The sequence below is a fragment of the Neofelis nebulosa genome, chromosome 7 (genome assembly GCF_028018385.1).
Source record: "Neofelis nebulosa isolate mNeoNeb1 chromosome 7, mNeoNeb1.pri, whole genome shotgun sequence".
NCBI lineage: Eukaryota > Metazoa > Chordata > Mammalia > Carnivora > Felidae > Neofelis > Neofelis nebulosa.
Genome location: NC_080788.1, coordinates 93,605,641 through 94,759,073, shown reverse-complemented (window position 1 = coordinate 94,759,073; position 1,153,433 = coordinate 93,605,641). Strand labels below are relative to the sequence as shown.

The 1,153,433-nt window shown below is 36.7% G+C and overlaps 9 protein-coding genes, 1 long non-coding RNA gene, 1 other non-coding gene and 1 pseudogene across 32 annotated transcripts; 7 read left to right on the top strand and 5 right to left on the bottom strand.

Moving 5' to 3' along the window:
• The first annotated feature begins 139,378 nt into the window (after positions 1 to 139,378).
• Positions 139,379 to 197,704, top strand: MIS18BP1 (MIS18 binding protein 1). Of its 6 annotated transcripts, none has more exons than XM_058738948.1 (17): positions 139,384 to 139,799; positions 143,470 to 144,104; positions 147,991 to 148,095; positions 148,317 to 148,801; positions 167,643 to 167,716; positions 169,397 to 169,527; positions 171,808 to 171,895; positions 172,874 to 173,031; positions 173,657 to 173,808; positions 174,280 to 174,376; positions 176,613 to 177,480; positions 186,616 to 186,788; positions 187,554 to 187,714; positions 189,954 to 190,102; positions 194,753 to 194,840; positions 196,537 to 196,591; positions 196,775 to 197,704. In XM_058738948.1, exons 2-17 carry the CDS (start codon positions 143,564 to 143,566, stop codon positions 196,876 to 196,878), a joined length of 3,429 nt encoding a protein of 1,142 aa, XP_058594931.1. In that variant the 5' UTR covers positions 139,384 to 139,799; positions 143,470 to 143,563; the 3' UTR covers positions 196,879 to 197,704. The 6 variants fall into 6 exon arrangements, with proteins under 6 accessions (XP_058594936.1, XP_058594935.1, XP_058594931.1 ...); XM_058738949.1 differs by lacking the exon at positions 139,384 to 139,799 and adding an exon at positions 139,808 to 139,899; XM_058738950.1 differs by lacking the exon at positions 139,384 to 139,799 and adding an exon at positions 140,376 to 140,502.
• Positions 177,487 to 183,816, top strand: LOC131517156 (small ribosomal subunit protein uS19-like; annotated as a pseudogene).
• A 2,655-nt stretch (positions 197,705 to 200,359) lies between the features above and the next one.
• On the bottom strand, positions 200,360 to 266,649 carry FANCM (FA complementation group M). Of its 2 annotated transcripts, none has more exons than XM_058738938.1 (23): positions 265,302 to 266,649; positions 264,312 to 264,484; positions 261,591 to 261,668; positions 256,180 to 256,338; positions 249,847 to 249,978; positions 248,067 to 248,199; positions 246,584 to 246,709; positions 246,006 to 246,092; positions 241,854 to 242,038; positions 230,559 to 230,765; positions 228,903 to 229,116; positions 223,863 to 224,020; positions 222,969 to 223,124; positions 219,519 to 221,427; positions 215,365 to 215,456; positions 215,182 to 215,250; positions 213,423 to 213,551; positions 212,305 to 212,461; positions 209,276 to 209,382; positions 207,966 to 208,532; positions 203,426 to 203,801; positions 201,245 to 201,536; positions 200,360 to 200,669 (listed from the first exon to the last, which is right to left on the bottom strand). In XM_058738938.1, the coding sequence occupies exons 1-23, from the start codon at positions 265,816 to 265,818 to the stop codon at positions 200,531 to 200,533; spliced, it is 6,162 nt and encodes a 2,053-aa protein (XP_058594921.1). In that variant the 5' UTR covers positions 265,819 to 266,649; the 3' UTR covers positions 200,360 to 200,530. The 2 variants fall into 2 exon arrangements, with proteins under 2 accessions (XP_058594921.1, XP_058594922.1); XM_058738939.1 differs by having other exon boundaries at positions 246,006 to 246,089.
• A 612-nt stretch (positions 266,650 to 267,261) lies between these two features.
• FKBP3 (FKBP prolyl isomerase 3) lies at positions 267,262 to 280,396 on the top strand. 2 transcript variants are annotated; one of them, XM_058738946.1, is made up of 7 exons: positions 267,262 to 267,417; positions 270,144 to 270,245; positions 270,907 to 271,014; positions 276,160 to 276,295; positions 276,777 to 276,844; positions 278,662 to 278,759; positions 280,048 to 280,396. In XM_058738946.1, the coding sequence occupies exons 1-7, from the start codon at positions 267,310 to 267,312 to the stop codon at positions 280,100 to 280,102; spliced, it is 675 nt and encodes a 224-aa protein (XP_058594929.1). In that variant the 5' UTR covers positions 267,262 to 267,309; the 3' UTR covers positions 280,103 to 280,396. The 2 variants fall into 2 exon arrangements, with proteins under 2 accessions (XP_058594929.1, XP_058594930.1); XM_058738947.1 differs by lacking the exon at positions 267,262 to 267,417 and adding an exon at positions 267,602 to 267,842.
• Positions 280,397 to 280,689: 293 nt separating this feature from the next.
• PRPF39 (pre-mRNA processing factor 39) lies at positions 280,690 to 320,328 on the bottom strand. 5 transcript variants are annotated; one of them, XM_058738940.1, is made up of 14 exons: positions 320,170 to 320,328; positions 301,347 to 301,693; positions 300,751 to 300,876; positions 299,984 to 300,102; positions 294,663 to 294,830; positions 289,756 to 289,921; positions 289,190 to 289,297; positions 287,463 to 287,627; positions 287,022 to 287,148; positions 286,353 to 286,621; positions 285,361 to 285,545; positions 282,361 to 282,435; positions 281,736 to 281,856; positions 280,690 to 281,428 (listed from the first exon to the last, which is right to left on the bottom strand). In XM_058738940.1, exons 2-14 carry the CDS (start codon positions 301,662 to 301,664, stop codon positions 281,372 to 281,374), a joined length of 2,004 nt encoding a protein of 667 aa, XP_058594923.1. In that variant the 5' UTR covers positions 301,665 to 301,693; positions 320,170 to 320,328; the 3' UTR covers positions 280,690 to 281,371. The 5 variants fall into 5 exon arrangements, with proteins under 5 accessions (XP_058594923.1, XP_058594927.1, XP_058594926.1 ...); XM_058738944.1 differs by lacking the exons at positions 301,347 to 301,693; positions 320,170 to 320,328 and adding exons at positions 300,231 to 300,393; positions 300,497 to 300,565 and having other exon boundaries at positions 300,751 to 300,878; XM_058738943.1 differs by lacking the exons at positions 301,347 to 301,693; positions 320,170 to 320,328 and adding an exon at positions 300,231 to 300,565 and having other exon boundaries at positions 300,751 to 300,878.
• LOC131518540 (small nucleolar RNA SNORD127) lies at positions 286,185 to 286,270 on the bottom strand. The gene has a single exon (XR_009265205.1). It is a non-coding gene; the product is annotated as a small nucleolar RNA SNORD127 (small nucleolar RNA).
• A 9,672-nt stretch (positions 320,329 to 330,000) lies between the features above and the next one.
• Positions 330,001 to 413,006, bottom strand: TOGARAM1 (TOG array regulator of axonemal microtubules 1). Of its 4 annotated transcripts, none has more exons than XM_058738926.1 (21): positions 410,690 to 413,006; positions 395,037 to 395,193; positions 393,746 to 393,880; positions 389,356 to 389,649; positions 387,378 to 387,640; positions 384,976 to 385,208; positions 381,547 to 381,647; positions 376,506 to 376,649; positions 372,223 to 372,321; positions 370,733 to 370,908; positions 369,645 to 369,798; positions 365,310 to 365,463; positions 359,153 to 359,258; positions 352,529 to 352,764; positions 351,925 to 352,083; positions 348,584 to 348,710; positions 347,001 to 347,119; positions 336,259 to 336,448; positions 334,616 to 334,835; positions 331,723 to 331,809; positions 330,001 to 331,140 (listed from the first exon to the last, which is right to left on the bottom strand). In XM_058738926.1, exons 1-21 carry the CDS (start codon positions 412,730 to 412,732, stop codon positions 330,887 to 330,889), a joined length of 5,451 nt encoding a protein of 1,816 aa, XP_058594909.1. In that variant the 5' UTR covers positions 412,733 to 413,006; the 3' UTR covers positions 330,001 to 330,886. The 4 variants fall into 4 exon arrangements, with proteins under 4 accessions (XP_058594909.1, XP_058594910.1, XP_058594911.1 ...); XM_058738929.1 differs by having other exon boundaries at positions 331,004 to 331,140; positions 334,620 to 334,835; XM_058738927.1 differs by lacking the exon at positions 372,223 to 372,321.
• Positions 413,007 to 413,142: 136 nt separating this feature from the next.
• On the top strand, positions 413,143 to 449,857 carry KLHL28 (kelch like family member 28). Of its 7 annotated transcripts, none has more exons than XM_058738937.1 (6): positions 413,143 to 413,312; positions 431,382 to 431,463; positions 432,096 to 432,994; positions 441,404 to 441,847; positions 443,786 to 443,994; positions 445,287 to 449,857. In XM_058738937.1, exons 3-6 carry the CDS (start codon positions 432,096 to 432,098, stop codon positions 445,448 to 445,450), a joined length of 1,716 nt encoding a protein of 571 aa, XP_058594920.1. In that variant the 5' UTR covers positions 413,143 to 413,312; positions 431,382 to 431,463; the 3' UTR covers positions 445,451 to 449,857. The 7 variants fall into 7 exon arrangements, with proteins under 7 accessions (XP_058594920.1, XP_058594918.1, XP_058594919.1 ...); XM_058738932.1 differs by lacking the exons at positions 413,143 to 413,312; positions 431,382 to 431,463 and adding exons at positions 414,442 to 414,943; positions 425,738 to 425,898; XM_058738935.1 differs by lacking the exon at positions 431,382 to 431,463 and having other exon boundaries at positions 413,149 to 413,312.
• A 10,177-nt stretch (positions 449,858 to 460,034) lies between these two features.
• C7H14orf28 (chromosome 7 C14orf28 homolog) lies at positions 460,035 to 470,242 on the bottom strand. Its single transcript, XM_058738925.1, has 5 exons — positions 470,099 to 470,242; positions 466,551 to 467,075; positions 464,372 to 464,461; positions 463,058 to 463,192; positions 460,035 to 461,989 (listed from the first exon to the last, which is right to left on the bottom strand). The coding sequence occupies exons 2-5, from the start codon at positions 467,072 to 467,074 to the stop codon at positions 461,806 to 461,808; spliced, it is 933 nt and encodes a 310-aa protein (XP_058594908.1). The 5' UTR covers position 467,075; positions 470,099 to 470,242; the 3' UTR covers positions 460,035 to 461,805.
• On the top strand, positions 467,393 to 877,323 carry LOC131517978 (uncharacterized). The gene is made up of 5 exons (XM_058740578.1): positions 467,393 to 467,439; positions 469,791 to 470,478; positions 587,453 to 587,527; positions 590,903 to 590,988; positions 877,203 to 877,323. The coding sequence occupies exons 1-4, from the start codon at positions 467,393 to 467,395 to the stop codon at positions 590,954 to 590,956; spliced, it is 864 nt and encodes a 287-aa protein (XP_058596561.1). The 3' UTR covers positions 590,957 to 590,988; positions 877,203 to 877,323.
• On the top strand, positions 470,549 to 487,030 carry LOC131517148 (uncharacterized). 2 transcript variants are annotated; one of them, XR_009264429.1, is made up of 5 exons: positions 470,549 to 470,650; positions 474,331 to 474,405; positions 479,211 to 479,367; positions 480,226 to 480,313; positions 486,693 to 487,030. It is a non-coding gene; the product is annotated as an uncharacterized LOC131517148 (long non-coding RNA). The 2 variants fall into 2 exon arrangements; XR_009264430.1 differs by lacking the exon at positions 474,331 to 474,405 and having other exon boundaries at positions 470,580 to 470,650; positions 486,693 to 486,977.
• Positions 839,021 to 841,944, top strand: FSCB (fibrous sheath CABYR binding protein). The gene has a single exon (XM_058738924.1). The coding sequence runs from the start codon at positions 839,256 to 839,258 to the stop codon at positions 841,764 to 841,766; it is 2,511 nt and encodes an 836-aa protein (XP_058594907.1). The 5' UTR covers positions 839,021 to 839,255; the 3' UTR covers positions 841,767 to 841,944.
• Positions 877,324 to 1,153,433: the final 276,110 nt, after the last annotated feature.

The following is a 1,153,433-nucleotide window of genomic DNA, read 5'->3' as shown; positions in this document are numbered from 1 at the left end:
ACTAACTCTAGCAAGTAGAATAGATATTTGTGCTCCACATTCTACACTTTCTCTGACAACTTGGAACTACAAACTTCTGAGATTTATATGTTCCTCAAAAATAAATTGCTGTAGCTCTGTTTCTTTCATAAACCAAAAGTTGTTTAATAAAAGAGAAACTCAATAGACCCAAGTCACTTTATCTTTGTGCAACCTAGGCATCAGATATAGGAGATACAAGGCATACTGTGCCAACCTGTCTATTTCTATATCTCTAAATTTGTGAATTAAGCTATGCATCCATCATCACTTTGGCATGAGGTGTGTCTACTGACTGATTTCTTTGCAGTGTCCTATAAATCACCTACTTGCAATAGGATTCTGAGATCATCAACTGGTATTACTAGTTCCTGAACCTACTCTAATGGTTATGGCATATGGATCCTGAAAAATCTCCCTGTGCAATGGGACTAAAGAGAAGCAACTTTCTGGGTCAACCACTGCTCCTAGCGCTCAAAGCTAAGGTTAGCTAGGAGCCATAGAATTGGTGAAGTAAAAAGTCCTAAAAAGAAAAGTGATTAATTACTATAAATTCTCTAATCTTGTATCATACCTTCAAAATGGTCTGGATGTGAAAAAAAAATGTATAGGATCAAAAATATTATATTGATGTAAACACTTGAGATAAGACAATTTTTGAGACAGAATCAACCTTAAGAAGAAGAAATTGAAGGGCCATCCATTTTGACCCAAAACTCGATAACAACATTGAATTTTATTTTATTTTATTTTATTTTATTTTATTTTATTTTAATGTTTATTAATTTTTGAGAGAAAGAGAGCACGAGTGGGGGAGGGGCAGAGAGAGAGTGAAACAGAGAATCCAAAGCAGGCTCCGTGATGTGGAGCTCCAACTCACACACCGTGAAATCATGACCTGAGCCAAAGTCAGACAACCAACTGAGCCACCCAGGAATCCTAACAACGCAGAAATGAGGCTTGTTCTATTTCTTAAAACAACTAACTGACTGCTCTTAAACTAATTAGTTTTGTGCAATGATGTCTTTGTTTCTTTATTTGAAAATTTTACTTCTGACAATGTTTCTCTACAGCTCCACATATTTCCTCCATATTCAATTATCTAATCTAGTACCAAATCTTCCCTTGCTATTTTATGCCACTCCCAAGAGATGAAATGAAGAACTCGGAAACTTTTACCCCAATCTTCTACTGAAGATTTCAGAACTGAATAAAGCCCAGGGAGAGGGGATAAGAATAGTATCACTGTCAGCCCACAAGACACTTACAGGAGTGACACATTATATCAGGATTTCCCTGTCTTCTTAATCTTGGAACATGAAAACCCTCCTAGGCAATTAACCTAAAAATGTTTTTCTGCATCTCTTTAACATCTTTCTAATTCTTTGAGAATTTCCTCTTATCCATTATTAGGAAACCTCCCTTAAAGTTTTCCTTGTTGAAAAACAATCGTCAATTTAGGAAAAAATAAAAGCATCAACTAATTTATGGGAAAAACTTTAGACTTTACTTTTCCCCCGAAGAAGCTTTATTAGCCTGTAAAACATTATCAAAAGTGTTAAAAGAACCTAAATCAACCTAATCATAAAGGATTTTGTATTGGCACACTCGGAAAGCCTTGTTTATCCCACAAATAAAGCCATTCATTATGTGCTTTTGTTTCCCAGCATCTCATTAACTCATCTTGCACAGCACATCTAAAGTATTCTCTTCACTTTTTCTGTATGGTTCAGAATTATCCTTGATAATGGCTTTCAAATACATCAGGGCATCCCTGCATTTTAAGATCAAAGGGAAATATTGAAAATGAAAAATGGTCCCAGGGAGCACCGGGAGAATACATATTTCCCCCCCTTTGTTTATCACTGCACTGTGCCACAACAAGATAAAATAACACACAGCTTGCACTTGCCCTCAAGGAGCTTATATTACCACCTACCTGAGAAGGCAAGGCACATACAAAACAAAAGTGAAAAGCACAAACAGCATGTACTAAAGCCATAAGGTTGACATTATAGTGTATAATATTGTGATTTAAAGAGGAAAGTCAATAAGCATTGGAATCTACAAAGCAAGTTTCCAGAAAGCAGGTGTGCTTCAAGATAGCTAATATGTGCCTAAGGTGATGCAAGACATAGGAACCCACCTCAGAGAGGAACAACAGTGTGTTGTAGAATAATGAGATATATCTGCTCAGAGCCAAGGGTATTGAGGAAAGTCCTGGAATACCTTGAAATAGATAAATGCAAAAATAGAAAGCACAGCATTCCCATTACAATTACGTATAACAAATTATCCTAAAATCAGTGGCCTAACATAACCACTTTATTATTCTTATGTTTTAGGTGCATCTGAAATTTAAAAAGAGTAATACAGGAATGGCTCATCTCTGCTTCATAACAACACTGGCCTCAGCTGGGAAGACCTGGTGGGCTACAAGGCTACAAGGTGGAATCACCTTGATGGGGGAAAAAGGAACAAAGGCCAAACTTTGCTGTGGCTCATAGTCTCCAGGTAGGATTCTTGAAGCACAAAGATTGTAACACTCCTACAGCTCCCTCAAGGACTTCCTTTAATGTTTTACCACTATAGCTCTGCTCTTGCAAATGCTACTTTCCTCTGATAGCCATAAACACCCCCCAAGATATATGTTAGCAATTACCTTTCAAACATATGGCCGACTGACATACATCTGAAGGGTCTCATGACTAATGTTTTACTAGACAGTAGTAAAGAAACTTATCTTAACAGCAGCTAGCCCTCCAAGGTCCTGGAGACCTTGCTTTTAACATGCACAAATTCCGTAGAGACTTACCCTATCTCTAACCCCCACTAACTAAAAAGTATACAATCAGTTACTCATCACAATCCCAGTGCAGCTCTTTCTGCCATGGGTCCTGTCCCTGTGCTATAATAGAAGCACCTTTTTACACTGAAAACATCTCAAGAATTCTTTCCTGACTGTTGTCTTGCAGCCCATCAACCTGAAGGTTCACTTACTTACATTTATCTAAGCTGGGATGACCTGAAGATTAGGACTGATGACCAGTTAACTCCATGTGCCCTCTCCATATGGCTTTCCTTCTTCACAGCTGGACAGCCTTAGGGTTGTCAGATTTCTTACATGCCAGTTTAGGGCTCCAAAGAGGAGTGTCCCAGGGAACAAGCTACATCATCTATTGACCCAGCCATGGAAATCACAATGTTGCTTCCATCATACTCTCTATTGGTCAAGCAGTGACAAGCGCACCCAGATTCAAAGGGTGGTGTCTTAGACCCCACCTCTCAATGAGAGAAGTGTCAGAGTATTCTGAGGCCATGTTTTAGTATCAACGAACACAGGTTTGCTGAGTATTTTCTCCCACAACATCTAAAATACTTCACAATTTAATAAATTTCCTAATACTCAGGACAGGAAAAACCAAGTAAGTGTTCAAAGCTGGAATGACCACATGTCTCAGTTGTCCCAGGAACAGTCCCACTGTATACATGTCCCCGTGTAAGTATTAATTGTTCTCTTTTCATTCTCAAAAGTGCCAGCTAAATAAGCTATATGATCATCCTATTTGATGCTAAGTTGCCCTAATTTAAAGACCCCATCTACACCTACAGGGTGAATTCACACCCTCATCTCCCTCCCAAATAACAGAATTTAAAATGTCCAAGTTAATTCTATAAAAGTTCCAACTGCACTCTCTTTTTGAGAAATATGCCAGTTATTTTACCAGTATGTGAAAATGGTAATCAGCAGGGGATGGTAAAAATGAGGCAGAACCAAGACCACATGATTCCAAGGCTCTCTCCTCTAATTCAGGTCCCACAACAGGGTAACAAGGCAGGGTATAATTCCAGTTTTGTTCATTAATGTAAGGAATCAATATTCTCTATGCTAACCTTGTTGCACAGTAGTAGCCTCTCCGGGCTTTCATAAAGCCTTAAGTGACAAAACACCAATAAGGGCCATATAACTAAACTGCACATTATTAGTTTCAAAGGCAGATTTTCCTACTTTAGAGAATAGGCAAGTCAAAGAACAGTTGAACACTTTTTTTCGACAGTCCCTTAAAAGACTGAAAGTTGTTTATTGTGATTTTTTTAAATAAGGGAGTGTATTTCTCTAAATAGAGGACTTTTCCCTCTTAAACACTGATTGTACAAGCCAGACTAGCTGCTAACACTAAATTGCAGATATTTATGATTTCAGTTAACATCTTCCCTTGGATGTAAGAACATCTTGCTTTAGCTTTTAATACAGTTTGCTATCAACAAAAGCACCATCTTTAAGAATAACATTTAGCAAAGAAGAAACGCGAAAGGAATTTTGTTTATGTTTAACTAAGAAACACTTACGATATTAACTATGAATGGTGAATGTTAGTCTTTAAAATGCCAACAATGAGACCTTCTCCCCTTATGTGTATCTGCACTGCTAGAACAAGAGTTTTCCACCAATACGTCTATTTAGAGATTTTCCATTAACATGTTGTCCACTACTCTTCTAGTAAATTAAACTCACCAGATTCAGTTCATGTTGGGAGTTGGGCCCCACTTGCCTTACATAGAAGGACCTTAGTACATACAAATTCCTGGACCAGGTTGTCAAGAGTTTAAACATTAGATTTTAAATAATAGCTTTTTAGCTATTCCAAACTCATCCCTGATTTAAATTCCAGAATGTATTATACACCTATATTACAACTTTCATTTCATCTACAAACCTGTTCCAGTTAGGGTTCTGTGTTGGGGGGTCCCCAAACCCCCCTCCAAATTCAGTGATTTGCTAGAACTCACAGTACATATAGTTATGACCTATTACAGTGAAAAGATACAAAGCAAAATCCATAAAGGGAAAAGAAACATGAGCAAATTCTGGAGGAAACAGGCTCAAGATTTCAAGAGTCTTCTCCTTGTGTAGTCAGATAGGATGACTTAATTTTTCCAGCACCAAATTGTGTGATGTGTATGAAATGTTGCCTATCAGGGAATCTCATTAGAGACTCACTGTCCAAGGTTTTCATTGGGGGCACCTCTGCCTAACACATGTCAAAATTCCAGACTCTCAGAATGAAAGCAGGTGTTAAGCATAAGCCATAATGTTTGCATAAATACTTTGGCACAGTAAACGACCCTGATCAGTTAGGGAATGGTGGGAACATTCTGAAAATCTGAGTATCCAGTCATCAGAAAGGCTAACCTTGCTAACAGAACTTTCTATAGCAGTCCCAAGCCAGTTATGTTAGTTCTTCTGTGCAGGTTCTCCAGCTCTGGAGATCTAAGTAAATTTGACTTGAACCCCTCTCCCAATTCCATGCCCCCTAGTCGATTAAGCTTCCCAAATTTTTGCAAACTGCCTAGGGCCTTTTCTTAAGGTCTTCAGCTGAATTTTTCAGTTGCTTGTTTTTCCTCAGCTGCCTGACCACCTTCATGGTAATCAAAGTCAGGACAGTCTTGTGCTCTTTCTGACACCAGTATCCAAGGTATAATGATGGTAGAGAGCCAGTACAAAAGACCATACACACATTTGTAACAATCATGTTCATTTCCCCTAACTCTTTCCCATGACTGTTCCTCTCACCATTTCCTTCTCTCACTTCTAGTAGTGCTTTTCCCGTTAAAATAGGGTGGCAAACCAGAAAGAGTGATTTTAGGAATCAAATCATGCCCAGGTAATTCCCTTGAGGAAACATACCATATATATTGGTTTACTAATGCAATTCTCCAAAAATACATTTCTAAAACAAAGAGGTTGCTTTGGAACCTATTTCACGTCATTTATTAGGCCCTTATGTAATCTTCTTTCCTATGAGTTCTGCTCAGCCACCTGGAAGGTGAGCAAAATTGGAATATTTTAATATACTCTACATAAAATTATCCTTCAGGTAATTTCCTAGATGTTCCTAAATTTGAAAGCAAGAAATGTACCTTTCATAGAGCTCTCTGGCTGCAGGAAAGAAACCTTTGGCAGAAACTTTTCTGCCCCTCTGGAGCATCATTTGACAATGTAATTTTGTACCAATCTAATATTCAGGCATATCTGCATCAGGAAGGCTCAAAATACCATCCTTGCAATATTAGATCTTTGCAACACAACATCTTATTCCTCCCATTTCCATGAAATTCAAGTTGCACTTTAGAAACTGTTTCTCCCAAAGATTATTTTTAATTCAATTTAAATTAAGCAAATGCTCACTTGAGCAGCTAAAGCTCTCTTAAGGACGCTTAAATTAACAATAATTATTTAAACATTCATATACTTATATGCAGTTCTCCTGATTTAACCTCCAAGCAACATAATTCAAAATTATATCCATGGAAGGAGAGTTAGTTAATTCATGCCCTTCATAGGAGAAAAAAGTATTTCTTTTGAGGATTATTATATTCAAGGAAAATAAAATTATTGAAATGGACTCCTAAATTCTTCACCTCCACATCACACAGTCACAAGGTAGACCATACAGACTTAGGTAAAGTTTTAAAACCTAAAGCTCTTACTACAAAAATATAATAATAAATGAGAATGTAAATTCTCTTGATAAAGTTCTGGATTTGTTCTTGAACTCTATCTCCACATGTCTGAGATTCACTGACTTAATCTATAGACAAGAAATATGAAGATTAAAAAAGAATATCAATGAAAACTGAGTGTGTTCTATAAGCTGGAGGAGGTGACACGGATGTCAAGTTGATATTATGACAAAAGCGGGGTCAACAGATCTTCATCATCCTGTCAGGTTTTCATTAACTCTCAGCATCTTGCTCTCCAATAATAGACCCGTCTTACCGTTGTTATTGGGACATATTCTTTGAAGGCCAATGCACCTCTGTGGCCATCACAACACCTGGCATGCTGTCTCACACAACATAAATGCTCAACAAGTACTAACTGAATTAATATAGAAATAGAAGTGTTACTCTCCTCTTCATAGCAATCTAGGCTATTAGGATTAAAAGCAAAGGTTCATATGGCCTCCCTCAAATACAACACAATATTACACAGATTTTCTCTTTAAACCCCAGCTGGCCAGAGCATAAGTATCAATGGGCTTTTGATGCAGTGGGGGAAAAAAAAGGAAACAAAAAAGAATTAAGGTAAGGCTTAAAGATTCAGATCTTAAGTTCTATTTAGGTAAGGTAGGTGGAAATCAAGTAGTGTAACCAGTTAGAATCAAAAACACGGTAAGAAGACCAGCAACTGAGACCTGAAAAATAAGTCGGAGTGAAGACACAAGTAGGAAATATACTTTTAAAAAATAAAAACAACCATTTGCATCATGCAAAGAGTTTCTATATGTTTCTATATGTTCAGTAGGAAGTAATCCACAAATCTGGCCCACTTAAAATTTATAAAAGATGACAGTGGAGATGCTTGGTTAGAGTGGAGAGTAACCAGCCAGGAACAAAACCATTTGAGTCTATCCATAAGGGAATTCTAAAAAGATAGATGTATCATTTCTCATTCCTGTTTTCCCTCTCTGAAAAGAACAAGAACATGCTTGTTTACATGGCAACCCTTTTTCCCTTCTTATAAATTTGAGACAGGATGCATGAGATGGAAAAGTTTTTTCTCCTGCAAAGCAATGTATCTCATCCAGTTACAGAATGTACACTGCAGCATCATTTGTAATACTGTCAGTGAGATCAAGCATAAAATGGAAAAGTAGGTTTCCCGCCATCCTCCACTTACATGCTATAATCAAAGAGTGACCCAAGACCATTATCTTCCAGGAGGATCATCTAGCTTATAGCTGATGAAATATAATTTTAAAGTCTCTACTTAGACTTAAGATATTGTCTTTAGGTAGCCCTTATTAAAATACACATATTTCCTAAGAACAATAAAATATTAACTCAGTGAATGTTAATCATACTGTGGTACATGTATACCATGGAATACTACTCAGCAGTCAAAAGAAATGAAGTATTAATTCACACAACAACTTGGATAAATTCTTAGATGATCATGCTAAGTGAAAAGAAAAACCAAAGGTTACATACTATATTATTCCATTTATATAATATTTTCAAAATCACAAAATTATAGAAATGGAGAACAGATTAATGATTGCCAGGGGTTAAGAATGAAGGAATTGGGGAAGGGGGAATGGATGCAGTTGTAAAAGAACAACACAAGGGATATTTGTGGTGATGGAACTGTTCTAGATCTTATCCGTGATGATGGACACATGAATCTATACATGTGCTACAATTGTGTGGAACTAAATACACACAAACACATACACACACACACACACACACACACACACACACACAAATACAAGTAAAACTGGGGATATGTGAACAATAATCAATGGGTTGTGTCAATGCCAAGTACCAATATTATACTATAGTTTTCTACAATCTTTAAGATTTGCCTCAATTCTCCTTTTTCCCATTGCCTTATAGTTTTGCAGGATGTTATCATTAGGGACATTAGAGTAACAGGGACACAGGATCTCTCTCTGTATCATTCTTTACAACTGCATGTGAACCTACAATTAGCTTAAAAATAAAATGTTTAAAAATACTGACCCATTAACGTGATTTTGCATATAGATACACTAGCTCTTTCTGAGATGAGCCAAATAAATGCAAAATGGGCTTCAGAATTAGAAAATCTCCTTTCAGTCCCAGAAATCTGGGATTCTTATGTGTTGTTAAATTATGTGACCTCTTAGACTCTTGGTTTTCTCTTCTGTAAAATGGAGATAGTAATGCCTCCTTAATAGAGTTGTTGGGACACCTGTGTGACTCAGTCGGTTAAGCGTCCAACTCTTGATTTCAGCTCAGGTCATGATCTCACAGTTCTTGAATATGAGTCCTGTATCAGGCTCCATGCTACAGTGTGGAGCCTGCTTGGGATTCTCTTTCTCCCTCTTTCTCTGCACTTCCCCTGCTCATATTCATTCTCTTCTCTCTCTCTCTCTCTCTCTCTCTCTCTCTCTCTCCCTCTCTCAAAAAAAATATTAAAGAAACTTTATAATTAAAAAAATAGGAATGTTGTGAGGAATAAATTAATCAGTATCTGGTACCTTGATTAGCACTCAATAAAAGGGAGTGACTATTGTTAACAGATGAGCAATAAAGAAGTAAAATATTGGTTCTTCCTCAAGGAGACAGAATTATGGGATATACTACATGGGGTCCTGGAGCTCAAGGCAGCTTGTGGCAAACAGATGCTGGAGCACTATGGGAGCCAAATGATTTGCAACATCTACCTCTTTATTCCCCCTGGAATGTTCTTCCATGTATCTACTCAGCCAGCCTCTTAACTTCACCCAAGTCTCTGCTCAAATATCAGCCTACTGAGAGACTTAACCTAACTATTCTATGGTGAGAAACCTTCATCATTGTCTTCACCCTGACTTTATCACCACTTGGTATATGTTATTTGACTGACTCTTTCCACCTCCCTATATTCCCAGGACCTAGAATATCACTGCCATATATCACTGATAAATATTATTTGATTAGCAAATAAATTCTTATTTCCTAAAGCTAAATAATATTCCAAGTAGTCATTTTTCAAAGTATGTGGCAGGATAGATATATATAAGAGAAAAAGATCACAGTCATTGCTTTCTAGAACAAAGTAATTCCATGTTTACCTTCCTCTCCTAGCCTCTTCTTTCTACACACCATTTCATTCATTCATCCAACATAGTGTCTAATGTGTGAAAGTCACTCAGAGCATGAAATGCCTTCATAAACATTTTCAAGGTTTAAAGCTGTCCCTTCTGAGATTGGCTTTGGTCCCCAGTAGAATCTAGAATGTCACTGTCCATACCCTAGTTCTTAATGAAAATAGATGGGCAAGTCAAACACTATGCAAAATTATAAAGCAGGCCTTATTTATCCTTTGTATGACTCTATCTCCTCCATGACGATACCTTTAACCCTTTATCACTATCAACTATTACTTGGCTACCTAAGCCAGTGCAACACCTCACCCAGACATGATCATTCATGAGAGTCACCCCATGCCCAGAACTCTTCCAAACTCTATGACTCCATGAATTTTAGCATCATTCAAATTATACCAAGAAGGAAGTCACAAATCTCCTTTTACACAGTGCTACTACTCTTACTGGCTATTTTCCACCTAAGCTTATCCAAGTATAGCACAAGTCTTCTGGCTGAAAGTAAGTCACTCTGAATACTCCAAGACAAGGATATATGAAATTACAATACCAACTGCTGATTAACTTCCATTCTGGTGATTTGCAACAACCGTGACATTACTCCAATAGTAGATAGTAATTTTTAATGCCTTTCACTGGTCATTTTACACTACAGGCTATCTTTCAAATTACAAATGAAAGTCCAAATTTCAAATGAAACTTTTGAACCCTGTGAAACATTATGCTATCATCTTTGGAAAATCACAAATGATTCTATTTCAAACAGCAAAGTATTAGAGAAGTAACTCCAAGTTGTAAATTATAGCAAACCCCTGGAAGCAGTTCTCTGCAATTAATCCTGCCAATACAAATTTTCAATGGTAGCTAAAGTTCTTAATAAGATCAGTCAACTTCCACTAAAACAAAATCCGGTTGAAATGAGAAACAAATATAGACATGTTACAGGGGGAGACAGCTATGCCCTAATATTTATTTGTAAACATTTCTAAGAAAACAAAAGATCTTATACATATTTACTAAGAATGGGGGTTTGGGGAGTTGGTCAGGTTTTGCTGTGCATTGAAGATTGAAATTTAGCATGCTAAGGAAACAAGAAATATCAAGGTGAGCGATAGGGAAAAAGCTATCATGCTATGCTCTAGTTTTAAAACTCATTTCTTAGAGAACAGTATATTTGAAAGCATGAAAAAATGGGTAAGTCAAAAACCCAAAAGGGAAAACTAGGGTTTTTGATATCTGAGTTGTTTTACAAAAATATTATATCCCAACAGATTAAGCTATCTATAGATGGTTCTACAAGGTACTTGTTTCATAAAGCATGACAAACCACCAAAGGGGAAGCAGAAGGAGAGTCACCTAGCTTGCTCACCTGCTGAACCAGAACACTTCATTTCCCTTTGATAGTTTTGGCAGTAACCTTTTGGGAGACTTAAAGGATGGGGATTGAATCTGAACAGTTTTCTTTATAGAGCCCTCAGTGAATTAAGTGTTTCATTTATAAATGATTCCATGATGCTGCCTTTCTTTTAGTTTACTCAAATACATCTATATCATCCCCTAATAATGCGTTTTGTACTTAGTATGTATAAATATTCTAGCTATAGGGCTAAGGGCACCGTATTGCATTACTGCTTTCATCTTAGTCCAAGAGAGCTTTTGCAACTCATTCACTCCATCTATTCAATAAATATTTAGTGAGTGCTAGAATCTGCTTGAACGGATTCCAATGCTAGCTTTGCTACTTACTAGCTACATAATAATGACTCAAGTTACTTAACGTCTCTGTGCTTCAAGTTCCCTATCTGTAAAATGGGAAGAGCTGTAGTACCTACTTCAATAGACTGTTCAAGAATTAAATGACTTAATAAAGTACTTAGAACAGTGACTGCTGCATAGTGGAACCCAGTAAGCTTTTATTGTTGTTGTCACTCACCAGGCCCTGCACTAATGTTACAGCAAGCAAAGCAGAAATATTCTTGCTCACTCAAAATTTTCAATCAGTAACTAAATATATATTTAATTACCAACTGAAATAATGGGCTATGAAGAAGAAACAATAGGATTCTATAAGAGTATATAATAAAGGAATCTTTACTTGTACAGAGTCAGGCCCCTGATATCTGGTTGATATCTGGTTGATATCTGGTTAATGCTAGCAGCACAGAGCCTGCTTGGGATTCTTTCTCTCTCCCTCTGTCTCTGCCTCTCTCTCATCCATGTTGTCTCTGTCTCTCTCAAAATAAACTTTAAAAAAAAAACTTAAAAAATAAATACAGAAAAGAAAAAGGTTATCTTAATATTTTAAGGCCCTCTACAAAGTAACTCTTTTTAAAATGCTTATTTATTTATTTTGAGAGAGAGAGAGAAAGAGAGAGAGCAGGGGAGGGGCAGAGCGAGAAGGAGACAGAATCCCAAGCAGGCTCTGCACTGTCAGTGCAGAGCCCAACTCAGGACTCACTCTCATGAACCCTGAGATTACGACCTGAGTGAAATCAAGAGTCGGATGCTTATCCTAGGAGGCTACCCAGGCATCCCCACGAAGTAATTCTTTAATTTCAACTCTTAGGCAAGATGTTATCATTGACATTGAACCAAATGTCAATTATCATTGACATTAAAACAACACTCCTAATTAACATTTGCTGGAATAAGTAGGCTGTCTGTTCGGGAGTGAGGTCTGTTATTGTGACATGAGAATTTCTCTGGCATTTTGAACATTAAGTGATGTGAAGATCTTCAGTCTCCCTCCCTTCCTTTCAAAATTGAAATTACTAATATAAACTAACAGTGGAAATATAGTTTTACCCCAACTACCTTAACATACAGATAAACAAAAAATAGAAAACAATGCCCTAAATTGAGTTGCTACTCTAGCAATGATTTATAATCATGTTCACTTAAACAATAACCCAAAGAATAAATGGGTTCAAGCAAGTGTTCGTCACATGCTGACAAGTAACCCCTTCAGTCCAGATGCTCGCTCTCAGGTTTGGGTTTGTTATGGTTTTCAATTTTTGTTTTTTGGAATGGTGGGGTTTTTTGGTTGTTTTTAAGAACTATTTTGCATACACATCACTTATATTCAAATTTACCATATTTTTTTTCTACTGATCTTAACCAAGTTAATAAAATTTAATCATTTACAAAGAATTGCTTAAAACAATTTATCAAAATTTATTAAGCTCACTAGGACATTTTTCCAAACTGAGCTAATGAGGAAATGCGTACTTTTGAGTTTCACCTGGAAGTAGAGTAAAAGCAACAAGGTCAAAATTCTAAATGTGATATTTTTAAAAGTCATTCAAGTGTATGCAAGATACAACAATATACCTTTAATACAATTAAACCCCTTTAAAGACTTTCAGGGCTTTGACTCTTCAGAATGGAGATATCCACAAATGTCCAAACACATGAAACAGGCTGGCAACAGGACTTCAAAGAAATCTGTCCACATGCCTTTTAGACTCTTACTTACAATACATGAATTGACTTAGGTAATTAAGTTGCATATCTTGGCACAAAGATATTGAGTTCCTAGGGTAAATTTTAAATTATTTAAATGTAATCATGATGCTAAATATGATTTTTAAAAGTCATTAAAAATTTACCAAAGACCAAAATTGATCCTTATCCAGTAAAACAAATTTCTGAGAACAACGTAAATACTTATTAAGAATCTCTACAGGAGCTCCTGGGTGGCTCATTCGGTTGAGCATTCGACTTCGGCTCAGGTCATGATCTCACAGTTTGTGGATTAGAGCCCCGCGTTGGGCTCTGGGCTGACAGCTCAGAGCCTGGAGCCTGTTTCAGATTCTGTGTCTCCTTCTATCTCTGCCCTCCCCCCACTTGTGCTCTGTCTCTGTCTCTCAAAAATAAATGTAAAAAAAAAAAATTTTAAAGAATCTCTACAATATTAATTACTTCTGACCCAGTAATTCTCAGTTTCCTACATGAAAAAAAAATGATTGAAATACACTTAAGATGTATTTACAAATTATGTTTTTAAAATATGCAACTTTTAAACTGAAAATAAATTTCAAACTGTTAACTAAGAGTGGTTATCTCTGAAGGGTGATTTTTTTTTCCTTATTAGTTTTCTATAGTTCCCAAATTCTTTTTATTGAACATTTATCAATTTTGTAATCAGAAGATGTAACTTGGGGGTGAAGAGTATTTTAAGAAAGAAAATAAAACCATGCATTCAAGGCATGCAGTACAATTCTCCCTACTCTCTTACCAGCTTTTTAATCATTAGCACTTTTAATATTTTTAAATTCAAAAATATAAACAGAATCTCCAGACCTATAAATCATAGAATTTCCTGTTCATAGGAAAAGGATGCAGAAAAATAATTATATGTAGGTCCATATCATGTAGAATGTAGAACGCTTTCTCATAACTCACATTAAACCATGCTGAATATGTTCAGCCTTATGTATTTTAGGCTTATGTATTTTAGTTACATAAGCCATCTTTTATTTTTTAAGAAAAGTACAAAAATGCAAGAAAGCTACTTTTAACAAGGCAATGCCCTGAACTCAGTGAAAGCTTTATTATCCCACTTAGTACATTATTCTTAAGATCAAAATTCGTTATTATATTTTCTGAGATGACACCTATCTGTCCCATAGTCCTCTTGTTCAATAACTTCCATTTAAAAATTTCTCTGCTTTCAAATCAAAGGAAATATTAAGGTATATCATGTGTCTCTGAAGATCTAAGACTCCAAATGCTTTGGGTCTTTAGAAGTACAACTATAGAGAAACCACAAAGGACTACAAAGCCGGATGAAATATTAGCCATGGCCTTGTATAGATTATAGCCAAAGGAGTGTATTTGGCTTGAGGGACTCAATGATTTATTACTATTCAACTAACCTCCCATGAAAATATTGCTATGTCTCTGGAACAGACTTCAGAAACATCTCTAGGTGTCAACTACATGAGAGAGGGAGAGACTGGCTTAGCATATAGACTGAGTCTATCACTGTCAGTAATACCATAAAAGCATAACATAAGCTATTTCTGAGTCCCCTCTGGCTAGTAAGAAAGACCAGGATCTAAGCTCATAAGGTCCTGATTTACTGCCACCGTTTTCAACACATTGGCTCACTTGCTCATAATAAAGTTGAAAACATGATACTCCTTTTATATTTAGAAATAGTCATTCTACTTTCATGCTTCCTGGTTTGGGAATCAAAAAAATAGCTGGAGAAACATGGTATTGAGTGTATGGCTGTGTAATAGGAATACAAACATAGAGAATGTGGCAATGATAAATTGCTGATATACTAAATTCTGCTACTGATAGAAAAGTAACTGCTTTTATACTGGTTATTATCTTAGTAATGAAAATCCCAACCACTCAGCCATAAGAAAGAAGGAAATCCTGCCATTTGTAATAACACAGATGGATCTTGAGGGCATTATGCTAAGTGAAATAAGTCAGACAGAGAAAGACAAACACTACATGATATCACCTATATGTGGAGTCTAAAAAAGTGAAACTCATAGAAACAGAGAGTAGAATGGTGGTTATCACAGTTGAGGGTTGGAGAAAATGGAGAGATATTGGTCCAGCTATAAGAAGAATAAGTTCTGGGGATCTAACATATAGCATGATGATTCCATTTAATTAGAACTGTGTGATATACTTGAAAGTTGCTAAGGAAGTAGATCTTAAATATTTTTTTAACACACACACACACACACACACACACACACACACACACACACACAAATGGTAATTATGTGGGGCGCCTGGGTGGCGCAGTCGGTTAAGCGTCCGACTTCAGCCGGGTCACGATCTCGCGGTCCGTGAGTTCGAGCCCCGCGTCAGGCTCTGGGCTGATGGCTCGGAGCCTGGAGCCTGTTTCCGATTCTGTGTCTCCCTGTCTCTCTGCCCCTCCCCCGTTCATGCTCTGTCTCTCTCTGTCCCAAAAATAAAAAAAATAAAAAAAATAAAAACGTTGAAAAAAAAAATGGTAATTATGTGACCCGATAAAGATATTAGCTAATGCTATGTTGGTAATTATTTTTCAAAACGTAAGTGTTAAAATCAACACATTGTTTACCTTAAATATACACAATGTTATAGGTCAATTATCTGTCAGTAACCTGGAAACCTGGATCACTGATGATGATTTCATCATAACTACTTTAGGAATATATGGTTTACTGTTACTTATAAGACTTAATTAAACTTAGCTTTCTGTTTCTTCATGGTACTTAGTATTGCTTAATTTTTATTTTTTTTAAGATTTATTTACTTATTTTGAGAAAGAGAGAGAGCATAAGCAGGGAAGGGGCAGAGAGAGAGAGAGGGAGAGATAATCCCAAGCAGGCTCCACACCATCAGCACAGAACCTGACACAGGGCTCAAATTCACAAGCCGTGAGATCACGACCTGAGCCAAAATCAAAAGTCAGGTGCTCAACCAACTGAGCCACCCAGGTGCCCACTTAATTTTTAGATATTACACTAACAACATCTTCCAGACTCATTGGAGAAAAGAGCTAATCAAAAGGACATAAAGGATTGATTTTCATTTCTCTGTGATAATTCTGTTAAAGTGCACATTACTAAGACAGCTCTACTTAAGTATCATTAAACCATCTTCATTTAGCCACATCTATTCATCACATATTTATGGAACATCTATTATCTAGCCTTGTTCTAGAGATGTAATAATAAAGAAGAGAAGAAGAGTGTTCTGTGTTTACATCAGCCAGTAGTAAGACAGAATTTGGGGCTAAACTTGAAAATCTTCAGATTACTGGGGTGCCTGGCTAGCTCAGTTGGTAGAGCATACAACCCTTGACCCCAGAGTCATGAGTTTTAGCCCCATGTTGGGTGTAGGACTACTTAAAAAATAAAATATTTTTTAACAAATAAAATAAAATAAGATTATTACCACAATTTTTTAATTTTTTTAATGTTTACTTACTTATTTTGAGAGAGAGAGAATGAGCAGAGAGGGGTAGAGAGAGAGGGAGAGAGGGAGAGACAGAATCTCAAGCAGGCTCCACACCGGCAGAGCAGAACCTGAGGCGGGGCTTGAACTCAACGAACCACAAGATCATGACCTGAGCTAAAACCAAAACTAAGACGCCCAACCTACTGAGCCACCCACATGGCCCAAGATTATTACTATAATTTAAAATAACTATTATTTTTTAATGATTCCAATAATCCAATTAAGATTTTTAAAAATTCTGAAGGTAAAAAAAATTCACCTTCAGTCAATACTAAAGAAAATGCTTTATTTAATATCATTGCATGTTCAATTCAAAGAGAAGAGAGCTAAAACAAACAAAAACAAAACAACAAAGCCCACTGCTCTGAATTTAAGGAAAAAGGTTTTCTCCTGCTATGTAACCATAAAAATAGCATAAGTAACATTATTAATAAAAGCTGTTCCCAAAATAGTCGTGATTTTTTGCCACTTCATATAAAATATTGTCTATTATTAATTAATGCCTTAAACCATGGACAACAGAAGTACTTTATTCCCAAGTCAACACCTGCACTTCTGTCCCTCAGAATAAAAAACAATTGCTAAAACTGTAAGAACAAAAACAAACATTAATTTGCAAAAAGCAGTTTATTACATTCACAGCTGGAAAGCTAATAAACTTTGGAAAGATGTTTTCCACTCTCGTCCAACTCAAATGACAGTGTCTACATCTTCATTTAACAGAAAATAAATCTCAAAGAAAGAGATTAATCTCTAAATCCCTGCCATTCATCATCAAGGGCAAATTAGGTAACTGCTTGCTTCTTGTTTCACCATTTCAATAATTCATAAGATTCTCCTACAAAGATTGCATAACTTAAATCTCTGAGAGTAAACTGTCTTTATAGTTGAATACATGTGGAATGGTTTAAATAACTGACTTTGACATCTCATGAACTAAGTTATAACCCATCTGAATGGGTAGAAATATCATCAACTACAAAATTCATTCCTGGACAAAACTGAGAAAAAAGAGCATTTTTCCTTTGGGGTCTTTTCATGTCTTTGTTTTTACCCTTCACTCACTTCTCTACTTCCCTTCATTCCATCCCCTGATGTCTGTGCCAATCTCTGGATGTCAGTGACTGTATTCCAGAGTTAACTCTTATTTTTTTCCATTCTATTAAGGGCTCATATTACTTAAAAAGAAGCTGTTTGAATTGATTCTCACTAAAATGTGATTGACTAGTTATTTGGTCCACTCTCCTACAGGTATGCCTTTTAAGAGCACATGAAAAAAAAGAAAAGAAAAAGAGCAGATGGTTGGTGTGACAAATCAAAATAAAGAATTTCAAGCAGTTTGTGTAGGGAAGAAAATAATGGACTGGAAGATTTCTCAGGCAACCCCTCATTTCAACAGGGTTGGTGTTGTTTGAGGTTGATAAATAAGTAGAGATAACCACTCCCTGCATTTCTTTGGTACCCTATAAATATCTCTATTTACTCACCAATTATAAAGTACATCATCTATTCATTCAACACGCAAATGTATGTCAACCGTGTATTCTGTTCTATGCATTATCTTAGGCCTAAAGGTGCAGTGGTGAAAAGAGAACAATCTGCTCTCATGGAGGTTTTGGTGGTGAATGCCAGATAGTATAAAAGTAAAGATATAAGTAAACTAGATAATTTCATATTATATAGGTTCCTGAGGAAACAAACAAGGTGCTGAGGTGGTGTGTGCCAGGAGATGATCCTCGAGAAAAGAATGGTCAGGGAACTTCTCTCTGAAGATCTGACTTTGATCTGAGATCTAAACCCAGCCAGTCAAAACAGCTGGGGGAAAATCTTTTTAGGCTGAGGCAATGGCACTTGCAAAGACCCTACCACAGGAAGATACTTGGCCTATACCAGGAACACAAAGAAGGCCAGAGTATTAGAGCATCACAAGAGGCTGAATGGTGCCTCATTACATTGGAGATAGGCAAGAGACCGCATTTTCTTCTTTGTGCCAGTGGAAAGTCATGGGAAGGAATAACAGTATGAGGGACAAAAGCCTGATCTCACTTAAAGCTTAAAAGATAACTCTAGTGGTTCATCCTCCTAAAATCCAAGGGTCCTTTTTTATCTTAGTGACTGAGACAGCAGGCTTCAGAATTGGACTGTATGGAGTCAAATCCTGCTTCCACCACTTACACAGCAGTAACTTTCGACAAGTTTCATAACAGGACCACTGTGTCTTCTTTTTAAAATGTAGAAAATAATAGTATTTTTCTTATAAGATTTGTACTTATTTGTACAAAACAGAACTCTTGATTCCGCCTCTCATTTTTTGCTAACACTGTATGTCTCCCAGTCTTCCTGGTTTCAGTAAATGTCTCTAACTCCCAGCCAGTTGCTCAAACTCTGGTCCATCACTTTCCCTCGCATCCTACATCTAATTTATTAGTCATTTCTACCTTCAAAAGAGTATCATCTAAATCTTACCACTTATTATAGACAATGTTTGTGTCCCCCCAAAATCCGTGTGTTGAAACCTAATCCCCAATGTGATGGTATGTGGAGATGGGACCTTTGGGAGGAGATTAACTCATGAAGGCAGAACATTCATGAATGGTATTGTGCCCTTATAAATGAGAACCCAGAGAGATCCCTCACCCCTCCTACCATGAGAGGACACAGAAAGAAAATGGCTCTCTATCAGGAAGCAGGTCTTCCCTCACTAGCCACCAAATCTCTGTGTGCCTTGATCTTAGACTCACGGCTTCCAGAACTGTTAGAAATAAATTTCTGTTGTTTATAAGCTACTCAGTTTATGGCATTCACTATAGTAACACAAATGGACTAAGACACTACTTCTTAGCATCTCCACTGCTAAAACACAGTGCATGCCCCCCTTTTCTCTCTCGTACACTAATACAACTACCTTCTAATACTTCATTCTTTCCTCCACTCTCAGCACCTACAGTCTATATTTCATACAAGATAAAAAGTGATCTTTTAAAGGCAAAAGACAGATCATATCTATCACTACCTTACTTATAATTCCCAAATGGAATCCATTATATACATGGATAAATTTCAGTCTCTTTATCATGGTCTCTGAAACCCTAATAACTTGATCCCTACTCACCTCTCTGACCTGATCTCCTGGCTTCTTTCTCCCAGGAAACGCTCAAAATTCTTTCCTGTCTCAGAGCTTTTCCATTAGCTACTATCCCTACTACCCCTACTATCCCTACTATCACCCCTTGCCTGGAATGCTCTTCTCATTCTTCACGTAGCTACTTTCTTCTCATCATTCAATTCTCAATTCAAATATCACTTCCACCAACAGTCATTTCCTGATCACCTAACCAAATTTTATGTCTGTCGATCTCAGCTGTTATCATGCTGCTTGGTCTTAAGACCCTTTTTCACTCTTAACAATTATTGAGTCCCAAAGAGCTTTCATTTATGTGGACTATATCTTTTAATATGTATTAATTTAGAATTTAAAACAAATATTTTAATTATATGTTTATCAGGTCATTTAAAAATAATAATTACCCATACAGATCCAAAGTAATTACAGATTTTTATGAAAACAAAAAAAAATAGATGAAAGCAGTGACATTGTTTTAGATTTTTGAAAAACTCCTTAATGTCTGGCTTTATAAGATAAGCTGAATTCTCATATTTGCTTCTATATTCAATCTAATGTAAAATGGTCTTTTAAAGCATATCAATAAAATCCAGCCTCACACAGGTATATAATTGGAAAATGAAGGAATATTCTAATAGTTTTTCAGATAATTATAAATATTCTTTAATACTACATCAAACTCAACAACTGGAAGTTTCTTAATGGTTAATTGCAATATGGAATCTGAAACCATATCAATAAAATTTTATGTTACATTAAAATCCATTGATCTATCTCTTACTTTGAATTAAAATAATATCATGCATTAGTCATTCAGAAAATATTGGTTCATGCCTGATTTCAAATTATACTACAAAGCTATGGTAACCAAACAGTATGATATTGGCATAAGAACAAACATATAGATCAATAGAATAGAATACAGAGGCCAGAAATGAACTCATACACATGTGGTCAATTACTTACAACAAAGGAGCCAAGAATATACAATGGGGAAAGGACAGTCTCTTCAAAAAATAGTTCTGACATAGATAATAAATTTGGACTTACTTCTGGAAAAAAAAATGGTCCTGGGAAAACTGGACAGCCACATACAAAATAATGAGACTGCCACTCTTACACCATACACAAAAACTAACTCAAAATGAATTAAAGACTTGAACACAAGACTTGAAACCATAAAGCCTCTAGAAGAAAACATAGGTGGTAATATTATTCACATCAATCTAAGTGATGATTTTCTTTTGGATTTGACACCAAAAGTAAAGGCAACAAAAGCAAAAATAAGCAAGTGAGATGACATCAAACTTGCTTCTGCACATAAAAAGCTTCTGCACAGCAAAGGAAACCATCAACAAAATAAAAAGGCAATCTATCAAATGGAAGAAAATATTTATAAACTATCTGATAAAGGGTTAGTATTCAAAATATATAAAGAACTCATACAACTAAATAACCAAAAATACCCAAACAATCTGATTTTAAAATGGGCAGAGTATCCAAGTAGACATTTATCTATAGAAGAACTACAAATGGCCAACAGGTACATGAAAAGGTGTTCAATCCAGGCAAATGTAAATGAAAATCACAATGAGATATCACTTCACACCTGTTAGAATGGGTATTATCAAAAAGACAACAAAAATAACAAGTGTCAATGAGGATATGGAAAGGAGGGAACACTAGAGTGCTGTTAGTGGGAATATAAATTGGTGCAGCCACTGTGGAAAACAATGTGGACCTTCCTCAAAAAATTAAAAATAGGACTAGCATAGGACAGTAATTCTACTGCTGGTAGATCCAAAGGAAATGAAATCACTATCTCAAAAAGACATCTGTACCCCATGTTTACCCATGCTTATTGCAATATTATTTATAATAGCAAAGACATGGAAATAACCTAAATGTCCAATGATAGATGAATGTATAAACAAGTTTTGGTATACACACACACACACACACACACACACACTATAGAATATTACTCATCAATGAAAAAGAATGAAATCTTGCCAATTGCAACAATATACATGGACCTAGAATGTATTACACTAATAAATCAGATAAATACTATATGATTGCACTTATATGTGGAATCTAAAAAAAACAAAACAATTGAACAAACAAACCAGAAACAGACTCACAAATACAGGAAACAAACTGTTGGTTACCAGAGAGGAGAGGGCTGGAGGTGGGGGGGAGGTGAAATAGGTGAAGGGGGTTAAGAGGTACAAACTTCCAGTTATGAAATAAATAAGTCATTCCCTATGTACAGCATAGGGAATATGGTCAATAATATTGTTAACTTTGCCTAGTGACAGATAGTAACTAGACTTATTGTAGGGATCATTTTGTAATGTAAAGAAAAATAAAAGAAATAAAATATAAACTTTTTTTAAAAAACAATGAAAAAAAGCAATACAGTAAGTGGTTACATATGGAAATCAAGAGCAAATGGGTCCTTTATGTTGGGATAAAATTTCCAGCAACTACTGTATACACCGATTCAAAAAGTATTATAAATTAAACAACATTGGTTTTGAAAAAGGAAGATCATGTGTGTGAGACAGCTATGATTAATGGCTCAAAACAGATCTGTAGAAATGACAACAACACTGATGTCAAAGTTGCATGAAGAGCTTGAATAAAATAGTTTTATAAATTTAGGAAAAGGAATATTTTAAAAGAAGTTATTTCAAATTTGTATGTAACTAAATCAGTATATATTTTTCAAATATATTTTGGAATATTTTATCTGTATCCCTAGAAGTTTATATATTCACATTTCTATTTGAGGTTGCCTATATTTGTGCACACATGGTAAGACTTTATCAGCTAACTGCTGGAATCCATCAATGTAATCTAGTTATATACAACCCATGAAAAGGGTTGTAAATAGTAAAAAAAAATCCAGGTAAATATGTGTTATGGAATACCATGTAGCCATTCAAAACTATGGAAAAACTCATTTATTGACACAAACAAGCCATATACTGATGAGTGGAAAAACCATGTATGATAGGGTCTTTTTAAAACCTTTTTAGACAGAAAGTATGCATGAGTGGCAGGGGGGCTGGGAAGAGTGAGAGAGAGAGAGAGAGAGAGAGAGAGAGAGAGAGAGAGAGAGAGAGAGAGAATCTTAAGTAGGCTCCATGCTTAGCACAGAGCCTGACACGGAGCTTGATCCCATGATCCTGGAATCATGACCTGAGCCAAAATCAAGAGTCAGATGGACGTTCAAACTGCTGAACCACCCAGGCACCCCAGTATGGTTTCATATATGAAAATTTGTTATATATAACATGAATATATAAATAGAAAGATATCTATGAGGATCCACACATGTTAGCAGTAGTTATTCCCATTGTGATATGCTTTCAGATTATTTTTACATTTATTGCTATACTTTTCTATATACATTTTTTCAAGGAAATTCTGCATCATTTACAAAACTGATAAAGTTTTTTTTTAAAGAAAATAAAATTACTTATCTTTCAGATAGCATACCAATTCTTACATAACTATAATTTCTCAATGATAACAGAGCATGAAGTCATGGTAACTATCCCTGACTTTAATTTCAGTGGCCTTTATATTTGTTTATAACATAAAAGAGAGGGAAAAAATAAAAAGAAAACATCCCAAGTCCTAACAATCCACTGAAGAATTTATGAATGCACGAGATTCTGGCCTGGTATTGCTCCCTGTGAATCTGCTGCTTTACTTCAAACTACTGTTAATATACCTATACTTTTGTGCTCGCTCCCTGATTTATTTTGCAAATACCAATTGAGTACATAGTATATTCGATGTCATGACGATTTCAGCCATGATCGCAACTATGATGACATGTTCTCAAATAACCGCAATTCAAGGAAGGATGAGAAGTGTTCTGTAAGTGCTATAAAAGTGCTATAAAAGTTCCAAATTGAAGATCACTGAGCAAAGGCATTTAAAGGAGGTTGTAGTGTGTAAGCCAGACTGGTATGGATCGAAATTTCAGGATATTCTGGATGGATAGACAGAGAAAAGACCACCTAGCAGAGAAGGAATGAAACCCAATACACATATTAAGATGTATAAGAAACACATACTCATTTTCTACAATAATTTCTAATTCTAAATCCTTACACTATGGACCAATAGAAAATAAAATTACTCTTACTCTTTTCCAAGTTATATGAAGTGTCGAGGCACTGGTGACTGTGGGTGTGATGGCTAATATGGAGTGGTCTGCAACCCCAATGGATAAGCATCCATTATCTCTGATGTCATAACCCCTTTAATTTTTATGACTCTCTGCCATTTCCAGTGCACAACTGTGGGACAGAAATCTTACGATGCCAGAAAGTTTCCATCTGCCCCAAAACGAAAGGCAGTCACCTCCTCTCTAGAGTCTTGGCAGCTGCCCTGACGACACTGGCAGCCAGCAGTTCTGTAGTCCCTCTCTCCCTTTCCTCTTTTCCTACCCTGAGGAAAGTTATTTCTCATCTGAGGTGAGTTATAGACTTGGTCTCTTCTCAGCTTCTGCTCAAGGAATTGTTCTATTCCCATAAATCCTCTTTCCAAGAGATTTAGAATTTTGAAACACAAAGTTCAGAGACTTTCAGAACACGTCCTGCTACAGTATCCTTCTCCTGAGCCAATGAGCCCAAAATTGACTGCTTGCTTGAATAAGCAGAAGAGAAAGGGAAGAATGCAGTGAGAAAAAAAACATGGAAGAATATTTCAAATATTATGCAAGCCAGAATATTTTAAAAGGCTTTTGGTCAAGTGCTTGTACCCCACGTAAAAGTAAAACTCAACTATATATCAAGAAAAACTTTCCCTGAGAGATTAACCTAAGAAATTTTCTTCCTTTCCTGTGGAGATATTGCAGACAAGAAAAGGACTTCCACAGTACTCATCCATCTGAAAGAACAAAAAAAGTAACTTGCTCACATACCAGTCTTAATTTCCAGTTATGTTGTTATTTTTACAGTTACAAGGGAAGTGATCTCAATACATCATTAGGTCACATTCTCTAGGAAGACTCCATAAAAGTCATTTGCTCCAAGAACATTGGCTATATCAATATTAAATCACTTACTCATGATATATAGCCCAGAGGTCCTAGAACTAGGTTCTACTACTGTGGCCTCTAAGCAAATTCAGCAAAAGGAAAGAGACTGCCATTGTATTCCATGGTATTAAAAATTAATTAATTAACTAATTAATTAATTAAAATAAAATAAAAAGGTTTTATGTAGAGAATACACTATTAGTGCCACCTAGTGGTGACATTGAATAAAATCCTAAAGTTTGGGTCTCTCTCTTGCCCACAAAATCTGAGCACTGAGGGGAAACCAGAGGAGAGCACCACATACATCTTCACCAGTTTCAACGAAGGAAACAGAGAGCTGTCTTCAAGAATATGCAGCAGGTTGATACCTGGAAACAGCACCATGTCTGATTTTCATCATGTTCAAGTCTCAGAACCTATGTTGCCATAGGTTTCCGCTGACTTCTTTTAATTTTGTACAATTTCTATTCTTCAATTTCATTTCAATCCTGAAATTACTAACGTTACTCTGTATCTTCTTCAGTGTCCAAACTTATGACTCAGAATCTCTTCACCAATACTCACAATATCAGAGATAAAGAAGGTAGCGGGCTGGACACATGTCCATAGGACCAGACCCCAAGGCAAATTTCCATCTAAAGTCTTAGATGTGCCGCTGCCTCCTGTCACAAGAATTTGGGGAAGTATAGGCAATCGTAATAGAATTTTTTTTGCTGAAAGAACACCTATCACTTTACTGATGAGGAAACTGAAACACAAAGTTTTAATATGTTCAGTTTGACAGATCTAACCAGTGACACATTTGAAACCAGATGCCAATCTTTTCAATTTGCAGTCCAATACTTTGCATGTAATGCCACAGTACCAAACTTCTCTCTGGGAATATTTTCAGCACAAAAAGCAGACTGGCCTAGTGGAGGGAGAACAAGGTTCAACGGAAATCGCTGTGAGTCTTGGCTCAGGTCCTAAACTTAAGTTTGCAGAATGGGGTAACATTTAATTTGTAATCAGCAAAGCTTGCCTCCTAATGAAGTTTTCGTCATTAGGCAATGTTTCACACTGCTTTCCAGCCCTGCAGTTATTGGACTATGCACCATAGAATCATATTTGCTGTTGCTTTATTAGTTTTGTATACTGCTCATTACCCAAGCTTATTCCCACACATATCCCCCTTCCTATCCTGTTCCCAACACATCCTGGATCAGCATACATTATTATTTTCTTGTCATGAGTTTATGATTATCATTTTAAGGTATATTTTTCATACTAAGTTTCACTTCTTGCTTCAGGGGAAAAAAATTCATCAAGCATAATTGTTGATTTGCATCTTACAGAAAAAAAAAATTACATGTCTCCCAAATGGAGAACACATCAAAACATGAACAAAATTTTGCTAGTATCTTTATACTATACACACAAAGCTAAGACAGAATCTTAGCAGTTTCTTAATACTTATTTTCCGTTATGTATTGTTCATCCTCATCTGAGAGTCCTCACACCCAAGGGAAAATAATATTTTTGTTTCTATTTTAAACCAGGCTTCCATATATATAGGTGCCCTCCTAATGAATGAGAATAAAGTTGATTTTGTACTTATGTTTTAATTAAAAATAATAAAAGAAATGTTTAAAATACAGTGGTCCTTTTGCTATTGCTCTCAATTTTGTTTCAGCTTCTAATTACTGTTTTCCTAAGGTAACTATACATAGCTTTACCACTTTCACCTCAGGTAAAGTTCATTCAAACTTCTACGCATTATTTTTTTGTATCTAGTTACATATTCAAAAGAACAGACATAGTTCAAGAGAAAAATACTGAGTCCAATATCCCAACCACTTAAACCTTCTAGAAAATAAATGCTTTCTTATGCTCTCTGTAACAATGAGTGCATGGCCTTTCACATCAGGGTGAAGGGTGAAAATTTACAAGTCACAGTCCTGACACCCCTGAAGCTAATGAGGGCAAACATCTGTGCTGATGTAAGCTGGTCAGCATGGTACTTTCTTACAGGAAAGAGCCAAGAGTCATTATTAAATCTCAAATGTTATAGCTGGAGACTTAATAGCCTCACCTCAAGCCATTTTTATTTCTTTGCCTAAGTACACTTTGCTAGAATTCCCTCTGCTGTGAAGAGAAATTGCTGATTGGCCAAATGGGACTTAAGGCTTCCTTCCCTGGTCTAGTAAATAGGGTTCCCAGGCTATGTGCCACTTACCCTCTCAAGTGTTTTGGGGCATAATTTCTTTCACCCAAGGACTCTCAGCATCACCTTTCTATAGCCCTCACCAAGAAATGAAGATGATGATAAGCTGAACCGTTAATTTGTAACTCTTCTATAATTGAGGTCACATTCAAGAATGAGAAAATATTTGGCTAAGAAAAATAAACCAGCTTTCCATGTAACCTGTTCTTTGCAGTACATTCTATCTGTTCCCAGATTAAGCTGAATAAATGCCATTTTCATGAAGATCATACAGAGCGTAAAATGTATTTAAAACCATTTCTTGGCCTTCTTTGTCTCACCATCCCCCTAACCCCCACTGCCACCACTGTCACATAAAATTCTGAAAGACTCCAACTTAGGCCCTTAGGAAAAAAAACATTGCAAATGATAAAATTTACTAAATTGCAGCTCCTATCCAGTTCCACATAGACGAAAATAGCTGACAGGAGGACCACAAATTTAGAACTCAATAGTTAGGAATTTCTTAGAAAGAAAGATGGATCATGAAAGAAATTGAAAACATTGCTAGTGTTTCATCTCTGTCTCCATGGCAAACTGAGTAGTTTCTGAATCAGTGGTAGAGGAGGAGGAAGCTAGGGATGAAATTTCTTTTGCATTTGATTCACCCATGGTGTCGAAACTGTGAGTACAACAGATAACAAGAAGCAAGAAAAAGGACACATATGGTTCCAAACTAAGAATGCTACCTCTGGTTTCTGGTAATAAAAGAATTGCAAGATATTTTTTGGCACAGTGTCAGAACCCAGTTTGAATGCAAAGCAAAAATGTTCAAAAGAAAGATGCTTTAGGCTACATCTAGGAAACTCTTCACAGGTAGCATATGTTTGTAGTTAATGTAATCTATCCAAACAGGAGGGCCCTGTTGCATCAGACAAGTGTCTGTTCTGATGACCCAGGTACTGAGGTAGCAGAGAACATCTTTGCTGAAAATAGAGAAAGCTTTATGCCTGCTCAGAAAAGATATTTCCCTGTGGATAGAAAAGAAAACAACATGAGAAGGAAAATGTCATTACTGAGCCAGTTACCTCTGACTTGCTATGTCTGCAGATATTTCTTCCCCTCTGCCTCTCTTCGTTTCTTACCTCCCCCATTTCTTCACTTTGTCATCTCTTTGAACTTTTAATGCATATTCATGTCTCTGTAGTGTTTGACTATACAACGATTAAGAACAGACTGAAGTACTTAATATAACCTCTTCTGATGAAGGAAGCAGTTGGGCAGCAAGTCATACAGATCAATGAGAGACATTTTATCATAACAGCCAATGAGTAAAATTGTAGGCCTAGACCTACACAGAGAATCCAACTGCCTTATCACAACTAAAGCATCCCCATTCTTTAAATGTAATTGGGGAGACACAGCCAAGTAACAATTTCTCTAACCCAGAGGCTCACCTATTTGTCAGCTAATCAGTTGCAGTTTTACATCAAATATTTACTGACCTGGGCTTTGTACTAGGCCTAGGATAAAATAGAGGAAAAGGCAGATGTGAGTTTTACACTCTGAACCTAAGAGTCTGAGGGAATGGGCTTTCTGCAGCTACTACAAAGACTTCTCTTCATAGGCCTCTGTTAAAACACAAGCCACTCAAGCAGCACCTGGCTGAGATGAGTAAGGGCTGAAATCCAGCTTGCACTCCACCCTCCAAACTCTGCCTCACCCAGAGGAGAAGCCTTCTAAAAAGCTATACAAAGGCAGCACCAGGGGGCCACAGCCCTGTATAAAAGCACAGTTTCCCTTCCACAGAATTTACTGTACTTGTCCTTGCTCTGGGGTCTCCCAGTACTGCAGAGGCCATACTCAACTTGTCAGACCTCAGCCATGGCCCAGTAGGCTAGAGTCGAGTTGAATTAATGTAGATGGGAGTGAGTATTCAACTTAGAAAAGAATGCAAAAATCTATACACTAGTGGGACAATAATAGTGCCCCTAGTCTCTGATTTCTTAGAGGTTTAGACTTACGCCACTGTTTCTTAGTTGTCATTTGATTTTTCTCAGTCCAGTTTTTCTCTCTGAGCTAATATAATAAACACTCAGAAGTCCAGAATTCTTTGCTGGGAGTCTATCTGCTTTATTATGCATTTTTCCCTCCTAATGAGGGCAGGAGCCTTTCTCCAACTGACTCACTACATCCCTAGACTTGTAATTAGTAAATATGCAAAAAAGCAACACAAGAAAAAGGGTTCTTAAGGAAGCCAAGTTTGAGTGAGTGATTTGCACATAAAGATGTGGAATTTCTTTCATACAGCTGATCTGCTACTAGCCAATTCTGCAGATTATAGGGGATGGAAATAGCACATTTTTTGTCATTTGTCTGCTGCCTCTGTTGCATAGATAAATCCTTAATTGGCAAGCCTTTAACATCTAATGGCATTTTGTGTTACGGTTTGATAGAAATAATCTGTCTAGGCTTTGTGACAAAGTTGTTTTGTAAATCCCTACCTATAATGGAGGGAAACACCTGATAATGCATATGTTCTTATTTTGGTATTAAAAATTTACACTAGCTTTAGTCAAAACAAATTCTGATCCTGTCACTTGAAAATGTAATTCTTAGCATTCTTTTGATTACAAAAGGTTAGAGGTAAAAGCTCCTAAAAGTTAGTGTTACAGATAGCGTTCTGGCAAGTTACTTATAACATGGTTCTTCCATGAATTGTTTGAAATCTGTTTAGCCCATTAAGGTATTCAATCCAAAACTCCAGAATCTTTTATATTTTAACCCAGGTCCTGGATTGCTTCCTATTGCCCAGTGATTGGAAAGCAACTAGAAACAGTGCCTGGATCCAGTTTTCATCTATGTTTAAAAGCCCGTTTCCTAGGGACAAGCAAGCAGCAGTCAACATGCAGATTGAACGGTGACTAATAATCATTAATCTGAGTCTTTCATCAAATAAATTACTATTGTCATTTTTAAAACACAACTTTGCCTCTCTGCCACAAAATGAGATCTTATAGAATTGTTCTTTTAGGAAATAAACCAAAAAACAAAAAAACTTAGACTTTAATACAAAAGAGGAGTTCTAAGAAGGATATAAACTGCTAGCATAGGTCACAGCTAAATGTTATTACTATTATCTGGAGCAGCCCCTTCAAGGATGAGACTCCTCCCCCATAAACCCATTAAAAACTCTTCTCATGCTGCACCTGGGTGGCTCAGTCGGTTGAGCATTATTCATCATGATTTCACGGTCTTGATATCACAGTTCATGAGTTCCAGCCCCACGTTGGGTTCTCTGCTGTCGTGCGGAGGCTGCTTCGGATCCTCTGTCCCCTCTCTCTGCACCTATCCCACACACACACACTCTCTCTCTCTCTCTCTCTCTCTCTCTCAAAAATAAACATTAAAAAAACAAAACAAAAAAACTCTTCTCATGACTCTTCTTAAGCCTACCCAAATTCTAAACAGTCACAAAGCAGAAAAAAAATCTGGGCCCAAACTCCTGGAATGCCTGCTTCCCTCTTTCTCAGCAGACTATGGCTCTCTGGTCCTTCAATATTTGTCTAACACATCTTCTCCCAAGCCCTTTATCTGACCCCCAACTCCTTCTCCAATTGGGTTAGGTATGGCTCCATCTTAGCACTTACCACAGATTCACAAACACCTGTTTACTTGTTTTTCTCTCCACTAGAATGTGAGTTCCTTGGGGCCAAAGACTGTATATTTCAGTCTCTGTTTTCTTAGTCCCAGCCATGCTGCCTGGAATATAATAAATGCTCAATAAGCATTTGCTGAATATAATAGCCAGGAACATAAGTACAGAGCAGTACATTTAATCCAGCAAAAGACTCACTGGGAATACCTACTCTACCCCATTAACTCCCTGAGGAATTAGATACATCACAACAAAAGTTGGGCTTCTCTTCAAAGTTTCAATCATTATATTATTTTAAGCAACTCCCATAGCTTCGTTGTATAGAAATGTGCCAAGTTCCTTTAGTTCATTCAACAATTAGACCTCTTACATGCCAGGTCGGTCCAGAAGAGCCAAGATGATATAGAATGCTACCTAGTTTTTCTAATAGAAGAAGCTAGCAACAGGAATAGTTACCAATTAACCATTTATCTATGGATTTCTCAAATCCTCTAAATCATTTTCTTGTCATCTTGGTTTCTAAACTCTGAAAGTCCTGAGAAGCTGGCTTATTTGACATTCAGGCAAAATTGTCATTTCTTCTCCTTATACATTCACGTTAACTGAAAGAATAATATGTTTCAAAAATATTGTTTCCTGACTATTTGCTTTCATTTAACTACATGTACCCTTACTTTGTCAAACTCTTGAATGAGTTTGCAATTCAACCTCTGAACACAAAGCTACACTCATGAAAATGGGTAATCTTTATGCCCCTGAAAATTACATTCTATTACTTCTTTAATGAAAAAGGATGCATATATTGCCTTTGATTAGGCTGCCTTTGTGTAGATTTATGAAAAGTTGGCAACTCTAAAAAGCTGAATCTTGATGTGTCTGTCTTCAAACCTGTGCAGTTCTTTGATCTCCAGTTTGAATCACTAAGGTAAGCTGCTCATAAGCTGAAACAGCAGGCATCACTTCTCCATCTGCTGCACAGCACCCCAGAGATACCACGGGCCCAAAGAAAGTAAAAGGCAGGAAGGGAAAAAAAACATTTCTCTTTTTGTTTTTTAACTGAAATGCCTGGAGCAAATCAAGCCCAAGAGTCTGGCTGTTAAGGGAAAAGGCAGAATCCATCAGTACTTCCATGGGAAATGATAGGTCAGTCAGAGACCCAGGAAGATGCTGTGTGTAAGTGAGAGAGAGAAGGGAAATAGAATCAAGTACAAAGCAATTCTAAATCAGTATAAAGTTAAAAACCTAAAGCAATAAGTTAATCATTAAGAAGACCTCTTTTTAAGAGCTCTTTCTCCCTTGCTGTGCTATAAAATCCTTCTTCCTGAGAGCCTCTGCAAGTGGACCGAGAAAATATGCCCAAGAAAACTGTGAGAAAACATTACATTCAATTTCATGTGATGTGAACACACCACTTGATATGTGGTTCCTCAACCAGGTCATTATATCATGCAAAGTATGAAGCAAAATCCTGGCTGTCATATGTCCGAATTAAAAAGAAATCAGTCTGCTGACTTCTCACCAAGGTTGACAAGCTCTCTAGACTGAAGGTTGTGACCATTAGAACTGCAAGTGTCTATTATTATCCCTCCTCTGTGTTATTATTCTATTCTTAGCTGGCAGAGTTACTCTATCAGCATGAAAGTATCAGTCAAACTTCTGATTGACCACAGGAGCATTGATTAATATGGACACAAGAGGAGTTCTGTTAAAACTACAGGATTTTCCTCCAAACAGCACAGGCACACCAAGCCAAACTTGGCACTGCAGTAACCAGCGGACACAGCTTGTTATTTTTAATTACATCCCCTCCTTAGGTCTCTCCTTTGGAACAGTGGATTATTATTTATCAACTTCTGAACAAAAGGGGTATGCACACAGTCCAGCAGGGAGCCAAGACAGTTCTTGATCCCTCCCATGTTAGAGTTACTAATCAGTTCACTGTGGCTAAAAAAAGGTCAAGGTTGTGCTCACTTCAGCAGCACATATACTAAAAAAAAAAGGTCAAGGTACACAGTAGGTATTAGGATCTTAATTTTAGGCAAACAGCATTACCTATACAACACAACACATCACAAATTTAAATGCACAGATGCTGAGAACTTGCATCTCAAAACCCACGTATGCTCAACAAACTGTACAATTCAGGGTAAACTCTAAATGTTTTGACATGTTGTTGATCAACATTTGGAGAGCTTATGTGCCTTTATCTTTTGTCTGTTTTTAAGATTAGTGTTGCATAGGTGTAGAGCAGTGGTTTTCAGCGGGGGTCATCTTTATCTCCTAGGGGATATTTGACAATGTCTGAAGACAATCTGATTTTCATGGTTGGGGGAAGGAGAGAAAGGTGTTACTGGCATCTGGCGAGTAGAGACCAGGGATGCTGCTGAAAATCCTACTATGTGCAGGACAGCTCCCATAACAAGGGATAATCTGGCCCCAAGTGTCAATAGTGCCATGGTTGAGAAAACCATGGAAAAGAGAAATACGAATATTTTTATTTTTAAAAAATGTTTTTATCCAATCAACACATGCTCATAGTTTTACAAGTTAAACAGGACTAATAAAAATTCTCAAGAAAATTAGTGATCCTCTGCAATTTTTCCAAACATTTCCTTATTTTATCTTGCTACTCCTTATTTCTAAAGAATATACTTATATGAATAGTTCTTATTCAAGCAAGTTTAGATATTAGTACTGACACTTTATTTTGCACTCTTTGAACACCTCAGTCCTTCACCTACCTCTCTGATTATATCCTTATTTTTTCCTGTTTTCCATTTTTTTCTAGAAGGTTTTTCTAACTTTATTTCTAACCTTTTTATTGAACTTTAATTTCAATGATTGCACTTTAATTTTTATTCCCAGAGGCTTCTTCTTGATCTCTTTTTTTAATAGCAACCTGTTTTTATTTCATGGACAAAAATATCTCCTCACATTACTCTACTCATATAAACCACATTATCTTTTAAATGTTCTTTTACTCACCGCTTTCTGTTTTCTCTGAGATATATTTTTGTATTCCTTTGTTACGATCCCTCTCTTTAATTCAGGAACATTTATTTAAATATCTAGTGATTCTTTGCTGTCCATTTATGTTTGAAAGTGAGAAACTAAAAAAACAAAACAAAACAAAAAAACATGCATGCATGGTAAAGATAGTCCACCAGGGGACTTCATGGAGCACAATCTGATGGCAAACAACCATTGTGGTAGTAGTTCCAACTGCCAGTATCTACATTAGTCAGAAGAGGCTAAGCCTAACATATAACCCCAAAGTTTTCATGGCTCAACACTCTGGGGCTGTGTGTCCACTGTAAGTCAAGTGATCTGTAGTGCAGCTGGGCTCCTCATGGTGGCTCAGCCACCGAGGCTGCTTTCAGGCTAGTTGCTTCATGCCAACACACTGCTTCCATGGTCATCACTGAAGAGTGATCCATATCACTTCCCTTCACAGCCCATTAGCTAGAAGCATGTGTTCTCTCTCTCTCTCTTTCTCTCTAAATAAACTTTAAAAAAATTTTTTAACATTTATTCATTTTTGAGAGACAGAGAATGAGCGGGGGAGGAACAGAGAGAGAGGGAGACACAGAATCCGAAGCAGGCTCCAGGCTCTGAGCTGTCAGCACAGAGCCTAATGTGGGGCTCGAACCCACTGACTGTGAGACCATGACCTGAGCTGAAGTTGGTGACTTAACTGACTGAGCCACCCAGGTGCCCCTAAATAAACTTTTTAAAAAATAGATCCTTGGGGCGCCTGGGTGGCTCGGTCGGTTGAGCGTCCGACTTCAGCTCAGGTCACCATCTTGCGGTCCGTGAGTTCGAGCCCCGCGTCGGGCTCTGGGCTGACGGCTCAGAGCCTGGAGCCTGCTTCCGATTCTGTGTCTCCCTCTCTCTCTGCCCCTCCCCCGTTCATGCTCTGTCTCTCTCTGTCTCAAAAATGAATAAATGTTAAAAAAAAAATTAAAAAAAAAATAGATCCTTGAGCTGGAATTTAGTTGCCAAATTCATTCACTAAATTAATCGGAAACATTGGAATTTCTACAACATAACTAGAAATACAACAGAAACAAGACAACAGAAATAAGAGGCTTCTACTCTAAAAGGCAAGATAGCAATTTATTGTAGTAAGTGCTATATGGATAAGAATGGGGGCTCCTCTGGACAGATACTTAACTGGCTGCTTATAACCATTATTCATTCTGAATGAACTATTCTCTGTTTTGTTTGCTTGGCACGCATGCCATAGCAGGTGACAAATATCTTCAATAGCAAGCCATGGTGCCATTATAACAGATGAGAAGGGCACCTACCTGAGTGTCCAGCTTGTTCAATAACTGCAAGGAATACACTACACCTGTATCCTGGAGTGTAAAATGGAGAGTGGCAATGGAGAAGACTGGAGAAATAAACTGTGGTCACATCATAAGGGTCTTCTACATTATTTTTGGGTAAATGGGGAGCTATCGAAGGGATTTTAGTCAAGAGAGCAAGATGTCAAGCAGTATAAGGCAATTTCCAGAATATAGGAAAGAGAAAGTGAAGTTAAATATAATGAGGCTAGAGGATATTAGACAAATCTCAGATATTAAGAAAGTGGAATTTAAAGGATTTTGTGATTATTGGATGTGAGTAAGGCAGAGAGGAAGATAGAGGAAGGAAGCTTTCAAGGATGATCTTCAGATTTCCTGTGTGGCAAATGGGAGGATGGCTGCTGACTGACAAAGGCACAACCCTGGCTGTCCTGTGACTACTGGCCACGGCAAGACAGAAAAACAGCAATAGCAGCTCAGTTCCAGCTGAGACAGCCAAAGATGACAGGACATGGTGCTCAGGTCTGGCTTGGATGGGGAACAGAAACCAAGGTGTTTAGGCAGGTGGGCAGGATATTGCTGCCTCTCCCCCTATCCTCTGCTACAAGCAATACAAAGACTTGAAGGTTACAATTATTGTAAGAGAGTAGAGCTGGACATCTTCATGTTGTACAGTGTTGTAGAAGTAAAGGACATGGTGTTTTCTGTAGGGGACTTGTGTAAATGGGAGCAAAATGGGGAGAGTTTGAGCCCAGCTAGAAATACCAAAGTCACCGGGAAAAACAGAACCTAAGTCCTGGGCACTACTCCTACCCCAAGGAATACTTTACTAGCCTTTCTATGCCAATAAAAGCTACCCTGTAGAGCAAGATTTCAAGAAAACCAATAGGCTAGCATGTCCTAACCAGGAAATTAAGAATTTTATAGCCCCATTCCTTTTAGCAATTGAAATCTCCTGAATGAAACCACCTCAGGTAGGGGGTGCCTGAGTGGCTCAGTCGGTAAGGGTCCAACTTCAGCTCAGGTCATGATCTCACGGTTCATGAGTTTAAGCCCTGCATCAGGCTCTGTGCTGCCAGCTCAGAACCTGGAGCCTGCTTCGGATTCTGTGTCTCCCTCTCTCTCTGCTCCTCCCCCACTCACACTCTGTTTCTCTCTCTCAAAAATAAATAAACATTTAAAAACATTTTTTTAATAAAAAAAATCCTCAGGTAGGATTGTGGAAGTTTAATCATAATAGGTTCTTCCAGGAAGAGCAAATAGAAAAATATTATCTCAGGTCCTAGAGAAGTATTAATATTGAGGTTCCTGTGCATTAGCTGTTTGCTAAAGAATTGTTTCCTCTGGGTCATTTCACAGTTTGGGAACCATCCAAAATGCACCGATATCTTCATGGAAGAACATCTGATAGTCTCACCAATTCTACAAGTTTCCCTTAAAATTATCTGATTTGTAATTCCTTTTTCTCAGGTAATTCTTAGTTATAATCCAGTTACAAATATCTTTATTTAATATCTAAATAATCTTCCCAAGGGTTTTGTCATTTTTAAAAGAGGTCATTCTAAGGCATTGTTTTAAAGTCTCTCCAACATTCCTGCTAAAGTCACTCACTGGACAGTTTCTTCCAGTATCACTTTAAATAACCTACAGACATTTTGTTTAACTTCTTCCTTTTAATAGCTTTGAGCAAGTACTATTATAATTGATTAAAATTGCAATTGCCTCTTCAGAGACAACTTGGGAGTTTTGTGCGTCCTTGACTTACAAAGATATGTCTCAGCTTTGGAAAATAAAATTAATATTTCAAAAGCAAATCACTCTATGATATCTATGGTATTAAAATGTAATTTGTCTAAGAATGGGTCATTCTCACAGAATTGTAAAACAGAGATCTCTGCCTGACTCAACATATGTAAGACTAAACTTACTATCCTTATTATTTCTCCCCAACCCAATTTCAACCCTGTTTTTTCTTTCATATTTACTCTCTTGGAAGTTGCAATACCAGCTACCCAACCAACGAAGACAAGTCTTGGTATTATTGTATATTTCCCACATTTACCGATCACCAAATCCTATTTGTTCTATTCCCAAAACAGTTTTTTTTCTCTACTGCATCAAAGTTACTCATGCCACTTCCTATAGTTTGGTCATACAGAATTGCTGGATAGTACCTCCAAACCCAGTATACCTTATATCTCCATAGCTTTTCTCAGCTTGTTTTATTTTGTGGAATGTCCATTCCTTCTTTTTTCCTTTATCCATTTTTTCAGGACTCAGACAGTATCATCTTCCCAGTTAATCTTTTCTTAACCAAATACTGACTCCCCACACCCACCAAAACTTTATCCCCCTACTGAATCTCATATATGCTTTTAATAAAGCACCTATAATAAACTGTCTATTTATGGTACTGCTTACATGGCCATACCCAAACTATTAAACCAAAAGCTCCTTCTGGAAAGAGACCATTTCTGAATTTGCTTTGTATCCCTAGGCCCTAGCACAATGCCTGGGTAGGTAAATGCCTGTTGAATGAATGAATGAATGAATGAATGAATGAATTCAAACAATGCACAGTTCTTGTAATATGTTGTGTATCAGAGTAGACACTGAGATTATGGGCTTTAGAGTCATGCAAATATAGAATTAAGTCCTCAGTTTAACAGTGTCTTAGTTGTTTGTCCTTGGCAAGTTAGCCTCTTAAAACTCCAGTTTCCTCATTTAGAAAATAGGATAATACCACTACTTCATCCAGTTCTGGTGAGCATTGAATAGGGAAATGTATGAAAAGAACCCAGGAGTCAATTGCCATCTAGCAAGGACTTAACTCATATTGGTCAGTATTTCCCTGATTCCTTCCCCACCATCCCTCTTGTTTTAGATGATATTCTTCTTTTTCACCTTTCTCAAAGCACCTTATATTGTCTCACTCACAGCACATATCATACACAGCAAGTGACTGTTTCCCCAAGTCTTGCACTAACCATGAGCTTCATAAGAACAGAGCTCTGCATTTTACCCCCAGAACCTAGCAATATGCATACAGGTATTTTGCACCCAATAAATGACAGTTAAAAGAAGAAATACTATCTATTAAAGTGTCATGAACTCAGACATGCAAATATTTCTTGATGATTCAATAAGGTCAAATGGATGATTTGCTATGTCTGTAATGTTGCTTGGAATAGATTAAATTAATTCCATATTGAATTCAAATGATGCCACCTAGAACAGAAATAAATTAAGTGGTCAGTTAGGATATTTCATTTTGGTCAATATGGAGAAATTGGGTATTATAGCACATGATTTCAAGACCCTTTATGAACAAGCTCTTGTTTATATTTGTAGTTCTACCTTACAGCTAATTTCAAAAACTAAGCTGGGAGAGCTAACTTAACCTGAAGTACAATAAAGCTTGATAGTAAACTCTTTTAGTCCCAAAAGCTATTTCTTGCCAGGCTTTCTTTTTTTTATCATTATTTTAAATGTTTATTGCTTTATTCTCCATTCCACTTAACACAAGCAAATTAAGATTATGAACCTTAGTCTTAATTTCCACACATCACTACAAGGAAACCTGCAGAAAATAGCAAATTTTGCTCATGTAATTTAAGGTTTGACTTGTATTTGATGAAGAAAATTTCATCCCTGAAAACAGCATGGAATCCTACGATAATGGCTTAAAATATTTATTTATAATTGGGAGGGCAGACAGACTCTCAATCATGCCATGACTTAATTATACCAGCATAAGTATAATTACCACTGTTGTAATATATTACTAATTTGTAAGATGAATTATCTTGCTTCAGTTTTCAAAATAGAAAGAATTCAACACATGATTGTATGACTACTTGTTTTAAATTATTTTTCTTCTGGATCTTGTCTGATGATAACTAAACATTAAATTTTTTTATTCCTTTCTCTACACATTAATTTTAACATTTCAAAGTTAAAAAGAAGAATATCAACCTATTAGCCATTTTAATTTGTGCTATTCATTGGACATCAGCTTTCATTATATATTTACCTTTTTTAAGCTTATTTCTTTTTTGATTACTGATTCAATTTCCTTAATGGTTATAGGTCTTTTCAAATTTTATATTTCTTCCTGTTTCAGTTTTGGGAGTTTATATGTTTCTAGGAATTTATCCAGTGCTTCCAGGTTGCCCAATTTGTTGACATATAATTGCTCATTATGTTCTCTTTTGTTTGTATTTCTGTAGTGTTGGTTATGATCTTTCTCTTTCATTCATGATTTTATTTATTTGGGTCCTTTCTCTTTTATTTTTGATAAGTCTGGCTAGCGGGGGTATCAATTTTTTTTTAATTCTTTCAAAGAAACAGCTCCTAGTTTCATTGCTCTGTTCTACCGTTTTTTGTTTTGTTTTGTTTTTATTTATTTCAATATCATTGATTTCTGCTCTGATCTTTATTACTTCCCTTCTTCTGCTGGTTTGGGGCTTTATTTGGTGTTCTTTATCCAGATCCTTTAGGTGTAAAGTTAGGTTGTGTATTTGAGACCTTTCTTCCTTCTTTAGGAAAGCCTGGAATGTTATATACTTCCCTCTTGTAAATGCCTTTGTTGAATCCCAAAGGTTTTGGACTGTCATGTTTCATTTCCATTGGCTTTCTATGTACTTTTTAACTTCCTCTTTAATTTCTTCATTAATCCATTCATTCTTTAGAGGGATGTTCTTGAATCTCCAATTATCCATGGTTTTTCCAAATTTTTTTCTTGTGGTTGATTCAAGTTTCATACTGTTGTAGTCTGAAAATATGCATAGTATGATCTAGATCTTTTTATACTTGTTGAGGGCTGATTTGTGACCTAGTATGTGATCTATTTTGGAGAATTTTCCATGTGCATTTGAGAGGAATGTGTATTCTGTTGATTAAGGATGAAATGTTCTGAATATATCTGTTAAGTCCATCCAGTCCATTGTGTCATTCAAAGCCATCGTTTCCTTGTTGATTTTCTGCTTAGATGACTTGTCCGTTGCTCTAAGTGGGGTGTTAAAATCCCCTACAATAATGGTATTATTACCAATACATTTGTTTATGTTTGTGATTAATTGATTTATATATTTGGGCATTTCCAAGTTGAGGGCATAAATATTTATGATTGTTAGATGTTGGTGAATAGGACTTTTAATTATGGTATAATGCCCTTCTTCCTTTCTTGGTACAATCTTTATTTTAAAATCTAGTTTGTCTGATATAAGTATGGCTACTCTGGCTTTCTTTTGATGGCCAGTAGGATGATAGATGGTTCTCCATCCCCTTTCAATCTGCAGGTATCTTAAGGTCTAAAATGAATCTTGGAGTGCCCGGGTGTCTCAGTTGGTTGAGCATCTGACTTCAGCTCAGGTCACGATCTCATGTGGGTCCAAGGCCCTCATTGGGCTCTCTGCTGTCAGCATGGAACCCAATTTGGATCCTCTGTTCCCCTCTTTCTTTCTGCCCCTCCCCCACTTGTGTGCATCCTTTCTTTCAAAAATAATAATAAATATTTTAAAAACTATTTAAAATTAGCTTCTTCTAGGCAGCATATAGATGGGTCTTGGTGGTTGTTTGTTTGTTTGTTTGTTTTAATCCATTCTGATATGCTATGTCTTTTGACTGGACCATTTAGTCCATTTACATTTGGAGTTATTATTGAAAAATACGAGTTTAGTGCCATTGTGCTACCTGTAGAGTTAGTGTTTCTCTGGTCCCTTCTAGTCTTTGTTGCTTTTGGTCTTGTTTTGTTTTGTTTTGTTTTTTCTCCACTCAGAAAGTCCCACTTACAATTTCTTGTAGAACTGATTTAGTGGTCATTAACTCCTTTAGTTTTTGTTTGTCTGAGAAACTCTTTATCTCTCCTTCTATTTTGAATGACAGCCTTGCTGGATAAAGAATTCTTGGCTGCATATTATTGCAATTCAATATGTTGAATATATCCTGCCACTTCTTTCTGGCCTGCCAAGTTTCTGTGGACAGATCTCCTGTGAACCTGATCTGGCTTCCCTTGTAGGTTAAGCAATTTTTTTTTCTCTTGCTGCTCTCAGAATTCTTTCCCTGTCTGTATATTTTATAAATTTGACTATGATATGCCTTGGTGATGGATTTTGTTGAATCTAATGGAAGTTCTTTGTGTTTCTTGGATTTTGATGTCTGTGTACTTCCCCAGATTAGGAAAGTTTTCATCTAGAATATGTTTACATAAATCTTCTGCCCCTTTTTCTCTCTCTTCATCTTCTGGGACTCCTATGATATGAATGTTATTCCTCTTTAATAAGTCACTGAGTTCCCTAAGTCTTGTATCGTGATCTCTTGTCTTGTTTTCCTCTTTTTTTTCTGATTCATTATTTTCCATAATTTTTCTTCTGTATCACTGATTTGCTCCTCTGCTTCATTCATCCTTGCCATCACAACTTTCATTCGAGATTGAATATCAGTTATAGAATTTTTAATTTCAGCCTGACTAGTTTTTAGTTATTTTATCTCTAGATAAAGGGATTCTATGGGGTCTTCTATGCTTTTTTCAACCCCAGCTAGTATTCTTATAATCGTGGTTTTAAAATCTAGTTCATACATCTTAATTATATCTGTTGATTAAATCCCTGGTGGTCACTTCTTCCTGTTCTTTCTTTTGGGATGAATTCCTCCAAACTGAATATTTGCAAATGACATATCAGATAAAGGGTTAGTATACAAAAACTATAAATAATTTATCAAACTCAACACCCACAAAACAAATAATCCAGTGAAGAAATAGGCAAAAGACATGAACACTTTTCCAAAGAAGATATCCAAATGGCTAATAGACAAATGAAAAGATGCTCAACACCACTCATCAGCAAGGAAATACAAATCAAAACCACAGTGAGATATCACCTCACACCTGTCACAATGGCTAAAATCAACAACTCAGGAAACAACAGATGTTGGCAAGGATGTGGAGAAAGGGGAACATTTTTGCACTGTTGGTGGTAATGTAAGCTGGTGCAGCCACTCTGGAAAACATTATGGAGGATCCTCAAAAAAACTAAAAAGAGAGCTACCCTACAACCCAGCAATTGCACTACTAGGTATTTATTAAAAGGATACAAAATAATGATTCAAAGGGGCACATGCACTCCAATGTTTAGAGCAGCACTATCAACAATAGCCAAATTATGGAAAGAACCCAAATATCCATTGACTGATGAATGGATAAAGAAGAGGTGGTGTATATAATTATAGATAGATACATACATACACACATACATACATACATAGAGAGATATAGATAGATATAGATAATGGAATATTACTCAGCAATCAAAAATGAAATCTTGCCATTTGCAATAAGTGGATCAAACCAGAAGGTATTATGCTAAGTGAAATAAGTCAGTCAAATAAAGACAAATATCATTCACTCATATGTGGAATTTAAGAAACTAAGCAGATGAACATAGGGTAAGATAAGGAAAAATAAGATAAAAATAGATATGCAAGGAAACCATAAAAGACTCTTAAATACAGAGAACTGAGGGTTTTTGGAGACGTCGTGTGGGAGGATGGGTGAAATGAGTGATGGGCATTAAGGAGGGCACTTATTGGAATGGGCACTGGGTGTTATATGTAAGTGATGTATGTAAATTCTACTCCTGAAACCATTATTACACTATATATTAACTAACTTGGATTTAAATAATTTTTTTTAATTTTTGAAAAACTATGTTGATAAAAAATATTAATAAAGTTTATTTATTTATTTTGAGAGAAAGAGAGTAGGGGAGGGGCAGAGAGAGAGGAAGACAAAGAATCTCAAGCAATGCAGAGCTTAAACCCACAAACTGTGAGATCATGACCTGAGCCAAAATCAAGAGTTGGACACTTAACTGACCGAGTCACCCAGGTGCCCTTCTATTACCTGTTTGTTAATTTGTTTAAAATAGTTCTCAACACTTGTTATCCTGCTCACTGATACATGAGTAAAATTCAGCATTAGTATTATGCCCAAGGTATGGTGAGGCATAGTGAGAAAGACAGAAAAATGCCTTGGAAATTATACAAGCTAATGGCTGAAAAGTACTTCATAGTTAATTCTAATTCTTCAGAACAGTATCATTTGGTGTTTTTATAACAATGCTTTGCTTTTATTTTTCAACTTAATGTTTAAAACTCATTTTTAAAATGACATAATTTTAACCATAATTCTTAGAAAAGAGACATGAAAGCAACATATCACTAATTTTAATGTCACCTACTTCCTACTATCTTTTTTTCCCCTGTATTACTTTGCCATTCACTATAGAATGTATTCTGGTAATAAACTCTAGGCCTGACATACATTGCTGGAAAAAATTGGCCATTAAAAAAATTTTTTTTAATGTTTTATTTTATTTTTTGAGAGACAGAGAGAGACAGATGGGAGCAGGGGAGGGGTAGAGAGAGAGGGAGACACAGAATCTGAAGCAGGATCCAGGCTCTGAGCTGTCAGCACAGAGCCCAATGCGGGGCTCCAACCAATGAATGCAGGATCACGACCTGAGCCACAGTCCAATGCTCAACCAACTGAGCCACCCAGGTGCCCCGAAAAAATGTCTATTTAAAATTTTTTTCAAGATGACTTTTTGCCACAAATTCAAGGCATTCTTTTTTCCTTTTTAAAAAAAAAGAGGGGGGGGCGCCTGGGTGGCTCAGTCATTTGAGCATCTGGCTCAGTTTCAACTCAGGTCAGCTCAGCCCACATTGGGCTCTAAGCTGACAGCATGGAGCCTGCTTGGGTTTCTCTCTCCCTCTCTCTTTGCCCCTCCCCCGCTTGTGCTGTCTCTGTCTCTCTCAAAATAAGTAAATAAACTTTAAAAAATTATTTAAAAAAACAGATATTGGGAAAGAAGTGTGTGTCATTGTTGCATCAGAGACAAGAATGTCTCTACAAAACTAAGTAAAGAATTAGAACAAATTTCAGGATTATCTAAGTTCCAGTATGTCCAAGCAAAGTGGATTTAAGGAGCTTGAATTCTCCTGACAGTTGACTCAATGCTTCAACTCACTTTCAAATTGTAGAGGATGATATATTGGAGGAGTTTATATAGTTAAGCCTTAAGAAATTCAACATATAATTTGGGGGCAATGAGGTCATTTTCTGAAAACACAGATGTGATCACCTTATTCTGGTGGATTCTTTGTCCCCAGTCTGCCTTACTTCAGAACTGCTCTTCAGCTTCAGATCAGCTCTGCAAATTGGTGGGATATACAAGCTCATCACAGATGTCTCTCAGATAAGCATTAATGAGACATTTGCCTCTGCCAGGACTTCAAGAATCCAATCTCCGTGACTCAGCACTGAAATAATTTACTACCATGGAGAGCCCAAGAGAATCAAAGGAGAAAAAACTGATTAAGAAATTCCATCTGAAACTAATTACAGAAATTATAAAATTTAGAGATATTAACCCAATTAGATATTTTCTTTTATTTTTTCCCCCAGGATAATATACCATGGCCTTGCCTAATTCCTTTGCATATTTTTATGATAGAGTAATACCATTTAAAGTAAAAAAAATGTAATTGCATCTAGAGGTATAAATATTCAATTAAATATTTTCACTTGAATACAAATTGAAATGTGCAATATTACTGGTCCTTCATTTTATTTAATCTCCCCCTAGACAATTTGATGGGTTCTTCTTGACAGTACCACTCTCAGCATCAGTCATAACAATGAAACTCTAGCTTACATGTGTGAGGGAGAACATCACTTAAGCTGACATAGTCATATCATTGACCTTGAGCTGCTTCTGAAGAAAATGAATTGGCTTACTGAGGCAGTCAAGTAGAAAGCAAAAACCATCATTTTCTAAAGGTTTTCAAGGTAGAAATCCTCAGGGACAATCTTTAGTCAGTGTCTAAAGGCTTGATTAACTGTCTTAATTCACTATGATTAATGATTTTTAAAACTCTGGGGCACCAAGTTTCTTACATGTTGTATTGTATAAACCTTATAAGTGGGATGTTCTTCAAATCAACATCATAACCTATACACAAACTACATCAACAACTGTAATAGGCAATTATGCATTATGTCACATAATATAAAAGACATTTCCAGTTGAGAGTCCTTATTCATTTAAATAGTGATATCAATTTCTTACCCAAAATACGTATCTTATCACAGAGATAATTTTTCTTCCATCAACAATGACACTCGATTCTTCCTGTTTCCACAAGTGACTGTGGTCTTAGAAAACCCATTAATGACTCATTTTTGTCAAATTCAGATTTAAGTCATATGATTTAAAAATCTCTTTATTTCTTAACTGCTAATGACTAGAAAATATGAAATAGAAGAAATGAATATGAATGCATTTGGAATGTCAAAACTCTGCATATTTTTAAAGATAATAAAGTTCGAGTTCCAATATCCAGTGAAAATTATGTAAAATTTGGTGTGCTGCTATTATCTAAAGTGGATAGGACACTGATTTCCATCTTTGGAATCAAAAGTAGGATCAATCACAATCACTTGCCACAAAACCTATAAAACTGACATATAAGTTGTACTGATGTATCTCAGTTTCTGCAGGATAGAGAGAATGAGAACCAAAACCTTTCTTCAAACCCCTGTATGATCTTCAAACAGATGCCAGTGATGGCACTGTGATGGACTACTCAGATTTCTTATCAGTCTTATTTACCCTCAAGCCAATTTATTTCAGGTCCACAAGCACTCAGAAAAGGAGGCATGCCTCATGCCCCAGGCTCTCCATAAGTGTGTCAGCAATATGCAATTCTAACCCTTGGACTTACTTATTTTCCCCTTGCTTTAGGATAAAGTCACATCATCACAAGCAACCAAAACTAGTCAGGGACCAAAGCATTACCCTACTAATACTATTGCCTTAAAGGATTGCTCCAAAAACATACCCTAACTTTAGAGAGAAGGAAGTATGCCAAACTTAGGACAAAATTGGCATGATGTATATATCAGATGATCATATGAAACCTTCAGAAGTTATCAACATTGAAACACAAAGATAAAGGGAAACTTTACAAGGAAATAAAATCCTCATTCCACCAAACTCATCCCCTTAATAAACTTAAATAACTCTAGCTAGTGAATCACTTATAAATTATATATAATTTTGATGAGTCAAGTAATTTAAATACAAATTACCTCTTCTCTAAAGTCTACGTATTTCATTATAGATACGGAATTCATCATTTGAATTATTTTTTCTTCTTGCAGAGAGAAATAATGAGTTTAATTTTACGTGGTTGATATGTGTTTAAGATAGCTTTAAAAAGAATACCAAAGGAGGCCTTTATTCATAGAAAATAAAATTGTCTCAGAGAATACATTGGCTGGCCATTAGATTTTTTTCCCCTTACATTTCTTTTCCATGTTAAGCTTAATTGATGAGGTAGTTCAGCTCTTAGTAATGTAAAAATTTTTGATGTCAATAAAAAAGACACAAATTAATTAACTAGGATAAGAAATGAATACACAGACACATGATCTATAGGTGTTGATAGGTGGTCATTAATCATTCTAGGAAGGTTAAAACAGTACAGTACCCAGTAAAAATCTGCAACATGTTTTTTTAGCACAAGGTCTATGACAGTTGAAAAATCCATTCTATTTCTGCCCTTGTTAATAAAATGCACAACTTATACCTCTGAAAATTTTTATAGTTAAACCTCTAGGGACTGAATTTCTGTCCTGTACATAAAGGGAAAATGTTCACAAGTGGAGCCTTGTGAGTAGATGACCTTGAGAGGTTTATTCATTGGATTATCTCTCTTGTAAAGAAGTATCATTTTGAAGAAAATAACTAAATAAATGTCTCCCCTTTTGTGCAAAAACCTATATAACAAAATAGCTTATGTTAATAAAATAATTCCCATATAATACATGCTATAAGGGAAAGTTAATTTATATATTTTATTAGCTAGTAAAGGACATAAATGGACATTATCATGCTTGTATCAGTTAGCTATTTCTGCGTAACAAACCACAACATAACTCAATGGCTTAAAACAAGTTATTTGTTATTATAGTTCACATGTCTGTGAGTCAGCTAGAGGTCAGCTTAACTCAAATGGACTCACCCATGTACCTACTGTGCATTATTCATGCACTGGAAGTTGTCTAGGGACTCTGCTCTAGGATGACTTCATCTAGAGCAGCTTAACTAGGGCACCTCCACTCCAAGTGTGTCTCATCCTCCTCCTAAAACTAGAAGGCTAGGCTGGACATGTTCCATGTCTTTCTTGTGCTGGTAGCAGAATTACTAGAGAACAGCAGAAATCACATAAGCACTTTTTCAAGTTTTGCTTATATCATGATTTCTAGTGTTCCATCAACAGAAGCAAGCAATATGTCCAATCACAGATTCAATAGAAAGGAAAATATGGAAGGAGTGGTAAACTTACCTGGCAAATGGTGTGGTTAACAAAGAGAGGTAAAGAATGGGGGTCATTAAAGCACTCTACCACATAATTGAGAAGAGACATGGGCAATAAATAGGATTAATATGGAAACTACAAAGCAAACTAGCAAACTTTTAGAAAATGCCAGAAATTAGGAAAATTTCTTTTTTGCCTTATTCTTAACAGCTACACCAGCCTTATTTGTCTGTACATGTATATCCCCTGGTCGTACCACACTATAGATAGGGGTAAGTACTATGATTACTCCTCCACAACCTGACTTCCAGGTAGTATGTTACAGTGAAAGTAAGCTTCAAAACAAATTCTGCTATATATAAAAACACTCATTAGCCATCATGACTCAAATAGTTATATAAGATTATTTTGTAAGCTTGGTAAAGTTCATACCTCCCTGTCCTGTAAGGCATCTTGATGACCTCAATACTTAAAAGGTTCAATTCCAAGTGGACACAATAAGGAGTGCCTGAGTGGCTCAGTCGGTTAAGTGTCCGACTTCAGCTCAGATTGACAGCTCAGAGTCTGGAGCCTGCTTCAGATTCTGTGTCTCCCTCTCTTTCTGCTCCTCCCCTGCTCGCTCTCTCTCTCTCTCTCTCTCACAAAAATAAATAAACATGAAAAAAAATTTTTTTAATTACGTGGACACAATAATATCCTGAAAGCAACACCAGCCAACTCTGTAGAGTTCTTGGAGTTCTTGGAACTCCAGATCTAGGTCACTGCCAGCACTATTTTGTATAAGTTATTTTCTTCCCAAATTTTTACCCCCTGTTTTTCTCAAGAGATGCAATGAATGTACAGTTCTAGTCCTCAGCATTTCCTGAGCACCACTCATTTCAGCAGGGGATAATTATTTCTAAGATCCCTTTTGTTAACTAATGGACATTTTGGTACTTACTTAGATGGTGATATTTGAGTTGTTTGCTATAGCAACCTTTGGAGTGTATATTCCTCATTAAGTTACTTCAGAGAGTAACCAACAACCCCTGGAATGTAAATTCTGATTAGGGCCCCTCTAATGTTCACTAACAGCCCCTTAGCTATAACAGAAAATTAACTTAAATACACCATGTACCTCACACTGTTTGTACTGAAATATTTTAAAGCAAATTACAGGCAATATAATCCCCATACAATACAAAATGTAGGGGACAATCTTCATAATAAAGTCTGGCAGTATAATTATATAGTATTCAACAAATGTCTTTTAACAGTTCTTTTTTTTTTTTCATTTTCCAACACTCAGAGTCTCAATTTTTAAGACTGGCTCTGCTGCTTTTTTCTAACTATGATTCTATTTATTTTGTTCATTTCACAAACTCTTCAAATTGTTGATTATAAATGCCATCTTCATTTCTTCAGTGTCCCCGAGTTCCTTAAAATCTTCCTTCTAGAGTCTGAAACTGGCATCTAAGATCCATTTTTAACTCTCAAACAGAAATCTCTCTGCAGTATTTGCTATTGTTGGCCATCATCTCTTTTCTAACACTATCTTCCACAGACCTCTAACCTCCTCTAATGGTTCTTAAACTGGCTCTTCTAACTTCTCTTTCCCCTCACTTATATGCCTGTACACCGCACTCTCTACCCCACACCCATGCAGACCTCAGCACCTTTGCACCTCTTTGATGGAGAATTTCTCTCCAAATTCACTTTCATGGAGAGATCACCTGTCTCATCATGGCTTAAACCATCACCACGATATTGAAGACTCCTACATTGACTGTAACTAAGCTTCAAACCCATGTCACCAAAACATGTCTTCCTCTCTTAAATTCTTTCCACCAAATTAGCCAGAAGCCAGTCCTTTGCTGTCCTTTCCAACTGTGCCAATTCTCATTGCTCTTTACTGTTTTAAGAGTTTTTCTACTCTTTAATAGTTTTTCTCAAATTCATTTGACAAATATTTGCTGAATACTCACCACTTGCCAGGCACATCTGAGAGGCTAGGGATATGGTAGTCAACAAGATTAATAAAATCAATAAGATAGACACCTCATCAAGTTTGAAGCCCCCCATTCACTGAGATCTTCCAGTTCCTACATTTCTTTCAAAGGACTTTACCATATCCATAAAGGTATCCCATTCTGGTTCTCCATCTCAGTTTTTCTTTTTTTAATTCATTCTCATTTTCTGTTGTATATAACCTGTACCTTATCATCTAGTCCTTGAGTTGAATAATTTTTATAGCTAATATACACATATATAATCTATTTGTAACATATATGCACATTTAATGATACATTATATAACATAAATAATATGTTTGAAGGCATATGGAAAATTTCTCAACTACTTTGTAAGTTCTTAAAGGATAACATATTTCTATTTAATGCCTGTAGCACACAGTAAGAACATACAACTATTTAAGAAATGTATCATAAAGAACACTATTGGAAAGGGAACATCTTTTGGGGCATAAATAGAACAGAGGAAAAACATCAACTTAATTCCTTATTGCAAAAATAATATGTAACTTATTGAATAGTTATATGTGCCAACCATCATTGTAAGATTTTTACACATATTTAATCCCTCAAAATAAAATCTTATGAGAGGTACTATTACTATCATCATTTTTTAAGTTTATTTATTTTGAGAGAGACAGAGAGAGTGCAAGCAGGGAAGGGGCTGAGAGAGAGGGAGAATTCCAAGCCGACTCCATTCACAGTCCTCACAGAGCCCAATGCAGGGTTCAAACCCATGAAACCATGAAATCATGACCTGGCCTGATCAAAAATCAAGAGTCGGTCACTTAACTGACTGAGCCACCCAGGCACCCCACTATCCTCATTTTTTTTTTAATGTAAAGCTGAGGCAGAGAAAAGTTAAATAAGTTTTCAAAGCCAGTAAATTATACAGTCAGAATTCAAATCCAGGAAAATTTGATTCCAAATCTAATATTCCAGTCTATTCTGCTATACTGTTCTTTCATGATTCTGAATCTACAGATTTAGACTTCTGGCACTAACAAATTTTTTTATTCTAATAACCTTCATAAGTATCTGCATATTAATGTCATAGTGAAATCTCCAGCTGTCAATAGAAAATAAAAATCCCTAATAAATTCATGAATTAGACTTGTGTTAACATATCAGCTTTATGTAAGGTGACTTTATAATTTTTCATCCAAATAAAAACACTTTTGGAAGTAGAGGGGGTACTCTATTTACTATATTTTGCTGCATAACAAATTATCCCCAAATTTAGCAGCATAACAAATACTTGTTATCTCACCCACTTTCCCAGGGTCATAAATTCAAGAGAGATCTAACTGGGTGGTTCTATGTCAGAGTTTCTTATGAAGTTGCAGTCAAGATATAGGCCCAGACTATAGTGATCTGAAGGCTTGACTGGGATGGATCAGTTCCTCACATAAGCCTTTCCATGAAGGCTGTTCCCAGCAAGGTATCAGGCTTCTCCAAGGCCTTTCCATGAAGGCTGCTCCTGGCAAGGTACCAGGCTTTCTGAATGACCAGAAAGAGAGAGAGAGAAAGAGAGAAAAGAGAGTTTGAATCACAGTGCCTTTTATAATGTAATCTCAGAAACGACATATAATCACTTTTGCTTTATTCTACTGGTCAAACAGACCAACCCTGGTGTAATGTGGTAGAGTGTGAACACTGGCAAGCAGGGATCATTGGGTATCATCGTGGAGGATCTTATTATAATTAAGCCACGACATCAGGCATAAGTGAGGACAGTCGCTGACAAATCAAGGTTTATCACTTATACTCTATGTCTTGATTTATATTTATCCCATCAGGCAGTAATTTCCTATCTATAAAATTATTTACGTCTAAGACTAAGTGCCTGAAAATCCATAATATGAATAACTGCCATAACCTTGTCCTCCTCAGTCCCACAAAATCCCTCTCATGACATTGCTGTGGAAGCTACCAGCAGTCAAAAACCAGTGGCTTTTCAAACAGGTCTCTCTTCTCTGCTACTGAAAATACTGGATTGTTTCCCTGTGTCCCTCACAGTTTCACCTAGGTCCTCAAATATCCATATATGTCTCTGCAGCAGTCTGGGACTTTCATAAATGATAAGAATGTCAGTAACCTTGTAAAACACTAATAATATTGAAAATAAAGTACTTTACAATTTAAATAGGTTTTGATAAGCCTAACCCTGAAATTACAACCATGATATTTGCCATGACAGATCAGTTTACTGGAAGAAGAAAACACTGAATTCTGAACAGGATTTGCTAATAACTATTGGTACTTCCTATACTGGGCGTTTTCCTTCAATAGTTAACTTGACCACTATGCCATCTTAATAAGTTCCTTGTGAATTTGGTTCTGGTGCTAAAGTCAACTCCAACTCACCTTCTTAGTCTTTAGAACAAGAACTAAAGCATAAGCAACATGTCTAGATTATGGAGTTTGGTTATTAGTTTCATCAATTCTCCTTTTTTTCTGGGATATAATGCTAGATATCAAGCAGATCTATCTATGCCCTGAAATAGGGCAAAAAATAAAAATTCATGAATGATACTGTATTATTATTCATTGGAACAGAGTTAAGTAATCCAATCAAGTCAGAAAAACAATATTCTCCTTCTAATAACTGTTAAAGGTAATAAAAATAAAGAATTGTCAAGATTAGAGTTGTTTGGGAGGAACTCAAACTATTATTTTTTTACCCTGTTAATATGATATAAGACCATCTTAGACATGAGCTCATTAAAGCTTCACAAAGTGTGGCTGTCTCAAATATAGCAATAAGCATCATCACATCATAGTCAGACTGGTAATTTAAGAATCAAGCTTGGGGCGCCTGGGTGGTGCAGTCGGTTAAGCGTCCGACTTCAGCCAGGTCACGATCTCGCGGTCTGTGAGTTCGAGCCCCGCGTCAGGCTCTGGGCTGATGGCTCGGAGCCTGGAGCCTGTTTCCGATTCTGTGTCTCCCTCTCTCTCTGCCCCTCCCCCGTTCAAGCTCTGTCTCTCTCTGTCCCAAAAATAAAAAATAAAAAACGTTGAAAAAAAAAAATTTAAAAAAAAAGAATCAAGCTTAAAACCAGAGAGTCCATTCATGATTCATTGACACTGATATGTTGATATGCTGAAGCAGAAACTTTACCTCCTCCTTCCTCCTGTAATTATTTATCCAAACTCATGACTAGGGAAGTCAGGACCTACCTATCTAAAGAATGAAAATGACTCTAAACTCCCCATGAAAATCAAGCAAGAAACAATGAACCAAGAGAAACAGAAATAAGGTATTTCACCAATGTCTGTCATGATTCATTTTTACATTCATTCAATTTCCAGAACCATCTTGATAAGCCCTGTTAGTAAGTATAAAGCAAAGTAACTGCTTAACCAGAGTACATTATATTGCTTTCTTTCTTCCTCCTTTCAGTTGTGTTGCAGAAATAAGTTGGCTGCTATTTTCTAAATTTTCCCCTGTTGATAACATATCTTCCCATATCATTTGTAAGCCAAGACTTTTTTCTTATTTCACTTTTAAAACAAACCTCTTGCCAATTGAAGTTGACTTCACCTTACCATAGGCTGGGTAATTCCTCTAGGCAGTAGAATATCTCATTATTCACTTAAATGTTGTTTTCTTTAGTGGAGTCCTGTCAACTATATTTTTTTCTTGTTCATCTATTCCATTCCAGTTAGAGATTACCCTAAGTTAAGTCAGTTTGCTCTAAAATTTTTCTAGCTGTGATTTGGGAGTATTCATTCAGGTCCATATAACAACAGCCATGAATCACATTTTCCTATGTTTTTAATCTTAAACCTTTAAGCATCTGCTAGAGTTATTCTTGCTTCTTTTTTGTTTTCGCAACACACAAACAAAACATTATTTATTGGAGAAGCTAAATTGTAAACCTTCTCTCTGTTTAGAAGAAATCATAAAATATATATTTTCATGCAAAGAAAATGTTTTGTGTATTTATAAACTGCATAAAGGAAAAGAGTATTCAATCCTATTTGAAAGAAACTGCAAACTAGCTTCATTCTTTAGATTGTGTTTTCTAATTAAACTGAGTTACTTTTCTAGTATGTTCCAAACTTTCCAGTTTTTCTGCCTAGGTTTCCTAGACTTTATAATAATACAGCTTGTGTTCTTAGAATGAATTTCTCATTATGTACACAAATCCAATAAAATTATCTGTTGCACATCAAACAGTCCACATTGCTCTTCACTACTGGTTATCAAAAGCTACAGAGAATTGACACTCAGGTTTATCAAATAAAAATATGATACCTTTTGTTTTTGCATTTCCTTCCCACTTGTACATTACAATTACTGTGTTCATATAATAAATATATACGGAGTGCCTGGCATGTGCTAGATAGTAAAAAGATTAAGAGACAAAGTGCTTTATCTCCAGGGAAATACCATTTCAGGAATTTTGAATTTATTTTATTTTTAATCTTAACTCAGTGTTTTTCAAATATTTTTAGCCACATTTAATACATACAACTGATAAGAGCTGAAAATCTGGGTTAGCAGAAAGCTCAGCAGAGGGCATTCACCTAGCAGCCCTGACATTCAGCCTCCAAAGTGGACAGTGAGGCACCTCTGAGAATCCTGGAGCTCCACAGAATACTTTTAAATCCAGGAACATAGCCAACCTCCTTATTTTTCAGGTAAAAAAGCAAAAAACAAACAAACAAACAAAAAAAACAACTTTAAGTTAGAGGTACTGTACAACTTGCCCAGAGTCATCAGCCAGCCAGAGGCACGCCCAGAACTCTCCATGTCTCTTGACACTCAGGTTCTCAGTTCTTTCCAGGGATCTATAAACACTTCTTACTTTGAGTAATGTTGATACTTTGTCAGAATTATTTCTGCTTGTAAATATTTACCTTTTAAGGCTTGATGAGTTCTTAAGATAGACTTGATTACATCCCAAAAAGCTAAAAAGAAAAGAAAAATCTTCCAGAATTGCTCATCTCTGATGTTAGACCTTAAGTTGATTTTTAAAAGCCTTATATCTTCCATAAAGTAAATAGATGAGAAGAGGGTAGTTCATCAGCCCCGTGCATATCAGAGTGCTAACCACTATAGCTCAGCAAAAAGAAAAGATTTATTCACCTTTGAATCACTGAAAGAAATTCCTATTACTAATACTTCTCCTAGCAAATAGCAATCCTGCATATGTCTGGGTAAATAAATAATGAAATGGTAAACATACGCCCTAGGCTGCTACCCTTCCCAGACTATTTCTCTTTTGTTGCTTTGCCTTTTTGTACCATTGTACCTAGATGCTTCTCACACACTCCTTCAACACTTAGAGTGAAGTTGTTATGTCACAACCTTTGCCCCTCCCCTTGCCCATGCCATGTGCCCTCCTGCTAATAATACCTTCCATTGTTAAGAATACAGTGGCAGCTGAGACACAGCGGCCAGAACAAGAATAATGCCTCCCATCATATTTTTGTTCATTATTGATCACAGCTATGCATATACCTGAACTATTCAAAAAACTAATTTGAGCTGGCTTCATTTCTAGCTCTTAATTACAATGAAGCACTCTCTCTCACCTCATCAATTAGTATATATTCATAGCCAAGAATATAGCACTTTTTTAAAAAGTTAATTCTTATCCTTTATTTAAAATAAAAACATTAACTGCTACCCCATGCTATGCTGGTAAAACATTAAACCCAGGCTCCTGAAGTACACTGCTTTTATACTGCAGATATTGAAATGTGACCCTTACCATTATAGACTAATTAAAAATGAAGTTTTATGGCATCTCAGCATGCAGTCTGCTTTTAAAGATTAAAAAAAAATGAAGAGAGTGAAGAATAATGAATTACAAAGGCAGTTGGAGCTATCAAAAAGTGCTTAATTTAAAAAGCATTTCCCATAGTTGTGGTACAAGATGTTAGTGCTCATAGCTAAATTAGTTTACAACTCACCTGCATTAAATTCCTTAATTATTCAATTATTACCATGTATATTGTTTAAAGAGGCCAAATGACCTTCAGGATAATTGCTTTCTTTTTGGTTGTTGTTGTTTTCAGTATACACTTAATTCCTTGAAACAGATCGTCAAGTATATCAACAGATTTCTTCAATAAACAGTTTAGCTTTATGTTAGATAGCCAATATGTTTGGAAATTTTCCCGACAATATTCAGAAGTCATGTACCTTAACACCATATGATTTATTTTCCTCACTGAACAATTATCTGATGTAAGGAATAGCATGTTGTTTTTCATATTTGTATAAAATAAGTCATAATATCACTTAATCATATAAGTGTCCACTATATTAACAATTTTGTTTTATGACTGCACATTTAATTTTCATGATCTTGCTTACCTAATGGTTTAACCTCCTATACATACAAATTAGGTCTCTCAAAATATTTCAGATAGAAAAAGAAGATACGTAATGTTTAAAATAAAGTAATATTAAAATAGACCCAACCTATGTTGTGTAAAGTAGCCTTGGAATGAAGGAAAAAGAATATAGAGTTATCCAATGTTTTGAAAATATAGACTTTTGTTATACCCAAGGATGTGTCTGAGCCCTCATGAATCCCAAATTTGTGAATATACTAAAGCATATCATCTCCTTCATAAAAATCAATGAGGTACAACTGAAAAATTTAGGTGATTACTTCAGATGTTTAATGATTCCATAAATATGAGACTGGAGTCATTTGTAAAACTATTAAAATAAATTCTGCCTCTAAAATAAACTCACCACTACATTACATCATGTCATTACTGTAATAATGTGACACAAAATTAACTGAGTCTCTACATTCTTATAGCTTAAATTGGGCCCTGCCCAAGCATGTGTAGCCAAGTGCCTATGTGGGAGCTGAAGTCTACTTGCCAGGCTGAGTACAGAGCTGCATAAGGCCAGCATCAGCCTAGGAAAAAGGAGACTTTTTCTATTCTCACATAGGATCTATAAATTCTACTGATGACCCTTCTTCTTCTAACTCTGGACAAGCCAAAGTTGAGTAGTAAATCATGTAACTAGAGCCAAGATTGTCTTTCTTAGTCCCCCTGTTGGCATTACTGCATAGAAAGAAAGAAAGAAAGAAAGAAAGAAAGAAAGAAAGAAAGAAAGCAAGCAAGCAAGCAAGAAAGAAAGAAAGAAAGAAAGAAAGAAAGAAAGAAAGAAAGAAAAAGAAAGAAAGAAAAGAAAGCACCAAGTACCTGGAATCCTGGCCTAGGGGAAGATGACTGCTGACTGGCTTACATCTGTGTAAAGATTCTGCGTCTGGGCAGGTAAATGCTTGGATTGTTCAGCCTCTCCTTCCATCCTCCAATCCCCTCTAGGGAGGATAAGTGGGTGAGTCACTCTCTGTGATACCAACCACAGCTCACTGACCAGCACTGAAGAGGATGGCAAAGGACTGGAACAGTGCTTGGCATATTCTCTGGGATGGAGTTTCCCAAAAAGATGATGCTAAATACAGGCTTGTATGTATCTGATCAATTTGAAAAATCAGTAGAGGTAAGGGGGTGCGGAGATGGAAGGGAGAATCTTCTCAGGTTCCCAAGAGAACTCATGGGGAAGAAGTTCAAATGAAGAAACTGGAAGAGTTTTCCTCGGCAAGGAAAGAAGAAAGGCCAGGCATCCAGGTATCCAAGGCACAAAGTTCCTTTTGCAAAGCTTGCCCATGGTGCTAGCAAAAAACATAGAGGCTTGCAAGACAGAGAATCAGTCCTTCTAAAGGTTCGGCCATGGTATGAGCCAGGATATCTGGAGAATTCGAATGAATGTAGGAAGAAATGAAGCTGGGACAGATAATCCATGTGCATCTTGACCCACACCAATTTGACAGCAGGACTGAAAAAGCAACAACTACCTGCTGAAGGAGGAACTGTGCCAAACCCCAAGGAGACCAGGAAGGACAAAATGAAAAGGAGCTTCCCTTCCTCTTTCTGCTCATGGGAGAGGGTGACTAAGAACAGTACAGGCACTGGGATGATTGGAGCAGAGCTCCAGATGAGGTCCCCAAGGGCTTCCAAGTGCACAGCTGGCCAGGGGCCCAGGGTTGTTTAATCACCATGCCAGGAAAAAGTGATGTCACTCCTGTTAGAAAGCAAGTCAGGAACTTAAGGCTGAATACTTGAAGGCTGATTCCCAAGTTCTGTGTCCAAGGAGGAATCAAGGAGGAATAGGAGAAGAGGGAGGCTAGTCATGGCAAGGGAAATTTCCTGATCTTCTTCAAAGTAACACTTCCCTCAGAGACAAGTGGGAGAAATTTCTGTAAGCATTAGAGATACAGAGACCCCAGAGGTGCACTGAATAAATGCCAAAAGTTTCGAATGGTGGAGGGAGCACAACTAAAGCTAAGCTATTTTACTGGCCTTTTCTGAAGAGGTGGCTAAGCATAAACAAAGTTTCCGAGTTAATGTTTTATCTATGAGTAACTCTATATTACAATGAAGGCACTAAACTTTTCTCAAATCTCTGAAATCATACTGAAAACCAATTGGTGTACATGTGTCCAGAGGTTCCAGAATTTGTTTCGTTGGGAATATATGTGTATATTTTATGCATATGTATAAATGTATATTCCCTTTCATAAAATTAAAAACAAACTTTTGAAATTCTGCTTGGAATAGGTAGATGTGGTGTATACAGCCTGATCAAATGGATCAGTTACATATTTGGTCTAGGTGTGAAGGACAGTGAAAGCCTCTACATTTAATCATTTCCAGGGTGGTCCACATTCCCTTGTATACTGAATTGCAATGGTCTTAAGAAAGTTAAACTAAATATTTGGCATAAACACGTGTGTTTTAAATTACTAACATCTCTAATTCATGGAAAAATTTTTACTGGGGCCTGAATTATACCCAGTAGAAAGAGATAAGAGAGGGTATAATTTGACAGTAATATGCCTAGAAACAGTAGAAACAGGGGTATCAAAATGTTCTTCCCAGAAACTAAGGCTTTTGAACTATATGTTTTTATTCTGTTTTATCATTTTGGAACATTGGCATGAGGCCGTGACTTCTGAGTGCAACACCATCACCTCCATAGCCCTTCTCTAATACACAGTGATTTGTTGAAGAGGCTTACAAAGGTTTTCCACTTGGAACATTTTAGCATTAAAAGCTTTTAATATAGGGGCACCTGGGTGGCTCAGTTGGTTAAGCATCCAACTCTTGGTTTCAGCTCAGGTCATGATCCCATGGTTTGTGCTTTCAAGCCCTGCCCTGGGCTCTGTGCTGACAGAGCAGAGCCTGCTTGAGATCCTTTCTCTCTCTCTTTCTCTCTCTGCCCTTCCCTCACTCGCTTTCTCTCTCAAAATAAATAAATAAACTTAAATTTTTTTTAATATTTTAATATAAACTAAAAATAAAAGATGTCATAGAAATGAGAAAGCAAACTTCTTTACTGCTAGAACTTTTTTGCCCTTTGCTCCAAACTTAAAATGGAATAAGAACATTGTTATACTTGACTCTTTTATGGAAATTAATCCTTTAATATTATTTTCTGCTTTTCCACTGATGACCATGCAATGACCACAGAATATAAAATTGAGGATATGATATTAGTTTAAAATTATGCATATATATAAGACACATATATTTTCTAAAGAAAATAAATTCAAATATGGAGTACAAATGGGAAAAAAACTGGGAAAAGACATTAAACAAACTTGAAAGCCAATGTTTGTCTTATTTTGCCTTTCATTATTATCTTTATTCATTGTGCAGGAACTCAGCTCCGATGCAAACCACTGTCTGTGAGGCATCTACCTGGGCCTGCTATGTATAACCCTGTAGGACTTGGGGATTACCGGGAACTGAGGGGAACATGAAGCTCATGCTGACAGCTGTGCTGACTAACAATGTCCTTTGTATCTAACTCAGAAATCCTGTGTCTTCTGCCAGCACTGGTGAAATCATGCAGGCTAACTTGTGAGGTTGTAGACAGGGTGAAATCCTAGACAACTTCATAGTTCTTGATACCAGGCATATTGTATTTGGGTGTTCTCTTGTATTCCCCTGGAGATAAGTTGGAATTGTTATTGTTGTTATTGTTTCAAGAAAATTTAGTATTGAATGATGGTGACAAGATGCTCTTGGAACCATTTCCAGGATGCTAGAATGAAATGTTTCAAAAATGAAGAAAGAAAAGGAAATGGAGACTTCAGGGCTTAAGGAGCAACATAGTAATTTAACCTTATGAGCTGGAGAGCTAAGAACTAATATAGCATATATTGCAATTAGCTGACAAAGGAAAAAAATCAGTAGCTCATAAAAGGAAAGAAATAAATAGTAAGACCTTGAACTTAGTAAAAGCTGAGATAAATTGGACCCATTAATCTCCAGACACATTTGTGACCTCTTCTCTTTGAACCTCACTCTTTGTCTAACCCATGGGCACTGGTTTCTTCCTTTGTGACGTGACATTTCTTTTAGTCTTGCAATCTCACCTGGGGGCTGTCAACTGCCAGCAAGTGACTTTAAGATGTCCCCGGGTAAATAGACTTCCTTTGCCTATTTGATTTACATTTATTTCATTTGTTTTGATAAAATGCTTTGATTTCTGGGCTACCAAGAAAACTACAGAATGTGATGGCTGAAGAAAGAGACAGAGAAATAGACACAGAGAGACAGAAAGAGAATTCATCAAGTCTATGCCTCTTATTGTATGGATAAGAAACATCTAAAGAAATTAAAGTATAATTTGATATTGCTATACATTAAATTCATTATGACAATCTAGGAATCCATATCACAGGAATCTCTAAAACAGGGAAAAACAAGACATCACTTCAAATGTTTTCATTTAACAGTATCACTTAATTATTTTTGACAAATATTTCTCTTTTTAATATGGACTTCGGAGGAAAATTGCTTACATTTCAGCTATAGAAAATCTGAGTTTAAGATCTTTGAGACTTGAAATGTATGCTTTAAAGAGATTTTGCTTATGGCATTATTTATTCTAATAATAAACATTATAAAATGGTAAATTTCAAATAGATTTTTAAACTGTGCTCAAAGTTGTGAGCACACTTTTAAAAGTTGCCACTGGGTCGAGAAGGATCAGCCCTTCAATCCTAGAGAATTGTTTGAATCAGCCCCACATTAGCTCCAATGTTCCAATCTCTCTGAGGTTTGACAACTTTAGGTGTTTTCCAGGTCTCTTTCTAGGTAATTTTCAGTATATCTCAGTGTCTACTAACTCTCTTCAAGGTAACCTTGTTTTTCCATTCACCATCCTGCCTGCGAGTTCACGAAAACAAACTTGTCACTGGTGCAGTTATTTACAAGACTGATACTATGCACCCATGATTGTCACCACTGCTGGGTCAAATGTCTTTCCTAGCCTCTCTTCCTCTTACATTTTTTGTTGTCTTTTGCTTGATGCTTCTGACTAAATCTATCAACTATCCAACCTTAGCTCAAAACCCAATCCATCTGACTGTTTCTACTGAGTGGTACCTCCACTTTCACTTTCAAATCAGTCCTCCTGGCTCCATGTTATAACAGGCACTAGTGAATCAAGATACCAAGACACCAGGAGCAGTTCGGTTCTTTATCTCCTCAGAGGTTATTTTGGAGACTCTATTCATTTGAAGACAGTAGATGTCCTCTTAAAATCTCTTCACTTTTTATAGCCTTATATGCCTCCTTCAAATCTTTGTTTTATCCTCATCAATTTTAAGATTTTTTTTCCACAGAGAAGATAGAAGCAAAATTGGATTTGATTCATTTCTTCCTTTTTTCACCCAGTGGCTTTTCCATCAGTCCTAAGCTGAACATATACTTTTTTAACTTTCTTATACTCTAAATTTTTTTTAATTTTGTTAACTGCATCATACTTTTTATAAGACTCAACTTCTGATTCTATTCTTAAAAGTCTATGACAGTCTCACTTCATCCTCTGTCATGTACTCTTCTTTCTATCTTTGGTCATGGCTTTTAACATCTGAGCTCGTTAGGAATCCTCAGTGTGCTCATGCTGATTTCTTTGGGTCCTTCTTCCTCTTCTCCCTCATTTGTAATCATGTGGCAAGAATGGCCTCTTTGATAATATTCTAAACCTTTAGCTCATTTCTCTTTCAGGGACTCATGCCATATAATTATGCCTATTTTTTTCTTCTCAACTTTGTAAAATCTGCCTTCCTAAAATCTAGGCTGTTTATTAGGCCCAGTCTTCTTCTCACTGGTTGTCATGGAGTATGCAGTCATGGAGTCACAGACAAGAGGCTTAGAGTCACAAAGCCTGGATTGTAATCCCATATTTTGTTCATTACTCAACCAGGGAGATGGCTTATATAACTTCTCTGAGCCCAAATTTCACCCTTTGAAAAATGAGGCTAGTATTCTAATACTTACTTCATAATTTACTAAGTGAAAAAATATACTCTATAAAAAGTGACTGCCATGTTGCCTGATAAATATGCTCCCTTTTTCATAACCAGAATATTTCTCTTTCTGGTCAGAATTAAGTTCCAAGCAGCAGATCTTTTAACTAGTTAGACGAAATTATCAGTAAAACAGGTCAAGAACATGCCAAATGTTCTTAGTTTATTAGAGGTTTAGAATGTTCTAGATAGCTTAAAATGCCCATCTCCACCAAAGCTTGCCCTCATGGAAGTTCTTGTGATCTGATCATACAAACTTACAATGTGACCAATAGTGAAATTCCACTATAATATTGTTTCTTTTCTCTTTCTTTTCTCTCCATGGGTTTTCTCATGGGCATATTTGTAATTGCTCACAGCAATATTCTTCCTCCACTTCTAACATGTCTATTCTGAATAGCATATGCTGTTGCCTGACTACATTTCAGTCCTGAGCTTCAAACCACCAATGTTTCCTAAACTCACTTTCTTGGTTACTTAGTATAACACTAAGGAGAAATTTGAGGGCATAAGCAGCATTACTGACCTCTTCCTAAGTGGTATATCATCTTATGAAGAACTCCTTCACTCTTTGCTCCAAGTCATATATGGTATCATCATTAGCCACTGTTCTCATTAGTTTATCTAAGTATTTTTCTTTCTCCTTTTATATGCAGCTCAGTACCTTCCTCCTCAAAGTAATTTGGCTCTATCCAAATATATCCTCTCATGTTTTTATGCAATGTATTAACCAAGAGTTCAATATACTAGAATTTTAATCCATAGGACATGAAATAGAAGTCCTATTCATGATAGGCATATGCAGCTGTTTACCTTCCAGGTCATCTTCTCTCTTCTTATGTATCAATCCTAAGTAGGAGTAAGTCAATAAATTAACAGCTGAGTTCCTAATTCCTTTTGCTTCCATAATGGTTAGGTATTTTGCAATGAGCATGGTTTACTTTTACAAATAGGAAAAAAAAATCAAGATATTTAAATTTTAACTCTAAGGACTTTTGAGAAACACTCAAATTTATAAAAGCAAAAAATCTGCTAGAAAACAAAGACAAAATCCTTCCTGGTTGAAAGTTGATGATTTATCTCTGTGCTGACACTCAAAATTCAGCAAAATAATGTTTTGAGGAATAGATACTGGTCATCTTTTTTGTGATAACCCACAAAGAATAATACTGATGATAATTGGTAAGATATCTACTATAGGTCTCATTTTCTGATCCTCACTCAACCCCAAATGGTGGTATCATGCCCTCTATCTTCAGCTTAGGAAACTTAGGCTCAGGGACACAAAGGGACTTATTTCTGTGGTTCAGTCAGTAATGGACAGGGCCAGGATTTGAACGAAGTTTGCCTAATTCACACCCTCTCCACAATGTCACCTTGCCTCTCTGTATATTGAAATGTAATACAAGAGCGTCTCTGACTATTGCAGGCTCATCTTTTATGAGGCTCCCAAGAGTAGAAGTTTTATACAAAAAAAAAAAAAATCAAGAATCAGATTAGAGTCAAATTTGTCAAGTGTCACACTGATGTTAAAGGTCGGTAACAAAATACTTTCAAATTATTTCCTAAAACTTATTTATTATTTCCTAAAATTATTTGCTAGAATTCTATTAACAGCCAAACTATCAGTTAGATATGAAGGTAGAATACATTTTCAACCCTTTTTATTCATCTTCTTAAGAAGATGAAATTAATGGACTACCTGATATGTTTGAGCATATTGAGAGGAGACAAATTAAAAAGTATGTAGAAAACAAAACAAAGCAAAAAATGAAAATTATAACCTCAAGGAAAGCAAAAAGTTGTATATACATGTCTACTGTATGGTTCAGCTTTTAACAGCATACACAAAGTAACAGCAATGTAAACACCAAACTTTTAACTAACCAAAATTGCAATATAGCTCTATTGACAGGATAAGGGACAAGAAGGGACACACTAGTATACATACATACTAGGGAATGTGTGTGCTTAAGGTGGGGTGTGAAAAAAAAAACACTAAATCCTTCATTTAAAAAGCTATCATCTTGGGGAGCCTGGGTGGCTCAGTTGGCTAAGCAACCAAATCATGGTCATGATCTCATGGTCTGTGGGTTCAATCTATGCATTGGGCTCTGTGCTGACAGCTCAGAACCTGGAGCCTGCTTAAGATTCTATTCCTCCCTCTATCTCTCTGCCCCTCCCCTGCTCATACTCTCTCTCAAAAATAAACATTAAAAAAATCTTTAAGCTATCATCTTTTGGAGGAGGGACCAAGATGGCAGAGCAGCATGGAAGTGCTCTGCTTTTCTCATCCCTGAAATGCAGCTAGATCAGCACCAAACCATTTTGTACACCTAGAAAATTGATCTGAGGATTAACACAACAATCTGTATGACTTGAGCTACAGACCTTGGCAGGTACACGGCACAGAGAGGTGAACTGAGAAAGAGACAGAAGCTGTGGAGGGTAGGGAGCTGTTTTTGTGGAGAGAGGACAGAGGAATGGGGGAGAGTGCCGGAAAAGCACTCCCCCGGAAGTAGCTGGAGAGAAAGAGAAAGAGTGGAAACACCCACAAGTGACTAAACAAGAAAGGGACAAAGGAAAAAGGAGAGGGTTTCAATGCCTTTAGGACTCTATAAACAGGGGAAAGCAGAGTTGGAAATTCCGCAGCTCGATACCTGGCAGTGCTCTGGTGGGAAGAGCAAATCCCCAGAAGCAGGAAGCAAAGTTTAAGGAGTCCATGGGCTACCCAGGGAGAAGTGGCTCCCCTGCTAGGAGGGCATTTGGTGGAGACCATATGGCCTCCACTCAGGCAAAGGTCCCAGCGGACCCCAGATTACAGCCACGTTTGCTGGCTTTGGAATAAAGTTGCTAGGGTATGATGAAACCTGGTGCTGGTTGTGTGTTGTGATTTACCATAATCCCTGAACCACTGCTGCTACATGATCACACAAACTTTTTCTGTGGCAAGCAGGCACCCAGCCACAATCTCCAAGCCTCTGCAGCAGTGCAATTGCAGGAATGTTCCTGGGGGCAAGCCAGCACCCAGTCACTGCTCAGCAAGACCCTCCCCCATAGGGTCAAAGTGGGTCTAAGCCACAGGGCCTCAAAAGTGAGGGGTTTGGAAACATAGCCCCATCTGAGATAAAATTCTGGATGGAGGTGCTGCCTGGCAGGCTGACGGCTTGGTCGCAGACAGCATAGAAGTGGGGTGTGGATGGATGCCAGAGGCAAAAGAGGGGTGCTTGATTGCTGGTCGGTGAGAGCACGGAGCTCTGGTGCTAGAGACTGGAAAGCTGGGTGATGCCATTTTCACCTCTCCTGCTCATGCACATACACGCATACACATGCCACAACAATCCATGCCATTAAGCTAAGCAATGCCACCTAGTGTAGAACAGGGCCATTACATTAAGCCCTGTCCAACTGTGCCAACCAAGTCCTAGAGGACAACCACAACTCTCCACCTACTTAGTGTATGGACTATAAAGTGCTTCAGAGTTTGACTTCTAAGGGAAACTGGATGTAATTTCATTCAGATTTAATTCTGTTCGCTGGTCCACCTAGTCATGTTTTTTCTTTTTCTTTTCTTATTCTTGGATATAGAAAGAGAAAAAATTTAATTTTATTTTCTGTTTTTATTTTAAATGTTTAATTTTTTATTATATTTTTGTAAATCTTTTTTATTCTATTTTACTCTCTTCATTTCATCTTATTCTATTTTATTGTATACACTTTTTAATTTTTTAACATTTTCTTACCTTTTTTTCTTTTTTTTTTTCTTTCCCTTTTTCTCTGTTCTATCAAGCTTCTTTCAACATCCAGATAAAACACAGTTAGGATCTAGCTTCCTTTATTTGATTTTTTGTGTTGTTTTTAATTTTTTAATTTTAACTTTTTATTTTATTAATATTTTTTTCCTCCAAAATGATGAAATGAAGGAATTCACCCCAAAAGAAAGAATAGGAAGATATGATAGCCAGGGATTTAATCAACACATATATAAGCAAGATGTCTGAACTAGAATTTAGAATCATAATGATAAGAATACTAGCTTGTTTTGAAAATAGCATAGAACCCCTTTCTGTGGAGATAAAAGAAGTAAAATCTAGTCAGGATGAAATTAAAAATGCTATAACTGAGATGCAATTTTTAATGGATGCCACAGTGGCAAGGATGGATGAAGCAGAGCAGCAAGAGAGAAACTAAGGCAAAACAGCACAATATAAAAATTAGAGAACTCTGTGACTCATTAAAAAGGAATAACATCTGAATCTTAGGAGTCCCAGAAGATGAAGAGAGAGAAAAAAGGGTAGAAGGTTTATGTGAGCAAATCAGGGTAGAAAACTTTCCTAACCTGGGGAAAGACACAGACACGAAAATCCAAGAAGCACAGAGAACTCCCATCAGATTCAACAAAAACCGACCATCAACAAGGCATATCATAGTCAAATTCACAAAAAGACAGTGAAAGAATTATGAAAGCAGCAAGGGGAAAAAGTCCTTAACCTATAGGGGAGGACAGATCAGGTTCACAGCAGACCTGTCCACAGAAACTTGGCAGGCCAGAAAGGAGAAGCAGAATATATTCAATGTGCTGAATCAGAAAAATATGCAGCCAAGAATTGTTTATCCAGCAATGCTGACATTCAGAATAGAAGGAGAGAGGTAAAGAGTTTCCCAGACAAACAAAAACTAAATGAGTTCATGACCACAAAACCAGCCCTGCAAAATATTTTAAGGGGGACTCTCTGAGGGGAGAAAAGATGAAACAACAACAACAACAAAAAAAAGACCAAAAGCAACAAAGACTAGAAAGGACCAGAGACCACCAGAAACTCCAACTCTACAAGAAACACAATAACAGTAAATTCATATCTTTCAGTACTCACTAAATGTCAATGGACTAAATTCTCCAATCAAAAGACATAGGGTATCAGAATGGATAAGAAAACAAGATACGTCTATATGCTGTTTACAAGAGACCCATTTGAGATCTAAAGTCATCTTCAAATTGAATGTAAGGGGATGGAGAACCATCTATCATGCTAATGGTCGCCAAAAGAAAGCTGGAGTAGCCATACTTATATCAGACAATCTAAATTTTAAAATAGACTGTAACAGAGAGATAAAGGGCATTATATCATTAATTAAGGATAATAATTAGATATCATAATCTATCTACCAAGATGATCTAACAATTGTAAACATTTACGTCCCCAGTGTGAAAGCACACAAATATATAAATCAATTAATCACAAACATAAAAAAACTCATTGATAATAATACCATAATAGTAGGGGACTTCATCATACCACTTACAGCAATGGAAAGATGATCATGTGAGCAGAAAATCAACAAGGAAACAACGGCTTTGAATGACACACTGGACCAGATGGACTTAACAGATATATTCAGAACATTTCATCCTAAAGCAGCAGAATACACATCTTCCCGAATGCACATGGAACATCCTCCAGAATAGATCACATACTGGGTCACAAATCAGCCCTTAGCAAGTACAAAAAGATCTAGATCATACTATGCATATTTTCAGACTACAACACTATGAAACTTGAAATCAACCACAAGAAAAAATTTGGAAAAACCATGAATAATTGGAGATTAAAGAACATCTCTCTAAAGAATGAATGGGTTAACCAAGAAGTTAAAGAGGAAATTAAAAAGTACATGGAAGCCAATGAAAATGATAACACCGCAGCCCAAAATCTCTGGGAAGCAGCGAAGGCAGTCATAAGAGGGAAGTATATAGCAATCCAGGCCTTCCCAAAGAAGGAAGAATGATCTCAGATACACAACTTAACCTTACACCTTAGAAGAGCTGGAAAAATAACAGCAAATAAAACCCAAAACTAGCAGAAGACATGAAATAATAAAGATTAGAGTAGAAATTAATGCTATTGAAACCACACACACACACACACACACACACACACACACACACACAGTAGAACAGATCAATGAAACCAGGAGCTGGTTCTTTGAAAGAATTAACAAAACTGATAAACCCCTAGCCATAATGATCAAAAAGAAAAAGGAAAGGACCCAAATATAAAATCAAGAATGGAAGAGGAGAGATAAGAACCAACACTGCAAAAATAAAAAGCTACCATTTTTCATAGGAGGGAGTCAATAGATAATGCCTCAAACTAAAAAATTAAGAATAGTATATTGCTTATATGGCAATAAATGATCAAAAGACAATGTATAAATTGTTGAAAATGGTTGCCTATGAAAGTGGCTGGAAAGCAAGACAGGGAGTCTGCTCCTTTTTGAAACAAGCCTTGGTTTACTTTTGACTTTTTAAGCCATGTGATCAAAAACAAGAAGAAAACTAATCTTTACAAAGAAAGAAAAGGCAGTTACTCTCAAGGTGTCCACAATTCAATGGAAGACATCAAATGGTAATTGGTTAAGTAGTATTAGAAGCATGTACAAATGTTCTGGGTGAAACTAAGGAGGTACATTCATTCTTCTTTGGGCAGAAGGAATAGGTAAGAAGCTACAGATTAGGTCTTCTTTGGTTAGAACCTAAAGTTTTTAAGTGGTTTTAAGTTGTTTTTAAGTTTTTAGTGGTTTTCCAGTCAGAATAATAGGGAAAAGATATTCAAGTCTAGCCAGGGAAAATAGCGTTAGCAAAGGCATGGGAGCATGGAAGTACTTTCAGGAACTCGGTGTCCTTACTATGGCCAGGCTGTACTGTAATCCAGATAAATGCCAAGTGATAGGGCTAGAGAGTTTATTTGGTTAAAGATGGCATAAAGCCTTATACATCATTCTATAGAAAAATATTCTCAAAGTCATAAATCCAAGCATATTTCCTGAATGACATCACCATCTATCCAGTAGCTTAGTCAATAACTCAGGAGTCGTTGACCTTTCCATGTCTCATAATCCACATTTCTCATCTATCACCAACTGTCACTCCCTGTGAGTAGATAAAAATCTATGGGCAAGTGGAGCACAGAGCTTTTGTGCAGTGCATTTTCCATACAACTGTATGGGGCAGCCCGCTCCACCTTAGTACAAATTCCTACCATCTCCTAACTAGGGATGACTCTTTCCCTTGCATTCTCTATTGGCAGCCACAGTGATCTCATAATGCAGATCCTACTGTGTCAAACTTCCTACTTATAATATTGTAGTGACTTCCCATTTCTCTTAAGATAGAAACTGATTATCATTAACATGGTCTTCAATCCTCTGCAGGGTCAGGTCTAGGCATCATCTCCATCATGGCCCCCACCCTCACCTTACATGGAGCCATTGCTGTCCTCCAGCTACAACGGCCTTCTTCCAGTAATTTTAACTTTATATATGCTCTCCACCACTGGCCCTTTGCACATAATGCTCCTGCAGCTTTGAACACTCTTCCAGTACTTTCCACCACTTCTATCACCATTTTCACATTTGCCTAATTAATTTCTTTCCATCCTTCAGATGTGTGCCTTCAGGACATTAATGCATATATCTTTTGTGGCATCGATCATGATTGCAATTTTAAATTCATTTATAAGATTATTTGACTAAAGTCTATCTTCTATACTATAAGTTCAATGTGAACAGGAACTATACATTAATATGTACTTGTTTAATTCATAAATAAATAGCATGTTTACTGAAATCTGCAAGAATTCTGTAAAGGCCTTAGAGAACAACAGTAATTTTTACTTACGCAGCAACAATTCCAGAAAAATTGGCTCCTCAATGCCATGAACACAATCGATCATGATGGATCAATTGTTGATGGATAAGTTGTCCTGAAGTAATGTCAATATACAAAACACAAGAAAACACACAAATAAAATAAGATATAATTGGAAGTGAGCTCTGAAATGGGACACTTAAGATTTTATGCCATCTAAGCAATGTGGCAGATTTTTACCATCTTTTAGGTGGCCTACCCTCTCTGATTCCTATTTTCAGCTTTTAAAAATGCTGAGAACAGACTATAAGGAGACTGATAAAAACACAAAACCTATTCAATAAGAGTTTCCTCTTCCATTTCCTTCTGAGTAAAAATAAGTATCATCTTCACCAAACTTCTAGCCATCAGCAGGCCAGATAATCCATCTGTTTTTTTAATTAAACAGACGGAACATTACTTCATTGGAATTGGACACTCTCCAATCTTTCTAAAGTTTTTCTATCCACAGAGCTGCTTATCTATTAAAAAATTCAGGAATTATACCTCATATTCACTCCTTAACTAAAAGTAGAGATCCTGATTTGCCAATATATTTTCTTCCTTAACCCATTTAAAACCAGATGCTCTCTCCAGAAAAACAATGATTAATGTGTTAATTTAACTATGGGTGTTTAAGTGCTTTTATGCCTTCTCTTTTTAGATGAACAGGAAGAACAAAGTTATGAAATTACTAGTAAATAGTTAGCAGAAAAATTCCTTTATTCCATTAGCAATAACTCAATAAGTCATCCAACAGCTAATTGTCATGGTCACAAAGGAATTAACTGCCCACCTTCATTTATTCATTTGTACAACAAAGGTTTGTATTAAACACTTGTCAGGCACTCCACTTGGGGGAAAAGATGAAAATTATAGTCCCTGCCTTCAAGGAGCTCAGAGTCTAGGGAAGGAGAAAGAAAATTCATACAACTTGATAGGTGCCAAGACAGATTTCAGTCATGCCAGTTGAAAGAAAAGAAAGAGTGACCTTAAAAAAGGAGACAAGGACAATTTAGGCTGAAAAAAAAACTTCATAAATCTTTGAAAATTAAAGGGCTGAAGAAACTGAAAGGAGGAAAGTAAAGTCTGGAAAAGCAAGTAGGACTTATTGTTAAAAAGAGAGAGAGAGACTTTGCATATTTCACTCTGCAGAGTTTTCATTTTATCCTAAAATTGAAGAGAAAGGATCATAAGAAAATTTGTGACATCAAATTTCTTATTTAGAAAAATTACCTCAGCAGTGATAGGGAAGATTAACCTGAAAGGCTAAAAACTTTCCATAAAGCCTAAAGACAATAACTCCTAAAATAGAAGACACTTTCATATTACCACAAAAATAAAAAGAAATTACACCTAAGCTGACTATTTAAAAATTTAAAATACTCTTTCTTGCAATAGAAATAATTTGTTACACAAATCCAGCAAATCCAGCTCTGTAAAGATTAAAAAGTTAGTCTCAAAATTAGCAACAGTTAATATCTAATTTTATTCTTAGTGTGACCAAGACAGTCCTGACATTCCCTTCAGCTTGACGAAAACTTGGGTTTCTTCCTGAAGTTAGCCCCCTGACCTCCCTTTTTCATAGAGCATTTATTTTAGAAAATTTCAAATTATAATTCTTTCTCTGCCCCTCTTAGAGGGTAAATTATCTCCCAGCCTCTTGCTAGTCTTATAACCAAGGAATGCCTTTCTCAAGGATTTAAGAGCTATCCTTTTGAAATGTAATCATGGAGAAAGACAGTACCTCTAACTCCCAGTTCTCTGTGAGGGTAGGAGCCTAACTTCTATAAGTGCCAATTAGTAAAGGCAGACGGCCTAATCACACTGACCAACTCCTACCCCTATGTTCTCCAGTATTTTTCCACTACGTCACCTCAATACATTAAAAAAACCTTCTGCCTTTTGTTTCAGTGGAGTTGAGTTCAATATCTCTCCACTATTGCTCTAGGAGCATTCATCTATATCCTCTTTGATTTACTAATTCCAATACATCCTTCACATCTCAGCTTGAATACCACTTCTTCTAGGTAGTCTTCTGTGCTACCAGGGCTCCAAATCTAGGTCTAGGAACCTCCTCCATTTTATCTTGCATAGCATTTATTATGGACTGAACACCTGTGCCCCCCCCCCATATTGGAGCCCTACTCCCCAGTGTGATGATATTAGAAGTTGGGACCATTGGGAGGTAATTAGGATTAGGTGAGCTCATCAGAGTGGAGCCCTCATGAATGAGATTTATGCCCTTAAAAGGGTTATGAGGGTGCTTGCTTTCCCTCTCTTCTTTCCACCATGTGAGGATATAATGAGAAGTCAGCAGTCTGCAATCTGAAAAAGGATCCTCAACAGGACTGTATTTGTTACACTTTATCAATTGCCCATTTTCTTGTCTCTACCCCATACTAAATTCATAACTTCATCAGGACAATATTTGTTGTGTTCTTTATAGTACATATAATATTAATGAATAAATATTTGTTGAATGAAATAATGAATGATTATGAAAGTGGCCCAGTCTTTAATGTTGAAACCAGGACACTGATTAGGCTCCTGAACTCTCAATATAGGATGTTATCTATGTCACCTTCTTATCTGTTTTCATGCTATGCAGTCGCTTAACAGGAAGTGCAAGCATTCAATGCCATTGTCAGAAACTACAACCTCAAATTGTCTGTTCTCCTCTTTCTGTAGAATCTTAGCCAAGAGAATTTAAGACAAATTGCCCTAGGAAAAAGCAATATGCCTTTTCCTTTACATGCTCTGAACTATCTTTAAAAAAAGTCTAAGAGGAAAATAGCTTCATATTACTCTAAAAGTATAAAAAGAAGAATCAAGTTGAATCACTAAAAAGTCGACATATTTGGACATACCATTTTAGTCCCTCAAAGGTTCACCTGAAGCCACTACATCTGAAAACTCCAGGGGCACTATGTACTTAGAATTCTGTGTGAAAAGCACACTCTTCCCCCAACTCCCCTTGCATATACTTTATAGTCTATTTGAATAGAGTTATATAAAGCAGTGGTCCTGGAATCACCTCCACTGAGTTGCTCTTCGTATTAAGCCTCTGGCTTTTATAAAAAGCTGGAAATAGGCATAAGAAATCACTCCTGAATTTCCAGTATACATATTGTTAATGATATTGTCTTCTTCAATAATCAGTGTACTCTATATGAAGTCCCACAGAGAAATGTATTTTTTTAATTTGATGTTTGCTCAGATCCAAAGCTAGTTTCTTCAAAGAAAAGTAGTAAAATACACAAAACACTATCAAGTTTAGAAAATTAAAGAGGCCCTACTCACTGCATCCCTAAGATGGAAGAAGCTTTCCATGGACTGGTCAAATTCCAAAATGATCTTTGGGTTACAGCATTGTCTTTTGGGAATGTCTAACTTCAGTGATGCTGGGGATATGAAGTGGGGCCCAGGCGTTTCACTTCCTTGGAAAGAAGTAATCTCCTCACCCATATCTCATTGCCTTCTACCCTCTTAAAAAGCCAACTGGGAAACCAGAATAAGCCTGAGGGAAAATACATGTACTTTGGTCTGCCTATTCTAAGAAAAAGAAGTATTCAGGGGTGTCTGGGTGGTTCAGTCAGTTATTCATCTGACTCTTGATTTCAGCTCAGGTCAAGATTTCACAGTTTGTGAGACTGAGCCCATGTTGGGCTCTGTGCTGACAGCACAGAGCCTGCTTGGGATTCTCTCTCTCCCTATCAGAATAAGTGAATAAACTTAAAAATAAAAAAGGGAGGAGTACCTGGTGGTGGAGGTGGCTCAGTAGGTTGAGTGTCTGACTCTTGATTTTGGCTCAGGTCATGATCTCATGGCTCAAGAGTTTGAGACCCACATTAGGTTCCTCATTGACAGTGGAGCCTGCTTGAGATTTTCTCTCTGCCCCTCTCCCTCTCTCACTCTCTCTCCTTCAAAATAAATAAACTTTAAAAGAAAAAGAAGTACTCAAAAATAACCTAACTCACCAGCACTAGGGATTCCACTAGGTTTTGAGTCAAAGCTCAGGCTAGAAAAAAATAATATTGCTTTTTCTGGTATTGTCCCTATGGATATATTTCTCCTGAGAGGTGGTAATGAAAAGATGGATTGAATATTTGGTACACTGGTTTATTTCCACAGAAATATCCATTTTGACAGATCTAAGAATAGCTAAAGTTGTTCAAAAGGAAAAAATGATGTTATAAATATGAAAACATATTATAAAACCATAAATGTTAAAATGTGACATTTACAGACAGATAAACTGAACAAAATAGTTTTAAGCAGAGGAATAACAATCAGATTTGCATTTTGAAAGAGAATGTGGAAAGTGGATTAAAAGAGGGCAAGAGTGGACATGGAATAAAACTTTTTAAGCCTCTGTGGTAATCCAAAGAGGAAGTGACAGAGGACTAAATAATGGAAATGGCAGAGGGAATGGAGATAAATGTACAAATCCAAGAAATATCTTAAAAATGAGAATCACCATAACTTGCAAGTTGATGAAATGTTAGAGGTAAGAGAGAGGAAGGAAGTGAGAATGGTGCTGGGCTTCCTAAATTTGCCACCTAGTGGATACAGTGTCATTCCCAGAGCTTGGAAACATAACAGGAGTAGAAAGTTTGGAAGTAAAATATTAAGTTGGGTTTTGAGATAGTTTTAGTGTAAGACAACTGTATGATACACAAGCAGAGATAAAGTGTCTGTTGGGTTTCACCAGAGAGAATTGTGGTCTGGAAATGTAGATTCAGGGAGTCAGCAACACATAACTAATTCTTAAAGTCACGATAGTGCTGAATAGTACCCAAAAGAATGTATACAGTGAGAAAAGATGAATGACAATACTTTGAGGATTACCTAAAGAATGGTAAATATTGGTCAAAGGACATAAGAAGAAGCAAGAGAGAAGGTGATGTATCAGAGCAACTAGAGAAGGAGAGATTTTTCAGAAAGGAGTTGAGTGTGACACCAGGTCAATGGTGTCAAATATTACTGATAGGTCAAGTAAAAATAAAAAGCTGAAAAATATCCATTGCACTCAGAACGATGAAGTCAGGACCTTGACAGAAGTAGTTTAGTGAAATGAAAGGAGTCTATATGGCAAAAGATTGAGAAATGAATGCAAGGGAGAGAACAGTAGCAAAGAATATAGACAACAGTTTCAAGAATTTCGAATGTAAAGAAAAGAAAAAAAAGGAGAAAAATAAGGCAAAATTTAGAAGAGGTTGTACACTACAAGATTATTTGGTGTAACTGTTTCTTTGGTTAATTGTTTGGTTAGTTGTTTGCATTTGTTTGTTTTTAAGATAGGCGAACATTAAATATGTTTCAAAGTCTATGAGAAACTATGGCAGCCAGCCACAGAGACAACCTTAATAATCCCTGCCTCCTGGTATTCATGTAGCGTCCTGCCTACCCCCTACCACATTGAATAGTACAGATCTGTGCAAGGAATGGGAAAGTGTAAAAATAATGGTGTGTGATTCTTGAGGTAAATGATAAAAGACATTGTGACTTCTGCCTTGCTCTCTTGAATCACTAGCTCTGGAGGAAGCCAGCTGTCATCTTGTGAAGACACTCAAGCAGCCCTATGGAGAGGTCCATGTGGCACAGAACACTCATTCCGCTCACAGCTAGCAAGAAACTGAGGCTCCCTGCCAATAGCCATGTAAGTGAGCCATCTTGAAACAGATTTTCCAACCCCAATCAAGCATTCAGATGACTGTCCCCTGAGGCTGACATCTTGACTGCAACCTCATGAGAGACTCTGAGCCAAAATCTCCCACATTCCTGATCTACAAAAATTGTGAGATAATAAACATGTGTCGTTTTAAGATGGTAAACTGTTATGCAGCAATAGATAACTAATACAAAAGGTTATAGTGTTAAAAGGGAGAAGTTAAAAGTACAAAAGAAGGAAATAATTGATACGCAAGGTGTCTGGGCAGGTAGAAAAAGAGTGTTCTCTAAGTGAGATGATCAACTTCAGATCAAAAAAGAGTGTGTCATTCATTTCACAGGAGGAAAATAAAAAGATGATGGTTTGAGGTCAAAGCTGTTGGTCAGTGGCAGGGAGTAACGAAGTTTGCATTTGATAGTCTTGTTTTCTCTGTCAGTAGAAAGTGGAGTCATCTGTTATGTGTGATGAAAGAGGTGGGAGAAGTTTCACGTCTGAAGGGGGGAACAGTGGCTCATTCAGCCGAGCATCTGACTTTGGCTCAGGTCATGATCTCATGGTTTGTGAGTTTGAGCCACATATCAGGCTCACTGCTGTCAGCGTGGAACCTGCTTGGGATCTCCTGTTCCTCTCTCTCTCTCTCTCTCTCTCTCTCTCTCTCAAATAAATAAACGTTTTTAAAAAATGAATAGGATGGAGATTAAGGAGGGCCCTTGTGATGAGCATCGGGTGTTGTATGGAAATGTTGAATCACTATATTGTACACCTAAAACTAACATCACACTGCATGTTAACTAACTAGAATTTCAATAAAATCTTCAAAAAAAAATAAAAACAATATATTTTTTAAATGTTAAAAAGAAATTTTACATAGCTACTGTGGAGTATAGGAAAGAGGTGACCAGGAAAATACAGAAGGATATTTCGGTAGCATTGAGAGCCCAGTTGATGTCAGAGATCATGAATTTTTTATGTAACCAATCTGTGAATTTTCTACAAAGTAGAGGTGAGCTACAGGAGTACCTGTTGGCAAAGTCTCACAAAGCAGACTTTGGATCATACTTCAAATTAAGACAAAGTTGCCTGTACTGTGGTCTAATCACAGCTTGAGGATTAAAGATGGCAAGTCCCACTGAAGAGAAGCACAGTGCTTTACGTTACAAAAAGATGGAAAACCGTATGGCCAAGGAAATTCAAACTAATCCTCCACCCACTGTAGAGCCTTAGCTAGGTAGCTAGCTGTTTTAAAAATTCAATCAATCTAATAGTATAGGAAATTATTAGAAATATTTTCTGGGCATTATTAATGATTTATTATTTCTTGCTTTTCCATCTAAATACCTTTCCCTTCTCTTCTCGTCTCTCTTATTCCTTTAATAGGCAATTATCAATGGAGTCTAATAGAACTGTCTCAAAAACAAAAATTACCTCCCTCCATGCTTCTGTGTAATAAACTGCATTCTTCAGAATTGGTCCATCACATTTGCTGAGTTGTATGTAAGTGATGAAGCATTAGATTCTACACCTGAAACTAATATTACACTGTATGTCAATTAAATGAATTTAAATAAAAACCTGAGGTGGGGGGAATAATATACCTATCAGGTATGTTTTACACTTTGAACACAACATATACATAAACTTAATCTAATAAATAATTGGGGAAATAATTGCTATGATCTAATCTACAAAGCAAACTTTCCCCTCTAAAATAAATACTTATCATTGGATTCCAAAGAGCAGAGCTGTAGTATACATACCAACTTCAATCAACTAGTTCTAGTTTGCCTCTTTAGATACTTTTTTTTTTAATTCCAAAATAAACCAGGCGTAGAAAGATTTATACGATCCCACCATGCATTAACTGAACAATAAGCAATGATATCCTAAATATGAATGCAGCTCCTTGTATTAATCATATTCATTAAGGGATAAAATATTTCATACAAATAAAAGTTTTTAGGCCCCAAGGTATGAAATGCAGTATTTCTTAGCCATGACTATTTTTAAAGAGGTGTATTTCTGAAAATACCTTGGGCTTTATTTCAGCAAACAATAACACATACTAATGCAAACAGATACACTGCCAAGTCATTATTCCCATCCTTATTAAGGCAAATAGTCAGACAAACCTGAAGCACTATAAATAATGAGAGTGTTAAACTGAATCCAATGAATAATTCATGGAACCTAATTCTTCCAGCTTCTTTGGCAGTTCTCTCACAGCCAACTGAAACAATGCAGAATGATTACAAAGATGTATCATCTGTACTGTTGGGGGGTATGCCTTATCTATTAAACTAGCTCATTTATTTAAAAAATAATCATCATTTCATGGCTACTTTGCATTCTAAATGTTTGTTTTTGTAGGATAATGTGATGCAAATGTACCTTTTTGGAGTTTAAAAATGAAGTAATGTCCAAGGAGTATCTACCTTACAATCAAGACTTGATTTAGGGGTGAAGTAGAGATCCAAGAGTAAAATGGAACAGTCTGTGACTCTCAGAGGCATTGTGTTACATTCGTGGTCCAACACTTCACCAGCATGAAAAAAATATAGTTCCACCAAAAAGGATCCTGGGTGTTAAGTGAGCTGAGACATTAGTTCTATTCCTGGATCTGCCATTGACTTGATTTGGCCCCAGCCATATAATTAAACTTGTCTAGACTTTTGTCTCTTATTCTATCACATTAAAGTACGGACCCAAATAACTATGAGGTTCCTTCCATTCTTTGTGTTCAGCAATCTACATCACCAGCAAATCCATCTCCTATCTTCCAACCATACTCTACTAGATTATAAGAATCATGAAGGAAGAGAGAAGTCTGTTTTGTTCACCAGTATATCCTCAGCACCTAGCATAGTGCCTGGCCCATTAAAGTATTTAAATAAATGTGCATTGAATAAACAAATGAACCCATTCCAATTGAGGAACACAGTATCAGTCCCAAGTCTGTTTCTTCTTTCACACAATAACTGATATAGCAAAATTTTGAAACAGCCAAAGCCCTAAGTTACTGACAGAAGCTAAAGATAAGAGAAATTATAACATTCAGCAACAAATATCTTAGCATTGGTTTTCTTGTCAAATTATTAGAATATGCTTTTCTATTACTCAGTGTAGATGGGCTTAGGACTGGCATTCTGAATAACCAACTGGCTATCCTTTTCTATAGAAATCCTATGGTAAAGGAACAGATTCTCTCTGTCTCCCAATACACATGTATGAACACATGCACACTTAAGCCTATATCTCTCCTCAAAACAGACTCAAGACTATACACAATAAAAAGAGGTTTATAGTAGATACCATGGAAGATTCTGGAAGAGAATAATCTGTAGTTGCTGCCAGCTTCATGCTTACCACATTTTATTTTGTATTTTATCCCTATTGCTTGATTCAACCTCTGTTCTATGGAATTTTGGCACTATATTCAAGAATCAAGGATTAGTCCTCTGTTCCCTCCCTCAGGAATCCTTTCTGACTTAGGAGAGCAGTGTGGGAGAGAAGCATTTTAACTTTTGGATTCCAATATATGAAATTTATTCAAGCAGGCTATTGTAACCATTCAAAACATGAAAGAAAGACATTTTATATCTAATAAAACTCTCTGTAGCAGATGCTTTGTACTATATTGTGCTTTGTATAATAATAATACAATATGAAAGACTATAATGTAAGTCATAAAGTATAGGGAATAACCCAGAACCAGTTAATAAAGTCATTGTGGTGATGCTTATAACAGATACCCGATAGTTACTCTCCCATTCTTCCACTGAGTAATATAAATTGTGGCTTCAGAAATTTATTTAAGTGCAAATTTGCCAGTGATTGGTTCAGGAATGAGTATGTGGCACAATTATTATCAATTAGACATGAGAAGAGAAATGTGAGCTTTTAGAAGTATTATGCTTTCCTTCTAAGGCAGTGGCAAAAACAAACAAACAAACAAACAAACAAACAAAAAACTGGTGTCTTTCTATAGCTGGAAATGAATAAGAAAACATGCAACCATGCAGACAAGACGGCAGCCAGTGAAAAATCACAAGGCAACTAGCCTTGGTTTGAAACCCAGTACTACTGACAGCATAATGGGGGGAAAAAAGAGCCTAGGTCCCAATGCCATTAGTGTATCACTAACGCAGTTACATTTATCGCCTACTCTACTTCTGAATTTCCTTTTATTTGAGACAATAAATGACCTTACTGTTTAGGTTAAGTCAAGGCTTCTGTTACTTGCAGCCCAAAGAACCCTATTTGATACATTTAATTATCTATTTGTGGAGGCCATCTACTATGTAATTTTAAATAAGCATATAGTTACATTGATTTAAGATGATTTTAAAAAAAACAGAATTGAAAAAAGAATAGCAAAGAAGTGAAGAGTTCAGCCATATATACCATTTAAAAATTACACACAATAGTCTACTCTGAGCACACAGTATACGCAGCAAGTATTTCCTATTTGATTTATCAAGTTTTTTATTTGACTATTCACGAGTGATTTTTTTGAAATGTTAAACACAAAAGACATCCTAGAAATAAAACTTTACATGGCAGTCTGTCCCTGTGGAAAGAATTTTATGAAAGTAAAAGATGGAAGAGGTCTGTCTGATTTGTCCCTTTGTCAAGGCATGAGTTTCTTACGATATATTTTCTTGTTAAAATTATACAAAGGGTCTCAATCCTGAGGATTTAATGAATAAGCTGACTTCTAGCTGGGATTGAAATGAGATTTTTTCCCCCAAGGAATAGTACTACACGTGTGATCAAGAGAATTACTGAGGGATTTCACCCTACTCTATAAGAATCCTGGTCTGTTTCAGGGTGATAATTTCTAAATACAGAGAATGAGGAAAGGGCAAATGTATATCTTTGAGTAAACTGAAAACTCAAAAGAGAAATTAAATTCAACAGAAGGAGTTGCTCTCAGTTTCCACCACAGCTACAGAAAGATATGAAAAACATGTGCAAGTAAATTTTCTAAAAGATCATTCCAGTTATAAGGGTCATAAAAACAACCTCAATAATCTAACTTGGTCTCACTTCCTAACAGGCATCAATCACACTAAAGTAGTCGGGCTTTGCAGTTTCTTACAATATATTTATTCTTCCATGTTTTTGCTTGTGAAGTTTCCTTTGTCTACGATGGACTTCCCGTTCCTCCCATCCCTCCCACACTTGTCTCCACTCATGCCTCTACTCTGTTCTTTTCTCACTTCTTCCCTACTGTCTCTTCCTCTTTTCCTCCAAATTCCCATTCATCATTTCAGGTTTAATTCAAGTCTGACCTTCAGAAAGTCCTCCCTGCACATTCCTTTCCTCTGAATTCCTATAAAGAAAAGTCTATGCCACAAGATTCCAACATGTCCTGATTTAATTAATCAAAATGGTATAATGAAAAGTATAGTCCTTAAGAAGAAATAAGAATTCATCTCTGACACTCTAGCAGACCCTCAATGAATACTACTGGTCATTATCATTATTAATAGCAATAACAATTAGCAGTTATTAAAAGTTGATTTTGCTATGCAGTAATTTTATGACCCCAAGCAAGATGTTTAGCCTATCAAAACTTCAGTTTTTCTATCTGTAAAAATTAATAACATCTGTCCACTAACCTCATAAGATTATGAGAATTTAAATGAGATGATGTGTGTGATAGTGCTTAAAATGATTATTATACAAATATTTACATGATAGATTCTAAGAGAGCTATTAAAGATATTCATTAAAAGATTATTAATAACATGAGAGAATGCTTATGTTGTAATGTCAAATGAACAGAGAAAAATACACAGTTGTTCAACAATGTGATTAAAAACTACATAAAAAGTGCATTTTGTGAAAAGACTAAATGAGACATTAGTAGTAGTTTTCAGGGCAGGGACTAGGGTAAAGCAGGTGAGGTGCCCAGGCACAAAATTTAAGAAGGCACTCTCTTATTGACTGCAAGAGCAAGGCTAGCCTCCTTAAATTTTGTGCCCAAGATAATATTCTCGATACCCTGATAAAGTTGCAATGCTGGGGCAATAGAGCGTCAATTGCAACTGAAATACAATGGCTATGGGGCGCCTGGGTGGCTCAGTTGGTAAGTGTGCGACTTTAGCTCAGGTCATGATCTCAAGGTTGGTGGGTTCAAGCCCCGCATCGGGCTCTGTGCTGACAGCTCAGAGCCTGGAACCTGCTTCGGATTCTGTGTCTCCCTCTCTCTCTCTCTCTCTCTCTCTCTCTCTCTCTCTGCTCCTCCCCCACTCACACTCTGTCTCTCTCTCAAAAATAAACATTAAAAAAAAAAAACAATGACTAAATAATTAGTACACCAATTAATTAAAACTTTCACTAGGGGGAGCCTGGGTGGCTTAGTCATTAAGTGTCTGACTTAGGCTCAGGTCATGATTTCACTGTTGGTGAGTTTGAGTCCCACATTGGGTAAGCTCAAGCTCCACTTAGAGTGAGCACCAGCCCTGTGAGCACCCGCCCTGCTTCTGGTGAACCCCGCTTCTCTCTCTCTCTCTCTCTCTCTGTCTGTCTGTCTGTCTCTGTCTCTGTCTCTCTCTCTCTCTCTCTCTCTGTCTCTGCCCCTCCTGGGATTCTCTTCTCTCTCTGCCCCTAGATCACTTGCGCCCTCTCTCTCTCAAAAAACAAATAATTTTTTTTAATTAAAAAACAGAACTTTCACTAGGAAGACTATGTCTTAATTGCTTTCCTTATAATCAAATTGTTTCTAAAGATAAATTCTGGCAAAGTTCGCAAAGTCCCAACTCCCAGCTAGAAGGCATAGAGCAAAAGCAGAGCCTACCATAGATTTTAATGTAGTGAAATGGCTTGTCTTGAGTTGAAAGCAGAGCCTGCCTGGTATTTTTTTAGTCAATATATGACTACATGGACCTAGAATAATCAATTTTCCAAAGAAATAACTCAGAAAGGATATAGGCAGCATAATGTTGTGGTTGGCAGCATGAGAGTGCTGAAAACAGATCACCCAGTTTCAACTCCCAGCTCCACCATTTATAGGCCTACTTATTTCAGGAAATTCCTAACTTCTTTGCGATTTAGTTTCCTGATCTATAAGGCAAATATAATAATAGCACCTACCTGATAGTGCTACTGTAAAAATTAAATGAATTAATCTACATGCAGCGGTGAGTAGCGCATGAAACATAGTAAATCCTTAATAAATCTTAGCTACTATTCCTGCCAGATAACTAAAATTCTTCCCTTAGTTTAAAAAAGTATAAATGCCTCTGGGGATAACTCTGTAACTTAGGATTGGTTGTTTATACTAAAGTCTAAATAAAAGATCTGAGGGAAGATTTGAGGGAAAAAAAACACGAGGAATCAGGAGTGGAGATTTGGGAGAACATGAAGTAGTAGGTTTGTAAAAGATAAAAAGAAGAAATAATATACTGTAAGGTCCAAAATATTTTGCTCACAGTCATAGAGCAAAGACAAGAGCCTAGTTTAAAAGTGGAACAGCAGTGCCTAGGACTCCTTCTTTCCCTTTGACTAAATGAACTAATAAGAAGCATTTGGGCAGTACAGTACCTACCTAGAGCTATGCAAAGGATATAAATAAATAATAAATAAATAAATAAATAAATAAATAAATAAATAAATAAATAGTGTTATCAAGAAATTCACTAGAAGAAACACAATTCATAATCATGAAATAATTAGAGACTGTATCAAACAGCATATAGCAAAAAACTAAAGTATCTGAAATAAACAGTAAGGCCATAGAAGTTTAGAGATAGAAGGGACAAATCATCTACTTTACTGAGGCTACAGGAACCCATCTCTTGCTGCACACAACACTTCCCAGTATCAATAACTCCAAAGGTCCTGGGGTAACATAATTAAATCAGAGATAATTTGATTGGCAGAATGTAAGATTTTATTGGCAACTACAGAGATCAAAGATATGGTCTCAGCCTGACACAGAAGATTTCATGAAAATTTTCTAAGTCCCCACATTACAGTAACCTTTCTAGCTTCAAAGTCTCCCTTCTGTCATCATATTGCCTACATCCATGTAACATGGAGAGGGGAAGAGAAGGAGGAGGAGCAGGTGTCATGTCAGGAAAGAAAGCTTGCTTTTCCCTAAGAGGTTTCTAAACCTATCTGGTTCAATGGCTTTACTTACTTTTTGATCTTTCAAATAGGTCATGATGAGACTCCTTTATCCCTCAAGACCAGCCTCACAGATCTTAAATGTATAAGGGAATAAATGAAGGAAATCAGTCTTTACCATTCCCACCTTAGCCTTGTTTTCAGAGGGAGCCATAACTGATCATTAGAAAATTAGCCTCCATACCTCAGCTAACTGGTTTTCAATTAGTGAAGCTTTCAAACTATGCTTTGCAACTATTTCCAAAAAAAAAAAGATCATGAAATCCATTTTTCAAAATTATGTTATATATTTTATTTAGGTTCACATGTACTGGCTCATGATATAAAATGCTTTCTTAGTCAGGGTCACAAGTCAAAATAGTTGTGAAACACTGGCCTAATCTATTAACAGGGAATGAGTCGAACCAGGAAATACACCATATTGACACCTAGCTATACAATGCTATATTGACATAATTTTCAGCAGATGAGGGGAGAGTAAAGGTCACCTGATCTGCCAGATCTCCTTATAATATCAGAACAGTGTTGATTATTAATATGATAGTTCAACTTATCTCCTCTCATAGAAGGATCTGGAGAGGACTCCAAACTTACATGTTGAGTTCATTCTCCCCCAGTATTTAGTATATAATGGTCGTCATTTCCCAAGGTCTATAAATAAAGGTATATATGCCTATGGGTGCTGAAGAGTTTATGTGTCTATGTACAAAATATGTAAGTGTAAAGTGGTATTTATTGTTAAAATGGGAAATATTTTATATGCACCTGTCCATAATAAAGTTTGTTTAAGAGACTTCATCTGATAGAACACATGTAGCATTGGCAGTTACCTCAGAGGGTGTGGAGGAGAATGCCCTAAAGAATCGAACTGCAAGTCATGATAAGCTATCTGTAAGCATTGAGTAGATGTCTGCAGTCAGGTGGCCAATAGGACAGCTGACAAGAAACATAGAACATTCCATGTGTGAAATGGCTTCCTTGTTTCTTCCTATCCTGCTGTTTCCTGCCTATGTATCCCTGGAAAGCTCAGCCCCACTGATGCCAAAACTGCCCTGAATATGAATCCAGGCCTAGGTGGAGCAGTTGCCTTCATCACCATTACTGCTCATTATTTTTATCATCTCTCTTTATCTTCTTTTTTTAGATGATGTGCATTATGTGCTATATGCTATATGTGTTAACTGACAAATTCATAAAATTGGTTGTTTGCTACACTGCCGGGCTGTGTATAAAAAGCTGTTCGAACAATATGTTCATAAAGAAAATCATTTTCTCATCCACACATTTTTCATCTGCACAAACTCTAAATCTAAAAGAAATGGAAAGTCTAAAGGAAGCATACAGAACTTCCCACAGAGCAGAATAAATCAATTTCACTCTAGTCTCACCTCTTTATCCCCAAATATGGTCATTACACTACCTGGAACTGACATAAATAGGAGAAAGAAATGCATGAGGGAGTAGAGGCTGGGTGGGAGTACTATTAAATGCCATTTTCATAGCTCTTAGCAATTTTACAAAAGCACTTACATATACATTATAACACTTAATCCAGACTACATTTAGATGCTGTAGACAATATTATTCATCTTCATTTTTCAAATAAGTCATGGAGGCTTGGAAGGGTAAAAACAAAGTCAAGATTCAAACAGAGTCCATCATCTGATCCTTCCATCTATCACACTGCTTCTCTATTGACTCAAGATGCGTGAGGCTTATTCAAAAGGGATGAGTTAAAAACCTTAAAAAATTTTTTTCTTTAATTTGTAGGGTGGTATATCATCTCAATCCATATACAATATTGAAAAGGCCTCTATTTGCTCTGGTCATCAGTCTCTAACTGCTACTAATTATCATGTTCCATAGTCATCCAAAGCAGCAGTGATAACTGTCTAGAACAAAGCAAACACTCTACTTGTCCCCATTCTCTCAGAGCAAACTTAATTTCTGTATCTGAATCAAACATATTATGCTAAAATTTAGGGTCAAAATCAGGAAATTTTGTCATGCTTATTATACATATAAAACACAAATACAGGGGGGTCGCCTGGGTGGCTCAGTCGGTTAAGCGTCCGACTTTGGCCCAGGTCATGATCTCACAGTTTGTGAGTTCAAGCCCCGCGTCGGGCTCTGTGCTGACAGCTTGGAGCCTGGAGCCCTCTTCGGATTCTGTGTCTCCCTCTCTCTCTGCCCCTCCCCAGCTCATGCTCTCACTCTGTCTCTGTCAAAAATAAATAAACTTAAAAAAAATTTTTTAACATAAATACAGGGTAACCAAAGAACCCAAGTTAAGGTCCTCCCAGGACGTTCACCCACTTACATGGGTGTGTTTGCTAGGAAAATTAGTGTAAATCTGAAAAGAAACAGCTTCTCCAGCAACTCAGTCTTTCTCAGTCTCATGTCCAAGAAAGTGATGGAAAAGATATTAAGCTATTCATCAAGGGAAGTATGAAAGTGTTGAATCACTATATTGTACACCTGAAACTAATATTACACTGTTGTTAACTAACTGGAATTTAAGTAAAAACTTTTTTAAAAGAAGAGATATTAAGCTATTGAAAGTAAAAAATCACTTTGATAGATATAGCATTGTATCTAAAAAGAGTTCAGTAAACATCTCTAACGTGCGAGCCTGTACCTGCCACAACTACCACAAAATTAGTAATAGTGGTAGAGCTTTAGAGACCTTGTGGTTCAGGCCCCTGGAAAATGGACAATAATTTTTATTTGATATCTTGTCTTAACAGTCTCCTTATTCTTCCCTTTCTTTCTTCCACAAAGCAATAAGCTACAAATATAACTCAGAACTAAAAGTTCCTAATTAGGACCACTCATATCCACATAGTGTTGCAGAAAGAACAACTCTGAATCACCTCTTGCCCTGACTTAATAGGTAATATCAACAAAGGGTTCAGTTGTTTCATTTTGGGAAAGGTTTTTTGTTTGTTTGCTTGCTTTGATTTTTGTTTGCTTGCTTGCTTTTGTGGTTCTTATTTAGTTTTTTTTTAGAACTAGATCTCTGAACTATAGAGTTTAGTAACACACACACACACACACACACACACACCCTAATCCACATCCAAATTCAAAATAATCAAACTATAGAGTTTAGTAACACACACACACACACACACACACACACACACACACACACACACCCTAATCCACATCCAAATTCAAAATAATCAAATCCAAAAGGGGACATCAGATAGAAAACTACCAGAGACCTCAGATAGGTTCATTGTAATTAACAGAGGCCTCATATTTTATTCCTTACCGTATTTCTTTCTTAGAATATTTTTACCATATTCCTGATTATTCATCCTGTAATACTGTTTAGTTTTTAACAGACAGAAGTACTGCTATTGTTTGAAAAGGTTTTATTGTGCATTCAAAATGAATCTTCTATTTTAATCATTTCAAATGAATTAGAAACACAATACTTAATCTGTGGTAAACCTTTTTGTTAAAGTGAATATTTGTAGCAATGCATAAAGTTGAAATTTCATACATTGGATTTCATGTTGACTGTGCTCCTAACTGGGGTAGGTTGTTTTGAAGTTCCATATTCACAACCAAATGTAATACTACAAATAGAGCTGACTGTATGTCCATCAACATTTCATTTTAAAATGGCTGAAAACACCACATAACTGTCTTGATCAATCTCATTATTGTTCACTACAAGGGATTCAGTAAATGCATTACAGATGCAACAAGGACTTCAACAACTGTAGTGTCTGGTTCTTATAGATAGTATTCCTCATAAGAAAATAAAAACTGACAACCTAAGTTGGTATGAAAAGGTACAACCTAATGGTCTGAGATACCACTCTTTCTTTCTGACCTCAATCTATCATTCAATAACACAATGTTACCGTAAGTGAACTGAGACAGATTTACACATACTGAAAATTGCTTAGCATTTCTAGAACAGCACATGCCATAATGATGTGCATGCTAGTTTCTCTGATTTAGAAGGCTCAGCTGAGAAAGTTACTCTCATCAGGCTTAGGTAAAATAAGATTCTAACCTATCCATACCTTATTAAAAGTCTCAAAAAAAAAACAGAAAAGAAAAGAAAACAGCCACTCATTTTCTTCCCTGGTTCGTTCCAGGGAGAAAATGAAAAACAAAAGAAGGAAATGGGAATTGCTTATCAATTTCTCCCTTAGGGAAGGTCCTCAGTGGTCTAGAGAGAGGCTGATTTTTATGCTTTATATTCTGCTTTCCCAGTGGCTTAGGGGAAAAGTTAGAGAAAGAAGCTATACATCAAAGCAAGAGGGGGCATTTCATGAGAAGATGGGAAAATTCAAAATTCCTTAAGAGGCTTCCTACCTCTTAAGGTCAAGGTCAAACTAATATAAATTCATCCTAATTTAGGAACAGAAGAGAGAAAAGGAAGCCCTAATTCCAAAGGCGAATACTCCAATTGTCCAGCTCTTCTCAAGGCTGTGTCGCATGCAAAGCCTACTTGGCCAGCAATGAAGCAACAACCTGGAGCCCCTCTGCATGGGGAGCCTGAGCCCTGACTTGTGCCTGACTGACTCAGTGCCACAGCCATTTGTCTTCCTACCTGAACTGAGCTGGGCTGATGTTTTACTAAGCATCCGTCCCACTTCTTCAAATAAGGAAAGTCCGGCATGGCGTGGCATACATTACAAAAATTTCTTAAGAGCCTTTCAAGCTCTCCTTTCAGTAAGACACAATCATAAATTTAACAAACAGTTCTAGTCAAATAGATTAGACTTTCAAAAATTTTGTTCAAATAAGGAATCCAACAGCTTTCATCTTTTCCCTCTTGGCATATGAAAAATAAAAGAAGTAACAATAATTCCCTTCTGACTTAACCTTTTTAAGGTTTTCAATTTTTGAATATTTTTACCTTTCAGAACACAGAAATGTTGCTCTAAATATTATTTTCAGAACAACAAATTATCATGTAAGATGAGCAACAGCATCGTAGAGTTTTTAGGGGTTACAGGTTTCTTTCCCAGAACATAGCAACGATGTATAAAATCCAAGCATCTTACAAGACCCTTTGCTAGAAACAAAATTTTCAAGGATGTTTTTATGACAAAAAATAAAATTGTGTGTGTGTGTGTTTCTGCAAATATAAAGGAAGAGGGAATACTTTATCCTTCTTATCTTGCTGAGATTTTCATCAGCAGTTAGAAGTCCCCACAGTTTTATTGCTAGTACCAGAATTTCATTAATTAGCATCAAGAGAAAAATAAAGACTAGGCTGACAAGCTCAAAACTCACAAAGTGGAAAAGGGAAAGGGCCAAATAAGATTATTAATAAGTGAAAATTGGGGCATGTAATGTTTTGCATCCTCATCTGACAACTCAATGACATTACAATTAGAAATAATAATTATTGCTCATATAAAGGGAGCTCCATTACATGGGAGAATTATGATAATTTGTGTGCATAGCTTAAGCTTCAAAAGTCTGACTTACAAAATTTTTAGTTAATATATTAATTCTAGATATTTCCTTTATAAAAAAATTGGTAAATATATAATGTCCTCATCTGAAATATAAATGAATTTTTAATTCCTTAAAGGGATTCTGCATTATACAAAAGAAATTTGAGAATTAGTATGCAATTCTGAAGATCAAGGCCCTTTCTAGAAGCATAAAATATTCAATTAACTCTCCTGTAGAATTTTTAATTGTGACATTGAAATGCTAAGCAGAGCATTAACATCTATTATTCTTTATGAATTAATATTTTCCAGGCCTGCATACACTGCCAGTTCTATAATAGCACTTCAGGGCACTATTTAAGGTTTTGGTTTCATTTCTCAACCCATGTTAAAGGGTCATGTTTAATTCTGACTAAGCCACCTTTCATAACCAATGAAGCATTACTTCAAAACAAGGAAACATACTTGTTTAATTTAAAAGGGGTGGGGTAATATGGTTTCACTCTTATGTGGATCCTGAGAAACGTAACAGAAACCCATGGGGGAGGGGAAGGGAAAAAAAAAAAAAAGAGGTCAGAATGGGAGAGAGCCAAAGCATAAGAGACTGTTAAAAACTGAGAACAAACTGAGGGTTGATGGGGGGTGGGAGGGAGGGCAGGGTGGGTGATGGGTATTGAGGAGGGCACCTTTTGGGATGAGCACTGGGTGTTGTATGGAAACCAATTTGACAGTAAATTTCATATATTAAAAAAATAAAAATAAATTAAAAAAATAAAAAATAAAAAAAATAAAAAATAAAAAAATAAAAGGGGTGGGGTATTTTTTAATATACCAGGACAACGTCTTCCATAATTTCAAAATCAAGTTGTTCCAAATTCCTAACACTATGCTATAAGAAATTACTCCCATAATGTGCTTTCTGGCTCATTTCTTTCCTTCACAAAGAGAGCAACAAGTTCTCCACCCCACTTCCAGAAAACAAGCCAGCTCTGCATAAAAGTGTAATCAGCACAGTATGCAGGTAGCCTAAAACAGTATTGTTACACACCACCAAAACTTAAATGAAAAGAACTGATACCAAATAATGGTTAAGAGTCTGAGCTGTGAAGTCAGAAAGTCAGAGGGAGCAGATCTAAATATTGGCCACCAACTTATTAATTCTATGACTGGGAGCAAATTACTTAATCCCTTTAAGTCTCAGTTTTCTCATCTGTAAAATGGAAATAATGATAATACCACCATCATAGGGCTCCTGTGAGAATTAGGAGATAATGCAGGTGTAACACTGAACCCAGTGCTTGGTCCCTAGAGAATGATCAGTAGATATTTTAATTTTATTACATTAAGACTCTGATTAATCATCTGGACATTTCTAAATTCAGTATAACTCCAGAATAATAAACAGATTTTGAACTTATCTATAGCTGCAACCAATTGGCAGCAGTTACTTGGAGCATTGTGTTAAGAATAGTCAATGAAGCATCGCTTCAAACCAAGGAAAGATTATATTTGCTTAATAAAAGAGGGGCGAATTTTTAATATATTTGTTATAACAACTTCTTACATAATTTCACAATCAATCTGAGTTTGGACTCAGCAGAAAAGAATTATCAATTATTGCTCTCTACTATGAGCCCAGAATGGGGAAATAGCCATGTTTCTATCCCTAGTATAGCTATGTATTTGTTGTCATATAATTCATTTTCCTGCTGATGAAATTTTTTTGCTTTTCACTTAGTTTGCTTTTGTGTGAATAAGAAAATCCATTCACATGTGTGAAAGAAAGACTGTGAACAGATCTAGAGAAAATTACTAAAATAGCTTTGGTCCAGAATATCCCAATTCAAACTGCCAATGCAGCACTGCCAAGAAGGTTCAACTGACTGACATTATTTAAAATAATGTTTATTTTTTACATAAATACATATGTATAAACATTAGGTCAAATATTTTTACATATTAAAAAAATATGTTTATTCCTTTTTGAAAAGTGTGAAGAAAGCTGGAGATCACTTGCATTAAAGTAGTTTTTTAATAGTGGTGATTTTTTTCAAGAAACAAACATTCAAAAAAGATCCTACCACCCTGCTGCCAAGTTCCTTAGTTTAAAAATAGGTATGATTTTAATGGTTTCCTGTCTCACATTTAGATCTTTCATCCATTTCGAATTTATTTTTGTGTATGGTGTAAGAAAGTGGTCCAGTTTCATTCTTTTGCATGCTGCTGTCCAGTTTTCCCAACACCATTTGTTTCAAAGACTTTTTTCCATGGATATTCTTTCCCGCTTTGTCAAAGACTAATTGACCATACATTTGTGGGTTCATTTCCAGGTTTTCTATTCTGTTCCATTGACCTATGTGTCTATTTTTGTGCCAGTACCATACTGCCTTAATGTTAGAAAAGCAAGCAATGCAGAAGAGAATATAATTTTTAAAACAACTTTAAAAACAGAGCTCATCTGCTAAACTCATATAAGTTCATTAGGTTTACAAAAGATGTGTTTCAACAGTTCCCATTGAATCCTATTCAATATTTATCTTCTGCTGCAGATAATGTATCAAAATACAGATTTTGTTGCCATGAAAGTAGTATAGTTAATTATAGCATCCAGCAAGACATGAAAGATTAAGCCATCTTCCCCAAATATCTACATAACCAAACACTGACACAGCATGTTTAACTTACCAACTGAAAGTTACTGCTAATTCTACTTGCATAATCAGTTGAAATAAAGGGGTTTTATTAAAATACAATGCTATCACTCATAGTTTGACTAATGAGCATTTTGTTTTTAATTTTTTTATGTTGTAATACATCTTTTTTTTTGGTAGATAAGCAGAACATTTCTACTATCACCTGCAAATTTATATTTTCTTCATAAATGGTCCTATGAACTACTTAGTATAAACTGAGTGCTCTAAGAAAATTTGCATGTAATGCTTTTCACTAGATTATTATTTTGAAGAAAAGAAAACCCTTGTATATTAAAACTAGAATAGATTGTGTCTAAGAATCACGGAATCTTAAAGTTGGAAGACTGTTGAAAGCAGTAATTGCCAATGATTTTACCAGGAAAAAAGTCCTTTTAAATGCTATCTAATATAATTCATGTTTTAAAAATTCTCTATATCAAAAAAAAATGCATTTAGAGAAGCGATTATTTTTCCTACTCTTAATGAATATATGGAGCTATGCCCACTTTCCAATGGGCTTTAGGAATAGCTCATACACCAGTGTGAGCACATCGTGCTGGTAAAGGGTGTGATATCCAGAACCAGATGCCTAGGTTCAATCCTAGATCCACCACTTACTATTTGCATTATCTTTGCTTGTTTCTTTAGTAACTACCTCATAGGAGTAAATACTAACATGTGTAAAACAATGCCTGGCAGATAGTAATTGCTCATTAACTATTAATTATGGGGGCACCTCAGTGGCTCAGTTGGTTGAAGGACCAACTCTTGGTGTCAGCTTAGGTCATGATCCCAAGGTCGTGGGATTGAGCCCCACACCAGGCTCTATGCTGTGCATGGAGCCTGCTTGGGATTCTCTCTCTCTGTGTCCCTATCTCTCTGCCCTTCTCCTGCTTGCACATGTGCGCATGCACTCTCTCTCTCAAATAAGAAAATTTTTTAATTAAAAAAATTATTATGTTAATATTACCATTGTATTCCATGAGAAGGAAACCATCTTTGAACTCTTCTAGTCTAAGTATTCACCCAAGTATTTTTTTCTATAACAGTCTTGACTGATAGCCAATCATCTCCTTCTTGAACATGACTAACCAACAGAGAATGTGTCAGCTACCTATTGGCACAATAATACTGCATAACAAACCACCTAAAAACACAGTGACTTAAAACTATAACCATTTTTTTCAATTTATAATAAACAAATGGATCAGCAATTTAAAGTGGGCTTGCCTGGGCAGTTCCGGACTTAGTTGTATTCAACTTGTATGTCTGGGGGCCAGCTGGCCTTCAGCTGATTTATAAATGCCTCAACTGGAAAGACCAAGATGACTCATGTACATCTCATTCTCCAAAAATCTAGGCCAAGCATGTTCCTATGGTCCCCACAAAGATACAGGAGAAAACAAACCCCATCGTGCAAGCCTACATCAATCCTCCGCTTGTATCACATCTGCTAACATCCCATTGACCAAAAAAGTCACATGGTTCAGCCCAGCGTTAAGGGGTAGAACAGCTCAAATTGCCCATAGTGGGAGGCTCTGCTAAGTTACATGACAAAAGACATGGATACAGAGAGTGGTTGGTGATAAGTTAGATCATCACTGCCATTATACACAGGGAGTTTATTACATCAAAAGTCAGTCCTATGCAATTGTCAGGTACTGGGGCTGAGCCAAAACTTCCCTCTCTTTAACTTCTCTGATTTGTTCTTAGTTAATTCTCTGGAGCTATAACTGCATAACTCTAATCATTCTTCCAAATGACATTAAGTAGCATTAAAATATTTGATTAGGCTTGTCATAAATCATCTTTTGCCAGCTTAAAAAAAAAACTCAGTTCCTTCTTTTGTACTTCATATCTGGAAAATGATCTGGCTTATACTGTCAACACTCCCTTTAAATCATGATACTTTAGGGGCACCTGGATGGCTCAGTCAGTTAAGCTTCTGACTCTTGGTTTCAGTTCAGGTCATGATCTCATTATTGGTAGGTTCCAACCCCACATCAAGCCCCACATTGAGCTCTGCACCCAGCCTGCTTGGGATTCTCTCTCCCTCTCTCAAGCCCCTCCCCTACTTGCTCATGCTCTCTCTCTCAAAATAAATAAATAATTTTTTTTTAATTTTAAATAATGGTACTTTATCAGAAACACTCTTATGCTACTTAAATTATTCTCATTATTCTGCATACTATATATTCATTATTATATTTTAAAAAACAGCATAGGCTTTTTTGGATACTGAACTCACAATTGAGCATGGCAGCAAATAAAATCCCCAGGTGTTTTTCATAGAATATTGTTAAGGAAGCTCCTCTTAGGATGTATTTCCCATAGATTGACCCAAGAATAGACTTTCCTGAGTACATGCTTTAGCTGACAATAAATTGGTATGGCATAATCATGGTTTTCTTGTTGCCAATTTGAGTTATCTGAATTGCTTGTTACATGTTTGTAAACTCACTGACCACATGTCAATCCTTAGTGAACTGCCTGTCATTTACTGCCAAAGCACTTACCACGTTGTGTTGTGAATTATTTGTCTACATATCTATCTCTTCTGTCAAAATATGAGCTCCAATGGGCAGGAATTATTCTCTCCTCCATTGTATACATTCTCTCAACTATACCTTATATGATGTGGCTTCAGCTCACTCTTCTCTGGATACACTCTAGTTGGTCAAAGTCATTTTCAAAATATGATACCCAGAACTAAACACAATCTACCAAATGTATTTTACAGGGAAGGGAAGGTGTTATTTCCCTGTGATAGGACCAATGACTGGATTACTGCTTTTTTCTTTTTCCCTGGCAACTATATCACACTGTCAACTTATTTTAACTTTACAGTCAACGATATCCTTAAGATGTTTTCACATGTACTAAAGTTTGCACGGGGTTTTTGGTTGTCTTTTTCCCCCCACCTAAGTGAAGCACTTTGTATTCAGTTTTAGGAAATTTCATTTTCTTAGATTTAACTTTTGATCTCCCATTCCAGCTAATTAGGATCACTTTCCCAGCTTCATCATTTCCCAGGTTAATGAGTATGTCATTTTAATAAAATGATTTTTAAATGTTGACCCCAACATTTCAAAGACCCATTGTTAGAGATCTATTTTAGGCACTATTTGAGCACAGCCTTCAAACAAGTTAAAAATCCAATTTCTGTGGTTTTCATGTACTATGCCTTACAAGCATGTTTATATTTTAGTATGAAACTTTTAAAAGACCAAAACCTGCAAGGCCAATAGAAATTAATTTCTAACCATGAAACTTAAGAGTTGTGGGAGAAAAACTTCTGCCAGGAGAGTTCTATTGTAGTTGTCTGTCTATTCATAAGCCTACACTAGCTAATAGCATCCTTGCCTAGGTTTTTAATTCCTTCTCTTCACAATAGTAGTTGAATTGTGCTGAGAATTTATTAAAAGTATTGCCTTGAATGAGACTGATCTGAGGGAGATATGATCAGCTGATTTCTTTTAAACATAAACTCTAATGCATATTATCTCTCATACTAATATCTGTGGTGAGCAGCTCCACATAAAGAATCTCTAAGGGTTCCAGGTAATCATGAGGGCTGTAACAATACAATATTAAAATGATTTCCTTATGTAAAATCTGAAGAAAGTCAGAACATCCAGATATTAGGCTTGATTTTTGGCATACATAAGTTACTATGATCATCTTCTAAATTCATTTTGGATTCAGCAATTTTACTTCCATTTTTATAACTCTCTTATGTCACTGAATCTTCCCTAGAATCTACAGCCCTGACTCAGTGAAAACGAGGTGAATCACAAGCTATACTTGTTTTATTTTTAGTGTGCAGCACAATCCTGAGGGAGTTGCAGATGTTCAGAAACAAAAAAAAAAACAAAAAAAAAAGCAAAAACCTTGTAAGGCCAACATAACACTCCTTTGCGCCATAAAGCGAGTGTTTCCTGTTGTCTGAATCTTAATACATGTCAAGAGAGAGGGGGCTGTGTGACAGTTTTAGGAGAAACTATTTTCTCTCTGCCCTTTTCTGATACCTTTTTCAGTGTGACAAAAGGCACAAATGGCAAAGGAAAAATACCACATTTATGAGCCAGGTGAGTAGTCTACCACACAATTTCATTTCTGTTACTCACAGGCTGTGTGTGAGATGCATGGAGGAAAAGAAAACCAGGAGTGACTCCTTTACAGCCAAAACAAACCCTTTTACCAGAGATAAGAAAACTGTGCTAACATTATGCTAAATTAAAGCACGTCAGAAAACAGGTTCCAAACACAACTCTAAAGCTATTTTTAAACAGTCATAGCTACTCCCTTGAGTAATAAAATGTTTGCCAATAATTAATTCTAATTTTTCTCCCTTCTTTTGCTTTAGAAATTTTTATAGTTAATGCAGACTGCTATTGGAAATGAATACAAATTAAATCTGAGCTTAAAATATTACTACACAATTCAAGTGATTTTTTTCTTCTAAATGAGCTTATATCAATGAAATCACATACTATCAGGCTTTATTTTTACAATACACTGAGATGACTATCGCTCAATAAAAATAGTGCTTTTGCTTTACCTTGGAAAAGTATGTTACTACATAGGCTTAATTGGTAATGAGGTCTAACCTCCAAAAAGAAAGCCCCAGCTGTCAAAGTGACATCACCTCAAGACGTTGTGAGATAAAAAACATGATTTATTCATTAGAATTAACTTTACATATAAAGCAAACAAGTACTCAGAAGGAAATGGTCCATTTTTTATTTAAATGGCATTCTCTATCCGTAGCATTTCCTGAACTTCCCAACGGATTCATGGCCCATCTACAAGATATGGTCAAATAGAAAATTTTCCAGTTATAAATATTTATTACACAATTACAGGAATCAGATATATGGGTATTTTTACTTGTACCCTAGTCCCTTCTGACTCAAAGTGTGGTTTATAGATCAGTAACATTGGCCTCAGCTATGAGCTTTTTAAAAATGCAGAATCTCTGGCCCCACCCCTTACTTCCAAGTTATAATCTTCACTTTAAAGAGATCCCCAGGTGATTCCTATGCACGCTGAAATTTGAGAAATGTAGACTTTAAAACTCTCTTCTAGCTTTGATCTTCCACAGTCAGGACCCTGTACTCCCATTTAAATAACTAAAGCACGTGAATAATACATATATTGTTGAGTCCCGCATTCCTTTTAAATTAACTGGAATAAAAATTTGTATGAACTTGTCAAATAATGAATAAATAACTGATTGTGGTGGCAAGAATGAAAGTTACAGGAAAATTGTACTTAAGCAGGGAAAACAAATCTGATGGATAACACATTCAGTATGCTTACTGCTTGTAAAGGCGCAAAGGATGCTACTAAGATCAAATGAAGTAGCTATACTGAAATGAAAGAACATCAAAAACAAAGGCAAGAAGAAAATTATAATACCAAATGTAAGGTTGTATTTGAAATAGGAAATTGAATTTTTGTGCAGATTGTTGTGAAAATGACAGTTACAGAGAGTCATGACGTAGATCTTATTAAATCCTCCCCTTTGTCTCTCTGCCCCACCCTGCCCCACGGAGGTGTTGTGGAGAGAACCCTGTGTCCTCATCTCTGGGCAAAACTGCTCCTAAACAACTTCAAGCAAGTGATCACTCCAGGATCTTTAAACCAACATCTTTAATTCCTCCCTATATTTTTACCAGAGTGATTTTTTAATGCAAACAAAAAATTATTTTCCAGATTGAATCCTTCAGTGGTCCAACCCCCTTAACAAATACACAGATCCTTTCATGAGCTGCTTATGACTTTCCAGGCTCACATCCTGCTACTTCCACATGCCCCACCATACAGCCATCTCACACTGCCAACTCAACCATTCAAGTCTTTGACCTTTGTTCCTTCTTCCTAAAATGGTCCTCTCTGGTGCTTTCCCCTTATCTCCTGGGTACATATCCTTCAAGTCTCAGGTTTCAGTAGAATTAGTCTTCCCTCTGTTATACCAATGTAGTAGCAGTTAATATGCTCTATTCAAATTTATTGACATCTCAGGGTACCTGGGTGGCTCAGTCAGTTAAGCAGTCAACTCTTGATTCTGCCTCAGGTCATCTTTCAGTTCATGAGTTCAATTCCTACATCAGGCTCTGTGCTGATAGCATGAAGCCTGCTTGGGATTTTTTTTTTCTCTCTCTCTCTTTCTCAAAATAAATAAATAAAACACAAAAAAAATTTATTGACATCTCTTTCTCTTCCACTAAGCTAAGTTCCTTAAGAACAGAAATTCCTTACTCATCTTTTTTTAAATTTTTTTAATGTTTTATTTATTTTTGAGAGAGAGAGAGAGAGTATGAGCTGGGCAGGGGCAGAGAGAGAGGGAGACAGGATCCACAAAGCAGGCTCCAGGCTCTGAGCTGTCAGCACAGAACCAGATGCGGGGCTTGAACCCATGAACCACAAGATCATGACCTGAGCTGCAGTCGGACGCCCAACCGCCTAAGCCACCCAGGCACCCCTCCTTACTCATCTTTTAACCCCAGTACCTAGTACACTAGAGAGCATTAGATGTGTGTCTCCATTCCTGGATTCTCTATTTTTTAGTAATTTCTTGATTAGCTGGACTCCATTTGATGAGATCTGGTGCTGATTTCTGTCTTTTTCTTTTTAAGATCTTCAATACTCATTGTCTGAATCCTTCATATTTGAATGATAACATGTGTGGACATAATATTTTGAATATTTAGACAAATATTCCTTTGTCAAAGAATGTGGTAGGCATATCTGTATCTTTCAGCATTAAGTGTTTCTGCAACAGTCTGACACCAGCTTGAATTTTCCCCTTTGTAAGTAACTTGCTCTTACTGCTTGATATCTAAAGAGCTCTTTCCTGGGGCTTCTGCATGGCTCAGTTGCTTTAAGTGTCTGACTCTTGATCTCAGCTCAGGTCATGATCTCACGGTTCGTGAGTTGAAGCCCCGCATTGAGTTCTGTGCTGACAGCACAGAATCTGCTTGGGATTCTCTCTCTCCATCTCTCTCTCTCTCTGCCCCTCCCTCACCCTCACTCTCTCTCAAAATAAATCTGTAAACTTTAAAAACAATTTAAAAAAAGAATTCTTTCTTTTTTTAGTCCTTGAGGCTCAATAACAACCAGGACATGTCTCAATGTTGATATTCAATATCAGATTTTCCTGTTAGATGTGTACACTTCCTGATTAAAGAAATTTTCTATTACTGTATCTCTGAATACTTTTTTCACCATCTGTTGTCTACTTCAGAGATACCAGTTATCTTTGTCATTCATCCATGTCTGTCTTCCTCTTCTTAATTGCTTTCATCTCCACCTGCTTTCCATTCACTGTAATCTTATGCCTTTCTTCTGTTACATTAACATGAATTTTATCATTTCTGTTCCTTACTCTTTTAACACATTTATTAGATTTAAAATGTTATCTCAGTGAGTTTCCCTATGCACTTGCCTTTTTATTTCATTCTGTTGTTTTATATTCTTCTGTTTAAACTTTCATTTTATTGAATTTGTATTCATATAAAATTCTTCTACAGCAAGAAGCATTTATAAGGAAACAGTTTCTGTTAATGAAGTTATGATTTATTTCAGACAATTTCCTCATCTGATACATATAGATAGATAGATAGATAGATAGATAGATAGACAGATATAGATATATCTCTGTCTTTCTCTATGGTAAATTTATACAGTTTTATGTCATTTCTTTTCATCTTGTACATACTTAAATAGGTAACATTGTCCAGACATTATTTGCTCTAGTATAGTGTTTTGCAATCATTCTTATTTCTTTACACAGTCTTTCACAAAGGTCATGCTAGAATGTCTACAAGAGAGAAGAAAATAATAACTAATATTTTAAACACAACTATGTGTCAAACACTGTGCTAAATACTTTAATTTACTATGTTTTTGAAAAAACACTTAAAAAGTAGTGGTTAGGAGAATAGGGTATGGATCAAACTATCTAGGCTTGAACCTAGACAGTTTATCTTCAGCTAATATATTATTTAATCTCTCTAAGCTTCCATTTCCCAATCTCTAAAGTAAGACTAATAGATCCTGGAAACTTGGATCCTAGGCAGTTTTGCAGAACCCTGACATCTATGGACTCTAACATGGACCTCATTTAAAGAAATCCACAGACCATTAATGGAAAAAAATGAATCAATTTGTATTATGGCATTCAAATCCTAGCACTTTGGGAAAGCATTGTTCACAATAGCCAAGATGTGGAAACAACCTACATGTCCGTCACTGGATTAATGGATAAAGAAAATGTGTGTATGTATACACTGGAATATTATTGAGTCATAAAAAAGGGAAACCATGTTATTTGTGACAACATGGATGAACCTAGAGGATATTATGTTAAGTAATATAATTATTGGAATTATTTGACAAAAAATATTTTTTCAGAATTTGTAAATAAGAACAAAGTAAGCTTCCTGATTTATTAAAATCACATATGTAGAAGCCTTTACATTTTCTGAAGCATGGGAAAATGTTTCTTTTAATATTAAGTTTAAAAAGCGAGACACAAAGCTGGAAAAAAGGCACAATCTTAGCTAATTAATAAACATGCAATAAAAAGACTGAAAGATAATGTACAAAAACATTAACAATGGTTATTATAAAAGGACTATTTTTTATATTTTCTTTTAATTTTAAAAAATACAAAAAGATTATCATTTTAAAATGGTCCTCACCAACCTCTTTGGGAAACTATCTGGCAATATCTATCGAAGCTGAACATGTACCTTGTGTGACCCAGAAGCTAGTAACATTTACTGAATGAACACCTATGTGCCAGGCCTTGTCCTGAGCACTTCATATGTATGTTGAATTGACGTGGTGCAAGTGGACATCCTTGCCATTTTTCCAATCTTAGGGGAAAAGATTTTCATGTTTCATCATTACTATGATATTGCTGTAAGTTTTATATAGATCTATTTTATCAGTTTAAAGATGTGGTCTTCTATTCCTAGTTTTATGAGAATTTTTATGCGAAGGAGTGTTGAATTTCATCAAATGCTTTTGCTGCATCTATTAAGATGATTGTATCATTAGTCTCTTTTATTCTCTTAATGTTGTGTATTATATTGTTTGAGTTTGCTGACATTAAACCAACTTTTCATTCTTAGATAAAATGCCATTTCAGTCCCAAAAAATGGACTAATTAAAGCATCTGATATCATTGTTGGGAGGGGAGTAAGTGAAACAAAGTATGGAAAACACATAAGAGGTACACAGTGTTTGTCACATGAACGAATGAATATATATTCTCTGGATAAAACTTTTGAACACCATAATATATTTTCAGTTTCAGTTTGAATAACTTGATTCTAAATCTGACTAAGCTTGAGAATCAGGCCTTTATCATTTTTTGATACAAGTGCAGCTGTCTCATGAAAACATGTAAGTTTGAAATAGCTGCAATTTTTTAGCTTGATGCCATGGAGAAATTGAAAGAGGATGCTTGCCATCTAGTGGAAACCCGTTAAATTCCAGCACTGCTTCTGCATTTTGGCAAGTTTTTAGAATCAAGTGAATTATTCATTTTGTAATATCTTTTGTGAGAAACTTCCTTCACATAATTTTTCGTACACATTTATAGGGAGATAAAGCTCTGCAGTAGAGCAAAATCATCATCATCTTCTTCAGCAGCAGCAGCCTTGAATTAACCTCTGATCAAACAGGATCTGTTTTACCAGATAATATATGTGTAACAGTATTTTCATTTTTGTTTTGTTTTGTTTTTTAATATGAAATTTATTGTCAAGTTGGTTTCCATACAACACCCAGTGCTCATCCCAAAAGATGCCCTCCTCAATATCCATCACCCACCCTCCCCGCCCTCCCACCCCCATCAACCCTCAGTTTGTTCTCAGTTTTTAAGAGTCTCTTATGCTTTGTAACAGTATTTTCAAATGAAGCTTGAAAGAAAATTCCAGAGAATAATCAACAGTACAAAAGACACACACTCATTTAAGGAAATTTCAGAATTTCTTCCACAGTGCCCATGCAGAAGGGCCACGACTATAAGTAGGTTCATGCTCTCAGTTTTCTATCTGATTTTAATGTCCAGTTTCTCTATAATTACTCTCCTTTCTTTTTCTCTGCATTTATTTTTCTTTTTTTTTGTATCAAAGTCTGATCACAAAATTCCAACCTATTCTGTCTTTCAAGAAGCCACTTCCTTTTACTATTAAAAAACTACCTAAACACATTTTCTTTTCCCTTAATAGATTACCATGTTTTATAAGCACTTCTTGATTTGAGTTTAATTTTACTCCTGTAATCACCATAGAGATAAAACCCTAAAGTAGCTAAGTCTTAAGAAACTAACTCATATTTCAAGAAACAAATTACACTGGTAGGGCCATGAGTTTTGACATTGATGTACAGTTCTTGGGTCAAAGGGTAACCAATCTGCATGTTGAATAAGGTTCCTTTTCTTTGAAAATGAGGGAACCTGACAAAGTTATGGGTGATAATTCTTAAAAGAGGCAAGTAAGTAGATTCCATAAAATTATTTGAAAGGTTAATGGCTTTAAAATATAATGACACAGGAACTATGAGTAACAGGAAAAAAATGTGCCAGTAAGATAGGATAAAAGCCTGTGTGCAAAGGATATAGTAGACAATGATTTCCAGGACCTTCTGTCTTTTAAGGCTACCATTGAGTAGGGCTATTTTTGACTTTCATCTACATACTAAGCTGACTCATCCATAAATTAAGGTTGTGTTTTCTTTTTACCCTTCAGATAGTCCATACAGAATACCATACAGAATATCCATACATAATCAGAGGCATGAACTGAGGGAACGGCACTGATATAACTCTGCCATGAGGGTCTGTGATATTTGCTCATGAAGCTTGTTTGTACCATCTGGTAATGCTTGTACTTACTCCCAAATGTACCACTTCCATCTTGCAGTGTACTGTTGCTGATCCTATCTGACCTTATTACTTGGGGAATCTGACAGGAATCAGCCCATCATAGAAATTTCTAAATAGATGGTCACTAGATGCTCCATGGCCAGGCATTGTGTCTCCACCAGGAAATAGAGGCACATGAAAAGGCATATAATTCTCCACTGAAAATCATGGCCTTGCTTCAGAACTCAAGGGGCTTCCATTAGGCTTTTCCCACTGGGGCTTGTGACAATCTCCATGTAACATGTTTTCTCACCAACACCTTTAACATAATAGGTTCTGCCAAACTGTATGGCCCAAATGGCAAAGCTACCTACACCACAGCTTGAACCTGTCACTGAGCTCTTTTCTACTCTATATCCCATTTAAAATTGGCAGCCTCTTACTTATGACCCAGGGAAGTATCCCTAGGAATGGAATTATGCTGCCTTCAGAACTCAAGGGCTCACCAGGTATTGTGCTTCCTTTTTAATAAGAGATATATGATGCAGTAATTTGTATTTTACTTTGAAGGATATATCCAGGCACATCACTGATCAATAGGCCTCTATAATATTTATGGATGTGGTAGGCACTTGAATCTTCGTAGGATTTGTCTCCTACACTCTAGAGTACATATCTTACCAATGCCTCCACTGTGCTAGCTATCTCTTGCAAATCCAACTCAATCAATATAATGTCATTAAAGTAATATAGTGCAGAATGACAAGATGGTCCATATCTACTCAGATTATATTTTGACAGAAGGTAGGAGACTTAAAACAGCCCTGGGACAAGCCTATAAATACATATCATTATCCATTTCATATGACTATTAACTGTTTCTTATTCTCTTTTCTACCTGAAATAAAAAAGAAAGCATTTTCCAATTCAGTGGCCACTCACCACATACCTAAGGCCAAACTAATCCACAGTGATTAGATGAGGCTGTGTTAGTCTACAGTCATTCTTTAAGATATGCTGGATTCTGCAGATGCCAGGTAAATTAAATGGAGATGTGATAGGTACTACCACTCCAGCATCCAACTGGGAGCTGACCAACTTTTTCTGTAAAAGGCAAAGTTGTAAATAATTCTGTGTATGAGTCTGTGGGTCATACTATCTCTGCGGCTACTATTCAGCTCTGCCATTGTAGTGCAAAAGTAGCCATAGACAATATAAATAAGTCAGCATAGCTGTATTACAATTAAATTCTATTTACAAAAACAGGTATCAGGTCACATACTTAGTAACAGCCATCCAATTTTGTTATCTGTATATATGCATATATGGACTTTTCCTCCATAAATCTCCAATACCTAATATATTCACCCATTAGTATATTCCCATATACCAGTTTACCCTCCCAGTTCGCTAAGGGTAAAAGCTTAACAATGAACCACCACTATTGTCAGGAACTATTTAGGTTCTTCATTGGCTGCCAGGAAGTGAGTAATCCAACTCTAAAATCCCACCTTATCAATGTTTTCTTTTTAGCCTACTCCCAGTCCAACAGCCAGCAACTGAAGTTCTCTACAAGCAGATGGATCAGAGTTTGAGGTACAAGATGTTGATTAATGATCAACATGAATGAAAGGAAAGAGGAGAAAACAGGACTGAGGAAAGACAGAAATTAAACTATAACAAACATCCAATAAAGCCTCAATCAATTTGGCATGGAGCCCTGAAGCTAGTATTGCCTATCAAACTATCCTAGGCTGGGCCAAAATGGCCAGGCATTTAAACTGCTGTTTCACTCAGTCACCCGATACAAGCTGAGCAGACAGGATGTGACTTCAGGGAAAGTCTCTGCATCAAAGGCAGACACTAGAAAGAGACTTAACAGCTGTGGTGGGCTGAATAATGGTTCCAAATGTATCCATGTTCTAATGGAACCTGTGAATGTTACCCTATACGGTAAAAGGGACTTTTCATATGTGATTAAGTTAAGGGTCTTGAGAACAGAGAATATCTTAGACTATTGGGAGGAGGAAGAAGGGAGCCGCTGAAGAGGTGGTGTAATCATGGTGGTTCTTTGAAAACAGATGCAGGAGTAGTCAGAGTTAAAGGAGAAGGCAACATAATGATGGAAGCAAAAATTATAGTTATACACTTTGAAGATGGGGGAGGGGCCACAAGCCAAGGAATACAAATGACCACTAGAAACTGAATAAGGCAGGGCAACAGATTCTCCCTTCAGAGCTCAGAGCTCCCAGAATGAACTACCTCTGCCTATAGCTTGCCTTTAGTCCAGTGACACTGATTTTGGACTTCTGACCTTCAGAACTGTGTAAAAAAAACAAACAAACAAACAAAAAAAAAACAAATCTGTGTGGCTTTAAATCAATAATTTGTTACAGCAGCCATAGAAAACTAATACTGCCACAAATGTGGTTGGTGTATGTCCCTGCCTACCACACTAGTAAAGTCATTAAATCTCAGTCTATGGGTCTTACAGGAGGTATATAAGCTTCACTACAACACCTGCACCCTAGAAACCACTTTATTGTAACAAAGAAAAGGAAGCAGGCAGAAAATATGATTTCATGAGATTAAATACACTCTGTAAGTCATGATGGATCAAAATCACAGTCTACCATTCATGGGTAGGGAGCACTACGAATCATTTAGAGATAGAAGATAATGTTGGTCTTAGAAGCCTCAAGACTTAAACATCAGGAACCCCAAATGATGCCGGCTTAGACACTAGATTCTAAGGTACTACATCGTAGAACACAAAGATGGGTTGATATCCAGAAATATCACCCATTCATTAGATAATCTAAAGGTTCTTGGTTTTATGCTTCATGTAACACCAAACCAGGAAACAGCTCCCAATGACTTCTGTAATCACGGGAATGGCATATTCTACAAGACTGCAATAATACAAATACATGGATGGAGTTCCTCCAGGTTCTTATTCTACCATGCCCTATATATTGAGGGTATATTGGTCCAAAAAGTAAAACTCAACTGAGAATCATAGATATTGGATCATGTTTAATGAGACACTGTTTTGTTGAGATGAACTAATGCATAATGCTCAATTCCAAAGTTGCTCCTCTCCCTCCCTCCTCCATGAACCCCTTCAGACTCTCTTTGATTCCTCTTCCTCTGGTAAACTTCCATGTCTCCTCCCCTACCCATACTCCCACCAGACTCAGTTCAGTAACAGTGGGCAAAAGTAAAACTAGAAGAGAGCCAAAAACTACTGCCCCCAAGTTAGCAAATGCTTATGTTCTTGGCATTTGTTCCTTTGGATGTGACATATGAAAGGACATGGCTTACTGTGCTTGTTCCCATCCTTCCCATCCTTAGGAGAATCAGAAAAGTAAGTTTAGCTCTGGAGAAGTCATCTTAATAGAATAGATGCAAGGTTCACTACAGTAACCTCAGACTGTGATAAGAGTTTTGAGCTTTTTATTGCTCATCACCTAATTCAGGACTGGGCCAGAGAGAGAGAGGGTGGTGATTTTCAGGACTATTTCATGAGGAACAGAGGGGTTATCTTTTATTGCATATTTTCTCCTAAGACAGAGGCAGAAATATGACAGAAAACTTCTATTGGTTCCACTACCAGTTTGATACATCAGTACATTCATCTCTGGATTATGTGGATATGAATGAAATTATCTTTATATTTATAATACACTCGGAACCAAAGCATACTCACTATTTGAACCTTGGACATTAGGATAGCCTTGGCTTCTATTTTCCAAAGGAATAAAAAAACATCTGCAGAAGAAAATCCTCAGAACCCAGCTGAAATAAATTTTACATTTGTTCTATGTTCACCCCCCCAAGTTTAGATAATCATAAAACCTAAGAAAATACCTCTATAAGACTTTTTTTTAACTGACTCAGATTTGCAAAAAAGAGTGGGGAGAAGATGCTTTAAAAACTGAAACAGCAAAAGACATTTTTGTATATTTTTAAACTGCACAATAGCTCTGAAATGGCTGAGTGGCACTGTTGAACAACCATTTGGGTACGCAAAAGTATGATAGTTATTGATATTCTAATCTCATCTATTAAACAGACATAAACTGTTCCAAAGAGAAGATTCCTCTTATTTTGCAAAGACTTCCAAAGAAAAAAACTTGGATACTTCACATCATCTGTCAGGAATCTTTTCTGGTTTTTTTTTTAAGTTTATTTATTTTGAGAGAGTAAGAGAGTGCACATGAGTAGGGAAGGGGCAGAGAAAGAGAGGGAGAGAGAGAATCCCAAGTAGGCTCAGCACTGTCAGCACAGAGCCCAGTGCAGGGCTTGAACTCATGAACCATGAGACCATGACCTGAGCCTAAATCAAGAGGGACGCTTAGCCGACTGAGCACCCAGGTGCCTCAGGAATCTTCTTTTATAATGCAGGTGACTATTTCTGTCACTACAAAAGGGTATACTAACCTGCCTTAGTCAGCTCCCAAAGTATAGGTCTCAGTAGGAAACAGAAGACACTCAGCTGAGGTTTGCAGATATTTTAATAAAGAGACTATCCACAGATGTATGAAAAGAGTTAAGATATGCAACAGCAATGTTGAGCACTATGGGACTGTTACCACTTCTAGGCCTAAAGGACAAGCTGGAGCTGGAGTGACCAAGGAGTTAGGAAAATGGAAGCCTATAGTGTGTAGCATTCAACCACAGCCAGAACACAGCTATAAGGCAGGAACAGAGAGAAGGAAGAAACACCTTCATCTGTTCTCTCTCCCTCCTCACACCCTACAACCTCTTGCTCATGCCTCCCACTGCCTATAACCTCTTGCTGTTACTTTATTGGAAGCCAGAGGACAAGAGTCTATATAATGCAGTTTATCAGGATCCACCTCCAGCGGCAAAAAGTAGGGCAGAGAAGGGTGGAAAATAAATCTGGGGAAGAGGAGTGGGGGAAACAGAAAATAACCAGCACTCAGGTATTTTACCTACTGATGACTAATAGCAAGTATAAAACAACCCATGTCCTGTTCCTCTAAGAGTCTTCTAGGGTCATCCCTAAGGAGTGTCATCTCCAAGAGTCCATGAAGCACATGTCTCAAGATTGAGTAGCCACCTCTCATCGGAGCAGAAATAAGCTGTCTCTAATGGAGCATTCTAATATCTTTATATCATTTTAGTTAACTATCAGAATTGCCCTACCTACTCTGCTTCATTCAAGGAACAAGGCGCCAAAACTTATCTCTGAATTCCTTCAATTACTTTGAATATCAGGTTTTAACTAGATACTTTGTTGTGAGCCATAATACTTTATGAAAAAGTAGTTATAACAGTTTTTGGAAAGACGAATTAAATATTTTAGGATGCTAACGAAATCCAACTCACATGGGACATATATTAACCAGAGATAGATATATGTAAGTACTACAAAAATAATAGTATGAATTTAAAATAAAATCAGTTCTCTTTAAAAAAAAAAAACAATCATTTGCTAAAAATCATTTTGCCCACATACAAACATGTCAACTGAAACAAAAGAACAAAGGAAAAGTGAAATCACTATTTGATAGAAAAATAAGTCAAATAAACATAATTAAGAATATACATTATATAAAATAATGGGCATTTTCTTTCATATACAAAAAAAATGGCACAAAAATGTTAAAGTCACTGCCATTTAAGCTACATCACACATTTGAATTGTTTTACTCATCATATCACAGAAATTGTATATCCTGTACCATGCTTTTGTTGACATATTAGCAACTCAAACTATCACTAATTTTCCATGTATGAAGTATCTGTTGGATTTAGGTCTTAGGACAAGTGCATTATACTGTTACTTGCTCTCAGAAGGCTCCCTATAAGATCCCTGTTTGCAGAAAGTATAGCATGAGCCCTGGAGATGGATGACCAGCTCTGCCAGCTGTGTGTCCTCAGGCAAGTATATTTAACTTCTCTGTGCATTGATTTCTTCATCTATAAAATGGGTGAGTAACTGCCTCATGGGAGGTTGTGAAGATTAAAGGAGTCAATTCATGTGCAGTGCTTTCAACAGTGTCTTGAATAAGTAAATACACAATACATACTAGCTCTTGTTATGGTAGTTATCCTCTTCCTCATGCCTAAGATTACTCCTTAAAAGCACGTTAAGCAATTACGAGGAAACAGGATCTCTTTGTGCTACACTCTCATTCTTTTACTCTACAAATTATCCTACTCTCAATATAATCATTGGTTTCAAAGGAGAGCACAAGTATGACTAAGAAATATTCATCGTATCAGGAACTGCAGTTGGGCTGCAATAAATAGTCATTAAAAAAAAGCGTAAAGCAAAAAAAAAAAAATCTTGTTCTCTTCTCTAAGAATACAGAGGTGATAGGGTGGCTCCACAAAAAGCATCAAGGACCCTGAATCATTCTATCTCCTCCGTTTTCTGTGAATAGTTTTCATGTTCAAAGTTGCCTCATGAACCAGGATGACTGCTGAGCTCTAGCTAACACATTCACATTCCAAAATAGCAGAAAAGGCAAATTAATCCTCTTCCAACCAAACCCACTCCCAGTAAGAACCTTCCCAGAAGTCCCACACAACACTACCATTGAACTCAGTCAGTTGGTCACATCTACTTGAAAATAAGATTGGAAAATATAATCCTTTAGTTGGGTGTATTGCTGCTCTGAAAAAAATCTGGAGTTCTAATTCCCTGACTCAAGGATTCAGACTGTGAAATCCACTTTCTCTAATTAGAAAGACTGGTAGACCACAAAAAATAGCTCTCAAGAATATATTGATGATGACTTTATAAAGAGTTGACTGAAAGTTTGCTTATTTAGTATTTATTGTTTAAGTTTGTTTTATTTTGTTTTGTTTTGTTTTATTGGAAATGAATGACTTTATTTAGGTAGATATTGAGACTGCATATGTACTTATTAACTCTGAAGAGAAGATACCTTAGTTTAATAACTGGCTAGATCTAGAAAATGTCACAGTCTAATCTAAAATCCCCATTCTTTTTTTTCTTTATTCAAATGTTTATTTAAATTCCAGTTAGTTAACATACAGTGTAATATTAGCTTCACATGTAGAATTTAGTGATTCATCACTTATATACAACACCCAGTGCCCTCCTCAGAACCCATCACCTATTTAATCCATTCCCCCACCCAACTCCACTCCATTAACCCTCAGTTTGTTCTCTGTAGTTAAGAGTCCGTTTCCTGGTTTATCTTTCTTTATTCCCCAATATGTTCATTTGTTTTGTTTATTAAATTCCACATGAGTAAAATTACTTGGTTTTTGTCTTTCTCTGACTGACTTATTTTGCTTTCCATAATGCTTTCTAGTTCCATCCACATTGCTGCAAATGGCAAGATTTCATTATTATTCATGGCTGAGCATATATATAATATACCACCTCTGACAGCACAGAGCCTGCTTGGGATTCTCTCTCTCTCTCTCTCTCTCTCTCTCTCTCTCTCTCTCTCTCTCTCTCTGCCCCTTATCCACTTTCAAGCACATGCACTCTCTCTCCTCTCAAAATAAATAAATAAATAAATAAATAAATAAATAAATAAATAAAAATAAAGTCCCCTACTATTATTGTATTATTATCAATGAGTTCCTTTATGTTTGTTATTAATTGTTTCATATATTTGGGTGTTTCCATGTTTGGGGACATAAATATTAACCAATGTTAGATCTTGTTGGATAGACTCCTTTATGATGATATAATGTCTTTTTCCATACCTTATTACAATCTTTGATTTAAAATTGAGTTTGTCTGATGTAAGTATTGCTACTCTGGCTTCCTTTTGACTTCCATTTGCCTGGTAAATGTTTCTTCATCCCCTTACTTTCAATCTGAAGGTGACTTTAGGTCTAAAATTAGTATTTTGTAGGCAGCATATAGAGGACTCTTTTTTTTTTTTATGCATTCTGACACTCTATGTCTTTTGATTGGAGCATTTAGTCCATTTACATTCAGAATAGTCATTGATAGATATGTGTTTAGTGTCATTTTATTACTTGTTTTGTCATTGTTTATGAAGATTTTTTCTGTTCCTTTCTAGTCTTTGTCACTTTCTTTGTTCCTTTCTGGTCTTTCTTTCCCACTCAAAGTGTCCCCTTTAATATTTCTTGCAGGGCTGGTTTAATGGTCACAAACTCCCTTAGTTTTTGTTTGTCTGGGAAATTCTTTATCTCTCTTTCTATTCTGAATGATAACCTTGCTGGATAGAGTATTCTTGGCTGCAGATTTTTCCCATTTAGCACGTTGAATATATCATGCCACTCCCTTCTGGCCTGCCAAGTTTCTGTGGTGAGATCTGTAGCTATCCTTATGGGTCTTCCCTTGTTAATTAGGGACTTCTCTTTATTACTGCTTTTAAGATTTTTTCTTTATCACTATATTTTGCAAATTTAACTACAATATGTCTTGGTGTTGGCTTGCTTTGTTGATTTTGATAGGAGTTTTCTGTGTGTCCTGGATTTGGATGTCTGTTTCCTTTCCCAGATTAGGGAATTTTTCAGCTTTTATATCCTCAAATAAACCTTCTTCCCTTTTTTCTCTCTCATCTTCTGGTACTCCCTATGATGTGAATGTTATTACATTTGATGGCGTATCTGAGTTCCCTAAGTCTATTCTTGTGACCCATAATTCTCTCTTTTGTTCAGCTTCATTATTTTTCATTATTCTATCTTCTATATCATTTATTCATTACTCTGGTTCCTTCATCCTTAAGGTCATTACATCCAGTCTGTTTCAAATCTCAGTTATTATATTCTTCAGTTCTGACTGGTTGTTTTTAACTCTTATTTCTGCAGTAAGGTTCTCCCTGATGTCTTCCATGCTTTTCTTAAGTCCAGCAAGTATCCTTATGATTATTACTTTAAATTCTCCATCAGGCATATTACTTGTGTCTATTTCAATTAGATCTCTGGCTGTGACCTTTTCTTGTTCTTTCTTTTGGGATGAATTCCTCTGTCTTGGCATTTTACCTAAGTCTCTGACTTCTTCCATGTGTTAGAAAAGCCTGTTGTTTCCTGCTCCTGAGAGTAATGGCTTTATGAAGGAAAGGTCATAACAGTGTCCATGGTATGGCGTTTCAGGAAGTGTCTCTGGTGTGTGTTGTATGCACTCTGCTGCTGTGTTTTGACTAATTCATCCTTCAGGTCAGTTATCTGTAGAGGCTCTCCTTGCCTGCAATGGGCAGTGTTTGGACCTTGACCAGAGTGTGATGAGTTTTAATTAGGTGTGCTCTGGTCTGCTTGTTAAATGAGACCTGATGCTACTTCCACTGGAACTGAAGCCTTACAGAACTCTCTGGTCAGTAAATGCTGTGTGTGCAGGGGGTTCTGCTGGTCTTCTGGGGAAGGGGCCCACTGAGCTTGTCCTTAGGCACACTTACCCAAGAAAACCAGTACCAGCAGAACACAGGAGGGTGGGACTTGGTGAAGCAGGTTAAGCAGCCAGGGTTTGCACTGTGCTGTTTACTGAAGTTGGTTTATGCTTAGGGGCAGGGGAGGGAAATGGCACTAGCCAGCTCCTTTGTCCCCAGAGAGGGGGGTCCGTGCTTGCCGCTCTCAGAAGCACTCCCAAAAGAGCAGATAATTTCCTCTTGTGCATCCCAGACATTTTCAGATCACTGTTTTCATGCTGTCTGTCTCAAGGTTGCTTGCCTGCCTGGAGCAGCACAGTGCACATTGGCTTCTATTCCAGCCAAGCCTGCTGACTTTTAAAACTCCAAACTTTAGGGACCTGGTATGGTGGAGACCTGTTCTGGTCTTCTGGGGGAAAGTCTCACTGCACTGAGACAGATGCAGGTTTGACCAAGGGCAGTCGCACCAGAGTACAGGGGTGTGGGATTTGGAGCAAGCAGGCTAAACAGATGGTGTCCAGGTTAGCCACCCTCAGCAGATGTCTCTGTACCTATGCCAAGGGTTGGGGGGGGGGAGTGGGAAATGGAACCCAGTGGCTCTTTTGTCCCTGGAGAAGCATCTCTGTGAATACCATCTCTCACAGATGTGCTCCAAGAAGAGCCAACAGTCTCTACTCCTGTGCCTTAGGTGATCCTCAGGTCACGCATTCTATACCGGGTTGCTTGTGTGCCTTCTCTTTAGGAGTAGGGCAGCACCCTCAGGGCTCTATCACAGCCAAACCCACAAACATCTAAAACTCCAGTGTTCGAGCCCTGCTGGTTACAAAAACTCACAAAATCAGCCACTCTTGTTTTTCCAGCCAATGGCTTTGGGAGAGTATTCTCCTTGCACATATCTCTGTGCACTCTGCTCTCTCTCACCTTTCTCTGAGACCAGGGTTTCCTCCCCTCTGCTGCACCCAAAATCCATTTCTCCCCCAAACCATGTCTCCATGCCTCCTACCTTCCTCAATGTGGCCTCTTCTCTCCCTGTGGTTGCGCAGTTTGTTCTATCAGTCCTTGCATCTATTTCTTGGATATTCATTAGGATTTGATAGTTATCTAGTTGTGTTCAAGGGACAAGACAAACCTCGGGTCCTCCTACTATGCCATCTTCTAAAATCTCCTCCTTACTTGGTGCTTAGACATGTAAAAAGGAAGAGTAAAATACTAAGTTTAAAACAAGAATGTTTTTCTCTTAATTTCATGTATATTTTAGGTGAAGGAGATTTTATGGCCCAAAAAAGTCAAAACTATTTTTATCGAGCATGAACAAAATGAACCTAAAAAACAGATTTACCCTTGAGAAAAGGAACTCAAGGTTACTTGGTTCACATACACTTCTAAGAATTTATCTCCATGGTATTACCTTTTCCAAGTGATCATCTAGCCTATATTTGAACCTATGTTAGAACTTAGTATTTCTTGAGGCAATGCACTCCATTCTTAGAAAATTCTAACTTTGAAAATTCTTATGTGTAGCCAACACCTCTTCATGGCCTCCATCCCCTCTTTCTAACTCATAGGGCCATGCATCATAGCCTTGGGACTATACAAATACTTTTTTACAAGGTAGCCAATAAATATTTAAACAGAACTATCATGTTCCCCTGAGTCTTCTTTTCAATACTATAGTTGAAACTAGAGTTCAATACTAAGTTCTTATCATTTATCTTTTTGTTTCAAAATTGGAATAACTTTGTTTTACTCCACATGAAAGAAATATATTCTCACTATAAATAATTTTTAATAGAGGTGTATATAAAATGTAATGTAAAAGCCTCACTCCTAATCCCACCTCTTCAAAACAACCACAGTTAATATTTTAATGTATAAAATAGACACAGCTGGGATGGCTTTTCCAGTCCACAGCTATACCTCAGGGGCCATATTCGTGCTTATGGAAGCAGTCCTCAACCATGACAACAAGCTGGCAAATTGTAGACTCTAACCCTCATTGTAACACTAATTGGTCAAAAATGTGGGCATATAATACAAGGCTAATCAAAATCCTGCCCTGAGATTTTCATACTGGGAAACTAAAAGAGAGAAATCTTTTCTCCCATTCTTGTTTTAGAATTATACAATGCGTATCTGTATCTGTACCATAACCAGTAAGGAGCCCTACACCAGGCTTGATCCACAACAAAGAGACCATGGCCTGAGCTGAAATCAAGAGTCAGTCACTTAACTAACTGAGCCACCCAGGTGCCACATAATTTCTTTTAGTGTGAACTACTCAGTCCCTTCAACAAATCTCCTTTTCTGTATAAACTAATTTGAGTTGAATTTGGAACCCTAGGAGTTACTGGCTAATTCAAAGAATATCTTTTCAAATTTTTTAAATGCATCAAAAATATGTTCAAATAAGTGGGATTATAGTGTAATTACTATTATTTAACTTGTTTTGCATCTTAACTTAAAAATAATCATGGCGGGGTGCCTGGGTGGCTCAGTCAGTTAAACACCTGACTCTTGATTTCAGCTCAGGTCATGATCTCAGTGCCTGAAATCTAGCCCCACATCAGGCTCCATGCTGAGCATGGAGCCTTCTTAGGATTCTCTCTCTCCCTCTCTCTGGCCTCCCCTGCTCACACTTGTGCGCGTGCTCTCTCTCTCTCTCTCTCTCTCTCCCTCTCAAAATAAATAAATAAATATATTTTTTAATCATGGCAGGGGCACCTGGCTGGCTCAGTTGGTGAAGCATGCAATTCTTGATCTCAGGGTTGTAAGTTCAGGCCCCAATTCAAGTGTAGAGATTACTCTAAAAATTTTTTAAATCTTTTAAAAAAAATCATGGCATTTCTATGGCAAAACCTATACATCTCTCATCAGTTTTAAAGGCTCTCTCATAAGTTTTAAGCATTAATTTGTATAAGGTACCATTTCTTTTTTTTTTTAATTTTTTTTTAATGTTTATTTTATTATTTTTGAGACAGAGAGAGAGACAGATCATGAACAGGGGAGGGGCAGAGAGAGAGGGAGACACAGAATCGGAAGCAGGCGCCAGGCTCTGAGCCATCAGCCCAGAGCCCGACACGGGGCTCGAACTCACGGACCACGAGATCGTGACCTGAGCCGAAGTCGGACACTTAACCGACTGAGCCACCCAGGCGCCCCTTTTTTTTTTAATATACGAAATTTATTGTCAAATTGGTTTCCATACAACACCTAGTGCTCATCCCAAAAGATGCCCTCTTCAATACCCAGCACCCACACTCCCCTCCCTCCCACCCCCCATGAGCCCTCAGTTAAGGTACCATTTCTTATTTAACCAATTACCTATGGAAAATATTTAGATAATTTTTCATTTCATTCGTATAAATAATACTTCACTTATCCTTGTACATATATTTTCAGATACTTATGCAGTTAATTATTTTGAATAAACTTCTAAAAGCAAAATTGTTGGCTCAAAGGATACATACATTTAAAACTTTGATAGCTTTTATCAAATTTCCATCTAGAAAGTTGTAAACATTTCTATTTCTAGCAACTGTGTGGGCAAGTGCCCTCACCAGGACTGAGTATAATCACAGTTTAATCTTTACCAATATAGTTGTCAAATGTGCTATCTCATTGCTGTTTTTATTTTTGGTTATCTAACTAGAAGAAAGATTGAGCATCTTTTCACTTTGGCCATTCATAATTATACTTCTTTCTCTTCTCCTTTTTTTCCTCCTCCTCTTCTTCCTCCACCTCTTTCTTTGAGAATGACATCTTGTAACAAACATAACACTCCAGGACTGATATATTGGGTCCAGAACAGGGCAGGAATATTAATCACTGCATTTATTCCAAATACTTATGGTAATGCTGTCATATATTACATACACTTTTTTAGTTACACATGAGTTAAGACAAGTGACAAAAGTTGATTCAAACTGGCTTAAGGAATAAAGGGAAAATTCGTTCATGTGATTAAGACGCCAAGGGCTATTGCTGGGTTGAAATGTACCTTGATCCACAGCCTAGCTCTGCTCTCTCCATATCTTGGCTCTGCTTGTTCTGTATTTATTCTTTTCTCAGGCAAAACTCTTCACATATGGTGTCAAGATAACCACAGAAACTGCTCACATCATCTCTGATTTAAGTCCATGAGAAACAAGAAATTGTACTTTCCTGAGGCCACCTTGATCTTCATAACTAGCATGGTGATCTTAAATAGGTGTCTTTAAGTTCATATGATTGATTTGCTAACCTTTCTTGTATGTCTATAAATCTTACATTCCTTTCTAGAAGATGAATAGAAAGCCCTCACACATCACAGAACAGAAATTAGACCTCTTCCACAATCTTCAAGCACTGAAAACTGTAAATAGGCACCACTAAATCTACACAGAATCAGGAAATGTTATAGGCCACTGCACTCTCTCACTGATTAATGACCCCCAGTCCTTTTAAAATCTTCTTGGCTAGACAGAAACTGCAGAGTCGGCTTTTGAACAAAAGTACATCTTCTCCTCAGGTGGTTGGTTGGCCTCCTGAAATAAAGCTCATATTCCTTTCCAATCAACACTCACCTTTTGAGTCTTGTCTTTTCAATCAACAGGCAGCCAAACTTGGGATTCAGTAACATTCCTAGTAACAAATCTCCTAAGATTTACTATGAGTGACCTAGATCATTTGTCCACCCTGACCCAAACACTGATCAGGCAGTACAATATACTGATTGATTAAAGCCTTGGTCACCTATTCTATCACTAGGGCCAAAGGTGAAGTACCATTTAGAACTATATAGTATTGAGAGTGGGAAAAGACTAAATTCTAGAAATAAGACCAGATTCTAGACATTGTTACCAAAAGAAGGGTGAAAGGAAGCTAGAGAGGCAATCAACAAATAACTCCTACAGATAGTCACGTTTATTATTAACTAAATGAACTGCCAACCAAAACCCTGATATCTTTTTCACAAATAAATTAAGTCCATGATCGCTGATTCTTTCTGGAAAGAAGACTATATCTTCTACCTTCTCTTCAGGTTACTTTCGGTAGGAGTAGAGAACACATATATAATGACACGCAGGCCTAATTAGGAATTAAGAATTAAAGAAGCGGTGCTTCTGGTAAGATGGTGGCATAGGAGGACGCTGAGCTCACTGCGTCCTGTGGATCACTTAGATTCCACCCACACCTGCCTAAATAACCCAGAAAATCACCAGAAGACTAGCAGAACAGATTATTGGAGGCAAGCATAGACGAGAGGTCCACGGAAGAGGGTAGGAAGGGCAGAGAGGCGGTGCACGCTACATGGACTGGCAGGAGGGAGTTGGGGCAGAGGGGCAGCCTGCCGGCCAAGAGGAGGCCCCGAGTCTGGCTGGCAAAAGTGGAGGGGCTGGACGGAGTGTGTTCTGACAGCAAGCGGGACTTAACATCTGGAAGGTTATAAGTTAACAGCTCTGCTCAGAGAACGGGAGGGCTGGAGGACAACGGGAGGGAGAGTTGCTGAGCCCCGGATGACAGAGCTCAGCTTGGCGGGGAACAAAGGCGCTTGCCAACACCATCTCCCTCACCCATCCCCCAGCCAAAATCCCAAAGGGAACCAGTTCCTGCCAGGGAACTTGCTTGCACTGTGCAAACACTGAAGGCTGTGCTTCTGCGGATCCATACCTCCAGCGGCAGGTCTGACTCCCTCCCGGTGCTGCAGGGCCCCTCCAGAAGCAGAGCTCCGAAGGAAAACCGAACTGAGCCTGCCCCTCCCGCCCCTGTGCACCTTGCCGATCCATCCCAGCTGATACGCCATATCCCCAGCACCACAAGCCTGGCAGTGTGCAAGTAGCCCAGACGGGCCACGCCACCCCACAGTGAATCCCGCCCCTAGGAGAGGGGAAGAGAAGGCACACACCAGTCTGACTGTGGCCCCATCGGTGGGCTGGGGGCAGACATCAGGTCTGACTGCGGCCCCACCCACCAACGCAAGTTATTCAAGACAGCACAGGGGAAATGCCCCGCAGTTCCGCACCACTACAGGGACTATCCAAAATTACGAAATGGAAGAATTCCCCTCAACTGATCAAAAACGATTTAAACAATACAACAGAAAGTGAATTTAGAATAATAGTCATAAAGTTAATCGCTGGGCTTGAAAACAGTATAAAGGACAGCAGAGAATCTATTGCTATAGAGATCAAGGGACTAAGGAACAGCCAGGAGGAGCTAAAAAATGATATTTATGATCTGCAAAATAAAATGGAGACAACTACGGCTCGGATTGAAGAAGCAGAGGAGAGAATAGGTGAACTAGAAGATAAAATTATGGAAAAAGAAGAAGCTGAGAAAAAGATAGATAAAAAAATCCAGGAGTATGAAGGGAAAATTAGAGAACTAAGTGATGCACTAAAGAGAAATGATATACGCATAATTGGTATTCCAGAGGAGGAAGAGAGAGGGAAAGGTGCTGAAGGTGTACTTGAAGAAATGATAGCTGAGAACTTCCCTGATCTGGGGAAGGAAAAAGGCATTGAAATCCAAGAGGCACAGAGAACTTCCTTCAGACGTAACTTGAATCGATCTTCTGCACGACATATCATAGTGAAACTGGCAAAATACAAGGATAAAGAGAAAATTCTGAAAGCAGCTAGGGATAAACGTGCTCTAACATATAAAGGGAGACCTATAAGACTCGTGACTGATCTCTCTACTGAAACTTGGCAGGCCAGAAAGGAATGGCAGGAGATCTTCAATGTGATTAACAGAAAAAATATGCAGTGAGAATCCTTTATCCAGCAAGTCTGTCATTTAGAATAGAAGGAGAGATAAAGGTCTTCCCAAACAAGCAAAAACTGAAGGAATTCGTCACCACTAAACCAGCCCTATAAGAGATCCTAAGGGGGATCCTGTGAGACAAAGTACCAGAGACATCGCTACAAGCATGAAACCTACTGACATCATAATGACTCTAAACCCATATCTTTCTATAATAACACTGAATGTAAATGGACTAAATGCACCAACCAAAAGACATAGGGTATCAGAATGGATAAAAAACAAGACCCATCTATTTGCTGTCTACAAGAGACTCATTTTAGACCTGAGGACACCTTTAGATTGAGAGTGAGGGGATGGAGAACTATTTATCATGCCACTGGAAGTCAAAAGAAAGCTGGAGTAGCCATACTTATATCAGACAAACTAGACTTTAAGTTAAAGGCTGTAACAAAAGATGAAGAAGGGCATTATATAATAGGGTCTATCCATCAGGATATATAGGGTCTATAAACAGGGTCTATCCATCAGGAAGAACTAACAATTATAAATGTCTATGCGCCGAATACAGGAGCCCCCAAATATATAAAACAATTACTCATAAACATAAGCAACCTTATTGATAAGAATGTGGTCATTGCAGGGGACTTTAACACTCCACTTACAGAAATGGATAGATCCTCTAGACACATGGTCAATAAAGAAACAAGGGCCCCGAATGACACATTGGATCAGATGGACTTGACAGATAGATTTAGAACTCTGCATCCCAAAGCAACAGAATATACTTTCTTCTCGAGTGCACATGGAACATTCTCCAAGATAGATCACATACTGGATCACAAAACAGCCCTTCATAAGTGTACAAGAATTGAAATCATACCATGCATACTTTCAGACCACAATGCTAAGGAGCTTGAAATCAACCACAGGAAAAAGTCTGGAAAACCTCAAAAGCATGGAGGTTAAAGAACACCCTACTAAAGAAGGAGTGGGTCAACCAGGCAATTAGAGAAGAAATTAAAAAATATATGGAAACAAACAAAAATGAAAATACAACAATACAAACGCTTTGGGATGCAGCAAAGGCAGTCCTGAGAGGAAAATACATTGCAATCCAGGCTTATCTCAAGAAACAAGAAAAATCCCAAATACAAAATCTAACAGCACACCTAAAGGAAATAGAAGCAGAACAGCAAAGACAGCCTAAATCCAGCAGAAGAAGAGAAATAATAAAGATCAGAGCAGAAATAAACAATATAGAATCTTAAAAGAACTGTAGGGCAGACCAACGAAACCAAGAGTTGGTTTTTTGAAAAAATAAACAACATTGATAAACCTCTAGCCAGGCTTCTCAAAAAAAAAAAAAAAAGGGAGATGACCCAAATAGATAAAATCATGAATGAAAATGGAATTATTACAACCAATCCCTCAGAGATACAAGCAATTATCAGGGAATACTATGAAAAATTATATGCCAACAAACTGAACAACCTGGAAGAAATGGACAAATTCCTAAACACCCACATGCTTCGAAAACTCAATCGGGAGGAAATAGAAGCTTGAACAAGCCCATAACCAGCGAAGAAATTGAATCAGTCATCAAAAATCTCCCAACAAATAAGAGTCCAGGACCAGATGGCTTGCCTGGGGAGTTCTACCAGACGTTTAAAGCAGAGATAATACCTATCCTTCTCAAGCTATTCCAAAAAATAGAAAGGGAAGGAAAACTTCCAGACTCATTCTATGAAGCCAGTATTACTTTGATTCCTAAACCAGACAGAGACCCAGTAAAAAAAGAGAACTACAGGCCAATATCCCTGATGAATATGGATGCAAATATTCTCAATAAGATACTAGCAAATTGAATTCAACAGCATATAAAAAGAATTATTCACCATGATCAAGTGGGATTCATTCCTGGGATGCAGGGCTGGTTCAACATTCACAAATCAAACAATGTGACACATCACATTAATAAAAGAAAAGATAAGAACCATATGATCCTGTCAATCGATGCAGAAAAGGCATTTGACAAAATTCAACAACCTTTCTTAATAAAAACCCTCGAGAAAGTTGGGATAGAAGGAACATACTTAAAGATCATAAAAGCCATTTATGAAAAGCCCACAGCTAACATCATCCTCAATGGGGAAAAACTGAGAGCTTTTCCCTGAGATCAGGAACACGACAGGGATGTCCACTCTCACCGCTGTTGTTTAACATAGTGTCGGAAGTGCTAGCATCAGCAATTAGACAACAAAAGGAAATCAAAGGCATCAAAATTGGCAAAGATGAAGTCAAGCTTTCACTTTTTGCAGATGACATGATATAATACGTGGAAAATCCGATAGACTCCACCAAAAGTCTGCTAGAACTCATACATGAATTCAGCAAAGTTGCAGGATACAAAATCAATGTACAGAAATCAGTTGCATTCTTATACACTAACAATGAAGCAACAGAAAGACAAATAAAGAAACTGATCCCATTCACAATTGCACCAAGAAGCATAAAATACCTAGCGATAAATCTAACCAAAGATGTAGAAGATCTGTATGCTGAAAACTATAGAAAGCTTATGCAGGTAATTGAAGAAGATATAAAGAAATGGAAAGACATTCCCTGCTCATGGATTGGAAGAATAAATATTGTCAAAATGTCAATACTACCCAAAGCTATCTACACATTCAATGCAATCCCAATCAAAATTGCACCAGCATTCTTCTCAAAACTAGAACAAGCAATCCTAAAATTCATATGGAACCACAAAAGGCCCCGAATGGCCAAAGTAATTTTGAAGAAGAAGACCAAAGCAGGAGGCATCACAATCCCAGACTTTAGCCTCTACTACAAAGCTGTCATCATCAAGACAGCATGGTATTGGCACAAAAACAGACACATAGACCAATGGAATAGAATAGAAACCCCAGAACTAGACCCACAAACGTAAGGCCAACTCATCTTTGACAAAGCAGGAAAGAACATCCAATGGAAAAAAGACAGTCTCTTTAACAAATGGTGCTGGGAGAACTGGACAGCAACATGCAGAAGGTTGAAACTAGACCACTTTCTCACACCATTCACAAAAATAAACCCAAAATGGATAAAGGACCTGAATGTGAGACAGGAAACCATCAAAACCCTAGAGGAGAAAGCAGGAAAAGACCTCTCTGACCTCAGCCGGAGCAATTTCTTACTTGACACATCCCCAAAGGCAAGGGAATTAAAAGCAAAAATGAACTACTGGGACCTTATGAAGATACAAAGCTTCTGCACAGCAAAGGAAACAACCAACAAAACTAAAAGGCAACCAACGGAATGGGAAAAGATATTTGCAAATGACATATCGGACAAAGGACTAGTATCCAAAATCTATAAAGAGCTCACCAAACTCCACACCCGAAAAACAAATAACCCAGTGAAGAAATGGACAGAAAACATGAATAGACACTTCTCTAAAGAAGACATCTGGATGGTCAACAGGCACATGAAAAGATGTTCAACGTCGCTCCTCATCAGGGAAATACAAATCAAAACCACACTCAGATGTCACCTCACGCCAGTCAGAGTGGCCAAAATGAACAAATCAGGAGACTATAGATGCTGGAGAGGATGTGGAGAAACAGGAACCCTCTTGCACTGTTGGTGGGAATGCAAACTAGTGCAGCCACTCTGGAAAACAGTGTGAAGGTTCCTCAAAAAATCAAAAATAGACCTACCCTATGACCCAGCAATAGCACTGCTAGGAATTTACCCAAGGGATACAGGAGTACTGATGCAAAAGGGCACTTGTACCCCAATGTTTATAGCAGCACTCTCAACAATAGCCAAATTATGGAAAGAGCCTAAATGTCCATCAACTGATGAATGGATAAAGAAATTGTGGTTTATATACACAATGGAGTACCATGTGGCAATAAGAAAGAATGAAATCTGGCCCTTTGTAGCAACGTGGATGGAACTGGGGAGTGTGATGCTAAGTGAAATAAGCCATACAGAGAAAGACAGATACTATATGTTTTCACTCTTAGATGGATCCTGAGAAACTTAACAGCAAGGAAACAAAAAAAAAAAAAAAAAAAAAAAAAAAAAAAAAAAGGTTAGAGTGGGAGAGAGCCAAAGCATAAGAGACTCTTAAAAACTGAGAACAAACTGAGGGTTGATGGGGGGTGGGAGGGAGGGAAGGGTGGGTGATGGGTATTGAGGAGGGCACCTTTTCGGATGAGCACTGGGTGTTGTATGGAAACAAATTTGACAATAAATTTCATATATTGAAAAAAAAGAATTAAGAATTAAAGAGGATCTAAATAAGTAGGTATGCATGATGTTCATCTACTGGAAGCAATATTGTTAACACGCAATTCTCCCCAAGTTGGTATACAGATTGAATGGAATCAAAATAATAAACATATATCCATCACCCCCACATTTTTTGCACACGCCTTTATAATGTTTCTCCTCTTCCTCTTCCCTCCCAATCCTTAGTCTGCTCAGGCTGCCACAACAAAATATCACAGACTGGGTAACTTAAATGACAGAATTTTCTCACAATTCTGGAGGCTAGATGTCCTAGATCAACATGCCGGCCAATTTGGTTTCTGGGGAGAGCTGTCTTCCTGGCTTGCAGATGGCCTCCTTCTTGTTGCATCCTTACATGGTTGTTCCTCTACGGTGCATGGAGAGAAAAGACTCTGGTGTTTTTTCCCTTTCTTACATGGACACAAGTTCTTTTGGATTAGTGCCCCATTCTAATGACCTCATCTAACCGTAATTATTTCCTTAACGGTCCTATCTCCAAATATATCTCATTGGAAGTCTGGTGAGGCTTATGGATCCCTTATCAAAATAATGTTTTAAAATTCATCAAATGAAATGCTTGTATTCCCAAAACAATTATATTGGGATACATTTCTATCTCTATATCCAAGGAAAAGCTCTGCACACAGTGACCACTTCCAACATGGCAAAGGGACAGTGCAGTAGCAACTTCAGGCAGCTGTGGATGGATAAGATGGAGGCAGCAACCTTGGTTCCCTATGTGTAGTCCTTTTATGCACTAGACCCACATATGCCTCCAGTGAAGGGATATGCAAGTCTGAGATCCTTGGGAAGAAAAGAGAGGCCATGGTGTGGGGATACTTCAAGACACCTTAAAGTATGTAAGACTATGCACTCCAGCAGCATACACTAGCACCCTGAAAGGCAGATAGAATGAATCTTATCTCAGTAGTCACCAGTCCAATGAGCAAAACTAACCAGCTACTCCACATCAGAGACCAGAAAGAATGTAGAGAACATGGTATCTCAGTCAGGATTTTTTATCCCTTCCCTCTCCTGAAAGTGAGAAAGAGAGAAAAAGAAACAGAAAAGACTGAGAATTCACTAGAAAAAAAATGAGTGAAAAGTAGTAGTTAAGACCATGAAGATGGTCTCTCCAAGAGACACTGAGAGAACATAAACTCCACAACCACCATCTCCCTGCCATGCCTAAATCCTTGGATTTCCCAAAGTTACACAAGAAAGAGTATGGACTTATTGTACTTGACTGTTAAAAGAAAAGGTAACCCCATAAAGCTATAAATTTTCATAATATTTAGGATGCACATGTTACTTCCTTGCCACTTCTGTACATTACATTTCTGTAGTTGGTTATGGTTTTGAGGAACCCACTTATTTCCACCCCAATAAGACCTTTTTCACTCCCCAATTAAATTCTATTGAGTTTATTTAGCCCATCAAGCCTTTTGAAGATATTTTGTGTCCTGATTTTACCATACATTTGCTCTCTACCCTAGAGTTACAATGGTGGCACATTTGATTTGCCTTTCTTTATCATCCTCATCAAAATCCTTAATTAAAATGTTGGCCAACTATGACAAGGGAACCAAGAATACTCAAAGGAGAAAAGACAATCTCTTCAATAAATTGTGCTAGTTTCACTGGATATTTGGACATAAAAGAATGAAACTGGACATCTATCTTACACCACTCACAAAAATTAACTCCAAATGGATTAAAAACTTAAATGGAAGACCTTAAGTCATAAAATTCCTAGAAAAAACAAAGAAGTAAAGCCTTGACATGGGTCTTGGTAATTATTTTTTGGATAAATATTTTGGATAAATGTTTTGGTAATTATTTTGGGGATATGAGACCTAAAACACAAGCAATCAAATCAAAATAAACAAGTGGGACTACCTCAAACTAAAAAGCTTCTTTCTGTACAGCAAAAGAAACCCTCAACAAAGTGAAAAGACCACCTACAGAACAGGAAAAAATATTTGCAATGATACATCTGATAAAGGGTTAATATGCAAAATATATTTTAAGAAAAACTCATACAACTTAATAGAAAAAACACAAATAACCCAATTAAAAATGGGCAAAGGACCTAAATAGATACTTTCCAAAAAACGTATATGAAAGGCTAACAGGTACATGAAAAGATGTTCAACATCAATAGTCATTATGGAAGTGTAAATTTAAACCATAATGAGATATCACCTCGTGTCTGTAAGTACGGCCATCATCAAAAAGACAAGAGAAGGGGCGCCTGGGTGGCGCAGTCGGTTAAGCGTCCGACTTCAGCCAGGTCACGATCTCGCGGTCCGTGAGTTCGAGCCCCGCGTCAGGCTCTGGGCCGATGGCTCGGAGCCTGGAGCCTGTTTCCGATTCTGTGTCTCCCTCTCTCTCTGCCCCTCCCCTGTTCATGCTCTGTCTCTCTCTGTCCCAAAAATAAATAAAAAATGTTGAAAAAAAAAATTTAAAAAAAAAAAAAAAAAGACAAGAGATAACAAATGCTGGCATGGATGTGGACAAAAGGGAACACTTGTATACTGTTACAAGGATTGTAAATTGGTACAGCCAGTATATAAAACAGTATGAAAGGTCCTCAAAAAATTAAAAATAGAACTACTACATGATCCAGTAATTCCACTGTTGGGACTACATCCAAAAGAAATGAAAACACTAACTTGGAAAGATATCTGCCCCCCCATGTTCATAGCAGCATTATTTACAAGAGCCAAGACATGGGGAAACTTAAGTGTCAGTTGAATAATGAATGGATAATGAAGTTGGGATATATATATATATATATATATATATATATATATAGTTGCCAATGGTAGGATTTCCTCATTTTTATGACTGAAATCCTACCATTGGCAACAATATGGATGAACCTTGAAGGTATTACGCTAAGTGAAATAAGTCAGACAGAGAAAGACAAAACTGTACAATCTTACTTATAAGTGGAATATAAAACAAAGAAATGCTTAAACTCATAAAAAAGAGATCAGACTTGTGGTTACTACAGGTGGAGTTGGGGGAAGAGGGAATTGGAGGAAGATGGTCAAAAGGTACAAACTTCCAGTTATAAAATGAGTACGTTGGGACACCTGGGTGGCTCAGTCAGTTAAATATCTGACTTTGGCTTAGGTCATGATCTTGCGGTTCATGGGTTCAAGCCCCACATCAGGCTCTGTGTTGACAGCTCAGAGCCTGGATCCTGCTTCAGATTCTGTGTCTCCCTCTCTCTCTGCCCCTCCCCCACATTCTCTCTCTCTCTCTCTCTCTCTCTCTCTCTCCAAAATAAATAAACATTAAAAAATTCTTTTAATAAATAACTAAAATAAGTATCAGGGATGTAATGAACAACATAGTGACTATATTTACATTGCTGTATGATATGTTGAAAAATTGCTGAGAGTTAATTCTAAGAGTTCTCATCACAAGGAAAAAATTTTTTCTTTTTGTTTTCTTTTTACTGTATCTATATGAGATGATGGATGTTAGCTGAACCTATTGTGTAATCATTTTTACAACACATGTAAATCAAATCATCATGTTGTACACATTAAATTTATACAGTGATGTTATGCCAATTATTTCTCAATAAAACTGGGGAAATGTTTTTTAATGTTAAGTCTCACAGTTTGGGGCAGATAGAACCATCAAAGCAACCACTAGTGGGCATCGTTCAGCCAGTCATTTCAGAAATACATATATCATCCCAAGTTCTAAAATTTAAGAAGTCCTTATCAAATGACCTTGTGAAGCCTATTGATATTTCTCTAGTATTTTCCTGATCTTTCTGAAATAGTAAATACCATAAATAGTAAAGCTAACGTCTTTAGTGAAATGTTTCAGTGAAAACTGACCTAGTGGACAAGATATATCAGAGACCTAACCTGCAGGGGTAAGGAAACCAGCAAGAAACAAGCTGATTTATATCACAAATGCCAGAAAATTTCAGGAATTGTAATTATGCTCCAGGTATATCTGAAGGCAGAGTGTGGAACTGAGGTGAAAATAGGAGAAATGGTTGAGAGTCTACATTAAAAAGAAAAAAAAGTTTCCATGACCTTTTTCTTCAGCCTAGATTTGGGGACACCTATTTAAAGCTGAGGGTTAAGTTGCCATCTGAAAACAGACTAATTGAAAGTCTTCATATTGAAAGGTGACATCCCAGCCCTCTCCCCATGTTCCCCTCATGGAACACTAGCAGACAAGTTTATGTTTTGTGCTGACTGTTTTCTGTTTAGCTCTCCACCATTCTCTGCCCTACTCTGGGAGGATACCTCCATGGACTACATCACCCAGGATTCCTTTGCCTTTGCTATCATTTGAAATCAGCCAGTGAGACACCAGCAGAATAACAAAGGGTAGAAGGAGAGGGGGGTTGGACTCTGTATCCTACCTCAGCCCCCAACAACCACCACACACTTTTGACAGTAGCTATGTTCCTCTGCTTTCAAACACAGTAACTGTTCAGTGTACTCCCATATACAGTTACAGATCTTTCCAGGTTCCAGTAACACAGTCCTTTCCCCTTGCATCTTTAGGCCTACAAGAGATAAAGGCTTCCAACTGTTTTTAGTCTTTAGGTATTTTACCATCCTTGAAGGACCCTGTTTGTAAATATTCCCCTCATTAAATTCTCCTCTAGGTGCCCTTCCATTATCTCTTCAGTGTGATTCAACTGCTTCCTTCAGGCCCAAACAGATACATACTTGTGGAAGTTTTGTAGCATGCCTCTAGGGAACCAGAACAAGCTGGAGAGAAAGATCTACAGGTGTTTGTTCCTAAACAAAAGGGAACAGCTCCCTGTATTCCAGGAACAATAAGTGTTACTAGATGTTTGAGGTGAAGAGTGGAGAGGAGGCTCAGAAGTAGACAAACGCCAACTCAAAGAGTACTTGTCATAACTTGGACAGTAGCAGAAGAATGGAGGAAAGAGACTGAAAATGAGATGTCATTTGGAATTTTGAGGCAGAATAAAGGAATGAAGGGGAGAAAAGAAAAAGAATCAGAATTGCTCTTAAGCCTCTAATTTTTAGCAGTGGATGAACTGTCTTTCACTGAGATAAAGAGCAGAGGAGAAGAGAGTTTCAGAGTGGCATTCACTGAAGAGAAGGGGGTGAGGGCAAGGAGGGGGTGTATAAGGGAGACAGTAGGCTGCATAATGCAAAGTTCTATTCTGAAGATATTGATTTGGAATACTTATGGGAAATCAAGGTGAAATCTTCCTTGAAGCACAGGGAAAGAGCTTTCCTTCAACTCACTGAACTCATCTAGTCAGTGTAAACCAGATCTAGATCCACAGAAAAAAAGCTAAGCTAAATTGCTTTTAACCAATTTAAGAGAGCAGTAGGCAGTAGGCAAGACAGGAATAAAAGGTTCCCAGTGCAGTCACCTATTTAACCACAAGGTGGAGTCAGAGTTAAACTACAGGAGAGCCTTAGCCAGAACCTCCTCCAATGCAATGAAGCCATCACTTATGCCATCTGTAGATTTTGTTTTTTAGCAAAGAAGAGCTACTTGCTGGCAAATATGGCTGAAAACAACCATTGAGAACATTCTAAAACAAATTATATAGGTGCCAGTATGGTTTAGGAGCCAAGAAGATAGTGTGTGATGAGCAGACAACTGAAGGGACTCAAGAGTCAGATGTCTGTTTACATTGGACCTTAGGGGCTATGAGATAGTGGGTCTGAGCCTTGAAGATGAACTACAAGTTTTAAAAGCTGGTCAAGAAGTTAGGTCAATTGGCATAACAGTCAGAAACAAGAATGAAGACACTAACCAGTCTATGCATCACCAAGCAGGACTCCAGGCTTCACTCCAGTTGATCTTTGAAGAGTCTCAGGTACCCCCAGGCTAAATATTACATCTGGGCATCATGCCATCTTGGCCCTTAATAAATGCCACTGCAGACACTGCAGTGCGGTCACTCACTGTGGATTCAGATGAGTTAGCAAAAAAGAAACCAAATCTGTCTTAGCATCTCATTCCTTCATTCCCAATTTAGTTCCTAGGAATCATCTCAGCACAGGGAGGAGATGGAGGCAGCAGGACTACAGTGAAATTTTAGGCATTCCCACCTCCTGGAGGGGAAGGAGAATATTGTGCTTTTCTTTGAGTGACAGGGATCTTCAGGTGGCAGAATTAGGTCAAGATATTTTCAGGGTGGTAACTATTTAGAGAAACAGGTATTTGACAGACCACAATTGGAAACAGAGATTTGGAAAATCAAACCATTTCCTGTTTATTTCCTAATAATTTGAGACTCTTTTGTAAACTGGTTCCATCTCAAATCTTTGACTTCAGGTTGGCTTCAGTGCAGCTTCTAGGTAGCTTTATGTAGCTTCTTTTATTCTCATAAAATTTATCAGAAACAAAAATTGCCAGTCCTACAAATTGGTGCTACAGCAAATCTTGATTCCAGCTTTAGCCTGATGTTCAATATGCTCCAACAATCATTCTGTTTCTCTCTCAAGTCAGCCTTCATGTCTTCTATTAATGCTATTCCAAAATGTAATCACTCTTCTCACAGAGGAATTATAGTGAAGATTAAATATTTCAATACTCCTAGCTCACCCTTAACACATTATCTCTCTCTTACATCATAGCCAAAAATATAAACCATGAGAAGATTTCAACTTTAAGGCTATTCCTTACCTAAAAATCCTCATGCATCTCTACCAACCACTCCATCCTTCCTTACAGCTACTTATTCTAAAAGAAATGTCCCTCCATTTGTATCAGCTTAATAATTCATCAGCATTTGCCCTAAGAAAAAAAATCCTACTTAAGTCAAAGTCAAGTCTTTCCAACCTTGGGGGGAAAACATTTCTTTAGCCCTAGAAGTTCTTCTTGCTCTCTCTTTCCTTTCTTTAGACATTTCTTGAGTACAGAAGAGGGAAGGAGTCTCTGTGACTATCTCCATGCATTTCCACCCAAATGTTCCCTAACCTACTGTAACTGAGTTTCTGCCCTACTGAAGACGTGTGGTCCCCCAAGGCCTCGTTGTTGCTAAATCCAAAGACTGCACTTTAGCTAGCCCTTATCACATTTGTCTTTGGGGCAGCATTTCACAATAGAGAGAACATTATTCAAATTGTGAATCTATAATAATAATAGCAACTACCATTTACTGAGTACTTAATATATGCCAGCCCCTATCTGTTTTATACATATTACCCTATTTAATTGTCACAACAATTATGTCTCATAAATGAGAAAATGGAGGTAAAGTAACTTGCCAGAGGATGAATAAAGAGTAAAAGAAAGAACTGGGATTGCTATCAAGGTTTCTCTGAATCCAAAATCCATTCTCTTAATGAGTATGCTATTTTCAGATGTATATAACGAGCTGCCTACTGGTCAATCCCACATGGATGCTACACAGGAACTTCAAAATCACTATGTCCAAAACCAAACATATCTTTTTAGCCTGAGACCAATACTTTTTCTGATACTATTTACTTCTATAAATGGTGCCATTATCCATCAAATTGCCAAACCAGAAATAAGAAAGTTTTGTTTTAAAATTTTCCATCTCCTTGGGTGCCTGGGTGGCTCAGTCAGTTAAGCGTCTGGCTTCAGCTCAGGTCATGAGTTTGAGCCCTGCATAGGGCACTGTGCTGACAGCTCAGAGCCTGGAGCCCGCTTTGGATTCTGTATCTCCTGGTCTCTCCACCCCTCCCCTGCTTATGCTCTGTCTCTCAAAAAAAAAAAAATAAATAAAATAAAATAAAATAAAATAAAACAAAACTTTACATCTCCCAGGTCCCACATAAAACTGGCCATTTAATTCTGTCAACTGCACTCCTTTAATCTCTCTTCTATCTGTCCATCCTCACTGTCAAAGTTTGGGTTTAGGCTCTTATCATGTCTTACCTTGACTGCTACAAAATCTTCTGAAATGGTTTTTCCCTTCTACAATGTCATACCATTCTAATCAGTTCTCCACATAGAGCCAAAGTGTCATTCTAAAATCCAAATGCTAGTAAAAATGTTTAGAAACTCAATCACTCATACATTGCTGGTGGAACTGTAAAATGCTACAGCCACTCTGGAAAATAATTTGCAGTTTCTTAAAAAAACTAAACATACACTCACACTTACCATATGATCTAGATATTACACTCGTGGGGATTTGTCCCAGAAAAATGAAAATAAATCCCTCAAAATATGTAAATGATTGTTTATAACAGTTTCTTTGTAATGCCAAAAAACTGGAAATAACTAAAATCTCCATAAATATATGAATAGGTAAACAAACTGTAGGTATATATATATAAATAAAAATGAACAAACTATTGATACAGCTTGAATAGATCTCAAGGCATTATGTTGGGTGGGAAAAAAGAGTCGATCTCAAAACCTCAGAACATGTTTTTTTTTTTTTTTTAATTTTTTTTTCAACGTTTTTTATTTATTTTTGGGACAGAGAGAGACAGAGCATGAACGGGGGAGGGGCAGAGAGAGAGGGAGACACAGAATCGGAAACAGGCTCCAGGCTCCGAGCCATCAGCCCAGAGCCTGACGCGGGGCTCGAACTCACGGACCGCGAGATCGTGACCTGGCTGAAGTCGGACGCTTAACCGACTGCGCCACCCAGGCGCCCCAGAACATGTTCTATAATGAGTCTGTTTATACACACTCTTGAAATGACAAAATTACTGAAACAGAAAACATATCAGTGGTGTCAGGGTTTGGAATTGTTGGGCAGGGAGGTGGTGGGGGCAGGTATGGGTGTAACTATACAGATTAGAATGAGGGTGATCTTCCTGGTAATGAAATAGTTTTGTTTCTTTTTTTTAATGTTTATTTATTTATTTTGAGAGAGAGAGAGAGAGAGAAAGAGGTAGAGCAAGCACAACAGTAGGAGAGGAGCAGAGAGAGAGGGAGAGAGAGAGAGTCCCAGGCAGGCTCTAGGCTGACAGTGCAGAGCCTGATGTGGGGCATGATCTCACAACCTGTGAGATCATGACCTGAGCTGAAATCAAAAGGCAGAAGAAGCTCAACCAACTGAGTCACCCTGGTTCCCCTTCAGTTTTTTCTTGATTGTAGTGGCTGTTACACAAATCTACAGATAGGATAAATTGACATAAAGCTATATGCATCTATATCACTGTCAAATTTCCATTTGGGTATTGTACTATGCTTATAATTATATAAGATGTAACCACTGGAGGAAAATAGACAAAGGGTACTCAGGGACTCTCTGGCTACCTTTGCAACGTCCTATAAATCTCTAGTTACTTTTAAATGAAAAGCTAACAGTAAACTAAAATAGCAGTTTAAGCTTTCAATAAGTTGTAGTAAAAGAAAATAAGGTGATTAAAATATCTAATTTGTCCCCACTTATGGGCAGAGTATACCTGAGCCATTCTATCTTTTTAAAGTTGATCTCTTTTCTGTTATTTGCCAGAAGACTTCATTGAGTCATGCTTCTTCTATCTGCATCAATATTTGTTTAGTTTTTTATTTCCTGCATTAGAAAATGATCATCTTCACATTGCAGCCAAGGGGATCTCTTTAAAACAATCTGACCTTGTCATTCTCTTACTTAAAACCATTCAGTGTCTTCACTTTTCCCTTAGAGTTCTTAACAGGCTCCTTCAAAATGATCAGACTCTTAACTCCCTCTTTAACTTTATCCACCACCACTCTTCTGGAGCTTTTATCCTTTAAGTCTTTAAACAAACCATTACATTCTTTCCGTCTCAGTGTCATCATCCTAGATGATCCTTCTGCCAGGAATTTTTCCCCTCCTTCTCCTAGTTAACTCCTAACATTCTTTAGGCGTCAGCTTAAATAATATTGCCTCATGGAAGGCTATCTTGATCCATTAACATAATGAAACGACCTGCAGTATGGTTTTCCTACTGCTGTGGGATATGAAATTATTTTAGTGGTATATAAGGTTTTAATCCTGTATTTATTTTCTTGTCTTAATAGCAAACGTGAGATTTCTAGATTAGGACTTACTATTACTACTTAGAGCAATAACCACATTAGTGTCCCAAGATCCATTTTCCCTGTATGAAGTGATGTGATAACAGCCAGATGGTTATTTCTGCACCTATACAAACAGGGTTCTTAATATCCCTGAAATTATGAATCTGAGAGCTTATATAACAACTGCAACACTGCTACACCCTCATCTCCTGAGAGAAGAAAAAACTTTATCTCCCTAAGGTAAACAAATCATGTGGAACAGAAACAGATGCCTCTGTATTTCATTCCTTTAAAATGTGAGGAACAAATGGATCTGGTAGAAGAAGACATTCTTCATCTTTATTAGAAGACAATTTTCTTTACTCAAAAAGCCTGATCAAGCAAAAATGGCAAAACAGGTAATTCCAAGAGTCCATTTTTTTTTTTTTTTTTTTACATCAAACAATCAAATTGTTAGAATCAGCTTTGTCAGTACTCTGGAAAATAGTCAAAAGTTTATAGCAACCAAGAAAATGTCAAATTTAAAAGGAGGCAACTTAAAAGTAGTACCAAAATTTTATGAGAAGCATTTTTAATTGCCATTCCTAAATTCTCCTTCCTGGCTAGGTAGCAGTCTTGAAGACAGAATCCCACATTCCAAGAATGGGACCCCAGTCTCTTGCTCCAGAGAGAGCAGAACAGACTTCATTCTCAAAGAATTGTGTTTGTCTGTTCCCACCTGTCTGGGTGCTCCTTGAAAAAATGATGCAAGGGGCCTGCTTTTGATTTGCTTAAGTTGGAAGTCAGTCAGCACAGAAAAATGGCCACACATTCCTCAAAAAATTGTCAGAAAAAATGAACAACATACCATTGCCTGGAGCAAAAGATTACTGTTGAGGCAAATAGTAGGTGCACTGAAAGAATGGAAGGAAAAGCTGGGAAAAGAGTTTCTTTGGAAAATTGGGACATTCAAAAATGCCTGCATATACTGGGTAATTTAGAAAGACACATACAGTCCTAGGGCAGAATGCATGTGCAGAAATGACCTGAGAAGACCTTGAGCTTTCACCTCTGATGAAATTTTATTTTATTTTATTTAACACTTATTTTTCATTCTATTCTAGTTCCTGGTGATCATGGAAATCTCTGTCAAACACTAGACAAACACAAGCTAAAGAAACAGATACTTCAGATATCACACATAACAAAGAATATGAACTTTACAAAAATAGTGTCCAAAAAAATCTCTAAACAAGCAAACGGCTACAGCCCAAAGCAAACAGCTACAGAAACAAAAACAAATCCTGATGAGAGAAAAGAATCTGTTACCAGAGTTAGCACATTTTTTAAAGTTTATTTATTTATATTTAGAGAGAGAGAGAGAGAGAGCATGCACAAGGGAGGGGCAGAAAGAGAGAGGGAGAGAGAGAAAAATCTAAAGCAGGCTTTACACTGTCAGCATGGAGCCTGATTCAGGGCTCAAACTCACAAACTGTGAGATCATGACCTGAGCCTAAGTCGGACAAATTAACCAACTGAGCCACCTAGGCACCCCCAGAGATAGTACATTTTAATATTCAAATGTCGATTTTCTAACAAAAAAATGACAAAAGCATGTAAAGAAACAAGAAATTATGGCCCATTCACAAGAGAAATTAACAGAAATTATCCCTGAGGAGACACAGACATTGGACTTACTAGACAAAAATTTTAAGTCAACTGTTCAAATTGCTTAAGAAAACCATAGACAAAGAGTGAAAGGAAACCAGCAGAATAACCTCTCGACAAACAGAAAATATCAGTAAAGAGACAGAAATTATGAAAAGGAACCAAAAATAAGTTGTGAAGCTGAAAAGTATAACAACTGAAATGAAAAATTCACTAGAGGTTTTCAACAGCAGATTTATGCAGGCAGAAGAAAGAATGGATGAATCTGAACATAGGCCAATTGAAAGTATCCAGTTTGAATAACATAAAGAAAAAAGAATGAAGAAAAATAAACAGAACCTAAGATATCTACAGGAACCATCAAGTACATCCACATATTCATTATGGGAGGCCCTGAAGGAGAGAAGAAAGAATGGTGAAGAAAGAATATTTCAAGAAATAGTTAGAAACTTTGACACCACAAGCAAAGGCAACAAAAGCAAAAATAAACAAGTGAGACTACATCAAACTAAAAAGCTTCTGCACAGCAAAGAAAGCCATCCATGAAACGAAAAAGCAACCTACAGAATGGGAGAAAATATTTGTGAATCATAAACCTCATAAAGGATTAATATCCAAAATATATGAAGAATTCACACAACTCAAAAGCAAAGCAAAACCCCATAATCTGATTTAAAAATGGGCAAAGGGACTGAATAGACATTTTTTCCAAAAAGACATAGAAATGGCCAACAGGTACATGAAAAGAGATTTAACATCACTAATCCTCAAGGAAATGCAAATCAAAACCACAATGCGATATCACTTCACACCTGTCAGAATGGCTATCATCAAAAAGACAAGAGGGGAACCTGGGTGGTTCAGACAGTTAGGCATCCAACTCTTAATCTTGGTTCAGGTCATGATCTCATGGTTTGTGAGTTCGAGCCCTGCATCAGCCTCAGCATTGACAGTGCGGAGCCTGCTTGGTATTCTCTCTCTCCTCTCTCTCTCTGCCTCTCTCCCAGTTGTGTGCGCGCGCGCACGCTCTCTCTCTCTCTCTCTCTCAAATAAACTTAAAAAATTGTTTAAAGACAAGAGATAACAAGTGTTGGCAAGGGTGTGAAGAAAGGGGAATATTTGTGTACTGCTGTTGAGATTGTAAGCTGGTGCAGTCACTAAAAAAAATAATAATAATACAGAGATTGCTCCAAAAATTAAAATAGAACTATATGATCCAGCAATTGTACCACTGGGTATATATTTGAAGGAAATGAAATCACTATCTCAAAAAGATATATGCACTCCCATGTTCACTGCAGCATTATTAACAATAGCCAAGATGGTAACAACCTAAGTGTCCACTGACGAATGAATGGATAAAAGATGTGGCATATATGTTATATGTAATATATATACACATATATATTATATTATATATAAATAATATATATAATATACAAATAATATACGATAATATTCAGCCATAAAAGAAGAAAATCCTGCCATTTGCAACAACATGGATGGACCTTGAGGGCATTATGGTAAGTAAAAATGGCCAGGCAGAGAAAGACAAAAACTTTATGATTTTACTTTAATATGAAATTTAAAAACAAAACAAAATAAGAAGATGTGGTAGGTATATGACCTGAAGTTGGACAATTGACCAACTGAAAAGAGGAAAATCCTGTCATTTGCAGCAACATGGATGGACCTTGAGGGCATTATGCTAAGTAAAATAAGCCAGGCAAAGAAACACAAAAACTATATGATTTTATTTTAATATGAAATTTAAAAACAAAACAAAATAAAAACAAACTCATAGGTATGGAGAAAAGATTGGTGGTTACCAGAGGCAGGGGTGGGGATGTGTAAAATGGGCAAAGGTGGTCAAAAGGTACAAACTTCCAGTTATAAGATAAATAAGTCCTAAGGATGGAATGTACATCATGGTGACTGTAGTTAATAATACTTATTCTATATTTGAAAGTTGGTAATAGAGTAGATCTTAAAATTTCTCATGACAAGAAAAAATGCAACTGTGTACTGATGGATGTTAACCAGACATATTGTGATCATTTTGCAATATATACATATATCAAATCATTATGTTGTACATCTGACACTAATATAATGCTATATATCAATTATATCTCAATCCAAAAAAATTAATCAAATTTTTTTTAAAGATTTTAGAGTAATCACTACACCCAAAGTAGCTTGCATTCACAACCCTGAGCTCAAGAGTGGCAAGCTTTACCAACTGAGCCAGCCAGGTACCCCTAAAAAAATGTTTGTTAAGCCTTTGAGTCAAGGCCATCTTTTTCCCAGGCAGCATCCACAATATTGGATTCCAGGATCTGCACATTTCAAGACACCTCTGATGGGTTACCCCAAGTCTCCCAATTGGGTTAGCCAATACTTTGTCAAATATGCATCGCAAGCTTAGGCTCCCTCTGTCCAATTCTGCTTCCTTCTCCCTTTTTCTTTCACAAATGTCACATCTGCATCAAAGTCTGAAGATTTATCAGGCCCAATCCTTCTCCCTCTCCCTTAAACCTTCACAGGTATTATCTGCCAATAAATCTCGTGTACTCCTAAATCCATCGTACCATCAGCTTCTTGCAGGATCTGTCCTGATATATCTCGACAGCACTTATTACAATTTTTTAATGATATGTTTGTAATATTGACTCTATCACATAGCAATCTCTGGAAGTTTTTTCCACTGAAGGGTCCTCCCCTCGCACAGCCTGGATAACCTCTCTTTTGACTGCATCCTCATCTCTCCTCCAGGCCCCGACATAGCAGTAGTGATTCTATAGTTGCACCTTACAAAAGGGAACACAGCTGAGAGAGTGAGAAGAGTCTAAACTTCTTACAAGTGTAGGATAGGGCTATATCTTACAAGTGTAGAATTTCTCAACCCTTGGCACTATCAACATTTTAAACTAGATAATTCTTTGTAGTGGAGGGGCTGTCCTGCACATCGTAGGATGTTTAGTAGCATTCCTGTCCTCTACTCACTAGATGCCAGTAGCACTCCTCTCAATTGTGACATTTATGATTTACATGTCTCCAGACATTGTCAAGTGTCCCCCCACCCCGAGGTGGGGGGGGGGGGTATGCAAAATCACCCCTGGTTGAGAATATTCAGCCTTAAAGAAAGAGCATCTTTTTTCTAATTATCCCCAAAATGCCATATGGTTAATTGTACTGATTGTTCCCTGCTGGAACTTACCATGGTCCTGGGAATATTCTTTCAGGCTAAGCAGACCCAGATGTTTTGGCAGCAGCTCCCACACAGTGTGTGGTTTTCATTCCCTTCCTTGTGTGTCTGTCCCTTGGACCCTAAGTGGGTCTGCATTTGTTTCCATGAATAACAGACTTAAGCCTGGACAGATTGTCCCAGGTGGCTGGCTGTGACTTGGAGAAGCTCTCCCCTCTTGACAGAAACTTAAAGGAGGGCCCAACCAGGGCAGTATGTTGATGTCCCAGTGGACAGATGAACATTGTCCCTTGGCCTGTATGCCTTGTCATCACACTTTGTTATCCACAAACTGTTTTCTCCAGTTTTGTTTGTAAAATCATTAGTCATGCTTACATAAATCCCTGTCGCTGTTCACCCTGGAGTCTGGTACCCACTAGCTACTCCTCAAAAGAAAAATGACTAATTAAAAAAATGAAAGTGTATATTTCTGAGAGTCTACTCTTAATATTTCAAGGTTCCTATTCTGGCTGAATGTGTGAGACATGGCCATCTCCATATCAGGCATAAAAACCTTTTATACTTCTATTTCTGATGCTTTGGAATATGAATGCCTATCCCCTCAAAGTCTCTCTGTCACACAAAATGCATTTCATACACTTTCATACATGTCATTTAACAGGTATCTTAAGTGTAGCTTTTCCCAGAAATCTGGTACAAATTCATGTCCAGCCATTTTCTCATTATGCTGCACAGACAGAAACTTCATTTTATCTATGTAGATTTGCTTTCTTCTCCTCGCCGAAACTGGTTTCTTCTCCTTACTTGCATTCATTTGCACGTTTTAAATTTTTATTTCGGATTCTAAATATTGTGTGTACAAGACTTACTTAGTGGTTACAAGATTTAGACGAGGGGATTGCGAAAGTCACTTTAAAAAATCAATCCTTTATAACCATTTCAGTCCGGTGTTAACGGAGAAATGCGATATATGGTTCTAGGACGCTAAGGAATTTTCTTGGATGAGGCATAAACTCTCCTGTCCCGTTCTGACTTGTTGGGGAGCGGGCGGAATTAATGGAGAGAAGATGCAGGATCGGAGCTGGAAGGGGTTTAGGACTGAAAACATTCATCACTCCTCTGGCTCCTACTTCTCCGCCCCCAACACTGAAACAAGGAGCCCTGTACGATGCTTCCAGCCAGCGAATGCTTCTTGCCAGGGCGCTGAGGCGGAAGATGCACAACACTCCGCGGTTGTTAAGAGTACAGAATCACTGGGTGCAATCAATCTAAGGCAGGCTCAGTCTAAGTGACACTGTCACAAACTGCTTTGCAACCTTAGTCGTCAAGATTAAAACTTTTAGGGGGCGCCTGGGTGGCGCAGTCGGTTGAGCGTCCGACTTCAGCCAGGTCACGATCTCGCGGTCCGTGAGTTCGAGCCCCGCGTCAGGCTCTGGGCTGATGGCTCGGAGCCTGGAGCCTGTTTCCGATTCTGTGTCTCCCTCTCTCTCTGCCCCTCCCCTGTTCATGCTCTGTCTCTCTCTGTCCCAAAAATAAATTAAAAACGTTGAAAAAAAAAATTTTAAAAAAAAAAAAAAAAAAAAAAAAAAAAGATTAAAACTTTTAGGATTCGATAAGATGAGGTTCAAAAAACATCACACTTCTTGGGGAAATAGTTCAGACTAAACATCCCATGGCAAGTTTAACTTTGCATTCAGTATATTATCCTCTCAAGAACAAAACGTTCTTTCTCGTTCTCAAATATCTGGCAGCCAGGGAGGGCTAAAAGCTCTCCGACGAACTCGGCAAGCTGTTCCTTCACACAGGTAAGCAACAGCGACGATACACCACAGGATACCAAACCAGTAGGGTAGAAGAGTGGCCGAGAAAGGCCAAACTTAAAAAACCGCAGTAGCGCCGAAGAACGCAGCCGACGTCTGACGTAAGCCTTCCTGTCGCAGAGCATAACGGGAGGAGCGGCGGAACGCGCTAGTGGCGCGCGCCCTCTGTAAACGAAAAGAATTCTGCGGAAGACTAGAGCGGTGCTCTCGGTTCTCGTGGCAGCTTGGGGTTACCCACCTGTTGTGGAAACAGCACTGCGCACGCGGTACGGGCCGCCCCCCCTCCCCCCCGCCAGTTTTCTTGAGTCGCACGGTGACGCCATTCCGGAGCGCGCCAATCAGGGCTGGCTGGAGGGCGGGCTCTTCAAATTTGAATTCCGAAACTTGTGTCAGAGAGCCTCTCTGAGGAAGTGAGGGTCACCTGTGGCCGGGCTACGGGGGGCTGGAGCCGACTTGGGCCAGAGGCGCGAGCCCTGGGGCGCCCGGCCCACCCCCGTGCGAAGCCAAGCCTGGACTGCCGCCTTCTAGCTCTATCAGGCCCTTCACCCAGGGTATGAACTCCTTGCTCTGCTTCCCTCGCCCCCTGCCATCGGTCCGCCTCTGGCGCTGAGGGTCCCAGCCCATCAACATTCTCGGTCCGCGTAGACTTCTGTAAGTTTTTAGCTTTGGTAGGAGTTTCACGACTACTCACTCATCCGTTGTATACATATTTGTTGCGTGTCTACTGCAGTTATCAAGAGAGTAGACCACTATTCGTTCAGATTCGTGTTGTAAGTGAACGCTGTAGGCCTTTGTTCTAAAATCACTTCTAGCAAGAAAAAAAGCTTTACGTTAGAATGATTTGTGTGCGTCACTGCCCTGGGACCCCAAGATCCACAGTGCTATAGAAACCGTTGATCCATCGAGCTCATGTTTTTTTCTGGTTAAATTTCACATTGGTTGCAAACACATGTGGATATTAATAAAATTATTTAGAAAATGGAGGGCCCTTCATCCTCCTCTTCAAAGTTAAACACTGTTTACAATTTGGTATGATTCCAGATATTTCCCCCTATGCTTTTTGCTCGTGTGTGTTTACTGAAATGCAATTGTACGTTCCTGTTCTGCTTCCTTTTTAATATATCCTAACTATATTCTTTGTCAGTACATATACAGGCATATATCTTTTTATTGAATATACAGAATTCGGTTGTATGGATGTAGCAGAATTTCATCCCATAGTGGTGAAGATCTAGATTATTTATAATTTCTCCGGTAAGTCAGTGAATATCCCTGTATAGTGCTTGTTTAAGAACTTGGGCTTGGCAGTCAGACTTAGGTCCTGCTCTGAATCGTTGTCAGTGGAACCTTGGGCACCTGTGCCTTAGTTTCCTCATCTTCAGAACTCTTAAGATTATTTGCTGTAAGGTTATGTAGTGTCTGACATATATGCAGTAAATATCCACTGTTATTACTACTTACATATATTTGAATTCTTATGTAGTAGTTTCTGTAAGAAAAAAATTTAGAAGTGCAATTTCTTGAACAACAGCATGCACACCTGTATTTTGAAATTAATCTTTACCAATCTGCTAAACTTAACTTCCACTGTTTAGTTTGTTTAGTTTCACTTATTAGTGAAATGAAGTGTCATTTGACTCCCTAGATGGCCTTTTGTATTCTTTAGTAATTGCCTTTTGTGCCTTTTGGCCATTTTCTGTGTTGATCATTTTTAAAATTGATTCATTGGTCTCTTTGAATGTTATTTATATTATATGTCAAGTGCTGGGTCCCCCCACCTCCACCCCAAGTGTTATCATTTGCCAGTTAAAATTAGTTTCATTTTTCCCACCTCCACCTCCCAGTTTTGGTTGGTGTTCTTTGGGATTTTTAACTCTTTCCATTATAGTAATAATTCAGTTACTGCTGCTACCATGACAGTAAATTCCTAGAAAAACTTTTCATGTAATTTTGGGAAAAAGAGTAACAGTTACATTCAGAATCATTCATATCCATGATAATAACAGTTGTTTAGCCTTACTTATATATTTACATATGCTGTAAGTGCTCATAGCTAGATTTTTCATTTAATGATTTTCCATGCTTGTCTTTATTTTAATAAATAACAAATTTTAATTCGTACATCAGCATTTGCCAACATTCAGAGTAAATGACAAAGATCAGATTTTTCAAATAGTTTTAAGCACTTAGTGAAGCACAAGCATAACGTTTTAGAATTCACCTTCCCTTCTCTAGCCCAAAAAGGAACTAACAGTTTCTTGCTAGCAATCTTTTGTTAGGTCAAGTATGTTTGGCCTTCAGGATACTGTTTTCCTCAACCTAGGAATGCCTGTCACTTGAATCCGCATCCTCTAACATGTGTCTCTTCTATCAGAGTCTGAGCATCATAATCTGTTTTCTCTGTTTTGCTCTTTTTTAACCAGGAGGAGAATGGGGCTTTGAGCGTTTGGCCTCTAACAAGTGATTTCTTGTTTTCTTCTGTATCTGTTCTGCAAAGCTATAGGTCAGAAAATTCTAGGTAATTTTTTTCCCTCTACATCCTCTCTTTTACCAGCCACACTGAAACCACAGACAACTGTTGCCAACTCTTTGGACTTCTGCAGAGTTGCTGTTTATAACATAATGGGAAATAGGGGCTCCTAGGAATCTTCTGAGTCTTTTTTGGAGACGGGGGTGGAATTTGAGGTTTTTCAGAATCTTGACCGCTCATCTCCATGCTATAACATGCTTGAATTGGGAGGGAAGAGGTTGGGCAACATGCAAGAGGAGTTATATGCTGGTTCTTTAAGCCTTTCAGTAGGACCGTAGTTATCTCCCTTTAGATGAAAAAACTAATGTGTACGTCTACTACAGATTGGTCCTGTTTTCAGTTCCACTAATTTATTTGTATTTTGTAATTCTGTTGAGCATTTCCTTAGGTTGTGAAGAATTGAGATTTTATAAACCTGCACATACTTTGCCTTTTTTTTTTTTTTTTTTTTTTTTTTGTGCACTTGGCTCAATTTATTCACTTTCGATTTTGAGAGTTTAAAGTGAACTGCTAGTGAGTATTTTAACTCCCAGAACAGGATTCTTATCACTCACACATTGCCAAACACATAAATCTATGCATTAGTACATATTTACTGGATTAACATTTTGTGGAAGAGTTCAGTGATTTTTGTGTCACAGGGCTAGACCCAAGATAGCCTGCTTTGTCAGTTCTTGTTATTGAGGATTATTTCTTTTTTCTCTTAAAAACTATTGGATAAAATGCTATTTGTATATGAATTTTTATCTTGCATATTTCTCACAGAAGTTACTTAAGTAAAGATATTTGAGTCTTTGATATGACTACATTAATATTTTCTGTGGTAGGCTTTTTATGTTTATATGATGTCAAAGACTGGTTAGAATAGTTGTAAATTCAGCAATAGGAGATGCAGTAAGGTGAAATTAGTAAGTTCCAAGCACCTTGCGTGGAAATGTTTTATTTACTAAGTATTACAGAATGCAAGTGTATGGTTCATCACCTAGAATCTTAATTTCTAGGTGTGGGAAATAAAATGTGTTTATAAAAGCAAGCTAAAACAAGTCTAAGACCATGTATGCTCAAGTACATGATTGCCTCTAAAAATTGTAAATAGAATTAACTTTTAAAAATAATGAGTATAATTTACTTTTGATTTGAGGGTATTTCAACTAAAACCTCATAGTTAAAATGTTCTGCAGCATAAAATCAAGACTGGGGATGATTTAACTAAAAAATTGAATGAATTTTTCAGCTTTCATTAAGACATATCATCATAGTTGCTGCCTTAAATTTAAGTGCCTAAAGGGAAAAGTTATGTTTGTGAAATTTAATCCTTTATAGTCTGATATAGTACCATATGCAGATGTAATTTAATGCTTTTTGATGTAAATATTAGATTGGAATCTCCAGGACTTGAGGTTCAAGTATCTTTAAAAACCAGGTACTCAATATTCAGTTCTTAGTGTTCTTAAGTAGATGATTTAATGAATGCTGCTTTTTTTAGAGAAGTAAATTTAAAGACCAAACTGCTCATCTAAAATAATAATAAAATGAGTCTTTAACAAAAATATAAAACCTTAGATTTGTGAGCTATAGATTATCCAGTGTTGTTATGAACCACTTAAGCCTTAGTATAATATAATTATGGAAAGCAAATAATCTTTTTTGCATCAAAGCATGATAAAGGTTGATTTCACATTGAACTACAGGTTCCTCTGGGCCCCTGCTGAAAGTCTCCTATCCTGAAAACTGTGGTTAAGTGAATTATCTGTTAGAGAAAACTTATTGCTACTGTTTATCAAGATGATTGCAACACCTTTGAAACATCCAGGAATTCATTTGTCTTCAGAGACATCTTCTCAAAGAAGAAATATGCCTATGCATGCAGTCTTTTTTGACAACATTCCTGCAGGCACACTTACTCCTGTAAAAGATTTGGCAAAATATCAGAACCCCTCTTTAAAATTGAATGACCATGAAAAAACTCATTTCCTAGAAATGACAAATTTTAATAATAAAAAAATATTTCATTCTACCATGCTAGCAGAGACTACCTCCTCTAACAGCTCTCTTGATATCAGTGTTATAAAGCCCAACAAGGATAGATTAAAAAATAAAGCAAACTATGAATCACCAGGAAAAATATTTCAAAGAATGAAAGAAAAAGTACTGCGTGACAAGCAAGAACAAGCGTCAGGCAACAGTAGTTTGTTGGAACCAGTGAAAAGTGAAAAGAAAATTTTCACTCCCAAAGGAGATGAGAAAAGAGTATTGCAGAATACCTGCGTCTGTGAAGAAAAGGAAAACAACATATCACTCCAATCAGATAACATTTCACCAAGAGGTTAGTTTTATTATGTGTTGGTTGAAAAGCTATAATGTGTTATTTTTATTATGTCTTATACTGTTGTGGGTACTCAAGATATAAGAGTGAACAAAGTGGACAAAAATCCCAGCCCTAACACGTTCACATTCAGGTTGTGGGAGAGACAAATTTAAATTACTAGTTTTTATGGTACAATAGAAGAGAAGTGCTATGGAAAGAAAAGCAGAGCAAGGATGATGAGGACAGTTGGAGTAGGTTGTAATTTTCCATGTGGTGATCAGGGTATGGTTCAATGAGAAGATGACATTTGAACCAAAACATTGAAGTAGGTGATAGATAGATACAGATGGATATCTTCGAGGAATTGAGGATGATCCAGACAAAGTAACAGCTGGTACAAATGCCCTGAAATAGGAGCATTCCTCAAATTCAAGGACCAGTTATGAGATTAGTAAATCATAGAGTGAGTGCATAGAGGTGGGGAAGGGGGGCTAATTAAGGGTCAGATAATGTAGAGTGTTATAGATGAATGTAAGAGTTTGGGCTATTACGTGAGCAAAGTAAGAAATCAGTGGAGGGTTCCAAGCAGATAAGTGACAAGATCTGATTCATTTTAAAAATATCACTCACTGTCGATTTGAAATAGTTACTGTAGTAATCTAGGTGAGAGATGGTGTTAGTTTGGTTTAGGTGTAGCAGTGAAAATAATATATGCTTGGATTCTGGGTGTATTTTGAAGGAAGAGCTCATAGGATGTGGAACATAAAAGATATAAAGGGTGGCTGTAGGGTGTTTTATGTTGTTTGGTTGGTTCTGGGTTGTTTTTTGGTTTTTTGGCTTTTTTTTTTTTGTTTGTTTGTTTGTTTGTTTGTTTGTTTTTTGCCCGAGTAACTGGAAGGATAGAGTGGTTTAACTGAAATGGAATAGACAGGGCAGGGGGCTCTGTAATTACATTTTTGGTATGTTAATTTTGCTATATCTATTAAAAATTGAAGCGTAGATGTGAATTAACACTTCTGAAAAAAATTCGTTGGAATTTAGAGAAGTGGTTCAGGTGAGAAAAATACACTTGGGAATTATTAGCACCTAAATGGTATTTAAAGAGATTAAAGGAGATCATCAAGGAGTAAGTGTAAAAAGAGAAACATTCAGTGATGAATCCTGGAGCACCCCAAAATTTGGAATTTCAAATAAAAGATAGTAGTGAAGACCACGAGAAGAAGATGAGGAAGAAGAAAAACCAAGAGTGATACTTTGGAAGCCAAAGGAACAAAATGCTTGAAGGAAGGAGTCTTTGGCTGTATCTAATGCTGCTAATGAGTGAAGTAAGATAAAGGCTGAGATTTGAATGCTGGATTTAGCAACATGAGGGTCATTGGTGGCTTTAATAAGGGGAGTTTGGTGAAGTGATAGGAGCAAAAACATGATTCAAGAGGGTTCAAGAGAGAATGTGAGGGAGAGAAATTGACAGTGGTGAATATAGATAACTCTTAGAAGACAGCAGAGAAATATGGGCAGTATGGTTTTAAAATATTGTTTTTAATGTATGATGAAAGAACATTTTTGTATGCTATTGGAAATGATCCAGTAGGGAAGGAAAAACTAAAATTGGTAGTATGATACCCTTGAGTAGTTGAAAGGGAACTGAATCTAAAAGTGGAGATTTTGGCCTTAGCAAGAAACATAAACAGACCATAAATCAAACAAGAAGATAGGCAGTGTTGTATGGAGAAATAATCTGAAGTACACAGTAAAGTCATCAGCTGAGAGTAAGCATGGGAAGCAGGTATTAAAGTTTGAGGAGGTGGAGGTTTGAATAATGCAGGAGAATGGAAGAGTCTAGGCCTAAATTTGATTTCTTGGGTAACATTAAGGACCTGCTTGAAACTTGTGAGCATGAATTTAAATGAGAGCAATAAATATGGTTATGAGTTTTCCTCCAGCCCTATTTAGCTGCACAGATGCTGCTCAGGAGCAGGCAGAGAGTTGGATTTTATCAGGATTGTAATTTTATCAGATAGGATGAAGAGGACAAAGGTGGTATGTAAGGGCACCATGAAATTTAAGTTAGTTATATAGAGAAAAGAGGACCTGAAGGAAATGAGGAAGTATAAAGAAGTGTAGGGTGTTGTTAGGATAGTCGTTGGATTTGAGAGAATAATCTGGAAAGATAGGAAGTGGTCAGAATCTGAGACATTTGAAGTTGAGATTTTTAATGAGTTACAGTAATTGATAAATATGTTTTATATGGATTTATCTCATAATCCTTTCAGCAGACACTATGGGTAGATGCTCATTTAATAGTCTAGGAAATGGGGCTTACAAAAAGGTTATGTCTGCTCTATGTATGACATAAGATAAGCGATGGGCTAAGAATTAATACAGGTGTGTATTTGAAAGCCCATGCTCTTGGGGCGCCTGGGTGGCGCAGTCGGTTAAGCGTCCGACTTCAGCCAGGTCACGATCTCGCGGTCCGTGAGTTCGAGCCCCGCGTCAGGCTCTGGGCTGATGGCTCGGAGCCTGGAGCCTGTTTCCGATTCTGTGTCTCCCTCTCTCTCTGCCCCTCCCCTGTTCATGCTCTGTCTCTCTCTGTCCCAAAAATAAATAAAAAAAAAAAAAAAAAAAAGAAAGCCCATGCTCTTTACTGCACAATAGATTGTGGATATACTGTTGTATTTCAAAGACAGTGTTATATTTTAACACAAAAAGAGTTTTCTAAGGGAGCTTAAGATAGAGGTAGGGGAATACACAAAATCTGATTCATACAGTCTTGGAGAAAAGGGAGTAGCAAATGAAATAATGCACATTAAAACATATTTTATTTGTCAAGTGGAACTAGAGAGGAAGAAACAACTCATTGCTTTGAGAATCTGATGACTCTTTCCCCAGAAAATGCACATATATACAAACACAAATTTCATATGTAATTTCAGAGACTTTTTAGATAGTCTACATGGACTTTGTACTCTAAAATAAATGACCCAGATTCTATAGCCTGTTATATCTGATTGAATTACCTGTTTGTCTTTACTACATTGCCTTGCCATTTCTAATAGAATGAGCTAAAGAAATAGAAACTTATCCTTTTATGACACACATCATTGTGATAAAAATCTTCATATTAAGATTTCTAAGACTAAAGCTACATACTTAAGCAAAGTCACCACCAATTTTTTTCAATCATAATATTTGAAATTAAACATATAGAATAAAATAATTGATTTTTTCCTCCAGTTTTAAGTCTATTACCTTCCCCTCTTTATGTAAAAGTAACTCAACCATCAAGAAATAAAACTTAAACCATCTAGGATGCAAAGTAGAATAAAATGTAAGCAATAGTATTTATTAGTCCCTACTTGTCTAGTTGATAAGCCTACCAGATTTTTGCCTTTGAAGGCTTACTAAAGACATGTCAGAGGGGTATAAATTATGGTTGTGTCTGCTATTCACAACATTTCAACTTTTAACATATAAGCCACAACTCTTCGGCCGTTCTTTCAACATTTTAGAAATTTACAGCAACCAGAAGCAGAATCAGAATTTTCAAGACTGGATGGTACTTCATATATAATCTTAAGATATACCTATCTGATTTGTTGCAGCACCAGAATTGTATTCCAGATCTCTAAGCTTCTAAGTCCAGTAATATACTTTTGTCTAGAGCTGGCAAGTTATAACATGTAGAGTTTAGAAAAAGTTCTTTCTTGGCGTAATGTAGATAGAATGTAATGAAGGCATGAAAAAATAGAATGAGAAATGGAACTCCTATGTTACAGAAGTGTACTGTATTGATCTGATCATTATTGAATGTAACTCTTTAAGACTTTAAGAAGGCTTTTTTTCTTCTCAATGACTAATATAATTCAATTTCCTCTTTCTTTGAAAAAAAAAAACTCAACCTCAGTGCAAGAAGTTCCTCTAGAATCATCAAATAGTACTTTCCTTCCGATAAAGCAAAAGATTCAATGTCAGCAGGAAAAGAAAGCACCTCTGCATAATTTAACTTATGGTAAAGTGCTTTTTGTTTTGTTCAATGTATAGTTAAATGTTCTGGATAATTATTCTCCGGCGTAGGCAATCCATTTCAGAGAAACACTGGGCAGAAGGGTGGAGCATTCCTAACCTGAAGACTTCTTTCATATATAAACGGTTTTATATTATTCTATTTCTCTCTTTTAATTTCATTTGATTCTTCTCTAAATTTTGTTTGGCTTTGTATTTTTTTTGCAGAGATTCCATTTCCGAACCAAGAACATGAAAATGTTTCAGCTGCAGGATTCTCAAACAAGACATTACCTAGAACTCAGTTGGATAAACAAATTCTTCACTCAAAGGAGAATACATTTGTAACCACTAAGTCTAAAAAGGACACCTTTGTTTTAGAAGGTGTTGATTCTATCATTGAAAAATCCCAAAATACTACTGTTGAGACTCTAAATACTAACTGTGTTCCTGTTAAAAATGATGATCAGTTAATGGTTTCTGATAGTAAAGTGGCAACAAAAAGGACTTCACAACAGGAAATTAAGGAAGGAAATGAGAACTCAGTGCCCAGAGAGACCGATCTTCTGGGTTCCATGAATGATACATGTAAAATCGTGCTTGCAACTCCAAGATTTCATATAACAATACCTCAGAAATCAAAAAGAAATGCTTCAAATCGTTCTCTTCCAAGTACACCTCAAACTCTTTCAAATGAAGTTAAAGAAATTAAGGTAGGAAAACTGAAGGCCAATGTACATTTGTGTTTTTACCCTCATTCTTCAAGAGCTTCAGCTCCTAAGCTCTCTCATTAACAGTTTCATGTTTCATTATTATTTAGTGTAGAGGCAGGGTGGTCTAGTGAAAAGTGCAGTGGGTTGAAAGTAAGAGAATCCAAGTGTTAAGTTTTAACTTTGCTCTATTATCAGTTGTATCATCTTCAACGGTTTACTTATTCCCTTTGGGGATGAACACTGAGTTCATTTCTTATTTTTTGTTTATTTGTTGTTGTTTTCCTGATTCTTGGGTACTATTAACAGCTATTAAAAGAGAAAGGTATTAGAGGTGCCTGGGTGGCTTAGTTGGTTAAGTGTCCAACTTTGGCTCAGGTCATGATCTTGCGGTTTGTGAGTTCAAGCCCCATGCCTGGAGCCCATTTCAGAATCTGTGTCTGCCCTTCCCTGCCTCACACTCTGTCTCTCTCTCCTTCAAAAAAATAAACATTAATTTTTTTTTTAAAGAAAAGAATTATAGCATCTGAATATTTGAGAATTTTTCCTGTTGTAAAGTAATATAGAATGATCATTAAAACACTTTAGGCCATCACACTATGTTATATTAGGATAAATTCTCTGAATGAAGTGGAATGGAAATACAAGTTCAAGGAGAAAGATTCAGTGTACATTTGTGGTTCTATTTCTAGATTCTGGATTCTGTTCCATTGATCTGAGTGTCTGTTTTTGTGCCAGTACCATACTGTCATGATGATTACAGCTTTGTAACATCACTTGAAGTATGGGATTGTGATGCCTCCTGCTTTGGTTTTCTTTTTCAAGATTTCTTTGGCTATTTGGGGTGTTTTCTGGTTCCATACAAATTTCAGGATTGTTTGTTTTAGCTCTGTGAAGAATGTTCGTATTACTTTCATAGGGATCATGTTGAATATGTAGATTGCTTTTGGTAGTATCAACATTTTAACAATGTTTGTTCTTCTTATCTAGGAGCGTGGAATATTTTTCCATTCTTTTGTGTCTTCAGTTTCTTTCATAAACTTTCTATAGTTTTTAGTATAAATTTTTCACCTCTTTGGTTAAGTTTATTCCTAGGTATTTTATGGTTTTTGGTGCAATTGTAAATGGGATCGATTCCTTGATTTCTCTTTCTGTTGCTTCATTGTTGGTGTGTAGGAATGCAACCGATTTCTGTGTATTGATTTTATATCCTGCAACTTTCCTGAATTCATGGATCAATCTAGCAGGGTTTTGGTGGAATCTTTTGGGTTTTCCATATAGAGTATCATGTCATCTGTGAAGAGTGAAAAGTTTGACTTCCTCCTGGCTGATTTGGATACCTTTTATTCCTTTGTGTTGTCTGATTGCCGAGGCTAAGACTTCAAGTACTACGTTGAATAACAGTGGTGATAGTGGACATCCCTGTCATGTTCCTGACCTTAGGGGGAAAGCTCTCAGTTTTTCCCCATTGAGGATGATATTAGAGGTGGGTCTTTCATATATGGCTTTTATGATCTTGAGGTATGATCCTATACCTACTTTCTTGAGGATTTTTATCAAGAAAGGGTGCTGTATTTTCTCAAATGCTTTCTCTGCATCTATTGAGAGGATCATGTGGTTCTTGTCCTTTCTTCTATTGATGTGATGTATCAAATTGATTGTTTTATGGATATTGAACCAGCCCTGCATCTCAGGTATAAACCCATTAATCGTGGTGAATAATTCTTTTAATGTATTGTTGGATCCTGTTGGCTACTATCTTGTTGAGGATTTTTGCATCCATGTTAATCAGGGAAATTGGTCTATTGTTCTCTTTTTTAGTGGGGTCTTTGTCTTGTTTTGGAATCAAGGTAATGCTGGCTTCCTAGAAAGAGTTTGGAAATTTTCCTTCCATTTCTTTTTGGAACAGCTTCAAGAGAACAGATGCCAACTCTCCTTTAAATGTTTGGTAGAATTCCCCTGGAAAGCCATCTGGCCCTGGACTCTTGTTTTTTGGGAGATTTTTTATTACTAATTTGACTTCTTTACTGATTATGGGTCTGTTCAAATTTTCTATTTCTTCCTGTTTCAGTTTTGGGAGTTTATATGTTTCCAGGAATTTGTCCATTTCTTCCAGATTACCCAAAATATTGGCATATAATTGCTCATAATATTCTCTTAATATTGTTTGTATTTCTGCTGTGTTGGTTATGATCTCTCTTCTTTCATTCTTGATTTTATTTATTTGGGTTCTTTCTTTTTTCCTTTGATCAGACTGGCTAGGGGTTTATCAATTTTGTTAATTCTTTCAAAGAACTAGTTCCTGGTTTCATTGATCTGTTGTACTGGGTTTTTTGTTTGTTTGAATAGCATTGATTTCTGCTGTAATCTTTATTATTTCCTGTCCGCTGCTGGTTTTGGGTTTTATTTGCTGTTCTTATACCTCCTTAAGGTGTAAGTTTAGGTTGTGTATCTGAGACCTTTCTTTCTTCTTTAGGAAGGCATGGATTGCTATATACTTTGCTCTTATGACCGCCTTTGCTGCGTCCCAGAGTTTTTAGGCTGTGGTGTTATCATTTTCATTGGCTTCCATGTACTTTTTAATTTCCTCTTTAACTTCTTGGTTAGCCCTTCATTCTTTAGTAGGATGTTCTTTAGTGTCCAAGTATTTGTTATCTTTCCAAATTTTTTCTTGTGGTCGATTTTGAGTTTTGTAGTGTTGAGGTCTGAAAATAAGCACGGTATGATCTTGAAATTTTTGTATTTGTTGAGAGCTGATTTGTGACCCAGGGTGTCATCTATTCTGGAGAATGTTCCATGTGAACTCGAGAAGATGTGTATTCTGCTGCTTTAGGATGAAATGTTCTGAATATATCTGTTAAGTCCATCCAGTGCAGTATGTCATTCAAAGCCATTGTTTCCATATTGATTTTCTGTTTAGATGATCTGTCCATTGCTGTAAGTAAGGTGTTAAAGTTCCCTACTATTATGGTATTACTATCAATGAGTTTCTTTATGTTTGTAATTAATTTATTTATATATTTGGGTGCTTTCATGTTTGGAGCATAAATGTTTACAATTGTTAGACCTTCTTGGTGGATAGACCCCTTAATTGTGATATAATGCCTTTCTTCATCTCTCTGTTACAGTCTTTATTTTAAAATGTAGATTGTCTGATATAAGTATGGCTACTCCAGCTTTCTTTTGATGACCATTAGCATGATAGGTGGTTTTCCATCTCCTTACTTTCAATCTGAAGGTGTCTTTAGGTCTAAAGTGGGTCTTTTGTAAACAGCATATAGATGGATCTTGTTTTCTTATCCATTCTGTTACCCTGTGTCTTGTGATTGGAGCATTTAGTCCATTGACGTTTAGAGTGGGGACTAAAAGATATGAATTCATTACCATTATGTTGTCTGTAGAGTTGGGAGTTTCTGGTGGTGTTCTCTGGTCTTTCTAGTTTTTGTTGCTTTTGGGCTTTTGGTTTTTTTGTTTTGTTTTGTTTTGTTTCATCTCTTCTCCCCTCAGAGAGTCCCCCTTAAAATTTCTTGCAGGGCTGGTTTAGTGGTCATGAACTCCTTTGTTTTTGGTCTGGGAAACTTTTAATCTCTCCTTCTATTCTGAATGACAGCCTTAGTGGGTAAAGAATTCTTGGCTGCATATTTTTCCGAATCAGCACATTGAATATATCCTGCCACTCCTTTCTGCCTGCTAAGGTTCTGTGGATAGGTCTGCTCTGAACCTGATCTGTCTTCCTTGTAGGTTAAGGACTTTGTTTCCCTTGCTGCTTTCATTATTCTTTCCTTGCCTGAGTATTTTGTGAATTTGACTATGATATGCCTTGTTGATGGTCAGTTTTTGTTGGATCTAATGGGAATTCTCTTTGCTTCCTGGATTTTAATGTCTTGTGTTTCCCCAGGTTAGGAAAATTTTCTGCTATCATGTGCTCACATAACCCTTTTACCCCTTTCTCTCTCTCTCTCCATCTTCTGGAACCCCTGTGATTTTGACGTTATTCCTTTTTAATGAGTCACTGAGTTCTCTAATTCTTATATCATGCTATTTTGCCTTAGTCTCCCTCCTTTGTTCTGTTTCATTATTCTCTATAAGTTTGTCCTCTGTATCACTGACTTGCTCCTCTACTTCCTCCATCCTTGCCACCATGGCATCCATTTAAAAATGCAGCTCAGTTATAGCATTTTTATTTCATCCTGACTTTGACTTGTTTTAATTCCACAGAATGGGATTCTATGCTATTTTCAACACCAGCTAGTATTCTTATTATCATGATTCTAAATTCTGGTTCAGACATCTTGCTTGTATCTGTGTTGATTTAGTCCCTGGCTGTCATTTCTTTCTGTTCTTCCTTTTGGGGTGAATTCCTTCATTTTGTCATTTTGAAGGGAAAAAAGGAATTAATAAAGTAAAAAAAAAAAAATTAATAAAAAACAGCACAAAAAAATCAAATAAATGATGCTAGATCCTAGGTGTGTTTTGGTCTGGTTGTGAAAGAAGCTTGACAGAGAAAAAAGGGAAAGAAAAGGAAAATGGAAAATGTTTGAAAATTTTAAAAAAGGAAAACAATAAACTAGAATAAAATGAAGTGATGAAAGTAAAATAGAATGTAAAAAATTTACAAAAAAATAAAAAATATAGTAGAAAAAATTTAAGAAAAATCTTTTAAATAAAAACGGAAATTAAAAGTAAATTTTTTCTCTTTCTGTGTTAAAGAAGAAAAAAAGAAAAAAAATTGAATAGATGGACCATAAATATAATGAAATACGATTGAAATTACATCCTGTTTCCCCTAGAAGTCAAACTATGAAGCACTTAATAGTCTGTAAACTAAGCAGAAGGAGAGACTTGTGTTCTTCAAGAACGAGGTTGGCCTAGTTGGGCGGGACTTAGTGTAATGGCTCTGTTCTCTACCAGATGGTGCTGCTTAGCTTACTGGGGTGGATTGTTATGGAAGATGTAGGCATGTATGTGCATGCATGGGAGGGCTGAAAATGGCATCACCCAGCTACCCAGTCTCTAGTATCAGAACTCTGTGCTCTCCCCTACCGGTAATCAAGCATCCTTCCTTTGCCTCCAGTTTCCATACATTCCTCTCTTCTACAGTGTCCGTGACCATGCCATCAGGCTGCCAGGAGGCACCTCCTCCTAAGTTTTATCATAAGTGGGGCTGTGTTTCTCAACCCCCCCTCACTTCTGAGGGACTGCAGCTTTGACCTCCCTCTCAGACCCTCTGGGGGAGGGTCTTACTGAGCAATGACTGGGTGCAGGCCTGCCCCCAGTTTCATTCGTGAGACTATGCTGCTGCCAATGCCCAGAGACTGGCTGGGTGCCAGCTTGCCCCAGAAAAAGTTCATGTGATCATGTAGCAGCAGCGTTTCAGGGATTATGGCAAATCACAACATACATTTGGTACCGGACTTCCCCCTTAACATCCTTCTTCCAACACCAGCAGATGTGCTTGTTCTCCAGGGTCCACTGGGACCTTTGCCTACAGCATCTACCAGATGTTCTCCCAGAGGGGAACTGCCACTCTTTATGTGGCCCGAGGAGCCCCTGGACCTCGCTCTCTGTTCATGGGGATTTGCCCTTCCCACCAGACCACTGCCAGGTATTGAGCTGCAGAGTTCAGACTCTGTGCTCCCCCTGTTTATAGAGTCAATGGAATTTAAACCTTCTGCTTTCTGCTTTCTTCCTTTTTTTGTTCAGTCCCTTGTGGCTGTTTCCACTCTTCCAGTTACTCTCCAGCTGCTCTCAGGGTGGGGGGTGCTTTTCCTGTACTCTCTCCCTGTCTCCGTCTTTTCTCCACAAGCAAAAACAGCTCCCTGAACTCTGCGGCTTCTCTCTCCCCAAGATCACCTCTCCATGCTGCTGTGTGCTTGCCGAGTTCTGTGGTTTAGGTTGTACAATTGTTGTGTTAATCCTCAAATCAGTTTCCTATGTGTACAAGATGGTTTAGTGTTGATCTGGCTGTATTTCAGGGATGAGAGATGCAAAAAAACTTCTGTGCTGTTCTACCATCTTGGCCCCTTAGAGATTACTTTAAAATAAAATCTTTAAAAAATAAATAAATAAAATAAAATAAAATAAAATAAAATAAAATAAAATAAAATAAAATAAAATAAAATCTTAAAAAAAATAAATCCTATCTAAATTGAAAGTGTGATGTAACATAGTTTTATATTTCAGTGTATTCTTAGAAGTTGCATTATTCACAAATATTTAGACTTACAATGAAAATTTTTAGATTTTGCTTTAAAAACATGTGAGATGGGTTGAGCAAAAAAGTTTGAGGACAACTGTAATGGGAGATCCCACAGCACTAATACTATCATTGCTACAGTGCTGTTTATCTTACTACGAGAAGACCAAGCCTCCCAAGACTCTTATCTCTATACAGTTCTATACATCCCCTAATTCTGACACTATCTCTCACTCATCTCCAGTTATCCAAACATTACATTGTACCCTCTTGAACTCAAGGTATGTCATTAGCAAAATCTTATATTCTCAGTCTTCTGTGAACTTTTCTTAACTTTGCTATAACCAGAATATGACTTCTTAAATGGTGGTTCTTTTTTCTCCCATATCCCACATTGTTGGACCTAGAGATGATATAATATGCCTCTTTTGTTCCTCATTACGGTTTCAGGCCATTTTCCTTCTTTGTCTTTAACAGAAACCCTCCCCTGCCCCAGCTTCTTTGATGTATGTGCTGTAAAACTTTATTGATCCCTGTTCCTCTTTTTGTGGTCACATAAAATACAATATAGTCATGTTGCATGACTATGGAAGTGTTTAATACCTGTTACTTTTTCCTCTGTTACTACTTCTGTCATCAACTCTGGTGACACCAACATCCGTATTGATAATCCATCCAGCCTCCTTGAATTCTTTTTTTTTTTTTTTTAATATTTTTAAAGTTTATTTATGTGGACAGAGTGAACAGGAGAGGGGCAGAGAGGGGGAGAGAGAGAATTCTAAGCAGGCCCTGCCCTGTCAGCGTGGAGCCTGACACAGGGCTCGAACTCATGAACTGTGAAATCATGACCTGAGCTGAAGCCAAGAGTTGGACACCCAATTGACTGAGCCACCCAGGTGCCCCCGGCCTCCTTAAATTCTTGATCTTAAGCGACCTTTCCCTTATCCACTATTCTAGTCACATCATACCTTGTCTTTGCCAGTACCTGCACCAGATTTTCAGTTTCAAGCATCCTGCTCTCACCAACTCCTATCTTTCTAGACAATTCTACCTCTACCACTCTTCTTCCCCCACTATCAATACTCTACCTAAGGCAATCTTTAGTCCATCAACTCTCTCGTCCTCATTTCCCTCTTTACCTGACACAAATTCCATGGCCTTATTATTATAACCATTCTTTTGATTTAACTTCTAGTTCTCTATTGCTTTTCCCTCTGTCCCCTTTTAACAAAGTTGTGACCTTAGTTAAAATTATCTCTTCTTTTGCTATATACCTATATCTAAGAAGCAGCAGCTGGAACAAAATGCACAACCATACTGACTGGTCTCATTTTAAATTTGACAACAAACCTCAAGTGGACTCTCAATATTGCATATCAGTCCTGCTACACTTCACTTGTCAATCCACCCTACACTCTGACTTTCATAGAATAATATTTCATGTTGGGGCGCCTGGGTGGCGCAGTCGGTTAAGCGTCCGACTTCAGCCAGGTCACGATCTCGCGGTCCGTGAGTTCGAGCCCCGCGTCAGGCTCTGGGCTGATGGCTCGGAGCCTGGAGCCTGTTTCCGATTCTGTGTCTCCCTCTCTCTGACCCTCCCCCGTTCATGCTCTGTCTCTCTCTGTCCCAAAAATAAATAAAAAACGTTGAAAAAAAATTTTTTTTTAAATAAAAAATAATAATAATAATATTTCATGCTCTTTCTCTCTTAAGATCTCCAAATCTCTCTCCTCCTCATTCTCAACTTATTGAGAGCCTTATATTCCCATTATTAAATCTGCCAATCTACTTACTGCTTCATCTACATATTCTGCTTTCCCTTCTGTTATATGAACAATTTGTGCTCCTGTTTCTTTTATTTTTTTAATTTTTTTTAATGCTTATTTATTTTTAAGAGAGAGAGAGAGAGAGTACAAGCAGGGGAAGAACAGAGAGAGAGGGAGACACAGAATCTGAAACAGGCTCCAGGCTTTGAACTGTCAGCACAGAGCCTGATGCAGGGCTTGAACTCAGGAACCATGAGGTCATGACCTGAGCCAAATTCAGACGCTCAACTGACTGAGCCACCCAGGCGCCCCTTGTGCTCCCTTTTCAAGGCCAGTTCATTTCCTCTTACCACCTAAAAGATTTTGTCTCTCTCATTATCCCCTTGTTTCCTCTCTTTTGGATCATTCCATTAGCACAGAAACATGTTGAAACGTGGCTTGCATTTTATTTTATTTTATTAAGTTTATTTTAAGAGAGAAAGAGAGCACAAGCAGGGAAGGGGCAGAGAGAGAATCCCAAACAGGGTCCTCACTGTCAGTGCCAACCCCGGCATGGGGCTTGAACCCACAAACCATAGGATCATGACCTGAGCTGAGACCAAAGGATGCTTAATTGACTGAGCCACCCAGGTGCCCCATTTTTTTTTTAAGTTTATTTATCTATTTTGAGAGAGAGAGCACAAGCAGGGGAGGGGCAGAGCCTGCATTTAAAAAAAAAAAAAAAAAACAAAACTAAGCCCACCTTCCTTTTACTCCCTATCCCATTTCATCTACCATCCAATTTTTGTTTGTTTCTACTTAACTGCAAAACACCTTGAAAGAGTTATATGTATTCACAGTTTTCATTTCTTCTTATTCCCTCTTAAATATGTTCCACTTTGGACATTTATAATCACCCCTCCATTAAAGTTGTCCTTTTTAGACTCACCAGTAATCTCCTTATCACCAAACCCAATGGTTATTATTTCTTACTGTTACATTGCTTACAAAGGTTTAACACAGTGAATCAAAACATCCTTCTTAAAATGTATCACTTTTTTTTTTTTTTTAATTCAGGATATTTCACTCTTGATTTTCTATTACCTCACTGGCCATTTTTCTCATTCCCCTTTGCTGCTTCCTCTTGTCACAACCCGTAATGTTGGAATTCCCCAAAATCAGTCCTAGAAACTGACTCTCTAGTATCTATTCACACTTACAAGACTGTATATCCAGTGCTATAGCTTTAAATTCCATTTCTCTGCTGATAGTTCCCAAATACATGTCTCCAGTCCAGAACATTCTCCTGAGTCCCACACTCACATATTCAGTTGTCTGTATGACTTCTTCATTGAGATCTAATAGGAATTTTAGATTTAATATGATTTGTTCCCCCCCAAAACTTCTCTGTTTTGTTTCAATATTAGTACATAGTAATACCATTTCCCCAAATACTTAGGTTAAAAATTTTTAGATTTACTTGAGACTCTTGTTTTTCTCTTATACACCACATCCAAACCTTGAGGAAATCCTGTTGATTCTGCTGTCCTGAATTTGGCCACTTCTCACTATTCAATCACTGCTTAGTGGTCCAGAGCACTATAATTTCTTGCATTATATATATATACACTAATGGTCTCCCTGCTTCCTCTGTTGCCTCCCTCTCCAGAAAGAAGCCAGATTTTTTATATAGTCCAATTTCTACCTAGTAGTCCCTTAAAATAATAAATCATCTCATTACTCTGCTCCAAATCCTCTAAATTTTCTGTCTTCAAGAGAAAACCCTAAGCCTTTACCATAGTTTACAAGACTCTACATAATTTCGTCCTGGACATGCCTACCCCTTGCTCTCTTGATTACTCCTTTCAAGCTACTTTGCCCTCTGTGCTATCTGCTAAGGGCCTTTGTACCTGTTCCCTTTGCCTGGAAGACTCTACTCCGAGATACCCATATGGCTTATTCCTCACTTTATTCATTTCTCTGTTCCAAGACCTTCCATGACTAAGTAAGTATTCCTTATACTTACTATTTTTTTTATTTTGAATACGAACAGGGAGAATTTTTATTTTTATTTTTTATATTAAATATAATTTATTGTGAAATTGGTTTCCATACAACATCCAGCGCTCATCCCAACAGGTGCCCTCCTCAATGCCCATCACCCATTTACCCTCTCCCCCAACCTCCATCAACCCTCAATTTGTTCTCAGTATGTAAGAGTCTATTATGGTTTGCCTCCTTCCCTCTCTGTAACGTTTTTCCCCCCTTCACCTCCCCCATGGACTTCTGTTAAGTTTCTCAGGATCCACGTAGGAGTGAAAACATACGATACCTTTCTTTCTCTGCCTGACTTACTTCACTTACCATAATACTCTCCAGTTCCATCCCCGTTGCTACAAATGGCCAGATTTCATTCTTTGTCATTGCCAAGTAGTATTCCATTGTATACATAAACCACAATTTCTTTATCCATTCATCAGTTGATGGACATTTAGGCTCTTTCCATAATTTGGCTACTGTTGAAAGTGCTGCTATAAACATTGCAGTACAAGGGCCCCTACGCATCACCACTCCTGTATCCCTTGGGTAAATTCCTAGCAGTGCTATTGCTGGTCATAGGGTAGATCTATTTTTAATTTTTTGAGGAACTTTCACACTGTCTTCCAGAGCGGCTTCATTAGTTTGCATTCCCACCAACAGTGCAAGAAGGTTCCCATTTCCCCACATCCTCTCCAGCATCAATAGTCTCCTGATTTGTTCATTTTAGTCACTCTGACAGGCACGAGGTGGTATCTCAGTGTGGTTTTGATTTGTATTTCCCTGATGAGGAATAACATTGAGCATCTTTTCATGTGCCTGTTGGCCGTCTGGATGTCTTCTTTAGAAAAATGTCTATTCTTGTCTTCTGCCCATTTCTTCACTAGATTATTTGTTTTTCGGGTGTGGAGTTTGGTGAGTTCTTCATAGATTTTGGATACTAGCCCTTTATCCGATATGCCATTTGCAAATATCTTTTCCCATTCTGTCAGTTGCCTTTTAGTTTTGTTGATTGTTTCCTTTGCATTGTAGAAGCTTTTTATCCTGATGAAGTCCCAATAGTTCATGTTTGCTTTTAATTCCCTTGCCTTTGGAGATGTATCGAGTAAGAAATTGCTGTGGCTGAGGTCAGAGAGGTTTTTTCCTGCTTTCTCCTCTAGGGTTTGATGGTTTCCTGTCTCACATTCAGGTCCTTCATCCATTTTGAGTTTATTTTTGTGAATGGTGTAAGAAAGTGGTCTAGTTTTATTCTCCTTCTGCATGTTGCTGTCCAGTTCTCCTAGCACCATTTGTTAAAGAGACTGTCTTTTTTCCATTGGATATTCTTTCCTGCTTTGTCAAAGATTAGTTGGCCATACTTTTGTGGGTCCAATTCTGGAGTCTCTTTTCTATTCCATTGGTCTATGTGTCTGTTTTTGTGCCAATACCATGCTGTCTTGATGATTATAGCTTTGTAGTAGAGGCTAAAAGTCTGGGATTGTGATGCCTCCCACTTTGGTTTTCTTCAGTATTACCTTGGCTATTTGGGGTCTTTTGTGGTTCCATACAAATTTTAGAATTGTTTGTTCTAGTTTTGAGAAGAATGCCAGTGCAGTTTTGATTGGAATTGCATTGAATGTGTAGATTGTTTTGGGTAGTATTAACGTTTTAACAATATTTATTCTTCGAATCCATGAGCATGGAATGTTTTTCCATTTCTTTGTATCTTCTTCAATTTCCTTCATAAGCTTCCTATAGTTTTGAGCATACAGATCTTTTACCTCTTTGGTTAGGTTTATTCCTAGATATTTTGTGGTTCTGGGTGCAACTGTGAATGGGATCAGTTTCTTTATTTCTCTTTCTGTTGCTTCATTATTGGTGTATAAAAATGCAACCAATTTCTGTACATTGATTTGGTACCCTGTGACTTTGCTGAATTCATGTATCAGTTCCAGCAGACTTTTGGAGTCTGTGAGGTTTTCCATGTAGAGTATCATGTCGTCTGTGAAAAGGGAAAGTTTGACTTCATCTTTGCCAGTTTTGATGCCTTTGATTTCCTTTTGTTGTCTGATTGCTGATGCTAGGACTTCCAATTCTATGTTAAACGACAGTGGTGGGAGTGGACATCCCTGTTGTGTTGCTGATCTCAGGCGGAAAGCTCTCAGTTTTTCCGCATTGAGGATATTAACTGTGGGCTTTTCATAAGTGACTCTTACGATGTTTAAGTATGTTCCTTGTATCCCAACTTTCTGGAGGGCTTTAATTAAGAAACGATGCTGTATTTTGTCAAATGCTTTTTCTACATCTAGTGACAGGATCATATGGTTCTTACCTTTTATTAATATGATGTATCACATTGATTGATTTGCAAATATTGAACCAGCCCTGCAACCCAGGAATGAATCCCACTTGATCATGGTGAATAATTCTTTTTATATGCTGTTGAATTCAATTTGCTAGTATCTTGTTGAGAATTTTTGCATCCATATTCATCAGGGATATTGGCCTGTAGTTCTCGTTTTTTTGCTGGGTTTCTCTGGTTTGGAAATCAAAGTAATGGTGGCTTCATAGAATAAGTCTGGAAGTTTTCCTTCCCTTTCTGTTTTTTTGGAACAGCTTGAGAAAGATAGGTATTATCTCTGCTTAAATGTCCGGTAGAATTCACCAGGGAAGCCATCTGGAGTTTTATTTGTTGGGAGATTTTTATTTTTATTTTTTAATGTTTATTTATTTTTGACAGAGAGAGAGAGACAGAGCATGAGTGGGGGAGGGGCAGAGAGAGAGGGAGACACAAAATCCGAAGCAAGCTCCAGGCTTTGAGGTGTCAGCACAGAGCCTGACATGGGGCTCGAACTCACAGACCGTGAGATCATGACCTGAGCCAAAGTCGGACGCTCAACTGACTGAGCCCCATCCAGGTGCCCCATTTGGGAGATTTTTGATAACTGATTTAATATCTTCCCTACTTATGGGCCTGTTCAAATTTTCTATTTCTTCCCATTTGAGTTTTGGAACTGTGTGGGTGCTTAGGAATTTGTCCGTTTCTTCCAGGTTGTCCAGTTTGTTGGCATATAATTTTTCATAGTATTCCCTGAAAATTTCTCAGGGATTGATTGTAATAATTTCATTTTCATTTGTGATTTTATCTATTTGGGTCCTCTCTCTTTTCTTTTTGAGAAGCCTGGCTAGAGGTTTATCAATTTTGCTTGTTTTTTCAAAAAACCAGCTCTTGGTTTCATTGATCTGATCTGTTTTTTTTGGATTCTGTATTGTTTATTTCTGCTCTGATCTTTATTATTTCTCTTTTTCTGCTGGGTTTGAGGTGTCTTTGCTGTTTTGCTTCTAGTTTCTTTAGGTGTGCTATTCGATTTTGTATTTGGGTTTTTTCTTGTTTCTTGAGATAGGCCTGGATTGCAATGCATTTTCCTCTCAGGACTGCCTTCGCTGCATCCCAAAGCGTTTGAATTGTTGTATTTTCATTTTGTTTCCATATATTTTTTAATTTCTTCTCTAATTGCCTGGTTGACCCATTCATTCTTTAGTAGGATGTTCTTTAACCTCCATGCTTTTGGAGGTTTTCCAGACTTTTTCCTGTGGTTGATTTCAAACTTCATAGCATTGTGATCTGAAAGTGTGCATGGTATGATCTCAATTCTTGTCAACTTATGAAGGGCTGTTTTGTGACCCAGTATATGATCTATCTTGGAGAATGTTCCATGTGCACTCAAGAAGAAAGTATATTTTGTTGCTTTGGAATGCAGAGTTCTAAATATATCTGTCAAGTCTATCCGGTCCAATGTATCATTCAGGGTTCTTGTTTCTTTATTGATTCTCTGTCTAGATGATCTGTCCATTGTTGTAAGTAGAGTATTAATGTCCCCTGTAGTTACCACATTCTTATCAGTAAGATTGCTCATGTTTGTGATTGTTTTATATATTTGGGTGTTGCCGAATTCGGTGCATAGACATTTATAATTGTTTGCTTTTCCTGATGGATAGACCCTGTAATTATTATATAATGCCCTTCTTCATCTCTTGTTACAGCCTTTAATTTAAAGTCGAGTTTGTTTGATGTAAGTATGGCTACTCCAGCTTTCTTTTGACTTCCAGTAACATGACAGATAGTTCTCCATCCCCTCACTTTCAATCTGAAGGTGTCCTCAGGTCTAAAATGAGTCTCTTGTAGACAGCAGAGAGATGGGTCTTGTTTTTTTGTCCATTCTGATACCCTCTGTCTTTTGGTTGGAGTATTTAGTCCATTTACATTCTGTGTTATTATTGACAGATATGGGTTTAGAGTCATTGTGATGTCTGTAGGTTTCAGGCTTGTAGTGATGTCTCTGGTACTTTGTGGTCCTTGCAACATTTCACTCGCAGAGTTCCCCTTAGGATCTCTTGTAGGGCTGGTTTAGTGGTGATGAATTCCTTCAGTTTTTGTTTGTTTGGGAAAACCTTTATCTTTCCTATTCTGAATTACAGGCTTGCTGGATAAAGGATTCTTGGCTACATATTTTTCCTGTTCATCACATTGAAGATTTCCCGGCATTCCTTTCTGGCCTGCTAAGTTTCAGTACATAAGTCTGCTACTACCCTTATATGTCTATCTTTGTATGTTAAGGCCTGTTTATCCCTAGCTGCTTTCAGAATTCTCTCCTTATTCTTGTATTTTGCCACTTTCACTATAATATGTCATGCAGCAGATCGATTCAAGTTTCATCTGAAGGGAGTACTCTGTGCATCTTGGATTTCACTGCCTGTTTCCTTCCCCAGATTGGGGAAGTTCTCAGCTATGAATTGTTCAAGTACATCTTCAGCCCTTTTCTTTCTCTTTTCATCTTCTGGAATTCCTATGATACAGATATTCTTACATTTGATTGCACCCCTTAGTTCTCTAATCCTCCCCTCGTATTCCTGGATTTTTTAATCTTTTTCTCAGCTTCCTCTTTTTCCATAATTTTATCTTCTCATTCACCTATTCTCCCCTCTGCCTCTTCAGTCCACACTGTGGCCACCTCAGTTTTATTTTGCACTTCATTTATAGCATTTTTTCATTCATCATGACTGTTTTTGAGTCCCTTGATCTCTGTAGCACTAGATTCTCTGCTGTCCTCTGTGCTTTTTTCAAGCCCAGCAATTAATTTTATGACTATTATTCTAAATTCTTGTTCACTTATATCACTTAAATTGGTTTGATTAGTTCATTAGCTGTTGCTACTTACTGGAATTTCTTTTGAGGAGAATTCTTCCGTTTCATCATTTTGGCTAGTTTTCTGTCCCTTATGTGTTTTAAAAGCTTGTTGTGTGCTCTGCACCTGCGAGCACTGCTATATTAAAGGAGGGTCATACACTGTCCACAGCCTGGCCCTTCAGGAGGTGTTTTTTCGAAGATTGTTACTTGCTCTCTGTTGTTGTGACTTTGGTTATTTTATTACTCTACTCTTAGTGATATTTTGGACCCCCCACCAGGTGTGCTTTGATTTGTTCTTTGGATTAGCCCTGTAAAGGAGAACAGATAGACAAACAGGAGACAAAAACATGCAAACACACAACACAAACAAACAAATAAACAAAAACAAAAATCTAAAGACTAAAAACAAGAAACCCCAAAACACCGACTACAAGTAATGAAGAGGGTGGAGGCGGTGCTGAAGGAGGAGCACATACAAAGAGAGAAATGACAGGAGGCGGGGGTTGGGGGGGAGAAAAAATAAACATTGACGAGGCAGAGAGACTAAAAGGCTTAATCCAGAGAGAAAGAAAGGAAAATAAAGAAGGAGGCGGAGAAAATGAAACAAAGATAAAGTTACCTAGACAGAGAAACTATATGGCTTGATTATTTCAGAGAGAGAGAAGGGAGTGTTAAGAAGGAGGTGTAGAACATGTATCAAGACAATGGATTGAATATGTCTGTTTAGACCAATAACCAGAGTAACCAGCCTAGGGGAAGGAAGAGATAAGGAGGAGAAATGGGGTGGGTAGAATATATCTATATATCCAGAATTGACCTAGAGTTAATCCAGGCAACGCTGCTGCACTTGTTTGGAGGAGCTGTCTGCAGGGTCTGTCCCGCTCCGGTAGATAGGCAGTTAGTTACCCAGTGCGAAGGGGCATGGTTTGGTGTAGTCTGGACCCACCTCCACTGTGGGCCCCTTGAGTGATCCCTGAGGCCCTGCCGTGGTGGTGGTGGTGGTGGTGGTGGTGGTGGTGGTGGTGGTGGCGGCGGCGGCAGCGGGGAGATGGTGATTCCCTAGTCTCTTCTCCACAGAGCTGGACCCGGTGGACTCAGTTTGAGTCATCCTCACTGTGCCGTGGCTGCAGATGGGGCATTCCTTCTCTCTCTGCCAACTCCCCTGACCCTGTGCTTGGCTAGGACTCAAAGTCCCGTTCCGTGCACTCTGGTACTGGGGAAGTTTCTCTCAATGCAGCCCGATATGTGGTCCCGGCTGGATATGTCTATGCCTCCGCACTTCAGGGAGGATTGCCTTCTCCTACTGCAGACTGCACCGCAGTACTTGCCGCCAGGGGTGGTGAACGCAGGCGGACACAGGCAGGCTTTGTCTTTTCCCACAGCACTCCAGGGAGGGGGCCACTTTCTCCTATTGTAGACTGCGCAGCCAGCCAACCTACCTTGCTGGGGAGCCCCCTGGGGTGGCAGACACAGGCAGGCTTTGTCTTTTCCCACAGCACTCCAGGGAGGGGGCCTCCTTCTCCTACTGCGGCCTGTGTCCTCAGCCCAGCCACTGAGCCCGGGGATGGCAAACGCAGGCAGGCTTTGTAGTATCGCGCAGCCCCCCAGGGAGGGAATCACTTTCTCCAACTGCGGACTGCTCCCCTGACCTACCCAGGTGCGTGGACAGGCAGCCGACCCCAGTGCAAAGAAAGCCCCTCAGTTAGAGATAGGATCCCTCTCAGTCTCAGTCTGAGGTCTTTCTCCTGTCCAGATATGGTCCTGCACTTCCCTAGCCGCTTTTTCTGTTTCCTTTGTTTTTCTGCAGAAGGGAATCTCTCACCTCCGTGCCCACACAGCCCTTTTTATCTCCCCCAGTTCGCAGTCACCCACCTATCTTTTCTCCAGTTTTCCTGTTTTCTTCCTGGTAGATTCAGTCTCTCTTCCTCCCAGGCTCTGGGGTTCAAAGTCCTCTGGCTTCTGCACTTCTTTCTTTGAGAGACACGAGAAGTATGGATCCCCCTACTTCTCCCCTTGTACTTATTTTTGATAATTATCACTGGCAGACATTATTTGTCCATTTGTTTGGATATAACCACCACCAGTCGACTTGCTTCCACACATCCTCTCCCCCCTCAACCCCTGTGCTTATACGTGCATGCACACACACATTACACATTTGCTCTAATAGGGCAGCCGTTTTATTTTGTTTCTTGCCAAAACCCACTGCCTAAAACAGTGCCTGGCACATAGTAGAGCTCAAGAAATATTTGCTGAATGACTATGAATAAACATTTTGATATTTTATGTAAGCAGGATGGCACAAGATACTAGAGCCAGAATTCCCAAATTTGTAACCCCACTGTGCCCCTCACTAGCTGCATGTGACATGGACAAGGTATTTAACTAGACTTTGTAGTTTTTCTTTATAAAATGAGGATAATATTACCTGCCTCCTAGTGTTACAAGGTTAACATGAGTCATTGAATCTAAGGTGCTTGGAGCACTGCCTAGTGGTTTTTATTTTTAATATCATCTACATCTGTCTGTTCTTTGATCTATCTTAGGTAGTTCCAGATGTGGAAGTGTTAAAAGGAAAAAAGGAATTTCATTGCCTGTTCCCCAAGTTCTACCTGTAACTTTAAAAATGAACATAACTGAGGGAAAAAAATAAAAATTAAAATGAACATAATTGAGAAGTGCAATAATTAAGAGCACCTTCCATTTTAGCACATTTTTCTGGCTTAGCATAAAACTACCACTGAAGAATTTATCTTTATAAATTTGTAATTTTTTATATGTAAAGTAAATGGCTACTCAAATTATTTTATGACTTTTGCTGAATTTCTCATCAGAAATAGTTCAGTGTTAAATTGTTAGTCAATAAAAGCAATTCCTTAATACAGACATTCATAGAAATTTTCCTCTACAATTGTATTTTGTCCTAAAATAAAGAATTTTCTGAGCTGTTTAGATGTTTGCTTTGGGATAGATTGCTGTTAAATACAGATTATTAGCAATCACCTTCATAGTTTAGAAAAAACTGAATGCAACTCAAAATCAACCTTGCAAAAACAAAATGCTGTATTTTTTAGGGGATAAGAGTGACGGTGAAGTGTATACTATATAACTGATTCTTTTTTCTAAGTTAGGTCTTTTGTCTTTAATGGATACCTTAGAATTTTAGGTAATTTTTTTTCTCCAGTGGTGGAAATATTTGACATAATATTTGAAGTATAATTGATTTTGGATTGGAGAGCAAATTATGCAGTATAACCCCCATTCATTCTCCCTCTTTTCTGTTTCATTATATATAAGAGTTTTTACCTTATTACTATTAAAAAAATTTTTTTTAATGTTTATTTATTTTTGAGAGGGAGACAGAGAATGTGAGCAGGGGAATGGCAGAGAGAGGGAGATACAGAATCCGAAGCAGGCTCCAAGCTCTGAGCTGTCAGCACAGAGCCTGATGCGGGGCTCGAACTCACAAACTGTGAGATCATGACCCAGGCTGTGGTTGGACACTTAACCGACTTAGCCACCCAGGCACCCCATGCCTTATTACTATTTGAAATAGAATGTGATTCTTATATAGATGAGCACTAAGGAATCATTTGCATTACTTATATGAGTTTTTCTTTTAATTTAATGTAAATTGATTTTGTAATATTTATGCTACAAGTAATACAGGGAATATATACTTCATTTTATGCTGATTAGGTGGTCCAACTACAGGAATGGATGATTAAAGTCATCAATAATAATACTGCTATATGTGTAGAAGGAAAATTGACGTAAGTATAACATTTCAATATTTTATAAAATGTATAACAAAATAATATACTCATGTATAAGAGCTTAAAGGAGATTGATGGAAAATAGCATCCTCCTACAAAACAAAAGACTTTCTAACAAGTTTACAGACTGAAGACAGGAAAGTAAAATGACTATGCAGTACCTGACCATGTTGATTGTGAACAGCTTTCTTGGTTTTGCCTGTTAAGTTACTTTTAGAATAGTAACAGCTCAAATTTATATACACAGCGCTTTATTTTTTTTTCAGAGGTTCTAATAAGTGGACTGGTATTCTCTGCTTAATTATATATAGTTAGCTAATATTTACTACATGCATTTCAGTTCAGATTCCCACATGTAAATTGCGACAACCAGATTTAAATTACTGATCCAGAAAAGGAATCAGAATTATTTAAAACTTTGCCATACAGCTACATATTAGGTAATCATTGGCACTTTCTGGTTCTCCCTAAAGCAAAAGTATCATCAGGTAAGTGGGCTTTGCCTAATTCTGCTACTCTCTTACCACCATTTCCTTTTTTTCGAAACCAATTTCTTAGTGGTACAATATTTGTAATAAAAGGTTGTAATAAAATAATACAGGATATTACTGGTCAGGGTACTTACCTAGAAGTTTGTAAGTTGATTATTTAAAATCTGCCTTTCCCACTCTATTTCTGCTTGTCTTGTGCCCATTTCCTTAATATCAAAGAGACAGTCTATGTTGCCTTTGTTGGAATCCCTTTTGCTGCTATCTTCCAAGCTATATGACCTGGACAAGTTACTTATCCTTTTTCAGTTTCAGTCTCTTTCTCTGTGCAGTGGTGATAATAATATTACCCATTCTTGCATTATTTTGAGTATTAAATTAATATTTGTAAGACTTAAAGGCAGTGCTTTTAGAGTGCTATTTAAATGTTAGTTAAATAAAATAAAAAGGAACAAGATCACTGTATTAAAATAGTAGGAGTTTAATCCCATTTGACCAAATGAAAGGAACTTCACTGTCATATTATGCTTGTATTTAGTATGTTTATCTGATGAATTGGGAATGTTCAACATCTATCTAATACATCTTAAAGTTTTGTTCTTTCTGTTTTATATTCTTAGCATCATTTAAGGAAATAAGAAGAGTAGATTTATGGGTTAGTGATTTGATTCTACAGTTTGTTTTTTTCCCAACTGGAACCTCTTTTTGGTACTTTTTAAAGAGGAAGGTAAAAACACTTGGCTGTGTAGTGAGGGTAAAAAAACCCCGCAAGATTAGAGGGATCCAAACTATATAACTGCATGAAATCTAACACAGTATAGGCTCTGAGGAGAGGGACAGGAAAATCATTCTTTGGAAAGTTGGCATCAGTTAAGATGAAGTTGCAGGCATTGTCAGCATCAGTTATTTAGAGAAGACCCCTGCTTCCTTGATGAGGATAAATTTTATATTAGTGGTTTGGTTTGGCCACAGTACAGTTTGGCACATATTCTGAGGATCACATTAGCAAGGCAGTTGAGTTCTGCAATGTTTGGCCCTCAGATGTTTTGTAATTAGATGAATAACACTGCTAATGTAGCTGGAGTGCAAATTTATTACTTTTTAGTATAATTTGTATGCTTATATATGTACATTGTGATTATTGGTAAAATGTGAATATTTTGGCCTTAACTACGCTATTTTCTCCTAGAGACATCACTAACATATATTGGCACAGTAATGTAATTATAGAACGGATTAAGCACAACAAACTTAAGACTTTATCAGGCAACATTTATATATTAAAAGGGATGATAGACCGGATTTCCATGAAAGAAGCAGGTAATGACTGACATTATTAGTTGATAAATTACTTTCAGTGAAGCAGTTAACCATATTTCTAACTGATATATATGTTTTTACTCTTAATTAGGTGTTTTAAAATGATGAATCAATCAAAACTAAGTTTTAAAACAGAATTGACCACATTATGTAAAACTATTATATGTGTTGGTCATTTTTCCCTAATTTAATCACCCTTATTGACAGTTTGAGTCGGTCTAGTGATTTTAAAAAGTTCATGTGAGATATTATAAGGCTATAATTTAACTAGTTTATTGAACCTGCCCAGTACAACCCCATTCCTGGTATAATCTAATTTTCTGTCTATGCCTTGAACACGGTAATGTGGCTGAAGAAAAACACACCTGAGCATTCTACTTTAAGATGGTGATTACCAGCAAAAATTGTGGTCTCTTAGTGCCATTTGGTATCCTACCACATTTCCCTAATGCATTCACTCTCCCATCCTCCTTAGTGACTATTGCATATTTTTACAAATTTTCAATTCCTCCTTTCTCCCATTCACAGGGGAGGTGGCAGGGAGGGGAGCACCTTAGCAATGGAAACAATCAGAAGAGAACTTCACCATCACCTAACTGACCTGCTTGCATCTATATCTGTTTTTGTTATGAATGAACTGTTCATGTTGTCTTTGTCAGCCTCTCCCTTTGTACTCTATTTCTCATTTTTTTCTCTTACTCAAGGATATCGCTCTAGTAATTCTCCCTTCTCCTGTCAAAACAAAAACAAACAAAAAAGTCTTTTAACTCCACTTATTTCAGCCACTGTTTGCTCTTAGTTACAGCAAAACAACTCAGAAGATTTGTTATATCTAATTCCTTGAATTCTTTCCCACTTTTAAAAAATTCTCTTTAATCATGCCTTAAACCCCAAATCTTTACCAAACAGCCCTTATCACAGTTACCAGTGGCCCCCACATTGTTAAATCCAATATATGTTTACTGCACTTAATCACACTTACTTCCTTTTAATTCCTTATTTGCCTTCTGGAACACCATATTCCAGTTTTCATGCCATCTCACTTCCTGTTCCTTCTTAGTTTATTTGCTTATTTTGCTCTTTCTTCTTTGCCTCTGAATAATAGGATAGACTAGAGCTCTTTCCACACTCAGTGCTGTGTTGATTTCTTTTAGGCTTTAAATTTCATCTATATGATGACAAATGCCAAATTTACGTCTCTTACCAAAAATACTCCTCAAGCCACCCAACTCATTTTCCATCTGCCCATTTGACATCTCCACTAGGATATCTACAGGCATCTCAAACTTCATGTGTCTAAAACCTGATTTCTCTGAAATCTGTTTAATGGTCTTCCCCCTTTCTTTGTTTCCAGTGGCTAGCCAGAATCCTTGGAGAGATCTTAAATCCTTTTTCTCTCACACCCACATCTAGTGGGTAGGTACATCCTATTGGCATTATCTCCAAAAATATATCCAGAACCCAGGCCTCTGCTGACCTCTATGGTATATACATCTCCCTTATCTTTTGTCTGAATGATTACAAAATCCTAACTGGTCTCGTTATTTCTTCACTTTTGCTTCCACAGACTTCTCAAAATAGCAGCTAATACAGTCCTGTTAAAGTGAGTCAAATCCTATGGCTCCTCTGCTCACAATCTTTATATAGCTTCCCATTTCACCCACAGTCAAAGACTAGGTCATGAAGTGACCACAAGGCCTTATAATCTTTCATGTTCCTCCACTGTTCCTATTCCCTTCTGAAGAGCCTCCTAGTACTAGCCTTTCTTCACTCTGCTCCATCTGCACTAATTTTTACAGACAGGCCAGGCACACACTTACCATAGCCTTTTGCTTTGTCCCTTTTGCTTCCAGTGTTTTAATCCCATGTTAAACTCACTACCTCATGTCCTTCAGAGCTTTACTCAAATGATGCTATTTCAGTAAGAACCTCTCTGTCTTTTAAAAGTGCAGTCTGCTTCCCATTCCTCCCTCAGCATAAATACACTAATACTCCTTGACCCATTAAGTGCATAATTTTTCTCCATAGCATTGATGACCATCTAACAAAAAAAAAATGTATGTTTATTGGTTTGCTTTCTGTTTGACATGAAAAGGCAGGTTCCATGAAGGCAGGGATTTTTGTTTCATTTTGTTGACTGATGAATCCTTAGTATTTGTGGCTGTGCCTGGCCCACAGTTAGCAATAAGTGTATATGTTTTTAATGACTTAGTGAACCAATTACATGTCTTTAAAATTTTTGGCTTTTAGGTAATTTTTTGTTTGTTTTTTGTTGAATAGGATATCCAAATTATCTCATAAGGAAGTTTATGTTTGGCTTTCCAGAAAAGTGGAAAGAGCATATTGATAATTTTCTGGAACAATTAAGGTAAAGTACTCCTTAACTTTTTAAAAACTAACTTTATTGAGGTATAATTTGCATTTGATAAAATGTGCCCATTTTGGGTATAAAATTGGATGTTTTACAAATGTATCTTTTCATGTAACCAATGTAAATTGGTTTTCTTTTTTTTTTTCTGCAAATGACAGTTTTGAAGTAGTTCTCTTGATCTTGGATCTTTAGAAAGCAATAGTTTACTAGAATTTCTGTCATATGAAATAAATGTAAAAGGAAAATAACAGTGTTGACATTTCAGGAAGCATCCTCATTCACCCACCCTTTGAGAGGGTGTACCTATTAAACATGAGTGTAAAGTTCTTGGTCCTTTTTCTTTCATTCATTCCTTCAGAAGTTAATATCAGTTGTTTAGCACACACTGTATTGGCACAGGGAAAGCAAAGAAAATTTGATTAATTCTTGCCCTTAAGGAACTCATAGGGGATACTGTGATATAAGTTAATTAATCATAGTACAATATAATAACTTCGAATGGGGGGGGACAGTTTTTTCCTGTAAAGAGCCAGATAGGAAGTGTTTTTATGGGCATGCTGCCTCTATTGCAACTGTTCAACTCTGCCTTTGTAGCAGAAGAGCAGCCATAGACAGTAGTTGAATGAATGTGGTGGTGTGGATGAATGTGGTGAAATAAATAAAATTTATTTCCAAAAATAGGTAATGGCAGGATTTGTCCTGTAATTTTTTTACAGGATTAGCTTAAGTAGAGATGTAAGAGTGCATAGAGTAGGAAGCACTTGAGTTTTATTTGATTCTTTTGACTTAAGACCTTATACCTAAGTTCTTTGTGGGGGAAAGGGTAGAATCATGAAGACTTAAATAATGTAAGATTAAAGGTAATCTTTGCTGGGCGCATAAAACTTTATCTGAGGGACTTTATTTAAATTTAGTTTTTTTGTTTTAGTTTTTTGAGATAAAAATTAAAGGAAAAATATTACACTTGTGTTTTAGGGCTTGTGAAAAGAAAGAGAGAAAGGCCAGACAAAAACAGAAAACTGGAAAATTTGTCCCTGACATACAAAAATCAGCGAAAAATAATGCAAGAGAAAACCAAACAGATGTTCTGCAAAGAGCCAGCACCACTTATGACATTGATTGTTGTCATTTGGGTATGTCTCTTCTTTTCTGCTGATATAGTGGTAAATTCTTACATGAGCTCCATATTTATCTGTTTATAGTTTATATTGTATTGAGTTTTTGACTTGTACTGCCTTGAAATTATTTTTTAATACTTAAAAAACTGTAGTGCAGTCTGCTCATAGTCAGCATTCAGCTTTTTTCTTTTTTTTTTTTTAAAGAGAAGGAGAGAACACATGTGCCTGAACTGGGGAGAGGGGCAGAGTGAGGGAGAGAGAAAATCGTAAGCACGCTCCACGCTCAGCACAAAGCCCAACACAGGTCTCGGTCCCACAAACCATGAGATCATGACCTGAGCTGAAATCAAGGGTTGAACCAGCTCAACCAACTGAGCCCACCCCAGGCGCCTGGATTTTTCTTTTTTTTTTTTTTTTTTGAATGTCCATTACTATAAAGGTAGCTGGCAGAACTTTTTTGTGTTCACTCTTTGCCAAAACTATAATCTGACTAACATCCCATCGCACCCTCCCTGCTGGAAAAAAGTATGAACATTAACCTACAGCCCTTGCTAGATAATATTTTGAGAGTGAATTCTTTAATATGGAAAGGCAGCTTATATATAATAATTTATTGAAATTTCCATCTTTGTACTCATAGAACTGAAGAATGGTAAGCGCAGGAGGTTGCCAGCAGCCCCAGAATTAAACGTGTGCCATGATAATTGCCAAAATAAACCACGATTAAGGCTCTCAGATGACCAAAGGCATAATACTTGTCAAAATGGAGGAGAAAATGACTTAACTAATCAGGTAAACTTTTACTATACCCTATGATACGAAGAGTGATGGTGTGATGCTACTAAAAAGTTTTGGGACCAAATCAGAAATCATTTTGTTTGTTAAGTATCTGTTAAGTATCAGCTTAACAATCAGTTTGGCAATGTCTTGCTTGATATTTATTTTCTCAGTGTCTCATTGGGAAAGTGTAATCAGTAATAACAGAAAGGTTAGCTCTTAGAGTTAGGGTTAAAGTGTGTGTGTGTGTTTGTACCTAACAAATCACATGTATTAAATTTATAAAAGAAATATCTAAGATAGTGGATGCCCACATGGTGCTTCCAAAGCTCAGTCTCTGGCAAATGAGTTTCTAAATACCTCCACTAATGAAATTTGTAGAACGGCAAGTACCTAGATACTTGTATGCTTGATACATAATGTGAAAATGCTTGAGGTCATGTTTATAGATAGTAGCTGTTAAAAAGCTAACTTTTTGTTTTGAAGGAAATAATTGGAAAGAAAGCATACGAAAAGTTGTCTTCAAAGAAACTTGAAAATTGTGAAAGAACAAATGAAAGGATAATTAAAAGTCAGAAGCAAGGTGATATATCTTTATTGGTTTTATAATAAGCATACAGCTCTTATTTGAAATGTTTTTAATATAATAAAAGTGATGTCTTAAATTTCCAAATCTAAAAATGGCAGACTAAGTATTACAGTCATTATAAATGTCTGGGGATTTTTTTATTGTTTTGTTGGTTTTTTTTTAGAATTACTTTTTTTTTCTTTAAAGCATAATTAACATAGTGTTACTAGTTTCAGATGTACAATAGGGTTTTGCTTTTCTATACAGCATGATTTGCTGTAAAATCCATTACATTAGTAAAAAAATCCATTACATTACATACCATACATATTTACTTGTAGGTTTGCCTCCCTTTATCTTGGCACTAAATAATTTTTATTATTTATTTATTTATTTAATTATTTAAACTGTATGTCCAACATGGGCTTAAACTCACAACCCCAAGATCAAGAGTCACATGCTCTACCAACTGAGCCAGCCAGGCTTCCCTAATCTTTTTGTTAAAAACAGAATTGTATATCATTTTAAATATACTTTTTGGAATGTTTAAAGGCTATGAATCTCTTTATTAAATTAATGCCATAGTTTAGCTATGTGTGAGTGTGGATTTCCAGTATGATTTCATTGAAATCCTATATAACAGATTTAAAGAACCTTTTCTTGACACATTAGCAAGTTTGAAATTTCATATTGAGTTAAATCATTTTTTTGTATTTCTTCTTATAAGTGGAAAGTAGTGAAAGTGAAGAACATTTATAAGTGTTTAAAAGAAGTAGAGAGGAAGGCAATACTGTTTAGACTATCAGGATCATGTAACTTAGGTTAAAGTATCCAGAATAGCTTGAATCTTCATTCAAATTATTTAATAAAATGAATAAAAATATTTTAAAAGTGATTTGTTCAAAATTAGAAATTTCAAAATTTTCAAATTTCCCATTAAACATTTGAGTCAGATTTATATGAGGAATTAAAAGAAAACACTTCCTTCACAACGATAGATAATTCCATTGAGAAATCTTATAGAAACTTTGATTACCTTTTATCAGTACCACTTTTCCATGAATTATAATTTAGTGGCTTCTTTTCTCCCCAGCATTCAACATTACTCATCAGTCTTTAATTTTATCATTCATCTTGTAAAGTGGTACGTAACATGTGTAGGTCATTGAAGTATTTAACTAGGATGGTTGCTGTGACAGTTTATAATTTGTATATATTTATAATTGCAATTGGATAATTTACAATTAGAAATTAAATTAGTTTGGCTTCTGGTTTCTTAAGTTTCAAATTAGAGAATTTCTCTCATTTTAATTTGCTTTCTTTAGTGACACAGTATAATAAAGATTCTCAATTTCTGGTTTGCTTGTTATCCATGATACTTCATGGAGTTTGGGTGAATCAGCAGAAATGTCTTTCCACGGCCACCACTGGGGATGAGAATAGGGCCATACCTATCGAGTTCCATATTCCCCTAATTAGGATAGCTTCCATTCCGTATATTAAATACCTAGTAAGGTTTTGCAACCTTACTGGTTTTCTTATGTCACCTAAATAAGATTTAACAAATACTGATTTATCATTTACTGTACATGTGAAAGACTCTGTACTAACTGCAAAAAAAAAGAGAAAGAAAAAAGATTCCAAAAGCGAAAACAAAATTCATACCATTAAGGATTTTTTTTTTTCAGTCTACTTCAAAGACAAATTTGTTAAGTATAATGCAAGGCACATTGTCAAACATGGCATTATTTAAAAGTATTCTGGAAATTTGAAGGAGAGTTTTCATTCAAATGAGAGAATCAGGATAAAGTTTGTGGATTAGGTGGGTTATAGAATGGAATTGAAGCAGGTAGTGATTTGGTTTTTGAGTGAAGAAAACTTTCCATGTAGAATGATATTAGTGAAAAGTTGAGAATCAGGAAAACCGTGGTGTAGTAGACATAGAATTTGGTTCACATTTGAGTACAGTGAGAGATTAGAACTACATTGAAGGCCAGACAGAGGAGCTTATATGTACACTAAGTAGACTTTAAGAAGTCAAGGACCGGTTGGTATAAAAAATATGTTTACAATTGAAGGGGCAGTAATCTGAATCAACCGGTGCTTCTGAAAAACTAATAATGACAGTAGTGTGTACAATGGAGTTTATGGAGAAAAAATATATATATTTTATTTTAGAAAAAAAAAATCTGTGCTTTGTTTGTAGCTAATTTGAGATTTTGATCTTTGGTTTTGTCTTATGAAATTAAAGAGAGAACTGAAGAATCGAATGTATCCATTGACATTCTGACCTTAAGGCAACCGTTTTTCTTGGACGAAGAAAGAAAATGTATGGCTCTTAATCCGAAGAAAGCTTATATTTTAATGACACCACTTAAATCTAAAAAAGTGATAGAACAAAAATGCATGAAGTATAATCTGTCTTATAGCACTATTAAAGCAGTTACAGATTTTGCAGTGCCAAAGCATCAAAAAGAAAGTAAATCAGACTTAAATGAAACTACCAGTTTGATCAGTAAGCCCACAAAAACCTTAAAAAATGCATTTGAGTTTAGTGAGGGCCATGAAAGTAAAAACAAGGAAGACTGCAGTGAATGTGATTTACTCACTGTCAACCAGAAAATCAAAATATCTAGTCCTAAAAAAGGACGAATGGTCACCTCTGACTTTAAGAAAAATGCAAGGTTGTTACCAAAATCGAAGAAAATAAAAAATGTGTCTATGTCATTTTACAAGCAGCAGTCCTCATCAGATTTGTCTAGTGAAGAGAGTGAAACAGAAAAGGGAATTAGAAGGAAAGCTGCAGTTGGTAAGAAAAATACAGCAAGAAATCCTGAAGAAACAGTGGTTCACCTGAGGAAAAGCACAAGAAACACCACAAGGAAAATCCCAGTGATTTCTGAATCTGAAACTGAAGAAAGTGAAAGTGAATTTTATATCAAACAAAAGAAAGCTAGATGTTCTGCTAAAGAAAATCTTCAGAAGTCTGGTATTAGGAATGAGTTTCCAGTTATTGAGGCGATCAGATCTGATGAGACAAACAGGCATCCCTTTGAATGTTTTCCTGGTTTAATTCAGGATGAGGAATGGAATGAGAAGGAATTACAGAAACTTCATTGGTAAGTAGTTAGATTTGACTCTGAAATATCTAGAGTGGCCACACAACAGTTGAAGACCTAAAAATTCCAATAAAGGGCTGATTTAGTGACCTCTAATCATTAAAATGGAAAATATCCAAAAACACATGGAGAGAAATAACAATTTATACAAAGAATATAGGGAGAATACAGATAAAACTTCTAACTAGATACCTTGTGGCCATCTCTACAACTTGCATATGAGCAAAGGAAAAGTTAACCTTCTTTTCTTTCCATTTAATATTTCAAGACAGCTACCCTCCCCCTCAAGAAAAGGGTAACTGTGTGGGGGATGGATGTGTCATTTATCTTGATTGTGGTGATCATTTCCCCATGAAATGTATATAAAGTGATCCCATGTACACTGTATACAGTATAATTTATTTGCCACTTATACCTCAGGGTGTGGGAAAATATTTTAACATAGACAAATGCTGCTCTCTCAGATCTTCATATTTTAAGAAATATTTTATTGTTATTTTTTCTGTTTTAAAACCTTAAAGCTGAATTCAGACCTGCAGATTATTTAAGATGCTCTTTTCCCTCCATTTATAGGATAGAAATAGCCTCAAAAATTAGGTGATCCATCCAAGGTTTCATGGTTAGTGCTAGTAATAAACCAAGTATGACAAGAATTGGATTTGGCTACATAGCCTTGACAAGCAGTTTGAGTAGTGCATTAGCACTGGAAGCTAAAACATAGCTGAGCAATGAAGAGTGAGTGAAAGAGTAAAAACAACCTAGGTGGACAACACAAGAAATTGGCAGTGATAGGGGACAACAAAATGGATAGGTAATAGAAGAATGTGAAGATAAGGAAAGACATATGTTTGATTGCTTGTTTGTAAGAGGACTCATGCCAGAGTATGGTGGTGTGTTGATGGAAATGATCTAGTAGAAAGGAAGATGTGATTGATCAGAGTGAAGAGCATAGAAACATACTACATTCAGTGATTCACTTGCTTGAGTACTCCCTAACCTTATAATATTTGGAATTTATTTTCAGATCTACTTTCTTGAAACACTATTCCTCAGGCATCTCTGTGCCACTACGCTCCTTTTTTAATTTCTTAAGTGTTCTTTCTCTGTCTTATCTTCAGGTAGTTAAGATAATTTTCCTTCTTCTCCATAGTTCTTGTTTTTGGATGCTTTCTTCCTATTATAATGTAGTCTTCAATGGTCTTTTCCTTCTATAGTTCTAACTTTACTCTTTGGACAGGGATTCCCAAGTCTGTATCTCTAGTTCTAAATTCTTATATTTAGATTTTTATTTCCCTTTGCCTGTTGGACATCTCTCTATAAATCTCATTTACAGAGATTCTCACTTAATATGTCAAAAACCAAACATTTTTTCCCTGCCTATCTACTTTGTCTGACATTCCTGATTCTGAAAGTGGAATTCTTTCAGTCAACTAGGTTTAAACTCCTTGATCATTATTGATACCTCAGGTAGCCTCTGTCCCCCTGGCCCTCTCCTGGGGATGAGGGGGTTACCCCTTCCCAGTGTTTTTTATTCCTGTGTAACTTTGTAAAAAAATAAAAAATAATAAATAAAATGAAAAGTAAAAATTAAAAAATCTAATTAGTTCCCAAGGAACTATAGATTTTCCCACAGGACCATTCCATCTGCACCCTTTCTTGACACTACTTTTTTTCAGACTTTTAATGCCTGCCTACTTTAATGGAAGTAGCCTTGTATTTGTACTTTGTTTTTTTCATCTGGTGATCTGTTTTATATATCTTCAGATTTGTGTTTCTTTAAATTTTTTTTCAAGTTTTATTTATTTTTGAGAGAGAGAGCATGAGTTGGGGAGCGACAGAGAGAGAGGGAGACACAGAATCTGAAGCACTCTCCAGGCTCTGAGCTGTCAGCACAGAGCTCGATGTGGGGCTCGAACTCACAGACTGTGAGATCATGACCTGAGCTGAAGTCAGACGCTTAACAGACTGAGCCACCCAGGCGCCCCTCTCCAGATTAATTTTTGTGGTTTTTTTTTAACGTTTATTTATTTTTGAGACAGAGAGAGACAGAGCATGAATGGGGGAGAGTCAGAGAGAGAGGGAAACACAGAATCTGAAATAGGCTCCAGGCTCCTAGCTGTCAGCACAGAGCCTGACACGGGGCTCGAACCCATGGACCGCAAGACCATGACCTGAGCCAAAGTCAGATGCTTAACCAAGCCACCCAGGTGCCCCCAGGTTAGTTTTAATGTATAGTTGTGATTCTAACATCAGAAACCTTCACTGCATTCTTACTCATTTTCAAATTATATGGAGATCATTCTGCCTTAAATTGACAGCATATCATACTTTACCTTAATTATCTTTCCAGCTATCTCTCCTGTTGTTTCGTTATAGTAAAGGTTCTCAACGTTTACTGTATATCCATATCATCTAAGAAGATTATTTTAATACCTGAACTGCAAAGATTCCAGTTCCCAGTAAGATGAGGAAATCAGGAAAATGACTGAGCCACCCAGGCATTCCCAGAAAGACTAGAATTTTAAGTAACACTGAAGTGGGGGCAGATTTCCAGTTTTCCTCTGGTGTTCCTTAACCTAGATTAAGGCCACTTAAAAATTAGAAATTGTTGCTGAGGCATGACTAAGAGAGTTCAAAGAAAAGCCTTATATTTTTGGCTTGAGGAAGAGGGAAGGGGACTACTAACACTCAGAAACAGTGAAAGAAATCCCCAGTTCTCTTTTTCTTTTCTCCTTTCTCTTATGGCCCAGTCTGCGTACAGTCCTGCAGGGGTAAAAATCACAGCAGCATATGGAGCCCATATGCACCTAAAATCCTGAAAGTAGGAAACCTTCTCTTCTGGAATATAGGACTCAGAAAGTGTAGGGCAACATGTGTTACATGTTTCTTTTTCTGTCTTTTGTGCTTCACACTGCAGAACGATGCAGTTGTGTGATATGTACTCCAGAGTTGGGTAACTAAAGCCCTAGCTTTCTGCCAAAGAACCAAAAACAGGAATCCTGGGGAACTAAATGTTGCAAAGGGAAGATCTAGGGAAAACAACCTTATATAAAGTTGTTTATGAATTTTATTTTTTTTTTAATTTTTTTTAATGTTTATTTATTTTTGAGAGACAGAGTGCAAGCCAGGGATGGGCAGAAAGGGAGACAGAATCTAAAGCAGCCTCCAGGCTCTGAGCTGTCAGCACAGAGCCCGACGTGGGGCTCGAACTCACGAGCAGTGAGATCATGACCTGAGCCAAAGTCAGAGGCTCAACCGACTGAGCCACCCAGGCGCCCCTGTTTATGAATTTTAGATCTCACTCCTGAGTTGAGCATTTAAGGATTTGATCCTAAACAGCATACCCAAGACTGACAACTGAACTAAGAGGTAGACTGGCCCCCAGTTTCCAAGCCAGCCACTCAGTGTCTCCTACACAGAATATTTTAATATCACTGCAAAACTTTAAAAATGGAACTGATACTGAAACTGCAACTGCAAAAGACTGACTAGAATTTATAGTTCAGGTTACAACCAGGTTGATTGCCTGCTAAAACAAAAATATTAACATTCTCCATAGGATACAAACATGACCCAGAGTTTTACAGTATTTTTAAATGCCTAGGAAATAATCCACAATTAGTATATGAAGAACCAGGAAATTTTTTAACTCTCATAGGAAAAAAAAGAACAGATGCCATTGCTAGGATGACACAGATGTTGAAATTATCTGACAAGATTCTGAAGCAGGTATATAAAATTGCTTCAGAAAAAAAGGCCGACAAGATGGCAGAAGTAGAGCAGAAGAAGAAGCGCACCTTCCCATAAGTTCTCATACCACGGTGTGGATCTAGACCAGCTGCTGGACGCGTCTTACAAGCCGTTGATGCAGCTGTATGGGGCTGTGCAGTGGTGGCAGCTGAACGGAAGTTTGCAGAGGAAGCCTCAGAAGGATGCTCTCCCCATGGAGAAGTCCGAGGTGGTTAAGAAGCACCTGTGGAACATGATCGTCCTGCCCGAGGTGGTGGGCAGTGTGTTGGCTGTCTACAATGCCAAGACCTTCAACCAGGTGGAAATTAAGCCCAAGGTGATTGACCACTACGTGGGCAAGTTCTTCACCACCTACAAGCCTTTGAAGCAGGACAGGCCCAGCATCTGGGCCACCTACTCCTCCTGTTTCATCTCTCCCAAGTAGCCTGTTTAGCCAATAAAGACAGATTTCTCTACTCAAAAAAAGAAAAAAGAAAACTCCAGGAACTAAGAGCATACATTCTTGAAAAGAACAGAAATTTAGAAAATCTCAGAGAGAAATAGAAGATAAAAAGAAGGATCAAATGGAAATCTTAGAACTGGAAAAATAGGATAATCAAAATGTAAAACTTACTAGATAGGCTCAATAACAGAATGGAGAGGACAGAGGAAGGAGGCAGTCAGTATCAGGTATGAAGGAATAGCAAGAGAAATGGTATCTGGATAAATAATAAATTGTTCTCTTGAGTTCTTTAAAATGTTTAATGGCTGAAAGCAAATATTAACATTGTATGGTGGGGTTTTCAATATATGTAAATTTAATACATAACAATATAAAGAAGAATGGAGAAGATGGTAAATTTTTACATTCCACTTGAGCAGTAAAAAACTTAAGTATGTAGTAATCACTAGAGCAACTACTAAAAACTACAAAGATTTTTTTTATATACAATAGATAAAATACTAAAAAAAAAAAAAAAAATACAGAAAAGAAATAGAGAAATAGGAAACAAAACAGAAAGCAAATAAAATGGGTGACCTAAATCCAAACATTATGTTAGAGATCTAAATGCACCATTTAAAAAACAGATTGTCGGAATGAATTTAAAAACATTCCATTTTATTACCATGTAAAAGAAACTCACTTCAAATATGAATAGATAAGTTACAAGTAGAAAGGTAGAAAAATACGCACACTCATAGCTGGAGTGGCTGTACCCTATCAAAGATTTCAGTACAAAGAAAATTATCAAGGATAAAGAACATTACAAAATGATAGAACTGTGAGTTCACCAGGAAGAGAGCAATCCTAAATGTATATGCACCGAACCCTCAAAATACATGAATCAAAGTCTGACATAACTAAAAGGAAACAACTGAACTGAAAAGTTAAATACATTTATAGTTGGAAACTTCAATGCTTTTCTCTTGTAATGGTTGACTAGTAGACAAAACTAGCAAGGATACAAGAACTGAACACCACCATCAACCAACTATCTAATCAACATTTGTGTAACATTCCATTCAACAATAGGGAAAGAAATACATTTTTTTTCCCCAAGGGTAGATGGATCATTCACCAGATAGAACATTGACTAGGTCACAAAACAAACCTTAACAAATTTAAAATAACTGAAGTCATACAGAGGGTGTTCTCTCATCACAGTTGAATTAAACTACAAATCAATAAAAGAAAAATCAAAGGAACATTTCCAAGCAGTTGAAAGTTAAATAACATATTTGTGAATAATCCATGGGTCAAAAAAGACAAAGTCTCAAGAGAAAAAAAAATGCTGAACAGAAATGAAAATATATCATAATTTGTGGTGTGAGCACAGAAGTTCACAAACAACTTTATATGGTGGTTTTATAGAGCTCAGTTCTGTTGGTTTCCATAGAACTTTCTACATAAACCATGGTACACTCTTAAATGAATGGGCGACTGTGTAATAAAAAGAACTATCGGTGTGTGTAACAACTTGAATGAATTTTAAAGGCATTATGCCAAGTGAAAAAAGCCAGATCAAATGGTTACATACTGTATGATTCCATTTATATCACATTCTGGAAAGAAAAAACTAAGAAAAGAGATCAGCAGTTGCTGGTGATTATAGTGGTGGACAACAACAAAGAGGATGCACTAGGAATTTTTTTCAGTGTAATGGAACAGTTCTGTATCCTAACTGTGATCATGGTTCTACAAATCTGTTTATCCATTAAGATTCATAGAACCATATGCAAAAAGGCCATTTACTGTATGTTAACGTAAAAAAAAAAATATGTTAGGGTGCCTAGACTGCATACTACTAAAATATTTAGATATGGCAAGCTTGGGTTTGGGCTCTCTAGTTTTTTCAAAGCTCTAATCTGCAGCCGTTCCTTTGAAATTTACCATACTATAAATACGAACTACTGTCTATTCCCTAACCTTATGTCCTGTCTCCTCATCTTCATTTCTTTGTCAATACTGTTGCCTCATTTTCAACTGTTATATTTTATCCATCCTTCAAATTTTCCCTCACATATCAGTCACCTCTTCCCTGTAACCTTTCTTTGTCATCACGTATTCCTGCTACCCACTCAATTGGGATATAATGCTCCTTTTTTAACATAAAGTAATTCTAATCCTGACTGCACAGCAGAACAATCACCTAAGGAACTTCTGAAAAATGTGAAGTGTTGCCAATGCAAACCTACTAAATTGAAATCTTAAGGGACTGACTTTACGAATCTGTTTACTTGTTTTACTGCCTTATTTGCTTGCTTGTACTTTTTTTTTAATGTTCATTTAGTTTTGAGAGAGAGAGACTAAGTGTGAGCAAGGGAGGGACAGAGATAGAGACACAGAATCTGAAGCAGGCTCCAGGCTCCAAGCTGTCCACACAGAGCCCGATGTGGGGCTCGAACTCAGGAACCACAAGATCATGACCTGAGCTGGAGTCGGACACTTAACCTTGACTGAACCACCCAGGTGCCCTGCTTGCTTGTACTTCTGATCTAAACTCCAATGACTCTGAGTTGCAGCCCAGTTTTGTACTCATCGTGCTTATAACCTAGTTAGCAAATAATCACTCTTAAGTTTAGGAGAATATAGATCAGGGAAATCTGACTTAGCTTAAGCAGATACTTGAACTAAGATCTGAAGGACAAATAAGAATTATTTAAGCCAAATTTCCATGATAAGTTCATCTGAAATAAAACAGCATATGTAAAAGTGGATAGGAGGAAAACACATTTAGAAATCCTAAAAGAAGGCCAAAATAAGTGGAGTACAGAAAATGAGGGATGAACAGTACGGGATGAGACTAGAGAGACCAGAACAGTGAAAGTCATATTAAATGCTTTGGTTTTCATGCTAGGGAATTATAAAAGCAAGTTGCTTTTTTCTTCCTCTGTCACCTATGAAAGCAAGTTTTAAGTAGAATTGGAGTGACATGACTATATTTGCCTTTAAAAATTATCTAGGATAAACTAGAGATGTGTTAATTACAGACTAATTTCTCATTAAATGCATTAAGTATTTTTATTTTTTTATTTTCTTAATGCTTATTTATTCATGAGACAGAGACAGCGTGAACAGGGGAGGGGCAGATAGAGAGGGAGACACAGAATCTGAAACAGGTTCCAGGCTCTGAGCTGTCAGCAGAGTCCAACACAGGGCTCGAACCCACGAACTGTGAGATCATGACCTGAGCCGAAGTAGGACGCTTAACCGACTGAGCCACCCACATGCCCCGCATTAAGTATTTTTATCATGAAAAATAGTCCTAGCAGTTCTACACTTGCAAATTAATGATGTACACAAATGGAAAACAATGTACACAAATGGAAGCTTGAGCCTCCATATCCTTTTAGTTCTCCACTTTAGAACACCTGTAGAATGATTATGTGCAAAAGAGTAGAGCATTCATTAACAATAAGTATTTGTCTTCCTTTTATACATGGAATGAGTGGTATTCTGTAGTCACCTGGTACCCATTCACAAGATCAGATTCACCAGATTTACAAGTAAATTTATTAATACCCTAACTCATCACTTCCTAGTTATTTTACTAAATTTTATTATTGTTATATATGCCTTAAGTTCTTCACATCATTTGTGTCTGTATGGTGGAAATTCTGTATAATTGTGTCCCATCACACATTTCTTACTCCACATTCAGAGACATCATGTTGGTAGCTTGAAATCAGCCACAATAGTTACTTACAATATGGAAATTGGCAAACACTACAAATAAGGACTATTTCAGTGAGAGCTGATCTTAAAAATTTACCAGCAGGGGTGCCTGGGTGGCTCAGTCGGTTAAGCGTCCGACTTTGGCTCAGGTCATGATCTCACGGTCCGTGAGTTCGAGCCCCGCGTCGGGCTCTGTACTGACAGCTCAGAACCTGGAGCCTGTTTCAGATTCTGTATCTCCCTCTCTCTCTGCCCCTCCCCTGTTCATGCTCTGTCTCTCTCTGTCTCAAAAATAAATAAACGTTAAAAAAAAAAAAAAAGTTTTAAAAATTTACCAGCATAATAACGCTGCATAGGTTAATTAGATCTTTTCTGGCTGAACTGCCAGCTTAACTGCAATATGTAAAATATATTTGGGAGGGAGGGGAGCAGAAATACATGTACCAGTTTCTGAATATTTACAAATAAACTTTAGAATCTAACTCATTTGTTAAATTAGATGACAACCTTATATTGACTAACAGTTTTTTTCTCTTTCAGTTTTCATTTCCCTCAATTATATATAAAACATCACATTCTGTAAATTAGAGTGAAAGCAAGAATAATACTTTTTTAAAAAAGTTTGTTTTGAGACAGCCTGTGTGCACTAGTGGGGGAGGGCAGATAGGATGTGAGAGGATCCTAAGCTGACAGCATAGAGCTCTACGTGGGGCTTGATCCCATGAATTGTGAGATCATGACCTGAGCTGAAACTGAGTTGGACGCTTAACCAACTGAGCCATCCAGGTGCCCCAAGAATAACACTTTTTAATAAGAATTTATAACCTAGAGTATATAGGAACTAAGAGCTCATTTTCCAATATACTTAGCACCAGCAAGGTTTGAGCAACATTGTTGAAAAGTTAGTCATGCTAAAGTCCCCCAGAAGATCAAATCACTGATAGGTGGACTTAGGAGAACGATGTTGAAAGAAAGACCTGGGATGATTGTTCAGGTTTCATAGAATACAACAAAATAGAAGGTATCTACTCGATATGTAAAATTACACCTTTATATTTTAAGCACTCAAGTAAGTTACTGAATGGAAATAATGGTATCTTCTTTTCAAACAGTTATCTAGAATGATTCCTTTAGCTCAATAAATCTCATTGATTTAGTGGTATGCATTCAGGATGTTGTTTTTATTGATTTGAATTTCTGGTTCTTTAACTGGTTTTGGTCTTCCATAGTGCTTTTGCATCTTTTCCAAAGCACAAACCTGGTTTCTGGTCAGATGTAGCAATGGCTGTAGGTTCTCGATCTGCTGAAGAATGCCAGAGGAAATACATGGAAGACCCCAGAGGAAAAGAATCCCAGAAACCTGTCACTAAGAAAAAACCAGTTAATCCCAAAGGCCAAAATGGTAATCTTTATAAATTGTTTTTGCCTAGTTCTCAGTATTGATTTCTGATTAGTCACTAGATGTATTTGATATTTATGTATCATCTTATAGGTGTTTTCTCAATGTTAAAGCTAGAAAGAACTATAAAGGTCATTATTTAATTTTTAAGTCTTATCTAGACAGTTACTTCTATCAATAGTAGCCTTAGCAGCCTTGTGCTTTGAGTTTGTTCTAGGAAACTAGATGCAGTTAGTTAGGTATGCAGTTAGATCCAGAGATTCCAATATCTGGATTATTGTTCAAAGAGTCTATTGTAATCTGAGGCCACTTGGGAAAGACCCTCTAGAAATTCATAATAAAATTCAAAATAAATTTAGTTTTTGTACTCCCCAGGAGTACGCATTCCTGCTAAGGGTTTATGACAGGGCTTGTACTAAGCTTTAGAGCATATCCTATCCCTACCCTAATCCAGTAAGGTTTATATTTTTGCAAAATCAATAAATTAGGCATTCAGCAAGGGGAATATGGGAGGTAACCTTTCTCACAGGGTATAGAACTTTTTCACCTCACACTGGCTAATCTTATGTAGTTTCTTCATGAGTATCTTGTGGGCTAGTCATACTGCATAGATCCCAGTATAGAAAAAATCATTTGCTATATAGGAGATTTACTAATAGTAGGTGAGTATACTTAATACAGATAAACAGTTTAGGTTTTGTAAAATCTGTTAACTTTAAAGCACTTACTATAAACGAATCCTTATCAAAATGTTTGCTAACTCTTAAGGCAAAATAGGTGATGCCGATAAGAAGCAAATGATTAAGATAACTGCCAAAGTGGGAACTCTTAAAAGGAAGCAGCAAATGAGGAATTTTCTGGAACAGTTGCCAAAAGACGATCATGATGATTTTTTCAGTACAACACCTTTGCAGAACCAGAGAGTAGTGGTAAGAGTCTTAAATGCATGAAATCATTGCTCTCTTTATATTGACTTTTACATCTTTCATTTTTATATATGGTTAGTGTTCATCCCTAGTATTTAGGCCAAGGATTGATAGCCTATACAGACATCACCCAAAATGTACTGTAGGAAGCAGTCTGCCAGTACATGCTGTTCTCATCAGTGTAATGGTTGTAGAGCCAAATTGAAAACCCAGAAATAGGCTAAACGTCTATATTTAAAATTTCGTATGTAATGAGGCAAACTTAAAAAGGTGATGGGGCACCTGGGTGGCTCAGTCAGTTAAGCATCTGACCCTTGATCTCAGCTCAGGTCTTGATCTCAGGGTCATGATTTCAAGCTCCACATTGGGCTTGGCACTGGGCATGAAGCCTACTTAAAAACAAACAAAAAAAAAAGGTGGTAAGAAAAGATTATTACCTACTCTATAGTAAATTCAATGGAAGGATTAGATGACAGCACGAAGTTGACATTTGAATGTATAAAATATTTTTTGTAGTATGAAAAATCGTACAACTAAAAACTTCAATTGGGGAAAATATTTACAACAAATAAAGACAATGCTTATAATATGAAGAACTCATTCAGATGTTACTGGAATACTAAAAATTGTCAAGATCACAGGGGAAAAGTGGGCAAGAAAATATTTTAAAGGCTGAATAAATACTTGGAAAAGTGGTTAGTTATACTGGCTAGCAATTGGAGGAAAACAAAGTAAATCATATGTATATATTCCAAATTACAGAATCTTTTACAAAAAAGTTAAAATTTCCATAACAAAAAGCAGTGGAAACTTTGAAATAGTCATACATCAGTGGATATATAAGTGAATCATACCTTTTGGAAAGCATCATGGCAATATTTGAGAGCCATAAGATTAATTCTGTTCATGGAAATTTATCCTAAGAAATTCAAAAGAAGCCAAAAGTCTCCACAAAGACCTTCATTGCAGGTTTATCTTTACAGCAAAAAACTGGAAGCAGTCTATATCCAATAAGGATGTTCTTCATAAATGGTCAAATACAATATAAAGTACAAATTTGAGACTATTTCTAGAATATAAATATAAATGTTAAGAATATTAAGGTTAATGCAAAAATGGATAGATACAGACAACTGATAGAGGTATAAAATCTTTTAGTGAGCTAATCTTCAGGGATAATTTTTTAATTTACTCATTTAATATATTTAACTTTATTTGAGAGAGAGAGAGAGCGAGCAAGCACACAGGGGCAAGGGAGGGGCAGAGAGAGAGAATCCCAAGCAGGCTCTGTGGTGGCAGGTGAAGCCCAATGCAAGGACTTGATCCCACAAACTGTTAGATTATGACCTGAGCTGAAATTAAGGATTGGATGCTTAATGAACTGAGCCACCCAGGTGCCCCTCATTTCTTAATATTGTTACATTATCTCCAGTATTAAAAGGCTACACAAATGCTTTAAGAATTTAGTAATAACATCATTATCTAGGCTCCATTTGCCTACAAAGGTTGTAAAGGGAGATCTCTAAAGGAGCCAGCTGAGTCTCTTACTGTGTTCCCTGCATAACAACCATGGTCCTTTAGAGGTTATATCCTTTATATAATTCTACCATCATTTCAGGTTTTATATATGTTTTGGCTTAAATGCAATAGTAGCGACATTTTAAAAACAAAAATAATAAAACGTAGAAAGCAGTGAAGTAAGTTCATTTTCTGTGGGATAAATCCACTTTTTCTAATGTTTTGATGTAAACTTAGATAAAATCTTAATGATTGAATTGCTGTTTACTAGATATATACACAAAAGTTTAATACTTGCTTGAGTTCCTATAATGTTCAGTGAATTAATTCTGTTTTGTTCTGATTACACAAAGGTAAGCAAACCATGACCCATGGATCAAATCCGGTAGACCACATTTTCTATAAACAAAATTTTATTGGCACATAGACATGCTCACTGTTTACATAGCTATGTCTGATTTCATGCTACAACAGTAGAGTTTAATATTTGGGACAGAGACTGTATGCACCACAAAGCTTAAAATATATACTAACTCATTACAGAAAACATTTGCTGACACTGGTCTTTTCACAACTTTGTCATTGTCTCCATTTAACACAATAGAAAATAAGGTTTTTTTAGAGGTTAAGGTTCTGTTCTGTCCCACCCAAAAATATTTAGTGATAATGAGAAATCCCATTCTTAGGGGAGTCTGCTGGCTAGTAAGAAATATTTGTTTTTTAGTTGCCAAGTCTCCAGGACAGTGCAGAAGAGGATGATATTCTGCCCAGTATGGACAAAAATCCAACAACTCCATCATCAGTTGTCTTTCCATTGGCAAAAACTCCTCAGTGTCAGCATGTCAGTCCTGGCATGCTAGCCTCTATAAATAGGTAAATATGCATATGATACTGTAATCTCTGCATCAGCATTTGGCATTTCATGAGTTGAAGAGAGTAGATGTCAGTAATGAGAAGAGGCATCATTAAAAAGGAAATCAAGAAAGGATAGTTTCTAGAAGTAAAGGTTGGACAGTTTCAACAAGTAGGGGTGTTGTTCAGTAGTGTAGGGACACACCGCTCACACTTTACCTCAGGATAATTCCAAATGGATCAAAGTTTTGCATGTAACAAATTTAACTATAAAATATACCTAAAGAAACCTTGGAGGATTATCTTATGATTGTAGATTAGTGAAAGTCTTTTCTAACTATGATGCAAGACTCAGAAAACACTAACAAAACAAATGGTAAAGTCAACCAAATAAAAAGTTTTATCCCATACCAACCACCCTAAGCAATCAAAAGGTCAACAGTAATCTGAGAAAAGAATATATGGAACCCATCAAAGGAAAAGGCTAATATTCCTAATACAGCACTCCTACAAATTAAGAGGAAAGGAAAGCCATTCTCATGCATTACTAGTGAGGAGAAGGTAAATTAGTACAGTCTCTGCAGACAGCAATTTGTAAATATCTATCAAAATTGTAAATACACACAGTCTTTAACCTATCCATCCTGCTTTTAGAATAGTGAATGTACAGCTTTTTAGGGTATTGGTTATAATAGCAAAAGTCTGGAAACAATTCGAATCCTCACCACTGGGACTAATCACAAAAATTGGTATATTATATAGCCATAGAAATTAATGAGGAAATTATTATTACGGAAAAATGTTCACGATTTATTAAATGAAAAAAGGTAGATACAGTGAATTACGTGTTATCATTTGTGTAAATAGGAGCTGTGTATTTATGTATGTATATACTTGCATATATATGTGTATATATACAGAATTGCTTTCCTTTGATGAAATATCTCTTATAGAATACATAAATTGAAAACGGGTGATCCCTACAAAGAGAAACTAAGATAGCTTGGAAAGTAGAATAAGAGGGAAGCTTTTTGAATTTTGAACTATGTGAATATAGAAGCACTTAAAATATAAATAAAATTAAGAAAAATCAGGGGTGGCCAGCAATTGAATGACACAGAGAAAAAATGGAAAGTAATAAAAATGAAGCCTGAAAATAAGCCATTCTATCTGGCAATCAAGCAGGACAATGCTGTTTTTAGTAAGAGTAATTTCCATGGGGTATGAGGCAAAAGCCAATAATAATGACTGTGAAAAAAGTATTCATTCGTCTCCTGAAGCTTGGTGAAATTTTAATTTGCATTTATTTATTAAAAACATATTTTTTCCCCAGCAATCCACAAATTATTTTTGTTTATTTTTTATTTAGTATTCATTGCAGGTGAAAGTATTCAGAGTATAATTTTGGACAAAGCTTTTGGTAAGCACGTTGGCCAAATCATGAAAAGCTTTAAAATACTCATCTCTTTGGCTCTTGGGTTTTGTGAGTCAATTCTGAGGAAATATATTTGGGCAAGTATGTATGTAAATTTGTATGAACAAAGATGTTCATCATGAAACATAATACTGAAAATATAAAAATGACCTAAATGTCCATCCAGTAAGTTAAGAAATTAGGATTTATCCACATAATAGAATAATAAGTAATAATTAAAAACCATGCCTTCAAGAATTTTTAATGACAAAGAATAGTGTTCAGTAGACAATAGTTTTTAAAAGCTAAGAAGTTAAATTATATACAATATGATTCCAATTCACAACAGCATGTATTCAGAAAGGAAATTTCTTGACTAAAAACATCACCAGCTGTTATCTAGGTTATTGAATTACATTTAAGTGAGTTTTGGTGTATCACTTTTACAATTACAGGAATACATTCTTTTTTCTTACAGACTACATAGTATATACATAGATTCATTTATATCATGAATATATTTCCTAAAACTTTTTTATTTTAAAAAATGTCTCCTAGGCTTCTACACTATCTCTTGACTCACCAGCTCGAATAGATTACTTCCTTTTTATAACAATTTTAAATAGTGAAACAGTTTTTATCACTTCAGAAGTGACTTCTTCTGACAACAGAGTCATGAGGTACTGATCCTGAACAGCTGGCTAGGCTTCTTACTAGCTACGCAGCATTGTTTGTGGTTCACATTAATATCTTAATACAGGGGCGCCTGGGTGGCGCAGTCGGTTAAGCGGCCGACTTCAGCCAGGTCACGATCTCGCGGTCCGTGAGTTCGAGTCCCGCGTCAGGTTCTGGGCTGATGGCTCGGAGCCTGGAGCCTGCTTCCGATTCTGTGTCTCCGTCTCTCTCTGACCCTACCCCGTTCATGCTCTGTCTCTCTCTGTCCCAAAAATAAATAAAAAACGTTGAAAAAAAAAATTAAAAAAAAAAAAAATATCTTAATACAATCACACATTTAGAAATTTCTATGTGTCATACCTTTAAGGTTGCTCCTAAATAGTCATAAAGGAAAAGATCATTGATCAAAAAGGATCTTGGAGCCAAGAGAATCAGAAGTGTTGTTCAACTGAGATTTACTGTCATAAGCAGCACTAGAAATTGCAGGGAGAAATGAAATAGCCATTCTGTTTGGCTTCAGTTTGTAACTCTACTTGAGTCAAGCCTGTTTGCTAAGAATGAGAGGGGAAAGAAAGTAAAAAGAAATGAAAAAAAATTTCATAGTTGGTGTTGAGAATATAAACAAGATGTAACTATGTAGAAATAAAAGACTTGCGGACTGAATTGAAGACTGAATTGAGAGTTTTCATCACCAGGTATATCCTTAAAATGGTTACCTGTGAGATTCAATGTGATGGGGAAGAAAGTGAACAGGAGAAAGGAGTGAGAGGTCTAATAAAAGGGAGTCCAGGGACAAGAAGTCTCTGGATTCTGGAAAAGAGAGGCAGCAAGATAGTGGTTGGAAAGGGCACAAATGGGACAATGAACAGTAAGCAAAACCATAATTTCCTAGAATGCTCATATTCAGTGTTTCCTTTAAATTGTTTGGTTGAAGCATTTTGTCCATTTCTATCAGTACACCATGGTCTTTTTAAAAATGGAAAAGAAAAATATACCTTTTTGTTGTAGTTTTTATTTAAATTCCAGTTAACATAAAGTAATACTATGTATGATATAGTGATTCAGCACTTCCGTATTATCAGTGCTCATCACAGCAAGTGCCCTCCTTAAAACCCACCACCTGTTTCACCCATCCCCCTACCTCTCCTCTGGTAACCATCAGTTCTTTATAGTTGAGAGTCTGTTTCTTGGCTTGCCTCTTTTTGTTTCCCTTTGTTCGTTTCTTAAATTCCACATATGAATTAAATCATATGGTATTTGTCTTTCTCTGACCTATTTTGCTTAACATTATACTCTCTAGCTCCATCCATGTCATTGTAAGATTTCATTCCTTTTGATGGCTGAGTAATATTCCATTGTATATGTATACCACATCTTTATCCATTCATCAGTTGATGGACACTTGGGCTGTTTCCATAATTTGGCTATTGTAGATAGTGCTGCTCTTAACATCGGGGTACATGTATCCCTTTGAATTAGTGTTTTTGTGTTCTTTGGTTAAATAGCTAGTAGTGCAATTGCTGGATCATAGGAAGGTTCAAGTTTTAACTTTTTGAGGGGGCTCTTGTTTTCGAGAATGGCTGCACCAATTTGCATTCCCACTAAAAGTGCAAGATTCCCCCCTTTCTACATCCTAACACCTGTTGTTTCATGTGTTGCTGATTTTAGCCATTTTCTTTTTCTTTTTTTAAAGTGTATTTATTTTGAGGGAGAGATGAGGACAAGGGCAGAGATGGAGAGAGAGAATCTCAGGCTCCGGGCTGTCAGCACAGAGCCCAACTCAGGGCTTGAACTCATGAAGCACGAGATCATGACCTGAGCCAAAGTCAGACACCTGACTGAGCCACCCAGACACCCCTGATTTTAGCCTGACAGGTGTAAGATGCTGTCTCATTGTAGTTTTGATTTGTATTTCCTGGATAAGTGATGTTGAGCAGCTTTTCATGTGTCTGTTGGCTATCTGGATGTCTTCTTTGGAAAAAATGTCTATTTCTTTTGCCCATTTTTCAATTGGATTGTTTTTTGGGTGTTGAGTTTTATAAGTTCTTTATATATTTTGGATACTAAACCTTTGTTGGATATGTCATTTGCAAATATCTTCTCCAATTCCATAGGTTGCCTTTTAGTTTTGTTGATGGTTTCCTTTGCTGTACAAAAGCTATCTACTTTGCCGGGGGCGGGGTGGCGGGTAGGGGGAAGCTATTTACCTTGATATAGTCCCAATAGTTTATTTTTGCTTTTGTTTCCCAGAAAATATACTTTTTAGAAAAGCTTGGAGGGGTGCCTGGGTGGTTCAGTCAGTTACGACTTTGGCTCAGGTCATGATCTTGCAGTTCAAGAGTTCGAGCCCCACGTTGGGCTCTGTGCTGACAGCACGGAACCGGGAGCCTATTTCAGATTCTGTGTCTCCCTCTCTCTCTCTGCCCCCTCCCCCACTCATGCTCTGTTTCTGTCTCTCAAAAATGAATGCTAAAAAAAATTTTTAAAATAAAGCTTGCAACACATTTTAATTTGGTCAACTGCTGTTCAACCTGTGAACAGAAATATGATAATGTTGACAAAACTATTTTGTATTCAAACAGGGATGACTGTGATAAATATGTTTTTCGTATGCAAAAAGAACATAAAAGTAAAGGTGGCATTGTCTGGGGCAATATCAAGAAAAAAACAGTAAGTATTCATTTATTCATCACATCTGTTGATATACTGATAGATGGCAAATTGTGGAGTTTTAAGTTATGTAAGTCCTTGCTCTCAAAGTAGTTAATCTTAGAGAAATACAATTTATGGAGGTAAAAATGTTGAAGACCACCTTTTCTCCTGATTGTATATTCCTTCTGATAAGGTTATGGCAATTTCTTCCTCCCTCGCCCATGTTGAAATACTGTTACCGTAGCATGGATGCAGTATAATTCTTCTCAGAGTTTCTAAACTAAACATTGGCATTACATAATCACATCCAATCTTTATGGGTTTCATTTGTCCATAGGAAATGGTAGACACTTCTGGGCAGTTTGGTTTAAAATCATCTGGAGACTAAATTCTTCAAAAGAAATCTCTAAAATTGAAGGTGTAGACAGATTCCATGTTTCTTAGATTCTCTTTTTCCAGTCTCACATTCCTTATGAGAATGAAATTTTGGTTTGTTGCAGAGGACCTGGAATCAACATAGTAAGAAAGACTTATTTGGCTTCTAGTTCCTATTTTGCCAGTGTGAAGTTAGGCTGCTTTGACAGTTTTTTCACAAGCTTTAATGTGCATAGAAGTCCCTTATGGATCTTGTTAAACACCAGATTCTGATCCAGCAGATTTGAGATTTCTGCATTTCTCACCAAATCCAGGTGTCTGTGTTGCTGATCCATGGACCATACTGAGTGGTAGCAAGATCCTAATCCATTCAGTCTGTTCTGTCTGCATAATGATGAAAAGTTCATATGGATAGATCTATAAGGACTATTCCTATTAATAATTTTTATTTCTCTGCATTTCTGACATCATCCTAAGCACTACTGGGCCTTTGTGTTTCTTAATGGGTCATAATTTGAGTAGCCTACCAAACTATGGTATCTTTGTGATTTAGTCCTATTTTTTCATTGACTAATATTTTAGTCAGTGCATGAGGATAGAAAGAGCAAAGGATTTAGTGTCAAAAAATTTTTATTTCAAGATCTGACTGACCATACAGCTTTATAATAAGCTACTTGAACTTTCTAATCTCATTTTGTTCATGTATGAGTAAAATGTACCATCAGTGTGGGAATCATATTGATTTAATGTCACTGAATGATCTTGAGAGCTAAATGATATAATAGTGTTTTAACTCATTTCAAAGTACATTTACGTCACAATCTGAACACGAGTGTATCTTGAAAGTTTCAACAATATTTACTCTTAATACAGTGAATATGCCCTGTCATATTTTCTATTCTATTCCTTTTCATTTTTAAAGATAGCCAGCCATGGCCAATAGTTTAAAAGCACTGATGTAGTAAGTCTCAATCATACACTTAAAACTTGTCTATCAACAATTTAAGTTTTGCTAGTGTCATGGAATGGAATGAGTACCTAGATTTTGGCAACTGTCAGAGGCCCATAGACTATCTTGTAACCTCTATAGCATTAGCATTAGTTTGTAATATTTTCTTATAGTTTGCCAGCAGCGGGAAATAACATTGAAGAAGTATTCTTTCTCTGGATAAATTCAACTTAAAGGAGAATTAGATGTTTCACAGATACTTATGTGATTAGGTATTGTTATAGGCACGTGTTCGAGGTACTCAGGGGATGAAGCAAGCTTATTCTGTTTATGTTTGAGGCAGAATTCACAGGAGGTACTATTTAGCTATTAACATGAACTCTCTTACAGGTTGAAACTGAGTTTTCAACTCCAACATCAAGGAAAAAAACTCTGTATAACAAAGGTAATTTATTTGTATCTTTCTTTGGTAGCTCAGTTCTATTGTAAGATAGTCTCTTTATTCACATGGTACTAAAATTAGCTGCTTGCAAGTGGGCAGACCTATTCAGTTTCTCATTATTTTCAATTTCGTTGAAATTACTTTTAGAAGTATATTAATCTTTTTTTATTAAATTTCTCTTTACAGAATTAGGAGAACACTCTGGTATTGGAAAACTTTTCACCAATGCTATGGAGTCTTTAGATGAAGAAGAGAAAGATTATTATTTTTCAAACTCTGATTCTGCATAGTATAAATGAGAAAATATTTCCAGGATTTTTGTCAAGAAGCAGACAGTGTTTTATATCTTTTTTTTGGAATACATATTATTTTCCTTATAATGTACCTTCATATGAAATTGTGGATTCCTTCTCAAAGGTTTTAGGTGTTTGTATTCAGAGTAAAACATCCTTCTGTAGAATGCTGTTCATTGATATAGGTTACTAAAATATAAGGAAAATTGTTTTGCTTGTATACATACTTGTATATTTCTGTTTTTTGAACATTAAAATATTCTAGATAAGTCTCTCTTAAGCATCTGTTTAAGAAAATCATGTCCTAAACAGATTTTTTTAAAAAGCTCCCAAGAAAATGTTGCTACCCTTAAGGGGTAGGGGAGGGGAAATAAAAAGTAGACTGTATTGCTGGCTACAAATTCATGACAACTGTATTAGCATTTGTTACCACTTGATTTTTTCCTTAAAACTTATCTTTGGCACAGCTATGAACCCTATGTAAATTTAGTACTTTTATTAGTTAGAATCAGAGAATAAATTTTGTCACATTAAGCCTTATTTACATATGCCGACATTCATAGTTTACATTTGGCCTTAGTATTAAAAAGACTGGATTAGACGTTCACGTAATTGATCTACCATTATAAAGAGTCAAGTTAATATGCCATGTCTTAATAAAACATTATTTTCCTCCTTTCAGACAGCTCCTTTGGAAATAAACTTTAGCTTATTCTGTCATTCTGTTTTAAAATTTGACAGAATATTTCTCCTCTGGTTACAGTATATATTCACTTACCCTTTCCAGTTAGATTGTTCAAATAAATTTTGCTTTTAGAACATTTGGATTTGTATTTTGCTGGATCATTAAAATTAAACAGATAGGCATTTTGTTATTGGTTCAGCTTGTTTCTTCAAAAAAATGCCAGAACTTTTAGTAAAACATAATTTTTTTTAAGAATTTAGTCAGTTTATAAAACTATAGGATTTATAGAAACATAAGATTTTACAAGAATATTACAGTTAGACTGAGATCATAATTGTTTCTGCCACAAAGACTTTTAGATGTCTTTGTGGATGGATGGAACAAATGAGGGATTATTTCAGAGTGAAATACTGTTGTAGAACTTAAGTTGCCAGTATTTGGTATAATACCATGCTGCTTATTAATGTTAATGGATAATGTTAACGTTAACTCCTTTTAAGGAGTTAGAAGGTAGTTATACTGAGAAACAAAGGGATAATTTTGATGCAGCACAGACTTAATACAAACCAAAGAGTGTGGCCCTCCTCCCCCAAATTCCCTGTGTCCTATTGGAACTGCTTCAATGTCCTTCCTAGTCAGTTTTATTGTATCCCACCTGCCAGGTACCTGGTTAGTCCCATCAGATCATAAGTTATGCTAGGAAGGGTTAAAGTAACCTCCAAAGGACACTTGAAAGTGCACTTAAAGATTAATCATCAGCAGGGCTGAAAGTTCAGTGCTACCAGTAAGAGTATGAAGGCTATTGCAGCTTAAATATGGATAAATCTCTGTACACAGCAAGCATAAGTAAGTGAAATCCTCTAGGTTATATCCCTCATACGATGTTAACTTATATTTTGTCTGATGGGTGGACACAAAGAATTTGAGCACACTGTTGTCTGCATGGGAGATGCTGTAGGGTGGTCATCTGCCCAAGTCAATGTGAATTTGCTGAGGTAAGGCAGAGAACCACCAAATGTCCCCACCCACATGCACCGCTAACCCCATGTAAGAGGAACAAGAAGCAGCAAAACAACATACTGGAACAAGAAAGAAGCCCCTTTCTTCCTTCTACTGACAAAGCTTAAATCATGCTCACTGTAGGGAGAAATATTCAAAAAGTCCAGTCCATTATAGCAAAGCAAGATACTAAAGGGTAAATTTAAGCCTGAGAGATAAATAAATCAATAGCTGCACATCAGCCAACAACTTCTAGAACTTCTTTTCTCTCTGGCTTTGACAGAATTATTGAATAGCAAAACTATGAAATCTGCTAGTCTCAGAAAAATTAAGAATTTATACTACCCCAAGGAAGCTATGTTTACAATTAGAATAACTTTTTAGTGAAAAATAATTGTATCTAGTTCCTGGGTTCTGGTTCTGGATTTCCCAGTAAACTTGAGTAAGTCACTTGTTTGTGGGTCTCACTTCAATCACCTGATAAGAAAAAAAGCAATTTGATTTAGATGAGCTCTGAAGCCCCTGCCAAGTCTAAGGCAAGCAGACCTCTCCGCTGTGATGTTGGTTCACCTACCCTACAGTGTAGCAAGAAAAAATAAGACAAACAGAATAAACTCTAAATGGGGGTGTCGGTGGGGGTGGGAATCCATAGTTAAAGGCTGCATTAGCACTAGACTGACTAGAAAGAAGGGCCTCAGATGTTGCAGATATAAACGTGGAGATGTCTGTCTTAAAATATTAATAATATCACAGATACACTGTTACGGGCACAACGAAGTCCCTATTCTTTTTTTTTTTTTTTTTTTTAATTTTTTTTTTTTCAACGTTTTTTATTTATTTTTGGGACAGAGAGAGACAGAGCATGAACGGGGGAGGGGCAGAGCGAGAGGGAGACACAGAATCGGAAACAGGCTCCAGGCTCCGAGCCATCAGCCCAGAGCCTGACGCGGGGCTCGAACTCACGGACCGGACCGCGAGATCGTGACCTGGCTGAAGTCGGACGCTTAACCGACTGCGCCACCCAGGCGCCCCCGAAGTCCCTATTCAACAGCTCATCTATACTAAATTTCCCAAATCTAAGCCAATATCCCACTTCTTTGAATATGGTATTTCAACAACAAAAAAAAGTGTAAGGTGAAGTTCATAGTAATAGGATCTGACTGTACTTGATTGAGACACTTTTGGTAAGATGAACATACTCAGTTAAATTTCCAACTCTACTAGTTACTAGAGCATTTATCTCACAATACAGCTACTGCCATATATATATATATATATATATATATATATATATATATATATACATATATATATATATATATACACGCTGCCCTTATCCAATATATAGGTAGATTCAGGACATTGAAAATATTCTAGATATTATGATTTATATATAGGAAAAATTACGACCACTAAGTTGGTGGCAGACACCTCAACCTATTAATGCTAACAAATGGCAACCACAGTACTATAATCTTTGGAAAGATTCTAAAATACGTCTCTAACTCTATTAACTTCTAAGTTTATTTATTTATTTTGAGAGAGAGAGAGAGCACAAGCAGGGGAGGGGCAGAGAGAAAGAATCCCAAGTAGGCTCCAATGTGGGGCTCGAACTCACAAACCGCAAGATCATGACCTGAGCCAAACCAAGAGTTGGATGCTTAACCGACTGAGCCACCCAGGCGCCCGCTTTTACTTTCTTAATAGCTCCTTTAGTAAACCTTTTTTTTTTTTTTTTCAGTAAAAAAATGAGTTTCATAACCTAGTTAATGAAAATGATTACTGAACGTCAGGTTTTCTTTTAAAATAATTTATAATCTATATAAATAAAAATGTACACCACATAAAACAGATGTGGGAATATTATTTTACATATTTTAAACTGATTATCACAGACCACAGCAATGATTATTGAAATGCATTTAGTATTGTGAGAGTTCTTTCATAACCGCACCTTGAGCAGTATCATGCATCAGATTGTAGTCTCCCTTGGTTAAGACCATTTGGTAACATTTGCATGTCAAATACGTAGTGAAGATATCTATAGATCTCCTCAGCCTTCTGATGAGTTACTTGTGCACATGTGGAGATTTCTTGAGGTGAGCTGAAAAATAAATTAGAACTTTTTGAGTTAACACAATATTCTTACTTGCTTAAAGAACACCAAACATAAGCCTTTAAGAAAATCATTTCTTCTAAGCATTTTACATCTAGTTAATATGTCCTTAGCATGGTTTAAATAAAACATACTTATTCCCTATATTCAAAGTCACTTATAACAATTTCAACATCTTACCTGGGCCTTTAATTTAAAATAACCCATTTTCTAAAATTTTCCTTTTCAAGCAATATAATAATCAAAAACTAGTAAAATCTACACTGTGATATTTTTCTACTTCTAGAACTAAACAGCCCAGAAATGTTAGAATGCAAGATCAAATACAAGCGCTGTCTAGCTCTCAGAGGACTCTAAGCTCCCCAAAGGCGGTGCCTATCTTTTCCCTCCATTAACGTCCTCAACTTCATGCAGTGACTGTAACATTGGGAAGCAAAAAGTCTTTACTGAATGAGATACTCTAATACGCACTATACATGTTTAGTTTTTTAAATAAAATTTCTATGAAGTAGTTCTAAGAATCATTTTACAGTAACCGTTTAAAAATATTAAGACTGACATACCTGTTAGTCATCTTTCTCACAGAAGAAAACCAGTGACACATATTTAATGCAGTTACATAACTTATATTGGGAATACTTAGATAAAACTGAAGTGCTTCGCATTTATTTCTGTTCACCACTATTGGAACATGAATACCAACATTCTTTCTTTGTTCTACTAAAGACAGTTCCTTTAGCAAATCTGCAGTTTCTTCTTGGCAGGAACTGAAAAGAACTCGGATTCCGGCCCCAATTAAGGTAGTCAGCAAGTTGTCGTAGCTCTTTGTTCTCCTAAACATCTTGGATGTGTCTCCTAAATATTTCATATTTAGGAAAATGCAAATGTGAGTAACTTACATTAAGTAGAATCATTAATACTATATATTAAAATCCCAAGATCTACAACCATTAAGCAAATTAGTGCCACATTATGCTAATGAGAAACCCTACTAGTAAAGATTTAAAGTGACTCTCAAATACCTGGGAGTTAAAATAAGAACTATCTTTATAAGTGTCTTCAGTTGGTATCAAATAGTAAGATGAGTAGGCAGAGGAGAGCTTATATTCCTAGATAATTCACTCATGAAGACCAAGACCATATTACTTATCTCTACAATTCCTCATAATGCTAGAACTGATAAATAACTCAAGTATTGGCTTGATACAAAATCTTACGTATTTATTCTAAGAATAACTCAAAACCCTGCATACCCATTTTAATGTCATCTTTAACTCTTGCCTCTTAATTTACTTCCTTACCTTTCCCATTCATTTCTTTCCATATTCTACCCTCTATCATTTTAGGGGCACTTTTCATTATGGAAAAACAAAACTTTTTACGTAACTTTTCCCCCCCATAACTTTTGCAATGTTACTTTTCTCTTTATTCCAAATTTATTTCCTTTATAAAGGATATGTTGGTGAAGAAGAAATTATAGAATTTTAGCACTAAGAGAACCCAAGAGATCACTGAATATAAAGCCCTCACTTGTCAAATAAAATAAAACTAAGAAAAAAACTTGGTTACTGAAAGTGTGACTTATCCAAGGCCACAGTTTACCAGTGACAGCATGGGGATAAAAAGGTACAATGCTCAATTACCAAACCAATGTTTTACATAAACTATGCTATCTTCTTTTACTATATCCTGTTATGACTGTATAATTCTTGAACTCTTCCATAGTGGCATTTGCCTATATGATTTCACATAATCCTCATAACATCGAAAGATGAATAGGACAAGTATATTATTAATCCCTCAGAGGGAGTGATTTGTCAATGCAACATCACATAGCTGTAGTGACACCAGAACTCAGTGTCTTCTGATTCCATATTCCATGACCTTTACACCATCCTCAGGGCTCCACCTATAATTAAATATGAGCCATAGAAATCCCCTAACTGAAGCTCCTATGCACCTATTTGAGCTACCAAATAAGAACTTAGTGTGTTCAACTGAACACCCCTTGTGCCTCAAATCTGCTCTTCTCTAATATTCATAATTTCAATAAAGAGCACCACTACCTAACTGCCCAGTGACCAAGAAACTGGTCAACACAAAAGAGTAATTCTTGGAATGCCTGGGTGGCCCAGTCAGTTAAGCGTCAGACTCTTGATTTCAACTCAGGTCATGATCTCATGGTTTGTGGGATTGAGGTCTGCTTCAGATTCCATGCTGGTAGCGTGGAACCTACTTGGGGTTCTCTCCCTCTCTGCACCTTCCCCATTCGTGTGTGCATGTACACACTGGAGCTCTCATGCTGTCTCAAAATAAATAAACCTAAAAAAAAAAAAAAAAAGTAATTCTTGCCTCCTTTCACCAACTACTGCTAATCCTACCTCCTAAACCCCCCGAATCCTTGTCCCTTTTCCCACTGCTGCCTTAAAGGTGCTAATCCTTTCTGGGGCTCCTGAAAAAAGACATACGGTTCACTTGCCTTCAGTTTCTCACCCTTCAACTCTCAAACTCATTTAAACACAATGAGTAAAAAAATACAGAAAGAAACCTATTTATGAAACAAAAATAAAAACATAAACACAATGACTAATGAAAAGCACGGCTTTGTATAAATATGAAGTAACATTTATGAGTCAGGTATTTATATTTTAAGAGTTTTCCACATCCTGACAGTAGAAGAGTGAACTAAATAATAGCTGAGTTCCTTTATAGCCTTATAAACAAAAACATTTAAAAACACAAACCTGTTTTTTCTCTGTCCTTTTCCACAATCACACATATTCTTTCAAACATGCTCTGTAGGTACCGAATCTGGTCAATGAGTTTGTTCTTATTGATACTATTTAACATCTCAGACTGAGACCTCCTTTCTACCACCATGCGGTTACTCACAATGTAATCACAGCCATTTAGAGGACAGACCTCTACTTGAATGCCATGAACTGCTCTTAAGGAAGAAATTACTTCAGAACCAGAAGTGATTTCACAACTATCTACAAGAATACAAGTTTTTTGGCCTTCCTGTGGAAGTCTAAGAGAAGCATGTGTGCCAGCCAAATGTGGTCTTGAGTTGGAACAGTATGCCATTGACGTGCTAGAATCCTCCAGGGCACTACCAACCTGCAAAGGTGGAAAATATTGGTATCAGGTTAAATATATATTAGTGCCAAAAACTTCTAACACCTGAAGTTGATTTTTTCTTACTGATAATATTATTTCCTTTTTTTTTAACTCTTTTTTTCTTCCTTCAGTATGACCGAAGTGACTATATACATGAAGGACCAAGCTACCACTTCACACCTAGTAGAATGGCTAAAATTAAAAACAAAATAAAACAGTAAAATAAACGTTGTTAGAATGTGAAAAAAAACTGGAACATACATATCTGGTGGGAATGTAAAATAGTGCAGCCGCTGTGGAAAACTGGCGATTCCTCAAAAGTTAAAGAGAATTACTGTATGACCCAGAAATTCCATTCCTAGGTATATACCAAAAAGACCTCAAAACAGACTCACATACTCATTTGCCAGTGTTCATTAACTTTGGAAAATTCTCAGCCATTGACTGTTTAAATACACTTTCTATCCTTTCCTCACTTCTTAATTCCAATTACATGTATCTTAGACTATAGGATACAATCCTACAGCTCTTGGATGCTCCATTCTGTTTTTCACTCTTTGTGTTTCATATTGCGTCATTTCTACTGGCCTAGCTTTAAGTTTCTTGGTTCTTTCTGTGGCTGTATTAAGTCTATTGATGGGCTCATTAAAGATATTCTTCATCTGGGGCGCCTGGGTGGCTCAGGTGGTTGAGCGTCCAACTCTTGCTTTCAGCTCAGGTCATGATCCCAGGGATCATGGTCTAGTCAAAGGTTGAGATGAGTTTGGGTTTATTGCTATGATTACCCTAGGTACAACCAGAGGCTTCAAACTCCCATACTGTTATTTGGATTTAGGGTGGGACAAGGTTTGTCAGATGATTTTTCCAAATGTTCTCTCAGCTTTCGATCTTCTCTGTTTCCTTGTACCTTAGAGAGGTTCTTTCCTCATACTCTTGTCTTCCTCTCAGCAGTTGACTGCTTTTATGTTACTAAGTGCTTGCTAGCCTAGTTGGAGGGAATACTAGGTGCATGGGGTGGCATGGTGGCAGGGCAGGAGGAGAGGGTAAGTTCTATTCTACTTCAGCCTGAGCAGGACTTGTGTCTGTCAGTTCCCAAAACAGGACCTTTACAGTGATCCTGCCCTCCCTTCCCAGGGCTGGAGATAGCTAATGATCTAGGCCCAAGATGTTTTCATGCCCCTGTCTCAGGTACAGAACATTTTTTAATTCTTGCCTTCCTCCATCTGTAAAGGGTCTTCTTCACGTAGGCCCTGAGGAATAGCTATAAGGTCTGCTGGTAATCCCCAGCAGCTTAAAGCTTTTTGTTCTATAGGGGAAATAGGGTAGAAGGAACCAGATGAGGTTTGTTGCCTTTCCACAATAATTGCTGGTCACTCCCCCCAAGCCATGGCATCAGCAAGGGAGGCTTTCTCTGATTCTCAATCTTTCCTGTGAACACCCAATGAGTCTATGGAGAAGAGCCCTCAAAAGGTTATGAACTCCCCTTTTGTCTGCAATTCCCAGGGGTTCTAAACTCTCATGCTAGTTCACTGCCTTTTGCAATTTATTAAAGGTTTAGCTCAATTCCTCTTACCAAATTATACAGAGCCCAGGGAATGTCCCAAATCAATAAGTCTCTCTTTGGAGACACTTGTCTTTCCTTAGAAATGAGACCAATTGGTTGTCCTACACCCTCAGCTCCATAATAGTTTCAGATAAAACCATGATTCTGGAGACTATCCGGCTTTTTTTGTTGTTACTAGGATGGAAGAGCGCTCTTTCCAATTTTCTATATCCTCAGCTAAAGATAGAAATCCTAATCATTCAGAAAATAATCTTTAAAATAATTCAGTATTCAATTCCAAAAAGCAAAAAATAAATGTAGTAAAGGAAAAAATGGTACTAAAGATCAAAACAAAAGTACTGGAACTACTTAGTTATTCTGAAGTAGAAAATGGCTTCCTAAACATGACACTGAAGTTCAGGAACCGTAAAGAAAAAATTGAGACTGAATAAAAAAGTTACCTTTTCCTATGGCACAAACCACCATAAATAAACAAAAAGGCAAATGACTGACATGGAATACTGTTTGCAATATACATGACAAAATAGATGTTAACTTTTTTTTATATATCTAACAGTTTTCTACAAGATAGTCTATTTTCTGTCTTCTCAAAACTACCTCAAATTCTTCCCCTCCTAATTTCAAGTGAGAAGAATCATACTACATGGAATCATAGGGTAACAGAAGAAAATTTAAAACACATTTCTGTAAAAATATATGTGTCTTTTTTCACAGTCCCCAAAGTATTACTAGCCTGAATCCAGTTTTTAGTTAGAGCATGCCAACGTAGAAATGTAGCTAGTGCTTAGTGGTTTTCAAAGTACTGTTCATAGACAGATCTTTCTCAACTTATAATAAGATTACCTCCCAATAAACCCATCATAAGTCAGAAAAATCATAAGTAGAAAATGCATTTAAAGTAACCTACCAAACATCATAGCTTAGCAAAGCCTAGCCTGCCTTAATTGTGCTCAGAACACTTATACTCGCCGATAGCTGGGCAATCATCTGATATAAAGCCTATTTTATAAGAAAGTGTTGAATATCTCAGGTAATTTCCTGAATACTGTACTGAAAGTGAAAAACAGGATGGCTGTATGGGTACATAAAAGTTCTAAGTGTATCAGCTGTTTGCCCTTGTAACCATGTGACTGGGAACTGTGGTTGCCAACATGATGGGTATCATACCGCAAGTTGCTAGCTCAGGAGAAGATCAAAATTCAATATTTGAAGTATGGTTTCTACAGAATGCATATTGCTTTCACACCATCATAATGTCAAAAAATTGTAAGTTGAACCATCATGAATCTGGGACCATATTACCTACCTTGACCCTTGGGATTACTATCTTTATACTACAGTTGAGGATACTGAGGCTCAGAGAAATGAAGTAGCCTCTATTTCCCCAATCTATTACAAGACTTAACCTAGTCAACCTTATCCTAAGTATGTCTTGAAGAAATAACTTTGTGCAAAAAAGCCTGGGGACAATTTAAAACTGTAAACTTCAATTTAAGTGCCCCTGGGTCAACACTGAAGCATGTTGCTACAGCACAATGGCCTGAAACACCCGAATACTACAGAGAAATAGAAGGTTAGGTCTGGGTCTCACTCCAAGATGACAATCAAGGTAAGGAATCAGTTATTTACAGGTAAGGGATTCCTGTTACTAAACTTTTAATTAACCCCTATTTAACTACTATAACTGTAAACTCTTATTAAACTATAAGCCCCTAGAACTATAAACTCTTAAAAACTAAAAGTGGTTTTAGGGATGGATTATTTCAGCAATAATAAGACAAGGAGAAGCAGGAAACTGGAATACTTAGCCATTCTAAAAAGAGAAATTTAAACGAAGGAAATCAGGTAGTGTCCCTAACTCTTCTCCTCAATAAAGACAGTTACATATCTGAAGCCTTCAGTGGGGAAAAGAAAAGTTAATCTGTGGGGAATTAGTTCTGAGCATGTAATTTCTGTTAATTTTATCTTGTAGGAAGCCTATTTTCCTATCTCCTTTTCATAAAACTAGCAAGTTTCCTTACAGAGTTTTACTAAGAAAACTGTGATCACACTTAAAAAATTAAAACCTAAAGGCGCACCTGAGTGGCTCAGTTGGTTAAGCCTCTGACTCTTCATGTCCGCTCAGATCATGATCTCACGGTTTGTGGGTTCAAGCCTCACATAGGGCACTACACTGACAGTGGGCACTATGCTGACAGTGTGAAGCCTCCTTGGGATTCTGTCTCCCTCTCTCTGCCCCTCCCCCACCCTCTTTCTCTCAAAAATAAATAAACATTAAAAAAATTAAAACCTACGCATCCTTATACAAATTATCAATATAATTTAGCGTGCTATTTTCTTGTTTGAAGAATTTCACCACTTGCTAATTTTTGTTTGACCTAGTTATTTAATACAAAACACAAAAGAAAGCAAAACAACAGGGGCTCCTGGCTGGCTCAGTCAGAAGAGCATGTGACTCTGGACCTTGGGGTTGTGAGTTCAAGCCCCACATTGGATGCAGAGATTACTTTAAACAAATAAATAAATAAACTTAAAAAGGCAAAACGACAAAAAAAAACCTTTCGGTAAACATAAGGCTTTTTCTCTAATTTGATTCATACCTTCAAATGAATTGGAAATTTTCTACAGTCTTTCTGTGAATCAACAGTAGGGAATGGTGGTGAAGTACGTTCAATTTTATTACAGCTCTGAGGTTTGAGGTCTGAGACATCAGAAACTGCATCCTTTAAAGTGAGATGTATCTGTCCTCTCTGCTTTGGTGACTGATTAACAGCTGGATCAGAATGGTCCTTGGACTGCAATGAAGACCCAAAAGGCACTCTATTGACACAATGGTCCTGCTGTTTGCTCTTATTAACAGTGCTTGGGTTAACCACAAGACTGGATTCTCTTTTATCATTTACATTGTTTTCTTCCTCACTCGAGTCACCGGGTAAAATAATTCTGGATAATTTTTTTTTTGAACGTGCACAATTTTGTCTCATCTCCATTTGTTTTAGCTTTACTGCACGTCTGGTTCTATAGTTTTTGCTCCCACTTGCAACGCAATCTTCAGTTATTATGTTAAAATCAACACACACTTCTTCTTCACTTGATTGACTTTTATAAGACTCATCTTCATCAACACAAAAACTGTCTTCTAAATAGGTTTCGTCTTGCTCAGGAATCTACAGTAAAAATACAAATTAGCATATTATAAATTTCTTTCATAAAATCAGTATGTATTTAACATTCTTTTAAGTACATGAAATCTTTATGATTATTTCACTTACTTCATTAATTCAGTCACTTGTGCTCAACTACCATAATACTGAGTATGTGCTTTATGGAAAAAAATGGGGAGACTGGGGTTATAAAAAGAATGATTTACTCTCTAGAAATGTACAGTCTCTTGTAGGTAGCCAGAAAAATAAACAATTTATAAACAATGTGATAAGGGCTACATAACAAACACAATGGAAGTACAGAGATACGAACATTACACCAAGCTGAATACTGGCAATTTATTAACAAAGAAGACTAATGTGAAAATGTCCATAAATCAAAAATAATCTATAATTTTAGAAAATAACATCTTTATAAAAAATAATTTTCAAGACAAATAAAAGAATAAAAGAAAAAAATAAAAATGTAACTCATGATTAAATTCCATTCACTTCTTCTAAATATTCTAATTGGAAACCAATTCAACAGTATATTCTAATTAGCTCAAATTAAAGATAGGGTAATTTGATCAAATTAGGACTAAAAGGGATTCTGAGAATTCATCTAGTCCACCTTTCTGAGAGCAGAAATTATCCCAAATAGCTCTGACAGTCCAGTACTAGAAACAAAATGGAGACTTCATTAACAGGAACATATCTCAACATTACCATCAGGAAATTCTCCACTGTATTTCTATAGTTCATACCTGTGAGAAAATATTTATGTTGTTATGCTTCTTACGGACCATTTTATACCGATTGTTCATCAGTGGACTATGCAAAGACTTCATGTAAATAGCTCTCATTTCAGAATCTGTGTAAAGATAGTAAGAATTTCAAGTAGCAGAATTATTTAAATGAAAACCAGTAGAGTATTTAACTTTGACCTATTCCAAATTCACATAATTCAAACCTGCAGAATTATTTTATACAAAAGATATTTAATGTATATCGAAACAAGTTTAAAAACAATTATTAAAAACTGTAAAGTTAGTTTTGCCTTCAAAATCAGACCATCTGGTTGCATGATTGTGACAATTCATTTAAGCTCTCTGCCTTAGCTCTGAAAATGAGTATTAAGGTAGTCTTTTCATGAAAAATAAATGTGTATGAAAATCTGAGGACTGTACTTGACTTACAGAAAGTACTAAATAAAACATAAGACATCCAGGCAAAAAAGAAAACATATGCTTAAAGACATCAAAAGACACAGCTAGGAGGTAAGGTCGTTTCATAACTTGATGTCAAGCAAAAACTGGGAAACACATGAGTTTCTATTCATGTGTACTTTCAGGGTTATAATCAGAGAGCAATTTTATTTTTGTCTCTCATTTTCCATTACATTTTTTGGAGTGATTAATCAACTTAGGTTATTTTCAAGGCTAACACTCATTTAATGACCGTACTGCTTGGAACAAGATGTATAATTTTTTCTTTGAATAATATTCCCCTTCCCTCCATTCCATAGCATAGCTATCAACTACTAGGTATCCTCCTGATTACCTATGCACTCCTTACTCATGCTAAATCCCTATAAACTTAGTGAGACTTTACTTCTAGTTTCTTATTTAGAAGGACTCAGGATCTAGGAGCTTTCAGAGACTTTTTTTGTTTTACAGGTTTTTTTTTTTGGTAGAATGTATATACAATAAAATGCATCCTCCTTCAGGATACAATTCTGTCTTGACAAATGCATCATATGACAAACAATAATCTATTTGCTGTCCCTGCTGTTTTTACCTTTTCCCAAATGTCATACAAATGGAAAAAAAAAAAAAAAAAAAACTTTGAAATCCTACATATTTAAAAAAAATTTTTTTTAATGTTTATTTTTAGAGAGACTGAGACACAGAGCATGAACAGGGAAGGGGCAGAGAGAGGAGACACAGAATCAGAAGCAGGCTCCAGGCTCCAAGCTGTCAGCACAGAGCCCAACGCGAGGCTCAAACTCACAAACCATATGATCACGACCTGAGCCGAAGTCGAACGCTTAACCAACTGAGCCACCCAGGCATCCCTGAAATCCTACATATTTTAAATGCACTATGTCTAAATGGAGTTTCAGGGATGTCTGGCTGACTCAGTCACAAGAGCATTTAACTCTTGTTCTAGGGGTCGTGAGTTCAAGCCCCATACTCAGTGTAGAGATTACTAAAAAAATAAGTTTTGAAAAATTAAAAAAATTAAAATGGAGTTTCAGATCTCCTTACTCCCTAACCTAAGGGCTCCACCTGTAGCCTGCCTAATATAAGACAGCAACAACTATGTCCTTCCTGTTGCCCAAACACACTGACTCCTTTTTTTCTCTCAAATCCATCAGGAAAACCTGGCAGCTCTAAGTATTCACAATCCAATCTTTCTGACCCTGGCACTGCTACCACATTGGTAAAAGACTGTATCATTCCTTAGATTACTGCAATGAACTTGTAATTGGTCTCTTCTCCCACCTTTGCTCCCCTGAAGACCATTCTCAACAGTGAAGCTAGAGTGATACTACTAAAATAAGTCAGACCATGAGTTGGACATTGCTTGTTGCCTTTGCATCAATATTCCCCGCCAGATTGATACTGCAAACCTTTAAAAGTCGCTGTTAATGAACATTAAGGGCATAGTACTAAGAAACCTTATTCTGCAAGTCATATCAGTATCAAGGGCATAGTACTGAGAACTTAAGTCTCTAAAACCTTTTTTTTTTTTAATTTTTAATGTTTTTTTTTTTTTTTTTTAGTTTTTGAGAGAGAGCGTGAGCAGGAGAGGGGCAGAGACAGAAGGAGACACAGAATCTGAAGCATGCTCCAGGCTCTGAGCTGTCAGCGCAGAGCCCAGTACGGGTCTCAAACTTGAGAGTACAAGATCATGACCTGAGCTAAAGTTGGATGCTTAACCAACTGAGCCGCCCAGGTGGCCCTAAAACCTTTCTCTCAAGTAGAGCTTGGGAAAATTTGCTGTCTTACAACATATCAGAGAGTACAGGAGCAAAATAAATGGCAAGATTTGTGAAAGATTAGAACACTGAAAATCTCACCAGAATCTTTCCTATTTCTATTACAGCCAATCGGACTCATCTGTAATTAACATATATAAGATCTGCTCAAGCATTGTTTGGAGAGACTGTTTTCCAAAAGCAGATCTCTCTTACTTGGCAAATTTAATAAATTTAGGTTTGTATCTCACCTGTTTTTAACATTCAACATTGCTCAAGTCCTCATCTCCTTCTAATCTTTGATCAAATATCATCTTCTCAATGAAGCCTACCCCTAATTACCTTAAAGTTACACCATGTCCATTGTTAATACTGCTAGCTCCTCCCACTCCAAATCCTCATCTTACTCTTTTTTTCATTTTTATGTAAACTGTTGTGTATACTGTTTATCTCTTTCCATTCACATGGAAGCTTCATAAGGGCAAGGATTTTTGTCCACTGATACAGCTTTTTCAAGAACTTTACACAGTACCAGCACACAGTAGTCACTAACTACTTGTACAATGAACATATGACACTGAGCCAACCAGGTCATTCTGGTAAGATCTGATCAAATTAGCAGAAGCCTATAAGCAACCGAGTCTAAAATAAAGCAAACATTACAGAATTTGAATGAAAGTGACCAAATATTTCAGACATACCAAATTTTCTTCCTTTATAACTCAAAGATCTTTAAAAACTAAAATATTTAAACATAATCACGTTAAAAGCACTGAAAACTAGAAGAAAAAGAAGCATCATTATATCATTTACCATTTATATCCTGTGAAAGTTGAGTTGCATCATTTAAGAAGTCAAGTAATGAGGAATCTTGTTCATTTTCTGACTGATCATTTTCATCTGATGAAACATACTCTGCCTCTCCTTGGGAAAGTTCTGCTTCGTCATCCAAAAACTTTCTAGCTGCAAGCTGTGACAAATTAGGAAACAAGGAAACACACTTAAGAAAATAATTTACTTTCTTACATAACTGGAAATAGTTTTGTAAAATGGATTTCTTGCCAATGCTTTAAAGAAAAAGAAAACTTCAAGAAGAAATGCCAAAGTAGCACACCTATTTAAATTTTCCTCTGATAACTCTACTGTAAGTAAAATACAGTACAACTCAGCATGTCAGCTTGCTGGATGTTTCTTAATAAGCAGAGAGTTTCCCAAGTCTTCTGGCTAATTTTTGCCAGGAAAAATACTGCACCACAAAAAGGTTGATTACGAAAAGAAAAGGTGTAGGGGTGCCTGGGTGGCTCAGTCAGTTAAGCATCTGACTTTGGCTCAGGTCGTGATCTCGTGGTTCGTGAATTTGAGTCCCGCATCAGGGTCTGTGCTGACCGCTCAGAGCCTGGAACCTGCTTCAGATTCTGTGTCTCCCTCTCTCTGCCCCTCCCCTGCCTTCACCCTTGCCCTCTCTTCTCTCCCTCTCATAAACATAAAAGGAAAAAAAAAAAGGTGCTGAGGATTCTTTTCCGAGGATTCTTTTCCAAGGATTTGAGTATCGCATAGACATAAGAAAAATGATGTACTGACTGTAAAAACAAATAATCTAAAACTCAGATTTCTGTCTCTGTATTTTTTCAGTTTGAATCTTAAATTTTCACTAAAGTTTCTTCATTCAGTCATTCAAAATAACAAAGCACTGAAAGAATTTCAGAACATAAAAAGAAACTAAACTATCACACCTTGAGATTTTAATTCCAGTAAAACAAGTAAAATTAGAGTGAAAAATATTTTTAATTTTTGGATTTTTTCCTATAAAGAAATTTTAACAAGAAATCTACTAATGTAAAACCTAATTTTTATTATTAATACATATGATATATGGGTGTGTATATATATATTTAAATACATATATATATATGAAAATGAAAAAAGTTTACCTTAAGGTGACTCTGTTTCTTTTGGACTTTGATGCCTCTGTTTGCATTCCTGTTATGACCCCTGAAGTCTTCTAACTGTGGATGTTGTTTGTGAAAATTGTCACTCTCATCACTAGATGAAAATTCTAACTGTAATAATTCAAAAAATGTCTTGCATAAGAAAATATAATTGAATTGTATTTTAATGCATTTCTCACAGGTTTTTGCTTTTATTTTCTTTTTCATTTTAAATAGTTGACCTAACATTTTTTGTTAGAAAAATAAAATACTCTCACAACTCAAAGCCATGTTAAAAATACATAATACTTAAGAATTTAAAAGTTAAGTGATGCTAAGTACTAAAACACTAAATTAGGTACTACTATAGTCTTCATTCAATTTAGTATACATCAAATGCATATGATGAATACTTATAGTTTTCATTTATCTCCTCTAGAAGATCCTAAAGGGCTGTACAAAAATTAATGAAGACTATAAATATAACTCTCAGAATCAGTTATCAACGTACAGCCCTTTCCAACCAAGAAATGACTAAAACCATGACAAATTTTGACAATGAGGCCTATCACTATATCTCTTCAGAACAACATAAAACCAATCAAAACAATCAAAAGTTTACCAAAATAATTTCAAGTAACAGGAATAACTTTACTTTAAAATGGATTGATCACCAGCATTGTCAATATTTTAATTCATTTATGATGAGGCAGTCAGACATTCCAGTTAAGGTAGCAAGCTAAAGCAATTTTTCTAGTGAAGTGTTATAGGAGTATATACAAAATAAACATGAGCTGATAACATTTTTAATAATTTTGCAGTTTCTCCTAAATTGCATTAGAGAATTAAAATACACAATATTACCTAATCTCAACTTTTAGTTATCAAATAGCTATAAACTGATAACAAATGAACATCATTAGCCTTCAGACTTGCCCTCTACCTAAACTGCAGATTCAGTCCTGCCAGACAATGCCTGCCAGACACTGTCACATCACTACTCCACAAAATCCTCAAACTCAAACATGCTCAACACTGAATTTATCATCTTTTTGCCTTCTCTAAATTTGTGAAACATATTCCAAACAGCCCTAGCCAAAAACCAGGGACTCATCTTGAACTCCTTTCTTTCCTTCTTTCAAACCCATTCAGTAAGCAAATGAAAGAATAAGGCCTTCCAAAACTGACCCAAATTTTTCTGCAATTTTACTTCCTGGCACTCTTTGTCTTTACAATCCAGTAATAAAGAGATGCTATTTCCCTGCTTTGCATCATTCATTAAGCTGCTAGCTTTCTTGGCAAGCCTTCCCATTGGCTTACTACCATATATGCTCTAAGGTATTTATATCTTCAAGAAACATTCCAGAACTCCTAAGGACTAAGCTAAAGGCTTATAATTTTTTATCACTTATTAAAGAATTATATTGAAATTATCTGTTTACTTATCTGTCTCTCCTGTTAAGACTGTAGGTGACTTTAGACAATTCCAGGATATCATACTTATAGTAGTACCCTGAGCATCTTACACAGTAGATAGAGAGCAGATATTTAGTGAACTGAAGTGTACTGACTAAAGTAAGAATAGTTTTTAAAGAAGTATAAATTTGAAACAGAAATTCCAATCACATAGGAATTACTATTCTTGTGTTAACCATATACCTATTAGATCAAATACACCTACATTCACCTACACAAATATTTTTCTTGTAATATTTACTCTAAAATAATTTGAACTACTATACATTATCTATTATCTACTTACTCTGTTTAGAGGAACTCTGCGCTTTTTCACAGCATGAAGTGGGGAAGCAACTTCCCCATTTTTCTCATCCTGGATAAAGTAGATAAATAGATAAAAAGTTTTAAAAAAAGACTTAAGTGGGGGCGGGGCAGATAGGGAGGAGAAAGCCTTTATATAATCACATTGTTGTCATTACTGACTCACCTGTGGGGATTCTAAAACATTTCCTTTTGTTTTTTTACTTTTTCTTCGAAAAATCTCATCATCTTCACTTTCACTGCTTGTTAATTGTTCATCTAAAATTTATTAAAAAATGAATCTGGTCAATAGATTTAAGTTCATCCACAACTATTTTATTGATTGGGTACATTATTTAATGTTAGTTTTTTTTTTTTTTTTTTTTTTAATGTTTATTTTGAGAGACAGCATGCAAGCAGGGGAGGGACAGAGAGAGATGGAGAGAGAATCCCAAGTAGGTTCCATGCAATGCAGCAAAGACCCCGGTGTGGGGTTTGATCTCATGAACTGTGACATCATGACCTAAGCTGAAATCAAGAGTCAGACACTTAATTGACTGAGCCAGCCACGTGCCCCTGATGGGTGCATTATTTAAAAAGAGTTTTTCAGAAGTTTGGCCAAAAAAATCAGCAGGAGACAGAAAAATAAAACAGAGCCAGTGAGGAAATTAAGAGGATAACTTTTGCTAATAACCACATATTTAACTAAAATAACATTTGTATAAATACGTTTATATTGCCCATAGTTGGTAGTTAAATATAATGCTAGAAAAAGTTTTAATGAAAATCTGACATAAAGATAGGAAAAATGATCTCACCCATTAAGAGACTTAATATTAAAGTGTTAAAAGCAAATACTGGAGGCTCAAAGGTAACATAAACTTGGTAAAAATATAAATGTTAGAGTATATCCAAAACTATACAAAAGAGTTAATTTTTAAAAATTAAACATATTTCCAGACCTTAAATAAGTTTTCATCTTAAATGAAACATTCATAAATCATGCCCTTGACGCCAATGAGAATAACATAATAAAAGATTTACATCTCAATAGATGCAGAAAAAACATTTGACAAAATACAGCATCGTTTCTTGATAAAAACCCTCAAGAAAGCCAAAATAGAAGGAACATACCTCAAGATCATAAAGGCCATATACCAAAGAAAGACCCACAGCTAATATCATCCTCAATGGAGAAAAGCTGAGAGCTTTCCCCCTAAGATAAGGAACATGACAAGGGTGTCCACTCTCACCTCTGTTATTCAACACAGTGTTGGAAGTCCTAGCCTCAGCAATCAGACAACACAAAGAAATAAAAGGCATCCAAACCGGCAAGGAGGAAGTCAAACTTTCACTCTTCACAGATGACATGATACTGGAAAACCCCAAAGACTATACCAAAAAACTACTAGAACTGATCCATGAGTTCAGCAAAGTCACAGGATATAAAATCAATGTACAGAAACTGGGTGCATTTCTAAACACTAATAATAAAGCAGCAGAGAGAAATTAAGGAACCAATCCCATTTACTGATGCACCAATAAACATAAAATACCTAGGAATAAACCTAACCAAAGAGGTGAAAAATCTATACTGAAAACTATTAGAAAACTTATGAAAGAAATTCAAGAAGACATAAAAAAAAAAAAAAAGGAAAAACAATCCATGTCCATAAATTGGAATAACAAATATTGTTAAAATGTCAATACTACCCAAAGCAAGCTACACATTCAATGCAATCACCTGTCTAAAGAACACCAGCATTCTATACAGAGCTAGAACAAACAATCCCGAAATTTGTATGGAACCAGAAAAGACCCCAAATGCCCAAAGCAATCCTGAAAAAGAAAATCAAAGCTGGAATCATCACAATTCTGGATTTCAAGCTGTATTACAAAACTGTAATCATCAAGCCAGTATGGTGCTGGCACAAAAACAGACACTCAGATCAATGGAACAGAATAGAGAACCCAGAAATGGACTCACAAACGTATGGCCATCTAATCTTTGTCAAAGTAGGAAAGAATATTCAATGGAAAAAAGTTTCTTCAGCAAATGGCGGTTGGGAAAACTGGACAGTGATATGCAGCAGAATGAACCTGGAGCACTTTCTTACACCATACACAAAAATAAACTAAAAATGGATGAAAGACCTAAACATAAGACAGGAAGCCATCAAAATCCTAGAGAAAGCAGGCAAAAACCTCTTTGACCTCGGCCACAGCAACTTCTTACTTGACATGTCTCTGGAGGCAAGGGAAATAAAAGCAAAAATGAACTACTGGGACTTCATCAAGATAAAAATCTTCTGCAAAGAGAAGGAAACAATCAGCAAAACTAAAAGGCAACCAAAGGAATGGGAGAAGATATTTGCAAATGACATATCAAATAAAGGGTTAGTATCCAAAATCTATTAAGAACTTACCAAACTCAACACCCAAAAGACAAATAATCCAGTGAAGAAATGGGCAAAAGACATGAATAGACACTTTTCCAAAGAAGACATCCAGATGGCTAACAGACACACGAAAAGATGCTCAACATCACTCATTATCATGGAAATACAAATCAAAACCATAAGGAGATACCACCTCACGCTTGTCAGAATGGCTAAAATTAACAACTCAGACAGCAACAGATGTTGGCGAGGATGAGGAGAAAGAAGAACCCTTTTGCATTGCTGGTGGGCATGCAAACTGGTGCAGTCACTCTGGAAAATAGTATGGAGGTTCCTCAAAAAATTAAAACTAAAACTACCCTAAGATTCAGCAATTACATTACTAGGTATTTATCCAAAGGATACAGCAGTGTTGATTTGAAGGGGCACACGCACCCCAATGTTTACAGCAGCACAATGGACAATAGCCAAAGTCTGGCAAGAGCCCAAATGTCCATTGACTGATGAATGGATAATGATGTGGTGTGTGTACATGTATGTATGCATATATATAATATATACATATATACACAATGGAATATTATTCAGTGATCAAAAAGAATGAAATCTTTCATTTGCAACAATGTGGATGCAATGAGAGTGTATTATGCTAAGCAAAATAAGTCAGTGAAAGACAAATATCATATGATTTCACTCATGTGAAATTTAAGAAACAAAACAGATGAACATAGGGAAGGGAAGCAAAAATTAGATAAAAACAGAGAGGGAGACAAACCATAGGAGACTCTTAAATACACAGAACAAACTAAAGATTGCTGGTGGGGTGTTGGGTGGGGGGGGGGGGGGTGGGCTAAATGGACGATGGGCATTAAGGAGGACACTTGCTGGGATGAGCACCCAGTGTTATATATAAGTGGATGAATCACTAAATTCTACTCCTGAAATCATAATAATGATTTATGAAAATAAGGAAAAAAGAAAGAAGAAAGAAAGAAAGAAAGAAAGAAAGAAAGAAAGAGAGAGAGAGAGAGAGAGAGAGAGAGAGAGAGAGAAGAAGAAAGAAAGAAAGAAAGAAAGAAAGAAAGAAAGAAAGAAAGAAAGAAAGAAAGAAAGAAAGAAAGAAAGAAAGAAAGAAAATAAACATGGAAAGTAAAAAAAATTTTCAGTGCAAACTCATTTTACCCTACGGCCTGCTACAATAATCTATACATAAGCTAGAATTGAGTTCTATCACAGTACTTAAATACTACTAAGTCATTTTAGTACCAAACATCTATCACTATATTTTCTAGTGTTCTACAAGTGTTTAGAATTAGATCACAGAAAGCCAGAGATTTCTCTGGAACTTCTGTGGTCTTATCTCAGTCCTCCAAATACAGTCTTGTTTCTCAACTTTTTTCAACTATTTTGCTATATGAATCATCTACTTTATACTGTTCCCCCCAAATCTTATACTTCCTTTTCCCTTTGTTTTCATTTTATAACCAAATTCCCTATTATTTTCAACATATTCAAATTGTAAATATTCCTGAAGAGTCAAAATGAAAATCTACATTAAGAAATCTACATTACCAATCTAACCCAGTCCACAATTCTGTCATCTTCTGAACCTCCTAAATATCCACTATCTTATTATTTATTTGGTAGTTATTTCCACAATTTACTATGATCTTTTCAAATGTATATGTCACACAATTGTTTGGGTTTTCCAGCCAAGGGGCAGGGGCCAAAGGGCAGGAATACCTTTCCCATGGCATGCATGCCATAAATATATGCAGATAAAATACATCTTTTATTAGTAAGCATCAACTTAAGAAATACATATACATCAATGATCTCATTCAATACACCAAATATTGAAAAATTACATTTTGAAAAATTACAGAAGCTTATGTAAATTATTCTAGCAAGATTTATGTGCTTTATTAAGATGGAATCTTACCTTCAGCAAGATGACGGGATTGACGAAGACTGATTTGCTCCCTGCTTTTAGCCTTTTCTACAGAAAGTCCTGAATCATCAAAAGTTGAATTCAATATTTCTTTGAAACTTTGTAGATCTACTTTTCCCTTATTAGAATCTGGTGTCCTAGGCATTTCCTTTCTCTTCTTAGAAAATGAGTTCAATGTGTTTGATTCAGAAAGTGGTGTACTAACAACTTTTTCTCCTACTGGCAAAGAAAATTGAGAATAACCAGGAGACATAAATTTTTTATTTTTTGCTGCACTCAGTGGAAATTGTGCAAAATTTGGACTCCACTTATCTTCACTTGATGGGATAGTAATGGTTCTACTCGTAGAACTAGCAACATGATTTCGTGGTATTACTGCTTGATTTGAAGCACAATTTGCATCACTTATCTCCTTAATATCTAAACACCTTTCAGATAGATCTAAAAACTTATTATTTATATCTGATGCATGTTCTAATATTTCATCATCAGAATCTGGACTACAAAATCCTAAATCAAAAGTAACAGAGAATAAATCCTTAGAGCAGTCAAAAACATATTCATCACTCTTCAGGTTTTCCTCATGCACACCTCTCAAATCTTGATGAGATTTCCAACTATTAGTATCACAGATAATTTGATCTTGGGGTTCAGAATCATTGTCTAACAAAAGTTCATCAGAAATTAAGAACTGAGAGACAGGTGCCATTTCACTTACAGCAGGTTTGTCTGGCACACAAGAAAATTTATATTTATTGTTTGAGGGAGAAAGGCTCACATCATTAAACTCTGTATTAACATCTTTGAATAGTGGTAAACTCTCATCCTGATCAGTGAGCATTATTGGGAGGCCATTGCTATCCCTGTAATTTTTCTTTTCAACTAAATACTTTGGAGGGCCTATGTTTATTTGAATATGACTGCTGAATACTAAATTTTCATTTATATTATCTTTATGTACTTCATCAACATAGTCATTGAAGCTTGGGTCATCAGAAATTTTATCATTAGTTGCACTATAAAAGCAACTTTTTTCAAAAGAATGATTAATAGATTTAAGCGAATTCAATTCTAAATCCTGTTGAGAATTTACAGGTGAATATGACATCATACGGGTAGATTTACCATTCTGTAAATACTCAGTGCAGGGTAGGAAAGGCAAATTATCAAGTTCAGAACCCTTAGCAATTTCATATTCCAAATTTGAGAGTCCAATGAGAGGTGGAGGAGAATGAGACAAAAATCTCTCTACATTAACTAGTACCTCTTCCGTTAATGAATGACAATTATAAAATCTGTCATCTATTCTAGTTATACAAAGTTCTTCCTCAAATGGAAGAAATAAGCTAGATGAAACATATTTCTCATCAATGAAACTGTTATAACCAGAATCTAAAAAATTTCCTACAAATGAACTAGATTTATTTATGAATTGACCTTCCATCAATCCACGTGGCTGATGAACAACATTTTCACTGACAGCACATACGGCAGCAGCAACTTCATCTATATCTGAGGCCCTTTTATCATTTAGTACGTCTACCTGAAAAATATTTTCAACAGTAGCACCGCCATCAGTATCTAAAGAATCCATAACAACATCATTATTTTCTTTTTTAGGCTGATCTTTTTTCAATTCTTTAGAAGATTTTTTCTTTAAAGAAGCAATTTTAATAGGTTTGATTTGAGTTTGTTTAAAAATTTCAGCACATTCTTCATCAGGTTCTGCCACTGAGAATGAACTGTCTTGACTTATATTCCTTGAAAATGATGATTTCTTGTTACTAGTAAAGGTGCCATTGGCAAGAGGACGGTATCCATTCTTGGAAGCACGAAATGTTGAACTAACATCTTCCATTTGTAAATAAGATATAATTTCTGATTCATAGCTGCATTTTCCCTAGGAAATCGGAAAATGAAAAAGTCACAAGAAAACAAAAGAGCCAATACTAAACGAGTTTACTTTATGTTATTTTCCAAACAGTATTACATTATTCAAATAATTTTCTCTTATAACTTAAAAATTATTCTAATAAATCAAACAAAATTATAAATGACACTACTGTATAATTATCATAAATTACCTTTAATCAGTCAATATTTTTGCATCCTCAAAATTTAATACATGGAAGACCCACAATAACTGTTTGCAGAAAGAACAAATTTAATAAACACATAAGATTATAAACACTAAGTTTTTCACTTCTAACATTTAATTGAGCAACTATTCTAATTTCCTAAAAAAATTGATATTTAAGTAATTAATGTATATAAATGCAAACCACATATATGTATGTTAAATTTGCTCTCTTGATAAAGGTAAACTAAGAACAGATTTTAGAGCATCTGAAATAGATGTACCGGTACATCTATTAGGCTGTAGGCTGGAATATACTATTTTTAACAAATTTCCCAATCAAGAACTCTTAGAGTGAATTTGTCTTATTTATTTCTAAATCTAAAACAAGAGTCCCCCCCCACCCCCCCATTTCTGACCCACACTTCCCTCTTCCTCCTGAGTGGCTACTTTAGTCAGGATTCCTCTACTCTTCAGGGACTGAGCAATTAACTAATTTTTTTGTATAATAAGTACACTAAGTATTCATTTGAGAATGTTTGTCTCCCTGCTGGTGTCTATGCTTCCCACAGACAGAGTATTTCATTTAGCCAAATGATGTATAACTGGGCCTGGGATAGAGGTGGACATATATAAGTGCAGATTTTATGGGATCCACAAATAATTACTTTCTATATGTATTCATGAACACTAGCTAATAATACAAATAGCAGCTACAATCTATTGAGTCTGCCAGTTACTATTCTAAGTGCTTTACACATATTAACTCATTTAATCCTCACAACCCTATGAAGAAAGTATTATCGTTATCCCCATTTTACAAATAAAACTGAGGTCCAGAGAGGTTAAGTAATTTATAGATACATGATTAGTAAGATGTAGAGTTAGAATTCTAACCCAGACATTTTGGATTTCATACTTATAGTAGGTTCATCATTCTGATTCTCTCAAGGAAGAAAATCAAGAAACTGCTCAAGTAATCAATAATTCTCTAAACTACTACCAGGATCAAAGAGACATACACCAAATGACCTATGTGATGGAGAATATTTCAATAAATCCCATTCTAACAGGAATCCTAAACTAGCTTTACTAGCAGTTTATACAAATCATTAGTATATTAAATTTTTACTCTGGTTTATCTGTATTTTAGATGATATTCTTCTAATTAAGTCTACTAACTCACCTAAGGCAGAAAACTGGTTCCCTATTAAGATCACAAGGAACTTTATAAGAAACCAAAATATTCTATCATTATTTATATTAAACACTTGTTTCTTGTAACTTCAAATTAAGAAGAATAAATATCAAGTATTCTAGTTTCACCATCATATCAGTAAGAAAAAGTTACAACAAAACTCTACCTCTTCATGTCTCATTCCTTCTATCATTTGCATAATGCTTATAAAATGGTGGCAACGATCTGAATGGTCCACTTGATACGTAGGAAAAGGATGATCCTGCCATACTCTCCAATCAGATAGAGAGAGTTGATGAATTCCAATGGCTGGGTCTTGAGTCTTGAATAATGATTTTAAAAATAGTAAAAATGATAAATATACATCTCAGATTTCATAAACTTATTTAAAAAACAGTATAATCAGCCTACTATAAATAATCAATTGATTTGGGTATTTTGAACTAAAAACTCAGGAGAATAAAGAAAAATAAAATAACAGTTCATGAGTTTGAGCCCTGCATCAGGCTCCGACTGACAGCACATAGCCTGCTTGGAATTCTCTCCCTCTCCTCTCTGCCCCTGCCTCCCCCTCTCTCTCTGTGCCTCCCTCACTCCCATACTATTTCTCTCTCTCTCTCAAAATAACTTAAAAAAAAAAAAAGTTTTACATAGTTTCAAAAAAGTGTACAAGGATACTCATGACAGCATGATTTTGTTACTAACATATTAAAAAGAATTCCAAAAACACAACAGGAAAATAAGTAGTGAAGCAAACTATGGTATACTACAGAGTAACATAACAACCATGGAAATTATGCCTATGGAAATGCTCATATAGTAGAAAGTAATTGGAAAAATGCAGACATTATGTAAATACACTACAGTGAAATAAAAATATATACATAATAAAGAATATAAAGAAATTAGTTCTACAAACTTAGACTTTAATATTCTTTTTAAACTGTTTACATTCTTAATTTTTTAAGTAAGCTGACATTCTAAACATACACATTCCTCTCCACTCCCAAAGCTATTGCATTATCACTCTAAAGAGCATCTGAAAACATGTTCAACTTACTGGTCTGTCTTCCTCATTTTCTAAAGATAAAAACTGAACTTGAGGCAATGTTATTTCCTTAATTTCATCACTGTCTCTTAACCTATAAAGTTTGTTCCATAATTTAAATTCTTCTGCTGATAGGTACCAATCTTTCTTTGAATTACTTTGCTTCATTCCTACAAGTTGAAAAAAGAATTGAAAAGAAGTTTTTAAAAATCTGCTAGGCAAACACAAAATACACAACATCAACTCAAACTCTCTGTTTATATCTATTTATGTTTGCTAAATGACTGATTCTCTTCCTCAAAACCAGTATTCTTCACATAATCATTTGGTTGTCACTTCCTGCTTCTATAGATCTTCTAACTTTCTCTCACCTCTTTGAAAGTACTAGTACAGCCTCCTGTCCAGAAGCTAACCTTCCATAATGACTTTGTTAATATAACAGAGCCAGGCAGCTAGGCTCTCAATCTTGGTTCGTTTTGGACTCTCTCCATGTTGTTGTCTAAGATCTGGCACAAAAGAGTCAAAAAACTTACCAATGAAAACTGGTATGACTCTATCATTGTCATCTGAAAGATTATCTGACATTTGGTTGGGAGTAGGGGAAGATGTCAAGTCTAAAAAGCATTTTTAGCTTTAAGTCTTAAATGAGGGGGGGACATGGAGGTAAACAGAAAAGACCTGCTTCAGAAAGTGAAATAATACACTTTTTTTAAAAAGTATACCAAATTAGGGCACCTAGGTGGCACAGTCGGTTAAGCGTCCAACTCTTGATCTTGGCTCAGGTCATCATCTCAGGGTTCATGAGTTCAAGCTCTGCATGGGGCTCTGCACTGATAGCGCAGAGCCTGCTTGGGATTCTGTCACTCTTTTTGTCTCTGCCCCTCCCCTGCCTGTGCATGCGCTTGCTCACTGTCTCTCTCAAAATAAACTAAAAAAAAATTTTTTTTGAAGGTATACTAAATTAACCCTTTCTGACTTCCATAACCTCTACAAAGGAAAATAATCAGCAAACTGGAAAGGATAAACAGTATAAAGAACAAACTCTGGTCCAATACCAATGAGGACAGAAAACAATCAGAAAGTCTACTGAATTAGGAATCAGACAACTTCTGTCTTAGCTATTCCCAAATACTGTATAACAAGCTTTTGAAGGCACCTGGGTGGTTCAGTTGGTTAAGTGTCCCACTTTGGCTGGGGTCAGGATCACATGGTTCATGGGTTTGAGCCTGTGTTAGGCTCTGTGCTGGCAGCACAGAACTTACTTGGAATTCTGTCTCTTTCTCTGCCCCTCCCCAACTCATGCTTTCTCTCTCTCTCAAAATAAACAAATTACAAACTTTAAAAAAAAAAAAAGCTTTTGTTAAATAACAGGTTTAAATTTTCAGGTCCCTTTGAGATCTAACAATTTGAGGCTCTCAGACTCTTAAAATTGGAAGGCATGCCTATCTTTTAGTCACTTTAAATAAGTTCAGATCTCTAAGCCCAGATGAATTGTATACTAATATACAGAAGATTACATTTATACAGACAATCTTAGCAAGATGAATCACTGACACTTGAAAAATCAGGAAGGGGCGCCTGGGTGGTTCAGTCGGTTGAGCGTCCGACTTCAGCTCAGGTCATGATCTCACGATTTGTGAGTTCGAGCCTGCATCTGGCTCTGTGCTGGCAGCTCAGAGCCTGGAGCCTGCTTCTGATTCTGTGTCTCCCTCGCTCTCTACCCCTCCCCCACTCATGCTCTGTCTCAGAAATAAATAAACATTAAAAAAAATTTTTTTTTAAAAAAAAGAAAAATCAGGGACAATGGGGAAAAAAAGCATAGAAACACGAACATGAGCTAATATTTTTAAAAATAGGTTCTAAAAAAAAGGTTCTAGAATTTTACAAAAGAAATTTGTCATCCATGTCTAGTTACATTTTAGAACCAATTATTAAACATATGGTTTATTTTAACATTTACAAAAATACAATTATCACTGAGAATAATTAATGCCAAGTTAATCAAGTTTTGATGCTATTATTAGTTAAATAAATTCAAAACAATCCAAAATACCATTGACTCCTAAATAATTCAGGGGTTGGGTTATGCCCCAGCTAAAAACGGGCACTTAACTCTTGGCTCCCCTAAAACTTAACTACTAATAGCCTACTGTTGTTTGGAAGCCTTACTGATAACATAAATAGTCGATTAACATATATGCTTTCTATGTTTTATGTATTATTTACTATATTCTTATAATAAATGTAGAAAAATATTAAGAAAACCATAAAAGAAAATACATTTACAGTATTGAACTATATTTACTAAAAAAAACTACAGTTAGACCAGTGTTGTTCATGGATCAACTATACATACTATCTTTTTTCTTTAGCCAAAGGTCTGGCAAAGTATTGTGAATGACAGGTATATTCCTATTAAATAGATTTGTCTGAGGTTTAATAAGCATATCCAATAACAGCTGATTATTAGCTGTTACTAATAATTAGCAATAACACTGGTTAACAGCTCTGAGTTAATGGAAAGAACATTAATAAAGTGAATCCAAAGCAATGGACTAGGAGGGAAAGGATCTTGAAACTTCATGGTATGAAAATCAGTGGAACTGACAGTTAAATTTGAGAGGTATCGTCTTCAAATATATAAAGAACTGCTACTTAAGTACACAAAGGATCAAAACCATTCCTTGTATCTAGAAATAACACTAAATCAATGAGAAGAAGGTACAAAGACATTTTTCAACAAAGGAAAGAAACTTCTTCTGTATAGGGCTTCTACATAGGGAAGAACCTTTATAAAGAAATAGAATTTCTAGATTAAAAGATATTCAAGCTGAGACTGAATATGCATTTAACAAGAATACTGAATGCAGATCAAAACCACAAAGAAACATCATCTCCCAGCTGTTAGGAGGGCTACAATCAGAAAGTTGAAACATTACAAGTGTTAGTGAGGATATGGAGAAATTTGAATCCCAGTATACTGTTGGTGGCGTCATAGAGTGGTACAGCTGTTAGAGAAAACAGCATGGAGGTTCCTCAAAAAATTAAAAATAGAACTACCATAGGATCCAGCAATTCCACTTCTGGGTACATACTCAAAAGAACTGAAATCAAAGAGATACATGCACCCCATGTACACTGTAGCAGTATTCACTATATGTAAGAGATGTAAGCAATCCAAATGTCCACTGACAGATGAATGAATAGAGAAAATGTGGTATGTACAAACAATGGAATATTATTTAACCTTAAAAAAGAAATCCTAACTGGGGCACCTGGGTGGCTCAGTCAGTTAAGTATCCAACTCTTGATATCGGCTCAGGTCATAATCTCATGATCATGAGATCAAGCCCCATATTGGGCTCTGAGCTGGGTGTGGAGCTTAAGATTCTCTCCCTCTGCCCCTGTACAACCCTCAAAAAAAAAAAAAAAAAAAATCCTACCATTTGCTACAACATGAATGAACCTATAGGAAATTATGGTAAGGGAAATAAGCCAGTCACCGAAGCACACATACCGCATGATTAGACTATCGATATAATATTATCTAAAATAACACAATCAGAGAACAGAATGGTGTTGCCAGGGGCTGGGTGGAGGGAAAAATTGGGAGTTCTTGCTCAAAATATCTAAAGTTCCAGTTGTATAAGATGAATACATTTTATAGACCTGCTATATAACATAGTGCCTATAGCTAATATGACCTCCTTCTTAAAATATTTTTTAAAAATAGCTGCAGAAATACCTCCTATCTTGATAGGTAATTTGACCAGATGATCCCCAAGGTTCCTTCCAAATGTTAAAATATAACTATATGATTTTATGATTCTTTAAAAGCTCTAATTAAAGATTAAGCAAAATTTAAAACAAAAAATTTTCAGTTTCTCTTCTTCATAGTGTTAACATTTCAAGATATTTTCTTGATATCACCAAAATCTCTGCAGTTCTTAAACTACCAACTCTCATTACTAGATATGCTCCCTGGCACCACAGTATTTGTTTCTCACTGACTCAGTATCACCAGGAACTTGGTCTAACTTGGCCACTATCTCATATAAGAGTAAATTTAAAATTAAAAAAAAAAAAAAATCTCTTTTGCAGAAAGGGAAAGAAACCATTTCCCTTCCTTATCTTTTATTTATTTATTTTTTTAACTTTCTTTTTTTAAATAGGTTCCTTGCCCAATGTGGAGCTTGAACTCACAACCCTAAGATGGAGAGTCAGGTGCTCTACCCACTAAGCCAGTCAGGAGCCCCCATTCCCCTTCCTTTTCTTAAAATAATTCCAGAGATCCCTAATGTTTATAAATCTTTTAACTCTTTGGTATTTTATGTGAATCTCTGTAAAGTCTGAGCAAGCCTCTAGTTAGCATTTCAACCATAGAGGTTTTCCTAAGGATGTAGGAACTCTCTCTGAAATGTAAACATCAAGGAAGATAGTGACTCTCTCTTCTAGTTACCAGGGGAGTTTAGCCCTAGGCACCATTCCCTTCACTATCTATTTGCACAGATAAAAGAAGTCTTATTTCTTTGAATAAAGGCACTAAAGCTACCACAAATGGCTACCTTAATTACCAGGTGAATTGAAGATGAACTATGAAAGAATATATAGAAAGAGGTGCTATCCTCTTATGTGAGGATAAATTACCATTAATCTTGAGAATATGTATGTAAACAATTGTAACTACCTGAAGGGATGTATAGGGTAGAATTTCTGTTTTGTATTATCTTAGTGGATTGTCTACGAATGCACACTAAAATCTGATTCAATCTCTATTCAATAATAAAACTGTTTCCTTCCTTTTCTATATTTTGTAAAGATGATTCTCTGAGTTGATAGGCCATTTTTAATCTTCCCAACACTGAGTTTCTATCACTATTCTGTCACTGTCTCCTTCCTTTTGTCACGTGAATAATCTCTTATCCTCTTCAACACTCATAACATCCTAAAATATACACTGAGTTTCTCCAAAAGGAAATATATCAACATATGGCCTGTTAACTAACAACAGGGGAAAAAAATGCATGGTTCAAATGCAAGTTTTTTACTCACCATTCTTATAGGAAAAGATAGAGGACTTCCGCTGCAAGTTCCGAGAAGGCTTCTCTGGTTCATAGACACCACATGTGATGAACATTTTATGTAATTCTGGATTGATTCCATCAGGCACCATTCGTGGACTTCCTTGGTAAAAATGAAGAACTTGCCTGTTACCTGAAATAGCTTTATAAATACTTCTTTTGTTGCATTGACTTTGATTATAAGTCTGCAAAGACAAATGTCAAATTACATTATTTCTATAATAATCATCTAGCCATGACAAGAAGTTTGGATTTATTATAAACAGTAAATTAAACTCTGATCCACTTAAATACTGAGAATATCTATCTTGAATTTGAGGCCAGTTCAATTAACTCTTGAAAATCAGTTCAGGGGCGCCTGGGTGGCTCAGTCGGTTGAGCGTCCGACTTCGGCTCAGGTCATGATTTCGCAGTCTGTGAGTTCAAGCCCCATGTCGGGCTCTGTGCTGACAGCTCAGAGCCTGGAGCCTGCTTTGGATTCTGTGTCTCCCTCTCTCTCTGCCCCTCCCCCACTCATGCTTGCACGCTCTCTCTCTCTCTGTCAAAAATAAATAAACATTAAAAAAAATTTTCAAAAAATCAGTTCAAAATCTAGTATTATAAAAGCCTACCTTCATAACTATATTGCAAAAAGGAAATCTATTATTTAGGATCCTGCCATTTTTGAATAAGGCGAATATTTATATGTAAGTGTAAATTGCTTTTTTTTAAAAATACTATTCCCTTATTCCAGCTTGTTACTTCATCTTTCTACACCTCAACTTTCTTTACTGTACACTGTATATCATTTAAATGAGAAAATGTATCTGAAGCACTTAGAAGAGTGTCCAGGAGAGCAAGTGCTCATTAAACATGGGCAATTATGACTAGTTTACAGATAAGAAAACTAACAACTGAACACAGAAGTTAAGTGGTTTGCCTGAGGTAACATAATTATAACCTAATCCATTTATTGATAGTACACAGATTTTATAAGCTGCCAGATATTTCATTTATTGAGATCATTTTATAGATCAAAAGAATGTTACATAACATGCTATAATCACATGAAAAGTATCTGGGGAGAAATTCATTTTTCAGGATGAATTTTAAAGGGTCTATTGAACATTTTAAATCACTTTTTTAAAACTACTATAATTAATGAAAAATCTATATGAAACGACATATTGGGCCAAGGAAATAATCCCATTGAGTTACAAAAGTTACTCAACATTATAGCAAGATACATTCATACTTTACTATAATCTTGAGTGATGTAATTCAAGTCTCTTATCACTTTAAAAGAAAAAACTAAAAATAAAAAACAAGGCTTAGAAGCACAGGGAAATAGTAAAACAAAATAATACAAAAATAGTGATTTTTTTTTTGGTGTCTCTAAGTTGGTACTGAAGTACAAAAAATGTGTTTCTTCAATATGGATAAAAATTAGAGACTGAATCCAGTTAAGAATTCTCCCAATTACAAGAAAATAAATAGTCAGAATCTACTACAAAGTGGGGGGGGGGGGGGAATCAACCACAATTTCCTACAGATTGTTTCCACTTTGAATGTTAACAGATTGATATTTGTCTTAGGCTTTATTTCTCAAATTTCAAGTATCAAATCTCGTTTCTGAAAGTCTACTTACACGTTCTTCTCGTCCTTCAGCAAGGATAACAACAATTCTGCCTTGACGTTTGCGGCCAGTTCTACCCATTCGTTGTATAAGACGAATTGGGCTCTTCTGGGCATCAAAACATATTATAAGATCAACTTCTCCTATATCCAAACCTTCTTCACCAACACAAGTAGAAACCAATGTATTATAACCACCACTACGAAACTGTTTCACAACCTAAAATAAGAATGATTTAAAAATAACCAGATACAAACATAAGAGACTTGTAGGTCAAAACATACTTTTTCCACTCACCCCAAAATGGTGAAATTGGATTATAAATCAGAATCCAGAATACCATGGAATAAGAAGTGGCAAAATGGCAATATAAAACAAAACAGATTGTGGTAAAATGCAAAGAGCAGTCCTAATGCTTTGGTTACATAAGGGTTGTGATGGCAAAAGTGTTTGCTAATCATTTACACATAAATAAGAAATCCCTGATATTATTTAGCATCACTAAAAGGGCCATGGGCAGGTAAATGGCCCAGAGCAATTACTGCTGCTTAATCATATCCTAGACTTATATTTATTTTTTGGTGTATCTAAAGTAAAAACTTTTATTACCCCTAAAACTCCTATCTTACCTTTTATACTGCCATTCTAATGAAGGGTAGCAGAATACGCCACCCCAAAATATGACTGTGGGAATCTAGGACATACTGCCCCGAAATATGTTGCTTTGACATATTGACAATATTGAACTGTAGACACTTGAAAAACAGCAAAAGCAGGGAAAGGCTTCCTCTCCCCTTATCTGTCCAAAAACAGATTCTCCAAAAGGAACTCAACTGTCATAAATCCCCTCCCCTGAGATTTTCATCAACCAGAAAAAACTGACTCATCACAAGGAGAGGCAACTAAAAGTTATTCCTGCACTTAGACAAACTTAATTACAAATTATCACACCTCCCATTTTTCTTCTAAGGGCCCATTCATCTTTCCTAAAAATCAATTAATTTCTACTTAGGAGCCTATGTCCCTCCTCTCCTTTCTCTTTTAAGATGGTATTTAAGGGGCAGCTGGGTGGCTCAGTCGGTTGAGCATCTGACTTCCACTCAGGTCATGATCTCCTGGTTCATGGGTTGGAGCCAGTGTCGGGCTCTGTGCTGACAGCTCAGAGCCCGAAGCCTGCTTTGGATTCTGTGTCTCCCTCTCTCTCTGCCACCCCGTCCCCACTTGCACTTGCACCCTCTCTCTCTTTCAAAAACAAACGAACATTAAAAAAAATTTTTTTTTTAAAGATGGTATTTAAGTCTGAATTCTAAGCCACCTTAGGGAGTTACTGATTTTTCCCTGAGTATCTCCCATGTATAACATAAGATATATATGTTAATAAACTTATTTGTTTTTCTCTTGTTAAGCTGCCTTTTATTACTGGGGGCTCAACTAACAGCCAAAAAGGAATAATTATTTTTCCTCTTCTATACCAAGATTTCTATCACTTTAATAAAACTGCAGTAGCCTAAGAATTAATAAAAAGTCAACGAAACATTTTCAAAAACTTCCTTAAGCCTTAAAAACTTATTCTGAACTGCTCTGAGCCTCAGTTTCTCCACATAACACCAAAGTTGCAGTTTTGTATGTGGCAGACAGAGGTAGTAATAAGATAATATTCAACAGATAGATAAAGAATAGAAACAAAAGTAGAATGATAGTATTCCAGAGAAATCAGTCATGCACTTGAGTAAAGCCTCTATATATGCCTATTAAAATATCAGAATACCCAACACAGGGCTCCATTCCACAATCCTGGGATCATAACCTGAGCTGAAATCAAGACTCAGGACTTCAACCAACTGAGCACCTATCCTTAAACTAGCTCTATTATTGACAACAACAACCTCAAAAGCAGGATTATAAATTTAAACTTATGTTAAATCCTCTTGTAAACTTTTCCAGTAGCTTGGTAAGAGAGTTTTCTTTGAATATGAGAAACCTCAGAGTACAGGGATAACCAGTGATCATGCTTAAAAGTTAAGATTAATCATTTCTCTTTGGAATCTGGAATCATATTAAGCCAAGGAAAGACTGACCTAATATTACCTGTATATAACTTAAAACACATGTCCTCTTTGCTCCCCCCCCACCAAAAAATGGGTCACAGTCTTAGAAATGTAAAAGAAAAATAATTCTTTAAATAGTTAACAGATGAATAAAAGATAGTTGACATACTTTTTAGGTAACATGTATAAATGAAACTATTATTTATTTGCCTAACACTGACTAATTTGCCGGGACTTTGAAAAATAAAAATGAACCAGAGGTTATTTAATCAATCATAGAAAGGGATAAATGATTAATTAAACAAATTCTACCAGGATTGTAATCCACTGATCCTATCATTTTTTCATTGCTTACACTTTACCCTCACTCTACTCTCATATCATAGTCCTCTGACTAAACTCCACCACTGAATATAGCCCACTTTCCAACCAAATCTAAGCCTGTACCCACATAGGTGAAGGGAAGAAAATACCAACCATTCTTATTGGTTTCACTTTAAACTCATAATCCCTCACTTGAGAGGGCCTTTAGTGCTATCTGAAAATCATTTCATATTCCCTAATCCATTCACTTTCCCCATTCTTCTAGAAAACTATATCCTCTTCTCTCCTCTTTGATCAAACTTCCATCCAACATTTCCTCCCATCCTCATTCTTGGCTGATGACAGGACAAAAATTGAGCAATCAAAAAAGACCTCCCACAGGATATCACTGTCACATCTACTTACCTGTATCTGTGCCTAAATAGTCCACCTTCCCTCCTGCTGTTTTGGATAAACTGCATTTTTAACTGAGATCAGCTCATATAGTTTTGTATACTAGATCCCATCGGTTTCCTCATCTACTCAAAGATCATACTAGCAATACTCTTGTCTCTGCTCTATTAACAATTTTTCTTTCTCAGTTGATCATTCCTATCAGTATACAAGCATATTGTTAGATCTCCTAATTTCAAAGAAACAATACTTCCATGTCTGCTCTCCTTTACAGCAAAAATTCTTGAAAGACTTGTATACTTGCTATCTCTAGGTCTCCTCTTCCTGTTCTCTCTTGAAAATACGTCAATCAGTCTTGTCCCCACAATTCCAATGAAACTGTCCTTTTCAAGATCACCTGCCTTCTGATCTCTTAATCCAAAGGTCAATTCCCATTTTTCATCTCATGACCTACTAGCAGTAGGTCTGCGACTAGCAGCACTTAAACAGTTCCTCCTGCTCATTTGGCCCACAGGTATCAACTCTCCTGGTTTTTCTACTATTACTAGCTACTCACTCTTATTCCCAAGGAAATCATAAGCACTGCTTATACTAATAACAATGAAACCCTTGGCTCAGTCTTTGGACATCTTGTCTATCTCTATTCCATCACTTGGTAATTTCATCCAGTCTCACGTATATGATGATGATGATTCCCAAATATATATTTCCACAAACCTGTGAACTCATGAACTTAAGATTCATATATTCAACTGTTTATTCAACATCTCTATTTGACATTTAAAACAATGCAACTCAAAGTGTAGTTCGTGAACTGTTTATTACTGTTGAGGTTCAGGTGTTTAGAAATTTGACAGAGTAATACTATGTTTGTTGGCTTTAATAAAAAATCTGGCCATGAATATTGTTTTCATTAATTTTATTTTTTTAGTAATTCATTTTTATTCAACTGTATCTGCGACATACTAAGAGGGAATAAACTAGTCCTCCATCAACTAGTCCTCCATCAACTTTGATCAAAAAACACTAATCTCATAGGTATGCCAAAGTTAACTCATCCAGAACCAAGTTACTGATATTTCTCTCCAAAACTTGCTCTTCCTACAGTCTTATTCATCTTCATTAATAGCAGCTCTTTTCAGTTGCTCAAGCCAAATTCCTGGAATCATCATTGGAGTCACCCTTCACCCTCCTCAATCTCACACTCCACTTTAATTTGTCAATAAATCCCATCAGCTTGACCTTAAAATATATCCAGAATCCAACCAGTTCTCACAACCTTCCATGCTACCACTATAGTCTAAGCTACCATCATCTTTAGCTTGGTATCATAATAAGTCTTCCAATTGGGTTTCCTGTTTCTACCCTTAGTACCCTATACTTTATTCTGAAGATAGCAACCAGTGTGATTCTTTTAAAATATAAACCAGGCTGTAACCCTCACCTATTTCAAACTCTCTAAAAGGGCTTCTTCTTTTCCCATCTCCCTCACAGTAAAAGCCAAAGTTACTGAAATGGATATACTCCACTTACACCACTGAACAGAGCATCTAAATTGACAATAAATAAGCAAACAGTGGCTTTGAATGACACACTGGACCAGATGGACTTAACAAATATATTCAGAACATTCCATCCTATATCAGAATACCCATTCTTTTCAAGTGCACATGGAATATTCTCCAGAAAAGATCACATATTAGATCACAAAACAGGCCCCAAGAAATTCACAAAGACTGAGAGCATACCATGTATCTTATCTGACCACAATGCTATGAAACTAAAAGTCAACCACATGAAAAATTTAGAAAGACCACAAATACATAGAGGTTAAAGAACATCCTACTAAAAACATGAATGAGTCAACCAAGAAATCAAAGAAATAAAAATAAAATACAGTAAAACAAATGAAAATTAAACAGTCGAAAATCTTTAGGATGCAGCAAAAGTGGCCATAAGAGGGATGTATACAGCAATACAGGCCAACTTCAGGAAGCAAGAAAAATCTCAAACAACCTAACCTTACACCAAAAGTGACTAGAAAAAGAAAAAAAAAAAAAAAAAAAAAGGAAGCCTAAAGTCAGGAGAAGGAAGGAAATAATAAATATTAGAGCAGAAATAAATGATACAGAAACTAAAAAAAGAAACAAAAACAAAACAATAGAATGGGTCAATGAAACCAGGAGCTGGTTCTTTGGGAAAAAAAAAAAAAAAAAAAATCAATAAAGTTGATAAAACTCTAGCCAGATTTATCAAAAAGAAAAGAGGGCCCAAATTTTAAAAAATCACAAATCATAGAGGAGAAATAAGAACACCACAAAAGTACAATTATAAGACAACCTGGAAGAAATGGATAAATTCCTAGGAACATATTAACCACCAAATGGAAACAGGAAGAACTAGAAAACTTGAACAGACTGATATCCAGCAAAGAAACTGAATCAGTATTCAAAAATCTCCCAAGACACAAAACTCCAGGGCCAGATGGCTTCACAGGCAAATTCTACCAAACATTTAAAGAAGAGTTAATACCGGGGCGCCTGGGTGGCTCAGGTGGTTAAGCTTCCAACTTTGGCTCAGGTCATGATCTCATAGTTCACGAGTTCAAGCCCCGCATCAGGCTCTCTGCTGACAGCTAAGAGCCAGGAGCCTGCTTCAGATTCTGTGTCTCCCTCTCTTTCTGCCTCTCCCTCCCTCCCTCTCTCTCTCTCAAAAATAAATAAAACATTAAAAAAAAATTTTTTTAAAAAGGAGAGTTAAAACCTATTCTTCTCAAACTATTCCCAAAAAAAAAAAAAAAAAAACAAAACAGAAAAGGAAGGAAAATTTCCCAATTCATTCTATGAGGCCAGCATTACCCTGACACCAAAAGCAGAAAAAGACACCACTAAAAAAGAGAACTATAGGCCAATATCCCTGATGAACATGAATGCAAAAATTCTCAACAAAATACCAGCAAACCAAATAAAAAAATACATTAAAAGAATCATCAAGTGGGATTTATTCCTAGGCTCCAAGGGTGGTTCAACATTTGCAAATCAATTGATGTAATGCACCACAGTAATAAAAGGATAAGAACCATATGATCTTTTCAATAGATGCAGAGAAGACATTTGAAAAAGTACAACATCCATTCATGATAAAAACCCTCAACAAGGTAAGTTTACAGGGAATATACCACAACATAATAAAGGCCATAGATGCAAAACCCACAGCTAGTATCATCCTCAATGGGGAAAAAGTAAGAGCTTTTCTCTATGTTCAGAAACAAGAGAAGGATATCTATTCTCACCTGTTATTTAACATAGTACTGGAAGTCTAGCTATACCAATCAGACAACACAAAGAAATAAAAGGCATCCAAATCAGCAAGGAAGAAGTCAAACATTCACTATTTGCAAATAACATGATACTGTATGTAGAAAACCCAAAGACTCCACCAAAAACTGCTACAACTGATAAATTCAGTAAAGTTGCAGCATACAAAAATTAATGTACAGGGGCCCCTGGGTGGCTCAGTCAGTTGAGCGTCCGACTTCGGCTCAGGTCATGATCTCGCGGTCCGTGGGTTCGAGCCCCGCATTGGGCTCTGTGCTGACAGCTCAGAGCCTGGAGCCTGTTTCAGATTCTGTGTCTCCCTCTTTCTCTGACCCTCTCCTGTTCATGCTCTCTGTCTCAAAAATAAATAAATGTTAAAAAAAATTTTTTTTTAATAAAAAATATCAATGTACAGAAATCTGTTGCATTTCTATACACCAATAATGAAGTAGCCCAAAGAGAAATTATGGAATCAATCCCATTTACAACTGCAGCAAAAACCATAAGATACATAGGGATAAACCGAAACAAAGAGGTGAAAGACCTGTACTCTGAAAATTATAAAACACTGATGAAAGAAACTGATGATACAAAGAAATGGAAAAACATTCCACGCTCATGGATTGGAAGAACAAATATTGTTAAACTGTCTATACTACCCAAAGCAATTTACACATTTAATCAATCTCTTTCAAAATACCACCAGCATTTTTCACAGAGCTAGAACAAACAATCCCAATATTTGTATGGAACTCCAAAAGACCCCAAATAGCCAAAGCAACCTTAAAAAAGAAACGTAAAGCTGGAGGCATCACAATTCTGGACTTCAAGTTACATTACAAAGCTATAGTGATCAAAATAATATGGTAGTGGCACAAAAATAGACACATAGATCAACAGAACAGAATAGAAAATCTGAAAATGGATCCACAACTGTATGGTCAATTAATCTTCCACAAAGCAAGAAAGAATATCCAATGGGAAAAGACAGTCTCTTCAAATTAATGGTGTTGGGAAAACTTGACAGCAACGTATAGAAGAATGAAACTGGACCACTTTTTTTACACCATACAAAAAAATAAATTCAAAATGGATCGAAGACCTAAATGTGAGACTTGAAACCATCAAAATTCTAGAGTAGAATAAAGGTAGTAACCTCTTGACATCAGCTGTAACAACTTATCCTGAGGGAAGGGAAACAAAAGCAAAGATAAACTACTGGGACTACATCAAAATAAAAAACTTGTGCACAATGAGGGAAACAATCAATAAAACTAAAAGGCAACCTATGGAATGGAAGAAGACATTTGCAAATGACATAGCCGACAAAAGGTTAGTATCCAAAATATCTAAAGAATTTATAAAACTCAACACCCGGGGCGCCTGGGTGGCTCAGTCGGTTAAGCGGCCTACTTCGGCTCAGGTCATGATCTCGCGGTCCGTGAGTTCGAGCCCCGCGTCGGGCTCTGTGCTGACAGCTCGGAGCCTGGAGCCTGTTTCAGATTCTGTGTCTCCCTCTCTCTCTGACCCTCCCCCGTTCATGCTCTGTCTCTCTCTGTCTCAAAAATAAATAAACGTTAAAAAAATTTAAAAAAAAACAAAAAAAAACAAAAAAAAAAAACTCAACACCCAGGGTGCCTGGGTGGCTCAGTCGGTTAAGCATCCAACTTCAGCTCAGGTCATGATCTCACAGTTCGTGGGTTCGAGCCCCACATGGGACTCTGTGCTGACAGCTCAGAACCTGGAGCCTGCTTTGGATTCTGTGTCTCCCTCTCTCTCTGCCCCTCCCCTTCTCACACTCTGTCTCTCTCTCTTTCTCTCTCTCTCAAAAATTAATAAACATTAAAAAATATTTTTAAAAAAAACTCAACACCCAACAAAGAAAGAATCCAATTTAAAAATGGACATAAATTAACATTCTTCCAAAGAAGACATCCAGATGGCTAACAGATACATGAAAAGATGCTCAACATCACTATCAAGGAAATACAAATCAAAACTATAATGAGAGATCACCTCACACTAGTCAGAATGGCTGAACTGAACAACACAAGAGACAGCAGGAGTTGACAAGGATGTGGAGACAGGGGAACCCTCTTATGCTGGTGGTGGGAATGCAAACTGGTGCAGCCACTCTGGAAAACTGTATGGAGGTTCCTCAAAAAGTTAAAAATAGAACTACCATATGATCGAGCAATTGCACCGCTAGGTATTTACCCAAAGAAGACAAATATACTAATTCCAAGGGATACATGATCCCTATGTTTATTGCAGCATTATTTAAAGTAGTCAAATTATGGAAACAGCCCAAGTATCTATCGACTAATGAATGGATAAAGAAGATATAGCGTGTGTGTGTGTGTGTGTGTGTGTGTGTGTGTGTGTGTGTATATATAATGGAATATTACTCAGCCATAAAAGAGAATGAAATCTTGCCATTTGCAGTGAAATGGATGGAGCTAGACAGTATTATGCTAAGTGAAATGTCAGTCAAAGAAAGACAAATCACATATGATTTCACTCATATGGAATTTAAGAAACAAAACAAATGAGCAAAGGAAAAGAAAGAAGAGACAGGGAGACAAACCTGGAAACAGAACAAACTGACGGTTATCAGAGGGGAGGTGGGTAAGAAAATGGCTAAAATAAGTGATGGGGATTAAGGAGTACACTTATGTGATGAGCTCCATTTGTTGTATGGAAGTGTGACTCACTGTATCATACATCTGAAACTAATATTATACTGTATGTTAATTAACTGAAATTCAAATAAAAACTTAAAACAAAATTGGGGTGCCTGGGTGGCTCAGTTGGTTAAGCATCCGACTTCAACTCAGGTCATGATCTCACAGTTCATGAGTTTGGGCCCCACATCAGGCTCTGTGCTGACAGCTTGGAACCTGGAGCCTGCTTCGGGTTCTATGTCTCCCTCTCTCTGTGCCCCACCCCCTCTCACTCTTTGTCTCTCACTCTCTATCTCTCAAAAAAAAAAAAAAAACATTAAAAAAAATTTTTTTTAACTTAAAAAAAATGGAAATGACCTAAAAAGTCCTAAAGGATCTGGTCTCCTACTTCCTCTCTCACTTCATCTCCTGTTTTTAAAGAAATGAAAAAATTTACTTACAACTATTTGCACAAAAGCTTATTTTAGAATACAACTGCAGGAAAGCAATTATTGCAGGAATAAGAAAAAGGGTTACTACTCTAGCCTATATAAAAATATTACTGACATAAGTGAGGAAAGGACAAAGCTAATATAAAATCAATAAGGTTTCTTATGGTAACGGACAAACTCAGGAAATAATGATTTTAGGTAATAATAAAACTAGCCAGAGATTAGGTTGGTACTATCAGTATTTCAAAATGCTTAACTCCTTAGACAAAAAGCTACTTCATTTTTCATTCATATATAAATGTAAGAGTAGTAATAATAACCTGCCAGATATCTGAATCTTTTAAAGTACATATAATCAGACTTGAGAAAGGTAAAGTTATTCTGTTTCAGATTCAGGGAAACCTCTTAGACTGTCCCCACAGATCCAGTCAGCTTAAACAAACTCTGCGGAGTGCAGTGAGGACTGGTATAAAAGGTATTTAAAGAATAGTATTCCTCTTGTAACTAATGTTTACAAACTGAAGAAAAGATCTGTCAAAATTAATTAGACATTAAAGACACACCTAATTGTCAATGACTACTCAAATGAAGACCTATAGTTAATCTACAGAAACCTGTATACAATTTATAAAAATCAAGTCTAAAACATCCCAAAAACACATACATAGCACTTAGAAAACTTATGACCTCTTATTCAGAGCATAAATGGTTTCATCTGACTGTATTTTTAAATTAAGATTTTTAAATAATAGGGCACCTGACTGGCTCAGTCTGTTGAGCATGTGACATTTGATCTGGGGGTTGTGAGTTGAGCCCCATATTGGGTGTAGAAATCACTTAAATAAATAAAAATTGGGGCTCCCAGGTGGCTCAGTTAAGCGGCAGACTTCAGCTCAGGTCATAATCTCACAGTCTGTGAGTTCGATTCCCCTGTCAGGCTGTGTGCTGACAGCTCAGAGTCTGAAGCCTGCTTCCGATTCTGTGTCTTCCTCTCTCTCTGCCCCTTCTCTGCTTGCTCGCTCTCTCTCTCAAAAATAATAAACATTAAAAAATTTTTTGGGGGGTGCCTGGGTGGCTTGGTCAGTTAAGCGTCCGACTTCGGCTCAGGTCATGATCTCACGGTCCGTGAGTTCGAGCCCTGCGTCGGGCTCTGTGCTGACTGCTCAGAGCCTGCAGCCTGTTTCAGATTCTGTGTCTCCCTCTCTCTCTGCCCCTCCCCTGTTCATGCTCTGTCTCTCTCTGTCTCAAAAATAAATAAACATTAAAAAAATAAAAAAATTTAAAAATTATTTTTTAATAAAAAAAAAGAAAAAATTTTTTAAAAAATGCATCTTTGGGGTGCCTGGCTGGCTCAGTCAGTGCAACGTGTGACTCCTGATCTCAGGGTTGTGAGTTTAAGCCCCACACTTGGGTGCAGGGATTTCTTAAAAATAAAATCTAAGGGAAAAAAAGATTTTTAAATAACAGAAAAAAGAAATAAGCTCATTATTTGTTCAGAATATATAACTAAAGTGACTTAAAATAAATAAATAGTAAACATTTACTGAAGGCTCTATAGTATGATTTCACTTAATGCTTGCGACAACTCTATCAACTATGTTTACAGGTAAGGAAAACTGCGGCACAAGAAGTAGAGGAACTAAGTGGTAGGGCCAGGATTCCAACCTCGGTAATACGATTTCAGAGCCTTTCTGCTTAACCACTACACATTACCTTACTTGAATAAAGTCTCAAAATCACAAAAAACACTTTTCTGATCTTTCAAAATATGCCTCTGTTTATTTACATGTTTACTATAAAATTATCTTTAAGAAGTAGCTGATTGAGGGGTGCCTGGGTGGCTCAGTCGGTTGAGTGCCCAACTCTTGATTTCGGCTCAGGTCATGATCTCACAGTTCATGGGATCGAGCTCTGTGCTGGGTTCTGCACGGACAGCGTGGAGCCTGCTTGGGATTCTCTCTCCCCAATTCACGTGCACTCCCTCTCCGTCTCTCTCTTAAAATAAATAAACTTAAAAACAAAGTAGCTAACCAACAAATTAAAACAAAAGAGGCATAAATACAAGCTAATCAATATTATTTTAATATTCATCACCTCCAAAAGTAATTACCTCCAGTTGTTCCTTCTGGGTAAACCCTTTCATGCTTTTCCCTGAGGCGTGGCCAACGAAAGTCATCACTCTAATAACTGGCTGATGCTTTAAAAGCATTTCCGCAATTTCTTGAACACTATCTCGAAATGAAGAGAAGATCATAACTCTGGTCTCACCACATTTCTTTTCAGAGGCATTTTGAGCTACATAACAAAAAAACACTCTCATTACAATTTTTTTTAAAAGCAATATACAAAAAGTATTTCAAAAGACAACCCTGAAACTATATACTAATGAATGATAATTCTTTCAAAAAAGTAATTTAAAATGTCTTAAACCTTTGCTGGTTTCCTCCTACCTTCTCTAGTAATTTTAATGTTCTTGGCTCCCTACCTCTCATTGGCTATCATAATAATCCTAAACAAATCATTGGCTGTCATAATAATCTTAAACAAATCAAATAAAAATCCTAAACAAATCAAATAAACATTACCTGAATCCCTTTTAACCAGTACTTCAATTCATGCATGATGCCTGTTATATTCGCCTTTACTTTCTAAGTCAGAATCACAGAATTGTAGAGCTCCCACTGATTTCATAAATATTTCCTTTTCTTTTTGTTCACTAAAGGTACTTCCTTAATCCAGGCCATAGCATTCTGTCCCTGAATCTAAGATACTTGTAAATTCTCCAAGGTTAGGGGCACCTGGGGGCTCAGTCTGTTAGATGTCTGACTTGGGCTCAGGTTAGGATCTCACAGTTTGTGAGTTCAAGCCCTGCATCGGGCTCTCTGCTGTCAGTGCAGAGCCCAATTTGGATCCTCTGTCCCTCTTTCTCTCTCTGCCTTTCCCCTGTTTGTGGTCTCTCCCTAAAATAAATAAATGTTAAAAAGAAATTTTTTTTTTAATTCTCCAAGTCTAACTATAGAATATACCCTATAGTCAATCACAAAGCTGATCCCAGTATCTCTGTGCTTGGGAGGTAGTAGAATACACAGAATAATTACATGATCTTTGAGGGTGGGCCACTTAATTTTCTGGGTTATCTGAAACCGTGACAGTTCATCTTTTTAAGCTTTAATTTCTTCATATCTAAAATGAATTGAATATAAAGTACACAGACTTGCACAAAGTAACTGGTTAATAATTGAATGTTGTATGAGGTTTTTTTATTTACTTTTAAGCTTGCTTAGGACTTTGACAATCCTTTTCTTTCTTAGGATTTATGTTAATCTTTATGTGTGTGCCATACACTAAGCATTTTATATATTAACTCATTTAGTCTTCATAAAAACTCTAAGAATTAAATGATTTAATATATATAAAGTTAATTCACAATACCTAAGGAAAAAGCAACAGCTGTTGCAAAGAAAATTATTCTAGATAAACCTTCTTTGAATTACCATAGCATCAAGCCTCTACATCTGACCAACTTCTGACCAACTGCTACTCTCAATGCAAACCCTATCAGCTTCAACAGGCTATGTAGCCAAAGTTCTACCGTCATTCCACTGAAGACCCTCTACAAAAGACATCAATAACTTACATATTGCCAAATTCAATGGCCACTTTTTTTTTAATTTATTACCTTTATTTATTTTAAGAGAGAGACAGAGTGTGAGCGGGGGAGGGGCAGAGAGAGAGGGAGACACAGAATGCAAAGCAAGCACCAGGCTCAGAGCTATCAGCACAGAGCCCAACGCGGAGCTTGAACCCACAAGCCATGAGATAATGACCTGAACCAAAGTCAGATGTTTAACTGACTGAGCCACCCAGGCGCCCCCAATGGTCACTTTTTAGTTCATTTTACCAACCTCTCAGCAGCATCTAACACAGTCCACTACTTCTCACTGAAATAGTCTCTTCCCTCAGCTTCTCTGCCATTCACTTGTTCAGTTTCTTTCTTAACCTCCTTTGTGATGGTTTTTTGCTCTGATTTTTTTTTTGGGATTTTATCTTTAAGTAATCTCTACACCCAACATGGGGCTCAAACTCACTACCCTGAGATCAAGAGTCACATGATCCACCAACTGAGCCAGCCAGACATCCCCCCCAACTTTAAAAGGACTACATTCTAGGCCTTCTCTTGTCTCTAAACTGTATTCCCAGTAATGTGATCATAACCATTTCTGAAAATTTAAATATTACCTTTATGCTGAAGACTCCAAAATTTATTCATATATATGTAGAGAATATACATATTCTATAAAAATAGCCCAGATCATTCTTCTGAGATCCTGTTTCACTTAGTCAGTACTTACATATCTCTACCTACATATCTCAAAAGCATCTAAAAGTGCATGTTCTTTCTTCTGTATGCTGTTCCTAATTTTTTTTGTTCATACAATTACACACACACACACACACACACACACACAGGATTCCTTTCATTTTTCTTATATCCTATGTCCAATCTACCAGCAAATACTGTTGGCTCCAAATTCAAAGTATATGTAGAATCCATAACCACTCAGCACCTCCACTACTACCATCTTGGCACCAGCCACCATCATCTGGCATCTTCTTAAACATGACGATAGTCTCCTAAGATGCTAATGTTTACACTCTGCAAAAGCTACCACAGTGATCTTTTAAAAATGTAAGTCAGGGGTGTCTGGGTGGCTCAGCTGGTTAAGCATCTGACTTCAGCTCAGGTCATGATCTTGCAGTTCGTGAGTTTGAGCCCCGTGTCAGGCTCTGTGCTGACAGCTCAGAGCCTGGAGCCTGCTTTAGATTCTGTGTCTCCCTCTCTCTGCCATCCCGCACTCATGCTCTGTCTCTCACTCTAATACATAAATATTAAAAAAAAAAAAAAAAAAAATTAGAGGCACCTGGGTGGCTCAGTCAAATAAGTATCAGACTTCGGCTCAGGTCATGATCTTGTGTTCGTGAGTTCAAGCCCAACATCAGGTTCCCTGCTGTCAGCGTGGAGCCTGCTATGAAACCTCTGTCCCTCTCTCTCTGCCCCCTCACACTTGTGTGCTTTCTCTCAAAAGAAACATTAAAAAAGAATGTCTTTAAAAATTAAATACATAAATAAAATGTAAGTCAGAACACATCACTCTCCTGCTCTAAAGGTCCCTCTAACAGTTTCACAAAGCACAAACATTTGTAAAGTAAAAACCAAAGCCTTGACTTGACCTATAAGCTACCTCTCCAATCTTTGCCTATACCACTCTTTTGTTTTCTTTAATGTTTCTTTATTTTTAAGAGAGAGAGAGAGAGAGAGAACATGAACAGGGGAGGGGCAGAGAGAGAGGGGGCACAGAGGATCCAAAGCAAGCTCTGCGCTGACAGCAAAATGCAGGGCTTGAACTCACCAACCGTGTGATCATGACCTGAGCTGAAGTCAGATGCTCAATCAACTGAGCCACCCAGGCACCAGGCCTATACCACTCTTACACTACTCCAGCACATTGGTTTGTTTACTGATCCTCAATCATACCAAATACCCTATTGATTCAGGGACTTTGAATCTACTATTCTCTCTGCCTGATATGATCATCCCCCAGAAATACACAAGGCTTACTACCTCACTTCCATCAGGTAATGACTCAAACATCACCCTAGAGATAGGCTTTCTCTAACACTCCATATAAAACAGCACTCCTCCATGACTATTTCCTTACCTGCCTTACTTCTCCCCACTATTATATATTGTTTTACTGTCTGCTTGCCTTCTATTGCCCCAGATTGACTTTTCTTTTTCATATAATACCTTATTCTTAGCATTCCCACCATGTCCCTTGTCCCACCCTCCCAAAATTTCTCAAAATCTTCTTTTTTACATTTATTTTTTTTATTTTTTTTTTTATTTATTTTTTTTTTTTTATTTAAAATTTTTTTTTTTTCAACGTTTTTTATTTTTATTTTTGGGACAGAGAGAGACAGAGCATGAACGGGGGAGGGGCAGAGAGAGAGGGAGACACAGAATCGGAAACAGGCTCCAGGCTCCGAGCCATCAGCCCAGAGCCTGACGCGGGGCTCGAACTCACGGACCGCGAGATCGTGACCTGGCTGAAGTCGGACGCTTAACCGACTGCGCCACCCAGGTGCCCCTTTTTTTACATTTATTATCCAGGGTAATTAAAAGCCCATCTTCCCCATAAAGTCAGAGTTTTAGCTCTTTCAGTAACTTTGTCTTGCCTTGAAGCTACTAAACATGACTTACTATTCCATGACTTGAAATGTTCAACTACAACTTCTTCTAATTTCTTTAACTTTGGATGACTATAGACAAAATTTTTATCTTTATCTCCTGTAAAACAAAAACCAAAAAATCATTCTATATTTTCTATATTCAATTAATGTATTTTAATTATCCTTTTCAAAATAGATTTGTTAAATCTTACTTTTTTTCTGTTCATTTAAATACTAAGTAGCATCTGGGTAGCACATAAGCCCTACTATAAAATAAACTTTGAATTTTTATTATAATTTCATTCTGAAAGAGAATCCAGATGAAATCAGAAGCAAAGTAGATGGGAAAAATAGGTTTTGAATTAAGCTTTAAATCAGTTTTTGGTAGTTCAAAGAATTTTCACCAACAGTAACAACTACTAGCATCTATTTAAAGTTTATAACCTTGAATATATACTTATCCTAACTTAAAGAATAAAATCTTTAAGCATTTAACAGATCCGTTGCCACAGAAATAAAAGTGATTATAGATAATTTGGATCAATGAAGCCTAATTTCAAAATTAATCTGATAAAGAAATAATATAAAGTTTTAAAAGAAAAACCAGACCTTTTTGGATAGTAGAAGAGCCACCTGCTGAAGTACCACGTGTATGTGCAAACATGCACTCTAGATGATTATAGAGTTTCATGAAGTCTTCATTTCGGCTAAGTTCATTTTTTGCCCGAGTCATTCCTTCAGAAATTAAGTAAAGATTTTCCAAATTAACAAATAAGTTAATCAAATTTATTATTTATTAAAAAGAAATTAGGGGCGCCTGGGTGGCTCAGTCAGTTGAGCATCAAACTCTTAATTTCGGCTCATGTCATGATCTCATGGTTCGTGAGTTCAAGCCCCACATCGGGCTCGACACTGAAGGTGCAGAGCCTGCTTAGGATTCTCTCTCCCTCTCTCTCTGCCTCTCCCCAGCCCCTCTCTCTGAAAATAAATAAATACAGCTTTAAAAAATAATAAAATAAAAAATAAAAGAAATTAAACTTTAGCAATGAATACAAATTTTTCTAATTTAAACATAAAAACCAGCAACTGTTTTCAGTTCCACAGTCACATATGTATTAAATGGCTTGCTTTTTACTACCAATTTATCAAAAACAAAAAAACAGTCATTTGTTACATAACTATTACATTGCTTTTTGTTTGTTTTGTTTTGTTTTGTTAAATAATCTCTATGCCCAAAGTAGGGTTCGAATTCATGACCCCAAGATCAAGAGCTGCATATTCTACTGAGTCAGCCAGGCACCCCTATTTTATTGCTTTTTAAAATAAAGCATTTTGGATGCACCTAGGTGGCTCAGTGGGTTAAGCATCCAACTCCCGACTTCAGCTCAGGTCATGACCTCACAGTTTGTGAGATTGAGACCCATGTTGAGCTCTGCACTGAGCATGAAGCCTGCTCGGGATTCTCTCTCTCCTCTCTTCTGTCCCTCCCCTGTTCATACTCCCTCTCTCTCAAATAAATAAACATTTTATTTTTAAATTTTTTTTTTCAACGTTTTTTATTTATTTTTGGGGCAGAGAGAAACAGAGCATGAACGGGGGAGGGGCAGAGAGAGAGAGGGAGACACAGAATCGGAAACAGGCTCCAGGCTCCGAGCCATCAGCCCAGAGCCCGACGCGGGGCTCGAACTCACGGACCGCGAGATCGTGACCTGGCTGAAGTCGGACGCTCAACCGACTGCGCCACCCAGGCGCCCCTAAATAAACATTTTAAATAATAAATAAATAAATAAAGCATTTAAATTTTTTTTTTAATTTTATTTTTGAGAGAGACAGAGCGTGAGTGGGAGAGGGGCAGAGAGAGCGGGAGACACAGAATCCAAAGCAGGCTCCAGGCTGTCAGCACAGAGCCCAATGTGGGGCTCGAACTCACGAGATGGGAGATCATGACCTGAGCTAAAGTCAGATGCTCAACCAACTGAGCCACCCAGGCACCCCTAAAATAAAGCATTTTTAAGTAACCCAAGTGTTCAATATATCTTTAACCAAAATAATAACATGTCATTATTCCTTTAAATAATTTAATATAATTTACCTTTAGTTCCATCCATAATTCCACAAAGAAAGAAATATAATGATCTCATTCCCATTTGCTGCAATAATTCATAACCATGATATAAACTAATACAAATAGCAAACTCTCCCTCGATAATGCCTTGTTGTATTCCCTAGAAAAACAAGCACAGACCAAATTTAACCCAAGGAAGAAATAAAGATACATGTTCTGTGTAGAATTTACTGCTCTATTGAAGGTCTACCTATAGAATATCATAGGACCTTGCTTTGAAAAGGGGCCAGTGTATTTTCCATATAAAATCTGTGCCTTTATTTTTTTTAATTCAATACGAAACTTACACTTTAAAGAGAATAAGTGAAGGAGAGAAATATGTATCATATACTGTTTCTCATTATAGGTAAATTACTAGCAGTATGTATATTCATTTGTTCTTTCAAAACTATTTAACATATCAAGCATGGAGATAGATATTTGGGATATAATGGAAAATAAGTCACATATTGGCCTATCCTCATAAATGTTACTGGCACCAGAACAGAATTTAATCAGACAGTTTAACACTAACATTTCACACCACACATACATACCGTAGTAACATGTGACACTGTCTTAGCACCAGACACTGTTCTAAGCACATCACTTACACAAACTCACTTAATCTCAACACCTGGGAGGTAGGTACTATGGTTATGCCCATTTTATAGATGAGGAAACTGTAGAGCCAGTATTTGAATCCACAAACTCTGGCTCAGGGTACTTGTGCTTTTAACCACTACTCTCAAGGAAAAGGGAAATACGTATTCCTTTAATGAGAACATACAGCAGGTGAAATTATGTAATAGGGTAAGAGAGACCACTGAAAATAGATTTTTATTATTTTCCTTTATTCAAGATAACTATTATTCTGGACCTTACATTCCTAGTAGCATTTAAGATCAATAAATAGCAATAGCCATTTTAAATGTTCACAGCATAGTGATAAATGCCCTAAAATGGCACCCCAATTACCTGAAAGGGTAAAACCCTGTCTCTACAAAATATAAACTCTCATTAGTGAGATCCAAGTTCAACAGGTTCAGATTTAGTACTTAAAATTTAAATGAACCTTTAACTCCTAGCAGAAATTTAAACACATCCTATTAAAGTTTAGTATAATATAATGTAATTTTACAGAAAAGTTTCCCTTAGTGGTTCCCCCAGATACTATGAGATAAAAATCAGTATTTCTCGGTGTAATATTTAAAACCATTCTTGTGTGCACACAACCTAGACTATCATATCTGACTTCCTCGATCTTTTACCTCAGCCACAATGGCTAGTTCACTGACTCCTTCATACCATCATTCAATGCCTCTGTTCTTTTGCACATGCATTACCTCTCAGTTCAAAGAATGACTCAGTGCCTTTTTGTACTTGTGAGCATCTCTTCTAACTTTGGACCTAGCTTGATGGGTATGTTCCTATCCATCTAATTTTTTCCTAAGAAGATTAGAAATAAGAAACTTACTATGATGCTCTAGGTGAAAAGTTAGTTAGAATCTACCCTCTCATAGCACTTTGATTTTGCAACACAGAAATGAACTAAAATACCAAGTCTTTATTAAAAGTTAGAAGATAAAATTAACTTAATTCAAAGCATTAAGGTGCATTCTTGCTAGATTTTTTCATGCTTTTATGAACTACATAAATCATATCTGAATTCTTGATGAGCTAATATATACCAAGAGAACAACCATTATTTACATTTTATCATAGCACTAAAACTTAATCTCTTCAAAATTAATTTAAAAATACCTACCACAATATTTGGAGATGGGTTTTTCCTAAACTGATCTCTTGCCAAAATTAACTGGTATTTTGTTAGATTAGGGATATCCCTTCTCATCAAAACATTCCTCTGAATCAAAGAACTGGCAAATGCTTCCAAAACCTGCAAATTTCAATGAAATTTAGTTTAAGCTTAATTTAAAGTCCTTTTTCAAGGGGCGCCTGGGTGGCTCAGTTAGTTAAGCGTCTGACTTCAGCTCAGGTCATGAGCTCACGGGTGGGTTCGAGACCCACATCAGGCTCTGTGCTGACAGCTTGGAGCTTGCTTCGGATTCTGTGTCTCCCATTGTCTCTGCTCCTCCCCTGCTCATGTGCTCTGTCTCTCTCAGAAATAAACATTAAAAAAATAAAGTCTTTTCTCAAATATAATCATTTCCTCACACATTAAAATAGAAGTCATATATTAAATGAAGTTTGTCTTACGTTTTGAAGTAAACACAGCAAAATAACAAAACTTAAGAATACTTAACATTTATCCCCAGAAAACATCCATATGAAAGTCAGCATAACCAATTACTAGATCCAACTATAATTTAAGAACATATATGTTGGGGTGCCTAGGTGGCTCAGTCGGTTGAGTGTCCGACTTCAGCTCAGGTCATGATGTCACAGTCTGTGAGTTCAAGCCCCATGTCAGGCTCTGTGCTGACAGCTCAGAACCTGGAGCCTGCTTCAGATTCTGTGTCTCCCTCTCTGCCCCTCTCTTGCTTTCTCCTTCTCTCAAAAATAAACATTAAAAAAAATTTTTTTAAATAACAAGACATACATGTTTATCTGTGTATTTCTTAAGTCCCTTTCCTCCCCAACCCACACACACTATAATCTAAGCACAATTAATGGAGGACTTTTAATTTCTCACTGATGCATCTCAATATGAGGAACAAAGTCTGGCATATAGGTAAATATTTGCAGTCTGGCTGACTAAATCAAAATGTCTTGAGCACATTCAACGTGATTTGTTGATTCATTCTTTCAAGAAATATTTATTAAGCACCTAGTATATGTCAAGCATTGTCCTAACGGCTGAGAATTTGTAGCTGAGACAAACGAAGTCACTACTTTCATAAAAACGTATATCCGATGAAGGGAAGCAAAGAATAAAGAGTGAACAAAGAGATAAATGTACAAGAACCTAAAACACAGTAATACTATAGTTTTTGAGGGAAAGGTAAACAAAGATAGTCTCTCTGAAGAGGTACTATTGGAACCGACATGTGAATGCTGACAGGTTTTGAGGAAAGAGCCAGAGGAAACAGCATTCGAAAGGTCCTGATGCAGGAATGAGTTTGATGGCAGAGGGAAGGAAAACAGAGACTTCCCGATGAAGACCTACTACAACAATACAGTTGTATAACAGTTTAAACTTTTACCTGATTCATATTTCCTAAAATAGGGCAATTTAGTAGAGTTTTATTTTTCCTCCCTTCCAGTTTTGCTGATCATAATACCTACAGAAGTACTCTAAAAATATCACTAAAATTAAATGCCTACTATATGTGTTTATAAAAATTATAATTTTTAGATCCTTATAAATGCAAAGATTTTAATCATGAGAAAATGTATTAGTATTAAGGAAGTGATTATTACGTCAAAATAAAAAGCTTCCGGGAGCTCCTGGCTGGCTCAGTTGGTATAGCATGCAACTCTTGATCTTGGGGTAGTGAGTTCAAGCCACATGTTGGGTAAAGAGTTTACTTTAAAAAAATAAATTGGGACACATGGGTGGCTCAGTCAGTTAAGCATCCGACTTCGGCTCAGGTCATGATCTCGCAGTTTCTGAGTTTGAGCCCCACGGTGGACTCTGTGCTGACTGCTCGGAGCCTGAAGCCTGCTTCAGATTGTGTGCCTCCTTCTCTCTCTGCCCCTCCCCCACTTGTGCTCTGTCTCTATCAAAAATAAATAAACGTAAAAAGAGTTAAATAAAAAAAAAATTAATAAATTAAATAAATAAATAAATAAATAGGCATTGCAAAGGAAACCATAGTCAATGATATAGTAACATCGCATGGTGACAGATGGTAGTTACAATTGTGATGAGCATAGCAAAACATATAAACTTGACAAATCACTATTTTGTACACCTGAAACTACTGCAACATTTCATGACAACTATATTTAAATAATTTTTTTTTTTAATTAAAAAGGAGATGAGGGACACCTGAGTGGCTTAGTCAGTTAAGTGCTGGATTCTGAATTTTGGCTCAGGTCATGATCTCACAGTTGTTAGTTCGAATACCCTGCTTGGTTTTCTGTCTCTCTCTCTGATCTTCCCCACCCTCAAAAATAAATAAATATTTTTTTTTAAGTTAAAATTTAAAAAAAGAGATGATTATTTGAAATTCTTTGCCATATCTTAAATTAGTAATGCTTCAAATTTGTTACAATTTAAAAATATTAACCATAATCCTATAGAACTTTTCTTTAAAAAGACTTATTAAAGGTTAAATGATAAATGAATATTTTGGTTATCTATTTCTGCATTACAAAGTACTTCAAAACATAAGAAATTAAAACAACTGGGGCACATGAGTGGCTCAGTTGGTTAAGCATCTGATTTTTGGTTTCAGCTCAAGTCATGACCTCACATTTCATGAGTTCAAGCCTTGTGTTGAGCTCTGTGCTGACAGTGTGGAGCCTGCTTGGGATTCTCTTTCTCCCTCTCTGTCTCTCCTCAGCTTATATGCATGCATGCTTTCTCTCAAAATAAATAAATTAAAAACTTAAACAAACTCAATTAAAAAAACATTTACTCACGATTCTAATTCTTCAGATAAGAATTCAAGCAGTAATGCTAAGTTAGTGGTCAGTTAAGCTTCTAACTCTTGATTTTGGCTCAGGTCATGATCTCACGGTTCATGGGATAGAGCCCCATGTCGGGCTCTATTCTGGTGGTGAGGAGCTTCCTTGGGATTCTCTCCCCCCCCCCCCCCCCCGGCCCTCATCAAATAAATAAATAAAACTTAAAAAAAAATAAAAAAGAATTCACTAAGTGCTCAGGTCAAGACACCACAGTAACAATGAGCACACCTAACACACAGATCTTGGTTTGAAAATACCAATCTCCCATAAAAGGAACAAGAATTTCCTGGAGAAATGGTCCATTCCATGGCTGGGACACAAGAAAAACTTAATGAGCATGAAACATCTTGTGATGCCAGAAAGTTAAGCATTAAAAAAAACAGAAAGGCACAAGCCCAAAAACCACAAGGAGCTCTAAATGGCCAAAGCTGAAGCAATATGAGCAACAAAATTAATAATGACAGTATTAGATTGTAGTGCACAGAAAAAATAAATACCTATTAGTCTATATTGATACAAAGAACTGAATTAGTAAATGAAAGAGAAGAAACAGGTCTTCATTATATAAGAATTCAAGTTGACAATATGAAAGAATTGAGGAAAAGGAGAAACCGTGATTATGCAAACAGAAATAACTGTAGCAGGCAAGAACCATTATTGCATGCTAAAATTGGAGGGCACAGGCAAAAACCTCTTTGATCTTGGCCACAGCAACTTCTTACTCAACATATCTCCGGAGGCAAGGGAAACAAAAGCAAAAATGAACTACTGGGACCTCATCAAAATAAAAAGCTTTTGCACAGCAAAGGAAACAATCAGCAAAACTAAAAGGCAAACAGAAGAATGGGAGAAGATATTTGCAAATGACATATTAGACAAAGGGTTAGTATCCAAAATCTATAAAGAAATTATCAAACTCAACATCCAAAAAACCAGTGAAGAATAATAATCCAGTGAAGAAATGGGCGAAAGACATGAATAGACACTTCTCCAAGGAAGACATCTAGATGGCCAACTGACACATGAAAAATGCTCCACATCACTCATCATCAGGGAAATACAAATCAAAACCACAATGAGATACCACCTTACACCTGTCAGAACGGCTAACATTAAGAACTCAGGCAACAACAGATGCTGGCAAGTATGCGGAGAAAGAGGATCTCTTTTGCATTGTTGGTGGCAATGCAAGCTGTTGCAGCCACTCTGGAAAACAGTATGGAGGTTCCTCAAAAAACTAAAAATAGAACTACCCTATGACTTAGCAAATGCACTACTAGGCATTCATCCACGGGATACAAGTGTGCTGTTTCAAAGGGACACATGCACCCCCATGTTTATAGCAGCACTATCAACAACAGCCAAAGTATGGAAAGAACCCAAATGCCCCATCAATGGATGAATGGATAAAGAAGATGTGGTATATATATACAATGGAGTATTACTCGGCAATCAAAAAGAATGAAATCTTGCCATTTGCAACTACGTGGATGGAACTGGAGGGTATTATGCTAAGTGAAATCAGTCAGAGAAAGACAAAAATCATATGACTTCACTCATATGAGGATTTTTAAGAGACAAAACAGATGAACATAAGGGAAGGGAAACAAAAATAATATAAAAACAGAGAGGGGGACAAAACAGAAGAGAATCATAAATATGGAGAACAAAGCGAGGGTTGCTAGAGGGGTTGTGGGAGGGGGTATGGGCTAAATGGGTAAGGGACATTAAGGAATCTACTCCTGAAATCACTGTTTCACTATATGCTAACTAATTTGGATGCAAATATTAAAAAATAAAAAAAATTATATAAATAAAATAAAATAGGCCAAAGTATGTTGAGAAATAGGACTTTCAAGTAGTGTCACAGTATCTCCCCAATGGAAATCTCTATACTATTTGTGCATATTTCCTGAAAATCTAAAACTACTGTAAAATAAAATGTCAAAAGTCAAAAATTCTGTCAGGGCACTGCAGGGACAGCTAATCTCTGCTCTTTGATGTCTAGAGCCTCAAATAGCTGGAGGTTAAGGGTTAACATACCTCGACTGGGGCTGTATGTCTATGCCTTCGATTCTAGCTATCTACTGTTTCCTCATTTCTCCTGAACATGGCTTAGCTGAGTTTCATCATGGCTTACTTAGGGTTTATCACATTCTGCTGGTGAAAGTGAGTCACAGAGACAGTCTAGATTGGAGGGAAAAGGAAATGCATCTTCTCTCTCCATGGGAGGAGTGTGAAAAATCTGCAGGCATCTTTAATCCATAACAATGAAGATATGAAAACAAAATGTTCTCTTAGCATGACACTAATTATGAACTATAGAAAAAGAATGTGTTACCTCAAATTTTTCCCATTGGATGTGATGACTGTCTAAGCAATTTCTCAATCACTGTAATACTGACAATTGGCCCAGATAATTCTTTGTGGTTGAAGGTCTATCCTGTTCATTACAGATGAATTAAGCAGCATTCTTAGTCTCTACATATTGGGTTCTACTAGCAACTGTACTCTACCCTTTCCAGTTATGACAACCAAAACTGTGTCAAGACTGCCAAATGTTACCAGGTGGGCAAACTGCCTCCAGTTGAGAATCACTGCTGTATAAGAGACCCAGGAAGAAAATACTGAAAATATATTTTCTTATAAAGAAGCTTCTGGGGGCGCCTGGGTGGCTCAGTCGGTTAAGCGGCCGACTTTGGCTCAGGTCATGATCTCGCGGTCCGTGAGTTCGAGCCCCGCATCGGGCTCTGTGCTGACAGCTCAGAGCCTGGAGCCTGTTTCAGATTCTGTGTCTCCCTCTCTCTGACCCTCCCCTGTTCATGCTCTGTCTCTCTCTGTCTCAAAAATAAATAAACGTTAAAAAAAATAAATAAATAAATAAATAAAGAAGCTTCTGTTTACATCTGGACATGTATTCTAAGTGTGTTCACTACATGAAAATTCAGTGAGCTATACACTTAGGTTTTCTATGCTCTGCTATTTATATGCATGTGTGTGTGTTTTAATAGGTGTATTTTAAAAAATAAGGTTGGGGGCGCCTGGGTGGCTCAGTTAGTTGAGCGTCCGACTTCGGCTCAGGTCATGATCTCACAGCTCTTGAGTTCGAGCCCCGCGTCGGGCACTGTGCTGACAGCTCAGAGCCTGGAGCCTGCTTCTGCTTCTGTGTCTCCCTCTCTCTCTGCCCCTAACCCACTCACATTGTCTCTGTCTCTCTCAAAAATAAATAAACAATTAAAAAAAATTTTTTTTAAATAAATAAAAAATAAAAAGTAAGGTTGTTATTGGCTTGTAGAAATGGTCCATCATTTTATATTTCCTCTTTAACTAATAGTAACTAACAAAACAGGGTACTCATTCCAAAAATATTAATTTCAAAGAATATTTCAAATACTAATGATATAAAATGATATAAATATGTAATATGCTCACACCAGATTCTACAAAATAAAATACATTATCAGTTCATTCATCAAAACCCTGAATTGTGATACAAATGTCTTACCTGGATATATGCCTTTTGGATGGCTACAAGTTCTTCACCAAGGGGAACAACTAGCTTTTCAACTCGTCTTTCATGAGAGTACGGCAAAATATCTGGAGAATCTTCAGAACGAAGTTCTATCTGCCCAATTCGTAGGTTAGTAATAACCTGTTGAACAGCCTACACAAAATCAAGTATGATTATAATTATATTACATGTTAAATTTTTAGTTTAGGCTACCAACAAAAATAAAATAGTGGTAAAATTCATATTAAACCTTTTTTAAACTATAATAGTGGTACAATAGGAGGATAAGGCTTTGAAACATCTTTCATGCAGCCTTTCCAGCCAAGCATCTAAAAAATAAGAATATTAGTAAACATCCAATAAGTTCCTCAAACATATTTTGCACCTTTCAATGGGAGTGATATATTCCTTCATCTACATCTTATGAAGACTCAGACAAAACAGAAGCTTTAGATTAGCAAATAAATCACCAAAACATTATGTAACATAGTCAATTTTAGAGCCAGAACTACAACCCAGATTTCCTTGTTTACTGGCAAACACTTTTGTCCAATGGTGGGTGTGTGTGTGTGTGTGTGTGTGTGTGTGTGTGTGTGTGTAGAACAGAGAAGTCTTGTTACTATTAAATGACACAAACATATCTTAGAAGTACTTTACAAATTGACTTGTTAAGAAATTGAGGAGATAGGGTATATGCTACACTAAATTAATTATTGATAAATTAGAATATTTTCCAGTATATATAATGTGAATATATTTCTGGATATACTGTACTTCTAAATTTTCTTCACTGAAAGCTTATACAAAAGTTGAATTGTAATTTCAGGGAACTGGAGCAAAAACATAAATTCAAATACTGACAGTGTGATCAAAGTTGAAAGAAAGGGGCACCTGTGTGCCTCAGTCGGTTAAGAGAATCTTGATTTCAGCTCAGGTCATGATCTCACAGTTAGTGAGATCGAGCCCTAGCACAGCACAGAGCCTGCCTAGGATTCTCTCTCCCCCTTTCCCTGCCCCTCCCCTGGTAGTGCTCATGCACGCACACTCTCTATCTCCATCTCAAAATAAATAAATTTTTTTTTTTAAAGTTCAAAGAAACTTAAAGACTCCACTGAAAAACTTAGAATAAATGAATTCAATAAAGTTGCAGGATACAAAATTATTATACAGAAATCTGTTGCATTTCTATAGACTAGTAACAAAGAAGTAGAGAGAGAAATGAAGAAAATCAATTTACAACCGCACCCAAAAGAATAACATACCTAGAAATAAATGTAACCAAAGAGTTGAAAGACCTATTGCAGCATTATTTACAATAGCCAAGATATGAAAGCAACCCAATTGTACCTCAATAAATATGTGAGATACCTCACATACATGTGATATATATATACACATATATATATAGTGTGTATGTTACACTCACACACACACACACTGATTATGCAGCCATAAAAAATGAAATCATGCCATTTGTGACAACATAGATGGACATGGATATGCTAAGTGAAATAAGTCAGAGAAAAACAATGCCATATTATTTCGCTTATATGTAGAATCTAAAAATCAAAACAAACAAACAAGACTCTTAAATATAGAAAATGAACTGGTGGTTGCCAGAGAAGAGGTGGGTGGAGGAATAGGCAAAATAAGTGAAGTACAAACTTCCAGTCATAAAATAAGTTACAGAGATGAAAAGCACAGCATAGAGAATATAGTCAATAATACTGTAATAATGTTATACAGTGACAAATTGTGACTTTAATTATTGTGGTGAGCACTGAGTAATGTATAGAATTGTCAAGTCACTAATGTGGGACACCTGAAACTAACATAACATGTCAACTATACCTCAATGATAATTTTTTTTTAAAAAAGAATTGAAAGAAAGAATAAATGAACCAATGTGGGGGTGGGGGGCAGGGGGGAGAATCTGAAAGTGTCTAGAAATTAAGAGCTTTATTTTTATTTTAATGTTTATTTATTCTTGAGACAGAGCAAGAGAGACAGTGGGAGAGGGGAGAGATACAGAGGGAGACAGAAGATCTGAAGTGGACTCCAAGCTGATAGCAGAGAGTTTGATGCGGAGCTCGAATTCACGAACCATGAGATCATGACCTGAGCCAAAGTCAGATGCTTTACTGACTGAGCCACCTGGGCGTCCCAAGAGCTTTTTTTTTTAAAGCTAGAAAAGCCTCATAAGTTTTCAAAAAAACAAACAAAATATAATTGCATGTATATATTAGTTTTTAAGTAAGGTCTACCCCCAATGTGGGCCTTGAGCTTACAATCCTGAGATCATGAGTCATACGCATTACTGACTGAGCCAGCCAGGTGCCCCAAACTAAATATAATTTCAAATTATATTTATATAAATGTATTATATAAATTTATATAATATCAATTTAACAAATCATATAAAATCAATTTAACAAATTTATATATTATCAAATTATATAAATAGAATTTCAAATAAAAAATACTCTAGAACAAGAATCATATCTTAATCATCTTTGTATTCGCAACATGTGGTACAATACATAATATAGTACACTACAGTTACTGAGGGTCCACATAATCTGCAGTAGAATTATGACCATTTTATAAAACTGAGTAAGACATTAATATTTTAACATTTATTCATTTTTGAGAGTGAGAGAGACAGAGCATGAGCAGGGGAGGGGCAGAGAGAGAGAGAGGGAGACACAGAATCCGAAGCAGGCTCCAGGCTCTGAGCTGTCAGCACAGAGCCCAATGCGGGGCTCGAACTCCTGGACCGCAAGATCATGACCTGAGCCGAAGTCGGACACTCAACCGACTGAGCCACCCAGGCGCCCCAAGACATTAATATTTTTAATCATTCAATAAATATTTGAATGATTCCCACAGGCCAGGCATTGGGTTGATAATACAGCTATGACCAAGATAGACATAATCTCTATAATCATATAGCTACTATTTTCACGGGGGAAAAAGACAACAAATAAATAAGTAAAAGAATGACATATTATGATTAAGAACAAAAACACACACACACAAGAGGAAATCACAACATAGGGAGAGCTAACTTTTGATAGCTTAGAGTGAAATTTTTTGAAGTGTAACATTTCAGCAAAGACTTGAAAGATGACAAAAACCATCAAGCATGGGGGCACCTGGGTGGCTCAGTCAGTTAAGAGTCCAACTTCAGCTCAGGTCATGATTTCTCAGTTCATGAGTTCAAGCCCTGCATCAGGTTCTCTTCTCTGCTGTCAGCAGAGAGCCTGCTTCAGATCCTCTGTTTCCCTCTCTCTGCCCTTCCCCCTGCCCCCCCCCGCCCCCACCGGTTCTCTTTTTCTTTCCCAAAATAAATAAATAAACTTAAAAAATAATAAAAAATAAATAAAAACCATCAAGCATGTTTAAAGAGATTGGGGTAAGATCAGAGACAGTACAGAAATTTCTGAAAAAATATCAAGGCTATGAACAGAAGAAAAAAGTCTTACAACTTGACAGGATTGAAACTTATCATAGAAAGTCTTCAAAACTCAATACAGTAGACCATTCAGAGCTACTAAATTAGAGTGTCATGAGATGGGGTTCAAAATCTGCACTTTTATCTTCCTTTAATAAAGGAAACCAGAGCTCCCTGGAGAAATGATTGATTCCATGGCTGGGACATGAAAAATATTAAATGAGCATAAAATATCCTGTGATGCAAGATGGAAAGTGTTCACAAGGAAAAAAAAAAGTGCATGTCCAAAAGAACATAGGTGCCATCTTAAAAGAGCTCCCAATGGCCAAAGATGGAATAATCTGAACAAAAAATTAATAATGATAACACTGGAATGCAGCCCATAGATAAAAATAAATATCTATTAGTCCATATTGATACAAAGAATTGAATAAATTGGAGAGAAGAAATAGCTTTTCACTAAAATAAATATCTATTAGTCCATATTGATACAAAGAATTGAATAAATTGGAGAGAAGAAATAGCTTTTCACTACAAAAGAATTCACATTAACAAATGTAAAAGAAATGAGAGAAAGGAAACAATGATTAGGAAAATACCACAGAAATTGCTATTGCAAGCAAGAACCATCATTGGAAAACAGAGAGGATAACAGTAATTCCAAAATGCAGAAACTGGGAAGACATCACTTTAACCAAGTCAAAATTAACAGCAACAGCCGTTAAGACAAATCAACATCATGTATTCTCTGATACCATGCCCTAAGAAAGGTACGGTATCACTTCTGGAGTATTCTTGCCAAAAAGGCATAACCTCACTCCAATGTTTTCATTAGAAAACATCGGACACACCCAAACTGAGGAATATTCTACAAAATAACTGGCAGCTACTTTTTTTTTTTTTTTTAATGTTTAGGTCTTTTTTTTTTTTTTAAGAGACAGCATGCAAGTGGGGAAGAGGGGGAGAAAGGGAAAGAAAGAAAGAGAGAGACAGAGAGAGAGAGAATCCCAAACAGACTCAATGCTTAGTATGGAGCCCTACGAGGGGTTTGATCCTATGAACCATGAGATTATGACCTAAGTCAGAAATCAAGAGTCAGATGCCTAACCAACTGAGTCACCCAGGTGCCCCTGGCATTTACTCTTAAAAGCATCAAGGTCATGGAAGACAAGAAAATACTGAGGAGCTATCACAGATAGGAAGGACTGACACATGACAACTAAATGCAATATGAGATCCTGGACCAGACAGACCCTGGAACTGAAAAGAACAGTGGTGGGTAAAGTGACAAATTCAAGCAAGGTCTACAGAGTAGTTACTAGTATTGTACCAATGTTAATTTTCTGGTTTTATCAATTTTATTATGGTTCTATGTTAACATTAAGGGAAGCTGAGCAAAGGATAGAGATTACAATTTTTGCAAATTTCCTGTAAATCTAAGTTATCTCAGACTTTATTTAAAAAAAATTTTTTTTTAATGTTCGTTTATTTTTGAGAAAGAGAGCACAAGCAGGAGAGGATCAGAGGAAGAGAGAAACATAGTATCTGAAGCAGGCGACCAGCTCTGAGCTGTCAGCACAAAGCCCAACATGGGACTCAAACTCATGAAATGTGAGATCATGACCTGAGCCAAAGTCAGATGTTTAACCAACTGAGGCACCCAGATGCCCCTCAAAATAAAACTTTAAAAGAACCCTGAAAATATAAACAATTTAAAAACCACTTATACTATGTACGAATTTAGTACTTTTAACAAACTACTTTAGGTTTCTTATGCACACTCACATCTGAAAACTACTAATGTAGAAAAAAACTCCTCCAACCAAGGTAGGCATGTTTACGAAATGCAGTCTTGATGTCAAACTAAATACTAGAATGGCAAACTGATCTGGCCCCATACAAAAGTTCTTATATTCTCAACTGTTAATAAATGGAAAGACATTTTACTTACCTTTATATCACTACCTGGTGTGGCACTAAGAGCCAAGATTCTAAAATGATCTGTGTATTTGACTAGTTCTCTCACAACCTTAAAAAAAAAAATTTTTTCTTAATTTCATCTATCCAATACAAAAATATCAGTGATTCTGTTAAACAAGCTATTATATTGTTCCAATGTTCTATTATCATTATTCCTTATTCAGAGTATTGATGGGCTAAGGGATGGAACTATCATTAGTCACATTACCTGAAAAGCAAATAATTAAAGTTCATACTCTACACCAATCAAAAACACTTTAGGGATTCTTATATACATAAAGCTACAATGTCAAGGCCTAATTAGAGGCAAATCGAAATAATGAGAATTCAAGGGCAAATGAAAGAAGCAGAGTCTACTCTCTGTGGTCTGGGCCACAGTTTAGCTTTACAGCTATATCCGTATACACACTTACCAGATTAAGATAAGTCATAAAAAAAAAAAATGGAAAAAATATACCAGTATGAATTTAGATTTGAAATGGAAAAAAAAAAAAAATGTTTTAGGAAAAGACTTTAAAAACCCACCTCTCCTTTTAAATTCTAACACATTTTCTCAGTGGCACCAAAGCATCATTCTAGACTTTGCAGTATGATTTCAACCCACCCCTTCTGGTATGATTAATATTGGATATTTCACCAGATACATGTGGTCCTTATATAGGCAAAAGGACCCCTAAGTAAACCCAACTGCAGGAACAGCTCTCAGTACCCCAGATTTCCACCTTAGATATAGGAAACAGTTAAATCAGATTATCTAAAAACTGCTCTTATTTCAACCTATGTCAAGGATGAATTCAATGAGATACTGAATTTGGACTAATCTCAAAAAAACATTATTTTTTTTTAACATAATAGAGAATACACACAAAGATAAAATATCATACTTAATGTAGAATTGTTCTAAAAACTGATGCAAGACAAAATGTCCCTAATACACTATTCTTATGAAAGCGGGATTCTCAAGTATTTTGTAGAAGAGGAAATGATGCTGTGTTTGTAACCCAGGAAGCTACATTCTTCATGGACTTGGTGTGCCTGTTGGACTCTATAATATTCAATACAGCGTAAACACTAAGGGGTATCTGGATATTAATGAAGTCAGTGTATGTCTCTTTGTACTCAATAAAAGCATCAATATTGTAATTAAAAAAAATTAACAATGCTAGAAATTTTTTGCAAATAAAATAAATGAGTTAAAGTTGCTGAGTATTAGTAAATCTACAAAGTAAATTCACAGACTTAAAATTTTTAAATGCCCCTCTCAAGCAGAAACATTAACACATTGGATATTAACTTGGAAAGATATTAATAATATATACATATACACATACACACACACACAGATATATATATGTGTGTGTATATATATACATATATATACATGTATATACATATATACATATATATACATATACATGTATATATACATATATATACATATATACATATATACACATATACATGTATATATACATATATAAAGATATACATGTATATATACATATACATATGTATACACACACAGATATATATGTGTGTGTGTGTGTGTATATATATATATATATATCCATTTCCTTCTTAAAATCAACTCTAAGAAAGAGGACTATTCTCTTCAGAAGACAACAAAGAGATATAATACAATAACACGTAAAGTCCCCAAGGAAACTACAAATGCACAAACTGGCAGTAAAATTCATCTCTTTGCACTAAATAAAATCAATTTTCACTTGTATTCTTACTCTATACCTTCTCCCTGATATCACCAGCTTATAGTTTTAACTACCTACCACCTATATGCTGGTAATTTCCAAATCTGTATCTCCAGCTCAGAACTCCCCACTGAGATTGAAAGTTGTCTCCCATTGCCCACTGGGCCTTGATAGCTAGATTCCTCACAGACACTTCAAACTCAACAATCTAAACTGCACTCATCTTTCCACAGTACCCAAATCTTCTGTGTCTCCAGAACTGTCCATCTTGACTAGAAGAACAATCTTCCAAGTCAGACACTTGGGAGTCATCCTAAATTGCTCCTCTCTCTCATCGTACACTCTACTTTTAGTCTTCTCTCTTCTAATCTCTTTTAAATCTTAAGTATCACCCCAGTAAACACTTTTCAATGAGTCTCCACTACCTACATCCCCAGTGTCCTACAAACAACATTCAAACTGCTAAGCATAAAATACAAATGCCTCCATGACCTGGACTTCAAGTACCTCTCCAGCCATATCCCACCTCTTCACCTCTGTAGTTCATATTCATGTAACTTCAACAGAAGGCTCTGTGTTAGGTATGTCCCATACATTATGTCAATCATTCTTGGTAACAACTCTTGACAGTTAAGTATGATTTTTACCTAGCTGCCAAGGAATGATACTGCATATACACTACCAATCTTTGGATTATTATCTTACTTCCAAAACTCACCCATAACCTTATTTTGGATCACTGCCTCAATCAGGACCAGGCTTTCATCATCTACACCTGACACTAATGGTCTTGTCAAGGATTAAAAAAAAAAAAAGACAGCACAGACACTGATTTGAATGAAGTAGTTCCTATCATCATCTATTCGGAAATAAGAGGCTGTTTCATAATGATAATACATCAATAACTTCCATCAAGAAGTAGTCACCAAAATACTCGTTAACAATATATTCACAGTACAAAATACTTTTAAATAAAATATTACCTGGCAATAAGCATAGTTTCCAAGAGCTTTATGAGCTTCATCAATAACTAGACACTTTATTTCAGCAGCCGGACAAGCTCCTCTAGAAAGATCATTTACCATGACTTGAGGTGTAAGAAAAAGGACTCTCTTACTGCGCCATATTTCCTTCCTGGTTAAAGCTTGAGTAGATCCTGTAAACAAAAGTGACATCCTACATTCTAAACACCAAAGCTATTATCTTTAAAATATTTATAAACAATCTGGCCTAATTTCAGAATGCAGCCCTGCTTGGTAATCTGCCTTCAGACAAGAACAATTTAACAAATCACGGAAATGTTACGTTTTAAACTCTGCTGTGACCCAAATGTCAACGCTGGCTAAAAACAACAAAACTAGCCTGTCTTTAGAGAATTCCTACCAAAATGGCATAATAGCTGCAGAGAAGTACCTTCTTCAACTGGGAAATCTTTCTGGGGAAGAAAGTCAGAAAACCTCATGTTCACTTACCAATGAGGTATACACACATAATCAATCGCTTCAAAATGCTCAAACTACGGGGAGTCTCTGAAAATTGAATAAATCAGCCCTTTTCGTTAGGGCCAGACTTGCTACAAGTAGATAATGCCTTAAGGGAGAAGATGTAAAATACGGATATTGAGATCTGGGTACTATTCCGCATGGGTCAGGAATTCCTTTACTGGGCGCCTGGGTGGCGCAGTCGGTTAAGCGTCCGACTTCAGCCAGGTCACGATCTCGCGGTCCGTGAGTTCGAGCCCCGCATCAGGCTCTGGGCTGATGGCTCGGAGCCTGGAGCCTGTTTCCGATTCTGTGTCTCCCTCTCTCTCTGCCCCTCCCCCGTTCATGCTCTGTCTCTCTCTGTCCCAAAAATAAATAAAAAACGTTGAAAAAAAAAATTAAAAAAAAAAAAAAAAAAAGGAATTCCTTTACTTCCATTTCCACCAGAATGCGTGCTCTTAATTTCAAATTAGCCCATTCTTTCTAAAATACCTGTCATTTCGGCCATGTGGGACTGCGGGATACCCATCACTCGGTAGCAAGCCTCTATCTGCTGTGTCACCAAAGGTTTCGTGGGGGCCATGAAGACCACCTTGCCGGAAGGAAACCAGCGGTAGAAATTGTACATGACCACGGCGGCAATAAAGGTCTTTCCCAATCCAGTCGGCAGACACACCAGCGTGTTGCAAAACAGAGAGGTCCGAGCAATGTGTAGCTGGTAGTCCCGCACTGGGCAATTAGTTGGGTAAATCCACAGGGCGCCCGCTGAGGTGCAGAAACCGCCATTCTCTAGACTCAGCTGCCGCTCTGCCTCGTACACTGCAACCAGCAATACATCATCGTCCGAATCCGGCGGAACCTCGGCAACCTCTACCGCTGGAGGACAACGTGCCCTGGAGATGCCAGGGCTCTGAGGCCGCTCAGGTCCAGAGTTGCAAGCCGGAGCTCCTACGGATCGAGAAAAACTTGAGCCCCACGTCTGGAAAAGCGTTTTTTGCCGTCCGCTCATTAGGCCGACAACCACCAAACGCTTCTCTCGGACACTAGCAGTTGCAGCAGCTCAACCGCCATTCGGCTCCACATCGGTTACCTTCGCACACAACAGTGGAACGTGAAGGCGGGACTGCAGCCGGTTCATCTAGTTGAAAATACCGCCACTGAGTTTGCGTTGGAAATATAATTGGCCGGCTTCCCGGAAACTCTCGCGGCCTCCCGGTGACGCATGCGGATTGTTAAGGAGTTAGTCTAAATGTGGTCCGTAGTTAATTTCTTTACAGACTCTAAATCTAAGTTCCGTTCCCAAGGACTGTGTGTGTCCGGGCCTCATCGCTCAAGTGATACTGCTTAAAAAGATAAAAATAAATAACCTTGAGATACTAGGAACAACAGATACCCATATTTTTGTGAATTTAACGTTTTTGAGCGTCTAACATTCCTTATTGGCTGTGTTTTTAAATCAGAAGATGAGGTGAAAAGGATTTAGGTAGAATTAAATATCTAGTCTTATTTCTTTATCCAAACTGAGGGAAAAAAATGTCTCTTTTTCACAGTATTTGGAGAGTCAACCCGTTATGTTAATAGTTTTATTGTTAAGAGTGAATGGTTTGGTCCTGTATTTATCGGGAAATCCAAAAGAAAAAAGTTAGGTTTTCCTGATACTCCACCATTACATCTTCATAAATGATACAGAGCAGTAAGCGTCAGTGTGGCATTATTCTATTCTAGCAATAGCTTTCTACGTCAGACTTGGATATGATTCCCGACTTCTCCACTCTAAACCTTGGCAACTTGGAGTAACCTCTCTCAATTTGTTTCCTCGTGTACTGAGAAAAAGTACATTCACCTGAGGTTGTTTTGAACATTGATAACGTCACCCTCATCAGCAAGCGTGCTTCTTTACATCGTTTTATTTGCTCAAGTTTCTTGAACTTGCTTTTAGACAAACTTTCTCGTGTGTTTTTATTTCTTGGGCAGGGAAAGTGAAAAGTTGTATTTTAGTTTCATTTGTGTGACTTTTAAGGGAGATGGTGGGGCATATGTTGTTCTGATGGACAAGCCAATTTAGGTGTGAATTTTTAGGCTAAAACTAGATAGAATGAAATTAGATTCTGACTGCTGTTGTTTTCTTGAACCAGGTAATATACAGGCCTTAAAGGCATAGAAGCCCGTCGGTAATACACAAATGGGAGTAACGGCTAGTAAATAAAAATCACTACCAACTGTGATCACCTCACAATGGTTCCAATTAAGAGCAGATGACAGTTTTAGGTCATCCGCATAGTCTGCCACAAGGACCCCATCAACTGGTTTATTCCCGGACTCAACAAAGAAGCCCTCAAAGCACAGTCTTGACGTCACTCAAGGACCGGCCCCAATCCCGACGGGTAGCGCCGTGACCCCGCCTCCCCGAGCTCTAGGCGGAGACCACGCCACGCCCCAGGGGCGGGGCGATGGTGAAGCGAGGCGGGCTGGCTCAGTAAAGCAGAGGCAGCGGGGGAAGATGGCGGCGGCTGTTCCACAGCGGGCCTGGACCGTGGAGCAGCTGCGCAGCGAGCAGCTCCCCAAGAAGGACATTATCAAGTTTCTACAGGACCACGGTTCAGATTCGGTACCAGAGGCGGCGGGGCGGCCGGGCTGGTGCTGCTGAGGGACGCCTCACCCCCCCCGGAGATGCCCGTACATTCCGTATTCCTCCGTGCCCCCGCCCTCGTCCTCCCGCGGCCTGTGGCCTGGAAGGCCGGAGAGGCCTCGCGTGCGCCGCGGAGCCATGCTCCCGCCTTCCCGGGCTGCCTCGTTTGGGCGGAGGGAATGGCTTTATTTCTTGGGGCAGGCAGGCAGGCAGCAATTGCATAATTAGAACCTCCTTGGGCGCGTTGAGTGAGGGTGGAAACCATGAAAAAAAGAAAACAAAAACAAACAGGAGATACTGGGGGTTGGGACTAGTGCCTGAGGACTGGGGACCTGGATGAGACCCTTACAGGGGAGTAGGCCATTAGGGAAATGAGAAGGATTGTGAATATTTTTGTTGGAACGGTATGTTCAATTTGCTTTTCTCATCAGTTACTAAATACTGAACGCTAGTGCGTGTAATTTTTAAAAATCTGTAGATTGCGGGTTAACTTTTTAAAATTTCGACTCTTCATATGACCTTTTCACCCTTTATACTTAGGAGAGTTACATGCGCATTTACAGTAGTGTCTCCCATTGTTATAAACAAACTTAAGAAATGTATTTGGCATTCTTTATACTGTACGCGCTGCATTTTTCAATATAGTCTCCATCTTAACTGACTGTGGTCATAAGTGTTTGTTTTTTTTGCTTTTTGGGTTGTTTTTTTTGTCAGACTCTGCCCTTTGGAAATTAAGACCATGCCTCTCTTAAACTGCTGAACCACTGTATAATTTGTGCTCGCTGCATCCCCCCCACTTACGGGAAATAGAAGCAGCAGTATGATTTCTCTACAATTTTTAATTTAAGTTCTAAACTTGGATTTAAAATTTTTTTGGCTTCTGTGAGGATTGTACTTTATTTTCATTTTGAAGTGTCTTGAAGAGGAGATATAGTTACTCTCTAGCTTCCGGTTCCATACACCCATAATAAGTATCCTGACATCAGCAAATATTTATACATCGATAGCAAGAACTATGCTTAGTGTTTGGGGATACAGGATAAAAAGAAAGACCATGCCATTCTAGTGGAATTATTTTCTCTTAAGTCAGTTCATATTTCAATTGGAACAATAGAGTAAACTAGGCATATCATTTGATAACATTTAATGCCTCAGTACTGTACTTCATCAAATTGTTACAGAACAAATCATCCCAATGTGGAATCTAACCTCAAACTAGCCTACATGGGACAATTTCAAGAGACTGGAATTATCAGAGTATTTTTTAATGCATTAACTTTTTGAGTGCATATTCTCCAGTATTCATTCACATACTTAAACCTATATTTGACAATCACTGTTCTATTGATCATAAGATATCAAGGAGATATTTGTATTTTGGATTTCTTTTTGGAATCTTGCTAAAGAAATCACAAGAGTGCTAAAGCAACTTATTACTTCCATTTAATCAAAATAGCCTTTCCCCAGCCACCTTTATCATTTAGAACATTTCTCTAAGAGGGGAAGAGGAAAAAGCAGAGGAGAAAAAAATACAATAGTGATAGTATTAGAAAAGCTGCCTTATCAAAAGAAGATGCCAGAAGAACTTTGAGAAAGTAACAAAAATGATGATTCAAGGGCCAGAAGGCAGAAAAGGAAGCAGAATAAAATAAGGAAAACAAAGACATGATTTTGAGATGAAGTTACAATTTGATGACTCAATATTCAATAGTAGTATTTTGTTGTCCATCTGCCAATTTAGTCTTTTATTTGAGATAAATGGAATTATATTACTTTGAATTATTTCAACGTTTTTTTTTTTTTTTTTTTTTTTTTTTTATTTTTGGGACAGAGAGAGACAGAGCATGAATGGGGGAGGGGCAGAGAGAGAGGGAGACACAGAATCGGAAACAGGCTCCAGGCTAGGAGCCATCAGCCCAGAGCCTGACGCGGGGCTCGAACTCACAGACCGCGAGATCGTGACCTGGCTGAAGTCGGACGCTTAACCGACTGCGCCACCCAGGCGCCCCTACTTTGAATTATTAAGTACCTTATGTTATTAGTCCCAATAGCTAATACTGAGTTCTGACCATGTGACAGGCTGTACATAAAAGGCATTAAGTGGATTGTTGCATTTGTCCTTAGAACAACCTTCTGACATAGATGCTGTTACTAATCTTCCACTCTGATACAGAAACGGAGTCTTTAGGAAAGCTTACTCCCTTGTCTAAGATCAGATAGCTAGGATTTTAACCCAGATGATCTGACTCCTCAACCCATATACTTAACCACCGTATATCCAGCATTAGCTAATGCTTCCTGGTCTGCTAAGAATGGGTTACAGATTTGTCAAGACAGCTATGCCCAATGGTTTGAGGCTCCCAGGGCCATGGCCTACCGGTAGCAGCATTGTCCAGTCACCAGAGTGTACTTGCTGTATAAATGTTCTGTGAGTTCCATAATGGGAAGGAAAAGGGTTAGTATGCAACAGTGTGATCTTCTACATATTACAGTTCCACTCTTGTCAATTTTTATAAGTAATATTTTTAATCTTCCATAAATCTTTTTGTTATGAAGTAGGGTATAAATATGTTTATTTCATTTCTTCTGTCATTAGTAGTTCTATTGAAGGCATAATTGCTAACATAAAAGGGAATTTTCTAACATTTAGACCCTTATTACGTGAGGGAGATTATTCTAACCAGCTTTTTTTTTTTTTTTTGTAGTTTCTTGCAGAACATAAGTTATTAGGAAACATTAAAAATGTGGCTAAGACAGCTAACAAGGACCATTTGGTTACAGCCTATAACCATCTTTTTGAAAGTAAGGTGAGTATTGTTACATTTTATTACCAAAATATTATTTTAAATATTTTATTTGCAAAAAGAAGGTTTAAACTTATTCCCAAAATATGTTTTTAAGTTTTTCCACCTGCAGTTTTTCTTAACTCTAGTCATAAGTGGACTAGCTGTCAAATCTAGCAAAGCTCATCTGTAGTATGGGAGGATGTTTTGATATTTTAAAAGGAACCAAATTCTTAAAAATAATTCCCTATAGTTTAAGACAAATAAGCACACTGAAAAGTTAAAATCCAAAGTAAGTTCTATTTCCAGATTAAGCCAATGAATTTAAAATCTCAGACTGAGGCTTAGCCTTTAGAAAAACAAATTTTAAATTCTCCAGTATTTGTTCATTCTGAAATGACAAAGCAAAGAGTCATTATTAAGGAGTTTTGTGAATGGTATTCATATAGGAGTCTGAGTTGCCTTTTCTAAAGATTTCATTTCAGAATTTATCTTGTAAAATACTTTCAGGGTCATATTTGTTGATTAAAATGAAGATTTTTCCTAGGCGGTTTCCATTTATCTACATTTGAATAATGTAGCCTATATTCATGGCGCAGATGTTCATTCAATTGAAATGTTGAAAATCTAGATGTCCCTTCTAGCTTTTAACCTGTCCTGAATATGGTGAACATTTTCCTTACAGCGTTTCAAGGGTACTGAAAGTATAAGTAAAGTGTCTGAGCAGGTGAAAAATGTGAAGCTTAATGAAGATAAACCCAAAGAAACCAAGTCTGAAGAGACTCTGGATGAGGTTTGTGTAGAATATTATTTTATTTCTAATGTGAATTTGATAAAAGTATTTGCTTACAGCACTGATTTCTCCTAGTAAGGAGTGGTGGAGTATGGGCACTTTTCAGTGAACCAAACACTGATTTGGAGTGTGTTCTCTCCCTTAGGTGTACTAAATCATAAAAAACACCTAAGAACCAGTACTTTACAGTATAAGGCTTTCCTGTAAAACCTCTAGCTTTGTATTTTATATTTCCTCTATGTCTGACCAGAACTTCTGAGCTTCCAAAGCCATTTTAAGGTCCTGATTGTATAGCCAAGTTGGACTGAGTGCAAGATACTTCACTGTGACTATTTTTAGCTTTTTCTAATGTACACACTATCCTTGGCAATAGATATAGTCCAGGCTTGGCTGCAGGGTATGGAGTCATCTGTCTCATCTTTCCCAACATAGATTTTTACATTTTGGTACAAATGTTTGAAGAGCCATATTAAACCATTTCTGCAAATGGAGAGCCTCAGTAGAGCCAAGGACAGTACTGAGAACAGCCACAGTAGAGCTGAATAATTACAATCGTAACACTTCTGATAATACCTTGCTAACTAAGCTCACTCATTCCTAGCACTTAGTATCCGTGGTAATAATCCAATAGTAATAATAATATTCCTCAGGTCTTATAAAGAGGTGTGACCTAATGATGAAGGTGTATAGCATTTGGATATTTGTGGACAGAGTATAAGTTCAGGTACAGAATTACAGAAGTTTATACAACTAAAGCTAGTTAATTTACGTGGTATTTTCCTGTTGATTGAAAAGCACAAATTAATATTTGTGGATATGTATTCACACTAAAGCAGTTTTGAGGTTTATCACATCCAATATGATTTGACAAATATTTTTTTTTTTATTTTTTTTTTACGTTTATTTATTTTTGAGACAGAGAGAGACAGAGCATGAACGGGGGAGGGTCAGAGAGAGAGGGAGACACAGAATCTGAAACAGGCTCCAGGCTCTGAGCACAGAGCCCGATGCGGGGCTCGAACTCACGGACTGCGAGATTATGACCTGAGCCGAAGTCGGACGCCCAACCGACTGAGCCACCCAGGCACCCCAATATTTGACAAATATTGTACTGGGCAAACACTGAGCAGCTACTAAAGTAAATAAAGGTATAGTAATTACTAAAAGGATTACAAAAGCAATTAGCAAAATAGTTTGCCTTCCAGAAAATTAGAATAAAGGAGGGCTAAGGCAGCAGATAGTATATCATTAAGAGTTTAAGGAAAAGAGAGTTACAAATAAAAGGTTGTAAGGGCTGGAGACACTCTCAAAGAGATCTTGTGAGGATCCTAAACCATATCCCTTTTTTAAAGACCTCTTCATTTTATTTAACTGGCAGGCCTGAACCCAGTTATGTACTCTGTCTTTCTAGCACCTGGATTCCATAGCTAATACTCGGCTAATTCCTGCTGTCTACTTTCTGTGTGCTTTGGAGCTGCAGAGTGAACACTGTGAAGAAAAATAATCATAATCTGTTTATTGGGTTTGGCATAAATTCATGCTTCATATCAGCCAAGCATGATTTCTAATTTCACTGTTACTCAGCAACTTTTATATTATCTCTTGCTGCATTCCCCATCACATTGCCCACATAAACTGGACACTTCTCCCACAAGTTCTCAGTCCTCATACTCCTTCACCATTGTATCATTTTATACTCCTATTTTACCAAAATGTTAACATAGTTGTAACCATTTTCTTCTTCCTACCTTAGAATTAAAGATTCCTGAATCTTTAATGTTTTCCTTCTCATGTCTCCCTCAGGACTAATGCTCTCAAACATCTTTTCAAACCTTTTAAATCTTTCTTAATCTTTTTTTCATATCTTCATTCCTTTTTGATTCTCAGGCATTCCAAGTCCTCAGACCTGAAGTATTGGAAAAATCATTGATCTGCCTTCATTCTCTTTCTTCCTCCATTTAGCCCTAAGATATTTATTCTAGTAAAATGCGTAAGTTTTACTTAAGTAAAATAGTATTTTGCAAACCATACCCTGCTCAGAAGTCTTTAGTAATTCTGTACTGTCTAGAACTGTGCTGTTCCGATACAGCAGTCCCTAGCCTTATGTGGCTACTGAGCACTTTATGGCAACTCCAAATTAAAATGTGCTTTCAGTGTAAAATACGCACTCTGTTTCAGAAGCTTGGTATGGTTTTTTTTACAAAAGAATTTATAATCTATCTTTTATATTGATTAAATACTGACATATTATTTTGAGTGTGTTGGTTTTATGTGGCAGCCAGACAACGTAAAATCATATTTGTGGTCCTCATTGTATTTCTGTTGGACAGCATTATTGGCATTCAAAGTTTTCCAGTGTCTGCCCAGCTCCATATTTACTACTTCGGTAGAAACGTTCTTCTTTAACCGCAAATGTCTGCTCATTGCCTATTAAACTGCCCTTTCCCACTCTCATACTTTTATTTCTTATTTAATGTGTCTTTCTCTTTAACTCCCTATTTGTCAATTCAATGTCACTTTTAAGAACCAGGTCATGGGCTCATCACTTCCTCTGAAGTTTTCACCATCCCAGACTTTATACTTAACTGCATAAATTCCTGTAGCACATGGTATCTATATTATTTGTCTCTACCTTATTTATTTTAATGTAAAGAACCGTGTCTAATAGCTCTTACTGGACTTTAAATAAATCAGTCCTCGTTAATATATTTATTTTCTTTTATGTATTTAATGTTAAAGTTTTCAAGTAGGAATGAATATTGGATGGGAGAAAATACAAGATGGTGCAGGAATTCAGGCTCAGCAGTCAGAAATGACTAAAAATACTTCAGCTAAAAATTGAGATTCATCCTGTACAGTTCCTCTGCATCTAATCATCACCAAATTCTGTTGATTTTGCAGTACATGTATCTCAAAACTATATCTAGTGTAGATCCAGACTACTATACTAACCTCTTCCTAACAGGTCTCCCCACTTCCACTTTGATTTCATATCCATTCCTTACTAGGTCACAGTGATCTGTTGGGGTGCCTGGGTATCTCAGTTGGTAGAGTGTTGGACTCTTGATTTTGGCTCAGGTCATGATCTCAGGTTCATGGGATTGAGCCCTATGCAAGGAGCCTGCTTGGGATCCTCTGTCACCCTCTGCGCTTCTTGCTTGCGCGCGCTCTCTCTCTCTCTCTCTCTCAAATTAAAAAAAAAAAAAAAAAACATCTGATTCTATAACTTCTGTGTTTAAAACTTAGTTGGCTGTTCAGTGACCTGAAGATTTAAAACAAAACAGTTTCTTAACTTATGCTACCTATCTTTCCATCCTCATCTCATCCCATTGTCTCCTTCATTACTCCCTTGCAGACTATACTATTTTCATGCTGTTCCCTGCTGTGAAAATGCTCTTCTCTGTTATAAACTTCGCATCTTAGCACCCTGTGCTTCCTGTTTAGGTCTCATAACCCACGTAATTATACACATGACTATATTCTCTTCTAGACTGAGGGTCAAGACCCTGTCTGCACCCTATGTATCTCCAATTTCTAACACATAGAACATGTTCAAATATTTCTTGAAAGGATAATAGTAATAATTATGTAACATACTTTCATGTTTAGAGGCTATGATGTTATCCAGTTAACTGAAACCGTAATGTTTACTCTCAAAATTCTGAACTAAAGAAATTGCTGCAAAGCTAAGAAATTTTCTTAAAGCCAGGTCCATTCAAGCATATAACTCAGGTAGAGCCTTGGGACTGATCTGACCTCTCACCATAAACCAATCAGGTTCTTGCAGTGAAACGCAAAATCAGATCAAATAACTAGAACACCATTTCTTAAAGTGTGTTATATAGGTTCCAGAAGGTCCAGTTGTTTTCTAGCATCATCAAAACCTGTGCTTTCTGTCTCCTTGAAGATTCACAGTGCATGTTAGCTGATGACAGTTCTGAGAAATCATGCAGAATAGAGGCATATTTAACTTTGTTTAACATGGTGTTTCCGAAACAATTATGGTAGACCCCTTTTTTTCTAACAGTGGTAACAATACTAAGCAATGAGTGGTCTGTAAAAGACACTTTGTGAAACACAGAAATGGATGCCATCCATGAGCAGACTGGCACCTTCACCATGAAGTCTGAGCCATAATCACCAATTTAATGGTTTTTTTGCATTATTCTAGTTCATTCACATAATTACTACAGTATTTGACGTTAGTAATTATAAGGCAACAAAGCCCCGGCACAAATAATTCTTGCTCCTTTACTGACCATACTTACCATCCATTTACATTTCAGTTCATCAGTAATAAAAACTTGCTTTTCTCACATGTTTGGAATCACTGCTGATTAGGTTAAGCCTTTAACTTTTAAAGAAGACCCAGATGATCCTGTTTTATTCTAGCATAATATGCCTATTATGGTAATTTTTTTTTAATGTTTTATTAATTTTTGAGAGAGCACGAGTAGGGGAAGGGGGAGAGGGGACAGAGGATCCTAAGCAGGCTCTTTGTAGACAGCAGTGAGCCTGATGGCAAGGCTCAAACTCATGAACTGTGAGTTCATGAACTGAGTTGAAGTCAGACACTCAACTGACTGAGCCACCCAGGTACCCCATGTTATGGTAATTTCTATAGATAATTCTATTTTATCTTCAAGTTCAGTGAATTTATTTTCAAGTTCAGAAACCAATAGAGCATTACTGTATTTCATTCTAATTGGATATAATAAAATATTCAGTAATGTTCGTTATTGGTAACAACTCAAATCTTTTAAAAAAAGTCACAGCGTTTTATTTAATGCCTTATGATTTTATAGGAATTAAATAGTAATGATATTTCTCACCTTGGAAAATAACAGGATTTATTTTATGATTTGTTAATTAACAGAATTTTGTCAAAAGAACATTGGTTTCCAGAGAGGCTGGAAGTTACTTGAAATTAGAGGCTATTTACTAACATTGTCTTCACAGACTTGCAATGAGTTGGTGGGGTTTTTTTAACTCAGAGGTGAACCAGAAGGAAAATAGTTTGTTGCCAAATCTTTGAAACTCTGTGACCAGACTTGGGTCTCAGTTGGCAGTATTAGAATTCTCTTGGTCATCCTTCTCAAAAGAAGGATGTGAGTTAATAACTCTGTGTGTTATTTCTGTTTTTAGGGTCCACCAAAATATGTAAAATCTGTTCTTAAAAAAGGAGATAAAACCAACTTTCCCAAAAAGGGAGATGTTGTTCATTGCTGGTATACAGGAACACTACAGGATGGGACTGTTTTTGATACTAATATTCAAACGAGTAAGTCTAAATGTAATCTTACCTTTTTAGCTATAAGGCATTGCAAAATATTTGTGTGGTACATGAGCAGTTGGCTGTACCTTTCTCTTGGCTGTCAATTTTTCCAGAAGTCTTTGCACCTGTGATTTACTTGGAAGAGGTCTTCAATTCACTATTGGCTGGGTGAATAAATATCTCTTGGTAATTGGGAAGCAAAATATAGGGAAGCTTAGTCTAAACTTGGTTAATGTCCCAAAGTGAGGCTTTCATATTTCAATGTAAAAGGGAGAATAGTGTGCTGTTTTAGTGGTGTAAATATAGGTTCCTCTCCTCTACCTTTTAGACCATAACTATATGTAAAGATAGAATTTTGAGTTTTCTGAATTTTTATTTTCTTTCCAAATGCATGGTAAGTTCTAAAATCAATTTAAAGACTTAAGTCAACTGTTTTTCCAATGAAACTTAATTTCATCATGCATTATAAGGAAAATTTGTTTTACAGGTTCAAAGAAGAAGAAAAACGCCAAGCCTTTAAGTTTTAAGGTTGGAATAGGCAAAGTTATCAGAGGAGTAAGTAAAAAATGGCAATGAATCAACAGATGTTCTGGCACATGCTACTTGTGGTATGGTGCCATAAAGAATTAGGATTGGGGCTATGATAAAAAAATCTTTGGAGTCTAACAAATCAAGTGCTATCATTGCTAACTGATCTGGCACAATTTTTCTGGGTCTCAGTTATGGACAGTACAACCTTCCTCAAGGTTGCTAAACAAATAAGCTTAACTGCAGCACATAATATATAGTAGAGACTCGTGTTATTAAATGCCTGCCCCTTTTAGTATTGTTTTTCTTCGTAAAGTAATTCTTTGTCAGAAAGTTTGGCTTTCTAAATTTATCTTTGGGGCACCTGGGTGGCTCAGTCGGTTGAGTGTCCGACTTCGGCTCAGGTCATGATCTCACAGTTCGTGAGTTCGAGCCCCGCGTCAGGCTCTGTGCTGACAGCTCAGAGCCTGGAGCCTGTTTCAGATTCTGTGTCTCCCTCTCTCTCTGCCCCTAACCCACTTGCATTCTATCTCTGTCAAAAATAAATAAACATTAAAAAAAATTTTTTTTTAAATAAATAAATAAATTTATCTTTAAGATTCTTGTAGGGGTGCCTGGGTGGCTCAGTTGGTTAAGCATCCAGCTTCAACTCAGGTCATGATTTCTTGGTTCGTGAGTTCGAATCCCATGTCAGGTTCTGTCCGGAAAGCTGAGAGCCTGGAGCCTGCTTCGGATTCTGTCTCCCTCTCTCTGCCCCTGCCCTGCTTGCGCTCTCAAAAATGAATAAACATTAAAAAAAAATTTTTTTTAAGATTCTTGGAAAATGTTACATAGTTGTACTACTTATACATGGTAGAGAAAGGTAAAATACCTGTTTCACTGAATTACTCATAGAAGAAAGAGTTTGTTCTGAGTTTTTCACCTTGCACAATCGAGGTTCAAACACCAGAAAATCTTTCAAACCTAAGGATGCCTTTTTTACCCACCCCTTCTTGTGAGAGGTAACAGGAGACTTTGAGAAAAGGGGAAGATAGGCTTGAGCTGCAGTGACCACTGCAGTGTACAAAAGGAGGTAATGGATAGTAGCACTGATTATCAGCTTCACTGAAGCTGTCATTCTAGGGCCCATTTATTATTAAATGGCCTTTATTCACAACATCAAACGTTGTAACTGACATACCTATTCACATGCATTTATGAGAATCCTCAGTGTTATTCTTTGTACTGTGATAAGTCCTGAAATACAACTCAATCATATCCAGAGCCTAAAATAGCATATAAAACATCTTCAAACTAAAGGTTTAGTTGAAAATAACCTTAACTGCTACCTGATTGTACCTAGTTGATACTAACTATATACCAAACTGATCAATTTTTCTATTCCTGTGACTAATTTGCTTGTGTATTTCTTCTAGTGAACCATATTCTTAGTTGCCATTATGTAACAGATCTCTATCCCTTAAGCTTTATGTGACTGACATTTCAACAGAGTATATGATATTAGTCATATCTTTGCATCCTGTTGATTTAACTGTTTTTGGTAACTGACTTTAAGACCCAAGGTGCCTGGCTGCCTTGGCTGGTAAAGCATGCAACTCTTTATCTTGGAGTTATGAAGATCTCTACCCCCACATTGGGGGTAGAGTTTAGTTAAAATTAATACATCTTTTTTTTTTTTTTTTTTTTGCAATGAGGAAATAAAGGACCAAGATTCACCCAAGGACATTACCTTAGAATATAATGAAATTCAGTAGTGGAATGCTTTTTGGTATATACTGTTTTCTAGGTTTACATGTAGTTTTTGCAAATTATCATTAGTATTTATTTCATGTTCTTGCCTTTAGTGGGATGAAGCACTCTTGACCATGAGTAAAGGAGAAAAGGCTCGACTAGAGATTGAACCAGAATGGGCTTATGGAAAGAAAGGACAGCCTGATGCCAAGTATCCTTTTCTCCTTTGTGAGTAAAAACAAACAAAAACATGAAGACCACCTGAAGGTATAAAAGACGCTATCTAGGTTAATTTCCAGATCAGGAATCATGTCCAGACCAGTATTCCTAATACTTGATGCTTCTGTGTAGACACCTCCAATAGAGACAGGAGTTAACATGTCTTAGTAGTACAAAGTATCCAAACCTGAGCTAGAATAGAATTTACATTTTTGTCCTCTTGAAATCAGTTCTTGATTTTTAAGAGCTAAATTGTGAGGTTTACGTTTTCATCTTTGAAAGGCAGTTGTTACTATTTGAAGGATTTACTTAAAGGAGTTAAGATGTCCAGTACAAACAACTATAGCAAATTATAGGATATAAGTATGGCTCATGGTAATTTTATGCTGCAGTATAATTTCAGGCATTTAAATGGGTACTCAAAGCTTAGAAATGGAACATATGTTAGGGATTACTGGTTGTGAAATTTAAGGGGACCATGGGTCCACCATAGTGTAAGCATCTGTGATTACTACTAATGACAGTACTTTTCTGATAGGCCCAGTTTGTGAAAATTAAAAAAAAAACAAAAAACAAAAAAATAAACATGGCTCCTGACCATTATGATCAGAACAATCCAATAACTGAGAAGTTGTTTTTTCTTTTGTTGGTTCCATTCCCATTGTACTAGTTGGAGTAAAGTAACTTTTAAAAAACTTGGAAGTTCTCTCCACTTGTATCAGTTAAAATTATTTAGGAATATAGCCCTCTTCTAAGCCTATCAAAATTAGATGGCCCAACGACAGCTGTCTCTCTCTCATGTGAAGCATCTCAAAACCAATCAGATAAAAATAACACTTTTCTGAACTTGGCATGTTAAAAATCACAGCAAATATAAGGCACTACCTCATACGAAATTTGATTTAACATAACCTATACACCCAGCTAGATTGAAATCCCGTCCTTGTTTTTGTTTTGTTTTTTTTTAAAGCACTGAGTAACCATCTTCATTAGGTGGTGGCTAATTTTTGGGAGTACTGGTGAGGCATCCAGGTAAGGAAGATCCTAGTCCAAACTCAACTTGTCTTGTCAGCCTATACTAGTAGGTTATGATCACCATTCACAAAGATACTTTGGGAACCACTAGGCTAGTATGTGTTAGCCTCTCAGTCATTCATAAAGCCCTTCTCTTTGAGGTTAATACCAAATATCCATTAGATATAATGCTAATTTTAGACTGAGGATATTGGGAGTGAAGGAAGAAGCAATTTTTATCAAGTTTACCTTGACTTCTGCAACAGAATTCCACCAAATGCAAAACTCATTTTTGAAGTGGAATTAGTGGATATTGACTGAAATAGCAATGCTTCAGATGTAAAGACATCAGCAACAATAAAACATGGCCTTGAAGAAACTTATGTAACTAATTAGAGCTGGTTACTATTGTAACGGAAGAGTCAACTGGAAAATTCAAGAATGCAGATACTGTTTACCCGATCCGCAACTTTTAATATATGTAATCCATTATAATTCCCTAAAGTTTGAAATATTTTACTACAGCTGTGTAAAATATTGGTTAAAGAGAACTGACTTTCCTTTTACCTCATGTTGTAAACTGAAAGGCTCAATAAAATGTATTCAGTGTCTTGATTTGTTGTTAATAGATAATTGTTCTGATTAGGTTAACCAGGACTAACATTTAATCAAAACAGGGAGTTATAGTAAAACTGTCCAGACAGCTTTTCCAGAGGCACACTCCTCTTTAAATAAATATTCCTGTATAGTGAGAAGACAAGCAGAGAAACAGAGGGAGCAAAAAGCTATAAATGGTGTGATTTTAGCTAAATTCAAGAAAAGTATACTTCAAAACCAATGGTCCACTAATAATGATAAAGTTAATATTGTTAGGTGAACCTGCCCCCAAATAAATTCATAACAATTAGTTAAGGAGTCTTAAGTTTTATTACAAAAATGAAGATGATCAGTTTGATCAAAATGAAAGCTTGCTCACAAGTTTTACATGAATATCCTAAATACAAAGTCTCCTGAAACAACATACTTTTGATATGATTTTCATTTTTTAAAAGGGATGCAAACACTCCATTTTTTCATTTATAATCTCTATCCCAAGACATAGTATTTAATAGTGTATCTTTTCTGCAATTAAATCCAAATTCACAAGGATAATTGAAACAAAAACCTTGTCATTAAAGGTTAAAAATCCATTTTTTTTTTAATACAGAAGAGGTAAATCCTTAATAACCAGCCCTTATATATTTTCAGTATCTTGAACTACACTGACATGATTTCCAGTCAGTTTTTTTCCTACCCCTTAAGGCTACAAAGGATTTCTGTTGCAAATCCATTGCAAAAGAATTCTAGACCACTTAATGCAAAAAATCAAAAAAATAGTTCTCCAATAAAAAGTAAATTTTATAAATGGTAGGAAATAGTATCTGTGGTAAGCTACTAAGTGACATTTTCCCCTATTACTAAACAAATCATGTTACACAGAAAACAGGAAGACAAGTTATCAAATACAACAAGCTTATGCTATGTTTACATCCCTCATTAAAAAAAAATAATTTCATACTTTTAATACATTCCATCTGATATATTTTCCCATCAGGTTGGAGGGGGAGGGTAATACTGTCCATAATTCCACGGATTCTGATAATTGTACTGAAAGGAAAAAGCACATGTTAGCATGCTAAAACTGGCTCGGTTCCATTTATGAAAGTATAATTAAAGCATATACATTTAAGAAACCAGGCATGTGTTCAGTGCTAAAATTCCAAGACTTAACCACAAAAGACAATTTATTATACAGTCTGGAATAGAAATAGTTGTTATAAAAAAAAAAAGACTATCCTAATTTATTTTTAATTTTATTATTAAATAAATTATCCTAATTATTAAATAAAAAATTATTTTTATTTTCATTTTCTAATAACATCTACAAGCAAAAAATTCAATTAGGTGAACTCACTTGATACCAGGCACTATAATTATATGCCGCTTGATTTGCCTGTAAATCACCATCAATCATCTGTGTAGATGATGAAGTTGTGTCTTCTGTGTGAGCTTTCTTTTCCTCTGGTTCTTCTGACCTAAATACAAGGGAAAAAACTTTAAATTCCCACAGGTAAGTACTTTTAAAACAAATGTACGCATGTTTACATTTGTACCTGTGTACATTTGTTTTAGTAAAGTTCTCAACTACTCAAGTTTTGTACAGTTTTTTTTTCAAATCATGAATGTAAAGTATCTAAATTACCACAACCTGAAGGCAACATTTAAAAGTATGTATCTTTAGGGGCGCTGAGCGTCCGACTTCAACTCAGGTTATGATTTACAGTTCAGTTTGTGTGTATGAACCCTGGGTTCAGCTCTGTGCTAACAGAGCAGAGCCTGGAGCCTGCTTCAGATTCTGTGTTTCCCTCCCTCTCTCTCTGCCCCTCCCCTACTCACGCACGCTCCCCGCCCCCCCAACCCGCCCCCTAAACAATAAACATTAAATTTTTTTTTTTTATATTTATCTTTAAAGGCATTTTAGCAATGAAATGTCTTTTTTTTTAAGCATCATGAATCATTCTGAGCAAGAAGTTACATACCCATTTTCTGCTTTCCTTTTTAAAGAATCCTGTTCTTTTAGGAGTGTTTGATGTTCATCATAAGCATTCAGAAGCCTGAGAGGGAAGGAAAAATAACATCCTATGGAATATACAAAAGCCAAACTGTTAAAGTTTTAAAGTTTGGACTTACTTTCACTTGGTAACAAAAATATGTTGCAATAAACATAATTTTTTTTTTTTTTTTTTTTTAACGAACCTGCAAGCAAACCTCCTCCCAGCCACCTTTTCCAATTTATTTCCTCTTGGGAAACCACTGCTCTACACTTTCCTTCTCAGTCCATGTGATTCAAATGGGGCTTCAGGGATTCAGAACTGGCCAACCACAGCACTATATACCCCTGACCAATAATTGGTTTAGAGTGAACATTTGACCCAAACCAAGACGTTTAATAACTCCCAGGATTTTTGAGCTACTAGAAAAGTGCCTGTTCTCACTACTACAGTTGACTGAGCTGATGGGATATTGGTCAAGAGCTACCTTTTATTATCCTTTCTAACACACGGGGAGAGCCTGCCTAAGAAGTTATTGTACAACTAAGACAGTGGCCTTGAGGATGTGTTTTTGTCCAGTGCAAAGAAGTCCTGACCGTTCTGTAATTTCTACATTTTTGAAATCTAACCATGCTTATTAAAGACACTTGACACCAGTTAGGATCAAGTGTATTTAAACTTTGACCATGTGATAAACTGAGTTAGAACTAATATAAAAGTACAATATAATTTTTATCACTGATGAAGATTTTTTTTAATAAAAAAATTCCGACATAATACGTGTATTAAGTCTCACCTGGAACTCAGAACTTCAAAAACAATGTCACTTGAAGCCAAACTGACAGAAAAATCCTAAAGATTCTGTTTTCCTTTTACCATTTTCTGAAATATTTTTTTAAAAACAAACATGGCCTTATTTTTTAAAGTAATCATTAACCCTACTAACACAGATAGTTAACATTTCTGTAGAAATGACCTTGATAATTTACATGCATATACAACATCCCTGAGCAATCTGCATATATACACATCCAATGATAACAACAAATAACTCTGGCCCCAAAATGTTCAAGAGGCTATGAAATTGTTAATCCCAGTGCTCTGGTTGTTCCTCAACACCAAGCACTTTAAATGGACTAATTTCCTTAAGGCTTAAGGAATCCACCTATGGATTAGGTGGTAAGAGACTCAATCTATACATGAGAAAATCTGAAAAGTGAGGAATACACAAATAGTTAAGTGACACAGCTAGGATTTAAGCATATATTTAGCTGAATTAAACATCAACTCATGAGTACTAAGGGGGGCACTTGTGGTGGCCACTGGGTGTTGTATGTAAGTGATGAATCACTGAATTCAACTCCTGAAACCAATACTGCACTGTATGTTGGCTAACTAAAATTAAAAAGAAATAAAAAATCAGTTCTTACCAATACATACTACCTAAATTCCTAAGTTTCTAATTTCTAAGCTCATCTATGTTTCAGTCAAACCCTTTTTAAATTTCAACTACAACAATCTTAGACCTGATATCCAGACCCTCTATAATTTTATTTGCAAGGACCTGTTATCTTTGTGTTAAGCCTCAGATTTGTCCACATATTACTGCCAATTTCAAATATGTCATTTAATCCCAGTCAAAATTCTTAATAGCTTCCTACTGTCAATCATGGCACTGCGTGTGCTCTGAACCAAGCACAGCACAATCAACATCACACCTTCTACTTCAAAAATCCTCCCATCAAGCAGATGTTACTTTCACATGAACTTTAACTTTCTTCCAAAATTTTATTCTTTCCTTACCAGAATCCCATAGTACCCAAATGAAGCCCCATCTCCTCTGTGAAGGATGACAAATCCATTCTGATCCATAGAAAGCACAGCCTTCTTAACAGTTCTGTGCCACCTCATATACTTACCTATTTCCTCTGATTAAACCATCCAACTAGACTAGAAGCTAGAATTACATATCCCATTTCTTTTGTGCACTTTCTTCAGTGCAAAACAAACAGAAGACACTAAATATACAGCACAGGTGGTTAGCAGCATAGACTTTGAAGCAAGTTCTAATCCCAGTGGCACAATGTAATAACAGCTAACTGACCTTGGAAAAACTTCCTAATCTCTTTAAGCCTCTCTTCATCTATTAAAAGAACAACAGTAGCAACAAAAAAATAAGAACAGTACCTACAGCCTCATTAGACTGTTAGGTATTTTACATTAGACAATTCATGGAAAACATTTACTATGATGTAAAGCACATATATACAACTGTATTAAAATTTAACTTCTGTTAAATGTTTTTTTAATTTTACTCAACCATCAAAAATGTATACACACATACACAAACAGAGACAAATAATCCTCATTTTATCAACAGCTGTTTCAATAGAAATCACTCTAAATTAGGGTAATTAGAGAAGGGACATGCCTTATAAGAACTGTGATAGTTCCCTACTACAATCAGTTAAGAATAGAACAGCAGCAATGCTCTAATCAATACTTCTGCTCTTCTTTTTTGTAAATATAAGTTGCAAACTTGTCCTTTTCCCAAATCCCCTAGAGTACACCCCCTTCCACCACCCTCAACTTTCAGCTTTTTACAATGCATGAAATGAGGCCACTAGGCATCATCTGTGCAACCATACTGTTTCCTCCAATCAGAGATAAAATGGCATCCCTATTCTAGATTAACCACATCCACCTTTTGTGGTGTATATACTGTTCCTGTGTTTCAAGGTTCAAGCCTTGACTCATTTACTTTTTCAAAGGATTTGCTGTTTCTTGCCTTCTCATTGTTTACATTACAATGCCAAAATTTTGAAAACAATTTGAAGGAAAGACAAACCATATATCCTGTTACACATACACATTTGCAAAACTGAATTTACCCCCATATACTTCTACTAATCTTCTACTAATCATTAAACTCATACAAAATTATTAATGCTCATTTATTATTTAAATAATATATAATTAAGATCTTACTTATTAACATCTGAACCAAAATCTTCAAGAAACTCCACTTTTCTCTGAGAAAATGTAATTCTCATTTTAATAGGTAATGAACCATGTATAGCTTTGTCAAAACAATTTAGGATATTTTCTTCATTTTGTTTGAGGTCACCACTATATTCCATTTCAAGTAAATTGAGGTATAACTTTGTATTCTCCTGTGTAAAAAGCAGTATCAATTAATAATATTTCTAAAATGTTTTGATTAGAACAGATATTTAAAATGTCTTAATTTTTATGTCTAAATTTGAAAAATATTGAAAGTCATTAAAATGTAACTCAAGTTAAATATTTTCAGCATACACATAACAGGTGAAAAAACTAATTAGCATACTGATAAGTAATGACATCATCCTGGTATCTCCCCAACTATTAAAATTATTAAATGCCAATAAGTTAAGACCCTGTATCTTATCTTAGGTTTACTGTGGCTTGACCTACCATGACAAATACAAAACATTAAAAAATGGTTTCCACAGTTCCACAGACCTGTCATTAGCTTAAAATCTAAAAAGTAAGAAATTTCCTATACACTGCCTTTTGCCAACCAATATGTAAAACGAAATACTTTAAAAAAGAATCTCACTGTTACAGTTGCTAAAACGTAGACATCTGCCATGTTTTTGTTTATAAAGTACTCTCCCAGGTCCTCTACTTAAAACTATCAGTAAATTTGTTGTGAAATTTCTAAATGTGAGGGAAATACAAAGTGTCACAATGTCTGCGACACTTTTTAACCCAATAATCTTCATTTTCTCAACCTTTTAATACATAATAATTTAAACAATTGTTAAAGATGGCAACATCAGTTTAGAGGGACTGTTGTCTTCATTTAGTAATAAAATATATTACATACAGACCAAATCTTTCATCATAGTTGCCAAAATGGGAAAGAAAAAAAACAAAAACGACCATTTATTTATTTATTTTTTTTATGGAAGATATTCTAAAATACAAATACATACTTTGTCTCTTTCGATTGCTTCCAAAAGCACCTTTCTTGATTTTGGAAGGTTTTTTTGTATTTTGAAAAGATGTCGGGCTAGTTTGATAGCATAAAACGATGATTCATTATTTGATTTAGCATTCTTAATGGCATCCTGAAGCAAATGTTCAGCTTCTTCCATATTTCCATGCCGTCGTTCTAAACTTACTCTTCTCAATCGAACCATTGCCAATCCTAGAACACATTCTTCAAATGTTCTCAAGATATTCCTGGCTTCATTAATATTACCTAGAAATGTTAATTAAATGTTTATGCTTTGATTTAAACTTCTGAAATATCCTTTATGCCAGGTATTGGCAAATAACAGTCCACAGGCTAAATCTAGCCCTCTGCCTGGTTGTTTTTTTTAATTGAAAATAACCGTGCTCATTTATTTATCTACAGATGCTTTTGGGTGGGCTACAATGGCAGGGTTGTCAGGAAAGAGACCATATGGCCTTCCAAGCCTAAAATATTCACTATCTGGCCTTTAATAGGAAAAAAGTTTACCCCCTGAAGGAAGAAAAGCAAAAACAAAAAACAAGACTGACCTCTGCTCTATACCATCCCTCAAGACTCAATTCCTAGAACTTTATCTTGAAGTTAACTTAAAATCCCAAAAATATCAACTGAATTTCCTCATTCTTACCCTGCTGTTCCTCAAAAGCTGCCCAAAGCATATGCACCATGGGTTTCTTTGGGAGATGAATAGTGCAAGCTCTGCTGAAGACATGCCTCACTCCTTCAATGCTATGGTTTTCCATGTACTTGGCATACTACGTACAGAAACAGAGGAAATACTGAATAATTTACAGTTGAACAAGCCATTAAATATGTGACAGAACGATAAAATTCTATTTTTAAACCCATTCAGCACCTTTATTGAACCACTAGACTAGTTTCTGTAAGGAAGGACGAAGAGAGGCAACGAGGTTGGCATATGCAGCAGTCAAATCTGGTTGCAAGCAGACCATCTCCTAATGCAACAGATATAGTTATATGAACAACATTCAACAGAAGTACAAAAAAGGTTAGTCACTAGATCAATGTTTATAATATGTGCAAGTTTCAGAGCATATAATTTTCTTACCTTAATCCAAAACTCCTCATAGAGGGCACATGATATGACACATCTTTCAAAGAGAACCACAACTCGTTCATGAGTCCCGTTTTCTATTTCAAATTCTAAGTATTCTTTCCAGTTTTTTAGTTGTGCCTTCTCCAATGGTTTCACATGAAAATAAGGTCTTTTAATCTGTAACAAAAGTATAACAGGAAAAAAAAAGTAGGACATTGCAACGAAAGAAAACACTAGACTATAGGAACAATACAAACTATCTAAACTATGTACATAATTAATGATGGTGAACCAAGAAAATTTTCATCACCATATTTCATGATAAAAAAAACTTACAACTAAAACCCCTTAAATTTCTTAGGCTTTAAAAATTGAAGAAACAGAATGTATTCTTTATTTATTTAGTCATTTTAATGGCACTACATAATTTTTTTTATTTTCAGCAAACTTATTTCTTTATTGAATAATTTAAAATTGAACAATTATGCTACATAACAGAAAGCAGATCAGTAGGTAACTGGGGCTAGGAGTGGGATACAGGATACTGAATGAAATGGGGCCAAGGGAACTTTCTGGGATGACAGACTAGTTCTATGTCCTAATTGCTGTAGTGTGCCATACCATAATGTACATTATACATGCCAAAACTGAATTTACTAGCCAGTCACAAAAAACCAAATACTGTATGGTTCCACTCTCATATGAAAGGCCAGAATAGGTAAATCTATAGAAACATCAAGGAGATTAGCGGTACCTTAGGGCTAGAGCAGGCAGGTGAGGTAGTAGAGGGGTGACAGCTAAAAAGCAAGGTTTGTTTTGTTTTTTTAATGTGCATGTGCACACGAGCAGGAGAGGGGCAGAGAGAGGAAGAGAGAATCCCAAGCAGACTCCATGCTGTTAGCACAGAGCCCGATGTGGTGCTCTCTCTCACAAACCAGGAGATCATGACCTGAGCCAAAATCAAGAGTTGGATGCTGGGGCACCTGGATGGCTCAGTTGGTTGAGCGACCAACTTCAGCTCAGGTCATGATCTCGCAGTTTGTGAGTCTGAGCCCCGCGTCGGGCTCTGTGCTGACAGCTCAGAGCCTGGAGCCTGTTTCGGATTCTGTCTTCCCCTCTCTCTGCCCTCCCCTGCTCATGCTCTGTGTGTGTCTCTCTCTCCCTCAATAATAAATAAACGTCTTAAAAAAAAAAAAAAAAAAAAAAAGTTGGATGCTTAAGCAACTCAGTGACCCAGGCGCCCCAAGGGTAAGGAATTTGTGAGGTGATGAAAATGTTCCAAAATGCACTATGGTGATTGCTGCATGTATCTATGAATACACTAAGAACTACTGAATTATACACTTTAAATGGGTAAACTATATGGTAAGTGAATTATATCTCGATAAAGCTATTTCAAAAACAAAAATAATTAGAATCTGTGAGGGGAAAACCTTCATTTTACTACACATCTAAAATGGGTGTATTTTGTAATACGTAAAGTATGAACTCAAACTTGATTCTAAAAACAGAACTATAATAAAATGGTTCAGAGTAAACATATCTTGCAAATCAAGTAAATCTGAATTCATTCTATAAGATTCTAAAATTAATAACAGAAAACTGATAATGGTAGAGATAAGTGGGACAAATGTCTTATTACTTAAATAAACAAAATAGTAAAGACATTACTCAAAACGGAAAAATACATTATTCCTATCTTTATATTTTGAAGCCTATTACAAAACAAAAACACTTACACCTTCTTCAAATGTCCACCTTTTACTAACTTCATGCTCATTATAATTAAACATTTCTTGATGAATTTCAATGATTCTATGTCTCATGTTTTCTATTTCTGTAATTAGCTTGGGAAGAAAAAGAAAAAATTTAAATCACACAAGTTAGATAATGAAATTTTTTAATATTACTGCTTACATTTAAGTATTATTCACACCTACTTTAATCTTATAATTGTGATAAGTTTTAAGCTGTTATCAATTATGTGTAAAGTACAATTAACAATACTAAAAGTTAGTTAAAAATCTCCTTAAAAAAACCCACTTTCTCATGTGTGTATTTAAAAGGGGCTAGTAGATCACAACACAGGCAAAATGCCCCTTCTAAGCTATTTCCAGGTGTCTCATAGTAAAATAGATTCTCTACGTTAAATTTGTATTTAAACTACATCACAGCTAAAGAATTCCCACTTGCCTCAATCAGAAATTAATTTTATATGAGCTACTAGTGATACAACACATGAAGTAAAGGGATATAAAGTCTAGTTTCTCATGCATTAAAGGATTTTTTCCCTAAGTTTAGTTACCTTTGCTGGATCTGTTATGTCTTCAATTCCCGATGGTAGATCATCACCAGGAGGACCATCATCACCACTATGTCCATTTACAGAAGCTAATTCCCTTCGCAGCTGAATAAACTGTTCACCAGTTAACAGATCTCTAGGCAAGTTATTCTGTACATGTTCTTTAAATCTAAAAGAAGCCAATGAAAATAAATGCTCTATATACGAAGCGTAATTTTAGATCCCATTTTCAATTACTACTACACATTACTCTTCCAAAAAAATTCTGATTTAAAACCAAACCCTTTCCTTGTCTATGGTGAAAGCTACCACTTGATTAAATGGTCTACAGACAACTTAATTTTCTTCATGCCTTGGCAATGGAATGGAAAAAGCATGGAGAGGCATAAATCCAAATCCTAGTTCTGTCCATTATTAGTTATTTGACTTATGGGAAGTTTTCCCTTCTTTATGTCTTGGCTTTCTCATCTGTAAAATGGCACAATGCTATTTTGCAAAGTTTTCTTTCTTTCTTTCTGCAAAATTACTTTAAAATGAAATAATAGTAATCCCTATTTAAATTATAAATGATCATTTATAAATGATCAACAAACATTTGTAGCTCCTTCCCACTTCTCAATTACTCCTGAATCTGTGTCTGTGCCAAAAACTTCAGTGAAATTGCCCTAATTAAAGCCACCAAGTGCCTTTTACATGCAAAATTAAATGGACACTTGTTTCACAGTACAGCCTCTATCCTAAACGTTATCACTATCACTTAAGTCTTGACTACTTAAGCCCTTTAACCACACTTTCCTTTTAGAACCTTCTTTGCCCTTGGCTCAGAGTTACTGCGTTCTTGGTTTTCTTCCAAGTCTCTGATCCTTGATCTCCTCTGAGGGTTGTCCCTTCCTATCAGTCCCTAAATGTTAGGATTGCCAAGGACTCCATCTGACATTTTGTTCTCATCTATTTTCATTTAATTCATGCCCAATCTTATTAATACAGAAATAATAAGCATCCTATGGTGACTCTAAAAACTATAACTCAAGCCCATACTTTTCTATCCAATTGCCAAAACTCTGCACAAAGAAATAGGTTAATTTTAAGCAAAAAGTGTTTTGGAAAAAAAGTCATTTCATTTTATCCATGCACACTAGTTTATATATATGCAAATTTTAATAAAAAACACCAAGCTAAAGACTTAAAATAGCTACACTATCTAAATTTGGAAATTTTATGCAACATCTTGAACTAATTGTGTCATTTCATCCACAATCAACACCCTCAGCATTTCTAATTTTGATTAATGGTACTGCCAACCACTCAGTTTCTACATCTCTTCTATTTTGCTTTTCTCATTTACATTCCACTGGGTACCAGGTCCTATTGATTTCACCTTCTAAATATGTCTTCATGTCCTCATTTTTCACCTGGATAAATATAAACTGCTCTTCCAGCCTCTAGTCTCACTATTCCCATCTCAACCCCAATATTGCTATAAAAATATTAAAAAGTAAACATGAAAAACAAAATAGTAAACATGATCATATCCTCCCCGCCCCCCCCCCCAGCCCATGTCAAAATAACTTCAGTACATTTACCCTGCATTCAGGCTAAAATCCAATCTCCTTAGATAAAGTCTTTATGCTGATCCAAACCAACCTCTCCAATCAAATTATTACACATAGCTGTATATTTATCTTATGTTCCAACCTTATGCATATTTTCCCAAGTTTCTTAAAACTGATTTAGGCTACTGACACCTGAATTTTTATGGATTTTAAGGCTGTCACTCATGTATGTAAATAACATTGGAAACTAATCTAAATTTTGCATAGTCAATGGATACAGAGGCTTAACTTGGATCCGTTTCACCACTGGGAGACAAAAAATACAGACTTCCTTATTAAAAAAGTTTTTTTAATGAAGAACTCAAAAGTATAGTAAGAAAATGAACAGATTTAATATTCATATAAATATTAAAATTGTTAGGATACAAATAAAAAAACTTTTAACTACTTACAGAGCACAAACTTAAAATAACTGCTATGTTATATAGGAAATTCTTTCAAATGGTGATAAAATAGGAATACTAAGCAGTAATTTTTCATCAGCCTTTTTTCTACTGAAAACTAATTTATTCAATAAAGAATGGCTGAGTATCTAATATACTGAGCCCTATTCCTAGGTATTAAGGATAAAAAGTATCAGTAAGTCTCAGAAACTGACCAATGTGCAAGAACTATATACAAGAGACATAAATTTAAAGTGGTGTTATTAGCATTAAGACAATGTAAACAAATAGGCAGAGTGCTGGCACAAATGACAGAAATACTTTCTATTTTGCTAAACTAGAGAAAGTTTCATATAGAAAACATTAAGCTATCTGGTTTTGAGTCATATGAGCAACCAGACAAATGGGGAAGAAGAAAAGGTATCACAGCCATAGAAGTAAAAAATACTGCCCTTTGGGAAATTATCAGTATTTACATATTATTTCTGGAGCTTAGGAACTACGAGGGCATGGGTCTGAGAAGTTAGATCACATCAACAAAGTCCACATGCTAACAATATTTTAAATTAGATACTTTCTTAAAATAAATAAATAAATAAATAAATAAATAAATAAATAAAAAATAAAATAAAAAAAAAATAAATAAATTAGATACTTTCTTAGAGATGTCATCAGTGTATATCCAGTATACAAACCTACACAACAGAAAAACTATTACAGCACTTAGAACACTTTTTAAAAAAAATATGCGCTTCTGGGGCGCCTGGGTGGCGCAGTCGGTTAAGCGTCCGACTTCAGCCAGGTCACAATCTCGCGGTCCGTGAGTTCGAGCCCCGCGTCAGGCTCTGGGCTGATGGCTCAGAGCCTGGAGCCTGTTTCCGCTTCTGTGTCTCCCTCTCTCTCTGCCCCTCCCCCGTTCATGCTTTGTCTCTCTCTGTCCCAAAAATAAATAAAAAACGTTGAAAAAAAAAAAAAATATATGCGCTTCCTCTTCTACACTTTCAACAAGCTTGACGGCCAACACCATTCACACATAACTTGTTTGAGCCTTTATTTCTACAACTTAAATGGTATATAATCTTTTACATAGCTAGTGCTCAATAAACAACTAAGTAGGAGGAGTGTATTAGGCAAAAGAAAACATTCCCCTAGTTCTCAAAGCAGTTAGTCATGTCATAAGATTTACTTACACAAACACTACTTGTGAGTTTGCTATATACACTGATAAGGAAAATGTCAAAATATTAAAAGAACAAGAGCAGATTAAAGAGCAATATTTGTAATGCAATCCACTAATGTCTATTATAAACATCTATACATTTTTAAAAATCTAGTGGGATATTCATTTAATAACAAAAAAAAAAGATGTGGAGGAAACTATACCAAGAACTTTGGAGCCACACCGTCTAGGTTCCAAACAGCTTCCAACTAACTAACTCTGTGACATCATGCAAGTATTTTAATCTATCTGTGCCTCTACTTCCATAAAATGGGGATAATAATAGTACCTATACCTCAATGGCTTCATGTGAGGATTAAATTAACTATATGGGATTCAGAACAGCATCTCGTACATGGCAAATGGTATATGACAAGTGTTTCCTAATTTATCTTTCTTACCAACAATAAAGTTCTTATTGTCACAGACTTTGTATCTATACGATAGATCCTAGAAAAATTGGCATGTGAAAAGGCACCCTCTTGTTCTCATAAGGATTTTTAAAAACTTTATATTCATTCATTCTTTCAAACATTCACCAAGCATTTGCATATGGGAAGTCTTGTGTTAATAATGTCTTTTAGCAAGTTTCTACCTAGAAACCTGTGCATCTCCTATACTCCATAAAAAAACAAAGACAGTATATTCAGATCTACATCATTCCTATTCCTAAACTGGATCAGCATAACTTCTGTCTTTAGCAAATTGATCCACGGTACTTTTCAGATGCTTCATTAAGTCTTCTACTTTTTCAGTAAAGAAAAATTTAGAAAATCCTTCAAAAAGTACCTAACTTACAGCCTTTAACACAATACTACTTATAAAAATTGTAACATAACTATAGAAAATATGGTAGCTAAAAAAGCAAGTATTTATCAACATAGTGAATACTTACAACACATACTTTCTTGTTCAGAAAGACTTTGAGTCCATATCAGTGGGACACTTTGAGAACATCAGAAAACAGAATGTGGAAATCGTATCACACAGAATTAGTTGTTTTAACAGTACTCATAAAAATGAAATGATACCAGTCAGGACAAATTCATAGTGGAAAATTTAAATGAAATTATTTTTGATTTTGATTTTGATATAAACAGATCTAGATTTACTACATAAATAATAGATCTTTCACAGTTTTGAACATAAGGTATTATATGAATCACAAAAATGTACCTTTAGTACATCATTAAGTTGTTTTTTTTTTAACTTTTTTTTCTTAAGTAATCTCTACACCCAAAGTGGGGGCTCAAACTTAAAACCCTGAGACTGAGTCATATGCTCCACTGACTAAGCCAACCAAGGCATCCTAAGTAAATCATTAAGTTCTAAATAAGCATCTTTATGTGCCATGTACAGTTAATTTAGTACCACAAAAAATAATTAAAATTTGATTCTATTTTCTCATTCTTCACCACTCTGAAATATCTTAGGAGTCCCATTATTCTTCATCTATAAAAGGGGTATAGAGAAACTTCTGTTTAAATATGGTTAAAATTCCTAAACATTTCATAAGGTATGTGGAAAAATATCAAAATTCAAAAGTGTGTAAATTGTGATTATCAAGCAAGAAACTTTATTCCTGTTTGTATCTAAAAGAATCTTACATGACATTTCAAGAGAATTACAATCCTCAATATTAAGAATTACCTGATTAATCATAATATATCTTAATGATCGGACTTTTCCACCCACCTCTGAAAATGATGACTGTACAGCTGTGTTGGAATACCAAGAATGCGATCATATATAGCTGTAACTTCTCTCAGGTTTCCCTGTTCATTTTCCCAGTTTATATACATTTCCCATAGTCTGTCAGATCGGAAATCTGTTCCTGCAGCTAAAACAGCATGCTCGAAAGTTCTGAAAAATCAAATTACTTCTAAGTTATCTTTCCAAGATAAAATCACTTTTAAAATATTATTTCTACACCCTGCAATATATACAGATATCAAATCCTTAAGTTGTACGCCTAAAACTATTATGTCAATTATACCTCAATTTCAAAAAATTTTTAAAAATTAAAACATTATTTCTAAATTTCAGAAGATTATGCTAAATTCAAAATTACATTCAACTGCTTCTCATATAAGCAGGGCGCAAAAAGCAGAAGGAATAACGAAAGTATACAATAACTAATTATTAAAAAAGAGTAAGGAAACAAAAAGGGAATATATGTATGTTTATAGAATTTTATCTTATACAGAATTATAATGCAAAACATACACACTGCAAACATATAGAGTGTCAATGCAGACACTTAAATATTTGTTAAACTTGAAATGTTGAATAGATACATTTAGGGCAGAAGACAGAAACTAATTTTATCTCAATTTAAGGAATAATTTTCTGGAAAAATAACTCCAAGAAGGGACCCAGCTACCTTGTAACGGAATGAGAAGTAGACATATATTTTAAAACTTTCAAAAGTCTCTCCTGCTACGTCTCCAGCTAACTAAAAAATAACTAAAAAACAAAAAAAACACATGTATTTTTAAACTACCTAACTCATTTCAAAGAGATTTTTGTAAGCAATTTTAATCACTGGATTTGACATCCCGATGGGATAAAACATTTAGATACACATTTTCAAAATAAGTATCTTATAATCAACAGGGGTTTTTAACAGTATAAAAGTACCCTGCCTAGATTAACCTACAACTTTAATACAATCCCAATCAAAGCTCTAACAAATTTTGAGTGGGTCAGGTAAAACAAATTCTAACACTGAGCTAACATACAAAAAGGGCAATGCAGTGGCATTTTCCTGAAAGATATCAAAAGAAATTAGGAAGCTATATTAATTAAAAGTATGGCACTAGCCAGGTAACATAAAAATGGATCACAAAATAGTTTCAAGAAAACAAAACAGATCAATGTACATGTGAAAGATTAGTATATGATAAAGAAGTTATTTTAAACCAACATAGAAAAGCCTGACAAAATAAAAGGTTAATTTGTGTCTTAAAAAAGATAACAAATTTAAATGCTAGATGAATAAATGGTAACAAAAAACTATTAAGAAATTAGAAGAAAACACCAGATTTATATATTCTTGACAAGATAGGCACAAAACTCAGACACCAACAAAAGATTAAAGACTGAGCCACATTAAGAAAAAAATGATAAAAAGACATGATAAAGAAACATCCTAAACAAACTTTAAAGAATGTGTTATGTGCTAAAACTGGAGGGATTATGTTAAGATAGGTAATAAAGGATTGAGTGTGTATGTGTGTGCGTGCACATGTGTATGTTTATATCTAACCTTTTTAAGACAGTAAAACACATGTTACTGCCCCTGCAGAATCCCAAAATGATTCAGGAAATTAACACACCAGACACTAAGAAAAGTTGGGGAGTTGGGAGAGGAAGTATGATAAGAAGGTAATGAACTAAAGACAGGATGTTACAAGATTTGTTTAATGAATGGTAAGAAACCTTAAACCCTCTTCTTTTCTGCCCAGCTATGGGATTTCAGGAGCTAGGTATACATTCTCCAGGCAGATCAGATGATCCTTAAATGAGAAACCACCTGACACAGGAGTATGATATAAGAATACCAACACTGGGATTCCCCCAACAAAAACCTGAGTGGCCACTTGATCATGCTACTGTGAAGCTTGCCAGGCCAACTAATAGCCCACAAATAGGACCCACAGAGCTTACATTCCATTTATTAAAATCACATCTTTCACATGAACAGAAATCCAGATATCAGACAAGTCAAGAGACAAAAACAAGTAAACAGAAACACTTTAGAGGAAACAGTGCTGGGAGTAGAGGAAAACATCAACATTTCTTAATACCTTTTAAAAAATAATAAAAATACATTAACTCACATAACAAGAATAGGAGACTATAAGAACAGGAACAATGAGGGACACGTGGGTGGCTTAGTCAGTTAAGCAACCGACTCTTGATTTTGGTTCAGGTCATGATCTCATGCCTCATGGGATTGAGCCCCACACTGTCAGCATGGGGCCTGCTTGAGATTCTCTCTCCTTCTCTCTCTGTACCTCCTCTGCTCGCATACACATGCTGTCTCACAAAAATAAACTTAAAAAAAAAAAAAAAACGGAACAACGAACAAGAAAGATTCTTGGACGTTAAAAAACTGATGGCAGATATTAAAAATCCAATACAAGGGTCACAGAAATACCTCAAAAAGTCAAACAATATCTGACATGAAAAAAAGTAAAAGATAAGAAAATTAAATGACCAAAACAAGATCCAATGTCCAACAACTAAAACAGAGAAAAACATAGAAAGGAAATTAGCAACACAAAAATAAATACAATACTAGTTATTTTGTTTTATTTTAATTTTATTAAGTACACTCTACACCCAACATGTAGCTTAAACTCACAACCCCAAGATCGAGAGCTGCATGTTCTATGGACTAAGCCAGCCAGGTACCCTAATAATAACATTTCTCAGAACAGAAAGACATGAGCACCCTAGACTGAAAAGACCCACTAAGTAAAACACAATGAATTAGAAAAAGAAAACCCACGCCAAAGCATATCATTAGAAAACTGTATTTTGGGGGCTCCTGGGTGGCTCAGTTGGTTAAGCATCTGACTCTTGCCTTCAGCTCAGGTTATGACCTCACAGCTCATGAGATCAAGCCCATGTCTGTGTTAGTAGCACAGAGCCTGCTTGGGATTATCTCTCTTCCTCTCACTCTGCCCCTCCCCTGCTCACACTCTCTCAAAATAAGTAAATAAACAAAGATCTACTCTTTAAACAAAAAAACAAACAAAACTGCATTTTTATCAAAGATACATCATTTTATAAGCTTCCATGAGGAAAAACAAGTCATAAAAAGGGAATCCAGAAGAGCATTATCATACTTCTGCATAACAACACCAGAAGCAATATGAGAATGGAGAGATGCCTTCAAAGCCCTAAGGAAAAATTACTTCCAACTCGAAGTTCTATACCCCATTGGACCATCAACTAAGTGTTTCAGGCATACAAAATCTTAATTTTTTTTTTCATCCCAAGCATCCTTTATCAAGAAGTTACACTCCTCTAAAGGCACACATCAATCAAGAAAAAGTAGCATCTAATAAACTCTCAAAAATAGAGCCTGAAACCCAGGAAAGAAGTAAAGACATATGCTAGAATTAGGAGAAGAAGGAAATTCCAAAATAACTGCTGTACGATAGATAGAAACAGAGACTAATCCAGACTACAGAAAAGAAGGTTCCAAGAAGAATACCCCGCCAAGAGGAAGAGTAAAAAATGGAATTTCTATATTTCTGAGTATAACTTTAACAGTTTTCAGATTAAGTAGAATAACACTAGATATATACACTTTTTTAGCTTCAAAAAATGACTTAACAAAGCATTCATACATCGTGGGAAGTCTGTATTAGTACTGACTACTGAAATTAGCTGTTGGGAGGGAGTGGGAAATTTTAAATGTTCAAAGAAAAACTAAGCAAATGGGAAAAAAGAGGGAGATGTAAGAAAGGGTAATTAACTCCAAGAAAAATAGAAGGCTTTGAAACCTATCTATTGTGGAAAATAAGTAAAGGGAAAACAGAGTATACATTAGCTAAAGTTCTCCTCTACCATCACAGAATCTTAAGAACTGAAGAGACAGAAAAGAGCAGTAAAGAATTGCTATTATAAACATGTGGGAGGGGCGCCTGGGTGGCGCAGTCGGTTAAGCGTCCGACTTCAGCCAGGTCACGATCTCGCGGTCCGTGAGTTCGAGCCCCGCGTCAGGCTCTGGGCTGATGGCTCGGAGCCTGGAGCCTGTTTCCGATTCTGTGTCTCCCTCTCTCTCTGCCCCTCCCCCGTTCATGCTCTGTCTCTCTCTGTCCCAAAAATAAATAAAAAATGTTGAAAAAAAAAAAAATAAATAAACATGTGGGAAAATGTCAGAAAAAACAGCTAAAATAGTTCAACAGGGGTTTAACACTTAAGCAGTTTAACACTGACTTTTTAAACTATATGCACATACTTTTTTTTTTTTTTTAAATATTTATTTATTTTTGAGAGATAGAGTGAGACAAAGTGAGACTGGGGGAGGGGCAGAGAGAGAGGGAGACACAGGATTGGAAACAGGCTCCAGGCTCTGAGCTGTCAGCACAGAGCCTGACGCGGGGCTCGAACCCACAGACTGTGAGATCATGACCTGAGCCGAAGTCGGACGCTCAACCGACTGAGCCACCCAGGCGCCCCTATATGCACATACTTTGATAAAAAAAAGAAAACACATTTTAAAATGCCTATAATCAGTAAGAAAAAGACAATCCAAAAGTAAAAAGAGCAAATGATATGAACAGGCAATGAGTAAATGGCTTATACGAGTATATGAAAAAAACAACAAACTAGGATGAACAATCTAGAGATACACAAACTAAAATAACGAGCTACCACTGGAAGTGGCGTGGACAGCTTTGGGAAATAAGACTACTCATGTATACTGTGGGAATTTAAAAATGATACCACTTTTGAAATAACACTTGATAAAACTTAGCCCTGGATTCTCTTTGACAGAAATTCCATTTCTAGCATGCTCTACATAAATAATGACTTTGTACAGACATGTTTACTACAGCACTGATTATTTCCCATGAATAAGGATTTGGTCAAATAAAAGATAGTACCTTTGACACTACAAAAAACTTATGCAATGGTTAAAAATATACAGTAGGGAGAGATTCCAAAGCATTCTGTTATATTTTTTAAAAAATCATATATGTACAAAATGCACACATGTATGTACATCTATGTATGTATTAAAGAACACACAATTCATAAACCACAAAAGAAATGGGATTGGGGACATAAAGAACAGAGGTGTCAAATGAAGGAGGATATTTTTATTTGCAATTTTTATATTCATGCATTAAGTTTATTACATGTATCATTTTTTTAAATAGTGAAAAAGAAATACATGTTAAACATTCAGTTTACCATTCATAAGTAGTTCTATTATCAACATCAGAATACTTATTCCTACTTTGAATACATTTGAATATCAATGTTTCCCATACCCTCTTATTGTGCTGTTTGTCTCAGGATCACCAGGGTCCAATGTTTCTTTTAAGAAGTTTATATAATGTATCCATAGGTCAACACTAAGAGGTATTGCCTGAAGCCCCCGCCGATACACCTAAGAAGAAAACAACAAACTGTACTTCAAATATTTAATTACTTCTTAACAGAGAGGCAACACTGTGTTATCCGGTGAACCTTAGAAATACTAATTACTGGAATTTTGTTTAAATAATCTACCATTACCATTTGGGTGGAGGTTGGATAGAACATGGCAATGTTCTGATCCCCACGTGCAGAGTCTTGATCTTCAAAGCGCAGCAGTCCCTGCATTCTGACCGGGTTGTGTGGGCAGGCTTTGGGTTACAGACCATAGGGCACAGACCCATTAGAGCATCAATGACAGCGTCTGACCAAAAATGCAATAAGACGTAGCAAATGTGACTAGCAAACCAACTATATTGTTTGGAAAATGAGAAATAAATGTAAGTGAGAGAAAAGCCCTGCCCTACTTGTTAAGCTGCAGTGTAATACAGAGGCTTGCACTGCAAAGCTTGACAAACTGTAGAGGTTTAACGCACCTGCCAACAAAGAGAGAAAATATTAGCTACAAATGCCACAAGAGTGACAAATGCAAATAAAATACCCTATAAAATTGTTTGACCATAAATCGTAGGTACTGCCAGCCAAAAAAAAAAGTCTTTGTTTTGTTATTATTTGGCTTACAGTACCTAATGGAGACAATTTTATTCAGTAATGTACGCACCTCATCTGATTGTTTAATGTTGTCATGCCGCTTTTCAAGGTCTGCATACTTTTTCCAGTAACCATAGCAATACGGATAGTGTATGAAAAATTTGTCAAACGCTTTCCTGGCAGCCATCAAGTGATTCTGATGAAAATAAAACAAGGTGTTTAAAAACCTTGGAGGTTTCTGTCAGAAAATATTTATTATTTCTTCCAAATGTAATATCTCAAAATAAATGACAGGTTTAAAAACCACACACACAACATCTCTTTTTCCTGCATATACAATCTTAATCCTTTGAAACAAAAGGACATAATTCTGTTGAATAGCAAGGTATTCAAAGGTAACCTTTTAATTCAGTGATTCTACACATGCATGCATGCACACACACACCAATTTTTACAAATGTCAGACTTTGAGTCTATTAATATTGTCTTTCCATAACATACAAATGCTATGAAAGTTATCCTTTGAAGCCAAAATGTACATATCCAATGTTATTCAACTTAATCTGAAAATTATAAAAGATGCAACTTTAATTACAAAACAATAAAGCCTCATCAGGTATTACTTGATTAACCTGTCCCTCTAGTCCCATTTAAATAGTTACTAACCTCCTGTTCTACATACTGAAGCAAATATACCCAGCCTGTAAAATCCTGAGGATTGTTTTCTACAGTTTTCCAGAATTTTTCATATTCAGGAGGGAAATTTGCTTCCGTTTCTGTCACTGGAAGGTCCACAACATTTGTTATTTCATTTTCTTCTGTAGATGTATTCACATTAGGAGATCCATCAGGGGACTGTTCCATTTCTGTAACATTCATAATCTCAGTACTGAAATCAGCAGACTGTTCTACCACTACCTCTGAACTGTTGCCTGTGCTGCCATTAGTAGAATTTCTGTACTCTTCCATGTGAGAATTTTGCATAGTTGCTTATTTTGTCTTCAGTTAATGATCTGTGGAAACACAAAGAGGAACATCTTCTAAATGTTTATTTGTCATCATCGAAATCACCTTTTAAAAGCCGCAGTTACTAAAGCAATAGTAATTTAGTTACTAAAGCAATATAGTAATTTCATTCTGATCTCTCCTGTAAGTTATTATTAGCAAGTTTATTAGTTTCTGTATTTAAATTTTTTTGTTTATTTATTTATTTTGAGAGAGACAGAGCCAGCACAAGTGGAGGAAGGGCAGAGAGAAAGAGAGAGGAAGAGAGAATCTCAAGCAGGCTCCCAGCTGCCGGCGCAGAGTCCAATGTGGGGCTTGAAACCGTGAGATCATGACCTGAGCTGAAAGAAAGAGTCAGACGCTTAAATGAGTGACCCAGGTGCCCTATTAGTTTCCGTACATATAAAAAAATAAAAAATTAAATAAAAAATTAATGTTTATCTATTTTTGAGAGAATGCAAGTAGGTGAGGGGCAGAGAGAGAGGGAAACACAGGATCTGAAGCAGGCTCCAGGCTAGTTTCTATATAATAAATGAATTTCTATAACATCTAAATTTCCCCAAAATTTGCTATTTCATTGCTGGGTGCTTGAGTAAAAGTGAAGTAAAGATGGATTTAATTCATTCTTCAATAACTGAGTGTTATGCCTGCTCCCTCAAAATAATCATATCTAGAATTCAATGTTTCCTAGCTAGCTAAAAATAAAAAACCCAATGTCTAAATTTATCTTGCTATTAATCCTGGAAAACCAAAATATCTTTAATATTTGTTCTGTAGGATAAAAATAAAATTAACAGGGGCGCCTGGGTGGCTCAGTCGGTTAAGCGTCCAACTTCAGCTCAGGTCACGATCTCACGGTCCGTGGGTTCGAGCCCCGCATCGGGCTCTGGGCTGATGGTTCAGAGCCTGGAGCCTGCTTCTGATTCTGTGTCTCCCTCTCTCTCTGCCCCTCCCCTGTTCATGCTCTGTCTCTCTCTGTCTCAAAAATAAATAAACGTTAAAAAAAAAAATTAAAAAAAAAATTAACAAAACATATTCTGGTCTTGGATATAAATGTTTCAGAGAGAGGTTCATTACTTAGCTGAGGATAAAGTTTTAGGAAGGAGAAAGAAAACACACATACTTATAAATTTTAAAACTGCTAGCAACTAGGTTTAACTTTTTTAATTTATTTTGAGAGAGAGAAAGCACGCACACGAGCATGCACAAGAGCAGGGGAGGAGCACAGTGAGAGGTAGAAAGAGAGAATCTCAAGCAGACTTCATGCTGTCAGAGCAAAGCCCGACACAAGGCTCAATCCCACAAACTATGAGATCATAACTTGAGCTGAAACCAAGAATCAGATGCTTAACCAGCTGAGCTACCCAGGTACCCTTAGGTTTGATTTTATTACAGAAGATACAAAATAAGATTTAAAAAAATTAAAGTGATTTTTTAATGAATAAAGTTATTAAAAATACATTTATGAAAGTTTGACAATCTGGATAGCAACTGCATAGTCTTTTAAATTAAATCATCTCAGGGGTGCCTGGGTGTCTCAGTTAAGCATCCAACTTTTGATTTCGGCTCAGGTCATGATCTCATGTTTTGTGATATCCAGCCCTGCATGGGTTCCATGCTGAGAAATGGAGCCTGTTTGGGATTCTCTCTCCCCCATCTGTCTGTACCTCCCGTGCTCATGCTCTACCCCCCATAAATAAACATTTTTGAAATATAATAAATTAATCTTCTCATTTAGAGCACAAAATAGTAAGAGATTATTCTTTCATCCTATAAAATTTTTTTAATGTTTATTTTGAGAGAAAGAGAAGGAGAGAGCTTACATGCACAAGCGAGTTGGGAAGGGGCGCAGAGAGAATCCCAAAGCAGGCTCCAAACTCTGCGCCGAGCCTGACGCAGGGGTATCTCATGACCTGAGCCAGTATCAAAAGTCAGACCCATAACCAACTGAGCGACCCAGGCACCCCTATCCTATAAAATATTAACGCAATAGATTTTAACAGCTGGCTTCATCCCTTTCACTAACAGTTAAAATAGAAACTGAATCATTAAATCATAAAACGTGTCTTATTTATTAAAGTGAGGGATTATTCTCAAAACTAAACAGACCATAAAACTGATTTACTCTTAAAATATGCTCAGAATACACAATTACTTAATATAGTACAATATAATTAAAAAGATGACTAAGACTCTAAGTAATTCAAAAAAAGAAATGAAAGTGACCAATAAACATGAAAGCATCATATCTTTACTAAGAAGGATGTAAATTAAAATGAGATATTAAATTGGCAACAATTAGAAAGATATCTCTTGGGTGGACAGTCAAGTAAAATGTACCAAATGGAAATTGTGTGTATTTCATGTTATAGAAATAATCACACAAAAACATTTATTTGTTCAAAAGCATTCATTACAACACTGTATAACAGCAACCAGAGAAGGAAGTACTAACAGAATTGCTTTAGTAAATGGCATATTTATACAAAATAATAATTAAAAAGGAAATACATACATTTGTATTGATATAGAAAGATGTTCATTATGTATATACTATATACATGAAAACACAGAGACACACAGGTATTTATACCAAATAAAATGAAACACAATAAAAATATTTGATATTAACACCTGTTCTCCCTATGTAACTGGGCTGATGATTACTTCTTTTGGCTTATCTGCAATAATTTGGCTCAAGCAAAGGAAAAAAGGAGGTGTTTTGTTTCGTTCTAAGAAAAGCCAGCTATGCATGCCAATGGCTGCCTGGCTGCCTTTTTTTTTAATGTCTACTTTAAAAAGCTGGGTTTCCCGGGGGTGCCTGGATAGCTCAGTCGGTCGGTTAAGGTACAACTTCGGCTCAGGTCATGATCTCAGGGTTTGTGGAATTCAAGCCCCGCACTGGGCTCTCTGCCGTCAGCACAGAGCCCACTTAGGATCCTCTATCTCTCTGTCTGCTCCTTCCAAGTTCATGTGCACACATACATACACACTCTCTCTCTCTCTCAAAAATAAATAAACATTTTAAATGAAACCTTAAAAAAAACAACTGAGTTTCCTTACAGTCTATAGAGAAATTCTCAAATGCAGCTCCACGCAATAGTCACCTAGTAGGCCATTTTTTTTAAATACAGATTCCTTGGTCCCAACCCCAATGATTCTGAGATGCAGACTCAGCCCCAGAAAGTTGTACTTCTACCAAGTTCTCTAAGTAACTCAGAAGAACAGAAACTTACTCATGGGTAAACTCTGAACAATGGAACCACTGGATCAAAGAATACGTGTATATTAAATCTGAGAAGATGCTGACATTTCACCTCTAGAAAAATTGCATTAGCATGTGGCAAGACACTGTTAGTTGCCTAATCCAATATCCCCTCTCACCATCTTCCTAATAAAACACTGTTCTTGGTCAAAGTAGCAATATACCTAATCCCATATAAGGAAGGAATCATGAGACTGAAAAAGACATCTGCTACAGAGCCCTGGGAAAGATTCTGCTTTTCTGATTAAACGGAACAGTCACAAATAGTGTAGGTTCTACCAATTTCTTCTCACCTTGAACATTATCATATCTAAAACAACCTATGTCCGTGAAGCAGTCAATTAGGGGTTGGCCAGGAAAATTAAGAGAGCCAGCCCTGGGCACCTGCTGGCTCAGTAGGAAGAGCGTGCAACTCTTAGTTTGAGCCCCACATTGGGTGTAGAGATTACTTAAATAAACATTTTTTTTTTCAAACATGCCAAGGGCACCGGGGTGGCTCAGTCAGTTAGGTGTCCAGCTCTTGATTTTTGGCTCAGGTTATGATCTCATGGTTCAGAGTATCGAGCCCCACGTCAGGCTCTGTGCTGATAGTGTGGATTCTCTCCCTTCCTCTCTCTCTGCCCCTCCTCTGCTCTCTCTCTCAAAATAAATATTTTAATTAAAAAAAAAATCTCAAATGCCAGCCCTAACATCATCAAGCTACTAATAACACAATGTCAACTTCACACAGTACGAGAAAGTAAGTCCCTATTAGTTTAAACTACTATCAATAGACAGGTTTTCTATTATTTGCAGACAAATGAAGTCCTAATTTCTATTACTTGCAGACAAATGAAGTCCCACTAACAATGCATTAGAATGGCCATTTCTCCATTTCCCCTTGTCAGCTGTAAGTACCATAAAACTTAATTTTTGTTTATCTGATTAAAAAAAAAAAAGTAGTACCTCACTGTGATTTGCATTTAACTATGAAAAAGCCAAATTTCTATTTTTTTCTTTTTTTCTTAAATGCCTTTTCACAACCTATATTCACATTTTCTATTGCATTACTAATTTTTATTCTTATTCGCTTATATAAGTTCTTTGTAAACTAAGGAAATATGATCTTCATTGTAAAACATTTTCTGTGAGTTTGCCTTCTTACTAGCTTATGTGTATAGAAGGTCAATTGTCAAACAGATATGAAATCCAAACTTTAATACATGTTTAAAACATTATTTAAAAATACAGTATGAAGCAAATTTTTTCCCAAAAAAGAAATTTAACATATTAAATCAGGAGACTTTTTGAGGCTGAATGCCACTGGAAGAATTAACTATAATCAGCTAAATCTAAGGAATGTTAAAAAAGAAGTGGGAAGGGATGGGAAGAGTAGAGAGAAGAAAAAAATAAAAAAAGATGAGGGGGGAATTCAGATGGAAACAAAAAGTTTTTAATGCCTGATGTATATCCAGTACTATATTACATTGCTGGTAGAGCATACCTAAGTATAAGATAAAGTTCTTATCAATTCAGTGGGAGAGAGATCAAAAAACCAGGCAAAACAGAGAGAATTTCAAATGAAACAAAGTTTAGAGAAATCAACTGAAAATTACAGCCATCTAGAAGAGCCTCATGAAATACAGAACGTGGTCTTAACTTTGAAAAGCTGTAAGTTTTAGAATAATAGGAAAATAATTACTCCAGAATAGAAGAAAAGTCCACTTGACTTGATAGAATAATCTTTCTTGACAGACAAACAGGTAGAAATTAGGACTGATTCAGAGACAAGAGAAACTGACCAGAATGAACAGGGTTTTATGGGGAAAGTGGAAGGTAAGCAGCAGGTAAGCAGGGTAGAGCCAGAGGGATTTGAGAAGAAAAGACAGAGATAAAGTCTACAGAGGATTCTGAGAAGAAATAAAACAAGCAGCAATCTCACCAGTATATAGTATAGGAGAATTCAAAGTACAGTATTACACTACCAGAAAAAATAAGTTACTGCGATGACTGATTAATGTCCTAAGCTTTTCCAGGCTTAAGCCATTTGAAAGCCTAGAAAAAGGCAAAGAAGTTCTCAATTTATTTTTTCCTTTTTCCCCCCTTCTTTAAAGAAAAGACACATTTGAAGATTAATATGCAAATCAGTCACTGACTTGTGTCCTTTTATTTCAAAGCCACTCAAAAAAACAAAGAATGTTGGCTGATACATTGAGTCATTTACTACCAGCCCTACTCTAATAGCACACTTAAGTGGAACAAAATGGTTTCTTCTGGAATCAGCAAATTTACCACACCCCTGCATCTTCAGACATTATCAATTACTCCACACCCTGCAATTAAAGTGTTGTAAGAAGAATTAAGAACATCATCCTTACCCTTAGGGAGATCATTTTTTCTGATTACTCCAAAAATCACATAGCCAAAAGAATACACTAAAGTTATTTTTCAGTAAGTTATTCCAACACATTCTTCATAATGTGGCAATTAACTGGTCTCACTTTATTAACAACAATAACTTCCAATTAGCAAAACCGCAAAGGGGTAAAAAATAACAAAAGGAAGAAGACAACAGCATGGTTTTAGCATAAAAACAAACGCACCAATAGAACAAAGAGCCCAGAAAGAAACTTTTGCATATATAAATGATTTTCTTTTTAAGTTTTTATTTAAATTCTAGTTAGTTAACATATAGTATATTGGCTTCAAGAGAATTCAGTGATTCATCACTTACCTGTAACATCCAGCGCTCATCAGCTCATCCAGCGCTTAATACCCATCACCCATTTTAGCCCATCCCCCACCCACCACCCCTCCCACAACCCTGTCTTTGTTCTCTGTATTTAAGAGTCTCTTATGGTTTGCCTCCCTCTCTCCACGCTCCCCCAACTTACCCTATGTGCATCTGTTTTCTTTCTTAAGTTCTACATATGAGTGCAGTCATATGGTATTTGTTTTTCTCTGACTTATTTTGCTTAACATAATATACTCTAGCTCCATCCATGTCGTTGCAAATGGCAAGATTTCATTATTTTTGACGGCTGAGTAATATTCCATTATACACATGTACATATGTATGTATGTTTACACACACACACACACACACCAACTCTTTAACCATTCATCAGTCAATGGACATTTGGGCTCTTTCCATAATTTGGCTGTTGTTGATAATGCTGCTAAAAACATCGGGGTTCATGTGCCTCTTTGGATCTGTATTTTTGTATCTTTTGGGTAAATACCTCATGGTGCAATTGCTGGGTCACAGGGTGGTTTTATTCAACAAGGCTACTAAGATCACTCCATGAAGAAAGGGCAGTATCTTTAACATGTGGTGCTGGGAAAACTGGATATTCACATGCAAAAGAATGGAATTGGATCGTTACTTTATACCATATACAAAAATTAACTCAAAATGGATTAAAAACCTGAATGTAAAACCTAGAAATATAAAACTTCTAAAATAAAACGTATGGGAATCTTCATTACATTGAATTTGGCAATGATTTCTTGGAAATGACACCAAAAACAAAGAGAACAAAAGTAAAAACAGACAAATAGGCTACAGCAAACTTTACAACTTTTGTGGATCAAAGAACACAATCAACAGAGTGAAGTGGCAACCTACAGAAATAGGAGGAAATATTTGCAAATCTTATATCCAATTGGGGTTAATATCCAGGATATGTAAAGAACTACAACTCAGTAACAACAGCAAAAAAAAAAAAAAAAAAAAAACAAAACAAACTTGATTTAAAAATGGGCAAAGGACAGGGCACGTGGGTGGCTCAGTCGGTTGAGCATCTGACTACAGCTCAGGTCATGATCGCAGTTCGTGAGTTCGAGCCCCACATCAGGGTCTGTGCTGACAGCTTGGAGCCTGCTTCGGAGTCTGTATCTCCCTCTCTCTCTCTCTGCCCCTCCCCTCCTTGGTGTGTGTATGTCTGTCTGTCTGTCTCTCTCTCTCTCAAAAATAAACATTAAAAAAAAATTTCTAAGAAAAAAAAAGGGCAAAGGACTTCAATGGACATTTCTCCACAGATGATGTGCAAATGGCCAGGAAGCATATGAAAAGATGCTCAATATCACAAATCATCAGAAAAATGCAAAACAAAATCACAATGAGGTATTACCTCACATCTGTTATGATAACTACTATCAAAAAAACAGAGGGGTGCCTGGGTGGCTCAGTCGGTTAGGTGTCCAACTCTTCATTTTGGCTCAGGTCATGATCTCATGGGGTGTGGGATTCTCTCTCTCTCTCTCCCTCTCTCTCTGCCCCTCCTGCACACTCTCACTCTCAAACTAAATAAATAAACTTAAAAAAAACAGAAAATAACAAGTGTTGGTAAAGATGAGGAGAAACTGGAATCCTCATACACTGTTAGTGGAATTGTAAAATGATGCAACTGCTATAAAAAATAGTATGGAGTTTCCTGAGAAAAGTAATAACAAAACTACTATATATGACCTAAGAATCCCACTTGGTACATATCCAACTAAAAGCAGGGACCCAAAGAGCTATATGCACATCCATGTTCATTAGCAGCACTATATGCAACAGCCAAAAGAAGGAAGCAAACCAAATGTCCATTGACAGATAAATAATATGTGGTAGATACAATGAAATATTATTCAGCCTTTAAAATGGAGGAAATCCTTTCATATTCTATATGGATGAACCTTGAGGACATTATGCTAAGTGAAGTAAGCCAGTCACAAACCAAATTCATAGAAACAGAAAGTAGAATGCAGTTACCAGGGAATGGAGTGAGGGAGAAAGGGGAGTTGTTTAATGAGTGTAGTTTCAGATTAAGATGAAAAGTTCTAGTAATTTGTTTACAACCATGTGAATATATTTAGCACTACTGAACTATACACTTAAGAATAGTTAAGGTAAATTTTATGTTATGTGGTTTTTATTACAATTTTAAATAAAAGGTAAGACAACAGTTTAATTACAACTAAATTAGGAAATACAAAGTACAAAAGACTAGTAGGAATTAGAATTTCCAGATCTTTTTTTCATCATAAGAAGATATAAAATGGTAAATATCAGAATAAACAGAGTAGGGGGAGTAAGTCCTACTTCTCTCCCTTAATATAAGCATGTGATCCTAGGTCATTCTTACTTTCCTCACTTCTAAAACACTTTATACTACTTGCACAGGGCTGTTAAGATCAGATGAGATAAAAGCATGTGGAGGTCTATAAATTCACATAAATGAAAAGTATCACGGCAAACAAGTTCCTTAGAAAGTTTTATCTAAACCTAAGATGTTATACTTTAAAATAACAAAGGAGGGGCACCTGGGTGGCTCAGCCGGTTACACATCCTAACCTTCCTTCCTAACCTCCGACTTCAGCTCAGGTCATGATCTCACGGTTTGTGAATTTCAAGCCCCGAGTTGGACTCTGTGCTGACAGCTCAAAGCCTGGAGCCCACTTTGGATTGTCTCCCTTTCTCTCTGCTCCTCCCCTGCTCACTCTCTGTCTGACTCTCCTTCAAAAATAAACATTCAAAAAATTTTTCTTAAATAGAAAAGAAAAGAGAAAAGAAAAAGAACTTCACAATGCACTTAAATTTTTTTGCATAAGTATTAGGAGGGAAAGAGCTGTTGACTTTGACTTCATTAAAACTAGTAGTCAACATAGAGTTTATCTGGAGATCTATCTTATTTCTTGATTTTTCAATTTTAGACATTTTTTACCATCTTACAGAAGATTAGGGTTTAACTATTGTACCAAACATACCTTCACAATTTCCCTCTCATATGCTCTAATTTCTATCAGTTTGGAGTTAAATCAACATTCAGGTTTACATTAGCATGCCTCTGTAAACATTTTTTTCAAGCTACCTTATATACTATAATTACATTTCCTTGCTTCTACCTCTTTAAATCTTTCCTTATTATTTTCAAGTTTGGCTGTCTTTGAAAAATGACTCCAAACTCCTGTAGAGGCCTTATAAAAGTCCTTCAAAAAAAAAAAAAAATGACATTTAGGATGCCTGGCTGGCTCAGTTGGTAGAGCATACGACTCTTGATCTCAGGGTCATGAGTCTGATTGAGCCCCATGTGTGGCACAGTTTACTTAAAAAACAAAACAAAACAAAACAAAAAACCTGATACTTATAGTATCAAGTCCATTTTCCCTTCAGGAGACATCCTTTCCAAAACTATCTAATCTGCAGCAATCTAGAATGGCTTGTCTGGTCTAGGTTTTGTCTGTTCATTTTGATCCAAGGAATTCCTTTCACTTATTTCTCATTTATAACAGCCTTTTTCTTTCTTGACTTATTCCCTCTTTTAGAGAATTATTTCTATAACTGTCTCAAAAAGGGTATGTGGTGTAAAAAAATTAAGACTTTTCAATTCTAAAATTCTCACAATTGAATGATAGATTGTCTAAATATAAAATTCTAGAATGAAAATAATTGTTTCTTAAAGAGTTTTGAAGGGGGGTGCTTGGCTGGCTCAGTCAGAAGAGGCAACTCTTGATGTTGGGGTTGTGAGTTTGAGCCCCATGCTGGGCATAAAGATTAGCTAGATAGATAGATAGATAGATAGATAGATAGATAGATAGATAGATAAGGGGGCGCCTGTCTGGGTGGCACAGTTGGTTGAGCATCCGACTTTGGCTCAGGTCATGATCTCAGTTTGTGAGTCTGAGCCTTGCATCAGGTTCTGCGCTGACAGCTCAGAGCCTGGAACCTGCTTTGGATTCCGTGTCTCAGTCTCTCTCTGCCCCTCTCCTGATCACGTTGTCTCTCTCTCCCTCCCTCCCTCCCCTCACCTCAAAAATAAACATTAAAAAAAAGGAGTTTTGAAGGAATCTTTCCATTGTTTCCTAGCATAGTGTACTCCTATTGAGAAAATTCCTCTATATGAGACCTGGTTTTTTCTCCAAGGCAGTGTTTAACATCTCTCTTCATCCCAGGTGTTCCGAAATTCCATAATGATATGTGCCTTAAGGTGACTCTTTTCTACTTATTCTGCTGGCATTTATTTCGGAGGCCTACTTTAATCTAGATATTTACATCATTCAATTCTTATGTTCCACATGTATCATTTCAGTGATATTTTCTCCACTTGGTTTTATCTTTTATCTTTTTTTTGAACTCACATTACTCAGGTGTTAGACCTCCTGGACTGATTCTCTACTTTTCTTACCTTTTCCTTCATTTACCTCATCCCCATCCCCATTCTCCTCAGATCACTTTTACTAGATTTTTATTTTAATTCCCTTTTTTAATTCTCTGAATAATCTATTTTGTAGTTTCCTATTCCTGTTTCACTAGTGCAGTATCTCCTGCTCTCTCTCTCTATAAGCCACTTTTAAATTTTCTTCTGTTCTCAGCACTATCTCTTCTGAGTGTCTTTTGAATATTTGCTTTGTTCTCCCAAGTGGAGTGGTCTTCAAACTGCTGATGAAGGAGTGTGAGGCATCACAAAAAATCAGAAGCTAGATACAAGTTTGGAAACTGGTGAGGCTCCACACAGGATGGCATTCTATTGAGGGGGAGCTCACTAAATGTCAGTGCTTTACATCACTTCCCTTGTGTTAAGTTTTCCCAAAGAAGAATGTTTCAACTTAAAAATCTATAAAGAAGGCAACACGCATTCTGGGAGCAAAGAAAATAAACAGGGTAGTGATGTCACCACTCAGTATGTAAGCTTTCATTCATTTCCCATTTGCATCAAGACCCTTTACCCTTGCCCCACCTCCCACCACCTGTGTCAACACTTCTCTGGTTCCACCCTCTTCAAATAATTAGCATTCAGTTTTTTTTGCTGTCTATACTACATGGAGAAGGAAAATCTATGGTCTAACCTACTCCAGACTTTCAACCAACCCTCGAATTTTTAGCTCCATTCAGCACTCTCATCTTCAGAGGCGCTTGGTACCCGGAATTCCTGAGCCTTCCTGGAATTTTGTGGGAGGATCCATCTTACTTTTTTTTATTAACTTCCCTTTCTGCAAGTACAGAACTAAACGCAGAAAAATGAAAACCTAAGTTCATCAGTTAAATCCTGTCCATCTGTTTCTTCCAAGATGTTAATTCTCATGCTGATTTGCTCTTCTGTTCTTTGTCCTTTAGGGTTTACACAATTTTATTTCTTTTTTTATGTTATTTTTTTATTTTACTGAAATTAGGTGTACAAATTATGCTGAATCCCCTCCATTTAGGACTTTTAAAAAATTTCTAACCAGTATCACTTCCCTGTGTAATAATATTCATTCAAAATTTAGTAAGCAACATCTGTGTGTCAGATACTACTGTTCTAGTACTGGAAATTTAACTGAACAAAACAAAGTCCTTACAAGGAGCTGACATCTTAGTTGAATAATACAGACATCTCTTTAAAAAAAAAAAAAAAGTAAGTTTACAGTATGTACATGGCATTAAGTACTAAGAACAAAACAAAGGAGAAGATGAGGTAGTAGGAAAGTCAATTATACAGATATGCAACGCAAGAAAATTCCAGGCAGCAGAAAGAGCCACGTTCTGAGACAAGTGTTTATTTAGCATGTTCAGAAGACCGCTAAGCAAGAAGGACCCTATGTCCATATTTGCTTAAATATCCCTCAATCTGGTTTGAGTCCTTCCTAATACTTACTAAGTATGTCACAGTGAATCTCATGTAAATACTTATTTTTGAATAGCTATTTCTTTGGGATTATATTCTAAAATTTCAATATGCCAACATGTAGCATAAACCTTAAAATTAAGCATATTTTAACCTAACACTAACACTTGTAGAATTTTCTCTTAAAGAAATAATGATGAATCCTGTAAGTTTTAGACTAACAAAGTCAATAAAAGAGATACCTAAAAATAAGTGACATTTCTATAGTTAGAAATAATTTAACCATCTGTTAGTACACTATGCAGTCCAGCCCATATCACTCCAATAAAAATACTAATTTCTCATAGTGAGCTATTTGCCACAACCAGTGGTCAGTCTTTATCCTATTAGATCTCCATTAATCCTCCATTTCCTTCTTAAAATTCTTTACACCTCCAAGAAATATATTATGATACCAACCTCCCAACCCCCTCACCTCATTTATAATCTTGCCTCTTTTCCCCTCTCAAAGTATTTGTTTTATAGCACTCCTATAATGGCTGAAATCCATCATTACTGGTCCTCCTCCTTGCCTTGGTCATAACTGATTAAGTATCTCTGCTCCTACCAAAGGTCATACCCTGAACAACTCATGATCTGATCATTTCTCCCACCCATCTTCTTAAGAATGTTGCTTCTTAAATTATCTTTACTCTTCATCAGTTTCTCTCAGTGTACTAAATCTATTCCACTAGCATTCAACATGTGTAAATGTTTTTCTTCTTTTATATAATAATTTATAACATATATACTACAATGTAGCTTAACTTAAAAACAAGTAAAGGGTAGGGGCACCTGGGTGTGTTTCAGTCTGTGGGACATCTGACTCTTGCTTTCAGCTTAGGTCATTATGTCATGGTTCCTGAGATCGAGCCCCATGTCAGGCTCTGTGACTGGATATTCTCTCTCTCTCTCTCCCTCTCTCTCTGCCTCTCCTTCTCAAAATAATTAAATAAACCTAAAAAAAAAAAAAAAAAAGCAAAGGGTAATCAAGCATAAGCTCTGTTAAAATTTGGATTTTATTCTAAGGACAAAGTCAACTAAGTTGTCTAAGCTTGTTATCTCTACTTCTGTAACCTCCATTCACTTGGTAATTTGGTTTCCTTACCACTCTGAAATTTGCCAAGGTCACAATCTTCTTGTGTATAAATCCATTTGAATGCTTCCTAATTCATCTTTCTGATCTACTCTTGTTTTTGTTTTGTTTTGTTTTTCTCTGATTCACTCTTCACAGCATCCAATAGGAATGATGACTTTCTACTTGAAAGGTTCTCTTTCCTTGCCTTTTCTGACATATCGCATTTACCTAGCTTTCCTCCTATCTTCTTGGATTGCTCCCTTACCATTTGGAAGAAATTTTTTCTTCTCACAGTCCTATCAGAATTGGTAGCACCTGGGACGCCTGAGTGCTCAGTCGGTTAAGCGTCCAACATTGGTTACGCATCCAACATTGGCTCAGGTCATGATCTCACAGTTCGTGAGTTCGAGCCCCACATCGGGCTCTGTGCTGACAGCTCAGAGCCTGGAGCTTGCTTCGGATCCTGTGTCTCTCTCTGTCCACCCCTCCACTGCTTGCACTCTGTCTCTCACATTGTCTCAAAAATAAATAAACATTTAAAAAAATTAAAAAAAAAAAAAAAAAAAAAAAGAATTGGTAGCTCCCAAGATGTTGTCCTCAGCTCTTTTTCTCAACCAACACTCTCCTTGGGCTGATAATGTTCTCTCCCATCTGATATATTTTCTCACTTGGCTTCCAAGTCACATCATCTCTTCTTCCTACCTCACTATCTATCACTCTCTCACCTGAGTGCCAGTCTCCTGAGGCAAATTGGGTATTCCTCTTCTATGTGATTTTTTTTTTTTTTTCTTTTGGGAGAGAGACAGAGTGCAAGCAGGGGAGGGGCAGAGAGAGAGGGAGACACAGAATCCGAAGCAGGCTCCAGGCTCCAAGCTGTCTGCCCACAGCTCAATGCAGGGCTCACAGTCACAAAACACGAGATCATGACCTTAGCCAAAGTCGGACACTCGACCGACTGAGCCACCCAGGCACCCCTCTAGGTGATCTTTTAGAGTGCCCCGGGACTCAATCCTTGGTCATCTACTCCTACCTCCATTAACTCCCCAATCTCACATGGTTTTAAATACTAATTATGTGCCAACTCCCAAATTCCCATCCAGTCATTTCAAATTATAAAATGTCCTTAAGAAAACTTCTGATCTCTCCCCCAAAACCTGCTCTATCCATTTCCTTCTCCATCTGACAGAAAATCCCTCCTTTCAGTTGCTCAGGCCAAAAATCTCGGGGACTCGTCCTTGCTTGACTCTTCTTTCCCTCACACCCAACCAATTTTTTACGGAATCTTTTTTTTTTTTTTTTTTTTTTTTTTTATTTATTTTTGGGACAGAGAGAGACAGAGCATGAACGGGGGAGGGCAGAGAGAGAGGGAGACACAGAATCGGAAACAGGCTCCAGGCTCCGAGCCATCAGCCCAGAGCCTGACGCGGGGCTCGAACTCGCGGACCGCGAGATCGTGACCTGGCTGAAGTCGGACGCTTAACCGACTGCGCCACCCAGGCGCCCCCGGAATCTTTTATATTCAGCATCACACTTCTTATAATTTTCATTCAAACCACTCATCTCTCATCTACAATACTATGACAGTCTTCCATAACCTTCTACAGGTCTCCCGCTTCTTCCCTTTTGCTGCATTCCACCAGCTCCCAATCCCCAGTCCATTCTCTATACAGCAGATAGTATTCTTTTTAAAACATAAATAAGACCATGTCACTCCACTGCTCTCACAGAGTAAAAGTCACTGCCCTTGCAATGACTCACTGTCCTTTTGACCTCTTCTCTTACCCTTGGCCTCACTCAGCCCCAGTCAAAATGACATCTTGTTTTCTCTGAAACAAACCATATTCTCCAGCCTTAGAGCCTTTTAGGTGGCTGTTTCCTCTACCAGCATTATCTTCTCCCAGATACTCATATGGATAACTTCCTTATCTCCTCCTTTGTTGAAAGGTCACTTTCTCAATAAGACCTACCTGGACAACCCTATTTAAAATTGTAACTTGCTCCCATCCCCAGCACACATGATTCCCTTTACCTTCCTCAATCTTTTTTTTAAATATTTATTTATTTTTGAGACAGTGCAAGCAGGAGGGGGGGACAGAGGATCTGAAGTACTCTCTGCACTGACAGGCTGACAGCAGAGAGCCTGATATGGGGCTTGAACTCACAAACCACAAGATCGTGACCTGAACCTACCGAGCCGCCCAGGTGCCCCTATTTTTTTTTCTTTTATTCATAGTATTACACTATAACATGGTAAATAATTTACTTATTTGGTATACCCTAACATAAGAATTAACCATCCCCTTCTTTTTACTCACAGTAGTATTGCTATAGTTTAAGTAATCATTATCTCCCTCAATAGACCAACATTTTTCAAACTGTAGACTGCTTCAGACCAGCTTGTTCTTTTTTGCAAATGGAAAATAAAATAGAAAAAAATTTTAGGGGTACCTGGGTGGCTCAGTTGGTTAAGCGTCTGACTTCGGCTCAGGTCATGATCTCGCAGTTTGTGAGTTCGAGCCCCACATCAGGATCTGTGCTGACAGCTCAGAGCCTGGAGCCTGCTTCGGATTCTGTGTCTCCCTCTCTCAGCAGGCTCCAGTCTCTGAGCTATCAGCACAAAGCCCGACACAGGGCTAGAACTCACGAACCAAACCGTGAGATCATGACCTGAGCTAAAGTTGGATGCTTAACCAACTGAGCCACCCAGGCACCCCAAAGTTTGTTTATTTAAGCAATCACTACACCCAACATGGGGCTCAAACTCACAACCCGGAGATCAAGAGTTGCATGCTTTATTGACTGAGCTAGCCAGGTGCTCCTATTTTATCTCCCCTCTTAAGTAATGTTTATCAAACTTTAGACCGCTTCAAATCAGCTTTTCAAATCAGCTTCTCGTAAATCAGCTTCTCGTTTGTTTTTTAATAGAAAAATATAGAATTGAAAACAAAGTATCAGAGTTCAGGCACATATTGAGGGCCTATTGTTGAAACACATACAGAATGCAACTACTGTTTTTTGGGATTCACTATTACATGTACAAATTATTACAGGTCTCAGTCACAAAAAATTGAAAAACACTGCTACACTAAGGCTACGGATAAATTAATATTACTGTAATGTTAAATTCAGCAGAACAGAGATCTTGGTTTTGTTCAGTACTGAGTTCCTAGAACCTAAAACAGTGTCTGGTATGTAACAGCACATTAAATGTCTGTTGAAAAAGTGAGTGACATAACTTTTCAAACATACGAATCCTACAGTATTCCTCCTCATTGCCATTTACAAAGCCCAATATATTTTTCATGTCTGAGCCTTGGCTCACCCTGTTTTCTGAGCCTAACAAAACTTTCCTCCTTTTCTCAACTCACCAAACCAATCAATGCCTTTTTACTACATTGCACTTTCTTATAAAATCTTATTAGATAGACCTAAAGTTCATAAGCACGAAAGAAAACATGATAAATTATAAACTGACAGTGTAGTACATTAAATAAATACAGTTCTTTATCATACATTGAACTTTTAGTTCAGTTATAACATACATTAAACATTTCACTAACAATTCAGCATGCCATCTTAAAATTTAAAAGGTCTTTTGGTGGATCACTTAACCCATACTTAACTAAGAATGGGAAGTCTAATTTAATATCTTCTCCTTTAACTCTATAGGCACTCAAGATCATACTGTTTATTATTCTTTTCATAAACAGAGCAACACACAAAAAAAAATCTAAGGACTAAAAAGTCAGTAGGTCGCGTACTGCAAATCAACTAGCTTTACAATCAGATACTCTGTTCCTCAAACACACATAAGCCAATTTGAAAACAAATGTTGTTAAGAAAAGAGACTAACCACTGGTTTTGGCAACGACTTTCAGAGGCTAAACAGAACGTTCACAGATAGACCTTTTTTAAGTTTCCACATATTAAACACTTAGTATGTTCCAAAAACTCAACTTTATATACACATATTTACATAAATGTCTGCGTCATCTTCAGGTCTTTGAAAAAAAAAATCACCATTTGACTGGAACTACTACTACTTCCTATCTCCTTTGACTATTTTTCGCATACACAGAAAATCCTATGTTCTATGTGGAATTACTTACTAACATACCACAGAAGGTTCTGTTCTATTTATTTAGTTTTTAAGATTTTATTTTTAAGTAATCTCCACACCCAACATGGAGCTCGAACTCGTAACCCTGACATCAATAGTCCCATGCTCTACTGACTGAGCCAGCCAGGTATCCCTGTTCTTTATCATTAAAACACGGGCGTGTGCACACACACACACACACTTTTATCGTTTGATTTATAAAATTCTTTTTCTTACTCAACTATAGGTAAGCAAGTAAAAATATTACCAAATACTCTGACACTAAAAAAAAAAAAAAAATTCTGTTTTTCAATTCTCATTTCAAATATCTCATACCACCTACTAATTAGCCATCTTTGGTCAACACCTAATTATTCCAGAGTTCAGAGTCTAAGAACTGTATTCTTTAGTAGAAGTCCTTTAGTTCACTTTATCCCTACCAGAAGCTGAACAGTGGAAAGTTCCAACTTTTGCAACTCTAGAATGAGGTTATAAATGGGAGGAAGGAGGGGGGGGTACCTGACAGTTGTTTGTTTTTTTTCAATCCACTTAAGCTCCCAGAGACAAAACACTTAAGTTCCAACACGAGCTTCATGCTTCCCTGTAAGCTTCAACCTTTCCAGCTGTAAAAAAGTTTAAAGTATTTCTGAACAGATTGGATCAGTTGCCAAATAACAAGAAGTCCTTAAAGAGAAGGCAACATGAACACCAAACTAAAAAATCGGCATAAAATATGGTATTATAATATCATTGATAAAAAGAGCAGTACTACTTACTAAATTTCAAAGCGAGAAAAACACACTGTTGGTCTCTGCCTACAAAAGGTAAACATTATTTTTAAATAGATTTCTTTAAGAGATCCTATTAAGATCTTCAATGGCTGCTTTTCCTGCTTCTATCCTGTGCCGCCAAAACCTCTGGCCGGTATTTGAGGTGCTGTGACTCAGGGTCCTAAAAGTGTGACTAGTGTAGTCAGAACACGCAGCGCGCGCCCCTACAAGGCGCCTACAAGCTTTAATTAACAGAATTTGAATTCTCCCAATTCTCTAGCGGCTACTACTGAGTCCCTTCCATTCCCAGTTGTCCCGGCACACTGGTTTGCATCTCTTGAGGAAGCAAGGGCTTCAGACTCACCCCCAAAACGCTTCCTATATCAAGGTGGAGGCCCACATTTCCCCGCGCTCCGTAAGCACTCGTCAGAGAAGCGTTTGGTCTAACTAAGAAAAGAAACCTTCCACTGCTCCACCCAACAGGTGGGAAGGAGAAAGGAATGGACAGCTGGGAGCCGAGGCCAAGCCAAGCCTGGCCTCAAACACGGCGGGAGAGGGAGGCCGCAACCCCAGTGCGGCCTGAAACAAGGCAGGCCCCTTCCAGTCCCTCGAATCACCAACCCCACCCCCCAGGCCAATTCCAAGACGCCCGCCCCAGCTGACCTGATGACGGATGCCACTCAAGGCCATGAGCCGCAGTCTGGGCCAACCGAGCCGAGGATGGCACTTCCACCGTCTCCGTCCCACAGCCACCGCGGCAGCCGCCACCAACACCAAAGCCGCCTCGTCGAGAGCGCGGCGCGCATGCGTCGGTGTCCCAAGGGGCGAAGGAGTCACGTGGTTGTGCTGCGCGCAGGCCTCGCCCTCAGCGGGATCCTAGGGCCCCGGCCCCGCCCGGTCTCCGCCTGGTGTACGCCCCGCCGTCACCGAAGACCGGGCAGCTGCTCCTGCTGTTTTCTTCCCTCTGTGGAGACTTTCTAAGCTAGAAGACGGTGTGTAGGGTCTTTTAAATTATTGATCTTAAGCACAGATACCGCCCCACCCCACCCCGGAAAGAAAAATATTGTAGAAAAATGTTGTCTTTTGGGGCAAGTATAAGGTTTTTCCCAACAATTTACCACTCTCCCTAGACATCAACAGAAATTCAGTCTTAAATCTCCATACTTCAGGATGATACGGATTCAGGGTCCTCTCAGGTCTCCTCACGAGGAAACAGAAAAAAAAAAAAAAAAAGGAAACTGGTGGAAACAAGTTAGGGGCTTGAGGAAATGATCATTAAAAGGATGTGTAAGATTATCCTCTGGACGAATATGAAGGCTTCTTGCCTTGACAATCTTAGCAGTCCTCTTGAATTACACTCCCATCCTCACTTTAAAAAATGGTGTTTTTTTTTTATTTTTCTTCCAATCCGGCCTCTATCCTGTTTCTGTTACAAGGTTCCTGAGTTCACACACCACCTACCATGCAATCTCTTGTTCAAGATTCAGCAGTACCATAATTGCACTGCAAGTTCCTCCTTTGGAATCTGATTCCAGAAATATTTCTTTGCAAGATGGCATTTCCTGTGCACAACCCTGTTAATCATAAATCCCCTCGATACTAACTTTGCTTCCAAATATGAAAAGCAGTGGCACCTGGCTGTCTCAGTCAGAGGAGCATGGGACTCTGTCTCCGGGTGCTGAATTCAAGCCCCCCATTAGGGATACAGATTACTTAAATACAAAAATAAACTTTAAAAAATCAGTCTTCTTATGTCTACCTTTCACTTTCATAAAACTGTGTTGCAACTTTCCCTTTCCCTTTCCATTGGCACTTTTAATATTCAAGCTAACTTTTGGATTCTCAGTGCAGCTACACTTTTTACTGGTTTTAACCAGCAACTTTAGATGTTGACTATGGGAAGGAACAGTTAAGGGAGTAATATATTGGAAAGACTGGCAGAATTTGCCCCAGCACTGTCATTCAGTGTTTCTGAGTGCCAAGCCGTCACTCCTTTTCTGGTTCTTCCAATCTTTCCTAAACTTATTACAAATTCTTCATCAGTAAATAAGATTAGCTCTGAGATAGCATTCCCCTCCAATAGCCATTTTGTAAAAATCTACTTATTCTTTTTTTTTTTTTTTTTAAATTTTTTTTCAACGTTTTTTATTTATTTTTGGGACAGAGAGAGACAGAGCATGAACGGGGAAGGGGCAGAGAGAGAGGGAGACACAGAATCGGAAACAGGCTCCAGGCTCCGAGCCATCAACCCAGAGCCTGACGCGGGGCTCGAACTCACGGACCGCGAGATCGTGACCTGGTTGAAGTCGGACGCTTAACCGACTGCGCCACCCAGGCGCCCCAAAATCTACTTATTCTTTATTCACTGTACATTCATTCATATCACATACATACATTCATTATCTAGTTTTCTACATCTTACCTTTCCAATCAGTCAGTGCTCTTGCTCTCACTCTCCTGCTTTAAAATCTCCACTGGTTTTTTTTCCCGATAAATCTCTTGCCATTATGGCATCTGCTTTTTGGAAGACCCAGACTAACACAAAACCTCACATAAATGTGAAATTTAAATGCAATGTGTTTTCTCCTAATTGATTACATTACCTTCCATATGTCAGTGACTCATGCAGTGGACATTTTTTGTTTTAGCATACAAAATCCTCGCTCTGTTTGGGACATCACCTCTCTCTGAAGCAGAGAGCCTACATTCCACTGTAGGAGCCAAAACTACCAGACACTTACTTTCCTAGTCCCCCTACACACATGCAGGCGTGCGCGCGCGCGCGCGCACACACACACACACACACACACACACACACACACTTAGAGATATGCACACATGACTCTTAAGGCCAGGATTCAGTGTGGGAGTGTGTGGTATCAGTGGGTGATGTGGTACCTCTCCTCTATAATACTGGCAGTAGTGTTTTCCCCAGACCAGCTCTGTGATGCAATTTGGACATTCTTACTAGCTACCTAGCCTCATAAAAAACTATAATACCAGATGCTTTTTATGAACTCTCTTCTGTTTGAATTAGGCATCTACAGGGGCTCCTGGGTGGCTCAGTTGATTAAGCATCCAACCCTTCATTTCTGTTCAGGTCGTGATCTCACGGTTCGTGAATTCAAGCCCCACATTGGGCTCCACACTGACTTTGTGGAGCCTGCTGGGGATTCTCAACGCATACAGTACACATATGGCATAAAACTGCAGCCATCTAGAATGACATGCCCATGGAAGGCAAAACTTTTGGCAGAAAGTGAAAGGTGGGGTGGTTATTTATACTAACACTGGACAGCTTAAAGACACTGATAAGATCAGATTTCTAAATTCTTAGCTTAAAGTAGGGACCAAAAATCAGGGACTTCCTCTGATAGTAACAAAAGAATTTATTCTTTGCAGCCATGGGCCTAAAAGAGCCAAATACACTCAAAGTCTGAGCCCACAGATTGCCAAATTACAATGTCAGTTGAATTCATAGCCTTGTCAGAACTCTTCTGTGAAGATTAAGGCATTGTTCAGGAAAGAGCAGAACCAAAGAAATGAAATGGGCACATGGTAGAATTCAAATAATTTGAAGTATCTTTAACTCATAACCTCTCAGTGTTTGAGCCTCATTCACCAAACAAAAGCAACCCCTTCTCACTGGTCTGAAGAGATCATTCCTGCCTTATTTGGAAATCTATATAGACTTCACCAAATCTGTGGAGGCCACACCTTGCATGAAGAGGCCAGTTTTTCTTATTCTCTACTCCCAATACTTACATTTTTCCTCAACTTAGAATCAGATTCCAGCATATTCTGGGGGCCAGTTATAATGTCAAACTTGTATAGCAAGACTTAAATAGCAAGACAGTTGAAAGTTTACAAATTTACCTTGACAAAACTATGGAGAATACATGAGAAATTTCATTGAGTGCTAGATGAAGAAGAAAATAATTTTAGATGAGATTATATATATGTAATATGTATTATATGTATTTATAATATTACATATTGACATATACACATATATGTATATATAAATTCAATGGTTCTAGTAGTTTGTTTTGTAAGAGTGTTGGCATGAACTATTCATCAACAAATTTCCACTTACCTGTAACCATATATCCCTAAGAGCGCCAGGTACACTCCCTTCACCAAGATTTAAGAAATACACAGGAGAGGGGAGAGTCAGCATCTTTGAAAAGTACTACAGTCTCCAACTTACATGGTTCAAGTTAATGATTTTTCAACTTCAAGATGGTGCAAGAGTGATTAAGCACATAGTCAGCCACTCAATCACGAGGGTAAACATACCCTTAAAACCATTAAAACACTTGGGGCACCTGGGTGGCTCAGTCGGTTAAGTGTATGACTTTGGCTCATGTCATGATCTCACAGTTCACAAGTTCAAGCGCCGCATCCAGCTCCGACAGCTCAGAGCCTAGAGCCTGTTTCAGATTCTGTCTCCCTCTCTCTCTGCCCCTAGCCTACTCATTCTCTCCCTCTCAGTCTCTCTCTCTCTCTCTCAAAAATAAAACATTAAAACAATTTTAAAAAACATTAAAACACTTAAAACCATTCTGTACACATACAACCATTGTTATTCACTTTCAGTACAGTATTCAATAAATTACATGAGATATTCAACAGTTAATTATATAATAGGCTTTGTGTTACATGATTTTGTCCAACTATAGGCCACTGTGTTGTGAGCACGTTTTTTTTAAAAAAAAAATTTTTTTATTTTTTTAATATATGAAATTTATTGTCAAATTGGTTTCCATACAACACCCAGTGCTCATCCCAAAATATACCCTCTTCAATGCCCATCACCCCCCCCTCCCATCCCCCATCAACCCTCAGTTTGCACTCAGTTTTGTTTTTTTTTTTTTTTTTTAAATTTTTTTTTTCAACATTTTTTATTTATTTTTGGGACAGAGAGAGACAGAGCATGAACGGGGGAGGGGCAGAGAGAGAGGGAGACACAGAATCAGAAACAGGCTCCAGGCTCCGAGCCATCAGCCCAGAGCCCGACGCGGGGCTCGAACTCACGGACCGCGAGATCGTGACCTGGCTGAAGTCGGACGCCTAACCGACTGCGCCACCCAGGCGCCCCTGCACTCAGTTTTTAAGAGTCTCTTATGCTTTGGCTCTCTCCCACTCTAACCTCTTTTTTTTTTTCCTTCCCCTCCCCCATGGGTTTCTGTTAAGTTTCTCACGATCCACATAAGAGTGAAAACATATGATATCTGCCTTTCTCTGTATGGCTTATTTCACTTAGCATCACACTCTCCAGTTCCATCCACGTTGCTACAAAGGGCCATATTTCATTCTTACTAGCCATGTAGTACTCCATTGTGTATATAAACCACAATTTCCTTATCCATTCATCAGTTGATGGACATTTAGGCTTTTCCACAATTTGGCTATTGTTGAGAGTGCTTGAGCATGTTTTTTTTTATTAAAAAATGTTTTTCTAATGTTTATTTTATTTTTGACAGAGAGAGAGAAAGAGAGAGAGAGAGAGAGAGAGAGAGAGAGAGAGAGAGCACAAGTGGGGGTTGGGGCAGAGAGAGAGGAAGACCCAGAATTCAAAGCAGGATCCAGGCTCTGAGCTGTCAGCACAGAGCCCGACACAGGGCCAAACTCACGGACTGTGAGATCGTGACCTGAGCTGAAGTCGGATGCTCAACCAACTGAGCTACCCAGGCGCCCCAGTGCTGAGCACGTTTAAGGTAGACTATGCTAAGCTATGATGTTTGATAGGTGTGTTAGATGCATTTTCAGCTTACAACATTTTCAACTTACAATGGGTTTATTGGGACATAACCCCATTGTAAGTCAAGGAAGATTGTGTGGTAGTTGTTCTCTGTGGCTGGGGTGCTATAGTAGGGTCTTCTGTTGATATAGGTGCAGTGATTTCTATGGTGATACAAAGATTCCTAGATGGCAGAGAACTCAATTATTAGAGGCAAAGAAGCATAATAAGGATAATAGGGAGCAGGATCTTGTGGTGATTAAATGGTCTGACCAGCAGGGATACTTAGCAATATCTTTTTTTTTTTTTTTTAAGTTTATCTATTTTGAGAGAAAGCGAATGTGAGTGGGGGAGGAACAGAGAGAGGGAGAGAGAATTCCCAAGCAGGGTCAAAGCCACCAGTGCAGAGCCTGATGTGTGGCTTGAACCCACGAACCATGAGATTATGACCTGAGCTGGAGTCAGACACTTAACTAACTGAGCCACCCAGGTGCCCCAAAGTTGTTGTTTTTTTTTTAACATTTATTTATTTTTGAGAGAGTGTGCATGCGCACACAAGCGGGGAAAGGGTAGAGAGCCAGGGAGACAGAAGACACCAAGTGGGCTCTGTGCTGACAGCAGATTTGGGGCTTGAATTCATGAACCAAACCGTTAGATCATGACCTAAGCCAAAGTCAGACGCTTAACCCACTGAGCCAGCCAGGAGCAACAATACTTAGCAATATCTAATTGATCATGGGATCGAAATAGATGAGTAAAATACTAAGATCTTAGTTGTTTTGTATTAAAAAAAAAAAAACTCTAAATAAGGGAATCACAATTTCTCACCTAGTTCCCATGACCACTTGAAATAAGGGAAGGAACCACTAAGGATTCTGCAGTAATATCACTATGAAAATATCACTATGAAAGGGATCTCTGGGTACTTATCAAGGTAACTTCACTCTGGGGGAAAAAATATGCTTTTCAGAATTGATTGGACACTGGTTCTGAACTAATACCAGTTCCCATGGGCATAGAATGTCTTGTGGTTCATCAGACAGAATGGGGGCTTATAGAATATGACAGATATTATTGACTGGCTCAGTCATATCTATTCCCACTACAATCCCTATTATTTTCCTCTACTTTTAAGACGAGGAAATGAAATACTCAATTTCTCAGCTTCCCATGAATCTAAGGGTGGTCAATGAGATAGAGCTAGAAGTACATAAAAAAGGCCTCCTTTCTTAAGTAAAAAAAGTAGAAGCTCTAGAGAAACTCACCAGTGTTACAAACTTCGTTAATTTTTGGCTCCTGTATCCTCCAAATCTAAGTGTGTCATCAATTCAGTCAACCGTGTTACCAATACATTTCAGATCCATTTTTTCAATTCTCACTGCTTCTACTATACTTTACTATCTAGAGTCTGACTCTGAGTCCTGGATAGATCAATACACTCCTTCCTACTGAAATTGATTTAACTTTTTCAACACATTGCACAGGCAGATACTGTCAACTCATTAGACTGTAACATTTGATGAGATTTATTTGCCCCTTTTGGATTAGTGCTTCAAATTGACTTCCTTGCCTACACCCTTGCCTTGCTCCATCCAACTAACCCTCTGCTACTGGTTATTTTGCTTTATTTTTTAATACACCACTTCCACCTTGAAAACATTGCTTTCTGTCTCCAGAATAAATTTCAAATTTATGTAACATTCACCATCTTATTCAAATATCATTTATTTAGCATCCAGCTTAGGTACTACTCCAGGTAGAGTGGTGAAAAAAAAAGTAATTCAGGATTGGCCAAAATTTGGTACCACCAGATCAGTCTGTCTTCATTTTACATAATGCTGTCCCACTATATATATATATATATATATATATATATATATATACACACACACACACACATACATATGTATATATGTATAGTATATGTATATATATACACATACATATATATATATTAACGACTACTTTGATAAATCTGTAAATTACTTTAAAATCTTTAAGTCTCTGCTTATCCATTGTTCTGCCCAGAGTTTAATTATGAATTAATAATTTAGGTTCTCTGTTGTAGTATGCTTTATGAAACCATAAATCATTAATGATAATTGAGTACTTAATTGATTTTGCCTTTGTTTGATATATTCAGCCCCCCCTAACTAGCAATGAAATAAGTAGGTTTAGCTTATCCTAACATTCAAGATTTCTATAGGGTTTGTGTTCATCTTTCTTCATTTGCTTCTGGCAAGAAATTATCTTTGTAGAAAATTTGAAGTTTACAAATGTTTTCTTATTCCTAATCCCATTTTAATTTTGGACCTCATGGTAGCTCAGAATATTCCTAAGGTTTGGTAAGTGATAATAAAACTGGCTTCCAAATCCATGCTTTCTAAATCAAAGTCTTAAGCTCTTTACCTTCATATCTTGCTCCCCTCTCATCTCCCTTCTAGTCATTTCTACCTCTCTTAACACTGATATTCACTGTCTCTCTCTTTTGCCTTATTTTTTCTCTTCACATTATCTTTATTTTCAGATTCTCTTTAGACTTTTACTTATCATAACTGAAATTTCATTACATAAGTAACACATATTGCTAATTTCTGAAAAAAATAAATTGCATAATAATACACTGAAAAAAATTAACTTCTTTACTCATAGTTTACTACAGTTTAACATGTTGCTATATATTATTCCAATTCTATTTTCTGTGTGCATATATATTTGATAGAGACACTGCATTTATTTTGTAGTCAGACTTTTTTCCTTTAACACACTATGGATATTGTCTTGTGATTAAAGTATTTAACATTTTTTGTCCTGTGATTAAAGTATTTAACATTTAAAAAAAATTTTTTTAACGTTTATTTTTGAGACAGAGAGAGACAGAGCATGAACAGGGGAGGGTCAGAGAGAGAGGGAGACACAGAATCAGAAACAGGCTCCAGGCTCTGAGCCGTCAGCACAGAGCCCGACGCAGGGCTTGAACTCATGGACCGTGAGATCATGACCTGAGCCGAAGTTGGACGCTTAACTGACTGAGCCACCCAGGTGCCCCATCATTTTTAATGACTATATGATATGGATTCCATTGGGGAAATCTGCCATTTAAATTTTTTTCTTTATTTTTTAGTTACAGTGTGAGGATCAACTTTTATAATTATCACTACTTGTATAATTATTCCTTCATTGCAATTTATTCAGGCCTTCGGCTGCATTAGTTCTTTTAATCAGTGATCAGTCTCCAATTTTTGTTGACTTCTGGGTTGATAACAGTTCTTGATAACAGAGTGCTTGACATCTGAGTGCTCATTATTAAGAAGTTACTAAAAGTGAGAAAATCTTTAAGGCCTGGGACTCTGTTACATGAGTATTTTATTTATAATAAAAGATAGCACTGGGGCACCTGGGTGGCTCAGTCAATTGAGCTTCCGACTCCGGCTAAGGTCATGATCTCGCAGTCTGGTGAGTTGGAGCTCTGCGTCAGCCTCTGTGCTGACAGCTCAGAGCCTGGAGTTGCTTTGGATTCTGTGTCTCCCTCTCTCTCTGCCCCTCCCCCATTCATGCTCTGTTTCTCTCTGTCTTAAAAGTAAACATTAAAAAATTTTTTTATAATAAAAGACAGCACAGAGATTATGTAAAGTCCTCACATTAATAGTAGTGACTGTTTACTGTACTTTTTCAGTGCAAAATTCAAACTACATCAACTAAAAAAAAAAAAAAGAGATAATTAAGCTTATATACAAAGTAATGGTCTTTTCCCTTTGAAATTTAAAATTTACCTTCAATATATCCAACATTAATGCAAATTTAGTAGGGGCAAATTTGCAATGACACAGGGACAATGGTCAAAATTAATAAAACTTGGAATCTGTAACTATTGTTTCAATGGTGCATATCATTAAGGGTTAAAGCAAACTTTAATGACGATTTCAGATTTACAGCTAAGGTCAAAAGAGTCTAAACCAAGTGTTGACAAACTAGGCCAGAGGCCTGTTTTTGTCTGGCCTGAGCTAAGAATATTTTTTACATTTTCAAAACATTATAAAAAAATGAAACAAAGAACAAAGAATATGCCACAATCTGTCTGTAGCTTACAAAACCAAAAGTAATTACTTTTTGGTCCTTTACTGAAAAAGTTTGCCAACTTCAGACCTAAACTATAGATACATAATACAATACACTTAGAAGATAAAGCATTTAAGAAATATGTAACTATGAATGTATGTAACAATGCCCATAAACAGAAAAAGTAACCAAGTCTTTCCTTTCAGCTTCTCTTCAAATTGCTGTAACCCCCTGCACCCCCATTTTCTTCTTAGCACTCATGCAGTAATACAAAGAATCACAATTTAAAATGCAGCCAAATACATCAGAAAACCAGTTAGTGACACAAGAAGTGAAAAAGAATGAGGATAGTTCACAGTTGTAATAAAGTGATCATTGAATAAACTACAACACAGAACCATATAATTTTAGAACAAAACAGAACCTTAAAAATCATCTAGTCAGCCCTCACATTTTAGAGATGACAAAATGGGAGACCTAGAACTGGTAAGTGACTTGCCCAAGATCACATGCCTAATTTTCCTATAGTTCTATAGCTAGAACTATAATCCAGGTCTATTGTTAGGTCAATAGAGATAGGTCAATATTTTACCAAGTATACCAAGTGAAAATGATAGGTCAGTATTACAATATATATACTTTTTATTTTAACAAATTTGGAAGTTGGAAAAATAGGACACCTCTCACATATCTACAGAAATAAATCCTTTTATTTTTATAACATTCCTTTTCTTTTTAAGATGCATACAGTACTTATAGCCCAAGAATTCTGAGAAAAGCCTATAGAAGACCTGGCACTATTTTTGAGAATTACACAACTGGGCAGCAAAATAACACCTTTATAAATGTCAGGACATATAGAAATAAAATTTAGTGTTTTCACACAAAAATAGGGAAGTTACATTCAACACGTTTTCTTAAACGTGCATTTAAAATGTTTAAGTGTTTTCTAAAACTTTGGTCACCATGCTTCATTATAACTTGTTAAATTTCACAATTATGTAGATGATTAAACCCAAATGGTAAGCAAATATATCACATTAACACAGCAGCAAAAGCAAGCTAATACTGCACAATCATATTAGCAGACTGATTTCAGAAATACGTTTTTCACAAATAGCACACAAAAGTTAGTTTGTGATAACATAGTTCAATGACTTATTTCACTTCATAAAATAAGGCTGAGTAATGACAGAACATGATTACATAATAAAAAGTATATTTTTAATTACAAATCTAATTGTACATATAGGGCAATGAACTGTGGTTTCCATAGAACAGTGCAAATGAGCAGGACTTTCCTCAAAAATATAACTGGATTCATTCCATGGGCCTCAGATTTCATGAATATTAGGTTATATTAATTATTTTAGGTTTCTCTGTCTGTGATGGGTACAAGTGATAGGGTTGATACAGAGCAGATGTGTGCCCACTGGCTGCAAATACAAATAGCCATTGACTTAATTTACCAGATGAGTAGTGCAGGCACTGAAAATGTAACTTGAAAAAGTTCCATTTGTCATCATGTAAACAATTTTGTTCATCATACTATATTTCATCAAAGATTCATAATTCATCTCATATTGTCATATCGAGCAATTCTTCTAAACTCTTTTTGATATGTGGTGGTTGAGATGCAGCCTGATTTAACAGATTCTGACCCATTTGCGCAAAAAGTGCTTTTGATAATTTAGATGTGGCTGTTCGTATATTTCCTCCAGCTCCAGGCAAAGAGCCACTGTTTGTCATGTTCCCTAAGAGATGCCATAAAACAACCAATACTTTCTGTTCTGTGGCATGGGGCTTCCTTTGATAAAGTTCCGTAACAATATCTGAAACATAAAAATTTAGTAAACAGTCAGGTTTTTAAAAATATAAATTCAATTTCTGCTAATTAAAAAGCATATAAAATATATTAAGCTTCTTCTCTATGTCACTTGTCTTAAAATGTCAAGCATCTTAAAGAAGGTAAGGTCAGAAACTTTTCTTCCAAAGATTGGAATCTTCAAGTATTAGAATTCCATATAGGACAACTTAGCTCAGGCAAAATTAGTAAAGATAGGAATTAAACCCCAAATTCATCTCAATGTTTTCCAAAAAACATACATTTTTAACCCACTGATCTTTTATCAAATATATAATTTGAAACAGTTTTTCATGAGTACCAATTTGATTTTAATGTCTCTTTATTTTTAAACGTGACAAGGAAGAAATTCTTACTGGAAAAAAAAAGGATAAACAAAAAAATTTGGGGTAAAAGTCTTAAAAAGTTCTCGTATAGATCATTATGCAATTCATTTCTACATCGTGGGTAATGATATTGAATTTGGTAGCTATCCCAAAAAGAAATTGAACTACCTATCATTTTTCCTTAGTTAATATTTCTTTAGAAATAGCAATTAAAGAATATTTACCAGCAAGCTTTTCAGTCATATCCTGTTTTGCTTTTCCATTTAAAAACTGAGCTTTTGTGCAAAATGGCTGTAGAAGCAAATAATTGTCTAAACAAAAAGAATAATACAGACACATGTTTAAAGAGTTATGAGTTCTTACTTTTCATTACAAAGCATTAAAAGGAAAAGATACATAAATGAATGCAAATGTGTTAAAAAGATTTTTAAATCTATGTAATCAGTACTTAACATTATGTATAAAACCTTAATAGAATACTATTCTTATAGCAAATAAGAAATAAAATACCTCAAATAAGAGTTTTAAAAGAGCTATCATATGGCATAAAAAAGCAAAAGAATTGCCTATCTCCCAGTCATCTTATTCCAAAAAATAGAATATAGGTTTATTAAAGACAAAATAAAAAAAAACAGAAAAAAAACTACATTTTGGAGGGGGTAGTTTTTATTTTTACTGATTTTTTCAGTTTTAATTTTTTTAAGTTTTAATGCTTATTTATTTTTGAGAGAGACAGACAGAGCACGAGTGGGGGGGGGAGGGGGGTGGACAGGGAGAGAGGGAGACACAGAATCTGAAACAGGCTCCAAAGGCTCTGAGCTGTCAGAACAGAGCCCAACGCGGGACTCGAACTCACAAACTGTGAGATCACGACCTGAGCCGAAGCCGGATGCTCAACCGACTGAGCCACCCAGGAGCCCCATTAATTTTGTAATAATTATAGATCACAGGAAATTGGAGAGACAGTACAAAAAGGTCCTGTGTACTGTTCATCCAAAGGTTACATCTTACACAATTACAGTACATATCAAAACAAAGAATCTGACATTTGTACAATACCTGTGCATAGTTCTAATCTACATCATTCACCTTCTTTGTTGATTTTTAAGTAAGCTTTACACCCGGGGCTTGAACTCATGACCCAGAGATCAAGAGTCATATGCTTTAATGACCGAGCCAGTCAGGCATCCCTATGTGTGTATAGTTCTATGTCATTTTATCACATGTGTAGATTTGTGTAATGATCACTGCAATTAGCATATGGAACTATTCTATTACCACAAAGATCTCCACAGAGCTATCGCTCTATAGTCACATCCTAGCTGCCCGTAAACCCTGATAACCACTAATTTGTTTTCCATCTCTGTAAATGTTACCATTTTGAGGCTATACAAAGATGCCATCCTACAGCATGTGACCTTTTGCGACTGTCCTTTTTCACTAAGCATAATGCCCTTTTAGATCCATCCAAATTGTTACATGTATCTATAATACTACTTTATTACTAAGTACTATTTTATGGTATAGATGTATCATAAGTTTCTTCACTATTAACTCAGTGAATTACATTTAGGTTGCCTGAAGTTTTGGACTTTTGTAAATAAAGCTGCTATGAACAAGAGTGTAACTTCTTGGATGGAAGTTTTCATTTCTGTAGAATAAATGCCTAGGAATGCAACTGATGGGTTATATGGTAAGTGTATGCTTAGTTGTTTTTTTTTTTTTTAAAGAAATTGACAGGGGCGCCTGGGTGGCGCAGTCGGTTAAGCTTCCGACTTCAGCCAGGTCACGATCTCGCGGTCCGTGAGTTCGAGCCCCGCGTCAGGCTCTGGGCTGATGGCTCGGAGCCTGGAGCCTGTTTCCGATTCTGTGTCTCCCTCTCTCTCTGCCCCTCCCCCGTTCATGCTCTGTCTCTCTCTGTCCCAAAAATAAATAAAAAAAAAAAAAAAAAAAATTTAAAAAAAAAAAAAAAAAAAGAAATTGACAAACCATTTTTTAGAGTGGATACACCATTTTATTTATGTAGCAGAGATCCAGTTTCTCTGAAATCTTGTCAGCATTTGGTATTATCACTCTTTTTAATTTTAGCTGTCCTAATACTTGCTATAAACTGAATGTCTGTGTCTTCCAAAATTCATATGTTGAAACCCAATCCCTGTTGTTATGGTATTTGGAGGTGAGGACTTTGGGAGATGATTAGGTCGTGAAGGTGGAGCCCTCATAAATAGGATTAGAGCTCTCATAAAAGATGCCCCAGAAAGCTCCAGTGGAACCACGAAGTGGGCCCTCACCAGATACCAAATCTGTTGGCACCTTGATCTTGAACTTTCCAGCCTCCAGGACTGTGAGAAATAAATGTTTGTTTTTACACTGTCCAGTCTGTAGGTAGTTTGCTAAAGCAACCTGAACAGATGAACATATTTGTGTAGTGATCATGGTCTTAACCTGCATTTGTATTTCCCTAATGACTAGTGATGTTAAACATCTTTTTTATGTGTCTATTTGCCATCCATATATCGTCTTCAGTGAAGTGTTCCTTCATGTCCTTTGCCCATTTTCTAATTGGATTGTTTGTTTTAATGTTCAGTTTTGAGAGTTCTTTATGTATTCTAAGTTCTTCCTCAGACATGTGGTTTGCAAATACTTACTCCAAATCTGTAGTTTGTCTCTTTATGTACTTAACAGGTCTTTTGCAGAGCAAATGTTTTTAGATTTGATTAAGTCTAATTTATCGACTTTAATGGATCATGCTTTTAGTATCATGCTAACAACTCTTCACCAAGCCCTCAAGTCCTAAGGATTTTTACCTATGTTATCCTTAAAAGATTTACAGTTAAGTTTTACATTTAAATCTACAATCCATTTTGAGTTAATTTTGCACCAGATGTGAGGTTGAGGTAGGAATAAAAGGACTGAAAAATCAAAAATAAGAAAAAGTCAATTTAATGGGATAGTATTAAACTCTAAAAATAATTTAAACTACTGAAAATATCACAACATTAAATGACAAATATTTAATATCTATGATTTCAACATTATACAAAGTACATCATGTGTAGGACAGAAAGTATGAAAGTAAAGTCAAAATAATTTGAGTGCAAAAGTAAGATTTCTTACCTACATGCTGACTCAGTGCTTGAACAACATTTGTGGCAGCAGCATAGATGCCTGGATTCTTAGAATTCAGATTGTTATCTACTATTGCTGGAATTAGCATGTTGATTATAGGAGATAAGTTGTCTTTAAGCAAAGGAATCATTTTGTGCATTGTTTCTAGAGCCACCAGATTTACTTTACTATTGGAATCATGAAGCCGAGATTTAAAAGCATCAAAGATCTGAAAGTAAATTGGTAAATTATTTAATGTGAAATAATGTTTATAGCTATTTAAATTCTTTTTGGCATTCTATAGTATTTATGCTATTAATATACTATTTAAAAACATACACACAACATCTTATTTAACTTGAACATAGACAATAGGAATTTTATAAAAATTTGGATGTTAAATCTGAGTCTCAAACCTTCTTATAGCAAAATGACAAGTCTTCAAACATCACTCAAACAGACATCCTAATAAATTCAGGTTGTGAAATTTGATTTAGTAGGAAGATGACTGATTTACCGTAAATGTGATAAAAATGCTATTTTTTGGAAGGTGTGGTTAGCTTAGCTAACTCTAAGAACTCAAGGAAAGTTTTCATTTTTATCACTATTCATAACAGAATTAGATATATAACAACCATAGAGATTTGATTTAGTTTCAGTTTGGGTTTCTTATGAGAATTTTATATGCAATTTCAGAGTTAAATTTTTACTACCTTTTAACCTGATTACTTTAACAATTATTCCTTGCTCTTTAGAATTCTTAACTTTCATAAGTTTAAGATATAAAAAGTGAATGATAAGCAAAATCTTTAGTCACATTAGGTGAGTGAAGAGCTATTCTATGAGGCTGATATACATATACACATCTCTCATAAAAATATGAAAGTTAATATATAAATAAAAATTTTCATGGTGAGAACAGTCTTCCCAAGAGATTTATTTTTACTCAACAGATATCAGAAAATGCAACTTTCTGGTGCCCATCACATGATAATATGGTACCTTTCTTCTGAAAATTAAGAGACAACATTACTGGAATTAAGAGTAGTTAATGGTATGCTGGCCAAGTTTAATGCACATAATGCAAATTTAACATGGGATTTTATTAATAAATCACTAATGGAATTAACTGAATTAACTCTGAAGAAGCATAAATCATCTATGCTCTGGTACCACTAACATTTGTTACTATCTTCTTTTCTATTGCTTGTTGTCTAACATTGGTATATAAATTAGTATATATAAGATTTCTAATCTACATATAAAAATTTTAATATCTACTCTTAAGTAATATCAGAGCACCTAAATGCCCTGGTTTTTAAAATATTTATTGATTCACTTGACATATATGCACTGAGAGCTCTGAGAATACAGAGCTTTCAGGTTCCAAGAGCTCTGAGAATACAGAGCTTTCAAAGAGTTACCATCTAGTGGGAAAATTCAGACAAATTAAGCAGCTGTTTTCTTATATTATTATTTTATTTTCTTATTTTTTCCCAATTACTTTGAATTGTTCTAGAAAGTAATTCATTCTTCTAAGCTTAACATTTTAAAACAATACATATAAAGTACTAAGAGTTAGGGCAATTTTTTATACTAATGAGCTATTAGCTACATATTAAAAATGAAAATTAATTTTGACAGTTCATTACCTTCACAATGTTTCCAACAACAAGCTCTTGATTGTTTTCAGTATCTGATAAAAGCTGCTTAATCCCATTAATACGATCACGGAAGTCTTTTGCATTTAATAAACCTGTTATGACTTTAATGTATTCAGCACTTTCTAAGGAATTGCGGGGAACTGATTTTCTGGTGATGTCACGAATTTCAGTTACTTCTCTAAAGTCAAAGAAAGGGAAATTTAATTTCATTCTTAATTTCCTATGAGAAACATAAACATAATACATCTTATTACATATATATTTCTCAAAAATTCACAAACTGATCTGATAGCCACAATGCTAAAGGAGGTCCCTGCGATCTCCCCTGACTTTGGTGATTTGCTAGGAGGACTCACAGGATTCAACATGTAGTTTTACTCACAGATATGATTTATTACAGCAAAAGGATACAAAACAAAATAAACAAAGGGAAAAAGTGTAGGGGTCAAAGTCTGGAAAAAAACCAGCTATAAGCTTCCAGGGGTCCATTCCCAGTGAAGTAACATAGGACAAATTTAATTACTCCAGCAACAACCTGTGACAACACATGTGAAATGCTGTCTACCAATGAACCTTATTAGAGACTCCAATGCTCAGGGAGTTGGTCATGGTTGGTCCTCTGCCTAGGATATACTAAAATTCCAGGCTCCCAGAAGGAAAGCAGGTCTTCAGCATAAACCATATTGTTTGCTCAAATAATTTTGGTATAGTAAACTACTCTTCATCAGTTAAGGAACAGTGGATTATTTCAGGATTATTTCAGGAATCCTCCTGAAATCCTAGTTCCTAGATGCCAACCAAGGGCTAACCTTGTAAGTAGGACTTTCCAAAAATAGTAGTCTCAGGCCTGCTATGTTAACTCAAAATAACCATGTGAACTTGCATGGAAGAACTAGAATCTTGACAGGATTTATTATTTCAATTACTATTACTAGCATAATTTTTTTTATTCCTATAAAGGGGTGACTCAATATGGCAGATAAATGATCCCTTTGAAAGAAATTAAGTCATGCAAATTGATAAGTCTTACAGACAATAGTAACAGTTGCCAGTTACCATTTCTGACTACCAGTATTAAAAATGATGCTAATGTTATCTTAAGAGCACTGGTTAATGAATGACTCAGAATCATCTTAAAAGTAGACACAGGATGGTGATCTAGAATGTAGATCTTAGATGTATTCATCCATTATTTTTAATTTATTTAAATAAATCAATCTGAGATTAATTTGTAAAATGGTTAATTCTATACAATGAGAAAAAACAGAGGATTAAATTTATATTTAAACTAAGAAGTATATGATACATAAAAGGTGAAAAAATGAAGAGTAAAACAAAAGAACACCACAAGAAGTCATCTAATTACTGATACTTGTGTTTAAAGATGACTTTTTTACTGTTCAAAGCAAAATGGATTTGATAGTAGAATAGCATTGAATATACCTTAGGGGGAAAGATACAGTAAGAGTGAAATGGAGAAACTCACTATGTATATATTAACATCAATACAATTTATAAAAAAGAATGCATTAAAATGATCATAGAACACAGATGCAAAGAACTTCAACAACGAAATACTAGCAATTGAAGCAGCAATACATTAAAAGGATCATACACAATGACCAAGTGGCATTTATTCCAGGGATGCAAAAATGGCTCAACATCTCCAGGTCAATTAATGTGATACACCATATTAATAAAATTGCGAATAAAAATTGTATCATCCTCTCAATAGATAAAGAAAAAGCATCTGACAAAATTCAATAGCCATTCAACAAACTGGATTTAGATGGAAGATACCTGAACATAATAAGACACATATGATGAGCCCAACGCTAAGATCATACTCAATGATGAAAAGCTGAATGGTTTTCCTCTGAGAACAAGAACAAGATAAGGATACCCTCTTTTGCCACTCTTATTCAATGCAGTACTGGATGTCTTAGCCAGAGCAATTATGAAGAAAAAGAAATAAAAGTCTCCAAGTAAGAAAGAAAGAGGTAAAACTGCCTCTATTCACAGATGATATACAGTTGGCCCTTAAACAACATGGGTTTGCACTGTGCAGGTCCACTTACATGTGGATTAAAAAAAATTTTTTTTTAATGTTTATTTATTTTTGAGAGACAGAGAGAGCACAAGCGGGGGAGGAGCAGAGAGACAGGGAGACACAGAATCTGAAAAGCAGGCTCCAGGCTCTGAGCTGTCAGCACAGAGCCCAACACAGGGCTCAAACTCACGAACTGCGAGATCATGACCTGAGCCAAAGTTGGACGCTTATCCAACTGAGCCACCAGGTACCCCACATGTGGATTTTTTTTTAAGTTTATTTATTTATTTTGAGAGAAAGTATGAGGGAAGGAGAGGCAGAGAGAGAGGGAGAGAGGTAAAGAATCCCAAACATACTCTGCACTGTCAGTGCAGAGCCCAAGGCAGGGCTCAAACTCACAAACTGTGAGATCATGACCTGAGCTGAAGCTAGATGCTCAATGGACGGAGCCACCCAGGCACCCCTACATGTGGAGTTTTCATAGTACAGTACTGTAAATGTATTTTCCCTTCCTTATGATTTTTTTAATTTTATTTCTCTAGTTTACTTTACTATAAGGACACAGCATTTAAAACATATAATATACAAAATATGTGTTAATCAACTGCTTATATTATGTTTATCAAGTAAGGCTTCTTGTCAACAGTACGTAGTTAACTTTTTGGGGAGTCAAATGCTGTTTGTAGATTTTCAGCTGCATGAGGGTCAATGCCCCTAACCCCTGCATTGTCTAAGGGTCAACTTTATATAGAAAATCCTAAATAATCCACCAAAAAAACTCAGAAACTAATGAACAAATTCAGTAAAGTTTCAGGATATAAAATCAATATATAAAAATCAGTGGCATTTCTACACACTAACAAAAAACTATCAGAACAAGAAATTAAAAAACAATTTCATTTACAAATGCATCAAAAATAATAAATTACCTAGTAATGAATTTAGCCAAGGTAAAAGACTTCTACTCTATAAACCCTTGATAAAAGAAACTGAAGAAGATATAAATAAGTGGAAGATATTTCATGCTCGTGTACTGAATTAATATTGTTAAAATGTCCTTACTACCCAAAGCAATCTACAGACTGAATGCAATCCCCATAGAAATTCCAACAGCATTTTTCACAGAAATAGAACAATCTTGAAATTTTTATAGAACCACAAAAAACCTAGAATAGCCAAAGCAAGTCTAAGAAGAACAAGGCCGAAGGCATCATACTTTCTCATTCAAAACAGCAGGGTATTAGCATAGAAACAAACACATGTATAAATGGAACAGAATAAAGAGACCAGAAATAAACCCAGAGGTTAATTAATCCACCAATTAATTTATGATAAAGGGGCTAAGAACATACAACGGGGCAAGAATAATCTCCTCAATAAATACTGCCAGGAAAACCAAACAGCCAGCCATATGCAAAAAGAGTGAAACTGGACCTCTATCTTACTCTTACTCTATACACAAAAATCAACTCAAAATGGATTAAAGACTTAAATATAAGACCACAAAACTCATAGAAGAAAACATACATGGTAAGCTCATTGGCACTGGTCTCAGCAGTAATTTTTTGGATTTGACAACAAAAGCAAATATAAGCACGTAGGGCCATATCAAAGTTAAAGCTTCTGCACAGAAGAAACCATCAACAAAAATGAAAAGACAGCCTACAGAATGGGAGAAAACATTTGCATATCATATATCTGAATAGAAAGAGGTTAATACCCAAAAAATATAAAGACCTCACACAACTTAATAGCAAAACAACAACAACAAAAAACAAAACCAAAAACCTAGAAAACAAACAAACACCTACAAACAAACAAACAAACAAAACAAATATGGGCAGAGGAACTGAATAGACATTGTTTCCAAAGAAGCCATACAAATGGCCAACAAGTCCATGAAAAAGGTGTTCAACATCACTAATCATCAGGGAAATACAAATCAAACCATCATGAGATATTGTCTCATGCTTGTAAGAATGGCTATTATTAAAAAGACAAGCAATAACAAGTGTTGGTGAGGATGTGGAGAAAAAGGAAAAAGGAAGTATATAGCAATACAGGTCTACCTCAAGAAGCAAGAAAAATCTCAAATCAAACAACCTAACCTTACACCTAAAGCAGCTAGAAAAAACAACAACAAAACCTAAAGCCAGCAAAAGAAGGGAAATAATAAAGATTAGAGCAGAAATAAACGATATAGAAACAAACAACAACAACAAAAAACCAAAATAGTGGAACAGATCAATAAAAGTAAGAGCTGGATCTTTGAAAGAAAAGAATTGATAACCCCCTAGCCAGACTTCTAAAAAAGAAAAGGGAATGAACCCAAATAATTAAAACCACAAATGAGAGGGGAAAAATAAAAACTAACTACACAGAAATAGAAATAATTATGAGAATGTTATGAAAAATTATATGCCAAAAATTATATGGACAACTTGGAAGAAATGGATAAATTCCCAGAAACATGTAAATTACCAAAACTGAAACAGGAAGCAACAGAAAATTTGAACAGATCAATATCCAGCAAAGAAACTGAATCAATAATAAAAACTCTCCAAAGATACAAAAGCCCAGGGACAAATGGCATCACAGGTGAATTCTACCAAACATTTAAAGAAGAGTTAATACCTATTCTTCTCAAACTATTCCAAAAAATAGAAAAGTAAGGAAAACTTCCAGATTCATTCTATCAGGCCAGCATTACCCTGATTCCAAAACCAGAGAAACAACTTCACTAAAAATGAGAACTACAGGCCAATATCCCTGATGAACATGGATGCAAAAATTCTCAACAAAATACCAACAAACCCATCTAACAGTACATTAAAAGAATCATTCACGATGATTAACTGGGATTTATTCCTGGGCTCCAAGGGTGATTCAATATTCGCAAATCAATCAACATGATACACCACATTTACAAAAGAAAGGATAAGAACTATATGATCTTTTCAATAGATGCAGAAAAGGCATTTGACAAAGTACATTATCTATTCATGATAAAAATCCTCAAGAAAGTGGGGATAGAGGGAATATACCTCAACATAATAAAGGCCATACACAAAAAAACCACAGCTAAAATCATCCTCAATGGGGAAAAACTGAGAGCTTTTCCTCTACAGTCAGAAACAAGACAAGGATGTCCACTCTCACCACTGTTATTTAACATAGTCCTGGAAGCCCTAGCCATAGCAATCGGACACCACAAAGAAATAAAAGGCATCTGAATTCGCAAGAAAGAAGTTGAACTTTCACTATTTACAAATGACATGATACTCTATGTAGAAAACCCAAAAGACTCCACCAAAATATTACTAGAACTGAAACATGAATTCAGTAAAATCATAAGGTACAAAAACAATGTATAAAAATCTGTTGCATTCTTTTACACCAATAAGGAAGCAGCAGAAAGAGAAATCAAAGAATCCATCCCATTTACAACTGCATCAAAAACGATAAGATACCTAGGAATAAACTTAACCAAAGAGGTAAAAGATCTATACTCTGAAAACTATAAAAACACTGATGAAAGAAATAGAAAGGATGCCTAGGTGGCTCAGTCAGTTGAGTGCCTGACTCTTGATTTCAGGTCACATCATGACCTCAAGGTGGGATTGAGCCCCAAGTCGGGCTCCGTGCTGAGCATGGATGGAGCCTGCTTAAGATTCTCTCTCTCTCTCTCTCTCTCTCTCTCTCTCTCTCTCTCTCCCTCTCCCTCTCCCTCTCCCTCTCCCTCTCTCGCTCCCTTCCTCAGCCCCTCTCCCTGGTTTGCACTCTCTCTCATTTTCTCTCTCAAAAAAAAAAAAAAAAAAAAAAAAAAAAAATTTGAAGACGGCATAAAGAAAAGCATTCCACCCTAATGGATTGAAAGAACAAATATTGTTAAAATGTTTATACTAACCAAAGCAATCTACACATTTAATGCAATCTCAATCAAAATACCAACAGCATCTTTCACAAAGCGAGAAGAAACAATCTTAACATTTGTATGGAACCACAAAAGACTCTGAATAGCCAAAGCAACCTTGAAAAAGAAAAGCAAAGCTGGAGGCATCATAATTCTGGACTTCAAGTTATATTACAAAGCTGTAGTGATTAAGACAGTATGGGACTGGCACAAAAATAGACACATAAATCAATGGAACACATAGAAAATCCAGAAATAAACTCACAACTATATAGTTGATTAATCTTCGACAAAGCAGGAAAGAATATCCAATGGAAAAAAAACAGTCTCTTCAACAAATGGTGTTGAGAAAACTGTACAGCAACATGCACAAGAATGAAATTGGACCACTTTCTTACACCATATACAAAAATAATTCAAAATGGATGAAAGACCTAAATTGAGACAGGAAACCATTAAAATCCTGGGGGAGAATACAGGCAATAACCTCTTTGACACTGGCTGCAGCAACTTCTTACTAGATAGATCTCCTGAGGCAAGGGAAACAAAAACAAAAATAAACTATTGGGAATTCATCAAAATAAAAACCTTCTGCATAGTAAAGGAAACAATCAACAAAATTAAAAGGCAAACTATGGAATAGGAGAAGATATTTGCAAATGACATATCTGATACATCATATGACACACAAACACACACATGAAAAGATGCTCAACATCACTGGTCATCAGAGAAATACAAATCAACACTACAATGAGATATCACTTCACACCTGTCAGAGTGGCTAAAATGAACAACACAGGAAAGAACAGGTGTTGGCAAGGCTGCAGAAAAAGGGGAACCCTCTTACACTGCTGGTGGGAATGCGAACTGGTGCAGCCACTCTGGAAAACAGTATGGAAGTTCCTCAAAAAATTAAAAATAGAACTATCCTACAATCCAGCAATTGTACTACTGGTATTTACCCAAAGGATACAAAAATACTGATTCGAAGGGGCACATGCACACCAATGTTTATGGCAGCACTATCAATGATAGCCAAATTATGGAAAGAGCCCAAATGTCTATCTACTGATGAATGGATAAAGAAGAGGTAGTATGGATGTATGTATGTGTTTGTGTATGCATATGTGTGTATAATATATACATGTATATAGTTATATGTATGTAATATACATCTGTATATAATATATATATATTATACATACATACATACACACACACACACACACACACACACACACACAATGGAATGTTAATCAGCCATCAGGAGAATAAAATCTTGCCATTTGCAATGATGTCGATGGAGCCAGTGTATTATGCTAAGCAAAATGAGTCTGTCATTGAAAGACAAATACCATATGATTTCACTCATATGTGGAATTTGAGAAACAAAAGAACACAGAGGAAGGGAAAAAAAAGAGGCTAACCAGGAAACAGTTTCTTAACTATAGAGAACAATCTGATGGTTACTGGAGGGGATTTGGGTGGGGGAATGGGTTAAATGGGTGATGGGTATTAAGGACAGCACTTGTTGTAATGAGTACTGGGGTGTTGTATGTGAGTGATGAATCACTAAATTCTACACATGAAACTAATATAACACTGTATGACAACTAGAATTTAAATAAAAATTTGGATGAAAAAAAGGGCAGGAAAAGTGGAAAAAAGAAACAAAATCAGGACAGATTGAAAAATAATGTAAAAAAAAAAATATCAACATGATAGGCTTAAACCCAACCATATGAATAATTATACCAAATAGAAATGGTCAAATACTTTAATTAAAGGGGAGAGATTATTAGATAAAAAAGCAAGATTTAATCAGATATATAAATATATATTAAATATAACATATATTTTTACAAAAACATACTTTAAAAAGACATACTAAGAAACACAAGTCAAAACTATAACGTGGTAAAGAATAATTAATCTGACATTGTAAAGTTATAAAGAAGACTTTATTTAAGACTGTGGAATAGGGGTCATGACTACTGCAATATAGGAGATAGTCAGAAGGTGTTCAGTTCTGAATGCAGTAAGACAGCTGGAATTTATAGCCAACAAGCAGACTTAGAGGATTCATGGATAAAAAGCCTGTGTAAAGTATAGCCAAAGAAAAAGTCTTTGTCATATGAGATACCCGTTTATACCCACTTGGAGAATAACACATATTGATGAGGAGGTGTTAAAACTGGAACCATCTTATACAGCTGGTAAGAAACACATTTCTAAATAGCCCATGTATTAAAGAAGAAACCACAAGGGATCCAACATTACTCCCATAACAAAACCAAAGACATCCTAAGACAAGAAAACTACAGATCCCAGGACTATAGACAAAAAATACCCACCTAATTTTAGCAATCCAACACCAGTGATATATTAAAAATATAACACTTCATGATCAAGTGCTACTAATCCAAGCAATACAAGTTATCTTTTTTAACATTTGGAAATCAATGACTGTAAACCATTCATATTAATAGAATAAAGGAAAAATACATGATTATCCTAATAGACATGGAGAAATCACTTGACAAAATTCAATAACCATTCACGATAAAAACTCAAACTAGAAAGAGGAAGGAACTTTAACCTGATAAAGGACTTTTATGAATCTATAGCTAACATCATACTTAGTGGGAAAAAACCAAATGTTTTGTCCCTAAGATTAGGAATAAGGTAAAGATGTTTGTTCTTAATATTTGTATGCAACATCATAGTCAATATTCTAGTCATTGCAATTCAGACAGGAAAGGAAAAGAAATTAGAAACATACAGATTAGAGAAGAGGAAATAATACAAGTTGATCCTGGGCAATCTTGTGATGGCAAAAAATAAAGAAATGTAAAATGTGCCATGTTGAAAAAGCACAGCAGCCAACCTGAGGGAGATCTTAAAGTTGCAACAATTTGAAAAAGTGAGTAATGAATACTTTTTATAGATATAGATAGATTATAACCCATAAAATAAAATAAAAATCCATCCATCTACAATAATATAAATATTTGAATAAGTGAATACATGGAGGAAAAGTAGCAGTTTTCTTCATGAAAAAATTCAACTAATAAATGTAGAAGAATAAGGTAAATAAAAGATCACCATTAGACATAAATAAATAAATAAATAAATAAATCCCACAATAATTGCTGCAGGCAAGATCCATCAATGGTTGCTAAGATTTGTAAACTACAGTATGATGAGAAACAGGAGATTTATATAGTCTCAAAGTATTCCAAAATATCTATTATTTATAAGGGGGAAAATAGTAATTTTGCAGTGAAGAAACCCAAGAGAAACCACCTTATCAGAGGATCAAGGTTAACACGGTCAGTAAGAAGGCACAGCAACATCATGCACCTCATGAAATGATGCACTGAGAAGGGTTCAACTTGACTTTTGAGGTATTTTTTGTCAAAAAATGCATAACTTCAAATCTAACTGTGAAAAATGATCAGATAAATCCCAATTAAGAGACATCTACAAAATAAGTAACTGACCAGAAAGGGCTTGGTACACAGTATATTCTCAATTAATATTTAAAAAGCTACTTTTTGTTGGTTGCAAAAAGTTTTTGACCAAAATGTCTGACCCAGGATTTTATGTGATTATATATATATATATATATATTTTAAATATTCAATGACACTTTTTTTAAGTTTTATTTATTTTTGAGAGAGAGTGAAAGAGAGAGAGAGCACTCGCATACACACAAGTTGAGTAAGGGCAGAGAGCGAGAAGACAAAGAATCCCAAGCAGGCTCCGGACTGTGAGCGCAGAGCCCGACATAGGGCTCAAACTCATGAACCTGGAGATCATGACCTGAACTGAAGTCAAGTCAGATGCTTAACCGACTGAGCCACCCAGGTACCCCTGTGATTATACCTTAATGTGAAAAAAACGGCAGATTCTGATTCCATAGGCTTGGGAAGATTACAAAATTTGGATTTCTTTTTTTTCTTTTTTTTAAGATTCAAATTTCTAGTAAGTTCTTAGGGGATGCCAATGGGGCTGTTTTATGGACTGTACTTAGAATAGCAAGGTCCCAAAAAGCATGTATTTTCACATGGATTTTAATTTTTTAATAAAATGTATATTTTAGTTTATGAAATATTTCAAAAATATACAAATCTAGAAAATATGAAAGATACTTATATTATCTACCATGTAGTTTTAAAAATAATGTTTAAAATATATTTTAAAATATGCCAGAGATCATACTTTCAAAAGAAAAAAATTTTTAAGTTATATAATCAATCTATTACATGTTACATAATGTAAACAGGTTCCACAATAGCATATATAATTACATTCACAAAAATTTTAAGAGGATTCTTTTTCTGCCTGGTGGTGATTAGTTAAGTTTTTCTTATAATGTCTGGATTTTCTAAAGTTTTTTTTTCTTTAATCATAATTATGTATTATTTTCATAATCAAGGGGAAAAAGTAAAGGCTATAAATTAATACAAAATAAATTAGAGTTGTCCAACACAGGCCTAATATTGACAAGTTCAACAGCACTTTATTAAACCACATTAATGCTTTAATAATGTTTAGTGCATATAAAAGAAAGTTGCTGTGAATATGCAATTCCCTTATTAAATCTAATTACCTCACACTTTCTAAGTTCTTACTTTCAACTTTTAAAACTCCATTCAGTTTTGACAAATATCCCTGGAATAGTTCATAAAAATATCCAAATGAGACTACTATCACTAGGGAGTAATTTCTCCAATGATGTGAAATATCAAATGAGCCTACCTTTCAGCTGAATTGAAAGCATCTCTAGAAACAAAGGATGACCGTGTATTTCCAACAGTACCAGTATGAGATCGTCTTCCTTTTGCTGAAGGAGTATCTAGTGGTATCTCTCCCAAACCCTTTAAGTAATATAAAGAAAGACAGTGTAATAAAAGTCTTTTTTAAAAATTTTAAAAAATGTTTAATTTTGAAAGAGAGAAACAGTGTGAGTGGGGAGGGGCAGAGGGACAGCGAGGTATAGAATCCAAAGCAGGCTCCAGGTTCTGAGTTGTCAGCACAGAGCCTGACACGGGGCTTGAACCCACGAACCGGGAGATCAAGACCTGAGCCGAAGTTGGACACTTAACCAACTGAGCCACCCAGACGCCCCTAAAAATTTCAAAACTAGTAAAATTAAATAATTTATACAATGCAATTTTCAGAGAACCCATTATTGATCTTTGTAATTGAAAGCATTTTAATAATCTGCTATGCTTCTGCTTCAAAAGGTATCAATACATAAAATACCTTCTAATTAGTAGTAAATTAACCAAATTAATAGGAAATGACACTGGCAGGGTAAAACTGTTTAAAAATTTTAAAATTAATATGCTACGTTTTATAAGTATTCTTCTTAAACCTTAAAATCTGTAGAGAAAATATGAACACATTACATAAATAATGAATTCCTATGCACCACCAGTGTGAGAATAAACACTTACATAAGAACTATTTAAAAATACTTGTACTTGAAATGACTCACAAATATAATCTGCCTCACGCTGGTAAGATAATTTTTTGCATGGTTACTTTAGTTATTTCTGTATGAATTAAGCTAAATGAGCAGAAGAAAATGCTCTAAAATGTATATTATCATACATCTTTGAAATACTATCCTTATGTAAATGAATCCTTTGCCAAAGATTATCAGTAAAGAATAACATAAATTACCACAGAATAATTCTAGATTATTTAACATATTTTTGTAAAAAAATAATATGTAAGTGGATTACTTTTTTATAAGACACTTTTCATATTTTAATTTACGTGATATTCCCTCATTCACTCATTTCAGACATGTCCAAATCCCCATTATCTACCAGGATAAATAAGACATGGGGCTTCCCCTCAAGCAGCTCCCAATTAATGTTCTGCAGTGTGATAGGAATTCTAATAGTGGAATATGCAAGGTAAATAAAGTAGGAACCAAGCATGAAGAACATCACTATTCTTACCTTATAAAAATAAAACTTCAGGTTAAAGAAATGAAGCGATGTACCTAACATTATAGTTCGCTAATTCTCAGAGTTGTGATTCAAACCCAAGTCTTGTCACTCCAGTAAACCACACTATGTTCTATTAAGTATCGAGCTTCTGTTCAATAAACACTTACCAACACTATGAATGTCTACTCCAAGTTTTTCAACTGCAGTTGTTGAAATGCTACTGTAGATACAGTCTGAATGGTTAACAGAGAAATAATTGGAAGTAATTACTTGTATACTTTAGCTTCCTGGTACTTTGCTTTTATTTATTTTTTATTATTATTTTTTTCTGGTACTTTGCTTTTAAAGCTGCTTATAAAATAAACTTTTTCCACATACCTTTTGCCGTAAGCTTTTAACAGATTCCTTAATATATGGCAAGTCTTTAGATGGGACATATTTTTCAAGCATTTTATCAAAGTTTGGATGACACATCAAAAGGAAAAGCATCTTTCGACCATAGTACCTACGGATATTTGAGAAATATGTAAAGAATGTTATATACCTTAAACAAACTCAGTTTCTTTCCTTAGATGCAATTTTTTTCAACAGAAAAAAAATCCATCAACATCAAAACTGTCACCCCTATTTTAAATAAACCACTGAAATGTAGTTATATTAATTGAGCTGGAATAAAGCATTTTCCTGCCCCTCACCTTTAAAAAACACTATAGCTTCAATTCTTTCAGTTATATGTCAGATGGAGAGCCAAAAGCTTGAATTCTATTTTTCAGACACCCTAGGGTCCATATCAAGGCCAGCATTTGGCACAACTGTGAGTTAGGAGAAGTTTGTCTTTAACCTGGGCTCCTTGCCCAGTGAGCTTTTGCTGCTCCCCTGCTGGTCAGATGTTCTGACCTAAGTCAACCTTCCCTAGGTTCTGTAGGAAATACAGAACCTTTTTTTTTTCATGCCAAAACTTACCTGGGTTCCAATTCTTCAAAACCTATTCTCTGCTACCTAAAACACACCCAAAGTTAGTTGATAAATCATTGATGATATATTAATGAATGTGTAATGCTCTCCAAACTAAATTTTTTACGATATATAAATTTTAAAATTATTCATTTAAAAAAAAATTTCTCTCAGGATAAAGCCTTAAGCCCAGATATCATTCTAATGGAAGGACTGCAGATATAGAAGTGTATACTGGAGATATTTTTGAATAGAGGGGTCTTACAGTACCTTTTAATTATACCATATTACTATCCTTCAAGGAGGCATGGCCCTAAAGCTAATTATAGTTATTTTTTTTTCCTACAAATTGGAATATAAGGAACTAGAAGAAGCAGAGAAGGCAAGGCTTGGGGGATAGGGAGAGGGTACAGAATGATTTCAGAAATATCTGTATCAACTAGACTCCAACTATAATGAAATTATAGAGAGGTAGTATCAGAAAATAAAAACTACCATTCTCTCCTCAGAACCAGAATAAAGTCTACACCCTGATAAGTAGTTCCTAATCAGTTATAGTTTCAAGGATGATTATAACTTTTAGCCAAGAATATTAAAAACTGTAGGTCCATCACAAGCCCTTAATGATAGGAGAATGGCTAAAACAATCAAGTAAACAAGCAATGGGGACACTAAATGTGAGAAATATTAAAGCTGTAAAGGTGTAACTATTTTATAACTTTAAAACTTCAAATAATAAATCAAGAAATGATGAAATGGATTAAAACAATTACCATGTCACTTAAGGAAAGGTTAAGATGTACACAAAACAGGGGCGCTGGGGTGGCTCAGTCGGTTAAGCGTCCGACTTCGACCCAAGTCATGATCTCACGGCTGGTCAGTATGAGCCCCATGTCAGGCTCTGTGCTGACAGCTCAGACCGTGGAGCCTACTTTCGGATTCTGTGTCTCCCCCCTCTCTGCCCTCCCCTGCTTGCGCTCCATCTGTCTTTCTCTCTCTCTCAAAAATAAACCTTAAAAAAAAATTTTTTTTAAAGATGTACACAAAACAACCATTATGAATCTTTTTCTTGTTCCTAACTAGTCTATTATGATCTGAACCCTCCTAAATTGCTTTGAACTTTACTTTGGTATACACAACTTCTAAAATGGCTCCTCAAAGACGTCCTGCTCTAATCCCTACAATTTGTAAATATGAGATATAACTTCCAGGATTATGTTATATTATATGGTATAGTTAACTCTAAGATATGGAGATTTTCTGGGTGGGCCTAATCTAATCAGACAGGCCCTTAAAAGCAGAGAGCTTTCTATGGCTGGTAAGAGAAGAGGAAGTAAGACAGCTTCTAAGCAACAGGGGGACTCAACATACTGTTTTTGGCTTGAAGATGGAGGGGGCTGCATAAAAAAGGAATTTGGGTGGCCTTAAGGAGCTGAAAGAGGACCCTGGTTGACAACAGCAAAGAAATAGAGACCTCAGTCCTAAAACTATAAGGAACTAAATTTGGCTAACCACCAAAAGGAGTTTGGAAGCAGATTCTTCTACAGAGCCTCTAGATAAGATCTCAGCCTTATCGTTACTTTGATTTCAGTCTTGGGAGACCCTAAGCAGAGAAAGCAGTTGAGCCATGCAAGACTTCTAACCTAAAGAACAGTAAGCTAAAAAAGTCTGTGTTGCCTTAAACCACTATGTTTGTGGCACTTTGTTACACAGCAATAGAAAATTAATACATTGACTTTCTATATTAGCTTCTGGTATAATGATTTCCATAAGATTAAGTCCAGTTACCTAAAGTCAAGGATACCTTTGTCTTAAAAAGGTTAATACTTTAACACCCTTCTTTACTTTAGTCTCTATGAACTCAGGATCCCCCCTCCCCACTTTTAATCTATCTTCACATGTAACTGCCATAAATTTTTAGATTTTGTATGGGACATTATCAATCACCTAGTCCCACTTTCCTAATTTTACATACAAGAAAACCTAGCCTAACAGACAGTAAGTAATTTGCTTTAGGGCAAACAGTAACTGGGGCTAGGAATTGAACCTAGGCTCCTGACTACATCTAAAATTTCTGTCACCAATACATCTAGGGACACCTGGCTGGCTCAGTCAGTAGACCATATGACTCTTGATGCTGGGGTCATGGCCTCAAGACCCACTTTGGGCAAAGAGTTTACTTAAAAAAAAAAGTTACCAACACGGATAATGTACTATCCACATCTTAATTATTTCGTCATTTCTCTCTTGACTGTTCTTAACCTTTGTAAAATTGTTCTTCAAATACAGTGTTCAGAAATTTATGGGATTTTCTAAATGCAGCTATATCATGTTTCAGGAGATAATATGTTACCCATTTTGATTCCTGTATTTTTCATGTGCACCTACTTCCATGATTTCACCTAACAGCTTAGAAAATATATCACTTCCCCTAAAGGCATTAACTTACACTTGCCCAAAATGAAGTTCTTCTCCCACTTTTCTGCCCACTCAGACAGTCTTGTGCCATTTTCATGCAGTTCATCCCTGTGACATGGCATCTCACTACCCAGAAGTAGGTAATGTCATCTGCAAATTTGGAGAATTCACTGTGCACTCCCTCAAGATCATTTGCAAATTGGTTAAATAAGTCCATCCCCCAGCACCAATCCCTGTGGACCCCACTTGTCAATTTAGGAAAAATGTTTATTCTTTTTTAACCTTTGCTGCCTACTTTCAAGCCATTTTCCTAACAGATTCAGCAAATATTATTAGCAGCTATTCACCTGGTTTCTTGTGAACTGTCCTGAGCAAACTTGGCAGCAGCTGGTAATATGCGGTCAGCCATATCCTTTGCTCCAGATAAAATACGCTCTGGTTCCATAAATTCCACTACATCTGATAAGTGCTGGGCTGTACATCTTCTTACCGCAATGTGTAAATGGCTACAGGAAAACACGGCCAAACAATTTGGATGTATAAACTATTTACCAAAGATGTACCTTTAAAGTTAAATGATTAAACCTCTTCTAACCCTCAACAACCATCCTTGGAGGCTAAAATGACGAATTACATTAGTTACCCTCCACCTAAGAAGTTAAAAACAACAACAACAACAAAAAAAACAAGTAAAAAAAAAGAAGTTAAAAACAAAACAAACTCATAGTCAATGACATTTATTTAGTTCCGTATCTATGAATGTAAGTAAAATTACTATAATACCAATATTATTATTGTTTATATGTTCTGCACCTAATCTGATGTTTATCATATGGGAATTACTTATTTTTTGACTGAAATAATACTGATGTTTGCTTTTTTTCCCTATATCCCAGACTACAAACAATTGACTTTTTAGTTTAAGGACACAATGATTATTTTGAACATTACCTTTGTCCTCCACTGATAAGAGCAACAACAGCACGTGCAGGAGTTACATTGCTGACCATAGCTCTCAGGGCTTTGTCAACATCTTCTCTTATAAATGTATTTGATTCTCCAGCCTTGTGCAACAAAACTTTTACTGTAGCATCTAGTTCTTGATCCATGCTCTTTTTTAGGTAAGTGAAAAGATCACTTAAACAGACCACAGCAGCACGAGAAACTCCAGAGCGTAAATTTTTCACCTAAAAAAAATTTCCAAAATGTATATTTTGCTGATATTCTGAAATAAAATCAGTAATAATAACTTTGAAACCACATTTACTATTACAGTAACCTGTTTTAATACATATTATCTTACTTTTTTTTAAAGTTGTGAAGTAGAGGAACCGGAAGATGGCGGCTTAGGAGGACCCTGGCCTCACCGCGCATCCTGCTGATCACTTAGATTCCACCTACAACTGCCTAACTAACCCAGAAAACCACCAGAAACTAGCAGAACGGAGTCTCCGGAGCCAAGCGCAGACGAGAGGCCCACGGAAGAGGGTAGGAAGGGCGGAGAGGCGGTGCGAGCTCCACAGACTGGCGGGAGGGAGCCAGGGCAGAGGGGCAGACTGCTGGCCAAGCAGAGACCCCGAGTCTGGCTTGCAAAAGCAGAGGGGCCGGAGGGAGTGTGTTCCGACGGCAAGCGGGACTTAGCATCTGGGAGGTCATAAGTTAACAGCTCTGCTCGGAAAGCGGGAAGGCTGGAGGACAAAGGGAGGGAGAGTTCCTGAGCCCCCGGACGACAGAGCTCAGTTTGGTGGGGAACAAAGGCGATCGCCAGCGCCATCTCCCCCCCCCATCCCCCAGCCAAAATCCCAAAGAGAACCAGTTCCTGCCAGGGAACTTGCTCGCTCCGCGCAAACACCCAACTCTGTGCTTCTGCAGAGTCAAACCTCCGGCAGCGGATCTGACTCCCTCCCGCTGCCACAGGGCCCCTCCTGAAGTGGATCACCTAAGGAGAAGCGAGCTAAGCCTGCCCCTCCTGCCCCCGTGCACCTTGCCTACCCACCCCAGCTAATACGCCAGATCCCCAGCACCACAAGCCTGGCAGCGTGCAAGTAGCCCAGACGGGCCACGCCACCCCACAGTGAATCCCGCCCCTAGGAGAGGGGAAGAGAAGGCACACACCAGTCTGACTGTGGCCCCAGTGGTGGGCTGGGGGCAGACATCATGTCGGACTGCGGCCCCGCCCACCAACCCCAGTTATACACCACAGCACAGGGGAAGTGCCCTGCAGGTCCTCACCACTGCAGGGACTATCCAAAATGACCAAATGGAAGAATTCCCCTCAGAAGAATCTCCAGGAAATAACAACAGCTAATGAACTGATCAAAAAGTATTTAAATAATATAAGAGAAAGTGAATTTAGAATAATAGTCATAAAATTAATCGCTGGGCTTGAAAACAGTATAGAGGACAGCAGAGAATCTCTTGCCACAGAGATCAAGGAACTCAGGAACAGTCAGGAGGAGCTGAAAAATGCTTTAAACGAAATGCAAAACAAAATGGAAAAAACGATGGCTCAGATTGAAGAGGCAGAGGAGAGAATAGGTGAACTAGAAGGTAAAGTTATGGAAAAAGAGGAAGCTGAGAAAAAGAGATAAAAAATCCAGGAGTATGAGGGGAAAATTAGAGAACTAAGTGACACACTAAAAAGAAATAATATACGCATAATTGGTATCCCAGAGGAGGAAGACAGAGGGAAGGTGCTGAAGGTGTACTTGAAGAAATAATAGCTGAGAACTTCCCTGAACTGGGGAAGGAAAAAGGCATTGAAATCCAAGAGGCACAGAGAACTCCCTTCAGATGAAACTTGAATCGATCTTCTGCACGACATATCATAGTCAAACTGGCAAAATACAAGGATAAAGAGAAAATTCTGAAAGCAGCAAGGGATAAACGTGCCTTAACTTATAAAGGGAGATGTATAAGACTCGTGACTGATCTCTCTACTGAAACTTGGCAGGCGAGAAAGGATTGGCACGATACCTTCAATGTATTGAACAGAAAAAAAATATGCAGCCGAGAATCCTTTATCCAGCAAGTCTCTCATTTAGAATAGAAGGAGAGATAAAGGTCTTCCCAAACAAACAAAAACTGAAGGTATTTGTCACCACGAAACCAGCCCTACAAGAGATCCTAAGGGGGATCCTGTGAGACAAAGTACCAGAGACATCGATACTAGCATAAAACATACAGACATCACAATGACTCTTAAACCTGTATCTTTCTATAATAACACTGAATGTAAATGGATTAAATGCACCAACCAAAAGACATAGGCTATCAGAATGGATAAAAAAACAAGACCCATCTATTTGCTGTCTACAAGAGACTCATTTTAGATCTGAGGACACCTTTAGATTGAGAGTGAGGGGATGGAGAACTATTTATCATGCTACTGGAAGCCAAAAGAAAGCTGGAGTAGCCATACTTATATCAGACAAACTAGACTTTAAATTAAAGGCTGTAACAAGAGATGAAGAAGGGCATTATATAATAATTAGAGGGTTTATACATCAGGAAGAGGTAACAATTATAAATGTCTACGCGCCAAATACCAGAGCCCCCAAATATATAAAACAATTACTCACAAACGTAAGCAACCTTATTGATAAGAATGTGGTAATTGCAGGGGACTTTAACACTCCACTTACAGAAATGGATAGATCATCTAGACACACAGTCAATAAAGAAACAAGGGCCCTGAATGATACATTGGATCAGATGGACTTGACAGATATATTTAGAACTCTGCATCCCAAAGCAACAGAATATACTCTCTTCTCGAGTGCACATGGAACATTCTCCAAGATAGATCATATACTGGGTCACAAAACAGCCCTTCATAAGTATACAAGAATTGAAATTATACCATGCATACTTTCAGACCACAATGCCATGAAGCTTGAAATCAACCACAGGAAAAAGTCTGGAAAACCTCCAAAAGCATAGAGGTTAAAGAACACCCTATTCAAGAATGAGTGGGTCAACCAGGCAATTAGAGAAGAAATTTAAAAATATATGGAAACAAACGAAAATGAAAATACAACAATCCAAACGCTTTGGGACGCAGCGAAGGCAGTCCTGAGAGGAAAATACATTGCAATCCAGGCTTATCTCAAGAAACAAGAAAAATCCCAAATACAAAATCTAACAGCATACCTAAAGGAAATAGAAGCAGAACAGCAAAGGCAGCCTAAACCCAGCAGAAGAAGAGAAATAGTAAAGATCAGAGCAGAAATAAACATTATAGAATCTAAAAAAACTGTAGAGCAGATCAATGAAACCAAGAGTTGGTTTTTTGAAAAAATAAACAAAATTGACAAACCTCTAGCCAGGCTTCTCAAAAAAAAAAAAAAAGGGAGATGACCCAAATAGATAAAATCAGGAATGAAAATGGCATTATTACAACCAATCCCTCAGAGATACAAACAATTATCAGGGAATACTATGAAAAATTATATGCCAACAAATTGGACAACCTGGAAGAAATGGACAAATTCCTAAACACCCACACTCTTCCAAAACTCAATCAGGAGGAAATAGAAAGCTTGAACAGACCCATAACCAGTGAAGAAATTGAATCGGTTATCAAAAATCTCCCAACAAATAAGAGTCCAGGACCAGATGGCTTCCAGGGGAGTTCTACCAGATGTTTAAAGCAGAGATAATACCTATCCTTCTCAAGCTATTCCAAGAAATAGAAAGGGAAGGAAAACTTCCAGACTCATTCTATGAAGCCAGTATTACTTAGATTCCTAAACCAGACAGAGACCCAGGAAAAAAAGAGAACTACAGGCCAATATCCCTGATGAATATGGATGCAAAAATTCTCAATAAGGTACTAGCAAATCGAATTCAACGGCATATAAAAAGAATTATTCACCATGATCAAGTGGGATTCATTCCTGGGATGCAGGGCTGGATCAACATTCGCAAATCAAACAATGTGACACGTCACATTAATAAAAGATAAGAACCATATGATCCTGTCAATCGATGCAGAAAAGGCCTTTGACAAAATTCAACAACCTTTCTTAATAAAAACCCTCGAGAAAGTCGGGATAGAAGGAACATACTTAAAGATCATAAAAGCCATTTATGAAAAGCCCACAGCTAACATCATCCTCAACGGGGAAAAACTGAGAGCTTTTTCCCTGAGATCAGGAACACGACAGGGATGCCCACTCTCATCACTGTTGTTTAACATAGTGCTGGAAGTTCTAGCATCAGCAATCAGACAACAAAAGGAAATCAAAGGCATCCAAATTGGCAAAGATGAAGTCAAGCTTTCGCTTTTTGCAGATGACATGATATTATACATGGAAAACCCGACAGACTCCACCAAAAGTCTGCTAGAACTGATACATGAATTCAGCAAAGTTGCAGGATACAAAATCAATGTACAGAAATCAGTTGCATTCTTATACACTAACAATGAAGCAACAGAAAGACAAATAAAGAAACTGATCCCATTCACAATTGCACCAAGAAGCATAAAATACCTAGGAATAAATCTAACCAAAGATGTAAAAGATCTGTATGCTGAAAACTATAGAAAGCTTATGAAGGTAATTGAAGAAGATATAAAGAAATCGAAAGACATTCCCTGCTCATGGATTGGAAGAATAAATATTGTCAAAATGTCAATACTACCCAAAGCTATCTACACATTCAATGCAATCCCAATCAAAATTGCACCAGCATTCTTCTCGAAGCTAGAACAAGCAATTCTAAAATTCATATGGAACCACAAAAGCCATATAACCCCATATAACCACAAAACCCCGAATAGCCAAAGTAATTTTGAAGAAGACCAAAGCAGGAGGCATCACAATCCCAGACTTTAGCCTCTACTACAAAGCTGTCATCATCAAGACAGCATGGTATTGGCACAAAAACAGACACATAGACCAATGGAATAGAATAGAAACCCCAGAACTAGACCCACAAACGTATGGCCAACTCATCTTTGACAAAGCAGGAAAGAACATCCAATGGAAAAAAGACAGTCTCTTTAACGAATGGTGCTGGGAGATCTGGACAGCAACATGCAGAAGGTTGAAACTAGACCACTTTCTCACGCCATTCACAAAAATAAACTCTAAATGGATAAAGGACCTGAATGTGAGACAGGAAACCATCAAAACCTTAGAGGAGAAAGCAGGAAAAGACCTCTCTGACCTCAGCCGTAGCAATCTTTTACTCGACACATCCCCAAAGGCAAGGGAATTAAAAGCAAAAGTGAATTACTGGGACCTTATGAAGATAAAAAGCTTCTGCACAGCAAAGGAAACAACCAACAAAACTAAAAGGCAACCAACGGAATGGGAAAAGATATTTGCAAATGACCTATCAGACAAAGGGCTAGTATCCAAAATCTATAAAGAGCTCACCAAACTCCACACCCGAAAAACAAATAACCCAGTGAAGAAATGGGCAGAAAACATGAATAGACACTTCTCTAAAGAAGACATCCGGATGGCCAACAAGCACATGAAAAGATGCTCAACGTCGCTCCTCATCAGGGAAATACAAATCAAAACCACACTCAGATATCACCTCACGCCAGTCAGAGTGGCCAAAATGAACAAATCAGGAGACTATAGATGCTGGAGAGGATGTGGAGAAACGGGAACCCTCTTGCACTGTTGGTCGGAATGCAAAGTAGTGCAGCCACTCTGGAAAACAGTGTGGAGGTTCCTCAGAAAATTAAAAATAGACCTACCCTATGACCCAGCAATAGCACTGCTAGGAATTTACCCAAGGGATACAGGAGTACTGATGCATAGGGGCACTTGTACCCCAATGTTTATAGCAGCACTCTCAACAATAGCCAAATTGTGGAAAGAGCCTAAATGTCCATCAACTGATGAATGGATAAAGAAATTGTGGTTTATATACACAATGGAGTACTACGTGGCAATGACAAAGAATGAAATATGGCCCTTTGTAGCAACGTGGATGGAACTGGAGAGTGTGATGCTAAGTGAAATAAGCCATACAGAGAAAGACAGATACCATATGTTTTCACTCTTATGTGGATCCTGAGAAACTTAACAGAAACCCATGGGGGAGGGGAAGGAAAAAAAAAAAAAGAGGTTAGAGTGGGAGAGAGCCAAAGCATAAGAGACTGTTAAAAACTGAGAACAAACTGAGGGTTGATGGGGGGTGGGAGGGAGGGGAGGGTGGGTGATGGGTATTGAGGAGGGCACCTTTTGGGATGAGCACTGGGTGTTGTATGGAAACCAATTTGACAATAAATTTCATATATTGAAAAAAAAAGTTGTGAAGTAAAAAAAAAAATTAAATAAAAAAGTTGTGAAGTAAAGTATAAGCTACTTTTTTTTTTTTTTTAAGTAAAATCTACCGTTTAGATTTTACGGGCTGAAACTCACAAACCCAAGATCAAGAGTCACATGCTGTAATGCTGAGCCACCCAAACATAAGCTACTTTTAACTACATGCAAGCTGTTTATTGTTTATATCACTTAGTACAGAAATATTTTTTAAAGTCAAATAAATGTAGCATATTTATTCTTTGTCGTCCAAACAACCCTTAACTGGGCTGAAAACTACGTTTACCTCTTGAACTACTGCAAAACTTGTTTCATGTAACTTTGTGTTCAATACTTCAGAATGAAAAGCAGCTAAGCATCTAATAAAATTCAGTCCTTCAATTTTCTTCTCCCTATGGGAAAAAGAAACAAATGACAGAATCACTTATTACATGGGGTTTAAATAACAGGATCTCAGATATCTTGTCTTGTGTGCATGAAATACTGCCAAAGAGGAGACCTTGCTTATTCTCCCATACCATTTAGGAATTTCAAATAAAAAATACATAGTTTTGTTTGTTCCAATAGCTCTCTTCAGTGATTCAAAATATCTTTTAAGACCCAAAATCAACATTGACAGTCAGACGAAGTTCATGTTTTGTAAATAAAAAGGAATATTTCCCCCCTAGTGATAGGAATGCCATATTCTTTCTGGAGAACAGAAGGTGAGGGAAGCAATAAAACAAAAACGGAAGGAGAGAAGCCATTACCTCACTGGCAAATATATAATCCAAAAGCAGAAAACCACCAACAGATGGTTCTATAATTTGTATTTTTCTTTCATTATCTGGCTTAATGAGATAGATGAAGGGTAGGCAGTACTAACAAGAGGGTGGGATTCAAGTGGGATTTAGATATTAACAATACAAATTTGATGATTTTCATCTTGCAGGTTTGAAAATCTGAGCCAAAATGAATTTCCTTAGAAATATTATAATATTTCCTTGGGTAATATTAATGGTGGTCATTTTTTAAAGCATTTAAATTCCCTGAATGAGTTATGGAAAGTTCAGAGAAAGGAAAAACACCTAAGAATCCAAGGTAGCAAGAGTAAATGGATCTATTTGTTAATAGCTTTCCGGTTCAAAATGATCATTTTTTCAAAAGGATAAAACAGTTTACAATTACAATTTAAATGCAGAAACAACTCTTCTATACACATAAATAACAGAAAGTACAGTCAAGAGAGAGGGAGGCAGAAAAAGTAATTAAGAAAAAGTGGCTAAAATTTTTCCAAATTTGATCAAAACTATGAACCCTCGAATGTAAGAACATACCCCAAACAGGATAACACAAAAAAGCCCCACAACATGGAACATCATAATCAAATTGCTAAGAAGAATGTTAAAATGAAACATAAGGTTGGGTAGCAATATTAAAAATAAAGCAATATAAGAGGATGGGGAAAAGTACACTATTTTAGTAAAAGTCATGCCAGAAGGCTTTCCTGAGGAGGTGACATTTGATACTCACATGAAGTGAGAGAGAAGCCACTTGGAAGAGTGTTCAAAGATTAAGTACAAAGATCTTGAGGTGTAAATGAGCTGGGCATTAAGGAAATAGCCAGATGCGTAGAGTGGATAAGTAAGGCAGAGCACTGTAGCAGATGAGGCTACAAAGAGGCCACAGACAGATAATGAAGGACTTTGTAAGCTATAAAAAACAGTTAAAAATTTTTTTTCTAGTGCTCTAGAGGGCCATTGGAGGGTTTTATGTGAGGGAATCCCAGGGTCTGATTTATGTTTTAACAGCATCACTCTGGCTGTTGTGTGAGTTCAGCAATAATGGAGGCATGCAAACCAGTGATGATACCACTATAGCCAGATGAGAGAAATGTAGCTGAGATGTGTTCTGAAAATAAAAGAACTGATGGAATATGAAGAAACGAGAAAAAGTCAACACTGACTTGGTATGAACAACTAAATGTCCATGGCAGGGCTATTAACTAAGATGGTGAATACTGAAGCAGATTTGGGATTAGGAGGTAGGTAAATAAAAACTTCTGTTTTAAAGATTTTTACATCTATGTTCATGAGATATTTTTTTATGTCAGTCTGTAGTTTTATCTTTATATGGTTTTGGTATCTGGCCTCAAAGAATAAGATGGGAAGTACTCCAGTCTCTTCAGTTTTCTAAGAAGTTTGTGTAGAATTGATTTCTTCCTTAAATGTTTGATGTAATTCACTAGTAAAACCATCTGAACCTCGAGTTTTCTTTGTGGAAAAGCTTTAAGCCCAATTTCAATGTCCTTAATAGATTGGATTATACAGGTTGGCTATTTTTTTTTTTTTTAAGTTAGTTTTGGTAGTTTGTGTCTTTCAAGGAATTTGTCCATTTCACTAAGTCATCAAATTAATGGGCATAAAGCCGTTTATCATATTCCTTTATTATTTATTTAAGAGCTACATGATCAGTACTGATGTTCCTTCCTTCATTCCTGATTTGGTAATTTGTTTTTTATCTCTTTTTTTGCCTGATCATTCTGATTACAAGTTTATCAATTGATCTTCTCCAAGAAACTGCTTTTGTTTTCACTGATTTCCTCTAATGTTGGCCTGTTTTCTTTTTTTTTTTTTTTTTTTTACTTCTACTGCTATTTTTATTATTTCTTTTCTTTACTTATTTTTGGCTTCTTTTGCTCTTCTGTTTCTAGTTTAAAGTGAAAGCTGAAGTCATTGACATAAAACTTTTCTTGTTTTGAAACATACGCGTTAGGGTGCTATAAATTTCCGTCTAATTTAGCTGTATCCCGTAATTTTTGATGTTTCATCCTTAATTTCGTTAAATTCAAAATACTTCCTAATTTCTCTTTTGATTGCTTCTTAGATCCATGGGAAGCTTCTAAGAGTGCTAGTTTCAAAACACTTAGAGATTTTCTAGTTATCTGTCCCTAATTTCTAACTTAACTCTACTCCACTGTAGTCAGAGAACAAAATTTGTATAATCTGAATCCTTTTAAATTACTTATTTTAGGGGAATCTGGGTGGTTCAGTCTGTTGAGTGTCCGACTTCCAACTCAGGTCATGATTCCACAGTTCACAAGTTTTGAGTCCTGTGTTGGGCTCTGTGTTGACAGCTCAGAGCCTAGAGACAGATTCTGTGTCTCCCTTTCTGTCCCTCCTGCATTAGCACTCTGTCTCTGTCTCTCTCTCTCAAAAATAAATAAAAACATTAAAAATTTTTTAATTACTTATTTTATGATCCCAAATACTATTTTCTCTTGGTAAATGTTCCTTGTGGACTTGAATATAAATTCTGCTGTTTTAGGTGGAATATTCTATAAATGCCACTAGGTCAAGTTGGTCCATCATGTCAAGTCTTCCATATTGTCACTAGAGGATTTTCTTTCTTCTAGCTCTGTCAATGAGAGAGGTTTGTTGAAGTTCTAACCATAAGTGTGGATTTATTTCTTCTTGCAGTTCTACCAGTTTTTAATGTTTTCTGAAGCTCTGTTATTTGATAAGTAAAATCAGGATTGCTTGATGAATTAACCTTTTTACCGTTATCATTATAAAATGACTTTTTAAAAAAAAAATTTTTTTTTCAACATTTTTTATTTATTTTTGGAACAGAGAGAGACAGAGCATGAACGGGGGAGGGGCAGAAAGAGAGGGACACACAGAATCGGAAACAGGCTCCAGGCTCCGAGCCATCAGCCCAGAGCCTGACGCGGGGCTCGAACCCACGGACTGTGAGATCGTGACCTGGCTGAAGTCGGACGCTTAACCGACTGCGCCACCCAGGCGCCCCTAAAATGACTCTTTTTATTCCTAATGTGAAATACATAATTCTGGGTTGGCACCCATGATTCCTGCCCCTTGGCGTATACCACCTGATAATACCCTTCCTTTCAGTGTGAATATGAAGGGATATTATTTCCCTCAATCATGTTATGTTATTTGGCAAAAGGGATTTTGCAAGTTGTCTTTCAGCTCACTGACTCTCTGTTCATGTCTTTCCTCTAGTTTAACACACGGAACAGATTTATAACTATGGCTATAATGTCCCTATCTACTAATTCTATCATCTGTATCATTTTTGGATTAGGTTCTGTTGTTGGTTTTTTTCTTCTCATTGTAGGTTGTATGTCCCCGCTGTTTTGCATGCCTGATAATTTTTTACTGGGTGTCAGGCATTATGCATTTTACCTGAGATATTTTTATATTCCTAAATCATTTTTGAGCTTTGTTCTGAAATGGAGTTAGGTTATTTGAAAAGTCTGATCTGTTAGGCTTTGCTCTTATGCTTTGTCAGGCAGGAGCAAACTAGTTTTTAGCCTATAGTTTAGTTTACCACACTAAGAAGCAAAACTCTTCTGAGTTTCCTACTCAATGCCCTGTGAATTATGAGGTTTTCCACCATGCTGGTGGGAACAAGAAGTATTCAGGGATTGCTCCCTGTAACTTCATCCTAGTTCTGGCTTCAGGTAATTTTCTTACATGTATGTCCTTACTAGTACTCAGCTAAATATTTGAGACGAATCCTCTAAAAGTCTCTGGAGTTCTTTGTGAAGCTCCATCTTCTCTGGTACTCTGCCTTGCAAACTCCAGTTACCTTGGCCTCCCCAAACTCATAGCTCCATTTCCATCTCTGCTGGTATTTACAGTTTTCCTTTCTTTGAGCTATGACCTGTAAACTCTGTAGAAAGTAAGCCAGGGCAATTGTAGAGCTCACCTTGTTCGTTTCTCATCTCTCAGGGATCACTATTTGTCACAAACTGGTGAACAATATTTTGAAAACCACTGTTTCATTTATTTTGTACAATTTCTCTAGTTCTTTCAGATGTGTAGGCAAATCTAATGCCTGTTAACCCATCTTGGCAAGAAGTGGAAATCAAGAATTCTATTTTGGATATGTTAAATTTAAAACATCTATTGGCAGGGTGCCTGGGTGGCTCAGTGGGTTAAGCGTCCAACTTCAGCTCAGGTCATGATCTCATGGTCTATGAGTTTGAGCCCCGCGTCAGGCTCTGTGCTGACAGCTCAGAGCCTGGAGCCTGCTTCGGATTCTGTGTCTTTCTCTCTCTCTGACTCTCCCCCGTTCATGCTCTGTCTCTCTCTGTCTCAAAAATAAATAAACATAAAAAAAAAAAAACTTTTAAAATGTCTATTGGCATCAAAGTGAAAGTGTCAAGTAGGCAGTTGGATTATAAGTTTAGAGCTCAAGAAGGTATCTAGGATCCAGACATACATTCATGAGAATCAAAGTATGGACTGAATTCAAAGCTATATAATGAATGTAATCATTTAGGAAACAGGTTGGCAAACTATGACTCACAGACGAAATCTGGCCCCATCAGATTTTTTTATAAGTAAAGTTTATTGGGACATAGCTAAAGCCATTTGTTTTCATACTATCTAAGGCTGCTATTACACTACAACAGCAAGGTTGAGGAGTTGTGATAGAGACATCTGGCCTGCAAAGCTGAAAATATTTACTATCTGGCCTTTTACAGAAAACAATTGCCAGCCTAGATCTGTGGAATAAATGTAGATAGAGAATGCCAATGGAATGAATTCTGGAGCATACCTCACTTTTGAAGTCAAACAGAAGAAATAAGAACAAACTAAAGCAAGAAAAGAACCAAGAGACTGAATTTTCCACAGTGAAATCAGAAAGGAGTGTCGATTGTGTCCAATGTTGCTAAAAGGCTAAGAAACATAACCACTAATAAATAACCAGTGTAGATTTAGCAAGATGATCATTTTCATAGATTTAGTGATGTGATGGTCATGATGGGGAGGGTTGAGAGCCAATTAAAGGTTGAGAAGAAAATATGAGGTGGAAAACTAAAGACAATGAGTTAGCCTTTTAGAGGACTTGGCTAAACAACAAGAAGAAAAGAAATGTGAAAAAGATGTGTAGTTTATGGAGGATTTTTAAGAAATAGGAGATACAGCACATTTTAATGTTGAGGAATATGATCTAGTAGAAGAGCAAAACTGAGGACACAGAAGATGGGGATAGAGAGAGATACTGAAGATGAAGGGAAGGAAATGGGTGGGACAAGAGCAGCCAGGAGATGCTCCAGCTGGGCGGGGCTGGGTGGCTGCTGCCGCTGTGGTAGTAATGTGGATGTATTTCCAGGATTGTTATACGATGTGTTTCACAGAGAAACACTTGGAGAAATGGTGAGATTTGTATTCCAGGACCAAAAGATTTATGTAATCCATGATAAAGGTAAACTGTCCTTATGGTACATAAGTTATAATATAACTGGTAATACAGTGCTATTAGGACCAGAGTTCAGTTACATTGAGAAGTTGAAAAAACTTTGGACTGTCTAAGAACTGTAATAATCATTTTTAAGACTATTTTAATAGGAAATGTTTCAAATTTAAAAAAAAAATTATAGGACACTTGTGGAACTCAGTTTAGTTTTAAGTTAAGGATGGTGAACTTACCAATCCTCATCAGCTAAAAGCCTCAGGGCTTCTGTCAGTGCTATTTCTGGTTTGGAAAATGACCGTAGTTCCGATGTATCCATTATTTCTGGACTATGAGTGACAGAAGGAATCCTTTCTTTATATTGTGGAACGGCTCCAGGAGATGCTTCACCTAAAACAAAGCAAAACAAAAACATATTAAATAAAGCAGCAGAGAACTCTAAAACAAATGATATTCTGACTAGATTCTATGAATATTTTTTTTCCTCCTTTTTTTAAAATTTAAAATTTAGTTAGTTAACATACAGTGCAATATTGGTTTCAGGAGTAGAATTCAGTGATTCATCACTTACATATAACACCCAGTGCTCATTACAAGTGCCCTCCTTAATACCCATCACCCATTTAGCCCATCTCCTGCCTACTTCCCTTAATCAACCCTAAGTTTTTTCTGTATAGTTAGGAGTCTCTTATGGTTTGCTTCCTTCTTTCTTTGTTTTCCCCTTCCTGATATTCATCTGTTTTGTTTCTTAAATCCCACATATGAATGAAATCATATATTTGTCTTTCTCTGATTTACCTATTTTGCTTAGCATAATACATTCTAGCTCCAACCATGTCCCTGCAAATGGCAAGAGTTCATTCTTTTTGATGTGTAATATTCCATTGTGTGTGTGTGTGTGTGTGTGTGTGTATATATATATATATATATATATATATATATATATATATATATACCATAGCTTCTATGAATATTTCTTATGGAAACTAGTATTATTAGTTTAGTCTTCAATAATTTTTTTTTTAATGTTTTAATGTTTTTTATTTTTGAGAGAGAGAGACAGAGCATGAGCAGGGGATGGGCAGAGACAGAGAGGGAGACACAGAAGCCACAGCAGGTCCAGGCTCTGAGCTGAAAGCACGGAGCCCAACACAGGGTTCAAACCCACGAACTGTGAGATCATGCCTGAGCTGAAGTTGGACGCTTAACCAATGAGTCCCCCAGGCACCTCAGTTTAGTCTTCAATAAAATTGTAATACCTAGATACCAGAGGTATTTAAAACTTCACTGTTTATCTACAAAATTATTAAATTATATCAAATAAAAATATATAAATGGTTTTTCAGTCACATAATAAAGTATAGTTTTAAGAGCAAAAAATCAATAAGAAGCATTATGATCCCATTTTATAAAAACATGTGGATGTATACCTGTTTTACCATACAACTGACAACTAAAAATGAAGCTTCATTGCATCTGTATATAGAGTTCGAGATGAATTCCAAAAATACTAATTTTTTGCTACTAGTATAGAATTAATGGTCTGTTACAAATCCTAAGACCATGTGTGGTAATAAGAACAATATTTCTTCCATAATCAAACATTTACCAACCATTTTCCAGATGTAAGGCATTGCCCTAGATGTTGGGGAAACAAAGCATTGTCTTTGAGTGTCAGGGTAATGGCCCAGAGGGCACTGAACAATGGAAGATACCTGCAGTGAGGGTGTTAGAAAGGAAAAGATCAAAAAGATCAAATAAAATGTGTACCAGCTATTGTAAATGGGTAAAGATTTACTAGTTATTTTTTACTGTTAAGAGATATTTTTAAAAAGGTAATATTAGGCACTAGAAAATGACTATCATAAATGTATTCATCAATGTGTACTATTTTTTTTAATGTTTTTATTTATTTTTGAGAGAGAGAAGGAGAAAGAGAGAGAGAGAGACAGCATGAGCGGTGAAGGGGCAGAGAGAGAGAGAGAGCTACAGAATCTGAAGCAAGCTCCAGGCTCTGAGCTGTCAGCAGAGAGCTGAGCTGTGAGATCATGACCTGAGCCGAAGTCAGATGCTTAACTGACTAAGCCACCCATGCACCCCTCATCAATGTGTACTATTTACTACTATCTGTACTTCTTTTCCTACTGTTAACGGTAGCAGCCAGCATTGTTCAGAACTTAGGTAAGAAGTTTTGTGGATTTTTCTCCCCCTAGATTTTATGACATTAATAATAGTGAAATTATTTGAGAATGCTAGCAAATAGGCTTCAACTTCACAAATGCCTACATATAACTGGTTCTTAGGGACGTGTTTAAAACCACTAATTTTACAAGTCAACATGTCATCAGTCATACTTTCAATAATTATTAGTTTTGAGAACAAGGAATTTTAAAAAGTTTTCTAAACTTGCATTATAAAAGAAATCCAAACTGGGAAGAATCAGACATTCATCCAATTCAAATTTTTTTTTTTTAATGTTTATTTTTGAGAAAGAGAGAGAGAGAGAGAGGGAGAGAGAGAGAGAGAGAGAGCGAGCGCGCGCTCGAGTGAGGGCAGGGCAGAGACAGAGGGAGACAGAGGATCCGAAGCAGGCTCTGTGCTAACAACAGACCCACAAACCGTGAGATCATGACATGAGACGAAGTTGGACGCTTAACTTACCAAGCCACACAGGTGCCCCAAGTTCAAATCTCTTTTATTGTGAGAGATTTTGAGAGATGTTAAGTATGTTGCCCAATATCACATTTATATATTTATTTTTTCTGTACTTTTTGTTTTTTTATTGATACCTAGACTTCAGACCCAACATAAATTTTAAAATGTTTAAGACAGGTTTAACGGTTTATTCTTCAGTAACATTAAACAATAATAAATAAAAATAATAAGCAATAACCTTAATGTTTATGATAGTTCATGTGTTTTTTCATTTTCAATTTCTGATGACTACCATACTTAAGACCTATTTAATATTTTTAAAAACACACAGGAAATATGGAAACTACTCTAGCCAGATATAGAACCCAGTAAGTACTGAATGGTAGACTGAATAAAGGATAAATACAATGACTTTTAAATTTATTTTTATTTTGCTTTATTTTACTTTACTATTTCATTTTATTTTATTTTATTTTGAGAGAGAGAGAGAAAATCTTAAGCAGGCTTCACGCCCAGCACAGAGCCCAACACGAGGCTCGATCCCACAACCATGAGGATCATGACCTGAGTTGAAATCAAGAGTTGGAGGCTTAGCTGACTGAGCCACTCAGGTGCCTCTATTTTTAACGTTTTAAAAAAGATTTTATTTTTAACTCATCTCTACACCCAACATGGGGCTCAAACTCACAACCCTGAGATCAAGAGTCATATGCTCCACTGACTGAGCCAGCCAAGTGCCCCAACAATGATCTTTAAAAAATTTTTTTAATGTTTATTTTATTTTTGAGAGAGAGGGAGGGAGAGACAGAACCTGAACAGGAATGGGGCAGAGAAAGGGAGACACAGAATCTGAAGAAGGCTCCAGGCTCTGAGCCATCAGCACCAGAGCCAGACATGGGACTCCAATTCATGAACTGCGAGATCATGACCCGAGCTGAAGTCAGATGCTTAACCGACTGAGCTACACAGCTGCCCCCTCATAATGATTTTTTAAAATCATGATCTAGGGGCGGCTAAGTGGCTCAGTCAGTTGAGCATCCAACTTCAGCTTAGGTCATGATCCCATGGTTTGTGAGTTCGAGCCCAACATCGGGCTCTGTGCTGACAGCTCAGAGCCTGGAGTTTGCTTTGGATTTTGTGTCTCCCTCTCTCTCTGCTCCTCCCCCTCCACTCACACTCTGTCTCTCTCTCTCCTTCAAAAATAAATAAACATTAAAAAAAATTTTAAAAATTAAAATCATGATCTAATATAAACCAATTTCATAATCTCATTTAACCCTTAATATAAAATAAGATACCACTCCTTAGTGAAACAGTAATATTTACAAGGGAGCATGGAGGAGATCTTTGAGTTAATATTGACCTTTGAGATATTTTGGATATTTCTAGCAGCAGAAAATTGAGGCCTATTTCCAGGTCACAAAGTTATTTAAAGGGCAGACCTAATATTCATGAAACCAGGTCTGTCTACTGACTCCTACTAGTTTAATGCTCTTTTCATCACAAATATACTGAACCATATGTGGTCTCTTCATCTTAACCAGCATTTGTGATGTTATTCTTCACATTTAAACAAGTCTCTTACCTGAATCTGAAAATGCTAAAGATGGTGACCTTTTTAAACAGGTCCCTTCTTTCAATGGAGGGCTGAAGGCAATATTTTCTAAAGAGAAACTCTCATTTTTTGATATTCCTACCTCATCTCCAAAAATATTTAAGTCTAGAAGGGAGAAAAACAATCAACTTCCTTTTGATGAGAAGGAATTAATATTTATTATAATAGAAGCTACTGGGTCTTGCAAATTTCAGTGTTATAGTTCAACATATTCCATTATTAGCCTTCAATTAAACCACAGGTACACTAGCTTTAGAATATTATCAGTTAAAAAACACACCAAAAGTTAAATTCCACTTACGTTCAGATGTCATTTTCTCAGTTCCTGTATGTTTCATTCGCTCCCAGGAATTCTGTTCCTTCTTTTCACAATCTTTAATGTCAAAAAGTTCTTTTTCCTCTTTTCTCTTTTGTCTCATCTTGTCATAAGTAGATTTTGAAATAGAAACTTTAATCTGAGTGAAAAAGTTGAAATATTTGAAAGTATTCAGGGAGTTTGACATTTAAAATAACTATCTTCATCTCAGACAACTGTATGTGGACATTAAAGGTCTATATGTAAAAAATAAAATATACATTTTTTAGTCCTTATTTCAGGAATTCTAAAATTGAACAGAATTACATAGTGCTAATGTCATAACTAAATCTGTGCCTGAGGATACCAGTCTGTTACTCATTGAGTGTCCTAGAAAATTGTTAAATATTACATATATATAAAGTACATTATGTATATATACATACATATATATAAAGTACTATATATAACATATACATCAAGTATACAGAATGAGAATATATTTGTTAGGAAAGAATAATCCATCAATTAAATGATTAAGGATCACGGGACGTCTGGGTGGCTGAGTTAGTTGAGCATCTGACTCTTGATTTTGACTCAGGTTATGATTTCACATTTTGTGAGATCGAATCCTGAGTCAGAGATTGTTCCTCTCTCTCTCTCTGCCCCTGCCCTGCTCACACATACTCTCTCTCTCTTAAAATAAGTAAACTTTTAAAAATGTTTATTTATTTTTGAAAGAGCACGTGTGCGAGCAAGAGAGGGGCAAAGAGACAGAGGGAAATAGAGGATCCAAAGCAGCCTCTGTGCTGACTGCAGAGAGCCCAATGAAGGACTAGAACGCACAAACAGAGACATCATGCCCTGAGCCATGTCAGATACTTAACTGACTGAGCCACCCAGGTGCCCTGTCAAAATAAATACACAAACTTAAAATAAATAAATAAATATATGATTAAGGATCAGAAATTTCTATTATACTGAGATTTTTAAAATTTTAATCCAAACACTTTCACCACCCCAAATCTGATGAACACAAAATAATGATATAATATAGGCTTAAATTTATCCTAATAATCTGCAAATAACCTTACATCCTTTTCATTCTCAACATCAACATATGATGGAATACTTTGCTGGACTGCTCTTCCATAAATCCCCGATGGTGGGTCAATGCTTTGTTTAACTGAAAATGTATCTCCATTTTCCACAGAAGATATCACTGATTGGTTGCAGGCTGCTGGTGCTGAATGTGGACTTCCAAATACACCTGAAATTAACCAACCATCCAACTGCCATTAAGTATTTATGTGATGTCACTCTAATAACAAAATTTAAGACAAGGCTCTTTAAGTAGTAAACTACTGTTAGTAGGAAAAATATGTTAAATAATCATAAATATACGGGAGCCTGGCTGGCTCCATCAGAAGAGCATCCAACTCTTGATCTTGGTCAGGGTTGTGAGTTCGAGCCCCACGTTGGGTGTAGAGATTATTTAAATAAATAAAACTTAAAAAAAATATATATATATATATAAATACATGTATATGTATATAGATATATATAAATATATATATAGATAGATAGATATAAATATATGTAAAAAATGGGATTGGAAGATACAATGGAGATGGACAGATAAGTGAAGAAGGAGGTGAAGACATCCTATGAGATGGGAATGTTATAAGCAGAGCTGAACAAGTATACTCCACGTATGTGGAGTGAATAACTTTGGTTGGGCACAAGGCAAATAGAAGAATAACAGAAACTAAGTGTGCAAGGGTAGGTGGAGAGCCTTAAGTTAACTTAATGAGATTCTATCAAGCAAACAATTAGGAAAGCTTTCCAAGCATTTCATTCTATTTCACCATATTTACCAATAATAAGATGTGCACTCTCAATGTCTATCCTCACATGCTAGCTTTCTGATCAAAAAAGAAACTAGTTGAGGTATGTTAACTTGATGGGGGAATCCTTTTGTCACTGTAAACACTTTATAATTCAGTTAATTATACCTCAATAAAGCTAAAAAAATCAGTTTTTTTTTTTAAAGGAGTTAGAAGTTTATTGAATACACTGCAAGGGAGCAGCAGGCAGGACAGCAGAGAAGAGACTGTCTGCCAAAAAAAAGAGCTTAAAAAAATATTTGCAAATATGTTGTTCAAAGCTCCCTTAATCCCCCTAAATATACATACCAGGTGTCAATTCTGGTTTGTCTAGACTCTGTATGGAAAATAATAAAATTACATTAATTACTAAGCTGATAAATAAGGACTGTCATTTGAATTTAAACTACGATAAAACTATCTTAGCTATCCCAAAAGTGTCTTAGAAGTACCTAAACTGCAGTACCTACTTAGAAGTACCTAAACTGTCACTTAATACATCTCTCTGAAAACTGCCGACGTGAATTATTATAGTTGTTCGAAACAAAAACCTACTTCTAATTCTTTCAATTTAATAATTTTTTAAAAAGAAAGTTTTAATCCACACTTGAATCACACTATTCTCTATTCTTTAATGATACCCTTGGCTTATGTGTGAAGAACACATACAATTAACAAGCTAAGGAACTTTGAAATACCTTTTCCAACAACTACTACTGAGTCTTCTGGTAAGGTATTTGTGGATGTGAAGTCAAAACTGGGAATTTGCTGTAAATTTGATGATGACCCTGTAAATGCTAAAAAAACAAACAAAAAACCCATATTTTAAAATTCTCCTTATATTTTTATAATATTGTAACATGGTCTTTTAAAACAAAATTAATTTCATACACAGATTTTACAATTTATTTATTCACTTGTTTATTAGTCCAATAAATATTTAAAACTAGAATACCTACCATGCACTAGGCAGTAGAGAGAAAAGAAACCTTCCTTCCTCTAAGGAGTTTACACGTTCCAGGGTTAAGAATGGGAAAGATGTACAAGAAAATAATTATAGCATGATAATTGAGCAACAAAGGGGTCATCATGGGGGAAAGCTCTAACTCCTGAAAACAGACTAAGTCAATCTCACAGCATTCTGTAATTTTCTAGGTTACCTTTCACTCCAGTTTGTGAATATGTAATTATTCTCTTTACTACTAGACTGTAGGCTCTATGGAGATAGGACCTCTATCTAATTTTGATTATCAATCTTTTCCAGAGCCTATTAGTATGGCATATAGTGGGTATTCAGTAAATATATGTTAGATGAATGTTACAAGGCAGAAAAAATGAAAAGCACAACATAATTAATTTAGGGTCAACTATTAGAAACATCAGGTAGCCTCAAAAAATGCGTAGTGACAAAGGGAAGCATATCTCAGTAAATGGAACAATTTGCTCAGTAATAGTCCAAAAACAAAATCTGTCAAAAGATGACTGAATAATTAGACAGATCTCATGAAGAAAGATATAAAGAACATGTTATCTTTAAGTAGTTTAACTTCATTTATCAAAAAAGCTGATATAACTAGTCATTTTTAATGTTACTTTTTACTTTTTATACTATATTTTCTTATAAACAAAGAAATGCTGAAAGAAATGTTGCTCAGTGAGTCTCAATTCTAAAATATAAGGGAAAAATAAAATTAAAAGATTCTTGACATATAAACTATCCTTATATAACCTTTCTATCACTTCTCTCTCATTCATCCAAATAAAGAGAAAATATTAATTCATAAAATCCAGTTTGCTAACACTCTAAGCATCCATCATTAATCACTTTCTCAAGTCATTAATAGGGGCTCTATGTCTGTTATGCCAGAAAATGGACAGGTTCAAAGGAACAACCAGCAAAGGAGTGGAATGGGAAGAAGGGGTTCTGAAAGCTAACCCTAAAACCATCTGAGGCTTCCTGCAAAAGGAAACACACATATTCCATTCACATATGCCACTCATTGCCAATATTTCTTTTGGAAGTTTTTTATTCCCTCCAGCTCTGCACTCAGTATTTACTTTAACCTGACTGAGGATGCAATGTTTGAGTGACTGTGCCCAAGGCTACACTATTAGTTTGGGTTGGCTCATCATCACTCCATTCATTTAACATGTGACACTGAACACCATTACATACAAAGCCTAACAGGAATATAAAGATGACAGTGTATTTCCTTTTAAATGACTTATACTACTACAGCCCAGTAAAGTGGAGAAAGCTTTCTAAATAAATGGATTTTAAGCTAGTATTCAAAAAGCAGACATGATTCGAACACATCAAGATTGGAAACGGACATCTACGCCAACATACACGCAAACTAAGAAAACTTTTAGGGGCGCCTGGGTGGCTCAGTCAGTTAAGCAACCAAGCATCCAGTTCGGTTCAGGTCATGATCTCGCAGTTTGTGAGCTCAAGCTCTGCGTCAGGCTCTGTGCTGTCAGCTTGGAGCCTGGAGCCTGCTTCAGATTCTGTGTCTCTCTCTCTGCCCCTTCCCTGCTTGTTCTCTGTCTCTCTCTCAAAAATAAATAAACATAAAAAAAAGTAAAAAAAAAAAAAAAAAGAAAAGAAAACTTCTAATATTAAGAATGCCAGGGCATGGGGAAAGAAAAGAGGAGTAAGATAATGCAAGAAAGTTAAGGTGAGACAAGATTGTTAAGGGTCTTACAAATTATGCTACAGAGCAGGAAATTTATTCTGTGGGAAATAGGTAACCACTCAAGGTTTTGAGTATGGAAGAGATGGTAACAATACTTCAAAAAGATAATTTGGGAAGAGTATGCAGCCTGGAGTAAAAAGGGATAAAATAAAATGCAAGATGTCTTATCACAAGGCTACTGTAATTATCCAGGGAAGAGGTAACAAAGGCTGAGATTAAACAGAAGAACTGGCAGGATGAGTCATTGCCTGAACCTGGAGGGTAAGGAGAAGAAGACAAAGATGACTCTGAAGTTACAAGTCCCCATAACTGGGAAAATGGTAACGCTACTAATAAAAATGATAACGAAGAAGAGCAGGTCTGGAAGGAAGGTCAGTTTGGTTTTTGAACATGTTTACTCTTGTTAAATGAACAGATGTAGCAGGTGTTTGGTTTAGAGTTGGCAGTGTGAGTGCAAAGTAATTTTCTGACATAGAAATAACTGCTGGTCAAAAGACACAGATATATTTTTAATATTGTTTTAAAGTTTATTTATTTTTGAGACAGAGAGCACAAGCAAGGGAGGGGCAGAGAGAGAGACACACACACAGAATCAGAAGCAGGCTCCAGGCTCTGAGCTGTCAGCACACAGCCTGACACAGGGCTCAAACCCACAAACCGTGAGGTCATGACCTGAGCCAAAGGCAGACTCTTAACTGATTGAGCCACCCAGGTGCCCCAAAAGATACAAATATTTTTTGATTCTGCTGCCCAAAAAGGATGCCACTAGTAGTAAATGAACATGTGTAGCAATTATTTCAAAGCTATTTTTAAAAAAGAAAGTTAAAAAAATGCATGTTGGGGGGCACCAGGGTAGCTCAGTCATTTAAGCATCTGATTCTTATTTCAGCTCGGGTCATGATCTCATGGTTCCTGAGTTCAAACCTGCTTGGGCTCCTCTCCCTACTCCTCCCTGCCCTCTCAAAATAAACAAACTTAAAAAACATATGTTAGGGTATGAGTTACTTTTAGGAAGAAAATTATTTTTTGTACTGATTATCTTTACATGAGAAATGAAATATGTAAGTAAATATGAAAAAAACCCTTGTCATTCTCTTTTGAAAAAACAATGATAAGAAACCATCCACAAAGAACAGATATTGAAGTACATCATGGATGAAATTTAAAAATTTGCAAAAAAAAAAGAAAAAAAGATAAAGCTTCTAACCAACTTCCTTTTACTCAATTTATTTCCACAAAAAGTATACATGTCCTACAATGCCTGACTGCCTACACATATATATAATTTCAGATGAACAGAAATAACAAAAGTTGATCTTATTACAATCACAGTTGCTACATGTAAAAAAAAGCTCCTTAAAGTTACTAGTAGATTAAAAACTTACAATGAATTCTAATTACTCTATTTAAATATTTATACCTTTTAAAATCACTTTCTCTTGGGGTGCCTGGGTGGCTCAGTCGGTTAAGTGTCTGACTTTGGCTCGGGTCATGATCTCATGGTTTGTGGGTTCGAGCCCCACATCGGGCTCTGTGCTACCAGCTTGGAGCCTGGAGCCTGCTTCGGATTCTGTGTCTCCCTCTCTCTCTGCCCCTTCCCTGCCCATACTCTCTTTCTCTCTCAAAAATAAATAATAAAGATTAAAAAAATTTTTTTCACTTTCTCTTTACCTGAGGGAAAAATTTAAAATGTAGCTATGATAGATCTCTAAAAAAAAATGGACAGCTGTCACAGAGGAGCTACTTGCTATACTAAGTTTAAAGAAAAACAACAGAGAATGTAAATTCTTAGCAACGGTTACTGATGAGAAAGAAGCCTTTCCAGGTTCGACCACAGGAAACTATATTCCTGCTTCTATAGTTTTATTCCCTGGTTACAACCTAAGTAGGCATCTGGGATTTATTTATTCACATGATTTATGTCCCCCATTTTAGTGGTAAAACGTCTTGTAAAAAATGTGTGTGTGTGTGTGTGTGTGTGTGTGTGTGTGTAATCTGAGGGGGTTGAGATCAGCAGAGATCCCCTAGTGTTAACCTCTTGGGTAGTCGCTTCCCAGCCATGGCTTCTCAGGGAAGTCCATCAACCAATACATGAACCTGTATGTTCTTCTATTTGGCAAAATTATTTAATCAATAACACATCAGCAGAGGGGAAAGAAAAATCTTAAAACTTAGAAAGCTCAGTTAATTTTTCTTTATTGGCATGCTTAGGGAGAATTCTGAGACATTTAATTTAGGATTTAAGGACATTCCATCTTAAAAATTAACTTGTGAAATTTACTAACCTTTTGTATGTCTTGGGTGTTCCTTATTTTGTATTTTGAAAACACTAGGTGAAATGTCATGGGACCTATCATCTTCAAAATCACCACATCCAAACCCATAGTTCATACGTTGACCAATTATGCTTACATTGGATGTTGTAATCCCTATAAAATAAAATACATAAAAATATTTATTAAAAATATTACCTGTGTTTCAGGTAATAGTACAGACAGGTACATATCTCCCCTCTAAATCTATCTTGCCTTCTAGATTTTTAAAAAGGTCAGTAACATAATATTAGAAATTACAACGTTATAGTAATTTAAAGGCTTTTATCTTATTTTAAATTTTGTAATACTTTTTACTAGCAGTTAAGAACATTTATTATAAGCCATATCTAAACATTTTATAAAACAGGTTAAAATTACAACCATTTAAAAATTACAATCAAATACAAAATTTAGTGCTTGAAAGAGATAGTCAAATATATATACACATATATTTAAAATATGACAAACATTTAATGTTTAAATGACATTTAAAACTTTATAGCAAAAAGAAAAAAGATTATTTCTATTTTTTATTTTAATTCTAGTTAGTTACAAATATGATAAAATTGATTTCAGGTGTAGAATTTAGTGATTCATCATTTATATACAACACCCAGCACTCATCACAAGTGCCTTCCTTTATATCCATCAGCCAACGAGCCTATCCCTGCCCACCTCCCTCCATCAACCCTCAGTTTATTCTCTACAGTTAAGAGTCTCTTATGGTTTGCTTCCCTCCCTCGTAAAGAAAAGTTTTTTAATCTAGAATTTGTAAACTATATCCTGAGAGATATTTTCCATTTCTCTTTTCTCCTACTCTTGTGTACTGGGTATATACTGGTCTGGCTGGTGAAGCAGCACACTACACAGTGACTAAGCTTAGAATCTGGAATCGTGCTTCCTGGCTTTAAAGCATAGCACTTCCACTTAGACCACTGACAGAACCTGGGCAAGACACTTCATCTCATTTGTAAAATGGGGATAATAGTATTACCTCTTCCAGAATGGTTGTGAGGAGTTAAGTGAAGAAAATATACGTCAAAGGCTTAGCATAGTGCCTAGCATACTCTCATATTTCTAATTAAATGTTATATTCCTAATTAAAAATAAAACTAATCAAAACCTTAACATGGGCCTCCTTTTAACAAATACAAAAACTTTTAATCTACATTTGAATGTTTAAACTGACTACCTTATACTAATACTTTGAAGCCATTAAAACTACAAAATATGTACTAAATGGAAAATACTACCCAATATACATATGAGTAACCATCCATTTTAATATATATAGCTCCTATAAATACCATTAGGTAGTAATAACAAAAGATAATTTGTTTCTAATATTGTTGTGGGTTTTTTAATAAAAACAGGATTGTGGGGAAAGGGGTGTCTGGTGGTAACTGAGCTACAGAAGACTGGAGAGTAAAAAGCACTAAGTTCATAGAGAGTCAAAAAATATCTGGTGTTAAATGATAGAGAACTTCTGGGAGTAATGTGGATATCTTTCTCTTCTTAGTTTTTTATTTTTTTATTTGAGAGACAGCGCGCAAGAAGGGGAGAAGGCAGTGGAGGGACACACACACACACACATACACAAAGAGAGACAGAGAGAGAGACAGAGAAAGAGACAGAGAGAGAAAGAGAGAGAGAGGGAGAGAGAGAGAGAAAGAGAATCTTAAGCAGAGTCCATGCTCAGTGCAGAGCTGAATATGGGGGCTCGATCCTACAAACCTGGGATCAGGACCTGACTGAAGTCAAGAGTCAGATGCTCAAACGACCAAGCTGCCGTGGTGCCCCCTATATTCTTCTTAGTTTTGATAGTTAATTTAAAAGTTAGCCTCATAAAGATACTGGCTTTGGGGACTAATGCTTTCTGTTAAGAATAGGAATTACTAATCTGATGCTATAGGAAAAAAGTTTACCATAACATCATTCAGGAAATTTAGCACAATGTGCTCTAATAGGTAGTAGTGGATTATGTGTGGAAATATTTACTGGAAATGATGATGTAAAGACAAAATGAATTTAAAATTTTTACATAATTATTTTTGGTTTTGTTTTCAGATAGTCTTTATTCTGAGCCTATCATTTTTATGCTTCACAAATTAAACAATAAACTTGTAAATATTTGCTTACTGAAAACAAAACCCTATCCCACAAAAACAAAAAATGTAAACTCAAGTTTAAAAAATCCTAAACCATTAGCAACTTTACATTTTGAGAACATATTAAATTTAAGCAAGAATATCTCACAGTGAATTCAATAGTAGAGGTCTGAAAACATGATCATAGAAATACTTAAGTTACTTGTTTAAAAATACAGATTTCTAACTCTGAAGATTGATTCATTAGTTGTGAAGTGAGGTCCCAGAAATCTGTTACAAGCAGCCTTGGTGGTTCCTAGGACTAGGCTAGTTTGAGAAACACTAAATATTAGACTCTTTAGGGAAACACTGAATATTACATACAGAAGTAAGTACTGTTTTAAGACTTTTTTCATTCCACTAACTTAAATGATTTACTAGGTCAGAGGGAAACTCAAATCTAGGTTTTCTAAATCTAGGTTTATTTATTTATTTTTATTAAAAACATTTTTTAATGCTTATTTATTTATTTTGAGAGAGAACATGAACAGGGGAGAGGCAGGGGGAGAGGCAGAGAGAGAGGGAGAGAGAGGGAGAGAGAGAATCCCAAACAGGATCTGTGCTGTCAGTACAGAACTTGATGGGAGCTTGAACCCACAAACTGTGAGATCATGACCTGAGACAAAACCAAGAGTCGGACACTTGGGGCGTCTGGGTGGTTCAGTTAAGCGATCGACTTCGGTTCAAGTTATGATCTCATAGTTTGTGAGTTTGAGCTCCACATGGGGCTCTGTGCTGACAGCTCAGAGCCTGGAGCCTACTTTGGATTCTGTGTCTCCCTCTCTCCCTGCCCCTTCCCCACTCACTCTCTGTCTCTCTCTCTCAAAAATAAACATAAAAAAAAAAAAAAAAGAGTTGACCGACTGAGCCACCCAGGCACCCTCTCTAAATCTTTTCTAACTCCAAAGATATTCTTCCAAAAGAGGGCTCCATTTTTAGAAACAAGATACAACCTACCAATAACTCATACACATATTTTTAAAGTTATGAATATTTACTATGATAATCAACTTTAGAAAAGGATTAAAGAACAATTTTATGTGTTATGTTTCTTTGTGTCTTCTCCTTTAAGGGAACAAATACCAAGTGTCCTCTATGCACTCGGTGCTTTATTTTTTTAAGTTTATTTATTTATTTTGAGAGAGAGAGAGAGAAACAGCACAGGAGGGGCTGAGCGAGAGGGAGAGAGAATCCCAAGCACTGACAGTGCAGAGCTCAATGTCAAGCTCAAACTCACAAACTGTGAGATCATGACCTAAGCCAAAACCAAGAGTCAGATGCATAACTGACTGAGCCACCCAGGTGCCCCATTAGGTGCTTTATATATCTTATACATTTAAATGTTCACTACCCTTTCTCAAGGTTTACATTACCAGATGAAAGAACTGAGTTTCAAAGCAGTTAAATAACTTGCCCAGCTCATGAATATAGTCAAACTGGGATTCCAGCTGGGGTCTTTCAGACCCCAAAGTACATTTACCTGGTCTTCCTGTACCTAGTTAGATTAACTAACTTTGTGGAACACTAGCTTTGTGGAAGACAGGATACTAGGCATGCATGGTTGAATTAGGCATTCATGATTATGAAGGTACTTGGTAGGGAATCAGAAGTAAGTAATTTCTGGGGATCTAAGAATCTCAGAGTCCAAAAAAGTAAAACAATGGCAATACAACTATAAGCATGTCAGTGCAAAATGTAATGACATCACAAAAGGGGTAATAATCAATTTTGTTTGTGAATGGGGAAGGCTTCCAGAGAAAGCAACTGAGCTGTTTTCACAGCTGAATGGGGGGGGGTGTGGTGTGGATTCCACATTTCACTTAGAAGAAATAGTACATGCAACTGCAAAAAGAGAAAAAATGGTACTGAAGGTGATCTAATAAAACTGGAGTGTAAGATTATAAAGAAGGAAGTGAAATATGAGGCTGGAGAGGTAGGGAGGGGACAGATCATAGAAGAATGCCCTAAATAAATTTAGGCTGGGCAATATATTCAGATTTACATTGTGGGGAATGGATTATAGAGAATGAGACTAAGGCTAGAGAAAAATCTTAGGAGGCTAAGTAGGTAAGAAATGAGCAAAAGTGATAGTAGAGACTAAAAAGAGGAGATGATAGTACGGCATATTTAGGAGCAAGAAATTTAAAAATCTTAGCAGACAATTAAATACAAACATAGCTTTTTAGGGAGAAAATTATAACATAAGATACAGTAGCTTAAAGTTATTAGGACTTTTACACTGAGATCATATGAAAATAAACATCACATTCCAATTTGTTACAATTCACTCAGAATCGAATACAGTTTTACCAACCATAGAATCACATGCAGTTCCCATCCTAAATAGATAAAAATACAAATATTTTTCCAAATGATTACGAACAACTAAATCTATTTTCTGAAAAGTGATGCTATACACTAGAGTGTTATAGGTTAGTTCACAAAATTCTTAACAAGATACAAATGAAGTTAACGACTAGTTAAGTGTTGTTTTTTAAAACAAATTGTCTTTTGTGATGCATAGTGGCTTCCAAACTACGCTGCATATTAGAATCACCCTGAGGGCTTTCAAAATTCTGACAGCAGCATCGCATTTCTTATCAATTAAACCAAAATATCTGAGTGGAAGAGCCAGGCATAGGTACACCTATGGGCTTAAATGGGTATCAACTATTTAAATGCTTTTTCTTCTAAGAATAATAAAATATTTATTCTTGAAAAAAAAGTCCCTTTAAGGAGTTAAAAAGACGATTAGTTTTACTTGGTATGCTCAAAAATTCTAAATCTGAAGTGTATTTATCATTTTTGATATAATTTAAAAATCATAGTGTCTATAAATCATATTTATAAAAGTTATAAAATACCTGCACTGGGGCTTTGGTCAGCTATCTCAGAATTTTTATTCTTTGCAGAAGAAAGTCTTGTAGGACAAGGCTTTGATCCAAATGTTGGAAATATGTCTGACCTACAATGAAACAAAGTAATTTCAATAATCATTTAAGATCTAAAGCTATTCAACATTCTTACACAAAACATTCTCTATATTTCCCATTAACTCACTAAACTGAAATAATAAAGCAGGAGCAAGTAATAAAAACTATAACTAAGAATTTTTTTATTGATATTCCTAGTTCACTTTTTGAACTTCCAACATTTTTAACATATCAGCAATTCTTAATTATTTATCAGAGGATTGCCAAAGGCAGGGAAGATTCTCCGACTTGTACTATATAATCTTTTGTTGGGTCCAAAAAAAAAAAGTGATGCAAAGAAAGTGCATTCCAAAACTAAAGCAAATGATTCCTAATTATCTAATATACTATCTACCCTTACAGATAATAATACCAAAAAAGAGACTTAACTACATTAAAAATAAGAGACTAGAAACATTTATTAGCAAATGCCACTTTCTTCTTGGAGTTTTTTTTTTTTTTTTAAGTTTATTTATTCATTTTGAGGGAGACAGAGACTGCATGAGTGGGTAAAGGGCAGAGAGAGGGAGAGAGAGAGAGAGAGAGAGAGAATCCCAAGCAGGCTCTGCATTGTCAGCACAGAGCTTGACGGCAGCGGGGGGGGGGGGGGGGGGGGGGGGGGCGGGGGGGGGGGGGCTTTGAACTCACGAAACCATGAGATCATGACCTGAGCTGTGTCCAAGTCAGATGCTTAACTGACTGAGTCACCCAGGTGCCCCTTCTTGTATTATTCTTTGTTATACTTTTCTTTTCTAACGTTTATTTTTGAGAAAGACAGAGAGAGAGACAGACCACGAGCAGAGGAAGGGCAGTGAGATAACAGAGACACAGAATCTGAAGAGCAGGCTCCAGCCTCTGAGCTGTCAGCACAGAGCCCAATGCAGGGCTTGAACCCAGGAGTTATGAAATCATACCCTGAGCCGAAGTCAGACACTTAACCGACTGAGCCACCCAGGCGCCCCACACTTTTCTGACATTATAAAGACCTACAGGCTATGTTTTACAAAAAAAGCAACTGAAGAATGTTAAATTAGAATGTAAAAGAACTGTTTTAAATCAAGTAAGTGTCATAATATCAATAAGCCAGTGATGGATATAATTTTGTTTTAATGTTTATTTATTTTTGAGAGAGAGACAGAGCATGAGCAGGGGAGGGGAAGAGAGAGAGGGAGACACAGAATCCGAAGCAGACTCCAGGCTCTGAGCTGCCAGCACAGAGCCTGACACGGGGCTCGAACCCACGAACCATGAGATCACAACCTGAGCTGAAGTCAGACGCTTAACTGACTGAGCCACCCAGGCGCCCCAAGCCAATGATGGATATTATAAAGAAGAGATTTTACAAAGGAGTACAATTCTTAGTTGGGTTGGCATAGTTGTTAATTGATCTAGTGAGAAATCAATGTTAAACATTTTTAAAGAGTAATTTCTTTAGAATAGAAAGAATAAAAAATTTACATTTATGCCACGCATTACATTCAGGTGAAAGAAAATACTTCAGTCTCTAAAAGAGTGGCTCTTAAGAGTTTTTCCTCCCAAACCCACTTAAAGATGAAAGCTCCACATAGGGTAGAAGTGGCTTTCTTTGACATTATTCTTAAGGCAAGATGCAAGCTGGTTAAGAATAATTGCTTTAAATTATAAGCTATAAGCTTATAATTTATAAGCTATAAGCTATTACACTTAATGTGGAAATACGAAATTCATTAAAGGTAATTTAGTCCAGATATGAGGGCATACTGAACTCCCCTTCTCACAGAGTTCAATATCTGAAGAGAATAATTCCATGAGACAATATAGGGAATAGTGAATTCTGAATGTTAAAGTATAAAGTGAACATTTCTTCCCAACTGGGTTCCAAATTATTCACAGGACCTTGCAACTGTAGGAGTATCTAACACAAAATTTCACATTCCTAGAAGATAAGGGAAGGACTTTAGATCTAAAAGATAAATACCTATTTCAAACATCTGGTAACTAAATGTAACCACAGTTATCTCACCAGCCCATGTAGCTGGTGAGATAATTAATTTTGTAAATACACTGCATTATTCTATCTAGGTAATTACAAATTAATTTTGTAAATACACTGCATTATTCTATCTAGGTAATTACAACAAAATAATTTCCAGTAAAAAAAAAATTTACAACTGCAAAATAAAATGCCACTTAAGTTAAAACTGTAGAGAATGAAATCATGGGATAAGATAAACTTCTCACAGCAGGACACAAAAATTTGGTTTAATTCTATGGACTGCTGAAATGAAACACCCTTTTCCATTAAAGTTAATAGAACACCATCTCTCCTTTGATTATGCAGTCTCTAGTTACATACATTGTTAAGAGACTCCAGTTCATGTAAGTGAAAATAATTTAAATTTAATTTTAAATAATCATGGCTGATAGCTGTGTATAAACATGGTTCAGGATAAAATCAAAGAAAAGTAAAGGTAAAAAGAATGACAACAACAGATATAAACAAGGATGTGAAACACCTCAGACTTTGCTAGTGGGAGTGTAAAACTGTACAAGCATCTTGGAAAACTGTTTAGCAGTTATTTAAAAAGTTAAATGTACATCTACCCTATGACCTAGCAATTCTACTCTTAGGTTCTTGTCTAAAATAAAGAGGGAAGAGATTCCCCAAAATCCTAGAATAAAGTCACAGAAATCCCCAGAAATCAAGGTGGGTTTACCATTTAATTAGACTTAGGGGTTACTGAGGTAATGTGAAAAAGTTTGCTGAATTGCTGTACTAGAAAATAATTCTCTGTCAGTGTGGGGCAGCTAGGACTCTAATTCCACAGCCGCTACAAGAAGACTCCTGAGGAGGCTGCAAAAGCTATGGCATGGCCTCCTGAGCTTCCCCAAGATAATGGAATAACAAAATACAAGAGTGGGGTAACAGCTGGGTGGAGTTTACCTACAAATTAGAGGAAATTGGTGCTGAGTTTTGAATGAAAGCAGTAACATCAGCTATAGGTCCGCTGCAAAAGTGTCAATGATTCAGAAAGGAGTTAAAGAACAAGGAATATTAGGATAAATGTTAGATAGGCAGGGGAACAAGTAGGGCTTGGGGAATAAGGGCTTATATTAATATAGGTGCCCTAGGTTACAGCTGTGGCTGTGTTGTCTCTCTCCACCCATCCCAAACCAACGCCAAGCAAGGTAATACCTGTAAACCTTTCTTTTAAATGGACTTCAACATTTTACAAACTAGAAAATAAATAGTTTTAAAGCTTTTTTTTCAAATATGATATTAGGGATCAGACTACAAATTAAACATTAGCATTCATTTAACATGTCAAAAAAATTAAATACATTATTCTCTTCCCCTGAGGAGTTGTAGACAGAGAAGAAGTCAGTGATTCTTGGCTGTAAACTCCACTTTCACTATAAGAGCTGATGTTTGGAGAGGAAGATCGAGATGGTGAGTCCACAGTCAAGTCAAGCTTAATTGCAGAATCAGGGCTTTCAAGATCAGGAGTACTGCCACTCAGTTTTGCTCTTTTCTTAGCTGCACTATTACGAAGGGACCTAAGAGAGCTCTGCATCTAAGAAAAAAAAAATAGAAACAATTAACTTTACAACACATTTATATGAGTAAAAGTTATCCTTAGTATTTAAATTTTATTCACTATACCTAGCTAGCCGCTCGCCAGTCTGGTACTAACAAGATGGATATTAACATATCTGTACAGAGTAAAAATAAATATTTTATCACGACCAATTTATTAACAAGACTGTAAACTCCTTAAGAGGAAGGATCTCAAGCTATTTATTATTTACCATGATATTTGCATCACTGAGCACAATGACTAATATAAGTTAATCAGTAAATGAATCATTGAATCAGATGGTAGACATGAGTTGAAGTCATAGAGGGTTAGCTAATCTTAAGTCATTAATGTGTGAATGTAGCCATTTCAAAATTCTGTGAAAAGTGATCATTTTTCTAAAATTTGAAGTTTACATCCAGCTTGCCAATGTTAGGGTTCAGAGAATAACAGATCATTGCATGTGACTTCTGAAGCCAAGTATTTCTAGAAATGTAGACTAGAAACTGCCATTACAAACTAATATATTACATTTGGAAATAGAACCTTGAATGAATTAAGGAACACAAAAACATACATAAACTATGTTTTACTTACATTTTGATTGTAACGATTATAATGGTTGATGCAACTATACGGCCACTTCCCTAGTAAATCCTCGGAAGGCTAAATATTTAAAAACAGTACTATCTCCAATATTTATCAATAATTATGTAAAAGAAATAACCCTTTCAATTATTCACTAAAAGAAAAAGGGCAATTTTTAAGCTTTCACAAAAACAATGCAAAAATATATAGTGTCAAATGAAACTTATGAATTATGTAGGAAAATGCCTCTTCTGTAACTTTCTTCCCTTTAAATGAATTCTCTTCCTAGTACTAGTGAAATACAACTTGTGGAGGGGGGGGGAGATTTTACAAGCAGTTAGAAGTTAGAATAACTAATTAATTCATTAAGAACCAATTTTGGTATGCATGCTTAATATTAAAGAAATGCTTTTAAGGTGAGGATGTGTTAATATTAACTTTATTTTATTGAGCAAATTATCAGTAATGATGCTTATATCTTAAAAATTGGCAAAAATAAGACCACGAAATATCATCATTGAATGTTTCAGTTTATATATTTAATGTAAACACTTTTTAAAATCTGACATCAGGCAGACTGATAGGATAAAAAGGAAGTATCTATGGAAATAGTGTTCTGAATCAACAATATAGCAACAACATTCCTTCTCTGACATAATTAGTATGTACAGAGTTGTCATATTGGCAATAGATTTTTTTTTTCAACGTTTTTTATTTATTTTTGGGACAGAGAGAGACAGAGCATGAACGGGGGAAGGGCAGAGAGAGAGGGAGACACAGAATCTGAAGCAGGCTCCAGGCTCCGAGCCATCAGCCCAGAGCCTGACGCGGGGCTCGAACTCACGGACCGCGAGATAGTGACCTGGCTGAAGTCTGACGCTTAACCGACTGCGCCACCCAGGCGCCCCTTGGCAATAGATTTTTATAGTATAAAAATATAGTATATACTCAAAGATGAGTATATGATTTCAGTTTCATAATAATAAACTTGTACATATGCATAACAGACATACTCAGGAATGTTCAATGCACCATTGTTCACAACAACAAAAAGACTAGGAATAACCCAAAATCAATTATGATTATATCATAAATACCAAAGTATTAATATATTAAGAGTACAAAAATACATAAAATACAAATTAATGGTGATAGTAGTTGACTGTGGTGAAGGAAGGAGAGGAACTGGATTGGGGAGGGAACTATGTTATGTTTCATTTATTTAAAAAATAGGAAACAAATATGCAAATTTTTCATTTGGGAGGGGTTAGTGCATGGGTATATTGCTATATTACTCATACTTTTAATTTAAAAAGAAATAAAATATGCACAGAAGAAATAGAGGAAACACATTAGAATGTTAATGGCAAATCATTCTGGGTAGTGGGATTTGGTGTGATGAATTTTCTAATATTTCACTACAGTTTTTACATTTTCTATAAGGATCATGAAATATTTTTATAAAAAAGAAAACATGTTACGGAATTAAAAAGTATGATTTTTCCTTAAATGACAGCTATTGTATTATAGAAAATTACAAGCATTTTAAAACTATTAAAAGTGATATTTGGCTCTAACCTCTTCTTGATCCAAATCTTTATCTCTGATATCCAATTCTGAAAGATCGATTGTAAGACTATCTTTTTCACTCTTCCAAATATCATCAGGTTCTTTCTTTTTGGGTCCCACTGTGCTTAAGTCAGCTTTATCAGGCAAAAGGCTGATTCCCCTTGGTATGGGAGGGACAGGTTTGGTCCCATTTAGGCCTCGGCGGGAAGATGGTGATCTCACCAAGGCAGGGGTAAGTTGAACTGGAGATAGTTTTTCTTGAGAATTTTCTCCTGCATGAAAAGAAATAGATTTTACTTTTTTTTTTTTAAATTTCAGAGAAGTTGACGTTATAATCACAAGTGTTTGGAATACAATGTTTTTAAATTAAAAAATACATTTTTATTAGGAGTGAAGATTACTATTTAAAATGAGGTCAAAGTATCAGGGTCCCCTAACAAATATAAGAGTCACCAGAATTTCTTTCATATTAGATAAAAATACTATATACACCAAGTAAAATTTCTGTCTTCATAAACATTATCATAACTGATATTTGTACGGAAAAGTCTGTATGTCCCTAAATAAGCCACAGGGGCTATTTCTGATCTTCATTTAATTACATACACAACATTTGAATGAGTACTATACGCAAAACATTAATGCCAGGCATTAGGAGAACAAACTGAATAATTTTTCAGCTTTCAATACAAATATTTGATCTTAGAGGAAAGACAAACATAGAAAGAAATTAATGCAGAAAATGAAGGTTCAGTGCTAAGAATAAGTGATAAAATTGACTGACCATGTGATAAATTGCCCTTGGTCATGTTATAAACTAGAACATCAGTGTTGTGGGGTAGTTTAAAGGTAGAACATCTTTTTTTGTTGTTTGTAAGATTTTGTTTTTAAGTAATCTCTACACCCAACGCAGGGCTTGAACTTACAACTCCAAGATCAAGAGTCACATGCTCTACTGAGTCAGCCAGGCACCGCAATCAGTTATGAACTGGAACATCTTACTGCAGAGATTGGGAATAAGAAAGTATGTGGGATATAGGGGTCGCCTTTACTAGACTTATTTTGAAATTGGATCTGTCTTGAATAAATTTATATGCCAATTTCATTATTTTGGAGAGGGCTATTGTTAAGGATATTTTAATTTATAACAAATACTAGAAAACTTAAAATAATTTTAACATATACTAAGCATTCAAAAAATGTAGAATAAATGGATACTAAACAATAATTATAGTAATTATATGAATGGCATTTTTTATTTCTAAAGTGAAAATTTGTTACTGGGCTCTTAGGCTGTTCATGCTCATTACAAAGCATTATTAGTTGCATAGTTTTGAAAAAGGATTCTGAAGTAGAAAACTAAGAAATGACAATGTCAATTGAATTTTATTTTTTTTAATGTTTATTTATCTTGAGACAGAGGGAGAAGAGGGAGAGAGAGCACACATGCATGCAAGGGGGAGGGGCAAAGAGGGAGAGAGAGAATCCCAAGTAGGCTCCACGATGTCAGCCGCACAGCCTGACACAGGGCTTGAGCCCACAAACTACGAGATCATGACCTGAGCCAAAATCAAGAGTTGGATGCTTAACCAAATGAGCCACCCAGATGCCCCTCAATTCAATTAAAAAAATTTTTTTTAATGTTTATTTATTTTTGAGAGAGAGAGACAGAGAGTGTGAGCAGGGGAAGGGCAGAGAGAGGGGGATACAGAATCCCAAGCAGGCTCCAGGCTTCGAGCTGTCAGCACAGAGCCCGATGCCGGGCTCAAACTCATGAACTGTGAGATCATGACATAGCCGAAGGCAGACACTTAACCGACTGAGCCACCCAGGCACCCCTCAATTCAATTTTATATTACAGGTTTGAACTATTTAACATAAATGCAGTTTACCAGCTTTTAAAGATTAAACAACCCTAACTCCAAAGTAGTAATTCAAAAACACATGAAAATTTGAACAAAGTATTAATTTTTACCATCATTTATACCTGGAGGGTCAGACGATTTTTGGCTGACAAGCTTTTTCTGTGGACTTGGCTTTGGTAGTCCCTCAAAGCTTTTAAGAGGCCAGGAATTAGAGAAATTAATGCAATTATCCTGAGACTTCTTTGGAGATACAGTAAGAGATGTGTGCTTTGGACTAGTTCGAGGTGATGAGACAGGATAGGATGGAAGGATGAAGCCTCCTGGACTTGGATTTAGACCAGAGTATGACGAAGTACGTTCTGTTTGGGTACCAAATGTCTGTTGTGTCTTAGAGGCAAAAGTTAGGCTAGCATACGCTGTAATAAAACAAAAGAAAACATATTGTTTATGTATACACATCTAAGATTTTGAAGTTTTTTGCTTTTCACATTCAAGTTTTTATCCCATCTGGCATTTATTTTATTTACTTTTTTGTGCAGTGTGAGGTAAAGATCTAATTTAACTTTCTTCTATATAGATAGTACAATTTTCCCAGTGCCAGGTCTTCATGTTTATTTTTGAAAGAGAACAAGAGAAAGAGTGGGGAGGGGCAGAGAGAGAGGGAGACCAAGGATCCAAAGCAGGCTCTGCGCTGACAGCAGAGAGCCCGATGTGGGGCTTGAACCCAGGAACTGTGAGATCATCACCTGAGCCAAAGTCGGCCGTTTAGCTGACTGAGCCACCCAGGCTCCCCTAGTGCCATGTTTTAAACTGTCCTTTCTTGAATGAAATATGGCCTTTTGTAGCAATGTGGATGGAACTGGAGAGTGTTATGCTAAGTGAAATAAGTCACACAGAGAAAGACAGATACCATATGTTTTCACTCTTATGTGGATCTTGAGAAACTCAACAGAAGACCATGAGGGAGGGGAAGGAAAAAAAAAAAAAGAGAGGGAGGGAGCCAAACCCTAAGAGACTCTTAAAAACTGAGAATAAACTGAGGATTGATGGGGGGTGGGAGGGAGGAGAAAGTGGGTGATGGGTATTGAGAACAACACCTGTTGGGATGAGCACTGGGTGTTGTATAGAAATCAATTTAACAATAAATTTCATGTTAAAATAAATAAACTGTCCTTTCTTTTCCTTTCATCTATAAAGCTCCTACGTGTGTGTGTGTGTGTGTGTGTGTGTGTGTGTGTGTGTGTATCTATATGTATATACGTATGTATACACATACACACTTACGTGCTTCTTATTGGTTCAATTAGTCTATTTTGCCTATCCCTGCACTAGTATTACAATGTTTTATTTATCATAGTGCTATCCAATAGGATGGATGTCTCATTTTTTATCTTCCTTAGAATTATCTTGGCCATTCTTGACCCTCCATTCTTTCATATGTATTTCAGAATCAGCCTGTCGGGTTCTATGTAAGAACCCTGGTCGGATTTTTGATTGGAATGACACTGAATTTACAGATCAATCTAAGAATAACTGCCATTTTCCTGATATTCAGCCTCCCTATTTAAAAATGTGGGATAGGGGCGCCTGGGTGGCTCAGTCGGTTAAGCGGCCGACTTCAGCTCAGGTCATGATCTCACGGTCAGTGAGTTCAAGCCCCGCGTCCTGCTCTGTGCTGACCGCTCAGAGCCTGGAGCCTGTTTCAGATTCTGTGTCTCCCGCTCTCTGACCCTCCCCCGTTCATGCTCTGTCTCCCTCTGTCTCAAAAATAAATAAACGTTAAAAATAAAAAATTAAAAATTAAAAAAAATAAAATAAAATAAAAATAAAAATGTGGGATAGCCTTAATTTATTTAGGTCTTCTTTTATGTGTTTCAGAAATGTATTTTAGCTTTCATAATAAAAGGTATATAAATCTTTTGTTAGACTTCTATACACACATAGATTTTGTTCATACTGTTAATTTCTTTCTTAAAAATTATATTTTCTGAAAGTTGCTTGTATCTAAGAACTTTATTGATCTTTATATTCTGGTTTATAGCTGGCAACCTTGCTAAACTGCCTAATATTTTAAGAGTTTTCTGTATATCCTTTTAGATTTTCTATATAAACTATTAATATTAATAATGATAAAGATGGCAACAATGAGAACTAATGCTTATTGAGCACTTTACTATGTCAAGTGGTATTCTAAACTTTTCATGTGTATTAACTAATTTAATCTTCATAACACCCTGTGGGGGTAGGTACTAATCTTATAGATTAAAAGAAAAAATGTAAAGAGGGATAAGTAAATTGCTAAACATCACACACTAGGAAATCATAAAGCTGGGATACAGACCCAGGCACTGTGGCTTCCCAGTGTTCTTAATTACCACATTGTACCACATTTTATCGGAGAGTAATGACAATTTTTCTTTATTCCTCTACAAATTTTATTTTATTCTATTTTTTACAAATTTTATACTTTTAATTTTGAGCTACACTCTCCCTACACGGGAAGTACAATGACTCCCAAGTTTTTAGCATGGATTTTCCTTTGCTTCCAGACTTAGTATCAAAATGTCACTCAACATCTTCTTTAAGAGACAGATGTCCCAAATTTAACATGTTCAAAACAAAGCTCTTGATTTATCAGTCAAATCTATTCTTTTCCTAATCTTCTGCTTCTAGGTAAATGGCAGCTCTATTCTTTAAGTTGTTTAGACCAACAACACTGGACTCATCCTTGACTCCTCTCTTCTCACAAACTTCACATCTAATCCATTAGTAATTCTTTTTGGCTCTACATTAACAACACATGGTGATTACTGATTCTGAAAACTTTGGTGAATACAGAATAAATGGCTTATTCATATTACATTAGCATACATTATAAAATAAAATTACCCATGTTTCCAAACTTCACAGCCACCTTGTATATCAGAATCCAACTACTTCTCATCACTTTCATTGCTTCCTTTCTAATACAAACCATATCATCTCTCACCTTTACAACTTCCATATCCCAACTGGTTTGCTTTGTACCTTACCCCTATTGCTACCAAACCTATTCTCTACATAGTAGCTCTGATCCTTTTAAAGATTGTCAAATCATGCCCCCTTTTTTTCCCTCAAAAACCTACTGTGATTTCCTATCCCATTCAGAATAAAATCCCAAATTCTTACTATGCCCAATAAGGCCCCATGTTATTGCCTAAAATTACTCTCCCCCTCACTCATTTCATTGACCTGGATATTTCTCCAATAAGCCTGCTTCAGAGCACTTGTACTTTTTTAAAAAATTTACTTATTTATTTTAAGAGAGAGAGAGAGAGAGAGCGTGAGCAGGGGAAGAGCAGAGAGAGAGGGCGAGAGAAGAATCTCAAGCAGGCTCTGCGATGTCAGCACAGAGCCCAACACAGGGCTTAAACTCAAAAACCAAGAGATCATAGCCTGAGCCAAAACCAAGAATGGGCCACTCAACCAATTGAGTCACTCAGGCGCCTCCAGAGCATTTATACTTTGATTGTTCTCTCTTCCTGGAATGCTCTTTCTCCAGATATCCACGTAAGTCCCTCCTTCACTGCATTCAGTTTTCTGCTGAACATTTTTACTTCACAGAAACTTTCCCTATCACATTCTGTCTTCTTACCCTGCCTTATTTTTCTTCATAGCGGTCACTTCTATTCTTATCATTCCTTTATTATTTCCTCTTCTACTAGATTTTGATCTTTAGATTCTAGAACAGTGCCTGCTTCTCAATAAATACTACAGGGATTAATAATTCAATGTTCAATAGCAATGGTAACAGTGAGCATTTTTGTCTTATTCTAATATTTCACTACTAAATATAGTTGCTATAGGCATTAGCAGACATAATCAGGTTAAAAAAGTTATTTGTAGTTTGTTATAACTTGGTAATCATACCAACTGATGTTGAATTTTAACTGCATCTGTTGACATATTTATATGGTTTTCTTCCTTCTATCTGTGGAAGAAATGGTTTTCTTCCTTCTATCCTTAAAAATACAGGATACCTTATTGAGGAGGGCACCTTTTGGGATGAGCACTGGGTGTTGTATGGAAACCAATTTGACAATAAATTTCATATATTGGAAAAAAAATAAATTTTATTGTTAAGCATTCCTAACCTCAAAAAAAAAAAAAAATACAGGATACCTAAAAGGGTATGTAAAAGTTAAAACTGCTAAGGAAAATAATGGTCTTCTGCTAACACAGTACTTCTTAATGAAAAACATTTTTAATTACTTGGTATTAAAATGCTCATCTCCACCATGAATTTCTAAACTCTCTAATTTTCATCAGTCATATTTATGTACGAAGATTATTAAAACTAACATTTTAGGGTTACAACTATGAAAATATGTTATTAAGATTTTTATTAAAAATATAACATGTTTTTCTTTCCTGTAGTGAATATAATTACACAAAATAATATATAAGCTAGATTTGGAAACCTCCCTTAATATTTATAAATCATTTACATCCAAATTAAGTTGGCATTTAAACCTTTATCTTGATGACTATTAGTTGTCCCCAGGTACTGTAAGTCAGAGTCCACACTGCCAGTTTTCCCACATATCTGTGAAAATCCAAGTTGTCCACATTTCCCAGAAACATTTGTCTGATGAGTCCCAGTACTGCCTTTGGAAGGAAGGAAGGAAGACAAAAACATAAAAGTAAATGTTAACTTTACTTCATGAATATATCTAATTTCAGAAATACTGATTTCATTTGTGTGGGAATAAATACAGGGGTAAATGTACAGTAAGCCAGGCAGGAAGAAAGGGAAAGTTTTTGCTGTTGGTATATGTGATTGGTATCAGGGGTTAAAGAACAGAAGAGAGACTGGAAAAGTACAAAGAAAGGTATATTGAAAAATACACACAAAAACAGTTTCTTCCTACATGTTCCCTCCTCTCGCTATGGAACATTTCCCCAGACCTGACTTTCCTTTTTTTTTCCCCTCAAGTTTTTATTTAAATTCCAGTTAGTTAACATGCAGTGTACTATTAGTTTCAGGAGTAGAATGTAGTGATTCATCACGTACATACAATAGCCAGAGCTCATACCAACAAATGCCCTCCTTAATTCACATCTCCCCACTCACCTCCCCACTGGTAACCTTCAATTTGTTCTCTATAGTTAAGATTCTGTTTCCTGATTTGCCTCTCTTATTTTTTCCCCCATGTTCCTCTGTTTTGTTTCTTAAATTTTACGTATGAGTAAAATAATAATGGTATTTGTCTTTCTCTGACTGACTCAATTTGCTTAGCATAATACACTCCAGCTCCATCCATGTCATTGCAAATGGCAAAATTTCATTCCTTTTGATGGTTGAGTAATATTTCATTGTGTGTATATACCATATCTTCTTTATCCATTCATCAGTTGATGGACATTTGGGCTTTTCCATAATTTGGCTACTGTTGATAATGCTGCTATAAACATTGGGGTGCACGTATCCCTTCAAATCAGTGTTTTTGTATTCTTTGGGTAAATACCTCATAGTGCAATTGCTGGATCATAGGGTAGTTCTATTTTTAACTTTTTGAGGAAACTCCATACTGTTTTCCAGGGTGGCTGCACCAGTTTGCATCCCCACCAACTGTATATATGCAGTATACATATATATACAATTATGTCAAAGTGTCCATTCTTATCAGATCTATAACAAATATTTATTGAATCTGAATTGTCTACTAGAGTATAAATTCTTTGAGCTCTTGAATGAATTATTAAGTTTAGAGAAACCTTTAACTTAGTTTCAACATGTCTATTACCTGAACCTTTTACTTACCAGCAGCACACACAGGAAGAGAATCTGGGTTATAATCCCGACTATTCTGAAATAAGTTTCTTGACACTCTTTTTCTGCTAAAACATAAATCATCATTGACTGGCATTCCTTGAGAGGGCTTTAATTTTGGAGATGGGATGAAATCGTATGCTGAAAACTATGAGAAGAGGATAATAAATTAACAAATTTGTGTTACATCTACTTGGTAATAAATATGAAAGAATAACTTAGACCCAATTATGAAATTCAGACTAAAAGAAAAATATTAAATTTATCAAATATACAATGAAACAAATAAACATCCACATATAGTATGGTAGGTACACCAACAGTATTTTTCATTCCATGACAGAAATGTTAATTTTGCCTCCTTATTACTTTATCCCATCTCTTTCCTGTACCTTACATTTGTTTTAAATGTTTATTTATTTATTCTGAAAGACAGCATGAGTGAGGAAGGGACAGAGAAAGAGGGAGACAGAGAATCCCAAGCAGGCTCCGCGCTGTCAGCACACAGCCCAATGTGGGTCTTGAAAACACAAACGATGAGATTATGACCTGAACTAAAACCAAGAATCAGACCTTAACCGACTGAGCCACTCAGACTCCCCTGTACCTTACTTCCTTAAGTACACATCTGGCAGCTAGGAAGGAAAGAATGTAAAGGGACACACATCTAAAAAACAAGTTGAGTAGAGCAAAGCACATTTCTCATTCAGCAGTGTAGACTATCACACTATGATATTCTTGAGCATTAAATAGTAAATGGTAACTGAAGGTCACTGAACCAGCGAGCACCCCACTCTACTAGTCTTACTTACTATAGAATACTGATAGTAATATCAAATAAAAATATACACATGGTAACCTATATCATGGTTCCCTCAGGAGGGAACTTTTTTTTTTTTTTAATTTTTTTTTTTTTCAACGTTTATTTATTTATTTTTGGGACAGAGAGAGACAGAGCATGAACGGGGGAGGGACAGAGAGAGAGGGAGACACAGAATCGGAAACAGGCTCCAGGCTCCAAGCCATCGGCCCAGAGCCTGATGCGGGGCTCGAACTCACGGACCGCGAGATCGTGACCTGGCTGAAGTTGGACGCTTAACCGACTGCGCCACCCAGGCGCCCCAGGAGGGAACTTTTAATTAAAACTGAGTACGTGATACTTTATACAAGTCTAGTACTTCATAGTTTCCAATTTTTTTTTCACATGTCTCTTTTGATCCTTAAGGTACAAAAGTGCCAGAATAGAATTCTGAAGTAAAAGAACTAATCATAGCTAAAGAACTAAATGAGAACATTATTCAAGTGTTCAAGACTTCTTTACCAATAATGAGCTCAATTGTTCTAGATCATTTCACATTCAATGTGGCTACTGCATTAAAAAAATTGAGTGAATATGCCTGGCTGACTCAGAGATCATGCAACTCTTGATCTTGGGGTTGTGAGTTTGAGCCCCACATTTCATGTAGAGATTACATTAAATAAATAAATAAACTTTAAAACTAAAAAAAAAGTGAACAAAAATTGTACTATCTATATATTTATTTGGAGCTTACAGACACAATCAAATCTAGACATGTGGTAAACTATCAGCCTTCTCAATATGCTTCTTTGCAAACTTTGCCAAGTATCAAACAACAATGAGAAACAATAAAATTAAAGATGTCTATTTGAAAACTTCTTAGTTACTTAACTATGAACTACCAGATCCTCAGATAACATGTTATTCCTCATCAAATTTGTGAAAAACCAGTTAACACTTTCAAAAATTAACCAAGAAAATATCAGTGAAAAACAAACAATGCCCCAAACGAAAAAGACCCGATTTTACTTTCTCAAAGTATATTACAATTTCTATGACTGATTATATAGTAGTTTGTATTAAGTGTAATAAAAATGAAACAAACTGTGGTCAACTCCTGATTAGATTGATTAAAAGAACATACTAAGTCCATTAAAATAGTGAGAAATCCAGAAATAATCCTACAGTATGGAATACATATTAGATTTACTCTGTGATTAATTTCTGCTTAGAGAACAGAACATTACTGTATATGCCAGATACATACAACAACTATTGGTGGTGGTGAGGATGGGAATGGGGATACTGGGGGTGGTGGTAGTGATGGAGAATGTGTGTGACTGTGGAATTTAAGAATGCAGAAGTCAGTCAGAGATTAATAAGTTTTGCTATGGAAAAAATATGCACATATCTGAAGGTAGACTATAGGACACACCAATGAGACCCTTTTGGGTCTCTCTTAAAAGTTGACAGATGATTTTCACGGATAAACTTTCATGGGACTAAATAATGAATTAAAGAAAAAAGGAAGTAGAGCACCTGGGTGGCTCAGTTGGTTAGGCATCCGACTCTTGGTTTCTGCTCAGGTCATGATCTCATAGTTTGTGGATTCCAGCCCTGCGCTGGGCTCTGTGCTGACAGTGCGGTGCCTGCTTGAGAGTCTCTCTCTCCCTCTCTGCCCCTCCCCCACTTGCTCTCTCTCTCAAAAAGAAATAAACAAACTTAAAAATAATTTTAAAGAGAAAAGTAAGTTAGGGTGAAAGAGAAAACGTACAGATATATTTTTATTAAAGAGTTGAAAACTAATTTTATAAAATGTGAAGCAGTCTGTTGAGAGTACCTTAGGACTCTTAGAAACATGGACTGTTTGCAGTCTTTGAAGTTAATATCTGAAATGTAATTCATTTAATTCCTTAATTCCTTAGAGTTACAGAAAATCAAAGGATTATAAAATGTAAGCTTCACACTTGATGTTAACAACAATTTGAGATTTAGAGTCTTATTATTTTAATCTTGCTACTGTTAACTTTTCATTTGATTCCGTGTGTGTGCGTGTGTGTGTGTGTGTGTGTGTGTGTGTGTGTGTGTTTTCAAGTAAACTCTACTCTCCAATGTGGGGCTTGAGCTCATAACCCCAAGATCAAGAGTTGCATGCTCTACTGACTGAGCCATCCAGGTGCCCCAATTCCTTGTATAATTTTTTAATAAAAGGATCTTTTAAAAAAAATTTTTGGAGGTGTGCCTGGCTGCCTCAGTCTGTAGAGCATGCAACTCTTAATCTTGGGTTGTCACTTGTAGCCCCATAGTGTATAGAGATTACATACATATATACATGCATACATACATAAAAATTTCTGGACCCTTTCATCTTCTACCATTTCTTTCTGGTTTTTACCTGGACTCCAACCTTGCTCATTAATGGTAACCATTAAAAAAGTTTATTCCAATTACCTATAGTCTCCTGCTGAAACATCTTTGTGTTTTTTTCAAATGACTTGTTTTTTAATGTTTAATGATTTTGAGAGACAGAGAGAGAGAGACAAAAAGTGCATGCAAGTCGGGGAGGGACAGAGAGACAGAGACAGAGAGAGAGAGAAAGAGAGACTCCACACAGGGCTCAAACTCACTAATCATGAGATCATGACCTGAGCTGAAATCAAGAGTCAGACACTCAACTGACTGAGCCACCCAGGTGCACCTCAAGTCACTTTCTGTGCACACTTGAAGAAAACATGGTTGTATTACTATATATGAAGTTTTATATACCACTTTTGCAATTAACATTACCATAAAAGTATTTCTCGTGTCTTTAAGACTTCTTATAAATGCTATAAACTTTAATTACAAAAATAGTAAACTGCTTATTGTAAAAAAAATGCAAAAAATATAGAAGTAAATAAGATATAAAGTCCAATTCTTCTTTGGTACCTCTTTCATTAGAATTCTACTGATAGGGGCGCCTGGGTGGCTCAGTTGGTTTAGCGTCCGACTTCGGCTCAGGTGATGATCTCACAGTCCGTGAGTTCAAGCCCTGGGTTGGGCTCTGTGCTGACAGCTCAGAGCCTGGAGCCTGCTTCAGATTCTGTGTCTCCCTCTCTCTCTGCCCCTCCCCCCTCATGCTCTGCCTCTCTCTCTCTGTCTCTCTCTCTGTCTGTCTGTCTCTGTCGAAAATAAACATTAAAAAAATTTAAAAAAAAAGAATTCTGATAAACTCTGTTAACAGCTCTTTTTGTACATATAAACATACTTCAACAAGCTATTTTTAAGAAACAAAATGGATCACATAATACTCTGACACACAGTAAGTACTCAATATTGCAGACAGCCTTCCATGTTAATCCATACATACTTGTTTATTCTTTTTAATGGATGCCCAGCATTTTACATTGTTGTTGGACTCATAGTTCCCTATGGATGGACCTTTTCTGTGTAACAGCTTTTCACTATTACTATCTTGTAGTGAACATTGTTGTGCACATATCCTTGTTCATTTTTAAAGGCTATATAATGTTCCACTGACTAGATATGCCATTCTCCTATTATGGGACGTTTGGGTTGCTTCCAAAAGACTTTGTTTCAAGTGATAAGGAAGACATTTCAACCAGGGAAATGGGGCATACCTGGCTTAAGGTAGCAGTACTGACTGAAGGAGACTGGCAGACCTTAGAAATACTGTCACATATGTTATACAGCTAAAATATCCTTTTAAAACAACCAAAGTGGTTTCTTTAATATCCTTAGCAGAATACCCAAACTGAACTTTTTGTAACTGTCAGCTATCAGTTTTCCCACAAAATATGCAGACAAGACTATTTCTCATTTTTCCTTTATTTAGCCAATTAGAGGACTCTTTTACATATAAGAAAACAAATTACACTGCAAAATAACAAACCAACTATTTCTGACTCCTTGATGTTTATTTCTGGAGATCTTGCTGATGTGCTGACTTTCTGGGTCCTAACGTGGGAATCAAACACATGGCCTGAAAGTGCACCTTTTCTGAGACTTGGGCCCTTGAGTCCTCAGTTAACCTTTCTTCATACAACTGATTGTGTGACATAGCTCCTGCTCATAAAGCCTCTTTCTGGTTCTGACTATAACTGAACACATGGACAATAGTTTCCACACAGATGGCAGCAGTGGAGGAAATGGGTTTTGATTTTATGACCTATTATGTGATTTCTGCCAGATGACAGTATCCTGGGCAGATGGCAGCTAACTGGGAATCTGCAATCTCATTTCCTTATTGGTGTGTTTATGTTTGTTTTTAAATGTGCTGATATAAGCTCCATTACTCTAATAGCCAGAGCTTTCTTTCCCCATCCAAAGCTTAAGGTTTCTTCATGTTTACTTATAATGGGGCGAATACCTGTCAATATCTACAAAAATCAAATTCCTATACCAAAGATGAAAGGAAACAAGATCTTAACGTTCAATGGTCAGCTTTCTTCAGTTTCTCTAAATAATTGAGTAACTGCAAGTTAATATTAATTTGGAATTCTGAAGCAAAAGAAAGGACAGTAAAGAAACTTAATTATAAATTAGACCCTCAGAAAAATGATGGTTTCCAAAAGCCAAACAAAACAATATTTAATAGTTTTCTAAACTTCAAGTAAGTTTAGCTTTTTTACAAACTAAGAAAACTCAATGACTTTATTGTACAAGATACGGACATTAGAAATATAATATCTCTCCAAATTCCTGCAAATCACAATTCTTAGTCTATTAGTTATCTTTGGCCATATAATGCATTATCCCAAAGTATAGTACCTTAAAACAATGAACATTCATTATCTTTCTTTCTGTGGATCACAAATTTACAAGTGGCTTAACTGGATGGTTCTAATCTCTTGAGGCTGCAATCAAGATATCGGCTAGGCTGCTGTCAACTGAAGCCCTGAGACTGGAGGATCACTGAACTTCACTCCATGGCTACTAGCAGGAAGCTTCAGTTCATTGCCATCTGGGTCTCTCCAGAGGACTGCTCATGATACAGCAGCTGGCTTCCTCCAAAGCAAGAAATTTGAGGAAAACACAACCAAGATGGAAGCTGTAGTGCCTTTTTATGACCTAGTTTCTGAAGTCACACACCATGATCTCTACTTTATTTCTTAGAAGTAAGTCATTAAGTCAGACACATGCAAGTAGAAGGGAACTGGATTGTAACTCTTCAAGGAAAGAATCTCAAAGAATTTGTGGTAATATATTTAAAACCAACATACTCAGCAATGATGAATCTAATGATGATTAAGTGTTTTTGGGTTTTTTTGCTGCTTTATCATAATTACATTCTCTAAGTTCTTAGAGGGTAAAATTTTTCCATTTTATGAATACAAAATATTTTTTGAGCAAACAGATTGGTATATCATGTCTATGTATAGACTGTATTAATCTATCAGAATAAAATAAACTGAAACAAGATCTTATTTCAGTTAGCATACTAAAATCATTATTAAAAGGGTGAGTGCTTATTTCACATTAAATGAAAAAAACCCACAGACTTCTGAGATTTCTTTACTTTTTATGATTTGAATGTACTGTGTAAGGAAAACAATGGTCTTGCCACAAGATGTACATTCAAGGGAAAACAAAGACTAGCTGTGAGTTTAATTAATGTCCTTGGTTAACCAAGAAAAAAAATGTTCTTAAACCTTAAAGTTTTAATATCTGGTATATAATTAATTATACAGGAAAAGTTCATATAAAATCCTTGGACAAATAAAACTCACTTAAAAACAGTTATTTGTCTTTGCCCAGATTTTATCACCATGTAAAATAATATTAATATGATATAATTGTTTGTGCAAACTTGAACCTATCTTCTCAGGAAAAGCCTAACTAACTTAAATTTCTCAAATGTCCTCCACTGGCTTCACTTTTCAAAATATAAAATTGTAAAATCATGAGTTCAATTAAATTTTATAATACATAATATCTTTATTAAAAGGGATCAACTCGGGGCGCCTGGGTGGCGCAGTCGGTTAAGCGTCCGACTTCAGCCAGGTCACGATCTCGCGGTCCGCAGGTCACGATCTCGCGGTCCGCGAGTTTGAGCCCCGCGTCGGGCTCTGGGCTGATGGCTCGGAGCCTGGAGCCTGTTTCCGATTCTATGTCTCCCTCTCTCTCTGCCCCTCTCCCGTTCACGCTCTGTCTCTCTCTGTCCCAAAAATAAATAAAAAACGTTGAAAAAAAAAAATTAAAAAAAAAAAAAAAAAAAAAAATAAAAGGGATCAACTCGTATAATGCCCTAAATCCTACAATGATTAATATATTACCTTGTGTTGTAGTTTTCAAACCCTTAATGTTATTTTAGACTAATATAAAATTGAATTAATGAAAAATCTTTAGAATTTCTAATTAAGATAAAAATTCAAATCACTGATCATCAAATATGTTTTTAATTTACCCTTTTCTCTTATACATTATAGAATAACCATCAAATAAACAGATTAAAAGATCTATAAATACCTTTGGATGACATTAAATACATGTTTATTATTGCCACTTAAATCACCATAAAAAGATATGAAATGTGTACTCTTAGAGAGAATGAAAGATAATTCTTGGTTATATGCCTTTTTTTTTCTGCATCTATGAGGAAACACAGCTGGTTTCTTTGTGTAAGGTTGTATTTAATACATACAGCTGACATGGCTCCAGGTAAAAAAATTACAGAGAGATAAAAACATGTACATAAGAAGGGGTGCCTGGGTGGCTTCGTCAGTTAAGCATCAGACTCTTGGTTTTGGCTCAGGTCATGATCTCACGGTTTTTGAGTTCAAGCCCCACATTGAGCTCCACACTGATAGTGTGGAGCCTGCCTGAGATCCTCTCTCTCTGTCCCTCCTCTGCTCTCCCTCTCTCTCTCAAAAATAAATAAATAAACTGTAAAAAAAAAAATGTATACAAGGCAATGGATACATGCTGTCCATTTATCAAGGGCACTGTTACAGTTTTTTTTTTTAAGGTGAAAAAAAACATATAAACATACATTACTTTATTTAATATGTTTTTAAGGTTTATTTTTTAAAATTTATTTTAAAATTATTTTTAAGTTTTTAAATAGATTGTCCACACTGAGAATAGATATGCTTTAGTGCTGTTCAGGATTTTGACAAGCATTAAAACTAAAAGTTTTTCAAATTCTTTAAACCTTCAATAAAATCTAAAAGAAAAAAAAAAATCAGGGGCTCCAGGGTGGCTCAGTAGGTAGAGCATGTGACTCTCGATTTTGGGGTCATGAGTTCAGACCCAAGGGTGGACACAGAGATTATTTTTAAAAAATTTAAAAAGAAAAAAGAAAATCCGTGAGTACTTCTTGGAAACTAACATCTATACTGACATCAGATATGCTTTCAGGATTGTTCATGGTTTTGACATGCTTAAACTAAGAGTTTTTCTCCTTCAGATACTCCAATCATATTTTAAAAAGAAAATCAAAAACTACTTATTAGAAACAACTGAACATCCAAGAAAAGCCTCATTAGAATGAATTCACAACAAATACATTACTGCAGGTTAATAATTCTTACCTTCAAATTTGTCATATTAAGTATTCTAAACCTTTCCCATATTCTTCAGATCCCGGACCCATAATTTTCCATTTTCAGCTTACCTCTTAGTTTACCAGAATATGGAAGCTTAATTATTAGGGCTGCTCTCAAAATGTGGTTCACAAACCAGAGCATCAACAACACCTAGGAGCTTATTAGACATGTAGTCTCAGATCCCATCCCAGACAAACTGAATCAGATTCTGTATTTTAACAAGATCCTGAGTCAATCCACATGCACATTAAAGTTTAATAAGCACTGTTCTAGAATCACATCTTCCTTTCTTTTGACTAAAAACAAAATGCACCCTTGTTGCTATCTCGAAATTTTTCTGTATCCTTAGTCACCCTCCTTTTTTCTTTCATTTCCAGAGGAAAAGACTTCCTCCTCTGTTCCACAGCTAAGCTCCCTATATAAACCTGTGCTCTTGACTCGTTCAGTCCTTATTTAGGACCCATTAATTCCTTGCCTCTCTTTCTCAAATATGCTTACAGGGACCAAATCGTAAGTATTTTTCATATCTAACATCTACCACAGTACAAGGCACAGAGTAGGTATGTTGAATTCATAATTGGCTCCTTTTTCTGCCTCTCTCAAGTCAAGCGTTTCCTATTTTAAAATAAAACACAGTAATAACTCGTCCTGCTGTATCCTGCATGGTCTTTTCTTTCACTGCCAAACCCTTAAATGTCTTCTCACTTAACAGATATTTATTGATACTAATTGCGGACACAGCACTATGGTTAGTACTATTGCAAAAACAAAAACCAAAAGAAACAGTCCCTATCACCCCAGTGCTTACCATCATTGAGAAAGGGAACATGGCTCATATGTGCTAAACAATGATAGAAAAAATGCTAGGCGGTGCTTTAAAGAGTAGATTATAAGCTTGCATTTGGCTTCACACATAGTGGATGATCAAAAAGATGTTGAAGAAATGCTTACTGCCTGTATTCCTTATCAACTCACTTCATAAACTTTTTTTTTTATTTAATTTTTTTTTCAACGTTTTTTATTTATTTTTGGGACAGAGAGAGACAGAGCATGAACGGGGGAGGGGCAGAGGGGAGGGAGACACAGAATCGGAAACAGGCTCCAGGCTCCGAGCCATCAGCCCCGAGCCTGACGCGGGGCTCGAACTCACGGACCGAGAGATCGTAACCTGGCTGAAGTCGGACGCTTAACCGACTGCGCCACCCAGGCGCCCCTTCATAAACTTTTAAATTCAGTCTCTATGACATTCTTCTAAAACCACTCTTTTCCATGTCCCAATGACCTTCCTATAATCAAATCTTCCACCCTGAAAAAGCTACAGAGCTAGTAACTGCATACACATGAAGCAAGTATGCTCTTTATTTTTCATTCTAGTTTACTGACTACTATGTCTCTTACCACACTGTATAGAAATCTGTTAGGAAAAATATAGCTAATATGGTAGTCAGCTAGTGAGGCCTGATCACTGACCCCATTAACCCATTAAAACACTCATAAGAAACATAAAAAGAGATGCAAAGTTAAAATACCACAGGAACATGGTTGTCAGTGATTTGATGTATTAGGGCACAAAAATAATCAACTAAATAGTGGAAACAATAACAGAATTTAAAAGTTTAAATATTCAAAAAGAGAGCAGTTAGACCATGATATTATATGATCTAATATTAAATAGTCACTAAAGATCCTTCTACAGACTATTCGATATTAAAGAAAAAAATGTTCATGGTAAAGTAAGTGAATAACTAAAAGGGGGACGTTCATTTTCATGCCTGAAAAAAGAATCAGGCAACAGAACATTCAGTGCATACCTCTCTCAGAAGTGGGATTACTACTAGAAAAATCTAATTTACTTCTTTGTGCTTTTTTATATTTTCCAAATTTTCTATACACATTAACTTTTTTTTTTTAATTTTTTTTTCAACGTTTTTTTATTTATTTTGGGACAGAGAGAGACAGAGCATGAACGGGGGAGGGGCAGAGAGAGAGGGAGACGCAGAATCGGAAACAGGCTCCAGGCTCCGAGCCATCAGCCCAGAGCCTGACGCGGGGCTCGAACTCACGGACCGCGAGATGAAGTCGGACGCTTAACCGACTGCGCCACCCAGGCGCCCCAACTTTTTTATAATCAGAAAATTATTAAGAGGAAATTCAGGAAGATAAAGTTATTAAAAATTATTTTACAAGTAGCAGGCTGAATATGTAAGAACAAGTCATGTTTCAGTCTTCCTTCTCCTTAATCTCTCCTGCATTTAGTGGTACAGATGTATTTTCTCAAACTTTCTGCTTCACTTCTAAAACTTTGTTTTTCCTTGGTTCTCTTCCAACTGTTAGGCACCTCTTTCTTTGCCTTATTTGGTTCTGTCTCATATATCTCTTCCCTAATTGGGGCTGTATGCCAAGACTGAGTCCTAAGCATGCTGCTCTTGCTCTATATACCCTTCACTGGAAAGTCTACCCACTCTCAGTCTCAGCAAATACTTCTCAGTATATGACCTCCAAGATTTACATCCCTGGTTCTTTCTTTGTCTCTGGATAGTATTTTTCAAACTCAACTAGAATATTCTATCTTGTTCCACCTAAAATTCATTTTCTACCTAATTAATTTCCTTGTTTGGGGCCTTCTTATATGTATTCATGGATTTTATGCATTGGTCACCTCATGTAAATCTTAGTTATCTCTCTCTCTCTCTCCTCCTCTTAACACTTGGTCACTAAATGTTTTGAAACATCTCTTACATCCATTATTTTCTTTCTAGTCTAATCCTGATACCCTGCTAATCCTTACAGATCTCAACACCTCACACAAGCAGTCTAATTCATAAGTCTAATTAATCTCCTAAGTCTGTAGTCTCTAGCTCTAGAAAGAAAGAAAGAAAGAAAGAAAGAAAGAAAGAAAGAAAGAAAGAAAAGAAACAAAAAGTACAACCTACACATTTCTGTTGTTGTGATGAATTTTCCTAAAGCATTGCTTAAAAAAAAAGAAAGGAGGGGCGCCTAGGTAACACAGTTGGTTGAGCATCCAACTCTTGATTTCGGTTCAGGTCATGATCTCACAATTTGTGAACCCTGTGTAGGCTCTGCGCTGATAGTGTGTAGACTGCTCAGGATTCTCTCTCCTCTCTTTCCCTGCTTCTCCCCAACTTGTGCACGCTCACAAGCTAAACTCTTTGGTCTGACATTCAAGAGTTTCCAATGTAGCCCTGCTTCCCTCTTGTAAATGTATTTTCTAACACTACATTACAAAAATCATCTAAGCAAATGAGTCTACTTTTAAAATGAGCTACAGAAGTACATAAACATTCACGAGTTTTTCTGGAAGCTTTGCTGTTTAATGTAATTAACCAACGCTATATGTGGACAAGACAGAAATAATCAATTAACAGCAGACTGGAAATGTTAAAGCAGAACTTGGGCAAGAGCCAACACCTAACAGATCAGGGGCCATGACATTCTAGAAAAGGCAAAACTATGGAAACAGTAATCAGTGGTTGCTGGAAGGGAGGGAAGGAGTGATGAAGAGGCAGAGCACAGAGGATTTTCAGGGCAGTGAAACTATACTCAATGATACTATAATGGTAGATACTAGACATAGATTTGTCCAAGCCCACAGAATATACAACAGCAAGAGCAAATCCTAATGTAAAACTACAGACTTTTGGTGATAATATGTCAATTTACATCAACTGCAATAAACATACCACTGTGGTGCTAGTGCAGGAGACTGTGCATGTGTGAGGGCAGAGGAGACAACAGAAATCTCTGTACTTTCTCTTCAATTTGCTATGAACCTAAAGCTGCTCTAAAAAATAATGTTTATTAATTAAAACACATACATACTTCAAAAACTGCTCACCTAAAAATATTTAACTATTTAATCCCTGTCCTCAAGATAAATTCCAATGTAGTTCTTCTACAAACCATTTATGAGCAAGAAAGTATAACTTAATTTCTGGGATATGTTCTTTCATTTTTTTTTTTCAACGTTTTTTATTTATTTTTGGGACAGAGAGAGACAGAGCATGAACGGGGGAGGGGCAGAGAGAGAGGGAGACACAGAATCGGAAACAGGCTCCAGGCTCCGAGCCATCAGCCCAGAGCCCGACGCGGGGCTCGAACTCACGGACCGCGAGATCGTGACCTGGCTGAAGTTGGACGCTTAACCGACTGCGCCACCCAGGCGCCCCTGTTCTTTCATTTTTATTTATTTATTTATTTATTTATTTATTTATTTATTTATTTAGAGAGTGTGCCTGCAGGTGTGCAGGGGAGGGTGAGAGTGAAAGCTAGAATGAAAGAGAGAGAGAGAGAGAGAGAGAGAGAGAGAGAAAGAACACGTGAGCACGCAGGGGAGGGGCAGAGAGAGGGAGAGACAGAATCCCAAGCAGGCTCCATGCTTGTCCGCACAGAGCCCCATGTGGGGCTCAATACCATGAACCATGAGATCATGACCTGAGCTGAAATCAAGAGTTGGATGTTAAAGCAACTGGGCCACCCAGGTGCCCCAAGTTCCATCTTTAAAAAGCAATATACATCTACACTGGAATTTCAAAAATGCACTTAATTTTCAGATTCTTGGTGCTTTGGCCAGCACCAGAATCATCTTCTTTTTTAAAAAATATTTATTTATTTTGGGGGAGGGCAAGTGGAGGAGAGACAGAGAGGGGGGGACAGAGGATCCAAAGTGGGATCTGCTCTGACAGGCTGACAGCAGCAAGCCTGATGTGGGGTTGACCTCATGAACCACAAGATCATGACCTGAGTGGAAGTCAGATGCTCAACAACTAAGCCACCCAGATGCCCCCAGAATCTTCTTGATACACTAACATTTTAGTTTTGACACAGAACAAGCAGGATTAAGATCAATGCTTAAAGAAACCCATTCATTGCCAGGTAATGTTTACAGTACACAAGAACAACCATATAACTAGATTATGTAAATCTGAAAATCATTGTTAAAAATAATTTGGAGCTAGAAGGAAGGAAAGAATATTTAGTTTACCTCCATCCATTTGAGTTCTACTGCAAAAATACAAACTCTTTATTTGTAATAATGATCTCTGTATTTTTGCTTCTGATTGTATTTCTAGTATCTTCTGCTACCTCCCACCAAACAGTTTCAGCAGTACAGAAACTCACCATTTCTTATTCATTTGCTAAGTCCTTCATAACTCAGTGTCTCAACATATATTCCTCCCATCTGGAATTCACCAGAACCCGTCCACACTTAAGCAAACTTCTACTCATCTTTTATCACACCGTTTAAATCATAATAACTCAGAAAACAATTTAAGAAAAGTTTGAAAACAAAACTCTGTGGGATAATTCTAAGCAGAAAAAGAACTGCAAAGAAATCTTGAACTTTAGTAGGTAGGTAGTTGTCATGTTATTGGTGTAGTAATTATATTTTGTACATCATAGAATACAGTATATGAATAAATATGACTGACACTGGGAACCAGCGTTTTACTGTGGGAGAAGGAAGATATGGACTAAAGGAAGATAAGGAAAAACGCTGTAGTGCTGGATTTGAACTGGAGGTTATCAATATGATTCACACACACACACACACACACACACACACACACAACTGCCTGGTTCTGTCCACTGAAGTGACCAATCCACAATAGTAAACAATAGCGATGAATACATTTATATTTGGTTTTTAAATTCTGCTCTTAACTAAAAAAGCAGTTTGAAAAAATGGTTGATTCCAGGTCTGACACAAGAAAGGTACAAAGTAAGCCTGGGAATCTTGTATGATTAAGAATGTGTTCAATGACTAAGGAGTCACGTCAAAGGACATAAGAATCAGCCACTGGTCAACTTAGAGCCAATTTTAGCATCAAAAGGAATACTGATGTACTTAACACAGAATAAAAAAGAATGCCAGATAACAAATACAGAAGAAATGTAAGAATTTTTAAAAAATTACCCTTTCTTTGTAGACCTTGATGTAATAAATGATATAGGTTTGGATCACTATTAGATGCTAAGAACAGTGGCTGAAAGGTTTTTAGGTTATTTATACAGTCTCAAAGTATCACTTTACAGATCATGTGCTAATTATAAAGAAGAAAATAAACCTTACAAGACAGTGATCTGGTTATCACTACATTAACCAAGTGGTAAAATTTAGCTCACCAGTAGTGAGACAACTTGATATTATATGTATCCTCATGTGATATAATGTGAACTTTACAATATCTCCCATGTAACATTTTTGCTAAAATTGTTTATCTTGAATGTATTCATAAAGAAACAATCAGACAAAATTAAGGAATGTAGGAAATTCTACAAAATGACTATTTCAGACTCTTCAAATAAGTCAATGTCAAGAAAAAATAAACAAACAGGTAGACATATTGTTCTAGATAAGAGGTATATTAACCAAGTGAACCGTGATTGGAACCTAGGTGATAAAAGTAAAACAAATACTATAAAACGTTTTTTACGGGTTAATTGGAGAAATTTAAACACAGACTATATATTAGATATTACTGAATTACTATTGATTTTTTGAGGTGTGATAATAATATGATAAAGGAAAATGCCATACTTAGAAAATAAATGTAGAAATATTGAGAAAAGAAGTATCAAGATATCTGCACTTGCTTTCAAATGATTCAGCAAATATGAAGCATATATGAAAAGATGACAACTGACAAATATAGATGAAGTAGATGGGTATTCATTGTACAGTTCTTTTAAGTTGTCTGTAGATTTGGAATTTTCAAAATAAAAACTGGAGGAAAAATCAGTTCAGATGTCACAACTTGGAAGACTTCTTGGAACTTCTTGGAGGAATTCTTGGAACTTTTCTAGTGGAATTCTTTTTTCTATTTTCAGTATTCCTACGGACTCTTTATATTTCTCCTTTAGCACTTAACAAATTTGAAATTGCCCATTTACAGGTCTGTCTTTCTACCTAAACTTCACGGAACCAGCCTCATCTTCATTATTAGAAGTCAGCTCTTTATCTGACAAGTACTAAATACTCAGTGTTTGTGTATGGATGAGATAATTGACATACCAAGTTGACAGGCCCAAACTGAAATCCAAGTATTGTCATTATCAGATTGTGCCTCAAATTCAATGAAATCCATCAAGCAGTAAGCTTATTAAATGTTCCTACATGACCTGTACCATTACAATAGACGTCCACATCAGCTTTCAAACTAACTTAAAAAAAACAGCATAACAACCCTCTAGCAGTTTCACCCTTAAGTCATTACAAACCTATTTTCATTTTAAACTCTTTCTAGTTTCAACTCAAGGAAATTAGAAAAGATGCATACCTGTTCTATATCCTTGGGATTGGAGGTCTGGTTTTCTCCCATGACTCCAGACTGCTCATTTTCCCATGGCAATTTATTTTTTCCTTTTCCTGCACTTAATACCCTTCGGGTACATATGGTTGGACTGTAAGATCCATAAATTTGCATGCTGTCCCTTGTGTGGTCACCACAATGACAGTGTGCACTCTGAGTTCTGTTACCAGCCAAAAGCCAATCTGTATCTGCTCCATGTGCCAAATGACTTGACCTACCCTGGGCAGATGATGGCATAAGTATTGCATATTCCACAAATCCCTGTTCTGTTAACCTTGGGAGGGTTTTCCTAGCCAATCTGGCCTGCACAGCATTCATCACTCCATCTCCATTATCTCGCAGTTCAACAGTATCCACAGCTTTGAAAAGGATGCTGGTTTTACCTGAGCCCATTGACGATGCCAACACAGCAAAGGCTTCAAGAGCTGCTTGGCGTACCCTGCGTTTGCTATCTACAAGAGCTGGCGCAAGATCAAAAGACAGTTTGGTTAAGTCAAAATCTTCACTTGGATAAGTCAGGAGGGAGCAGATGCAAATGTTCACTACCTCCTCTCTCACTCTGGAATGCTTATGTTTGAGATGTTCCAGGAGTAAACAAAGCACCTGTTGAGGGCCTACTTCCTTCATTAGCTTGAGGAAGATTTTCATGTATTCTTGTTTGACTACCAACTTGTTATCTGCCAGCACTTTGACAGAAGCTGCTATAACTGGTCCCAAGAACTGTTGTACCTGCTCTCCAAGGCGAATAACCAGTAAATACAGGACCTGAAGTGTGCCATGGACCACTTTGAAGTTTGAATCGTCTAACAAATTATACAACAAGCTAATGAAACCGACAAGACTGGAATGAGGGGTAGAACTAGGGTTAACTCTTCCCATCACCTGTTTTAGTTCCTCAACAGCCTGAGTCCGGTTCTTATAGTCTTCCTGGTCTAACAACCTTGAATGAAGCTCTTGAGGAATAATCCCAAATTTAAGATTGCTGTTGGAAACAGTCACTGCACAGGGGAGAGGATCTTCAGGAAATCCAGAGGCTTCAAGTTCCAAATAATAAGGAACCTGACTTCCAAATTGAGACTCCAGGCGGCGATTGTAGTGTCTCCTCAACGCAGATGGCAGGCGAGAGATATAGGACTGAAATCTCTCTTGGCCAAGTCGTTCCCCAATTTGCTGAAGTGCAGAGAAAGCAGTCTCAGATTCTTCTTCTATCTCCTGATCGCCAAGCTTTCTGGCTAAGGATATTATTACCTCGGTGAGATCTAAGCTGAGCAACAAATCCTCAGGAGTAAGCAGGATGGGGAACAGTAGTGCTGTGGAAGCTCGAAGTCGGGCGTCGGTACTTTCCAGTCCCTGTTGTATAAGCGTTCTCAGCACCTGTCCAGAACTACGTTTCAGACAGACATGTAGGATTTGTAGCGCATCTTTCCGTAGGGCCGGATTCTCTTCTCTTAGGGAAATAACAAGTTGAGGCAGAAGTGCTAAGCTAAAGGCCTCTTCCAGCTGGCCTGCCTCCCCCTGACCCCGGAGAACGTCCGAGAGGAGCTGCAAGCAGAGTCGCTTCTCATCACTAACTCCTTCCACGAGCACTCGGCCCAAGGCCCGATACAATGCTTCCTTCCGTCGGGGGAAGCCGAGTCGACCGCCCCGCCGCGGCAAAGCAGCCTGCAAAGCCTGGAAGGCCTCGGAAGGATCTGGCGCGGTCCGGAGGAGTTGAAGAAGCCGAGTCTCCTCTTCGTCTCCCCCTGCCAAACCACCTCCAGACCCAGACCAACCACTTGTGACTGCCTCCGCGGGCATCACGAGGGTCGAGGCCAGAGGTGAAGGTGTCGGGGGGCAGGAACCGTGGTCTCCGGCAGCTCCACGGCAGTAGTTTTTCTCGCCTCTCATGGTGCCCCCACCTCGACTATCATCAGTCTCTGGGGCGGAAGGACGACTGCAGCTCTGGAGGCGATAGGCACAGAGGGCTGGAAGGTGCGGCAGCAGGAGCAGCGCAGAGGGCACAGCCTCCATGGAGAGTCGTCAGATGGCAAAGGCTGTAGGAAACCATCGTCTTTGAAGGGCTCGATGGAGCCCAGCCTTCCAGGTTCCTCTACAAGCCACAAGCTGTAGAGGAGGGAAAAGAACAGCTTCAGTTAGCTGCCAAGCCGCTCCCAACTCCGGGAGGCTGCCTTCTGCAAAATGGCCCCTGCCTGAGCCCCAGACCCCACAACAGCCACCGGGCGTATCCAGGGGCACCACGTGACCAAACCGATCGCTTCCATGGTGACCCACCCAGCGCGGACCTCTTGACCCGGAACTCAACTTGCCGTGTTGAATGCTGGGTACTGTAGTCCACGTCGGGTGTTACGACTAGGCAGCAGGATCCTGGAAAAGGAAGTGAGAACATTACGACGGTAGCAAACGTCTGTAGAGCGGAGTAGGCAAAGCAGCGTGAAGGCATTAGACGGAAGTGACGTTCTCGCTCCGAGCGGAAGTTCCCCTCCCCACCGGAAAGAATTGGGGTTTGACTGGGGACAAGCAGGGGATCCTACCCCGACACCGCTGGCCTACGACTTCTCTTGTTGTTACCTGCCTGATTCCGGGGACTCAGGTATTTTCCTTTTGCTGTCCTCCTGCGGCGCGGGCTTTGGCAGAGTTTTGCCGGAGTGACGCTGGTGCTGCAGTAAGAGGTAAAGAAATGAACAGGAGCAAGCAGGGAGAAAGGCGACATCTTCTTGTGCAGGGCTTGTTATCGTTGCAAATGCGTTGCTTTCTACAACCCTGAGTTAGTGCGATCCTTTTGTCCTGCGGCCCGCGTACCCTGACAGGAGATTCGGACTAAGGCCAAGCTTACAGCTCGCGTACTTTTTTCAAATTCTGGTCTTTGGGGCCCTTATTCTCCCCGCCCTACCCCCTTCCTACTTCGCTTACACGACGGTCTTGGAAGGTTGATGATTTTTTCATTTTTCCTTAATCTCATCACTTTAAATTCTCTTTTAAAACGTACTTAATTTATTTTTCCCTGTAGCTCCCACCTCTCCCTTAGACGTTCTCAAAGGCCCCTAATGCAGTTCCTTTACGAGACTTACCTCCTTCCCTCCTCCGGCGCCCTGTGCCATCCCAACCTCCCTGCAGGATCCTTGCGCGTGTCTGCAGCCCTTCAGTCTCCTGGAAACCGAGATTGCAAAGACAGTTTCAGTTGCGGTTGAAGGCTTGGCATCACGGTCCTAAGAGAACTGCCCTGTAGATTTACGGCTAATAATAGACATTTCTTTTTTTAGGCGAACTGTGAATTTGGTGAGTGGTTCTTTCCTGTTGTAAATGAAACTTAAGCGAACACAGTTGAAGAGCTGGAGTGTCGGGAGTGTCTGTTGTGAGGCTGTATTCTTTTGGAGTGTGTGGGGGAGTTGGGCTTTTTTGAAGCATAACACAATTAATTACTTTAGGATGACTTATTGAGAAAAGGCTGCAGAAAAGTTATCGTTTGAGGTCTCCTATTTATGCATTTTAAATGTAGGTGAAGTCAGGATATTTGAGTTACATATGGAAACCTTTTTTAAATAATGTTGCTGGATAACGCAAGTTAAAACATAATTTCTGTTGTCTTAAGTAAAATTTGGATATCATAGGTTTCTTTTTTGTCTTTTAGGAATAGAGTAAATGTGAATGAGGCCTATGTAAACATCCTTATGTTTTGGTTTCAGTTCTTTTGTGGTTGGTTGTTATTTTGAGTTTAGTTAGTCATTTTGGTGTTTAAATGAATCTGCCTAATTTGGTTTAGGTATATTTCAGTAGACCAAAAAAAGAAAAAAAAAGTTTTGTTGTTGTTTTTTTTTTTTAATTTAGGGACAGGGTAAGGGCTGGGGAGTTAAAACCCAAGAGATGATTGTAGCAGTCGTCAGTGAAAAGGAATGTCTGTCTGGTTTTCATATTCCAATGTAAGAAACTCATATTTATACTTTTAGTCATAAAAGTCCAGGTCTCAGGACCCCAATTCAAACTAAACTGAGTAAGAGAATGATGTACACTTTAGAATGTACATATTAGAATGCTAGTTTATGTTGGAATAGAAGATAACCCTTTCCAGTGATCAGAATTTTCAGGTGGAAGAATCCAGTGCACTCTTTCCTGTATCCAAGAACTTGGGAAGCCAAGTTAGTAAGTGGAGGTTGTGTGGTAATCATGGAATCAAAGAAAAGGAACTTGGAACGTCTTGAATGATGTACCATCATCAAAGTTATGGTAGAAGCTTTAGAATTACCCCTTCTCTTCATAGTGAATACTTCTCAAGGATTGTGGATACTTAAACCAACCAGTTATTGTGCCTTTCCCTTAGAATAAGGCAAAATGAGTCTTAATTTTGATCCTTTTTTCAGGGCTCTGTAGATCACTATGTTATAGATTGCAATTTATTTTATATCTGTTACATTTAATTTCCTTGGTAAAGACTTGGAAGATGCATTAGTCTCCATGGTGGATATTTAGGAAATGGGACCTTAATTAACATCATACATCTTATTAATTATCTTTAGGGGTTATTTTGTGGAAGGCAGATCGCATCCATTTAATGTATATTCGGTTTATTTCTTTTACAAAGAAAAATTTTAAAAAATCTTATTCTTGAATTCCAGGAATCCAGGGAATTGTAGAAATTGTGTACTGACTAGAAAAACCTTTTATGTTTAACCATAAATAGAGATAGGATAAAAAAAAATTTTTAATGTTTATTTATTTTTTGAGAGAGCATGCAAGAGTTTGGGCAGAGGGGGCAGAGAGATAGGGGAACAGAGGATCCCAAGTGGGCTCTGCACTGACAACAGAGAGCCTGGTGTGGAGCTTGAACTCACAGACTGTGAGATCATGACCTGACCCGAAGTTGGACGTTTAACTGACTGAGCCACCCAGGCACCCCAGAGATAGGACAAAAATTTTTAAATCAAATTCCAAAATAGTGGAATACACTATGTGTTTAATAGTACACCTTTTAAAGTTGAAAGGCTGTAATTAAGAGTACGTTGAAAATACCAAATTCAGGTAAGACAAATTAAAAATACCAATATTTTTTAACAAGTTTAGTTAAATTAATGGATTATAGGAATATTTGTGATACATTAATTTTTGAGCTGAACTTAAGCAAGGTAAATAAAATTGTCCTAAAAACATCTCTTATTTTCACAGACATAAGATATTACTTGGTTGGATAAACCACTATGATTTTTTCTGTGTTCTTACTCAAATTTTACAGACATTGAGGAATATTGGAAATCAGTGTGAATTCTGTAAACTATTAAGAGTTTTGTATAGTTTTAAGAAGTTATTGTGAATAAATGCTATGCAAATGAAAGGTACAATTAACAGATCGTGATATGACTACCATTTATTGATTGTTGGCTATCTGTCATACAGGGTGATAAGTACTTAATGGATATGGACTCATTTAATTTTCACAACAAGTTTTGGAAGCTACATCTATGTTTGTACTGTGGCAATTGTATCCATTGGAAAGTAATTGAACAGAGAAAGAAAGTAAAACTCAAGCTATGTAGGTACATGGTAGAGCTTTGGAAAAGCTTTGGTGGGGGAAAGTGTTGAAATATAGGAAAAAATTAGATTTTTGTATTAATCATTCGTATATTATATTTATTCATATATTTTAATTATATTTATTAAATATATATTATATTTATTATATTTTTATTATAAATATATTCATATATTTTATTCATATATATTTATTCACATATTTATTATATATTTTATCTTGAAAATATTATATATATTTTAACCTTTTTTTAACAGTTCTGTACTGTTTTAGTTTCTTATTTGAGCCAAAACTTAATAAGGTTAAGAAATTATGAGTCTGTTTTTGTATATGTGTAATTAAACATTTTCATTTCTTTAGGTTTATGTTTCAAAGCTTTTGTGCAGTTTGGACTGAGTCAAAAGTATAGTTTTAAACAACAATCAATTTTTGTTGTATTTCTGGTGCTAATCTGATGAGGTAACAGGATCTCACATTCATTGCAACTAGTTTTATGTAACTCACAGCTTTTACTGGATGTAGAAAAGGCTTTGGGAGCTTCCTTTCTTTTGTATTATTTCTGACTTCATGATATAATGGTTCATACTATAAGAGGCTTCTAATGTTACTTTTGTTTCTTCAGATATAATGAAAGCCAGGCCCAGAGAACAGGAAAATATGCCAACTTGTTCATAGGCTCACTGATAAAATAGTATGCCATCAGTAATTGAATTCTTGTGTGAGGAGAGTTGAACTGTGGGAAAGAAATTTAAGAAAATGACTCACATAATAAAATATTATTTCATAAATCATACTTGTTACAGCAAAATATATGTGTTTGGATTTTTTTTTTTTTTCAACTTTTTTTTTTTTTTTTTTTGGGACAGAGAGAGTCAGAGCATGAACGGGGGAGGGGCAGAGAGAGAGGGAGACACAGAATCGGAAACAGGCTCCAGGCTCCAAGCCATCAGCCCAGAGCCTGACGCGGGGCTTGAACTCACGGACAGCGAGATCGTGACCTGGCTGAAGTCGGACGCTTAACCGACTGCGCCACCCAGGCGCCCCTGGATTTTTTTTAACAATTCTTATTTCTCATCACTATTTGTTCTCCTTGTAGCAGATAATTGCCTCCCAACTGATTTCAGCACAACTGTTTTGTAATTTAGGTGTCAGTTAAATGGTTACTAAACTCACAGCTTGACCTTTATTAGCTTTGTTTCAGAACCTGAAATTACGAAGCTGCTGCAGACTATGGAAAGTTTGATTTTTATCTAACATTGTGTTTATATTGTGGATGTTTATGTAACAATGCTACTACTATATAAATAACAGAAGGGAATGATTGTTCCATAGATCCCTCTGTATTTCATTTTAAAACCTTGATGTACTTTTAAATATATATATGTGTGTATTTGTATGTGATCTATTTTTGAGTTTCTATTCTGCCCTTTTTTAGTTTCTTGTTTGAGTTGAACTTTACTGAGATTAAGAAATTATGAGTTTATAATAACCTGGTAGTGAAGAACTCTGGAGACAGCATACCAAGCTTTAAGTCTTGCCTGGGCCTAGTTTCTCTGTGCCTCAGATTAGTTTATAAAATAGGAATAATAACAATAGCACCTATCTCATGTTGTTATTGTGAGGATGAAAGGAGTTAATACATGTAAAAAGCTTAGAACAGTAACTGGCACACTGTGACAAAGGTATTCCAGTTGCTCTTTATTTTTAAAAAAATTTTTTAGTGTTTGTTTATATTTGAGAGAGAGAGAGAGTGTGTGTGTGTGTGTGTGTGTGTGTGTGAGCACGCGTGCGCTAGCGGGGGAGGGGCAGAGAGAGACAGAGACAGAATCTGAAGCAGGTTCCAGGCTCTGAGCTGTCAGCACAGAGCCGGATGCAGGGCTCGAACCCACGAACTGTGGGATTGTGACCTGAGCCAAAGTTGGACGCTTAACCAACTGAGCCACCCAGGCACCCCATTCCAGTTGCTCTTTATAGAATCATTTAGTTTTCTCAGGAGTGGTAATAATTATAAATTGATTTAGTAAATATTTTGAGTAGGTCTACACTGTTCAGCTTTGAAATTTTTTTAATGTAATATGTAGAGAATGCTGTTTTAAGATTAGGAAAACGTTATAGTTCCTATAATGTCTCTTACGACTTGTATGATCTTTGTCAATTCATTTAAACTCTCTGCACGTCAGATTCTTCATCTCTAAGTCTTAGGCCAAGTTTAGTGCCTTACACATACATTTTTTTCTGTGCAAGGTTTCAAAAACATGCAAAAATAAAATAATACACAAACCTTCATGTCTCTATCACCCAGCTTCAACAACATGGCATGAGATCATCTACATCTACATCTGCTTGCTCATCCCATATTAATTTGAAACAAATCTCTGAAAACATTATCTACAAATATTTTAGTATAAAAAGATAAAAACTCTTAAAAGTACTACATATGTAGTTATATGTTACATATGTAACATATAAACATATAAAACATAACTACAGTATCCTTTTTCAGCAACTAAAGTTACAGTGATTAGTTAATATAATAAATTATCCAGTTAGTGTACAAATTTCCAGTTGTCTCCTAAATATATATGTATGGGTGTGTGCACATGTATGCATGTGTGCACACAACACCTGTACATTTCATTAGTTGTATTTGCTTGATCTGTGTTTCAAGTTTATTTTGAACTGTAGGTTCGTTCTCTTTTATTTCTTTCAGTTTATTTGTGGAAGCATCTAGGTTATTTATTTCATGAAGTTTCTCACAGTCAGGATGTTTTTTGCTAATTGCATCTTTCTGTTATAGTTTAACGTGCTTTTTCTGTTCTCTGTATTTCTTGTAAATTAGTAGTTGGATCTAGACTGTTGACTGCATGTTTGATTTTGGTGTTTGGGGGGGGGGGGAGGGCGGGGAGTCCAAGAGTATCAATAGATCATATTATGGTCTCCTATCAGAAGGCCCTGATGTCTGGTTGTCTCTTTGTGATATTAGCAGCCCTTCATAATGAAAGCCTACCTACATTTATTCATTAAGATTGTGAAGTGGTGGGGTCGTCTGGGTGGCTCAGTTGATTAAGCATCCAACTTTGGCTCAGGTCATGATCTCTCTCGCAGTTTGTGAGTTTGAGCCCCGCGTCAGGCTCTGTGCTGACAGCTCAGAGCCTCGTGCCTGCTTCGGATTCTGTGTCTCCCTCTCTCTGCTCTTCCCCCATTCATGCTGTCTCTCTCTGTCTCCCAAAAATAAATAAAAATGAAAAAGAAATTTAAAAGATTGTGAAATGGTGACACTCTGTCATTTCTTTATTTATTAACATTCCTGTATTTATTCCTTTACTTTTATGAAAGAAACTTCCCCTCATTTGTTTGGTAACTCATTGGTGTAGTTAGTATTGAAAAGACATAAATGTTTGATTCTTTCCCTTTATTTACTAGGTTTCAAATAATAAGTTGGTTTATTAGCATTTTCCAGTGGTGATGAATTAGGACTTTCTTTTAATTATCATAATTTTGTTATCATTATGGACTCATGGGTTTAAGCATATCTGATAAGTTTTAATCAATTGTAGTTATTGATGTTCAGTTTGTCCCATCTTTGACTAATGATAGCCTATTCAGTTTGGCTCCTAAGTTTTTTATAACCTTCGCTGTCATTGATAGCTTTCTTGCTACCTAGTATGTCAAAATTCCAAATTTATCTTGACGTTTTTGTGCCCCAGGCCTTGAATCAGCCATTAATCTAATAGTTTCTAACCCTTTTCAGGAAACAGAGCTAGTAAATATAATTAACTTTTTTTCTTAAAATAATATATTTTATATATTTGTGTATCTCATTTGCATTTTATATGTTTATGCATAAAATATATATTAATATATAATTAATGTTGTTTCTGTATATAGATCTATTCTAAACACTTTATATTCAAAATCAGAGTTCAAGGTTTATATTTAATATCTTAGTCTCAACATCTTTATCTCTTTGCTCCCCTACTGAGAATTACAGATCATAGTGACCCTAGGGATGATTAGAAATGCTTTCTAGGGCGCCTGGGTGGCGCAGTCGGTTAAGCGTCCGACTTCAGCCAGGTCACGATCTCGCGGTCTGTGAGTTCGAGCCCCGCGTCAGGCTCTGGGCTGATGGCTCGGAGCCTGGAGCCTGTTTCCAATTCTGTGTGTCTCCCTCTCTCTCTGCCCCTTCCCCGTTCATGCTCTGTCTCTCTCTGTCCCAAAAATAAATTAAAAAAAAAAAAAAAAAAAAAGAAATGCTTTCTAATAATGCATTTGCAATGCACACATAACAGTTTCACAATACAAATAACACTTTCATCAGCAATGTGATTACTGAAAATAGTGTGTTTTTTTAGGGCATATCCTACTAGGAAAGGACCATCAAATTACTGTTTTAAAGGTATTTGGAATGATATGGTTAGACCACTAACTAGATGAACATTGAGTTCCTTTGCTTCCTTTTATTTTCAAATGTATTATGGATTGTGTTTTCAAGATTTAATTTTGCTTTATAATTATATAAAATACTTTTTCCATAAGCAAATCTATAAAATGGGATATATTCAGAGATGTCTAGCTTCTATCTCTATCCCCTCTACTCTGTTCCCTCACTCCTCCTGTAGATAACCTTTAAAAATATATATTATTTAATATTTCCTTTGTTTTTATGTAAGTGAATCTGTATATTTGTAACCTCCCATTTCTTAGGTAAATGGTGACATACTATACACATATTTCTCTTGCTTGGATCAGAGATCCCTCTAGAGCCTATGTACAGAGATTCCTCATTCTTCTTCCATAGCTGCATAGCACTCGATTGATTGGATATGTCATAGTTTTTTTCAACCATTCTTTTATTGGTGGACTTTAGAGTTGTTTTAAAATTCTTGGTCAGTTACATCTTGCTCTCTCAAGCATAAAAATAAGCATAAAGAATTATTCTTTTGCTTTTACAAATAGACCTGCAATTATTAACCTTATGAAGGTGCCATTATATATTTTTTGCCAGTATATTTTTTGGGTAAATTCTTAGAAGTAGGGTTGTTGGGTCATAGGGTAAATGCAAATGTAGTTTTGCTAGATTTTCCAGATTTACCTCCAGAGGTCTTAAACATTTGACATTTGCACAGCAGTGTGTGAGAGTGCCTGTTTCTCACAGTCATACCAACAGAGTATATTACCAGGAAAGAATTATTAACTCATTTTAATCCATTTGATTGTAAGTGAGGTAGAGCAATTTTCCATATAGTTAAGAACCATTTGCATTTTTTAATGAGCTATTCATTTCTTTAGCTTATTTTTTCTGTGGGGCTAGAGTATTTTAGAAATGTTATAAATATTCTGATATGTGTTATATATGTGTTGCAGATATTTTTCTCAATCTCCTATTTCTCCTTTGCTTATGATTTCTTTTTTTGTTGTTTATTTATTCATTTCGAGAGAGACAGAGTGAGTGGGGGGAGGGGCAGAGGGAGAGAGAGAATCCCAAGCAGGCTCTGCACTGTTAGCACAGAACCTGATGCAGGGCTCAAACTCACCAAACGCGAGACCATGACCTGAGCCAAAACCAAGAGTTGGATGCCTAACCAACTGAATCATCCAGGTACCCCTCCTTTGATTTCTTTAGCTAGGCAAAGTTGTGATGCAATCAAGTTAGTCTGTTTTTTCACTCATTGCTTGCTTCTGGATTTTGTGTCATAATTAGGAAATTATTTCTAATCTCGTTACAGAGGAATTCACCCTATTTTATTGTAATAGTTGTATGATTTCATTTTTTACTTATACCTCTGATCCATTAGGAATTTATACTGGTGTAGATATGTGGAAGGGATCTAATTTTATCTATTTTTATAAGGATCTAATTTTATCTATTTTTATTCAGTTATCCTAACCTGCTTATTTAAAATTTTTTAAATGTTTTTATTTATTTTTGAGAGAGAGAGAGAGCACTAGTGGGAGAGGGGCAGAGAGAGAGGGAGACACAGAATCCAAAGCAGGCTCCAGGCTCTGAGGTATGAGCACAGCCTGATATGGGGCTGGAACTCACAAACTGCGAGATCATGACCTGAGTTGAAGTCAGACGCTTAACCAACTGAGCCACCAGGCACCCCTAACCTGCTTATTTAAAAGCCCTGTTTTCCTTATTGATTTCAAGATAATGGCCTTTATCATAAGCTAAGTTTCCATATGCTGAATTATCTATTTCTGTATTTTAATTCTTCTCCATTGGTTTGTTTCTCCAAACCAAACATTTGGTTTAATCCACAACAACAAACTTTACAAATGAGAACATTCAAGTTTAGAATAATTTGTCCAAAGTCATAACAGCTATTAAGTAGTCACATATAAACTCGATCCCAAATCTCTCGATTCTGAATTTGTTCACTGTTCTTCCCTGTTTTCCATGATACTTTTCCTTCTGCACAAGGTTGTTATTGAGATAAAACTGTCAATGTAAACTGTCAAAGATGAGGTTTTAAAGATTAGAAGTTACTGCTTCTTTGAGTTATTTTTAGACATTTAAGGTAAATAGCTGAGAACCAAATATAGTCACAGTTGTAATTTGTAATTTTGAAGGAGTTACAGTGTGACTTAGAATAATTTTTTAGCAGTTATCCTTGTGATGGCAATATTTTAACTGGTTCTTAAACGTTAGCATACATATCAATTGCCTGGAGGGCTTAAAATGCATATTGCTTTTGCTGCCCCTTCCTGTTATGTCTATGTTTCCAATTCCTTAGATGTGTGGTTGGGCTCAAGAATTTGTATTCCTAACAAGTCCCAGGTGATGCTGATGCTGGTGGTACAAGGATCAAATTTTGAGAACCATTGTTTTAAAGCTTCTAAAAAAAAAAAGTTAAAAGTTTTGCGAATTGCTTTCGGGTCAGATTTCTTCAGACAGGAAAGGGGTCAAATTAAAAATTTTTTAAATGATGTTATGACAAATCTCCATTATAATTCATTTTAAGTTTCCTATCTTAACCCTTTTAAAGTGTATAGTTTGAATTGTTTTGGTTGAGCATTAAAAATATTATCTCTTTACTTAGAGTATGTGCACGGCGCACATGCATGTATGCGTACACACACACACACACCCAGGGGGTGGGGGGTTGGGGGGTGGATGGGGAGAGGGAGACGGAGGAAGTCAACAGGTTCTGCGCTGACAGCAGACAGCCTGATGCAGGGCTCAAACTCATGAACCATGAGATCATGACCTGAGCTGAAGTTGGTCACTCAACCAACTGAGCCACCCAGGCTCCCCATTCACAGTATTTCTTTCAACATTTTTTTTCAACATTTTTTTTTTTTTTTTTTATTTTTGGGACAGAGAGAGACAGAGCATGAACGGGGGAGGGGCAGAGAGAGAGGGAGACACAGAATCTGAACATCGTGTCATGTGTATCCTGTACAGTGATGGACGGAACTATGTGTGAGTGTTTTTTTCACAAAGTCATCTTTGCCAGTTCCCTTTCTTTGAGTTGTTTTTCAAACTTTGATCATTTTTATTATTTGGTGGTGGGGGGGGGGGACTAAGAAAATAGGTTAAAGGAGAAATCTATAGAAAGTCTGAGTGTAGGGGAACAGCTTCATCATGACCTTCATCGTTGCCTGTATGTGTCCACATAAGCAAAGCTTGAATCCTGGGACTGCAGCTTATCTGAGTGCTGGAACACCTTGTGATTCTCCTGAAACACTAAAAGTTGGCAGACCTTTATGGAGCCGCTACAAGTCCATCTCCCACTTGCCTTTTTATAACCCTGAGAGTCTGTCATGAGAGTGCTTCTTTTCAGCTCCCTGATTATGATGAGATGTGGGACTTTCATGTGCCCCTACCCCAAAGAATAGAGCTGCAGAACATAAAACTGCCTAGCTGCAGTGTAGTTTGGGTTCTTCTAACTTGTGTTGCCATCATTCAGCCCCTTTTGTTTCGTTGTCTTTTTTGTTGTGTGGGACAAGAATTCAGGAAGCCTAGTCTTTGGCTTACTCTTCTTTGTGTGCTACTAGCAAACTGTCCAAATTTAAAAGTGCCTTGTATCTTTTCCGGTCAGATTAGCCAGGCTTTGGTTATGTTAGTTCGCTCGATAGTGAGTAAGCTTCTTTTCTTTTTTGGTAAGCATGAAAGGAAGTCACACGGCTTAGCCAGCAAAAAACAAGCCTTTCTAAGTATGATATTGATAATAATAAATTGCATCTAACAGTTATTGAGTTCTTATATGTGCTGTTTTGTCTGTGTTTTACTGAGATGAGAAAATGAGACTTTAAGATCACTTTCCCAAGGTCACACAACTAGTAAATAGTAAAGACAATATTGTGACCCTAGGACCCTGATTCCTGAGTCCCTTATTAAAATCATACTGTCCTGCATATCTGGATACTTGAGATACACACAGACACACACACATGTGTGTGTGTTTATGTGTGTTGTGTGTACATACATGTGTGTGTCTTTTTACAAACCAGTATTGTATCATGCTTTCATATTATGTTAGTGGTAATTTATTAGTCTTAAATACACAAAAACTAGTTTACTGTAAGGATCTATTACTATATGGTTCCTATTTATATAAAAGTGAAACAAATGAATAAATAACTCATTAATTTGATTTTTTTAATTAATTTTTGAGAGACAGAGAATGGGGGAGGGGCAGTGAGAGAGGGACAGAGGATCTGCAGCAGGCCTCACGCTGTGAGCACAGAGTCAGATGTGGGGCTGGAACTCATGAACTATGAGATCATGACTTCAGCCGAAAGCAAGAGTTGACCGCTTAACCGACTGAGCCACCCAGGCGCCTCCATTTACTTGATTTAAAAATCAGCAATTCTGCAATACTTTATGGGGCACAGGATTTCAGTAGTACAGAGTGGATTTCTTACCTAGTAGTGAGAAATGGTGCAACCCAGAAAGCAGAATACCTTTTAAGTAGTCAAGAAATTCACTTCAAATGCAGTAGCTTATTGATAAATAAAATTATATTTATCAAGAACTTACTGGTAAACAATATCCTAAGCACGTTGTATGTATAAGCTTATTTAATCTTTGAAACATCTCTGTATAATTAATAATAATAATATAGTTATTGAGTAACTTTTACCCCTAGGTTATTTTACATGATAACCTTCAGATTTCTTTCTCTTCAGACTCAACATCCTCAGTTCCATTACCCATGAGACATGATTTGAATTTCTTCTCTTTGTCAGGTGTTATACTTTGTTTAGCTCCCTTTTGAAGGATGGTATCCAAAATCTATACTCTAGATGTAGTGTGACATTTGCAGAGCAAAGTGAGAATGTCTCCGTTAGTTCTGCATGTTATAGTTCTATTATTGCAACTTAAACGTACATAAGCTTAGTGTACTAAAATAATATTAAAATTAAAACCCCTGAGCCCTTTAAACATATCCTACAAATGTATCTTTTCTCTCTTAAGCTATACTTACGTAGTTGTTTTGTAATTCATTATAGAATCTCAACATTTACCCTCTTAAATTTCTTGTTAGATATCAGGTGTTTTTGGATCCTTGATTTGTTAATCACTGATTTTGCTGTCTTTGGAAGCTTCATGTCACCTGCACAGTTGAAGGGAACGCCCAAGTATCTTCATTTTGGCCTTACAGCATGTTCTAGAAGCTTTCCTCTAGATAAACCTCACTCCATGAAGGTGGTATACTCTCATGTTGCTAATTTAGTTAACTGAAGTTTATATTTTTTAGTTTTGCTGTCAAAATCATGAGAGTCATTGTAAAATTCTTTACAAACATCTAGTTCAATGTCAAGTCTTTTCCTGATGTCCAAGTGTTCTATATACATTAAAAAAAAAAAGAAGAAGAAACAAGATTAGTCTATAACATGTCTTACTGTTATTAGCTCATCCATTCTAGTTTTACAGGTCACTACATCCTATTCTAGGTATTCACAAATCAAACCTTTAATAATTTATTTTAAAATATTATCAAAAATAACATTAACCTTATCAGAATGTTGAATTTACTGTCTTATTTTTTAAAACAGTCTCCAGTCTGTGGCACTGGTAGTAATTGAAATATTAGCTAAGTCTCCTTTTTTTTAAATTTATTTTTTTAAAGACTTATCTTTTTTAGGAGCACCTGGGTGGCTCAGTTGTCTTGATTAATACAGTTTATAATAATCCTTTTTTTCTTTTTTTTCAATTTATTTATTTTGAGGGAGAGAGGCAGAGAGAGAGGGAGAAAGACAGAATCCCAAGCAGGCTTCACACTGGCAGTGCAGAGTGGATGTGGGGCTTGAACTCACAAACTGAGATCATGACCTGAGCTGAAACCAAGAGTTGGATGCTTAACCAACTAAGCCATCCAGGGGCCCCTATAATAATTCTTGAAATTAGGTAATGCCAGTCCTTCAACTTTGTTCTTTTTCAATATTGAGTTGGCTCTTCTGTCTTTTACTTCCCCTTATAAACTCTGGAATCAGTTTGCAATATCCACAAAATAATTTGCTGGAATTTTGATTGGGATTGCATTGAATATATAGTTCAAGTCAGGAAGAACTGACATCTGACATCTGACATATTGATGATTTTGAGTCTTTCTATGAACATGCAGTAGCTTCTTATTAATTTAGTTCTTTGATTTCTTTCATTAGAATGTTACAATTTTCCTCACATTAATGGTGTATATATTTGTTAGATTTGTATCTAAGTGTTTCATTTTTTTAGGTGTTAGTGTCAACAGTAATATGTTCTTAATTTCAAATTTCACTTATTCATTGCTGATGTATAGATAGAAAAGGGATTGACTTGATATTAGCCTTGTATCTTGCTACGTTACTATAATTGCTTATTAGTTCCAGGAATGTTCTTGTTGATTGTTTCTGATTTTCTACATAGACAATCCTGTAACCTGCTAACAAAGGCAGTTTTATTTCTTTATTTCCCTTTCTTGTCTGATTAGTTAAATCTCCTTTTTCTGTATCCCCTGGATAAATTCCTAGCAGTGCTATTGCTGGGTCATAGGGTAGGTCTATTTTTAATTTTCTGAGGAACCTCCACACTGCTTTTTTGTAGCAACGTGGATGGAACTGGAGAGTGTGATGCTAAGTGAAATAAGCCATACAGAGAAAGACAGATACCATATGGTTTCACTCTTATGTGGATCCTGAGAAACGTAACAGAAACCCATGGGGGAGGGGAAGGAAAAAAAAAAAAAAAAAGAGGTTAGAGTGGGAGAGAGCCAAAGCATAAGAGACTGTTAAAAACTGAGAACAAACTGAGGGTTGACGGGGGGTGGGAGGGAGGGTAGGGTGGGTGATGGGGATTGAGGAGGGCACCTTTTAGGATGAGCACTGGGTGTTGTATGGAAACCAATTTGACAGTAAATTTCATATATTAAAAAAATAAATAAATAAACATTAAAAAAAATAAAAAATAAAGTGGGGGAAAAAATAAATCTCCTTTTTCTTTTTTTTTTTTTTTCAACATTTTTTATTTATTTTTGGGACAGAGAGAGACAGAGCATGAACGGGGGAGGGGCAGAGAGAGAGGGAGACACAGAATCGGAAACAGGCTCCAGGCTCCGAGCCATCGGCCCAGAGCCTGATGCGGGGCTCGAACTCACGGACCGCGAGATCGTGACCTGGATGAAGTCGGACGCTTAACCGACTGCGCCACCCAGGCGCCCCTAAATCTCCTTTTTCAATCTCTTCTTTTCTGTTTTTTTTTTCTTAATTTTTTCTTTTGTTAACATTTATTTATTTTTGAGATAGAGACAGAGACAGAGTGCAAGCAGGGGGGAGAGGCAGAGAGAGAGAGGGAGACACAGAATCCAAAGCAGACTCTAGGCTCTGAGCTGTTAGCACAGAGCCCAACCCAGGGCTCGAACCCATGAACCACGAGATATGACCTGAGCTAAAGTCAGATGCTCAACCAACTGAGCCACCAAGCTCCCCTTTAATTTTTATTTTTGAGAGAGAGAGAGAGAGAGAGAGAGCGAGTGAGCAGGGGTGGGGGGCGGGGAGAGGCAGACAGAGAGGGAGACACAGAATCCAAAGCAGGCTCCAGGCTCCGAGCTGGCAGCAGAGCCCAACGTGGGGCTCAAACCCACGAACTGCGAGATCATGACCTGAGCCAAAGTTGGATGTTTAAGTGACTGAGCCATCTAGGCACCCCCTTTCTCTTATTTTGAATCCATTCACTTTTCCTGTTTATTCTGCACTTTTCAGTCTGAATAACATTCTCCTTGTGAAATAAGACAAATGAAAGTTGAGAGTCTTAGACAATGAGAGAGTTGTTTATGTTACACAAAACGGCACATATAATTAATTGCATATAAAGGAATTGAGTACTTAAATGTTTACAGACTTACAGATGAAGTTAAATTTGACCCAGCCTTTTGAGAATTTGAATTGGATGAAAAGAAAATGAGAGGAGAAAGGCTATAGACAAAAATCAGGCATATGGTAAGAAAATATTTGTATAGCCCTTTAATAATTACATGAGCTTTATTGGAATGAAAGGTTATTGTGGAAAGAATGGGAATTACTGAAAGTGAGGATATGGGAAGAAGCAACTTAATACAATGGCACTTAAGTGCTATATTCATGGCACTTCAAACTGTATGGAACTTTACATTTAAAATGGGCACCTGGTGGCTCAGTTGGTTAAGTATCTGAATTCAGCTCAGGGCATGATTTCGTGGTTTACAAGTTGGAGCCCCGCATTGGGCTCTGTGCTGACAGCTCAGGGCCTGGAGCCTGCTTCGGATTCTGTGTCTCCCTCTCTGCCTCTTCCCCATTCACACTTTGTCTCTCCCTCTCTCTCAAAAATAAATAAACATTAAAAAAAAAACCAACTTTAAGAAAACATTTTCATACAACCTTTCAGGTAGAGGGAGGTATTCTGGTATTCTTTTATGAATGAAAAAATTAATATTTAGATTAAGGAATGTATCGATTCCATGTAACAGTATGTGACCTAGTTCATTATCTTATATTTCCAAGGTCCTTTTTATTTCCTGATGCTGTTCACCTTTTGTTGCCTCACCATAATACCCTGTACTTGTAACTGTTAAAAGTTTATTGCGTTTTCATGTGCAATATCTAATTTGACCCTCAAAAACCATGTGAGGTATATAGTTCAGGTATAATGTTTCATTTTATAGATCAGAAAAATGAAGATTAGAGAAGTTAACTAGATGTAAAGTAGCTTAAGACTGCTTTTTAATCTTTTCACTTGTTTTCTGTATGTTTTCCATTCCTGTTGTTCATTTTTCACTTTTTAGTCAAAATACTAATTTTTTCCAGTAAACTGAGACTAAAGGGAGTTAAATAGATTAAAAGGTCAATCCTATAGTAAGTAAAAGAACAGATCCAGATCTAACCGTATGCCTATGGCTGCTGTCTTCTTACCAATTTTCTGTTCTGGAATAAAGTACCTACTGGAAGACACAGAATTTTTTTTTCCAGAAATTTCTTGAGACTTGTTCATACCATGATTGGCATTATTCTGTTAGATGTGTGGGGGATTATTTGGAGAGATCAGAAGTGGAGGTCAATGATACCAGCTGTTAGGTGGCCTGTTACCATAATTTGTTAATGGATTTAAAATTTATTTGAAACAAGTGTGAAATGATGAAGTTCTTGATGAAGATAAAAGTTTCAATATTTGGATATTTCCACTTAAAAATGCATAGGAATAAAGTGCTATACTCTCCCAGTCCTACCTGTATTGATATTGGTTTGGAATGTTTTGATTTATTTGGTAATACTTTAAAAATTGGAATCAAATCTTCTGCTTTTTTATTATCCCAATAACTTATGTTTGAAGTGTGAATGAGATAGGAACAAAGCAGTTCATATTTCTAAGCAGCTGCTAAGATCCATTCTGAAGAAGGACGCCTGGGTGGCTCAGTCGGTTAAGAGTTGGACTTCAGCTCAGGTCATGATCTCACAGTTCTTGGGTTCAGGCCCGTGTCAGGCTCTGTGTTGAGAGTTCAGAGCCTGGAGCCTGTTGCTGATTGTTTGTCTCCCTGCCTCTGTCTCTCCCTCTTCCCTGCTCACACTCTGTCTCTCTTTGTCTCTCTCTCTCTCTCTCAAAAAAAAAAAAATATATATGTATATATATATATATATACATATATATATATGTACATATATTTTTTTTTTCAACGTTTTTTATTTATTTTTGGGACAGAGAGAGACAGAGCATGAACGGGGGAGGGGCAGAGAGAGAGGGAGACACAGAATCGGAAACAGGCTCCAGGCTCCGAGCCATCAGCCCAGAGCCTGACGCGGGGCTCGAACTCACGGACCGCGAGATCGTGACCTGGCTGAAGTCGGACGCTTAACCGACTGCGCCACCCAGGCGCCCCAATATATGTACATATATTTTTTAAAAAATCCATTCTGAAGTGTCCATGTGTTAATTTTTTAGGTAACAAGTTGCAACAAACTCAGTTGCTTACAGCAACAGAAATTCAGGGGCACCTGGATGCCCAACTCTTTGATTTAGTTAAGCATCCAATTCTTTGATTTTGGCTCAGGTCATGATCTCACAGTTTGAGGGAGCAAGCTCCTCATCGGGCTCCGAGATTATGGAGCCTGATTGGAATTCTCTGTCTCCCTACCCCCTCTCTGCCCCTCCCCTGCTCGTACTCTCTTTCTCTCGCTCTCAAAATAATAAACCTTTTAAAGAAACAACAGAAATGTATTCTTCCACAGTCCGAAATTAGTTATCACTGTGCTGCAATTAAAGTGTTGGCAGGGCCATGCTCCCTCTGGAAGTTCTAGGGAAAGAATATGTTCCTTTCCTCTTCCAGCCTCTGGGGGCTACCAGTTATTACTTGGTTTGTGGCTGCCTCATTCCAGTCCCTGCCTTTGTGGTCATATTACCTTCTTTCTTCTTTCTGTGTCAAATCTATAGTCTTCTTACAAGTTGCATTTAGGGCCCACCTGGATAATCCAGTAGATAATATCCCCATCTCAAAATCCTTAATTATAACTGCAGTGTTGTTGTTGTTTTTGCCAGATAGTACCATTCAAAGGTTCCAGGGATTAGGATGTGGATATCTTTTTGGGAGCCATTATTCAATTTACCGCAATCCCTATTGCTTCTTTTTCTTCTTTTATTCTCCTCTGTCTCTTTTTTCCTGTTTTTTATTGTTCATCTTCCAGACGTACAAAGTGGCAAGAAGATTGATTGAATATGATCTAAAGTTATGGTGAAGAGTTGAGTAGATATGGTGTAGATGAGTAGGTGAGCCTAATTGCCTTCACTATAGAGCATCAAATTGTACTCACATTAATTTGTACTGTCATTCAATTGGTTGAAAGTAATACCTTTGTTAAATTCAGCACCCTTTATCAAAGTAATTATTGAATTGTTGACTAAAATGTGTGTTAACATGGAATTTCTTTCCAACTAAAGCATCTGTTGATTAGATTGGTAGGCATTGATATTATTCCTGATAAAATAGCCAAAAACCTACTAGCATTGTTTCAGAACTCATTTTCCTTTAAGCATTTTCACATTTGTAATTTGTCTCAGTGGTAACTCAGACTTGAATTTAATGAAAGGAAACAGAAGAGTTGGCATAGTTGTAGTCCAAAAGTCCATTGTCAAGAGACCTTTGTGGTTTGGGACATATCACACACATAACCTTTGGGCCTCTGTTTCCTAATATTTATGATATAGAAGTTGAACTATATGATTGGTAATATCCCTTCTACCTCTAAAAGCTTCTGTCTAGTATTTAGTATAAAGTATTAAAAAACCAACAAACAGACCAGTAAACAAATTTTGCTAATTTTATACTATTTGAAAAAGGAATCAATCATATTAGCAAGATCATTTTGAAATAACTGTTCATGCTTTTTGTTTTTCCATAGATGGACCACACATCCCCGACCTACATGCTTGCTAACTTAACCCACTTACATTCTGAACAACTTCTGCAGGGCTTGAATCTTCTTCGTCAACATCACGAACTCTGTGACATCGTTCTTCGAGTAGGTGATGTTAAAATCCATGCTCACAAAGTGGTACTTGCCAGCATCAGCCCATATTTCAAAGCTATGTTCACTGGAAACCTTTCTGAAAAAGAGAACAGTGAGGTTGAGTTTCAGTGCATTGATGAAACTGCTCTCCAGGCCATTGTGGAGTATGCCTATACCGGGACTGTTTTTATTTCGCAGGACACAGTTGAATCTCTCCTTCCAGCAGCAAACCTACTCCAGATAAAGCTTGTCCTAAAAGAATGTTGTGCATTTCTTGAAAGCCAGCTTGATCCTGGTAATTGTATTGGAATTTCTCGTTTTGCAGAGACATATGGTTGTCATGACCTTTATTTGGCAGCTACTAAATACATATGCCAGAATTTTGAAGCCGTTTGCCAGACTGAAGAGTTTTTTGAACTTACACATGCTGATTTGGATGAAATTGTTTCCAATGACTGTTTGAACGTAGCTACTGAAGAGACTGTTTTTTACGCACTTGAGTCTTGGATCAAGTATGACGTACAAGAACGTCAGAAATACTTAGCACAGCTACTTAACAGTGTGAGATTACCATTGCTGAGTGTTAAGTTTCTTACTAGACTATATGAAGCAAATCATCTTATTCGTGATGATCGCACTTGTAAACATCTTTTGAATGAAGCCCTAAAGTACCACTTTATGCCTGAACATAGACTTTCTCATCAGACAGTCCTGATGACACGACCTCGCTGTGCTCCCAAAGTACTTTGTGCAGTAGGAGGAAAATCTGGACTATTTGCCTGTTTGGACAGGTAAATAGAAAGCTTTCTTAAATGATTGATACTAAAAGATTTTATGCTCTCTAAGTATGCTAATGTTCTATATTTTTTACAAGTTTGATTTTACTATTTGCTTTCTTTGCTTCTTTTTATTGCTTCCATTCTTCCTAAAACACTTTCCTGATTGTTTCAATCACATTGTCATCCATTCTGTTCAACACTCCCAGTTATTAACAACCTTCCCCCAAGCCCTCTCTGCACAAACTTTATCCATTTTGGTTACTTTTCTACCATTTTATGTCTTTTTTTTTTTTTCTTTTAATTTGTGAAAGTTTTTACGTTATTATTTGACCAGGTCAGCAGGGATTTATTATTGCTAACTATAACAGAAGATGCTAAAGAGGAGAGCTAGGAATTTTTGATGAGGGCAGACTGGGGCCTACAGTGGGTTTGAATGAATACCATTAATTAGAAGAACCACCAAAGAAGTAAGAAAAAGTAGGATACCAATACAAATCATAGGCTTCCATATTTATTTTCTTTGGTGTGAATATTTTTTAATGACAGAAGTAAAGAGTGTTTTCTTTTCTAATAACTTACAGTAGGAGTTGTCAGACTTTTTTTTTTTTTATAAAGAGCCAAATAGTAAATATTTTAGACTTTGCAGCCATATGGTGTCTGTCATAACTACTCAGCTCTGCCATTGTAGTGAATGCAGCCATAGACAGTGCGTAAACAAATGAGGTGACTGGGTTTCCAACAAAACTTTATTTACAAAAGTCCCTCATGGGCTGATGGTGTCTGTCATAACTACTCAGCTCTGCCATTGTAGTGAGTGCAACCATAGACAGTGCATAAACAAATGAGGTGACTGGGTTTCCAACAAACCTTTATTTACAAAAGTCCTCTGATTTGGAGCATTATACAAGTAACCTTTATATATTGAAAATATAGCAGGATGTTACCTTTGCATTACCCTTGAATGGGAATGCTTCATGAAAACTTTCGTGTTTGATAATATGGATTTCTTTCTGGCCATTTTCAAAAATTTGGTAGATTGCTTTTTTTCCTGTCCAGTGATAGGAAACTTGATGTTTTAGCGGTGTCAACTGATATATCTGTGTCTTTTAAAAAGTCTTACTGTGCATTTTAATTGTCTAAAATTAAGTTAATTGCATAGTCTAAAGCTAGTATCATAGAGATTGGGCTGTAGGTAGAATATTAGTTATAGTGACTATAAAAATTATTTACTCTTATTGTTAAAGGCATTAATTATTGGCATAAAGTAAACCATATTAGTTAAATGTCATGACAGAAAATTCCAAGTGTGAATTTACCTGGTAAAAATTCTCGACCAGTTGCCTCTTGGTCTCTCAAATATTAAAAATAATAGACATAAGGGTGCAGCTGGTTAAGCTTCCGACTCTTGGTTTCGACTCAGGTCATGATCTCACGGCTCGTGAGTTTGAGCATGGAGCCTGCTTGGGATTCTTTCTCTCTCCCTCTCTCTCTCTGCCCTTTCGCCACCCAGTCTCTCTCTATGTCTCTCTCTCTTTCTCCCCCTCTTCTTTTCTCTCTCTCTCTCAAAATAAACTTAAAAAATAGACATAAATTTTTGAAGAGTTATAAGAACTGTTGATGTGTTTAGACCCAGTAATCTTTCATCATACAATCTGTCAAAAAAAATTTTTAATGTCATTTGCCCTAAGCTAGTATTATTGCAGTATGATTTATAACTATGGAAACAGTGGAATCAATCTAAGTAATTCAATATATTTCTGCAAAAATAGTGTAGACACAGTGCATCAGATACACTATGCTGGGTAATGGATCTTTAACAGATTTATAATTTAGTTAAGGAGACAAATATTTATTTATTTGACAAATATTTAAATAGATAATTGTAATATGTAGTGTTAATGCAGTGTTTAAAATAATCCCATGGAAATGTTAAGGAAAGGCATTTATCCCACTTGGAGGATTTAGGGAAGATATTGTGGAGAAGTTAACGTCCAAGTTGTGTTGAAGGCTAAGCAAGACCCAAGCAAAAGACAGCAGGGGCATCACAGGAAGTACACAAAGACACAGTGCAATGGAATGACAGTATAGGGTGTACAGAAAACTGAAAGCTGTTTGGAGGGAGCCCTTGGGTGACTCAGTTGAGTGTCTTATTCTTGATTTTGGCTCAGGTCATGGTCCCAGGGTTGGGGGATCGAGCCCCACATCAGGCTCCACACTGAGCATAGAGCCTGCTTGGGATTCTCTCTCTCTCTCTCTCTCTCTCTCTCTCTCTCTCTCTCTGCCCCTCTTCCCTGCTCTCTCCCCCTCTTCCCTGCTCTCTCCCTCTCTCTCTTTCAAATAAAAATAAATAAATAATTAATTAAAATATTAAAAAAAAAAAAAAAAAAAAAGCTGTTTGGTATTCCAGAATATAAAGTTTGAAGATCAGGGGTACTTGACTGGCTCAGTACTTGACTGGCTCAGTTAGTGGAACATGCAACTGTTGACTTTGGGGTTGTAAGTCTGAGCCCCATGTTGGATGTAGAGATTACTTAAAAATAAAATCTTAAAAAAGAAAAGAAAAAAACATTAAAAATAAAATAAAGTTCAAAGGTCTAACCAGCAAGTGGTAGACAGTGGTCAGTATGGACCAAGTAAAGAATGTATTATGTGCCATGATGAAGAGATTTTTCTTAAGTGGGTCAAAAAACTAAGAAGGGTAGTACAATGATCAGATTCATATATTAGATCATTTTGACTGCATTATGAAGAAAGATTGAGAGGCCAGGATTAGTATCTGAGTGATTAGGAAAGAGGTTATTATAAAAGTGTAGGCAAGAGATTATGAGGTCCTCAATTAGGGTAGAAGTAGCAAAGTTAGAGAAGGGGGCATTAATTAAAAAATGTTTTAAGAGAGCAGACTGACAAGATTTAGTTGAATGGATATGAGGGGATGGCCAAGATGAGTTTGATTTCTTGGTTAGATATTAGATAAATATATACCAAGAGAGAGAATATAGGAAGAGGAGCCATTTTAGAGGGGAAACAGGCACTGAGATCGGAGTGCCTATTAAATATCCAAGTGTAAGATGTCCCACTAGCTGGACATGATTGCAAAGCTCAACAAAGAGATCAGAACTGGAAATGGTAAGTTATTGGCATGTAGTAACATTTAGAGGTATAAATTAAAACCATGAAGTCTTCTGGACTAGCTTAAATGTTCCTTCTTTCTGCCCATTAAAAACATAGAGAAAGGAAAAAAGATTGGTTCATAAATGAACCTCTGGGGAACACTAATCAAGATGAGGGCAACAGGAACAGTCTTAGAGGCCAGAGAGTCAAGAGAGAATAGTCATTATTTTTTTGTTTTTGATAAGATAAAAACAGGGAGACAAACCATAAGAAACTCTTAAATACAGAAAACAAACTAGGGGTTGCTGAAGGCGAAGTCGGTGGGGGGATGGGGTGGTTGGGTGATGGGCATTAGGAGGGTACATTTTGGGATGAGCACTGGGTGTCCTATTTAAGGGATGATTCACTGGGTTCTACTCCTGAGGCCAAGAATACACTGTATGTTGACTAACTTGAATTTAAAAAAAAATAAAGTCAGCCTTAACAGCCTTAAAAAAAAAATTAAAAATGAGGGAAAAAAAAAGAGAGGATAGTATCATGAAATCCAAGCAATTTAAATGTATCAAGAAGGAAGAAATGTGACTAAAAATGTAAAATGCTAAAGAAAATTCCAGAAAGATAAAGATAGAAAAGTGGCTCTTAGACTTGACTATATGGGGAACATTTGTGACTTTTGGTGGATTGATTTCAGCATAATTGTAGAAATGCTACATTATAGCAGATTGAGCTGTGTATAAAAAATAAGGAAATAAACTGTGAAGACTTAACAATCTTGGCTGAGTTGAGAGAGGTAAGGCAAGCACAATGATAGAGTCAGGAGAAGTTTTTGTTTATTTTGTTCTGGAAGAGAGAGACATGAGTATGTTTCTGTCAGATGCCAGTAAAGAGGGGTAAGGTAAAGGTACAGGACAGAGGAATGGTCGCTGATGGAGCAAGAGTTTAAAGGAAATAGGAAGGGGTTGGTACCAAAAGCAAAGGTAGGTTTTAAGTATAAGAAAGAGAAACTCCTTTATGTTCCAAGACCAGAAATGAAGATAAGTTTGCCGGAGTGGGGAGGGGTGGGAGAAGGAGAAGGGGTTTAAGATAGATACTATCTAGTAGCTTGTTTTTCCCTTTAACTAGTAAAGGAAGGAGGTCTGCAAAAGAGGGAACTGGAGACTGGGTAGGTAGCTTAAGGAAGTTCTCAGGAAGCTCTGAGAACAGTGTTGTTTCTATTTACACAGGGTGTCATAAGGATGGCAGTACATTAAAAGTGTTTTTGACTAATTATGCAAATACATTAAATGTTATATGGACTTTTAGCCACACCACTCATGACATCACTCACCTCAGTGCTCTAAGTTACAGGTCAAATTCCAACAAAGAAGCTCTCATTACAACTAATTATTCATTTGTCCTCAAAGATTATAAGAACTAATGCCTTTATATCTTGTATCTCTGTTTACCTAGAAAAATCATCTCTGAAAATCCATCATCAAAGCTGAACTCTTATTATCATTGAGAGGTTTGTTTCTTACACCAGTTCTCTAACACTAACTGTGGGTCCAGTAATTCCATTCTGACACTATCCAGAGTCAGCCCAGATCCCACTGCTTAAAGGCATAGTTTCAGAAGACTGTTCCCACTTAAGATGCTAGCCACAAAAGGGGATGCCCAGGCTACCCACAGTTCTGTATGGAGGACTGAAAATTCAGGGGTTCCCACAACACCCCCCTCGAGTTTGATAATTTGTTAGAATGACTCAGAGAATTCTGGAAAGTACTTATTTACTATTTCCAGCTTATTACAAAGGGTACAACTGAGGAACAACCAAATGGAAGAGAGACATTGAGCAAGGTGTGGCGAAGAGAAGAACAGCACTTCCATGCCTTCTTTGGGCATCCCACCACCTTTTCCACCACCCCCACCCCATTTCCCCCCAGCATTTCAATGTACTCATCAGCCTGGAAGCTCTCTAAACCCCATTGTTTAGGGAATGTAATAGAGATTTTGTTATAAGGGTATGATTGATTAAATCATTGGCCATTGGTGATTGAGCTCAACCTCCAGACTGTTAATTACATGGTTGGTACCTCTGGCTATCGCTCCCATGCTGAAGCTATCTAGGTGGCCACTTGTAGTCACCTCAGTAGCATAAACTCAAGTGTGGTTGAAAGGGGCTCATTATAAAAACAAAAGATATTCTTATCACTCAGGAAATTAAGTTTAGGAGCTCTCTACTAGGAACCTGGCGCATAACCCAAATAGAATTTTTATTGCACCGTTATTTTAGGTTCTGTATATCATCTAATTTAACTTTATTGCCCAGCCCTCTTTTTTTTGACTCCTCAGAGCTGTCTGCCATGTCCTATAGAATTCATATTCAATCATAAGAAAAATCTTTATTTTTAACTTCTTACTCTGAAATATGACTGATGCTTACGGATACTGTTTTTGCCAGAGCCCTCTCAAAACCGTTTTGTTTTCCCATACCTCATGTATCATAGGTCCTAAAGGTTGAGTAAGTGTTTTCTTTGTTCCTCATATCCAATTTTTTTTCATTTCCCTTCTCTCAAAAATCTCAACTCATTCCAAGTGTTTGCCATTGGGTGATATCATTCGATATCCCTTCTTATTGTCAACATCTGCTGTCCCTTTAGTAACTACATTTAGTAAAGATTTTTATAGCTGGCTTAAATTCTTGTTGATTTCATCATCCCCATAGTATGATCCACAGTTATTCAACAACTTTGCCTCTCTCCTTGATCTCACTTCTAACAGTCTTTTCTACCTTACCTTGGGCACCTATTCTCATGATCATCCTTTCAACTTTGTCATTACCAGTGACTTCAAACTTTCAAAATCTTGGTTTCACACATTCCAGTCTCTGACTAGCCAGCTTATTTATTTCTTGCCAGCTTATTTATTTCAGTACATCTACTGCAATTACTTTTTGTCACCTCAAGACTTTTAATCCTTTGGCCCTATAATCAAAAAACTTTATTGCTCACCAATCACTAAGTGTCCTCAACTTCGCTCCTTACCCAGCTTAGATTCCAGGAACATCACAGTCATCATCCCTTTGAATACACTCGTGGCTCCCTTGCCCTTCTTTCCTTCCATCATACTCATCTAGTTAAAATTAGTTCTCTACTTATGCCCTGGCTGTACCTGAGCAGTGAAGCACACATAATACCCATCTTAAGTTGTGTCACTTGGGGCCCTTAGCACTCTTAGCAACCCCTTTACTTTCCCTAACCAGTTTACTCTTTCACTCCCTTCGAGGACTGTTTTATACCTTCTCTTCTCTGCATGAAAACATCCAAACCCCCCAACCCTCACCTTCCAGCTCTCAGCTCATGACTTTATCTCTTACTCTACTGAGAAGATACAAGCAATCAGAAGAGAACTACCTCATTTTCTGATCTCCAGATCCACCAAGTTACTTCTAAGACCATTCCCTCCATTTCTCTACTTACTAGCTTCCATTCCTCTCCTCTACACAAGGACTCTGCTCTTGCATGTATCCCATCTCTCTTACATCGCCTTCTCCCGTTGTACTGCATCATTGCCATCAGCATGCAGACATGCTTTGGTTTAAGTTCCCAGATTAAATCAATCTTCCCTGAATTCCATAGTCTTTCTCTGCTCGTCCTTGTAACTGCTTCGTGTCTGTTTTACTCTTTATAGTAAAATCCTTAGAAAAGTTGTTGATGTCCACTGTTTTCACTTCACCTCCCATTCTCTCTTGAACCACTCCAGTCAAGACTTGGCCACACCACCCCACTGAAACTTCTCTCATTAAGGTCAAATAATTCCCTGATGTATCATTCTCATTGGAACAAGTTCATATTTTTAAAACAAACAATATAACAAAACTGTATATAGGCATTCAATGACTGTTGAATGAATGAATGTTCTTTGGTCATACTGAATAGAAAACATATTTTTATGCCATTGCACTATTGAGTTTGGAGGCATTGAAATGAAATGTGTATACTTGCAAGAGGCCATATATAATAAGCATGCAGGATATAAAGAATAAAAACCCAAGTACCTATCAGCCAGCTTAAGAAATAGACTGTTAACAATACCTTTAAATTCCCTTGTGTCCCTCCTGTCCCTCCTTGGTGCATCTCCTTTCTTCCCCTAGAAATAACCACCGTTTTGAATTTTCTGTATATTATTTCCTTGCCTTGCATTGTAATTTTGCTACATATTTATGTGCCCCAATATAGCATTAGGTTTTACACATTTTTATCTAAATGCAGCATATATATTCTTCAGAGATGTGTTTTCTCACTAAATAGTAAATTTATGAAATTCACCTGTGAGATTGCACGAAGCAGTAGTTCACTTAGTTTCATTGGTGTATGGTATTACAGTATATGGATATAATATATTTTCTTTCTGCAATGAGCATGTTAAATATAAAAATTAGGTAAAGTGTTACATACATACAGAAAAGTGCACAGATTCCCTAGCAAACAGCTCACTGAGCTGTCACAAAGTGAATGTCACAAACCAGTTCAAGAAAGAATATGATCGACACCAGAAACCACCCTGGAGTTTGCCCTCCCTAAAGGTAACCACTATCCTCATTTCTAATCCAGAAATTAGAAATGTTTTTGAACTTGTTATAAATGAAACTATACAGAATGTATCCTTTTGAATTGGACTTCTTTCCTGTGACATTATTTATGTGTAAGATGCATTCCTGTTACACATACCTATAATTTATTTTCATTGTTGTATTCTCTGATATGCCACAATTTATCTGTTTTATGGTTGATGAACATTTGAATTGTTTCCATTTGTTGACTGTTACGCTGGTATGAACGTCATATATATACATGTGTGTATTTCTCTTGGGTATACATCTAGGAGTGGAGTTATTCAGTCATAGGGTGGATATACCACATCTTAATTATCCATTCTCCTTTTGATGGATGATTGTGCTGTGCTGCTGTAAACATTTCTGTACATATGTCCGGGTGCAAAACTGGCTATAACAGGCATTCGGTAGCGTAGATCCATATGAATGAAATTGCTGAGTCAGAGCATTTGTGTATCTTCAATTTTACCCGGTAATGTAAAATTGTTTTCCAACATAGTTTAACCTGTTTACACGCTAACCAACAGAGTATGCATTTCTTGCTCACATTCTTGCCCACAGTTACTATTATCTGACTTTAAATTTTGGCCAGTCTGGAAAGTGTGTCATGGTTTGTTGTTTTAATTTGCACGTCCCTGATTATTAAAGAGTTTAAACATTTTTGTTTTTGAGCCATTTTGATTTTTAAAATTTAATTTTTTCTGCTTATTCTTTAGTGTGGAGATGTACTTTCCTCAGAATGACTCTTGGATTGGTTTGGCACCCCTAAACATTCCTCGCTATGAATTTGGAATATGTGTTTTAGACCAAAAAGTGTATGTTATAGGTGGTATTGAAACTAATGTGCGTCCTGGCATCACTATCAGAAAACATGAAAATTCAGTAGAATGCTGGAATCCTGATACAAATACCTGGACTTCTCTCGAGAGAATGAATGAGAGCCGAAGTACCCTTGGAGTAGTAGTACTTGCAGGAGAACTTTATGCATTAGGTGGTTATGATGGACAATCTTACTTACAATCTGTAGAGAAGTATATTCCTAAATTAAGAAAATGGCAACATGTGGCACCAATGACTACAACAAGAAGTTGTTTTGCTGCAGCTGTGTTGGATGGAATGATATATGCCATTGGTGGGTATGGTCCTGCCCACATGAACAGGTATTTAACCTAATGAAGTTGTATATGCTTGTAGATTTTTTTTTTTTTAAATATCGTTAATAATGATTCATACACAACTTGTATATATGAATGAACTTCCTTTTTTAATTTTCAAAGTAATATTGTTAGGCATTTGGGAAATTTAATCTGCTCCACTAGTATAATTGTAATTGTTTTACATGATGATTTAATATAGACCTAAGAAATCCCTCTTATAAGATTTTACATTCATTCATTTAATATAATTGGGCTAGATTTTAAAATTCAGAAATCTGAAAATAAGATGAAGTTGGACAACTTTAGATTTTGAGTGCTGAATATATATATAAATATGCATGTGTGTGTATAAATGGTCTGTTATTGCATTGCTTAACAGAATAAAAAGTGAAAAATGTAATTTCTATATGCTTATATATTATAGTGCATCATAAACATATATAAAGCCTTATTTAAATATTCCTTTTTGGATTCTTACTCTATAATCATGTGTGTATCATTATGTACCTGAGTTCTGCTGGAGTCCGAATTTGCAATTTCTGTATTTTGTAGTATTCTCTGAATAAAGGAGAAAAATATACAAGAAAAATAAAAGCATAAAGTGACTGCTTATATGGAAAATTAATCATAATTCTGAACTGTTGTTGAAAATTGATGTTCTAGAGATTTTATCTCTGATAGTAACTAGAGTGGTGTATGTTTTATTGATTGTGAGCATTTGATGAAAGAGTATGTTGTGGTTTGTTAACTGCGTAAGTAGGGGCACAACAGCATTTCATCTATAAATTTTTATTTCTTTGTAAGCTAAAGTATTCTTCCATTTTATTGCGCCTTTATTTGAAGGAAAAGTCTTTGGGGCACAGACATGCATTTTAATCTTTGAAAATGTGCTGGCAGAAATTTATAAGATAAATGGTTGAGTATTCTATTGGGAGGTAATGATCTTCAAGTTTAAGTTGTTAAGTTTATCAACTCTTCTTGTCCAGTAATTGTGCTCTAATGGCTTTTATTCTGGTGTTCTTTCAGAAATATTTATACTTTAGTCTATATTCTAGTCAGTCTACAGTCTGGTCTCTGTTCTGAACTCCAGAATTATGCTACCGACTCTCAAATGCTTCAGGCTTTCTTGAGAAGTTAGGTTAGGACCAGAAGGAGCTCAACAAGCCTGCCTTTGTGCCCTTCAGGGCAAATCACAGATTTAGAGGCCTTCTGGGATTTTCTAGGAAGCTTGTTTTGGAAATTCTGATTTGCTTTGGATATCCATAATGCAGCTTGGAAATGCCAAGTGTTATCTGGAATGCAGACTTTACTTAAATCCCTGAATTCTCCTAAATCACTCTGAGGTTACTGCAATGTTTACTTTACAGTAAACCATGAATTCTATAAGACAAAAAATTCCTCTCCTTTCCTTTTTTTTTCATCTTCCCTTTTCCTTAGCTCTTTGAAAGATCCTTAGTGTCTTTAGAAAACATCTATAATTTGGGATGTTCAGAGTCTTTTCAAAACATACATACGCATTTGCCTTTATTCTTACATGAATCCTTTGAGGTTAGATTATCCCCATTTTTGCAGGTGAGAGGAAATGGCTTATCCAGGATTACACATACCCAGAGTGTTAGAGCTTCAGTTCATTTAACCCTAAGTAGACAGCATTAGTACTTGAACCAAGGTTTTCTAACTCCAAAATCTCCATGTCCTTAATACATCTTGCTGCTTGTATGATATAAGGGAATAACGTATTGTTATTTTTGCTCTCAGTTCACAAGGTAAGCTTTTATCCCTGCAATTTTATCAGCAAAAAGTAAACATTTAGGACAAACTACTCTTGTTTTATTTGACTTTTTGCACTTTTAAAACTATGGTAGGTTTTAATTTTGTTTTGGTAGGAAAAGTGGCACAAAGAATATGTGAATTAATTCTTTCTTTTGTGAATATTTGCAGTGTGGAGCGTTATGATCCAAGTAAGGACTCCTGGGAGATGGTTGCATCTATGGCAGATAAAAGGATTCACTTTGGTGTGGGTGTCATGCTAGGCTTTATTTTTGTGGTGGGTGGACATAATGGTGTCTCACATTTGTCAAGCATTGAAAGATATGACCCTCATCAAAATCAATGGACTGTGTGTAGACCAATGAAAGAACCCAGAACAGGTAATAATAACTAATATCTAAACATGTAGGGTAATATTTCTTATAGAAGTGATGTTCTTAGAATAATAATAGGTCCTTGGAATAGTAAGAGTATTACTTGTCCAGCCAAAAAAAAACTTCTCTGCTCGACTCGAGAGACAAATGATTCAACAAAATTAAATAGATTTCTTTAACTGTGATTTTAATATGCCATTGTGCATATTATCATTTCTTATAGTTGGGAGAACACATTTTTAGAAATGGTAGGAATAGAATGTATCTTACAGAAACTCCTCTGTCCATACAACAAATGTCATCTTTTTAAAAATGTTTATTTAATATTTATTTTGAGAGAGAGTGAGCAAGAAAGAGAGTGAGCACAAGCGAGTGGGGCAGGGGCAGAGAGAGAAGGAGAGACAGAATCCCAAGTAGGCCTCTCACTGTCAGCACAGAGCCTCATGGAGGGCTCAATCTCATGAACTGTGAGATCATGTCCTGAGCCAAAATCAAGAATCAGACGCTTAACCAACTAGCCATCCAGGCCCCACAAGTGTCATCTTTTTATGTTACACACACACACCCAGAATCTTTGCATTATTTTGTTTTTGGTTTTTTTTTATTGTACATCAGTCTATATGTTCGCTTTCAAATGTTTTCACCTACTGAAGGAGTTTGAAGATCTAGAAAAGGTTGGATTTCAGTGTTCCCAGAGAAAACAAAAACAGCTTTGAGGAAAAGAAGGAAATTATCTTTGAACCCAAACTCAAATCATATTATTTTAAGGAGAAAGTTTTAAGTTGCTGATGGAAATGCTTCCTTGCATAAGAGGGAAAGCCATAAAATAATGAGAATGTGAGAAAACATTAGGTAGCCATGTTCTGTTTAGAACTGTGTAAAACAGTGTATACGGTAGAATTTTTAAAGTCTAAGTTATATAGTTCAATACATGTTTCAAGTATTTGAAGACATTTAAAAACCTGATAAAGATGAATGCTTTGTTGAAAAATATATAAATATAAAATGACAAAGCATATGGGAAGACATATAATATACTCTTCATATTTTTCTGTGGTAGAGGAGAGGGAGAATAGGATTAGGGAGGAGAAGTGAAGGAAGACTTGAACTCTTGAACTCTTGCTTTCATGTTAAGGGATTTTTTTCCAGTAAGTACATATGGCTATATTGTTTGTATAATTAATAATAGATTATTAGAATGTATTTTAAGAAAACATTAAAATACAAATTTATTTTTAGTGAGAGGTCTGCTTCATGGTTAACATGTTTTTTTCCCTCTTTTTACTCACCTTTCCTAGGAGTTGGTGCCGCAGTAATTGATAACTACCTTTATGTAGTCGGCGGTCACTCAGGGTCTTCCTATCTGAATACTGTGCAGAAATATGACCCTATTTCAGATACGTGGCTGGATTCAGCTGGCATGATATACTGTCGCTGCAACTTTGGATTAACTGCACTTTGACAAGTGTGGATTTGTGGAAATAGTGTGGTAATGAACCTTGTGCCGCATGAAAGGATGCCCAATTTTCTGAAATCCAAAAGCTACATTACTTTCTTATTAACTTGAAATGGCATGAAGACTCAAAGTTCTCTTGGGTACTCTGAACTGATAAAGTAGCTTTGGTTGCTCTTGATTACACAGTGAATCAATAATTTAAAAAAAAAAAAAAAAGAACTTGCCAATTTAATTGTGCACTTTTTCCCTCCTAATACTGGGATAGAGTCGTTTTATGTTCATAAGTGTACATGTGGAGAAAATCTTGCTGCTTAAAAAAAAATTTAGCTCTCCCTCTTACTTAATATATGCACCATGATTTCCTAGGATGAGAGATGCTTCAGTGTTGGAGTATATTGAATGACTAGACAGAGCGCTGATAACTGTCTGTTGGATATTAATTCATATGCTTCACATTTTAAATAAAGGGCTGCTTTTTTGAGGGGGGTACTGTTAAGGGTTGTAAATTATATACCATAGTGAGTCATCTGGATACTCTTCCTACTAATGGCTTTAGGAATGGGGATATAAGAAGTTTGCAGAACAAATGCTTTTACTATCATGATATGTGGGGGCTCATTTTAAGAAGTCAGATATTTGCTCTTTATGCCTTCTTTCTATGGGCAGGTTAAGGCTGGATGAATTTAGCTACCCACCTGTGCTATACTAAGCATGGATAGAAAGAGTTAAGCATATCAGTTTCAGTTTTTTTGTTATTTCCGTAGTACAGCAGGCTTCCCAGTGTTGATGTAAATATTTGACAAATGTTCATTACATTCTCAGTACATACTGATTTTTTTTCATATATCCTTATAATCATTTTAGTTTTTTAAGACCTTTGGTTGCTTTTTCAAAGTGTTCAGATATAAAAATGGTGCTAACTGTAGGATATATAACAAGGCTATAATGTTCTTTTGAATGTTCAGTATGAGATATGCATGATAGTATGTTTTGATAGTATTTTTTCTTTTTTTTTTTTTTTTTTTTTTTTTACTGGCTTGGTTCATTTGTGCTTATTAAAAGTGTTAGCAGTTATGCTAATGTTAACATCCAAGAGTCATCTAAATGGCCTGTTATACTTTTCATGGTTCCTGAATAGTGATTTAAAGAAAGATGCATTTTTTAATCTTCTTTCTTCTTGTGCTAGATATTATATGTCCTTCTTAAAAACAAATATATGCATTAAATATGAAGCACTAGGCAGTTATGCATTACTTTGTACACTTCTTAGGTAATTGAATATTTTACAAAGTTACTGAGGAAAACTGGAACTCGATGTTTACTTGAGTAATGGTTCTAAATTTGGTTCTACTTTGACTAAAGAAACAAGCAAGACTGTTTGCTATAGCCAGTGATAGTTTATTTAAAATTAGTGGTTAGCTCATTTTGTTTTAGCATGTTTTAGTAAATACCTGTCAGTCTTGAACCTATTACTTTGCATTTTATTAGGATGTCGGTACTTGTATTTTTGGTACTATAGTTGTGTTGTTTTCTTTTCCTTGATTTTTTTTTTAACCTGCCTGCTATCTCTTTATAGTCTCTGCAAAACCAGTGTACATTTGTTTTCTAAGAAAAAATTCATACTGCATTCTTAAGTGCCATAATATTCCAAACTATTGTTAAGAAGCCATTTGTAATTATAAAACATAGGTTCATTCATTAGCAAATATGTTATTTCTTGGAAACTATTGCCTGGCAATTTGCAGTTTTTCTTGTTCTTCCATAAACTGCCAGTGTAGATTTAAATACATAGTGCAAAACTACATAAAATCACCTTTAATCATGTAAGTAGTATGCTTTATGAATATTTGCACAGATTATAAAACCTTGCAAGTGATTTTTTAGTCTCTTACAATTAAGAACTCAACAGAAGTTACTAATAAAATTGACAGGCTGAGTATTTTCTATGTTGCTTGTTTGAATAACATAATGATATATAGCAATAACTTTTTAATTGATTTGAATAAATCTATTGAATAGAAACAAGGTGCACTATTGTGATTGGCCTAGACTTTATTTAAGGAAAAGCAATTTAAAATAGATTTCATTACTTACTTAATTTTAAATTCTGAACTCAATCTTTTTTCTGTTTATATTATTAAATGCATTCTATTATACTATTTTAATCTTCTATCCCCAGAAGATAAGGGAATTTGAAAGACAATAGAAATTTATTTTAATTGTAAACAGATCTGTACTATACATGTTAATGTTTTACTCATGTGTTATCCCCACTATCAAATTGTTATTAAACATAGAATCACTTGGTAAATTAGACCAAAGGCATATATTGATCATTGTTTTGGAAAACTCAAAACTTTATCTTGCTAAAGACTAAATGTGAAACATCTTGGGCAATAGTAGAAACTGTATACCAGAGAAAAAATTATAAAGACCTGTAAAAAGAAAGAAAACAACCCCAAACTTTTGAAATAACTAATTTTGGGTTTACCAAACCTACGGTACTATCCATAACAACCAGAGGTATTGTAACCTGACAACTGATAACTTTACAGTAGACCTTCTCGTATGGATTTCTGAGAAGTTTCATCATGAATACTTTGCTGACAGATTGTGAATTTAAAGTCACATGTTTTTCATGTCAAAACTCATCAAAGTGTTTGCTTATAAATGATATTAGACATAATTTTATATACTCAGGCAATGGGAAGAAAGCTGTTTAAGATTGCCCAGAAATATTTTGGAAAAAAAAAGGTGACAATGGAAATAGAAATTATCTAGTCACCTGGAAGATAATTGCCTTCCATAATTATGACGACTTAATCTTGTAGGAATGTTTGGGTATTTAATCTTTGTTAAATATAGTAATAGAACTTAAGTGATTTTTAATGTAGCCCAAAGGATGTTTCCATAGGTTATTGCTAATAATGTTTTAAATATGAATGGATATCAAACTATAGAAAGTGATATCAAATGGTAGGAAAATGGCATTAGGTTTTGAAAAATTATTTTGCTAGCTTGACAAATTATGGAGGGTCTACTATATGCACGTGGTATTGTGCCAGATTCTGTCAGGGCTAGAAATATTATAAATAATAGATACAGGCTTTTCACTCAACGAGTGAAGTATGGTGAGGGAGACCTGTACCCAAATAACTATTATGGTAAAGTATGAATCTAATTCCTTACAACCAATATCACTAGAAGTGATTAGACACCCAGTTTATGTATAAACATTTGTGTCCTTTAGTGTCCAATTAGGTTTTATTGACATGTAAAGAATTATAGAAAACCTAATGTTTATAGAACTCTAAACTTCCTGGAATTGGATAATATATTTTCTATTAGAAAAACAAAATTGTAGAAACTGCAAAAAATTATTTACTATATTACAAGGCTCTGGCTAACATTGAAGAAGTATATGTACCTATAATGCTGTGTTTGTTTTCAGTTTTGGTGTTGGATTTCTGGTATTGTCACCTAAGTGCTCATTTTCAGGAAAATCAGATTCTACAATAAATATACTGCTTAAAAGTTCAATAAACTTGTGATAACCTCTATAACCTCTGTAGTCTGAAAATAAAGAAATTAGAAGATGTCACATGTCAAGTTAACATCCAGTTCTACTTCTTAATCTTTTTTTTTCTTTCCTTTGTAAAACAGCACTTTAATTAGACCTGGTTTAATTAGATACATTTATTCTGTGGCTGGATACATATTGGATTTTCACTTACAGTATATTAATTCAGTGTTGATACACATTTGAAAAGAGTAAAAAATACATTAAGTTTCAAATACTATAGGTTTACAAGTTTTCTTACTGGTGTGAATATGGAGTCAATAAAAATCCAGTTTACATCTCTGTAGAGAGAAAAATTGTTATCCATATGTCTTTTTATATTATACATATTTAACTAGAGATAATTTATTATTAATTTTGTCAACTTATCATGTGTAAGTCCCGTTTATTTTAAAATAATAAGCAAAAAGTTCCAAGTTTGCCTTAAAATACAAGTGAAATTAAAGAACTGGATGATAATGCCTCTATTTTTGCCTTATGAATTGTGCTGTATCATAAACCAGAGATGGTTTTGATTTTAACGGGATTCTGAAATTTTGTAGATGTAGAGTACTAATATTTGTACTCTCTTGCAAAGAATGTGATGTAGTTGTGGATTATGTTAATGTTTAAATGTTTTTGTAAATGTATCTTACCTCTGAATATGTATCTTTTTAGCATCAGGGTTTTATTTTTGTTTACATGGTAAAGTGGCATTTAACTTGTTGAAGGCTGTATTCTTTTGTCTTTTATTTTAAAAGTTCTTTGTGTGTACTGTTGTGGTGATGCTCTGTAATGACTATGGTTAAATTTCATTTAATGTGAAATGTTTAAAATAAATTTGAGAAACATGACTTCATATGCGTCAAATGTTTTGAACTGACCCAAGCTGACTTTGTCGTTCTCAACTTTTAGATGCTTGTTGGTAGGCAGGTAGTGGCCACAAAAGTTGAGGTGGGTATGAGATAGCTAATCTTTTACAACCTCATTACGAGATTATAATGGAAACGTGTCATGCTAAATTCTGCCACATGTTCAGACACTTATTAAAGAAGCATTCTTTAGCAAAGCCAGCACAAGAGTTCAGTCTATAAGTTCCATGCAGTCCCAGCTTTCTCTCCTTTTAGATTCCTTAACTTGCCTTGTAAGGGGTTTACTTGAGGCAGACAAGGCAACATTGCAGAGGATTCTGTTACGTTTATGGCCGCATCAGGTAACCAGCAGTGCTCCTATGGGGAAGGCTCTGTAAACAAGGGATTAAGCCCCAGGTGCCATCTTTAAGGAATTTGTAAACTATAGGCCTGAATTGATTCAGATAACCTGTCCATGCAAGGATTGGAAATATCTCATATATTTAGGCAATCCATATATCTTGAAACTGTTAACTTCACCAATAGGAACAACTTTTTGATTTCATGTTATTCTGTGAACCACTATTCCCCAATAATGTCCCTGACATTTAATACACTAATGAGCAAAACATTGGATGTTGGTCAAATTATGGATAACCGAAGTATTTGTAGCTGCCTTGAATATAGGTTTCCTGGTTAAAATATCATCTAACCATCCGTGAACTGCATTCTTAACAGGGCAACTCCTAGAGTCTAAGTAGAAACTTAACATATATACTCAGGTATTTATTATAGATGACAAAATATGCAAATAAGCACTTTAGGAGTACCTATTAAAATACTGAAATTAAGATTTCTTGACTGAATTGATGCATTTGAATTTTGGTTTGTGATGTCTAAGACATGCACAGATAGCTTTCGTATTACCCAGAAGTCATTGCAAAATCTGTCAGCAGACAGTTATTAAAAGCTTAGTATGTGTAAGACATGATAGCACAAAGGAGTAAAGCCATATTCTTCAATCTACTTGAGGAATTAAAAATACACCTAATTTTTCCCCCCAGAGAGAGAAAATAGAAGACAGTGATATCCTGGCAAAGCTCAAGCTGTACCTCTTGTGTTCTTTCATAAAATTACTGGATGGTTCTCTTAGTTGGGGCCAGAGCAGTAATGGGAGTAGAAGTTTCAACTTTAATTTGGAAGACTGTGATGAGTGGATTGTACGATAGGCTCATACCGGGATGCAAAAAGCTATCACAATGAAGAGTCCAAACTCTTAAGACTAGGCATAAAAGGAAGTTCTGTGATAAGATAGAATACTTTGTGAGTTTTAATGTGTTTTCCAGGCTTCCTTTTTTTCATTTTTAATATTAATGGAACCTCCATATACCCATCACCCAGCTTCAAAAATTAACCTTTTAGTAATTAATTTTGCTAATCTTCATCTATTCACCCTGCCCTTTTTTTTTTTCTGGAATATTTTTAAAGAGAATCCCAGACATGCAATATGACTGATAAAGAACTTAGACTGCATCTCTAAATGATAGTGGACACTTAAAATTTTCATTCTCTAAGCAGTTACATTGATAATAATCTCACTTAAAAATTTAATACTGCTGTAATACTTAGTACACAATCTATATTCAGATTTCCCTGATCTGATTTTTTTGTTGTTGTCGGTTGAGGCAGGATCTAAAGAAGGTTTGTACTTTGCGTTTGACTGTTAGCTCTGAGTCCCTTTCAACCTCTATCAGTCACTGTGCCACTCTCCCTTTCCATGCCATATACTTGTGAACAAATGAGATCATTCGTCTAGTAGCTTGTCCCACATTCTAGATTTGGCTAATTGCTTTTTGTGGTATTGTTTAGCTATTGTCTTAGTCTTCAAATTTCTCATAGTTGACCATAGAGTCTTGATTAAATTCAGGTCCTTTTTTTCTTCTTCCCCCTTCCATACCTTCCTTCCTCCCTTCTCCCTTCCTCCCACCCTTCCTCCCTTCTTTCCCTTCTTTTTTTTTTTTTTTTTTTTTTTTTTTTTTTTTTTTTGCTAAGTGTAGTTGATGCTGCGTATTCTTCCTATTACATTGCATCTGAGGTACATTATGTCTGGTTATCCCACTATTAGTGATGCTAACATTAATCATGGCTTTCATTTAGTCCTTGTCAACCTGACCCCTCCATTATCAAGTTCCCCATCAAATTCTTCACTTGATTGTTTTTTGCAGCTATTAACAACTAACAACTACTGCCAGATCCATTATTTTTTCTTTTTCTTTTTTTTTTTTTTACATTTATTTTTGATAGAGACAGAGCACAAGTGGGGGAGGGGTAGAGAGAGAAGGAGACACAGAATCTGAAGCAGGCTCCAGGCTATGAGCTGTCAGCACAGAGCCTGATGCAGGGCTCGAACTCACAAACCGCGAGATCATGACCTGAGGTGAAGTTGGATGCCAAACCAACTGAGCCACCCATGTGCCCCTGCCAGATCCATTATTATGTTAAGTTGCAAAACAGTGATTCTCTGTCATTTTTTTTCCTGCATTTATTAGTTGGAATCCTATAAAGGAAAACACTTCCTTATCACATATTTGGTTACCCTGAGATAAGGCCTATAAGGAAAGGTTGGGGGAAATATTTGATTCATTCTCTTTTCAATCTTTAATGAATTGATGCCCTAGAAACCTCTAAAGGTGATCAAGTATCATGAACTTACCATACTTTATATATTCCTTTCAATATGTGTGTTTCAATTAATAGGCCTTAGTCCAGTGGATACCTCCATTAAGTTCCACTGAAAATCTTGCTTTTAAAAAATTTTATTAAAATTATTTTGACATGATTTAAAATGATGTCAAACTTATAGAAAAGTTGTAAGAATAATAGAACTCTGAAATGCCTTTTCCAAAGTTCACCAGTTTTTTTACCATTTTGCCACACTTGTTTTATCACCTTTCTCTTATTGTTTTGAACGATTCAAAAGTAGACACCACACATTATGTTCTTTTATCCCTTAATACTTCAGCATGTATGTCCTAGGAATAAGGATATTCCTTCTCTTATGTAACCACAGTTCAGGTATCAAATTGAAACATCATTGTGGTTTGGCTCTTCCACATTTTCTTCCTCAGATCTAGAACCAGCCATTTCTTCAAGGGTCCCTGGCACTTTTTTGCTGGGAAGTGGTATTTTAGATTCCAGTGTTGTGCTGGTGGTACTTTCTGCTACTCAGTGTTATTGTTTATAGGCTATTCAATAGGTAGAGTCAGGAAATGCTTCCTTTTTTATTTCAAAAGAGAGAAAAGGGATTTTATTTAAATTCTTGGATTTTAATGTTTTTCTTAGCCTGAAAATCTTGGTTTCTGTCAACATTAGCATAATTACCTATTTGATTTATCTTAAACACACTTAACAATAGTTTTAAAATAACAGTGATGGCATAAATAGGGCCAGCGAATGCAGTTAAGAGTCCCTGTGATTCTCTTTTGACCTTAGGATATATTTCACAAGGGTAAACATTAAAAGCACTGCTTTTAGGAGTGCCTGGCCAGCTCAGTTGGTAGACCATGTGACTCTTGATTTCGGGGTTGGGAGTTTAAGCCCCATGTGGGCCTGGGGCTTACTTAAAAAACATTTTTACCGTTTTTGAACTTTATTTATTTCAAGAGAGGGAAGGAGAGCGTGAGCAGGGGGGCAGAGAGAAAGGAAAGAATCCCAAGTGGGCTTTGTGCTCTTAGGGCAGGGCCTGAAGTGGGGCTTGAACTCATGAACTTAGAGATCATGATCAGAGCTGAAATCAAGAGTCAGATGCTTAACCAACTTAGCCACCCAGGCGCTTCTAAAAGCAATGTTTTTAGAGTTAAATAAAATATTTTTATTTGAGTAAAGCATGATTGATTTATACAGTTAAGTTACTCAAATTCAGGTTTTAATATTTAGGTATATATATTTGGATGTAAATTTTATTTTCTAATTACATAAAATATTTATTTGATCCTGAAGTTGAAACTATATGAGATGATGCATTCCCAGAAGTTTTGTCTGCATTTCCATATTTTCCACCCTGTTCATTTTTATTCCTCTATAGGTAATCATTTTTATTAGATGTTGGTTTCATTGAAAAATAAATATACCCCTTTCCCTATTTCCTTACAAAAAAGATAGTATATTTTCAACTTTTTTTTTTTTTTTTTTACTTAATATATTCTGGAGATTCCATATCAATGTATGGAGATAATTCCTAATCTTTTTTTTTACAATTGCTTAGTACCTTACTGTGTGGATATACTACAGAACTTTGAAGTAGTCTCCTGCTGATGGTCATTGGGTTGTTGCCAGACTTTTGCACTTATAAATAATGTCACAATGAAAAATGTCCTTGTGCATTTGTCATTGTGTGTTTTTGGGCATAGATTTTTAGAAGTGGAATTGCTGAGCCAAAGCATAGATGATATATAATTTTGCCTGCTTTAGTTATTTCAGGCTGTTACAACAAAATGCTGTAGACTGGGTGGCTTATAAATAACAACTTTATTTCTGACAGTTCTGGAGGTTAGAAGTCCAAGATCAGGGTGCCAGCATGGTGGGTTCTGGTCAGACCCTCTTCAGGGTTGCAATCTGCCCACTTCTCATTGTATCTTCACATGGCGGAGAGTAGAGAGGAATCAAGCTCTCTCATGACTTTTGTTAAGGACACTAATCCTGTTCATGAGGGATCCATCTTCAGGACTTCATCTAATACTAATCACCTCCCAAAGGCCCCAATTTATAATACCATTACAAGGAAGAGATAGGGGTTCAGTATATGAGCGCTAGGGAGACAGAAACATTCAGTTCATAAACTTCTCAATTCTTCTAAGAGGTTGCATTTTGCATTCCCATCAACAATAGACAAGAGTATCTCATACGCTGTTTTATTAATTTACCTACCAATGGTCTTATTGGCCTCAGGTTCTTTTCGGCTCAAATTATGTATAACATTAAAATATAATGAAATAAAGGAAGCTTCTTATTTTTCAAGTATATGAAAATCTTTAAATCCCTTACTAAGTATGGCAAGATCTACATAGGGATAGACCAATCACTTCTGTCATCCCAATCAGGAAGAAAGTCTTTTAAAGGATATTCTTGTGTGTGCCCTAAGGAGGGTTAATAGTTTGAGAGTAACATGCTGCCTACTGTGCTAATAAGGCCAGTTAGAGTTAGAAGTTTATATAGGCAGGGGTGTTAGAATCTAAGAGAGTAGGTGGTTCCCAGTGAATAGAGGACTATGTCTCAAAAACTTTTAGAGCCAATGGCAGATAAACTATTTTGGACAGTACCTGGTGGATAAATGGTTTTGAGCAGAAATAAGATGTGATATTTCATAGGTATTATTTAGTATCGAGGGAAATTTAAACTATTTACTTTCCTCCAACGTTTGTACTTTTCCTTTGTTTTTCCATTTCAAACTAATTCATGAATTTAACATTCTTTTACTCTTTTAATATTATAATTTTTTTCCATGAGCTTAATTGCCACAGAAATACCAGCATTTATTTTCAGCACCAAACTTGAGATATTCATACAGATGTTAGTTCATTTTCTGCAGTTGCACTACGTATCTACTAATTTTATTTCTTAATAAAATATAGAAAGAGGAATCAACAATAATGGTAGATAATACTTTCATGGTGCTTACTCTCTGCCAGGCACTAAGTTCTAATCATAATCATTAAATCCTCCCACAACCTTGTGAGATATATTCTATTATTATCTCCATCTTACAGTAGGGAAACTCGGGAACAGAGGGGTTAAGTAACAGGCCTGATGCCACACAACCAGAATCCAAGTTTGAACCCAGGCAATCTGCTTCAGAGTCTAGGTGTTTAACAGGTATACTCTTACCTCTCTCTCCTTGACAGCATGAAAAATTAGTGACTGAGAACTGATAATAATAGGGATGATCCAAGGCGCCTGGGTGGTTCAGTTGGTTAAATGTCCGACTTTGGCTCAGGTTATGATCTCATGGTTTGTGTGTTTAAGCCCTACATTGGGCTCTGTGCTGACAGTGTGGAGCCTGCTTGGGATTCTCTCTCTTTCCCTCTCTCTACCCCTTCTCCACTCACACATTCTCTCTTTCAAAAATAAATAAACTTAAAAAAAAATAGAGATGATCCAGTGGTAATGTGATCATATGAGATTCACCCGAAAGCCTACAATTCCATGAACTTTCTCTCAGGTGAAAAATGTCAATTCTGAATCAGGTCTTCTGGCATTTCTGTAAGCTCTTTAGGGACAGGTGTTCCTAATCCTTTCCAAAAGAAGAGGTGAAGAAAGTGGAGGGGAGTGTGGAAACTACAGGAGTTGAGGAAGTAGATGACGAAACCTGGGAGTCAATTTACAAATATTATTTGAGCTGGGGTATTGTTGGCAGAGTATAGCCAACCTCATCAAAGATGTTATCCCCAAGCTGTGAATGTGTACAGTGCCAGGGGGCCTGGGTGGCTCAGTCGGTTAAGTGACCGACTTCGGCTCCGGTCACGATCTCATCGTTTGTAGGTTAGAGCCCCACATCAAGTTCTGTGCTGATAGCTCAGAGCCTGGAGCCTGCTTCAGATTCTGTGTCTCTGCCTCTGTCTCCCTCCTCTTCCCCCTCCCCCCTCCCCCCGCCCCAATCTCTCTCTGGCTCTCTCTTAAAAATAAACATTAAAAAAGTTATTTTAAATGAATGTGTACAGTGTCACAGAAAAAAAGGAAAACTGGATTTCCTTCACCCAAATTATAAAGTAGGTTAATACTTTAAGGCCAAAAATTCAGGTATGGTTCTTTCTCTCGGTTTCTCACGTTCCATACTGAGGAGCTTCTGCCCCCTCGTGTTGATGTAGAAAAACTGCAGGAGTTGGGAATGACCCACCCCCCCCTTCCTGTCCCTCCATAAGTCCAGTTGACAGCTGATTCCCCAAGTATTGAAAGAAGACCAGTCCCAATGGTTCTCTCAGTTTCCTCAAGTCTCTTCCCTTCTACCAGAAGTAGAAAATATTTGACATTATTAATCCCATGGAATACTTTAGCTACAATAAATTCCTTTTTAAACTTGATGATGTTTGAAATTTGTTTTCTCTTTAATTTTAGGATTTATAGCTTTCTGATGGAGATTAAAGGTGGTTAGACTTTGAAGGTAGAGGCAGAGATAATGAGACCTCACAATTACCCTTGGAAACACAAGTTAGGCAATCCTTAGTCTTTTTCCTCTACAAACCTCCTCCAGGGATGCTAGGCAGGCAACTGTGGAAGGCCCGTTTCAAAGACCTCACAGCAGATATCATGTAGAGCTACCCTTCCTCTGTACTCACTCTGTAAGCCTGAGGTACTGCCCCTGCCCTGACCTAAAATTCCCAAATGTTGGAGATGCAGAACTATTTATTGTGCCTGCTTTTCACAAACTCCCTTGCTATGCTTTCTTCCTACTCTACCCTTAAAGCAAGCTAATTATGCTCAGTCTATTTTAATCTTTCTATTTTAATCTTTCTTTGTTATACCATTAAATTAACAGAGAAACAAAATCTGTTTAGCTGTATCTGTTTCGGGACAATTTATACCACCAGGGCCTTGCTTCCTGACTCTCGCACCTGGGATACTAGTTGTGAGATGTTGGTAGAGGAGTGTAGAGAAATGACACCTCCATAAAATAAAATAATTAGTTCTTGAAGGTTTGGGAAGATGAAAGCTTCTAAAAGCACGTGTTCAGGCAGGAAGAAACATCTGAACAGGTGGCCACAGCACTTTTCTTCAGAGTCTTTACTTTCCTCTCATGTTGATAACTTGTCTTACCACTATGCTGGCCCCCAGGAGCATACACTTCTTCAAAGCCCTAACTCCCTGGCTCTTGATTCTCTTTAGTACTATGAAGCTACGCTGGATTTTTCAAAAAGGCTTTACTAGTGTGAACTAATGATGATCACTGGGTGGAGAAATCATGGATGATCATTTTCTTCTTTATTCTTTTTTGGATTTACTGAGTTTTAAATTGGCTTATGTATTATTTTTATAATCATATTAAAAATGAGACTTTGCAAAATTCAAAGGGAAAACAAGCAAGTCATGAAACTGTAAATAAGCATACAAACTATTATGGCTAACTTGTCTTCACATTTGCTCTCCAAGCTGCTCTTCCATTCCACATCATTTTTGAGGGTCCTGCTGGGGAAGCTCACTTTTTCAAGTGATAGTCCTCTTGATACCTTGCAGAAGACGTCACTGAGAAAACAATGGATGGACTATGGAACTGATTTCTCACTGAGGGTAAATAATATAATACACATTCTTGGTAGAAATCAGCATGTAAAGAAATCATCTAGCTCCAGAGGCCTCCCCATTATCTTCCTCTTCAACTTAAGGGAAGAGTCAAATGTTGTGTTCTTTGGGATCAAATTAAATTTTAGGCTGTCTACATGACCAGATAGTGAACCCTGGGGCCAGTTGGGTGGGTAGGAACCCCTGTTAGTAAGGCATTAAGTCATTGCAATGAATTTCAAAAGCTGTGTGATTGTAGCTTTTAAGGCAGAAAATTTTGGTGCTGATTTTAAATGTTAGAGCATTGACAAAGGAAAATGAGAATATAAATGTTTGCTTTGGCTATAATTCAACAGCAATAATTGCAGTCATTTTTGCATGAACTGCTTACCCTTTATGCCTATAGCACACTACAATTATTTTCAAATAATTAAATATCATTTAATCATTTAATTATAAAACTAAACTGTTGATATGCTCATGTATAGCTTTTTGTGTCATAGGAGTTATCTGCTTATATAGCTCAGTTGTTTGTTCATACTCTAAGAAGGGAATGGAACATGGGAGTCACCCTAGTAAGCATGCCTGTGGTAGTTATCTTTAGTTTGTCCTCATTGGTTGGATCAGATCCAGTGACAATGCCTCAGATATTAAATCAACCCTAATAATATTTGAAGGATAAATATAAGATTATTTGCTAAATTGGGGGTAAAAGGTTTCTTTTGCTGCAAAGAACTTGGACATTATTCCTTAAATTTGCTTTGTTTGTACCTTATCCCCCTTTGACATAGGCTGGGGTTTTAAAATCATTTTTGCTCTTCCCATAAGTATAGTCATGGATTTTGGCATTTAAAAATGTATTATTTCCTATCTTTCACTGCCCCCTGCTTCAGTATTCCTATTTTTTTCCCTTAATGTTTATTTTTTTTTTATTAAATTTTTTTTTCAACGTTTTTTATTTATTTTTGGGACAGAGAGAGACATAGCATGAACGGGGGAGGGGCAGAGAGAGAGGGAGACACAGAATCGGAAACAGGCTCCAGGCTCTGAGCCATCAGCCCAGAGCCCGACGTGGGGCTCGAACCCACGGACCGCGAGATCGTGACCTGGCTGAAGTCGGACGCTTAACCGACTGCGCCACCCAGGCGCCCCTTTAATGTTTATTTTTGAGAGAGAGCAAGCAGGGAGTGGCAAAGAGAGGAGGACAGAGGATCCAAAGTAGGCTCTGTGATGACAGCAGAGAGCCCAATGCAGGGCTTGAACTCAAACTGTGAGATCATGTCCTGAGCTGAAGTCGGACATTTAACCAACTGTGCCAACCCAGTTGCCCCTGTATTCCGATTTTTTTTTTTTTTTTTTTGAGAGAGGGAGGGAGAGAGAGAGAGAGAGAGAGAGACAGAGAGACAGAGAGAGACAGAGAGAATGCAGGGCAGGGGCAGAGAGAATCCTAAGCAGGCTCTACATTGCCAGCACAGAGTCCAACCTGGGGCTCATTCCCACTTCATGGGATCATGACCTGAACTGAGATCAAGAGTTGGACAGATGACTGAATGAATGAGCCACCCAGGTGCCCCCCTGTATTATGATTTTTCTAAGGATGTTTCAGGTTATAAAGAATTTTCCATACCTTCACCTTCACATTCTACAGAAAATGCCATTTAATTATTTTTCACCCATTTTCTACTTACTATTTGGTCAGCAGGGGATAATTGCTTCTTTCTACCAACCAACCACTACTGTAACAATAAACTACTTATTATCCTTAAAATCCAACTATCTTGAGGTCCAGAAGGCATACTTAAATTCTTTTACACATCAAGTCTATTACTGATAGGAGCAACTACCCAAATAAATAACTTAAAAAAGATATCTAAAAACTTCATTAGTAAAGAGAATCTGGGAGACTTGCTGTATATGAAAGAGGTAGAAAAAATATATCTTTATTAGCATGTTCAAGGTAGTCAAGATTTTAACAAACATCTTAATCCTCACAACAACCCTGTGAGGTAGGTAAGTCATTGTTTTGTGATAAATTAGTATTGTTCCAAATAAAGTGCAATTCTTAAAAGAATAATCTGCATTAGGAATAATTATGTTAATGAACCACTTATGTATATGCTAATATTTGTGTTGTTGTATACTTTGATTCATGCAATAAGGTGTCCCCACAAAAGTCTGCTGTAAATAAAATCCTATTTAAATACATGGTGGGGACTATTTAAATAAACTCTAGCATAGATTTTTTTTGTAAAATAAATTGCTATTTTTTTTTTTATCTTGCGCAAGATGCAATTTTCACAGTTTGCTCAAAGTGAGGCATTCTCAGCAACATTGCACTCACATTTAGTAATTCTTCTGTAAACTACTTCAACATGGCACCAAGCCAATGTAAGACTGACTTAATTTGTTGAATTAAATTTGGTTTATGGCAGTGAACTGTGTTATCATGTAGAAATCTCCAAATATACTACACTCAATCCCAACCCAAAATCTAAGATAGACTGTTTACTGAAATTAAACACTAAAGTGAATAATAATAAATTTCAAAAAGTATCTTCCCTTGAGAATAATACTTAATTTTTTCCCTTAAAACTGTAATAGGAAGAGAGATCTTAGGGTCTTTGAAAACAAACATAATTTCTGATAATTACAAAATTCTTGTGATTTATATTGCAAATCAAACCCTCATGCTATCAGTTTACTACTTACAAGGAAGCCAGCATTTTGTTACTCCAAAAATGTTAAGTATTTTTTTCTCTGTGCCAATATGACTTACTAGGACAAAAAATATTCCAGACACCGTTTTCTCTTAAATATATATTTAAAGTACATTTCTGTTGTTAATCCAACATTAGTAAACATCCAGTTGCCTAATATTTTTTTATAGTTGTCTTATCTTCAGAATAGGTTTTTATTAGAGGATTTCCATTACATTTAGTTATGTTATATAATTTACTCGTAACAGTAACTTTAATTAAACTTGGGAGCTTAGTTAACACTTAAAATTTGCTGGCAGGTATATAATACTTTAGCAAGTGGTTAAAGTAATTTGCCATTATAGAGAAATAATTCAAGCCCAGAAAAATATTCTCACCAAAGTATTTTTAAAAACTATTGCAGGAAAATTAGGCAAATCAACAAGTAAAAAAGACTAAGCCATCTATAAGTTGTACATTCAAATCCATACTAGATCCAACAGTGCACTTTGGATTTTAGTGAGGTAGGGCAAAAAATATAGTCAGATGCACTTTGAACTGTTAAATTTATATAAACTGAAATACTGACTTGTAACCAGGTTTTATTTGAATATCCAAAAAGAAAAATTGAGAATTCAAATGATGAAGTATTTTCTTAGATTCAAGGACAGAACTGCAAAAATCCTTTGAGTACATATAAATGAAAAATACAAAGGCTACAAGATACATTTTATTTCAACACAATGTATGCTTGTTATGCTTGTATAAAAATAACCCAGGACATAGAAAAAACAAATACAAACATTTTTGCATAGATTCTGTATATATAATATTTACCTGGGGCTAAACACTGGAAAAATACACCTCTGAAACTAGTATAGTTCAACTATTTCCTTGGATACCAAGTATTTACAAAATAAAAGCCCTTCATCTGGGGGAGCATGGGCAGGAGGGAAAACAATTTAATTTAGCATCAGTCTATATTTATTTCTCTGTTGCTCGAATATAAACCAATGATGACAAGAGGAGAAACTCTGGGGGTTTATTTAACAAAATTAAATTCACATTTCTGAGGCCATCATAGTGCATCCAATGTCCATCAATCTGGAAAGCTGCAGAATAATGATGTTCCTCTTTGTTAAATAATGTGGCACCTTCCAACAAATACCTGCAAATTAAAAGACAAAGTATAGCAAAAAAGATAATACTTTGTTCTTTGATAAATATTCCTTCAATTCTTAATTAAGGAATAAAAATATCGATATTGTTTGCATTCTAGTCCCTAAAAATGATATCCATCTGTAAAAATCATGTACTATAATTGGTAATTTGAAGTAAAATATTTAAGAATTTAAAAAATTGTACAATTGAGGAATTTTGAAAAACACTTTAACAGATTAACGATAATCTGTATCGTTTGGTTACATAAGAGAACACACACACAAAAAGCCTTTCAAAGGCAAAAAGTTGAGACTCTGTATGTCCTAATTTGAATGCAGATATTTTCATCTCTGATACTGAAAGTAATATTTTTTGTTTAAATGATGACCTCCTACTATATACTACTTTGACTTGAAATACAAGTAATAGTATTTACTGTTTACTATGTGTCAGGTACTATCCTAAACACTTTACATGTGTTATCTCATTAAATCTTCACAATTATGTACCAGATAGGTACTGTCAGCAGTGTTTTATAGAATAAGAAACTGATGTGTAAGCTGGTTAAGTTCTGGCCCACGGTTACATAGCTTGTAAAAGGTGGGGCTGGGATTTGAACTCAATTCTGTCTATTCCATAGTCCAACCACTGTGCACACTGCCAGTGACTGACTCCTACTAATCTACAGATTAGTAGATTCTAATCTTACTCAGGATACACACAATTAGAGAGAGCTACGGGACACCTGGGTGGTTCAGGTTAAGCGTCTGACTCTTGATTTCAGCTCAGGTCATGACCTCACAGTTTATGAATTCAAGCCCGGCATTGGGCTCTGGCAGCTCATAGCCTGCTTGGGATTCTCTCTGCCCTTCCTCTGCTTTCTCTCTCTCTCTCTCACTCAAAAATAAATAAACTTAAAAAAAATACACTAAAAAAAAAAAAAAAAAAGAGATAGCTATGATTTTTTTCAACAATATTACCTTAAGGGCTCATCACAATCATGATGGGATAGCAGAAAAATAGAAAATAAATGTATTTTTTATTAGTTTCATAAACCAAATAGGAAAACACCTACTTGTGATCAGATAAATCCAAGTAATATGGTACATATGCTAGATCTTCAGATTTCCAATGCTGCATATTTAAGACAACAAAAGGGGGTGCCCCATGGCAGAAAACTCGCTGGGAAAATTCTCTTAAGCCACCACATCTAAAATTGAAAATAGGCATGAACTTTATTACACTTAAAGCAAAACTGCCTTTTATCACTTCTGGATTGTCTTAATTACTTAATTTCCTAATAAGCATAATTATCTATTTTAGGCATGGGTAATGGTGTGGCTACAATAGTATCTTATATACCTATACCCAGAAGCTTATCAGCTGTGAGATTCTATATACAAGAAGTCATATACTTGCAAAACTCCAGGAAAAGCTAGCTATCTTTTTCCTAAGCTTATAAAAACATGTAATCTTTTGAACTGATATAAAAGCTTTTATTTTTATGTAGAGATACATTTGCTTTTTCTCTCTCAGCTGGTTTCAAGGAATAATGGCAGAGGTAAATAATATGACTCTTACAGTCATTTTTATATTACATAAAATTCTCTAATTGCATCCTTTTGCCATTAGGATGAAACAAATTCTGTTTTCTTAGCACTATTACATATTAAGCATGTGGATCAGAATATAACATACACAATTATACAGTAAAATCTCGATTAACCGGAATACTCAGAGCACAGTATTTTGGTTCCCAAATGTTACTGACTAAAGTTAATCAGAAAACCATTGTGTTTCAGTGTTTGCTGTTAAAATACATTAGTCTAGTTTCTGGACTTAAGTACAATTAACTGAATGTATTTTATTCTTCCCTTGTGATTAATTAGCTGTAAGATCATCCTTCTAAATATTAACTCTCATTGTACATTTCTGAAGATATAGAAATTGTTAAGCGACTGGGATGAATATGTTCTGCCCCTTTTGAATTTTTTAACTATGTTGAATTTTTTGGTTGCCATTTACCTCTTTGTCCTAAATGAGGAATGCAGAAAAAAGTCCAGTTAATTGAGGGTCCGATTAGCTGGGTTCCGGTTAACCAAGGTTTTATTGTACCTACTCAGCAGTGGGGAAAGAAAAGAAAAGGCATTTGCTTTGTATTCATCAATTAAATGTAGAATAATATTCTATATAGTGATATTTGATAATGACAACACAGCATAAAATAGCAGCTTAAACTATGGTAGGTGTTAAGATTCAAAAATGTTAGGCTTCCTAAATACTTGTGAGTTGCTATTTCATAAAGTATTAACACCAAAGACCATATCTGTTCAGGTTTCTTTATAAAAAACATAAATACTTTCATCTTAAATGTCTCTCATATACTCACCCACTCTCTTCACACAGTTCAATCCTGGAACAGAATAACTCATCCACAGCCAGTCGTATCAAGTTTCCATGAGGAATTTCTTGGGGAGGACTACAACAATTAAAAACGCATGTAAGAACTGCTTTGACATTTTTCATGTAAATACATTATTAGGATAGCAAATTTTACAGGTCAATTCATTATTAGCAAACCAAATATAAAAGTATAACCTCTGTTTTTCACCTTTGTTATAATTATAGGAAATCAGCTGAACTTAATAAACATTAATGCATGAAGCTTTCCAAAAAACATCAAATCCTTCTGTAAACTGATCCTGAAATATGCAGTTGTTACTTTAAAATTTTTTCAAGAGATTTCAGTAGAGCAGATTCTGTTCTTAGGGGAAGAAAGGTAGGACCCAGAATCAGGAAAGCAGCCAGTTACATGACTAAATGCAAGTTATAGCATTGTTGGCTTCAGTTAACCTGATTTGTTAAAAAATTTCTTGCTACATACTTCAGAGATTGTTTTAAATAAAGGCAAAAGCCTTAAAAAGTTACATGGAATATAAACAGTATGACAAAAAATATTTTATTGAGAAGCTTAAAATAATAGTATTAATATAGGATTATAAATCATTATGTTTCAAAACATATATAAACTGATATAGTTTTTGAAGAAACAAATTTCTAAAATGCTTTTTAGTTTATTATAGAATAACAAAACTTGGGGCGCCTGGGTGGCTCAGTCAGTTAAGCATCCGACTTCAGCTCAGGTTGTGATCACAGGGCTCATGAGTTCAAGCCCCATGTTGGGCACGTACTGACAGCTCAGAGCCTGGAGCCTGCTTCAGATTCTGTGTCTCCCTCTCTCTCTGCCCCTCCCCCTGCTCATTCTGTCTCTCTCTCTCTCTCTCTCTCTCAAATAAACATTAAAAAAATTAGAATAACAAAACTTTTTTCCGGGATAGAGATTTCAAAATCAGTGTCATCGTATCAGTAACACAGGAAAACGGACCAAGTGTATTTCAGAACAAGAGAGATATTCGCTGGCAGACTCTAAAAAGAGTATCTTCAGCTTTCCCTAAGTAGCATGATGTGATAATATTAAACTAAATATGTTATAAAGAAATGTGAATCTAGTAAGTTAGGGTATGTACTGTATATTCTCAAAAGGGAACATCTATTAGGCTGCTTTTGTGAACCACAGGGCCAAATACACTTTCTGACAACAATGTGTTTGGGCTTGTTTTTCTGTCCTGTTTTTTTACTGACAGTTATCCCTTTTCCAGCTAATGTGCCCTGGGGGCTTTAATGTTTCCCAACACTCCACTAGGGCTTGCCAGTTTGGCCTTCTTCCCTATCATTTACCAGCCTGGAGGTATGCCTTCTCTCTCTAAGCCAAAAATACTCAGTAGGCTATCAGCACCTCTCCTCATCAGGGAAAAAGCTCCTCACATTCATGTCCTCTCCAGGTACAAAGATTCTGAGTTTAGGGTTTCAGTCTCTAATTATGTCCTGGCCATGACATGAAGAAATGCTTTTTTTTTTTTTTTTTTTTTTAGAGAGAGAAAGTGTGAGTTGGAGAGAGAAGGGGAGGGAGGGAGAGAGATTGAGAGAGAGAGAGAGAGAGAGAAAATCTTAAACAGGCTACATACTCAGTGAGAAGCCCAACTCAGGACTTCATCACACAAACCTTGGGATCATGACCTGAGCCAAAATCAACAGTCTGAAGCTCTACGGACTGAGCCACCCAGGCGCCTCTGAAATACTTTCAATCTTCTTGTTCATGTAGAAATAGCCTACCCAACAGAAATCCATTCAAGGGGTGACACATTTCAATATAGTGTTAAATGTTCTTCAAGAGGTTACATTTATGACCCAAAAAATTAATTATCTACACACTCATATTAGCAAATTCAAAGCAAGAGTAAAACATTTTTCATACTAATTCATTACTTTCCCAGTGAAATAATTACTAGCTGGTTTTATAAAGTCAATTCCAAGATATTTGGATTTAATAAATAGTAACACTTGTCATGGGACTTACTATAGTCTTGCATATGTGTGGTTACCATGTGTAAGTAACTACACAAGGTCTGTACTTTAGAAAGTGCTGTGACTATACTTATTTACTTATAGCAACATTCATTTAAAAACTGTATTATTTTCGCTAAGAGTGACACTTTAAAGCAACTTACTTTATATTAATTGTGCGTTGCTGATCTTCCTGTACTCGAGTTGGGCATCGCCAGTTGGAACAGTAACTCTCTTGTATGGTAGACATGAGATTTTCAAGATTTTTTGTAAAATTATCATGCTCATTACCAAATAAATCAATTATTAATGAAGCTTTATGAACTTCAGATTTGTATTGCTGTTTTTCCATCTTGTCCCAAATCCAAAGTAGCTTCACAGTTGTGAAACTGTAGGTGTCCATTAAGTAAAGGAAACAGTCTACAAACTCTCTACCTAAATGAAGAGAGAGCTCCCTGGGGAAATTTTCATTTTCATTAAGAATGACATATAGTAACATCAAGAATCCATCTATGGTGCAGGTATTTTTCAGTCTTATTTCAACATAAAGTGGCGTACAGGATACTGCTTTGCGGCCAGCTTTGATAGTAAAAACACCTCCCCAAGGAAGAACAGGCCTCCAAAATGAGCGATCTTGGTTATAGTTATTTTTAATTGATGCTTTGATCTCTTCAAACAGTGTCTTCATCCTGCATTTCAAAAGTTTAAAAATAGAACATGTAAATTTGTGACTTTATATGTTAAATTTTTGAGATGTGTTCAAATCAAAACAAACTTCTCTAAACATTCAAATTAGGTGTGCCTGACTGGCTCAGTCAGTACAGCATACCACTCCTGATCTTCCAACTGTAAATTCAACCCTCGCGTCGGGTACAGAGATTATTTAAAAATAAAATCTTAAAAAAAATTCAAATTAAATTTGGTTAGAAGGCCTACCAATATAATGAAAAAATTTAAAACAATTCTAGCTGAGCCAGAATTGGCTCAGAATTGCCATATTGGCAATATGCATGGTCTCTGGAAAGACCATTTAGAAGCGCGATCTTTTTTGAGGTATAGGATGAACACCTGATAGACTTTTACACTAATTATACTGCAGATTTTATGTTTGCTATAGGAAGACGCTGAAACAAATAAGTCCTAAATGAAAACAGAGCTTTGGGTGGGTGTATTCCTAATGTAAACGTCTTTCTCCTCCCTTCAAAATACAAGCTGTGCTTCATTTCCTTTTTAATATGTATGGTTCCACTTATGAAATTGCTATAATGGAATTCTTAGTTCAGCTACAGAATAATGGCCAATTATCTTTTAGAGACCTCATATGAAAAGTAATCCACAGTACTTAACTGAATCATTGCCACAGCTGATACAAAAATCATTTCTATGCACTTTGGGATTTTTTTTTTTTTTTTAAATTTTTTTTTTAACGTTTATTTATTTTTGAGACAGAGAGAGACAGAGCATGAGCAGGGGAGGGTCAGAGAGAGAGGGAGACACAGAATCAGAAGCAGGCTCCAGACTCTGAGCTGTCAGCACAGAGCCCGATGCGGGGCTCGAACTCACGGACTGTGAGATCATGACCTGAGCTGAAGTTGGACGCTTAACCGACCGAGCCACCCAGGCGCCCCGCACTTTGGGATTTTTACTTGCAACTTGGGACCATGCTGGATACCCTATAATCCTAACTGCAGAGACCATGCTATGAAGATCTAACTTAGAACTTGGTAAGTAATCTGATTCTCCTCTCCGTACGTTTTGGGAATGAACAGGGACGTCCACCCTATTTAAACTGTTATTTATCCTTCCCCTAACCTTGAGGTTAGCTAAACATTTTGTTTTTAAAGTCTTTGCCAGTATTCTATAAACATGTTTGTGTCATAATGTATGTTATATAAAGCAAAGTTTTAAAAAGTTAAAGAATGAGGTCCTAATGAAACTGAATTGAAAATACTGCTTTACTTGGGACAGTAAACATCTAAACTAAAAATATCATAGGGTTTCTCAATGTTACTTTTATGGAAAAGCATATTTCCATGAAAAAGGAAAGCATCTGAAGAATAGGAAGAGACCAATTCATGACTGAGGTCTATGTCTTATTTTGACTTTTCAAGTGCCACACACATACTCCCAAGCACAACATAAATCCAATACTCAATACTGCAGACCTATGTGTTTTATTTGTGTAAGAAATTAAGTTCACATAGCATAGAGTTGTTGAATCACTGTTGTACACCTAAAACTAATGTAACACTATGTCAACTATACTTCAATTAAAAAATGTTTTACACTTAAATTCAAACCAAATTTACAATACTAGCAGACTAAAAATTCAGTTCTACAATATATTAAATGCAGACACACATGCACGGGCACACAGTATTTTTGGCTTGAGGCAAGATGCTGTGGATTACAAAATATTCAACACTATATTTAGTCTTAAGTGTAGAAGTTTACACAGTTGGTAACATGTTGTTGGCTCTAGACAACCATTTAGGAATAAGAGGGCGTGGTAAATCTGGAGCCTTAGGCAAACACAAACTGTTTCTTCTTGATAGGACTAAGTTTCCCCAGCAGATTAAAAAAATACATATATGGCATTCAAAACTTTAAAAATAAAAGTGACTTCCTTCATGGTTTCATTTATTTGTTTAAGTTTTAAGAACTTTGTAGCAAGGTCTAAGCCTGAGTTCTGATTCCCAAATGTTAAATTGTGAAGGAGTCATAAATCTGTTTTTCTTCAAATTATCTTTTAGACATGACCAAATAAGTAATATTTACAGCAATTGTTATACTTAAGAGAATTAAACTACACTTTTACATATATATATATATATATATATATATATATATATATATATATATATATGTATGTACGTGTAACGAAATTAACTTCTCTAGCCTTTTTCTGCGGGGAGGGAAAGTGCAGGGTAGAGAGACTTGGAAGAACTAGAGGACGCTTAATCCTTTCAGCATTAACGTGGTGATTTGTTACAAAGTAAATTACAACAAAAATGAGCAGAAAAGGCGGAGAAATGGCTGCAAAGAGCTTTACTTAAAATTGTCTTGAGATTTCTCCACATCGTCAAAGACTGTTTCCTTAGGCACCGTATTAGAAGCCCTGGAGGACATATCCTGCTGGCAATATCGTCCTGATTCAACAGGCCCTCCAGTTTAAATAAACCTGGAAAACTCCCCCGACCTCTTTTTCCTTGGCAAAACGACACCTTTCTTTTGGGGTCATTTTCAAGGGTGACAATCTGTACTCCACGCTGATCGTGACGATCAGACCACTCGCCCTAGGCACTGAATGCCGGATTCCCTAAGAGCTCGGCGGTCCTAAGGGTCCCCTCTCGAATCAGCACCCCGAAATAATCTGAAAAACGGCCACGCGCTCCCCCTTGAAGCAGCGCGGGGCTCTGGGCAAGGACCCGCTGGGCGCGCGGTGGGCGCCCGCCTCCGTCCCCCGCGCTCCGGACACGCCTACCCCGCCCCCGGCCCTCCGCGCAGGCTAAGGCCTGGCACCGAGGGCTGGTCCCGCAGGGCTGGCAGGTCCCTGAGCCAGGAGCAGGTGATACGGCTCGGCGCCCCTGCCCACGGCCAGGCAGTGTTCCCCTAAGCGCCTGGGACTGCGGGCACTGGCGGGAGGTCCGGGCCGCGGAAGGCGTTCCCACACCGGCCAGTCTCCGTCCACCAGGAAGCCGACTTCTCGTACCTCCCCGGGGACCGCAAACCGCCGGTGCCGCCGCACCCGTCGTCGCCGCCGCTTGCTCATGGAGAGCCCGTGCTGCCGCCGCCGCCGCCGCCGCCGCCTCATCTACTAGCACCGCCCGCTGTCTGGGCCTCCCCGGCGTGAGTGCTGGGCTCTGGCACGGCCTCCATCGCATCCGCCGCGGAGGGAGCCACAGCAGCTCCAGCGCCCAGGCGGGATCCGACCGGACCCACGGAGCCAGGACCGCAGGACGCGGAGCTTCTTATTACGGAGGAAGATTCGGCCTGACCTCGGCCCCCCTCCCCCCAGTCCCTAGTTCCCAGCCGCCTGACGGCGCTGCTGCGCAGGCGCGAAGACGCCCTCTCCAAACGTGCGTGTGTCGGGTGTGTATACAGCATCCAGATTTGCCCAATGGGAACCAAGATCAGGTGCGGGGGGCGGGACCTTGCAGTGAGGGGAGGTGCTACAGTGTTAGAGGGTGGGTGGGGCAGCCGGAAGTGGGCAGGGTTTGCATGGAGGCGGAGCTTTGTTGGCAAACCTGCCTGGCTTTTTGAGGTTTGTATCATTTTTAGGACATTGATTTTAGTTTGCTTCTGGGTCTTGTCATCTTAAATTCCTAATTCAGAAGGGGAAAGCTTTTATTTTCTCAGAAAATTATAATTATACAAGCTTTTGATGTAAGTATATAGTTAGGAAAAGTTGAATTGGTGTTAATGTTTACTGCCCTTTTTAGTGTCGAGGTAATAATTGGCGGGGTGCTGTAATTTATAATGGAAGCTAATAAAATTTGATAGAAATTAGATAGTTTTAGTCCCACTGTAGAGATGAAAAAAATGAAGTTTGGAAATGATAAATTATCACACATTAAGTGACAGCTGGGAATTGATGCCAGAGCTGCTTAATGCTAGAGTCTGTGGGCTCAACCACTATTCCTGTTCAGTAAGCCCTGGTTCTTGTGTCCTCCCTTAAAAAAATCAAAGCTCATGTGACTTAGCTCCTGGAGAACACAGGCCACCCTGAAAAATTACCTTTACCTGCTATTATAAATGCAAATGCTGTGGAGATATTCCCCCAACCGTTTAACAAATAATGATTGGAAAGTGAAACCCAACCTCCAAAACATACAATACAGACAGCTCAAATCCAGTCCAACACATCATTGTCGTCCTCAGTCACAGTTGAGTCTGGTGGAGGTTGAATCCCTTCTAGACTAGTCAAGGGTATGACAGGGACCTTCCTAGTGGGCCTCTCTCAAGGATTCTAGTGATAGAAGAATGGTAAGTAGGAGAGAAACTTGACTTACTCAACATAAAATTACTGCACAGGGTGATGGGAGGAAATGGACATCTCTCAGAACACAGGGGGAGGAAAGAGGCTCTTCCCTCAAAGGAAGAATTAATAATTCTGGCACAGTCTGCTCTTTTTAGTTTCCCTGTTTTTATTTCTTGTGGCATTTCATAGATGAAATGAGAGGCTCTGAGAGATTAAATAATTCGTATCCCTGTATTGGTATTTATAGCAAAACATTTACTCTCGATATTATAGCTATCCTGTAAGTAGAACATTCTTTAAAAATGTTTGTAAATGTAGATTATATGTTCAATTGGCAATCTCTCACAAGACACGGAATTCATTTTATACTGATTGGGTTATTCTCTTCCTGAAAGCAGAACCCAATAGTGGTGGTTGTCAACGGTTTCTGGAGAATAGCAGAGAGATGGCTCATTAAACTCTGCTGAGCCTTAGCTTCACAAACCTACCTGAGGCCTTTTACTGAGATTTCCATTCTGCTTCCTTCCTGCTCCTTTAAAATCTGACAGCTGAGTTGCAGGGTTTTTTTTTTTTTTTTTTAAGACAGCTTTATTGAGGTATAATTGACATATAATATGTGGTACATATTTAAAGTATGTAATTTTATGAACTTTGACGTATATACATACCCCATCATCTAGTCGAGTGAGTATATCCATCATCCTCAAGTTTCCTCATGCCTCTTTGGAATTTTTTGTTCGCATTCCTCCCTGCCTCCCACACGTAAGCAACCACTGATCTACTTTATGTCATTGTAGAACTCATTTGCATTTTCTAAAAAATTATGTAAGTAGAATCAGGAAGTTTTTTATTTTTTTTGTCTGATCTCTTTTACTCAGTATCATTGTCTAGACATTTGTCCATGTTGTTCTGTGTACCAACAGTTCATTCCTTTTTTATTGCTGAGTGTATTCTATTATATGGATGTAGTGTACCTTATCTGCTCATCTGTTGGTGGACATTTGGGTTATGTCTAGTTTTGAGCTATTACTAATAAAGCTGCTATGAACATTTGTGTACAAGTCTTTAAGTGGGCAGATATTTCCTTTTTTCTTGGGTAAAAATCTACAAGCAGATTTTAATTTTAGCTATACTAATAGGTGTGTAGTGGCATCTTGTTGTGGTTTTAATATGTGTTTTCCTAATGATGTTGAACATCTTTTAAAAAATATTTTTAATGTTTATTTTTGAGAGACAGAGAGAGAAAGCAGAGGAGGGGCAGAGAGAGGGGGACAGAGGATCCAAAGTGGGCTCTGTGCTGACAGCAGAGAGCCAGACACAGGGCTCAAAAAAAAAAAAAAAAAAAATTGGGTGGTTACAGTCTTGAGAGTTCTTTATATACTCTGGATACAAGTTCTTTATCAGAAAAATGCTTTGGAAAGATTTTATTGTGGTATGTGCCTTGCCTTTTCATTCTCAACAGAAGAATTTTAAAGAGCAGAAGTTTTAAATTTTAATAAAGTCCAATCTGTTCTTTTATGGATTGTGCTTTTAGTGTCATTTCTAAGAAATATTTACCTACCCTAAGCTCACAAGGACCTTCTACTATGTTTTATTCTAGCAGTTTTACAGTTTAGGCTGTATATTTAAGTCTGTGATGTATTTTGAGTTAAAATTTTTTATGGTTTAAGGCATGGATTCAGGTTCATATTTGTTACATATGGATACCCAGTTGTTCCAGCAATGTATCTTAAAAGGCTATTCTTTTTCCACTATGCTGTCTTTGTGCTTTTGTCAAAAATCAGTTGTTCAATATCATTTTATAAACATTTTATTTCATATATTTTCATTGTCAACTATATGTCAGACAGTGTGCTAGCACTGGAGATATGTATCAGTAAGTGGTCTTTGGTTGCAGAAACTAGAGACCAAATATTGCCAACTTGAATAAAATAGAAATTTATTGGAAGGATGTGAGGAATAATAGAATTAAAGGAAAAGTTGAACAATTAGGTCTCAGCTAACTTGATTGATCAGAAGTCAGGGAGTTCCCCAAAGGACAGTAAGATCCTATTAACAAAAGAAGAGGGAATGGTGCTGGGCAGATATTTGCTATAGTAGTGCTTCCCAACTTTTTTTTACGTTCATTCATGATAAATGATCAGAATTGGGCAGTGTACAAGGGTAAATTGATGGAGATTAGGAGGTGTCTATATTGGACGTGGTGAGAAAAATGCATCACATTTTCTTTATATTATGTAATTGCAGGGAAAGGCAAAAATATTAGGAAGATATAAAACTTTGAATTTATATAAAACTTCTCAATGAAACCTATTTAAAAATCTGATGAGGAACTTGAGCTTGTATCCATAAGATTTTTATTTCAAACCTTTATTCAAACTTTATAATAATAATAAGGAAAAGTGTATATTTCATAATTGTGTAGCTTGATGAATTTTTACAAGGTGAGCACACCTGTTGTGTATTTCAGTTACATATATTTGCATAACAAATTACTGCTAAACTTAGTGGCTTAAAATAGCAATATTTATTTTGCTTATGAATTTGTAATTTGGGCAAGGCTTGGTAGGTTAACTTGAAGACTGGGGACTGGAATCATCTGAAGGCTCCTTTACTCACATGTTTAGCTGTTGTTGCTACCTGTTAGCTGTGACCTTAGGTATGTCTGTGACCAGAGCACCTTCAAAGAGCCTTTCCATGCAATTCTTTGATGTTTTCATAGCATGGTGGCTGGGTAGCAAGGGTGAGCATCCCAAGAAAAGGGCCAGGTGGAAGCTCTAGTGCCTTTTCTAACACAGCATTAGAAATCATGCAATGTCAGTTCCCGTGTATTCTGTTTGCTGGAGGTGAGTCACTAAGACCAGCCCATATAAAAGAGGAGGAAATTGTACTTCACCTTCTAATGGTGGGAGTGTCAAAGTGTCAGTGGATATGTTTTTAAACTACCACACTTACCTGACCAGGTCCCTGATCAAGAAGCAGAACAATACAGTGCTCCAACCTTGCCTTCCTATCATTACCTGCTGCCTGCCTAAAAGGTAACCACTATCCTGATTTCTAACACCATAGCTTCGTGTTGCCTGTTTTTGTAATTTATGTAAATGGAACCATACAATATGTATTCTTTTGCATCTAGCTTATTTCAACATTGTGAGATTCATTCATGTTGTTCCATGTTAGATTGTTATTGTTGTTTAGTATTCTATTTTGTCAATAGCACATAATTTATTTATCCAATTTATTGTCAATACACGTTTGGGTAGTTTCCAGTTTTGGCTAATCTAAGAAGTTCTGATTTGAAATTCTAGTACATGTCTTTTGGTGCTTATATATGTAACATACACATACATTTCTGTTGGAAATACATGTAGGAGTGAAATTATAGGGAATGCATATGTTCAACTTTAATAGACACTGTTAAACAGTTTTCTAAACTCTGCCACCTGCAGTGAGTAATCATGATCATGATTTATTAATATAGGGCTTATGCTTGAAATGACTATACACAATCCCCTTTCAAGACCTATTAATAATGATATTCTCAGATTCTTGATAGTTACTGTTGATAGAAGAAGGCTGGGTTCAGCTGGCTCTGCTGAGCAGTATTGTGGCTTCTCCAGCATGTTGTCTTCTCACTTGATGGCTTAGGGATGTAAGAGCAAGTGTTTCGGTGAACAAGGCAGACCCTATGTGGCCTTTTATGACCTAACATCAGAAGTCTACCCAGTCTTTGTGCACATAAGTAGGTGATGACAAATGGCAGAAGATAATTTATTGTTTTTAATTTATTGAACATCTTTTATTTGTCATCAGTCAGAATTCAGATAATTTGGTATTTTAAAATTATACTCTACTTGTTCTTTCACTGACAAGTATAAGGTTGAAATTCGTTATGATAATGACAGTGGATTTACAATCTATTCACATTTTTCATATCAATTACCTCAAAATAATAATAATAATGTTTCCCCTTAAACATACACATCTTATCTTAATAAGTATTACCTAGGATTCTAATTATTAGTAGTAAACTATATTTATTTTTATTTTTGTTTATTTTTTAAAATTTACATCCAAGTTAGTTAGCATATAGTGCAACAATGATTTCAAGAGTAGATTCCTTAATGCCCCTTACCCATTTAGCCCTTCCCCCCGCCACAACCCCTCCAGTAACCCTCTGTTTGTTCTCCATATTTAAGAGTCTCTTATGTATTGTCCTCCTCCCTGTTTTTATATTATTTTTGTTTCCCTTCCCTTGTGTTCTTCTGTTCTGTGTCTTAAAGTCCTCATGTGAGTGAAGTCATAAGATTTTTGTCTTTCTCTGACTTACTAATTTTGCTTAGCATAGTACCCTCTAGTTCCATCCATGTGGTTGCAAATGTCAAGATTTCATTCTTTTTGATTGCTGAGTAATACTCCATTGTATATATACACCACATCTTCTTTATCCATTCATCCATCGATGGACATTTGGGCTCTTTCCATACTTTGGCTATTGTTGATAGTGCTGCTATAAATATTGGGGTGCATGTGCCCCTTCAAAACAGCATACCTATATCCCTTGGATAAATACCTAATAGTACAACTGCTGGGTCATAGGGTAGTTCTATTTTTAGTTTTTTGAGGAACCTCCATACTGTGTTCCAGAGGGACTGCACCAGTTTGCATTCCCACCAGCAATACAAAAGAGATCCTCTTTCTCTGCATCCTTGCCAACATCTCTTGTTGCCTGAGTTGTTAATTTTAGCCATTTTGACAGGTGTGAGGTGGTATCTCATTGTGGTTTTGATTTGTATTTCCCTGATGATGAGTGATGTTGACATTTTTTCATGTGTTGGTTGGCCATCTGGATGTCTTCTTTGGAGAAGTGTCTATTCATGTTTTTTGCCCATTTCTTCACTGGATTGTTTGTTTTTTGGGGGTGTTGAGTTTGATAAGTTCTTTGTAGATTTTGGATACTAACCCTTTTTCTGATATGTTGTTTGCAAATATCTGTTCCCATTTCATCAGTTGCCTTTTAGTTTTGCTGATTGTTTCCTTTGCTGTGCAGAAGCTTTTTATTTTGATGAGGTCCCAATAGTTCATTTTTGCTTTTGTTTCCCCTGTCTCTGGAGATGTGTTGAGTAAGAAGTTGCTGTGGGCAAGATCAAAGAGGTTTTTGCCTGCTTTCTCCTCGAGGATTTTGATGGCTTCCTGTCTTACATTTAGGTCTTTCATCCATTTTGAGTTTATTTTTGTGTATGGTGTAAGAAAGTGGCCCAGGTTCATTTTTCTGCATGTTGCTCTCCAGTTTTCCCAGCACCACTTGCTGAAGAGACTGTCTTTATTCCATTGGATATTCTTTCCTGCTTTGTCAAAGATTAGTTGGCCATACGTTTGTGGGTCCATTTCTGGGTTTTCTATTCTGTTCCATTGATCTGAGTGTCTGTTTTTGTGCCAGTACCATACTATCATGATGATAGTGGCATTGTGATGCCTCCTGCTCTGGTTTTCTTTTTCAAGATTTCTTTGGCTATTCAGAGTCTTTTCTGGTTCCATACAGATTTTAGGATTGTTTGTTTTAGCTCTGTGAAGAATGCTGGTGTTATTTTGATAGGTATTGCATTGAATTTGTAGATTGCTTTGGGTAGTATTGACATTTTAACAATACTTGTTCTTCCTATCCAGGAGCATGGAATATTTTTACATTTTTCTTGTGTCTTCTTCAATTTCTTTTGTAAGTTTTCTATAGTTTCCAGTGTATAGATTTTTCACCTCTTTGGTTAGATTTATTCCTAGGTATTTTATGGTTTTTGGTGCAGTTGTAAATGGGATCAATTCCTTGATTTCTCTTTCTGTTGCTTCATTGTTGGTATATAGGAATGCAGCCAATTTCTGTGCATTGATTTTATATCTTGCAACTTTCCTGAATTCATGAATCAGTTCTATCAGTTTTTTGGTGGAATCTTTTGGGTTTTCTATATAGAGTATCATGTCATCTGCGAAGAGTGAAAAGTTTGACCTCCTCCTGGTCAATTTGGATGCCTTTTATTTCTTTGTATTGTCTGATTTCTGAGACTAAGACTTCCAATACTATGTTGAATAACAGTGGCTAGAATGGACATCCTGTCTTGTTCCTCACCTTAGGGAGAAAGCTTTCAGTTTTTCTTCATTGAGGATGATATTAGCATTGGGTCTTTCATATATGGCTTTTATGATCTTGCAGTATGATCCTTCAATCCCTACTTTCTTGAGGGTTTTTATCAAGAAAGGATGCAGTATTTTTGTCAAATGCTTTCTTTGCATCTATTGAGAGGATCATGTGGTTCTTGTCCTTTCTTTTATTGATGTGATGAATCACATTAATTGTTTTGCAGATAGTAAACCAGCCCTGCATCCCAGGTATAAATCCCACTTGGTCATGGTGAATAATTTTTTTAATGTATTGTTGGATGTGTTTGGTTAATAGATTGTTGAGGATTTTTACATCCATCTTCATCAGGGAAATTGGTCCATTGTTCTCCTTTTTAGTGGGGTCTTTGTCTGGTTTTGGAATCAAGGTAATGCTGGCTTCATAGAAAGAGTTTGGAAGTTTTTCTTCCATTTCTATTTTTTGGAATAACTTCAAGAGAATAGGTGTTAACTCTTCTTTAAATGTTTGGTAGAATTCCCCTGGAAATCTATCTGGCCCTGGTCACTTGTTTTTTGGGAGTAGTAAACTACTATTTATTTACTTTTAATTAAAAAAAAAACTTATTTTTGAGAGAGAGACAGAGCACGAGTTGGGGAGGGAGACACAGAATCCGAAACAGGCTCCAGGCTCTGAGCTGTCAGCACAGAGCCTGATGTGGGACTCGAACTCATGGTCTATGAGATCATGACCTGAGCTGAAGTCAGACTCTTAACCGACTGAGCCTCCCAGGCGCACCGGTAGTAAATTATTTTTAATACCGCTTTTCCAAAAGTTGAATTTTTGCTTTGAATCTATGAACTTAGTTGGTGGGTATTAAAATAGGTCCAGAAGGATAATGAAATTAGTACCCTGGGACAGTAAGAGTGCCTGAAAAGGCAAGAGAGAGGATGACTTTGATATTTGAACTTGAAGACAGAGAGCCTATCTGGAGAGGTCATCTTACAGACAGAGCTGGCCCATGGTGACCCCTCAAGGAGAGACCTGGGGAAGTAAGCACCTACCTATTGTTTCTTTCCTCCCTGTGGTATTGTGACATGCTGCAATACTTTTACTATTATATTCTTTATGAGTGGCACCTTTCTATCTCCCTTGTTTCATTGGTTAACAGTACTGATAATTTCTGTTAATAAAATGAACTTCTGTTAATAAAATGAATAAAATGAATTTCTGTTAATAAAATTTCTGTTAATAAAATTTCTGGTTAATAAAATGAGGTAATTCTGTAATTGCATGGGTCAGATCCATTTACTTCTGTCTTTTGTTTTGTTCTTGTTGTATATTTTTACTGCATGTATATGTTTACATGGGAACTTAGGAAATAATAAAAAAATTCCTTTTTATTTACCTACATGTTTGCCATTTCTGATGCTCTTCATTCTTTTCTATAGATCTAAGTTTCTATCTGGTATCATTTCACTGCAGCCAGCAGAACTTCCTTGAATATTTTCTGTAGTGCATATCTGCTATGTTTGTTTTTAAAAATGAATGCACGTTCTTTGACATTTTTTTCAACGAAGATAATGAATCTTTATTCCCTCCTATTGAATCTGGTTAGGCTAGTGATTTCTTTGACCTACACAGAACAGCAGTAATGAAACACTATGACCTCTGAGGCTAGGTCATAAAAGACTGTAAAGTTTCTGCTTTGTTCACTTGAACACTTGCTCTTAGAGCCTTGAGCCACCATGACAGAAGATCATCATGCTGAAGAGGCCACATTCTGGTCAACAGAGCCAGCTGAGCCCAGCGGTCTAGTCATCCCTGCCATGGTGCCAGATATGTGAATGAAACAAACTGCCTTGAACCCTGTAAACTTCTCATTAGCCAGGTGAATACCCCCAAGTGACTTCCCTTGATGCCACAAGGAATATAAAGACCACCTAGCTGAAACTTGCCCAAATTCCTGATTCTCTTAATCACCATATATAATAAAATCATTTTTTTAAGCAACTACTTTTTGGAGTAGTTGTATAGTATTAGATAAGTAGAATAGAATTTGGAGTGCTGTTGTAGCAAAAACCTAAAGCGTGGCACTGGCTTTGGCACAAGACATGAAGCAGAAGTTGACGGGGATTTGAGAAGACTGTTAGTGGGATACTGACAGGCATGGAGGAGGATGCCAGTGAGAGTTTAAAGGAGAGTAAGGAAAATATTGTTGAAAGCTAGAGAAAAGGAGGATCTTGTTCTGTCATGGTAGATGGTTTAGCAACTGTCATAACATGGATAATCATAAAACATATTTTTTTTTAAATTTTTTTTTCAACGTTTTTTATTTATTTTTGGGACAGAGAGAGACAAAGCATGAACGGGGGAGGGGCAGAGAGAGAGGGAGACACAGAATCGGAAACAGGCTCCAGGCTCCGAGCCATCGGCCCAGAGCCTGACGCGGGGCTCGAACTCACGGACCGTGAGATCGTGACCTGGCTGAAGTCGGACGCTTAACCGACTGCGCCACCCAGGCGCCCCATTCATAAAACATATTTAATGAACCAATGTATTTGGCTTAGGAGATTTCCAGGCAGAATTCTGAAAGTATATACTGTATTTTATTTATTTGTTTTTAAATTATGTATCATAAGGTATGGATAGACAAAGCTGTACTAAATAAGGAATTATTTGGCTCTCAACAATTTAGAGAAACTATGTAGGAATGAGGTCTGAAAATGAAACTATTTCTTATCCTTAGTTTCTCTCAGCAGAAGATACTCAAAGGAAGATAGAGTCATAGAACAAAGATTAAATTCAAGGCCCTGTTAGAAAATCATGGACTCCAGGTAAAGATGAAGGACTGTAAAGCCTTTTGTTATGAGTTCAGAAAGAGATAAAGCCTTGTAAAAAGAATTTTGAGCTATTTCTTAAGGGGTTGTAGTACAGACTCTCTCTCCTAAACAATAAGGCTTCTAAGAATCTTAAAGGTATTATACCACAGTAGCCTCATAAGGAGCTCAAGGTAGAAAATGGCTTATCTAGAAGATGTCTGTAGATGTGGGTTTTTAATCTTATGGAGTAGATTGTAAATTGATACTCAAAAAATCCACAAAGTTTTTATAGTAATAATATCAGCTTATACAGGAAGAAAAACCACAGAGAACCTGTACAAAATGGAGACTTTTGGACCCTTAAACTTCTGTGGACAGGAAGCAGGCTGCATAGACTACTTAGCTACAGAAATGGGTTAGTTCTATGGAAAAGAAAGAATGACTTAGAGGGCAAAACTAAGATCTCAGGGGTAAGAAGCAAAAATCATGGAAAAATCATTCCCCGGAAGCAGGATAAAACCCTAATCATGAGCTGGTAACATATGCCCAGTTGGATTTTATAATTTCAATGGATTGGTGACTTTCTATTTTCTTCCTTTATTAAATGGGTATTTATTTATTACAGTTGTTCTGTGTCTGTCACAACACTGTATTTTGGGTATGTGTGGGGCAGATAACATGTCTCTTTAGTTTGCAGGTTTCCAGATCAAGAACTGATCTCAGGAAACCGCATGGAGCCTCATCCATGCCTGGACTTGATTTAGATGATAAGATCCTGGACTTCCAACTTGAGCTTGATGCATAATGGAATGAGACTTTAAAGCAGTCTGGAGAAGGGGCAAATATATATTTCATGAGGGAGAAATATAAACATTGTTGGCCAGAGGGTAGAGTGTGGCAATTTAAAATCATTTCCACAAATTCTTTGGCATTCTTCCTGTCTAGTGGTCTGTGTTCTTTCCCTTTGAAACGCATAAGCTTATGATTGCTTCAACTAATAGAGTATCACAGAAGTAATGCTTTGTGACTTCTGGGTTTAGGTCGTAAAAGACCATGTAGATTCTGTCTCATTTGCTAGAACTCTTGCTCTTACAGCCAGTAGGTAAGAAGTCTGTACTCTGAGGCCCCATGTTGGTGAGGCTGCGTGTAGGCTCTTTGGTCTATAGTCCCTGCCAAGACTGGCCTCTAGCCATCTCTGCCAATGTGCTAGATATGTACCATGCATATAGAGCCAGATATGTAAATGAATATATTGAATGGACCTGACTGATACCACAAGGAAAAGGTTCACCCAACCATGTCCTGCACAAATCTCCAACTCACAATATTGTACAATATAGTAAAATGCTTGCTGTTGCAAGCCACCAAGTTCCAGGATAGCTTGCTGCCGAGTAATATACAACTGGAAAGTGTGCTGATGACAAATTTTCTCTGCTTTTGCATTTCTGAAAATATCTTTATTTTTGATCATTATTTTTCTAGATACAGAATTTTAGATAGTCGTTTTCTCTCAGTACTAAAATATTATTCATTTAATTGTTTTCTGACTTGTAGTTTTTCTCTTGAGAAGCAAGTGGTAATTCCTACTGACCTTGAATATAATGTGTGTTTTTTTTTTTGGATACTGAAAATCCCTGAAGATTTTCTCATTATCTGGTTTTTAGAAATCTGATTACATGCTTTCCCCCCCTTGCCCTACTTTGCTACATTGATCTTGGATCTACCAGTTAATGTTTTTCATAAAATTCGGAAAAACAAAACTCCCATTATCTTGAAAAAATTTATTTTTCTGTGCCAATGTCTCTTTCCTCCCCAATTACACATGTTAGCCATTTATGTTATCTCATAGACTATTGAGTCTCTGTTCAGTTTTTTCAACTGTTTTTCCTCTCTGTATTTTCTTAGGATCATTTCTATTCCATGTCTTCATGTTTACTTGTCTTCTCTTCAGCAGAGTCTAATCTGCTATCAGGTCCATTCCATAAAATTTTCATTTTACTTACTGTACTCTTCTAGTTGTAGAATATCTTTTGGCTTCCTTTTAACACTTTTCTATTTTGAGATGTCCTATTTTCCCTTAATTATGCAAATGTTTTCCTTAAATCTTTGACCATGTTTATAATAACTGTTATAAAATCCTTGTCTGCTCATTTTATCATCTCAGTCATTTCTTTGTCAGTTTCTGTTGATTGATTTTTTATTTGGGTTAGTTTATACTTTCCTGCTTTTCTTCATGCCTAGTAATTTTTAATGCATACTCTACATAATGGATGCTATGTTGTTGTGAGTCTAGATTTTGTTGTTTCTATTAGAGTGTTTTCTTCTGGCAGGCAGTTAATTTACTTACATATCAGTCTGATTCTTTTGAAGCTTTGTTTTTAAGCTCAATTTTGAGATAATTTTACACTCACATGTGTTTATAGAAAATATTACAGAGAGATCCTGTGTACCCTTTACCTGGTTTCCCCCAAGAGAAACATCTTATATGACTATAGTACAATATTATAACCAGGAAATTTACACTGGTACAAATCAGTGACTTTATTTAGATTTAACTAGTTATAAATACTCTCATTTGTGTGTTTGTGTGTGTGTGTGTGTGTGTGTGTGTGTGTGTGCATTTAGTTCCATATGATTTTATCACGTGTGCAGATTTGTGTGACCACCAACACAATCAAGATACACAGATGTTCCATCCCAAGAATTTCTTCTGATACTTTTTTATAGTGAAAAACAGTGGGGTTTTCACTTAGACTATTCCTCAATATTTATCTAAGTTGTTGTATGTCTCAATATTTCATTCTTTTTTATTGCCAAGTAGTGTTCCATGATGTAAATATACCACAGTTTTGGATGGAACTAAAGTGTATTATGCTAAGTGAAATAAGTCAGAGAAAGATAAACATCATGTGATTTCACTCATATGTGGAATTTAAGAAACAAAACAGATGAACATAGGGAAAGGGAAGGAAAAATAAGATAAAAACAGAGAGGGAGGCAAACCATAAGAGACTCTTAAATACAGAGAACAAACTGAGGATTGATGGAAGGGTGTTGGGTGGAGGGATGGGCTAAATGGTTGATGGGCATTAAGAAGGGCACTTGCTGGGATGAGTGCTGGGTGCTATATGTAAGTGATGAATCATTAAATTCTACTCCTGAAACCATTACTACACTATATGATAACTAGCTTGGATTTGAATTAAAAAAATATATGTATATATATGTATATATATGTATATATATACATATATATATGTATATACATATATATATATGCATATATATACATATATATAATTTGTTTAACTATTCATTCTTTGTAGGACATATGAGTTATTTCCAGATTTTGGTAATTATGGATAAAGCTGCTATGACCTTTTTTGTACAGGTTTTTATGTGTATGCCTAAGTGTGCAACTGCTGGGTCACATGATGACTGCATGTATAATTTCGTAAAACACTGGTATATTTTCCAGAGTTATTGCCATTTTACAATCTCACAGACAATGTATGTGTGATCCAGTTTCTCCACATTCTCACCAGCATTTGATGTTATCATTATTTTTTATTTTAGCCATTCTGATAGATGTATAGTACCATATCATTGTGGGTTTTTTTTTTGCATTTCTCTAATGGCAAATGATATTGAACATCTTTTCATGTGCTTATTTGCCATCTGTATACTCTTTTTGTAAAATCTATTCATGTCTGTTCCAATTTTCTTTTCTTTTTAAATAAACTTTTAAAATATTTATTTATTTTGAGAGAGAGGGAGCAGGGGAGGGGTAGAGAGAGAGGAGACAGAGAATCTGAAGCAGACTCCATGCTGTGCACAAAGCCTGACTCAGGGCTTGAACCCACCACGAGATCATGACCTGAGCTGAAGTTGGATGCTCAACTGACTGAACCACCCAGGCACCCCATCTGTTCCAATTTTCTTAAAAAAATTTTTTTTAATCTTTATTTATTTTAGAGAGAGAGAGTGTGAGCGGGAGAGGAGCAGATAGAGAGGGAGACGCAGAATCTGAAGCAGGCTCCAGGCCCTGAGCTGTCAGCACAGAGCCCGACGCGGGGCTCGAACTCACAAACCATGAGATCAGGACCTGAGCAGAAGTCAGATGCTCAATGGACTGAGCCACCCGGGTGCCCCAATCTGTTCCAATTTTTAATCAGATTATTTGGTTACTGTTTTTGAGAGTTCTTGCTGTATATAGGTATAAATTATTGGTGGATTTGTGGTTTGAAAGTATTTTCTCTCAGTCTTTAGCTTGTCTTTTCATCCTCTTAACAGGGTCTTTCACAAGGTAAAGATTTTTAATTTTGAAGTGCCCTAATTTATCTTTTTTTTTTTGTTATGGGTCTTGTTTTTGATATTGAGTCTAAGTACCTTTTGCATAGTATTACATCCCAAAGATTCTTTTCCTTTTTTAAAAACAAATTTGCATAAATTTATGTTTTACACTTAAGATTCACTTTAAATTAGTTTTTGTATTGGATGTGAGGTTTAAGTCAAAGTTCATCTTTTTGTGTATTTGTATGCAATTGCTCTGGCAATGTTTGTTGAAAAAAAGTCTATCATTCCTCTACTAAATTGCTTTTGTATCTTTGTGTCAAAAATCAGTTGCACGTTTTTTGTGTGTCCATTTCTGGGTTCTTTATTCTGTTTCATTGATTTGTGTGTCTGTCCTTCTGCCAATATCACACAGTCTTAATTAGTGTAGCTATATAGTGATGCAGCTGTATGGCATGCAAAAAGGAGTTTATATAGAAATCCTGTCACTGCTATCCTTAGAAAGGTCTGCTTCCAAGATTGACCCTTGGTTAGCAACTTCTCATAATTCTCATTATGATTTCAGGCCATAATGGATAAGAGTGGCTCACTGTGCCTGAACTGCAAACAGTGATGACTTATGCTGAATGCTTGCTTTTCTTCTGGGAATCTGGAATTTTAGTGTGTGTTAGGCAGAGTATGCCTATGTGACCAGTCCTCAGTAAAAACTGTGGGCACTGAGTCTCTAAGGAGATTCTCTGGTAGACAACATTTCATATGGGTTATTACAACTCATTACTGGAGGAATTAAGCAAGTCCCATAATTGTAGTAGATGAGAACTCTTGGAAACTTGTGCCTGATTTCCTCCAACTTTTGCCTCATGTACCTTTTTTCCTTTGCTGACTTCGATTTGTATATGGTTGTAATAAATAGCCATGAGTATGAATATATGCTGTCTTATGAGTCCCCCTGGCAAATCACTGAACTTGGGAGTGGTCTTGGGGACTCAACATTGGATAGAATTATTCCTCCTACTTTCTTTTTCAAGAATATTTTTAAAGCTATTTTGGGTCCTGTGACTTTCTGTATACATTTTAGAATAAGCTTATCTATGTTTACAAAAACCTTGTTCAGATTTTGGTAGGGATTGCGTTAAACCTATCAATCAATATGGGGAGAATTGACATGTTTACAATACTTAGTCTTCCAACCCAGGAACACAGTATGGCTCCTATTTAGTTAGGTCTTTCTTTGATTTCTTTTATCAGCATTTTGTAATTTTCAGCATACTGATTCAGTACACATTTTGTTAGATATATACTTACGTAGTTGACTTTCTTTGAAGCAATTGTAAATGGTAGTATTTTAAATTTCAGTTTCCACATGTCCATGGTTAGCATGAAGCTTGTTTTTCAGTATTATTAAGGTGGTATAAAGTAGTCTTTAGGACTAGATTAGCTCTACTCCTAAAGTGTAGTCTTTCTGAGGTCTCCCTTGAAGGCTGCAGGATTTTCAGTAAGGTCTGTCTCCTCTGGAGATTGGTACTAGAATGGCTTCCAGACTTGGGTGAGCTCCAGTACTTGTTCAGCTCACAACTGCCTGGTAATTATTCTTTTTCCAGTGGTAGTTCTTTGTGCAGCTTTGTAAATTCTGTGTGTACACACAACTTATCATTTGGCAAAAGACTCGTGCACACTTCTGGATCTTTTTCTCTGAGCACCTCTCTTCTCTCTGGTACTCTCCCTCACAACTTCCAGCAACTTTGTCTCATAAAGCTGGAAAAAGGGTAACATTAATAGTCAGATATTATTGGGGCGCCTGGGTGCCGCAGTCGGTTAAGCGTCCGACTTCAGCCAGGTCACGATCTCGCGGTCCGTGAGTTCGAGCCCCGCGTCGGGCTCTGGGCTGATGGCTCGGAGCCTGGAGCCTGTTTCCGATTCTGTGTCTCCCTCTCTCTCTGCCCCTCCCCCATTCATGCTCTGTCTCTGTCCCAAAAATAAATAAAAATAAAAAATGTTGAAAAAAAAAAATTAAAAAAAAAATAGTCAGATATTATTTCCACTGATTTATTATCCCCTCCACCCTCCCCTACTGATTAGATCCCTCTGCTTAATTTTTCAGGAGTGTAAGCAGAACTTGAAATAACTCATCAGTCTTCACCTGGAAGAAGTGGACTGAAAGAGATATAATCATGGTCAAGCTCTGGAAATTATCTGATTACTGCTTGGTCCCTCCATGGTGATCTGTCTTTTGATTTTATACCCAAGATGATCATCAGTGATGACATTTGATCACTAGTATTTCTTTTCATTAGGAGCCCTGAGAGTGGTCTTCCTCTAGAAGGTGATATTACAAAACAGCAAACATGCAAACCAACTGTTGGGGATATAAAGATTGTAGAACATCCCTTGCTTTTGTTTTCTTCCTTGAGTAAACATGTAAATTATTCTGTAAAAACAGATTGGCCTGAACTTTGCTTACTGTGCTATCATAGTGCCAGTTTTCAAATGAGTATATTCAGATTTACAGGAACCACTGTGACATTGCAAATGGTGGAAAAGTACACTGCTACTCTCACTAGGCTGACTCACAGGATTGTCCAAGTTTCATCTGGCCAGAGGTTTCCTAGATCATGAACTTGAAACTAAGTCTTGATGTCATTGTTTTAAAAAGATGTTTACTCTTTGCTCTTGCTAAAATGTGAGAACCTAAGATTAGTTTACCAATTTGTCCAGGTACAGATGTGAAAGGATGAATACGTAAAAAGATATAGCAACATGGCTTAGCTCAGGTTTGTGCCATTTAATACAGAAATTTGCATTAGAAGGCCATTACCACCCACTCTGGTTCTTATGCTAGTTTTATTATAAGTCAGTGGAGGAGCATTAAATCAATATATGTATTTTACCACATTTGTTATTATAATACTCTTACCACTAATGGTTTCTATCAGTAGAATTAAGAAAAATCAATGAATACTATTTAAATATGTTACACTAATTTTTCTATTGGGAATAACAGAGTTCAATGGTGGTCAGTGTAGGGAAACATGGTTTCTTTGCAGGATTCTAGACAAAGTCCATGCTGCAATTCAAATAGGAGAAAGCCAGTTTAGAATTTGGAATTTGTCATTTTGTTGATAAAATAGAAGAGTGGTTGCCTGTACTGGCCAAACTTCAGAATAATTTGTGGAATTAAAAAACATATGGATATATTGCTTAGCTATAAAAAAGAATGAAATTTTGTCATTTGCAACAACATGGATGGACTTAGAGAGTATTATGCTAAGTGAAATAAGTGAGACAGAGAAAAACAAATACCATATGATTTCACTTATATGTGCAACCTAAAAAACAAAACTAACAAATAAACAAAAAGCAGAAATGTTCATAAATACAAAGAACAAACTGATGGTTGCCAGATGGGAGGGAAGTGGGGGTGGGGAATGGGTAAAATGGGTGAAGGGGAATTGGAGATACAGACTTCCAGTTATGGAATGAATATGTCAGAAGGATAAAAAGTACAGCATGGGAAATATAGTCAGTGGTATCATAATAACATTGTATGGTGACCGATGGTAGCTACAAATGTGAGCATAACTGTAGATTTGTCAATTACCATGTTGTACACCAGAAACTAATGTAACATTTTTGTATCAACTAAAATTTTATTTTATTATTTTATTTTATTTTATTTTATTTTATTTTATTTTACTTAAAGTTTATTTATTTATTTTGAGAGAGTCAGAGACAGTGCAAGTTGGGGAGGAGCAGAGAGAGAGGGAGAGAGAGAGAATCCCAAGTAGGCTCCTTGCTGCCAGCACAGAGCCCAAGGCAAGGCTTGAACCCACGAAACCACAAGATCATGACCTGAGCAGAAACCAAGAGTCAGACACTTAACTGACTGAGCCACCTAGATGCCGCTCAAGTATACTTAAACATTTTTTTAATTAATTAATTCATTTTGAGAGAGACAGCATGAGTAGGGGAAGGGCAGAGAGAGAGAGAGAGAGAGAGAGAATTCAAAGCAGGCTCTGCATCATGAGCACACAGCCTAATGCGGGACTTGAACCAACAAGACATGAGATCATGACCTGAGCTGAAGCCAAGAGTTGGATGCTTAACTGACTGAGCCATCCAGGTGCCTTTCAACTAAACTTAAATTTTTTAAAAAAGTTACAAATACTGAACTTGTTCCCAACTACTTTAAAAAAAAAACACTGGGGATGTGAAAATTCTACTCCTAAAGATTCTGAAACAGTAGGTTTGGGTGAGGCCTAGAAATATGTATTTTTAAAAAAGCTTTCCAGGTAATTCTGCTTATTTTCTGGTTTGAGAACCACACACAGATAGAATATACATATTAACTAGTAAGAAGGGTTCACTTGAAACAAGACTGTATTAGTCTCAGGACTCTTGGTTACAAGCAAATGTCAGAAATCCAAACAAGCTTGAGCAAAATGGGATTTACTGGCTTACATAACTGGGAAATTCAGGCTGGAACTGGCAGGAGTGCTCCATGGCACTCTGCAGGGGCACAGATGATATCATTAGTTCTCTCTCTCTCTCCTTTCTTCTTCTCTCAGCTCTACCAACAGGTCCTTCCATGGTGGGAAAGGTTACTTCTGACAGCAGTAAGCTCTCATTTTTATTGTTCATGACTCAAAAGAAGGAGACCTTCCATTTCCTAGTATTCTTATATGGAATGGACTTGGCCTTGCTTAGCTTAGGTAAGAGGAGGATGGTCATGTGATTAGCCAGAGGTCAGTCAGAGCCCTGGAATTGTTTTATTAGAACCATATAGGATGAAGAAAGGGAAGTTTTCTGGTGGAAAAAGGTATATTGGGGAGAGAAAAACACAGATATCCTCTACTGAGGTCTACCTATATGAATAAATGTAAAGACCTCTGGCGGTACAACATTAAGCATTTAATCAGGTATGCAAAGCTATTGGGGTCACAGAATTTCAAACGGAAACATCTGTTCTAGTTATTGTACAGGGTAAGTATAGGATATACTTGTTATAATTTGAAAAACATATCTTCTCTTAACCATGATTTTCATGGATTTTGTAGGACAGCTTCCTAAAATGACTTCCAATGATTTCCACCTCTTGGTGTTCACATCCTTGTATAATCCTATCTCCTTGTGTGGGCTATAACTAATGACTTGCTTCTAATGAATAGAATATGCAAAAGTGGTGGGATGTCACTTCTAAGATTAGATAATAAAAGACTATAAGTTCCATATTATGGGCATTTTCTTCCCTTTTTGACTTGCTTACCCTGATGAGGCAAGCTACATGTTAGAAAGGTCCAAGTAGCGGGGTGCCTGGGTGGCTCAGTCGGTTAAGCGTCCGACTTCAGCTCAGGTCACGATCTCGCGGTCCGTGAGTTCGAGCCCTGCTTCAGGCTCTGTGTGGACAGCTCAGAGCCTGGAGCCTGCTTCAGATTCTGTGTCTCCCTCTCTCTCTTCCCCTCCCCCGTTCATGCTCTGTCTTTCTCTGCCTCAAAAATAAATAAACTTTAAAAAAAAAAAAAAAAAGGAAGGTCCAAGTAGCAAGGAATTGAGGACAGCCTCTGGTCAATAACCACATGAATTGGCTTAGATGCACATTCTTTCCCAATGAAGCCTTGAGATGACTATGGCCCCACTCAACACCTTGACTGCTGTCTGTGAGAGATGTTGAGCCTCAGGACCAAGCTAAGCTGTGCCCAGAATCCTGACCCAATGAAATTGTGAGATAATCAATGTTGTTTTAAGCCACTAATTTTTGGATAATTTGTTATGTAGCAATAGGTAACAAATACAATATGAGACTTAAAAACTTTAGTATTCAATAGCCATTATTCATGGATTATTGGGACATGGTAGAGCACACTTGCTCTCTTAGACCTGGGTTCTGGGTATCTAATGCTAGCTGCTGAGTTGTTGCATTTTTCCTTGAGCCTCCTGTAGTTAGATCTGGATTTCTGTATTTCCTTTGCATTAACTGCCTTCTAAATCATATTGCTTCCCACCACACATATTAATTCAGTCCAGGGCTAGGACTAGAAGCAAGTGAGAGACTTGGGCACAAAATTGAGGAGGCCCTAGGTACCACACTTGGCTCACCCTGGTGCCAGTCCCGATTGAGCCAATAGTGCTGGTTTTATGTCTTGGTTCCAACTCTTATGAAGTTATTTGTTTACCTGTGATGGTGTTCTAATGCTTCTCTAGAAATTGGGCTTTGTCCTATGCCCAAGCCTAGGTGGATACCCAGTGTGTGTGTATGTCTTTAAGTGTGGCAGTTACGTGGCTTATGTTTGTATAAATCTATTTTTCCACACTTTCTGCCCTCTGCTTATCCCTTTCTTAGCATCCCCTCCCCAGGGAGGAAAAGTTGACAATCTGGTTAACTAGGGCCTACGAAATTTATTGGAGTCTGCATTACTAGCAGGCAGGTTACTGTGCTTTAAATGTCAGTACCTAAAGTCGTGTCCTATTTTGTTTTTCTTATCTTCATGTGGTAAGCACACCCAAGCAGGTCCTATCTTTTTTTTTTTTAATGTTTATTTATTTATTTTGAGAGAGAGAGAGAGAGAGAGAGAGAGAGAGAGAGAGAGAGAAAACATGTGAGTGAGGGAGAGAGAGAGTGAGACAGAGAGAGAGCAGGAATCCCAAGCAGGTCAGTGCAAAGCCCAATGCAGGGCTCAATCCCACAAACCTGGGATCATGACCTGAGCCAAAAATCAAGAGTCAAATGCTTAACCAACAGAGCCACCCAGGTGCTCCAGGTTTTATCTTCTTAGAATAGGTCAGGCAGTTTCCTCTTTTGCATTTTGAGTTGTCTTGTTGAGCTGTCTAGACAGGATTGTCTGTCTTTTGGTCTTTTCCTCCACTTTCCATGCCTGTAAGTGGGTAGTTATAGCTGGGCCAGTTCTGTTTTCCCTTCAGAACTTGCCATTTTTTATTTGGGGGAGGAGATAGGAAGCCCTATTTAGGCCTTCAGGGCTAAACCATATTCTTCCATCCAGCTTCTGTCAGACCTCAGCTTTGGGAGTTATTGGGTGCTGGTTTGGATGTTAATAAAGTGACAAATTCCCCACTGGTTACTGTTCTTGACTATAGTTCTCTTGCTTGAAAAATATGCAGGCAGGAGAGGTGAGCGGTAGGGCAGGATCTGAGCTTAATAAGAGCTTAATGTCATCCAAGCTTCACCTTGCATTCGTAAATATTGTAATATAATGTTATAATAATGTTCACTGTGAAGCTGAGTGACTAAACAGAGAGCCTGGAATTTGGAGTCAAAGTGCTAGGTGGGAAGACTTCGGCTTTTGTGTGATATACAGCAGCTGACTTAAATTGTTGCAGCCCAGCTGCAGATGGTATTATTGGCATGGGGCCGTTGCCAGGATTTGGCAAGGAAAAGGGTTCATATTGCGGTCAGAACAGGTTTGAGTGAGACAGAAGCTTCGCGAAGAGGGGTCTGGTCTTGTTAGGGGAGAATATGTCCTTGGGGAGTGAAGAACCTCTTTAGATATTTGTAGACTTGCAGAGACAGCTTCAAAATGTTATGAGCAGCGTACATAGGGAAAGGGTAAACTCTTCCTGGGGCCAAAGAAAACTAACCTCAAAACGGCAGAGCTTTGGTGCTCAGGTCCTTTAGGACTGTATTTTGCAATTGGGCAGCACTCATTTTGTGTTGCTGGTCTTTCAGCAAGGGCAACTTTTGTTCCCCAGGGAAGAACAGGTTCTTTTTCAGTGGGGAAACTCAATGATAGCAAGGGATTATAATTTATTTGTATTTTTATTTTTTATTTGTATTTTTTTAACATTAATTTACTTTGAGAGGGACAGAGACAACACAAGTGAGGGAGGGTAAGAGAGAGGGAGAGAGAATTGCAAGCAGGCTCCATACTGTCACTGCAGAGCCTGATTCGGGACTTGAACCCATGAAACCTTGAGATCATGACCTGAGCTGAAACTGAGAGTCAGACACTCAACCCACTGAGCCACCCAGGTGACCCTGGATATTTTTTTTAATTTTTAAATTTATTTTTATTATTTTTTAAAAATGTTTATTTATTTTTGAGAAAGAGAGAACGTGAGCTGTGGAGAGGCAGAGAGAGAGAGGGAGACACAGAATCCGAAGCAGGCTCCAGGCTCTGAGCTGTAAGCACAGAGTCCAGTGCAGGACTCGAGCTCACGAACCCGTGAGATCGTGACCTGAGCCGAAGTTGGATGCTTAACTGACTGAGCCACCCAGGCCCCCCTGGATTTTTATTTTTTGATGGTGCCCTTGGAGAAGTGAAGATTGACCAAGACCTCAGGAATTTAAAAAACTGAGGCAAACAAGTTTTAGTTTTAGTGAGAATCACTTGGCAGAGATTACTGCTTCTCTTTGGACCCTCTAAGAATAAAAGAAGACAACAGCGACTTTACAGATTACCTGCACCTGGAGTTTCGGTAAGCCACAGATTTAATTATATTTAATTTCATAAGCTGTACTCTCTAGATATTTAGCATGGACTGACCAGCATCCTGGTAAGATAGAAACCATGGAAAAATTTTCACTTTTCCTCCTTGCTTTTTCTGTCTATCCTCTTTTTCTCAGATACCATTCAATCTCTATTATGATTCATGGCAGGAGACAGCAATGTGGGAAACTTTGTTTTGTCTGGGAAATGCCACTGGGACAGTTATCACATTTGGTCCTAAATTTTCACATGAATGGGGGAGTAACATTGATATTCATGTGTTTTACTGATATGTTGAAGTTGAGGATTGAGACACCTGACCGTTGAAGTTAGGATTAATTTAACTGTGGTGGTGCCAAGGAGCAATAGTCATTCTGGGTAAAGACCACTAGGCTGCAGCTGAGACCACTAGGCTGGGTAAAGACCACTAGGCTGCAGTGGTAAAGACCACTATGAAGGCAGCCAGGCCTCTGAGATTATCCTCTGGCTGACACTAAGCAGAATAAGAGATTGAGGGGGGACAAACGGGAGCTCTGATTTCCTTGGGACTTTAATTTCTTCATATTTGGACTTAAATTCTCCCTGGGAACTTAATGAGGGGTGAGAATTAAGGGTGTATAAATTTAGGTTGCTTAAACTTCCTAGTTAATTGGAACTTTTAAGATGATAAAGTGACCTTTATCTCTAGCAATATTTTTGGCTTTAAAGGCTATTTTTAACATTGATATAGTAATATACCAGCTTTCTGCTAGTGCTTGCATGATATATCTTTTTGCGTTCTATTGTGGTTTTGACCTGTTTGCATCTTGTTTTTTAGATGTGTATCTTATAAACACATAAAGTTGGCTTTTGTTTCTTTAATCCAATCAAACTAATTTTGTCTTTTAATAAGAATATCTACTTGACATTTAATATAGTTACTGATAATGTCTTTAAATTGACTGTTGTATGTTTTCTATTTGTCCTACCTATTTATGTCTCTTTTCTCTACTTTCATGTTTTAGACTTACTATGTTGTTATGCCAGTTTTTCCTTTGGTTGGAAGGTAAGCATCCTTTTCTATTCTCTTAGCAATTACCCTAGAAATTACAACATGTGTTTTTGACTCCTCAAAGTCTAATGTTAATTTATGCTTTTACTTTCCTCCCAAATGATGTTAGGACCTTGGAGCACTTAACTCTCTCTTATTATTGATATTTTAATTCTCTCTATATTTGAAACCTCATAAAATATTGTTTTATTATCATTGCTCTTTTGGTCAATATTCATTTAGATTCACCCACATATTTACCATTTTTATTGCTTTTTATTCCTTTACACTCTCTGCCCTTTCATTTGCTATTTTTTTAAATTTTTTTATGCCCAAGGAACACTATAAAGTATGTGGCTGTTCACTCCATTGATTCCAAGAAGTTCTCTGGTAGCCAAGTGGTCTGGGAGAGGTTTGACCTTCTCTAGCACCCAGGTTTGGCTCCATTCTGTAGCAAGTAGGCCTCCGTAGCTCTGCCAAGCTTGTGAAGTGCTGCTTCCATGACCCAAGGCATAATGGGCAATTGGATCTGGGAGAGTTGTGGACTCAGGACCTGTGAGAGCTTCTATTTCTAGGAGAACCCACTATATGGCCAGCAATTGCTGCTCTGGTGGTGAATAACACAGGGCTGAGAAGAGCAGTTTCTTGTGTGAGAAGCTGGTAGACAATTTATTGCCATCATGAGTGGGTCTAGAGACTGCAAGAGGCTTGAGAGGAGGTTGCTGAAGCTTCATTGGTTAAGGAGTCTCTGGGGCACTAATAAGAATGCCTATAATATTGCAATTTGGATGGATTCTAGAGCCTTTTGTTGGGGGGGGGCATTAACTGTGGGCTAATTTGCAAACATTAGTATAAATGGGCTTAAGTGAAATGTGTAAATGAGGAATATGTTGTCCCTAGGACCCAAAAGCTGAAAGACATTGTGCATGCTGAGGTGGTCAATAGCTGTTTATTGACCATGTCTGGGATGCAGGAGTCCTTGATTTACTGAATACTTACTAGGAATTTAATTGAAGTAGTGGGGCTTTAGATTATGTGTGGGACAATGGCTCAGTCCCCTTTTCTGAGCTCCTTTGTGAGTAATGTCTCAAATTAGTGCTTCCAATGAATCTTTTCAGAGGAGACCATTGTAATCAATATAATGTCAATACTTGTGAATCAATGTAATGTCATACCTGTGATCCTTGAGAAAATTGAATATAGTTAAGATCTTGCTTGCAAAGATTGTGTGTGCTATTAAGGCTGTTGAAGTATCCCATGGGCAGCTGAGCAAAGATGTATTGTTTCTTTTTGAGGTAAAGGCAAACTTCAGCTGAGAGGCTATGGAAATAGTCACTGAATAGAACATATTAGTCAAATCTATAATAGCAAAATATTTATTTGCTGATTGGATAGTCAATAATTTCAATAATATTGGGAATAGGAGCCTTGATGGGTGGGACCACAGAATTTAAGATTGTGCTAATAATCCACTATGAGGCATCATTCATTCTTTCTAAGCTTAGGTGCAGGCAAAATTGGGCTATCAAATGAAAAAGCAGTGAGGATAATCATCCCTTCTCTAAATGGGTCATCTTCTATAAAGGATTTCACTCATTGAATATTTTAATTTACATTGGGCCATATTAACTTTTTTAATGGGGGTGGGATGGGGAGAAGGTCTGTGATATCCCATTTGTCAAATGTGAACAACTTAATTTTAATTTGTTACTCATTGAGTCAGAGCATCCGTACCCACTATGGTATATTTTAGGGCAATGATGTGGCTGTGTGGAATTTAGGCCATTGTTCCAATGGTTAAGATGAGGCATACCTATTTGTTCCCTATTTTATATTTAACTCCCTAGGAGTATAGGGGGTACCATGTTTAAATACAGTGGGATCCCTAATACTGGGTCCATGAAGTTTGACAGTTGGTACGCTTTATCAGATACTGAAGTTAATTCAGAACCTGTTATAAGTGCAAAAGCTAACCAGTGCCCTATTATCTTTCACTGTATAAATTCTTTAAGTAAATTTTGAATTTCCATTTGGATCAAATTGTGGACCTCTGTTTCACCCTTTTGTTTGTTTCTTCCCCCTGCATTCAGGCTTCTTGATTTTTTTTTTCTTCTTCTCTTTCTCTGTATGTGTTGGGGGAGGAGGGAGAGAGGGAGGAAGAGGAGAGAGAGAGAGACATTACTGAATAGAGTTCAAGAGTGCATAGGGTCCTCTATCCTCTTATTTATAAATTTATTTTTCTAGAGAGCCTCACATCAGTTTCATCACAGTCAGAAGATTGCTCTGTGGCAATGATTGTTTTTTGGGGCTTAAGGACCCCAGACTTACATCAGGTTTGAATGTGCCACAAGGGTGCCATGGGTGTTTTTCATACATATAACCTTGAGGATTCAGATCTTAGGTACGATGGAGGCATATGCAGCATAGCAACAGAAGGATTTAGAAGTCTTGGTAAGCTGTTTGCTCTTAGGAGTGAGGGCCTCAGCATACTACTCAATGGCTGCTTTTTTTTTCCCCTCTTCCCTCTCTCCCTGTTTCCCATTCACCCACTCTCCCTCCATTTCTTACTACCTAATGACTATTCTTTCATGAGTGACTTGTATCTTGTGCAGGCTATAGTCTTTCCTTTGAATACTTAATACATTGGGGGCAGTGCCTGGTGAGATACAACCAATTGGTTATAGGGTAAGAGTCTTTACCCAGAGCCTAGCATCAATCACAGCTTCATTCTAAGACAATAGATAGGTCTGGACTAAGATCTAGTATTTAAATAAATATTTGATATTTGGCATGGAAAGGACTACAGTATGTTTTTCCTATCTTTCTTCACCCTCACCCTGGGAGTGGACACTATTACCCAGGGAGCAGAGGGTATGGAGATGAGGAGGGAAAAGCTGGGACTATAAACTCCTTGCCTGTTCACTTTTTTGCTGCCTCCTGGGCCACTGACAGAAGGATACCAGAGTGATCAGGTTGCTAATTGTAGTTTCAGGTTCAACGTAGTCCTTGCCTAAACCCTGGTGGGAATGCCCCCCTCCCCACCATGCCAACCCAATAACCAAGATCTCTATCAGTGCAAGAAACATACATTCTGCACATGGGGTCACTGGGAGTGATGGAGAGTGGGCCAATACCACGTCCACTTCTTAGTTCTGTACCCACGTGTTCAGCTATTGGGTCACAGATCTCTATATCAGACATTGGTTGAACTGCATGTACTGCATGCTGGAGGACAGTACTGCTACCTTGCAGAGTATCATGACTGAATTAGTGCCTCAGCTGACCTTTAATAGGGTGTTCTAATATTCTCATTAGTCCAGTTATTTCAGGGGGAGTCTAAGCTCACACAGAATGGTCCCCTAAAGTTGTTGCTGAAATCAGGGGTGGGTTGGGAGAATGTGACTCAGGCTTCAGAAGCATTTGCCAAAGGGAGAAATTTTAGTATTCTTTAAAATGACCATGAAAGTTGTGAAGGCTGCCTTAATGTTTGCCTTGGGGAAGGGAATTGACCTAGCCTCACAGATAGTTTATTTTCAGGCTTCATTGATATGATTGACAAATAAACATTATATATATTTAAGGGATACAATGTGATGCTTTGATACATGTATACATTGTTAAATGATTACCACAATCAATTTAATTAACAAATCTGTCACCTCACATATTTATCTTCTGTGTATGTGTGTGTGTGGTAAGAACACTTAAGATTCACTCTCTCAGTGAAAAGTAAAATAAGATAAAAACAGGCAGGCAAGCCACAAACTCTTTAATACAGAGAACAAACAAGGTTGCTAGAGGGGGAGGTGGGTGGGGGTAATGGACTAAATGGGTGATGGGCATTAAGGAGAGCACATGTTGGGATGAGCATTGGATGTCATATGTAAGTGATGAATCACTGAATTCTACTTCTGAAACCAATACTACACTGTATGTTAGCTAACTTGAATTTAAATAAAATAAACAAAAAAGACTGACTCTCTTAGCAAATTTCAAGAATACAAGAAAATATACAATATATTATTATATTTTTAGTTTTATTTATTTATTTATTTATTTAATTATTTTTTTATTTTTTTATTTTTTAATATATGAAATTTACTGTCAAATTGGTTTCCATACAAACCCAGTGCTCATCCCAAAAGGTGCCCTCCTCAATACCCATCACCCACCCTCCCCTCCCTCCCACCCCCCCATCAACCCTCAGTTTGTTCTCAGTTTTTTTTTTTTTTTTAAATTTTTTTTTTTTTTCAACGTTTATTTATTTTTGGGACAGAGAGAGACAGAGCATGAACGGGGGAGGGACAGAGAGAGGGAGACACAGAATCGGAAACAGGCTCCAGGCTCTGAGCCATCAGCCCAGAGCCTGACGCGGGGCTCGAACTCACGGACCGTGAGATCGTGACCTGGCTGAAGCCGGACGCTTAACCGACTGCGCCACCCAGGCGCCCCTGTTCTCAGTTTTTAACAGTCTCTTATGCTTTGGCTCTCTCTCACTCTAACCTCTTTTTTTTTTTTTTCCTTCCCCTCCCCCATGGGTTTCTGTTACGTTTCTCAGGATCCACATAAGAGTGAAACCATATGGTATCTGTCTTTCTCTGTATGGCTTATTTCACTTAGCATCACACTCTCCAGTTCCATCCACGTTGCTACAAAAGGCCATATTTCATTCTTTCTCATTGCCACGTAGTATTCCATTGTGTATATAAACCACAATTTCTTTATCCATTCATCAGTTGATCGACATTTAGGCTCTTTCCATAGTTTGGCTATTGTTGAGAGTGCTGCTATAAACATTGGGGTACAAGTGCCCCTATGCATCAGTACTCCTGTATCCCTTGGATAAATTCCTAGCAGTGCTATTGCTGGGTCATAGGGTAGGTCTATTTTTAATTTTCTGAGGAACCTCCACACTGCTTTCCAGAGCGGCTGCACCAATTTGCATTCCCACAAACAGTGCAAGAGGGTTCCTGTTTCTCCACATCCTCTCCAGCATCTATAGTCTCCTGATTTCTTCATTTTGGCCACTCTGACTGGCGTGAGGTGGTATCTGAGTGTGGTTTTGATTTGTATTTCCCTGATGAGGAGCGACGTTGAACATCTTTTCATGTGCCTGTTGGCCATCCGGATGTCTTCTTTAGAGAAGTGTCTATTCATGTTTTCTGCCCATTTCTTCACTGGGTTATTTGTTTTTCGGGTGTGGAGTTTGATGAGCTCTTTATAGATTTTGGATACTAGCCCTTTGTCCGATGTGTCATTTGCAAATATCTTTTCCCATTCGTTGGTTGCCTTTTAGTTTTGTTGGTTGTTTCCTTTGCTGTGCAGAAGCTTTTTACCTTCATAAGGTCCCAGTAATTCACTTTTGCTTTTAATTCCCTTGCCTTTGGGGATGTGCTGAGTAAGAGATTGCTACGGCTGAGGTCAGAGAGGTCTTTTCCTGCTTTCTCCTCTAAGGTTTTGATGGTTTCCTGTCTTACATTCAGGTCCTTTATCCATTTTGAGTTTATTTTTGTGAATGGTGTGAGAAAGTGGTCTAGTTTCAACCTTCTGCATGTTGCTGTCCAGTTCTCCCAGCACCATTTGTTAAAGAGACTGTCTTTTTTCCATTGGATGTTCTTTCCTGCTTTGTCAAGGATGAGTTGGCCATACGTTTGTGGGTCTAGTTCTGGGGTTTCTATTCTATTCCATTGGTCTATGTGTCTGTTTTTATGCCAATACCATGCTGTCTTGGTGATGACAGCTTTGTAGTAGAGGCTAGTGTCTGGGATTGTGATGCCTCCTGCTTTGGTCTTCTTCTTCAAAATTACTTTGGCTATTCGGGGCCTTTTGTGGTTCCATATGAATTTTAGGATTGCTTGTTCTAGTTTCGAGAAGAATGCTGGTGCAATTTTGATTGGGATTGCATTGAATGTGTAGATAGCTTTGGGTAGTATTGACATTTTGACAATATTTATTCTTCCAATCCATGAGCAGGGAATGTCTTTCCATTTCTTTATATCTTCTTCAATTACCTGCATAAGCTTTCTATAGTTTTCAGCATACAGATCTTTTATATCTTTGGTTAGATTTATTCCTAGGTATTTTATGCTTCTTGGTGCAATTGTGAATGGGATCAGTTTCTTTATTTGTCTTTCTGTTGCTTCATTGTTAGTGTATAAGAATGCAACTGATTTCTGTACATTGATTTTGTATCTTGCAACTTTGCTGAATTCATGTATCAGTTCTAGCAGACTTTTGGTGGAGTCTATCGGATTTTCCATGTATAATATCATGTCATCTGCAAAAAGCGAAAGCTTGACTTCATCTTTGCCAATTTGGATGCCTTTGATTTCCTTTTGTTGTCTGATTGCTGATGCTAGAACTTCCAGCACTATATTAAACAACAGCGGTGAGAGTGGGCATCCCTGTCGTGTTCCTGATCTCAGGGAAAAAGCTCTCAGTTTTTCCCCGTTGAGGATGATGTTAGCTGTGAGCTTTTCATAAATGGCTTTTATGATCTTTAAGTATGTTCCTTCTATCCCGACTTTCTCAAGTGTTTTTATTAAGAAAGGGTGCTGGATTTTGTCAAAGGCCTTTTCTGCATCGATTGACAGGATCATATGGTTCTTCTCTTTTTTTTTGTTAATGTGATGTATCACGTTGATCGATTTGCGAATGTTGAACCAGCCCTGCATCCCAGGAATGAATCCCACTTGATCATGGTGAATAATTCTTTTTATATGCTGTTGAATTCGATTTGCTAGTATCTTATTGAGAATTTTTGCATCCATATTCATCAGGGATATTGGCCTGTAGTTCTCTTTTTTTCCTGGGTCTCTGTCTGGTTTAGGAATCAAAGTAATACTGGCTTCATAGAATGAGTCTGGAAGTTTTCCTTCCCTTTCTATTTCTTGGAATAGCTTGAGAAGGATAGGTATTATCTCTGCTTTAAACATCTGGTAGAACTCCCCTGGAAGCCATCTGGTCCTGGACTCTTATTTGTTGGGAGATTTTTGATAACCGATTCAATTTCTTCGCTGGTTATGGGTCTGTTCAAGCTTTCTATTTCCTCCTGATTGAGTTTTGGAAGAGTGTGGGTGTTGAGGAATTTGTCCATTTCTTCCAGGTTGTCCAATTTGTTGGCATATAATTTTTCATAGTATTCCCTGATAATTGTTTGTATCTCTGAGGGATTGGTTGTAATAATTCCATTTTCATTCATGATTTTATCTATTTGGGTCATCTCCCTTTTCTTTTTGAGAAACCAGGCTAGAGGTTTGTCAATTTTGTTTATTTTTTCAAAAAACCAACTCTTGGTTTCGTTGATCTGCTCTACAGTTTTTTTAGATTCTATATTGTTTATTTCTGCTCTGATCTTTATTATTTCTCTTCTTCTGCTGGGTTTAGGCTGCCTTTGCTGTTCTGCTTCTATTTCCTTTAGGTGTGCTGTTAGATTTTGTATTTGGGATTTTTCTTGTTTCTTGAGATAGGCCTGGATTGCAATGTATTTTCCTCTCAGGACTGCCTTCGCTGCGTCCCAAAGCGTTTGGATTGTTGTATTTTCATTTTCGTTTTTTTCCATATATTTTTAAATTTCTTCTCTAATTGCCTGGTTGACCCACTCATTCGTTAGTAGGGTGTTCTTTAACCTCCATGCTTTTGGAGGTTTTCCAGACTTTTTCCTGTGGTTGATTTCAAGCTTCATAGCATTGTGGTCTGAAAGTATGCATGGTATAATTTCAATTCTTGTAAACTTATGAAGGGCTGTTTTGTGACCCAGTATATGATCTATCTTGGAGAATGTTCCATGTGCACTCGAGAAGAAAGTATATTCTGTTGCTTTGGGATGCAGAGTTCTAAATATATCTGTCAAGTCCATCTGATCCAATGTATCATTCAGGGCCCTTGTTTCTTTATTGACTGTGTGTCTAGATGATCTATCCATTTCTGTAAGTGGAGTGTTAAAGTCCCCTGCAATTACCACATTCTTTTTATTTATTTATTTATTTATTTATTTATTTATTTATTTTCAACATTTTTAATTTATTTTTGGGACAGAGAGAGACAGAGCATGAACGGGGGAGGGGCAGAGAGAGAGGGAGACACAGAATCGGAAACAGGCTCCAGGCTCCGAGCCATCAGCCCAGAGCCTGACGCGGGGCTCGAACTCACGGACCGCGAGATCGTGACCTGGCTGAAGTCGGACGCTTAACCGACTGCGCCACCCAGGCGCCCCAATTACCACATTCTTATCAATAAGGTTGCTTATGTTTATGAGTAATTGTTTTATATATTTGGGGGCTCCAGTATTTGGCGCATAGACATTTATAATTGTTAGATCTTCCTGATGGATAGACCCTGTAATTATTATATAATGCCCTTCTTCATCTCTTGTTACAGCCTTTAATTTAAAGTCTAGTTTGTCTGATATAAGTATGGCTACTCCAGCTTTCTTTTGGCTTCCAGTAGCATGATAAATAGTTCTCCATCCCCTCACTCTCAATCTAAAGGTGTCCTCAGATCTAAAATGAGTCTCTTGTAGACAGCAAATAGATGGGTCTTGTTTTTTTATCCATTCTGATAGCCTATGTCTTTTGGTTGGCGCATTTAATCCATTTACATTCAGTGTTATTATAGAAAGATATGGGTTTAGAGTCATTGTGATGTCTTTGTGATTTATGCTTGTAGTGATGTCTCTGGTACTTTGTCTCACAGGATCCCCCTTAGGATCTCTTGTAGGGCTGGTTTCGTGGTGACAAATTCCTTCAGTTTTTGTTTGTTTGGGAAGACCTTTATCTCTCCTTCTATTCTAAATGAGAGACTTGCTGGATAAAGGATTCTCGGCTGCATATTTTTTCTGTTTAGCACACTGAAGATATCATGCCAAGCCTTTCTGGCCTGCCAAGTTTCAAAGGAGAGATCAGTCACGAGTCTTATAGGTCTCCCTTTATATGTGAGGGCACGTTTATCCCTTGCTGCTTTCAGAATTTTCTCTTTATCCTTGTATTTTGCCAGTTTCACTATGATATGTCGTGCAGAAGATCGATTCAAGTTACGTCTGAAGGGAGTTCTCTGTGCCTCTTGGCTTTCAATGCCTTTTTCCTTCCCCAGTTCAGGGAAGTTCTCAGCTATAATTTCTTCAAGTACCCCTTCAGCACCTTTCCCTCTCTCTTCCTCCTCTGGGATACCAATTATGCGTATATTATTTCTTTTTAGTGTATCACTTAGTTCTCTAATTTTCCCCTCATACTCCTGGATTTTTTTTATCTCTCTTTCAGCTTCCTCTTTCTCCATAACTTTATCTTCTAGTTCACCTATTCTCTCCTCTGCCTCTTCAATCTGAGCCGTCGTGGTTTCCATTTTGTTTTGCATTTCATTTAAAGCGTTTTTCAGCTCCTCGTGACTGTTCCTTAGTCCCTTGATCTCTGTGGCAAGAGATTCTCTGCTGTCCTGTATACTGTTTTCAAGCCCAGTGATTAATTTTATGACTATTATTCTAAATTCACTTTCTCTTATATTATTTAAATCCTTTTTGATCAGTTCATTAGCTGTTGTTATTTCCTGGAGATTCTTCTGAGGGGAATTCTTCCGTTTGGTCATTTTGGATAGTCCCTGGAGTGGTGAGGACCTGTAGGGCACTTCCCCTGTGCTGTGGTGTATAACTGGAGTTGGTGGGCGGGGCCGCAGTCCACCCTGATGTCTGCCCCCAGCCCACCGCTGGGGCCACAGTCAGACTGGTGTGTGCCTTCTCTTCCCCTCTCCTAGGGGCGGGATTCACTGTGGGGTGGCGTGGCCTGTCTGGGCTACTTGCACACTGTCAGGCTTGTGGTGCTGGGGATCTGGCGTATTAGCTGGCTTGGGTAGGCAAGGTGCACGGGGACAGGAGGGGCAGGCTTAGCTCGCTTCTCCTTAGGTGATCCACTTCAGGAGGGGCCCTGTGGCAGTGGGAGGGAGTCAGATCCGCTGCCGGAGGTTTGACTCTGCAGAAGCACAGAGTTGGGTGTTTTCGCGGAGCGAGCAAGTTCCCTGGCAGGAACTGGTTCCCTTTGGGGTTTTGGCTGGGGGATGGGCGGGGGAGATGGCGCTGGCGAGTGCCTTTGTTCCCCGCCAAGCTGAGCTCTGCCGTCCGGGGGCTCAGCAGCTCTCCCTCCCTTTGTCCTCCAGCCTTCCGGCTTTCTGAGCAGAGCTGTTAACTTATGACCTCCCAGACGCTAAGTCTCGCTTGCTGTCGGAACACAGTCCGTCCGGCCCCACCGCTTTTGCCAGCCAGACTCGGGGGCTCTGCTTGGCCGGCGAGCCGCCCCTCCGCCCCGGCTCCCTCCCGCCAGTCCATGGAGCTCGCACCGCCTCGCCGCCCTTCCTACCCTCTTCCGTGGGCCTCTCGTCTGCGCTTGGCTCCGGAGACTCTGTTCTGCTAATCCTCTGGCGGTTTTCTTTTTTTTTTTTTTTTAAATTTTTTTTTTTTCCAACGTTTTTTATTTATTTTTGGGACAGAGAGAGACAGAGCATGAACGGGGGAGGGGCAGAGAGAGAGGGAGACACAGAATCGGAAGCAAGCTCCAGGCTCCGAGCCGTCAGCCCAGAGCCTGATGCGGGGCTCGAACTCACGGACCGCGAGATCGTGACCTGGCTGAAGTCGGACGCTTAACCGACTGCGCCACCCAGGCGCCCCCCTCTGGCGGTTTTCTGGGTTCTTTAGGCAGGTGTAGGTGGAATCTAAGTGATCAGCAGGACGCGCGGTGAGCCCAGCGTCCTCCCAGGCCGCCATCTTCCGGAACCCCCTTATTTATTTATTTATTTATGAGAGACACAGACAGACAGATAAGAGTGCGAGCAGGGGAGGGGCAGAGAGAGACACACACACACAGAATCCAAAGAAGGCTCCAGGCTCTGAACTGTCAGCACAGAGCCCGACGCTGGGCTTGAACTCGTGAACCGTGAGATCATGACCTGAGCCGAAGTCAGAAGCTCAACCAACTGAGCCACACAGGTGCCCCTACGATATATTATTATTAACTATAATCACCATGCTGTCTCACATTATGTCTCAGAACTTATTCATCTTATAACTGAAAGTTTCTAACCTTTAACTAAAATCTTCCCCTATCCCTCAATTGCTGGTAAGCACCATTTTACTCTGTTTCTATGAACTTGACCTTTTTAGATTCTAATATATATGAGATCATGCAGTATTTGCCTCTCCGTGCTTGGTATATTTCACTTAGCTTAATGTCCTCCAGATTTATCCATGTTGTCACAAATGGCAGGATTTCCTTCTTTAGGGCACAATGATATTCTATTATTTGTGTATGATGGAGTGGATAAAGTATATATATGTATATATATGTGTGTGTGTGTGTGTGTGTGTGTATCTATATATATATACACACACACACACACACACACACACACCCCATTCAATACCACACTTTATCCATAGGTTGTTTCCATATCTTGGCTATTATGAATAATGCTGCAATGACAATGAACATGGGGGTGCAAATATCTCTTAGGATACTGAATTCATTCCCTTTGGATATATGCCCAGAAGTAGGATTTCTGGAGTTTATGGTAGTTCTATTTTTAGTGTTTTGAGGAATCTCTATACTGTTTTCAGAAAAGCTATACCAATTTACATTCACACCAACAGCATATAAGGAGTTCCTCTTCACATCCTTGCCAACACTTGTTATCTTCTGACTTCTGGTAACAGCCATCCTAACAGGTGTCAAGTGATGTCTCATTGTGGTTTTGATTCACATTTCCCTGATAGTGATGCTGAGTACCTTTTCATATGCCTTTTGGAACTTTGTGTATCTTTTTTTTTTAAATTTTTTTTAACGTTTATTTATTTTTGAGACAGAGAGAGACAGAGCATGAACGGGGGAGGGTCAGAGAGAGGGAGACACAGAATCTGAAACAGGCTCCAGGCTCTGAGCTGTCAGCACAGAGCCCGACGTGGGGCTCGAACTCACGAACTGTGAGATCGTGACCTGAGCTGAAGTCGGACACTTAACCGACTGAGCCACCCAGGCGCCTCTTGTGTATCTTTTTTTAAAAAGTTTTATTCAGGTCTTTTGTATATTTAAAAATCAGATTTTTTTCTGATACTGAGTTTTAGGAATTCCTTATATATTTTGGCTATTAGCTCCTTATTGGATGTATGGTTTGCAAATATTTTCTCGCACTCCACACATTGCATTTTCATTTTATTCACATGTGAATAAATGGGAGCTTTCTGGGGTCTCTATTTATTTTATTTTAGTTTTTAAAGTTTATTTATTTTGAAAGCGAGAGCGCACAAGCAGGGGAGGGGCAGAGAGAGAAAGAGAGAGAGAGAGAGAGGGAGAAAGAAAAAGAGAGAGGATCCCAAGCAGGTTCTACCCTATCAGCATGGAAGCTGATGTGGGAGTCAAACTCACAAACAATGAGATCACGACCCGAGCTGAAATCAAAGAGTTGGGCACTTAACCTACTGAACCACCCAGGAGCCCCTGGGGTCTCTTTTATAAGGGCACTAATCCCATTCAAGAAGGTACCACCCTCATGACCTAATTGCTTCCCAAAGCACCACCTCTTTATATAATCGCATTAGTGGTTAGGATTTCAACATGTGAATTTTAGGGACAAAAACAGTCTATTGCAAAATCTTAAGCTGAAACTAGGTAATACACATGTCAAGTAAGTTGTATTTACTGCCTCCCCCCCCCCACCGCCAAAAAAAAAGAGGAGGAAAAGGAGGAAGAACAAAAAGAGTATGACTCATTTTGAAGTTGAACCTGTAAGAAACAGAAATTTCAACCCTTTCCCCCATTCCCACCTTAAAAAAAATAAACAAACAAAACTCTTTGTGCTTGGGACTTATCACAGATACACAGGCCCTGAACAGAAAATCTGAACATATGTGTAATATCTGTAGGAGCTTACAGAATAATTTTTTATTCACTACATATCAGTTACATTAAAAAATGTCTACTTTCTCAATCTTCAAATAACTAACTCATGCCAAACCTTAAGGTATTCATTACTGTGGAAAATTTTTTCTTATACTCCTTATGCTTCCTGCTTAGCAGTCTAGTGTTGGCTGAGAGGATAAATAAGCAGAAAGACAGCAACATCAAGGTCGGGTGGAGTGTAAAAAGGCATAAAATGCCCAGAAGAAATTGAATCCATGATACATTTAATGTTGCATGATTGGCAACTATTCCACATTCCCATAAATCTTAACAGTTTCTGAGTAACTGTTTTTTGGTCACTTTGTTGGGTAACAATAGTACTTAAAAAAATCTGTGTCATTCTACAAGTGTAAGGTAATATTTCCTAGTGTACCACATGAAAGAATTGGAAGATAAGGGAAAAGGTAGTTTTTAATATGCTCTTGGGCCAAAAGGAAGTTGAGTTAATTGACTCTTATTAATTAGAAGAAAAAGATGTTGTTAAAGACTACAACTAACCAATGGTACCTGCTTTTGTCCCAAGGCAGTGGAATAATTTTCTCCCATATTAGACTTTTAAAGAACAGTGTTGTCTACCATCAATGTTAGTTTTTTGGCTCTGAGGTCCTTCATCCTCCAAACCTTCAATTAAGGATGACTCTCGCTGGTGGTAATGGTGTTTTGAAGAAGTTAAAGGGTTGGTTCCAAATCAGGGAATGATTGAGGAGATGAAATTGGAGTGAGACAGTTAAGAAAATCTGTTACAAGGCAATTGTGAGATTATGAGCCCCCGGGAATCTTGGGGAGGCAGTAGCCTGACCTTTAGATGTGGGGTAAGGGTTTGAAACCATTCTTCTACATTCTCACAAACTGTGAGGTCACGACCAGAGCCAAAATCAAGAGTTGGACATTTAACCAACTGAGCCACCCAGGAGCCCCACAAGTATTTAAATACATTCTTTGTTTAGACTGATCAGAAGTCCTGGTTATAGTTTATAACATTATTTTATGTTAAATGAAATGCTACTAAATATCATTTTCATAGTTTCTAAAAATGAAAATGATTCATAATTTTTTTTTTTTTTTTTTTTAATGTTTATTTATTTCTGAGACAGAGACAGAGTATGAACAGGGGAGGTTCCGAGAGAGAGGGAGACACAGAATCGGAAACAGGCTCCAGGCTCCGAGCCGTCAGCCCAGAGCCTGACGCGGGGCTCGAACTCACGGACCGCGAGACCGTGACCTGGCTGAAGTCGGACGCTTAACCGACTGCGCCACCCAGGCGCCCCTTTTTTTTTTTTTTTTTTTTTTTTTTTTTTAATGATTCATAATTTGATCTAGCTACCTGTTATTGAAAATTGAGTAAACTTCATTATCTCTGCAAAATTCTGGATCTTCTATTCAAGTCATTAATGGAGCTTGCCTTCCCAGCAAACTTTTCCTTTTATTGTCCCCCTCCCCGCCCCACTTTCTTTTTAGCCATTTATATCTTGATTTTTTTTTTAGTTTACTAATTTTTTTCTTTTTTTTCTTTTTTTAATTTTCTTTTTTATTTTTTAAAATTTACATCCAAATTAGTTAGCATATAGTGCAACAATGATTTCAGGAGTAGATTCCTTAATGCCCCTTACCCATTTAACCCATCCCCCCTCCCACAACCCCTCCAGCAACTCTCAGTTTGTTCTCCATTTTTAAGAGTCTCTTATGTTTTGTCCCCCTCCCTGTTTTTTTATTATTTTTGTTTCCCTTCCCTTATGTTCATCTGTTTTGTCTCTTAAAGTCCTCGTATGAGTGAAGTCATATGATTTTTGTCTTTCTCTAATTTCACTTAGCATAATACCCTCCAGTTCCATCCATGTAGTTGCAAATGGAATCTTTTTCCATTCTTTTGTGTCTTCAATTTCTTTCATAAGCTTTCTATAGTTTTCAGTGTATAGATTTTTCACCTCTTTGGTTAGATTTATTCCTAGGTATTTTATGCTTTTTGTGGAACTGTAAATGGGATCGATTCCTTGATTTCTCTTTCAGTTGCTTCATTGTTGGTGTATAGGAATGCAACCGATTTCTGTGCATTGATTTTATATCCTGCAACTTTGCTGAATTCATGAATCAGTTCTATCAGTTTTTTGGTGGAATCTTTTGGGTTCCATATAGAGTATCATGTCATCTGCGAAGAGTGAAAATTTGACCTCCTCCTGGCCGATTTGGATGTCTTTTATTTCTTTGTATTGTCTGATTGCAGAGGCTAAGACTTCCAATACCGTGTTGAATAACAGTGGCAAGAGTGGACATCCCTGTCTTGTTCCTGACCTTATGGGGAAAGCTCTTAGTTTTTCCCCATTGAGGATGATATTAGCATTGGGTCATTCATATATGGCTTTTATGATCTCGAGGTATGATCCTTCTATCTCTACTTTCTTGAGGGTTTTTATCAAGAAAGGATGCTGTATTTTGCCAAATGCTTTCTCTGCATCTATTGAGAGGATCATGTTGTTCTTGTCCTTTCTTTTATTGATGTGATGAATCACATTAATTGTTTTGTGGATATTAAACCAGACCTGCATCCCAGGTATAAATCCCACCTGGTCGTGGTGAATAATTTTTTTAGTGTATTGTTGGATCTGGTTGGCTAATATTTTTTTGAGGATTTTTGCATCCATGTTCATCAGGGAAATTGGTCTATAGTTCTCCTTTTTTAGTGGGGTCTTTGTCTGGTTTTGGAATCAAAGTAATGCTGGCTTCATAGAAAGAGTTTGGAAGTTTTCCTTCCATTTCTATTGGAACACTTCCATTTTTTGGAACAGTTTTAAGAGAATAGGTGTTAACTCTTCCTTAAATGTTTGGTAGAATTCCCCTGGAAAGCCATCCAGCCCTGGACTCTTGTTTTTCAGCAGATTTTTGATTACTAATTTGATTTCCTTACTGGTTATGGGTCTGTTCAAATTTTCTATTTCTTCCTGTTTCAGTTTTAGTAGTGTATATGTTCTAGGAATTTGTCCATTTCTTCCAGATTGCCCATTTTATTGGCATATAATTGCTCATAATATTCTGTTGTTATTGTTTTTATTTCTGTTGTGTTGGTTGTGATCTCTCCTCTTTCATGCTTGATTTTATTTATTTGGGTCCTTTCCTTTTTCTTTTTGATCAAACTGGCTAGTGGTTTATCAATTTTGTTAATCCTTTCAAAGAACCAGCTTCTGGTTTCATCGATCTGTTCTACTGTGTTTTTTTTTGTTTTTTGTTTTTTGTTTTGTTTTGTTTTTTTTTTTTTGGTTTTGATAGCATTAATTTCAGCTCTAGTCTTTATTATTTCCTGTCTTCTGCTGGTTTTGGGTTTTATTCACTGTTCTTTTTCCAGGTCCTTAAGGCATAAGGTTAGGTTGTGTATCTGAGATCTTTCTTCCTTCTTTAGGAAGGCATGGATTGCTATATACTTTCCTCTTATGACTGCCTTTGCTGCGTCCCAGAGGTTTTAGGCTGTGGTGTTATCATTTTCATTGACTTTCATATACTTTTTAATTTTCTCTTTAATTGCTTGGTTAGCCCATTCATTCTTTAGGAGGATGTTCTTCAGTCTCCAAGTATTTGTTACCTTTCCAAATATTTTCTTATGGTTGATTTTGAGTTTCATAGCGTTGTAGTCTGACAATATGCATGGTATGATCTTGATCTTTTTGTACTTACTTAGGGCTGATTTGTGTCCCAGTATATGGTGTATTCTGGAGAATGTTCCGTGTGCACTGGAGAAGATTGTATATTCTGCTGCTTGAGGATGAAATGTTCTGAATATATCTGTTACATACATCTGGTCCAGTGTGTCATTCAAAGCCATTGTTTCCTTGTTGATTTTTTGATTAGATGATCTGTCCATTGCTGTGAGTGGGGTGTTGAAGTCTCCTACTATTATGGTCTTACTATCAATGACTTTCTTTATGTTTGTGATTAATTGATGTATATATTTGGGTGCTCTCACATTTGGCGCACAAATGTTTATAGTTGTTAGGTCTTCTTGGTCTATAGACCCCTTGATTATGATATAATGCCCTTCTGCATCTCTTGATACAGTCTTTATTTTAAATTCTAGATTGTCTGATATAAGTATGGCCACTCTGGCTTTCTTTTTGTTGACCATTAGCATGATAGATGGTTCTCCATCCCCTTACTTTCAATCTGAAGGTGTCTTTAGGTCTAAAGTGGGTCTCCTATAAACAGCATATAGATGGTTCTTGTTTTCTTATCCATTCTGTTACCCCATGTCTTGGAGCATTGAGTACTCAATGGAGCATTGAGTCCATTGACGTTTAGAGTGAGTACTGAAAGATATGAATTTATTGCCATTATGATGCTTGTAGAGTGGAGTTTCTGTTGGTGTTGTCTGGTCCTTTCTAACCTTTTGTAGCTTTTGGTATATATATATAATTTTCATCTTTTCTCCCCTCAGAAAGTCCCCCTTTAAATTTCTTGCAGGGCTGGTTTAGTGGTCACAAACTTCCTTAATTTTTGTTTGGGAAACTTTTTATCTCTCCTTCTATTTTGAATGACAGCCTTGCTGGATAAAGAATTCTTGGCTGCATATTTTTCCAAATCAGCACTTTGAATATATCCTACCACTCCTTTCTGTCCTGCCAAGTTTCTGTGGATAGGTCTTCTGCAAACCTGATCTGTCTTCCCTTGTAGATTAGGGACTTTTTTTTTCCCTTGCTGCTTTCATGATTCTGAGTATTTTGTGAATTTGACTATGATATGCCTTATTGTTGGTCAGTTTTGTTGAATCTAATGGGGGTCCTCTGTGCTTCCTGGATTTTGATGTCTGTGTTTTTCCCCAGGTTAGGAAAGTTTTCTGCTATAATTTGCTCACATAACCCATCTACCCCTATTTCTCTCTCTTCCTCCTCTGGGACCCCTATGATTCTGATGTTGTTTCTTTTTAATGACTCACTGATATCTCTAATTCTCAAATCATGCTCTTTTGCTTAATCTCCCTCATTTTTTTCTCCTTCATTATTCCAAGTTTGTCCTGTATATCGCTGATTCTCTGTTCTGCCTCATCCATCCTTGCCGCCGCTGCAACCATCCGTGATTGAAGCTCAGTTATAGCATTTTTTATTTCATCCTGACTAGTTTTTACTTCATTTATCTCTGCAGAAAGGGATTCTAATCTATTTTTGATTCCAGGTAGTATTCTTATATCGTGATTCTAAATTCTGGTTCAGACATCTTGCTTGTATCTGTGTTGGTTAAATCCCTGGCTGCCGTTACTTCGTGCTCTTTCTTTTGGGGTGAATTACTTTGTTTTGTCATTTTGAAGGCAGAAAAGGAATTAATGAGGTAGAAAAATTGAAATTAAAAAAATAGAATTAAAAAAATATTAAAATTAAAAATTAAACACACACACACAAATCCAATAGATGATGCTAGATCCTAGGTGTGTTTTGGTCTGGGTGTTGAAAGTGGTTTGACACATTAGAGAAAAAAAAATGGTGGTGGGGGAGAAAAGAGAAAAAAAAAGGAAATAGTTTGAGAATTTGAAAAAATGAATACACTGAAGTAGACTAAAATGAGATGGTGGGGGTAAAATACAATATGAAAAATATACACAAAAGTAAAGAATATAGTAAAAAAATGAAAGAAAAATATTTTTAGTAAAAAAATAAATATGAATTTTTTCACTTTCTGTACTTAAGAAAAAACAAAAAAGAGAAAAAAGATTAAAAAAAGAGAAAAAAGAAAAGAAAAAGAAATTGTTTGAAAATTTGAAAAAATGAATACACTGTAGTAGACTAAAATAAAATGATGAGAGTAAGATAGAATTTGAAAAAATTTACATAAAAGCAAAAAATATAGTAATAAAAATAAAATAAAAATATTAAAAAAATATTGGAAGTAAAAATGAAGTTTTCTTTCTGCATTCAAGAAAAAGAAAAGAAATGAAAAAGAGAAGAAAAAGAAAGAAAAAAGGCAATTGTTTGAAAATTTGAAAAGGTGAGTACACTGAAGTAGACTAAAATAAAATGATGGAAGTAAAGTAGAATTTGAAAAAATTTACACAAAAGTAAACAATAAAGTAATAAAAATTACATATATATTTATTTTATTTTTTATTTTTTTAGAATTTAAATATTTTTTAAATTTTATTTTTAACGTTTATTTATTTTTGAGACAGAGAGACAGAGCATGAACGGGGGAGGGTCAGAGAGAGGGAGACACAGAATCTGAAACAGGCTCCAGGCTCTGAGCTGTCAGCACACAGCTCGACGTGGGGCTCAAACTCACGGACTGCAAAATCATGACCTAAGCCAAAGTCGGCCGCTTAACCAACTGAGCCACCCAGGCGCCCCCAGATATTTTTAATAAAAATTAAAAATAAAAATGAATTTTTTCTTTCTGTATTCAAGAAAAAGAAAAGAATTTTTAAGAGAAAAAGGAAAAAGAAAAAAAAAGAAAAAAAATTGAATAGATGAACCTGCTAACAGATTGAAGTAGGACTGAAATTGCTTCGTTTTCCCCTAGTGGTCAGTCTATGTAGCTCTTTATAGTCCATAAATTAAGCTGACGGTGAGGCTTGTGTTCTTGAAGAGCGAAGTTGGCCCAGTTGGGTGGGGCTCGGTGTTACAGCTCCACTCTCCACTAGATGGCGTGGGTAGCCTACTGGGGTGGATTGTTGTGGTGCTTGTAGGTGCGTATGCGCATGCCCGGGAGTGGTGAAAATGGTGCCACCCAGCTACCCAGTCTGTTCTCTCAGATCAGCAATTGTGTACCTGTCCTCTGTCTTCAGCTCTCGTGCACTCCCCACTCTTTCACTCTCCGTGACCAGGCCCCAGGCAGTACCTCTCTGCCATGTTTTGTCTCAGATGTGGCTGTTTTCCTGGCCCCTTACTTCCGAAGGTCTGTGGCTTTGACCCGTTCTGCCCCTCTATGGGAGGGTCTCACCGAGCAATGGCTGAATGAGCAATGGCCAAATGCCAACTGCACCCAGGAATACCCATTGAATTCTGCTGCTGCCCATGCCCCGAGACTGTGGCCAGGTGCCAGCCTGTCCCAGAAAAAGTTCGTGAGACAGTGTAGGAGCAGCATTTCAGGGATTATGGAAAATCACAACACACATCTGGCACCAGGCTTCACCCTCAACGACCATGCCACAGCACCAGCGAATGTGGTAGCCTTCTGGGGTCTGCTGGGACCAGATGGCTTCAACGGTCTCTACCAAATGTCCTTCCAGCAGTGGAACCGCTTCTCCCCATGTGGCCTGAGAACCTCCTGGACCCCATTCTGTTCCTGGGGATTCGCCCTTCCCACCAGAGCACCTCCAGGTATCAAGCTGCGGAGTTGCAGCCTTTGGGTTCCCCTTGTTTACAGTCTTAATGGAATTTAAACCCTATCCTTTCTCCTTTCTCCCTTTTTTGTTTAGTCCCTGTGGCTGTTTCCAATTTTCCACTTTCTCTCCAGCTGCTTTTGGGGAGGGGTGCTTTTCCCATATGCTCCCCACCTCCCCATTCTCTGTCCTCTCTCTGCCCTCAAAAGGGGTTCCTTACCTTTCGCGGCTTCTCACTCCCTAAGTTCAGCTCTCCGTGCCGTGTACCTGCTGAATTCTGTGGTTCAGGTTGTGCAGATTGTTGTGTTAATCCTCCAATCAGTTTTCTAGGTGTGTAGGATGGTTTAGTGTTGGTCTGGCTGTATTTCATGGACGCAAGACACACAAAAAGCTTCCATGCTGTTCCGCCATCTTGGTTCCTCTGTATCTTGATTTTTATACAGTGCAAGTTCCATAGTTAATTATCACCTTTGTATTTCAGATTTCTGGGAAAATACATATCTTTTACTTCAAAACACCCTTACCTTTATTTTTATTCAGAAGCCATTTCTATTTCGTGTTGAGGCAAGAGTTCTTTGAAAAGATTATTCTAGAATTTCACATGTTTTCTGTTTTAGCCTAATTGTACTTGCATTTATTTTAGATTTTCAGTTTTAACATTTTTAACCATGCTGCATGTTATAGACATGTTGCTAGGTCTGTAGATGGCAGTACAGTACCATCAAAGAAGCTCAGATTTTTCTGCTAGACAAGCACAATTGGTGTTCCTGCTTCTATAAAGATGACCTTCATTTACCAATGATAGCTTCCTTAAGTTTCATTATTTCTCCTTTTGACCCAATCTTGAAACATTTGATCACTAATTATATCTGGCATCAAATTAAAATTTGTAAAATATCAAGGTAGCTATGGGTTGCTAGATCATGTTTAGGGTGCTACAAAGTCTTAATATCCATTAAACTTGGCATTCTAATGATAACAATAAAGACATCCTGGAATTTTAAGAATTCCTGTTCATGGATTGACACATTACTAGAGCACCTAGCATAAAAATTGAGCACTATACAACACTTCAAATTAGCACCACATGTCTAAATATTCACAATCCAGGAGCTCCTGGGTGGCTCAGTCAGTTGCACATCTGACTCTTGATTTCAACTCAAGTCATGGTCTCACAGTTTTGTGAGACTGAGCCCTGGGCAAGGCTCTGAACTTACAGTACAGTAAATAAATTTTAAAAAAGTCTTCACAATCCATAGGTAGCATTTATTGTTATTTCCAAGCTAGCACAGGTCATTATTTATCCTGAACATTTCACTGTTTTGCTATTATGGGAAATTTTATTATGAAGGCAGGTTTAAGAAGATGCTAGTTAATTTGCCACCCCTTTCCTCTGCCCTGCCTTTAAACCTCCTGACATGTATCTCTGACCCTTTGTTGGTGAGTTAGATTCCCTTATGAGCTAGTTAACTTTGCTTCTTTCCATTACTTCAGCCTGGATCCTTAACACTAGATAGCCTCTTTGAAAATGCATTACTCTGGCCTTGAGGGGGATAAGAAGTGGGAATTCGTATTCTCAGTGCAAAACCTTCATTACTAGCAGACAGTCAACCCAAAGCCTCTGCAGCAAGGCTTTACTATTGTTATCAGGGTGATTGATGGGCTGAATGCTTGAAAGGTTGTGGATTGCCACCTGAATCTGTGTGAGTTCTTTTGCATTCCCCCTGCCACCATTCTAGTTCAGGCAGGGATTGTTGCGTATGCTTCCTCCCTGTTTTCCTTCTTGCCTTAAGCCCTTGCACAGCTTGGTGTCTCTTTGTAATTCACAATTCTTCGGTGTCTCCTCACTGCCAAATTAACAGTCCAAATTCCCTAGCTACCCTGTTATGATGTAGCCCCAAGATGTTTTACAGTTCTTCTTCATAATGTATTCCCTAGAAAATTAGACTACTGAGAATTCCTTGAAGAAATGCTATGTTTTTCAATCTCTGGACTCATATTCATGGGGTTTCCGATTTCTGGAATACGCATTCCTCTACCTCCATTGCACACTATGAGAGGTTACCAATTCTTCAGAATATGGTGAAATTTAACCTCTCCTAAGAAATGTTCCTTTAGACTCTATACCAGAAGCATGCTTGTTTCTGTATCACTTATGCTTTTTTTTTTTTTTTTTTTGTCACTTTTACAGCACGTGTAATGCATTTTATTGGTTATTTGTTCATATGTCTCATCTTCCCTGCTGGATTGCAGGCTGTTTAAAGGACTGAAATTTTAGGGGCGCCTGGGTGGCTCAGTCGGTTGAGCATCCGACTTCGGCTCAGGTCATGATCTCACAGTTAGTGAGTTCGAGCCCCGCGTCAGGCTCTGTGCTGACAGCTCAGAGCCTGGAGCCTGCTTCGGATTCTGTGTCTCCCTCTCTCTCTGACCTTACCCACTCACATTCTGTCTCTGTCTCTCTCAAAAATAAATAAACATTAAAAAAAAGATAAAGGACTGGGATTTTATCATATTCATCTTTTTGTTTATCTTAACATCAAGGACATAATAGGCTAACCAAACATTTTGAGCTAGAATGCTTATTAATGTATACATATCATCCCACTTTTGTAAAAGTATATTTACATAATTGATGTTAAATGAGACTTTTTCTGTTGTTCTAGAATTCTGGCTAAATCTTAAAGTCGAGGACAATGAACAAAAAGTACCCCACATTTTCAAAAGAGATGATGTTGCAGACTTTCTGTGAGATACTGGACCACCCAGCCCAGTATCCATCATTATCATCAGCCTATTTAAGTAAAGGCTGGACCTATGTTAGGAGGATTCTTTGAAGGGAGTTTGTAGTAGCTGAGTTTTTGAGTCTTCCCCAAAAGCCAAATGGAAAAAGCCATAAGAAGTCCCCTCAATGAGACTGGAAGGGCACTTGTAAGAAGGGGAGCCTGGCATTTTGTTCCTCTTTTGGGTGTCTGCTGAACATCACAAATGCACAGATGTGAAGCATGAAAGATTTTATGAAAGAACTAGATACCTAGATACCTATTTGGACTTTAGGACCAAATTTAAGGAAGGTCAAAACTGGCCACTGTCTTTCACTTGGAGAATCCTGACTTTGAGAGGCTGCTTGAAAGAGGCAGCAGTGAAGATGGGCAGGGACAAAGGTTTGTGAGTTCTTTGAGGCAAGTAGATACTGAGGAAGGTGTTAATGGTTTTAAAAGTGTCTCCCCAAAGAGAATGCTTGCTTTGGGGAAGAAATCCAGTAGAAAGAAGGTGGGTGAGCCACTAGAGGATAGATATGAGGGGAGGGTTAGTAACCTAGAAAGCATTGTTGGTGTCAGGGAATGGTGGAGATATGCACGGAGGTGGGCAGATGTCTCTAAAGAAGGATGAAAATAATGCTCTTAACCCCATGAGCAAAAACTGGAATTTTATTGGTTGCCATGACAGCTGGTAATTGATACAGGGCAACAGTAAGTGAAAAAGGCCTTTCTTCTCATCCCTCCTGGTAGTCAGACCCAACCTCATAGAGCCAGAAGGAGGAGAGAGGAGGCAAAACATAGAAGGTGAAAGAACAAAACAGTTTCCTTCCTCGACCTCTGTGCCCTTGTAGGTCTCTAATCCTTGGATCAGTTTTAAAATGGGAGAGGATAAACTGTTCTAATAGGTGATAGTGACTGGCAAAGTAGTGGGATCCACTCAAGATGTCAAGGGGAGGGGAAGGGAGAACTGACAGAACCAATTTGAAGGAGGCATTAAAGGCATTTGAAGGCATTAAAAAAATGTTTTCTGATCATATCCTACCAGGTTTAGCATGTTAAATAAAATATTATATACATATATCTCTGTATTTATCAGGGGATTAAGTGTGATTTAAATTTCTTATTTTTATCTAGATTTCCTAATTTTTCCAAAATAAATGTGTATTATATAAAATATTTATAAAAATAATTTGATTTTTAATAGGGAATTTGAAAAACAAAATAAATTTTAGGAGAAAATAAATTTACCCATACACATACTGTTGATTTTTAGTATGTTTACTTGTATTTTCTATTCATATGGTTATCTTTCAAACACAATTGCATTGATATTATCTATAAAATTTTGTGTTCTGCTTGTATAATGTAGCCCCTTCCATGACTTTAAATATCTTAGAAAACATGAAAGAGAAATTATGGTGGAAATAGAATGCATTTAGCTTAATCCTTATCGTTAGATAATTAACATTAGTTCCAACTTGTGCTGTGGATATCTCCATGTAATAAATTGTGTGTTTTGTATGCTTCTCTGATGATTTCCTTTAGTATTTTAGTATTTTCTTCCTTTCTTGAACTCTTATTATGTATCAGTTACTATGTTATTATGTACCAGTTATATGGATTATAATTGTTAAGAAGAGGTGTCCCTGGCTCTCAAGAACTCACAGTGTAAAGGGGAGAGAGATACATTAAAGATGTTAGCATTTCGTATGTAGATGATAATGATATGAACAGAGTTTTATGGGAAAGCATTCCTAACCCAGCATGGAAGGCTTGCAGAGGTGAGTGAGTGGTAAGGCACAGGATAGTGTGGGATAGGATATATAAGAGTAGGTGGGAGAGGGAGAGAGTGTGAATAAGCCAGGGAGGTAAGAAACAATGTCTGGGGTATGTTATTACCCCATTATTATCCAAACTTCCTTGTCCCTACTCTGTGTTTATAGTGTATGTTAATTGAATCAGGTCTAGCTCTTTCTTGGACCATGTCTTACATAGCTATGTGGAAATGGCCATTACCACAGGAAAGCCAAGGCTTTTGTAGCTTGTCCTGTGTACTGGGCACTGTTCTAAATGCTTTCTATGCAACAAGAGTTTTAAGTGGCCAGGCAGCCTGTTTCTAGAGGCCATACCTCTACCAAGACATCATAGCTCCTTGTTGCACATTCTAGCTGTATCTTTTCAGTTTTAAAGATAAAACTGTCCAATTATCTCCTTTCAAAGGAGGCTTATTAGAACTGAAAGAGGTCTATGATCTGACTTTGGTAATAACCAACATGAATAAATTAAGACATTAATTCAAAACATCCTGTGGATGTTGAAGTCTGAAATCTCATCTGCTTTCTATCTCTTGTAAGTTTTCTTGGACCTTTTACTGTTCCTCATTTAATAATTTTATTGTCCCTATTAATTCTTCCATGTGATTAGCAATAATATCTTTAAAGTGAATCCATTTTTTAAAAATTGGGAACAATATAATGGGGGTCTAGATAGATGGGCTCATACTTTGCAGATGAACTTGAGAAGATAGCCTCAAAAAAAAAAAAAGAGCAGATAGAGCAAGTGTGTTGGGAAAAATAATGGCCCCCAAGAAAGAGATTTGAAGATGCTATCCTGCTGGCTTTGAAGATGAAGGAAGGGAGCATGAGCTAAACAATGCTGGTGGCCCCTAGAAGCTGGAAAGGGTAAGGAAACAAGATTCTCCCCTAGAGCTTCCAGAAGTAACAGCTCTGCTTGGCCATTCACCACACTCAATCCATTTAGGAGTTCTAACCTCCAGAATTGTAAGAAAATAAATTTGTGTTTTAAACCACTTAGTGTGTGGTAATTTGTTACACCAGCAACAGGAAGCCAGTACAGCAAGTGAGAAGAGAGTGTCACAGCGCACTCGGGCACAAGGTGGGTGACAGACTTGGGATGGAGTGTGTTTAAGGGGCTTGTTCAGTGGGAGGGTCCTGTGCATTCCACTCCTTCCCACCCCTGTCCAGAAAGTTTGCATTAGCAGCAGGTATGTCAAAGGCCAGATGGACCCAAAGATCTCTGAACTTTGTGGACACATTGGTGAAAAAGCCCTGATTGGTGCCATAGAATATAAGGGAGAAAGTCGGTGGGTAAAAATAATTTGTCAAGAAAAAAGTTTTGTGATAAGGGAAATCATTTATACTAATGAACAGTCAGGGTTACAAAAGAATGCATGTTTACATAGCAGTTTGTAATTCATGTAGCATTTTAAAAAATAATTTATCACTCATTTTCAAAATCTTTCAGGACAACTTTTCATGGTAGAAATGGGCAAGAACTATTATCTTTCTTTTATGGTTGAGGCAACTGAGATGCAGAAATATTACATCATTTGTCCAGGGTCACAGAGCTGATAAATGACAGCTACAATCTGAACTTGGGGCTTCTATCTTCCACATCTCAGTCCTTTTTTCATTACCCCTTGCTGTCTCAGGTGAATACTGGAAGACTCACAAGTTCCTTGATAAAACATTAGTTTGTCTTCCCAAGCATGACACTGGCAAAGAAAGGAATTCTATCTAGTTTTGTGCACAACGTGGAGATCACATAGCATTCTCTGCCTCCGACTTCTAGCTGTATTTCTCAATATTTTAGACATTTTTGATAGAAGGACTGCAATCTATGAACTTACAACTTTTTGCAATTTTATTATTGTTAAACAGTTTATAAGAGGAGGTATACCAGTTGTCAGATCTTATTAATTCAACATTTGGACCCCTCTTCTCATTCTCACTGTTTATTTTAGGAAATAAATGATTTGTACACCTAGAAAATAAATTCCAAAGATACTAGATTTAGAAGAGATTTGGTAGAATGATGACAGAGACCTGGGCCACCAATATTAACTTAGAATATTTAAAAATAAACTCCACTAGTAATTATATATCTAGAATAGCATTTCAAACATGAATAATTTTATCAGCTGTATGTATTATTTATATAACAAAATATTTAATATTTAAATATATGTATAATATATGTAATATTATAGTATATCTGCCAAAGATTTTTCCCATTTAAATGTTTTATTTGTGTGGCTAAATTCAGAATGTGATTTAAAGAGCTGAAGCAACTCATCTTTTAAAAGGGAACTGAAAAATCTCACTCGTGTAACATGAGTTTTTAAGAACTTAGTATTATTTAAAAATCCCTTCATTACCACTGAACATATTTGCATGTGAGAGATGAAATGTAACTGCAAGACTCCTTGTTAAGCTATTTGTTATCTTCTGAGGATTACTTCTCTAATACTGGCTAGCTTCATGCTCCTAGCTTTAATGTTCAACCTAATATAAAACCAAACTCAGGTATCTTGACGTTATCTTAAATTGCTACGTTAGACAAGGGTTTCCCAAATTGCCCAATTATTAGAATTAACCAAAATACTTGTTAAAAATAAAGTCCACTTTGTCCCCACTCAGAATCATCAGATGGTGAGGTCTAGGAAACTATTCTTTCAGTGTCCTGATGCTTGTTACCATTAGGCAATTTTGAGAAATTGCTTAATACTACGATACCTATACTGAGTATATTTGGGAAACGTATTAAATGCATGCTTATGGATTCCATCCCCAAATACCCAGATTTTAAAATATGTTAGTGGTCCATTAACCACTCCTGAAGAGACAGGCTGGGAGAATTAGTGTGAAGGCTCTGGGTCAGCAGAATGGGGTCTGTCTGTGGTCATCAGAAATCGACAGCTTGTCAAACTTGGAAATCCTGGAGAGCAGGCAAGTGCTGACAGGACAGAATAGGAAAGACCCTCAAGCCAGGAATCATGGCAAATGGGTCAATTATGTCACTAGAATTACCCCGAGAGCAGAAGGAAAGAGCTTGACTTTAACATGAAGTCCATCTGAACAAACTGGTGATTTGTATACCTGTTAGGAAAGTGGATTCTATGAATTTGGATTTGCAGGGTGAGCAGCAGGATAATTGCAACTGGTTAGGAACCAAATATAACTCAAATTACAAAGAGATGGTGATACTGGTTGAAGAAAGGGAGAATGCTATAGTTGCCAGTGGTTTCTGATAACCTGACTTCCTTAGTCCCCGAGTATCTTCCTTTACAACACTTACTCAAAGCATGGTCTTCAGATTGCTTCCATGAGCATCACAGAGGGTAGGGAGAGGTTGATTTTTATAAATGCAGGTTTCTGAGCCCTACCTCAGGTTTATGGATTAAAAGTCTATGGAAGTGAGGCTAGGGAATAATATTTTTAATAAGCTGTTAGTGATTCTTATACATAGTAACGCTTAAAAATTGTGACCTTATCAGAGGTCCTGAAGCCTGAAATATGTCCAGACAGGCATTTTACCTGGTAAAAATGCAAAGCCACTGGGAAGGATGATACATTATATAGATTGTCAGACGTTAAATGAATTAGCTCTCTGGAGGAAAAAGGAGCTGAAATGAGAATTTAATTGTGGGAGTAGGAAGAGGAAGTAAAGGCAAAGAAACCTTCCTGGTTGGGTCTACCTGTTTTACGTTTATGTGGGCGAGAAGTATTTAGGAACATAGAAAAATTGGAGGTTTTGTTTGAAGATGGGTTCCAACTGTACCTTCAACACAGAAGCATGCTGGTGTGGCTGGGTTAGAGCAGTTGAGTATTTCTATTGTAAAATAAGGAGATGTTTTATGGGAGAGTTTAAATGCTTTCTCTGAAAACTTGAGGATATACTCTAGTGTTTCTTAGAGTGCCTTAATAATTGTTATAGTTTTATGATTGATTACTTCAAAGCTTCCTGGAATCTATTCTGTTTGCAGACTTAAAGGGCACTCTATTTCTATAATTAGTTCTTTTGAAATAAATATTGTAGAAAAGTGAAAGAATTTTAAAATTCAACTCCCATAGTCTGTGGACATATTCTGTAAGATAATCTAATGATCCTTTTTCTATTCCTACCCTTATAAAACAACCATTGGATTTTAATTTGGCCTTTTGAATATACCTAGCATTCTCAGTAATCACTGGTCCACTTTTCAGTGTAAATTATTAAATTAGCATTTTGCGTTACGAGTACTTGTGAGTTTGATATCTAGTGGTCATGAGTCTAGGAACTCACCAATTTTGGGTGACCTGATAAAACTGAGTTTATTAACTTATAAAGCAAAGAATAAGTTTCTTCCTATCTCACCAATGTAGATATCCTGTCAGGTTAAGGCCAGTGTATTATTTATTGCTGCATAACAAATTACTGCAAAATTTTGATTCTTTAAACAATAAACGTTTAGTATCTTAGAGTTTGTGTGGACTAGACATTCAGAAACAGCTTAGCTGGCTGATTTTAGCTTGAGGTTGCAATCAGGACGTAAGCCAGGGCTGTTGTCGTATAAAGACTTGATGTGGGCTGGAGGATTTGCATCCAAAGTGGTTTGCTCATGTGGTTGGCAAGTTGGTCTTGGCTAATGGTGGTAGGCCTTATTTTCTCCTCGCTTGGGCCTCTGGATAGGCTGCTTGAGTGTCCTCATGACATGGCATCCTGAATGGCTAGTAATCCAAGAGGGAACAAGGCAGAAGTGGAAATGCCTTTTATTTGTGCAGTCTTTATTACACAGGCTAGCCATGAGTCAAGGTGAGAGAAGACTCCCTAAGGCTATTGCGAGGAATGAGGCTATGAGGAATACCAGGAGGCTATGAATATTGGGCAATCTTGGAAGGCTGGCTGTCATAATTCTGATATCACAATATCACAAATAATATTTATTTATCCTTATGTAGTGTATGCTTTTTAAAATGAAAACCCTATAATTTCTCAGGCTCCATATTATAAAGAATACCTTTGCTTTCAATTTTTTATATAGTATGTTCATTGTTTCTTTTCTTTCCTTTTTTTTTTAACCCCTTTAGGAATTTTTTTCTGGATTTTAAGCTGTGGATACCATATGGGCAGTTTTGGCATAAGGAAATTCAGACTTTCTTTCTTATTTAAAACAATTTTATGATGACATACTATGTTTAAGTTTGGTCTGAAAGTCCCTGGTTGTGTGTCTTTGAATCCTCCACCTTTCATTTTGTTTTTGGTGAGCAGTGATACTCCATGGATTTAAAAAATCAAAAGAAATATTTTTCAGGCTTTGTGTAGTGCAATTTTTAAACCTATAAATACAGTTTATGTTTATGCATGTCTTCTCAAGTTGTTCAAGTAAGAATATTTATGTAGTGTTATTTCTACACTCTCAGGAATGTATTATAGAAATTATCATTGAAGAATTCATTGTTTTTCTGACAGTAACATCTTTGCTGCCTCATTCTTAGAGGAAATTTTCTTGACAGCAGTATTTGTGTTCTGTCTGGAAATATCTATAAAATATATTCAATTCTCTGAATATCTCAAAGGAAGAGTTGCTGTGATAAAAATTTTTGACACAAACATTTCCCATTTCTGGCTGTGGCAGCATCTCTACCGTCCTAGGGGTAAGAAGTGAATATGTATATGTGTAAGAACAAAATACCTCCAATTTTGGATGGTGACTTCCACAAGGAAAGATTTTTATCCTAATCTGTATTTTTTAGCTTTAGAAACACATTTCCCCCTGCAGGTGTGGTAAAAAGAGAACTCTCTCAGGTAGCAAAGAATTATGATCCCTTAACTATTAGTCTATATGCTTGCTGACTCAGACTTTGTAGATGCTGCTGGGAAAGGTAAGACAGAGGCCTTGGAAACTGTTGCTCTGAATCTAGAAAAATACCCACTGAAGCCAGAAGGTAAATTGTTAGAGGCCCAAGGTCTTATAAACAACAGGATGCTTATTAAATACTGGGCAGAGTTTAACTAGGCAAAAGTCATTAAAAATTTTGGGTTATAGTCACATTAACATGATTCCTTTGACAATTCTGGTGGTAATTATGATATCGCATAAAAAATTAAATGAATGGGTGCCAGGGTGTCTCAGTTGGGTAAGTGTCCAACTTCGGCTCAGGTCATGATCTCATAGTTTGTGAGTTTGAGCCCTGCATTGGGCTCTGTGCTGACAGTGCGGAGCCTGCTTGGGATTCTCTCTCTCCCCATGCATGCTCTCTATCTCAAGATAAATAAACAAACTTAAAAATAGTTAAATGAAATATTTTCATATGACTCAGTATATGAGATGTAGAAATACGTGGAATTTAGAAAAAAGTTTGAGAGAAAATTTAATGTTTTTATTTGACAGCTGAGCATGATGTACTTATATTTGAATTGATGATCTCAAGTCTGTGGACCTACTAAGCTGAAAAACTGAGCACAGAATAGTGAAAAGAATGCTAGAACAGGTTTCCTAGAATAGCCTTCTTAACTTCATAGTTACTTTGTGGTGTAGGCGTGAGTCTTAACCAAAATCTTTGCTCTAAACAAATCTACATGGACAGAAGTTGAAGCAACAGATATACCCTAAGCCCAAGTTTCTCTTGGGACCTTCCCCAGCTGTAGTTTGGATGCAGTCTGAATTGGGAGAGGAGCAGTATCTTTGGAGTCAGACATGCTTGAATCTGGTGTCTACCACTTGCAAGTTCTGTGATCTTGAGAAAGTTACTTAATCTCACCGAGTATCTGTTTTCTCATCTATAAATGGAAGATAATAGTACCTACTGAAGGCCAGCTACATAATTTGTGGGGCACAGTGCTAAAAGAAAATACCAGGCTCTTTGTTCAAAAATGAGGAAAAAAATGCTATTAAAAGTATGGATATGTAAAGCTTTTTTCCAGTATAAATATTTTATAGCTTATAAAACAATGGTGTAATCATTGTAAGTACAGAAAAATTAAAATTTTAAATTATTAGCATGAATTTTACTGTTCATGTTTATACTATATAATGCCAGTATATATTTACAATGTATAGTTGTGAATGCAGATATAAGGGCATTTAATTTGTGTGTGGAATCATTGGCATTTCATAGCTCATACATGCATATGTATTTCATTCCTAGCAGGAGTGGGGGAAAATATACACAAAGATAACTTCTAAAAAAGTTCTTTGTACGTGCATATTCTTGTGCATATTCTTCTCCTTTTGTGCCACTCTCTCCATCTCCACGTGCTCACCAACCTGGAAGCTCCAATTCCATTCTTTTTGTGTTCTAAGCAAGCTTGCATTCAGAAGGGTAAAGCATGGACTGTCTGATCTATTAGTGACCCTGCTTACTCAGCTATAGATGTGTTGTATGGAACATGAGTACAGAATTCTGGTGGACCCACTATGCATTGGATTTTAGTAGATTCACGGTGAAATAAGCATGTTATGGAAGCCATGAAGGCTATATGTGAATGGAGTGGCACATGCTGACACATGCACGTATTTTCTCTGCACATATATGTCCTCCATTGTCCCACTGAATTTTGCTCATAAAATACATGCTCAGAAATAAAATTATTAAGAATTTCAAGATGGCAACAGCAGACTTGTTGTTCCAAACAAGTGCAGGGCCCATCTGAGAACAGGAGTCTACGATTGCACTTGTCACATGCCCGTGAAGCTGGTCCTGTACCTACTTAATAACAGTGGGAGTTCCCTAGCAGAGTACATGGTAGTGCCCAGTAAATGTCCTTCCATTTTCTTACAGAAAACATTAGATTCCTTCAGAATAGATATATATATAGGCAAGACTCAGAAACTTGATGTCCAAAGGGTGGTGAAAACTACCCAGTTTTGACCTATTACTTTTTTCTTTTTTTTTAATTTTTAATGTTTTATTTATTTTTGAGAGAGAGAGACAGCAAGTGCGAGTGGGAGAGGGGCATACAGAGAGGGGGACACAGGATCTGAAGCAGGCTCCAGACTCTGAGCTGTCAGCACAGAGACCGACGCAGGCCTTGAACCCACTAACCGTGAGATTATGACCTGAGCCGGTCAAATACTTAATTGACTGAGCCACCCAGGTGTCCCTTGACCTAGTACTTTTCCTAAGAGAAAGAATTACAGGGGTGCCTGCGTGGCTCAGTCAGTTAACCAACTCTTGATTTAATTTCAGGTCGTTATCTCATGGTTACTGAGTTCAAACCCCACATTGGGCTCTGTGCTGACTGTGGAGACTGCTTGGGATTCTCTCTCTTTCCCTCTCTCTCCACCTCTCAGTCTCTCATTCTCTCTCAAAATAAATAAATAAACATTAAATTTAAAAAAGCATACCTTTGCAGGTTCTTGAGAAATCAACTGAAGTGCTTCTGCACTTTTGTCTTGATTCAGTCACCATGATTGGCTTGGTCAGCACATGAAATAAGGGGATGGCCATTTGCTGTGATTTTCAGGGCCTTATAAATCCTCTTCCCCACACCCCCTCCAATCTCTCTCCACTGTTCATTTGCCCCAGTACTTCCAAGTTCATCATTAGAAATCCATTCCTCTGGGTTTAAAGTGCTGTCCTATTTGAAAACTCTGTAGGTAAAACTGTGTAACTGAGCATAAAGTGATTTTGTTAAAATCACTTATTTAGAAAGAGAAAAGGGCAAACTTCCTATGGGAAGCATTTTAGCTTTGACATTCACTTAGTGGACAGAAACCTATGAGGCCTCAGCTAGAGGCTGTAGTTATAAATTCAACCATCCTTTTTTTTTGGCAAACATCTGAAAATACAAATAAAACTGAGAAAGTAACAGATTAATCAAATAACCTCAAAATTACTCTATTGTGTTTTTCTGCAGGCCAGCCCCTACCTAGGGGCTTTACAATTGTTCTATCATTTATTTCTTGCTATAACCATTTGAATTAGGTTCTTTTTCTTATTTCCATTTCATAGATAAAAACCTGGCATACAGAAGGTAATATTGATCATAACTGGCTTGATTAAAATTAGTTTATTACCCAGGGTATTATTTAGTTCTCGCCACGATAATTCTGAGTAACGAACCATCCCCCGAAGTCAGTGTTTTACAAAGACAAACATTTATATATTTATATAGTTTTGTTCATGGGCTGAGGGTTGGCTATGATTCTGCTGGATTTGGCTGGGATCTGTTCCATTTACATCTGCTATATAAATTTTCTAATTCTCCTTGGACCAGCAGCTAACTGGAGTCATTATTCTTCTCATAGCAAATCACAGGAGCACAAAAGCACAACCCAAACTCCACAAGCACATTTAAGGTCTCTGCTCATGTCACATCCACTAACTTCTTTGGCCAAAGCAAAGCTACTATCAAAGAGGCAGGAAAGTCTATTTTACCCACGGTGGGAGGACAGTACAAATTGACATGGCAAAGGGTATGGCTGTATAATCCTGTTTCAGGGGAACACTTAGGGCTACTAACCTAAGCAACTTCTAGTTGGGAGTAGGGCATTGAGAGAATATGAATCACATTGTGGTGGAGGAGAGAGAGAGAGAAGGAGAGAAGGTGAAATATGACGTACAGTGCACAGTATGGCAGGTCTGGCACAGAGCAGCAAGAATGGTTCAGACCAGGTGGTGGGCATGCTAGAAAAGAAAGTAGCATTCTCTCATCTTCTTTTTCTGAGCACAAGCCAGATTGTCCACTTTGCAAATTTATTTATGGTTGTCTCAGCAGATAACAGGACTATTCACAGAGAACAATGGCAACACAAGACATCAGGGTCCATATTGAACTATTGCATTTTTGCAACCTGGAGGAGTAGTAGGTGAGGGTTTGTGGTGATTGCTTATTCCAGCAGATTTTGTGATGTTCATTAAAATTCTGAATCTCCTTCCTTGTGGCACAAATAATATTTTAAATAGCTTCCTTATAAAATCTCACTGCTCATAGCAATGAGGATGCTTCTTAATTAAGGGCTACATATTTTTTATTTTTTTTGTTTCAAGTTTTTATTTAAATTCTAGTTAGTTACCACATAGTATAATATTGGTTTTAGGAGTAGAATTTAGTGATCCAGTACTTATCCCAACAAGTGCCCTACTTAATACCCATCACCCACTTAGCCCATCTCCTGCCCACTTCCCTACCATCAACCTTCGATTCGTTCTCTATTGTTAAGAGTCTCTTATGGTTTGCCTCCCTCTTTTTTTCTATCTTCCCCTATACTCATCTGTTTCATTTCTTAAATTCCACATATGAGTGAAATCATGGTATTTGTCATTCTCTGACTGACTTGTTTTGCCTAGCATAATACACTCTAGCTCCATCCGTGTCATTGCAAATGGCAAGATTTCATTCTTTTTGATGGCTGAGTAATATTCCATCGTATATACATCTCAGATCTTCTTTCTCCATTGATCAGTCAATGGACATTTGGGGTCTTTCCATAGTTTGGCTCTTGCTGATAGCACTGCTCTACACATTGGGGTGCATTGTGTTCTTTCGAATCAGCATTTTTATATTCTTTGAATAAATACCTAGTACTGCAATTGCTGGATTGTAGGATAGTTCTATTTTTAATTTTTTGATACTGTTAATTTTTTAAACTGTTTTCCACTGTGGCTGCACCAGTTTTCATCCCCATCAACAGTGCAAAAGTGTTCCCTTTTCTCTGCATCCTTGCCAACATCTGTTATTTCATGGGTTGTTCATTTTAGCCATTCTGGCAGCTGTGAGGTGGTATCTCATTGTAGGTTTGACTTGTATTTCCTTGATGAAGAGTGATATTGAGCATGTTGTCATGTGTCTGTTACCCATCTGGGTATCTTCTTTGGATAAGTGTCTATATATGTCTTTTGCCCATTTCTTAAGTGGGTTATATGTTTTTTGGGTGTTGAGTTTGTTAAGTTCTTTGATTTTAGATACTAACCCTTTATCAGATATATTGTTTGCACATATCTTCTTCCATTGCATAGGCTATCTTTTAGTTTTGTTGATTGCTTCCTTCTTTGTGCAGAAACCTTTTGTCTTGAAGTCCCAACAGTTCCCATTTGCTTTTTGTTTCTCTTGCCTTTGTCAAGGTGTCTAGTAAGACGTTGCTCTAGCTGAGGTCAAAGAGATTTCTGCCTGTTTATTCTCTGGATTTTTTGTGGTATCTTCTCTCACATTTATGTCTTTCATCCATTTTGAATTTATTTTTGTGTATGGTGTAAGAAAGTGGTCCAGTTTCATTCTTCTGCATGTGCTGTCCAGTTTTCCCAGACGATTTTTTGAAGAGACTATCTTTTTTCCACTCGGTATTCTTTCCTGCTTTGTCAAAGATTAGTTGACCATATAGTTGTAGGTCCATTTCTGGGTTTTCTGTTCTGTTCCATTATCTATGTATCTGTTTTCAGCTGGTACCATACTGTTTTGATGACTACAGCTTTGTAATACAGCTTAAAGTCCAAAATTGTGATGCCTCCAGCTCTGCTTTTCTTTTTCAAGATTGCTTTGGCTATGTAGGGTCTTTTGTGATCCCATAAAAATTTTAAAATAGTTTGTTCTAGCTCTGAAAAAATGCTGGTGGTATTTTGATAGAAATTGGATTAAATGTGTAGATTGCTTTGGGTAGTATAGACATTTTAACAATAGTTGTTCTTCTAATCCATGAGCATGGAATGCTTTTCCATTTCTTTGTGTCATCTTCAAATTATCTCATAAGTGTTCTGTAGAGGGCTATATTTTGGATGATAGTGTAACTATTGGGGCTTTAGGGGTTTTGACAAGTTTATTTTTGGAAAAGAGCTCCCATGTTGTTGTTATAGTTGCCACATACAATATGAAGTTATAGCAAAATTAATAGCATTTTCAAACATCTTCTAGTTGTAGCTTGGGGAGAAGGAGTTTCAGAGGAGGGGATGAGATTTGTAAGAGGGGTCAGAGCCAGATGACGAAAGGCTTTGGAAGCTATGGTAAGAAGTTTGGACTTTATGTAGGATTACTGAGGGAAGAAAAAAAGAAGGAAGTGCAATGCTAGACTAATTTTTTTTTTTTCAACATTTTTTATTTATTTTTGGGACAGAGAGAGACAGAGCATGAACGAGGGAGGGGCAGAGAGAGAGGGAGACACAGAATCGGAAACAGGCTCCAGGCTCCGAGCCATCGGCCCAGAGCCTGACGCGGGGCTCGAACTCACGGACCGCGAGATCGTGACCTGGCTGAAGTCGGACGCTTAACCGACTGCGCCACCCAGGCGCCCCTAGACTAATTTTTTTTAGGAGGATGGCTCTGATAGTGGGGAAAAATGAACTTGAGAGGAGACAATGGATGGAAGGAAGGGACACTGATTTGGAATTTACTGTGATGTTGTAGGCAAGAGACGGTAAGAGCAATCACATTCTCATTCTTGGGAGCATCCGTTTCGGATATCCTTTTGAGACCATCTGTTCTGAACATTCTTCTAGTACTTTCAATTCTAAAACAACAAAATTCTACAGGGCTTTAGTTGGTAGCACCATCTGATTTTCAGATTGATGCTATTTTTAAAAATGCTTCCTAAAATGCTTGACAAAAAGTAGGTGTTCACTGCTGAATTAAAGAACAATAATTGAGTTCTATAAGCAAACTGCTTGCTTTCTCTCTCTCTTTGGTGGTTGTTTACAGAAAAAAAATTATACCTTGTTGTATACCCAAGAATAAAGAAGCCTTGTTAATACTCAAGTCTATAAGGGGATATTAGCTTTTTGTAGGAGTAGTGTGCTGTGCCAAAGGCAGACTTACTGTTAGCTGGTCCAGCACGCAAAGAACCCGACATGAAGTCCTTCAGTTCAGGCCAAAGCAATATATTCCATATCATACACAGAGCAGAGTGTGGCAGAGACTGATACTGTGGCTTCTTTATTTAGTACAGCTTGTTCAAGAATCTGAGGCCAACCCTGGAATGTAGCAGAAAGTTCTCTTCCTGGATCCTTACCCTCATTTTTACAAGGCAGTCCTCCTCATACCTGGCAGTGCTATCTCAGGCTCACTGATCCGGCTTTGCTCTGTGTCCAGTGTACAAATGTACAATTTGGCTGGGATCTGTTCCATTTACATCTGGGTCCAGTGTACAAATGCTGGGCTACATTTAAGAGTGCTCGCTGCCTCTTTACATATAAAGGTTCTGGAGTTCCCCCAAAGACATGGTCTCCCATTTCAAAGGGTTGCCTGTTGTATTAATACTTTTCCTCCTTACTTTTTGTCCTTTAATGTGAGTGTGTACATCTGTTTCAACAATCCCTGGATTTAACTGATGAATCTCATATTGGATATTGTGGGGAAGTGGACTCTGTGCCCCAGTTTGAGACTTTGGTGGGATTTGGGGAAGTCATGGTTGTGTTCATCACCTTGCAACAGCTTAGTTTTTTAGTATCCTTTTCTAAGCACATTAAGAACCCAATCTTATGGACTAGAGCCCTTTACATCAGCTCCACAAAGGTTAGAAGAGTATTGCAAGGCCTTGCCTTGACAACTCTGCCCACATCTTTGGCTGTGCTGTAGAAACTGAAAGAGATTCTAACTGATGAACCTCCAAATGTCAGGTCATCATTCAGTAACTTTACTGTTTTATCTAATCCCATGGCAAGACCCAATCTCTATCTGTAGCTTTTAGCCCTGCTCCTAGGTGCCATTTTCCCCCCTCACAATTATGTTGACCTATCCCAAGAGCTGTCTCATAAACTGCCTGAGTGAGACTGCACTCTTCTGGCCCTTTGTCACTTTCCCTAAAGCGGAGGTCATGGAGTATGACACATCAGGAAATGGAAAGTGAAGCCAGTGACTTCACTCTTTGTGGCAGCTTAGTGCGTGATGGGAAAGTATTTCAGAATATTAACCTATGCACCCCAGGGGTCATCTCATCAAATTCTTTCCCTTATGAACTGAAGATCTTTCCCCTCCCCCCCTCAGATAGACAGGGGTCACCGAGAAACACAGGCTGTAAACACTCCACTATTAGGCTAAAAAATTTTGATGGCTTAAGGAGAAATGATTTGAAAGCATACTTGTGGAGTGTTTTTCTTCCTAGTTAAATGTTGTTATAGGTAGGGAAGAATAGAACAGAGACAGGAACCATGCAGATGAGTCTATAAGAGGTGGTGTTTCTGAGGCAAGACCAAATGCTTCCATAGTCCATTCCTTACGATGTATGCAAAAGACTTAATGACAGTTGTAGTCATTTATGATGAATTTTGCTACTTCTGGAGCCAACCCCAAATGCCTTTGAAGAAAGCTGTAGTTTTGAAACTGGTAGGGCCAAATCTTTTCAATGTGCCTTCTTCCATTCACCTCTGAAGTAAGGGTGACCATTTTGGGTTTATACACTTCCTGGCTGCTGGAGATACAACTCGGGGGTAATAGTCTCAGGCTGTCAGTCACACTATCTTAATGCTTGTGTCTGATCAACATGATTATCCTAAATTTTCCCCCCTTTCTTGCTGGATAAGGCATAAATTGCCAGAGATTGGGGTTGGTACAAAAGATCACTTGTATCTAGGTTGCTGTATCCATCTGATAACAAATTGTGTCGTGTGTGTGCGTATTTTTTTTTTTTACTGGTTTAAGGTTGTATACTGCTGACTTAATTTATCATTGTTCTTTTACCACAATAATAACATGCATGAGTCCAAGTATGACTATTACCATGACTCTATAACTCAGTTCTTCCAAGTATTACTAGTGCAGTCAGTTTAAAAAATGTGTTACATTAATGTTACCCATGATGATCCTCTTTTTTAGATAATATATAAATAAAAGAAACTGTCCTTGTACTGAAGAAGGAGGCTACAGATATTCTTGAGATATAATAGTGACTGAAATGACAAATTCAGAGGCAATAAGCCTATAATTATAATAAGATTGAATGCCTTTTTTATCAGCTATTGGATTTTCACCTGAGTGGATATCAGACTTTGCAATACCAAAGTATTGGTATTACTTTGGTATTGGTATTACTTTGCAATACTGAGTACTTGATTAATTGTTCCATGCGGTTATTAGTTAGATCATTCCTATTGAATGAATCCTCTATAGCTTCAATAGACTATATCTTCTTAATAAATGTCTAAAGTGTTAAAACTTTTATTAGATGTTATAACTCCCTGAAGAGTCTTTTGAGGGATGGCAATCCCATTCATAGGAATTTAATCCAGGTAGTCTCAAAATGTGTCCCAAGCTTTGTAAATAATATAGCAGAATAAACATTTAAATTGTTTAACCCAAATTATTATAGATGAAATAATAACTTTGTGTTTCCTTTTAGCCAACCTGTGGAGAATCTGTACCATTACTAAACTTTATTTTGTATCTAGATTAACCAGGGGTGGGAGTGATGAAACAATCTATAAGCTAAATTAAAAAGCAACCTGACCATCTAAAGTAGACTTTAAGGAGGCTTGTTTTCTTGGCCCATTCTGGGAAATCTTAAGCCATGTTTCTAGAATGTTTTTTTTGTAGTACTTTAGTTATTCTTGTTTTCTTCATAGTTATATCATGTTTATTATCCAGATTTCTGAATGCTTCTACATGCCAATAGCCTAACAGACGATCCAAAAACTAATAGAGGTAAAATACTGCTGAGAAACCCTCACATTGAAAATCAGGCCTCTGAAAATTAAACATCTTCCAAGAGAATCAACCACAATGGAGAAGATCTGGACAATCTTGGTCATCTTTCCTGCAGCTTTGGCTGAGAGAGGATCAAAACAAAGTGTCCAAACTGCTAAAAAAAAGACTAATAGTCCTATGCCATGGTTAGAGTTAGAACTGGTTTAAAAATTTTTTTTTCAACGTTTTTTATTTATTTTTGGGACAGAGAGAGACAGAGCATGAATGGGAGAGGGGCAGAGAGAGAGAGAGACACAGAATCGGAAACAGGCTCCAAGCCATCAGCCCAGAGCCTGACGCGGGGCTCAAACTCACGGACCGCAAGATCGTGACCTGGCTGAAGTCGGATGCTTAACCGACTGCACCACCCAGGCGCCCCAAGTTAGAACTGGTTTTAGACCTGTGTAATTAATTAGTGACAATGGTCACTAATGGGTAGTGGCTTCACTTTCAGTCAACAGCTTCTAAGTCTGAGCTAATTGACACAAAACACACTTTTAAGGCTAATGTCAACTTACTCTCACCTCTGTAATCAGTGAAAATTTCCCAAGAATGCTCTAGAAGCCTAGAAGTTTGCTCTCTCTGATGAGCATTGTTCTTCATTCTTAGATAAGTATCAGATTTATCACTGCACTTGTGGTTTTAGATTTTTTATAGTGGTCTCAAGCTTTGGTAGGGGATATGAGCCAAATACTGCTCATAGGATCAATGAAAAATGATGGGATAAAGAAATCATAAATTAAGTATTTACTCATGGCAGTAACTTCAGACATTAAAATGCAGAGCTGGTTTTTCCTTTCTTTAGGATTATTTCCCACTCAGTATCTCTGAGGACAGGGAACTGTCTAGACAAGATGTAGACCTTGCCAGGTATTACAAAATATGGTTGATATAAATAAAAGAATATATCTCAGGCAAGTGGATGGAAGATGGAAACTTCTGTGGCAGGTAACAGATAATGGAACAATCATGTTAGGTGCTTTGTGCCTTCCCACTGCCTCATGCAGGGAGAGGAGAATTTTCCACTTGTCTCATTCTGACCTGAAGTTAGGGCCCCCGCACCTCCAATTCTCTTCTGGAGTTACAGTTATTTAATATAGGCACTGTTGCTAGCTTCTTTTCTCTGAGCTCTCTGAGAGGCAGAATATATGGGTATAACCAACCCCTGGAATTGGGAGGAGGGCAGTAGAAAATTGTCAGAGTGCATATCCTTTCAGAAGAAGATAAAGATAGCCCCTAGATTCCTGTGGAGCTGAGCCTGTCATAGGTGATATTAATTGGTTTTCCTAAGGTCTAGATAAGGCTAAAGAAAGTATGTGAGTCTATAGACTGGCTTGCTACCTCCAAAGCTGTCCAAAAGGAGGAAGAGATCACATTCACAGGCTGTAGACAACTAACTGGCAAACTGTAGCCTTTCTCCTGACACTAAATGGTTGTGGAGAGACTGCTCAGCTGGATAGTCAATGACCATCAAACCTGCTATAATATAGAGCCAACAGCTGGATGCCACTAGCACCAGAAGCCAGATCAGTGGGGATGCCAGCATCTGGGGCCAGGAGAAAATTGATGTGAACTAGGTGTGCAACCTGTTTCTTACCAGCAGACTCTGTCTTTACTGACTTGCTTCCAGGATAAATCATGGGCTGGTTCATCTGGGAGTTTAAAGTCAAAAGGATATAGACGAAGAAAGCTCAAAGAGAAACCTTTGAGGTGTGAATGGTGGCTGAGACAGTACTTGAATTTCACTGAAAGAGAAGGAACCTGTTTTTTAAAAAAAGGGACTAAAAAGTATTGTATTTGACTGTGGTTACCAGAATAGAATAGATTAAATGATAGATTTTCAGCAGCCTGGGCGTTCAGAAAAAGTAAAAGTATGCACAATTGTAAAATAAGGAAAATCTCATCATTGGTGTTACCATCTTGTTGATCATTCTTCATACCTGCTACAACAAGTGATGTGAGCCCTACATCACCTGGCAGAGCTTTTCTCAGTTTGTACTTGCTCCTCTGTTGGAGCAAGTCCCACCAGTCTTGATTGAAGGGACATGGAGTGGCAGAGGACAGACTTAGAATGTCAATAGGATTGAGCTTGATGATGATAAGGACTGGCTGAGATATAAAAGATGAAAAGAAGCTAGCCACTTTCATGTCAAGTATGGAAGAAAGACCAAATAAGAGTTGTCCTTGAATCTTCTCTTTTTCTCATGTTCCCTAACTCATCTCAGAAGATATATTTGTAATCTGTATCTGCCTCTAGCATATGCAAAGGTCCTAATATGGAAAAAAAGCTTGATGAGCTGTAGGAGCTATAGGAGTCACTGGAGGTTTCAGAGCAAAGTGGAGAGTGGTGAAGACATAGGTGGGGGTTAGATCTTAACAGACATTGTAGAAAGTTTAAGGAGTTTAGATTTTATTCCAAATGAATCAGGAAGCCATGAAAAATTTTTAAAAAAAGGAAATGGGTGGTTCAAAATATGTGTTTGGATTACTTTTGCTAATGTATGTCTTCTGGTGGATTAGAGTAGGGCAATGGTGGAAGGGAGAGCAGGGAGGAGCAGTGGCAGTAGTCTAGCTAAGAGATAATGGTTACCTGGTGTACCACTGGTACAGAGGAACAAAAGAGGTGTGGGTAGATCCAAGATACATTTTTGGACATGGATTGAAGGGCTTGATAGAAAGGGGGACATTCAAGGATGACTCTTCTGGCTTTAGTAACTCAATAGGGTACTATCCTATCCAACTAACAGTTGAGATTGACAGAGTCCCATTTTGGACATATTAAGTTTGAGATGTTTGTAAGATGTTCAGGTGAAGACTTCAAATAGGCTGTTTTTGTCTGAGTCTGGGATGACAAAAAAAGGTCTGAGGCAGAGCTGTAAATTTGTGAATCACTAGCACATAAATAGTCTATAAATCTGTGAAGAAGGATGAGGTCACTTAGAGAATGAAGATGGAGAAGAGTGCCTGGGAATAACCACTGGGACACTTCAAAATTTAGAGGTAGAGGAAGAAGAGTCCAGAAGTACATGGAGGAGAAATGACCAGTGAGAAGATCTGAAGAGTGAAGTCATAGAAGCCAAGAGAAGAGCGGGATTATTGTCGGGAAATAATACCGGAAGATCAAATGAGATGAGAACAGAGAAGAGTCCACTGAATTTTGCAGCTCTGGTTTTGGTACTTCAATATAAGTGGTTGGTTAATTTTTTACTCTTTTGGTATGTATGTATGTATTTATAGTGTGCAAGGTGGGGAGAGGGGCAGAAGCAGAGGGGGAGATTGGGAAGGAGAGGGGCAGAGGAGCAGGGGGGAGAGGGGGAGAGAGGGGGAGAGACAAAGAGAATCTGAAGCAGGCTCCATGCTCAGCATGGAGCTACATGTGGGGCTCAATCTCACCAAACATGAGATCAGACCTGAGCCCAAACCAAGAGTCAAGTAACCAACTGAGCCACCCTGGTGCCCCTGCTCTTTTAGTTATTTTTTAAAAAAATTTTTAATGTTTATTTATTTTGAGACAGAGAGAACGAGCACACACAAGTAGGAGAAAGGCAGAGAGAAAGGGAGAGAATCCCAAGCAAGCTCTGCCCTGTCAGTGCAGAGCCCAACATGGGTCTTGATTTCATTAACTATGAGATCATGACCTGAGCTGATATTAAGAGTAGGATGTTCAACTGACTGAGTCATCCAGGTGCCCCAGTTTTTAAACTATTTGTTGATAAGGTAACCAAATGAGATATAGTGTATTATGGTATCATCTAATCAAATAGAAAATTTTAGATGCTTTTATTGTACAAGAGAAATTTTTATCAATGACTGGCTTTATATTGTTTAATGACTAATTCTTGGGAGTTAGTTACTAAGTAATTATAATGATCTCCAAGGGTATTCCAAAGAAGCTCCTGAATTCAGCAATTTTTAAATGGTGGAAATTTCTAGCCCTCATGGCAAGAGTAATTTTAAAATATTGGGTGATTTAGCACGGAGGTTCCTCAAAAAACTAAAAATAGAACTACCCTGCGACCCAGAAAATGCACTACTAGGCATTTATCCAAGGGATACAGGTGTGCTGTTTCAAAGGGACACATGCACCTCCATGTTTATAGCAGCATTATCAACAATAGCCAAAGTATGGAAAGAGCCCAAATGTCTCTCAATGGATGAATGGGTAAAGAAGATGTGGTATACACACACACACACACACACACACACACACACACACACACACACACACGCACACAATGGAGTATTACTTGGCAATCAAAAAGAATGAAATCTTGCCATTTGCAACTACGTGGATGGAACTGGAGGGTATTATGCTAAGTAAAATTAGTCAGAGAAAGACAAAAATCATATGAATTCACTCATATGAGGACTTTAAGGGACAAAACAGATGAACATAAGGGAAGGGAAACAAAAATAATATAAAAACAGGGACGGGGACAAAACAGAAGAGACTCATAAATATGGAGAACCAACTGAGGGTTGCTGGAGGGGTTGTGGGAGGGGGTATGGGCTAAATGGGTAAGGGGCATTAAGGAATCTACTCTTGAAATAATTGTTTCACTATATGCTAACTAATTTGGATGTAAATTTTAAAAAATAAAAAAAAATTAAAAAAAATTGGGTGATTTAGCATACACCTCACATTATACCACGTGGCAATCCTGGATTTTCCCTGAGTATAAAGTCAACCCTCTTTATGGACTCAGTCTGATAATAATGATAGATATGAAGGCTGAACTAACATTAATATATTAGTATACATATTAATAAAATAAATTAATAAAATAGCACATATGTTGTACTAATGCATTTTTGTGAGCAGTTTTGTTGAATTAAAATGAAAAGAAAGGCCTAAGTTACATTTTGAAATTCATTTGGTGATGAAAGAGAATTGGATTAGAGATAATTACCCGTCACTTCCTTTTGGAGGGATGGCTTGAAAATCTCTTAAAGCCACACAGTTATTTGGCAGTTCGACCTCATAAGAAGGGGGCAATGAAGGTGACAGCTGGGGACCCTCTCTGTGTAACCTGGGGCCTGAAGCAGGTCTAATTAATTTCATATTAAATAGGACATGTAACACACACCCACCTGAAATGAAAGGGAGATCAGTGCCCAAAGACCCAATACTTTCCTTTACTTATTTGACTCTTGAGTTTCTGAACTCTTTGATTCTGAATTCTTTAGTTACTCTACTATGAAAGAGTAATAGTAGAAGCATACTCTTTTGTGTGTGGTTTTTTAAAAAAAGATTATAAATAAACTTTCCTTTCTCTTTTTCTTTATTGTCAAGTAAGTGTAAATATTAGCATTGAAAGCTCTTTCCTGCACTTTAGGTGTTAGCTTCCCTTATGAATTTATAATTGCTGACACTTAAACACTGTGCACAACACAAACCTATCTCAAACTGGGGCAATTGATCACTTCAGACAGCTGGATTCAGTCTTGGTTTTCCTTCTGAGCATTGACCAAGACTCTGCTTCCTGGGACACACAAGGAAGTATCTCTGTTGGTAGCATCTTTCTTAATCCAAAGTGAAGTCTTAAAGTGTCTAAAATGTATACAACACACATATATACTTACAAATTTTAATTATCTTTGTTTATGTGTTTCTATAGCTAGATTGGGGTAAGTTATTCTAACTGCACTCAATTTTGTCTTTCATTTAGCTTGGTTTGTGAATAGGGGAATGCTTTATTTTTTAAATTTTTATTTGAGTATAGTTGACACAGTGTTACATTAGTTTAAGGTATACAACTTAGTGATTTGACAAGTTTATACATTATGCTATGTTCACCACACCCGTAGCTGCCATCTGTCCTGTTATATCACTATTACAAAATCATTGACTGTATTCCTCATGCTCCTCCTTTTTGTTCTCAAGACTTACTCATTCCATAACTGGAGACCTGTGTCTCCCTCTCCCCTTCACCCATTTTGCCCAACCTCCTACTCTTTTTCTTTTCTGTCAACCACAAGTTCTATGTATTTATAATTCTAATTCTGTTTTTTGTTTATTAATTTTTTTAGACTCCATTTATAAGTGGAATCAGATGGTATTTGTCTTTCTCAGGCTAACAGACACATGAAAAATGACCAGCATCATCAATCACTAGGGAAATGTAAATCAAAACCACAATGAGAGATCACCTTACACATGTTAGAATGCTAAAATAAAAAAATAAAAGAAACCCTTAACATTAAACCCTCTAGATCCATCCATGTTGTTGCAAATGGCAAGATTCCATTCTTTTTCATGGCTGAGTAATATTCCATTATATATAGATACCATATCTTCATTCATCTGTTCATGGATACTTGGGGTGCTTCCATATCTTGGCTATTGTAACTAATGCTGCAATAAACATAGGGGCGCACATATATTTTTGAATTCAGAGAAAGACAAATACTATATGATTTCCCTCATATGTGTAATTTAAGAAAACAGACAAAACAAAAAACCAGACTCTTAAATATAGAGAACAAACTGATGGTTACTAGAGGGGAGGTGGTGTAGGAAATGAGTGAAATAGGTGAAGGGAATTAAGAGTACACTTACTGTGATAAGCACTGAATGTATAGAATTGTTGAATCACTATATTGTACATCTGAACCTAGCACTGTATAATTATACTGGAATTAAAAAAATAATTTTAAAAGACAAGAAACAACAAGTGTTGGTGAAGATGTGGAGAAAAAGGAATCCTTGTGCACTATTGGTGGGAATGTAAATTGGCACAGCCCCTGTGGAATGCTTTCTATAATAGAAAGACTAGTGATATATGAATTGGTATTTGATCTCATAGATGGGGCTTTGTGTGCTTCAGAAAGGAAGAAAAATAATTTACAAATTGTGTTTTTATTGTTAATCTGGAAACCTTCTTGAGTTTTTGAGATGAGAAACTTATACAATTAGAGAACGTACCAGTAATTCAATTTTCTAATTTGAAGTATTTTATTGCAGAACTGAGCAGGGGAGCAGAGATGACCACTGTTTAGGTGCGTGACTGGGGTAGGCAATGGATAGAGTAAGGACATGCCTAGGGTACCAGCAAAGAACCATCTGCCTCCAATGCTGAAAAGAGAATTTTGAACCTGAACTTTACAAGTAGAACATTTAAAAAGATGCTATTTTAATTGTAGTGTGTATGTAAGTTTTGTGTCATTTTGGAAAATTATATATGAAGTATTTAATGTCTTCTGTGTTTAGGTTTCTAAAAAATCCACTCTGGGGGCACGTGGGTGACTCAGTTGGTTAAGCATCCGACTGTTAGTTTCAGCTCAGGTCATGATCTCATGGTTTATGAGTTCAAGCCCTGCATTGAATTCCAAACCCCCCAGTGCAGAGCCCGCTTGGGGTTCTCTCTCTCCCTCCCTCTCTCTCACTCAAAATAAATACACTTTAACAACAACAAAAGAAGGCCGCTAAAAACAAAAACAAAAACAAAAAACCCACCACCAACAAAGAACCTAATCTGGCCCTTGATTGATAGACGGTAGTCTTCCATAGTGAGATTTGGAGGGATGGCAAGGGTATCTAAAACAGACATTTAGATTCAGACATGACCTTCCAAATTTTTCTGTGGCATGTAAGTATAAAGAAGTGGAGAATTTGTTTGCCAGGATTTTGATGTATGCTTGTGTGTGTGTGTGTGTGTGTGTACGTGTAGTAGGAGGGGGCAGGAAGGGGTGGGGGAAACTTCTGATTCTCATGAGAATAATAAACACGACAAGGGATGAATTACATTTCCCAGGTGGCTGTGACAAGATTACATTCTTAATACCCTAGATTTAGTATTTAATACACACGGAGCATCTCCTTGGTACTTGGAGTATAAGAATGCTGTATTAGGTAGATATCATTTATAGAGTTAAGACGACTTAAATATACCTTTATATATGTAATTACCAAGGTAATGTGCAGTTATTGCAGAAAACTTTGTAAATATTTAAAGGTATAAAGAAGAAAATAAAAATTACTCATTATTCCACCACCCAGATAGCTGCTATTAATGTCTGTGTGTGTGTGTGTGTGTGTGTATAATTGGAATCGTATTTGTAGCTATATGTGTATCTAGAAGATGCTGTGATGTGCTGCTTGGATTCCCCTCTTTATGAAATCCATTTTTATAATAAAAGACTAAAAAACCTTTTTGCTTTTTTACTTTGGTGCTATAACTGTATTTTAAGCCAAGCTTCAAACGTTTTGTACTACCATAGTGCCTAATATGGTGCCAAGCGTGGCTAGGATGTCAGTAAGTTCTGATGTACTTATGGATGACTTTTTACCCCAGTATAATCCTATTTTAGTTTTTAATGCCCAAAACAGTATTCATCATTATATAAACTTACTTATGGCCAATTTTGTTGAGTAGTTCATTTGCTATTCAAATATCTATCTCTGGTTATCTCTGGGCTGTCTCTGTCAAAACACTTGCAGCTGAGAGTTTGGTGTGACTAAATTGTGCCTTCTGTCATTCTGTGGTTTGATTTTTTGATAACTTGTCCAGATCCAGGTACATAACTTAAGAACCATTCATCTGCAGAGTGAAATTTGTTTTGCCCCTTCGTGATTTTGACCACTTGCAAATATAAATAACTTTGCAAATATAAACGACTCGTTGCCTTCCTTAATAAACTCCATCTTATCTTATCCATGCAATTAGAGATGGAAAGATGTCAAATGGCTCCATAGTTGCCGTTTGCTTGAACTTTGGGTTAGGAAGGAAAACAGGGTCGTTTTAGGCCGCTATAGCTAAAAATTAAAATAAACAAAGTTCTGAGGAAAAAGACAAAAGAACAATAATATGAGCATTTATGGTCTTTATAAAATTAAAAAGGAAAGACTGTCTCAGAAAACAATCCAATTAAACTGTGAGACATGAGATAAGCTCTTTAGAGGCTGACAATTACAATTCTCAGACAATTAAATTTTAGTTAGGAATAAATGGTGAACCTGTTGGTTTTGTCACATAAAATATGAATATTCGACTATCCTCTTCCAGAATGGATTTCAAACCATAGTGAAACTTCTCAAGAAATGAAATATAAAATTGGATTTTAAAATTCATGCTCTCTTCGAGTGTGCATCTGTGTTCCAACAATTTAGCTAATCTATATTAGAATGTAATAGTGTGAGTCAACAAGCCTGATGAATGCCTTATAAATACAATCGCACAGTGATAAAGAGATGTGACATCAGACTGTTTTATGAAGTAGATTTCTACTTTTTTCCTTTATAGTGCAGATAAAAGTGAACTAATGAGAATATGTTTTTTTTTTTTTTTTTTTAATTTTTTTTCCACCGTTTTTTTTTTTTTTATTTTTTTTTATTTTTGGGACAGAGAGAGACAGAGCATGAACGGGGGAGGGGCAGACAGAGAGGGAGACACAGAATCGGAAACAGGCTCCAGGCTCCAAGCCATCAGCCCAGGGCCTGACGCGGGGCTCGAACTCACAGACCGCAAGATCGTGACCTGGCTGAAGTCGGACGCTTAACCGACTGCGCCACCCAGGCGCCCCGAGAATATGTTTTTAACAGACCTCTTCTTATCAACAATTTCTTTCTCATTTACCAATTACAATTTTTATTTAATTCCTGTGTATTTTCTTCCTTCAGTTTACTACTTTTCACTGTTCTGAATAAAAAGGTTTTCATACAAATTCCCAAAACCCCATGATGTATTTAATAATTGAAATATAACAGAAGTAGAGCACAAACAGCAAGATCAGGAGTCCCTCCCGCCCTCCTTATTTCCTTCCTCTCAGGTTTCCCAAGTTTCTCCCACTACCTTGGGTAAGGACAAAACTGTAGGTCCTAAGGCCTAGAACAAATTAACTTCAGGACCATGTGGGTGTTTCATAGCATAGTAATCATGTAATTTAAAAAGCAGCATAGTAATCATGTAACTTAAAAACATATATGGCAAGGGGTGCCTGTGTCTGACTTTGGTTCAGGTCATGATCTTGTGGTTCATGAATTTGAGTCGCACATTGGGCTCTGTGCTGATAGCTCGGAGCCTGGAGTCTGCTTTGGATTCTGTGTCTCCCTCTGTCTCTGCCCCTTCCCCACTCAGGTTTTGTCTCTCTCTCTCTCTCAACAATAAATAAACATAAAAAAACCACATATGGCAAAATAAGAACATCCAGACTATTTTAAACTTGGAAACATAACTGTTTTCCTTTTATTTCAGTGTACTAGATAGATATGAAACAAATACTTTCCCTTGCCTCCTGGGAGGGTTTAATGATTAAACCCTCTCTGCTCACGAGGATGGGAAAACTAGTTGTTTGATGGCCAAATTGTGTGTTTATCATTTATTCAACAGCACGTTGAGTATCTATCACGTCAGGCATTATTCTAGGTACTAGTTTACATTTTATGGAAATGAGTAGAAAGGTGTATTGGGTGAAATGTGTAGGGAGAGCTATACAATTAGAAATACAAATACCTGATTTCAAAATGTGCTGTGAAGAAAATAAGGGAGTTAAGTTTGAGGGATTGGAGCCTCCTGGGGAGGAGACTGTCTTAGTCTGTTCAGATGCTATAGACTGAGTGGCTTATCAACAACAAACATTATTTTTTACAGTTCTGGGTTCTGGGAAGTCTGAGGTCATGGTGTTGGCAGATTGGGTGTCTGGTGAGAGCCTCCTTCCTAGATTGTTGTCTTTTTGCTGTAATGACACAAGGTGGAAGTGGCTAGGGGGCTCTGTGGAGTCTCTTTATGAGAGCACAGTCCCATTCATGAGGGTTCCACCCTCACGACTTAATCATGTCCCAAAAGCTCCACTTCCTGATACCATCACACTGGCTGTTAGGTTTCAACATAGGATTTTTTGGGGGTTATAAACAGACCATAGTAGCCACCAAAGTGTTTTATTAAAAAGGAGGGAAGATAGAGTTTGAGGCAGGGTATCCTGAAGAAGCTGGAAGGAGCATGGGGACACCATCTGACACTAAAAAGGAGGTCAATGGGTACTGCTAGTAGGGTGTACTGCTCTTGGCTGTATTTCAAAGATGTAGCCAGACTACAGAGGGGAGGATATGTGAGCAGGGAGGCGAAACCAAGTGCTGGGTTTCTAACCTCAGCAGACTTTCATGTCCCATTTGTGGCAAACAAAGCTGTAGGGGGCTGTTGGATTTGGAGTAAACCATGAAGGCCAACTCATAGGCATGACCTGTTTGAGGAGATGACCAATGGCCAGTGCAGTCTTCCACTGCACTGGTGTTAAATGGACTATAGAACCTTGGCTCAACCCTGGGAATATGTGTGGGAGCACCAAGAATGCCTCAAGTTTTCTGCTGGCCAAAAATTATATTGATCTATAGTAAGTAGAGTGATTTTTTTTCCACATGTGGGTTGTTGACTGAGATTTATATTGGCTATATTTAAATAACTTTCCCAGGCTGCATTCCACCTCCTTCCAACCACTCCAGTCTCCTCCTGCTTAAATGGTAAGCACATTTATTTGCCTATTTCAATCTGAACCGTATTTGAATAATCTTGTTCTCAAAAGTTTACCAAAGATTTGACCTTTTATGGCAATATTTCAGCAGCTCAAGAAAAATTCACTGGGGTAAAAGTTAATTTTATTGCTTAACTTTATGACCTATTTTACATATTAAAGTGCGACCTATCCTTAAGGAAACTTAAATTTAAATCTCAATTTTTGTAATTAAAAAAATTCTTTTAATGTTTCTATTTTTTTTGGGGGGGGGAGAGAGAAAGAGAGAGAGAGAGAGCACGAGTGGGGGAGGGGCAGAGAAAGAGAGGAGACACAGAATCCAAAGCGGACTCCAGGCTTTGAGCTATCAGCACAAAGCCCAAGGCGGGGCTCAAACTCATGAACCTCGAGATCATGACCTGAGCTGAAGTCAGACGCTTAACTGATGGAGCCACCCAGGTGCCTCTTTATTTTTAAATGTTTATTTATTTTTGAGAGAGAGAGAGAGAGAGAGAGAGACAGAGACAGAGACAGAGAGACAGAGAGCAAGTAGGGGAGGGACAGAGAGAGAAGGAGACACAGAATCCAAAGCAGGCTCCAGGCTCCGAGCTGTCAGTGCAGAGCCCGATAATGTGGGGCTTGAACTCAGAAATGTGAGATCATGACCTGAGCCGAAGTCAACTGCTTAAGTGACTGAACCACCCAGGCACCCCTAGTCTCAGTTTTTAATTACTGTTTCCTTTGAAAAGACTGTGGAAAAATAGATTGCTTTTGATGTCATTTTTTAATTCTAGGAGGTCAAGATACATCTATTTTTTGGCAGCTTTGAAATTTGAGAAAAAAAAGGTCTAAATGACAACAGTTCTTGTCTCTCCCTCAGAAAAATGGTAGTGAGGTTTCTATGCCAACATTTATGATTTTACCAAAATTATGGGTTATGACTCATTGGATTATATAGGATTTAAAAATATGACTGGAGGGATGCCTGAATGACTCAGTGGGTAAAGTGGACAACTTCCACTCAGTTCATGATCTCATGGCTTGTGAGTTCTAGCCCTGTATGGGGCTCTGTGCTGACAGCTCAGAGCCTGGAGCCTGCTTCGGATTCTATGTCTCTTTCTCTCCCTGTTCATGCTCTCTCTCTCAAAAATGAATAAAAATTTAAAAAGTGTAAAAAACCTGACTAGAAATATTGTGTTGATTTTTACTGAACTGTTGTGAAAGCTTTCTCCTGCTTCTTTCCTTGCAACAAGATGCTAAAGTGTTTCCGTTTGTCTGAAACAGGAATTGAAGTAGACTCAGATAATGGTGGAGCCCCTTCATATTCCAACTGTAAATATGTAGACTCAGGAATGGATAGAGTCAGATAGTGAGGGGTACTAGGAAAAAATTTCCACCTTCTCTAACAGTAGAAGTTCTATTTGCCTTAGGCTCCACCTAACGTGTAACTTTCTATATGAAACCTCCAAGTCTCCTAGCTACATTGATTACTTTATTTTGGTGTTTTCTCAGTTCTCATTTCATACTCTATGGTGGGAGGATTGCCAAATCTTCAACCTTCCCCAAACATAGAGACTGTAACTCAAAAAGTTACAACCTGAGCTGGGACCATTACCCAGGGGACAGGATGCAGCTGTTGGACTCTGTCTGCTTGGTCTCAGCCCAGATGAACACAACTGTAGGTAGTGTTCTGAGCAAAAAACGAGTTGCCTATTGTTTCTTCATGGCAAGCCAGGGCCCTACTATTAGAGAAAGCGTTTTTTATTCTACACGGAGACTTATTTGTCTCCAGGGAAAGCTAACGTTTGTTACTGAGAAAAGTGCTTATTGGTCCCTTAGTAATGGAATCAGCAGGCTTGCCACTATTGTAGGAGGGATGCTGGAGCTAGGACTGGAGGGACATGGTTTACTTTAGCTAAAGAACTGCAACAGAATGGGGATAATGTGACTGCTTGCCACCTGATAGGAGGAAGAAATTGAGAATAGGCTCTATATGTGTAAAGTAGGTGGACAGGTATATTAGGGGAGCAGAGACACTATAAGGGTTATGGGATAAAGGAGTTATTATAGGAATTAAACTGTACATAGTTGAGGAGTTGTGCAAATGAAGACCTTGAAGGGGGAGTTGCAGGATTAGAAAAGAAATGCACTTCTAGTTCATCTGAGAAGCTAAGCATGTCTAGCCACCAAAGAGGGGCTGTGAAGGGGAAGGTCCATGGCAAGCTCTTGCCTCTTTGTGGCTATTGCCTCCCTTGGGTTGGTAGCCAAGTATCTGGTGGGGTGACTGGGTTCAACAAGGTCAACATTTGAGAAAAAGAGTTGGACCCAAAACAAGGGAAATTGGGGGATGAAATGGAATGGGCTGGTTACTTTTGCATGTCTCCGTCTCCATATCTGTCAACAATGACCTACAGAGAGTAATGGCCACTGCTTTACTTCCGCCTTTCAAATCTCATGCCAGTTCTTCTTTTGTCCAACTTACTTCAGAACCATACAGGGAAGGGGATCCTGAGAAATGTAGGTCTTTAGTTTAACAGTGCAAACCCTTACAGGAGGGCTGTGGACTTGAGAGCAGCAGGCCTGAGCAGAAGCAGAGGGAGCTAGGAGGTGATTATCTTCCCTGTGAAGAATAAAGGCCGACATCTTAAGATGCCTGACTTAAGTGGTGCATGGAAAAGCCTCAAAATGTTAATTTTGTCTATCCTTCACTGTATTTCTCTTCTGAACTTCCCTTCATTGAAGAACTTCATAATTACATTACATCTAATGTTTGTCTTTTGGAGACCAAAAAGACAAAGTGGCAAGGAAGCAAGGACTGTTTATTAATTATGATTTTGATAGTGGTAGAAAACCCAATTAAGAGTAGCTTAAATAAACAGGGATTTATTTTTTGCCTAGGGTAAGTAGTCTGGGTGAAGTCTGTGCTGGGCTGGAGCAGAGGCTCAGTGAGGTCATATAGGACTTGGGTTCTTTTGCTCCATCTACCTACCATTCTCAGCACATCGGATTTTTATGCTTGTGCTTGTTGCCTCATGGTCTCAAGACGTCTGTCATAGTTCCACACATTACATTTGCTCTTAAGACAGGAAAAGGAAGAAAAGGTCCCGAACCTTCTCTTATCATGGAGAAATCTTCCCAGCAGCCCACTCTTAGACTTCCACTTCCAATCTATTGGCCAGTTCTGGGAAAGAACTTATCTGGCAAGTGGAAAGGCATTGCTGTGACTGTTTCAATTTGATCATGATTTAACTCTTGGACCAGCAAGAGGAAGCATGACTTCTATGATATTTACCTGAGCACAAAATTGATGTTCTGCTTACGCAGAGGGGAGAAATGGTAGTGGTAGGTGGGGAAGATGCTTGGAGTAGCCAAAGAACAGTGTCTGCCCCAGTGTTCCCCATTTCCTCCTGGGTCTGAGGAAGAAAGCGAACATCTACTTTTAAGAGTGGACTATGATGTGGAGTCTCTGTTGGCTCTTAGTGTCAGCAGAGTATAGAGAACTACAACTCTGAAGGTCCTAGAGAAAAATTCACCAGTTGTGAGGAAGATAGGACCATATATTCTGAATACCCTGACAATTAACAAATGGCATCCATTAAATGAGAAGTGTTAGTAGTGTGGTTGGGGTCTGGGTTACAGCTCTATTGCAAGAATTTTAAATATATTGTAATTGCCTGTTTTACATGTGACCCTTTCTTTGAGTGAGTGCACTCCTTGAGGATAGCAATCTTCTTTATCTGTGTCACAGCATCTAACACAACACCTTCCCCAGAGTGAATACTGACTGTTTCTTACAAGAATAAACCCTCTCAGAGAGCCCTTGTATATCTCTTAGGGGCCTGTAGCTACACATTTGAATAACTTGGAGAAAATTTTAAATTCCAATACATAGATCATATCCAAGACCTATTGAATCAGAATCTCTGGGGGTAAGACCCAGGCATCAGTGTTTTTAAAAGCAGTATTTTTAAAGCTTTTGAGGTGATTCCAGTATGTAGCCAAGGTTGAAAGTCATTGCAATAGAACCTTTTCAGCTCTTTTTCTTTTAAAAATACTCCCTGGGGAAGTACAAAAACCACAGAGCAAATATCCAGTGGTGTTAGGTTTTAAGCAAGATCTGTGCTTGGGATTCTTGAGGGGCTATTTCTTACTGGAATTTAATCAGTAGTTAAGGTTTGCAATCCCAAGAGATAGTATGTTTCATTGAAAACATCTTTTAACTGTGTCTTTTAACAAAATTCATAAGGGAGAGACCTAGGTTAGGAATGAGACGAGAGGATAACCATCAGAACTATAGCAGTTTTAATGAAATTACATAAATTAGTGATCCCATATTTTTTCTCTATAGATCTCTAAGAATGACATATCTGCAGCTGACTTTGTTCCCTCTTTCTTACTCCCTCATACAGCATTTCTTCATCCTGTCTCAAAACTCCTGATTGCTCTAGGCAGCTCTAAATTTTTGTGTTGTTATTATATAGAACGGGCAATTCTAAGGGCAAGGTGTTTCTGGATATAGTAGATGAGAATATATTCTGTTCCTTTGGGGTAAGATCAACATATTATGTACTGAATCTTTCCCCAACTCTAATCTGATTTGAATTATGTCATCTAGTCTTGCATGTAGTTGGTGCACAATAGATGTTAATTGAAAGGCAGCATGGCAAAGTGAGATAGATAGGCCTGGCTGAATTATGTCATCTAGTCTTGCATGTAGTTGGTGCACAATAGATGTTAATTGAAAGGCAACATGGCAAAGTGAGATAGATAGGCCTGGCTTTGAGAGTTGGTTTGACCACTTATTAGCTGTATTATTTAAGACTAATTACTTAGTCTTTATAATCCTTGGGTTCCTGATTGATAATATGTGAACTGAAGTGTCTTTCTTTCAGAGATGGTGTGATTCTCATCATCTTTAAAACATATTCTTATATCTCCCACTAAACCATACCAAACCAAGCCAAATAATACACCCTCCTCCCCCATTGTCTTAGCTCAGGATGCTATAACAGAATACCTTAGTCTGGGTGGCTTAAACAATATTTATTTCTCACAGTTTTGGAGGCTGGGAAGTCCAAGATCATGGTGCAGGCAGATTTGGTTTTGGTGAGGACCCACCTCCTGGCTTGCAGATGGCAGACTTCCCACTGTATCTTCATATGGTGGAGAGAGGAAGCTCTGATATTGCTTTTTATAAGAACACTAATCCTATCATGGAGGCCATATCCTCATGACCTCCATACCTAATCACCTCCTGTTTGCATCAATTTTGGCTGTTACAACAAAAGTACTATAGACTTGGTGGTTTATAGACAACAGAAATTTCTCAGTTCTGACAGTTCCAGAGGCTGCAAGTCTGAGATCAGAGGCTAGCTTGGTTGAGTGGTTAAGTTCTCGTGAGTCCCTCTTCAGGGTTAGAGACTGCCGACTTCTCTCTGTGTTTTGGTGCAACCTCAAAAGAACTCCCTGAAGTCGCTTAAAAAATTTTTTTTGAGTTTATGTATTTTGAGAGCAAGAGAGAGGGTCGGGGAGGGACAGAGAGAGAGGAAGAGAGAGAGAATCCCAAACAGGCATTGCACTGTCAGCACAGAGCCCAATGCTGGGCTTGAAGTCATGAACTGTGAGATCATGACCTGAGCCAAAATCATGAGTTGGATGTTTAACTGACTGAGCCACCCAGGCGCCCCTGGAGTCTCATTTATAAGGGCTCTGCCCTTTACAACCTAATCACCCCTGAACACCATCATGTCGGGGATTAAGATTTCAACATATGATATTTAGGAGACACAAACATCAGTCCATAGCACCTCTTAAAACCCCACTCCTAATACTATCACCCTGGGGATTAGAACCTCAATATATGAATTTTGAGGAAGCACATTCAGTCCATAATAGTCATGAAACCCAAGAAACTACATCTCTAATATTTTTATCAACCTCACAATTATTCCCACTTCAAGGAAGATATCTTAAAATACTTGCCTAATTTTAGCGACCCCATTTTCTCATCTTCCATTCAGTCTTCAACTAAGTCCTGAAGCAACTCGAATGTATCTCTACATCAGTCCTTGCACCTCCGTAGCATTCTACATTGGCAATTGTTTCCTTCTTAGATCTATGACATTGCACTTCCCTGGGTTTCCTCCCATTTCTTTCACTCCTTTGTCTGAGTTCCTTAAACTCCATTGTAAGCCCAACTCCCCTTACTCTATATTCTTTTCCTAGCTATTCCCACTTACACTTTTTTTTAACTACTTGCATATGAACCACCAATTCATATCTGTTACCTAGATCTTTTCTCTGGGCTCTGAACTTGGCATTCTAACGTCTGGTCATCTCTGCTTGAATGTCTCAAAGTAGATGAAGTCAGACTCAGTCTGAGACTTAATACATTCAAGATAGAGCTAAAATTTTTTTTCTTCCCCAAATCTTGTTCTCATCTTAGAGGATGGTACTATTTTTATCTTTTCATTTTACAAGCCAGAAATCTGGAAAGACCTTTCTCTATCATTCCCACTCCCCCCATAACTAAACATTGCCATGTTGCCATGGCCTTATCTCTTAAATATCTCTTGAATTGATTTACATATTTCCATCCTCACCACTATATATCACCTTCAACATATCACTTCTCTACCCTACACACTAAAATGACTTCCTTATTAGTCTCCTTGTTTTCCTGCTGCGCTCTGATCTGTTCTCCCTATTCCAGCTAGAGTGATTTTGAAATTTGAAATTATACCCAGCTTAAAACACATCAATGACTTCCAATTTCCTTAGACCAAAAATCTTTAACTCTTGTCCTGCAAGTATCTGCATGATCTGATTTCTCCTTCCCTCTCTAGCTTCATCCCATCCATGCTCTTCCTTACTGTGTTCTAGCCTATTGATTTGTGGTTAGTTCCTGGAAGTACACACTGTTTCTTCCCACCATTGGACCCCTGCGCAAGCTCTCCCTTCAGTCTGGAACATGCTGCTCTTTTTTCCAAACTTACTAACTTCTACAAATTTTCCAGAGTTCATTTTTCTCTGATTCTTTGATAAAGTCAAATGCTCTATTGTATGTGCTCATAGTTTTGTGAACCTTCCTTAAATGGCATTTTATTACAGTGTATTATTAGGTTGCTAGGACTGCCATAACAAAAATACCACAGACTGGCTGGCTTAAGCAATAGAAATTTAGAAGTGCAAGATCAAGGTGTCAGCAGGTTTATTTTCTCTTTAAGTCTCTCTCCTCAGTTTGCAGACCGTCACTTTCCACTAAATCCTCACATGGTCTTTTCTCTGTGTGTGTACATCCCCAATGTTATTGTGTCCACATTTCTTCCTCTTATATAAGGATACCAGTCGGATTTGGATTAGGGGTCCATCTTATTGGTCTCATTTTAACTTAATCACCTCTTTAAAGCCTTGTCTCCAAATACAGTTATTTTCTGAGATGCTGGGAGTAGGGTTTTAACATAAGAAGTGTGTGTGTGTGTGTATCTGGGGCGGGGGGCACACAATGCAGCCCATAACACAGCCCAGAAGTGTATGATTATTACTATTTTTCCAGTTGCTTATGATTTCAGTGAGGACAGGGATTGTGTCTGTTGTGACCCACCATTGTTGTTACATGGTCTGGCAGCACTGTAGACGGTCCATTTGTTGAATAAATGAACAGTTATGAATAGAAGAACCTAGCAGAGTATGAGACATAGTAAATGTTCTACAAGTGGTAGATGCTATCAGCAATGATGATGATAAACTGATGGTTCAGCTGACTAAGGACATCACTCTTCGTTTTGTTCTCAAGAGCCACTTGCTCCTATTAGCATTTCTAATTAGCATTTCTGAGGTCCTGCTGCTGAATTAAATGTTCAGGCTTTCTTGCAAGGGTTTGACCAAAGGATAGAAGGCAAAATGGTATATCACAGTGACAGTAAATATAGACCAATAATGATGGATTTTCTGTGGCTAATCTACATTTTTTGTGGGAAATTCTCTTAGCCTTGTTTTATGATTGCTATGCAAACTCTTTCCTGAAATATTAATTTCCAACTCATCTTTGTTATAGAAAAATACAGAAAACAGAAAAATTTTGATTGTTTATGTCTTATTTGATGCAATAGTTTCAATTCTTTGATTTTCACTCTAAAATTGTGTAAAATGGATCATAAGTTAATATATAATTCAAGGCCCATTAATGTGTTTTATTCCTATTGTATTATGTTAGATAAATTTGCATTACTTTGATCTACTTTATATATGCTTTGTAAGTAAAATGAACATATGCTAATATTTCTCTTAAATAATTTTTCTGTTTTTCAGATTATAAGGTAAACAACTTGAAAAAAACAAAAGTGTAAAAGTTGGTGTGATGGATAATGTGGATTTCAGTTTTTCAAAAATACTTTCTATTCAACCAAAGGATGAGATATGACCAACATAAAGAGCCTATGCAAAAGTCTACCTAGGATTTAACTCATTTCCCCTAAAATAATAGGAAAACTTGTTGGACCAAAACCACAGGCATTTTATATTTGCTGCTGGCTGAAACATGTCATTTATCTTTTTGATCACTAGATGTCAGTGTTGTTTCATTGCAAACACCGAAATTGGGGTGACCTAGGAACCCAAGAGGATTTTATCGAACTGCTAATCAATACTCTGCACCTTTGTGGCTTCTAAGGGTCATGAAAGTTCTTTCAGCATCACAGAGATTAAAAAGACCTTATGTCCTCACAGGCTGCACAGAATGTACATTCTTTTATTAGGCAGATGAATGATGATGGGCAACAAGTTTCAAAGCCAAAGGCAATTTTTGCCTAATAATAACAACTACCAAAAGATATTGGATGCTTATTATATGCTAAGCATGGTGTTAAACATTTTATACAGAGTCTCTTATTTAATGCTTGTTTAGCACAACTATAGGAAAAAGTTTACTATTATTGTACTCAAATTTCACATGTGAAGAAACTGAGGCACAGTAAGGTTAAATAATTTGCTCCAGACCACAGAATCAGTGAGTAGCAGAAAAAGACTTCAAACACAGTGAGGCCAATTGCTGAGCTTAATTTTGTCTGTAACTGCTGATACCATGTGGACTCACCTTTAAATTAATCACAAGGGCACCTGGGTGGCTCAATTGGTCAGGCATCTGACTATTGATTTGGGCTCAGGTCATGATGTCACAGTTCCTGAGACTGAGCCCTGAAACAAGCTCAGTGCTGACAGCCTGGAGCCTGCTTGGGATTTACTCTTGCCTACTCTCTCTGCCCCTTCCCAGCTCCTGGGCTCGCTCTGTCTCTCTCTCTCTCTCTCTCTCTCTCAAAATAAATAAACATTTAAATTAATCACAACCAGAAAGAATCTTTGTTATAAGCAATATACAAATAGGTATTCTGAAAGAAACTCATTTAGGAATTACTGCTAAGTATAAATTGCATATTGTGACTTATTATAGATGTCCCCAAAATATGAAATCCTTATTTCTAAGTATTTTTAGAAAATATAAACAATTTTTCCCCCTCTTTGAATGCCACCTGATTACAAAGGGACTATGTTTATTGAATGACTCTTTGAGGAAGGGCTGTGCTGATGTTAGACACTTACACAGACATTTGTTCTGGTGGCATCTCTGGGGCATAGGCAGTGATGGTAGACCAATGACAAATGAGCTCTAATTGATATCTTCTTGGTAACTGGAGGCTAGCATTCAAAGCCTTTTGAATGAACCATAGGAAAGTTCTAGGTGACTTTGATTTTTACTAATCTAGCTGGTAGCACAGTCAATTAAATAAAACATGGAACATTTTAAAAAGAGCCTTCTAGAAGGCAATTAAGGCAATATATTTCAAAACATTAAAACATGCATATAATTTAATGTAACAATTCCCTTCTGGAAATGTGTTCTGAGAAAACAAATTAATCAGAAAACAGGTTTTTGATTAATCTACTGGGATATTTATCAAAGCATTGTTTATAATAATAATAATAATAATAATAATAATAATAATAAACCTGTAATCTCAAATAGAGATTGGTTAAATACAATTTACTAAAATAATTAGTAGAATATTTAATGATGTCAAAATGTAAACTTAATATACTATAAACAAAACTATATTCTGTAGGATCCCAATTTTATAAAAACTAAAAACACATTGTTAACAAAAGAAATAATAGGCGCCAAATGGAGTAACTCCTGCTAAGCCTCATGTTTTAGACCTAATACCTAATCTGACTGTAGTTTCAGCATCTCCCAGAAATGTGACCTTTAACCAGTCAGTCTGGAATTTCCTAGCTGGCCCTACTGAGGTAGTCTACCTGATAAATTCCTGCTTCTCCCAAAGAAAGGTGACATTGCCTGAAGGAATCCTTCCTTTTGTTTTTGACTTCCTTTGTTTTTTCCCACTTTTTGCCTTTTAAAACCATTCATTTTGTACAGTTTCTTGGGCTGCTTCCTGTTTGCTAGACGGGATGCTGCTGGATTCATGAATCATTGAATAAAGACAATTAGATCTCCAAATTTATTCAGCTAAAATTTTTTTAAAGCTATATATGGGCATGGAAAGAAGATTGAGGTATTCACAAATATGTTAGTAGTTACTTTTTAAGGTAATAATAAATGATTTTTGTTTTTGCCTTTTTTTTTTAATGTTTATTTTTGTTTCTGAGAGAGACAGAGGGCAAGCAGGGGAGGGGCAGAGAGAGGGAGACACAGAATCCAAAGCAGGCTTCAGGCTCTGAGCTGTCAGCACAGAGCCCAAGGTGGGGTTCAAACTTACCCAACGGAAATCGTGACCTGAGCCGAAGTCAGATGCTTAACTGACTGAGCCACCCAGGAGCCTCTCTTTTCTTTGTCTTTTTGTCTTCCTTTTCCTTTTCCTTTTTTTTTCTATACATAATAATGTGTTACTTATGAATTAGAAAAAAAATTTCACAAGCTATTTCTATTTTTAAAAATTTTACACAATCTTTTTAAAAACTAGTTTCAAAGCTTAGCTGTATTATTTAGAAAAGCTGATTATTGCTGTTTGTTTTCTGATATCATAAGTGTTAATTCATGGGGTGTGTGTGTATGCGTGTGTGGGCAGGAGGGCAAGGGGTAACTCAAAAGAGTTACTCAGTTTTATCCATCTTCAAAGGAAAGATTGGATGATTAAAAAAAGTCTTGGGTACTTTGATACAACTTGAGGATGATCAGTGAAGCTTTGGTCAAGTGTTTCTCAGACAAGTTCCAATTCAGTGTTTCTAAAAAGTGCCATTCAGCTTTGTGTAGGCCAACATATTTTAAGTCATTGTCATTTGTGGTTGATATGAATTTGTCCCATGTAGTTCATATTTTGTCTGTTTTTTTTTTTAAGTTTTTTAAATGTTTATTTATTTTTCAGAGAGAGAGAGACAGAGTGTGAGTGGGGAAAGGGCAGAGAGAGAAGGAGACACAGAATCCAAAGCAGGCTCCAGGCTCTGAGCTGTCAGCACAGAGCCTGACATGGTGCTTGAACCCACAAACTGTGAGATCATGACCTGAGCTGAAGTCAGATGCTTAAACAGTCTCTAAATCTGTTTTCTTTTTCTTTTTTTTAAGTTTTTTTAAGAATACATTTTATTTATTTATTTATTTATTTATTTATTTATTTATTTATTTATTTTAACTTGTTTTATTTTCATTTAAAAAAAAATTTACATCCAAATTAGTTAGCATATAGTGCAACAAGGATTTCAGGAGTATTATTAGAAAATACTTAGTGCCCCTTACCCATTTAGCCCATTCCTCCTCCCACAACCCCTCCTGTAACCCTCAGTTTGTTCTTCATATTTATGAGTCTCTTCTGTTTTGTCCCCCTCCCTGTTTTTATATTATTTTTGTTTCCCTTCCCTTATGTTCATCTGTTTTGTCTCTTAAAGTCCTCATATGAGTGAAGTCATTTGATTTTTGTCTTTCTCTGATTGATTTTGTCTTTCTCTGCTTAGCATAATACCCTCCAGTTCCATCCATGTAGTTGCAAATGGCAAGATTTCATTCTTTTTGGTTGCCGAGTAATACTCCATTATATATATATACCACATCTTATTTATTTATTTATTTATTTATTTATTTATTTATTTATTTATGAAATTTATTGTCAAATTGGTTTCCATACAACACCCAGTGCTCATCCCAACACGTGCCCTCCTCAGTGCCCATCACCCACCCTCCCCTCCCTCCCACTCCCCATCAACCCTCAGTTTATTCTCAGTTTTTAAGAGTCTCTTATGGTTTGGATCCCTCCCTCTCTAACTTTTTTTTTTTTTCGTTCCCCTCCTCCATGATCTTCTTTTAAGTTTCTCAGGATGCATATAAGAGTGAAAACATATGGTATCTGTCTTTCTCTTATACCACATCTTCTTTATCCATTCATCCATTGATGGACATCTCATCTGGGCTCTTTCCATACTTTGGCTATCGTTGATAGTGCTGCTATAAACATGGGGGTGCATGTGTCCCTTTGAAACAGCACACCTGTATCCTGTGGATAAATGCCTAGTAGTGAAATTTCTGGGTTGTAGGGTAGTTCTATTTTTGGTTTTTTGAGGAACCTCCATACTGTTTTCCAGAGTGGCTGCACCAGCTTGCATTCCCACCAACAATGCAAAAGAGATCCTCTTTCTCTGCATCCTCACCAACACCTGTTGTTGCCTGAGTTGTTAATGTTAGCCATTCTGTCAGGTGTAAGGTGGTATCTCATTCTGTCTGTTTTCTTAACATGAAAGCAGATTGTTATATGGGATACTCTAAAATCTGTTGCGGCTTTTAATTCTACTTCTTTACCATCTTAATTGATCCTTTTAGATTTGTTGTTTCTTTTTTTAATGTGAGATTGCACAGTACAAGGATTCTGGTTTACTTTATGAATGTTGAACATTACTGAAATCACATAATTCTAATTAGACAGTGAATGCTCAATTAAACAATTCTGACGTGGTCTCAAACTTTTCTTTTGGGGATTTTCCTGAGCAATTTCTTCACAAGCGTATTAATCTGCCTTTAAAATAGCTTTCAAGTTTTGTGACGTGAAGGCTTTTGCCATTAAATTATTCTTTTAAATTGGAACATGAATCACTATGTATCTTTAACATGCTGAATTTTATGAAACATCCATACTGAATACTGAATGTCAGGGCTTTAGATGGACACTGTTTCATTGATCACAGCTTGAACCTGAGCAGAGGATGGACAGAACAATGACTTAATAAATCTTGTTGTGGCAGACCTTTGACCTTCTGGTCTCCACCTTACAAAGGCGATTGGACAATTGTGGCTAAATTGATTGGTTATTGTCCTGAGGTTTGGTACTCTAGCTCTAAACTCATATTGAGTTGAAAACTTTAAATACCTTGCTTCCAGAAAACTTTTTTTTTATATCTATAAATAATCCACATTCTTTTTCCCTTGAGTGCTTGATCTGTACTTCCTTACTGAGCAAGGTCACTGGACTGACTTTCTTCTGAATATGTATGAGATTTTGGCCATTGGCATGTTTTGGTTCACACTAATTAGGAATTACAACAGGTGATGCAAATGCTGGCTGGAAATCAAGTTTCAAAGAGTTTTACTGCAGAGAAAAATCTGAAGTTCATGATGAAATGCATTGTGTAGCTAGTATTGGACCTGGTTAAGTCAAATCACACTGAGTCATGATTATAGCATATAATACAGCACTGTTCAAACTGGCCTTGGCTTCCATTTCCTTCCATTAGAATACCACCCCAAATTGAAAGTATTACAATGAAATGCATTCAAGATAGCTATTTTGATGGAAAATGGCACCTTTAGTTGCATCTTTTAGAACTGGCTTATAAGGTTCAGTAACTGAAACAGGTTTTTCTTTCTTTCTTTCTTTTTTTTCCTACTCAGTTGTGTTCATGCTTGGAAATACAGTCTGCAAATGAAAAAACTAGAGGGAAAGAACCTAGACTATATAGGTTTCCCTATGTCATTTAAAACAGAATTGTATGTTATTAAGAAAGTTGATTTTTGCAGTAGTCCATTCAAGTTTAAGCTCTTTTGCTAGGTAATGTAATGTTTAGGGAAAAAAAAAAAAAGAGACAAGATGCTTATCTAAAAAATACAATTTGAGTTTAATTTTATGTTGTATAAAGTAGAAAAATGGGGCCAAAAGGGCTCTGATGCCAAGCATGTAAAAACTGCAAGAGTAAAGTAATAGGGGTGTGTGGGTGGCTCAGTTAGTTAAGTGTCTGACTCTTGATTTCAGCTCCAGTCTTGATCTCAAGGTTATGAGTTCAAGTTCTGCTGGGCTCCAGGCTAGGTGTGGAGCCTACTTAAAAAAAAAAAAAAAAAAGAAAAAGTAAAGTAGCAAAAGTGACTGATTCTATTTTAATCACAAATGCAGGTGATACATAAATTACGGTATAAAATTTAAAACTAATTTATTTTAACAAGCCTAAATTTTATTTTGACAAGCTATTTAACATAACCTGTAAGCCAGGCACTATCCTAAATATTTTGGCACTTCATGAGTGTTCACTTACTTAAACCTCATAATAACACTATGAATATTGGTATTATCAGCAACCACAATATCAGCAACCACAATTATTATCAGCAACCACAATATCCAGATGGGTACTTGTTCATGTTGAAACAGCAAACAGCAGAGCTGGGGTTCAGGCCCAACAGGCTGGCTCAAGCATGCAGGCTACTCCCTCACTCTCCAGGTGCTGGTGACTGTTGTTAGATCCCCTGGTTGGAGGAGGAGGAGGAGCCTGGATTTGTGCCCCTTCACTGGACTTGGCTGAGGGTTGCAACATAGGGTGACTGCGTTCCCAAGCCTAATGGCCACTATGATCACAAACCCTCCCCAAAAGTTCCTTTTGGGTTAATTCAACGAAATAACCATTTTGCATTTGGAGAGCAGGAAGGGGGAATTTTCTTTAAAATGTATGTAGGGGTAGAAGTTAAAGTTAGGTGAACTAAAGAGGTGAAATCTTTTATATATGGTATGTTTTCTATCTTTTCCTGACCTCAATTTCCTTTGAAAAGGAGTTAGCAGAGGGAAGAAAGTATCTGAACAGGGGAAGAGAGAGAATGGTTTAGATAGATTGGTGCGAGGTGACCGACTGACAGAACCATCTCTATCATCTGCAAATGCAACTTCAATTCCCTTTTCAAAGAAGCTCCCCCATTTATGCATTCTCTTCCACCCCAATGCCATACATTGGCACATTTCTTATTTAGCCCTTTCTTTCTTTTTTTTTTTTTAATTAAAAAAAATTTTTTTTTTTAATTTATTTTTGAGACAGAGAGAGACAGAGCATGAAGGGGGAGGGTCAGAGAGAGAGGGAGACACAGAATCCGAAGCAGGCTCCAGGCTCTGAGCTGTCAGCACACAGCCCCACGCGGGGCTCAAACTCACAGACCGTGAGATCATGACCTGAGCCGAAGTCGGACGCTCAACCGACTGAGCCACCCAGGCGCCCCTAACCGTTTATTTCTGAGTATGACTCAGACTTCATGGAAATTTTTATAGTTGGGTGCCTCTTGGGTTGGGAGTTTGCCAAAAGTAGTCGGTACTCAGATTCCTTTAAGGTGAGTATTAATTGAAGATGCGAGAATTTCTGTTGTTTCAGTCTCCTGGCTGAGAAGAACAAAATTGTGTAGGCAAACTACAGTCTTAGAATCTAAGTAACTGACAACCAATATTATTTTCTCATTTTAATGTCTTTTGAGAAAAATGAAAGTTTTTGGAAGTAAATTCTTATAATCATCACCACCATCACCAAGATGTTTAGGAACCAAGTTTTCAGGATAAAGATGTTTATACTATTTTAGAAAAGGGAAATTCTGGCTCTAGAGATTTTTCTAAATTAAAGCCAGGACACAGAAGCATTGTCAAATAACAATTTTTGAAGCATTGTAATTTAAAAAATTTTTCTTTTTGTACATTCAAAAATCTTTTTTTTCCCCTGCATTGAAGTGTCAGTAATAGCGCATTTAGACTCTGCTATTTTTGTTTTGCTTTGAATTATCGGTATGTGGTAAATAAAACTCAGGACACGATTTCTCTTTTTCCCTTGGCTCAAAAATTTGGCTTTAGGTGAAATAGACACTGCTGTGTTGACCCTGGGCTTTTTAAAGCTCTGTTATATAAACTATAAATGGTTTCTTAACATGCCCCTCACATCTCAAATATCTTTGTCCAACAAGGACTCCAGAATAACAAAATGTGCATCCGAGGCTTTGACACACACAATGAAAATGAAAAGAGGAGAGGGAAATTCACTTCTTTATTAAGGTAGCTTAAGAAAAGGAGACGAAGACATAAAGGGCTGAATGACCTTGTTCATCTTCTATAAAAGAATTGGGGGTGCTTCTTTTTCTGGTCTCTAAAGGATTCAGTTGCACAAGTTGGTAAATGAAAACATATTCAAATGTGAAATAGCTTTTAAGGAATTCTTTTCTTGAAAGTGCTCTTTGTCCTCTTCGTTCTTATTTCAGACAATACCTTACTTATGGGTATATCCTCTTGATTCTGTAAGGGAAAAAGGAAACAAATTTCCCTCTCCTGAGAGATCACCAAGAGGCAGAGGTAAGGGGAGAAGAGGAAAACCCAAAAAGGATGGGGAACAAATGCATAGAGGAGAGCAATTAGTGCATTGTATTCATCCTGCAAAATGCTTTGCTTCAGGTCCCAGTGGGATCAATTTTAGAGCTATAGTTTCTAGTCTGTGTGTAGGAGAGATGCATAAAATAACTTGCCTGAACACTTGCTTATGACTGAATTTCAGGTCTTCTCTGGTTCCAATTCTGCATATAAAATGAGAGCTTGGTCTTTATTGAAATCCTGCTTCAATATATCCCAGTGGCTTAGTAAGCTACAGAGGAAAACAGAATTCCAAAAGACTGTAGGTTTTAAAATATATCTTAGTACAAGAGACCCTTGACACACCAGTCTTGATCTCGCAGATTCTGTTAGTGAGAACCTTGGCAAAATTGATCAGTTACTTGCATAAGGTCTGGGGCTATAACCTTGAGCTCATGTGGAGCTGAAAACTTTTAATCCCTAGTTTCCAGATGTCCCTTTTAGCATCAACAGCAGCAATAAAAACAAATCAGCAACTGTAATATGTAGTATACCCAGAAAAAATAAATCTCAAGAAAACATGCTCCTGTAGAGTGCTGCTTATTTGACTTTATATGGTTGGCATCCCTCCTCCCCTATCTCTAAATCCAGATTATGGTCAGGTAAAACCAACCTAGATGGTTTCTTTATTCTGGGTTGTAATTAAAACACAAAGATATATGTTGCAAATTATTAAAAACAATGACATGAGAAAAGTAAATGTTTTATTAGGTACGTACACAGCTATACAGAAATCTTAAACTCCATGGGTAGAGTTTTCACGGTATAGCGTTCATTATTAAATCATTAATTCCTAGCATGGCACCTGACACTAGAGTCCCAATACATGTTTGTTAAAATAAATGAAAGAAATAGTGAATTCTGACAATTTTTGGAAAGGTACTCATGATAATCTTAACACTAAGAAAATAGTTCTGAGTATTCTGTTGTTTTTGGATTTCCTTTTCCTTTTTTCCCCTTCTTCTCAGTTCTTTTCAAGTCTCCTTCCTTTTCTGTCTCCTGAACACCCTTCCTTCTTCCTTCCTTTCTCTTACCATTCTTCCTTCTGTTCATTTCAGGGATATACTCCTACATTTCTCATACTATCCCTTGTGGATTGTCAATTTTTTGTTTTGGGACCCTAATCAGAATCACAGAAATCTCATAGTTTTTGCCTAGTGTTTACTCAAAGTATAGTCTTTAAATAGCACATCTCTATCATTTGACATGTAGGGAAGGTCTGCTTTCTTCTAACATGTTCCTCAAAATGCTGATGTGCCCCACTTGATTTGTTTACTTCTATTGGGTCTTCATTATGCAATTCTTTGATAGTTTCCCTTGTAGCACCATTAAGAATCTTCACACCTGGCATAGCAACTCACAGGAATTATTATACCTTAATTATGATACATTCAAAATCATGTGTATTACACACTTCTTTGCTGAGCATTTCCTGTATGTTGAGGACTTTAAGAGTTATAATGGTGGATAAATTATAATCCCTACTCTCACATATCAGTTTTGGAGCCTAGGAAATACATGGAAGATAAATAAAAGGTTTAAATAATTTGAGAAAACAGTAAGCCCTCAATATTTTCTGGTTCAGATACCAAGATCTTTTTCATATTTGAAGAGACATTTTGCATCCTCTAGAATTCTTTGCACTGTTGACTTTAAGAAGGGTTAAAACAAGAAAAGAGAGAATTTTAGTGAAGGAAATATAGTATTAGAAGTTGGTACATATTATTTCTCCAACCCTGTCAAAAGACTGCTTTTTTATATTTTGTATTTTTCTCTTTTTAAATTAGAATTTCTGAACTGTACATTGTAAATATCTTTCTGTTGCTGCCATCGTAATGATGTACTATGTTTTGGAGTCCCATGTCTTCCTTTGTTGTTTTATAAAAATAAATTCTTCAGTAGCTGCTTAAGAAAGAATGTGTGAAAAATAATTTTTATGCTTTTCTGCATGTCTGAAAATGTATTTATCTCATCCTTATATTTGATTAATAGTTTTGTTTGATATAGCATTGTGGATTAAAACTCTATCTTCTTCAGGATATTGAAAACATTGACTCCTTATATTCTCTATCCCAGCATTGCTGTTGAGACTTGCTATTCTGTTTCCTGTGCCGTGTACATATACACACACATATACACGTACATACACATATGTATTTCTGTACTTCTCTCTGGATTGTTTTGTGATCTTTCTCATTTGTGTTCTGAATTTCACAGTGATAAGTCTTTTAGTGTGTGTGTGTGTGTGTGTGTGTGTGTGTGTGTGTGTGTGTGTGTTTAATAACATTGGGCACTTAGTTTGCCTTTTAAATCTGGGATATATACTTTTGTTCTGGGAAGTTGTCTTAAGTTATTTATTTGATTATTTCCTTTCTTCTCTTTTTGTGGAGTTATTATTAGACAATAAATACCCTGAAAGAATACTCTAAATCTTTAATCTTTTTCTCCTTATTTTCTGACTCCTTACCATTTTGTTCTACTCTCCAGAAGAGTTCTTCAACATTATCTTCCAAACTATTAAAAAATTCAAATTTATACCATCATGTTTTAATTTATTAGGGCTCTTACTTTACTCTAATTTCACCTTTGTAAAAATCATTATCATTTTAAAAGTGCAACCTTTTTTTTTTTTTTACCTCATTTAAGACATTATTTATAGACTTTTATCTGTTTTGTATTCTTCCAGATTACTGTCTTCTTGGTTTTCTTCTCTGTCTTTTGTGTTAGAGACTTTTCTTAACCTTCTGGTGACTCTCACATGTCCATTTATATTTATGAGCAGGCACTAAAAGGCTGATTGGAAGCTTTCTGTTTGTGAGGCCAGGCTTTATCTACCAGTGGGTGTCATTTTAAGGCTATTGGGGAAGTGAGCTGTATATTTAGCTGGGTTGAGTAGGGGGTATAGTTCTCCAATGTCAGCATATGTAGGTACTTTCTCTGGGGCTGTTCAGTTTTTGTTAGAGAAAACTTCAATTTCCTTTAAAAAAAACCTTTTAAAATGTTTATTTGTTTTTGAGAGAGACAGAGCATAAGCAGAAGAGGGACAGAAAGAGAGGGAAACACAGAATCCGAAGCAGGCTCCAGGCTCTGAGCTGTCAGCACAAAGCCTAATGCGGGGCTTGAACTCACGGGCCACAGAATCATGACCTGAGCTGAAGTCGATGCTTAACTGACTGAGTCACCCCAGGTGCCCCATTTATTTTTTAAGAGAAAGCGTGAGTGGGGGAGGGACAGAAAGGAGGACAGAGGATCGCAATTGGGCTCTGTGCTAACAGCAGCAAGTCCGACGTGGGGCTCAAACCCACAAACTGCAAGATCACAACCTGAGTGTAAGTCTGACTGAGCCACCCTGGCACCCCTGAGAAAACTTCAGTTTGTAATCAGAGGCCATACACCTCACTGTGAGAATTCTGCGAATAGCTTGAAATTAAAGGTTAGTTGGTCCCAGCATTCAGGATGTGGACTTTTTGTTTCCAGCACTTTGCCTCACTCATGTTCTCTGCCTCTGAATCTAAATCCTCTCAGGCTTATTCTACAGAGAATTAGCTACTGGTCTCCACTGGTGAGCAGGATACGGTTGAGTGTGGTGGAATTAGAAACCTGGCTGCTTGCAGTGAGAGAGTATGCCTGGGGAGGGCCAAACTCCTTTGTATACAGACTTTCAGTCATGTTCCCTGTTTTCAGTACTCACCTCACCCCTCTCTCTCCTTACCCTTATTTATTACACCTTTTAAAAAAAAATCCCTGTAATGTTGGTGGCGTCATGATTTAGGTAGAAGACAGAGGCATGTGATTCACTTTCTAAGTTCAGTAGTAAGTAGAGTGGTAGGTTTTGAAGAGTTGTGTTGATAAAAAGATCTTCTAATGGACTTGGAAGACAGGGGGTGAGTGGATCTTCTATGCTCTGCCTGAGTTGGGCCAGTGATGTGAGATGGATGGAAGGATAAGATGGTTTAGGCACACTTGTCTGAATTGGAATGTATAGAAGGGGTCATTAGAATGAGACCGTGAGAATGAGGTGTTTGGATTTCATATGTGCAAAAGCAAAATGGGAAGGTTTTATTTTGGGTTCTTTGATCAGGTGTCTTGTATGATATTGTGCCAGAGTAAAACTGGATGAGTATAAAAGAGCTATTGTATTGTCTTTAGCTTAACACAGCAGGCTTAGTTGGTCATAGAAAGACTGTGTCAAAGCCAAAGTCATTGATCAGGTTAGGTGTGTACCAAGGAATCTTTCCCTCATAGATGCAGACTCTTCTCTCAATGTGGCTTCTGATCCAACTGCCATACCAATGTTCACAAGAGGATGGGGAAAGGTGCTACTGTTACTAGGAGTATGACTGAAGCCAGTGTCCCATTGACAATGAGCTGTGACACAACACTTGTGTCACAAGAATTAGAATTTTTTTCCAGATAGGTGAAATTTACAGCATGTTGGTTGACACACTTATCCTCTTTACCCCGGGTAGCTGTTGATCTTCCAAGTATTAAATTTCATTCTTCAACCAACCTCATTTTTAAAAGGCATATAAGGAGGAGTAGGCATGTTTTTCTTATGGATGAATACTGAGCAAAACTCAAGTCTATTTTGCTCTTATGTTTCTTTTGACTCTTTGGGTATTGAGGCTTTTCTTTGGGGTTTAATTCTGTAATCTCCAAATTCTACATGGAAAATTTCTGTGTAACAAAGGATATCTGTATTATTATTTTGGTTCCTTTTATGTATTTGAACATTAAAATGCAAGCTTATAGTTTTAATCCCCAGTTTTGTCTTACAAGAAGTTATTATACAAGTGTCATTTTCAGATGTGTACTAGGCTTAGTCTGCCAGAAGTGGCTTAGGGATTATCAAAATGTAATTAGCCCTAACTTTTTAATTTAAAGCAACAACTAATAAAACTAAATGAACTTAGATGTCTAACAAGTTTTTACCTCTGTACAAATTGTGTATTCAAACGCTACAGACTGGCAATCTAGTGATATTTTGTAGCAAATTCCCTCTTCTCATCTATGTATGGATATTATAACTCCTGAGCAGGAAATAGGCATCATTGTAAGTATAGATATGAGTTTTAGATATGCTAATACCCATGCTGAGTGAGAATACTGTCTGATAGATGGGCGTGTGTCAGGCACGTGGGACACTGATGTGTAAGCTGAGTACTTAACAGGCTGTAAAGGGAACAGGAAGCTTTGAGAAAAGCTAGAATTTGAGAAAAATAAGGGTTAGGGTCTGCAGAACTTATTTTGTAGAAAATGTAAAAGTGGAGAAAATACTTTGGAGGCACAGGGTTCCTTCAGCATGTGCTCTGAGTCACTTTTGTCTATTCCTACCTGGGGACTTGGAAGTCAGATAGTCCTGGCTGTGCCACTTCTTAGCTGTGAGGCCTGACAGGTTATTTAATAACCTTACTTCTCGGGGCGCCTGGGTGGCTCAGTCCGTTAAGTGTCTGACTTCGGCTCAGGTCACGATCTCATGGTCTGTGAGTTCGAGCCCCGCGTCAGGCTCTGTGCTGACAGCTCAGAGCCTGGAGCCTGCTTCGGATTCTGTGTCTCCCTCTCTCTCTGACCCTCCCCCGTTCATGCTCTGTCTCTCTCTGTCTCAAAAATAAATAAAACATTAAAAAAAAACCTTACTTCTCAATTTCCTAATCTGTAAAGTTGACATAATAATACTCATACCATAGAGTTGTTATAAGACTTAAATGCAATGATGCAAAAAATGTAAGGAAATGCTACACGTAACAGGATCCATCAATGATAGCTAGCCACTTTTTAAACAATTGTGATTATTGTTATTAAAGGGGATGTAGAGCTATAGGAAATGTTCACTTGTCTTTGAGGAAGTAGACTAGGAAACAATGAGTTCACTAAGGAAGCATTATAGTTTGGAGGCAGAGAGTTGATCACATTGCAGGCAAATCTGAATACGATAGTTATTGCTACCAAATCTGGGTAGGTAGGATTTGTTACCCTAGTGACAAGGTGAGCCAAGAAAGAACTCGGACTTGCATGGATGGGAAAGAAGCAAGGCTAGATTTGTGCACAAAACCGAGAATGAGCATGGAGGAGAAGAACATAGTAAGGAGGAAAGACTTGGCCAGGACTCAAGGAATCAACAAGAAAGGAAACTTGAATTGAATATACTTGGTTAATGAGTTCAGTTGGTTCTATTTTTTGCTTAATCAACAACATAAATGTAATGAAATGCCTTCAGAAATCTTTTTACTTTAGCATTAGGTAAAATGGTTTTTTATTAGACATGTTGTCAGGTTTCTAGAAAGAAAATAACATAGGAAAGCATATATTAAGGATGTGATCTGCAGGCCCAGGGAGTTGGGAAGTCAGTGGTCAGCTCCTGCTGAGATGGAGTAGCCAGAGTGCTTCCAGGAGCACTCACCCCTAGAGCAGGGGTGTCTTTTCCAATGGTAGTTTCAAATGTGCTCATAGTCAATGGAAAGACAATGCAAATCTCAGCTCCAGCAAGCTCAAAGTTAAAATCAAACAAAGAGACAGAATTAGTCTTGTATCTTTAGATTGTTTTGGGATATATAATTTCACATTACTAGTTTTTTCTCATTACTGAATCAAGAAGGATATACTGGATAATCCTAAAACTCTCCTTAGAAGTGTAAGTGTGTGTGTGTGTGTGTGTGTGTGTGTGTGTAAAGGAGATGGCAAGATGGGAGAAACATTTATTGAGAGCCTACTATGGCTAGACTCTAATACCAATACTCAGGGAATGATGAATATTATTTAATCTTAATTCTTCCGCAATACACAAATGAGAAGTACTATTCTCTCATACTATACAGAAGGAAACGGGTTTAGAGAGTTTAAGTAACTCTCAGGAAAGTAAGTGTTAGGGCTGGATTAGAGTACAGGTTTGACTCTAATTTTCTGATTCTGTAATTGAATGATCTAGAAGCCAAGGGTTCCAGTTTTCTAAAGCCAGCAGTTTCTCTGACTTTTGAGTATTAGGATTCAGTGAAAGAAAAATCCATAAGCAAAAGTAATAGTGATAGGCTTAATTTAAATACTTATTTTTTCCAAGATGTTCAGAGAACATTACATACATCAATGAACAAATCCTTAGAGTGTCAGTGGGTGCTGGTGAATCCAGTTTTCCAGCAGTTGGTATATCTGCTGTTCCATGAACAATTGTATGCTTTGCTCCTTCATGCTCTTTGCTCAAGCTGTCCTTCCCTTCTATGCCTCCTCTTTCTCAAATCCTATTCCTGTCTTTTCAATAACACCTCAAATCCCATTCTCATTTGAACCATTTACAAATAACCTTGGTTTAGGAATTTTTCTTCTAAACTCATAGGAATTTCTTTGTACACAGTTGGCTTGTTTAACAGTAGTTGACATGTTGGTAGTGTTAAATACGTTTGCATGGATATGTGTTTACATTTCCTATTATCAGGTGACTACCTTGGCTACCTCTCACTAGCAGTGCCTTTATGCATAATTACATACCTGAAGAATAATGGATTCACAATTTTGTAGCCATATTTCACTTGAAGAAAACATAGCACTGAGAAATTAGGCTAAACAGCATGACATCATGGCTAAAACTGCAGTGTCTAGAACCGACAGTTCTGGGTCCATATCCTGGCACTACTACTTACCATTTGTGTGATGCTGGGCAGTTACTTAGCTCCATGTTACTTAGTTTCCTTGTCTGTAGGGTGATAATGGCCCTTACCTCTGAGGATTGGCTGGAGGATCAAGTGAATTAATAGTTTTAGAGTTTTCAGAATAGTACCTGCTATTACAAATACATACAAGAGTAGGCTCTGTATTATTTTTTAAGACAAAGATGTACAAAACACACAGTCATCATTACTTATTTTAGAATCCTGCAACCTGAGGACTAATGGAATGAATTAAATGGTTTTAATAATAATTAAAGTTCTGAAACCTAATTGGGTATGTCTTAATTGATATGAATATTGAGGGAGAGATGAATCAAAGTAACACAAACATTTTTGAAAATAAGCATGAACGTACTAAAATTGATTCTCTCATCTTCTAGAGTGGTACATTCACAAAGGCTGAAAATACCTAAACAAGATGGCAGGATGCCTCTTCTGGCTTTTTTAGCTGTGAAGAGGTGATGATGGCTACCTCAGGCCACATTCAAGCTCCCGCACAGGGTAGGAGAACTCTTCACAGATCCTTGATATCAACTTTTTCAAAGGTAGCTGAATTCTCCAGCTGGGTAGTTTGAATGCAATCAAATTCTCTGTGGGAGAATAAGAGAATAAATGACTCACCCCACACAGGTAGGCAGTCCAGATACATTCATTTTAGAGCAATGAGTTTAAAATTTTAATGCAGCAGATTTTAGTATTCTTATGTCTACATTTCAGCGGGGCAATTGGAATGATATAAAGTCTATCAAAATAAAATTTCCATTTTGATACACATTACAAACCTCAATCTACTATTTCTGACCCCTAAGAATATAACCCTGTTAAGGGAGACTCTTTCAGACATACTCCTAAATTGAGACAGGCGCTTAATTTTCTCCACACAAGCAATACTCTTTCAGAAAATTACTTGTATTACAGGATAAAAATCTTCTAAAGGCTGAATCTAGTACTTAATATGTGCAGCACATTTCTGAAAACCTGAGATTTAAAAAGTATAAGAAATATTTGAGTGCCATCACTTTTTAAACATTGGTAACAATATGAAAATGTAGTTCTTTTTGACCAGGTATTTAAACACAAATTTTCTCATGATATATCAAGAATTCTGCTGTTGTTTTTATTTTATAAAATGTTCCACATAAAAAACCCTCCAAAAATCATTGGAAACTAGAAGGGTCAAATGTAAGTTTTTTTATGTTATGGATGAATGTTAAGCAAATGGATGTGGTGCATGAGATGTGACACCATCACATTATTCTAAAATTTTACTCTAAAATCTAAGCCCTGCTGGCCTCCAACTGTACCCTGAAGTAAGCACTTCAGCCTCCCAACTTCTGCTTTTGCTTATCCTGGCATCCCCCATTGGCCTAGCATGGAATGTTCTTTCCCTAGATATCAACATAAGTTGTTTCCTCATACCCTTTGTATCTTTACTAAATGTCATCTTCTCATCGAGGCTTCCTCACTGTCCCATTTAAAATCATACCTATTCCTGACTTCTTAAACCCCTTCCTTCCTTTTTTCCTCTTCAGCCCTTGCCACTGTCTAACTTGTTTATATCTGTTTTCCTTCCCTTCAGACTATAAGCTCCTCAGTGACAGAAGCTTTAACTGTCTCCTTTATAGCCATATTTCCAGAGTGTAGAAAAGTGTCTGGCACATAGCAGGCATTTAAAACATATTCAATGAATGTGAAAATGTATCTGAAATCTTTCATATATGACTGGTATGTATGACTATGTCTGACATAATGGGGACTTTAAACAAAATAATGGAGCTACAATGTAAAGAAGAGATACATAGAACAAATAATTATTTTCATAACATTGTACACATTTCAAAGGCTCTGCTGTTCATGGTCTTTTCCTTCCTTAGTTTTTTTGTTTGTTTGTTTGTTTTAAACATAGCCATTATTTTCAGAACCAGCTCTGTTGGACTCTGCCTAATTCTTTTTCAGTGCTCTACTGTGGAGGAATCTATCTTCAAGGATGCTGACCTTCCTTTCATTGTCTTGTCTCTTTATTATGATTGTGCTCTTTTTTTGGGACCCACTCTCAAAAGTTTTTTCATACATAAACAGAATTGGATTTGTCTAATGATTTTTATTAAGGTACTGAAATTTAAAACTTAGTAAAATCCATATGTGAAAAGTAATGTTCTTTTGTGCAGTTAGGTTTGTAGGGTGGGTCTAGTAACTGACACTACTGGGTTAGTACAGATTTCTCAGGGATTCAGCTCAGTTGCATGAAACAGAAAACTCAAATAACAGTGACATAAACAAGATAAAGTCTGGGTTTTTTTTTTTTTTATGTAATGAGAAGTCTGGTCGCTCGAGTTGGCTTGGTGACTCTTGGTGTCAGGGTTTGAGATGTCTGTAATTCTTTTGGCCCTCTGTCAAGGCCTAAGGAAGGAGGAGGAAGAACAAAGGACAAAAATAACTATGTCAGCTGAATTAGATTCCCTTTTACTGGAACTTCCCCAGAAGCCCCAATAATACTTTCCACTTCCATAGCATTGGCCTTGTCTATGTCCTATGGCCACCCTCTTAGCAAGGGAGGTTGGGAAATATAGATACTTTTTCTCTTGAGCACCTGGATGCTGCCAACAAAATTGTAATTACACTTAATAGGGAATAAGAAGAGAATAGATATTGAGTAGGCAACTAGCAAACTCTGACAATGTAAAATATACCTGAAAGTTAGATAAAATTTCTGTTATCTTTTTCACAGAAATGAAATAGACCAGGCCCTATCATCTAGAGGAACAGTGTTGGGAAAACTAACTGTAGAAAGTTGCATTTCAATTTTTGGGAAAGTGTGTAAATAAAACACTCTTTACAGTATAGTGTAGTTGTTAAATATGTCAGGAATATATGTTAAGTTCTACAGCAAAGAACAAGAAGTAGAACATCCACATGGTTCTGTCTGTTGAAATACACTGCTTAGACTGAGTAATGTATAGAAATGTTGAATCACTATATTGTATACCTGAAACTAATACAACACTGTATGTTAACTATACTGGATTTAAAAGAAAAGATAAAAAAAAAGATGCTGCTTAGAAAGTTCTAAATATCACTACAAATTTAAGTTGTAGTTCAGAGTAACTTGGGATGGGTCAGTGTAAATCAAAAAGATTATAGTGATTATATACTATTTAGATTATATAATAATTTAAGGTACATTATTGAATAATTAAAATTTAATATGTTACAAGGTAGATTATGTAATAATTAATATATATATAAATTATATATCATATATATAAATATATATATAAAATATATATATAAAAAAGTACATAAAATATATATAAAATATAATACATTTATATTTTGCAAACATAAATAGTTTAGAACATTTGTAGCTTATGTTTGATAACTAAATCAGGGTAGAATATTTCAAATAACATATATATATCTATAAGTTTGTTACTCATTTAGAATTATTTTTATGCAGAATATTTAAAACTTTTTTCTATCATAGAATTTAATTTTTTAATTTTGTTTCAGACTTTTATTTTTATTTATTTTTTTAATATAATTTATTGTCAAATTGGCTTACATATAACACCCAGTGCTCATCCCAATGGGTGACCTCCTCAAAGCCCATCATCCACTTTCCCTTCCCTCCCCAACCCCCATCAACCCTCAGTTTGTTCTCTGTATTTAAGAGTCTCTTATGGTTTGCCTCCCTCCCTCTCTGTTTGTAACTTTTTTTTCCCCTCTTCCCTTCCCGCATGGTCTTCTGTTAAGTTTCTCAAGATCCACATATGAGTGAAAACATATGATATCTGTCTTTCCATGACTTATTTCACTTAGCATAATACGCTCCAGTTCCATCCACATTGCTGCAAATGGCATTGTTTTATTTTTTCTCTAGAATTTAATTTTAACTAAAACTCCTAGTAACCCAGAAGATACATTGTGAAGTTATTGGCAGTGGTGACTTGATATTTCTTTAATGCTTATTTATTGTTGAGACAGAGACAGAGCATGAACAGGGGAGGGGCAGAGAGAGAGAGGGAGACACAGAATCTGAAGCAGGCTCCAGGCTCCAAGCTGTCAGCACAGAGCCCAATGTGGGGCTCGAACCCACAAACCATGAGATCCTGACCTGAGCTGAAGTCAGACGCTTAACTACTGAGCCACCCAGATGCCCTGATATTTCTAAGGAAAAACTATAAGATATTAAATTTTTTTTTTCTAGTAACTACTCAGGAAATGACTGTAGGAGGCTTATCATACATGCTATAGACATTGTAAATGGAACGAAAGAAATCAAATCCCAAAAGAAGCAACACACTTTAATTTTTAAAATATGATCTGTAATTATACAATAATGTGTTTTAATCCTAGGGGAAAAGGTTTTTTTGGACCCTATTTTTCCTTAATTTTAAATGAATGGGAACATTACTGAATTTGAATTAACAGTGCACAATTGAAATGTAGTCATCTTTATTTCTCTTTATTTCAAATGATGGACAAAAAGAGCTCTTTTATTTTCTATAAATTTGTGGCTTAAAAAATATATTGTAGGTATCCTCATATTTTAGATTAAGTAAGGCTCAGGATATAAGTGTGACACACTTACCTCACACACAGTCTTTGCATTCAAGAAGGCTTTAGTTTGATGGGAAAAACAGATGTATGAGACATTAACTTCCTTTGTGCTGAAGGACTATGCTAGAGGTACATGAGCAAAGTGCTGTGGTCTGGAGGAGGTGCAGGTGATGCCAAAGGAATTCAGGGACAATGATGACAGTTGACTTGGATCTTGAAGGCATTTTACCAGGTACAAAATTAGAGGATGGGCATTTCAGAGAAGGAACAGGTGATACAGAGGGAGAGTTCCCTGAATAGATGCTAGGTGGGGAGTGGGGCTAGAGATGCTGTGTGGCAAGAAGATGAGCCTGACTGACTGGTAAGGTCCTAATATGCCTAACTAGGGACTTTGGATTTCACTGGTAGGCAATGTTAACAGAATTTTTAAACAGCACAGTGACATGATCAAATTTAGTTTTAATAGATATGACAATAATGACAAGAGGACAGATCGGGACAGATAATGATTATTGGTAAGGAGGCCACTAGGAGACTGTCATTGCAGCCCAGGTGACATGACGAGGGCATGACTGAAGTGGCCATAAGGACATAATCGAGAAGGTGGCTTTGGCAGATGTTTCTCTTAGGGTTAGGTATCTACTTATGGAAGTATTTGTGTCTGGTTATGGGAGTCATGAGTACCTAGAGTTGACTATAACTCTGATGTTTGTAGCTTGGAAAATTATATAGCCATCATTTAATGAGATTAAGAGTTTAGGAAGCAGAACAGGTATTTTGAAGCAAGATAATAAGTTCAGTTTGGATATTAATTTCCAGGAGCATCTATCTAGTAGACAGAGATTTGAATCTAGAAATAGAACATGAGAGAGATTCTGGAGTCATCCTCACATAAACAATAGTTGATAAAATACCTGGGAGGAAGGTATATTATCTCGATTTTGCACATCAGTTGAAACAGAGAGGTTAAGTAACTTGCTTAAAGTCAGTAGAGATGGTGAAAGGTTATAGGAAAAACCCAACATCGAATCTAGGTCTTCTGATGCCAGGGCCTATTATTTAATTTCTTTGAGCCTCAATTTCTTCATATGTTAGGTGAGAATAGTGACAACTTCCTATTTATGATTAAGACAATACATATAAAGTACTATGTAATGACACAGTGCCACAATCAGAAAAGTCCTTAAAAGTGTGGTAACTTCCTTCTTCCTTTCTTTTGTTTATAAATTCTGATGTGGGCTGACAAAGACTCCCCCTCTTTGATCAAACTATAGACTGGCTCCTTTGAGCCCTCTTTCTGACTAGTCTTGTCCTTGGAAGCTTCTTCTGCCTGCCAAGTCCAGTTTTAGCAATTATCCTGCTAAGTCAGTTTAGAGAAATCCCCTATCCTTGATAGCTGATCACCTTTGATATCGAATCAAATTCCTCATCCTTCACCTTCAATATTTCATCACCCTGATCTGCCTTCAACAAGAATTCTGTTAAATTGGTTTATCAATAATCCCCCTACGCTTGAAGTCTTCTCTTAGTAATTTTGTATCCACTGACAACCCTCCCCATTCCAACTCTGCTCCTTAGCTACAAATTCTCAGCTGTCTTTGCTGTATTTACTGTTGAGTCTGATCTCTTTTCCCTATAGTGATAGTCTTGACACCTATCACAATAGTTCTGAATAAAGTGTTCCTTACCAGTGAACAAATGTCAGAATATTCTTTTATTTAATAGGATCTTAATATGACTATACCTAGTAATACTCCTAGTGGTTCATTAATTAGCTTCCTGTGTGCCCAGTGTGATGCTCTTACTCTCCAGGGCTGGTTGTTCAAACATGGTCAGAACCAGAACACACAAAGTGGCCATGATGGCAAGAGCTAGGATCACACAGGAAGTCAAGTTTGAAAATAGGAGTTCTCTGAAAATGTGGAAAGCTGAATTATTGAGCTAGAGTTACAGTTGCAGGATGACCCTGGAAACTGGAGAAATAGCTAAGACCATGGGAAATAAGAATATGAGAAAAAGGTGCTAAAATGGTCTAATTCCACTGGAAAGGAATTCCCCCCATCCCCCCCCCCCCCCCCGGGATGCTTTTTAAGAGGTTAAATATCTTTTGGCTCTTGTGTAAAGCCTCTTTGGCTACTTTGGCATTTGACACACAATAGATTCTGTGGGAAATGGAGGTCAGCTCTGTTGTTCCATATTCATGCTTTCAAATCAACACAATGCAATGAAGACCATTATCCTAGATGGTCGGCTTAGGGAAATAGGATTTTTGCAATTATGAAGAGCTGAGAGTTATCATTTATGCCCATATTCTTGATTTTTTAAATACCAGAATATAATAATACTGTTCACAATAAAAAATATCTTTACCGTAATTGATTTTTTTTGGGGGGGGGACAATTCAGAAGGCATTAGATTATGACAGGATTTACAGGCTTTCGTTAAGGATGTTAATGATTGTCATGCTCTAGTTGTGAGACATATGTGCTATATATAGTTTTAATGTTTCTAGTGTCCCTTAACTTTCCTGAATGCTCAAGACTGACCTAAAGAGAAAGCAGGCTGGGCATCAAGGAGAATTGCAAGAGCCAACCATAAAGGGAAAGGATGTGTGGGGTAGAATCAAAAGAAGAGAAAATGGTTCAGCAGCTACAGCAAAGTAGTGTGTACCCATTGGAGTTTCCCAAGCTTCAGAGGGTTCCACATGTTAGAAAATTGGCAATTCAGAACAGATGGAAAATGAAAAGACTAGAAGGGATAAAGAAAGTGAGATTTTGTGAGGTCCTTAGGGTGTTACCTTTACAATGTTATAGATGACCTCGATTGAGATCTGTTTAATATTAGAAGTAAAAATATTCAAACTGAACTTAAAAATGTAATGATTAGACTAATGGCATAATTTGTGTGGTTAGAAAGAAATGCTAACTGTATTTAGGGCCCAGTGAGAAGGTAGAAGGACAGAGAATGATTGGGAGACAGACAGCTATCTGTGTGTGTTGTGCCCCAGGGGCCCTGCTATAGAGCCTGGAAGGGGAGGCAGCACAGCAATGCACGTTGTCAGGAGGAGATTGCAACCTGGGCTCCCATTTACTATGTGCCTTCTAGCAAGTGAGTTTTCACCAATTCTGGGGCAAGGATAATCAAAAATTAATCTCCTGTCTCTGGTCAACTGTTTATGTATGGTCATAGTCAGAATCATAAAACAAAATGAGGTATTGGGTAGGGACTAATTTAACATAAAAAAGGGGACTGATAGTTTCGAAAGTCACACAGGTAGTCCAAATGTGAGCAAATAAATTGCTGATAAAATAGTGTGATCCATACTATGTGATTTTCTCTGAAATAACAAATTTTAAAGACCAAGGTAGGATGGAATCCCTGCTTCCATTCTTACTAGCTTCATAACCTCATTAAGTACTTACATTCTCAGAGTCTGTTTCCTCACGTGTAAAGTGAAGACAGTAATACATATGTCAAGAAATATTGTGAAGATGACATATTTAAAGTGACTATCACAGTACAAGGTGGTTTTTTTTTAAAGATCTAAATGAGTTTTTATCTCTCTCTCTTTCAGTTTAAGATGTTGTCTTGATAACTTTGTCAGATTTTTGGCTTCTCCAATGAATCATGGGAATCTACTCCCAAAGCCAAGAATACACTATATACACTGTATGTTAGCTAACTTGACAGTAAGTTATATTAAAAAAAAGATTTCTGGCTTCTCAGTAGTCTTCACCAAACAACAACGACGACGACGATGATGACGACGAAAAAACAATTCAGAATAATCAATCCCCCACTCTTAGTCCACTTTGCTCTTCTCTTCATCCTGCAAAGGACAGTTTAACTTCTGCTGGTGTGGGGTTAGTGAAAAGGTCTCTTCCAGAGACACTCAGAATGGACTATTGAAACTTCTTTAAGCCACAGGTGATTATAGACTTATTCTACCTTCATCTCTTAGCCCTTCAAGGTGCCCTTTCTAGTTGTCTAAATGGTCAGACTATGGGCTATCAATTGTTTCTTAGTTTTAAAAACTTACCATTTCCTTTATAAACACATAAAATGCAGGGGAAAATTAGAAAATGCATACAAACAGCTACAAAAATCTCTTTTCTTATGTACATATATATGTATATTTTAACAAGAATTGAATCATGCTATATATAAACTATTTGCTAACTTGCTCTTTTCTGTGCATTTTTCCATATATAGGCATTTCTGGCAACATGCAATGTATGTGTTTCTGAAAAATCCTGTATTTGGCAAAACTGCACACTAAAAATGACAGTGCTTTACTGGAAAATAAGGTTAGAGAAGGGTATTAAAAATCCCTTCTACAAATTTCTACAAATTTGTAACCAGAGTGCTAGCAAAAACAATCATTGGTACTTGGGCAGTTAACTTGGGCTGCCAGGCAGACAATTCAGCATGACTACAGACTGTCATGTCAGATATAAAAAAAAGTGAAAGAACAATATTGTGGCAGTGCCATCAACCCTTTAGTTAGACCTGAAAATAGTATGCTGAGCAGGAGTATGAACAATACAGACAGAAGCAGTGGGGCTACCCTCAAGGTAGACATTGGGTGCCAGTGAAACAGGCCATGAGCTGAGAGCTATGACTGGGCATATGCCCCTCTGAGTAGGAAGTGCTAGGTACGGAATTGTGTCCTCCCCCAATTCATATGTTGAGGCTCTAATCCCCATTGTGGTGGTATGTGGAGATAGGGCCTTTGGAAGATAATTAAATGAAGTCATTAGGATGTGGCCCTCATAATGGAAGTAGTGTCTTTTTTTTCCTTAAAAATTTTTAATTTTTATTCATTTTTGAGAGACAGAGACAGAATGTGAGCAGGGGAGGGGCAGAGAGAGAGGGAGAGAGAGAGAGAGAGAGAGGGAGAGGAAGACACAGAATCTGTAGCAAGCTCCAGGCTCTGAGCTGTCAGCACAGAGTCTGAAACGGGGCTCAAACTCACCGACTGTGAGATCCTGACCTGAGCTGAAGTCAGATGCTTAACCAACTGAGCCACACAGGTGTCCCTGGAATTAGTGTCTTTATAAGAAGAGACACCACAGAGCTTGCTCTTTCTCTCTGTGCCATGTGAGAAGACAGTGAGAAGTCAGCCATTTACAAGCTAGGATGAGAGTCATCACCAGAAACTGACCATGCTGACACCTTGATCTTGGACTTTTAGCCTCCAGAACTGTGAGAAAATACATTCCTGTGGTTTAAGTCACCTAGTCTATAGTATTTTGTTATGGCAACCTGGATTGACTAAGATCTGTGAGCAAATCCTCTTTTAAAATTTATTTATCTACAGGAGTGCCTGTGTGGCTCAGTTGGTTAAGTGTCCAACTTCAGTTTAGGTCATGATCTAGTGGTTCATGAGTTTGAGCCCCACATCAACTCTCTGCTGTCAGTGGGGAGCCTGCTTGGGATTCTCTGTTCTTCCGCTCCGCCCCTCCCCCACTGGTGCTCTCTTGGTCTCTCAAAAATAAATAAACATTAAAAAAATAAAATTTGGGGCGCCTGGGTGGCTCAGTTGGTTAAACATCCAACTTCAGCTCATGCCATGATCTCATGGTTTACAAGTTTGAGCCCTGCATTGGGCTCTGAGCTGACAGTTCAGAGCTTGGAGCCTGTTTTGGATTCTGTGTCTCCCCCTCTCTCTGCCCCTCCCCCACTTGCACTCTCTCTCAAAAATAAAAAAACATTTAAAAAAACAGGCAAGGAAAGTGAACAAGTAAAAAACGGAAATGATAAATTAAGATGTTAAAATATTAAATAAAGAAACTATAAATTATAACTAGATACTATTTCCAATTAATCCAATTGACAAAGATTTTTAAATAGCATAATACCTAATGGTGGCAAGAATGTACATTATCAGACACTCTCAAACATTCCTGGAAGGAGTTTGCATTTGTACTCTATGACCTTTGTTTCAATTCACCTAGGTTTTCTGTGTTTTTTTCCCACATCTTTTTTTCCCCCAACATCTTGTAGTTAAAATTGGACTGTAGGATTTTTTCAGTGTTAGCTGTCACTGTGGGATCACTGTCACTATATTCAAGGCATTAGAAAATATCTGTCAGAGAAGTGAGAACAGTTTATCAACAAAGGCCACACCATGGCCTCTTTATGGGTGCAGATCCTGACAAAAGGATTCTCAAGTTGCCAAGCAGGTTAAAGGCAGTCAAAACAACGGTGACAGTCATAACAGAAACAGACTTCATTGCTTGCCATGAGGATGTGGGTGCTATGAAGCAGAACCATCGATATGCACCTGGGAACATATGAAGTGTACTGCATAATACAACAAACTATCTCCATTACGTGGGAAAAAATGTTTTTGTAAAACTTCACTTATAGAATCTTAAGTTTCTCCAAGTCATTTTTTTTGGAGGAAGAATACATTGTCACAAGCTAAAGAAGTCTCATTGGGTCTTTTGTCTTCATCTTAGTAGTCAGTACAATGAAATGGGTTGAAACTAATTGATTTCCAGAATCACTTAAAGGAAATGACACATTGTGAAATGACCATTTCATTTAAAGGGTGTGCTGTTTGTTACTCTTCCTTGCAAACAGGTTTATGATTATTCCTCAAGTATGTAATAGAACTGGGTCCAGAAGTGCTTTTCCTTATGTCTTTGGGTTCAGGATACAATCCTTGACAATGGGAGAGATCTTGATGTGGAGAACAAAGGCAAAAGGAAATGAAGATAGAGTTCCTTATAACCTGCAGCACACTAACAAATACTTGAGGCAGGCAGAGTACAACATTCCTCCAGAAACTCCCAACTGTCATAATGTTAATGCTTTGCTAGAGGAAAAAAACAACCTTAGCTTGACAATAGCTAGGCCTCCAGGATCCTGTGAGTCTTCTTTAGCATATGAAAATCTTTCTGGAAATTTCTTCCTTTGTCTTTACCACCCCCAACTCCAAAGGATATAATCAATTGTTCCTCACAATTCCAGTGCAGCCCTTTCTGCCCACAGGTCTTGTCCCTGTGCTTCGATAAAATTACCTTTTTTTGGTTTGTTTGTTTTTTTTTTTCACTGAAAACATCTCAAGAATTCTTTCCTGACTATTCGCTTCCATATCCCACATTGAAGCACATCATTTTTGGTGTCCAACATGGGGCCTGAGTCTTCTCATCTGGACTCTGAACTTTGATGCAAGCTTGGTGAGTACTTCCTCTTCTCTTCCTTTCATTTCAGGCGCTTTTCAAGGAGTAAAGTCCTATTGGAACATTTTCATGTCAATTGCTCAGGCTGCAATCCTCTAGCCCATGGCTACTCTCTGGGGAGGAGAGAGCCTGCCTTTTGACGGGGAGTTAGTACCATAGCTAAAATGGTAATAAAACCCAAAAACTTGATGCCTTCTTTTATTCCTTTTCTTATACAAAGTTGTCTTTTTTAGGCACAGGACAGCTACCTAAGTCACTAGGATGGCTGCCAATCTTAAGACACCCATGTGAGGTTTCCTTCTCATTGGTCTAATGTGATCCCCTTCACACCTCTGGTCTAACCACTTCTGGCTGTGAGACCTCCACTGTGAACTGGCTGAAACCCGTACCTGACTGAATTAAAATCCAACCCTGGGGGGCGCCTGGGTGGCGCAGTCGGTTAAGCGTCTGACTTCAGCCAGGTCACGATCTCGCGGTCCGTGAGTTCGAGCCCCGCGTCAGGCTCTGGGCTGATGGCTCGGAGCCTGGAGCCTGTTTCCGATTCTGTGACTCCCTCTCTCTCTGCCCCTCCCCCGTTCATGCTCTGTCTCTCTCTGTCCCAAAAATAAAAAATAAAAAACGTTGGAAAAAGATTTAAAAAAAAAAATCCAACCCTGGGCCGTTTCCTAGGGAAGTCGGCTGTAAGGACTACATATGTTGGAATGTTGGTTAGATCATGATGGATTTGTCTTTACTGTTTTCCATTAATGTCCTCTGCTAACTACTTAAATTACAAAATTGGGTGATTTCCCCTTGTAAAACTTCTAGTATTTTCCTTGGGTTAAAAATGGTGGGTTCTTCACAGCAAGGCAAGGCACAGCACAGTATCTTGTTCCACATGCTGGCACCCATTTGTAGTCCAGAATGCAATGGGGAAGTGGAGGGATGCTGGCCCCTAGAGGGCAGGGTGGTGATCATAATGATTTCATTGAGGGATGCCTTGGGTTAGTTTGACAGCAGGAACCTCTGATATATCCTGCATGGGACACCACCTGGGATTCAGAGAGGATTTTCCTGGTAATGGACTTCTTCAATTCCCAAGAACTCTGCCTTGGGATGCCTTTTAACCCACTGGAAACAATTTAGATTGAAAGATTTAAGGGGAAAAAAGCTAATCTTCTTTTGTAACACTGCATGGCCTCAGTACTCCTTTGGATATGAGGGAAAAATGGCCCATTAATGGGACATTAAACTTCAATATGACCTATCAGTTAGATATTTTCTTCAGGAAATAGAGCAAATAGGCAGAGGTACCCTTAGTCCAGGCCTGTGTGGCCCTAAATCAAGACCCTGACATAAGGGCCTCATGCAGAATGTGCTTGGCCACTAACCAGGCTCATTAACTCCCTCCTGACATATTGGATGATTGTCTAAACAACTCTCCTCTGAATGAACCCAGGTTGCTGGAGGAAACACAGGCCATCCCTGATGAAGGGAACACTGACTCTCTGACTCAATGTTGCTCCTAACACAGCCGAGTTACTCTAGCTGTATCTGGGGGCTTCTACCTCATGAATTTCCTGCATTAATGGTTATGATAATTGGAGCCAATAGTCTCCAGTTAGTCTACTTTGGGACTGGGGCTTTAAGGAATATCCTAAGCAGCTACCAAAACTCCTTTTGTTTTGGGGAATTTCCCTGTCTTCTCTGGCCTGACATGGACTGCCTAATTCCACTTGTTGGTGGAAAGAAAATCTGTCTTTTCATCTCAAGCTTATGAGCTTTAGGACCAGGAGACCTCCTTCTCTGCCCTCTAGACTTTTATCCACCTCCAGCCTTCCTGGAGGCACCTCACCTCTTCTGCTTTTCTCTCCCTCTCCTCCTGTTTCTGTACCATTTTGGGAGCAGCCTACATAACTAACTCCTATACCATCCTTGATTTCTCAGGCACCATTGGCTTCTCCTACCCTCACTGTCACGAAGCAAAGAGCACCCCCCACCCCTTGGACTTAACACTGCCCACTTCAGATTTCCCCACTAGTGTCCCAGGTAAAAATTGACAATGGGGAACAAATTGACTTTTAAGTGGACCCAGGTGGAACATATTTAGTATTTCAACTAATTTAAGTTTGTTGGTTTAATTAAGATAGACATGTCTTAGAGTTATTAGCATTAAATATGAAACTTTTATTCTACTTAGGTTTACTAAAAGTCAAAGAAACTCATGTTATCTGTTACAATTTTTAGCAAAAAGATGACTTAAAATGATCATGAATTTTGTCTCCAAGTCTTCATGGGTAATTGTTAAGATAGCTTTCAAAGTCTTTGGTAACCTGAAACTTTCAAGTTTTGCTTAGATGATAAATTCGATTGAATTCATTGGATTCCAAATGAGTTAAGACTTAGGCATTGATTACTGAACATAGGTTTGTGCTTTTGGATTCTTATTGCAGAGAAGCTGAGGATACTTGGGTCTGTTGATAAATACGCTTTGTGCTTTATTGAGGATTGTGCTATGGAAAAATCTGTTTTTAAAATTGTGAAATGTGCTTACAAATTTTAGATCTAAAGAATTCTGGTATAACAGTTCATGATTGGTTACTACTTAGTTTTCAATGGAGACTAAGATTTCTAAAGTTAAAATTCTGCTAAATGTAATTAATACTGATGGAAATAAGGGAAGTAACTGAATAAAAAAGTTGTTGTAGAAAGTTTATGAAAGGAAATCGTTGAAAAGAGATTTTATATGTGGTCAGGACTAAGATCAAGATGAATGGATTTTAAAAGTATACTGGTATAAGATTGAAATTCTGCTTTTCTGTTTAAAAAATGTTTTCTCTGATTGTTGGTCTACTCTTGATAAGAAAATGCAAACGAAGTTTTTTCTCTTTTGTCCACCCAGAAAACCAAGGTTTCTATGTTTTTAAAGTTGTTTGTTTGTTTATTTTGAAAGAGAGAGAGAATGAATGAATGAATGAATGAATAGGGGAGGGGTAGAGAGAGAGGGAGAGAGAATCCCAAGCAGGATCCATGCTGTCAACAGAGAGCCTGACATGGAGCTTGAAATCACAAACAGTGAGATCACGATCTGAGCCAAAATCAAGAGTCAGATGCTTAACCAACTGAGCCACCCGGGCACCCCCTGTGTTTTGTTTTTATCAGGTTTTTGATTACTTAGTTAAAACTTCTCAATATTAAAGAGGCTAAGTTTTGCTAACAACTATATAACCTTTACATATTTGCCTTTGGAATCTCTTATTGACACTTTGGTTAAATAAATAATTAAGTTTTAAGTTATGTAATGATCTGTAAACCTATTTAGGCATGCACTTTATAACCTTCTGAGATTTTAAAATAAACTACCTGGATTTTAAGTTGTGAATGAAGTCTTTTTGACTAATTAGGCCTTTTTATTTGGTATGTTGTTACTCTGGAAGCACTGTTAAATAATAAGCCTTAGGTTATGTTGTTTGGGTAAATGCTATAACTATTATAGAGATTATATACAATTTCTAAAGTTTTAATATGCTTTGGTACGATGCCATCACTTGATATTGTATCATGGATATTATTTTCAATATTAATAGAATTATAGAAGTGTTATATGTCACAGAAATAACCAGATTTCCTTGCCACTTATATTGTTACCTCTCATTAGATCTTGAACCATATCCATTTTTGAGTCTTTTGTCATTTATAGTTATTATTCTTATTATCTTGTGAAATGTGTTTCATCTTCAATGAGATTTATAAAAAAGTCCTTTGACAAATACTTTTTTTTTGATATCTTTAAAGTTGGTAAGAATTTCCAGAACTAACTAAAAAACTGTATTTAAACTGAGCAAGGAATCCACAACATGGGACGAAATCAACTGAGGAAGATGATTATAGTTTTCATGACCCTTGTTTGAACACATTGCTAGTTCTCAAATGTTTTGCTCTTCCAGATTAAGGAAACTTTCTCTTAAGATATCCATTATATACAGAAATATGATAAAAATTCCTTTGTTAACAAATTGAAGTGTTTTTAACTTTTCTTTTTACCTAAGCCCTGTGAAATTCAAAAACTCTCAGTGGGTATTCTTTTTTTCGTGACAATTATAATTATTTGCATTAGTTTAATAAGAATCTGTTCTCCTTGTAACAGGACACTATTGGAAACATTGATTAATTTACCAAGTCTTTTGACTGAAATATTATAGTTGAGAGACATGCATGTGTTGCCTAAATGGGGTGACTTTCAAGCAGATGGGGCCCCCAAATGTGGAGTGTGATGGCTGGCTGGAAGCTGGTGGGGCTGGAGGTGAAAGAATTTACCTGAGGCAGAACAAAGGAGATAGAAGTTTATTGAATACACTACAAGTGAGCAGCAGGGAAGACAGAAGAGGATAGGTGGTTGGCAAGGAGGTAGTGAGTGGGGACTGTTTTTAAAGGGGGAAGATGAGGAGATATGGTAATATATGGAATTTTCCCTTTTTTTGGTAAGTGGCCTGGTTGCTTACAACCATTGGTCAGTTAGGGCCTATGGATATTTTGAAGTGGGCCTTTTCTACATTCCATTGCTCAAACCTGTTTGCCTGATAGCAGCTTCTACAATGCACAGATTCAGATTTGACCAGACAGCTTTAAGGAACTAAGTCTGACTTTATGAAGCTTGAAGCCAATAAAGCCCCTTGGAAATGTTGGCCTGATACCTTGCTTACAGGGTTCCTAGCAGTCTTAACAGTTGAGTAAAGAACGTCCTTTCCTGGAAGGTGCAGGAACCTCAGGATATTTTGGGAATCTCAAGAAGAAGAATTCACCCAAATCTACAGGTATTACAGGCAGGTCTGATGGCAAATATTTGGCTTGGCTTCTGGCCTAGAGAGGCTACTAAAAGTCAATCTAGAGATGCCTTATTAAAAGTTCCAGCAAAACAGATTTTAAAAGATATATATATGATCAATCACTATTCTTGCTGAGCTTTTGTAAATAATTAGGCCACATTTATTACAATTGGACTTCTTTTACAAATGAATTAGTCTTGACTTAGCTATCTCTGATTAAAAATGAGGGTAAATATAGAGAGAAAATGTTTCAATAACACATCTTTGTAGATACTAGATTGTAAGCACTCAAGACTCAAGACACTGAGTTTGAAATTTGCTCCAACCATTAACATATTTTTCTTTTTTTTCCATTAAGGTGCCTCTTATTAATTACCTGATTGCTTGCTAAACAAAACAGAGTGTATGATGGCTAACACCACTGGATATATACCATTAAGGCCTTAAATGACTCTCAAATTGGCATTAGATATTTTAACTGCTGCACAAGGTGGAACATGTGCTATCATAAAAACAGAATGTTGTATACATATTCCAGATATCATAAAAATGTAACTGGATTGCTAAAAGATATAAATACTCAAATTGGTGCTTTAAACAATCTCTCCCTTTCCTTTAGTGATTGGTTAAACTCCTGGACTGGAGGAAGACTTTGGTTATCTATCAAAGGCCATTTTTATTGGGCTTCTTGTTCTCATAATATTAACCTTATTTTATTGTTTTTCCAGTGTCTCCCTGCTTGTTGCCAAGACTCCTCCACTGCCATAGATTCAAGCCAACAGATGATCCTTCTACTCAAGAAGGTGCATATATTTGTCTACCTTGGATTGGCTGCCTCTGCTTCTGGTAACTTTTACATATAAGTTCCTCAACTGACCAGTGTTGACCCATAGGTAGCAACATCTCCACACCTCTATTCAGCAGGAAGAAGTTCGGGAGATAAGACCTTCCACTCTCAGCAAAATTAAAGATTTGGGATCAAAACTGGTCAGGGGGGAATGGTGTAGAGAACAAAGGCAAAAGGAAATGTATATGAAATTAAATTTCCTTATAACCTGCAGCCCATTGACAAATACTTGAGACAGGCAGAGTATGACTTTCCTCCAGGAACTCCCAACTGTCTTAATGTCAATGCTTTACTAGAGGAAAAAACAACCTTAGCTTGACAATAGCCAGGCTGGAGGATCCTTTGAGTCTTCTTTAGCATATGAAAGTCTTTCTGTAAATTTCTTCCTTTGTCTTTACCATCCCCAACTCCAAAGGATATAATCAATTGCTCCTCACAATCCCAGGGCAGCTCTTTTTGCCCACAGGTCCTGTCCCTGTGCTTTAATAAAAGCAGTTTTGTTTTGTTGTTGTTTTTTTTTTTGTGCTGAAAATTCTCAAGAATTCTTTCTTGACTGTTCCCTCCTGAACCCCACATCAAATCACATCAATGTGAACACTATTTTATAAGCTAAAAGGAAGGAGCCAGTGGAAGTAAATAGTGTAAAAGAAATCAAGTAATTAGTAAATAAATATCCCAAAGGAGGCAAAAGGAGTGTTTGTGATGCATAGCACCTCGAACATAGTGAGGACCCAATTAATGTTTATTCTTAGATCAAAATTATTTTCCTCCCAACTATTCAGATTTCCAAATTAGTGATGTTTTACTTTATTTTATTCTGCATTTTACATTACATTTAATAAAATGATTTTCTGTCCCATGTTAGTGACCTGATTTTGATATGCATAATCATAATAAAAATATTAACTATAAGGGTACCTGGGTGGCTCAGTTATTTGAGGGTCTGACTCTTGGGTCAGGTCATGGTCCCAGAGTCATGGGATCAAGCCCTGGGTAGGACTCTACACTGAGCTTGGAGCCTGCTTAAGATTCTCTCTATGTGTCTCTCTCTCTCTCTCTCTCTCTCTCTCTCTCTCTCTCTCTCTCTCTCTCTCTCTCTCTCTCCCTCCCTCCCTCCCTCTCCCTCTCCCTCTCCCTCTCCCTCTCCTTCTCCTTCTCCTTCTCCTTCTCCCTCTCCCTCTCCCTCTCCCTCTCCCTCTCCCTCTCCCCTTCTTCCTGTCTTGTGCTCTCTCTCTCTCTCTGAAATAAATAATAATAATAACTACCACTTAATGAGCGCTTAGTATGCACTTTATAGAACATCTGATCCCTTACAAAACTGTACTGAAGTCAATGTTATTTACAAATAAGAAAATTGAGACTCAAACATATGAAAAATTCACTTGTGTCATACAGTTAGTAAATTGTGGAGCCAGATTTTGAAGCCAGGTCTGAGGTCAGTTAAAAATTTGTGTGTATGGTTTTTTTTTAAGTTTATTTATTTATTTTTGAGAGAGAGGGAGAGAGAGAGGAAGAGAGAGAGAGAGCAAGTGGGGGAGGGACAGAGAGAGAGCCTCCCAAGCAGGCTCCATGTTGTCAGTACAGAGCCTGATGCAGAGCTCAAACCCACGAACTGTGAGATCATGACCTGAGCTGAAATCAAGAATTGGACGCTTAAATGACTGGGCCACCCAGGCACCCCTAAAAAGTTATGTTCTAACTTCAACTACCTCCATTTTTACCTTGGTCTGTACTAGAAAATACTAGAAAGTTAATTTTTTTTCAGGCTTACCTTTTAACTCAGTTGAGAGTCCCAGTTGGGCAAAGCATCCTGTGATGGGAGCTGAAACTACCTCCTCAAGTAATTAAACTGCCCGGACTTCAGCAAGACCCTGCATGATTGACCCCAAGACAAAGATCAACCTGACATTTACTGCCTGTCTGAATGTACCCACTGACCTTTGTCCCACATTTTATTTATATGAACCTAGACATATTTTCAGCACTTTGAAAATAGTCATTGGGATACTAGTCTGCTGTCTTCTTGGTGCTGGCCTCACTGAATAAATTTCTTTCTTGTTTCACCACTAAAAAAAAATCTGTTTTCCAAATCACTATGGTCTATTGCCTCTCATATAATTTGTAAATATAGGCCTTTCTTGAAACTTTTCTGTGTAAATTTTAAAGGGAAATAATTTAGATATTGGTACAAGGGGAAAAAACAATTCACAATTACAATTAAAACCAAATTGATTTGTTTATTCCTCAGAATTGAGACAGGCTTCAACCTTGTTAACCATAGAATATAGTTTACTTTTCTCATATAGTGAAGACATTTTCATTTGTCACAGGTCTAAAATACAAACAATACAGGGCAATTATTGCTACCCATCTTAAAATTTTGTTTAAAATGCCTCTTACAAATGATTTCTATCAAAATTGCAACTTAATTTTTGAATTTAATTATATAAAAAGAATATTTCATGAGTTTTGAGTTGGAAATCATTTATGTATTGAAATTGGTTGGTGGCATGCTTAAATTTCAGAAATGAAGGTACAATTGCAACCATAATGTATAAAATGGGAATTTTCAATGGAGAGGGAAAATATTATTTTAAGTTGAATTTCTCTGAAATGCAGTGTGAATTTTTCTTTTTTTTTTTTTTTTTTAAATTTTTTTTTTTTCAACGCTTTTTATTTATTTTTGGGACAGAGAGAGACAGAGCATGACCGGGGGAGGGGCAGAGAGAGAGGGAGACACAGAATCGGAAACAGGCTCCAGGCTCCGAGCCATCAGCCCAGAGCCTGACGCGGGGCTCGAACTCACAGACCGCGAGATCGTGACCTGGCTGAAGTCGGACGCTTAACCGACTGCGCCACCCAGGCACCCCAGCAGTGTGAATTTTTCTTAACTGTAGGGCCATATGAAGGACTCATAATAACCTTGTAAAACATTACAGAAGGACAATGGTTTTCTTCAATTATCACTAGGTGTCAAAATCCTGAAATCCCAATCCCAAGGCAAAACAGCATGCAGGTGGAAGTTACCAGATTATATGCACATCCAGCCCCTGTGAGAATAGGATTCTCAAACATCTTCTCTGGAAACCACTCTTCATAAGCAGGAGAGAAAAAGAAACAAAACAAAACAAAACAAAACAAAACAAAACAAAACAACCTGATTCAAAACATGTCAATTAAGATCCTCCACAGGAAAAAAAAGAAAAGCTTAATTTCGGTTTGGGAGACTCCTCCTTAAGACAGGTAATTCAAAATGATCTGCCTGTATTGGTTTCTCCCTTGATTTCTTGTTCTTGCCTTCCCCCCAATTGATTGGCCCCTCTCTCTGCAGGGCAGATCTAGCAGCAGAAGCACTATCAATAACGTCACTAACAGCCTGATCTAGAGGTACACTGTGACCCTGACTTCAAAGACCAGGTCAGTCCATTTCCTTGATGCTCATCTCTTCTAGAGCTTTTGTGTGGTGGCTTTTAGTCTGCCTCCTGGCAGAGGTCAACTCTAAGAGAACAGGGCAGCCAAGGAGAGTTGAAAATAGGAGTGAAAAGGCCTTCAAAGTAAGTGAGAGTTTACATTTTACAGAATCTCTTTTTGTTGGTTTATCAGGACAACTTTGCCTCAGTGAAGTACAGCCTAGATATTATTGAAGACCACAATATTCCACCTTTCTTCTCCCATGCTCCATGTCCCTCCTGGGCAATAAAGCTCTTGGGGAAACAAAGAAAATATATGTTGGCATATATATTTTACAGCTGGGGCACAGAAACATTTGCTTTATGAAGGGGGTGGGGAGGCAGGGAGGGCAATTGGGAAAGAAGAAAGAATAAAGACCACTCAGAACAAGTGAGGCATTTTTAAAGTGAAATTTACTAAAATCATAGCCAAGGGGCTCACATCAGTATCTGTCTGAGAAAGGAACTGTTTATCTAGGCCCTGATTTTTAAAAAAAGTGTGACACTCATCAGAAAAGAAGTTAGACTTCCCACTTCATCAGAGAACCCAGAGATTCTCTGCATGCTAAGGACAGGAGACACTTGGAGACACCACCCTGGACATGGATGTTGGCCTTATGATAATGGGCACTGTCAATGGGAAGCTCTCACCAAATGACAAACTGGACTGTAGGTTTCTGAGGGTCTCATAGTAGGCAGTAGGAAGAGGCTAATATGGGGCAGCTGTCCAGTAAGGGCTCTACCTATTGTAATTTGGTTATTAAAAGCCACTATTGTAACCATATTTTGTGGTCACAGGTTATGTTCTACCTACTATATGTGCATTATTTCCCAATTAACACAACAAAGCATCATTTGACATACTATCATTTAGTAATGCTGGAAGCTATTTTTTTCTGGCTTCATTCTGGGCCTCACCTTTTAAATCTTCATAATTTAGTTAAACTTCCTCTCTCCCAAGATGGCTGAACTCTAGGGTTTTCTAAGGGAAGTGATGGTGAAGTAAAAATAATAAGCACATTAGGTCACTTTCTGCAAAAGTTTCAGCACACGTCCTACTCAATTTAGGAGGTAGGGGTGAAATTGCGAAGTAAAACCACAGTCATTATGTAGGGATCAAAACAGAAACCTTCAAATGCTCAGTGAAGACTCAGGAACAGCAGCCAAGGCCTGCGACTGGAAGAGAAAATGAGCAGACAAAGTAGTACTTAAGAATCACGCCAGTCCAGTCTAATTCCAGGGTACAGTACCTTCTAATTAACATGGTTGTTAAGGATACACTATCAGGGGCGCCTGGGTGGCTCAGTTGGTTGAGTGTCCAACTTCGGCTCAGGTCATGATCTCATGGTCCGTGAGTTCAAGCCCTGCATCCGGCTCTGTGCTGACAGCTCAGAGCCTGGAGCCTGCTTTGGATTCTGTGTCTCCTTCTCTCTCTGACCCTCACCCTCTCATGCTCTGTCTCTCTCTGTCTCAAAGATAAATAAACATTAAAAAAAATTTTAACAATACACTTTATCAGACACCTCTTGGAATGACTGGAAGCCATTGCCTTTTACCTAAAACTCTGTGTCTCCTGACCTTTATGATGGAGGGCTGTATATACCCACGCCCAGTTTAATGAGAATGTGACTTACTACATAATGTAGTTTAAAGGTTCACTGACCCAAATATAAACCCCACCAAGGAAATGTAACTAGTTAGTGATTATCAGCCAAGACCCTGGGTCCCCAAGAAGAGCAGCTGCTGCTGCTCTCTGGAACAATGAAATGTAACACTAGAAGGTAGACCAGATCACCACCGTAGGCAGTGTTTGTGAACCAGCAGCCAGTGGCTTCTGATTCCACTGATTAGCAGCAAATGCTGTGTGTAAAAAGTACAATGTTATTCTCAGGACAAAACCAAATCATTAATGAGACATACAACCAAATATTAAATCAGATCAGGCCAAGGATAGAAAGAATGCACCTGGCACAACTGGTTTTGCTGAGCCAGCTCAGCAAGGAGGGTCTGTCACCCCCAGGAGTGTTCATTGACCTCTAGCAACCACAGGGACACATGCTGAAAGAAGACTATAGCACACAATTTTGCCAGTTGACCCTGGCATTATATATTTTTAAGTGATCTAATAAATTATGACCATCAAAAGTAGGTGAATCAAATGCACAAATTTTCCATTTTTAAAATACACCGAGACAAATTTGTAGAGATTGAAAATAAATTCAAGGTAATTATCTGGGATCTACTGTAAAAGAAATATTGTACCGACCAGTTAAAACAGTCAAGGGAGGTTTTATTCAAGACTATTGCAATGGGGAAGAGAGACTGACCTCAACTGTGCTGAAATAAAAGACAGGGATGAGCTAAAGGAAAAATCCTGGAGGATATTAGTCCTAGAGGATGTTAGGTGGTCAGTGAGGCCATCTGTGTTTGCTAATTGGTGCTTGGGGAGGTTAGGCTTCTATCCTCCCACAGAGACTGGAAGACTGGGGCCCTATCTTTCTCACCTGTCAAAAGAATGGGAAAAACAGAGTTACAGATTTACATTTCAATGGGGCAGAGACAGAATTTACAATGGCAAGTTTTGTCAAGTAAATGTTCTAAGAAAAGGGAGGTCAGGGGTCTATTGACCAAAAGAAGCCTGTCTAAAATTTAGTCAAGCTGAGGGGAACATTACCATTTTGGTCACTATGTTCAACCTTGGAAAGTACATGCTGAAAACTATTTGCATCTGGTTCAGTAAAGATTCACCCCCTCCCCTTTCCCATAATTCTCTTTTGCAGGTTAATTGCTTCAGTGAATGACTATTCTTAAGGCAAACAGCAATCACACTAAAATCCTCTTTGCAAATGCTGTTTTCCACTTACAATTTAAATCTTCCTTGGGGACTTGCTACTACCCAAACACACATTTGGTATTTAAACTGAGAATATTCTCCCACCTGGGTTAATCTTTCAAGAGGAGAAGATCCCAAGTTTAATTGTCCACAATGGCTATAGGTAAATCCTTTATGCAAAGGATTCTACTGTATGTAGGAAGCTTTTGACTCAGCTGGCATCTCAACTTAAAACTCTTAATAAATGCTTCACTTTCTTCATGTGTGTATCAGTCACCTGTCACTCAGTGGTACTAGAGAACAGGAATGAAAGATTTCTGACAACTGTTCTAACAAAAACATAATGAAATTCTTCTGATGGATCCCATTTTAACAGGTCATGGCATCCGATTGACAGGTCCAGCAATTCATTTGATTACTGGAGCTTTGCGGGGAAAAATGAGGTCTGAGAAGACCAACTGATAAAAAAGCACAGCAAAGGTCAAACAAATCAGAAAAATGGTCAGCCTAGTGAGCCGCAAAATTATTTATTTGCTTGTAAAAAAGAAATTAGCCATAGGTTATCATACATAACCAATACCTATCTTAGTTGATGGAACACATGATTTTCTAGACAAAACGAAGCAGGGTGGGGAGATTCAGGTGTACAGCCTCTGAAGGGAATTATTGGATTTTTAACAATCTGAAAACCCTGGAAACATAGAGCCAAAATAATTAGGAAACCATTGTTGATTAAATTCAATATCCTATCTGATGGGGCTTCTAGCTTGTTAAGTTGGTTACTGCACAAATAGGGGAGGGAAACACTGAATCCTAGTTCATCTTGTTATTTGGGTTCTATTTGTTCATGCCCATTGGAATGTGCCTAAGCTTACCTTGCTATCTCATGCCTCTGCTTTCAGGATAATCCACTTTTTTTCTTTACCTAAAATAAACTACTTTGACAACGGTCATTAAAGATCTGCTTATTTCTGGGGCGCCTGGGTGGCTCAGTCGGTTAAGCGACCGACTTTTGTTCAGGTCATGATCTCATGGTTTGTGAGTTCGAGCCCCCCCCCCCCGCCCCCAATGTCGGGCTCTGTGCTGACAGCTCAGAGCCTGGAGCCTGCTTCTGATTCTCTGTCTCCCTCTCTCTCTGCCCCTCCCCCACTCATGCTCTGTCTCTGTCTCAGAAATAAACATTAAAAAAAATATCTGCTTATTTCTCTTGACTAGCTTTAAAGTATGTATTACATATTTCTTGATTTTTCTGTGTGGGTTGGCGATGAAGCTCTTGTTTCATTTTCATGCACATACCATCTTCCATATATAGGATATTAGTATTCCATGTCCTCTGTCTACCTTCAGAACAAGAGAGTACAGATTCCTATTCCTTTGTCCATTGATCAAATATGGTACAGAGGTAAGATCCAGCAGTATAATAAGCTCAGTGAAGGGTATTGTTTGCCTTCTCTTCAGTGTGGTGCTTAGCCTATATTTCAGTCCAACACCAAAATTTTTATGATTGAACTATAGTGGACATGCAATGGTACATTTCAGATTCACAACATGGTGACTCCATAATTCTATACATTAAGCAATGCTTACCACAATAACTGTAGTTACTATCTATCACCATACATTATTACAATATTATTAACTATACTCTCTATGTTATACTCTTCATCTCCATGACATGTATTTCATGACTGCAAGTTTGTACCTCTTAATCACCTCACCTATTTTGCTCATCCTCCTATTCCTTTCCCCTCTGCCAACTACCAGTTTGACAGCTCATTTAGGCATTGTAAGCCAGCGTCTTTTTCTCATGTAATTACAAGTGAATGTAATTCTCCAAAATAGGACGAGATGCATTGTAAATGACCAAGGACATAGTAAGTACACAACAGAGGCAAAAAGACCTTTGATGCACATCATTAAAACAAAAACAGACAAGTTCTGAATGTTTTCACTTTTTATTTTGAAATAATTATAAACTCTCAGGAAGTTGTAAAAGTAGTACATAGAGTCCCTGTACCCTTAACCTAGTTTCCCCCAGTAGTGACATCTTAACTGCAGTATAGTATCAAAACCAGGAAATAATTGAGACTAGTAAAATATTGTTAACTAGACTATTAACTGGACTGCATAATTCATTTTCACCACTTTTTATAGGCACATGCAGGTGTTTGTGTAGAGTGCTATGCAGTTTTATCCCACATACAGATTTGTGAAACCACCACCACAATTAAACTCCTTCAGGCTGCTCATTTATGTTTGTTCTACTCCCTCACCCCATCCCAACCCTGTCCTTATCCCCTGGTAACCACTAATCTGTTCTCCACCTCTATAGTTTTATTGTTTCACAAAGGTTATATAAATGCAATCATATAGTATTGTAACCTTTTGACATCTTTTCACTAGGAAGAATGCTCATGAGATCTGTTCAGGTTGTTGCATGTATCAATAATTTATTCCTTTTATTGTTGAGTAGTATTACATTGTATGAATGTTCCAGAGTTTATTCAACCACTGAAGGACATTTGGGTTGTTTCTAGTTTTTGCCATTAAAAATAAAGCTGCTACGAACACTTGTTCATATGTTTTGTATGAACATAGGTTTTCATTTTCCCTGGGATAATTGCCTAAGAGTGCAATTGCTATTTCATAATATAAGTGCATGTTTAGCTCTATAACAAACTGTCATATATTTCTGGAATGTCTGTGCCATTTTACATTCCCACCAGGAATATAAGAGATCTAGTTTCTCTGTATTATTGCCAACATTTGGTATAGTCACGATTTTCTTTTAATGATTTTTTTATTTTAGCTGTTCTAATAGGCATATAGTGACATCTCATTGCAGACTGGATGTTTATACACTATGTTCCCATTAATAAATTACTGCCATCTACATTTTATCCAACATTCACCATTATAGATACATGCTACATCCATAAACCTTTAGTTTTCCCCTACCCAACCTTTTCTCCCCTATAGACCCATAATCTTACTGAATAACTATCTGTAAAACTGTCTTTAAATTTTTTTTAAGTTTATTTATTTATTTTGAGAGTGACAGAGGCAGCACAAGTGGGGGAAGGGGCAGAGAGGGAAAGAGAGAGAATCCCAAGCAGGCTCCCCTTTGCCAGCACAGAGCCCGATGTGGGATTCCAACCCACAAACTGTGAATTCATGACCTGAGCCAAAACCAAGAGTCAGATGGTCAGCCGACTGAGCCACCCAGATGCCCCTGTAAAACTGCCTTTAATTTTATTATCTTTAATCACATCTCCAAAATATTGTCAGACTAGCTAGCTAGAGAAATGGAATTGTCTTGTGTTTAGAATTGCCAAAGTTAAGTGCCCAAAGAATCCATAAAGCATTCACCTTACAGATCTGATTTTTTTTTAATTTAATTTTTTTTTTTTTTTTTTTTTTTTTTTTTAGTTTGCATCGAAATTAGCATCTAGTGCAACAATGATTTCAGGAGTAGATTCCTTAATGCCCCTTACCCATTTAGCCCATCCCCCCTCCCAACAGATCTGATTTTTTAATGAAATATTTACAGGCTTTCAGGTAGGAAGGAGAATGCTTTAGGGGAAGTTTCCCTTAGACTAGTAGCCAGGGATTCTATGTCCTGTGAGAAAAGTGAGGGCCATTATGTTATGGGAGAGAGTTTGGCACTAAGGAATGGAACTGATTTTATTTGTCCGGATAGAAGACAAATGAGGATATGCTATCCAGGTGTGGTAAAATCAAAGCAGAAACTAAGATTTTATTCTCATAGCTACTGAGAAACCTAGGAAATCAAACAGGTGTGGTGATGCCTTCCTGGCTATGGCAGCTCCATAATGGGTACTTGAATGGGTCCTAAATGAAAAGGCTGTTCAGTACAATCCACTCATTTGTTATACTGTCTTGACAGTCTATCACCATGGGATCAGTGAGGTTGGGGAACAAGTTCTAATTGTGCAAATAATTTAAATACTGAAGAGCTGTCATCCATTTTCCACATCACATATACTTTCATAATGTTCAACACACTGCTCCAAACCCAAGTAAAATCCATACAGTAAAAATATTCTTAAAAAAATTTTTTTTAAATGTTTATTCACTTTTTGGGAGACAGAGACAGAATGTGAGCAGGACAGGGGCAGAGAGAGAGGGAGACACAGAATATGAAGCAGGCTCCAGGCTCTGAGCTGTAAGCACAAAGCCCGACACAGGGCTTGAACTCACAAACCGTGAGATCATGACCTGAGCCGAAGTTGGACGCTTAACCAACTGAACCACGCAGGTGCCCCATAAAGTAAAAATATTCTTTACAAATCTGTGCTGAAATTCCTGAAAGGTATATTGTTTGGGGTGGACAGGGAAGGAGGATGAATTCATCAATAGTGGCTTTAAATCAGAAAAATAATGAATCTCCTGCTGAGCTCCACTCTAGCAGAATTAAAAAGAAAAAAAAAAGACTGTAGGGGCATCTGGGTGGCTCAGTGGGTTAAGTATCTGACTTCCTCTCAGGTCATGATCTCGCAGTTCATGAGTTCAAGCCCCGCATCAGGTGAGCATGAGCCCTGCCTCTCTCTCTTTCCCTCTTTCTCTCTGCCCCATGTGGGATTCTCTCTCTCTCTCCCTCTCTATGCCCCTTGCTCACTTGTGCCCACTCTCAAAGAAAATACTGTATCATGAAGTTGAGAATGGTAGATACCATGTCAGAACAGAAACACTAAAAAGAAAGATTCATAAGGGTGTTTGGATGGATCATTTGGTTAGGCATCCGACTTCGGCTCAGGTCATGATCTCACATTTTCCTGAGTTGGATCCCCACGTTAGGCTCTGTGCTGACAACTCAGAGCCTGAACCTGCTTCAGATTCTGTGTCTCCCTCTCTCTCTGCTCCTTCTCTGCTCATGCTCTATCTCTCTCAAAAATAAACATTAAAAAAATAGGAAGAAAAAGGAAAGATTCATAGATTAAAAAAAATATAACTGAATTAAAATGTCTATGCCTAAGAAAAATCTTCACTTTTTGAGTTAATATCTGCTTTTCTAAGAATGGAGCTTAAAACTTGCCAATATGGATTGCCAGTACACAGTTTGCTATAACACACATTATCTCATTTGAAACTTGAAACTCAAAATCAATTTAAACAGATTGAAAACAATTTTGCTGTTTTTAAAATTGTGTGTTTGCATATGTGTGTGTATGTGTATGTACTCATTAATGATCTCCTAACCAATCTCAAGTCTCACTTGACATTGGCATTTAGGAATTTGATGAAATTGTACCATCCTGTATCCCTACATTATAAGCAAACAAGAGATTTCAAAAGAACCTCAGGAACATAATGGTTACAGAAAGAGATATGTGAAGTAGGGGTGGCAGGGTGGATGACAGAGATTACAGGGGCAGAGAGAGGGAGGTAGGATCTGAAGCTGGCTCTGCACTGACAGCAGAGAGCCCAATGGGCTGGAACCCACCAGCCATGAGATCATGACTTGAGCTGAAGCTGGATACTTAACCAACTGAGCCATCCAGGGTGACCCACATGTAATGGTTTTAAAGGGACAGAATTAAAAATTAGAGGGTAGTCTGACTAATCTATGTTTTAATACAAATTCTAAAGAGACACTTTTAGAAATACATATTCTAAGACATTCGATTGTTAGCATAAAAGGTGATTTGAGAAATGACAGCTTTCCCTGAAGTATAAACTTAGGAAAACTAACATCTAAAATTTTGTTCTGAATTTTGTAGAGAAAAGAGCATTTCCTTCAATGGCTTAGTTGAAGTCTACTATTTGTGTGTCTATGGCAGCATAACACTGTTCCCATTATTATTCTTTGAATAGTTGACTAGAGTTTGAGGGTAAGGAATAGATCTATCTAGATATTCAAGACCCAAATGACTCACACTGTTCATTGACAGTGAACTTGAGAGAGATACGGTATCACTAGGAACCTGCCTTCTTCACACTGCATCATATTTCCTGATAACTCTGAGAACACAGTACTCAGAATATCTATTTCTGGTGTGTTTGGGATTTTTGTGGAGTGTGCAGTGTGGAGTGTGGAATCAGTGCGATCATATGCTCAGACATATTCAAGAGAGAATTCATGCTATTTCTATATTTTTTGCTAATCTGAGGTGATGAGTTTCAATATTGACTTAAAAGTTTTTTTTCACATAATTATCCTAAACCATAAGTAGCACCTTAGCCTTTAAAGTCAAAATGTTGAGAGATGAATAATGGAAACTTATATTAAAAGATAGTGGCCGCTGAGGCAAATAGAACAGCTTGCAATTAATGGAATTTTTCACTCCACTCAGATAAGATGTTAAGAATAGAATTAAGAGAATCATAAAACTGTTATGATGATGACTTTATTAGAAAATAAAAATGACATTATGGTGATATTTAAAGCATTACCATAGAAGACTATTTTATTACAAATATACATGCCCCTTTAGGCACTGTTCTTTTAGCTGTCCTAGGCTATTGCTCAGTCAAACTAATAAGTCTGAACTGTTTTCTAATTCCTGTATAAAGATGAAGGTATTGGAAACTTATCGTGAATACTAAAAAAGAAATATAGGCACTAGGGAAAATGCACCTGTGCATTGCTATTCTCTGTCTGACTCTCTAACTGCCACCATTAATATTTTTTGTGTTTCTCACAGCTGTCAGAATGTGCTGGCTTCTGCTTTATTCTCAGCGCCTAAACACATCTTTTCATACTACATGGTTTGCATGCTAATATGTTCAAGCAAGGCATATTCTTCACTCTAATTTTGATCTTATCAAAGGAAAGATAAGGATTTTAAATGCTACAACCATTCATACTAATTAGAAGAACTATTTAACAGCCAGCCTTAGCTTTCTCAAAGACTAAGACATAAATAAGAAATAGGCCTCATAATTAAACTGATAGCAATAGCACAGAAAAATTTTAAATGTCCACATTGTTTTTTTTTATGTTTTAAATCCAACTGGGTAGTATTTTCAAGTAATCAGAAGTCATGTGATATTATACAAGATATGATCATAGGAGTTCCAAGCTAAATGCTACTCCAGAGATCATTTAGTACAACTCCCTAATTTCATGAATGAGGAAGTTTGGAAGAAGTCAGAAGTCTCACCCAAAGCCACAATGTGAGTTAATGGCAGAGTCAAGACTTGAACTCATGGTCTTCTGTCTCCCAGCCACACAATATAAGTTAAAATCAAACAGAAGAAAAATATAAATCATTTAAAAAATTAGAGCACATAAAAGATATTTTTAAATTGTCTTGTTCTATACAAAATGTCTGTCACAATGATTAAGTTTTTCTTCCTTATAAATGTTTTATTTGTGCTTTTTGATCAGAAGTCATCACATCACCTCTGCCAGATACCATAAAATTTTAACCTATACCTCGTCAGAAGACCTATAATTGATCAATGTTCCACTTGTCAAAATATCACCCTATCCTAGTGTGGCCCTTTATCACTTGATTTGGAATATTGATAATCTCAATAGTTACAGAGGCTTTCCATACCTAACACGCCTCAGGGGATATAACCTTAAACAAATATATGGAATATTAATTAACTCACTACATTTAAATCATTTGGCTCACTGGAAGTGTAGGGCCTACCCATAGACCGTTTAGGTTAAGTACAAACTGGGATTTCCAAATGCATTAACCTCTACAGTCTTGAAATGTGAATTGGGTAAGGATCAGACCTAAAGACATACTGAGCATGCTTGCTGCTTTAATCATCTAGAAGGGTCTACATGTAAACGAGAAGGAAACATTTGATATAACGCTGTTTGGAAAAGGATTACTAGAGAATGTTCAAATCAGTGATTTTATAAGTAAAATAAGCTAGATTGATAGTAAGATTGTATATGTAAAAATTTTGTGGAAGCGAATAGGCTAACTGTGTACTATATACTTACATTGAAAACATTTGGGATACTGTGTAAGAAAAAGCTGTGGAGGAAGCTAAAGAAATTAACTGGATTAAAAAAAAGAATGGTGAGAATCCATGAATTTTCTACAAGATAGGAGACAAATTTGTAAGTATTGTTAGCTGGAAATTTTGTTTAGCTATAAAGTCAAATAGGGTGGGCCTTTCTCATTAAAGGATTTATTAATTTCTCATATCTTATGTTAAGTAGATATTTGGAAGGGTCAGTAGAACATTGACAAACTGGTAGAAGCTAAAAATATCTCCTACGTAAGTAAATTAGTGACATATCCTCAGAAACAACATGTCACCAATTCATTGCATTGAACTACTTGGAGTTATATACAAAATATACAAATGTAGTACAGAAAAATAAAGCCTGAGAAAAAAGTAATGAGGAAGGACCCACAATAAATAAAATACACATTAGGTAACTGGCCATGATATACTTAAACAATGTGAGAATCAATAAATCTCGTGTTTGCCTTTTGGTCTGATCCCTTTGAGGTATGAAAGGAAGTAGAATTTTCACTTCCATTTGAAAGGAAATGTGGAGAAACAGACAAGGTATAATTTTCCTCTGTTGAGACTAAATTGTGTTCTCAGATACTAAGTTTCTGAGACCAGAATAAAAATATCTATTAAGCTTCTTGCATCACACATTCACTCATATAATTCCTGCTTTTTATAGTCAATACACAATAAAAACCAACATAGTTTCCATTCTGTTTTGACTGGGAAAAGAAGACAATGAGTAGATAACTTCAATTTGGAAGAGATCCATGGCCTAAAAATTCAAAGTAATTTTGTACATTAACCCCTCCCTTTTTGATCATCAAACTAATCTGGTAAAGAATCTCAGAGATATAGAAATGTCAAATGACTTAATTATTATGTGTTAAAGAAAAAAGAGGAAAACAAAACACTCCTCTCTTGATCTTGTACCCTTCAATTCAACACCAAGTTTTCCATGAAGTTTTCCATGCGAGTTTTCCATGCAAGTTATCCTAGATTCCAAATTTTTTGTCATATTCCATATCAAACTGATCTGGCCTGGAATTATCTGTTCAGTGTATAATCTCTTCTCACTAGGAAGGCACTGCTTTATGGCATGGCTTTGTTGTTTATGGTCTAGCTCTGGCAATAGTCTCCATCACAGTGTGCTAGAATGACCATTATATATACAAACCTGATTCTCATTTCTTTTCTTAAAATCTTTCAATTATCTCTTGTAGATTAAGGTCCAAATTACTAAATATAGCATATAGGACTCTACAACTGGGGCTCAATCAACCAAGAGCTTCTTAATCTCTTTTTGTTCCTTTCTCCTCACTATCTTTGAATTCTAACCTCTACTATGTTGAATCTCTTACAATATCCAGAAAAAGCCTGTTAAGGAAATCTGGTAAATCAGAAACAATCTCTTTTTTGCTTGTTTTCTCTATTTTGCGTAAGAAAATAGTTCTACTTCAATTTTACACACATACTACTAATTTAATCAGGACACATATTCTTCTTTACTAACATTTTTTTTTTAATTAAAGCATGAAATTTGCAAGTCATATCCATCAATGAATGTAACATAGCCAATGTTACATTCTTCCCCAAAGAAATTCTGGTGATTGAAATTTTCTTCATTTACTCACGTAATTATTTTCTTTATCTATTTCTCCAAGAGTCTTAGCACAGTTGGGGGAAAACTATATCTTATTCATTTTTTTATCTCCTGGACCCAGCACATTGCTCTACAAAGCTTTATTGAATGAAACAATAAATGGATACTTGAATAAATGAGCAAAAAAAAAGCCTGAGAGTTTTTTGGCAAGACTTCTTGCAAAGTTTCTTATTCATCTCATTCCCATTGACCAATACAAGAGAAAAATAAATAATAGAAAGCAGTCAATAATTACAAAGTGAATCTTACCAGGCTAGAGTTATAAGCTTTGTTCAGACCTCACTGACAACCGTATAGTGAACATTTTTTGAAAGATTAATTCTAAAGCAATGATGGCATATACTGTAAGTTCTTGATGTGATTGAAGTAAAATTCCCAGAAGATAGACCTATTATTTCACTTGTGTTTATAATTGCCAAATATCTTATGCATTTGGTCTTCCTTTGTGTTAGTAACAAAATTTCACTTTTTATTATGTGATATTAAAAATAAAGGGATAAAAGGCAAGTTGGGAGACTTCAGAATTTAATTTCAGGTGGTTGCCTAGAAAAAAAAATCACATTTTGTTTTTAAGTAACTACATTTGAGCTCCAACATTTCAATTTAGTAAAGTCTGTCTCAGAACTCATTAAAAAAAAGTAGGTTAACTGTTGAACAGTGAAATTTAATTAGCACGTGAGTTTTAAAAGTTTTTTGTAATGGATCCCTGGACCAGATTTTGTGCTTTAACAGAGACATTTATCAGCCACATGCCAAGTTTTTAAGTGATCTCAGATAAATGAAAAGGAGGACAGTCCTAAAATATATTAGTTTGTAATATTTTATTGATTAGGATACTAGATATCTATTTTAAGCAAGATCAAAATAAAAATGGCCTAAGCAAACTAGGAAAATTTTCTCTGACAGATAAAAAATTTTCTCTGATCTTTTCTCTAAAAGTCTTCTAATTCACTGCTCAGTGATCTAGAGTGTTAACCTTGGCTGAATGTTCTAAGCTGGTTCATCACTCACAGATCTGAGTTCCAGCCTGCAGTAAGGGAAAAAGAAGTGGCTGCAATAACTCTCACATTGCTTTAGGTCATCCTGTTAGCTGCAAAAGATGCTGGAGAATATAGAATCCACACTTAGTTGCAAGGGGGCTAGAGAACCTGGTATCTCTAGCTTGGAAGCAATGTGCCCACCTAATATTTGTGGAATGGTAATACTAAAAAAAAAAGAAAGAGTAATGGATAGTGAAGGGCAATGAACAGTCTTTATCACAAATGTGCAACCTCAAAGACATAAAGGTTTTCTGTAGAGAAATAAATTTCCAGTCTGCACCTTCTTGGGATGAATCAGTATTTTAGAATTAAAGAAGTCAAGCAAGAATGCTAAAAACCTGGAATTCTTTCCTGGCAGCAATTAACCAAATGAAGAGGATATAAGCATTTTGTCCACTGTTGCATGTTTCAATCTATGGCTCATATGTAGTTCAGTGATGTGCAACTTGGGAAAAGAAAACAGAAAACAGAAGCAACAATGGCAACATTTGAATTGTTAAATCTTATTGTACAAGTATCCCCCACTTTTCTGAACTCTGAGTTAACTCACTCACTTTTATAAAAGAACATTAGACCTACTTTTGCTAACCAAAAGAAATCTGAAGACGATTTTCACCTTTTGGGAAAAAGGTGGAGGGTGACAATAGTGTTAAGCATTTGTTTTATATCACGCCTTGATAGAGGCAATGTGCATCCTGAGCAGTGAGAGTGGCTCTCCCCAGCTCCTTTCTCAGGAACTACACCCAGGATCTCAACATCAAGTTGCCATGGCTTTGAACTGTGTCTATGAACATCTGTGCTTTATCTCGATATATTTTTTGCATTTGTTAGCAAGATATGTGCTAAGGTATCAGAGAAGCCTAAGGTTATTTTTGGGCCTGGAAATGCTCAGAAATTTTTCCATATAAATTAATGGTAATTACTTCTTTGCTTTATGTCATTTTGGTCTATGGAAGGTTTTTTAAAAACTCTCTACTTTTGGATAACAGGGAAAATCTCCACACAGTACAAATCCTTTTCTTCAGAATGCTCAGATGGTGACGCCAACACCAACATGAATTACTAGGCTTAAAAACAGGAAATCAAACCTCTCTGGAAGTTTGTGTAGAAGAGAAATGGGCTAGAGTTGTTTTGCACTACTCATTGTCCATTATAGTCACTTCTTAATGAAATTTCATGTCCTGATTTCATTGCAGTTGCTTTTTAGGAAGAGAAAACAACTCCTGGGAAAATGAAACTCTTTCAAATTCTCCAACAGGCTTCTGTTGATCTAGCTACCACTGACTTCAGATGAACCAGATTTCCCTGCTTGTTTGTCTAAATTCTCTATCACATGGTGACTAAAACATATCTTCTGACATTTCACATCGATCATTAGAAACACCTTTAGGCAATGGATGACATCAGAATAATTTGCATTAGAAACCCTATTATTCACTGAGATTAATTAACAGTATGGTATTTAGGGAATTAGCATTACAATTCCTCTTGTTGCTAGCTGTGGTTTGTGTCCCCTGCAGGGATGACACTGGATGAAATCTTGCAAGTCATTTCAAAATAAAATAACTCACTATGAGAAGTAAAATGTGCACTGAGCCAGTCCCAGAAAATACTTTAAAAAATTTCTTGCAAAGCTCCCTTGTTTGCATGTGTTAGATTTTGGTTAGCTTTGCTCTAATTATAAGTTTATTACCAACCTGAAAGTGTGAGAATCTTAGCAACTAGCTTTGAATACAAAAGCGTTTTCTCCCAAACTCTCAATGGCTTTGTTAAAGGATTTGTTCTTTGAACTTCTTGGAACAGTAGCTGGTATTTCAGCCCGGTAATGTGTCCATTTGCCTCAGTCAGTCCTGGTTTCTGACTCTTGTCTCAATATAATTATTAATACTACCCCTCTTTTCTCCCCCAAATTGTCTCTGGTTGAGTGATAAATTATATAGTCCCTCTGACTATTGTGAACTTGAAGTTAAAGCATTTCTCTCTTTTTTAAATACATGTTCTTAGATGAGCTTAGTAAGACTTGAATGTAATAATAACAGGTTTAATACTTGAAGTATATGAAATTTGAGAGTGGATAATGCCACTTCTTCCCTCTAATCTGGCAAATCAGAGTTCAGGTATATTGCCAATTTAGACTTTAGGCATACACAGACTTGACGTTTGTAATGTTGGGCCATAAACAGATGGTTCAGAAAGAATTCTTGAAACATTTTTGGGTGCGAACAGTTGCTTTTATTACAGTACGGGGACACGGCCCATGGAAGAAAGAGCTGCATGTTTGCTGTATCATCTGGTGGTTGTATGCTTAGTGTTCAGAGAGGAGGGGACTTGTAGGAGTTGTATCGGATCATAAATATCTTCTTCAAATTTTTACTCATAAAACTACTTTTGCAAGATTTTTCTGGTGCTTATCATTTAGCTTGATATTAAATATTGGTGAGTTGTACAGGCAGTCCTGAGACCCTTTAAGAATGTAGCAGGCAGCATGTATTTGATCCTTATTGGATCTTTGCAGGCTACAGGTCAGCTTTCAGGGCTAAAGGTGGACATGTTTTTGCTTCTATCTCTCTTCATTTTGAAGATTCATGGCATATTGGAATTTATAAGTTTGGGGAGACACACATTAGAATCGTGCACTTAGCCCATTGCAGGAAAACCAGGTTTTGGTGGAACTTTATTACATAACTCCTAAAGTCTTCAAAACTTTAGTGTCTGCTGAAAGAAGCTCATGTCTAGATGCTCATTCAACCCCCACATTGATTTGAATAAACTTGGGAATTTGAGAATTAAGTCACATGCTAGATTCTCAATAAATATTTATTCAGTTGAAAGCACCATTCTTTTGAAGTGTGCTTAGAGTTCACAAAGTATTTAACTTTTAAGGTATGCCTTGTCAAGAACAGTGAGGTCTGAGACTTTGTCTTACTTGTAAGTTAATAAGTGAGCATCATGAGGGAGCCAAAGGCAAGCTGAGAGCACAGCAAAAGCTAACATTCCACAACCCCCCCTCCCCAACAGGTGGGATGTGTGACATTCTTCAGGCGCTCCTGGCCACCCAAGAACAAAGGAAAGGGAAAAACAAATGGTTAGCTGATAGAGATCACAGACATGCAGGACACGAATCTCTATCAGTTTACAAATTACTTAATGATTTACAAGAAGAAAAGGCAGTCTCCAGAAACCTGTAGGCTCAATTTCCTGGAGCCCTAATATCACTCTCTCCTCCATAGATGTAGGGAACAAAGGCAAGAAGAAAATGTATAAAATTAAATTTCCTTATAACCTGCAGCCCACTGACAAATATTTGAGGCAGGCAGAGTATAACATTTCTCCAGGAACTTCCTACAGTTTTAATGTTAATGCTTTGCTAGAGGGAAAAACAACCTTAGCTTGACAATAGCTAGGCCTCCAGTATCTAATGAGTCCTCTTTAGCATGTGAAAGTCCCCCTGGAAAACTCCCTCTTGCCTTTATCCCCTCCTAACTCCGAGGTATATAATCTGTCACTCTTTACAATGCCAGTGCAGCTCTTTTTTGCCCAAAGGTCCTGTCCCCGTGCTTTAATAAAATAATCTTTTTGCACGAAATGCATCTCAAGAATTCTTTCTTGGCCGTTGGCTCTGGACCTCCACCATCACTCCAAAACTGGATCAAGCCTGCCCCAGTTTAATGGATGCTGACCAAAGAATGAGCCTGTTGGGTCAGAAAAGATCTATTGCTCATGGCCCAACAAGCAGCATAAGCTTCATGTTCATGTCAGTTCCTCTTGCTCCCTAACTCCCATGGATAAAATGTGGAGTGGTCCAGGTGAACAATGATCACATAGTGGATGTGCATCATAACTGAAGAACTCTGAGCCCATAGAACTCCAACCTTTCATAATGGGCTGCAAACAAAACTGTTCAATATTTACCCCGGAGAGAGACATTATGACACTAGACAGCAAATAAATCTGCCCTCTGTTCCCAAGGGAGACACTATGTCCATTTTCTAAGGCTTTTTAAACAACCTAGAAAACAGTCTGGAGTGAAGGCTATCAGTGTTTCTGCCTGCAAGTTGTGCAGAATCATGAAAGACCCATGGAGAATTTTCTCCTAACATATCTTTGCAATACAGATTTGAGTTTCTAAGTACATATGTTATTTTATGTATAACATTAGCTGTCTAATTGCTAAATCTTACTTCCTAATCAGCTGCAGTGATAGACTAAGGAGAAATTATTCTTATCCCTTGCCTGTATTCTAGTCTTATTTTACAAAAAAAAAAATGCATATAAAAACTTGTTAGAGGAGTTTGTATCTGCTCTCATTTCTTATTATAGTATGTACCTACTGTTTAAAGTATTGCATATTTAGAAAACATGGTATTGTTGAGTAATTTATATAACTGAGAGGTAAAATAACCACCCCAGGCATTTATTTAGCTATGGAGTAATTTGCCTAGCTTGTATAGTGGAGAAGGAATGTTAAAGATGATTGTGATATTTTATGCCTGCAAGAAGCCTCCAGCAGTAACCATAGCTCCATGAATATTTTGATTCAATGACCAGGGTTGCCAGATGTCTTTGAATCCTTCATTTCCTTATACATTTTCCCACTTTATCATGGTTCTCCTCTTCCTTTCATTTTCTTATAACCTACAAACTCCTGTTCATTCTAAATTCAAATGATCAAAAAGCTTGGATACTGCATTTTTTTGTTGTTATTGGGGGGTAAAGTTTATAGTTTACTTTTATAAGAAAATAGACAATATATAACAAAGTCCTAACAGGGCTTAATTCAAAAGCATAACTTCTACAGCATGTTTTAAGGTCAGTGCAGGTTCAGTTTAGCTTTTTAATTCTAATGATAAAAAATAACACTACAACCATAACAGCTACTATTGATTGAAGGCAAATTATTTACAAGGTATGTATAAGTGCTTTGTTATTTCTAATCTTCAGAACAGTCCATCAAGGTAGGTGTTATCTCTAATTTACACATGAAATTGAGGTTCAGGGGTTAAAGGTAACTTGCCATAGGTAACAACTCAAGGTCTTTTTTGAGCCTGCAGTTCTCTTAAAATTATCAAAGATAGAGGTCACTGTGTTTAAGGTGGCTTTTGAAAATTGATAAACCTAAATTTGTTAGGCCTTACTATTTCTATTCCAAAATATTCAATTGCTGGGGAGGAAAAATGTTTCTCTACTCTTCAAGATTGTTCTAGCTGGTCTAACAATGAAGTTGGCAAGATTAACAGAAGAAAATCGAATTTAATGACATACCTATAGGGAATCCACACAGACATGAGATTCCAAAGTCAGACAGGCAAAATGAGGTATATAAAGTCGTCCTGAACAAAGGCGAAAGGCATAGGGGCATGTGACTTCAAAGAGAAGAAAGACAATTCATAGGAAGATGAAAAGGAGTACGTGTTTGGTAAATGTTTGCTGAGCCCTACAGAAACAATAAGACATAGAGAGGAATTTTAATAGACTTTGCTAGGGTCCTTCCTGTCTACCATGCCTAGTTCATATTGTGTAGTTATCTATGGTGCTAATTCTCTTCTAGGGGTGGGTCCTCTATCTAAATTCTTTTAGGCAGGTAGGGGGAAGATCAAAGTGTCTTCCTGAGTCTTTGGGACCTTGATTGTTTTCAGCTCAAAATAATCTGCATGCCAAAGTGGCACATCTTGAGCAGCCTGACCTTGGCCTCTACATAATTTACTTTCACATTCATTTTACATAAAGGCATGAATTATGCATTTAAATTATCTAAAGTCTGAGTATATATGTATATATACACATATGTATTATATATCTTTTTCTTTCTCACTATGCATATGTATAAATATGTACATATGTATATAAATTTTTAGTAACATTTCATGGTATAGATTTTTTTCTCCTTGGAAGTTTTCTCTGACATACATTGTTCCTTATTTTCCTACCTGTCTGTGATCACTTGCAGCTTTATTTATCCCTCAACTAGAGCACATAACACATTGTCCTGTAATTAGATTTTTTAGGTGACTACTCTGCCTCTGCAAGCCCCCTGAGGACAGAGACCATTTCTTATGTATCTTTGTATCTTTGGAGTCTAGGCTAGTACTTAGAACTTCATTACTGATTAATACATATGTCTTTTTTTTTTTTTGAGATAATAATACCCTTTATCTTAAATAGATTTTTTTCCTGTTTATTAAACATTGCCAAACATATATCTTCTGATCATATTTCATAATTTTGGCATATAACACACTATTTTATATACAATCAAGTTTTGAAATTCTGCTTTTGTCAAACAAATGTAGATTTATATAATTTGTTATTCATATTTTGTTTTGAATCCATATGCTTATGGAGTCAATGATTTGTCTAGATTACATCAATTTGCAGATATCACTCATTCACTTCTTCCAGCTATCTAGGATCTATGAAAGCAATATTAGCAGAAGAATTAGCAATTGTTTTTTTTTTTTTTTTTTCTCAACGTTTTTTATTTATTTTGGGACAGAGAGAGACAGAGCATGAACGGGGGAGGGGCAGAGAGAGAGGGAGACACAGAATCGGAAGCAGGCTCCAGGCTCTGAGCCATCAGCCCAGAGCCCGACGCGGGGCTCGAACTCACGGACCGCAAGATCGTGACCTGGCTGAAGTCGGACGCTCAGCCGACTGCGCCACCCAGGCACCCCTGTTTTGTTTGTTTTAATACATGTTTCTGAATGAAATAAAAATTTTTAAAAATTAGTTTACTCTGTGCACATAGTAAGCGCTGCTGGGGTCTTAGCTTTTTCAAGAAATTTATACAAAGGGCTGTTATAACTCACCAATGTTATTTTTTAAATTTATTTTTTATTTTTTAAATGTTTATTTCGAGAGCAAGAAAGAGAGAGTGTGGGGGAGGGGTAGAAGGGGGTGAGAGAGAGAGAGAGAGAAAATCCCAAGCAGGCTCCATGCTCAGAACAGAGCCTGATGTAGGGCTCAGTATCATAACCGTGAGATCATGACTTGAGCTGAAATCAAGAATCAGATGCTTAACTGACGTAGCCACACTGGCACCGCACCAATGTTATTTTAATAGCATTGGAAAGTCACTGTGAATCTTTAAAAAATTTTTTTTAACGTTTATTTATTTTTGAGATAGAGAGAGACAGAGCATGAACAGGGGAGGGTCAGAGAGAGAGGGAGACACAGAATCTGAAACAGGCTCCAGGCTCTGAGCTGTCAGCCCAGAGCAGGGCTCAGACTCACAGACCGTGAGATCGTGACCTGAGCCGAAGTCAGACGCTTAACCGACTGAGCCACCCAGGCGCCCTGTAAAAAAACTAACATATTATATAGAAATTGCTGACTAACCAAGAATATGAACCATATTGTTTCTTCTCTGTAGGCTATTTCTTTCCAGTCATGACATTATATTAATAAATGTAAAACCATAAGGCTGGGAGGAAATTTGAGTGGTTATATAATATACTGCCTTATCATTAGGCAGTTTGAAACCTAAACCAGATTAGGCACTATTCTAGTCTCAGACACTGCCTGAAAAGACAGTTCTCCAGCTTTGATTGGTGCTGCATTCTGTGATTTTGTGCCACTGAGAAAATGTTTCTGGATCTGTAATCTGGATCTCCCAATTTGGAATTTAAGCACTGTAGGTTAGCTCAATGTTCTATAGAAGTGTAGAAATTCTTTAGGTCTTTGTATTAATTAAGAAAGTCTAGCTCATGCTTATTCAACAAACAACTCCTAAGTTTTAGTGGCTTAAAATCACAAAGGTTCACTTCTTATTCACCATACATATCTTTGGGGGCTTTGTGCTGCTTTGTCTGGATCCCAGACTGAGGAGCAGGCACCATCTGGAACATTGCCATGGTAAAAGTTAAAGAAGGGTAATGGTGAAACATGTACTAGTTCTAAATACTTACACATGTAAGTAATACATGTCAGTTCTCATGTTTTATTGGCTAAAGCAAATCCTATGACCATACCTGACTTCTAGTAGGCAGGGAAGTACAATCATACCATATGCCTGGAATGAGAGAAAGTCAGAATATTTGTGAACAGCTCTCATGACTACCACAGCTTCTCATATCCTTTTTTGAGACTAGCATGAAATGAACTTAGAACAAAATATTGTTGGCTCCTAAGGCACAAATATCAGGTTTAAGAACAAGAACTTTTATAGTATATTTCAGTTCTTTGGCCTTGTTTGAGTATTCTAAGGCATCAAACAACATGGAGTAATTTAATCAGAGTTTTTCTACCTTCTCAATGTTAGTGTCAAATTCCACTCCATTTCAGACATCCATGAGTGTAGGTTCCAAACAGACCCATAATTATTCAGAAATATGCCACTCCCATGATTTCAAACACGTGACTTTTCCGTTGATTATAATTTTCTGTTATTCATTCGTCGAGTACATACTGAGTGTCCAACCCTAAAGGATGCAATAGTTAACAAAGTAGATGTCATAGAAATATTCTGGTGTTCTAGTTTCACCATAATGTGCCTAAATGTAGATCTCCTTTTATTTATTCTGTTGGGAATCATTAAACTTCTTCAATTTGTGGGTTTATGTTTTTTAAAAAATCTCTTCTCAGACTTTATCTCTTCAAAAATGGACTCTGGTTTATTCTTTCTCTCTTTCTAGAACTTATAGACTTTTCTTAAAAATTCTCATACTGTTTTCCAGGTCTCTAAATCTCTCTTTTATGTATTCCATCTTGTGTCTCGCCTGGCTTCATTCTAATAAATTTTTTCAGATCCATTTTAAAGTTCACTGGTTATCAGTTTGGCTTGTGTCTTAATATGTTGTTAAAGCTATTCATTGAGTTTTTAATGTCAACTGTTATTATTTCCACATCTAGACATTTTATTTGGTTGTGTAAAATTGTCTCAGTTATTCTTTATGGTGTCTTTTTCCTTGCTTATATTTTTAAACTTGTACATTAGTTCTTTAAGTATAATATATTAATACTCATTGTATTCTGTGCTTATTATTTCCAGTATCTGAAATATTAAAAAGTCTCCTGATTCTCAGTGTTGGTGCCTTGTTTTCTTTAGTGTTCAGTGAGTTGCTCATTTTTCTTGGAATATTAGGAGTCTTTGACTTGCATGTCTGCTTGTACTAACAATCCAAGATCACTTTAAGCTTTTGGCTTAGGTTTCTTTGTTCCCTCTCCAAATTGACAAAACTGATGAAAATAACTTTTTCCTAATTTTATGTAGTTGTGTCTTCCTTTATACAGAATTGTGATAAAAATGTCTTTTAAGTCTCAAAACAATGCTATGAAAATAATCTTAACTTTTGAAATTTCACAGGAACACATATTTAAAAATCCCCTCTAAGTATTAAAGCTGTAAGAATGACAATGTTTCTTATATAGAGATTTTTTTTATAGCTTTATCTAAAGAAGAAAAAAGAAAACTACATATGCTTGGTTAAGGGATAAATCTACCCAGGTATCCAAGAATAAAATAGAATTGTATTTGAGAGAGAGGAGAGAGAGAGAGATCTTTTTTTTTTTTTTTTTAATATTTTTTTAACGTTTTATTTATTTTTGAGACAGGGAGAGACAGAGCGTGAACAGGGGAGGGTCAGAGAGAGGGAGACACAGAATCTGAAACAGGCTCCAGGCTCTGAGCTGTCAGCACAGAGCCCGACGTGGGGCTCCAACTCACGGACCGCGAGATCATGACCTGAACCGAAGTCAGCCGCTTAACCGACTGAGCCACCCAGGCGCCCTGAGAGAGAGATCTTTTAAGGAATTGACTCAAGTGAATCTAGGGGCTGGCAAGTCTGTAATCTGTAGGGCAGATCAGCAAGTTGGAGACTCAGGTAAGAGCTGATGTTGTAATCTTGAATTTGAATTCCACAGGGCAACCTACTGAAAACTCAGGCAGGGTTTCTGTGTTGTGGACTTGAGAAAAATTCCTCCTTCTTCAGGAAATCCCAGTCTTTCCTTTAAAGGCCTTTGACTGAACAACAACAAAAAAAGGCCTTTGATCAGATGAGGCCACTCGTATTTTCAAGAGTAATCTGCTTTATTCGTCTTTACTGATTTGAATATTAATCACATCTATGAAAAACCTTCACAGCACCAGGCGTTTGAGGAAACAACTGGGTACCATAGCCTAGTCATGCTGACACATAAAATTAACCATTGCAGATGGCTACCATCTTGGAAGGTTGTTTAGCACTCGGTGGGTTTTCCCATACTCAAGAAGATGTACCAAAAGGTCTGTGTGACTGATTCTGTTTACTGGCTTCTTCTCTGAACTGCAACTTAATCACCTTTCCTTGCTATCTGCCTGCAGCATTCCCTTGAAGGCAGAGTCATTCTGGGATGGGGGTGCATCTAGTGGTGAAGGATATCTATGCTATGCCTACCATACTGGTTCATGGAACCATGAGCCTGGGAAGGATCATGCCAACCTGACTGGATCCCTTTGAGGCTAGCTTGCAATCTTTTAGAGACACTGCAGTCCACAGAATTACAACAGAGAAGGAAGAACTGCCCAGGAAACTTACACTCACAAAGAAACCATCACTTTGAATCTATTCTTAGGATGTACTTTGAATCTATTCTATGGGGGCTACAAATGACTATATGGACTTAGGTCTTGAGAAATAAGTCAACAGGAACAAAATCATGCTGAACTATTTAGGCTCTTTTCAATAAGGTGAGGCATCTAACCTTATGCTCATCAACTCAGAATGCAACCTCTGTAGTCCTGATAGTCAAGCTTCTTGAGATGGCCAGGTGATTCTTACATGATCAGCTTTTGAAATTAATCTTTCATGTGGCATAGCCAGAGGAGTCTGCCTCCTTGAGACCACCTTGCCAGTTAATCACCTTAAATTATATAATTTATCATCTTAAATTATTATTTCTGATACTTTCCTAAGTAGGGGTAAGAGAAACAGAAATCGTTTTTAGTTTATATTTTAAGAAGAAAAAGAGTTGTAACTATGTCTATCTCATTCAGCTTCGTTGTTGGATGGTTTTATGATGGTGATGTTACTTAAAACAGACAATATGTGGGTATTTGGCAACTGAATGAAACTTGACATAATAAGATAGTAAAATAACTGGCTCATCTTTGGGAAAGTGATGTCATCAAATAAAAACAAACACCAAAAAATAGAATTTTAAAGCCCCATAAAAGATCTTATCAGTCAACTTTACTTGCAAAACTTTCATATGATCAAGTCCTTAAAATATCTCATTATTTCTAATCTCACAGCTGCTAAATAAGAAGATGTGCATGTATGTACACAGAGTTGTTGCAAATTTGAGAATATAGGCATGAAGCTTTCTGCTCCATTTAGGTAATAGGAATTTAGGTTGCAAACCTGCAGGGAGACTAGCTTGTGGTTACAAATAGATCTGAAGACAGGCAGTTTTCTTTGCAGGTCTCAGTGAAGATCAGGGATTATTACAAAACTATCCCGAGATTGGGATTGTTGTCTTCTGGGGTCTCAGCTTTACTGGCATAGGGTGTCTTATTAGAAGTTTCATCTTAGGTCTTATTTCTCAGGCCCTCGGAGTTGTGAAAAGGAAAACTCAGGTTTACCTGGTTTGGCAAATGGATTCAAGGCTAAAACCAGCCTCAGAATTCTGTTTTTCCCTCTGAGTTTCAGCTTCATTAAGTTTTTTTGCTTGCGTATTCCCTAATTTCTTGCCAGTTTATAGATGTATTTAATAAGATTTAAACATATTTTATCCAGAATTGTATCTGTTTTCAGTGCAGTGTAGGTCAAAGTACTTAGTGTACTGTATTGAAGCTATGTGTATAGATTTTAAAAATTTATAGAGAAATATCTATAAATCATCTCAAATTTGAACTTTACAAGTAAAGGTAAATATTGATATCAATATATTAATCTGTGAAAAAAATAATAATGAGCGCTAATATTTACTTTAGTCCTCCCCCCACCGTGCCAGACACTGAACTAAGCATTTTACAGTTACTAAAACACTTAAAATCTTCACAATAACCCTATGATATGTGTGCTGTTATTATCTCAATTTTATAGAGGGAGCACTGAGCCACAGAAACAGTTCCTTTATTTTTAAAATTAAAAAATTTTTTTTTGTTGTTTTAGAGAGAGTGTGTGGGTGTGGGTGGGTGCGTGCACGCACATGCACATTAGTGGGGAGGGGCAGAGAATGAGAGACAGAATCTCAAGCAGGTTCCATGCTCAGCACCGAGCCTGACACAGCCTGATCCCATGACCCTGGGATCATGATCTGAGCTGAAATCAAGAGTGGGACACTTAACTGACTGAGCCACCCAGGTGGCATATATGGTTGAATTAAGGATTTTGAGATGGGGAAATCCAAGATTATCTGGATGGGCTCAATGTAATCACAAGGATTCTTAAAAAGTGGGAGAGAAGGCAGAAACTAAGAGAGAAATTTGAAGATGCTTTACTGTTGGTTTTGAAAATGAATGATGGGACTATGCACTAAGGAATGGAGATGGCTTCTGGAAGCTTGAAAAAGCAAGGAAATGGATTCTTCCCTAGGGCTTCCAGAAGGAAAGCAGCTCCCCTGTCTCCTGTTTTTAGCGCTCTAACACATATTTTGGGTTTCTGAACTCCAGAGCTATAAGAGAATGAATTTGTTTTGTTTTAAACCACTCAATTTGTGGTAATTTGTTATAGCAGCAACAAGAAACTGATAGAATAGACTATGACTGTCTCCATATTTTCACCACCAGAAACCCTGCCTTCTGCTCTTACCACTCTGTACAGCTTGCTTTCTCAAAGGTCTCTGTGATCTACCAATCACCAGTGACTTCTTTGAGATTGTGTCAAAGGAGAGGTTTTACTGTCTCAAGGGGAGACTTTTCTTTGCAGAAAAAAACTGTTCAGAATAACTTTGATATTTAAAATTATTATTCAATTTTTTGAGAAGTTATAAAAGAAAAATCAAACAACAACACCATAGAAAACAATAGTTCTTCCTTTAATTCACAGGCTCACCTTTATAAATCTTAATCTGTTTGTAGGCTCAGCAAATTTTAACTGTCACTTTACAAGGGATCTTTGATTAGTATTTGGAAACATTCACAAAATTTATAGCTAATTAAACTCACTTAAACATTTCAACCTGTATTTATAAATTTAGTATGTTTAAAAAAAATTTAGTATGTTTGATTTGTCTCATAAATACTATAATGACCTTTTTTATAAACAAAATCTTCCCAGGCTCTTAATTAATTCTTATAAATATGAAAAAAAGAATAAACTTATTATTATAGTGAAATTTAATTTCTCTTAATAGTAAGATGCTAACTAAAATCACCAGCCTAAATCAATTATTTAAGTACATCTTAAAAAAATCATGTTGTGTGACCTAAATATATACAATTTTTATTTGTTAATCATGCCTCAATAAAACTGAATAAAATAAAACAAATCATTATTCAATTATATATTTTAAATTGGAATTATAAGGCTGAGTTATTATTTGAATAGGCCAAATGTTTTTAAATGATACATGTATATACAATACCAATGTACAAACAAATGTTAATACTAAAGTGTTACCTCTTTTGCACACTTCTATACTTAATGTTACATCTTTCTGGGTTTGAAAACATTTACTGGTTTAGGAAACAACTGTGTTTTCCCAAACATTATAAGAGATACCTTCCATTTGGTTGGAATGGCATAACAAGAGATTTTGGCTAGCACACCAACTAGATTCTTATTATTGATACTGATACTGATAATTGGGGTGTTGAAACAAACCAACTCTTTCTTGCACCTAAACTTATGAATTTGAAAGGTCAACTTTAACTTTTTTCTTTTTTTAAATTATGTTTTCTTTTTAAAAGTAAGCTCTGCACCCAATGTGGGGCTTGAACTCAAGACCCTGAGATCAAGAGTTGCATGCTCTACCAAGTGAGATAGCCAGGTGCCCCCTAGCCTTTTTTTAATTTGTTCAGTCACTCACAAAACCTTTTACATTTATCATATCTTTGACCTGGTGTTTCACAACCTTTTTTTTTTTCTTTTTAAATGAAAACTCATTTTGCTAGTTGTTTCATTAAAAAAAAAAAAAATCCCAGTTTAAAACACTTTGGACAATGATGTTCTATCTCCCACTGGGAGATTCTTAATCCACATTAGGATAGTAAAGGCTCTTAAAAACCTTGTAGTGAAGACATTTGCTTATCTTAAGCTAGCATTTCCAAAATTAAGTGAACAAGAACCATTTTTTTTCAACTCCCGTTATTTATTAATATTCCGTAGAACTAGCTGCTTGAGAAATGCTCCTAAAATCTGTCTGCTCTTTTTCATTACTCCTAGTGTAGTTCAGGGCCTCATTATCCCCCACGTAGACTAGGCTATTTAATCTTCTGAATAGAATCTCTGCTTGTTTTCTTATTTTCCATCTATTCTCTAGATGCTGTCAGAGTGATTGTTGCATAATGCATTTCTGAACATGTCTCTCCTTTGCTCAGAAGCAGAAGAGTGGAAGGATTGGGAGTGTGTAGACTGATTCAAATCTCTGCCACTACTTAGCAAGGCAGCCTTGGAAAATTCATGTAACTTGTCTGGGCCTCTATTTTTTCCAACTAAAAAATCAGCAGCCTGTTCTAGATGGCTCTACTGTTCCTTTCAACTATAAAATTCTATTCTTCTAGGGTATAGTACAAATTCCTTCTTTTGTCTCCCATGAAATTACCTTGGCCTATTTCCTTCCAACTTGATTTCTCATTCTTTTCTCCTGAACTCTATAGTTCAACCAAACTGGACTGCTACTTATTGTCCTCTCTATACATTATGTTATTTCAATGCTTTTCTTCTCATTTCATCTCCCTTATATCTCGGATTCCTTATGTCTGCTTCTATAATTCATAGTCAACTTTTAACGTACACCTCAGTTACTCTTTCCTTGGCAAGTCAGAACACTTCTCTAATCAGTTGAGATTTGTCCCATGCTTCTATAATTCATAGTCAACTTTTAACGTACACCTCAGTTACTCTTTCCTTGGCAAGTCAGAACACTTCTCTAATCAGTTGAGATTTGTCCCAGCGTTGGCTCTTGTAGTACTTTATACTTCCATTTTTGCTTCTATTTTTCTTTTTTTTTATTTATTTTTTTTTTTTATTTTTTTTTTTTCAACATTTTTTTATTTTTGGGACAGAGAGAGACAGAGCATGAACGGGGGAGGGGCAGAGAGAGAGGGAGACACAGAATCGGAAACAGGCTCCAGGCTCCGAGCCATCAGCCCAGAGCCTGACGCGGGGCTCGAACTCACGGACCACGAGATCGTGACCTGGCTGAAGTCGGACGCTTAACCGACTGCGCCACCCAGGCGCCCCTATTTTTCTGCCTTGACTTACATTGATGTACATATCCTGTTCACCAATTAAGCAATAACTAAATTAGTGACTGTTATATTATTCATAGGAACTATACAGAGGTCTCTATTACCTTACACATTTTTCCTTAGGTATCTATTGTTGGACCTTGAAATAATTGGGTCCTTAATTTATAATGTTTAGTTGAAAAGTAAATATTTGATCAATTAGAGATATGCCTGAGTAAAAGCTGGACCTCTAATGGAAATACGAATCTTCCATTTGGAAATAAGATGCAATGTGAAGAGAATTTTAACTTTTTTGGTATATATTAATAAAATAGCTTTTATATCAACTATATCTGAAAACATAAGCTTGAAAAATTACTTATCCACAAACTCTTGGGGCTTAGTTGCTTCTATTTTTTCTTGTTTGGATGACCATCCGTTTTGTAGAGTTTTATAGCTGTTTAATTTTCTCTCATAATGTTGACTTTGCAAATAGCAAGTTAAATAAATAAATGTCCTCTTATTGATAGGAAAACAAAGGCTGGAGTACTCTTGTCAATTTGTCTACTTCATTACCTCCCAATTTGTCTTTGAGTTGTGGGTCCTTTATTTGAGCTTTATTTTGTAGGAGTTCCTTAGATATTACAATCCAAGTCCAGAGTAGTCAAATTAAGCCGGAATAATTCTAATTTGGTACTTAGATCTATATACTGTTTTTGTAACAAAACAAAACAAAAAATCTTCAAGCAGCACTTTCTTATATTTCTTGTATATTACACACACACACACACACACACACACACACACAAACACACATATATATGTATATACATTAAAGAAATAAAATCCTGCCACCTTAAATTTCTCCTCATAGATTAAACATGAATTTTTTTTTCCAGGAGCCTCAGAATAGCTTCTGGTAGGGGATGCTGCTGTGATTAGAGAAGGGAACAGTGTCGTGCCTGCCATTTGAATAAGGATTTAGTGAGGTCTATAACACTGAGCTAGTCAAAGGGGAAGCTTGAAATATACATCAAAGAGAATTTAATCTAGGCAATGCTAAAAATAAAAAGGCCCATTTCATGGAAAAGTGACAATAAAAACTTTTCAGAGTGTGAAAAAGATTTATCATCTGGGGAAAACAGTCTGAAAAGGTAGGGCATAATGTTAGCTGGTGACAAATACTGTCATCTAAAATTTCATATGTATCAAAGGACTAGTGTTCACACTGAAGTACAGTAGTTTCCCCTTATCCATGGTTTTGCTTTCTGCTGTTTCAGTTACCCACGGGTAACCACCCACTGAAAGCAGATGATCCTTCTTCTGACCTATTGTCACAGTAGTAGCCTATGGCTAGTTACAATGCTTATGTCATTCACCATACTTCATCTCCTTAGGTAAGCATTGTATCATCTCACATCATTGCGAGAAGGGTGAGTACAGTATGTAAGATAGTGAGAGAGAAAGAGAGAGACTACAATCACTTAATTTTTATTACAGTATATTATTATAGTTCTATTTTATTATTAATTACTATTGTTAATCTCTTACTGTGCCTTTTTTATAAATTAAACTTTATCATAGGTATGTATGTGTAAGAAAAAATCCATATCTATAAGGTTTAGTACTATGCATGTTTTTAGGCATCCACTGGGAGTCTTGGAAAATATCCCCATGGATAAGGAGGGACTGCTGTTTGTGCTAATATTTAATGGATTTTTTGGTTAAGCTCTTTTAGAAACTGTTAGTAGTATATGCTGATGACTAGAGATATGAAATTTGATTTTTAAGTGAGAATAACTATGATCATGATATTGATATGACTAGAAGCATCCACCCAGTTTGACTTTGAATGCATAATTTGCTTTGTTGAGTTATGGTTAGTGTATTTTCAAGGTAGGCTATCTTTGTTGGTTGAAGTCTACTACTCATGAGGTTGAAGTCAAGGCCATCAATTCTGTCCTCTCCAATCCTGTTATATTATGTAGAATAAATCTCTATTATGGGGCTACAGACAATGCTAGAATTCCAGGTGGCCATTTTACATATACTGGCTGCTCATCAAAAAAAGGTGGGTGGCTAAGAGAAAATGTATTATCACAGTTTGAAAAAAAAAGCTCAAAATGCAAGTCACACTTGTGGCAGCTCAATAGATTCATTTTCCTACATATAATAATAACATATGCCTTAATGTGAAAGGCATTTCAAGACAATACAAAGAGTTAGTTAATTGTGCATGGAGCATAAATGATTTTTTCAAATAAAAGGTTTTTATATAATTACCATATTTATTACTAGATCTGTTTCTACGACATTGTTCAGGAAGAACCCTTTTATGTTTATTTGAAAAAATATGTATCTGGCATTTCTGAAAATAGAAGATGCTTAACAAGATAGAGAAAGAACTGTTTTTGTCCTTTGGACCTGCATGTTAACTTTATGTAAGCAATTGCCCAGTACAAGGTTATGTAAATGATGGTCAACAAGTGGATATGTTATGCACCTTTAGAGGCTTTAGCTCTGCACACATTTTATGAAATTACTATGTATTTTAAAGCACGTTGGATATATTTAGCTAAATTACAATTTGACAAAAGAAAGGTGACTTTCAGTGCAGTTCCAGCTTATTTTGAGTTCCAGCCTGGGGTCTCTCCATATCTTCTGTCTTAAAATTCTCCAAAGTATTGCTTTGGCAGCAACAGCAGCTAAGACTATCCCTTGTAAATTGCATGATATACAACTTAGAATTAATTCTAGCAAAAATAATAAATGTTAATACACCAAATGTCCCAATATCAAGTTTAAAAATCTTTATTATTATGTAAGCATCTTTTATCTACAATGCAATAGAAATTGGTGTTCATGATTATGCCTGTGAGGCATTCCAAGATATAAAGAAGGTGCTGAATGAATAAAAGTTAAATTTTACTTGATGCAGTTTTGGAGTTAGTGTATTTGTATTTGATTGTATTCTGTTTGACAATTGATTATTCATGTGTGATATATGAAGTGACTTTCAATTTCCCAGAATAGAACCTATAAAACTTACGAACAGATTGGGTTCACAAAATATATTTGTATACCAATTTGTTTGGAACCAGGAAAATATGTTTCCATGAAAAAAATGTTATATTGTTTATACTGAAAATTTTATTGTATATCTATTATGTGCCAGACAGTACAGTGATAAAAGAAAGATGACTAATACTTCCTCAAAGACCCTACAAGAGTGCATGAGTGTGGCAGAGTTAAATGTAGAGTGCTTTGGGAATACAGACAATAAGTATCTAAATCATTCTAGGGGCCAAGAAAGGCTTTCCTTGGAGGGCAATGCCTGACTAATTTTAAAGAATAAATGGATACTAGCATATTGGTTGTGTTAGTAAGAAAGAGGGTAACTGAGGAAGAGGGGCGGCATATATGACATCATGGTGGAATGAAATGATAGGGTGCATTCAGGTAACCACTAGTGGTTTGATGTAGCCAGAGCATGGGACTGATGGGGAGAATAGGGTAGCAAATTGGACACAACACTTTATAGCTACGGGGGAATTTTGATGTCTCATTAACAGGGAAGTGAAATTGTGAATACTTTGAAAAGACTACTCTGGTAGCTCTATGGAGGATCAATTGAAGGGGTGTTAGAAGATATAGGAAAGGCAGGTAATGGGCAAATGCAGGTGTCCAGGGGTGAAGTGATGGGGCTAGAACTATGGAAAGTCTTATAATCATCTTCACTAAAAAGCTTTTTGGCTTCTGCTTGCATCTCATTTGCTATAGACAGACCAATCTGTTTGAACTGGTTGAGAAATTGATAACATACTGATTTCCATCTCCATATACACTTACTATCTCTCCTGAGTCCTGCAGGCTGATCTCCTGTCTCTTTGCTTCAGCCACAAAAAAACTCCAAAACTTAAGAAAATAGATAACCTTGTGTATAGGGCATGAGAATGTGGGAATGGAATTGAGGTCATTAGCTCTTCATGCCATATTTCTGCTAGGCTCTTCTGAGGCCATTTTAATATAACAAATCCACAAGATTTATTGGATTAATTGGATGCTTGGAGAATGAGAAAAAGGGAAAAGTTTAGGTTAATTCTCATTTCTAATTCAGGTAGTAGAGGTGTGATTTATTGAGATAAGTCTCCTAGGAGGGGTTATAAAATGTGAGGGAAAGAAAAGCATAGTTTTGAGTCTTTGGGATATCCAGGGAGTCAGTACAGTAAAGTTTTATGGTACTAGGGCTCAGGAGAAATGTGACTGGTGGTATGCACAGGGGAGTCATCTGCATGTTGGATCTCGTTGAAAATATATTTCAGATCCACTCCCTTAGAAGACTGATTAAAGTAAATTTGGGAGGAAGGAGACACAAGCATCTTTGAAATTTAAATTTTTTTAATGTTTATTTATTTTTGACAGAGAGAGAGATAGAGCATGAGTTGGAGAGAGGCAGATAGAGAGGGAGACACAGAATCCGAAGCAGGCTCCAGGCTCCGAGCTGTCAGCACAGAGCCCAACGCAGTGCTCGAACTCAAGGACCTCGAGATCATGACTTGAGCCGAAGTCAGACGCTCAACTGACTGAGCCACCCAGGCACCCCTAGCATCTCTCAAATTTAAGACAGCAAGCTGAGGACGAGGCGTTTTGGAGGTGGATTCCTTCATTTAAATCAGAGGGATCAGGGTGCCTGGCTGGCTCAGTTGTTAAGTATCTGACTCTGCCTCAGGTCAGGATTTCATGGTTCGTGAGTTTGAGTCCCACATTGGGTGAGCTCGAGCCCTGCCTCTGTTGAACATGAGCCCCACTTCAGGTGAGCCCCACTTCTCCTCCTTTCTTTCTCTCCTTCCCACTCCTGGGATTCTCTCTCTCTTTGCCCTTTGCTCACTTGTGTCCCAACCCTCAAAAAAATTAAAAAAAAAAAAACAACTAGACAGATCAGTAACTAACCCTAACCCAAATATCTAAAACATGTTGCCTTGAAAGAAAGGAGGACTGAAGTTCCCTTTTAAAACATGACAGTCTTGTCTCTCTGGTAGAAAGGACTGTTGAAGCACAACATTGTGCTTACAGAGAACTAACATAAGATTCTAGGTTGCAAAGTAGAATTAAAACAGGAAAAAAGTGATGCAAGGCACCTGGCTGGCTCTGTCCATTGAGCATGCCACTCTTGATCCTGGGGTCTTGAGTTTAAGCCCCCTTTTGGGGGTAGAGTTTACTTAAAAGAAAAAAGTCATGAGTAGGATGCATTAATATGTATAGTCTCTTTAAGGATCATGTTTGCTCTGAGAGCAATGTTACACTATATAGTCAGAACCATTTCAGCTAAATTGTGGATAAATATGCCAAAAAGAAACAACCAAAGTTCAGAGAATTGTACAGAAAAAAATTCACTTTCTTAAAATGGTTGCTCTAACAATCACAGGATGGCATGAAATATTCTGAAGTCAGCAATTCTGAAGAAGCCTTGTTCTAAAGAGCAAATTCTTCCTGTCAATTATAGCAGAACAAAGTAACATATGATGAAAAGAAACCAAGAATAACAAAGGTTTTCTTTCCAAGAGTCCCTGTTTGTGGAAATTCTCCTTAGTCCTTTTCTGTTTGGCATAAATCCTTTTCCTGAGTAAACAAATTTGAATGTCTGTACTTAGAAAAGTTTGACCTGTTTTGTGAATCAAGGAGAGTAAGCCTTAGTAAAGAGTCCCCTCAAAGCTCTGTTGCTGTACCCTGGGCTTTCTAAAATTTCTCAGTTTTAGGCATCTGCAACACAAAGCTAATTTTAATTGACAAAACTATCTTCTAAGGTGAAACTAAGTGTTACAGAGTATTTTTCCATTTTCACACGTCTCGGTTGTCATGCTTGAAGTTTTGAGTTCTGTTGGATGGACAAAAGCTACTTGCTAAATCATTTTAACAAAAGGCCAATCATTCATAATTAATAGATAAACTTTGTTGAATGGCCAACAAGATTGATAATGCCACCTTCCATAGTTGTAGATGTATATGACCGAATCTTGTTCCATACTGTTGAGTGATAGGATTCAGTACTTACACTGCATTGCCTGGCAATGAATATTCTCTTTGGCGAGCTGACAGCCTCCCTTCATGAGATATGGCCAGCCCTGGGAAACATTGCTGACATTAGGCTCTGTTCTGCTGATATTACACAAAACTGCAGGATTTCAACATGGCATTGTTCCAGAAACGTATGCTGTTTTTCTGAGACAGCACAAAGTAATACAACAAAAAAGTCACATCTGGTCTTAACTGTCATCTTATTTATCAGTTTGCACCTTCATTACCATGACATCAACTTTTCAGTTGTTCTTAAACCTGGAATTTCATGGGCCAGAGAATTAAGTAGTCAAAGTAGTCTTTGCAGTATAGGTTTGTGTTTCCGAATTATTCACAGATCACCTGTTTAGCACTCAGTGTATTTTCCTATTGAAAAACTATATGGTAAATGGTAGTTACATTCTCAAGCCTATTTATTCCATAATGTGGCTGAAATTCCCAAACATACTAAATCAAATACAAGAAAACACTATGACGTCACTTCCTTGGGTATCTTAAAATGTATATAAACATAAGACTATGTTAAAAGAACTTAGAGAATACTTTTCTGATATTCTCTATATTAACAATAAAGCAGATTTTTAAAGAAAAGGAACTGGTTTACACTTTTTTTCAAAATGGTGAATCCAGAAAAATTTTGACTGGAAAATGAAGGCATGATAGAGATGTTTGAAGATATTCCAAAAAAGACATGGCATTTTTAAGGAATTTAGAGGTAAAAGGTACCTTATCTTTTCTGTGTATAATTTAATGTCAATTTTCACTTTTTGTTAATAAAAATATATCATTATCACTTCTATGCATATGAATAGTGGCTAGCTTAATTTTTTTCTTTTTTTGTGGGAAGAGGGGGTTCATAAATGGAATAAATCTACAAGCTTTTGATTCAGAAGCTAGTGATATTTACTGTACTTTTTTTAATGTTTATTTTTTTTGAGAGACAGAGAGTGGGGGAGGGGCAAAGAGAGAGACTGAGTGTGAGTGGGGGAGGGACAGAGAGAGAGGGAGACAGAATGCAAAGCAGGCTCCACGCTCTAAGCAGAGAGCCCAATGTGAGGCTCGAACTCACAAACCCCAAGATCATGACTTGAGCCAAAGTCAGATGCTGAATTGACTCAGCCACCCAGCCGTCCAGTATTTACTGTACTTTTGAAGCAAAACTTCTCTATTTAAATTTGATTCTTTATGTGTTAAATACACAGACTCCTTTCTCTCAGTAGGTTGGCTCTCACTGCATCTCTTTATTTTATAGCCCACTTTCCCATTTCTTTGCTTCCTTCTCTAGATGTTTCCCAGAGAGAACATAAGAGATTTAAAAAAAAAATTTAATGTGTATTTATTTTTGAGAGACAGAGAGAGACAGAGCACAAGCAGGAGAGGGGCACAGAGAGAGGGGAGACAGAGAATCTGAAACAGGCTCCAGGCTCCAAGGTGTCAGCACAGAGCCTGACGTGGGGCTTGAACTCACAAACCATGATATCATGACCTGAGCCAAAGTTGGATGCTTAACTGACTGAGCCACTCAGGCACCCTGAACATAAGAGATTCATGATTTAACTTTCTTATATTAATTACCCACCTTCATTCTTTGTCTCTGCTCAATAGCTGTGTAACTACAGTATTTTTAATTCCTTACACTTTTAATATTTTGTAAACATAAATGCTATTTCTTAACTCCTTATTTTGTAGCTACCTATATTTCCCCCTTCATCTCCCTTCCATACATTTATCTTCTAAGTTCTATTATCTGTTATTTTACATTGTTAAAAATGATAACTGTGGCAAAGGGGATACTGTCACCCAATATCCATCCCTCCCTCTGCTTTAGTAATAGAATCTCTATTACTGGACAAATCTGGACAAATGGCTGCCCAGAATGGAAACTACCTTTCTCAGGGTCATTCAGATTTGGTGTGGTCACGTGGTTGGCCAACAGGATGTAAGCAGAAGTATTGGGTAGGACTTCCAGAAGTGTCCCTAGAGGGAAAGTCCACAGTTTTCTCTGTATCTTCTCCCTTCCTGCTATCTGCAATCTAGAAGTTCTGTCTAGTGCTTGAGCAGATATGGTGGGTCCTGAGATGGAAGCCCTGTTTTGGTGGAAGGAGCCTGGATCTCTCCTGATGGGTAGCACCATACCTCCCCCAGGCTGCTTATTTATAGACTCTTCACAAGGAAAGACAATAAGCTTCTGTCCTGGGTGAGACACTGTTATTTTGTGTTATTCTCACAGTGGAACCTAGTCTAACACAATAACAGTTAAACTCTGTTTTGGTGATTGGGCTGTAGGTAGATTCAAAAAGCTAAAAGCCATAAATAGTATTCACAAAATTATCATTGGGTAAATATTGTTCAATATAAATCAAAACTTTCTATTTTTTTGTGCATATCTGCAAAAGTAGCTTCTCTTCATATATTTTTGCCCCAGTTTTCCCCTCAGCTTCTCTAAAATATCATCTGTTTTGTTTAGGTTCCCCTTTTTTCATTCCCTCTGGAAACTTCCCTCCTAGAGCTCTGTATCTTCCTGTTCCAGTTTTGTAGTTGATGTTTTCTAGACCTGCTACCTAGCTGTCACACTGGAACTTCCATTCTCTTGTTTTCAGGGAAAGTGTATTAAAAAGGTTAGGTGTGGAAATGACATCTGCCAGTCTTCATTTAATGGGTTAGTTGTGTAGTGTGAGTGGAGAAATGGAAATCCCTTTGTATTTATAAAATGCTTTTATGGGCAACCACCCCATTACCTTCTTTTGGACATTATCCACCATTATTGCTTTTCTGTGTCTAGCACAGTGCCAGGCTAAGCCAATTCACAGATTTTCATTGTGACTTCTTTCTATTCGTTTTTCATGAGTATTTTCTTTTACTCTCTCTGTATTTTTGAATGCCAGTACAACAAAGCAGCCAAGTGCATGGTCCCTAAAGTTAGAGACCCTGGGTATTAGGCCAGCTCCATTACTGTTTGGCTCCGTGATTTTAAACAAATTAATGGTTACTTACCCTCTCTCTAAGCTTCACTTTCCTCATTGGTAAAATCAAGATAATAATAGCACCGACTTCATTGGTTTGTGAGTTAATCCATGTTTAGTGTTGACCACAGAGCCTAGAACATAGAAAATACCCAATGTTACCTGTAGCTAATACTATTAATAGTAGCATTAGGGAGTGAATTGGCTAAGGGCACACATAGAAGAGGCTGAGTTCAAACCCAACTTGACTCCAGAGCCTGAGTTTTTAATGACCACACTGTTGTTTCATGCCGAGTGCATGCTTTGTATGCTTCTGCTGGGGAACCAGCTGTCATCTAGAACAGTGGTTTGCAGTTATGCGTTCGTTGGGTATGTGGGAAGCTTAATGTGAGATGGGGAACAAGATACCCTTATTCCTTGAGGAGACTTATTCTAAGTATACATACCTGGGACTCCTTCTGAGGAAGTTTGATAAACATTTCAGGATGGGCTGTGGCACGGCTGTGTATTTTCAATTAGTTCCTCTGGGGATCGGATGCCCCCTCTGGCTGACAAAACTGATTTGGAAGAAGTTGCTACATTTTGCCAAAGTGGAATGAATCTACTATCAGAACTCCTAGGAAATCATCTAAGAAGGAAGTCAAATGAAGAGGAAGAAAAATGTTCTTAGGCCCAGCAGGCCCTGTAGAAACATTCATAACAATCAACACTTTCTTTTTTGTGTATTTTCACGGCTATGACTCATATTTCTACATGCAAAACATACTCTCGCAGCCACATTACTCTTTTTTTTTTTTTTTTTTTTGTTCAGCCAGGTCCTATTCAGCTAGTTTCTTCCTTTGATAAGAGCTTTAGTTAACTCTTATAATACCAAATCTATACATAATCCCTAAAATGCTCACTGTTATAAATTACCTTCAGATACTTAATCCAGTGGCAACTAACATAAATTAAAAGAAAGATCAGTAAGGATTTACTGGTGCTTCAGCAAGATATTGTCATGTTGCTCTTTTACCTGAAACTAAAATCACTAAGCCAATGTTATATATTTAATATATAGATTTTAAACAAAATTCTTCTTTTATTATAACGTAAAGAGTTAAGATGCAAATAGCTTAAAGCATAATAGAAGTAAAAAAGGTGAATGATATCAAATATGTAATACTAACATAGGACCTACTGTGTATTGGGGACTAGGTATTTATAAAATGTAATTTTAATTTATTATTTTAATTTTTTTAAATGTTTATTTATTTTTGAGAGACAGAGTGCAAGTGGGGGAGGGGCAGAGAGAGAGGGAGACACAGAATTTGGAGCAGGTTCCAGGCTCCGAGCTGTCAGCACAGAGCTCGACATGGGGCTCAAACCCATGGACTGTGAGATCACGACCAGAGCCGAAGTCTGATTCTTAACCAACCGAGCTACCCAGGCGCTCTGTAACTGTCATTTATATATGAACTTAAGCTACAGCAACCCTGTGAAAGAGGTCCAGTTATTATAGGCCCACTTTTGCAGACAAGCAAGTGGAAAGGGGCCAACATGCCCAAGGTGCATACCTAACAAAATGAGGGAGCTGGGCTTTGAAGTCTGAAGTGTCTGGTTCCAGAACATGCAAGCTTAACCTTATTGCCTCTCCCTGAACCAAAGGGGAGGAGAATAGAAAAAGAAGCTTGTGACAAACACCTAAAAGATACCATGTGATGAGCATAAAATACTTTTTTCCTATTATTTTTAATATGCTTTTGTTTTTCAGAGGGTGATGGCTGTGTAAATTTCAGGTCTCCAAGTTAATTGTTTTCATATAGGACACCACAGCTCTCTACTCTGACACATCATCATGTCGTCTGGGGCATCTCTTTCTCCCTACCCTTTCTCTCCCCCAAGAACTATAAGGCTATGCAGTACTGTGCATGTGCTTATGAGACTTGTGTTCTCTTATGCTTACCCAATGGTTCTTAAATTTTAGTTTAATTCAGAATCTCTTGGTGGACTTACCGAAGCTCAAAATGCAGAGTTTCTGTTTTAACAGCCTGGAGTTGGTCTGGAGATTTTGCATTCTCCACCCTTTTTTATTGAGATATGAGATTGACAAAATTGTCATATATTTAAAGTGTGCAATATGATGGTTTGATATGTATATATACTGTGAAAAGATTCTCACAGTCAAGTTAATTAACACATCCATCACCTCCCATAGTAACTTTTTTTGTTGTTGTGAGAGCAAATTTCAAGCAAAATTCAATACAGTATTATTAACTAATGTTATCATGCTGTACATTAGATACTGAGAATTTTTTTGTCTTTTAACTGAAAGTTTGTACTTTTTGACCAGCTTATCCTCATTTTCCCCAGCCGCTAGTATCCATGTAGCCACTATTCTATTCTTTGTTTCTAGGAGTTCAGCTAATTTTTTTTTAAAGATTACATCAATAATTGGTACCATACAATATTTGTCTTTCTCTATCTGGCTTATTTCACTTAGCGTAATGCCCTCCTATTTTCTCCATGTTGTCACAAATGGCAAGATTTCTTTTTTTGATTATTGGCTGAAAAATATTCTGTCGTATATATATCATGTTTTCATTATCCATTCATCCATTGATGGACACTTAGATTGTTTCCCTTTTGTGGTAATAGTGAATAATGCTGCAATCAATGTGGGAGTTCAGATATTTTTTTGAGATAGTGGTTTTGTCTCCTTTGGATATATACCCAGAAGTGGGATTGCTAAATCATATGATGGTTCTATTCTAGTTTTTTGAGGAACCTCAAAAACTGTTTTCCATATGGCTACACCAACTTACATTCTGAGTATACACGGGTTCCCTTTCCTCCACATTCTTGCCACCACTCGTTATCATTTTACTTTTTGATAACAGCCATTGTAACAGATATGAGGTGATAGCTCATTGTGGTTTTGATTTGCATTTCCCTAGTGATTAGTGATGTTGAGCATCTTTTAATATATCTGTTGGCCAGCTATATGTCTTTTTTTTTTTTTTAAATATAGATGATTTACCTGAAAACATGTATGTGCAATACTTGCTGTTACCAGCATTTGTATTTCTTTTTTTGGGGAAATATCTATTCAGGTCCTTTGCTTATTTTAAAATTGGGATATTGATTTTTTTGCTATTGAGTTGTAAGAATTCTTTATATTTTTGAACACTGACCTATTAGATATATGGTTTGCAAATATGTTTTCCTATTCTGTAGGTTGCCTTTTCATTTTGTTGATGGTTTTCTTTGCTGTGCAGAAGAAACTTTTTAGTTTGATGTAGTTTAACTTATTTATTTGATTTTGTTGCCTTGTCTTTTGAATTTTGTCTTTTTCTAAGTCTTGCTAAAAGTTTGTGTATTTTATCTTTAAAAAGAACAGCTTAGTTTTGGGGGCACCTGGATGGCTCAGTCGGTTAAGTATCTGACTTCAGCTTAGGTCATGATCTTGTGGCCCATGGGTTTGAGCCCTGCATCATGTTCTGTGCTGACAGCTCAGAGCCTGGAGCCTGTTTTGGTTTCTGCCTCTCCCTCTCTGCACCTCTCTCACTTGCACTCTGTCTCTCTCTCTCTCACACAAATAAGTGAACATTAAAAAAATTTAAAAAAAAAGCTTAGTTTTGTTTATTTTTTCTATTGTCTTTCTAGTCTCTATTTCATTTATTTCTGATCTGATCTTTATTATTTTTTCCCTCTGGTAGCTTTGGGCTTGGTTTATTCTTCTTTTTCTGTTTCCTTAAGTTATGTTTTTTATTTGTGATCTTTCTTTTTTTCTTAATATAGGCATTTATTGTTACATTGCCCTCTTATAACTGCTTTTGCTGTAACCCATGTATTTTGGTATGCTGTGTTCCCATTTTCATTTGTTTCAAGATATGTTTTTATTTCACTTTTGATATCTTTTCTGACCCATTAATTGTCCAGGAGTGTGTTCTTTAATTTCTACATATTTGTTAATTTTCCAGTTTTCTCCCTGTTATTGATTCTGTGTTTTGTACTATTGTGATTAGAAAAAATACTTGATTTGATTTCAGTCTTAAATTTGCTAAGACTTGTTTTGTGGCTTAACATATGATCTATCCTGGAGAAGGTTATATGTGTACTTGAGAAGAATGTGTATTCTTCTGCTGTTTTATGGAATGTTCTTTATATATCTGTTAAGTCTATTTGGTCTAATGTTTAGTTCAAGTCCAATATTTCTTTACTTTCTGTCTGGATAATCTATCCATTGTTGAAAGTGGGGTGTTAAAGTTCCCTACTATTATTGAATTGTTTCCTATTTCTCCCTTCAGATCTGTTAATATTTACTTTATATATTTAGAGCCTCTAGAAGTTTGCATTTTTAATAAGTTTCTAGGTAATGGTGATACATCCCAGGACCATACTTTGAGAACCAAACCCATGGAAACAAGGAAAACAGTATATTAGTATCTAATTTCTAAGATGAGGGCAGTAAGCATTTGCAAACAGTCAGTATACTTAAAGATCTGCATATTTTGAGCCTATCCATAAAATAATTTATCTGCAATTGATTTGTCAATAATTTTGGCCGTAATTGTTCATTTCTCTTTCCTTCCCTATTCATCAAACATCATTCCATTCTTGCTCATCCCTTTGCTTATTTCCTGCCCTGATTTCCCTTCAGTTAACCAGATTTCACTAGGTAAGTTTGGATAACTGTTCCATGGACATGGGGCTACATGTCTTGGTAACCATCAGAGCTCAGAACCTGGGAATCTGAAAATATAGTATATAGTTGGAGTCTAATTTGTCATTAGTGGCATGAGGTAACATAGGATTTAAGCACACAATCTTACCTCCTTCTTGGGACTGGTGTCCTTATAAGAAGAGGTGATTAGGACACAGTGTGATGTTCATGTGAGAGGGTGACCATCTGCAAGCCAAGAAGAGAGGCTTAAAAAGAAACAAACCTGATGACTCCTTGATCTTGGACTTCTAGCATCCAGTATTGCGAGAAAATAAATTTCTGTTGTTTAAACCACCCACTCTGTGGCATTTTGCAGTCCTAGCAAACTAATATAATCAAGAGTGAAGAGATCATAAATGCTTTCATAACCAAAAACAAAACAGGTCACCCACAAAAAGAATGAAAATCAGACTGGCCTTGGACTTATCATCAGCAATACTGGATGCTAGAAGATAGTGGAACAATATCTTCAAAGTTCTGAAGAAAAATAATCCCTAATCTAGAATTCTGTACTCAAAGTATCAGTCAAATGTGATGGCAGAATAAAGATACTATCAAACATGTAAGAGCTCAGAATGTAAGAACCTCTCACACATCATTACTTATGGAAGTTGTTTGAAGATAAGTTTCATCAAAGAAAGATATAATTACAAAGTAGAAGAAGAGGTCAGCTTTAGGCAAAATAGGCCAACATAGTAAAGGCTGAAAGGAAGGCTCCAGTGGAGGTGTGAATGGGGTCAAAGTTCAGCTGGTAGTGTACAGATGCCTGAGTACTGATTCTGCAGTGCAGGATCAAAACCCTCAGTTCCACTGATCTAGAGTGGCCAGTTTTGGAAAAGAAAAATATGTCCCATTAAATAATTGGGACATACTTTCACTAAAAAAATTACTCATTTACCTGAAATTCAAATTTAACTGGGAGTTCTGTATTCTATTTGACAACTCTATACTAGTTGGAAGTCACTAGTTTTTGGGTTTCTTAGCGTCTTGCACAATACCTGGCCCATAAGAGGCACTCATTAAGTGGTTAGTGAAATGGCATCCAGAAAGTTTCTGCAATATAAGAATGATGAAGAATTAGGGGGGAAAAAAAACCCAAGAAACTATATAGAACTCTTCATGGGCTCAGAATTTCTAGCTACTTCATTGCTTCTGTGTAATTTCAGAGAGAGTGTGACAGACATATCTCATAAAGTTCACCTTTGTTTATTCATGAATCTTTACTTCATCAGCAAATCCTTTAGCACAACCTGAGTCCATAATGTATTGTATTCATTATTTGCTCTAAATCTAACATTTAACTTTGTAGCATATACATTTATTTCTGGAATTTCCGCTTAATATAATTTTTTTTATTGATTAGTTATCTCAAAATAATTTAAAAGCAGTTTGTGCTCTGATACATGGAAGTTCTGCAAAAAATTCTCTCCAGCTGAAAAAAATCATAGAAACAGAATCTATTGATCAGCAGGGGCTAATTTTGGTGGAATATTTGAAATAATTACATTCCTACATTTTAAAGATATGTATTGCAAAAGAAACCTTATTGTGTTTATCTTTCTGAAATAAATTTCTTGGCTTTTTTCTTGTTTTGAAGATGTGGTAAAGTGATAAATTAAAATTCACAGCTTATCAGTGTGACAGAAGATTAAAAATAGAGGAATTTCAAAACAAACCTTTATATTTCTAAAAATATGAGAAGTGCTTCTTTATGAATTTTCCACAGTTTGTTTTTTCTTTGGGGAAAAAAACCCCACATTTGATCTTCATTTGATTGATTGCAAGACAAAAGTCAAGTTGTTCTAATTTAAAGTGACTTGCTCTTATCATACAGTGTCATATCTTATTTTCGGCAGAGAGAGAAGAAATTGAGTGAGAAAATTGAAAAATCATTTTAGTGCTCCCCAAAGAAATTGTAACATGAGCTGGAACATATGGGTAATTTGTGAAGTAAAGTCAGCTATGGAGTCTAATCATTTTCAATGTAATTTCTGTGGCTGAAGTATTCTAAACCAAGAAAAGCTTTCTTTTTTTGGAGATAAAACTCTGATCAGGCCTCTTCAAACTTTCTGTTTCATTTGTAACTGGGGTATTGAGCAAGCATGACTCGTGAGATATGATAAAAATTCAACTCTACTTTTGCCCCCTGCTGCTCCTTAATCTCTTGTTCCCTTTGGATGGAGGGTTTGTTCTATTACTTTTGGCTCACGTTTAGGTAACAGACTGTATACTAAAGTCATTTTAAGTCAACACCGGTCATTTTAGGTCAGTGCCAAACACTAGAATGTCTACTTCCCAACAATGATCAAAACATTAATCATAAACTTTTCTCCTCTTCCCCAGCAGGGACCATTGTACTGGAATGGGAAAGACCTTTTCCTTCCACCCCATTAATATTTCTCCTCCTTTCTTACCTTCAGCTTGCTAGCTGTGTTTTGATCCTCCATTGTTAGGCCCCGTGAGAGAGGGAGTTAGTTGAAGGAAAAGGGTAGTTTTAAGTGATTGGTGCAGTCAGAACCAGCTACAATTTTCAGGGCCCAATGCAAAAGAAAATGCAGGGTCTCTTGTTTAAAAAGCAGGGAAAAATGTCTTCAAAAGTCCTAAAATCATAAAGCTTTTTCCTTTCTTGCATAATCTCTCTTGTCATGGTGTTTTTATTTGATAGTTAATGTCATTGCAAGAAGAAAATTAGCATGATTTTATTGTTCATATTTATATTTTGCAATACCAGTTTTCAAACCAAATGTAAGAATATTTAACTCATATGCAAGATCCCTGAAATTATATAGCTTATATTTTGTAGCTGGAACATACATGTACAAAACAGTGGAAATCTTGCACAAAATGAACTCGACTGTTTTTATTATACTTCTTGATGTATGTACATTCTACTAACACTTTCTACCTTACACTGGCTGACAAGTAAGGGAGAGATGAAAGGAAAAGGAACTCATTAGTTGCCCTTTTTCTTTCCTTCTATGTCATCATTTTGGTGTAAGTGGTTAGTTAATTCAGAGAAGTAAAATAAATAAGAAAGAATATGATCGGTTTCCTTGGTCATTTGTATTTCTTAGAATGCTATTGTTTGCTTTTTGTGTTTGAAGCAAGTTCTAAATCATAGGTAAGGTGTGGCTTCTGGGCCTGTCAGTCACCTCTGCTTACTCAGTTACCAATGTAACACATTTACCTTGTAGTCACTTTGAGTCTCACTGAATTCCTGTGCATTGTGGGTCCACTAAAATCCTGTGCTCCTGGGGGATCATAAATGCTGTATGGAAATGGAGCAGCAAGGAATGCTAGACTCACATTACCCTGCTGGACTTATAAAACACTTGTTCAAAAATACAGTTATTAAGAATTTGAGAACACAGAGCATTAAATCAAGCATGGGGCCTCTCTGAGTGCAGGGTCCTATGTACCTGCACAGCTTACACATCACAAAGCTGATACTGAATACAATTGTCCTTCACACATAGGCTCTTGCTATGAGAGTCCCATGGACCCTTGTGGGTGGTTGCTGGCTCCTGTGAGGTCTACATCTATCTAATCCACATGAATACTCGTGTAGGGTTTGACTGCACGCACATGCAGCAAATTGGCATGTGCAGCAAAAACCCACCTTTGTTTTGCCACCAAAACAGCTCCTCAGTTTCCCTAGGAGACAGCCAGGCTTTGTTTCTTTGTAATATTAGAAGACACGTTTCCATCTCTCTAGGTGGTTCCGTTGAAGCATCCTTCTCTCTAGGCTTGAGGTGAAGGAGCAGAAACTTGTCTATCCTTTCTTCTTAGTTGTCTGATAGGTTAGGGGTCATAATACAGCACCCTCATCTTTCTCACAAATTCCTCTCCCCAACTCTACTTTTTAAAGTCTTTAATATATATCTCCTTATGGGTACCAACCAGACTTTGACTTGGTTTTTGGATAATGTCTTGAAAATCTGCATATGTTTTTTTTCTGCAAAAGTATTTTGGTTTCTGGTTCATATCCTATCTCAGTGTCTCAGCTGAAACTTCCAAATTAAACATTCTGTTTCATGTAAATTATCATGTTGTGTGCAAAGCATGTCAGGAACACAAGGATTAAGTGTGTTAAATGTTTCATCTTTTTGAGTTTCTTTGAGGCTATACAAAATTTGGATGCCTATGAATCTTTTTCCTAAGGACAATATGCTGCTAAGCTTTCAATCTGTCTTGAAGCTCATAACACAGGAGCATTGATCAAAAGTAAGCTCATTATATGTTGGTCTCAGGAATTAAAACATTAAAAAAATATATATGTAGGGGTGCCTGGGAGGCTCAGTCAGTTGAGCTTCTGACTTTGGCTCATGTCATGATCTTGTGGTTCGTGAGTTCCAGCCCCACATCAGTCTTGCTGTCAGTGGAGCTTGTCAGCCTGTCAGTGCAGAGCCTGCTTCAGATCCTGTCCCCCTCTCTCTGCCCCTCCCCCGTTTGTACTTTGCTCTCTCTCTCAAAAACTAAATTTAAAAAACCCTATATATGTGTGCATATATGCATGTATATATGTGTATATGTATAGTTCATTGCTAAGACCAAACTATTTGTATGGAGATAATATGCTGTTGAGAACAAACAAACAAACAGAGCTCCAGTATCATCTGGATATGATTTCTATTTTTCCTACTTCTTACTTTATTACCATGTGGATGTTACTTAACCTTCCTAAGTTATAATTCCTCATCTGTAAAATGGGAGAAAATAGCAACTTCCTAGGGTTGTTTGATGATATGTTGTATGTGAAAATTCCAGAGACTCAACCAAAGTTACTTTGGTGGGGAGTTTCTATTATTAATTTGGTGGGGGGGGGAGTTTTAAGTTTATTTGACGACTCCATTCTTCTAGGAGTAGTATGTATTGCCTTGAGTTTTGCAGAAATACTTATCATGGAGCTATTTGTAAATGGAAATATATGGACAAGGATTTGAAGAAGGGAGAGGAGGAGACCGAAAATGTCCTGTATAATAAAGTAAGCAATTTGGAGTTTAACCCCAAAATAGCTATAGTGGCACATCTATTCCTATCTCTTACTCAAGCAAATATATACCTAGGTAGTAGTGAGAAATATAAATTTTAGGACAGAGTAGAAGAGTGTTTTACATCTCAGGGGAAAAAAACAACTTTTTTTTCATCCAAAAAAGTCCATCAGATAGATCTTTTATCTGCAGAGTTGCTCTCCTAGCCTCCACGCAGCATCTAGCTCCTGGTTCCAGACTCTTCCCAACTCTCAATATTCTCCATATCCCTTTTCTTAAGCAAAGCAGTTTAGCTTTGCCTAAGTTTTTCTAATTTTGCATCTTTATTCATTTCACTGAACTCTGTCTTCAAGTAGGTGAAAGACTTTTATATTAAAAATGATGTGTTCAACAGCTAAAAAGTTTCTTTAACTTCTAGGATCCACTTTCCTTAGAATTTGAAAATTATAAATAATTAATAGGCTTTTCATCATTTTTCCCCCTCATCATAGGAATTTCTAGGAGTAGTTTAGATATGAGAGAAGGGGGTCTGAAAAGCAGAATGAAAAGCACAAAACTTCAGCTAGCCCATATGGCACTTTGTACAACTTCAGGCAGATGCAACAACCCCACCCCAAGTCAGATGTGTGGAGCAAAATATGAGCTGAATTTTGGTTCCCTACTCACCCCTTTAGCCAAATAGCCAAACACCTTGTGCATTTAACAACTTGTACAACTCTGTATGGTGGCCCAGAGAGGGAAGACTAAAGTAGGTGGAATCTTTGGGCAAGGTGACCTGTGAGAAGTTATCAATGCCTAGGGGGATAGAATAATTTTAAAGGCAGGATTGGCTAATGGTCAATTTTAAAGGTATTTGCTGAGAGGTAGTAAATAATTTCAGTTACCCTGGAACCATCAGTAAAGTTGCCTTTGAATAAAGTCTTGAATTAATGATACTTTGAAGAGTGAAGGGATTGACTCTGAGTATAACTCGTCAAACAATGACCTAAGGTAGAAATATGATTGGGAGATAGAAGCAGCTTTAACATGGGCATGACTCAGGAGTAGTCATCAGCCTAGCCATCCTTTTACCAAATATCCTGGAGAGAATAGGGGAAGGGTGATGCTTGGATTCTATTTCTTTTTTTAAGTTTATTTATTTATGTTGAAAGAGAGGAGGGAGGGGGCAGAGAAAGAGGGAGAAAGAGAGAATTCCAAGCAGATTTCACACTGTTAGACCTGATATGGGGCTTGAACTCATGAACTGTGAGATCATGACCTGAGCTGAAATCTAGAGTCGAACGCTTAACTGACTGAGCCAAGCACTCCAGATTCTATTAATTTTTTAAAAAATTTCTTACAAATGTATTTATTTTCTTTCTTTTCTTATTTTAATAGTTGACATACAGTGTAGTATTAGTTTCGGGTGTACTGGATAGTGATTCAACATTCCATATATCACCCAGTGGTCATTGAAACAAATGCACTCCTTAATCCCCATCATCTATTTCACCCACCCCGCCACCCACCTCCCTTCCGTAACCATCAGTTTGTTCTCTTTAGTTAAATATGTGTATCTTGGGTTCAATCTCTCTCTCTTTCCCCTTTGCTCATTTCTTTTGTGTTTTAAATTCTACATATAAATGAAGTCATATGGTATTTGTTTTTCTCTGACTTATTTTTCTTAGCATTATACTCTCTAGTCCCATTCATGTCATTGCAAATGGCAAGATTTCATTCTTTTTTATGGCTGAATAATATTCCATCGTGTGTATGTATATACATATATATATATGTATACCACATCTTTTTTTATCCATTTATCTATTGATAGACATTTGGGCTGCTTCAATAATTTAGCTATTGTGAATAATGCTGCTATAAACATCAGGGTGCGTGTATCCCTTTGAATTAGGGTTTTTATGTTTTGGGGGTAAATACCAGGTGGTGTGTAATTACTGGATTATAGGGTGGTTCTATTTTTAGCTTTTTGAGGGAACTACATTCTGTTTTTGGATTCTATTTTTATAAATGGAATCCATGACTATGTCAAGGGAAGCAAGGAGTATAATGATGAAGAGCCTTGATCCAGGCCACTGGAGTCATATCCCAGTGTGCAGAATGGCCCCCAATAATTCTCACTTCCTGGTATTCACACTCTTGCCTAATTTCCTCTCCTTAAGTATGGGCTGGATTTATTTATTCACCTTTAAGAAATAGAATGTAGCAGATTTCATGTGCTGTCACTTCTGAGAGTAGATTAAAAAAAGGCTGTGGCTTCCATCTTGGGTATTCTCTTTTATTCTTTCTTACTTGCTGTAGGGGAACACAGCTAGCTGCCACTTTGTGAACTGCTCTATGGAGAGGCCCATGTGGGAAGAAACTAAGTGGGATCTCTGACCAATAATCAGCAAAAAACCTGAATCCTGCCTACAGCCGCAGATCTTTTCTCAATCAATCTTTAGATTAAACCTCAGTTTTAGGGGCGCCTGGGTGGCGCAGTCGGTTAAGCGTCCGACTTCAGCCAGGTCACGATCTCGCGGTCCGTGAGTTCGAGCCCCGCGTCGGGCTTGGAGCCTGTTTCGGATTCTGTGTCTCCCTCTCTCTCTGCCCCTCCTCCATTCATGCTCTGTCTCTCTCTGTCCCAAAAATAAATAAAAAACGTTGAAAAAAAAAAATTTAAACCTCAGTTTTAGCAAATTCCTGACTACAATCCATGAGAGAACTTGAGGCAGCACTCAGCTTCATTGCTATATTAGTTACCTGTTGTTGTGTAACAGAAAACCTCAACACTTAGTGGTTTGAAAAACAGCAACATTTATTACCCTGAAGTTTTCGTGGGTCAGGAATTTGCCTTGACGTCTCTCATTAAGTTACAATCAAGATCCTAGTTGGGACTACTGTCCCCTGAGGGATTGACTGGAGCTGGAGGACTCACTTCCAATGAAGCTCACTCACATTCCTGGCAAGGTGATGGTGTTTAGGAGGACTCAGCTCTTTGCCACATGACTTTCTTATGACTTCTTACGTGTTCTTAAAGTACAGCATCTGATTTCTCCCAGAATGAGGAATCCAATACAGCAAGCTAGAAGCTGAAATGGTTTTTATGACCTAGTGTCAGAAGTCACACACCATTCTTTTTGCCATAATGATTGACCCCACAGACTATCCCTGATAGAGTGTGAGAGGGGACCACCCAGGATTAGTTCTGTCCAGATGTAAGCTATTTGACCTTGGACTAGTTGCTCAAGGTTGCTAAACTTCAGTTTCCCCCACTTTGAAATTGGGATAATACTGGTAGCTCTCATATAGGGTTGTGAAGATTAAATGTAATATTTCAGAGATTAGCATGTAGTAATCAATACAATGCAAATTGTATTTTCTCAGTGTAAGTTTTCTAAAAAAGAGTGGGCGTGTGTAAGAGTATAAAATGATGGGCATTTCCAGTATAGCTATCTTGAGCTGTAAGAGAACCTTATGTGTGTGTTCAATAAATATTAGCTATCTTCATCATTATTATTACTAGTTATGAGGGTAATATTGCTTATATTGCAGAACTGGCCCATCTTTCTTAACACTGTTTCAGAGGCATTCCATAGATGACTTGTTATATGATCATCTTATATCTGAAGTTCATTGAGAAGCTATCTAATGGCAGCTCTTGATTAAACCACATTTAACACATTATGACCTAATAAAATATTCTGAATAGTTAGACTGCCTCATTACATGTCACAGAAATTAAAAGTGCAGCCTCTAATGTAAGTGTGCTGTCTTTAATGTGCTGGCAGAGAGCTTTTTTTTTTTTTTTTTGACAGGGTCAGCAGAACACGAACATGCCTGATCTACAGAATCTGCAGGTCAGTTCAGACATTCTGAGTCTTGTTTAGATTATAGAGGTGTATATTACTTTTGCTTTCAGTTTCATAATGGTGGAGTACAGAGTCTGCAAGAAAATAGGATACAGTTTAGGAAAAATTTGGTTGTAAGGATCAGAAACTCAACGTTGCTTAAGAGTAGGTATATTTATCTTAGGTGTTCGGAGAAATCGCATATAATGCACCTATTGGAAATAGGCATCTCTTATACTGGAAATCCACTGAAAGGGCGGGCTTACGCCGGCCAACTCCATCTTGTTCTGTGTCCTTCACCTTGACCACGCCTCCTCCCCTTGAGTAACCTCCCGCTCACCTGCCTAACAGGACTCCGACCCTTCCCCAGCCAATCGGCTGAGGCCACAGCCATTACCTCACCAACTGCCCCTAGGCCCCAATAAAACCTTTGTCCTTTTGAAACTCACTCTCCCTCGCATCTCACCGCTGAGTTGGTGCAGGTAGGGGATTGAGCTCGAGCTAGCTCGAATAAAGGCTCTTTTGCTTTTACATCGGACTCGGCTCCCTGGCGGTATTTGGGGATCATGAATTCAGGGCATAACACCACCAGATGATTTTTCCTTTTCTCTTGCCACATTGTAGTCTCTCATCTTGGGAGTATGTGGTAGGCAACCTCTAAAATGGTCTGCAATGACCCTCCCTTCCTGGTATTTGTCATCTGTACATATCTGGCCCTTCTGTAATCTTCCTTTCTTGAGTGTTGCCTGGACTTACTGACCCACTTCTAAAGGTGGAAGTAAATGGGGTGTCATTTTTGAGGTTAGATTTAAGAAGGTGGTGACTTCAATGTTGGGTATGTGCACTCTTCCTGTTTCTCAGAACACTTGTGTTGGCGAGAACAAAGAGCCACGTTTTGAGTAGCCATATGGAAAGGCCCAGTTGAACTGGTGAAGACGTGAGGTCCTCAGTGCAACCACCTATGAGAAACTGAAGACCTCAGTCTGAAAGCCTATGAGTACCGAAAGCCTGCTAATAAACACATGAGCTTGTAAGTGGATACCTCATCCCCAGTTGAGTTGTTGAACCTTGAGATGTTTGCAGCCTCAGCTGACTGCTTGACTGTAACATCATGAGATATTCTGAGCCGAAATTTCCCAGCCAAACTGCTTCTGATTCCTGACTTCCAGGAACTGTAAGCGAATAAACATAAACATTTGTTGTTTTAAGCTGCTAATTTTTGGTATAATTTGTTACCTAGCGGCAGATAATAAATACAGATTTGGTGCCTAGAAGTGGGGTGCTGCCATGGTGAAAACCTAAAATGTAGGAGTGGCTGTGGAACTGGAATTTGAGCAAATCTAGTGAAATTCTAGAGTGCCTCGAAGAAGCTGTTAATAGAAAAGTTTTGTCCTCTTATAAGGCTGAAGGTGAATGCTGGCAGTAAACGGAAGGAAAGGGGAATTCTTGTTAGGGGCCAAAAACTTAGCAACATTGTTGCTTGTAGTATGTGAAAAGCAGAAAATGTGCTTTAAGAACTGTGTGACCTAGCTCAGGAGATTTTTAAGCAACATGTGGAAAATGCTGTCTGCTTTATTCTTGTAGCTTATATAGTAAAATGGGAGAGAATTAAATTGAGAGAAGGATGTTAAGTTAAAAGGAGCCAAGACCTGATAGTTTTAAAAATTTTGTTTTTCCAGATGGCTACTGGTGCCAAAATTAAGAGATGGGTTTTGATCAATATTCAAATCCAGGGTACTGCCTGGAGGACAGAGATTTAAAGATGAAGCAAAGGATCTGACTGGCAAAACTGTTAAGATCTCAGAAAGATCAAAGGTCATGCCCTGGGGTACTAGTCAGTAACACAAAGCGCCCTTTAAAGAGATTAATGGTGCTTCTCACAGATCCTCTCAATGAAACTGTAGTGCTTCTAGGCAGTTTAAGAGCATTGTGTCTCTGTTGTTTCAGCCAAGGCTCAAGGGAGAGAAAAGCGTATTTCAAGATTTGTGAGTATGTCTAATGGAGTGAACCTCAAGATGATTCAGAGTGGACCCATAAAGTTTTCAAAAGAGCTACATATGCAGGTATATTTCCAGCTTGGACTTGGGGGGACAGAGATAATTTTAAACAGAGGAGAGGCTTTTGAATCCCAGAATTATACTGGAAGGAAAGAGACTGTGATAGTTGTTTAGCTGTAAACACATGCTATTTTTCACAACAAAAGGAAGACTCAGAGGGCAGAATAAAGAACTGAGAAGGTAGAGGTGAGAGCCAGGGAAAATTATTTCCAGGCCTTGAAATCTAGTCAAGGAATATCCAACATTTGCCCAGCTGGATTTCAGAACTGTCATGGACCATTGACTCCTTTGTGTATCCCATAAGTTCCCTTTTGGACAGGAATGTGTATAGCAGTTTTCCAATACTCAGCTTCCATTGTATATTGTGTGTGTGTGTGTGTGTGTGTGTGTGTGTGTGTGTGTAGAGGGGACAGATAACTTTAATTTCAAACGTTTGTTGATCATGAGGTATTGAATTTGAAGAGCTGTACTTAGGGAACTTCGCCTGAGAAGTCCCATCAATTCCTGGACCTAATTTTGATGACAGGATTCTGGAATTTCGAACCGATACTATAGCAGTATAAAACTCTCAGTAGTTTGGGAGGAAGGAGATGAAGACTTTTGCATGTGACAGAGATGTGAATTATTGGGAGCCATAGGTGTAGACAGTGGAAGGCTGCTTCTAATATGGCTCTCAGTGATTCTCCCTCATAGTATTCATGCTCTTGTGTAACCTCTTCTCATCTAGTCTGGGCTGGACCTAGTAACTCATTTCCAAGAATTGTAACATAACCAAAGAGATAGACTGTCACTGCTAAGATTAGGTTTCAGGATGACTGTGGCTTCCATCTTAGATGTGTTCTCTCTTTCACACACTTGTGCACATCACTGGTGCCAGGGGAAGTGAGCTGCCATGTAGTGAGCAGACCTATGGCAAGGTCCATGTGGTGTTGCAAGGAACCAAGCCCCTTAAGGGTCTCATCCCAGGAGGAGCTGAAGCCTGCCAACAACCATGTTAAGAAGCATAGAAGCAGATCCTTTAGGCCAGTCTGGTTTTGAGATCCCTGCAGACCTAGCCGACAACTTGACTACAATGTTATGAAAGACCCTGGATTAGAACCACCTAGATAAATGACTCCCAGAATGCTGGCCCTCAGAAACTGATATGATAAATGTTTGTTGTTTTAAGGCCTGAGTTTTGGGGTAATTTGTTATGTGGCAACAGATAACCAAGACAGTCTGCTTTCCCTTTTTGCAGACTGGATTTTTTTTGTTGACTCACTACTTTCTCACAAGGTTGCTTTGCTTGCTAACCATAATTGACTGACTCATTCTCTGGGTCCCAATTTTAAATTTTGGGGGAGACAATCTCATTGGTCCAACTTGGGTCAGAATTCCCATCCTGGTTCAAATTCTTTTACCCAGAAACGTGGAGCATGAAGTGTATAGAGCTGCCTTTTCCAGGCTGTTGGTAAATTATGCTCTTATAAAGACAGTAGGGAGGAAATGATGGGCCTTTCTAGAATTGCTGCTTTGAGAAAAGGTGCCCTAGAACTGTTTCTGTATCTGGCAAAGTGAGGTGGATTATTCACAACAGCAAATCCAGGGGCTATAACATTCAGAAGATTCAGTAAAAGTGTTATAGGATGCTATGGTATTAACAGTGATACTTTTAAATAGTTACTAAATGGAAGTTAATGCTTGTTGCAACTCAGCAACACTTAGCAAAACTATTTTCACAGTATTTTCACTGAGTAGTTGAGATGATCATATTATTTTCAAAGTATAACAACACAGGTGATAACTAGAGCTGTCTGGTGAATACATTGACTCCTTCAGGGAGATGTTTTCATTCATCAGGAATGATTTAGAAGTCTGTTAGGAAGGCTCACATCACTGTGATGAAGGAGAACTTCTGTGTATATCTAGGGGCACTAGGGGTTATTGTTAGCATTTTGTGTTTCATTGGTGCTTTCTAGTTGCAAACTGCAGTGATCTTTTTTCTTTAGAGTAGGTTGAACTCAAAATTGTATTCTAGTAATAAAGAGCTGTCTTGTTGAAAGCCTTTTAAAAATCTTCTCCAGATGATTAGTGTTACCCTACATAGCACAATGACTGGAATGTTCTAGAAGGGAGTGTATTGCACTCTAAAAAATAAAAAAAAAACCACATATGTGTTTTAAAAACTTAAGGTGAAAGAAGACTTGAGTAAAATATTTAGAACATAAAAGACTAAATGTATCCTAGTGTCAAAATAGTTTTGAATGTGACTGTGTAAGATAATATTCACCTGTAACTAACTGACTAGTTGTTTGTATAATCTTGGCACTGAAGCTTATACAGTGAAATCAGGAACAGGTGAATTTGTGTACCTGCCTCATGAACTCTAGGACACTGGGTCAGGCACTAGCAGTCCTAATTCCTTGAGGACTCCTGGGAACCCTATGAGGTGGCCACAGCCACTACCCCCCACCAGGGACCTTGGACCTGAGGATTTGGCTCCCAGACACTAGATTTATGGCAGTTTAATTATGAAGGAGAAAAAAGAGGCTTCTCTAAATGCTGATGGGAGGGCCCTGGGGGACGAGTAAGTCATTACAGTATAGAAGAAAGTTGAAGCAATGAGTCCCAACAAAGCAGATGCTATTAGCAGATCCGGGATAGGGTTGGCCAGGACAGCAGCAACTTGAGCTTCATATGATCATGGAAAGGGGATGGAGATAGGGGATTAACCAACCACACACATCCTTCTTACTAATTATGGTCATGTGATCCACTTCTTTTCCAAAAAGCTTTTGTATTAATTTTAGCTGGGGGCTCAGCAGAAAGATGAGTTGAGTTATTTAAAAAAAAAAAAAAAAAAAAAGGAAAAACACCTGGAACTACATATTCTAATCACAGTCATCCAGTCTTTTGAATTTGTCCCTTTAGGGCCTGAGAATAGGTCTGAAGAAAGAATAGTTTGGCTTGCCCTGTGGAGAGCTGTTCTTTCTCTAATCAGAAATCATGGATTCTCATTCAAACCACTAAGATACCCTGTTTCCAGATGTGCCTACAGGTGAAATTAGGCTGCCATGTTGACCTCTAAATCTGTGATATTGACATGAAGCAATAATAAGGGTAGCTAAAACATGGTCTGTGAAGGTCAGGATGCTTTGGATGTGCTAAGTCAGCCACTTTTATGTGGCCGGGGCAGTTTGGTGCTCATCATCCAATCAGTTGGCTTCTTTTAAGTCTCTTCTCATTGGAGGCCACATGGGCTCCATCAATTTGCATCCAGTAGCAGCAAAATTCTCATTCTTTCTCTTGCCATTATTACCAAAGAATTCCACTTTGGGGGCGGGGGGTGGGGTGTGGAGAAGTGGAGAGAAGAAAGTGCACAGTCCATATTTCTGTTTTATAGATACCAACACACTGAAATATACTTATAAGTTAAGGTTCTGTACTTCTCATTGCATTATACAATAAAATGCTTGATGTATGCTAAGGCAAGCCATCTTTGTTGAGATCAGAAAGGAAAAAAAAACACTCTTGCATAGTTCAGTTATAGTAGTGGTTCTTATGTTAAAATCACCAAGGGAACCTTAAAAAGTCCTAAATATCCATAGCGATTAATCCAGAATCCAAGCACCAGTATTTATTAAAGCTTTCCAGGTGATTTCAATGTGAAGTCAAGGTTAAGATTACTGAATTACAGTCTTAGTGCTCCGTGAAGCTGCAAATATGGAATTCAGAAATATGTGCAAGAAGCCACTTCTACTAAGTTATATTTCTAACCCTAAGGTAAAATCAACGTGTTCTTGTAGCTAATAGTTTAGTTTGAGGCTGCCTGCCTGTCTATCTGTCTGTCTGTCTATCTATCTACCTAACTACCTACCTACCTACCTACCTACCTACTTACCTACCTACCTACCTATGAATCTGCCTATCTGTGCATCTGTTCACTCATCTATCCATCCTGGAACAGAGATTGTGTGTATTTTGTGGAGAATCTTAAGTAAAAGAGTGATCCAAGTATAAGTAATTAAACAGGCAATTATCATTAAATATTCTTATTTTTTAAATATTTATTTTTATTTTAGAGAGAGAGAGAGTGCAAGTGGGATAGAGGGTCAGAGGGAGAGAGAAAGAGAATCTTTAGCAGGCTACATGCTCAGTGTGGAGCTTGACCTGGTCCTTGATCCCATGACCCTGAGATCACGACCTGAGCCAAAATCAAGAGTTGGAAGCTCAACCTCCTGAGCCACCCAAGCACCCTGAGTCATTAAAGATTTTTAGATAGCAAAGAAACATGATTGAACTCGGTTTAAAAATCATCTGGTGTTGGGGTACCTGGGTGGCTCAGTAGGTTAAACAGGTAACCAAGTCTTGATTTTGGCTCAGGTCATGATCTCATGGTTGGTGAGTTTGAGCCGGCATCAAGCCCCACATGGGGCTGCGCATTGACGGCATGGAGCCAGCAGCCAGCGTGGAGCCTGCTTGGAGTTCTCGTTCTGACTCTGTCTCTGCCCCTCCCCCACTTATGCACTCATGCAGGCTCTCTCTTTCTCAAAATGAATAAATAAAAACTTAGAAAAAAATCATCTGGTAATAGATTTCATGATTAGAGAGTGAACCAGATCAGGCCAGAAAAGGGGTTATTTTGTATTAATATGGTGAGAAGGAAGGGAGTCTTTAAGATTTTGGTGATGAAAATGGATAGGAAAGTGATATGAGAGAAAGAACACTTTAAAAATAATGGTATTTGCCCTACTGAAAAATTAGAATGATCCATACAAAAACAAAAACAAAAAAAGAAAAGAAAAAAGAAAAAAGAATGATCCACGCAAAATCTGTGAGAATAAATATTGGGGAATCACTTGTGGCTTTCTTGTGTTGATCCCAAAGGTCCTTTTCAGGGCTTTATTTTCCCCATTGTCTTTTTCCCGCTGCTGCACACCCAGGACTTGTGCCTGTTTTCCCCTCTGCTTTCAAGCTGCTACCACTCAATTTTCCTCTTGGATTTTGCAAGATTGATCTTGCAGTGGGACACAGTACTTTGTCCCTTACTGCACTGGAAGGGAAGCACCCAGACCCTTGATACTTTTAACATTTTACTGCATATCATCTTTTCCATCAAAAAGGACCTGGGTCATCATTCTTTTCACTGTTTCCACTCTGGCTAACATCAGCTTCTGTATTAGTTATTCATTGCCACAGTAACCCTGCACCCAAAACTCTGTGACTAACACAATACATATTTAACTTCCAAGCTTTCAGATGAACTGGATGGTTTTTTGGTCTTGGCTGGGATAATTTATATATTGATCAGGATTGAAATTTCTTACATACTCAGGTATTAGATGGCTTGTTGTCCAGTCTAGAAAGGCCTTAGCTGGAACAATTGAGGCTCTGTTTTATGTTTTATATCCCAGCAGGCTAAAATCCCAATGGCTAAAGCAAGTGACATGGTCACGTCCAAAAACTAGAAGTGGGACGGAGCCCCTGGCCCAGAGTGGGAGAATGGTGCAGGGCAGAGGCAGGCATGCAAGAAAGGGTGAAGAATTAATGCAGACAATTGTTCACAGTCTTTTCTCTTGTTCCATCCACTGCTTAAGTGAGGGGTCAGCCTTCACCCCCTGTTCACACTCAGAGTCCTCATGAAAGCAGCCCAAGGGGGCATTCTGTTAAATCCTTTGTCTTTATTATTCCTAGATTGATGCTCTAGCCCAAATGTCTAATTTCCTAATAACAACAACAGCAATAAATCTAATAATAATGATCAAATTTTTTTCTACATAACAGACACCACTCAAATTTCTTTACTGGCATTATGGCATTATTTAGTCCTTATAACTAGTCTTTTAGAAATCGCTATCCCTATGCAACAAGTGAGGAACTAAAGTTGCACAAAGTCGACATTTAAAAAACTTGCACAAAGTCAACATCTCAATATTTCTTTTATCACCAAAGAAGTAAGATGTTTTATTGCCCAAAATATGTACAAGCAAAGATAAGAAATAACAGACAACCGCTCAGCATTTTGATGAATGAATTTTTTTATTATGTATATTTTGAGAGCAGATACCAAGGAATAAACATTTTAATAACTATGATGTGGGAAATTAGGTTTACTGGGAATACTGACTTCATATGAACAATACAAGCCTGCATTAATAAGCTACATTTAAATGGAGCTGAAATTCTTACTTCTGCCCCAAACTACAACCCACCTTTCTCTCCCAACTACACATCATTTACCTACTGACTTTACTTTCACTTTATTTTTTTATGTTGATAAAAGATTTTCTAAATTTATGATGATAAGCAGAACTTAACAAGATATATAAACAGCATAGCAGAAAGAATCACAATTAGAATATTATAAAACCTTTTTCCTCCTTAATTTGCAGGAAGCATACAAGGTGGGTAAAGGTAAATTTTATTCACTAGTAGAAGCATATAATATGTAAGAACTAGAAAATGATCAGTACTATTCCAACACATTTTAACTTAGAGCATCTATCAAAATAAGAAGAAAGATTATAATTCATGTAAAAAGGTCTTATAACTCTGCAATTCCTCAGATTTTCTTCTAGGATGAAATCATCTTGGGTTTTAATGAAATTTAGTTGAAATGCACAGTGAATACCATTAGAAGTTCTCTGAGAATTACCCCGATAATGATGACATCATTTAGAGAGTCATAAGTGTGCCACTGAAGTAAATGTTCCAGATTGTTAAATTTTGTCACTTTTAAAAGCCAAATTAATTATATTTATTTTAACCATTTTTTGAAGGAAACCTAATACCAATGTGCTATTTTGCTGCTTTTAGAACTGAGCATACTAAATATTTTATTCATTTTGTGAGGAGTAGGTCTCAGGTTACCGTTACGAATAATTTTTGTTTTATATGTTACTACAGTATTTCCCTCAGGGGCTAGTGAGTTATGTATGTCTGTTTGATTAATTACCTAAAATTTTTTAATAAGTTCTGGTGATTCTCTTGCCACTATTGTCTCTTCCTTACTCTAGGCTGTTTCAATTTGACAATTCCCTTTCCTTGATACTTTTAATCTATTTTTTTTCTGTAACCCTATTTTAGCATAAATCAGATAAGCGTTCCAAACCAGTAGATTAAGTTATATATTACATTATAATTCAGTAGCCTTTTGCCCAAGAGCCTGAGTCCCATATATCTTCTAAAAATATAATAAATGAGATTTATCTGTTCATTCAAAATAGGTTTTGAATGTCAATACTATATTTCATTGACTCTAAGATGTCAATTACAATACAGACTCCTGTTATACGGACTACTAAGAAAGAAATAAAGTTGCATGTTATAAGATGCACCCCCAATTTAGAGATGTTAAAATGTATACAAATATAAGTCTTGGAGGGGCTGAAACATGATATGTGAGTGAGATTATGTTCTGGGTTATGGAGGTGCATCAGTAATCAAAGTTGGTAATATCCCTACTCTAATGGTGCTTGCATTCAAATGGGGAGAGAGAATAATTATGCCCGGTGATCATTACGGCAAAGGTAGGCAAGGAAAGGAGAGTGACAAGTGGGAGTGGGGATGCTCTTTTTACATAGTCAGAGTCAGGGAAGGCATCCCCTCCGATGAGGGGATATTTGAGAAGAGATCAAAAGAAAGGGAAAGAGTGAGCCATGATGTGGGATAAGATAACTCCAGGTAGTGGACTCTGAGATGGGAACATGTTTGGGCTGTTAAAGGAACAGCAAGTTATCAAGGCTGCAGTGGAAGAAAAGGGAGAGAGGAGATGACATCAAAGAAATGTGAACTCCAAATTAGATCAGGCCTTGTACACATGAAAATAAGAACTGTGGGTTTTACTCCATGGCAGATAGCAAGCTGTACAAGGATTGTGAGTAGAGAAGTGACATGATCTGATTACATTTTAACATACATATTGTGCCTGCAACATAGACAACAGGTGGAAACAGGAAAATCGGGTGGGAGACTATTGCAATTACCCAGATGAGAGATGATGGGAGCTTAGACTAGTGTGACAGTGATGGAGGTGGTGAGAAGTGGTCACGTTCTGGGTATGTTGTAAAGGTCAACCTTTTAGAATTTGCTGAAAAATTCCACAGTGGGGTATGAGAAAAAGAGGGGAGTCAAAGATGACTCCAAGGTTTTTGGCCCATGAAGGAATAGAGTTGACATTTATTGAGATTGGGGGAAGATGAGGGAGGAGGAATAAGGTGGAGAGAGAAGAAATAAAGACATTGGTTTTATACATGTTAGGTTTGAAATGCCTTAGCTATCAAGTGGAGAGATGAGATAGGCAGTTGGATACATGAATCTGGACTGCAGGGGAGAGCCCCACTCCACAGAAATAAATTTAGGAGTCAAGAAAACGAGTGAACAGAGGTGTCCATCGTTGCCCATGGATTGAGCAAAATGAGGACTAAGAATTGATGTAGGAACTTTCAACTTAGAGTTTGTGGGACAGGACAGATTGGAGTGAATGCAGGAAAGAATGAGAAAAAAAGTGGAGGCAGATCTTTCAAAGGGTTTTGTTGTAAAGGGTGACAGAAAAATGGGGTGATTATTATTTCACGTAAGTTTGAAACCTTCTCCAATTACTTTTATTTTTTACTTTTTAAAGCTTACTTATTTATTTTGAGACAGAGAGAGGGAGGGGGAGAGAGAGAGAGAGAGAGAGAGAGAGAGAGAGAGAGAGAGGGAGAGATTGAATATCTCAAGCAGGCTCCTTGCTGTCAGAACAGAGCCCAATGTGGGGCTCGATCTCATGAACTGTGAGATCATGGCCTGAGCTGAAATCAAGAGTCAGATGCTTAACTGACTGAGCCACTGAGGGGCCCCTCAATTACTTTTAATATCTTCCAGTTGGAAGGCATAGCAGCAAAGTATCTGGGCTGCAGGGAACATTAATTCTCTGATGTCATGTCTCAAAAGACTTGGTCAAGAAATGAAGTAAGCTCAAATATATTTTTCATTCAAGGAAAAGCCCTGTGTTTTTTGTCATTTGAATTGCTTTTTGAAAATTTAGGGAAGCGTTGAACGGAAGTGTTGAAGATAACAGAACAAGATTTGCAAATACAGCGTCCAAAAGGCTCAATCACCTTGTACATTAGAAATCTCTACCCTAAGCAGAGGAATTTGTGTTAGTAGGTGCCTGGGAAGATACTAACTTGGGCCTTAGATACTATTATATGTACTAAAACTTCAGACACTGCCTGTCTGAAAGGGTGGCTGGGGATTCAATAAGAATGGCTCAGAACAGCTAAAAATACAGGGAGGCTCCCATATGAAATCCATGCTGGGAATTCAAGTAGCTGTTGTACTTCCAGAGTGGGTAGCTATAACCTTTTAGAAAGAAGTCTTTGAGGATTGAGTGATTGTATATCAGTAGCTTGTAGCATCCCATTAAATGCAGTTCCTGATTTTCACTGGCTAGATAACTCCCAACTCTGGCCTCAAGGCAGGGTGACAACCCCACTCGCTTGAGTTTTTTCAGACTCTGGTGTCAGTGGATCTCTAGGTGGTGTTTCACAAATGCTCATTGGTCAGCCCCTGCTGTCCCCACTCCACTGGGTACCACCGTCCACTCTGCTGTGGATGGCTGATTCTATGCTGCACCTTCAGGCTGCTTTTCTTTCCCTTGGGCAGGTTCAAATAGCTATTTTGAGGTAGCCAGAGTGGCCACTTTCTGCTAAACTTTAGGCTCTGTTGCTGAATCTTATTCATCATGCTGGATATCTTCTTTACTTGGAATGATTTCTGTCTTTAAGACTCTGAAAGTGCTTGCAGGCAATTTACCTTATCTTTCTCCTCACCTTTGTTTGCCAGAAATACCATCTATGTCTGAACTGTACTCATGGACCATGTTTGGGTTCTTTGCCTTTGAGGCTCCTCATTCCTTATGTAAATCATTGGATGTAAAGAGATACCAAGAGCTGTGAATCAACTCCACATGCCAGATGGATCCAAGTTTCAGCTATTTCCAAGCTAACTGGGAACCCTTCAGAGCACCTGTGGATTCTAGAGAGGCGGGGAAAATGCAGTGGTATGAGGCCTCTGCATTTTTTTTCTCTTTTATCTATGCCACAGTAGTTCAGATCTTTGGAGAAGCAGGAAGAGAAATCGGAGTTTAGATTCTCTATTACCATATTTATTCTTTACCATAAAACCTATTTTAGAGACTTAAATTGATGGTGGATATTGCTGGAATCTGAAAAAATAATATAGCAGTGTGTGTGTGTGTATGTGTGTGTGTGTGTGTGTGTGTGTGTGTGTGTGTGTGTCTGCTAGTCTGCCTGCTAGGCTGGAAAAAGCTTTTCAGTTGCTTTTTCCTTTACTGAGTATAGGACATGCCTTAAAAATAAATCCTCTGATTTTGCTCTTGGAACTTTGGGAGTTCAGATAGGCGGAGAATATGTCGGAGTTTCATTTAGAATCGCTATTAAAAAGCCTTCGTATATAGGTGATGATGGTACTGACATACGCTGTTGGCACACTGAATAGTTAGCAGTGGTTTTTGTTCTCCCCAGCAGCAGGGATGCGTCTGAGCTGAGATGTCCCTGCCACTCTCCAGGTCCCCATTTGTGAAATGGTTGGCTGCTTCCAGGGAGGAAGTTGATGGCTGGGAACCATTTTCTCTGTGCAATGTTAAATGCTCCTTGTGGACACTGCTGCCACAGGGATGATGAAAACCTGGCACATTATTGTTCATCTCAAGGCAGCTCCTAATGTGCTTCCCTACTGAGCGGAAGTCAAAAAAGTAAAGGAGGCTGCAGCAGGAAGGTGCTGATGCCTTCCTCTCTTTGGCCAGTCCCCAGCTGCTGGGTCTTCCTTTTGTGGTCCAGGTGTTCATGCGAGCAGCACAATCCATGTGCTCAGGACAGCTGCTCATAACCCAGCAGAGACAGCAGGCAGGTGAAACACTAAAACGTTATTCTATGAAATATTTAAAGAAAGCTGTGAATTTAGTTTTCTTTTGATTAGTTCTCCAGATCTATACTTCACTAGCTTTGCTGAAGGGCCAGAATCAAACCAGAGATCCCCCAAGAGCCTATTTAAATACTTTGCAGTGTTTACTTAATATTTTAAAGATAAAAACACTTTGGAACATTGAGCACTCCAAAAAAAAAACAACAACAAAAACCGCCCCCCCAAACCTATTTATGGACCCTGTGGGCATTTCACCTTTAAGACAGCAAAGCTGCCAGGAAACTGAGAAGTCTTTCATTTTTATAGCACTAGATAGATTATGGGATGAGTCCGCTTCAGTGGGGTCTTTTAACTCTTTCTGCTCTGTCTTCCGGTGTGTGAAGCTTAATCTCGGGAGAAAACACTTCCTTTTATTATGATGCCTTCCAGCACTTTTTATTTAGAATATTTTAACAAAAGAAACAAGCAAATCTGTTTTGCCAGGATACGGGCTTGCAAACAAAAGAGCTGTAACAAAAGAGCTGTAGATCTGCCCCTTTTCAGAATTAGAAAACCCAGGCTCTAGTGCTGGCTCTGGCGTTGGTGGTTATGTAACCTCAGGAAAATTTTGGCCATGCCAGTTACTAGCTGTGTGACTGTAGGCAAGTTACTTAATCTTGCTAGAGCATGTATTTTCTTATCTGTAACATAAGGAGAATTAATAATCCCTACCATTCTGGCCTGTTGTCAGAACAGAGTGCAGATACAGCACCTAGCACAAAGCCTTGTACATTGTAAGCACCCAGGAATGTTAAATAATCTGAAAAAAAAAAAAAAGTATTTGGTTTTAACTCCATTTTAAAAAATTTGTAAAATGGTGGCTGTCATATACGTCGCACAGGTTTAATTGATTAATTAGAAGGTTTAAATGAACATGACATGAGTGAGTACTTTATATACTAAATGCCATGTAAATGTAAAGTATATTCATAATCATAATGGATTTTGAGAAGTGGCAGAAATCACAGGTAAGAGGAAAGAAAAACAATCGAGAAGATAGCAGGAAAGTTGCACACAATCGGTGGAGTGGCTTGCACATTATTAGAAGTGAAGGAACAGAATTAAAAGTGCCACTCAAACCAAATCAAACCAAATCTAATCCAAACCAAACCCAAACACATAAACAAAACAAGCTACCCTCCCCAACCAGCCCCCCAGCCCCACCCCCACAAAGCCCAAACAGCACTCAGCCTGCCAGTGTGCTAGCAACACTAAGTTGCTCCTCTCCATCTTAAGAATACATGCATTACAGCTTTCTCTCAGGAGATCTGCTGGTCCGTGCTTCTGGTTCTGAGATAACTAGGGAAAGAATGTTGTGAATAAAGACTGAAGCCCGCTGCTGGACAACACTGCACAGAACTTCCTGCTTCAGTCCCAGGGCTCCTCCTGACCCAGGTGGTGCCTCTGTTCTTTCTCTTCTCAGGAGATATCCTACTCAACCCAGCACTTTGGACACTGTGGTAGGGAGACGGGGCTCGTCCCCAGCTGCATACACTGCCAGTGTGTCAGAACACTGGCAGCAAGGATTTTTATTTTAAGAATTTTTCTGCTGATAAATATGTGGTAATAAACAGGATATTAGAAAAATGGGAAACAGTGAACATGGAAATGTTACCAAGTTTATAACAGTTTCAGATATAGTAGTGTCTGCTATACTGTACAGTAGGAATGGAACTGAAGAGTTAAAAGTTGAGTCAGGTTTACTAAAGTCTTTCTTTTAAAAAAGAGAAAGTGAATATTCTCTGTTGTATGCTACCTTAAGTTTATGAGCCCTCACATATATGTGTGGGTATATGTATCTCTTTTTCCCCACTATTTCAGGGCTGAGCAGATGTTACTTTGGTCATTTTTCTTCCTTCTGGTCATACACACAAATCTGTAAAGAACCCAAAAGAATGTTCGTGCAAGGAGAAAAGACCATGTGAGCTGTTATGGAGTAAACTATCAGAGAGGTGGGGATAACTTTTCAGAATCAATGAGGACATGAATGATGAATTAATCACTATAAATTAGCCTAGGCTCACAGGCCAGGACTTGAATAAATCAAGCTGATGCAAAGCAGAGATTTAATAACATGTAAAATATGGCTCACAATGGTAGTTATACAGTATTCAGGCTCCTAATATTTGCTGCTATAAGATATAAAGTCTTGGATGGCTAAGTAGAAGGGTTTGGGTCTTGTGTGAATTTTTGGAGAGTGGAAATTTCTCGACTAATTCACATGGTTTTTACTATGACATTCCATCTGGAATACAATGATGCTTGCAGATAGATACTGTTCCTCCTTATAGTGATGGATGCTGGTGGGCCTGACAAGTGAGTCACTTATCTAGGTGCTCATCACAGTATATGAACTGTCATTCCAGAAATCCTGGAAGCTCTGTAAAAGCCTCTGTCCTTCAGTGTGGCAGGAGACTCTGTAGGGATTTAACTGAACCAAGCATGAGGGCTAAAGACAGATATCTGATGCTGAAAGTAAAAGATAAGTATTAGGGACTACATTCTCCTTTACTAACCCTTACTGTCATGTTCCCAGTGTTCCCAGGGAAGCCAAATAAAACTCACAGGATCGGGCTCTCTTCTGTAAGATAAGGGCGGAAGGAAAATATCTGTAGACTGAAGAATGGAGCCATTAAGGTAGAATTGGAATGAGGGGTGGAAACAGTGCCCTTTTATTTTCTTCTGTGTTTTGTTAGCAACAAGTTGTCAAGGGGAGCCTTCAAGACATATTAGTTTGAGAAAGAACAAATTAGATAAAAAGATCTAGTGCTAGATATAAATTAAAGCTGTTTTTTATGAACTGCAAGTATCTCGCTCTCTTATGAGAAGGATTGTAGATTATTTTTTAAAACAAAATTTGAAGTTTGGCATTAGTGTCTCCTAATTCTCAGATCATTTATTATAACTTTTCTTTTTTAAGGTGTTATAATAATGCTCTGAAGGATAGCGATAATGCAGATGTGTTCTATGCCTCTTGGGACCAGGCAGAGTTTGGAATGATTTAGGGGCAACCAGACAATGCTTCATTACCCAGGAAACTGACCCTTCTCCCATCTGCTGTAAATGAGATCTGAAAACTTTCTCCATCCTATTATCTTGTCAATTCCTAGCATCAGTTTCTAACAAGAGAGTTGAAATGCAATATAGCTTTGGCTGGGGGAAAAAAGTACTTAGGATTTAGTGGACTGTAACTTGGCTGCAAATCCAAATGGGTGATATTTAGCTTGTGATATGATTTTCTTCATGCATATTGCAATGTTTATATCTTGTAATGAAGCCCGTGTTTCATTGTATCAGTGGTTCTCAAATGGAGAACATTGGAGAACAACAAGATGGGCCAGAAAGAGTTACCTCCTGCACACCTGTTCAACAGAGTGAAAGTTGAACATGAATATAAGAAAATTCATGGAAATTAACCTTATTAAACTCCCTGAAAATTAACCTTATTTTCTTACTTGTATCCATTTGATATATTGTGCTATTTTAAAGCCTGTGCTATTAAATTCTTGCTTCTCCCAGTCACAAAATTCATTCTTGCATTCAAAGAAGCATTTTTTTTCCTTTTTTTGTTTTTTGTTTGTTTGTTTGTTTTAGAAAAGTAAGTGAGTGGTAGCATAGTTCTATTTAGAAAGAAAGAAAAAGAAAAAGATTGTACATATATTTCTCATGAACTGATTTGGTTAGACTTTTGGTTGCAAAGAACTTAGCCCAAATAAAAAGCAGCCTGTCGTAGGGCTATGTTTGGATTAGAACTGGCAGTGAAAGGTTGAGTGGAACTAAAACAGCTCTAGTTTTTAGCTTCTTTCTCCATCTTTCTCAGGGTCTCTCCTATGGCGTCTTTGTGTCATTCTGGTGCCTGAGCTATTCTTTCTTTACCGACTGCCTCTTTACTCAGAGCTTTAGTTCTTGTATAATTTTGGCTGGGATGGGGACCATTGTAGTTACCCTTTCAGTCTAAGCTCTCACCCTATATTGCCCAGTCTTCTTTTGTCTCTGCATTCTGGTTCCTGAGAGTAAGGATCTTACTGTTCTAGCTCACCTTTGTATTCCATATGATCATGCTGTAAGTCACTGGCTATTTAATAGATGTTATAGTAATTGCAGAAAGAGTCACAGTTCCCTGCAACCACACACTTGAAATGTGCATTTTTTAAGCCTTCCCAGCAAGAGATGGAGTTTATTTTTCTATCCTTGAATCTGGGCTGGCTTTGTGATTTGCTTGGTCAGTAGAATGAAGCAAAAGTATGTACAGTTGTATGCTTGGTCTTTGGGAGGCCTTAAATCCTTTTCCTATTTGTCTTGAAAATCTGACATATGAATATGTCTTGGCTAGGCTGCTGGAGGTTGAGATACTGGGTGGACAGCAATGAGCCCCCAGTCAGCTGGAAGCTTACTGCAAATGCATGAGTGAACCTAACCAGGATCAACCAAACCTGGTCCAGATCAGCCAGATCAAGCAGTCTATTCCAGCATAACTTGCTGTATTATTTAATCATGAGCTAAATAAATGTCTATTGTTTTAAGTCACTAAGTTTTAGAGTAGTTCACTGCACACCAAAAGGTAGTTAATAAAGATGTACTCCTTTTGGTCTAGTCAGCCATGCTGGGATTATGGTATAAAACATGGTTGTTTGCCTCTTTCTCAGTAGCTATGGACAAGGCAGTTTTATTTAAAATTGTTTTAATGTTCATTTATTTTTGAGAGAGAGAGACAGAACATGAGCAGGGGAGGGGCAGAGAGACAGGGAGACACAGAATCTAAAGCAGGCTTCAGGCTCCAAGCTGTCAGCACAGAGCCTCATGCAGGCCTGCAACTCACTAATCGTGAGATCATGACATGAACCGAAGTCAGACGCTTAACCAACTGAGCCACCCAGGTGCCCCAAGGCAGTTTTATTTAGAAAGAATATAGGCTTTTGCTTATTCATCAAATACTTATTGAGTACCTATTATGTGCCATATATTACACTAGGCAATAGATATCAAAGATGATAAAAAATATACATAGTCCCTATTGTCAAGGACTTCATGGTGTTGAATAAATGGAACTATCACATAGTAGAGGAGACAGACATTAATCACATAATCACCCTGAAAAATATTTATGTACAAACTGATATAGGACTTATAAGCCAAGGCACACATTTTTATGAGAGCAACAGCAAAGACTTGAACTGGGTTTTAAAGGCTTACTGAATAAATGGTGTTTGAGCTCAGATTAAAAAAATGGGTAGTGTTCATTAGGGAAAAGAGTAGGGCGAGAAACTTGTGGATGAAAGGAAGGACTTTCATCATGTTCAAAGGTCTCATGGTGAAAGCTAATATGGTTCATTTAAAGGCCTGAAATAAGGTCATTGTGAGTGTGACTGAAAATATATGGAGATGGGAATGCAAGCTGGTGCAGCCACTCTGGAAAACAGTATGGAGGTTCCTCAAAAAACTAAAAATAGAACTACCCTACAGCCCAGCAATTGCACTACTAGGCATTTATCCATGGGATACAGGTGTGCTGTTTCGAAGGGACACAAGCACCCCCATGTTTATAGCAGCACTATCAACAATAGCTAAAGTATGGAAAGAGCCCAAATGTCCCTCGATGGATGAATGGATAAAGAAGATGTGGTATATATATACAATGGAGTATTACTCAGCAATCAAAAAGAATGAATGTCATTTGCAACTATGTGGATGGAACTGGAGGGTATTATGCTAAGTGAAATTAGTCAGTCAGAGAAAGACAAAAATCATATGACTTCCCTCATATGGGGACTCTAAGAGAAAAAACAGATGAACGTAAGGGAAGGGAAACAAAAATAATACAAAAACAGGGAGGGGGACAAAACAGAAGAGACTCATAAATATGGGGAAAAAACTGAGGGTTACTGGAGGGGTTGTGGGAGGGGGGATGTGCTAAATGGGTAAGGGGCACTAAGGAATCTACTCCTGAAATCATTGTTGCACTATACGTTAACTAATTTGGATGTAAATTTAAAAAAAATAAAAAAATATATATATATGGAGAAAGTGGGACCCTGAGGAGATATGGGTGGAGAGAATGTAGGGGCTTGAACACATGAGGACTTGTAGGCTATGTTACAGATTTTGGAAACATGGAAAGATACGGAAGTGATTGGAGGGAGAGGGGAATCATGGGTGAATGATCAATTCTGTCTTTTGGAAAGACCACACTGTATGCAGTTGAAAATGACTGAATTAAATTCAAACTGAGTGCATATGGAGAAATCAGCTAATAGTCTATTGCATTGTGATAGTGACAGATGATGATAGCTGGGGCTAGAATAGTAGCTAGCAGAGGGCAGATCTGAGAGATGCTTAGGAGAAAAGACCAATAAGGTAAAAGCAAGATGCTAAGAGATAAGACCACAGGCTTGAATATGAAGATTGAGAATCAGGGAGTTACTGGAAGAGACTTTTAGATTTCTCATTTTCACATGCAGATGGATGAGGTGCTGCTAAATAAGATTAGGAACACTAGAAGAAGAGTAGGTTTGAAGAATGAAATCATGAGATCTGTAGACATGTTGAGTTCTAGGTGCACTGAGTCTGCAAAGGGAAATGTGGGGTAGGAGGTTGGATGTATGGGTTAGAGGAGAAATCTGGGATAGGGATACAAATTTACCAAACATTGGTACTGAGTTTGCAATTGAAATTGTGGACATGGAAAGAATTTAGGGAAGACATTGTAGATGATGGTTCATAGGCCAAAACTGAATCACAAACACAGTTTGTCAATTTAACATGGTGTTAAAAATAAAAATTGAGAGAGCATATAAAAAATCAGAGTATTTCACATAAATGTTTAGATTTCCAACTTCTCTGAAAATTTGAACCATCAACAACACTGGGCTCTTATTGTAGCATGGCAGTAACTAGCTGGAGCTGGGTTGTAGTCACTCTCCTGATGGATCATGAGCTCTCTAATTTGACATATTTTCATTTGATTCATTTTCCTCATTTATGTTCCCTGCTTGGCCACTGTAGGGTTTGCTTACAAAACTGAGACTTGAGAAACTCCACCATGTAATGGCTCAAAAGAGAAAGACATGTTTGTCAAGGAAGCTGAGAAAAAGGAGACACAGAGGAAGGAGGACAACCTGGAAATGATGTCCAGAGAGTGTTTTCAGAAGAGGAGAATGACCAGCTCTTTCAAATGTGGCCAATAGAGCGGATGAAACAGGAACCGAGACAAACCTATTGGGTTTTAGAGGCTTGGAGGTCATTGGTGAGTGTGTGTGTGTGTGTGTGTGTGTGTGTGTGTGTGTGTATGTGTGTGTGTAAATTTTTTTGAGAGTTGAGCCCAGCATCTAGATAGGGGTGGGTTTAGGAGTTTGGAAAATATACTGGATTGAGTAGTGTCTGCCTCCTCCCCCTCCAATTCATGTCCACCTGGAACTTGTGACTATGACCTTGTTTGGAAATAATCTTTGTAGATGCAGTGAAGTTAAGATGAGATCATACTAGATTAGGTAAACCCTAATCCATGGCACTTGTCCTTATGCAGAGGAAAATTTGGATACAGAGAGACATTAGAGAGGAAAGTACCATGTGAAGACAGAGACAGAGATTGGAGTGGTGCACCTACAAGGCAAAAAATACCGAGGATTCCTGGCAACCATCAGAAAGAGACAAGGAAGAATTCTACCTTAGAGCATGCAGAAGGAGCTCGGTTATGTTGACAACTTCATTTTGGATACCTATCTTCTAGAACCTTGAGAGAATGAATTTCTGTTGTTTTAAACTACCAAGTATGTGGTATTTTGTTATAGCAGCCCTACAAAGCTAATATGTGGACTGAGGAAATAGAAACAGTGAGTATAGAGTTCTTTAAAGAGGTTTAGCTATGTGTGGAAGAAAAATATAAGGTGCTACCTTGAAAAGAGGAATCAAACATTGAGATATACATATGACTTCACTCATGAGAAATTTAAGATACAAAACAGATGAACATAAGGGAAGGGAAGCAAAAATAATGTAAAAACAGGGAGGGGGACAAAACATAAGAGACTTAAATATACAGAACGAACAGAGGGTTGCTGAAGGAGTTGTGAGATCAGGGATGGGCTAAATGGGTAAGGAGCTTAAGGAATCTACTCCTGAAATCATTGTTGAACCATGTGCCAACTAACTTGGATGTAAATTATAAAAAATAAATAAATTATAGAAAGTAAAAAACAAAAACAAACAAAAAATTGAGATGTAGCATTCAGACATTGTGTGACTTTTTCCAGAACTTCTTGGCTGCTGTAGTACAGGTATGAAGAAATGGAGAATAGTGTCCACCTAATGTTGGAATTTTTTCAGATGGTTATTATGGAGAGACAGATGATGGAATTTATAGATTCATGGGACTGCTACTAACATGAAGAACTTGGACTCCAAGCTGGCTGAGGAAGCAAAAAAAGGTGGTGGTGGGGGTGTTGATGGACTGAGAGAAAGTAAAGGAGTCAAAGAACCAGAAATTCCAATTAAGCCAATATTATGAACTGAACTGTGTCCTTGTAAAATTTGTGTGTTGAAGCTCTAACCCCCAATTTGACTATATTTGGAGGCAGAGTCTTTAAGGAAATAATTAAGGTTAAATGAGGTCATAAGGGTAGAGCCTGAACCCAGTAGAACCGGTGTCCTTATAAGAAGTGGAAGAGATACCAGAGCTCCTAATTCTGCTCCTATCTAGCTGCTGGGCCCAGCTCTCAATATGTTATGTTATGTTATGTTATGTTATGTTATGTTATGTTATGTTATGTTATGTTATGTTATGTTATATTATCATATTAGACTAATATCACCAATGACTTCTAAGCCTTTAAAACCTAATAAGTTTGTCTGAGTTCTGGTCTCATTCACTCACTTGGCTACATTTGAGGCGGTTGGTCACTTTCCATCTAGAGGCTGACTGCAACACCTTTTTTTGGTGTCTATATATAAAAAAATAGATTGTATAGAATCAATAGTAATAGCTTAGAGATCTTAAATTAATAGAACACAGCTAGGGAAATGTTAAAATTTTTTTTAGTTGACACATCCTTCACATGACCTTTAACATTATGCTTAGAATGTAAATCGTGAAACTGGAAAAGTCCTATATTAGTTGAATGGAAATAATAGCACAGATAAAGTGTCCATTATATTTCTTAGGAAATGAGTTAAAAAGTTAAAGTTTATTGTATATTAAGGAGAAATAATTCACATCTTTTATTTTGTGCCCAATAGGTCACTAAATTTGTGACCTCTGCATCTTTATCACCTAGCACAGCTGCCATGGAAATCTCTTAAAGTTTTTTTTTTTTTTAGCCAACTGCAGTTTCACTTTCAAGGTTGTATTGATTTCATAGCATTTTGTAGTTGGCACATCTTGACATGAACCAGAGGTGCTATTTTGGATTCTCAATGCCTTTTATTAGATCTTTAAATCAATTACTACTAATATTATAAGAAATTCAGAGTTTTCAACCCCAGGCACTATTATCAGAACTTCAACCTGACAGCAAATGAGATTGAAAAATAGATGAATTGAACCAAGTTTTCTGACTCCTAAATCAAGTTTCTTTCTAGTGAACTGTTCTGCTTAATAGATGATAATTTACTTTGATCCCTACAAGTTAAGTGAATTAGAGATTATAACATAAGCATTTTACCTTGGATTCAGGGGAATCTGAGATGAGAAAGAGCGCTGAGGTATTTATTGTGGTGGTGGTGTAGTGGGGAGATAAGAATGGCAGGACTGAGAGGATTTGGAATTTTTTTTAAGTTTATTTGTTTATTTTGAGAGCAGGAGAGGAAGAGAGTGAAAGAACATGCATGCACAAGCAGGGGAGGGTTAGAGAGAGGGAGGGAGAGAGATTCCCAAACAGGCTCTGCATTGTCAGCACAGATTCTGACTTGGGGCTCGCTTCCATGAACTGTGAGATCATGACCTGAGCTGAAATCAAGAGTCAGGCACTTAACCAACTGAGCCACCTAGGCATCCCAGATTTGGGATATTTACATCTTAACCCAAATTTATGTGTGGGCCCATGCCCATTTTTATTTTTCTTTTTCCTCTTGAAAATTTTTTTCTTATATTTTCTCTCTCTGTCCTTCCCCATTTCCTTCTTTTCTCTTTAGCCTACTATTTATAAAGCTAAAGCGTTTTTTTTGTTTGTTGAATTTAGTGAATAAATTGACTCACTTGAATTATAATTAAATAGTAAATGCCTCAGTATCTGTATTTCTTTTTTTCAAAAGATAACCATAATCTCTTTTTTTAAAAAAGTATACAGTTTAGTGGGTTTTGTATATTCACAGAGTTTGTAGCCATTACCACTATCTAACTCCAGAACATTTTCATCACCTTAAGAAAAAACCACATCTGATATGATCCAGCAATTCTACTGTTTATATACCCAAAAGAATTGAAATCAGGGTCTAGAAGAGATATTTATGCATTCAGGTTCACAGCAACATTATTCACAATAGCCAAAAGGTAGGAGAACCCAAGTGTCCATGAATTCATGAATATGTAAATACAATATGGTATGTACATACAATGGAATACTTTTCAGCCTTAAAAAGGAAATAAATTTTGACACCTGCTACAAGATGGATGAACCTTGAGGACATTATGCTAAGGGAAGTGAGCCAGTCACAAAAAGACATGCTGGATGATTCCATTCTATGAGGTACCTAGAACAGTGGAATTCATAAAGGCAGAAAGTAGGATGTTGGTTGCCAGGACCTGGGGGGGAGAGGGGAAATGAGTTAGTTTTTAATGGGTAGCAGAGTTTCAATTTTGTAAGATGGAAAGTGTTCTGGAGATGGATGATGGTTGTGGTTGCGCAACAATGTGAGTATACTTAATGCCATTGGCTCTTAAAAATAGATTATTTATGTGTTTTTTACCACAATTAAACAAAAGAAACTCTCTCTTATCCATTATCAGTCACTTCCCGTTCTCCCCTCCCCCAGTCCCTGGCAACCACTAATCTACTTTCTGTTTCTATAAGATTGCCTATTCTGGGCATTTAATATAAATAGAGTCATTCATATAATATGTGGCCTTTTGTGTTTTGCTTCTTTCACTGAGAATTATATTTTTAATATTCACTCATGTTGTAGTGTGAATCAGTATTTCATTCTTTTTTTGTGATCAAATGATATTCTATGATACATATATACCACATTTTCTTCATCCTTTCATCAGTTAATGGACATTTTTGTTGTTCCACTTTTTGGCCTTTGTGACTAATGCTGCTGTGAACATCTGTGTGCAAGACTTTGTGTGGACATGTGTTTTCATTTTTTCTTGGTAGATACCAAGACATGGAATTATTGGGTCATCAAGTAATTCTATATTTAACATTTTGAGGAACCATCAAACTGTTTTCCAAAGTGGCTGCACCATTTAAAATTATTCCCACTGGCAGTGTATGGGCATTCTAGTTTCTCCACGTCCCCACCAACACTGTTACAGTCTGTCTCTTTGATTATAGCCATCCTAGTATATGTAAAGTGGTATCTCATTGTGAATTGGATATGCGTTTTCTTAATGACTAATGACATTGAGCATCTTTGTGCGTGTATTTATTGGTCATTTGTATATTTTCTTTGGAGAAATGTTATTCAAATCCTTGGCCCTTCTTAGGGTTGTCTTTTTCTTATTGACCTAGAAGAGTTCTTCATATTTTCTATAATAAGACTCTTACTGAATTTATAACTTGCAAACACTTTATCCCATTCTGTGGATTGTCTTTTAACTTTCTTGATGGTATCTTTTGAAGTAAAAAAAGTTTTAAGTTTTGGTGTAGTTTATCTATTTTTCTTTTTCACTTGTCATATCTAAGAAACTATTGCCTAATCCAAGGTCACAAAGCTTTATGCCAATGTTTCCTTCTAAGAGCTTTATAGTTTTAGCTCTGATATTTAGGTCTGCAATCCATTTTGACTTAGGGGTTCATTCATTCATCTACATATGCATATCCAATTGTTTCAGCATTATGTATTGTAAAGACTGTCTTTTTCTCATTGAATTTTCTTGGTGCCTTAGTTAAAAATCAGTGGATGATAAAAATAGTTTATTTCTGGGTTCTCAGTTTTACCACATTGACTTATGAGTCTGTCTTTATGCCAGTGGCACACCTTCTTGGCTATGCTAGCTTTGTATAAAGTTTTGAAATCAGGGAGTATCAGTGCTCCAACTTTGTTCTTCTTTAAAGATTGTTTTCTTTGGGTCTTCTGTATTTCCACTTGAGTTGTTGGATTAGTTTGCCAATTTCTGCATATTAGCCAGTATGGACTTTGATAGCAATTGCATGGACTCTGTAGATCAGTTTGGGGAGTATTGCTATTTTAACAATATGCTTCTCCCGAGCCATGAACATGGGCTGTGTTTCAGTCTGTTTCCACTGTACAGGTCTTGCACTTCTTTGGTTAAATTTACTACTAAGCATTTTCTTCCTTTTGATGCTATTAAGAATGACTTTTCCCTCCTTAATTTCATTTTCAGACTATTCCTTGCCAATGTATAAAAATAGAGTTGAATTTTGTATGTTTCTTTTGTATCCTGTGACCCTGCTGAACTCATTTATTAGTTTTAGTATTTTTTTCTTTTAGTGGATTCGTTAGGATTTTCTCTGTATAAGATCATGTTGTCTTCGAAAGAGAGTTTTACTTCTTCCTTTCCAATCTGGATGGCTTTTTTTTTTCTTCCTCAAGTTTTTATTTAAATTGCAGTTAGTTAACATACAGTGTAGTATTAGTTTCAGGTGTAGAATTTAGTGAGTCATCACTTCCATACAACACCCAGTGCTCATCACAACAAGTGATCCCCTTAATACCTGTCACCCATTTAACCCCCACCTCCCATTTAATCCTCAGTTTATTCTCTGTAGTTAAGAGTCTCTTTCCTGGTTTGCCTTTTTTCCCCCCCTGCTATGTTCATCGGTTTGTTTCTTTAGTTTCACGTATGAGTAAAATCATATGATATTTGTCTTTCTCTGACTGACTTATTTTGCTCAGCATAATACATTCTAGCTCCATCCACATCACTGCAAATAGCAAGATTTCATTGTTTTTGATGACCGAGTAATATTCCATTGTGTATATATATATATACCATATCTTCTTTATCCATTCATCATATGGGCATTTGGGCTCTTTCCACAATTTGGCTGTTGTTGATAATGCTGCTATAAACACTGGGGTGCAAGTATTCCTTAAAATCAGTGTTTTCGTATCCTTTGTATAAATTCCTAGTAGTGCAATTGCTGGGTGGTGGGGTAGTTGTATTTGTAACCTTTTAAGGAACTTGCATACTGTTTTCCAGAGTGGCTTCACAATCTGGATGGCTTTTATTTCTTTTACTTACCTAATTGTCCTGGCTTGAAGCACAGTGCAATGTTGAATAGAAGTGGTAATAGCAGGCTTAAGTTTTGCTCAGGGAGGAGAAGTGAACCTAATAAGGAGGAGGTATTTGATATGGACACCATTAGGAAGCATAGTATGAGAGTTAAGAAAAGTGCTTTGGAATTAGAAAGTCCTAGATTCAGATCTCAGGTTTTTCATTTATATTTTTTGTAACTTTGAGCAAGGTGATTAATCTCTATAAACTTTAGTTATTGAGTGTATAATAAGGGGATTGTAAATCTAACTCATAGTTTTGTTATGAGGGTTAAGTAAACTAATGCATATAAAGTATTGAGCAGAATGCCTAACATTACTTCTAGTATCATTAGATAAATGTAACCCATTATTATCATTATTTTACAACTATATAACTTCTTAAAATAATAATTATTAATACTATATCTTTCTATATTTCCCTGCATTATCTTCTTTTCAACCCTGTCCTGGGACTTCTGATGACTTATTTAGATCATTCGATCATTATTAACATTCTACTTTTGGTCACCTATTCCTAGCTCCCTGCTGCAGCAATACATGAATTAAATAGTAAGCTGGCTAATGTTGGCAACATTGTATATATTTCTACTTAATTTTTCCCTTGGTTTAGAAAGGTAATGATATTATCTATTGGATACTTTCCTGTTTGCACTTTTCACATTGTAGGGATTGTGTGTTAAAAAGAACTAAAGAAGATTATTTAATATTTTATTTATACTTTACATGATCCCCCTAGACAATTTTATTCAGCAACATGATTGCAAGTGCTATTTATTTGCCAAGGGCGCCACAATTTTCATTCCTAAACCGTACTCCCTTTATTCTCCTGGCCCTTCACCTCTCTCTCCTGAACTTACAATTCTCTCATGAATACCCTGTTATTTTCTCAACGAAAGTCATGACATTCCTTTTCTCCTCAAAATGCACTTCTTTTCTAGTCTTGGTTATGGCATGCTCATATCAGAGGTAGTTAAGTCACTTGGCCACTTAAGTCAGAAAACTTGGGGTCATTCTCTCCCTCATCTGTACCCACTCAGTTGCTAACTCACTGTTACTTTCCTTTGAAGACTATATCTTAACTGTATTTTTAATTTGTCCCTGCTCCTCTCCTCCCCGTTGTCTTAGTGACAGCTGCTGTTTTTATTCAAACCTTTGCTGAGGCTAATTCAATAATCTCCTAATCAGTTTCTCTATCTCTAGTTTCTTCTGACACAATCCGTTCTGTACACCAGTCACAATATCATCTTTCTAAAGTACATCTCATCATGTGGTTTCCCTGCTAGAAACTTCAAGTGGCTTCCTATCACCTGGATAAAGCCTAAATCTTCTCTCGACTCAGCACAGGGTAGAAGGCCACACAAAATCTGTGCCAGATCTGCTTTTCTAACTTTGTTTTCTGTCACTCTTCTGGATGTACAGCTTTAACCTTTGCCATGGCTTTAGAAGAAAGAGGGATGGGATGTTGGGTAGTTTGTCATGTGTTTCATTTGAATTCATGTTATTCTCAGACCATGCCATAGTTTTCCTTGCCTCTGTGTATAGCATATTATTTCTTCTACTTGGAGTCCTTCTTCTCTGTGTGGAGATGTTCCTGACTCTATGCTTCCAAGACTTATGACTCTATTTATATATCTTATAGCTCATTGGAATAATTTACTACTTTTTTTTTTTTTTTTTTTAAAGCCTGTCTTATCCCTAGATTGCAAGTATTTTTCAGAATGAGGACTTGGCCTTCTTTCTGTTTCTTTAGACACTAAGTGTGGTGCCTGGGACATTGACATTTTAATAAATATTTGTTGAAGAATGAATAAATGAATGAACATAAAACACAGGGGGCACCTAGCAGTTTATATTCTGCTGATACATTGTGATAAGACTTTTTATGGTTTGAAGTGAAATGTGACCGAGGGATTTTTAGGCTTCAGAAGACTGTTACATGTATTCTTGTGATATTTGACATGTTAATCTTATGGAAACGGATTAATTACAAATGCTATTTCAAAGGGCTTAATTTCTTATCATAAGGTCATTGCTAAAGGATAAAGTTGATGAGACTGTGCTGAATAATAATGTGCGAGTCTCATTTCTCTGGATGATCAAGCTGTGAATTATAATAAAAAGAAGAAAGATTTGATGTTGTGGGCTTGTGATTCTGCTTATTGGTAGTGCCAGCTCTGGTACCATGTGGGTGCTGCAGTTAAAATTTTCAAGCATTTCATAGTTTAAGGTTACTCATGCAGATCACTTTTTGTTAAAGCACAGGAAATGCCAAAACTTCCAATGCTTGAAATGAACCAGAATGAAGACATACATGTATACATAAACATGTTTCCTCTTGGCATTATTGAATGATGTTGCATAGGTGAAGCATGCTTTACAAATGTGTGCTGCTGTGGGTAGAACACGGAAGACAACTTTATACCCATGTTTGGTTCATGGTACATGCTCACCATCTTGAGGTAGATTATAAAGATACATAATACTGCATGGTGGTGTGTTAGAAATGACCAGTTTTGGAAGAAGAACAGAAATATAACTACTGAAATATCACAAGCTCTAGTATTTTAAATAATATCTGAGCAGAAAGAAAACCATTTGGCACAAATTTAAGTAATACCAGTGAAAGTAGATTAATTGATTTCTCTTGCCTATAGAAATTGCCCTTACACGTCTGATTTTGGAAACTTACAGAAAGTATGTGTCCTCAAATTACCTGAAATACTTCAGATTCTGTATACTTTGATTCAAATCAGAGTTTCCCTTTTCTTTATGAAAGACTGAGGATAAGAAATTTAGTAATGGACATTATCTATCTTGAACATTTATAGAGGAGACTCATAGTGATGTGGAAAGAGAACTAAACTAGATAGGGAATCTAGTTCAGTTTCTGACAGCAGTTTCTAATTCTGGGCAAGTTTTTTGATCTCTGAGCTTTCTTTTCCATGTGAAAGGGCCATAATTTTAATGCTCTCTGTTCCTTTTTCCCTCCCCCCCCCCCCCCCCGCCCTCCCTCCCTTCCTCAGAGTTCTGTTGTTGGGATCAAATGAGATAATGCAAATTTATTTTCTCCTTTATTATACCTTTTGTCTATAATCTTTATTAAACACAACCAACAGGTAGTAATAACAACTGATGTCATCAGGGCTTTTGGAGAAAAAGTGGAATTGAATAATTAGACAGATGGTAGATAATAAAGAAAACAAGAAAGAAAACAGGGTGATGAAAACAGATGAATGGGGTTTCCCTGAAAAGTTCAATACTATGAGATTAAAAATTACTCTTTTACCAGGCTTTATGAACTATTATGTCTTTTATGTACAAGTACCATTTGTGAAATAGTCTGTTTTCATCAGTTATACCCGTAAGAGCAGTTAATTTTATTTTTAAGTTATAGGAGGATTTCTTACAGAACTCCTTCAGAATTACAATTGAAAATCAATTCCATTATAATTTTATTGATTTGGGAACTGTGAGTGAGCAGCTAGAGCGAAATATGAGAAAGGAAGAAGAAGAATTGACAGTCCTGTTAAAGAGTCAATAATGTGAAATCTTCCCTGATGTCAAAATTTTGCTTTTCAAAGCATAATATTGTAGAATGTTGACCAATTTAAGCATTTGCATCTCCTAAGTCATTGGTGAGGGGACAAGTTAGATTTCAATAGGGTAAATACCATTGGGAATTGTCAAAAGGAAAATTATTACTTTAAATAAAATGAATAAGAATCAAAACTCACCCTACTTTTTTTTTTTCTAAAATGTGTTAGAGACATATAAGTTTCATTCCAGAATGCCTATCCTTAGCTTGTTTAATCTCTTCCCATCTCTTCATTAGATGCACCAAGGCATGCTTTTTGTGGGAAGTATGGGAGTAACACTGTAAGTATATAGTTTTGGGAAACTGTGAAACTGGGTGACTCCAAATTGGATGGACACAAATATCTGTTCATTATCAAAGGATGGGATAATTTATTTTTCACTAAATGCTTCTGTTTGTCAGTGTCTAAGTGAGTGTTACTATTAAAGAAAATAGTTTTATATTAAAAAAGAAAGCCATGGATCTCTGACTGCTTTTGTAAATGTCAAGGATCATAGACACTTAAATTCAGCTCTGCTCCTTGACACTTTAAATAGTTTCCAATTTTCTCCATGATAGCGTTAACATTGATTCCTCTTTTGGGTTTTTAAAATAATACCCTTATGTCATATTCCAGAGAGAATTAGATAAGGATATTATAAGCCTCAGTGATTCATCAAGGGACAAGGAGAAGGGAGGAAGGTGTGAGGACTAAAGGATGGTCTTTATCCCGTGGTCCTTAGATTGTGTGCTCAGAGTGTGAATGGTGGAGACCTATAGCCATCATACAGTTGGCTGCCCTGCTTTGCCCAGCACCACATCCCAGAGACTGTAGGGTGAATGATGCCACCCGTGTACATCTTGGAATATTTTGATGGTACATACTATTTACTCTTTTTTTTTAAATATAGTGTATTATTATGAAATGTGACTAAAAAAGTGGAAATAAATTTGATATCTTGGATTTGTGGTAGGGGAGGTATATGTATCTAAAAGCCATGCTTTTTTTGTAAGTAAAATCTAAAATAGTGGTTCCATTAACATATTTTTCTTCAAATAAGAGAATTTCATTTTGGATTCAAAGAATATACTTTCTATATAGGAACAGATATATCTTAAAAAGTAGAGTTCATGGCACAAGAACAGACACTCAGATCGGTGGAACAGAATAGAGAACCCAGAAATGCACCCACAAATGTATGGCCAACTAATCTTTGACAAAGCAAGAAAGAATATCCAATGGAATAAAGACAGTCTCTTCAGCAAGTGGTGCTGGGAGAACTGGACAGCGACATGCAGAAAAACTAACCTGGACCACTTTCTTACACCCTTCACAAAAATAAACTCAAAATGGATGAAAGACTTCAATGTAAGACAGAAAGCCATCAAAATCCTCGAGGAGAAACCAGGCAAAAACCTCTTTGACCTTGGCTGCAGCAGCTTCTTACTCAACATGTCTCTGGAGGCAAGGGAAACAAAAGCAAAAATGAACTAGTGGGACCTCATCAAAATAAAAAGCTTCTGCACAGCGAAGGAAACAATCAGCAAAACTAAAAGGCAACCAACAGAATGGGAGAAGGTATTTGCAAATGACATATCAGACAAAGGGTTAGTATCCAAAATCTATAAAGAAATTACCAAACTCAACACTCAAAAACAAATAATCCAGTGAAGAAATGGGCAAAAGACATGAATAGACACTTCTCCAAAGAAGACATCCAGATGGCCAACTGACACATGAAAAAATGCTCAACATCACTCATCATCAGGGAAATACAAATCAAAACCACAAGGAGATGCCACATCACACCTGTCAGGATGGCTAACATTAACAACTCAGTCAACAACAGATGTTGGCGAGGATGCGGAGAAAGAGGATCTCTTTTGCATTGTTGGTGGGAATGCAAGCTGGTGCAGCCACTCTGGAAAACAGTATGGAGGTTCCTCAAAAAACTAAAAATAGAACTACCCTATGACCCAGCAATTGTACTACGAGGTATTTATCCAAGTGATACAGGTATGCTGTTTCGAAGGGGCACATGCACCCCAATATTTATAGCAGCACTATCAACAATAGCCAAAGTATGGAAAGAGCCCAAATGTCCATCGACAGATGAATGGAAAAAGAAGATGTGGTATATATATACAATGGAGTATTACTCAGCAATCAAAAAGAATGAAATATTGCCATTTGCAACTACGTGCAAGGAACTAAGTGAAATTAGTCAGAGAAAGACAAAAATCATATGACTTTCCTCATATGAGGACTTTAAGCTACAAAACAGATGAATGTAAGGGAAGGGAAGCAAAAAATAATATAAAAACAGGGAGGGGGACAAAACATAAGAGACTCTTAAATATGGAGAACAAACTGAGGGTTACTGGAAAGGTTGTGGGAGGGGAGATGGGCTAAATGGGTAAGGGGCATTCAGGAATCTACTCCTGAAATCATTGTTGCACTATATACTAACTAATTTGGATGTAAATTTAAAAAATAAAATAAAAAAAACATTAGTTTTAGCTAGTTGTTACTATTAGCTCCCTAATATTATAAAAAGGGAATGCATATATTTAATCTACAAAATGTCACAGTTTTTATCCTAATATCATGTGCTTTTATCAATGTCCAAATTAGTAGTTTTCATTCTCAGGATACAGCTGTGTATGTCATAATTTATGTTTGTACAATAAAGTCTGATGTTTCAAAAAAAAAAAATAGAGTTCAACAATAGTTTAGCTATTGTACTCCAAACTTGATCCTAATTTAGAAAAGGCTTTAAATAAATGCTTTTCCCTTTTCTTTTAAAAATATTTAGCACTAAATTACTTCTACTAACTTTTCAGAAAATAAAGAAGAAAATGGATTCTTTAATAATTCACTTTTTTGGGGAGTTCTAACATCTTTATTAAAAAATTTTTTTGAGTATAGTTGACAGGCAATGTTACATTAGTTTCAGGTGCACAACAGAGAGATTTTATAAGTTTATACATTATGCTATACTCACCACAAGTGTAGCTACCATCTGTCCCCATACAACTTTTTTATATCATTGACTATATTCCTTATGCTATGTCTTTTATTCCCATGACCTATTCACTCTATTACTGGAAGTCTGTATCTCCCATTCGCCTCACCCATTTTGCCCATCCCTGTACCCTCCTATCCTCTGGCAACCAGGAGTTTGTTCTCTGTATTTATAGGTCTGATTATTCTTTTCGTTTATTCATTTGTTTTTCTAGATTCCTCATTTGAATGAAATCATATGATATGTCTTTCTCAGTCTGATGTATTTCAAATAATACCCTCTAGGTCTGTCTCTGTTGTTGCAAATGGCACAATTTCATCCTTTTTTATGGCTGTGTAGTATTTCATTATATATAATACCACATCTTCCTTGTCCATTTGTCAGTCAGTGGACACTTAGGTTGCATCTATATCTTGGCTATTGTAAATAATGCTGCAATAAACATAGGGGTGTATATATCTTTTTGAATTAGTGTCTTCATTTTCTTGGAACCAAAAAAAGATCCTGAATAGCCAAAGCTATTTTGAGAAATGAAAACAAAGCTGAAAGTATAACAATTGCAGATTTCAAAATATACTACAAAGTTGTAGTAATCAAAACACTATGGAACTGGCACAAAAATAAACATAGATTAGTAGAACAGAATAGAGCCCAGAAATATATGATAAATGAAAAAATACACATCACTAATCATCGGGGAAATGCAAAAAAAATCACAAGAGATACCACCTTCCACCTGTCAGAACGGCTAAAATAAAAAAGACAAGAAATAACAGGTGTTGGTGAGGATGTGGAGGAAAAGGAACCTTGTCCACTGTGGGTTGGAAGGTAAATTGGTGCAGCCACTGTGGAAAATAGCATGGGGATTCCTCAAAACATTAAAAACAGAAGTACCATATGATTATACAATAATTTACTTTTAAAATAATTCAAAACAACTGTTACTTATAATAATAAGTTTTATTCACTAAAAAAATCCTCTTATCAATGAAGACCCAAGAATTTAGGCTTTCAGGAATCTGATATTTATAAGTCTATTTTATAAAACGTGCATTGGCTCTTTCTTATTTACCAATGCCATGTTTTCCTTTTCTGTTGAACCCAATTTTCTTTTATTGTATTAGCTGACTCAGAGACGATGAGCATGTGCACATAATAAATGCCCTCAGAGTGTCTTTACAGGAGATCTGAAACTATATAGCACAGAGAGGCAGCGTATCCTGCTAGCTTCCTATAAGAATTCAGTGTGCTATGTATCACATGACAAGCAGTGAGGCTTATTTATGACTCCAGAAACCAGGTATAGGACCAACAGGTGGGAGCCTACATTGATTCAGTATATGGAATTAGTATTTAATGAATAGAATTATCAAGAAGTGGGATGGATTACCTTGGAAAATAATAAATTTCTCAACACTGCAAGTGTCCATTAGAAGTTGATTAATTGCTTATTCAAACATGAAATAATAGAGAGTAGGACTAGAGGTCCTCAATGATACATGGATTCCAATATTATATAATTCTTTATAGAGAAAACATAAGGTGATAAGTGGAAGAGCATATCGGTTTCTTTAGAATCACCATCTCATTTCTAATAAGGCAACCTTTATTACTTTCCCAAGCACGTGGTTAACTGCTCCTTTTCATGGTTATTCTATCCCTCTGAGCCTTTCCTCTATGAAAATTATTGTTATATTTATTGTTGAGGCTATTCACTACATTGCTTGTGATAAAAATCTATCATAAATATATTTTCTTAGCTGCTTTATTTCTATCTTGTGAAAGCAGTGATATATGTAACAGACAGTTTTTATTTGCGTTGGTTGCTAGAAAACTTTTTGTTAAATTTGGTTTCTATCTTAAAGAATGCATTTGGTGTTCTAAACTTATTTCTAGCTTCATCTAGTCTTATTCTATCTGCTCAGCAGTGATCTTCACTTCATCCCAATTTTCCTACCTTTTCCTCTTTTAAATTTCATTTTATTTTGTATTAAATATACTATAACATCTTTGGAACATAGCAGAATAACAAGAATATAAATAAATAAAAAACTGATACAAATTCTACTTAACATTATGCCCTCTTTAAAATCTTTCCTGGGGTATGGGCGGCTGGGTGGCTCAGTCAATTGAGCGTCTGAGTCTTGGTTTCAGCTTAGGTTATGAGCTCGCAATTTGTGGGTTCGAACTCTGCATGGGACTTCTCACTTTCAGTTCTTGGAATTCTCTCTCTGATCCTCCCCTGCTGGCATTCTCTCTCTCAAAATACATAAATAAACTTAAGGAAAAATCTTTTCTTTTTTTTTTTTTTTTTTATTATTTTTTTAAATTTTTTTAACGTTTATTTATTTTTGAGACAGAGAGAGACAGAGCATGAACAGGGGAGGGGCAGAGAGAGAGGGAGACACAGAATCTGAAACAGGCTCCAGGCTCTGAGCTGTCAGCACAGAGCCTGACGCGGGGCTCGAACTCACGGACCGCAAGATCGTGACCTGAGCCGAAGTCAGACGCTTAACCGACCAAGCCACCCAGGCGCCCCAAGGAAAAATCTTTTCTGAGGTAGGTGTCCACATCCTCAGTTCTTATATTAAAGAAAGAAAGAGAAATAAAAAGCTCCCCAAATCTTATTAAGTCAATACATTTGAATATATAATTCAATATGGTGGATACTGAATAAAAATTTTTTTCTTTCTTTCTTTCTTTCTTTCTTTCTTTCTTTCTTTCTTTCTTTCTTTCTTTCTTTCTTTCTTTCTTTCTTTCTTTCTTTCTTTCTTTCTTTCCCTTCCTTAATTACCCAAATGATAGTGAATATATATATTTATAAATTTATATATATATTTATAAATTTACAAATTCATAAATGTATAGATAGATTTAAAAAAGTAAATGTAAACAATGAGGTGTAGTTATGAGAATGGAGTGGGGCTGGAACCAGTGGACTACAGACTTAGATTTCTGGTAAATTGGAACTAGAAACGGTGCATAAAGCATAAAGGGGAAAGTAGCTGCTGAGAACTACTTTTCTATGTCCTCCAAAGGCTATAGCCAATGGAGTAGCCTTTCTCAGGAGTCCTGGACAAGCTCCAAGTCAATAAGTGCAAGAGCAAGATCATGCTGGGGGCACTTCACAAGCAGTGAATTAAAGGACTCTATGCTGAAGGGTGGGACAGATCCTTTATTTACTGCCCACTCTCCTTCCCTCCTGCCACAGAGTACCTCCTGCTGGAGCACGTAATTGTGCACCCCCACCTACCTGAGTGGTAGCCACAACTCAGAGCTTCTCTCCACTACAGCAATTGAGCCGTCTACGGAGGCAGAAGTTTCCTGGTTTGAGTATTTGTACTACAGGATGGAGCCCTCCTTATGTTAGCATGGAGAACATATCCATTTGGTTTGCTGGATCCCCATTTATTCATCTGAATATCCCAGTGGCAATACCCTGGCTACAATCACAGAATTTAGAGTCAGCTTTTTCATGCAGCAGAAAGACTTGTGGGAAAACATTGGACTATATCATGGCAGAGATGTAACTGATAATTAACTTAGTCATTACTCATAAATATTAACAGGCAATCAAAAATCTTTCCAACCTGTTCAAGCCAATGGCAGAAAGAGGATCCAACAAATGTAACTATCAGGATAATCTAGGAAATAGGATAATTTAAAAAGTTGTAACTCATTTCTCAGAGGGATTTGGATTGATATGATATTCTTTTTTTATTAAAATTTTTTTAATGTTTATTTTTGAGAGAGAGAGTGCGAGAGCAAGCGAGCACGAGTGGGGGAGGGACAGAGAGACAGGGAGACACAGAATCTGAGCTGTCAGTACAGAGCCTGATGTGGGGCTTGAACCCATGAACCGTGAGGTCATGATCTGAGCTGAAGTAGGATGCTTAACAGACTGAGCCACCCAGGCACCCTGATATGATATTCTTAAATACTGAAAATACTGCTTTAAAAGAGGGCAATTAGAAAACAAAGAGGAATTGAAAAAATTTTAAATATGCTTGCTGAAATAAAAACAATTGTTTAATAGAAGGGCTGGAGGAAAAACATCAAGGGAACATCTGAAAATATGAGCTAAAAGTCAAAAAGAAGTAACATAGGAGTTGAAAAATTATGAGGCGTAAAAAATCAGCATGAAAGGTTCATTATATCTATCTAGTGGGGTTTTCAGAGAAAGAGAACAGAAGAAATTAAATAAAAATAAAAGTCTTGAGGCTATGAAAGATGATGTAAGCCTTCAGACTAGAAAGTAGGGTTTACTGAAATCTGATGAGTCACAGTTTGGTTCACTTGTAAGACACCAAAGAAAACAATACGATTGTGAGAGAAAACAGGTTACCTACAAAGGAGGGACAATGAGAGTGGTGTCAGATGCTTATCCAGCAACCTGGATGCTAGATGACAGCAAAGCGGTGCTGGATGGTCCTGAGAGGAAATGACTGAAGCTTTAATGCCAGACTATTAAGTATGAGGCATCTAGAGATATTTCTTGGGTTAGAATGAGCTTTGCAAGTTTACCTCTTAAATACCTGTTATTTAAAAAATTATGTGAGCATGAGTTTTATCTAAAGAAAAACACAGTTTGAGAAAGATAGAACTATGAAATCTAAAGAAACAGTGAACCTAATCCAGGATGTCAATGGAAAGAAATCTTAGGGAGTCCGTTGTCCATAGGCTTGGAAAGCAATTACTTCAAATGGAATGGTGGTTTAGGAAGAAGGTTTGTATTTAAAAAGAAAGCAAATATTTTTCAGTAAAGAATATGGTAAAGGTCAAATGATATTCAACAGCTTCACCTCAAAGCAAATCCCTGCTAACATTCAAAGCCTCTTCTCAGCCCCACAGACCATTACCTCTTGGTGATGTTTGCCTCACCTTTATCTCTGGTTTATTCCTTTATTGTATGTTATTTTTTGTTACTCTACTTATGAACTAAATGGTAAATTTAATGACTGCTGTTACCTCTTTTATTTAGTAGTATATGCTTATGTTACAGAGCAGCTATATTTGTATTCAAAGAAATTTATTCTTCCCTCAAGATTTGAAGATATTTACTTCTGTTGGGATTGTTTGTTGTAAAAAAGCACAATGTCTTTGCATAAACTAGTTTGGCTGTTAGGAGTAGTATCTGTATATCTCCTAAAACAGCAAACGGAAGATGAGCCCTTTCTGTTACTATCAAACTTATTTCTACTCAAATTGGCTTTGTAACTGCTCCATTAAATCCAGGAGATTTCTCATTAATGAGCACGACTAACCCAACCTGATGTGGCCTATAATACAAAAGTGAGACCTTAAAAAGCCCTTTTCAGGTCCAGAAAACATTACCACTAATTTTGAAAACTTAAGAAAGTAACTTTATGAATAATAGTCTCAAAAATCTTATTCTTTTTTTTTTTTTTCAAAAATCTTATTCTTAAGAGTACTTATAGTCCAAAATATAAAGTGCTTTAAGAGAGAGCAATTATATTTTATTCAACATAATGTATTCTGAATGTGGTCAGACATGCATAGAAATAAGTATTCTCCTAGTCCAGTTTATCCATCCCTAAATTTGACCCTTTGTAGGCTTTTATTAGTGATATAGAAAAGTGGACCTGGTGGTTTCAGAGGCTCATGGTTTCCATTGAGATTTATCTTAATTTGTATAGGGAGGGCTTCAGAGAAAAACGAAATATAAATACCATTCTATTGGACCCTTCGGCTCATGAGAAATGACAGGAGAGGATTTTTGTTGGAGAACTATTAATGTTTCACATTAACAAAGGGGAAAGGAACCCTTTCAGATTTTAAACTGGCATTTGGTAGGACTGTAATTAAAAACAATTTTTGTAACAGTTTTATTGAGGTATAATTTACGTACCATAACATTCACTCTGTTGACGTGTATAATTCCATGATTTTTAGTAAATTTACAGAGTTGTGCAACTATCATAATCCAATTTTAGAATATTTCCATTATCCCCAGAAGAAACCTCTTGTCCATTTGCAGTCGCTCTCCCAGCCCAGGGCAACCACTAATCTACCTTCTTTCTTTATAGATTTACTTATCCTGGACGTTTCATAGAAATTAAATTGTCAAATGTATGGTCTTTTGAATCTGGCTTTTTTTTTTCCCTTTAGCACAGTGTTTTTGAGGTTCATTGATCTTGTACCATATACTTCATGTTCAACATCCACATAGTATCAGTTCTTTTGTTCTCAAAGCAGGACAGACAATTGGGCTGATTTCCAGTTTCATTTTTTTTTTTTTATATGTATCAGTTACAATTCAGACTTATTGAAAGATAATTGTGTAGATCATGTAAACTTTTACAAATTATATCTTATATACAAATTATGTGAGTGTTCAAAATAGATTTATTTTTGGCTTTGGGGTTGTCTTTTTCATTGCATCTCATTTTTCTAGTTCATTTCTATGTGTACTTAACATGATTAATCTCTGAGGAAAGTGATTGTTACTTTGCTATTAAAAATGCTGAAGCATTTTCCTGTCATACGTTAAGTATGTTTATGAATTTCCCTTTGATTAATTTTAACTCTAAATTTTTAAATTTAGCTCTTTTCTTGTAATGGAAAATCTTTAAGGTTAAAAAAAATTTTTTTTTATATTCATTTATCTGACTTCCTTATCATTTGCCAGAGTGATGTACTGAGGTGAGGTGGGAAGAAATGATACCAAACTAAGACACTGTGGAGAATTATAACAGAAGAAGAGAATAAGAACTCTTTTCTGCTCTAGCCTTTCAGTTGCTTTTGAGCACTGCATTGTTGTCCTTAAAAATGTCCAAATTGTTTTTAAGTAAGAAAAGAGTATGATTGAAATCTTAGAAAATGAAAAATGTTTTAAATAGGGACCACTGGCTTCTGTAGTGAAAATATATTTCTCTTTTTTCAATTGTATGTTGGTACTTCTTCATGTTGGCTTAGGGCATTTCAACCCTTATGTTACCTAGTAATTGTTTATAATCTGTTTTATTTTCCCATGTGTCTGGACATCAATGGTTCATGGTGATTCTCTTTCCTTGCTTCACAGAAAGTGTTCAGTAAAGGTACCAACTTACCCCCACTTTAGTCTTTTCTTTATCCCTAAAATAACCATATTATTCATGCTCTCTAAAGTTGTTAGAAAGATTACTCAGCATTTGTTGTAAATACAGCCTAGCATCTGTGGCTTTGGACACCCATTTTGTTTTTTAAAAATGTTTTATTTATTTTTGAGAGAGAGGGAGAGAGAGAGGGAGAGATAGTATGCACAAGCGGAGGAGGAGCAGAGAGAGAGAGAGGGAGAGGGAGACACAGAATGCAAAGCAGGCTCCAGGCTCTGAGCAGAGCCCAACATGGGGCTCAAAGTCATGAACCATGAGATCATGACCTGAGCCAAAGTCAGACTGGGGACCCATTTCATAATTGTTGAATCTACTGTTCCTTTAAGAAACCTGTTACATTAAGAGTAAGTTATTATACTGAAAGAACTTAGGATTTGGAGTCAGTCCGAATGCTTATTACCTAACTTTGTAGCTATGTAACCATAGAAAAATGTCTCTGAGTCTCAATTTCTTTATCTTCAAGATAGGGCTAATATCCTTTATTTTATAGTGTTAGTAAGAGGAATAAGCAAAATGATACTCTTAAGTTAAAATGTAGCTTTCAGGGGCGCCTGGGTGGCTCAGTCAGTTGAGCGTCCGACTTTGGCTCAGGTCATGATCTCACGATCCGTGAGTTCGAACCCGGCGTCAGGCTCTGTGCTGCCAGCTCAGAGCCTGGAGCCTGCTTCTGATTCTGTCTCCCTCTCTCTCTGACCCTCCCCCACTCATGCTCTGTCTCTCTCTGCCTCAGAAAAAAATTAAAAAAAAATAAAATAAAATGTAGCTTTTACATATAGTAAATGTTCAGCAAGTATTATTTGATTAGGTTTTGACCAAATAAATTATTCTTTTTCCTGGTGTATTTTGCTTTGTCTTTCTTTTTCTCATTGCCTTATTTTAAGTTGCTTTAAAATTTATGCTGTATTATATAAACTTGGAGACATATTTCAGTTTCACTATTATGATTGACTAATGCAGTGGTGATTATCAGGAGGTATGTCCATTATTAGATACATTAGAATAGTTACTTTAATTTCTACTTGTTCTCCTTTTGAAAATTTAAAAACCATGATCAATGCTCACTTGTAGAACTTGGACCACAGAATAAATTTAGTGACTTTTTTGGCCACTCATGTTCCTAGAGGAAGTGGTATGGATTCAAAGCTTTTTGGTCTACCTTACACTTTAAAATTCTGTCTTCTCATTTTGCTTCATTTTATCAGCCACTTTCCAGGATAAGTTCCTCAGTGTCTTTGCATATTAATAGTGCTGTTTGTTATCTGTATTTACTAGTCTATTCAACATAGTATGTAACTGTGTTAAATGAATGGTTAACAGTTGCTCTGACCTTGAAGGTTGTTTCCCAAATGCAACTTCTATCAACTTCCATCTCAACCATTCTTTTTCTATGATTTCTTCCTCTCTGGATTCATTTTCTTCACACAGATCTTTGATGCTTAGAGCTTCTGCAGATTCAGTTAAAGATGGACCAATAGAAGAGACAAAAAAGAAAAAACAAGCAAAAAACCCAAAATGAATCTCGACAGTGTCAGTGCAGAGAAGCTAGGAAATCAGAAATAGCTACCATTCTTACTTCCAAATTTTTACACCACCCACAAAGGGAAGAAGAGAAAGCAATGAAAATGGCAGACAAATCTCTATGGATTTATTCAAGGCAATCTTGGGTCATAAAGACACATCAGAAAAACAAAACAAAACAAAACAAAACAACCAACTCATCAGGGGCTTATATTTTGACAACCAAACAGGAATTCAGGAACATGTCTTTATTGTTGGTAAAGAGTCTGTTGTGTGTGATATATTTTACCTTTGATAAATGATACTTAATGATTTTCAAAATGCTTTCACATACAGTTTCTTATTTGATGGTCACTAGGATCAAGGTGGGCTATTGTTGATATATTTCCAACATTATATATATAAGAAAATGTAGCTCAGAGATGTGATGTGACTTGGTCCTCTTTCTACTATGGTTTTCTGTTTTCCATAACGGAAACTTCTTGTGAAATAATATCTGCCATGGCCAGATAGTCCCATGATTCCATCTTGTCTCCTGTGCCATTTTTCTTTTTCTGATACCATTGTGATAGAAGGAATATATTGGTGTGCCAGGATGTCTCTGTGGGCTGCTTGGCTACTAACTAACTGGGAAAGTAGGGAAGTTCTCAGCGCTCTGGCTCTGAATCGCCATTTCTTTGGTCATTACTCCTTCTCCTCCTCCTCTTCCTCCTCCTTCTTAAGTTTATTTATTTAGAGAAAGCGAGAGCATTAGGAGGGGAGGGGGAGAGAGAGAGAGGGAGTGAGAGTATCCTAAGCAGGCTCCACAATGTAGGGGCAGAACCTGGGGCTTGATCCCACAAATCGCGATATCATGACCTGAGCTGAAATCAAGAGTCAGATGCTTAACTGACTGAGCCACCCTGGCGCCCTGGTCATTCCTTCTTTTATAACTGTCTCTCTCCTTTCAGGTCATGGTGCTTCAATTCCCAACTGAAGAATTCAGTTCTAGTAAATGATTTTTAGTGTAGGATAGTAAAATATGTAAAGTTTGGGAGATATTTTCCATTTAGAAATGGAATCCAGTATAAGTTCCTAGATGTGAAATTTCAGAGATTGAAGTTTTTTAAATTAGGGATACAGTTTTGGGTACCAAGGATTTCTTGGAGTGCTCAAACATCTCAAGTGAGATAGATGAGTGCCACTCTTTTTAAACAAAAGTCTAACTCGTTACTCAGCAATTATGAGCAGGGTGATTATATATCTATAAGGATCTGAATGATTCAGGTAAATGTTTGAGGTTACTGGTTTTACATTGGGGTATAAGCATACAGATGGGATTGTTGGGACTACATGATATACTTTACAATGATAGAAATGCATCAATGAGAGTATGAATGAATATCATTGAGAGACACTTCATCCTCTGTAGCCATATTTCTTAGGTACTTGGTTTATGCCTCAAGTGACTTAATGTAGACTTTATGTCACAGTGAACTATTGATAATCACTGAAATGGAGATGTATTGAGTTATCTGTGTGGAACTGTATTCCTTTACCACCAATGTGCGTGGCATTATTAGATTATAATCAAATCATGTTAGAAGTTTTCACAAATTCTTGAAACCTTGATGATGAATTGATTAAAATATTTTATATAACAATACTAACAATTTTATTTTGAAAATTTGAAAATTTTCTTCTTCTGTGGGCTTTCCCACTATACTATAAGGGTGGGTCATAGGGACCATAAAGGTTGGTCATAGGGATATATAATGGAACTCTCGAAGATGCACTTCTAATAAACTTCCAATAAACTTTCTCTCAAGATCAAATGTGCATGAGATTTTTTCTAGCAGCAAAGCGTCCAGGTAAAATGCTATAGCAGTCTGTGGCTGGCAGACTTTCCCATATGATACCAAACAGCAGCTGACTATAATAGCTGGGATAGGTGAATTAACAATGGAAGTCCCCACAGACCTGTGAAAGCACACTTGAAGCAGCCTGCTGTTGGCCAAGTACATCTCCATGGGACTCGAGAGACTTAGGAGTCAGTGCAGATGTTGTATATGGTCATTTACTGTCCAGATGAACACAACTAAATATGTTTCTCTGTGCTTTTTTTGGTCAAATACAATTCTAACCCTGGCAGTGTCAGCTCAAAGACACTAGTGGGAAGAACCACATTTTTTTTTCTGTAAAAAAAGGAGTTTTACAACTTCAAGAGCTTAGAACATGTTTTTGGTTGCTAACTTTGAATTTTTATATCTTAAAGTATCAAAGATATTACTTCAGTCTGCAAATAGTCAAGGCCAAGTTTTACCTTGCTATAATAGAACTGCAGTATGATCTCTGCAGAATACTGAGTTTTTATAAAAATCTATATAATTGGCTCTACCCGAATGAGTTGGCTGTAAAATATACTCTTACAGGAGTGGGATTATTGAATGGGATTATTTTCGTGTTGTTTATTTAATTAGAGGACAATATCTGATAAATATAATGGATTTAGATTTAACATTATTCTTTATGATAATAATTAGCCAAGATATTACCTCTCCCCTCCCTTCCCCCAACTAGTAACTTCTTATACTTTTAGTTTTGATAATAAGGGCATATCAGGACTGAGGGGAAGGCATAATGTTATATTTCCAAGACATATAATATGTTCAGAAATGGGAGGAGAACTGAAACATCTTGGAGGTGGAACTCACTCATTTCTATCACTAGTGCCTGAAACCTAGTTGGTACTCAATAGTTTTATCTGTAATTTCAGCACCTTCATCTACTGTAGAATGGCTTCTAAGTTAATAATGGGAATCTGTATACTTCTAAGCTAGTCCTTCCAGTGACTGGATGACTTATTTTTTCCTCTCTCTTTTTGGTTTGGCTTTTCTTTTGATCTGTCTTCTGGCACCAAATCTGTTGGATTTCTCTGTCTTCCAATGATATTCTGAAGTCCTTACAGGGGAAGAATCATATTAGTGCACTCCACCGTCCTCAGAATTCCTGAATCCATTCTGTATTCTGTTAAGAAGCAGGAGTAAAGGGGCGCCTTGGTGGCTCAGTCAGTTAAGCATAGGACTCTCAATTTTGGCTCAGGCCATGATTTCACGGTTTGTGGGATTGAGTCCCATGTCAGGCTCCATGCTGATAGCACAGAGCTTGCTTGGGATTCTTTCTCTTCCTCTCTCTCTCTGCCCCTCCCACCCCATGTGCACACACACTCTCTCTCTCTCAAAATAAAATGAAAAAGAAAAAGCAGGAATAAAAAGTGCTTTTGCTTTTAGTTTTGCACTTTTCCACAGGAGTATGAGGGTAGAGTTTCTTATACACTTATACCGCTCTAATGACTGAGTCTTTGTTAACTGAAAGCAGCTTGTCTGCTTGACCATTTCATTCCTTCTGCTTGACCTGCCTCCTCACCCAAAGATGTCCCATTCCTTGATCCTATCAGATTTCTGGTGAGGAGTCTTGCCTTGTATAGATATATAGCTGTCACTCATGGTGGTGTCAAGCCACCACTAACCTCTTTCTTGCCTGCTTCTTCCCTAGTCCCCATAAATCAGCACAAATTGCATTTCCAAAAAGAGAAAGTGTGTTGTGTAAAACCAGCTTCTTACTGTCAAGAATGATGCCATCTTAATCAGGTGGGGGCAGCAGTGTCGATTTAATTCCAAGGATGCTTGGGTGCTCACTAGGAGAGCAAGGGAAGGTTACCGCTAAGCAAGAAGGTAGATGAACCAGGGTGAGCCTTGAAGCAAAGTTATGTCTGGGTGATCTAAGGCTAGGGATGGATGGGGACAGGGCTGGTAGAGTTGGGAGTCCAAGAAGTAGGAGGAGTAAAACATTAACTCTCTTTCATTAGTGATGGTGGATAAATCTTTTTTATAAGACACTAAAAGAAACTTGAAATGAATCCTCCCAAGAGGAAGGTAAAAAATAAATTATAAAATTATAGGAATAAATATTATACCATCTTTTATTTCCTTTTGTATACTATAGATATAAGGTCAAATACGTGAAAATCTTCACATGTATGTTAATTTACCATAAAACATTTAATATGTGGGCTGTCTATATCAGGGGAAAATATTAGTGTCATAGTTTCAGCTTCCATAGGTTCAAGGCAAAAATTTCAGACTAAATGGGGCAAGTATGAAATGAAAATAAACTAAAGCTATTCTCCTTATTATCTTTGTAGGACTATTTTCTTTTCCAAAACAGCATTTTCATCTCGTTTGTGCTCAACTGTTCAAGAGAACAAAGCATATGGCAAAGGTCAACATGTTGGAAGTGTTTCCATATAGATTAAGCTTCACTAGTGAACTCAGCTACTACACTCTCTAAACCCAGGGCTCCCGGCCTTCTCAGGGTTTTCCTGGAGGTCCTGTGCATAGTTTGGTGGATTGCTTTTACTTTTCTGAGACTGTTCCCCCAACAAGAAAATGAGGGAATAGGACTAAGCTGGTGATCCTCAACTCTGGTTGTGAATTGGGATCTTCTGTTGCCCAAACCCTCTTCTGGGAGGTTCTGATTGGTAGGTCTGGGGAGGGGTCTTAGAATTTGTATTTTATTTTATTTTTACTTAAAAAGTTTTTAAAATGTTTATTTTTGAGAGAAAGAGAGACAGAACAAAGTGGGACAGGGACAGAGAGAGGGAGACACAGATTCTGAAGCAGGCATCAGGCTCTGAGCTGTCAGCACAGAGCCCAGTGCGTGGCTTGAACTCACCAAATGTAAGATCATGACCTGAGGCAAGTCGAATGCTTAACTGACTGATCCACCCGTGCGCCCCTAGAATGTGTATCTTACCTGGTGATACTGTGTGTTGCTAAGATCTTGGACCAGTTGACTAAATGACATCCATTTCTTTAAGGGAGGGCTATGGATCTGGCCCAGAGAGAAGAAATTAGAATCACCTGTAGAGACTTTGCTGCATTTTTAAAAGATAAGAATTCACCAGTGAGAATGCGATTGATTAGAAGTTTGCTTTTCTGACCTGGTGACCCGTTTAGCCCAGCTCACTGACCAGTTCAATGTCACTATTTCATGACATGATACTCCTGACACAAAGCCTTTGATTTATGCTTGTTGATATGAATAAAACAAGTGCTCTTTGCTTACATATAAGGGAGGAGTTTTATATGAATATAAATTGGTCTAGGTGGGAAGAGAGGACTGCCATTGCTCTGATGGTATTACTGATTAGAAATGGATTAGAAATGGAGTCCTGGTTGAGGTTTGGGATCTGGTCCAAGAGAATATTTGATCTTTCTTTCGTCTTTCTTTCCAGATGAATTTGTAAAAAAGTCCACTTGCATTGGGTGAATGTGTTCAGTTGGTGGCAGCAAAGTTCTGTTACAGAAAATTCTTTGAGGCCCAAGTCTTAGATATTTTGAAGAGAGCCAGAGGGAACAAAGCAGCATGTATAATAACATCCATGTTTTCCGTTAACCTGCAGAGCTAAATTTATTGCATGGGCTCAGAAAAAGGAAAAAATATGTAAAAGGAAGATTTCTTGCTGTCTCTGTCTAAATCTAATCCCCTAAATATGTTCTTTGTTTCCAAATCCAGAAGTAGTGTAGGATCAGCTTCAGCTGAAGAATTTAGTCAGGTTGTGATCCAAAAAGGTGGGCATCTGAGGATTTATTGTTGGTTGTCATGTAAATTTATTAAAATGGGAGCTTTGATCTTGAAATACATCCAGACAAGATTAATGATTTAGCATCTGGGGAAATCAAGTTTTTGATGCAATGAATGGATAAAGAAGGTTTTACAATTTCACTTTGGCAAGGATAAAAATCCAGTATTCAAAAAGCTATTTTAGAATTTTAGCTTAATGGGAACAGTAATAAGTGCCAAAGAATATTAGGTGGTATCTGACTAATATATTAACTAGAAGGGTTTGTAAGCAATAAACAGATGGAAATAAGTGAACAAAAATGAAATGATAAATGGAAAGTTAGCACTGTGGACAGATAGTAACATTTTATGGTTTGCGCCCCAGTTATCTGCCTAGGTCCTAGGGTACAATTAATCATTGTGTCGATAAAACTGAGTGTTAGTTAACTTGGGGGAAAATGGATAATTGAACCCTAGACTGGGCAGCTGATGGCCTTATGGTTGTGCTACTAACATTATTTAGGTGATTGTCATCCAAAATGATTCATGCTCTTCCAGGCACTGTCACCGATATTGACACACCATCACTGTGAGGTGTGGGAATGGAGGGGGAAGTCATACATAAATGGAGACAACGGTGACTGAGAGGGTGTCCAGCAAAACTGCTTATATGTTATCAGGAGAATGCTGACCTCCCTAATGAGAGACTAACAACTAGAAAAATGGTTAAAATGTGAAAACATTCCAGATTAGCAATTTAACTAATAAATAGAAATGTTCTGATATGATGTTTCACTATAATGCCAAGCATTGAAACATCAGATGATTACTAATATTTCTAAGTTAAAGTTCAGATTGGAATCCTTTTAAATCTATTTAAACTATTTTGATTACATAAAGGTTTTTCAGAAATAGTTTTGTGTTTTGTTATTAAAATAATCTTTACTTAGCTTGATAATTACGGTAAAATTGATTGAAAGCTTAAAAATGTTAGTTGGCTACTTCTTAACTTCAAAGAACTTGAGTGTTGAAAAGAGTGATTTATAAAAGTAAGTTATCTGAGCGTAAGTCAAATAGACACCATCAAAGTTGGACATTCTAGGTTAAAATTTCAAAGTAGTTTGGAATGTAACCATGTAAATCCCATTTAAAGTAATGGGATTTTCCAAATCTGAAATATCATTCCCTACACAAAATTTTGAAAATAGGTCCTAAAAAGTATTCTTTCTATCCCTGTCATTATATTCTCAGATCAAAGTTTGTTTCTTCATCTTTCAATTTTGAAAATACAGCAAAGCAATAGAATATTATAAATATGAATTTTTCACACCTGAGGAATTTATGACTGGATACTAGAGAAAAATGGTAAGAAATTTTGTAAATGGGATTCTTCTTTATTATAGCTTATTCCAAAAAGAATATGTAGCATACAGTTTCCTATTTAAACACAAGAATGGATTTTTTTGTATACTTGTTGAAATTGATATGGTAGTTACCTAGTGTCAAGATGAGTTTATGGACTCTTTAATGTGAATCAATAGACACAATTAAATGTTGAACATTCCAGGTTAAAACTTCAAAGTAGTTTCCAGTGTAGAATCATCTTAGGAAGTTTTGGTTTAGGTGGTCCTGATATGTGTGTGTGTGTGTGTGTGTGTGTGTGTGTGTGTGTGTGTGTGTGTGTGTGTTTATAAATAAAACAAATTGTGGCTGATTTGATGGTCAACAGGGTTGAAAACCGCTGGCCCACTGCTTTTAGAGAAGGTGCCCTGTTGAGTGACCATGGCCCACTCTCAGTTAATCGAATTTCATCCTTCTGTTGAAGTCTGCTGGTGAGTTGCCACCTATATAATTAAGAAATGGGAATATCTGAGAGTGAAGGTTGCAGATAGAGTTTTTTCTATATTTTTCTTCACATAGTCTGTCTTCTCCTCTCCTCCACTACATGAGCTGTCTAACCTATGTTGCCTTACCTCTTCTCACCTCTACATTGTAGACATCCATGGAACAGTGGTTCTAACTAGCTTGTGAGAGTCAAATGTTAAATTTACAGGCACTTTGAGAACCAGATGTTAAATATACCATTATTAAAAATCAAATTATAGAAACTTATAATTTATATTAAAACAAAAGTACTCAATATGCAAAATTCATAACTTCCTAATTTTTAAATTACTTTTAACCATTATCTCTGCTCTTAAGGTTATATACATCAATTGTCTGGTGGAAGAGACACTGCCATACATCTCTCCAAACTTAGCCCTCTGCGATATCATGTCGGTAGCTTCAAATTAGCCAGGTGGGAATCTTTACATCATAGCAATCAGAAAATGGTGCAAATTGAGGACTTGATTTAGTGTCTTGATTGTTTAAGTTTTTAAAATGATGGAGAAAATGTTAAATGCTGATTAAATTTAAGTCTTTCATGTCTGTAGTTGTTAAATTGTGAATAGCATAGACAACATGAAGAAATTTGCTTCCAGTATTCATAGACTATTATCAAATTTAGTCAGGCAATCACTTGCATCATTGAAGAGTAAAGTTCTTGCATAGGCCTTTTGTGTTCCACTTTAATATGTTTTAATGTACACAAAATTATCAGCCAGCTTTTGTGTCACAACCACACTCATTTGTTAATGATATGAGTGACATCTTGGCTGAATTGGATAGTAATCAAGTGCATAGTCATAGCCTTATTTTGAACACCATTATTGGCAATAAAATTAGAAAAACTCATAGATTTTCTAAAAATAACTCACACTGAAATTAGAGGTATGTGGAATTCACAACAAAGAATATTGTGTATTTTATTATTATATGTAGGCTACATATCTTTTATATTAGGAAAATGTGTAATAAACACACACACACACTTTTCCCCCAGGATCCAGTTACTAAACGTTTACTAGCTCATCACTGCATATAATTCTTAAATTTTTTTTTTTTTTAATGTTTTTTATTTATTTTTGGGACAGACAGAGACAGAGCATGAACGGGGGAGGGGCAGAGAGAGAGGGAGACACAGAATCGGAAACAGGCTCCAGGCTCCGAGCCATCAGCCCAGAGCCCGAGCGGGGCTCGAACTCACGGACCGCGAGATCATGACCTGGCTGAAGTCGGACGCTTAACCGACTGCGCCACCCAGGCGCCCCAATAATTCTTAAAGTGAAGTTGGAAAAGTCATTTTGTTCAAACTTTCTGCATTCAGATGTTGGCTAGACGGAAATTTACAACAGCTCAACCTGGTTAGTGTTCAAGCAAGGTGGATAGGCAGCTACTAATGCGTGATTTCTGTTCCAAAATTTTTTTTTTTTTTTTTAAAATTTTTTTTTTCAATGTTTTTTATTTATTTTTGGGACAGAGAGACACAGAGCATGAACGGGGGAGGGGCAGAGAGAGAGTGAGACACAGAATTGGAAACAGGCTCCAGGCTCCGAGCTGTCAGCACAGAGCCCGACGCGGGGCTCGAACTCACAGACGCGAGATCGTGACCTGGCTGAAGTCGGCCGCTCAACCGACTGCGCCACCCAGGCGCCCCTGTTCCAAAATTTTTATACCCATTGCCCATGAGTTAAGTTGTACTAGTAGAGATTTATTACTCTGGGTTCTGATGCTTTTTGACCTTTAAGGCCCTAAATGGGAGTATGTTTATTGGAAATACTAGCTAAAATATAGTTTTCTGGCAAGTTCCTCCACTCTCTACCCCCCGCCCTCAGACCTGTTAAACCATAATCATAGATATTATGGTCCAAAGAAACTATATTTTTAATGTTTCCTAGACCAGGATTTGGGAACCATTGCTTGCATCTTGTGTTAAATATAAATAGCCCCAGAGGAGCAATAATGTAACTCAGCTGCTGCCATAGTTAGACAGGATTAACAGATAGCAGAGATCAAGGCAATGTGGGCATGGCCTTCTCTCCCACCTCCCTGAAGCACCTGAAGCTGAGTGGGATAATGAATCCTGGTAGGAGGCATGCCAAGTGCAGCCAAGCTAACTATAAATAGAAATTCTCTAGATACTCACATTTAACTATCCAGAAAAATATTAAAAAGAAATTTTTCCTATTCCATTGGCCTTATTGCTTAGGCTGAAAATTGCTGTGTCTTCAAGTGCAGTGTTATGAAAATCAGGAATTGTGCATCCGTTTTGTGTGGGCCAGCTATATGGCTTCCCAGCATGCATGCCCATCTGTCCAGCAATAAAACCTTTAATTTTCTATGCTGGTAGTTTTTACAAAACTATTGGCAGATAATAAAATGATCATGATTCTTTATATCCGGTTGGTCATTTTGAGTCCATATTGCTCTTTTTTGAGAATTGGTACGAGGTCCTCTAAAGGGCCTACCAGGTGTCCAATCTAAATCGATGAGAACAATCATTCTCTTTCTAACCCGACATATCCAGTTTGTCTGGAACTCTGCAGGCTCTCCTTACAACCATCCAATTAACACCTAATTGCTTTTCTTCCAAGGAGAAGGTGAAGGTGGCTGAAATTACCAGGTAGGAAGTTTACCTAACTTTTACTTTTTAGGCCTAGGCTTGGAGTTGTAAAGAAAAATTTGTACCTGAAAATCTACTAAATAATGAGTAAATGGTGTAAATGTGTATTACACATTTCTTGATTGGATGGGTAAGTATAATTAAATGATTTTAAGGATAGAAACTAAGACAAAATTCCACATCATGCAGATAGCCTCTCTCTTAGTACCCAAAGGGAAACTGGATACATAGATTTTCACATTAAAAATTTTAGTTATGTGTTTCATACAACAGTTATTTTGGTTAAATTGTCTTGTCGCTGTCATTCAGTTGGGACAGCTAATGGCCTTATACATATGTTCTGTAGTCACACCCCCCATGGATTTAAGGCAAATTTAGCAAGAGGTAACAGGGAGAGACAGTGAGAGGAGAGAGAAATTTAAATCACACGGATGATTTCACCATTCTACTTAGGGTATCTGACCCAAGTAAGAGTGAGAAGGGAGATGTTAGTCTGCTGTTCTCCCTCAGGTGTTCCTCAGTTCTTTCCTGCCTCTCATAGCATGAAATCTTAGCGTGAGACCGTGATTCCAATGTTTAATGATAATTATTTTTTAGTACAATTTGGGCTCCAAACAGAAACCTATTCTTTCATCTGGTGTTAAACCAAAAAGAGTAACGCAGTCACCCTGAAAGGAAAACTGTGATCAATTTATTGAGTGATGGTATATTAGTCTCCACTGTGGGTCTCCTAGGAGACTTAGAAGTACGATTTTGACCATATTTGCTTTTCTGTCTTATGAGTTATAAAACCTAAAACCTAACTAGGAGGTTACAAGTCCACTGTAGTTATTATTTTCCTTTTTACTACATACCTAGCAAGAGTGAGGACACTTAAAAATAAAGACAATTCTAGTGTCAAGAATCATAGATACATAAGATTTCTTAGGGGAATTATCTTTTTGGTGCTACTGTCAGAAAAACAGTAGGATTTCTGAGAGAAATAAATTGTTTTTTCCATGTTGAGCAAAAGTAGGGAAAAAGGAATCAGAGAGAGAATAGAGAGCCCCAGGATTTAGTGGAGTATTAGGAATGTATAACGTGTAAGATTGAGAAATAAGCTTAAAAAAAATCTAAAGAGAAGCAGAAAAAAAGAAGAGACAAAAGAGAGCATGGATTCTTGGTAAGACATAAGAGGTAGTTGCCAGGAGAGGCAGAACCAATGGTTATTACAATTGCAGTGTCTGAACACGGACCTTGGTCCAATGTGAGTGCATGGTCCCTTTAAGTATGCAACTGTGTGTACTTAAGGTTGGTACCCACTCAGTAGGAGAGAGAATTTGAGACATTGTGTGACAGAGAGCAAAGGCAGAACAGACAGCTGAATTAACCTATTGACCTAGATATCTGTGGTTAATGGAATTTGGCCAGAGAAATTAGGGGTACAAGTAAATTCCAACTTATTTAGGTTCCTTATAGAAATAGATGTTTCTATTTTTATAACTAGTGTGTGGAATGTTTTATTAAAGCATTCAATAAACTTTATTTCTATTCTTGTCTATGTTCTGAAGTTTTCAGTGTCCTGTCTTTACTTCCTAGTGCTTGTACTCGTTAGCTACCCCATAACCTTTTAAACTGATGGGCTCATCTTTAATTCCCTTAAGATCATATTCTTTCTTGGCTTGTAAGTTGCAAAGACTCTGAGACCAGATTGAGGATGGGTTCATGGATTCATGGGACAGAAACAGACCTGTGTGGGGAAGTGAAAAGAAATGAAGGCAATTGTACAGAGTGTATTGACTGTATTTGCAGTGGGTTGCCACCAACTGCTTTACCATCTGATTAGGATTAGTCCTCGTATGTAGCTATTTTAAGTGTAACCAATAAGAAGTCACAAAGTCATGGAATGGATTTTAAGTAAAACAGGAACATGGTTTGATTTACATTTTAAAATTTCAATCCCCCTGATGTGTGTAATACAGGTTAGGGAGGAAAACTGTGGAAGCAAGGAACCAGATATGTCACTGAATTTGTCCAGATTGAAGTGATCTTTAGACGTAGAGCTTTATAATGTCAAAGCCTTATCTTTTATTTGATGTAAACAATTTTAATTACAAAAACATACTTTTGTATATTTTTTATTATAAAACCAACCTCTCAATGTTATTAAGATGAACTGAAGTAATATATGTAAAGTCTCACAATAAATGAATGAGTTTTTAAATATTGGAGAGGCTATGTAGGTAGTGTGGGTAGTAGAAAGAGCTCATACTTCAGCAATCAGAAAAACCTGGTTTCTTATCCCTGTTTTATTGCTTACTGACTGATACCTACATATATTAGTTATCTATTTCTGTTACAAGTTACTCCAACATTTAGTGGCTTAAACAACAAATATTTGTGTTTTCATATAGTTCCCGGAGTAAGGAATTTAGGGCAGGCTTAGCTGGGTGGCTGTAGCTTAGGGTCTTTGTTGAGGTACATTTAAGATATTGACCCAGGCTACAGTTATCTGAAGGCTTGACCATACCTGGAAGAACTGTTTCCAAGCTGGCGAATTCACATGGCTGTTAGCTGGGGGCTTTAGTTCCTAGCCATGTGAATTTTTCCACTGGGTTGTGCTATGGACTAAATATTTGTGCCTTCCCAAAATTCATACATTGAAGCTTTAACCTCCAGTGTGACTGTTTTTGGAGACAGAGCCTGTGCTGAAGTAATAAACGTTAAATAAAAGGTCATAAGGATGGGGCTCTAATCTGATAAAGCTGGTGCCCTTATAAGAAGAAGAAACACCAGAGCTCTCTGCCTCCAGTATGTGAGGACACAGTAGGAAGGCAGCTGTCCACAAGCCAGAAAGAGAGTTCTCACCAGGAACTGGATCAGATGGCACCTTGGCCTTGTAGTTATCATCCTGCAGAACTCTGGCAGATAAATTTCTGTTGTTTAAACAACCTGGTCTGTGGTATTTTGTTATGAAAACCTGACCTGACTAGTACAGGCTGCTTGGAATCTTCATGACATGGCCGCTAGTGTGCCTCAGAATGAACCATCCAAGAGGAAGTCTCAATGTCTTTTATGATCTCATCAGAAATCACAAAGCAATACTTATGCCATATTCTAAGTCACTAAATCCAGCCCATACTCAAGGGGAAGAGAATTAGACTCCAATTTTGGAAAGAATTTTTGAATATATTTGAAAATCACCACAAGGCCTTTGTATAAGCTTCTTTTTCTCTTTTATGAAGTGAGGCTAATAATAGAGTAAATTGAAATGATTAAATTAGGTAAAGTGCATATGATCCAATGACTGGCTAGGTGGCTCTTCAATAAATGTTAGTTTCTTTCCTTAATAATTTAGAAATAATCTATAAGTTAATCAATTAAAAGTAGGATGGCACATCTCTTGGGTGGCCTCTAAGTGTGTCTGTTATCCTTTCCATGTTCATGGTAACAATTTTTGCATCAGGTAAACACATTTTAAACTCTACTTATCTAATGTAATTAGGCACATGAATTTAATTGTGACTATAGTCCTCTTTTTCCCATTAAGATGAAAATTTAAACTTCTTAGGAATTTTCTGAATGAAGAAACTATCACACATGTCAGTAATGTATTTTCTTAATTTTCTCTCTGTATAGGGATTATATGTACATATATATGAATTTTAAAGAATGACAATTTAAATTAAAATAACGTATCTCTACTATAAGTGAAGATCAGTACTATCTAAAAATAGAAAAGATATTCATAATTAAAACAGCATTTGCAACTGTAGGCTTATTATTTTAGTGTGTTTCCAGCTGTGGATGACTTTGTATATCTTCAGGCATAATCACATATCAGTATGCGTGGAGTGACTTTCTTAATAATGTCCATTAATTCTTGCATAAACTCTGCATAAATCTGTACCAATCAGGATGTGATTAGAACCTTATTGTCTTGTGAAATCTAACTATATTGAAGTAAGATTCAAGACGAAACTTTGAGTTTTACTAAATTATTTTTTTGTTTTTACTTTTTCAAGAAATCCAGTCTCTGAACTGTAGGATTTGGATGAGGTGATGATGAATACCTTATAAAGTAGAGCACTCACTATATCAAGAGGCTATTGTACTGATTTTTTTGGAGGTCAACATTTATTGTTTAAAGGGCATATTTAAAATATTTTAAAAGTTGGGATGACTATAATATTTGAATATTACTTCTTTCAATCCATGACATAATTATTTCATTTTAAAATAAACAATTAAACTTCCGGAGTAGAACAATGCACTTTAGATTCAAAAGAAGTGCCCCAGATCTGGGCAGGGTCTCTCTTGCCCAGGATCTCAGGAGTAAGGTCAGGGCTAAACAGATAAGGCTATTGATATTTGGGCTACATTAATTAGCAAACACACGTTTAATGCATAAATGAATAGAACCTAAGAGAAGAGAGTGAGTTTGGTTTTGATCAACAGCAAAGTTAAGGAAGATAACATGGTTTCACTTGGAGAGATTATATTGATTTGTTTTATCAGAAGACAGAGCCAACTGCCTGAGTAACTGAATGGTTCTTAATGTTAGTCTCCATTTGGCAAGGTTTCTCTGCACACCTAATTTCTGAGTGTGATACTTTTGTGTGTGGTTTCCATTTCAAGTGGTGATTAGGCGGTGGGGGAGGTTTTACTTAAATTACTATCTATATGCCTTATCTGTCTAGCTCTGACCTTTCTCCTGAGATCCTGGTCTCTATATAGCAGCCTGGTGGGATGTCCCACAGGCCATTTAAATTTACCATTTCCAAAAACAGACTCTTCATCTTGACCTCCAAACCTTTTTCCCACCTCTCTATCTTTTACCCTGGTAAAGCAACTGCCATCATCCACTTGTCATGCTGGAAACCTGCATATTAGGCTTGACTCTTCCTTCTCTGTTCTTTTCCCCTCTCCCTTTCCTCTTTATCCTCCACATACAGATTAATTATCTGACTCCATTTATTTTAGCCCCTAAATGTCTCTATAATCTCTCTCCTCTTCTCCCACCCTGCTGGTCACTGCTAGAGTTAGGCTCTTATTATTTCTATCGGCTGGTCATCTGTTCACCTTTCACCTTTCTCCCATTTTTCCTTTAGCATGGTCAGAGTGATTTTGTAAAGTGCAAATCTGATCATGCTACTCCCATGCATAAAGTCCTTCAATGGCTTTCCATTTAATATCTCAGGTTATAGGCCAGTTTTAGAAAGATATACATAGGGCATTCTGGATTGTACTCTTGTATTCCTTCTAAGCCTTAGTTCCTTCACTTAATTCTAAGTACCTAATTCTCAAGATATATTGTTATGTTGATCTTCCATGCCTTGGCACTTGCAGTTTCTTTAGTATCCAATTCGTAGGCCTTTGGCATGGCAAACTTCTACTCACCCTTTAGGATGTAGCTCAGATGTCACACTTCATGTGAGGACTTTCCATATCCCACCAGGCAGAGTTAAATCTTCCCCACTCTGAGTTCCCACTGTGCCTTGTGTTTGTTTTTGCTATAGTATTTATCAAATCATATACAAAATATTTATGTGCTTGCTTATTTCCTCCTTAGGCTCTGGGTTCCTTGAGAAGAGGGACTATATCTTACTTATCTTTATATTATTAGTACCTACCAAGAAGCTTCAAAGATAACAGAAACTTGGTAAATACTCATTAAATAAATACCTAAATCAAAATGTCTTGTCAGCAACCTAACTAGCAACAGTGTGTAAAAAACTGATTCTGTAGAAGTGAGACATGTTCATCAGAAGACCATTCTTGTATCTACTTTTAAAAGCATAGCCTTGCAAATTCATCACTGTTGGAACTATGGTAAGCAAGCTTAGAATCATTATGTTTATTTACAATAAATTTTAGTTATCTGGTACCCTCAAATAGCTGAGTGGCACTGAGCCCAGAAGTAAGGAAAATAAAAAATGAAAGTGTCTTCATTTGGAAAAAGAGTCCAAATGAAGTCCTTTCAGAGCAAGGACAACTGAAACCATGGTACAGTAATGAGCTAGTCCATTGTCTGCCTAAATAGAAGGTGAGGAGGCTCTGCAGGACAGTGATGTTAGTAAAAGACAGTCTTTCCTGTGTGAAATCTGAGAGTCACAGGAAAAGTGATAGGTGATGGAAGAAAAAGAGAGAAGAGAGGGAGAGATCAGAAACAAAGATGATGATAACAGCGATGACAGTGTCAGGGATTTTATATCATGTACTCTAGCGGTCTTAGAAGAGATCCAGAAATGACAAGTCAGAGGTTAGAATAGGCTTTCTGCGTGTGGATGTGTGTGTGCACGTGTTTACACTCACACCTTCGAGTTCTGAAAGTTCCAGTTCCTAAAATAGAATGCAAAAAGTGGTGTTTCCAGAATGCATTCATAGATAATGCTGATAATGGAAGATGATGGGAATTTTAATGCAGGAGTTCTTCATCGGCAGGGATTGTTATAAAATTTAGTTTTGTGCTCTTTGCTATGTGTAGGTAAGTCCTAGAAAAGTCTTTTCCTGACTGAGTGATGGAATGCTATGGCCCATAAAGAATGTTTGTATTCAGTTCCAATTTTGTCAAATTCAACTTTTAGATCAGTGGCTCTCAACTGAGATAGTTAGGCCTAGCTGTAGGAGAAATTATAAAGAGGCTGTTTTAGTATATTTGGGCTGTTCTAACAAAAATACCATAGATTGGGTGGCTTAAATAATAACCATTTATTTCTCACATATCTGGAGGCTAAGTCTGAGATCAATATGCTGGCAGATTCCGTGGCTGGTAAGAGCCCACTTCCTGGTTTCATAGTTCTCCATGTATCCTTACATGGTAGAAAGGGTGAAGGAACTCACTTGGGTCCTTTATAAGGATACCAAATCACTTCCCTGAGGCTCTACCATCATAGTGGGGTTAAAGTTTCACCATATGAATATTGGGGGCTACAAAAATTCAGTCCATAATTTTAGGCAAAGTTCATTTTTATGTTTGTTTGTTTGTTTATTTATTTACTTTTTGAGAGAGAAAGAGATCAAGCTGGGGAGGGGCAGAGAGAGAGGGAGAGAGAAATCCCAAGCAGGTTCCATGCTGCTAGTGCAGAGCCCAGTGGTGGGCTAGAGCTCACAAACGGTGAGATCATGTTCTGAGCGGAAACCAAGAGTTGGACGCTTAACTGACTGAGCCACCCAGGTACCCCAAAGTTTATTTTTAGTACCTTGAGCCTTTCTGGTACTTCCTTTCATTACACCCAAAGCTTCCCAATATATTTGTTAAAACACACTCACCAAGTTGAACCCACTGCTTTTCAGTCCAGCTTGTGAATCAGGTTCAGATTTTCCCTCTCCTTCTTCAGTGGGCATAAGAAACCCCCACAAAGGTATGAGTTGAGAGACTGGAACATGAAGGCCTGGACCACTTGTTTGAGTAACTAACTTGTACCTTTTGGGTCTGCTCAGGTCTTATCCTGAAAGTATCTTTTCTATTAGGTGATAAGATTGCTGCTGTGCCATTTTGACCATATCACTTAGGGGCTGAAAACTCTAAGCTCATTATAAGCATCTCTAATTGCATAGTGGCTTGATGTACCATTGGTTGGGCATTCAGACTCTACCAGGGCTCAGTATACGCTGGGAACTGCCTTTCCAATGGAGAACATTTTTTTTCTGCTGCAGACACATAGCATTGCTCTAGAATCATAGAAGTCTGTATTCTCTTGTCCTATTGAGGTTTTCCAGGGACTATATAGGGCTTCCTTATGGATCATGGGTACCTCTGGTACCTCTGGATCTGCTGGGTTGTATAGTTAAAAAGTGTCAGAGATGCTTATAATATAATTTGAATCTGCTGCAGAGCCATCTATTGCTTTGGATCTACTCAAAACTGGCAGCTTCCTTAGTTACCCAAGAAATGATTTGGAACAATTTTGCTAAGTGTTGTATATGCAGTCCATAAAATCCAAAGAGATGTATAAGGGCTGTGCTTCTTTCTTAGTGATGAGAAGGAAAGATCAGTAACTTATCCCTTGCTTTTTTTTTTTAAACTTATCATTTTGCTTTTTTGTTACTTACTCTTTACTATTTTATATGCCTTTTACACACTTGTTCAGGGTTCTACCTCAAAAATACCTGGTCTCCCCTTCTATCTCTATACCTTCCAATTAACCACAAGTCAAAGCCTGAGTAAATATTATGTTACAGTGTGCCAAAGGTTATTACCACCCTAGTTAGTGCTAAAAATGGTGTTATTGTTACCTCTGGCAGGCAAGTGATTCAATTCTAGAATCCCTTCTTGAGAATCTGCTTCCTGGTACCACTTTTGATACCTCTTTTCTTGGTTCTATCAGAAGCAGATGCCAAGATGAGGATTCATGTGCAAGTGGTTTATTTGGAAGATGTAGGAAATACTGCTAGAGATTTGGGGAAACCGAGACACAGAAAGGAATGCAGCCAGCAAAGTGTACATAGTCAAACTAGTTACCCTTGTAGGTAACTGGACTTACCCCCACTGAGGAACCTCTGTGACTGGTGTAAGCACATACCTCAGGGTTATCTCACTGGAAGAAATATACCAATTTCCTTCGGTCATTGGTTCAGAATTTCTGGGGCCAGAGGGTCACTAACTCCCCAACACTCTGGCCTGCAGCATGGGTGGATAAAGCGGACTTCCATGTCCCAAGATTATTAGGTCTTCAGTTAGAAATCAAGTTAATTGTGTGTAAGTAGAAAAGGTAAGAGGATATGGGTAGGACACTGGCAATGTCCAGTTATAACTATCGCAGAAAGTTTTAGGAACTATGAATTAAAGTTTAGAATGTGAAATATATCACATTTATAAAAGCACAACATTCCAATAGGGAAGATTAAATAAGTAGTGCATTATCTATTTCTCAGCTGATATAAAAAGTATCAACAATACTATTGAATCCTTCATGAGCTATCAAGGCCACCGTGGTTTCCTTTGGTTTTAGAGCAGACAACACTTAGCACTTGCTATGGTGAATGACCAGATCAAAGAACTGTGCTATATCTATAGTTACCAGAAGGTGTACTATTGTAATACCATGCTATTAAATAAATGAATAGCCAAGATGAATTAAATTGATTTAATCTTAGAGAAATTTGAGTTTTTCACTATTTCTACTAAAATAAAAATTCTAGGAAAAGTTTATGTCAAGTCTGTAAAACTCTGCATAAGTTAATCCCTTCCCTCATATAATAGATCATTCCATTTTAAAAAGTTCCAAATTCTGGGGCACCTGGGTGGCTCAGTTGGTTAAGTGTCTGGCTCTTGATTTCAGCTCAGGTCATGATCTTGTGGTTGGAGTAATGGAGCCGGGCGTGCGTCAGGCTCTGTGCTGACTGCATAGAGCCTGCTTGGGATTCTCTTTCTCCCTCTCACTCTGCCCCTCCCCCACTTGCACTTGTGCGCGCGTGCTCTCTCTCTGTCTCTCAAAATAAATATAAATAAATAAACTTAAAAAAAAATTCCTGGGGCACCTGGGTGGCTCAGTCAATTGAGCGTCCAACTTTGGCTGAGGTCATGATTCTCAATGGCTTGTGAGTTCAAGCCCTACATTGGGCTTGCTGCTGTCAGTGCAGAGCTCACTTTGGATCCTCTGTCCCTTTCTCTCTGCCTCCTCACCTGCTTGCACTCTCTCTCAAAAATAAATAAACATTACAATTGTTTTTAACGCTTATTCATTTTGAGAGACAGAGAGAGACACAGTAAGAGTGGGGTAGGGGCAGAGAGAGAGAGGGAGATACAGAATCCAAAGCAGGCTCCAGGCTCTGAGCTATCAGAGCCTGATGCAGAGTTTGAACCCAGGAACTGCAAGATCATGACCTGAGCCAAAGTCTGATGCTTAACTGACTGAACCACCCAGATGCCCCAAATAAAAGCATTAAAAAAAACTTTCAAATTTCCTCAGTCTCCCACAATTGTCACTTTATTTATTTTTTTTAATGTTTACTTGTTTTTGAGAGAGAGAGAGACAGAGCACAAGTGGGGAAGGGGCAGAGAGGGAGAGGGAGACACAGAATCTAAAACAGGCTTCAGGCTTTGAGCGGTCAGACCAGAGTCCAATGCAGGGCTCGAACTCTCAAACTGTGAGATCATGACCTGAGCTAAAGTCGGACACTTAACCGACTGAGCCTCCCAGGCGCCCCCACAGTTGTCACTTGAAATTTAGTTTTATAATGTATAAAATGCTATAACTAACTTCAAATATTTCTAAGTACTATAGCGTTCTACTGATAAACACAATTTTTACTCCACTTCCTGAGTTGCCAGGAATTTTTCTGAAGGTCAGAATTTATATTTTCTTCCAAGAACAAAATCTAAAAAACTCGGAAATATCTGGAGATAGTTTTTTAGCATGAATCCTTCATTTTTTCTCAAATGGTTTTATAAACACTCACTATTTCCCTCAATGATAAAGTATTACATTGTCTCTAAGAGACAAAGAAAATGATCAGTAGTTTCAGTTTGAAACTCTTTAGAAATACTTTATTTAACATGTGATAAAGAGCTTTAAAAAAAGATAAATTCAACCCTGAAACACTAGTATGTAATAGACATTTTAAACAAAAGATAAATTCAAATTTGCAAAACAAGGATGGCAAATGTCTTGATTTGTCAGATATCCAAATCATCAGGTATCATTTGCTAAAGTACATGTTTCCTTAATTTTCAGAAATTCTTTAAAAACAGCTAACAATGCATACATTGTAGTCCAAAATCTATAAAATCTGAACTTAATGTATATTGAGTTATATAAGTTATATATTAATATAACTATGTAGTTTCATGAACAGAGTTGCTTTACTCCTGTGATTATATCATTTTGGGTGTAAAAGGAGAATCGGTGTCAGAATATTGTTATGCTGTCTTTCTTCTAATATGAGAGACATATTCAAAATGTTTACGTTTAAAAACTAAATATTTCTGGATGTATCGTGCAATAAATGAGAGGTAATTTGGTGCAGGTTGCTATGACCTAGTCTTAATACTATAATTATTAACTTTCTCTTCCTAAGCAAGACAAAGTACTGAGTTAATTATGATTCCCTGAATTGGTCTGAAAAGTAAACAAGCTGAAGTGGAAGAAACCCTGTCTTGAAGTGCAGGCTCGCAGGAGCCAGAAAACAGCAGGAGGGAGAACATGGTTAGAGGACTCAGCCCCAGTCAGGAGATGGGGGCCACTCTGAGCTCCTTTTTAAATCTTTCAAATGATGGATTGAGACAGAAACTGGGCTGCAATAGACTCCATTCTTATGACTGCTTATTATTAAAAAAAATTTTTTTGGGGGTGCCCAGAAATGTTCCAAGCACCTGTGTTTCTGAGTCTTCACTACTCAAAATGGGACCTGGAGACCAGCAGCAATGGCATCATTGGGAGCTAGTTAGAAATGAAGAATCCCACATCAGAATTTGCATTTTAACATGATCTCCAGGTGATTTGTATGCACATTAATATTTGAGAAGCGCTGGTCTGTCTCTTTGCCTTTTCTCTCATGGTTTCCCTTTCTAAGTTTTCAATTTTACTTTCCAGCTCTATTGGATTTTTTTTTTTTTTAATTTCAGTAAACACATTTAGCTTTTCAAGACAATTTAAAAAATTCTCTGATTGTTCCAATAGCATAGAATCCTATTCTAATCTTAAAACATTTTTTTTCATGTATATTTATTTTTGAGAGAGAGAGCGAGCGCGGGTGCACGGGCCGGTGCACGTACAGGCATGTGGGGGGGAGGGGCAGCGAGAGACGGGGAGACAGAATCCGAAGTAGGCTCAAGGCTCCCAAATGTCAGCACAGAGCCCGAAGTGGGGCTCAAACTCACAGACTACAAGATCATGACCTGAGCTGATGTTGGACCCTTCATTGACTGAGCCTCCAGGTGTCCCTGATCTTTTTTCAGTTGAGATATAATTGACATGCAACATTATATCAAGTTCAGGTGTACAACATAATGATTTGATATTTGTATTGTGAAATGATCACAATAAATCTAGTTAACATACATCACTGCATACAGTTACAATATTTTTTTTTGGTGATGATAACTTTTACAATATACTCATTTAGCAGCTTTAAGATATACAATACAGTATTATTAGCTGTAGTCACCATGTTGTACATTATATCCCTATGACTTACTTATTTCATAATTGGAAGTTTATATCTTTTAAACCCCTTTACTCATTTTGCCTACCCCACCATATTTCCCTGCTACCCTGTCTTGCGTCTGGCAATCACCAATCTGTTCTCAGTTATCTATGACTGTTTTTTTTTTTTTTTCATTTTTTGTTTTCTTAGATTCCACACATGAATAAAATCGTATGGTATTTATCTTTTTCTGCCAAGATATGGAAGCAACCTATTCTAATCTATGGACACAGTATGTTTTCCATCCTTAGAATCTTAATCAGGATAAATATTAAGTTCTCTGTTTTTCTGAATTATCAATTATTGTTGGGCCAATTTTTCCATTTGTTTGCCTTAGCTTTTTGTTTTTATGTATTTTTCTCAAAATATTAGAGATTCTTTTTTTTTTAAGATTTTATTTTTAAGTAATCTCAGCATCCAATGTGGGGCTCGAACTCATGACCTAGAGATCAAGAGTCACATGCTCCATTGACTTAGCCAGCTGGGCACCCCAAAGTATTGGAGATTGTTGATTGTGTATTCATATTTATGGAGAAGATGTAGGTTAAATTTGGAAGTGCTGGCCGTGTGTCCATGTACTGGGAAGAGAGGAGCAGTCTGCAGGACACCTGTAGGAACCATTTCCAAAGGGATAAGGGATTCATTCTTTTTTAAAAATTGTTTTTAATGTTTTTATTTATTTTTGAGAGAGAGAGAGAGAGAGAGAGAGACAGAGACAGAGCATAAGTGGGGAAGGGGCAGAGAGAAAGAAGGAGACACAGAATCTGAAGCAGGCTCCAGGCTCTGAGCTGTCAGCACAGAGCCCGACACAGGGCTTGAACTCACAAACCCACACACCAGGAGATCATGACCTGAGCAGAAGTCAGATGCTTAACCGACTGAGCCACCCAAGAGCATAAGGGATTCATTCTAATAGAACATAGGCAGGAGATTAGTTTCTTTAGAGCAGATGTCTTGGCTTATGAAAGGAAGTAAACAGGACACCTCTAAGTGGAGGGCCAGAATGTCTGGGGAGGAAAATAGGAGAGGAGTAATTTTATAGTTAGACTTAAAATCTTAAAGATATCTGCTCCTCATTCCATTTATGTTCTTTTCCTCCTCACTTGGCTCTTAGGTCTTTTATGGACTCCCTTGCATGAGCCAGGGATCACCTCTATGGCAGGCTATGCTGTGAACTTTCTGGGTTGCTGCTTTCTCTTTCCATCTTCTAGAAAAATCTTTAAGGTCTCTGCTCAGTTATAATAGGAAATAGTTTTCTTTCCTATTATTAGTGCTTTTAAGATTTTGTCATTTGTATTTTTTTTTTACTATCATTTCATTGGAATTCTAGAAATTGAGAGGTAGATAAGTACATTTGGTTCTTAATCTTTACCAGAAGATTAAGTTTTTTTGATGGCGACAGAATATTTTTTATGCAGATTTTATCCTTTGTAACTCACCGGGTAATCTTGAAGGAATTTTTCTAAAAGTGATAACAGGCTCTGTGTTGACATAATTTTCAGATAATCACACATACCCGGGGAGAAACTACAGCTGATCCTGAACAGAATATCAAACAACTAAAACAGAATAAAATTATTTTGTTCATGCATCAGTGTGCATGCATGCGTGTGCCTGCACACACACACACACACACACACACACACACACACACAACTTTTCTGTGGACAGGTACGCATGCGCAGCATAGCTGGCTAGCGATTGGCACTTGAGTGATAAAAAAATGATCATGTTTTGAATTTCTATTAAGCATGCTTTTTATAGCCTCAGAATAGGTCTAAAACTTCTATTTCACAACTTATAGACTTGGTTTTGTATACTTCTGACAGTCATTTCATATTTTTGACATTACAATTCCTTTTTCCCTGATAAGTTGTATGTGGGTGGGCTGTTTACCCTTTCCAAAATAAGTCATCCAATCCTACCTGTATGCAAGACAATTTTTTCTTCTATCTTGTGGACAGTGCCCTGAGGGTCTTTGTTCTTTTCTCCACCATTCATGCCTTCAGTGCTACTCATTTGGGTTTTTAATCATAGCATTTTAGGCATGCTGGTATACTTTGGCCAGGGCTCCGCATCAGTTTCTCTCTTCACTTAAGTTTCTTTAAGCAAACATATCTGTGCGTATTTTGTTATCTACTTCATTTCTTCCTTTCTTTCTCCCCAGGTATCATTTTTTGTTATTGTTGTTGCAGTGACTAATACAATTCTTGACTTTTAAGCTTCAGGTAGGAAAAAAATGGCAGTTCTCTTTCCTTATGTTAAAGCTGGTGTTAAAGCCAATCCTGAATCTAGGCACCACTAGTATCCTTAAGTAGCTGCAGAATTATTTTGTATGATATGTGTTAATTTTCTATTATTTCCTGTTTATGATGTCAAGAGCACTAGGTTAGGTACTGGGATTCAAAATTGAATGAATCCTAATTACTCTTCTCCTAAGAATTTGTGATTAACTGTGTGGGGTATGAAAATGACTATGTAATATATATATACTTTTGTTACGTATTTAGCTATGGAAGCCCATTCAAAATTGTCCCATTACCTCTATTATTCTTGTATCCTTTAATTTTTTTTATAATTTCTTCACCCCCCCCCCCCCTCCAAACCCCGACACTATTATTGGCTTGCAAGCTTGGGACTTTCCCCAGGTGTAATATGAAACTGGCCCCCACATATGGAAGGAGAGACAGAAGAAAGAGGAAGACCACTCTAGATTGTTAGGTGGAGGGTTTAATAAACAAGCAAAGGAATTTACTTACGAGGTTTGTCTGGGGTGGTTGCAAAATGAACAGATCTCTGCCAGAATCTTAGAAGTTTATATAGAGGCCTTAATAGTGTTCATTCATGTATACTTCCAGATGGTCTCAATAACATCTTACTTTCTCAGGGCTATGTCCTTGAAATTTGATTCTTCTGTGGGAATGATGGGCAGAATGCATATTTCAGGGACAGAGGAGGGAGTAAGGAACCTCAGATTGCAGGGTCCAGCTTGTAGGTCAATTAGAGGTATGTCCTTTAGATGATATAACAGGTGTAGTGAGTTGAATGGTGGTCTCTATTCCAAACCAGTGAATAGGATCATATTTGGAAAATGGGTCTTTGCAGATGCAATTAAATTAAAGACCTTGAGTTAAAAGTGATCCTGGATTACCTCATTGGGCCCTAATTCCAGTGACAAATGTCCTTAAAAGAAACAGAAAAGGAGAAAACACAGACATACAAAGGAGCAGGTGATATGAGGACAGAGGCAGAAATAGGAGTCATGGGATGACAAGCCAAGGAAGCCAAGATGGCATGAGAACCTGAAAGAAGCAAGAAAGTATTTTCCTCTAGAGCCTCTCTGGAGGGAGTTGGCTGTGCAGACACTTTGCTTTTGGACATCAGGTGTCCAGAACTGTGAGAAAATAAATTTCTGTTGTTTTAGGCCACTAAGTGTGTGATACTGTTTTATGGCTGCCTTAGGAAACTAATAAAACAGAGAAGAACATGACTAACGTTTTTGATTGAGAGTAGTTCCTTTGTGATATATTTGGCCAATGAAAAAGTCAGCTAAATACCAAAAATTTCTGTGGGTTGATTTGGAGAGTTTCCTAGGATTACATAAAAATGATATGGATAGGAGCCTGAAGTTTACAACTGCTACCTGAGCAGAGGAAAAATCAGATGAGGCTAGGAATGTAATAGTTAATTTTCTACCTTCTTTTTAAATAAAAATTTTAAAGTGATATCTTAATTTTATTCCATAAGCAATAAAGTTCAATCTGCACAAAAATATTGCTTGTATATGCAGAGACTAAAAATGAATGGGTAACACTGTGGTGATGTTTAGATGTTTAAATGTTTACAGTTGGGTTGGATTACTGAGAATTGTTTAGATAGATACAGTGATAGAAAATTTTGCATTTCTTAAAAGTTTGTCCTACAGTTAGACAGGCAAGAAGTCATAGCTAAAATAACCATATGAAAGATGGAGTAGACTATAGAATATATTACTTGTAGCAAGATGTTAAAATATAACACTATTATCCAAATATGGAGGTGAAATGGTAGCTTTTCTTTCAAGTCCTTTTAATTGTAAACTGTAACATGAGTACAGTGAAATGCATAAGATGTAGATACAGCTTAATGTATCATTTTAAGATAAATACTCTATGTAACCGCTGCTTAGGTCAAGAATAGAGTATTCATTAAGTATTATATTTGTTTGGTTCATCCATGTTTCTTGAATTGTAGCTCACTCATTTTCATTGCAGTGGAGTATGCCTTTGAAGGAATGTACTCCATTTACATATTGATGGGCATTTGGTTTATTTCCAGTTTGGGGCTTTTACAAGTAATTCTGCTGTAGAAATCCCTGTACATATGTTGTGGTGCACAAATGTGCACATTCTTATTGGGTGTATACCTAGGAGGAGAAATTGATGGGTGTTTATCTTCAGCTTTGGTCGGTAATGGCAAATAGATTTTCAAATTGTTTGCACAAATCTGAAATCTATAGACCTCCTGTGATGACACATCCTTGCCAAAACTTGGTGTTGTCAATCTTTGCCATTTTAGCTGCTTCTAGAGATGTGTAGTGATATCTCATTATGGTTTTAATTTCCTTTAAAATTATTTTAATGAGGCTGAGCACTTTTTCATGTGCTTAAATTGGCCATTCAAATTTCCTCTATGTGAATTGCCTATTGATGTCTCTTGCCGATTAAAACTTTGGGTTGCCTTTCTCTTACTGATTTGTAGTAAATGTTTTGGATATTTTGTTTACTAGTCCTTTGTTAGTTTTTTGTGTTGCCAAAATATTTTCCCACTCCATGGCTCACCTTTAATTTTTCTAATGGTGTATTTTGGTGAACATGAGTTTTAATTTTAATGTAGGCCAATTTATCATTCTTTTCCTTTATGATCAATGATTTTTCTCTATAATTTAATCTTTCCCTAACATGAATTGAGAAGATATTCTCCTAGGGGCACCTGGGTGGCTCAGTTGGTTAAGTGTCTGACTTCGGCTCAGGTCATGCTCTCATGGCTGAGGAGTTCGAGTCCCGTGTCAGGCTCTGCTGAGAGCTCAGAGCCTGGAGCCTGCTTTAGATTCTGTCTCCCTCTCTCTCTGCCCCTCTCCCACTTGTGCTCTGTCTCTGAGTATCTCAAAAATAAATAAATGTTAAAAAATGAAAACAAAGAAGATATTCTCTTAGCCTAGGACTGCCCAAGAGAAATATGAAGCTACATATGTTAAAAACTTCCACATTTAATAAAAGGAATTAGGTGAATTTAATTTTAATGATATATTTTATTTTACCCAATATATCCCAACTATCATAATTTCAACATGTAATCAATATAAAAAATGAACAATGAGATACTTTATATGTTTAAATTTATGCTAAATCTTCAAAATATGTTGCATATTTTATATTTATAGCACATCTCAATTCATAGCAATCAATTTCAAAATTTTGAGTGTTTAAAAGCTGCATGTGGCTATGATTATTATATTGGGCAGCACAGTTAGAGAAGACATTTTGTTTTGCTACCTGGAATTCATATTTGTGCATGGTACAAGGTAGGGATCATTCCCCCCCCCCCCCCCCCCATGGCAATCTAATTGTTCCAGCTACATAAATTAGAAAGAATATCTTTCTCTGCTGCTCTGTTGTGCCATCTTTGCCATAAATCAAATGTTCACATATAAATAGGTCTATTTCCGGGCTTAATGAATGTTTATTTTCTACAATGGACCCAATTTTCCTCACAAACTCCACCATGGTGGCTGGTAGAGATAAAAAGGAACAAAGTATAACTTTCCAGTCCATTTAATCTCAGTTTGCCAGTTAAAAGAGTATCTTTTAGGAAACTTGCTCTTTTTTGGTATGTGCTCAGCATCTCAGATTTCTTTCCATTCCCCTTGCTTTTCCTCCAAATGGTGCCTGGGTATATGGGGCATTACCATGACCTTGTGGTGCTGGGGAGGAAGGATCTTAATCTGCCAATATGTCCTTTGCTAACCTTTACGCCTGTTTGGTCCCTACTTCAGTATACACATCATGATATAGTTCTTGGCCTCTTGGGCTGGGGTCTGCTGATGTGTGGCAGACAAATGTCCTTACATCGGGCAGAGCCTGGTCACCCTTGTGGAATTGGCATCATTGTGGTTCACCTAAGCTGCAGTCCTTTCTGAGTGTGAGCCATGATCCTCTCTTTCCCCACAGCCCATGGCTATCCAGTTCCCAGACTCTGGAAGGGTTATGCTGCCCATCACCAGTGTGGTTCCTTAAGAGCCTCACTCAACTCCTGCACCTGGGCTTACTGTAGCTTTGAGGTGTCTTCTATATTACCTAAGAAACCAAGGAAGGCTAAAGAGTACGTACTCCAGCCTAGTCTCTGCCTGATGATGCATATGGCTAATATTGTTTTGATTCAGCATCTTGCATTGATGTGGAGCCATACTGTGTTCTTGTCTCCTCCTAGAGTTCCAAAGGAGGTATATATATCACACAGATCCCTTAATTCTGATATACCTCCCCCGCACCTGGAATTTTGTACCAGGTGTATATGTCTGATGCTTTCCTCTATTTCTGCTCTCTTCTCCTTACTGCAGTCCACAAGCCTCAATGGGTAGGGTTGCCTGCATTCTATGAGGGAGGGACAGTTTTTATTTCACACCTGAGTTACCTCTCTACTCACGGCTCAGAGACAGAGGTCTGACTCTTGATATGTTAATTGGAGCTTAAAGAATTCATAAAATGTTCCTCTTTCAACTCAGGCTAGCTTTCAAGACCATTCTCTTGTTAGTGATTTTTTAAAAAAATCTAATTTGACAGCCAACGTTGAGCAGTGACTTTACTGTTCTAGCTGATGTCAGCCTTTTCTTGGGCAGCAAGTCACAGGACAGTATGATTTATAGGAAGTGAAAATGCATCTGAAAATATTTCAAAAAATATTATCCCCATTGCACTACTGAAAGAGAGAAAAGAAGAAAAAACCCCTCATTTTCCACATATGAGTGCCAAATAAGTAAAAGTGAAAGCTATAAGGGAAGCTGGGAAACAGAATTGTGAATCTGTCATTTAAGCAAGGACACCTGCATGGGAATTCATTTTCTACATGAAAGCAGCTGCAGAGTTTTAAAGTCCTAAGGAAACAGGGAAATCACCTGTGCAAATAGATCACGCTGATTTGATTGTAGCAGAGGCAAATATCAAATTATGCATACGTATGAAATAACAAAACATGGTCTGCAATCTGTTAAGAAACACTGTGATGTTAAACATGATAAGTTAAAAAAAAATCCTGTTTGTTGTGAAACTTTAGAAAATACTGATAAAAATAAAGAAATAAAAACTGCCCGTAATCCCTACCAGCAGAGACTGTTTCCAGTTCTTGTTTTTTTATGATGATCAAAGGAATGGTTGAGAGGCAGAACTGAAGGAAATAGAAACGCTAGCTCATTGAGACAAGCAGAGAGCTGTGGGTAGGAAGAAATAAAACATGAAGGGAGGGAAAACTAAGCTGTCCAGAGAAATTTGGAAATGTTTTGCAGCCAAGTTAATAGGCTGGGTGGGAAGAGACTTATGGGATGATTGGCATGTGAAGGAAGGAGAGGACAAGGACCAAGGAAATGAAGTTTTAAGTTTTTCTTTTGACTTCTAGTTCTACTAGTGGTGGACCCATTAAAGAATATTACAGAATCTGTCCCCACTCTCCAGTTATATTTACATATTTAAAGATATCACAATACTATATTGCAACTCTCTTTAGTCAATGGTGTTGGGAAACTGACAGCCACATGCAAAAGAACAAAACTAGACTATTATCTTACACTATATACAAAAATTAACTCAAAATGAATTAAAAGATTTGAATGTAAGACCTGAAATCATAAAACTCCTAGAAGAAAATATAGATGGTCAGCTCCTTGACATTGGTCTTGGTGATGATTTTTTGGATCTGACTCCTACAGCAAAAATTAATAAGTGGGACTACATCAAACTAAACAGTTTCTGACAGCAAAGGAAACCATCAACAAAATGAAAAGGCAACCTACATGAATGGGAAAAATGTTTGCAAATCTTATACCTGATATGAAGTTAATATCCAAAATATATAAGGAACTCATACGACTCAATAGCAAAAAAAAAAAAAAAAAAAAAAAAATCAATGAAAAATGGACAGAAGATCTGAGCTTCTGAATAGACATTTTCCCAGAGAAGACATATGGATGGTCAACAGACCATGAAAAGATGCTCAACATTGCTAATCATCAGGGAAATGAAAATCAAAACCACAATGAGATATCACCTAACACCTGATAGAATGGCGGTTGCCAAAAAATAAGAAATGAGAAGAATTGGCAAGGATGTAGAAAAAGAGGACTCCTCATGCACTATTGGTGGAAATGTAAATTGGCTCAGCCACTGTGGAAAAAGTATGAAAAGTCCTCAGAAAATTAAAAATAAAGCTATCATATAATCCAGTAAATCCACTTCTGGGTATTTATTTGAAGAAGTTGAAAACACTAACTTGAAAAGATACATATGCACCCCTATGTGCATTAAAGCATTATTTACAGGTACCAAGATATGGAAACAACCTAAGTGTCTGAGGGATGGTTATAAGGAGAAGGTGTTATATACCATATATGTTTATCTATCTATCTATCTATCTATCTATCTATCTATATATGTATAAACACACAAAAAGTTCATACAAAAGTGTAAAATACTACTCAGCCGTAAAAAGAATTGTCACCTTTCCATTTGTGACACTATGGAGGAACCTTGGTATTATGCTAAGTAAAATAAGTCAGCCAGAGAAAGACAAATACCATATGATTTCACTTATCTGTGAGATTTAAAAAACAAAACAACAGAAACAAAACTCATACATACAGAGAACAGAATGGTGGTTCCAGAGTAGAGGGGATTTGGGGCAGTGAGTGAAATGGGTGAAGAAGATCAAGAGGTACAAACTTACAGTTAGAAAATAAATAAGTCATGGGGATGTAATGTACAGCATGGTGCCCACAGTCAGTAACATTGTAGAGCATATTTGAAGGTCACCAAGAAAGTAAATCTTAAAAAAATTATATAATGTTTATTTATTTTTGAGAGAGAGAGAGCCAGAGTGTGAGTGGGGAGGGGCAGAGAGAGAGGAAGACAGAATCTGAAGCAGGCTCCAGGCTCTGAGCTGTCAGCACAGAGCCTGACCCGGGGCTTGAACCCATGAACTATGAGATTATGACCTGAGCTAAAGTCCGACACTTAACCGATTGAGCCACCCAGGTGCCCCACCAAGAGAGTAAATCTTAAAAGGTCTCATCACAAGAAAAAAATTTGTAACTATACATGACAACAGATGTTAACTAGATTTATTGTGGTGATCATTTTACAACATATATGAATATTGACTTGTACACCTAAAATGAAAATAATGTTATATGTCAATTATACCTCAATAAAAAATAAACAAAAAAGGCCTCACAAAGCTAATAAGAATTGTAAAGAATTAAGGGGCTCAGATCTAGGAGAAGAAAGAAGCCCAAAGAAGCAAGTAAGGAATTTGGGGTCCCTTTTATGCTAAAGGCCTCTGCTTTATTCAGGAAGAGGTAGATGAGAGTCAGCAGTTTCCCAGAGTTAGGGAGGCTGAAATTGGTGTTTAGGGCGAGCCAAGTGGACATCCTGTTAATTCTTCCATACTTTGAGTTGGGACTTTAAAAGAGTTCACCTGAAAGTAAAAAAGGTTGAGAGATAGACTGCTTCATGCAGGGACTATAGCTCAGATTTGAATCCTCTCATTTCCTGGAATTGAGTTAAAATAATCTGGGAATCCTAGGTTTTAATTTTTGAGAAAATGTGCAGCAAATAATAGAAATCTTCTTTAGAGAAAAAATAAATCACCCATTTTGCCAAATTTTCCTCTCAATTTTCTCTTAAAGGTTATAAAAATTTCTTTGATTTATGACCTTTCCAACACCTGTCCAGTTCTTAAATTTTGCTGATTTAGAGGAATTAAAATTATATCTCATTAATATCTACATTTTTTCTGATTAAAACTGAGCATCTTTCTACTTGTTTATACCCGTTTGTATTTCTTCTTTTGCAAAATGTTCTATCTTTTGCACATTTTCTATTGGACTTTCTGTCTTTTTCCTATTGATTTGTCGAGGTTCTTTATAGTATATATTAATTCTTTGTCAGTTATATATCTTAAAAATATCTTCTTCCGGGGTGCTTGGTGTGGCTTAGCCACTTAATCATCTGACTCTTGATTTCTGCTCAGGTCATGATCTCACAGTTCGTGAGTTCGAGCCCCACTTTGGGCTCTGTGCTGACAGTGTAGAGCCTGCTTGGGATTCTCTCTCCCTTTCTCTCTACCTCTTCCCTGCTTTCTCTTTCTCTATCTCTCAAAATAAAAATATATAAACTTTAAAAAGTTATCTTCGTTCTCTTGCTTTTCTCCTTCCTTGGTGTTTTAAATGAAAAATTTAAATTATCTTATAGTTACATTTAGTTTTCTGTTATGATTAATACTTTTCCAGTCCTTTTAAAGAAATCCTTCCCAATCCTCAGATGACCATGATATTCTCTATATATTCTCTCTGGTATCTTAAAGCAACAGTAATAAAGAACATTCTTTTCTTTAAAAACTGATTTTAAAGGGAATGGCTCAAAGTTTTGTAACTTCTCTTTATCAGATTAAGAATGTTTCTTTTTCCAGTTTTCCAAGAGTTTTTTTGTAAATGATGAATAGATATTGAATTTTATTAAATGTTTTTTTCTGCATTTATTGAGATAATTACACTTTTCCCCCCTTAATCTCTTTTCTGCCAGATCCAATTTTACTCTTTAACCTAATCATTCAGCTTTTAGTTTCCTCTATATTTTTTATTTCGAACAGTTCTATTTGGCTACTTTTGTAAATTATCTGATCATTTTTACAATCTCTTGTTGATTGTTCCTTTTCGTTATTTCATCTTTTATTTCTTCAAATATTTTACATAGTTATTTATATTTGGCATTTTATAAACCCCATATGATTTCTTTGCAGTTCCAAATATAATGTTTATCATTTCTTCTTTCCCTCTTGGTTGCTTCATTCCTTGTATAGTTGTTGATTGTGAGTTCATATTTGTTGATTTTACTCATAGAAATCCTGAGGGCTTGAAGTGGTGATCTTTTAGTCAGTCAAGTATTTTACATTGCATCTACAAGGAGTTAGAGGATGGCACTCAACTACACTTTAGCCACCTTAGAGGGTCCCAGGATGAAGTCTTGAAGTTTCAGGTTCATTTTTCCTCTGAATTGTTCTCTTAATTGCTGGAGTATTGTCAACTATTGCCTTTTGGAAAATCCTGACTTTCCATTCCCCTTAAAGCTCACTGTTTTCAGCTCTGAAGTGTATATGTGTGTACGTGATGTCGTAGGTGTGTGTATATGAGAGAGAGAACAAGAAAATCAATTCTTAATGATTTCACTTACTTCCTATGAATCTAGAAATGCATTAAGGATTGTTAGGGGGCGCCTGGGTGGCTCAGTCGGTTAAGCATCTGACTTCGGCTCAGGTCATGATCTCACGGTCTGTGGGTTCGAGCCCTGCGTCAGGCTCTGTGCTGACAGCTCAGAGCCTGGAGACTGTTTCAGATTCTGTGTCTCCCTCTTTCTCTGACCCTCCCCTGTTCATGCTCTCTCTCTCTCTGTCTCAAAAATAAATAAATGTTAAAAAAAATTAAAAAAAAAAAGGATTGTTAAAAAGAACCTAATTGTTTTATGATCGAAGGGCCATTTGAAGTAGTTGCCAGGAGTAGATGTCTCCTACTTCTTATCTTTTTTTTTTAATTGAGGTGTAGTTGACATACCATATTATATTAGTTTTAGGTATACAACTTAGTGATTAAACATTTAGATAACATGATCACCATGATAAGTCTAGTTACCATCTGCCACTCTTCATAGTTATTACATTATTATTGACTATATTTCCTATACTATACTTTACAGTCCCATGATTTATTTATTTTATAAATGGATATTTTTTCCTCTTAATCACTTTTATCCATTTGCTCATCCCTGCACCTCCTCCCCTCTGGCAACCACCAATTTGTTCTCTGTATTTATGAGTCTATTTCTGTTTTGTTTGTTCATTTGTTTTGTTTTTTAGATTTCATGTATAAGTGAAACTGTATGGTATTTGTCTTTCTCTGACTGACTTATTTTGCTTAGCCTAATAGTATCAAAGTCCATCTATGAGGTCACAAATGGCAAGGTTTCGTTCTTTTTTATGGCTGAATAGTATTCTGTTTATATGTGTTCATGCAAAATGAACAAATCTTTTAGAATTTCTAAAAGAAAAATAAAGATAGCTTTTTTCAAGCCTGAGTTTAGATGGCTGCAGGGGATATACAATCTTCACAAAGAAGAGATTGCTCTGGTAAGGGAAGAGTTGGTATAGGGTTATATACATTTTTTACAAAGAAAGTTAAATTTTTTGAAAAGAATATTTCAGAAAGTTACAGATCTTAAGTTTCTAGTATATGCAGGGCTATATGACTTTACTCTTATGGGAACCAGAGAAGCTTCTTACTTTTTCTTATCTTTTGTGTTCAGAGTGTTCCTTTTTGGTTATTTTCTTTAACAAAGCAGATGTACAATGTGTGCTTGGGGCAGAAATAGAGCCCATGCTTTGAGGTTTTGCCAAGGCATTTCGACCTTGGTAAATGTTAAAGTATAGCTTCCCTGGGTGCCCAGGAGCAGGGCCCATAAACATCAAAAGTTGAAAATTTCCTTTATCGTATATAGCATGTTTTCTTTATCCATTCATCCCTTGATGAACATTTAGATTGTTTCTATATCTTGGCTATTATAAATAATTCTGCAATAAACATAAAAGTGCATGTATCTTTTCGAATTAGTGTTTTTAATTTCTTCAGATAAATAGTAGTGGAATTTCTGGATTCTGTGGTATTTCTATTTTTTAAAACTTAAGTATAGTTAACATATAATGTTACATCAGTTTCAGATGTACAACATAGTGATTCAACAAGTATATATGTTATGCTGTGCTCACCACAAACGCAGCTACCATCTGTCACCATACAATGCTATTACAGTACCACTGACTATATTCCCCGTGCTGTACTTTTTAGGCTCCTGATTTATTCATTCCATAACTGGAAGCCTGTATCTCCCATTCCTCTTCACCTATTTTGCCCATCCCCCATCCCCACCCCTCTGACAACCATCAGTTTGTCCTCTATATTTATGGGTCTGACTTTGCTTTTTGTTTATTCATCTGTTTTGTTTTTAAAGCTCCACATATAAGAAAAATCATATGACATTTGTCTTTGTCTGATTTATTTCACTTATCGTAATATCCTCTAGGTCTGCCCACATTGTCACAAATGGCAAGATCTCATCCTTTTTTATGACTAGTGATATTCCATTGTATGTATGTATAGATATGTGTATACACCTCCCCCTTCCCACACACACATCTTCTTTATCCATTCATCTGTCAATGGACACTTGGGTACTACCATATTTTGGCTACTGTAAAAAATGCTGCAATAAACATAGAGGGGTGCATACGTATTTTCAAATTAATGTCTTCAGTTTCTTCAGATAAATACCAGATAGCTTTTTTTAAAAAATGCTTTTTTTAAATTTATTTGTATGTGTGTGTGTGTGTGTGTGTGTGTGTGTGTGTGAGAGAGAGAGAGAGAGAGAGAGAGAGAGAGAGAGAGAGAGATCACAGAGAAGGTGGGAGGGGCAGAGAGAGAAGGAGGGGCAAAGAGAGAGGGAGACAGAGAATCCCAAGCAGGCTCTACACTGTCAGTGCAGAACCTCATGTGGAGCTCGAACTCATGAACTATGAGATTATGACCTTAGCCAAAATCAGGAGTCAGATGTTTAATCAACTAAACCACCGAGGTGCTCCATAAGACAGCCTTTTGATTAAGCATGGAGTCGTAGAAAAAAGCAGCCACCACTGAAGTCAGTTTTAATGTAAAACTTTCACCTGTTAATCAAACTAAATATTTTATATACTCTATCTGTAAAAGTAAAGCAAAAACAAGGAAGACAACAATAGCATCATGTTGAAATTATGGGTACATGAAAGAAAAAATGAGAAACAAGATTTGAGTACTATTTTTGGATGAAATAAACAGGACTAATGATTTCACATGTTAATAGAATGTGTTTATTCAAGGAAACTTACACCACTTCAGGTTTCTAATTCTTATCTTTGGGGAACTAACAAGTATAGTAACACTCTTATTCATAACTCAACTATGATCTATTAGACTGTAAGTTCTGTTTAATTGAGAATAGTTTCTGTTTTTGCACACTTGTATGTCTCCGGTACCCAGTGGAATGCTTGGCATGTAGAAGATCCTTAATATTTTTGAAAAAATATATGTTTAGCTATCTGTGATTTGGCTTGAAGTAAGGAATTAGGCCAAAGAATTTTCCAAGACTTCAAAAAATTATCATGAAATTGATGCATTAAGACTCATGTTTTACTCATGGAAAAATGGGGATATCTCTGTGTGTGTTTAATCTTAATTTATCCACAAATTCAGTAGCCTGTGCTTTTATTTTTATGTCCATATCAGAGGATAAGCAGCTCATTTGAATTGGTAAAAAGAGTATTGGTAGACATCCTCTCCTGCTTTAGCCAAACATTAGTGTTTTCACCATTACTTTGCCAAATCTTCCCAGGTAGATAAATCTTGATTGTGCCATCTGGTCATGATGGTCTTTCCTTGACAACTTAGTTCTAGACAGGAATTGTAATTATGGACAGTGACACAAGAGAACTCTCTATGAGGGACTCTTGGGAAGATTTTCTTCCTTTTAACATGGGACCCAAGACGGGGAAATTGCAGATTATACTTCTGCTTGATGTTGTCCGCAAGCGATAAGGTATCCTATAGGGCCCTCTTGGGTCTGTAAGGGGAAAGCCAAGAGAATTGCACTGAAATTGAACTGGAGCTCTGACTTTGCTGAACCAGTGAATTTATAAGCCCTTGAGATTACCTCAAGTTTCTCAGTTGGTGAGATAATGTGTCCGTTAAGTCACCTTTAATGGGGTCTTTTTCCTCACAGCTGAAAGCATCCTTGCTGATTTAGGAAAGTAAGTGACAGCAGAAAGAAGAGAATTATAGACTTAAATGGGCCTTAGAGACCATTTACTCCAACCCCTTTCCCCTACTATGAATCCTCTGCATAACAGTTGACAATCTGATTGTGTGGCAGAAGTCAGAAAAAGTCACAAAACAAGTATAATTACTAACTAGTACAGGACGGTATTCTGGGATCACTGAGAAGTAGAGGCAGATAATCATATATAGCTTCAGTGGCTCAAAGGGCATCTTCTTCACAAAAAAATTCTAAGTCAGTAGAGAGCAAATTATTTTCTATCTACTTTGGTTAAGGAGGCAAGCAATAGCTGTATAAAGATTTCCATTCTAGATGATAAAAATAAATAATAACTTGTTTTTTAAAGCTGTAAACTTAGCTCCTTAGAGTGAGTAGTTTTCTGAGGTTTTAGATCCCTGAGAATTAACTGCATTGCATACTTTTCTGAATGGAATTCACACACATATGAAAGGGATAGGAAATAATCAGCTGCTGAAAGTCTGTATTCACGGAGTGAAATTTTGTGTTAGTTGTTGGACACTTGGAATGCATATGCCTGAAAATGTCAGGATACCAACAGTAGGTAGTTTTCCAGGTTATATTATGATATATATTTACTCCAAGGGAAATGCATATGTATGTATTTATGTATGCATATGTATGTATATTCACAATAGAAACATTATTGTTATTTCTTAGTATCTTACATTATGCTTATTTCTTGGGTCTCTTTTACTTCCTGGTTACTTTATAGCTCACTTTTAAACTTAAATTTTAGGATTCAACTTACTTTGGCTTTATTCTTGAACCACTGATAACATATTTCATCCTGTAGGGGAGTAGCAAAAGGATGCTGTGATATAAACAGAATGACTTCTTAATCCATTGGTTATTCATTAATTATTAAAATCACATAGATGTTATAGTTTTTCTAACATATAATAAATATTATTGAGAAAAAAAATTTTCTAAAATAAGTGTTTAAAAATATTTGTGGAAGTCATAAAATTTTATTTTCACTTAGCAACAACCAAATTTAAATAAATATTTCAAAAGAAGCACTTTATTAGGAGGCATGAAGACTGGACTCTCGTATTATGTCCTCCACTTACTGTGACCGTAGGTGAGTCACTCAATTGTTTTAGTCCTCAGTTGCTCATCTCTAAAGTGAGATAATATCTATTTGCAAAGGCAGGAAATTGCATTAATTAATTTCTCCCCTTATAGCTATAAGAGCTACTTAATATCCTATGGCTTTGAATTTTATGAGTAAAGTCAGTAAATATAGATGTCTATATTTCTTAGACATTTTTTCCCCAGAAATGCAAATGTTCTGTAAGATGTAGTCCATCTGCACTTTTAATGAAAATTTCTTTCTGATGAAATATGCATTTGCAGATTTTTGTTGCATTTCAAAAGCTGGTTTGTATTTCAAAGAGAATGTAATCATCAGACTTACCAAGTTTTTTTTTTTTTAAGGTATTTGAAACTTTGAAAAAAGCTATTTGCTTTAATAAGTACTATGTTATCTTTTATTTTTTTAAAGAAATCATGATCAACTAATTATTTTGTTAGTCACCTACTTGGGGCTACAGGGAAAGAGCTGGATACACTTAAAAGGGCTGACAGTCTTTTTCCCTGAATCTGTGGGAAAACTATGAAAGATGAACCACAGCTGTCTGGGTGGCTTTCAGTTGTGGGAATTTGATTAGCCTAATTCTTGGAGGATGTTTGAATCCTAACAGCAGGATTTGTCTCTTTGTTGGGAGGCATTGTCTTTGCTATTTACCTATAAGTGGTTATGGATTGTGAATGAGAGAAGAGTTAACTTTTAACCATTTGCTTAGAAAATTCAGAAGAGGAGTGAGGGTTAGTGTGGAGATTTTTAGTGTAGTCCTTCATTTCCCATGAAAGTTTTTCAGACTCTTAGCCAATGTGCCTACAAACTCCTCTTTCACTGGCAATGTTCTTAGAACCCAATGAGGTGTGCAATGAGGTGTTTACATGGTCCACACGATGGCCTTGGGCTGTCCTAACGGCAACATTCTTGGCAGAAAAAGGATGAAAGAGATGCCCTAGAAACGGTGGAACCCCATTCCTTTACAAATAGGTGCTTTCATGTGGGTCTCATAAAAACAAAATAAAACAAAGCTTGGATTGGCTGCCTTCCTTCCCTGGGAGAAAAAGGTGCTTTTCATGATCTCATAAGGAGGCTTTTGAAGAAGTTCACCTTTTTCCCATTTGGACTTTGGAAAAAATATTTTGCATGTATTTGGCCATCAAACCTTATTTAAAGTTTTTTCTTTTTAACGTTTATTTATTTTTGAGACAATGTGAGAGACAGAGTGCAAGCAGCGGAGGGGCAGACAGACGGAGACACAGAATCCGAAGCTGGCTCCAGGCTCTGAGTTATCAGCCCAGAGCCGGGGACGAACTCACGAACCGTGAGATCATGACCTGAGCCGAAGTCGGATGCTTAACCGACAGAGCCACTCAGGCGCCCCAGTCAAGCCTTATTCTTTACAGAAAATTATAGGTCATTTTGACAAGGATGTTTAACTTTTTTTTTTTTAATTTTATGATAACAAATTTGCCTCAGGCATGGATGCAGAAGATTAAAAAAACAATCTTTCCAATTAATCTGAGCAGAGACTTCTGTGGGCTTCTCATGTATGTCTAAGGCAGTTTGGCACCCTTAGCAGACCCTTCCTACCCGCTCTGGAAGTCACAGGTGCTGTTAAAAGGTCATCCTGGTATGCAGGCTTAGGGAAAAATTCCATCCATACCTTCTGCTCCAATTTAGCATATCCTGCTCACACCTGGCCTCTGCCTCTGTGCCTGGACCTCACGTTCCGTTGCCTAAACTAGATTGCCTGGATGCAATCCCTTGATAAACCTTGGGTCTATACTCTGATACTCTGGCTAGTATACTTTACTTTGAGGCTGGGCCAGACCTCCAGAATCTGGCTCAAATCAGCAACCAGGTTACTTGAAATATCAATCGTTACTTAACAGTAATTGGAAAACCTCATCATCTCTTAAATGAAAGCGTTTCATTTCCTCATTGTTTCAAGAAAGATGTTTACCAAGGTGCTAATAGTAATAGAAATAGTAATAGAGCTATGATCACATCAATGTCTGATGCTATCACTAGCCTATCATAAATAGAAGACAAATTTACTGATCATCTTTCTTTGCACTGTTAAGCAAAATTCATTCTTGGAAAACATTTATAGAGTTTTGTTTGTTTGTTTGTTTTTAATGAGAAAAGAGAAGAAAGAAGTTTGCCTATAGAGAATATACTAAAACTTCCAAGTTATAGCCTCTTTTCTTTGTCCTTTTTCAGAGAAGATGGGAAGATACAGGGAAATACAGCTTGGGAGTGAGAATAGTTTCTTCTTAAAAGCCAACTTGTTTCATTTTTAAGGTTACAAATGAAAGTCACCAAGACTCCATACTTCTATCCAGTAATAATATGTGGGAAATTTTGTAATTTGGAACATAGAACCATGATTCTTACATTGTCCTGTGATTTTTATTGTGTGCTAAATAAGGAAAAAGCAAAACACTGGCATTCAACTGCTTCAGCATGTTAGTAAATTCTTGTACCGGATCAATAGTGGAGGTAATCAAGGTGGTATTTAAGTTAATTAAGCTTTCTTTGAATTTAAATTAGAGAATGTATTTTGTTTACTATACAAACCATGTTTAAATGAGATTTAAAAAGCTTTCTTTTCTGACGGATGAATTTTACAAAACTTTGCTACATGTATCATTTCTAATTCAGGGTTCAGGATACAGAAGTCCATTTGAAAGTGATAATACAAGTTGTCACATAAACAAAGATAAAAGGAAATTTAGTTGAGTGTCATGCTTTGTGCACAGATGACTGCTTATCTTGATGTTTTTCTTTTCAAAATGGATTGCTCAAACTAAACCATATTCTGCTCTTACACAGACATTTGCTTTGCTTTCTTCTTTTACAGGTCTTTTGTTTTCAGTGAAGACTTTTAATGCAGTTTTTTTTTTTTTTCCTTAGGTGGCATTTTAGATACATAGTAGTATTAATTTTTCCTCTTTGGATTGAGCCAAAGCATTTAGCTATGCTAATTAATGCTTCAGTCATTAGAGTCATAGTCCCCCACTGAGCACATAGCTAGGCAGGTCTGCACCACATGGATGAATGTTACTCTCAGTTTATGAAGATGATGAAATTATACACTGGTGCCCAGGTACCTGCCATTGAGCAAAATGTGCCCACAGGATCTTGAAAAGCTGTTGTGTTCAGAGACGTGGAGCTTCTCATTTTACCTCTCTCAGTACATGTATACCCCTTTTGAAATGCCTGTGTTACATAGCATGCCGGTGGATGAGCCCAGGAATCTGTATTTTGATAAACCAGTGTATTAAGCACTTAGCTATAATTTGTGGTACCTTTTGTTTTTTTAACTTTGGTTCACCGTTTGAGGACTGCCTTCCCTGTCTGCTTGCTCCATGCAGTCTGAGGGAGGAGTCAGTGGAGTAGTTGCTAGAAAAAAAAGTTTCTGATATCTTATGGATTAAGGAATGATGGAGACTTACAGCAGTATATTAAGATGTAGGGAAGGACTGCTTGACCAGATGGGGTTGTTTAGTGGATATTACAGCTGTATTCTTGCTATTCTTTCTGTCTCCCATTTTTTAGCAGTGTTGTGGTTACCGGGTGGTATGAGACCTGCGGTACTAGGGGTGGGTCCTAAATCTTTTTACTGACAGGCTAATCACATCCTCTTTGCCTCTGGGTTCAGAAAAGAACAATCGAAAACAATCAGTGAGTGCTTTCTCCAATGGTTTAGGAAAGGACCTTGACCTAATGTGGTCTGTGAGATGGGAAGAGATGTTTGCTGGGAGCTGATCAGTACTTTCTCTCCTTCTGCACAGTGTGATTTGAGTATGTGAAAATGACATAGGATTTTTTTTTTTTTTTTTTTTTTTTTTTTGTCCCACCAGAGAAGAAAGAGATTGGATAGTGGTGATTAAAAGAAAAGCAGAGGGCAGAGGGAAAGAAAGCAGGTCCTTGATGGCATTTTGAGCTGCTGAATCAAACCAACACTGAAGTCTTCCATTTCTCTGAATCTTCCAGTTACATGAGTCAATAAATCCTCTTTATTGTTTAAGTCAGTTTGAATTGGGTTTTCTATTACTTACAAAATGAAAAGTCCAGGCTGATACAGAATGGTGGTTTTGGAAGAATTGGAGAAAGAAATGGCTTTTAACCATTTTAATTGTCCAGTTTCAATATTTAGCAAATATTAAAATACAAAACTGTCATTTTTCATGATATCTGCAACAATACACTGAGTGAAACCTAGAAATACAGAATAGGGAAATAAATAAAATCTTGCCCAATGGTTTTATTAGTTTAATTTAAAAGGCAAAAATGAATAGTTTGCCAGATGGAAGAACACAATAGTCATTAAAAGGCTAATTATTTGTCATTTACCCAGATGGAAATTTCTCTTTATTATTTACAAAGCCTTGTTTTGAAAATATCCCTTTAGAGTAAATCCTTTTTGCATGTTCTGAGCCTTTTAGGAACCACGAACTAAATCTTTGTTTATAGAATTTTTATATGACAGGATATGATATGAACATGGCTCAGAGTGATGACAACATCAGCAGGAACTCGAGAGTATCTTGCTCTGTGTGTGTCTAGATGGTGCAAAGTAAATGTTAAGCTATATTAGGGAAGGAGAAAGTTTATCAATCAAGGAATAGATAAAAATGAACTTAGAAAGTAGATTCCGAAAACCCAATGCTGTGTACCAGGCCTAGGGAAATTGTTTTTGTTTTATTTATTCAATGCGTATGTGTTAAGTAGCCGCGCTATGCATAGTCTATCAGTGCCACATGGCTTAGTCACCAGTCCAGAAGTTATACTCATATTCCAACAACATCACTGCTTCTGTGAAGCCTTCCCCTTTTAGTCTACATTCCTTTTCTGATCCACTGTTGCATCATTTGGTTTTGTTATTTACTATTCTTTATTGCACTCTAATGTATGTGAGACAGTAAATTGTTGGGATTTTGGAGACCACACACTTATGTGTGAATCCCAGTTGCTCTACATATTACCTGTGTGACTTTGATAGTTCTCTGGCATTCTCTGAACCTATTCTCTGAAACTTGGATGCCTCATCTGTAGAAAGAGAATAATGATTCCTACCTCCCAGAGTTGTGGTTGTGAGGTTTAAAGGACATAATGAACGTGAAGCACTTACCCTAGTGGCTGAATAATAATTAGCGTACATAATAATACATAATTAATTATAATAGACTTTATATTGAGAAGTAGGTTTTTATATATGGCTAAACATGTTGAGCCAGATGTTTTACATTTAGATGTTTTACATTGACAATAAATGTTTACTGAATTGAAATCAGTTTTGGTTTGGACTTTGAGGAAAATATAAGATTTTGACACATCGTTACTTATGCGTATATGATATAATTCACAGTCTCAATCTACCAATAATTAGGTGCATTGAATTCATAAAACATTTTGCTGCTTTTAAAGTATATGAGATGTATTTGGTATAATTTGATTTTCTCCATCATCCCACGATCCTTTCTGGGTGGGTATACTTACGTCTGTATGGTATTTGGGGATCAGGAAGGAGTAAAGATGGCACTGTGTATAAGTAGAAGACTTGAACTAAAGCCTAAATCTTCTGCATGTAATCTATGGCTTTCCTCTGTAAAAATGACATTGACATGACTGCTTTTAATATTTTTCTTAATGACTTATCTTTATGAACATGGCAACTGCTGTCAACTCTTTTAGTGTAACATTAACTTCCTAGAAGGGGTAGTGGAGAATGAGGGGAAAGAAAGGGAAAAGTGCTTTAAAAAGACTTTTTGGGAAATGAGTAGAAGTCTTTCAGAGGCACTCTTTTTTGAGAGGGTTTGTATTGATGTTGTATAAGTCTAAATTTCTGAAGGATTTTGGAAGAATATTAATTGTGGCTTTTTAAAAATTCTTTGCTTTTTAGCAACAACTACTTTTTGGAGACAATTATATTTCTTCAGATATTTATCTTGGGAAGAACTAAAAGGGGAAAACAAAACACTCAATCACTTGAGGACAGAGCTGCAACAGAGAGAGAGGAAAAAGCTTTTTCAGCCTGAGACAATGGTTTCAGATGACCATAAACAAACTGATTGTTGCCCAACCACCGGAAGGCAGCATGTCAACAGAATATAAAGATGATATTTCTACATTAAAGCCTTTACATTCTGAAAAGTAAATGAGGCCACTGTAATAATTTCTCAAGAGTTAATTGTAGCAATGCTAAAAATAGCATCCTGGTATATAATTCAACTCCTGGTATGAATCAACTGAGTATGCAAGTTTTTACAGCAAGGGCATTTTACCATCCTGTGTCTTCAGTGTAATTGAATATGTGGTCAACGCTGAGTACATAAAGCTACTCGTGCAGAGTTATTTTTAACTATGATTTAGAAGGAGATAAGCTTAAGTGTTTAGCACTGAGTGTGATGGGAATAAAGAAATCGTCTTAATTTGGTTTAAGATGAATATAAAAATCCATGACTTTTATTCAAGACTTTCTCTACAGGGTAGCCAGGGTATATTTTAATTAGTCAAGTACTTAATAATTTATTTGATTATTTGGGGACACAAGAATTGAGCTTATAAGCTTGGATATTGAGAGAGGACAAAGCATGAAACAATGAGATCAGTGAAATTTTTCAGAAATAACTATGAATTCAATGGTAGTTCATTGATGAGAGGTAGTATTATAGACTGGAGATTCAGAGAAGGCTTCAGTGAAGAGGTAGGTCTTGTGTGGATAAATGGTTAACAGAGAAAGTGAAAGCCACACTTTATAGTGATAAGATGTATAGAATGTGCAAAGGTCCCAGGTGTAGGAATAAGCATGATACTTACAGCACCTTAAGTGCTTAAGACTGTCCATTCCAACCACGTTAATCTTTCCCTCCTTTAAGTTTTCGTATACTTCCCATCTTTATGCCCTATTTGACACTAATTATATAGTATTATGTTGCTTTGAATTGCTGTGTAACAAATTATGACAATATTACTTAGCAGCTTAAAACAACATCCATTTGTTACCTAACAGTTGTATAGATCAGAAGTCCTGATGGGTTCTACTGGATTCTCTGCTTACGGTTTCACAAATCCAAAATCAAGGTATCACGTAGTCTACGTTCTTAACTAGAGACTCTGGTGAAGAATCTATTTCCAAGCTCATTGCAGTTGTTGGCAGAGTTTAGTTCCTAGGGGTTGTAGGACTAAGGTTCCTGTTTCCTTGTTGGCTCTTAAGAGACTTCTCTTAGCTTCTAGAGGCTGCTTGCATTCCTTACTATAAGGCCTTCTCCATCTCTAAGCCAGCAATGGCCTATCAAATCATTTTCAGTCTTTGAATCTTTCTGACCTCCTCTTCTTTTTTATGCTTTTAAAGGGTTCATATGCTCATATTTTATATTAGGTTCACTTGGATAATCTATTTCAAGGTCCACTGATTAGTAACTTTAATTACATCTGCAAAATCCCTTTTGCCATGCTATGTGACATAATTACAAGAGTAACAAGAGTTGGAGATTATGGGACCATCTTAGAATTCTCTCTACAATGTTTACATTTTTTATTTGGGACCATCATGAATAGGTATGTTTTCTCTATACAGTTCAGTTGTAAGCTGCTTGAGGATAGGAATTTCTCTTCTTCACTAAAGTTCTCTGCAGCATGTATAACAGTCTATTTTTTAAAAAATACTTCTTGAATTAAATTACTTTGCTCTAGAGGGAGAAGAACGAAATGTGCCTATTGCCTTGAAGACTTTTTATTCATTAAATTTGGGTCCTCAGATCTAAAGCTAAGTGAAATGTCATTTAGCTGTCTAGAAGCATTCAAACTGATCCAGCTAACCTGTCCAGTTATTTCAAGCAATCTGCTTTTGTGCTTGGATGGTGATTGCTGTGGGACATTGGGCTTTAGAATGCAAATTTTTGAAAAATAGAGAAGAAAGCCATGCATGTTTTCTGGAATGTCTTCTATTGTTAAGGTCCAATAAATAAAGCTAGAATAGGCGTAAAATAGGATGTTTATGAGTTGTATTGTATTGGTGGATCTGAACTTTATCTTATAATTTTATTATATGATTTAAAAATTCAGGTCTATCTTTCCAATTTGTTGGATGATGTAAATGTTTTAGAAAAAAAATCAAAACTCCTAGTACTAATAAAGGTGGAATAAATGTATTTTAAAGCAATGCAGTAGATGTTTCCTTCTATGGGAAGGAATATGTGCATGCCAAACTCTGGTATCATAGGGTGGTTAGCTGTGTGTTACAAGTTTTGAATTCCAAGAAGAGAAAGAGAAATTGTCTTTAAGAAAATTATATTTTTTTTGGGGGGGGGTGGGAAGAGAGAGAGAGAAAACTTGAGACTGTAGACAAAAGCATCAGAAAGGTTAAGAAGTTAGATGGTAATTATAAACAGGATTTGAGATCTGACTCAGAAAAATAAGAAAGCTAATAACCCCCTGCTCCATCACTATATGAATTGTCCAGAAGAGATTTTAGTTATATTTTGTACTTCATTCTATTTTATATGGCCTTTATTTGCAAGTTGGAAAATCCTCTGCCAAAAGGAATTTATACCTTCACAGCTATTTCCTATCTCAACCACTAATCCAAGACTATCATTATTTTAACCCTTTATAATAACAACACACAAAGACAGAACAAAGTGTTTTAAACTTCAGAAAAGATTGTGCAAATGATATGGTGTTCTTTTTTGCAGTAGAGAAAATTGGTAGCCAGATGCGTCTGAAATCCCCTAGCAAATTTCTGCTGGACTTGGCAGGTTTTGTAGAGTATTTGTCACCTGGCTGCCATTCCTCTAATCGTTAACTTCCTTTGTGATTAGCCCTAATAATTAGCTTCCTCTAAGGAACAAAAACACGGAGTAATCACCTTTCATATTCCAAGGTGATGCTGCCAGCATTTATTATCTACACCATATTTATTATAACAGCAAACTTGTGCTTGACTTGTTTATAAAGATGAGAGTTGAATCACATCTTCCTCTGTTGCCTTTTTTTGGCCAGTGATGACAAAAAGACAGCAGGATGGAACAAGATAGATCCATGACTATGCATCATAGATGGCGGTTCTCTGCTGCTTTCATGGAGATGATATTAAGAAAGGCTATGCTATGTACAAATGCAATATTTTGCAATACTATGTGTTTTCAAATAGCCCTTAGGTCTCTGTAAAGATCTCTTCACTGTAGAACACATGGAATAACATTGACTTGTTCACTTGTTATGTTTTACAGTTGCCTTTCTCAAGTTTTAAATGAAATCTTTCAATAAGTCTATCTTTCTGCAAAGTAATGGGTTTAAACTCAGCAGTGGCACTTAATGATACAAGAACAGTTTTTTTTTTTCTTCTCTCTAGTGCCTCTATCTAGAACAGAATAAGGACAGTTTATAATAGCAAGAAGTTAAGTTCTTTGAGGAGTTTTCATTAGAACTGTAGAAATGGGCGAGCTGGTGTATTGCTAAGCTGAATTTCAAATAGCTGACTTGGGATAACATGGTTAGACTCTGCTGTTTTCTTATGAACTTACTACAGAAAAGGCTATAGAAATGTCATGGATTACTTGTGGCATCATTAATATTTTAAAGTGTGGCATTATAAAATATTTAAATGTAAATATTTTGATGTGAGCATCTTAATACAGTTGCAGCATGGTAAGATTAGAAAGGTCTCATATGCAGCATTTTAATTAAATCCATAAAGAACACTTTTTTAACTTCTATGTAAGCTCTTGTTTAAATCCAATATAAAGCTTACATTTCATTGATTGCTTCCACAAATTATGTGTCTCGGAGTCACCCTTTTTTTTTCTATTTTTCAGAGACAAACAGTAATTCTTTCACTTGGAGTTTTCCCCAAGCAACTTATTTAGAGTATTAAGTTTGCAAGGACTGGTTACATGAAAATTACTGATCATATGTGTATACCTCTTTGCATTTAGAGGGACAGCTTTCCCGTAGTGTCATGTCTAATGGATGAGCTTTTGCATTTTGATGAAGTCAATGAAAATAATCTACTTAATTTTACGTATTTACTACATTTGATTTTAGCACTGTGATTTTCTACAGAGAAGTGTTTTATAGAGACTTTGACGGTCATCATCATCAGCAGTGGCATCTTTTGAGTGTCTAAAGTGGGAATAAAATAGAGAGTAGAACAGAACACACTGAGAATGCAAGTATGTTCAAATATGCATATGCATATGCATATGCATACATACATGTATATATGTATATGTATGTATATGTATCTATCTATATATCTATATCTATATCTATATCTATATCTATATCTATATCTATATATATCGGTGCCCTTATATAAGTGCAAACTGTGGTGATGAACAGCTGGGAAGTTAATATTTCATTCATTCATTTTCATTTATTTCTTCCTTCCTTTATCCACTCAATAATTACTCACTATGCATTTCCTATGAGCCAGGCACTGTGCCAGGTTTTATAGAATAGAACAATGAAACATATACAATCTCTATCCTCAAGAAGCTACGTCTAACTCAGGAAAAAGATAAGCATGATAGGTCTTTTAGTTCCATACCTAATACCTATTTTGGACTTCTTCCTTGCTCTGTATGGCGCCCAGTCCCAGATGTGTACCATGATCAGTCTAAGGTTTAGACTTAAAGTCTAGGTCTTAGGCTTCTTGGCCATGCTGCCCATTACTTTCCCAGCCATCCCTGGAGCTAGTGATGACCATGTGACTCAATTCTGGCCAATGAAATGAACATAAGTTAAAATAAATTTTCTAGGAAGGTTTTTTTTTTTTTTCCTGGAAACAATTTTGTTGTCCTGGTAAATGAAGCAACACTGATAGCACCGCCCCCTCTTTTTCTCTTTTACCACCTTCATCTGTCTTAAATGTGGATATGAAGCATTTTTAGATACCTGGTAACCATGAAGGAAAGGCCAGGAGAATCCCATGGAAACTGAACCAGTGCTAGCAGCCTCTTATGTCTAGACTTACTAGTATGTGAGAAAAATAAATTGTTATTATTTGAATCACTATTAGATTCTCTGTTGCTTCAAGTAAATTGCATCCTAAGTGATACAAGGATTAAGTGGGCAATCACAGTGCAGAGTAATAAATGCTATGATAGGGTGAGTACAGGTGCTGTTTGAATATATAAAAAATATTCCTGTCATTTGGATTCAGAACAGGCTTCCTAGAGGACTGATGCCTTCGATGATCCTCAGTTAATTAGGTTCTCTGGCAAATTCCCTGTAGTGAGTCATGAATATTGTAATCCTGGTGTCCACTCAAAATTTTTGTATGAAATGTTCCAAGTGCTTCATTTTTATGGATAGGCAGCAATGTTCTTTTTGTAAGTATCTGTATTTCTAAGAGAATTAAGAGTTTCTAAGAGTTTAATTTTGTTCTAGGGTGAGTCAGTCATGATACCATCGGAGACTCTAGTGCTGCTGGCTGAAACGAAGGTAGTTTTAAGCAGCATTGTTCAAAGAGGGGGGGCACTTAGCCACTCATTTGGCCACCTCTGTGCAGAAGTGCCATTGTCTGAGTCAAGTCCTCTCTGGGCACCTCAGTTTCATAAGAAGATGACAGCTTACTTTTGGCTTGGTCAGCTGTTCAGGCATGGGGAACTGCATTTAGCCTGCAACCCAGAATAATAATAATCTGGGTACTTGCAAGAGGGATTCACCATTGCTCAGTCTTACTGATAGCTTGGTTGAAAGAAAGAGTATATACGCAGATTTGCCCAAAGGATTTGCAGTCCGTTTAAAAATTTGATTGCTGGTTTAGGCCAGGTAAGCAGAGAACGTCACTCCATTTCTGAATTGCTTTTGCCAACTTGCACTTTGACATTACGTCACTTGACTACTTTGAGGGTGTTAAAAGAAATAGTCTTATGAGATGCATTGTCACACTATAAGGCTGCTTTGGAGGTGAAGTTTACTATCTCACACAGTGTACTACCTTTCAGATCCACGTGAAAAACATTTCTTTATTCTTTGTGTCAGGAAGAGGTTGTGCTTCTTGTAAGGAACTGATGGGTTTTATCTTATGGACACTGAGAAGCATATAATTGTTCATGTTTTCCTTCCTGGTATACTGATAGAAATCCCGATTTTTGGCTCATGTCTAGCAAATAAATAGGTGTCAGACATTCTTCCTTTCTTCTTCCCTCCACCCTTTCTCCCCTCCTTCCTCTCTTTCTTCTTTTTTTTCTGCTAATTTCATTCATTCTTACATTTCTTACTTGCATGTCCCCCACTTCTTCCATTTATTCCTGTTTTAAAATTTGGTTTTCTTGGGGAGCCTGGGTTGCTCAGTCAGTTGAGCATCTGACTCTTGATTTCATCTCAGGTCATGATCCCAGGATCATGAGATCAAGCCCTGAGTGGGGCTCCATACTGAGTGTGGAGCCTGCTTGAGATTCTCTCTCTCTCTCTCTCTCTCTCTCTCTCTCTCTCTCTCCCCCTCTGCCCCTCCCATGCTCGCACATGCACACTCACTGTCTCTCGCTCTTCTTCTGCCCCTCTCCCCCACTCGTGCTTGTTCTATCTAAAATAAAAACATAAAATGAAATTTGGTTTTCTTAGGTTTGTGGCATTGCATGAATTTTTGCTAAATGTTTCATATTCTTGGTGGTAGAAGGCAGGACATGAGTGCATATATATAAGCAAGAACACACAAGAGGAAACATTTTGCCTGTAGCACTTCAAAGTAAAACATTTTTTCTGTTGCTTGATATAAGTGAGTTTAGAGTAGGAGTTCCTTTGAAAATATGTCCTCAACATGACTCTTAATATTAGAGGAAATGTTTTTAACCTTTTTTTCCCTCTCTCTTGAGTTAGCTTTACTTTGGCTTAGAAATGTTTTTGGTTGAGAAAGAAAGTCTGCAATTGATAGTTCTCACTGCAGTGTTTGCAATTAAAGTAGAAGCTTGGGAAGAGGAAGTTGGGGAATGTGTAAAGAAGATTTTCCTCTTTCTTTTTTTCTTCTTTAAGTTTTAGCACCAAATCATATTTCTTCTGACCTTAAAGTGTTGGTTTGAAATTATCAGGCACTCTAAGTGCTATCATTTAAAATGCTTTTCTTTTATAATCAGAGAAATTAATAACAAACAAATATCTGAGCTAGAACATTTATTATATTCTGATGTCTAGCCCTTTCAAACTTAATCATGGACTAAGTTAATGTTAACAATACACATAGTTGCATAGGATTTGTTATAAGAGATCTTGGAGAAGATGAATAATTTTTTTTATGAATCCAGAGATATTTTTTTCCCTGATATTTTTAGGGATTGCTATAAGACTTTGAGGAAATGGGCATGTTTTGAACAATGAAGAAGTGAAATAAGGTAGAAGAATCCTAGTCAATTAGGAATTTGTTCCCCTGGCACCCAGAGAGATTCTAAAAGAACCCAAGGGAATACTGGCTTTCTTAGTGGAGTGGTAAGCAAGTAGGGGAGGACTTTCTTCATTCATTTATTGCCATTCTATCTCATCATAGAGACTAAAGTGAAGCTGGGGGAAGATGACAGCTTTGAGCCAGAAGAGGGGACTTGGGCTGGATCTACCTTCCCTGACCAATCTGACCAGGCATTGTGCCCAAGACAACTGCTCAGCTCTCATTTTTTCTAGATCCACGAGAGGGGCAAGGCTTCCTTTACCTGTGGCTGAGCTCTCTGTGTCTCTGTTGTATAGAATCAGTGCTGATGGGGAGAAGAATCTCCAGCGGGGGTGGGGAGTTTCACATGGTCCCCAACACACATACACAGCAGAGAAATTGTCACATTAGGTTTATCTATCTGACCATTAGGGAACCTGGAACAGATATCCCTCTACCCCAAATGTTGAGGATGTAGAAATTAGAGGCTGGGAGTACTAGAGCTGGCAGGAATAACATTTATGTAAAGCACATTTCATCTTTATAAGGACATAAAATATCTATTTAGGAAAGCACATGGCTGAGATAATATTCTGAGATATATATATATCTTTTATTCTTCCTGTATTTCCCATTTTTTTTTCTCCTGAGGAGTCAAATGGATAATGTGCTCTTTTGTGCTTTTTGTCCTAGGGGATGAATGCAGCAGGCCAACCAGCAGAGTGTTGCATGCTGAATATCTCCCTTCCTGGCTTTTGTTTCCTCAAGACTTAATCCCAGAGTTAGCATATTTGTAGGTCCAGATAGTGTCTCATGCAGGAGGGAGGAAGTGGAGCCTTATCTCAGGCTAGTGAGAGAGAGAGAGAGAGAGAGAGAGAGAGAGAGAGAGAGAGAGTCCTCCAATGTCTTCCATGGTGCCAGCCAATTCACAGACGGTGGGAGGAAGGGGTGGAGGGTGGGGGGCTCTGAGATTCTTACCTTTTCTCACACAGCTAGTTGATAAGATATTTATCATCCCTTTCTTAGGACTTGTTAGTCCACAAGTTCACTTGCACCTTCAGAATCTTTTGCAAGGCTGCCTGTGATCCTGTGTGTCTTTCTACTGCACACAGCTATTTTCTCTCAGTGGCTTTGCTGTTTATCCCATTGGTCCTACTGGCAAGTAGAGCAAAGCTCTTCTGACTCTGCAGACCCACAGAACTCTGTCTGTCTCTCTCTTCTTTCCATTCAAGAGAAATCCCACCCTTTTTTCCTGGGAGGATTCTCTTTGCCTTCATGTTTCTGGCTAATACAGTGTCATTGTTTGAAAATCCTCTTCTTTTAACCTCCTCTAGGAGCTCCAAAGCTTAGGCTTTGAAGATAATAGGAAGACTGTAGGCTGCTTTCCTCCTTTTTTCCATATCTATTTTGAGCAAAGAGCACAGTTTGGTTGCTTACTTGAATTAAGGGAAGAGAAAGGGGAAAATGCAGGTAGAAAAAAATTTGCAGACCAATATTTCAAAATATTGCCCTAAGCAAATGGGGCATTGTGAAGTATGTACATAAGGTGAGTAGATAAATCACAGGGAATTTGGCATATATTTACTGACCCCATCTCTCCTGGAACTATTGGAAATATAGACTTCCCTTTCTTTCCACCAAGGCCTTGTGTATTCTTTTTAAAACTTTTTTTTTTAATGTTTATTTATTCTTGAGAGAGAGACAGAATGTGAGCAGAGGAAGGGTAGAGAGAGAGGGAGACATAGAATCCGAAGCAGGCTGTAAGCTCCAAGCTGTCAGCAGAGTCCGATATGGGGCTTGAACTCACTGAACGTGAGATCATGACCTGAGCTGAAGTCAGTTGCTTAACCGACTGAGCCACCAGGCGCCCCAAGGCCTTGTATGTTCTCAGTATTTTTTCAAGTTGGGTGATATTGAAGTATTTCAAACCCTTAGTAAGTAAATGTAGAAGTTACTAAAGACCATGAAGCCAATATGTTTACAGTTTGCAATCTATAGGCCTGCTAGTTTACAAATAATATGTGGAATGAAGAGGAAAAAGGAACAGGACAGAAAATGGGGGTAGGGGAATGCCATTCCCTCCATATTTTGGGAGGATGCAAGGTTTAATCTCTTCTTAATGTGAAAGAGCTACTAAATTGTGTCTTATATTTACAATGACTTTTCATGAGTAGCCTATAGCCCCTTATAATTTCTGATCTGTACTCTTTTGTATTTAACTTTTGATTTTTTGAGATTTTTTTTTTCAATTTTGAGTTTCTATTGAATCTAGGTTTCATATATTAGTTTTACTTGAAAGGTTTGATTTAGTCCTTTACCCGAGGACTAAGCTTTGATGTAAAGCTGGGTTCTTTGTGAAGTCTATTCCTCCTTCACAGATCAGCTCCTTTTGTTTATACCTGGGCATTCAATGTGCCTGATGACCCACTGAGCCATATAAAGAAAGGGTCTCTGAAAAGTAGAAAAAATGACTGCACTGGCAGCTCCTGAAATACTCCCCCAGATTGTGGCTGAAGCAATTTAAATTGTCCCTACCACACTGCCCATAGTTGATGTACCTCTGAGAAGGCTGCCTTCCCAAGAACTGGCACTGGCACTGCTGTGGTTTGGGTTAATGTGATCTTGGTGAGGATATGTTCCTGTTTTTTAGTGTGTTCAATCCCTGCTGTATTCTGAAAGAGGTGAGGGATGCCTGTTGATCAGTTGATCTGGGAGGGGGCCTTGCCAAAACGATTCTATGTGTGCTTCCAGCAGAACTCTTGATGTCTGCTGTGTGCAATGGCCAGGCGGGCACCAATCCCAGGGCGCTTTTTAATTAGAATGGCTGTTCAAACAGTAAGCATGATTTCAGTTTTCATTTTCCCCTAACTATACTCCAGGCCTTCGCTCTTCAAGTAGGAGAAAGAATCGTTTATTTTTCAATATTGAATTCTCTTTCTGTTTGAAAACAGCCCATAGGATGTTTTAAAGAAATTCAGGAAAATGAGAATGGTTGACTCGATTATCTGTAGTAGAGTAAATGAGCAGATTATGAAAAACAAAGGAAGCTCTTTTGATCCTATCACTACTGTAGGCTTACCATCAAACCTACCTTCTCCTCTTATACAAAAGCTTGTCAGGTAAGCAGATTCTATTTGTCTCCCAAGCACTCAAGGGTATTTTAAGAAAAGAGGTCAATTGAAAGGATCTTTAAAAAGAAACTCCAGTGTTTGTTTCTCTATCCATGCTGACCTCAGGCCTACTTTTCTGCCTATTGTAGAACAAATTGGATTACAAGTTCAGATTCCAGCGGTCTGATTCTTACTAGCCAGCTCATCTTGAGCAGGTTGTTTACCCACTCTTCTCAACTGTAAAATGGGAATAATGATAATGGATTAAATGAGGTATTACTTGTTATAATGATAATGGATTAAATGAGGTAGCCTGGCACCAGGTTAACTATGAGCACTGTTACCCACTAGACTCTTCCCTTAGATTTCCTCACAGTCTGGTAGCCTCCCTCTACCTGATCTCACTCTTGTGTCTCAGATCCAGGTGTGAAAGGGGAGAAAAAAATTCAGTGTGATCTTATGATCGGTTTTACTATTTCCGTGAGTTTTTATGCCTACTACTGCTGAATTGCATTTGTGTAGATTCAACTGGTTACAAAGAAATTTTACCTTCTTTATAGAGTTTTATCCTCACAATAATCCTGTGGCATTAAGAACTGGTTGGAGGTAAAGTCAGCAAGATGGTGGGATAGGAGTTTTCTAGTGTTATCCCCCCGTAGAACATTGATTTGGATAATCATCCACAGATGAGAACACCTTTGTGGGAGTCTGGGAGTTCTAGCATACTGTTGGAGAAAAAAATCCAAGAACAGATGCCTTGAAGAGCATTAGAAGAATAGTTTCACTTTATCCACATCATTCCTTCTCCAAGGTGGCACAGCTCATTACCAAGAGAGATACCCCTGGGATTTCTCCCATGGGGGAAGTGAAAGCATGGTGAGCAAGTGCTTGGCTTCTCCAACTTGCAAATGTTGCCAAAGAGGTCACACTTTTCTTACCTCACCTGGAATACTGAAGTGATATGTCTACCTGAGGTGCTGGGAGATGCTGGGAGCGTAGCAGCCAGGGCTGAGAACTCACCAAAGGGACATATATCTAACTAACTGCTTTATGGACCCTATCAGGGAGACCACTCATGACCTGCTGGGCACATCTTGCATGCAGATGCTCCCAGCTGGCTCATGAGCATTTTCAATGCTCTGTGTGCCTTACTCGGCTACCCTTGGGGCTGGCTGCCTATGTGTACTCCTGCAGATGGCAAGTGAGAGCCTTTGCAGAGAGCTAGTACACATGTGCCGAAAGCAAGCAAGCCTACCTCTGCTAGATTGGGAGAAAGCATACAGACTTGAGCATTTTAGGACACGCCCTACTTAAAGTAAATCAGAGGCTCTCAGCACTTGGTCCAGCACTGCAGGATCGAGAGAAGGCATATAATCTTATGAATTCCCCTTCTAAAAGTAACAAGAAGTATAGAGTGGGTGCATCCGTAGAAAAGGACTGAGAAAGCTAGCTAGGCTGACTGGTGATGGTATATCTCTCCTGAAAGCAGTCATTGAAGACTGGAGGAGATGTCTTCAAATGTGAAAACAGTAATGCAAAAACTTCAAGGAACATGAAAATCAAGTAACATGACACCACTAAAGGAACACAATAATTTTTTCGTAACTGACACCAAAGAAATGGAGATCTACAAATTACCTGACAAATAATCAAGAATAATAATTTTTAAGCTTAGGGAGATACAAGAGAACACAAATAGAAAGCTCAACAAAATCAGGAAACAATACATGAACAAAATGAAAAGTACTCAGAGAGATAGAAATAAACAAAAACCATACAGAAATTCTGAAGCTGAAGAATACAATGAATGAAATTTTAAAAATGCAATAGAGAGTGTCAACATTAAACTTGACTAAGTAGAAGGAAGAATCTGTGAACTCAAAGACACAGGATTTGAAATTATAGTCAGAGGACAAAAAAAGAAAAAAAATAATAAAAAATAGTGAAGAAAGCCTTTATGACATATAGGACATTATCAAGAGAAACAATTGACAAATTGTGAAAATCTCAAAGGGAAAGGAAGAAAAAGGAGAAAGCTTATTTAAAGAAATAATAGCTAAAAACTTTCCAAATCTGGGGAGAAATGTGGACATGATCTCTAACCAGATTCAACCCAAAAAGCTCTTCACTGAGACACATTACAATAAAACTGTCAAACATCAAAGATAAGGAGGGAAATTTTAGAATAATAGAAAGGAAACTCATCACATAAAAGGGAACACGTTTAAGGGTGTCAGAGTTTCCCAGCAGAAACTATGCAGTCTAGCAGAGAGTGTGGTGATATATTCAAAGTGCTGAAAGAAAAAAACAAAACAAAACAAAAAAACAAACCTGCCAGCCAGAAATACCTTACCCTGCAAAGCTGTTCTTCAAAAATGAAGGGAGATAAAGTTTTTCCCACAAAAAAAAGAAAAAAAAATTAAGGGAGTTCCTCACCACTTGACCTGCCTTATAAGAAATGCTAAAGTGCTAAAGAAGGCACACCTGGGTGGCTCAGTCAGGTAAGCATCCAACAGCACAGAGCTTGCTTGGGACTCTCTCTCTCTGGCTCTCCCTCTCTCTCTCAAATAAATAGACATGAAAAAGAATCATGGCTTAAAAAAAAAAAAAAGAAATGCTAAAGGGAATTATTCAAGTGGAAATTAAAATGATATTAATTAGTAACATGAATATAGGAAATTACAAAACTTACTGGTAAAAATAAGTATATGGTCAAATTCAGAATACTCAGGTACTCTATTGGTGGTGTGTAAATCACTGAACTCTAGTATAAAAATTATACCACAAAAGAATTAAAAATAATCATGGCTTTAATAATTTGTTAATAGATATACAAGATAAAAAATTAAACTGTGACACCAGAAGATAAAATATGTTTGGGGAAGTAAAAGGTGAAATTTTTTTATGCAAATGAAGTTTTTATCAGCTTAAAAAACGACTGTTACAGATATAAGATGTTTTATAGAAGCCTCATGGTAACCATAAGGCAAAAACCTATACACAAAAGATAAAAAGAGAAAAAAAGAATACCAATATGGAAAATCATTGTATCGCAAAGGAAAATATCAAGGGAGGAAGGAGAGAACAAAGGAACTATAAACCAACCAGAAAACACTTACTAGAATGTCACTATTAAATCTTTATCTAACAATAATTACTTTAAATGGAAATGGATTAAATTTTCTAATCAAAACACACGGAGTGGGTGAATACATAGAAAACAAGAATCAAATATATGCTGGTTACAAGACACTCACTTTAACCATAAGGTTATATATGGCCTCAAAGTGAAGAGATAGGAAAAGATATCCCATGTGAAAGGAAACCAAAAGAGACCAAGGGTAGCTATACATACCTCAGAAAAAATAAACTTCGAGTTGGAAACTGAAATAAGAGACAAAGAAGATCACTACATAATGATAAAGGGATAAATTAATTAAGAGGATATAAAAATTTTACATATATATGCATGCAACATTGAAGCATCTAAATGTATTAAGCAAATATTAGCAGGTCTGAAGGTAGAACAAGACATCAGTGCAATAATAGTAAGACACTTAAATCCCTTACTTTCAACAATAAATAGATCATCCAGACAGAAAATCAATAAGAAAACATTAGACTTGAACTATATTTTAGACGAAATGGACCTAACAGACGTATAAATAACATTTCTTCTAATAGTGGTAGAATATATATTCTTCTGAAGTGCATAGAGGACATTTTCTAGGAAAGATCACATATTAGGTCACAAAACAAGTCTTAACAAATCTGAGACGAGAAATTAATAACAGGAGGAAAACTGGAAAATTCACATATATGTAAATTAAAAAAAAACATGCTCCTGAAAACAAATGGATCAAAGAAGAAATCAAAAGAGAAATAAAAAAAAATCTTGAGACAAATGAAAAGACACCATACCAAAACTTATGGGATGCAACAAAAACAGTTCTAAGAGGGAAGCTTATAGCCTTCATTAAGAAAAAAGAAAGATCTCAAATAAACAATATAACTTTAACCCCAAGGGATTAGGAAAAGAACAACAAACTAAACCCAAAGTTAACAGAAGGAAAGGAATAACAAAGATCAGAGCAGAAATAAATGAAATAGACTAGAGACATAATAGAAAAAAAGCCACAAAACCAAAAGCTGTTATTTACTATTTTATTTTATTTTATTTTATATTATTTTATTTTTTAAAACTTATTTTTTTATTTTGAGAGACAGACAGAATTGGAGGGGCAGAGAGAGAGGGAGAGAGAGAATCCCAAGCAGGCTTCATGCTCTCAGCACAGAGCCTAACAGGTGGATTGATCTCATGAACCCTGAGATCATGACCTGAGCCAAAATCAAGAGTCAAGACTCTTAACTGACTGAGCCACCCACGCGCCCCCCTAAAAGCTGTTTTTATTTATTTATTTATTTATTTATTTATTTATTTATTTATTTAAATGTTTATTTATTTTTGAGGGAGAGAGATAAAGTGTGAGCGGGGGAGGAGCAGCGAGAGAGGGAGACACAGAATCTGAAGCAGGCTTCAGGCTCTGAGCTTTCAGCACAGAGCCGGACGTGGGGCTCAAACCCATGAACCCTGAGATCATGACCTGAGTGGAAGTCAACTACTTAACCAACTGATCCACCCAGGCGCCCCTGAAAGCTGTTTTTTAACAAGTACTAAGGATCATAAGAATTATATGTATGAACAATTACACAGTGGTATAAACAATTACAGGACAATACATTGATTAAACTATAAGAAATGGATACATTCCTAGAAACATACAACCTATCAAGACTGAATCATGAAGAAAGGAAAATCTGAATAGATCAATAATGAGTAAGGAAATGCAATCAGCAACAAAAAAATCTCCCATCAAAGAGAAGTCCAGGACCAAATGGCTTTATGGATGAATTCTACAAAACATTTAAGGAAGAATTAATGTGAATCCTTCTCAAACTCTTCCAAATAATAGAAGAGGAGGGAACACTTTTAAACTCATTTTGCTAGGCCAGCATTACTACTAAAGTCTGACAAGGACACTACAAGAAAAGGATAAATCAATAAAGGCATAAGTCAATATGCCTGATGAAACTAAATGCAAATATCCTCAACAAAATATTAGCAAACAAAATTCAGCAACACATTAAAGGATTATATACCATGATGAAGTGGGAATATTTCTGGGAAGCAAGGATGGTTGAACATATGCATATCAATAAATGTGATACACCACATAAGATAATGAAAGATAAAAATCATATGATCATCTCAATAGGTACATAAAAACATTTGACATAATCAACATCCTTTCATGATAAAAACGTTCAACTAATTAGGTATAGAAGAAGTGTACCTAAGGCATAACAAAGGTCATATATGACAAGCCCATAGCTAACATCATACCCAAGTGTGACAAGCTGAAAGTTTTTTTCACTAAGAATAGGAACAATCATGGATGCCCACTGTCAGCACTTCTGTCCAATATAGTACTAGAAATTCTAGCCAGAGGAATAGAAAAATAAATAAAAGGCATCCAAATTAGAAAGGAAGGAATAAAACTCCCAGTTTGCAGATGACATAATCTTATATATAGAAAACTCTAAAGATGCTACCAAAAATCTCTTAAAACTAAGAAATGAATTCAGTAAGATTTCAGGATACAAAATCACCATATAAAAATCAGTTGCATTTCTAAACACCAACAACAAGCTATCTGAAAATAATTAAGAAAACAATCTTATTTATAATAGCCTTTTCAAAAACAATAACAAAACACATAGGAATACATTTAACCAAAGAGGTGAAAAATGTGTACACTGAAAGAAATTAAAGACACTAATAAATGGAAAGATATTGCTTGCTCAATTAATAATTAATTTAACAATAAATATTGTTAAAATGTCCACACAGCTCAAATCCATCTACAGATTCAATGCAATTCCTTTCAAAATTCCAATGGCATTTTTAGGGGCACCTGGGTGGCTCAGTTGGTTGAGTGTCAGACTTTGGCTCAGGTGGCTCATGAGTTCGAGCCCAGCATTGGGCTGTCTGTGGTCAGCACAGAGCCTGCTTCAGATCCTCCGTTTCTTGCTCTTTCTGTCCTCCCCCACTTGTGCTCTTTCCCTCTCAAAAATAAATAAAACATTACAAACCAAAACAAACAAAAAAACCCAAAAAACAAAATGCCAATGGCATTTTTCACAAAAATGGAAAAAAATCCTAAAATTCATATGGAACCACAAAAGACCCAGAATAGCCAAGGCAATCTTGAAGAAGAACAACTGGAGGCATCACACTTCCTGATTTCAAGCTGTATTAGAGCTACGGTGATCAAAACAGTATGGTACTGGCATAAAAGCAGACACGTAGACAAATGGAACAGAATAGGAAGCCCAGATACAAACCCATGTATATACTGTCAATTAATCTTTGACAGGGTTGCCAAGAGTACACAATGGGAAAATATAGTCTCTTTAATAAATTGGGATAAGTTGGGAAAACTAGACATTCATATGAAAAAGAATAAAACTGGACTTCTATCTTACACTACTCACAAAAATTAACTTGAAATGGATTAAAGACTTAAATGTAAGACCTGTAACTATGAAACTACTGGAAGTGAACATAGAGAAAAAGCTCCTTGACATTGGTCTTGGAAATAACTTTTGGATATGACATCAAAAGCAAAGGCAACAAAAACAAAAATAAACTGGTAGACTCCATCAAACTACAGAACTTCCACAAAGCAAAGGACACAATCAGTAGAGTGAAGATGCAAACTTACGAAATGGGGGAAAATACTTGCAAACCATATCTGATGAAGGGTTAATTTCCAAAATATATAGGGAATGCATATAGCTCAACAGCAAAAAAACCACAAAAAACAAAAAACAAAAAACCAACCAAGCAACCAAACAAAAAACGTTGGATTAAATAATAGGCAAAAGATCTGAATAGACATTTTTCCAAAGAAGATACATGAATGACCAAGTATATGAAAACGTGCTCAAAACTACAATAAAAACTACAGTGAGTTATCACCTAATACTTATTAAATGGCTATTATCAAGGTAAAAGAGAAAAAAGGTGGCAAGGAAGTGGAGGAAAAGGGAACCCTTGTACACTGTTGGTGGGAATGTAAATTGATAACAGGCATTATGAAAAACAGTATGGGGATTTTCCCCAAAGTTAAAAATGGAACTGCAATATGATCCAGCAATCTGCTTTTGGGTGTATATCTGAAGCACAAAAAATCAGTCTGTTGAAGAGATATCTATACTTCTTTGGTCATTATAGCATTATTCACAGTAGTGAAGATAATGGAAACAACCTAAGTGTCTGTCTATAGATGAATGGATAAAGAATATGTGACAAAATAGAAGCCATAAAATAGAAGGAAATATTGCCATTTGCCAAAACTTGGATAAACCTTAAGGATATTTTGCTAAGTGAAATAAATCAGATAGACAAAGACACATCTCACTTATGTATGGAATCCAGCTTCAACCCCCACCCCCCCAAAAAGATGATTGAACTCATAAAAGCAGAGAGTCGTATGATGGTTGATTCAGGCTGGGGGAAATGGAGAGAGGTTTGTCAAAGGGTACAAACATTCAGTTATAAGATGAATAACTTCTTGGGATCTAATTTAGGGTATGAAGACTATAGTTATTAATACTGTATTATTCTTGAAATTTGCTAAGAGAGAACATCTTAAGCATCCTCAGAGCAAAACAAAAAATGAACTATGTGAGGTAATGGGTTTGTTAATTAACTTGATTACAGTAATCATTTCACAATATATATGTATATAAAAATCACGTTGTGTACTTTAAATATATACAATTTTATTTGTCAGTTATACATCAATAAATCTGTGGAAAATATTGGTAGAAGATATCTGTATAAGATGCTGTGCTCTGACACCCTTTCTGATAAAATTACATAATAATGCTAAATGAAACATAAGTGGACAATACCAAAAAGACAAAGCTCAGGTCAAAAAGAGATGGATACTTTTACTAGCAGACACAGAGCAGAAACACAGTGTGGAGCTAACACTGTTGAGCTGCTCGGCCCTAGATTCAGAAGCAGGGCAAAGGCAGTACACACTTGGTTAACTTTGGAGAATACTGTCTCACATGTTTTCATATAAAATGGAGGACTAAATCCAGGCTCATAGCTTAACACTAAAGACTACAATAGAGCATTCTGCCCATGGAAAGATCACAATTGCTGCTTGGAGCCAGGGCTCCTAAGAAGCAGGTGCCCCAAGGGAAATCCATCAAAGTTCTGGGCTTCCAGCCAGGATCTAATGAAGCACCCATCCCACACAATTTTTCAGCTGTTTGGGCAACATCCCCACATCACAATTAGTCATTGGAGACCTGGTGTGAAGTAGAGGCTTAGTGGGTGATAGGAGAGGTGAGGAAGGAGGAGTAAATTCCCATTGAATTTAACGTGGGATAGTTCATGATCGTTAACTTTAGTAGTTTCATGGGAATGGTGGATCTGAATGTTAGAATAGGTAGGGAATTGAGGGTGAAATGAATTAGGTACAGTGAGTTTCTTTTTCAAGAAATTTAATAAGAATTTTTAAGAAATTTTAGACTGTGTCTTTCAGGTGGAGGGAATACTGAAGGGACTTTATCATGCTTATATGCAAATAGAGGGGCCAGTGAGAAGGGATCAGTGTTAAAGTCCAACCAGTTGCCTGAGGTGGCAGAGACAGAGATGACAGAGCAAGTCCCTGAGAAGAAGCCTGAGATACTTTGGGCTAAAGGGACTTGGGAGTAGAGTCTTAAATTAAGAATAACACAATATAATGCAAGTTCCTCCCGCAGTGCCCCTCCCCAAACACACACTTCTCAGGACATTGCCAAGGCATTAGGATACTGTGGGGACAAGGGTGAATTGAGATGGGATCTGTACCTTAGTGGGGGCCTCCTCTGTGAGGAGTGAGGACTCTGAGTGAACAGGGAGCAGTGGGTGAAACACAGAAGAATGAAGGCTGGGGAGGTAGAAATAGGACTGAAAGCATTGAAGGCCCAGCCAAGGGCTGGGAATGGCGAAGGCCAGCAGGGTCCTGTGGCAAGAAGAACCCACACATATTCAAATACATGCTGCAAACCTATAGGCTATAAAGACAAATTTTGTTGCTGGTGAGAACAGAGGAAAGGATTCTTAAGGGACTAGATTTTCTGTGTGAACAAGTGGGACATGGAACTAGCAAGATTTGTGTATTTGTTAGTGTGATATTCAAACTTTTGTTCATGCTTGGGGAGCATTTCAGGTATATTTACTTGTACATCTGTCTCCCTGTGTTACACTTCACATTCCCTCATGCAGAGACTACATCTTATCTACCATGGTTGGGAATACTTCACTGAAAGAACGGTGTGAAGGATGTTAGCAAGTACTTTGCAGATCATTACGTTTGTCAAATCTTGAAACAATTAATATAAAAGACAATGTGAAGATCTGAAAATTAACCTTAGAATTTGAAATTAGATCTTTGAAAGCTTTCTTTGGTTTTGTAAACAAGAGCTTATTCTTAAAATATGTCTAGGCTTTACATTTTCAATGTGATATCTTTTGTTCCATTGGCACTGATATAACATTAGAATTTTTTACAGTGCCCTTTTATGACTCTTAATTATATGATCCATAATCAGATGTTATGAGTAAGAAAGAGTATATTTAGAATTGAAGAAAGGATATTTACATAATGACAATACTTTTTGATATTTATTTTTGGTACTAAATGAATCCTACCACAAGGAAAATGAGAAAATTAAATGTATTGAATTACAATACTTATTCTATTACCTGCCATTTAAATGTGACCATGAATTTTTAAAAATGATCTTTTTATTTCATTTGACAGATATCTTAATAGGAATTATATTGGTTAGAATTTTCTATGAGCTGACCTTATAAAGTTCTTGAATTTAATAAATAAAACCAGCCAGGGACCAAGAAATTCTTTAGATTGTGAAGAGAATATAAATATGGTAGCCACCATCCAAGACAGCCCCCAGTAACTTCTGTGTCCTGATATCCACAGCTTGCACTGTCCACTGCCATACTCAACAGGGCTAATCTGTGTACCTTACATGGTAATGTGGAAATGACAGTGTGTGAGCTTGGAGGCAAGGTTGTAACAGACGTAACTTGTGATCTCTTTCATATTATGTGCTTTCAGGGAAGGCAGCTAGCTACTCAAGCTAGCTTAAGGAACAGTCCTCAAGTATCCCTATAGAAAGGTCCATATGGCAAGGAACTAAGGGGTCCTGCCAACAAAGTGGCATGTGAGTGAGACACTTTGGAAGTAAATTCTCCAGCCTAAATCAAGCCTTTACACGACTAAAATCTCAGACAACATCTTGATGGCCATCTCATGAAAGATCCTGAACCATAATCATGGATTCTTGATCCACAGAAACTATGTGAGATAATAAACATTTATTTTTTCCAGCTGCTAAGTTTTGGGGTGATTTGTTATGCAGCAATAGATAACTAATACAATGTTATCAGCAAGCTTTTTATTTTCTCATTGCTTTTTCTGGTTGTCACTGCATGCTGATAGTGCCGGAATCCTTGAAACCACAGAGGTTGACACTCCCATGAGCAGGTGAAGCATTTGCAAGGGGGAGATCTTTCTTTTGTCCCAGGGCCAAAGCATTGATAGAGGAGGAATATATAAAACGGAACTAACAAACTTATAAACAAACACCAAACAACTCTTCTCCTATTATGAAATCTGCCATATTTGGGAGGTGTGTGTTCAGTGTTCTGACTTCCAAATTATAATTTTTAGTTTATCTTCTCAAGAAACAAGTTTACAAATTATATACCTCCCATCTTTTATGTATATAAAGTAACTAAAATAATAACTTTGGGGGACTAAAGTTCTAAAGTACTAACATAGGATTCTAATTTCTACTTATAAGCTTGTTCCTTTGTAAGAAGCGTTCTGACCTATAATGATCTTTTGGAACATCAGTTGTTTTTAAGTTGATTAATTTCAGTGGATATCAGGTTTAGTTTTAGGAATCTTAGCTGTTTAAGAAACAGTGTGTATCACTCTAAACTAAGAATGCTTCCTTTTGGCCTGCCACATTCTAGTAGGAGAAATGGCATCTTTATTAGGACGAGCTAGGTTATTTGGTAGTAACATACAGCCCTCTAAATGTCAGCATCTTAAAAAAAGAAAGAAAGAAAGAAAGAAAGAAAGACAAGAAAGGCTTATCTCTTGTTCATGCTGCATGTCCATTTCAAGTTGGCAACTGCTCTGTTCCATGTCATCTTCACGCCAGGATCCAGGCTAATAGGGAAACCTTTCACTTGAAAATTGCCAATTGTTGCAGAGGCAGGAAGTGATAGAATGGCAAAGCATGCTTTACTCCAAAAGCTCCCTCTTGAAGTAATAGATGTCCTCTCCCACATTTCATTGGCCAAAGCAGGTCATATGCTACTCTGCATTCTACAGAGTAGGGTGAGGATGTTTAATCCCCGCAGAGGAAAGGCAGTATGTTTTTGTGACTAGTTACACAATCTAGCACGGCAGAAAAACTGCAACATTTTTCATAAGTGTTCTTGGGAGGAATATTTTAAAACTAAGAGTCAGATATTTTATTCACAGAAAGTTATGTCCAAACAATAGTGAGAAAGAAACACATATTCTGAGAAATATGTCTGTACTCTATTGTAAAGCAATTTCCCTCAAGTGTGGTTATGGGAGCACTGTAATTCCTTACTGCTTGTCTAGGTCTGCTCCTCTGGATGACTCCCCTTTTGCCCTGGTGTCAGAGTTAACCTCCAAGCCTCCTGACCTGAGCACTGCAGGGCAGCAGTGCCAATATATCTCTGCCAGTGAGGCCACTGGGTCTTATTGGTCTCTGTCCCTTTGTCCTGACCCAGCTCTCACCATGAACAATGAAGATAAATAACATTGGTTTAATGTAAAGTAGTCTCTCTTTGTCCTGCAGTGTTTTTCCTTCCTTAAGGAATTTCTTTTTATAAATGGAAGCAACTGTTTTTCCCTGCTTTTTTCTTAAAATACACATTTTTGGTAAGGATGGTGAAAAAGTAGCTGACACACTGGTTAGCTACGGTTCTCTCAGGACTTGGCGAGTTACTTAGCTTTTCATTTGATGTTTGATAGGTTCTGTTCTAGCTCTGAGCTATTCATGCTGCATATGGGAGGCAATAGCATGGAAAATCCAAAATATGATTTATATTTATAATTTTGAAATGATTTTTGTTTATAGTACATTCACTTTCTTAACCACATTTGATGTTTTCAGTATTAAATTTGGTTTGTCTTCCCAGAGGAGGCTATGTGCTGTTGTGGGTATAGGTATGGTCCATGGCAAATTGTTGACTGGACTGTATGGACCCTTGTCATTTCTGCCTTTAAATTTGATCAGTTATAACCCAACTAGAACATCCACTGTTATTGTCCACATGGATTTTTTTTTCTCTCAGCAACAATGCATGTTTTGGATTCTTCCTGTGGCAACATTGCTCCACAAAAAGATCTGTTCCAGACCCTCAGAACCCTGTTCTAAGATTTGCTCGTTGGCTAAACAAATCTGTGTAAATATGATAGTGCATTTATACACTTTTCCCCTCCATTGTAATGTATTTGTCTTTGAATGAAGGTTTTTCTGAAGCCTGCTTTAAACCATGTCAGTACAAAAGTATCAACTTGTGTGTGTGGATATAGTCATCAGTTATGAATTTATTTGTTAAGATACCAATAGAATACAAGCCTTCTATTCAACCACTCTTTACTTGTTTAATGCCAAAAATATGCTAGGTATGGGGGTAACACAGAAATAAATAGATTTTGCCCACTAGAGGATCCCAGCCAAGTGTGGGAGGAGACACAGGAAGAAATAAAGCAACTAGACAGACTCAGTAATTGTGATATGAATTAAGTATTATGAGAACACTGAGATCTGGAGAGGTTCTGGAAGGCTTTCTAGGGTAAGGTCATTGAGCTGAGTCTTGAGGGGTGGGTAAGAGTTGTTCAAGAGGAAAAGAGACAGAATGGAAGAGTCAGTCTGTGGAAGGGTTACACTGTGTCAGAGTGTGGAGGAGAGAAAGGCTATTTCAGGGAATTGCTTGCAATCCCGCTTGGCTAGAGCCAGTACATGCATAGTGTGGGAGCTGGAAATGAGATTAGAAAGGCAGAGACCAGATGGAGGTGGAGAGCAACTAACATGGTAGGGATATGTGCTTTAAAAGACAACATATGAAATTTGTGTACCAGAGAAAAACTGACCTCAGATTTAGAAGGAAAAACAAAAAACAAAAAAACAAAAAACAAACTTATAAAATCCTAAAACACACCAAACATGACAATAATCAATGATCAATGAAATTGATTTAACTTTGGGTTAATAGCTAATATTTATTTGAAATTTACTCTGAACAAAGCTTCATAACTTGTACTTTTAATTTAATGCTCACAAGAACCATGTGGGATAGATAAAATCATTACCTCCATTTTGCATTTGAGAAATACTATACCCAGAGAAGTTAAATAATTTTCTATGTAAATTAAGAAATGATGGAGCCAAGATCTGCTCCTTCCATGATCCCTTTTTTTCTCTCTGCTTTTAGAATTTGTACTCAGGACACAGGCAGGGAAATATATCTATGGACGTAATTCTTTAAAGAAGGATTTTTCTGTTTCAGTGTTTTGTGCTGAGTCCTAGTTTAAGGATCACACCACGGGGCTTAGATTGTGTGGGGAAAATAATTTAAGAGTATGGAGAACCAAATGGGGAAGTACACCTAAGTCTCATGAGTATAGTCTGCTGAGAATAACTCATTTGTAAGTAAAAGAATGATGGCAACAGACATGACAGAAAAATGTCATCTGTGAACGGAGTCAGGAGGTTCATAGATAGGTGTAGAGTAAGTAATGGCACAAATTCTACCAAGAAGTTAAAAAAAATTCCCCATAGTGTTTATTTAACATGCACTTCTCTTGATTGAATAAGGTACACCAAAGGAAGAACGAAGAAGAAAAAGAATATGACAAAAAGGTGAGTTCAAAACTCCAGTGTTATGGGTGGATTTTGGTCATCCTTCAACATCCTCTCAGTTGCCTACTTGCTTACGTATTGCTAGTTTTCAAGCATGAAAATTTCATTAAATTTTCTGCGGCCAATAAAATATTTTTTGCCTGCTCAAACACTTTCTTGATAGTGATATTTATCTAACATATTGAAAAATTATTTTAATTTCAGGAAATCTTTTAGTTTTCCCTGTCAAACTGTCAATGGCATAAGATAGCAAAACAATGAACATTTATCATTTATTTCCTGCATTTCTAAACATTTTTCAGGCCACTGTGTGAAAATGTATTAATATTTCTTTTATAATGCATTTTTGTCATACATTTCAAGCTGTAGTGAGGTCTAGTTTCCTAAAATATATTTTTAGCTTTTAGGGTGTACTAAAAAAAAAGATGATGTAATGTTTTTTAAATTACTTAACTTTAAAAGTACATAAATACCAACAAATACATTAACCATATGATAAATATGAAAATAAAGGTGGCTTTTATTTGCTGTGTAGTTTACATCTTAAAAGCAGACATGAAATGTCGCAATATTAATTATACTCTTTATTCATTAGAATTCTACTGATTTCCATTGGGTCATCCACTTGAAAATATTTACTTATTTGCAGTTAGTTTTCTTCTTGAATAGGAATTCATTCCTAGGACCATTGTGAATAAAATTCTACTTCAAGTGATTTTTAGGTATCCATTTCTTGTAAGGTCTGCTATACTTGATGTCAAATGATGCAAAGTATAGCCTATTAGTTTTTTACTATTTAAGTAAGTGATACTTGATTTATAACATGATAAACCACATATATAATTATTTGATTTTGTTTATGTATGGTTTCATACTCTGTTAATGTGACACATACCTATTACGTTCCATCTGATTTATTTCAATATTCCAAAGACTATGGAACAATTTTTACTGTAGAAATCTCAAAAACAGAGAAATGATATCTTTCTTTTAAAGGTAAAAAGAACATGTAATTTATCTTCATTTACCAGAAGAATATAATGGAACTACTTTTTTATTTTAAGGGATTAACTCTAAAGAAATAAGTAGGCAGAAAATTTCTTGAAAGAAAATCAAAGCTTTATAGTTCAGTGATTACCTAAATATTGCACACAGATAATTTTTTGGTGAGTAAAATATCAAATGAAAATCTCCATTGAGTAAAGTAAAACTCAATACCTATTCTTATCTGCATGTTATTGAGAATAATAATAGAAAACTTTCATAATTTCTTATAGTGAAACCATTTAGCTCAGTCTATGTCCAAAAGTATATACTTATACCAAGAATCACTTATCATGCCTTGTCTGGTAGAAATATCATTGCCATCTCAAAGGAGAAAGTGGTAATTCAACTAATTTCATCTATTTTTAGAAAAATTGTCTGATATTAATAAAAGGAGAAATTAAAAACAAAAGTGACACAAAGAAACATTGGAGGGAGATGGCTATGTTTATTAACTTGATTGTGCTTATGGTTTCATGGATATATTTACATGTTAAAACACAGTTAAATATGTGCAGTTTTTTGTATGTCAATATATATGTTAAAAAATGAAACTATTGGCATAACAATAACAAGCTCAAATAGAAGTTTAACTTTTAAAATCAGTTCACTCATTGTTTACATGTCTGGGAAATAACTCATGGGTCTTTTGCATTTCTGCATGTCTTATCAGTAGAGGCCCAGGCTATAGTTGTTCCAGGCTATCTTTTCAATGATGGCTGAATAGTGAACAGCCTTGGCAGATAGAAATGTTTCCCCTGTAAAGTAAAGGGCAGGTTTGTTTACTATCTGGAATGATAAAGATAACACCCTCCACTGGGGCAAAGGGCAGGAGTGCTTACAGCCCATGATAAAGATTTGAGTTCCCTATGTTTTGGAGTTTCTCTCTGCAATACAACCCGTGGCATGCACCTTCTTGACATCACCCTCAGGAATGGAGCTTTGGGAACATGATGCGAATACTGATACTCTAGCTATTGTATTGCTTTGAGGAATAAACTGGCATTTGTCTGTGACTCAGCAATCACATGTCAGCCTCTGTGAAACTATGGCTGTCTAATTTGTTAGCTTTCATGTATGGTAAAATATCACATCCTTCAAAGATCTTGACAGTTTTGCTGATAAGGATGGGGTACTGAAAGAACCATCATTTTCTGGAAGAGAAAGAATGAAGGTCTTGTGGCTGATAAATAGGATTTCAGGGAATTCCATGAGGAATTGATAGCAGACATGTTGAACAAACTGAATGGTCAACCAGGCAAAAAATAATCTTCCACTTTATTGCCAGTTAAGGAGGAAGAATTTGGGAGGCTGTTGCAGGCTGAGTAGTAGGAAGTAAATTGAAAGGCAGCTGTCTGAATGGTGCCCTGGTTGTTTCTAACTCTCCTCTGAAGGAGGGAAAACTTTCTTGTCAATCTGGTGGCCAGCCTCAGGTCCCACCCCATTGTAATAACTATTATTAAAATTCAACTTAGTGGAACCAGAAGGTTCTTACCTTTATCATCAGCACAAAGTAAACTCTATGATTTTGACATAGAGGTTACTCCCATGTAGAAGACTTTTAATTCCTGCCCAAATCCCAGGACCTGCATGGGTTTTGGTTTTTATCATAAACTTTATGACTCCAGCAAAGCAGAAGTTAAGAGTCAGATGCTTAACCAAATGAGCCACCCAGGTACCCCTTGTATGGATTTTTATACAACAACTTATTATTCATTTGATTGATACATTAGATGTTATTTTAGCTGGCTCTTACAGAAATGAACTTAGGTATATCTGATCTGAATCAAAGACTTCTCCAAAGAGTTGTATTTTAATGGTGACAAGTGGTAGAAATGGGATATCCAAAATGTGACTAGAGGTAAAGAGCCAGAGACCAGGAGGCAACTAGCCTGGGTTGAGACTGGACTCATCACAAACAGGTTATGTGATCTTGAGTTCAGACCACCTGACTAGGTTCCAGGAACATCATCTGCATAAAAAGGGGGTTAGAGGGGCTCCTGGGTGGCTCAGGCGGTTGAGCGTCCGACTTCGCTCAGGTCATGATCTCGCGGTCCATGAGTTCGAGCCCCGCGTCGGGCCCTGTGCTGACGGCTCGGAGCCTGGAGCCTGTTTCAGATTCTGTGTGTCTCTCTCTCTGCCCCTCCCCTGCTCATGCTCTGTCTCTCTCTGTCTCAAAAATCAATAAACGTTAAAAAAAATAAAAAAAAAAAAGGGGGGGTTAGATGAGATTGTTTCTCAGGCCTTTTCTGTTGTGAGATTAAATTTTTCTCTATGAGAAGGTTTTTTTTCCCTGAGATATTTTTTCTGATAACATGGATTTGAGAGGCCAGAATCTTTACATATTGAAAGAGATTGCTTTTGTCCATCTTGCTTTCCATATCTTTTTTTTCTCTCCTCAAATATGTATTGATCCCAAAGTTTTTTCTGTCAATCTGCAAAACATGGAGAATATAAGCTCTTTTTCTTCTTAGTATTTTTTTTGGTCATAAATTAGGCTTTGTGAAAGTGCTCAGTTACCATGGTGATACCCACTAAATAAATGTAAAGGAACAGAATTCTCCCTTTTAAATATAATTTATGCATTCATAACACATCAAACATGCACTAGATTCATTGGCTTCTTTAGCATCAGAAGTACCTGACGATAATGCCAAATTTATCATACTTTCTTCTTAAAGGGAGCAGGAACTAATGATAAGAAATGTTTTGAGATATATAATAGAATATATGCAGATTAAGAAAAGGGTGTTTGTGAATTTAAGGAATCTAAACTATAGATTGTTTAGATGGGTGGGAAAGTATATAGTGTATACTGTCTGAAGCATATTATTTCAATTCTAATCTTATGTTTCTGTACCAAAACACATCTAAAGAAAATATTTCTTTTAGTTCTTCCTTTACATAGTCTGCCTTATCGGAATGAATTCTATTTCCCATTTGAAAATATAACTGAATAGAAATTGAGATAGTTCTAAAAGCATATATGAATTTGGGTGCTGTATAATATTTTCTGTAAAGTGCATTGTATCTGGTATCTCCTAAAATGGAATTAGAAGTAACAAATTACAAACCTGATAATAGTCTGAATTATTTTTCATTTCTTTTTGTGGGGATGAATTACATGACTTAATAAACTAGTAGAGGACTAATAACAGTATCTTGAACTCGTTTTTAAATTTCAGTGAATAAGAAAAAAGTGTTATTAATAAAAATAAGCTGTAATATTTGTAGAATATAAAAGAATATGATTTAGAGGGAATCTAAGGTTTGTTCAAATAAAGTTAGCTGTTATAAGGGTAATAACTGAAAAGTGATGGTATAACTTAAGGCTCACAGAAAGGATGGCAAAAGACTTCAACATTTCATTGTGGTTAAGTTAGTGTGGGGCATAAGGCGGGAAACTTTCCTGCTCCTGATGCTTCCTTTCATATGGAGGGAGTTGGTTAACACTCCCGCCCTCTTTGTACTCCTGCATTTCTCTGCCATAAAAGGAGAGGAGTGACTTAATCCGACTGGTGAAATTGGAAGGGCAAACTCAACAAAGGAAGAATAATCCCCTCTTCCTTCACTCTGGGAGCTAGCTGCCCACAGAAAGTAGGCACACATCCTGGCCTATTCTTCTGTATTATTTTATAGTTGTGACCTCCCATGCCAGAAAGCCTGATGAAACACAGGACTGTGAGTAACTGGGTAAGTCTAATTCTATGCTTTAGTCTTAAGGAGCCCCAAGGTTTTCAGCTTCACCTCATTCTATAATATCAGCCTTCACCTCATTCTATAATATCAGTTCAAGCCCCATGTCGGACTCTGGGCTGAAGGTGCAGAGCCTGCTTGGGATTTTCTCTCCCTCTCTCTTTTCCTCCCCCCCTCACTGTCTCTGTGAGGCGGGAAACTTTCTATAGAAAATACAAATATTCTATAATATCTAAATAATTTTTGATAACTGATCATTTTGAAAAAGGCTATGAAAAATACTTTTAATCTTCAGAATTTGTTTGTTACTGCAGCAGAGCCTAGTCTAATGTGACTACAACACATTGTTTAAGTTATCTTTCTTAAATACTCGTAGTTAAAATAGTTCTACTTAATGGCATTTAATATAATTCACCTGTACAAGATCACTGTTTTATTTTTTTTCTTTTCATTTCTGATTTGTATTTCCAATTCCTTCTTCCCTGTAGGCATTCATTCTAATAAACTTTTTTGAATGGCCTTGAATATGTATATACCATTACAAAATATGATTCATTGTGTTGTGAATATTTTTGAATTTACATAAATGTTATATATGAAGAGCTATGTAACTTTTTCCAATTTTTACATTTTTTCACTCAAAATAAAGTTGTTGCATACATATATCCAGAGATTTGCTTCTTTGCACATTTGAACTTTCAATAGAGTTGCTTCAGGAGAGCAGGGAAATACTGCAAATACTCAGCAAATACTGAGTGGTGCTTATGTGAGGGTATGAGTATCTCTATTAGAGGGTTTATGGCTATGCTTCTTTGGTATCCTTTATGTGGTGGGCATAAGAAAAACTTGCAGGTGAGGTTGGTAGGTGAGTCTAAACTCAGTTCCAGGTGCATATACCTTTTTTTTTTTTTATTTCTTTATTTTTATTAAAAAAATTTTTTTTAGAGAGAGAGAGAGCACGAGCAGTAGAGGAAGAGAGAATCCCAAGGAGACTCCATGCCCAGAGAGGAGCCTGATGTGGGGCCTGATCTCATGACCCTGGGATAATGACCTGAGGTGAAATCAAGAGTCAGACACTTAACCAACTGAGCCACACAGGCTCTCTGAAAGTTTCTTTTTTGGTGAATTTAGTGGGGAAAAGGGAAGGAAAATAGAAATATTTAAGTGAGAAGTAGGAAATAGATACAGTGGGAAGGCTTTTGGAGTATTGGGAAAGAACTAGGAACTGAACTTGAAAAATATACCCTACTCTTAAAGCTACTGATTAACACATGACCTTCAAATAAATACATACTATAGTACCCATGGAGCATGGACTTGAACAATGGCTATTTAACTGGAACTAGAAATAAAATCCTAAGACCTTGAGAGAATGTTTTTATTTCAAAAATATGTTTGTTTATTGTTACTGAATACCTACTATGTACTTTGTATTTCACATATATTGTTATGTTCAATTTTTACACAGATTCTGTGAGGAAGATAAAATTTTTATTTTCACATTACAGTTGAAGAAGCTGAGGATACATCATTATTAGGGTCAAGCCCAAGATTTAAAAGCAATCTCTTTTTGTCTAAAATCCATGTTCTTTCTAGCATGTGATGTATGTAAATTTCCAGGGATTTCTCCTTATAGTATTTTTTAAAAATTAATTTATTTATTTTGAGAGAGACAGAGACAGTGAGGGGGGGAGGAAAAGAGAGAGGGAGAGAAAATCCCAAGCAGGCTCTGCACCTTCAGCCCAGAGTCCGACATGGGGCTTGAACTCATGAGCCATGAGATCCTAACCTGAGTTGAAACCAAAAGTTGGACGCTTAACCACCTGAGCCACTCAGGCACCCCTCTCCATGCAGTATTAACATAATACAGTTTTATGTATTAACCTTAGAGAACTCCTGGCATGCAACTCAGAAGCGAACAACATGGCTTGGAGACAAGGACAGTGAAAAAAGGAGAGGTGGATTAGCACTGAGTTGGGGAAAATGAACTTTGTACAGCCCACACAGAGTGGGATTTAATAACTGTTGAATGAATGTTCTATGAACCACAACAGGACCACACCCATGTGCTATTTGTAATTTGGTGTATACTTATATAGATTACTTGCTACTTAGCCAAAGGCAGTTCTTTCCATTACATGCCTTTAGTTTCCCAAACTAATAGTTTCCTTGACCATCTGAAGTCCCAAAGTAAACACACAAACAAGCAATCAGACAATATCCTTAGGCATTGTTATGGAACAATACCTGAGCCAAACATACTCAGCCAGTTATAGTCACTAAACTATATTTCAGCTGAGCAGGTAGGTAAGTAACCACTTTTGAAATAGAGCCAAAAAATGGCTTTTGTATTCCTTCTGATGGTCAGGCTTTCTAATGTCTATGTGAGTAGATACTGGAGTGTGTCCAAAATATCTAACAGCCATGTAATTTCTTTCATTTCTTTCTTTTCTATTTCTCCCTCCTGTCTTTCTTTCTTTTTTTTAAAAATTTTTTTTTTCAACATTTTTTATTTATTTTTGGGACAGAGAGAGACAGAGCATGAACGGGGGAGGGGCAGAGAGAGAGGGAGACACAGAATCGGAAACAGGCTCCAGGCTCCGAGCCATCAGCCCAGAGCCTGACGCGGGGCTCGAACTCACGGACCGCGAGATCGTGACCTGGCTGAAGTCGGACGCTTAACCGACTGCGCCACCCAGGCGCCCCCTGTCTTTCTTTCTTAATACTCAGATCCCTACTGCTCTTTTTAGAATTTCTCTCTTACTATTTTAGTAATTAGCAAGTTAATGATAAATTTTACTAAATGTATTACTCAGACTCTATGAGGGATATATAAAAGATATTCCCATTCTATAAAAGGAGAGTAATCATTATGCAGTAAAATCATTAGGTATGTAAATAGCATACTTAATCAAATTATACTAACACAAGCATGTGCATATAATATCTGAGGAAGAGAGAAAATGTAGGTTAGGATATTCTGGATTTTGCCTCTTTGATAAAAATGTAACTTTTTTTTCTTTTATATCTTTTTCCCTCTCCTGTGAGGCTTTTAGCAGACCATTTTCTTACACCAAAGAAACAAAGAACTGTCTGAAAGTGAACTCTTTGTCCTGTTCTTTTCAAATGGAATAAGAAGTCTAGTGAGACCATCTCACTGAAAAGTTAAGCTTGATTTGAGTCAAAATAATGGCTTATATTAGCCAAAACTGAAGGTTCCAGACATGTGTGCTTTCTAGTATTTGTACACTTCAGTGCCAAATATTATATGTTTAACTTTCAATTAATTATGAAATACAGGTTAGGTATGAGACAGTCATTTAGGTCTTATATAATTAAAAAAATACTATTTTGGGATCATGTTTTATATAAAAATATAAACATGTAGTATAATTTATTAATTGATAAATTTATCTTTATTCATTTATTTTTGCTACTTGGGGGTAATAGAAGATGATTTATATATATTTATTGGGAACATACAAAAGACAAAAGTTGTAGTGAAGCTTTTATTTACATCAGGAATGGAAAACCTAACTATATTGCTTAATCCATTTTTTTTAATCTCCACTGCTTTTTAATATCTATATGAAATGGAAAAGGGCATATGGTTAAAAAGTAATTTGAAATCATTTGAAATCAAGTGATCTTGTTGAAGACAGTATCCATGATTGATTTTATTTATTTATTTTTTTAACAAATCCAGAATTACTCACGGAACAATTTATGATATACTGGCCTGTATGACAATGCATCAAAATGATGTTTAAAAGGAAAAATGCAACATACTACTCTATAGTTATTTGATAAATATTTGCTAAGTAATTAAAGGAAAATGAGTGATAGAACTGCATCCATCATATAACTACATAGACTTTTCAATTGTTTTAGGAGCTCTGCCAGTAAAATTCAGGTGTTCTCCTGAACAGTTGGTATTGTACATGAATGATGCCTGATTGGTTGAAATAAAATACTATTCAATCACAATTCTTCCATAATGGCTGTAGTGAGTGAAGAGTGCTGGTGAGAATGGTAATCCAATCCTCTGGGCATGAAATTCTGTGTTTCCAAATTAAGACCATAGTAGGGGGCTTAGGGAGAGACATGTAGATAGAGAGTTTAGAACTGGAATGGATAGAACTTGATGGATAGTTGAGTGTGGATGCTTTCGGGAGACTGTTCAGGTTTCTGGTTTATGCAACTGGATAGATAATTTAGAGACAGAGTACACAACAGGGACAAGACTTGGGATAAGAGAGGACAAGTTCAGTTTTGAATGAGATGATCCTGCCCAATGACTTGCTACATTTTTCTTATTTTCTTTCACATTTATCATTCTGGCTGAGTGTTAATAATTTGTTGGTGTTGTTTTGTCAATTGCTCTTAAGAAATTTTTGTTGATATGATTGTCTTTCCAACTAGACCATAAACTGTTTGAGGGTAAGCTCCTTTTATTTTTTCTCTTTGATATATTTTCGAGGCTTCTAGTAAAATCATGGTACAGAAGAAATCAATATTTATAACCAAGTTAACATTAATTTCCCTATGAGTTATGTGAACTTTTGAAGGCAGATATTATTCACCCACTATCCATCCTTAATATGGAAAAATGGAGATGATTTTGCAGGGGTTATTGGAAGATAAAATACAATTTCGAAATGTATGTTTTAATTTTATGCTCTGTTATTTATGTGAATTCAAGAAATACTGGTAATAAAACATTCACAATTTTTTCATTTTGGCTGAAAAAAAGGAAATATTGTATTAAATTGCTCTCTCAACTGTATTTTAATTAATATTTCAATGTTTCCTTTGTAAGAATTAATTTTTCATTTTTGCTACCAAATAGGTAATAATTCAAAGGGATGATATTTGGTATGGGTGAATGTAGTAGAAATTCTCACTTTTTTTTTGTTGTTGTTATATATACTCTTAATAGAAGGCAATTTGGCTCTATGTATTAAGACTTTTTTTTTTTCAATATATGAAATTTATATATTTCATATATAAATATATGAATTATTAGTTTCCAAATTAGTTTCCATACAACACCCAGTGCTCATCCCAAAAGGTGCCCTCCTCATTACCCATCACCCACCCTCCCCTCCCTCCCACCCCCCATCAACGCTCAGTTCTTAGTTTTTAAGAGTCTTTTACGCTTTGGCTCTCTCCCACTCTAACCTCTTTTTTTTTTTTTTTTTTTTTTTTTTTCCTTCCCCTCTGCCATGGATTTCTGTTAAGTTTCTCAGGATCCACATAAGAGTGAAAACATATGGAATCTGTCCTTCTCTGTATGACTTATTTCACTTAGCATAACACTCTCTACTTCCATCCACGTTGCTACAAAGGGCCATATTTCGTTCTTTCTCATTGCCATGTAGTACTCCATTGTGTATATAAACCACAATTTCTTTATCCATTCATCAGTTGATGGACATTTAGGCTCTTTCCATAATTTGGCTATTGTTGAGAGTGCTACTATAAACATTGGGGTACAAGTGCCCCTATGCATCAGTACTCCTGTATCCCTTGGGTAAATTCCTAGCAGTGCTATTGCTGTGTCATAGGGTAGGTCTATTTTTAATTATCTGAGGAACCTCCACACTGTTTTCCAGAGCGGCTGCACCAATTTGCATTCCCACCAACAGTGCAAGAGGGTTCCCGTTTCTCCACATCCTTGCCAGCATCTCTAGTCTCCTGATTTGTTCATTTTGGCCACTCTGACTGGGGTGAAGTGATATCTGAGTGTGGTTTTGATTTGTATTTCCCTGATGAGGAGCGACGTTGAACATCTTTTCATGTGCCTGTTGGCCATCCGGATGTCTTCTTTAGAGAAGTGTCTGTTCATGTTTTCTGCCCATTTCTTCACTGGATTATTTGTTCTTCGGGTGTGGAGTTTGGTGAGCTCTTTATAGATTTTGGATACCAGCCCTTTGTCCGATATGTCATTTGCAAATACCTTTTCCCATTCCATTGGTTGCCTTTTAGTTTTGTTGATTGCTTTGCTGTGCAGAAGCTTTTTATCTTCATAAGGTCCCAGTAGTTCATTTTTGCTTTTAATTCCCTTGCCTTTGGGGATGTGTCAAATAAGAAATTGCTATGGCTGAGGTCAGAGAGGTCTTTTCCTGCTTTCTCCTCTAGGGTTTTGATGGTTTCCTGTCTCACATTCAGGTCCTTTATCCATTTTGGGTTTATTTTTGTGAATGGTGTGAGAAAGTGGTCTAGTTTCAACCTTCTGCATGTTGCTGTCCAGTTCTCCCAGCACCATTTGTTAAAGAGACTGTCTTTTATCCATTGGATATTCTTTCCTGCTTTGTCAAAGATGAGTTGGCCATACGTTTGTGGGTCTAGTTCTGGGGTTTCTATTCTATTCCATTGGTCTATGTGTCTGTTTTTGTGCCAATACCATGCTGTCTTGATGATGACAGCTTTGTAGTAGAGGCTAAAGTCTGGGATTGTGATGCCTCCTGCTTTGGTCTTCTTCTTCAAAATTACTGGCTATTTGGGGCCTTTTGTGGTTCCATATGAATTTTAGGACTGCTTGTTCTAGTTTTGAGAAGAATGCTAGTGCAATTTTGATTGGGATTGCATTGAATGTGTAGATAGCTTTGGGTAGTATTGATTGACATTTTAACAATATTCATTCTTCCAATCCATGAGCATGGAATGTTTCTCCATTTCTTTATGTCTTCTTCAATTTCCTTCATAAGCTTTCTATAGTTTTCAGCATACAGATCTTTTATATCTTTGGTTAGATTTATCCCTAGGTATTTTATGCTTCTTGGTGCATTTGTGAATGGGATCAGTTTCTTTATTTGTCTTTCTGTTGCTTCATTATTAGTGTATAAGAATGCAACTGATTTCTGTACATTGATTTTGTATCCTGCAACTTTGCTGAATTCATGTATCAGTTCTAGCAGACTTTTGGTGGAGTCTACTGGATTTTCCATGTATAATATCATGTCATCTGCAAAAAGTGAAAGCTTGACTTCATCTTTGCCAATTTGGATGCCTTTGATTTCCTTTTGTTGTCTGATTGCTGATGCTAGAACTTCCAGCACTGTGTTAAACAACAGGGGTGAGAATGGACATTCCTGTCGTGTTCCTGATCACAGGGAAAAAGCTCTCAGTTTTTCCCCATTGAGGATGATGCTAGCTGTGGGCTTTTCATAAATTGGCTTTTATGATGTTTAAGTATGTTCCTTCTATCCCGACTTTCTCGAGGGTTTTTATTAAGAAAAGGTGCTGAATTTTGTCAAATGCTTTTTCTGCATCGATTGACAGGATCATATGGGTCTTCTCTTTTCTTTTATTAATGTGATGTATCACGTTGATTGATTTGCGAATGTTGAACCAGCCCTGCATCCCAGGAATGAATCCCACTTGATCATGGTGAATAATTTTTTTTATATGCTGTTGAATTCGATTTGCTAGTATCTTATTGAGAATTTTTGCATCCATATTCATCAGAGATATTGGCCTGTAGTTCTCTTTTTTTACTGGGTCTCTGTCTGGTTTAGGAATCAAAGTAATACTGGCTTCATAGAATGAGTCTGGAAGTTTTCCTTCCCTTTCTATTTTTTGGAGTAGCTTGAGAAGGATAGGTATTATCTCTGTTTTAAACGTCTGGTAGAACTCCCCTGGGAAGCCATCTGGTCCTGGTCTCTTATTTGTTGGGAGATTTTAATAACTGATTCAATTTCCTCACTGGTTATCGGTCTGTTCAAGCTTTCTATTTCCTCCTGATTGAGTTTTGGAAGAGTGTGGGTGTTTAGGAATTTGTCCATTTCTTCCAGGTTGTCCAATTTGTTGGCATATAATTTTTCATAGTATTCCCTGTTAATTGCTTGTATTTCTGAGGGATTGGTTGTAATAATTCCATTTTCATTCATGATTTTATCTATTTGGGGCATCTCCCTTTTCTTTTTGAGAAGCCTGGTTAGAGGTTTATTCATTTTGTTTATATTTTCAAAACACCAACTCTTGGGTTCATTGATCTGCTCTACAGTTTTTTTAGATTCTATATTGTTTATTTCTGCTCTGATCTCTATTATTTCTCTTCTTCTGCTGGGTTTGGGGTGTCTTTGCTGTTCTGCTTCTATTTCCTTTAGGTGTGCTGTTAGATTTTGTATTTGGGATTTTTCTTGTTTCTTGAGATAGGCCTGGATTGCAATGTATTTTCCTCTCAGGACTGCCTTCGCTGCATCCCAAAGCTTTTGGATTGTTGTATTTTCATTTTCGTTTGTTTCCATATATTTTTTAATTTCTTCTCTAATTGCCTGGTGGACCCATTCATTCTTTAGTAGGGTGTACTTTAACCTCCATGCTTTTGGAGGTTTTCCAGACTTTTTCTTGTGGTCGATTTCAAGCTTCATAGCATTGTGGTCTGAAAGTATGCATGGTATGATCTCAATTCTTGTAAACTTATGAAGGGCTGTTTTGTGACCCAGTATAAGATCTATCTTGGAGAATGTTCCATGTGCACTCGAGAAGAAAGTATATTCTGTTGCTTTGGGATGCAGAGTTCTAAATATATCTGTCAGGTCCATCTGATCCAATGTATCATTCAGGGCCCTTGTTTCTTTATTGACCGTGTGTCTAGATGATCTATCCATTGCTGTGAGTGGGTGTTAAAGTCCCCTGCAATTACCACATTCTTGTCAATAAGGTTGCTTATGTTTGTGAGTAATTGTTTTATATATTTGGGGGCTTCTGTATTCGGTGCATAGACATTTATAATTGTTAGCTCTTCCTGATGGATAGACCCTGTAATTATTATATAATGCCTTTCTTCATCTCTTGTTACAACCTTTAATTTAAAGTCTAGTTTGTCTGATAGAAGTATGGCTCTCCAGCTCTCTTTTGACTTCCAGGAGCATGATAGATAATTCTCCATCCCCTCACTTTCAATCTGAAGGTGTCCTCAGGTCTGAAATGAGTCTCTTGTAGACAGCAAATAGATGGGTCTTGGTTTTTTTTATCCATTCTGATACCCTATGTCTTTTCGTTGGCGCATTGAGTCTATTTACGTTCAGTGTTATTATAGAAAGATATGGGTTTAGAGTCATTGTGATGTCTGTAGGTTTCATGCTTGTAGTGATGTCTCTGGTGCTTTGTCTCACAGGATCCCCCTTAGGATCTCTTGTAGGGCTGGTTTAGTGGTGACAAATTCCTTCAGTTTTTGTTTGTTTGGGAAGACCTTTATCTCTCCTTCTATTCTAAATGACAGACTTGCTGGATAAAGGATTCTCGGCTGCATATTTTCTGTTAATCACATTGAAGATCTCCTGCCATTCCTTTCTGGCCTGCCAAGTTTCAGTAGAGAGATAGGTCACGAGTCTTATAGGTCTCCCTTTATAAGTTAGAGCACGTTTATCCCTAGCTGCTTTCAGAATTTTCTCTTTATCCTTGTATTTTGCCAGTTTCACTATGATATGTCATGCAGAAGATCGATTCAAGTTACGTCTGAAGGGAGTTCTCTGTGCCTCTTGGATTTCAATGCCTTTTTCCTTACCCAGATCAGGGAAGTTCTCAGCTATTATTTCTTCAAGTACACCTTTAGCACCTTTCCCTCTCTCTTCCTCCTCCCGAATACCAATTACGCGTAGATTATTTCTCTTTAGTGCATCACTTAGTTCTCTAATTTTCCCCTCATACTCCTGGATTTTTTTATCTCTCTTTTTCTCAGCTTCCTCTTTTCCCATACTTTTATCTTCTAATTCCCCTATTCTTTCCTCTGCCTCTTCAATCTGAGCTGTGGTTGTCTCCATTTTATTTTGCAGCTCATTTATATCATTTTTTAGCTCCTCCTGGCTGTTCCTTAGTCCCTTGATCTCTGTAGCAATAGATTCTCTGCTGTCCTCCATACTGTTTTCAAGCCCAGTGATTAATTTTATGACTATTATTCTAAATTCACTTTCTGTTATATTGTTTAAATCCTTTTTGATCAGTTCGTTAGCTGTTGTTATTTCCTGGCGATTCTTTTGAGGGGAATTCTTCCGTTTGGTCATTTTGGATAGTCCCTGGAGTGGTGCAGAACTGCAGGGCACTTCCCCTGTGCTGTCTTGAATAACTTGCATTGGTGGGCGGGGCCGCAGTCATACCTGATGTCTGCCCCCAGCCCACTGCTGGGGCCACAGTCAGACTGGTGTGTGCCTTCTCTTCCCCTCTCCTAGGGGCAGGATTCACTGAGGGGTGGCGTGGCTGTCTGGGCTACTTGCACACTGCCAGACTTGTGGTGCTGGGAATCCAGCGTATTAGCTGGGGTGGATTGGCAAGGTGCATGGGGGCAGGAGGGGCAGGCTCACCTCTCTTATCCTTTGGTGATCCACTTCGGGAGGGGCCCTGTGGCAGCGGTGGGGGAGTCAGACCTGCCGGAGGGATGGATCCACAGAAGCACAGCATTGGGTGTTTGCACGGTGCAAGCAAGTTCCCTGACAGGAACTGGTTCCCTTTGGGATTTTGGCTGGGGGATGGGCAAGGGAGATGGCACTGGCGAGCACCTTTGTTCCCCGCCAAGCTGAGCTCTGTCGTCGGGGGCTCAACAACTCTCCCTCCCTTTGTCCTCCAGCCTTCCCGCCCTCCGAGCAGAGCTGTTAACCTATAACCTCCCAGATGTTAAGTCCCGCTTGCTGTCAGAACACACTCCATCGGCCCCTCTGCTTTTGTAAGCCAGACTCCGGGCCTCTGCTTGGCCCGCGAGCTGCCCCTCCGCCCTGGGTCCCTCCCGCCAGTCCATGTAGCGCGCACTGCCTCTCCGCCCTTCCTACCCTGTTCCATGGGCCTCTGGGCCTCTCGTCTGCGCTTGGCTCCGGAGACTCCGTTCTGCTAGTCTTCTGGCAGTTTTCTGGGTTATTTAGGCAGGTGTAGGTGGAATCTAAGTGATCAGCAGGATGCGGTGAGCCCAGTGTCCTCCCAGGCCGCCATCTTCTTCTGTATTAAGACTTCTAAAACATTTATTAACTTTAACTCAGAGATTCCATTTAGGAATCTAAGTGAAATGATCAAAATTTTTATTAATGAATTATTTGCAAAGATGTTCATAACTTTATATACTATAATTTAAAATTTAAATTAAATGTTCAACCACCTAGGTTCATTAAATTATTATATTGACTCTACCTTCTCTTCCTGTTTTCATTATATTCAGCTTAGGGTCCATTCTTCATTATAGTTGCTCTCTTGCAAACTCTTCTTTGTACTTTGCTTTTCTTTTGCTCTACTCTTCAGCAAAATTTCAGCTCTGGAAAACTTCAGCTACCAGCTTTCTCTATGCCTGTATTGCTGCGACTAAAATTATTGAACAAAATCAGTCATCTTTTGTGTTATCTTTCGTTTCATCTGGACCCTCAACACTGGCAATTCCATTTACTTGTGCTTAACAAAGATTATTTCATACTTGCCCATCTTCTCCAATCTTTTAAAATCTCTATTCTCTTTATTTTTCACTCTTCTTTCTCTCCCCTGGGGTTTCAGAGGATGACATTGCTGCATACTTTATAAAAAAAGTAGAAGCTGTTACATAGTAATGACAAATCTACTTATATTTGTACTGCCTCCTCCCCTCCTTTTTTCTTTTTGAGACAGTATGAAGGATCCCATCTCCCAAGAAAAATGAAATCCTCTTTGTGTGCCCTGGATTCTATCCTCTTTCATCTTCTCTAAGACCTTGCTCAAGCAGTTCTTTATGTTTCTCCTCACTTTAATCTCTGCTATCATTTTCAGTAAACGTATTTTTGAATCTTTCATTCTTTAAAACAAAAAACAAATAAGCAATCAATCACACTTTTCCTTGAATATATGTCTCTTTCTGAAATACCCTTTAGAGCCAATATTCTCAAAAAAGTGGTGTACATATATTGTCTTTACCACCTTATTCCTTATTTACTCTTATTTGGCTTCTGCCCCACCTCTTACCTAACCTTGTCTCACTGAGCTCATTATGGAATTCCATGTTGTTAAATTCAGTGAATCATTTGTAATCAAAATACTTTGATATGTTGGATAATTTCTCGTCTTTGGAACACTCTCTTTTCTTAGTTTCCTTGATACTCTACCTACCTTGATTTTGCTCTTATATCTCTGGCTATTCCTTTAAAAAAATTTTTTTTAATGTTTATTTTTGACAGAGAGAGAGAGACAGCATGAGCAGGGGAGGGGCAGAGAGACAGGGAGACACAGAATCCAAAGCAGGCTCTGGATTCCGGAGTTGTCAGCACAGAGCCTGATGAGGGACTCGAACTCACAGACTGCAAGATCATGACCTGAGCAGAAGTCAGACACTCAACTGAGTGAGCCACCCAGGTGCCCCATCTGGCTATTCCTTTTAAAAATATTTTTGTCTAAAACTTTGTCTCCTTTTCACATTTAACTGTTTGAGTTTCCACTGAACTTCTTTGCTTACTCTATATATGCTTCCTAAAATATCTCACTGATTCTGAAAACATTAGATCATTAGCTACCATTAATTTGTTAATCACTTCAATATCTAATCTTCTACCCAGGACCTTTTCTGAGGACCAAACTTGGTGCATCCAACTGTCACCTTGACATCTTCACTTTGGTATCTCACAGGTAGCCCAAACTTGTCTTACCAACAGAACTTTTGATTGTCTTCCTCAGATTTGCTCCTCTACCAGTCTCTCCCAGTTTGGCAAATGAGGCCTTCATTGTTCAGTTTCTCATGCTGTGACTTATCCTACACATCAGCCTCTTATCTCCCACACTGAGTCCATCACCAAGTCTATTGATTCTACTCTAAAATATATTTTGCATATGTCTGTTTCTCTCTCCGTCCACTTCTCTGTCTTGGTCCTAACCAATGGCTCTGACCTGAATTATTACAGTGCTCTCTTACTGTCTCTCAGCTTCTACTTTTCTTTTCTGTAATCCATTATCTGTCCTGCAGCCACAGAGGTCTTTTTAAAATGCAAATCTGATCATATCACTTCAGTGTAAATCCCTTCATTTGTTTTCTCATTGCATTTAGGATAAAACCCACAATCCTTAATATGCCCTAAAAGACCTTGAGAACTCTGCCCCTGACTACCCTGCCAGCCTAATCTCCTGCTAAACTCTCCCTATTCCTGCCAGCCTTTTAATATCCCACCATTCTGACCTCTCCATTCCTCAATCACTCTGGAGCTCTTTCTCAATTCAAGGACTTGCACATCTTGTTTTGTTTGCTTACTTTCCTCTTTTCCCTTCACCAGGTTAACTGCTACTCATCCATCAGGCCTCATCTCAAGTTGTGCTTTCCCAGGAAAGCCTTTCCTGATCTCCCAGATTAGACTGAGCTCTATATTATTTGCTTTCATAGGGCCTTAAAAAAAGGTCTTAAAAAAATAGGTATCAAAGTATTCATGTATGTAATTAACAGTTTGGTGTGTGCCTGTCTACAAAGATCTATTTAGGGCTGTGTACGGACAGCTTAGCATAGTGCCTGACAAGCATTAGGTCCTCATAAAGATATTTTAAAATGCAGGAGGCAGTAAGTTGTTATGCAATTGTTAATGATCATATTTTGTAATTATTAAAGTAAGGAAATGTTCGTGATATATGTAAGGTAAAAACAAAGAATACGAAACAGTATTTAGGCTGTGATCTCAATTTGGAAAAAGTTATCTATTTATTTCAGTGTTAAAATGTCTGGAAGAATCCTCCTCTTTCTCCCCAGATTTTAACATTTTGGGGAGAATTCTAAGTTATTAGAATTTTAATATTTTGGGATGTAGGGATTAGAGGTGATTTTTATTCTTTATACTTTTCTGTATTTTCTACATTTTCCACTGAAACCTCATTACCTTTATCATCATAAAAAGTAAAAGTTATTTAAAAAGAAAGAAAAATAGTACTATATTAAAAGACTTGCTTATTTCAGATCTTTTATATTATTGCCTTCAGCTTCCTTAAGCCTTTGCAAATCTCCATTTTAAAAAATATGATGCATCTTACTCTAGTACAAAACATCTTTGTGCTCAATGATCAGCTGCATGGATAGGATATACCAGCTCAAAAATATGATGCTTGTGAATCATAAGGCACCAAGGTTTGTAACACTGATCCAACTAGCAGGAGAATTAGTCAGGGTCACTGAACAAAGACAATTTGTTCAAATATATTCAGTAAACTGCTCACTGGGATATGAACAAAAATCCCTTATCTTTGGGAAATGTATGGCTTATTTATTAGTGCAGTTTCTTTGAGAAAAAGATACAGGTAACAAGCTGTGAAAGTCTTCAGCTGTTTCATTCTTTACAGTACAGTGCTTAAACATTTAAAAAGAAAACCCTAATTTGCAAAGTTACATTGACATTGTAATTTTTGCATATTTAATAAACCTTAGCTACTTTAACTGAAAAGTGGAATTTTTCATGGAATGCTACCCTTTTCATTTCTGCATACATCTTAGATTTAATTTGGCATGGGACGCATCAACCTTGGCTCTTAGAGACAAGGTTAGAATCTGTAGTGCATGAAAATGAGCTCTTCTAAACACTTTTTTTTTTTTTTCCACTTCCTACACATTCTGTGCAGCTTTGGAGAAAACACAAAGAATGAGAATGATCCTTTTTCCTAGTCTGACAGAAGAATTATTAGAGTAGATGCAAATATTTTCTTTTTTAGAATAGAAAGGATAGCATTTCTTCACACCTTGTTAGAATGCCAACAAGGTAGGACTTGTCATACTGTAAAGCAAAACTGTAATTGTGGAGTTTTTACATGTTTTGAGCAAAGCTGTTATTGTTTAATGTATAATCTTCTGATTTTTTGTTTGGTTTTGTTTTCAGTAGACGTTTAGACTGGCTTCAGTGTTATCAAAAAGATACTCTGGCTTGAAATCCAAAAATTTTAATGCTATTTTGAAAAGCTTCAAAGCAGTCTTTTTGGTTAAATTAAGATATAAAAAAAAATCCAATTCTCTAAATGATACTCATATTATTTCTCCATTTTTTTCCTTAAAGAGAAAGATAAATTATCTGCACTTATGGTGATATATATCCAGTATACCCATTTGGAGGAAACTCATTAATAAAATTAGCTTTCTTTGAAAAGTTTGCATTATGATTCACATGAAAATTATGACTTGAATGAAATTAGAAAAGTTTAGTAAAATTCATAGTGAGGACACTTTGTTGCTTGTGATATCATCTGGCTTAAAGCAAAAAGGAGTTTGACTCATATAACTGAAAATTTCAGGCATGGGTCAGGCATCAGGCAAATCTATATTTTGGAACTAAAATAAGGTCCTTAAGATTTGGTCTCTCTTTACCTCTCTGTCTTTTCTTAAAACAAAAAAAAAATTTTTTTAAGTTTGTTTATTTTTGAGAGAGAGAGAGGGACAGAGCATGAGCCGGGGAGGGGCAGAGAGACAGGGAGACACAGAATCCAAAGCAGTCTCCAGGCTCTGAGCTGTCAGCACAGAGCCCAACACAGGGCTCGAACCCACAAACTGTGAGACCCTGACCTGACCCAAAGTCGGGTGCCCAACTGACTGAGCCACCCAGGCACACCCCTCTCTCTGTCTTTTCTTTCTTTCTTTTGCATCTGCTTCACTTCATGTAGGCCAACTTCTTCACCCTCTCCCTCATTCATGGCAAAAATTTCTCTTTCCTAGAATTATAATGAAATATCCTTGGGATTGAGTTTCTTTGGTCCTAGCTTGGGCTCTCTAAATTAAATCACTCTGTATATCACGTGTACATGTAAGCCCAGAACCAGAGGTGAGATCAACCCACCTGCTCTGTATGGACTGAGAATGGGGAGGGCAAGGGATCTCTAATTGCTGTTATCAAATATGGGAGATTTGAGACAGGCAGGGAAAAATGGTAGATACCTAATATAACTTCATATATTTTTCTACATATGTAAGTCATATATATGTAGTTGGGCAGATTAGGAGAAATGAAGGCCTTGGAAAACATCCAAAGTTTGGCACCACTGAGGGAAGGAGACTATTTTCCTGATACCCTGCAAATCTATTCTTATGTATGATGACGAGGGTTATGTCTGTTAGATGATTGCTACTGGCTGAAATATTGAGGAGCCATTGTGAAGGGTACCTTCTGAGCAGAAGGGGTTGTGGAATTTAAGTTGCTCATGTCTAGCTGGTTCCTTTTAATTGAACATATTAATTTGAGTACCTATTATGGGCAAAACAATCTAGGGTATTCAAAAATAGTCAATAATGAAATAGCAGGTCATCTTTGTATCCCCAAATTATGAGGTTTATGTCACTTATTGCTAACCTAGGGCAGCTTGTAGCTCCCAAAGACAATGTATTGGAGGTACATAGGATTTGGAATATTTTTAGTAGGTTGTCTTATCTTGGTATTGACCTAAAAAATCTAGAGACTTCAGACCCACTAGGGGCCCTTTAGGAATGGAATGTATTTATAATTTTATTTAGCTATAGTCTTTATAGCTAATGGATTAAGTATTGTGTTGGGTAGTGTGATAAAGGAGATATTTGTGAGGTAGTTATGGGATAATTTGTGAAGTGAGTTATCCCTGACAAGTTTATTTTTGTAAATTATTCTGGTAGTTATGCGTTATGCCTCTTCATTCATATGTCTGTTTGGATGGGCCTAGATGTTCTATATGGGGATGGGAAAAACAGTCTCTTGGAGCTTTCACTGAAGCCATACTACCTGGGATCTTAGAGTCTATTAAAATCCTGGTGCGGGGGCAGGGGAGGGGAGGTTCAGAATAAGTCTTCTAAATCACCTGAGCCTAGGTTGAGCCTTATCAAGTGAGTCTCACCAAAGGTATTTTCCTGAGTCCCCCTTGATCCAAATTCTTCCCTTTTCTCAATTCCTGTTTTCTTTGAGTTTCTATTAAGTAAGAAGGTATAAGTTCTCTTTGGCCTGGAATTTAGAGTTATTTGATTAATAGTTATCTTTATCTTTGAGTCATGATATGAAGGCCATTTGAAAACTCCCTAATATGAACAAGGTAGTGCTGTAATACTCATAACTGGTGCTTAGCAGGTCCCAATATATTAGCATTGTAAAGATAGGTCTATTTGTGAGAATTCAGTTCTCACTTTTGCCCATACTAATTCAATAATGAAAAAATGCATTATCTCTGTTAGAAAAAAAATATTGCGTGACTCTAAACTGTATATTTTGAAACTAAAACATTACATTTATAGTTTTCTGTCCTTGCTGATAGCATGGATAAAATGCAATTTATGTATTAGGCATCCTGGTTCTTCTGAAAATCAGTCATAATGAAATGTTTAAGGATGTTTGTTTCAAAAACAAATTTTAGAAAGAAGTCTGCCTTAGTAAGATCTTTAATTTTACCCCTACCAGGGAGAAATTATGTTTCTTGAATAAGAAAATGAGCATTTTCCTCCAGAAAATTGCAATGAGGAATATCAGAAAGGGCTTAGAATTTGGAAAAGAAAATAAAATGTCAACTATAGATATGATAGGTCCTCCCCTCCGTCTGGTGGTAGCATTGGAGTAAATAAGAAATTGTTGAACTGGATAATTTAATTGAAAAGCAGATGATGCTGTCTTTCCAACTGACTAGGGTCTATTTCAAGTTCTCATTACCATAGGCACAAAATGTATTGAAGAAAGTAAATAGGTCAACGAACCTCAAGTGCAATTACGTTCTCATGTGTAGGGCAATAACTTTAGTCCATGTCTTCCAAACTTTTAAAATTACCCCAGTGAACAACAGCAACTTTTAATGAGACATGAACAAGGAACACACAGATTCTGTAAGATGGAAAATCAGATAGCTATGGCGAAATTGTTGCTCTGCTACACATAGGTTTACTCCATTTGCTCTTAATGAAGCATGGCTACTTTCAGTGTTCCTGCATTTAATTCTACTTTCTGTATGTGCTAGTTTCACCTTCTTAGGGATAAAGAGACGCATACATTCCAAAGAAATGAATCAATAAAAGAGAAGAAACATCTTTCTGATACAAGATTTAAAAAGAGATGAGAGAAGAGAAGCAAGCAACATGTATAGTTGAAAGACCTATGAATTAGGAACCAGAAGTCTGGGTTAATTTAACTTTAGTTCTACTACTTAGGAGCTATGTGACCTTGGGTAAATTATTCAACCTCTCTTGTTCTCAATTATATTATCTATAAAATTAAAGAGATGATTTAGATAATCCAATTTAATTTTACATTATGGTATCCAAATGAATTTTTTAAATGATTGAATAATTTTTAAAACTCTCTTTGAAAATAAATCAGGACGATTTATATTAGAATTATCATTTGGGAACCAAAATTGCTTTTATTTTTGGTGCATAGTGGTAAACAGACAATTTTGAATCCTGGAATAGAGGAAGAGCTTGGATTTACCTAGAAGCAGTAGGAGCCCAAGATTTGGGGAACAGTGACATTGTACTCATTATTTGGTACCTGGCCTATTCTAGCGTTAACACCCTGGTTTAAGCAATTGCAATCTTAGAACTACACGAGTTTTGTTAGTTTTTAGTTTTTATTTATTTATTTTGTTTTGGGCCTCCTTTCCTTTATACATTGGAAGAGCTTCTAATATTAGTAATAGCTAGCAGTTTTTGAGGAGTGTACATTTGTTGTTGTTTTTAAATTTGATCTTCATAAAATCTTATAATGCAAGTATCATTACCATTATCATTATGTAACTTCTCCGGGGCCATACAGTTAATGAGAGGCAGAGTAAGGAATCAAGCCCCAGTTTGTCTGTTTCCAGAGCTCATCTTCGCTACCATAGGAGGCAGCATAACACAGTGGTTGCCAACAACAACAATAAAAGCACTCATATCATGCTCACTGTGTCAGGCATAGTTTTAAGTGCTTTAGATATATCAAGACCCATAATCCTTGTAACAGTTGTGATGCAGGTCCTATTAATATCCGCATGTGACAGATGAGGAAACAGCCACAGGGAAGTTAGGTTATTTTTCCAAGATCACACAGATAGAAAGTGCCAGAGCTGAAGTTTGAATCCATGAGTGTGGCTCCACAGTCCATGCCTTCTGCCATGACAGTACCTTTCAGTCAAGCTACTACTCTTTTTGGAGGAGAATGGGTTCTTTTAATACAAGACATAAAGTGAACGAAGTGGGGAAAAAAGTAGCCTGGGAGGCAGAAATGAAGAGAAGAATTATAATAAGAGGGTTGCAAGTGGGGCTACCTGATAGTGATGGTGCAACAAGAATAAAGGGAAGCAATCTCTATTTGCTTGAATAGGGGTGAGATGTTTTGACCCCTGTGTGTGTGTGTGTGTGTGTGTGTGTGTGTGTGTGTGTGTGTATGTGTGTGTGTGTGCATGCGTGTGTAAAACAATAGGTGGGAAATTAAAGCTGATTTTGGAGACCAGCAGATGGTGTCCTGGGTATGATGCCCAATGATGCTTGTCCGAGAGCTCTGACATGTTTCCATTTTCCTTGGCCCAGGCTATTTCCAGTGAGTGGTGCTGGCCTAAGTTTAGAGGAACACCCTCACTAACTTGAAGGTACGCTTTGGACCTGATTAGCTTCTTACCAGTTAGGTACTGGGGTCATCTCTAGTGATGCAGGGCATGTAGAACAGTATTATTTTCACACTCTGTATCATTCACTAGTTGAGAAGGTGAGCATATTGTGGTTTAATGTTGTCAGGTTTGGCAGGGAAAACCAATGGGAGAAAGGGACATATGGAAGAGTTTGCATTTTATGGGTCTCCAAATTTTACAGCTCTTTGTATTAGGGCTTGGGAATTAGTTATTCTTTTGGAGGATTGAATGGAATGGATCATTTGTTTAAGAACCATATTTCCTATTCTTTATATTAAGAACTCTTCAAAGACCCTTATTTTTGGATTTATCTGGTAATCCTTTGTCCTACTGAAGGAGTACTGCTCAAAGTTTCCCCAAAGTTTTACTGCTGAGGGAGGTGAGGGAAATGTGAACCTCAAAACACCTTGAATGGAAACCTTAGTTTGGCTGGAAGGATGTGTCTTATTAAATTAAATATGGTCAACTTAGTGGGAAGGAGTTCTGTGTGGTATAGGACCATGATGTGATAATGTGCTTTTACTGGGAGAAAAGAAAAAAGAAACTTTCCAAAATGGAAAACAATCTAGGGTTCATGCCATAGTCATTTGGCTATGGAGGTTATAGAGGCAGCAGACTCAGAGTGAACACATACAGGCAGGAGAAGATATCATAGTGGTCTAAAATGTGAGCTGTTTTGAGAATGTTCCAATAACCATAGGCATCGAATTTTGTTCCTGAATTGCGGGGAACTCCCAGATACCATTTGTTGTGGCAGAGGCCTATAAAGTCTCCAAATTCAGCAGGCAGTAGAAAAGCCCTTCATATTTCCATGTCTGAGTATAGTTTATTCTCATGCCCTAAACATTTCTATGTGATGCTGTATATCCTCCAAGAGTTGGACTGATTAAAAGTTTTAGGTTCTAGGGTTAAGAATTTTAAATAAACCCAAAGAATGTCCTGGGAAGAGATGTAGGAATGATGGTTCTTGCCAAGAATATAGAGAATGAGAGCCCTCTACTTGGGCTACTAATAGTTTTTGTAGATAAACTGTTTATATGGTTTAGTGGATGACTGTGCTCCATGCCTTAGGATAGCTGATACTACTATTGCTGATTTTAAATTTATTTATTTTTGAGAGAGAGAGAGAGAGAGCACTTGAGCAGGGAATGGGTGGAGTAGAGAGAGGAGGAGAGAGAGAATCCCAAGCAGTCCCAGTGCTCCATGCTGAGCAGGACACCAGGCTCAATCTTATGGTCATGAGATCAGGACCATGAGATCAGGACCTAAGCCAAAATCAGTAGTCAACCACTCAACCAACTGAGCCACCCAGGCACCCCTATTGCTGATTTCAGGTGAAAGAATGGTAGATCCTTCTAAGGCATGTTGACATGGCAAGCCTTCAGGATGGACTCTAGGTGGCAATGTTGCTGCTGATTTTAAACGGGTCTTTCCCAGTCCCCAGTTCCTTTTTTCTAGATGTATACAGTAGTATTAACACTTAAACAGTTCTCACTGTGTACCTGGTCTGGTAGTGTTCTATTTTACAAAGTTTAACTCATTTAAGCAACAAGCACATGAGTATAGTATAATTTTACATCCCTATTTTTAAAGACTAGGAAGATGAGGCACAAAGTGCTTATGGAATTTGTACAACTGGAATATGAACTCAGGTCATCTAGCTCCAGAGTTGGTACTCTTAAAAAAGCAAACATCCTTTGCATCCTTTGCAACATCCTTTGCTGCTTCTTGTGGGATAATTTTAAGGCTGTGGAAAAACAGAAACACCCAAGGGAAAATCTGATGCAAGTTTCATGTATTCATGGGCCCTATGCTTATATTTTGCTGGAGCAGGCAACTTTTCCATAAATGTCTGTCTTGTTAGGTGCTGCGCCCTTCCTAGTATCTTTCCCTTAGGTCTCCTTCATACACAGGAAGGGTGTTTTCTACTTCCAGGTAGATCTCAAACTGATAGGTACCTCCAAACAGATAAAGAAGGTACCCTGATGGACTACAGATAATGTTATGGACCAGACTCTGGTCTAGTAGGCCTAGACGTCCATCTCACTCAAGCTTTTCCATCTATCTCTGTTGATGTGAACACCACCTACAGGTGATTCCAGTTGGAGATGTGGACATATTTGTAGTTTAAATAACAGTGATTACACTTGCAACACACTCCTTGTAGAAATCAAGGAAAATACTGAAGTTTGTTGACAATAGTGAATAGTTTGGAGATGAGAACCCTATATTAACAGCAAGTGGAAGAAAATATGGAGGGGCTATTTTCTTATCTCATATACTAGTCCTCAATTTCTATTGATTTTTCCTTGCTGGAGGGTCCATGGTATGAAATCTTCAGGCTTCTCCTTTGTGTCTGAATTTTGTTGTGCACCTGGCCTATGCACCCCTTCTGGGTTCTACTCCTCTTTCCAGCCTTGAGTTGGGGCCCTCACATGAGGAGGTGTTTTTAGATGCAGAAGCATAGTCCCATATTACACTGTGTGTACATTTGACCCGGTGCCTGGTGTCTCTGTTCCTGCCAATAATACATAGCCCTGTGCTTTTAAGCCTGAGGCCCTCTGACCTATGGGAGGGATACATTAGGTCCTCTTTCTGTGTTTTGAGGGTGCTGGTACTCTGAAAAAAAGAAAAAGTGTCTCTCTCCCTTTGCCAAATGCATCAGCTGTGGTATATAACTAAGTGAAATTCATATTTGACCTCCTAAACCTGTTCCTCTACTATAGTCTATCTTAGTGAAAAGCATCACCATCCAGTCAGCTGCCTATGCCTAGACATCTTGGCTATCACTTGTTTCTTATACCATATTGACTAAATCTTACAGAATCTGCCTTTTTATTATCTCTTAAATCTGCTCTTTCTTCCCCATCTCCAGTGCCCTGTTTAATTCAGGTGTGCCTTGTTTTTCATCCAAGTTAACAAAGTAGCCTCCATTCCGAATTCTATTGCTGCCATTCTGTTTTTATTTCTACTTCAAATATAATACTGTTAATCTTCTACTTAAAATCCTGAATATTCCCCATAATATTCAGAATAAAGTTAAATTGTTATGGTGTATTTCACAATAACCTTTAGTATCTATTCCTACTTACCTGTCCTATATGTCCTCTTGTGCTCTCATGTGACTGATTTGTCAGTCATTCCAGCCACTTGTAGTCTACTGAATTTGTTCTGTCTTGTGATTTTTACACAAGCTTTCTTTGTCCCTTCAATGACTTTACCTACTGTCTTCACTTGCCTCACTCGTGATCTTCCTTTGCAGACTCTGTCTAGGTGTCATCATTTCTGAGAAATATGAATTAATTTTCTGGCCCTAATTTTTTGCCCTTATGCCTTATTCCCAAAGCACATTTTCAGACAAAGATACCAGCCATTACTGAATTGTATTATAAATGTTTGTGTTTCTTACTTGGCTGATACCTTATTTGGTGTCTTCCTGTCTGTGCTGTGAACTTATTGAGAAGAGGATGAGATATCCCTCATACTTAGCACAGGACCTGGTATATAGTAGATCTCTATAAATATTTGTGGAATAGCAGAGTAAAGAGAGCACAGATGCTGGTGTTCTGTCCACATCGCTTACAGGTGGTACAGAGATTGTTTTTCAGGTTGTGTTTAGTTTACCTGAGAAATTTGGAACTGAACCATCACTGCTGCATCAAACAGGAATTGACTGTGGGTCTTTGGTGTTTCAAAGATGGGTGATATAGTTTGGCTGAGGTTGCAACTGTCTTGGTAGAGGCTGAGGATTTTATATCTAGGAATCTGTAGGCATTTGTTAGTTTTGACCTATTCATCTGAGAAAATTTATCCTGGACATGGTAGCTGAGACTATCCTAGAATTCATCACCCAGGATACCTTTGTTGTTAACTCACTCATTTTGGGATACAGTAAATCTGGGGTTGTGTTGAAAACAATGCCCAGGATTGTTCTTAAGATGATGAAGAATTCTCCGTATCTGTTTTAGAGGGCTGGAGTAAAAATTGGAACAGACATGGAGCCTTATTTGGGACTAGATAGAAGGCAAATTGCCCAAATCCACAGTCTCTTGGATTTGTTGGCTGGAATTGAGCCAAAAATGTTGATATGGGCTCTGTAATAATTAGTAAACAGGGTAAGTTGCTAGAAGAAAGGGACCACAACATATGCAACAGTTCAAAAATATGTGGTCAGTCCAGGGTAGGTGTGGGCTCTTCTCTCTGAGGTCATTGATGGGCCTTGGTTCCTTTTTCTTATTGCTATTGTATTCCTTGGACCAGAGTTTGGTAGCTTTATTATACATTAGAAGATATATTGGTCTCTGTTTCCAGAGTTTCCAGTTCAAATCTGGGGTGAGTCCTGAGAATTTGCATTTCTAACAACTTTCTAGGGGGACACTGATGCTGTTGGTCTTAGAACCACTCTTAGAGAGCCACTGTCCTAGGGTGTGGTCCTTGTCCATTTGGCTGTGGATGGCTTGCACCCTCCCCATGTTCCAACCCTGAGGGAAAGGGCAAAGAAAAGGAGCATGAAGTAGAGCGCTCCTACCTATTTTGACAGGTCCCAGAATTGTATCTATCCCTTTTGCTCACATTTCATTGGCAAAAACTTTGTAATACAACTGTTTTCAGGGAAGTCTGGGAAATGCAGCTTCTAGCTGACAGATCATGTTTCCAGCGAAAACATGGGCACTCTGTTACCAAAAGGAAGAAGGGGGGAAATAGTGGTCCTTACCCAGCCTTTGCCTTGCATTCATATGTCCTCCTGTACTCTGTGATGCAGAAGTAGGATACTCTCTGCAGGTTCAGAGCAGTTCTCCCAGTCCTTGAGAAATGCCCTAAGTTCAGCCAGGCTCTTGGGGAGTCCTCAAACCCTTGAATGTGGCTTTTGCCCTATGATAGTAGTGGACCAACACATTGATTTTCTCCACCCCCCTGCTGCCTTCCTCCTTTTTCCTCTCTCTCCTCAGACCTCCCCATCAGCTGGCCCATTTTCTTTATAGCTGATACTACAGCAACTGTGTTCTTACCCTGCTGATGCTGCTTCCAGTTTTGATAGTGGCTGGCTTCTTAAATAGGAATGTAATACTTCCTATTTTTCTCATGGGTAGCTGAACTCAAACTTATTGCTCCAACCTGAAGCATGACCTTCAAAAACATGAAATTGTTTTAACCTGCCAGGTTGCCTTGAACAGAGAGTAAAAGAACTGTATTATATCTAATAAAAGAATTTCTGGTATGTAACAAAAGTGGTCTGTAATGTGGGTTTCACTGACCTATGGGTAAAAGCTAATATATTTTCTTTCATTAAAATTCTCAGCAGCAGAGTCTACATTTTGTCAACAAAAAGCCAGTGAACTTGAAGGTTTTACTATCTGTGGGTATTGTTAAAACAACACTCCTCCTCTTTTATTCCCACTTGCTAAGTTTTTGTGACACTAAATTCTATTTCCATTGAAGTTCATGTAGCATCATTTCCCTTAAAAGAGGTTGTGTGAGAAAGATTAACTTAGTCTGTTTCTCTACTGCTAACCTATGTCTTCATAAGCCACAAAAGCCTAGTCTAACATCACCCAGATTGAACTTTCTTTGTGGTTGAAACATAATTTGAAGCTGAATAGCATTTTCCTGTAGAGGACAGCAGTTGAGCTCAGCATCTGAAGTTCCAGTGCCTGCTTTCAAATTCTGGCTCTTACTGTGTGAACTTGAATGTTTTATTTGAACCCTGAGTCTCAGTTTTCTCTCAGTAAAATGGGGGTACAAATATTATGTACTTTATAAGGTGGATATGTTAAAGAAAAATTTTTTCTGATATGTGTTAAAAGTGATAAGGAAGACTTTATTCAAGACTATTGCAATAGGGGTCATAACTATTACAATAGGGGAGAGAGATTAAATTCAAGTCCAAATACGGCAAATGCAGTTGGTGATTTATAGCCAAAGAGGAGAGTAAGGGTATCAGTGGATGGAAAATTACTGATAAAAGGCATTAAGAGTAGTGGAATTCTTGCTAAACTGACCTAATAGGATTCTTTATAGGGGTAGAGGAAGGAATTATACATCAAAGGTGAGAGATGAAGAACTTGATCAGATATCAAGGGTGATCAGATATCAAAGGTGGGAAATTCTTGCTAAACTGATTTAGAGGGATTCTTTAAGATAAGTCAGAGGTCAATGTCAAGGCATAGTCAAGAAGAGGGTTCAGAGAAGCCTGATTAAAATTAAGTCAAAGAGAGAGTCTTTGGGACTCCTGGGTGGCTCAGTCTGTTAAGTGTTCACCTCTTAAATTCGGCTCGGCATGATCTCATGGTCATGAGATAGTGCTGGGTGTGGAGCCTGCTTAAGATTCTCTCTCTCCCTCTCCCTCAGCCCCTTAGTTTAGTTTTTAATTAACTAATTAAAAAATAAAGTGATTATTGATAGGCAAGGGGTTACTAATTCCATCTTATTTTTTTCTGGTGTTTTTAGTTCCTTTGTTCCTTTCATTCTTTCTTGCTGTCTTCATTTGTGAATTTACTATTTTCTGTAGTGGCATGCTTTGATTCTTTTCTCTTTCTTTTTTTGTGTATCTACAGTATGTTTTTACTTTGTGGTTACCATGAGGCTTACATAAAATGTCTTATACATATAACAATGAATTTAAGCTGATAAAAACTTACTCTAGATTGCATACAAAAGCTATACTCCCACTACTCCACATTTCATGTTTTGATGTCACAAGTTACATCTTTTTATGTTGTTATATTATTGAAAAAAATATTGTAATGATATTTATTTTAAGTTTATTTATTTATTTAGAGAGAGAGGGTGAGTCGGGGAGAGGCAGATAGAGAAAGAGAGAATCCTAAGCCGGCCGTGTGCTGTCAGTGCAGAGCCCGATGCAGGGCTCGATCCCACAAACCATGAGGTCATACCTGAGCTGAAATCAGTTGGATGCTTAACTAACTGTGCCACCCAGGTGTCCCCATAGCTTTTTTAATACTTCAGTCTTTTAACCTTTATACTAGCAATAAGTGATTAGCATACCACCATATTAGACATTTGAGTATTCCGAATTTGACTGTATGCTCATCTTTATCAGTGTGTTTTATATTTTCATATGTTTTTATGTTACTAATTAGTATCCTTTTATTTTAGCTTGAAGAACTCCTTTCAACATTTCTTGTAAGGCAGGTCCAATGGTGACTATTTCACCAGGTTTTGTTTTTTTGGTGACGTCTTTATTTCTACTTCATTACTGAAGGACAACTTTGCCAGGTAAGTTATTTTTAGTTGGCAGGTTGTTTTTCTTTTAATGCTGTCAATATACCTTTCCACTCTGTTCTGACTTGTAAGGTTTTTGCTGAGAAATCTATCTTTGAATAGAATTTTAAAATTCTACCTTTGTGATTTTAGATCATTTTATTATGTGTCTTAGAGAAGCTCTCTTTAAGTTGAGCATGTTCTGTGACCTATGAGTTTCATGCATTTGGACATCCAAATCTCTCTCCAGAACTGCAAAATTCTTAGCCGTTATTTCTTTAAATAAGCTACCTGCCCCTTTCTTCCTCCCTCTCTATTAATGGTATCCCATAGCTCACATAGATTTTCTTTACTCTTTTTTTTTTTAAAGATTTATTTATTTTTGAGAGAGAGTGCACAAGCGGGAAGGGCAGAGAGGGGGGGCGGGGACAGAAGATCTGAAGCAGGCTCTGCGCTGATAGCAGCAAGACTGAGGCAGGGCTCAAACTCAGGAACCCTGAGATCATGACCTGAACTGAAGTCAGATGTTGAACTGTCTGAGCCACCCAGATGCCTTGACTTTCTTTACTCTTTTAAAGTTCTTTTTAATTTGTTCTTCTCTGACTGGATAATTTCAAATGAGCTGTTTTCTACTTGACAGATTCTTTCTTTGCTTAGACAAGTCTGCTATTGATGGTCTCTATTGTATTTTTTATTTTTTCATTACATTCTTGAGCTCTAGTATTCTTGTTTATTTCTTTTTCTAATGATTTTTATCTCCCTTTAAATTTCTCCTTCTATTCAGGGATTTTTAAAAATTTAGTTTAATTGTTTTCTTGTAGCTCACTGAGTGTTCTTAAAACAACTATTTTGAATTCTTTATCTGGCAAATCATAGATCTCCATTTATTTGAGGTTGGTTCCTAAAAAATTATGATGTTCCTTTGGTGATATCACGTTTCTCTGATTTTTTTATGTTCCTTGAAGTCTTGCATTTCTGTCTTTTCATTTGAAGGGGTCATCTTCTTCAGTCTTTACTGACCTCTTCAATGTGTCCAATCTCATATTCTGTTTTTGCTCTAAGGGTGTGCTGAAACTTCTCCGCTTGACACTTGGACTTCCACAAAGGCACTCCTGTCCATAGATTATTGTCAAACCAGTGTTCTTTGTGGAGAAGATGATATAATGGTCCTATTTTCCATTTTTATGGCATCACTTTTTGATTTGCCTTGATTTAAAAAAAAATATTTTTTAATGTTTATTTATTTTTGAGAGAGAGAGACAGAGACAGAGTATGAGCAGGGGAGGTGCAGAGAGAGAGGGAGACACAGAATCTGAAACAGGCTCCAGGCTCTGCACTGTCAGCACAGAGCCTGAGGTGGGGCTTGAACTCATGAGCTGTGAGATTATGACCTGAGCTGAAGTCAGACACTTAACTGACTGAGCCATCCAGGTGCCCTGATTTGCCTTGTTTTGATATCACATTTCTTGTGGCTCTAGCTCTTGTCATAGAAATCTGAGAAATATGCCTCCTCAAAGTGCCAGTACTTAACTACATGCATTTCCTAACTCTCAGAAACTAAATTTTAATAACAGCATTATCTCATTCCATTAATGACAACTGTCCATTCTTTCCCTTTTATACCTGTTTTGATGTTTTCTTACCTACATCTCCACTTTGAGTGCTGCCTTCAGATGTCATGGATCTCTGTTGCTGCTGCTCTCGCTCATATATCCTCTTTCTGTACTTACTGTTGTCCTTGGCTAGGACTCCTGCATCCCAGTCCATCCTTACCTAGATTCCCTAGCTATTAATAGGAAGGTATTTATAGGTATATATTCCATTCTGTCTACAAGTAAGATTATTTTTAACATTTTATTGAGGTATAATATAGATGTAGAAACCAGCACATATTACAAGTGTAGAGCTTATTGAATTTTTACAAACCAAGAATATCCATTCAACTGGCATCCTGCTCAAGAAACAATTATCAGCACCCCAGAAACCCTTCTCATGTTAATCTTTAATTATTCCCATCATCATTGACTGCACTAAAGGTAACCACTCTTGACTTCTAACAGCACTTTAGTTTTATTAACAACATTTTAGTTTTGCTGTTTTTGTACTTTATATAAGTGTAATTATGCAATATATACTCTTTTGAGTGTGCTTCTTTTGCTTGCCATGTTTGTGAGATTCATCTATATTGTTGAAATGCAGTGTTCATTCTCACTGCTCTATGTACTCCTTTGTGTATATTTATTTACTCAGGTGTCACTGAACATTTGGCATTCCCATATTATCACTATTTTGGATAATACTGCCATTTTTTTTTTTTTGAAAACAGAATTTAAACTTTTGTTGCTAAAGTTGGGAGTATATTTGAGAAGTGACAGAGTTACTATTATAGGTTGTCTTATTGGTACCCTCATGGAACACAACATTATTCACTGCTCTACCTTTAAAGTTTAAGTAGCCTACCTTTAGTATTTTAATACTAAAGAATATGATGATTTAAACACCAGGGTTCAAGATTTCCTTTGAATTTCTTACCTTTCACTATTACTGAGAGTGTTTGGCAGTGTTCATCAGGAGATGCTTCTTGACAGGAAATCAATAATTTGTTATTAGATCTTATCAAGTACAGAGAGTAGACATTAGTTTCAGAAGGGAGTCGGAGCTTTAACTGGTTGCACTGATGTCTTGACAAATTTCATTTGAGATAACATAAGAGAAAAAGGGGAGTGAGGAGGATATGTGAACATTCAAAATCTGTTTTCTAAAAACATGTAAAGATTTACTGTTTAATTAATCTCTATTTCAAGCTCTTCCCAAGGGCTCTGCCAAGGGTACTGTGATAAATCACACATAAAAATTGCATACACTATGATTTTTATGAAGAGGATTCTACATTATTTAGCCATGTTCGCAGTCATGCATGTGTGCACGCTAAACACTAGTTATCAGTGATTAATGGACAACATGCTTGAACAATGCTCTCCTACTTGAGCTAATGAACTAAATAGTTTATTTCATGCTCCATTTCCACAAATAAATGGCTGTAATACATAATGTGATAATTCCTGATCTCTTTGCAGTGCGTTTTCTTGTCTTTAATGAACACAGAAACTTTCAAAAATCAAATTTAGTCAGGCATTGCAATGTGATTTTATACGTTGAATAGATTATAAAATGTTGCTGAAGTCAAAATATTTACACTGAAAGGAAAAGAGTTGCTAAAATTAGGCAAGAACTTGAAAGGATACAATGAAGAGTTTTAAAGTCACAATAAGCTTTTCTTTTATTTTCATTTCAATTATCCTCTTGGGGAAAAGTAGTTATTCTACACATTTATGTAAGCTTGTAAATAAACATTTATCTTTTCTTAATCATTTTGGTATGTTTCTATGTAGTAGAATTTTGATTCATCTTCATATATCTAATGTTCACTTCTTCACTAATAGTTTTGTTTCTTTATCTTTCATAGGTTCTTATATAACCTTTATGTCGAACAAGAATAATCTGTGGGAGTGAATCGCCATGTCACCTTAGTTTTGTCTCTTCTTGTCTTGACTGTCCTTTAAATCTAAACTATGGAGTTAATTCTTCCCCTGCTCCTGCTCCTGCTCCTGCTCCTTGGACAGATCTTTGACCAAAAGACAGATCTTTTGGTCTTTTGAGAGACCAGGCTTTTCTGGTCTCTCTTAGGTGATATAAACATTTCAACACTCACTAAATGCCAAAAGTTATCAAGCTTTTCTCTTCTTCATAATAATCAAATATCCAAACTTGCTTTAAGGTTGAGGTTTCTCTAATTAGCATTTCTACTCCTTCCACATTTTACTAATGCTATTTGTGGCCCTTGAAGGAGGGTGGAAGTAGGAGAATAGTAGGTGGATTCTTTTTTGATTGACATCGCCATCCTGATCTGGTTCTCTTTTGGGCTGAACAGATGTTTAAAAGTGAATCTATTTCTTGTGGGTGCTAGGGATATCTTACTAAGACAAATTTCCTTAAAGAGAATAAGCATTTATTGGTGCCTGGGTGGCTTAGTCAGTTAAGCCTCCGACTCTTTGATTTTTGCTCAGGTCATGATCTCATGGTTTGTGACTTTGAGCTTTGCATTGGGCTCTGTGCTGATGGTGCAGAGCCTGCTTGGGATTCTCTCTCTCCCATTCTCTCTCCCACTCTCTCTGTCCCTATCCTGCTCTCTCACTCTCTCTCTCTCTCTCTCAAACTAAATAGATAAAAAAATTAAAAGAAAAAAAAAGAGTGAATAAGCATTTAATTGTCACCTGGTCCTTTACTTCTTTTTCAGCCCCAAGTAATTTAGCAGTGTTTTTAGTTTCTTTCTGCTATAATCTATTTTGCCCTTCGGGTAGTTTTTTGGACAAGGCCTAAGACTGAAGACTAGTTCTTTTCACCTTGTTCTTGAAGTGCAAGTCATAAGCAACTCAGGATTTACTTGTTCTGCCATTGGGAACAGCTAGCCAGAGAAAATCACACTTTAGATTACACAGGTATGAGTAGACATCAGACCACTAGGTCCTCCAATTACAGAAGACACATATTTAGTCCTCTGAGTTACTTCACTGAAATCCCTTTCCCTGAGATGAAACTACATTTCCTCCTTGCAGTAAGTGAAATTCACAACACAGTTCCAGGTCTCTTTAAAGAAATACTTTCCTCCCTATCCTTAAGCTCCAAATCCTTTTATACCCTCAATATGAGAAAGGAGTTTGAGGGCTGTGAAATTTTGTAAGTCATGCATATGTTCTATCACCTCCTTTGGGATGTGTTATCTATGGTCTCTTATTGACTCAGCCAAAATTCTTTCTTAACATCCTGTTTCATTTATTTTTATAACATCTTTGATAAAGCATAGAAGGCACTAAACATAAAGAAGGAAACAATTAACATATTCCCTGTCATAGGTTTCATTGAAAGTTGATTAAGTTTTTCACTTATGAAGGAGTAAGACTTCTGCTTTTGCCATGACAGTACCAGGGATCAGATTTACCCTTTTAATATAATAACAAAAAAACAGATGCAATACATTAAGCAAGTGTTTTCAAACATTGAACAGTAGGCAACACAGGACAATGATTCCTGACAGAAGGGAAACAAACAAGGTGAGCTTTACAGTAGTCTCTGTATACTGACTAGAGAGTTCTCCAGACTGCAGCAAAAGTGGAAAGAATTCATCACAAACACATAAACATCATAAGAAATGTTAAAGGAAGCCCTTCAGATAGAAGGACAATGATACCAGATGGAAATATGGATCTGAGAGAAGAATGAAGAGCACCAAAAAGTATTAATATGTGAGTATAGCAGAACCGAAAGTCATCTCTAAAGTGTCCATTTAAGCCCAGTGCACAGGGATATGTTGATTAACAAAAAGGGAAAGAACTGTATTAATAACTCTTTAGGAAAACTGACAGATTGTATAGTGCCAAAGTGGACACAATTTTCAAACCAAAGTTAATCTCCATGAAGTCTTTTGATACTATCCATGCCCACCTAGAAGGACAAGATAAAAAATGATGGGATATTTAAATTGAGGAAGTTTGCTCCACTGAGCTATTCATTACTTTTCAGCTCTATGTCCTACATGTTTAAGAAGAAAAAAAAAAGGACAGCAAAAGTATTCTTTTTGTGTACTTTGAATACAATGCTCAAACATAGTGAATATTGCAAAAGCACTTTAAACATTTCATGATACTCAGCTTTAGGCAAATTATCTTTATGGGTGGCGGGGACTTCATTTGAATCTATTAGTCTGTCTGGAAGGCAGGCTGCAGAGATGAAGTTAGTCTTTCTTTGTCTGGATGTCAGTGTCATATAGAGGGAGGACAGGTGGACTTTATAGCTGCTCGGTGTGGATAGGGATTCTGGTGCCTCCCAGAAACATTTCTACTCTTCCATAATACAACAAAGCAACTAATGTTATTTTTGAAACACTAAAATTTTATTTTCTTAAAAAAAATTTTTTTAATGTTTATTTATTTTTGAGAGAGAAAGAGAGAGCATGAATGGGAGAGGGGCAGAGAGAGGGGGGGACACAGAATCCAAAGCAAGCCCCAGGCTCTGTGCTGTCAGCACAGAGCCCGACACAGGGCTTGAACTCACAAACCGTGAGATCATGACCTGAGCTGAAGTCAAATGCTTAACTGACTGAGCCACCCAGGTGACTCGAAACACTAAAATTTTAGATGATCATGTAATTCAAGAAAATTTTCTTTCTGGTATACTTTATATTTGTTGAAGAAAAAGATAAACTTTCATATCTTACATGCATTAATGATTATTATTTTTATTAGTATCCATATTTTTCAGTTGTATGAAATTTAATCATAACAACATTTTATAAATTTTCTAGACACCAGAAAAAGGCTCAGGAATCCAGGAAAATACTTTATGAAAGGCATTTTCAAGAGTATTGTCCCACATGTATTTGAAATTGTCCTAAACATAGCTCGTGCTAGACTATCAGGGCATCTTTGAAAACTTTCCACCAATACTGCTTTTGGAAAACCAAGAATTTCAAATCTAGAAATATCAAAAGAAAACAGTAGGCATGAGAAGATAAATTTTGAAAACTTGCTTGGGAATCCAAGGCCCTGTGAATGATATCAGATCAGCTTTTTACAATCGAAGCCTGATGGAAGCAACAGCCTCAGTTCATCAAGCTGGGGTGATATCCAGAGGCTCAGTTTTCAGAGACAACCCTTTCTTTTTAAAGCATTGGAATAACACATGGAGTTAGAGAACTGGCATGTTGAAATACAAATGAAATACTCTCAAAGGCATCGACAGACTGATTTTTAGGCATCTCTGTGATATTAATGCTACAGTATTAAATGAAAGTATTTTTCATTATGCACAGTGAAATTTTCTCCTATTCATGATGATTTTATATGAAACGTTGAAATCACTGTTCACCTCTCTTCATCACTGTAACTCTTATGTGATTACATGATGATTCTTCAGATAAATGTGTTATTTTAGCCATTATTCATTTTGGGAGTAAAATGATATATGCTTAAATCGTTATAAATTGTATAATCTTTGACCATCTTCATTATACTGAGTAGGTTAAGCATACACTAGTCAGAAAAGCAACAGGGCACTGGGACATTGCATTTTCTGTTGTCCCTGAAAATACTTTCACACAGTCCTCTTGATGTGGTTTGAAGTGCTGGGGTTTGAAGCTGATGGCCAAGAAAGAATTCTTCAGATGTCTTCAGTGCAAAAAGGTGTTTTTATTAAAGCATGGGGACAGGACCTGTGGGCAGAAAGGGCTGCACAGGGGTTGTGAGGAGTGACTGATTATATACTTGGGAGTTGGGGGAGGTAAATCAAGGGAAAGTTTCCAAAAAGGCTTTCTATGTTAAAGAAGACTCACAGGATCCTGGAGGCCTAGCTATTGTCAAGCTAAGGTTGTTTTTCCTCCAGCAAAGCATTAACATTAAGACAGTTGGGAGCTCCTGGAGGAATATCCTACTCTGCCTGTCTCAAGTATTTGTCAGTGGGCTTCATGTTATTAGGAAATTTAATTTTATATGCATTTCTTTTCTGCCTTTGTTCCCCACATCACTCTCTCTTCTATAAAACCAAGAACATATATTTAGTATAGTCTTTATAGCAATGGGAACTTGTATTCTTGTCTGAATAAGAGAACAGCAAATGATATACATGTTTTTCCCTTTGAATAACAAATTCATATTCATATTTTAATTAATTTCAAATAAGTCCTCCTGTTGGGTGTCTGGTCCCCAGAGCCAGCTTACTACACTTTGATGAGAAGGGATACTTAGAGAATCATGGCCTCATTGACTTCCCTACTGTGATTGTAATCACTGGTCCAGTAAACAATAAAAAAAGCAATAAAATACAATAAAAACAGACCTTCTGAATAGGTCTGTTAGCAATAGGACTTTTTTCTTTCTTTCTTTCTTTCTTTCTTTCTTTCTTTCTTTCTTTCTTTCTTTCTTTCTTTCTTTCTTTCTCTCTTTCTCTTTCTCTCTTTTTCTTTCTTTCTTTCTTTTTTTTAAATTTGCAATCCTATTAAGGGGAAACTTTAGACTTCTTTACATACCACAGGATTGTATTGGTCCTTTGGTTTTTGTGCTCATAAATTTACATCTCACTGACTTCACTTGTCCATTTTACAAAAAGGTATTCTTTATGTTGGTTACCATAGAAACCAGAAGTGCTCCATTTGTATGTAATTCTTTGCATATATTCCCTCCCTTTTCTTGCATTTCAAGTCAACCAAATTGCATTATGTGCATTTTATGTGGAATAACCTTTGTTTGCTTAAGCCTTTCATGAAACAAAGCTTTATAACTTCTAACATGTTACTTTATATTAATCTAAATCATAATTTTGACTTGTAAATTTTGCTGAAAAATGACTGAATAAAACATGTTTTCTAAATAAAATAGCACACACACTTTTGAATTGAAATAGTATGGGAAAATCAAGACATCAGTAGACTTCTTTGGAAGAGCTCTAAATGTTACTTTGCTAAACCAGGAAGAAAAATTTTAAGAATAATTTCAAAGGGTAACTGTTTTGGCAAACAGTATAATCAGCTACATGGAAAACAGTTACTGAGTAACTCTTATGGGCCCAGATTTGTCCTGGGTCAAGGGAATACAAAGACTTTGAGGATGGAGTCACTGTCTTCAAGGTGCTTACAGATCAGTTTGAATGCAGAGACTATAGGTGAAATAGAAGCTGTGGAAGTTAGATTCTTTTCAGCCATGTCACTTGAGGTTATGCAGAATATGCATGCATTTTACACAATGAAAAACATGATTGAGACACTTTTTTCCTTTCTCTGCATTTAGTCAGAAGCCTCCGGTAAAGATGTCCTCTTTGCCAGTTTCTTTTCCTATGTCAGTTTTGATTTTTGGATTATTTGCCTTTCCTGTACATTCCTCTCAATAATATTTTTTTTTTTTTAATTTATTTATTTCGAGAGAGAAAGAGAGATTGCATGTGCATACATGAGCAGGGGATGGGCAGAGAGAGAGGGAGAGAGAATCCCAAGCAGGCTCCATTCTGTCAGCCCAGAGCCTGACACAGGGCTCTAGCCCATGAACTGTGAGATCATAACCTGAGCTGAAATCACAAGTCAGACGCTCAGCTAACTGAGCCACCCAGGTGCCCCCTCCCAATAATGTTTATATTATAGAGCTAAAAGAGAATTTTGTATTAGTATCCAGGACATCCATAATTAGCCCTGCCTTTGCCACTCATTGGCTATGAAACTGGGTGCCCTTGAGCAAGTCACTTTACTTCACTCTGCTTCTTTGTTGAAATCAGTAAAGTAAGAGGTGATGAGGGTTTTTTAAGAACCTGTATCATTCTAGGAAATGAATTCTGTCTGATTCATTTATCCTAAAAAGCTATTTTCAGCTTTTTACCATGTTATAAATTCTAAGCAGTCTATATGAAAAACCTGTTAGAATCCCCAGAAGTCTCTGGAGTTATGCCAGGAATGTCAGCTGAGGAGGAAAGTAGTAGACAGGTCATTTTGGCTTGAGTCACCTTGTGGCTTCAGCATGTTGACAGGTGTACAGAATGCCCATATTTTTTAGGGGCTGTTTTCCAATATGACAATCTCTGTGAGGCAGTCTCAGGATTGGGCCATCTGCTGAGGTAATTTGTGGTTTAGTTAGAGTACTCCTCCACCAAAGAGCCTTTTTTTATTTAGATACACCATCAGCTTAGAACCCATTTACAGTTTCACACATATGATGTGAAAACATCTAAGTGTCCATAATATATTTTCTCTAAGGCCTTAGTTTAGCTTTCTGTAGATATAGTCACTCTCCTAACAATTGTTAAATATTTGGGAGTTATTGGGCTAAAATAATACTAGGTTTGCTCATGTCTTCACTCTCACTGTGAATGTCTGCTGTCAGTTTCAGAGTTTCTTTGTGAGCAATAAATGAGTGGATGTAAATGTACTTTGTTACCCAAAAAGGGTTATAGAAATATATATCATTGTTTATTAAAAGTGTTTTGGTGTTCTTGCCACCACAAGACTATTATCAATATAATCACAGTGTTTTTACTTTTGGTAAAGTGAAGCGGAAAGTGGTGATACCTCTTTCACACCTCTGTGTCCTCTTTGCCTAAATTGCTTCCATTACTATCTGTGGCGCAGTGTCTTCAGCCTACTCTCTTAATCTGGCTTTCATATTTCTAATCTAACTTAAACTTATCTCCCCCTTGAAGACTCAGCATTGCTCATAGACTTCTCAAGTGCTGGCTATTTTCTCTTCCTTATCTTTTGTACCACTGTAGCAGGATTCCCACACAGAGAGATGGGACATTGAGGCCTTTTATTTTTGTCCAGGAAGCAACTTTATTCATTGTGCCAGCACGGGCTCAGTGGGTTTGTATGTGAAAAACTGAGCCCTGAGCACAGTGGGGTATAGACTTTTATGCAATTTATACTTCTTTGTCTCCCCTATATGGTGACATATAGTCTGATTGGACACAGTCCAAGTTACAGAGTCGTGTCAGAGCTACGCATATGTATATAGGAGTTGATTTGGCCACGTTGCCTTCCTTTGTTCTGCAGAGGCCTCCACCATGTTCCTTAGGAGGGGCTCTACTACATTCCCCCTTTTGATGTGTGGACCCCTATTTTGAGTCAAAGAGCATCATCTTGGTTTAGAGGTTTATATTTCATAACATCATCACGTGCATGGCCATTCAACTATTGCCTCAATGAGGCCAGAGACAGACTGTATAACCAGGGGAGCTAGGCAAGGTAGGATTAAGCAAGCACCCAAAATCAAGAGGATAATACCTATGAGGGTTTTGAATCCCTCAAGAGTTGAAAACCATCCTCCAAATACCTCCCTGGGGTTCCAGTCTTTCCAGGTCTGGACTGGGACATGAGCTATTGTTCTCATTCAATCTGTGATATCCTCTAAGACTTTTTCTTCATCATCTATCTGTAGGCAGCAGTTGCTCAGGTTAAACTTTCCACAAACTCCTCCCTCAGAAGCAAGAAAGCAAGCAAGCAAGCAATCTAAGGCCCAGTGATTTTGATTGCTAGCATTGTGCATTTTGGTCTGCTGCTTGGCTAGTAAGTTAAGAGCTCTGGCAGTTTCATTGGTTATAATTTCTGCAACTGCTTGCAGTCTGATTATGTGGTTTAGCACGTAAATGGGAGTGCGGTAGCCCCAGGAGCCATCCTCTGCCCAGGTGGCAGGGCCATAATATTGGATTATATGTTTGGGAGGCCATTCATCATCTTTCCATTTGCCAGTTTGTAGGGCACATCATTTCCTTTGAGTCTCCCTGTCCCCATATACTTGGAATCCCAAATGTTCCCCTGTGGTAAGTGGGAGAAGGAAGAAAGATGGACGAATAGTTCTCAGCACACATGATCCTGACCTGAGGGAAGTACTGCATGGGCTATCCTTCCACATATGCAGTACAGTCCACCTGGGGCCCACCATTCGATGGCTGCATCGACATTGTCCCAAGCATGTCAGAGATCAGAGAAGTTAGACAAGGGGTGGGAGGATCTGGCTCAAGGTGATCTGGGGACCCCCACCATTGGGTAGTAAGATTGGGGTATTCTATTCCATTATAAGGTTCATGGAGATCTAATTCTCTAGCTTCCCATGGCCGTTGATCCCCCATGTTGGTTCCCCCACATACATAACAAAAAGAGATCTTTAGAGTCTCTTCTAGGGCTAGAAACAAATTTTTAGTTGTGACAGAGACAGGAGGAGGACACTTCTCCATTTCTTCATAAAAGGAATGAAAGACCTGGTGGGTCATGGCCTTGTGTGTGACAGTATCTCTCTTAAAATACAACACAGTTCCTGGGTCTTTGCCCTGCCGACAGATAAGTATACCAACTCGGTGGTCCGTTTTACATTTTGAGTCTCCTGGGTCAAGGATGGTAAAATTAATGGGGTTACAGGTTCCTGATTGGCAGTTGGACTCAGCCACACCCTTTTGGAGGAGTGCTGTTTTGTCTTTAGTCTGCCAGGTGGCCCATGTGACATAACTCCAACAAGGACAGAAGAATTCAGGTGCCTGGGGCCAGGAACCACAGGTACAAGACCCCTCACACATGTATTTATCATTGAGTCGGTACTCTCATTCCCATGTCTGACCTCATCATAACAAACCATATGGCAATGTGTCACCTATGGCTGTATATATATACAAGAATATAGACACTGGCCAGTTTGGATTGATAATTTGAGTTTTGTTAATTAGTCGGCCTATACCAGTGGTGCTTATCTTGGGGTGATTCTGGACTTCTAGCCATTCCTCAGCTGGAGAGTATTGTGGGTTGAAACAAGTGTATTGACACTCTTGTTGGCAGATAGAATAGGTAGTCTTATAGGGTATGCATGTCCCTAGGATGTTTCCCTAGCATGAGAAGTGGGTATGGTATAGTAAGGTCCAGTGATCTCCTGGCCTGACCTGGTTATGCGAATACATGGGTCACATGATCAGGAATTTAGGTCTATAGAAGGGATCCAGATTAGAAGCAACCAATACCAACGAAGAATCCTATTTACAAAAGGAAGGTGAGTGCTAACAGAAACCTCTCACCACACTCCCAGCTGGCCAGGGCAGCCTCTGCCAGTCCTCTGTTGAAAAGCAGAACAAGAATCACAATCACAGGAACAAGGGGTGACAGTGCATCACAGTAAGGAAACAGATATAGAAAATAAGGATAGTCTGTCTGTTTCACTGGACTGGCAATTCCTTAAGCTTCTGCTGTGCATAGATTAGTCAGCTTCCAGAATGACTAAAGCAGGGCTGCAGTCTCCCAGAACCTCTGGAATCACAGATTGCTTCTTCAGTATGGTCAGCTTGCACGGTGTTAATGGATCAGGAATGCGCTCCCAGTTTTGAGATGCTGGCTTCAACTCTGCTGTGGTGAATCCAGGGACCTACTTCGGCTACCTTTACTGCAGTAGGAGTGGACAAAATGATAGTGAATGGGCCCCTCTAGAGGGCTTTTAGGGGTTGGACATTCCACTCCTTTATCCATACAGCATCTCCTGGTTTAAAGAGGTGAGCATCTGTGGTCAGACTCACAGGTAATCTCTCCCTAACCCAGTGGTGTAAGGTGGTTAGGGGAGAGTCCAGGGCCCACATCTGTTGCCTTAAGGCTAGATTGCCTATCTCATTTAGATCCTCCCTTATGCCCTTGATAATGGGGGGGGTGCTCATAAAGGAACTCATAAGGGGAGAACCCTGTCTGCTTAGTGCAGCTACACCTGATTTTTAACAAGGCGATTGGCAACACCTAGTGCCAGTGTAGGTGGGTTTGCTGACATACTTTACTTAATTGCAGCTTCAGGGTTTGGTTCATTTGTTCCACCTTCCTGGAGCTCTGGGGTCAGAATGCTGTGTGTAACTTCCAGGTGATCTTTAACCCCTTTGCCACCAGCCGCACCACCTCAGCAAGGAACGCTGGTCTGTTATCTGATCCCATAGTGATAGGGATCCCAAATGGAGGAATGATTTCTTGTAGAAGAAGTCGGGCCATATCATGTGCCTCTTCTGTGCGAGTAGGGAAGGCTTCCACCCGCCCTGAGAAAGGGCACACAAAGACCAACAGATATTTATAGCCTCGGACCTGGGGAAGCTCAGTGAAGTCCACCATCATATTTTTCAAATGGGGCTTCCCAGACACTCTGCACCCCAGGGGCAGCCTTGGGTCCCTGACGTGGGTTATTCTGGGCACACATTTCACATTGTTCACACACGGCTCAGACAATGCTGGAGAGTCGAGGGATGTAGAAATGTCAGCTCAGCATAGTCTTGAGAGCTGTCCAGCCAATATGGGTTTCTTAATGGAACTGCTTGACAAAAGCTGGAGCCAGGGCCTCAGGAATTGCTACTCAGCTATTTTCAAATTCCCACCATCCACCTGGGAGGTAGCTTCTATTTTCAGTCTTAAAAGAGGTACTGTCATGTTGTAATTAGGGTCCCATTCTGCCAGTGGACTAGGGAACAGTGCAGCGGTTAAAGCTGCTGATTCTGCTGTTTCTTTGGAGACCGCAAGCTTTGCCTCTCGGTCTGCCTTATGGTTTCCCTGTGCAGCCATGGTGTCTCCCTTTTGTTGTCCCTGACAATGCATGATGGCCAATATTTTAGGGGTCACACAGTGTCTAAGAGTTCAAGGATTTCCTTATCACACTTTATATCTTTTCTTCCTGAGTTTATTAGACCCTTCTTTTTATATATAGCCCCATATATGTGGAAGGAGGTGAAAGCATACTTAGAGTCTGCATACATATTAACACGTATCCCTGCCACCAGTTGGAGGGCCCAGGTTAGCATGATGAGCTCTGCCTTCTGTGCCAAAGTCCCCTTTGGCAGGGGTTTGGCCTCAGTGATAGAATTCAGGGTTACCACAGAATACCCTACAAGGCATCTTCCCTCTTTCAAAAAAAGGCTACTGGCAGTGAAATACTCAGCATCAGGGTCCTTGAGGGGCTGGTCTCTTAAGTCTAGTCGACTGGAGAACACCTCACCTCATTCATGACTTCAATGCAGTCATGATATGGTTGACCTGGCCCGACAAGCTGTAGGGTTTCAGGGTTTAGTGTCCACACTACTTCTAGGTGAATGCGTGGGTTCTTACATAGCATTCCCTGATATCTGACCATCTGGGCTTTGATTAGCCAGTATTGTCCTTTGTACTCCATTAATGTCAATACTGAATGTGGCACTCAGACTGTCAATTCTTGTCCCATAGTTAACTTGTCAGCCTCAGACACTAAGAAGACTGCAAGTGCCTGTAGGCAGTATGGCCAGCCTTGGGCAACAGAGTCAAGTTGCTTGAGATATATGTCACTGGGTGATGCCATGACCCCAACATCTGTGTTAGGACTGACTCCCACCATGATGCCAGTAGTTCATGAAGGTACAAGAAGAAGGGCTTGGGCATGTCTGGGAGCCCTGCACCAGGAGTGTCGGTGAGGGACTATTTGATCTCTTCAAAGGCTCATTGCTGTACTTGCTCCCATAACAGAGGTTCCTGCTCTCCTCCCTTTGTGGCCTCATAAAGGGGTTTGGCCAAGACTGAGAAGTTAGTTATCTAGATTCTACAGAAACCTGCGGCCCAGAGAAACTCCTGAACCTGACATCGGGTCAATGGGACCAGGATCGAACAAATGGCCTGTTTTCTCTCCAGGCTGAGTAGGCGCTGCCCCTGGGAGAGGTGAAAGCCAAGGTACTTGACTTTCTTTTGACAGATTTGGGCCTTTTTCCTTGAGACGTTATAGCCAGTTTCCCATAGGATGGTAAGGAGCTGCCGACTTCCTTCCATGCAGTCCTCCCAAGAACTTCCAGCTGCAGTAAGTCATCTATGTGCTGAAGCAAGACACAGCCATGTTGATCTGCTGGGAAGGCTCTTAGGTCTGAGGCGAATACAGTGCCAAAAATGGTGGGGGAGTTATTGAACCCCTGAGGCAATCTGGTCCAAGTCAACTGGCTCTTGTCACCATTTTCAGGATTCTCCTCCTGGAAGGTGAAGAGCAGTTGATTCTGGGGGCGGGGGGCAGGTGGATGCAGAAGAAGGCATCATTGAGGTCTAGGCATGTGAAGAAGGCAGCTTCAGTACGGATAAGACCCAAGAGAGTGTGAGGGTTCAGGACAACAGGGTGAAGAGTGATGGTGGCCTGGTTTACTTCGTGCAGGTCTTGGACGGGCAGATGGTCATTGGTGCCTGGCTTCTGGCCAGATGACCAACACGGTCAGAGGATCCTGTATTTTAGGAGCCTCTCCAGGTGCTTCTTTATCCCCACCTGTGCCTTATGAGGGATGAAATATTGTTTTTCATGGATGGGCTCTGCCCCTGGCTTTAGTTCTACAATTACTGGAGGTATGTTCCTGGCCAGTCCTGGTGGGTCATCCTCAGCCCACATCCCCAGTACTCTGAAGAGAAGCTCAGGTCCCTGTTGTGGCTCCTCCATGACACTATAGTAGTGCCATTCTTCCCTTTGGGGAATCATGAGAGTCATAATCTTTGCTTCCAGCTTTGTAGGGTCAGAGCAACTTGTCCATGGGAGTTGAAATTTATCTGGGCCTGCAGTTTTCTGACAGGTCCTGGCCCATTAAAGCCATGGGGCAGCTGGGGAGGTACAGAAATTCATGGATGACTTCATGGCCACCTAAACTGCATCACCAAGGCAGCAGGAGGGACTGCACGTCTGATTGCCTGTGGCCCCCCACAATGGTGGCTTGTCTCTGTGAGAGGGGGCCCACAGGTTGAGTCACCACCAAGTATTCTGCCCCAGTATCTACCATGAAGTCGTTGGGTGCCCCTCCCTCCACATTCATTTGGACCATAGGCTCTTGGGGGCCTAACCAAATAGAGCCTGGTCTGTACTAGTCCTCCTCATAGTCCTCCATGGTGGCTAGCCCCACAAAATCATCTTCAGAGGCCCCAGGTGATGCTGGTTAGTACAGGCCCTGGAGCACACAACCTCTTTCTTTTTGCTTGGGGCCCTGCTGAGAATTACCCAGCCACAGGGGGCACTCAGTTTTCCAGTGGCCTGCCTGATGACAGTGAGCATACTGGTTGTGTCCTAACTTTGGTCCTGGGTGAGATGATCTTCCCCAATGTTCCTCTTGTTGGCCCTGGTCCTGTCCCTGCTTTAACCAGCACCTCTGGATCAGAGGGGGTATAGAGATGAAATGTCTCACATAGTTTTTTATGGAACTGGCTTGGGCTCTCCTCGGGTCCCTGGAAGCAATTCTAGGGTTTTACTTATATTTATGGCCTTTCCCCTCCCTTTTTTCATACTTTTAGAAAGGCTTGATACTGTTCACTCCTTGTGAGCCCTCCATCTACACTTGAGTCATTTGAGTCCCCTTTGGGTCCTCCCTAGGGAAGTGAGCCCAAGCATAAGCCTGGGTGTCTAGTGTTCCAGCTGAGTATTCTCCTCTAACCCCATTTTAGGGCTGCCTGGGTAATTCAGTGATGTTCCTCCATGTTGAAGAGGGTCAGGAGGAGTTGGCAGCAGTCCATCCAGGTAGGTTTATGGATTTGAATTATGGACTGCGTTAGGTGAATCATAGCCTGGGGCTTCTCCATATAGGAAGTAGTATGATGCTTCCAATTTAGGAAGTCCTTAGTGGTAAAGGGTTGGTACACAAAACACACTGACATCCTTGGATCTGGCCTTCCTGACCATAATAGATGGATCCCCTAGTTTCCCTCAGTGGCATCTGTAGGGCTCCCCAGTGTTGCTGAAGGGAGGGACTGTCTTCACTGGACTGATCATCTAGTTGCTTTCCAAAAGGGGTGTATGGGATTAGGACCAGGTGAGCCAGTCACATCTGGAGGGGCTCGTGGTGCTGGAAGTGGTGAGGTCTTGGGGCTAAGGGCAAGCTCCAGTGGGGTTTTGGCAGTGGGGGCAGCTGGAAGCACAGGTGGCAGTGAGGGATACAGTGGGGCAGATGGTGGTGGGGTCTCCTTAGGCTCTCCTGACAGTATGGATTTTTCAGTTTTTGGTCAGCATTTGGAGGAAGCTGTGACAAGAGCCATCATAACTTTATAGTTCTCTTCAATATAGACTTTTAGCCAAGGTGGCCAGGATAGGATCAGGTATTGCCAACAGTCAATGTAAAGAAATTGGTCAGGGTGGCCTGGATCCCCCACCACAACCCTGAACACTTGGCCAACTAGTTCCTTATCAAGTGAGCCATCAGAAGGCCAGCTGACCCCAAACAGTGGCCAATCAATTTCATAGAACGTCCAGAGCTTTCTAGGAGTTAATTTCACACAATAATCTCCTGAATCCCTTTTTGAAATTCCTCCACATACACTCTAGGGGTGTTGGTTTACGCTGCTTCCCACCCATTTCCTCCACCTCATGGACAACTTTCATGCGCAAGAGAGGAAAAAGGGGGGGAGGGAGGGACTAATTTGGAGAGGATGCACACTCGTTTTGGGCTATTCTCCTCTCTTAGCATTAGCGGGTTAGGTATCAAGCCCTGACCCAGATCAGATTCCTGAGGAAGTCTGACACTGCCTTAAGCCATATGAGGTCACCACAGAACCATGGATTGGGACTCAATACTCGCTTTGGCCCATCGGTCAGGTTGGAAGCCTTCTGGTGTCTGTCTCATTCACATAGTCACACACCAACTCCAACATGCTGCCCAGAGCTCAGTACCTTGGAGGTGGGGATTCATTCCTTGTGGAACTACTGGGTCAATTCTGGGAGGTGATCAGGCTTCCCTTCTGCCTCTTAGGGGCAGGTCTACCAAAATGAACCTGGGTTCTTACCAGTCTGATGGGCAATGCTCCCTGAGCTGTTTCCAGGGCCTCTCCAGGTTCCACTGTACATCTGAGGTCCTTGTCCTGGCATTTTGGGAGGGACTAATCTCCTATAGATCAGCAGTCCGCTGGCACCAGGTGAAGTTACTTCTGGCTTTCTGAGGTTTATATCCCAGTGACAAAGGATGTGGAAATGCACTGCACCATCTCTGAATCCTGGATGCAAGCCTGGACATGAGCCCTCAAGAAATTTAGCAGGATTCTCGCAGACAGATGGGACACCAAGCGCCCCCACCCCCTTTTTTTTGTCCAGGATGCAACTTAAAATATTTTTTTAATGTTTATTTATTTTTGAGAGACAGAGACAGAGCATAAGTGGGCGAGGGCAGATAGAGAGGGAGACACAGAATCTGAAGCAGGTTCCAGGCTGTCAGCTGTCAGCACAGAGCCTGATATGGGACTCAAACTCACAAACTGTGAGATCATGACCAGAGCTGAAGTCAGATGCTTAATCGACTGAGCCACCCAGGCGCCCCAAGGATGCAACTTTAATTCGTTGTGCTGGTATGGGCTCAGTGGGTTCAAGCCTGAAAAGCTTAGCCCTTAGCACAGGGGTATAGCCTTTTATGCAATTTCTACCTCCTTGTCCCCCCCCCATATGGTGACATATAGTCTGATTGGACACAAGTTACAGAGTCTGTCAGAGCTATGCATATATGTATAGGAATCGATTGGGCCACATTGCCTTCCTTTGTTCTGAGGAGGCCTCCACCACATTCCTTAGGGAGAGGGTCAGCCACACCACTGGTCTAGAGATGAGGCAAGTGTCTTCTTTGTTCCTCATGGCTGCTTCCATTCCATCTATCTCTTCTTTTACTTTAAATCCCTCCACCACCAACTTGGTAGTAGCAAAAAGTGGTAGCTTTTTGTAGCTCTTGACGATAAACTATCCACTCTTTAATAATATGACGCTATATTCTGGCCACTTTGTTGATATCTACTTGTTTAATCTTTATAGAAATCCTATGAGGTCAATATTTTTATTGTCATCATTATCTCCATTTTGACACTGAGCACAACTGAGATACAGACGCTTTAAGTAACTTGCCTAAGACTGTAGAGTTGTAAGAAGCAAAGCTAGGATTCAAACCCCAGCAATATGGCTTAACTTTCTATGCTTTATCTGTATTGTTTCTGTCTATAGTGCTTCTGACCCCATTTCTCTCCATTTTCTTACCCTGACTTATTTTTCTTCAAAGCACTTATTACCACCTAAAATATTAAATATTTGTCTATTTGTTTATTATCTGTTTCCACCCTGCCAAAATGTCAGCTCCATAAAAGCAGAGACATTGTTCTTTTTTTCAGTACTTACAAGTGTATGGAATATGGTAGGTATTTAAAAAATATTTGATGAATGAATGGATGAACATCACATCATGTGCTGGTTACTTAGCGACTGCCTCTCTGCTGGAACTGGGACACGGCAAACAACCTTTCTACCTTGCAGGCTAGCTGGCTCTCTGTTAGGATCTGCCAGCAGGGTGCTTAGAGGGAAGCTGCAAGGCTGAAGAAGGAAGGGAGGTACTGAATCCTCCCTGTCTGCTGGTCTGCTACCTGCTCCTGTCAGTACCTTCCCAGCAATGCTCCTTAACTTCAGCAGCAGCAGTTTCTTCCTGTAGCTGTAGTGGGTCAAAAATCACAGTTTTCCGAATGCCTGAAGAACCAGCCCATAATGACCACTCAGAGATACCAGAACCCCTCCTCAGAAATCATGAGTGTCAGGTCCTTGGGTCCCTTCTCCAGGCATCTTATTTTTCTTTTTCTTTTTTATTTTTTTTATTTACCATTTGAAATTTATTATTTTTATGAAATTTATTGTCAAATTGGTTTCCATACAACACCCAGTGCTCATCCCAATAGGTTCCCTCCTCAATGCCTATCACCCACTTTCCCCTCCCCCCATCCCCCATCAACCCTCAGTTTGTTCTCAGTATTTAAGAGTCTCTTATAGTTTGCCTCCCTCCCTCTCTGTAACTTTTCTTCCCCCCTTCCCCTTCCCCCTGGTCTTTTGTTGAGTTTCTCAGAATACACATATGACTGAAAACATATGGTATCTGTCTTTCTCTCTGTGACTTATTTCACTTAGCATAACACTCTCCAGTTCCATCCACGTTGCTACAAATGGCCAGATTTCATTCTTTCTCATTGCCAAGAAGTATTCCATTGTATATATAAATCTTATCTTCTTTATCCATTTGTCAGTTGGTGGACATCTAGGCTCTTTCCATAATTTGGCTATTGTTGAAAGTGCTGCTGTAAACATTGGGGTACATGAGCCCCTATGCAGCAGCACTCCTGTATCCCTTGGGTAAATTCCTAGCAGTGCTATTGCAGGGTCATAGGGTAGATCTGTTTTTAATGTTTTGAGGAACCTCCACATTGTTTTCCAGAGTGGCTGCACCAGTTTGCATTCCTACCAACAGTGCAAGAGGGTTCCCATCTCTCCACATCCTCACCAGCATCTGTAGTCTCCTGATTTGTTCATTTTAGCCACTCTGACTGGCATGAGGTGGTATATGAATGTGGTTTTGATTTGTATTTCCCTGATGAGGAGCGACATTGAGCATCTTTTCATGTGCCTGTTGGCCATTTGGATGTCTTCCTTAGAGAAGTGTCTATTTATGTCTTCTGCCCATTTCGTCCCTGGATTATTTGTTTTTCAGGTGTGGAGTTTGGTAAGTTCTTTATAGATTTTGGATACTAGTCCTTTCTCTGATATGTCATTTGCAAATTTATTTTCCCATTCTGTCAGTTGCCTTTTAGTTTTGTTGATTGTTTCCTTTGCAGTGCAGAAGATTTTTATCTTGGTGAGGTCCCAATAGTTCATTTTTGCTTTTAATTCCCTTGCCTTTGGAGATGTGTCTAGTAAGAAATTGCTGTGGCTGAGGTTAGAGAGGTTTTTTCCTGCTTTCTCCTCTAGAGTTTTGATGGTTTCCAGTCTCACATTCAGGTCCTTCATCCATTTTGAGTTTATCTTTGTGAATGGTGTAAGAAAGTGGTCTAGTTTCAACCTTCTGCATGTTGCTGTCCAGTTCTCCCAGCACCATTTGTTAAAAAGACTGTCTTTTATCCATTGGATACTCTTTCCTGCTTTGTCAAAGATTAGTTGACCATACTTTTGTGGGTCCAATTCTGGAGTCTCTATTCTATTCCATTGATCTATGTGTCTGTTTTTGTGCCAATACCATGCTGTCTTGATGATTATAGCTTTGCAGTAGAGACTAAAGTCTGGGATTGTGAAGCTTCCTCCTTTGTTCTTCTGTATCACTTTGGCTATTTGGAGTCTTTCATGATTCCATACAAATTTTAGGATTGCTTGTTCTAGCTTCAAGAAGAATGCTGGTGCAATTTTGATTGGGATTGCATTGAATGTGTAGATTGCTTTGGGTAGTATTGACATTTTGACAATATTTATTCTTCCATTCTGTGAGCATGGAATGTTTTTCCATTTCTTTGTATCTTCTTCAATTTCCTTCATAAGCTTTCTATAGTTTTCAGCATACAGATCTTTTACGACTTTGGTTAGGTTTATTCCTAGGTATTTTATGCTTCTTGGTACAATTGTGAATGGGATCAGTTTCTTTATTTGTCTTTCTGTTGCTTTATTATTAGTGTACAAGAATGCAACTGATTTCTGTACATTCATTTTTTTTTTTTTTTAATTTTTTTTTCAACGTTTTTTTATTTATTTTTGGGACAGAGAGAGACAGAGCATGAACGGGGGAGGGGCAGAGAGAGAGGGAGACACAGAATCGGAAACAGGCTCCAGGCTCCGAGCCATCAGCCCAGAGCCTGACACGGGGCTCGAACTCACGGACCGCAAGATCGTGACCTGGCTGAAGTCGGACGCTTAACCGACTGCGCCACCCAGGCGCCCCTGTACATTCATTTTTTACCCTGTGACTTTGCTGAATTCATGTATCAGTTCTAGCAGACTTTTGGTGGAGTCTATCAGGTTTTCCATGTATAATATCATGTCATCTGCAAAAAGTGAAACCTGACTTCCTCTTTGCCAATTTTGATGCCTTTGGTTTCCTTTTGTTGTCTGATTGCTGATACTAGCACTTCCAACACTATGTTAAACAACAGCGGTGAGAGTGGACATCCCTGTCATGTTCCCGATCTCATGGGGAAAGCTCTCAGTTTTTCCCCATTGAGGATGATGTTAGCTGTGTGCTTTTCATAAATGGCTTTTATGATGTTTAAGTATGTTCCTTCTATCCCGACTTTCTGGAGGGTTTTTATTAAGAAAGGGTGCTGAATTTTGTCAAATGTCTTTTCTGCATCGATTGACAGGATCATATGGTTCTTATCTTTTCTTTTATTAATGTGATGTATCATGTTGATTGATTTGCGAATGTTGAACCAGCCCTGCATCCCAGGAATGAATCCCACTTGATCATGGTGAATAATTCTTCTTATATGCTGTTGAATTAAATTTGCTAGTGTCTTGTTGAGAATTTTTGCATACATCTTCATCAAGGATATGGGCCTGTAGTTCTCTTTTTTTTCCAGGAATCTCTCTTGGGAATCAAAGTAATGCTGGCTTCATAGAATGAGAGTGGAAGTTTTCCTTCCCTTTCTATTTTTTGGAACAGATTGAGAAGGATAGGTATTATCTCTGCTTTAAATGTCTGGTAGAATTCCCCAGGGAAGCCATCTGGTCCTGGACTCTTATTTGTTGGGAGATTTTTGATAACTGATTCAATTTCTCTGCTGGTTATGGGTCTGTTCAGATTTTCTATTTCTTCCTGATTGAGTTTTGGAAGTGTGTGGGTGCTTAGGAATTTGTCCATTTCTTCCAGGTTGTCCAGTTTGTTGGCATATAATTTTTTCATAGTATTCCCTGATAATTGCTTGTATTTCTGAGGGATTGGTTGTAATAATTCCATTTTCATTCATGATTTTATCTATTTGGGTCATCTCCCTTTTCTTTTTGAGAAGCCTGGCTAGAAGTTTATTCATTTTATTTATATTTTCAAAACACCAACTCTTGGGTTCACTGATCTGCTCTACAGTTTTTTTTAGATTCTATATTGTTTATTTCTGCTCTGATCTTTATTATTTCTTTTCTTCTGCTGGGTTTGGGGTGTCTTTGCTGTTCTGCTTCTATTTCCTTTAGGTGTGCTGTTAGATTCTGTATTTGGGATTTTTCTTGTTTCTTGAGATAGGCCTGGATTGCATCGTATTTTCCTCTCAGGACTGCCTTCGCTGTATCCCAAAGCGTTTGGATTGTTGTATTTTCATTTTCATTTGTTTCCATATATTTTTTAATTTCTTCTCTAATTGTCTGGTTGACCCATTCATTCTTTAGTAGGGTGTTCTTTAACCTCCATGCTTTTGGAGGTTTTCCAGACTTTTTCCTGTAGTTGATTTCAAGTTTCATGGCATTGTGGTCTGAAAGTGTGCAGGGTGTGATCTCAGTTCTTTTATACTTATGAAGGGCTGTTTTGTGACCCAGTATGTGATCTATCCTGGAGAATGTTCCCTGGGCACTCAATAAGAAAGTATGTTCTGTTGCTTTGGGATGCAGAGTTCTAAATATATCTCTCAAGTCCATGTGATCCAATGTATCATTCAGAGCCCTTGTTTCTTTATTTATCCTGTGTCTAGATGATCTATCCATTTTTGTAAATGGGGTATTAAAGTCCCCAGCAATTACCACATTCTTATCAATAAGGTTGCTTATGTTTGTGATTAACTGTTGTATATATTTGGGGTCTCCCATATTTGGCTCATAGACATTTATAATTGTTAGCTTTTCCTGATGGATAGACCCTGTAATTATTATATAATGCCCTTCTTCATTTGTTGTTACAGCCTTTAATTTAACGTCTAGTTTGTCTGATATGAGTATGGCTACTCCAGCTCTCTTTTGACCTCCAGTAGCATGATAGATAATTCTCCATCCCCTCACTTTCAATCTGAAGGTGTTATTAGACGTAAAATGAGTCTCTTGTAGACAGCAAACAGATGGATCTTGTTTTTTTATCCATTCTGATACCCTTTGTCTTTTGGTTGGAGCATTTAGTCCATTTGCATTCAGTGTTGTTATTGAAAGATATGGGTTTAGAGTCATTGTGATATTTGTAGGTTTCATGCTTGTATTGGTGTCTCTGGTACTTTGTGGTCCTTGTGATATCTCAGTCACAGAGTCCCCCTTAGGATCTCTTGTAGGGCTGGTTTAGTGGTGATGAATTCCTTCAGTTTTTGTTTGTTTGGGAAAACCTCTGTCTCTCTTTCTATTCTGAATGATAGGTTTTCTGGATAAAGGATTCTTGGCTGCATATATTTCCTGTTCATCTCATTGAAGATTTCCTGCCATTCCTTTCTGGCCTGCCAAGTTTCAGTAGATGGGTCTGCTACTACCATCATGTGTCTATCTTTGTAAGTTAGGGCCTGTTTATCCCTAGGTGCTTTCAGAATTCTCTCTTTATCCTTGTATTTTGCCAGTTTCACTATGATATGTTGTGCAGAAGATCAATTCAAGTTATGTCTGAAGGGAGTTCTCTGTGCCTCCTGGATTTCAATGCTGTTTCCTTCCCCGGATTGGGGAAGTTCTCAGCTATGATTTGTTCAAGTACACCTTCAGCTCCTTTCTCTCTCTTTTCATCTTCTTTTGGAATTCCTATGATATGGATATTGTTCTGTTTGATTGAATCACTTAGTTCTCTAATTCTCCCTTCATACTCCTGGATTTTTTTATCTCTGTTTTTCTCAGCTTCCTCTTTTTTCCATAATTTTATCTTCTAATTCACCTATTCTCTCTTCTGCGTCTTCAATCTGCACTGTAGCCATCTCCATTTTATTTTGCACCTCATTTATAGCACTTTTTCATTCCTCATGACTATTTTTTAGTCCCTTGATCTCTATCAATAGATTCTCTGCTGTCCTCTATGCTTTTTTCAAGCCCAGTGAATTTTATCACTGTTATTCTAATTTTTAATTTTATGACTATTATTCTAAATTCTTGTTCCAGTATATTGCTTAAACCGATTTCGATCAATTCGTTAGCTGTTGCTACTTCCTGGAATTTCTTTTGTGGAGAATTCTTCCATTTTGTCATTTTGGCTACTTTTCTGTCCCTTATGCATTTTAAAAGCTTGTTGTATGCTCTGCACCTGCAAGCACTGCTGTATTAAAGGAAGGTCATACACTGTCCAGGGTCTGGCCCTTTAGGAGGTTTTTTCGGGAATTGTTACTTGCTCTCTGTTGTGATTGTGGTTATTTTATTACCCTATTTGTAGCGATATTTTGGATCCAGGTGTGCTTTGATTTGTTCCTTGGGGTAGCCCTGTAAAGGAAAACAGACAAACAGGAGACAAAAACATGTAAACACACAAATAACACAAATAAACAAAACAAAAGCCTAAAGACTAAAAACAAAAAACCCAAGACGTTGACTACAAGTAAAGAAGATGGTGGAGTCGGTGCTGATGGAGGAGCACATAGGGAGAGAGAAATGACAGGAAGTGTGGGTTGGTGGGAGAAAAAAGAATCATTGATTAGGCAGAGAGACTAAAAGTCTTAATCCAGAGAGAGCGAAAGGAAAATAAAGAAGGAGGCGGGGAAAATTAAACAAAGATAAAGTTACCTAGACAGAGAAACTATATGGCTTGATTATTTCAGAGTGAGAGAAGGGAGTGTAAAGAAGGAGGTATAGAACATGTATCAAGATAATGGATTAAGTTTGTTTAGACAGACCAATGACCAGAGTATCCAGCCTATGGGAGGGAAGAGATAAGAAGGAGAAATAGTGGGGGTGGGGGGTGGAGGTGGGGAGAATATATGTATATATCCAGAACTGACCTAGAGTTAATCCAGGCAATGCTGCATTGCTTGTAGGTTGCAGCTGTCCACAGGGTCTGTGCCGCTCTGGTGGATACGCAGTTACCCGTGCAAAGGGGCGTGGTTTGGTGTAATCTGAACCCACCTTTACTATGGGCCCCAGGAGTGACCCCTGTGGCCCAGCTTTGGTGGTGGTCGTGGTGGTGGTGGTGGGTAGGGGAGAGAGATGGTGATCCCCCAGTCTCTTCTCCGTGGAGCCCACCCAGGGAACTCTGTTTGAGTCGTCCTAATTGTGCCTGGGGCACAGACAGGGTGGTCCTTCTCGCTCTGCCAACTCCCCTGACCTTGGGCTTGGCTAGGATTCAAAGTCCAGCTCCGTGTACTCTGGCGCTGGGAAGCCTCTCAGTGCGGCCGATATGTGGTCCCGGCTAGATTCGTCTGCGCCGCCACACTACAGGGAGGATTGCCTTCTCCTACTCGGACTGAGCCCCGCGCCTCGTCGCGAGCCCCTGGGGTGGTGAACGCAGGCAGACACAGGCAGGCTTTGTCTTTTCCTACAGCACTCCAGGGAAATGGCGGTCCTATCCTCCTGCAGACTGTGCCCTCGGCCCAGCCACTGTGCCCGGGGGTGGCGCACGCAGGCAGCTCTGCACTGTCGCGCAGCCCTCCAGGGAGGGAACCACTTTCTCCAGCTGTGAACTAAGCCCCTGACCTACCACCGCCCCCAGGGCTGGCTCCCCTCCTACCCAGGTGCGCGAACAGGGAGCCGGCTCCAGTCCGAAGAAAGCCCGGAAGTCAGAGATTGGATCGCTCTCAGTCTCAGTCCGAGGTCTTTCTCCTGTCCAGATGCAGCCCTGCACTTCCCTGCTGCTCTTTCTCTTCCCTTTGTCTCTCCGCAGAAGGGGGTCCCTCCCCTCCATGTCCATGAGGCCTTTTGTTTTTTTTCTCCCCCAGTTCGCAGTTACCCACCTATCTTTTTTCCAGGTTTCCCATTTTCTTCCTAGTAGATTCAGTCTCTTTTCCTCCCAGGCTCTGGTGTTCAAAGTCCTTCGGCTTCTATACTTCTTTGTTTGAGAGATGCAGGAAGTATGGATTCCTCCTACTTCTCTGCCATGTGGCCCCCATCTCTCCAGACATCTAAGTTTTAGTCATTATAACCTCTTCCCTTTGCCCCATGGCTGTTAAGAGTGATAAGCACTTCTGGTAATGACTATTTCCAGGATTCCTAGGTATTCCCTTTTTGCCTTTTTAATTTTCCCATATGGGGCTAATTTTTCTTTATATTAGATTCTCTCTGTTCCAATAACTGGTATAGTTTCTGTCTTCTGTCTCCTGACCAATATAGCATTGGCACTAGGAGTAGTCTCAGGAAAAAAGAATCTCAAAGAAGAGATTTGATGATTGGCTTGGTTCTACTTGAGCCTAAATGCAGTGCTGAGTTGTGCAAATGTGTAACGGGAGGTTAGTGACTCATGGTATGGAGTGTTATCAGGATTATTATGGTTTTCTGCTGCTGTTGATTGTGTTAAAGTACCTAATAGTCGAGTGCATTAGTAGTTGCTTACTGAATGACAGCAATGTGACTATAAGCATTGTGGCATGAGGTGCACAGGAGTACTCATGGAAGAAATTGAAACTCAGGTCTTTGAACTCTCAGCCAAAGTCATTATCAGAGAATCAGACAGCTCTTAGAAGAATATCTTATTTCTTATAGCTACTGAAAATTAGGCACAAAATTTAACTGTATAGGTCACAGAATTAAAACATAAGTTGCAATCTTGGCAGGTCTCCTAGAAGAAAGAGAATTGATTGGGAAGAAATTAAAACTTGAGACTTGGAGTAGGGATATCTGAGCAGATTCATGTTGAATGTGAGGTATTAATCAATGGATATCTCCATGAAAACCAATAAAAATCAGAAGGAAAAAACATCTTTTAAGTGATTAATAACAAAAGTATAGTATACTTTAATGTTCTTTAGTAGAGAGATCTCTATGGGGCAGTCCAAATGTTAAATTGTTTCTGCGCAATGAGTCACTGGAAATGGGAATGTTTATTTGAGTCTGTCAACACTGGAAAATGGGCTGTACTGGTAGGAACCATTACTGAAAACTCTGTTGTCATTCATGGAGTCTGATGTCTGTAGCAGCCAATCTGCTTGTCATCAGCAGCTGTCAGAATGCTTCACTGCTTCATTGCTCACAACTACAGGTGTAAAACTCCTAGTCTTGCTCCTGCTTTTAGTTACTGTCCTACTGTTTTACACCCTCTTCCCATTCATTCTGAGTTATAAGGGCGACAGTCCATACCAGGTGCTTCATGTGTTGATACCATAACAAGACCCTAGTGATGAAGTTTTCTTTCGGATTAAATACATGGTGTGGATTTGAAATGTTGAGTTTATGGTTACATCAACCCATGAGAGAAGAATCATAGTGTAGGATTAAGTGGGTAAACTGTGGAATTAGAATTGTTTCGAATCTTGGTTCAGGCACCTGTTAGCTAGGTAAAATTTGGGCAAGTTACCTAAGATTCAGTTCCTTAATCAATTAAATACAATAATTGTAATTAGTTCACAGAATTTTATGAGAGTTAAATGAAATAATGGAACACACAATGTGTTAGTTTTTTATTGCTGCTCTAACAAATTAGCACAAACCTAGTGGCTGAAAACAACACAAATTTATTCTCTTATAGTTCTGGAGGTCAGAAGTCTGAAGTGGATCTTAGTAGGCTAAAATAAAGTTGTCATCAGGGCTGTGTTGCTTCTAGATTCTCAAGGGGGGAATCTATTTCCTCGCCTTTTCTAGCTTCTATAGGCTACCTACACTCCTTGGCTTTTAGCTCTTTCTTCTATCCTCAAAGGCAGCAGCATAGCATCTTCAAATCCCTCACTCTTTGCACCTCCCTCTTTTACTTATAAGGACCTTGTAACTCCTTTTGGAACACCTGGATACTCTAGGATAATCTAACCAACTCAAGGTCGGTTGATGAACAACCTTAATTTCATCTGCAACTTTAATTTTCTTTTGCCATGTACCCTAATATGTTCACAGGTTCTTTGGGAAGTAATTATTCTGCCTGCCACACCTAATATTAAATAAATAATGCATATGAAGTGTCTGACACGTGGTAGGCCATTAATAGATATTATTTTTTAGTGCCCTACAAAGTTCTACAAATATTTATTTAGATAATTAAAAAAATAGGCAAACTGGGGGATTTTTAGCAAATGGTGACTAAATTATGAACAAATCCATTCTTTTTGGAAGAGGAGAGCCTTGGTCACCTAGTTACTTTCACTGTGGCCCACCTTGTCTTCTCTCCCTCTTCAAGTTTCATCAAAATTATCTCACATGAGAGAGCCCCATATCTTCTGAAATTTTCTTTTTGTCAATCATCAAGTATGTTGGTAATCTTTAAAGTTCCACCAGGTGTTTTGATATCACTGATATTTACCTGGCTGAATAGTCCAACATTTATTTCATGCCCATTAAAAAATGGCAGTATTATTAATTATTCAACTCAATATTGTTGAGGATATATGCTTAATCTGGGAAATTGTTCTCTGACAAAAACATAAGTTGGTCTGGCAATTATTTTTTCCCTGGTGTCTATTATTTTGTACTTTTATATATTAAAAACTTACATTTTTGTTTAACAATTTTAATGATATTTATAAACACAGATTATTAGAAGCCTTAGTGTATTTTTGGAAAATTTTCTATGGTGAGATTAAAACTTGACAAAATTGTGAAGTAATCAAAATTTATTTTTACAACATCCATCTCCTTTTGTCTTATGTCATCTGTTTCTTCCTTTTAAAAGATATTTGGGGCGTATATGTTTCTTCCTTCTCTCCACTATCATGATCTCTTCTGAAACAAAGGAAGTCCACAAAAATCTGATTTATAAGCTTTTATTTATTTATTTGTTTGTTTATTTAAATTCCAGTGTAGGTAACATACAGTGTTATATTAGTTTCAGGTGTGTAATATACTGATTCAGCAATTCTATACATTACTCAGTGCTCATCATGCTAAGCGTACTCTTGATCCCCTTCACCTGTTTCACACATTCCCCCACCTACCTTCCCTCTGGTAATCACCTGTTCTCTATAGTTAAGAGTCTGGTTTTTGGTTTATCTCTTTTTTCTTTGTGGTTTGTGTTTAAATTCCACATATGAGTGAAATAATATGATATTTGACTTTCTCTGACTGACTTACTTCATTTGGCATTATATGCTCTATCTGGGTGTATCCATTGACACTTGGGCTGCTTTCATAGTTGGGCTATTGTAAATAATGCTATATGAAAACATAGGGGTGCATGTATCTTTTCAAATTAGTGTTTTTGTATTCTTTGGGTAAATACCCAGTAGTGTAATTACTGGATCACAGAATAGTTATAGTTTTAATTTTTTGAGGAAACTCCATTCTGTCTTCCACAGTGACTGCATTAGTTTGCATTCCCACCAACAGTGCATGAGGGTTCTTTTTCCTGCACATCGTTGCCAACACTTGTTATTTCTTGTGTTTTTGATTTTAGCCCTTCTCACAAGTGTGAGGTGATACCTCATTGTGGTTTTGATTTGCATTTCACGGATGATGAGTAAGGTCAAGCATCTTTTCTTATGTCTGTTGGCCACCTGGATGTTTTCTTTGGAGAAATGTCTGTTCATGTCCCCTGCCCATTTTGTAATTGGATTAGTTAGGAGGTTATCTTGGTGTTAAGGCATATAAGGTATTTATGTATTATGTATTATGTATTGTCCTTTAGTTTTGTTGGTTGTTTCCTTTGCTGTATAGAATCTTTTAATTTTGAGGTAGTCCCAATAGTTTAATTTTGCTTTTGTTTCCCTTCCTGAGGAGACATATCTAGAAAAATGTTGCTGTGTCCAATGTCAGAGAAATTACTGCCTGTGCTCTTTTCTAGGACTTTTATGGTTTCAGGTTTCACCTGTCAGTCCTTAATCTATTTTGAGTTTATTTTTGTGTATGGTTTAAGAAAATGGTACAGTTTCATTCTTTTGCATGTAGCTGTTTAGTTTTCCCAATACAATTTGTTGAAGAGACTCTTTTTTCCACCACATATTCTTGAGCTCCTTTGTCTAAGATTAATTGACCATATAACTGTGGGCTCATTTTGGGGTTGTCTCCTCTATTCTATTGATCTATGTGTCTATTTTTGTATCAGTACCATTCTGTTTTGATTACTAGAGCTGTGTAGTATATCTTGAAATTTTGGATTGTGATGCCTCCAGTTTTGTTCTTTTTCAAATTTGCTTTGGCTATTTGGGGTCTTCTGTAATTACATACAAATTTTGGTATTGTATGTTATACTTCTGTGAAAAATGAAATTGAATTAAATCTGGATTGTTTTGGGTAGTATGGACATTTTTGCAGTATTGGTTCTCCTAATCCACGAGCATGACATATCTTTATATTTGTGTCCTCTTTAATTTTGTTCATTAATGTTTTATAGTTTTCAGGATACAGTTCTTTACTTCTTTGGTTAAGTTTATTTCTAGGTATTTTATTATTTGCATAATTTTATTGCATATTTTATTATTTGCAGTTGTAAATAGGATTCTTTTCTTAATTTCTCTGCTACATCATTATTAGTGTTTAGAAATGCAATAGATATCTGTACATTGATTTTATATCTTGTGACTTACTGATTTCATTTATCAGATCTAGTAATTTTTAGTTCATTTATAGGTTTATTATAAAATTAAATCAATGTTTTCTTCTCTAAAAGGTAGTTTCAAGTTAGATTGCCTTATTATGTAATGGCTTTGACTCTTATTAAACTTTCAGCAGAAGAATTAGGGTAAAGGCCTTTGTGTTTACAATCATATAAATTAACCCACCATACAGGTATGTGTATATTTTCTGATTTAAACAATCTGAATCTAATTCCAGTTTTAGAAATTTAGAAATTTCTATTTTATCTGATGCACCATCAGTATTCAGTTTGTATTGACATACTTGATTTCAATTCATGCCTGCTTGAAATCTCTGTTATAGGTGAGCCTGTTTTGGTTTCATCCTTGTTAATTGGTTTGGCAAATCACTCTAAAGCTGCCACTGAAAAGGATTGTTTTACATAGCTCTTTTAGAACAGAATACATAGCTCTTTAAAAAAAAAAATACAAAACAGAAGAGTAGTGGTATAGCTGCTTATTTGTCTGATTGAAGCATAAGACTTCTATTTGGAGTTGAGATGAGAATGCTTTCCAGTTTTTCAAAATGCAGCATCACATTTTTCTCTTGAGCCCTGTGGGCTTCATGCTTAAAGAGATCTAGCAATGCACTGAAGGACATATAGCGTAATGTCATGCCGAAATTCAGGAGAGTAGGGATCCTATTTCCTCAGTCTGCCTTTTTTTTTTTTTTTTTTTTTTCTCTCAGTGGTTTCCAGTGTGACTCCTGGTGCCAAGTGGTTAGGAACAATGTTATCATCAGAGAACAGTGCGTGGGTTTTAATGCCTTGTAATGCTAGAGCTGACAAGTCATACTTTTAGAATGAATCTCCAGAGTCATGTGCTATGCTCCATTTGTGTGTTCAGTAGCCTCTGTTGTCCACAGAGAGTTTTGACCTTTCAGCAAAAGCTGAGAATGTCCAACACAAGAAGTTATGTTGTTCAGCTGAGTTAGAACTTTTACTTCTTTACACAGTCAACCCAAGTCTTAAAAAAGTATTTTAAATGTCTTTATTTCACGAGATATATTTTTCCTCCAATGCTCTAATGCTACTTTTACCCTGTGTTTATTAGGTCATACAGTTTTGGGGACAGCATATGTGAAGATTTTTAAAACCTACTTGACACTGTGGGGCTATTTGAAGTTAGCAAGTTCTAGAAATTAGTTGAGAAGTTCTGTTCCTATGGGCAAAATAGTCAGGGAATCCTTCAGTTTAGAGGGTCAGATATGGTTTGGGTGAAACACAGCCACACCTCAGATCCCACCATCCTATTGCAAAAACTTTCCTCCCAGCTGGGCTTCTTTTACCTTCTCTTCAGGCAAAGACTTTTGTAGGTCACAGAGGCAAGCAGGTAGGTTTAGTCTGGACAGGGTAGCAGATATTTCACAAGTATATTTAACTCACACTTTTTTTATTTTTTATTTTTTTTATTTAAAAAAATTTTTTTTTCAACGTTTTTTATTTATTTTTGGGACAGAGAGAGACAGAGCATGAACGGGGGAGGGGCGGAGAGAGAGGGAGACACAGAATGGGAAACAGGCTCCAGGCTCCGAGCCATCAGCCCAGAGCCCGATGCGGGGCTCGAACTCACGGACCGCGAGATCGTGACCTGGCTGAAGTCGGACGCTTAACCGACTGCGCCACCCAGGCGCCCCTCACACTTTTTTTATAGAATCTTCTGGTGGGTATATTTATGGAAACGATCTGTAGTCATCCATGATCTAAAGTCAGAATGGATAGAAGAGAGACATATCCTTTTAAATGTTCTTTCTCAACAAGTTCATGATTTGTCCCTGGAGGATATTTCTAAGCATTTTTTTTTTCTTGACATGTTTAAAAACTTTGGTCTTCTTTTTCTAATAAAGAAGTCTTAATAGCCTTTCAAAATGCTGAATTTGCATTTTTAATAGTTTCTTTTCTGCTTAAGCAGTTCTGCCTCTATATAATTAGAATATTTCAAAGCAGAACTTCTGGGTACTTTTTCATATTTTTGTCAAAACGATGCTGTATTTGAAGTATATAACATTAGAAAAGTTTTAAAAAGTAATGATAGAAATTTTCATTCAAAGGGTTTATTCAAGTTGCTATATATGAGAAATTAATTCTTTAATCAGGCTCATATGTCATTTGTCTAAGAAGAGACAAAAGTTAGGAGGAACCCAATAAATTACCCACACAGGTATGAACATTTTTATTAATAGGATTTGACTAACTTATATTCTTTAGATCTAGAGAGGTGATATTTTAGATGTAGACATGCTTTGGAGAGGTGACTTATTTATTATATTTCATTTTGATATGTAATTTTATATATGTTGGGTTTTAAATCTACTTATGGGATTTTGTTAAGTTCTCTTTTGTAGTTGTTTCAGGAGAGGACCTAAAGAGAACAAATGTTAAATCTGTAGAGGAGTTGTAAATCCTTAGATTAAATAAAAGAATGTTAAGACCTTATACTGACCAGTAATTGCTGTGTACAAAAATGTTTTTGTCCTTTGTGTTAGAAAAAAATTTTTACACTAAATACACAAATGTATTTTTAATTTTTTAAAAAATTAAATAATTCCTGTTAAATTTATATTCTGATGTTTTAAATTTTGGTTTGGACCAAGGAGCAGAACCCACTTCTGGTGAAGAAATTACCCTGTAAAAAGTTTAGCACTGGTCACAGGGAGGGGCCAGTTGGTGTTCATTCTACTCATTTTTACATAATTCACCCTTTGCAAAGGAGACTAATGTGGGAATCAGTAGCAGCTCTTCTGTGGCCTCAAAGAACTCACTACTCTCCTCTTTGTTGCTAGGTTATATTCCTCCCAAATAAGAATTCTTGGATCACTGTAGGATTAGGGAAGGGAAGAAGGAAGAGAACTGTTGTTATTAGAACTCCCTCCCTTTGACTCCTATAGTCTACTGATTAAGAGTTGGGTAATATAAACAATATTTAACTTAGTTTTCTTACATGGATGGATTAAAAAGAACTGGCATAGCTGTTTTCTCAGCAACTTTATTTCTCTAGCTAAATTTGGATATAATCTGAAGCAAATAGTACCATTTATCTACAATATTTAGAGAAAGGAGTATTTTGGTAACTGTATATTTTTATTTATCTGGGATTTATAATTTAAGCCATATGCTATTTATAATTTCAAAGTTTATGATATAATAACATCTTCAAATCTGTAAGTCTATGTGATATATGTATCATTTCCTCACAGAGAAATACTCAGTTTGAGTAATTTGAGAATTTAATAAGGGGACTAATCATAAAAGTCTGGGCAGAATGTGAGAGAAATCATAAAAGATTATACAGTGTCCTGAAGTAGTAACATTACTATCTCTAGTCTGATAGGGGGAAGGAAAAGGTGATTTAGTGAAGAGAGGAGAAGGAGAGAGAACGCTATGCACAAAGGGTCTTATAGCCGCTATGACTTTTGGCAGAGAGACTGACACCTCGAGCTAACTCTTCAGTGAAGGAGATGGGGGAAGCCTCACTCTTCTGATCTCCTTCAGATCTCCTGAGAAAGTGTAGTCCATTTGCTGAATCCAATCAAAGTAAAAATGCAAGGTTATCCATTGTTGCAGTCCATTTGGACCAGACTCCTGGGGTGCAATGTAGGGTGGAAAAGATTGAAGATCTAGAATGGCAAGCAGAAGACATCAGGATAATATGTAATTTAAAATTTGAAGATTCAGAAGGTATTGAAATATTTTTGAATGTTTGTGAATAATTTGCGTGAGCATTGGTTCTCATTTAACGATATTTTAGGAAATTTTTCTGAATATATAATAACTCACTGATGTATTCTGGAACTTGCTTTATTTAATTAATCCTGGATATCTATCTCTCTGTCAATCATCTGTCTTGTTTGGCATCTTGTTATAAAGTAAAGTGAAGAATTGTGAAAGCATACACAGAAAAAACAATATCCTTCTACTTCATTCTTCTAGTTATTACATATACAGTTTCTAGGTGTATCCTGTAGGGATGTAATAATGACAAAAATAATATTAAAAAAAGCACACCATGCCCTATATACAGTATGTCCTTTTTTTTAAACCATAAACCCTTAATAGAATAGTGGAATAAAAATAGTTTAATAGCCTCTGATTAAACAAGGTTTGATAGAATAAGGCATTGCAGTCTGTACCTACAATGGAATGCTTTTAATCTAAGATGTTTTGAGAACACTGTGTCAAAATATCTCACAGTGCTTCACATCCTTGTTACTTTGGGCCACTATCCATACTGAACTTTCCCTGTATAATCTATTTTTTTTTACTATATCAAAGGAAAATATGGTACTGAACAATGTTAGAAAAGGAAGAAAGACTTTATTCAAGGCTATTGCAATAGAGGAGAGAAATCAAAATACAGTTTGAACTCAACACTGAAACAAATGGCAGGATAACTTTTAAAACCTGGGTGGGGTGTATTGTAGGCCACTTATGATTTTTCAATCTTGATGACAGGAGATAATTTTACAACTTGGGAGAAGTGGTGCAGCCCACCAAATCTAGGCTACTATCCTCCTAAAACAATTGAGAGACAGTGGTGTGGTACTATCTTCCTTAAAGATTACATTTAAAAAGGATGGCTCCCAGATCCTTGAGAAAGACAATCCTGAGTTGTAAAACTGGTAAGAGGTTTTTAAAAAGATTTACATCTCAAAGAGCTAGAGAAAGGATTTATAGTTACACAGTTTTATAAAGAAAGTGCTTTAAGAAAATGAAGATCAGGTGCTTCAGACAGGAAGAAGCCTCTCTCAACTTTAGTCAAGCTGGGAAGAAAATTAAGGCCATCTTGGTTATATACTTTTGGCTTCTCCCCTTTTCTAATCTTCCACTGATTCCATCCAGTTTAATCTTTTTACTTTATGCATTTCTCCAACCCCCACAAAAGCTTCCATACATTGTCAGTATATTGATGGTCTGCTACATCTATCTCTTTGTTTTACCTGAAGATACAGCATTCTTTGTGATGCCTTTTTAAAAAAAATTTTTTAATGTTTTTATTTATTTTTGAGACAGAGAGAGACAAAGCAGGGGAGGGGCAGAGAGAGAGGGAGACACAGAATCTGAAGCAGGCTCCAGGCTCTGAGCTGTCAGCACAGAGCCTGACGCAGGGCTCAAACTCACGGAGTGTGAGATGAGGACCTGAGCTGAAGTCAGAGGCTTAACTGACTGAACCACCCAGGCACGCCCTTTGTGATGCCTTTTAATGGAGACTCTTCATTTCCTCAAACCACAAGCATCGTGAGATGGGGAGTAGGAGCCTGTGACTGCTTCAATTCTTCCTTAATTGCTATAGAAAATATATTAGAAAATATATTTACTTACAAAGGCTCATACTTACAGGCTGTGGCAATATTTATTGCTTATTGTCCCTGTGCTTGATTAACTTCCTGGATACTTGTGCAGATTCATTGATATCATTGACTTCAGACTTGGAATCATTGTCCCTATCACTCATCCTGGATTACTTTCCATCACCTCAATGTCTAACCTCAAAGTTCCTGGAATCCCTCAAATTTAGAGACTTGTACTTTATTTCTACCTCAGTCATATACTTGGCTTTATTTTAAGCAACACTAGTTTGCCTTTTTAAAAATCTTAGATTATAGCATTCTACACTCTCACTACATGTGCCCATTTTTCCATTTTGTCACTCCTTTTCTCCCACTACACTTGTTCATTGACCTTCAGTTCATTCTATTTTTTCCCCCTACATCTCAGTTTATACTCTTCTTCACTATTATATCTAGCCTCAGGTTATGGTTAACTCCCTTGTTCCTTTTTACTTTTTTGTTCCACTACCTTGGTAAGCCCTAAAAACTCGCCTCAATCAAATTCTCACACTTCCATAAGTTTGTAGATAGTATTGCTGAACACACTTGGAAAAAAATAAACAATTGTAAAAATTAATGGAACAAGAATTTGGGTTTGGTTCTATATCCAACTGACTGGATCCTGGAAATCTTTTTACTCAGCTTTATTATTCTCTACAGTAGATACTTTAAAGACTCCAGAATAGTACTTTATTATAGTCATTCTTATTTTTTCTGATTGAAATATAAATACTGCTTATTTTGAAACATTCAAAAATATAGAAAAGGGTATGTAAAACACTGAAATGACTTTCCATCTATTTATTAATATGTATCCAATAACTGTACCATTCTAATTCTTTTTCTAAGCATTTTATATGTATAAAGAAATGCATAATGTATAATATATAATATTTATTTTGTGAAAGTAAGCTCATCCTTACAAGTTTATATCCTGCTTTTTTTTCCCTACCTAGTATTTTGTCATGGGTGTTTGTGTCATTACATATTTTTTTATTAACATGATTTTTAAGAGTGACATATTTTCAAAATATATACTATTTGTCCTTTTCTTTTTTTTTACATTTATTTGTTATTGATAGATAGAGAGAGACAAAGCACAAGTGGGGGAGGGGCAGAGAGAGAGGGAGACACAGAATCCGAAGCAGGCTCCAGGTTCTGAGCTGTCAGCCCAGAGCCCGACGTGGGGCTCAAACTCCCAAACTGCGAGATCATGACCTGACCCAAAGTCAGACGCTTTACCGACTGAGCCACCCAGACGCCCCTGTCTTTTCTTATTATAGGTGATAATCTACTTTTTGTTTAGTGTGAAAATAAACATCATTTTTTATAATCTTTGTGCTGAAGCTCTTGGAAAGAATTATCTACTTGTAATTCTATCCATTTTCTCATTATCTGCCATATGGCTTTAACTTCAGTAGTCCAGTGAAAATACTTTAGCTAAATTCACCAATAGCATCCAGTTTGACAAATGCAGTGGGCTTTCAGCCTTTGTCTGACTAGATTCTATTAATATCACTTGAAACCAATCCATTTCTCACCATGCCTTCTTAAAATATTTTCATCTCTTGACTTCCATGACAACAGAAATTTCTGGTTTTCCAATATCTCTAGCTGCTTATTTTCAGTCATGTTTTGCCAGCCTCATCCCTCTTTCTGACATTTAAATGTTTGATAACTGAGTGGGTCAGTCTTATCTCTCTTTTCTTGTCCTTCTGGATCCTTTTCTTAAGTGATCATATCCAACCTCATGGCTTTAAGTACCATACATATCCAATGAGTCCCAAATTTATATTTTTGATGTTGACCACTCTTCTGAACTCTGAACCTGATATTCAACTATCTGATATCTTGACCTGGGTGTGTTAGAGGCATCTCAAAGTTAACATGTCCAAAATTGAGCTCTGGATATTGCCATCACTCGCTGTTTCCCCATCCATTTATTCCCTTATCTCAACAAATGGTGCATCCATTCACCTAGTTGCAAGAACCAATGCAAAAATCGCTGTTAGTATTTTCTATTCTTTCCCCCTGATAGCCAGTTCATCAATGCCAGTTTTTCCCAACTCCAAAATGCATCTATGTTCTGTTCTTTTCTCTCCATCTATAATTCAGTCAACCTATTACACAGTTTTAGTCATTTTTTTCCCAGTCTTTTTTCCCTTGACCTGGCATTTAAATGCTTGATAATTTGAGGCTTTGTCTTAGACTCTTTTCTTGTCTGCCTTCTGACTAATTTTTATGATTCCATTCTTTCCTGCCATGGTAGGCAAAATTCTCAAATGACCCTAAATTTTCCTGCTGTAAAATCTCATCTCTTTGAGTATGAGAAGGTTTGAATATCATGGGAGAGATTAGGTTATGTTATATAATAAAAATGATGAGATTATTAGTCATGTTTGTAAAAACTGTATTTTGTGAGGAGCATGTGATTTTGTTGTAGCACATGGAAAATAAATTGTCTTACTGGCTTTGAAAAGTTAAGTTGCCATGTTGAGGGCCACCTAACTAGAATTTGAAGGCAACCCCTAGGAATTCAGAGTGAATTTGGTGGACAACCAGCAAGAAAATTGGAACGTCAGTCATACAACCACTGGGAACTCAATTCTGTTAACACTCACTGAGCTTGGAAGAAGAACACTAGTATCAGATGTGATTTCATTCTAGTCTGACACTGATTTAAGTGAGATCCACTGGTCAGATCTAATAACAGTTCCCCTTTTCAGATTTATTGAGATAAAATTGACAATATATTTATAGGGTACAATAAAAATATATTTAGTTTTTTATTTTTATTTTAAAAAGTTTATTTATTTATTTTTGAGAGACAGAGAGAAAGAGAGAGAGAAGCCAAGACAGAGAAAATCTTAAGCAGGCTCTGCAGTTTCAGTGCAGAGCCTGAAGTGGAGCTCAAACTAATGAACTATGAGTCCATGACCTGAGCCTAAATCAAGAGTCGATGCTTAACCAACTGAGTCACCCAGATGCTCCCAAAAAAATGTATTTAAAGCGTATAATGATATGACATATATATCAAAAGTGAAAGTATTCCCCAGATCAGGGTAATGAACATATCCATCACCTCAGATAGTTGATTTTTAATTATTTTTATTATTAATTCCAGTGTAGTTAACATACAGTGTTTTATTAGTTTCAGGTGTTTAGTGATTCAATGGTTCCATATACTACTCAGTGCTCATCATGGTAAGTGTACTCTTAATCCCCTTCACCTACTTCATCCACCCCCTACCCACCTCTCCTCTGGTAACCAGCTCTTTGTTCTCTATTGTTAAGAGTCTGTTTTTTGGTTTCTCTCTCTCTCTCTTTGATTCTCTCTCTTTGATTCTCTCTCTCTCCTTTGATTGTTTTGTTTCTTAAATTCCACACATGAGTGAAATCATATGCTATTTGTCTTTCTCTGACTGGCTTACTTCACTTAGCATCATACCCTCTAGATACATCCATGTGGTTGCAAATGTCAAAGTTTCATTCTTTTATGAGTATTAACTTTGTATCCTGTGACCTTCCTGAATTCATTTATCAGTTCTAATAGTTTTTTGGTGTAGTCTTTAGAATTTTCTATATCTAGTATCATGTCATCTGCCTTCTTCCTTACCAATTTGGATTCTTTTATTTCTTTTTGTTTTCTGATTGCTGTGGCTAGGACTTCCAGTACTATGTTGATAGAAGTGGTGAGAATGGACATCCTTGTCTTGTTCCTGACCTTAGGGAAAAGCTCTCAGTTATTCCCAATTAAGTATGATGTTAGCTGTCGGTTTTTCACAGAAGGCCTTTATTATGGGGAGGTATGTTCCCTCTAAGCCTCCTTTGTTGAGAGTTTTTATAATGAATGGATGTTGTACTTTGTCAAATGCTTTTTCTGTATCTATTGAAATGATCATATAGTTTTTATCCTTTATCTTATTGATGTGATGCATCATGCTGATAGGTTGTGAATATTAAATCATCCTGGCATGCTGAGAATAAATCCCACTTGATCATGGTGAATGATTTTTTAAAATGTATTGTTGGATTTGGTTTGCTAGTATTTTGTTCAGGATTTTTGCATCTATGTTCATCAGAGGTATTGGCCTATAGTTCTCTTTTTTCCTGGTGTCTTTTTTTGGTTTTGGTATCATGATAATGCTTGTCTCATAGAATGAATTTGTAAGTTATTTTCCTCTTCTATTGCATGGAAAAGCTTGAGAAGAATAGATATTTTTTTTTTTTTAAATGTTTGGTTATAATTTGCCTGTGATGCTACCTGGTTCTAGACTTCTTTTCAGTGGGAAGTTTTTGCTATTGTTTTTATTTGTTTGTTTTGTTCTGTTTTTATTACTGATTCAATTTCATTGACAGTAGTTAAGTCTTTTCAAGTTTTCTGTTTCTTGCTGTTTCAGTTTGGTAGTTTATATGTTTCTAGGAATGTATCTATTTCTTCTAGGTTGTCTAATATTTTAGCATGTAATTTTTCATAACATTCTCATAAAATCCTTTGTATTTCTCTGGTGTCATTTGTTATTTCTCCTCTTTCATTTCTGATTTTATTTGGGTCCTTTCTCTCTCTCTTTTTTTTGATAAGTCTTGTTTATCAATTTTGTTGATCTTTTCAAAGAACAAGCTGCTGGTTTCATTAATCTATCCTATTGCTTTTATAGTTTCTATATCATTCATTTTTGCTCTAATCTTTATTGTTTCCTTCTGCTGGTTTGTGGTTTTGTTTTGTCTTCTTTTTCTAGCTCCTTTATGTGTAAAGTTGGGTTTTTTATTTGGGATTTTCCTTGCTTCTTGTGGTAGGGTGGTATTGCTATATATTTCTCTCTTACAACTGCTTTTGCTGCATTTCCATGATTTTAGATCATTGTGTTTTCATTTTCTTCTTCTATCCATGTAATTTTTCATTTCCTCTTAGATTCCTTGGTTGACCCATTCATTGTTTAGTAGCATCTTATTTAACTTCCATGTATTTGTGCTCTTTCCAGATCTTTTCTTGTGATTAACTTCTAGGTTTTTTTTTTTTTAATTTTTAAATTTATTTTTGAGAGAGACAGACCATGAGCGAGGGAGGGGAAGAGAGAGAGGGAAACACAGAATCTGAAGCAGGCTCCAGGCTCTGAGTCATCAGCATAGAGCCCAACATGGGGCTTGAACTCACGAACTGTGAGATCATGACCTGAGCTGAAGTCGGACGCTTAACCATCTGAGCCACCCAGGCGCCCCAACTTCTAGTTTCATAGTGTTGTGGTGAGAAAAGATACATGGTATGACTTTGATCTTGTTGAATTTATTCAAACTTGTTTTGTGGCCTATTATGTGATCTACTCTAAATGTCCCATGAGCACTTGAAAAGAATGTATATTCTGTTCCTTTAAGATGGAATGTTCTGAATATATCTGTTAAATCCATGTAGTATGGTGTGTCATTAAGAAGCACTGTTTCTTTGTTGATTTTCTGTTTGGATGATCTGTCCATTGATGTAAGTGGGGTGTTGAAATCCCCTATATTATTGTAATACTATAAATTAGTCCCTTCCTGTATGCTATTAAATGTTTTATGTATTTGGAGCTTTCATGTTAGGTGCATAAACATTTACAATTGTTATATTTTCTTGTTGGATTGTCCCCTATGTATGGTATTCTTTGTTTTGTCTCTTATTACAGACTTTGTTTTAAGGTCTATTTTGCCTGATGTACTTATTGCTACCTTGGCTTTCTTTGGACATCCATTTGCATGATAAATATTTTTCCATCCCCTTACTTTCAATCTTTATATGTCTTTAGGTCTGACATTATCTCTTGTATGTAGCATGTAAATGGGTCTTGTTTTTTAATCCATTCTGTCACTCTATATTTTTTGATTGGAGTGTTTAGTCCATTTATATTCAAATTATCGGTAGGTATACATTTATTGTCATTTTGTTACTTTTTTTGTGGTTGTTTTGTAGTTCTCTTGAATCCTTTCTTTGATCTCTTCTCTCATGGTTTGGTGGCTTTCTTTAGTGATGTATTTGGATTCCTTTCTCCTTATTCTTTACATATCTATTATGGTTTTTATTTTTTTTATTTTTATTTTTTATTTTTTTTTTTAAATTTTTTTTTTTCAACATTTTTTATTTATTTTTGGGACAGAGAGAGACAGAGCATGAACGGGGGAGGGGCAGAGAGAGAGGGAGACACAGAATCGGAAACAGGCTCCAGGCTCCGAGCCATCAGCCCAGAGCCTGACGCGGGGCTCGAACTCACGGACCGCGAGATCGTGACCTGGCTGAAGTCGGACGCTTAACCGACTGCGCCACCCAGGCGCCCCTCTATTATGGTTTTTGACTTGTGGTTACCATTGTGTTTGTATATAACATCTTCTGCATATACCAGTCTATATTAAGTTGATGGTCACTTAAGTTTGAACCTTCTTTACTCCTCTCCTCCCATGTTTTAGGTAAATGATGTCATACCTTTTATTTTGTGTGTACCTTGACTTATTTTTACAGATATACTTATTTGTTACTGCTTTTGTGCTTTCTACTTTTATTACTTATGGTCTTTCTTTTCTACTCAACAAGTTCTCTTTCACATTTCTTGTCAGGCTGGTTTATTGGTCATGAACTCCTTTAGCTTTTGTTTGTCTGGGAAACTCTTTATTTCTCCTTATATTCTAAATGATAGCCTTGCTAGGTAGAGTAGTCTTGGCTGCAGATTTTTTCCTTTCAGCACTTTAAATCTATCATGCCACTCCCTTCTTGCCTGCAAAATTTCTGTTGAAAAATCCACTTAGAGCCTTATGGGGTTTCCCTTACATGTAACTGTCTTCTATTCTCTTGCTGCTTTAAATTTGTTTTCTTTATCATTACTTATTGCCATTTAAATATTGTGTCTTGGTGTGGACCTCCTCGTGTTGATTTTTTTTTTGGTAAATCTTGTGCCTCTCGGATCTGGATATCCCTTACCTTCCCCAGATTAGGGAAATTTTCAGCTATTATTTTTTCAAATAAATTTTCTGCCCTTTTTCTCTCTCTTCTTTTGAGATCTGTAAATGTGAATGTTATTATGCTTGTTAAAGGTCTCACTGATATCCTCCACTTTTTTCTCAAGTCTAATGAGTATCTTCATGATCATTACTTTAAATGATCTATCAGGCATATTACTTTTATCTATTTTTCTTAGGTCTTCTGCTGTGGTTTTGTCCTGTTCTTTCATTTGGAACATATTTCTCTGCCTCCTCATTTTGTCTAACTTTCTGTGTCTGTTTCTCTGTGTTAGGAAACTCTGCTATGTCTCTCTTCTGAAAGTAGTGGCCTTATGAAGAAGAGGTCCTGTAGTGCCCTGCAGTGCTGTGTCCTTTGTTCACCAAAACCTGGCACTTCAGGGGTGTCTCCTCTATGTGTTGCATGCACCCTGCTGTTGTGTCTTGGCTGTGTTTTCCTTCAGTCCAGTCATCTGCAGTGACTTTCTTTGCCTATTGTGGGAAATGTTGGTTTCTGCGGTGTTAGTGGAACAGTCTGTGTCACCTTGGAATTGAGTTAGGTCAGACTAGGAATTTTCCAGAGATGCAATAACACCAAATTGCATGGCATTTTCCCTGTGCTGTCCCTTGAGAAGTTTTTATTGGTGGCCAAGGTCTGCAATCAGACCAACTGTCTGCCCCAAGCCCATGACTGGGGCTGCTGTCTGATTGGTATGTGTGATTATTTTCTCTCACCCCATGGTAGGAGTCACTTTGGAGTGGTGATGGTCCCTTCAGTGCTGCTTGCACACTATCAGACTAGTGATCCTGGTTTGAGTGGGTTCCAGATAATACTGTAGTGAAGGGACTGGGCCAGCTATGGTGAGGCATGCAGTTTTAACAAGGTACATGCCGCTCTTCTTGTGAAATGAGACTCGCTGTCCCCAACACTGATGCTGCTGCTCTTGCCATGGGAACCAAGGCTCTGCACAGTGTGTGGGTCAGGAGATGCTTGACGGGGTTTGCTTTGGTTTTCTTGGGAGGGGACTTACAGCACTTGGACAGAGGCAAGTGTGATTGGAAAAGCCTGATTGGCCAAAGCCTGGGTTGGGGGGACAGTAGGGAATGTTGTTGTGGAGGTGGTTCCCACAGATGGCAATGTGCTTATGCTGGAGGAGGGGGAGGGAAATCATATATGCTGGCTCCTTTGTTCCTGGAGAAGTCCCTCAGGGAACTTCCCCTCTGGACATGCTCCTCTGGACACACTTTAAGTTTAGTAAGCAACTTTCCCTCCTGTATGCCCCAGGTGTTTTTCAATCTATTGCTTCTATGTTGTATCTCTGCAGGCTGTTTGTTATTCTGTCTCTTTAAGGGCAGGGACTCAGCTTCCTATTCATCTCCAGGCTCTCCCAGAGCCCAGCCAGCTGATTTTTAAAATTCCAGACTGCTAATTTTAAGAAATCAGGAAATTTGGTCCCTCTGGTTTTCAAAGCCAAATGGTATGGAGATTTGTCTTCCCCATGTGGGCTCCCTAGTGTGAGGCTCTGTTTCTCTCCCCATTCTGTGACCACAGATCCCTCCTCCCATGGTTGGCTCATGGTCCATTTAGCTCTCTACCATGTCTCCACTCTTCCTACCCTCTTCCAGGTGATCTCTTCTCTACCTTTACTTGTGGAGTTTGCTCTGCCAATCTTTGGGTCATTTTCTGGGTTAATTACACTGATGTGAGTGTTATCTAGGTGTATCCCAGGGACAGGGTGAGTTTAGGGTGCTCCTACTCTTCCATTTTGGAAGAGCTCCATGATTTTTAAATTATTTCATGTGAGAATACTTAATATGTATTCTCTTAACAAATTTCATTTAAACAATATGGTATTATCAGCCATAGTCACCATGCTGTACCTTAGCCTACCTACCTACCTCAGACTTTATTTATCTTATAACTAAAAGTTTGTATCCTTTTACCAACCTCTCTCCATTATCCCAACTACCCAACCCCTGGTAAACACAACTCTACTCTCTCTTGTATGAGTTCAAACTTTTTTTTTTTTAAGATTCCAAATATAAGTGATACCTTGCCGTTTTTATTTTTTCCTGTCTGGTTTATTCCACTTAGCATTTGGTCCTCCAGGTTTATTCATGTTTTCACAATTGGCAGGACTTCCTTTTTTTTTTTTAAAACACACACACGCACACACACACACACACACACACACACATTTTCTTTATCCACACTGATGGAACACAGGTTGTCTCCATATCTTAGCTATTGTGTATAATGGTGAAATGAACATGGAATGTAGATATCTCTTCAAGATAAAGTGATTTTGTTTCCTTTGGATCTATACCCAGAAATGAGATTAATGTATCACATGGTAGTTCTATTTTTAATTTCTTGAGAAAACTCTATACTATTTTCATAATGGCTGTGCTAGTTAACATTCCCAACATTGTATAAGAGTTCCCTTTCTCTATGTCCTTACCAGTATTTGCTAGCTCTTGTCTTTTTGATAATAGACATCCTAACGCATGTGAAGTAATATCTCACTGTGGTTTTGATTTGCATTTCCCTGATGATTAGTGATGTCTAGAGGCTTTTCATATACCTATTGACCATTTGTATGTCTTCTTTTGAAAAATGTTTATTCAGGTTCTTTGCTCATTTTTTTCACAGTGTTATTGTGGTTTTTTTTTTCTATTTTTTGGCTATTGAGTTGTATTCGTATTTGTTCTTTTTATAATTTAGATATTAATCCTTTATTATATAAATGGTTTGCAATATTTTCTCCCATTACATAGCTTCCCTTTACATTTTGTTGATAGTTTCTTTTCTTGTGCAGAAGCTTTATTTGATGTAACTCCATTTGTTTATTTTTTCTTTCTTTGCCTTTGCTTTTGGTGTCAAATCCAAAGAAAAAAAATCATTGGCAAACCTATGTCAAAGAATTTACCCTTATTTTTTTAAAGGAGTTTTATGATTATAGGTCCTATGTTCATCTTTAATCCTTTTCAAGTTAATTTTTGTGAGTGTAATGTTTGTAAGATATGAGTCCAATTTAATTCTTTTCATGTGACAAACCACTTTTCCCAACACAATTTATTAAAGAGACTATCTATTGCCTGTTGTGTATTCTTGGTAACTTCATCAAAAACTAATTGATAATTTATCTATGGGCTTACTTCTGGGCTATTTTGTTTCACTAATCTATGTATCTGTTTTTATGCCAATACCATATTATTTGATTACTATAGCTTTATAGTGTAGTTTGAAATCAGGAAGTGTGATGCCTCCACACTTGTTCATCTTTGTTAAGATTGCTTTGGCTATTCTGGGTCTTTTGTGGTTCCATATGAATTTTAAGATTTTTTTTTTCTATTTCTGTGAAAAATGCTATTAGAATTTTGAGAGGAATTATATTGAATCTGTAGATGGATTTGGCCATTATGGGCATTTTAACAATATTAATTCCTCCATGAACATGGGCTATCTTTGCATTTATTTGTGTCCTCTCCAATTTTTTCATCAATATCTTATAGTTTTCAGTGTCCAGATCTTTTACCTCTTTGGTTAAATTTATTTAATCATTTAAATGAATGAATTAATTATTATTTAATCGTTAATTTAATTAATTATATTTAATAATGATTTAAGTATTAATTAAATTAATTATAAATTTAAATAATTAAAAGTATTTAATTATTTTTAATATTGTTATTAAAGAGGTTGCCTTAATTTCTTTTTCTGATAGTTTGTTAGTATATAGGAATGCAACTAATATTTGTATGTTTATTTTGCAACTTTATTGAATTTGTTCATTCTAATAGTTTTTTTTGGTAGAGTCTTTGGGTTTTCTATATGTCATCTGAAAACAGAGTCAGTTTTAACTCTTCCTTTTTGACTTGGATGCCTTTTATTTCTTTTTCTTGCTTAATGACTCTAACCAGTACTAGTAATATGTTAGATAGAAAGGGTGATAGTAGGCATGTTTGTCTTTTTCCTGATCTCAGAAGAACAGCTTTCAGCTTTTTATTGTTAAGTATGATGTTAGCCATGGGCTTCTCATAGATGGTTTATAATGTTGAGGTACTTTCCATCTATACTTAATTTGTTGAATGTTTTTATCATGAAAGGATATTTAATTTTGTTAAATACTTTTTCTGTATCTATTGAGATAATTATGTAATTTATCCTTTGTTTTATTAGTGTGGTATGTCACATTCATAGATTTGTGTATGCTGAACTATCCTTTGCATCCCAGAGATTAATCCCACTTGATCATGGTGTATTATCCTTTTAATGCATTATTGAATACAGTTTGGTAACATTTGGTTGAGAATTTCTACATGTGTGTTCATCAGAGATATTGGCCTGTAACTTTTACTTCTTATAGGGTCCTTGTCAGACTTTGGTGTCAGGTGATGCTGGGTTCATAAATTGCATTTGGAATTGTTCTCTTTAATTTTTTTGGAGGATTTTCTCTGTTGGCAGTTTTTGATTACTGATTTAATCTCATTGTTATTGGTTTGTTCAGATTTTCTATTTCTTCATGATTCAATCTTAGTAGGTCCTAATTTTCTAGGAATGTATTCATTTCTTCTAAGTTATCCAATTTGTTGGTGTTAATTGTTCATAATAGTTTTTTATGATCCAAGATTTTTATTCCTTTGTATAAGTTGTAATGTCTTCTCTTTCATTTCTAATTTTAATTTTGTCTTGTCTTTTTTTTGAGACAAGAAACAGATGTGTCAACTTTATCTTTTTAAAAAAAATTATCTCAGTTTCATTAATTTTTCCTACTGTCTTTCTAGTCTTTATTACATTTACTTCTGCTCTGATCTTTGCTATTCCTTCCTTCTTCTATCTTTAGATGTAGTTTGTTCTTTTTCTAGTTCCTTGAGGTGTAAAGTTATTTATTTGATACTTTTCCTTTTTTAAAATGTCGGCATTTATTACTATAAGCTTCCCTCTTTGAACCACATTTGCTTCATCTCTTAAGTTTTGCTAAAGTGTGTTTCCATTTCATTTGTCTCAAGATATTTTTTATTTTTCTTTTGATTTCCTCTTTGACCTATAAGTTGGTCAGCAGTATGTTGATTAACACGCATATATTTATGAATTTTCTTGTTATCTTCTTGTAATTGATTTCTAGTTTCATATCATTTTGGTTAGCAAAGATGCTTGATATTATTTTAATTTTCTTAAATGTTATAAAAACTAGTTTTGTCAGACAACGTGTGATCTATTCTGGAGAATGTTTTGTCTGTGCTAGAAAAGAATATTTTCCTGCTGTTGGAGGGAATGTTTTATATCTGTCTGTGAAATCCATCTGATCTAAAGTGTAGTTCAAGTCCAAGTTTCTTATTAATTTTCTGTTTGGACTATCCATGAATGAAAGTGGAGTAATCAAGTTCCCTACTTTTATTGTATTGCTGTCTATTTGTCTCTTCAGATCTCTTAATATTTTCTTTGTATATTTAGGTATCCTGATGTTGGGTACATAAATATTTATAATTGCTATATCTAAAATAACAATTCTTTTTAGAGTCTGCATGTCAGTGCATCATCAGTCCCTCATCTACTTCTTCAAGCACATTATAATGAATGATTTCCTTTGCTCACTTAGCCTTTCCTCTTGCCACAGTGGAATTTTTTTTTTTTTTTTAGTTTCTAGAATTTTCTTCCTATTGTTACTCCCTTGGATACTTTCTCAGTTAGATGCTCTCTCCTATAAAACCCTTTTTGTCCTACTACTCCGGGTAAAGTAAATTTTCTCTTCACCACTTAACAGTATTTTCCACAACTTTTAAATTTGTGTATTCAGTTTCTCCCAGTGGATTGTGAGATTCACAAGGACAAGAAACAATGTCTTTTGGTATTCTTGTTTCTTCAACACCTGACAACTGTCCCTAGAATAGATAGATGCTCCATAAATACTTCTTGAGGAAATAATTATTTCCAAAATTAAGTAGAATTGGAAGTGGAATTGTTGGCAAATGACACACATTTTAGAAACATTTGATATCTACCTTCAAATTATCCAGAATAAAGTTAGTATCAATTCAAACTTCTGCCAGCAATGTACGAAGCTATCTATTTAATACTACTCTCACTTTTGGGGGGCATTATCTTTAAAATGAATCTTTGCTAATGTTACAGTGGTATTTTAATTTTTATTTTAGAAGAGACTTTGATCTCTTTTATATGTTAATTGGTCACTTATTTTACTTCTATCAATTTTCTATTCATGTCCTTTTTTAATGTTTTTTATTGTTACCTTTGTACTGATTTCTAAAATCTTGTAGTATATTAAATACAGCTCTTTGTCTATGAGATATTTTGCACCTATTTTCTCTAGATTTTCATTGTACTTTAATTTTATTTTTAATCCACAGAGATTTTAGAATTTTATGGCTTCTATCCCCATCCTTCCACTGAAATTGCTCTTAACTAAATTTACCAATAATCTTGTAGTTATTATATATCTAATGGGCATTTTTCAGAATTCATCTTATTTGATCTACTCAGAACAAAGCAATATAGGTCATAGTTTAGATATTTACTTTTATTGATTTGAAGCATCTCTGCCACCTCTAAATCATAGCTTTTGAAGTTATTATAATAAAAAATGAAGTTAAGTGCCACTTGGCAAATTTGTTTTTGGTAACATTAAGTGCAAATCATCAGGTACAAGCTTTTCAGAAAATCCCTCTGCTTTTATGATTATGGAAATGAGTCAAATAGTGTATGAAACCAAATGCCAGACCTGAAGGAGAAATAAAGAAACTAGCCCTAGAGATTGAGAAAGAGTTGGAAGTACAACATTCGAAGCAGAAGTCAGAAATACGGGGCTCTGAAAGAATGTTGTGTTAGTTTCCTAGAGCTGCTGTAAGAAAGTACCACACACTGGATTAAAGCAACAGAAATTTATTCTCTCACAGTTCTAGAAGCTTGAAGTCCCAAATCATTGGCAGAGCCATGCTCCCTCTGAAGCCTGTAGAAGGGAATTCTTCACTACTTTTAACTTCTGGTAGCCCTAGGTATTCTTTGCTTTGTGGCAGCATAACACAAATCTCTGTCTCCATCTCCACATGGACATCTTCCGTCTGTGTCTCCCCCACCCACAAACTTCTGTTTTTATAAGGACAACTTAACCTGATTATATTTGCAAAGACCCTATTTCCAAATGGGGTCACATTTACAGTATTAGAGCTAATGACTTCAACATGCTTTTTTAGGGTATATAATTCAATCCATAACAGATGTGAACCAAGTAAATGGGAGAGAAATGAATCATGTTATATTTCTAGAACAAAGGGTAAAATGCCAAACTGTAAATTGACAAGATAGTTTGAATAATGATTAATTGATTAAGTTGATCAGCATAGAAAAAGGAACATTTGTGGATTTAAGAAATCTAATGAGGGCTGCCTGGGTGGCTCAGTTGGTTAAGTGTCAGACTTTTAATTTCATGGTTCATGAGTTTGAGCCCTGTGTGCCTGCTTGGGATTCCCTTTCTCCTTTTCTCTCTGCCCCTCCCCCACTTGTTCTCTCTCTCAAAATAAATAAACTTAAAAAATATATATATAATGAGAAACTGTTTAATGAAATTCCTCATAATTCCATTTGAATCTGAAGTAAATTTTTGATTTTTTTGGCATGCTAATTTGTTTCTATAAATAAGTTAGTGACAAAGGCAGTTTACTATGATAGGTTGGTATGTAAGATTGATCAAATTCCTTATTATTTTTTAGAGGGGAAGACATAAATATCAAATAGTTGGAAATTGCGAATTTATCTGATATTGAAAATTCAGTTTATGTCTATGGAAAATTTGGTAAAATCTTATTTAAATTGAGGCAGCAAAATTAATCCAATACATGCAATTACATAATCCAATTAAATACAATGTTAGTTTTGACATTTCTTTTTTTTTTTCTTCCAAGTTTTTATTTAAATTCAATTAATTACATATAGGTAGTATTGGTTTCAGGAATAAAATTTACTGATTCATCACTTACACATAATACACAGTGCTCATCAAAACAAGTGTCCTCCTTAATGTCATCACCCATTTAGCCCATCCCCTGCCCACACCCCTCCATCAACCCTCAGTTTGTTCTCTATAGTTGAAAGTCTTATGGTTTGCTTCCCTCTCTGTTTTTATCTTACTTATCCTTCCCTTCCCCTATGTTCATCTGTTTGGTTTCTTAAATTCCACATGCTAGTGAAATCCTATGGTATTTGTCTTTCTCTGACTCATTTTGATTAGCATAATACACTCTAGTTCCATACACATTGTTGCAAATGGAAAAATTTCATTCCTATGGCTAAGTAATATTCCATTGTATATATATCATATCTTCTTTATCCACTCATCAGCCAATGGATATTTGGGCTCTTTCCAGAATTTGGCTATTGTTAATAGTGCTGTTACATACATCGGGGTGTATGTGTTCCTTTGAATTAATATTTTGTATCCTTTGGATAAATACCTAGTAGTGCATTTTCTGGGTTCTAGGGTAGTTCTATTTTATCTTTTTGAGGAAACTCTATGCTGTTTTCCAGAGTGGCTGCACCAGTTTGCATTCCCACCAACAGTGTAAGAGGATTCCCCTTTCTGCACATCCTCACCAACTTCTATTGTTTCCTCAGTTGTTAATTTTAGCCATTCTGACAGGTGTGACGTGGTATCTCATTGTGGTTTTCATTTGTATTTCTTGTTATAGAACAACCCAAAATGGACTTTGAAGATACTCCATAGAGTGTCAGAAACTTGATTACAAAATGACAGATGGAATTGAGAAGATCACCAGACCACAAAGCAGTTGATAACCTAATTTTCAAACTATAGCAGGTCTGATGAGAACCTAGGTCAGTTCTTTTGTAAAATGACTATTGTTTTACTTCACTTTATTAATTCTTAGAAAGATAGAACATAGCACAGCAGCATAGACAAAAATTAAGACAGAGCAAGTTGAGATGTAGGGCAAGCAACACGGTTTAAATCACAGTTGTCCAATTACACTAAACAGATATTCACTGATCCCTGCCAAGAGACTGAGTTTGGTTTATGGAGCTGATCAAAGAATTTGAAAAGTGTTGATTTGGCTAAGATAGCCTAGCTATAATTATGAATAATGCATATCAAACAAGGATAATTATTCAATGACATTTTTGTATTTCCTAGGGGGATAAAGAAATTTAAAAACATTTAGATAATCAAGTCATAATGATTGTTTAGATATGTTTATTTCTTTGTCCTTTGACTACATTTTTAAAGTTTGCTGGGGCGCCTGGGTGGCTTGGTCAGTTAAGCATCCGACTTCGGCTTACGTCATGATCTCACGGTCCATGAGATAGAGCCCCACGTCAGGCTCTGTGCTGATAGCTCAGAGCCTGGAGCCTGTTTCAGATTTTGTGTCTCCCTCTCTCTCTGCCCCTCCCCTATTCATGCTCTGTCTCTCTCTGTCTCAAAAATAAATAAACGTTAAAGTTTGTTTTCTCCTCTTTAACTTTTGGTAGACTAAAGTAATGTGCTTTTGCACATCTTTTGATAAATCTTAATCTTGCTAATAAAATTTTTGCATGATGTGTAAGTTAAGGTTTTATTTACATTCTAAATCTATTATAATACCATTTGCAATTTGCTTACCTGGGTTTCCTCTTTTTCAAGGCTTCATTTTAAGGTTTTCCTCTTCACTAGGGAATTTATTCCTACGTGGTTATTCAGTCGCTTATATATTTAAAAAAATGCATTTTATTTCACTTGGCATATCTTTAGAGTTAACATTCTTTAGTTGGCAAGCTTTGGGTGGAGCTATTTTCTGAAGTAGTTGAAAATAAAAATATCTCAAGTTGTCTGAGAATGCAAATATGCTACATAAATAGATAGATAGATAGATAGATAGATGCTGGATAGATAGTAGGCTCTTGTAGTTACTGAGTGCTAAAGACATAGGAAAGGACTTTACATGAATATGGACTTCAGAATTCAAGTTTCTCATACAATATTCATTTTCTTTAAGTCATATAAGCATATACACACGTATAAGTTGCTTTCTCCAACAATTGAAAATAGGCTGCAGCATTCTGAGTTCTGTATTATAACTGTCTTTGATAGCAGGATGAAAAGAATAGAATTGAAAGTTCAAAAGCATCACCTTCAACTATTAAGAAGCAGCATTACTGGAGTTTGCTTGATGTTCCTCTGATAGACAAATGCTTTTTTCAACTTGATGTTTCAAGTAGTAGCTCTCTCACTTGCAGCCATTATCTATGAGTGTCTATACCAAGTTAAAAAGTGCTTGGAATACCACCAATGGAAGCTTGTAGAGAGAATTGGCTGTGATGTCATAGACCCTTAAGGGAAACTTCTAGAAGTGAGATTCAGTCATGTGAGAGACTAAACAAGAAAGATGCTTACTGAGTAAGGTGGGATCCAACAAGGGTGTAGTACAGAATGCAACAATTTATGAATTACTTTTTTCTAAGGTAGCTAAACATAACAACATTTAATGAAGAAAGGCAAACTTACCTATCTGGTATATTTGTGATTCCTGATGATTAATTACTTGAAGATTAATACATTTGAAATTCACCAGTCTTAGAAATGGAAGAAAGTGATGAACCTGATCAGCCTATCTCAGCAGGGAGGCAAGAAATTCGAAAGAGAAGACAACCCAGTCAACCAATGGTAGATAAATCCCAGCAGACCAAAGTGACAGAGAAAAAGAAAAATTTGCCTATATCACAATCATCTGGCCCTAAAGCTACCCTTAGTATTGGTAACATTCCTGGAAGTAAAGTCAACTGTGAGTCTTTCAGAGTATCTTCTCAACTTCAGCAAACTTGGACAAAGAGAAAGCATGTACAGGATATGACTGATAAATCTCTGCAAACAGACACTATTGTAGAAGAGAAAAAAGAAGAAATCAAACCAGTTGGTGAAACAGTGGTACCTGAAGAAATGCCAGCTGCTCTTGGAGAAGCAGTCCCTGAATTTCCAGAAAGTGTTCAGGAAGTAGAAATTCTGACAAGCAGACACTCAATTCAATTCAAAATAGACAGATCTCAGCAGACCAGTTGTACTGGAGACTGGACAATGATGAACATTCCTCACAAAGAAACAGTGGACAGAGAACAGCAGACATACTTTAGTGAATCAGAAATAGTGGTAATTGGTAGGCCAGATAGCTCTTTTTCAAAGTCAAATGAAGTTGTGCAGAAACGTAAATCCTCAGGGAAGATTTTCATTAGTGAACATCCTGAATTGCAACCCTCAACAAGTAGAGATGAAGCAATTAGGCAGGTAGGTATTAGCAGATCTTCATTTAGTCAGCAAAGCAAAAAAGGTAGTTTGGTACCTTTAGAAGATGAGCAGTACGTTCTGGGTGAGGTCCAGCCCCCCATTGCAGAGGAGGTCTCTGCTGAAGTGCAACCTACACCAGCTGTGGACATTATTGCAGGAAAGTCCGCTACTGAACTTCAGTCTCCACAAATTGAGGAGGCTCCAGCAGAAAAGGGCCCTGCCAAAGTACAGCCAACCCTGGGTGAAGAGGCTCTTTCAGAAGGGCCTCCTGCTGAGGTTCAGTCTCCAAAAGTTGAAGAAGCTCCTGTACAGCCTTTCCCAGATGAGGAGACTCCTGAAGAAGAGGCCCCTACTAAAGTGGAGTCTATCTCTGCTGAAGAGGCTTTTTCAGAAGAGCCTCTATCAGCTGTGGAGGCCCCTACAGAAGAGGCCTCAGCTGAAGTTCAGTCTCCACCAGCTGAGGAGGCCCCTGCAGAAGAGGCCCCAGCTGAAGTTCAGTCTCTACCAGCTGAAGAGGCCCCTGCAGAGGAGGCCCCAGCTGAAGTTCAGTCTCTACCAGCTGAAGAGGCCCCTGCAGAGGAGGCCCCAGCTGAAGTTCATTCTCCACTAGCTGAGGAGGTCCCTGCAGAGGAGGCCCCACCTAAAGTTCAGTCTCCACCAGCTGAAGAGGCCCCTGCAGAGGAGGCCCCAGCTGAAGTTCAGTCTCTACAAGCTGAGGAGGCCCCAGCTGCAGTTCAGTCTCCACCAGCTGAGGAGGCCCCTGTAGAAGAGGCCCCTGCAGAAGAGGCCCCAGCTGAAGTTCAGTCTCTACCAGCTGAACAGGCCCGTGCAGAGGAGGCCCCAGCTGAAGTTCAATCTCTACAAGCTGAGGAGACCCCTACAGAGGAGGCCTCAGCTGAAGTTCAGTCTCTACAAGCTGAGGAGACGCCTACAGAGGAGGCCCCAGCTGAACTTCAGTCTCCACCAGCTGAGGCCCAAGTTGAAGTTTATTCTCCACCAGCTGAGGAGGCCCCTGTAGAAGAGGCCCGAGCTGAGGTTCAGTTTCCACCAGCTGAGGAGACCCCTGCGGGGGAGGCTCCATCTGAAGTTCAGTCTCCACCAGCTGAGGAGTCCCCTGCAGAGGAGGCCCCAGCTGAAGTTAATTCTCCACTAGCTGAGGAGGTCCCTGCAGAAGAGGCTCCAGCTGAAGTTCAGTCTCCACCAGCTGAAGAGGCCCCTGCAGAGGAGGCCCCAGCTGAAGTTCAGTCTCTACAAGCTGAGGAGGCCCCTGCAGAGGAGGCCCCATATGAAGTTCAGTCTCCACCAGCTGAGGAGGCCCCTGCAGAGGAGGCCCCATATGAAGTTCTGGCTCCACCAACTGAGGCCCCAGCTGAAGTTCAGTCTCTACCAGCTGAGGAGGCCCCTGAAGAAAATACCTCATATGAAATTTGGTCTCCATCAGCTGAGGAGGCCTCTGCTGAACTTCGGTCTCCATCAACTGAAGACACTACTTTAGAAATGGTCTCTGTTGACAAACAGTTTCCAGAAGCCAAGGAGGACTTTATTACACAAATCTCTATAGAAAATGACCTTATTCCACCATCTGAACAAACTGCTGCATATGAGGCTCTGGTAGACCATGTGTCTACTGAATATCAAAATCTCCAGACTGATGTCCCAGGGATAAAATTAGAATCAAAGGTTTTGGAAGATCAGCAAAAACTCGAAGAGCCTTTGGAACTGGATCCTGTCCCTGAGGATTTGTCTAACATCAAGAAAGAACAGGTTCCTACCTTTGAAATAGAGGGTGTCATCCATGTACAACTAGAATAGAGGCCTCTTCCTGAGCTCTAATTAGCTCTTAACTAAGCTAGCAATCAGAAGCTACAGGCTTCTGGACATGCACACTTAAGAAAAGTATAGGTATCTGGAAGTAAATACCTAAAAGGAAATCCCAAGATGTGGACTGCTGGCTGGAAAATGAACAATAAAAACTAGTGGTTTAAAATTACTATGTTATTTTCATTCAAACATAGCATATATGAAATACCCATTTAGAAATGAAGTTGATGATTGAAATAATTACTTAAAATATCATTTCTATAATAAACCTTATTGAAAAGGGTAAAGTATACTCTACAGCTATATTTTATTTTCACTATATGTAGCTTGTAGTGGAAAAGGCATTTTCTTTGCTGTAGTTCTCTCATCTACTTTAAATTCCTTGAGTTTGTCACACAGCTAAAGGTATGTGTTTTTCTCTCTTCATTATAATACCCCATATCTCTAATTCTCTTTCTATTTGATTCCTTCTGAGACAAGTGTTCCTTTCCTGTTTTCATCCCTATCTTGCATATTTTACAGTCCCATATCTGGATCGGGAAACTTAAATCCTTTATAAAAGCCTTAATTTTAATGAAGATAACCTGGATAAAGTATTTTAAAAGGCATGTAAACATAAAGAAAAATATACTTAGCCTCAAGGGTATATTTCTACTTTTAATTTCATTTCAACTTAGAATGTGGTGAGTCCTTTGGAAGCTTGGCTTGTTTTTTGTACTTTGAACTTGTTGTGAAGAGTATTGAATTACTAGTTGTAGTACAGTACTCTCCCCTTATCCACATTAAAATTTTTTTTAAATGTTTATTTATTTCTAAAAGAGAGACATACAGAGTGTGAGCAGGGGAGGTGCAGAGAGAGAGGAGACACAGAGAGCCTAACAGTCTCTAGGCTCCAAGCTGTCAGCATGAGCCTGAAGTAGGGCTTGAACCCATGAGATGTGGGATCATGACCTGAGCTGAAGTCAGGTGCTTAACGGACTGAGCCATCCAGGCACCCCTTCAGTTTTGCTTTCCATAGTTTCACTTACCCATGGCCAACTGTGGTCCAGAAGAATATCTTCTTTCTGATGTACCCTCCCTTGAAGGTCAATAGTAGCTTAATGCTGTGTCACAATGCCTTCACCTGACCTGTCACTTGACTACATCTCATCATGTAGGCATTTTATCACCTCACAACATCACAAGGAGAAGAGTTGAATACAGTACAACAAGATATTTGGGAGGGAGAGATCACACGCACATAAATTTTATTAGAGGATATTGTTATAATTATTCAATTTTATTATTTGTTTTTGTTGTTAATCTCTTACTGTGACTTATTTATAAGTTAAGCTTTATCATAGGTATGTATGCATAGGAAAATGCAGTATACATAGCACTTGGTACTACCCATGATTTCAGGCATTCGCTGGAGCTCTTTGAAGGTATCCTCTGTGGATAAGGGAGGAATACTGTTTAATCTATTCACATTTTTAAAGAGCAATTATAGGTTATTATAAGATATCTGTTAATAAAGGACATCACGGTTTTTATGGTTATGACAACTTTTGGGAAAATATTTTCTTTAGCTATAATTCAGTTGCTACATGCTGAAATAATGAGATGATTCTCTCAAGAAGTTTAATTTGGTTAGTATATTTTTCTGTTTAGCAAAAACTCTAGATTGATGATTCCAGACTTTGATAAAATTTGATGCCCTATAATTGTTGGATATTTCTCACATTCTTCATTACGTCTGTACAGTGTGTGACAAGAGCATGTGATCTTTTTAAGTGTTTTTTAAAAATAATTTTATAAGTTTTTGTAAGTGAAATCTTTTTAAATATGTGCTAGATATGAGGTTGAGAAACATTCTAGAATACTTGAATGAGGGTTGCTTATTTTATTTCCAAGTCCTTTTTATTTTGTTTTCTGAGATGCTTAAAATCCAGTGAAACTCTTTTCTAAATTTGAAGGTTTTGAAGGTTTTTATTTAAATGTATTAGTTAACATATAATGTAATATCAGTTTCAGGTGTACAACATAGTGATTCAACACATCCGTATATGACCAGGCGCTCATCATGACAAGTGCACTCCTTAATCCCCATCACCTGTTTAATCCATCCCTTCACTCCCCTTCCTGCTGGTAACCATCAGTTTGTTCTCTATAGTTAAGAGTCAGTTTCTTGGTTTGTCTCTCTGTCTCTTTTTTCCCCTTTGCGCATTTGTTTTGTTTCTTAAATTCCATATATGAGTGAAATCATATGATATTTGTCTTTTTCTGGTGGACTTATTTCACTTAGTATAATACTGTCTGGCTCCATCCATGTCATTGCAAGTGGCAAGATTTCATTCTTTTTTATGGCTGAATAATATTCCATAGTGTGTGTATTTGTGTGTGTGTGTGTGTGTGTGTGTGTGTGTGTGTGTGTGTGTATACATCTTCTTTATCCATTCATCAATTTATGGACACTTGGGCTGTTTCCATAATTTGGTTATTGTAAATAATGCTATAACAATCAAGTTAGTATTTTTATATTCTTTGGATAAATAGTAGTGCAGTTGCTGGATCACGGGATAGTTCTATTTTTAACTTTTTGAGGAGCCTCCATACTGTGTTCCACAGTGGCTGCACCAGTTTGCATTCCTACCAACAGTGCAAGAGGGTTCCCCTTCCTGCACATCCTCTCCAATACTTGTTTTTTTTTAACGTTTATTTATTTTTGAGACAGAGAGAGACAGAGCATGAACAGGGGAGGGTCAGAGAGAGAGGGAGACACAGAATCTGAAACAGGCTCCAGGCTCTGAGCTGTCAGTGCAGAGCCCGACGTGGGGCTCGAACTCACAGACCCTGAGATCATGACCTGAGCTGAAGTAGGATGCTTAACCGACTGAGCCACCCAGGCGCCCCTCCAATACTTGTTTTTTTGTGTTGTTGATTTTAGGCATTCTGACAGTTGTGAGGTGATATCTTGTAGTTTTGATTTACAGTTCCTTGATAAGTGATGTTGAGCATCTTTTCATGTGTCTGTTGGCCATCTGTAATGTCTTATTTGGAGAAATATCTGTTCATGTTTTCTGCCCATTAAAAAAATTTTTTTTAATGTTTATTTATTTTAGAGAGAGAGAGAGAGAGAGAGAGAGAGAGAGAGAGAGAGTACAGCGGGGGAGGGTCAGAGAAAGAGGGACACATAGAATCCGAAACAGGCTCCAGGCTCTGAGCTGTCAGCCCAGAGTCCAACACGGGTCTCAAACTCATGAACTGCGAGATCATGACTTGAGCTGAAGTCGGACACTTAACCGACTGAGCCACCCAGGTGCCCCTCTGCCCATTTTTAAAAATTGGATTATTCATTCCTTTGGGTGCTGAGTTTTGTAAGTTTTTTATATATTGTTGGATACTAACCCTTTATTGAATATGTCATTTGCAAATATCTTCTCCTTTTTTTAGGGTTGCCTTTTGGTTTTGTTGATTGTTTCCTTCACTGTGCAGAAGTTTTTTATTTTATTCAGTTCCATTAATTTATTTTTGCTTTTGTTTCCCTTGCCTCAGGAGACATATCTAGAAAAATGTTGCTATGGCCAATGTCAGAGAAATTACTGCCTGTGCTTTCTTCAAGGATTTTTATGGTTTCCTGTCTCAGGTCTTTAATCCATTTTGAATTTATTTTTGTGTATGGTGAAAGAAAGTTGTCCAGTTTCATTCTTTTGCATTTTGCTGTCCAGTTTTCCCAACGCTATTTGCTGAAGAGACAGTCTTTTTCCCATTGGATATTTTTTTCCTGTGTTGTCAAAGATGAATTGGCCATATAATTGTGGGCTTTTTTCTGGGTTTTCTATTCTGTTCTATTGATCTGTGTCTTTTTTTTTATGCTAAATACCATACTGTTTTGATTACTGCAGTTTTGTAATATAACTTGATGTTCAGAATTGTGATGCCTCCAGCTCTGCTTTTCTTTTTCAAGATTGCTTTGGCCATTTGGGATCTTTTGTGGTTCTATACAAATTTTAGGATTGTTTGTTCTAGCTCTGTGAAAAATGCTATTGTTATTTTGATAGAGATTGCATTAAATGTGTAAATTGCTTTGGGTAGTAATTTAATTTCTCTTTCTGCTGTTTCATTATTGGTATGTGGAAATGCAATAGATTTATATATGTTGATTTTGTATCCTGGGACTTTACTGAATTCATTTATTAGTTCTAGCTTTTGCCAATTTTTTTTTTTATTGTAGTTAACTTCTAGTTTCATAGTGTTGTGGTCAGAAAAAGTGCATGGTATGACTTCAAACAAAACAAAACAAAAAAACCCAGTAGAACAGAAATCTGTAGGGTTTTCTATTTAAAATACATCACTGTAAATAGAGACAATTTTACTTCTTCCATTCTAATTTGGATGACTTTCATATCTTTTTCATACCTAATTACTCTGGCTAGGACTTCCAGTGCTATGTTGAATAAAAGTGGCAAGAATGGGAATCCTGTCTTGCTCCTGATCTTAGAGGGAAAGCTTTCAGCTTTTTACCTTTGAGTATGATGTCAGCTGTGGGCTTGTCACGTGTGGCCTTTATTATGGTAAGTTAAGTTCCTTCCATATCCAATTGGCTTATAGTTTTTATCATGAAAGAATGTTCATTTTGTCAAATGCTTTTTCTGCATCTATTGAGATGATTATATGACTAACACCCATTTTTTGTTTGTTATGGTCCTCTGTGACTAATGAGTGCAAATCTTGTTGGCTTTCAGAAGTAGATAATTTAGGGACCCAATCCTTTGGTAGCAGTCTTAAAAGGTGGGGAACTAGATATGTGGTTCAAACTCTTTACTCCTGAAGAACTTGGGGTTGGGGAGTTCCTGCCTGATTGTATTGTGCTGTGCTTGGTATGCGTTATAACAATTTTTTTAAAATCTTTTTTATGTCCATAGTATCTTTATTGATATTCTGTTTGTAATTAAGGTATAATTATTGGTACTTTATATCAATAAATATTGGTAACTGTTTTCTCTCTCAGTCTCTTTCTTTATCTCTCCTTTTTCAAATCAGTCTGGCTTGAGGTTCATTCAGTTTTACTGATCTTTCAAATAATCAACCCTCAGTTTCATTTATGTCCCTATTTATTTCAAAAGAAAATTCATTGACTTCTCTCATCTTTATTATTTCTATCTTTCTGCTTACTTCTACTTCTTTATGTACTTTTTCTAGTTTGTTTTTTAACAGATGGAATCTGATGCCGTTGATTTACTTTTTATTTGTTTTCAAATGTGGTCTTTTAGTATGCACATTAGTCTCAGCAATGTTTTAGCTGCATTCCATAAATTCCAATAACCTGTGCTTTCATTGTCATTCAGTTCAAATGTTTTATAATTTTGTTTTTGATTTATTATTTGATATATGAGTTACTCGCCAATGTGTTATTTGATTTCTAAATATTTGGGAATTTTCCAGATTTATTTTTGCTATTGATTTTTAATTTAATTATGTTTTTGTCATAAAATATACTTAGTTTGATTTGACCTTTTCAATTTATTGAGGTTTGTTTCATAGTCTAGCATATGACCTATGTTGGTAAGTGCTCTGTGTTCTAAAATATTCTATTGTTTTTGGTTGGAGGGTTCTATAAATGTCAGTTTTAGAATCAACAATTGGTTGATAGTGTTGTTTACTTCTATATTATTACTGATTTTCTATCCACTTGTTCTCTAGGTTATTAGGAGAGGTATGCTGAAATCCCTGACTATACTTGCGGATTTGTCGATTTCTCCCTGAAGTTCTATCAGTTTTTGCTTCATGTATCTTGAAGCTTTGGTATTAACTGCATAATTGTCTTCTTGATAAAGACTCCTTTTATCCCTGGTAATATCCTCTCATCAGTAACTTTGTCACTTGTCAGGTTTAGATCCTTAATATTCTTTGCTTGGTTTACTGTGGCTATTATGTGCTTTCCCTATTTTAGTCTTTCTTCTTCTAAATAATCTTTCCTTTATTGCCAGAGGTGTTTATTTTATAATATACATCTGCTCATGCAGTCATTTGCTTACAGAAAACATATTATATTCCTTAAATTCCTTAAAATGATAGTCATGACCCTTTACATCTACTATAACCTACTTTATATCACCCTTATTAAGTATGGGGTAGTGGTATAAAATGAAGGTTAAAATCATGACTGCCAGTTAGCAAATCCCAACTCCCTAACTTATGAGCTGATTAGCTATTTTGGGTTAGTTAACTTCTCTGTGCCTCATTTACTCATCTGAAAAATAAGAATGATAAGCATAACACCTAACCAATAGAATTGTTGTAACAAAATAGTTTATCCATATTAAGTTCTTTGAATGGTACCTAGTACACAATCAGCAAAAATGCTTGTTCCTTCTCTCATCATCATTACTTGTATTACTTGCATACTTCCTTTCTTGTGACATTTCTTTTTCTATTTAAGTTCTTACCATACCTGGCAATGATTGTTATGCTACAACTGCCTCTTATTTGTCCATTGTGTTTTAGTCATTTGTTCCCTAGAGAGTTCGGGTCATATTTAAAGTTTTTATTTTAGCTGGCAGTTACTTTGCTTTGGTTTAGCATACAGGTCCTGGACTGCTTTTATGGGCTATGGTTCCAATGAAAATTTAATTTTCAAAGACTTTGTGGTGCTATTTTGGTCTGCTCTTTTCTTCGGAATTTCTACTGATTTGTGATGAAGCCACCTGAGGGAGGAAAGAGGAGCTTTCCCTGGATGGGCTGCCTGGTGCCTTTAGGGTGGAGGAAGGGAGTTTCATTCTCACCAAGAATAAGAAGCTTCCCTGATAGGCAGAGTCGTCCTTGCTGGTGCCCCTGTCACCCTGTGTCTCTTTCTGGAGGATGGAGCATCTCAGGCCCATGATTGTATTCCTTCCTGCCTACTCAATGATACAATTTAGTAAATCTCTCCCTTTCCTCCTGCATCATCAGTGTTTCATCAAGTTTCATCAAAGTTTCTACTCATTCTCATTAGCTTTCAAACATGCTTTTTATTTTTACCTATCTTAAATAAGCAAATAAACAGACCTCCTCTTCATACTTTCTCTTTAAGCTACTGCTCCATTTCTTGGCTTTCATTGACAGCAAGTTCTATACTCAATTAGTCTCTGTCCCATTCTCTCAAATCTGTTCTTTTTTTTATTTTTATTTTTTTAATTTTTATTTGAGAGTGAGGCAGCATGCAAACAGGGGAGGGAGCAGAGGGAGAGAGAGAAAGAATTCCCAAGGAGGCTCCCCACAGATGTGAGGCTCAATATGGGGCTTGATGTGGGGCTCCATACAGGCTGGACACAGCGCTCAATCCCAGGACCCTGGAGTCATGACCTGAGCCAAAATTAAGAGTCAGATGCTAAACGACTGAGCCACCCCGGTGTTGCCTCTCAAATCTGTTCTAAACAGGCTTTCACTCCTATAGCTCCACTGAAACTGCTCTGGCAAAGGGAAGTAGTCACTGACAAATCCAGTAGGTAACACTCATCCTCATTTGGTCCAGTAACACAATTTAACACAGTTGATCATTTGCATTAGATATTCTTCCTTCCTTGAATTATTATCGTTCTTTGCTTCTGGGATGCTTTCCTCCTATTTTATTGACTAATTACTCTTTGCTGATTTCTCCCCATCTCCCAGCCTCCTAATGCTGAAGAAACCCAGAGTTCTGTTTCTGTCTCTTCTTTTCTCTTTCTTTCCTCTCCTACATTCACTTCCTTAGTGAGCTCATTTAATCTTGTGGCTCAAATCCCATCTATATCATCTGATGGTTTATATCTATCTCCCCAGTCAGATTTCTCAGATGGCTTACTCAAAATATACACTTGTATGACTGATAGATATCTTTCCACTGTAAAGGTACACCAATTTTGAAATAGCCAGAATGTTTTTCATCTCCATCAGTATAGTTTTATTTGCACCTGAGACAAAACCAATTTTGAGAACATGACTAGCTAGCTATGAAAGACAGGAACACTTATGTTGTCACATTGCATCCTGAGAAGTGCAGTTCTAGAAGAAAAGACAGGAAACAGGGATAAGATGGAGAAGTGGGAAAAATCCTTTGCTTTGAGCATATTTTGGTATTATAAATCAAAATATGCTCCATTATCTTAGAGTGTCATGTAGCTACATGGGAGAAGTAGGTTGGGTAGAAATTTTTATCTCCTTCAGCAGAACTCCAAGAATGAGTCTTGAAAAGAGAATTTGAAGTTACTCTTCAGGTCATAAGAGATACTTCTAAGACCATCAACCAGATACAATTCCCAGATCATCCCAAGTGTTATTATGAAGCCAACTACACATAACCGAACTGGCAAACAAAATACATCTCTGAGAATGTGAAGGTGTTGGAGTCTCCTTTTATAATAGCATAAAAGTGAAATTAAAAAACATTAATATAAACTCTTGGCTATTGGCACGACTCTTTAATTTGACACAAGAAATTTCTTTTGAGATGCTTTTCTTTTTATTAGGTTTTATCACAGGACTCACATGTGCATTCCTACTTATGCCTAGAAAAAAAAAGACAAGGAATTGTTTTATGGCTGTGATAGCCAATATTATTGTTAATTTGGTTAGGCAATAGTACCAACTTATAAATAACTGGGTTATTTAACTAAGTATTTAGATTTAAGTATTTGACTGTTGCTGTGTTGATATTTTTAAGATGTGGATAATAGCTACAAGGTGACGTTAAGTCAAGATTACCCTGGATGATGTAGGTGAGCCTCATCCAGTCAGTTGAAGGGCTTATGAGCAAAAATAGAGGTTTCCTGGTGAGGAAATTTTGTCTTGAGACTGAAACATCAATGCTTGTCTGAGTTTCCAGACTGCCAGCCTACCGCATGGATTTTGGATTTGGCAGTTCCTATAGTTGTGGAAGGCAATTCCTTAAAATTATATACATATACATACATTACATATGTATTTATATACATTCATGACAAAAAGTATTATATAAATAAATAACTAAGTAAGGAGTATTATATAAATATCTCTTATTGATTCTGTTTCTCTGGAGAATCTTGACTCATATAATGGTTATGTTTGAGTTTGAGATCATGAGTGTCTTTTTTTACTTTTCTATTTACCACATTTCCCTTAATGAACATATTTTACTATTTCAGTAAAAGAACATAAACTGGGTTTGACCAAGCTCCCAAGTTCCCAAGCTCAGGAACTGTTAAGAAAATTTTGAAAACTAGACTCCAGAATTAAACAACATAATTTCAGTGATGAGAAATTGTCACTTTTGGCTTTGCTAGAGAGATATTTGCAATTTGCATGCATAGTTGGGCCAACCCAAATTATGTATTTGGAATTTCAAACCAATTTTGATATTTTCCCCTTAAAGCTTGTTTTAACTGTCGCCATGGGAATTGATGATTAGAAAGACTTTATGGCTATGGTGAGAACTGGCATAGAGACAAAAGCAAACAAAAACAAAAACAAAACAACAAAACCAAAAGAAATCATGTAGTATGTCACAATCAAGTAATGTCACAGAATAAATCATATTACCATATTACTGGCTCATTTACTTTACTGATGAGGTTTCTGAATTAGCAGATTAGAAAAACATGTTAGACTTAATATATCCTGATTTTAGGATTTGATGAGATTTCTTTTTCTTTTGATGATGAGAAAATATGAAGAACAGCAGGCTGGATATGATTTGATTTAGGTGTTGAGTTATTGAAACCACCTGATAAAGTCTTGAATTAATGCAATTTTATTGGGGTGAAAGGGAAATGGATTTGAGATTTATTATGGAGACACACAAATAATGGTACTCACTGACTGGATGCCAATCTCAGTGGATAAAGGAACATTTCACATGATTTCACAGTTTGGACATGTAAGGATATATGTATTCTATTCACTAAAAAGGGGAAAATAGACACAGAAACATATGTTGGGGAAGAGAAATTAGAGATGACAATTTTAGGTTTGGATAATCTGACTTTTAGGTGCTTTTGGTACACCCAGATGGAGATATTCAGTAGGCAACAAAAATGTCTTCTATAGCTCAGGGAACACCCAAATGCTTCATGTGACTGGTAAGTTACACTTAGGTCTAAGGAAACATCAAGAATTTTCCTTGTAGTAAAGGAGGAGAGGATATTTGATATCTCTGGGATAATAAATTATTAAGGAATAGTTTTTAAATGGAAGTGAATGAGTAGTTTTATATGGTAAGGAGAAGATGCTGGTAGATAAGAATATGTTAAGGCTCTATTAGATATCATGTAAAAGAGAAAAAAGGCATATTAATAACAATAAAGCTACAACAGACATATGAAAAAGAATGGCTGAGAGAAAAACATGCAGAGAACTTGATTAATGCAAAGCAGGACTTCTTTCTCTAGGACAGAAATAAGTAAGGAGTAAGCATAGATGTTAGGGAGAAAAGAGTTAAAGCATCAGGCCTGTGATTCATTTCTGCCCTGATTACTAGGGTAATGTTTCTGAGGGAAAGAAAAGAAGGCAGGTGACCTGTTCTCCTTCTTAGTAAACATGGTAACTCGTCCTTTGGGTGATATTTATTAGGAGGAGAATCCTTATCTATGGAATGTTCTTTATAAGCTGTCCCTGGCTTATAATTGCTTATGGGAATGCATCTGGGATTCATGGATTTATGAGACATAGTTCACGTAAAATGTCACAGAAGTTCTATAATTATCTGGGGTATAAAATAAAGATGTTTCATAATTGAACCCTCCTGATTATATAAGGTAATCCACAAACCTCACTAGGAGACCTCATCTATTCTGGGTCACATGGCTCCTTTACAATATGGAAAGGAAGGGCCTAGGGAGCCATACAGGGTATCCAAGACTTCTCTCTCTTTGTGCCTCTAGATTGCTTATGTGCTTGATATTATTATTAAAAGTTGAAATATGTAAGGTCTTTGATATGTGTGGTTTTGATTTGATTAATTTCATAGTATGTGTTGTTTAGGATGTTAATTTGGTGGATTGGAGACACAATGTATTTTCTCCATGGATTATGAGCATGATATGAGCTAAGAGGGATTGAAAGGTGAGATATAATACAATGTTAAAATTTGACTAGTATGTGTGGGGGAATGGAAGAGGAAGTTAACCAGGAAGTGATTGCAAAGAGGGACCGAGACGTAGCTATGGTAAGAATGTGAAGCATAAATGGGAACAGCTAGGTCGCACTAATAGAAATGGTACCTAGAATGTGAGAGAGGTGCCTGCCATGTTCCACTCTTCACTAGAAGATACATTTCTTCTGGGCTGTGATATATTAACCAGAAAACATTTATGGTCAACCAAACAGATGTTAGGGACTTGGCTCAATATTATGTCAAATATTGGACAGTGGAAATATTACAGACATTTAGCTAAGAAAGAAGAGGACTTCCAGAACAGGCCTAAGATAATTGAACTAGAATCAACGATTGGAAGTTATGGGGAATCATTTTATGGCAATTTAATGAGGCATTTAAAAAAGCTGTCCAAAGAATGTACACCCTTAATGTAGAGATTTGATCATCCCCTAGAGATTTTAATGCAACAAGGCTGAGGAGAGGCCCAAGAATGTGTATTTTTTTAAACTCCACAGGATAATTTATCAGATAGCCAGATTTTGGATCGCTGAGCTGATTGATGTAGTGAATATTTGAGCCTCTAGAATACTTGAGCTAGATGATAGTTCAGATCCTTTCTAAACTGAGATTGTATAAGTCTGCGATTGACCACATACTGGAGACCAGCAGTGGTTGTTTTCGAATTAAGTACCAACCCTTATGCAGCCTTTTCTTATAGCTTTATAGAACAGTTGGCTTATTGATAATTAGTTTGTTTTCTGTGGCTGCCCAACACTTGGCCTGCCCATTGCTTAAGATATGACTCACTTATGGGATCTTAATCAGATGATGGGAAGCCTGATACAAGTGAGCTATCTAGATACTCATCAGTGCTAATCTGTGTCTGAAGTGCTTTAGTCAGAAATACTAGCATAAGTGCACTTCAAAGCTGAGTTCTTATACTCATGTATAAGGAGGTAACTTGGGAATTCTAATTTTGGAGACCTCCAACTGTGGCAGAGGATGGAGCATGTCATGGGTCCTGGTTTGCCATTCTTCACTGTCTCTGTTGACCATTATGTCAATGTTCAAAATTCTGGACATGGTATCAAAAGAAATAGCTGAGAAAATTTCCTCTACAATATCCATGGAAAGGGAAAGTTACTAATGATATTTCTTTCTACAAAGTACATCTTCAACAGTTCTAGGGACAATGGCTTCACAGAGGAGAGGTCAAGCATTTCCTCCCAAGGTGTTCTGTCAGACTTCAACTCTCTTGTAACCAAAAACATAATAATCCCTGCTCCTCTGGAGCATGATAGACTGAATGTAGCTTTTAACATTTTTTTTTCTTTTAGTTATGTCATTCTCATGAAAGGATGCTGCTTTCTCTTTAAATGATGATCACAAACTCTAAGTTTTTAGTTAGATACCCCCTCAGCCAAAGTTTCCTAAATGTGCCTGATGGTAAAAGTCATCAGGGGACTTATTAAAAATACAACTTCTCAGGTCTTAGCCCTGAAAATTCAGATTCAGTGGCTCTCAGGTAGGCCTGATAATCTGAATTTTTAACAAACCCTCCACATGGCTCTCTGGGTTAGAAGTTCTCAAACGGGGTTTCTAATTAGAATCATCTGGAGAGTGGTCACACATAGAGAGAGACTCATAGGTCTCAACCATACATATTAAGAATTTCTGAAAGAGGAGCTTGAGAAATTGATATTTTCAGTTTCTTCAATGTATACCCATATGTAGCCCCTGTGAAACTTAAGTACCTCAGATTTTACTTCACATAAGGGAGAGTGTTTGATTTGGACCTGTAGGTATGGTTTCCCCATTAAATATGGGAAGAATAATGATATCTTTAGAAAGAACCAAGATGAAATTCTGTACTGATCTCGGGAACAAAAAAAAATCAGTTTGACTTAAATTGTAACTTCTCTAGGACAGGATTTCTCAACATCAGCATTATTGGCATTTGAGATTGGACAATTGTGTGTCATTGGAAGCTTCCCTGTGCATTGCAGGATGTTTATCAGCATCTCTGACCTCTACCCAACAGATGCCAATAGTAGCAACCTCCTAACTGTTACAACCAACGCATGTCACTAGACATGGCCAAATGTTCCTGGGGGGTAAAATCACACACGAATACCACTGTTCCAGAGAAAGGATAGAGCACTGATGGTAATTTAATCAAGCTTTAAAAATCTTTATTTTATAAATAAAAGAGCATGCTCAACCACCTAGTTTTTATCCTATGGCCTCTCTGGATGTTCAGGATATGATATAGACTCCCAGGATTAATCTTTGTGGGATCAAATGCTTTCCAAACACAAAAAGGAGGCAGATGGGATGTGGTTTTGAATTAAAAAGAAATCTGTCAGGTGTCACAGGACTCTGGCTTGGATATTGCAATTTGTACTAATTCATCATGATGTTATAGAAAAATAAAACCTCAATGATAGTGTAACCCTTTTCAATATGCAAAAATCTTAAATATTTGGTAGATTTTGTGGGTAAGGCCTTTATTTTTTTTTTTTAATTTTTTGTTAACATTTATTTATTTTTGAGACAGAGACAGAGCATGAACGGGGGAGGGTCACAGAGAGAGGGAGACACAGAATCTGAAACAGGCTCCAGGCTCTGAGCTGTCAGCACAGAGCCCGATGCGGGGCTCGAACCCACGGACCGTGAGATCATGACCTGAGCCGAAGTCGGACGCTTAACCGACCAAGCCACCCAGGCGCCCCAGGGTAAGGCCTTTAGACAAAATTAGAGTATCATATCTATCTTCAGCCAAACAAGCATTAAGTACTTGGAGGTATTTTTAAAGTTAGGTAACTTCATTGCCATAAGGACATACAATTTGTAGAATAGTAATGCTGAAAAAGGATTCAGTGATTTGCTTTTTAATTTTTTTGAAGATTTTACCACAAATGGCAAATTGTCATTTATATGAAATTAAATGATACAATGTCATTTTACTCAAGAGTTAGCAAACTACAAGGTTTAAAGTCACATTCCTTGAGACTACTCTTATTTCTGACACCAACTGCAAGTTTGGGAGGGTGCCCAATGCCACCCAGTTTTTTTTTTTTTTCAGCTTAAGTAATAAAAATTTCTTGAGAATTCCTGGGATAGTGGTTATTACCTCCCAACCTGGTGGGAGGAAGCAACACTCTAGGAAATCGCTCAGAAATCACACCGTCCCAATAATTCTGGCTAACACAGGGAGAGCAAAATCATTCCTCTGAAAATTGATCAGTCTTTGTTCATACAAGGAGGGTTGGAAGGACAGATACAGAGGGGACCATCATATGATACTGGGGGTGTGCTGGACCCCAAGTTGGCTCCTTAAACACCAGGGGGGAAACAGATCCACTTCTTTGGGGGTCAATGCTGTCCAGTTTTGATAATTCACTAGAAGAGCCACAGAATTCACTGACAGCTATTATACTCTCTGTTATGGCTTATTACCAGGAAAGCATACAGCCAAAGGAAGAGACTTCATAAGATGGAGTCTGAATGGGTTCCAAATGTGAAGCATCCTTTATCATCAGTATATACCTTTGTAGGATTGATGTATGACAATATGCACAGAGTATTGCCAGCCAGGGAAGCCCACCCTAGCTTCAATGTTCGGAATTTTTATTGGGGGCTCCATTACATAGTTATGATTGATTGATTGATTGCCCTTGTGTTTGAAATCAAATGCTAGGTTGCAGACGTCATGTGACCCAAATCTCACACCGTAAAACATGATTAGTCTCTGTGGCATGGCCAACCCCAACCCTAAATTGCATGGTGGTCTTTTTGGCATAGCCAGTCCCCACTCTAAAACTGTTGGGTGTGAGAAGTTTCACCCATCTGGGATAGCCAGTCCCTGCTTTAAACAAAGGCATTCCTATCAGATATGACATAGATTGCCTCTCCAAAGTTGAGGGCAAAAGTCAGACTTCTCTTTGGGAAAAGTCAAGTTCTTTATAACACCTTTTTAAGCAGTAAAAACTTACTTATAGAACATGTTTGACATATATGTAATGTAAATTATTGAGGATCCACTACTCTTCAGATGTTTTCACATAAATTATTTTCTTAAATCCTCACATTAGTTTATAAGCAATGGCATCATAAGGCCACAAGCACAATGATTTGACCTCATATGTTGCATATTATTTTTTAATTTTTTAGAATTTAAACAAATTTAAAGTCCTTCTGTTTACATAGTGATAGAATTTACCTATTATTATGCAACATACGATTTGTCTGACCAGTTTTCCTTTTTCAAAGGCCAGTGTTTATCCTGTCCCATTCCTCACTTAATCTATAATTATGGTTTTAAAGAATATATTTAACTTAAAATATAAGTAACCTGATCCTAGTCACACAGCTAGTACTTAATAATTAGCCAGAATTTAAAGCTAGCTCTTTAGGTGCCATGATTTTCCATTATTCCAAAGCTGTATGATGTCATGGAAGGTAGCGTACATAGGACTCTCAGATTGGCATAGAACACATGAGTAGCCTTTGGAAAATATTTCCAATGATCTGTGGGGACTCAATAGGTACTTAGAGAGGCTTCTGGTAGCCTGATATGATAAAGGAAACTGAGAAACATGTTTTGTGACTAAAATGCAAGTCCATGTGGCAAACCAGAAAATTTGCTTCAGCCAATGCCCAGGACTACATAATTTTGGTTCATGATTTGTTTTTTGTTCATTGATGGACTGTCTTGTCATCTCAGACACTGAATTAAATTTGGGTCATGATGGTCCCTTTTATGGAAGAGTGTAATCTTAACTGCCAGGAATATATTTTTGTACTGCCATTGACTACTGGGCACAATCACATTAGAAGGATTATCTTAGTTTATGTAAGTGTTGTACAGCACCCCTTATAAATCTAAAATGCTACTAGAACTTAAAGTATCATTTGTGACTCCTTAAAAAAACTTGGTCCTATTATTTAAATGATGATAAAATCTGCCCATTACTTGTCAGAACAAAATCTATTCCATTTTTCAAGAGCATCATCCTCTTCTTCTATCTCCCACAAAAACTATGATTATTATTTCCTTGTGCAGTTTTGTACTTACAATTATTAAAATTATTATGGCCTGTCAGTCCTAGTAGCTATTGAATGACTTGAATAGTTTTAAGACATTAACAAAAAATGTTTATTAATGGGCAGATAGCCCCTCTAGATTAAGTTGAAAAGCAGTAAACCATATCACAGTAGACCACAAGTGTCAACGAGCATAAACAATATTGTTGAAAACCTTATTGGTGACATGTGAACTGGGCCTCTTCAAAACATCTAATTCTGTAAGCATCATTTCTTGTAGCCTCTTTAAGAAATAGCAAGGCTCATTCAAAACCACCACAGGCAAAAGGACTACATTAAGCATCAAAATATTAAGATAGTAAGAATAATATCTTATGTCGCATAATTCTTTGAATTTTTCAGAATGTTTCCCAATATATTTAATCAATAAGAAAGAACAGTAAACCAGTAAAGAGTTGCCATTCGAAATTTTTTTGAGTTGGCTGTCTGATCTTGGTCAGTGTCCTGGAGTTGTTACAATATGGGAACATTTCAGAGAAAAATGTGTTTGGCTACCTGAAGAGTTATTTATTGTAGTTTTCCTATCAAAAATTTGTGCTTCGTATCCCAAATCACAAAATTTTCCTAAGGTTTATTTGTCTCTCACCAGTAAGGAAGAAATGCAGGAAAAATGAAATATATAACAGTATCAGTGTTAAAACGGAGAGGAAGTTAGGATAGAATCCTTCTATTAACAGTGGTTTTTAAATACTAGCTCAAGGATCAGATCCATTTGAATTATACTGAACACATATAAAAATACAGAATCACCAGAAATGAGACTCAGCAAACTTTTTATTTTAACAAGTAGCTCCAGATGATTTTCATGTCTATGAAGATTTCAGAACCTGCCTTAGTGAATCAAATAACCTAAGAATTCTTTTTAGGGAATACGTATCCACAAATAGTGAAGAGCTTAAGTTAAGAGGTATCCAGTATAGAGATGGGAATAAATAATGTTAATATCAGGAGGTGTAGAAAATGGAGGTCATCTCTGTTGAGATTATGGATATCAAAAAACTATATTCTTTTTTCACACCTGAAAGACATTGGCTTGAAGAAGAAATTGGCAGATCCACATGGTATAATCAGAATTTTCTCTATTGCTTATCTGGGTATGGAGCACAGGGCAGGAGCTTCAGTCTTTTAGGGCCCACGACTGATTGGAGAGATTGAGAAAATTGTTTCTGTGAGACATTGAGAAACTGTGGGGCATCACTTAGCTTTCAGAAACTATAAACTGACATAGAAAATGGTGTAGAAAATTTGAGTAACATGGTGTGCCTATTGCAGATCAGGTGATTTTATATGATTCCCCCTCTCTTTTAATTTAAACTTAAAAGACCAAATTGTATGTTTGAATGTTACAAATGCTAGGCTAATAGGTTATGTTTCCCTATGTTTCTGGGTGGGGGCTTATACTGAAATATATGACAATTACTCTTTGTCTTCATGTAACCCCGATTCCTAGTGCCTCTGACTAAAGGTGTATATACATTATGAAATTTGGTTCTCATAGCTCCACAGTGGTACCTTAGGGGAGCATAGATTTGATTACATGAACTTGGTCCCCTTGTCCTGGGAATACTGAGATAAGAGATCAGTTGCTACTTTCAAAGAATTCTTACTTAAGTGGGATAATGAGACATAAACTATTACTATACAATATAATCAGAACTATGAAAGAGGTCAGTGTATTTCTGTAGTGTAGGTTACCATGGGCTTACAGAGGAGAGGTTACCAGGTCAGTTTGGGGACAGAAAAAGGAAGGATTTATTTATGAGGTAAGTCTTAGACAAAGAGATTGGGTAGGCATAAAGGTATGCTAGGCAAATGAGGTGGTGGTGATGGGTGACTGGCTCTCCAGCAGGAAGGGACAACATGAAAGGAAAGCTAGCAGATTATAGAGGACACATCACATCTTCAAATAGCTCAGTTTGTCCAAGGCATAGATGCTGAGATTTAGAATGGTGAGAAATGTTGCTGCTAGACAGGCAGGCAGAGAATCGTGAAAGACTTTATTTGTCATCATAAGGATTTCAATTTATCATGAAAGTAGTGGATATCTGTTGAAGGGTTGGAAGCAGGAAGCTGAACAATGATTCAATGTGCAGCTTAGAAAGAAACTCTCTGATAGCAGTGTGAAGGATGTATTTCAGTCAGAGGATTTGGGATAGAGATACTTGTTGGATGGCTAATGAAACAATCCAGATGAGAAATGGAAGCATTGACAGGAGTAAAATGATGTGTACTATTGACTATTAGGGGGAGAGAAAAGATGGGAATAGGTGATAAGTTGGATAGGAGGTGACGGAAGGAAAGGTCTATGAATACTGTGTGGTTGGAGACTTTATTTATAAGATGGCAAATCATAGTGGAATTAGCAGGTTTGGAGTAGGAATACAAACTGAGTTTGGGATTTGTTGAGTGGTAAATGCTTAAATAACATTCAGATGGAGATGAGAACTAAGGGAGATCATCTAGGGAGTAGGGGCACAGTGTCACTGGAATGGTGATGGTGGTCATGCCAACAGAGAACTAAACTGTTGTGGTAGTGGTAGATTTTGTCAAAAGGACAGAGTTCTTTTGTGTTACTTTGATTTTGATGAAGAATTGCATTTTTTACAGTGTCACAGAATGCACAGAATGATTGGTTTTGCTTCACTAGTTTGTAGCTCACTTAATGCACTGCTTTATTCTTTCAGTGTCTGGCAAACATAAAATGTTTTCTTCTCTGAAAAGTTGTGGTGTTTGCCTTAGGATGGTAAAAGAGGTGTTTTTTTTTTGTTTTTTTTTTTTATAGCAGAGTGCAACAATATATACAGGTAAAAGAAAAAGAGAAGAGAGGTGAGAGTAGAAGAATTGGAACAATTTTTTAAAGATATTTATTCATTTTTGAGAGAACACAAGTGGGGGAAGGGCAGAGAGCAGGGACAGAGGGTCCAAAGTGGGCTCTGCGCTCATGATATGGGGCAAGCCTGATGTGGGGCTTGAACTGAACCGCAAGATCATGACCTGAGCTGAAGTTGGAGGCTCAACCAACTGAGCCATCCAGGTGTCCCGACTTGGAACAAGTTAAAAAAATATATTGCTTGCAGCAATATCTGAAGGGATGAAAGACCAGGAAATCTAAAAGGAGGAGAACATATCAAAGAGATATTTGTCTATAGCAACAGACAAGACAAGGGAAATATAAATTAAGTTATATTGACATTAGATTTAGCATGTGCGGAGATTTTAGTGAAAGGAGGTTCATTAGTGTATGGGGAAAGAGATCAAATTGCTTGGATAAAGAAGAAATGGTTTATAAAGAAGTGACCAAGATGCCCTTAATATTCCTCTCAGCTTGACTAAATTTTGGACAGGTTTCTTCCCCTGGCCATCCTTTTCTCACAGCATTTACAAAAGCTTTCTCTGCTTCTTCTAGATGCAAGTCTCCCATCCTCTTGAGAGTTTTGTAAACTCTTAGAAATGACTCTTTCAAGGACTTGGAAGTCATTCCTTTGCAATTTAATCATGATAGGTCTCTATTTCCTGGTCTCTATGGGAGGATAGGAACCTAACATTCATTAGTCCCAGTTAGTAAACATAGAAGGCTTGATTAAATTGATCAACCTCCCTTCTCCCCAGTGTCCTCCAGGACTATTCCACTAGCCTACTCCAATGCTTAAAATTCCTCTGCCTTTTGGAGTGCCTGGGTGGCTTAGTTGGTTGAGTGTTTGACAGTTTTTTGGCCCAGGTTATGATCTCATGGTTTTGTGAATTCAAGCCCTGTATCAGGCTCTGTGCTGAGAATGTGGAGTCTTTTTGGGATTCTCTCTCTCCCTCTCTCTCTCTCTGCCCCTCCCCTGCTCACTCACTCTCTCTCAAAAATAAATAAACCTAAAAAAATATTCTGCCTTTTATTTCACTGGAGTTTATTTTCTTTGCCCTATTGCAATAGCCTTGATTCCAATTGCGTAGTTTCGGAAAGTTTTCCTTGACTGCTTAATTGCTGGGTACAACTTTTCTTTGACAGAAATTACAGATAAGGTCGATTTTTCTTTGAAGAAGCATAGCAGTGAAGGGAAGATGGTAGAGTTTAAGAAGGACTTAGTGCCAAAGCTTTGGTGTTGACAAAGACAGGAAAGGCATGGACATGTTTATATGTCCAGATGATAGAGCTACGGCTCTAAAGCTATACCTTCTAATTCCCATCTTGGATCTCCATGCTTGACTCAATGTCTTGGAGCTCTTGATCTTTACTTCTGACCTGATATCTGAATTCCATCTATTGGCTAATGGATGGAAGTATTACCTCTTCTTCCTACCCCTGAGTTGACTATCCTTTCAAAATACACGTGTATCTTGTTTCTGACCTCAGACCAGTTCTTTCTTCTCAAATACCATAGACTTATTAGTTTCCCCTCAAACACTTCCTCTTTCTCTTTCTTATACTCTAAATATTAATAATATAATACACATAATGTTTGTTATGCCACAGATACTGTACTAAGTGTTTGACACATGTTAATTCATTTATTCCACAAAGCTCTAGTAATAAAAAATTACAGGTGAAAGAATTGGCTCATGTGACTGTAGAGGCTGGCAAGTCCAAACACTGGAGGGCAGGACTATAGCCTAGGACACAGGGAAGAGCTGATGTTGCAGCTCAAGTCTGAAGGCAGTCTGGAATCATTTTTCTCTCTTTTTGGGGGTAATAATCTGTTTCTCTTGAGGCTTTCAACAGATTGGAAGAGGCTCACCCACATTATGGATAATAATCTGGTTTATTCAAAGTCTTATTTAAATGTTAATGTCATCTAAAAAATAACTTCCACAGTGATATTTATGCCTAGGTAGCTCTTAGGGAAGATCTTCCATTAGGGGAGTCATATATGAAAACAAATAATTTGCATTGATAGAGAGGAAATGGTTAACTCTGTTTGGAAAGGCCAGAATCTTCCTGGAAAATAGGACCCTGAACTTGGCTTTGAAATTAGTAAGGCTTCATTAGTTGGACAAAACCACATTATAGGAAAAGGTTATACCATGTGAAAGGTAATGAGTATAAAACAGCTAGGTGTATCTGAGAAAGAATAATCATTTTGGTGCAGCTTGCACTGGTGTAAAATGCCTGTGAATGTGAGGGTGGAGTGAGCTGGAGATCAGGAGATGATGATGGTCATCCCACTTAGTTGGGGTGGGACCGGATTTTACTTTGTGTAGGGGGGAGCCAGTGAGGAATTTTGAAAAGGGGAGAGATATTATTAGACTTTAGTTTTAGTAAAGATGCTATAGTCTGTCAGAAAAATTTGTGGAAGACTTTGAAATAGACCCAAAACATTAGTAGGTGTCTTCAATAAAAATGTATGTGGTATCTAGAGCACACCCTTCTGGGTTATTTGATACTATGGAGTTTGCATCTTTTATTATCTGAGCTATTTAAAACTGTAAATTGTGTATCACGGCAATGTAAATGACTCTTGTCCATAGATGTGCAAATGAATTCTGTCTGGTGGGTGGAAAATCAATTTCCCTCCCTGCTATGGAAAAAGTGTTTTGCAACTATTTGTGAATTCAGTTCAGTGTTCCTGATCAGACTATATAAGTGTGGTACTGTGAATTCTCCTTTAAAGCCATTACAACATCTTCTTGGTTCCCTCATTAATTAATTAAATAAAATCACTGATATGCTTATTTTACATTTGTATGAAATTCATCATTTTACCTTTAAAATGTTTTTCTTTAACAGGTCTGTCCTCAGGGAAGAGGTAATACAATCTGTACTAAGGTGGTGATAGCATATGCAAATGGAAGGAAGTTAATAGGTTACAGATGGCTTTGGGATACACAGACTGACAGGATTTAGTGTTCTGATGGGATATGGGAAATGAAGAAATATGACGGTTGAAAATGATTCCTAGATTTCTGGCATTGTTGGTTACATAGATAGTATTTTCTTTCAGCAATATATATTCCACAAGGAAAAAAGACATCAAGATACTATAGTTGGTTATTATTAGATGTTTGGTGGTAGAATTCAGAAGTATCAGAGACTAAAGGTTCTGAGCTGGGATTCAAGTGTATTAATTTAAATTTATAGGAATAAAAAGAAAGGATGGGAATAAATTAGAATACAAAAAATGGAATGTAAGGTGAAAATACAAGTGGGTACAATATAGAACATTTTTTAGGGATGAGCAGAGTGAAAAGATCCAGTAAAAGAGATTAAAAATAAATCTCTTTTATTTAGGCTGGTGTTATGGAAGCCAAAGAAGGACAATGTTTTAAGAAGGAAAGGCTGATCAAGTGTTAAATGCTATAAATTTGCCCATTGATTTGGCTATGTGGAAGTCAGTGGTGGCCATTGCTAATAAAGTTTAAATGTCCAGATGGGAGGATAGAAGCAAACTGTTTGATAGTGTTGGGAATTAGATAATTGGATAGAAAACAAAGGAAGCTGTGGGAAAGGAGGTAGGGATGAATGCAGAATTAAGGGAGAGATTTTTGTGATTGAACATAGCACAAGGGGAATTAGTCCCCCCAAAACTCAGATAGATATGGGTGGTTGGCAACAGTCCCTCTACAACTACTGCTGAACAATTTAGATTCATTATTGTGAACACTGGGTCATGAGATGGTATGATACAGAACAGATGATTTCCAGTGGGGTAAAATTGTAACAAGCTTTGTGGGTAGGTGAGAATAACAACAGCAACAACAAAAATAGTATCTAGATTAGGAAGAACAGATGGAGAAGGCATCAGAAGTGAAGTATATCAAAAAGGAGGGGATGATGTTAGGGATAAACTTCATCTCACAATTTTTCTTATAAGCAGCCCAGGATATGGCTAATGATGGTTATTTACCCCTAGCAGTGCAGTATTCATAGATAAGGACCCATTAGTTTTAGAGTGATTCTTTTCTACGTGACGTTATCTCAGGCCACTTCAGTGTTTTCCACAGAAGAAATAAGTGATAGAAAGTACTGGAATTTCTGTGGCAACATCTTTTTTGGAAACCTTCTGACTGTGAAGTGAATTTTAAAAAAAATTCTAAGCTGAAACTGTGATGGGGAAAATGTAATTGGGAAAATGACTTGATTTGAGAAAGTTCTATCCAGTGGAGACAAAGCTTGGTTAATTCCATGTGGTGATTAGATTTTCATGGGGAAAGTCTATCTCATGGAGATGTTTTGTGAGGAATTTTGTTTACCATGAGCCAAATTTTGTAGAATAGTAATTTCACAGGGTTGACTTTTCAGCAGAAAAGGATAGGAATTGCTTTTATTAAACAAATCATCAAGAATAGGGTATATAGTACCCATATGGTACTTTAAACGTAAGTACTGTAAAATACTGTATTTTCATGACTTCGATATTTAGTTTCACAGAACTGAGTAATAATCATTTTCAAAGTTGATGCAGTGATTTTTATCTCTCAAGGGAACAGCTTTGTGGCCAATAAGACCTAATATATGTTGAACGTTGCTCTGAGTGACTTGCATGTGTTAAATTGTTTAATCTCCTAACAACTTTATGATTTAGAGTATTATTATTTTTATTTTACGAATGAAAAGCTCAGCCATAGAGTTAAAAAACTTGGCAGTTGACATAGCTAGCATTTAATAAAGCTTTAAACCCTATTGCATTGATGCACTTGTCGAGGATACCCATCTCATCTTACCAACTGCATGTGTGGACTGAGCAACTTGTTGCTACATTCTTTGGATACTATTCATTGCCTGTTACAAGGAACTTCCTTCCCCATTTGTAGCTCAGACCTTCTGTTTCCTACCTGTCTTCATCTGGTGCTGTGATTCTCAAACTTTAGTGCACTTAGGATCAAGGTAGCTTGGAAAGAAATCAGATTCCAGGGCTCTAACCCCAAGAATTCTAATTCTAGAAGTCTGAGTGGGCACCATGAATTTGCACTCTACACTGACTTCCTAGGTAATTCTAAAGCAGGTGGTCTACAGAATGCACATAAAGAACTATCTCAGGGAATGGAATTTGTTTTAGTTTCTGGTCTTTTCTGGTGTGTCCTGCTATAAATAACTGGATTCGGATGGCTTAAATTCCACGGTTAAACATTGTGTATGTGTAAGTGAGTTTTTTGACTGAAAATAAAATGTTGGGTAATTTTCATAGATTAGTAATATCTTTGAGAAGCTCTTCTCTTTTTACTACATATTTTTATTTCACAAGTATGTTGGCTGAACCAGCCTCTTGTGAAATCTTAAACGTTTTACATGTTATAGTCTTGAATCATGATATTACAGCTTACTCAAAAGTTAGCTTGGGAAACACATTAAGAGAAATATCATGAATTTACTATTTTCCCCCATTTCGTTTTTAAAAATTATAACTATGTATCTATGCTATTAAGTGTATGTGTATATTTTTTGTAGGTATATACATATAAAAATAAACTTTTTGTACATCATCACTCTTCACCTTTCATTTTTCAGTTTTCTAATAAAGATGTATCTTGCTATCAAGTTCAATTTTCTAATAAAGGTGTATCTTTCTATTAAGTTCAGGAATCCAGTCTCTATCTAGTGTTGAAATAACTTTTAGGCTATTTCTTAATATTAATTACCATCTCTGAATAGAGCTCTATGGTGGTCAATATCATATTTTTAATTTCAGTGGTAGCAGTAGTGGTTGGGTGCATTCCCGATAGGTATTTCATTCCAGTGTAGAGGATGGATCAGGAACCAGCTAAGGTGGGTGCTGAGAAGTTAATTGGCCACTATAAGCTGTTTCTCTCAAGGTGATAGGGCAGACAAATGCATAGTGTAAAACCTGTGAGGCAAGACCAGTTGTGGATTGTACCCATCCATAGTACCAGCCTGATAACTAATTGGTACAGGCTGATACTGGTCTAGCCAGAAAATATTCAGTAAGCAGTAATATTTGAAATCAGGTGGATGAAGACATTGCTAATGTAGGTGATCTGATCATTCAAGACAGAACTCCAAGTAGCAATACTTATATAAGCCAAAATAGACTTCAAGCAAAGACTGTAATAAGAGACAACAAAGGGCATTACAGAATGATAAAGAGATCAATCCAACAAGAGGATATAACAGTTGTAAATATCTACATGCCCAACACTGGAGCACCTAAATATATAAAGTAAATATTAACAGTCATAAAGAGAGAAATTAATGGTAATACCATAATAGTAGGGGATTTTAGCATCCCACTTACATTAATGGATAGATCATCCAGGAAGAAAATAAGAAAATAATATCTTTGAATGACACATTTGACCAGATTGACATAACAGGTGCATGTGGAACATTCCATCCCAAAACAACAGAATACGTATTTTTTTTTCCAAGTGCACATGAGCCATTCTCCTGAATAGATCACTTATTATACCACAGAACAAGCCTCAATAAATTTAGGAAAATTGAAATCCTACCATGCATCTTTCTTCATCACAATGGTATAAAACTAGAAATCAATTATAAGAAAAGAACTGGAAAAAAACACAAACACATGGAAGCTAAATAACACAATACTAAACAACAAATGGGTCAACAAAGCAAACAAAGAAGAAATCAGAAAACTCATGGATACAAATGAAAATGAAAACATAATCTAAAATCTTTGGAACACAGTGAAAGCAGTTCTAAGAGGCAAATACAGGCCTATCTGAAAACCAAAACAAAACAAAAAAACAAAATACAACCAACCAACAAACAAAAACAAACCTCAAATAATCTTTACTAAGGAACTAAAGGAACTAGAAAAAGAAGAACAAACAGAACCCAAGCTGAGTATAAGGAAGGAGATAAGATCAAAGCAGAAATAAATGACATAGAAATTATAAAAACAAAAGAAAAAAAATCAATGAAACTAAGAGCTGATTCTTTGAAAAGAAACCCTTAGCCAGACTCATTAAGAAAAAAGATAAAGGACCTAAATAAAATCAGAAATGATAGAGAAGTAGAATTAAAAAAAAAAAAACAAAGACAGAGAAGTAGCAACTGACACTGCAGAAATACAAAAGATTATGAGGGAATATAATGAAAAATTATATGCCAACATATTGACAACCTAGAAGAAATGGATAAATTCCTAGACACATACAATCTTCCAAAGCTGAATTGGGAAGAAATAGAACATCTGAACAGATCAGTTATTAGTAACAACATTGAATCAGCAATAAAAAAAATTCCAAAAAAATCAAAGTCCAGGATGAGATGGATTTACAGGTAAATTCTACTAGATATTTAAAGAAGAGTTAATACCTTCTCTTCAAAATAGTTCAAAAATAGGAGAGGAAGGAAAGCTTTCAAGTACATTCTACAAGGCCAGCATTACCCTGTACCAAAACCAGACAAAGACATTATAAAAGAGGAAAATTACAATATCCTTGATGAACATAGATGCCAAAGTTCTTAAAAAATGTTAACCAAACATATTCAACAGTACATTAAAGGGATCATTTAGCACAATCAGGTGGAATTTGTTCTGGGGATGCAAGGACAGTTCAATATTGGCAATATTGGCAACAAAACAAAGGATTAAAAAAATCATATCATCTCAATAGATGCAGAAAAAGCATTTGACAAAATTCAACATCATGATAAAAAAGTAGGTTTACTATACCTCAATATAATAAAGGCCATGTATTAAAAACCCACAGCTCATATCATATTCAATAGTGAGAAACTGAGAGCTTTTCCTCTAAGATCAGTAATAAGACAAAGATGTCCACTCTCACCACTTTATTCAACATAATACTGGAAGTCTTAGCCACAGCAGTCAGACAATAAAAAGAAATGAAAAGCATCCAAATTGGTAAGGAAGAAGGCAGATGGCATGATACTATATATAGAAAATTCTAAAAACTACACCACAAAACTATTAGAACTGAAAAATGAATTCAGTAAGGTCACAGGATACAAAATTAATACTCATAAATCAGTAGCATTTCTATATACCAATAATGAAGGAACAGAGAGAGAAATTAAGAAAACAATTCCATTTATAATTATACAAAAAGAATAAAATACCTACGAATAAACTTAACTCAGGAGGTGAAAGACCTGTACTCTGAAAAGTGTAAAATGTTTATGAAGAACTTGAAAGATGACATAAACAAATGTAAACATATTCCATGCTAATGGATCAGAAAAATTAGTATTGTTAAAATGTTTATACTACCCAGAACAATCTATAGGTTCAATGTAATTCCTATCAAAATACCAACAGCACTTTTCACAGAAGTAGAACAAAAAGTATTAAAATTTTTTGTAACCACAAAAGACCCCAAATAGCCAAAGAAGTCTTGAGAAAGAAGAACGAAGTTGGAGGGATCACAATTCCAGATTTCAAAATATACTACAAAGCTATAGTAATCCAAACAGTTTGGCATTGGCACAAAAAAAGACACATAGATCAATGGAACTGAATAGAGAGCTCAGAAATAAAGCCACACTTACATGGTCAATTAATCTATAACAAATGAGGCAAGAATATACAAAGGGGAAAAGATGATCTTTTCAATGAGCTGTGCTGGGAAAACTGGACAGCTATGTGCAAAATAATAAAACTGGGCAATTTTATAACACCATACAAAAATAAATTCAAAATGGATTAAAGACCTAAATGTGAAACCTGACCCATAAAAATTCTAGATTTTATATATATATATATATAATGTATATAATATATAATATATATTTATATATAATATTTATAATATATAAATAAATAAATATATAATATATAATATAAATATAGATGTATACATAATATATACATAAATATAAAAAATATATTATTTATAATCTATATATGATAATATCATATATAATATTATTTGGCCATACAAAAGGAAGAGATCTTCCATTTGTTATAAAATAGATGAACTTAGAGGGTATTATGCTAAGTGAAGTAAGTCACACTGAGAAAGACAAATACTATATGATTTCACTTATATGTATAGTCTAAAAAACAAAACAAATGAATAAACAAACAAAAAGCAGAATCAGACCTTTAAATACAGAAAAAAAATTGATGGTTGCCAGAGGGAAGAGAGATGGGAGGATGAGTGAAATGAATACAAGGGAGTGGGAGATACAGACTTCCAGTTATGGAGTGGATATGTCATGGGGATAAAAGGTACATTATAGGGAATATAGTCAATGGTATTGTAATAGCCATTTACATGATGATGGATGGTAGCTACACTTGTGGTAAGTATAACCTGACACATAGAGAAGTTGAATCATTATGTTGTATACTGAAACTAATGTAACATTATTAACTGTGCTCAAAGAAAGTAATACAAAAAAAGACAGAACCCCAGTTGCATTGTGATAGGAATAACAAGTAGTTGGTCATGATGATGATGGTGAAAAAAAGTTTAGAAGCTATCAGTACTATAAGGTAACAGAACTCATCCTTGATATAATTCTAGGTATATAATGATATATTTACTTTGGTTAAGAATTATTTAGATATTAGGACTAGTGGTCTGGACTGCCAGAAAAGACTTATTGGAAGATATATGTGAGAATCTGGGAAACAGAAATTAATTGCATGATGATAGAGTCTCTCTCTTTGCTACCAGTAAATTACACAGCTTAAAAACAAATCTATGGCATGCCTGAAAATTCCTCACCTAAGTTATAAGGAGATGAGCAAATTATACTACTATGTCACAATAACTGAAAAAAAAATATAAAAGACAAAGTGAAAGAATATAAAGAAAAATAATAAAATGGGGCTATAAGAAAAGTAGACAGGAAAACATGGTATAAAGTTCTCACAGTGTTTAAAGGTGGGACACCAAATCAATTCTACGTTTCCTAATAAGTCAAAAGAGAGGAAATCAGGGCAAATTGAATGATTCACATTGTCCATATATGGTAAAAAAATAACTAAAAAATAATTGTCTAGGGAAAATTTCTCCTTGGTTATAACAAAGGAGATATGAAGTGAAAAAGTAGATAATGATATTTTTTTTTACAGTTTTTAATAGCATGTTTAATGCAGAATAGATAATCAAACTAAAGCATAGTTTAACAAAAGTGATTCTATGGAAGGCCCAGATGGTATAGTCTGAATTGACCCTTGGATAACACAGAGGAGCAAAAGAACAGAAGAATTGCACCTGCTGTAGACCATGCTCCACAAAGGCTAGTCATGGTAACTTCTGGAAAAATCCTTAAATGGGGTTATTCCATGTTAGTGATGAAGGAAAAATTCCTATGTCTTAATATCTACTAAATTGAGTATAGAGTTCTCATACTTTTATTAAAGTTAAGGAGTTTAATACTCTGTATTGAAGAGATAGTTACTCTATAGGGTCAGCCATAGGCAAAGTCCAAAATGTCTAAAACTAGACTCAATTTTGTCTTGGCTCCAGCACTTGAACAAATGAAAAGCTCAAGTGCTCCAAGTTCTAAATTCCTAGAGCATCTGTGAGACTATTGTAGTTTGGAAATTTTCCCATGCAGAAATAATTAATTGCTCATTAGGCCATAAACAAATTTCACTCATGATATTTAACTTTAAATATAGTTGGTGGTTAGTGACAATACAGATTAAATCACTCCTCGGTAACTAAAGGAGATTTTATATCAGTTCATATGACACATGTCTGTCAGGATTTATGGAAGCCACCATTCTTTCTGCTATCAGGTAGCTCCCAAGGCCCTTTGTTGAGGTCAGTCTGGGTTTATTAAAGTATATCCCTAACACTGAGGAGAGAAATTAATTGTTCTCCTTGGTATGAGGTAGGAATGGATAGCATATGTTAAGTGTAAGTGGGTGAATGTGCCCTTTAGAATGATGATGATAATGATATAATAATGGTAACTGCTTATTGGTATTTACTATATAGTTGGTGCCTACGGAACACATCATGAACTTTATTTCACTTGATCTTGAAGAACCACTTAGTTTTTGTGAAGTATAATTGTCCTCAATTTACAGCTATAGAAACTGAAGGTTAGAGTTTAAATAGCTAACCTACATTTGCACAGTGACCAGGTGCAATGTGCAACCAAATGTACTTTTTCCTGTCTGTGTTCTTTCCTATTTACTGGTAGTATTTGGCTTTGTATACTTGCTTTTCAGCTTTAGCATCTATAGATCGTAGGTCACAAATCAGAGCCCAGATCAAAGGTCTTTGGCCACTCAGTATAAGGGAAGTGTATTGCCAAACCCAAGGCTTAGTCATCATCCTAGAGTTGGGGGGGAGGGGATGCTTCACAAATTTCTAAGAAAATAATTGTTAAGTGTTTATTATACAGCCTGGAAGATTTGATTTAAAACAAAATTTCCATGACCTCTCAGAATCCTTGAAAATTAGTACATGACCTAGGTGTTTTAAATAATTTTTGTAGAATATGAGTTATACTTTATTGTTAAAATTAAAACTGTTTTTTTTGAATTATTAAGTAACCTTGTATTTTTAAATATGTCTTAAAATACTATGTATTACTATCTACTATCTCATACTACCTACTATTACTCATGTCTTTGAGTAATTTCATTCTAGGTTTTTTGTCAGAGTTCATTACTGGTATGGTAGTCTTCCAAAGAGGAATTTTGATTCACTTTCTGGCAATCTAATATATAAAATGATTTCCAGAAAGACATTCTGATAAATAAGCAGGAATTGTTTGCACATTTTGTCTTCATAGTGTAAACCTTGGCACAGTGCAAAAATCTCTGCTTCAAGAAGCACTATTCACACACAAAAATGTAAAGATGAAAAATGTTTGTGAATATATACTGTTAAAAAATAACTCTCTGCAGTTGTTAGTTTTATGCTTTGCAAACAAACTGAAGGGTAAGGATAAATTGTCTTAAGGCAGTTTTGCTTTTAGTCAGTATATCCTAAAGCAGTTGTAGTATGGAGTCAAACACTCTCCTTCATTTCATAAGGATACTGTCCTGGGCTCTGAGAGCTTAGGGTTGATAAAGAACTCTATGGAAGAGTTAATTAGATAAGGCTTCTTAAAGGAACAAACTTTTAAGCTAGATCTTGAAATGATTGATAAAAAAGGAAATGTCATGAGATGCAAAAGATACAGGAAAATAGAGGTTGGAATTTAAAATATCCTTAAGGATGATAACAAGGAGGAACACTGGGGTAAGTCATATATAAGGAGTTAAGAAAGATGAGTGGGAGCAATGGATAACAATACAGAGTTTTGAGTAAAAGACTGAAGCATTTAAATCTGATTAATAGGCAATGGAAAAATTGTACCCTTACAGAGTCCTTTATAGCAGGTATGGTGAAAACAGATGAAAGACTAATTTGTGTGAGGCAGATGACTAAGAGTAACAGAGAGCTATTCAGAAAATTTCATGTTCAAGTACCTCTGTTTGGTACTAAGATATTGCAATGAATTAGAAATAATTCCTTCCTTCAACCCAATTTAGTCATAGTTTCAGGAAGGAGAATGGAGTACATGTAATATAAACAGAGGTGCTACAAGAACAAAAATAAATTTCAAAAATTTAATTTGAAAAATTGAGGAATATGTAATGAAAGAAATGCCTTTTCATCTGGTTTTGAAGAATTAGTGGGATTTCTATAAGCTTGGCTAAAGGAAAGCCATTTTAGGTGGAAGGACTAGGGCAGGCCAGGGGTAGAGGTCAGCAGAGACAAGACTTATGGTCGGTGCATTGGAAGGAATATGTAAAATATTGAGAGGTGTTTTAAGCTCCTTGTAACATCACAGTGTTTAAATCTACATGGAGATCAAGACTGGGTAAATAGGACAACCCGGTTTGGTTTGCCAATGACTTTTTCCTCCACTTGTTTCTTATGTGAGAATTATGAGATAATTGAAGGATAGAATTATGGGATAAAGTGTTAATAAACTGGCATCATTATATCATATACAGATAAAGTAATTTGAAATGTATGCAATGCTTTCACTGACATTTCTAATTCCGTCCCCTCAAAAACTTTATGAGAAGTGAGGGAAAGTATTATTCTCCTATCCCATACGAGGCAATTTAGATTTAGAGACATTTGCTCAAGGTTACTCAGTTGCTAAGTGGTGGAGGAAGGTTTGAATCTAGGTTTCCTGATGTCGAGTGTAGTCTTATTACACCACACATGCAAAATGACAAGAGAAATAACCATTGGAACTGATTGTAGAATAGTATAAAGGGAGGATCAACATAGAGGAAAATAAAGAATATACCTGAAAATCTCCAATTTCCTAGCAAAAGAGCTTTCTAGTCCTTGATTTTAAGAGACAGTATTCCTTCTACTGGTTGATTATCTAGCTAGGAAATGGCCAACTGCTGAGATACACTATTAAACTGTTATATCTGAATTTGAAATCAGTTGGTCTGGTCATGCCCCATTTAGTTGTTATTTGAATGGACAATGTAAACCTATTCTCTGTAACAAATAGAAATGAATGAGCTCCTACTAACAGGGATCCATGTTCTATGAAATTCATGTTTACTCATAATTTTTATTGTAAGGGCAAAAGGGAGAAAAGGATCCTTTCAGGAATTGTCGTAGGATGTCTAGAGAAACAGAAAAATAAATACAATGCTACTATCTTTCATCATATAGGCTTTTCTCAAAATTTTTAAACAGAAATGAGGAATTTTAAGTGTTCTTTTTTTCATGGCCTTATCAATCTTCCCAATGTTCCTGTAAGTCAAGTAGGTGGTAAGAATAACCAACTTTAATGCATTTATTTGTTGCAAGAAAAAGACACAAGGAGACAGGAGACTTGCAGTAAGAACACTTTAGTTTGAAATATTACACACAATAACAGGGAATAAAGAATTATCCAAGGGAAGAAAAAATTAAATCTAACTACTCTATTGGAATATGGAAATGTTTTCTCATAATGAGTGAAAATAGAAAATAAATCATAATGAAGATTAAAAATAGAAAAATTCATGACACTTCAGCTAAATTCAATAAACATTTATTGAGTGCCTAATGAATTTAAACTTTAATCATTTTCTGTTTCTAGTTATATTGAAAAATGTTGTTTCTAAAGCCCAAGTATTAAAAATATTTTTTAAATGCTAAAGAAGTTTCCCTGAAAATAGAAGCAGTGTATGAAAATGAGCTTTAATAACAATTCTAGTTGTGAGGAGTTGTAAGGAAGGAGAAGCAGTAAAATTCTTAGTAGGACTTCTGCTGAAGGGTTGCATAAATTATAAAAGAAACAGACACAGGGATAGCCTCTGTATTTAAGTACAGATTATGGAAAAGTGTTAAATAAAGGATCATGATTAGCTATTCATCTTCAGTATGCACGAAATAAAAGGAAACAAATTAAGCCATAACATGAAGTTTTAGTAGATACTTGGATAGATTTCCCAGCAACAATCATGGCCTAGTCTGATGCTAGATTGGGCTTTTATTAAGGTAGGTTGTGGAACATTTTTAGGCGAGAAAGGAAATAGAGATACAGAGGTATGTGACTCCTAAGGTCCTTAGCCTGTGTGTGTGTGTGTGTGTGTGTGTGTGTGTATTTTAAGGGTATTTTTTCAAGAGATTGTTAAATTCATTGCTAAATCCCATTAAAGGATGGATTGCTGTTCTCTTCAGATTACTTCTTGAATTTGTCTAAGTTTATAGGTCTTAAAAAGAATCTAAGAAAATGTTGTCAAGTAGAACTTTGCTGTTTCTAGCAATCAAAAGTAGGTCCAGAACAATTAATTGAAGATGGGAAAATCAATTACTCAGTATATATTGTGTATGTATTGTGAGGTCTCCAAATTTTAGAGGAGGCCAAGATGCTTCCCTTTTATGTCTGTTAGATGCCCACAGCTATGACTGTCAGGGAGAAAGGACTTTCAGCTGGTAGTGACTTCATCTTCCAGAGTGTATATATCCCTTCCAGAAGCATAGAGATTTTTAAAAGAGAAGTTGATGGATAAGGTAATGCTTTAACGTAAAAGAATAAAGCTCTAAAATTTCAGCCAGAGGGAGTGGGGCAGCCATTATATTGACAGAAGTCCATTTCATCACACTATAAAAGTGCCTATCTGTGCTTAAGATTGGTGTAGGAACAAGATATAACAAAATAGTAAATTGATGACATCACCAGGAGGAAATCATTCAAAACAGTGAAAGAAATCACAGAAAGAGAAAAAAGCTAAGGAAAGAGACATAAGTTGGTGATGGGGGTGGGAGATAGAGACAGAGGGAGAATTCACAGGAGATAGACCCCAAAGGACTCTACCCTGTTCTAAAGTAGCTAAAGGCAGGGGAGCTTGGGTGACTTAGTTAAGCATGCAAGTCTTGATATTGGCTCAGGTCATGGTCTTGAGGTTTGAGATTGAGCCCCAAGCAGGGCTCCATGCTGAGCCTGGAGGCTGCTTGGGTTTCTCTCTCTCCCTCTCTCTCTGTCTCTCTCCCCTGCTTGTGTTAGCACTTGCAGGTGTTCATTCTCTCACAAAATAAACAAATGAACATTTAAAGTAGCCAAAGACAGTACATTTGTGTTACTAACCATAACCATATGTTACTAAAACAACCAATTTAATGTAAAAATTAAAATTTTTCTGAGTTATGTAGACTTAACCTTAGCTGCCTTTAAAAAAAAAATTCATCTCCCCCTTTTCTCTTTACATCTCCTTTTCTCACTTCTCACTTGTCCTTTCATTTCGTCCCATCAGATCCATCTGTCATCCATCTATCTTTCTATCTATCTATCTATCTATCATCTATCTATCATCATCATCTATCATCTCTGTGTTTATTTTGATCCCTCTATCAATTCCTTCAAGATGCCACAGGTTAAAATGGATTATAGTCTTCATAACAATAGATTCTTGATAACCGCGTGAGCTTCAAAACTAGATCACTGTTTTTCTAGTGTCTTTCAAGCCTTGAAAAATTTATACACTTCTGAAAATGTAGATCTATTGATTGAAATAATCAGTGATGATTGCAGTGATGATCTATGTGCTAGATTCCGTATTTTTTTTTTTTTAATTTTTTTTTTCAACGTTTTTTATTTATTTTTGGGACAGAGAGAGACAGAGCATGAACGGGGGAGGGGCAGAGAGAGATGGAGACACAGAATTGGAAACAGGCTCCAAGCTCTGAGCCATCAGCCCAGAGCCCGACGCGGGGCTCGAACTCACGGACCGCGAGATCGTGACCTGGCTGAAGTCGGACGCTTAACCGACTGCGCCACCCAGGCGCCCCTAGATTCCGTATTTTTAACAAGTTTTCAAAATAAATTTTATGCACTATAATATTTGAGATGTATTGCTATAAAGATATAGAAACTTAAAATTAACAAATGTTTCTGATTCTAGGTATATATCCTTTTTTTGGAGTATAAATGTGAGTGTAGAGGCCAGAAAAATGAAGCCAGATGGTATTGGAGGAAAACTTCCCAGGACTGCTTTCAGAAGGCTAACAACAGGTTAAGGTGAATGTGTCGCTGTTTTCTACTTTCTTCTTACTGCAGTAAAAAAAAAAAAGTCATTGAAATGCTGAATGCTTAACTTCTTTCAGCAGTAAGCCTCATAAGAACATCAATAAAAATTTAAAAGTTCTTTTTTCTTTCCTTTTACTTTTCTGGCTTGCATGAGTGTCTCTCATCACCCAGCCTAACCCTTTCCCTACAAAATTTTTCTTCTTGAAACTTGAGCTCTGCTTTCATTACTTTTGCCATTATGCAAAAGGTGATTTGGGGAAAAAAATTTAGAGAAGTTTTCTATATCTGTGTTACAATTTTGACAATAGTGAAGAAAAATGGAATTCATTACTGCTACCTCAATGGAAATTATCCTCCTGTAAATACTTCAGAGGTGATTTCCAGGCAATTAACACTGGGGACACGTTTGATTGCTTATTGACTTCTGAGTATAACCGCACATTAATTAATTAATTAATTAATTAATTTTTTTGTAGGAAATTTTTAAATTTGCCTGAAATTAGGTTTTTTTTTTTTTTTTTTATCTGAAACTTTAAAGTGGTTGAAATTAATCACATTTTAGAAGTTCAGGGTCTGGCCAGGTGATGAATATATGGCCAAGAAATTTCTTTGTAAGTCTGCTAATAAATAAAAAGGGCATCTTTGATAAGTTCCACAATCTTCGCTTGCATTAGATTGCATGATTAAATTTTTTCCTCTCTTTAATTCTTTCAAGGTGATAACTAGCTAAAGAAACACTATTGAGGACTGAATTTCTATGCAAAGTGATTCTATTGGTTTTTATAACTATTTTAGATGAATATGAAAAACTTTTCAAGCATATATGGAGTTTGGTGTAATATGATATGTCTGAGTGTTATATATTAGCTCTAGTGTAATATTATAAAATTATTACTTTGGAAGAAAAATTTCATATCCTTATGAGGCCCCAAGATAGTCTTTTTCACTAAAGAAAAAAACATGAGACATTAGCTCAGCCTCTTGGTTTATAAACTGTGCAGCTTGAGTATGTTGTTAGAGTTTTAAAAACAAGGAAATTCAAATTGTAAAGAAGTCTTATGAGTTGTGGTTGAATGCAAAAATTAGTTAATTTTGGGAAGTGTATTGGCTCTATTCTGTAAGCTAATTATCCAAATCTTATTAAGATTAGATGTATTTCTAGCCCAGATTTCTTTCTTGCTAGTTGGCTCAGGATAGTTCCATACCTAGTAGAGACAGAGAATTAAAGTAATTACCTAAATATTTCAAGTGAGAAAGTGATTCTCCTTAAGTATTAAGTTTAATGAGGCTTAAAAAGTTGTTTTAGGTGACCTGAGTCAGTCTTCCCAGCCTACCCTCAATGGCCAATTGAATTCAATACTCAATACAAATAGTTTTTGTGGGGGGAAAAAAAAAGGAGTCCTCTTTATGGAGGATATGGACAAAGAATTAGAAGTAGACCTTCTAGTTAGAAGGGCAGCTCCCTATGTCCCTTAATTCTCCACACAAGACCTCTGTCACATGAATGGGGTTGCTAGGACTTCAAGGATCTCTTTAGGACCATGTGACTGTTCCCTGGAACTAACATTTATCCTTGGTCTTTGGCCATTCTCTTCCTTGCTTTCATTTATTAAAATCTTAGTGTTTTCACTGGTGCAACTCCCCAAGGCTTTTACATAGGACATGGGGCTTATTTCTCATTGGCTTTTAAATGGAAAAGGATATTAAACTGGAGGTTTTAACTGAGACAGTACTATATCAGTAAGATATCAAAGTGAGTCATCAAACAGATGACCCTGTAAAGTTTAAATTCGAATGAATGTCTCCCTTCGAATGGAGGTTGTGGAGGCCAAGACTGAGAAGGGTTATCCCAGACTAGAGTGGGCCATCGGCTCAAGGAAACTGGAATGGGAATCTTCCTAATGTTGCCCAGTAGGACAGCCTGGAGGGTACTCAAGAAAAGTTAGAAGTGACTGCCAGAGTAGTAGAAACCAGGAAGGGTATAATAAACTCTGAAAGAGAATGTATTTGCTGGATCAAGGAACCACTCCAATGAGTCCATTCTAATGTTGGATAGCTCTGAAGAATGCACAAATTTGCCCCATCAGAGAAAGGCTGCTATAAACATCTGTTATGCCAAGAGAGTGTGAAGGCAGCTTAGGTCTGTGCACTCAACAAATGCCAGGGAAAACACTGTACTGATGGAGTTTGGAGCCAAAGTCAGAGGATACAGCAGCACTGTTAAATATATTTAAAAGACAGTGGAGGGGCGCCTGGGTGGCTCAGTCAGGTGAGTATCCGACTTCGGCTCAGGTCATGATCTTACAGTTTGTGGGATCGAGCCCCGCGTTGGGCTCTGTGCTGACAGCTCAGAGCCTGGAGCCTGAATCGGATTCCGTGTCTTCCTCTCTCTCTCTCTCTCTCTCTCTCTCTCTGCCCCTCCCCCACTCATGCTCGCTCGCGCTCTCTCTCTCTCTCTCTCTCTCTCTCTCTCTCTGTCAAAAATAAATAAACATTAAAAAAAATAAATAAAAGACAATGGGAGATGGAAGCATATTGGCATATTCTGACTGTATTTCATGAGCCATGTGCATAACTCCTAAGACTTGCTTAAACAATCAGGGGTTGATTAATACTGGCTCAGATTAATATTAATAAGGAAGCAATGTTTAATAAAATTAGGAATCAAAGTTTATATTTTCAGCCAGGACAAATTTTATTTACATCATATAACAAAGCAACATAATCTAAACAAAACTACTTATTGTATGCTTTTTTTCCCCCCAGGGTGGGACAATCATTAATCACTAGGATATTGTTACTTTCTTATTTAATTGCTCATGATTGTTCCTGTTTTATTTTATTATAGTGTAGGTTAGCATCTCATTTGTAAATTTAAGAAACTTTTTTAATACCTACCCAAAGCCTTAAAGTGACAGGAGGTAGGAAAAACAATAGACCTAGAAACCACTGCAAAATTCCCCTCACTGTGATGTGTTGCATTCCAGGTAGATTGCTTAATTATTGGGCCATGCTCTCTGAGATTGGCTTCTTGCCAAGGACAGTATAATAGTGGCTGTCCTTGTTCCTGGTTCCTTATTCCTGGTTTATACAAATCATTTTAGAAAACAAAACACAACAATGAAAGATATGTGTAATCTTAAAAATATATATATTCTAGGGGCACCTGGGTGGCTCAGTCGATTGGGCGGCAGACTACGGCTCAGGTCATGATCTCGGGTCTGTGAGTTCGAGCCCCATGTCGGGCTCTGTGCTGACAGCTCAGAGCCTGGAGCCTGTTTCAGATTCTGTGTCTCCCTCTCTCTCTGCCCCTTCCCTGCTTGGTCTCTGTCTCTGTCTCTCTCAAAAATAATAAACATTAAAAAAAATTAAAAAATATATATATATATATTCTATTTAGAGTAATGATCTGGGGACCTGACAATGAGCTCTCTACAGAGAATTATTTCTACCTGCTCCACTCTGCCATATTTTCAGTACTGTGGTTTCGATTATGATATTGAGATGCACCTATTATGGCTACTACTATTACCATTCTCTTTTGATTATTTTCATTTTTCTTGGGCTTCTCCTCCTTGGTCTCCCTCAAAGGTCTTCTTCCTCTATTTTGATTCCCCAGGATTCATTCCTCGATCTTGAACTGTGCCCACTCAGATCTCTTTTACCTGCCAGTGCACTTAACTCCTCAACTGCTGTCAGTGTTGGTTGTTAATGGCTCACAACTGACCCCCTTCTCTGAAGACTTGCCAAAATAAAGAGCCACCTCTCCTGGAAGTCATGCTCAGCTCTCTTCTCAAGGCAGTGTACAGCTAATGGCTCTCTAATGGGAGGAGCACTATGAAAACCTGGCCTCTTTGCCTCAAGGTGAAGCCAACTCTGGTACACTGCTGATTCAGGCCTCTCTATGAGATGAAGCTGAAGCTAGGTTCTGAGACCATATTCTTGCTTTGATCTTCCCCCTGCATATCCTGCTTCTTCCACTCTCCTTCTCCTGAGAGCACTCCTTCAGCAAATCATTTGAACAATTCCCACCTTGGACTGTTTCTAAGGAACCCAACTTAAGACAATCATTTGTTCTCTCATTATAGTCCCTCGCTATGCAATCCCATGATTTCAACAGGAGCTAACATACTGACTTTCAAACTGATATTCTCCAGCTCATATCTCATATCTAACTTCCAGACTCAGAAATACAATTGCCTTTTTTAGGTTTTGTCAAATTTAGGACTGCCTCCCATCTCTGGGCAAGGTTGTATTTGGATTCTTTTTAATTGCATTGTATTAGAAATTTCAGGATCATAAAAGTCTGAGGCTTACTGAAAGCTGTGTATGCCCTCTGTTCCCTATCAAATGCAATTGTCTTGTGAATATAACATATCCTATGGGCACATCAAGATTGTGGGCAGTATCATGAATTACATAGACTTGGGTTATGTGTAGTTCCTGCAGTTTTTTCCCTTTAATAGAAGTCTATGAGCATTCAAGAACATGAAAGTGATATTATAGGGAATACCTTAACTGCACTGAAATTCACAAAACCCAAATCATGCAAACCTCAACATATTAATCATCTTTTGCAATAAGTTACTTGCTATAAGCTTCAAAACACTGCTGTGCCACAACATAGTGAAGTTCATATGCCTGATGGAAGCCCTTCTTGAGTTCTACAGGTAAAGCTTAATTTGGTGAACATATCTCTATTATAGTCTCATCACATGGCATTTCAATTGTTTCTTGTTTGCATCCCCTCTGGCCCCTTGGAGACAAGGGTTGTATTTTTTTTTTTTTTTTTTTTTTATAATTTCTGGATGAATAGTAGGTACTCAATAAATGTTAGTTTCTGAAATAAAGTGAAAAATGGAGAGGGCAAGAAAAATACAGAAAGAAGAGTTCATAGGATAAAGATGGGTTGACTTTGCTTTGAGGCTGTTATTAATTTATTGCTTCTTGGCACTGCATGCACACTTCAATATATTTGTTTGTGAGAAACAATGACATTCCTTCAAGTATCTCCTCTTTAAAGTGAGCACCAGTCCAGTATAGGATGCTGTATGGATATTGCAGGAGGAAGAAGTTTTCTTGCCATCTCTTACGTGGAACTAGGGCTTGTTAGTATGATTGTCAGGACATTCTGTGGCTCCTGTCCCACCCATAGGCCCAAAACAGTTCTTACAAGGTCTTGCAGCCTTATAGGCCTGGCTCTTACCTTCCTATAGATATCTTGTCAGAGTAGCCAGACCTACTGTGTGCCCTGTGTTCTGCAGGCCTCTTGTCCCCAGCAGTCCCCAGTCTCCTACTGCATACCCATGTCATTGGTTGCTGTTCATCTCCTCTCCCACCTGTATGCTGGAGTTGCTCATTTCTTTCTTTTTTTTTTTTTAAGTTTATTTACTATTTTGAGAGAGAGAGAGAGTGAGACAGCACACAAGCAGGGGAGGGGCTGAGAGAGAGGGAAAGAGAGAATCCCAAGCAGGGTTTGCACTGTCAGCACGGAACCCAGCATGGGGCTTGAACTCAGGAACCATGAGATCATGACCTGAGCCAAAACCAAGAGTCAGACAACCGACTGAGCCACCCAGCTGCCCTGGGTAGAGTTGCCTATGTCTTAACCAGCAATTTAGACCAGCTCAGGCCTTACTGAACCAGTGAAATTCTCTGCTGTATGGTAGCCAAACCATACCTTCTCCAGCAGTGTGATCGCCTCTAAATCTGTTCTCCCCTGAATGCTCTTCCTCAGTCCTAGGGTGAGTTTCCTTGTAGTTTTCTTATAGTTACTTTTATTATATTTAATAATTCTTTATATTAACTGTCTCCCTTTTAACCTACTGTGTGGTTTCTTTCCTGATTGCACTCACACTACTACAGTGTCTGTGCTACAGTATGCCTTCTATAGGCTAGCAAAAGTGACATACCTAAAACTGCATACTTGCGTTAGTTTATCAAAATATGCTGGTGCTTAAGAAAAAATCATAAAGATCTTTCACTGTTTCATTTTTGGTCACTGAATTTTTGTGTTTATTTTCAACTTGATTAGATTTCTAGAATAGATGATTAAGGCTTTTGTTTTGTTTTGTTTTGTTTTTGCTTAAGGCTTGTCATAAAATAACAATTTTGAGCTGTGAGCCTTATAGACAGACTTAAAAGTAAATAGAGATATGGGATCCACATGTATAAAACTAAAGATATTTGGGAAAGATTATTTCAGGATATTTAAAATACATATCAAACACTCTAAAAATTTGATGTGAGCTGGTTGCAAACACACAAGGATCCAACTGAAGATACTGAAGAGCACCATTGAGCATGCTCTATGAATCCCCCATATCTGACCCTTCTAGTTTTTGTCAGCTACAGAAATGATGCCTTCCACTATCAGGATTCTTTCTGTTCAATGTGACAGAAAACCAATCCTAGCTGGCTTTAAAAATCAGGAGAATTTATGGGTTCAAATAGCTTGACAATCTAAAGGATGGTCTTATTTTAAGTGTAGCTTGGTCAGGGGCTTAAAATATGCCACTAGGGCTTTATCCCCCATCTTTACTTCTTACCTCTTTTTCTGTTGTATTTCTTCTCAGTCTCTAGAGGAAAAAAAAAGTCACCCAGCAGTGCTAACCCGCATCTTCTTAGACTAAAATACAGTAGATGTGATGGGGTGCCTGGGTGGCTTAGTTGGTGAAGCGTCCGACTCTTGATTTCAGCTCAGGTCATGATTGCAGGGTTTGTGAGTTTGAGCCCCACATTGGGCTCTACGCTGACCTCAAGGAGCCTGAGATTCTGTATCTTCCTCCCTCTCTCTGCCCCCCTCCCACTTGCTCTCTCTCAAAAATAAATAAATATTAAAAAAATACAGTTGATGTGAAAGCAGTTTTGTTTTTCTCCCCCCCCCTCCCCCCGGGAACTCCCAGCAAGTACTGCCATTCACTCTGACTAGAACAGCTTGAGTTACATAGCTAACCTTGAGTCAAAGGAGAGGGCACATGGGTTGTGCAGCCCGTTTTTCAGGTTTGGTCACCACTGGAACCAGACAGTGTCAGTAAGGGATGATTCCCTAGAGAAATTTAAAGAAATCTACTTCAGGGTAGGGTGCCTTAAGAACAGAAAAATGCTCAGTAAGCAAAATAATAACTATACACAGCACTAAGCAAATCCCGAACAAGACAGCCTGGCTCTCAGTAGCCCCACTACTGAGCCCCACTACTAGCCCCAGCTGGTTTACTTAGACAAATCTTGCCAGCAACACATTTTCTTAGAAATTGGCTGGGTTCTTCCATCAAGATAGGTAGATCACCTGTCAGGCCAGCTAGACTTTGAGTGAAGACACTTGCTATGGCCAGCAGTTTTTCTGTACTTACCCCACATTCAAAAGTAACCTGTGTGTCTTCGAAACCAACCTTTGTTAATTATTTTTGATCATTCAGTGTGCCATACAGTGTCTCATACCTGCCGATCTAAGATGATAAGAACAGACAGTGGAGTACATCTCTCAACTCCATTTCACCTGTTGATGGTAAGGGTAACTTATTGAGTGTTTGCTAAATAATAAGCATGTTTATTGGCACTTTATGTACATTAACTTATGTTATCAGCACAATAAGCCTGTGAGATAAATACTATTATTATTCTTATTGCATAAGTGAGGAAACTGAGGCAGAGAGAGATTAAGGTAATTTGTCCAGGGTCACACAAGTAGAAAGAGGTGGACCAGGGATTCTCACTTAGGTGGTTTGACTTCAGGACTTGCTTTCATAACTACTACACCATGCTGCCTCTAGTGGACACCAAGAGTCATTCTCAGTCCATTTCTAGTAGCCTGGTGGCAGAGGTGTTCTGTCTATATAAAGGAATTTGCTTTATTCAGATAAAACATAGTGGCATAGCTTTCTCATGCCTTTGGCACTTTTGCATAGCTGCTTAAATTTCTAATGCACTCTCTAGGTTTAGAAATAGGCTCAGAGAGAGTAAGATCCTGTTTAACATAATTTGTTTTCCAGAACTTTGAATTTAAAAAACCCACTTCCACATAGAAATGCATCCAGACTGCTGGCCCCATGGCACTTCTTGCTCATATTGAACTTGTCATTGCCTCAGTTGTTGGATCAGCACTTGTGAGAGAGGCAGAATAATATAGCAAGTCCAAATGGGATTGGGAGTCGGAGGACCTGGGTTCAAGTTCTGACTTGTGAATTCAAATGTATGTGAACCTTGTACACTACAGTTTTCTTGAATGTGAAGTAGTGAGGAAATCAGATTAATGAAACAGGAAACTTGACTCAGCCTTGGTTAAAAAGAAAAGAAGCCACATTTCACAAAATAGTGGTAATGGATAAGGTTTAGAAGGAAAGAATGCATAGAACAGGCTGGTGGTGAGGCTATTTATAGTTTGTGGTCAAAGGCACACAGTCAGCAAAGACTGTTCTATGAGTGCAGACCTATGGGGAAAAGGCCCTGCTTTAGTTGAAATCTATGCAGACTCTATCTCTAGTTTTAATACTGAGAAGAACAAGGAAGCTTTCTTCTTAAGAAGAGAAGTTCTTAAGACGTTTAAAAATTCAGGTTTAATTTCTCTGGAACTTAACTTCCAGGGATAAGTGCCTGGAAGCATTATATTTTAATTTAACTTGTATAATAGATTTGCTGCAGGAAATGGATGTTCTTTAAGTTATAAAGGAACTCACCAGTCTTGTGCGCCCCTGTGTCTGTGGTATGGGCTACTGCCCTGGTTTCCCTTATCTCCCAGGTAAGTCTGGCCCACCTGAAGGTGATCTATATATCTTGATGGAAGAACCAAGCCAATCTCTAAGGGAAGGTGTTGCTGGCAAGGGTGGGGTTCAGACTGTGGCTCGGCGGACACACAGGGGCTCGAGGACCTGCAAGCAGACCACCACCCCAAAAACCGGTCCTTCCAATTCACACTGGGTGGGAGCTCAGTTTCTTGGGCAATAGTTAATGGTGCCTTTTTCACAGTATTCCTTATGAAGATTTAGTGAGATAATCATGCCCAACAAATATAGCCATAAACATGTAATCAGTAGTAGCTACTGTCACCTTGGTTTGTGCAGTGACTGACCTGGGAGCCCATCCCTGTGCTTCTCTACACACATTACCCCCCACTCCCTCCCTCCCTAAACTGGACTCTCGTCTTCTGCTCTGTTCTGCAAAAGTGCCAGCAGCATAAATTGTGCCTACTTGTGGCTTCAACCTCACTCAAACTTAGTGCTCTTTTTGCATTTCAGAAGGATTTGGCTTTAATCCTTAAGGTCCTACAAGTGTTTCTTGCTAGGGTCTGACAAGGCACCTTAATTACTCTCTAATTCCTATCCTTGAGCCATGCGCTCTGTGCTTTCTGTCTCCAGCCTGAAATGTAACAGGATTTCTTGGTACCCTTGAATGTTGTAAACTGGAAAAACTGATTTCAGTTCTCCCAAGTTATTTTGAAGATGTCAGAGCTTAGAATCTTTGCTCCAGCTAAGTAGAGCTGCTTGTGGTTATTTCTGGTTTCTTACTGGCAAAGCTATTGAGCCACACAGGCCATAGTTTGATATTCATTTCTGTACAGTGTCTACAAAGTCTATGTGGCCCCATAATTGTGTGAAATAAATAAATTCCTGAATTATCGATAAGTGCAAAATAAGTAACATTTATATACAGAATAGATCACATATAAACAAACACAAATATGGCTTTCTAATATTTAAAAAGGCTCTTATTTTTTGATCTGGGGCACTTAACAAGGATTTCTTTTTTACCTGCAGCATTTTGTTCTCAGTTATTACTTTTTTAAGTTTATTTGTTTTGAGAGAGAGACAGAAAGAGAGAGAGAGGGAGAGAGCAGGGGAGGGGAAGAGAGAGAGGGAGAGAGAGAATCTCAAGCAGGCTCTGCACTCCCACGAACTGTGAGATCAAGACTCAGACACTTAACTGACTGAGCTACCCAGGCTCTTAGTGATTAATGGATCAGTATTTTCCTCTAGAGCACCCACCTGTTCTTTATATAACCTTGGACTTCTATTTAGTTTTTCTATGTTAGTTAAGCCTACAAATACTCTGCAGTTTCTGTAGACAACATGATACAACTTAAACCCTCCTATTGTAGATGTAATAGGATTTTGTGATATGACCATTGCAAGGAGCTAGAAGGGGATCAGGGTGATATTAAGGTCCAGATTATGGTATACTTGGACAGATGACTTATTGTTTTTTATATAGATACCTCCTGAAATGAGATAAAAGAGACATGACATAGGACACATGGATATTCCAAATCATTTAGACCAAGTTCAAAATCAAGACAGAAATGTCCCTTCTCTGGTTTTTAAAAAAATTTCTTTTACATTTTGATTCACTTCTGTTCTCCACCTTGCTTTAATTAAGACCTCAAATTTAGGCTGATTTAAGCTTTGTTTTCCCTGGTCGTACCTTACTTCATTTCCTTCTGCCATCATCTTCATTAAATCTTCAAGGTTTTCTATGAGGGCTTCATTAATAACTTATAAATCCATAATTTAATGCAACCTAAAGGGAATCTTTTCTGTTACTTTGGATATATGCATTTTCTGTGGATTAAGCATCCCTAAGAGCTAGGCTTTAAAATCAAATTTATATGTTGAATTTCTTACTAGCATTTAAAAAATGCTGGATTATTTTGGAGAGTACAATGTTAATGGTTTTTAAATTATCTGACAAATTCCCTTGATCTAATTCTCTAATCTACTCCCTGATGTTTAATATTGGGTCTTTTCATACATGGTATTACTTTCCTGGATATTTTCAGAATTTAGGATCCCTACAATGGACAGGTCAGGGATAGGTAGTGGGGAGGGTGCATATCAGCTTTTTGGTATTCTTTTTAAGGTAAGTTATGACAATTACTTCCATCTGTGTTATAGTTTAGTTTCTTCAAAAAGTACAAAGTATAACCATGATAGTTGCTGACAACTAACAAGTAGCATAGGGAAAAAGTAAGGAAAATTGAGGATGATTATTGGGGCTGCTATATATAATATTAAATGAGAGGGCTATATAATTTCTGAGGTTGGGTATATTTAGTAACAAGATAAAATCCTATATTATTAGTATTATCTCATTTTTTATTAGTATAATTTTAATGCAGCCAATGCATCCATTAAAGTGTGCAGTTAAATGAGTTTTAAAAATGTAAATACCCAAGCTACCTTGTAACTGCCAATCCCCAATCAAGTTATAGAACATTTCCAGCACTGCAGAAAGTTCTCTCATGCTCCTTTGTATTTGATCCCCACTGTAGGCAACCACGAGCCCACTTTCTGTTACTGTAAATTAATCTGCTTCATTTAGTATGCTTTTAAGATTCTTCCAAGTTTTCCCATGTATCAGTAGTTTGTACATTTTAATTTTTTATTTATGGAGTAATACTCCATTGTATGACTACATCACAGTTTGTTCATCTGGTGATGATCATTTGGATTGTTTCTAGTTTAAAACTATTATGAATAAAGATGCTGCAAACATTAGTGTCCAAGTGATACTGTAACCATAACTTTTCACCTCTTTTAGCTAAATAACTAGAATAAAATTGTTTATGGGCAGCTGTGCAAATGTTTTCCAAAATGTTTGTACCATTTTACACCTCTAATCAGTAATATATCAGAATTCCAGTTCCATCCAGTGTCCATAAGTGACATTTTCATTTGGTAGATAGTTTTCTTTGTTGTACAGAGACTTTTAGTTTGATGTAGCCTCACTTGTTAATATTTGCTTTTGTTGCCTATACTTTTGCTGTCCTATCCAAAAAAATTATTGCAAAGACCAATGTCAAGGAGTTTTTTCCTCTGTGTTTTCTTCTAAGAGTTTTATTTATTTGCCTATATTGAGCTATCCTTGCATCCCAAGGATAAATTCCACTTGATCATAGTGTATGATCTCTTTAACGTGCTGTTGAATTTGGTTTATTCATATTTCATTATGGAAATTTGCATGTGTGTTCATTTTCTTGTGTATGAAGGCAATGCTGGTATCATAAAATGAGTTTGGAATTGATCCCCCCTCTTCAATTTTTTGGAAGAATTTGAGAGGATTGGTTTTAATTCTTTTTTACTTATTTGGTAGAATTTACCCATAAAGCCATCTTGTCCTGGGTTTTTCATCATTGGGAGGTTTTTGATTTCTGCTTCAATCTTCCTACTCATTATTGGTCTGTTCACATTTTCTGTTTCTTCATGATTCCATCTTGGTTGGTTCTATGTTTCTAGGTTTATCCTTTTTGTCCTGGGTTATCCAATTTGTTGGCATAATTTTGATAGTAGTCTCTTTTGATCTTTTGTATTTCTATGGTACTGGTTTTAATGTCTCCTGTTTCTTTATTATACTTTTAGGCCTTACATTTATGTCTTTAATCCATCTCAAGTGGATTTTGTATTTGGTATAAGGGTCCAGTATAATTCTTTTGCACTTAGATATCCAGTTTTCTCAGCACTATTTATTGAGATTATTCTTTCCTCATTGTGTACACTTGGTGCTTTTTTCTTTCTGCTTCCCTAAACGGCTAATTTCAAATGACCTGATTTTGAGTTTGCTGATTCTTCCTTCTGCACAATCAAGTCTGCTGTTGGAAGTCTTCACTGAATTTTTCAACAGTGCTATGTATTCTTCAGCTCCAGGATTTCTGTGTGTGTGTGTGTATGTGTGTGTGCGTGTTTTAATGGTTTCTATTTCTTCTCATTGGTTTCTAAACTTTGTATTTTGTTCATCTATTATTCCCTGATTTCATTTCATTGTCTATATGTCTTCTATTGTATCTCATTGAGCTTCTTTTTTTTTTAATTTTACATTTATTTTTGAGAGAAAGTGTGTGAGTGTATGTGCACAGGAAAGGGGCAGAGAGAGAGGGTGACAGAGGATCTAAAATGGGCTCTGCACTGACAGCATAGAGCCCAATCCGGGGCTCGAACTGACAGATCGAGCTTACAAGGTCATGACCTGAGCCGAAGTCCAAAGCTTAACCAACTGAGCCATCCAGGCACCCCTCACTGAGCTTCTTTAAGATGATTGTTTGCATTATTTTTCAGGCAATTCACAGATCTTTATCTCTTTGAGGTTGGTTACTAGAGCTTTATTAATTTCCTGTCATGGTTCCATGTTTGCCTTATTCTTCATGATCTGTGTAGTCTTGCATTAGGGTCTTTGCTTTTGAAGAAACAAGTACCTCTTTCAGTCTTTACAGTGTTTTTGGCATTTCCTGTTGTGTCTCCAAGTATCACCTCTGTGACTGCAGTCAAGCAAGTTTAAAGTCAGGTCATGTGTCTACTGCTTGGTTTACATTGGGGTCCTCAACCGGTGGGACCTGGTAACTTGGTCTGTAGGGCTAACGCTGGGTTAAGTGTCTACTTCAGGGTCCACAGATGGTGGATCTGTTATCAGGTATGTGGATGGATGCGGCTCCTATTATGTCCTTGGGAGGGCTCCCAACATGCCACTGAGTGGATCACTTAGTGGCAGGATTGGCCTCAGACTGCAACTGAGAGGAGTTAGAACTGAGTAACAGGACTGCTTAAGAGTCCACAGTTGGGACCGATATCTGTAGGCCTGCCTTTAGGGGCATGGACAGGCATGCCTCCTGCCAGTGTCCTGAATGACAGGACTGCCCCTGGATGCTCATGTCTGATTGGGGCTGGATCCTGACCACATGGCTGCCTCATGATCTACAGTTGGACCAAAGTCAGTGGTCCTGCTTTTGGGGAGCACAGAGAAGTTTCTCTCCCACTAAGTCCCTGTGCAGGCAGGACTGCCTCTGGACTATGACTATGTATGGTGGGATCTGAGTCACAGGGCCACTTCAGGATCTACATCAGACTGAGGTCAGCAGACCAGCCTTTGGGGGCATAGATGGGTGTCTCCTTCTGGGTCCCTCAGTAGGTAGGACTACTTTCTGTTGTAGCTGTCAAGGGCTGGAGCCAGGTTATGGGGCTTCTCTAAGATCTGTAGTTAGACCAAGGTCAGTGGGCCTACCACAGGGGGCATGAAGATGTGCATCTCCCAGCATGACCCTGGGTTGATAGGAATGTACTAGCCTGTGGCTGAGAGGGGCCATACAGGGCCATTTCAGATGTGCAGTTGGAATGAGGTCAGAGGACCTCCTTAGGGGCATGCACAAGCATGTCTTCCCCTACCATCTGTGTGGGTAGGACTGCCAGCTAAGAGGAGTTCCAGCTGAGTCATGGGCTGTTTCTGGGTTCATAGCTGGGACTGAGATTGGCAAACCTGTTACTGGGAACAGAGATGGGTATAATTCTTGACCTTGATCATTGCTGATTGGCCCTGTGGCAGAACCAAGGCCAAACAGGGCTATAGCCAAGTCCTTGAGGGTTTGGGGCTATTTCTGAGACTGCAGCCAGGATCATGGTCAGTGAGTCTGCCATCTGGGAGCAGGCCTGCCTTCTCAAATTGACCCTCCTGGGTCTTTGGCTCTATTAGGTTTCAGAGTGTTTTACCTGGATCCCATAGCTCCCACAAAGGCATGGGATTTCACCATGGATGTTTACCAGATTGTTGTTGCCTAGGATGGATATGAATGGAAGTGGTGGGCTCCTATTCTGTCATCTTGCTCACAAACTTAATTTAAAAATTTTGAGTAGCCTAGTATTCGTTTCTTAGTCTTAGCTTGAGGGTGAGTTGCCTTACTTCTTTGCCTTAGTCGGTGGTTGAAAAAAAATGTTGGCTTGCTATAATTACATGACTCATCCCCATCATATCCAAATTACTACTCTGCTATGGAGTTTTGGTCTTGGAGAGTGGGTGCACATCACATTTTGCTCCTCTGGGCTGTATACCTAACAAGTATGTTAGGTCAGAATTCCACAGATGGAAATTTAACTTTATATAACTGAATTAACTTTTATTTCACAAGTGGGAGAACTAGAAAATTTTGGTCAGTCTTGTGTGGAAAGTTGTATGTATGGATGTCAGACTAATCTCAGCTGTAGCCACTTAATAACTACATGCATTTCATTATCTGTGGAAGATGGGATAATGATACCTATTTTATAGGGTTATTGAGGATTAGATATGCTTTTTTGGACAACCTATTATAAATCCCAATATACAGTAGGCAAGTACTGTTACTTATAGCTATTATTATAATCATTATCATCAGCATTGTCACAATTAAATTATATAAAAGAGGTGTGTGTGTGTGTGTGTGTGTGTGTGTGTGTGTGTGTAGTTTCTTTATACTGCTTAATAGTTTGGTGGGACCATGTTAAATATTTTAGCTTATACTGAAGAATTGGCTATCTCTTTATAACTAAAAATAAAAATTTTTAGCAATATTAGCTAATATAGTTGCAGTAAACTTTGATAGGCTTCTCTGAGGTTGCCCTTCCCTCCCCAGTTTTAAGGTAGATGATATTGTGTACAAATAACCAGCCTACTGACTTTTTGTTGTGGTGATGATTCTTCAAAGACATAGCTTACTTTGACTTTAAATAAATCATCTAACTATTGCTTACCTTGGTAACATCACGTTATCAAGAAATATACAAAAGATAACACATAAATATTAGCTGTAGCTCAACAACTCTATGTGCCACTTTTCTCCCTTTATTATCTTCACTTGGGCCAGGAACATTCTCTCTTTTCTTGCTGTGTAAGATGAAACTGGTGTCCAATTTCTGAGAGCTGTCTTCTTGCCTCTAAATCGGAGATTGGCAAACCAAGGTCCATGGGCAACACCTGTCTTATCCTGCTATCTACTTTTGCAAATAAAACTTTATTGAAACACAGACACTCCCATTTGTTTATCTATGGTCTGTGGCTGCTTTGATGCTACAATGCAGAGTTGAGTAGTTGCAACAGAGACTGTATGAGACCCACTAAGTCTAAAATATTTACTATCTGGCTCATTACAGAAAAAGTTTACCAACCCGTTCTCTAACTCAACAAAACCAATATTTTGGAACTCTGATTCCCCCTGTGGGCCATACATTGGCCTGCCTCATCTTGACCAGTTGTAATCTGGGAGTGTTTTTCCAGAAAGAACATTGAAAGAGTTTAAAATTTCTTCTTAACATGAACATTGGCATCACAATGTATTTTGATCATGAAAAAATAACATTTAAAAATAATCATGAGTAACATTGCTGTTTTATAACTTGCCAGAGAGACACTCTTAACAAATGCTAACAAGGCTTTTAAGAAGTGTGGGGGTTAGAGGAAAGAGAGAGAGAGGGAGAGAAAGGGAGAGCAAGGGCAAGAGAGGGTGAGAGGGAGAGGATGAATGGGCCTATATTTTGCCCATAAGAATATGAAGAATCTGCACCTACAATTTTACTTGCAGTGGTTTTTTGTATCCTACATAATTTTCAAAGCAGAGAAAAGGCCACTGTTTTCCAGGAAATGCTTGATTCCCTCAATTAGTAGTCTATGCTTGCTGTGGAGTGATAAGAAGTTCATTCTGTAAAGAAAGTTCTTGGAGATACATGTTGCAGTTGCCATGTGATGATGAACAAAAGCCCACCAAGCATTGTTGACAACTTATCTTGCTCCTGCAATTTTTCTCTTCAGAGAACAGATTACTAATACTGCATGATGCTAGTTACATTGTCTACTTTTGATCTTGTGGGATGAAAGTGAGAAAGCTATCATTGTTGGGGGTTGGGGTGGGGTAAGATCAGAACATTCATACTTTTGTATTAACTTTGATAACAGTCATGGGGAAACTAAAGTGGTATAATTTTATCCAGGCAAGTCTCTCTCTAGCTCTCTTTCTCTTTCTCGCTCTTTCTCTTTTTCTTGCTCTCTCTCTTAAATCTATTTTGAAAAGAGGAGGCTCAACTCAGGCAGCTAGAAAACACATGCACACTCTTGATTGTAGTAAATCACTTAAGAGCAGACAGGTGCAAGATACAACAGGTGGCTCTAAAGGATGTGAAAATACAACAGCATAGATACCAAGAGAAATCCTCTCCCAAAGCCAGGCTCCAGTTTGAGTTTGTGCCAGGGGTTAGAGCTTAAAAGCTTTACAAAAAGTCATCTTGTTTCCAGTGCAACTTTGCATTTTGAAAGCTCAGTCTCTTTTGTATCCATTTGAAATGAATTTTGCATTCTCTGATTCATTTTCCATTTCCTAGTGACCCTTTTCTTTCTAAATTGCAAAACTTTCTTTACCTTGATCTTTTCAAAATTATTAATATTTTTTACTTCTTTGCTGTATGCCATTTTGGTGAGTTTGATTAAAATAAACTTTTCCATTTCCTCTTTAATCTAATTCCTTTCAGAAGGTTTTGCAGAAAGTATTTCCTTCCAGGAAAGGTATCTAAATTTTTAATAGCAGATTTGATTTCAACATGTATTTATTAAATGATTATTATTGTTCATATAGTGTTCCAAGAGTTTGGGGAGGTACAAAAAAGAACAAAACATGGACCCTTTCCTCCAATTTCTTAGAATTTAGTGGAATGTGAGTTTTTACTAGTTATAAAATTTGGGAAGAGAGCTAGACAGATGGATAATAATAGAATAAATTAACATCAGTGTTACAATGTATGAGCAGGTCCTACTAATAGTGCAGGCAAAATATACTGCTGTGGAACATTCTGTGTAGTTTTGAAGGCAGTAATCCTTCACATGTGGTGGCCTTTGCTCTGTCTCCCTCATTATATCTCCACATTAGAAAAGATCTTCCTATCTTCTATGTGTAGATATTACTTTGTATCAGTCTCTCTTGGGTTACAGTTCTTTTGCTTAGTTATCTTAAATTTATAGCATCAGAGTGGATCTATTTCACGTGGTTTTTATCCTTTCTTCAATAGGCTCATGCCTAGACTGGCTGTAGCACATAATCTATGGGATTATAATTGTTAATCTAGAAACTAGCCCTTCCCCTCCCCCATCTTCTCTGCTTTATTTTCTCTAAGCAGAAGTAGGTAACAAATCAGTCACCTTGTTTGTGTGCTCATAGGAGTTATAAGAGTAAAAAGTGTCATATACTCAAGGGATAGAGAAGAGTAGTGGTTGAGTACCCCGTCTTCGAATTCATATTGCCTGGGTACCCCATCTTTGAACTCATATTGCCTGGGTTTGAACCCCAGCTCTGTTGCTTATGAAGTGAGAAATCTGGGGCAAGTTACTCATGTCACTTCCCTATGTCAAATGGTGATATTAGCAATATTTGACTATACTCAGTTGTGATGATTAAGTTATTCCTATAAAGTGTATAGAAGGGTATTAGTCATCTAGGGAGAACTCAATGTATGTTAAGGTTTATTATTATTAAAGGTAAATGGGCTTGAGGAAAGATTTCCTTTTTCTACTTTTGCTTTCGAGGAAACATTTTTTTTCTAACCACATTTTCAGGATTTCAAATCTCAGTGGTCAGTATTTGCTATGGAAGGCCATGAACCAATGTGATGAACTGAGATAAATTTCTAAAGAATTAAGAGTTTGGGTTGTGACTTAAGAAAAAACATGGTAGAGAGAAGAGGAAAAACGAGGAGATTTTACAACTGTGGCAGGGGGCAGAGGCCAGTATTGGAGAGTGAGGACCAAGTATAAGATGCCTCAAAAATGCAATGCTGGAAAAGTATGTACAGTTTATGAGGATGCTGACAATTTTGATCTTTAGGACAGTCATGTTACAAAGGAACGGTCACATTGATTACTGCTATGGAGTACCTGGCTGTCTGGTGATGTGGGCCCAGCTGTCCTGGCAGAGACTGTTCCAGCCTGCAGATCTTCAAAACCTTTGTGGGCAAGTCTGCACTGAGGAACCTTTAAGATAGGTACAGCAGAGCCCACTTTTCTAAAGCTATGCAAGTATAGCTTAGGAGGATCTATCCAGAGTTGGAAATTATGCATTGGATCCAATTGGAAAGTCTAGATTATTATCTAGTGTCATCTCTTAGAAGTTTTCTACCATGTGTCAATAATCGGTCTGCTTTAACATTTCTTGAGCTCTGATGGATCCCTCTATAGCAAGATTGCTCATTCCTCTGTTGGAAGACTCTGATTATCAGCAAGGGATTTCGATGTTGAACTATGAACAGTCTCCTAATGATTTACTCTCATGGTTGTAGAATCCCTTCTTTTGGCTTTCCCAGCAGCTTGCACGCATGTCTATCCTGACAGTTACAATATGGTGTACTGTAACTGTTTACTTGCCTCTCTCTCCCATTGGACTTTGAGCTCCTCGGGGACAAGTGACATGTCTTCCCACTTTGTTCCTCTGGCCCCTAGCATGATTATGATAGGTGAAGTTTCCCAGTAAACATTAATATACTAGAGTTATACTAACCAGGGTGAATCCCTCTAAACATCTGACAAGCCAACAAAAGTTTGAGGACAACTGTGATTGTAAACAAGTCTCAAGTAATATTCATACATTTGCAAACAATATTAGTTGTGAAAATATGGTTTGATATATATATATATATATATATTTTTTTTTAATTTAATTTTTTATTTTTTAACATTTACATCCAAATTAGTTAGCATATAGTACAACAGTGATTTCAGGAGTAGATTCCTTAATGCCCCTTACCCATTTAGCCCATCTCCCCTCCACACCCCCACCAGTAAACCTCTGTTTGTTTTCCATATTTATGAATCTCTTCTGTTTTGTCCCCCTCCCTGTTTTTATATTATTTTTGTTTCTCTTCCCTTATGTTCATCTGTTTTGTCTCTTAAAGTCCTCATATGAGTGAAGTCATATGATTTTTGTCCTTCTCTGACTGGCTAATTTCACTTACAATAATACCCTCCAGTTCCATCCACATAGTTGCAAATGGCAAGATTTCATTCTTTTTGATTGCCGAGTAATACTCCATTGTATATATATATACACCACATCTTCTTTATCCATTCATCAATCAATGGACATTTGGGCTCTTTCCATACTTTGGCTATTGTGGATAGTGCTGCTATCAACATGGGGGTGCATGTGTCCCCTCGAAACAGCACACCTGTATCCCGTGGATAAATGCCTAGTAGTGCAATTGCTGAGTCATAGGGTAGTTCTATTTTTAGTTTTTTGTGGAACCTCCATACTGTTTTCCAGAGTGGCTGCACCAGCTTGCATTCCCATTGGTATATATTTTTTAAAAATTCAATTTTCCTGTCCTTATAACTGCTTCTTCCAGTTTGTGCACATCTTGAGGGAATTATAACTTGTCAAATGAAAGTACTGATTACCTCCTTAAATCCCACTTTTAAAGCTTTTTGGTTTCTATGGTTTACCATAGGAAATTTTGGTATTCACTCCGAGCAGGCCATGATTTCTTTAACTTCAGGGATGTGCCTTCCTTCTCAGCAGTTCTTGTGCCTAGCACAGTGCCTGGCACTTTGTAAATTTTCAATATATGCCCATCGATGCATAATTAAATGAACATTTCTGCTGTTATGAAGTTCAATAATTTTACTTAGAAGAAAGGAGATTTTTTTTATGTTACTTTCACCTTTCCGAAAATATTTAGGAAACTCCCTGATTCCTACAGGAATTTAACATTAGTTGAAATAATTAATGTCTTTAGTGTTTTTGCTTCTGATTCTTTCTTTCCTTTCATTTCTTGAGTGCATATTTTGAATTCATTTCGGAAACTGAGTTTTGAAACCTCTGAGCCATACCATTAGCCAAGTCACTTAACAGTGTGAAAGTGCTTTCAGAGAAACAGATTCAGGGTTTTCAGAGGAAAGAATTTCCCTTCTCACCACTGGCTCGGACTTTCGAAACTGCCTTTTGCCTCCTGAAGCTAGTGATAGCAGTGAGTGGCTTCTGTATCTATTCTAAATGCAACCTTCCATAGCAGCTTTATAAAGCTTGCACTGGCATCCCTGAACAACCCGTTAATTAAGAATTCACAGCCCCGTTTCTCCTTCATTCTCCTCCACGGCCCGTGCTGTCAGCTTTTGCTCCTCTTCCTTAGTAACGGAAACTGAAATTAGAATTCTGAGTGGAGGCGTCACTCCCTGAGGAGACTGAGAACACCACAGTCTTCTGAACTTGTTCTCTTTTCAGAGCATCTGTCAGCAGTAGCTCACTCGTTAAAATGTGGACATTTCATCATTCTGTCACTCACTTAGCGTCTACCTCTTGGGCAAGTCACACCTTTGTAGGAGGAGGTGTGCTAGAAACCCTCGTAGTTAATAAACCATCATTCTAGCTGTGTGCTCATGAACATAAACAAACATTATTCTCTAGCTCCAATTAGAAGCCTTTTTGGGATAAGTCAGGATATTAGTATCTACCCCACAGGGTTGTTATGACTACTACATGAGTTCACATGTTTAAATTGGTTTGTGTTTATGGCTGAGAGATAACAAGCAGTCAATAAAATTTAGTAGTTCTTCTTACTATTTTTATAGTAAGTACATGTGTAACATAAATAAAATGTTTGGTTACTTGACTAAATTTCTAGACAGCCTAGGAAGGGAGCAATAATCTTATTACAATTTAGCCCAAAGACTATACATGAGATTTAACATGCATTTCATTGTATTTTATACATTTCTTTTAAATTAAATTGCATACATTATAAACAGAAAATGTAATTGACAAGAGTAGAGGATCCAGAAGATTTTTTTTAAGTTTTATCTTTTTATGTATTTGTGTGTGTGTGTGAGAGAGAGAGAGAGAGACAGAGAGACAGAGCGTGAGCGCAAGAGTGTGCACAAGTGGGGGAGGGGCAGGTAGAGAGAGGGGAGAGAATCTCAAGCAGGCTACACACTGGCAGTGCAGAGCCCAATGTGGGGCTCAAACTCAGGAACTGCAAGATCATGAGCCTGCAGATCATTCTTAATGAATGTACGAACGTAAAAGGAGTTTGATGCATTTTGGTGAAGATGTAAGCTGACCCTGAGTCGTCTGGGATGTAGTATTTTTATTTTGTTTTAAAACCTAATGGGCACTGATTGGTAGCTGACTTTTAAAAGGCAATTTCCTTTCTTGACCCCATGTTCAGTTTTAATATAACTCTAAAGCTTAATAAACATACAGAGAGCTACTAAGTGTACATTTACACCAAATGTACCCAGGCCATTGATTATTTTTCTGAATAATATTAATTTTACTTTTATTTTATACACCAATTTAATGTGCCATTGAAGTAATAACTGTTTCTTACGAAGAAATTACCTGATTATTTTATTCACATCTCTGTTGAAAGAACTAGAGCAACTTGTTTTCCAAAAATAGACAATCAGTAAGGTGAAAAAGACCTGTAAGTTTGTGATATTTGCTTTAGAAAAGGTAGTAGAGCCCAGTTTGTAAACTTGCTAATTATCTTGGCATTTGCTGGGCCTGGAACAGTTTCAAAATATATCCACACATTTTTACTGTCATAGTCAGGATTTCTTTGCCAAAACTGACTCAAACAGGCAAAGCTTAGCATGGTTTACTAAGGAGGATTATTTAAATTTATTTTTAGTAATCTGTCTCCCATTCCTCATTTACCATTACAAACTTGCTGGGGCAGACATGTAATTTTTCTGGACCTTTTCAAATCTTTGTGTAAAACTATAAGTATGTAATTGAGGGCAGTTCCTAATCTCTCTCTTGTATTAACTATGTATTTGTTAAGAAAAAAAAAGATTGGTAACAAATAGGACAAGAATATAATTCAAAAAGCAGAATTATATATAATTTTTACTAGGGAACACATTCATATGCATACAGAGATGAATCTTTAGAGATGTTTTGCAAAAATTGATCACCAAAATATTTATAGAATATTACCTTTTTTGTGTTGCAGAATTTCAGTCAAGAGGTAATGGTTTTGCAAAGGTGCTGGGACGAGGTAGAATTCTGGATGTATTTCAAATACAGAGACAATAGAATTTCCTGACAGAATGGCTTGAGGGTTTTTGAGAAAACACAGGAGACCCCCAACATTTTGGAATAAGCAACCAGAAGGATGGAGTCACTGTCCTGTGAGAGAGGGAGGTTGAGATTAGAGCAGTTTTTTGGGGCAAATATTCAGTTTTAGAAATGTCAATTTTGACATGCCTATTATGCATGAATACAGAATATCTTCCCTTTGTTCTGTAAGATCCTTCCTCTACTCTTCTCTGTTTTGCTCTCTGCCCCAGGAAATTGATCTATGTTTATTTCATCAGTGGGATCTCTTTGCCCTTTGGCTTCCAACTGTGTTCAGCCAATGGAGAGCTTACAGAATGGATAGAGGAAGGAGAATGAAATCATGAATCTATTTTCCTGGCTTCCCACAGTGAAATTTTTCTCAAGTTCTCTGTATTACCCTACTCAATGTTACCACTATCTCCTGATAGTCTCTTCTACACAATTCTCTCCTTCTGGTTGCTAGTAACCATTCCTTCCCCTCATCAGTTTGGACTTATGGGTCTTAACAGTTCTGGTGCTATTGATCCAGAGATACTATCTATCATGGTTCCCCTACACTCCACCCACACCATTGTGAATAGTCACTTTTTCCGTAAACTCTCCTCAGATTTCCTAAATTAGTATGCCCTCTGTTTCTTACCTGGACCCTGTATGATATAATATCCAAGTGGAGCTGAAGAGTAAGATATTGACTATATAGGTCTGGAGTTCAGGAGAGAGATTGGGAGTCATTAACAGATGGATGGTATTTAAAATCATGAATCTAGAAAATATTATCAAGGGAATGAACATGGATAGAAACTAGAAAGGTAATAAGTACTGGGCTTGTTCTGGGGAAAAATAGGAATGCACAAAGGAATCCAGGAAGGACTAACAAGTGAAGCTGAAGGGAAACTACGAGTGTAGTCCCGGCCAAATGAAGAAAGCACAGCAAAGAGAATGGGGGGTGATCAGCTGTGTCAAACACTCCTGAAAGCCAAGTATTATCAGGACAGAGAAGTGACCACTGGATTGAACAACATGATAGGGATGGAAACTTGATTAAAGTAGTTTCAAGAGAGAAGGGTGGTGAGGGATTTGGAAACAAAGACTACAGATAACTTTTTGAAGAGATTTGCAGCAATGGGATATAAAACAATAGGGTGGTAATCTGGTGACAGAAGTGGGGTCAAGATAAGAAGGAATGGAGAACTTTCTATATGAATTCTCTTGGTAATGTCTTACAGCCACAAATCTTTAAATACTATATAATGCTCACACTTTACTATAAGTGACATTCCAGGGAATGGAAACAGTTTGCCAAGGTCTTCATCCAAGAGAAATCATGGTGCATTTGGGGGAACTGAATGATTGCAAGTAGCTCAACATGGCTGTAGGAAGGGGTGAAAGCAGAGATGAACCCCTTAGTCTGGTAGCCTAAGAGGTACTGAGTCCTTATCAAGCACATGAGTGAGCTTCCCAGCAGATCCTTCCTCAGCCGAGCCTTGGGTTTTCTACGGCCCTTGACTGTAGTCTTGTGGGAGACTCCAAGCCAGAAGACCAAGCTAAGCCACACCCAGATTCGTGACCTACAGAAATGGGGAAATAATAAAATTGAAATCATTTGGTTTTGGACTAACTTTTTATGTAGCAACTATTAACAAATACAGTACTTCAAAAAATCACTCCAGATGACACTGTAGTGTCAAGAATGGATTAAGTAGGGCAAGACTGAACTCAGTTGCTCCAATAAGGAGGCTACTTATAGAAATGCAGGTAAGAAGTAACAGTTGCCAAGTTATAGTACTCTCCTCAGACCTTCTGGAATGATCTTTCTTCATTCTACTTTTCCCTGCAGATATCAGTTCTCAGAGTATTTACCTTACTTCTGTATGACAGCCAGTTTTAGTCCTAATGTCTCTTCTGTTGACCCATTACATTGTGGTTAGGTCTTCTGTTTGGACCTGTATTATAGAAAACACTCCATGACTCCAAAAATTCTAGGAAAGAAGATTTCAACTTAATTGCTTGGACACTTAAAATTCAGCACATCAGTTTTAAGTACTGTATGTAACTTGAAAAGTAACACATTACACAGTTTCCACTCATGAATATCTTAACATGGATAACTTATCAAAGTAATAGGAACAGGACCCTGAGAGAATAGAACACAGAACAGATGGCTATTTTCATGCATGCATGAAAGAAAGGAAGGGAAAGGGATGCTTAGTGCAGTGTCTAGTATCTGGCACATTGCTGGTGTTCAGTAGATATTGAATGAATGAACAGGTTGGGATGTTAGACCTGGGACAAGGAGACTCTGACATTTAGGGAAGAATATTAGGGTACAGGAGATTGGAGGAGGCTAGGGTAGTAGTGGAAGAAGAAAGTGAGGCACAAAGGAGGAATTTGGGAGGAGGTACTATAAAAAACCCCACCAATTTCACAGGTTTATCTAGACCTATCCATGCTTAACTATTAAGAAAAAACAAGAGACATCATGACAAAGCTGAAGATTAGCACATTGTTTACAGGATTTGAGGCAGTGTATTCTGTTGCATAAGCGGGGGGGAAATGGGTTATTTTGTTCCTTGAATTCACACAGTAGCTACAGATATAGTTTCTGGAGGAATATTCCTCAATTTACTCTGTCATTATCAGGGAAAAGTGTGGAGGGTTTTGGTGTTGGGGTTTTATTGAGCTGTGTCTAATGTTACAATGGATAGCCTGTGTTTACAGGGAACAGAAGGGATTGTAGAATTGTTATAATGGAAAAAATCAGCTAATAATGGAATACATTAAGCAACAGTGCCAAGAAGGATTAAATATTTCCTGTCTTCCACTTCTAATTATACAGTTGTCATTTCTTGCTTAATTTTAGAATGCTCACCGCATGATTTAACTATGAGTTTAATTTTTCCACTATCATATATATTCTGAGGATAAAGATTAAGGATTTTGTCTATGTTTCCTCCAAATTTTATTATTTTTCATTAGCTTTTTACTTAAATGTGCAGAATGTTGATATCATTTATTTTAACCTCAAGATTAAATGAATGACTTTAGCATCATATTGATGATTTTAGAAGCTAATGTGCTTTCTGTCCTGTTTCTAAATAAAATGGAGAATTTAAATGTGCTGGGATCATACTTTGTAACATAAAAAGTTCTTACACTGTGCGCTTTGTTTAGAATGTAGCTTTTTAGTAATTTATGCTTAGGGAAACAAATGAATATGTTAAAATTCCACCCTGTACACCACATGCAGTAGTTATTAGTGAAGTCAACATATTGCTTGACTGTCTTCATTATTACTTTATGACTACTTGTGTTTAACTAATAGCTTTTTTTTTGGTTTTGTTTTAGCCTTCCAATGTACTGAAACTTCCGGAATACTCAATACAGCTGTTCCATATAATGACACTGCCTCATTAGTTTGATGCATTTGAGCATACATACTAATAAGGACAGTCACAAGGAAAAAATGCTTTATTTTGTTCTTCCCTGGTGTTCCTTTCTGAAATAAGAACATTTGCCACTAGTGGATGTTGCCGCTCAAATGTAACCAAAGGAAAAATCTCAGGAAAAGACACAGATGGTCTCATTGGACTCTAGAGAAACCTTGTCTGTGTCAGTGGCACTTTCTCCCTGGTTTATCTACCTGTTTGCACAGCATAAAAATTAATTTTTCAGATAATACTTTCATAGCTATAATTAACATCAAGCCTGTAATTTCGTATTGTGGGCGGAAGGAGAGTTACTCAGCTAAAAATAGAACTGCCTAATAGTCTCTAGATAGCCTTGTGGCCCCTTTCTATTAAGAGGTTTTCCTGCTGTGTGTGGGGCTTGCACAGGTGTGCATTACTCATATGCATTCCTGCGTCAGCCATTGTCATGCATCACGTATTACACCATGGGGTCCGCCTTTCCTGAGGAGGAGGGGGAGGTATGTTCCTCTCAGACAAATCCTAAATTGGATTTTCTAGACCATAACTGACATTGATGGTTTGTCTGTAACAGACTTGAAAAATAGTTTTCTTTTTTCCACTGTGGTTATTCCATTTGTTAGAAAGCTATGTCAATAGGAAAGTAGAGATTCATGTTATCATATTTGCAATTTAATGTCCATTCAATTTCACTGAAATGTTTTCTGAAAGAGGGTCCTATGTAGATTTACAACAACTAGAAAGAGGAAAATTTTAAGCTGCCAAACTAGAGTTATAACCAAATGAATCTTTTTGAAAGGATTTTCAATGGCTACGAAGGAGTTGAAACCTGTTTGGAGATTTGTTTTGGGGACTCTGTATCTTGGTTTATTAGCAGGCTCTGCTTAATTTGATTTTTTTTTACACTTATACTACTAATTCTATTTTATCTAATTTTACTGGAAAAACGAGTACCCTAAACTTTTAGATATAACCACTGCAAAGAAAGAAATGTGAGACTTAGATAATGACACTGTGTCAAGACTTAGATAATGACAGTTTAATTTGGTTGGAAAAGTGGTGGGGAAGAATTTCTTCATTTTTTATGATATTTAGTTCATGTGTTTGCTTCTTTTGTCCTAAAAAGATTTAATGAAAGTTTTCAAAAGGTATAAGATATATGAAAATTAATAATTAGATATATTAAGATATATTATAATATATATCTTATATATTATATTTATATATATTAAGGTATATAATATATTGATATATTAAGATATATATTAAGATATATATTAAGATATAATAAGATATATTAAAATTAATAATTAGAGGAGAAGCATCTAGAAGTAGATACTGATTTGAGTGTTCCTGGAATCTTTTAGCAGCTCAATGCAACCTATGTTAAATAGAAATGATTATAAAGGGGGTGAAAGAGGAGACTGTAAATGGAATATTTGTGTCAGCTAGAAGGCTGCTGCAGACAAATGGCAAGGCAAATCCTAACATTCATAGTCTCTTCTAATCTAGCAAGTTTTAGAAGGCTAAAGTCCCCTTGCTGACTTTACCTAAAAAATATCTGGAAATGTTCTTGTAGTTTTAATTGGCTTTGTGGAATCTCTGCCCTACTGCCCCATGGCCCAGTGCCTGGCATATATTAAATTCTTAGTAAATGTTAAATGTTTCATTACTAGAATGTTCATTCAAATTGTATGGAGATGTATGATTTCAGCAGAGGATGTTATATTCATGAATATTTTGGATTCAGTGTGCCCTTAATAAATCTATAGAGCATTTAATCTATCTCTGAGGAAAAAAATAAGAAAAAAAAATGTACTTATTTCATTACAGGTACAATTCTTGGTCACTTAAAATACCCTTCAAAATGTTTTCTAAACAACCAAGAAATTGTCCCTTAAAGTTAACACCTTTGAATTTGACTAATTAAGAGTTAGTCAAATTCTAAAAATAAGATTTAGAAGCAAGATATAATATATGTACACAAAGGAGAAGATGATTCGTTTTTTAAACCAGGTACTGGTCTCAACTTCAAAAGGTATATTGAATTTAGTTCTTTGTTAAAAGGCAAGTAGAAAGCCTTTCATAAGCATTCTGGGAGAGAAAAGGTGTCCACATTGAAAAGACCTTTTAAAACCAATCTGATTTCTAGAAACTAGTTCCTCATTCCTCTGAATGGCCCACCAGTCACACCAGGCACTTTGTCCTAGAGGTCTGTTCCTTTACGGTCATTAATGTTGGAGAGACACATAAACTGCAAGTAAATTCAAAAATAAATACTAAAGGGTGTTCCAGATGGCTGTAGAGTGATTACTCATTAGGGATAATGAAGAATGAGATTTAAAAAAGATCCCTTGGGTTAGGAGAGATATTAAAGCAGGGAGGCAGTTAAGGAACTTGGAAGAGAAGATAAAGGAAACTGAACACCTGTCCAGAGAGGTTATTTGAGAAAAGTGACCCTAATTAGATTTCATATTTTATTTATCCATATGGACAGACATATAATTGTGCTATTATTTTCACCAAAATTTGGTGTAACATCAGCACTTAATTCTAGTTAAGAATTCTGCCTGATTTTTTTCTTCCTAGGTTTTCAGTCTGATACGTACATTCACAATTTTCTACCTTTTTCTTCTTTTTTTCTCTCCTTCCTGTTTATCTCTATATGTTTATTTAATATATACATATTTATTTTCACTTTCAGTTATACAAATAATAAAGAATGCATATAATAAAAAAAGTTCCAAGTGGTAGTGATCAATCAAGAGTCCCCTTTGGAGGTAACCTTCTTACTTCCAACTCTCCACCTCCAACCATATTACTCTGTCACCAGGGTTAATCCCTGTAACTAGTCTATGTTGATTACTCTCTGTAATGAATCTGCATTTAGATTTTTTTCCCCCAACATGTTTTTTAAAGAAGGTAAAATACCTCCTTGAGAGCATCAGGAAAAGCAAAGTTGATGAACTGAGATGAATTCTTCCAATACTATGCTCCTTTATGATTTATAGAAATCTGAGCTGGCTGATTACGTACTGATATTTAACTGACATAAAGACTTTAGAATACTGTAAAACCTTGGTTTGCAAGCATAATTCATTCTGGAAGCATGTTTGTAATCCAGGGCACTTGTATATCAAAGTGAATTTCAACAACCATTCGCTCAGTCATGATCATGTGACATTCGGTGTCACATACTACTCATATTGCAAGAAATCACTTGTTTATCAAATTAAAATTTATTAGAAATGTTTGCTCATCTTGTGGAACACTTGCAGAACAAGTTACTTCAATCCAAGGTTTTACTGTATCTTTAGTTCTGGTATGAGAAAAACTTCCTCATACCACATTCATATACATGACATAAATCTTGAGTAAAAACCTTAAAATATTCTGATTAATACTGCATTAGCCACTTGTATTTATAATAAATGAGATAAAATTTAACCAAATTAATTTCATCCACTGAATATTGAGGTTTTTTTTTTTTTTTTGATAGGAGGGAAGAAGTTCCCCATGACATCCATTTTTTAGTAAATCCACTTTAATTTTTTGGATGCTTTGTAATAGTTACAGTGAATAACTGAATGAATAATGGACAAGAACATGCCTGCAGTGAAAAAAGATTCCTTCCTCTGTGGTAGTGGTGGAAGAGTGAATGTTGAGCCTTCTAGTTAGCAGTAGGTGCACAGTGTAATGGAATTTTCTCATTGCATTTCAGTTAAGTGGAGATGCTCCTAAGACAGTAAGTCATTGTGCTCTACCAATCAAGTAAGCTTCACTTGGAACACAGTCCTACTTCTCCCTCCTTTACTGTGTATAAGCACTGTGCTCTGTAATAAAACTTATTTCTACATGCTTTTTTTTATGGTCAGTCAACTCCTTCAAACAAAAAGTTAAAGATACGTGGTAGATTCTTGAAATTCCTTTTCTAAGTTCTCTAAAACTTAGTAATTTGTGTCAACAGCATGCCAGGACTAAGAAAGGGATGGTGCACAGTAGTCTTTCCAGGGAGGGATAGTCTGTGCTGTTCTGATCTGAACTTAGTTCTGAAGTCTTCAAGTAAGTCGATGTAATGTTATTCCTGTGAACTCAGTCTTAGTCACTTGCATTCCACATTGTTTTTTGAATGGCGGATAAGTGAGTAGATTGAGAGTAGAGACTCAGGTATTGTGCATGCTCCACAGCCTAGCTGACCATGAAAAAGTCTAACTCTGGCATGAGGTAGCTGATTGCAACTGACTATCATTGATGAAATGCTTGCAAATTATTCTAGTCCTTGTGAGCTGAACATATGCAGCTATGTCTCTATTATTTTAAATTTTTACCCATGGATCAAATTTTTGAGTAACTTAGAAAATGAAGTGAAGAAAAGGTGAGTAACATATTCCTATAGCAAGTGAAAAAGAAGAATAGAATGAACATTTGATACAATTTTGATGATCAAAAGTCAATAAAATATGTGGCTAATATATATATGTTTTATATATATATATATATATATATATATATATATATATATATATATATGTTATTTAGGTACATATGCACACATGTATAAAGATATGCACACATACACATTTATTTATATAGTTTTGTAAATTTGGAGGTTTTCTAAGAATGTAGAGGAAGACCATCCCATACATAGTGCCTTGTATATGGAATCACTTTGTGAAAATTCTTCAACTGTTATGATGTAATCTATGTATAAGTCCTTTCCTTTTTCTGTCCCACACAGTATATTTTCAAGTACCTGTTTAACTGGGGGCTGATGTCACTGTTTCTCCAGCCCAGCCCATGATCTGAAATATTCTTGTCCACGAGCAGAGCTTTATTCTACGTATTTCAATCACCATGTTCCACCAAACCGAATATACTCCATGGCCCCAGTGAGGGTTAAAATCTCTACTGAAGACTTTAGGTAGTGGTTCTGAAGCCCTGGAAAGTTAGAAGCCAGAATGAACTTGGTAAATCTGCCTTGGGTATTGAGAAGGGAAGATTTTTATTTCTCTTTTTAATGACAGATTGTCACTAAGGATAAGATAATTCTTTCCATCCTCTGCCTTAGGATATTTGGAATTTGGCTTCCTAATTTCTAGGTTGATAAGACTATATATCATAATAAAATGAACACAAATAGTAATAATAATGCACAAAACCCCACTGAGCCCTGATCAGTGTGGTGGTATGTGAAATTAAAATTAAAATTAAGAAGAGGAATCAAAAGTATTTTTAAACTCAAATTTAAATCCCATTGTGATTTTAAAATAATTAGAGATAATAGATACATATGTTAACAGTAAATATCACTTAAAAAAATAAACATCATTAGCCTGAATTCTCTTAGTTTCCTTTATTGGCACCATTTTCTTATATATCTTTCCAGAAATACTAGGTTTATATGTATATACATCTGTTCTTCTCTCTTTTAGTTATAAATTCTTCTTTTCTTTAAAAAAATTTTTTTAATGTTTATTTTATTTTTGAGAGAGAGACAGAATGCAAGCAAGGGAGAGGAAGAGAGAGAGGGAGACACAGAATGCAAAGCAGGCTCCTGGCTCTGAGATGTCAGCACAGAGACCATTGTGGGGCTCTTAAGCAAGAGCCACGAGATCATGATGTGAGACAAAGTCAGGCGCTTAACCAACTGAGCCACCCAGGCACCCCTAAATTCTTCCTTTCTTAGAATACTCATCTATAATAAATTTATGTGCCAAGACCTGGGTTTAACTACTAGAAATATTGAAGTTTTTAAGGTATTGAAGACAAATTTTGGAACAAGACTTTCAAATTTATGAGTTTACTGGGGGACTCCAAAATTGATTTATTTGTAAAAAATGAAGAAATTCTTCCCCACCACTTTTCCAACTAAATTAAACTGTCCCCAAATTTATAGACTACAGATTCCTTTCTTTTTGGATCTTGATAATACTTCTTCCTATTGTATAGGTAATTTACAAATCAAGATAAACTCAACACCCAAAAAACAAATAATCCAGTAAAGAAATGGGCAAAAGACATGAATAGACACTTCTCTAAAGAAGACATCCAGGTGGCCAACCGACACATGAAAAAATGCTCAACATCACTCATAATCAGGGAACTACAAATCAAAACCACAATGAGATACCCCACCTTACACCTGTCAGAATGGCTAACATTAACAACTCAGGCAACAACAGTTGTTGGCGAGGATGCAGAGAAAGAGGATCTCTTTTGCATTGTTGGTGAGGATGCAAGCTGGTGCAGCCACTCTGGCAAACAGTATGGGGGTTCCTCAAAAAATTAAAAATAGAACTACCCTACGACCCAGAAATTGCACTACTAGGCATTTATCCACGGGATACAGGTGTGCTGTTTCGAGGGGACACATGCACCCCCATGTTTATAGCAGCACTATCAACAATAGCCAAAGTATGGAAAGAGCCCAAATGTCCATCGATGGATGGATGGATAAAGAAAATGTGGTATATTTATACAATGGAGTATTACTTGGCAATCAAAAAGAATGAAATCTTGCCATTTGCAACTATGTGGATGGAACTGGAGGGTATTATGCTAAGTGAAATTAGTCAGTCAGAGAAAGACAAAAATCATATGACTTCACTCATATGAGGACTTTAAGAGACAAAACAGATGAACATAAGGGAAGGGAAACATAATATAAAAACAGGGAGGGGGACAAAACAGAAGAGACTCATAAATATGGAGAACAAACTGAGGGTTACTGAAGGGGTTGTGGGAGGGGGGATGGGCTAAATGGGTAAGGGGCATTAAGAAATCTACTCCTGAAATCATTGTTGTACTATATGCTAACTAATTTGGATGTAAACTAAAAAAAAATTAAATAAAAAAAAAATTAAGCTAAATACAATCTACAGTGGAGTGTAGGGTTTTCTGCCCAAGCTACAAAGGACCCTAATAGTCTTGCCAGTTAATCTGACAGCACAGTGCCCAACGTGGGGCTCGGATCCACAAACTACAACATCATGACCTGAGCTGAAATCAAAAGCCGGACACCTAACCAACTGAGCCACCCAGGCACCCCACCAATTAAAGTAACTTTATCAACTCTCTGAGCAGATCGCATCTGATGGGATTTAGTCGCTTCCACCCTTCCACTTTTATTAAGGGCAACTATACTCCCCTCAAATTATATATAATTATATTATCTCTCAGATGATCCATTTAAAATATTTGCAAACGGGGCGCCTGGGTGGCGCAGTCGGTTAAGCATCCGACTTCAGCCAGGTCACGATCTCGCGGTCCGTGAGTTCGAGCCCCGCGTCAGGCTCTGGGCTGATGGCTCGGAGCCTGGAGCCTGTTTCCGATTCTGCGTCTCCCTCTCTCTCTGCCCCTCCCCCGTTCATGCTCTGTCTCTCTCTGTCCCAAAAATAAATAAAAAACGTTGAAAAAAAAATTTTTAAAAAAAAAAAAAAAAAAAAAAAAAAAAAAAAAAAAAAAAAAAAAATATTTGCAAACATCTTTATTTACTTCAAACTTGCATTTTCCAAGGACAATAAATCTGGGACATTGTTATTCCACTATTGACCACTGTCATACAATACTATGATTATATTTTCCCCTATACATGTATATACATTGCCTTTGATCAGTGTCCCTTCAGGATTCAGTGGGCAATGAATACGTGGAGGGCCAGTCCACAGCAAAAGCTTTTATTCCAAATTCCTAGATGAAACTTTGATGATTTAGGTTGAACCAGTGGTTAGCTCCTCTTGCCCATTTTGGTGACAGTAGTGACAGCAAAATACTTTCTCCTTAAAGTGAGAGAAGAGCCAGAGTAATCTGCCTATTCCAGCATTTTTATGGAGGCAAAGGTTCCTACCAACACTCTCTCAGACCATCTTACCATGTATGTGAGGAAGAGTGAGAAGGGAGGAAAGGAAAGAGTAATGGCTGGAATTTCTCTCAGAAGGGTAACATCCAACCCTATTTGAACTTCCCATTCTTTCACAAGTAAGCATGTGTAAGACAGAAAGTCAGCCATTTTTCTGGTCTTTAATTCGCTTACCACAATGGATACCCACTTACTAGCAAAATGGACAAAAAATGTCTTTGGTTTTGAGTAGCACTCACTTCCCTTTGGAGGAGATTGAGATGATATATCCTTGGAAACAGGTGGTGGTAGCAGGATGGAACAAAATTTGATTCCTACAAGTGAGCATGGTATTTTGTTAAAGGGTTAAAATTAGCATAGCTTAAAATTGTTATTGTCTTATCATGTTCGCACATGATCTTTGGCACTTTGATCATCTTTTTGTTTCTGAGCAGGAGAGTAACTACTTTTTGAAAAGAATCTTGGCTCTACCAGTGGGTCCTCCTTTGTTTATCTCTAGGTGCAGATGGAGTGGCTTTCTCTTCAAGCATTTGTCCTTGTCAGACTCATCAACTTCCCTAAGAAAATGTCAATCTGGCCTCTGGGTTGAGGAGCTGTTAAAACATATGGCTTTGCATTTAACTGGAAAAACAGAATACTTGCACTCCAGGTACTTGTCAGGGAATATAATCTTCAGCTCACTGCCATTCAACGCTAATCAGAAGCTCAGCTGGGAGAAACAGTATTTATTAAAGATTGTCTGAAGGACATGCAGTTTGCCCATTCACCTGGTTACTCTTAAATCTACTCATCTAAAAAAGACAGGCAGAAATTTCTGGAACACTGTCCGGTCCTCATGAGAATGCTTTCACTAAATTGTGCTGTGGCATTTTGCCATAATCTCATTCTGAATGATGACAGAAGGAACAGATCTTAGAAACCCACTGTGTTTACTATGAGGCTATTGTTAATGATTCTTCATGGCATTACACAGTTTTCTCTTTATGAGGGCCCATAGGAAAAATTTTTCTCTCATGTCGGTACCAGCCACGGAAGTGTTCTACTTTGCAACTGGTTTGCCTATCAGCACATAAACACTGAATCATAACTGGTTGTGCTTCTGCCTTTGAGTAATTTGCTAGCAAGTATAAAGCAAAAGTTTTAACCCATTCCTGGAAAGCATGCAGGAGTTCCCAACATGTATTTTGAGGCCTAATTTCAGGTCTGGCTTCATCTTACTTGACTTTCATCTAATTTACCCTTTGTTCTGGGTAGGATGGGGGAGGACTAAAACAAGTCTTCAAAGAAGACGTGTGGAGTCTAGAAGGTCAGTAGTTCCTGGAAGAACAAGAGGGATTCACTTCACTTATAGGGCAGAATGCTTTGGTCTACAGGTAAATCTATGCATAAATAACATTTCATAGAAATCCACGTCATATTATGTCTCAATGATGTGTCACTGTCTGTCTGGCACGCATTCTACCTCCAGTGACCCACTTTTTGTTTCCTCTGGTCCTCTACTGAGGAAAAAAAGTCTTTTTGGAGAATTGGAAAGAGAAGCATCTGGCAATGGGGTGGGTGAGGAGAAAATGGAGTCTAGAGATAAGAAGATAGAATCCATAGGAATTACATTCCTTTCAGAGTCCCATTCAGGAATTGAATCTGAAGCTAACCATCCAGATAAAATACTGGCATTCAGCCACCAAGTGAATATGTGCGCCAGGCCATTAGTCACACAGATGCCTCCTTCACAGCTTGTGTCAAAATCTGTCACTGATTTTGGCAGCCGCAGGTAAGTCATTCTTTCAAGGATATAACTGCATGCTATAGAAATGATGAACCTTAATTTTCATCAACTGTTAAAAGACTTTTTTTTTTTCTGAAGTATCACTTAAAAGCAGTATTTTCCAAACCCTGATCTATGGAGTATGAGAAACATTTTCTGTCATCAGCCTGGGATGTAAGGGGAATATGATATTATGGGAATGCAAGGAGCTTTTCACGAAGCAAGGGTTATTCCACTTAAAAGCCTATGTTATCTTCTGAGATTAGGTACTTCCTGCTTTTGGATGTTCATATGTTCTTTCCTTTGTGACACAGTGATAGATTTTTTTTAAAAATGCCTCCTGTTGTTAAATAATAACAACCTGAGAGAGTCTGTAGGACTGGCAAGTATGGTTGTTCAGGTTTTATACTGCATAAGACAGTAAAATTCCATGTGAATTACATGTTTGGTGGTTGTCTAAATTCCACTAAAACTAAAAACCAACCGACTGAGAGGATGTGAGCTTTTCATATACCAGATATACTCCCTTTTCCCACAGAAAGTTTAGCTATTGTTTCCCACTAAACCTTGCCACTTCATAAATGATTCCTGTGAAAACATTGTGGAGATGAGAAGATAATTATCCACAGCTTTGTCAAACAATATGGAACAGATTAATATGCTTCACTGATGTGAAGAAGATGACAGCTGGAACCCTTTAAAAGACAGCTTCTGCAACTCAGGACCCTGAGGTTTCCAGTTGTTAAGAGCAACACCTTTCGCAGGTTGTTGATTTGTACTGAAGGGCACTTGCCGGTCCCTCACTTATTTAATATGCTGCAACAGAGTGAAAGACAGGAGGGTTTATATGCATTGTTTCCTGCCCTACTATGCTTTCAGGAAGCAAGTTTAAAATGATTTTCTACTAGGTTTCTAGTCTTCTTTTGATAAAGATGGGTATTGCAGATGGCCTCCATGCGCACGTGTGCTCGCATACAGTCCTTGCTGTATTCCAGATCCATGATGTACGACTGAAATAGAATGGGACCGCAGGTACGGTAGGGTGAGGACCATCTGTTATTAAGAACTAAGCACACTGGACACAAAGCCAGTGCTTCACCAATTTTAGAAAGTAGATTCTCAAGGTCATACAAATAACACCACTACATGTCACTGTGTGATTGTTACAAGGATGAGGAAACATGCTTTTTTTTTTTTTTTATGTCATTGAAGTTTCTGTAGAGCTCTTAATCCTAACTCGATGCACTACACTGAAAAGCTGAATAAACACATCTCATCCAGCAAAGAGTTTTGCAAGGTTGAATGACTGCAGGTGATATTTTAAGCCAAAGGATTTTTCATTTCCTCTCTACTAGAAAAGCAAAAATATACCCAGTGTGGGTAAAATATGCTATAGAATTTGTCTTCCTTACAGAATGTAGTTTCCTTGTGGTAGTTCTATAAGAGATCATTTTCAGAATACAGTAAAAATTTTCTGGATGATTCCAATATTATTGGATTTGTGGATAACTTCCAATATGTAAGATTGAAACATTACCTTGTAGCAACTAAATTAGTTGAGAACATCACCTTAATAAGACATTAGGCTTTGGCTCACTCTTCTCCAAGGACGTCGCATGGTAAGATACTTCTTTACCCATGTGCATGAATTTCAAAACAATGTGGACATTTTATAAAGGTGCACATTATAATGATTTTGGACAAAAGAAGTTTTTAGATATGAATGGAATGTAAGTTTAGTCTTTTTTAAAATGTCAGTAAGGATCTCAATAGGTTTTTCTTTTCCTAAAAAAGAAATTAAGTTTTTGATAGTACTAAATATTCTTATTCTGGTAAAACGTTCAGGAATAGTAATAGAATAAATAAATATTGAAGTTAAATTCTCTTCATTTTCATAACAATACATGCACATCTTTTTCCATGTGCTTGCTCTCCTTCTCTTCTTCTACCTCTCTGCTTTAAATTCTCAACCACACACTACTCACTTCACTTTTTTCTCCTCTTGGAATACTTTTTTTTCCTTCCAGTCACTCAGATCTCTTTGACTATACAGTCTGTGTTCTTCCCCTGTGCAGTACTGATTGCAAGGGAGTTTGTTGCTAAGGTGAAATGTCTATTTCTGGAAACATTTGAGCCTAACTTTTAAGGAAATCGAAAAAAATGATGCAACCTGGAAGCAAAGAGAAACTGATTCCCTCATGAGAACCCTTCTAATATGATGACTTCACTTTCCATCAAGAAAAGTCTCATTCATGAACACATCCATAGAATCCATATAATTTCTGAACAAATGAGAAACATACTGGTAGCAAGAGAAGTAAAATTAAAATGAATTATAAACTTCTCCTCCTTCCAAGAATAGAAACAAGAGATTGTACTGTCATCTTTGGCAAATCTTTTACTAATTCTTTTTTATTATTTTTTACTTTGTAATATCAGTTGGATTAAATTTCCTCCTGAGCATTTTAGAATCTTAAAGACCAGTAAAATAGTCATACCAATTTTTTCAGTAGACTGAGAAATTGAAGTTTATATTTTATATTTTATTATATTATATTTATATATTTCATGAGGGATGCAGCCCAATCTTCTGTAATGTTTATTTCCTCATCTCACTTTTATGTTCATTATTTAATTCTTCTTTTGTTATTATTTATTTAGCAGACTCTCAAAAAACAATAGTCTGTTCTGAAAAACTTAAATGACTTTTAGAATTGACCAGTTCAAAATGAAAATAAAAAAGAAAACAATATCTCAACATGACAAATAAAATCACTTTAAAAATGACTACAGTACATTAAATGTAAACTACAATGGTAAACATTACTTTAGATCACAGCAAGTGAAATGTTTTCCTTTAAATAAGTTGCCAAAGGGCAAAGTTAACACAGTCTGATCAATAATGCTGTTTTAAAATAAGAAAGCCTTGAAACAGGATTTATAGATGGGTAAATATGTTTTCTCCTCAGCACCTTTCATAACTATTAATTTTTCCCTCTCTTTTTCAGCTCTGGTTGAGTAAAATAGCCAATAGCAAAACCATAATTTTTTTTTCTTTAAAATTTGCTTACCTGGGTTAATATACTAACATCAATCAAGGTGATGCTCAGAAGGACATAAATAGCTATAAACTCTCCCACATGTTTACTCCTTACTGCTGCATAGAAAATGTGAGCTTCATTCTTCACTGTGTTTCAAAGAGTTATGACCTGGTTTATAAGGAATCTGATGATGAAGGTGTTTTTATATATCTTTACATGTTCTCTAGTTCCAATGCAATTAATCGTTATTCAGTATCACCCTATCCCAATAACTTTTGATATAGGATTCATAAACAACTAGAGTCCTTTAGGCCTTCTGTAGAATGGTCAATAACATGCAAAGATCAGTCAATATCTTTTTGAAGTTCCCAGTCAAGATGGACAGAGAAGAGATTAGAAGTGGGGCCAGAGATAGATCTTGATCTCATTGCAACCATTTAATCGCCCTCACATTCCCCAGACCTCATATTTTCTCCACACTACATCCCCACCTGTCATCTCCCTCCTCCATAAAATGCAAGTGACAAAGAATGAGAGTGCTCTGTTGTCTTAGCAGACTTTAAAGGATTGACATTGTAAAAACTGTTTTGCTAATGCAAAAACTGGGGCTTCCTGGAGAAACTTGCATCCTAAAAATGGCACCTACTGATGTAGTTAACTCATCTTGGAATTGAAATTATGTAGGAGTATTTTGTAAACTGTAAGGTGCATTCACTTTATAAAGTATTAGTTTACTTGACACTAGAATAATTTGATTAATAAATATTACATGTATCCATCAGCTGCTTATTTACTCATTAGCTTGGCTGGTTGGTTCAGTTTCAACACTGCATTAAAGTAACTTATGTGTGTTCTCCTTCCCATATTTCACTGAGGAGAGTAAGTTTTTTACAGTTTTGTGCTAATCTTTAATAGTACCACATTTTCTTCTCTTCTAAATGAACCTTGGGACTTTCAGGCATTGTCAGTAGGAAGAGTGGTAGTCATTATCTATTGTTCAGAGGCATTATGTATTTCTAATGAATATTAAATGCAATGCTAATAATATAAGCCAAGAAAAAAGTTGGAAGCTCAAATCAAACCCAAACTAGGCACTTATTTAAAAAACTACTGATTTAAGGAACTTTTTCTTTTTCTGATTATAAAAGATAAAGATTCATAGCATAGGCATTAAGGATACATAAGGGAGGGAATTCCAATACGGTAAAGATGGGAGAGTCAAGATAAAATGGAAGATAAAGAGAGCAGATGAGTTTCTTCCTAAATCAGATCTTATACTAGAATTTGAATAAAGAATGGACTTATATAATAAATGAGAAAAACAGGTTAATTACAGAAATGGTAATATTTTGGCTTCATTTTGTAAGCAATTCATGTGATAGTTTTGTTGGATAATTATATCATTTTATACTTACAGATTATGTCTCTTTTCTGAGACATTTATCTTGAGATATCTGAGTTTATTTATCTTGAGAGAGAGAGAGAGAAAGCATGAGTGAGGCAAGGGCAAAGAGAGAGAATCCCAAGCAGCCTCCTTGCTGTCAACATAGAGCCTGACATGGGGCTCAAACTCAGGAACTGTGAAATTATGACCTGAGCCAAAGTCAGATGCTTAACTGAGTGAGCCACTCAGGCACTCCATAGATGATGTCTCTTAAAGAGTAAGCATGCATAGGGGCGCCTGGGTGGCTCAGTAGATTAAGTATCCAACTCTTGATTACTCTTGATTACTGTTGTATAGTTTACATTCTAGTGAAAGGGAAAGAGTATATATAAATAAACAAGCAAATATAAAAAATGCTGAGTGATGAGTATTACAAAGAAAATAAAGAAAGGGGATAGAAAGTGATGAGGTGTGGTTTTTTAAGAGAGGGGGTAGGAGGTCTTTTAAACAAAATCTTAGAAGAAGCTAGGGACTGAGCCAAGTGGCTATCTAAGGAAAAAGTGTAAATGAAGAATTAGAGGTAAAACCAGGATACAATGCTCGAGATAGCTATTAGGAAGACAGTGCTAAAGTTCTAAGTCACTAATTCACAGTTCTAAGACAAATTGTTCAAAAGTATGTTTAGTAGCTTCTTTTCACATGATCAAAACATCTGCAGTCCTGCAAGCTTGAAATGTATTTTTCATCGAAAAACATTCCTGGGGCACCTGTTTGGCTCAGTTGGTTAAGCATCTGACTTCAGTTCAGGTCATGATCTCACAGTTCGTGAGTTCAAGCCCCCCGTTGGGCTCTGTCCTGATAGCTTGGAGCCTGGAGCCTGCTTTGGATTCTGTGTCTCCCTCTCTCTCTGCCCCTCCCCACTCGTGCTCTCTCTCTGTCTCTCAAAAAATAAATAAATGTTAAAAAAAATTTCTTATCCATCCTTCAGGCAATTTCAGGTTGACTTTCTAAAATGAACTAAAATTTAATTTTATCATGATTATATTAAGTATGCTAAACGTTGCAGCTCATTTAGATTTATGAAGAGAAAACCACATAATGAATTTTGATATGATTTCAGCTAAATTTGGAAGTCAATTTCTTAAAGAAATGAAAATGTTGCATTCCTTAGCAGGGATCACTAAGAGTCAGTCTGGTTTCTCCAAGAACAAGTGATGCCACACTAGCTCTATTTCCTTTTTTTGACAGAATTGCTAGGCCGGTAGATCAGAGGAAGGGTAGATACAAAGCTTATCTGGATTTTATTAAAGTAATTAAAAGTTTCTTGAAACTTCGGAAGAGATATGGACTTGGTGTTAGTACAGCTATGTTTCTTGGTAACTGATTGATAAGGTATATCCCAGGTTGCCACTTAACAGATAAATGCTGACTTGGAGAAAGTTTCTGGTAATGTGACTTAGGGAATCTGTCCTTGCTCTGTACATTTCAACAATTTTGCTAGTGATTTGAATGAACTAGATTCCAAGTCAAACTCAATATGTTAGAATGCTGTGACAGAGCAACAGAATGAGGTTTTCCAGGAATAAACATTAAAGTTTTATTAAGGGACCCCTTCCCACTCCCCTCCCCCCCGCCCCAAATTAGTGATGACAAGGACAAAATTCCGAAGACGTGGCTTAGGAGAAGTATGTGTGGAAACTAAGATTTTAATTTAATGTGGGTAAACAGTTTAATGTGGTTGCCAAAATTGCCACCTTGGGCTGTGTCATTTGAAAGAATCGTGTCTGGAACAAGGGTGATTCATTCTTTGCTCTACTTTACATTAGCCAGACCATATGCCATTTTCAGTTTTAGGCACCAGATTATATTTAGGAATATATTAGGAGAAAAGAGACTGGGATAGTGAAGGAACTTAAAAGGATGCCATATGAGGAAATAAGAAAATACTTTGCCTATTAAAGAAAAGATGTGACATATATGAAGAGTGGCAAAGGACAAACAAATGGAAATCAGAATCAGATTTAAACTTAATGTGATTCTAACCTAAGGATAAACTGGTCCAACAAGTAACTGTATTAGTTTCCTTGGACTGCCATAACAAAGTAACACAAAACAGGTGGCTTAAACAAAGGAACTTTCTTGTCTCACAGTTCCGGAGGCTAGAAGTCTGAGATTAAGGAGTTGCCAGGATTGGTTTCTGAGGACAAGATGGGAGAGTCTGTCCCATGTCTCTCTCATAGCCTGGTTTTCGGGCAATTTTTGTCATTCTTTGTTTTGGAGATCCGTCACTTCCATCTCTGTTTCATGTTCACATGGTGTTCTCCCTGTGTGTAGTTCTGTCTTCACACTTCCCCTTTTTAAATAAGGACACCATTCCTGGATTAGGGGCCTACCCTACGTCAGTATGACCTCATCTTAACTGACTACATCTGCAATGACCCTTTTCCGTATAAGGACTTATTCTGAGGTACGAGGCTAGAACATCAAGATATGAATTTTTAGGGAATACAATTCAACCCATCAGAGTGACAAGTAGCTGGATCTCCTCCTAGAAGTCAAGTCATGAGATTGTCTCAGGGACATTTTTTTATTCTTTAAACACCAAGATCAAAGAGATAAGAAAGGCTGTTTGAGAAACTCATACCTTGAAAAAATGTCTATTATTATGAAGAGGTGGTAAATATTTTAAAAAATCTATAGGATATCTCTTGTGGTACAAATCTCACAAATCCAACCTCTACTTAATCACTTGTTAGGTAAAACTAAATTCTCCATTATATCTCTCAATTGTTCTAATGCTGAATAGTTGTGGTGAATGAATCATCATAGATCACTATGATTATGGGGTTCATATCATATATGACTGTTCATTTTGGTCCCTCTAGTTGAGACTTTTTTTCTTGATAAGATTTCATTTTATTTGCTCCCAAACCTGCATATTCCTCACATGTCAATATAATTATATCATTTAACTAAATATTACCTAAACTCATAATAAACATTTAAGTGAGGAAGAAGAAAGTTTTTATTTTTATGAAAATAAAGTTTACACTTTGGAAATACACCATGAAGGCGAATTTTATTTTAAAAAAATATTGTCAAATTAGATGTAGGGAAACAACTGTAAAAGCCTGGAAAAATTGTCAAACTGTGAAAGGATGCACATTCATTGCCTCCCAAACGTCTTCTTTCCTCTTGAAAGAAGGTGAAGCTGGAAATTTTAGAAGATGAATTGTGAGTGATTTATGCAAGAAAGATAATGGAAGATTACAATCAATAGAGACATTCAAAGAAAGGACTTTGGCATAGCATCAAAAGACAGGAGAGTAAGTCTACCCTTACACATTTTAAATTAGAATAAAATGTTTATAACGCATGCTTGCTGTTTTTTAAAAACTGGCATGCAGTTACTGAGGCAGGAGGGGAGAATGGATGTTGAATAAAGAACCAGCAAGGCTGTCATTGTTAGTACTTTCTTTTTGTGAATATTGAGCTTCTCAGCTTCAGTAGTTAGCAGCAAGAAGCACTGAATCATGAAGCATAAACTATGTATACAGCATTCTTATCTTGCTCGCCTAAAAACAAATGGCAGAACTCTAGCAAACTGTCTTTTGGTGCTTGCTTTTTGGAATGACAGGCCTGGGATCTGAGTCTTAATTACCTTTAGCTTTTATGATGGCTTTTTACTGGATCAGATGTTTGACCAAACCAAGTGCATTTCAGTTGACAACTCCACTTCCTTTTAAAGGAAACAGAGTCCAGCTGAAACTGTTCAGTAAGTGAGCTGGGGTCCTGGTGTTCACTTTGGATGAGGCAGCACACTCCTTCCTTAGGTCAGCTCACTTTGACATTTCTGGGTTAGGGTATCACCGTTTGAAGTTACGCAGTTAATTGGAATCAAACTGCCCTTCTTACTTTTATAAAATTGATCAAAAGAGCAGTAAGAATAATCACTACTTAGAATCCTGTTTAACAAATGCTTTCCATATATTGAATTTCTAAGGAGAATTTAGGCTATTTGTCTAGTGAAATTCATCTGCTATCAGCGTTTGTTACAACCATTCTGCAATCAATCAAATGCTCCTAATATAATGAATAAAATGATTAAATAGTAATGCTAACACTTGTATGGTGCCTACTACTTCCAGGAACTGTTACTGTACTTTATTAACTCACTTAATCTTCCTTACCTAAGGAAGGTATGTACCATTATCATTCCTATTTTTTCAGATGATGGAATTGAGGCACAAAGAGATTAAATAACTTGCCCCAGATTATACAGCTGGCAAATAATGGAAGTGGGATTATCAGCATCACAATTTCATAGATTGTATCTCATGATGTGTGGAGCTAGAAAAAGTCTCACAATAAAGTTTGGTTAGAAATGACTATCACTTTTTTAAGAAATTGTATAAATCAAAATCACTGATTAGTTCCTTTTCAAACTCACTAAGCATCATTCACCATAGATAAGGAAGCATGTGAATATGCTTTAATTTCTATTAAATATTTCACTAATGATTAACAGATGGAGGAGATGATTACAAATGGTCTGGGGGTTGTTTCAAGATAAGATTCTTGTTGCTGCCCCTTCACCCTCATCTCATATGCTTCTTTCCTCACACGTAGTTTTTACTGCAGTAATAAATCAAATGCAAATGATAGCAATGTATTTCAGTTGAGGAAGGTTGAAAGCCCCTGAAACTTATGTTCTATGTTATTTTTCTAAATACTCTTTTGATGACCATCTCTTTACCTATTGCTTGGTGGCATTTCTAATTAGAGAATTGTTTGGGAAGTTGCATTTTTAAATCTTTTAATCCATATGTATACAAGAGAACCCTCGTAAAAGCTGTCATTGATGAAGATTTTATAAAATCTTGAATTCATGAATACTGCAGTTCTGATTGTCTATATAACAACCATCCTGCAAATAGTGATTTGAAACAATTTATTACTATTTATCATGGTTCTGTGGTTGACTGGGCTGAGATTTTGGCTTTTCTTGTGTGGCTGTATGCAGATAGCCCCTGAGACCTGAGTCATCTGCAAGCTCCACTGGGTGGACTGTTCAAGATGGTTTTTTTTCTTGTGCATATCTAGGGTTCCCTGGCTTACCTCTTTTGACACTGTATCTCACCTTCCAGTCTCTCCACATGGTTTGGGCTTCTTGTTACATGATAGTACAAGGTGCTCACATTTCTAACATGGTGGCTGACTTTCAAGATACGCAAAGTAGACTCTTCTAGGCCAATTCAAGTCTATACTGAAATGGGCATAGTATCACTCTACTGTAAGCTGTTGGTGAAAGTAGTTTATTTAGGGTCTGCTTAGATTTAAGGGGGTGGAGAAATAGTGTCCATATCTTAATGGAAGAATACCAAAGCCATCTTTTTTTTTTTTTATTTATTTTTTATTTTTTTAATTTTTTTTTTCAACATTTTTTTTTTATTTTTATTTTTGGGACAGAGAGAGACAGAACATGAACGGGGGAGGGGCAGAGAGAGAGGGAGACACAGAATCGGAAACAGGCTCCAGGCTCCGAGCCATCGGCCCAGAGCCCGACGCGGGGCTCGAACTCACGGACCGCGAGATCGTGACCTGGCTGAAGTCGGACGCTCAACCGACTGCGCCCCCCAGGCGCCCCCCAAAGCCATCTTTTACAAGAGCATGTGGAATGAGAGCTATTATTATAGCCATCTTTAGGAAATATAATCTGCCTCAAGAACTATGGCACCTAATCAGACATGCTTTGCACATGATGTCAGGGAGAGAATAATACAGTTGAGATGTGCCTGCTAAACAGTTGCCTAGACTTCACTTATCAGCTAAGTGATTTGCTTAACATTCAAGATCATGGATCTTTGGGAGTCTAACAAGAGTGGTAAAAAGTTCTGGATTTCTCTTCTTTTTAATCCTTACTGCTCAGAGAAATCTAGGCAAAGGACCTAGAATGGATGTTTCTGGGAGTCCACCAAAAATGGCAAAAATTTCTAGTTGGTCAGCTTCCCTTATTATCTAATCCTTCCTTCTTAGAGGAAGCTCAACACAGGAACCTAGGGTGTATGCTAGAGAGTCACTATCTAGGCATGGAATCCAAATCAAACCTATAACATCCTAGTCAACCAAATTAAAGGAAAAACGGACAGAAACACAGGAAACCATGCAGGACAATAAGGACTAAAATTCGAGTGTAGGAGGGAAAGCCTAAAAAATTCTGAGTTGAAGGATTATGACCAATAATCTTATATTAAATTTCAGGATGTTACAATAGGCCCTATTCTGCTTAAGATCACAATTGGTTCAAGATGTTGGGTTCAGCTTGAGTGAGAAGGTGAGTTATTGGTAGTCCCAGTCAGGAGGAAAGGCCAGACAGGATACCAAGGAGGAATTGATGTCTTTAAAATATTGATTTTCTACCTTGAAACTTCTATAGCCATGGATGATTGATGTGTTAGAGGTCATAAGAAGACTCAAAACAACTATCAATAATTTTGTTAAGTAACTAAAATATAGTTATTCATTAGGATGTTTTTTATACATGGTGCTATATAATTTTGATAGGCTAAAGAGTAGGATTTAAAAGTACAAATCCATTTTATTGTTTATACATTCTTTAGTTTCTAGTAATCTGAATTTTCTAAGAACTAAGTTTTACATGTGAAGGTAATGTAAGTAATGTATACATTTGCGAATATCCTTGATTGCATTATTTTCTACTACTATTGCTTATTACAGCACCAATCTGCATTACTCAAAAGAATTGAACTTCGGTATAGCTGATTTAGTTCTGATGATCTTATCATCTTGACAAATGATGAAATCAGATGATTGTGTAGTCTGGCTGATTTTTACACAATTGTTTGTGAGACTAATCAGAAGAAATACAACTACAATTTAGGTTTTGAGTTTAAACCCAAGCCAAAGTCTCAAATTCCTACAGAGGAAGTGCTTTCTGAGCTTGCCTGGATAGGACTGGAATTGTTCTAGCCAGAGAAGTGTTGAATAATGATGAGTCTTTCTCAAACTCAGCTAATCTATTTTTAGGTAAAACATAGTGAGCAAGAATCAAATCAGGTCTTCTGGAAAAAGATGGCAATAGCAGTAAGTGGCTAGATGGTTTTAAAGAGTAGCACTTGCATTTGGATAGAACTTTTTCCCCAGTCATGTGAATCATTAGTTAATATTTCATTTACTTAATTAGAAAATTGTGATTAAAGCTCTGGTTTCAAAACCTATGCACAAGAATCCAAATCCAGTCTTTTTCCTACAAAACTTTTTTTGTAAGAAACAGCACAAAGTAATTAAAGATAAAATGAGTCACAAAATAATTACAGCATCTTACTTACCTTAGAGAAAAACAATAAAAGAACTGATTTAGGTATTGAGGCTATTAAGAGTGTGCATGCCAGAGAAATAAGCCCAATATAGGTAACTCAATTGTAAAAATCCTCAAAAATGTATGTGTGTGTGTGTGTGTGTGTGTGTGTGTTATGTAATAGTAGAATTCTATATATCATATATAATATAATAAACTTTAACATAATTTGTTTTTAAAAATAATATATAGATTTTATTGTGACTTTGAGAAGGTATTTGAAAGTATTACCCTGATGTTGCTTTTTTATTTATAATTGTTTTACTAATGAATATACAACTACACATGAGTACTCTTACTATTTTTAATTTTGTGTTTTTTTAATAGACTTTATTTTTTAGGCAGTTTTACAATTCGTGGTTTTTATGTAAAATTTCTCAGTTTTACAAATGTTTGACTAAAAAGGCTATATTTAGGTCACCAGAGAAGTTCTTAAAAGTTTCTCAAGTTTTAAAACTTTTTATTTTATCTCCTTTACTTGGAATTTATATCCTGCCTATTTCTGAAAAGATTTGAAGTGGCTTATGAGATTAGGCATAATGCAAAATAAGGCAATTAGGGATAGAAGGAAAATATAGCATCCAAATATAGCAGAGGGGATGAGGTGAACAGACCCCTAGGATGAGGTGATTGGTAGAATTGGGGCACTGGCTTGGCTCTTTCCTGTCAGTCAAGACAAAGAGGAAAACTCACGTAGTATAGAATTTTAATTTCTGACTAGCAAAAGGATTTAGATATTAAGAGGTTTTGTTTTTTTTTTAATCGAGCCTAAACTCAGATTGTGGGTTTTTTATGTTTATTTTTAAGAGAGAGAGACAGACAGAGTGAGAATGGAAGACGGGCAGAGAGAGAGACACACACGGAATCTGAAACAGGCTCCAGGCTCTGAGCTGTCAGCACAGAGCCCAACACGGGGTTCAAATTTGTGAACCGTGGGATCATGACCTGGGCAGAAGTTGGATGCTTAACGGACTGAATCACCTAGCTGCCCCCATAAACTCAGATTATGTTTTGATAACTTCTTTAAGAGACAGCGTACAAGGTACAGAACAGTATTCTTGCTTCGTTTAAGACAAACACAGTCATCCTGTTCAAATATACTCCTAAAATACCATATGGTCATTTTGTGCTTTCTGAAGTTGTTTTATTTGAAAGGTAATACGTGTGTATGGAAATAAAATTTAAAACTTTCCGAAGTGGCATAAAATGAAAAGTTGAAGTTTCTTTAGTATTTTTACTTTTTCTTGCCTCCTGTCCCTTCCTCAGAAGGAACAACTGCTGACACCCTATTTGAAGGTCCTGCAGTGCATGTCTCTGGAACTCTCAATGAAATGGCTACACTTTATTTCTTGGTCAAATCGAGCACATGGAAGGTATTGACAGACTTTCTACCAACATTTTCTCCTTACTCTCATATTTCTATTAGTCACATTATTATATGTTAATTCTCTTACTCAGTAAATTATACTTAAATTTCTATTTCGGCATCCACAGATTTGAGGCAGTATCTTTTGACTTGTCTGGAGCGGCAGGAAGAAATCCGTGCTCTTACACTTCCTTCCTTTTCTTTTCCATCTCTTCCCCACACCCCTACCCCTCCCTCCCTCCTCCCCCCCAAGATTTGCCAGCTCTACCTCCTTTTCCATAGTCAGTGTTTAAATTATAAAAGTTGAAGACTGATGGTTGGAGGCCCAGATCTAGGTATTCAGAGGTATTAGGTTTGACCCACATGCTTGACCCACATGATGACTCTTTATTTCTAAAGGAAATCAAACTGATACCTAATATGTGAAAATAGGAAATTTCATATAAATATCCTCCTTTGTTTTTCTTTTCTAGAAAAATAGTATCGGACCCACATTTCTGTGTGGTTGTAATTGGTTGGAGCAAAGGAATAACTTCTCCCTTTTGATGAGGCTGCTTATGCTCATTTCTTCCCAGTCATTTTGACACATTTACATTTACTTTACGCCCCCCACCCCCATAAGCATCTGAGTTTGTGTGCGGCCCTTAGTTTGTAGTATTTAGTTTTATTCTATTGTTTTCATTAAATGATCCATGCTTTGTTTATGGAATGATTCTGTTCTATGTTCTGAGATATTTCCTTATCTTTATCTTTTAGCTTTTTATTCGTTTTTTTGAGAAAAAATATTTCACCAATCATTTTAACACTTTATGAACACTTTATTTGCTTTTTTAAAAATGTTTATTTTATTTTTGAGAGAGCATGCTGGAGAGGAGCAGAAAGAGAGGAGCACAGAGGATCCGAAGCAGTGATCCGATCCGATCTGTCACGCTGACAGCAGTGAGCACTTGATCTCATGAACCATGGGATCATGACCTGAACTGAAGTCAGATGCTCAACTGACTGAACTAGCTAGGCGTCCCTGTTATTTTCTGAATGCAATTTATTATTGCAGGTTATTCTTATTTGCTGGATATAATGAACATAATAAAAAATCCTCTGATTAGACAGTTTTTCCATGTGATTTTAAATTTCCTGTTTCCACTAAAGTCAGTTGTTTCATTCATTTTCATTGATTGTTCTTGTACTAATTGGTTATTTTTGGTTGTTTGTTCATGTTTGTGAATGTACGAGTATGACTGGATTGATATCTCTAGTCTTTGTCTCTTCTTGTTAGCTCCTTCTCAGATGCCTCATTGGCCCCTTCCTCCTCTGTTGCTTCGCAAGTACATAGTGTTCTGCAGGGTCCAGCTCTCTCTTCATCTGCACACATTTCTCAGGTGATCTCATGCGTTTTCATGGCTTTAAATAGCAAATAGGGCAGTGTCACTCTGTTGCTTAAATCCTCCAGTAGTTTTGCATTACTTTTAGAATAAACCTAACTCTTCTCTGACTTAACGAGCCCTCCATTATCTGGCTCTCGCTTCGCTTTTGATCTCACTTATACTTCTCTTTCCCTTATCCAGTATGTTCCAGGCACGGTAGCCGTCTACCTGTTACTCAAGCATACCTGTCTGATTCCTACTGTCGGGCTTTGTAATCTGTTACCTCTACGTAGAGTGTGATTCTTTTGTTCACCTAGTGGTTTTCAGGCCTCAGCTTTGGTGTCAAAACTTTTGGTGCCTCTCTTTTCAAAGAGGTTATTTCTAAATACTCATCCGAGATGACTTCCAAGTCCCTTGCACTGGCATAGTAATTCACTATGTGGCACCAATGACTCTGACATTTTCCCTGTTCATTTATAAGCGTATTTATATCTTTCACACCTGAATAAAAGCTCTGTGAGAGCAGGACCTGGTACAAATTATCCTCTATGTATCCACAGTCCTTAGAAGAAGTTTTGAATTTATGGTGGGTATTCCATGGATAATTAGTTTGCCCTCCAGTTTTCAATACATTTGTATATTTCTTCTGTATTGTGCACTGTTATTATAATAAGGTTGGGCAATAGGAAGACAAATAAATCTGATTGCTCAGAATGCTATCCTGAACCAGAGGAACCATTAAGTGATCTTTGAAATGTTTTTAAAAAGTGACCAAATAGTGACTTTAGAAGAAAAATTTTTCTTTGAGAGATTGTTTTTCATTATCACATAATATTTTCTGCAAATCATGAGCCTACTTTTTTGGCTCCTTAGTAGTGTGGAAGATAAATGACAGTATAGGTAACTTTGAAGGTTAAGTCTACAGTGCAATTTTTCATTCACAGGCAAAAGTTCAGGTAAGATAACTTTAAAAAGATGTGCAAAATGTTTATTTTTTTGGGTAATAAGGGAAAATTTTTACTCTCAGATTCTCCAAAGTGATTTTATGAAAGTTATCTCTGGTAATTAAATCTAATTTTATTTTCTCAGATTTCTCTTCAGTAAAGTATGAAAATCAGCAAGGAAACAACTTTTTACCCAAACTTCCCAATGGGATTTTGAATTCATCCAATTTGCATGGTATTTGATGTTTTTCCTTGAACTCATTTTGAAAGCTCTTATATTTTAGGAGTTTCATTAAGTCAAGTGAAGGGAATTTGTTTTAGCATTAATTTGCTGTATACATAACTGGCTTTGATGATGAACACTTCAAGTACATTATACTGAGCAATGATTCTGAGAGTTATTCTTTAAAGTTTTATATTCAAGAAGCATATCTATTCAGTTTCTTCTTGGTGTTTCAAATATTGAGCAAATCTCTCTTTCAATTCTTCAATTCAATGAAGGGTATTTTTCTTTAAAAACCATGGAAATTCAGTATAAAAATATAGAATTTTATTGTTGACATTAAAGTCTATATTTAAAAAGACAAAAAAATAGTACTTATGTTGATTTTCAGATAATTAACTGAAAGCAAGTTTGATGTGTTCTTTGAGAAGGTTTTTGAAAGTGAGTAAGTTTTCTCTGGGGTATAATCTAAGAACTAATTTTTAATTTGATTGTTTTCATATATAGGATTTATTCATTTGTCTAAAATTTTGGTTTTGTAGGTAACAGAGTTGGAATTTTATAGTGAACAATTCATTCTATACTGTTCTTCCCCATCATTAATTGAGCTCATTTTCTTCAGTTTTGACCCATTCTTCAAAGAACTTAGTTTATTGGAGATCTCCATGGCTTGAGAAAATGATGTTCCTTCCATATAGATATAGATACAGATATAGATATATAATGTCTCTTTTAGCTTGTTTTCTTGCATACTTTCCTTTTCTTGTATATGGTACATAATTTTATTTTTTACTTTAATTTTTTTTGTCTCTACTTCTCTTCCCATTGATGTTTTGCTTTCTGATAGATGTCATGGGCAAGAGGGTAGTTCTTTTCTCTTCAGTACCCTTTTATTTAAACAGGAAAGTACTGGCACTCTAGCAGAGAGTAAACAGGAAAGTCATCTCCCCAAGAAAGAAGACAATAATTTCATACTATGGTAATCCTTCTTTTTCTATGTTAACTTTCTCCCCAAATCCAGCAAATTTGTTTTACTTTAAAAGGTATTGGTTACCTGTTCCTTAGATTATGTATTGGACTCAAGACTTTTGCTTTTGAGTCCTTGCTGTTCTCTCTGTGTTGCAGGTGAGCCGATGTGATATTCCACAGCTTTTGGGCAGAAGCTTTAAGAGATGGCACAGGTTTTTGGAAAGCTTCTTTTGCTCTTACCCTCTGTAGTAAAAGTGGCATGTCTAAAAGAGGGTATAGGAATGAGGAGATCTATTTAGCAGCGACATAGCTGATTACAACTTGCATGCAATGTGGATGAAAAAGAAATATTGTTGTAAATCACTGAGATTTGGGGGTTTTGTCTGCTACTTCAGCAAAGCTAATACATCACTCGTGTTTAGACCTGAACCTTTGAAAATATTTGGACAAAGGAGGATATACTCAGAACTCTAAGTCATATATTGTTGATGACAGATCCCCAGTTATCATGCAAGTTTCTTAACTGGTGCCTTTGAATAACTGAATAAGAAGGAAAAAGCTGAAAAGGGATACCCCTGAAAACAATTCATCACCTTATATTTTTCTGATGTGACTGTAAATAATTTACATTGTATATGGTGATTTTACATTCTTCATTGTAAGGGATAATTATGAATTTTTTCTTGATTAGGTAAGTTCTAATTTTATTTTTAAAATTTGTTTTAAAGTAAAAATTTGTTTTTATTGAGACCATTTTCACTTTTTGTTTTTCTAGTCCAGAACTAAAACTACCCAACAATATAGTAAATTTTGATCCCAGTTTATGAGAGTGAAAATTCAAGCACAATTAGAATGTCAAAGCAATATCAAGATAAAATTTCCCCAGGTTTTCTAAAAAATTAATTTTGGGATTGTTTACAAATATTTACAATCTCAGAGTTGTATAAATCTTTATTATAAGAGGAAAACATTATAATATTTATGTTTTTGTAAGACAAATTTTAAATAAGAATTTTTTCTTCTAATTTTCATAAATTTAGTTTTAAACCATAACAATAACATTTTCAAAGTTCTATTTTTCCTCTTTTGTTTATCTAAATATTAGTCCATTGACCTTAGTTGAAATATTTGTGACCCAGGTTTAATCTTTTTTTTTTAAAGTGTTTTTTTTTTCTTAATTTTTTTTTTAACGTTTATTTATTTTTGAGACAGAGAGAGACAGAGCATGAACGGGAGAGGATCAGAGAGAGAGGGAGACACAGAATCTGAAACAGGCTCCAGGCTCTGAGCTGTCAGCACTGAGCCCGATATGGGGCTCAAACTCACGGACCACGAGATCATGACCTGAGCCGAAGTCGGACGCTCAACTGACTGAGCCACCCAGGTCCCCCGACCAGGTTTAATCTTAAATAAAATATATTTTGTTTTCTCTTTGAAAATATATATATTACTGTAAAGTTATAGATAAAGTGAATTTATGATGGTTTGCTGCCAATGGCAAGGAATTGGATATTTGGGTTTTAATAGAAATAAGAATGAAATTTAAACTAGTAGAAGTATCTTTTTTGCCAATAGATTGTCAGAAAACATATCAAATATATAACCAACTTTAAAAAATGTTACTATGAGCTTCTATACACTTACCACCAAAATTCTTTCATCAGTACTTTACTAATACTTTGTCATGCATCTATTCATCTATATATCATTGTAAATATCAGCCAATCCGTCTTACTTTATGGGTAATTTTTAAAAATATTTGTTTTTTGGAAAGCACAAGTGGGTGAGGGGCAAACACATAGGGACAGAAGGGATGGGGGATCCAAAGTGGGCTCTGTGCTGACAGGCTGACAACAGTGAGCCCTATGTGGGGCTCAAACTCATGAACTGTGAAATCATGACCTGAGCCAAAGTCTGATACTCAACTGATAGAGCCACCCAAGTGTCCCTTTTGGGTATATTTTAAAGTAAATTACAGGCACCAGTACACTTCTTCCCAAATATTTCATGTATATTATGGAAGAGTTCACTATTTGTTTATAGTCTTTCTTTTGATGAAAAGTTTTCATAAAATATAATCCACAAGTCTTAACTGCACAATAGAAAAGTTGTAATAAATGTATATATCTGTGTAACTCAAAGCTCTAATAAAATGTGTACCATTTCCTTTGCCCCATTAAGAGCCCTTCTGTTCCTTCTCAGTGAATCTCCATCTCACTGCCTAGAGAGTTAACAATTGCTCTGTTTGTTTTTTCCCCATAGAATAATGTTTTGCCTGCTCTAGAACGTGGGATAAATGAAGTCATACAGTGTATATACTCTTTTGTGTAATGCTTCATTCACAGTGTTATGTTCTGAGAATCACCCATGGGAGATTGCTTCTTTTCATTGTTGGTTAGTATTCCATTGTATGAATATATAGCAGTTTTGCTCATTCTTTTTCATATTGATGAGATGGATATCTGCACTGTTTCTATTTTGGTATATAATGCATTATGAGTATTTTTGTGTATACTTTCTTTTATAGATATGTGTTTTTAACATTTTTATTAGGTAAATACTTAGGATTGAAATTGCTGGCTATCTTCACTTTTGAAGTAAAGAAATATCTTCACTTTTAATAGAAATTGCTAGACCTTTTCCCAAAGTGCTGGGATCGTTTTACATTCCCACCAACAATGTATAAAAATTCCGGTTACTGCACATCCTCACTACCATTTGGTGTTATCAGTCTTCAGTTAAATTTTAGTCATTCTGGTATGTTATTTAGTAACATATTGTTGTAGTTTTAATTTGAATTTACCTAATTATTAATGATGTTGAACATCGTTCCATGTGCTTATTGTCCATTTGCATATCTTTTGTGGAGTATCTGTTTAAATCATTGCCCATATTTAATTTTTTCTTGAACTATTTCAGTCCCGATTTTATTGCCTGACTTCAAATGTATGTGTTTTATCCCTTAATATAAAAAGAAATTTGGCTTACTAGTTTTAAGGTTATGGGACGTATCTGTGGAACTTCTCATGATTTTGGAAAGCCTCCAAGTTCCACATATAGTTATCAAAACTATTGCACTATCCTTTTGACCATGGTGGTAATTTGGATATAAATTTTCCACAACTTCACTTTTGGAGACAGGTTTTTAGACCTTTGCAAAGGCTTATTTTAATTAGAAAAGATATAATTATGTGTTCCATAAGAAAGAGAAAAACATCTATAATCAGAAAAATGAGCTATTGCTGAATCTAAAAAGAAGGCACTTATACCAGTAAGTCTTCTTGTACCAGTATTTTTTTCTTATACCGATGTATGTTGATGCCCACAAGTTTTTCGAGTAGAATGCCAGTAGAAGACTTCTGTAGTTAGTAGAGATGTTCTTTTCCTTAAAGAAACTGCTTGTGCTACTTCAAAATGTAACATGGGCACTTTTTCTCCTCCTCCTCTTTCTTCCTTTTCTAAAAGTGGTGATGGTGATGATGATGATAAGGATGATGATAGAAACTATGAATTATTGCTTGCTCACTGTGTGTTACACAACATGCTTAAAAACAATATTTTCTTGTATTATATGAGATAAAAAATTAGTTTGCCCTGATTTTATAAATGAAGTATCTAAAGCAAGGGCAACTAGTTATTTGTCTGAAGTCGTGGGGCTGATAAGTGATGGAATTGGAACCCGTATTTAACGTTTTCTGCCTCTTATTAACTGTGATGTGCTAGTTTGGAGATGACAGACTCATGAATTTGGAACATGAAACGTGATTGGTTGTACTATTATACATGTATAAGTCACTTTGTGGTATCAGGAGTGTTCTACAGGACATTCTGTAGGAGTATTCTTGTTTGGTTTGTCTTTTATAGGCACCAGAATCTTAACTCCATTGTGAATTTCAGTCTACCTAGTCCAGAGAGGTAGCTGTAATGATATCTAGAAGAATTCTTGAGTTCAAAGACTTATAAACTAGCAGATAGATTACCTAAGATTGAGTACACTATACAGCATGTGGAAGATAGACTAGTACAGAGCACCTACTGTGTGCTTGTCATTCTGTTAGATAAAGCTGAATAAGTTATGTATCCTTGCCAAGAAGAGCTTATAGTCTAATAAGGATTACTAAAATGTACATAGAGAATTTATTATATGGTTAAGTACTAGGATAGAGACATGCAATCGACTATATATCCTATACCCATGGTGTTTCAGATAGCATCCTTTAGTCTCTGCTTGATAAGACTTGGGCAAAATTCGTGGTTAGATTTCAGTGGGAAATGTTTGCTGATTTTTTTAAAAAAACTTTTTAATGTTTATTTATTTTTGAGAGAGAGAGACAGAGACAGACCATGAGTGGGGGAGGGGCAGAGAGAGAGGGAGACACCGAATCTGAAGCAGGCTCCACGCTCTGAGCCCGCAGCACAGAGCCTGATGTGGGGCTCCAACCCTCCAACCAAGAGATCTTGTCCTGAGCCAAAGTTGGACGCGCGATGGACTGTGCCACCCAGGCGCCCAAATGTTGACTGATTTTAATTTTGCATTTTATACTCTTCTTGCATAACTTTGTTCAGTACTATAATTGGCTAATTACTAATTTCAGAAACTTCTCTTTTCTAACCACTGCAAAATTCAGAATTTTTAAAATGCTGAATCTTAAAAGCTAAAACTGTCTCTTAAGAGAAAGAGAACAAAATCCTGATTTTATTTCTTTACAGACTTCCAGGCCCTATCTTTACTGAGGGTGGGTTGTTCTGTTTGCTCAAACTGCTGAGAAATTTATACCCTTACATGAACAGAGACTAAGGCAGAGAGTGATGTTGGAAAGTAAGGGGCATAGAGAATATGAAATACTTGGATATGTTACTGGATTTCATTGGGATAAATGGGAATAAATCATCCCTTTGTATCTGAAAATTGGACACTAACAATCTTTATGTTGCCAGTCATTTATTTGGGATGCTTGGGAATTTACTATCATAGAATAATTTAAAGAGATAGAAAATCCAAGGATGGTGGGGTTGAATGCTTATATTTTGAGCATTGGGTAACTTACAGCATGAAAAAGACAGACTTAGGTTACAAACTATCTGGCTCTGAGAAACAAAAGGAAACACATTATATAATTATGTCACAGGAATTCCCTTCTGCCTGCAGTTGATGCTTGGAGACAGCTGAAAAGAAATTACAGAAATTGATGTTTAAGAAGTACATTTTGCATCATGTTTTAGCAATATAGGTATGTATGGTGTGTGTGTGTATAAACAGAAACAAAAGTTTCCAGAAACAATACTGACCTTTATAATGTTTCATTTGTTGTGATATTTCCTATTCTGCTTTATTCTATTCTATTCTATTCTATTCTATTCTATTCTATTCTATTCTATTCTATCCCATCCCATCCCATCCCATCCCATCCCATCCCATCCCATCCCATCCCATCCCATCCCATCTCACCCCATCCTATTTCATTCTTTTTTTTTAAATTATGACATTTATTGTCAAATTGGTTTCCATACAACACCCAGTGCTAATCCCAGCAGGTGCCTTCCTCAATGCCCATCACCTACTTTCCTCTCCCTCCCACCCCCCATCAACCCTCAGTTTATTCTCAGTTTTGAAGAGTCTCTTATGGTTTGGCTCCCTCCCTCTCTAACCTTTTTTTTTCCCTTCCCCTCCCCCATGGTCTTCTGTTAAGTTTCATCCTATTTCATTCTATTCTTATATTAAGGGAAGACTGTCTTTACAGTTGTTCATATAGTTATTAGATCATTTAGGGGAGACAATTATCGAAAATATGGAAAAACATATGTTTGAAAGCAAACATAAGGGGTTTAATGTACTAGATAAGCAGACTAGTATTCTCTTTCAGTGTCTTTCTAAAAAAGCCACTCTTCATCCACTCCCATCATCCCTCTTTCCTGGCTTTGTACTCCTATTTATACCACATAACTGCCTATCCCTGGCCACATCTGATTACACCATGGGTAAATATCTGGCTCCAAAGAAATCAATCTGTAGTCTGACTTGTACCAACCAGATGCCTGGATTCTTTAGATTTTTCTAGGATTCTGATAGATCTCTATCTCTTCATTTATTCATTTTTAGAATCAATTTCAGGTTTCACTTCCTTGTATTCAAACATGGCTTGACAGAAGTGCAGGCATTTCACTTATTGTCATTTAAACATCATCCCTCCAGAGATGTAACATGCTATCTTGCAGTCTATATTATTACTTGTTGACTAGTCAGTATGCTATGGCTATGCCAATACTCTTTGCGACACTGGCCAATAAGTTTGATTCAAAATTAAATTTAAGTAAATTTTTATTTTTCTAGGTGCTTCATCACCTCTTCAGACAGACAAAATTATCTTCAGACAGTTAAGTAATAAATAAATATTTTCTCAGACTACTTTTGCTGGCTAAGGAGTCAATAGGTCTTATTGAATCGTTGACAGGCTATAGGCTCTCTTTCTTTAGACTGTCTTTTCTTTTCATCTTCTATTTCTTTGATTCATTACATAGACCTCACACTTTCAACTTAGGCACTTTTCCCTTAGAGTTGTTAGACGAAGACTTTGATGTCCTGATATATCAGGACATTGGAAAGAATTTAGCCATGGAAAGGATTCCTAGCCTGCCTTTTTTTCTCTTCATGAAGCATGAATTTCAGGGTAGCTCACAATCTTAAAGTTTCTTTAATATTTGGAAAAGTGACTTATTTTGAAAATTGAGTGATATTAAGTATCTCAAGTAACTATAAAGCATTTCAAAAATCATGTATTTTCAACTTAACATTAATTTTTTGGTTTCTAAGGCCACAGAACTCTTCCATTATGGTCTGAAGCCAAATATTTAGACACACTGCAAAAGAATCCCATTATGAACCTCTCATTCAATTAGCTGTTTTCAAAGGGCAGAGAACAGGAATTTAGTCTCTTTTGTGAGAAGAGCAGATAAGAGTTTTATTTGCTAAGTGGTTTTTGAGAATTTTGAATAATTTTTGCCAATGAGTTTTATATTGAATATATTCTCTGTATTAAAATTTTCTGAGCTACAGTTTCATTTCCCTTCTTATTTTAAAATAAACAAGAGTTGAGTAAGTATACTAATTAGTTTGGAAGACATCTTTATTTTCATAAAAGTATTAGAACTAGTGATTTTATTTTAGAGAGAGTTCATATGTTTTTGTTGAACATTTCATTTGGGGAATTAAATTAATGTACTATTTTTGATAGTATTTTGTACTCAGAGTTTTCTCTTTCCCCCAACCCTCCCATTCCATAAAATTAAGGATTAGAGTGTATTTCCAAATAAACATCAATTATATTTTCATTCTACTGGTAGGGAGAGGATTATACATGCCCTCATGCTTTACCTTTGAAATATTTTATTTTTATTTTTATTTTTTTGTATTCTGTTTTTTAAATATGAAATTTATTGGTTTCCATACAACACCCAGTGCTCATCCCAACAGATGCCCTTCTCAATGCCCATTACCCACTTTCCCTTCCTTCCCACCTCCCATTAACCCTCAGTTTGTTCTCAGTTTTTTTTTTTTTTTTTTTTTTAAATTTTTTTTTTTCAACGTTTTTTATTTATTTTTGGGACAGAGAGAGACAGAGCATGAACGGGTGAGGGGCAGAGAGAGAGGGAGACACAGAATCGGAAACAGGCTCCAGGCTCCGAGCCATCAGCCCAGAGCCTGACGCGGGGCTCGAACTCACGGACCGCGAGATCGTGACCTGGTTGAAGTCGGACGCTTAACCGACTGCGCCACCCAGGCGCCCCTGTTCTCAGTTTTTAAGAGTCTCTTACAGTTTGGCTCCCTCCCTCTCTAACTTTTTTTTCTCCTTCCACTCTCTCATGATCTTCTGTTAAGTTTCTCAGGATCCACATAAGAGTGAAAACATATGGTATCTGTCTTTCTCTGTATGACTTACTTCACTTAGCATAAAACTCTCCAGTTCCATCCATGTTCCTACAAAAGGTCATATTTCATTCTTTCTCATTGCCATGTAGTATTCCATTGTGTATACAAACCACAATTTCTTTATCTATTCATCAGTTGGTGGACATTTAGGCTCTTTCCATAATTTGGCTATTGTTGAAAGTGCTGCTATAAAGATTGGGGTACATGAGCCCTTATGCATCAGCACTCCTGTATCCCTTGGGTAGACTCCTAGCAGTGCTATTGCTGGGTCATAGGGTAGATCTATTTTTAATTTTTTGAGGAAGCTCCACACTGTTTTCCAGAGTGGCTGCACCAGTTTGCATTCCCAACAAGAGTGCAAGAAGGTTCCCATATCTCCACATCCTCACCAGCATCTGTAGTCTCCTGATTTGTTCATTTTAGTCACTCTGACTGGTGTGAGGTGGTATCTGAGTGTGGTTTTGATTTGTATTTCCCTGATGAGGAGTGACACTGAGTATCTTTTCATGTGCCTGTTGGCCATCTGGATGTCTTCTTTAGAGAAGTGTCTGTTCATGTCTTCTGCCCATTTATTCTCTGGATTATTTGTTTTTCAGGTGTGGAGTTTAGTGAGGTCAATCTAGATTTTGGATACTAGTCCTTTGTCTGATATGTCATTTGCAAATATCTTTTCCCATTCTGTTGGTTGCCTTTTAGTTTTGTTTATTGCTTCCTTTGCAGTGCAGAAGGTTTTTTTATCTTGGTGAGGTCCCAATAGTTCATTTTTGCTTTTAATTCCCTTGCCTTTGGAGATGTGTCAAGCAAGAAATTGCTGTGGCTGAGGTCAGAGAGGTTCCTTCCTGCTTTCTCCTCTAGGGTTTTGATGGTTTCCTGTCTCACATTCAGGTCCTTCATCCATTTTGAGTATATCACTTGAGTGAATGGTGTAAGAAAGTGGTATAGTTTTATTCTCCTTCTTCATTTTGCTGTCCAGTTCTCCCAGCACCATTTGTTAAAGAGACTGTCTTTTTTTCCATTGGATACTCTTTTCTGCTTTGTCAAAGATTAGGTGGCCATACTTTTGTGGGTCCAATTCTGGAGTCTCTATTCTATTCCATTGGTCTATGTGTCTGTTTATGTGCCACTACCATGCTGTCTTGATGATTACAGCTTTGTAGTAGAGACTAAAGTCTGGGATTGTGATGCCTCCTGCTTTGGTTTTCTTCTTCAATACTTCTTTGGCTATTCAAGGTCTTTTGTGGTTCCATACAAATTTTAGGATTGCTTGTTCTAGCTTCAAGAAGAATGCTGGTGCAATTTTGATTGGGATTGCATTGAATGTGTAGATAGCTTTGGGTAGTATTGACATTTTGACAATATTTATTCTTCCAATCCATGAGCATGGAATGTTTTTCCATTTCTTTGTATCTTCTTCAGTTTCCTTCATAAGCTTTCTATAGTTTTCAGCATACAGATCTTTTACGACTTTGGTTAGGTGTATTCCTAGATATTTTATGACTCTTGGTGCAGTTGTGAATGGGATCAGTTTCTTTATTTGTCTTTCTGTTGCTTCATTATTAGTGTACAAGAATGCAACTGATTTCTTTACATTCATTTTTTACCCTGTGACTTTGCTGAATTCATGTATCAGTTCTAGCAGACTTTTGGTGGAGTCTATCGGATTTTCCATGTATAATATCATGTCATCTGTAAAAAGTGAAAGCTTGACTTCATCTTTGCCAATTTTGATGCCTTTGATTTCCTTTTGTTGTCTGATTGCTGATGCTAGCACTTCCAACACTATATTAAACAACAGCAGTGACAGTGGACATCCCTGTCGTGTTCCTGATCTTATGGAGAAAGCTCAGTTTTTCCCCATTGAGGATGATGTTAGCTGTGGGCTTTTCATAAATGGCTTTTATGATGTTTAAGTATGTTCCTTCTATCCTGACTTTCTCGAGGGTTTTTATTAAGAAAGGATGCTGAATTTTGTCAAATGCTTTTTCTGCATCAATTGACAGGATCATATGGTTCTTTTCTTTTATTAATGTGATGTATCACATTGATTGATTTGTGAATATTCAACCAACCCTGCATCCCAGGAATGAATCCCACTTGATCATGGTGAATAATTCTTTTTATACGCTGTTGAATTCGATTTGCTAGTATCTTGTTGAGAATTTTTGCATCCATATTCTTCAGCGATATTGGCCTATAGTTCTCCTTTTTTGCTGGGTCTCTGTCTGGTTTGGGAATCAAAGGGATGCTGGCTTCATAGAATGAGTCTGGAAGTTTCCCTTCCCTTTCATTTTTTTTGGAACAGCTTGAGAAGGATAGGTATTATATCTGCTTTAAATATTTGGTAGAATTCCCCAGGGAAGCCATCTGGTCCTGGACTCTTATTTGTTGGGAGATTTTTGATAACTGATTCAATTTCTTTGCTGGTTATGGGTCTGTTCAGATTTTCTATTTCTTCCTGTTTGAGTTTTGGAAGTGTGGGTGCTTAGGAATTTGTCCATTTCTTCCAAGTTGTCCAGCTTGTTGGCATATAATTTTTCATAGTACTCCCTGACAATTGCTTGTATTTCTGAGGTATTGCTTGTAATAATTCCATTTTCATTCCTGATTTTATCTATTTGGGTCATCTCCCTTTTCTTTTTGAGAAGTCTGGCTAGAGGTTTATCAATGTTGTTTATTTTTTCAAAAAACCAACTCTTGGTTTCATTGATCTGATCTACTGGTTTTGTTGTTGTTCTTCTTGTTTTTTTTTTTTTTTTTTTTTTTTTTTTTAGATTCTATATTGTTTATTTCTGCTCTGATCTTTATTATTTCTTTTCTTCTGCTGGGTTTAGGGTGTCTTTGCTGTTCTGCTTCTAGTTTCTTTAGGTGTGTTGTTAGATTTTGTATTTGGGGTTTTTCTTGTTTCTTGAGTTAGGCCTGGATTGCAATGTATTTTCCTCTCAGGACTGCCTTTGCTGCATCCCAGAGCGTTTGGATTGTTGTATTTTCATTTTCATTTGTTTCCATATATTTTTAAATTTCTTCTCTAATTGCCTGGTTGACTCATTCATTCTTTAGTAGGGTGTTCTTTAACCTCCATGCTCTTGGAGGTTTTCCAGGCTTTTTCCTATGGTTGATTTCAAGTTTCATAGCATTGTGGTCGGAAAGTGTGCATGGTATGATCTCAATTCTTTTATACTTATGAAGGGCTGTTTTGTGACCCAGTATGTGATCTATCTTGGAGAATGTTCCATGTGTACTCGAGAAGAAAGTATACTCTGTTGCTTTGGGATGCAGAGTTGTAAATATATCTGTCAAATCCATCTGATCCAATGTATCATTCAGGGCCCTTGTTTCTTTATTGATCCTGTGCCTAGATGATCTATCCATTGGTGTCCCCAGGTCTAAAATGAGTCTCTTGTAGACAGCAAATAGATGTGTCTTGTTTTTTTTTTTTTTTTTTTTTATCCATTCTGATACCCTATGTCTTTTAGTTGGAACATTTAGTCCATTTACATTCAGTGTTATTATTGAAATATATGGGTTTAGAGTAATTGTGATGTCTGTAGGTTTCATGCTTGTAGTGATGTCTTTGGTACTTTGTGGTCCTTGCAACATTTAAGTTACAGAATCCCCCTTAGGATCTCTTGTAGGGCTGGTTTAGTGGTGATGATTTCCTTCAGTTTTTGTTCATTTGGGAAAACCTTTATCTCTCCTATTCTGAATGACAGGCTTTCTGGATAAAGGATTCTTGACTGCATATTTTTCCTGTTCATCACATTGAAGATTTCCTGCCCTTCCTTTCTGGCCTGCCAAGTTTCAGTAGATGGGTCTGCTACTACCATCATGTGTCTATCTTTGTATGTTAAGGCCCGTTCATCCCTTGCTGCTTTCAGAATTCTCTCTTTATCCTTGTATTTTTTCAGTGCCACTATGACATGTCATGCAGAAGATTGATTCAAGTTACGTCTGAAGGGAGTACTCTGTGCCCCTTGGATTTCAATGCCCTTTACCTTCCCCAGATCAGGGAAGTTCTCAGCTATGATTTGTTCAAGTATACCTTTAGCCCCTTTCTCTCTCTGTTCTTCTTTTTCTGGAATTCCTGTGATACAGATATTATTCTGTTTGATTTCTTCACCTACTTCTCTAATTCTCCTCTCATACTCCTGGATTTTCTCTTTTTATCAGTCTTCTTTTTCCATAATTTTATCTTAGAATTCACCCAAACTCTGCTCTGCCTCTTCAATCCATGCTATGGCTGCCTCCATTTTATTTTGTACCGCATTTATAGCACTTTTTAGTTCCTCATGACTATTTCTTAGTCCCTTGATCTCTGTAGCAATAGATTCTCTGCTATCCTCTATGCTTTTGTCAAGCCCAGCGATTAATTTTATGACTATTATTCTAAATTCTTGTTCCATTATATTGCTTAAATCGTTTTTGATCAATTTGTTAGCTGTTGCTACTTCCTGGAGTTTCCTTTGAGGAGAGTTGTTCTGTTTCGTCATTTTGGGTACTCCCTGCGGTAGCTCCAAAGTGCATAGCACTTCCCCTGTGCTGTCTGGAGTAACTTTGCTGGTGGGCGGGGCCACAGTCAGACCTGATGTCTGCTCCTATCCCACTCCTGGGGCCACAGTCAGACTGGTGTGTACCTTATCTTCCCATCTCCCAGGGGCAGGACTCACTGTGGAGTGGTGTGGGCCTTGTCTGGGCTTCTTGCACACTGCCAGGCTTGTGGTGCTGCTTCGATGGGATCTGGCCAAGGATGTATTAGCCAGGGTGAATCTGCAAGGTGCACAGGGGTGGGAGGGGCAGGCTTAGTTCCCTTTGCCCTCAGTGGTCCCCTGCGGGAGGGGCCCTGTAGCACCAGGAGGGAGGCAGTCCTGTTGGAGGGCTAGATCCACAGAAGCACAACTTTGGGCACTTGCACAGTGCAGGCAAGTTCCTTGATGGGTACTGGATCCCTTTGGAATTCTGGCTGGGGGATAGGAGAGGGAGACGGCACTTGCCAGCGCCTTTGTTCCCCCTGCTGAGCTGAGCTCTGTCTCCCGGGGCTCAACAACTCTCCTTCCCAGTGTCCTCTCACCCTCCCCGCTCTCCGAGAGCAAAGCTGTTGACTTTTAACATTCCAGATGTTAAGTCCCACTGGCTGTCAGAACTCACAGAGTCTGGCCCCTCTGCTTTTGCAAGCCAGACTTCGGGGGCTCTGCCTTGCCTGGCGGACTGCCCCTTCACCTCCCAGCTCCCTCCCACCAGTCTGTGTAGCCTCTCTGCCCTTCCTACCCTCTTCTGTGGGCCTCTTGTCTGTGCTTGGCTCCAGAGAGTCCATTCTGCTAGTCATCTGGTGGTTTTCTGGGTTATTTAGGCAGATGTGGGTGCAATCTAAGTGATCAGCAGGATGAGGTGAGCCCAGCGTCCTCCTATACTGCCATCTTTCTAGGTCTCCCCATGAAATATTTTAAAAGCCAAGAGAAAAATTTTGTTTTCAGGTGATTTAGAAATAGTATCTCAAAATTTTCTGATGAAATATTTCTTACCTCATGAGTGAGTCAACTTGTAACCTAGAGAATTCAGGTTATACATTCTGTGTAATGAGATTACAGGTAATTTTAAGCTTTCTCCCTTTTAACATTCTATAGTATCTTATTTTTAATAACAAATACACATTTTCATAGTATGAGAAAATATTAAAATAATTTTCATCCTAGCTTTTTTCCTTGGAAAATTAATGATAGGTATTAGAAGTAGTGATAGAAGCATCATTTGTTCATCTTTATTGAGTTCACTTTGACTTTGAATCTGCAAAGAAGAATTACATATTACACTCCCCTCCATACTATGCACATAAACATTTTATGAATGAAAAATAAATTGATACAGAGAGTTTGATTCTCTCTGTATGTGCATTTGAAAAATCTTCTAAGAACAAAAATTAAGAATGTAAACCAATCTTTTCCTGCAAATCTTCAAGTACAAATGATGCTTTAGAAAAATGTAGCCTACAAATTAACCTTTTTGTTTTGTTTTGTTTTTTTCTTGACAAACTGCTATAGTTCCAGGGTTAGTCATTTCCAGTTTAAAGTACAGAAGTTTAGAAGATAAATGCAAAATTTTTCCTGCAAATTCTAATGGTCCTCAATATTAAGATGGTGCAAGAAATTTTCCTATTAACAGAATAAAAAATCCTAGATTGCAAATGCCTGTGTGATTAGATAATACTTTACTCACATTTAACTTCTGCAATTTATTCTATAAGATTCTTTGGAGTTAATTTCTATTTTTACTTGTTCTGGTAGGAGCAACTTGGTTTATTTAGTGAGTTAACCATTCCTCATTTTGTGGCATGTTGGTAGAACTGCTAAGTGTTCTCCACTCTCCTGAAAAATAATGGTCATTTTACCTAAAATAATCCAATTGAAATCACTCTCCCAGGAATTTGAATCTTAAGTCATAAGACCTCAGGACAGAATATATTTGGAGGTGATTCATCAGGGAGTGCATGGTGAAGGAAGCATCGTTAGTTTTTCCTACCATGATTCTTTGCATTGTTATGGTTCTTCTACTTATTGAAGCCTGAGCTTTCAAATTTTCTTCTGATTATTTGAGATTTCTTTCCTTATACAAAATTTCTTTTTTTTAAATAGATCTTTTTATTTTAAAATAAAAGACTGATTCAGAAAGCCACACAAAATGAACAAAAATCTAAATAAACTCTTATAAAGTAAACATCCTTACAACCACCATCCAAGGGAAGAAATAGAACTTTGATGGAAGAAAGGAATAAAACTGCCATCCCAGAATGCCCCCTAGCTACTCTGTGTCCTATCTCTGTTTCAACCTTCTGCTGCACAACATAATTAATCACTATCTTGACATTTAAAATGACCACTTCTTTGAATTTCTTTACAGTTTTATCATCCAAGTGCAGATACCTCATTTAGCACTGATCTAAAAATTTTCATATGTCTTCTTTGGGTAAATACACAGTTGTGGAATTATTGGATCATATGGTATTTCTATAAGAAAATGAATACTTGCTGAACAGAACAGAGGAAAAAAAACTATGCAAAATGAAAATAGACTTAGGGAAATCAGTGACTCCATCAAATGAAACAACATTCATATTATGAGAATCCCAGAAAAAGAAGAGAGAGAAAAGGGACCAGAAAATTTATTTAAAGAAATAGTAGCTTACAGATTCCTAAAATGGGGAAGGAAACAGATATTCAGACCCATGAGGCACAGAACTCCCAACAAAGTCAACAAAAGCAGACCCATAGCAAGTACTACTGTAATTAAATTTTTATCATATATAGTGATAAAGAAAAAAAATTAAAAGCAGCAAGACAGAAGATGTCAGTAACTTACAAGGGAAAACCCATAAGGCTACAAGATTTTTCAACAGAAACTTTGCAAGTCAGAGGGAGTGGCATGATCTATTCAAAGTGATGAATGGAAAAAATCTTCAGCCAAGAATACTGAATTCAACAAGGCTATCATTCAGAATAGAAGCAGAGATAGGGAGTTCCCAGGTAAACAAAAACGAAAGGAGTTCTTTACCACCAAACCAGCCTTGCAAGAAATATTAAAGGGGACTTTTTGAGTGAAAAGGAGAGATCAAAAGTGACAGTATGAAGGCAGGAAACATAAAAGCAGTAAAAATAATATATTTATTTATTTATTTATTTATTTGTTTGTTTATTTATTTGTTTATGCAGGGCTCAGTCCCATAACCCTGAGATAATGACCTGAGCTTAAGTTTAGAGTCAGATGCTCAAATGAATGAGCCACCCTGGTGCCCCCAAATTAATATTTCTGTAAATTATCAGTCAAAGAACTCACAAAAAAGGATACAAAATAAAACACGGGGAAGAGAGGAGAAAAAATAGTTTCAAAATTAAATGACCATTAACTGAATATAGACCACTACATGCAGAAGAGGTTATATACAAATCTAATGGTAACCATATATCAAAAACCACTAATAAATATAAAAAGAATAAAGAAAAATAAATCCAAGTATATCACTAAAAATGAGGAAAACATGAAAGAGAGAAAGATAAGAAAGGACCAGAGAAAAACTGCAGAAAAACCACGAATCAAGTAATAAGATGGAAATAAATACTTATCTATCAATAATTATTTTGAAGGTAAATGGACTACACGTTCCAACCCAAAGAATAATGTGTCAGGATAAAAAAACAAGACTCATCTACATGCTGCCTACAAGGTACCTAAACACACCTACATTGAGCATGAAGGGATGGAGAAACATCTATCATGAAATTGGATGTCAAAATTAAGTTGGAAGAGCAATACTTATATCAAACAAAGTAGACTTTAAAACAAAGACTGTAATAAGAAACAAATAAAGGTACCATAATAATAAAGGGGACAATACAACAAGAAGATATACTTGTAAATATATGTGCACCCAAAATGGCACCCAAATACATAAAACAGTAACAAACATATAAATATTAGTTATAAATAGCTAATTTATAACAACAACATAATAGTAGGGGATTTAACACATCACTTACATTAATGGATAGATCATCTAAACAGAAAATCAACAAGAAAACAATAGCTTTGAATAACACACTGGAACAGATGGATTTAACAGATATATTCAGAATAATACATCCTAAAACTGTATTATACACATTCTTTTCAAGTGCACATGGAACATTTTCCAGAATTGACATATATTAGTCCATAAAACAAGTCTCAATAAATTCAAGAATATCAAAGTTATACTCTGCACCTTTTCTGAACAGAATGCTATGAACCAGAAGTCAGCCACACACACACACAAAATCTGGAAAGTTCACAAATACATGGAGGTTAAACAATGAATGGATCAACCAGGAAATTAACACAAGAAATAAAATAAAAAAGTTCATAGAAACAAATGAAAATGAAAACACAATGGTCTAAAACCTTTGGGATAAAACAGTATAAAGATTAAGTAAACAATCTCATTTACAATCACACCAAAAATAATAAGATACTTAGAAAGAAACATTACCAAAGAGGTGAAAGGCCTATACTTTGAAAACTATGTAACACTGATTAAAGAAATTAAAGATGACACAAAGAAATGGAAGGACATTCTGTGCTCATGGATTAGAAAAATTAATATTGTCAAAATGTCTATACTACTCAAAGCAATCTACACATTTAATGCAATCCCTATCAAATACCAACAGTGTTTTTCACAGACCTAGAACAAAAAATCTGAACGTTTGTATGGGACCACAAACGACCTTGAATAGCCAGAGCAACCTTGAAAAAGAAAAACAAAGCTGGAGTCATCACAATTACGAGCTTCAAGTTTTAAAACAAAACTGTAGTAATTAAAACAGTATGGTACTGGCACAAAAATAGACATATAAATCAATGGAACAGAATAGAAAATCCAGAAATAAACCTATCACTATATGTCAATTAATCTTTGACAAAGCAGGAAAGAATATCCAAAGGGAAAAGGACAGTCTCTTCAACAAGTGGTATTGGGAAAACTGGACAGCAACATGCAAAACAATGAAAGTGGACCATTCTCTTCCACCATACACAAAAATCAACTTGAAATGGATTGAATGCCTACATGTGAGATGTGAAAGAGTAAAAATCCTAGAAGAAAAACATGCAGTTATTTCTATGACATGGGCTGTAACAACTTATTTTCTAGATATGTCTCCTGAGATAAGGGAAACAAAAGCAAAACAAAAAACAAAAAAACAAAAAACCCCCAAAAACCCAAAAAACAAAAAACAAAGAAAAAACAAAAAAACAACAAACAAACTATTGGGACTACATCAAAATAAAAACTTTCTGCACAGTGAAGGAAACAACAAAAACTAAAAGGCAATCTGTGGAATATAAGAAGATATTTGCAAATGGTATATCTGATAAATGGTTAGTGTCTAAAATACATAAAGAACCAAGAAACAGACTCTTAACTTTAGAAAACAAACTGATAGTTACCAGAGGGTCAGTGGTTGGGCAGATGAGTTAAATAGGTGATGGGGATTAAGGAGTGCACTTGTCATGATGAGTATGAGGTGATGTATGGAAATGTTGAATCACTATCTGTACACCTGAAACTAATATTACACTGTATGTTAAATAACTGGAATTTAAATTAAAAACTTAAAAAAATAAAACTCAACACCCAAAAAACAAATAATCCAATTAAAAAATAGGCAGAAGACATGAACAGACATTTCGCCAAAGAAGACATGCAGGTGGCCAATAGCCATTTGAAAAAATGTTCATTATCACTGATCATCAGGGATGCAAATCAAAACTACAATGAGATATCACTTTATGCCTATCTGAATGGCTAAAATCAGCAACACAGGAAACAACAGTTCTTGGTGAGGATGTGGAAAAGCGGGAATCCTCTTGCACTGTTTGGGGGAATGTAAACTGGTGTAGCCACTCTGGAAAACAGAGTATTTGAGTTTCCTCAAAAAGTTAAAAATAGGACTACCGTATGATCCAGCAATCACACTACTAGGTATTTACCCAAAAATACAAAAATAGTAATTCAGAGGGATACATGCATCCCTATTTATAGCAGCATTATTTATAATAGCCAGATACGGAAGCAGCCCAAGTGTCCACTGATTGATGAATGGATAAAAAAGATGTGGTATTTATATACAATGGAATATTATTCAGCCATTAGAAAGAATGAAATGTTGCCATTTATAATGACATGGATAGAGTTAGAGATTTTAATGCTTAGCACAATAAGTCAGTTGGAGAAAGACAGATGCCATATGATTCCACTCATATGTGGAATTTAAGAAACAAAATAAAGGGGTAAAGGGAAAAAGAGAGAGAAACCAAGAAATAGAAACTTAATAGAGAACAAACTGATGGTTACTAGAGGGGGGCATAGGTAGGGGGATGAGTTATATAAGTGATGGCAATTAAGATGTGTACTTGTGATGAGTACCAGGTGATGTATGGAATTGTAGAATATATTGCACAACTGAAACTAATATAATGTGTAACACTGTATGTTAACTAACTGGAATTAAAATAAACTTGAAAAAAATAAAATGAAAACTCAAATTCAAAAATATATATGTACCCCCATGTTTACTGAAATAATATTTACAACAGCCAGGATATGGAAACAAACCAAGTGTCAATTGATAGATGAATGGATAAAAAAGATGTGACAAACACACACACACACACACACACACACACACTCTGAAATATTACACAGCTATAAAAAGGATGAGATTCTTGCCACTTGCAGCAACATGGATGAACTTATAGAGTATTAAGCTAAATGAAATGTCAGACTGATAAAGACAAATGTCATATGATTTCACTCATATGTAGAATCTAAAAAAACAATAAAGAAAAACAAGCAGAGTCAGACCTGTAAATACAGAGAAAAACTATAGTTGCCAGAGGGAAGGGAATTGGGGGATGAGCAAAATTTGTGAAGCAAAGTGGGAAATACAGGCTTCCAGTTACAGAATGAGTACGTCATGGGAATAAAAGAAACAGGATAGGGAATATAGTCAATGATACTGTAATAGCATTGCAGGGTGGCAGAATGTAGCTACACTTTTGGTAAACATGACACATAGAAATGTTGAATCACTATGTTGTACACATGAAATTAATGTAACATTCTGTGTCAGCTCTACTCAAATAAAAAAATTTAATTTCATATATCTTTTAAATCTTGTTTGATTGGCATTCTCCTCCCCCCTCCCATTCTTTATAATATCATTATATTTGAAATGAATTTTTATAGACAGCACCTCCCTGGGTCATTTTTTTTTAATCCACTCAGCCAATCTCTGTCTTTTAATTGGTTTATTTAGACAATTTACATCTAATTTAGTTATTGTTATGTTAGGGCTTAAGTCTGCCATTTTATTTTTTGTTTTATATTTGTTCCCTTTGCTTTTGGTTCTCTGTTATCTTCTTTCCTCTTTTACTATGGGCTAACCATGTTTTAAACTTCCATTTAGATTTATTTGTAATATTTGTGAGTTATCTTTTTGTATAGATCTTTCAGCATTTACTTTAGGTATTAAATTTACATACATAACTTATCAGAGTTTACTGGTGTCGTGTTGTTTTCATACACGTGGATGTAGTATCTAACACAATGTGAGATGCCTACTGTAATGCTAATTAAAGCAAAACAAGATCAGTTTTTGATGCTGCAGTGAAAAAAATGCAAAGTTTATGGTTTTGCATTTTATGGTTAATTATGGTTTGCACAAAGATTTGCATCTTATCCTAATTTTTATGTTGTAAATGTGAATGGTGAGGCTACTTGTTTTGATTTGAAAAGTGCAAAATTCAATCTTAATATTAGAAAAATAATAGATTTACAGAATAATGAACTTATAGAATAGCACAAGGTATATGTAATATTGACTTAAACTAGATTATTAAAAATTATTTTTGAAAAGGAAAAACAACACGAAATTATAAAAATAAGATGTTTATACTCTTTCTTGAAGCAGTACAGTTGGACCCTGAAACTTGAAATGGTTACTTGTTTGGCATTCAGAAAACCCATGTTTATTTGAAAGACTTGGCTAATAAATATATCTTTTAGAATTATATAAAACCAAACTGAACAAAAGTTCTGGAACAGAACCATTAGAAAAGTTAATGAGTAACTGGTATTTTCACATTCATTTAGTTTTAAAGTTTGGTGTAATTATTAGCTATTGATTTTATAGTAGCGTGTCCAATCCAGAGTGTGTCTTACATATTCTTACAAAGTTAAATTTATGATTTATTTATTAGTTAAATTTTGAGTATTTGGACTTAAATTATACTGCAACAAAAATAGTTTAAAAAACCAAACAGTAGAATAGAATGAGTCAGAAAGTCTCTTTGGTATCTAAAATTGGAGATGATTTCAGTTGCTTCTTAGAATTGAAAATAGAAAAGGAGCATCTGATTTCCACTGGACATGGAATAGTGCCTTAAGTCTAGTTCCTACTCCGGCAGACTAGAATAGCTCTTAGCTCTCCTGAGCCTTCAGATATATAGTTGTTTTTCTGCCCGAGGATACTCTGACTTGGAAATACAGCATATTGAAAGTTGACTGATTCTGCCAAGTGTCCATTAAGGATGCTCCTATTGAAACCTAAATCCTTTGTGTTCAGTGTGGTTTCCTGGATTACTTTTTCTTGATACCATTTTCTCTACATTTTGCCTTATTGCACATAGTATTGACTCCTAGGTTCCTGGTACATTGTCAGTTTTTCTCTTAGAGACAAAAAATGTAGACTGTGAAATGTTTCCTTATTGAGAATGCTACTGTTGCTCAACTTATGTTCTGAGTTGAAATTGAGACCATAATTATTTACGTCAATAGGTTTTGCCTTGAGGTGTTTTATTATTGCTATAACCATTGCACGGGTCATGGGGCAAGAATAGAAAAAAGTCCCTGATTCTTGGAGACCCTACAGGGGTATCCATCTGGAACAGCAAAGATCACGAGTCTCATTCTCCCCTGTGTCTTCATTATGATTCATTCTATGTCACTCTCAGAAATATATTCATGGATATTTATTCATTGCTAAGTCTCAGGAAAGCCCAATTTTTGTATGTTTAATTGCTTGTTTCCAAAGTTAAATTCATTTGTTTTTCTCACTTTAAGACCTTCAAATAGATTTTCCTTTCTTATTTGAAACATCTTTCAGCAAAGATAAATGAGCCAGAAGAACGGCACTCACTGATGTGCCTTCTCTTCTTGCTGGCTTGATGAAAGCTCTTTTTTTCTTTTTGGAATTGTCTGTTCAAGATCTAGTCTGGCAGGAAGTCAGTCTCTGCAATGTGTTCGCTGTTGGAAGCATTGATCTTCATTCTTTCTCTCTTTTCAGTTATTTCTTCTTGATAGTGGCCTAGGGACCATAATTCCTGATTGTGGCTGACAAAGCTCCCTATGTAAAATATTTTCCTTCTCCACCTGAACTCTGCATCATCCAAGATTGGTAGCTGAGAAGCTATCTCTGGAAAATATCTTTGTAGTTCTCCCCCGACTTATTCACAGCTCACATTATTTGCTTGACTCTCTAAACTCTCTGTGCTGCTGGGGAAGTTTTTAAACTTAGAATGGGAAGTACTGGGAACAAAATTGATATAACATGTTGCCTGATCCATACTTTAAATTATTTCAAGTCACCCTATCGGCAGATTGTAGAAACACTGGTTGTATTAAACTAAAACTGCTAAAATGAAGTTTCAAAATAAAGTAATTAATGCCATTCTGGTAGACATATTTTAAAGTTTGACTACAATCCATGCTATCAACTTGAGGACAAAATGAAGTTTGAATTGACTTAATGATCCAGGGAATATCATTACTCCACTGGGATGTTTTAATGACAATTAACAACCTATCAGCTAAACAGGTGGGTTATGAATTGATAATTAGAATATGCTCAACATAGTTTGATTATAATATAGAACATATCATACACCAAATTCACAATTTTAGGTAACTTTTTTTGAAAAATAGGTAGTAAATAAGATGTTCAGTATAGTGCAAAAGATCAAGACATTAGATAACTTGAAAATGTATAACTCTATAAACTTCTAAGCAACACTAAATACTTCTTTGATATAATAAGTACTTAAATAAAAGTCAATATCTTCATATTTTATGTAATATCAGTTTTGTATTTGAAAACCAAAGTCATTGCTCTGTAAAATATATATATATTTTTTAGTGTTTATAGAGGAAACACTGTTTCTCTTGGTTTATAACTCAATCCCTCATATTGGTAGTTAGATCATATTTAGAAGTCTATAGACCTTGACAGAAATGTATAGAAATAATTTATTTCTCATGAATTAAGACATTTTGCAATTTAAAAAGCTATTACATTCTATATCTTTCATTCTAGCTTATGCTCAGAAAAAATACTAGGTGGAAATATTTGCTGCAAAGATAATTCTGTGGTGTTACTCATATTATATGGTATTAGATATTCTTTGTTTGCTCACTCATATCTACTCTTATTCCCTCTCATTTTCCTGATTTGACCAATGGGAAGTACTGGCAGACAATCAAGGCACAGAGGAAAGAGAGGGCAGGGCTATTTCTCCCCTTCTCTCCCCTTTGGGTTATAGATTATCAGTGGCTTCTTTTTTCATTTAAGACCACAGCTCCTACCAGGTGGCCCTCCTACAGCTACAGCTTTTCTTTGGATTGTGATAACTTCTCCTTCCCTTGCCTTTCAGACCTAAGGGTGGGAATATAGAGTATTCTAAATTCTTGCTAAATCCTTGTAAATCATCTCTGCATTAGTCTCCTAGGGCTGTCATAACAAATTAACACAAACTTGGTAGCTTGAAACAATAGAAATTCACTCACAGTTTTGAAGTTGAGATGCCCAAAGTGAAGGTGCCAACACTAATTTCTTCTGGAGGACGGGAGAAAGATCTCTTCCAGGTCTCTCTCTTAGCTTCTGGTGGCTGTCGGAAATTGAGTTTCTGGTGTGTGGACACATCAATCCAGTCTCTGCCTTGGTCTTCATGTGGCCTCCTTCTCTGCATCTCTCTGTGTCTTTTCCTTTTCTGTCTCTTACAAGGACACCTGTTATTGAATTTAAAACCAACCTTAACTTTGAATAATCCCATCTTGAGACTTTTACCTTGATTACATCAGCAAAGACCCGTATTACAAATAAGATCACAGAGATTCTATTGGATCTCTAATACAGGTGCCAGTTGTAATATGTCAAAATAAGGAATATTGGAAAAGTAAAACAAGATATTTGATGCAAAAGATATTCAAGATAAAACAGAGACATAGCTAGACTCATGCTGCAACAGAAACTAGAAATATGTTGTCTAAAAGGAATAGTAGCAAGAAGTATATTTTCACTGTCTTATGTCTTAAGGGAATACTTTTCTTTAGAGTCCCCTTAGACAATAAAATTCTAGTTCCATTTGGAAATTCTGTATTAGAAAAATATAGAATCGTTCAGTTTTATTTAGTCTTTCACATGTGAATTGTTGGGATATAGAGGTAGGCCTCACACTCCTGGGCCTGACATGTTTGAACAGCAGACATTCCCCTTTCCGTGATCTCAAAATGTTTAATTGAATTGCACAGTATGCCAATACAACTCTCTAGCAGAGGAAATCAAGGAAATTTAAGCTACCAATGAGGAGGTTATGTTTTCCCCAGGGTGACTGAAAACACTCACAGAATATAAAACATCCAGTCATAAAAGCTGAGGATAAAGCTGCGGCCCTGGACAACCTACGTCATGGGGAAGTGAGGTCAAAACGACTTTTATAGAAAATAAAGAAGTTTTATTTTATAGAAAATTTTATAGAATTTTATAGAAATTTTATAGAAATTTCTATAATATTCTATAAAAATTTCTATAAAAAATTTCTATAAAATTTTCATTTTATAGAAAATAAAGAAGTACATTTGTGTAGGATACTCAGAAGAGGAAGTATTGAGAGGATTATAGCATCTGGATGCAATCAGAATCAAGACCATCTTTTCATGCAAGGGGTTAAGCATTTTTATCAGTTTATGTTAAATCTTTCCATCTTCCCACTGTGTTTTATTTAGAGAATTTGCACTTATTAACTTCAGACAAATATGATCTTACTCCAGGGTGTTCAGTCATTGTTGATGAATCTTTTGTAATTCTTTGAACCTTGTCAATTAAAGAACCCCTTCAGTTTTTGTTAAAAATAGATATTGAATGCATTCTTCCCATCTATATAAGTTGATTCCAGTGAGCCAAAGAAAACTCAAACTATCTAAGACCCATCCCTTTCAGAATGCTGCTTTAATAAACTATTTTGTAAAAAGTCTGGATGTGCTGTATGGTGCACAAAGACAGGGTCCTATTCTTGTCATTTAGTTGAATACACAGTGTTTAAATGAGAGAAAGTAATCTCTTTGTTTCTTTATTGTTCTCTGAAGAACCTATTTGAAAGTGACATTTTCCTTATTATAAAAAATGCAAATCTTTTCATATTTCTAAATGTTTTGTTTATATCGAACAACCTAGTAAGATTAAAATGTCTTTCTTCTTCCACAGCAGAAATGAAAAATTATGAAACTGTAAATCTGTATATATTTTCACTCAAATAAAAGAAAATGAAATATCCTTTCATGAGGTAAAGATGTCTTGATGAGTAACAGATAAACATGGCATGAAATAAATTACTTAATAAACAGTTTGCAGCTGTGATTTGTTTAATACATTATAGTTGACTCATACTGCCTGTTCACATTAATGGCTGAGCATAAACCATTTTTGTCAGGGAAATTGTATTCAGATTTAAAAAGAATAATGTAGTTTATGGCAGACTTAACTACAGCCATCAACCATATACCATCCTGTTGCTTTCAGATTGTAGATTGAACATATGTTTTTAAAATCTTAATATGTCATATAATCAGAAGTGTTTTGTGTTAATATATGGCTTTGTTCATCTGATTACAGCATTGGAAGAACATTAAAGTTTTATGGGAGGCCTATAAAACGCAGCAGTTTGATAGAATACTAAACAGAGTAATCACTATACTTTATGGAACTTTATTGTGAGATGAGTTAGATTTTCTCCAATGATTATTAGATGAACTGATTCTTTCAGATCATTAGCCTACCATTTACCATACATAAACAAGGATGGTGCCTGGCTCTAGTGTCTGGGAAAATTAAAAATATCTCTCAAAATATATATCACCAAAAAGTGACTGAAACTTGGAAAGACAATGCCTTAAGTATGTGATGACAGATTTTCATAGGAATCCAATGATAAATCTTCTGTCCTCTTTTTATCCAGGAGGTCAGCACACTTTTTCTATAAAGGGTCAGGTGGTAAATATTTTTAGTTTTGTGGGCCATACTACACCCTCTGCCTGTCTTAACTACTTAATTCTGCCTTTGTAATGTGAAAGCAGCACAGATAATATGTAAACTAATGTATGCGACTGTGTTTCAGTAAGTCTTTATTTGCAAAAAGAAGTATCAGGTCTGATTTGGCCAGCAGAGTGTAGTTTTCTGATTCTTCTAAACTTTTTGGTTAGCTAAACTTTTCTTGAAGACAAAAATCAGGGAGTGGATCAAGTCGTTAGGCTGTTCCTTTTTTCTTCAAAATTTTCAGCCAATATCTAAAGCTATCAAAACAGGAGGAAGAGCTTTACCAGTCCTGGAATTTCCAACTATGTGGTATTGACCACATAAAACGTTTAGTTTGTTTACTCTAACTGTTGAAGTCACTGAAGTCAGTGAATGAAATAATCTGCATCATTTAAGAATCTCCAGAATAAGGGCTCATTAAATCGTGTACAGCCCTCAAAACTACCACTCTGATATCACACTGCCTTTTGAATACTTCCAAATTTATTTCCCAACTTTTTTTTGAAGGTCAAACTGGCTAAAACTCATGCTGTTGTATCTCTGATTATTGTATCTTTCATTTGCATGGAGATTGTCTAATTATGACACCATGGGTAAAGGGGCTCTGTTACTGAACTTGTAACCTGGAGAGTTCATGTCCATTTTAATTTTTGCAGAGAACTTCACCCCACCAGAATTCAACTGTTACCTTACCTGCAGGTGAATGTGAGTCTTCTTCATCTCAATTATGTTGGTGGCCATTTAGATTCTTTCTCCATATTTTACTGATCAAAGCATTTTATTTTCTTTATTTTTTTTTTATAAATTTTTTTTTTTCCAACGTTTTTTATTTATTTTTGGGACAGAGAGAGACAGAGCATGAACGGGGGAGGGGCAGAGAGAGAGGGAGACACAGAATCGGAAACAGGCTCCAGGCTCCGAGCCGAGCCATCAGCCCAGAGCCTGACGCGGGGCTCGAACTCACGGACCGCGAGATCGTGACCTGGCTGAAGTCGGACGCTTAACCGACTGCGCCACCCAGGCGCCCCGATCAAAGCATTTTAAATATTCTTTCCTCTTTACCTGTAATCTCATATGAGTAACGTCCTTTTTGTTGTGTATTTTTCTTAATAAATTTCTTTCCTCATTTTATGAGATCCTACCAACCACAGCTGATCTTGTAGTATGTGGCAAACACCCTTTACCTTTGAGTTCTGATGAGATGCTGACTTCCAGGGAATAGGTATTCCTCAGGCAGCATCAAAGAACTCCGTCAACACCAAAGTATGGAGAGAGGGCGGAGCTTCTTGGCTTGCTCTGTGAACTCTGTCCCACTGAGTTGGAGTTAAGTCACAGGGTCCTGCTCATCAACTGCTTTCTTTTGTAGGCGCCAAGTGCCCTGGAATGGATGGGTTTTGGGGAGATGTAAGTATATGAAAAATTAAAATGTGAACGTTTTTCAGATAATTTATTCATTCAACAAATTGATAGGTTGGCCATATAATTTGTTGTACAAATCATGAAAATAGTTTTTCTTATTTTTTTTCTGATAAGAAATAAAAGAGAAAATAGGAAGAGACAAAAAGATGGTCATTGTATTTACTGAGTGCTTCCTATGTTTCTTCAAGACACCAGAGGTACAGCAAGCGACCAAAAACGCCAAGTCCCCTGCCCTCAAGGAACTTACATTTGGAGTAAGGAGAGACAAATAATAAACAAGCAATAAAAAAGCTAACTTATTTAAAAAATTTTATGCTTATTTATTTTTGAGAGACAGAGCATGAGCGGGGGAGGGGCAGAGAGAGGGAGACAGAATCTGAAGCAGGCTTCAGGCTGGGAGCTGTCAGCACAGAGCCAATGCAGGGCTCCAACCCACAGACTGTGAAATCATGACCTAAACTGAAGTCTGACCCTTAACTGACTGAGCCACCCAGGAGCTCCCAAAAAGCTCTTTTAAAAACAACTTTCCTGCTTATATAAATTAAATATATTTATTATGGAAAACTAAGTTCATAGACTTCTTTTTGTCATTTTCTTCTTTTATATGTTAGTGTAATGGTGGTTAAGAAGTGAACTACTGATGGGGGTGCCTGGATAGCTCAGTCAATTAGGTGTCTAACTCTTCATTTCGGCTGGGGCCATGATCTCATGCTTCTTGAGTTCGAGCCCTGCCTCAGGCTCCGCACTGACATTATGGAGCCTGCTTAAGATTCTCTGTGTCTCTCTCTGCCCCTCCCCCACTCTCTCTCTTAGAAAAATAAACATTAAAAAAGGAAGGAACTACAGGTGGAATTTCCTGGTTTTAAGTCCTGCCTCTCCCAGTTGGAGTACTAATATGGAGATTAAATGAGTCAAGGCATGGAAAAGCTATACATAAAGTAAGAGCGCAGTAAGTAATATGTTACTTTATTATTACTTGACAAAGGTGCTACATTGACTAGTCCTCTGAGAACCTGGAAATAAGATTGTTTTCATTGTTCAGCTGCAAAATCAATACACCAGAGTGGAGATATACAAATTGTCTCAAAAACAAAGGATAGTTTTCTGGAGCAAAAATCTGTGTTATAACTTTTTGCATGGATTAATATAACTAAAAAATTACTCTGTCAGTCATATTTGGGCTTTGTTAGCCATGGAGGTGTAGAAAAAGAAGACCTACAGGGTAAATGTTGGTGTTGTCGATCCAAACACTCCCAAGAGGGAGTAAGTCAGTCTGATAACTTATTCCAGTGTTCCTCTCTGTTTTGGTAGGAGTCCTTGAAAAAGGTCATGTGGGATTTTGTTCCTGAAGAGAAAAAAACCTTTTTCTTCTTTTTTTGTTGGTCACCAGATAGTCCTGTAAAGTAGGTCAAGACTGTAGTGGGTGTTTGGCTGAGACTTAACTTCCTCCAGAGCAGTTGGGATTTAATTTCCTTTGCTATGCTTAAAAATCTAAATTGGATTGGACTATATTCTTTAAAGGAATTGCTGCTTATTTTTTTTGGTGGGGGAGCACAGTCTTTGATTTTATGATCAAGTTTGGTGTATAGGTTCAACCATAGAAAACTGACATTTTTTAGGTCAAAATGGTCCAATATTGGCAATATCACATGGGTTGGTCAAAAACCCGGGCAGCGAAACTTCAGCACCTAATTGTGCTCAATATGATTTGGCTGCCTGCCTCTGGTTTGGCTGGCCACGTCAGTAAGAGAGAGGCCTGCAGCCAGCCAGCCAAGTGCAAAGACAGTCTCTTCAGGACAGCTGAAGGCAACCAATGGGACACATCCTGCCTTTGCAGCCTCTTGGCAGCAGGTTGAGTTGGTTAATGCAAGTGCTGCTATTGCTCTTGCCAGACACAAAAGGACTCCACTTCCTCAAGGACTGGTGGACCATGGGGATAAATCTGCCCTCCAGAATCTGTTGTCTGTATGTACTGGACCCTTTCTGCGGTAACGACAAACTGTAACCCTTATCTCTCCTTGTCAGCTAGGCATCCTTTTCTTTCCTACTGGGTCTTGGGAGGCTGCATGAAAGCTGTCTTTTGTTTTATCCATATTCTGTAAGCCTGTGCCTTGTACGAAGGCTGCCCTCATCTAGGGGATGGAAATCCCTTTTAGCTTCCCCTCTCAGTCACACTGTGACAGAGCAAGGTCATTTCTGGCTTAGAGATAAAGAAAGGGAGCTATAGTTGAATATTCTGCTCCTATTGGAAAGACCATCCCTGTGGTTAGAGTCTTTTATTCATCTAATTCTTTCCTCAGATTTTAGGCTCATCCAAAAACCTTCTGCTTATCACCTAGCTTCTCATGTTATTATGCCCTGTCACATGAACTTAATAGTATCCTGGCTTCTGTGACATTTATTTCTTGTTGTGAATTAATGAAGTTGAATCTGGATTTATATCATAGTCTTGAGTTCAGTTCATGTAAATTTCTGTTTGTGAAAGCTACGTCTATTTTACAGAATGCCAACACAATCTCATTTCTACTCCTTCAAAAAAAGGAGGGGTGAGGACCAAGTCAAAGTCACTAAAGTAAGGAATAAACTACAGTGAGAGGTCTTTTAAAAGTTAGCTAGATTTGTCTTTTTGAGTCAGACAACTCAAATCTCTATGGGGCTGACCACAAATAAAAGCTTCTCTGTGCTTAGCACTAACTTTTTACCTTTATTCCCCACCCCCTCCCCACCCCCATTCCTGAAAAAAAAACCCAAACCATTATTGCAAACATTTTGTAGGATTTTTTGTATACTTGTACGAATTTTATAACATGGAAAATTTTAAGATATTAAATGTTTTTGGAAAAAACATAATATTAAATAGCTGTATAATATACTTATACCAATGACATAGACACATCTAAATTTATAGAACAGTATCACTGTTGTTGGATATTTGGGGTTTTTATATATTTATCTATTATAAATATTTCTATGATGAACTGTCTTTTCAACACTTTCTTTTGCACATCTATTATTTTTCCCTTAGTGTAAATTTCTGAGTTAATTCATGAGTTAATATATGTAGTTATTTTAAGCTCTTGCTATATACTTCCATTCTTTTTTTCAATAAGAATATTATTTCACACTGTCACCAACTTTGAAAGAGACTTCATTTCACTGCATGCTTACCAAGACTAGTTTTATTCATATTCATTGTTCTAGGTGAAATATACTACAGCATTTTTATAAGTAGCTCCCATTTAGACTAATCTTTTTTTTCTAATGTTTTTGGAAATTTTCACTTTCCCTTTTGAAAAGACACTTTTTTTTTCAACTTTTTTTTTTTTTTTTTTTTTTTTTTTTTAATTTTTGGGACAGAGAGAGACAGAGCATGAACGGGGGAGGGGCAGAGAGAGAGGGAGACACAGAATCGGAAACAGGCTCCAGGCTCCGAGCCATCAGCCCAGAGCCTGACGCGGGGCTCAAACTCACAGACTGCGAGATCGTGACCTGGCTGAAGTCGGACGCTTAACAGACTGCGCCACCCAGGCGCCCCTTTTTTCTTTTTTTTACCACATGATTGATGTCTGTGCAGCAGGGAGGAAGAGAGAGTAATGATCCTGGAGGTCTGAGGTTTGGAGATGCTGGTTATTTGATTTCTTCTTGAGCAGTGGTGGGACCCTTGGACTATAGCTCTTCAGTGACAGACTCCTGTGGCTGGAACACCAAGCCTATTTCTATCAGAGCTTTTTATTGTAGAACTGAGGCTTTTATTGTAGTAACTGATGCCTTTTCACATAGTGCTAGAGGCTATATCATAGCTTACAAAGGGAGTTACTCAATTTTGTATATATTAAGTGTACTTTCTAACAATAAATCCAAATAATTTAGACACATACTCTTATGAGGTGTGCATTTCAAGCAGCAAACCCACTAGTGGCATTTATTACATCATCCTGAAGCAAACACACTCCTAAAATCAATTAAAGTTAGTAAGCTTGAAAAGCAAATTTATGCCAATACATAATTTAAAGCATCACTCCAAAACAATTTGTTTACAGTTGTTGGACCCACTAAAATGATATCCTACAGCTAATCCCCTGGAAAACATTATGTAACTTCTTGCTGGAGAACTCTGTCTTTTAGAAATGTATTTGCTAGTATCGCTCTCAGACTCTCTTGTCTCTGGCTCTTGCAATGTGTGAAGAAAAACTGAAGCATGCCTCTCTAAATGTCAAAACTCTTAAATTCAACCATCACTCTTTTCATTAATTAATTAATTAATTAATTAAGAAATAGCACACACATGAGCTGGGGAAGGGCAAAGAGAGAGGGAGAGAGAGAGAGAGAGAGAGAGAGAGAGAGAGAGAGAGAGAATCCCAAGCCGGTTCCATACTGTTAACCTTTCAGTGCAGAGCCTGACGTGGGGCTCCATCTCACAAAACTTGAGATCATGACCTGAACAGAAATCAAGAGTTGTATGTTTGACTGAGCCACTCAGGCACCCCTCATTCTTAATCTTATCTCTTTTCCTTGGGGAAGCATTGGAAAAGGCTCTCATTTACCTCTAGACTGGCTGCTCTACCTGAGAAGTAAGGTCGGTCTTCCAAAGATGCCACAAGTCGTTGTGTATTTATCTCCTGTCTGCATTGTGTTGTGTAGCTTTCCTTGAACTCCCATTAACCTAATCTGTATCTTTTTCAACTTACCCACAACTGTCACATACTTAGCCTATTGGGCTCCATTTTGAAATGATCTAAATTCTTATTCAAACCTGTACACATATTTTTGAATATATAATGTCTTATGAAACATAACACATGTTTTTATACATTCAGATGGTGCTATGTGGCTCTTTTGTTCTATTCATCTTTATTTCTTTTCCTTTCTCACTCCCCAGCTGCTCTGAGCCTTTATCACTTTTTAAAAATATATTTTGAGTATAGTTAACACACAATGTTACGTTAGTTTCAGGTGCACAACTGTGAAACTTCCTAATTCCATATTGGGTTCCTTACTCTCAACACTAACCACCTTTCTCACTGAGCAATTATCAATCATAAGCCCTCTGCCCCACCTTCTTTCTATCTCTTAAATGCACTTCCAGATTCAGACAACTCTGCTTCTCTCCTAGAGGGCAGTTACTCTCTTTTTCAAGTTTTACCCATTAAATATTTCCTCTTTCTTAGCTATAGTTTTTTTTCTTTTTATTACTTTCTTTACCACAGTCTAAAAATAAGGCTAAATTTTCTCCCTCTTAAAACATTAATTTTACTTCCCCCTACTTTCATTCAACTCTAAACTCATCTTTGTTTACCTTTTCCATTAAGTACCTTGACAAACTGTCCAACATTTTTGTTTCCATTTCCTCACCATTAGCTTAAATCTCAACTCAATGTAATTTGAGGTTTGAGACAGTTCTTCCCAGGGGCAGCAAGGACGTTCTTATCAATAGTCTTTTTTAAGTATTTTCATTCCTTCCCTCTCTGTAACATTAGCTAGCCACTATTATTTTATCTCATGATTTCCATGCCACTGATCTCTCCTGCTTTTTTCTTCCTCTCTGAATATTTCTTCTCAGGCAGTGTCACAGACCTCTCTAATTGAGGTTACTTCATGAATCTCAGGATTCCAGAATGGCTTCTCTTGTTCTCCTTCCCTTCCCCCCCACCCCAACCCTCTGTTTTCTACATATACATACTCCTAGACTTTCTTATCCTTTCCCATGGCTTCAAATCCCATCTGTTTACTGTATACAGTATGCATTGTACTGAGGGAGAAAATACCAAAAATACACACATCAGACAATTATAATACCAGACAGTAATCATATACATGTGTATTATTCTCAAGATATTACCTGACCCCAATCACTTCATTCTTCTTAACAATTTGTAGGGATTACAGTTTGGCTAATTCCATTGTGCAAATTAGAATCAAAAGGTGCAGTAAAAGAGATTATACATTCCATGAGAGCTGAAATTGTTGCAGTCCTTTGATTTCCTGAAAGACATAGGATTAGGGTTTTGTACAACCTAGGCACTCAGCAACTTTATGATACTTGTAAATAGTCACTGTGACTGTGTGCTTATGCTTGCTTGAGAAAGTTTCTCACGAAGTACAAATGATAAAAATAGATACCACTTTTACCACTGCAATTTTCCAAAGATTATTTTTGAAAACCAAAGCTAAAGAAATAACTTTAAATTATACACAATAAATTTGTATTCAAATGTGGCCTGTTCCTGGAAAGTTAAATAGAAAAATAAGATTCTGTAAACTACTAAGCCCCAGGACCATTATAGATCCTGTGCCTCACTAGTGATTCTCATTAAGTGGTAGGCAAAAGTGATTTTATATAATCATGTTAATCAAAAAAATGAAGATGTAAAAACGTATGAGATCTTTGAGCATTTTGAATAATTTTAGAACTACTCTGGTCTTACCTCTTCGCTTTATATGAGAGAAAATTAAAGCCAGAGGGGTTAAATGAGTTCTTCAATTTCACTGAGCTAATTAGTAGTGGCAAAGCAGGGAGAATTCAAGTTTCAAAGCTCAGAGTTTAATGTGCTTTACATTATAAAACAGTGTTCATAAATAGCCAAAGTTGTTGTCAATTCTGGCAGGAAAATTAGACCTGCTTTAACATCTTTCTTTTAATTAAATAAATAGCACTTCTTCCTTACATATGAGTTTATTTATTTGTTTCCTCTTAGATGGCTGAGGAGTTGTGCAGGTGGAGAAAAGTGGTATAATTGCTTTACTCAGCATGATGAGTGAAGCTTCTAGGTGATATTAATGTTGGTGATTATATTGCTTTTTTACATGACATCTTTTGTTCCCCAAATGCACCAAGTAGTTATTTTATATGTCTATATCTTTATTACTTATTTGGTCAACAGGTAATCTTTAAAAATGTACTTTATTCCAGTCATAATATTGAGAACTGAGAATAGAATAAATTATGATCCAGTCTTTGTTCATGAAGGAGATATAAGCATCTATTAAAGATTAATTAAAATAACATACGAAAGTCCTCTGTTAAGTGTATACATAGTCAAAATAACCAATCAAATACAACTTAAACATCACCGTTGATGCATATGCATTATGGAAATGCATGTAGATATATGATACTGTGTAGATCCTGTGTAGATCCAAAGGGGGCGGAAGAGGGAGACAGGAAAACAGAGAGTCATCATGGCAGCAGTAACCTCTAAGTTGAGTTATGAACAATGATACATGTTTTTGAAGGAATGATGGTGGTGTGAGGGTAGAGATGGGAAACAAGGGGTAAGTGACAAGGCAGAGAGAGCAGGGGAGAACTGCACGGGAATGTGAAGTAAAAGCATTTCTGTGAGGTTAAAATCTCAGGATGGGTGGGAGGAGAGGATGGCAGGAAGCTGGAGATAATAGGGAGGAGCCAGCTTTTGGAGGGGCTTTCTGTGTCCAAGGTAAGCAGTTTGGTCTTCATCCCTGACTTTGGGCCCATACTTGTCATCATTTGAAAGCATTACTGAGCATATCTTGGATGTGCATGCTTTCAGGGTATTTGCTATGTTATGGGAGAAAGAACCCTAGACTCTAGTGTGAGCAGATCTAAGTTCAAATTCTTGTCCTTTTACTTACTAATCATAAAGTTTTGGTTATTCATATAACCTCTTAGGGCCTCAGTTTTTCTGTTTGCAAAATGAAAATAATAATGGGGATCAAGTAAGATAGAAATTTTGAGTTTAACATAATTATAAAGGTTAATGACTAAAGAGTGATTAAAGTTCTTCTGAGGAAAATAAAAATTGGAAGCACATTCTTAAATGAGTTGTCTCTTTGTTTTCTTATCATTTGATAGAATTTACTCCAGATGAAGGAAAACATACTAGTTTCTACCCAAACTTTCTTACTATCAGAAACTTTTTTTTTTTTTTGCAAAAGCCAGCAAAGTATCCATCTAGAAAACTTAGTATTCCAAGAGTCTTGCAGTTGGTTGAGCTACATGACATAGTTTTGTGATACGAGTGGAGTCTAATGAGTGGGCTTCTGGGAAAAGTTATAGTTTCATTCATAAAAAGAAAAGACTTATCTGGCAAACAGTGATTTTATGAGCCTGGAGATCAACATTACATATTAAGAATTGTGTATCAGGGGCTACACAGAACTTAGGTCTTTATTCACCTCTTTGAGCTTACCTTGAACTGCCTACCTCTTTGCTTCCTCTTATATGACAAAAATACCCACCTCCCCCTCCTCCCCACCCACCTCCTTGCCCTGGGTTAAGCCACAGTTATCTGAGTTTCTATTATATGTAGGTTAATGTCAAGTCTTGGGACACATTGCCCAAAGCAGTGGATATCAAACTTTAATGAACATCAGAATCATCTGGAGGTCTTATGAAAACAGAGATTGCTGGGCCTCCTCCCAGTTTCTGATTCAATAAATTCATTGCATCTCTAGCAAGTTTCTAGGCGATGCTGCTGCTGCTGTTCCAAGAACTGTGTTCGTAGAAGGTTTAGCAGGTTAGCAGACATGAAACAATTATAAGGTAATATGAAAGCTGTTTTAATTAAGTTGGGTACCAAGTTAAGAGATAAATAAGAAAAACTACACTTTAATCTTCCTGAAGAAGTCAGAGGAGTCTGTGGAGAAGGAATTTGAGTTGAAGAATGAATATGAGTATGCTAGGCAGATAAATGGAAAGAGATGGAGAGGAAACCATTGACAATGACATGGAAACAGGGAAAAGCACTGGGGTTTCTGAGAATTATGGAGATGCTTGTCTAGAAGCTTGGGATATGCGTGTGTGGTGTTGGGGTGTTCAGGGAATTCTGTACATGTATAATAGGGGCCAGATTATGAAAAGTCTTACATGCTATGTTAAGGAATTTAGATTGTGTAGTATAAATTGGGTTTAGTGGCAAAGCCATAAAAATTGTAAGGAGAGGGTCATGTTTTGTGTGTGTGATTAAAAAGATGATAGTGACAGTATAGAAGATAGGCTGGGGAAGAATATAAGCATAGAGGCAGAAGTCCAGTAAAGTGCCATTGCAACCATTCAGGCTGGGTCAATTTTTTGTTGAATGGTTTGATTTCAGTGGGGAGATATGAATGCTAAGTAAGATTATCATATGATCACGATGGAATTTTTGAAAACCTTACCCCTACTTGTATTACAGCACTTAGGAAATACAGGCTTCCTCCCTTGAGCTACTGTCCACGAGAGGAATGCTAGCTTCTTAATGGTTTCTTTGATTCAACATTGGAATTAGAGGTGGGAGTGAGGTTCTTTAATTATCAGGAGATGTGGCAGTGCTAGAAATCAAAACATTTCTTTCTAAGTTATCTTTATTATAAATTTAAGCCAAGACATGTGTATTATCTGAACTTAAGCATTAGTACAGTCTTGGTTGTCTCTTCAGTAGAGATAAAGAGGTTCCTGATGATACGTCACAGGGAAGGCCCTCTGTACACAGGCTAACATCTGCTCTCCCATGTATCATCAAACTCAAGACACTCACACATGAAGCTCTAAGAAATATCCTCTACATATTTTTATCTAACCACAAATTTATAAAAATGTATTCTAGCTACAGCTACATAATATTTATATTTACAGTTTCTGTCATCATTCAAATCAAATGACAAACAGGACAACTTAGGCCTTGGAAAAAATGCTAAGATATCAGAGATTGGTAAATTGAGCTTTCACCTTTTAGCTGAAATGTTTAGAGACCTTGGTAAAGAGAGGCCAGGAGGATAGCTTTCCAGGTTAAACTTACAGGTGTATACACACACACACACACACACACACACACACAGACACACACACAAAACTTCATAATGATACCCAGATGGTTAAATTATCTAGTTCAGAAACTTGTTTTTTGTTTCCTGTACATTTATGGATAATCAGAGTGTACAGAGTAATTATGTGATACAAAATAACTTTCAGGAAGATGATTTATAAATGCATGCCAGCTTTGTAATTTATAATTGGGGTGTGTGAAGGTGCTATGGGGAAATAGTACTTTCCCGCAGACCATCATCATTCTCTTATCTCATGGGCCCATACTTTCCTCCATCAAGATACAAGGACAATCAAATGATTAATCAGAAGGGTGCTCAGTGAGCAAAGGGACTTGTGTAGTTTTGCAGGACATTTAATCTGGACTGGCTGATGTGGAGACTGATGACCTTCTTCCAATGTTGTACACCTTCCTATTGCTTGACTCGCACTGGCCTCTCAGACACTGTCTTTTGCACAGCTCTGGAGACCACTCACAAAATGGTTATCTGTAGCTCTCATTTTCTCCCCAGCTTTATACAAACTGCCATATTTCTGTTATGAAAACATTTTCTGGACAAATTGGATATTATTATATCCTATTTTACCTTAACAATGAAGTTTAGATATTTTGATGCCATTTAAAAGATAAACTTATTCTTTACATATAAGAAATATGCCTTATTCTCATTAGAAAAAAATGATTTCTTAGTAGGCAACTACATTTTAAAAATACCATTTATTATTTTTTATTACTCTGAAAACTTAAGTTTGATGCAAGAACACAGGAAAATGATAAAAAAATTAAAAATCTAAAATGTATTAACAATAGAGAATATTTTCTTATATATTCTTTCCTTAAAAAATATTAATATGTTGAACATATCATTTAATACACTGACTTTTATTATGAAGAATATATTTTATATATTAATATATTATATATATATAAAATAATATATTTCTATGGTGGTAAATGTTCTTCTATAATTGTTTTTAATTAATGAATATTATTCTACTATATGGAAATGTCATAATTTACTGCATCCTATTGGTGGATATTTAGGTGCTTCTCAAATTTCAATTATATAGATAATACTCTAATGAAAGCCTCTGTTTAAATAGCTTTATTTATATCTTTGATTCTTTCCTTGGAAACCATTTCTTTTTTTAATGTTTATTTATTTTGGGAGAGAGAGAGAGCGGGAACAAGTGAGCATGAGCTGGGGACGGGAAGAGAGAGAGAGGGGGAGAGAGAATCCCAGTAGGCTCTGCACTGTCAACCCAGAGCCTGATGCAGACCTGGATCTAATGAACCATGAAATCATGACCTGAGCCAAAACTGAGAGTTGGATGCTTAGCTGACTGAACCACCCAGGCACCCCTAGAAACCATTTCTTAAAGAAGTTTTTTCTAGAAGAATTTTACCTGGTGTCTTGCCAAGTACAGTGTATCACTCTTTCATACAACCACTCCAATCCATCATATACTGATGTTCAGTTTCAAGATATTTTCTGATTATGATCTCAGAATCTCATTCTCTGGATTTGGAACCTGTAGTTCCCTGTATATATATTCCCTGTGTGTGTGTGTGTGTGTGTGTGTGTGTGTATTTGTGTATGTGTGTATTAAATATGATATGCATATGGCAAAGAAAGTATATATACTTAGTACATATTTTATAAAATTTGGGCATATACACTTCATCTTCTTTGAACTTATGTGTGTTTCATTAGCTTCTCTATAAACTCAACTTTAAGCTTTCTAAATCTAGATTGAGGAATTATATTTTAAGTAAGTGATAAAATTTATATCAAATTCCACTTTAGGAATGTAGCTCTACTTTATTTGGACCAAAAATATTTGATACATGGGAAATAACCCATCCTAATCTTTTATCACCACTTCATAAGTTTATCTGTTGCCACTTAAAGCTTTTTGAAGGCTACAAATGGTATAAGATTAAACTGAAAAATTTACATAAGTGGTTCTGGATCAAGACAAGTGTGTGTGTGTGTGTGTGTGTGTGTGTGTGTGTGCACCTATGTCTATTATGAAAACAGATGTATGTGTGCCATTGTCAATAATGGAAACAGCTATGCTTTTATATGTATTTGAAATATTTTTGCAGACTTCTATCCTCTATAGGTTCTTTAACAGGTATCCAGTCCATTACGTTAATTAGATACTAAGTTATAACCAGAAAGTTTTTTTGCATCAATGATTAGAAATATAGTTTACTTGCCTTACCTTCTAGATAAGGGTTTTTAACTTGTGAACATTGATTCCTACATAGTTTATGATGGGCTTCACAATGTGTGTGAACTCACCAAAATTGTACAATCTTTATGTTTATGTGTATTTCTGCATTTTTTGTCTTGTGAAAAGTTTTATAGTTTTTAAACTCCATTCTCTAAGGGGTCTGTGGCACTCAACAGGGTTAATAACCATGGTTATAAGATATATTAGGAAGCATAATTAAATGGAGTATATATAAATTAGGAATCCAGGGGTTTTAGGATATTCAGTAACATGCTGTTATATTTTCTAATGTGATTTGTCCTGTCAGAGCATAATTCAACTTTTATTGTGCTACACAAATTGGTAGCTGAAACAGACTATATTAGTCACATAACATTTTTTTTTAAAGAATGAAGATGTTGCAGAAAAAAAAAGTTAATCATAGCAATTTTTTATCCAAGTCAAGGTGAATTTGGATAATTGCCTATGGTGTAATCTTGAGTTCATTTGTTTTTTATTTTTTTAGTAAATGAGGGAGCTAGAATGAAAAGAAATTAAGCATATCAAATAAATTTATACTTATATCATTTGTTTGGCTAACTAGCTTAGTCTTGTCAAAAATCCAGAAATAGTGGGGTGCCTAGTGGCTCAATCGGCTAATCATCCACCTTCAGTTCAGGTTATGATCTCATGGTTCGTGAGTTCAAGCCCCTTGTAGGGCTTCGTACAAGCTTCAGATCTTGTAGCTTTCTCCAGATTCTGTGTCTCCCTCTCTCTCTTTTGCCCCTCCTCCACTCACACTCTGTCTCTCTCTCTCAAAAATAAGTAAACATTTTTTTAAATTTTTAAAAATTAAAAAAATCCAGATATAGCAAAAGCAAAACCACCAAATCAATAAATAGTATTTAGTGAGAATTTGTTGTACATGTAAGAACAGTTCACAAACTTGGAGTCTTCGGAAATAAAAACTGATATTAAGTTCAGCAGCATGAATTTACTGGATAGATTATAATATAAAAATGAAGAAGCTGTTTACTTTTTAAAAAATTTTTTTAATGTTTATTTATTTTTGAGAGAACAGAGTGTGAGCAGAGGAGAGACAGAGAGTGAGGGAGATACAGAATGTGAAGTAGGCTCCAGACTCTGAGCTGTCAGCACAGAGCACAGAGCCCAATGCGGGCCTCGAACTTACTGACAGCAAGCTCATGACCTGAGCTGAAGTCGGACACTAAACTGACTGAGCCACCCAGGCACCCCTGTTTACTTTTTATAATGGTTGCTTATAACAGGGATTTCCAGATAGCAGGGGTTTGTTTAAAATTAGTTATCTCATTCCATTTTTAGGAAGAGGACTTAAGTTTCTTTTACAGTTGTCAGAGGCATTTACAAGAAATAACCTAAGTTGTTTCACTTATGTTCATGAATAAGATAGATTTAGTTTTGCCTCTGTGGCTTAAATGGTTTTGTTTTCTCAGGGAATTATCAAGACTGATCTCCATTTTGTATTTAATTTTAACAGCCTTATACATTTGAACCTATAATATGTAGTATACTTTGGGTACTAAGGATTTGGGTGCATATGAAGACATGTAAGTGATGGCCCAAATTTTCCAAAAGCTTACAATCTAGAATGAAAATAAAATTGACAAGAACAGCCACAAATCTAAGGTAGTGTACTTTTTGCTATACATCACTAAAAAATAAGATTGTATCATGTTGCCTGCCCATCTATCCTTAATCACAACCAGTCACGATTTCTACTCACAGCAGAAATTTGACAAGGGGCCGTGTTTTAAATGTAGTTTTATTATTTTTCACAGATGGTGAAGCTAACAGGTCAGGAAATGACTGCCATTGAAATGAAAGTTTGTTACTCACATTACCCAAGAGGAGGGACCCCAGCACCCCATACAGGACACCACCGCAAAGCACTAGGGTTGGTCAGGGGCAGAGGGAGCAAGGTGGAAATGTGGGAAAGAAGCTTTATTATGGTTTTCAGGGGAAGAAACCTATGAAACAGTGTAGACAAGTTTAGGATTGGCTAGTTTGAATAATTTCAGTGGGCTCTGAGGTGTGGGGACCATCTCTTCTCTGGGTCTGATACCTGGCCCAGGTGTGATTGGAGCAGAGGAATAGTTGGCCAACAGTGTAAGAGCCCACAAGGGGAGTTGGGGATGAGTGGGTTCTGAATTGTTTTATTTGTATACAAATGGCACATTCCTGGACCAGTTGTTTGCTACCTCTAGGAATTGGCTAGCCCTGGAAGAGGCTTTCCAAGATTAGCAAGGCTCCAGATGTCAAATCATCAGAAAATACAGAAAATAAAAAGAAAAAATTAACATAGGCTGTTACAGACATGTGGCCCTTGAGGCCATTCACCTCCCCATCCTAGTTTAAAACAATAATAAAATACCGAGTTTATCTACTGAATGCCAAATATTGAGAAAAATAGAAATTCAGTCCTTTCATTGGTCTAGGAATGGTTAATTTCTACTAGGACTAGTTCTTAAAGTGCTTCCATTATAAATTGATACTATATTTATAATATCAACAAGTTACCTGAGGGAAACTTTCATTAACTCTTCCATTAATTTGCTACTCCTCCCCCAGCCTCACAATTTTGTTTTAGGAGTCAGCAGAGAGACAAAACTATTGGTGAACTCTTAATCTAAGGCATTCTTGTCCACTTGAAATATAATGCTAGCCACGTGTAATTTTTTAGTAAAAAATTTTAGTAGCCCCATAAAAATAAAAAGAAACATGTAAAATTAATTTCTATATGACTTACATGTATTTAATATATAATTTTAAATAATATGTTTTATTCAATCCTATATGCCCAAAATACTTTAGCATGTAACCAATATAAAAATTATTTATGGGCTTTTTTTTAAATCTCTTTTAATACTATGTCTTTGAAATCTGGTGTGTATTCTAACCTTATAGTACATCTCAATTTGGATGCTAAATTTTCATTGAAATATTTGGTCTGTATTTTAATTTCATAAACTTACAATTGAACATGTAGATTTACATATACAAAATTGTTCCATATATACAGAAAAGTTTCCCAATAACTGATCTCTGAGTACCAGTTTTAAAAATATAAATGAAGTGAAATTAAGTAAAATTTAAAATTCAGTTCCTCAGTGGCACTAGCTGCATGTGGCCAATGGGTACAACTACATTGGACAGTTGAGGCCTAGAGTAATGATTATCAAAGTATCAAACTGAAGGCAGAGTTCAGCGATTGTACTCTCTATGTAATTGGTCAGAATAAATGAATCACTGACAGATTATATAGAGATTATAGATTGCTGAACTCTACTTTAAGCCTACTGAATCAGAATCTATATAGTGTTATTTGATCTACAGAATAGTTTGAGGGTCTCTGTGGAAACACCAAACATCCAAATGTCTAGAAACAGTGTGTCAATTAGAAGGAAGTAGATAAATTCTTACCTAGTTGGGTGACCCTTACTCTCCAACCCTACTTCTTACCAGTCTTTTCCTAACGTGCTCTGTTCTAGATACACTGACCTATTTGTACCTTTTCCTCTATGTCTTTGAATTTATTTCACCTGGAATTATCTTTTCCTCCATAACTGCTTGGCTCACATGGATTTCATCTTCTCAAGGAAGCATTTACTGAGGATGTAAAACATGAAATAACATATTTTTCAGTTATACTCTGTCTCTTTGCCTTTTGTTAGTTTTAATTAACATTTGATATGTTTCTCTACTAGTTACCTCCCCCTTACTAGAATGTAAATCCAATGGAAGATGAGTGTTTGTTTTGTTTATGACTTTATCGCCACCATATGGGAAAATACTTGGCACTCAGTAAATTGTGTTGAAGAGATAAATATAAAACCCCATTCAGCTGGAAGACTAGAATCTAGTCCCTAAGTTTGTACAGTTAAGTGAAATTTGATGCAGTGTCAGCTTCAGAATCTACAGTAACCAAATGCCTGATTAATTTAGAACAGTAAATTTCTGACCAGTGTATTTTAGGTCATATCTTGAAAGGTATGATGGACACCAATGGCCAATAACAGGATCTGGAGAAATGGAACACTGTGGCTTCTTTCTAGACATATACATTATGTAGTTGAGAGGATCAGGATGCTCAATAATATTTGATATTTCTTATCAAAGATAAGAAAAAAATTAAAGCAATAGTAGGACTTTGGTAGACATGATGGCATAGACCCATCTTTCCCTTTATCTTGCCTGTTGAGCAAAACTTCAAAACCAGAAATGGTACAAGAGATAATGTAAGGATAATTCTGAAGGGTGTTAAGAAGAAGGTGAGCTGGTTTGGGACCCCAGGATTTGAGGCATAGCCCAGTGGAAGGGTGTCTTGAATCCCCTTACCCAATCAAGAATGGTGTTTACACTAGCATTTCTAGACCATGGAACTGCAATGGAAGGTAGCCCAGGTATGCTCTTCCCCTGCCAAACCCCAGATGAAATGGGATTATCTCTAATAACCATCAGTGAGCCTGACATCAGAGAAGCCCTACCAGAAATAGGTATCCAAGGAGATACTGTTTTTCCTGTGGGCCTGAGGCTTTTTTTTTTTTTTTTCCCAAAGAGATACTAAGAAGGGTAGATGAATCCTGCAGGGGATATTCAGCTATAGGAGGCAACCTGGTCCCTGTTAGGCTGTTTGTCTCCGTGGGAGACTCTTCTTCCCCACTCAGGATTACCAGAAACCACTGATAGGGGATCCCACTACAATTTTCTCCCACTAAGAAACATCTAGTGGCCTTCCTTGGAAAACTCCTTCAACTTTCTCAGGTAGCACCAGCTGGGACCAGCGGGAGGACTAGTGGCATCAGATAGACTAAACTAACCAAAGTAACACCTCCAAAGCTCTGAAACTTAAATGACCATTAGAATCAGAGCCCACAAATATCGGCCAAGCTCTACATGCTACGCCTAAACAGGGTGACTGCTTGCTAAATATAAGATTCAAATAGGAACCCAAGTCTCTTAACATAGTAGACAAAGTGTTCAGGATACAGAAAAAAAAAATCACAACTTGAATGAGGAAAGATAATTCAGTGATGCCAACACCAAGATGAATTAGATGTTGGTATTGTCTAACAAGGATCTTAAAGCAGCCATAATGAAAATGCTTCAATAGTCAATTACAAGTTTTCTTGAGACAAACAAAAAAAAAACTAGAAACTCTCAGCCAAGATACAAAAGTTATAAAAAAGAACAAAATGGAAATTATAGAACAAAGTAACACAATAATTGTAGTTAAAAAAATCTCATTGGATGAACTTAATAGTTAACTAAGCATAGACACTCAATAGAAGATTATGCATTCATTTAAAAGATACTGAGGATTGACTCAGTGTAAACAAATTGGATATACTACCTGTGTGGACCTTAGGTGAAACACAAAATGGAGACAGGTATTAAATCACTGCAGAAATAGTGACAACTGTGACAAGCACTGTGAAGGAAATGCTATGAATAAGGAGTACAGACAATCATGCTTGTGGACATGGAATTTGCAGGAAAGATGATGAGTAGAGGGTAATTCATGAGGAGAAAGTCTCCTCTTTGAAGGGAATTTGCTGAGCATCCTGCAGAGTTCCTTCTGACTTGGCTACCTCACGATTGTTGCCAGCTCTCTTAATAAAGCATAGACTTTCTGAAGTCCTTATGCTACCACTGAAACTTAGGTTTGTGATGAAGTGAGTCAAAGGTGACTTGTATATTTGTGGTACAGGTGATGGAGTGGATATGGCACCGTTATTAGGATTGGTTATCAAGGAGTTGGAATGGGTTTGGAACTGGAAGAAAATGAGATCACTTTTGAATACACTGAGTTGGAGATGCCTGGTTATCTGCTACATCCTATTGGCAGATGGATTTGTGGTTTGGAGCTCAGCAGTGACCAGAGTTATGGTATGGATTTACTAGTCGTTAGCATAGATGGAAATTGATGCCTGGGAGAAATGAAGTCACCAGAAGAGAGTATATGGGATGAGAAAAGAAAGTCTGAAACCTAAATATAGGGATTGGGAGAGGAAGAGAGCTTGTATAGGAGATAAAGACAGAGAAAACAGAAAAGTAATAGAAGTAGATAGTATTAAAGAAGGAAGGAATGATTAATGTCTGATGCTGCATAAATATGAAGTAGGTCAGAGGACAAATCAGTTTGCAACAAGAACATTATCAGTGCCTTTGGCAGGACCAGCTTCAATAATTTTTAAATTGGGAATATGGAGACAGCACGTGTAGACTCTGTTTCTGGAAATTTGGCAGGGGAAGAAGAAGGTTTATGATTTTGCTGGGAGAGTAGCAATTTTAGTGTTTGTAGGCTTAGTAGAAAGGGCAAATGGGCACCTGGGTGGCTCAGTCGGTTAAGTGTCTGACTTCAGCTCAGGTCATGATCTCACGGCTTGTGAGTTTGAGCCCCACGTTGGGCTCTGTGCTGACAGCTCAGAGCCTGGAGCCTGCTTTGGATTCTGTGTTTCCCTCTCTCTCTGCCCCTCCCCTGTTCTCACTCTGTCTGTCTCTCAAAATTAAATAAATATTAAAAAACTTTTTTTTTTTTAAAGAAAGGGCAAACAGAGAGGAAGAGATGGAGGGAGTAACAGGTGAAGCAAGGTCCTAGAAGTGATAGTGGCAGCAGCGAAGATGGAGTAGAGGAGGGGGCATTAGCCTTCATGGGGTAAGAGGGAGGGAAAGATTCCTTTTCCAAGGAGGGAAGGACCATTTATAAAGGGGACAGAGGACTTGGATTTCCTTGTCATTAGCAGAAGAAATTCTCTGCTAAAACTAAAAGGACAAATAATGGGTGGTGAAAGTTTGAAAAAATATTGGTGAAAATATTAAGAGGAACAAGAGAAGAAAAAAACTACAGGGTTTCTGGGAAGCATTGATGTATTAGTTGAGGCTAGAGGCATCTGCATGATAGATTCATTTGACTCTTCCTTCAGCAGGTAATTTTTTATCATGAATGTCAGCTTGTGTCTGCTAAATCACCTGACCAACTTGGGGATGGGAGTTTAAGGAAATATAGGCATTTATCAAAGCTTTCACAAATGAGGATAAGCATTTGTAGCATTGTTACTGTCTGTTTACCTCATGGCCAATCTTATCAATATAATAAATATATCACTAATTAGTTGATGAAAAACATGTTTTTTCTTTTACTTATTATTCTGTAGGCACTTATTCATTGCCTATGATGTGCACGGCACTTTATCAGTCCCAGTGGGGAGGGCTCAAAAAGTTGCAATTCTTGCCTGCCACAAACTGTCCATTTATTTGGAAGGAGATGATAAATTAGTACAACAATTAGGCAAGATAAGCAAATATGAAAAGATAACTATTATTTCTGTTAAGTTCTACTACGTATCAGGCATTGGACTGGGTGTTTTATAAATAGAAGCAATAATCAGGTAATGATTCAGAGTGTGGGCTCTGGAACCAGAGTCTAAGTGCCTAATACATGATGGTGATTGTTATCATCTAATTGATTTTCACAACAAACACGTGGAGCAGGCATTATTATTCCCATTGTATAAATAAGGAAAGTGAAGTCAGGGGTTAGATGTCTTGCATAAGATCACACGATTGAAGTAGATTAAGATTCTGATTTCTGATTGTGCAGCCTACAGTTTTTTTCACTTGACTGTGCTGCCTCTCACCTAATGTATAATGTTGTACAAATTGCATTTTCCTTAGTACTTATGCTTGCAAAGTAGGGGGTATGCTCAGCATGGGGTGACATTAATCACAGAAAGTATACGGATGGAAATGAGTCTTACGGAGGGATTTGAATGAAGTTGTGGGCATTAATTAGAGAAACAGAGTTAGAAAGATATTCCAGAAGGGGAAATAACTAAGTCAAGCAATAGCCATGGGAAAGACTTTTTTTTTTTTTTTTTTTTTTTTTAAACCTGGGGAATGATAGGAGGTAATCCTACTGAAGTTCTCTTCTGTGCATTGTGGGATGAGAAGTTGAATAAGCATGGCCTTTGTAATGATGATTTGACTTGATTTGTAGCTTTTGTTACTTACCTGACCTTTTGATATTGTTGCATTTTAAAGAAAATTGTAAATATTTTTTTTCTTTTCAATTTAGAGCAATTCTGTAGGCCTACCCAGTGACATGGCCTTTCTTTTTCTGTGAATCACCTACGCCACACAGAATATTTGTGCACAGCGAATTTGTGTGCTTTCTGATGGATTGCCTCATAAATACAAGCTATATTCCATTTGAATGGTTTTGGTTCTAGAATTTCCTGTTTTCTCCATTTCTGTCTCTGCTTCACTCTCTGCCATCCCCCTAAAGGCTCCTCCCACAGCCATGATGATCTTTGGAAAATCTAAATCCAATCAAGCCAATCCTCTGCTCAGAATTTCCAATGACTTTTCTATTCACTCAAAACAAAATCCAATGTTCTTACTATTTGCCTATAAATCCTTACAGGTCTTGTCTCCTGTTGGCAACATGACCCAGGTGCTGCTATTTCTCTCAGTCCAGGGTGCCTAGTCCCTAATTTCCTTCATATCTCTGTTCAAATGCTATCTGGTCATTAAGGTTTCTTCTCATGATCTTATCTAAAATAGCCTAGATCTTTTCATCTCTTCAAATCTATTCCAGCCCTCTATTCTTACTTATCTTTACTTTGTCCCTATCACTCATCACCGTCTGATATATTACATATTTATTCATTTATTGTCCGTCTCTTCTCACTGGATATAAGCCCATTGAGAGTAGGAACTTTGTTTTGTTCACTTTTTGAACACCAAGATCACTGGCACTTAGTAGGCTCTCAACAAATATCTACTAAAGGAATGGGTGAGTAAAACCATTTTTGAAATTATTATTGGGGGGGTGCCTGGGTGGCTCAGTCGGTTAAGCGTTGGACTTCAGCTCAGGTCATGATCTCGCGGTCCGTGAGTTTGAGCCCCACGTCGGGCTCTGGGCTGATGGCTCAGAGCCTGGAGCCTGCTTCGGATTCTGTGTCTCCCTCCCTCTCCGCCCCTCCCCTGCTCACACTCTGTCTCTGTCTCTGTCTCTCTCTCTCAAAAATAAATAAATATTAAAAAAATTTTTTTTAAATAAATTAAAAAAAGTATTATTGGGAAGAATAGTAACTCTAATATAGAAGTTATGCTGTACTGGGAAGCCTGGGTGGTTTGGTTGGTTAAGTGTCTGACTCTTGATTTTGGCTCAGGTTGTGATCTCATGGTCATGGAATTGAGTCCCATGTCAGGCTCCATGCTGAGCATAAGCCTGCTTGTGATTCTCTTTCTCCCTCTCTCTGCCCCTTAACACCCCCTCAAAATAAAAAAATAAACAAACATTTTTTTAAAAAAGGAAGTTATGCTGTACTAAAATACTTCACAAAATATAATAATTATACAATTAATTAATTAATTATAATTAATAATTATACAAATTATACAAATAATTAATTAATAATAATTAAACAAAAGCTTGCCATGCAATGCCAGAACATGTACCAGCGGGCGTATTTTCCTTATCTACATTCAGTATAGTGATATTCAGTATATTGATAGCATTTCCTAAAGAAGATTTGAATACCTTCTTTAAAAATAGAAAGCCAGTAGTGTATAGTGGGTAGGATAAAAAACCAGAGACCTGAAAAAATCAGCAACAACAACAAATCTGCCCTTTTCTTTTGGTTAAGTGGTGAGATTCTCATGGAAAATCTGGGAGAGGTTATGGATGACATATCTTACATGAAAATGAATTGCATTGCACACCTCTGCTTGGAAGAATCTAAGGCAGTCTGGAGTGGCTTGTCTTTATCTGAAATACAGTAGGAGACAGAGAAAGTTATTAATTCCTCCTCAACCAACAACACAATTTATGAGCTTGGGTGGGTTCACACATAACCGATCAAGGTCTGCCGATCCCCCCCTGGGGATGAGGCACACCTACTTCTCGATTTTTCAGGGATGGGCCAGGAATTGCTGCTTTGTCATCATGGTAGTTATTGGGGGTAGAAGAGGATGGCATAGAACCATCTGAGGCCAAGCTAACCTTCTAGTTCCTGTCCACCCAGGTGTCCTTGATCTAAGCGGTTCAACCTGTTTATGCATATGCTAGGGTCAAATGAAAAATCAGCAAACAAGAGAGTTTTGTACTATTCAACCTCAAATTTGTATCATTTGAAAACCTCCTTAAATTCTTCATGTTCTATTTCTCTGATTTATAGATGCTTGTAGCTTAGTCAAGGCTGAGAAAAATACAGGTTTATTTTTGTATTTTGTATCTTGTGCTGCTTGTAAATTACCAAACACAACCAGGCCAGCTAGCTCTGCAGAGGTTTGTGTTGAAGAGATTGGTAAACTGGCAAATAGTATGGGTTTTGTATCATTGGCTTTTATGTGTGCCCCAAATTACTTGTCTGGGCATTGCAGTCCTTTGTAGTGGTTCCATTAAAGTGGGGCCTTCAAACAAGGATCTAGTGGGTTATAGTAGAAATGATAGCTGTACATGTTTAATTGTCAACTTGACATAAACATTGTTAGAAGTTTTTCCCTGACACCCAGTTTCTTACAAAATCATGCAAAGACAGAAAGCTGTCTCAAGAGGCTACAGTCACAGTGGTGATATTCCTTTTTATATTTATGTTCTCAGAGAAATCTCCCTGATAGTAGAATAGATACCAATCCCAGCAAACATTCAGTTTGAGAATGGGAGAGGAATTCCTGGCTGCAGATTATTAGTCAACATATAGAACTCACTATACCAAATGGGATTTATCCTTCAGTGGTTGCCACTTTCTTTCATTCAGTAATACCAGCACTGCCCTCTCATCACGCAAACAAAGAACCCAAGTCTCAAATATTCTTCTGTAGATGCTAATGACAGCAGTCTCAGAGGGAGCTTAGTTCTTGTTCTGGTCCTGCTGTACTTCAGACTGACATGTGACATACTGCAAATAATGGATTTTAAATTAAAAGTAGCTGCCTCAGTGACTGCAACAGAAGTATTGGGGGCTGGGCTAGCCCTCTCACCTGTAGCATATCCAAATTCCCCACTACTCCTGACAGGGAGCCCTTCCTGTTTCCATCTGTTCCCTCATCCTCTGCCATCCTTTTTCCTCCATGAAGCTCAAAAAGACTTCCTTCCCGATAAGGAGACACCAGAGGTTCAAATTTGGATTAATGTTATCTTGGTTAGTCATTTACTCCTAAGTAACTACATTTTCTGGGGCTCCCTCGCTTTGTGGCACAGCTCCTGCACCCTTTGCTCCAGTGGCCGTTACACTCCAGCTGGGAGGCTTGCTACTGCTCTCAGAGATGTCTGCAGTTAAAACTTCTCTGCCTTTAAAAGCAGTGTGGGTTTGTCCCATAGTGTGGGTGTGGTGTCTCATTTTAATTTGCAGTTACCTGGTGACAAATGATGATAGATCTTTTCATGCACTTATTTTCCATCTGTATACTTTCTTTTTAAAATTGTTTAAATTTATTTTTAATTTTTGAAAGACAGAAGGAGAGAGGGGAGAGAGAGAGCATAGGGGAGAGAGAGAGAATTGTAAGCAGGCTCCATGCTCTGTCAGCACTGAGCCCTACACCAGGGGACTCCATCTCATGACTGTGAGATCATGACCTGAGCCAAAGTCACAAGTTGGACGCTTAACTGACTTAGCCACCCAGGTGCCCCCCATCTGTATATCTTCCTGAGTGAGATATCTGTACAGATCAATTGCTCATTTTAAAACTTGGGTTTTTTTTCTGCTTCAGTTTTAAGTGCTTTTTGTATGTTTTGGATACCAGTGCTTTATCAGATATGTATTGTGAAACATTTTCTCAAAGAGTGTGGCTCATCTTTTGAAACCTTTCACAATGTATTTTGGAGAGCAAAAGTTTTTAATTTTAATGAAGTCTAACATCAACTTTTTATTTTTTATTTATTTTTTTTATTTTATTAAAAAAAATTTTTTTTTAATGTTTATTTATTTTTGAGACAGAGAGAGACAGAGCATGAATGGGGGAGGGTCAGAGAGAGAGGGAGACACAGAATCTGAAGCAGGCTCCAGGCTCTGAGCTGTCAGCACAGAGCCTGATGCGGGGCTCGAACCCACGAACCGTGAGATCATGACCTGAGCCGAAGTCGGACGCCCAACCGACTGAGCCACCCAGGCGCCCCTAACATCAACTTTTTAAGTTTCATGAATGATGCTTTTGATATTTATCTATAATTTCATTGCTAAACCGAAGGTAATATAGATTTTCTTCTATGTTCCTTCTAGATGTTTTGTAGTATTACATTTTATGTATAATTCTATGATCCTTTTGGAGTTAATTTTTGTGAAAGGCATAAGATCTCTATCTAGGTTCATTTGTTGCATAAGGACGTCCAATTGTTCCAGCATCACTTGTTGAAAAGACTATCCTTTCTCTATTGCCCTTGGTCCTTTGTTAAACATCAGTTGACTATATTTGTGTGGGTCTATTTCTGGGATTTCTATTCTGTTCCATTGATCTATTTGTATTCTTTGCCAAAGCCACACTGTTTTGATATAGTAACACTTGCGGTCAGATAATGTCTGTCCTCCAATTTTATTCTTCTTCAGTATTGTACTAGTTATTCTAGGTTTTGTGCCTTTCCATATAAGCCTTAGAAACTAATTGCTGAAAACCACAAAATAAATTGCGGAATTTTGGAGGGATTGTGTTGAATCCATAGATCCAGTTGGGAAGAAATGACATCTTAACTCTATTGAATTTTCCTATATGTGAACATGGAATATCTTTCCATTTATTTAGATCTTTGATTCCTTTCATTAGAGTTTTGTAGTTTTCCTCATATAGACCTTGTAATATTATTAGATTTATACATTGTCTTTTTGGGACTAATGTAAATGAAATTATATATATATATATATATATATATATATATATAATTATATATTATATTATATAATTATATATATATTTTATATATATATTATATATTATATAATTATATATATATATTTGAAATTTTATTTTCATATATTTTATTTTAATATTTTCATTTCAGGAGTAGATTTAATATTTTATTTTCAGGAGTAGATTTCTTAATTCCCCTTCCCCATTTAAGCCATCCCCCCTCCCACAACCCCTCCAATAACCCTCTGTTCTCCATATTTAAGAGTCTCTTCTGTTTTGTCTCCCTCCCTGTTTTTATATTGTTTTTGCTTCCTTTCCTTATGTTAATCTGTTCTGTGTTTTAAAATCCTCAAATAAGTAAAGTCATATGATATTTGTCTTTCTCTGACTAATTTCACTTAGCATAATACCCTCTCGTTCCATCTACGTAGTTGCAAATGGCAAGATTTCATTCTTTTTGATTGCCGAGTAATACTCCATTGTATATATATGCCACAACTTCTTTATCCATTCATCCATCGATAGACATTTGGGCTCTTTCCATACTTTGGCTATTGTTGACAGTGCTGCTATAAACATGGGGGTACATGTGTCCCTTTGAAACAGCATACCTGTATCACTTGGATAAATACCTAGTAGTGTAATTCCTGGGTCGTAGGGTAGTTCTATTTTTAATTTTTTGAGGAACCTCCATACTGTTTTCCAGAGTGGCTGCACCAGCTTGCATTCCCACCAGCAATGCAAAAGAGATCCTCTCTCTCCACATCCTGGCCAACATCTGTTGTTGCCTGAGTTGTTAATGTTAGTCATTCTGACAGGTGTGAGGTGGTATCTCCGTGTGGTTTTGATTTGTATTTCCCTGATGATGAGTAATGTTGAGCATTTTTTCATGTGTCAGTTGGCCATCTGGATGTCTTCTTTGGAGAAGTGTCTATTCATGTCTTTTGCCCATTTCTTCACTGGATTATTTGTTTTTTTGGGTGTTGAATTTGATAAGTTCTTTATAGATTTTGGATACTAACCCTTTATCTGATATGTCATTTGCAAATATCTTCTCCCATTCTGTCGGTTGCCTTTTAGTTTTGCTGATTGTTTCCTTCACTGAACAGAAGCTTTTTATTTTGATGAGGTACCAATAGTTCATTTTTGCTTTGGTTTCCCTTGTATAAATGGCATTATATTTTAAATGTCAAATTCCAATGGTTTTTGCTGGTATAAGGGTATCAGTTTACTTTTGTTTTTAACTTTTTATTCTGAAACCTTGCAGAATCACTTATTTGTTCTAGGAGATTTTTTTGTGAATTCATTGGTTATCTCTGTAGAGACAATCACATCACCCATGAACTAAAACCATTTCATTTCTTCCTTCCCAATATGAAAACCTTTTCTTACTTCACTATATAGCACTTTCAGTGAGATGTCTCTTGTTTCCTACCTTAAAGGGAGAGCATTTAGTTTTTCACAGTTAAATACAATGCTAGCTATAGTTTTTTGTGGGTTTATTATCAAGTTGAAGGAAGTGCCCTCTATTCCTAGTTTGTTGAATTTTTATCACAAATGGGTGTTCGACTTTATCAAATGCCTGTTCTTCTTTAGCCTGTTAATGTGGTAGATGAGTTGATTATCAAATGTTGAATCAGCCTTGCATACATGTAATAGATCCCATTTGGTCATGGTGGATAATTCTTTTCATACGTTATCAGATTTAGTTTGTTGATATTTTGTTGAGGATTTTTGCCAGTGTGCAAATATCTTCAATTCCCTCTCCTAAGTGAGTGATGTCTTGCCTGAATACATGATTCTTGGGTGATAGTCTTTGCTCCTTTGGAGAGTAGGGGTGAGAGGTGGTAGACTGCCAGGCCTATTTGATATCACTTATTCCTGGGTCTCCTTAGCTTCAAAGTCTAGGATTTTCTAAAGGTTCTTCCTACCTCCTAGAGTTCTCTGATATGAGAAGGATAGGAAACCACCTGTCCTGGCCAAGCTTTCTCCACTAACACACAGCTTTGATATTTGCCCTAGGATCCTCTACTTTTGGTCCTCAGGCTGCGGTCAAACAGAGCACACAAGAAAGTTAGGTATATGTTCCTTTCTCTCAATCTCCCCCTTCTCCTACTTCTCCACCCTCCATCCCCCACAGCTTTCTCTTAGGAGAACCTAAATCCTTACTCATACTCACCAGTCTCTCCTACCTGCTAAATCTAACAGTTGAAAGTGAAAAACTAAGAAAAATCAATTGGTAACTAATTTCTAATGAGGGGAGGAAAGAGTAAAGACTTAGAATTTGGGCAATAACTTCCCAGAATCCCTGTGTCATGTCTAAATCTGTTTGGTTTCTCCTTTCCCACTTCCCACTCTACTTATAACAAATCTCATTTTACACCTTTTAAATCAAATGGTAAAATGCATCAGACATGTGATCATTTTGGTGTCAGCTGTACACAAACTTTTTACTTACAGAAGTATTTTACATGTAGTAAGAGACTGGATTCAAGCCTCAACTTTTTTGACATGGATACTACAGGCAGGATTGAAGTGACTTGGTACAGTTGACTCAGTAGCAGAGGCTTTGACAGAAGTGCCCAGAAGCAAGCTGTCATTGGAGTAGACAGAGTGGAAGAGGAAAAAAAATGGCCGATTCAAATGGTTCAGATATACAGGCAAGACCACTTCAAATATCTCTGAAACAATTCAAGATTTTTTTTACAGGGAATTGGAGATCTTAGAGTAATAATGGAATAGCAAAGGCAGTGAAATACAATCATTATCTAACATGACCCCGTTTTATACACCCCTTTTAACCCTGGCTTAGGTAACCCAAGTTACACAGCATTAGCATGTAGAGAGGAATCATGTAACAATTTACACTTGCTAGTGTATTTGCTGTCTCTTTTGACACAGGTCTTTGGCCTTTGCTCCAATATCATTTATTTGTAGGATTTAAAGTGGATGATGAATTAACCACATCTTAATGAACATCTTATTATATTCTTGGAGAATATGACTTTATAAAACATGCATGACCACTTTACCAAGGGAAAAAATCTTTAGTTACTCCTGGTCAGCAGCTACCCATGTTCATTTATAAGGAGGCAAAAGCATTTCCTCTGTTACTGCTGCTATCTTTTTGACATATCCAGCAGACCTTGACAGGTACAGCACATAAAGCTTATTTCTGTAGTGATAAGAGTGGTGCTTCACTTCTGCCTAAGAAACCTTTACAGGCAAGGCTTCAGTTCCACAAAAATGAGTTGAGACAATCTTACAGCTTCTTCAAAACATAACTTGCTATCCTTGCTTCATTTCACTGGGTTTCTGAAAGTAGCATGGAGCCACTTGTTGCTTCTGGTCATCTCCTCAGTTCTTCCATCAATTTGGGGTGCAGTTTTTTTTTCTGGAACACCAGTTTGCTTAGGGACCAATATAGAAAGATTTGAAATTAGGGTCTTTCATGAAGGGAAAGGAATTCTTTGTACTTTTCCTACTCATAAACTCTCAATTTGTATTCATTTAGAGTGTTTTACCTCCTTATACACAAAGAATGGATTTTTCACAGTTGAGAAAAAAGTAAAGAGTGAAAATTTTTGCTGAGTTTAAAGCTAACTTGCTTGAGTGATCGTGAGCATCTTAGAAATACACATCTTAGAAAGTTTAAGAATGTGATGTAATCTTTGGGCAAATGGGGTATTGTTTGGGTCCTGGAAAGAAGGGATTTGTTTCATTTGGTTTGGTATATGGCATTATATTTGACAGTAGAGGTATGAAAAATATAGCTTCTTTTCCTCTTTCTTGTCTGGCCAAAAGAAAACATAAAATAATAATAAAATAATAAATTCTAAATAATATCCTTTTCTTCAGTTATATAGAATTAGAATTGAGAATGTTAGCTTCATTTGGCATTCTACAATTGAGTTGGAAAATCATTTTAACTTTACTAAGATTGATGCAAAGGAATGGTTCTAAATATGTTCTGATCAGCATCACCTGGAAAATTGTTAGAAATGCATTTTCTCAGGCTCCACCGCAGGCTTATTAAATCAGAAATTCTGAGGGTAGATGCCCAGCCATCAATATTTTAATAAAGTAAGTCCTTGATGTGATTAAGCTGTAGGTTAAAATTTGAGAATCACTGGTATAGGACATAGGTCTTTTTTAAAGTCCCTGAAGCTGATTTATTCCTAGGAGTACCAAAGAAAGTGTTATCATTCTATTTCACACGTGACATGGTAGTGAAATGTGTATTTTAGGGATAGGTTTTGAGATTATCTTATATCTAATTAATTTTTGTTTTAGAGGTTGACCTGCTTTTGTAGGAGGATAGATCAGAGTGAAATTTATTATATTGAAAGATAAGAATGTATTCATTTTTGTTAATAGAGACTATACATACTTCTTTAGTGATTGGTGTATAATATTTTGAACAACAATAGAGATTAAGGGTAAACATAGGAGATGTTTTGCTCCAATGTTACTTTCTCAATGAAGCCTAATCCTATCACATTAGCTGAAATAACAGTGCTCTCTGTTCAGCTTTATCCATTTCTTCTCCCTCTTATCACTCTCTGTTTTCTCCTCTTCTAGAGTATTTATTACTACTATCATATTATATAATATTCTCATTCATTAATTTTGAAATTTATTGTCTCTCTCCCTTGAAAGAATGTAAGATTGTCAAGGGATGGCATAATCTCTGAATCAGTGCATATCCAAAGAACCTAAAGCAATGCCTGATACATAGTAGGTAATCAATAAATATTTGCTGAAAGAATAGAATGCATAGGGTATGTGTTCTTGCCACTTATAAGAGTGAAGAAAGCCAAGGGCATTGTGGGAGTTTACCCAAATGGGAGAGATAATCTACCTAAGAATAATCTAGGGAAGCATTTATGTTATTTGCCCCAGTTGTGGGATATCTTTATCACATTAATGATGTTATAACGAGCCACTCTACAACAAATAATGTAAATTGTGATTAGGGGTGGGGTAACAAAAGTGTCCCAGCTAGCTCCTACATTTTGGGATGGTTAAAGAGGGAGGTTTGGGTGGATCTTTTATTGTGGGCAAAGAATCAGGTCTTAAGGGCTATAAATAAAGAATAAAAAAGACTGATGTATACATAGAATATCTGATAAGTAAAAAGTATTGAATTGAGTTGTGAGTTCATAAATTTTTTGAGTATTGCATACCTGGAGACTTTACTATGAAACCAAGACTTGAAGGTAGTAGCTTTTGTGAAATGACTTGTGTTTTGTTATTATTATTATTAATTTTATTTCATAAAATTTATTTTATAATTATAAAACAATATTTTATTATTATTATCATCATTTTAGTTTAAATTTTAATTAACATAGAGTGCAATATTGGTTTCATGAGTAGAATTCAGTGATTCATCACTTACATACAATACACATTGCTCATCACAAGTGCCCTCCTTAGCACCCACCACCCATCTAGCCCATCTCCCACTGTCAACCCATAGTTTGTTCTCTATCGTTAAGAGTCTCTTGTGGTGGAGAATCTGGGTGGCTCAGTCAGTTGAGTGTCTGACCTTGGTTCAGGTCATGATCTTGTCATTCCTGAGTTTGAGCACCACATCAACTGCTGTCACCTGCTGTCAGCACAGAGCCTACCTCAGATCCTTTCTCTGTTGGTCTCTCTGCCCCCATCTTTCTGCCCTCCTCTGCCTGAGCTTTTTTGCAGAAAAGAAGAATCTCTTGTGGTTTGTTTCCCTATCTTCTCTTTTTTCACCCTTCTTACATTATGTTCACCTGTTTTGTTTCTTAAATTCCATATATGAGTGAAGTCATATAGTATTTGTCTTTCTCTGATTGACTTATTTTGCTTAGCATAATACATTCTAGTTCTATCCATTTTGATGCAAATGACAGTAGTTTATTCTTTTTTGATGGCTGAGTAATATTCCATTGTATGTATACACCACATCTTTTTTTTATCTATTCATCAGTCAGTGGACACTTGAGCTTTCTTCATAGTTTGGCTATTGTAGATAATCCTGCTATAAGCTTGCATTATTATTATGACAACTTGTCTTAATTGTTTTCCCTACTCCTTGCTGCTACACAGCATCCCATCCAAAGGGGTTAGTAGAGATAGAAGGGGGAGTTAACCACAGAGTGTGTTGGATTAGTATTCTAATATTACTGTCTTCAACTGGTAGAAATACTTTTAAAAATAATTTAAAATTGTGAATAATTGCACTTCACAATATTCTTGTCCCAAGTGTTAAAAATGCTATTGATGCTGACTGTGTAGTTCCAGGTGCTGGTGCAGTGGAAGTGACAATAGCAGAAGCCTTGATTAAATATAAGCCCCATGTAAAGGGCAGGTCCTAACTTGGAGTTCAAGCATTTGCTGATGCACTGCTCATTATTCCTAAAGTTCTTGCTCAGAACACTGGTTTAGATCTTCAGGAAACAGTAAAGTTCAAGCAGAATATTCAGAATCAGGTGAACTTGTGGATGTGGACTTGAACACAGGTGAGCCAATGGTCGCAGCAGAAGTAGGCATGCGGGATAGCTATTGTGTAAAAAACCAGCTTCTTCACACCTGCACTGTGATTGCCACCAACATTTTCCTGGTTAATGAGATCATGCAAGCTGTAATGTCTTCTCTAAAAGATTGAATGTAAGCTTCCCTTGTGCCATCTGAATATGAAGACTCTGCAGAGTGATCCCAAGAATATAGCTATGGCAATTTTGTCCAAGCTTCAAATGATTTCCAAAAGAATTTTCTTTGCCCGTGTGAAAAAGAGAACACTGACACTCACATTCTGAAGTTCTGAAATTATAATTACAGTATTTTTTTTAAACTGCACTCCAGTGTAGACATGCTAAGCAGGCTACTTTTACCCAATGAACAGAAATCTGAGCTTTTGCTTCAGTGATATAAAAGTACCATGTTAGATAAATATATGTTATCTACCTTATTAAATGTTCCTTGAATAACAAAAACAAAGAACAAACAAAAGGAGGTAGGTAGAGAAACTAAATAGGTGACTGTAAGATAATCATAGGTTAGCAAATTGGAAAATTAGGTCATTTCCTTCTTTGTCTTAAATTTCTATCACCTGTGTACCTCAAAGTTACACTTCTGTCCCATTAATAGCTCTTGCAAGTGACACATTTTTTCCAAGGTATCATTTTCAAATACCTTCTTTTTCTAAAGAGAATGCTAACTGTTGAAAGGATATATTCAATTTCAGTCATCTCATTTACAGCCTGAGAACAGCTTAAGGTCAGCTGAATTTGCTTCAGTAGCTAAAGAACACACTGTTAAAATTTATCATAGCAGATTCTGAAAAATTAAATGAACAGTGAGACACCATTTTAAAAAATTGGTCTGTGTTTTATCCCTGGGCTTTTCCTGATCATAGCCCAGTAACAATAAAGAAACAAACATTTCTCTAAGCTGTGGCTATTCATTTAAGCTGTCATTGTCACCCACTCTGGTAAACAAGAATGCACATGAAAAGAGCCATGTTGGCTTCTGTTCTTTGAGAGACTCTAGAGAGAACTTGGCATCTGGCAGATGGAAAATAAAAATAGTGGGTTTGTGTTTTGCTAATTATAGATCTCTAAAACAATGGATATGTCAGGAAAACACATGTTGAAAAAAAATGAAAAGCAAAGCACAGCCATCCACACGTTACTTTAGAGAAACATTTTCATGTTTTAGGTGCTAAACTTGGATGCTTGCTAAAGAAATTTATTTTTAGCAAGAGAAAAGAAAACTGCATCCACAAGTATGGCTGTGTGTGTACCCATGTGTGAATGAAGTTAAGAGAGGAAGAGGGAGAGAGGCAGAGAGGCAGAGAAGGAAAGAGCAAGAGGAAGAGAGAGATCGGTTAATTTCCTTTTTAGGAGGTTTGGTTTAAACACGTTTCCCTGAATTCAGGAGCCCATCTGGGGGGAGCAAAGGCCTAATACTCAACAGATCTTCAGTGATGATTTCATAGTCAGAAGGGTTGCTCTACTTTCCTTTTCTGAAAAAGTAGAGGTGAGAAGCTTTTGCATGGGCTCCGCTATTTGCTTTGGATAACTATGTGCCCTAGAATACAAGAAATCCCCGGATGCAAAATAGATGAAATAGGTGTCCAGAATTTTACAGCACGCTGTAAAATGTCAGGGACTTTCTAACTTTCCCCAGACAGCATTGAACCTGATCCATATTAGTGAATTAGCTAAGTCTTCAAGGAATTAAGGTATATTTGTACTTCAGGATATAAGCACATTCAATTCCATTTCATATTAGTGCATTTTTCTGGCCTAAGTTAACTTGATATTAAACAACAGAAATTAACAGGATAAAATATAGTTATTTTTCAGAAACTTATATTTTAAAATGTTGTGTCATTAACATTGTAATGAGACTGAGGTTTGCACAGAGAGTTGAACCGAGGCTTTTCTTTCCAGGAAGCAACTTTATTTGTGCTGGCGTGGGCTCAGTGGGTTTATAACCTGAAAAACTGAGCCCCTAGCACAGTGAGGTGTAGCCTTTTATAAATTTTCTACTTCTTTTTCTCCCATACATGGTAACATACTAACATACAGTCTGATTGGGTGGTCTCATGTTACAGGATCATGAGGGATGTCACACACAGACATACAGAATCATGAGGAATGTCATGTACTCGCACGTAGCCGGATTGCTTTCCCTTATCTTGAGGGTTTTTTTTCTTACCACATTCCTTAGGGAGGGGACTCTCCCACAACATTACTTATTCTTTTCATTCTTCTATGAATGTAACTTTAGGACTTGATACAAATTTCATTAAAATATAGCAAGAATCATCCATGGGCAATACGCAAACTTAACCTTTTGGGATACGGCAAGGATGTCATTAACAAAATAGTTACATTAATTGTTTTAACTGTTTATAGACAAAGGCCCTTAAGCACAGGGTGTGGGCATGGTGTGCTCTAAGGGCAAACAGCAAGGTTGTGATTTGTCTCTAAAGAGTTTAAAAACAATTATAAAATTAAGTGAAAGTAGTCTTCTATTTATTATCATCAAGCACTTGTGCAATTTTAATTGTCAGTGATAGAGTACACCTCCCTGTCTGGGCAGACTGTTTCCAGGCTGCTCTTTACAGAACTTACTGTTTAATCCTTGCAAATACCCTATGAAGTAGGGACTATTAATATCCCATTTTACAGAGGGAGAATCTGAGGCTTAAAGACGTTAATTTGTTGGAGTAATATCAGTCAGGGTGATATCATGAGGGACCACATTTAAAACTAATATCCCATGTTGTCTTCCTAAAACAGTTTTGGGTATTAAATTGTATTGACCTCCCCTTACCCCACCATAGAGAAATTCGATGATTCCATAAATTAATTTCTTTCAGATAACCCTGTTCTAGAAATTTTTCCATCCCTATAAAGCCTTAGAACCGCATTTATGAATAAAACTCAAGCTCCAGATTTCTGCTCTCAAAAAGAAAAGTCACTAATACATCCATGACTGGTTTTATTAGATCCTTGTCAGATGTGGTCCTTAATCAAAAGCAGACATAAAGAAAATACAATATCTGTAATTCTTCTCCAGAGTTAGGTTGAGTGGTTAGAGATTGCACTGTCAACCACCAATGAGTAAATGGAACTATGTAGAACCTGCACATCAAAAGTATGGCCTTATCAAAATGTCACTGGGAGATATTTAATATCCTTAGAAGTATGACCATCAGAGATTCCTCCAGAAGACATTTAGCACATCCCTGACTATAAGAATAGTGGTAGATATCTATTAGCATTAGTAGATATCTAAGTGGAGAGTTGTGTGTGTGTGTGTGTGTGTGTGTGTGTGTATAGGGATTAGAATTGAGTAAGCATGGAATAATGAGAGGACTTGAGAAGTCCTGTGGGGTATAGTAAAGTCTGAATTAACTCAAGGTCTGTACAAATAACCCAGCAGTCCAGGCCCACAGAGTAGGATGTGAACAGAGGGACTCGGGCTTTGGCATAGGAGAGGTAGTGTGAAGTCTATCCAGAACACCAGGACCTGGTTGAGTTCAGAGTTTCTACCTCGACAAAAGGAAGACAGGATTCCCGCTAGTGTGGAAGGGGGCTGGAACTAGGACCCTGTTGCATCCATGGTCTTTTCTGTCATAAAGATACAAAATAGTTAAGGGGTCAAATACTAATGGAAATTCTTTACTCTTTTGTCAGCTAAATTTCTTTTCCATTCCCCATAATTGATATTCTTCACCATGCTTCTGAAACTCCTGGTCTTACTGCCTATTGCCTCATATAAATGTAATTCCTAATTTTCAATAATCATAGAAGCCACAGGTAAGGAATTACTTCAGCTTTTTACTAACACAGATTTAGCTAAATCTGTACTCATTTTTTTCTTTGCTTCTTTCTTCCTGTTTCAATGAAATATACCTGGGATTCTCCTAAAATAATCTTCCCAGTTTTGCTCTAGATTTCATCTCCTCCCTCCTCAGGGAGCTTATTGTACTGGTTATTTCCTCTCTTTCCTGTGTCTTCAATTTCTCCCTATTTCCTTCTTCCCCAAAGAATTTAAACAGACTCCAGCCTCTTACATCATAAAAACAAACATAGCTAGTTCTGTCTTCCTTACCTCCAAATACTTTTAACTTGCTGCACTCTGGGTTTTGTGTCTATCCGGGTACTGAAATTATTTTCACCAACATGACCAAATATATCTTTGTTGTTAATTCTTTTTTTAAGTTTATTTACTTATTTTTGAGAAAGAGAGAGAGCATGAGCTGGGGAGGGGCAGAGAGAGAGGAGACAAAGAATCTGAAGCAGGTTCCAGGCTCTGAGATGTCAGCACAGAGCCCGATGTGAGGCTCAAACTCCCAACCATGAGATCATGATCTGAGCTGAAGTTGGATGCTCAACTGAGCCCCCAGATACCCCTCTTTGTTGTTAATTCTGATGGATACTTTTCAACTTTTTTCTAAAGGGAACCACTGTTTTTCACTCTTTTCTTTAAATATTCCTTTCTTTGTCTTCTAAATTACCCACATCCTGCTTTTTCACATGTTTTTTTTCTGTTAGCCACTAAAAATCTGTTTTGCAGTGTCCTTTTCTTCTGCCAGGAATTCCAGCCCCTCCTTGGATTCCCTTCTTACTGCTCTTTCCTCTTTATCGGAATAACCCCTACTCTTCCTAAGATCAGTTTTGTTTTTATGTTCTTCAAGAATTTTTCCCTAGAATTTTGAAATATGTGCTATGTCCAAGTTTATATGCTTCCATAGCACATTTCCCTCAAACAGCACTCACCTCTATAGTGTTGTAATCAGCTGTATACTCACCTGCATTCCTCACTCTTCTCAAAACACTGCTCCCAAAACCCTCAGCATTAGCATCACTTGGGAGCTCTTTCAAACTACAAAACCTCGGGGGCACCTGTGTGGCTCAATACGTTAAGTATCTGACTTTAGTTTAGGTCATGATTGTGGAGTTCGAGCCCCACATCGGGCTCTGCCCTGACAGAAAAGAGCCTGCTTCAGATCCTCTGTGTCCCTCTCTGCCCCTTCCCCACCTCCCAAAAATAAACATTTATTAAAAACAAAAAAAAAAAAATACAAATCCTCAGACCACTAAATCATATTCAGTATCCCAGGGTGATTCATACTCATATTAAAATCTTGGTGTGGTCATAACAGGAACTTGATAAATACTTGTTCAATGAAACAGAAAAATCCCTATCTGTCAAGAAGTCTAGACAGAGGAAAGCATACGGGTTGGATTGCCTTAAAGCTGAAGTGACATACCTAAAAATCTTGAAACCCCCACCAAACCGAGAAGGCTTTTTTACTCAGGTGCAGAAGATGATTCCCACACAGCTGCTCTGTGTCTGTTTGATGCAGAGAAGGGTGTGTGCATGTGTATATAATAGGGGAGGAGAGAGAGGGAAGAGAGAGAAAGAGAAGGTGACGAGAGAGTACATAGAACTAGTGAGCTTTCAAAATCTCTTCAGGTTAAACTTCGATTTGATTCCTGAGCACAGTGGAGCAGCTCAGCTCACAAGTGAGTGGGTGACTGCTGTCTAAAGTAAAGCTCATGGAAGAAGCAGAATTCGGAAGCTCCTTCTAGGACAACACCAGGTCTGCTGATTTTATTCCGTTTCAAAATCATAAGAACAGAGGTTTTGTATTAGGTAAACACTGAAACCTATTACCTAACTTGCAATATGCTTTACTGGGTATTGATAACTCAAAGCAGGAGTCAGCAAACTGTGCCCTGTAGGCCAAAATCGTTTTGTGTCCTGGTTTTGAATTGCAGAGGTGCTAGGAATGGCTTTTACTTTTTAAAAGGGTTTTTAAGAAAGTAAAGAAGAATATAAAATAAAGACCTTAAGCTACTTGCAAATCCTAAAATATTAGCTGTCTGGGACTTTACAGAAAATGTGTACTAATTCTAATTCAGAACTTTACACCAAGATCAATAACACTATCAGAAGAACCATTTTAAGGCAAACTAGTGCAACCTAAGAACAGTAACAGGAAAAGATTGTGAAGTTGACGTATGCCATCCCTGTGGTGTGAGGTGTATACATGTACACACACACACATACACACACACACACACACAACATACTTTAATGTGTTGCCTAGAAGAAACTCCTGGATATGCTTCTTAGCACATTTTCCAGAAAATACAGAAAGTAGAATTTTCCTAACAATTCTTTGCTTGTGTTTAATGGGTAGTAGAATTTATGTTCTCCAAGTTTTCACTTAAAGTTTTCGAATGGTTTCTTTCTAGAAAAAAATCTAGAAAAAAATAACTTGTCAACAAATAAGTGTAATCATTTCACAATATTCTCATTTGTTGATATGCCCTGATTCGAGAGACCCCCCCGAAAACAAACCACCAGAGTCCAGAGTCAAAGCCAAGCGGCAAGGGTCGTTTATTGCAGGTTCGAACCTGGTCCTCTGCGCACTCATTGCCGGTGACGCTAAGAGGCCCCGAGCAAGGACCTTACAGCTTCTTTTATAGACAGGCACAAACAAGTTAGGGATTTTTTTGAGGTTACAGAGCTGTTATAGGTTGACATTTAAATTTGAACGGTCAGCAGAACTTGATTGGTTCCCGCCTTTATGTCAGACTATGACCGGGTGCGCCCTGGCTGGTTTCGGGAACGGCGGGGGAGGGGAAATATCTTTTCTTTGCAGTTGTGAGTACACCTGGTAATTTTTCTCTTAGCCTCTCATTATTTGTATGTATTTGTTCAAAACAATGGATTCTAGCTATCGCTCCATCTCTAACAAAGTGGTGCTTAGGAAGATGCTTAGAGAGATCCGATACGCTGTGATCTCTTAGAGAGATCTGCTGTGCTCTGATGTAAATATAGTGGCAGTCTGAATAAAGATCCCGAGATCTGACTGAGAATACAAAATATAGGGTGGAAAGATCTCTTTATAAACTCAGTTCAGCGAATGTAAGAACTTTGTTTTAAAATTTCTCGGGGCGCCTGGGTGGCGCAGTCGGTTAAGCGTCCGACTTCAGCCAGGTCACGATCTCGCGGTCTGTGAGTTCGAGCCCCGCGTCAGGCTGTGGGCTGATGGCTCGGAGCCTGGAGCCTGTTTCCCATTCTGTGTCTCCCTCTCTCTCTGCCCCTCCCCCGTTCATGCCCTGTCTCTCTCTGTCCCAAAAATAAATAAAAAAAAAACGTTGAAAAAAAAAATTTAAAATTTCTCAGTAGTTTGAGAGTGGGATGTGCATGTGTGTGTATATTTTTGACACATGACCTGTTTTTTCATTAATGAATTGATACTTCACTTAATAGGTAAGGGACTTTGTGTAATTCTTACCTTTCTGTTGAGTCTGGAGATTGTGGCCGGGTATACATGCAAAACACAAAATTATCTCTCATCACAAATGTGGAGTAATTTTTCAGAAGCACTTATCTCATAATTTCTTTGTCCTGTACAAGCTAGATAATCCAAAATAAAGTAAAAAAAAAAAAAAGATTGTTAAGGGGACTTTCTGGAATAAATCCTATGTGTATGATTATATGCAAATTATGGAGGGAGGGAATACTCATAAATGGTTGAAATTATTCTCTAATTTAAATTTGCCAGATAATCTGTCATTATTTCAACTTCAATGCTGTGTGCTTATACATGGAAAAATAACTTTTGCAGGACATGTATCTGTAAATTATTTGAAAACAATTTTAATTGCTGGTGCTTCTGTGATTAGACTTGAACTTAGCTTATTCCCCTTCTGTTTTATACAGCAGCATATAATGTGACCCAGAGGGTGCTTTATAAAACTTAATGTGTTTAAGAAATCTCTAATGATGTTAATTAAGTTTGATCTTGCCTCTAGGATAGGACAGTCTTGTAAAAAAATTTTTTTTAAATTAGCCTGTGTGACATTGAATTTTTCTCTGTATTAGGTAGTATCCCCAAAGTTAAGTGAAAAAGTAATTACTTTTACCATATTAGTTTTTAGAGGGAAGCACTGACTTTATATCAGGTATTAATGGTTTTATACCACAGACCAAATTACCAACTATTTTGTTTTTTGTATGTTACTGACTCAAGTTATGGTGAATTCAATTCTAGAAATATTTGTTGTGTGACTAAAATACGCACAATTACTGTTAAAGGTGTGAAAGGTAGAGAAAACGGGAGGGTCATGCCTCCAAGGTAAATTTCATAAGGATGGGATAATGTCATCTTCGTCTTTATTGAGCTAGATCATGGCACATGGACTATACATAGAAGATGCTCATTAAATGTTGTACCTGTAGAATACAAGAGTGAATCCATAATGAGTATAATGGGAAATAGATCTAAGGAAAATTTGCAGTTAACCATAGCACAACATGGACCTATGGATAAATAAATGCCTTAGAAAGGTTCAGAGTCATGTGAAGGTTCCAAGCAGTCAGTAATCATACTAGATTAAGACTGGGGAGAGGAAGAAATCTAAGAAGACTGCATCTCAAAGGGATTTTTGAGATGGCATTGGAGGATAGAATAGAATTTCACCAGTCAGAAACGGGTTCAAGAGTGGTCCAGACAAAAAGAAGTCACATGAAACAAGGCATAGAGATGGTAACACATGGCAGGTGTTAGGTGACGAGTGACTACTCTGGACTGATCCTAACATGAGGTACAGACTGGAAAATATGGGAAGATTGGGCTGCTCTGTTAGAATCAGAAAAAAGGAATAGTTTTCATCCTCTACTCTGTGGGATTGCCAAAATGCTCTACAATAAAGTAAATAAATCTCCTCAAACGAATTGATAGTGAAAAACTATAAAACTGCTTTTGGTAAATTGTGCCAAATTTTCAAAGGCAGGGTGATCAAGTAGGTATCTTAAGCCCAAATCTGATTCAGACATAAAAGATATCTTTGGTAATCCTTTTAGCAAACACATAGTAAAATTCTCTCTTGTATTAATTAGATTTACCTTTTGTGAATAGAAAAATTTTAGGTATTTTTATATCCACTTAAAATTATTTCACTAATTATTTTTTTTATTAAGCCATCAAGATACTTGAGTAATAAAGCTTGATGATAAGAAAATCATGTATATAGTATACATTTAAATCCTGGTCCCTAATATTTATTTATACTTTTCATATATCACTTTAAAAATTATTTCTTGACTAAGGTTTTTTAGGAAGTATTGCAGAATTTTTCTTGAACACTTGCATTTCCATCGTATGGCAATATTGTCATATGGCCATTTGAAATTGTAAAAGACAATCATAATGAAAGGAAGCAGATGTTCATTGCTCATGAGGAACCCATGTGATGTTACTACCAAAATATACATCTTCCATATCAAGAAGATATTTTTTCATTTCTGCCTTTCTCTACGTGCAATGGAATTTCCTATGTATATTATTCACTGCGGGAAATAAAATGTTTGGGGAATGATGTGATGAGATTTTTGGTATCATACCAAAGGAATAGTTTTGAGAAATTAACTCAGGAGATTTGAACAGCTGTTGATTTCCTTTTGTTATTATTTCGAGGAAGTGAAACTTTTAAACTAGATTTTCCTGAGGTGGTTTATAGGTAGTTCATATACTAGGAAAAATATAATAAGTTGCAGAAATCCAAGGAGAAGAAAATATTTGTGTTGAAAGGCATATTTGAGAATATGTTTAAAATCTTGTCTATTGAAATGCTGTCTTCACATCTTAATGAACTTATTAGGTAAGTGAAATTTTGATGTAGTAGTAAATTTGCACTCATGATTCTTCTCAAAACTTATTTGAATATGAATCAGTTTCAAGAAATTCCAGGACACTTATTTGTAGTCAACGTCTGCAGTTTATGATTCTTTTGAAATGAGGGGAGATTCAGGGTCTCCTTGGTACCATCTCCTGGACCCTTGCATGTGGTCTTGTGAAGGATCATGCAAGGTTGCGATAATGTAGTAATCATAGAAATATTTATTAAAAGCCACAACTAAGAATTTTATTTATGTTTGATTCATCAAAGGTCTGTTGCTCTGACCTTAGCCTAGTAGAGGTAATAGTTAAATATGATAATACCTTAGGTTTACATTAATATTTATAGGTAGCATTAAAGAAATACAATGTAATAAAAATAATGTAACAACAAAAACCAAGTAACAGAAAACAACATAATGTTGACATTAATACTACAGATCATATTACAGGTAACAATTTTATTTTAATTTGTCAATTAGGAAGAGAGCCATTAAATCCCTTAATCTCAATAACTCTGTTTTTTTCAGATGTAAAATAGGTTTTTAGTAATATTTCTGTCTTGCCCTAGCTTACATTGCTAGTTTGAGAATGGGACTCTAAACCAGGACTTTTGAGTCCAAAATGATGATCCTTTCTCTTTAGTAAAGTATCGCTTGTGCCAGGAAACGATGATAGAAAAGCTGTTGACCCCAAACCTTCACTTTCATTCTATTTTCTCATGTATCTGAGCTAAATTTTGCAATTTGAAAACTAAAACATTCAGTGAAGAATTTAGACATTTTTATCTCCGTAGCCACCAGCTATGCAGAAATACAGAATCAAGGAATATTCTGAACTAATAATGTAGAGAGCATATGGTCCCATATCCTCATTCTATGGAGGAAAACACTGGACTGATGGCTCTCTTTGTAAGACCACAGCAGGGCTCTCCATCAGGAAATGGATTTTGGAGGAAATGATTTTGCCTTTTTGGATTTTTCATTTAAATGGTCCTTTTTATATTTGAAGGGAGGGAGCATTTTCTAACATTCTTAAGCGAAAAAACAATCCAGATGTTCTGTGAAGGGGAGGTATATGCAAAATGACCTCCAATGGCCAAAGGAGCCTTAAGACCAAAGAAAAAGGCAAATAAATCCAGTTTAACAAGAAATGGCGTATTAAGAGGACTTACAGACAGAAATGTGTCTCGGGTGGCCTCGAGATGCATATATCTCTGCAACCCCACCAAAAAAACCCCAGGTATTTCCCTTAATACCCGAAGGGACTGCCCAAGAGGAGAATGTTGCCATTACTGATGTCAGACAAATTACTGCCTGTGTTTTCTTCTAGGAGTTTTATAGTTTCAGGTCTTTAATCCATTTTGAGTTTTGTTTTTGTGTATGGTGTAAGAAAGTAGTTCAGTTTTACTCTTCTGCATGTAGTTGTCCAGTTTTCCCAGCACTATTTATTTAAAAGACTGTCTTTCCCCCATTGTATATTCTTGCCTCTTTTGTCATAGATTAATCGACCATACATAAGTGAATTTTTTTCGTGGGTCTCTATCCTGTTCCATTGATTTATATGTCTATTTTTGTCCCAGTGCCATATATTGAAATCTGGAATTGTGATGCCTCCAGCTTTTTGTTCTCTCTCAGGATGGCTTTGGCTATTCAGGGTCTTTTGTGATTCCATAGAAGTGTTAGGATTATTTGTTCTAGTTTTGCAAAACCTGCTATTGGTATTTTGATAGGGATTGCATTGAATCCTGTAGATTGCTTTAGATAATATGGACATTTGACAATATTCTTTCAATCCATGAGCATGAGATATCTTTCCATTTGTGCCATTTCCAATTTTTTTCTTCATTGTTTTATAGTTTTCAGAGTATAGGTCTTTCAACTCTTTGGTTAAGTTTATTCCTAGATATTCCAATCTTTTTGGTGCAATTGTGAATGGTGTTAAAATTTTTCTTTATATGATTTCATTGTTAGTGTATAATAATGATACTGATTTCTAGGTATTAATTTTATATTCTTCCACTTTACTGAATTTGTTCATTACTATTAGTAGCTTTTGGTGGAATCTTTTAGGATTTTCTAAATATAGTATTCTGCAAATAGTGATAATTTAACTTCTTTACAAATATGGATACCTCGTTGTTTTTTTTTTTTTTTTCTTTCTTGTCTGATTGTTGTGCCTAGGACTTCTAGTACTATGGTAAATAAAAGTAACAAGAGTGGATGTGCTTGTCTTGTTTCTGACCTTAAAGGGAAGGCTGTCAATTTTTCACCATCAAGAATGATGTTGGCTGTGAGTTTTTCATATATGATCTTTGTTATGTTGAGATAGGTTTCCTCTAACACCATTTTATTATGAATGTATGTTGTATCTTGACAAATGCTTTTTCTATATCTATTGAGGTGATCGTATGATTTTTATTCTCCATTTTGTTGATGTATTGTCTGACATTGATTGATTTGCAAATATTGAGCCATCTTTGCATCCCAGGAATAAATCCCATTTAATTGTGGTGAATAATTTTTAAAATGTATTGCTGTATGTGATTTGCTAAAATTTTGTTGAGGATTTTTGCATCTATGTTCATCAGGGATGTTGGTCTGTAGTTTTCTTTTTTGTGTGTTAGTTTTGTCTGGTTTTGCTATCAAGCTAATGCTGGCCTCGTAGAATGTATTTGGAGGCTTTCCTAAACAGAAGAAAATTTTAAAGTGATTCTTTCATGCTGTCATTTTGTAGCTGCCCCACTTAGTTGCTTAGATCTTACAAGATATACAACATGAATAATTTTGAGTTTTATTCTACCCCTCCCACCAAATATTAGAATTTAAACATATATACTTAGATGTGGCTGGGAACTAGAAGAAAGAGATTTTATTTCATTTTTAAAACATTTTTAGATGTTTATTTATTTTTGAGAAAGAGCGAGAGCATGAGTGGGGAAGGGCAGAGAGAGAGAGGGAGACACAGAATCCGAAGCAGGCTCCAGGCTCTGATCTGTCAGCACAGAGCCCAACGTGGGGCTCAAGCTCACGAATCACAAGATCATGACCTGAGCCAAAGTCCCACACTTAGCCAACTCAGCCACCCAGGTGCCCTGAGAAGAAAGAGATTTTAAACTGAAGTGGTAAATTTCTTGCCCTTAACTTAGTGGTCTCAAAGAGGATTCCCAAATTCCCAAGATGACATAATATACTACCAGATTCCCATAAAATAGCACCAACCTTGCTCAGGTTAAATAATCTGTTCTTGGACATAAAAACCAGGTGACTTGTTTTGTTTCCAATCAGAAGGAAGGTTCATAGCCCCTGCAGAAGGTAGCCAGGAGAAAGTTTCCCTGTAGCTAGTTATGGAGAGCATGCAGTTGAGAACATTAGCAGGCAGTGTTCTTTTGGCTGCTTTAGTGAAATACAAAGTACTAGGTTCTGTCTGTACTTTAAAATGCAGATCATAAGTAAGAGATTTACCAAAATAGGAGTAGAAACCATAGTCTTATGTATATTCTCAATCTGTTTACCCACATGTTTATCTAGAAAATGTTAATATTAAGCAAAAAATAGTAGGAAAGAAAATAATCTCTTGAGATTTCAACTTCAATCTGGGATTTGGTTTCTACTTATTTCTATGAGATAATGGAGGTTTATAATAAAAAAAAGTATTAAATGATAGGTTTGAAAGCAGTGAAGTAAAGAGCTGTTTTTAAGTAAAGTGGGAAGGTTGGATTGCTTCCTTTAAGTTTGGATTCTTAAGTGCTTTTACCTCAGGGATAATAGGTGTAAGCAGGAAAACTCAGAAGAAAAACCCTTCTTCTCTCTTGCTAGCCATTGCAGGAATGAAAGGATTATGTTCAGGAGATACGGGAGAAGAAAAGGCAGAAAGTACTCATAGTTCTTTATATTAATTTGGTTGTACTAAAAATATAGGCTATGGATGAAAGTTTAAAATATCTCTAATTTTTAACATACTATTTAAATTTGAATAAAGGCTAATTCTGGGATGCTGAAATTTAGAAATCAGATTAACCTAAACCAAGAGTAGAAAAAAATAAATAAATCTCTAAACTGATTTGCTGAAGACTAATATTCTTACCTGAAATCAACTGTGCACTGGGTAATTTTTATATAGATTAGTTTATTCTTTTGTAGTTGATGCTATCTTCCTCAATAAAACACTCTAAGTTCATGAGAAATAAGATAACGTTGAAACTACTACTGAATGTTCAGTTTATAGTTATACAGAAAGCAGATAACAACTGTGGATCAAGTGATGTGGAAAACACAGTTTTAGGGTAAACAATTGTAAGCAAATATTTAATGTGATCTTATACTGGGGTTAATTTGCTGTTATGATGTCCACGCATTTAACACTAATGAAAGAATTTAAAAATATTTCAGTGATCCTTTCATATTTATAATCTTTTACCATGTGGTAGTATATTTCAAAGTACTTTAAAAACCTATACATAGGTTTCTGTAGTAAACTATCTGAGTGATATAAAGATACGTATTTTTTTTTTACAATATACTTGTTATAAACAGAATAAAATAAGCAAAAGGAATTAGTGGCATTCATTGGAGATTATATTGGAGATTGATACGAATTTATCCTATCAGCTAAGGTTTAATAGTGGGCAAAATGTTCTACCATTTTGCAATTAAATGGATCATTTTTTTTATTCATTCTGAAATTACTGAAAAATTTCTATTTTCCATTTCTTTCATTAAGTTTTGAGAATAATTGCATTTTTTAAAGAAGCGAAATAATGGTGATATCAATAAATGACATTGTTAGGAATAATAACAGGAAGAACAGAGACTGAAACCATAGTGCTAAGTATTTCCTGAAACTGCATATTGGCTCAGCTCTGATAAGGTTTATATAATTTAAAATAAATTCATATTCATGGTGAAATAAAGCAGAAAATTCAATTTCACTTTTAAAATTCCTTAAGCAGAAACACACAGAGAGTTCAGGCCAGTGCTCTATCTAGTTATTAATTCACAAGAGGAATTCTACCTTTTCCTCTACTCCCTCTTCCTTCTTATCTCTTTCCTTACACATTTATTTAGTACTGACTGTGTGGGTAGCATTGTTTGGTGCAGAGCATATAAAAAGATAAATAGCCTCTGTCTTTAAGGGGTTCACAATTAATAGTTAAGCAGTCTTGAAAATTTAACTTAGTTTGAAGAAACTAAACTTAAAGTGATTTAAAAGGAGAAAAGTCATTAGGGATAGCCAATTCATGTTTAATTATTAAGAAACTCAGAAACAAGATCTACAACCATATTCTTTGTCTAATGTACTTAAGACTGATTTTATAATCTATTAGCTCAATGAGGAGAGCTATCGAGTTGTTGGAATGAAACAGGTAGCCTTGTTTCATCCTGAATTATAGAGACAGAGGGTGGTATTAGAAGACCACAGGGAACAGATCTTTGAAACTGTGTCTCCGATGTGGCAGTAACCATTCTCCTTTTTCTTCTGACCTAAAAATATAGCTAGAGAAGCATAAAAAGGGGAAATAATAAAAAATAAATATATTTTTAACGTTTTTATTTATTTTTGAGACAGAGAGAGACAGCATGAACGAGGGAGGGGCAGAGAGAGAGGGAGACACAGAATTGGAAGCAGGCTCCAGGCTCCGAGCCATCAGCCCAGAGCCCTACGCGGGGCTCGAACTCACGGACCGAGAGATTGTGACCTGAGCTGAAGTCGGACGCCCAACCGACTGAGCCACCCAGGCGCCCCTAAAAATATTTTTATACTTGAAAAATATTTTTATACTTGCTCTGTATCACCTAATCTTATAATGTCAGCAAGGTATTTGAAGAATTTCTTTGTCTTGTGGATATTTATCTTTCCTAAGTCAAAAGAGTTTAACAAATGGCAACATAATGAACAGTGCAAAAACCACTGTTACGTGACCAGTTTGCAATCCAAGCATGCTCTACGAATCCCCGTTATTATTCCCCTCTGCTTTCTTTATTATTTTCTTTCTTACTCTGTTTAAAGCATTCCTTTACTTGATACAGCATCTTTTCAATACCTCGTTTCTGAAAAATCAACTGCCAGTGCTAATTGCAGAGGCTTAGTACATGTGCAAGAGTGGAGACCTCAGAGATAACATCTTTATCTAAAGTTTTATAGAGCCCAAGACTATATTCTTATCTTTTAATGCTCTCTGCAGCAGTTGCACTTACCTTTCATGAAAAGGTTTGAAATGTGATGAAAATGCTAACAAATTGGCCAAAACCTAACATTTTCTTTTTAGTATCATTAAAGATTAGGGTGAGTGACTTATTTTCTTAAATTATCCATATGCAACTGTGGTCATTACTGACCCCTTAATTATAGCTATTAGATCACATAGAATTTCAATGCATTTTGAACCCTTCTTATTATTTCAAATCAAATACTTTGTTTCAGTGATACCAATATTACTGCTCCAGTCTTCAAGATGATATCTTTAATAGCTAAATTTTGCCTCATTCTATTCATATAGAAGTAAATAATATTAATGTGTAATATCTCAAATGATATCCCTACCCTCACTATCCCCACAAAATACTCACTTTTACTTAATGATAAATAATGTAAAGAGACCTACATTTTAAAATTAAATGCCTAGAAGTCACAAACCACTTTAGATTCAGACAAATTACCGAAACTACTATTTAGTTCATAATAACTTTTCCTTTTTTTTTTTTTTTTCAAGTTTATTTATTTGTGGAGAGGGGAGAGGCAGAGAAAGGGAGAGAGAGAATCCCAAGCAGATTCTGCACTGACAGTATGGAGCCCCATGTGGAGATCAAAGTCATGAACCGTGAGATTGTGACCTGAGCCGAAACCAAGAGTAGGACACTTAACCAACTGAGCCATCCAGGTGCCTTATACTAACTTTTCTATAATTTCTATTGGTATGCCTGACTGAAAATCACTGTTTTTTATTCGCTCGGATAAGGGCTATTATAATAATGATAATGGCTAACATTTATTTTGTACCTACCATATGAGAGCCATTATGCTGCCTTACTTGGAATATTTTATTAATTCACACAGTAATTGTAATATCTTCATTTTATAGATGAGTTAAGTATTTTGCCCCAATTTGCACAGGCAGAAACTGACATAACCAGAATTTGAACCCTTGTCTTTGTGAGTGATGCCAAAACCAGCTTCTCTCTCCTCCACACACACATTCAATGCCTATAGTATAATTTGTCTTTTATTTACATTGCTATCCAGGTGCCTCTGAGGATGAATGAAATTGATTTACTTAGGACTTTCAGAGCCATATTTTGCATGATAATGATTTTCTTTTTATCCTTCAGATTGCCACTTTATTTTCTATCCATAAGGTCTAATGCATTTTTATGAAATTTTGTTTTTCTGAGAACACTTATCTCTGTATCCCCTGTGCATAGCACACTTTCTGGCAGATGGAATACATTTAGCAAATATTTACTGAATGAATAGATTTATATATAATTTTTATTTTAAAAATAGATCAAACTATACATTTTGCTAATACCTATCATCAAATAACAGTTTAGAACTTCAGTTGGAACATCATCCCAAATCAATAAGTTCATTTAAGATATATTATGTTTAATAGATCCTTGGTATTCCTTGGTATGCTTGTACCATAATTAATTTACCCAACCCACTATTTTTAAAATTTTAAGTAGTGTTCAATTTTTAGCATTTGTTATCAGTGTTGGGAGGCATATTCCTATACTTCATTCTTCATATATAGCTATGACTAATTATTTAAGAAATGGCATTACTAGGCCAAAGGATAGGTACATCTACAAGTTTTGGAAGACCCTGATAAAAATCTAGAAAGGTTTACCAATTTATCAGAAGGAGATGACTTAGAAAAAAAGCATGCTTAGATAAAATATAGACTTTATTTACTGCTACAACATTCTGAGCTACAATCTTTGCTACAATATTCTGAGCAAGCCACGTAACCTATGTATGAATTTATTGATAACATCCTGGGTGGAGATTTTAATGCCTGTTATAACATAGAAGTAGTCATAGAACATGCCCAAAACACTCAAAACTCAAAAATAAGAAAAGAAATCATCCAATTCAAAAGTGGGTGAAAGATTTGAATAGACCTTCACCAAAGAAGAGGTAAGGATGGCAAAGGAGCATATGGAAAGATGCTCAACATAGTGTGTCATTAGGGAAATGAAAACAAAATTCACAGGTACCGTTACACACACATTAGAATGATCAAAATAAAAAAAGGCAAACAGAAAACAGACAATAGCAATTCCTGGTGAGGATGTAGAACAATTGCAGCTCTCATTCCTGGATGCTGGTAATGCAAAATGGTGCAACTACTCTGAAAAACAATTGGGAAGATTATTATAAAGTTAACTGTATTTGTACCATATAATCCAGCAATTTCACTTCTAGGTATTTGCCCAAGAAAAACAAAAGTTTGTGTACATAAAAACCTATAGTGAATGTTGAGAGCAGCTTTATTCATAATTGCCCCAAACTGGGAACAACTGATGTCCTCCACCATGTGAAGGGATAAACCAACTATGGTATATCCATACAATAAGTTAATACTCTACAATATAAAAGAATGAACTATTAATACAAACCAATAATGTGGATGAATCTCAAGTGAATTGTGCCTAATGAAGTGAGCCACAAAAGCCTATTTTATGACTCTGTCTCTATGTAACATTCTGGAAGAGGCAAAACATAAGCACAGAGGAAAAAAAAATCACTAAGTAATAGGTTCAGGGATTGGGAGTGTGTGAGGGGTTGATCACAAAGGGGCAACATGGGGAAAATTTTCTTTGGCTGACGGAACTGTTTTGTGTTTTGGCTGTGGTGGTTGTCACAAGATTTTATGCATTCATCAAAACTCAAAGCTTCACCACAAAAGAGAAAATTTATTGTATGTAAATGAAAACATAAAAACATAAAAATTTAAGCAAATACAAAATAAGGAAGCAGAGGGTATCCTATTACCTGCTACCTGTGACACCTGCAGGGCATTAAGAAGGCTTGGGGTAGCCTGGTGTGTGTCTGTGTTTGTCAAAATTGGCTGAAAGATATGCCTGAAACAGACCTTTAAGGTGGACATCTGCTCATCATCTGAAATGATTAGAAGCCTGTTTTTGCATTCAAAATGAGACGATATTCTTGTGATATAGACTTAGTCCAGAATATACTTCCCTGGGCAGTCGTTAAAAGTAAATTACTTGGAGAGGCAAACTTGAATACAGGAGTATAAAAACAAGAAGCTTAGTCAGTGTTCTTAATATTTACGATACTATTGACGCAACAGTGAATGAAGGGTTATGAAGTAGCATCACCCAAAGTGATATTATTTTCCCTTTAGAAAATGTTTTCCCTGCAGCTACCTTTTAGTAATTATTACTCCCTTGCAATTTTGCTTTTTGCTTTTATTTCCAATTAAAAAGATAAAGTATATTCACATAGCTCTTAAAAATTAATTTGAAGAGGTTTTAAGCTATGACATTGAGTCAAACATTTCCATGGCTCTCCGGTATAACAAAATTTTAAAAAATATATGCATCAAATTATAGTTATTTCAATTATAACTATTTCAACAGTGGAGGTTATGTGATTTTAGTGAGTTTTAAATTTTATTTTAGGGAAGCTTTAGCTATGCTGAGGGGAAAAAAAATGAAACTCTGTTATCTCACTGGCTTTAAACAAAGGTTTACTTCCTGCTAAGGCAACAGTACCTTCTAGTTCAGTCTGCTCTTCTGCACAGCTTTCCTTTAGGTAGTGGTGAAGGGGCCTAGAACTCGCCCATCTTGCAACTTTGTTAGCTTGGAGTTGATTTCAACAGCGAGAAAGGAAAACCAAGAGCAGAGAGAAAGCATGCTGACTTTTATTGCCTCAGGCTGCACACCATGCATCGATGCATCCCGTGAGTTCATATTCCACTAGTGAGAACTGTATGATTGTCTCTAGATGCAGGGGGGCTGGGAAGTGAAGTTTAGCTGTGATCAAAAGAAAATGAAATCATTAGGTGAATATATAACATTGTTTCTGCCACATACTTAAAAAAAAAAAAAAACTGTTCATGGGGTGCCTGAGTGGCTCAGTCAGTTAAGTGTCCCAACTTCTGCTCCGGTCATGATTTCATGTTGGTGGGTTTGAGCCCCACATCCGGCTCTGTGCTGACAGCTCAGAGCCTGGAGGCTGCTTTGGAATCTGTGTCTCCCTCTCTCTCTGCTTCTCCCCTGCTTGTGCTCTCAAGAAATAAAACATTAAACATTTTTTAAAAAGCTGTCATGACATCTAATTTCTATTAACATAAATATATTTAATTTGAAAAATGAAATAACTGTAATGGCTTGATTTTTGGGTTTCCAACCACCATTTTCTCCAGAGCAAAAATTTGGTCAGAATTTCGGACACATTTGTTTTAGAGCTAATACCCTTTCATCGTGGATAATTTAGAAGAAGCTGGGTCATGGACTTGGTTAGCAAGTTCTAATTTACTGTAGACGGTATCTCTGAGATAGCTGAATAAATATATAGACAGAGATCTGAAAAAGCAATGTGCTTTTATAAAAGAGATGTGGATATTTGATTTCTGTGAAGCCATAGGATTTACCCATTTGTATTAAATCGATTTATTATTTTGTTTATTCTTTACTTCATTCATTAACTCACCAAATTATTAATAAGTCCCTAAAAATAGACCAGATAGTCTGCTAGACTTAGGATAAAGATGAAAATGCATATGTTCCCTACCCTTGAAGAAGTTTTAATGTAGGTGGGAGAATTATTTTTCAGTACTTAAAAACAAAAATGTAAACTATACAGTTGAACAAGCAGTTGTGAAGTAGCAAGATACATGTTCAAAGTGCCAGTGGGTACAGAGATGAGGGTCTACTAACTGCTTGGAAGAGAATGAAATCAGATTATATACTTGATGAGGGATGGGCTTATGTCTGTTAAAGGTTGATATATATCCTGTAAAAGAAAATCTGGGATTGTGTCACCAAAGTTATCTAGAACTGAGTAGAGTGATAAGTGTCCTCACATTATATTTGAATGGAATAAGTTACCAACTGGAAAAGCTTTTGGACATAAGTAGATTTTCTTTCCTGATTTGGACATATGCCCCTAAATTGGGGTTGGGCATACATGAATAGGATTAGGGGAATATAGTATTACATAATCTATTTGGGAAATTATTTTTAAATAATAATATATATTCTTACATATAAAATTATATGTAACACAATTTAATTAATACATAAAAGAAAATATAATATTTTTAAATAATATTTAAAGTTCTGGAGCCCTTCACTATTTATTATTTTAAATAATATTACATATTATTTTATGTATAAGATTCTACCAAACACATAAGAAATAATATTAATTCTGTGTAAACACCGTTAGGAAGCTGAAGAAGACTAAATATTTCCCAACTTGTTGGGTGAGGTCACATTACAGTGACACCAAAGTCAGAAAAAAAAACACAGAGATGAAAACTCTTTAACAATATCCCTTAAGAACTTAGATTCAAAAAAACAAAAAACAAACCTTAATGGGGCTTTAGCAAACCAAATCTAACAATATGTAAGTGTGATATATCATGGTCAAGTGAAATTTGTCCCAGAATGAAAGGTTTTTATATTTGGTAACTAATCAATGTAATCCACCAACTCAGAAAACTAAAAAAGAAAAAAAAAAGGTATATGAGCAACCAGGAATAGAAGAAAACTTCAATTTGATAAGGGACATCTACAAAAATCCTACTGTTAAAATAATACATCATGACGAAAGACTGAATGCATTTCGTCTGTGATCAAGAACAAATCAAGGATGTCTGTTACAACTTCTTTTCAGCTTTGTACTGGAGCTATTAAATAAATTTATCAGGCTTGCAGGAATAAAAGAAATACATAAAATTAATTGTATTTGATATATCAGCGATGAATATTCATAAAATGAAATTTAAAAATTGTGCCACTTCAGAAATTGTGCTGCTTATAGCATGAAGTTATTAAATACTTAGAGATAAATCTGCAAATGTATAAAATATAGGCATTAAAACCATAAAATATTATCAAGAGAATTAAAGCAAACCTAAATAGATAGAGAGATATATCATGTTCATGGGCCAGAACGATTATACTTTTACAACCAAATTGATCAATAGATTCAACAAAATCATATTCAAAAACCTAGTGGGAGATTTGTTTTTGGTAGATATTAACAAGCCAACTCTAAAATTCATATGCGAAGTCTATGGAACTAAATGTAGTCAAAAGTTGAAAGATCCTTAATAAAGAAAAAAGTGTTGGATAGCTAGTCCTACCTGATTTCAACATTTATTATGAAGATACAGTAATCAAGACAGAGTGGGATGGCGTCAAGATAGACAAATAGAAATAGACTCATGCACATGAAAAACTGATATTTGACAAAAGTTCAAGACAATTTACTGGAGAAAAGTATCACTGTTTCCAAGAAATATTCTGCAATAATTGGATACCCATATGCCAAACATAAAACAAAACAAAAAGCATGAACTCTGATCTCTATCTTGTATCATATAAAATATTAACACAAAATGGATTATAGACCTACATATAAAACCTAAAACCACAAACCTTTTAAAGGAAAACAAAAATAAGTTTGGCTAGAGGATTTGGACTTCATTTTGCAATTCCAAGTGTTTTTCTGAGATTAGGAAAGAGCATACTCCCCTTAGCTAGAGAAGGTAATGAAAAAAAAAGAACCTAAAAATCACTGGAGACAAACTTGCCTAAAGTATAATTTTGAATAGAACACTGTACATTTAGATTCAAGTTAGTTTCTAGGGAGGAACATTCATTTTGATAGTGCCTAAGACAATGCCTTGCAAATAGTTGGCAATTAATAAGTACGTTTCTAGGATAAGGTAAGAAATTCTATAGACAGTGTCAAAGAAATATTGCACTGGACAAGTTAAATAGGCAAGACTTTATTCAAGGCAATTGCAGTAGGGTAGAGAGATTGAACTGTTAATGAAAGGCAGGAGGATTTTTAAGCATTAAAATGAGCTTAAAAAATGAGATAATGAAAAAGTACTGAAAGACTTTAAGAGGAAGGATAATCAATGTGACTAGACCATCTGTGTTTGCTAACTGGTACCCATTAAGATAGAGAAATAGGAGCATTGTCTTTCTTGATGATCACACTTCCAAGGGATGGCTCCAGGTACTTAAGAAAGACATTCCCAGGTCGTAAAATGGGCAAGAGGCTGGGAGAAGATTTACATTGGAAAGAGAACAGAAAAATTTACAGTTGAGAGATATCTAAAGTATATGCTCTAAGAAAAGGGAGGTCAGTGGCCAACAGTCTGAAAGAAACCGGTTTTAAAGTTTACTCAGACTGAAGGGTACTTTCAGGCCTAATGCCATCTTGGGAAACAGATTGCTGGGAATATTACCCAGAAGTCTACACGCTTACCTTTGCTCTTTTTAACAAATGTAGATTTTTACCTCATAAAAGAGGATAGAAGGATTAATGTAAATCTATTGTCATGATGGACAATAACTCAGACAATGGGTGTATGGTATCGTTTTATATGGAAGTGTATGCAATTTTACTTATTCTAAGGACCTGGAATACTGCAGCAAATGCAATGTAATGGTTCTACTTGAGGCTCATTATTATGGTTTATGAGGATTTGGCTTTATGACGATAATTCTTTTGATAGTTAAATGGACTCTGATTTTTTGTCTAATTTTGTTTTCAACACAGCTTTACTACAAATGGATTTAAAATGTTATAAAATATTTTTTGTGGATTTTTAAATGTATAAAATTGCAAATTATGCTAATAAATCTCCATTTATGGCACATTTTGCTAAATTATCATGTTGAAATTATATATTCTGATAAAAGCAACTGAAGGGAGTAAATCATACTGCATATTACTTTTGAGGGAAAAATGCCTTTTCTGAAATGTTGGCAGTAGGTCAATTTAAGAATTAAGAGATACAGTTGATTATACATAATGCTGATTATATACAACCTTTATTATATTATATCCAAGTTGACTGTGACTATGGAGATTCCAAGGACATTTAAAAGGAAAATATAATTGGAAAAGAAGCTGTTTTCTATTCAAATACGGTATTTGTGCTAATAATGATTTCTAAACAGGCAGGGAGACCCAAGGCAGCGAAACCCAGCCAGGCACCTGATTAAGTAAGACTTGCTCCCAAACTCTGTAAAAAGACTGGAGAAAGATCTGCTGAAGAGGTCTGTAATGGGATAAACATTCATTATTTCCTGAGCTGAAATTTCTCCAGGGGTACATTGGCTCAGTTTATAACTCTCTTTCACAAGGTAAAAGAGGCTACTCTAATGAATTTAGGGATGAGGAAGTAATACAAGTAATATTTCTTTCATAGTACTTTCTTATACATTTTGTCACAAATTGAAAATATAAACACAGAACCTCTGAGCAGCGAGATCCAGGTTTCAGCCTTGCCAGTACCATGCCTCAGAGACTGCAGAACCCCTTTTCATTCACTGCCACCCACTTCCGACACAGAACATCCATGCATGGATACAAATATGCTGGTGCAAAAGGCCAAACTGGCCAAGTTAGTTGAGTGATACATTGACATAGCCTGCATGAAGTCTGTGATGGAGCAAGGAGCTGTATTATCCAAAAAGGAGAGGAATCTTCTCTTGAATTGGTTATAAAAATGTCATAGGAGCCCACAGGTCATCTTGTAGATCCATCTCAAGTATTGAGCCAATGATGTGAGGTGCTGAGAAAAACAGCAGATGGCTTAAGAATTCAGGTCTGTAATGGTGTACTAATCTCTTTGGAAAACTTACTTCACAAGCACAGAGCAAAATCTTTTGCTTGAAAACAAAAGAAGACTACTTCTGATACATGGCTCAGGTTGCTGCTGGTGATGAGCAGAAAGAGACTATAGCTCCATCACAAGCATGCCAAGAAGCTGTTGAAATAAGAAAAGGAGAATGCAACCAAAATATCCTACAGTGTTGGGTCTGGGCTGTCATTTCTCTGGGTTTTATTGTGCAACTCTGAACTTCCTAGACAAAGACTGCTCTTCTGCAAAGGTAGCTTTCTTTTCCAGTTTAATTGAAATATAACTAACACATAAAATTGTGTAAGTTTAAGGTGTACAACATAATGATCTAATATATGTATATATTGCAAAATGATTACCATTAACATTTCACATAGTTACAATTTTTTTCCTTGTGATGAGAATAAGATCTTCTCTCTTAGCAACTTTCAAGTATTCAATGTTATTCATTATAGTCATCATGTTGTACATTACACCCCCAGAACTTATTTATCTTAGAATAAAGATAAATTCTCTGACAACCACAAATCTGATTCTATTTCTATGAATTTGGTTATTTTATTTTATTTAAAATTATTTTTAACATTTATTTAATTTTGAGAGACAGAGAGAGACAGAGTGTGAGCAGGGGGAGGGGCAGAGAGAGAGAGGAAGACACAGAATCTGAAACGGGCTCCAGGCTCTGAGCTGTCAGCATAGAGCCTGACATGGGGCTCAGACCTGAGGTGAAGTCAGACAATTAACTGACTGAGCCACCCAGGTGCCCTGAGTTTGGTTATTTTAGATTTCATCTATAAGTGAGATCATGTGATATTTTTCTTTTTCTGACTTATTTCATTTAGTATAGTACCCTTAAAGTCCATCCATGCTGTCACAAATGGCAGAATTTTCTTTTTCTTTTTCTTTTTTTAATTTTTAAAAATGTTTATTTATTTTTGAGAGAGAGAGAGAGAGAGAGAGAGAGAGAATGATGAGTGGGGGAGGGACAAAGGGAGGGAAGACACAGAATCTGAAGCAGGCTCCAGGCTCTGAGCTGTCAACAGAGAGCCTGATGCAGGGCTTGAACCCACTAACCGTGAGATCATGACCTGAGCCGAAGTCAGACGCTTAACTGACTGATCCACCCCGGAGGCCCCCCCCCCCGCCTTTTTTTAAAATTATTTATTTGTTTTGAGACCGAGTACAAGCAGGGGAGGAGCAGAGAGAGAGGAACACAGAGAATCCGAAGCAGGCTCCAGGCTATGAGCTGTCAGTGTAGAGCTTGACACAGGGCTTGAACTCATGAACTATGAGATCGTGACCTGAGGCGAAGTTGGATGCTTAACCAACTGAGCCACCCAGGTGCCCTATCTGCCTATGTTTTACTTTGTTTTTGTTATTGCTGTTTTTTTGTTTTTTGGTTTTTTTGCTATTGAGTTATATGAGTTCTTTGTATGTTTTGGATTTTAACCTTTATCATATATATGGTTTGCAAGTATATTTTATCCTTTTTGGTAGATTGTCTTTTCATTTTATTGATGGTTCACTTTGCTGTGGAAAAACTATTTAGTTTTATGTAGTTTCACTTGTTTATTTTTGCTTTTATTGCCTTTGCTTTTGGTGTCATACAAAAAAGTCATACCAAGATTGACATCAATGAGGTTACTGCCTATGTTTTCTTCTAGTTTTATGATTTCAGGCCTTATACTCAAATATGTAATCCATTTTGAATTAATTTTTGTGTATGGTGAAAGTGGCCCAGTTTCATTCTTTTGCCTGTAGCTGTTCAGTTTTCCCAACACCATTTGTTGAAGATACTGTCCTTTCCTCATTTTATGTTCTTGGCTTTTTTGTCATACATCAATTGCCATACATGTGTAGGTTTATTTCTGGGCTCTTTATTCACCTCTGTTGATCTCTGTGTGTGTGTTTATGTCAGTATACTACTGTTTTGATTACTACAGCTTTGTAATATAGCTTGAAATCAGGGAACATAATGCCTTCAGTTTTGTTCCTTCTCAAGACTGCTTTTGCTATTTGAGATCTTTTGTGGTTCCGTACAAATTTTAGGGTTGTTACTCTTATTTGTGTGAAAAATGCCATTAGAATTTTCATAACATTGCATTGACTGCTTTGGGTAATGTGGACATTTTAACAACATTAATTCTTCCAATTTATGAGTACAGAGTACCTTTCCATTTGTGTGTGTGTGTGTGTGTCCAATTTTTATCATCAGTGTCAATGTTTTCATGTCTTTGGTTAAGTTTATTCTTAGATATTTTATTCTTTGAACACCATTATAATGGGATTTTTTCTTAATTTCCTTTTCTGATAGTTTGTTATGTGTAGAAATATGTTAGATTTTTGTATATTGACTTTGTATCTTATAACTTCACTACGTTTATTTATTCTGATAGTGTTTCGGTGGACCCTTCAGGGTTTTCTAAAAACCCACACTGCAAATAGTGAGTTTGATTTCCTCCTTTCCAATTTTGGATGCCTTTTATTATTATTTTTTCTTCCCTAATTGCTCTGGCTGGGACTTCCAATACAATGTTGAGTAAGAATGATGACAGTTGGCATCCTTGCCTTATTCCTTATCTAGAGGGAAAGCTTTCACCTTCTCACTGTTGAGTATTATGTTAGCTGTGTGCTTGTCATATATGGCTTATATTTTTATGAGGCATGTTCCTTCTATGCTGCTTTGTTGAGAGTTGTCACCTTGACATGGCCAATATGGGGATGTGGAATTTTTGTAATAGTACTTTTACTACATTGTGGCTTTACCAGGGCCTGTGTTAAAACTCCCATGTCTAAATAAAGAAAACTGACCACAAACTGATTTGTCCTGGTAAAGAATAGCAGAGGTAACTGGTTCCTATCACAGATATAGTTATTGTGAATACTTTAAAGTTTGGAGTACTTATGAGACTATAGTAGAAATAGATACCCCATGGATATTATATTTTGACCCATGTGCCACCTGTAGAATACACAATCTCAGTGTAAAAACCTTTGACTATAGTTGCAGAAGTGTTCCTTTAGACAGCATTGTAAACCAATTGAGTCTAGAGGAGGGCAGAAATTGTCCACACTCCATTATTTGTAAAATTACCTATTTTTGCTTTCACCATTTATGTAATACTCATTTTATTTTCATTTAAATATTTAAGCAAACTAAGCACAGATGTACAAGATGCAGTTAAAGTGAATTGCTTGATAGCCATTATTACATGTATATTAACTAGAGAAGTAAACAAAAAAATAATAAGCAAACAAGATTCTTAACTTCTTTAAGGTTTTTACTTTTGTGATTAAAAAAACTTATTAAACATGTATGTGCTATAAAAATACTTAACAAGGAAATAACAGGATGGTGGCTAGTTTTGTTTAATATCTTATGAAATTTTTATGAACATCAAAGCATAATTAAGAATTTGTGTAGTAATTTGATGTAAATGGAATAAAAATTTTATGCGTGGGAACAAAAATAGAAACATTAACTTTCAATTTTTCTTTTACTTACTTTATTCTTTAATTTAAATGTTAAGAGATACATTTAGTGTTCTTGGGTATAAACATTTAGCTCGGAAAAACTTTCATCAAGTTTTTCTCCTGCTTTTGGGGTATGCTTTTGAAATGTAACTGGTTTTATTTATTTAAACAAATTTTTTTGATGTTTGTTTATTTTTGAGAGAGAGAGAGAGAGAGAGAGAGAGAGTGCAAGCAGGGGAGGGGCAGAGAGAGAGAGGGAGATACAGAATCCGAAGCAGGCTCCAGGCTCCCAGCTGTCAGCACAGACCCCAAAGCGGGGCTCAAACCCACCAACTGGGAGATCATGACTGAGCTGAAGTCAGACTCTTAACCGACTGAGCCACCAGGTGCCCCTTTTCTTTCTTTTATTTTTTTAAATTTCTTTTTGATGAATGTAACTGGTTTTATTATATACTTTTCACTATCCTTTGCTTTGGCTGTATCTATTGATTTATAATGCTTTGACATTTTAGTTATCTTAAAAATAAGTACTGTTTATATATGATCTAAAATTGTCTTATTCACCGGTGAGGAGATGGACATATAAATATGCCAGAATTTTCTTTAAGAAATAAATACTGGAGTATTAAGCCAGTTGAATGTTGATAGTAGCAGCAGTGTCTGGGTGGGGGCAGGGGTGGCTAGGAGTCCAGTGGGATAATGATCTTTACAGGGGTGTTATACTAATCAGAAAGGGGTAGAATATCAAGAATTTTGTCCTAAGCATGTGAGTTACCAACAGGAGATGAGTGAGGTGCAGAGTCACATTGGGCAACAAAGCTAATGTCATTGCATTTTGGATGATAACTCTCTGAACCATGTTTTAAATATTTAAGTAGTTGTTGACTGATTAGCAACTTTGGCTTTTATTTCATGAGACATTAGAGAAAGATCTCGAAGCTCTATTTGAAGATTTTGTTCTACTTTTAGAGAAAATTCATACCTGATTTTACATTTTACTTTATAGGTAAGATATAAGTAAATATCAGGGTTTTAATAAATCAAATAACAGCTTTTATTACAGATTAATATTGAAACTTATAGAAGAAAAAATATTTTGTTTTACAGAGAGCGCAAGTGGGGGAGAGGGGCAGAGGGAGAGAGAAAGAATATTAAGCAGACTTCATGCTCAGCATGGAGCTGACATGGGGCTCAGTCCCAGGATGCTGGGATCATGACCTGAGGCAAAATCAAGAGTCAGACACTCAACTGACTGAGCTACCCAGAGGCCTCCAGAAATAATTTAATAATGAAATATGTGTAAATCTGTAAGGAAATGAATATACAAATGGACAATTGCCAGGCCATAAATAAAAATAGAACTCTGACCCACAACCTTTTGTAGTAATCTGTCCCAAATGGCAGAACTTGAACAGTAACTGCCAGCTTCCCTAATTTTTTTTCTTGCTTCAAATTTAGGACTATCCAGAGAAAACCAAATATGCTCCTAATCAATCCTATAAGGTACCCTGCTTCTAGTTAGCTCTTCCCCAACTTCCTCATACCAACAGCTTCTAATCAGGGCATACCTGAAACCTTCCCTTCTTTCTACTTGAACACTTTTAAACTCTCCTGATGGCCTTTGAATCTCTGCCAAATGCAAGTAATAGTGGCTGACTCCATTGCTATAATAATGTATGAATAAGTAGTTTTTGCTTGTTCTCATTTGGGTAGTTTTCATTCTTTTCCACATCTGGAAATATATATGTATGGGATATTAAAAGTTATAAAATCCCAAAAAGTATCTAAGGTTTTTAAATAACAATTTCAGGGTATAAATTACTCAATATTAAATAATCTCATAACTCTAAAACTTTGGTGAGTCTCAGCTAGACACTGAAAAGCAGTTAATGCTAAGTTAGATACCAGTTTTCCAATCATTTCTTGATTTTAAAATACAGATTTTCACATTCACACTTTTGAAAGTAACCAAGATCATCTGAAAGTTATTTTAATATATAATTTATAGTGGTCCTTTGAGTCATTAACCCAGGATCATACCTGATAATTTAAAGTTTTATCTAGAAAAGAATTTTGACTTTCAGTTAGTTGGCAAGGAATATCCAATATTTAGATAAGAAATTCAATTATCTTTTCATAGAAGCCAAGATAATTAGAGTTCAGAGAGCCAGAGGCACTATGCTGTTTCATTTTAATGTATAGCTGAACCAATTCTGTTTTTAAGTATATATTTTATTTCAAGAAATTAGATCTGCCTTAAGAGCCATAAACACACTGCTGTGTTCATATTTATTGTTTTTAAACTATTTTGCTAATACATTAAGTCTGTTCTATTAAATAACAGAAGCACTTAACTTTATAAAAATCTCCCTGGAGTTTTCACCTGGAATATTACATAGTTATGTTCAAACACAACTTACAATAGACAATGCCAAAAGAACTTTTCTGGGGGCCTTAAAAAATGAAACAAAAGTGAAAAAAAAACCACCTGGTAATGTACCTTTCAATAAGGGAATCCAAGGATTCTCTAGTGGTTCTCAATCTTTTCTTGTCTTTATCATCATCATCATCATCATCGTCATCATTATCATCAGTGCAAGCACACATAGTGTGCCAATTATTGTTCTAAGAATATTATAGGGATGAACTCATATCATCCTTAACCAATTCTGGGGAGTAAGTATAATAGTTTCTTAATGCTTTTTCTAGATTTATAATTTTTGTTATCTAAATCAGTGGTTCTTATATTTTAGATTTAAATATGTTTAAAATTAAAAAGAATGGAAAACTCACAAAGTAGTTCTGACAAGTAAGGTCATGAGAAATTACCCACAATCATCAACACAAGTACTATCTACTATAATCAACTTTTCATTAAAAAAAGATAGTTTAACATCAAAACAGGGAACACAAGCTAAGTATAAAGTGTTCTCTTTTACTAAAAAAATTCGTTCACTTTATGAAAAGCTTATTTAATTCTTTATTTTTTCAGAACATAAATAAAAGTTTTATTTATAATCAAAACTGGTTATTTTTACCTTAAGGAATAAATTAGGAATTTTATTGGTCCCAACTAGTTGATGGCAAAACAACCAATCCTATTGTCAATATTATTGAAAACAGAAAACAGTCACTTTCCCTAGTTTTATGTGGATAAATGAATTGGCTGGTTGAATTATTTACTTTTCAATTCTTTTTGTTGTTGTTATTCTAATGACTGAAAATAGTGAATAGAATGTGAACAGTAATTAGAAAAAATTAAGCAGTAAAGCCACATACACACAAAGTGGATTCACATCCATGTCAATTTGCCTATAAAATTATCAAATAAGTATGTTTTGCGTGTAGAGCAGTAAGTTTATTATCCTCAAATCTCCCTTTATTTATATGGTTTCTTAGATCTGTGAGTTAGCCCTTCTCCAGAGTCCTCTACTTTGGTTTAATATCATTATATCCTTGAGAATACCAAAAATTACATTTCAAGCTTGAGGGATTTGTTGTCTGTCTGTAGAGAATATAAAGCATAACTCAATTTTGCCCAAGGGATTAACTTTCAAGCTATGTTAATTTATTTTGATGCCACTTAATGATCTTTTTCATTAGTTATTTCTTCAGCTCTTTGTTCTATAATAGGGATATATTGATTATTCTTGTGAATGAGTGATTGAAGCAGAAGAATTCCTAATTCTATATCCAGAAATCAAGAAATAGCTAACAAAATAAATCAATGTCAAAATGTACATTATTTGTTGAATAGAGAGTTGGATGATAATTCAACTTTGCATAGAGATAAATCAACAGAGAATAATGTGTTAGATTAATATTTCATTGAATTGTGAAAAAGAACAGGAATGTGGTCATGTTCTCTCCTTTGCAAGATGATATTGCTTCTGGGGTGGCTATTTGGATCACAATTAACATCTACAGTAACCAGAAAATGATTACGTGATGCTCAACTAGTTAAAATGTTACTCAAAAATATCTGAGACAATATTCTGAGTGTCACTATGGAAAATCAGGACAAATTGATTTGGTTAGTGATTTCATATGTAGAGTTCATAGAGAAATGGAGCCTAGTAGAAGTAGTTTTATATTGTGTAGTAATGTGTTTGGTCTCAGATATTTCATTCAAAAAAATCAGTTTAAAAAAAATTGTCATGAAACATATTAAATTGTAGTCCTTCAAAGGTATGCCCTAATTCTAACTCCAAGTGCCTATGACTGTGGATTTATTTGGAAAAAGGGTCTTTACAGATATAATTAAATTAAGGGGCCTCAAAAGAGAGTAATAAACTAGTAAGAACTATGCTTTAGACAAGGCCATTAAATAGAATATTGTGAAGAGAAGCTAATATAAGGAAAGATGGGTAAGGTAGGAGGCTAATTCTGCCTAATTCTGAAGTAATAAACTATGGTTTGGTAATTTAAATGAAGGTATGGATGGATGGATGGATGGATGGATGGATGGATGGATGGGTGAAATGTCTGAAAACAAGGGTATCCTGATTCACCAGGTTGGACCCTAAGTCCAATGCAACCTCTTTATGTGAGATACAGGGGATAAAGCCATGTGAAGATGGAGGAAGAGGGGTGCCTGGATGGCTCAGTTGGTTAAGCGTCCAACTTTGGCTCAGGTCATGATCTTGTTGTTCATGAGTTCGAGCCCCACATCGGGCTCTGTGCTGACAGCACAAAGCCTGCTTCAGATACTCTGTCTCCCTCTCTCTCTGCCCTTACCTGCTCATGCTTTGTCTCTCTCTCTCTCTCAAAAATTAATAAACATTAAAAAAAAGAGATGGAGGCAGATACTGGAGCGATGCCACTAGCCAAAGTAAAGAACTAGATGCCACTATCCAAAGCAAAGAAAGAATCATGGACAGATTCTCCTTCAGAACCTCAGGAAGTAACCAATCCTACCAGCACTAATTTTGGACTTCAGGATTTTATTTTAAGTCATCAAGCTGTAAAAATTAGTTACAACGGCTTTAGTAAACTGACACAATTATGCATAGACTAAAATGTCAGATTGTAAAACTAAAGCAGAAAGCAGTTACAGCATATTGATTTGACAGGAGTTAAGTAGAGGATTAACTCTAAATAATGAGTCATCCCTACTTTTATTTCATATCTATAATAACAAGCTTAAATAAAATTAATTGAATTTGCAACAGTTCTTGATTTTATGTTAGTCCAACACAATTCAAGATAAAGGAATAATATAAATGGATATAGTGAAAGTCAAAATTTATAAGCAGAAACTGATTAAAAATGAAAATTAATTTGGAACCCAACCATCTAAAATATCTAGGGAAAATACTTCCTGAAACATAAATATTTAAGAGGAAAGTCACTTGGGAAAACTTTAAATGCTTAAGGAGAACATGAAAGTTAGTCACCAAATGATATTAATTGCTGTGAGATTAAATAGCTAACAGCAGACAACAATCTTTATAAGCAAGTCTTCCTAGTTTTAAGTCACTTATTGTTTGTATAATTAGTTAGCAATTTCATCATGTATGTAACAGTTATTTAAAATCAAGTCATAAGAATGCCATCCTATTTTTTGGAGATGATTTTATGGTCTAAATTAGGCTGACTCCTAGGAAAATTCTCCAAATTTATCTGTTTAAACTTACTAAACATCTATTTAAAAGAGCAGCTAACTGACATAATTTAGGTCAGATACTTTATCCTTTTAAAATGTATTTTAGGAAAGGATGAAGTAGTATTTTAAAAAAATTCTATCCAAATTATACGGAATCTGGATGGTTAGTCACTGCCAACTATTATCAGAATAAATACACGTATCTAAGTGCCAGAACTTTTACTTATTTGTAAACTTCACCGAAGATAGAGGTCTCATTAAACGCACAAAATGTGGCATCAAGCCAAGGGAATGAAGACAATTGAAATCTCACCTTGGATAAATGTCTAATTAATCATTGTTGACTAATTAAGTCAACCCTTTTATTTCTATTCTAAGCCTTTCTTACTTGATATTAAAATATATAACAAATAGAGTTTCAAGAATATATTTTGAAAGATGCTCTGTCAAAGTAAATGTTATCTCCAGATGGGATTTTTAATTAATTAGAGAAAAGTTCAGCAGAGGTTTAATATGAAAAAAAACTTCACCAGAAATACGTTTGGTAATGCTATAACTGGTTTTGATATGCTACTGAGTAAAATAAGCTTGTAAGACAATATGGAAATATGTTTTAATAACTCAAGTTTCTCTCTATCAAAACATTGTATTAAGCCTTATTCTATAAAATTGTATTGCAGATGAAAGTAGGTATGTCAGGAAAGTATTAGATATGTTTTAGCGGTATATAAGTTTTAGATTTTATTCTTTGCCCTACTACCTACAATATTGAATGAGCTAGCTGATGTAAAGCATGTTGCATGGTAAATGAAGCAGATACGCACTCAAATGCTATTTATTTTTACATTTAAAATTTTATTTTTAATGAATTAATTTACTTTTGAGAGAGAGAGAAAGAGAGCACAAGTGTGGGAGGGGCACAGAGAGAAGGAGAGAGAAAACCTCAAGCAGGCTCCATGCCTAGAATGGAGCCTGACACGATGCTCGATCTCAAAAACTGTGAGATGATGACCTGAGCTGAAATCAAGAGTCGTACACTTAACTGAGTAGGCACGAAGGCACCCAAAATTTTATTTCTCTATTTTTCATTACTAGATGTTTTAAAAACTTCTGCATAGTCATTCTCTCATTGTAAAATCTGGAAAATTTTGAAGATATTGGTGGATTTTAATGAACCCGTTATTGAAAATGTGTTTCTTTTTACCATATTTATTAATTAGAAAACTGGATTAGAGTTCATGTGTGTTCTTATATAATAGGATAAGTAGCTAGCTATTTTTGATATTTTCTTAAGTGATTTCCATATCAGGATGTGGATATTTATGAATATGTTTGCCTTAACTTTCCTGCCTTATTCAACTCCATTAACCTTCATCTTCATGCCATTTCAACAACCCAGCCCCATGAACACACATTGTATTTTGTTGTCTTTTAGTATTGCAATATTTTGAAGTTGTTAGAAGCAGAGATTTCTTTGCCTACTATGTTCATTGAATCTTTTTATTTCTTTCTCTTTTTTATTTTTGTTTCAAGTTTTTTATTTAAATTCTAGTTAGTTAACATATGGTGTAATGTTGGTTTTAGGAGTAGAATGCAGTGATTCATCTCTTAAATAAAACACCCAGTGTTCATCACAAGTGCCCTCCTTAATACCCATCACCCATTTAGTCCATCCCCTGCCACCGCCCCTCAATCAACGTTCAGTTTGCTCCCTATCGTTAAGAGTCTCTTATGGTTTGCCTCCCCGTCTCTTTTGTGCCCCCTTGCCCTATATTCATCTGTTTTGTTTTGTTTTTTTAATTTTTAAAAATATTTATTTTATTTTTAAGAGAGAGAGACAGAGCGTGAGCAGGGGAGAGGCAGAGAGAGAGGGAGACACAGAATTCGAAGCAAGCTCCAGGCTCTGAGCTCTCACCACAGAGCGTGACATGGGCTTGAACCCATGAACTGTGAGATCATGACCTGAGCCAAAGTTGGACGCTCAACCGACTGAGCCACCCAGGCGCCCCGCATCTGTTTTGTTTCTTAAATTCAACATATAAGTGAGATCATATAGTATTTGTTTTTCTCTGAATATTTTTGTTTAGCATAATATACATCAATGCAAATGGCAAGATTTCATTCTTTTTGATGGCAGAGTAATATGAAATTGTGGGTGTGTGTGTGTATACATCATATTTCTTTTTTCATGCATCAGTTGATGAACATTTGGCTCTTTCCATAATTTAGCTATTGTTGAGAATGCTGCTATGAACATCAGGGTGCATGGTCCCTTCAAATCAGTATTTTTGTATCCTCTGGGTAAATACCTAGTAGTTCAATTATTGGGTAATAGGGTAATTATATTTTTAAAATTTTGAGGAACTTCCATATTGTTTTCCAGAGTGGCTGCACCGGTTTGCATCCCAACCAACAGTGTAAGAGGATTCCTCTTTTTCTGCATTCTTACCAACATCTACTGTTTCCTGTGACATTCTGACAGGTGTGAGGTGGTATTTCATCATGGTTTTGGTTTGTATTTCTCTGATGATGAGTGATATTGAGCATCTTTTCATGTGTCTGGCATCTGCATGTCTTCTTTGGAAAAATGTCTATAAATGTCTTCTGCCTGTTTCTTAACTGGATTATTTGTTTTGGGGTGTTATACTTGATACGTTCTTTATAGATTTTGGATACTAACCCTTTATCAGATATGTCAATTGCAAATATCTTTTCCCATTCTGTAGGTTTCTTTTTAGTTTTGTTTATTATTTCCTTCGCAGTGCAGAAGGCTTTTTATCTTGATGAGGTCCCAATAGTTAATGTTTGCTTTTGTTTCCCTTGGTTTTTGCTTCATGGGATAGAGCCCCACATTGGGGCTTGGGATTCTCTATCTTCCTTTCTCTCTGCTCCTCCCCTATTCACACTTGTGCGCGCGCTCTCGCTCTCTCTCTCTCTCTCTCTCTCTCTCTCTCAAAATAAATAAATAAATAAACAAACATAAAAAATGGTCTAGTTTCATTCTTCTGCATGTTGCTGTCCAGTTTTCCCAACACTATTTGTTGAAGAGACTCTTTTTTCCATTGGCTATTCTTTCCTGCTTTGTTGAAGATTAGTTGACCATATAGTTGTGGGTCCATTCCTGGGTTTTCTATTCTGTACCATTGATCTGTGTGCCAGTTTTTGTACCAGTACCACACTCTCTTGATGACTACAGTGTGTAGTCTTGAAGTCTGGAATTGACAGGTGTACCTACAGTTATGTTTTTCTTTTCAAGATTGCTTTGGCTATTTGAGGACTTTTGTGGTTCCATACAAATTTTGGGATTGTTTGTTCTAACTCTGTGAAAATGCTGGTGCTATTTTGTTAAGGATTTCATTAAATGTGTAGATTTCTTTGGGTGGTATAGACTTTTTAACAGCATTTGTTCTTCCAATTAATGAGCATGGAGTGTTTTCCCATTTCTTTGGATCTTTTTCAATTTCTTTCATAAGTGTTCTATAGTTTTCAAAGTACAGATGTTTTACCTCTCTGGTTTTACCTCTCTCTATCTAGGTTCCTAGGTATTTTATGGATTTTGGTATAATTGTAAAAGGGATCAATTCCTTGATTTCTCTTTCTGCTGCTTCATTATTGGCAGTGTATGGAAATGCAACAGTCTTCTGTATGGTGATTTTGTATCCTGTGACTGCTGAATTCATGTGTCAGTTCTAGCATTTTTTTAATGGAGTCTTTTGGGTTTTCTACATAGAATATTTTGTTGTCTGTGAATAGTGAAAGTTTATTTCTTCTTTGTTGATTTGGATGCCTCTTTTTTCTTTTTGTTGTCTGGTTGCTGAGGCTAGGACTTCCAGTACTACGTTAAATAATGATGGTGAGAGTGAACATCCCTGGTTTGTTTCTGACTGTAGAGGAAAAGCTCTCAGTTTTTTCCTATTGAGAATAATATTAGCTGTGGGTCTTTTGCATATGGTTTTTATGATGTTGAGGTATGTTCCCTCTGTCCCTACTTTGTTGAGGATTTTTCTCAAGAATGGATGCTATATTTTGTCAAATGCTTTTCTGTATCTATTGAGAGGATCATATGGTTCTTATTCTTTTATTAATATAATGTATCACATTGATTGATTTGCAAGTATTGAACCGTGCAGCCCAGGAATAAATCTCACTTGATCGTGGTGAATAATTCTTTCAATGTACTGTGGGATCTGATTTACTAGTATCTTGTTGAGAATTTTTGCGTCCAATTTCATCAAGAATATTGGCTTGTAATTCTTCTTTTGAGTGCGGTCTTTGTCTGGTTTTGGAATCAAGGAAATGCTGGCCTCATAGAATGAGTTTGGAAGTTTTCTTTCATTTCTAGTTTTTGGAACTGGAGTTTTTTGATTACTGATTTCATTTCTTTGCTGGTTATGGGTCTGTTCGAATTTTGAATTTTTTTTCTGCTTCATTTTTGGTAGTTTATATGTTTCTAGGAATTTATCCATTTCTTCCTGATTGCCTTATATGTTGGCACATAATTTTTCATAATATTCTCTCTAATTGTATTTCTGTAGTGTTGGTTAGAATCTCTTCTCTTTCACTCATGATTTTATTTATTTCAGTCCTTTCTCTTTTCTTTCCGATATGTCTGGCCAGGGATTTACCAATTTTATTAATTCTTTCAAAGAACCAGTTCCTACTTTCATTGATCTGTTCTACTGCTGTTGTGTTTGTTTCTATTTCATTTATTTCTGCTCTAGTATATTACTTCCTTTCTTCTGCTGGCTTTAGGCTTTATTTGCTGTTCTTTAGGTTGTGTATTTGAGACTTTTCTTGCCTTTTAGGTAGGGCTATGTTACTATATGCTCCCCTCTTATAACTGGCTTTGCTGTATCCCAAAGGTTTTAGACCATCGTGTTCTCATTATCATTTGCTTCCATGTATTTTTTAGATTCTTCTTTAATTTCTTGGTTAACACATTCATTCTTTAGTTAGATGTTCTTTAACCTCCATGTATTTATGGTCTTTCCAAATTTTTTCTTGTGGTTGACTTCAAGTTTCATAGTGTTGTGGTCTGAAAATACATATGGTATGATCTAAATCTTTTTGTACTTGTTGAGGCCTGATTTGTGACCCAGTATGTCATCTATTTAAAATGCTTATTTGAGAGAGAGAGAGAGAGAGAGAGAGAGAGAGAGAGAGAGAGAGAGAAAGCATGTGTGGGGGAGGGGCAGAAATAGAGGAAGACACAGAATCTGAAGCAGGCTTCAGCCTCTGAACTGTCAGCACAGAGACCAATGCAGGGCACAAGATCACGAACTGAGCTGAAGTTGGATGCTCAACTGACTGCGCCACCCAGGCACCTCTCAAAGGGTTTAAATTTGTTAGCAATTGATTTATATATGTGGGTTCTTTCAAGATGGGGGCATAAATATTTTAAAATGTTAGATATTGTTGGGTAGACCCTTTATTATGACATACTGTCCTTCATCTCTTATTATAGTCTTTGGTTTAAAATCTAGTTTGTTTGATATGGCTAATCTGGCTTTGTTTTGACATTCATCAGCATGATGATTCTCTATCCCCTCACTTTCAATCTGCAGGTATCTTTAGGTCTAAAACTAGTTTATTGTAGGCAGCATATAGATCAGTCTTTTTTTTTTTTTTTATATCCATTCTGATGCCCTATGTCTTTTGATTGGAGCATTTAGTCCATTTACATTCAGAGTGATTCGTGAAAGATATTAATTTAGTGCCATTGTGTTCCCTGTCGAGTTGGTGTTTCTGGTGATGTTCTGTTTTTTTCTAGTCTTTGTTGCTTTTGGTCTTTTTTATTTTGGTTTTTTTTTTTTTCCACTCAAAGAGTTCCCCTTAAAATTTCTTATAGGGGCAGTTTAGTGGTCATGAACTCCTTGAGTTTTTGTTTGTCTTGGAAACTCTTTATCTCTCCTTCTATTCTGAATGGCAGTCTTGCTGGATAAAGTATTCTTGGCTGCATATTTTCCCTACTCAGCATTTTGAATATATCATGCCACTCCCTTCTAGCTTGCCAAATTTCTGTGGATAAATTGCTGCTAACCTTGTTTATCTTCCCTTGTAAATTAGGGATTACTTTTCCCTTGCTACTTTTGGGACTTTTCCTTATCTTGTGTTTTGCAAATTTGACTACAATATGTCTTGTTGTTGGCCTGTTTTTATTGATTTTTGACAGGAGTTCTCTGTGCCTCCTGGATTTGGATGTCTGTTTGCTTCCCCTGATTAGGGAGGTTTTCAACTATAATTTGCTCAAATAAACCTTCCCCCTTTCCCTCTATTCTTCTTCTGGTACTTCTATGACTTGAATGTTATCATACTTTATGGAATTGGTGAGCTCCCTAAGCCTACATTTGTGATCCAATAGTTTCCTTTCCATCTCCTTTTCAGCTTTATTATTTTCCATAATTTTGTCTTCTGTATCATGTAGTCATTCCTGTGCTTCTTCCATCCTTGTAGTCATTACATTCAGTCAGTTTTGTCAGTGCCAGTTGTGCCTTTTTTTTTTTTTTTTGCCCCACTAGTTTTTAGGTCTTTTATCTCTGTGGTAACACACTCCCTGGTGTCTTCTATGCTTTTCTTAAGCCAAACTATTATCCTTATGATTGTTGTTTTAAATTCTGATTCAGGCATATTGTATCTCTTTTGATGAGATCCCTGGCTGTGACCTCTTCTTACTTTTTCTTTTTGGGATGAATTCCTTCATTTTGGCCTTGTGTCTAGATCTTGGTCTTCTATGTATTAGGAAAGCCTGTTATGTTCCTTGCTACTGAGAGTAATGGCTATATTAAGAAGAGGTCATAAACTGTCCAGGGCCTGGTACTTTAGGAAGTGTTTCAGGTATATGCTGCCTGCACTCTGCTGTTATATTTTGGTTGCTCTTTCCTTCAGGTCAGTCCTCCTAGAATTTCTCCTTGATTGCAGTGGGGAGTGTTTGGACCTTGTCTATTATGTAGTGAGTTTTAACTAGATGTTTTTGTAGGCTTGTTAAAAGAGGTTATGTTCTATTTCCCATAGAGCTGAAGCTTTGCAACATTTTATGGTCAATAGACTTGGTGGTTGTGGTGGGGGGGATGGTTTGTGCTGGTCTTCTGGAGAAGGGGTCTGTTACTTCTTTGACTCTCAGACACACTTGCCTTAGTTCAGAAGCAACTGAAGAGAGCAGAAGGGCAGGCTTTGGTATAAGCAGCTCAAGCTTCAACTGTGTGTGATATGCTGCTCAGTGAAGTCTGACCAGGCTGATGGGAGGGAGTAAAAATGGCATAAGCTGTCTCTCTCTTCCCTGGAAATGGGAGTCCATCCTTACCACTGTTCAGGAAGCCCTCACAGAAGAGTGAAGAGTCTCCCCTCCCTTGTCCCAGGCTTCCCTCAGGTCCCTTCCTATACCCTGCCTGTATCTGAGCTGCCTGCCCACCCAGGAGCACAGTGCTCTTGTGTTTTTTTTTCTCAGGTGTGTGGCTAGTTTTAAAAACTCTAAATTTGGGGAAACTGGCATGGCACCAACCCAGGTTGATTCTCTGGAGGAGGGTCTCACCATGCTGTGGCTGGTGCTGGTTTGTCCCAGAAGGGCAGTTGCACCAAGGTTCAGGGGCTTTGAATTTATGATAAGTGCAGCAAAAAGCCAGTGTCCGGGTTAGCTGCCCTTGGTAGCTGGATCTGTCCTTATGCTGATGAACAGAGCACCTCAGTGGACCCTGCCAGCTCTTTTTCTCTTGGAGAGGCTGTGCTGTCTCTTCCAAATGCATTCCAAGAAGGGGAATTTTCTCTCCCTGTATGACCCAGAGGACCCTCAGACCATTCTTTCTCCTCCCAGGCCTCTGGCCTCCTTTTCCAGAGAAGTACCTCTACACCCACCAGGCTCCACTCCAGCCATGGCATAGACTTCTAAAACTTCAGACTTTAGCTCTGTTATTTGTTAAAACTTGCAGTTATCAACCCCTCACATTTTCCCTGTCAATGGTTTGGAAAAGTGTTTTTCTTGTGTAGTGCTCTGTACCTCTCTTTCTTGTGTCTTTCCCTGATCAGGGCTCCCTCCCACCTGCAACAAAGATGATTCTTTTCTCCCTCAAATCATGATTCATACCTCCTGTCTTTGATGATGTGGTCCCTTTTCTCCCTCTAGTTGTGCAGTTTGTTCTTTCAGTCCTTGGATAGACTTCCTGGGTGTTCAGGATGATTTGATATTTATCTAGCTGTGTTTGAGGATTGAGGCAAAGCATAAGGTCCTGCTACTACTCTGCCATCTTCTATTCACTGAATCTTTGATCTCATGGAGACTTCTAAGGCCTCAATCAGTTTTTCTTTCTTTCTTTCTCTTTCTCTTTCTTTTCTTTTCTTTCTATCTTTATTTTCTGTTATTTATTTATATTTTTTACTGATTTATTGAGCCTTTCCTATCTTCACTTTCATCTCATTTTTGAACATATAATATGGTCAATATGAGCCATAGTGTTTTGTAGTATAGTGTAACCATAGAAAAACAGTTAAGTCTGATTAGGACAAAAAAAGGTAAAAATAACTGTAGAAAGGGCAGGAGTTTTAGCTGGTCCTCTTGGAAACCTGGAAGTGGATGGTTTATTCAACAGACAGTAATAAAACAATTCACTGACCAGGTGGGAAAACAAACTAAAATACTTAATTTATATTTTATTTTTACTTAAAAATAAATTGAAAAATCTATTTATAAAAGCAAATCTATAACTCTAAAAAGAGCTATAGGAAAGCCTTTTCATAAAATTGAAGTAGAGAACAATTTCTTACACAAAGGACAAAGGGGAAATAATATATCTTATAACCTTAAATTTTCTATTTACATATATCTATACCACAAAAAATACCATCAATAGGGTTCACAGCAAGCTTCAGATTAAATATTTGTAATGCATAAAATGAACAAAAGAGTATTAAAATAATTTCTACAAATTGAAAAGATAAAACACAGAATGGAAGACTGACTGACTGAAGAATATTTTATTACTCAGGGTTCAGTAGTAATTACCAGATACATTCAAAAGGGGATTTGGAGAGAGTTTAATACATGGACTATTTATAAAGGTAAGGGAAGGATTGAGAAAATCAACTAGGGACAGACCAGTTCTGTGGGGCCAGCATAAGAAGAAAGAAAAACAGAGCAAAGGAAGAGAGACGTTACCTTAACAGACCACAAAAAAAATTAAGAAGGACTTTGGTAGAGGGACACATCAACCTATGGCATCTAACAAAGAGAATGCCAGTGGGACAAATATCTAATGCTACTCCCTTTACAGTCTCTGGATTTTCTGCTAATGTCTCCCATTGGAAAAAGCAAACTAGAAGCCAGAGGGATGGAAGTGAGCACCCAAATTTCCAACTACATCTCCATTTAAGTGTGGCCAAGTCTAAGTTTCTAACAGTCTAAAATTTTGTCAAGATGGTTGATGAGAAGAATTCTGTCACAAATATATTTAAATCAAAAGGATTGATTTGGGTATATGTTAATAGGGTGTCAGGTTATTTGCCAATTAAAATATTCATGGCTGAAGTTAGAGTTCCAACATTAGCCTACAGGCAGGCCCTCTAGTTTGAACAAGTACTATGCGTCTTTTGAGTCAGTAGTTAGCTTTTTTTGGTGATGGGCAAGCTAGCAAGATCTTTGAGTAGTAGAGTTTTTATTAGCCAAATCAGATGAGAAAGAGATGGGGGAAGGAGAGGGAGAGATAAAAAGAACATCATAAGCTAGTTAGTTGAGGAATTAAAGGCCAGAGAATGGTAAGAAAGATACATTATCTCACTGACACAGGACACATTTAAGTCATAATAGACAATAAATATTCCATACCTAAGGCTATGAATTTGGTTTGTAAAACAGAAATTGGCTATTCTGAAAAAGCCCAACATTATATATTCTATATTTATAAGCCATATCTAGTTTTATACTGCAGATGATCATATCAACTGTGGATCAGTTAGTAAAACTCTAGGGTGTACTGCTGGTACCCTGTTGCTGTATTATCACTATGAGGTATGTTCTAAGTTATTCTTTCTGACTTCTCAAAAGTCATGGAATCTCTCATATACATTTCATGTAGTATTTTGATTCCTGAGAATCTTTCTGAATTTATGGATTTTGAGTGACTTGGACCATTGCCAACCCCAGTGATAATCAAAGGGTGATGAAGATTGAGCTTTGTGTGGAAGCATCTAATTTCAATAGGGAACAATAATAAAACAGTATCTCATTGGGCAGGGAGAAGTAACTGCCATTGCTTGAAGAAAGTGCTTTATAGTGGAGGTAGCTATATAGCTTCTTAGTTACCTGATTGATATGCATGGCAGAGAAGAGTGCACACTAAACAAGTGGAGGAGACACTTTATCATCTTACTGCAAAACCCTTCCATAAAATACTCTTTTAATTAAATCTTTAGCATAATATTCTATAGAGATCATTTTTGTAGTTGATTAATATGTACTTTTTTGGGCAAGAGGAGCATTTTCTTGCGTAGTGGTAATCATAAAAATGTGAGATGTGGCTTAGACTTTTCTTTAATTAGAGTAGTATTAATTTTGTGTGACACAGAGGGAAACAAAGCTGGAGGTTTACTTTAAAAACAAACAGCAAAAGCAAATCTTATTCTTCCCTGTAGCTAGCGTAAGAGGAGCCAGAATTAGCATAAAGCTGGCCAACTGGCTTAAGTAGAGAACTTTTCCAGAATATACTAAAATCAGATTAGAGCAAATCATTCCAACCTGCTGAACTTGCTAAATATGCCAAAGGGGATTTCATCTATTTTTAGAAACAATAGGCCCTTTTCACAGGGTTTCTTATGAGAACCAAGTAGAGTTCTTCAGACTCTATTTAACATTGGAGGTGCAATAAAAGAAGAAAAATTAATAATGACACTAGTTAGTGGTGATACTAGTTAGTTATGATACAAAGGATTAATGGTATTCCTTAGTAACCCCATGTCTTCCATGCATATTATAGACAGAGAGTGTTTTATCTATTGTCCTTATCACAGAATACCAGGAAGTTGGTGTTGGAATCATTTCTATCAATTTCCTGACAAGCGCAGCCTAACATTTGCTAGAATACCTACTGTGAAAGGGCATTTATTTATTGCCTTTTAAGACTGCTCGCTCTTATTTAGGGAAAGGTTTGATTTTAGATTTTCTCCCTTGTGTGTCTCCATAGGATTTTTACCTAGTATCTTCTGTTTGATCTACACAACCCATAATAAAAATACATGTCAACTCCCCATTCCACAGGATAACCTGTCTATATTTAACTCATCATGCTTTTTGTGATTTTTTTTCCATCTCAGGTTGTCTTTTGTACCACCTGAGAAATAGTTTTTGGGAAGGACCGGCCTTAAACAAAATTATTCATCAGAGAGTATTTGTCTTTATTAACACCTTTCTAGGGCATTTATACAGGTACACCTTCTTGGTCCCAATGACTGCCATATGCCACTTAAGGTACAGTCTTGTGACCAAGTTAACAATGACTCCATCCATCCCAGAGCCCGCTGATTAGTTGAAGCCATAACATTCTTTGGATACTAGCTGTCCTACCACTCATTATTATTACTTATTTTATGGGTGTGTTTGTGTTTTTATTCTATATCAAAAGGTCTTAAGAGTAGGGGAAAGCTGTAATTTTTGTGTCATCAGTAACAATTTTTTATCATTATAATAGCTAACATTTATTACATGCTTACTGTGTGGCCATGTTCTAAGCCTTTACAAGTAGTAACATTTCAAAGTAACCTCATGAAATAAGTAGAATTATTACCCACATTTGACTTATAAGAACACTGAGGCATTTAGAGATCAAGGAATTTTTTCAAGATTACACACATAATAAGTATAGGAACCATGATTTGAACCTGGGCAGTCTGGCTTCACTGCTTACTCCCATAACCACTATGTTACCTTGTCTCCTACAATTTAAAATAGGAACTTTAATTGACTCTCAATATACTTTCCTTGGATAAGTTAATCTGTGCCCACTTTTAAATATCACTTAAATACCAGATCTATCTCCTCTGCTTCATTCATGTCTTTATTTTGAACTGCAAAGTATGTGACTCCATATAGAAGCACTTTTATTATACCAAACTTAAACTATTATCTTGTGTTCCCTCTTTCATTAAATGGAATCATCTTCCATCAAATTGTCCAAGCTAGGGTTTAGGCTTCCTTATGGATTTCTCCTATTCCCATGTTCTACCACCTCCAATTAATCTCAAAGTCCTATAAATTCTATTTCTTCAGTATTTCTCTAAAGAGCCTTTTGCTCTCCATTTTTGCTGTGATTACTTTGGTTCATGTTTTCATAACTTTTCACTTGGGCTATTACAGTTCAAGCCTCAGAAAAGTCCGTTACTCAAATGTTGCTTTCTTCCAATGAATATACCATGGCACAGCTAGGGAACTTTATAAAACATAAAAGTGATTCTGTCTTGTGCCTGTTTGAAATTCTGAAATGTCTCCTTAACTCTTTCAGGATAAAAGACAGAGTACAGCAAATCAAACAAAGCCTCTTTGTGATTAGGCTTTGTTCACTTTGCCAGCCTCACTCATTGTCATACCTTCTTAAGCAAGCTGCTTTATGCTGTGTTCTCTGCCTAGAATAACATATCCCTCATGGCCTCTCCTTGACTGACTTTTATCTATGTTTTGAAGATGAGCTCAAATGTTACTTCCCTTGGCATTGTTCCCTATAGACACCTACACTCTGTTGTCTGCTTAGTTTCCCTCATTTTTATGTATGTACATCTTGTTTCTTCTATATGATTTTGCCAGTATAGTAATGGTTGATTTTTACTTTTTCCATTCTATTTTCCCAATGGCCTATGAGTGTCTTCCGGGCAAGTATTACACTTGCTATTGTTGTAGTCCCAGTATTCAGCACAGTGCCTGGGTAACATTAGACCTACCACAGAACTTAGTTGCAGTAATGTCAATAATGCCTCCCAGTCTATTAACAGAAATGAGGGACCCTAAGGCCAGCACAAGAAAAAATGTTGTCTATGTGCTAGTTCTCACTGTTTGAGAAGTTACCTGGAATATAGTCTTGACATTAATTCTGAGGCAACATTTAGGCTCCGTGGAAGTATGTTGGAATTTATTATTGATATTTATTATGGGCCTGGTAGGGCATAGGGTAAAGTGGCATTTGCCTACCTTGATACTATTCCAACGATATTTTTCATTAAGATTTGCCTTTGGGTAGGAACTTGTCAAAGATTATGAAGATGTTAATGTTCCCTGAAGTTAATTAAAAAAAAATAATGAAATCTTTGGGACTTATTCCTGGGGCAGGAAACTTGCCTTTGTCTTTCAAATTATACCACTGATTTGAAAAATAGGCAGCAGTATAGTATGATAGTTAAAAAGTTCTAGGGTTGAGGTGTCAGGCAGTGTTAGTTCGAAACATTATTCTGACACTTATTACTTGCTTGATCTTGGGTGAGTAACTTGAATTCTCCTGGCCTCAATTTTCTCATCCAGAAAACTGGAATAATAGCACCAATACCTACCTGTTACAATTCTATTATATCTCTATAAGAATAGTTTTGTACAAGCACGCCCTATTGATAGATTTAAACCAAATGCACACTGCTTTAGCTTAAATATAAGTAGAAATACCATTAGTAGGTATATTTAGCTTAAAGAGTGTGGAACTTCACCATAGTGTGCCTTTACATAACACAGGGTGTAATTGATTCACAGTGGAGCTAAGTAATTCTAAGCAGGTCAGTTTACATTGTGCAATGTGTGATGTAGGCAGATAATGGTAGGTATCACTAGTGAGTTCCTTCTGCATGCTGGGTATGGTTTAACTCTTTTATTCATCTACTAAAATAATATGTGTAGGAGTCTTAGTACGTGTTTAACACACTGACATGTAAATATGCTCTTAACAGCATTATTTATAATCTTCCAAAAAACTAGATTGAGAAGATGGATTTTTATGATACTACATATGTGAAACTACTTATTATATTTAGTAAAGGCATTGTCAATGCCTTATATTTATTAAGCACTTTCGGACAGATACTGATTCGAACTTCAGTAATTCTTAGATCATCCATTACCTCAGGTAACCTTTATGAGACCACGTGATAGTTCCAAACATTGGCAAATCAACACAATGCTCTGGTTAAGTTAATATGATGACATGTTACTAAGAAGAGTTAATAATGCAAGGCAATTGGGGATATAAGCTCATTGTTGTGGAGACTCCTGTGGGCACTAGGCTAATACCGGTTACATACTAATACACTATATACCGATTTTCACAAAGATCAGGATTTTAAAGGAGTGTAAAATTACCAGGAATGTATTTCTTACCAAATTAAATAAGAGAAGCATTTATTGACTTTTTCTTAGGATAGTAAAAGGCATCGTAAGGCATCTGGACCTATCCTTTAGAGCCAAATTTTTGCATGATTGCAAGTTAAGATTGATAGATTTCAGCCTCAAGAAAAGCTGAATACTTGATCATGCAGACACTGAGCCCATGATATCTCACAATGCAAGTGTTTAAACCAGCCTTCTCAAAACAATAATGAAGTGTGTTTAGCAGCTCTTTTATTTCATTTTAGAGTTGTTAAAAGAATATTAAAGTAAAACCATGGAAATGAGACTCATCTCTATAAGCATGTTTAAGTAGGGATTACATAGAGATGAGGTATCTAAAAGTATCTGTACTTCTAAGCATTTGAATGTGGTTCTTAGTCACTTATCCCAAGTTAAATTTGATTGCATTAGGATCAGGCTTTTATCCTTTATTTTCAATAACAAAAATCACAGTCAACAGTATGAGAGCTAAAGCAGCCTTGAAAATTAAGTATTTTGCTGAGAAGAAGAAAAGCCTCATAAGTGGGCTTGGTTAAGAGGGTTTTTTTTGTTTTTTTTGTTTTTTTTTTTTTTTTAAGGATCCACAGAACTTATTCTCTTCTTAGCATTTGGTGGTTTGACGACTGCTGGCCCGTGGAGCCGAATGTGCTGCAGTGGCTAATTTAAAGTTCTAAGGAAGTTTAACCCAGCATGCATTTTTCATCACAGATAGGTTAAAAGGTTTTTAAAGTATTCTACTTATTCATAGGCAGCTGGAATCCAGTAGGATTGCATATCTGCCACGACTTTAGCAAATATCATTCCCAATTTGGCCCTGTAAAGGACAGCACTAGAAATTCTCTACACTTTTCCTCTCTAGAAATAGACTGCAAATTTTATGGCAACTTTAGCTGTGAACTGTTCATTTCAAGCCTCTACATCTTCATTTTAATATGCATTGCTGTTCTTTATGTGTGTGCCCAAGGAATACTAAATTCATGGTAGGCTGTGAATGATACAGGTCATTGTAGCTCACTTTAAATTGGGACTACTTACAGAGTGTACAAACTCCTGACCACAAATAGCACAAGTGTAGTTTTTATGCCTACCACTTTTTATTTCTCCACAAAGGCCACAGTAGATTGATTTTTACCAAAAATAAATTATACTTTTCATGGTCTTGATGTCATATATGAATATGCATCCTATAAATGTATTGTCTTTTTTTTTTTCTTTTCCCTTGTTTTTTTTTTTTTTTTAATATATGAAATTTACTGTCAAATTGGTTTCCATACAACACCCAGTGCTCATCCCAAAAGGTGCCCTCCTCAATACCCATCACCCACCCTGCCCTCCCTCCCACCCCCCATCAACCCTCAGTTTGTTCTCAGTTTTTAACAGTCTCTTATGCTTTGGCTCTCTCCCACTCTAACCTCTTTTTTTTTTTTTTTTTTTTTTTTTCCCTTCCCCTCCCCCATGGGTTTCTGTTACGTTTCTCAGGATCCACATAAGAGTGAAACCATATGGTATCTGTCTTTCTCTGTATGGCTTATTTCACTTAGCATCACACTCTCCAGTTCCATCCACGTTGCTACAAAAGGCCATATTTCATTTTTTCTCATTGCCACGTAGTATTCCATTGTGTATATAAACCACAATTTCTTTATCCATTCATCAGTTGATGGACATTTAGGCTCTTTCCATAATTTGGCTATTGTTGAGAGTGCCGCTATAAACATTGGGGTACAAGTGCCCCTATGCATCAGTACTCCTGTATCCCTTGGATAAATTCCTAGCAGTGCTATTGCTGGGTTATAGGGTAGGTCTTTTTTTTTTTTTTTTTTTTTTTTTTTTGGATTTCTTTTTTTTTTTTTTTTTATTTTATTTTATTTTATTTTTTATTTATTTATTTTTAATATATGAAATTTACTGTCAAATTGGTTTCCATACAACACCCAGTGCTCATCCCAAAAGGTGCCCTCCTCAATACCCATCACCCACCCTGCCCTCCCTCCCACCCCCCATCAACCCTCAGTTTGTTCTCAGTTTTTAACAGTCTCTTATGCTTTGGCTCTCTCCCACTCTAACCTCTTTTTTTTTTTTTTTCCCTTCCCCTCCCCCATGGGTTTCTGTTACGTTTCTCAGGATCCACATAAGAGTGAAACCATATGGTATCTGTCTTTCTCTGTATGGCTTATTTCACTTAGCATCACACTCTCCAGTTCCATCCACGTTGCTACAAAAGGCCATATTTCATTTTTTCTCATTGCCACGTAGTATTCCATTGTGTATATAAACCACAATTTCTTTATCCATTCATCAGTTGATGGACATTTAGGCTCTTTCCATAATTTGGCTATTGTTGAGAGTGCTGCTATAAACATTGGGGTACAAGTGCCCCTATGCATCAGTACTCCTGTATCCCTTGGATAAATTCCTAGCAGTGCTATTGCTGGGTCATAGGGTAGGTCTATTTTTAATTTTCTGAGGAACCTCCACACTGCTTTCCAGAGCGGCTGCACCAATTTGCATTCCCACCAACAGTGCAAGAGGGTTCCCGTCTCTCCACATCCTCTCCAGCATTCATAGTCTCCTGATTTCTTCATTTTGGCCACTCTGACTGGCGTGAGGTGGTATCTGAGTGTGGTTTTGATTTGTATTTCCCTGATGAGGAGCGACGTTGAACATCTTTTCATGTGCCTGTTGGCCATCCGGATGTCTTCTTTAGAGAAGTGTCTATTCATGTTTTCTGCCCATTTCTTCACTGGGTTATTTGTTTTTCGGGTGTGGAGTTTGATGAGCTCTTTATAGATTTTGGATACTAGCCCTTTGTCCGATGTGTCATTTGCAAATATCTTTTCCCATTCCGTTGGTTGCCTTTTAGTTTTGTTGGTTGTTTCCTTTGCTATGCAGAAGCTTTTTATCTTCATAAGGTCCCAGTAATTCACTTTTGCTTTTAATTCCCTTGCCTTTGGGGATGTGCCGAGTAAGAGATTGCTACGGCTGAGGTCAGAGAGGTCTTTTCCTGCTTTCTCCTCTAAGGCTTTGATGGTTTCCTGTCTCACATTCAGGTCCTTTATCCATTTTGAGTTTATTTTTGTGAATGGTGTGAGAAAGTGGTCTAGTTTCAACCTTCTGCATGTTGCTGTCCAGTTCTCCCAGCACCATTTGTTAAAGAGACTGTCTTTTTTCCATTGGATGTTCTTTCCTGCTTTGTCAAAAATGAGTTGGCCATACGTTTGTGGGTCTAGTTCTGGGGTTTCTATTCGATTCCATTGGTCTATGTGTCTGTTTTTATGCCAATACCATGCTGTCTTGATGATGACAGCTTTGTAGTAGAGGCTAAAGTCTGGGATTGTGATGCCTCCTGCTTTGGTCTTCTTCTTCAAAATTACTTTGGCTATTCGGGGCCTTTTGTGGTTCCATATGAATTTTAGGATTGCTTGTTCTAGTTTCGAGAAGAATGCTGGTGCAATTTTGATTGGGATTGCATTGAATGTGTAGATAGCTTTGGGTAGTATTGACATTTTGACAATATTTATTCTTCCAATCCATGAGCAGGGAATGTCTTTCCATTTCTTTATATCTTCTTCAATTACCTGCATAAGCTTTCTATAGTTTTCAGCATACAGATCTTTTACATCTTTGGTTAGATTTATTCCTAGGTATTTTATGCTTCTTGGTGCAATTGTGAATGGGATCAGTTTCTTTATTTGTCTTTCTGTTGCTTCATTGTTAGTGTATAAGAATGCGACTGATTTCTGTACATTGATTTTGTATCCTGCAACTTTGCTGAATTCCTGTATCAGTTCTAGCAGACTTTTGGTGGAGTCTATCGGATTTTCCATGTATAATATCATGTCATCTGCAAAAAGCGAAAGCTTGACTTCATCTTTGCCAATTTGGATGCCTTTGATTTCCTTTTGTTGTCTGATTGCTGATGCTAGAACTTCCAGCACTATATTAAACAACAGCGGTGAGAGTGGGCATCCCTGTCGTGTTCCTGATCTCAGGGAAAAAGCTCTCAGTTTTTCCCCATTGAGGATGATGTTAGCTGTGGGCGTTTCATAAATGGCTTTTATGATCTTTAAGTATGTTCCTTCTATCCCGACTTTCTCAAGGGTTTTTATTAAGAAAGGGTGCTGGATTTTGTCAAAGGCCTTTTCTGCATCGATTGACAGGATCATATGGTTCTTCTCTTTTTTTTTGTTAATGTGATGTATCACGTTGATCGATTTGCGAATGTTGAACCAGCCCTGCATCCCAGGAATGAATCCCACTTGATCATGGTGAATAATTCTTTTTATATGCTGTTGAATTCGATTTGCTAGTATCTTATTGAGAATTTTTGCATCCATATTCATCAGGGATATTGGCCTGTAGTTCTCTTTTTTTACTGGGTCTCTGTCTGGTTTAGGAATCAAAGTAATACTGGCTTCATAGAATGAGTCTGGAAGTTTTCCTTCCCTTTCTATTTCTTGGAATAGCTTGAGAAGGATAGGTATTATCTCTGCTTTAAACGTCTGGTAGAACTCCCCTGGGAAGCCATCTGGTCCTGGACTCTTATTTGTTGGGAGATTTTTGATAACCGATTCAATTTCTTCACTGGTTATGGGTCTGTTCAAGCTTTCTATTTCCTCCTGATTGAGTTTTGGAAGAGTGTGGGTGTTTAGGAATTTGTCCATTTCTTCCAGGTTGTCCAATTTGTTGGCATATAATTTTTCATAGTATTCCCTGATAATTGTTTGTATCTCTGAGGGATTGGTTGTAATAATTCCATTTTCATTCATGATTTTATCTATTTGGATCATCTCCCTTTTCTTTTTGAGAAGCCTGGCTAGAGGTTTGTCAATTTTGTTTATTTTTTCAAAAAACCAACTCTTGGTTTCGTTGATCTGCTCTACAGTTTTTTTAGATTCTATATTGTTTATTTCTGCTCTGATCTTTATTATTTCTCTTCTTCTGCTGGGTTTAGGCTGCCTTTGCTGTTCTGCTTCTATTTCCTTTAGGTGTGCTGTTAGATTTTGTATTTGGGATTTTTCTTGTTTCTTGAGATAGGCCTGGATTGCAATGTATTTTCCTCTCAGGACTGCCTTTGCTGCGTCCCAAAGCGTTTGGATTGTTGTATTTTCATTTTCATTTGTTTCCATATATTTTTTAATTTCTTCTCTAATTGCCTGGTTGACCCACTCATTCGTGAGTAGGGTGTTCTTTAACCTCCATGCTTTTGGAGGTTTTCCAGACTTTTTCCTGTGGTTGATTTCAAGCTTCATAGCATTGTGGTCTGAAAGTATGCATGGTATAATTTCAATTCTTGTAAACTTATGAAGGGCTGTTTTGTGACCCAGTATATGATCTATCTTGGAGAATGTTCCATGTGCACTCGAGAAGAAAGTATATTCTGTTGCTTTGGGATGCAGAGTTCTAAATATATCTGTCAAGTCCATCTGATCCAATGTATCATTCAGGGCCCTTGTTTCTTTATTGACTGTGTGTCTAGATGATCTATCCATTTCTGTAAGTGGGGTGTTAAAGTCCCCTGCAATGATCACATTCTTATCAATAAGGTTGCTTATGTTTATGAGTAACTGTTTTATATATCTGGGGGCTCCGGTATTTGGCGCATAGACATTTATAATTGTTAGCTCTTCCTGATGGATAGACCCTGTAATTATTATATAATGCCCTTCTTCATCTCTTGTTACAGCCTTTAATTTAAAGTCTAGTTTGTCTGATATAAGTATGGCTACTCCAGCTTTCTTTTGGCTTCCAGGAGCATGATAAATAGTTCTCCATCCCCTCACTCTCAATCTAAAGGTGTCCTCAGATCTCAAATGAGTCTCTTGTAGACAGCAAATAGATGGGTCTTGTTTTTTTATCCATTCTGATACCCTATGTCTTTTGGTTGGCGCATTTAATCCATTTACATTCAGTGTTATTATAGAAAGATACGGGTTTAGAGTCATTGTGATGTCTGTATGTTTTATGCTTGTAGTGATGTCTCTGGTACTTTGTCTCACAGGATCCCCCTTAGGATCTCTTGTAGGGCTGGTTTCGTGGTGACAAATTCCTTCAGTTTTTGTTTGTTTGGGAAGACCTTTATCTCTCCTTCTATTCTAAATGACAGACTTGCTGGATAAAGGATTCTCGGCTGCATATTTTTTCTGTTTAGCACACTTGAAGATATCGTGCCAAGCCTTTCTGGCCTGCCAAGTTTCAAAGGAGAGATCAGTCACGAGTCTTATAGGTCTCCCTTTATATGTGAGGGCATGTTTATCCCTTGCTGCTTTCAGAATTTTCTCTTTATCCTTGTATTTTGCCAGTTTCACTATGATATGTCGTGCAGAAGATCGATTCAAGTTACGTCTGAAGGGAGTTCTCTGTGCCTCTTGGATTTCAATGCCTTTTTCCTTCCCCAGTTCAGGGAAGTTCTCAGCTATAATTTCTTCAAGTACCCCTTCAGCACCTTTCCCTCTCTCTTCCTCCTCTGGGATACCAATTATGCGTATATTATTTCTTTTTGGTGTATCACTTAGTTCTCTAATTTTCCCCTCATACTCCTGGATTTTTTTATCTCTCTTTCTTTCAGCTTCCTCTTTCTCCATAACTTTATCTTCTAGTTCACCTATTCTCTCCTCTGCCTCTTCAATCCGAGACGTCGTGGTTTCCATTTTGTTTTGCATTTCGTTTAAAGCGCTTTTCAGCTCCTCGTGACTGTTCCTTAGTCCCTTGATCTCTGTAGCAAGAGATTCTCTGCTGTCCTGTATACTGTTTTCAAGCCCAGCGATTAATTTTATGACTATTATTCTAAATTCACTTTCTGTTATATTATTTAAATCCTTTTTGATCAGTTCATTAGCTGTTGTTATTTCCTGGAGATTCTTCTGAGGGGAATTCTTCCGTTTGGTCATTTTGGATAGTCCCTGGAGCGGTGAGGACCTGCAGGGCACTTCCCCCGTGCTGTGGTGTATAACTGGAGTTGGTGGGCGGGGCCGCAGTCCGACCTGATGTCTGCCCCCAGCCCACCGCTGGGGCCACAGTCAGACTGATGTGTGCCTTCTCTTCCCCTCTCCTAGGGGCGGGATTCACTGTGGGGTGGTGTGGCCCGTCTGGTCTACTTGCACACTGCCAGGCTTGTGGTGCTGGGGAGCTGGCGTATTAGCTGGGGTGGGTAGGCAAGGTGCACGGGGGCGGGAGGGGCAGGCTTTGCTCGCTTCTCCTTAGGTGATCCACTTCAGGAGGGGCCCTGTGGCAGCGGGAGGAAGTCAGATCCACTGCCGGAGGTTTGGCTCCGCAGAAGCACAGAGTTGGGTGTTTGCGCGGAGCGAGCAAGTTCCCTGGGAGGAACTGGTTCTCTTTGGGATTTTGGCTGGGGGATGGGCGGGGGAGATGGCGCTGGCGAGCGCCTTTGTTCCCCACCAAGCTGAGCTCTGCCGGCCGGGGGCTCAGCAGCTCTCCCTCCCTTTGTCCTCCAGCCTTCCCGCTTTCTGAGCAGAGCTGTTAACTTATGACCTCCCAGACGCTAAGTCGCGCTTGCTGTCGGAACACAGTCCGTCCGGCCCCTCCGCTTTTGCCAGCCCGACTCGGGGGCTCTGCTTGGCCGGCGAGCCGCCCCTCCGCCCTGGATCCCTCCCGCCAGTCCGTGGAGCGCGCACCGCCTCGCCGCCCTTCCTACCCTCTTCCGTGGGCCTCTCGTCTGCACTTGGCTCCGGAGACTCAGTTCTGCTAATCCTCTGGCGGTTTTCTGGGTTCTTTAGGCAGGTGTAGGTGGAATCTAAGTGATCAGCAGGACGCGCGGTGAGCCCAGCGTCCTCCTACGCCGCCATCTTCCGGAACTAAGCCTATAAATGTATTGTCTTGTCTGTGCCTTGTATTGATATCAATTGATATCTGCCTTTTTATTCAAAATGACAACAGCTTGACAAATAGAGACATGTGGAAAAATTTCTTAAAAAGGCAAAATAGAGGGGTGGTTCATACAGCTGCGAGACATTGCTATTCTCTGATGTCTTATAGAAAGCCTGCAGCCTTAGACCAACTGAGGATAAATAATGACACGCTATCAAAACTACAGCATTGAGTTAAAATGGTTGATGTCACACTAATTCTACCTCACCAGGTATTTCTTCTCATTTATAATACTCTTTTTCAAATAAAAAAGGGTCCACAAATTCAGATGTGTATATAATAGGGATGATATACAATTGTACTTCAAGCTGACTGCAAGCAATATGTCAAAAAACAAAGCTAAATTCTGAGTAATAAAATCCACCATATGATTGATATCTTGCACTAAAGTGTGAGTTGAAGAAAGCAATTTTGTTTATGGAAAAGTCCTGGCTTAGCACATTTTTCATGTCACATAAAGATGGAAATCTTACCTTATGGTTGTAGATTACAGTTATATTTCAGCTTCTGTAATTGTAAAAGGACACGTATCTGTTTTAAAATAAGAACCATTTTCTTCTGATACAAATGAGCTCATTTTAATATAGTTCTTGCTTCCAATGCATATCATCTTCTCTTTTACTTTCATTCCCATGTTAACTCTTTTGTGACTCTTTACTGTGGTTTAGTAAACAAACATACCTAAGAATTTTCAGAGTTTTGAAATTGCTGTGTTTCTGGGCACTCTATGGTATAAACAATGAGTTAAAAATATAACGTATTTACTTAACATCTAGGAGTATTGAAAATTAAAGAAAACTGGGTCAGCATGTTCTCATTCTTCTGCGTAGGAAAGAAATGAGTGGTGATGTTAAAAATCTTGTATAATTTCCTAAGTTTATCATTTTCCAATTTCTTTGTATTAATTACTTTTTAAATAAAACTTTCTAAAGATATGGTGTTTTATAGTTTACAAAATGATAATAACCCAGACATCATTAATCTTCATCTGTACTTTCAAGTAGGAAATAATATTGTTACTATTTGTATGTTATTATTTTTATGTTTCTATATTGTATATCAGGAAACTGAGTCTCAGTGAGGTTAAATTATCTACCCAGAGCTGATCTAGAATTTAGCAGATTCAAGTCTTTTGATGTAGTAGAATCCAAAATGATTTAAGCTTACTTACCTTCTTTTATTTAAAAAAAATGTTTTTAAATTTATTTTGACACACACAGAGAGAGATAGAGAGAGAGAGAGAAATAGAGCATGCACACACAACTGGGGAAGAAGGGTTGCAGAGAGAGAGAGGGAGAGAATCACAAGCAAGGTCCATGCTATCAGCTCAGAGCCCGACGTGGAGCTTGATCTCACGAACTGCAAGATCATGACTAGAGCTGAAATCAATAGTCAGACACGTAGCCAACTGAGTGACCCCGGCACCCCAAGATTACTTGCCTTCTGACTAAAATATGGCTAGACCAACTCTAGCATTGGAGTTAACCTACTTTGGCTAAACTAGAGCTAAATTTAATAAAAAATTTTTTGATGTTTTTGTTTTTTTTTGAGGAATGCATGTAGGTCAGATAAGAGAGTGGGAATTGAAAGGGATGAAGAAGATAATTCTGTTGTTTTTGCAATAACGAATGTATTTTCATTATATAGGTAATTAATGTTAAGTAATCATTGAGCAAAAATGGGTGTCAATACTGTAACAAACCTGTGTAAAATTTGTGAAAGTTGAACAGTATATTCCCTCTTTGGATTATCTTTGTTTACCATAGGAAAGTATCTTTCTTAGGTAAAGGAGATTAGCTAAATCTGGATTCATCCTAGTGTTATTCAGGTCTGCATTTATCTTTCTGGTATCACAATTTCATGTCCTTTACTGTCTTCTCATTCCCTATGTGGTAGACTGGTTCTAAAATGTTTCCCAGTGACTGATTCCTGATTTCTGGTATTCATACTCTTACATCTATAATTCTCTTCACTTATGTGGGGGCTGCCCCTAGTGACTTGCTTCAAATTAATAGAATATGACAAAAGTGACGATGCCATTTCTGAGATAAGGCTATAAAAGACTGACTTTTGTCTTTCCCGCTCTCTTGCCGATTCCTCTTCCTTTGGCTGGCTTTGATGAAGCCAGCTGCCCTGTTGGAAACTGCTCTATGGTGAAACCCATTTGACAAAAACTGACAGCCTTAGTCTACCAGTCTACAGAAAACCATATGCTACCAACAACCAGCAAGTAAGCATGGAAGCAAGATTTCACACCAGTTGAACCTGAGTCTAACAGTTGATTTTGTGCACACTTTGATGGAAGCTGGGTGAGAGACCCTGATCTGGAGGACCTAGCTAATCTGGGTCCAGATTTCTGACTCACAGAAATTGTAAGAAAATACATATATATTTTTTTAAGTAGCTAAATTTTGTGGTAATTTTTACCCTTCTGGATATTCTGTGTCACATTATCTTATTTTAATGAAAGCTCTTATCATTTGAAACAATCTTAATTGGTCATTTATTATATCTCTTTCTTCAATTCAAATGTAAATGTATAAGAATTGGGAACTTTCTTGTTCTTTAATTCCCCAGTGTTGAGAAGAACATCTGGCGCACAGTTACTGGTCATCAGTATTTATTGGTTGAAGGAATGAATGAATGAATGGGCAAATTTTGCTTAGTTTCCTCTCTAGGCTCTTGTTATTGTGTCTCCTTAAAATAAGCAAATGGCTTAGGGCAAGAGCATTTGCCTTTTTTCCTTATCTTTACCTACTTGAGGGTTATTTCTCAAAAAAAAAAAAAAATAACCTGCTGTTAAACTTCCTTCCAACAGCTGTTTTTCTATTAACTTCTCCATGTCCAAAGGTCTTCATGAACAATATCATAATTTTCATTTTGGATAAAATTAGGTTAAAAAAGCCTGCTTATTTGACACATGGTACATTTTCACATTTGCTTTTCTCTGGATTCTGAGCTTGAGTTCACTGATAACAGAGCAACATATTATCTGTAGTATTAAAATTGTTTTATTTTCCATGTTGTTTGACTGTGAATGGTGTTAGTTTTCTTAGTAAAGTTCTCAAAAATGAAAATAAAAATATCTTCTCCCTTGCACTCTCTCTCTTTCTCTCCCTCTCTCCTGGTCTCTCTTCTTATTTGTTTGCTACTGTTGATTTCATAAAAAGTAGGGAACTTCTGGTTTTTCGACCATATTTGGCCTTGGCTTCATTTCATCCAGTATTCAGAACAATTTTGCTATTGTCACTGATGTGGAGGCTCATAAAATAAAGTACTTCTCTTATTCTTTCATTTCTTGTAAAATTTCTTAGGGTTTAAAATTACAGTAAAGTTATAATCAATAGGTTCAAGTTTCAAAAGTATTGATGGTTGCAGTCTAAAGTTGTATCAAAAGTAAATAGCCAATGGGGAGCCTGGGTAGCTCAGTCATTTACACATCCGACTTCAGCTCAGGTCAAGATCTCATGGGTTTGGGAGTTTGAGCCCTGCATTGGGCTCTGTGCTGACAGCTCAGAGCCTGGAGCCTGCTTCAGATTCTGTGTCTCCCTCTCTCTCTGACCCTCCCCTGTTCATACTGTCTCTCTCTTTCTCAAAAATAAATAAAAATGAAAAACAAGTAAATAGCAAATGTATTATTATGTATCTTTTCCCATCATGTCCGGAGCTTGCTAAGGGATACATAACTAATCCTGGAGTCCTTCACGTTTATAAATGATTTCTATTTCTGATGATTATATCCTCAAAAACCAAAGTATTCAGCTGCCAGCGAAGTAAAGCAAATGAAGTTTGTAGTCACCAGGTGTCTAATATTGTTAACTACTTTTGAAATTTAGAGTAATTGACTAAAAATTCCAGTCAGTAAATTCAACACATGTATGTCTGTGTTAGGGCAATGTGTTTGGCCAGTCAAGGGAGAGTGTAAGAGGTGAAGCAAGCTGGGAGAAGAAGACAAATAGACACGGATCTAAAAGTCTTTTTAATTATTTTCACCACACTAAAGGCCTCATAGTTTTCTTTCTTTCTTTTTTTTTTTTTTAATTTTTTTTTTCAACGTTTTTTATTTATTTTTGGGACAGAGAGAGACAGAGCATGAACGGGGGAGGGGCAGAGAGAGAGGGAGACACAGAACCGGAAACAGGCTCCAGGCTCCGAGCCATCAGCCCAGAGCCTGACGCAGGGCTCGAACTCACGGACCGCGAGATCGTGACCTGACTGAAGTCGGACGCTTAACCGACTGCGCCACCCAGGCGCCCCAAGGCCTCATAGTTTTCTATGAGTGGGGAATTTAAGAATTCACTTTATAGCGAGGAAAAGACAAGGTAGGGGAGAAAGTGAAATAATACTTAAAGGGCATCATACACATCTTTTTATCACTTACAACAGTCTTAAAAGGTACATTTCCCCATCCCTGAGTAGATCAAATTGTGTCTTCTCACAACACAGAGCTGAAGTAAATAACACAAATGGTGTTTCTCTAACTTCAGTCTCAACCAGGCTCTTAATCAAACTGTGAGTTAGTTTACTTTCCTACTGACCCAAATATGATTTGAAACCTTCGTGCTTTCTTTAAATATCTCACTCTTCCCTTCCCACATCACTCTCAGTTGATGATTTGGTGTCTTACTTCAGAGGGAAAATGGAAGTCATCAGACATTGCCTACTTCATCTTCCTATCCTTCTCCCCACCTACTAATTTGCTGTCATGTATCCTTTCCTTCTTCTCTCCTGTTAATCTGGGTGAATTATATCTACTTCCATTGATGTGGATTAGATACTCTCTTGCCTTTTCAGAAACCAGGCTTTTAAATATGCCCTTTCTCTCCTTTATTTTCAATATATTTCTGTGAACTGAACCCTTCTTATTAGCAATTAAATATGCTACATGCAAGTATCTCCTCCATATACTTTAAATATAATATTTAAATATGTGTTATAAATGTGTTTATACATTATTTTATGTGTTAATTTTATTACAAATCCACATAAAATTAATAATTATTATTTTCTCTGAGGAAAATAATTCTTCCCCTCCTTATGTAAACACACTATTTTCTCATCTTAAAATCACTGTCTCTTAACTCACTTCCGCTTCCAACTATTGCTCTATTCCTATCTTCCTTTCATAGCAAAACTTTTTGAAAGACTATTGTATATTCATATTTCTATTTTCTTTTTCTTCTTTTCTCTTATCAAACTTCTTTTAAATAGACATTAAATCCAGTGGTAACTTCTGAGTTGTGATATTTCTTGAAATTTCAACAACATTTGCCATAGTTGATTATGCTTTTCCTTGAATCTCTTTGTTTACTTGTTTTTCAAGATGTTGTCTGATTTTCCTGCTAATTCTCTGGCTTTTTTTACTTGCTGCCCTTTGCTGATTCCTTCTTATCTCTTTGACCTCTAAAGTGGGATTGTTTGGGGTTTACAACTTGGATTTCTATTTAAGCTCACTTCCTTGGGATTCTCAAGATACAGAACTTTAAATATGAGCTGCTGACTCCCAAATTAATACCTTCAACAAAGACTTCTTCCCTGACTTCCAGCCTCACATAGCCACCTGCCTTACTTGTTCCCTCAATGTAAATATGCAATATGCATCCTAAACTTAACATATCTAAAACTGAGCTCTTTATATGCCCACTACTCAAACCTGTACCTCTCACAGAGTAATGCAGTAGATGGCAAATTCACTCTTGATATTTCTCAGGGCAGAAGCTTGGAATCCTCTTTAATATCTCCCCCCCCCCCATCCTTCCCCCCTGCTGCCCCTCATACTTCATATCTTAGGCTATACTTTTAAAATATATCCAGGATACAAATTCATTAAATTTTTTTTTTAATGTTTGTTTATATTTTCAAAGACAGGCAGAGTGTGAGTGGGGGAGGGGCAGAGAGATTGAATCTGAAGCAGGCTCCAGGCTCTCATGTATCAGCACAGAGCCTGACATGGGGCTTGAACTCATGAGATATGAGGTCGTGATCTAATCAAATCAGATTCCTAACCAACTGAGCCACCTAGGCGCCCCCCAGGATACAAATTCTTGAACCTCCACTGTTATCCCACCCTGATCAGAATCCTAATTATCGCTTAGCCAAAATCTCTTCGTTGGTCTCCCCATGTCTGCCTTCAACTTATTCCCAATCTATGAAGAAGCCAGAGTAAGTATGATGAAACCCAAGACAGATCATGCTCAGAATCTTCCAGAACTTTCCTATTCTATGCTGAATAAAAGTCTAAGTCCTCTTAGTGACCACAGGACCCTATATTAATTCTCATTTCAAATGATCTCTCCTACTTTACCATCTCTAACTTCTACTTCAGCCATAATAGCCCTTTAGCTCTCCAGCTCTTCCTTAAACCAGCTTGCTTGCAACTGAGACTCTTCCACTTGGTATTGCTTCTGCCTACAGTGGTCTTTCCCCAGGTGTTTATTTGGCCTACTACTTTGTTTTTTCATAATAGAGGGTGTGTTTTATTTATCTTATTTTTGTCTGTCTCCCCCATTAAAATATAAGCCCTATGTATTACAGTAATGCTAGCTGTTGTAACAAAGAAACCCCCAAATTTCAGTAAGCTAACATAATAGTTTATTTTTGGCCCATATAGATGTTCATTTATTTTTATGATCAGTGGTTCAAGAGGGCATTCTGCCCCCACATAGTCAATTAGTGACCCAGGCTGACAAAAGCTTTACCATCTAATTTCATCATCTAAAGCCATTCTGAAGACAATTCCTGTTTCTTAAAGGATATAGCACAGAAATTACCAACTTTGTTTCCATTCAAATTACAATGAAGCTACCCAGAAAGACAGCCACATTTGGACGAAAACTTGTGGGGAAGATAGCCCCTGATGGGCAGCTACCCTCCAGTGGTAACCAAGAAACTGAATATTTGGTGAATGCCTAGCTGTCTATGCCACATTCCACAAGAACGGTGATTTTTGACTATTTTATTTACTGCTATATTCCCAGCACTTAGAACAGTTAAATGAATAGGTGAAATACAAACAAATACGACAAACCATTTATTGGCCTATAATCTTGTCCAGCTACTATCTTTTCCCTTCTCAAGCTTATCAGAATGGTAGCCCAGACTTCCTGTTTCACTCTAATTTCCTAGTCACCCCAATCTGAGTTGCGCTGAACATGAACTTTCTCCTTGTAAATAAATTCACTGGAAAATGTGGAAGGATAATATTCTTGACAATTTTTAAAAATTTTTCTGGGTCTCTCTCTCTCTCTCTCTCACCTTGTGGTGCTCTGTCCCTTGAAATGAAAGCAACTGTTACCTCAGGGAGAGGGCAGAACACAGCCAAATGGGAAGAAGTCAATGTTCAGCTTTAATGTTCCACAGACAATTTTAAAATCTCACAGGAATGCCAAAGGTTATGAAAACTGATTTTCAGTTGCAACAGTTAGGCACTTGAGAGTGATAAAAGTTTTTCTTTTTTTCTGAACTTCCAAAGATGTTTTTAACAGCAGAAAGTATACTTGAAAATGCGTTTTTGGCATTTAGTCTAAGCTATAGAGTAGACACAGTATGACATGGGAATGGTTTCATTTCACTCTGGAAGGAGGTAAAAAAATCATCCTTACACAGCAGTGGGAGAGTATTCTGAGGTGGGGAGCATTTCAACTTGGGTTTTCCAAAAGCAGAGGCTATGTTAAGGGCTTACATGTAACTTTTTATTTGGGGAGATGATCTTCAGGAATGGGAGGAAGAATTAGGAAAAGTAAGATAAGAAAGCTGGAAAAAGCCAACATAAGTGTATCATTGAAGCTCCTGTTATGAGCAATACAGACTTTATTTTTCTGAGAAATACAGTCTGCCTTCTAGAACTGTCCTTTCAAGGATGGGAGGCAGAAACACTTTATTCATTGGCTCTCGTGCCAAATTGGTCAAGATACTCCTGAGAGAGTTCACTTCCTTGTACTTCTGAGCTATATATCCATTTAGGCTATCATAGCACTGGAGAAGTTCCCAGCTGACGAAGTGTAAATTGGGGTAGTGTGTCTTACTAGTGGGATGCTGGAGGCATTACATGACTTAAAATCCTTATGGAACTCTTCACTCTAATTTTGAAGTGAAGTGAAGTGAGACCTTAAGGATATGCACTAGACACCGGAAATACCTCATATAAAGAGATTCTCAAATGATATGACAGACATTTAGGCATATTTTTCCTTGCCAAATTTTGGACTAGAAGAAGCTGGGATTTGAAGCAGAATGGCCATATTATACAAATATCAGAAATTAGACATGATAAGCCCTGTGTATATCAGCAAATGAATGCCACTCAAGCAAGAAAAACTAAGCAGGACAAGCTGCATAATAATTGGAGGCCATTGAAAGTCTGAGGGCTACACAATGACTAGATACCCTCTTCTGACGTTAGACTGCTCTAAGTTTGGAGGAAGGAAGGGCACAGGGTCAGGACTCTGAATTTGCCTGAATACTTGACCAAAATGATAATTCTGAAAGGGCATTCACTTAATATATCCAAAATTTATTCACACCTCTAAAAGAAAAAAAGACTTGGGAGAAATAGTAGCTTATGAATAAGTTAAATTCTATTATGGAGAAATAAAGGTCTTTAAATCTTCAACACTTGATTTATACTTTCAGAACTAAACTCTAGAATTCACTAGAATTCTTTTGTCACCATCAGCATGAAACTAACTTAGCCACTGCTGCTTGCAACCAAGGAAGCCTAACTAAAACAATTGCTTTCAGAGAATGAATTAACTGACTATGCTATTCTCTTGGAAATGGGACTTGGTATTCTGAGACTATAGGATTCCAGTTCATATTTTGGGAATGGGAGCTAATAGCCCATGAGACAAAATCAAACCATGATGTTGAAGCTCTGAGATTCAAGCAGCTGGCACCATAGAACAATTTTAGAAAGAGTATGAATTCAGGGATGCTGTGTATGGTGCTTCTAATAAGTGTTGGATCACTTACAGTAAAAGGATAGACGTTCAAATCACTAACTTATCACCAAGTATCATGGAATGAACCCAGGGGCTCTCTGACTCTCTTAAAAGACATTTTTTTTTAAATAACAAGTACTAAAGTCACTAATTGATTATTGATTCTGAAGATTGCTGAATTATATCAATTGAAATCATAACCTCATCAGGTCTAATGTGTGAATGTTAGGGAACTCATCAGTAACTGATGAAGATCTATGAGAAAAGCATTTCTAGAAAGGTCTAGAGAATCTTGACATGGAGTATGCCACATTGGAAGTCATCTGAAACTCCCTATTGGCTTGTTGTTTGTTAGAGAAAATCCTCTTCTATTAACAAGGGGAAGCTAGCAATTCCCGTCATGCTCATGTTGTTGCTTGCTAGTAACCAGAATCCAAATTCTACATTGCCAGGGCATTGAAGTGCATAGTTAGAGGAGGGAATGAAAGGTTACACAGATAAATTTGAAGAATTTGCCAATTTGATTAATCAACAATCTGAAAAAATTGAAGTTCGTTGAGAGGGTATAATAATTAAGGCAGGTGTAACAGCATTGTAATTATGCTTTCTTTATTGCAATGGCTAGGTTTTTTTTTTGAGATTCTGAATTTAATGGATTAGCCAGGGCTTGGGCTGTGATTCTAATGGTTTCTAGGTTGAATAACAAAAACCCAAATTCATAGTTGGCCTATTGTAAAAGGCATGAATTGGCCAGGAATCCCTAGTGTCATGAAGAAGGGAGGTTGCTATCTGGCAGCCTGCAGCTTGGATCTGGCCTGTCAACATGCTTTGTTTGGCCCTCATGATTTTGGTCCACACAGTGTTTTTAAAACAGTGGATTTGTATGCCAAAACACCTTCATAAAAACTTTTATTTCTACCCCCTTTTTAAAAAGATCTGGCAACACTTTCATATTCCTATGTGGCAACAATTTGCTACAGTCTGCTTAAGATGGGGCAGGTGTGCTTGAGTTTGCTCTAGGCCCATCCCTTTCTATCACAACCCTATTACAGTCCACTGCACTCATTTACATTTGATTTTGTGATCTCTTTTGCTAATGAAGGAATAAAAAACTTTCAATAACAGAACTCTGGATTAAATCTATCCTATATCTCACCTACTCACTCAGAATTGCTTTGAACAATGGAATGACGAAAAAGCAGAAGAACCTGTTTAAAGAAAATACTTTTACTGACCCTCTAGGCCTTTGGATACTGGTGAAAGGGCCCATAACTGAAATACCCTTAGATTTTCACAAGAATGGAGAGTCCTGTGGTGGCAGAGCCCAGTGTATGATACGAACAGAAGATAACAGAGAATATACCTTAGAATGTAACCTTATTTGAAAATAGAGTCACTACAAATGTAATTCGTTAAGATGAAGTTGTAGTGGAATAGGGTAAACCCCTACTCTAATATGACTGATGTTTTATAGAAGGGGGAACTTGGACACAGACTCACACACAGAGAATACCAGGTGAAGTTGAAGGCAGAGATTAGGGCAATGCACCAGAAGCCAAAGAATTCCAAGGATTGCCAAGCAAACCACTAGAAGCTAGAAGAGAGACATGGAACAGATTCTCCTTCCTAGCCCATAGAAGGAGCCAACTCTGCTGATTTCATGATCTTGAACTTCTAGCTTCCAGAACTGTGAGACGATAAATTCCTGTGATTGAAGCCACTCAGTTTGTGGTGCTTTTGTTACAGTGGCCCTCATAGACCAATACAGTTCCAATACTTTCGGAGGGCAAGATTTTCAGTTTTTCCTTCTATTCTGTTATCTGATATTCTCTGAATTGTTTTCTTTGTGTGTGTGTGTGGGGGGGGGTAAGGCTTAAGACAAAATCTATTTTTCTTTTTTCAAAGAAAGTAATAGGCACAGATACATAAATCCCACAAAGTTTTGACTAGGTTGTTGTGGACCTATTCAGTATCGCCTCTACCCCTTACTCATCCTTAAAATCCCACCTAAATGGAAAGAAATAGGAGGAGGAATCTCCATGCAGGCATACACACACATTCACCAAGACTAGATGAACACTCTGCATTTTTTTACCCATAGAAAGATTTTAGTTACAAATAAAATAATTACTTATGGGGTTATTTGTTAATGTATAACGACCCACTAGACCAAAATCTATTACAGGAGGCAAGAATTGTGTTCTATGTCCACATAGTAGTACTTGGAACATGACAGGCACTCAGTAGATATTTTGGAATGAATTAAATGCTAGGTTTGTCTTATTCTTCTTTTTTTTTTTTTAATTTTTTTTTCAACGTTTTTTATTTATTTTTGGACAGAGAGAGACAGAGCATGAACGGGGGAGGGGCAGAGAGAGAGGGAGACACAGAATCGGAAACAGGCTCCAGGCTCCGAGCCATCAGCCCAGAGCCTGACGCAGGGCTCGAACTCACAGACCGCGAGATCGTGACCTGGCTGAAGTCGGATGCTTAACCGACTGCGCCACCCAGGCGCCCCAAGGTTTGTCTTATTCTTAAAGTCAGTAATAGACATTAGATATAATAATGAAAAAATCTCATAATTAAACTAAAAAAATTAGTGTCTGTTTTAGAGTTCTTAAAATATTTGCAATCATTGCTTTTGTGATAAAATGCAATTAATCCTTTCAGAATTAACTTTTAAAGATTATTTCTTCTCTAATCTTTTGTTCATTTCACATGGTAACTGTGACTATACACTAATACAGTATATATTTACATATTATCAAGTTGAATTGTCTAGAATTAAATGGAAGTTTCTTTTAGCAATTTAAAAGAAATTAGCATTAATAACCACTGAAGTGAAAAAACTACAAGCCTTTTGTTTCTTGACTCTTGATCAATGAAATTTAAATGGAATTATCTTTCTCATAACTTATCGTAAAGTAAAACATCAAAATTATCCATGCCTTGACAAAAACATGTGAAAGGGTGTTGAACATAATTGGAGAAATTATTTTCACGTATGACATCAAATGCCAGTAAAAAAAAATGCTCAAATGCTTGTTTCACACTAAATAAAAAACCTAGCAAACAAACTTACAAAACAGCTCTCTTTTATGTTGATATTGCTGCATATATGTTTAACCAAATGAGCCACCTGACATTACCATTTCAATATCTGATAGGCATTCCAAATTTATATCTCTAAGTAGAACACTTTTTTTTTTTCTAAGTAGAACTCTTGATTTCCTCTGCATTTCAAAGTTGGTTCCTAGCTTTTTTTTTTTTTTTTTTTGGTCTCACAATTCACTCAAAGACAAAAATTTTCTCAAGACAAAAATCCGGAAGTCAGCCCTACCATATTTTCTTTGATCTTCACATCTAAATCAATAGCAAGCCCTGTTGATTTTCACTTCAAAATTAATATTGAATGTGAATACTTCTCTCCAACTCCTCTGTCACAACGTAAGTATGAGCCACTTCAATAGTCCCCCTAAGTGGTCTTTCTGCTTGTACCCTTTTCCTCTTAAAACCATTCTCCACAAAAGAGATTTCACCATCAATTGCTTCTCTTTGTGTTTAAATTAAAATATAAACCAAATACTATGGTCTTTGTATCAGTTGGGTCCTTGAAGAGAGGGAGTTAGAAATGCTAAGTTTTAGGGGGAAAAAAACTTTGAAAGAAGGGGAAGAGCAGGATTTGTCAGAGATAATGAAAGAGCAATGCAGATCTGAAAAGGTCTCTATACCCGCGACAGCTTGCTGTGGAATGACAGTTACTCACTACCCCAAGGAAATTATTTTTGCATATAACACACGTAAGCCATATATATATATATGGCTAATATATATTATCTTAAAAGCTGTGATGGATCTCACCGTGTAGAGCTGGAAGCTGTCAATTAACCACTTTCCTTGCAGTGGGGCATACTTGAAGATGAATTTGGGTAGTGAGTTCCTGTACCTGCTAGTCTTAAAGGCTCTGGTGCTTTAGGTCCTCATTCAAAGTTTCAAATTCATCTGTTAACACCCTTCCTTGCAGTCACTGCTCCCTAATTTTCCTATACACACAAAGTCCTTTCTTGCCTCGGAATCTATGAACATTGTTTCCTCTGGAGTATTTTTGGTATGTATTAGTTCTGATAACAAACCTATCAGGTGAGTATAATGATTATTACCATTTTACAGATGAGGAAACTGAGGCACAAAGAAATTAAGTAACTTCCCCAGGGTTTCACATCTAGTATTTGTAGAGCAGGGCTTCTAAGCCAAGAGTCTGTCTCCAGACTTGCGATTAATGTTTCTACTCTACTTTTCTTATTTTATAGATATTCTCATAGCTCAGGTCTCAGCTTCATGATTACCTTCTCATGGAAGCGTTCAGAACTACCCTCACTCTAGTAATACTCAAACCCACCCCAGTTACTATTTGTAATCTCTAGTATATTGTCACAGACTTAATCTAAATATAAAATTTTCTTTTTGCTCTTGGCTTTGACATTTATTTTGTCTTACCATACAAGAATGTAGCCTCTTTGAGGCCATGTCTGCAGTTCACTGTGCTCTCCTTTACACTCATAATAAAGCATGGCCTTCATAGAAGCTCTTTAAGTATTTTGTTTTTTTTTTTAAAAGATGAATTACCAAATCTTTCATTCTCGTAAAAAAAGAACAATGTTAGGCTGTATTCATCTTGGAAATAAATATATCTCTAATGAATAAGTAGATGCTGAAATCTATTATTTTCTTTTTTTATTCTTACCTAAGAAGGGTTTCATGATAACTCATATCTGAAAAACACTATGTTAAAAGGGAAACTAGAAAATGTTTGGGCTTTTAAAAGTCATATACATATAGATATCTCTTTATCACCTATCAGTCATCTCTCATCTATCTATGCACACATAAATACATGTACACACACACACAGCATAGCAAGGACTGCTTCATTAAAATAGGTAGGAAAAAAAATTAGGTCTGTTGGGTATTGACTTAACTTGAAATGCCTTAGAGGGGATTCATAGCTTGTTATACATTTCTTACTAAGCCATTTGGCATCATAGAAGCCTCTGATTGTGAGTGGTGCCAAGTCCATGGGAAAGAACCATGTAATGTGCCTCAGAGGTATACATATCCCCCCACCAAGCCTTTCCTAAAGGGGCCTGCGGCTGTTAGCCATATAGGGGAAAGGGAAAAAAGAGATCCTTCAGAGGTTATAAGATTATGAATCTGAACCAACACTAATCCCCATTTACAACTACATGGTTTGCTAGTCAGAATGGAAATCTATATTCCAGGTGACAAATTCTTAGACCAGTATAACCCACGTTAGGTTTAATGCTATCACTGAAACATCCTCAGAATGTAGAATAAGAATTAATATATTTAGCAATTGGAAGAATTCCAAAGTAGTTTCATTATCCATAGGGTCAAGGCCATTAGCTTTGGAATTGTCAAATAAGTCTCAGGAATTGCCTTCCACCTTTGCTCCCATCCCTGAACTATGCTCCCATCCCATTCGCTATGTTGGGACACAGGGAATCAAGACCGCAACGCTGGGGGAATTAAGAGTTTATATGTATTGACAAAAACTTGAAAGATGCAAGATGTTTAACTTCTGTTCGTGCAAAACTAGGTAGGTCTTGGAGAATGACTGTGAATTATTACAGTTGGAGATACTAATCACAGCTGTAGTTCCAGATTTGTTTTCTTTATTGGAGGAAATAAAAATATTCCCTGCACCTAATATGCAGCTATTACAATCCTCTCCCCGCCCCCATCTTATTAATAAAGATAATAAGAAGCAGTTTGCAGAGAGAGCAGAACATCTTTATTGGTTTTCCCTAAAGCTACACCAATTTTCCTGTTTTCTGTTATAATCTTTCTCCTTTAAACTTTATAGAGTATTCATACCCATCTTAATGTCTTAAATAAAATGTGTTTGCTCTTTCCTTACTATAGTTATCTTCTATAAAAACATTGATAGTCATATAAGCATCTTTAAATGACTCATATCTTTTAAAATTTTATACTTCCCACATGATAGGAATAGATATGTCTGGTTGAGATGGTACTAATTAAAATGTTAATTATAATTAAGAAACACATGCGGATTATTCAGAGTCTTGACAATTTTTTATGACTGTGCCATTTATTAAAAGGCTCAAAAATTTATTATCTTTTAATGTTTATTTTTGAGAGAGAGAGAAAGAGACAGAGACAGATCATGAATGAGGGAGGGGCAGAGAGAGAGGAGACACAGAATCCGAAGTAGGCTCCAGGCTCCAAGCTGTCAGCACAGAGCCCGACATGGGGCTTGAACCCATGAACTGTGAGATCATGACCTGAGCTGAAGTCGGACGCTTAACCGACTGAGCCACCCTGGTGCCCCAAAAGGCTCAATAAATTTAAAGATAAATTTTATGGTGCATGTTCTAATTCTAACATCCTTAGTCTTTCTCCCTGTGCAGTCTATGCCCTTTATCCCTAGGACCTTAACACTCCCACCTCCAAAAGGATCCTTTCCTTTCTTCACAAACTAAAAGATGGTCTTGATCAGTAAGGTAGGGCAATTCCTGGGCTGAATGTAGATGCTGTGGTTTTTAAGGGTGTGTCAAGCACCAATTCTGGTACCCCCAGGTTTTTCTAGATATTGTAGTACACTTTAATTTTTCCCTAAATGGGATATTGCACAACGGGGTCACACAAGGGAAACATGTCCCATATTCATGTTTAAAAACAAAACTGTAGCTAGGGCACCTGGGTGCCTCAATCAGTTAAGTGTCTGACTCTCGATTGCAGCTCAGGTCATGATCTCAGAATTTGTGAGTTCCAGCCCTGCATTGGGCTCCGTGCTAACAGTGAGGAGCTGCTTGGGATTCTCTCTCTCCCTCTTTAGTAGGGAGTTCTTCCCCTGCTTGTTTTCTCTCTCTCTCTTAAATTAAAAAAAACAAAAAGAAAAAAGAACCCCAAAAACCCAATAATTTGGGGTGCCTGGGTGGCTCAGGCAGTTAAGTATCTGACTTTGGCTCAGTTCATGATCTCATGGTTCATGAGTTTGAGCCCCACTTCGGGCTCTGTGCTGACAGCTCAGAGCCTAGAACCTGCTTCAGATTCTGTGTCTCCCTCTCTCTCTGCCCCTCCCTGACTCACACTCTATCTCTCTCTCCAAAATAAATAAACATTAAAAAAATAATGACTAAAAAATTATTATACCAAGGTGGATTTGGGGAAAACATAGTAGCAGTGGTAGCATACATTTTGGATCTTCCAAATACTTACCTTAAAAACAGAGCAGCCTGATAGCAAAACCAAAAACCTGTAGATAATACTTCCAACCAAACTACATATCCTCTCAAATCCCCAAATGCAAGTAAGTTGGAACAAAGTACCAACTAGGCTGAGTTTTCATATGCATGTACAATTAGGAAGCAGAGAGCTGAGGGCTGTGGTGGGCGGGGGCAGTTCAACATTTAGTTGGCTGGAGGCGCCACTTCAAGGCTGATGGTGGCCAAGGCCCATGCGTGTGGTTGACTGGATAGGGCCAAGGCACCAATACGAAATTAAATCGGGGGCATTGTTCCACAGTGTACCCGCTCTGGGCTCAGGGGACCCCATGTGTGGTGAGGAGCAGATGGAAGAGGTAGAAACATATGTGCTCTAGGTCTAGTCTGGGGCTGGCTGCCAGCTGGCATGCCTGTGTGTAGTGCACAGTTGTTCCTGGGAGTCTGGGACCCCTGCCCAGAGCAGAAACACTCTGACACAGTAAACTTGAAAGTGTAGTAGGGGAGTTTAGGTCAGCAGCTGCAACTGGGAGTGGGTGCTACTGCCTTCTCAGGTGAATTGGGTGTAAGGGGTCTGTGGACCGATCTGTGTGGTGTAGAGCAGTATAGCCTCAGGAACTTTGAAACTGGTACTCCAAGACTCTCTCTTGTTTTAGAAATTGCAGTTCTAGTATAGTTAACATATAGTGTTACATTAGTTTCAGATGTACGATATAGAGATTCCACAATTCCACACACTGAGTACTCAGGGCTCATCATGACAAGTGCACTCTTTAATCCCCGTCATCTATTTCACCCATCTCTCTTCTGGTAACCACCAGTTTGTCCTCTTTAGTTAAGAGTCTGTTTTTTGTTGTTTTGGTCTATCTCTGTTTTTTCCTCTGTTCCTTTGTTTTGCTTCTTAAATTCCACATATGTGTTAAAAAACACATGGTGTTTGTCTTTCTGTGACTGAGTGACTTCACTTAACATTATATTCTCTAGTGTCCAGTCACGTTTTTGCAAATGGCAAGATTCCATTCTTTTTTTTTTTTATGGCAGGGTAGTATTCCATTTTGTGTGTGTGTGTGTGTGTGTGTGTGTGTGTGTGTGTGTATGGTCACATTGATTCATCTGTCAATGGACACTTGAGTTGTTTCCATAATTTGGCTATTGTAAATAATGCTGCAATAAACATAGGAGTGCACGCCACCAAAAAACTACTAGAACTGTTAAGTGAATTCAGTAAAGTTGCAGGATACAAAATCAATATGTGGAAATCTATCACTTTTCTATACACTAATAATGAAGTATTGAAAAGAGAAATTAAGAAAATAATCCCATTTATAATTACACCAAAAATAAAAAAAATACCTAGGAATAAACTTAACCAAGGAGGTGAAAGACCTGTACTTTAAAAACTATAAAACACTCATGAAAGTAATTGAAGATGACACAAATGGAAAGATATTTCATGCTCATAGATTGGAAGAACAAAAATTGTTTAAAATGTCCATACTACCCAAAGCAGTTTACAGATTTAATGCAATCTTTATCAAAATACTAACAGCATTTTTCACAGAAATAGAACGAATAATTTTAAAATTGGTAAAAGACCCTGAGTAGCCAAAGCAATCTTGAAAAAGAAGAACAAAACTGGAGGTGTTATAATCACATATTTCAAGATAGACTACAAAGCTGTAGTCATCAAACAGTATGATACTGGTACAAAAATAGACACATACATCAATGGAACAGAATAGAAAATCCAGAAGTGAACCCAAAGGTATATAGTCAATTAATCTTCCACAAAATAGAAAACAATATCCAATGGGGAAAAAGACAGTCTCTTCAATAAACAGTATTGGCAAAACTGGACAGTAACATACAAAAAATGAAACTGAACCACTTTCTGATACCATACACAAAAATAAACTCAAAATGGATTAAGGACCTACATGTGATCCCTGAAACCATAAAAATCCTAGAAGAGAACACAGGCAGTAATTTCTCTAGGGCTTTCTTTCAAGACAGCATTCTACCCTCAGTGGAAAGTACTGACAGTGGAATGAAAATTGAAAGGAACAGAAAGAAAAAAAAAATATATATATATATGATTAGAGGTTAGGGAGGAGAATAGAGTCAGAGATCTCAGAAATCAAGGTGTCATATTTTTTAATTTTTAAAATTTATTTATTTATTTATTTATTTAGAGAACAAGTGAGTGGGAGAGGGACAGAAAGGGAGAGAGAGAATCTTAAGCAGTCTCCACGCCCACTGTGAAGGTTGACTCAGGGCTCCATTTCATGACTCAGATCATGACCTGAGGCAAAATCAAGAGTTGGACACTTCACTGATTAAGCCACATAGGCACCCCAAAAAGAGAGGACTTCATGACATTAGAAAAGGTATCTGAACCGAGTTTCCTAACAATGTACAAGGATGAAATTTACCAAAAATGAGGTACAGAAAATTATCAACTCTCAGAAAAGTTGCCATAAAAAATAAGTATAAGGGGAAAAGAACATTCCTACAGGGATTAAACTCTGAGGAAATACATGTTCATAAAACAGAAAAAAACTGTAACATATTATTTAAAAATGAGCCAAAAGATACAAAGAAGATGATTTAAAACGTTTCAGAACAACATAAATCAGAATTAGAAAAACTCAGAAAGTGGGAAAAAAATCAAATATAATTAGAAACAAAAGAAAAAACATTTTATAAATGAAGACTAAGTAGAAAAAATAGAAGAAGAAACAAATATTGAAGACAAGTGTGGTAGATAAATAGTACTCCTGCCCCTTTTCCTCTGCTCCCCCTCCAACTCCCCTTTCCATGAAAAAGAAGATGGCATCAGGTCGTAATCACTGGAACCTATAAATATTACTTTATATAAAAACAGGGTCTTTGAAAATGTGATTCAGAGTCTTGAGAAGATACCCAGTATATCAGGGTGCGTTCTAAATTCAATCACATATACCCTTCTAAGAGGGAGGCAGGGAAAGTTTTGATGATACACAGAACAAGAGATGATGCGGTAAAAGTAAAGATAGGGATTGGAGTAATGTGGACGCAAGTCAAAGAAAGCTGGCAGCCACTAGAAGCTGGAAGAGTCAAGGAGAGGATTCTTTCCTAGAACTTCCAGAGGGTCAGTGGCTCTGCTAACAGTGGGATTGTGGGTCAGTGGTACAGATTTTAAACTTCTGGTTTTTAAAGTTATGAGAAATAAATTTAGTGTTTAAGGCACTAAGTTTGTGGTAATTTGTTATAGCAGCCATATGAAACTAATACCATAGACAACTAATGCAACATAGGGAGAATAGGTGTCCTTAAAGATGAAAATCAAAGCAAGTATACTATAACAAATACTAAAAATTATAATTCAATAAAACCTTACTGAATATATTAAAAAATGGAAGTACATATTAAATGAACATACCATGTACTTGAGAATATTGACCTAAAATGACTAACACAAGGACATATTTTTAGTAAATTACTGAATTTTTAAGAAAAGAAAGAAATCATTTGGGCATCTAGCCAGAAATGGCGCATGTGGTTTAGAAGAGAAATAGGGGCGCCTGGGTGGCTCAGTTGTAAGCGCTGGACTTCAGCTCAGGTCATGATCTCACTGGTCGTTGGTCCAAGCCCTGCGTCGGGCTCTGTGCTGACAGCTCAGAGCCTGGAGCCTGCTTCGAATTCTGTGTCTCCCTCTCTCTCTGCCCTCTGCCGCTTGTGCTCTGTCTCTCTACCTCTCTCAAAAATAAATATTAAAAAAAATTTTTAAAGAAGAGAAATAAAATTGAATCATGTCAGTCTTTGTGACAGCAACTTTTTATGCCAAAGAAAATACAGTAACATCTTTAAGATATTAAGAGAAAGAATATGTGAGTCAAGAATTTATATCTGGAAAAAACTGGCCTTCCAATTAAAAGGAGATATGCACACACACTGTTATCAGTATTTAAGAAATCATGCAGAATTATTCCCAGAGTTATTTCTAAGGAATCTACTACAAAATAAATTTCAGACTATCAAAATGAATTGATACAGTGATGTAAGACTGGAGAGGATGATGAAACGTGTGGTTCTTAGTAAAACTGAGATTAAATGAGAATGTAAAGAGAAAGGTATTAAAATAGGTAATAGGTAGTAGATCTGAGATTTGACAGTGTAAATCTAATTATAAAAATGGGGAAAGAATAAGAGTGGCATAGGCAAAAAAATATAATTGCTTTATTTATACTAGTGGTAGTACTATTAACACTATTATGTCTGAAGCTCTTGTATTTTTACTATGGGGTGAAACAAAAAAGTAATTATGAAATACCCTAATCCCATCATCTCTGTTGTTATCATGATCCTCAGTATGGAAGAAAGGAGATACAGAATAATGTAGATGAATTTAGACAAGAATCTCATAGTCATGCATTTGAGTTGGAAATGTTATTTACTCATGAGCATTGTATCAATATCTATCTGCCTGTATTTATCTATATCCCATTCTGTCCACTAAAAAGGAAACAATGACCAAAACAGTAGCAATGAGCATGCCTTGCACACAGATTGCCAACTTGAAATATCAGTTCCTATTATAAGGGGACATGGCTTCTTGGATAGATGGCTGATTGTAGATCAGGTAATGTAACAGATGACCCTAAAACATCTTGACATATTAGCTATCAAGGAAGCTATCAAAAATACTCTGGCTGTATCAAGAGATTTAGGAGCTAACTTAAAGGGTCTTCCACTAGCGGAAGATTGAGCAATTTGAGGTTAAAAAAGATAAGAATTAGATTGGGTTTAAACTCATAAAGCTTTTTTTATTCCTGAGTTTATAATGATATTTTTTAAAATGCCAATCGGTCATGTTTTGAAAATGAGAGAGAGCAAATTCATTTTCTTGCAAACAGGTTAAATAAGAGAAAGAACTGAGCATTTATCTTGCTTTTTCCATAAGAACCATTTCACTAGGTAGCCACAAAGAAAAAGAGAAGTGCATCATTAAAAAATCATTACAGCTACTACATGAAAAAAAGTGATAGAATTAGAATATCACCTTTTTATAACCCCACTGAATTTAATTAATGGATACAGGTCTGAGCATCAACTGCTGCCAGCATCAGAAAAAGGAAGCAACTCCATATTATGTGCTTCCTCATGGTAGCACCCAGTAGAAACACCCATCCCCCATTGTTTTTTCCTTAAAGGGATTGAATCTGAGTTTGATCAAGCATCTTAATCCAGAAGTCAATTTGCAGGAAACTCAGACAACATGTTGAACTGTACCATGAATGTACAATTAGCAAAAAGCAGACTGGAAAAACTACAGGCCAAATGGCCCAGGTTCTTCATCATATAAACCGTAAAAACAACAACATAAAAAAATTGGCTTAGAGGGGACGAAAGTGTTGCCTTGAATTTTCCCTTAATGACATCATCCCATTTCTTTATCATATTTGATTAAAAGTTCAACTGGATAGGGGTTGTCTGGGTGGCTCAGTCAGTTAAGTCTGCGACTTCAGCTCAGGTCATGATCTTGTGGTTCATGGGTTTGAGCCCCACATCAGGCTCTGTGCTGACAGTTCAGTCTGGAGCCTGCTTCAGATTCTGTGTCTCCCTCTCTTTCTGCCCTTCCCCTGTTGACACTCTGTCTCTCTCTCTCAAAAATAAATAAACATTAAAATAATTTTTAAAAGTTCAGTTGGATAAAGAGTCCTATGTTAGCAATAGTTACCTTTTAATATTTTGAAGGCATTGCACCATCATCCTTTACTTTTCCATGTGACTGTTGAAAAGTCAAAAGCCATTCTGGGGGCTCATGGATAGCTCACTCAGTTAAGCATCCAATTCTTGATTTCAGCTCAGATCATGATTTTGTGGTTTGTGAGTTAGAGCCACTCCTCAGGCTCTGTGCTGGCAGCTTGGACCCTGCTTGGGATTCTCTCTCTCCCTCTCTCTCTGCCCCACCCATGGTCACTATCTCTCTCACACAAATAAATAAACTTAAAAAAGCCATTCTGATACCTAGTCACTTGTTTCTGAGAATTTTAACCTGTTCGCTGAAATCTTTTTGGATATTTACTTTGTCTTCAAGTGCTTACATTTCACCATGATGAATTTTAATGTAACTCTATTTCTCATTCCTTGAGTTAGAAATTCTGTGGAATTTTTATTTTCAAAAATCGTATCCTTCAGTTTTAAAATCAGAAATTTTAAATATAGTTGATATTTTCTTTTGAGAAAATCCTGTTACTTTAATGTGGAAGTTCCTGGATCAATCAGTATATTAGTAAGTTAAGTCCAATAATATATTTAACAGATATATCATGACCAGATGGGGTTCCCTGCAGGAACGCAGGGGTGTAAATTTGAAAATCAATAAATTTGTCACATTAGTAATAAAAGAAGAAAGCGATCAGATGATCTAATAGATATGGGAAAAGCATTTGATAATTTCAATATCTGTGCATGATAAAAATCTCTCAGCCAGCCAGAAAAACAGAAGAGATTCCACAAACTTATATATCCAAAACTAATGGCTAAAATCATAGTTAATGATAGAACACTGAATTCCTTACTTTTGAGGTTTGGAAAAGGATAAATTATGTCCACCATCCCTACTCTCAATTCTGTTTTTTTTTTTTTTTTCTGATATGCTAAGACTCAGATTAGCTTTCTTCTTGAATTTTGCCAATTCAGGTGTTTAAGTGTGTGTTTTCTCAAGTCAACCAACTCCATTTTTACTGTTCCATATGGGTTAAATCTTTGAAAGTTTGTTTCTTGTCAATTATTTTCTTTTTTTCCTGTTTTAGTTATATTTATCCTAGTATTTTTTTTCCTCCTCCCAATTAACCAAATCCCTTTTCTGTAACTGTAATAAGGTTTCAGGTGAGGCTCCAACATGTCATGATTAGTGTGGGATTCCAGCCAGTTAACTTTGTTTATATCTTTTGTGGTAGGTAAGTTTAAAATTTTTGAGGTTTAAAATCTGCCAGTCTTTTCATACAGATCATTTAGGTTTTTGTGTTTGCTTAGAAAGTTTATTTCCACCTTGATAGAATTAAAGTATTTGGCTTCTAATGCTTTAATAATTGTTTTAGTGTTTAGCCCTTTAATCAATTTGATTTATGTGTGTGTTGGGGGGCGGTGTAGAGTGGTTTGGTGTTTGACATGATTTTCAAGTAGATAGCAGATGTCCAATATAATTTATTAAGTGATCTATACTCTCCCCACTGGTGTCAATGCCTGCCAATTTTATTCAGACTAAAGTTCTATATATGTGTTTGTATTTTTTAATGGAATCTATAGTCTGCTCCCTTTACATCTTCATCAATTTCTGTGCAAGTTTATACTGTTTCATTTACAGTAACTACATATCTTAATTGCTGATGGGGCAATATTTTCTTACTGTGTTTATTCATTTTTTCCCATATGAGATGTATAATTAGATTTTCATGTTCCATAAAAATTCTGTTGAGATTTTATTTGAGAATATTTTGAATTTCTGGGTATATTGTGAGATAGTTAATTTTAGTTAATTTTTATTCTCAGCTCATTTTAATTCTATCAATTTTCTAAGGATAGTGACTATGTCTGTTTGGTCCATGATTTTATTCCTACTGCCTAATATAGTGTTGGCATGCAATAAGATATTTTATATGTATTGGATACCTGGGAGGCTCAATCAGTTGAGTGTCCAACTCTTGATTTTGGCTCACGTCATGATCCCATGGTTATGGGATTGAGTCCCCTTTGGGCCTCATACTGAATGTAGAGCCTGCTTGAGATTCTCTCTCTCTCCTCTGGCCTTCTCCTCTACTCCCACATACTCTCATTCTCTCTCTCTAAAAATAAAAACAAAAAATATATGTTAACAAATAAATATTTGTATAATTTTTCTTTATAACTGATATACTATTCACTGTAATAAAAATATAATACTATTGGCACTAGGCCCACTGAAGCAAAAATATCTCCTATCATTAAAACATTATCTCCTTAAATTCAGAAAAATCTCAGGAAGGAAAAGATAGATTGCTTTGTGTATGTGTGTGAACATACATTTATGGCAAGTTGTGCTCAACATAATAAAAAAGGATATATTTGGTTTTATTTGAACATCTACTGCTAATTACATGATTTGTACTAATGCCAGTAATAGTAATAAAATTATTAAAAATGTTAACTGTATGCTCCTTTGTGACTTTAACATTTAAGTAATTGGTTTTAAAAAATCTGTTTATAAATTTAATTTGGTTGACGTAGGCAAGAATCCGTCATATATTTCATATTGTTCCTTAGATAGAGTTGTGTTTCTATTTTTAAAAATTTAGCTTTGGCTCTGCAAAGGAATAGTTTTTTTTTTTTTTTTTTTTTTCCATTCAAAACACTAGAGGAGACTTTTCTTTCTCCTCTTTTCATTTTGTAAACAGATTGCTTCATGGTACCAACCTTATTCTAGACTCTTCTGTATCCTGTGTCCTTCTTTCTCTCCAAGGGCTAGGAACATGGAACTACCTGGCCTTGCTTGGTGTTCTGCCTCTGAATGCTGGCTATAAGAACAGAAGTGCTTCATTCAGTACCTTTGACAGGTTTCTGATTTAACAACAAAGGATTCCAAGTTTACAATTTACTCACACTTTCATTATCCAAGACAGGTACCCTAAAGCTGCAAAGATAATAAAATAAATAAAATAAATTGGAAACCTTTAAGGACAGATGAATTGCCTCTCATTATCTCAATCGCTGTCTGTTAATCTTTGGTAGACAATTACCAACTTCATACGTTTCCAAAATGAAGGAAATGTAGGTGCCATTTCCCTTTTCTGATCTAGATATTTCTTACGCAGTAAATGCTTTGATAAAAAGCTAAGAGTGAGAGTATGATTTATTATAGTGTCAATTCTGTAATGTAAACTTTTTTGAATATATTGATATGTTAAGCTCATAGCTCTTGGTTTTATCTCAGGCCAATGCAGGAAAGTCTGAGAGTCTTAGCATGTAAATTTCTTTCCCTTGTATTGTTTGACAGCATGCCAACTTAAATCTTTTCCACTGCTTGTTTTAAATGTTGAAAATAGTTTTGTTTGTCATACTTAAACATTATAAAAGCCATTTATGAAAAGCTGACAGCTAATATCATCCTCAATGGGGAAAAACTAAGAGCTTTCCCCCTGGGAACAGGAATACGACAGGGATGTCCACTCTCACCGCTGTTGTTTAACATAGTGTTGGAAGTCCTAGCATCAGCAACCAGACAACAAAAGGAACTCAAAGGCATTAAAATTGGCAAGGAAAATGTCAAACTGTCACTTTTTGCAGACATGATACTCTACATGGAAAACCCAACAGACTCCACCAAAAGTCTGCTAGAACTGATGCATGAATTCAGCAAAGTCGCAGGGTAAAAAATCAATGTACAGAAATTGGTTGCATTTATACATACCAATAGTGAAAGAACAGAAAGAGAAATAAAGAAACTGATCCCATTCACAATTGCACCAAGAAGCATAAAATACCTAGGAATAAACCTAACCAAAGATGTAAAAGATCTGTATGCTGAAAACTATAGAAAGCTTGTGAAGGAAAGTGAAGAAGATACAAGGAAATGGAAAAACATTCCATGCTTATGGATTGGAAGAATAAATATTGTTAAGATGTCAATACTACCCAAAGCAATCTACACATTCAATGCAATCCCAATCAAATTTGCACCAGCATTCCTTTCGAAGCTAGAACAAGCAATCCTAAAATTCATATGGAACCACAAAAGACCCTGAATAGCCTAAGTAATATTGAAGGAGAAAACCAAAGCAGGAGGCATCACAGTCCCAGACTTTAGCCTCTACTACAAAGCTGTAATCATCAAGAGAGTATGGTATTGGCACAAAACAGACACATAGACCAATAAAAAAAATAGAGAACCCAGAATTGGACCCACAAATGTATGGCCAACTAATCTTTGACAAAGCAGGAAAGAATATCCAATGGAAAAAAGACAGTCTCTTTAACAAATGGTGCTGGGAGAACTGGACAGCAACATGCAGAAGAATGAAACTAGACCACTTTCTTACATTATACACAAAAATAAACTCAAAATGGATGAAAGACCTGAATGTGAGAGGAAATCATCAAAACCCTAGAGGAGAAAGCAGGAAAAAACCCCAATGACCTCAGCTGCAGCAATTTCTTACTCGACACATCTCCAAAAACAAGGGAATTAAAAGCAAAAATGAACTATTGGGACCTCATCAAGATAAAAAGCTTCTGCACTGCAAAGGAAACAATCTAGAAAATTAAAAGCCAATCGATGGAATGGGAAAAGATATTTGCAAATGACATGTCAGACAAAGGGCTAGTATCCAAAACCTTTAAAGAGCTCACCAAACTCCACACCCGAAAAACAATTCGGTGAAGAAATGGGCAGAAGACATGAATAGACACTTTTCTAAAGAAGACATCTAGATGGCCAACAGACACATGAAAGGATGCTCAACATCACTCCTCATCAGGGAAATACAAATCAAAACCACCCTCAGATACCACCTCACACCAGTCAGAGTGACTAAAATGAACAAATCAGGAGACTATAGATGCTGGTGAGGATGTGGAGAAATGGGAACCCTCTTGCACTCTTGTTGGGAATGCAAACTGGTGCAGCCACTCTGGAAAACAGTGTAGAGGTTCCTCAAAAAGTTAATAATAGATCTACCCTATGACCCAGCAATAGCGCTGCTAGGGATTTACCCAAGGGATACAGGAGTGCTAATGCATAGGGGCTCATGGACCCCAAAGTTTATAGCAGCACTTTCAACAATAGCTAAATTATGGAAAGAGCCTAGATGTCCATCAACTGGTGAATGGATAAAGAAGATGTGGTTTATATATACAATGGAATACTACTTGGCAATGAGAAAGAATGAAATCATGCCATTTGCAGCAATGTGGATGGAACTGGAGGGTATTATGCTAAGTGAAATAAGTCATACAGAGAAAGACAGATACCATATGTTTTCACTCATATGTGAATCTTGAGAAACTTAACAGGAGACTATAGGGGAGGTGAAGAGGAAAAAAAAAAGTTATAGAGGGAGGGAGGCAAACCCTAAGAGACTCTTGGATAGTGAGAACAAACTGAGGGTTGATGGTGTGGGGAGAGGGGAAAGTGGGTGATGGGCACTGAGGAGGGCACTTGTTGGGATGAACACTGGGTGTTGTATGGAAACCAATTTGACAATAATTTATATTATTAAAAAAAGGAAATAGTTTTGTTCGTGTATTTTAGGCTGACGAAATAACTTAAATAGTACCTTACTATTTAGCAGCTATTTGCACACACATTAACGACAACACGAAATAAAAGTAAGCAAAATCCTTTCCAACTGATTTAAAAACAATTTAATAGAGCTGTTTTAAATACGTATCACATTAGGTTTTTAAAAATATGATAAGCTGCTTCAACTTGAGATCATTATGTTCATATGTTTTTTAAATTAATTTTTTTCATTAATCATAACATTTATTAGATCACTAAATCTTGAAAAATTAAGTCCTTGTTTATAGCTGCATAATAATTAATCTTGTGATTATATAGTGATTTATGTAGCCATGCTCCTGTATTATAGACTGAACTGTGTCTCCCAGCCTCTATTCATATGTTGATGGTTTAACTCCCTCAGTGTGGCTATATTTTGAGTTGGGGCCTTGATGGAAGTAATTTAGGTTAAATGAGGTTGTAAGAGTCGGGACCTAATTCAGTAGGACTGGTGTTCTTATAAGATGAGGAAGAGACACCAGAGACCAATCTCTTTCTATGGAGGAAAGGCCATGTAAGGACACAGTGAGAAAGCAACATGGAGGCTCAGGAGAGAGTCTCACCAGAAACCAACCCTAGTAGCACCTTGAGCTTGAACTTCCGGTGTCCAGAACAGTGAGAAATAAATTCCTATTGTTTGTCTAACCAAAATACTGAATCCATGGTATTTTGTTATGGTAGCCCAAGCAGACTAAGACATCCTGTTCATGAATTTTTAATTTGTTTTTTTTTTTTTTTTTTTCAACGTTTTTTATTTATTTTTGGGACAGAGAGAGACAGAGCATGAACGGGGGAGGGGCAGAGAGAGAGGGAGACACAGAATCGGAAACAGGCTCCAGGCTCCGAGCCACCGGCCCAGAGCCTGACGCGGGGCTCGAACTCACGGACCGCGAGATCGTGACCTGGCTGAAGTCGGACGCTTAACCGACTGCGCCACCCAGGCGCCCCTAATTTGTTTTATATATTTCACCATTACTATTTTACTATTATATTTTACTACTGACTATTCTATATGTTTTACTAAATGTTTTACTATTATATTGATATAACTGGAATTCTTGTAGTCTTGTCCATAAATCTTTGTGTACAGGCATCTCTATTTTTTTTCTAGTCTAAATCAGTATATGGAAATACTGAGCAAAAGCTAGAAGAAATTTTTGTCTAGAACTTTTTTGTCCAGACATGTTTTATATAAGTTTATATTGCTATGTCATAGTTGCATATGAGAGCCCCTTTCATCATAGGCTTGCCAAAAGTTCATTTTACAAAAAATTCTTTCCAAAGTAAAAAGTAAAAAAAAATATCATTCAAATTTATGTTACTTTGGTTATTTTTGAATTTGATAATCTTTATTTTTTTTTTAAGTTTTTTTAAAAGTTTTTTTATTCTTATTTTTGAGACAGAGAGAGACAGAGCATGAACGGGGGAGGGTCAGAGAGAGAGGGAGACACAGAATCTGAAACAGGCTCCAGGCTCTGAGCTGTCAGCCCAGAGCCCTACGCGGGGCTCGAACTCACGGACCGTGAGAACATGACCTGAGCCGAAGTCGGACGCTTAACCGACTGAACCACCCAGGTGCCCCTGAATTTGATAATCTTTAAATATTTATGGATTATTCCTTACTTCTTCTACATTGAATTGTTTTTCATGTTCCTTCCCCATTTTTCTGGTTGTGTACACTTTTTAATACTAATGATAGAATCTTTGCAAATTCCTTCTCTGTTTCGCTTAATATATAATTGATTTAGCGTTTAAAAAAAAGCCATAGCTAAGTTATGTCTCCATTAGACATTTAGAATATTCATTTATTCACCTGTTCTTTGATGAATATTTGTTAAATACTTTCTATGTGCATAGCAGTATATTGGGTCCTTGTATTAGAGCACTGAACAAAATACTGTCTGTATCCTCTGAAATTATATTCTCATGAAGAAGCAACAGAAAGCAAGCAATGTGTAAAGACCTTAAAATAGAATAAAGGGTATAGGGAGGGTGAAAAGTGGGTGGGGTGGTTGTTGTTTTATATAGATGTGTCAGGAAGGCCTCTGACAAAGTGACTTAGATCTAGGGAAAATTCAAGAGTGGACTAAGTAACTGTGTGGAGGTAAAGCTTTCCAAGAAGGGGGAGATGCAAATGCAAAGGTCTTAAAGCCAATGTGTCCTCCCATGATGTCAGTTTTTAAAACTTGTATATTGTTGCTATTATTACCTTTTTAGGAGTCTACATACTGTATGAATTTAGTATTAAATAAAAGATGACTCCTCATTTAAGTACTAAAATGATTAGAATTAAAGTTACTAGTCTGGGGGAACCTGGGTGGCTCAGTCCGTTAAGTGTCCGACTTCAGCTCAGGTCATCTCACAGTTCGTGGGTTCGAGCGGCACATCAGGCTCTGTGCTGACAGCTCAGAGCCTGGAGCCTGCTTCGGATTCTCCCTCACTCTCTGCTCCTCCCCTACTCATGCTTTGTCTCTCAAAAATAAATAAACATTGAAAAAAATTTTTAAAAAGTTGCTAGTCTGTATTCTTTTTGGTTAATTGCTCAACTACTATTTTTGAGCTATACAATTTCTTAAACACTTAAACATATCAGTGAACAAACAGGTATAACTTTCACACTTTTTGATTATTACTGTATGTTATTGCTATGTTTAAATGATGGTGGGAGCTAGTGCATGTTAGTGTAAAACTTAGGAACTTTATGGCAGCATTTCCAAGCATGAATTCCATGAAATATTATTTGAAAAATGTCAATATCTTTCCAAGAAAATATTTTCTTTGTCAAATAGATTTTGGAAATGCTACGTATCATTCCCTTCTATGAAGAGCTTTCCCAGTAACAAATTGTAAATAAGTCAATCAGAGAAAGAAAGAAAATACCAGATGATTTTACTTGTATGTGACATTTAAGAAACAAAACAAATGAGCAAAGGAAAAAAAAGAGAGAGAGAAAGACAAGTCAAGAATTGACTCTTAACTGTAGAGAACAAACTGATGGTTACCAGAGGGGAAGTGGTGGGGGGGATGGGTAAAATGGGTGATGGGGATTAAGGAGTGCACTTGTGATGAGCACTAGAAGATGTATGGAAGTGTTGAATCACTATATTGTAGACCTGAAACTAATATTACACTGTATGTTAACTATGCTGGAATTTAAAATAAAAAATAATTTCAAATGCAAAGGCCTTGAAGATAATGTGTACTTGTATTAGAATAATGATAGCTAGATAAAATTTCAATAAACACACTTTTTAAAAAATTTTTTTCTGTTGAATATTTATTGACATGCTATGGGAAAGCATCTTGTGAAACAATGGATTATTAGATAAGTACATTGAACTTCATTTTTCCTCCTTGGAAACCAGTTGGGTATTATGAGATAAACTACCTCACCAAATCACAAATTAATCATAATCAAATCATCTTTTTATAATAGTTCTGAATTAAACTAATGTATAAAAAGTTCACAGTAATATAACATTAAGATCCTATATTTAAGAAAATACTTTATTGACTATCCTTTCTTGCTAAAAGTCTCAGATTTTGACTTGCAAATATAACACCAGTGAAAAACACTTCCTTTGTATAGCAGATAAACTTTCCTGAGTAGCTTCACTTCTTAGTGATCATTCTTTTTCTTCCAATGCCTTGTGAAGCCTTTCAACTTACTCAACAAGGAATCACAAACTTGGTCTTTCACTGAGCTGATTGATATTTGTACTTCACACCTGCATTTTCATTCAATTTAGTACTGAACCTGGAGAAAATTTCTGTCTTAGAATTTTAACATCCCAGTGCATTGAGAAGGGGAAAAAGGTGGTATCTCTTTCTTGGACCAGGAGGTTAGATGTCCTCTCCTCTGAAAAATATTCAGAAGGTCCATTCTGGTCTGTCTTATTAGAGAATTTAGTATCTAGGAACTAAAGCATTCAGATGGATTTTCTCTTTGAATACCTATGATCTTATACATGTGATTGCCTGTTTCATTAAATATCTAGTAGTAATCTCAATTTTTAAAAGGCATTCTAATTAGGAAGGCTTCATCTCTCAATACTATTTATTTAATCATTTATTTTTGCTACTTATTATTTATTCACTTTGATTTTATTACAATTTAGTTAACATACAGTGCAATATTGGTTTCAAGAGTAGAATTCAGTGATTCATCACTTAAATACAACATCCAGGGCTCATCACAAGTGCCCTCCTTAATACCCATCAACCATCTAGCCCATCTCCCGCCCATCTCCCTCCATCAACTCTCTGTTCCTCTATCATTAAGAGTGTCCTCTTATTTGTTTCCCTCTCTCCTCTTTGCCCCCTTCCCATATGTTCGTCTGTTTTGTTTCTTAAATTCCACATATGAGTGAAATCGTATGATATTTGTCTTTCTCTGAGTAACTTATTTTTTTTAGCATAATACATTCTGGCTCCATCCATGTCATTGCAAATGGCAAGATTACATTCTTTTTGATAGCTGAGTGATATGTATATATATGTGTGTGTATATACACATACACACACACATACACACACACACATATGTATTACCTCTTCATTATCCATTCATCAGTTGATGGACATTTGGACTGTCTCCATAGCTTGGTTTACTTAGAATTATTTTGATTATTATTTTTTGTTTAGTTAGATACATCTTTGAATTTTTTTTCCAGAAAGCTTATGTGAAAAGTGTATTTCCTATATTTCCATGAGTACTTGCCTGCCTGAGAATTTTGCTTTCAAAATAAGAATATTAACTTGGATGGGTTGATTTTTGAATTGAAATATTTTCCCTTTGAAACTCATATTTAGGATATTTCTTTATGTTTGAAACTAGAAAAGGGGGAAAAAAAAGATATGTTTAGTGTGCTCCTTTTCATTAATTATGCTTGGTACAAGGCAATGTCTTTCATCTGAAAAATTAAAGTATTCAGCTCATTAAAATTTAATTGTATTATTTCTTTACTTATTGCATATTTTCCACCTCATTTAAAAAAAAAATCTCCTTTTAGTATTGCTGTAGACTTACAGTTTCCTGTCTCAGTTATCTATTGAAGTGTAACAAGCCACCTCCAAACTTATTTGTATAAGTACAATTTTATTAAGATACCATAAAGAGATTTTAATTTTATTAGTATACACATTCAGTCTAGCTAAACACAGCTGCATTCACTATTAACAGAGAAAAACGTGCAGTCTTTCTTTGGCATGTGATGAACCATTATGTATACCTTTTTCTGTTATGCCATAGAGACTTTTTTTAAAATACACTTATGTCTTTAATATCAGCCCTAGCTTGACTCGCCCCACACTTATATCTTTAATATCAGCCCTAGCTTGACTCGCATTTTCACTTCTCTTTGCTGTACATAAACTAAACTATGAAGAACCACCTTGAGCTTGTTATCAAATTTCCAAATTTCTGTGATTATGTATCGATTCTTGCTGCATTGGTGACCAGTAGCATGGACCCTAACCTTGCAGTGCCATGGGCTTGTGTTTATGAACTCTGTGATTACAGGTTCTGTGCTGAATACCTACAAAACTATTTTTAGACTAGGGCAAAGTGTTACAAAAAACTTGAATAGAGAAATCTAAGAGCGAGTTTACCTATGGAGTGAGATTGAATGAGAAGTGTTGCTTCTCTTTTAGTTACTTAAATAAAAATAACTATTATGGAACTTTGTGTCAACAGATATTTCCTTCCCTTTCCTCTTCATCCCTGTATTTTTCCTAATCCACCCTTTTGCTAGACTGTAGAGATAATGCCATTATCAAGGGGTGTGTCCACTAGCCAGTGAGAGAATTGTCTTCATAAGATAAAGGAGTGTCTTCTTCATATATATGTAGGTGAATTCAAGGAAATAGGATGAGAATAAGGGTCCAAAGCCATTTCTTTTAAATATATGTACTTACTGTACATATTTGTATACCTTGTATACTAGCATGTATTTGAAGTTTATAGAGTAGAGCTGATATTATAAATGACTGAATAGTTGATTACTACTCAGTGTGATGTGGGAGTAGTGACTTCTTTTAAGTGTCTCTCTTCCTGGCTTGTCATTGTCTTCAATTTCAATTATTGCATTGAACTTTCTTTTATCATATTTTCATGCTGGAGTTGACTGATGCTTAGGAGTTTATTTCTGGAGATTTTCAAGTTTTCCCCTGAAGTGGTTTTATTTTTATGTTTTAATTTTGATGATAATCTTAAAGCTTATATAAATATATTCTGGATGACCTGACTGAAGCAGAAAAAAAAAATGGGATAAATTTGTGACTAAGTTACGTATCTTTCTATTCTGAAGAGTGAAGTTTTGATAAAGAATGCTATATTATCAGTGAGTAGAAAATTTGACTTAAACCATTGTACTATACAATAATCCAATAAATCATTTATTCACTTATTCAACACCATTCATTAAATACTCAGGAGTAATAAAGGCAAGCATTTCTTTTATTTGTTGAGTAGGCAGACTTTAAACAAGTGATTATTACATATTTAATTATATCTGTCCCAGCATATTTATAGAAATTCTAGCTTATTCAAATTCACTAACAGATGCTAATACTTCAGAAGACAATTACATGGTAAATGTTCATTATAGGATTTTACATGGAATTAATATATTTATCAGTATTTCCTTCTAGGGTATTAATACTCTGTATTAAAATGATAAAACAATGTGTTCATTTAGTTTTGTGCCATTGAGTATAAGCAGTATACTCTGCTGCAATGGTAGGAAACTTCTGAGGCAGTTATTTGCTTCACAGCTGTGTATAGTAATTAGTAATGTGCTGCATGACCAGAGATGAAACTGACAACAGTAATGTTTTATTTCTCCAAATAATTGTGAGTACTGAGGAAAAGAATCTATTTATTGATTTATTTTTATACTTTCTAATAGCATTTTTAAACTTTCTGCTAGTTTTATTTTTTTATGTTTTTATTTATATTCCAGTTAGTTAACATACAGTGTAATATTAGTTTCAGGTGTACAATATAGTGATTCCACACTTCCATACAATACCTGGTGCTCATCGCAGCCAGCACACTCCTTAATCTCCACCACCTATTTAACCTTTCCCCCCACCTACCTCCCCTCTGCTAACCATCAGTTTGTTCTCTATAGTTAAGAATTTGTTTCTTGGTTTGCTTTTTTTAACTTTCCCTTTGCTCATTTACTTCTTAAGTTCCACATATGAGTGAAACTTTATGGTATTTGTCTTTCTTTGATTTATTTTGCTTAGCCTTATGCTCTCTAGCTCCATCCATGTCATTGCAACTGGCAAGATTTCATTCTTTTTTATGACTGAGTAATATTCCATTGTGTACATATACCAAGTCTTTATGCATTCATCAGTTGATGGACACTTGTGCACTTTCCATTCTGGCTATTATATAATGCTGCTATAAACATTGGGGTGCATGTGTCCCTTTGAATTAGTATTTTTGTATTCTTTGGGTAAAAATCTAGTAGTACAATTGCTGGGTCACAGGGTAGTTGTATTTTTAACTTTTTGAGGAACCTCCATACTGTTTTACAGAGTGGCTGCAACAGTTCGCATTCTAACCAACAGTGCAGGAGGTTTCCCCTTTCTCTGCATTCTCACCAAAGAGGTGAAAACTATAAAACACTGATTGAAGACGAAAATAATCAATTTAGAAGATGATATTGTAGTTGGAAAATTGATGACTACATGGTACTGAGTACATTATTAAAAAGAAGTTTGAATAATTAGCCATAATGCAGATATACATAGAAAAATATTCATTTTTATGACAAAAAATAGTTTTGCTTCATAATATATACTTATAAATACCTGTGGGAAATGAATCATTTAAATAGAAGAGTTGGAGAAACTTAAGTAGATAATGTTTTTTACAATTGTAAGCCTGTTTTTCAATAGGCAAAATGGATTGATTCATTCAAATTATTATTTTTCTTCCTATAATGTCACCACCCTTTATGTGGCTCAAAAACTTTTATTTTTTATTTATTTTTTAAATGTTTGTTTATTTTGAGGGAGAGAGAGAGAGACAGAGTACAAGCAGGGGAGGGGCAGAGAGAGAGGGAGACCTAGAATCTGAAACAGGCTCCAGGCTCTGAGCTGATAGCACAGAGCCCAATGCAGGGCTCAAACTCATGAACTACAAGATCATGACCTGAGCTGAAGTCAGACACGTAACTGACTGTGGCTCCAAAATTTAAAAAAACAGCTCAACTATACTATTTTTTTTCCCAAAAATGATGTCAAATTTTTTATTTTCAATAACTAAATCAGTAGGATTTTAGCATGAATCCAATCAGTTGTATATGCTCAGATTCAGGCACATACAAACCATGTATCTCTAGGGTTTAGCTTCCACTCTAGCAGTTTTAAAATAGAAAATTATTCCACCTAGTGAGTCTAATTCTACTTGGGTATGTGGCTGGAGGCTAGCAATGCCTCCTTCAGGAACTGCAGGAAACCTCCCTCCTTTCTTCTGAAATGATTCCTTTGACATACATTCAAATAGGACTTGAGAAAATAATCTCTAGCATTAGTGCAGGTCAACTAGCTTCATCTTAATTCTTCAGAAAAGGTACAAGAAGCTGCAGTTGAAAGAAGTGTGTGTGTGTGTGTGTGTGTGTGTGTGTGTGTGTTTAGGGACAGAGAGGTAGGGAGGGAGGGAGAGAGAGAAAAGGGGGGAGGGGGAGACAGGAGGGGAGGAGAGAGGGGACAAAGGGAGGGGTCAGGGAGAGGGAGAGAGAGTGAATGAGAGATTGATTCTGTTGCTAGGTTGGTACTATGCTGTTGGTATTTGGTAATAAATGTGTAAGCAATCTTATTACTGAGCTGTTTGCCATGTGGTGTCTCCCTTTGATGCTTTCTCTCCCACTCCTTGCCTTGACCTCCAATTATGGGTCAGGAAAAAGAACTGCTTGTTAGCCTTTTTAAATGTGAACCCAGGCATAAGTTCTATCTAGCACTCTATTTTCTCACTGGGGAAGCAGTTTTCAAAGCACAAGATAAAATTTTATGGAGTTTGTTAGACTATAGAAAAACACAATTTTAGAAATGTTGTATCTCCAATGAATTATTATTTCTCAAAGGAGGAAAGTTTTCAAAATGAGTTTTACATTGTTAAGAGGATATTAGGGTTCCCCCCCCCCCCAGTGTATTTGTAAGATAAATGGGTAAACCCAAAGGGCTTCATTTTTATTGTTGTTCTATTAACATTGCAGCTTTTTTGGTATAGATTTCATAAAAAAATTTGGAAAAGTTGGTTGTTTGTATGTGGCTTAACATATCATGCTTTTCCAACAGATAAGAATACAAAACTTTTTGCCAAATGTACATATTTCATGTTATTAATTTGTCTTGGGTTAAGCAGAAGTAATAAAGTTTGGGTAGCATATCTGTTACACAGTTTCTAGAGCTGGGGGCAACTTGAACAGTTAATGTTTATCTCTCGTTCCTCTATTTTACAGTATAACTACCTTCCATGGTGGATTATTTCCTATACAAACATATCAAAATAATTCTTTTTTCCTGTGCCATGATATTTTTCCTTGGCAATGAATTTTTAACTTATTTTCATTTTTAAATGTGAGATATTTATTATATAACAAAGTAGTAATATATGCTGTAAAAATAATTGAGCAAGTACTATTGTAAAGTATCCAGATTATTTAAAAAAAAATTTTTTTTTAATTTTATTTATTTTGAGAGAGACAGAGGCAGTGCAAGCAGGGAAGAGGCAGAGAGATGGAGAGAGAGAATCCCAAGCAGGCTCCACACTGTCAGTTCAGAGCCTGATGTGGGGCTTGAACTCATGAGCACTGAGACCATAACCTGAGCGGAAACCAACAGTCAGATGCTTAACTGACAGAGCCACCCAGGCGCCCCAGATTATTAAATCAAATGTCACCAATATCACTAAAGCTATTCCAACCATCCTGTGATCTCTTTACTACCTTCCCTACCAGAGAAAAGTCCTTCTTTCTGGAGATAGTCTATCACTGGGCTTCAGGGACAGCACTTTTGCTGGATTTCTTCTTACCTAAGTGCTGCTCCTTCTAAGTCTTTGCTGGCTCCTCCTTCTATTCCAGACCACTAAGCACTGAAACGTTCCAGATTTAGTTTTCCTCTCTCCTCTCTCTATAGTCTCGTTCTTTCTTTCTTTCTTTCTTTCTTTCTTTCTTTCTTTCTTTCTTTCTTTCTTTCTTTCTTTCTTTCTCTTTCTTTCTTTTCCTTTCTTTCTTTTCTTTCTTTCTTTCTTTCTTCTTTCTTTCTTTCTTTCTTTCTTTCTTTCTTTCTTTCTTTCTTTCTTTCTTTCTATTTTTCTTTAAATTTATTTATTTATTTTGAGAGAGAGGGAGCAAGAGCAGGGCAGGGGCAGATAGAGGGAGAGAGAGAGAGAATCCCAAGTAGGCTCCACACTGTCAGGACAGAACCCTGACTTGGGGCTCAAACTCACAAACCGTGAGATCATGACCTGAGTGGAAATCAACAGTCGGTGCTTAACCCAGGACCCTTACAGTCACTTTCTAAGTGATCTAACCCAGAGTCAGCTATGTAAAATCAAAATTACCCTGAAGATACCCATATTTTAATTGCCAGTGAAGAAATGTCCTTTCAACACTAGACTTCTATATCTAATTCCCTACTCAACTTCTTCATTTAGGTGATTGATAGCCATCTCAAATCTAATATGTCCAAAACCCAAACCTCATTTTTTTTTATTTTTTTTCCACGTTTTTTATTTATTTTTGGGACAGAGAGAGACAGAGCACGAACGGGGGAGGGGCAGAGAGAGAGGGAGACACAGAATCGGAAACAGGCTCCAGGCTCCGAGCCATCAGCCCAGAGCCTGATGCGGGGCTCGAACTCACAGACCGCGAGATCGTGACCTGGCTGAAGTCGGACGCTTAACCAACTGCGCCACCCAGGCGCCCCTCGAACCTCATTTTTTAGCCATTATTGCCCACTGTGCATCTTCCAGATACTTAATGCAAACATCTTGGAGTCTCTTTGCCATTCTCTTTTTCTTGTAACCCACACTAAATGCATCAGGAAATTGATTTTACCTTCAAAATTACATCCACAATTAATTCTCACTACCTCCAGGGATACCAGCCTAGTTCCATGCCACCATTTTCTCTTGCCTGGATTTTTGCAGTTGTTTCCTAATTGATTTTCTATCTTTTCTTTCCTTACAATCTCTTCTCCAATTGTATCCAGAGTGATACTTGTAAAACAGAAAGATGATCACGTTATATATCTGCTGAAAACAGATTCCAGCAGCTTTTCACCTAACTCAGAGTAAAAGACAAGTCCTTATATTGGCTTATAGGCCCCTATATGATCTAACTCCTTTCTTCTTCACTGACCTCATTTTTATTGCTTTCCCTACCCCATTACCAATCTACTCGCCCCACTCCCAGCTACATAAGAATCCTTGTTGTTCTTGGAATGATCGAAGCACACCCCTATTTCAGGCCTTTTGCCTCCACTTTTCTCTCTTCTGATAATGCCATTCTTCTAGAGAACCATTGGATCCCTTCTTTTTTCCATCAGATTGATTCTCAAATTATGTCTAAGCTTCTGTGTCCTAAGACAGCTATTCTACTTCCTCCAAATCCACCAAATCTACTTTATCCACTTAGTTTCTGTTTTTTTCATATTTACCATGTGACATCTTATTTCCTGTCTTCACTAAAATGACTGCTGGACTCTCAACAATAGCCAAATTATGGAAAGAGCCTAAATGTGCATCAACTGATGAATGGATAAAGACATTGTGGTTTATATACACAATGGAGTACTACGTGGCAATGAGAAAGAATGAAATATGGCCCTTTGTAGCAACGTGGATGGAACTGGAGAGTGTGATGCTAAGTGAAATAAGCCATACAGAGAAAGACAGATACCATATGGTTTCACTCTTATGTGGATCCTGAGAAACTTAACAGAAACCCATGGGGGAGAGGAAGAAAAAAAAAAAAAGAGGTTAGAGTGGGAGAGAGCCAAAGCATGAGAGACTGTTAAAAACTGAGAACAAACTGAGGGTTGATGGGGGGTGGGAGGGAGGGGAGGGTGGGTGATGGGTATTGAGGAGGGCACCCTTTGGGATGAGCACTGGGTGTTGTATGGAAACCAATTTGACAATAAATTTCATATATTGAAAAAAAAATAAAATGACTGCTGGATGAGAACAGGTTTTTTAAAGAAATATTTTGTTGGCTTCTCCAACTCCATCAACTCAACAATACCAAGTATGTGAATAAATAAATCCTGGATTCTATATTAAGCACTTCATTGCTTTTCTTTATAATTTTGCCATATTTATTTATATTAGGTAGAACCATATGAAATTTCCAATACTCAGCTATAAAAATGGCAATTTCAAATGACTAAACATTGCATCGCCCTAAATTTTATATGCTGTTTGGATTTGCATGTTTAAAATTTATGTAAAGTGTATAATACCGTGTGTATTTTTATGAGTGTTGCTGTTTTCATCAATATTTCATCAATATGTACCTGACATATATCCACATTGTATGTGTGGCTATAGTTGCTCATTTTTTTCTTTAAAGATACAGAATATTCTTTTGTGTGAATATACCATGATTTATTTATTTAGACCATGGACATTGAGTTGTTTTCAGTTTTTTTTTCCCTCTCAAGCAATATTGACAAGGTAATTACAAATTTTTTTTATCCAATTAGTAGTTGTATTGACTTATTTTCACTAATAGTTTATAAATTTTTAATCTGCATTTTTGTTGACACTAGTATTGTCACACTTAATTTCTGCTGTTCTGGAGGATGTAAGATGGTATTTATGGTTTTAATGTTCATTTTCCTAAATTGTTAACGAGATTGACCATCTTTTCAAGCGTTTATTGGTCCTTCATGCATCTTTATCTGTGAAATGCTTATTTATGCTTTGTGACCATTTTCTGAGGGTGGTTAGGTGATTTGGATTATTTTGTTTTTCTTATTGTTTTTTTATGTTTTTATATTCTTGCTAGAAATCAGCTTATATCTTCCCCTCTGTAACTTCTTTTTCTGTTTTTTAGTGATATAATTTTATGAAAGATTTTATATTTTAATAATGTCTGATATATATGTTTATTTATTTATGGTTTGTGCTTTTGTGTATCACTTAAGAAGTCCTTTCACACCCAAGCTCACCTGGGGACCACATTTTTAGAACCAGTGCTGCAGTTTATGGCAAGTATAATCAGCCGGTTTTCATAATTACCATTGGTTTCCAGCTGTAGTATCTTTATTGGTACAAATAAGCTTAACACTAATACCACATATGAAACTGTTTCCTAGCAGATATTTTTGCATCCATCTATATAATTAAAGTCCGAATCACTTTAGCCTCACCTGGCAGTGACAAAAGGATATATTGATTTCTTGCTTCAGGCCCTCATCAACTCTGCTGCTTTCTATCATAGTATAATTTTGGAATGACTTGATAATGATATCACAAAGAATATTTGAGATATCTTAATTAGACCTTTCTTTGGTTATTTGTCACCATATAACAACTTACCTATTGCTTAGGAGCTGAAGACAACCATTTTTATTTTGTTCACAATTTTGGAAATTAAATTTCAGAATCTCTCAAATGCATAATTTTGGCTTGAGGTTCCTCAGGTGATCACGTCTGTATTTTGATTGGGGATTTGGTCACTTGAAAGCCAAGATGGATTATTTACATGGCAGACAGTTGATATTGGCTATCTGCTGGGAACTCAGCTGGAATTAGAGACCAACCTTCACGTAGCTCTTTCATGTGACTTAGACTTCTTATGGTGTGGCAACTGGATTTTGAAAGGTGTCCCGAGAGTAGGTGACAAAAAATGAACATTCTGATGGAGCAAGATGGATGCTCCAAGTTTTCTGACCTAACCTTGGAAGTCATATAGTCATATAGCATTGTTTCCGTGGAGAGTCAGTTACTAAGGCCAGTCAGATTAAAAGGGAAGGGAATTAGATTTCACATCTCAGTGGGAGCAATGTCAGAATATTTGTAGTTGTGTTTATCCATCACAGACCTAGTAAGTATCAAGAAATAAGGACCCTCTTTGCCTTCATAAGAAATATGAATTCTAGGGAGTAGATTATATATCTTATAAAAGTTCAAGTGATGTCACATGGGTGAAATTTCTAGTGTTAATTAATTTTTGGACATGTTTAGATATCCCTTCCAAAGTATGAAAAACATGTTGCATTTTACACTGTTTACCATAAAGACAGAGGCTCAATATTTGGTAGGCCTCATAAGATTTGGGAGGCAACACATAACAACAGTTTGTGTTAAGCTGTTCCAACCCTACATGTAGATAAAACATACAGCTCCTTTCCTGGAGTGAAAATTAGAACAAGATCACCTGTTTTATAAGTTCCCCTGCCCTTTGGTCTTTAGGGAGTGTGTGTGTGTGTGTGTGTGTGTGTGTGTGTGTGTGTGTGTGTGTGTTTATCTGCTATTGGGTGTCCTGTTCTATTTTACGGGTCTAACTGGTTTATTCTTATGCCAATACCAATATATACCATACCAATAGCAATATAAAAATGACTCAGTATCTGGTAGATTATGATTTTCAATCTTCCCCCTACCATGTAATTCTTTCTCTTCATGAGAATAATGGTCTCTCTTTATCTTTCACTCTTTCATATGTAGTTACTGTGGGGGATAAGATTAGGAATCCCCCAGGCCTACAGCACTGGGTTAACAAGGCATAAAGAAAAACAAAGTAAAAAATGCTTACACCTGAATTCAGGAAAAACAGATTGGCATGCCAAGGATAGGGAGGCACAAAGGTGTCAAGAATAGGGGGGTGCAAAGGCACCACAAAATAGGGAGGGGTACTGAATCCCCCAAAATAGAGAGGGAAAGGCAAAGGCCTGAAATAGAATCAGCACAAAGGTGCCGAATACATAGGAATAACGAGATTAGATATTCAGGGTGAAAGCACCCCAAGTTTATGACTATAGCAGAAAGCTGCTTTCATAGGAGAATGGGGCCAGGTCAGGTAAATTGGTGAATTGGACTTTAGACCACTGTGCTTCAGGCAAAGCAGCCCGGAGCAGAGATGGTTAACTAAAGAAAAGGTGTCTTGTTAACCCTGAGGTTATTCCCCTTACCTGTCTCATCCCCTAGGCTGGCAAAGATAAACAGGCAAAGTACCTCCTGTCTGCTGTTAACAACCATATATCCATCTGCCTGGCACGTGGATTTTGTCTTATATTGACCCAAACCCCAAACACTGTATATCTTCAAGACCCCCCCTTTCCCCCTCATGTCCTCAAGTTAATGTTCACAGTTTCTTTGTCTCTTTGTGCACACCCATCACGTTTGTCAGCCTTCTGATCTGAATAAATACTAGGCAAGGACCCTTATTCGGGGCTCTTGTCATTTTCCCCCGGACATTAGCTACCTCTCGTTTTAATCCTGCATCTGCTCTTTTGCTGGCCCAAAGAGAACTTTAGACTTAGAGTCTACGACAGTTAAGACAGTTACGAGTGAGCTTATCACGTTCTACCAAAGAAGGAAAGGAAAGGGTAGGAAAAGAAAGGAAAGAAGAAGAGAAGGATGGTAAGAAGGAAGGAAGGGAAACACAAGAAACCTTGCTTGGTTTTATTAGAATTTTCATCACACCCAAAGGCAGTTTAAACCAATAATATGTCTTACTTGGCATGTCCCTCCATTTATTTAGATTTTCTTAATATATATCAATAAAATGCTTATTGTTTTTTTTATTTAAGAAAATTTTTTTAATTTTTTTTAACGTTTATTTATTTTTGAGACAGAGAGAGACAGAGCATGAACAGGGAGGGTCAGAGAGAGAGGGAGACACAGAATCTGAAACAGACTCCAGGCTCTGAGCGGTCAGCACAGAGCCCGACACGGGACTTGAACTCACGGACCGTGAGATCATGACCTGAGCTGAAGTCAGACGTTAGCAGAGATCCCGATGTGGGGCTTGAACCCAGGAGCCACAAGATCATGACTTGAGCCAAAGTCAGATGCTCAATTGACTGAGCCACCCAGGTGCCCCTACTGTTTTCTTTTTAAAAACATTTCTTTATTTATTTTGAGAGAAAGAACAGGAGAGGAGAGCAGAGAGAGAGGGCAAGAGAGAATCCCAAGCAGGCTCTGTGCCATGAGATGATGACCTGAGTTGAAACCAAAAGTCAACATTTAACCGACTAAGCCACCCAGGCACCCCTAAAATGCTTGTTTTCATATATGTCTTTTCAAAACTTGTTCTTTGGTAACTCATATTTTTAATTGTTCTTAAAAATTGTACCTTTTTGAAAATACTTTTTTCTACTTTCTTGTTATTATATAAAAATACAATTTATACTTTTATATCAAAATAATTTATTTTAAATAACTTATATTAAACTAAATTAAATCTTATATTCTAATAATTTTGTAAATATTTATGTAGACATATACATAATAATGACAGTGTCGTAAAGTACTTTTAAAAACCATATAATTTGTTTTTTTTCTTATACTAAATAACACTTCAGTTAGATTAATCAAAGTAGTACTAGTGGGTATCTAATATTGCCAATTTTTTCTAATATCAGTATATCTATGCAAGTTTCAGTTTCTTCCTTTTGTTTCCAGTTTGCATTGCATGTCTTTAAGAATCCTTTTTCATACCCCATCTTTTGGGTGCAAAGTTCTGTGTAGGTTCATTAAATGAAAGTATTAATGACAATGTTTAAATATTCTATAGCTTCACTCATTTTTATGTTTTATATAGCTGATGAACTATATATATGAACATTTATAAAATTTTATACTATTCAATTTGAACCTACATGCCATCTTTAATCCAACTCCCTTGAACATGGATAGGGCCAGTGAGTATGATGAGCTAATGCTTCTGTGATTGTTACTAGTCAGTTAATTTGGATATTGTTCTGTGTGGGCTTGATCTAAACAGGTGAGTCCTTTAAATGCAGGTGAAGCATCAGAGAGAAGTCCTTTTGATGGTCATAAGGATTCAGTTCATGACTTCCTAAACTGTCAGGATGTGAATTCTGCCAATAACCACATTAACTTGGAAGAGGACCTGGAGCCTCAGATGAAACCTTGGCCCCATTTATCACCTGGATTTCAGTGAGACCCTAAGCAGAGAATCTAACTGAGCTGTATCACAGAAACTGTGATATAATGGATTTGCAGTGTTTTAAAGTACTATGTAGCAGTAGAGACATAAAACATCTATTTTTATGTATTTACAAAGTCTCTTATATAAATCAGTTTCTAATCATATTGCCTACCCAACCACCATCCTAAAAATGTAATCATTCTTTTTATTTGTATCCTTTTATTATGTGTGTGTGTTCTTGGAAAATACATGTTATCTTATACATATATATTTTTATTTCATAAGCTATTATAAATCTCATTTTAAAATTATAATTTTAATATGGCAATGTTTCTATGAACTATTTAAATTACATTTACAACTAGTCTATTGCTTCTTATAGCCCTCTAATATTCCATGGTTTGCATCTACCATATTTTTATGTCCATTCTCCAGTAAGGACCAGCCTTGTGGGCAATTTCTCTAGGATATATACGCTCAGGAGAGTATTGCTGGTTCTCAGAGTATTTGTATACTTAATCTGACTGAGTACTGTCAGATTGCTTTCCAGAATGGCTGCCCATTTTACACTATTATCTGTACTGCATGAACATCTCTATATTCCAGTGTTCTCTCCAAGAATTTATGCTATCTAGCATTTTAATTTTTGCTAATATGGCATGAAATTAGATCACATTGTTTTAATTTAGTTTTCTCTTTTAAAAATGAGTTTAAGCATTTCTTCATATCTCTATTTATCATTCACATTATTTCTTCTGTGATTGTGTTTTTAATTTTTGAAGTTGATTAATATCTTTGTTTTCTCCTTACCAGAAGAGTTATTTATTATTCAGTCACATCTTTGGTGTTCATCCTACTTTTCTAGCATATTCATATTATCTGTAATTTTGGGATTGGTTGTTATGAAATGATTTTACTTTTTCTGTTATTAATTAATTAAAGTTTATTTATTTAGAGAGAGAATGCAAACAGGGGAGGAGCAGAGGGGAGAGGGAGAGAATCCCAAGAAGGTTCCATACTATCAACCCAGAGTCTGGTGCAGGCCTCATTGTGGGGCTCAAACCCCATGACCCATGAGATCATGACCTGAGTTGAAATCAAGAGTCAGATGCTTAACTGACTGAGCCATCCAGAAGCCCTGTTTTTATATGTTTAAAATATGTCTACGAGAATCACAAATGTGTTGACTTTTTCTGGAAAATCATACATAAATTTGATTTGATTTTAGAGCTAGGCTTAAATATTAGAGACTCATAGAACCCCGCATTCCCATATAACTTCTGGCTCATCTAAGTACCCAAGCACTGTGTCACTTTTTTTTTTTTTTACATTAAATTCACTTGAATGGTTAGTACAATGAATTATTGACCTTCTGATATCACATTAAGAAAAATACTCTCATGTCAGAACAGAATTTACCAAACATGAGTGGGCAGTTGTTTTTGTAGGAATATAGGATTTCACATGCAGAGACACCAAAAAGAAAATGTGGATAGATTGAAAATATCATTGATTCTTTTAGGTCATTGATCTTGGAATGATATTAATTAGAACATGTTAAATATTCTCACAAATATATAAATTTCACTTGTTTTGCTGTATTAATTATACACTTTTCTCTACCCAGTTCCATTCCAGGTTAATAAAACAGTAAAAAGAAATATTAATAGCTACCATTTATGCATTTTAAAGTATTTGCCCTTTTACTTTATTTGGTGCTTTATTTGCAACAGCTCATATAATTCTCAGAAAACTCCTATGAGATTTATACTCTTATTTTTTAAAGTTTATTTATTTATTTTGAGAGAGAGAGAGAGAGCAAGAGCACAGGGGAGGGGCAAAGGGAGAGGGAGAGAGTGAATCTCGAGCAGGCTCCACACCATCAGCAGGGAGCCCAGTCCAAAGCAGGGCTAGAAATCACAAACCATGAGATCATGACCTGAGCCAAAATCAAGTCAGTTGCTTAACCAACTGAGCCACTCAGACACCTCAAGATTTATACTCTTGTATCATTGCTTTGCAGTGAATATCTGGAGGTTTATTGTCACCATGGGGTCAAAAGTTTGTGTTTTACCATATGCATTCTACTATGCATGCAGCCTCAATTGAAATTAATATTCTTGTTATAATGAAGACTACGAAAGGTTTGTTCCAGTCTGGGTATGACTTATTAGGGAGTATGTGTGTGAATGATGCTGACATCTTAGCCTTGCTGCTGACATTAGTGTTTGGTTAAGCAAACTTGAATGTGGCAGTACATATTGAATTGGGCAATGTCCAATCAAAATGCATTTTCAAGATTTAGGAGTTGTCTTTTCAGTACTGGTAGTTCTTGTTCTCTTCCAACCCCTGTCATCTAGAAATTCTTGAATTTGGACAGAGCTACCTTTACTATTATAAGGAAAACAACAGTAAAAAAAGAAAGTAAGTTGCATTATTTTTAGTTCCTAAAAAACCCAAAAGGCTTACATGGTAAAAAGAAAATTTGGCTATATAGATATCACTAAAAAAGACACCCTATTGCCGTTATAACAAGGTTTCAATGTTATTAGGTGATATAGATCATAAAGCTTTGTTTAGAGATTTCCCCTAATGTGACATTAAACATTTGCATTTTAAGTAATCTCACTACAAATAAGCCCGAACACTGGAAAACATATGGTTTTTGATATAGCAGATACAGAAGTTCTGTTTATAATTGTTTAAACTTGATATCTGGTATTTGATTCTTCTTTTGGTATAGTTTTCCTCCCTGGGGACAAAAAGAAGCTAAAATAGTATCATGTCATAGGATCAAACAGCCCATTTTATGGAGAAAGAAGTTGAGCCGATGATGTCCAAATCCTTATCCTTCAGACTGAGTTTTGAGAGTATAAGTAAATGAGGATACGCCCCTACTTTCAAAAGGGGAAACAGTAGGTTAAGCCTTGATGGAGAGAGGCTGAGAGGCAAGGCAATATAGAAGGCTCAAGTCCATGGACTAGTTAGCACTGCTGGGGATGCAATTATATCCACCATGTTGAGGTGCTCTGCTGATACTGAAACATTTTCCTTTAGCTTTTACTGAGGCAGCAAAGCAGGGATACATGAAGCTGTAGTAAGTCCAGAGGAGCCATGGAAAACATGTAAGTGCATTGATTCTGAGTGGGAGACCTGTGTTAAGTCTTCCACTCAGGGGCCAGGCATGAGATATTGAAAAGCTGAATACTTGACATTACTTCTACTTTTCCCTTTTGTCCATGTGCTCTCTAAATAGGTTTATTTTTCTTTTTCAAGTGCCTGCTGTTAAGAAGTGTTGATTTTGTTTGAACTATATGAGAGGGCTAGGACGAAGTGGAACAGATTGAAAGAAAATTATTGAAGTTAACCCAAAGAAACCATTCTGAAGCAGTTTAAAAAAATGTCAGTTGCTTGCCATATGATAAACTCTTTTGGCTTTTAATCCAGATGTTTTGGACATTTGTTGATCTAGAATGCGTTTATAAACATTCTGCTTTTAACACAGTGGACCTTTGATCACAAATCTTTATATGCACTTGTATCTGAAATTAGCTTTAGGCAATTTTGTCACAATGTAGCAGCAATCATTTACTTTCCCTGCCAAAAATTTATACACAGTTGTCCTTCCCTATCAGACTGCCAACTTTTAACACTTAGGTAGTAGTACAAATAAATGACCATTGAAAACAAAATATGAATACCTTCTACATGTGTGTTAAAATAATCATTTTGGTAAGATGGTTCTTTTGTTTAAGAAAGCACCTTGATGGGGGTGCCTAGGTGGCTCAGTTGATTAAGTGTCCAACTGTTGATTTCGACTTAGGTCATGATCTCATGGCTTGCAGGATCGAGGGGCTCTGTACTAACAGTGTGGAGCCTGCTTGGGGTTCTCTCTCTTTTCTTTCTCTCCCTTCCCCCACTCACACTTGCTCTCTTTCAAAATAAAAAAAATAAACTTAAAAAATTATATATGTAAAAAAAGAAAGCACCTTGATGGATCTTTTTCCACCTTAACTACAGCTCCTAGTCTGGATGGAAGAGTCTAATTCAAAGGCTGACCAAATTGATTTGCACAATCCATTAAGAAAAAAATAATTTTATTCCTAGAGAGATATGGTGATGATGAGAAGAAGCGATGGAGGAAAGAGAAAAATATACAGCTAGCAAGGCTGGAAGGACATAATAAGTTATAACTTTCATGGTATTGAAGTCTGATATGGAAAACATTCCTTGATTAGTTGGGTATTGTGGAAACAAAAGAAGAGGTTAGTGTTTATTGTGTGATGAAGAGTTACAGAAAGAAGATGGCAGCAAAGGAGCCAAGATCAGCAATAAATCACCAGATGATAACAAAGAAGCAGGGGGTACATAAATCTGAAACAAGGTGAGAGGTATTTGACAGTTGAAAAGGACTTTAAAATTCTAAAGTCTGCTTACCTAACTACCTGTCTGTCTAATCACTTGTCTGTCCATCCACCTATCCATCCATCCATCCATCCATCCACCCACCCATCCATCCACCTACCCACCCACCTACCCACCCACCTACCTATCTACCTATCATCTATCTACCTATTATCTCTTAGTAACATTATGACTACAGATATCTGAAGGTTTTGACTGATGGCATCTTGAAATCCTTAGATAAAAGATCAATGCTCTTATTTTTATAGAGAGAGTTGTTTTGTGGACCAGGAAAACTTCTACATCAGTTCTTGCTTTTCCTACTTATCCCTGTCTTATGATGAAGAGCAAAATGAGAAATATGAATACTATTTCCAAGGAGTTTTAACCAAAGAGCTAATGGTAGACACAATTACAGCTAATAGCTAAAATGTGCTCTTAGATGAATTATTTTTAGAAATATACCTTGTACCCCAATTAATAAAGAAATAAGGTTTAACAAAAATAAATTCAAAATGGATGAAAAACCTAAATGTGAGAAAGGAAACCATCAAAATTTAGAGGAGAACACAGGCAGCAACCTCTTTGACCCCAGCTGGAGCAACTGCTTATTAGATGTGTTGCCAAAGGCAAGGGAAACAAAAGCAAACATGAACAATTGGGGCTTCATAAAGATAAAAAGGTTCTTCATAGCAAAGGAAATAATCAACGAAACTAAAAGACAGCTTACAGAATGAGAGAAGATATTTGCAAACAACATTTCTGATAAAGAGTTAGTATCCAAAATCTATAAAGAACTTATCAAACCCAACACCCAAAAAACAAATAGCCCAGTTAAGAAATGGGCAGAAAACATGAATAGACACTTTTCCAAAGAACACATATGGATGGCTAACAAATATATAAAAAGATACTCAACCTCACTGATCATCAGGAAAATACAAATCAAAACCATATGATGAGATTTCACCTCACACCTGTCAGAATGGCTAAAGTTAACAACTCAGGAAACAACAGATGTTGGCAAGGATGCACAGAAAGGGGAACACTTTTGCTGTGCTGGTGGGAATGCCAACTGGTGCAGCCACTCTAGAGCACAGTATGGAGGTTCCTTAAGAAACTAAAAATAGAACTATCCTATGATCCAATAATTGCACTATTAGGTGTTTATCCAAAGGATACAAAAATGCTGGTTCAAAGGGGTACATGCACCCCAATGTTTATAGAAGCATTATCAATGATAGCCAAACTGTGGAGAGAGACCAAATGCCTGTTGACTGATGAATGAATAAAGAAGATTTGGAATATTACTCAGCCATCAAAAAGAATAAAATCTTGCCATTTGCAATGACATGGATGAAACTAGAATGTACTATGCTAAGCAAAATAAGTCAATCAGAGAAATAAAAATACCATATGATTTCACTCATATGTGGAATTTAATGAACAAAACAGATGAACATATGGGAAGGGGAGAAAAAAGACAAGAGAGAGAAACAAACCACGAGAGATTCTTATTGATAGAGGAAACTATGAGTTGATTGAGGAAAGTTGTGGGCATTGGTCTAAATGGGTGGTGGGTATTAAGGAGGGCACTTGTGATGAGCACTGGGTGTTGTATGTAAGTGATGAGTCACTAAATTCTCCTTCTGAAACCAATATTGCACTGTATGTTAACTAAAATTTAAATTTAAAAAAAATGGGGGGGAGAAAAAATATTAATGTTTAAATATGTGAGGATGTTTTCTAGATTTGGAAATATGGAGTTCATTTATTTTTATCCTGTGTATTTTAAAACCCATAGTAATGGAAAAGAATCATACGGAGACATCTAAGATTAAAGATGGGTATTAGAACTGGGTTTAAATACATTTCTGTGGTTCCTTAGGTCTTTTTTTAACCTTTTCCCTTTGCCCTTGCAAAAAGGCTTCACTATAGATTGAACACTTTTAGACTGAAATTGGGGAAACATTATGTGCATGGAGGTGGAAAACACACACTATTCCAAAAGAATGGAAGACGATAGAAGGTTGCCTTTGAACCTCAAAGTTTTTCTTCTGGAAAATGAGCTATAAAATAGTTTTCTCAATATGAGCCCAATTTAGTACAGTCCTAAGTTTCAACGACTTCTGGATTTTTGAGGTCAAGAAAAATGGAATAGTGGGTTCCCTGTGATTATCTCTTATAGAAATTCCATGCCTGTGATTATAAAGGTTCAGGAATGTTAGCATGTTTGCTTTTAATCTTGGCAAGTGTCAAGGAAAAATATGAATGATTAAATAAATTACAGCATGCATACTAAGTTGCTTTTTATTCTGTTTCTGCTCTGTTATTTAGTTTTTCACCAAAATTAGAATTGAACCAAGATAATATGTGTCTCATCAGGAAAACTTACTTTGTGTTTGGAAGAAGTGGAAATCAATAGTAATAGACAGTTTTTAAAAAGAGCACTCCAGTTGATTTGGAATTCTTTTTTAGTAAGTTTTAAAAATTGACACGAGCTTAGTTGACTTTACACAATAGCTGAGTAAAAAGCTGCATGAGTGACAAAGAAGCGGAACTTCTGAATGGATGTCCTATACTATGCTACATAAAAATTGAAAATACCAAGAGGAAATCATTATTTAGTTTTTTTGTCTATTTAATATCCTATAGGGGCTCCTGGGTGGCTCAGTTGGTTGGGCGTCCGACTTCGGGTCAGGTCATGATCTCACAGTTTGTGAGTTCGAGCCCCACATCAGGCTCTGTGCTGACAGCTCAGAGCCTGGATCCTGCTTTGGATTCTGTGTCTCCTTCTTTCTCTGCCCCTCCCCAACTTGTGCTCTGTTTCTCTATGTCTCTCAAAAAATAAATGTAAAATAAAAAAATATCCAGTAGCCAAAATATCTAATAACCCACTTTTATTCAATTACTTCTATTGTTTTCTTCCTCAAAGTATCACTTTGATACTCTCACCAATATCCTCTGAGATCTGTATCACAGTTATTCTGTTGCACTAGCCTGGCCAAACACTAATCATATGTGAATCTTGGGGTGAATTGCTTTTTCCTGGACAGTTTCTAGATGTCTAAACACTGCTCAGAAGTGTGGCAGATTTTTGCCTCTATGCGTCATTGTCTCCAAATTCATTTAATCTCTCAATATGTCCAGAAATTTTCTGTATATTCCCTAGCTAGACATGTATTCTTTTTTCACTCTCTTAATACTCCTTCAGTTTCCTCAAACTGGGGATCTCTTCCCATCTTGCCTTTACCCAGCCTCAGCTATTTCCAACTTTTCACTGAAAAAAGAAAGCCCTCAACTTCCAGTTTCCCCTCTGTGAAATAGGAATGCACCACACCACAAACCCCCCAGCCCCCCACCCCGCCACACACACACACACACAGAGTCTGCCCCAGTTCCTGGCATAGGCTACTCTTTTGTTCTAGTATTTGGTCTTTGACCCTGGTTCCTGACATAGTTCCTGTACCCTTAGAATCTCCTACTTTATAGGAGTGTCTCTTGTTCTCATGAGGAGACTTTTGGTGAGCTCCTGGGTAGCTTCAGGATGGGGGCTAGACACCAGAAAGAAAAAAAAATGATTAGAAGCTTGGAACTTTCAGCTCCATACTCCATCCCCTGGGATGGAGATTGTGTTCATGATTGATCATGCCTAATCCATGAAAATCCCAATGGTATGGGGTTCAGAGAGCTTTCAGGTTGATGAATACATGTATGTGCTGGGAGGGTGACACACCTCAACTCCATAGGTACAGAAGCTTCTGTGCTTAGAACCTTTCCAACATTACCCCATGTATCTCTTCATCTGGCTATTAATTTTTATCTTTGATGATATCCTTTATTATATAATCACCTGGCAAATATAAACAAGTGTTTGCCTGAGTTCTGTGAGTTGTTCTAGAAAATGATTGAAACGAAGGAGAGAATCTTAGGAATCTTTGACTTATAGCCAAGTTAGAAGTTGTGGGCAACCTGGGGACTTAATACTTGTGACTGATGTGTGAAGTGGAGGACAGGACAGTCTTGTGGATCTGACCTGTGGGGTCTTAACCTGTGGGGTCTGCACTAACTCCAGGCGGTTAGTGTCAGAATTGCATGGTGTGGAAAACCTGTACATCAGAAGTGGTGTGAGTGTGGTAGTGGTGAGAGAGTAAAGGTAAATAGTGATTTTCCCTTTTCCCTTACTTACCTACTAACTTACTTTCATCTGGACTCAGTATTTCCTACTGACCATTAGTTATGGAGGAAAATGTGTTCCTTTCCGCTGAACCCTCTATCTCTGCTCTGAACTCTGTCTCAACCCACTGAGAAAGAGACCTTTCTGAGGCTTATTCCTTCTCCTGTATGTCAATATCCTTTGCTTAACAGCACCTTACTCAGAACAGTATTTTAATATGTTCACTTCTCTACTATCTTAAATAATTGTATCTTGGAATGTCTGGGTGGCTCAGTCAGTTAAGCATTCAACTCTTGGTTTCAGCTGATGACATTGTCTCACCTTTCATGAGTTTGAGCCCTGCATTGGGCTCCATGCTGACAGTACAGAGCCTGCTTGGGATTTTCTCTTTCCCTCTCTCTCTGACCCTCCCCTGCTCATTCTGTCTCTCTCAAGATGAATAAGTAAACTTAAAAAAAATTCTTATGTCCCAAGCCTACTTAGAGTTGATAAAATCTTTTCACAGCAAAGATTCTTGAAAAGGTCTTCTCATTGTCTTTGTTCCCTTTCTCTGTCATTTTATTTTTGCCTTTATCCCTTTCTAATTTTATAAGTCAGTTTTTCTGCAGTAATAAATAACCCCCAAATCTCAGTAGATTATAAAAACAAGCACTTATTTCTTGCTCATGTTACATGTCAATCACTGGTGGCTTCCTGCTTTGGCTCTTCTGCTTGTATCTTATTCGAGGACCCATTCTGGAAGTGCTATTTGTATGGCAGAGAGAAAAAAGTGAGAACTGATTGAAAACTCTTCATGTTCCTTAAACTTTTATTTGGACCTCTTTAAACTCTAATCGATAAACTTTTGTGATATTTGGACACAGTCATCTTTTGTATAATTGGTATCAGCCAAAAGATACGGGAAACCGCTTTTCTGGAGCATAAGCCAATTTAGTAATGAGAGCAAAAATTTAGGGCTACAGGGGCGCCTGGGTGGCGCAGTCGGTTAAGCGTCCGACTTCAGCCAGGTCACGATCTCGCCGTCTGTGGGTTCGAGCCCCGCGTCAGGCTCTGGGCTGATGGCTCAGAGCCTGGAGCCTGTTTCCGATTCTGTGTCTCCCTCTCTCTCTGCCCCTCCCCCGTTCATGCTCTGTCTCTCTCTGTCCCAGAAATAAATAAATAAACGTTGAAAAAAAAATTAAAAAAAAAAATTAAAAAAAAAAATTTAGGGCTACAGCTTGTGTTATCAGTACTAAGTAGCAGAACCTGAGAGAGAGATAGAGGTGTCCTTGTATGCTTTAACACATTTGTGTGTGTGTGTGTATTTGTGATATGTGAAGAGCTAAAGAGGAAGCCCCAGGCTGGGGCTATTTTGCCTGAGCCTAAGGGTGGTTTTCACTTGGACGTTCCATATTAACATTTAACCTAACCCAACATGCACCAATTTTTTGTTCCAGATCTGCTCTTTCTCTGGGGTTATGAGAGCAAAGATCATGTTCTTTCTATGTAGCTTTCATCATGATGTTCTGATTTGCCCTAATATCGCTGCATAGCCTCTTTCTGAGCTGGAAGTGTAATGATTACCCTCTCCTCAAAGCTCAAAATCTCCCCATTCTCGCAGGATGACATCCAGAACTCTTGGCTAGGCACGGTTTGTGCTTTTTACTCCGCCATCTCCCCATCCTCTTATAGTCCTCATTTTGGCAGTTTGAATTAGTAAGGTTTATACTCTTGCCTTTGCTGTTTTTTAATACATGCCTATCACTAATTTATGCATCAGCCTCCTATTCATCACCTGGGTCTCAGCTCAAATGCTACCTTCTCTTTTGAACTTGTTGCCACACACAGGTTTTTGTGTACCTTTTCTTGTGCCTACTGAAATACTGGTACATAGTTATGATAATTAACATGTTTAATTGTGCTGATATAATTTGTATTACAAAGTCAAAGTTATATAAATATATATCCATATGATTTATGTGTAAAGTACATTTATGTGCTCTGTGTGTGTGTGCATGTATATGTGTCACACATAGAACTTAATATAAAAGTACTAAATAAAGTGTTCTTGTCAAACACATTTTCCCAGGTATTAAGACATAACCTTTGTTATTTTGAATTTCTCTAGTCAATCATGGTCCAAAATAAGAAATTCTACTTTTCGTTTGATGAATCTTGCCTTTCAAAGTAATTTCAAGTGGGAAAATATATAAAGCACACATATGCCTAAAACTTTCAGATTCTTTTCCAAATATTCAGAGTTATTAGAAATATATTCCTGGGCTATGTCTGGCTCTGCCATTCATTTCCATGTGAATTATCTGGAGTGCTGAACAGTTTAGGAAAATTGATTAGTCTTAGTAAAGGATTTATAATATGTTGCTTTAATCCATTTATATCACTTTGGATTACCAACAAGTTTTATCTGAAACATTGCATTTGTCTCTTAAACTATTTCCTTAGCTCCAGTCTCCACTTTATCCTAAATACATTCTTTAGAATGATTTTTTAAAAATACAAATCTGGTTCTTTCACTCTTTAGTTAAAAACTATCAGTAACTTTCTATTTCTTATATTTATAATAAATACCTCCCCATCTTTCATTCTTTACCCCCATTCAATCATCTAGTTTTATAGATTCAACTTCCATATCATCTATCATATCTAGCCTTTCTTTTCTATCCCTAGAGCTACTGATAATTAAAGCATCTATCATATTGTACTTGAATTACTAGAATAGTCTCAAAATCAGTCTCTCTTCTTGGAGGTTTGTCTTTCTCTAATATATTCTCTACTCTGGTGACAGATTGATTATTCAGAAATTAAAATCAGTTCATATTAGATACAGGCTAAACTCCATAATATTAGGACACAAAAGTTCTGTCATTATCATTTTGTCTTTCTTTTTCTTTCTTTCTTTCTTTCTTTCTTTCTTTCTTTCTTTCTTTCTTTCTTTCTTTCTTTCTTTCTTTCTTTTCTCTCTCTCTTTTTCTCTCTCTCTCATTTGCTAATAACACTGGTCCTACCATTTGGAAAATCCTTTAACTTCATTCTTCTGTAAAACACAATTTTTTTTTAATGTTTATTTTTGAGCGAGAGAGAGAAAGTGTGAGCAAGTGCGCAAGTGGGGGAGGGGCAGAGAGAGAGAGAGAGAGAGAGAGAGAGAGAGACATACAGTCCGAAGCAGGCTCCTGGCTCTGAGCTGTCAGCACAGAGCCTGATGTGGGGCTCAAACCTACTAAACCATGGGATCATGACCTGAGCCAAAGTCAGACACTTAACCGATTGAGCCACCCAGCTACCCCTGTAAAACATTTTTGACACTGAGTTTGATCAACCTTATCTGTGAAATCTTTTCTGTACCCTTCACTACCTCCCTAGCAGAGAATTCGCCATTTTACTCCATCCTTTGTAATTTTGTTAATATTTCTTTAATGGTCATTATAAAATTCAGTGGCTTTAGTATACATGCCTATATTAAATGTTTTTGTACATTTTCTTATTTAACTTTACTACATCTCAGAAAGTAGGTATATTCTGTTTTATATATTTATTCATTCTTTTTACATACATATTCATTAATCATCTATTTTATTGGAAGCATTTTTGCAATGCATTGTAAGAAAGGCATTGTTTACATAGTAAGAAAGGCATTGTTGCTGTAATAGAACTTTAGAAAAGTAAATATGTTAGTAACTGAGCCTAATGATACATAGTTACAAATGCCAGTGGATTCAGATCTCAGTTCTTAAGGGCATAAACATCTAATTTGTGATTTTGTCACTAGTACTTTCTTCAATTTCTAGCCCACTGCAGTTGAATAAATGATATAATGAAATTTTATTTTTCCTTTTTAGCATGATTCTTTTATTTGAGCATAGTTCATACACTCCTAAATTCCTTTCATGATATATATCTATATCTATATATCTATATCTATATCTGTATATCTATATCTATATATATCTGTGAACAGATATATGTATCTGTGGAACACTATGGAAAATGCACTGAATTATAGAAATTATAATTGCTACTGTGACAGTTGATATTTATTTGTTTTATTGCTTTGCTAATCCTGATTAAATATTCACCTGTAATATGAAAGAGCTCACCTCCTCCCACAATGCAACTAGATAACAGCCACATCAGTGCAACTAACACTGACCCAAAGACTGGTAGAACAGACTCTCCACAGTTAATCATAGAGAGGAGGCCACATCAAAAATGGCAGGAGGGGCAGAGACCTGGTTGGGAACCAAACTTCCGGTGAGACTAACCACTAGCTGGAGGGACACTACAAGCATGGAGAAGGGAGATGAGCAGAGCCCTACCCCAGGCACACAGCACACAGGAGCTGCACTGGAAAGACAAGTTTGGATAACATTTGGCTTTAAAAACCTGTGGGACTTAACTTCATGAGTTTTTACAGTTAGTGAGGCTTAACTCTGGGTACTTTAAGAATCAGCAGGCTCAGCACTGGGAGAACCAGAGGGTAATAGGAAACAGTCCCCGCCCTTAAAGAGACAGCATAACAAACAGCCATCAGCTAAGATACAACACAGAAACAGCAGTTTGAAAAGCACCTGGGTAAAAGGGGAGGAGACTAACTAATACCTTGCACTCCTATTCTCAACCCCACCTCCCATGTTCTCCTGTGTACTCACCTGACTAAGCAGGAATCCCTCCAAAGTACTGCCTGACATATCTCATTCTGCAAGCAGCCCTAACTGTAACCAGCACCACTCCAGTTGTTGCCCTGGGGAGAGGAGAAGATAACCACACACAACAGTAGGACTGCAGCCTCAGAAATGGGCTGGGGGCAGACATCTCACCTGACCACTGCCCCCGCCCTTTTGTATCTGATGAACATAGATACAAAAATCCTAAACAAACTGAATTCAACAATGCATTAAAAAAAATCACTCACCATGATCAAGAGGGATTTATTCCAAGGATGCAAGTGTGACTCAATATTTGCAAATCAATCAGTGTGATGCATCACATTAACAAGAGAAAGGATAAAAACCATATGATCATCTCAATAGATACAGAAAAAGCAAAATACAATATCCATTGATGATAAAACTCTCAACAAAGTGGGTTTAGAGGGAATATACTTCAATATAATAAAGGCCAAATATGAAAAACCCACAGCTAGCATCATACACAATGGTAAAAAGTGAGAGCTGAAGCTAAGACCAGAAACAAGACAAGAATGTCCATTGATCACTTTGTCAACATACTATTGGAAGTCCTAGTCACAACAATCTGATGAGAAAAAGAAATAATAGGCATTCAAAATGGTAAGGAAGAAGTAAAACTTTCACTATTTGCAAATGATATGATACTATATATAGAAAACCCTACATATTCTACCAGAAAACTTCTAGAACTGTAAATGAATTTAGTAAGACTGCAGGATACAGAATTAATAAGCAGAATTCTGTTGCATTTCTATACAGTGATAATGAATTAGCAGAAAGAGAAATTAAGAAGACAATCCCATTTACAATTGCACCAAAAATAATAAAATACCTAGGAATACAATTAACCAAGGATGTCAAAAATTTGTACTCTGAAAACTCTAACACACTGATAAAAGACATTGAAGATGAAACAAACAAACCAAAGAAATTCCATGCTCATGGACCAGAAGAATCAATATTGTTAAAATATCATTGCCACCTAAAGCAATCCACAGACTTAATACAATTCCTATCAAAATACCAACAACATTTTTCACTTAAGTATAACAAACAATCCTAAAATTTATATGGAATCACCAAAGATCCTGAGTAGACAAAGCAATCTTGAGAAAGAACAAAGCTGGAGGGATTATAATCCCATATTTCAGGATACGCTACAACACTGTAGTAATCAAAACAGTATGGTACTAGCATAGAAATAGACCCATATATCAATTAAACAGAATAGAGAGTCCAGAAGTAAACCCACAATTATATGGTCAATTAATCTATTACTAAGGAGGCAACAATATACAATGGGAAAAGAGTCTCTTCAACAAACGGTGTTGAGAAAATTGGACAGCTACATGTAAAGCTACATGGATCACTTTTTATACCATACACAAAACAGACTCAAAATGGATTAAAGACCTAAATATAAGACCTGAAATCATAAGATTCTTAGAGAGAGACACAAGCAATAACATCTTTGACATTAACCATAGCAATATTTTTCTATATATGTGTCCTGAGGCAAAAGAAACAAAAACAAAAATATACAATTGGTACTACATCGAAATAAAAAGCTTCTTCACAGTGAAGTAAACCATCAACAAAACTAAAATACAACCTCCTAAGTGGGAGAAGATATTTGGAGGTGATATATTTGGTAAGGGGTTAATATCCAAATATATATAACGAACTTATAGAACTCAACATCAAAAAAAAAAAAACAATTAAAAAGTGGGCAGAAGACATGACCAGACATTGTTACAAAGAAGACATATAGATGGCCAACAGACACATGAAAAGATTCTCACATCACTAATCATCGGGGAAATGCAAATCAAAGCCACAATGATGTATCACTTCACACTTGTCAGGATGGCTAAAATCAACACAAGAAACAAATGTGAGGATATTATATGGAAAAAAAGGAACCATCATTGTGGAAATGCCAACTGGTGTAGATGCTATGAAAAACAGTATGAAGATTTCTCAAAAAATTAAAAACAAAATTATCATATGGTCCAGCAATTTCACTACTGAGTATTTACCCAAAGAATATGAAAACACTACTTTGAAATATGAAAACACATATCTCATATATGCACCCCTATGTTTATTGCAACATTATTTACAGTAGCCAAGATATGGAATCAACCCAAGTGTCCATTCATAGATGAATGGATAAAGAAAAGGTGGTATATATACACAATGGTATATTAATCAGACATAAAAGAGATGAAATGTTGCCATTTGCAACAACATGGATGGACCTAGAGGGTATAATATAAATAAGTCAGTTAGAGAAAGATAAATATCATATGATTTTACTCATATATAGAATTTAAGAAACAAAACAAAGAAATAAAAAAAAAGATAAACAAAAAACCAGAATCTTAAATATAGAGATCTGGTGGTTACCAAAGAGAAGGTGGATGAGGGGATGGATGACATAGGTGAAGGGATTAGGAGTACACTTCTCATGATGAACACTGAATAATATATGGAATTATTGAATCGTATCATACCCCTGAAACTAACACTGTATTTTAATTATACCTGAATAAGAAAATAAAGCCAGCAGTAGCAAAAGGAAGGCAGCAGTAGCTATACTTAGACAAAATAGACTTTAAACTAAAAATGGTCACAAATAACAAAGAAATTCATTATATAATGATAAAGGGGTGAATAATAATGATATAATAATTATATATATATTTATGCGCTCAGTATTAAAGCAGCTAAATATATAAAGCAAATACTAATAGAACTAAAATGTGAAATACAATATACAACAATACAATAATATTTGGAGACTAATACTGCACTCTCAACAGTGAATATGTCATCTAGACAAAGAATCAATAAAGAAATTGCATTTGAACAACCCTATAGATCAAATGGACCTAACAGTATGTACATGATAGTCCACTCAACAGTAGCAGAATGTATATTCTTCTCAAGTGTACATGGAAGATATTCTAGGATAGATCCTACATTAGGCCACCAAATAAATCTCAGCACACTCAACAAGACAGAAATCATGTCAAGTATTATTTCTAACCAGTGTTATGAAATTAGAAATCAACAAGAAGAAAACTGGAAAATTCTCAAATATGGGGTTGTTAACACACTCCCCAACAAACATTGGATCAAAGAAGAATGGGAATCAAAATATATTTTGAAACAAATGATAATGGAATTACACATGCCAAAGAACACACACACCTCAAGAAACTAGAAAAAGCATAAACTGAGCCCAAAGTTGGCAGAAAGATATTAAAGACTGTAGCAGAAATTGAAAATAGAAAAATAGAAAAGACTAACAAAATTAAGTGTTCTTTGAAAAGATAAACAAAATAGACAAATCTTTAGGTAGACTAATCCAGAAAAAAAGAAAGAGGACTCATATAAGTAAAAACTATAAATGAAAGAGGAGACATTATAACTGATAGAGAAATACAGAGGCTCACAGGAGACTACTATAAACAATTATATGCCAACAAAGTACAAGTTTACCCTGCTATCCAAAAGCAGAGCATTTCTATGAAATCTTTAATAATCCAAAATGACATAAAGAACACTTAACACTGATTTATATGAAAAAAAAATTGAGATTCCCAGACCCAAAGCATTAGGCTTTTCTGAAGCTTTAGGACGCATCCTGCTAATGGATACACAAAATAGATTGAGAGAAAGCACAGATGCTTACAAACAAAATTCAAAGCTATTGTGGTGTGGTGCTGAGGTGCTGACTATAGTTTCAGGCGGAAGAATTTGGTGATGCCACTCTCACTGCTTGAGGTACACACTGCTGGTATAATGGCTTGCTGCAATACAAATACTGAACACAATTTTCACTTTTTACCTTTTTTTGTAAAAGTAAAAATCCTCTTGGTTTCTTCTTTCTTAGCCCTTCAGATTTCTTTCTTTTCTGGTCTTGTGAAATGTTTCTTTCTTTATTGAAACTGATTTTCTCTTTTATACTTAATTATTGTTGATAAACAAGGTATAATAAGTCTGAGGCTCCAAAATACCAAAAGAAGGAAAAAAAATGTTAAGTGTATTCCAAAGTGAGTTGCTAGATCACTTATGCTTAAATTGCTAAGGAGGAAGTAACAATTTGATAATTGTGAGCCAAACAAGGTACTAAAAACAGGGTTGAAGTTGAAGACCTTAGTGAGGGCTTTGAGAAAACTACACAGAAGCTTGATAGAGTCTGGGGACATGGCAGATAGCATTTAAAACAGAAAAGTACCTAGAGATGAGAAGCTGGTTGAACATTCCATCATAGCAGATAAGAGGTTTGCACTGGGATCAAAACACACATCTATTTACATCAAGGTCGGGGATGTATGAGATCTTCCCTTAGATCTAATGTTAACCATGTATGATAGAGAAAGCCTCGAGCTAATTAGAATCATAGCCGAAAGAAAGTATAGAGAGCTATTTGAACAGAGTGAATCTAAGTGATATTGGGGAATTCCAGTGTTAAAAAATGTATCTCTCTGAGAACAAAGACATGCTGTGTTGTGAAGTTACAAACAACCCCCCAAATGTCAGTAGATTAACACAATATCATGCTGTGCATTCACCACAGGTCAGTACAGGTGATCTGCTCTTGGTAGACTCTGTTAACCCAGGCTGATGGAGTCTTCTTCTTAACGTGGGCTTTTATTATCACTGCAGCATCAAAAAGAGAATCTAACATTATATAGATGAGAATATACTATTATAAGGGTCTAACATTACAGATAATGTAATTTAAAGGTAAAATGTGATAAATATGCATGTTGTAAGCCCTAGAGCAGCTACTTAAAAAATCATCAAAAAGTAGCTCTATCTACTAAGCCAATAGTGGAGATAAAATAATTTTAAAAGATCAATCTAAAAAAACCCAAACTGACACACATGAAAAGATATAAGAAAGAACCAACAAGTAATAGGAAATATAAAAAACAAATAGAAAAATAGGATATTTAAACCCAATTATGTTAATAACTACATTAAACATTAATGATCCAAACAACAATTAAAGGACAGGTACTGTCAGACTAGATTAAAACCAAAACCAAAACCAGAAAGCCAAGACCTTAATTTATGATGTCTAGAAGAAATTCACATGAAATATAAATTTACAGACAGTATAAAATTGGAAAATATTTATTCAACAAATAACTAAGAAAGCTGCAATAACTTATTATATCAACATAGATTTCAGAATAGAGAACACTACCAGGAACTTCCAGGAAGAACATTTGATAATGATGAAGGGTAAATTCATCAGTCTTGCATGAATAGGCACACAATTACAAAGTTTCAAAATACATGAAGCAAGAGGTGACAAAAAGAGAAACGAACAAATCTACAATTATATCTGGAAATTTCAACCCTCTGTCTCATAAACTGATGGGACAAATGAGCATAATGTCAATAAGGATACAGAAGACTAAATGACATTATCATCTCACTTTAAATAATTGACATTTTAGAACACACCATGAAACACACATTCTCTTCAAGTTCACATGGTAAAGCACCAAAGTAGACCATATGCTTAGCCATAAAAGAAGCCAATAAGTTAAAAATTATTAAAATCAGGGGCGCCTGGGTGGCGCAGTCGGTTAAGCGTCCGACTTCAGCCAGGTCACGATCTCGCGGTCTGTGAGTTCGAGCCCCGCGTCGGGCTCTGGGCTGATGGCTCGGAGCCTGGAGCCTGTTTCCGATTCTGTGTCTCCCTCTCTCTCTGCCCCTCCCCCGTTCATGCTCTGTCTCTGTCTGTCCCAAAAATAAATAAAAAACATTAAAAAAAAATTAAAAAAAAAATTATTAAAATCATACAATGTGTGACCTCTGGTCAAAACAGAATTAACTTAATAACAGAAATAAACCTCAAAAATTGTCAAGTAGTTGATAATTACAAGATAGTTCTAAATAGCATAAGGAGCAAAGAAAATTATAAGAAAAAAATAGCAAATATTTTGTACTCTATAAAACTTAAAATACAAGGTATCAAGTTTTTTGGATATAGCTAAAGAAGTGCCTAGAAAGATGTTTGTATTTTTAAATGATAATATTAAAAAAGAAGAAATAACTGAAACAAAATAACCGATATGATGTTCTCTCTTGATTTTTTGAAAAAATACAACAGGTTCATAAATTTTCAGCCATATGTGAACTTATTTTTTATCTAGATGAAAAATTGCTTCTATCATTTTAAAATATAGGATTGGTAGAAATAATTTCAGAAAACTTTCTTTTCAATCTGTCAAAATCTATTTTTAAGTTCTGTTTTTCAGGTCACTAATTTATATGGTAGATTAGCACCTTTAGGCTTTCTGAAAATGATGCATTGAATGATGGCTAAAGTACTCAATTTTAGGAAGATGATTCTGTGGATGCAAAGTTACTCTCTAAAATGAGTTACGATCTGTCGGTATATCTATTTAGTATGCCTGCCTAGACACAGTAAGGAACAAGTTTAAGGCCCGTCAGTGTAAAGAGTTAACATCAGCTGGTCCCTCAAACAAAGTTCCTTGGCTTAGAGACAGCTGTCTGTACTCCCTGAACTTAGGATTCTCATACAAATAATTACCTAGACTCTGAATATTCATTTACATTTTATAAAACAACTGTTGTGATCATTTGCAGAGCGAAAACAGATGCAAATTACAGAAGTATGTATTTAAAAGGAGGATTAGAGCTCTGAAGAGTGTGCTGGGGTTTATGAGGCCAATATTTCAAAGTTTTTACTTTCCTCACTGCATTTACATTCAAATACTTCATTTTTCAAAAAAGTACATGTTAGACACACTACAGAATATTTTTGAGAACTGGATTTTCTACATGTTTTTCACTGTGATTAGGTATTGTTGTGACTCAACTGTTTTTTTTTTTAGGATTAAGTTTTTGGCTCAAAATAATAGCTCAATCTTTTTATTTTCTATAGGGATTTGTGGATTATTAAATATTTTACTTTATACCTTTCTGAATAGTGAATGTGTGGAAGAATGTAATGTGAAATTTGGCAATTTAGAGGGCTAAAAAATAAAACTATTAAGAATCAGTTTTATAGTAAACAAATCATTTGCATTTTCAATGGGTTTAGTAAGGTCTAACTTTAGACTTCAAAAGCAATGTGATCATTACTTTTGATGGCGAATATATTCTAAATTCCTATATTTATTTGTAATAAAATCCTCTATATTGAGGAAAACTTTAAATAACTTTTTATTTATACTAATGGATATGAATATAATTATGTACTAAATATATATATATATATATATATATATATATATATATATATATATATAAAATATTCATGTATGTGTGTATGGGTCTGTATGAAAAAACCAAATTATCTTATTCTCCTACATTTGGCCAAATCTGCTAACTCAAGTATGTAGTTGATAGCATTTTATGAATTCTAAAATTTTAAGCAGAAAATGTGAGTTGCTGTTTGAAGAACATTCTTGAGTAATGTTTTAATCCTTATTCTGCTTTGCAACTTTGCCAAAAGATCTGATAAAACAATAATTTTCCAATAGCCAAGAATAATCAAGATAGTACTGTTTCAGATATTAGGGAGAAAAATGTTTATTTTTCGATATCTCTTCTATATTCACATAATAGTAAATACAAATATGCCTTTACTTAAAGCAGTACTTAAAATGTGGTCAAATGCATTGAACAACAAGAAAGCAAATAAGAAACAAAGGTAGAGAAGAGGAGAAAAATTATACTAAAAACTTACAAGTGAGAAAAACTCTAAAATGTAACGAGCAAATTTAGTTCTCAGGTTTATAACACCTGGAAAGATGGAAACAGCGCTTGCTGTCATGATAGCATGCAAATCAACAGATTCACTGAAAAAAAGTTTATTTTTTTGATCCTATTTGGTAAAAGAAAACAATTGTATGAAATTTGAAGAAAACAAAACCCATGTTGGTTATTTACATAGCTTTCTTGTCCAAGATATTGTACATCTTTAGTTTTAATGTAAAAGTAGTTTTACATTTAAGAATCATCTTTAAAAATGACATAATCTATTTATCTTAGAAATATCTGTATTTGGACTTCAAAATATTATATAACATTTTGAATTTTTAATATGAAAATGGTTTTACTTTTAAGAATCACTCTAAAAAATAGTATGATGTTATTATCTTTGAAATCACTACATTTAAAAAATATTTTAACGTTTACTTATATTTGAGAGAGAAACTGTGCATGAATGAAGGAAGGGCAGAGAGAGACAGAGACAGAATCTGAAATAGGCTCCAGACTCTGAGCTGTTAGCATGAGCCCGATGTGGTGCTTGAACTCACGAACTAAGAGATCATGACCTGAGCTGAAGTCAGACACTTAACTGACTGAGCCACCCAGGCACCCTGAAGTCAATGTATTTTAAATTCAAAACCTCACATCACCATCACATGACAGAGAAAATGCCCATTATGTGTTATTCATTTTTCATAAAAATGCAAATGTTTAAAAGTGTGACAAGTTAGGAAATGAATGAAAAAAAATGGATTATTTGGGTTTTTTTTTTTTTTTAGACAACAATGAAGAAAAAACAAGTCCTCACATTTAAGGATGACAAATGGAGCTTAAATTCTTCTTTGGTATATTGAACTATTGTAAATTATAGGATACTAAAATATAAAACACATCATGGATTGGTATGCTATAGGACTTGAATAGTTTTACTTTTACTATGAAATTCCAAATTATTTTTCAAAGTGGGTATAGCAGTTTAGTTTTCCAATGAGTGTCTTTCATCCCTGCCAACATTTGATATTGTCAGAATTTCCTTTATTTATTTATTTATTTATTTGTTTGTTTATTTATTTATTTATTGCCAATCTAGGAACTATTATCAACTTGATTTAAATTTGCATTTTTAAGATTATTAACGTGGTTGAACATCTATCTTTAGGATTAGGTCATTTGTGTTTTCATTTCAGTGACTTTTTTATGTTATGTGTACATTTATCTATTAGTTTGTCTTTTTGATTAAAAAATATATTTACATTTATTTTTAAAAAAATTTTTCTTGGGGCGCCTGGGTGGCGCAGTCGGTTAAGCGTCCGACTTCAGCCAGGTCACGATCTCGCGGTCTGTGAGTTCGAGCCCCGCGTCAGGCTCTGGGCTGATGGCTCGGAGCCTGGAGCCTGTTTCTGATTCTGTGTCTCCCTCTCTCTCTGCCCCTCCCCCGTTCATGCTCTGTCTCTCTCTGTCCCAAAAATAAATTAAAAAAAAAACGTTGAAAAAAAAATATATTAAAAAAAAAATTTTTTTTTTCTTAACGTTTATTTATTTTTGAGAGACAGAGGGAGACAGAATGCCAGCCAGGGAGGGGCAGAGAGAGAGGGAGACAGAATCTGAAGCAGGCCCCAGGCTCTGAATGTCTGCACAGTTTGAACCCACAAACTGTGAGATCATGACCTGAGCTAAAGTGAGATGCTTAACTGCCTGAGCCACCCAGATGCCCCATATAGATTTCCATATATTTTAGCGCTAAATTCTTTGATAGTACTATGTATGGCAAATGTATTCTCTAAGTTGTGTTTTGTCTTTTCACTGTCTTTAGTTATAGGAATAATTAATTTTAACCTAGTAAGATTTTTTTATGTTCTTTTTATACTTTAAACTTGTTTAAGAATTATGATCCTAAAATCGTAAAAATACTGTCATATATTGTCTTTTAAAAGTTTCATATATTTTTTAAAACTGTTTTTAAAACATTTATTTATCTTTGAATGACAGAAAGAGACAGAGCACTAGTGGGGGCTCTGAGTTTTCAGCACAGAGCCCAATGGGAGGCTCCAACTCGTGAACCGCGAGGTCATGACCTGCGCCATCAGATGCTTAACTGACTGAGCCACCCAGGTGCCCCTAAAAGTTTTATATTTTTGTTTTTCACGTTTAATTCTTTAATTCACCTGTTGCTGATTTTTGTAACTGGTGTAATATAAAGAATTCCTTTTAAGGATATTATCCTCTTAAGGATACAAATATCCCAGCTCTATTGAAAAGTCAATCTTTCCTCCAGTAATCTGCAATAGAATAAATCAAATGTCCAGTTATGTATGGATCTGTTTCTGGGCCCTCTATTTGATTTCATATAAATCTTGATATTTGGTGGTAGTGTATGTTATTTTCTATTTTTAAAAATACATGTTGGCTATAATTGGACTTTTACAGTTAATTGTGAATTTTATAATCAGCTCCACATTTGTCCAATAAAATCCTTTTGATTGGAATTGATTATTGGATTAACTTGACATCTTTATAAAATTTAGTCCTTTACTTATGAAAATAGAATATTTCCATTTACTTATGCCATCTTTAATTTCAGCCCACATAAATTTTATAATTTTTCCACAAAACCTTTGCACCTCTTTTGTTAGATTTATTTTCAAGTACTCTTAATTTTTTATTCTATATACATACATATATATGTATATATATATGGCATATGTATATATATGATTATTCGGTATACTGATATATATATATAGATAGCATATATAAGCATATATATTGATATCTGATTATGTTATAAACTCCATATTACTATTGTGAAAATACCATACATACAACTAAATTTATAAAAGTATAAATCTAGACTGAAGAGTAATTTGAAATGAAACATCCCTATTATAACCACCACAACTGGAAAGAGAATATGGCCTGTTGCTTAAAACTTTCCTTTGTGTCCCTTCCTGATGGCAGGCTTTCTGTCCCTCCAGATGTAACCACTATTCTGACTTAGGTGATAATTATTTTCTTGCTTTTCTTCGTATGCAGTATGACTCTTTATATAACATTCAAATTATAGAGTTTAGAGAGATACTTATATAAAGGGTCATACTGTATGGATAATTCAAATATTTGACTTCCTTTTTTCACTAAATATTATGCTATTGAGATTAATCCATATTGATACATGTAGATCATTTTATTATGAGAAAATACCATGATTTATATACAATTCTGGTAAGAGACATTTGGAGTGTTTTCAGATTGTGATTATTGTTAACAATCCTGTTATATATACATTCTCATGAATGTTTTCTGGAATAGCTAGGCACTGATGTGTCCGGATCAAAGAATAGAATGTGTTGTAGGATGTATAAAAGATTACTGTACCAGATAATATCAGACCATTTTTAAAAAGAGGGGCAATTTGTACTGCCTCCAGCAACATCCAAAGTTCCTTTTGCTTTATATCTTCATCAATATTTGGTATCATTATCAAGTTTTTAAATGTACGTTAATCTATTTAAATGTTCTTTAAAATTGGTATTTCTCTGGTTATTAGTGAAGCTGAGCAATTTTTGTATTTTAACCACTTATATTACTTCTTTTGTGAAGCACCTATTCAAGTTTTTGTTTTTGTTTTTAATTTGTAGGAATTCTTTGCATATTGTGGGTATGAGTGATTTGTAAAGAATATGTGTTGCTTAAGCTTTCAGGGTTTGAGACCGCACCTGAGCTCAGTTTCCCATAGAACCAATCATGGATTTCTAGACAAAATCCCGAAATAATGGATTTCCCAGACAAAATCAGTAAAAACCATTGAGCGTTAGACAGATTGGCAGAGCACCCAATTTAGCCAACTGACAAGTCTGCTTTTTACGCTTGACCCATAAAAATTTATATTTGCAGGAACCATGTCTTCTGAATGGCACACAGACTTTCTCTGTGGATCCAGCAGTACGCTGGCCCTATTGATGGGAGAGTTGAAGCAACTGTGTCTTCTATTCTCTTGGACACTTGTCTGTGCTAATTTCTGCTTATGCCAGTGGGAATTAAACCATAACATATGATATTGTGAAATTTGTCCCAATATTTGTTAATCATAAGTGGTGACCCAGAAGAGACCTACTTTGTATAACAAACATTTGAAGAAAATATTTCATGATTCTCAATGATCACCACTTATAGCAAATGTTCATGAGTGTGTCAGTTTTTGAACCATCTAATATTTCCTGTTTATTTTCCCACCCCTGTACAAACACTATTGGTATATTATCCACATTACTATAGTTGTGAAAAATAAATCTTGAAACCAGTGTGGCACCTTGCTGTTGTTCAAAAGAATCTTGGTTGTCTTTGTACCTTTGCACTTAAAAATATTAGGATCAGTTCTTCAAGCTCTACAAAGAGACCTCCTGAGATATGTTTACATTGAGATTGCATTAAATTTGCACATTAATTTAGAAAGAACTAACATGCCTACCAAATTTATTTATATGTAAATATCTTAATTATGTTTTACGATTTTGTGGGTGTTTTGTGCAATATATTTTTGCACACTTTATTTTGATGTTATTTGAATGGTAATTTGACATTTTAATTTATTTTTATTTTCTTGAAAAGCAGAAATGTCATTAGTATTTATTACATTGATTTTCATATCCAACAACCTTTCTAGATTCTTAATATAATAATTTATACACGAATTTAGATAGCATATATAATCATATGATTTATAAATGATAAAGGTTTTGTTCCTTCCCTTTAAATAATTATACTTTGTTTTTTCTTGCTACTGCACTGGTTAGAGCCTCAAACATAATGTTGATTAAAAGTGCTGATAGTAGCAATTCTTAATTTGTTTACAAATTCAAAGGGAAAACTTTCGCTTTTCATACAAAAACATAATGCTTGTTGTAGGATATTTAGATACCCTTTGTCAAATTAAAGAAGTTCCTTTCTGTTAACAGTTCACTAAGAACTTTTTTAGCATTAAAGGATATTAAACTTGATCAATTGTATTTTTCTGCATCTCTTGAGGTGATTATATTATCATCTTGTTTAATCTGATAATATGGTGGAATTCATTAATGGATCTTCTAACATTAAGTGTGATTTTCACTCATTGAAAAACTCAAATTGGTCTTGAGGTATTATCTTTAAATATATTGCTGGATACAATTTGCTAATCTTTTTCTTTAGGATTTCTACATCAATGCTCATTAGTAAAATTAGCCTATAATTTTCCCATTTTGGTGTCTCAGGTTGTGTCTTCCAGAAGCAGGTACTGACCGAGTGTGGTGTGTAGGATATTTACAAAGGATCAACATTTATGGAAAGGAGGGAAGGGGGAGGCCTGTAAAAGATTAGTTGGCTTTCTGTGTCTCAGGCAAGTCTTGAAAGACTTGACAGGTGGAGGCTGCCTGCTGACAGCCTCACAGCAGCTGGAAAGATCTTGGTTGAAGGGGATTCTGGGTAGTACCACTCTGTGTCCATCACACTTGGTATGAAGTGTTCTCTCTCTTTCTTTATCTGGAAATGTTTGAGTACACATTTGAGGGAAAAAAATAGTAAATTCTGATTGAATTAAAATGACTTTTGAATGTGTGGTTGAACTCAGCAGTCAAATTACTAAGATGCCAAATTTTCTTCAAAGAAAGAGTTTTGATTACTGAACTTAAATATTTAATAGTTTTAAGAGTGTGTTTTACAATATTGGAATTATTTCTTCTTTGTATGTTTGGAGATATCTTCTTTGAAACTGTCCATGGCTTGGAAAGGATGTGAAGGATCAGAGATTTGATCTTGTTTGCAAGCCAGAAAGTTAGTCTGTGACAGGTTCATGGATTCTGAGAGAAGACGAGACACGTGGGTTAGAGATAAGGGACTTTATTACTACAGCAGTAGCAGTGGTCAGAACATATGCATTTGCACCAGTTCCCTAAGCCTCAATTTCTGAAGACAGTTAGTTGGGTTGCATTACATGAAAGAAACCCTAAGTTTAGGGAACCAAAATCTCTTATAATGGGTGGTTAGTTTGCCTTACCTTCACCAAAGAGAGAAACATGTTCTTTATCATACTATGTAATAAGAAAATTTTTTCTTTGTTCTGAACAGATACTATTTATTTCTTCCAAGGGTGTTTGCTCTAAAACCTTTTTAAAAAAGAGAGAAGTCCAGAACAAGCCCAGTTGGTGCCTTTGCTTGCAGGACACGCAGAGATAGGGGTATTATTTCTCAACAAGGCTATCATATGTGAAAATATCTTTGATTATTGAATCAATATTTAATAATTTTAGGACTATTCAGTTTTATTTCCATTTTTGAGTCAGTTTTGGTAAATTAAACTTGACTAGGAATATACCCATTTCACCTCAATTTTCATATCTATTGACCTTTATTTATAATGTCTTCATTTCCTTGTTTGCAGTGTATATACTTATGTAGACTTTTCCCATCCTAATTCATTTTATTTATATCTTCTCTCTTTTTTCTTGATTAATATTGGTAGAATCTTATCAGTTTTATTGATCTTTTGCAAGGAACCAATTGTGTCAGATTCTGCTGTGTTTTGTTACCTTTCTTTTCAGTTATTCTAGAAAATGCAATTAGACTGTATTTGTTAGCCCTCCCCCAATGTATAAAGTTACAGTTTTAGCCATTATAATATGGGTAGAGATTCTAGTTGTGTAGAAATGATACAGACCATTCCCAGACATAGCATTAAAAACCCAGAGTCCTTGGTAATCCTCCATGATTTCTTGCTCTCATCAATTTTCTGATGACTGGATAAGAATAAGTCACTAGTGGACTTTGAGGCTCTGGGAAATGTCAGACATAATACAAAGAATGAGAAGCAATGACTGCAATAACCAGAGTTCCCTGTCCTCTTCACCCCCCAACTCCTATTACCTTCATTGGACATGAACAATACATAAACCTTTATTGTGTTAATCTAATGACATGTTGGTGTTTGCTTAGAATTTAGTGCATTCCAATCCAGTGTTGATCTCTATTATAAGTTTGTTTTCTATTACCTTTTGATCTTTCTTTCAAAATTTCCTTCCTTCTACCCTTATTTTATTATATACATTTAATAACTTATTCAAGTGGATGTGTATAGCATTCATTTTCACTATTTCTTCTTTTTGTATAAGCGTACAAAGCTATACATTTCCAACTAAATACTTCTAGCTGCAGGCCGAAATTTTAATGTAATATATTACTTTTCATTCTGTTTTAACTATTTTCTAAGTTCTCTTAGGTTTCTTATTTGGCCACCAGTTATTTGAAAGTATATTTCTTAGTTTCAAAACATTTGCAAATATTCTGGTTATAGTCGTTATTTTAAATTTCCAATCATTTGGTATGAGAGGGTAGTATGATGATATTAAACTAATGAAAATTATGGGGCGCCTGGGTGGCTCAGTTGGTTGAGCATACGGCCTCGGCTCAGGTCATGATCTCACAGTTTGTGAGTTAGAGCCCCGTGTCGGGCTCTGTGCTGACAGCTCAGAGCCTGGAGCCTGCTTCGAATTCTGTGTCTCCCTCTCTCTCTGCTCCTCCCCTGCTCATGCTCTGTCTCTCTCTCTCTCCTTCAAAAATAAATAAAAACACTAAAAAAAAAATAAAAAAATAAACTGATGAAAATTATTGAGAAATGCATTATTGCCCCATATGTGACCAGTTTTAGTAAACCTTTGGTGTGTTCTGGAAAAAAACATCTTCTCTGTAGGTATTAGATGCTATTTTCTATATATATGCATTAAATCAGGTTTGTTTATTGTGTTATCAACTTTTCCTTATTTAAGGAAATAAGGAATTATTTCCTTATTTTCTGTTTGCTTACAATCTTGCTATTGAGAATGCTATATGAATATAGTCCACAATACTTGGAGATTTATCTGTTTCTCCTTATACACCTAACAATTTTAACTTTGTGTATTTTGAGGTTATGAGGCTATTACATTTGGTGAATAATAATTTAGAATTTTATAGTTTTAGAATTGTTACATCTCTCTGAGGAATTTAATATTTTATCATTATGCATTGAAGCATCAATAAAGTATGAATGTTTCATCAGTATGTATGGAGGGTATTTTAGGGACAATTCCATATTCAGACTCACAGCACCAGAATAGGCCACACGTGGCACTTACCCAGAGACACAGTCAGGAAACAGTTTGCCAACAGTGCAGCCTCCTCTTCTAAGTGCCTTCCTCCTCTTTGCATTAGCCTTTGCAATATAGTTTATACAGCTGTATAGGAGCTCCGCCCTTTGGCCTCCACGTGTTAGCTCAGGCACAAGGACACTATATCACATAAGTGGCCTATAGGGTCCATGTTAGTTCAGACCTTTATGCAACAGAGCCAGTGTATTATCACGTATCTAGGTATATGTTTCAAGGTGCCCATAAGAGATATGATCTGTATAAAGATCACTATCCTTAAGGAAGTCTAAAACTATGGCTTCCTATTAGGTCTTTCAAGTGCATCCATACCTGTAGGTCAAATGGAATTTACCAATCTGTGTTTGTTGTTGTTGTTGTTTTGTTCTTTTTACCATAAGCCATTGTGCCTGGCAATATAGTTGACAGTCAACTTTTATCAAGTTTCCTGGTGAACAGTGATGGCAAGTTAATTCAAAGTCAGATGTGTCCTTTGAGAAAGAGACACAGTTGTGTTGCTCTTTACTCACAAGCGACTTTTTCCTTTAGTAATAATTTTTGCCTTAAAGTGTATAGTGTCTGATATTACTGTAATTATATCAGTTTTCTTTTCATTAGAAACTTCCTGTTGAGTCATGTTCTAAATTTCTACTTTCAAACTTCCTGTATCTTCATGATTTTTATGTGTCTCTTGTTCAGAACATAGGGCTAGATTTAATTTTTATGCAGTATGGCATTTTTTTTTTCGTTTTAAGATTTAACTGTAGCTTTTTTTTTTTTACTTTCTTTTCAATTAATTGGTTATTTCTTATAATCCCATTTTCCCTCTTTTGATAATGCTTCCTGCTTCCATTATGCTGTTTAGAAGTCAGCTGTCAATCCAATTTTCTCTCTTTAGAAATTTTTATTTTTTAATCTAGCTTCACTTAAGATTTTCAATTTGTTTTAAGTGTTCTATGGTTTCACTATGATGTATATATAGGTGTATATTTATTTTTATTTATCTTCCTAATAGTTAATTGGGATTTCTAAATTTGTATATTGATCTTTCAGCTCTTTTGGAAAATTCACACCCGTTTTTTCCGTGAAAATTTCCTATTCAATCCTCTCCTTCATTTTAATACTTAGCTTAGATTTCTTCTAGATCCATTCACTTTATCTCATGTCTGTTGATGTCTTTTTTATAATTTTTCATCCTTTGTTCTTTCTTTTGTTTTCTAGATAATTCCTTCGTTTATGTCTTATGGATTACATTCTTTCAGTAGGACTAATCTGTTATTAAGAGATTAAACTTTGCATTGGGTCTTAATTTCAATTATATATATGAAAATAATTTCTAGGTACTCTTTTTATTTCTTAAATACTCTTTCACTAAACTCATATTTTAAGAATACTTTTTATTTTTTGATACATACTAGATATATAATTTAATATTTTTAAATGTCATAAGTCTAGGAGTAAATTCTTGGATACTATTCTATTGTTTTTTTGTTTTTCCTTTTAACATCATGCTGACTTCTTTGTTAGCTTCTTCTTTTTCCTAGAACTTAGCTTTGATAATTCTTTGAGGCCTGTGATGAAGAGATGTTTCTCCAGAAAATATTGATTTTGTTTCTGATTGACATCTTTGACACCAGAAATCCCAGAGTACTTTAAGCCCAATTCTTTATTATTATTATTATTGTTACTTTTTCCACGTTGAGATATAATTGACAAATAACTGTTTATAAGTTTAAGGTATATAAAATAATGATTTGATATATGGATATATTACAAAATGATTACCACAGTAAGTTTAGTTAACATTAATCACCTCATAATAGTGAAAAATTTCTTTTCTTTGCAGTTAGAACTCTTAAAATTTACTCCCTCAGCAACTTTCAAGGATGCATTACAATGTTGTTAACTATAGTCATCATGCTGTACATTATATCTCCCAAATTTATTTGTTTTATAACTGGAAGTTTGTACCTTTTGACCACCTTCACCCAATTTCCCCATTTTCCCCCTGTGGTTACTATCTGGTAGTTACCAGTAACTACCAATCTGATTTCTGTTTCTATGAGTTTGGTTTCTTTAGATTCCACATATAAGTGAGACTATACAATATTTGTTTTTGCCTGATTTATTTCACTTAGCATAATGCCCTCAAGTACCATCCATGGTGTCATATGTGACAGAATTTCTTTTTTTATGGCTGAGTAAAATTATATCACATTATGTTTATCCAGTCATTCATTGATGGACACTTTTGTTGTTTCTATGTCTTGGTTATTATAAATAATGCTGTAATGAATATAAGGATGAAGATATCTCTTTGGAATAGTGATTTTGTATCTTTTGAATATAAACCCAGAGGTAGGGGCACCTGGGTGGCTCAATCAGTTAAGTGTCTGACTTTGGCTCAGGTCATGATCTTGTGGTTCATGAGTTTAAGCCCTGTGTCAGGCTTTGTGCTGACAGGTCATAGCCTGGAACCTGCTTTGGATTCTGTGTTTCCCTCTCTCTCTGCCCCTCCTCCTCTCATGCTCTCTCTGTCTCAAAAAAAAAAAAAAGAAAAGAAAAGAAAGGAAAAAAGAAAAAAAAGACCTAGAGATAGAATTGTTACATCATATGGTAGTTCTTAAATTTAATTCTTATTTATAAGTTTTAGCAATAGTTAAACCATATGAGGATTGGATTATTTTTGACTGTATATTCAAGGTTTCCTTCATTTATTTACACTTTTTCTCAGCAAGAACATTTTTCTTTTTTTTTTTTTTTTTTTTTGGTCTTAATCAAATGTAAGGAAATGAGTTGCGGTGGTGCACAGAGTTAATTGGCTTTTTCACTATGATTCTGATTCATGGGAGTCTCTCTCTTCTTTCATAAGCTGGAGACATTCTGTCTCTCTCTTTATCCCCACCCTCCAGTTTATTTCCTTACTTCTCTGTCTCCCCTCCTTTCTCCAGTCTGTCTCCTTTTCCCTCCTTAACTGCCTCCCTTTCCTTCTTGTCTTTCCCTTCTCCCATTATTCACATGTTCGTCCTCTCATATTCAAATGTATATTTCAATCTCATTTCACAAGACTGCCATTATTCCTTAATTTCTGCCTCAGAATTTTTGTTTTATCCCCACTTTATTGTCATTTATTTATTTACTTTGAAAGAGAGAGCCAGAGAGAGTGGGGGAGGGGCAGAGAGAGGGAGAGAGAGAATCCCAAGCAGTCTCTGCACTGTCAGCACCGGGCCCAATGCAGGGCTTGATCCCATGAACCACGAGATTATGACCTGAGCCAAAATCAGGAGTCAAATGTTTAACTGACTGAGCCACCTAGGTGCCCCTTTATTGTTCTATTTTTGTGTCTCTCCTTTAGTCAGCACTGGCATTTGCTTAATGGGAAAAAGAGTTGAGCACATAGTTCTTCAAAGATGTTCAAAAGGCCCACAGGTACCAGGTATATAAAAATATGCTCAATACCATGAATCATCAGGAAAATATAAATTAGAAACACAATAAGAAACTACCTCACATCTGTTATGGTCACTCTTACAAAAAAAATCATGGAAGATAACAAGTGCTGGTGAGAATGTGGAAAAATTGGAATCCTTGTGCACTGTTGGTGGTAATGTAGAATGGTGCAACCACTATAGAAAACAATATGGGTTGCCTGGGTGGCTCAGTCAGTTGAAACTTTGACTTCAGCTCAGGTCATGATCTCACAGTTCGTGGGTTTGAGCCCCATGTCAGGTTCTGTACTGACAGCTCAGAGCCTGGAGCCTGCTTTGGATTCTGTGTCTCCCTCTCTCTCTGCTTCTCCCTTGCTCATACTCTGTCTCTATCTCTTTCAAAAATAAACATTAAAAAAAATTAAAAAATAAAATAAAAACACTATTGAAGTTCCTCAAAAAATTAAAAGAGAACTATCATGTGATCTATTTCTGGGTATATATCCAAATAATTGAAATCAGGATTTTAAAGAGATATCTGCATTTCCATGTTCATTACAGTATTATTCACAATAGTCAAGAGGTAGAAACAACCTAAACGTGTATTGAAATATGAATGGATAAAGAAAATGTGGTAAATACATACAGTGGAATATCATACAGGATGTTAAAAAAAAGAAGGAAAATCCTGCCAAGTGTGATAACATGGGTGAACCTGTAGCACATTATCTAAGAGTAATAAGGCAGTCATAAAGGGACATATCCTGCATGATTCCACTTATATAAGGTATCTAAAATAGTCAAACTCATAGAAGCAGAGAGTAAATGGTAGTTGCCAGTGGCTGAGGTGAGTTGCTATCCAATGAGTACACACTTTAAGCTATGCAAAGTAAGTTCTAGACATCTGCTGTAAAACATGTGTCAGTAGTTGACAATCTTTATTGTGCACTTAAAGATGTGTTCAGAGGGCAGATTTCATGTTAAGTATTCCTCCTGCAATAAAACAAAACAAAAACACAAATGGACAGAAGAAAATGTGAGGAGAAGAGATATATTTACTAACTTGATGGTGGTGATGGTGTCATGGGTATATACATAGGTCAATACTCATCAAATTGTATACTTTAAACATGTGCAAATAAAAAAATAAAATAAAAAAAATAAAAAAAAAAACATGTGCAGTGCCTTGTATATAAATTAAACTTCAATAAAGCTGTTAAAAAAGTAGCATGGGTAATTTTGTGTTTGGTCCCATTCCATTTATCCACATTATTTCCCTAAGACGGATGTCTGCATAGTAAATATTTATATTATACTCGGACCTACCAAGAGGTCCGAGAGATGAAACTGAAATTCTGGGCAGTCCCAGATTTGGAACTTCATGCCTGCCCATTTTTTCTATGCCCCAGTAGTGAGTGTTCAGTCATAGTTCCACTTACTATATCTCTACTCTAGATACATTGTGTGCTTCTGTTCAATCCTTATTTATAGCTTTGTCTTCTTCATTGCTGGGAGTGCCTGGTCTGCCACACCTTTTGAACATTCTCTCTCACTTCTCAGTGAAATAAATAGAAGAGTACTACCTCTGGTGGGTTTATTTTTGGAGAGGTCACTTGTATTTTTCTATCATTTTTAGTTCTTAGTAAGGAAATACAACTGTCGGTAGATTGAGATACTCTTTCTCAGGCCATCAAACTTCTAGACTTCAACTCTTCTTTACCATCCATAATAGAGAAATTCCTTAACTCTTTTGTTTGTGGGTCCCTGTATCCCTTTTGACAAACAGTGGTAAAGCAAACTGCTCAGAGTGGTTTCACCTTTCGATATCTTTATGGTACATGAAAAGGTGTACTAACTGGGAGTGACTCTCATCTCTACCTTGTTTTGCTGAAGTTTCTAGATTTCACTTTCCTAAATGAGAGAATAAAATAGAAATGGCCAGAATTCTCTCTACCTAGACTTCTGAATGAATCCTTGAATTGTTTTTGATTTATAACTGTATATTCTATGCCTGGAAGAAGTCTCTCAATATTTGTGATATGCAATAAGAACATTCCCTAGGTTTGGGTTTTCATATCTCCTTTCCACCTATTCATTTTCTTCTCTCCTCACTTATTGTTGATTTCAAGGAGGGGACTTAATAGAGGCAAGTATTTAGACTGCTGCCTTTAACAAAATATCTGTCAATATACTTAAAAAATCACTATTTTATACTTATATCTTATATAAGATATAAGGCTTATATAAGACTTATATCTGTCAATATACTTAAAAAATCACACAAACAACTCAGTGTATTTATAAATAATTAAACTTAAAACTTATTTTCTCTAAGTTACAGAAACAAGGAAAATATTGAAGCCATTCATAAATTCACCCTATTACTTATAATGTGTCTCTATAATTCCTAAGTAAGCTACCCTGTATACATTGATTATAATCACTATGAATATGTTGACTGAAATTGGTTCCCTGATGTGAAAATAAGTATAATTCTATTGATAGTTCTATTGATAGTTTTGCAGTAAGAACAAAATTTACTCATTTACCAATTGTTAGAACCTGTTTTAGATTTTCCTGTTGTAAACTTTCTTTTTTCAGTGTGCCCTTTTGCCTACATCCAGAAAAGATCCAACACAACTCTGATTGTTACCTCTCAAATTTCCTGTATACTTCTTCAGCATATTCAATCAGAATAAAAATCAAAATCACTATCTCAAATGTCCTTTTATTCAGCAGTAAAGTCACTTTCTAAAATTTAGGTATGTGCTTTGAGAACAACCTATAATTCCGTAGGCCATCTGGGATCCATTTAACACATACTACAGAAAATAATGCATAAATATCACACTTGTTCTGTAGTGTCAATTGTGGATTTGTAATGTAAGAGAAAATTGAGGTCTGTTTGAGGATATTGATTATAACTGCAGATCCTTATGTAAGGAGAGGAAAATACCATTGATTTATTTATATAATAAAAGTTGGTAGTATAAGAATTACATTTTAAAATCTCCAACATTATTTAATTTTATATGGTTTTTCATGTCATTATGATGATACTGTAAGTTTAATGTATGTGCTTCTAGTCTCCATAGGATGGTTTTATGCACATATTTTATTTCTTTAAAATCATTCATTTAGACTGAAAATAGTGCACAGTATTTTCTGAAGTGACTATTGTGGGTGTGTTATATACAAAGCTTGGCTTTAAACGTTTACATTTCATGTGTAATTTTCTTATCATATAAGTTGTATGAAAGATGTAGAAAATGCTAGCTAGCCAAAAAAAAATGTAATCCAATAATCCAAATATTTGATGTATTTACTTTCAGATACTTTTGCAGTTGTACATTTAAGTTGGATTACATTATTTGCAATAGTCTTTTCAGCCTACTTATTTAATAGTACAACATAAACATTCTTTATATCTGGTAAATGTGTTTCCATATACTATAATTGCTACATCAAGTTCAAATATATGATTATAATATTATTTACCTAATAACCAGCCATTGTTAAAACAAACTTTTCCTTTTTTTTCTTATAATCCATACAGTGGTAAATTCAACAATTAAGTTATTTTACACACTTGAATGTGTTGTAATACTAGGGTATTCAGTAATGTGTCACAGATAATCATTAGCTCAAACAGATATTATTCTGATTCTCAAATTACTTATAATCTAGTGGGGGAAACAGACATTAATAAAATGATCACCCAAACAAATGTTAAATGGTAAGTGTTTAAGGTATTTATAAACGAAAATATCTAGGGCTTTAAGATCTCATAATTAGGGGCATTTAACACCTAGTGAGGTTAGGGAAAAGTTGCTAAGGATGTGATTCTTCATCTAAAATACGGACAAGTTAAATAGGTGAGTAAGAAACATTACGTGCCCTGGCTCTCTGGCAAGTGCGTGTATAGGAAATAGGAGGACCTGTGGAAAGCCAATGTAGAAGTAGTAGCAAGAGCAAGAGGGGTTCATGTGAGGTTAGGCTGGAGAAAGAATGCAAGGATAATAATTGAAAGAAGTAATTAGGATTAACGCATTGGTGGTAGAAATGGAAGAAAATGAGAAATTTAAAATATACTTATGGTATAACATCTTTAAGATTTAGACAGGGGGATATCAAGGGTGGTTATAAGCACAAAATATTTGCACAACCGAATGGATGATGGCACCCCGGCATTACAACATGTGTAACTGTAAGAATATAGAAAGGATAGGGAAGAACAAACATTATCATACATCTGGCACTGGGCAATGGGCACCATTCTTTCAAAGGAGTATGGGGAGACATTGCCTTGCCCTTTGTTTCAGGCTATCTTTTCAGGGATATTTGTAGAGCAAAAGCCTTGAAAGACATGGACAGTGCCGCCCTCTGGAGCAAAGTGGAAGTTTGTAAACTCTATAAAATAGAGCTAGTCTTCCTCCAGGAAAAGGGCAAGTATACCTACTGACCATTATAAAATATTTGGGTTTATGAGGCTTAGGGATCCACCCACTGTGTGTGTAGGTATCGCTCAGCTCTCTTTTCACATTACACTATGGTAATGGGGCTGAGGGAAGTGGCATAAAAAATGTTGATATTCCAGCTACTGTTATTGCTGTGATAATAGGTCATTCTTCACCTCTGATTCTAGATTCTTTCCCAACATTAATAAAACTGTGGCAGGCTATTTGTATGGCAAAATCTCATACTCTTCACTGTCCTTTACATTAGGTTTCTTTGGACTTAATAAAATTGAAGATCTATATATTAATTTCAAGTATGGTACCATTGCTTACCATTTTTCTTGAAGAACTCTTCTTTTAGAAATGAAAATTTTAAACTATATATTATTGGCTTTTTCAGTCAAGTGCTGATATGCATATTAACATACATGTCTTTGTCTTCATTCCATCCTAATATTTTCATAGCACAGACTATTTTATAATTTTAACATTTTTGAAAAATTATACACACATATGTATGCATGTGTATATATGAGTATATATAAAATATATTATTGAAAAACATTTTCCATTGATTGTTCCTTTTGGGAAATATACATCATAATCTTTATCTTTTCCCCTTTTTTTATTGTTGTACCATCATAACATTCCAATAATTCACATTCTGCATATTTTGGAGGCATCTATATTGTAATATTAAACTAAAACTTTCTTCTTTGTTTTTCTCTATTAGTCTCAACCAACAAGAAGACCTACCAAGGAATAACATTTGGAGGTATTAGTGTTTAATTTGTTAGTTTTTAATTTTTATTGTAGTCTGATCAACATTAGTAAGATGTATTGTGTGGTATCTTTGATGAGATTTAAAAATTACAAAGTTTTCATATTTTCAATGTGGGAGGCAGGTGTAAACATTTTGGTGGTGTTTTAAGCATGATGTGAAAGATTGCCTTTTGACTCCAGCATCCATCTTTTGTAGGAAAAAGTTGGGCATTGTGGCCAGCTAGAAGAAAGCATCTCCCAGCTTTCTTTCTGGTCAGTATGTTCACATGTCTGACTTCTGTTCACCTATGTGAAAGTGTAAGTGTTATGTATGACTTCAGGGAAGGCTGCATAAAGGGACAGGGTACAAAGCTCTTTTTGGCTCCTTCTTTCTATTGCCTGCCTGAAGCAAGGCTATAATCACCAGAGATTTATTAGATATCTTTTATAATGAGGTGACTCTGAAGACAGAAGCTAGGCTCTGAAGGATGGAACTGTGGAAAAATAGGAGGCTGAGTCCCTCATGACCCTGTAAAGCTGTATATAAGCTCTAAACTGCTTTTTTACACGAGAGAGAATTATCTTTTATCTTGTTTAAGCCACTGGATCTTAAACTTGACTGCAAATGGGAAATACCTGGAGGGTTTTAAATACTTGAGATGTCTGGGCTCCATCTCAAGAGATAGTGATTTAATTTATATAGGATGCAGCCTGGGCATTGGGAATTTACACAGTTCCCCAAATGATTCTAACATACAGCAAAGTTTGATAACTAGTAGTTTAAAGCAGTTTTGTTTGTTTTTTGTTTGTTTTGTTTTTGGCAAAAACCAAAAAGCTGAAAATAATTATTAACTGATATATCTATTTTATACCATTGGATTTAGGTAACTCTTTTGATTTATCATGGTCTATCTGATAAATTTAAATGAACCCTTGGGGTGCAAAATATACTATGCCAAATTTGTTAAAATTAACCCAGTTTCTCTTACAACAGAAATATCTTTGCATAACTTGGTTTGTTACTTATAAATACAAAACAAGAATAAATTTATGTAAGGATTTATGGCTACTTTACTAATATGTTTGATGAAATATTCCTATGTTGAAAATAAGTAGCAGATAAAATTGAAATTCTTTGGGTGTTTATGTTATAAGAAAGATAATGGGTAATAATAGGTATTTAAATTTAATAATTTGTGGGGCGCCTGGGTGGCGCAGTCGGTTAAGCGTCCGACTTCAGCCAGGTCACGATCTCGCGGTCCGTGAGTTCGAGCCCCGCGTCAGGCTCTGGGCTGATGGCTCGGAGCCTGGAGCCTGTTTCCGATTCTGTGTCTCCCTCTCTCTCTGCCCCTCCCCCCGTTCATGCTCTGTCTCTCTCTGTCCCAAAAATAAATAAAAAAACGTTGGAAAAAAAATAAAACAAATTTAATAATTTGATTATTTAAATTTAAATAATAAAGGATTTAAGTAAGATTTAAAATCTTTGGAAAATATTAACATTTTGAGAAATTTTTAGTACAGAAACTATTAATTATAATGAAACCAAGTGCTTATATTTTATGTTACTACTAAAACCCTGTTTGGTCATTGCACTAGTTTCATTATTCCATAAAAATTTTTAATTTTATTTAATGTTAATATAACAAAATATCGACAATGTTTCATTGTACATAACAAGACCCTTCACCACATAAATATTCACAGTACATAGTAAATGATTACAATTACATGGGACATACTATTACTGATCTACATACCCCATTAAGCCAAATCATTTTTGTCAACATGCTTATCATAGCCAATGACCAATTCTTAAACACCGTGCTTCAAGAAACCGGCAGCCCGTCCATAATTGTGTCCCTTGCCCCTCCTTTTGCTCCAGGCCTGTAATATGTAGGAGTTTCTAGAAATGACCTATGTCTGGTATCTTGTTCTTATTTCAGGACCATTTCAGCTAAAATCGCCCACTCATTCCTCTTAAGTTCTTTGGAACTATAGGCTTCACAGTAAGCAACAGGTAGTAGCAATCCACCAATGGAAGATCACAGTCTCCTCCCTAAGTTGACTCTCCCACCTAAGTTAACTCTAGTAACAATGAAACACAGACTCTACTCATTTCCTGGCTAAACCTTTTTATCTTTTTATCCTCCCTACCAATCTCCCATGAATCATTTAACAAGTATAGTATTTTTATACATAAATATTATTTACATCAGAGCCTCTTATGGCCCATGTCTGGCACTTGATAAAAATTATGAGAAACAGTAAGTCACTTATCAAGAGAAAAATGCAGAACTGGAGCTGTCCCAGACCCAGATCCAGAAATGACCCAGAATTTAAAAAATTTAGTCAGGTTAGTCATCTATTTGACTTTTTAGTAAGAAAGTCCCAAGTTTTTATTTGTCATGATTATACTTGTACAGGATTGTGCTAGACATTTAGACGTAGAGGCAGAGCCATTGCACCCCAGAAAACAGGGAATAACTAGGGGTGACACTGTTGTGCTGTGAACACTGATTAAGTAAAAGTTACTCCACACAGATAATGCAAGGACCTTCCCTCTACTTACCTCCTCCTCGTGGTCCTTCTCAGGTCTGGCTCAATAACTTAACTATATCCTCCAGGTGGAAGATTAGAAGATGCCACTCTTGTTCTCTGAATACTTCTTCCTTTAATAGTATCCTATTATTGGCGCTGCTGGGTAGCTCAGTCGGTTAAGCATCCAACTTTGGCTCAAGTCACAATTTTGCAGTTTGTGATCGAGCCCCGCTTTGGGCTCTGTGCTGATAGCTTGGAGCCTGGAGTCTGCCTCGGATTCTGTGTCTGCCTCTCTCTCTCTGCCCCTCCCCTGCTCACGTTTTGTCTCTCTCTCTCTCCCTCTCAAAGAATAAGTAACATTAAAAAAAAAAAAAGAGTATCCTATTATTTCATGGATGCTTGATGTCTTTTTTATCCCCCTGAGTATATAAGTTGTAATTAAAAAAATTGGTTTTATTTTCTTTGATTCCCTTTATTGTTTTTGTTTCATTTTCCTTTTCCCCATTTGTTTTGAAATTTCTATTTTCCATGATAACATCTTTCTCTAATGTGTGGAATCCTTTGATTTTCTATTCATATTTAGCAATTAAGCAATACTAGTTTTTTTAAGGAAATCAGAGATGTTTCCACTGATAGGTTATTTCACTGGAGGACATGACTGCCAGTTGTTGATTCTATTCCCTAGACACAATGTTCCAACCTTCTGCCTGAAGGAACTGATTATTGAACCAAATTGGGGAAGGAACATCAGGAGGAACTAAGTAGAGAGGGAAGGTCTCTGTATTATATGTTGACTTTCATTTAATCACCGTTTACAGCACAACACTGTCACACTTCGTAACTCCTAGTAACACCTAGGAACTTCCCGGATCTCCAAATAATAAATTTCAGGTTTCTGCCAGAGTTTGTAGGTATAATCATATTGATACTAAGTTGGAAAGGGGATCTGAAGCCTAATAACTTTTCATGTAACTTTAATAAATCTTCCTGTTTTCTGCTTCATCTACAAACCAGTCTTCAAAGGTGTTAGCTCTCATACTTGAGACTTACCCAGACTTTGCAGCATGAATAAACTTTTTTTTCCCCCCCTAGGTGACCCTTTTAAAGTGAAGTAAAGGTTTTATGAGCTTTGTAAAATCTCCACCCATCTATTTGCTTTCCAGCTTCCAAAATCATACCTTATTAACTGTTGTCTCTTCTTTTCCTTGTAAGTAGAGGCATCTTTTCCCTTTATTCTCATTTAATTGGGGTTTTAGGAGGGAGTTTATTTTTAATCCAAAATACTCAACCAGAATTCTTCTAGACTCTTTCTTTCTTTCTTTCTTTCTTTCTTTCTTTCTTTCTTTCTTTCTTTCTTTCTTTCTTTCTTTCTTTCTTTCTTTCTCTTCCTTTCTATTTCATTCTTTATTTTTCTTCTTTCTATTTCATTCATTCTTTCTTTCTGTCTTCCTTTCTTTCTTCCTTTCTGAGTTTTATGCAAGGACTTTCATAAGTGGAAATCCCCCCAAATCTTAGAGAATCTGCCTTAAAATAGGAGTTTTAACTTGCTCTAATTTTTTATGATTATCGTGCTTTTGGATTTATTTCTGCAATCTTATTTTATCTTTTTCAATTTATCATTCTTTTTATTTTGTTATATTTTATCCCTACTATTGGACTATTTGAAATATTTTATTTCTTTTTTTTCCTTCTAACTCTATGCAAGTTGCATATAGGATACACATAAAAATTTTAAAAGAATATTTTAATGTTTATATTTCTATGATTGTTTAGATTTATTTTATATTTATGCCTTGCCACTAAATAAAACAAATAACCTTCCCACATTTCCCGTCTCTCCACTTGAACTCATCTCATATTTTTCTTCCAGAGTTTCTATACATTTATTTATTTATTTATTTACTTATTTTTTATTAATTAGTTTTTTTTTTAAATTTATGTCCAAGCTAGTTATAATATGGTGCAACAATAATTTCAGGGGTAGATTCCTTAGTGCCCCTTACCCATTTAGCAGATCCCCCCCTCCCTTCCAAACCCCTCTAGCAACCCTGTTTGTTCCATTTAAAAGTCTCTTATGTTTTGTCCCCCTCCCTGTTTTTATATTATTTTTGCTTCCCTTCCCTTATGTTCATCTGTTTTGTATCTTAAAGTCCTCATATGAATGAAGTCATATGATATTTGTCTTTCTCTAATTTTGCTTAGCATAATACCCTCTAGTTACATCCATGTAGTTCTAAGTGGCAAGATTTCATTCTTTTTGACTGCTGAGTAATACTCCATTGTATATATATACCACATCTTTATCTGTTCATCTGTTGATGGACATTTGGGCTGTTTCCATACTTTGGCTATTGTAGATAGTGCTGCTATAAACATTGGGGTGCATGTACCAAGGTGTCTCTTTGCCCATTGCCAGGGGGTTGTATACTTTTATGTTACTCATCAATAATTATGTTGAATGATACCTGATTTCCACTGCTATATTTCTCAGTACCATTTCTTATATTCTTATTTTTTATTTCCTGGATTTGTCTTATTTTTATTTTCTTATTTTTTATTAAGTAGACCATAATGAAAGTAGTAACATTTCTGCAAATATGATTTTCTAAATTTCTAATTATTGCCCTTATATTTGAATGCTAATGGAAGGGGGAACTGTAAAAAAAAAAAGTATATTAATTTGTTCACCAATCCAAGGTCCCATTCTGGTATGTCTTCCTTTTCAAATATTTTTTCTTAGAGAAATTAAGCCTTTAGCTTGTCAGCAAATCATAAATCTTGTTATCAGCCGAGCTCTGTATTTCCCACCTCCCTTCCTTCTTTCCTGTTTTCCTTCTTCCCCCTCTTCCTTTCCTTCTTCCTCCCTCACAGTTATTTCCCCTGTGGGAGTTTGTGGCTACTTCAGGTTCTAATTGGATTCTTTCTCCATCCTCAAACTGAATCTTAGAATGTTTTCCAGACAGATTGTTCAATTTTTCTGAACAGTACTTCTCTACTGTCAGATTGTAATAATGACCTGAAGCAATAATTAAAATACATATTACAGGGAAGAAAAGAGGGTTGGAAATACAAATTTTAACAGATACCTGAAGATTCTTATACATCAGAAGACCGTTTTTAGGATTTTAGCCTGATGGTAAAAATCACTGTATCCTGTCATCTAATATGTATGTGGGGGTAGGAAGAGCTTAACTAGACCAGTTATTCTTAAACAGTTGTAATTACTCATACTGAAAATTACCCCAGGAGTCCTTGTTTGTTTTTTTTTTTCTTTTAATTTATTTTTTGAGTGAGAGAGAGAGAGAGAGAGAGAGAGAGAGAGAGAGAGAGAGAAAACACATGCACCCGAGCTGGGGAGAGGCAGAGAGAGAGAGAGAGAGAGAGAGAGAGAGAGAGAGCGCATCCCAAACAGGCTCCTGGCTGTCAGCGCAGAGCCAGATGTGGGGCTCTGTCTCACAGATCTGGAGATTATGACCTGAGCTGAAATTAAGGGTCAGACACTTAAACCTCTGAGCCACCCAGGCACCCTTTGTGCTTTACACAGTTGTTGATTACAAGCTTGGAGTTTATCTGCGGCTTTGAAAGGAAGAACTTCTTGTGGCCTTGGAGAAGGACTGCTCTTTCTTCTGCTTTGGATTCTTTAACTGAGGCCAGTGCAGCAGTTTATGAAGTGCTAAAGGTTGATGAGAAACAAAAGCGATGTCATTTGTGGCAGAGCTGAGAGCAGTGGGGAGCACACCTGTTGTGAAGATGAAGCTGCCCATTGGGATAGCTCGGGAACAAGCAAATGGCTCAATTCCCACAAAGCACAGAGGAAGTTTAGAAAAGGCTGGAGGACATTTAGGTTACTTGTGCAGAATTTATTACCAGTTTGTTTCCTAAATAACTGAGTACTGTAATAGAAAATTTACTCTAGGAATAAATTTAAAAATACTGAAGCAATATTGTATGAGGCAACTATCATGCCTCTTGCCCATCTACTTGTACTAAAAGTAGATTAATAGTCTAAGATCTATTAGTAAGAATTAGATTGAAGCCAGTTGATTAGCATATTTAGCTGTTAGCTGAACTTCGTGATAGGTTTCATTGCCACCAAGTGAAGAATAGTAATAGTTTTATTGCCTCTGAGTAGTGAAACAGCTAAAAGTAATAACACATTACACTATAAAATTTGACAATAGCACTCTTTTTATTTGATGTCATGAATTAGGATAGAATATATCCCAATTTCTTTAAGGTATTTCTTTAGGATATGTGCTTACACTTTAAATATTTCTTAAGTAAAATGATAAGAATATGTTATATAAAAGGCTGTATGTCTCTCATGAAACATGTAGCATAAATCAGGACCTAGTCTTTATAAAATAAACTCTTTATTAAAACAGTGTCATTATTGGTCCATCTATGTAGACTATAAACAATGAATATCTATTAAAAATGTTTTTTGATAAATTTCTTTAAAGCACAGTAGGGTAGATTATTTTAACTCCACTTATCTACTTAGTACAGGTAGTTGACTAGCTTTAATGTCAACTTTTAATTTTTGGTTTTTTTTTTAATGTATATTTATTTTTGAGAGAGAGAGAGAGAGAGACAAATAGAGCTTGAGCAAGGGAGGGGCAGAGAGAAAGGGAGACACAGAATCTGAAGCAGGCTCTAGGCTCTGAGCAGTCAGCACAGAACCTGACTTGGGGCTTGAACCCACGAACCATGAGATCATGACCTCAGCTGAAGTTGGACGCTCAACAGACCAAGCCACCTAGGTGCCCCAATGTTAAATTGGTTTTAAAACTCAGATTTTAAATTCCAGTCAGCAGTTCCAGCTCTGTACCTGAGTATAGTTAGCCTTATACATGGCTTGTTGGTGTCATTCTATGGCTTCATGTTTTTCAAGCTCTTAGTGGATGAGAACCATCTGCGTGTCTAGGTTTGTTGTGATTTCACCCAGGGTTCTTTGCTTGTGCCCCTACTCTGCACCACAATTAAGCTGACTTGTGTTCTTAAGACTTTTCTCTCTCTGTGTTGTCACTCTTCAGACCTTTTGAGTTTTCTTGCTTAAGATTCTGACTTTGGCTGAAGTATATAGAAAAATATTCTTATCACCTGGGTTCACCATTCTTGATAAGAACATAATGACATATTTCTGGTTCTCTCTTTCTGTTTCTTCTTATCAAGGAAGACCTAGCGGATATATGCCGCATCATGGAAAGAAGAGTTCCTCTCTTCGCATGAGACTATCACCTATCTTGTTTTAATAAATTTATTCCCTAAAAATAGTATCTTATATATAAATCTACTCATATTACTATAGTCACCTAATTTAGGAACACTGATTTTTTTTCTGAACACTTAAAAAATTAAAATTTTAACAAACAGCCTTGAACATATGTTTGAACATATAGGCCTATGATCTTCTGCAAACATACACTTCTCCCATAGGGTCATAATAAGGCCAATCTTTGAAATATCTTTATGATTCAGTCAAAAGGTACTGTAGTCATTAAGAAGAATTTTAAGACTTAAAATGGTCTAAATGGCTCTACCATGTCCTGTTAGTTTACTACACACTCATGGGAGAAAGGACCTTCAAATTCAATGCATTGATTTTTAAATATAAATACCAGATCATAGATCCAATTTAGAGTCTTATTAACACTCTTTCTAGGTGAAGCAGTTGGAAAACAGGGTATTTAGCCACCAGAGCAGTTATAATTAAAATGGATATAAACTTACAGTTTTATAACATTGTAATTAACAACCAAGTGTTCAAATTGCAAAGCAAAGAGAATCCAAATGAACACTGAAAATTCTAATTAGTTATCAGACAGGGACATAAGGTGAAAGTGTTCAAATCAAGGAATCTTACATATCAGCAAATTTAATTATTTTCTTATTTTAATTATTTTCTTATTTTCTAGAGGTTACTCTGTGCCATTGTATGCCTTGCCTAGCTTGGTGCTTTTCACTTATTAAATGTTCATTTCTAGCCCCTTTCATGAGCCTATGCTTGTTTCTTACCTGATTTATAATATTTCCTCAGAAAATTCCAGAAATGCTCATATAGGCTTAGTTAAGACTCCATTTTGTGAGAGACCTGAACACTGGAGCTTATTTCATTTATGATCATGTAGGGGAGAATACAACTAAATGTAAAGATAAAATATTATTGTTCAAAAGCTATGATTTTGTGCTAATATATCTTCCACAACTTCAGCTATGGAAGAATCTTTTAAAACTCATTCGTCTGTTCTCATCTCCATCTGGGAACACAGAAATATATTGCTTTCTTGTACTCTATTTTTGTAAACGTTTATTTATTTATTTTGGGGGTGGTGGTAAAGGGAAGAGAGAGAAGGAGAAAGAGAATCCCAAGCAGGCTGTGTACTGTCAGCATGGAGCCCAAAGGGAGGCTTGAACCTACGAAACTGTGAGATCGTGACCTGAGCTGAAACCAAGAGTCAGATGCTCAACTGACTGAGCCACCCAGGCTCCCGCTTTCTTATATTTTTTTAATTCATTGGGGCCATGACCTGTGATTGCAAGTGACATCGTTACCTGTTGACTGAGGCATTTAATTTCTAGTGGGAGAAAGTTCAGCTGTGTCTTCCCTGGCCACAGTGAAAAAGAAAGTCACAAATCCCAGACAGTGCAGCTACCAGATGGTAGCATTTGGTAGCCCTTGTGTGATTATGAATTTGTCCCCACAACCACAGATTGCACATATAAACAGAAATAAACTTTCATTGTCTAAAACAACGAAAATTGTTTATTAACAGAGCATCACCTAGCCTTTTCTAATCAATAAATTATCATATTTGTAATTGCGCCAGTTCAAACAGCACAACAAATCTGTGAGAGATTATTCTCCTTCTGCAGATGAAGATACAAACTCCAAAGTTAAAAGGACCAATTTCTCAAGGCTTTTGAGCCTGCAAGGATAATAAATGGGAACTAATTCCGAATGTGGAACCCTTCCTCCTATTTCAGCTGCGTTATAAAGACAATTATAAAATACACTTGCATTGTGTTTTATATCACAAGTGTATTGGTTTGCTGGATTGCAGGGTTACACAAAGAGTGATTCAGGAAAGTCAGGGAGGAGAGCTGCAGTGATTTTTAGTATTCAATTTTAGTCTAGCCAAAGAGAAAACATCTGCTGTCTTCACTGCTGCTGTAACTATTGGAGGTGCTCTCCTTAGGTTGATGCTTAGCCCGAGGGGAGAAAATCAGCTGAATGTGCTTAGAAGGATTTGTTTTTTCTTAGGTTTAGAAGGTTACATTGGTATCCTCTCTATCATAGAGATGCAAACAGAAAGGTGAATAACTTTAACATTGCTTGTTGCTTCATGTTGCTCTGTTTGTTGCTCAGTATCATTTTTAAGACTTTTAAACAGAATTTGTGGGCAGACCATATTCTGATATTTGGTCTAGAGACGGGATCCCTATAAGCATATTTCAAATGATACTTTAATTTCACACGGCGGTCATTGTTTATTGTCAGAGACAGGAAGTTTTAGAGGCTTATCCTGAGTGCTTGAGAATAGTAATTAGCTATTCAGGACTTGGAATCAGAGCATTACTACGCAGACAACCTTGGAAAAATTATGTAACTTCTCTTATTAAGATGACTTATCTGTTAAATGGGAGTAACAATAGAGTTTGGTGTGTTTTAATGAGATGATATATGTGAAACACTTAACAGAGTGTCTGGGACAAAGAAGACAATCCGATAATGTTGAGATTGCAAGGTTTTCAACCAACTGACATATAGACTTCTGTGTTAGATAGGAATTATGTTTATCTTTTTTAATACCTGCATTTGAATTGGAGAACTCCACTTAGACAAGAGGTCACCATTGGTATTTTTATTTACTTGAACCAACTCATTGTATTAGTCAGCTTTTGTTAGGTAATATTGTGGTAACAAATTATCCCCAATATTTGTGGCTTACAAAAACAAAGATTTGTTTTCTGGTTTCACAACAGGTTGGCTGTAGGTCATCGGTGGTTCCACTCTATGTCTTCTATATTCCAGGATGTACAATAAAGGTACACAGACTATTCAGGACATTATTAAGCTGGTAGCACAGTGAAATGAAGTGACTGAACCATGCAATACCATTGCTTAGAGGTAGCAAATGCTACTTCTACTTTTCACTGGTCAAAACAAGTCATATGACAAGCCTGATAACAATGTGGCAGAGATATATAATCTATCTCTTAAAAAGAAGCCATTAATATTTTTACAATAATATAGTCTATAAGAGTTACAGTCTATAAGAGTTACATTTTGGGTGTAAATATGTATTGCCTTTTTTTTTTTTTTTGCCACAAGGAAATACATTCACCCTTTTCTCAAGTGCAGTATCAGTCATGGAATCATGTTCAGGGTCTGAGAGTGATTATATTTGCATCAGCTCCGGCTGTGGTTTGGCTTATCTGGAGACCTGTGAACTATAAAGGGAATGTATGTGCTTCCCATGCAATCTATTTACATCATGGAATGAAGCAGGGTATATAATAAGAATAAACCCTACAATTCAGGAAAGGTAAGGGTGTGAAGTGCTCAGTAATCACTTCTCCATAGTAATTCTGAAGTTCTGTGTAGATGTCACAAGGCACTCCCTTACCCAGGACATGTGAAATACACTTTATTAGGCCCTTGCTTTCTAGAAGGTACTTTCTTTTTCAGCCTGACTTATGGCTTTTTTGAAAGTACAGCTCTCTCAAAAACATGACTAACTTCTTATCTGTTTGATACCATTTAGCTTTTGCTCACAGCTATACACAAAGCTCTTTCTAAGATGTGCCTCTTTAGATTTAATTAAGGACCACCTGAATTGACCAGGTCGTCTATGGGAGAGCCAGATCTTTAGCCTCTTTCTTTTAAGTCCTTTTGTCCAATTAAAGTGATTTAATGGGTGCTACATTAAGCAATTCAGAGGCTTTAAAACACATTTTATAGCTTCTCTCTGATTTGGTCTTGACACTAAGTTGAGGTTTTGCAGACCTTTGTATTTTTCAATTTTGTCTTTCTTATGGCTGGAAGTGAGAACCAGTTGCATTTTCCATCTCTGAAGGTCAAAGAATTTCTTGATTTTCTAAACTCCCTTTTATCTATTTGCAAACTAGCCAATTCTTTCCTGAGCTCATCTCTTTCTTATAGATTTTTAAAACACATATCAAATTCATTCATAGAAATTAAATCATACCTTCAAATTCTGTTTTCCCATTTTACCTAAAGTCACTAGTTCATCAGGTATAGTTATTAAAGGGAAACAGTTTCACCAGATATTTGCAACTACAGAGCATGAGTCTCTATCTTTCTTGGCTCTACTAATGGTTGGATGTCCATAATCTAATCCCGGAGCACATTTCATAATTTTTACTACAGTGCCCTAATTATAGTTACCCCTTGTATTGGTTGTTTCATTCTATGCTGTTAGAGTAACAAGCGTACCCAAACTTTAATAGCTTAGCACAATAAAAGCTTGCTGACATTACATGATAACTATGGTTTGGCTGTAGGTTTCCTGTGGCTCTGGTCTCTGTCTCATCTAGGATCCAGGCTGAGGATCAGGAACAATATCAGGTTTATTTCAGAGGGAGATAAAATGAATCACCCATAATGGCCCTTAAAGCTTCTGTTTAGAAGCAACACAATTACTATTGAACTTTTTGAACTTTGGCAGACTTTCTTAATTTTTCCATCCTGGAGCTGACCACGCTGCACTGAAAAGCCCCTCTTTGCCTATGAGTTTCTAACTTTACAAATATCCAACCTCTATTCTGTCTCCATATCATGAATGCCAACATTTCTTCACAAAATAATGCATGAAAGGAAGAAATACAAGGTAATATTTTATGGGTCATTTAGAGATGAAGAACTAAAATTAGTGAGGTTGCAGATTTTGCCAGAGTTTAAGTTAGCTAATACCTTCTATTTAGTAGTGGAGCAGTTTAAAATTTTCAATAGGAATGGATTACTAGAATGACCAATTTACTAGGGGTTCATTCCCAGAGTTTAGAGGAGTTTTTTTTTCAACCAATTTCTAAGTAAGTTTTAGCCTTTTGCAACAATTATTGTACTATTGCATTAGATATAGAACTTTTTGGAACTATTAATTTTACTTTCTGGGGACTATCTCTCCTTTTGTCCAGTTTGAGTCTCACTTGGAAATCAGAATTAAGGTATTTTTCCCTCCTGAGGCATATCTTCAGAACCGTAGGGAGTAGAAATATTTACTTTTTTAAATGTACACTTATTATCTTATTTTTCTTCATGTTTTCAAATTTTCAGGTAATGTGTATGTAACATATTATTTCATGTAGTAGTTGAATCATCTCTACTCACCATCTCTTTCTTTGTAGCAATAGAATGCCCCTTGTGTTTTATTTCTTGTGTATCCCTTTAATCATTTACACTGGGCCAATTTGGGTTTTAAATCTTTCATGTGTTTTTAGATTGTTTATTTTTTTTCTTTCCCCACCATTATAACTTACCTATAAGGCTAGGTTATAATGTCTGTTTTCCTTTTTTCACTCTTTTGTTTTTTGGCTCACACATTTGTTCTCCTATTATATTTCTCCAGACTCTCCTTTGAGGTGTGTTACATGGTGAGATATGAAGACACTAAGACACAAATCTTATCAGCTTGTGACCATTGTATTGGGTAATTCTACACAGAATATAACCTAGACTGGAATTTTATCTATTTTTGTCTATTACGGGTCTTTTTAGGATGGTTCGTCTTCAATGTGTCTTCTTTACAGATCTAACTTCATAAATTGTCTGACTGTATTCCCCCAAGAAATATATAGATATATTTTCTCAGATAAAAGCAAAACAAAACAAAGCTATCGCAAACAACAAAAGTAATAACAACAAAAGTGTTACCTTGAAACAATCAAATATTGCTTGAAGTATTTTAGACTGATCTTCTTAGTCATGCCTTTTGAAATCTTTCTGAATTTTCTCCAACCACCTGGCTATCTCTATTTTCAAACTGAGGCTTCCCAACTGCACTTATTACAGACTTTCCATCTGTAGTTCAGAGTGTTTTTCAATGGTGTTTTATTTTGTTTTGTTTTGTTTTTATTTTTGTTTTTGGAGTCTGGGTTGTCCCTATGAGCATAATTTTAATTTTTTTTTGCTATGATCTTGTTTCTTTTTCTTCTTTAGTCTCTTATGGGGCTTCACACCTTCCATTATGTATTAATAAAGTAATACATGCAAGTATGACTTTATGTCCTTTTATTTCACTATCCCACTGTTCTTGTTCTGAAAGTAAAATTCAACTTGCTTTTTAGAACGAATGTGGTTTCTTATTGATGTTCTGAGCAAACCTGAACTCTCTAATCAGAGAATTAAGCTTCATAATCATTATTAATGATTTTATGTGTATTTTTTTCCTCCACCTTCACCTAAGAAGAATAATATCTCAATCAAAAGAGTCTCTGCTTTTTAGCTGGCTGACAAAAACAATCACTCTACTATGATGGCTGCAATACCCAGGTGTCTAAAATCAAAAGCCTTTGTCAGGGCTTAATTAACCATGATGAACCAACTTGAAGTTGTTCTAGAAGTCAGTAGCACGCCACATGAATCTAAGTTAGAATCTTTTGTTTTTTCTTCATTCTTAGGTGAAATTCTATACATCTACAGAGCAACAACAATTGAAGCAATGCTTTAGTGCATTAAAATTTAAAAGTGGTGATAGATTGCAAATTAGCCAGATTTCTTTACATCTATACTTTGATTTTGTAGTTTTTCTCACTAGAGTGATATATTTTATTTGTCTTCTTTTTGAACTCAGACTTATCTTACAACTTATTTTAGCTACTAGAATGCTGCAGTATTAATGATGTATCATGTCTGAGTCTTGACCTCCAGAGAGCAATGTCTTGTTTGCTTGGACCCTTGCCTCTACCATGAAAACAACTCTGCTTACTCGAGGGATGGGGGAGATGTGTCTAAGAGAAATGAGGCTATTATGGCCCAGCCAATAGTCAGCCTATCCCCACACATGTGGGAGAACCTAGTCAAAATCAGTACAGAGTCTGCCTGATTCATACCTGCTATAGACCTATGACTGAGAATAGAGTGACCTCCCAGCTGACCTCCTAAAATCCTATACATTCCTATTAAACCTAAATAGTTACTGTTTCAGCCAATGACTTTTGAGTAGTTTGTTAACACAGAAATGTGATGACAGTTGATAACTGACACAGAGGTTTGTGCACTGGAACTCTGCTCTGCAAGGAATTGATATGCCCATTGCAATTTCAGCTTTGGAACTACAGCCCTGGTTGAAAACAGAATGTAGTAATTTTGTTCAGTAATACCTTAAAACCCTATATACAGAAGCTTGCCAATTTTGATGTGAGCCTTAATTGAAATTAAATGACTACCTGTCTCAGCCTCATTGTCAATGTGAGAAAAGGCCAGGTTGTGTCAGGAGTATAGTCCCATCCATGCTTGATTTACCACCAGGTAATAGTCCCTATTCCTAAAGCATGTACCTATTGAAACCAGATTCCAGGCTGCAGAAACCTACCATTACATCACAAAAGTATTTTATTCTTTCTATGTGTTGCTTGGTCCCCTAATTTTCTGCTTTATCACTCTGTAATTTCTTTTGCCATGTTTTAGACATTTTGAGTCAGACTAAATAATCATACCTCTTATGAGTGCTGAGTCAATAGAAAATATGAGCAGGAGACAGGCAGGAATTAAGGTATGTCTAGATTGGATAATGTAGTTTGAACTAGAGGCCAAAATCCAGCTTTGTACACTTTTCTGTGTAAGTTGAATTTATGCACTCATTCTGTCACTAGCAGAATATTTGGCTTCCTTTACAGTCAGGGAAGGAAGTTAGTACAAAGGAAGAAGTTAATATACAGGAAGAGGCAGAGGGAACATGTACTACTTGCCAGTAGGCACTTCATAGAGAAAACAAAAAGAATAGTTGAGCAATGACCTTCAATATATTAACCTAGTTAAATTTACACAATGGAAGTAGGATCTTGCAAGTTGCAGCCACATTTCCTTCTGTGAATAGAGAGCATGAGCCGAAAGAGACTGAACACTTTTCTTTGAGCATGTAGTGCAAATCCTTTTTTGTCCATGAGACATATGTTGTAGGAGGAAAAGATTTTTTTTCCCTTACAAATGGTAACTTTTATTAATGATAATAATGATTCCTAATATTTTTGTTCTAAAGTGGTATATCTCAAATGGTGCAGAATCTAAATTGCCAAGCCTCTCATTAGATTCTCGTTATGTTACACAAAACATGGTAATGATATTGGGCATAAAATAATATTTTATTGTAAAATATAATCTAATAATTTGCAGTCAGGACATGCAGAAAGCCAATACATGGGTATGGAAATGATTAGTGCTGTGTACTGGGCATGGATTACATTCCCTTTAAGTTGAGTATATTTGCTTTGATCAATAAAATGTGAGAGGAGGTGATATGGATTACTTCCTGGCTCAAGCCTTTTAGAACAATGTGTGATTCACTAGATCCCTTCTCATTCTTTGAGACTCCTTAAGGCATCTGAGAATATAGAATTTCCATCAGCTATGGTCCCTGATAGAGTAAGTTCCCCTAATGAACAACACTAAGCATGCAACATGAGTGAAAACAAACCTTTGTTTAAACCATGGACATTTCAGGATTATTTGTTACTTTAGCATAACCTCCCTTGTCATGTTTGTTGTTGTTGTTTGTTTTGTTTTGTTTTTTAATTCCATAAAAAATACCTACAGGCAGTACAGTAACCGATACCACAGGTTCTCATTATGTTAGTACTCGCTTTTGGTGGTTGTAGATTTTTGTTACTAGCAGCTAGCATGATGACATTCTGTAATTTTCAGTGGAGAGGTAGGTGTAAAACTGTAGTCTTGAAGTAAGTTGGAAGGGAGACAATGTACTGAATAAGCATTTAACTCTGAAAAAATATGTTGAAAAAGAACATATTTGTTCCTATTATTGTTGACTGCATTTAACAAGGAATTACAGAGAAGAAGTAAACCCAGAATTTGCCGTCATTGTCTCAGATGTTGGTATAAAAGAGAAAAAAAGAGATTTCTGAAATGTGGGCACTTGTAGAGGTCGAAAGGTAACTGCTTCTTAAACCCAAATAGTAAAAGATAAAATGAGGAAATTCTTTGACCATGAAAGAGAAAATCTCAGCCATAAGGCAGTACTTAAATCAAGAAGAATGGCTGATACATCCATTTTGTTAGAATCTCTAAATCAACTAAGATGTCTCAGTGTAAAGGCCCAACTAGGAGGGTAGTTTTAATCAATCTTTTTAATTAGAAAAAAATAGCTTAAGGAAAATAGACTAAATGTATGATTCTTTCACTAAGGTCCGATAGATTGCAGAGAACTATGTTCAATTTGAGAAATAAAGAGTCAAAGGGGATGAGAAAGCAAAGAGGTGTTAGAAACGTCTAAGAAGTCTAGAAAAGATTGTGTGTACTACAGAAACACCTCAGAGATATTGCCAATTTGGCTCCAGACCACTGCAATAAAATAAATATCACAATAAAGGGAGTTAAAAAAATTTTTTGAATTTCCATTGCATGCAAAAATAATGTTTACATTATATTGTAGTCTATTAAGTGTGCAATAGCATTATGTTAAAAAATAATTTACTTACTTTCATTAAAAATACTTTACTGCTAGAAAAACGACAACCATCATCTGAGATTTCAGTGAGCCCTAATCTTTCTGCTGGTGGAGAGCCTTGTCTCAGAGTCAATGGCTGCTGACTGAACAGGGCAGTGGTTGCTGAAGGCTGGGATGGCTCGGGCAATGCCTTAAAATAAGATGATGAACTTTGCTGTATCAATTGACTCTTTATGAGTGATTTTTCTGTAGCATGTGATGTTGTTTTATAGCATTTTACCCACACTAGAACTTTTTCCAAAATTTCAGTCAGTCTTCTCAAACCCTGGTGCTGCTTTATCAACTAAGTTTATGTCGTATTCTGAATCCACAGTCTTCATAACATTTTCACTAGGAGTAGATCCCATCTCAAGCAACCACTTTCTTTGCTCATCCGTAAGAAACGACACCTTATTCATTCAAGTTTAATCATTAGATTATACCAATTCAGTTACATTTTCAGGATCCACTTCTAATTCTAGGTATCTTGTTATTTCCATCTGCAGTGACTTCCTCCACTGAAGTCTTGAAACCCTCAAAGTCATCTGTGAGGGCTGGGGTGAACTTCTCTCAAACTCCTGTTAAGGTTGATACTTTGACCTCTTCCCATGAATCATAAATGTTCTTAACTGTATCTAGAATTGTGAACTTTTCCAAAAGGTTTTCAAGTTTCTTTTCCCAGATCCATCAGAAGAATCACTTACTATGGCAGCTATATATAGCCTTACAAAATGTATTTCTTAAATAATAAGACTTGAAAGTAAAAATAACTCCTTGACCCACAGACTGCAAAATGGATGTTGTGTTAGCAGGCATGAAAACAACATTAATCTCATTGTACATCTCCATCAAATCTCTTGGGTGACCAGGGGCATTGTCAATGAGTAGGAATATTTTGGAAAGTATCATTTTTTTTTTTTTTTTTGCAGTAGCTCTCGACAGTGAGCTTCAAATATTTAGTAAACCATGTTGTAAACAGATGTGCTGTCATCTGGGCTTTGGTGTTCCATTTACAGAACACAAGCAGAATAGATTTAACATAATTCTTATGGGCCCTAGGATTTTTGAATGGTAAATAAGCATTGACTTCAACTTAAAGTCAGCAGCTGCATTAGCCCCAGACAAGAGAGACAGCTTGTCTTTCAAGCTTTGAAACCAGGAATTATCTTTTCCTCTTTATAAAAGTCCTAGATGGCATCTTCTTCCAGTAGAAATCTATTTCATCTACATTGAAAATCTGTTGTTTAGAGTTGCCATCTTCATTAATTTTCTTAGCTAGATCTTCTGGACAACTTGCTGCAGCTTCTATATCAACACTTGCTTCTTCACCTTGCATTTTTAGGTTATGGTGATGACTTTCCTTAAATTTAGCTTCAAATTTTACTTTTGCAGTTTCCTCTCCTTTCTCAGCCTTCACAAAACTGAAATTTGGGGACTTGTTCTGGATCAGGTTTTGGCCTAACGGAATGTTGTGGCTGGTTTGACTTTCTGTCCAGACCACTACAACTTTCTCCATATCATCAGTAAGGCTGTTTTGCTTTATTACAATTTATCTTCAGTGAAGTATCACTTTTTTTAAAGTTTTTATTTAAATTCCAATTAGTTAACATATAGTGTATTATTAGTTTCAGTTGTACAATTCAGTGGTACAATTCAGTTGTACAGTTCAGTTCCACACTTCCTCACAACATTTGGTTCTAGTCCTTAATCTCCATCACTTATTTAACCCTTCCCCCTACCTCCCTTATGTTAGCAACCAGTTGGTTCTGTATAGTTAAGATTCTGTTTCTTGGTTTGGCTCTCTCTGTCTCTCTTTTTCCTTTTGCTTGTTTGTTTTGTGTCTTAACTTCTACATATGAGTGAAATAATATGGTATTTGTCTTTCTCTGACTGACTTATTTTGGTTAGCACAATATTCTCTGCCTCAATCCACGTTGCAAATGGTAAAATTTCTTTCTTTTTATGGCTGAGTAATATTCCATTGTGTGTGTGTGTGTGTGTGTGTGTGTGTGTGTGTGTGTATGTGTATCACCTCTTTTTTTTTATCCATTCATTAGTTGATGGAAACTATTTCCATATTTTGGCTATTGCAGATAATGCTGCTATAAACATCAGAGTACATGTACCCCTTTGAATTAGTTTTTTTTTTTTGTTATTCTTTGAGTAAAAATCTAGGAGTGCAAATGTTGGATCCCAGGGTAGTTCTATTCTTAATTTTTGAGGAACATCCATATTGTTTTCAGAGTGGGTACACCAATTTTCATTCACACCAACAGTGCAAGAAGTTATCCTTTCTCCTGATCCTCACAGAACCTGTTGTTTCTGGTGTTGATTTTAGGCATTCTGACAGGTGTGAGGTGATATCTCATTGTAGTTTTGATTTGTATTTCCATGGTAATCATTTAGGTTGAGCATCTTTTCATGTGTCTGTTGCCAATCTATATATGTTCTTTGGAAAAATGTCTATTCAAATCTTCTACCCATTATTTAATTGGATTATTCGTTTTTTTGGGTGTTGACTTTTATAAGTTCTTTATATATTTAAGACACTAGCCCTTTATCAGTAATGTCATTTGCAAATATCTTCTCCTATTCTGTAGGTTGCTTTTTAGTTTTGTTGATTATTTCCTTCAGTGTGCAGAAGCTTTTTATCTTGGTGAAATTCCAATATTCATGTTTACTTTTTCTTTCCCTTCTTCCAGATGATAGATCCAGTGAGAAGTTGCTATGTCTATGTCAAAGACATTATTGACCCTGTTCTCTTCTAGGATTTTGATCATTTCTTGTCTCACATTTAGGTCTTTCATCTATTTTGAATTTATTTTTGTGTATGGTATAAGAAAGTGATCCAGTTTCATTCTTTTGCACATTGCTGTGCAGTTGGTTCCCAACACCATTTGAAGAGACTGTCCTTTTCCATTGGATACTCTTTGCTGCTTTGTGGAATATTAATTGACCATAAAGTTGTGGATTTATTTCTGGGTTTTCTGCTTAATGATCTATATGTCTATTTTTTGTGCCAGTATCATACTGTTTTGATCACTACATCTCTGTAGTATAACTTGAAGTCAGGAATTGTGATGCCTCCAGCTTTATTTTTCTTTTTCAAGGTTACTTTGTCATTCCATACAGATTTTAGCATTGTTTGTTCTCGCTCTGTGAAAAATGCTGTTTGTATTTGGATAAGTATTGCATTAAATGTGTAAATTATTTTGCAAGTATAGACATTTTATTAATATTTTTCTTCTAATCCATGGATGGATTGTCTTTCCATTTCGTTGTTCTATCTTCAATTTGTTTCATCAGTGTTTTTTATAGTTTTCAGTGTACAGATCTTTCACCTCTTTGGTTAGGTTTATTCCTAGGTATCTTATTGTTTTCAGTGCAGTTGTAGATGAGACTGATTGATACCTTAATTTCTCTTTCTGCTGCTTCACTATTAGTGTATATAAATGCAGCAGATTTCTGTATGTTGGTTTTGTATCCTATAACTTTACTGACTTCTAGCAGTTTTTTGGTGGAGTCTTTCAGGTTTTCTATATAGTGTATCATGTCATATGCAACTAGTGAAAGTTTGGCTTCTTCCTTGCCAATTTGGATGACTTTTATTTCTGTGTGTGTGTGTGTGTGTGTGTGTGTGTGTGTTTGATTGCTGTGGCTAGGAGTTCCAGTACTGTGTTAAATAACAGTGGTGAGATTTGGACATCTCCATCTTGTTTCTGACCATAGAGGAAAAGCTCTCAATCATTCCCCATTGAGTATGATGTTAGCTGTTAGTATGATGTTTTCATATGTAGCCTTTACTATGTTGAGGTATATTCCCTCTAAACCTGCTTTTTTGAGGGTTTTTATCATGAATAGATGTTATACTTTTTCAAATCCTTTTTCTGCATCTGTTGAAATGATCATATGGTTCTTATCCTTTCTTTAATTAGCGTGATGTATTATGTTGATTGATTTGTGAATATTGAGCCACCCTGGAAACCTAGAAATAAATCCCACTTGATCATGGTAAAGAATTTTTTAAATGTATTGTTGGATTCAGTTTGCTGAATTTTTTCTGTTTGAAAAAATTTAGAATTTATAAGCTGTGTTCATGAGGGATATTGGTGTGTAGTTCTTTTTTTTTTTTTTAATGGAGTCTTTATCTGGTTTTGGTATCAGGGTAATGCTGGCCTCATAGAAAGGATTTGAAAGCTTTCCTGCCTCTTCATGTTTTGGAATAGTTTGAGAAGAATAGGTATTAACTCTTATTTAAATGTTTGGTAGAATTCCCCTGGGAAACCATCTGGACTTTTGCTTGTTGGGAGCTTTTTGATTACTGATTCAATTTCCTTTCTGGATAATGGTTTGTTCAAGTTTTCTATTTTTTCCTGTTTCAGTTTTGGTAGTTTATATGTTTCTAGGAGTTTACAATGGAGTATCACTTCTAATTTCCTTCAAGAACTTTCCTTTAGTATTCACACCTGGACTAAGTGTTTGGCACAAGAGGCCTAGCTTTTGACCTATCTTGGCTTTGGCATATCTTCTTCACTAAGCTTAATTATTTATACCTTTTGATTTAAAGTAAGAGAAATATGGGTCTTCCTTTCACTTAAACACTTAGAGGCCATTGTAGGGTTATTAACTGGTCTTATTTTAATATTGTATCTCAGGGAATAGGGTGTCTGAAGGACAATGGGAAAAACAGGGGAACACCTGTTTGGTGGAGCAGTCAGAACACACACAACATTTATCATAAATTTCGCTGTGTTATATGGGTTCAGTTCATGATGCCCCCAAACAATCACAATTACAACATCAAAGAGCACTGATTGTAGATCACATAAAAGATGTAGTAATAATGAAGAGTTTAAAATATTGTGAGAATTAACAAAATGTGACACAGAGACAGAAAGTGAGCAAATGCTATTAGAAAAATGATGCCAATACACTTACTTGATATAGAGTTACCACAAAATTTCAACTTATAAAACATGAAATATCTGTGAAGTGCAGGAAATAGAACTGCAATCAATTGAGGTATGCCTGTAACTGGCACATGTGATAGATTAGATTCCCTAAGTAAGAAGACTTTGAAGCTTTTAAGAGGATTGTACTGTCAAAAAAAAAACATGACATACTTTAAGAAACTTTAAAATTATTTCTTCAAAGCTTAAAATAATGATTAGATCCCTAGCATTCTCTAAGTAGGCTATGAAGCCTATTGAGCCTACAAAGATGACATTTCCCCCCCTAATGCCCAATATATGTGTCTAAGTAGAATAATATAATTGAAACACAGTGAAACCTTGGATTGTGAGTAACTTGGTCTGTGAGTGTTGCAGAGGATGAGCAAACATTTGTAATAAATTTTAACTTGATAAATGAGTGATGTCTTGCAATATGAGTATTACATGGTGCTGAATGTTACATGATCACACCTGAGCCAATGGTTCTTGAAATCTGCTTTGATATACAAGTGCTTTGATATACAGGCATTTCCAGAACAAATTATGTTCACAAACCAAAGTTTTAGTAATCCCTCAGAGGAGAGAAGCGAAGATGAAATAAAACAATGGATGGAAACTTCCTCCCAAGGAACAGAATTATGAGCTAATTAAGGAAATGTTTTTCATGTAAAGTAGGAAGTCCTTTAATGTCTTCTGAGAGAGATTTCAGAATGTTACAAGTGGCTATTGGGCATATTTTCTACTCTTCCATTTTTCAAGTTGAAATGTTCATTGCAGTGATAAATACAGCGTTCCTTAATTGTATATTATGTGCATGGGATACACTTATTATTTCTTTTAGATCTCCAGATCAAAAAACATGAATGTTTGATCCCTTCCTCACACCATATATGAAAATAGCTTCTTTGTGGAGTAAATATCCAAACTTTAAAAGCATTTTTATTTATATTGAGAGCCCCACTTTTATTTCCTCCAATATTCTCTAACAAAAACTCAATTCTGGATATTTTAGGTGGAACATTTTGAGGGCAGGGGTCAAAAGGGTGAACAATATTAAGATTAATGTTGCTTGCTTACGGTAGTGGCATGAGTGATGTGGTACAGAAAAAAATACTACTCTCTGGTGTTGATCCTAGCTCTTTTAGTTGTGTAAATTCATCAATCATTGTTTAAATTCACCAGCTAATTTCCAGTTGGGTAAAAAAAGAAGTTACCCTAGATATTGCATCATTAAGTACACATGGATTAGAATAAAGGGATGCATGATATATATTTAGGCATTTAATATTAAACACCAAAAAGATCTGACTGGTAGATGATTGAATTCATGCTTCATTTATTCCCATAGCTGAAGATGAATTAACATAAGAGAATGTTTAGAAATACAATATAAACCATGACGTAGTTATACAGAAGTCATATAGGAAAAAAAGAGTAAACTTGTAAACATTGTGCTAATGACTCACACACAAATGCAGCTTTATACTATAAATGGCTGTTTTCAGAAAAATCAACCTTGTAGAGGAACATGCTTTGATTGCCTGAAGCTAAATTATCTGCACAGCTCAGGGAAAAAATAAAGTAACATTTTGTAGGTATCAGCATAATTTCTGGCATGTTAATCTGGTACTGAGGCTTGAAAAATGTCATTCAATTCTCTGTTGGGGTTATGATAGCTATTAACAGAAACATGTTTAGATTAGACAAACCAGAGGACAAGAGTGTACAGTACATTGAAAAAGAGTGTGGCAATATTTCCATAAATAGAAGGAAGGCAAAATATTTTGAGTGTAAACCATTCTGTTATTAGGTTCCTATACTACTATTTTTTTCTTTCAGGAGTTTGGAGGAATTTCTAAAACTTTTTTTTTTTAAGAATAAAAGTTTATCCAGCATTTAGATACATAATCAAGTTCATCTGACAACTCACACCCTGCACTTTCAATTCCATTTGTCCCTATTCTTGTCCTTTCTTTCTTTTCCAATGTCAGTTATTCTCTTCCTCCTAGAAAATTCCCATTATTATATAACTATGTGACAATATATTTTTTTATATATAAAGAGAGAGAGAGAGAGAGAGAGAGAGAGAGAGAGAGAGAGAGAGAGGAGACAGAGGGGAAGAGGGGCAGAGGGGAAGAGAGAGAGAATCTTAAGTAGATTCCACGCTGAGCATGGAGCCTGACACAAACTGTGAGATCATGATCTGAGCCAAAATCAAGAGTCAGGCACTTAACCAACTGAGCCACCCAACAAAAAGATTATGTTATAATCTTTTAACAAACATTGAAAATACCCCTTTAGCTACTTCCCCATTTCTCTTCTCACCTTTATGGTAAAATTCCCCAAAATGTTTATGGTTGGTATCACCACTTTCCTGAATCCGTCTAGGTTTTCATGTCTATCCATGCACAAAAACTTCTGGTTTCAAGATCATCAATAGCTTCTATGTTGTTAAATTTACTGATAAATTTTAAAACCTCATGTAACTGGACCTATTAGGGGCATTTGACCAAAATGACTATCATAACTCTCCCTTGAGATCTCTTGTTTCTCCTTCCATGTTACTGAAGACTCTCTTAAAAGAGATATTAAAGTATCCTTTCTCATGTCTCTTCATTCTTCTGACTTTTAAATATTAGGATGCCAAAAACCTCAATCCTCGAACATCATTTCTTTAACAATAGGAATTTTCTAACTGATCTCAATCAATGATGTGCACATATATGTCATCTATATGTTGATGACTCCCAAATTTATGTCCTTGGTACTAACTCTTCTGTAAACTTCAAACACATAAATTGCACTCGCATCCTTCTAGCCATCTCAAACTTAATGTATCTGAAACAATTCTTGATTTCAGTAGGAAATCATACTCAGTCATCCTCACTCTAAAAATAGCAGCTCCATTCTTTCAATTGCACAGGCCAAAACCCTAGAGCAAGACATAACTACACTTTCTTTCATGCACCAGCATGAACTATTGGTTTTATCCTTAAAATATATCCAAAACCTAACTCACCATCATTTCTCATTCCAATTACTGCAATACTAACTTTTCAACTTCCACTCTTCTGTACCTACATGCTTGTTACCTATAACTGTGATGCATTCAATCACTTCTTTCTCTGAAAGAAAGGAAAAAATATGTGTGATTCAACCCCTGACTTCTACAGGTCTTTGTTCAAATGGCTCACCATCAGGAAGAAACTTCCTTCCTCCTTTCTATAAAACAGCACCTTGTTTACTATTACTCTTATCTCCTTACACTGCTAAAATCTCCTGAATAGTACCTTTTTACTTCCTGTAGTGCAATTAATTCATTTTTTCATTCATTCATTCATTCACTTTGTCTGTCTGTCATACTTCACTAAAATGTAGACTCCACAAGAGAGGTAATTTGTTAGTTTTGTCCATTGTTGTGCCTGTAACACTGACTGGCAAATGACAAGTGTTCAATAAATAACTATTGAACAGATCTCAATCTTATCTTGACTTCTAGTGATTCTCAGGAGTGTCTATTCACACACAATAATAGCTGAAATTATACTTAATTTGAAGATATTTGTTTTAACTCTAAACATCACTTAAAGTCCAACTGCCATAGCCTATATCTCTCTTTAGTGTTATGTTTGCACTTGTAATTTTGTACTCTGCCGAAAAGAGTTCACTCGGAATGGAGAGAATAAGGTGACCCTATAGAGCCAGTCATATAAACCAAACTGAATGATCACTAGGTTGGTATGTTGCAAGCAGATCATAGTAAAACCACAAAAGAGATGTCTGCAACAGTAAAGTATGCCAAACTTCTCTTTCTGACTTTTGTTGGGTGAACAAAATGATCAGTTACTATAAAAAGAGAGAATTCGTTTTAAGAGGCTTCAAAGCCTCTGCTAAATTAAACTTTTGCAAATATTCCCTTGTAGAGGAGTGTAATATTGGTGTCTTAGTGTAAATATATCTTCTATTGATTTTAAGCTGAATATACAATTGATCAAAATCAGTGACCTAGTTTCTTTCTGAATGTTACTTATTCAAAAATTTTCTCTCTCTCCTCTCTCTGCCCCTCTCCTCCTTATGCTTGCTCACTCTCTCAAAATAAATAAATAAACTTTATTAAAAATAAATTGAAGGATCAAAGGAAAAAATAAAATAGAAATCATAAGAAATAAAAGATACTGAATAAGATCAATATCACAAGAAATATAAATTAATTAAATTTGATTGTTAAAAGACAGAAATTACCATATGTGTTAAAAAAGTTCAGTTATGTGGACTACAAATAGGCTCACCTAAAACATAATGATGTAGAAATATTGAAATAAAGAGCTAATAAATACATCCCAAAAATACTAATCAAAAGAAAAGAACTATAATAATTATATTACTTTCAGGAAAAATAGATATTAAAGAGAAAGGCAATTATTAAAAATAAAGGTC

Excerpts from the sequence above, each read along its gene's own strand:
- LOC131517978 (XM_058740578.1), top strand. The coding sequence starts at position 467,393 with ATGCATGGTCTCTGGAAAGACCATTTAGAAGCGCGATCTTTTTTGAG. Across the intron at positions 467,440-469,790 it reads GAAGCGCGATCTTTTTTGAG|CAGCGCGGGGCTCTGGGCAA; the intron begins GTATAGGATGAA and ends TCCCCCTTGAAG. Across the intron at positions 470,479-587,452 it reads TCCAAACGTGCGTGTGTCGG|TGTCTCCCTGCTTGTTGCCA; the intron begins GTGTGTATACAG and ends TTGTTTTTCCAG.
- FANCM (XM_058738938.1), bottom strand. The coding sequence starts at position 265,818 with ATGAGCGGACGGCAAAAAACGCTTTTCCAGACGTGGGGCTCAAGTTTT. Across the intron at positions 246,710-248,066 it reads AATTATGGATGGAACTAAAG|GAATGACTCGGGCAAAAAAT; the intron begins GTAAATTATATT and ends TAATTTCTGAAG. Across the intron at positions 212,462-213,422 it reads AGAAACAGAGTCACCTTAAG|CTTGCAGCTAGAAAGTTTTT; the intron begins GTAAACTTTTTT and ends AATTTGTCACAG.
- MIS18BP1 (XM_058738948.1), top strand. The coding sequence starts at position 143,564 with ATGATTGCAACACCTTTGAAACATCCAGGAATTCATTTGTCTTCAGAG. Across the intron at positions 186,789-187,553 it reads TAATCCCAAAGGCCAAAATG|GCAAAATAGGTGATGCCGAT; the intron begins GTAATCTTTATA and ends CTAACTCTTAAG. Across the intron at positions 187,715-189,953 it reads TGCAGAACCAGAGAGTAGTG|TTGCCAAGTCTCCAGGACAG; the intron begins GTAAGAGTCTTA and ends TTTGTTTTTTAG.
- FSCB (XM_058738924.1), top strand. The coding sequence starts at position 839,256 with ATGGAAGAAAGTGATGAACCTGATCAGCCTATCTCAGCAGGGAGGCAA.
- C7H14orf28 (XM_058738925.1), bottom strand. The coding sequence starts at position 467,074 with ATGAAGACACTGTTTGAAGAGATCAAAGCATCAATTAAAAATAACTAT. Across the intron at positions 464,462-466,550 it reads CAACGCACAATTAATATAAA|TCCTCCCCAAGAAATTCCTC; the intron begins GTAAGTTGCTTT and ends TAATTGTTGTAG. Across the intron at positions 463,193-464,371 it reads GAACTGTGTGAAGAGAGTGG|ATGTGGTGGCTTAAGAGAAT; the intron begins GTGAGTATATGA and ends TTTCAATTTTAG.
- FKBP3 (XM_058738946.1), top strand. The coding sequence starts at position 267,310 with ATGGCGGCGGCTGTTCCACAGCGGGCCTGGACCGTGGAGCAGCTGCGC. Across the intron at positions 271,015-276,159 it reads CTGAAGAGACTCTGGATGAG|GGTCCACCAAAATATGTAAA; the intron begins GTTTGTGTAGAA and ends TTCTGTTTTTAG. Across the intron at positions 278,760-280,047 it reads AAAGGACAGCCTGATGCCAA|AATTCCACCAAATGCAAAAC; the intron begins GTATCCTTTTCT and ends CTTCTGCAACAG.
- KLHL28 (XM_058738930.1), top strand. The coding sequence starts at position 425,647 with ATGTATCTTTTCTCTCTTAAGCTATACTTACGTAGTTGTTTTGTAATT. Across the intron at positions 425,899-432,095 it reads ATAAACCTCACTCCATGAAG|ATGGACCACACATCCCCGAC; the intron begins GTGGTATACTCT and ends GTTTTTCCATAG. Across the intron at positions 432,995-441,403 it reads CTATTTGCCTGTTTGGACAG|TGTGGAGATGTACTTTCCTC; the intron begins GTAAATAGAAAG and ends CTTATTCTTTAG.
- TOGARAM1 (XM_058738926.1), bottom strand. The coding sequence starts at position 412,732 with ATGGAGGCTGTGCCCTCTGCGCTGCTCCTGCTGCCGCACCTTCCAGCC. Across the intron at positions 370,909-372,222 it reads AGTAGTAGTTGTTGGAAAAG|GTGTATTTGGAAGTCCACAT; the intron begins GTATTTCAAAGT and ends GGTTAATTTCAG. Across the intron at positions 365,464-369,644 it reads TGAGAAAATGACATCTGAAC|GTGAAGCATCTCCTGGAGCC; the intron begins GTAAGTGGAATT and ends GCTTTGTTTTAG.
- PRPF39 (XM_058738940.1), bottom strand. The coding sequence starts at position 301,664 with ATGCAAAATTCTCACATGGAAGAGTACAGAAATTCTACTAATGGCAGC. Across the intron at positions 294,831-299,983 it reads ACAAACAGCACAATAAGAGG|AACTTTCGAGCATGCTGTTT; the intron begins GTATGGGAAACA and ends TTGATTTTTCAG. Across the intron at positions 287,149-287,462 it reads ATGAGGAGTTTTGGATTAAG|TATGCCAAGTACATGGAAAA; the intron begins GTAAGAAAATTA and ends TTCTGTACGTAG.